The sequence below is a fragment of the Halichoeres trimaculatus genome, unplaced genomic scaffold (genome assembly GCF_033239565.1).
Source record: "Halichoeres trimaculatus isolate MK-OKI-2021-1 unplaced genomic scaffold, fHalTri1.1 fHalTri1_scaffold_21, whole genome shotgun sequence".
NCBI classification, from domain to species: Eukaryota; Metazoa; Chordata; class Actinopteri; order Labriformes; family Labridae; genus Halichoeres; species Halichoeres trimaculatus.
Genome location: NW_027437199.1, coordinates 2,488,825 through 3,613,914, shown reverse-complemented (window position 1 = coordinate 3,613,914; position 1,125,090 = coordinate 2,488,825). Strand labels below are relative to the sequence as shown.

The 1,125,090-nt window shown below is 39.8% G+C and overlaps 35 protein-coding genes across 51 annotated transcripts; 18 read left to right on the top strand and 17 right to left on the bottom strand.

Annotated features, from left to right (window-relative positions):
• Positions 1-38,755: 38,755 nt before the first annotated feature.
• Positions 38,756-41,486, bottom strand: LOC141810635 (potassium voltage-gated channel subfamily A member 5). Its single transcript, XM_074698361.1, has one exon. The coding sequence runs from the start codon at positions 41,096-41,098 to the stop codon at positions 39,377-39,379; it is 1,722 nt and encodes a 573-aa protein (XP_074554462.1). The 5' UTR covers positions 41,099-41,486; the 3' UTR covers positions 38,756-39,376.
• Positions 41,487-66,811: 25,325 nt separating this feature from the next.
• Positions 66,812-105,376, bottom strand: ntn4 (netrin 4). The gene is made up of 10 exons (XM_074697662.1): positions 104,946-105,376; positions 100,895-101,445; positions 92,064-92,342; positions 83,150-83,276; positions 82,837-83,022; positions 70,918-71,131; positions 70,739-70,833; positions 70,261-70,329; positions 70,005-70,178; positions 66,812-67,669 (listed from the first exon to the last, which is right to left on the bottom strand). Exons 1-10 carry the CDS (start codon positions 104,989-104,991, stop codon positions 67,530-67,532), a joined length of 1,881 nt encoding a protein of 626 aa, XP_074553763.1. The 5' UTR covers positions 104,992-105,376; the 3' UTR covers positions 66,812-67,529.
• Positions 105,377-113,326: 7,950 nt separating this feature from the next.
• On the top strand, positions 113,327-116,109 carry snrpf (small nuclear ribonucleoprotein polypeptide F). Its single transcript, XM_074698537.1, has 4 exons — positions 113,327-113,475; positions 113,893-114,018; positions 115,468-115,532; positions 115,892-116,109. The coding sequence occupies exons 1-4, from the start codon at positions 113,473-113,475 to the stop codon at positions 115,956-115,958; spliced, it is 261 nt and encodes an 86-aa protein (XP_074554638.1). The 5' UTR covers positions 113,327-113,472; the 3' UTR covers positions 115,959-116,109.
• A 212-nt stretch (positions 116,110-116,321) lies between these two features.
• Positions 116,322-122,052, top strand: amdhd1 (amidohydrolase domain containing 1). The gene is made up of 9 exons (XM_074698622.1): positions 116,322-116,458; positions 118,242-118,348; positions 118,426-118,490; positions 118,565-118,842; positions 118,926-119,151; positions 119,284-119,408; positions 121,288-121,381; positions 121,477-121,637; positions 121,749-122,052. Exons 1-9 carry the CDS (start codon positions 116,322-116,324, stop codon positions 121,852-121,854), a joined length of 1,299 nt encoding a protein of 432 aa, XP_074554723.1. The 3' UTR covers positions 121,855-122,052.
• A 2,344-nt stretch (positions 122,053-124,396) lies between these two features.
• LOC141810617 (tetraspanin-9) lies at positions 124,397-131,066 on the bottom strand. The gene is made up of 9 exons (XM_074698335.1): positions 130,868-131,066; positions 130,305-130,343; positions 128,925-129,004; positions 128,595-128,786; positions 128,396-128,470; positions 128,213-128,314; positions 127,897-128,028; positions 124,824-124,907; positions 124,397-124,735 (listed from the first exon to the last, which is right to left on the bottom strand). Exons 3-9 carry the CDS (start codon positions 128,985-128,987, stop codon positions 124,664-124,666), a joined length of 720 nt encoding a protein of 239 aa, XP_074554436.1. The 5' UTR covers positions 128,988-129,004; positions 130,305-130,343; positions 130,868-131,066; the 3' UTR covers positions 124,397-124,663.
• A 1,028-nt stretch (positions 131,067-132,094) lies between these two features.
• LOC141810527 (endosome/lysosome-associated apoptosis and autophagy regulator family member 2-like) lies at positions 132,095-147,597 on the bottom strand. Its single transcript, XM_074698152.1, has 22 exons — positions 147,321-147,597; positions 143,638-143,758; positions 143,373-143,562; positions 143,141-143,288; positions 142,384-142,473; positions 142,185-142,290; positions 141,929-142,078; positions 141,755-141,843; positions 138,934-139,114; positions 138,610-138,738; positions 138,433-138,523; positions 138,258-138,360; positions 138,026-138,163; positions 136,795-137,067; positions 135,267-135,440; positions 134,893-135,082; positions 134,721-134,817; positions 134,544-134,645; positions 134,281-134,407; positions 132,859-133,037; positions 132,592-132,754; positions 132,095-132,496 (listed from the first exon to the last, which is right to left on the bottom strand). Exons 1-22 carry the CDS (start codon positions 147,426-147,428, stop codon positions 132,425-132,427), a joined length of 3,021 nt encoding a protein of 1,006 aa, XP_074554253.1. The 5' UTR covers positions 147,429-147,597; the 3' UTR covers positions 132,095-132,424.
• Positions 147,598-149,993: 2,396 nt separating this feature from the next.
• klhl42 (kelch-like family, member 42) lies at positions 149,994-156,834 on the top strand. Its single transcript, XM_074698153.1, has 3 exons — positions 149,994-151,134; positions 151,201-151,394; positions 154,969-156,834. Exons 1-3 carry the CDS (start codon positions 150,371-150,373, stop codon positions 155,424-155,426), a joined length of 1,416 nt encoding a protein of 471 aa, XP_074554254.1. The 5' UTR covers positions 149,994-150,370; the 3' UTR covers positions 155,427-156,834.
• Positions 156,835-159,097: 2,263 nt separating this feature from the next.
• nrip2 (nuclear receptor interacting protein 2) lies at positions 159,098-196,462 on the top strand. The gene is made up of 6 exons (XM_074698720.1): positions 159,098-159,701; positions 182,575-182,880; positions 189,544-189,626; positions 190,117-190,223; positions 193,316-193,368; positions 195,441-196,462. Exons 1-6 carry the CDS (start codon positions 159,546-159,548, stop codon positions 195,555-195,557), a joined length of 822 nt encoding a protein of 273 aa, XP_074554821.1. The 5' UTR covers positions 159,098-159,545; the 3' UTR covers positions 195,558-196,462.
• Positions 196,463-213,823: 17,361 nt separating this feature from the next.
• Positions 213,824-226,785, bottom strand: itfg2 (integrin alpha FG-GAP repeat containing 2). The gene is made up of 12 exons (XM_074697689.1): positions 226,355-226,785; positions 226,135-226,230; positions 226,000-226,041; positions 225,154-225,331; positions 224,923-225,062; positions 224,572-224,720; positions 224,388-224,482; positions 224,239-224,292; positions 222,476-222,567; positions 222,251-222,368; positions 220,151-220,324; positions 213,824-215,221 (listed from the first exon to the last, which is right to left on the bottom strand). The coding sequence occupies exons 1-12, from the start codon at positions 226,448-226,450 to the stop codon at positions 215,154-215,156; spliced, it is 1,302 nt and encodes a 433-aa protein (XP_074553790.1). The 5' UTR covers positions 226,451-226,785; the 3' UTR covers positions 213,824-215,153.
• A 1,254-nt stretch (positions 226,786-228,039) lies between these two features.
• On the bottom strand, positions 228,040-304,511 carry LOC141810914 (uncharacterized). The gene is made up of 11 exons (XM_074698778.1): positions 304,368-304,511; positions 298,991-299,056; positions 289,048-289,210; positions 284,538-284,969; positions 282,456-282,911; positions 277,986-278,138; positions 270,530-270,730; positions 267,368-267,444; positions 264,465-264,555; positions 236,482-236,537; positions 228,040-228,377 (listed from the first exon to the last, which is right to left on the bottom strand). The coding sequence occupies exons 1-10, from the start codon at positions 304,509-304,511 to the stop codon at positions 236,518-236,520; spliced, it is 1,803 nt and encodes a 600-aa protein (XP_074554879.1). The 3' UTR covers positions 228,040-228,377; positions 236,482-236,517.
• On the top strand, positions 230,277-231,918 carry ascl1a (achaete-scute family bHLH transcription factor 1a). The gene is made up of 2 exons (XM_074698483.1): positions 230,277-231,024; positions 231,117-231,918. Exon 1 carries the CDS (start codon positions 230,409-230,411, stop codon positions 231,009-231,011), a length of 603 nt encoding a protein of 200 aa, XP_074554584.1. The 5' UTR covers positions 230,277-230,408; the 3' UTR covers positions 231,012-231,024; positions 231,117-231,918.
• A 15,246-nt stretch (positions 304,512-319,757) lies between the features above and the next one.
• pah (phenylalanine hydroxylase) lies at positions 319,758-337,437 on the top strand. The gene is made up of 13 exons (XM_074698103.1): positions 319,758-319,880; positions 322,631-322,750; positions 326,729-326,912; positions 330,585-330,673; positions 331,192-331,259; positions 332,324-332,520; positions 334,331-334,466; positions 334,552-334,621; positions 334,758-334,814; positions 335,018-335,113; positions 336,591-336,724; positions 336,814-336,929; positions 337,012-337,437. The coding sequence occupies exons 1-13, from the start codon at positions 319,842-319,844 to the stop codon at positions 337,053-337,055; spliced, it is 1,350 nt and encodes a 449-aa protein (XP_074554204.1). The 5' UTR covers positions 319,758-319,841; the 3' UTR covers positions 337,056-337,437.
• Positions 337,438-339,232: 1,795 nt separating this feature from the next.
• th2 (tyrosine hydroxylase 2) lies at positions 339,233-344,688 on the top strand. Its single transcript, XM_074698104.1, has 12 exons — positions 339,233-339,550; positions 340,994-341,168; positions 341,244-341,332; positions 341,413-341,480; positions 341,558-341,608; positions 341,696-341,841; positions 341,921-342,056; positions 342,135-342,204; positions 342,282-342,338; positions 342,716-342,811; positions 342,900-343,033; positions 344,520-344,688. Exons 1-12 carry the CDS (start codon positions 339,320-339,322, stop codon positions 344,683-344,685), a joined length of 1,419 nt encoding a protein of 472 aa, XP_074554205.1. The 5' UTR covers positions 339,233-339,319; the 3' UTR covers positions 344,686-344,688.
• A 7,330-nt stretch (positions 344,689-352,018) lies between these two features.
• nup37 (nucleoporin 37) lies at positions 352,019-366,041 on the bottom strand. The gene is made up of 10 exons (XM_074698481.1): positions 365,877-366,041; positions 364,853-365,021; positions 364,646-364,767; positions 361,075-361,147; positions 360,801-360,895; positions 352,916-353,006; positions 352,649-352,830; positions 352,522-352,572; positions 352,266-352,359; positions 352,019-352,175 (listed from the first exon to the last, which is right to left on the bottom strand). The coding sequence occupies exons 2-10, from the start codon at positions 365,006-365,008 to the stop codon at positions 352,062-352,064; spliced, it is 978 nt and encodes a 325-aa protein (XP_074554582.1). The 5' UTR covers positions 365,009-365,021; positions 365,877-366,041; the 3' UTR covers positions 352,019-352,061.
• Positions 366,042-366,244: 203 nt separating this feature from the next.
• On the top strand, positions 366,245-383,495 carry parpbp (PARP1 binding protein). Its single transcript, XM_074697681.1, has 11 exons — positions 366,245-366,334; positions 366,726-366,881; positions 368,700-368,936; positions 369,029-369,133; positions 370,942-371,112; positions 371,195-371,349; positions 373,979-374,162; positions 374,254-374,435; positions 376,525-376,606; positions 382,113-382,293; positions 382,713-383,495. Exons 2-11 carry the CDS (start codon positions 366,732-366,734, stop codon positions 383,027-383,029), a joined length of 1,764 nt encoding a protein of 587 aa, XP_074553782.1. The 5' UTR covers positions 366,245-366,334; positions 366,726-366,731; the 3' UTR covers positions 383,030-383,495.
• Positions 383,496-384,163: 668 nt separating this feature from the next.
• pmch (pro-melanin-concentrating hormone) lies at positions 384,164-385,881 on the bottom strand. The gene is made up of 3 exons (XM_074697683.1): positions 385,605-385,881; positions 384,485-384,617; positions 384,164-384,364 (listed from the first exon to the last, which is right to left on the bottom strand). Exons 1-3 carry the CDS (start codon positions 385,836-385,838, stop codon positions 384,315-384,317), a joined length of 417 nt encoding a protein of 138 aa, XP_074553784.1. The 5' UTR covers positions 385,839-385,881; the 3' UTR covers positions 384,164-384,314.
• A 10,602-nt stretch (positions 385,882-396,483) lies between these two features.
• igf1 (insulin-like growth factor 1) lies at positions 396,484-421,343 on the bottom strand. Of its 3 annotated transcripts, none has more exons than XM_074698312.1 (5): positions 421,224-421,343; positions 416,041-416,200; positions 401,411-401,664; positions 401,187-401,222; positions 396,484-398,900 (listed from the first exon to the last, which is right to left on the bottom strand). In XM_074698312.1, the coding sequence occupies exons 2-5, from the start codon at positions 416,192-416,194 to the stop codon at positions 398,841-398,843; spliced, it is 504 nt and encodes a 167-aa protein (XP_074554413.1). In that variant the 5' UTR covers positions 416,195-416,200; positions 421,224-421,343; the 3' UTR covers positions 396,484-398,840. The 3 variants fall into 3 exon arrangements, with proteins under 3 accessions (XP_074554413.1, XP_074554412.1, XP_074554414.1); XM_074698311.1 differs by lacking the exon at positions 421,224-421,343 and adding an exon at positions 417,470-417,738; XM_074698313.1 differs by lacking the exon at positions 421,224-421,343 and adding an exon at positions 416,962-417,033.
• A 7,182-nt stretch (positions 421,344-428,525) lies between these two features.
• On the bottom strand, positions 428,526-435,721 carry LOC141810899 (uncharacterized). Of its 2 annotated transcripts, none has more exons than XM_074698756.1 (6): positions 435,379-435,468; positions 434,112-434,314; positions 433,776-433,973; positions 433,576-433,686; positions 431,403-431,526; positions 428,526-431,295 (listed from the first exon to the last, which is right to left on the bottom strand). In XM_074698756.1, the coding sequence occupies exons 2-6, from the start codon at positions 434,247-434,249 to the stop codon at positions 428,696-428,698; spliced, it is 3,171 nt and encodes a 1,056-aa protein (XP_074554857.1). In that variant the 5' UTR covers positions 434,250-434,314; positions 435,379-435,468; the 3' UTR covers positions 428,526-428,695. The 2 variants fall into 2 exon arrangements, with proteins under 2 accessions (XP_074554857.1, XP_074554858.1); XM_074698757.1 differs by lacking the exon at positions 435,379-435,468 and adding an exon at positions 435,549-435,721 and having other exon boundaries at positions 428,527-431,295.
• Positions 435,722-443,126: 7,405 nt separating this feature from the next.
• Positions 443,127-714,461, bottom strand: LOC141810651 (ankyrin repeat- and BTB/POZ domain-containing protein 3-A). Of its 3 annotated transcripts, none has more exons than XM_074698379.1 (17): positions 713,361-714,461; positions 523,329-523,481; positions 482,475-482,694; positions 475,182-475,334; positions 472,923-473,088; positions 467,441-467,530; positions 463,364-463,465; positions 460,550-460,643; positions 458,428-458,563; positions 454,309-454,541; positions 448,946-449,124; positions 448,628-448,736; positions 447,557-447,659; positions 445,619-445,700; positions 445,449-445,517; positions 445,242-445,355; positions 443,127-445,157 (listed from the first exon to the last, which is right to left on the bottom strand). In XM_074698379.1, the coding sequence occupies exons 1-17, from the start codon at positions 714,223-714,225 to the stop codon at positions 444,927-444,929; spliced, it is 3,099 nt and encodes a 1,032-aa protein (XP_074554480.1). In that variant the 5' UTR covers positions 714,226-714,461; the 3' UTR covers positions 443,127-444,926. The 3 variants fall into 3 exon arrangements, with proteins under 3 accessions (XP_074554480.1, XP_074554481.1, XP_074554482.1); XM_074698380.1 differs by having other exon boundaries at positions 448,628-448,733; positions 713,361-714,460; XM_074698381.1 differs by lacking the exon at positions 463,364-463,465 and having other exon boundaries at positions 713,361-714,460.
• An 8,522-nt stretch (positions 714,462-722,983) lies between these two features.
• On the top strand, positions 722,984-741,301 carry LOC141810473 (cryptochrome-1-like). Its single transcript, XM_074698068.1, has 14 exons — positions 722,984-723,156; positions 733,437-733,545; positions 733,632-733,774; positions 733,887-734,071; positions 734,155-734,243; positions 734,339-734,479; positions 736,515-736,826; positions 737,002-737,153; positions 737,230-737,432; positions 737,554-737,658; positions 737,737-737,835; positions 737,923-737,991; positions 738,118-738,222; positions 740,538-741,301. The coding sequence occupies exons 1-13, from the start codon at positions 722,999-723,001 to the stop codon at positions 738,216-738,218; spliced, it is 1,866 nt and encodes a 621-aa protein (XP_074554169.1). The 5' UTR covers positions 722,984-722,998; the 3' UTR covers positions 738,219-738,222; positions 740,538-741,301.
• Positions 741,302-744,227: 2,926 nt separating this feature from the next.
• LOC141810648 (transcription termination factor 2, mitochondrial-like) lies at positions 744,228-748,471 on the bottom strand. The gene is made up of 2 exons (XM_074698376.1): positions 748,341-748,471; positions 744,228-746,362 (listed from the first exon to the last, which is right to left on the bottom strand). The coding sequence occupies exon 2, from the start codon at positions 746,340-746,342 to the stop codon at positions 745,203-745,205; it is 1,140 nt and encodes a 379-aa protein (XP_074554477.1). The 5' UTR covers positions 746,343-746,362; positions 748,341-748,471; the 3' UTR covers positions 744,228-745,202.
• A 9,328-nt stretch (positions 748,472-757,799) lies between these two features.
• Positions 757,800-786,549, top strand: LOC141810283 (laminin subunit beta-1-like). Its single transcript, XM_074697680.1, has 33 exons — positions 757,800-757,931; positions 758,229-758,401; positions 761,690-761,825; positions 765,413-765,486; positions 767,553-767,741; positions 767,815-767,878; positions 768,254-768,456; positions 769,700-769,820; positions 770,623-770,811; positions 771,181-771,357; positions 771,483-771,595; positions 771,688-771,767; positions 771,852-771,987; positions 772,067-772,225; positions 773,111-773,244; positions 773,324-773,444; positions 773,545-773,731; positions 773,815-773,958; positions 774,033-774,264; positions 775,590-775,753; positions 775,871-776,095; positions 776,176-776,393; positions 776,947-777,043; positions 782,094-782,463; positions 782,549-782,733; positions 782,836-783,077; positions 783,164-783,355; positions 783,430-783,574; positions 783,655-783,862; positions 784,047-784,188; positions 785,659-785,835; positions 785,922-786,081; positions 786,167-786,549. The coding sequence occupies exons 1-33, from the start codon at positions 757,898-757,900 to the stop codon at positions 786,301-786,303; spliced, it is 5,328 nt and encodes a 1,775-aa protein (XP_074553781.1). The 5' UTR covers positions 757,800-757,897; the 3' UTR covers positions 786,304-786,549.
• A 28-nt stretch (positions 786,550-786,577) lies between these two features.
• Positions 786,578-791,449, bottom strand: eri1 (exoribonuclease 1). The gene is made up of 7 exons (XM_074697682.1): positions 791,028-791,449; positions 789,233-789,411; positions 787,887-788,103; positions 787,726-787,809; positions 787,535-787,644; positions 787,339-787,453; positions 786,578-787,258 (listed from the first exon to the last, which is right to left on the bottom strand). The coding sequence occupies exons 1-7, from the start codon at positions 791,097-791,099 to the stop codon at positions 787,016-787,018; spliced, it is 1,020 nt and encodes a 339-aa protein (XP_074553783.1). The 5' UTR covers positions 791,100-791,449; the 3' UTR covers positions 786,578-787,015.
• Positions 791,450-794,141: 2,692 nt separating this feature from the next.
• On the bottom strand, positions 794,142-845,584 carry LOC141810301 (transmembrane and coiled-coil domain protein 3-like). Of its 2 annotated transcripts, none has more exons than XM_074697704.1 (6): positions 845,534-845,584; positions 800,311-800,472; positions 799,148-799,926; positions 798,723-798,858; positions 796,446-797,193; positions 794,142-794,685 (listed from the first exon to the last, which is right to left on the bottom strand). In XM_074697704.1, exons 1-5 carry the CDS (start codon positions 845,576-845,578, stop codon positions 796,888-796,890), a joined length of 1,428 nt encoding a protein of 475 aa, XP_074553805.1. In that variant the 5' UTR covers positions 845,579-845,584; the 3' UTR covers positions 794,142-794,685; positions 796,446-796,887. The 2 variants fall into 2 exon arrangements, with proteins under 2 accessions (XP_074553805.1, XP_074553806.1); XM_074697705.1 differs by lacking the exon at positions 845,534-845,584 and adding an exon at positions 830,672-830,894.
• A 6,522-nt stretch (positions 845,585-852,106) lies between these two features.
• On the bottom strand, positions 852,107-854,062 carry ndufa12 (NADH:ubiquinone oxidoreductase subunit A12). Its single transcript, XM_074698543.1, has 4 exons — positions 853,928-854,062; positions 852,686-852,771; positions 852,491-852,578; positions 852,107-852,373 (listed from the first exon to the last, which is right to left on the bottom strand). Exons 1-4 carry the CDS (start codon positions 854,014-854,016, stop codon positions 852,193-852,195), a joined length of 444 nt encoding a protein of 147 aa, XP_074554644.1. The 5' UTR covers positions 854,017-854,062; the 3' UTR covers positions 852,107-852,192.
• A 1,413-nt stretch (positions 854,063-855,475) lies between these two features.
• Positions 855,476-860,078, top strand: LOC141810554 (peroxisomal succinyl-coenzyme A thioesterase-like). 3 transcript variants are annotated; one of them, XM_074698227.1, is made up of 11 exons: positions 855,476-855,668; positions 856,718-856,925; positions 857,009-857,108; positions 857,196-857,386; positions 857,466-857,629; positions 857,722-857,841; positions 857,922-858,004; positions 858,088-858,178; positions 858,262-858,342; positions 858,468-858,609; positions 858,768-860,078. In XM_074698227.1, exons 2-11 carry the CDS (start codon positions 856,733-856,735, stop codon positions 858,890-858,892), a joined length of 1,290 nt encoding a protein of 429 aa, XP_074554328.1. In that variant the 5' UTR covers positions 855,476-855,668; positions 856,718-856,732; the 3' UTR covers positions 858,893-860,078. The 3 variants fall into 3 exon arrangements, with proteins under 3 accessions (XP_074554328.1, XP_074554326.1, XP_074554327.1); XM_074698225.1 differs by having other exon boundaries at positions 855,476-855,780; XM_074698226.1 differs by lacking the exon at positions 855,476-855,668 and adding an exon at positions 855,803-856,094.
• Positions 860,079-860,856: 778 nt separating this feature from the next.
• cunh12orf56 (chromosome unknown C12orf56 homolog) lies at positions 860,857-872,396 on the bottom strand. Its single transcript, XM_074698318.1, has 14 exons — positions 871,942-872,396; positions 869,025-869,220; positions 868,896-868,911; positions 866,527-866,713; positions 864,862-865,017; positions 864,579-864,667; positions 864,338-864,482; positions 864,113-864,195; positions 862,675-862,764; positions 862,186-862,273; positions 862,035-862,109; positions 861,872-861,949; positions 861,557-861,738; positions 860,857-861,454 (listed from the first exon to the last, which is right to left on the bottom strand). Exons 1-14 carry the CDS (start codon positions 872,191-872,193, stop codon positions 861,304-861,306), a joined length of 1,788 nt encoding a protein of 595 aa, XP_074554419.1. The 5' UTR covers positions 872,194-872,396; the 3' UTR covers positions 860,857-861,303.
• A 3,021-nt stretch (positions 872,397-875,417) lies between these two features.
• Positions 875,418-892,606, top strand: cd9b (CD9 molecule b). 2 transcript variants are annotated; one of them, XM_074697931.1, is made up of 8 exons: positions 875,418-875,585; positions 886,876-886,978; positions 889,681-889,778; positions 889,863-889,937; positions 890,035-890,136; positions 890,230-890,319; positions 890,414-890,497; positions 892,056-892,606. In XM_074697931.1, the coding sequence occupies exons 1-8, from the start codon at positions 875,517-875,519 to the stop codon at positions 892,119-892,121; spliced, it is 687 nt and encodes a 228-aa protein (XP_074554032.1). In that variant the 5' UTR covers positions 875,418-875,516; the 3' UTR covers positions 892,122-892,606. The 2 variants fall into 2 exon arrangements, with proteins under 2 accessions (XP_074554032.1, XP_074554033.1); XM_074697932.1 differs by lacking the exon at positions 875,418-875,585 and adding an exon at positions 878,515-878,731.
• A 65-nt stretch (positions 892,607-892,671) lies between these two features.
• tmem243b (transmembrane protein 243, mitochondrial b) lies at positions 892,672-906,273 on the bottom strand. Of its 4 annotated transcripts, XM_074697935.1 has the most exons (6): positions 902,470-902,552; positions 902,225-902,376; positions 901,850-902,121; positions 900,018-900,068; positions 899,138-899,242; positions 892,672-897,590 (listed from the first exon to the last, which is right to left on the bottom strand). In XM_074697935.1, the coding sequence occupies exons 3-6, from the start codon at positions 901,925-901,927 to the stop codon at positions 897,471-897,473; spliced, it is 354 nt and encodes a 117-aa protein (XP_074554036.1). In that variant the 5' UTR covers positions 901,928-902,121; positions 902,225-902,376; positions 902,470-902,552; the 3' UTR covers positions 892,672-897,470. The 4 variants fall into 4 exon arrangements, with proteins under 4 accessions (XP_074554036.1, XP_074554035.1, XP_074554037.1 ...); XM_074697934.1 differs by lacking the exons at positions 902,225-902,376; positions 902,470-902,552 and adding an exon at positions 906,167-906,273; XM_074697936.1 differs by lacking the exons at positions 902,225-902,376; positions 902,470-902,552 and adding an exon at positions 905,997-906,245.
• Positions 906,274-909,865: 3,592 nt separating this feature from the next.
• dclre1c (DNA cross-link repair 1C, PSO2 homolog (S. cerevisiae)) lies at positions 909,866-915,793 on the top strand. The gene is made up of 15 exons (XM_074698248.1): positions 909,866-910,133; positions 910,243-910,294; positions 910,524-910,608; positions 911,621-911,680; positions 911,773-911,828; positions 911,977-912,078; positions 912,168-912,240; positions 912,394-912,534; positions 912,611-912,712; positions 912,819-912,955; positions 913,028-913,082; positions 913,162-913,250; positions 913,330-913,424; positions 914,579-914,665; positions 914,750-915,793. Exons 1-15 carry the CDS (start codon positions 910,025-910,027, stop codon positions 915,475-915,477), a joined length of 1,971 nt encoding a protein of 656 aa, XP_074554349.1. The 5' UTR covers positions 909,866-910,024; the 3' UTR covers positions 915,478-915,793.
• A 688-nt stretch (positions 915,794-916,481) lies between these two features.
• On the top strand, positions 916,482-919,785 carry ssbp1 (single-stranded DNA binding protein 1). Its single transcript, XM_074698342.1, has 7 exons — positions 916,482-916,567; positions 918,062-918,155; positions 918,247-918,304; positions 918,385-918,525; positions 918,929-919,016; positions 919,235-919,323; positions 919,412-919,785. Exons 2-7 carry the CDS (start codon positions 918,132-918,134, stop codon positions 919,453-919,455), a joined length of 444 nt encoding a protein of 147 aa, XP_074554443.1. The 5' UTR covers positions 916,482-916,567; positions 918,062-918,131; the 3' UTR covers positions 919,456-919,785.
• Positions 919,786-921,616: 1,831 nt separating this feature from the next.
• Positions 921,617-956,258, top strand: creb3l2 (cAMP responsive element binding protein 3-like 2). The gene is made up of 12 exons (XM_074698729.1): positions 921,617-922,070; positions 947,186-947,429; positions 948,671-948,888; positions 949,006-949,084; positions 949,190-949,392; positions 949,473-949,619; positions 949,714-949,772; positions 950,263-950,331; positions 951,134-951,233; positions 951,393-951,522; positions 953,419-953,653; positions 953,810-956,258. Exons 1-12 carry the CDS (start codon positions 921,972-921,974, stop codon positions 953,883-953,885), a joined length of 1,659 nt encoding a protein of 552 aa, XP_074554830.1. The 5' UTR covers positions 921,617-921,971; the 3' UTR covers positions 953,886-956,258.
• Positions 956,259-960,566: 4,308 nt separating this feature from the next.
• Positions 960,567-1,043,700, top strand: dgki (diacylglycerol kinase, iota). 5 transcript variants are annotated; one of them, XM_074697851.1, is made up of 34 exons: positions 960,567-961,032; positions 1,010,700-1,010,808; positions 1,013,938-1,014,033; positions 1,016,278-1,016,352; positions 1,018,223-1,018,279; positions 1,018,405-1,018,470; positions 1,018,571-1,018,639; positions 1,018,785-1,018,901; positions 1,019,367-1,019,441; positions 1,019,556-1,019,651; positions 1,021,494-1,021,576; positions 1,021,857-1,021,917; positions 1,021,990-1,022,103; positions 1,025,299-1,025,424; positions 1,025,528-1,025,606; positions 1,025,788-1,025,843; positions 1,026,328-1,026,390; positions 1,027,697-1,027,770; positions 1,027,860-1,027,971; positions 1,028,078-1,028,164; positions 1,029,454-1,029,566; positions 1,031,668-1,031,730; positions 1,032,658-1,032,758; positions 1,034,196-1,034,275; positions 1,034,526-1,034,570; positions 1,035,008-1,035,077; positions 1,036,244-1,036,284; positions 1,036,377-1,036,501; positions 1,036,582-1,036,607; positions 1,038,314-1,038,351; positions 1,038,789-1,038,909; positions 1,039,005-1,039,041; positions 1,039,147-1,039,246; positions 1,041,193-1,043,700. In XM_074697851.1, exons 1-34 carry the CDS (start codon positions 960,809-960,811, stop codon positions 1,041,298-1,041,300), a joined length of 2,907 nt encoding a protein of 968 aa, XP_074553952.1. In that variant the 5' UTR covers positions 960,567-960,808; the 3' UTR covers positions 1,041,301-1,043,700. The 5 variants fall into 5 exon arrangements, with proteins under 5 accessions (XP_074553952.1, XP_074553951.1, XP_074553954.1 ...); XM_074697850.1 differs by having other exon boundaries at positions 1,018,402-1,018,470; XM_074697853.1 differs by lacking the exon at positions 1,031,668-1,031,730.
• Positions 1,043,701-1,049,031: 5,331 nt separating this feature from the next.
• LOC141810729 (uncharacterized) lies at positions 1,049,032-1,053,581 on the top strand. The gene is made up of 7 exons (XM_074698514.1): positions 1,049,032-1,049,162; positions 1,050,371-1,050,737; positions 1,052,053-1,052,160; positions 1,052,274-1,052,332; positions 1,052,477-1,052,641; positions 1,052,809-1,052,922; positions 1,053,001-1,053,581. The coding sequence occupies exons 2-7, from the start codon at positions 1,050,380-1,050,382 to the stop codon at positions 1,053,040-1,053,042; spliced, it is 846 nt and encodes a 281-aa protein (XP_074554615.1). The 5' UTR covers positions 1,049,032-1,049,162; positions 1,050,371-1,050,379; the 3' UTR covers positions 1,053,043-1,053,581.
• A 2,120-nt stretch (positions 1,053,582-1,055,701) lies between these two features.
• Positions 1,055,702-1,124,575, top strand: rassf3 (Ras association domain family member 3). Its single transcript, XM_074698462.1, has 7 exons — positions 1,055,702-1,056,242; positions 1,066,638-1,066,747; positions 1,116,072-1,116,179; positions 1,118,258-1,118,413; positions 1,120,441-1,120,528; positions 1,121,572-1,121,687; positions 1,123,702-1,124,575. The coding sequence occupies exons 1-7, from the start codon at positions 1,055,702-1,055,704 to the stop codon at positions 1,123,849-1,123,851; spliced, it is 1,269 nt and encodes a 422-aa protein (XP_074554563.1). The 3' UTR covers positions 1,123,852-1,124,575.
• The last annotated feature ends 515 nt before the right edge of the window (positions 1,124,576-1,125,090 follow it).

Here is a 1,125,090-nt window from a genome sequence, read left to right as displayed (position 1 = left end):
ACAGTTTATGTCCTTTTTAATTGGTGCCACTTTTGTCAGGATGAGCAGCAGAGCTGAGTTTGTGGGTTGCGCTCATGAAAATTTTGCCAAATCTTCTCTGCCAATGCCGAACAGCTTCTTCTACCAAGAAGCTGAAATGAAACCCAAGTTTGTTTCCCTGGGAATAAAAGATCAGAATAACTTTTCTTTACAAACCTCTTCATATCTTTACTAAGACACAGATTTCTGAATCTGACTCAAAAACACGAGGCTTTATCGACAACCTGTATAGAAATGTGATGATAAAGGATAAATAAAAACTTTTTGAGAAATTCTTACACCAAAGAATCTCTCTCAAAACCCAGAGTGTAAACTGGATTTTTGATGATTCAAGATGTTAAATAATAATCCCTCTCAGCCGCCACAATGTGTGTCGTAATGGAGAGTTTGTGGAGTCTTAAAATAGACAGACGTGCCTGAAAAATGTGTCTGCGGGATGTTTTCCTGCAGAGACCCTCGCTGACCTCAGGCTGTGAAGCCGGGCGGCAGATCACGGGGCGCGCTCGGCATTATGTACTTAATAACTGACACTGCAAATCCCGGCAGGACGGGTCGAATCAGACGGCGCAGGCTGCAGCCCGCTCGACTTAACTTGAGCCAAAGTGTTTTTTACGACGACACAAACAGCCTCGCAGTTTGAAAAGGACACACACACACACACTCACACACTTCAAATAAGGATGCATAAATTGACCCTATCCAAATCTGTTTTCACACCCAACCTACATAATCCAGGGTCGGCCCGTCTGGATCCAGCACGGATGAGAATTATGTAAAACCTGACAGTGACAGAGACTTAAAGGGAGGCTGCAGCTGTTACGTGATAAATTTCATACATATTTATTAAACAACCTGTGTTAGCATTAACGTTCAGCTCAGCCAAGAAATCTGAGGCAGTGAATAAAGAGTGAAGGAGCAGGGATGTGTTTGAAACATAAAGAAGAAATTATACATTAGAGACTGTCTTTAGATAAGTAAGTAGATGAAATTAGAGTATTTTAAGTTTAATATCACATTAACACTTTAAACGTCTTAGTACACTACAATACAACATGATTCAGTTTGATACGATACAGCATAAAGGCCCATCTATCTCCAACGGTACAGATACGGATGTTTCCGTCCGTGCTCTATGTTTATTTCATCCGTATTTCTGCACGTATCCATAAAACTTACAGATATGGGCCAAATGGAGCAGCACCACCGGATACCATGGTGGGCAGTGTTCCCGTTGCTACCTAATAGGTATTTTTACAGCAGGGCGGAGCCATTTTTTCTCAGCTCACCTGGATTAAAGCCATTTTAGAGCCACAAAATCTAGTTTACCTTCACAATAAAGACAAAACAGTGTATAAAATTCTACACATAGTTCGAACCATCAATTGTAAAAAAAAAAAAAAAAAAAAAAAATGGACATCATCTTGCTTGGTTTGAAGTGAGGTCGCCACAAAAACTGCTCCCCCTGGTGGCTGGCTGCAGTATAGGTCAAAAAATCCATCTCTCCAGTCATTCCAGATGGGCTGTGGTCAAACTTTAAAAAATTAATACACCTGGTAGAAATGTTTCTCACATCCGATTGTTGTGGTGATTTGAAGAAATCATTTGGCTGCCATGTGTCCAAGTCCTCTTTTTTCTGAAAAGTTTCGTTTTGTTAGTTATACAAGGTTAAAAACAAGGCTTTACGTCGAATCCCTCGCAGTCTACTTCTGACGGGGGAATTTTGGCTTTAAAACTGTACAATGGTAAATGTTGGAGCCATGCTGTCCACTGTATATACAGACTTTGGTTCAAATATGTTGAATAATTGTTCAAACAAGAAGTTTTTTTTTTTTAATTAATAAAACTGCACAACTACAAAAAAGAAGACTTGAATTTAATAACATATTGATAATGTGGCTCAACTCATAATATTTTTGGTGTTTGCTAATTTCTTGCCACATATCAATCATCTATAATGATATATTGAGCCGGCACGTTGTCAGGCCACACAGAATTAAAATCTGTATTTTCTTCCAGATTTGTCTTTTTGTAGATTTTGTTATTTTACCAGGGCTGTAACACAGAGACATGCTTTATAAGGTAAAAAAAAAAAAAAGACGTTATATTAGTTATATCTTGTTGTCTGAGGTGGTGATGGTAACAAGATGCTGTTTATCAGGTTTGTACATAGACTGTATGAAACAAGGGGCAACATCCGGTTAGTAAAAATGAAGCCTATGGAGAAGTGCTAAAAGTTGCTGTTCGTCGAGAATCCGCTTGAGTCTGGCTGCAGAAAGACCGGAAGTCACGTACACACCCAGCCATAAAAAACAAACTTTTACAGCCTGGTTCAAAAAACAGCTTGGGCCTAAAACGCTTATTTCACTATCAGCACACACTGTACGAGGAGTGGATTTTTTTTCTAGCTCGGCGGTTTAGAAGTCATTAGAATCATTTGTCCAATCAGAAGCACAGCTCAGGTCATGTGACAAACAGGCGCCCTGTAGCTGCTCGAAGAAAAACTCACAGCTGGCTTTATAGTGAATGTGGCTGCGTCCGTGGATTGGCTTCATTTCACGGTTTCAGGAACAGACATGACATTGCAGAGGCTACATCCATGTTTTATACAGTCGATGGTATAAAACATGGATGTAGCTTCTGCGATGCCACCAAACGATTTTACTAACTTCTAAACCGCAGAGTTAGAAATAAATTCAACCCCTTGTACAGTGCGTGTCAAGCCGTTTTTTTAACCAGGCAGTAAATATGTTTTTGATGTTGTTAAAGTCTGTTTTTATAGTTTGGTGTGTACGTGACTTCCTGTCTTTCTCCCTTGGGTTTTGCTTTGGGATCTGTAAATTTAGTCTGTAACTGAAGCTTTTTATCAACTTTCTCAACAAAAAAATGATTCATAAATGTCTTCAACGTGGATTTTTGAGCCTTTTGGTGACTTCTTGATGATCTGTGATTTTTCAGTCTCCTGTCACTGAATGCTCACTGATTGTCCGAGTGAACTGAGGAGGGTGTGGCTTCACCATTGTTCAGTTGTGAGCGTTGTTGATTTGATTGACAGGTTAGCATGTTTATACTTTAGATATGGCTTCAGTACCTGCTATTTGCTTGTTTTTAAGTTTGTTGGAATCAGCATTGACTGATGATGATTTGTTTATTTTTCAACAACTCATCCTGAAGGAGAAATTAATTCCTGCAGCACACTGCATCAACACATCCAGGGAAACTTCACCCCTTGTTACACTTCCCAGAGGATTACCAAAGTCAGCATGAGTCATTCTCCTGAGATCAGGAATATCTGTCCCATCAGTGTTATAATCCATCCAATGGCTGAGGAGATATTTCAGTCAGGACCAAAGCACTGGATCAACTGAGCAATCACAGCATCGGCATGGAGCACTGACGGCTAAAAATATCCCGAGTTAACAGAGCAAAGAAAATGCAAACCATCCTCAGGGAGCAGTCCAAAGCAATCAGTGAAACCACAGCTAGCAACATATAGCATTTTAAATGAAACAGATGCTAACTTCCTGTTCAAACAGGATCATCTCCTTCAGAGGTGAGTGTAGAAACGTTCAGTCGCTACAGGGAACAGGATGAAAACACCTGAAGTGTTAAAACCACTTTCCCACTCTGCTCCTGTTGGATTTCACTGGCGTTTGCGTAAAACTGTGTTTATAATTCATCGCAACAGTCACTCTTCTATGAAAGAGGAAAATTGGATGAATGCTTAAAAGCTCCAGCAACAAATTTCTGCTCCAGTTCCTTCTCTGGTTTCTCCAACAGTCTGAGAATGAATGAAGAACATTCAGCACCGACGCAGCCCACGACTTCACACCCTCGTCCTCACCGAGAGGGAGGTGTGATGGAGCCGGAGCGGTGAGACTGTCTGCTACAGAGACGTTCAACAGAGTCAGAAATCAGACATCAACCAGTTTTATTCAACAACAAGGAGGCTGCTGGGAAAAAAAGCTCAAATGGAGGCGCGTTTTCTGTCAGGGTCTGTGGCGGTCACATCTCAGTAATGACGGATCATAGAGCTGCAGGGTTAAGGTTGTTGGATTATAATTACAACATATATTCTTTTAAGTAAACAAAATAAAATTCACACAGAAAAATCACTACAAAGACAAATCTTTCACAAGAAGTAAGATGATTGTTTAAAATTTATTAATTTATATTGCAATGTATTTGCTGTTTTTATCTTTGTTTATTTTTATTTTTATTTTATTTTTTTTGTTTGTTTTAGTTTTCTTTGATTGTATTTTTTGCTTTTTTTATTGAAATTTTGTTTGTTTTTCCTTTTTCCTTTTTTATTTATTTTTGTTTTGTTTTGTTTTTAGTGTTTTTTAAAACTTTGGTTTTGACTGATTTTTTGTTTGTTTTTTTTTCTTTTTGATTGTTTTTTTTTCTTTTTTGTTGTTGTCTGTTTTGTTTTTCTTTGTGTTTTTTTGCTTTGTTTTTTTATTGATTTTTGTTTGTTTTTTTTATTGATTTTTGTTTGTTTTTTTCTTTTTTTGTTTGTATGTTTAGGTTTTTTTCTTATTTTGGTTTTCTTTGTTTTGGTTTTGGTTTTTGTTGTTTGTTTTTGTTGTTTTTTTTCCATTGTTTTTTTTTTTTTTTTTTAATTTTAGTTTTATTTAATTTATTATTATTTTTGTTTGTTTGGCTTTTTGTTCTGTCAAAGCTAACTTCTCAAAACACCCAAATTAAATGTAGATTACAGTTACAAACATACCCGCTGAAAGAGGCAGGGGTAGACCAGCAGCTTCTTTCTTTAAAGAGATTTTTATTTATTTATTTATTTTTTGCCAATGGAGGGCTTAAAAAATAAGTTTTATCATGATTTTCTGCTGCTGGAGGGAAAATGATATATTTTACCTGAGCAAAAGTAGCATCCAACCACCTGTTTATAAAAAAGTCTCACATCCAAGATCCTGATTCAGATGAAAACAAACAACAAAACAATTGTAAGTATATAAATAAAAAAAAAATAGAGATGTATATAATACAAAATGTATACCCATTCAGGGTTTTAATATTTTTTGTATTTTATTGCCTTCATGCTGTCATTTGTGGGTTTCACATGACGTCACGCAGCATTAACAGCACCATCTGTAGGACAGACCTGGGACTGAATGTCAACAAAAAACATACTAGAGTACAAGAACCCAGGAAAAGAAAAAACCTATTTCAAAATATGAGTCATAAAATTAAGATTGTTTGTAAAATTGTGTCAGATAAAGGGTAATTACGCAGAATTAACATTTCAAGTTTAACAAGAGAATGTCAAACTCTCAGCTATTTTCAGTTCATTATTTTCTGCCTCTAATTTCAGATTCCTCCAAAGTTAAGAAAAAGATAAAAAAAAAAAAAAAAGAGAGATTAATTTGAAAATAATTTGTAAAATTAAGAGTGAACAGGTCAAACTGGGGGTTGAGAAAGAGCATTTTCATGCAAGTTTGTAAATGAAAGCTCAGTGACTTCCATTCTCTTTGATGAAGAAAAGTTTTATTCTCTGGCACGATAAACTTCAGCATCGTTCACAAATCATAAAGCAAACCCATAAATAATAAATATTAGATAATTTGATCTAATCATTTGATTTGTTGATAAAACAGCTTCTAAAGTCGTCTGTAAACCACCACGTTGGGTAAAGGAAGTATAAAGTATAAACATTAGAGTTATAAACTCAGAGTTGTGCTTTGTTGTAGTACCTGAGGTAATGACCATGACTAAATCCCGCCCCCTGACCCCCCCTCTGTCACGTCTGCACTGAGCTGACACACATCTGTGAACTCGCCGCGGGCCGTATTGGAAGCCACGTCGTTAACGGTGGCCGACTGATGAAAGTCAATCAAGCGAGCCAAGTTCTGATTGGCCGGTCGGAGAGCATGTGACCTCTGCACCCTGTGTCTGCAGTGACACCAACAGCAGCTCCGCTCTGATTACTACAAACACACACACACACACAGATCGTCTATTTATAACCCAGTTAGACACACTGAATATTATTACTGAGCAATCAAATCTGTGCGCTCATGCGTGGCTGATGTGGCACATGCAGATGAACGTGCCACGGCTGCAGCCACTCGGCCAAAAAATAAAAAATCTGAGTTCCATGACGCAGCGGTGGCACCTCGTCTGTGGATGATGGAGTAGGATTTTCCTCCTGAAAGACCCCAAAATACCTCCTGAATTCAGAGAGGGAGCTTTCTAACCTCTGAGAGAAACACAGGGTTCAAACACGCTGCTGCTGGACCAGGTCTTTACGTCATCATCAGGTTACGTCAGATAAAGGGTAATTACGCAGAATTAATCCTTCTATCAGCTATTTTGGGATCATGATTTTCTGCCTCTAATTTCAGATTCCTCTAGAGTTACAGAAGGGCTTCAGCAGAGAGCAGTCACACCATGCAAAGAGATTATTTCAATTAATTGTCACAAACAGGAAATCAGACACAAAAACGATCAGAGTATTTGGTCATTTCAAAATAAAGCTCCATGTTCTGTCTCTGGATCGTAAATCTCATTGTTGTTTATCAAAACTACATGACAACGGTTGGGTGAACCACAAAAGTTTTCTTGCGTTTCAGCCTTTTATTTACACGGAAACAGCGTTTCAGCGGACCTAAAACGCAAACTTTTGAAGAGAGTGGATTTTTTCTGTAACGCTGCCAACACTGTTGCCATAGAAACAGTAAGCTGGTGTTTTCAGTGGAAACGCTGACACCACGCTCCGCTGTCTTTAACAAAATGAGCATCTGTTGCCCCACTTCTGATCTTTGCATTCACCAATACACCAGATGATCAGCTCAACTCTACTTCAGGGGAGATCTACCAAAAGCTGCTTCTGGACAAGACAGTTACAGCGCCAACTACAGGCCTGGCATGCTTACTACAACACCCCTCAGTGTTTCCGTGTAAGTGCAGATGTTTTTCACTGCATTTTTTCAGTTTTCAGATAAAACCATGTCGTGTAAATGGGGCCCCAGATGAAAAAAAAAGTTTAAAAAAAAGTAATGGTACGTTCGAGGCAACCCCCAACTCGTAGGATTCCCGAGTTCTGACCTGAAAGCGTTCCGGGCAATTTACGACTTCGGTTTGAGCGCAAGGAATTCTGGGATGTAAACAAACTAGCATAGCAGAAATTCTAAAATTTATGCTTCGTCGTTTCAGTTTCCAAAGGAACCTGCAAGTTCTTTATTTAAGTGAAACGGAGGAGGGGAAACCACCACATCCATAGAGGCTGCCATATTGTTTTGGCACAGATGTGACGTCACAAGTCGTAACTCGGAGTACATCGATCTGGTACGAGTTCACGGGTCGTAAGTTACGAGTTTGACTGCCATTCCAGGGCATTTTCACGAGTTACATGTTGGAAATATACGAGTTACGGGTTGCCTCGAACGCACCATTAATCTTGGAGGTGAAAACTTCTATTGACACAACACGTTCTTTCTATAAGGACACCAACAGGAAGGAGAAGGACTGAAGGAGCTGAAGTTTAGGGAGGGCCAGATGAGCTTACATGCTAATTAATCACCATGAAAGTACGTTATCACGGGTGGGTTCCTGCAGGATCTTGGGGATCCAGCTGTATCCAGTGTGAATTGGCGCACGCCCAAAAACTGCAGCGCTGTTTTTGCTTCATAGTATTTCTTTAAAAGTTCTCAATTTGAAGATCAGTGGGAGAAAAAAAAAAGGAGACTAAATGAGCAAGCAGCAGCATGTGGAAGTGTGACGTCACCAAAATTGAATTCCAACTTTTTCTGTGAGATTTTGACTTAAAATTCTTTAAACTGTTTTTTCTCAGTATTTCAACTTTTTTTTTCTCAAAGTGCGTACCAAAAAAAAAAAAAAAAATGCAACCGTTGTGAACTTTTTATCCCCAGCTTTGAATCTCTGAATGTTTGTAGTTGGAAAAAGTGCATTGTTGTTATTCTTGAACTTGTCTCTGAAAATAGGTGACTTATCTTGGTGAAACAAACCAGTCTGAGCAAAAGAGGAATAAAATAACATTTACTTTCAAAAATGATGTAAAAATGTGTTGAATCATTTGATCTATGATGCAATTGCAAGTCGTTAAAGAGTTGAGTATTTTGCCAAAAGGATCCTTGGACATGAACAGAAACCAGGGATCAAACTGTCCTAAAGCTGTAACGCCAAATTATGGTCGATGTGTGAAAATTGATGTTTAGGTAATTAAAATAAAAAGTCAAATCACCATAAGGCAAAGACAGAGACATCCTCAGCACTAGTCCCTGATGTCTGCTCAGGTCCACAGACGAGGTCCTTCCTGCTGATGTAACACAGACAGGAGGGAACTCGGCCCTTCGTATCCGATCTGAGACGTTTGACGATCATCAGGACGGACGGTGAGCTGGAAAAGATCCGCCTCAGTTTGACCTTTGGTTTAAAGTGAATTCATTACGCTGCCCTGTCCAACGCTGCACAAATGAGGGGGGACGGCGAGGACTCCCGGGGGCCTCACACCGGCCTCGGGGCCCGCTTCATGTGTCTGTCATCTCCGCAGCACCGAGTACACGTCTGAGAAGATAAAACCGCCGTGACCTGACGACGGCGAGGCAGGGGGGAGGGAGTGTGTTTATTCATGTAGTAAAAATGTTGACGTACTTCCTGTGGAGCTTCTTTATGAATCCTCTGAACCAAACCCCAGAGGAAATATTCCTAATTTTAGTCCAGAAAATCTACGATTAGCCAATAATCTGTACAAAACTGAAAAAATGCATTAACAAAGAAATCCTATTAATCTAAAAGCCATAAGTAGACTTAAAAAATAATTCTGCAAACACATGGAATCTGAATTGGTGTGTTGGTGCGAACATTAAACAAGGAAATAACGTGAGACTAGCAACTTCTTAAATAATACAGAATTACAAGATATACACTCTGTATAATAAATTATAGATAACTTAAAATATAAAAATAGAGGAAATTAAAGAAACAAAAGATACAAGTTAAAATCAAAGACTGTATATAGAGTGGACAGTGGACATGTTTTACAATCCCCGAAAAAAATACAGGAGAACATCAGCTAACAATCATCTTTAAACATGACGTAAAACCTCGTTTTTAACCTCGTATAACTAATGAAAACGATACTTTTCAGAAAAAAAGAGGACTGGAACACAAGACAGCCAAATGATGTCTTCAAATCACCACAACAATCAGACGTGAGAAACATTTCTACCAGGTGTATTAGTTTTTAAAGTTTGACCACAGCCCATCTGGAATGACTGGGGAGATGGATTTTTTGACCTATACTGCAGCCAGCCACCAGGGGGAGCAGTTTTTGTTCCTTTTTGCTGAGGTCCAAATCAAAGATTGTCTCTGTAGTGGGTTTTTTAGCTGCAGGTGAACTGTGTCCTGCTCCTAACATGAGATAAAGAGGCGCACACCATTTAATCCATTCATAAAAAAAAATTATTATATGTGTTGTTATGAGTAGTAGAATGCCAATCAATCTAAAATATTGATATACTGATGCCAACGTTGTGATCAGTATTGATCAATACATGGGTGATGAGATTGATACTTAAGTTTCAGTTTCTTTTCTCTACTTCTCATGTGCTCATTGCTATCTAGATAAATAGATGGATGGAACTTTGTCTTTTCTGCTCTAAAAACAGAAATTTGTCTTTGACACAGTTATGAATTTAAACACGCTTACATGCAATAAATGTCACTTCAGAATTTGTAAGTGTATTGATTTTCATCTTACGTCCTTTCGTTTATGTGTGAGAGGAAGTGCATTTTTGATGTGGCTCTTTGTAGTTCCACAGTTATTTTTGTGGCTCTTGGTCTCTGACTGGTTGGCCACCCCTGGTCTAGTGGTTTGGGTCGGGCCCCATGCTCTAATTCCTGCTTTATCCACTGTCCTCTATCTCCAGTCAAAGGCCCCAAAGAATAACGTAAAGAGGCTGTAAGGAGGATCTGTTTTTATGAGACTGCAGCGCCACCTTTTGGCCCGGAGGCTCACACACACTGTTGTGAAGGTGTGACACTTTAAGGTTGTGTTATGCTTTCTGCTTTCCTTTTAACACCACGCATGGCATCCGTTGGTGTCCACTCCCAAGCTGCAGGGGGCAGTGTATCACAAACATACGTCTACCAGAGTACTAAATGAGAGTCGAAGAAGTTTGCCTTTGTTTACAACACATTTACATGTCTGTGCCAGAGATTTTTCCAGCATCTTTTAACTGATTCCTCGTCTCTGCCGAGCAATTTCACACCATAGATTATTTACCACTCAGTTATCACCTTGATCTCTGTGTGAAGAGTCATTAAGATGCCTGTAATTCTACACTTTGACCACTAGGAGACTCTGTTCTCCCACCATCTTAACGGCACGTCTCCGTCTGGCAGGTTAGAAATTTTCAAGTGTGTGGAAATTTTTAACGTGAAAGGGACAAGGAAAGGGGGTGTAGGCGCGCAAATGAGGTCATTCTGCACGAAGCCACGCGGACCCCAGGGACGCGTTAGCATAAATCAGTGTTTACAAAGTGTGTTTGTTTTGGAAACGAATGGAGATCAGAGCTTTTTAACTCTACTTTTCTTTGTTCAAGTTAACTTTTTTCTAGATTCAACACCACAAGGTTTTTAAGACTAACTACTGCTTACTACAGTTGCACGTTGCTAGCAAAGCTAATGCTTGTCCTACTGTATCACAAATCCCATTTCATCATTTTAATCAGACTCTCTATAATACATGGATGTAGTCTGAGCGATGAAGCCAAGTGGTTTCTGAAGAGGCTTTTGACGATGGCCGCCAACATGTTGGAAACGATGACTCACAGGCGAGAAGGTGGAGCCGAGGCGGACGTTTAGCCCTCTGACACACAACGCACCCACCTGGGAGTCAAATCAGTCACGTTATGTAAATGATGTGAATCTACTGATACCTCTCAGCTTTAATATCATCACAATGGATGAGCTATAAAAACTGTAGCACTGAAAAGTGTTTACAAAGATGAGCGACAGAGACTGAAAGTGTTTTTGTGTCAAACATGTAGCATCCACATGTAGCGCTCCACTTCTCGTTATTTCAACCCAACAACAAAAACAAACATTAGTCATACTTTAACTGTCAGGAAAACAAAAACAGCAGAGACCTCAGAGGTAGTTTAAACTGAAAGTTTCATAGCTCAGTGGATAAAAACACAGCTACAGCCTGCACATATTTCTTTTTTCTGCTTGAACATACTCGTGTAGGTGACGGGGTTGTTTAACTGTTAATGAGGGTCTGCTCGGCTCGCCGTGATGCGTGTGGGCTGTTACACATAAAATAAGTCACAGTATGTTAGGCTTGACTCTGTTATAAGAGCGCAGCAGCAGATTATCACCAAAAAAAACAAGTGCCAGAAAGAAGAGTGTCCTTAATAAACAGGAGAATTCATCCGTGTGGGAATCCTGGAGTGGAGACTTGAAATGCTGCTGTTGTGTTTTTGATTCCTCTCCCACGCTGACCTCATGTCTTGTTTTCCAGCCTCTCTCTGCCCACTGCCCACGTATTATTATTTAACAGTCCATGCTGACCTCTGATCCGTCAGACAGACGGTCTGCAGCTCCATGTCCAGCCTCAAAGGCAGACGTGTTTCTGCGGAGCGAGCACACAGACGGCGCCCGCGGCAGACGGTCAGAACATCATGATTCCCAAGTTAGCGTAATTGTTCAAGCAAATCCCACAAAGGAAAATCTATTTCACTCACAATTTAGGGATTGTTTTGTTTCTGATAATCTACATGTTAGACTGTCTCTCAAGCAGGATGGAGTCGTCCACTTGGTGGCAGCAGAAACAAGGTGTTTCCCTAACACGGATATCCTTTAGAATAACTTGGTGTTAAAACTAACTACAGCTGCTAATATCCACGACCAAAATCAATGTTTGAGCCAAAGTAATGATCGTGAGTCTCTGTTTAAGCTCAGTTTTTGGTCTCCACCACCTCCTGTAAGAAATATTTGCGTAAGCATCTATTGTTCGCTTTAACTACTTCACCATCCTCTCCCTTAATGTGACTGTCTGAGGTTTTACAAAGCAACAAGATCAAAGCTGAAAAACCTTAAACTGCAGTTCTTTAACCGGCCACTTGAGGCTGTCTCCAAATGTGGGTTTCTCCTCATAGAGTCCCATGTTAACGTGGTCAGTTTTAAAGCAGAAATATTTTTTGTTTGTCTTTTAATTTCATTTTTTTATTGTATTGTATTTATTTATTCATTTATTTTTTTTAATTATTGTTTTAATTTATTTATTTATTTAATTTATTTATAATTATTTTTTATTTAAATTTATTTGTTATTTTTAATTGTTTTTGTTTTTGTTTCTTTATTAATTTTTGTTTATTTTATTTATTTATTATTTTATTTATTTATTAAATTTATCTATTTGATCTTATTTATTTAATTAATTAAATTCAATTTATTTATTTAATTTTTCAATCTTGTTCATTTAATTTTTTTAATATATTTACTTATTTTAATTCATTTATTTACCTTTATTTATTTAATTTAATTTAATTTATTTTATTTTATTTTATTTATTTTATTTATTTTATTTATTTTATTTATTTTATTATTTTTATTTTATTTTGTTTATTTTATTTTATTTATTTTATTTTATTTATTTTGTTTTATTTATTTATTATTATTTTTTTGGAACTCAACTTTGTTAAATAGGCAAAACAAGGATGTAAATTGTAGATGTTAGCCAATCGTTATCAGTCCTCTTTTTAAGACCAATGGTGTTACCACTGAGACTACAACTATGTTGTACACAGTCCATCGTTTTGGCAAATTAAAAATCTCAATTGAAAACATGTTATTTATATAACGATCTACTAAGAAACCAGAACCACATTTTTCATATTTTTTATTCAATATTTTTATATTTTATTGGAAAATTTGGTGTTACATTTCCATTTGGTAGTGTATCCATGTATCCATCAACTCTTCTGCCTATTTAAGTCCTTTATTGCTCAAGAATAAACAGAAAGACAAAGGGACAAATGCAAAACTTGAGGCTTTGAACTACTTTATGAAATCACAGCTGCTACATCCACTCGTACGTACGGTTGATGCCTTATAGCGTTTTTTTTTTGGCTTTCCAAAACTAAATAAGATAAAACTCTCCATAAGTAGTATTTTTATTTTTTCTATCACATATGATCATTAATGGATGTGTTACAAAAGATAAAAGTGAGCTTAAAGAGGCGATGCATATTTGCCAAAACAGCCGGAGGTCAAAGGAATTAATAATCCAGGAATAATCTGTCATAAATTATCTGTAGGTGTTTGGTCTTATGTAACAGCCTCCTCTACATAGAAACAAACAGGCCTCGTCTTAACGCCCCTCTGCAGGTTTGACGTCTGATGGGCTGTAAGCAGCAGCACCCTGAGGTGTCTCCACCACCCATCATTATCATCAACATCATCATCATCACCATCATCTTCATCGTGAGCGTAGGTGCCGTGGAGCCTGTGGCAGCCCGCTGCGTTGCTGCTCTTGGATCAGATGATGCAGAAGTGATGGCAGAGCCGCTCATGTGGAAATGTTGCATTCAGTCAGTTCGGTTAGATAACGCTCTCTGATGCCTCTTTGTTTGCTTGTTTTCTGCTTATTTGATTCTTTCCCCTCTCCGCCAACAGAAACAACACGGGCCAGAGTGACCCCAGCAGATCTGATACGGGATTATAATCTGCATTAAAAATCTCCAGCCTCCCAGCAGCAGCAGCCGGGTCTGTGAGTTCAACCTTTGTTACATCTGAGTCTCTATGAGGACAGGTTTGGATGCTGAGCATAAAAAATGATAAATATCAGGAAAAAGAGACAAAAACATACAGAGAAAACATTATTTAAAACATCATTCAAATCAGAAAAATATAAATAATCTGATCTTGACCAGTCAGAAGTTTCCCAGTCCACTTTTTTTTAAATTAAATTTTAAATATGAACAGTCTGTTAAACAAGCTGAGCAAAACACAGACATTTGAGGGAGTTTAATAAAATACTTTAGCCACCAAAAAAAGGAGACATATCCAGGGAAAAATATATGCTCATTAATAAATTCAAGAAATTGATTCCATAAAGAAAATGTTCAGAGGCCTTAACCACGGAGCTGGATTTTCATTTAGCAATTTTACTTCAGGCTTCACTCTGGATTTTCTGTCCTACGAGAAAAATCACCTCGGTAACTTAAAAGGCCGGGACAAAACGCTAATATCGCAAATCAATTCTATTACGATGTTTGCAATTTTTAATTTGCTTTTTAAATTCCAGACCATGTGAAAAAGTTAAATGATGATAAAAATGTCGACAGACTGTATCAGGAGCCATGTTTTCCCATTAAATGCACATCATGTGAGTCAGAGAGAAACATTTCGCCCTCTGCTGGAGAAAAGTGGAATCTTTTTTCCAATCCAGTTTATAAACAAAGACTGAAATGAAGGATTTAAAAAAAAAACTTTAACTTTTTGACAAAGAATCCAGATTTTGATATTGTCGAACAACAAAAAAAAAACGTTTTTTCGTTTGTTTGTTTTTTCTCCCACCCCTAGTAACTCATACTGTATAGCTAACCTGCTCCACAGACAGATTAAGTTCTGGATCAGAGAAAGTTGGTGCATGGATTGTTAGAGGGGCACTTCAGGGGAATCTATGCTTGAAGCGTCAGTGGACAGAAATGGCAGACAAGAGGATGGGATCTCCTAGTGGTCTAAGGGCAGAAATACAGGCATCTGTATGAATTTTCACACAGAGATCACCGTGACAACCATTGACTGTATATAGAGTGGACAGCGTGGCTCTGCCATTTACCATTGTACGGTTTTGAGGCCGCCATTGGCAGCCAGAGACTATGAATAATAATTATTGTTTTTCTTTTGAGAGTCTAATCACTTCTTGACTCTACCTCCCGACATATTTTACAATCCCCGAAAAAAATACACAAGAACATCAGCTGTCAATTATCATTAAACGTGACTTAAAACCTCGTTTTTAACGTCTTATAACTAATAAAAACAAAACTTTTCAGAAAAAAAGAGAACTTGAATACAAAACAGCCAAATGATATCTTCAAATCACCAAAACAATCAGACGTGAGAAACATTTCTACCAGGTGTATTAATTTTTTAAAGTTTGACCACAGCCCATCTGGAATGACTGGGGAGATGGGTTTTTTGACCTATACTGCAGCCAGCCACCAGTGGGAGCAGTTTTTGTGGCGACCTCACTTTGAGTCAAGCAAGATGACGTCCATTTTTTACTTTTTTTTTTACAGTCTATGGAGATAACAGTATATTTCTCTTTGTTTTGTGAAGTTTGGATGCTTAAATACCCCAAAGAATTCATGAAAAGTTTTCCTTAGTGATGCCTGACCAGTTTTTTTGCTCTCGAATTGGAGTCACTTGAGTTTGAGTATCTGCTGATACCAGGCCCTGATCCGACACCTCCACTCCGCTTTATGGCCCTGAAAGACCCTTAACCTAAAATGTGACCACAGACCATGAAACACAGAGTTTCCTTTACTTCCCTTTTTCCAAACGACAAACAAATCGGTGACGGTAAAAATGAGATTTGCCCCTGGTTTTCACGAAGCTGTCACGCACACAGGTAAACCTCTTCAGGCACTTTGTTTTCCACCTCTCAGATAATCCATCTCTGTGTTTGTCTGAGCTTAATTCTCAATCAGGGCGTTTGTCAGAATCTCATCACAGAGGTATTAAAGTGCACGTGACGCTAGAAACCAAACCTCCTCTGTTTGGAAGAAGATGACAGCAGGGTGTAGGACGTAGATGTCAGCGGCGAGGCGGGAGCAGGCGGAGAGATTAATTGGCCTCCTCAGCAGAGTTTCTATATATTTGATTAATTCAGGCCCCCTCAAAGCGCTCGGCTTTAAAGATAACTGCTCTTCTCTGAGGCGAAACAATTAGGTTACATAAGCTCATCGGAGTCTTACATTCCCGTGTCACAGACCTCGAGCCAGCTGAGTAGCTGCGCTGAAAACCCTTCATTACCACACGCCGACGAGGCCATCATTTTCTATTTACACACGCTCTGACTCCGTGTGCTCTCTGTGCACACATGGCTCCATTAATGACCCAGGTTTAAAATAACATACAGGAGGTTATAATGAACTGCAGCGTGCTGCTCTCAGCTGTGATTCTCATAATTGTCGGGGTTGGTGTTGGTGGTGTGTTCAGGGTCTACTCTACTGTTTATAGAACGCTCAAGGTGACGTAGGGATGATCTGGAGACGGTTTTAGAGCAGGGCCCAGGATTCAAAATGTTTTAAGACTCAAACATGAGTCAAAGTCCAGCCTGGGTTAGAAATGATGAAAGTACATCCAACTTTAAAAACTTCCAAGGGGACAAAAACAAAGTTTGTTTATCCATCATTTAACAATCCATCCATTTGATGTTTGCATCCATCCGAACATGTAATGTCTACCATCCATCCATTCGTTGGACTATCCAACAACTGCCGTCAACCCGTCCATCAAGACATTCATTTTTAAAAACCCATCCATTCATCCATTCATCCATCTATTCATTGATCAGTCTAGTGTCTGCCATCCATCCATCCATCATTCATCCATCCATCCATCCATCCATCCATCCATCCATCCATCCATCCATCCATCCATCCATCCATCCATCCATCCAACCACACAATCATCCAATAGATAGATGAATGGCACATTGGATGGATGGATGATGGTAAGATGGCAAACAAATGGATTTAAAGAAGCTATCAATCTATCTGTCTGCAATCCATCCATCCATCCATCCATCCATCCATCCATCCATCCATCCACCATCCATCCATCCATCCATCCATCCATCCATCTATCCCAGGGGTCTGCAACCTTGACTTTCACAAGAGCCATTTTTGCCTCAGCTCACCTGAATAAAGGACATTTCAGAGCCATAAAATCTACTTTCTATACATAGTTAAAATCTAGGGAAAATTATTTAAACAAGACGTTTATTGGATCTATAAAAATGTGCATCTGATGTCTTAATTTTTTTTTTTTTTTTAATTGCAAATATTTTTTAAAAAAAATTTGGAAATAAAAATAAGCAAAAAAAATGGTGTTTTAAAAATAAGCAAACATTTTTAAAAAAATTGAAAGGTTTTCAAAAAAATGTATAGGAAGACATTCTTTACTTTGCTGGAATTAAAAATAAATAAATAAAAAATTTGCAAAAACAAAAAACTCAAAAATTTTGACATGCATTTTTTTATGTAAAAAAAAATATATTTTTTAAGTTTTTAATAAAATGTAAAAAAAAAAAAGAAATTTTGTAAATTTTAAAATTTAAAAAAAATTCAATAAGTACCCTTTTTGAAATATTAAAAAAATTACAAAAAAAATTAAACAAAAAAATGAAATTTTAAATAAAATTGCCAAAATTTTAATAACTTTCAAATTCAAAAAGTTTGTGTGCTATTGTTTTAGGAAGTGAAGTAGAGTAGCAGGCTTAATGGCATGATGTGATACATATATACTTTAAACATTAAAACAAACAAAAAAAATTCTTTATAATAATAATATTTCTTTAAAGCTAATAGGAGCCACTGCAAAGGAGTCAAAAAGCCGCATGAGGCTCCAGAGCCACATGCGAACACAAACATCTGGGATTCCATGTATTTGTCCATCTAACCTAAGTACAGCGTGTTTGATTAGTTTAACATATTTACCCGTCCATGTTTGTATCAATCTATTCATCTGTTCTTCCGTATAATGACGTATCTCTGTCCATCTGCTCATCTATCCAATATGTGTTGTTTGCTGTTGCTGTTTTGAAGCATTGCCTTTAACTTCCTCTTATTCAAAGAAACCGCCTCATCTCACAGGTCTGATCCTGAAAGGTCTAAAATCAGCTCAACAGGACATGAACGTCACAGCCTGACTCCTCAAATGTGTAAATGTGCCTCGGTGCCCTGCAGGACGCTGGTTGGTCGAGGTGAGTTTCTTCAGGTAGGGAAGGCCGTTCAGTCTGAGCCTGAGATTTCTGCACATGAAGCCTCATCAGGAGCTTAAATACAGCGACTCTGACTAATCTCCCAGGAGTGTTTGCTCGCATGTATGGAGGACTGCTGTCAGCGCGAGCATGGCTGCAGTTCAACTGCTTTTAGGTTAAAGACACAAACTGACACTTAAAGAGCCTGCAGGGATTAAACTAAAATTAAACATTCACTCAGCTCCAACACGAATTTCCTTTCAGCTTTCACAGCCCAGTGGACGCCTCAAAGTCTCTTCACTTTATCCTCAACTCCAAATCCCAAACAATGTTCAACGAGGGGAGAGTTTCTACCTCTGCTCGGGGAAATCGGCGTTTTCTTTCTGAACGTTGTGGTCCAATGAAACGCTTCGACTTCCCTTCAAAACAAACACATGTGGCCGCATGTGATGGTGACTCAGCAGGAGATAAAGCAGATTTTAAGCAGCAGGTGAATTCAAACTTTGCCCATGGACTCGAGCTGATGACTACCTGTGCTCCTCAGCCCACGATGTACCTCCACACACACACGCACACACACACACATGGATCACTTCTTATGCAACGGGGAGGCTTAAATCCATCAGCTCCCATCAGCAGAGATTACTGAGAGTAAATGTGGGGGGAGAACAGAGATCTGAGGGAACGCTTTTCAGACTTATTTCAGCTGCAAATCCAATCCTCAGCAGCTTCCAGTGAGTCCAGTGGTTAAAACAGCCTCAGAAACATGAGGAAATCTTCAAAAGAGAACAAAAACACCTTTTTCTGACTGTTTTTGGTTAAACTTGCTAATTCAGAGTTTGTTTTCTCTTCTTCACTGAAGCTTCGTGATGACTCAGCTGTTGTTGGTGATTGTAGACTCTGGAGAAACACCTCAACGTGACGAAGACATTCATCAGCTCGGTGTTGTTTCGGGTCAAAATGTAATCTTGTTATTTTTCTGTTTCATCTGTCCTATGTTGTGAATCAGATTATAGCTAAAAAAGATGAAACATTTGGTTAAAAAAAATCTTTTTGTCCCCAGATACTCCAAACATTTACAGAAATCCATTTACATTTAGTATTTCTAAAGCAGACTTTGAACAGTCAAAAAATTAATAAATAAATAAAATAAATACATAAAAATAAATAAACAAATAAACTAATAGAAAATAAATTAGTTGAAAATGAATTGATGGAAAATAAATTAATAGAAAATAAATAAACAGAAAATAAATTGATAGAAAATAGATTAATAGAAAATAGATTAATAGAAAATAAATTGACTGGTAATAAATAAATAGAATATAAATTAACAGGAGAGAAATAAATAGAAAATAAATTAATAGAAAATAAAGTAATAGAAAATGAATTGGCAGAAAATAAATTAATAGAAAATAGATTGATAAAAATGAATAAATAGAAAATAAATACAAGGAAAATAAATAAATACAAAGAACATAAATACATAAAAAATAAATAAATTAATTAATTAATAGAAAATAAATAAAAAAAAAAAATACAATTTTCCTGCTAACCCAACAGTTAAATTTCTTTGGTAAAATTTTGGTTAAAATTGTTTAAAAAGTCTGGAGCATGTGTGAAAGAGCCTGATGTGAGTTTATGCTGATGATGATGATGTCATCTTTGCTGTAGTAACATCATTTATTCACTTTGGGCTGTTGTTTAAAACTTTTGTGGGTCTTCTACTGTTTAGTGCTTTACACAAACTCAGCCGCCAAAAAATCAAAAATAAAATTATCACCAGCTTAAAGCATGGTGGCTGACGAGGGCAGAGGAGTAACAGGATGCAGATTTAGCATCAAAGATAACTAAAAATTACTAGTAAAGTGAATATGACCAAAATGTAAAGCAGACTGATCCTGACGACAAATACAAGCTGTTCTTCTCAGCGCCCCCTAAAGGCCTGGAGGACAAGTTTGGTTGTAAAATCTAAGGGTGGGCAACTCAGTCTAAATATTGATTGTGCAGCTCCTCACACCTTGGCCTCTGCTCCTCCCTGCTCTGCCAGAGAGCTGAGATAAAGAGAGGCACTGAGTGTGTGTGTGTGTGTGTGTGTGTGTGCTGCAGCTGATAAGGACACTGCTACATGTGACGTGAGCGTTAAAGTCATTCTCCACTGTGGTAACACCATCATTTTACAGAAACACATTGAAGCAGCTCACCCTGGAGAAAGCTCACAGCTACAAAAACTTGAGGAAGGATTAAAAACAGAGGTCTCTTGAAAAAGCTTTCAGAAAAAAACTGGACTATCCAGGTAAACTCTGGCATTAGGTTGTGTTTTTCACACTGTCATTAAGAGGTAACTTTAGCAGGGGGGAAATGTTGATGATATTGAGATGGTTTATATCCCAATTTCATAAGTTTGAGAGTCAAATGTTGTGATGTTTTACTGAAGATATTAATCTGAAAACAGTTCAACTGAGAGGCAAAATAAGAGCTTTATGGACAAGAACTCTTCCAACCAGGAGCAACATTTTTGAATAACTTCAAAAAAGCCTTTTTTAATGGAATCAATACTTGGAGGTGGGGGATAAAAGATTTCTTAAAGCAGTGGTACTCAACTTTCCCTCTTAGCAAAGACAAACCGCAACCAAAATGAGGAAAAGTTTCCACTTCTATGATTTTTCTGATGAAAAGACGAGGCAGTTTGAGCCTGTGATAATACAGATATCACTGGATGCCAGTTTTAATCACTTCATTTTTAACGTGTCAACACCTCAATAAGTCTGGCTCCAGAAGTACAGGAAGTCACAAACACACCAAGCCAAAAAAGTGTTTTTCACAGCAGATTTATACATATTTACAGCCTGGTTAAAAAAACCTCTCCTGTCTGAATCGTTACTTTCTCTTTCAGCGCACACTGTACGGGGCTGAATTTTTTCTAACTCAGCAGTTTAGAGGATATTAAGATTGAGAGCTCGCCCAATCAGAGGCACAGCTCAGGTCATGTGACTGATGTACACCCTTTAGCTGTTAATGTGGAGACTCAAAGCCCAACCCACTTCCAATATGGCCGCACCAGACGACTAGCTTCAAAAACCTGTTTTAGAAGCAGACAGGTGACGTCACGGAGACTACATCGATGGTTTAGCCCAACTTGATTCGCTAACGAAAACAAGCTTTGAATTTATCGCCGCCTACTGTTAAAGCTACCAACCTACTGCAACCAAAGACTGTAAAAAAAAAAAAAAAAAGGAAGTCATCTTGCTCGGCTCAAAGTGAGGTCACTGCAAAAACTGCTCCCCCTGGTGGCTGGCTGCAGTATAGGTTAAAAAATCCATCTCCCCAGTCATTCCAGATGGGCTGTGGTCAAACTTTAAAAAATTAATACACCTGGTAGAAACGTTTCTCACGTCTGATTGTCGTGGTGATTTGAAGATATCATTTGGCTGTCTTGTTTTCAACTCCTCTTTTTTCTGAAAAGTTCCGTTTTCGTTAGTTTTACAAGGTTAAAAACGAGGCTTTACGTCACGTGTAACGACGATTGACAGCTGACGTTCTCGTGTATTTTTTTCAAGGATTGTAAAATAAGTCTGGAGGTAGAGTCAAGAAGTGATTAGACTCTCGAAAGAAAAAAATTATTATTATTTTTGTCACTCGGCTCTACTCAGATTCTCCCAGAATCCTTCACGGTCTCTGGCTGCCAATAGCGGCCCTGTGACGGGGGAATGTTAAAATTTGTTAACAGAAACCCAACATCAAGACAAGAAAAGGAGCAGCGCACCAGGATTTTTTTTACAGTGTTTTTGTGAAGGATGAGATCACCCTCCCACTTTGACCACAGGGGGCGCCAAAATCGAGAGAAGTCTTCACGAAAGCTGATAAGAAACTAAACACTGAATATGATTTTCATCCCTGCATCTTTACCCATGTCTTCGTTATTCATCCAGAGTCTGGAAACAGAAAGCTCTGATGTGACGTGGCTGAAAAACTGATTTTTTTTTCCCTCTGAGTTTGTTGGGATTCATATTTCATGCGACACCAGAGACAGTGTTTTAATCCTGTCTCCTACCAGCTGAGACAAACAGATCAACCCGACACTAAACGAGGCAGGTTTGAGGATCAAAGCAGGTGTTTTTTTTTTTTTTTTCAGGCTCCAGGAACGTAGCGCTCTCTGACATTAAAAGGAAAATAAAAAGCCTTAAGCCCATCTTTGCTCTCTCTGCTCTCCCACTTTCTCTGAGCAGCGGTGGAGGTTGCAGCTGAGGACTGCCCCTGTGTGTGTGTGTGAGTGTGTGTGTGTGAGTGTGTGTTATGTAACTTCCTCATTGCATTGTTTCTCCTGCTTCCAGCGCTTTCCCCAGCCTGTGCAGCGCTGAGCGGAGCAGGGAGAGCACGGGTTAGGGGAGTCAGGAGGTCTGCAGAAAGAAGCTCACGATAATCACCTCATCCTCAGGAAGCAAACGCTCGACGGCCTCATCTCTGGCTGCGTGCTCGACAGCGGCGGCCTGAATTAGAGCTGCACAGTCACATATTTACTCCTGACAGGCGTGTTTTAATAACCTAATCATGTTTGATGGGTTAGTGCGGTTACAGCGGTGTAATTAGTCGTGCTAGCAGCTCCTCACTAATATTTCTTATGTTGCACTTGTGTCACGCAAAGCACCGCTCGCCTCGGGATTAAATGCATCTCTGAGGGTAAAAATAGAAACATAATAATGCACGACATGTAAACACCGCACTTCAGCGTGTGTGTGTTAATTTATATGAATGGCGGAGAGCACACCAGGCCCAGATTACAGAGCCAGTGTGGATTAGTCAGGGATACATTTTTTTAGCGTCTTTGCGCTCGCAGTGAAATGAGATGTCAATCAATCTGACAGCTGTGACCGCAGAGCTCTGTCAGCGTGCAAACTTTTTTAATCTCAGCCAAGTTTTCAGGACACAGCTCCGAGTTCAGGCTCAAATCCTGGTGACAGGAGCATGAGGCGTTCAAGGACGGAGAGCTAATCTGGAAGAAATCAAAACTGAAAGAAAAACTTGTGTCATCATAAACAGCTCCTTATTTAAAGCCAAGGCTGAGTTGATGTTACAATATATATATAATAGAATAAAAAATAACTTTTTTTGTCATTGCAACAAGTACAACAAAATTGGATTAAAGTAAAAAAAAAAAAATATATATATATATATATATATATATATATATATATATATACACACACACATATATATATATATATATATATATATATATATATATATATATATATATATATATATATATATATATATATATAAATCAAAAGTTAAAGTTGAAATTAATTAAGTTATTTAAATTATTATTATAAATATTAAATATTATTATTTTATTTTTCTATAGTTATATTTTTATTTTAAAATTAAATTTAATGATTAAAACTAATTAATAAAATTAAGTTTTATTCCTGGCAAATCCAGCAGGGGGTGCTCCACTGGCAAAGATAGAGGTTTAAACTTTCACCTGAAAAATTAGTTGCACATAGATTACAGGATAGCTAATAAGATTTTTGACTGGTTCTCAACAAAAGTCAAATTTTCCGTCAGTTGTTGTATGTAATTTTAGTTTCTCAAATTTGCTCGAAGAAAGTTTGTAAAAATTTGAAGAGAAGAAGAAGAAGGAATCATAACAAGCACTTCCATGGAACAGCATGTTCTGTTAGCAGCTAGCAAAGATTAGCTTGACAACCATCCACTTTAAAAGTCTTCCAGTGAAGTTAAGATGTTGGCCACCGTTTTTCATTTTGCGTTAGTAAACTTCAATCAAAGTCTTAGGTTAGCATCCAATTTTAAAACAAGCTAACGCAGATTCTCCTCTATAACCTAGCTAGCGCTGTTTGCTCTCCATTAGCTCTACCCTCTTGTCCAAATTTGGTTTCTCCTGACTCCAAAAACATGAGATGGTAACAGCAACTTTTCCAAATCAAAGGCATAAAAGCAAAATTCCAATAGCAAGAGTCGCTCCCTTGCTATTGCTAAAGCTACTTTACCACAGTTTGGAGTTAAATGCATGACGACAACAAGAACAACTGGATTTTAAATGATGTGAAGCCCAGTTTTCATAAAAAAAACTAGAAGCTGCACATGTTTTAGCTAACATGACTCAACAACAAGATGACATTTCTCTCTCTTTTGACTGTTTTTTTTCTAAAGCAGGGCTGTCCAATTTGGGGCCCACGGGCCAACTTTGGCCCACAAGTGATTTTTTTCGTCCCACTGTCAATGTTTGAATTTTTATTACATATATATTTTAAATTAATGTAGATAATGTTGTCATTGTGCCCACAAACACACATGTATGTGAACATATGAACTCAGCTAAATGATGTACGGCGAAATGTACTTCTTAAGACACCTCTGGAAATGTTGCTGTTAAGCCTTTTAGCAGGTCTCATATATCAATCTAGAGGTCTCAGACCCTGCTAGACTCCACATATTTTTCACAGTGATAACGACGGATATTTAAAGTTGGGTTTTTCTTAGACCAGATTCTCCAAGGCCACAGTGTGTACCTCTCTTACAGTGAATTTGTAATCTATTTGTGTTTCAAAAGCTGTTTTAAACGGTCTCCTTAAACAAGAGTTTTGCAGATGCTGAAAGCAGCTCTGTTTACGACTGAACTGTAATTGAACAATGTTTTGATTACTGCATTTTGACTGATCTTTTATTCTCTGTTGCCACAGTGGCCATGCTTTCTCTATTGACTCAAAAGCTGTCATCTCATTTATTTTGATGTTTGAAGTTCATGTAGTCGTTATAATAAATGAACAAACCTAAATTCATCTAATTCTTGCCCATTTCAATTAAAATTTGGGAGACTGTTGGACAGAATGTTTAAAATAAATATTTGTATGTATTGTGGTTAAAACCAGAGTGGATTATTCATTCATTATTAGTAGTATTTGTTTTATTAAAATAAGGGCAGCACTGGTGACTTCATATTCTATGAAGGGAGGCTCACTCCCTTACACTTTGAAAACCCCTGATCGATAGGTTAAAAAAAATCTAAAGCAGGTCTCCAGCTTAATTACTATTCCTAACTTTAAAGTTTTTTCATTTTCAAAATTACTTGAAGGAGTTTTTGTTTTGCACAATTATGCTACGGGCACTGCAACCTGAATGTTTAGCTTTAGCCCTCCACCCTGATTTGTTTTTGGCCGTTCACTGAGAAGAATTTGGGCACCCCTGCTCCAAAGCTGAGCCGTTAGCCACCAGGAGCCAAAGTCACAACAGTCAGCAAGTTAATTAGGCAACTTTCTTGAGGTGTGCTAACAGCCTCCTTTGTTTGTTTTTTTTTGTTTTTTTTGCTAAGCTATGGCTAAACCGTGTCTAAATTCTTTACACACGGCAACAACAATGATCTGGAATTTTTTCCCTATTATTACACTCAAGGATCATACTTGTCACCAGGACTTTTTTGTTATTTTGGTCAGAGATCCTGCCTGGAAAGCTAATCTACTCTTCTCTTCTTTCAGGAACTGTTTGAATTTTTTTTTTGCTTGCCCACTTTGTAGAAGAGTTACGGTAATGAGAGCTTGTATCTATCATGTGCACTCTATGATTGGAGAGTTGTTGTGCATATATTCCAATGGAGTACCATAGTTAATACCATAATAAAACAGAGGAAAACTCCACTACATGTCAGCTTCCTGTGTCTAAACCCTGATCCAGAGGACGCTGCTTTCGAGTTGTGTACCTAAAGTGAGGACCGCTCGCCGTGGCGTGATGCACCTCCACCGAGCTGCCTGCTCAGCTGTCACAACGAGAGGTGAGCCCGTTTCCTTTACAAACCTGACAGTCAAAGCCAATTAGTGGCGTTATTGTTCTGCCCCGCAGTCCCCTGAGCTAATCATCTGACGTATCCTTCATCTCTCGGGGTGCCAGGCTGTCATGACGCGTCTTTTCACCCGGCTGAGAGTGAGATGGCTACCGGGGATTTCCCAAAATGTTGGACCGCTGCTTTTTTAGGCCTGTGAGAGAAGTCATGGCGCATTTACTCAAGTGTTGTGCTTTGTTACGAGTATGAGGAAGTTTGAACTCCACTACGTCTCAGAGAGGATGCTTCTTACTGCCTTCATCCATCTGACAGCTCAGCTCTCAGTATTTTCTATATAAAACAGGGACCCATTATTAAAAAAAAATTATTTCTAGATTACTAATTGGTAAAAATCTAGTAGTATGAGTGTTTTTATCTTATTTGTAGTAAAAAATAAGCGTCTTACATGACTTAATACAAAGATATTGAAAGATAAAAGAGACGCCTGAGTTGCTCGTTGATGAATCTGCTCGTCCAGGGTCATGGAGGCAGCAGTCAATGAAGACCAAAGTAAAATCTTCTGTTCCCTAAAGTCTAGTGATGATAATACATGTCCGAAAACAACTCCGGACATTTCGTCCACAATTTCAACAAGTTGGAACGTAGATTGACAGGAAACCAAAAGCTTTGCCTTCAAGTTCAGCTCCTTCTTTACTTTGACGATGCGATACAATGACTTCATTACTGCTGATGCTGCACCAATGAAACTGCCAATCTCCTGACCATGAAGCTATTTTAAAAACAGTAACACAAATGAAGAAAATTGGGAACTTTAATGTAAAGTTTGGTTTCCTGGAGAAAAAAAATGAATCAAAGTTACCCAAACAAAGAAATCTTCCCTGTTCCAGCCTGATGCGTCCAGCTCCGCCTGTCACGGCACCAGATCTGATGTGCTTCAGTTCAAGTCAACGTGTCACTCTGTCACAGCCCTACATCAATTCACAAAAAGCTGATGGAGCAAAACAGGAAGTCATGCACAGAGACCACATAAAACACCCAGTGACTTTCAAAATAAGACAAAACCAGACTGTATTTATCTTGACTACAACAACAAACCGACTTAATGAGCGGAGTCAGAGCAGGAGTCAACAGGTTTGAGGTTTTACAGCCCAACATGAACCAGGAGGGGAATCCAGGGAACTCCTCAGTAGGGACAGGAACCTTTTACATTTGAAACAATAAGATACTGATACCGCTTGGTACCTGGCAGTCGGTACTCAACTGTACCAATCTTTGGTACTAACTTTTGTGTATGTTTATGTGGTTATCAATATTATAATTATCATTATAATAATATAATCTCAAAGTTTTTTTAATTTAACCCGTTTATTCTCCAGTATATAACCTTGCAATGCTGCGTTCATGTCCAGCATGGAAGATTGCCTTCTCTTCCACTCTCTCACAGTCATAAGGATGCGTTTAGGTACCCAAACATGGTACCTTTTGATTTTACGGGAATCAGTACCCGGTACTTTTGACAGAATTCAGTCAATACCTAAAGAGCACCCCTACTCTTCAGTCTGTCACTCCAGCTTTGTGGAGGTCCTGGACTGAACACGCAGCCAGTGAGTTAGATCTAGAGTTAGTTCGATAGATAGATCGATCTATAGATAGATAGATAGATAGATAGATAGATAGATAGATAGATAGATAGATAGATAGATAGATAGATAGATAGATAGATAGATAGATAGATAGATCAGGGGTGGCCAACCGTGGTACTACAGAGAGCCACATCACACACATGGTCTTGAAATAACATAAAGTTCTATCAATCTATCAATCAATCAATCAATCAATCCATCTTTCTATCTATCTATCTATCTAGATAGATAGATAGATAGATAGATAGATAGATAGATAGATAGATAGATAGATAGAGAAGAGAAGAGAAGAGAAGAGAAGAGAAGAGAAGAGAAGAGAAGAGAAGAGAAGAGAAGAGAAACTGAAACTTAAGTATCAATCTTATCACCCAAGTATTGATCAACACTGATCCCAACGTTGGCCTCAATATATCAATTCGATTGATCAGCACACTACTACTCATAACAAGAAGTATATATTTTTATGAATGGATCGAAGAGCCGCACACCGAAAGGCAAAGAGCCACATGTGGCTCGCGAGCGAGGGGGCGGGGATGTGTAGTCCTGTTGGTCGGGATTGTTGAGTTGCTTTTTTACTCTAAGTACCAAAAGATTTTAGTTCCAGGAACTAGTCTTCAAGGCTGTCAACTGTTCCTGTGGTCGATTGCGGTCTGCATTTGGACACAGAGCAGGGATTAGACCCTGGTACCTTCTGAGAAGTGGTTTGCTTTGTGCTACAATAACTGTGATGGTTTAACTTTGGGTTAATTTGTCACGGTGAAGAGAAGTTAAAGATGAAAGTCTTTATCATTGCAGAGATAAACTCAGCTGAAACAGTAAAGTGCAGATTGTAACATCAGAGCATGAATAATAATCCAATAACAGGAAGTATTAAACTCTGACCGTGCTGAGGAAATGAATCCAGGGACGATCACAGCCTCTCAGTAAATGTTTGAACTCTGTTTCAGACTTTCCAGGTTGTTTTCCTGTATCTTGTGGATAACACCCGGCCCTCCTTGGCAGCGCCGGTCAAACTGCAGCCGACGGCCGCCAGCAGCATACGGCATCCCCTAATTAGGATCTGCGGAGCGGCCGCCAGTTCACCAGATTACACAGCAGCCGCGGCGCTGCCAGAATTTATGAGTACTGGACGGCGTCCCAGTGCTCGTGGATAGTCCGTTTCATCTGGCTAATTAATGAGTCTAGCAGATAAACGGGGGATGTAGAGCAGTTTAATTTCACAAAAACAAACAGCAGGGAGGGAAACAGGTGAAGCTGTGATAGCAGCTCATTACGCTGCACCGCCAAACGTGAACGGACACAATAAAGTCTCCTTCCTTAGAGTAATCTGAGGCAAGGTGAACAGCCACACAACCAGAGCCCGGCAGACTGCACACAGACAGGCGGCCAAAGAGTTTGGGCTGGAGGGAGATTATCATAAGTGGAATAAAGGATTTATGGGTTTTGTCAGTATTTGACTCAGACTTAAAGACTTAAAATCTGCAGGAGGTCAAAGTTCAGTCTTGGCGGAGAAAACAATCCTACAACAAAGCCTGGAAAGTGGTTCAGACATTCAAGTTTCCTCAGGATTAAATAACTCCAGGGATCCTCTGAGTTCTTAATCCAGTGTCAGCATCAGGTCAGCGTTTTTATACATCCAGATATTTGGTTACAGAGCTGAAATATGCAGAAATAAGGAGAATTTTTTTTGTAAAAACATCTCGTCTGAGCCGTCCCACTTATTGGGACCCTTACGTTGGGGTGCCAGACTAAACCGATCCTGGAAGGTGGGACTACAACACTGTAGTCCATGATTGGTTGAAGGAATCGTCAATCATTGTGCGACAGCTGCTGCTGGATGTCTTCCATAGTTGCTCTTTGTTTACTGTGTTGCGTTTTTCTTCTTCATTGGATTTATTAGTGAGGTAAACTGTGTCGCGCTGCTACGGCGTCACGCTATTGTTTAACAGCTGCGGCTTTCAGCATCCTACTTACACGCCGCCAACCACGAGAGGGCACAGTTTGCTGTGGAAACTTAATTAATTTAATTTAATTTAAGATGTTTAACGACAGAAATGGCGTTTGTTGGGTGAAAGTGGCTCAACTTGAGTTTGATAAGACATTTTTAGTCAAGCTATGACATAAATACTTGCTTAGACTTTAGTTTTCCATGTACCACAAGCCAGTTTCTGTAACAGGGATCAGGCGGCCAAATCTGCACTGCACCAGACCCCTATAGCCCCGTTTCCACCAGGCAGTCCGGTCCGATTCAGTACGGTTTGGTACAGTTAAGCCTGATCCCATTTGTGTTTCCACAGCAAACTGTGCCCTCTCGTGGTAGGCGGCGTGTAAGTTGGATGCCGTAGCAGTGCGATACGGTTTACCCCTCTAATAAATCGTATGAAGGAGAAAAACGCGACACAGTAAACAAAGAGCAACGATGGAAGACATGCAGCATTTCGTCCTCTCTGTGATTTTCATGTAGCTCTTTGATACAAAGAACAATCAAGCTTCGTTTCAGAGAAGTCTGTGAGCCGCCAGGAGAAATGCAGCCGCCGTCAGGGTAAGTGACGATTCTTTTGACCAATCAACGGTCTGCAGTGTTGTAGCTCCACCTTCTGAGAGCGGATCAGTTCAGTCTGGCACCCATTTGAAAGGGTCCCAAAAAGTGGGACGGATTGTCTCGGTTATTTGTCCCAGGATAAGTCAGTGGAAACACCTCAAAATGCGGGCTGTACCGAGACAAACCGAACCGGTCTGCTTGGTGGAATCGTGGCTTATGGCTCCTCCCGACTGGGCCTCATGGGTAAATGGTTCCTTCCATTTGTACTCGGAAGTCAGAATATCTGAGTTCTGAGTGGGAATGCCCCCAGAGGTCAGAATTTGGAGCACCCACACCACCCCCGAGTTCCCAGTGGGAAATTCCAAGTTTAGGGGTAAACAGTAAATAAGCTCCTGTTATATTCTTTTTATTTTGGAGTTTCTGACTAGTGTTGGTTGCAATATATCAGCCATTTATACAGTATTATTCAGTGTTTATCTACAGAAATACTACTGTTAAGGCAAGTTTTTCGGAGTACTAATGGCAGCAAAAGGCCCGGCCATAAGGCGCTCACCTACGGGCCCCAAACTCAGGCCTGGCTCCAGTGACCCTCCGGCTGGGGTGAACTCATTCCTGGTATATCTTTGACCGCATTTCGTCTGGGCTCCTCCACCTAGGACCAGTCTGCTTTGAGAGACCAAGATAAGGTGGCGGCCATGGAGGAGCGACCTGGACCCTGATCTTTTAACAACTTTGAACGAATGATTCATGCTTTTATTATGCTGGCATCCCTCCATTGGCTTCCTGTTCATTTTAGAATTCATTTTAAAAATTATTTGTTTTTAAATCCTTCAACGGATCAGCACTTCAGTACATTTAAAAACTTTTAAATCACGTCCTAAAACTTATTCTTATTCTTTGGCTTTTAACTCACCGTGACAGTTGTGTGATCTCTGTCCTTTTATGTCTTTTATGGTCTTAACTCCTTTGTTTTTATGGCTCTTATTGGTTTCTATTTTAATTTTTTTATTTGTTTTATTGATTTTCTCATTTGATTTTTATTGTGCAGCTCTTTGGGAAACTTGATTGTTTTTAAGAGGTGCTGTTTAAGACGACATCATCTACTTGAAGACGTTGATTCATGTTTGGACCAGATTTCACCGGGAGATCTACCTCTGTCACAATTTCCAAGTTGTTCGTATCGAAAAGGTCACTGAGAGTTTGTAAATTTAGCTCAGATCTGAACATCCTGTGATGTACAACGTCATCTATAATGAAAACATATATATATATATGTATACATCTCTCTATGGTTTCGTACACATATGGGCTGAAACCGTGAACAGTTGGTGTTGTTGACTCATTCTGCCTGCAGCCTCTATTAACATACATACATTTTAACATCTGCCATCCTTTCAGATCCGATTCAGGAGAGAAAACTGGAGCGTAAAACTATGAAAGAGTAAAAAGTACAACACTTCACTGGTGTTTGCAGCTCTGACAGCTCTCTGTGAGTGTTTTCAGCGAGGAAGACAAGCTGCAGTCTGAGCCGAACCGAGAGCATGCACGATTCTGCAGCGCTGCACAGGAACAAGAGATGGTGATGGAGGCTGTAATTACAGAGTGAAATGAGATGAGAGTAATAAAAGATGCAGGCTAACATGTCGTGTGGTTGACTGCGTCCAGATGCTGCACTGCTGGCCGTGTGTCAACGGAAGGTGAGGCCACGTGGATCTCCAGGACAGATTTTTGTCCTGCAGCTCTCCGCTCGCTGACACAAGCCCAGCGCGGAGGAGATGATGCTAAATGACTGTTTTCTCCAAAAAATCAACTGTTGTCATGGTTATACGGAGCACATACCGTAGAGAGGGGAAGGAAAAATGAATAAACACATGATTATGTAATCAAACTGGATCCGGGCAGCGAGGAGAGCAGGATCGCTCACAGAAATCAAGCAGGGAGTCGGAAATGATTAAAGGCTGGAGGGGACCGCTGATGGATGATGAGGTCAGCAGAAGCAAAGATGATTTAGCACAAACGGAAAAATGCAACTTCACATTTTTTAGATGCCTGGAAGTTTAACATGAAAGCAACAAAGTCACGCAATTTACTCACAGCTCTCTGAAAGTATTTCAAGAAATGTTTCACAGCTTCACGAATGAGTTGGAGACACCTCCATCTGCATCATGTGATTTTTAAGATGTAATTTTGCTTGAGTTCTGCATAATATCGCAAATCTTTAAAAAACAAAACTTGATTATTTGTGTCTGGAGACAATTTTCCAAAATGCATTTACCTCCCAGAAGTTTGTTTACAGACAGATCCTTCTAACACTACAAGAACTTACAGCTATGCTAATTGTTAGCTTCTTATGTCTTAATGCTAACATATTTACAACAATAATCTATGGATTCATGATTGAATCACAAAGCCAAAATGCTGTTTAGACGCATATAAGTTCCCCTTGCCGATCATCCTAGCTCAGTGTGCTAGCATGCTAACTTTAGCCAAGTAGCAAAACTGGTCAAACAACTGCCCCAGTGAGTTAAAACTGCAAGATTAGCAAACTGTGTCTGAAATACTCCAAGGTGAAGTTACATGTTCCCTCCATTATTAGCATGATGGTATAAGCAGGTAAAGAAAGCTAACGATTACAAATTTAGACACATTAGCTGATGAGTCAATGAGTTAGCAGGCTATTAGCATAATCAGATATTACGTTGTTTGGAAATGTCATTATTTCTGCAGGTATCTGTTCATAAAACAAAGCACAAAATGGATTTAAATGTTCAAGTGATGATGAACAAAAGTGAAAAAAGCCTTCATGACAACCTGGCTTTAAAACTTTAAAGAGGGGGTATTCTGCTTTCCTATATTTTAAAGTAACAATGCTAAATGTAAATGTATGAAGGTTGTCAAACTGCTACATATTTATTTAGTGTAGAAATCCCTGAATTTGTCTTTAAACTGCTCAAAATGGTCCGTCCTTTACGCATGAGATCTTCACGAGATCTTCATGAGACTAAATGAAATGATGACATCATCAAATAAGGATTTCCTAACTAGTTCATGACACATTTGAAGGGCTGGGCCTCAAACATCAAGGTTTGCTGCCCCTGACATGCCAGAAAAGGGCTGGCCAATCAGAGGGAAGGGGGTTTGTGGAGTTGGGAGTCTTAAAGAGACAGCAGCAAAAACAACAAAGTGTTCTAAAACATCAGTGCAAGGAGTTTTTGAGCTGTATATCATGCTTAACTACTACTGGGATACCAGATGGACAAATTTACCCCCCCCCCCCCCCCCCCCCCCCCAAAAAAAAAAAAAAAAAAAAAGATAAATAAATAAAAATAAATAAACAAATAAATCAATAATAAAAAAATAAAAAACCACAGTACCCCCTCTTTAAAATTTTGAGACAACTCAAAATTAGGCCACAAACATCAAGTTTTGCCCTTAGTTCTGCCCCTGACATGCATAGATGGGGCTGGCCAATCAGAGGAGAGGGTATTTGTGGAATTGGAAGTCTTAGAGAGACAGTAGCTAAAACAAAGTGTTCTCAGACACCAGCGTAAGGGGAAAATATATACATATTTTTTTAAAGCTGCATATCATGCGAAACTACTACTGGGATACCAGATAGATGGAATAAAGCCTGAAAAAAATTACAATACCCCCTCTTTAAAATTTTGAAACAACTCAAAATTGGGCCTCAAAGATCAGGGTTTGACCTTAGCCTTACCCCTGACATGCCAGGAAAGGGCTGGCCAATCAGAGGGAAGAGGGTCTGTGGAGTTGGGAGTCTCAAAGAGACAGTAGCTAAAACAACAAAGTGTTCTCAGACACCAATGTGAGGTAAAAATATGGATTTTGTTGAGCTGCATATCATGCTTGGACACCAGATGGACAGAAACAAGCCTGAAAAAAAAATCACAATACCCCCTCTTTAAAATTTTGAGACAACTCGCTTAAAAACTACAATGTCACCCATGAATGTTTGTTCAAACTTGTGATAACACTCAAAGAGATAGTTGTTGGGATACTTCAGTCAAAACTAGAGTCAGATTCAACCAACAGACTCATTTTCATGTGGGGAACGTAGCAGCTAACACGGCTAAAGAGCGAACTCCATCTTTGGAAAGTTTGGAAACTAGATTATTATACTCTCATGTTAGTCTTAGAAAAAAACGAGCCCCAAACCGTCCTCTGCCCGTCTCTGTCTTCACACAAAGTTATGAATGAACTTTGGTGGTTTTTGTCTCCCAGCTGCCTGTCTTCAGGCTCAGCCGTACATCTCTGGCAGTCGCCTTTAACCCTACTGGCAGATCTCCAGTCTGTAAACAACAAACACTTATCCTGATGTAATAAAGATCACATCGCCTGCAGAGCGCTCTGTCAGCCTGGATCACGATCCCACAAACCACCATAACGTATGCAGGATTGACCGTGCAGCCGATGGCGTCACGAGCTGATTTAACGCAGTTTTCTACGTCTATTTTAATTTTCACAGAGAATCCTTTACATTTTTCCTCTGCAGTCTTTTCAGTATTTTTGGAAACAGGGTTTAAGTAGTTTTGACCTTCTTTTGGTGTTGTTGTCTTTGATACATCTAACTCCCCAAATATCTAAATGTGCTTCTTGGTAAAGAGGCTTACGAAAAGTCAATATGCATGAGGATTTGTGACTGTGCTGTCTGAGTTTTCATTCGAAGGCGGATATAAATCATTACTATTATACTTTCGTTTAAGCATTAGATAAAAAAAAACTATATTCAATATCCCCTCTGCTACACACACAGAGGGCTACACAAACTCAGACACACATCCATCTGTAATGGCACGCAGCAAAGCTCGCTGTAATCTGCTTTGAAAGACTTCCAACTTGTCCTCCAGTCAAACGGGTCAAACACAAACTCAGCGTTCATTTTGTTCTATCAGAGCGTCCTGAACGCAGCCTGCTCCCACAGTCTGTCGGAAACACGGCGGGGTCGGAGGACAGAACACGTGACCTGAAAACAAGCGAGGCCCACCATGAGTGGGATTAATCTTTAGCCCGTGGATGGTAAACTTTGTCTAATCCATCAGTCACTTCAGACTGTGGGCTGCAAGAAAAGTACGATGATTCAGAAATTTCGCCTCGGGAGGGAAACTCATCAGACGTGGCTTCATGACTGGTGCTTATTCAGAGGACGGATGACGGCGCGCAAGATGCCCTGACCTCCAAAATTAAACAGCACGTCCTCTTCCCAAACTGCAGAGTGTCTGACTCCGAAACTTTGATTGGGCTCGATAAAAAAAAAGATCATGGTTATATAAATGAGTCGATTATAGCTTTGCAATCGTGTCCTTTTTATTTTTTCTCCGCTCATCTCTCTCTATCCACCCTGACATGATTGATTACCAGCATATTTCTGTGTTTTTTTTGTTTTGTTTTTTTTAAATTAAATTCTGTCTGAAATTTGGTGATTCTGCATTATTACTTCACCTGGTTCAGCTAAGGCAGTGGAAACACTTTGCTTTAAGGTTTAAAAATCATCAATTTGGAAAGTACTTCATCAATTATGGCCAACAAATCCATCCATGCCTGATTCAAAACACCATCAACTACAAAAATAAGCCTGAACAGAAACAAACAAATTTAGGTATGAGAAAAAAAAAAAGGTTAAAATTGTTTACCATAGAAACAGTAACAGAAAATGTACGCCAACATGACATGGAGTCTTATGCTTTCTACTACTCTTAAATTTATGGTCTCAATTTCTGGATTCAATCCATCAACATCGTTAGCCTTTATCCTTAACGATTCCTTTATTCATTCTTTACAGCACGCCGAAGCGGCCGGATGAAGGGGCAACATCCGGTTTAGAAAAATTAGGCCTACGTGGAAGTGCTGCAGAAGGACCAGAAGTCACGTACACCCCCAGCTTTAAAAACAGAATTTTACGGCATAAAAAACATATTTACAGCCTGGTTCAAAAAACATCTTGGGTCTTAAACGCTGATTTTACTATCGGCACACACTGTACGGTGAGTGATTTTTTTCTAACTCTGCGGTTTAGAAGTTATTACGATCGATTGATTGTCCAATCAGAGACACAGCTCAGCTCATATGACTGACGGGCTGACTATGGGCTGTACCCATAGACTGTATAAAACATGGACGTAGTCTCGCCGACGTCACCCGCCTGTTCCTGCAACGGAAAATGAAGCAGATCGGCTATCGCGGCCATATTGGTAGTGGCAAGGGCTTCGCCTACAGCCATAAGGCGCCAGCCGTCACGTGACCCTCAGCTGTGCCTCTTATTGGAGGAGCTCGCGATCTTAATATCCTCTGAACGGCCGCGTTGGAAAATAATTCACCCCCGTACAGTGGGAGCTGTTAGTAAAATTAGCGACTCAGACAGGAGACGTTTTCTGAACCAGGCTGTAAATAGGTTAATATCTGCTTTGGAAACAGCTTTTTTTGGCTTGGTGTGTTTGTGACTTCAGATACTTCCAGAGCCAGCCTCAGGTGAACACTCGAGAAACAGCAGATTTTAGCACTTCAGCATTGTCTCATATTCTCAGACCGGAGGTTGCCGCTTGGCCGTACCTTACTTTGACGTCCTGTGACCTGCCACGCGTCAATCACGCTCGACAGTCAGCCGCAGAATTTCCAAGAAAATGTTGAGGAGATGGAAGCGATTGAAAGCTTAGCTTCACTTTACCAAAAGGACGCTAACAACCATAGCCTTTATAAAACATGGACGTAGCCTCCGCGACGTCACTCGTCTGTTCCTGAAACTGTGAAATGAAGCCAATACATGGACGCAGCCACATTTGCTATGACGACAACTGTGAGTTTTTCTTCGAGCAGCTACAGGGCGCCCAGGGATCACGTGACCTGAGCTGTGTCTCTGATTGGACAACCAAACGATCCTAATGACTTCTAAACCATTGAGTTAGAAGAAATTCACTCACCACACAGTGTGTGCTGATAGTGAAATCAGCGTTTTAGACCCGAGCGGTTGTGAATATGTTTTTTAATGCCATTAAAGTCTGGTTTTATGGCTGGGTGTGTACGTGACTTCCTGTCTTCCTGTAGCCAGCCTCGAGCAGATTTTCTACGAACAACAACTTTTAGCACTTCTGCACCGGCTTCATTTTTACTGACTGGATGCTGCCCCTTGCTAACAACACAAAGTTGTGCTACACTGTGATATCACACAAGGGTAGGGATGGGTACCGAATTAGGTACTTTTTCAGGTACCGACCGAATTATGTCAAAAGTACTGAGTATCGATTCATGTAGAGTCAAAAGGTACCATGTTTAGGTACCTAAATGCACCTTTGTGACTGTGAGGCAAAAGAAGAGTAGGCGATTTTCCATGCTGGACATGAACACAGCATTTCAAGGTAATATATTAAAGAATAAGAATATATTTGTTATATTGTAAAAATATATATACATATATATATAGTTAAACAAATTGATGCTTTTTACCACATAAACACAAAAAGTACCGAAAATTGGTACCGTTGAGTACCGGTACCGATTTCCAGGTACCGGGCATCGGTGCTGTATCGTTTCAAATGTGGAAGGTACCCATCCCTACACAAGGGTAGCAACACCACTAACGTTTTCAAACATCTGTTAACTTATGGCTTATTTATGAATTTAAACACTCTATAAAATGTTTTTGATACAAAACCTGTAAAGTTTTGAACATATAAAATTCACCGGAGGAATTGATAATAGCATTAGCATCGATAAATTCTTATCAATCGCTATCCCTACTTGTCATGGGCGTTGTTGTCACAAAAAGAAACTGAAGAACACCGTAAATGTGTTTAGAAGTATAAAGAACTTTTCTCTGTCAACTTGTTATTTGAATATCAAAATTACAACCCTCCTCCTCCTCCTGTATCCGGGCTCTGGACCAGCAAAAGTGAACCAAAAGAGACACAGATAGACTCAAAGCAGTCGTCTGCTCCGGCTGCAGCTGGGAGGGACTGCCGCAAGAGCAAGGAAGACTAGTCCTACTAAACAGAGTAAGATTGAGTCGTACTTTAACATCAAAGTCTTTAAAACTCTAGAAAAAAAACTGGATTTGTCACTTTTTTTGAAAATGAGTCCCAAGAGGTGGAAAACTGGAAAACTAACCACTTTGACGAGTTGAGTCTTGTATTAAAATTCACATATCAACCCGGTTTGTGAGTGTTTAGTATGAATAAAGTGGGTGTTTCTCAGTGTGTAAATGTTGAGCTTTGTCCGTATGTCTATCCTAACGTCTAAAACTTTCGCTAACTGATTCGTTTTCATCAGATTTTATAAAACTCTCAGACACAGGTCTAGCGAGGTCACCGGTACACCATGATCTGATGGTTGGGTAACTTCGGAAACCTCCTCCCCAACCTCATTCAACGTCAGACCAGAGGGGGTGGAGTCTGTGACGATTCCTGTAACTTTCCAAAAACTGATGATATGACATCACGCTCCCTCGTGCTGTGATTGGTCGGCTGTTTTGGAGAAAAGAGTCTCAACTCTCTTGTGCCAGTCTTCACAAAAACAACTCGCTGCTGTTTCTACCTCGACTTTGAATAAAGACAGTGAGACAAAAACTGAACACAGCTTCAGTATCAGGGCTGAATTTTGTCACTAATGTTCCTCCATACACGAGGAGCTCCACTCACCTGGTTTCTGTGATGCTTCAGCTCTCCAGATGGTCTCTGCGCTGTCCTCTCCTCTAACCGTCGCTCCCTCGGGGTGGCATACTTCCATATTTTGTCCTTTATTTTGTCTTAAAAAAATCAGCTTAAAATGATCGTAGTCAAGGCTTCAAATCCTCTCTTGAGACTCGTTTAGAAAAAGGAAAGGTCTCACTTCTTCGACAGAACCTGAGTGGACGAACACAGGTCTCTGCATTTCAAAAAATATATTTGTTTTCATTTTTTTCTCTCAAAATCTAAAATAACACCTTAATTAAATCCATAAATAGTAGGCCTGTGGGGAATATGTACACATTTGCTGCAATATTCCAGCGTAAACATAACGACTAATTATAGGGAAGGTATGAAAATAAGATTTGGCTTTTTCTCGTGTTGCACTACTGGACATGGACTTCCTCCTACATTATGTACAGAGTCTGGCTGTTCCTGGTAATCCTCTCAACATGTCAAGTAATTATTCCCAGTCCTGCGAGTCCTTGATTATCTGCAGCATAGACAACATGTCCTCTTTTCCAGGCTTCATGTCTTTAGGTGTTCCTGTTAAAGGGCTTTTTTTTAATAAATCAACTTCTCTGGAAACTTTCAGGATTTCAGTGTGTGGATCCTCCAGACTGCTGTGTGCAAATTCTTAAGAGCCCATCCACTGAGGTTTATTCTACACGACTATGGGCTGTAGGAGTCTTGGAGGCTGCAGGACTACAGGTCTGTCTCCCGTGTGTCCAGGCAGAACGCGTAAAGGGATCTCTTGAAGTCCATGCTGCTGTTCGCTTTGATGTTCGCTTTCTCCACAGACGCGGCAGACGCGTCAGTGTTCTCCCCCTCCTGCGACTTGTTGGAAGATTTACTCCCCTTGCGTTTGAGCTCGGGGCTGTCCCGGCCGCTGTTCGGCTCGTCCTTCAGAGAGGACTGGTCTTGGTCCGTCTCTCGGTGGTAGAAGTAGTTAAAGTTTGACACGATGACGGGCACAGGCAGCGCGATGGTGAGCACGCCGGCGATAGCGCACAGAGAGCCCACTATCTTACCCCCGACCGTGACCGGCCTCATGTCGCCGTAGCCTACTGTTGTCATAGTGACCACGGCCCACCAGAAGGCATCCGGGATGCTGGAAAAGTGCGACTCCGGCTCGTCCGCCTCTGCGAAGAACACAGCGCTGGAGAAGAGGATGACTCCGATGAAGAGGAAGAAGATGAGCAGGCCGAGCTCGCGCATGCTGGCCTTCAGAGTCTGACCCAGGATTTGCAGCCCCTTTGAGTGCCTGGAGAGCTTGAAGATCCTGAAGACCCGGACCAGGCGGATGACCCTGAGGATGGCCAGAGACATGGCCTGCTGTCCGTTCTGGTGCTCCTGCCCCTGCTGCTCCGCCAGCTCCGTGCCCACTGTGATGAAGTAAGGCATGATGGACATGATGTCGATGATGTTCATGATGGTCTTGGAGAACTCGGACTTGCTGGGGCAGGCGAAGAAGCGCACGAACAGCTCGAAAGTGAACCAGATGACGCATGTGGTCTCGATGATGAAGAAGGGGTCCGTGAAGGTGAGGGACGGCCGGGACGCGGTGCTGTTGTCCAGCCGGCTGGTCACCGGCAGCTCCCTCTCGTCCCTGAACTCCGGCAGCGTCTCCAGGCAGAAGGTGATGATGGATATGGTGATGACGATCACGGACACGATGGCGATGCCCCGCGCCGGACTGGAGCTCTCCGGGTACTCGAAGATGAGCCAGACCTGCTTCTGGAACTCGTTCTGAGGCAGCGGTTTTTCCTCCTCCTTGATGAAGCCTTCATCCTCCCTGAACCTCTCCATGGCCTCCTCCCCCAGCTGGTAAAACCTGATCTCATCCGCGAACACGTCTATGGAGACGTTCACTGGTCTCCGGATCTTCCCTCCTGACTGATAAAAATACAGGATCCCGTCAAAACTTGGTCTGTTCCGGTCGAAAAAGTACTCGTTCCGGAGCGGGTCGAAGTATTTAATCCTCTTTGCAGGGTCTCCAAGCAGAGTGTCCGGGAACTGGTTCAAGGTGCCGAGCTGGGTCTCATACCTCAGCCCGGCTATGTTGATGAGGACCCTCTCGTTGCTCTCCGCGTCCATGTCCATGTCCAGCAGGTCCTCATCGAACAGATGCGGACTGTGGTCCGCGCGTAAAAGCGCATCCATGGCGTTCTCGCTGCAGCTGAAAGTGTTGTTCATGTCGTTGATTTTCCACGAGCTCTGATGGAGATTCTGCTGAGGATGATGATGATGATGAGGAGGAGGACTCCCCCGGGTGTTCAGCTCTTTACCGAAGTCCTCTCCGAGTCCACTTTGAACGAAGCCCGACTGAGGGACGTCCAGCGCGTTCCGGCAGCTCTCCTCGGCATTGCTGCCTCCGCCGCTCCCTTTGGCGCCGCCGTTCTCAAAACTCACCAAGGCTATCTCCATTGTGCAGCCATCCACGGTTACTGCCTGAAGAATGAGAGAGACTTGTTGATCCGGAACATCCTCTCTGGTGGTCCAGGGGAGGGAACGTGTGGGGATGATGAGGACGTGCAGCAGGTGAGATGGAGCTGTTTGGATCACGGCTCCTCCAGCAGCCGCAGCTCCTCTTCACTGGGATGCATATGTGTTCCTGCAGCTGTCGTTAAGGCTGTAAGCCCCCACTGCTGCTGCTGCTGCTGCTGCTGCTGCTGCTGTGGATGGAGTAAATATCAAAAGCTCCAGAGAAGAGAAGACCCGGATGAGAGAGTTATTCCTGACGTCAAAAGTGCTGCTCAGACCGTTTAGCTGCCTCTGAAAATGTCTGTGGATGTGAGACAAGCTGTCAACTCAACTCCCTCTGTCTCTCCTCCTCCTCCTCCTCTCTCTCTCTCTCTCTCGGGGGGCGGGGTCACGCTGTGTCCATGAATTACGCGCACTGCGTGATGAGAGTGGAGGATTTTTCCAAAGAAAATTTATAAACATTAAATTAATGAGCAAAAAAATAATGAAAAATAAATAAAAACACTTAAAAGGAAAAAAAACTCTACTTGAAAGTTTGCAAGTAGGGGAGACCGGGGACAGGTGCAACACTTACTGTCATCCTGGACTCCATATTTTCCTCCTTTTCTCCGTTTCTCCTCTTTTAAATCTTACGTAACCTCCTCTGTGTGTTTGATTCAAACATCCTTAATGCACACAAATCCATTTCCTTACAGCTGAGCACAAAGACCCGCTTCCACTTCATGACATCCATGCACTCTCCTCTTTTTGTTGCCTTTGTGTCCGAGTCTCTTCAGCTCTCTGGCGGATGGATAGATGGATGGATGGATGCACGGAGGGTCGGGCCCCGGGGCCGCACTCTGCACTCTGCTCTGTGTCCGGATGTTTCCCCGTCCGGCTGCCTTTGAAGGAGATGGAGGAGAGCTTTCTTTAGCGCCACGCTAACACGAACAGATGTTCTCTGTTCTCTGGTGTTGATCATAGAAACACTATCGCTCTGTACTCACAGCTTCTAGATCTCTCTTTTCATCCCTACACAAAATACAGAGTCTAAAGTTTCAAAACAAAATCATTTTAAATCTCTGATAAGATAATAAGTCATTCTCTGAAATGCTAATCATCTTTAACAACCATCTAGCAGTTGCATTTGGAGAATTAAACTTGCAGCTCACTTACAGTATCCAAAGGAGTGCCTCAGGGGTCTGACCTTTGACCTCTTCTGTTCCTATTGAAGTCAGCAACATTAATCAGAAGAAACTGTAAAAAAAACCTATCAGTATCTGAGGACACAAAGCTTTGGTTAACAGGAGTCAGGATAACTTCACGTGCAGGGGTGTGCACAGACTTTTTGAGGAGCAGGGGCACAAAGGAACAAAAAGGCACCTGCAGCGTGCTGTCGCCACAGAAGGAACTAAGTTGCTAATTTTTGCCACCTAAGAGGGCGCTTTGGTCATCCAAAATCACGACTCCTGTGGGACATGGGGCCGCTAGCATCAGGCTAGCGCTAACACACAAAGTGCAGCAACACAGGTTAATGTAGCAGAATACGGACGAGTTGGTGTGCAGCAACAAAAAAAGGCGACATAACAAACTCATAACACAACCGCCGGACTAAATTGCAATACTCATGAGAAATTAAGTTTTATTTCATTATTATGGTATATTATTATAATATTATAATTTTGTGGTTAACTTGCTATTAAAATAATATTGTGTATCATCAATAATTGTGGGACAATTTATTGTACAGTGAACAGGTAAATGTGTATTTTGGTTCCCAAGAGAGAAGTTGTATTTTGCCAATCAAGAGGCATTTAAGTCTGTGTTTTTGCCCAATTGTTAGAGCATTCTGGTGGCATTTTTGCCTCTGAAGAAGCCATTTTAGTGTGTGTGTTACCAACCAAGAGGGTAGTTATTTTATGCTAACCATGTGGGCACTTAAGTGGCATTTCGCTAACCATAAAGTAGTTGTATTTTGCCAACCAAAAGAGCACTTCAGCATGCAAATCTGCAACCCAAGAGGGCACTTTAGCACAGGTATGACCCCCCCCAGAGGGCACATACATGTGTGTTTTGTCTCCCTAGAGAGAAGCTGTATTTTGCCAATCAAGAGGCAATTAATTACACGACAACGGTTTTAGTGTGAAACACAAAAGTTGACCTAAGTCGACCTAAAACACAAACTTTTGAAAACAGCCTACAGAGTGGGATTTTGCTTAAACGCTGCTGACATCATTGCCGTGTAAACAGTAAGCTGGCGTTTTCAGTGGAAACAGTGACGTCATGCTCTGTTTCTTGCGAGCGCATCCAACAGGACAACAGTACGGTTGTTGCGATCATCGTAGACTACATGTTGAGCTTGTGCTGCTCAATCTGCTCAATCTGTGACCGTCTTTCAACAAAATGAGCATCTGTTGCTCCACTTCTGCTCTCAATATTCACCAATACACCAGATGATCAGCTCAACTCTACTTCAGTGGAGATCTACCAAAAATGGCTTCTGGACAAGTCAGTTATAGCACCACCTACAGGCCTGGCATGCTTACTACAGCGTTTTCAGTCCCTCAGCATTTCCGTGTAAACACAGTTTTTTTTCACTGTGTTTTAGCGTATTCAGATGAAACGTTGTCATGTAAACATGTCCTAGGTGTGTGTTTGTGCTCCCATTGTTGGAACACACTGGCACATATTTTTTCCTTTGAAGAGGCAACTTTAGTGTGCATTTTTGCCAACAACGAGAGCAGTTGTTTTTCACCAACCAAAGGAGCACTTTAGCGCTCATTTTTGCCACCTAAGACAGCACTTTGATTCACGTTTTTGCCACCCAAGGCAGTTAATCGCCATTTTTTTGTGTTTTGCCAACCAGGAGGGCACTTTACCTGCCATCATGCCCCCATCTCCTCAGAGTGAAGAAACCAGCCTGAACAAGTGTCTGTTTCTTTTTTCTTAATGTATTTATCACTATCACAACTTTACATCTTCTTCTTCTCTGTTTTTATTTTGGTTATGTTTGCATGTTTATGGCTGCTCTTTGTCAGAATCCTTGTTATCAGCTATTTCAGTGAGCAATTTAGAAAAATAAAAAGCAAATAAAAAAAAAACAATATTAACTCTTAATTGCTTCATAATTAAAGCGTCGACCTCAACAGCTCTGTTATCTTTTAAAGAGGTTTTACTCAAACTGTCCCTTTAACAAAGGAACATCTGAAACGCAGTCACTCTGAACATCCCAAACACTAACTAGCTCGTACAAGGACACACTCACACACACATTAACACACACACACACATGCTGAGAGCCAGTGGACACAGAGAGGCTGAGTGTGTTGGGGTCTAAAAGCAGAGAAGGTGACCTATTTAAAAGGTTAGTTTCTTAGCCCCGTGGGTGGATTAGGAAAACAAAGCATGAGCACTATATTTATCCTTTTCCTTATCTAATGCTCCAGCCTCATCATGATAAGAACTGTGTGCATCTCCCCGCCCCTGGATTAGTGCACTGTCCTCAGACTGCAGCCATGAATAATAACTCACCAACATCCATCTCCCTCTGTGGGACTGGCCACTGGCTACGCTGCGATTTCACGCACTGGATACAGCCATTAGGATGTTTTTACAATAAACTTCAGAATATTTGTCATGCGGACGACGGCGGCTCTGAAAACGTGAATCTGAGGCTTCCTGCAGCGGGAGGAGGAGACGCGAGCAGAGAATCAGAAAGGAACAAAAATCAGCTCAGATACACATCACGTCACGCAGAAAACATGACTGTAACTACATGCCTGCTTCACGGTGTGCTCCTCAGACTCATGAACTCAACTCAAACCCTGAAAATAACTTTCATATCTAAATAATTTGCAGCATCTGTCCTATTCTGACATTTCCTGTCACCGCGACACGATCAAACTTTTATACGTTTGAGAAATCCAGCCTCTACCAAATCCGTATGCTCTCAGGACCTGGCGAGCTCTAGTAATTCTGGTATTGAGGAAATCATCTGACATTTTAATCCCGAGTAAATCGGACAAGCCTGTAATTTTTAGAGAACAATTTCCAGCAAACAAGCGGCAATATTTCACAAGAGCAAAGGTCAAAATATGAGTCTCGTGTAGAAAGGCAGCTCTGGGATTTGATGTCATGTTTATTTATTTAATCCGTTAACCTTGTGTTGAAACGTGCGCTCAAGTGCCCCCCTAGAAAAACACGCCACACTGCCCTCTTGCTGGTCAAAACGTGACAAACTGCTCTTTTAGAGGCCAAAAATGTGCTAATGTGCACTCAAAAACGTGTGAACTAAACTTCTGACTGATGCTGCTATACTGCAGCCGGCCAGCAGAGGGCACTCTAAATGTTTTGACTTCATTTTTAAAATCTCTGTAGGGTCTGCAAGAATTTTCGTTACTTGTCTGTAAACACAAATTCAAAATAGGCTCCTCCTCCTTCGTGCACCTGACTTAGCATGTTAGCACAAGCTAATAAAGGGTATTTGACACATACCTGGCTAGCAGAAAGCTAATTCACGCCCCTCTTCGTCCCCTGAAAGTGAGTGAAAGTCGAGCCAAAATTGATCTGTTCTGCGTTTTATTTCATTTTGGTTGTTTTTCTTCTTCCGTGCTAAGTCCGCTATCATAGCTGCTCTGATTAGCATCTTTCACTCGCTAATCAACACGTAGCATCACTTGCTCACTGAGAGCTCTGTGATTGGCTAATGCAACCATGCTTTCTCTCCGTTCAGAAACATCCAGATACAACCAAAACATCAACATCCAGGCAGAGGAGGGGGGTTTGAGGCAGACACAGACACTGACACACTTCATTTTAACTTTTTTCCAGCCAAAGATTCAGACCTCAAACCATCATCTTGTTGCATTTATTTAAAGCTAAAGTAGAGCTGATGTTGTATTTTTATTCCCAGAAGCTAAACTTGTTCCTGCTCTTTAATACAGATGGGCTAACCGTGATTGGCTGAACAAGAAGTCCCTGAAATTAAACCATTAAGGCCTACTACAGAGTGTGTGAGTGTGTAAGTGTGTGAGTGTGTGTGTGTGTGTGTGTGTGTGGGAAACAGTGAGAGTCGAGTCCCACTCTGTGGTACTCGAGGTCTTGTTGCCAGTTACAGAGGGAAACGGTAACCATAACAACAGGTAACCACTAACAACCAGCAGCATCCGTAACGACTGCAGCTCACAAATTAGCCGGTCTAATTACAGAGACACCGTTAGGAGCTGCTGCTGCTGATAACAACAAGCTCTGCAGAGCGTGAAAACACAACAGGTGTGTGTGTGTGTGTGTGTCGTCCCTGCAGGTGTGGAGGTCAGAGATCATACGAGGAAACAGGACACCAGACTGAGCAGAGACTATGGTCCTTTTGTTTGTATTGAAGGCAAAAAAAAGTAGTTTCAGATCCAGGTGTTATCCAAATCTGGGATCCATTTTTTTTTAATCTTATTTGAGGTCTGAATTATTGGAAGACACAACAAGTCACAGCTGTTACAGCACTCTCCTTAAAGTCAAAAAATTTTAATTTAAGGAACAAAGAGATAGGAGAAAGACTGTCCCTGGCTCAAGGCTTTCAGTCAGGCTGGTCGGTGAAAGTTAGCAGGTTTTGTCTTTGGTGATATTTTTACTATTTTTGCTCCTGTGTTTGTCTGGAGATCCTACATGTAACCACAGCTGCATTGTTTATATGTCAAATCAGCTGTTAGCAGCCTGTAGCATGTCAGTGCTAACTGGTGCTAGGCCGGATGTTTCCCCACAAGGTGAGAAGAAGGAGGTGAGGACGACGTGCTGGTTCTCAGGTGTGAGCTAAGAAGTGACGACATGGACCTGTCCTTCCATACATCGTTATTGGGAACATAAGATCTATCTCCAATAAGATGGACGAGCTAGCTGTGCTAACCCAGCAACAGAGGGAATAACAGAAGGCAGAGTAGCATCATGCTATTCACAGACATGAGTAACTTTCTATACACTTTCTTACTTCTGTTTTCTTGATTGCTTCTGAATTTCCCCTCAGGGATAAATAAAGTATTTTCTATTCTATTCTATGTTATTCTATTCTACTAAGTACTTTTTACGTTTGTTTTGACGTGTTGTTGAGCTGAAACACAAAAAATATGTGTGCGGAGTGACAATTTAAGCTAACATTAGGATAAAGGGACTGAAAAAACTTGGTAGAGATTTTGTTACAGACACATGCTAGCTTTTTCCACCTGTTTCCAGTGTTTGTGCTAAGCTAAGCTAAGCTAACCAGCAGCTACATGTGAGAACAACATTAAATAATGCAATTTCTCTGCAATTTCTCTGTTTCTTTCATGCACCTGCCAGCCGTGTTATCACAGGAAGGAGATCTCTACTCCTGGGATTATTTAGTGTGTGTGTGTGTGTGTGTGTGTGTGCGTGCATGTGTGTGTGTTACAGTAGCAGTAAAACGTCAGATTTGGTGCATGTGAGGAGACGAGCGGCGCTATGGGGCTGACAGTAGGCCTGAGTCAGACTCCCCAACACCTGAGGGAGCTTCACTAACCCCCCATCATCACAGATCCGTGCACGCGTGTGTGTGTGTGTGTGTGTGTGTGTATGTGTGTGTGCACGCTCTGCACCATGTTTCACTCTGCGTGCGCTCCTCTGTGTGTGTTTGTGGGCTCAGGGCGGCTGCGTGGAGCGGAGCGGCGTGGAGGGGAGAGCGGGAGGAAACGCTGCGATGAGTTTAAGAAGTCTTGACAGCAGATGCCTGCATAATAACACACAGAGAGGACATGTGCAAGCAGGAAAATCAAGGACACCACGTCATGCGTGCCAGTCATTTAAAGTAACAGTTTCCTCTCGCAGCTTAAAACGTGCTCTCAGATTATGAGCAGAAAAGGCTGCACACGCTGCTAAATGGATTTAAATTTCAGTGCTGTGAAATCGAGCCCGGGCCGGATTGAAGACACTCGGTGTGTGTTTTGATGAGGCCGGGCCGCGTTGCCAGGGAGAGGACCTTTCTTTCTTTTTTTTTGAGTTCAGCCGAGTGTGATTGGTGATTGGTGGCTGCACAGAGATTTGTCAGCGTGTTTGAACAGATGCTGATGTGTAGGAGGAGGAGGAGGAGGAGGAGGAGGAGGAGGAGGCCGAGTTCAGCCTGGACCCAAACAAGCACAACGCTCATACAGGCTGATGGAAGGAGTCCTTACAGATCCACACACACAGCGGAGACCAGAAACACACTCAGGTCCGGATCGAGCTAAAACAAAAAACAAAGGGGGAGGGGGGTCCACAGACGTCTCTGTCAACACGCCATCACATCACGTCCGCGCCGCTCGGCCTGATTCCCACAGAAATAAACTGCCGTTGCCGTGCAGGAAGCAATCTGAGCGTGCTCACATTCTGCTCTGGAGAATTGGCCGCGAGCGTCAAGATGGCCGCGCTGTGAAGATGAGCTCCAGTCCATCCTCCTCTCTGATGAGGCTGATGGTGCGTGGACTTCTGTATTAGTGAGGACACGGGTTTCACATGGGTAAGAGCACGGGTTCATTAGATCTACGACGAAACCAGAAACACTCAGCGATCTTTAGCATCCTGAGATACAAACCAAACACCTTAACGCTCTGAAACTTGACAGAGAAGTGAAGGTGCTGTAGAAAATGTGACAAGGCTGCTGCTTCTCCAGAAAACAGACATGTGTAATCACTCTGGGGAAGACGACTGTGTCAGTTCAGGAGTTTTATAAACATGAAAGAGTTTTTCTTGTAGGAGTTAGGTCAAAGGTCTTCAACCTGTGGCTCATGTGGCTCTTTGACTCCTTTGCTGTGGCTCCTTGCAGCTTAAAAAATATATATTATTCAGACATAATGTGTGATATGTCTGATGAAGGTCACACAGACCAAAATTTTACACCAATAAAACTATGACTGAGAGTGATACAATGTGCAGGAACCGTTCTTTGAAGTTGTGGACACGTTTTGAGTTACCCCATCTTCTAACACACCTGTGCCTTCAGGTGTACTGAGATTTGCATTCATCCTTAAAAAAAAGTTAAAAATAAGAATTTTTATTTTTCTTACAGAGGCTATAGATGGTAAAAGACACTGAAACTAAATAAAATCATGTGTTAACATTTTGTTTACGTAAATATACATCAACTCTTGAAATAAAGATTTCAATTTTTTTGTGATTTTTGCAAATTTTTTGATTTTTTTTTTAAATAAAAAAATAATATAATTTTGGGGGTAAATTTCAAATGTTGGCAAAAATATTTGAATTCCATTCAAAAAATACAACTTTAAGACTGTTTTACAATATTTAGAAAATGTTCCAATTTTTTAAAATTACAATAATTTTTTATTTATTTTTTTTATTCATTTTTTTAATCTTTGTTATTTATTGATTTACTTATTTATTTATTTTATTTTATTTTATTATTTTTTCTTTTATTTTTAATTTATTTATTTAGTTTTTTAATTTATTTATTTTGTTTTATTTATTTTTTATTTTTTATTTTTTTTAATTTATTTTTTATTTATTTATTTATTTATTTATTTTTGGGGGGGGTTGTTATGGCAAATATTTTGACCTTTCAAAATTTTGAGTATTTTTGGAAACTTTTGCACATCTTCATTTATTTATTCTTTTCAAAACTTTTGAAATTTCAAAATCTCAAAATTAAAAAACAAACATGGCGACCGTGGAGGAGGTAGTGCTGATGTACTACTTGCACAAAAGACAAAAACTAAAGCATTTCCTAACAAGCATGCCTCATTTCTTATTCAATCAATCGCCAGAATACTTGGTAGAATACCCAATAACTGAAGTAAAATCCAGAGTGGATGGTACGTGAACTTTAAGAAACTGGAAAGTCCCTGGCAGCTTTTCTGTGATTGGTCGGCACCAGTATCTTGACATCTATGCCAGTGTTTCAGTGATTCAGCCGCCGGACGTGCATTTTTCGTTGGTATCAACTCATCTGAGCTAACATGCTAACTGAAGCAGCATAAGAAGCTAAAGAAAAGCTCGGCTCACGACCCGTGGATGGTGGAGGGGAAGTTTGGTAAACTGTTTGGAGGCAGCGACTTTGTAAAGAGTTATACGTCTGAAATAAACACCCACACATCATAGACATTATGACCCGTAACCAAATGTTCTGAATGTTCCGGGCCTCAGGTCAGTGAGTAAATGACGTTATATAAGGAGGAAGGATGCTCGTATCGAAGGCTAACGCAGGCGCCGCACAAGGCTGCGTTTCACACCACGCTGATCTGATGCTCGGTCGAGGCGAGGAAGACGAGGAAGATGAGGAAGTACCTGTTCTGACTGAGGATGAGTCGAGTGGAGTCAAACTCTGGGAAAATGAGTCTGAAACAACAAACAGGTGAAGAAGAGTGATGATAATGTTTCCTCTCAGGTAGACGAGAGCAAACCCGGTGAGGTCAGAGAGTTTAGGTGAGAAACAAAGAGCTGTGTTAGCCAATGAGAGTCCTCACAAGACTAGGAGATGTGTGTGTGAGTGTGTGTGTGTATGTGTGTGTGTGTACTGAATGAGCGCTGAACTGGAAAATAACTGTGACTGGAGGAACCGTGGGCCAATCAGCAGCCTCCACTGGTCACGAATCACACCTCAAGCCTCAACATGCAGCGCGGGTATCCCCCCCCCACCAAACACACACACACACACATGTACACACACTGAGGTGGGTAGGATGGAGGAGGGGAAGCCCTACCCAGGCCTCAGTGTGTGTGCATGTGTGTGTGTGTGTGTGTGTTTAAAAGCCCCCAGGAACCCAGATCACCAGATACAAAAAGAAAATCTCTGCTTGTTCACAGCAGCCTACAGAGGATATTAACAACGCACACATGCACACGCTACACACTCTGCACACACTCACACACACACTCACACACACACACACACAGCTACAATAACTCAACAGAGACTGTCAGAGACAGAGAGAGGATTACAGCCTCGGAGAAATAATAACAACAGCGCCGGCCGGCTCTCCACACACACTCCCATAAACACACACTCCCTTAAACACACACATGCATATCAGACCCAGGAGGAAGGGAGGGGGGTAAAGGAGAAGCCTGTGTGTGTGATGCAGGAGTGCCACTGAGCAGAGAGGTGTGATGGACGAAGAGGAGGAGGAGGAGGAAGAGCAGAGGTGGATTGTGTCGAGGGATTTTAATTGACAGCTGCTCAAATCCCCAGACAGATCCTCTCTCCCAGTCCCTCTCAGACCAGGGTATTAAGAGTGAAAAGCTTTAAGGGGAGAGAGGTATTAAGGGTCTCCTGCTCTCACACACACTATATACACATATGTGTGTGTGTGTGTGTGTGTTAATGTATATATTGTATGGATGTTTGCACGCACATGAAGTGAGATAAAAGAGCTAAAAAGCAGCAGCTGAGGTGGAACTTTTCAATCTTTAAAATTTAACCTCTCAAAGAAACAGCAACTCAAAGCATTTAGGCATGAAGACATGTTCAAGAAAATCTGCTGCAGGTCGATGGACAGACTGGTTGGAGCTGATAGAAAGGCAACAGTAACTCAAATAACCACTGGTTACAACCGAGGTCTGCAGAAGAGCATCTCTGAACACACAACACGTCCAACCTTGAGGCAGATGGGCTACAGCAGCAGAAGACCACACCGGGTGACCCTCCTGTCAGCTAAGAACAGGAAACTGAGGCTACAATTCACACAGCAACACCAAAACTGGACAATAGAAGATTGGAAAAACGTTGCCTGGTCTGATGAGTCTGGATTTCTGCTCCACATTCAGATGGTAGGGTCAGAATTTGGCCTCAACAACATGAAAGCATGGATCCATCCTGCCTTGTATCAACGGCTCAGGCTGCTGCTGCTGGTGTAATGGTGTGGGGGAGATTTTCTTGGCTCACTTTGGGCCCCTTAGTACCAACTGAGCATGGTTTAAAGTCCACAGAAAAAAAAGAAAAAGAAAAAAAAAAAAAAAGGGGGGGATGAAAAAAAAATGAAAAAAATGAAAAAGTAAAAAAGGGGAAAAAAAGAAAAAAGAAGAAAAAAAGAAAGAAAAAAGGAAAAAAGAAAAAAGGGAAAAAAGAAAAAAAGAAAGAAAAAAGGAAAAAAGAAAAAAAGAAAGAAAAAAGGAAAAAAGAAAAAAGGGAAAAAAGAAAAAAAGAAAGAAAAAAGGAAAAAAGAAAAAAAGAAAAAAGAAGAAAAAATTAAAAAAGTAAAAAAGGGAAAAAAGAAAAAAGAAGAAAAAATTGAAAAAGTGAAAAAGGGGAAAAAAGATGGAAAAAATGAAAAAAGAAGAAAAGAAGAAGAAAAAGTAAAACAAAAAAAGGAGAAAAAAGAAAGAATAAAAAAAAGAAAAAAGAAGGGAAAAAAGAAAAAAGAAGAAAAAAGAAAGAAAAAAGGAAAAAAGAAAAGAAGAAAAAAAGGAAAAAAAGAAGAAAAAATAAAAAAGTAAAAAAAAGAAGAAGAAAAAAGAAAGAAAAAAGGGGAAAAAAGAGGAAAAAAGAAGAAGAAAAAAAGAAAAGGGGGAAAAAAGAAAAAAGGGAAAAAAGAAGAAAAGAAGAAGAAAAAAAAGTTAAAATAAAAAAGAAGAAGAAAAAAGAAAGAAAAAAAGGAAAGAAAAGAAGAAGAAAAAAATTTGCCCCGGATGTTTTCATGTTTTCATGTTTTGAATGGTCGGTGCAATGCAATAAAATGCACAATAACAAAAATCAACCAACCAATTGAGTTAAGTAAATCTGCTTTCTGCAAACTGAATGGACTTGTTTTGCTGATGGGAACTGGTGGCACTGAAGAGAAGAATGAAATGTCTGTTTCTGGTTTCCGGCATCTTTCCCTGAGACAAGGTGCAATATCTTAGGCATACCAGGTTAATTAGGCTGCTTCTAGTTTCCATCAGACTGAAGTCAAATTTTGTGCCAGTTTCAGAATAAATCTGGAAAAGACTTTTCAAATACTCTGATGTGAGTGATGTAGTTGAGACTTACCCATCCTATCCAGGTCCAGGTCCAGGTCACAGGGGAAGCAATGCCATCAGGGAAAACCAATAACCTCTGTCCCTGGCCACTTCCACCAGCTCCTCTAGGGAGATACTGAGGCGTTCCCAGGTCAGTCAAGAAATACAATCTCTTTATCCTGTCCCGGGTCTACCCTGGGATCTCCTTCTAGATGGGCATGCCCAAAATACCTCCCAATGAGGTGTCCAGGAGGCAGCCCAATCTGGCTCCTCTCCTGGATGTTGGAGCTCTGATCCCAGTCTGCAAGGCTGAGTCCAGAAACCATTTAGAGAAAGCTCATTTCAGCTGCTTGCATTCATGATCTTGTTCTTTTGGTCACTACCCACAGCTCGTGGCCAAAGGTGAGGGTTGGAACATAGATTGACCGGTAAATTGGGAGCCTTGCCTTCTGGCTCTGTGCTCTTTTCACTGACAACACCATCCTGATACATCTGCCAATCTCCTCTTCGATAGTCATCTCACTCGTGAACAAGACCCTGAGATACTTTAACTCCTCAACTTGGGGCCAAGACTCTATCTTGACCTGGAGTGGGCAGTCCACCCTTGCTGTGGAGCTGGAGGTCAGTGTTTGAAGAGGCCAATAGGACTACATCATCAAAACCCAAAGATGGGATCCTAAGACCCCCAAACCTGACTTCCTCTTCCATTTGGCCAAGATGTCCTGTCACTGAAAGTGATGAACAGGATCAGTGAGGGGCCCATATTCCCAGAGCCACCCCCACAAGAAAGAAAGAAGCTAAAAAGTGTTTTGGAGACTTTTTCTGAGGAAACTTCATAAATATGTAAAGATTTAAAGACATGAGCATGACACTGCAGAGTCTGGACTGAACCAGATGCTTCAGAGTCCACAGAGAGCCACACACACACACACACACACATTTAAAATCACATTTGGACACACATACTCAGATAAACGCAAACACACCCCAGGAGAGTAACAAGAAAAGGAAGGACAGATTTTTTCAGCATGACGGAGCAGCGTCCAGCACATTCAATTCCCAACCAGAACACACACTCACACACACACACACACACACACGCTCACACACATTAAGCACACACACAGGTTTGCCCTACTATGCCTCTTACTGTGCCGGCAGCCTTCAGTCCGTGCTCAGAGGTGATTATATAATTCGGAGCTCTTTTTTTACATCAGACAGCATCTGTGGATCCTCGGGGGACTCGGCCATCGCTCCTCTTTAAACCTCGACGAGCATCAAGTGAAAAGATTTTACTTTCTGTTGCGTCTTTTGTGTAATCGCCTGCTGTGCACATTCCCTGTCCGTGGTGCTGAAACATGTTTGAGATCTGAATTTAACAAGGGGACCAGTTTACCAAATAAATTCCCATCACTCTCTAGATCAGGGGTCTGCAACCTGATTTTTAATAGGAGCCATTTTCCGCAGCTCACTTGGATTTAAGTCATTCAGGAACCACAAAAATCTACTTTGTCCTCACAATAAAGACAACAAATTTGCAAAATTTATGAAATTTCAATAACTTGCAAAGTTTTTCAAAAGATTTGAAATTAAGAAAATTTGCACACATTTTCCAAAATTGAAATTTTAAAATATCCCAAAATTTGCAAAAGCTCCAAAAATTCTAATAGTTCTAAAATTTGGCAAAATTCAGTGAAATTGCAAATAAATAAATGAATAAAATGGAATTTCAAAAATTTGCTTTATTTTCAAAAAATATAAACACTTCAATATTTCCTAATTATTTGAAATATTTGCAGAAATTATTAAAAAAAAACTGAAACTTATAAAATTTCAAATCTTTGCAAAATTGCTGATAAAATTTGTTTTTTTTGTTTTTTTTTCAAAAATGTAAATTAATTTAAAATTCAAAAACTTTGCAAAATGTTCAAAAACATTTGCTTAAATCTCAGTAAATGTGAAAGCTTTATTTTCTAGAGGTTTAAGCAAAATTTTTGACATTATAGCTTGCAAAATTTTTCAAAAAATGAAACTTAATTATGTGCCACAATTTGCAAAATTCCCTGAAATTTTGAAATTACAAAAATTAGCCAAAAATATAAAAATGTTATTTTAAAAAAAAAAAAAAGCTCAATTAAAAAAAAATGGTATAGTCGATAAAAAAAATGGATTCAAATATTTGCAAAATTTGCAGAAATTAAAAAATTTGAAACTTGCAAAACTTTCAAACTTTGCAAATCTTCCAAAATGGAATTTCTTTTTATATTTGCAATTATGTCAAAATAATTGAAAATTCAGAAACATTTCCAAAAATGTAAATGAATAGATAAATAAATAAACAAAAGCTTTAATGTTAAGGGGTAAACTGGTGAATTAATTTAGTGTCAATGTCTTTAATCATCAATATCCTCTGTAAGAAAAATAAAAAATCTTTATTTTAATATCTTTTAAAGCTACAAGGAGCCACTGCAAAAGAGTCAAAGAGCCACATGAGGCTCCAGAGCCACAGGTTGAAGACCCTTGCTCTAAATTAATGTTTAATATATACAAATTAATAACTACTCAACAAATCATCATGCCTCATCCTTTCCAAGAGTTTCAATGAGTCAAATGGTCTGTGACCTACCAAGGTGATGAATGTGTCCACAGACGCTGCAAACTGCAGACTGCAGGCCTGATATCTGTGTCTGGAGGTCTGTGTTTGGCGGTTTAACGGAGCGGACATGTTTGCTAAATAAAAGCAGCTCTGTAGCTGCTGTGCTGCTGTCATGCAGCCTGTCGTGCTCCTCTTTTTGTTTGTTATTTACCGGCGTGTTGTTTGAGAAGTGCCCAGCAGGAGCAGCCTGTCCTACTTTATCTCTCATTAAACTGGTCACACATCAGGGACGTGACTCACAAATACAATCAAGGCAGAGCGTAGTAGCAGCAGCAGCAGCAGCACATGTGTCCCGCAGGCTTCCTCGGCCTTATTCCTTCAGACAGTTTGATTTTCTTATCTCATCGTTTATCAATAACCAGAAACCCGGGGCTGTTTGCTCTCACTCTTCATCATGTGCAGCCATTTGTTCCCCCCTCCTGTTTCTACGTTCATTTTCCTCCCTCCCTTTTTTATCCTTTTTTTTTTGACATCTCCTCCTCTCTTCCCTCTCTCCAGTTCACAGGTTACCATGGCGACACACAGTAGTATTGCCTGTTGCCAGGGCTCCACTCCACACGAGCACGGCGTCCCTCCTGCGGCGGTGTGATGGATTGTGTATTAGATATGAGGATGTGTAGCCGTGATGTTGTTCTGAATTAAACAAAAGAGGAAGTGGGTGCAGTGTTGCTGAGCAGCCACAAGGTGGAGCTGTAGGCCTGATGGAGCAGCAGAGATAAGGCAGAGGGGAGTGAATGAATGTGTTAATGTGTGTTGCAGTCAAAGTGTTTGGGATGCCGGTTTTGGAAATTAATTATTAAAGGGTGATTACACACGTTTTTCTCTCTCACTTTTTCTTTTTTCTTTTTTTTCTATTTTTTTTTTCTTTTTTTTCTTTTTTATTGTTTTTGAAACCAGAAAGTTGCCAGTTTAAATGACTTCAATTTGTGGCATGTCTGGGATGTTTTGGGTTTTTTTTTCTTGTTTTTACAAAATTAAATATCTGAATGATCATCCCCCAAAGACTGGTGATGCTATAACATTTTTGCCAATGGTGTAAATGACAAAAGACAGAGTCAAGGGGTGTATTGAATCTTTTTTTTTTTTCAGTATATCACTTGAAAAGAAAAATAATATTAATTTTAGATTTGATTAAAGTGGATGGGACAGTGGATAAAGCAGGTGGAGGCTAATGTGGAAAACTGGATTAGGACCCGTGCCATCTGCTCAAGGGCAGACCTCTTGGGGCACGACCAAAACTGTTGAATAAAATAAATAAATAAATCAATAAAAACTCTTAGCACTTTGCTAATTTCATATTTTAAAATTAATGTTTCTGAAGTTTTTTTTCTGGTTATTTTTGCCTTACTTTGAAAAAATGTGAACTTCATACAAAAAAGCTAAAACTTTATAAAAAAAAATATCTTTCGCAGTTTGTTTTGTGTTCATATTTTTCCAAATTGAGGCACTAATAGTCAGGAAAAAATTCAAAAATGTTGATTTTAAAATACATAAAGAGCATATATTTTTAACTTGCGACCTTAAAAGTGTTGGAAAGGTTTTGTTTTGTCTTGTTTTGTTTTGCTTTTGATAGCGCGGCTTTGCAACTGAAGCCAAATACCCCCTCAGTGGAGCCGGGTGACAAAAATAATAAGAATTTTTTCTTTCGTGAGTCTGATTTTTTCTTGGCTCTCCCTCCGGACTGATTTTACAATCTCTGAAAAAAATACACAAGAACATCAGCTGTCAATCATGGTTAAACGTGACGTAAAGCCTTGTTTTTAACCTCTTATAACTAATGAAAATGAAACTTTTCAGAAAAAAGAGGACTTGGATACAAAGCAGCCAAATAATATCTTCAAATCACCACAACAATGAGACGTGAGAAACATTTCTACCAGGTGTATTAATTTTTTAAAGTTTGATCACAGCCCATCTGGAATGACTGGGGAGATGGATTTTTTGACCAATGCTGCAGCCAGCCACCAGGGGGAGCAGTTTTTGTGGCGACCTCGCCCTCAGCCGATGACATCCATTTTTTTTCAGTTTTCAGTTTCACCATGTTTTCAATCTCTGTGCTAAGCTATGCTAATTTTCTCATCAGAAACCTGAGGACATCAATGAGCCGACATTTCATAAATACCCAGCTCATATTGGAAACATGTAGACCTGAACACCTGATGTGACATAGCTCATTGTTCTGGAGTGTGATCTGGTGTTTAAGGCAGAAATCTAAAGAGTAAATGTTCATAAAATCATCTTTTTAGTGTAAACGTGCTGACTTCAGAGGAAAATAAAAGGTGCGCTCAGCAGCCGTCCACCTGGACCTCATAAAGATAGAATTCCACAAACACCAAACACGCAGCTTTGCAACCTGCTCAGGTGTGTGATAATCTCAGTGAAAGGAAGCCATTCCGCTGGTTTCACTTCATGGTGGTGTTAACGCAGCTGGATACGCTGTTGGTTTTGTGGCGGGTGAAAACACAGGTGCTGGTGGCGGCGGGGGGAAATGCTTTACGGCCTGTAAACACGGACTCCTCCTGTAATTTCTGCGCCGCTGGGTTTGTCTTCACGGCGTCTGATGTTTAATCTGTTTTTAAAGAGCGCCCCGGCCTGTCATGAGGCTGTTTTCCCTCTCAGGCCGCCTGTCTTCTCACGTCGATGCCGGGCTCGGTCGTAATGACTCGATGACATCAGGCCCTTGTTTGCATGTCTGTGTAATAATCAGCGGTAGCGTCTGCATCACTCTCCACTATGTCAACATCTCCCTCCCTGTTCTGGCTTGCTGCGGCGTTCCTGTGGTACAGAAACATTCCTGATGCGTGTGTGCATGTAAGTGTTTGTGTGTAATGAGCGTGGATGGTTTCTGAGGACAGGGCTGGATGGTTTAAGGTGAGGGTGGTTTTTCACAGGGTGGGGGCTCCTCTCCTAATCACCAACATCAGGCTGGAGTCAGTGGAGGTTTTATCTTCGCCTGAGTCGACAGGATCATCTTCACTCTTCAGTAACAAGTGACAGGAAGTAGATCCTGGTTCGGGAATGAAAACACAAAACCTAACTTTACTGAATCATGCTTCTAACATTCATTTATATTAAAAATGAAAAATCTCGCATGGCAGCTTTAACCACTCATGCTCAGCCTGGGTCACCCAGACGCTCCTGTCATGTTTTATAAAGTTCCTTATCACGTCTTTTGACCACTTAAAGTGCTTTTACATTACGTCACATTCACCGATTCACTCCACTTTCACACAAAACTTGCAGGGAACCAGGTGAGCATGTGTCTTCAGATCCTGGGATTGGATCAACAAACCTTCAACTGCGAGCATTAACAAGTTACAGGATGCTAAAGCTGCATTTTCACCGTCAGAACCAGGGTAGTTTTTACCCCTGAAAACGTCCCAACCTGGGACGTTTCTGATTGGTGGAGCAGCCACAGTGTTTTATTCCTCCATCAATATAAGCTGACCCCCCAGCTGTGAGGGACTTGGTTTAGGACCCCTAAACCTGAGCCTGATAGTGTGAATATGTCTCTGTCAGCTCCTGGTGTTCCAGGTTAAAGAGTGACCCTGTAAACTGGAGACCTTCAGCTGAACGTGTCAGTGGAGATCCACTTTACAACAGCTGTTCAAACATAGAAGAAGTCCTGGGGAAGTCATCCTGGTTTAGTTTGATATACGAACACATAGGTGTCGTAATCTCCTCCTCTGTTCTGCTCAAAGTCTTTAAAGTTGCTATAGACAGGGTAGCAGTTTCCCGCTGTTTCTCAGCTCAAAGCGGTTTGGGGCTTTTAGAAAACAGCTTTGAATGGCTATAGATGGGCTTCTTTCAAGTGTCAACAAATCTATCTGCATTGAAATAAGGAATAATATACGTCAATGTCCTGTAGTTTTATCGTCCTGAACTACCAAACATGCTCATGTTAGAAAACATGTAAAGTTGTTTAAAAAGGCAAAATCAAAAGTACTCAAAAACGGCTAAAATAGGCTTAGACCTTTAAAGGGCAACTCCGGTTTTTTGACACCTGGACCTTATTTATAGGTGTGTGCATGCTCATATACTCACTCAGACAAACATCGTGCAGCTCGGAGTCCTTCAGAAGTTATTTAGATTCAACCGATTTTAGCCGCACTTAGCGGGGGCCACGGCAAGGGAGCTTCAGCGCGGGACATAATCTCTGCAAAATCGCTCATTTCCGCTATATTTTTTTCATCCATCGCTATCCATCGTTATCACAAACACACTCCTCTTCCGTTGTCATAGGCGAACACTGTCCACAAGCTCACCACCAGTTTGCATTGAGTCGTGGACGTGCTCCTGTTAGTTGTTCTCGAGCCAGCTCTTCGTCTCTCTCCCTCTGCATCCTTCTTTCATGGAGCTCCTCGTCCGTGTACTCAGGCTCAAACCGGTAAGGACAACCGTTGAACTCGAAGTCGTAGTCTGAAGACGGTAGATGAGCTGACTTTATGATAACACTGGCAATGCATGAAAAAATATAGCCGAAATGAGAGATTTTGCAGAGATTATGTCCCGCGCTGAAGCGGCTAAAATCGGTTGGATCTAAATAACTTCTGAAGGACTCCGAGCTGCACCATGTTTGTCTGAGTGAGTATATGAGCACGCACACACCTATAAATAAGGTCCAGGTGTCAAAAAAACGGATTTTCCCTTTAAGGCCAAGTCCACTCGAGCTAGGAATCTGTGAAACCATATACATTTTAATATGTTTACGCCTGTCTTCCACAGGAAACTGCAGCTTTACATCACTAAAAATTATATTTTCTGAAAACTCCGACCAAAGTGGAAAACTCTGGTTTCACGGTCTTCAGTATTTATGAGCAACCGTCGCATGATGTACCCTCAAACTGACCGTTTTTATCTCAACTGTTTTCTTTGTCCGAAATAAACTGAAACTGAAACTGAATGGTTTTGTGTAGACACCAAGAAATAGAGTAGAATAGAACTGTATTTGTCAATGCAACAGGTACAACGAAATTGCAAATTTTCACAAAATTTGCAAAAAAGAGTTTTCAGTCTTAAATGTAACAGCTGAATGACGTGGCTCATTCTGATTCGCTAGCACGGGTTTTATATCTGAAAAAAAAAAGCCACAAATGGGTTTGAAGTGCCTCGAGCCACACTTATTGATGGATTAACAGATTTTTAAAAACGAATGAGAAGGGATATTTGTTTTGAAAACACCTGGCTATGTGTGTACGAGGCCTAAAACTTGGTTTATGCTTGATGTGGGAGGTCGGCATGACACGGTGAGGATGAATGGCGTTAATCTGGCAGCCTCAACCCCTCACGTGATTCTTTGCCCAAGTCATGCACCTCCAAAATTTCTAACTTCCACACGGAGACGCTCAGACGTACAGGAGCTCCTTTAGACATCACAAAGATTACTGTGTTAACCCCGTGATGACGACAACACTCAGTAGAGAAGAGGAACTGGCAAAAAAATGTAGTCAACAGTGTGAACAACTTCTTCTTCTACTGTAGTTTAGTGTTGTGGTGGAGGTGCGTTCAGGACACATCGCCCCCTACAGTTTAAAAAGTTTAAAAGCCACACACGTTGTGTTGTGCTTTCTGATTTTTCTGTGCAGACACCTTAACCCAGCCTCAAGGATTTAGTGGTTTCTGGTGTTGCTACAGCCAGCCCCAAGTGGACACTTGAGGAACTGCAGTTTTTAACACTTGAGCTTCTCTCAGCTGGAGGTTGCAGCTTGTGCTCCCAGTGGAAGGCGCCAAGTGGAGGTGGAGGGGTGTTTCATATTTTTGTATTGGGTTGTGGAGCCTAAAAGTGAGTCCGAAATAAAAGTTTATCCCTTTTTTTTTCTTCAGACGGTGTATTTTTGTCCTGTTACCCTGAAAGGTCAGTGTCCCCGCACACTGACGTGACTTCACCTCGACTCCACTCTGGATATTTTTACCCACTTTGTCCCACTCGGCCGTCCCTCCACAGCTACTGAAGGAGTTTCAGTCTGATTTCCTTCACCAATAATCTTCTCATTTCCTCTGTAAGTGAATCACAGCTGATGGGATAATACTGACCACATGACTCACTTATCCGGAGCACACTTCCTCCTCAGGAGAAATCCCTTCTTACTTTATTTTCTGCTTTTTATTCCCTCCTCCTCCTGCTCCTGCTGCTCCTGCTGCCCTGCTCCAGACCTTTGGGTGACACCCACAGCAGGCTGGTTTCAGGGTGTCTCAGGGTGCTCCCAGAGAGCGGACCGAGGGGGTGTCGGGGGGTTATTGTCCCCGAGGCCAACAGCAACACAAGAATGCTGACAGGACAAAGGCCATAACTCCATTCTATAGCAACACAAGCGAGGCATTGTGTTCATACAGGCACTCACACACACGTATACACACACATGCATGCATCGGCCATTACTACAACGACACACTCACACATACAGGAGCAAACTATGCATGTGTGTCAGCATGCCAAACGTTCATTCATGGAGCAGTTTCCCACACCGCGCAGCCCCCCACAGGACATCTCCATCACAGGCTGAGAACGGTCAGTCGATCTGAGGACAATGAGCCAGAGACACACACACACACACACACTCACACACACACACACACATACACACACACAGAGGAGGTGCAGGGTTCAGCTGCTGCAGTTCATGTTTGCTGCTCCCTGTAGAGTCTACGTTCAAGGCCGATTCCCACAAAATAAAACCTGCTCGAACGCTCAGGTGCTCGGAGTCTCAGAGATCTGTTATTGTGACATCAGGTGGTTAAAAGTGACGATTAACTGTGCCTTACTGGAGCATGAAGAGCTGATATTAATTACTTTATTTACGTAAATCCAGTCCTCCAAACTGACTTAATCTGACGTGTCATGAGATGATGAATGAGTCCAGAATAAAGAAATAATCCTTCTCGGTTTTTCTTCTCTCTTTGCTTCTTAATGAAATATTGGATCATTAATCCACTTTAAAATCTAAAAAGCTCCGGGAAAAACAAAACAAAACAGAGAGTTTCCTTAAGTCAGTAAGAAACCGGCTTTAAGACTCTGCCTCTAGTGGACACTTGAGGAACTGCACTTCATGGATTTTGCATCCATTTCCTTGTGCACTTGGTCTTCAGGTTTCTGGACGCTGAGTCTGTTATTTTCTCCACCAAGGAGACAAACACAAATACAAAAATATCTGGCATTTAAAAATGGTTGGATAAAGCAAATGATAAAAACACTCAGCGCCCCCTTTATCAGGTAGACCTTGCTAGAACCAGAATGGTCTTAATCTTTGGTGGCATAGATTCAACAAGGTCCTGGAAACATTCCTCAGAGAGTTTGCTCCATATTGACATGATAGCATCACACAGTTGTTGCAGATTTGTCGGCTGAACATCCATGATGAGAATCTCCCGTTCCACCACATCCCAAAGGTGCTCTATTGGATTGAGATCTGGGGACTGTGGAGGACATTTGAGTACAGGGAACTCATTGTCATGTTGAAGAAAGCAGTCTGAGATGATTCCAGCTTTATGACATGGAGCGTTATCCTGCTGGAAGTAGCCATCAGAAGATGGGTACACTGTGCTCATAAAGGGATGGACATGGTCAGCAACAATACTCAGGAAGGCTGTGGACTTTTTTTTCTTTCTTTTTTTTCTTCTTTTTTCTTTTTTCCCTTTTTTCTTCTTTTTTCTTTTTTCCCTTTTTTTCTTTTTTTTTCTTCTTTCTTCTTTCTTTTTTCTTTTGACCCTTGTTTTGTGTTTTTTCTTCTTTTTTTCTTCTTTTTTTCCTTTTCTTTTTCTTTTTTCTTCTTTTTTCCCTTTTTTCTTTTTTCTTCTTTTTTCCCTTTTTTCTTTTTTCTTCTTTTTTCTTTTTTCCCTTTTTTTCTTTTTTTTCTTTTTTCTTTGTTCCCTTTTTCCCTTTTTTTCTTTTTTCCCTTTATTTCTTTTTTCTTTTTACCCTTGTTTTGTTTTTTCTTCTTCTTTGTTTCTTCTTCTTTTCTTCTTTTTCTTTTTTCCCTTTTTTCCTTTTTTTTCCTTTTTTTCTTTCTCCCCCCCCCCCCCCCCCCCCCCCTCCCCTTTTTTTTCCCTCCTTTTTTTTCTTTTTTTTTTCTTTTTTTTCTGTGGACTTTAAACCATGCTCAGTTGGTACTAAGGGGCCCAAAGTGAGCCAAGAAAATCTCCCCCACACCATTACACCAGCAGCAGCAGCCTGAACCGTTGATACAAGGCAGGATGGATCCATGCTTTCATGTTGTTGAGGTCAAATTCTGACCCTACCATCTGAATGTGGAGCAGAAATCCAGACTCATCAGACCAGGCAACGTTTTTCCAATCTTCTATTGTCCAGTTTTGGTGTTGCTGTGTGAACTGTAGCCTCAGTTTCCTGTTCTTAGCTGACAGGAGGGTCACCCGGTGTGGTCTTCTGCTGCTGTAGCCCATCTGCCTCAAGGTTGGACGTGTTGTGTGTTCAGAGATGCTCTTCTGCAGACCTCGGTTGTAACCAGTGGTTATTTGAGTTACTGTTGCCTTTCTATCAGCTCCAACCAGTCTGTCCATTCTCCTCTGACCTCTGGCATCAACAAGGCATTTTGTCCCACAGAACTGCTGCTCACTGGATATTTTCTCTTTTTGGGACCATTCTCTGTAAACCCTAGAGATGGTTGTTGGTTAAAATCCCAGTGGATCAGCAGTTTCTGAAATACTCAGACCAACAACCATCGTCTTGACCATGTCTACATGCCTAAATGCATTGAGTTGCTGCCATGTGATTGGCTGATTAGAAATTTGTGTTTTGTTTAAGGCTTGTACCATAAAGTAGTGACGTATAAAGTCTGGTTTCTCCCTGATGTGGTGAAGGAGGAGTGTCGATCAGCTGTTAGCGAACAGGTCTGGTCTCCAGGACTGAGCTCCACTCTGCACCGCGGCCACTGAGACATTCCTTGAAGTCAGATTCCTCTTCCTGCGTGCACTCGTTCACCCTCCCCCCCGCTGTCTGGAAACAGGCTGGCAGAGAGCGCGAGGAGCCGTGACCCCTCTGCCACGGATCTGTGAATGGGCCGCCAACGAGGAAACGCCGCTAACGAGAGGCTATCCGGACACAGCTGCGAAAAAACATCCAACCCCCTCGCTTCTTCCTCCTCCTCCTCCCCGGCAGACAGGTGAGCGACCTCTGACCCCGCCTGCCGCGGAGCGCTGCTTGACGTGCCAGGAATGTGTCCACACCTCCCGGCCAACCACGTCACGGCGAGTAGGCGGGGAGTCGGTGGAAAACACGCAGGCCGCCTAAACCCAAACAGAGCGTGTGTGCTGGGCCGGCCTCTCTGTTATGGTCTACATTCTGTGGCGCTGTGTGAATGTACGGGAGAGTGTTTTGGGAGCGGGAGTGATGGATGACTTAATCTGAGGGGACAAGGAGAAGGGAACAGGAGGTGTGTGTGAGTGTGTGTGTGTGTGTGTGTGAAAGAGAACAGGCTGATAAGGATATTTTGGTCCAGATTATGGGAAGTATGTGAAGGCCTGGTGGTTATATCAGCTGTTCCTGAGAGTTCATGTGAGTCTGCAGCTCCAAGGTTTTGTTCACAGGAAGCTGCTCTGAAACTCACTTTACTCGACTTCAGCGCGAATCTGGAAGTTTTAAGCCTTCGTGTTGTTTCGGTTATTTAGTCATGTTTCCTTCAAGGTGATTTGCGACTCACGAGGATAAAGTCGGCTCCTGTGAAGCCCGAACATTTGGAGCTCCCCCTACTGACCATCCAAAGCAACAGGTCTAGCTTTGGAACTCAAGTTACAAATTTGATGACTTGCAACCATAGACTGCAAGAAAAATGGACGTCATCTTGCTCGGCTCAAAGTGAGGTCTCCACGAAAACTGCTCCCCCTGGTGGCTGGCTGCAGCATAGGTTGAAAAACCCATCTCCCCAGTCATTCCAGATGGGCTGTGGTCAAACTTTAAAAAATTAATACACCTGGTAGAAATGTTTCTCACGTCTGATTGCTGTGGTGGTTTGAAGATATCATTTGGCTGTCTTGTGTTCAAATCCTCTTTTTCGGAAAAGTTTCGTTAGAGGTTAGAAACAGGTCTTTACGACACATTTAACGATGATTGACAGCTGCCGTTCATGTGTATTTTTTTCGGGGATTGTAAAATATGTCGGGAGGTAGAGCCAAGAAGTGATTAGACCCACGAAAGAAAAAAAATATATATTTTTGTCACCCAGCTCCCCTTAGAGAACATTATAAGTGACGACATGGACCTGTCCTTCCATCCATCGTTATTGGGAATCGTCATATTATCGTCATCTTTGCACTTTGTATGGATCATTTGTTGATCATGGACACCACACTTTTTGTGTCTTCAGTGATATTTTAACTACTTCTTTCTCCTCTGTTTGTCTGGAGATCCTACATGTAACCATGGCTGCATTGTTTACATGTGAAATCACCTGTTAGCAGCCTGTAGCATGTCAATGCTAACTGGTGCAAGGCCGGATGTTTCCCCACAAGGTGAGGAGAAAGAGGTGAGGACAACGTGCTGGTTCTCAGGTGTGAGCTAAGAAGTGACGACATGGACCTGTCCTTCCAGGACGAGCTAGCTGTGCTAACCCAGCAACAGAGGGAATACCAGAAGGCAGAGTAGCATCATGCTATTCACAGACATGGCTAACAGAGCTAACACCAGACACCAACGCCACATTGGAAGAAATTCACCTGCTGGCTGACTGGACAATGATGGACAAGCTGTCAGCATCTATTTTCTTATGGAGCTTTTTGCACTTTCTATACACTTTCTTACTTTTGTTTTCTTGATTTCTCCTGTGACTTCAAGATAAGGTTTCTCTCTGCAAGATAGAAACCTGAGATATAACCATCGACTTGCCCACAACAAACAGAAAAACTTGAGACTTGGACCAAATGACTTGCTACTTGGGATTCCTTATGCAATTGTCTGGTATCAACTTCCTCTTCCAGGTGAAATCTGCTCACACTGCACCCTGAGGCAAACCGAGTCCTGCTGGATCCACTCTCAGTCTGACAAACATTAAAACATCAGCAACATCATAACAAAGAAACAAAGAGGTAAAGAAGAACGTAATATTTATATAGATATATACAAATAATACTGTACAAGAGCACAAAGGAAGGAATGAGCGTGGCGTGGATTGAGCTGTAATACGAGATGAATCAGGAAACAAACGCTGCAGCAGAAACGTTGGATCGGCTGTTTTTTACAGGAGAACACAAACCTACGGAAAGAGCCGGAATCTGGACTGTGCTCGTAATATACCTCTGCATTCAAGCACACACACACACACACACATACACGCACACACACATTTGAAAAACAAGCAAATACATTCAGGGTAAATCCCATTCACTCTGATTTCAACACAGGCACACCTGGACTGGCTAAGGTTTAACCACCTGTAGTGGCTTGTATGGCTTGTTCAGCGTCACTCCGAGTGCTTTGCACATTACGTCTGCAGCACACACACACACACACACACACACACACACACACACACACACACACACACACATCCTGCTGTATGTGTGTGTGTGTGATTGGTCGTGCTCCATCCAGCGTCCATGTCAGGGGTCATCCAGAGTGTGTGTGTGAAGTCCTCCTCTCTTTGTGTCCATGTTCCCTCAGTCCGTCTCAGGCTAAAGTGCAGCAGAGAGAGAGAAACCGCCTGGCGTGCTTTAAACCCCGCCCACTCGCTCTTATTGGACGACAGCAGAAATAAGAAAGAAGAGGCTCCGATCGCTCTGAGTCCACCGTTACGATTCACAGCTGGAGGACAGGAAACTCTCTGCACAGTCTGTCTGTGTGTCCTCTGTCCTCCAGAGGGCGCTCTACCAGTTGCAGTCTTTCTTGAGCAGCGTGAGGACTTTGCGACCCAAACTGGCTTTCCAGGGCTTGACGAAGCTCTTCATGTTGACCAGGAGGCGGCCCTGCTTACGGTCCGAGTGTCCCGCCACCAGGTACTCCACCCCTGAGGGCAGAGGGCAGAGTTAGAGGCAGTTTGGTTTCAGCCTGGTTTATGCTCCTGCTCCGTCTGTCTCTGCATCAAAACCACTCAGACAACAGGTCGTCTGTGATTGGTCGGCAGTACGTAGGCGTTTCAGCCTGCACGGTAACCTCGTAACCTCAAAAACTTCTGCTCAACATTCATCATTCCTGACTCCAACGCATCACGTGTGTTTCAGTAATTCAGAGCACAGCTGTACCAGAAACTGTCGATAAGACTCGTGCAGAAATGATGCTGCCAACTAGTGTTCAGGCAGAGTATTGCAGAGCAGCTCTGACACTCCAGGGCAAAAGTAAATCTGCACACTTCAGCATTTTAAAGATTTAAAAAAAAAGAGTTTTTTCTAGAATAAAATGACTTTATGAGTTTATTATCTCATTTTTAGCTCTTTTAAAAACTTGCTAACAGTTTAAAGTTTACTTTTTAACAGAAACAAGATGTTTACTGTTGATAAAAAGACTGTGAGATGATAATATCAGTAGGGATGGGTATCAAATCAGATACTTTTATTGGTACCGTCCAAATTCTGTATCACATAAAATCAAATGGTACCATGTTTAGGCACCTACACTGCAAAAAACTGAAATCTTAGAAAAGCGTTTTTGTCTTAATTTAAGTAAAAAGTCTCTTTTTAGACTCAATATGAGCCCCAGTGAACTGATCACTCCAGAAAAATGTCTTGCTTCAAGTTATTCAAAGACAAAATGAGGTCTGAATTGCTGTAACTAGTAAAAAAAAATCTACCAATGAAACAAGAAAAATTGCCCGAAAATTTGATTAAAACTAGAATAATGTCTTGCTATGACTAACTTTTCTTTTGTTTCATTGGCAGACCTCATTTTTTGTGTCTTGATAACTTGAAATTTAGAAATTTGTCTGGACTGGTCAGATGAATGTGGCTCATATTAAGCCTAAACAGACATTTTCTTCTGAAAATAAGACAAAAACACAAAATGAGATTTCAGTTTTTACAGTGTAAACCCATATTTTGAGAAATAAAATGTTAAATTGAAAAACTATATTTTATTATCAAACAGAGTCATATTTATCACCACATAAACACACAGAAAAGTCTCAGAAATTGGTACCATTTAGTTGCCAGGTACTGGGCTTAAGTACCGTATTGTTTCAAATACAGGAAGCAACCCATTTCTAAATATGAGTATATAAGTGCCTTGTAAATGGTATTTAATTCGTCTCAAACAGACCACCTGGACTTTATTTTCTTATTTTGTCCCCAAAGAGTCAGGACACGCCCGTTAAGCTCATCTTCTCTACTTTTGTAAAATGTTTGATTTTTTTTTTTCGCTTGCCCATCTAATAGAAGAGTTACGGTAATGAGAACAACCTGCATCAACCACACTGGGGAACAATTTGCAAAAAGAGTTTTCTGTTGAGTTAGATTTTTATACTGATTAAAAATCAAGTGTAGCGTTGGTTCAGGCAGGCCACGACATCAAGCTCTGTTTCATTATCGACGCAGATCAGCTGATTGATCAGCTGACTGTCACTGTCTTCATGTTGATTGCTCTGCTCTGTCTGGGTTTTTATTTTTGCTGCTGCGCTCCCTTCCTATGCCGTTCATGATGGCTGGTGATGGGCAGGAAGATGTGCTTTTTACAGGCACAAAATGCAGTTTGAATTCATTTTCTGTTTGGTTTTACATGCCTGATTTTAAATGACCATCCAGGGCTTCCATAGTGTAGACAGGAAGCAGCTCCTGAATGTCTGCAGTTTAAAACATTTCTTATCATTTTTTTTAAGAGGCAGGAAAACATATTCCTGTGGGTTTTGATAGAGGAAGGATTTTTGTGTCTGTGGAAGTTAAAACAAGCTCAAACATACGGTAAGATAGTCACAATGCTAATTGCGTTAGCCCGGCAGTTAATCAGTAGACATATCCTTTGTAAAAACATAAAAGTGTTAAATAAACATTGCAGTCATTCCTGTTTCTTTCATATTCTGTTGTATGTCAATATTTAAAGATTTTTATAAAACAAGCACATATCTGTTAAGTAAAGTTTGTGACGTGATGGAGAAAAACTGAGATCAGTTTTGGATTCTGCATCCAAAAATTAGTTGAAAACAGCTGACAGACCTAACTCAACAAAAACTGTGTTCCCCAGTGTTAAAGGTTGTGACTGGAAACTGGGCTCACAGGTGACCCTCATCCAGATCAGGTGATGTCAGCGAGACAAGGACGTCTGCAGGTAAAACATTTCTGTGCATGCTCCATCAGAGATTTAACTCCCTCTTGTCGATGTTTCAGGATATTTGATTTCTTGAACGTTTGTCTGACCTGGGTTGAGGATCGGACAGGTGCAACCCCTCGCGGTCCAGGACTCTGGGTAAAGCGTGACCCGACCTCGCTGTATCTTCACCTTCGTGTTCTGACTGAGCACCTTCTGAACTTTGACCTCCACCTCGGCGTGGGAGCCCTTATCGTGGGCGGACAGCACCTTCACTTTCAGGACTAAACGGCGACGGAGAGAGAAATGAGACGTTAGAAAACGGAGCTGAGATGTTTTTGAAGCGTGGAGTTAAAGAGTTCTCACCGTATGCATAATTCATGGTGCAGAAGAGTTTACTGTTGGTCAGCGCCTGCTCTTTGCACTCACACTTCTCTGCAGGGGGCAAACACACACACAGATTAATATTTATAACATAACTGATGCATGTGTGTGTGTGTGTGTGTGTGTGTGTGTGTGTGTGTGTGGTCTGAGATGCTGTGCACAGCGTCCTAAGAATGCAATCGCAGTGTGTGTGTGTGTGTGTGTCCTGCACAGAGGAATGTGCCAAGCTGCAGTTACATGAAGCTGGGGGGTCTGAGGGACGGGACACTTGGAAACTGTCCATACACACACACTCACACACACACACACACACACACTCACACACATCCGTCTTTGTTCCATGTCCTTGTAAGGCCTTATCAGGACTTTCATTACTAAACCATTAATGCTTGGTCACCAGACTGTAGAGGAGGCTGGAAAACACACACACACACACACACACACACACACACACACACACCTGAGTAGTGGAGGGCAGAGAAGAGTTCATGCACTCCGAAGATCCTGACTGGCTCGCTGGAGTTTCCCTCCAAGTTGTAGAGCTCCAGATCAGACCTGTTGGAGACAAACAAACCGGTTCGTCTTAATCTGATCCAGATCGGACTAGTCTGACACCTGGGGGGCGTTTGTTTTACTCACACTGACATGCAGTCCCCTGTAAACGGATCACAGTCCCCGGCGCAGTCGCACGGACGGCAGCCGTACTCGTGGAAGCCCCAGTATCCCACCATGCACCTGTCGCAGTGAGCTCCGCCCACTCCTGGTTTGCAGATGCAGTTTCCGTTGGACGGGTCGCAGAGGGAGCCGTCGGCCAGGTGGAACGGCATCGAGCCCAGGGGGTGACAGCTGCACGCTGGAGGGAAGGAAACAAGACACATAAAAATTCATCCTATATTCGGCCCATATTTGGTTTAAAGAGGGGGTGTTGTGCTTTTTCAGTCTTAATCATGTCCCTCTGGAGCTGCCGTAGTATCTTTAAATGAATTACATCTAAAAAAAGACACAACTCATTTTTCTTTCATTGGTGTTTTGAGCATCTGTTATAAAATTATAGCTACTGTCTCTTTAAGGCCCCCCACTCCTCAGACCCCCTCTCCTCTGATAGGCCAGTTAGGAGTCTGAACATCCAGCTTTGTTACTTTAAGTCCATGTTTATGATATGGAAAAGCAGGATACCCCTCTTTAAATCCTCAGTTTTGAGTTTCAGTTGAGCTGTGAGTTGGTGATTATTTTCCGACTTAAACAATCAATAAAAACTCTGAGTAATGCAGTCATTTAGATTTTCCTAAGACGTCTTATCCCCTCGCTGCTTAACATGTTAATGTGTTCAAACCTTCAGCAGTTAATATTCACATAATCCTGTTTTCTGTACGCTGAAAGTTTCACTACAATCAAACTTTAAACAGTAAAATCAATGCAACCTAAACACTCAAAATCAAGACGAAGCTAAACGTGTGAACAAACTAGAGTTTAAAGAGCTTTATGCAAAAATACAGGTGCAAGAATGATGGAATAACTCTTATCTTTTGAGACTTTTGCAGATCACTACAAGCTAACTGATTTAAGGCAGTCATCTGTTTGTGTTTGTGAGAGTTTGGGAACTTTTAGGTCCTGTTTATGTTTATCCTGATTATGCAAAACAGTCCCCCACCAGTAGAGGGCAGTGAAACAACAATGAAAGCCTTTTGGTGAGGGGCAGTTTACTCTTTATGTTTGGGCTTCTCGTTAACAGGTAAACAGTGTTTTAGCCAAGCGGCAACCTCCAGTCTAAGAATATGAGACAATGCTGAAATGCTAAAATCTGCTGTTTCTCGAGTGTTGGCTTGAGGCTGGCTCCGGAAGTACAGGAAGTCACAAACACACCAAGCCAAAAAAAGCTGTTTTCACAGCAGAAATTAACCTATTTACAGCCTGGTTCAAAAAACGTCTCCTGTCTGAGTCGCTAATTTTACTATCAGCACCCACTGTACGGGGGGTGATTTTTTCTCTAACTCGGCCGTCAGGAGGATATTAAGATCGAGAGCTTGCCCAATCAGAGGCACAGCTCAGGGTCATGTGATCGACAGGCGCCCTATGGCCGAATGTGAAGCTCTTGCCACTTCCAATATGGCCGCGACAGCCGATCTGCTTCATTTTCCATTTCAGAAACAGACAGGTGACGTCGAGGAGACTATGTCCATGTTTCATACAGTCTTTGGTTTTAGCCGACCTGAAATAGAAACTTTTGAAAACGGGCCTCTAGAGTGAAATTTTTCCAAAAATGACAAAAATGATAATCATTTTTTTCTTCCAAGAGTCTAATCACTTCTTGACTCTACCTCCTGACATATTTTACAATCCCCGAAAAAAATTCATAAGAACGGCAGCTGTCAATCATCAATAAATGTGACGTAAAACCTCATTTTTAACCTCTTATAACTAATGAAAACAAAACTTTTCAGAAAAAAAGAGGACTTGAATACAAGACAGCCAAATAATATCAAATCACCACAACAATCAGGCGTGAGAAACATTTCTACCAGGTGTATTAATTTTTTAAAGGTCAACCACAGCCCATCTGGAATGACTGGGGAGATGGATATTTTTGACCTATACTGCAGCCAGCCACCAGGGGGAGCAGTTTTTGTGGAGACCTCACTTCAACCCGAGCAGGAGGATGTCCATTTTTTTACATTTCTGTTCAAACCCTGATTTTTTTCACTGCAGTTTTTGGGTGAAACCACGACATTCAAAAGGAGACAAGGCCATCTAAAAGCCCCAAACAGCTTTGACTGGAGAAACATGCAGATTTTAAAGCATGAAGACGACAGAGATGGAGCTGTGTTTGAGCTTCGCAATTAGGGGTAAATTTAACCCCCAGAACCAAATTTAGATCCAAGTTCAGACGGTTGAAATGCAGCTGAATTCAAGAAACTCAACACTTAAAGCAGTTTTTTATGACGGTATCATCTCGGATGTGTTTGTTTCTGCAGATACGCCAACAGTAAGTATGTAAACACATTGCTAACTTGCTAATTGGTGCCAAACAAACAATAAACTTGTGAAAACTAGGATCTTGTTTGTTTTTCAGGCCTTTTGCCATGGACTACATCCTTATCTTCAAACTGTAACTTGGCATCAAGTCAGAGGATCATTAAATTTAGTGAGATTAAACCTCTGCTCACCATAAATGTTTGAGCCAAATTTCGTCACAATCCTTTGAATTTTTCTTCAAGTATTCTGATTTAAAACCGACGACCTGCTGCTTCTGTAGCTCAAATGCTTCGATTAACTTTCTTCATTTGTTTGGAGAAGTAGAGAGATGAATGTGCAGGAAACGAGAAGTTGGAAAAGTCACAAATGTGAGGAACATTCGGGTCTAAAGGTCTTTAAGTCGACTGTTTGGTGACCCGACGATAATTTATGAGCAGCACTCGAGGATTTCATCATTCCTCAGTCCTTCGGTGTGATGTTAGTGCTCGAGCTGTTACACAAAGGACTCTCTCTTTTTCTTATCACACACACACACATTCCCTCCCTCCTGTCCCCTCTAATTGTGTGCTGATAGTGTGTTCTTTAAACAACCTCCAAAAACAATATACTCACACACTCTCTCACACACACACACGTTTCCACAGCTTGAAGAACTACCGTCTGATCTTTCTGCTCTTATCGATACTCAGACCAGGAGCTCTGCAGGAGGAGGTGGGAGGCCTCTCCCATAAATCTGTCCCTATCTCCAGGGGCAGACGGAGGGGGGAGCAGGGGGGAGACGAGGTGAAGGAGAGAAACAGAGCAGGAGGCGTTGTTTGGAGCCGTTTCTCTGCGGTTTAATGATGCTTGAAGCCGGACTGGCAGTAAATGACTGTAAATACTCAGTGTAGACCCTGAGGCCTGTCTGCTGCTCTCACCACTCCTTCATGAATAATGTACCATCAAACCTCAGAGTACAGGACAACAGGGCAGGGTGGGATGTGTCCTCAAAACAAAGATCATGTGGTGAAAAAGTTGGATGGACACACCTTAAATGAAAACACTCCCTGGGGCTGAGGCTGAACTTTTGCAGAGTTTTCAAACATATCGGGTGTTTTCCTGTTATCTGTGACTGGAGATGACATAATTTTACAACAGAGTCACTCACAGGATTTTTTCCACAATCAAAATGAGCAGAAAAAGGGAAACTAGAGGAAAAGAAGGTTCGACATACTCCACAGAGATCCAGATTCATAAGAAATCGCAGTATGATACAGAACCATAAGGAGATAAAGAATGATATGACACAATGCCCACTGTATGATGGGATAGGGTTCGGGCTGGTAAATTAAAAAAGTAATCATAAGCTAGAAAAGAAACTATTAGAAAAAATATGACCCTAAAGCAATATGATTCAATATATTACAAAAAGATACAAAACAATACAAAACAATATAAAACAGTTTGATATGATAGTATAGAAAAAAGAAACAGTATGAAACAAAAAGTTACAATATGACAAGAAATGATACATAAAAGCTATGATAATATACAAAAAATACGATACGAAACAAAAAGATATAATGCAAGACGAACAGTATGAAAAGGTTCAATACAATTTAATACAAGACAATATGAAAGGATACGGAAAGATAAACCATACTACATAACTATTTAAAACTATAGGATACAAAACAAAACATAATATAAAATGATTTACGTACCTATATGATACAATACAGCTGTATGAAACAATACGTAATGAAACAAAAGGATAAGATATAATGCGATACCATACAAAATTGTTCTATACTTTTTATTATTATTCTATTTTATATTTTATAAGGATATAATGTGATACAACATGGTATGAGACACAAAAAACCATGGTACGCAATACAATGTGATGTGAAACGTCTAAACGCTTTGATATGATACGAAAATAATATGAAACTTTATGTTGTGATACACTAAGATAAGACCATTCCTATAAGATACAATTTGTTACAGTAAAATGTGATAAGCTACGGTACGATTCAATACAATTTAGTGTTGTATAAAACTATATGGATACAGTAAAATATGGTAGAAACCACTCAGTACAGTACAATATGAGAAGTTACTTTATGATTTTATATGATGATATGATATGATATGATATGATATGATATGATATGATATGATATTACATGATATGATATGAAGTGACATATGATACGATACACTATGATATAAATGTTATGATACTTATGATACACTATAACAATATGATACACTATGATATAAATGACACATTATGATTGATATGATATGATATGATATGATATGACATGATATGATATATGATATGATATGATATGATGTGATATGATATATGATATGATATGATATGATATGATATGATATGATATGATATGATATGATATGAAATGATATGATATGACATGATATATGATATGATGTGATATATGATACGATACACTATGATATAAATGACATGATATATGATATGATATGATATGATATGATATGATATGATATGATATGATATGAAATGATATGATTTGACATGATATATGATATGATACACTATGATATAAATGACACATTATGATATGATATGATATGATATGATATGATATGATATGATATGACATGATATGATATATGATATGATATGATGTGATATATGATACGATACACTATGATATAACTGATATGATTTAAATGATATGAAATATATGATACACTATAAAAATATGATAAGATATGGTATGATGCAATACACTATGATATAAATGATAATCAATAGTATTATTTGTGATATGATATAAATTATATGATACATTATGATATGATGTGATGTGATATGATATGATTTGATACATAAAATTATACACTATGATACACTGTGATTTAAATGATACGATTTGATACACTATGATATAAATGATATTATTAAGTACGATATATGATAATGATATAAATGATATGATACAAGATATGATACGATATACTGTGATACATTGTGATACAAATGATACATCATGATATGAAATGATATGATATGATATGATATGATGTGATATGATATGATATGATATGATATGATATGATATGATATAACATTTGACAAACCAAAACAGGATATGATACAACATGTGAAAATGAGAACATGAGAAAACACTACACAATGGGATACAAGAAACAACAATCTAGTTATGAGTAGATGTGATGTGTTTCAAAAGATTAAATAAGTTGCAACTGAAACTTATTCAACAGGATCCAGCGTCCAATAAATAAGAGATCTGATGAGATGCAGAATGATATGAGAAGATATAAGACAGTAGGATGGGATATGATAGGATTTAATAAGATAACACATAGTAAGTTTTGCATTTCTTTAGAAATCAGGACTACATCCACCAGTTGCTGGACTTCATCTTTTTGAAAACTTTGACATTATTTATGTTTCCGTTCTCGTCTCTGATGCTGAAAACACTGAATCAAAATCATTTTCAGAGCACTGATAACTGCACAAATTAAAGTTATGCTTTTAAGGATTCTTCTGTGTTAAACAAACAGCTTTGTATTTTTCCTGAAACGATGATGTCAGATCAACCTCCCCTGGCACTCACACCAGACAGTTTATCAGACGGTTTATCCCCGGAGCAACAGAGATAAGATGAACGTAATCATGAGACCGAGGTGTGCAATATCAATAAAATCATAAAGATATCAGATTTATAGACTCTGCAGACGTGCAACATGCAGGCAAGACACACACAAGACAAACACTGGACAAGCCCCGACAATAACAAGACAAGATTTCACTTTAACAGAGAGGATTTATGTGTGTGAGTCTACTCCATTGTTTGAGAAGTTAATAATTAACCCGGATTATAGCGCCACTTCAGCTGCATGTAAATCCAAAACACGTGTGGCTGTGTTCAGAAAGAGTGTGTGTGTTTACATATCTGCGTGACAATTTATGAGCTTTTCAGGGGGTCACTAGACAAGGACTCCTGTGTGTAAAAATGTGTGTGTGTGTGTGTGTAAGATAGCTGCTCTAACAATGAAAACTTTATGAGCGTGTGCAGAGACATGACAAGACACCTGCCCGAGCAACCAGTGCAGACAACAAAATCCCCCGACACACACATGTAAACAAACACTGTAACTCTCCCCCTGCTTAAGTGTTTTCTGTGTGTATGAGCTTGCGTGGAGCCTGACAAGAGTGTTTTCTTTCCCGGGCCCCTCGCTGCCTGGTATGAAAAAAATGTTCCTCACGATGGAGGGAAATTCCTCCATTGTCAGCGAGCGGCTGCAGCGGGATTTCACAACCTGTACCGTCGTCTCAGGGGTTCTCCGAGCACGCCATCGCTCCCATTTTCTATCAATCAGCTGTCACAGCTTTCATAGGAACGCCACGGCAAACAAAAAAACACAAACAAGACACTCAACACAGGCGCTGAAATCCAAACCACACATTACGTCTGTTCCTGAAACTGTGATGGGCCAATTTTCCTCACCTGAGACACAGACACACCTGAGCGTTTTGCTGTGTCATTCTAGCATTCCTTCATATGAAATGGATAACTAAAATCAAAAAAGACCCCGAACTGGTCCTGAAAGACTCAAAACACAAGGATGAGACTGAAAACTGGAAGATACTGACAGAAGAGGTCAGCAAACAATTGATAGGATGGTAAAAAAACAGAGAAAGACTTAATGAGGCTAAATGCTAACTTCAGTGTGCCAACATGTTAATTATCACAATGCTAACATCTAGCTGACATCTTAGTGTTTTATTAGCTTATGAAACAGAACAGGAAATAGAAATATCACCAGTAGAGGCACCCTTAAGAGTTAACAGATATGCTAGCAGTAGCATGGGCTGTTTCTGAAGTCAGAAATTCTGGCTGAATCTAACTTCAGTTGACCTAACAAGAGGTAAACAGGTGGGCCTTAAGCCTCCACGCTAACTGCTATAGTGTAACCACCTGTCAATCAAATCAGCCATGCCCTTATATGGGCATAACCTATAACTTTTAAAATCTTAAAAAAATGAGTTGTAAGAAATTAATATGACATAACATAATAGGATACAATGACAGGGTATGGTGTGATATGATACGATACGGTACGGTTACGGTACATTACGTTAAGTTATGGTACGATACGATACGATACGGTACAGTACGTACCGATACAGTACGTACCGTACCGCACCGTACCGTACGATACAGTACGGTCCGGTACGTATATGGTACGGCACATTACAGTACGCAATGGTATGGTACAGTACGATACAATACGGTACGGTACAGTACAATACAGTACGGTATGGTGCGGTTACAGTACAGTATGGTACAGTACTGTAGGGTATAGTACGGTACGGTACAGTGCGGTGCGATAACAGTATGGTACGATACGGTACGGTACAGTGCGACATGATAACATACGAGAAGATATGATACCATATGATGCAATACTTGCAATACATTTAACTGTACGTTACAATACAATAGGGTACAGTATGATATGATACAATAAGACCTGTTACTGATGGCATGGTACCATAATATATGATAGGATAACACACAAAACAACACAATACGTCACGACGTGTCACGACACATCATGACATGACACATAAAGAAAAGAGGAGGGCCTTTAGCTTCTTCACAAACAGCCACAATGTGCTCACCTGTCAGTCAAATCAGCCATGCCCTTATATATTACTTCTTTCTGTTTTATTGTTTATTTCTGATGTAAAGACTTTTGAATGGGTGTGTATGCGGTTATAGACACTTTTGGAGCCAGCCTCTGGTGGGCACTCAAGGAACTGCAGTTTTAACACTTCCACTTCTAGCTACATGCAACACTTATTTTAACGTTACTATTCTTAGTTCTCGACACTTTATTTACCATTAACTTGTCATCGTCTTATCATCCTGTCTATCTGATGCTTTTAAATTTGTGTTCACCTGCCTTTTCAGTTACATTATGAGCATTGTTGCTAGGTGCCGCCCTGTTGGCTATGGCTGCCTTTTGCAGCAGCTCTCTCTTCTTTGTCTGTTTCTTGTAATTTTTTCATCTCTCTTTCGTCATTTTTGTATTTGGAGTGGATCATTTATTAGCTGTGGACACCAAACTTTTTGTGTCTTCAGTGATATTTTTACTATTTTTTCTCCTGTGTGTGTCTGGAGATCCTACATGTAACCATGGCTGCATTGTTTTTATATGAAATCAGCTGTTAGCAGCCTGTAGCATGTCAATGCTAACTGGTGCAAGGCCGGATGTTTCCCACAAGGTGAGGAGAAGGAGGTGAGGACGACGTGCGGGTTCTCAGGTGTGAGCTAAGAAGTAACGACATGGACCTGTCCTTCCATCCATCGTTATTGGGAACGTAAGATCTATCTCCAATAAGATGGACAAGCTAGCACATAAGACACATTTCCTGCTTTATTCTGTTATTTCATGGGTTTAAGTGCTTTGTGGACATTTATTCGAGACTATTCTTTTATTTGTGTTTCCCCCTGAGCTAAAGCAGCTAACGCTATCATCATTTTTCATAAAAGCTACATAAACTGAGCATTGTTGACAGTGAGACTCTAACATCGGGATGTTTGTGCTCAGTCTGGAGCAGTTTACATTCTTGTAATCACGTTAGAGTCCAGCGTACCTGCAGGACGGAGCTCAGTGGGTCACATCCGTCAGATAATCAGAGGGAGAATGTAGCCACTGCTCGTGTTTACCGATGACTATCGCGTGTTTACTTAAGACTCGTCTCATCACCGGAGGGCAGCATGCCACTCCACACACACACACACACACACACACACAGAAGACCCTCACACACGCACTCCCAATGATTACCCTGGAGCAACCGGAGCTCTGAGTCACACTCAAAATATTGCAAAACAAGCCAAAGATGGACAAGGAAGGGGCTGTGTGTTGAGATTTGAGTCAAGACGAAGGAATGCCACCATCTGATGATTAACTACGGCGTAAACCGCGGGTGGAGCGTGGGCCGTCTGCCGTCTTACACACACACAAACACACACAAAAACACACACACCCGAGCCAGGTGCCCATCAGGGATCAGTGTTATCCAACCGGCACGTCCCGGCTTGTGATCGCCGTCCTGAGCATTCCTGCAGAGAGCGCGAGCGCCGTGCCAGTGTGGTCTGTACGAGGTTAATGTTTGGATTCACACCAGCAACTCTTTCTGTCAGCGTGGCGGTGATTAATTATGATTTATGACATTTCACGGCGTGTTCGACATGTCACGTTGTGGCTTTTACTGTCAGTTAGACAAAAAAGGGAACAGAAATACTCGACGGGGAGTGAAATTCCTTTCCTCTGGCACTTTGTGGCTCTGAGGTTGTGGTTTTTATGAGTGAGGAATAAAAATAGGTCACCTGCTTTCAGATTATTTTAAAATCATACCATATTTTAATAAAAAACGCAGCAAAGATTTCAGATTTCCTCCAGAACGAAGCAGACATTATTTCTTCTTCCTGATCGAAGATATCGCCCCAAGAGCTGACGTAGTGTTTGATTTAATCACACCTGGTGTTTACACGCACCTGCAAACGTAATCAGAACAGCTGAGACGTAAACAACAGAGATGTTTTTCCTCCCTTCTCCTCCTTCCCTCCAAGTTTAGACAGACTATCGTGTGATCAGCTCCTCGTCCTGATGACCGATAGCGCTCGTCTTCTCTATCGTGGTTGCTGTCATGTTGTTGTTCTTCTTAAAGCGACAGTTTGGCTGAAGTGACTTTGCTTGGTGAAAAATCACCTGACCGCCTTCCTGAGATGCCCCAGTCTGTTCACTAAAGCTTTTCCCTCAACTTCTTCTTTTTCATAGAAGTGCATTCTGGGTAATGAAGTCCTTTTAACTAGGGATGCAAGATATATCGGTATCAATAACAGTATCGGGCGATATTTACTCATTAGCTGCCGCCATTTTCAGAGCATCTTGAACGATCTTTAAAGACCCAAATAATCTTGTTGTCTCTGACTATGTAAACACCAAAACTACCTAAGAAGAGTGGACTCTCTTTTTTATGTCTCTCTTCCTGTTTTTGATCCAAAAAACAGACAAAACGTCCTTTTTTGATCACGTCCATCCCCGGTGCTCCATCCTTTGATCCTCTCCATGGTTGTCTTTTTTTGCCGGTCTTTTTCTTTGAACCACCTCGACACATCATCTCAAATTGTTTTTGTCTTGTTACCAATATTGAGTATTGATATTGAATATTGATTGAAGTTGTTTCATAATAAAATCTCAAAGTTTTTCACTTTAACACACTTATCTCTCAATATTTCAACTTGCAATGCTGTGTTCAAGTCCAGCATGGAAAATCCCCTACTCTTCCGCTTCCTGACAGTCACAAGGATGCATTTAGGTGCCGGTACTGGTACTACAGGTGGAATTCGGTCAGTGCTTTTAAAAGTACCTAATTAAGTACCCATCTCTACTTCTCGAGATAAGACACAGAGTTTCCATGGGACACCTTTTGTTTTGACCAGTTTATAGAAAGGTTATTCCTATCCCTCTGCAGCTGTACCAAACATGGTACCGTTTGGTTTGTGCTTGTTTTTTCCTTTTAAGGTGTTTGTTTGCACCAATTTTAGCCCATTCAGTCTTTTCCAATCCATTTTTAATCAGAATGTTTTTACTCCATGTCAACAGAGCAACAGTTCCACTAATTAGCTTCTGCTTCAAACGCTCCACCATCATCCCAGTCCCAAAGAAACTCTCCATCACTAAAGACCCGTTTCCACCAAGCAGTCTGGTTCGGTTCAGTACGGTTTGTCATGGTTTGGTACAGTTAAGCCTGACCCTGTTTGCGTTTCCACAGCAAACTGTTCCCTCTCCTGGTAGGTGGCGTGTAAGCTGGATGCCAAAAGCCGCAGCTGTTAAATAATATTGTGACGCCGTAGCAGCGCGACACAGTTTACCACGCTAATAAATCCAACAAAGAAGAAAAATGCAACACAGTAAACAAAGAGGATAGATGAAGACATGCAGCATTTCGTCCTCTCTGTGATTGGCATGTAGCTCTTTGATACAAAGAACAATCAAACAGGAGAAATGCAGCCGCCGTCTCACAGGAAGTGATGATTCTTTTGACCAATCAATGGTCTGCAGTGTTGTAGCTCCATCCTCAAAGAGCGGATCGGTTCAGTCTGGCCCCCATACGAAAGGGTCCCAAAAAGTGGTACGGCTCGTCTCGATTTGGGGATCTGTCCCAGGATAAGTCAGTGGAAACGCCACAAAATGCGCGCCGTGCCGAGACGAACTGAACCAAATGACCGTAAGCCAATCGCCCTGACATCTGTAGCCATTAAGTGTTTTGAGTTGTTGGTGTTGAGGATGCATTTAACATGGGACTGCGTTACATCCTGTTTGTGGACTTCAGCTCATTCTCCACCGCAAGCTCTCCTACCTCCCTCCTGTCAGTGGATCTCCAGCTTCTGAGACCAGGGATCATCAGATCCAGCACACAGACAACCAGCACTCTCCCCATAAAAGCAGTCAGTCAGTTCGCTAGACATCATCTCCATGTGTGTGTGTGTGTGTGTTTCTTACGTTTGCAGGAGTCCAGGGCGGTCTGTGGTCTCTGGGGGTCTCTGTAAAAGCCGGCTTTACACTTCTCACACTGTCTTCCTTCAGTGTTGTGCAGACAGTCACACACGCCCCCACTGCGCTGACCGGACTCACGCCACGCCATCCAATTGAAGCGGCAGCTCTGAGCGTGCCCGTTACATTTGCACTCTGATGGAGGAAGAAGGAAGAAACACTCGTGAGACGTTTCTAACTTCCTGTTGGAGCTTCAGCTGTGTGTGTATGTGTGTGTGTGTGTGTGATGGAGAAAAGGTGCAGCTGTGTTTGTTCCACTCACTTCGACACTCGTGCGGCGCTCCTGTCAGTCCGTCAGCGGGCTGCCAGGGTCGGTCGTTGTAGAGCGGAGCGCAGTGCTCGCAGTGGTCACCTGCAGTGTTGTGTCTGCACACACACTTCCCATGAACCTGGGAGAGAAAAGGCTCATTAGGATGGAGTAAGATAAAAAAACAAGAGCAGAGACGAAGGAAAAAGAAAGATTCACACATGAGAGTGACACTAAAGTCTCTTCTTCTCCTTCATCCTTTAATTTCTCTCCATATTTCCCTCTTCACTCTCCCTCTTACTCCCTTCCCTGAAATTAGTGAATGGAGATTGATTGTTTGGCTTCATCGCTGGAAACAAGAACGGGCCTCTGCTCTGAAAAGCCTGTGTGTGTGTGTGTGTGTGTGTGTTTGTTACTGTGTGTGTATGAGAAGAGTGCAAGTATGCAGCACTGAGAGCACAATAACAATCTCCTTGTCATTCCTGGAGCTGGAATGCCATGCATGCTGGGTAATGATTGAGGAGGGGGGGGTGCAAGGCATCTGAGGAAGCTCTTTATTTGTTTGCGTTACACCGTGCGACTGTAATGTAGGACACACACACACACACACACACACACACATAATTATACAACGATTACAGAGGTAGGCACACAACATTCAATGCAAATACACATGCAAGTCCCTCTAATGCACAAACACACACACACACTCACACTCACATTCTTGTGTCTGTTTCCCACGGCTTGTCAGAAATGAAATAAAGTATAGAAACCCTGCTGTGAGAAAAACACACTCCAGGCCAAAGTATGTCATAAATATGAGGCTTGTTAAACGATTCAAAGCTCCGTTAGTGTTTGTAAATGTTCAAGTTTGAGCTCATTTTAACATTTTTTGTTTTTTCTTTAAGTCTGATTGTTTGTTTGCCGCACGTCTGTCCAGTTTCAGTCATAAAACGAAGCTTGAACAATCAACCACAACGTTTCAGGCTAAAATTGTGGCTCTAAAGCTCTACCACCTGGATGTAAACAGTCACAGATGTCGCATTGTCGAATGGTTACTTTAAAAATGTAATCCAGTACAATTACAAGTTACCTGTTAATAAATGTAATCAGTAACTTGCTCAAAGTATCACAATATTAAAGTAATGTACCAAACATGCAAAACTGCAAAAACTGAAATCTTATCAAGTGTTTTTGTCTTTTTTCAGTATAAAATGTCTTTTAAGACTAAATATGAGCCACATTCACCTGACCAGTCCAGAAAAATGTCTTATTTCAAGTTATTTAAAGACAAAAATGAGGTCTGAATCGTTTGTAACAAGTAACAAATAGATCTGCCAATGGAACAAGAGAAAAGTTACTTATATAAAGACATTATTCTAGTTTCAAGCAAAGTTTGGGGCAAATTTTCGGGCAATTTCCATCGGCAGCCTTTTTTAAACTTGTTTCAAGCAATTCAGACCTAATTTTTGTCGTTAAATAACTTGAAACAAAAATAATTCCGGACTGATAATGTGGCTCATATCAAATGTAATAAGACAATAAATAAATAAATAAATAAATAAATAAATAAATAAATAAAAATTTCAAATTATGAATTAAAACAGTTTAAAATGAAAAAAAAATGAAATAATTAAAAAAATGAAAATTAAAAAAAAAATTCAAATGTAAAAAAAAAAAAGACTAATACAAGATTTCATTTTTTTGCAGAGTGCAGACAACGACAAGAGAATATAAAAGATATGTCGCCTGCCTGGTGTATTTTTTTAGGGAAACATGAAACGATAAAATCTCCTTTTACACTCTTGACAAATCAGGTGTCCAAATACTGAATTTTGAAAACGAAAAAATAATAATAATTAAAACCATGAAGCATATTCGGGAAGTAAACCTACTGATTCCAAATTATTAAAAGGATTTGCCTACAAAAAAAGAATTGTTTACAAAGTTGACAGAAAATGTGCTTTTCAGAGCTAACTTAAAATGTAGCATACATGCTAACTGTGCATGTGTCTACTGCATTGTAAAAAGTAATCCTGCTTAATAATTAGAATGGGTACTGAATTCTGTTGAAAGTAGTGGGTACTGATTCACAAAACATCAAAAGGTACCATGTTTAGGTACCTAAACCCATCCTTGTGACTGTGAGGGAGTGGAAGAGTAGGTGATTTTCTATGCTGGACATGAACGCAGCATTATAAGGTTTTATATTGGAGAACAAATATGTTGAATTTTTTAAAAAAGAAAAAATATTTATTATTAAACAAACTGATAGTTTTCCCCACATAAACACAAAAAAGTACAGAAAATCGGCACCGTTGAGTAATGATACGGATTGCTGGGCATCGGTACCGTATCGGTTCAAATGTGAATGGTACCCAGCCCTATGAATAACACCCGTTTTTATCAAATACACCAGTAAACTGATTACATATTTTTCCTGTTCTGTAATGGATTACAGTTTCATTTTTTGTATCCGAATTACGTAACACTATTTCACTATTTCATGTAATCCATTACTCCCCAAGCCTGGTTGTATGTAAGTTTCTACTTAAACTGATATAAATGACCACTCCACCAGCACAGGTATGAAGACGTTCACCTGGGAGAAGGACTGAAGCTAGTTCTGCTAATGCGAGGCACCTGCCGACAACGCCAAAAACTCAGTTTCCACCAAGAGGTCCAGTATAGATCAGTAAAGCCTGATCCTGTTCGCGTTTCCACATCCACATCCAGGCGGCTATAGTAACACGACACAGTGTACCACGCTGATAAATCCAACGAAGAAGAAGACTAGATGACACATGCAGTGTTTAAATAGTAAGAAAAGAAGAAGAAGTGATTCATTAGAGAGCGATGAGGGGAAAAGAAGAAGAAGAAGAAGAAGAAGAAGAAGAAGAAGAAGAAGAAGAAGAAGGAGCTGGCTGGAGTCCAGGCAGCTGTTATTTCATCCTAACTCACATGTTTACCATACCGTGATACGGGACAATTAACACATGTACACAGAGACAGCTGCACACACGCTACGCTGGAGGGCAAACGTGCAACTTTGGGTCCAGAATCTAGATTCTTAGTCCAAAACTGGCAAGTTTAATAAATCATGGTGGATTTTTCCCTCAGTGGAAGAAAAAGTTTGAAAAAGAGCCGGAAAAGAAAAAAACAAACACAAACGATCATGATCGCTGCTAAAGCTCCAGTAGCTGTCCCTGGATATCATTAACTCTGTATAAAAACATGTGTTTGTGTGTGTCTTTGTGGCTAACTAGCAGACAGTGAAATCACTCTAAACCACACACACACACACACACACACACACACACACACACACACACATAAAATCCCATGTGGGGGGCACAGGAGCACAAATAAACAACAACAAAAGCCCCAAACTGCTCCTTACGTCTTTACAGAGTCTGGACGGTAATGAGTCGACTTATCAGCACACACACACACACACACTAACACACACACACACACAGGGCCACTTTCACTGCTGATTACAGCACGTACATGCACACACTCTTCGCAGACAAAACATTGCATGCTTAAGCACACACACCTTACACACAGCAGACCAAACAAACAGTGTGAGCCTGTTTTTTAGAGAAGATGGTTGTTTTTACATCTTTTGCAAGTTTTTTGCTTCTTTAACACTCTCTTCCACTTTCTTTTACACTTTTGCACGCTCCGTCGATCTCATTAAAACCCAGTTTCTCCGTCTAACTCAGCTCTTTTTTTCTTTGCATGCAGCATTTCTGCAGGACGACCGCATTAACAGAACTTAAACCAAAGTAAAGGACGTGAATACCTCTCCCTCCCCGAGCCACCGGTTATCTCTGCCCTCATCTCCCATCTTGTTCTGCTCTGCTTGTTTGGGTTTTGCCAGGTCGAAACAGAGACACAAAACAAAACTGCTGATAGGCCGAAAAAAAGACACTTATATAACTTTCAGAGTGTGTTTACCGAATGCTCCTGCATCGCTGAGCGACGCTCCGATGACCTGAGGTAATGTTATGGGGAAAGTTAAGCAGGATTTCGGATCAAGCCGGAGCTAAAGGCAGACTCTATCTCTGGGCATCATGTTCCCGACATGTCAGCGCTGAAACGATCGGGGTTTCTGCGCTGAGCCTGGCGTGCAGAGGAGGGTTTTACATCCCGGCGCTCTAAAGACTGTTTCAGAGGATTTTCTGCCCTCAGAAGAAGGAAATCCTCATGAAAACACTCGCTAGAGCTACTTGGAATTTCTTGGCACGGAAAGAGTCAGATTCAAAGATTTAAGGACTGTTTTCAATAAATCGGCTATCAGCAGCTTCGGTACAAAAACACTGTTATCAGCAAACACAACACATGAGCAGTCCTGTTCATTTATCATGCATGAAGCAGCACACATCTGTGTTTCCTGTCGGGCAGGAATATGACTTTCTCTGTGGCTGCTTTTAAGGATGCTATTCATCAGGTATCTTCAGGAGAACAAAGAAAATGACTATTTTAGATTTTTAACCTAAACCTAACCTCTTGTTTGGTGTGTTTATCATTTAATGTTAGCATGCTTTGATGATATAAAAAATATTTTCTATTCCACGCAAATAAGATATCCATTTTTGTGTCTAAAATGAGCAGTTTCAGCATTTTACCTAAATTAAAGAGAGGGTATTCTATTTTCTCATATCGTAAACATTGATGTAAATTAACAATCCTGGGTGTTTGGAAACCTCTACACGTTCATATGTTGGAAAAATCCCAGAATCTGTCTGTAAACTGATTGAAACCAACGAGAAACTAGCATTATGAGACCAGCCAATCAGAGGGAAGAGGATTTCTTTAAAGAGACAGCAGCTAAAACAAACAAAAAAATCAGACAGAGGCTGGAATAACATTTTCTAAAACACCAGAAAAAGGAAAAAAAATGGGGATTTAGTTTGAGGTTTGAATCTTGTATAGTAATCTGGGAACACCACAAGGGTAGCTCCTTGCTCAAAACTAAGGTCTTCCCAAAGCCTCGCCCCTGAAAGGCTTCTCGAGAGCTGGCCAATCAGAGACAAGGGAGGTTTCCTTAAGGAGATAGAAGCTAAAACAAAGTGTTAAAGACAGGGGCTGAATAAAGCATTTTCCAAAAACACCTGAGAAAGGAAAAATTGGGATTTATTGTGAGATGTAAATCTTGGACAGTAATCTGGGAACACCAAAAGGGTAGCATACCCCTCTTTAAGTAGTGGTTCAGCTCCCCCCTAGACACAACACGCCACTGATAGGATATGACCCTTCATTAAATTCAGTATATGTGATTCTTGTAGCCTCAAATTGACACAGATGTTAAAAAACTAAGGTCTTTCTCAAGCCTCCCCAAACAGGCCACCAGAAAGCTGGCCAATCAGAGGGAAGGGGGTTTTCTTAAAGAGACAGCAGCTAATACAGAAAAAATTCAGACAGAGGCTGGAACAAGCATTTTCTAAAACACCAGAAGCAAAAAAAAGTTGGGATTTTGTTTGAGATTTAAATCTTGTAAAGTAATCTGGGGGCACCAGAGGGACAGCATACCCCTCTTTAAGTACTGAAACAGCTCCTACTAGATGTAACACATGACAAATAGGATATGAACCATCATTAAATTCAGAATATATTATCCCTGTAGTCTCAAATTGAGACTGATGCTAAAAAACCGAGGTCTTCCCAAAGCCTCGTCCCTGACAGGCCCTTAAAGAGCTGGCTATTCAGAGGGAAGGGGGGTTTTCCTTAAAGAGACAGCAGCTAAAACAAAACTTGTCAGACAGAGGTTGATTAAAGCATTTTCTAAGACACCAGAAAAAGAAAAAAAAGGAGACTTAGTTTGAGATTTAAATCTTGTAAATTAAATTGTGGGCACCGGAGGGACAGTATACCCCTCTTTAAGTATGGGTACAGCTCCCATTAGACGTAACACGCCACAAATAGGATATGAACCTTCATGGAATTAATAATATGTAATTCCTTTGGTCTTAAATTGACAATGATGCTAAAAAACTAAGGTCTTCCCAAAGCCTCACTCCCAACAAGCCTTTAAAGAGCTGGCCAATCAGAGGAAAGGGGGTTTTCCATAAAGAGACAGCAGCTGAAACAAAGCGTTTAAGACAGGGGCCAGGTAGAGAGAATTGGGATTTTTTTTTTCTTTAGCTATGAATCATGTGGAGATACTATGGGGGCACAAAAGGGACAGAATTAAGACAACAAAAAAAGTCACAATACCCCTCTTTAAAGAGCCAAATAACGTCAAACCGGACTTTCAAAGCACATAATGGTGAAAACCGGGACCACTCTACTCTTCTGGACGTTATAAGGGATCTAAATCAGAAACGTGTAGGGCTTATTTAGACACATAATCATGTTGTTTTTCTACCCATCCAAATATTTACTCCACTATCAGTCAGTCTTTACGGCCGTCCTGTTGTTTATCAGCGTACATCTCTCTGCTTATATAAGCCCTCCTTGTTGACTCTCACTCTCTTCACTGATTGCAGCCGAGCTGATACTCGGCTTCAAAGTCATCCAGCGTTTGGCGTTTGAGATGGCTGAGATAGGAGCTGAAACACTCGCCCGTTGATCTCCAGGAAACTCAGAGTCACACTTTCATCACACACACATCAGCGCCATCATTAACGCTCGGTCGGATGGATCCGTATCTCCATCTCTGGGGTTGTTATGAAGCAGAAACAGCAGCTGTTTATCTGAGAGGAGAAACGCGATCCCTCCACCTCCTCCCCTCCGTCAGTCTGTTATTAAGACGACTGCCAACACGAAGTGAACAGGCCATTTAGTCCCTAAGTACACGGCCTAATCTTATATCATCTTAATTTCAAAGACGGAGTGGAAAGCTGCCCGTGGGGGGTGATTACTGCCTGATGATTATCAAAACAAGTGAAACCTGAAGAATGGGAGGAAATGCCCGCATGTCAAAACAGGAGTGGTGCATTAGTGAAACAGAATCGAGGCTGGAAACCAAATTATTTACATTGGAGAGGAGGCGATTACTGGCACGAAGCATCGATACAAAAACAGATCTCTGCTGCAGATTAAAGAGGCGAGGCCTTAAAGCCAAATTATCAAGGTTCGGATCAAAATTTGAGTGTAGATCAAGTGTAGTTCAAGTTCTCCTTGGTACTTAATTAAATCTGGTTGCAGAATGATGCGTATTTTATCAGTTACTGTGAAAATATGAACAAAAATTGTTGTAAATTTTCCAATAAAGCAATGCAAATGACAAATATTGACTTTCTTAACACTTTTTTTCCTGCAACATGACTCTTGAGCTACGTCAGACTAGCGTTAGCATCCATCTTTGGCTCTTTTGGTTTGGCCTGTAGAGGTCCATCTTAAGGGACAGCAAAGCCACAGGTCTCTGGCTTCGTTACTTTAAGGTTGCATGAGGAAAACTGCGAGGCCGCAGCTCCATTTAACGTCTATAATGCTCTAAATCTCTACTACCTGGGTGTAAACAGTCACAGATATCGTGTTGTATATCATGTCAGTGTGTTGATCCAGGAAAAGGAGATGAAGTCGTTGGTATGCTGAAGGCTGCTGGAGCTAGCTCTGCTAACATTCCTGAATTTCCCTTTGGGATAAATAAAGTATTTTTCATTTCATTTCAATTTATTAGTCACCTGCCAACCTTGCCAAAATATCTAATGTGATCTTGAGTTTTTTGTAGGGATGTCCTGATCCTGATCCCTAGTATCAGATTGGGTCAGTTTTGGCTTTTTTTTTAAGTATCGGTGATTGGGAATTCTAGCCAATCCTCTCAACTCAACCCGCCAAAATTGCTGCTGAACGCCAGTGCATCAGTAAAACCGACATTACAACCACATAACAGCAATAAAATCGGCTTTACAGCACCCTACGGTAACTCTACAGGGACAAACGTCTCAAAGGGCGAAGAACAAATAAACCGTTGTGTCATGCACTGACGTCAAGTGAGGATGTTTGACCTGTGTTTCTGCTGAGCCTCGCAGCACACTGATTGATCCCTCACCATGGATGGTTCAGGTCAGTTAAAGTTATAATTCAGTTTGTAGCAAAATAAATATTTCCATGACAGAAGGAAAAACATGAGATAGTCCCGTTGGTGTCTAATAAGTACCTTCGAGTTGCGTTCAGGGCAGCCTCTGATTTTAGCGTGCTGTATTACATGCTAAAAGTTGTCCACCATTCATGGTAAGAAGCGTAGATTTTTTATTTTCAGTTAAATTTCGCGAGCAAACTGGTCATTTTCTGCAAATGTTCTGAGAAGACATGAAATTCAAAGCGATGTTAATGAAATTCTCCCGTCTTCTGCGTCATGTTCAGACATGTTTCCAGCTTCATATGTGATGCATTCAGGTACCCTCGGAAACTTGAGTACTTGACGATTACCCCAGTGTTTTCAGTTTTTGGATTGGACAAATGGCTGTAAATGCCAGTTATTTAAAAATTAGTGGTATTTTGATCCCGCCGGCAGGTTTGGGATCCAGAGGGTTTAAACTTCAAAGCTAGCTTTAACTTTACACAAAACAAAAAACTGTGCTGCTTCACTCTCTCACTTCTTCAGTAAAGTTTATCTCCAAACCAAAGTTTATAATGCAAAACTCTAAAAATTAATTTACAAGAAGAAGAGACAAGAGTTTCATTTTTGTCCCAACATGTTTAGACGATGAAATTAAGTCAGAAAAAGAGACTCTGTGATTCAATTAGCAGGTTTTCAAATTCTAAGAAGCACATTTTGGGTAAGACGTCAAAACTAAAGTGGCCTTGTGATGTGTTTTTTGACCACTAGGAGGCGTTTTGTAGAAAAATTCCGAAAAGCGAATTCTTCTTTGGTTTGTATCTCTAAAAAATACAAATATGTCGTTCATGGGAGACATGAAGGAGGAGGAAAAGATTTTAAAAACTGTTTTAAGATCTGAGTCTGAGCCCCTCTTACCACGTGGTTGGTCCGGTCTCTGATTGGCTGGTACCCCCGCGCAGGAACACACTGCTCGGCGTGCCCGTTGCAGAAGCAGCTTCCCTTCACGATCAGGTCGTAGATGGCGAAGTGTCGGGTGGGGAGCTCTTCGTGTTGGGCGGCGAGGTCTTTGGCCTGGCAGGGACACGGCTGCTGCTTCAGGAGCCGGATCCTGATGTTGGTCACTCTGAGCTGCTGCTGGCCCTCCAGGCCGAACGGGTCCAGAGACTCCCACTTTGGGAGGGTCCTGTAGATCACCTGGTGGTCACAGACAGAAGATGTTCATGTTTTTTGAGGATCTTAACGCTTGACCAGGCTCCGGTCTTTCTTTACAAACTGGAGCTGGTTTGTCAAGTTTTATGGTTTTCCTGCTCCGTGTCTTTAAATCATAGAGACGTAATAAAGCTCTTCAAAATAAAAGCAGTGACATGACTCTGTCTTTAAGATTTACAGGGTTTCAGGAGGTTTATTAAAAAGTTTGTCGCCGTCCCTGCCTCTGTGTCGGAGCTTTGTTTTGGTCGGATTTAAGCGATAAATTACGACTTTACAACCCGACATCATTGACTGCTTCTTCACGTGACCACGAGGGCACTGAGTGTCTTTAAACAAGCACCCCCAACCTCCCCCTCCCTCTGTCCCCCTCCCTGTCTGGTCCCTGGACATCCTTCAAATCGAAGATCCCTTTATGGGCTGCCATCTCCATGGTTACTGCTGCTACTGGCAACCAGCGCCGCCGCTGTTTTTGGGCAGGAAGAAGTTGGTGTCTGCCCCAGCTCTGCAGTGAAAGAAGTGTTTGCTGTGTGTTTCTTTGCACAGGGTGTGTTGTTGTCTCTGGCTGTCATTGATATCGTCCGATGAGTAGTGTGTGTTTATGTGTGTTTTCTTTGGCCCGAGCTTTGAGATGCAAGCAAAGACCCCATGCGGCGCCCTCATTGGCTGGATGACTGGCCCAGAGTGTGATGGGAGGAGCACTATTAATTTCCCTGTTGTTGGAAAAGGTCTCGGGGTCACGGCATTGTGGTCCACAATTAAGAGAACACGACAAATAGAGGAGCAGGGGCGCCGGTCCGCGGGAGAGCACAGAGAGCAGGGCCAGACAAAGACGGGGATGGAGATGCAGCTTCACATAACTCAGGGACGGACAAAAGGCCCGCGACAGCTCAGTGATACCACAGCAACTCCAGCAGATACACACATCCTCACTGGCATGCACACAAACAGCAGTGTGGCAGATTCCACAGAGTCCATCTCTGAGCTTTTACAACACAATAACACACAGAAGTTTCCCTCAGGACGCAAGTCAGGATAATATCTTAAAGCTAATATTAAAGTTATACGCTGATGATACCTTGGTTTATACTCGACTTAACGGGGATCTAGGATTTACTTTTAAAACTTTTTCATTCTTAAACAAATCAAGACAAAACTTTTCACAGAAAACACCTACAGTTTAAAGAGTAACCCCGTTATCTAGCGACTTTCACTCGTTACAACAACTGAGTCCTGCAGAAAGCATCCTGGATTTTTCGTCTATACAATAATTGAATAGGGTCGTAAAAACATTGTTTTTAGCTGCTGTTACTACTACATCAATGAATGAAGCATTAAGGTGAAAGTCACAAGTTAACAGGGTCACTTTTTAGACTAAAACACCACTTGACAAGTGTTTCCTTGTCCCAGCAGAGCAGTGAAGGTGTTTACAGGAAGTGACTTCATGAGCAACACTCTCCTGTCGTATTTTACGAAAGCTTTAAGTTCACGAATTGTGACGTGTCTCAGAAATGTTCGAGCAAATGGAAACCATTGATTGATTCATTTTCTATCGCTTACACTGCAAAAAAATGAAATTTAATCAAGTTGTTTTGTCTTATCTAAAATAAAGAAAAATGTCTTTTTAAACTTAATGTGAGCCACATTCACCTGAGCAGTCCAGAAAAATGTCTTATTTCAAGTTATCTAAAGACAAAAATGAGGTATGAATTGCTTGTAACATGCGAAATAAATCTGCTAATGTAAGAAGAGAAAAGTTACGTGTATTAGGACATTCTATTTTTTTTTACTTGTTACAGTAATTCATACTTCATTTTTGTCTTTAAACAACTTGAAACAAGACATTTTTCTGGACTGCCTAGTTGAATGTGGCTCATATCAAGTGTAACAAGACAGTTTTACTTGAAATAAGACAAAAACATTTGATAAGATTTCAGTTTTTTGCAGTTTACCCATAGACTGTATAAAACATGGACGTAGTCTCCCCGACGTCACCCGTCTGTTTCTGAAACTAAAAAACGAAGCAGATCGGCTATCGCGGCCATATTGGTAGTGGCAAGGGCTTCGCGTACAGCTATAGGGCGCCTTTCGGTCACGTGACCCTGAGCTGTGCCTCTGATTAGGTAAGCTTGCGATCTTAATATCCTCCTGACGGCCGAGTTAGAAAAAAATTCACCCCCCGTACAGTGGGAGCTGGTAGTGAAATTAGCGACTCAGACAGGAGACGTTTTTTGAACCAGGCTGTAAATAGGTTAATTTCTGCTTTGAAAACGACTTTTTTTGGCTTGGTGTGTTTGTGACTTCCTGTACTTCCAGAGCCAGCCTCAAGAGGACACTGGAGAAACAGCAGATTTTAGCACTTCTGCATTGTCAAACAACCATTCACACACTCACACCTACAGGTAATAAAAAATCACTAATTAACCAGATGACTGTGTTTTTGGATCCAGTCACATGCCAGCAAGTGAGGTTGCTGCAAAAACTGCTCCCCCTGGTGGCTGGCTGCAGTATAGGTCAAAAAATCCATCACCCCAGTCATTCCAGATGGGCTGTGGTCAAACTTTAAAAAATTAATACACCTGGTAGAAATGTTTCTCACGTCTGATTGTTGTGGTGATTTGAAGATATCATTTGGCTGCTTTGTATTCAAGTCCTCTTTTTTCTGAAAAGTATTATCTTCATTAGTTATAAGAGGTTGAAAATGAGGTTTTACATCACATTTAACGATGATTGACAGCTCCGTAACACAGAGCACAGACTTAATTTGCATTAAACTGATTAGATTATTTAAAATCACCTCTCATTCTTTGCAAAAACCAACGTCTTTGGACCAAACTGGAATTTATGGAACACAGAATTTCCAGACAAACTCCAGGAGGAGTTTACAGGAGGATGACTGCTTTTATTTATTGATGCATTGCTTTAATTTTCCCTGCTGAGTCTGCACAAAGTGAAACAAACAACCTGAAGGTCTGAGAGTGAAACCAGCGCCTGGATTAAACATTACAGGTGATCTTATGGCGGTCGATGCATGCACTTTGTTGACTCGTTGATTCTTCCTGCAGGTCGGTATCACCTTCTAACTTTCCAGGATTCTTCCTCCACCTGTTGTTAAACTTTCCACCAAGTTTCATTAAAATCTGCAGAGAAATTCTCCCAGAGACGACAAAAGCGTCCTCCGGTGTGGACACAACGCAGACATCCGTTTTCAGACACGCTGGTGGAAAAAGATGCACGGATGTTGGAAGTGTTTTATGTGGAAGGGAAAGGCATCCATCAGGTCTGCTGAGTCTCAAGGACACACACACTCACACACACTCACACACACATGAGGTGTTTTGGTAAGAAACGCTGGCTTTCAACATTTTTACTGACTTTAACCTCCACAGGGGATCTTTCAACGTGATCGAATCCACAGGAAACGGGACGATACAGTGCAGAACGGAAAACATCTGCTTTTTAAAACTCTCTGCAGCTACTGTACGTGGAGTTTAAGGAGTTTAACTTCATGCAAAAGCTCAAAGGAGTGAAGTTTTTTACTTTGCATGCAGAGATTTAAGCCACATTGTGACCCAGGTCTCTGGTTTCTGGAGGTGTTGGGTTTACTGTGTCCACTTGAGCCTGCAAAATAAAAGTAAGTCTGGCTTTAACAGGCGTAATTCCATCAAAGCACTGTGGGCTGTAATCTGGTAAACAGGCACAATGGGCATTGATAGAAGGAGGGAGACGGGAGGGAAACAGAGCGGGTGAGGGGGTGAGGCAGGCGGGGGGGCGTGAGGGGGCGAGGGGAGGGCGGCGTCTAGCCAACAGTACCAACATCCATCAGAGCAACGGCACTTCCTTCCCAGCAGACAGACGGAGAGCGGACTGTATGTGTTTATCTGAGAGAGAGAGAGAGTGTGTGTGTGTGTGTGTGTGTGTGTGTGTGTGTGTGTGTGTGTGTGTGTGTGTGTGTGTGTGTGTGTGTGTGTGTGCAGGCCTCTCTTCCCTAAGGAGGTCAGTCTCTACAACAAACACTCACATTCTTCCAGCCCGGCTGACCTCATAAATAAGACAAGGAGCCCAGCGTGCTCCACACACACTCTTTCTCTCACACACACAAACAGACACACACACTCACACGCCACCTTCTCCACACATTACAGGTGAACATGAAAAAGCTTTCAGCACAAGAGATGACATGCTCCCCGGCAGAAAGCTGAGACTACCAGCTTCCTGAAATCGCTCGCAGCTACAGAACAACTCCCAGAAACCTTTGCTGCAATCTGATAACCTGAGCCAACACGTGCACGCAGGAGGACTTTAAAGACGAGTTGTTTACGTCCTATTCACTCACAAACTGTTGATGCAGGTTCACTTTAGAGCTCACTCTGAAACAGGCTGCAGAAACAGACGGTGTTGACGGCTTCCTCTCTGGATTAAATTACCTAAGAAGTCCTAATAAATAACAGATCAAGGTGAAAAACAACCATTTAAAGCAAAATGGCGTAAGATTTTAATGAAATGTTTTCCTATTTCATCCTTAAGCTGTCTGCTTCACTCAACAAAAAGAGGATTCTTGCAAATATGGACTCCATATCTATCTATTTCTGAAACGCTGCTGTTGATTCAACACTTGCAAGTATTGTACTAGACTAATTTTGGACTTGGTTTAACAAGAAAAAATGAAAAATGAGGAATGACTCTATGAATTGTATCTCCTTTTATATTTGTATGCTTTATTTTGTTAACAGTAGACCAATGTTGTGCTGAGTTTTTTGTGTATTTTGTTGTTGTTTATAAAAAAAAAGGAAAAAGAAAAAAATGTGTCTTTGAACGAAAAAGTCGTAACTCAAGGAAAAAACTTTGAAAAGCTTGTTTTGCAAAATATATTTGAACAGTTAATGCAGAAAATCTTATTTCCTGATTCATTTCTGATTCATTCCTTGTTACGAAACTTTGTTCAACTGCATCATCCAGATCAAATAACTAAATTGAAAATACAAACACAACCACACAGGATTGGTCAAGATCAAGCAGCATCCTGCAGAATTTCTAAGATCTGCAGTTCATCAAGCGTCCACTTGAGGCTGGCTCCAGAAGTAGCAGAAACCACATACACACCAAGCCAAAAAAAAAAAAAAAAAGTTTTCACAGCAGAATTAAACATATTTACAGCCTGATAAAAATATATATTTAGTTGGAATCGCAAACAACACACAGTACAGGGGGTGAATTTTTATTTTAACTCAGCGGTTAAACAGATATTAGGAGTGCAAGTCATTTTTTTTTGTTAGCTAAGTGTCTTTTTTTTCTTCACTGTACTTTGTTAAAACTTCAAAGATTGGATCTTTTTGTCTAATTGAGATGAGTCTTTGTTTTTGTACTCAGTACATTACTGAAGAATATGAATTATTAACATTTCTTATGTTTTTCTTAAATAAGTAATTCATTATACGCATAATTTTACATTTCTTTGGTAATAAATGAACGTAGGCAATAAAAGAAAAAATAAATATAATAAAATTGTATAAATTTGTCCAGAAAATAAATCTATAAATTTATTTATTTTTATTTAACTTATAAAATTTTAATTAAATATTAAATAAATTAAAATAAATGAAAATTTTAAAAGTTAAATAAAAAAATTAAATTAAAAATTAAATAAATTAAAATAACCGACTGTTTTTGCAAGTCGAGCCAAAAGAGTCGGTTCTCTTCAAACAGCCAGATTTCCCATCACAAATCCACAGGTTTAAGAGTAACTTATGCTGCCATCCAGACAGTTACTCTTTCAGGGAGACAGAACATACAAACTACATGGGTATATGTAGTATATTAGTAAAGTCATGTAAATAATGAACATTTCTTATAGTTTTCTTAAATAAGTTATTCATTTTACACATAATTTTACAAAACAAAAAAAAAAGATTTAAATAAATTTATTTAAAAAAATCATTTATGAATCGAAATTTACATTTTTATTAATTTAATTTATAAAATTTAAATTAATGATTTAATTTATTAAAATAACCGACTCTTTTTAGCAAGTCAAGCCAAAAGAGTCAGTTCTCTTGAAAGAGCTGGATTTCCCATCACTAAACTACAGGTTTAAGACCAACGTATGCTGCGATCCAGACAGTTACTCTTTCAGGAAGACAGAACATACAAACCACATGGATTACAACAGCATGGCTCGGAAGTAGCAGAGTCCAGCGGCTAAACTGACTCCAAACACTTTCAACTCCAGAGACTGGTTTCCTGGGTCCAAAAATGAGAAGGTGACACATGATTGGTAAACAAATCTCTGCATCAGCTGTTTGAAATGTCTTTTCACTATTCTCCATCAAATGAAGTTTTTAAATGATGAACAAACCGTTAAACTCTGTTTGTGTTAACATTTTACACAGCAGCCACAGTAAACATGCAGTTTTATTTAGAGAGTCAAACTCCTACACCTGTAAAACAAACCTAAACATACAGCCCAGCCCAGCTCAGTGCTGTCGTCACTCTCCAGCGGCTGCAGACCGTTCAGCTGTCAGTTCAGATGACACACAACCACAACAAAAAACCACAAAGGAGCACAAACGGTGTGAACAGCTGATCCGCAGCAGCTGTTCTGTCAAAGCGCCGCTTGACCTCTGTTAACCTCTGGGTCAGGAGTCAACAGGGCGAGAGGGCAGAGGTCGCGCTGCGAGCACAGGTGGCTGAGACGCTCAGAGATCCATGTGTGAACAGAAAGAGGCAGAAACACGTCGATGTGTTCGACTCTTCTCATGCGAAAGAAAATGAAAGGATTTACCCGTTCGTTCTCACACACGCACAAGCTCATGAACTCATCCAGAGCACAGCGGGAGGAGCTGGACAGAGATTTACCATCCCGCAGGAGGAGAAGTCCAAAACATGTGTGAGGGATACTGGAAAGAGTCCATCAAAGAGGGGCGTCAACACACGTTACACACGAGAGCTCTGCAGGGCGTCCGCAGCAGCGCGGTGCTCGGCGTGCGCCTGCACACACATCTGCAGAGCAGCTCCTGACACACACGGCTTCAATTAAACATCAAGGGACTTCAGGAAGCCCTCTCGTGCTACGGCCAGAGCACGCCCATTAAACACTCACTCATGCACGCACACACACTCACTCACACACTCACTCACACACAGCATTCCCCACCTGGCTGCTTTTACTCTGTGCTCACAGCGTTGTATGACTTTAGCATGTTCCACCAAGAGTCCTGAGGAGGAGAGCCTCAGTCTGACATACAGTCTACCTGCCGTACCTGGTGTGTGCGTTATGACATCACAAGCAGTGAAGAAAGAGCTTCACAGGAAGCTTTCTGTAAACCCCTCCAGGGTTTCTCTGCAGGTGTGTTTCTGCGCCCCTCACACCTGCGTTAACCTGCTTCCTGACGTCTTCACACCAAAAGGATTATTAGGAAATCAACCGGATGCAGATACCATCTTACAAAGAATTTTCTGGCGAGTTATTGGGAATTTCTGAGCGGAAACAAAATGATTTATGTCTCAGTTCAGGAACTTACTGCGTGCACTTCGACCTTTGACCTCAAACTTAAGTTTTTATCAACAAACAAGTGTTTATGTACCACAAATTACTTAATATTTCTCTTTTAACACTTCTTTCTCACTCAGTTTTTCTGAATCAGTGAAGCTAAAAACCTCTGAAGTTGAAAAGTGGAACTAAAACCTGCAGTACCTGAAGTGTCCACTAGAGGCTGACCCCAAAAGTGAAGGAAACCACATAGGAGTCCATTAGAAGGTGTACATTTCTACACCTGAATTAAACCTGATTAAAACAAGGTATAAAATTTGTTTCTCTTTTAATTTGCAACAACTCAAAGAAGTTTTTCTTTTCTTTTTTTTTTTATAAAGAAGCCATTTTGCTTATATGGACGCTAGGAATTGGGGGTGTGGCTTATTTGATTGACAGGTAAGCAGATCGTAGCTTCTTATCATGCAACTAAGTAACAACCATGTTTTGTACAGTCTTTTAAATCATCTCTTAGCTTAAATTAACTGACTTTTTTTCAGCCACTAGGGGGGGCTACAATAAGATGCATGATTTTAATGAAGATATTAAAATGCATCAGCTTAAACTTATGTTCACAATGGCACAAAATGGGGTTAAAAAGCTAGAAAAAGGTGGTCAAAAAGCCAAAAACAGAAAAAATATAGTCCATATATTTGTTTTTGTTTAGATTTCTTTCTTTCTTTGTTTCCTTTTTATAATGAATAATTGTGCAAGTGGTTTTGGTTGCTACTAGGGTTCACATGACCCGCATTTTCTGCAGGCACTTGTATTTTTAAGTCTCTCTTTAACTTTGTTTTTGGTCTCCACCAGCTCCTTAAACCAAAATCCAGCCTTAGATGAATGCTAATCTGTATCTGTATCTGTAAAAGTTATATATAGTGACAGTAGGTTAAAAAAATGTTACGTTCAGACCCAGTTTTCACATAAAACAATAAAAAGATAAAAAATATTCAGTCTTAAAGACATCAGGTGCTTCTGCTTGGTGTCAAAGATAAAGGACAGCTCTCCTCACCTCTCCGCGGTTGCAGGGGTAAGCCCCCGAGTATTTGGACGTACAGGTAGAACCATCCCGCCCTGCTCCTGTCGTTCCCTCCTCCAGCCCGAAGGTGGCGCTACAGTTACTGGCAAAGTACTGCAGCATCTTCCACGTCCTCCCAAAGTCCTGCGACCTCTCCAGTGTCATGGCGGCAGGCCTCGGCGATTTAAACACCAGGATGAGATGTGTGAAGTAAAACTCCGCCTCCAGGTCCAGCTGCACCGTCTCAGACTCCACCCCCTCCGCCGACTGCCACCAGGTGTTGGGGTGCCGGAAGGAGGAGTCCGACATGGCGCCGGCCAGGTGGGACAGGTGAGGCAGGCCGGCGTTGCATTTGGCGCACTTGGCGGCGTCACAGGCCAGGTTGACGTTGGGGTCGGAGTAGGAGCAGTAGAGCTCGGTGCCGTTGTTGCCGCAGACGGTCTGCGTGAGGACACGGCGGCCCAGAGCCAGGTTACCCATGCGGGGGTTGCAGGCGCGGCTCTCGCAGCGAGGCGCCACGCCTGCTCGAAACACCTCGGACAGACCTGGACGGAGAGAAACCAGAGCTCAGACATGTGCTCCACGAATGTGGCCTCAGGTGACGTAACAGCTCCAGAGGGAGAACAAGAGAAAGCAGCAAGGCGTTGTGCTGAGGTTAAAGGGACAGTTCACCTACTTCAAAAGCTGTCTTCACCTTTAGCTTTAGACTCTTTGTTCATTTATTAAGCAGAAATAAAACCCGGCATCAACCTATCACTAAGTAGTGTCCTGATGACACACCTCTAGACTTGTTATGGTTTGATTAAAAAATAAAAAAAAATCCCAAAACAGAAATTTGTTGGACTTACAGTAAAACATCTGCCACTTTCTACATTTAAAAAAGCAGAATAATGAAAACTACATCATGTCAGCTCTTTCTGTTATTAAGGGAAGACAGAGGGAAAAACCAAACAAGATATGTCCATTTTTGAAAAGTTGGCCTTTGAAATTTAAAGCTCCAGTTATACATTTTTTGTTTGTGTTGTGTTTGGCGCCCCCTGTGGATAAAAAGTATTTCTTATCTCTTGTCAAACTACATGTATAAGTCAAATTTTAAGCATTAAAAATTCATCCTCCCTCAATGTGAATCCTTATAGTGGGAAATTAAAATAAAATAAAATGAATTAGACCTATTCTGAAGCTTTTCACTCACTTTCCTGACGCCTACCCCCCTGCCAGCAGTGCTTTTGCAACCTTAAAACAGCTAGATTGAACAATTTCTTCTCAAAACAATGATTTTATTTGCTTTTGCAGCTCAGACAAAAAGCATCAATATGAATTGAATGTGTTTGATGACCCAGCGAAAAATTTTCACAGGAGCTTTAACGCCATGAAATCTTATTAAATTTTTATTTTTGTCCAAAAGGGCAGAGAAAATCAGACAAAAGGAAAAACAATACAAGATACATGGATTTTTTTTAAGTTGGTCTTTTGAAATTAAAGCTCCTAGTAAAAGTTACTTGTTTGAGTTGTGTTTGGCGCCCCCTGTGGACAAAAGCATTTCTTATCTCTTGTCAAACTACATGCAAAAGTCACATTTTTAAGCATTGAAAAACCATTCTCCCACTGTTTGAATCTTTTTGGAGGAAATTTTAAAAAAGTAAACAAATAAGATTGATTCCAGAGCTTTTACATCCACTTTACCTGACGCCGACCCCCTGCCAGCAGCGCTTTTTAACCCCAAAAACAGATAGTTTGAATTATTTTTTTTAATTATATTTTTTCAGCTCAGGGAAAAAGCTGCAATATAAACTTAATTCTGTTTCATGACTCAGCAAAAAATTTTCACAGGAGCTTTAATGCGATTAAATCTTATTTATTTCAAAATTTTAAAAAGGGCAGAGAAAATCAGACAAAAGGAAAAACAAAACAAGATATGTAGATTTTTCAAAGCTGACATTTAAAAATTAAAGCTACTGTTGTGATTTTTTTTGTTTGACTTATGTTGAGTTTGGCGCCCCCTGTGGACAAAAAAACCACTTGTCTCTTGTCAAACTACATTCAAAAGTCACATTTTTAAGCATTAAAAATTTGTTCTCCCTCAGTGTGAATCTTTTTGGAGGGAAATCTAAAAAAATAAATGACCAAGACTGTTTCTAAAGCTTTTACATTTTCTATACTTGACGCCTACCCCCTCCAGCAGTGCTTTAGCACCCTTTAAAAAGCTAGATAGAAACATTTTTTTCCACACAATAAGTTCATTTACTTTTGTAGCTCAAAAAAAGCATCAATATAAACTTGAATGTGTTCCATGACACATTAAACAATTTCGACAGGAGCTTTAATGTGGTAAAGTATTATTTAATTTTTAATTTTGTCCATAAGGGCAGAGAAAATCAGACAAAAGGAAAAACAAAACAAGATTTGTTGATTTTTCAAAGTCAGCCTTTCAAAATTAAAGCTTCTATTGTGAATGTTTCCTTTGTGTTTTGTTTGGCGCCCCCTGTGGATGAAAAAAAAGCACTTATCTCTTGCCAAACTACATGCATAATTCACATTTTTAAGCATTAAAAATTAATTCTCCTTCAATGTGAATCTTTCTGGATGGAAATTTAAAAAATAAACAAATAAGACTGATTCTAGAGCTTTTACATCCACCTTACCTGACGCCTACCCCCTGCAAGCAGTGCTTTTGCACCCTAAAAACAGCTAGAATTAACTATTTTTTCTCACTATGATGATTTCATTTATTTGAGCAGCTCAGACAAAAAGCATTAACATAAACTTAAGTCTGTTTCATGACCCGCCAAAAAATTTCATAGGAGCTTTAACGCCATGAAATCTTCTATCCACATACTTTTAGTCAACATGATTTATCTTTCATTCAGAGAAGTGATGGCTGATACAGTGACTGTTTCTCTGGTAAGACGTCCATAAAAGAGGGCGAGAAAGATGATTCAGATTCCCAGAAGGATCGATATTAAAGGCCACACCTGAAAATAAAGATGATATGAGAAATCTGTCTCCACCGTGTCTGATAATTCACCCATAAACACGTCCACCTCTGACCCTCAGAGGTCAACACTCGTTATAATCAGGTTTGGACTCACTGTTAAAGCGAACAGGCTGACCTGGATCTCAGTAACAGAAACAGAGAAAGTGTGAGAATGAGTGGGCAAAGTGTGACTCAGTGTGTGTGTGTGTGTGTGTGTGTGTGTGTACACAAGTCAAGTGGTTTACCTCGATCGGAAATGTTATGCAAAAGGGATAATAGAGGCATTGTGCACCTGCCTGCTGCAGACTGCAGCCAGCGCGGACTCTAACACAGATAAAGTTTGGCAGCTCCAGGAGGATGAGCGGCATTCAGACGCCTCCCAGACGCTTTGGGAGCAAAGAGAGAAAAAAAAAACACCTCACCCTGAGGGCCACAGTGTCATCTTCCAGCCAGGATTTATTATCCCAACCCTGAAACTTTGTCTTTGTGTGTTTCATATCAAAACACGGCACTGATGCGATCGTGTTACACCCTGAGAGGATGAATTAATGAACTTTTAAACTGAGGAACCTTTTCTGGATCTGGGATGAATTGCATAACTGTCTGTAGGTGGAGAGGTCACAGGAGGAAACAGAATATTAAACAATGTATTGATTGAAATTAGTCTGAGTTAGCAGGAATGATGTTTTTGGAGTTTCCTGAGTGGTTAAATTTAGAAGAAGTTAACTCAAAAATGAAAACAAAGCTCATCACAACTTTCAGGTTTCCCATTCAAAACCTCTATTGAAATATGTGCAAGTTTGAATCAATGGGTCTCATGCATGTGTGCTGCTATTCTTAGTATCCCTGAGGGTAATACAGAAGCTGGAGAGTCAGAATCCTGCGTAAAATTCTGTTTAACCCTCAAACTTTGACATATTTGAGGGTAAATGTGTTGGAAACTTCTTTAAAAGACGCTCCAAAGTGGAGCTTAAATTGACGAAAACTTAAATGGGATTCTGTATTGGTGCACTTTCCCAGAAGCAGCAAGTGCACACTGATGCTGAAGTGTCAAAACTCAAACTCACTAACCTGTATCTGACAGCAGGGCCAGGCTGATCACAAAGAAAACCAACATGTCTCCCCGTGGCAGGAGCTTTAATCCAAAACACGCAGAACTTCAGAGTCACTCAGACATCAAGTGTGCGGAGATTTTATCAAAGAAGCAGACAAGTGCGCAGGTTCAGATCCGGTGTGGACTTTCTCTTCCACTCAGCTGCGATCCAAAGAGGCGATGAAGAAGAAACAACATGATCCCGGACGGTGCGTAAAGTCCCGCGGAGAGAGCAGAAACCGAGCGTAAAAGTAGCGCGGTGCGTCGTCGTCGTGTGTTGCAGCTCCGGGACCCGCAGCGTGTTTCATTTCCCCGCAGTGTGAGCCTCTGCTGCCGCCCGCTCCGCTCCGCACATCTCTGAGTGAGCGCCGGAGAGGAGGTGTAGTGACAGCAGCGGCGGCAGCTCGGCTCCGCCTCTCCTCCGCATTTTTCTGCGGCTTAAAGGAACATTTACAGTTTCAACACAACCTGCAGCTCACACCAGGGGGCTCCAGCATGAGGGGCCGGGGCCTCCTGGCGGCCTGAGGGGCCACTTTCACACAACGCTGGACCTTAATCCTGTTACTTTTATTCATACATCACCATTTTTTTTTTTACCAATAAAATGATGTTTACAGTGATTTAAATGAAATAGAGTAGATAAAAAAATAAAATAAAATAAAAGGGTTAAAAAAAATAAAATAAAATAAAATAAAAGGGTTTAAAAAAATAATAATATAAAAATTAAAGCTCCTGTGCGCGACTTTGTTGTGTTGATTTTGGCGCCTCCTCTGGACAAAGTATAAATGATTAACATCACTTGCTGCTTTTCTGATTTTTTTTTTTTTTTTTTTTTTTTTTTGACATATAAAAAGTATTTTCTGGTACCTCTCACCTCTGACCTGACACTTACCCCCCTCAAGATTGCTACACAAATCAAAAAAAAAAAAAAAAAAAAAAAAGCAAATCAGCAAATCTCACTAATTTTGCTTCTGGTCTAGTTAGCTTTTGTGTGAAGAAAAAATAAAGGTAAAACTTTTAATTCCAGCCTATTGTCAAAAAGTCCACACAGGAGCTTTAAATAAAAAAATAAAAAATATGATCAAATAATGAAAAGACAGTTAAAAAATGTTCTGTCTGTTAAATGAAAATTAAAGAACAAATATAGTTAAATATCTGTTTTGTGACACCATAAGAATTTATATAACTTTTATGACTGTACAGATTATTTTATAGCTCATCCTATGACGCCCTGATAAGAAGATGCTAACACACGGCTGTAAACAAAGGATGGGTTTGTTTACTCTTTGGTTGACAGGTCAAAGTTTCCCAAACGTATATTTACCCTTAAACTCTCTGAATGGTAAACAACTCGTAATTTTTGGGGAAAAAAAAAAAGTTATCGAAAGGCACAAACTTTAATTTTCTTTACCACAGGTTTAAGGGCCTGTGTCCACTGACAGCGTTTTTTACCCATATCTATGAACCATGTTTGTTAGCATCAGATTCATCTCATTTTCGGTGGCTACTACTGTTGCAAGTGACTCAGCTTCTTTACTGACCAATCAAAATCAAGATGGAGCGGGACTTCTGATATCATCTTTGTCTGCAACAATCGCAGATTAGCTTACATCCCTTGTGTTTACAAAGCTAGCTCTATGGCAGCTGCTAATGCTGCGATGTGAGTTTTATTGATTGCTTTTGATTTTTTAAACTAGATTCCACTAAAAAAAGTAGATATGAAGAAAAAAAAAGCTTTTTTAAAATAGACTCAGCTTTACAAACTTAATGCAATTAAATAAAGTTTTACAGTGATTTAAATGAAAAACAGTAAAATAATAATAATAATTAATAATAAAAAAGGTAAGGATAAAAATTAAAGCTCCAGTGAGCAACATTCTGCTGTGTTGATTTTGGCGCCTCCTGTGGACAAAGTATATAGGATAAACATCACTTGCTGCTTTTCTGAACTTCTTTTTTGAGTATATAAAAAGTGTATTCTGACCAAAACTTAAAACCTGTACCTGTTGATTACCAAAAACAGGGTCTCCTTTTACCTCTGACCTGACACCTACCCCTTTACGATTTTTCAACACATTGGAAATAAGAAAAAAGCAGTTGTCGCTTACTTTGCTCCTGGTCTAGTTTGCTTTTGTAGGAAGAATAAAAAAGAAGTAAAACTTTTAATTCCAGCCTATCGTCAAAAAGTCCACACAGGAGCTTTAAATTAAAATAATAAAAATACGACAAAATAATAAAAACACTTAAAATGATTCAGTCTGTAAAATAAAAATTAATAAACAAATATAGTTATTTATCTGTTTTATGACACCATAAGAATTTATATAACTTTTATGACTGTACAGATTATTTTATAGCTCATCCTATGATGCCCTGATAAGAAGATGCTAACACACGGCTGTAAACAAAGGATGGGTTTGTTTACTCTTTGGTTGACAGGTCAAAGTTTTTCCAATGTATGTTTGCTCTTTAAACTCTCTGAATGGTAAACAACTCATAATTTTTTTGAAAAAAAAAGTTGCTGAATAAGAAAAAACGTGTTTTATTTTCTTTGCCTCGTCCACCATACCTGTTTATTCCAACACAATAAGGGCCTGTGTCCACTGACAAAATCTTTGACTTATTTCTAAAAACCGTCTTTTTTAGCATCAGTTTCATCACATTTTCAGTGACTATTGCTGTTTTAAGTGACGCTTCGTCTTTACCGACCAATCAAAATCATGAAGGGGCGGGACTCCTGATATCAGCTTAGTCTGCAACGATCGCAGAAAATCTTGCATCCCGTGTGTTTAGAAAGCTAGCTCTAGAGCAGCTGCTAATGCTACAATGTGAGTTTTATTGATTGTTTTTGATTTTTTAAACAAGATTCCACTAAAAAAAGTAGATATGAAGCAGATTTTTTTTTTTAGATAGACTCATCTTTACCAACTGACTTCATAGAAATAAATAAGATAAAAGGTAAAGATAAAAATTAAAGCTCCTGTGAGCGACTTTCTGTTGTGTTGAATTTAGCGCCTCCTTTGGACGAAGTATAAAGGATAAACATCCCTTGCTTCTTTTCTGAACTTCTTTGTTGGTTAAATTAAAAGTGTTTTCTGACCAATAATGAACACCTGCACCTGTTGACTACCTTTTTGTGTTTTGAAACACTGCTCAAAACCTTCCTTAAGATCTGACGGTGCAAAATGTAAATTTGTGCAATTTTTCAGCTAATCTTTGGATTTGATCAGGAGTGTATAATAATCACTGATATTGCGTAATGACTTTGAGACGTGCTGTAGAAATTAAAATTGTGTAGAAACTGCTGTCACTGGACACAGGCCCTAGATCAGGGGTGGCCAACCAGTCAGAGACCAAGAGCCACAAAAATGGCCGTGGTACTACGGAGAGCGATGTCACACACACGTGGTCTTGCAACACACTTCCTCTCACGCATAAACGAAATTACATCAAATAAAAATCAATACATTTCCAATTTTCAAAGCGAGATTTACTGTGTTTGTGTGTTTCAATTGGTACTAGAGAAGAGAAACTGAAACTTAAGTATCAATCCCAACTGATCCCACCGTTGGCACCCATATATATATATATATATATATATATATATATATATATATATATATATATATATATATATATATATATATATATATAGTTTAGATTGATCGGCACATCACTACTCATAACTATATATATATTTTTATGAATGGATTGAAGAGCCACACACCAAAAGGCAAAGAGCCACATGCGTCTCGCGAGCCACAGGTTGGCCACCCCTGCCCTAGATCATGACCAGATCTCGCTTTAAAAGTGTCTTTTTTTAATCTGTGAGTGTAAATAAAGATGGAAGATGCGTTTCCAACTATTTCTTTTGTACAAAAGATGAAATCAAAATTACAAGTTCTCACATCAAAACACTAATTTCACTCGCACTTGAAACAAATTTTAAAAAAGATCATAAAACAATTATCAGGAATTTGTATGATAAAATAACTTTGATGGCAGAATCTGCCTATTCCAAGGAGCATTTTCAATTTAAAGCTTTCCCTTTAAGGTCCTTTATGGTGACACTGGGGAGCTTTAAAAGTTTTGGCTTCACTTTGGGTTGACGGGTGTGCCATTCATCTTTTTATACAACGCTTTGCTTGGACACTAGCGTAGCATAAAAACAGTCACAATCAACAATCATCAGTTAATAGTTTTTGCACTTTTACTTCATTTTAACAGCAGGACTGAAACTTTAATTTGTAATTTGATAATTACGATTAATCAGTTCGATGGAGGTGCTTCAGGTAAACTTGAACGCACATGTGCAGCTTTTCAGCAAACATGGGAAAGTTAAAGAAAATCTACATTAACCGTCTCAGTTTGCGGGGAATAAAAAGTGTAAAGTAGCATAAAGTTGGTGTCTTCAAAAACTTTTCCCAGCGATCAGACTGAGATCAGTGGCTCATGATATCAGGACGTTTCAGACCCCCTGCACCGACCACGTGGAGTCTGATGAAAAGCTGATGTGCTTATGTCCACATTTCTGACTAATTGGCTTTGGATGGAGAAAGAATACACACACACACTCACACTCACACACACAGAGTGGTTGCTGAATGACGCACTTTGAATTACACAGATTGGTTGCTTGGCTTCAGCTTTCGTTGACAGGATCGTTGGTGTTCAAACAAAACCAGTGGAACATGCAGGACGGTAAACTGGGAGCTTTTTTTTCCCAGCACCACCAGCTGCTTCAGGAGGCTGAAAAAGACGTTTTAAGAGACATCACTCAAACAGGATGTGTCCGTGTGCAGGCGTCAGTGTGCCCCCCTGTGCTCACTGATGGTACAGAAAAAGGATCTGTGGGGTAAACCCTCGGTGTCTGCAAACTGCTCCTTCCTCCCCGGCCCGTTTGGGTGAAGCTCCACTGCACACAGCATGGTTTTGGCTCCTCTGTTCTGCTGTGTAATCGGACCATGACCTGCTTTCTGTGCATCTGACCCGAGTCAAACGAGCAGCGAGCCAAATGAAACTATCTCACCTGGTCACTTTGTTCGCTTTGTGCTGCTCCTGGATACCTTTGAGCATTTCTCTCAGAGATTTAACCCTTTGAAAACCACACAAAAATCTACGATCCAGGACTTTTAAAGACCTCTGTGGTGACTTTAAGGCAGTGGTGCCCACACAGTCTCATGTTTTACACTTCCTGTAGTTCATCCTCTCAGCGTTACGCTCTCCACTCTCCTCTGCAGACTTCAAAGAGCCGTTTGGCATCAGAAGGAAACGATCCAAGCAGCCTCCGGACTCTGCAACAAAGCGGACTTCCTCCAAACTATGATCTCAACCAGGAAAGTGTTTACAAACTGGAGGAAATCATGACAGGTAATAATTTTAAAATGAGATGAGTTTAGGGAATGCTCCTGATTAGGGATGGTTCCTTTCACCAAGTCCTGGGATGATCACGATTTTTGGCGTGCCGATTCGATTTAAATTGCAATTCTGCAATATCTATAATTTTTGTGATTTTTAGTCCGCTTTTTTAACACTGTCATGTGAAAAAGTTACATGATGATGATGATGATGATGTCAGCAGACTATATCAGGAGCCATATTTCCCCATAAAATGCACATCATGTAAGTCTGAGAGAAACATTTCGCCCTCTGCTGGAGAAAAGTGGAAACTTTTTTCCAATCTAGTTTATACACAGAGACTGAAATGAAGAATTTTAATTAAAAAAAAAACAACTATTTTTTGACAAAGAATCCTGGTTTTGACATTGCCAAACAAAAAAATCCTAATATATTGATTTTTGATTTTTTTCTCCCACCCCTACCTTTCACTTTTAAAACGATAAAGTACCAATACCTGGTACCTGGCAATTGGTGACGGTACCAATTTTTGCTACTTTTTATATGTGTATATGTGGTAAAAATATCATTCTTTTAAATAATCAAGTAAAATCATTTTCCAATTCAACAAATTTATTCTTCAGTATATAACCTTATAATGCTGTGTTCATGTCCAGCATAGAAAATCATCTACTCTTTCTCTCCCGCACAGTCACAAGGATGCGTTTAGGTACCTTAACGTGGTACTTTTTGATTTTACATGAATTGGCACCCGGTACTTTTGACAGTATTTGGTCAGTACCTGTAAAAGTTTCCAGAGGACCCAAATACAGATGAAACAAAACCTTTTATTTAAAATTAACTCAAAAACTCTGACAAAAGAAACAAAATCAAAAGTACTAGAAACTCACAAAACAAAACCAAGAGGCATGGGAAACACGGGACACAAGGCACGGCATACAGACAGCTACAATGACCCAACCAAGAGCACATGGAACACAGATACTACATAGATGGGGGAGTGATCAACACAGGTGTGAAACAAGACACAGGTAAAACACATGAGGAGCAATCAACAAGGAGGGAAACACAAGGAGAACTGAACCAAACACAGGGAAACTCAAGACAGAGACTAAATACATTAAAGACACAGAAACACTAAGAATTACAAAAAGACAGGTACCAAATCAAAACCACAAGGACAAAAACCAGAGACACAGAACACTCAATAAGAATAACTAGGATTAACACAAAAACCACAAGACAAGAATCACTAATATAAACTCAGAACCTCAAATACACAAACCAAAAAAACCCCCAAACCTTGACAAAAAAAGTACCCATCCCTACTCCTGATCAAAATCTTAAGACCAGCTGAAAAATTGCACAAATTTACATTTTGCACTGTTGGATCTCAAGGAAGCTTTTAAGTAGAGTATCAAAATGCAAAAAGAAGAAACAGGAGTGAGAGAAAATAGATCTGAGTTCCCAATTTACGGAAAACAATTAAAGGTAAACGGTCTGTTCATCAGCTGATCTAAAGTTTAAGATCTCAGCTTTTAAAAGACAAAATCTGCTCTAAAATGTGGATTCACTGTGACTTCCTGTCAGGTTTTCACTCTGTCATAACCTCCTGATAATGAAGGCTAAAAAACTTTCTCTCTGTGAACGTTGTTGGATTGTTGAGCTACATCAATGAGGCCTCTCACAACGCGGAGGATCTGATTGGCTGTTTGTCAAGACACGAGATGGTCCTCGCCCCAAATGAGGCCATTACAGGAGCCGACTGCAGCCCAGTAACCATCAGACGCCATCTGAGAAAGAAGAGCTTTAAGAACAAAATATGTCTTCGAACACGTCCTATGGAGCTTCAGGTTGGTCAGAGGCGTCAAACGGCGACTGGCGTTGTGGAGATGTTGCAAGAGGCCTCCTTCATGACTGAGGGCCCTGGTCTGTGTGGTAGGACTGGGTTTTTCATCCTCTGTTTCTCCAATGAGGAGGTTTCACGGGCTCCCAGCTCCCAGGAGGGCCACCCATGAACCCCTCTCCGTCTCTGCCCCTGCTCCCAGCATTCACACACACCAGTACACACACATTGTTATCATGCCATGACTGACACGGTGCCTGACTGACGGATTGGTTAATTACACGGAGGGCAGCTCGAACGGAGGGAAGAAAAATAGGCTAAATGATGTAAGGGCACGAGTATTTCAAACACGCAGAGAAAAGCTTCGCAGTAATTTCAGAGGAATTTTCAGAGGGAACCAAACCTTTACTGTAAGAAGTCAGATGTTAGTTTATTCCCAGCACCAGGTTGGAACTTGTTTCATGCCTTAGTAACAGTTGAACGCTTCGACACAGAAAACTAGAGAAATATTCAGACTGTTTGTGCCTGGAGAGAAAAGCTGCCCAGACAGAGCCGACCCAGATATGACACTCATTTCACTTTTCTGCTGCGAAACGGGTCAGAGGATCCAGACCCTGGACACGTCTTTGAAAAAAGTCACATAAGGTTGATTCAAAGTCACTTCAGGAGGTTTACAAGCTATCGGGCATTATTTGTATTATTAATTAGTCAACCTATACAAAAAGTGTCATGGATTTCTATCATTTTATGTTGGTATTTGTTGTTGTTTGATGCCAATTTGAGAAAAATAAATGGTGTTTTAGACTTTAATCTCTCATTTTATTATTTATTCACATCTATAATTTCAAAAAATTCAACAAAGTTTGAATAAAAGCTCTGAAAGAAAATTGTATAACCCCCAAAAAGGGGCCAGAAACACTCATATGCGTATCCTATATGAATTCATTTTTTATTCTGGACTTACTTTGCCCAAGATTGGACAAAGTGTTATTAAATTTGTACTTTTTATTATTTCTTATGCTATAAATTGTACTTCTTTGTTTGAAAAGATGAGAAAATTTCATGTTTTTAGGATTTCTAATGTTGAAATCCTAACACTTCCCTCCTGTTACTCCTGAGCTGCTGTTTTCCATCCCGTCCTGTAGGGGGCAGTGTGAAGAAACACGAAGCTGCATCAGAGGCCAGAGTTTGTGCTTCCTGTTCGGCGGTAAAGCGTGTGTGCTGGTGAACGAAGTACAAACGTTTACTGACGAGAACAAAACACATTTATTAATCTAAATAAACCGCTTATTTTGACTGAAATGGTGAGTACATCCCGCTTTTCCTCACTACAGCGTCCGGAGGTGTTCTGGTGGATTTGGTTACCTTTGTATCCGGCAGCATTTTAGCTTGTTAGCATTAGCTCCGCTAGCTTCTCATTCATTGTAAGTAGATGAATGAATCCCAACACATTAGAGTTAACCATGTAACATGAGTATTTGATATAGATTTTTTCTTAGTAGTGTTTCGACAAAATACATCATTGATAAACTACACGTATTATGGTAATAGCTTGATTTATTTTGCTCATGCGCATTAGAAACCTGGTTTTAACAAGTGTTCGTGTTGCCGCATCTCTCTTCCAATAATAGCTTTATTATAAATGTGTGCTGAGAATTGGTTTTTCAAGCCTTAATAAACATTAAGTAGTGATTTTTCTCATTTTTCTGTGTTTTCCTCAGAGTTTACCTCTGAACCCAAAGCCTTTCCTGAACGGCCTGACAGGAAAACCAGTGATGGTGAAGCTGAAGTGGGGGATGGAGTATAAAGGCTACCTGGTGTCTGTGGATGGATACATGAACATGCAGGTAAAAAGGGTCATCTGTGCATATTTGACAGGAAACAGCTATTTAATATATTTCTGAATCAGTGTTAATTTCGGCTCCTAAGTAGAGCCCAACCGATATGGGATTTTTGGGGCCAATGCCGATACCGGGGGCCAAAAAAAAGCCGATATCCAATATATTGGCTGATTTATATATAATAAATTCATTGATATACACAGGATATATACTGTATATAAACACAAATTATCATAATAACCATATGATTCAAGACAGAGACAGAACACTATAAAATTAAAACAAGGAATTAAATATAAAACTGTCAACGTAAGAACTGTAGTTTAAACCAATGATAATCAAGAACAAGCTGTAAACACAATAATAAAGAAGTCAAACTGTAACACCTTAAATAAATAAGTCAAACTTTAAACACAGTAAGTAGGAAAAAAAAGTCAAAATGTAAACACACAATGAGAAACTTACATGACATTAAAACGCTGTATTATAGTCTTACATTAGATAATGGTGGACGTGTGAATAAACGGTACCATTTATCTCTGTTTATCTCACAAAAAAGCAACTAACACGATGTTAAAACATCGTTCTTTAGTCTTACATTAGCTAATGGTGGATGGAGGGGCCGGGCAGCGTGCAGCCCAACACACAGAGCAGGAGAGACAGAATCTCCACGGAGCAAAAATTTATATAATCTGCTACATTTTGGCTTATGCTGATTAATTGGTGAGAGGTATAATCAGGCCGATTAATCGGTCGGGCCGATTAATCGGTCGGGCTCTACTCCTAAGACCTTTGTTACACATATGTGGACATTACATTTCTGCCTCCTTGACCCATGATACTTCACCGTTTTTTAAAACTTGAAACTATTAGCCACATTTAGGAACACTGCTTTCATTTTCTTGTGGTGATATGACAAAAAACACCAATTTCAGTTAAAAAAAAATCATCACTATACTCCTGTACATAAACATTAATAACTAATCAATAACTTTCCATTCAAAGACCAAGTTTAGATACTTTTAGGTCTTACTTATCCCAAATAAAACTTGACATAGAGCAAAGTGATTCATCACACACTAGGACTGAATGTGTTTCTGTTTTCAGTGGCTGTTGAATTCTGCAGACGAGTTTAATCACACATCTGTGGACTGTGCATTGCTGTGTTAAGATAAAAATGTCTTATGATGGATCATCAACTCAAAGATCTTTAATCTTTTACTTTAAGAGATCCTTTATTTATATACTTGCCTGTATACAATCTTTAAAAACACCCCTATGATGAGTTTTTATACAAAAAATAAAAATAAAAACAGAGGTAAAGAGAATCATCAAGGATTGCCACACATCCTTCTCTCTGTCTACAGAATCAGGACTTCCTTTTTAATGTTGGGGAGCTGATCAGAGCACATTTAATGTTTTTGTTTACATATATGTTTCCATGTTTTCTCTCAGCTGGCAAACACAGAGGAGTTCGTGGATGGAGCATTAGCGGGTCATCTGGGTGAAGTGCTCATCAGGTTTGTTCATAAACTTTGAGAAATATTAAATAATGGATAACAGAATGTCTTAAGTATCATGATATCAGCACCATATCTTTAATTTATAATTAGTTCTGTGAAATAAAATTTCCTGGGAGTTTATTTTTTCAGTATATTATATTAAACACAGTAAATTAAAGTATAACTGAGATATTTCTTTTACTTTGGGAAGAGAAACCGACACATGTAGCTGCAGCTTTGTGCCACAGTTACTGATTCCTGTTGATGATTAAACAGTTTCATTTTGAAAACACATTGGTGGTGAAGGTTTAAAAGAGAATGATCCATCTTCAGTCTCTAAGTCCAGATCAGCTCACAGTTGTGTTTGATTCCTGCAGGTGCAATAACGTTTTGTACATCCGAGGCGTAGAGGAGGAGGAAGAGGACGGAGAGATGAGGGAGTGATGCTGAGGAAGACTCTACCTGTTGTTGAGTGTGTGCGCTGTAGATGAGCTGATGTTTGTGTAAAAAAAAAAAGATGAATGCTTGGAAATATTTTTTTTTACTGTTTTTTTTTTTTGCTTTTTGACCAATTTTATGTTGTGACGTTGTGATACAGACACAATAAATGATTTCCCCTTTCTTAAACCTGAGTGTTGTGTTTTCAATTCTCTGTACAGCAGATTCATGTGTGTGTGGGTGTGTGTGTGGAAGCTCCGCCTCTCTGAACTTTAAACTCTGCTCTCCTGGACAAATATTTGCCTGGTTCCTAAACTAGTTAAAACCCACTCACAGCACAGAGACGGTCTCTGCTTTGATGAATCCAACATGTCGGGAAGCCACAGACTGCTGGTGAAAAACGCCAAACAACTGGTTTTAATCTGCAACAACGGAGAGAAGTATCTGACCAAGCATGGGATGCAGAATCTGTGTGTGATAGAGAACGGGAGCGTGGTGATAGGAAGGTGAGTGTGTGCTTTCAGTTTCTGTGCAAAGAGCAGTTAAAGCTTAAAACTACACTTTGATAGACCACAAGGATTTTTTTTTTGTTGAATTTTCTTTTTATTAGGAAAAGCATAGTTTGTTTTCCATTACACATAGCTTTCAGTATCCACCAGGCTCTCCCAGATTTAAATTATTTTTTCCCTTATAAGTCATTACAGATAACATGAACCACAGAACCAAGGAGCTCACCACTTCTAGACCAAATAAAACTAAAAAAGAAAAACAATGTGTAGGGGGTTTACCTTAAATATTCGTAACCTAAGTCAGTTAAAGTCTGGTGTTGCACGTTTTACATTCTCACATTTACTAAAAAACTTTTCTTGTTGTACTCTGAGGGAAAATGTTATCTTTTCCATGATAGATATCCATCCATTCCTCTATGCTGGGTGGATCTACTGTTAACCATTTCCTTGTTATGTTTTTTATTTTTTTCCTTACAAACTGACAATTGTACACCAAGTAGTTTTTTATGGTACATATTGCAACTTACTCAAATTGAGATTTTTAAGATTGTAACATAGAGGACTCATTTAAAGTCATGCTCTCTGGCGCTCTCTGGAGGCTGTGAGGAGTCATTACATCATAAAACCTGCTTTGCTGCTAAAAAAGGGTTTTTGTATGAAACCCCAAAGGGTTCATAAAGAAATATTTATAGATATAGATAGATAGAGTGTGAAATGTTTTTATTATTCTTCTTTGATATCGAATTATTAAAATAACATATTTCATGATTGTTTTTACAATTTCATACTTTTTAAATTAATGATTTTTTTTCATTTTCTAAGATTTTTTCATTAAAAAAACGTATTTTTTTGTTTACTTACATTATATATTCATATATATATATATATATTCACACACACACACACACATATATATATAAAATGTGAGATGTTTTTACTATTCTTCTCGTATATCAAATTATTATAATTAAGTATTTTATATTGATTATTTCAAAATTTTCATACTTTTCAAGATAAGGACTTTTTTCCATATTCCAAGTTGTTTTCCTTTTTTTAAAAAATGTTTTTTTTTACATATTCATAGACAATGTGAAATGTTTTGATTATTCTTCTTTGATATCTAATAATTAAAATAAAATATTTCATATTGATTATTTTAACAATTTCATACTTTTTGAAATCATGACTTCTTTTATTTTGCAAGGTGTTTTTTCTTTTTTTTTTAATGTTTTTCATTTGTTTGTTTGTTTGTTTTTTTCAAAATATATTTATATTCCATTTTGCTGTTTTTTTTATTTATTTTTTATTTTTTTATCAGAATGTCTTGGTCGGTCAATCAAAGCTGGAGGGCGGGACGTCTCAGCCAATCCCTTAACTGGCTCCCCCTTATGTGCTTTGATTGACAGACAAATACATGCTGAAAAATGACATTATAAAATAAAAAATGACTTTGTAAAATAACATTTTTTTTAATTGTATAAAAGCTTGGGGAAAAAGATAAAGTTATTATTTTTAAATATGAAGTACTAAATCGTTAAAATAATCATTATGAAATATTTAATCATGATAATTAGATATTAAAGAATAATAAAACACATTTAATAATAATAGTCCCATATTTCACAATTTAATGGCCATATTACATATTTATCAAAATTCATCTAAAATTATTTCAAAATGTTGTTTTTAATTTTTTTAATTGTGAACATTTTGGGGTTCCATATTTCTCTAGCTCTCCTGTGAGCTCAGTCTCATGTGAGGGGTGTTTTTCTTGATGCAGTGATGGTCTGATTAAAGCCGTTGGTCCCACTGAAACGATCAGGTCTGAGTTTCCTGAATCATCGTTTGAGAAAGTGATTGACGCCACAGGGATGTGTGTCCTCCCCGGTGAGTGTGTCATGTTGTTTTTATGGTTAAAAATGGATTCAGCTGGTCTTTACATCGTCTGATCCTTCTTCTCTCAGGTTTGGTTGATGCTCACACACACCCAGTCTGGGCTGGAGACCGGGTGCATGAATTTGCGATGAAGGTGAGTGGGTTGGACCATCTCATCCTCCTCAGCTGGAGCTTCAGGTTTGATGTAAAAACGATGTCTGCTTCCAGCTGGCCGGGGCCACCTACATGGACGTGCACAGAGCAGGAGGAGGGATCCACTTCACCGTGGAGCACACTCGGGCCGCGGGCTCCCTGGAGCTCCTGGCCTCCCTCAGCAGCAGGCTGGTCCGGATGCAGCGGGCGGGGACGACCCTGGTGGAGTGTAAGAGCGGGTACGGCCTGGAGCTGCAGACGGAGCTGAAGATGCTGGAGGTGATCGAGGAGGCCCGAAACTCTCTGCCCATCAACATCTCCTCCACGTACTGCGGAGCCCACGCTGTGCCAAAGTGAGGAGCGTCCTCAGAGTCTCATCAAGTCTCATCAAGTCTCACCTGATGGATGAATAAACTCTTTAACTTCCTGTCCTCAGAGGGAAGACGGTGGAGGAGGCCACAGAGGACATCCTGCAGGTCCAGCTGCCTCGGCTCAGGGAGAGGATGTCTGCAGGAACCCTCAGAGTCGACAACATCGACGTCTTCTGTGAGCGGGGAGTGTTTGACCTCAGCTCCACCCGCTCCATCCTGCAGGCCGGGAAAGACATGGGGCTCAACATCAACTTCCACGGAGACGAGCTCCACCCCATGAACTCTGCTCAGGTATGACACACACCTGTGACACCAAACTGACCTTTACCTGTCCGTGTGTGACAGGTGAAGGCTGGAAAATGAGCAAATATCCCAAATATTCATTACAAATGATTTTTGGCCTTTTTCTGTACATTTTCACAGCTGGGTGCAGAGCTCGGAGCGTTGGCCATCAGTCACCTGGAGGAGGTCACAGATGAAGGCATCGCTGCCATGGCAACATCTAAAACTGCTGCAGTGCTTCTGCCAACCACAGCTTACATCCTCAGGTACTAAAACTCTACAGGTGTAACGCGACTATTACCCCAAACACTGCTCTTAAAGCTCCAGTGAGGGACTTCCTGGTCTGCAAGGTCTTTTCTGAGACCTCATTAACATGAAAACAACCTAAAGAAAGTTAGGAAAATTAGGCTGGTTTTATCGTCTTTGACCAAAAACTGAAAAAACAAGCTCTGATTATTTTTTGGCGCTCCTCTCTGAAGCTCCCTCCTCTGATTGTCTCCATGATCTGTCGTCTTTTCTGACCGGGTACTCTGCTCAAGTGTCAGCTGCCTAAACTTGTCCAACTTGCAAAGTTTTACTATAGTCTCTTTCATCTCACATATTCTTCTCATTTTGATGCTAATCTCTCATCCAAAGAGAGCACCGCTGCCACCTACAGGGGTCAGTTTGTCACTGCGCTAATTTACAAGCCTGATATCCTCAGCCCACCCCATTGGAAAACAACTGACATCTATAGACTCTATTGGCAGCCAGTGAGTTAAAATACCAAAAGCATGACTTGCAGCCTGTTGTTTCAGGCCTATTTTTCTTTTTTATTTTATTTTATTTAATTTTTGTTAAAGCTGAAGTTATTTCTACCTAATTTGAACTTAATTTCCACTTGTTGCCTTAACCCTCCCTTTTTTTTCTTTCTTTTTTTTTTTTTTTTTTACCTTTTTTAAAAAAAACAATTTTTTTTAATGTCTTATTTGCACTGTTGGGCTCTAGTGTTTGAAGGTGCACTCATATTATTTTTAGTCTTGTGCTTTTTAATCATTGCTTGGTTGCTAAATGTTTTTATTCTTTCATCTCCCTCTAAGAACCTTTTCCTTTTCCACCTGATGTTATGTTGTTATTTTCCTCTTTTTATCTTGTTATTTATATATTTATTCATTTATTTATTGATTGATTTATCTATATTCTAATGTTTTATTTTGTTGTCTGTTCAATATCTCAATCACTTCTAACCTCTCTCAGCCTGATGTTTTCTCAGATTCCCTGCCACGTGTTTATGCGTCAAAGCACTTTGTAAACAATTTATTTTTAAAGCTGTTATATAATAATAATAATAATAATAATAATAATAATAATAATAATAATAATAATAATAATTATTATTATTATTATTATTATTATTATTATTATTATTATTATTATTATTATTATTATGTATTAATTAATTAATATATTTATCTATTTATTCATTTTTTAATTATTTGGCTATGATTTGGGGCATTTTCACCTTCATGTTGTAAGATTTTAGCCTGTAGACTGCAGCCTCTGTATACGGGGATGTGCTACAAATGAAGTCTGCTGTTGTTTATAATATAAAAGTTCAAATAACCTGCTAAAAACTCCTCACAGGAGCTTTAACTCAATTATAAGATGGTTCACTTCACTTAAATTGTTTTTTAGGACACTTCAGGGGCCACAAGATGCCCTCTGTCCCCTCATTTTCATTCATTCTTACAAAAAATATTAGAACTTTTTTTTGTTTTTTTCACTCTATATATGTTTTTGGATTTGTTTTATCTTTTTTTTTTTTTTTTTTTTACAAAATTATGTCTAAATTAAAAAATTCAAATCTTTTTTTTTGAAGTTAAACTATTGAATGAACTCATCAGAAAACTGATCAACAAATATCAGTTTTCACTTCAAAGATTTGATCTTTAAAGAGTTTTTGCTACTTTTCTCTTTGATTATTTTCATATAAGATTAAAGACTAAAACAGTGACTGAAGCAGCAACATGAGAAGCTTGGCTTTAGTAGGTGTGTAACCAGTGTGTGTGTGTGTGTGTGTGTGTGTGTGTGTGTGTGTGTGTGTGTGTGTGTGTGTGTGTGTGTGTGTGTGTGTGTGTGTGTGTGTGTGTGTGTGTGTGTGTTAAGGCTCCCTCAGCCTCGAGCCAGAGACATGCTGGACGCCGGCGTCATCGTGGCCCTCGGCAGCGACTTCAACCCCAACGCTTACTGCTGCTCCATGGTGAGTCCAGCTGGAGGAGGAGGAGGAGGAGGAGGAGGAGGCTGAGTCTCTCCTCCTCTCTGTGTCACACCTTGTTTCTGTGTTTTCCTCCTCAGCCCATCGTCATGCACCTGGCCTGTGTCAACATGAAGATGTCCATGCCTGAAGCTCTGGCTGCGGCCACCATCAACGCCGCCTACGCCCTCGGCCGCTCGCACACACACGGCTCCCTGGAGGTGGAGAAACACGGAGACCTGCTGATCCTCGACACCTCACGGTAAATCAGGACTTTATTTCTCCTCATACCATCAGTTTTCATTGTAAGATGATTGAATGCATCATTTTTTTATATGAAATATTGACTTTCATGAGTCTTCCTGTTCTCCAGGTGGGAGCATCTGATCTACCAGCTGGGAGGACACCAGGAGCTGATCCGCTACGTCGTCATTAAAGGAAACGTCGTTTGTGATAACGAAAAAACTCTGAGTCTGTAGCAGAGAGATGACCTACGTCTGCCTGGATCTGTGACTGAAGGTCGCAAACAGTTTGACTTTAAAGCTCCTGTGAGGAGGTTTTGAGTGTGTTAATTCTGGCGCCCCCTGTGGTCAAAGTGATATATCTGCTGATTTTGTATTTTTGTGTATTTTTTTCTCATCCTGCTTGAATCAAACTGTCAGATTTATCCACCTGTTCCTGAGTCCTAACACACAGCAGCAGCTTCAAACATGAATGATTAAAATGTAGAAAAAACAAAGACTTTGTGCTGATGTTTTTTTTTCTTTTGGTGTTTAAAAGTCACAAAAAATCAACACTATTCATTTCTGTCTGTTTCATAACTGACTAAAATCAAATTTCTGTGTATTTACACTGCAAAAATTGAAATCTTATTAAGTGTTTTTCTTATTTTAAGTAAAAAATGTCTTGTTATACTTGAAATTAGCCACATTCAACTTTTCAGTCCAGAAAAAAGTTACTTGTATTGAGACATAAATCTAGTCTCAAGCAAATTTCTCTTGTTCCATTGGCAGTTTTTTTTATTTGTTACAGCAATTCAGACCTAATTTTTCTCTTTAAATAACTTGAAATAAGACATTTTCCTGGACTGGTCAGGTGAATGTGGCTCAGATTAAGCCAAAAAAGACATTTTCTACTTAAAACAAGACAAAAGCACTTGCAGTGGTATGTGTTAAAATAATTTCCCTCAGTTTAAAGATATAAACCTGGATGCTTCAAGTGCTACTGTCTGTTTTCTAATTTTTTATTCACACAAAGGACTTTTTTTTTTATCCAAAACTCAAACATTTCGGGACTTGAAGCACAAAACAGCTCAACTACTCAACAAAGTGAGGAAGAATTTGCCGCCAAAAAACACCAGAAAATGTTTGATGGTACAGAGGACAGTTATGATTTAAAGGGAAATGCAAACCTAAAGGTTAGAAATGTAGCGGCCGAAATGAGCTTCCTCTGTAGGGTGGCCGGGCTCTCCCTTAGAGATAGGGTGAGTCGCTGCTCCTCTGCGTTGAGAGGAGCCAGATGAGGTGGCTCGGGCATCTGATGAGGATGCCTCCTGGACGCCTCCCTGGTGAGGTGTTCAGGGCACGTCCCACCGGGAGGAGACCCCGGGGCAGACCCAGGACACGCTGGAGAGACTACATCTCTCGGCTGGCCTGGGAACGTCTCGGGATCCCCTCAGAAGAGCTGGACGAAGTGGCCAGGAAGAGGGAAGTCTGGGCTTCCCTGCTTAGGCTGCTGCCCCCACGACCCGACCCCAGATAAGCTGCAGGAGATGGATGGAAGGTTAGAGATGTGCATATACTACATTTAGGGATGCACTGATGTAAAATTTTGGCCGATATTGCTGATAACCGATATTTACCGATATCATTATTGGTGAAAAAAAAACAAAAACAATCTGAGATGATGTGTCGAGGTAGTTCAGAGAGAAAGAGCGGTGTGATCGTGAGAAGAGAAAACTGAGATTAGATGGGATCAAAGGATGTGGCACCCAGGATGAATGTGATCAAAAAAAGTTTGTTTTGTCTGTTTTTTGGATCAAAAAAAGGAAGAGACATAAAAGAAGAGGGTCCACTCTTCTTAGGTAGTTTTGGTGTTTACACAGTCAGAGAAAACAAGATTAGGGTCTTTAAAGATTGTTCAAGATGCTCTGAAAATACCTGCAGTGAATGAGTAAATATCAGCCGATATCGATATTGATGCCGATAAAACGTGCATCCCTGACTACAGAACTAAAACCGATTTCAAGTATAGGTCTGTTCAGTGGATAATTACACAGACTTTTACAGGGTATGGTGAATACATTAGTGAAGAGGTTTCAGGGATTTCTACAACACATGAATTTTTAGAGGTTTGAAAATCTGCACATGCTCAGTCCGAGCATCCATCATCCATGCGCTACATCCTTGTTAAAGATACAGGGAAGCAACAAACCCCTCGCAAAGTCAACCTGATAGAAGTCTACTTAAAGGGAAAGATGGGGTGCAGCTGGCCTAGTGGTCTAGGTTGCATCCCATAAGGTTTACCCTTAATTTCCTGCTCTCATCCTGTTTCCTGCTTGATCCACTGTTCTGTCCTTTCAAATTAAAAGCACAAGAAGCCTGAAAATAATAATTTCTTTCAAAAAAAGACAAAAACGTGGAGCTGAGGCGAGCTTTACGCCTGAAACTGGAAACAAATGAGTTGTAAAACATCCTTCTTTCGTGTGGCTTTAACAAATGAAGGAAGGAGCTGTAAACGTGTTAATGTGGAAAGTTTAGCTTCACGTCTCGTTTCTTCAGACTGACTCAACCCTCAGAGTTTCACTATCTCTGCAGTTAACGTCTCCCTATCTGCTCCTCTAATGAATAAACTCTTTAAACAGTTAAAAACAATCAGCTGAAGAATTCAGGAATCAAACCCTGTGTTGATCTGACCTCTGTTAGAGCCTGAAACGACCCCACGCTCACCCCGACTATCTGTCAGAAAAGAAGAGTGATGAGGTCAACGCGCCTGTAATCACCTGAAACGACTCACTCAGGTGTGTAGAGTGCTTTTATTTATTGAACATGTTAGTACACAAAGCTTCTTTATCTAAAACAGATTAACTCTCCACAGGCTCCAAACCTAAAACAAGCCTCCACTCCTCCTCTCCTCTCAGCTATCAGTCACAAAAACATGCATTAACCGGCTAACAGAGCTAGCTCAGATGCTATCCACATAAATACTCTGGTGTTAAAGTGAAGAAATGTTAGATAACGGCTGCAGTGGGAACACACGGTGAGTGTAACAGGTGATTAAAGTCCAGCCTCAGGCCTCGTACTTCTTCCCCGCTCGGTGGATCTGCTGGTACAGCGTCATGGAGAAGGCCATGCCCAGGAGCTGCTCGGGAAATAAAAACACACAGGAAGTTAGAGGAGGAGGTGAAACCACAGAGAGGAGTGAGGAGGAGGAGGGACACACTGCTCACCTGTATGACCAACACACACATGGCGATGGTTCCCAGAAGGTGCTTGTTGTCATCCAGCCACTCCTCCACCTTCTCATAGCAACCCTGAAAACACACACAACACACACAACACAGGTCAGAGGAAGAGGAGGAAGAGGAGCACATCTGGAGAAAACACATCAAAAGGCACAGCTGACTCTTTAATCAACAATTTCAAAGGTTTAATTACGTTAAGCAGACTTTAAACGCCAAATAAAGTCAGGCTCAGAGATTTATTTTTGCCTTTACAGTCATGTCTTCACACAGAGACTTTCCAAACCAGCAGCTGACTGCTTCCCCAGTAAAAACTGGATTAATGGATGAATAGAAACACTAAGCTTAGACAGAAGAAAATTTATTAGTTTTGATTTTGTTTGTTATTGAAATCTGTTTGGTGGGATTTTTAAATGGGGACAAGATTATTTGATATTTTGATTTTATTCTTACTTTACTGAAAGGCTTCATTGGTAACTTCTGTCTACTTTATAAATGAACAGATTAAACAAGTCAAGCGCAAAATATAAATTAAAAGTATCAACACTTAATTCTCCAATTTTAAAGTTTTCCTACATTTTCTTCCTGAAATCCTGCCTCCTGTTGGGATCAGGATAATCCTAGTATTTTGGATCAAAGTGATCCAGATCCTACTGAGAAGTTTTTAACAACACAAACTGAAGGTTTGATCCAGATTAAAACTAGAGGTAGACCGATATATCGGGCGGCCGATATATCGGGCCGATATTTGGACATTTGTCTCTATCGGCCATCGGCCGTATTTTCTTTTAAAAAACGATTTTTGATCCGTTGTATAAAATGACGCAATTTTTGATCAGGCACAAAAAAGATGAGCACCTCAAACTTGTGGAACCACTTGGATACATTACATACTTTTGTTCAAATTATATTAATAAGTTTAAATTTCTTTTTTGACATTTTAAGAAGAGTGTGAATGTTTACTACTGCTTGTTACATTGTGTGTTTACTCAGACAAAATATTTCATTGTTTTGAAAGCTGAATATATGTTCAGAGGACTGGACACGACTTGTTGTAATAGATTTCTTTTAGTTGCTCAGAAATTGCTGCGTTTCACAAAAATGTGATAAATATATATTTATTTAACAATCGGCCTGAATATCAAATTGGAAAAATCGGCTATGCATATCGGCATCGGCTGCCCAAATTTGGAAAGCATCGGCATCGGCCCCCAAAAAACCCATACCGGTCGACCTCTAATTAAAACTAGCATTGGATTACGTGATCTAACCCGATTTTAAAATACTTTTTTCCCTTCTGAGCAACTGGCCCCATGTGTCTGCATCCACGTTTTTTTTTAGAAACACTTCGGTATTTTAGGAAATATGGTTAAAATTTAGAACTTTTTTTTATTCAGGGATTTTTACAGCTGCTGTGTCTCTAACTGGCTTCGACAAACTGCTGAACAGAAGCTTTAAATCGACTCACAAACCAAGACAAATATAAACATCTTGTGCTCTGTATTTAGGATTTAAACAAGATTAAATAAGATACGTTTCTGTTGAATGGTGTTAGAGCCATAGTGTAATGATGTAGTGTAATGATTTAAGCTCATTTAAAATGTAATCCTAAATTCATTCATTCATTTTCTGAAACCGCTTATCCTGTTGAGGGTCGTGGGTGGCTGGAGCCTATCCCAGCTGTCATTGGGTGAGAGGTGGGTACACCCTGGACTGGTCGCCAGCCAATCACAGAGCTGACAGAGAGACAGACGACCATTTACGCACACACTCACACCTATGGACAATTTAGAGTGATCAATTAACCTGGTGAGGATGTTTTTGGACTGTAGGAGGGGAGAACATGCAAACTCCACACAGAAAGGCCCACCGGCCAAGCTGGGAATCAAACCGGCGACCTTCTTGCTATGAGGCTGCAGCACTAACCGTTCCACCACCGTGCAGCCCATAATCCTAAATTCATGAAATCTATATTTTGTTTTCGTTTGAGTGATGCCTGTGCTATCAAATATTAATTTTTTTTTCAGGAGTTATGTGTTTGGGCTCCTCCCCTTTGGCTTTGGCCTCTTTATATGAACGTGTCGTGCCTCACACACATTCAGAGTGAGACAGAACTGGCGCGGCATGGGAGCATATGGTTTTTCTACTGTGTGATATATGATATATGATGATGTTAAAGAAACTTTATCCATTAAAAGTTTTAAAAATAGATCTCTTCTTGCTCGTGTAGGAACTAAGTTATCATGCCTGCAGGTCGGAAAACACCACTACATATGGGAATCAAAAGTAATAACACTAGGGATTATTGCTGATTTCGAAATACTGGAATAATTTTTTAAGTATTAGAAACTGATTGGTTCATGTAACTCTTATCTTATTATGAAATTGTATTTTTCCCGTTGTTTATGGTCTTGACTGTAAAAACATCAGACAGTGTCTGTGGACAGCTCAACGCTCTTTCCTTTTTTCTTTAAAGAGTCAAAGAACTGGAACAGGGTCTCAAACTCACCGCCAGCGAAACTATTTTTATACCAATCAATCAATTTATAGTGAAACTTAGCCCACCGCATTCAAGGCCTGAGACTGAGGTATAAATATCTGACTTCTGAGTTGACCCTGAACGCAGCATAATGAGCACCAACCCAAGCAGGAGACGTAAAGAGGTGACACAGAGTGTTTGAGGAGAAGAATGATTATTTCTGTGGAGTTTAAGTGGAATCACACTTTTCAGCGTTATTTAACTAAACCTGTGGGGCCGCTTGTAAAGTCCAGCTAAAGAAAGAGCCGTCAACGTGACAAAAATGTATTTCAGGAAGCAAAAAAGGAGAAAAATCAAAGACCAGGTCCAAGCCATAGTCAGGGTTTCAAACTACCACCTCCCTCAGAGCAGACGTGGCCCTGCCCAGCACAGGACAAACACCTGAAGTGGTCTCATTGTGACAAGACTGGATGCTCAGTGGCCCTCAGGTTATCTGAGTTTGAGACCCCTGAACTAGAAAGTAAAATTCAGACTTTAGAAGGTGTGTCAAAGAAAAACCCGAGTCTCTGAACCAGCACTGACCCGAGTCCAGAAGGTGTTGGAGGAGTTGCGTCCACAGCCCTGATAAAACTGCTGACAGCAGCGATCAGGAACCACGTTTTCATGCAGGGCGGTGTACCAGTCGTTGTGACTCATCACGCCACAGCAGCGCCACTGGAGCAGACACGAGATAAGAAAGAAGGTCATTAAAGCTTCAGGTTTTTAAAGGATGAATACAAAGAAAATGTGTCCAGAGATAAACAAAAAAAAGTGTTTACGTTTGGTTTGTTTGTATCCTGATGAAAACTTGGTAAAAAGGTGCAGTACGCTCTTTTTTTATAGTGTTTTCATGACGTACCTCTCCCTGGATGGTGTTCCACGCGTCTCTCAGACCAGCGTTGTTGTCCGTGTTGTAGAGGATCAGACCTTCCTTCAGGTCCCGTCTGGCGTTCTCACTCACCTGGACAAACACAGGTGAGATCAGAATCCCAGGACGGACAGAAACACTAAACTACGTGTTTGATTAGCGTGCAGGTCTTACCTTGTCTGTGTAGACGAAGAAGAGGATGAGGAGGATGAGTTCAGCCAGGAGGATGGTCAGGAGAACGATGAAAAACTGAGGAAAGACGTTTGTGTTCATGTAAAACTATTTAAACGTCTGATGCTTAAATTTCCAACAGACCTTGAACACAACATCACTAAAAGATGATGATGCATGATGGTAGTTGTAGTGCACTCACGCTCAGCAGCAGACACTTGTTCTCCTTGATGGCGCCCAGGCAGCCCAGGAACCCCGTCACCATCACCACCGTGCCCAGCGTGATGATGAGGTTGGCGGCGGAGAGCGACGGGAAGGAGGGTGACAGCGTGGCGAAGCTGCCCTGAGACACGGACAGCCACACGCCCACACCCAGCAGTCCACACCCGCCCAGCTGAAACACACACAGGAAACGGAGAAACTTCCTGCTGATGTCTGATAAAAACAAACTTTAATCATGAACGCTGATCCCATCGCTGATTTACGGTAAAAATCTAAAAAAAGGTCGTTTTGTGACCGTGGGGATGTTTACCCAGAAGAGCAGGTTGAAGAGGAAGAGCATGTATTTGACGCAGCAGATGCAACCGCGAGCCATGGCTGAATCAACAGGCTCTGGAAAACAAAATAAAATCAAAAAATTAATATTACAACCACATAGAAGTCAATTTAAACCATCTGAATAATTGTTAAAAATGTAACATGCACATTTAATGTGCTATATGTAGAAAAAAAGTCTTCAGGATAAAAAAGAATTGTACTGTTTATTAAAAAAATCCCACATTTTTCTAACTGAGTCATTTAGAATTGTAAAAAAATTTTTTTTTATTAATTTGTAAAATTATGTGCATTGTAACTTTCTTTTAGTGTTTTAAACCTGTTTACTATCAAAATAATACTTCCATTCATATGTGAAATTTGTGATTTTCTGTTCTGTTTTGTTTTCTTTTTACTTTTGTTCCATTCTTTTTTTATAATCCTGTTCATTTCTATAACACTGTATGTCATGAAAAAAATCATTTTGAGAGCTGTCCTTCACCAAAACCTTGATTTTGGTATTGCTGTTGCCTGGTGTCAGTTATACTTTAATGTTTTTCAGGTAATAATCACTAACCATATGGAACACTTAAGCTTTTTTTTGTGGGGTCTTAAAAACATATTTTTATTCTTTGGGCTTCAACCTCAGCGATATTTTGTTCCTTTGTCTGATCTCGTTTGCTTTTCATTGGTTTTAATAGTTTTTTTCTTTAATGTGCCTGTTTTTTCCATCTGTTTTTAATATTAGCTATTGGTAAAGCACTTTATTTTAATCAAAGTTCTCTTTAATTTAAGACAGCTAGTTGGTTATTTGGAAAAGATAAAACCACAGAATTTACTTTAATATGAGATTTTTATTTCTACTTTAAATTCATATACTCACAAAAATAAGTCATATGACCAAAATGACCTGAAATGTTTTAATCTATCATCTTTCGGGGTAAATGCATCCGTTTATCCTTTGTTGTAATTCATGTTTTGTTTTGTTTTTTGTTTTTTTGCTCAGGTTAATTAAAAAAGAAAAATCAGGGTTCTCTAGAAGTCTCATTGGGTGGACAATAAATGCCAGAGAAAGTAAAAAAAAAAAGTTAAAAAAAAAAAAAAAAGTTAATGAATGATACATGAATAGAAAACTATGTATACTTCCCGTCCCTGTTGTTGTCAAAGTAAAATCTTCCTTGATAAAAACTTTTTTTTTTTAATAAATGATTTAATTAATAGTCTTTAGGGCATATTTATATTACTATAATCATGTTAGAACATCATACTGTTATTAACCAACCACTTCAGTTTCCTGTTACATCACATTTCTGTTTACAATTTTCTGTCCATGCACAGTCATCCTAAAACCACATCAGAATAACAGAGAGAAACTCACCACTTTAACTGACAGAGAAAAGGAGCTCTTCAAGTTTACCTGGGACAAAAAGGCACACAATAAACATTGATTACAACCCTGTAAGAATACTTTTAAAGCACTCCATTATGAACGTCATTATAGGATTGTAACGGACTGTTAATACAAATTCACCAACACTAACACTGGAGAACGTAAACAGTAAGAGTTTTTAACTTTAAATGGCTAAATAACGGTGTTTATGCGTATTTTAAGTTTCTATTTGTAACTTTTAAAGCTATAAGTTAATGTAAAATAGGTGTAGTAGCGTATTTCTCTTTCAATGTGAAAATTTGGCCGAACGCTGTCTCGCCGTGACGTCACTAAACTGAACTTAAGTTCACGCTAAAAACTAAACTTTGCGTCAACCAGGGTCAAAAAAGCATCAACATCCTTGTCAAACTCTTTGTTATTCTACGTTATTTGTGGAAAAAGCACGTTTTAAAGCGGACACAGAACTCGATCCCTCCACCGAGCCTCAGGCCGTGATTGTTTTCATGTCCATGCCGTGGAAATGTGCACAAAAAGAGGGGAGAGTTTCCTACCGCTTGGCTACGAGCTGGAGCTCATCCTCCCGTTAAAGTCTCAAGTTTCAGCCGCAGGAAGCTTCACATACCGACGTCTCCTCCGAGTTTTAAAGCATAACTAGGAAGAAAAAGTAGAAATCCAGCAAACTTAGTCCGCTTTGAAGTTTTTTCGATGGCTGGGAGACCAGGAGGAGGAGGAGGCTGTGTTCTTTAAAGAGGGCGGAGCACAGCGGAGGACTGACCGGGCCACGGGCAAAGGGACCAGTCTGGTTGTGCAAATATAACATATTTAACGGTCAAATATAACATATTTGTCGGTATTGTGGGATGAATTTCAGATTAATCAACTCCTATAGACGCCACCTGTTCAAGATGATATCAAGTAGATTAAATATGCATTTTTTCGTAATTACTATTTTAAAGGTTAAATTTTCCATTCATTTATAATGTTTTGCCCTGCTAATTTTAATATGGCTTAACTGTGAGAAATGTTTTGCTTTATTTTATTCATTTATTTTTTTAACAGTCTTTATTAACGTTTTATTACTGCGAAATGTGTTTTATATTGTTATTATTATTAACATTTTAAATGTTTTATTACTGAGAGAAGCGTTTATTTTATTAAAGTCATTTAAATTTTAATGTTTAATACGTTTTATCACGTTAAGAAGCGTTTCATTACAATCAACGGGATGATACTGCACTGACGTCACGATTTGGGAAGTTACCCGGATGCGCGGCCATTTTGAAAATACACGAACGTTAATATTGAATAGACAGAGATAAAAATGCGCGGTAAAAGTAGGATTTTAAGATGTCATTCGCCAAAAAGTGTGAAAACCCGTACAGAACACACCAAGAACTTTCGTTAAAGACTCAGCCAGCATGAAAAATAGAGATATTTTCGGAAAATTACGCCTAATAAGCTGAGGAAGGTAATTTGCTAACAGTAGCTAGCCTGAGCTAGAAGCCTTACTTTCGTGGTGAAGTTACGACTCGTCCTGTTTTAGGTCAATCAGACTTTAAAGTAAGCTAAATTATGTGTTTGTACCCCTCGCTTTCTGTTGTTGAAGTGTAACGTACAATGGGGCTACAAGAGATCTCTCTAAGAGCTCATTTAATACATACCAGACGGAATTAGAAAGAAAATTTGCAAATTTAGCATCAATATATTTACAACAGCAACTGTGTAGTTGTCTGCGGCAAATAATCTGCGATGAACATTATGAACTCCAAACACCAATCCCAAAGTCAAATAGGACTTTAATAAAGGGTCATCATTATAGCATTAATATAAATACACACCTTCAAACAGAAATACCAAATAAAATACAAAACATACAAAAACATTAGAAGCTGTTCCTCTTCCTGAAGCATCCGTAAAGCAGCTGAGGGATTCCTGTGTTTTCTACCATAGCGAAAGCTTTAGTCCAGTGTCTGCCAGGATCCAGGGAGAACTGGACTCTGGTGGTTTTGCTCCCGTCCCGTCACGGTGAAGGGGCTGAAAGAGGAGGAGGAGGGGGGCAGCTCCTTCTTCCTCTTTGATCGTCTTTATCTGTCTCTGTTGGGGTTAGTTCATCCCAGCACCCATCGATCAGAGTGCGAGGAGTTCAGCTGCACTGTCTCGCTGCTCTCCCCATCCTCCTGCTGTGGAGGGAACGAGAAGTTTAATGGCTGTGGTTCAGGAGGATTGATGCACAGATGGTCAACAACAACCAGGACACACTCACTCCAACACTCACCTTGTTAGCGATGGCCCTCAGTTTCCCCAGCAGCGAGGGTTTCTGTGTGTACACCACGTCGTCATCAGGCTCCTCCCCTTCCGCTAGAGCACAGCTGTCTGCAGCCGGCAGCTCGCACTCTTTGTTTGCTGACATCACCAGGCGAGAGTACTTATACTCCAACCTTAATATGAGAAGAACACAAACATGTCAAACTCTACAAACAGGAGCAGTCTGACAGAAACAAACACTGGAATCTGATCTGAATGATACTCAGGCGCCTCTAACCTCTTGTTTTTCTTCCAGAAGTAGCAGGTGAGGGCGATGAGCAGCACGGCTACGAAGGCTCCACCGCCGACTCCGACTTTCAGCCACAGGGCGACGGCCTCACAGGGGGAGGAGCTTCTGGACGGCAGAGAAACTCCTTTGGTGCAGAGCTTCGGCTCGTTCCACACGTACAGAGTTTGCTGGAGGAGGACAGACGCTTAGTTTCTCTTCTAACGTGCAAAGAGTTAGATTCTTAAACTTAATAATGAAGGAGAAAGACTTCTGCAGCTGTCCCAGAAAAACTAACAACAGTCCTGATGAAGGGCTGTAAAGTCGCACATATCTGATGTTTTTAAGATATTTTGTTGTGCATAATAAACAGTTTTTGATTCCACACGAATCCTCCAGTGTGCTGTCTATGTTGCACTTTTTTATCTTGGCTTTTTGCAGCTGCTCCTGTTGTAATTCATGCAAAGACTCAGCGATGCACACACTCTTTATTTGTAAGTCTGTGTGTTGGAGTGTTGCTAACCAAGGTTGACTTCCTGGACTGTCTCAGAGACATTAAAGCCTGATCCGTCCACCTCTGAGCCTTTTGCTCAAAGACTGCAGAAAACTCAGAGGTGATAATGGACAGAGATTTTAGAATCAACTTTTATCATCTTTGTTTTTAATCCAAGGTCAGCTCCTTTTTATCTTTGAATGATTTTGAGAAGGTTATGCATGTTTTTATCACGACTCGTCTTGATTATTGTGTTGTATTTTATTTTGGTGCCAGACAAACTTCTCTGAGTCATTTACAGCTTGTGTTTTGCCTGGTAAACACAAATACAACCCCAACTTAAGCATCTTTTCACTGGCAGACTACCTGCGTTTGTTTATATCTGGCACACCGTGCGCGGACTGATACACTAAGCGGCGAGCGCCTCGTAGCCAGCTGTGGCTCTGCAGCGGAGGTAGCGCCGTTTTACGACACGATGAGAACTAGAGCCTTATTTAGCGGTGTTTTTGTGTGAAAGTAACGCGCTGAAAATTCTCTAAATAAAGCGTGAATGCAGACCCATATCAGATTTTTTGGTGGGAGTTCGTTTATTTGTGTTTTTGGTCAAGTAAAATATGGCCTCGTCTGAGTGCAGAGGAAACCAGCAGAGGAGCAGGGAGGGGGTGTTTGGTGCGAGCGCTCTGGGCTTCTGCTGCACAAAAACACTGCTGTAGGGGTAATTTCTGCCCTAAACCTTGTGATACGACCCAACTTGTTCCATCACTTTAAGGTGTAGAATCAGAGTTTCTTTGGCAAAAATAAAAATAAAAATAACCCAGCCGATCTAACTTTCATATTTGAAGTGTTATCTTACTCTAGTTTGATTCTGAAAAACAAAATTAAACAGCAGCTTGGCAAAAAAAAAGCCTTCCATCGTTTCCTTGAAGACGCTGTGTGCTCACCTGCACTCCTCCTTTGCACGCTCCATCGATCTGGTGGTAATCGTCCTCGGAGCAGTGCGGACAGGCGCTGGAGCTCTCCCACAGGAAGTGAAACGTGCATCCATCACATGTTCCTGCAGGACAGGACCTGCAGCAAACACAGACTTTAGATTATGCTTTATTAAACAATTTGCTACACGCGTGTTTGAGTTTATTTCATGTCACTGGCAAAAATCCTTCATGACGCAGGAATACACACATACGTGGAGTAAATCATCGTCTACCTGGGCACAGAAACTTCTCCTCGCTCCGTCTTCTCGGGGTTACAGCGAACGGTGATGACTGAACTCCGACCCTGATCACATGACGCAGTCGGCTGCATCGATCTGCAAGAAAATAACACACCGTTAAAACCACAAACACACTTAAACACACATACACACAGTCTTTTTTTATCATACCTGTAGAAGAAGTTGATATCAGGAACTTCTTTTGAGTTTTCAGGGAAAAGATCGGGTTTGGCGTTCACACCGTCCAGCACGCTGTCCACCGTCGCTCCTGCAACGAAAACACACGTTCAACTCAACTCCAGCTCCTGGTAACCACGGAGAAACATGCCGTTGTTCCACATACCGATGAAAGTGTCTGCCAGGCTGATGGACTGGGAGGAAATCGCCATTCTGAAGCCCCGCCCATCTGCCGGGATGATGGTTGACTGACAGATGAAGCTGTCGACGGAGTTGATGAAGCGAGCCGAGTCGCTCTGGTCGTCTTTGTTGGAGACGTCAGTTACGTTATCCGAGCAGACGGCGGCTCTCCTCCCCTGAGACGACACGAGCGAAGATGAAAAAATAAAGTGAGAAGAGTTTGTTTTTTATTTCAGATGAGATATTCAATCAAATGAGGAGGAAATACAGACATCACAAGCTATAAAATCTAGTTAATCTAGCTCTATACCTGACTAAGAATAAGGTTTAAGGGTTAAAACTCTTCGCTGGGCGCCTCACCTCGTGCCCACACAGGCTGATGTTGAACATGTGGAGGTATTTCGTCCCCTTGGAGGTGAAGCTCGGCCCGATGGTCAGAGAGGCCACGTCGCTCAGGGGGCTGAGGTCAAAGGTCAGCGTGCGGTTGTTCTCTGTGTGGGAGAAGGAGCAGTCGCTGAAGCAGCGCGAGTGTTCCTGCAGGACGAGGTGATCAGAAACAAAACCGTCTTCAACAACTATTGAAATTTTTAATTTCATCATTATTTTTTTATTAGTATTATCTTTATTTTTTCTTACTCCTCAAGACGCGCACACATCTTGACCACAGTAGCAGCGTTTAGCTCCATTCATTCAGACGAGTTAGCGTTTTTTAAACATTAAATTCAACCTGTTATCAGCATCAAAATGTTCGGTTGTTCTGTTTTCAGTTTTTAGAAAAGATTCTATACAACAGAGGCAACATCTATCAAGTTTGGACCGTCACATAGCAACCGGTGTTTTGGAGTTAATAGCGACCGTGCTAACTGGTGACTCTCAGCCGACAGAATCAGGGATTAACAACCGAGAGTCACCAGTTAACAGGGTCACACTTTACACTGAAACACCAGCGACGTATGCGGGTGAATAATTTACTCTGGACGTAGTTTTCTGGTTTTTGTCTGGGAGTGTTTCTGATTTATTGACACATGTTTACGTCCTGGTCTGTCACTGTCTGGTAGATTTCAGATAAGCGTGCTTTAATCATCAAAATGCTTTTATTTGGTTTTATTTTTAACTTTTTTCTTTGACGGTATCATGGGCATGATCTTAAATCCTTTTTCTTCTGTTTTTTTTTTAAATTATTTATTTTCTTCTGTTAAATCTTTCATTGTTTTTATTATTAGGGTTGCACGGATATGAAAATTTTGGCCGATACCGATATTTACAGACATTAATTTGGTTAAAAAAAAAAAGAATCTGAGATGATGTGTCGAGGTAGCTCAGAGAGAAAGAGCGGAGAAAACAAGATTATCTGATCATTGTCCACGGATAATACAGCCACGAGCATCAACTGACAGTTGTGTATTTAATTTTCTCTCTGGATTTCTCTTCTTAAAACGTCTGTCCACCTAATATCTGTCCACTTGTTGATCTCTTCTGTCCACTCACTACTATTTCACAAACCTGGGAGCTGTTTACCATCCGTCAAAGTGATGACATTAAGTTTAAAAATGTGTTTTTTGGTGGTTAGCTCCTCCACATCAGTTGACGAACCATTAAACTCCGCAGTGATTCTGCATCCAAGTCCATGTCCACATGTAGCCGCGTATTTGAGAAACCACATATATTCTTCTATGTTTACGACTGTAAATCCACATGAAACTGCAGCTTTACGTCACTGAAAACGATGTTTTCCCAAAAACTCTGACCAAAGTGAAGATTCTAGGAAGTCTAGGAATAACTGCCAAACATGGGTTTGAACTTGTGGCAGATTTACCCGCTGCAATGTGGATGAAAGTATTTTAAAAAACAAACGATTGTTTGTGTGTCGTCAGAGTTTCTCCTCCACCTTGTTGCTGATGCTTCCTGGTCCACAGGCCACGCACGCGTCCTGCCCGTAGGTGTGACGTCCCGCCAGGTGTGTGTTGGGCGGACACTCCTGGCAGCGGTTGGTCTCTCTGTCGATGTAGAAACCGGCGGGACACGGGACGCAGGACGAGCCGGCCTGCTGGGAGTTCTGAGGAATGAGGGCGCAGGCTCGACACGACGAGGCCACGCCGTCCAGGACGTTTGTGACGGTGATGGAGTAGAGCTTCACGGTGTCGCTCACGTAACGACGCATCTGTGGACAGACAGGAAGAAGGTTCATAGAAAAGATTGTCAGATTTTTATCGCCTTGTTTTAACAGTTATAAAGTCATGAAATGAAACACGCAATAAAACTCAAATCTAAAACTAAAATCATGCAAAACTTCTTTATCTTAAACCAAGGGTCTGCAACCTGCGGCTCTGGAGCCTCATGTGGCTCTTTAACTACTTTGCAGTGGCTCCTTGAAGCTTAAAAATATATATTTATAATCCAAATAAAGCATTTTGTGTTTTCTCACAGAGGCTATTGATGATTAAAGACATTAACACAAAATAAAATCATGGGTTGACACTTTGTTTCACTAAATATGCTTCACCTCTTGCAGTAAGGCTTTCAATTTTTTTTTTTTTTTTTTTTTTTTTTTTTTTTTTTCAAATTTAGAAAAAAAGTCATTTTTTAAACATTTTGCATACTTTTTTAAATTTTTGCATATTTCAAGTTTTTGGAAAATTTTGAAATCACAATTTTCTATTTTCTGCAATTCATCAAAATCTGGAAATTTTTTGAAAAATTTGTTAACTTTTGCACAATTTTTTAAATTTCGTTTTTGAAAAATTTTACAAATTTTACAAATTTCAATATTTTAGAAAAAATATACAACTTATTGAAATTTTATAAATTTGGCAAATCTATAAAATGTATGACATTGCAAATTTTCATTTAAAAAAAAATATTTGCTTATTTACTAGAAATAAAAAACTAAGACATCACATGTACAATATTATAAACACAAACAAATTCCTTGTGTAGATAATTATTTACCAGACGTTTTACAATTTTATACACTTTTTTGTCTTTATCGTGAAGATAAAGTAGATTTTGCTCCCAAATGACTTTAATCCAGGTGAGCTGGGGCAAAATGGCTCTTATGAAAGTAAAGGTTGCAGACCCCTGTCTTAAACGCTTGATTCATGACCTGAGGCGTGACTCACGTCCACAGCGTGATTCGTCCTCTGGAAGGCCCACGTATACGTCACAGAGGCGTTTCTGGTCATGCTGTGAGAGTACGCCTGCTTCCCCTTACTGCCCTCCCAGGACTCCACCACTGTGGTGCTCTTCCTGTTCACGTCCTGCAGGGGGCGCCACATGAGAGCAGAAGATAACACAGAGGTTACTTGAGTGCAAAGTGAGCTAGTGCCCATCGTCTGCTTCGCACACACGCACCATCATGAAGTAGAGCTCGCAGTCGGCCGAGCAGATGGTCTCGAACACGAAGGTGATCTGTCCGAACTCGGCGCCGGTCATCCCAGACAGCGAGGCGGGGACCCTGGCGTGAAAGGAGACATTCAGCTGACACGTTTCTGCCGTTTCCCCTAAAGAAACCTCTGACTGATCTTACTTGAAGCCGGGGACGTGCAGGCTGAGGATGAGATAGTCGTTATCTGAGCTTCCTGTCCCGCTGCGAATGTGGTCGCCTGCAACCTCCCAACCTGAGGAGCAGAAAGGAAGTCATGCACTCACTTCCTGCTGACTGATTCGGACAGGAAGACGCGTGGTTTGGTGTCAGGGCTCTCACCGTTCATGTCGTCACAGTTGGAGTTGCCCACGTTGAAGCAGGACGTCTTCATGTTGGAGGGAAGGACGTTCCACCATTTGTACTCGTAACCCAACACGGGCTCTGTCCCTGCAGGACACTGAGCGCACTCTGAACAAAACACACACAACACACACACACACACACACACACACACACACACACAAACACAAAGCTTCCTTTACTCGCTGTTTACCTCTTTGAAAAGATATGTTTGTATAGAGCGATGCTTTCAGGAGGACGGAGGATTATGAGAGTGATTTTGTGGGAAATATTCCTGAAGCTCCTCCGTGGGCTCAGGTTTACCGTAGGTGCCGTCTGAGTGCGTCCCAGGTGGGCAGGGCAAACAGGTGGAGTCGTTGCTGTTGTAGTAACCGGGGTTACAGGGAGGGCAGGGCTCTCTCTGCCCCGTCGCCGGCAGCTGCACCGACCCCGTGACGTTCTCCACGCAGATTTTAGGCTCCACCCATCGATACAGCACCTGAGTCTGGATCACAGAGAAAAGATTTTTAACTCTCTTATTTAAAATAAAATGCTTCAGGAATCAGATGGAGGTGTGTCTTTGACAGTAATCAGACCGGAGAGGTCACAGACGAGCGACAGGAAGGTCGACTCTGAATCAGATGACATGCAAAGTGCACACAAAGCTCTTCATGGTTTCCTTTCTCATCGCATCATGTGACGTCTCTGGTTTCAAACACTGAAAGCTCGTCTGCACAGATAATAACCCCTGCATGATTCATCTGAACAAACACTCCAGACAAAACCAGCAGAGTTATCATCAGGAGTAACTTTGTTTACACTGTTTGAAAGAGATCGTTCAGGAAATGTCACGATAACCAAAAGCAGAGAGCATTTAACTCCCATTTCAGCTTCTCTTCGCTAGCTTCACATACGTTTCAGAATTGATTTTAAGATTTTATTGTTGACTTTCAGTACATTTCTGATCTCCTCAGTCCATGTGTGCCTGGTCTTACTGTCCCAAAGTCAAAGCAGAGGCCAAAGGTGTCAAAGGTGTGCCTGCCTGAGGAGATCAGAGCAGCTGACTCTTTGTCCTTTTTTAAAGACACATTTTTAGTGCTTTTATTGGAGTGTTTTAACCATCAAAAAGCTTTTATTTTGTTTTATTTTTTAACTTTTTTTGACAGTATCATGGGCAGGATCTTACATTCTTTATCTTTTTTTAAAATTTATTCCTTCTTACTTTAATCTTTCATTGTTTTTATTATTTATTATCAATAAGAAAATTTTCGCTCATACCGATATTTACTGATATCAATATTGGTTAAAAAAAAAATATCTAAGATGATGTGTCGAGGTAGTTCAGAGAAAAAGAACGGCGCCATCCTGAGAAAAGACGACCATGGAGAGGCTCCAAAAGTTTGTTTTGTCTGTTTTTTTGATCCAAAACAGGAAGAGTGACACTAAAAGAAGAGAGTCCACTCTTCTTAGGTAGTTTTGGTGTTTACACAGTCAGAGAAAACAAGATTATTTGGGTCTTGAAAGATCGTTCAGGATGCTCTGAAAACAGCTGGCAGCTACTGAGTAAATATCGGCCGATACCGTTAAAAAAAATGGCAATTTCTTTTTATCCTCTTGGATTTCTTTTTTCTTTTTTTTAATTTTATTTGCATTTTTTCCTTCTTTTCTTTTCTTTTCTTTTCTTCTTTCTCTTTTTTTTCCTTTTTCTTTGCTTTTTTTCTCTTGGGGCAAATATGTGAGTTAAAAAGAAAAACTGTACAAGTCATCTCATCACTGATATTGTATCAGGATATACATTTCTCTTGTCTTGTATTTCACTTAATTGGAAATAAAAATGTTTTCCCCACAAAAAAAAAAAGACAACATCGGCCGATACCTATATTGATACCGATATATGCTCCTGCAGCTTAAGGCAAAGTTAAATTCGAGAGTTTTTTAAAGACTTTTTAATGCCAATTGAAATTAAATTTCAGACCAACTTCACCTTAAACATAAATGGAAAAAAACACCACATCAATCACAAAGGGTTAGGGATAATTAACAGAGTCCCCGCTGCAACCACATCAACGTTTGTTGGTTTCGCTGTCATGATTGCTTGATGTTACCACGAGAGTTGCTCTGTAAATTACTTTAAAAAAAATAAAGAATTATTGTAAGCATTTATTTTGAAATATTTACAATCATACTAGCCTGTTATTTTTTCAAGACTTCTAAATATTAATTTAAGACATTTTAAGGCCATTTAAGGCCATCTTTTTTTGGATTCATGAATTCAATGCCTCTTAACCCTGTTCATAGCTTTTACATATTTCTATATTTCTCTCACATTTCTCTTTTTCCTCTTTTCACTTCTTCTCTTTTATTTCTTTTTACTGTTTGTTTTTATTTAGTAAAGCACTGTGTAACATTGTTTTTGAAATGTGTTCTATAGATAAAGTTTTTATTATTATGGAAGATTTAATAATTTATTTCCTGTGTTAGTTTCTCTGAGTTGTTGCCATCTAGCACAGATTTTGTAGTCATGTGATCAAGAGACAGGAAGTGAAGTATATTACTGCAGTCTTGTATAGTTTCCAAATAATAGCATCAAGGAATGAACGTGTATGTTGGTTACTGAGCCAATATGCGGCATAAACACTGTCATGTAAATGAACAGTTAAAGTAGGAACCAGCAGGTTTAGTGAAAACTCTGAGTTTGTTTACCCTGAAATTAAAGAAACTCTGAGTTTTCTGTTTCAAATTTGAGAAAGAAGAGCGACTCGAGGCCGATACAGAAAAAGAGGTCTGACTCTCGAGTGCATAAACTTATGCCAAGTGTTGTTAAAGCAAAAACTCAGAGTTTCCAATCCGAGGGTAAATCTACTCAGAGTTTGTTGACCCTACGTTCTGAAACAAGCCCGAGGATGGTGAAGGATAAAGAACTACAGCTGTGTTGTCTCACGTTACCCCTCATTTACTTCATCTGGTTAAAATACCCAGAGGAAATAAAACTTTGTAGACTTGAAAACTCACCCATAGCTAACTGAAAACTCATTTTTATACTTTGCAAGATTTCATGTTTTTCCCTCCGTGTCAGAAACTGGATGTGTTAATCAGGTGTTGTGTCAGAGATGTTTAAATCTGGTGCAGTGCGGATGCTGCTGACCTTCCCCTCGCTGTCGCAGGCCGTGTGGATCTGGAAATAATCCTTTTCTGAACACGGCGGCTTCGGCTTACACTCCGCCCAGCCCTCCTCTGAGACAGAGATGGAGACGTGATGATCCAGCAGCAACGACAGAAAAAAACACGTCCACGCACGTTGTTGTCATGTGATACGTACGTGAGTAGTGGTGCTCGGGGCAGGGCGTACAGGAAGCTGCGTCTTTGATAGAGAAGGTGTTGCTGGGACAGGGCTCACAGGACGAGGAGCCAGGCGTCGAGCTGAACCAGCCGGGCCGACACGGGAAACACTCCGACGTGTAAGCGACGCCTGTGTGTACAAAGAAGCAGCACATCACACACTTTGAGTAATTTACTCCTGAAAAACAGAAACTTTAGAGTTCTGTTCATTACGCTCTTTATGTTTTCTTCTTCACCTTCGATTTGGATGTTTTTGAGCAGCACAGGTTTGAACATCCGTCCTCCAACGAGGATGCCCGTGGTTCTCCAGTACAGGATGTTGGTGCCAGACTTCAGATTCACCTAAAAATGAATTAAATAAAGAAACAAACATGAGAGAGCAGTCACACACATTAAATCAGCCTTTTGGTGACAGAAGAAGACCAGAATAAACACCGTGTGTGTGCCCCACTCTCCATTGTTAGTGACTTTAATCCACTTCTGCTCCTCTGATTGGGCCATTTCCTGACACTGCTCATTCTGGACCTGGAGTGAAGTCGACAAAGGAGCAATTAAGAGATAAACCTTCATAAGTTAATTAACTACGACAGCGCAGCAGGATGTAGATGGATTTGTTAAAGGCAAAGACTTTATTCAGTTTATTGCAGCTTGTTGAATATGTGTAGCAGTTTCCTCAAGGAGACTTAGATCCCAGAATTAAAGCCATGCTCAAGTTTTCTGTTGGTCATAAAGATACTTAACACTTAAGTTTTACTCCAAATCATGGACTGTAAAAAAAAAAAAAAAAATGGACGTCATCTTGCTCGGCTCAAAGTGAGGTCACCACAAAAACTGCTCCCCCTGGTGGCTGGCTGCAGTAAAGGTAAAAAAATCCCCAGTCATTCCAGATGGGCTGTGGTCAAACTTTAAAAAATTAATACACCTGGTAGAAATGTTTCTCACGTCTGATTGTTGTGGTGATTTGAAGATATAATTTGGCTGTCTTATATTCAAGTCCTATTTTTTCTTTAAAGTTTCGTTTTCATTAGTTATAAGAGGTAAAAACGAGGCTTTGCGTAACGTTTAACAATGAGTGACAGCTGCCGTTCTCGTGTATTTTTTTTCGGAGACGCACTGCAGACACATCTGGTGTATTTCAGCTGTGAATGTGTCAGAGTAAAGCATGCTACAGGAAGTGTTTGGTGTTGCTTACGTAGAACTCAAAGAATATGTTGTTGTCCGGATACTGATACGTGAAGGACACCGATCCTTGTTTCTCCAGATGGACGGCGTATACTAAAGACACGGTGCACTCGTCACGGTTTGATTCCAGGTAAACACCTTGTGGCGTCCAGGATGAGCTGCAGCACAGACAAAAAACACAATCAAGAAAAATAATAACAAATATAAATTGAACTGTGTAGTTTCTGGGGTGTTCTTTTCACCTGTTACAGGCTTGAATATCCTCTCCATTTGGACCTGAATCTAAGAAGCTGGCCATGCTCGTGAAGCCTGCAGGGATGGCGTCCCATTGGTCAAAACGGAGCCCGCTGCCCAGCGAATAGGAACCTGCTGCACATGGCGTGCACTGCTGCGTCGTCATCTCTAAAAACATCCCGGCTGGACAGGAGAAAGCTGCGACCCACAGAGGAGAAGAGTCACAACATGTGAACACATGACGACACACATGCACTTCATGGTCACACTTACAGCAGTCTGTGCCTCTGGTTGGGGTAGGAAGACCTGAGCAGGAGCCCGGACTGAGCGGGATAGCGACTCTCCATCGTGAGCCTGTGCTGTCACACTCTGTGTACTGGAAGTAGTAGTCCGTCTGCAGAAACACACGCAGGTTTAAGGATCAAAACATACAATTATTATTATTTATTTATTTATTTATTTTATTATTTATATGTGTATGTATGTATATATAAATAATTTTATTTATTTTACTTTAGGTATTTTTTTAATTATTTTTTTCATATTATTATAATTTTTTATTTTATTTTATTTTATTTTTTTAACTAATTGTTTCACTTAACTCTTCTAATTCCTTTAACGGTATTTTATTATTAATTTATTTTCTAGTTATTATTTTTATTACTATTACTTTGTATGTGTAGCTTATTATTTTCTTTCCTTTATTCTAAACATTTTAAAATATTTTATAATTTTATTGAATTATTTTCTGTCGTTTTTTTTTTCATTCTTCTATTTTGAAAAACTTTATGCAGATATGGCCTTTTTTTCTGGGGGGGAGGGGGTTATATGCATATATGTCTACGATTATGTATGTTTGTAAATACGCATACCTTTATTCTGCATAATGTTGTGATTTTCCAACGCAAAAATGCACACATCCATTGTACCGAATGGTAAATTTCTGGTAACTTTGTGCCAAAAATCCAATCAAAAAGAATGTTGAAAAAAAAAAAAAAGGGTCAATACACCATCCCATTTGGGTTCAGCCAAGCTTGAAGCATGACTGTATTGATTTCAGAATCAGTCAGTCCAATTTCCTAAAATCTAACCTACAAAAAAACAGTTCATTCATTATTCATATTTGTAAAACCTGCCCACATTCATGACTCTTCTGCTTTCATATGAAAACAAAGCTGTGCGTACATAAAGGGAACACTGGCACTGACCCCGATCACCACGGCAACCAACCACTGGAGCACTAATGGTGCATTAAGAGCCAGCAGTAGGTCATGTGTACGACCGCTTCGTCCCAAGGACTGCTGGTCGTCACATTATGCTCGTGATTGAACAGCACAAGTTTATGATGGGAGGAACATTTTGTACAAATAACGCTGGAGAGATTCACTCTTGTTTGATTTCTTGCACTTTCTTCTTTCCAAACACACTCTATATTTTATGCAAGCTTTGCAGAATTAAAGTAAAAAGTTAGCCAATGCTTCATTCTTTGAAAGCATCTCCTCAGCCCTCCAAAGCCTGGCTCTGGCAGAGCTTCACCTCCTCCCCCGAACCTGCTGTCCAGCTGGGTTACACCAATTGTCAGAGGCAGCTGGCTGCAGCCAAGAAGTGACGGTTAAGTATCCGCTAATGAAACGGGAACAATCACAGAAATGACCTGAGCTGTGCGTACAGCCGGGAGGGGAATTAGTCAGAGATGGACAGAGATGGTTTCAGATACAGAGCGTGTGTGTGTGTGTGTGTGGTGTAAAGATAAGCTTGTGCTATGCAACAACAAAAAGAAGCCATTCATGCCTCTCAAACCTCTTCATTAACATGCAAACATGACCACCTGCACAGTTCTCCCTCTGCTGACTCTCCCTGAGCAAACGGACGACTAACAGGGCTGGGGCCTCAGCTGATGTGTTGACAGGAGGAAAAGGTGACTGTGATAAAAAAGACATGAGCTAATTTGTTTCCTGGTCTCCATGGTAACTCACGGTTGTTGTCATAGAGACTGATGAGAAGACAGAGACGGGGAAAGATTCAACACCAGCCATCCTCTGGATCAGAGGAGTGTGTGATAGGAGGAGGCTCATTTGTTTGACTGGCAAAGGCTTGCTTTAAATCCACTGGGGGGTTACTTTCTGTCAGAGACCTGAGTGTTTATTGACAGGTCTGTCTGACATACTGTTTCCTGTTTGACAAAGTTACCCTACTTCTGCTATTTTATAACTTTAATCCACTTTTCTTTTTTTTTTTTTTACTAATTTTGTATGTTTAACCTGTGTATATACCTGATCACTTGAGCTAGTTGTTCATTGTTGGATTTCATGTTGGATTTAATGTCCAAATTTGCTGTACATAGTCCCAAATTAATAATTTCAACACATAAATTTTAATAGGTCCATTTCCAACTAGGATAATTTGCTCATTGATATTTATATAATGAACCAAAGTAAAACAAATTTAAATTAAACTTAAGATATTAAAGCGTTAGAGGGTGGCTTACGCAATATCAAAGATACAGGCATTTTGAGCGACTCTAGGATGATATTTTAAAGTTTTTTATCATTTTATGAAGCACTGAGGTAAATATTTACCCTCTAATCTTCCTATTTTCCTTTTTTAATTTCTTTTTTATAAACTATTTGTTGTATTTATATGGACCTAAGGGTCTGGAATTAAAGTACAACTAACTAACTAACTAACTAAATATATATATATCCAGCCAAGAGCGCTTTACAAAAGAAAGCGTCTAATAAGGTACTTGAAAGTGAAAATAAAGTCAGTGCAATAAAATTTGATAAGAGCTAAAATAATAATAAATAATATCCTTTATTTAACCAGGTAAAAAAACTCTGAAAATTGTACAAATTACCATAAAATCAGTAAAATAAATGATAAGTGATCCATGAATTAAAATGGGTTAAAATAGACTCAAATAATTCAAAATATAGTTTAAAAATATATACAAATGAATTAACAATGAACATGATTCTGAAATTAGCATTAGCTATAATCTCTCATTTATAAACAAGCAGATGTGTCCTGAAATTAGCATTGTCCCCCCCCAAAAAAACCCAAACATAACATGAAATTTGATAAATAAAATGCTATTTATGGCATTAACAGACTTTTAATTTATCATTATTTGAGTAGAACATTGTTTTTTCTTCTTAAGAATACTTGTTTTTACCACTACAAGTTTATAACGTTGCTAATTGGCTTAGCACAGAGGCTAGCAGCAACTAGCTTTTGACCAAAAACAAAACAAAACAACCTTTCCAGTAAATAGATATGAAGTTGACAGGTCATTAATTAGCATTTATTTAAACATTTACAACTTTTATTCAGATATCTATATTAAATATTACTATTTTTATGGTTGTATTTGAGGCTTAGCAGTATGCTGAGTCGTTAGGGAAATTAGCTTGGTCTGATACATATTGCTAATTTTCTTAATTACTGTTTGTATTATTTAGCCTATAACATAAATATATAAAATTGATGTGTGCTTTAAGGATAATTAAAACACTAGATCTAAGATGCTGTCCATATCCACGGTGATGTGATTCCTCGCTGAGCCCCCAGCCCTTTCTCCTCCACAGCGGCTCATCCTGGCCCTGTTGGCCGGCAGGTGGCTGCTCAGAGGAGGGATGGAGGCCGGCAGAGCAGCGCCATCTCGTTATGGAGGGTGTTTATTCGCTTTGAAAGCCCATTGTGGGCGTTTAGAAGACAATGTGCTCCCAGAAATCAATAATTATAAAAGATGTAGTTGTGTTTTATTGTGCGCAAAGAGTGTTTATCTAATGTTGACGTTATTTCTTCATGGCCATTTTCTTCTAGTGGTACACACTGTTTATTCGCACATCATAATAATGAACAGAAATAGGATTTAAAAGTATTATCTACCTTCCAAACATTCTCTTTTCATTGAATCAGCGTCAGAATATACGATAGAAATGGTTAGAGCTCACCTCATCGCACGGCCGCAGATCCCTCGCCACGGACACTGATGATGACTGAGCGGTGATGAAGAGTAGAAGGCAGCGGGGGAACCATGAGGCCCACACCTGCTCCAGCATCCTCAGCTCGGATCACAAACAGCCGGCTGTCCGCTGCCTGGAGCCTCAAACATCCAACAAGCCAACTGGGGGCTGTTTATGTGCTGCTGTGGCTGTCATTGATGCCTCCTGCCTGCATGTCTCTCACTCACCGTGCAACGTCAATGTACAATCTGTACGGATGACGTTTCCGCCTGCACCTTTCAAAATAAAAGTCCGTGTAAAATTTTAAACCGGCTAGACTACAGCTTACATATAATGTTTTTTTGTCTAATATTCAACATTCCTTTAATTTATAACAAATATATATATATATATATATATTTTCAAGATTGTTAATTGAATCATATAATTCCAATTGTGATAAATATAAATAATTACATTTGATCAGATAAATGAAGTCATACAAATGTGAAAATATCTACCATACTGTCACTCTCTTTGGAGAATGTAGTAAAATATTTTTTTTCTGAATGAGAGGAATTTCTGTGAAGTAATTTCAATGACCAATCCATCACTACATGTTATTTATTTATTTATTTATTTATTTATTTATTTATTTATTTATTTATTTATTTATTTATTTATTTATTTAAACACACTCCTGGCTGTAGTTCAATTAGGAAATTTTATCTAACATCAGTTTTGTTTTCTTTAAGTCATTGGTCACTATAAAATCTTGAAGAGAAATAAAATCTAAGTTTTGTCAGACATTTAAAAATATTGTCCAAATCTTAAGTCCATTAAAAAAAATAATGCTTAACATTAGCCACTGATTTTAACACAATGTATTGCATCAGTTTGCTAATTTTACTTCTTCTGCACTCATTTCTGTCGTACTTGAACTAAAAATGTAACATTTGCAACATGCTTTGTGTAGTTTCTTTTGAAACCTAACCTCCTTCAGTGACTCCTAAAGTTAACATTGACATACTTGAATTTTATCAGAAATTCACACCTTTAATCAGAAACAATAAAGTAAATGAAAATGTCTTTTAGGAGAAATTAGCATGAATTCTGCATGAGACCTGCAGTTGATGTTCCTCAATGTTTTATTTTGAAGGGCCCTGCTTGTGTAACTATTTCTAACTGTCGTTGTGTTTACTTCTCTCTGAGCGCTAAACCTTTACGGAGACAGTGACGCCACAAGACTGATAACGCGTTATCTTGATTGACAGCAGAAGACAGAGAACAGGCCTGCAGGCTGCAGAGCTTATTATAACTCCTGCCTCTGTTTACCTGACAGAGCTAAATGAGCTCTGGGAGGACAAGACATGACTCTGAGAAACAATAAATCACTAAGTAAATCAATGATTTAGTGGATTTTAGACGACAGTCAATAGCAAATGTACCCAAATTGTCTCATTTTTGAAGAATTTGACCAAAAATAAACCCATTTATTTCTACTTCCGATATGCAAACTCATGTTAACACGTGTTGATATGCTGCAGTGTAAGCAAAATCTAAGAGATGGCCTGTAAATTGCTTGCAAAATAAATATAAAATAATAAAACTATAAAAATAAAACAATATCACAAGATAATATGTGTATTTTTTTTCTGAATGAAAGGAATTTCTGTGAAGTCATTTCAATGACCAATCCATCACTACATGTTATTTATTTATTTATTTATTCATTTATTTATTTAAACAAACTCCTGGCTGTAGTTCAATTAGGAAATTTTATCTAACATCAGTTTTTTTTTCTTTAAGTCATTGGTCACTATAAAATCTTGAAAAGAAAAAAAAAATTATTTTAGTCAGACATTTAAAAATATTGCCCTAATCTTAAGTCCATTAAAAAAGATAATATGTAATAATAATATGTCAATTGCTTGCAAAATAAATATAAAATAATAAAACTATAAAAATAAAACAATATCACAAGATAATATGTGTAAACAAAAAATATATGAAAGGATCTGATAAATACCATAAACTCTTTAAAAACAAAGAATGGTTGGAATGAACCAAAATGGAATAAAATAATTAAAAAATAAGATTAAAATAATTAAAATGACTTAAAAAAATATTAGTGATTCTGAAAAAAAAATATATATCTATATATATTTAAAACATTAAAAAAATTAAATGAATTAAAATAACACAAAATTAAATTTATTAAAATTAGATTAAAAAATCAAAACATTTTGAAATATTAGCTGTGATAAAAGTAATAGCGGCAACAATAAGACAGATTAGGCCTTAAAATAAATTGTTCTAAAGTAAAAGCTTTTTAAAAGGTAGGTCTTAATTTTTTCTTTAAATATTTGTCTTTTTTGTCTTTATATTTACAAACAAAAACACAAAGTAAATAAGTTATTATATCTTTTCTGACATGTCCTCATTTAATTCACACATGTAGATACATATCTGTGAGTAGTTTCATTTTAAGTTAGGTAAGCTGAAAAATTTTCACTCGGTCTCAATTTTCCTCAATCGCAAATGAGATAAATATATTTCACTGAACTTTTTATTTTTAAGCTGATTTAAAATGGGTTTGATCCAATTAAATGAAATATACTCAACCGCTGGGTGGCAGCATACAGCTCGTTTTCGAAATATCCCACGAAGAAGAAAACGGAAATGACGCAAAGTGCGGAATCAAAACATTTCGAATGTGACAGCTCTTCGTGTTGTCGATGATAAATGCGATAAAAATGTGACTGAACGAGTCAGAAAGAAACTAGGATATCGAACCATCGTCTCTGTAAACGGAGGAGACTTTTTATCGGACTGTGGAGGAATGTCAATCCGAAGAAAAGCTCGTTTTGTGTAGTTTATCCACGGGCTACCTGCAGCAGCCTCTCTGTCTCTGAAGTTGCTTCATGGCGATCTATGGGCCGAACATGACCATATATAGACCGACTACAGCGCTCCCTCGCCGGTGAAATGTAAACGGAGCCCCGCTGAGGAGGCTGACTTCGAGGGCTTTGAGCTAACAAAAGAAAAACCTCTTCATCATGTCATCGGATCAGATCATCGCCATCGTCATGGATGATAAAACCTACGAGGTGAACAAAAAGAAGCTGATCGAGAAGAGCGACTATTTCCGCGCTCTGTACAGCTCCGGGATGAGGGAGTCCACGGAGGACTCTGTGCAGCTGCAGGGACTAAGCGTCCCTGGTCTGGAGCTGGTCCTCGAGTTCATCAACACCTCCAAGGTCCAGGTTGTGAATGAGACTCTGGAGGATTTGATCGAGACTGCCTCCTTCTTACAGGTCACCTCCATCCTCAAGCTCCTCACCTCTGAGATCCGACAGGACAACTGCGTGGAGCTGTACAGCCTCTCCGAAGTCTACGGGACCCACGAACTGCGCCACGCCTGCCTCAAATACATGAGCTGCTACTACCACCCCATGCTGAGGCGGCCCGAGTTCAGCAGCCTCCCCTCAGCTGTCAGAGACCAGGTCCGGGACATGCGCATGAAGGGCACCGCCACCCTCATCGCCATCGGGGACTTCACCTGTCTGTCCCTGGATGTGCCGGATCAGGACGAGCCCTGGTCCATGCTGAGGTACGGGGAGGTGGAGCAGAGGTGGAAGCCGCTGGCGAACAACCTTCCTCCTGACATGATCAACGTCAGAGGGTACGGCTCGGCTGTGCTCGATAACTACCTGTTCATCGTGGGCGGGTACAGGATGACCAGCCAGGAGATCTCCGCCGTGCACTGCTACAACCCCTGCAGGAACGAGTGGACCCAGGTGGCTCCGCTCAACCAGAAGAGGTAAAACCACATGGAGCCACTCAGTGATTAATGAGGTCATGTTCACTCACTGTTTGTCTCCTTCAGGTCAAACCTGAAGCTGCTGGCCGTGCAGGGGAAGCTGTACGCTGTGGGGGGTCAGTGTCTGGGTACCGTGGAGTGTTACAGCCCAGAGCAGGACTGGTGGACCTGTGTGTCCTCCATGCCTGACCCGCTGGCCGAGTTTTCTGCCTGTGAGTGTCAGGGAATGATCTACGTCATGGGTGGATACACCGCAAGAGGTGGGTGAAACTTACAAGCTGATGTGAGATGACTCTTTCAATGTGATATCCCAAACCTCCTACAGGGAGTCAGCGGAATAAGTTGTTAGAGAATCAAGCTGATGGAAAGACTCGCTTCAGTTTGAACTCACTTACTTTGAAGAAGATTAGATTTTTTTGCATAAATGTTTTTTTTTCTGTTTTTTCCTAAAAAACTGGTTCACAAACCAGAGAATCCTGATGTTTCAGCAGATGATACTAGGGCCGCAAAATTCTGTGAATTTTCAAAGTTTGAAACTTTCCATTGGAACGTTGGGTAATTCATATGAACTGCATTTCCCAGGTGATATGCATGTATAGATATTAAATATGTTGGTTTGTTATAAGCAGACATGCATGCACATATGTCTAGAGATAAGATTTTTAAATTGAATTTTAAATAGAAAATTCAGATAATTTTTGGGGAATTTCTCCTAATTTAGTTTGACTGTTGTTAATGTAATAATAATAAAATAATAATAATAAAATAATAATAATAATAATAATAATAATAATAATAATAATAATAATAATAATAATTATTATTATTATTATTATTATTAAAATTACAAAAATAATAACTATAATACATTTTATTTATAAAACACTTTTCCATATAGGCATTAATTTTAATCATTAGCTAACATACATGCAAATATGCCGCATCTTTAAGTGACACTTTTTATATTTTGGAAAAAGAGATCTTTAAGCTTCTTTCACAGAAAGACAAAAACCATAAATGGTGAAAAATAAAAGATAATTCAGGTGTTTACAACATTTTTGACCCCTCATGTCCCAGAATTGTTTGCACATGTGATTCATAGTTGTTGCTTATAGTTTGGTGTTACTGCAGAAAAAGCATTAACTCAGCATTTCTGAATGATACACAGTTCATTTTGCGTTCAGTCGTGTTGATTTAACCAATATCAGTTTAAAAACCTCATTCAAGTTGATGACAAGTAAAAAACAATCCTGAAAATTTCTAGAAAAATTGATTTACGGCAATAAAAGCCTGAAATTGTCCAATATTCCCGAGCTCAAAATCACATGGAAATGTTCTGGAAACTTTCCTGAAATTTATCAGAAATGTTTTCCACCCCTTTGCAACCCCAGCTGATCCACACAGTAAAGACACTGTCACTGTAAGAATAAGACATGAACACTACAGCTTAAAAGTCATGCATTTCACAAACATTGGAAATAATTCAGATGACTTTTTAAAGACTGACCCACAGAAAAAGGAACCTGGTATTCTTTAGGTTAGTTTTACATCCGAAGCTTCAAAAGTTTTAAAGTTTATAGGATCCAAACGACCAGAAAGAAAGATTTTTCTCTACAGACCCGTCAGAGGCTCAACAGGAAAAACTGTGAAGTAGCTTAAAATCTCTTACCATGCTGCTAACTACTCCCTTCAGAAAGCTGAGACAGAAAAGAAAGAGGAAGACCATGAAAAAAGGAAAGAGCTGAGACGTTAGACCCATTTGAAGAAGGTTTTTTGGACAGATGAGTCTTACTTTGAGGTCTTGAGGCAAGAGCAAGGAAAGCTTTGAAGAAGACGAAGTGTTTCCATAGAAAACATGAAAATTTCCAAGTGATCCCAAACTTTTGAGCAGGAGTTCATACAAAAACCTAAATACTGAGAAGAGATGTAACTGATGAAAACCTGAATGTCAAACTGAAGGTTGATTTTTGTTAGAGAGAGAAATGCTGCGGAATAACGTTTCATTCACATTTCTGCTTTGAAAACAAAAATCATTCTCACCCTGAAACAAGCGCAGATGAAACCCGACCTTCAGCTCTTTATTTCTGATTCAGAGGTTTGTGAGCTGAAGAAGTTAAAAGATAATTAAAGGAGTAAAAGGTGGTTTTTCTTCAGTAATCTGCTCACACAGCAGAGGGTGGTTTGTTTTCTTTCACTTTGCCCCGGGCTTTGTCTCCCAGGCTACACCTTCATCCACGCAGGCTTAAAAACAACGCCTGGACTGAACACTGAGGCTTCAGAGAGCAGTGTGCATGTCCTTCTTTCAAGGAAACATTGTTTTTAAGATAGAGAAACCACAAAACCCTGCAGGGACCTGTAGTCCATCCTGCGAGGATCGAAGCCTCTGTGTGATTTTCTGTCGAGTCTTTTTTAAAGTAACTGTTGAATCAATGCTAACAGTCGTCCGTGCATGCACATCATCAGTGATGTAACCTCGGGGTGTTTCAGGTCTTTCAGCATCACGCACCTTCACCCAGCGACCCCAGCAGGGTTGATTAAACTCTGGCTGCCGTCCCAGAAGCACTTACGCTCCAACACGGCTCGCTCTGTTTGATCCACATCAAATTAGAGGATCTGTTCTGCTGCGCGCTCGATGGCTTTTGTTTTCTTATCCTCAGCCGTTCCAGGACACGGAGCTCCTGCTGGGTTTGTTATGGAGACGTTAATGTCTGCACAAGCAGGAGGAATCATGAGGTTACTCTTTGGGTTAGAGATCCTCTCATGAAGTGAAAATACTCAGTTTTTATTTTTACTTTTTATTTTTTAATTAATTAATTTTCTTTTTTAACTGAGATTTTCAAATTGCATAATAATAACAATAATTATGCTTGTGAATTTTCATATAAAAATCGTAATATATGTTTAAAGAAAAAAAAGGAAAAACAGAAAAAAGAAAAATGAAGGGAAAAAAAATGGGAAAAGAATAAAACTCAGAGGAAAGAAAAAAAGGTAAATCATAAAAGGAGAAAAAAGGAAAAAAATAAATTAAAAAAAGGGAAAAAACTCAGTTTTTAATTTTTTAAAAAAAATTTTACTGAGTGTTCAAGATAATTTTGCATGTTAATTTTAAATAGAAAACATGATATATGTTGAAAGAAACAAAAGGAAAAACAGAAAAAGAAAAAAGTAGAAAAAAAGGGAAAAAATAAATTAAAAAAAGAAAATACTCCATTTTTTTATTGAGATTTTCAAAATGCATAAAAATAATAATTGTGCTTTTGAATTATGATATATAAAACATGATAAATGTTAAAGGAAAAAAGTAAAAACGGATGAAAAAATTAAAAGAAAAAAAGAAAAGAAAAAACTCAGTTTTTTCCTTTTTTGTTTTTTTTTTCCTTTTTTTATTAAAATTTTTAAGATACATAATAATAACAATTAATGCTAGTCAATTTTCATAAAGAAAACATGATATATGTTCAAAGAAGAAGATGTTTTTTTTTTTTTTTTTTTTTTTCTTCTTTTTAGTTGAGATTTTCATGACGCATAATAAAAACAATAATTATGCCTATGGATTTTCATATGGAAAACATGATATATGTTGAAAGAAGAAAAAGAAAAAATAGAAAAAAGGGGAAAAAATAAATAAAAAGAGAAAATATTTTTTTTCTTCTTTTTAGTTGAGATTTTTAAGACACATAATAAAAACAATAATTATGCTTTTGATTTTTTTGGGTAGAAAACATGATACATGTTAAAAGAAAAAAAAAGGAAGAACTGAAAAAAGAAAAAATTATTATTAAATAGTAATAAAAAAAGGAAATACTCAGAGTTGAATGTTTTTGTGTTGTACAGACAGGAACACCAGCGTCCTCTGTTACTGCCCGACCTCTGACACCTGGACAGTTTACCGCTCCTGTCCCGCTCACATCAGAAAGCAGCAGATGCTCTCGGTGGAGGACACCATCTACCTGGTGGGCGGTTACACCCACGAGCTGGAGCTGGCCCAGGGCCGTCAGCGGCGCCCCAGCCAGACGGAGGACGTCCTGACGGTGCAGTCGTACAACATCACCACGGGGGAGTGGCTCCAGCTGAAGGAGAACACGTCCAAGTCGGGCCTGAACCTGACGTGCACGCTGCACAACGACGGCATCTACATCATGAGCCGCGACGTCAGCCTGCCCACCAGCCTGGAGCACCGCGTCTTCCTCAAGTACAACATCTTCTCCGACGCCTGGGAGGCCTTCAGGCGCTTCCCGGCGCTGGGACAGAACATGCTGCTGTGCTCGCTGTACCTCCCCAACGTGCTCTGATCCACACGGGGCCACACGGACACGAAGGGAGGGTGGCGCCCTGCAGCTTTCACTCAGAGCTCTGTGGCGTTTGTGGGAACACTGTCTGGTTGCAGGTTCGACGCCTCGTGACCTCTGTGCCTATGAAACAAAGCACTACATTGTACATACTGCTGTGGATGCAAATATTAAAGCTACAACAAGAGATGATGCATCAAGGCCCAGAAACAGCACCAGAGCAGCTGGCTCCAGATCGAGTCTCTCATGTGTTTATGTTTACGATGCGTTCAGGTCACACTGGGAATCATCGGCTTCTGATAAATATTTACCTGAAGATTTAAAAATACCCATGATGTCTGAGACTCTTCGTCTCTCTGAACAACTCAGATAAATAAACACTGAGCCTGCTGCAGAATTAAAGGAACAGTGCAGAGATTTTAGAGAGTTGTTTTTTGTAAATTCTTACTCCAAAGGGATTTTTAACGTTTGCCAACTTCTGACATTCATTCCTGCTAAGAAAACTGTCCGCCATCTTTGTTTTGTACGAGCTCTCGTACACTGCAGCAACAAAATATTTCTCATTTAGATGCATCTGAAAATTTCTCCATAGTTATGAAACACTCATTATGTTACGTTAACCCATGAGAGACACGATCTGGAGCTGCCGAACAGCATGCTTACCAATCTACGGGCTTCAGTATCCTCCATGTTTACACTCCCAAATGTGGCATTGGCGTAACTGTATAATCAGATTCACTACAGACCTTAAAGTGTGTGAGAAAGGTTAGGACTTCCTGTTCTGTACATAGGAGATGCTCTTGGCTTTGGTTTTACACTGCCAGTTTTAGGAGAGGGTGAGAGTTTGAGCTCGGGGCTGAGGAGGCTCAGAGGGAGCTTCACGTCTTATTTTTCCAGATTTAAAAAAACACCAAGCAACGCTTAAAGCGCAACTCCATGAGATAAACGACGCACATGTGCCTTCTGCATCCTCCGCTAACGGGGACTTGATAATTATACGAATACAAAAAAACAAAAAAAAAGCACAAAATGCAAAACTTTGTGACATTGCCAGCAACTGACCAAAACTGCTGTGTTTGATTTCTTCTCTGCTGTCGCAGGTTTGTGTTCATTGAGGTACTTTTCAGTTCTTTGGTTAAACGGTGGAGGTGTGGAGACGTGAGAAACGAGCCTCAAAGCTGATTTACACTCCTGGATGTTTGGTTTTCAGACGGTGGATTTCAATTCTGTCTGTTTCTTCTTGGTTTGATGGTTTGGGAGTTTAAGTCGTGATAATAAAGATGATGTTCAGGGGTCTGTCCTGTTGTCTGTCCTTCAGTTTTTACAGTTTTAGAGCCTCATTTCTTCATTTTCTGCTCCCACATGACAAACTATAACATGCTGTCTATGATGCAACATTTCCCAATGACGTCTTAACATTTTTGGACTTGATATGTTGGTAAAACTGGTTCACCAAGTTTAAAATTGATCAGTCACCAGGTCTAATTTATCCATGAGACGCTGGAGCCCTGAAATGTTGTCGCATGAAAATGACTGTAACAGCCAAGAGAAGAGTATTAGTTTTTTTAGACTCTTAGTTGTCTCTGATTGGCTCCTTGTGTTTTAATTTTTACAAATAATTAACTTCTAAAGCATCTTCTGCTGAAAGATGAATGTTTGTGAGTAAACAGTACGATATCTGGATCTAAAATGAGGTGATGTAGAGAATTACAAAGTATGAAATTAAAGCATTGGATCTTTTGCCAAGCGCAAAACTGAACTACATCCAACCTCTTATACAAATAAAGTACAGCTAGAGTACGATGGATAAAAGTTTGCATGTGGCAGAAAAAAATCAGAATTACCCATAAAGTCATTTTAAGGTTTTTAAATATGTGACTTTGAGTATTTCCTGAGACAGCTGAAGATTAAATTATGTTTGTGAAAAGTTTTATTGTTATTATTATTATTATTATTATTATTATTACTATTATTATTATTATTAATAATGATAATAATAATAGTAGTTGTTGTTGATGATGTAATTATCATGATTATTATTATACTTTATTTATTTAGCAATTTTCGATACAAGTAACAAAGTGCTTCACAATAAACAGTTAAACAAGGTAAAAATAAAGTAAAAAAAGAGTAAAAAAATAAATAAAATAAAAAATAAATAAAATATTGAAAAATAAATAAAACAGATAAGACAAGTAAGCCAAGTAATAAATTAGTAGAAGCAAAACCAATAAAATCAAGACAATATAAGATTTAAAAAGTAAAAAAAGATAGACCCACTGTACAAAAGCTTTTCTGTAAAAATAAGTCTTCGGTATTGAAAAAAAAAAAAAGGGACTGATCGTGTCTGTCTGATCTCTGGTATACGGAGGACCAAAACTGCCAAAATTAAAAATAAATAAAAAGTGAAATAAAAAAAAAACCCAACTAAAAAATACACATGCATATGTAAATAAGTAAATGAATTAATTAATAAAAGTAAAAATAAATACAAAAATTAATGTGGAAATAGAAATAAATATCGATGAATAAGTAAACAAAAGTGCTCTGCTCTTATATAGCCACATAAAATAAATAAAAAATATTACTTTTGTATTTATTTTTACTTTTATTTATTTATCTTTTTATGTATGTATTTTTTTGTTTTGTTTTTATTTTCACTTTTAGTTAGTTTTAATTTTGGCAGTTTTGGTCCTCCATACTGACAGGCTCCTCCAAAGTCCAGGGGCTCTCACTAACAAAGCTCTATCACCCTTGGTCTTAAATCTAGACCCTGGACCAGCCAATAGAGCAGTGCCAGAGGATCTCAGACTGCATGGATACATATGGGGTAAACAACTCAGTTATACAGTGAGGAGCAAGTCCATGCTGGGTCTTAAATGTGAGTAAAAGAATTTTAAAATTATTCCTAAAAGCAACCGGCACCGGTGCAGGTCGACTAAAACTGGAGAGCTGCATCTTTGATTTAGCTCCTCAAATATAAACTTTTTCATCTCCCTGTTTTAAAAAAGTGTCACAATTCAGGATGTTTGACAGGATTTGAGATCTAGTGCCAGAAAACTGATCTAAAAAAGTAGGAAGAGAACAGGATGTGAACCAGCAGCAGGGGGCAGCAGAGAGCTTTCAGAAAACCTCTGCATTCTTTCCGTCTGTCCACTTCACCTTCAACGGGACTCAATTCTTCCTTAAAATATCACACATTTCTGAAAAATCCAATTCATTACAAATTAACTTTTAACATTTCAAGGATTTTTCTAAAGAAGACATCATCTCTCAGTGTCCGACGTGAAGATGTTTCCCCCTGAGGGCCGACAGATGACGGCTGCACAGACTGTGTCATCATGTGGAGGTCACACGCGCTGATGGACGAGGTATTTTTAGCTTTTGTTGGTGCCCACGGATGGATTGATGAATGGTAGAAATTGGGCTCTTTAATTCACAGCAGCCACAGCAGAGGCAGAGAAAATCAATGGTTGCCATCAGAGGTCCAGATTGGTCCAGATTGATCCGCCATGTGTACAGGGTCACTTCAGCGTGATCCACCTCACACCTCCACTAAGGACTCAGGAGAGTTTTCAGACGCGTTCTGGTTTTTGTGTTTGAGTGGAGTGACAGAACGTGGTTTGTATCAGGAGGGGAGTGTGTGACAAGTGTGTGACGGAGAAGAGGAGGGTTCAGAGACGACAGAGAGGGAGGGAGAATAGACTCATGACAGCAGAGACAGAGTAACAGAGAGAAGCAAGGACAGACAGCGCTGAGGGGAGGGGAAACACACACACACACACACTCTCCGTCACACCTTCCTCACAGCCTCACACAGCTTCTGAGAGACACACACAGCACATCTGACAGTGTGAGGAAGATGAGAGGAGCAGCCAGGACAGGAGAGTAGAGCGAGAAGCCAGAGGGAAGGAGCGCAGCATCCAGAGAGGAAGAGGAGGCTCACTCTGCTGCTTTCTACAGGATCTCTACACCACTCTCTAAAACACGCCTTCAAGGGTCTCTCCTCTCTGCACACGCACTCCCACTCTCCCTCCTGCTCTTTGCTGCTGCTGCGGCTGCTGTGAGGTCACAGTCTCCTGCACGCCACCAGAGAACAATAAGGACTTCTGCTCAAACACCATGAGCGAGCCGAAGAAAGGTGAGCTCGCCATCCGGGATAAAGCCATCCTGCACCAGCAGAGGCGTCTCAAGCAGGCCACGCAGTTCACACACAAGGACTCGGCTGACCTCCTGCCCCTGGACGGGCTCAAGAGACTGGGCACGTCCAAAGACCTGGTGAGTGACTGCAGTGAGTAAACCACTCGAGTGGAGAGGCTGTGAGGATGTCAGAGGTTGGCTTTGAGAGGGAGGAGAGGGATGTTTGTTGATGAGAGACAGAAAATGTGGGGAATGACAAGCAGCAAAGGTCGTTGCAGGGGGTTAAACCAGAGCGTCTGCAGCCTCTGAATCTGGGATATGCTTTGTTGGGATATGCTAAGCTAAAGTGGTGCTACGAGTTAGCATCGAACAGTCGCAGAACTGCTCATTTGCAGAGAAAACCAGTGTTTTTATTTGCATTTAATGTTAAAGTGATAAAATTCAGCTACAGAAGCAGTTCCTATAATGTCCACCAGGGGCTGGATGCGAAAGAACATACATCATCATTAAGGTGTGCATGCATTTAGGCAGCAGAGGCAGCGTTTAGCCCTTAGCCTGAAAAAAAAAATGGACGTCATCTTGCTCAGCTTGAAGTGAGGTCTCCACAAAAACTGCTCCCCCTGGTGGCTGGCTGCAGTATAGGTCAAAAAATCCATCTCCCCACTCATTCCAGATGGGCTGTAGTAAAACGTTAAAAAATTAATACACCTGGTAGAAATGTTTCTCACGTCTGATTGTTGTGTTGATTTAAAGATATAATTTGGCTGTCTTGTATTCAAGTCCTCTTTTTTTCTGAAAAGTTTCATTTTCGTTAGATATAAAAGGTTCAAAACGAGGCTTTACGTCTCGTTTACAGTTGACTGACAGCTGAAGTTCTTGTGTATTTTTTCAGGGATTGTAAAATATGTCGGGAGGTAGAGTCAAGAAGTGATTAGACTCTCGAAAGAAAAAGAAATTCTTATTTTTGTCCCACCCCGGCTCCACTCAGAGCCACGCTGTCCACTCTTTATTGAGTCTATGGTTCAGCACCGACAAGCTATTTTTCTTTAAAGTCTGAATTCAAACCATCAGCAGCGTAAAAATGAATGATTCACCACCTTGGAGCCAACTTCTATCCACTTCTGACTGTTGGAGAACACGGTGTTCTGGAGTAAAGAGTGACCATGCTAACTGGGGACCTTCAGCTGAACGTGTCAGCGACTGTCACTGTCTGTTCAATATATAGACAAAGTCTCTGCTACATCACCCGTCTGTTCCTAAAGCAGAGTAATTAAGACGATCATCGTATCGGCAGGGGCCACGTTGGAATTGCTGATTCAAGAGGCGGAGTGTCACGGCACGAAATTGGAAAAAATTTGAAAGGCGTCATTTTCAATCTCTTTAGCAATACTCCTACAAACGACGTCTTTAAAATTGTTGTCTTTTTAGTTTTTATGTCTTTTGTATTTTGGTATGTGACATGTCAACAACAAGCGTTTTGAGTGGTCGAATGTATAGTCAACGCAAGCAAAACTTTGGAAAAATCGGCAGTCTGAAAAAATAAAAGCCCAAATTTCTCTTAGCGAAAGAATGTTGCTGGTGTGAAAGATTACTTAAATCCTGCTTCAAAAATGGGGATTTTACTCCCTGCATTTCCGCACCCATCCTCTAGTGGACACTTAAGGAATTGCAGTTTTAGCATTTCCACATCGGCAACATAACCTATTTCTATCAGGGTATCGTTCGTTCATTCCATATCCGTTTTAGAATCCAAAATCAGAATAGGGATAACGACTTGTTATTCAATTTCTCGTTTTCAAATCAAAAACCAGAAAACCGATAACGGTCTATTTTTCGCTGTTTTGATTTTGTTTTGAAATTAAAATAAGAATATGAGAGAATAGAATTATAATGGGATTTTTAATCCGTGTATGGTTTGTTCTTTGGTTATTCTGTTTCAAAACAAAATCGAAAAACGAAAAAAAAACAGAATTGTTTTTTTGTTTTTCTGTTTTAAAACCAAAACGAAAAAAACGCAATAACACAAAAACGTGGTTTTTCTGTCCTGGATTTAAAAATGAAAGAACAAAAAATAATAAAAGATTGAGTCAAAATTGTTTGTGTGATATTTTGATATTAAATGTGAACTCTGTTTTGAAACAGAATAACGAAAGAACGAACCATACACGGATTAAAAATCCCATTATAATTCCATTCTCTCATATTCTTATTTTAATTTCAAAACAAAATCAAAACAGCGAAAAATAGACCGTTATTTATTTTCTGATTTTTGATTTGAAAACGAGAAATTGAATAACAATTCGTTATCCCTTTTCTGATTTTGGATTCTAAAACGGATATGGCATGAACAAATGATACCCTGATAGAAACAGATTATGTAGCCGATGTGGAAATGCTAAAACTGCAATTCCTTAAGTGTCCACTAGAGGATGGGTGCAGGAATGCAGGAAGTAAAATCCCCATTTTTGAAGCAGGATTTGTGCCTATATTTGTTTTTAAAGACCGTACAGGTGTTGCTTCTCATAAAACCACGTCATACGAGGCGCTAACCGGCGTAGCTTTCAGGCATGCGCCCCATGTACACAGGCTTTGGTCGACTTTGCAGCATCTGCAGGCTCAACGACCGACCTGGACCGTCTGCTACCAGCCTCTGGTTTGTTTCATCAGCAAACATGAAGCTGCAGCTCCTCATGAATCTGACTCCAGTGACATAAGAGCATCTCGACTGTCACGCGTCATTGTCATGACTAATTCATGCATAAGGAGGTATTTGACTCCTGATACCGCCCTCGTCTCCTGCAGCACCGTGTTACGTCACATACAGCAGCCTTGTGAGGGAAAAGGAGTCTTGTAGCTGCATACAAAGGAGGAAGCACTGACTCGGAGCATGTTAATGTAAGCTGTGCAGAGAAGTCATTATACCCGACAGAACCCAGTCCTGCATGCGAAATACGACCTCTTCACCTCTTCTGACTAAACCGACGCCGTGTAACACTCAGGAGGAACTCCCCGTAATAATCTCCACAATTTACGACTCCACCTCTCCGCTGACACAGTTCTGGTTTGATGGCAGCTTCCCAGATTCCCCAGAGCTCTCCAAGAACCTCAGTACAAACGCTCTGGCACCGAGAAGCAGCTCTGTGCTCTGCTAATATCACACTGTGATGCTTTTATGTGCCTGCCAGATTTTAAAACCAACATTTGCTGCTAGAAAAACCTTCCACCCCCTGCATGCTTTCCTCGTCTTTGACTGAGTCATACTTTTATGATCCAGTGGCTGATATTTTCCCTTTCTTATCCCCTCTGTGCTCCTGGGGAAACATTTAATTTAAAACTCCAAGTGTGGTGAGAAGGAGTGGATGTTATCAGAGGCGTACATGGTGGATTTATAGCTCTGCCAGCAGCCAGATGGAAATGTTCAGGCCTTCATATTCGTTCAGACTGAAAGACTGCATTTTCTCATTACAAGTTTCACATGTCATCATTGTCATCATATTTATCTTCTTGTGTTAAAGTGTAAAGCAGCAACTTGCCATTAGCTGGAGCTGCAGCTTTGGCTATTTGCTGCTAAAGCTCTACTACCTGGATGTAAACGGTCACAAATATAATGTTGTAGTGTGACAATGTCAGTATGTTAATCTATTGGCTGTATATAGGTGGGCTGTGTCTAGAGCTAGCTCTGCTAATGGTAGGCTTCAAGGAGGACTGAGTGCTAACGTTAGCCTTAAAGGAGGGATGAAGGCAGGTGGAGCTAGCACAACATATGTTAGCCTTAAAGGAGGACTTAGAATTGGTGGAGCTAGCTCTGCTAATGTTAGGCTTTAAGGAGGACTTAGAATTGGTGGAGCTAGCTCTGCTAATGTAAGCCTTGAAGTAGGGCTATAAGCTGGTTAAGCTAGCTCTGCTTATGTTAGCCTTGAAGGAGGGCTGAAGACTGGTGGAGCTAGCTCTGCTTATGTTAGCCTTGAAGGAGGGCTGAAGACTGGTGGAGCTAGCTCTGCTTATGTTAGCCTTGAAGGAGGGCTGAAGACTGGTGGAGCTAGCTCTGGAAATATTAGCCTTAATTCAGGGCTAAAGGCTGGCGCAGCTACCTTTGTAAATGTTAGCCTTAAAGAAGGACTTAGTGATGTTGGAGCTAGCTCTACTTATGTTGGCCTTAAAGGAGGACTGAAGGCAGGTTGAGCTAACTCTGCTAATGTTATCCTTAAAGAAGGACTAAGTGATGTTGGAGTTAGCTCTGACAATATTAGCCTTAATGCATGGCTAAAGGCTGGTGGAGCTAGTTCTGCTAATGTTAGCCTTAAAGGAGGACTGAGTGCTGGTGGAGCTAGCTCTGCCATTGTTTGCTTCAAAGGAGAACCAAAGGCTGGTGGACCTAGCTCTGCTTATGTTAGCCTTGAAGTAGGGCTGAAGGCTGGTGGGGCTAGCTCTGCTAATATTAGCCCCACTCTGCTTACCAATTTGACATTGTTTACCAGCAGACTGTGACCTCACATTAAGCTTGTCCTCAAAATAACTTGTGACATTGGGGCTTCTTTTGGATTAAAGAGCTAATTAGCAATGCTAGAATGCTAATAAAAAATGCTAAGATGCTTTGCATGGTGTAATACATGCAAAATGCCAGGTTAGCATTGATATATATCAAAATATGTTGCATCCTCACAGAGGTGCTAGCACAGCTGTTGTTGCTAAATCTTTTGTGAGATAACTGGCAATGAAACCACATTTTAAACCAAGACAAACCACAACAAAATGCTCTTTTTTTAACCTTCACTGATGGCTTGTGAAGGGTTTTTTTCCTTCATATTCATTAACCTGAAAACTTTTGGAGTGAACCAAATTCAAAATTAGCAAATGCTAATTTAAATGATTAAAGCACAGGGCCATAGTTTGGCATCTGAAAAGATAACAGCCTGTCATAAAATTCTGTCTATATAAAATAATAAATTATTTTTGTTTAATGTCAACTTTAAAATAGCAAATAGTTATAATTGGTATTCTTCTTTGGGACTTTTGGGACTCCCTACAAGACAAACATCAACCCTGCTAACTTAAATCTGTTAGCCATGCCACTGTCAGTGAGCTAGCGTGCTGATATTAGCATTAATCTTGCAGGAAGTAGTGATGAATTCTCATATTTCTGTTGAGATAACCAGAGTTTTTTAGAGCAGTCCAATCCTGCACAGCTAAACGTCATTAAAGATGAAATAAAAACTCAGATATATGAGATGATATTCCCTGAAATCCATTAGATTCACAGAGCGTACTGTGATTCGTCGTCTCCTGCAGGGACCTGAGGACCCTCTTATCATAATACCAATTATCGTATCCTATAAAGCAGAATGGAGCTCATCTCAGGGGTTATCTAAAACCCGATCTGCACTGCAGATGTGACCGCAGGAGCCGACACGCTTCGCACAGTTTCTGAAACAAGTGATTTCGTTGTCAGAATAGCTCCGGGAACTTGAAGGAGGAGTGCAAATTGCGAGGCGGTTTCCGTCATGCCTGTAATCTCTCCTCTGCAGACGGAGAGTGTGAATAGACACGGACGGAGAAGGAAAAGAGAAAGCATGTTTGTGAGGATGATCGCCTGAACCCTCAGAGACAAAAGATGATGTGGTCTGAAGGAGGCTGTCGGATGTGTTTGTCGGTCTGCAGGCTGTTAGAGGATGAATCACTGACTGTTTCTTTAGATTTGTTTCTATTTCAAACGACTCCATTTACTTATGAAAAAAAAAATAAAACCCTTGATGTAAAATCATATTTCAGCTTTAACCTCTAAAATATAACATTGGCCTCCTTTTCAAATTTAATTTTAAAGTCAAGGGATAATTGAATTTGTTAAAGCCTCTGTGAAGACTTTCTGTTTGGCGTTGACTGCAGTGACCCCTGTGGCTGGAAGTGGTAGTGTTTTCTGGAGATAAAGACCCCATTTCATATGAGCACTCTTAGCACAAAAAATGTAAGACTTTTGGCAAATAGTCCAGTAAGTTTGACAAAATACGTATTTAATAATATTTTCACTAAATTAGAGTTTAATTAAGCACAAAAAAATTAAACATAAAATTCAAGCCTTTGATGGTTTTCTTTGTTCTGCTGAAAAAGCAAATCGAGTAACTTTAAAACAAGAAAGCCTATGTGATTCTGTTGAGAAAAAAATATTTAAATTATGTTTGAAAGTTGACTTTGTAATTGCAGAGATAATATTTGTTAAGTGCCACTTGAGTCTATTTTTTTTTAACGGAAAACATCGTAACAGTTTCAAGATCTTCTTTTTGAAATAAATTAAAACAAAGTTCCATATTAAAAAAGAGCCTAAAATTAAAATCTGTTGGGGGAAAAATAAAATAAAATAAAATAAATAAATTAAAAAAAAAAAAAATAAAATAAAATAAAAAAATTAATTAAAAAATAATCATCAAGAAAAAAAAAACCCCAAAAAATTGGTTTTGTCCCCTCGTAAGAAAGATTTTAATTTCTTCTGTTTTTATAATCTGCTGTTTCTAAAGTTTTTAGTACAGTGTCTTTTCTTTTATGGAACAGAAACAAAACTGAGTCCAGCAGATTAGTCATTTTGCGAGTAAAATGCCAAATTCCCTGTTTCACGTCACCTTAAAACATCTTTTTTTATTTCCTTTTTATTTTGCATTTTTAATAGTGTACACAGGATAAACCTAAATTATGTTGATCTAAATAACCTTGGCATCACAGATGAAGAGTACAATTATACTTTCCCGTAAAATACAAATATAGGGGTACATACACAAACAAGAGTTCATCAAACACTGGACAAAGAAAAAAACAAAAACGAAAAAAAAAAAATCTGAAACAAAAAGTAACAGAGCAAAAAAAAAAACAGAGCAGTACTGGCACTATGCATCTTCTTTTTAACATTTCTAGATATTTTTTTCCCCTCTATTTCAACCCATGTTTTTCAAATATCATAATTGCATTAGTTCATTTATCTTCTTCCATCGCTACTCGAAAAACATCACTGAGATTTCTTATACTTTGTGTGATATATATTTCTTTTATTGATTCAATCCATTTGCTTATTTGTGGTGGGTTTGGTTTTAACCAGTTTTTCGTTATCTGTTTGATTAACACCTTTGACACCTTAAAACATCTTTGCTTTTTATCGACTGCTGATCTAAAAAATACAAGAAGTTTGAAAATGCCACTTTGAACTCTGAACACTTTTCTTCATTTTCTGACATTTTATAAGCTTAACAAGCCAAACTGAGAAGGACAGAGGCTGGTTATCTGCATCCTCATCTTCATCCCTGCCATCCTTCCTCTTAATTCGTGCTCGCTGTCCTGTCCTGTCCGCTGTGTAATTCAGCAGCAGCAGAGCACGTTACGTAAGAGTGATTTTGTTTTGCTGCTCTGTAGCCTGAGGACCTCTCACTCTCAGCAGCAGCATCACTCCAGCCATGTTGTGTTGTTGAGTAAGGGGAGCAGTGAGCATGAAAAGGGCAAAATCTGCAGCAGCAGGGATGGAGAGGAAGGGAAGATGTGGAAGGTCAAGGAGGAGCTTCGGTTTGTAGGGATGATTTTATATAACACAACGAGGAGCTTTGAGCACGTGTGTGAAAATGTACAAAGAGCAAACAGTGAGAGCATACACTGTACGTACGTGTGTGTGTGTGTGTGTGTGTTTTAGAGTGAGGAACTGGGCTGGAAAATCGGAGCCTGGTTGCATTAACACCTGAGCTCAGCATGGACCCAGTTATTGTGTAACCTCAGTGTTTTCTGCCCATGTGAGAGCGAGGACGTTTTCTTTGAAAAGCAAGGCTGCATACGAAGCAATTATTCTGTTCAAGCTCCCAACAAAAACACAAAAATGTTCAAAATCATTTCATTCTCATGCCAAACATTTGAAATCTTAAGCTTCATTAGCTCAGAGAAGTCTTTTTTTAAGGGTAAGGTCATAAAATGTCAACAAATGCATGTTTTTCTGCAGGTTTCTCTCAACAAAGGTTGAGTTTAATGCTGCTTTTACAGGGTCATCATCTTTTTTTTATAAACAAACTGTGCTGCAGAGCAGAGTCACAGTTTTTGTGCATTTTCTTTTTGCAAGAATTTTGCCGCTTTGTCTCAAAGCTCCTCTGTTAGCGCTACAGATTGTAAAGTAAGAGTGTAGCATAAGATGCTAGTTTAGAAGCATAATAACATAACATAATAAAAAAGCTTTAGTGTTAAAAAATAAAGTTGAAGTGCAAATGCAAAAAAAACTGCAGTTCCTCAAGTGTCCACTAGAGGCTGGCTCCAAAAAACAACAACTTCCCATTGAATCTCATATCAAAAAACTCATTTTCAAAACAAAATTCAACTTCTTTTTGATTCTTCTAGCCTTTTTGTGTGTGTAGCTCTGTTATTAGTTTGCAGACACAATTTAAAGGCCAGAGGTCATGCTTACATTTGCAAATTTTGGGGCGTGGCTTACAAGGTTATAATAGTTTTGAATTATAGTAAAGTTTAAGTTAGTTTTGACATTGTTTTTCTCATTATAGTTTAGTATTACTTAGTTTTTGCATTTTTTCCATTACAGTTTAGTTTTAATTCGTTTTGGAGCGGGCATTCTAGTTTTTATTTAGCTTTGATTTTTGCAACGAGGCTTAGTTTTAGTTTAGTTTTAGTTTTTTCATTTCTTATTAACCAGGTGCAGGATTCAAAAAGGTCAGAGTAAATATTTTGAAATAGTGTTTATTTTCAAGTCCAACATAGTGCTCACTGCTCAGTCAATGCTGATACTGAACTGTTGTTTGCTGCCTTAAACATAAGAAAATAGTGTAAATTTAATATAAAAACATAAAAGCAAATTATAAAAAACAATATAATATGAGCTTAAATAATTAGAAACTCGGACTCTGTAACAATAAAGTCAGACTCACATGCAATTAAACTATTATAGATGCTCTGATTCATTGCTCCACTACATTTGGTCGCAGCACAGCGCACAGCCAGTCAGTGCAGTAAACAAGCATGTCCCAGTACGTCTCTATGATGGTGCCGTACGGCACTGACAACTGCCGAAAACTGTCGTAAAATTGGTTGGGAAAATGTGTTGGATTAATTTAAATCCTAAAGGCTGTTAATATTGTCAGAAACAATAACTAAGGATATTTTTCTGTAATTTTAGTCAGTTTTAGTTAGTTTTGTGAACACAAGATACAGTTTTAGTTTACTTATCATTTTTGATTTCTTTTCTATTTTTTATTAGCTTGAGTTAACTGCAATGTATTTTAAATTTTTGTTTTCATTTTTAGTTTAGTTTAGTTTTAGTTAACTATTATAACCTTGGTGGCTTATTGACTGACAGATGGATGTCTAGGATGCTTGCTAGTAAGTCAAAAGTCATTTTAAGTGCAATCTTTTTATTAAATAGCCGTGACTTTGAAGCCTAGTCAATTGAGACATTGGAATAAAATCCATGGGCATTTACAATACATTTTATTTAAAAAAAATAATAACATCTAAAAACAATATACATAATAATAACACCATAATAAATTATTGGGGTTGTTAGCCTTTGAAACGTTTGCTGCATTTTCTTTACTCAAAATTAGCTCCAATGTGCTTCATCCTGAAGAAACCCCTCATTTATTATATATTTTTCTTTGGTTGTTTCTTTTTACGTATAATAAATATATGCTATTGAGTAGACACATTTTAAAAGCGGTTGTTTGTTGAAAGAATTCAGGATTAGCAACAGAGCAGGACTAGCCCTGACTGTGTAGCATGCTATGACAACAAGAAGCCCAGCCAAAAGTAGTTTTATGAGCTTCTGTTGCAGATTTTTGGATTAAAAAGTGAGTTTTGAAAAACATGAGATAAATATTTGTTTATTGTTTGGGCTCGTAAACATCTTTTAAAATCTCCTGTTCTGCTTTTGTTGTAGCATCCACTGCACAGCTGAGCCTATCCTCCCCACTGCTGCTTCGCTGTCTGTTTGCTAACATCACTCTCACACAGATGAGTGAGCCTGAAACTGTGTGTGTGTGTGTGTGTGTGTGTGTGTGTGTGTGTGTGTGTGTGTGTGAGTGAAGCCCTCTGAAATGAAGACATCACAGTCTCCAGGTTATTGTGAGGATGATCAAAAGCTACAGAGCCGAGCCTGAATGTGTCACGGGAGGAGCAAACAGACGAGTAAACAGTGAGCTGTCGAGTAAATTGTCAAATAAATCCCAAAGAATGAAGAAAATATTCAAATTGGGTAAATTTTCATGAAACTGTGTCATAACAACCAAATTAACAAGTTTCATGGACTAAAACTTACAGAAAATGAACAGTGACTCAGCGAAATTTAAGCTAACGTTAGCTAGGCGAGAGATAGCAAGCAGTAGCTACTTTGCTGCTCACAACAGGCTTCAAAACTGGAAGTATTTTAACAAAATGGAGAGTAAACTTTATGTTAGTGAACATTTACATTATTTTTTTGCTTTACTTCAAATTTATAAAGTAAAAAAAAGAGTGAAAGCAGTTAAAGTTTAGCACAGGCTACCCGAAACAAATGTGCACTCAAACTGTGAGAATATATGTGTTAGCTAAACCAAAAAAGGGACTACTTTGGTTTTGTTGTGCTACATTTCTGGCCAGTTTAAGGCAAAAAAAAAAACACCTGTTAACCACTAAACAGGAAGTTTGAGAGTCAGGTTAGTCAGTTAAAAGGTTTTTGGGTCATAGCAATTTAAAGGTTTGAGAGTGTTGAGATCATCTATGATTTAAAAACTTCTTCATTTAGATTCAGATCATGTTAAATTCATTGTAACTAGAAAATGGTTTTATCATTACTGTTATAAATGTTCCCAAAAGACTAAACTGCACCTCAAAGTACAGAGCAAACAGAAATGTCACGCCGTATGATCACAGGGCTGTGTGGATTTGGACACTTTCTGCGCCTCCCAAACAAAGCGTGCTGAATGGCTTCAGATGCTGTTTTATTATTAGCTCCAGGACAATTAAGCGAGCCGGAGAGCTGTTAGTGTGAATCTGTCTCTCTGTGTGTCATCTGGAGCCGAGGACGAGCAGGAACAGAGCCTCCCTCTGTGCGGTGCAGAGATTTAAAAAAAAATACCTGACAAAAACAAGAAACAAACCCTGACAACAGCGGAGAGGCGGACGTATCAAACTGAGACGGAGGGTAGGAGAAGTCAGGGTTCGTTTGCTGGCTTTATCAAGGTCTGACATGTCACATTTGGATCCTGAAAGTGGCTCCACATGAAATTAAGAGACTCCTAAAGGAAAGTAAAACCTGACCGATTCTGCCTCTGACTGGGTTTGGCTCCATTGTTGTCCTAAAAGATGGAGAAACAACCGTCAGGAGGCTCCTGTTGAAAGTCTATCCAGCGTAAAGTGACGTTTCGAGCTAACACGCTCCACATTTAGCCAAATATTGATGAACTAACCAGCCAATCAGCTGTCTCATTCAGCTCCGGTGTAATCTGGCATCGAGCTCCACTCAGGCGTTAAATGAACCCTCTATTGATTATGGAGATTGTTGACTAACTCGCCTTAATGACTAATCACCTTATTATTCAGAGCGACAACAAACTTTAATGAATCAACTCAATTACATCAAAACACCGTCGGAAAGAGGTGATGTAAGATGGTGAAAGAAGAGCAGGAAGACAAAGAGGAGGTAGAGGAGGTGGAGGAAGGAAGGCAGGAGGCCTTCGGCTCGGTGCGACAGGAAGTGGGTCCCTGGGGACCTCCGTCAGAATGAGAAAGTGAGCGTTAGAAAGGCCACACGGCCACGCTGGATGAGGGAGAGGAGCCTGTTGCAGTCAGATAATTAGTCCACATTGCAATTAGGCTGTAATCTGTCTCACAGAGGGAGAAACGGAGAGAGGAGTACACTGAGACAAAGACTCAGAGAGGAAGAAGAGCGCTGGTGTCACGCATCCTTCCTTCCCACTGGCAGGGAACCGGTTTGGACTGGTTTTCATTCAGGGGTCACCACAGGACGCAGATCAGATACAGATCATGTATGAGGGGACAAACAGATGACCATCTGACACCGCAATCACATGTAGTGATCTACTGCGCCTTCCCTTCCAGGTCTTTCCCTTCAAGGTTCAAAAACTAGACCTGGAATCTAAAAAAAACAGTAACGATACAAGAAGCTCCGTCCCCAGGCGGTGCCATGATCCTAAACCTACCGACTAAACAAGAGACGACTGATAGACATGCAGATCACTTCTTTATCGCGTCTGTCGCTCCAAGACAAGTTCTAGATATCACAACATCACAACTCCTCCACTGGATCCCCTCAAGGATGTGTGCTGTCAGCTCACCTGGATTTAAGTCCTTCAGGAGCCACAAAATCTACTTTATCTTCACAATAAAGAAAATAAAATGTATAAATAAGTAATAAAATAAATAAATAAACAAATATAAAAATAGAAAAAAAATATTGTAAAATATTATTATAATAATAAAAATAGATTAAGAAAGAAAAAAAGGTGCAAAGTTTATGAGATTTGAATGAGTTGACAAATTTTTCAAAAAATTGGAATTTTAAATAATGTGCAAAAACATAAAAATAAAATCCCAAATTTTGGAAAGAATTTGCCAAAATGTTGTAAATTTGCAAGAAAATTAAAAATTGTAAATCCAAAAATTTGGTGATTTTTTGAAAAAAATGTTTTTTTTTTAACTAGATTTTTCCCCCTAGAAAATGGAATTTAAATGATTTTCAAAAATGTGCAGAAATTAAAAAGAAAAAATAATTTGTTTAAAATTTGAAAAAATTGCAAAATCTTAAAAAAAAATACATTTTCTAAATTTGAAAAAATGTCAAAAAATTGAAATTCAAAATATTTGCAAAAATTAATAAAAAAATTGACAGCTTTATTGCAAGAGGAGATTTATGTATAGTTCAACAAAATGTTAATGCATGATTTTATTTATTGCCAGTGTCTTTAGTCATCAATACCCTCTGTAAGAAAAATAAGAATTCTTTATTCTAATATTTTCTTAAGCTACAAGGAGCCACTGCGAAGGAGTCAAAGAGACGCATGAGGCCCTAGAGCCACAGGTTGAAGACCCCTCCTCATTGCCATAGCAACAGAGAGGATAGAAACATCTTAAAGTACGCAGATGACACACCTATAGTCAGCCTGCTGAAAAACAATGACACCAGACATGGCCCAGATGTTACTGAGTTTCTGGACTGTTCCAAGTCAACACATGTTTTTATGTGGCTCCTGTGCACAACTTCCTGCTCTGGCGTTAAGGGAAACATCAGTCCAACCGTTTAAGTCCTGATACCTCAGCATCTTCTGTTCCTTAATACGAGGATGAGACTAAGAATTTTTTTCCGGCAGCTTAAAGCTTTTCTATCCGGATTTTTCCAACTTTTCTGTCGATGTCTGATTGAGCTTTTTGAGTCTGTATCTGATACTAACCTGGATCGGTGCATTCCTGGTCAAAGTGTTTGGTTTTCATCAGTGATTTTTGTGCATTGGAGATGATCGCCGTTTGATGCAGGTAGATGATATGTGCAGGACTGAGTTACAGTAAATTGTAAACAACAATAAACTCACATTATGAACTCAGGGATAAAGAAGAGAGGATAGTGCCTTGTTGGATTAAATTCATTAATTCCCTGTTAGGATTAGTTAGTAATATCTACGCCACAGATCACACCGAGGAGAATGAGATGCACAAAATAATATCACTCTAACTCCCTCAGCCTCCCTCTGTGACGAATGAACAAACAGATGAGACCTAAACGAAGCCAGTTCGCCCTCAGCTGCTTCAGCAATGAAACAATTCAGAGTCAGATTAAGTGAAACAGCAGGAGGCATCACGCTCGGCGTATGAAGTCCTAATGGGACGCCGCTGCACGCCGCCTTCATTAGATTTCATGACGGGAATCCTTCAGGAGGCCGTGTGATTTACGACAGTTCATATTTTCTCAGCTGTTAGCGAGCAGCTGGAGGAGCGAGCAGCTGGAGGAGCGAGGTGGGATGTGTCTGCGTGCGGCAGGTGGAGGAAGGGTTACACGTCTTAACTCTGTGAGAAGAGCGATGAACGTCTTTCTTTCTGAAGACGGCTCCTCACTTAAATCTATACTTTAATAATTCTCCTCACGCCGCCTCAGTGTCCTAAAAGTCCGTCTCCGTGACCTCCTCCAGCTCTTCATCCTGCCGCTCTGCATGTAAATAAGACCACAAACAAATTACAGAGCGGCAGACGGATGCTCACCCTTGAACTGCAAAACAGGACGAGGGCACGAGCAGACACCGAACACATCCTGCGAGCAGCTTGGACGCTACAAACACCATTTGCTCGTGAGGTCACCGAGGAGCTGGAATCAGACGCTCAGATTCAATCTTTGCTCCCAGAGTTTTAAGAACGACAGTAAGAAAGACGCTTTATTTCCTCTGTGGACAACAAAAGCAAAAAGAAACCCCGGCCCGGTCTGAGAGCAGCTCCCGGTTGGATTTGATTAGTTCAGATGTCGAGGAGCTCTGAGTCATTAAAGCTCCTCTTTAAGGAGGACTCCTGCTGAGAGGAGAAGAGAGGAGGAGATTTTCTCTGAGGATTAGGATTACTTTAATGTTCCAGCGCAGGGTTTGGGCTGCGAGGAGGAAATATGATTTCTGTGGACCAAAGGATAGGAGGAGGGAGGAAGAGGAGGAGGAGGAGAGAAGTGATGTGAAAAGGACTGTGAAGGAAGAAAGAAGAAGAAAGGAGGCGAGGAGGTGACGTAAGGAAGAGATGGTAGGAGAGGAGAGGAAAGGATGTAGGAACGAGGAGAGGAGGCGAAAAGACAAGGTAGGGAGAGATTAAGAAAGGAAAGGAGGAGAGGAGATGGATGGAAAGGAAAGTGGGGTATAAAGCTGAGGAGAGGAGTCAAGTAGAGGAGAAATAAAGGTGACATCAGAAGAGGGGAGGAGATTAGATCAGATTAGATTAAAACAAAGGAAGAGGAGAGGAGGCAAGATGATAAGGACAGAAGAGACTAGGAAAGGAGAGAAAGAGGAGAGAGTAGGGAGAGGTGAGGAGGCAGGAAGGTGACATAGGAGGAGGTAAGTAGGGAGGAGAGATTAGGAAAGAAAGATAGAAGAGAGGGGAGCAGAAGTGGGAAAGGAAAGAGGGAGTAAAGGTGAGGACCTCCTGCAGGAGAGAAAAAGGGTAGAGGAGGAGAGAGAATGAGGTAAGGAGAGATCAGGCAAGGAAAGAAGGAGATGAGATGGTGTGAAAGTGAAGGAAAAGGTGTCAGGGAAGGAAAGAAGAAGAGGAGAGGAGAGGAGGAGAAGAGGAGGGGAGGGGAAGAAGAGGAGAGGAAGAAAGGAAGAGAAAAAAAAGAGGTTAAAGACCAAAAAAGGGAAAGAAGAGGGGAGGAGAAGAGAGGAAAAGAAAGATGAAGATGTTCTGGAGGAGAGAAAAGAAGAGAGGAGGCAAGGAGGCAAGGAGGTGACATAAAGATGAGTGAGAAGAGGAGGAGATCGGAAATTAGGAAAGGACTGAAGGAGAGGAGGAGATGAGAAGGAAAGGAAGAGAAAGGAGAGAGTGATCTGGGAACAGGGAAGGGGAAAGGAGAAAAGGAGAGGAGATGAGGAGAAGACAGGAAGGATGAGGAAAGGAGAAAAGGAAAGGAGATTATATGAAAGGAAGGTGTAAAAAAATGACGAGAAGTCAAGAGGAGAGGAGATGATATCAGGAGGGATTAGGAAACAAAAGAAGGAAAGGAGATGAGGAAATTGTGGTGAAAAGATGACATGAGGAGTCGGTGATGGTCTGACAGCTGCTGGGCCACAGCTGGAGCTGAGAGGAGCAGTGAGGAGCTGTGAGGAGCAGCGAGGAGCAGTGAGGAGCTGAGAGGAGCAGCGAGGAGCAGTGAGGAGCAGCGAGGAGCAGCGAGGAGCTGTGAGGAGCTGAGCTCTGAATGGGTGTCAGGTGCTGATTACTGGCTGCTTGTTTTCGGGCAGACTTCCTGACAGAGCGCTCCGTGAATAGAAACACATCCAGCTCAGAAACACTTTATTTACCAGCGTCTGATTCGTTTTCACGCTGAATCACTTCTTTTTGACCCGTCAGGATGACACACACGTCTCCTCGCCGCCCGTCGAGGTGCCGGATTGAGCCGCACATCGACAGACGGATGTCTGACACGGAGAGCCTGTGAGACATAATGACGGGTCAGGCAGACATGTGCAGACATGAGGTGACATCATTAGAGAGGAGGAGGCTTCATTCATCCTGCCCTGAGATCTGCTCTGCTGCTGCTTGCTATTTTTATTTGTCTCTTCGTTTCCACGGCCGTGAAATCGTCCTCGCCGTGATTCAGATTCAGCTCAGGAAGACTTAAACAGCTGCACGCCGCAGCGTCGCTATGTGCATGTTAATCAGAGCAGAACATGGAGTAATGTACAGGAACACAGGAGGAGGTAAGAGCACGGAGCAGAGAGCAGGCTCCTTCTTTAAATCCTGTTTCTGTGGAGGTCAGAGCGACCAAACTGCTCCCCGGCCGAGGAGGGTCCATGTTCGGATATCGAGCATCGCTTCTGTGATCGCACATGAGACCACTTCAAAGAAGAGTCACGCAAAATATCTACAATACAACATTTCTGTGAAGGTCACGTGAAGTTTTTTGAGGATGCAATTACACTTGTGGTTGCAGCGGCCTCTAGTGGACATTGTAGTTCTGACAACAGTTTTCAAAACTAGAAAATCAAATTTGGTGTTAGTTGCAGGTTTGTATATATATATTTCATATTTCATATTCCAGATCTTAGTATCCAGAATATTTCCAGGATCTGGATCGTACTTTTACATCTGTCAGAAATGATGGTGACCTTTTCTTGTGTTGTTTTGCAAAGCAATCCGACCATTTATGGTGGAGTTATCTCATAATGATAAAGAAACCTTTAAAAAAGTCCTGGATCCAGACGGTGATCTGGATCACCTCCAAACTTTAATCACTTCTTCCTTATCCTATTTTGAACATTTCCTGAAAATTTCATCAAGATCTGTTTGTTAGTTCATGAGTTATGTTGTTAACAGACAAATAAACAAACCCTCCCAACAACATAACTGTCTTGATGGAGTATTAACCGAATTTGACAATAAACCTCTTAAAAAAAGAAGCAAAGGTTTTACCTAGCTAAATCTTCCCAGATCAGACTTGATTGGAAAATGGATCGCCAAAACTAGCATTATATTTCACCTGGCAGAGTTTTGTGAAGGGGATCGTACAAATGCGGCTGTTTGAGCGTGTTTTGCACATAGACGGTATAAAACATGGACATAGCCTCCACGTGATCTGAGCTGTGTCTCTGATTGGACAGTCAAACGATCCTAAGAAAAAAAATCACTCACTGTAAAGTGTGTCCTAATAGTGAAATCAGCGTTTTAGACCTAAGCTGTTTTTTGAACCAGGCTGTAAATATGTTTTTAATGCTGTAAAAGTCTGTTTTTATGGCTGGGTGTGTAAGGCCGATGAACAGCAACTTGTAGCACTTCCGCACAGGCTTCATTTTTACTAACCAGATGCTGCTCCTTGGTTTCACTGCAAAAAAAAAAAAAATCTTTTCAAGTGTTTTTGTCTTATTTTCAGTAGAAAATGTCTTTTTAGACTTAAAGTTCCCATATTCTGCTCCTTTTCTGCAGTGTAATATGGATCATTGATGTCTGCATGAAATGGTAGTAACATGTTTTGGTTCAGGGGGTATCTGCTCCGGTGGACCAATCAGGTCAGACTTGCTCCTGATTGGTCAAAAAAGGGAATCGCTGACGTCAGCAAATCCCCAAAATCCAAACAGCTCATTTAAGGTCAGGATTTTACATTAACAAGCTCTACTAAGAACAGGTTTGGTCATTAAATATCACATTTTGTGGGCTGGGAGGAAAGACAAAGACCCACAAATTTCACTAAAAGACTTAATAAAGTGATTTTTGCATAATTTAGGAGCTTTAAAACGAGCCACGTTCACCTGACCAGTCCAGAAAAATGTCTCATTTCAAGTTATTTATAGAGAAAAATGAGGTCTGAATTGCTGTAACAAGTAAAAAAAATCTGGACCGTTACGTTAAATGTGGCTCATGTTAAGTGTAATATGACAATTTTTACTTAAAATAAGACAAAAACACTTGATAAGATTTAGTTTTCTGCAGTGTTTGCACTTGTGTGGCATGTTGTATCACTTCTAACCCCAAATATATGTGTGTTTGTGCTTTCTGGTGTTTCTACAGCCAGCCTCAAGTGGTCACTTGAGGAACTGCAGTTTTGAACGCTTCAGTGCAGGATTCTTGTTTTAAAACCTGAAGTATCCCCCGTGTGAGACTGTCCCTTGTGGCTAAAGCATGTAGACAGCAGAGATGGAGCCGTGTTTCAGCTTAAAAACACCTCCTAAAGTACCACCCTTGCCTCGCTTTGACGGTCGAACGCAGCCGTACATACATCTCCTCTTGCTATCAACCCGTTCTGACTTTCAGGCATGACTACATCTTTCGCAGATCTCTCACAGCTCCACACTTTACTATTTTCCCCTGAGACACGAGGAAGCTCCGGCGTGATGGAGCGTGATGTTTGCACGTCTGATGAGTCGAACTCCATCGACCCAGAAAGAGCTCCACACTCGGAGAAAAACGATCGCCACTTTCAGCGACAGTCGCACCAACAGCAACGTTTAAAAGAGCGTTATCTCAGATATGACCACGGAGGAGTGAAGTGTTTTTTTCGGTAAAGTTTCAGGACAGCTGGTTGAGGGCTGTTGGAGTCATTTAGCTCTTGTAGAAAACAACAGGTACACAGATGGGGATGTGTTTTTTTTGTTTTGTCAGGTGCATGTTTGTTCCTTTCCCGCTTTGTTTTGTGAAATTTGCAGAATCCAAACAAAAGACGCCAAAAGATCTGGAGCGACAAGCAAAGCTGGGAGCATGGCTGAGGAATAATTCAACCCAAACTGAATCAGCGGCTCTTTCTTTCAGAATCAGGCTGTAGACGAGTTATTTTAAGCTTTTTTACTTCTCTTATCTTCAGAGTTTCAGCACAAAGAGAAGTTTTTGAGGCTTTCAGGTGTTTGAAGACTACAAAGCAGCTTCTTTTGACGTTCTCACAGTCCAAGACCAGATTTACTGATCTGCTTTGGACTATTTTAAGCTCAAGATGCTAATTTGAGATGAGAAACGGTCCAGATCCTGTAAACGTAAAGGTTTTTCATCACTGTACATTCATGTGTTTGTACGTTTTGTGCACATTTGCAGCTTGACTTGTTTGCAGATAAGTGCTGCAAACATAGCGCTCCAACACCTCAAAAGCAGAGCTCAGGCTTTGTGTTTTATTAATGCAGCGTCTGCGCCGGCGTTTGGTGACCTGCTCTTTTCAAAGCGTGCTGTCTGACGGTCCGTACCCCGACTCTGCTCCACCACAATGTGATTACAGAGAAACAGAAAGCTTCAAATATGATTTTCCTTCTTTAAATGATCCAGAAAGAACAGCCTGTCTCTGACCACATGCTGTTAGAAACGTGTCGTTAAAGATTCACAGAGCGGTGTTTCTTCTCAGAGAAGCTCCTCTGTAGTCTGAATGACTCTCTCTGTATGCACAGACTCAGGAAGTTAAAGAGCTTTAATCTGCTGGGAGACCTCAGGTGACTCAGAGAAAGTGTCCACAGAAAGAGGAAGAAGAAACTGTTGACAGAGGTGACCTGCGAGCGCCGTCTTATCCTCCGATCGTCTGTCATGAGATGGTAATGTGACCTTTGTTTCAAGTGATGTGGAGGCTTTTTCATGTCAGCGAGCAGGAGTTAGCCGTCTACACGTCTGTGTTGTTCTGTGTTTGGAGGACAGGTGGAGGATGGGAAATGTTACGGTGAACTCTGTGTCTGAATCTGCAGAATCACGCAGGTATGATCGACTCTGATCCGCTGAGATAACCTGATGTCCGGTGACAAGAAATATCCGTAATCCTTCCTGATGGTCAGAGGCTTCACAGCACACCTCTTCAGGAGTAGAAGTGAAAAGAAAAAAGGCACATACAGTGTGTTCCAGCCACTGAAGAGGGCTCTAAAATCCCTGTGTTTTTGAAGGCACTGTTGCGTGTATTTTTGCCTACCACACGGGCAATAAAGCACGTGTTTATGACTCCTGAGGAGGCACTTTAATGTGCGTTTTTCCACCAAAGAAAGCAGTTGTATTTTGCCAAGCAGGAGGGAACTTAAGCACACATTTTGACCTCCACAGAGATCACATTAGCGTGCTTTTTCTGCCACCAAAAAAGGAACTTGAGCATTGTTTCTGACAACCAAAGAAGCAGTTTATCACATTGTAACCACACAAGATGGAAGTCTAGCGTGCGTTTTAGCTCCCTTAGAGGGCACTTCAGAGCCACCTAGGAGAAAAACTTATCTGTAATTATAATAATACATTTTATTCATAAAGCCCTTTTCATCCAAAGAACTCAAAGTCCCACAATTTCATGAAAAAAGATAACAAGAAATTAGAAAAGATAAAAAACAAAATAATCACAAAGAGGGCATATTTACTTCCAAACTGTGCAGTTTAAAACGCAATTAAGTGCCTTAAAAGAGTGAACTTAAGTAAGCCCTAAGCGCCTAAAAAGAGGGAACTTTAGTGTGAGCTTAAGTACCTCCAAAAAGGAAACTATTCTGAGCACTTAAGTGCCTTAAAAATAGGAACTTAAGCGGTCACTTAAGTGCCTTAAAAGAGGGAACTTTAGCATGAACTTAAGTGCCTTAAAAATGGGGAACTTAAGCATTGACTTATGTGCGTTAAAAATGGGAACCTAAGCATGCACTTAGGTGCCTAAAATGAGGGACTTTTAGCTTACCATTAAGTACCTTGAAAATAGGAACTTAAGCATGAACTTAAGTGCCTTAAAATGGGAACTAGCATGCATTTAAGTGCCTTCAAAATAGGAACTTAAGCATTAACTTAAGTGCCTCAAAAAATAGGAACATTGGCATGAACTTAAACGCCTTACATTGGGAACTTTAGCATGCATTTAAATGCTTTCAAAAAGGGAACTTTCGTGTGCACTTAAGTACCTTAAAAAAGAGAACTTTAGCGTGGACTTGAGTGCCTTAAAAAAGAGAACATTAGCGTGGACTTAAGTGCCTTAAAAAAGAGAACATTAGCGTGGACTTAAGTGCCTTAAAAATAGGAACTTTAGCATGCCCTTAAATGCTTTCAAAAAGGGAACTTACGTGTGCACTTAAGTGCCTTAAAAAATAGAATGTTAGCGTGGACTTAAGTGCCTTAAAAAATAGAATGTTAGCGTGGACTTAAGTGCCTTAAAAAATAGAATGTTAGCGTGGACTTAAGTGCCTTAAAAAAGAGAACTTTAGCATGCACTTAAGTGCCTTCAAAGAGGGAACTTTTGAGCACTTATCGTTTTCAAATTGGCGCTTAAGAGCACATTTTTGCCTCTAAACAATGCACTTGAGCACACACTTAAGTTCCTCCAGAGAGGGCACCTTAGCACACATTTTTGCCTGGCCTGACAGCAATTTAGGAGGTGTTTTTTCCCTCTAAGAGAGCTGTTTTTCATGGTGCATCTATCCAAGACAGCAAATTTATGATGCACTGCCTCCCAAGAGGACTCTTTGGTGCTTGAGTTTTACCAACAACCGGTCGGTCCATTCTCCTCTGACCTCTGCCAGCAACAAGGAACCAGGGAACTGCTGCTCTCTGGGTATTTTCTCTTCTTGGAGCCATTCTCTGTGAACTTAAGAGATGGTTATGGGAGAAAATCTCAGCAGATCAGCAGTTAAATCACCTTTTTTCTCCATTCTGGTGCTCAGTTTGAACTTAAGAAGCTCGTCTTCACCCTGTCTTTATGTCTAAATGCACAGCTCCATCAGTTATGGGACTGGCTGATAGATATCTGGATAATAAAGTGGTCAGTGAGCTCATGGTGGTATGAGGCTGCCTGCAGGTCCCTGCTTCATACTTTAACTCATGCACTCTCTCCTGAATGCATAAATCTGTTTTACAAACTCCTTTACAAATAAACTTTATTCTTGGCTCCAAGTCTGTCTACTCTCACATCCAAGGCCAGCGCTCAGTTTGATTAAAGGTGTTGAATTAGCCATCTGCATGCAGTTAAAGGAGAGAAAACAGTCTGTGAGGGTTTGAAATTATTCATTTAAACCACCATCTACTTTTATTCATGCAAACCAACGAGGTGTTTCTCAGGCGGAGCTGGTGTTGGTGTTTTCTGCAGACTCTGATGAGTCCCATCAGGTCGTCTGCCGTCTGAACAACAGATTCATTCAGCTAATATCATTTAAAACTGGAAACGCAGAGATTAGGTAATCTAATCAGACTGTAATGAGGAGTAAACACATCCTCTCTAGTGCTGAAGTGATGTTTTTGTGTTACAGAGCCTTCTGTGTCTGCGGACATGCATGAGTAGATTTAACTCAGTCTCTCTGGAGCGATGCCGACATGTTTCTGTGCCGACACAATGACCCACAAGTTTTCCCTCCAGATTAGAAGTTTCCCTGCGTCACAGTCCGTCTCTGACGTCCTCTGTCAGATAATACTACTGTAAATATTTATCTTTACACCACACTGACAGACATAGATCAGCAGGCGTCGTCTGATAAACTGACTTTACTCCAGAGCTGAAGATGTTTCACACTTTTCTCCTCCATTGATCCTGTTTGTTGGTCTCAGGACTGAAGTTTCTGCACACTGAAAAGAAGTAATGACTAAGTGGTGTAGGTGCAGGTTGTAGACTTTGCTGAGTTAACGTTTTGGAAAAAGAGGGAAATTTATGAATCAATACTCTAGTGCGGCATCTAGAGTCATTGTTTGCAAGAGTTATTTGACGTCCACTTTTAAAACAAATTGAAGCTCAGGAGCAATGAGACCCAGTGGAAAACGATACAAGTGTTAGCAGCTTTTAAACTCGAATCGTTTGAGCTTTATGTGTTGAAATGTAAAAAGAACAAACAACCCTGATAAAATCAGACACAGCATAGATCCAACCAGATCTGAACCTGACATCAATCTCTGTTTCCTCCACCTGCAGCAACCTCACAGCATCGTCCAGCGCCGCCTGCTGGAGGGAAACATCACACGGCTCCGAGGCGAGGCCAGAGACCCCACCAGCAGAGTCCGCTCCCCGCTGGCCGACAACAAGGACGGGCCCGCCGACGCCGAGGAGAGGAGCGAGAGCACGGCAGACGACTCCACAGAGGAGCGGGAGTCTCTGGAAGAAAGCGAGAGGAGCCTACGATCGGACGAGGAGGACGACAGCAGCGAGGCCGGCGCCAGACCGAAGAGCGAGGGCACGGAGAGCTCCGCCCCCCTCACGGCTCTGCTCGTTCAGTGCAAGGTACGACACTCTGTCAGCACAAAGTCTGCCCTGGCTCATATCCAACAACACAACACTGGGCTGTGCACAAAAAGACGAACAGACACAAAGACAGCGCCACGCTCCTCCTGTGACTCACCACTTCAAGCCCACTCTTCATCCTTTTTACTTTCAAACACATTAGAGCAGGACTCAGCAGCCGTCTGCTCCGATAAGGACCACAGAGATCTGAGTCACAGCGGCTGGAAGTTCACTCTGGGTATCAGGTCCACACGGGTCTTTAAAGTAGGTAACAAGAGCAGGAGGAGCAGACAAACTGAGAGGGTCTAAGGACGAGGATAAATTAGTGTTTTCATGTGCACCGAGAGGTTCACTCTGCTTAATGTGCACGGTCTTCGCTTTGGCACCGATGCTCTGGGAGTTTCAGGTCAAGCTTGAGTTTCTGCTTTTATCCAAAGCAGATCAAATAAAGTGAAGGTGTTTGAAACCGTTTGTCTTCATGATTGAGTCACAGTGTCTCTGTCCTATTGCTTAGGGCACAGGTACGTTGGTGCGTCACTTGCCAAGGTAGCGGATGTGTTTGATCCCAGTGTAACTGCAATTGTATCGTTTCTTTCTTTCTTTCGTTCACTGAATGGGAACTGATGGACGCTGTGTTCACTTTGCACGGTGCTAAACGACAGTACAACGCATCAGCCAAGCCTCTCCTGGGAGTCAAAACACATCGGCAGCTTCAGTACTGGACTAAGCTTCTACATTGTCAAAAACCATGGGCCCCTCAAGGGTCAAACACCTCCCTTACCTTGACAAGTGACGTACCTTTACACTTGTGCCCTAAGCAACAGGACAGAGACTCAGAGCACAATAACAAATATGGCTTGACCCAACAACAGGAACATGGCTCTTATTCCATTCTTTCTTGCGTTCATGGGGGAAAGTACCCAACGCCAAACAGCGGCTGGTCCAAGAGAAGAGTTGCAACCCTTCTCAAGGACATCTTGTGCCTGTCTCAGTACATCTTAACCAGGAGATGTCAAACCCGTGCCATGGAGGGCCAAGAGACTGCAGGTTTTCTTTCCAACCAAAAACTTCACCAGCTGGTTTCACTGATTAGTCCCTGCTCTCTGCTTGAAGGTGAGGTAATCAGTGGAATCAGCTGGTGGAGTTTTTGGTTGGAAAGAAAACCTGCAGCCTCTTGGCCCTCCATGGCACGGGTTTGAGATCCACATCATTTTATGTTTTACACTACGTCGAGTCATGTCTCATTTAGAGGTAAGGAAACACCAAAACATAAAGCTAAAAAACGAATAAACAAACATGACTTTTGTTCGTACTCGCAACTGTCATGCTAGCATTATCCACTTTTACCTGCGACACGATATCACAATATCACTTTTCTTGCTCTGTTTAGTCAGAGGAGCAGTTACCAGTAATCAGGGTATGGGTAGTTTCTCTGCCGTTCTTCTGCTGAGTGCCAACCTGTTCACCGCTAAACTTCGGGAACACGCGTTGAGTCAGAGGCAGTGCGCCAATGAAATGTACACACAGGAGGAGGGCGAAACGGCAGGACGGGATTTGATTGGTTTAACAGATTGGATCCTAATCGATGTGATTGGGTGGTGTTTCCCTGTTTTTCTCCTGCTGTTGATAGCGGATATTATTCACTCTCAGTTATGAACACATCATGTATTGCTGCCATCGGGACATATAGATCATTTTAACCAGTATAACAAAAAGTGTATCTAAATCAAACTACCAATTATACCTTTAAGGCCTATTGACCACGAATGCCTAATGATTTATTTGCACTTTGCTGCAAACAAGGGCAAGTCTCGCACTACATTTGGCTAATTTGGCAGGACCTCCAGACAGCAGGAGTCACGGTTCCCTGGATTCCCACCCCGATGATGACCCTCTCCTGGTTCATGTTGGGCTGTAAAACCTCAAACTTGTTGACTCCTCATCTGGCGCTGCTCATTATGTCAGTTATTTGTTGTAGCTACAATAAATACCCTCTGGTTTGGACCATAGACTGTAAAAAAAGGACGTCCGCTTGCTCAGCTCAAAGTGAGGTCTCCACAAAAACTGCTCCCCCTGGTGGCTGGCTGCAGTATAGGTTAAAAAAATCCATCTCCCCAGTCATTCCAGATGGGCTGTGGTCAAACTTTAAAAAATTAATACTCCTCATAGATGTTTAACGATGATTGACAGCTGACGTTCTCGTGTATCTTTTCAGGGATTGTAAAATATGTCGGGTAGAGGTAGAGTCAGGAGGTGATTAGACTCTCAAAAGAAAAAAATATATATATTTTTGTCACCCAGCTCCACTCAGCTTCCCCCAGAATCCCTCAAAGTCTCAACTGCACAGACTAATAAATGGTGGAGCTACGCTGTCCAGTCTACAGTCTATGGTTTGGATGTGGTTTGTCTTAAGGTGGTTTCCGTGCATGACTTCCTGTCTGGCTTAATCTGCTTTCTGTAAACTGATGTGTCCAGCGTCTGGTGAAAAAAGGAGGATTGCACATCTGATCTGAAGGGCTTTGACTTGCTGGAGCTGGGACTCAGATTAGGACTGTAGACACATCTGGTCCTGCATGTATTTTGGCTGTAAGGGAACAATTTTTCCACACTTTGCCGTCTGAAAGCCTGTTTTTGGGGGCACTGATATTACTTAGCAGCAAGGTTGCGTGTCCCATGAGGTTGGCCTGAGTGTTTTAATTCAACCTGAGGCCTCTTTCTCACAGGTTGCACTCCTCGCTGTCCTAAAGGCAGAAAAATAACTCAAAAAAGGAGAGCTAAACTTCGAAATGGAATCGTGAAGTTCCTCCAGAAGAAAAACACCCAGAAAGTACAGAAAAGTACGAATCGCCTCGGGGACTCCGAGACACTGGAGGGTCTGTTCCCAGAAGTTTTAGAGCCACAAAGTTTCTGGAAAAGAAGAAGAAGAGCGGTCTCTGCCTGACAACAATCCTGCTCATTAGAAGCTTTCAGATGGAGACAAGTCAAGGCCATTAAAGTCAGAGAGTCTCTGATGTTTCTTTACTCTTCAGACCGAGTTTATCTTCAGTAAAAGGAATAAATAAGTTTAATGGTCTGCACCGTGGAGCTGAAAGGAGACGATTTTCAGCCTTTAATTGGAGAAACCTGCAGCCAAAATCAATACAGCGATCAGCGATCAGCTCCCCGCGGTGTCAGAGGAGTTTAAAATAAGTCCACTTCAGACTTTTCTGGTAAAGTCAGCGTTTCCCCCCGTTACTCATTCTGCTCTGGTTTTATCATCAACTTATTAAATTCAAAGTGTTCCTCGGTTACTCATTGGGTTCGGTCTATTTTTAAACTTCAGGGAAAGAGATGGAGGGAGGGTTTCTGCAGCGCTGGGACTGAGACAAAAGAGCAGGTTTGTTGGCTTGCTGATAAGCCGATGTGCCTGTGAGGACAAAGAGGGCTCGGCTCGGTCTGTACGGAGTGTGAGGGATCAAAACAAGGCTCATGGAAACTGAACGTGGTGTTTTTCCAAAGGGGAAACGTCCTAAAGTCAGGAGGAGACATCGATTCATGACGTGCATGAGAAAGAAACAGACAGGAACCAGGAGGAGTGAACGCAGATTTCTAATCACTCTGCACTCGAGTGAAGAAACACATTGTTATTCAGATGTTCCTCTGATCCACAACCCTCCCTCTGTGTCTCCTTTCTTCTCTTAGTATTCAGCGTCTTTCCCGCGCTCTGTCTGCAGGACTGTAACCTTGTTCCATAAATATGTAAACCAGGAAATCAGGAGCACAACAAGAGGATTAATTTACATTCAGAGGAGGAAAAGATCATTTCAACATGCACTGATTCAAACTCAGGAGGGAGGAGCTGCCAGGTTGCTTATCTCACACATGCAGAGCCACCATATGCCCAGTATACATCCACATGATTTGATTTCCCTCCAACTGAAGTATCCCCACGATGATGAGCAGGAGCAGCTTCCCATAAACCACACACATCCCTCTGTGTTTCATGATCCACGTCTCTGACTGTGACACGCTCGGCCCTGCAGGCGACACGCTGGAGTGTGTGATGCAGACGAGGAGCAACGTCACAGGAAATTGGGACAAGCTGCTTTTCAGCACGGCTACAGTAAAAACTCCAGCGTGAACGAGGAGAAGATCAAGAAGATCATTTTAGAGGCGTTTGCTTTGATTTTCTCTGTTGGCTGCAGGAGCGTTTTATTCTTGGGTTTTCCACGGGCGACAGCTCTGGTGGTCATTCCTGCGGTCAGCGTGTCGATTGCACGCTCCATCAAAACTTGCGTCATCTGTGGCGTCAACAAAAGTGTTGCAGTTGTATTTTTGTTCAGTATATTATCTTTACCAGCGCAGAGTTGCAAAAAAAGCTAATGTTTTGTGTACAGTTTCTTTTGAACATGCTAAAAAAAATGTCAGCTCATCCTTTGTTTGAGTCACATTTGTTTATCTTATGATCTAATTTTTACATAAAATCCTTTTTCACTTGCAAATACAGTCTTTGCCAAGAAATTAGGGGAATATCTGTTTTGCATCTAAATGCTACATTCAACGCTAATTGCTTTAGCTAAATCAGAGATATTAGCATTTTAAAGAGTAGAAACGGACAGAAGTTGGACCATGTGATAAGCATTGTTTTTCTGTCCATTTGTTTTTAAAAAAAGTCTTCAACCTCCTTTTTATTCCTTGGCTTTTACCCAGCTCGAGACCCTGCTCCTTTTTAGTGTTTTATGGTTTGTTTTTAGTTTTTAATAATTGTTTTTGCTGCTCTCAAATTGTTTAAGAACAATAGAAACATTTTTTTTCAGTATCTGCACCTTTGTTTTATTGATTTATTTGTTTTATTATTTATTTATTCATATACAGCACTTTGTTTCAGCTGTGGTTGTTTTTTAAGTCCTTAATACACAAAGTTTGCTTGAGTTGAGTTGTAGCAAATAAACCATATTTACCGTATTTTCTGGACTATAAGTCCCAGTTTTTTTCATAGTTTGTCTGGTCCTGCAACTTATAGTCAGGTGTGACTAATACATCACAAATTGCTGAGTGGGGAGGAGATTTTCCACGCTGGACATGAACACAGTATTGCAAGGTTATATACTGAAGAATAAATATGTTAAGTTAAAACAAATGGATATTTTTTACCACATATACACAAATAGCACTGGAAAATTGGTACCGTTGAGTACCGTTACGATTGCCAGGTACCAGGCATCGGTACTGTATCGCTTCAAATGTGAAAGGCACCAATCCCTGTTCCTAATATACACATAAAGATGTAAAAAGTTCTCTCTGGAAACGCTGTAAAAAAACCAAATCATTCTAAATAAATGTGACTTACAGTCCAGTGCGACTTGTTTTTTTACATGAAATACAGAAATGAGACTAGAGGTAGACCGATATATCGGGCCGATATTTGGACATTTGTCTCTATCGGCCATCGGCCGTATTTTCTTTTAAAAAGCCGATTTTTGATCCGTTGTATAAAATGACGCAATTTTTGATCAGGCACAAAAAAGATGAGCACCTCAAACTTGTGGAACCACTTGGATACATTACATACTTTTGTTCAAATTATATTAATAAGTTTAAATTTCTTTTTTGACATTTTAAGAAGAGTGTGAATGTTTACTACTGCTTGTTACATTGTGTGTTTACTCAGACAAAATATTTCATTGTTTTGAAAGCTGAATAAATGTTCAGAGGACTGGACACGACTTGTTGTAATAGATTTCTTTTAGTTGCTCAGAAATTGCTGCGTTTCACAAAAATGTGATAAATATATATTTATTTAACAATCGGCCTGAATATCAAATTGGAAAAATCGGCATATCGGCATCGGCTGCCCAAATTTGGAGAGCATCGGCATCGGCCCCCAAAAAACCCATATCGGTCGACCTCTAAATGAGACTGTGACTTCCTCTCTCACTGGGCACTTAGCCTCCAGTAAGTTTTAACGTTATGCTGACGACAGCTGCTGTTGCTAAAATATCTTCTGTAGGAGTCACATGAGAGAGGCTAACTGTAGATTTAGTGGTCAGAAAGTCAAAACAACAGGCTGAGTTATAGAAGAGTCAATATTTATCAATAAGAACCACACTGTCTCTTGGGTAAAGTTGCTGAATATGATTTTTCTTAGGTTGAGTAATGAGTAACGTGCACACGTATGACTCACTGGGTTAATATTTTGTGCCCTGAGGAAATAATTCAGTCAGGAAAATCAAAGTGCACCAACCAAACGAAGGAATCAGCGTCTTTTTTGGATGAAAGCAGCAGAATGAAGGACACAGATCAGCTAAAACTCGCTGGTGTTCATGTGTAACGATGCACAGACAGTTCCCGTTGGGTTGCCCTGAGCTCGATTATTAACCGTTGTGATGTGACGGGAACAAAGCAAAGAGAGAAAACAACATCTGGCTCCAAAAACCACTGATTTGTTCTGTTTGTGCAGAAGTTGATTAGCCGTCAGCTCAGAGTTAATTTGGCAGCCTGGCAGCTCGGCGTGTGAGCTGAACAGATCTGTCCGGGAGAGGAGAGATCAGCGGTTTGCAAAGGCTCCCCAGAGATGTGTTAATATACTGTTATGACTGGCTGTTTCCTCCCTCGCGGGGGGTGCCAGAGCCAAGTGGAAAAACACACTGTGACATCAAAATCTCCTCTCTGTCCTCCCCACAGTGCTGCGAGACCGAAGTCAAGGCATCCATCAACACCGGCAGCCAACATAACCACATCTCCACCTCCTGCTGCCAGAGGCTGGGGTAAGACACACAGCCACCACACTTTCATTTAGAAAAATCAGACGAATCAAAGCAAACGCTGATAAAAATAAGAGTCAAAGTGGAACAAAGGAGTCCTAAAATAAACGGAGAGGAAGGGAAAGTAGGGAGGGATTAGTGGCTTAAAATACGATCTTTAAAGTGAGACTAGCAGGTTTTTCTACATCATTAGACGAGTTGCATTAGCCGAAATCTTAAAGAAAGATATTAAAACACTAAATTAGAGATCAGAAGCTTTAACCTCTGGATCAGACGTGACATTTGTTCAGTTTGACCTCGAAAACCTCACAGTAAAACCTGCAGCTGTGTTCCTGTTTGACTGATTCGACATCTAATAAAACCGTCGCTGAAATAAATCTCAGCGATGCGTCATCTGGAAATGTTTTCCCAGGGAGATTGCGGTGATATTATTGAATAAAGTTTTTTTATGAGCACTGAAGATATTATTTTATGCGTCTGTGTTTCTTATTAGATTGGTGCCCAGCCAGGACAGCTCGCCGTGCGGTGTGAGCGGCTCGGTGACAGATCTGCAGCTGCAGCTGGGTGGACAGAGAGTCCGGTGTTCGGCTTATGTCAAAGGTAAGACCATCGAGTGTTACACAGCAGCAGCAGCAGCAGCAGGAGGAAGCAGGAGCTAAAATAAAACTCGAGGAGTGGATTTAAGTGTTTGGACACCAGGAGGAGGAAGGAGAAGACGATGCAACACAAATGTGTCCGAATATGTCAGTCAACGTCATTTCAAAGACTGTTACAGGATTTATCCAAGCAGAAAGCAGCCCTAATGCTAATCCAGATATTGTTTGCATGACGTTTCATCCGAAAAAGCAAAAAATGAAGTGAAAACAAAAACAATGAGGGACTGAAAATGCTGTAGTAAGCATGCCAGGCCTGTAGATGGCGATGTAACTGTGGCGACACACCCCGTGTGACCACTACTGTTCCTCCCCAAACTGAAAGGAGTCAAACAAGCTGCGAATAAACAAAACAGAAGATGATAGCTTAAGTTGAAAGGCAGCCTGCAACTGTTACTGCTGTTGGCGTCCAGCGGAGTGTGACGTCAGCGATAATTCCCCTCTTGAGGTCGTTTTCAAAAGTTTCCGTTTTAGGCCAGAAAAGTGCAATTTGTGTGTAAATAAGGGATTGAAACGCATCAATACCTTCTGGTTCCATCTGAAAACTGTTGTTGTGTAAACGCCACCCCTCCAGTCAAAGTATAGTTTATTTTTACTTATTTTATTTAACCAGGTTGGTCCCATTGAGATTAAAAACCCTCTTTTTCAAGAAAGACCTGGTCAAGACAGGCAGCAGCAAAAACACAAAGTTACAGACAGGAAACACAAAAAGAGACAAAGTACAGTCGATAAAACACAAGATAATGGATTAAAATCATGTTCAAGGAAACAATTGTTTAAACAACTGAGCGAAAACACTGGCATCTTAAAGAGCCAGCCTCCATGTTTTTCATTTTAGATTTAAAAACATTCAAAGACCCCAGCTCCTTGAGCTTGAGGTCATTTTGCAGCTGGTTCCAAAATGAGGGTGCAGAGTACACAAAAGCCACTTTCCCAATTTCTGTCCGAGCGTTTGGGACAGAGAGCATAATGGTGTCCTGTGAACGCAGAGAGTACTGTCCGGTATTTTCCTGCGTGATAAAACACATAGATCTGAAGAACTGCCTTCAAGAATAATAAATAGTTTGTCGGCATGTGTAAATAAAACTGCCAGGGAACTCCCTGGTTTGTGACTCCAGTTGAGTGGACAGTGTGGCTTCAACCTTCATCGTTGTACGGTTTTGAAGCCAAAATTCCCCCGTCACAGGCGCCGCCATTGGCAGCCAGAGTCTGCGCAATAGAGGCTATGAGGGAATCTGAATGAAGCCAGGTGACAAAAATAATATGTATATTTTTCTTTCGAGAGTGTAATCACTTCCTGACTCTACCTCCCCACATATTTTACAATCCCCCCAAAAAATACACAAGAACGTCAGCTGTTAATCACCGTTAAACATGACGTAAAGCGTAGTTTTTAACCTCTAATAACTAATGAAAACAAAACTTTTCGCAAAAAAATTTGAATACAAGACATCCAATTAACGTTTGACTACAGCCCATCTGGAATGACTGGGGAGATGGATTTTTTTTTACCCTCACTGCAGCCAGCCACCAGGGGGAGTAGTTTTTGTGGCGACTTCACTTCAAGCCAAGCGGCAACCAACCTCCGGTCTATGAATATGAGACAATGCAGAAGTGCTAAAATCTGCTGTTTCTCGAGTGTTCGCTTGAGGCTGGCTCAGGAAGTACTGGAAGTCACAAACACACCAGGCCAAAAAAAGCCGTTTTCAAAGCAGAAATTAACCTATTTACAGCCTGGTTCAAAAAAACGTTTCACACACTGTAGGGGGGATGAATTTTTTTCTAACTCGTCAGTTCAGAGGATATTAAGATCGCGAGCTCGCCCAATCAGAGGCACAGCTCTGGTCACGTGACCGACAGGGGCCCTATAGCTGTATGCAAAGCCCTTGTCACTACCAATATTGCTGCGATAGCCGATCTGCTTCACTTTCCGTTTCAGAAACAGACAGGTGACATCGGGGAGACAACGTCCATGTTTTATACAGTCTATGCTTCAAGCCAAGCAAGATGACAGCCATTTTTTTTTTTTCGGCCTATAGATGCTTTTCCAAAGGCATTCGTCAACTCTGGTCGCTGTTTGACTCTTGGGTCAAAGCGTAGCTTAAACCGTGGAGCACGCACAAAACACTCAAGTTAAGGGATGGTTGGATGGTTTACACGCAAAAAGAAAAACAGATTCTTAACTTCACTTTCTACATTAGCTTGTCAATTTAATTTTGGGAACTTAGATTCAGCAGGATTCAAGTCCAACTAGCATGCTTAAAAAGTCCAGCTTTGCAGTTAAAGCATGCGCCCCATGTACACAGACGTTGTCCAAGCTGCAGAAGTCACCAGGTCAACTTCTGGCTGCAATCATAAGTCCAGTTTTAGTCTGACTAACGCAACAAGTTCATTCATAACATCATGTAAAATGGATTTCACAGCCAGTACAAAGCAACAGACTGCAGGTATTAGCTTTGTGCTAACACTGGCAGCCTGTGGTGACAAAATCAGCTTACTGTCTCCTCTAAAGCTCATTAATTAACACATTAAACGTCACATCTCCACCTCAACCTTCATCGGATTAAAATCAAAGCTGTCAGGTGATAATTAACGAGCTTTAGAGGAAGAGGTGCGTAGATTTTGGCTGCTGTTACCCTCTTTTCTCTTGACTGTGTGTTAAACTTATCCCACCAAGTCTCATAATTATAATATTTAGATGACAGACTGGTTGATTTGTCCTCTCTGGGGCACAAAATGAAACACAAATTATCTTATTATGCTGCTCTGTTTCAGAGTTATCCTGACCCGTCTTTTGTTTCGAGGACATTTGGTCCTGACTTTGACAAAAACAAACCTTTGTGCTGCTGTTTTTCTTTGTTTCCTGAGCAAAGGTTAACAGTTTAATCTCTGAACTCTGAATTAAATCCTCACATGGTGTCAAAAATCTCTCTGCTGCCTCAGAAATCACCGTCATATATAAAAACATGTTCCCCTCATTAACTCAGAGGAATAATTTTTTTCATCCTGCGCTCTCTCCTCTCCTTATCTTTCTTCCAGAGGATGAGACGTTCGAGCTGTGCCTCGGTCTTCAGACTCTGCTGGAACTCAAAGTAAGGTCCTCATTTGCTTTGCTAATGTTTGCCGTGCCTTTTCGTGCGTGTGTTCTGCCTGAAATCGTCGCCCTGAATAAGCAGAGGCGAAGAAAGAGAAACAGAATATGGAGAAGGGAAGTAAACATTTTAGGAGAGGAGATGCTCCAAATGTGATTTTCTGAGTGTGGTGTTATCTGAGGAAGAGGTTGCTCCACAGCTTTTTGTTAGGCTGATAAAAACACAGACAGGGCAAACTGAGGACACCCTGTGAGGTGGAGTTTTATATTCACACAGACTGAAAAATACTATTAAACGCTCATAAACAGATTATCTGATAATCTGAGGGAAGTGCTCTCTTTGAAAATCTGTTTGATTTCTACGTACAATGAAATCAGGACATGAGGGGGTGAAACAAACATAAATGTGTGAAACAGACGTCACCAGACGAACAAATCAATCCTCAGAGACAGCTCTGCCCAAGTATGATCTTACCTCTTTTTATGGTGGCCGGTTGGTGGTCAGCTATGATAAATATAGCTTTAATGCTAACGTTACTGATTCATAAAGCTAAACATAAGATGTCATATATATTTTTAATAAAATAAAGAAATGCAAGTGAGGGTCACAACAAGATAAGACTCCAACAAAGCTTGAGTCATTGTAGATAAAGTTAAAAAAAAGAAAATCATTCACCTACTTTCACAACTTTTCCGTATTTGTGTGATAACTAACCTCTTAGCTTCTGCTGTGGCTGAACTTCTGTCGTGTTGTAGCTTTTGCATTTGTGTTGTAGCTTTTGAATTTGAGGGTTTTGCATTCATGTTTTTGCATTATATTCGTTTTTTTACCCTTGCATTTGTGTTGTAGCTTTTGCATTCACGTTTTTGCTCTTGCATTCGTATTGTCACTTTAACATTCATGGTTTTGCTTTTGCATTTTTGTTGTACCTGTTGCATTACTGTTTTTGCATTTATTTTTCACTCTTGCAATCACGTTGTTGCTTTTGCATTGTTTTTTTTGCCCTTGCACTCTCGTAGCCTTTGCATTTGTTTAGCTTTTGCATTCATGGTTTTGCTCTTGCAGTTTTGTTGTTGCTTTCACATTTGTGGTTTTGCTCTTTCATTTGCGTGGTAGCTTTTGCACTTTTGTTGTAGCTTTTGCATTCCTGTTTTTGCATTTGCATTCATTTTTTTTACCCTTAAGTTTGTGTCCTGGCTTTTGCATTTATGTTGTAGCTTTTGCAATCATGTTTTTGCTCTAGCATTTGTGTTGTCACTTTTTTATTCTTGGTTTTGCACTTGCATTTGTATTGCAGCTTGTGCTGTCCTACTTTTGCATTTTCATTCATTTTTTACCCTTGCATTCATGTTGTAGCTTTTGCTTATGTATGTTGAAGGTTTTGCAATCATGTTTTTGCTCTTGAATTTTTGTTGTCACTTTTACATTTGTTGTTTTGCTCATTCATTTGCATTGTAGCTTTTGCATTTCTGTTTTTGCATTAGCATCTGTTTTTCACCCTAGCATTTGTGTTGTAGCTTCTGCATTTTCGTTCTAGCTTTTGCACTTTTTTTGTAGCTCTTACATTTGTATTGTAGCTTTTGCATTAGCCTTATTTTTTTTACCCTTGCATTCGTGTTGTTGCTTTTGCATGTATGTTGTAGCTTTTGCAATCAAGTTTTTGATCTTGCATTTGTGTTGTCACTTTAACATTCCTGTTTTTTGTTCATTCATTTGCGTTGTAGCTTTTGCATTTGTGTTGTGGCTTTGGCAAATTGTTTGACACCCACCGGCCACCGTACCTTTTGTTCAAACACTTGAATCATATCTATAAATGATCTTTCACACTCAACATTAAAAGCTCGGCTCGAACCTTTAGATGATTTTTCGAGTTTCAGCTCTGTCTCGTTTTTCACTTTGAGAAAAAAAAAACCCTTTACTTTAGAGAGGACTGAAAAAGCTCATTTAGCATTGCAGATTTTCTTTTCTTATTCAAATGTTTCCTTATCTCCTGGCCCTCCAGCCTCCTCACTTCTGTCTGTTTGGATCCACTGGTTCAGCACTAATTATATTTCACTGTGTGTTCCTCCCAGTGCTGCCTGGATCTGAGCAGTCGGGTCCTGAAGCTGCAGGGCTGCGGCGAGGAGCTGCCCTTCCTGAACCCTTCGCCTGACACCCAGTGCCAACATGACACTAACAAAAACCTGTGAGCCCGACACCACGGAGGCCACCAATTTCTTTATCCTCGACCGGTGGAGCAACGAGGCGGGATGCCGTTTGTATCTGGCCTGTCTGACCACGAAGTCTCACACTGCCAGAGCACGGAGGAGCATTCGCCGCTGTTGTCCTTGAGTTTACATCATTGTGTTTGTGGAGTCGAGACATTCACTATGATTATCTCTTTTATTGAATTAGTCTTGTTATCAGAGCGGATGAAGCCGGTTATTGGCCCAGGTCTCTGTGAGTTTCATCATTCTTTATGATTATTCTGTATATTCCATATAATGAGGGTCTCTGAAGGGAAACGATCCATCTGAATTTTGTGAACATTTTGTAAATTGGCTGTAAAAATCGTTTTAAATCAAGTGAATGAAACGTGTTATTCTGAATCTTATCAGTTTAGGTGGTTTGAAGAGAAATAGTTTTATACTCTGAACAAATTTTAAGAGGTCCTTTAGGTAAACATAAAGCCACGGTCTAATAAATGAGCTTTGTAAACAGGCTGTCCACAGGGGGAAGGAGTTAGCCTGGTTCTGTCTAAAGGTAACAAAAACATCTGTGACAACTTCTGAAGCTCACAAGCAAACCATCAGTTCCTTATCTTTTAATGTTGGAGGTCTAAACTAAATGTTAGCAAAGTTTCAGGGGTTTGGGGCTCTGAGCTAGCTTGATACGAAAGCCTCAATTTGTGACATCACTAGGTGGTGAATTTCGTTAACAGAGCATAAAAACTTTTGGGGGTCTAAAATCAAGTAGCATGTTTTCACAATTTGTTGGTTTAAATAGAGAAACTTTGTAGCACGGCAGCAATAAAAGAAAATTCTGAGACGCTGGGTTCCGTCAGGAGTTCTTAAAGAGACAGTAGCCAAAATAAAGCATTCCAGACAAGCTAAAATAATTTTAAAAAAGGGTTTTCAAAGAGAGAAATCGGAGGGTCAATACTGATAGACTAAAGTTAGCTTAACAGCTACGCCCAATAGCTTTGATTATCCGTAGCTTTTAGTTCTGCTGTGTTTCTGACATCCATCTTAACCCTTTTTCAACTTTTAAAATTGATATTGCGGATAAATCTGCCATTCTTATCCATTAGCTTAACTATTTAGCTCATTAGCTTTACTATTTAGCTCATTAGCTTTACTATTTGGCTTTAAGCTAACAGCTTTAACGAGTAGCCTATGAGTTGTTTATTTTTGCAAATTTTGCCCTATTTGTTATAGCGTTACTATTTAAGCTAGCATTTACTATCAATTTACCTTAAAAAATTGTTTTATCTTATGGCTAAAATTATTAGCAATTAGCTTACTACCCAACGGTTTTAACTGTAAGCTTAGTTTTATTCTGTTGCCGTAATATTCTACGCTAAGGCTTCAACTCTGTTTTTTAACTAAGCTAACTGTTAAGTTTTTGAGAGGTTAGCTCATTATTTTGGGCTTATTATTTTAGCTAGTTAGCTAACAATTTTAACTGTTGGCTAAATATTTAAAGTGAAAGTCTCAAACAGTTTGTCAATCTTTTTGTTCAGTTTTCAATCATTAGCTTGAGTAGCAGTAGCCGACCTTGTTGATAACTTTTTCATCCATTAGCTTTTTAGCTCGATTCCATTTTAGTTTTTCTGTAAGAGTAATATTGTACGTTAAGGCTTCAACACTGCATTTTTTTCTCTCTTTTTTTCAACTAAGCTAACTGCTAAGTTTTTGAGCAGTTAACTCTTTATTTTGGGCTCATTATTTTAGCTAGTTAGCTAACACTTTAACTTTTGGCTAAATACTTAAAGTGAAAGTTTCAAACAGTTTGCTAATCTTTTTGTTCAGTTTTCAACCTTTAGCTTGATTATTTATCTATTAGCTTATTAATTCAACATTTAGCTCAACTTCATTTTATTAACACTTTTATCTTAGCTAAATACTTAAACAGTTGGATTACCTTTTGATTTAACTTTCAACTGATGGCCCGAAACTTATGGCTAAGTCTTTTACAGCTAGCTTGACGCCTTTGGCTGAGATTGTTAAATTTATGTGTTGCTTAGGCTAACTTTCTAACATCTGAGTTCATTCAGAAGTTTTAGCAAACATGCTGCAATCTTCAACAAAAAATACTTTTTTAACTGTTCCTTCATTACTTTTAGTTTCAGCAGTTGACCTATGATTTGCAGCGAGCTGTTTTGATTTCTTCATCATAAACACACAAATTCAAAAAAGTTGGATTAGCTACTGTTGATTAACTTAAGCATGTTTGAACGTGAGCTTTTGAGGGTGTCAGCAGGTAAATTTGGTTATTTTTTGACAGAGCCGGGCTTACGGAGGCATCTGCTGGCTGTAACTTTTAGTTAAAGCCTCTCGATCCTCTGACAAAAACAGAGAATCTGTTCATTTAAGAACGATCATGACGCGTCTAAAACCGAGTACTCAGGATGCTCTTAGTAGTGGGTTGAAGGAACAATGTTGAAGCCTTGAGGTTTTTTAAGTCTTGTACAATCAGGTCAGGATCAGGCTCCCTCTTTTAGAAACAAGAACAGGTTTTTACAGATATTTGAAGAATACACTGAGGTAACTTCTCAGCTTTCTTTCCTCACCAGGGAACCAATTTGATGAAATTTTCCAGGAGCGCTATTACAGTGTGTCACGACAGCCTAGATTGGAGTGGAGTAGTTCCTTATTAACCCTCTGATAAAGATAGACTTCAGGCCAGCGAACATATTTGAGTCAGATGACAGAAATATCAAAACATTCCATCTGCATGACTTTGTAAAGTTCTGCCTTTGTATAAGTCTGCATGTTTGTGTTAGTCTGATTGTGTCACGTTGAGAGTGTGACGGGGCTGAACGTGTGCGTTGCTGTGTGCTTGTGCGGAGTCAAAGTGGGGGTTTCTGCCTTGTTTTAGCTCTTGAGTTCACATGGGAAAAGTGGAATATCTCCCCCAGACCGGTCCGCCAAACTGGACAGACGAAGCTGCCAAAAGCTGACCCCAGCTGCCTTCCCTCTCTGCCTCTTTCAGGAGTTTCTCATCACTCGGCTGAGGTTGCTTTCTGTGCCAAGGCCTCCTCCTCAGATCATCTTTACTTAGAGGACCGGTCTTTTTGTGTATCTTTCACCTTTTTAGGCTGACGTTATAAACTCTGACTCCTCTGAGTTGTTGATCTGAAAGGACTCCCCTCTTTTAGCGCCACCTGCCTTCTCGTCTCAGTGTTTCCGTAGCGTGGAGAGTCAAGCTGCCTCAGATGAGCCGCGACGTGCTTCTGACTGTGCTACAGCATCCATCTCCCCTCCTCATGGAGGCGATCCACGCATAGTTTGGCGATGTTTGTTTCTCTTTGACGTACTCGTGACCTTCCTACGCCGTGTGAGAGGAGTCGGTGTGTGACAGAAGTTTATTTTTGGTGTTTCTCTTCTTCTGAACAGTATTTTCTCTGCCTAATAAAATATGTATTCTGGCTAGCTCTGATTGCTTTCATGTGTCCCTACATTAACTGACGTAGCATGGAGGTGTTGGAGGCCTGTGAAAGGTTGGTGCTTAATTCCTCTAATCTCTGTCTGGCTGAATAATGTGAATCAACAGACGGCTGGTGGGAGGTTTCCTCTTGAAGACAGCCAGAGAAGACGGTTACGGATTTTTTTTTTTGGACCCTCACATTGATTCCCATGGTCTGCACTCCCAAAACACCCTGTGTGTGCCCGTCACTGGTACATCCTTCTATAAAAAGAAATGTTCAGGGAGAGAAAGCAGATGTTCCCACTACAACATGGTGCTTCAAATTCAACATCTCTGACCATAGAAGGTTCTAGTTTGACTTTTCTACAGCACACAGAAAAAACAGCCAAAGTTAAGAGTGTCAGAGAAAATCTACAGCAAAGTTTCAAGACTTTTAGAAAAGGATGAGTCCAACTTAAGGCTACCGTTTCTTTCAGTGGTTAAATATTGAACTTTTAGCTGAGCTGATGGCAGAAGAAGCTTTGTTAGCATTTAAATTATGTCGATATTTACGTTTAAGGTGTATTATGGAGATGCAAAAGTAACCTAAGTTGACTTATCCAACTGAGCGTAAATGTTGAAGACTTTGCCCGATGTGTTAACTCACCTAGAGGGCGCTCACGAACCGTACGTTTGTAGAAAAACTTACAAAGGCCGTCCCAACTGGTCCCTTCACTTTTGGCATTTGAGCAGATTTTTTTTCTTTAAGCTAACAGTGAAAGATTTTGTTTTTTAAGTCACAGGATTCTTAAACTTTTTCATCCATTAGCTTATCATTTCAACATTTAGCTCAATTCTATTTTGTTTTTTTCTGTTAGCGTAATATTTTATGCAAAGGCGTCAACACTGCTTTTTTTTTCAACTGAGCTAACTGCTAAGTTTTTGAGAGGTTAGCTCTTTATTTTGGGCTTATTATTTTAGCTAGTTGGCTAACACTTTTAACTTTTGGCCAAATACTAAAAGTGAAAGTCTCAAACAGTTTGCTAATCTTTTTGTTCAGGTTTCAATCTTTAGCTTGCTTAGCAGTAGTCGTCCTTGTTGACAACTGGTCCCTTCACTTTAGGCATTTCAGGAGGGTTTTTTTTGTTTTTGTTTTTGTTTAAGCTAACAGTGTAAGATTTTATTTTCTTTATTCACAAGATTCTTAAAAATCACTGTCAGTATGTTCGTGAATGTTTTACGAAACCTTGTACCAGAAGCAGACAACAACTTGTGCTAATTTCTGAACACAACTTCTGGATAACGGAAACTAGTTAGCTTAGGAGCTAGTTTGATTGAAAGAATTGAAAGCATTGAAAGTAAGTTAAAGCTGGAAATATTCAATCAGAATTTGAAATGTTAATGAAAGGTGTTCCACATGGATCAGTACTGGGTCCTGTTATATTCACAGTCTATGTAAATAACGCTGTATCCTCCATTCCTGACTTTTCCCCTCTGGATCATGGTGCTAACTGCAGTGTACAGTCATTTCAAGTCATTTTCTTCTAAATGCAATGGTTTTTATCAGGGGGCTCTTGCGTCAAAACTCTCCTTTTAAGTGTTTTATTCTTCTAAGGGAATTAAAAAAAATGTTTTTCAAATGTTAGATTTCTTCAGAAAGTTACTAAAATACATTAGAGGGTATATAAGCACACTGGCTACAAAACACACTATGTTAAAATGTGTGAAAATATGTTCAAAAGTTTTGCAAAGCATAAAAGAAACAACAATTTAAGATATTAATTCACAGGGATGGGAATCAAAAACCGGTTCCTGCTGAGAATCGATAAGAAATGTTTCTATCCATCGATATCGTTAGCCTTTGTGCTTAACGATTCCCTTATCAATTCTTTACATTGTGCCGGAGCCGCCGGGCCTTACGTCAGCTAGTCTGCTGCAGCTATCTTAGCTTAGCAGTTAGCTAACGTTTCCCAAGAAAACTCTGATTCAGGATTTTCAGATTGAAGTTTTACTGAAGAACTGACTTCATAAAGAAATGTACATCACTCTCTCTCAGGAGATTCATATTCAGTACATTCAAAATGGTATAAATCACCTTATTTACCAAAATAACAAAATAGCGCAAGCTGCTAACATATATGGGAAACTGCATTGAAATGCTATCAGTTAGCATACATCAGTATAACTTCAGCTTCAGAATAGAATTTCAACTTTCATCACAGAAACATATCACATCAACTCTTTGTAAAAAATACTGAGAATTTCAAATGCTAAAAGCTAACAGGCTAATGAAAGGCTCATGGCTGACTTCATAACTACGGGAAGGTTCCAAACAACTTAAACCATTGCTATAACCACTATGAGACACTAGATGTTCTACTTGGATTATTAATATATTACAACACAGTACATCAACGTCACATTGTGTGAGATTTTTACCTGTTTCTGTTTAATTATGCCCAGAAATATTCAGACTCATGGACGAATTACATTTTATTCACTTACAGTATAAACTCAATTAAATGTTGTTGACACGGAAAACCTGTAAAGCTACTTTTTGTACCAAGAAAATTCACAACAGGAACTGATAAGGGAATCGATAAAGAATCAGATCGATAAGCAGATTCGATAAGGGCATCAGTATTGACGAAATCTTATCAATTCCCATCTCTTTTAATTAAAAAAAAAGCCAAACTTATTTCATTTTTACATTAAAGTCATACTGTTAAATACTGAATACTCAGGCACATGAGGAGGACATGTCTGTAACTATAATTCAAGCATCAGGGGGTTGATATTCATCTCTATGCAGACGACACTGTTATGTATTGGTCAGATAACTCTACGGCATAATGTTGGGATTTCAATGATGTTTTGAGGCTCTTCAGGAAGGATTTATCAGCCTGGAACTAGCGCTGAAGGAGTTTAACAGTCTACAACTACACGGAAGTGGTATTAAATTAACTCAGAGGTTAAACATCTCGGTCTGGCCTGATGAATCATTTACATCTAAAGCTCTTCAACCTCAATGAGTTTCAAGGCTTTAATTAATGTAAATGGTGACAGAGAGAGAAATCTTCCTAATATCTAGAACTGACCACACATTAATCAACCATTAGCAGCACTTTACAGCAGCGATATGGAAGAAATCAACCGCCTGCCTGGACAAATGTTGTGTCAGAGAAGAGTCCAATAACATAAGCTCATACAGACTGGTATTTCTTTTGCTGTCTCATCCCAAAAAAGCAAACTCTATTAATCCTGTCAGAACTGTCAGGCCACATTTTTTTCTGTTCCTCCTCTTGTGACAGCTCCCTACACCGGTGAGCGACTGCAGGGGGAGAACATGACAGGAACACAAAATTACAACGTTGTTCAAGAAGATCCCCCTCAGTGCGCCCCCTCCCTCCTCCCTCCATCTGTGAGTCACTTTACACACCACATCCTGTTATCACGACAGCAGGCAACACCTCTGCTAGGAAAGTACCTCCACTCATACGCTCCGTGTCTTTCATGTGAATGCAGAGCAGATGCTTTGTCTGGAAACCACAGCGCGGTGACTTCAGGCTCTAACGGTTGAGAACAGTGAAAGGAAAATGGTGAAGTCGTGGCCTCTGAGCAGCTCAGGCGGCTGATGCGTGTGTCTGTCTGAGCGGTAGAGGTGTTGCATAAACGCCTTTTCTCACACAGAGGGCAGATCTGACCGGGGGTTGCAGCCCCACTGGTCTGCAGCAGAGACAGATATAAATCTGAACCCAGAGGAGAACAGCACGCCGAACGAGGCTTTCAGCTCTGATGAGGAATGAATCATCTGAGGCTATACACGGCGTACAGTAAACTGCCTGTGTGCTCAACAACCCATGAAGGAGTATTTATGGATAATTACGGGGTATCGAGGTCGGCTGTGGGAGTAGAATGTGGAAAAGTCCTTGAACACAGCACCTGAGCGGTCTTATCTCTGCTTCTTCCAGGGACACAGACGTGATTCAGCCTTCATATCGTCTATAATCATCCTTTCAGAGCTGGACGTTCATCGTCAGCTCAGTGATACATGTTCGTCTGTCTCTGTATGTTTCTCCTTCCCTGCAGCAGCACTTAGCCTCACACTCATTCGTCCTTACTGAATGCATGAATGTGTTTCGTGGAATTTGCGACCTTCAAGAAAAGAGATAAAAGTAAAAACCTAGAGATGAAAATCTGACACTGAGAGTGAGTCAGTCCTGGTTTATACTTCTGTTAAGTCTAATCTGTAGTTCTGAGTTTTCCTTTTCTGATACAGAAGCCTTCAAACGTGGCCTGATGTGCACCTCCTTCAAAATCAAACTACGCATCAAAATGACACAGACTGAAAGCCCCCTGATTGGTCCACTGGGTGGCGCTATGGTTGAACATTTACAGTAACGTCATTCCTTCAGAGAAGCAGTTAATCCAACGTTCACACTGACCACACTGCCCCCAAGTGTTTTGGAGGAGTACTGCAGAGTGACGCAGACACACCCAAGAATGTAGAGCGCACAACCACGTCAACACAGAATTATAAACAAGGCTCAAGATTCATCCAGATGAGAAAATTCACAGCTGTTAAAACAAAAGTTGTCGAGACAAACACCAAAGTTCATCACATGGTGGCGCTACATGAAAGTTGGCATCAGCTAGTGGGACAAAGATGATGACTAGGAGGATATTTCTCCAAGGGCATGTTTCAGCAAATTCAAATTCTTCATTTCAGTCTTTGTTTATAACCTGGATTGGAAAAAAGTTACAACTTTTCTCCAGTAGAGGGGGAAATGTTTCTCTCTGACTCACGTGATGTGCATTTTATGGGAAAACATGGCTCCTGATATAGTCTGTAGACATTATCATCATCATTTAACTTTTTCACATGGTCTGATGTTAAAAAAAAGCAAACTAAAAATCATAAATATCGAAGAATCAGAATTTAAATAAAATCGGCACCCAAAATCGTAATAGAACAAATTGTGAGAATAGCATTTTGTTCCAGCCCTTTATTTCGTCCAAACTTGACGACAAAAGTAGTAAACTGCAAGCTAGTTTTGGCTGACCGAGGTTATTAACAGACTTTTATGTCTTTTAATGTGAGTTTGAGTCTAAATATGGGGTCAACACAATTATCTAAGGTATAAAATACAGAAATGCAGCTTGAGAGTTTCAATGAAAGTGTCACGAAACTTGTGACAAAAGCAGATTTCTGGTCAAAACGGAAATGTTCAATTAGCATCAACAAGTAATTTCTAAAAACAAAATCTCTAATTCTATGAAAATCTGTCAAGTATTTTCTGTTAGTGGGACCTAATCCCTATTTCCACCAAGCAGCACCACTAAAACCAGCAGTCCATTGATTGATTTGAAACAATCGTCACTTCCTGTGCGACAGCGGCTGCTGTATTCCTCCTGGCGGCATACAGCCCTCTCTGAAAACAAAGCTTGATTGTTCTATGTCACAAAGAGCCACATGCTAATCACAAATAAGACAAATTGCTGGATGTCTTCTGCTGTTTTTCTTCTTTGTTGGATTTATTAGCGGGGTACACTGAGTTGTGCTGCTAGCTAACGCGGCATCTGGCTTACACGCCGCTTACCAAGAAGGACACGGTTGGCCGTGGCAACGCAAACAGGATCAGGCTTTGCCCATACCAAAAAGTAAGGACTGATTCATTCTGGGTGGCTTGATGGAAACGGGTCTTTTATATGATGATATTCTTCCAAGGTCATTATTTTTTAGGTAGTTTAAATCCAGTCTGCACAAATATGTGACTTTAAGGTGTTTCATTTTTCACTCAAACTGCACACTTTGTGGTGAGAGATGTCAAAAAATATGGGTCAGAGGCATTGAATATGGGCACAGAAAGGCTACGATTAGAAAGGCAGAAAACCGCTAATCAAGGGAGCATCGATTGATGCCTAACCTGACTGTAATGATGGAAGATCTTGTCAGCTGATTGAGGTAACTGATGGATTTATATGTCTTGAATTGGTTACCTCTGGTTTTGATTCTTTTCATGTGGACTGCTAAGCTAACAGAATCCTCTTTGCTGTAAAATACCTCATCGAATTTGTTCGCAGAAAAGCAGATTTCTGGGTGTAGCTGGTTTAAAAATAAGCGTCTCATCAGCCTCCAACAAGTAGCTGGTTGAAAAATCAGACTCTTGAACCAGTTTTCAGATTTTAAATTGATTTAAACTCTTATTAAAATGTTAAATCCTCTTTGGGATGCAAAGAGAAACAAACCTGTAGGTGTAACGTTCCCATCACACATCCATCCAGAGGTCAGCAAACAACAGACTGACTCAAATGAAGGAAACTCTGCCAGCAGAGAGATTTTAAGGCTGCATGTTGAAGTCTAATTGGTGGAGCTCTTCTTGGTTTTTGTTCCTCTTCTCTTGATTAAAGGCTGAGGAAAGTGTGTGTGGGCAGAGGGGCTTTGATTTCGCTGCAAACCCTTTGATAAAAGCTAAGCCCTCTCCTCCATCTCAACCCGCCGCACAGCTCTTTGTGTTTTCTTTCCTGTCATCAGAAATCGCTCTGTCTTTCCCTCCTTTATCTCTAACAATAGCATCTCCTCCCTCCATCAGAGCAGCACACACACACACACACACACACACACACACACACACAGATGTGACCCAGCAGGCTTGATTGACTCAGTAGGAGTGACCCAGAAGCTTTAACCCCCGAGAGTGAGGCAGAGACGCTGCGAGGGGGATATCGATCAAACCGATCCCCTCTGTGGCGAGGCAGCTGTTATGTAACGCGGCTCCAGTGAGTGGGAGATCCTCCAGAGAGGGCCACAAACACAGCCATGAAGAATGTAAAGCCTGGCTGCTGAGGAATCTCAGGGAAATTAATATGCAAATAGAGAAATGTTATTGAGTCTGAAGGGAGCGAGGGAAGGGAAGATGAAAGCAGCGCTCGCTTCGTGTCGCAGTTCGCATAATCTCTGTGAAATGTTCTGCATTGTGGAGAGCGTTCACGTCAGCGTCATGGGTTCAGTTATGGCTGGAAATGAAGATTTTATGAAATTGATGATGGATGTGACGTCAATCTGGAATAAAAACAAGTGCATGGAAAATTAGAAAGTGTGCAGGTTAGTTAGCGTTTAGCTGCAGAGGATGAAGCTCCATGAAGCAGAGGCACCTTCATGAAAAACAAGCTGCTTTGATGGGTTTTCAATAAAGTGCTGCTGAAAGTTAGTATGAGGGATACACCCTGTTCTCTGAAGGCCTGTTAGTCACAAAATCAGAAGGCTTATAAGTCAGACGGCCTGTTAGTCAAAATCAAAGGTCGTCTAATTTTCTAAAAGACCTCCTGACTAACTGGCATTCTGACTAATCTGCCGTCTGATTTTTTGACAGACGGGCGTTTGGATTTTGTGACTAATGGGCCTTTTAGCTAATGGGGCTTCAGATTTTCTGACTAACAGGCCTTGTAATTGTCTCAACAGAGGACCCTCTGACTAACTGGTCTTCTGACAAACCAGCCATCTGATTTTCTGACTGATGTGCCTTCTGATTTTCTGACTAACAAGCCTTCTGACCAACAAGTTTTTTAACTGATGAGACATCAGATTTTCTGACTAATGGGCTTTGTGACTGTCTCACTTAAGGACCTTCTAAGTAACCGACTTTCTGATTTTCTAACCAACCGACCTTCTGAATTTCTGACTGACAGCCCTTCGAATTTTTTAACTGATGGGCCTTCTGATTTTCTAACAAACATGCCATCTGACTAATAGGCCTTTTAGCGAACGGGGCTTCAGATTTTCTGACTAACAGGCCTTATAATTGTCTCACTAGAGGACCTTCTGACTTACAGGTCTTCTGACAAACCAGCCGTCTGATTTTCTGACTGATGGGTCTTCTGGTTTTTGACTGACAGGCCTTCTGACTAACTGGCCTTTTGACCAACAGGTCTTTTAACTAATGGGGCTCCAAATTCTCTGACTAATGGGCTTTGTAACTGTCTCACACAAGGACCTTCTGACTAACTGGCCTTCTCACTAACCGACCTTTTGATTTTCTGACAAACATGTTATCTGACTAATAGGCCTTTAAATTTTATCACTTATGGGCTTTGTGATTGTCTCACTAAAAAGCCTTTCTGACTAACTGACCTTCTGATTTTCTGACTGAAAGGCGTTCTCAACTTTTGACTAGCAGGTCTTCTGACTAACAGGACTTCTGATTCAATAAATGACAGGCCCTCTCATGTTTTAAAACTAGGCTACTGGCTAAAGGCCTTCTAACTTTTTAAAAATTGGCCTTCTGACTTACTTTCTAAAATTTTTTAAATAATGAGGCGCCTGGCTGACGGGCATTCTGACCAACACATGACACAAAACAAGCCTTTTCAATCCTCAAAACGTGATGCAGTTCTGTGCAGTACCAGTAGGGGGTTAACTACATGAGAGGAGCTGACAGTCAGCTGCTGTCATGCCAGTAACTGATTCTTGCTGGTTTTGCAAAGAAAATTTGAGCATTAAAGACATTTTTTTCTTATTCTAACAAAGAAGCATCATATATCTCTCCTAAAAAGGCATCTTCCCTGGCTTACAGTCACTTCTTGCGCACAACAGAACAAAACTGCACCTGTAGCAACCACCTCTGTCTGAAACAATGCTGATTGGTCCATTTAGTCTCTGGAATCTGACCCCAAACATCAGTGGAAGCTCTCTTCAGTCACTAAGAGAAGCAAACATGCTCAGAGAGCTGAGTTAAACCCTTTATCAATCTTTAAGATAGATGTGTTTGTAAGTATTTCCAGAGGCACATCACGACTTCGCAGCTCCTGATCTGCTGGTCATTATTTCTGCAGGATTAGTTGAGCTGATATATGATGTCATGAATAAAAGATGGGATGCTTGCAGGGTGGCTAAGTGATGACTGAAGAGACAATCAGGCAAACGCAGCTAAAGTGAAGCACCTAGAATAAAAAAAAAACATCAACTCCTATTATAATTATGAGTGTAAACACAGGAGACATAGAAGTGTGCATGGACGTATGTGAGACTTTTATCTCACACATCCTGGTTCACCTATCCTCTACGGTGGCTTTCAAGGACAAAAAGCTGCTGGCATGCATAATAGGTTTGTCAGATCTGTCCCTTAAAAAAATTACTAGCTGATACCACACACTGCACTTTTAATCAAGCAGCCAATCAGCGTGAAACCTCTCTGCATTACCTGAGGTAAAAACTCTGGTTATTCCGACTACCTGCTGTGTTTTTCCATCCATTATCGACTACGATGGCAGAGAAACCTGGTCTCTGTAAATCAGTGGCTTCAGCTCTTGGATCGTGATGGAGCTTGTGTCAGTCTCCTTTTTCCTTCACAGGCTGAGGCTGCAACTGTCTGTCAGTCAGGATCAGAGAGATATTTCTACACTAGCCACCCGCTGTGTGAGCAGGACCATGGATGGGCTCTGAGCTGACGCTGAGAGGGGATGCTCAAAGAAACTGGAGCGACAGGGTGTGGAGGGACTCAGATATGTCCAATGGTATAAGACAGAATACATCGAAAAATATTACTGGGATTCATTTTTTACTGTAAAAAATTACGTTTGCCGAAATGTCACACCACAAAATCTAAAACTTAGATTTTAAAAAGCTGCAGAATCACAACAAGACTCTCAGGAGTCTTCGTCATCCCTCTCACCTCTAAGGATGCAATTCAGCCAGAAATCCCTGATTCAGGTCCTTTCAGCACCTCTGTGTAATTACCCTCATGTATTCAGGCCTTCCCTGCCATTTGTGATTCATCCACATTGTGTTCCAGATGTAGAGGACGAGTAAATGGACGGTGAATGAATCACTAGTCCGTCTGGATTGTCCAATCAAACATAATAGCTGAGAATATTTCTCTGAAATCATGAACAGCAGATTCAGGTCGATGATGGACTTTTAAGAAAGAAGAACAAGCTCCTTTAAAAGCTGATTTTAGTCATTATTATTCCCTCTCTCTTCACTGTATTTAATTTTTCTTCAAAAGGTTTCTCAAAAGTAGAAGTTGGCTTTTTTACTTATTCTATTTTGCTGTTAGATAAAGTCAAGGTGAGATGGAAAATGTCAGGCTGATGCTTGATTTTGCGTTTTTGAGCGCACATCCACTTCTTATATTACATAAGAGGATCAAGGTCTCTGAAAACTAGTGCTTTAAAGTGTAAGACAGTAAAAAAAAAAGAGACTTTATTTTGAAATTCTGAGAAAGAGCAAAAATTAGAGTTCAAACTCCACACTTTCATCAGCCTGAGGAGTGTTTTCATGCTGTCAGCCTCTATACACCGGGCTCTACTGACGGGTGCATCTCTCATGCTGTGTCGACGTTAAAGCTATGATTTATGTTAACATCTTAACCTGTCTGCACACGTAAACAAAGCCATACCTTAAATGTTAGATGTTGATCTTTGACAGCAGCTCAGTCGCTCTGCGGGGTGACTCAGGATGAGCGGCGATGCCATCAGGTCGCTGCATCAGTTTGGTTCAGACTGAGAAAAGAAAAATGTTCAAACTGTTGGATGGTTTGACGTGAAGATTTGACAGGACATGTATGGCTGATATTTGAAGTTTGAAGTGAAATGTCAAAACGTTTTTCTGGACTGCCATGAAAATGCTTTATAAGGCAGCAAAGGACACTGTGGATGAACAACCCAGGAAAAAATCAGTACAGAAAATAGAGATTTGTTTATCTGGAAAGCTAGAATGCAAAAGTATTTATCTTGTGGGACACGAAGAATAAATCTGTTTTTACATGATAATGCAGATTAATTAAACACCATAAGTTTTTAATTAATATACAGGTCGTGTTAGCTGCCAACAAATTCTTGTGAATATTAGCCTGATGAAGACACAGACATGACAAAAAGAGCTTAGTTCATGCAGAAAACCAGCACTTATTAAAAATTAACTCACAAATCACGTCGCTAACTACAGTATGATTTGGTAAACTCTTTTAACCATACACATACCTACTATTTAAACAGATTAAACAAACAGATTTGGGCTAAAATCAGCTCTCTGGCTGTAGCTAACACAAGCCAAAGATAAACAGGACACAACACAAATAGATTTTTAGCATTCAGCAAGGTTAGCTATATTAATTAAGTTTAAAAATGTAACTACTTAACACTGTTAACTGTGAAACTTGTTGTACAATTGAAGCACAGCACTACACAAGTCTTGTTAGTTAGCTGCGGCCTGGTAGCAGCTGCTAACGTTAGCCCAAGACATACTGTATTAAAGAATAAGCTCAATTTCGCTTTATTGTGATTTTTAGCCGTAAATTACCGTTGTTTCTTTTTACTTTATTATATAATATATGAGAGTAAACAAGTAAGTAGAGTAAACAAACGCCACCAGATGCATTTCAGGTCCAAAGTACGGCTATTCTTAAAGTTAGCAGTTACTCGCTAGCGGTAGCTAACGTTAGCTCGCGTCATATAGCATGAAAGAAAAGGCTCAGGCTCGCTTCATTTTGAAATTTGTCCGTGAAGTATTGTTATATAATTATCCAGATATTAACTCCTACCCTAAGTATGGTAGAAGATGGAAAAAAACGCCACGTAGTGCATTTCAGTTATATTCTACAGCTCTTTTAAGTTAGCAGCGGCCTGCTAGCTGTAGCTAACGCTAAGCTTAGCCATACTTACAGCATAATTCAGGGTCACCAGACGTTTCTCTTCTTTCTTTTCTTGCTGTCCTCCTCATAGTGATTGTTTTTGTCCATCAGTGGCAACACAGCCTCTCTCCAACATTAGCATGTGTCACTGTTAAAATAGGATGGATATAAAGAAGTGGTTTGCACAAATTGTATAAGAAACTTCTAAAACTAGTAATGAGTTGTTGTGTTTGCAAGCATTTCTTGGTTAATGTAACCTATTTTAGCCATGCTTTTTCATCACATAATTAAGATGAGTTATTTCCTCATCTCTGGTACTGTCTTGACATTTTAACCCTCTGAGAACCATACATAAAACAAATTATAGATCAAAATTATTCAGAAACATACTCTCTGGAGGCAACGAATCTTTCAGATGGTAAAAATCATGACAAAATGAGGGAAATTATGAAAATACATGGTTTCCTGTTGCCAAAATAGCTGCAGACCAATCCATACATGGACACAAATAGACACAAGGTCAGATGGATCAGGACAAGGCCGCTCTCCCTGTGTGGTTTCATCGCAGGGTCAGATGTCTTAGACGTGTTTTATGTCCAACTTGCCTGCTCGGGGGAAACATTGGAGCAAAAGTCAAAGTCACTGAGGAGTCATCAGGGGAAACCAGGGAGGACTCTGCATACTAACAGGGCTGACATTCTCTCTGGGAAACCTCAATCAGGAAGCAGAAGGCTGATTTTGAATGCATGCTGAGTACAATAACAGATGCATCCATAAGAACAAGAGTCTGATCCATCAGCTCGGTTCTGGATGACCATTAATGGTCACAAACACAAATCAGTCTGAGCGAACAGCTGGGGAATGCTCCACACTTATATGGTAAACTGCAGCTCACAGGTCATTGTTGATTCGACAGAGAAAACATGGAGGGGAAAGGTTAAATATCAGAGTTTATCTACTGATGTGAAGGGTCCAGGACGGCATTAACATATCATCATCATAATGAGACTTTTATCGTCATACAAACAATAATATAACCTCTAACACAGCTGCTCAGAGCATAGTCAGAGCACAGAGTAATACATGCTTTTGATTAATACGACACTGTGAGAAAGATGATTTTAAAGTGCACACACACCTGATCAGAATCTAAATACCTGTGAAAAATGGCGAGAATTTACATTTTGCATTGTTGGATCTTGTACATAACAATTTAACTGTAAAGTTCCCTCTAAATAAATTTTAAGGTGATTTGGTGTCTTTGAAATACAGACGTGTTTCTTTTATGGAATAGACCTGAAATTATGTGAATCTGTTGCGTTTCAAAAAAACGTCTAAAAGTAAATTGTGTAAAATGACTAGGAAGAATAATTAAGAGTAAATCTTGTCATGATTTTTTTTCGTTATTTGGATTTTTGATGTTCTGCGTTATTTAATGGATTGTACATGATAGACAAAAATAAGCCTCAGCTTTGGCCTAATCCTTTTTCGGTTAAAGGGTGTGTTAATTTTTTGTTTTTGAGAGAAAAAATGTTGCGTGCAAGCCTTTTTATACAAATTTTATTGTATTTTATTTTTAGATTTTTATTTTTGCAAAGTGATTGCACATTACTCATATTTATTATTATCATTGGGGATTTTAACCAAAATAAAATAATCATTACTCCATCCATCCCCAAATGTTCTCAGTGTCATTTAGATCAGGGAAACACACGGAAGTCCCGTTGTCCTGTTGAAAACTCAGTCATTACCACACAGACCAGGGCCCTCAGTCATGAAGGAGCGACATCCCCACAGAGCCAGCCGCTGTTTGACGGCCCTGGCCAACCTGAAGCTCCATTGTTCAAACTTTCTTCATCTCTCAGTGTCCCATGTTTGCTGCTCTCTGAAAAAGTCCAAAGGAGACGAAGCCTTGAAGACGTGTTTTCTTCTTGAAGCTCTTCTCTCTCAGATGGCATCTGATGGTTATCGGGCTGCAGTCAGACCCTGTGATGGCTTAAATTTGGGTCAAGGATGGCTGTGTCTTGGCAGGCAGCTCTTCAGCCTTGGCCAACAGGAGGTCATGACAGAGTAAATATTATAACATTTTTATTTTTTATATATTTTTTTAACATTTTTATTCTTTGGCTTTAACCTCGGTGAGACCTGGTTTCTTTGCCTGATCTTATTTTGCTGCTTTTAATTATTTTTAGCATGTTTACTTTTATGTGTAGGGATGGGTACCTTTCACATTTCAAACGATAAGGTACTGATGTAACCTTGCAGAGCAGACGGACCTGCCTGATTCAGTTTCTGAACTCCTGCAGATCCATCTTGCCAGGCTCCATTGACCAACGATTTCACTCGGCTAAATTCTGACCAATCAGAGAAGAGAGGCGGGAGCTGTGGGAGCAGACGTGACGTCAGCAGACTTTCCTACTTGTCAGAGTTCCTTTGATTCTTAAGTTAAATTTATAAAAACGGAAGCTGTCGTCTAACGCCTTTATCACAACTGTTTCTCGTCATTCAGTCGTTGTTCATCTATTGTTTCTTAGAAGCATCGGCTCACACTATATGAAACTGTCCGTCTGGCGTGTCAGGTTAGTACTGATGCCCAATACCTGGCAATCGGTACTTTATTGTGTTTATGTGGTGAAAAATATCAATTTGTTTAGTAATAATATATGTAAAAAAATTCAGCTCAACATATTTATTCTTCAATATATAACCTTGCAATGCTGTGTTCATGTCCAGCATGGAAAATCTCCTACTCTTCCACTCCCTCACAGCCACAAGGATGTGTTCAGGTACCTAAACATGGTACCTTTTGATTTTAGATGAATTGATACTCGGTACTTTGACAGAATTTGGTCGGTACCTATAAGAGTACCTAATTTGGTACCCATCCCAATATATGTGTCGTTTTTTCGTATCTGTTTTTATCATTTTATTTCTCTCTACCTGTACAGCACTTTATTAACAGCTGTCGTTTTTAAAAGTGCTTTATAAAGGCTGAGATCTGAAACTTTTGATCAGCTGATGAAGAGACTTAAATTGTTGTTTTCAATAAATTACAAACTTAGATTTTTCTCTCACTCTTTTTTGCTTCTTTTTTTTTTATTTTCAGACTCTGCTTATAACTTTTTTTAAGATCCAACAGTGCAGGAGTTTATAAGCAAATCTGGAAAGCATCGTGTAAAACTAATATATCATTCAGTTACTACTGCACTAATTTGCATGATCTAAGAGGAGAATTTGATTTTCTGAAGTCACATCTGTCTGACGCTGTGTTTTAAAGCGCTGTAATTCCCTGTAAGCGGTTGTACAGACAATGCAATTACGATAAGAGGAAGATAATGAGGTGAGGAACAGGTACCTCAAATTTCCTCTTCAGTTCAGCGCTTCAGCAAATGAGCTAAATTAACTCGACCCCCGCTTCAGAGCACTTTGGACACTTTTAATGACACACGCTGATGAGGTGAGAGTCATTAGCTTTTATTGAGCCCTGCTGTTAAAGTGACACAGTCTGAGGAAAAGAGATGGAGATTAACAGAGACAGGATGGGATTAGAAGAGATATTTGGTGTTAGCAACACTTATTTTACAAATTAAACTCTGAGAATGAAGATATCTGGTGCATCCTGATGTCAAATTGATCTTTAGTCTTCCTCCACAGCCACAAAGGTTTCATCTATCAGGGTTTTAACTCTGTAACAGGTGTTGAGTAATTATTCAGAGGCTCAAAGAAAAGAAGAGTGCAGTTTTTTTGGCAGGTTTGACATTTAAAGGTTGCTCTCTGTCGAAGGAATGGGAGAAATTGGCGCTTGTTTTCATGCAAAGCTGAAAAAAACGACACAATGCTTCACAGAAACAGAACTTTCTGCACGTGTTGAAGAAAATAATCCGAGGATTCGACTTCTGAGCTGAAAACAGGTGAAGACAAACACGACCAGAGAGCAGCGGGACTCCTATAGGGGCCTCCCTCCCTCCAGCTCATCTCTAAAGGTTAAAAACACAGGAGACCTGAGAGGCTGAGGCCTGCGCCGACACCTGAGCCTGCCTTCACCTGAGGCTCACACACACACACACACACACGGCTCATTTATTTTGCATGAGGAACAGAGAGGCGGCGTACATAAGAGGTTATAGGATCCTCCCAGTGGGAACAGTGGGTGATTCCCTCCACTGCCTCCAACCATCACACCCTGCAGGCCCGACAAACAAACAGTGACATTACGCAACAGCTCCGTGTCTTATGTAACATGTTTAGAGCGTCATGTGTCGGGGACGAGGCGCTGGATGAATTCAGAGACGTCAGGCGTCCTCTCAGCGCTCCACAGCAGGTTAAACAGGAAAGCGTCTGAAGCTTTCATCCCCGCGCTCTCACAGGAAGCAGCTGAGCAGAAAACCAACGACAGATCAGAACCTGAGACCCGTCACGTCCGTCTGCAGGGAGACGAATCAGCAGCGTGGAGCCGAGTGGGACGCTTAGTTTGTTCACAGTGTTTACAGTCAGAGGGTGGAGGGTGGAGGGTGGAGGGGGCGGAGCAGCAGGATGTGTGTCAGTGTGTTAGAGCTGAGAGTCCGCGTAGAGAAGGTCTGACACCAGAGCTCTGACGGCTGCAGGGTCCTCAGAGTCTGCAGAGAGAACAGGGACAGGAGGAGGAGGAGGAGGAGGAGGAGAGGTCAGAGAGGAAGAACTCAAGAACCGAACCAAAGACTGCACAGAGACTTCACACATTCATCTATTCATCACTCTTACATGCTTTTTTAATCTCTCTGGTCATCCAATCAACCGTTTGCTTCACTCATCACTCCATCCTTCCTTCATCTTACTCCATCCATCCAACAAATCAACCAATACTCCTTCTTTTTCCATCACTCCATCCATCCATTGGTCTTTCATTCACTTGTCGTCTAACACTCCATCCCCTCTTCCATCCATCCGATCAAGCATCAAACCATCACTTCATTCATTCATCATGTACTCTATGGCTCTATCTATTCTTCTGTCTATAAAATGCTCTACGCTCATCCATCCAAAACTTCATCAATCCACACATGCATTCTTCCTGAAATCAATCCATCACTTTAGCCATTTTATCCATCCATCCATCCATTGATCCAAAACTTTATCTTCCATGATCCATCCTTCCAAAACTTCATCCATCTATCAATCCATCCATCCATCCATCCATCTTATAATCAAACTGTCAATCAATTCATGACTTTATCCATCCATCCATCCATCCATTGATCCAAACATCCAACATACATCCACCAAACCAAAACTCACATCCACATCCATCCATCCATCCATTCATTTGTGGAAAACTCCATCCATCAATCCATCGAAAATCCATCCAAAACTCCATCCAAAACTCCATCCATCAATCCATCGAAAATCCATCCAAAACTCCATCCAAAACTCCATCCATCAATCCATTTATCCAAAACTCCATTCATCCAAAACTCCATCCATTCAATCCATCCAAAATCCATCCAAAACGCCATCCATTTATCCAAAACTCCATCCAACCATCCACACATCCATCCATCCATCCATTAATCCAAAACTCCATCCATCCATCCAAAACTCCATCCATCCATTTATCCAAAACTCCATCCATCCATTTATCCAAAACTCACTCCATCCATCCATCCATCCATCCATCCATCCATCCATCCATTCATCCATCCATCCATCCATTCGAAACTCCATCCAACCATCCATCCATCCATCCAAAACTCCATCCATCCATCAATCCATTTATCCAAAACTCCAACCATCCATCCTTCCATCCATCCATTAATCCAAAACTCCAACCAACCATCCTTCCATCCATCCATTTATCCAAAACTCCATCCATCCATCCAAAACTCCATCCATCCATCCATTTTTCCAAAACTCCATCCATCCATCCATCCATCCATCCATCCATTGATCCAATTAAATATCTTGACATCCATCCATCTATCCATTCATCCATCCATTTAATAATCCATTTATTGATCAACTTATGACTTTATCATCCATCCATCTACCCAAAACTTCATCCATCCATCCATCCAACCAACCATCAATCTTCCTATCATCCATTTAATTATCCAACGTAATCCATTGATCAATTCATGACTTCATTCAACCCTTATTTCATCACTTCATCTTTTCTTTTCTTTCGCCCCTCCAATTCTCTACATTCATCCAGACATCCCCTGTTGCTCAGTCCATCTTTTCATCCATCTCTCTTCTAATCCCGTGCTCCACCCACTCATCCATCCATGTCCTCTGAAGTGAGGCCTCCACGTTGGCTCCACCTTCAGGACTCTGTACGTGAGTCTGTCCGGCTCAGAGGGGTTTTTAGAGTTTGTTTCTGTGAATGTTGTTTATTTTCAGATTTTCTGTTTGTCAGAGTGTGTTGGTGTTTTCATTTCTTTAACTTTTTTTAAAAAAGCTCAAACTTTATCTGTGCTCCACCAGATCTCCATCTAATCTAACACTCCTCAGGTCTAATCTCTGAACACTCGTCCTGCGTCAGTCGCTCTCAGGTCGAGATGAACTGATGATTGAACTCTGCGCTCATGAATTAAAAGTTAAGAAAGGCTCCCAGGAAGTGATGGAGGAGTGACAGACTCCTCATCATCGCCCTCTGGGTGGAGGGGTGGCGTGAGGTGAAGGAGGAAGAAGAGGAAGAGGAGTCCGAGAGCTGTTTCTGACATTTGGAGCAGTTGGAGTTGGAGGCAGCTATCAGGGCTCAGAGCACAGGTTTACTTTTCTGAGGTGAGGAAATGAAACGTGTCGACCTTCTGCAGAAAAACAGAAAAACACGTCTTTCTTTTTCTCCTCTTATCTCTGTGTCCCTGGGCTGCTACATCAGACGTTTCCACACCGGGTTAGGTAACAAGCCGACGAAATCACAGTCAAAAGAAACACAACAGGCCCAGAGGTTGAATTATTAACAGCAGCAGCAGGAAGCTACGCTAACACCGCCACCAGGCTTCAATAACATCAGCCCAGTCTTCGTCTTTCTGCTCCGACAATCCTGCTAATGATAATGTTAATGCTCTGTTCCTGCCTCTTTATTCCTCATTAAGTTTCCATTTCTTTTCAGCTCGTTTTCAGCCGGGGTCGAACGTGCTGAAGAAAAACTCATTAATTCATCGGTCGGTGTGTGAGATCGTTGCTTCATGATGAAAAGACACCAAACAGACGCAGGATTAATGCTTCTACTGTGCACATAAGGAATGATTAACCAAGCTAAACATTGAGGAGCTGCTGGTCAGCACACACACACACACACACACACACACACAGAGGAGAGCAGTTTCTGGCGTCTCGGCTGTGTGTGTTCATGGATTAAAGCTTCTCAAAACACGCTTCAGCCGACTTTACTCCGAGCTGCTCCTTCAGCAGCAGAAAGAGAAACGTCAGACGTGTTGCTTCCTCAGAAACCTCTCCTCTGAGTCTGATCTGAGTGGAATAAAAATAATAAACTGTTTCAGGAAGGATCCATGCGATCTCTGTGCACGCGTGTCCGCCTCCAGTTTCCTCCCACAGCGCTCAGACGCGCTCGATGGGTTAATTGGTCACTCTGATCCGCCCTGAGGCGACAGTGTGAGCGTTAAGTCGACCGTTTGAGGGTGAATCAAATGAGTAGTTTGTGCGTGTCGCCATCTTGTGCCCGGGCTGTCACCACGCCATGTGACTCAGCACCTGCTGTGACCTGTGGGTTACAAACATCAGACAGCTGCTGATGATGGCGCCTCAGTCACATGATGTCTGTGTTATCAACCTCTTGGTAGAGCATTTCTTTCATCTCTATGTCTCCTTAAAAAATATGTTAAACTACTATTGTCGAGTAAAATCTAAAAGTGTCATCTCTACAGATTAAAAATTTTTTTTCCGAATTTTTTAATTTCTATTCTGTTGCCGTTCAACTACAACAATACAAAAAACATATTTTTAATTTATTTTTTTTTTCTTGGTTGGAATATTAATTAAAAAAAATTCCATATATTTTTGATATTTTTTTCATTTTTTATTTTTTAAACCATGGACTAAATTTAAACTCAATGTGCTGTTTTTTTTAAAAGTCTCATCTCTGTCTGCAGTTGCTTACTGCTGTACGTGCCTTTTATTGCCTCTAAGGGATAAATAAAAGTTTTTAAATTTGAATTAAAATAATATTATAATTATTATTTTTATTATAATTATTTTTTATTTATTTATTTATTTATTTATTTATTTCATTGTCATTGTTTCACTTAACTTCTAATTCTTATAACGGTATTTTATTATTAATTTATTTTTTAGTTATCATTGTTATTATTATTACTTTGTATATGTATGTATGTGTATATAGCTTATTATTTTCTTTTCCTTTTTTCTAAATATTTTAAATATTTTATTGAATTCTTTTTTTTCATTTTTTTTATTATTATTACCATTATTATTATTTATCTTACCTTATTTTATTTATTCATTTATTTATTTTTCTTTTTTCTCTCTTATCATGAAAAACTTAATGCAGATTTGGCCCTTTTTGGGGGGGGGGGGGGGTTATATGCATGTTCATTGTAACAAATGGTAAATTTCTGCTCACCTTGTGCCAAAAATTCAATAAAAAAAGAATGTTGAAAAATAATAAATAAATTTGAATTAAAAATTTAAAAAGACTTATCTTTTCTTTGCATTAAAAAAAATTAAAGCTAAAGGTAAAAGGAGAGGTAATTAATGGTAGTTGAAGGTTAAAAAGTCCCTAAGTATACATTTTCCGTCAGAGGTTATTCGTTTGTGTATTTGCTGCCGCAGCGTAACAAAAACAGTTGTTTGTTTTTAGCATCTTCGTTAGCTTGCTAGCTTGTCGGAGAACAAAAGTTGTGAGATTCTTTCAGCCAGAGAAGAAGAAAATGCATCAACACGTCGCTCAAAAAGAGGCGGACTCAGAGAAAATGTAGTTTTTTAAGCTTTTCTGATCCAGTGCTGAAGATTTGGTTTGATGAAAGTGTCTGACCTCACAAGGCTTGATCATAGAGGGTACAAAACATAGATGTAGTCTCTGCGACACCACCCAAAACAGGAAGTCATGATTGACAGCTGTGTGGACCAATCAGGCTCTTGCATCACTCTTGGCTAGATTCGCAGACAAAGATAGGAAGTGTGATGTTTTATCGTGAAGTTTGTAAACCATCACTGATCCACAGAGGGATCTAAACTCTTCAAACTGCGTCAAACACACTTGTTTAGCCTCTTTTTGTAGCGATCTGTGTCGTTTTTTGAGTGAGTGCATGAAATAAAAGTCTGACTGAACACTTCCTGAGTTTCCTCATGTGTTAAAAACTTAAATCAAAACTCTCAGACAAGTTTTCTTAAATCCCCGCTCTGTGTCTGTCAGAGAGGATCTTTGCTGCGAGCCGTCAGTGCGTGCAGCCCATTAAACTCCGCGGCGCTCTGACTCTTGTTAGCAGAGAAATCTGCCGTGTGGGGATCGTTTTCTCTCCTCATCCTCGTTAGCATTCAGGTCAGACGGATACAAATATTCACGCTCTCTGAGAACAATGACTCACCTACGCCCAGCGTCTTCAGGTGGCCCCTGAAGTCCGGTTTCTCCTCCAGGACCCTGAACAGGTTGGTGGACTCCATGTGCTCCAGACCCACCTTCCAGTAGACGTAGATCTTGTGGTTGAAGCTCACGTAGACGAGGCAGGGGCTGTTCTTCCCCTCCTTACACGTGTACTGACCTGGAGACACACAAACACACTCTCATGACTGAGTTTTCAGTGTGTGTGTGTGTGTGCGTGTGCGTGTGTGTGTGAGGCCGCAGTGTTATGATTCAGTGTGTCGTGTGAATCCAAATGAACACATCAGCAATCCTCTCCGGACTAATGTGATTCTGTGCAGCCGAGCCGGCGTCGACACAAGCAGAGAACAAATCTAATCTGCTGTAATGACCCTGAGGAGCAGAGAGGAGCAGAGAGGAGCAGAGAGGAGCAGAGAGGAGCAGAGAGGAGGAGGAGAAAGAGGAGCAGAGGAACAAACCCCAAACACAGCCTCCTGTTTCCTCCTCTTCTCGTCTTATTAGCTCCTCTAAATGAACTCAGGCTCCTTCAAACGCTGTAGACACGAATATTAACCACAGGCGCAGAAAAAGGGTCAGGAGGGAGACGAGAGGAGACATGAAGCTCGATGCTGCCCCCTTCTGGTGAAGTGAGGTGTTTCAATGAGTTTTCTCAGCCTTGAAGGAACAAAAGATTTTCTAAGAGTAACTTCAGGGGATGCACGATATCGGATTTTTTGATGATATTTAACAACTCATTAAGTTGATACTGATACCAACATTTTTTCAGTGCGCCGAGTTGCAGAGATTTTTACATACACTTATACTTTTGCATAAACTTGAAACTCAAAAAAAATAAAAATCTAAAAGAGAAATCCTACCTAAAAGCTGGGTGATGCTCTTCCTGAGAAAATCACAACCACAACCAGGGCAAATTTGGCCAATTTCACAACTGACAATTGAAACGTAACCTCTGTTCAGGTGAGAAGTGGAACTGCAGATACATGTACCGAACAGACTGCTACTGAAAATCAAGTTTAACTTAAAAAAGGAGCCAAATGTGGGACGACTCAATCCAAACGGTGCAAACAAAATCACAAAAAAGGAAAACAACACCTGCAGCTTTAGCCAATTAAATTATCAGTTTACTATATTTGCAGAATTTGAGCGTTGGCCAAATTCTGATATTTTATGTTTAAGCCGATATCGGCCGATGCCGTTAACTTACCGATATCATTGTGCATCCCTTGTTACTGCAAATATCAATCAAAACCCGACCAGTACAGGATAAAAAGACAAATGTCGGCTTTAATTCAGAGGCTTATTTTTGAAGGTTTGTGTCAAATGAGCTGAGAAAACTTTGGTCAATCTCACCGCAAAAACTGAAATCTACTAAAGTGTTTGTTGTGTTTCAAGTCAATCGTGAATTGTTGGACTTAATATGAGCCGGATTTCACCGTAAAGTCCAGAAATTATATTTCAAGTCATTAGAAGAAAAAAAATGAGGCCAGAGCTGTTAAAAGAAAATAAAATCTGTCTTATTTCAAGTAGAGATGTGGACCGAATTATACTTTTATAGGCACCGACCATAGACTGTATTTGTGTGGACAGCGCCGCCATTGTAGCAGTTGTGCAGCCAGAGTCTGCGCAGTAAAGACAGTGAGGGATTCTGGGAGAATCTGAGTGGAGCTGGGTGACAAAATAATATTTATTTTTTTTCTTTCGAGAGTCTAATCACTTCTTGACTCTACCTCCCAACATATTTTACAATCCCTGAAAAAAATACACAAGGACGGCAGCTGTCAATCATCGTTAAACGTGACCTAAAACCTCGTTTTTAACCTTGTATAACTAATGAAAACAAAACGTTTCAGAAAAAAGAGGACCTGAATACAAAACAGCCAAATGATATCTTCAAATCACCACAACAATCAGACGTGAGAAACATTTCTAGCAGGTGTATTAATTTTGTAAAGTTTGATCACAGCCCATCTGGAATGACTGGGGAGATGGATTTTTTGACCTATAATGCAGCCAGCCACCAGGGGGAGCAGTTTTTGTGAAGGATGAGCTGAAAAGAGCGTGGTGTCTCTATCACAGAGTTCCTCACCTGCACAGAAGGCGTTGACGTTCTCGTCAAACTGGAAGCGAACAACTGTCCGATTGTGGTCGATGATGTACGTTTGACCATCCCAGGCACACGCCACCACCTCCTCTCTGCCGTCGCCCTGAAAACAAAAACATGAGAGACGTGTGTAGGTGTGTGTAAAACCTTCACAGAAAATAATGACAATAACTCTTTCTATATCTCAGTGGGAATTTAAAGCTGACTCACAGTGACGTCGAGTTTCTGCAGAGCGAAGAGCTGATGATCCACCTGGACGGACCACAGCAGCTGCTCTGAGCTGTCCATCAGCTTCAGCGTTCCTGCAGACGACACATTACAAACATTACAGCAAAGAACAGCGGCAGAATGATCCTCTGATGTCACTTCCTCCTCTCCTCATCGTGTCACCAGGACTGAGTCTGAGAGTCGGCAGCCGGAAGCTTCAGCGCTGATAATCCTCGACATCCTCTCCTCTTTAAATATTGATGAAGTCTCCAGCTGCTCTCAGAGCCGTGAGCTGCCAGGAGGATCCTCCACGCTGGCTCAGCGCCACACACACACTCTCACACACACACACCAGTGTTTCCCACCTCACCTCTGTCTCTAAGACTGTTTGCTGATTGGATAACGAGAGTTTCTACACCTGGTTCTGGACTAAAGAGAAAACTGCAGGTGTGTTTTCTGAGGCTGGTGGTTATGAATGGCCTTTTTTCGCAGTGTGTGGGCTCATGTGGGAAGTGATGGTGAATTTATGTGCATAAATATTCTCTTCAGGTACGGCAAAGTCTAGGAGACTTGGAAAAAATATACATATACAGGGTATGGATGATTAAAGACTCTGACACTAAATAAAATCCTGTGTTAACATTTAGTTGAACTAAATCTTCATCCCATCTGTCAATAAAGCCTGCCACCGCTCTACTTCACCTCCTACAACATCAACAGCCCACCAACTTTCCATGCACCTGTGGCTAACCTCAAGTTTTACAGCCCTGGGAAGATAACTACATCTACAAAAAGACTAATCTGGAAGAAAATACAGATTTTAATTCTGTGAGGATGGATTCATTTCACTGACAATGTGTCAGCTTAATATATGGGCTTGATTTGTGAAAGATGAGGAATTAACAGAAATTCCATTTTCTTTAAATGTTTAAAATTTCAAAATTATTTAAAATTTTTCATTATTCTTTTAAAATGTTATTTTATTTTTGAATTTTGTTGTCACTATCTGAAATTTCAATTTTTTATTTGCATTTTTTTTTTTTTGCATATTTATTAAATTTCCTTTTTTAATTTTTGCATTTTTATTTCAATTTTCTTAATTTCTTTTTTTTTATATTTGCAAATTTTTAAAAATTCCAATTTTTTTATTTTTGCATTTTTATTTCAAATTTTTAATTCCTTGTTCTTATATTTGCCAATTTCTTTCCAAAAAAAAAAGGTTAAGACATCAACGTACAATTTTATAACTTTGAAAACAATCTAAACTCGTCTTATTCACTAGACTTTAACTATGTATAGAATTTTATACACTTCATAGTCTTTATTTTGCAGATAAAGTAGATTTTGTGGCTCCTAAATGACTTTAATCCAGGTGAGCTGAGGAAAAATGGCTCCTTTGAAAGTTAAGTTTGCAGACCCCTGCCTGAGACGTTTAAAACTCTTGTGAAGAACTTTTCTGCTGATTTTGGCGCCCCCTTGACCTCCACACCTCCCCTCTATCTTTGCACATCTTGTCCTCCTCTCTTCTTTGAGCTAAATGAAGCTTTCATGGGGATATTGTTCAGTTACAGTGTAAGAAAATACTTTTCTGCAGCATCTGGCCCGACACCTTCCCTCTTCACAGTGATTACAGACACTGAATGTTTTAGAGCAGAATCTGTAAATCTTTTTTTCAACGGTCTCGTTTGGTCTTTAAGGTCATAAAAAAGCATCACCGTCAATTTTTCTCTGTTTTATGACCAGAGAAAAAAACTCTGAAGACTCACCGTCTAACGTGCAGAGAGCAAAGAGGCCACATTTGGAGGATTCTTCTTTGGAGCCTGAAGGAAACGAAACATCCCGTATAAAGCTCTCAAACGTCTTTTAAAAACATACATACACTTTCATAAAACCTAAAACTGAGTGTGTTTCAGACCTTTGCTGATGCTGCCGATGAGATGAGTCGACACGTTTTTGTTGTGGATCCGCCCGGTGGTCAGATGGAGAACTACATCTCTGGAAGGTCCCTCACTGTGGGGGTAAAAACAGCACATTTTATGTCACGTGTTTTTCTTTTAGTGAACACAGTTTGAGGTTTACAGTCGGTAACAGGAGTCTACCTCCCAGGAGTTGCAGGGGCTTCGTCTCCGGAGCTGCTGGAGTCCTGCTGGGTCCAGGAGCAGAGCAGGATGGCGTAGCCGCAGCCGGGCTGAGACACCATGAGCTCTGGTAAACCTTCAGGACCTGGATTTACTGATAAACTGTCAACCTGAGCACAAACAAGAGACATTCAGGAGGTCTTTGGCGTCCTCTGGCTGAGGTTTGGTTGTCTCTTTGACTTTCTAGTTCCTTATCATCTTGTGACCACTGCTGCCATTACGGAGACTACAGAGACTTTTTCAAGACCCGCCCTGACGTTTCCAGGTGTTTACATCTTCTGATCTCTCAGAATGAGTGTTGAATCAGCCTACCTGTCCCTCCAGAAGCCATTTCTTCAGCAGCACCAGCTGTCCTGACCCCAGCTCCGAGCTGTCAGACGGCTCCTCCCAGCGGAAAGCTCGCACCACCCGATCCGTGTAACCCACCACCAGCTCACAGCGGCCATCTCCGTCTGTGGTTAAACATGAGCACACAGATGAGTCAAAGCTAACGCTCAGGATGTGTGAATCTTAAATATACGAGGATGTTGGGGCAGGACTCACCAATATCACTGATGAGGATGACTTTGGTGTTGGCAGGAATGTGCTGGGTGACGAGCGGCTTCTGGTCATCGGAGGTCGTGAACTCGTGCTGACTGGAGGAGTCGGATTTATTTGCAGAGGCAGCTGTCAGGTCGAAGAGGTGAAACCAGCCTTCTGCACCCACAGCCACAACAAAGTTCTGAAAAACAGGGTAACAAATACCAAATTTAGGCAACATAGAGTGGTAATAGGAGGGCTATTTGTAGTAAATATAAAGATTCACTGCAGGTTAATCGTCAAACGATACACTACAATTATTATTGAATACTTAGTATGACATTTAAAGCCAACCAAACCATCATTATATAGATTAAATGTCATTTTCAAGTTATTTTCAGTGTCTTAATCCAACACAGAAGGATGCATGTCTGATGAAATGACTCAACGCTGCAGAAACAGACTCATTTGTTTTCTTTTTGTTAAAATCTGTGCACAGAAACAGACAAAGATCAGAAATCATAACTTTTATTTAAAGTTTTCAATTATCACAAACAAAACTTTTTCTCTACAAATGTACATTTTTTAACAGTTCCCTACCCACTTCAACAACATATAAGAGAGAGAGAGAGAAAGGAGGGAAAAAAGAAAGAAAAAAGAAAAAGAAAAGAGAATAAGAGCGAAGAAAAAAATGTATCAATACTCATAATATTAATAGTACAGCAAAATAAAAAACCCTCTGACAAGAAAGACTATAGAAAATAATAGTAGACAAGAGAAAACCAGAAATCATAACTTAAACTAACACAAACAGGAAGTTTCGAGCAGAAGCTTTCATTCTTTCTCCTGATGTATCTTTTATTGTCTCACCTTTCCTTTGTTGCAGACGTCTCCAACTGCAACACAAGTCAGCTGCAAACCAAAGGAGCTCTTATCAGCAACAGAAACACATTTAAATCCAGAAAATGATCAGTGTTCATGATATTTTCCGGTGTCTCCTCTCACCATCCCCACACAGGTTCTTGTGATCCAGGGTTTGGAGTCATCGTTTTTATAAACGAGCAGCTTTCCACTGGTGTCCCCAACAACCAGCTCGTTCAGCTACAGAATAAATCAGAAATAACCAAACATCATGTGTGAATAAATCTGCTTTTTAAGGACTGAAAATCCAGGTTAAGTTGCAGTAATTCACTTGAACATAGCAGCAAGAGGAGAGGATGCTCACCGAGTCGTTGTCAGCGTCTCCCAGACAGATAGCATGAGGAAACAGGGTCCCTGTGAAATCCAGACTGACCCGGTGAACATAGTTTAACGCCCTCATAACGACTAAAACTGAAGTTTCATAAATCTAATGACACATTCATGACACAGAGCTTCAGTTAGACGAGAGCTAACGCTGGCTAATATCGTTAGCTCTCACAGACTGAGAAACTACAATTAACGAACGCCTCTTATTGAATGAAATAAAATAAAAGTGAAATAAAATTTCTCATGATAATTACGTTAATAATTTCTTTAATAATTATTTGACCAAAAGGGAAAGTTTTTAAATCAATATCTGAAATGTTAGTGGCTCAAAACAACACAAGCTTCGGTTAGCTCCGGTTAGGCTAGCTCCATGCTGCGTCGTTGTAAACAAAACCGCGTGACAAGAAAGTACGGATACACAGTGAGGTCAAACAGATAAAGTTTGAGTATCTTGATATAAGGTTTCTTGGTTGGTTGTTTTATTGTGTATTGATTTATAAAATATGGTTTATTTTGCAAAAGTGAAATATATATTATATATAATATTTTTTTTTAAAAAAATACGCTGTATACTGGATTATATACATTTAAAGGAAATAATTACCATAAATACAAAATAGGACAGTTAAAAAAGAAACATTCAGTGGTTTCAGATCAAATTAAGTATCACGTAAAAACTAAATAAATGTTAAAAGCAATTTTTGTTAATTATACACTAAAAATCAAGGTATATTTCTATCAAATGCAAGCTATTACTTTTATTAATGTTTTAAAAGATGTATTTTTTTTTTTTTAAAAAAAGCTCCTGTTTTATGGACACAGCAGCAGGGTATTATGCTTATTTAAGAGTATATGCACTCAAAATTAATAAATGTGCTGTATTACAAATTTACAGCGACCTGTTTTTAAAACCATTAACCACCAGATGCTCTTTGTTTTAAAATAATCACAACTACCTAACATAAAAAGTAACATTAGTCACAGAAATCTAAAGAAAAAGTGAAACAAAGGTTTTAAAGTATTTGACAGCTCACAAAAAACGTTGTTAATGGCGGTAAATCTTATTTTCTTATGTTCTGTTTTTTAAAATCAAAGATGAACCCCAGATGTTTGATACCTAGTTTTTGGAAAATGAGGAAGGGTTTTACTCCTGTAGTACCACAGTTGGCCTCTGGGTGGCAACATTCAGCCACATTTCTGAAGTCAGTCTTGGATCAGCAGAGTGAGGAGTAAAGAGGTGATTACACAAGAGTCCAACACTGATCTGCTGATGTTGAGAATGTCCTGATCTCACTGTAACAAGAGAGGAGGTTTATTTTGTTTACCTCGTTTTCTGCTCTGCTTCATAAAGTTGTGCAATTTCCCTCCTGTGTGAATATAAGCTGGTGTATAAAAGCTTACTGAAATTCAGACTTAACCTCTGCAGAGTTATAGGCTCAAAGATGTTTAACATTTTTTAAATCTGTGTTCCAAATTTTGTACATTCAGGAAAGCATGTGTTGAATAATTCAGGAGAGATTTCTGCACATTTCAACCATGCACAAGTCTCTGCTGGTGCACCTGCTGAAAGAAAACAAAGTGAGAAAAACTGTTTTTAATGATGAACTAATTAGATTATTCTTCACATAACGCTCAAAGACCGTCTGAAAGACATGGCTGCTTTTTGTTTTATTGTCTCCACAGGGCGAACTCCAGAGAAAAGAGAGGGCTGAAGTACAGAAAGTGGTTTAAGGGGAACTCGGGCACCCAGATGTCATATTAATTATTACACTCAGCTATGACTGGAAAGCCCCTGAAGAAAACTTAACACCCTCCCAGCCTCTGGAAGGCCGGCCTCTGCTGCGGCACTGGAGGGAGAGAAAGTCCTCACAAAGCGCTAATTGGACTCTGGAAGCACACTGACAGGGCATGGATAGGTTTCAGAAAGCCGGGCGGTGGCGGAGGGGTGCAGGGGGAGGCTGAATAGAACCCACGCTTCTTTTCTAAACTCTCTTGCTGCGCTGAAAAAAAGGAGAGGGGGGAGACAGAGAGAAAAAGGGGGGAGGGAAAGAAAAGAAAGTATTGGTGGTGGTGGTGGAGAAGGAGGAGGAGGGGGCTGGGGGGCTCCTCAATGCAAGCTTGATTTTGAATGCCACTGCCAACGCAGAAAAATTGCACAATTTATTACAATCCGCTCTTCAGGGCGCGCGTGCACGGACGCACGCGCGCTGAAATAGAAAAAAAAACAGGAGGGGAGGGTGTGAGGAGGGAAGAGAGGTTATCCTCACACTCATGCATTCACACACTGAAGTTAACTGCAGTAGAATGCACAGAAAGACGCGAAGAAAACTGTGCGTAAAAAATGAAAGATTTGGCGCACTAACTCGGAAAGTGACATCAGTTTAACCTAAAGTTTTGATGTTTTATTCAACATGCTTAAGTTACATGTGCATACGCGCACAGGTACACACAGTCACACACACAAGCTTGTTTTTGTGTAAGCATAGGAAGCATAAAAATACGCCTAACACAGATATCCTTGTGCGTAAAAATTAAAAATACGCAAAATTACGCACAACTTGTTTGACGTAAAGCTGTTTTTTTTTCCTGATGATTGTTATTGTCTGATAAAATCTTCCTGTACTCTACGTGCACGCGCAAGCACATGCACTCACGCGTGGATGTGAAGTGTGGACAGTCACAGGGAAAAGAAAAAGACAAGAGACATGAGCTTCGTGCGTAAAAACTAAAGAATCAACCCTCAAACATCCAAACCCCTGGGTAGTTTTCCTTAACGTGCACGCGCATGTGCAGTAAAAAACAGCACAGAGGGTGTTTTGGCCCCTGTTTTGTTCCACCCTGAAAGACATGTTTTATCTCCCTGCACTTTTTTTTCCTCAGTGACAATAATCGACAGGACTCGGCGCGTCGCTGCTACTGTAACCATATCGGGTGTATCAAATCATTCACAAAGCCTCCTCCGAGCTGCTGCTCAGGGCCCCTGCGCAGATTTGAGCCCCTCCGTTCCGCCTGTGCGCGGCTGATGCTCCAATCAAAGTGGAAAATTCGGCTTCTCGGTGCACAATGGAGGCTGAAACGAGCGGCATTCAGACGCGTCTGTAATGTTCACAATAAAAAAAAAAAAAAAGAGCGACAGAGAGCGTCAGCGTGAGGAGAGTGGGTGATGTATCTGAGCATGGTTGAGCTGTCTTTCAGCACCACGGTCTGCACTGGAGCTGTGAGGGGAACCCGAATACACAGCAACAGTCATTCAGAAGAAAAAGTATAGAAACAACACACTCTATCGATTCTTTTTCTAATAACAGCTCTATTTCTAGTAGATCTATAACAGTTTGGCTGATTCTGAAACTTTGGAATCACGCTTTTGAACCAAATATCAGTTTTTCACAGTTTTCAGTGCGTCTGATCAGGAAACTGTGAAAGGGAATTCGTGGACGTATCATAAGATTCCGATTCTCTACCGAAAGTTTGGGCTGAAATAAAAGTTTGCCACAAGTTTTTGCAGGAAATCTTTATTTTTTGGCTCAAAAAGTTGACAGAACAACAGGTTTCACTTCTCAAACATGATTTCCAAACTTTCAGTCTCGTAGTTTCTTCCTGCTCGTTACGCGCAGACGTTAAAGGAGTCTCCTCCGCTGTGGAAACTTTCCGCTCCTCCACTCACCTCTCTGACATCAGTGAGAGATAAAAAGAAAAAAAAAACTCACCACTGACTGTTTGTTTAGTGCTTCAAGTGGCACGCGTCCGGCGCGCGCAGCACACCGGCACCGGAGCAGGAGCCCAAGGTGAATCCACGCGACCGGAGGGCGTGGTCAGTCCCCCATCCACACGCATTGAAAAGCAGTGGCGTCTCCCCTCGAGGACTCAGTAGAGCTTTGAGGAGCGCGCGAGGCAGCAGCCCAGGGACTGCCCCCACTGAACAAGTGCGCGTCAAGCGAACACAACACGTGAACGGCACGAGCGGGACGCACCGCCCTGAGACTTGGTGATTCTTCTTATATTTGTGTTTCTTCTTCTTCTTCTTCCTGGGGATGGACCTCACAGCCAAGATGGAAATTAACGTCAGCCAACAGCAGCTCCTTCCGCCTGCCTGCTTCTTTTCCGCAGCAGCGGCGCAGAGCATCCAGCTGAGCCCGAGCGGCAGCAGCCAGAGCAGCGGGAAGTCTGCGTCCAAGCAGCCGAAGAGGCAGCGCTCCTCCTCCCCGGAGCTGCTGCGCTGCAAGAGGAGGCTCAACTTCGCGGGGTTCGGGTACAGCCTCCCGCAGCAGCAGCCGCACGCAGTGGCCCGGAGGAACGAGAGGGAGCGGAACCGGGTCAAACTGGTCAACAACGGCTTCGCCACCCTGCGGGAGCACGTGCCCAACGGCGCCGCCAACAAGAAGATGAGCAAAGTGGAGACGCTGCGCTCTGCTGTGGAGTACATCCGCGCCCTGCAGCAGCTGCTGGACGAGCACGACGCGGTCAGCGCGGCGTTCCAGTCCGGGGTCCTGTCCCCCACCATGTCACAGGGATACTCCGCAGACATGAACTCCATGACGGGGTCACCCGTGTCCTCATACTCGTCAGATGAGGGCTCCTACGACCCCCTGAGTCCGGAGGAGCAGGAGCTGCTGGACTTCACCAACTGGTTCTGAGCGTCTGTGTGAGGTAAGAGCAGCCTCCTGGTTTGGATCAGACTCCTCTGAGGGTGATGATCACACCGAGCAGCGTCTTAACCTCTCCTTTCTCCATCCTTACAGGAATACGGATCAGCTCATTTAACTGTCGTAGCGCGCTTGGGATGGTCCCGGAGGAGGCTGGCGATGCGCACTGTGCACGCGTCCTGGTCCTGCGTCCTGAACGCCCGGTCCTCCCAGACCAACAGACAGACACGGCCTTAAAGTCCCGGACACTCGGGGGGAAGCAGGCCAGAGATCAGCGCCAAAGGATTAAAGGAAGCCGGGTCTCCTGGCAGCGTGGGAGCCCGGACTCCTGAGCATCTGTCCACGTTTTGAAAAAACAAACCCTAAAGTGAATCACGCTCTTCTGCAGCACATTAAAAACATTATTTAACACGTCGCTCTTCAACTATGCTAAACCCAATCACAGAACAGCTGCCCTTTGGTAAACCTCTCAGAAAATGCTTCCAAGTCGCGGATTTATTCTATGAAATTCTATATCGACGCTTTTTTTGAAATATATTAAGATATTTTTGTATGTAAGAGATTTATAGATGTTTTGTACACATCCTTTTGTATATATTTTGTCTATATAATGCGAAGTTGCTTGTATACCTCCTGCCTCTGTAGACGTGTAGTCTATTGTTCTCTGGCTCTTGTGTTCCTGAGGTCTCCAGATGGAGTTTGACACTCCGCCTTTTTATTCTATAGCACCGATGTGTCTTATTTAATAGCAGAACCATGTTATTGCATTCAAATGTCATGAAGTTCACAATGATCAAAACTTATGCAGCTACTGTCCAAACGGAGCGCGTTGTCTCTACACTGCCAGCTCGATGTTGTCTTCACAGTAAAGAAGTCTTATAACCGTATTTTCTACACTCAAGTCCAAAAATAAATGATTTGCTACTGAAAACTTCATGTCATGTTTGGTTTTTGGGGATGAAAAGGGGAGGGGGGCTCTCAACATGTGGTTTATGGCTGAAGATGCTTTTACGCACATTTTTACGCACGACGTATTTCCTCTTTGGCATCTTATAAGTGAGAAAAGAAAAGTTCCTTCAAGTCTTAAAAAACACATCTTATCACTTTTTCACTCTGTCTTTTGTTTGTGGTGATGTCAGACAGTGCAAGTGACTGATTTGATCCAAATAACGCGAGTGATAAAACGTAAAACAGGCGTCATCGGTGCGTAAAGTTGAAAACGTCTGTTTGATTCTTTATCTGCAGCTATATCATAAAAACAGACACATTTCTGTAAGTTTCTTTAAAAAAAATCATTTATCTTTGAGAAAGCACTCTCATGTTTTTGGTTTCCCGGTTTATAAAGTTGTTAAAACTGAAACTTGAAGCAGAACTCGTCCCTAACTCTCAGAAACAAGCGAAACTTTGAGTTTAGAGGCTGAAAAGGAGCATGAAAGGAGTGTGAGTTTGATAAAAGGAGTTTTTCTGTGTGAGGTGGAGCTGCTGTTTGTGTGAAACCAAGTTTGACAGGTAGCTCTGAGGCTGCAGCCGGGCGCGTGTCTGCTGTAATGAGTGAATGGAGTCTGTCGGTGGTCGAGTGGAGACACGGAGCTGAATTGGCTGATGGCGTGTGCCTCCTGACAGCAGCATGCCGCTGAACACACAGCCAGCCCCACCTGGAAGGGGAGAAAACACTCTCTCTTCTCTGTGTGTGGCTCTTATTTATGCTGCTCCAAACTCACAGTTTAAGCATCAAACTTTAAGTTCTCTAACTTTAAATCTTTTTTTTTGTCTTTATTGTGAGAAATGTTGTAAAAGTGGAGGTGTGCTCCTGTTGGATGTGAAAGACTGTTCTCAAAGGAAGGTTCATGGACCACCAGGGGGCCACATGAGGGGGGAGAGGGTCCGTTAGGGAAAGAGCAGAGCTGCTAAATCAGAAAGAAGGACAGATAAGAGAATCTGATTTTCTTTAGAGAGCGTTTTTTATTTTAGATTTTCACTTTTAACTTCATGGATCAGAGTGTGATGAGTGAAAACAGCTGTAGACCAGTGTCAAAAAGAAGCTCCACAAACTTTGTGAAAACATGAGACATGTTTTATTTATCCTAGAGAGACTGAAGTGAGCCATCTCATCTGCAGATATCAGACCAATGTCCAGACTCCAGGGGCGTATCCAGATTTTTTTTGGACTGGGGTGGCCCAACCCAAAGATTTTGTCGAGAGTGACTGGAGAATTAAAAGCTTTCTACTTTAAGAGCTATCGTTAAAAAATCACAAGACTGTTTTATTTTTGTGTAAATTTACCAACTTAAAAAAAAAACAAAAAAAAAAACAGAGGTGACACAATCTTCAGAAAAAGTCACCGCTGGTTTTTACATAAACTCAGACTCTGACAAGGTAAAAAGTCAAACACTTTACAAGATAACTGCTTGGCGAAACAGATCTCGAACCCTAGCTACTCTTTGAAACACTGCTACAGTCGCTACACTTGGGTCTGTGACTGGACTTGGTTCCCATGTCAAAACTATGGTGGCCTGTAGATGTCAGAAAATTTGCAAAAGCCACGACAGAAATGAAAAGAGGTTGACTTAAGCAGTTTTCTGACGGACAGTCATTCCAACAAACACAGAAAAGTTACAAAAGTTAGCAAAACTTTCTTTTGTTTAGCTATAACTTTAGCTAACATGCTAACGTTATGGCATGAAGTATCCTTAAAATTGAATATAAGATGACACATTACCCGTAATTACTTTAAAAATACAAAAGATCCTTAAAAGCTTTATAAAATAGAATAGAATAGAACTTTATTGTCATTGTAACAAGTACAACGAAAATGAAGTCACAGCAGCAATCAAGAAAACAAAAGTAAGAAAGTGCATAGAAAGTGCAAAAAGGTCCATAAGAAAATAGATGCTGACAGCGTGTCCATCATTGTCCAGTCAGCCAGCCTCCACCTCCACAGGGTCCAGGACTGAGCTTCTTCAGCAGTCTGTTCAGTCTCTGTCTCCTGGATCCTGTCTGCTCACAGCAGGTGAAGCTCTTCCAATGTGGCGTTGGTGTCTGATGTTAGCTCTGTTAGCCATGTCTGTGAATAGCATGATGCTACTCTGCCTTCTGGTATTCCCTAGCACAGCTAGCTCGTCCATCTTATTGGAGATAGATCTTAAGTTACCAATAACGATGGATGGAAGGACAGGTCCATGTCGTCACTTCTTAGCTCACACCTGAGAACCAGCATGTCGTCCTCACCTCCTTCTCCTCAGCTTGTGGGGAAACATCCGGCCTAGCACCAGTTAGCATTGACATGCCACAGGCTGCTAACAGCTGAGTTCACATGTAAACATTGCAGCCATGGTTACATGTAGGATCTCCAGACAAACACAGGAGAAAAATATCACTGAAGCCACAAAAAGTTTGGTGTCCATGACCAACAAATGATAAAAAAAAAAAATAGTTTAACCTACTTTCATAACTTTTCTGTGTCCAATAGAAAACCGCTGAAGTTGACCTCTTTTGACTTTTGTTATGTTGTAGCGTTTACAAATTGTCTGACAACTCCAGGCCACCGTACAAAACAAACAAACTAACAAACAAACACACTTTTTCAAGTTTATCCATGTAGGAAAGTTACCAGAATCACCATCAGCACAATTTCCTAGCTTTATTGGGATAAAGAAGTAAAACAAAAGGGTGAAAGATGGCGGAACATCAGGGAACAGATCCTGTTCCAGGACCAGGACCTGATCCTCCAAAAAGACTCCTGCTTGTCATAAACTTTGAGGGAAAGAAAAAACTTCCTGTGATCTCATCTTAAAGAACAAGTAGCTGAAATAATCAGCAGAAAACAGAAATTGGAACAACTTAAAAGCTCGTGTAAGCGTCTTTCTGTCTGCAGTGATTTGGCGCCCCCTGTGGAGAAGGTGCTGATAACATCCTGAACATGTGTAAAAAGTTTTGAAGACGAAACATGTGAACTTTTATAATCATGTTTGAGGATAACGTGAAGTTTCAGGATGACAGTTTTCTGTTTTTCTGTGAGGACATGCTCTTCTTACAGGACGTCCCCGCTCTAACAGTCGTGCTCCTGCAGCCTGTCACAGTCCATTATGTCCCCCCCTCCTCGACGGTTTGTCGAGCGTGTACGAGCTGCAGGAGAGCACGGCCATGTCTAATTGGTAAAGCCGAGGCGAAACAAAGGCTGGAGCTGTGTTCGATGAATATCTCATTGAATATCATTCATCAGGGATGATTAAGTTGGATGGAGGGGGACAAAAGTCTGAGCGCGGATTCACGCTCCTGGAGGTTTTCTGCAGAAGTTGTTGCATCAGATTCATGAGATTTTATCTGATGCAAGAAAAGTCGCAGGAAATGTGTGTAAGGCTTTGTGAAACTTCAGTGCAGATGAGTTTCAGGACCAGAGACAGCACTTCACAGAGAGGTTTCAGTCTGTGGACGCAGAAATCAGAGCACGAGCGTCGTCTGGAATAAGCTTCTGATGCAAAAACGCTGCAAGAAACACCTGATGTTTGCAAACATGACTGCAGGGCTCAGAAGTGTCAGACTGACTCGTGCATGAGCATGTAGAGAGGCAGGAAGTCCAGCAGGCGGAGGGGAGGAGAAGCTGCTCGGCTGCTCCTCCAGGAGGGAGAGGAAGAGCTGCTGCAGGTTGAACAGGAGGTGAAAAGCAGCTGAGCATGTGTGTGTGTGTGTGTGTGTGTTTTCATGTGTCGGGGCGCCTCAGATTACCTCGACCTGTTTGCTCGCTTGTTTGCGTGCACCTGTTTGCACAGTTAACGCAGTCAAGGTAATAATTGTTCTGGGAGGAGGAGGAGGAGGAGGAGGAGGTGGAGGGTGTGTGGGGGGGTAATCCTTCTGGCAATTAGCCCGCTCCCCCTCCAGCCTCTCCAGCTAACAGCCCTATCCCTAACAGCTCTGTAATTACGCGGCCTCTCCTACCTGGCCGGAGGCTCAGTTTCCACGCCCTCGGCCGCGGCCTTTCATCTCCCCGCTGCCTCCGCGTCCTCGTCTCAATGAGGGCCGGGCCTGCGCCAGCGGCCAGCTGGTCGGCCGGTTCCCCGCTCCGTCTGAGATGAGCCGTGTGTCCCGGGCTGATTACAGCGCTGGGCGGAGTGGACGGCGTGTTGGCTGCTGGGCTCTTTAATGAGATTAGGCTCTGGCTAATCTATGAAAAGGGAAACGCAGCCTCTCCCTCTGTTTCTCCTGCTCCTTCCTCTCATCTCTATGCATGAGGGCCGAGTGTTTCTCCCAGCAAGAGGAGGTGGCTTCACAAAGCAGGCTGTGGAGCTGCTCTTCAAAGTGTTTACTGCTTTTTCTGTCGTTAGAATTAAACTCACAGAGGAGGAGGAGGAGGAGGAGGAGGAGGCATGAATGTGACTGATGTGAGAGTTAATCTGATGAATCAGGAGCGCCACACGAAACAAAACCAACAGAGGAAGTTTGGAGACGTAGAAAAGAGTTTTACCTTCACTTTGAAGAGGGCGGAAGTCCTTGTCCCTGATCAGGGATCGCATGAAGTCACTGAGAAGGAAAAGAGGAGAATGATCGGTCAGTTTTGAGGAGTTTGGAGAAGTTTCCTAAAGTTTGGGGACTCCTGCAGCCAAGGGGAAGTCCAGAGAGTCCAGGAACTTTTACAGCGTTTTTCTCATCACATTTATTTCCCAGACATTGGTATTAACTCAAATAATCCACACATGAAAATTAATCATGACATAATGATTATGTGAAATTAAGTACGATAACACAGGAAAAAAGTACTGAACACACCATGGAAAGGCTGAATACTTTGGACAGGAAATGCACCATACCACCTGAAATCTGTCAGTAATTATTACTTGAACTTCCAATTAGTGCAAACCAACATCAGCTGGGCTAGAGCAAATTGATGGTCCTATAAAAAAGGTTGTTTTTTCACCAAGCAGGTAAATAGCACACACCTCATGATGGGTGAAGGCAAAGAGCTCTCTGAAGACATTCACAACCTGATTGTTGCTCAGCATCAGAATGGAACTGGTTACAGACTTATATCAAAGCACCTGAATATTCCAGTCAGCACCGTTGGGGCCATTATTCACAAGTGGAAGAAGCACCACCTTACCATCAACAGGCCACGCACAGGAGCTCCTTGAAGATTTCTGACCAGAGACTCAGAAAGATAGTCAGAAGAGGACTCAACCAGCCAAGGACCACCCTGAAAGTGCTCCAGAAAGACTTGGAGGCAGCAGGTACAATGGTTACAGAGAAAACAATAGGCAATGCACTCATCTATGAACGCTCAGCCCGTAAGACTCCATTCCTCAAAAAAAGGCATGTTGAAGCTGGTTTAAAGTTTGCTAAACAGCATCTTGACAAGCCTGTAGAATACTGGGAGAATGTTGTCTGGTCAGATGAGACCAAAACTGAACTTTTGGGCTGTCATACTACAGACCATGTTTGGAGGAGAAATGGCTCTGCACATCAGCCAAAAAACACTACACCAACAGTGAAGTTTGGAGGTGGAAGCATCATGGCATGGGGTTGTTTCTCATCTCATGGTGTTGGCAAACTTCATATAACTGACGGAGCAATGAATGGAGCCATGTATGGGGAAACTCTTGATCTAAATCTGCTGCCATCCACCAGGATGATGAAGATGAGACGTGGCTGGACCTTCCAGCAGGACAACCATCCAAAGCACACGGCAAAGTTGACTCTCAAATGGTTTCAAAAAAGTAAAAGAAAATGGACCTGAATATTGTGATTTCTTTTCATGTGTGGATTATTTAAGTCAATACCAATGTCTGGTAGAAATTTTGTTTGAATTGCAGCTTTGGAAATAAATGTGATGAGAAAAAAGTTGACGCGTTCAATACTTATTTCCCTTAGTACAACATCCCCTGATCTAAATTTCTACCCTTTTGAAACAGATCTAGTTAAACCAATTCTGAGCAACAAAGTCAAACTTTAAGCTTTTGCCTGAGGAGCACAAACTTGTCCCAAACTGTCTTATGTAACATCTGTCCGGCCGGATAAAGACCAGCTCCCTGAGTTTGCAGGTTTTCTGTTTGGTGTCTCTGAACTCAAAGCAAAGACCTGATCAGGTTTCACCCCTGGTCTTGGATCTGGTCTCGTGCTTGTTTTTCAGAGCCCCGCTGTGACACACACACAAACTCTCCCTCCTCCTCTGGGTTCCCCTCACGCTCAGTCAGCGCAGCGTCACCACATCCCGCTCAAAACCGCCCAAAAAACAACTCTCAGCTCTGTCAAATCAAACTAGGTCAGGATATGTTTGCCTCCCCCTCGCCTCGCCGTACACCGGCCCTCCAATGAAGAGACCGCCAAAATTTTGTGGCGTTACGTAAGCGAGAAGTCTGCTGTGTCACAGCGGGGAGCCCGAGGACAGCAACAAAAGAAAATGGGTTAGGCTGCTATTATCCTCCCCGCAGTCCACCTCCAGGCCCAGCCCCTCGTTTACGCTCGCCATTATCACGCCAGTGTCCTTAGCACACCAGCACCCGGACTCTTTTGCTGCAAACCAAGTGCAATTAATGATCATTAGTCGGCCTGTCTCGCTTCATCCCGTCAAGCCCCCGCCGCCTGCACCCTGGTTGGAAGACAAGGGCCAATCATGGCGCTGCGAGCACTCAGGCGTGCACTGCACTCGGTGGCCCAGCGCTGGCCCATTCTTCGCTCTAACAGGGCATTGAACGCACGGCGAGGAGGGGCTCATTAACACCGGGCGCTCGTTAGAGAAGGGACGACCGTCGCTGTGCCACACGCTGCACCGCGGCCGTGTCCCCGTCTAATTATCCTCATGGACCTAGATTTTGTTGCTCTGCCAGCAGCGCCCACATCGCACCAGTGTCCCTAAACCTCCACACGAACCCCACTCACCCTCACTCACCCTGTCCCCGCCAAAACCCCCCACCCCCCCAGACACCTCCTGACACCCACTGTCCCCAAAAGCGGAGCAGTTTTTATCCGTTACTGTGGCGGGATGTCCACGTGTGCCCACGTATTGTTTGGCAGCCAGGCCGCTGTGAGCAACCACAATGGGCTCAGAACACTTTACCATCACCGGCCCGCAAACACAACATCGCACGGGACGCACCCGCCAAAAGTCAGCCGCCAACGCCAAGACCCCTGAGTCCTGGGTCTGTCTGCAGCATGAGACAGATTCATGAAGGTTTGGGATCTAGTTTTTGTCTACAGGTGGAAACAGTGGGAGGATCAGGGGCGGCACAACCTGGAATCCCTTCAGGGTGAGCAACAGTTTTACAAGAAGCATTCAGTTTGCAAAAGAACCAATTCAACCCCAAATAATGTGCCTTTATTGTGGTCCACAGCTCACCAAATTCTGCCCCAAGGTCAGTCACAACAAAATATTAATGATTCCAGCCCAGGGGTCTGCAACCTTTACTTTTAAAGGAGCCATTTACCCTCAGCTCACCTGGATTAAAGTCAGTCAGGAGCCACAAAATCTACTTTATTTTCACAATTCATACAATATGGTGTATTAACTTTTCTATACATAGTTAAAATCTAGTGAAAGGTTATCTATAGAAGTTTTTGTTAAGTTAATAAATTGTACATTTGATATATTTGTTTTTTATTTTTAATAATTTTGCAATAAGTAAAAAATTGAATTTGCAAAAAAAAAAGGAAAAAATGTGAAAAAATTGGTAAAAAAAAGCCAAAATTAGAAAGTAATAATAAAAGTAATAAACTTGCAAAATCTCAAAAAAATTGCAAATATTTTTTTAAAAATGTGAAATTTCAGAAGTTTGCCAAAAAAAAAAAAAAAAAATCAGAAATTGTTGAATTGGTAAAAAATGCAAAATTTTGAAATTATGTCAAAATTAAAATTCTAAAAAAAATGAGTTTCTGGTTGTTTTTTTATTTTGCCATGTATCAGGCAAAAAAACTGGGGAAAAAAAGCCAAAATCAAAATAAGAATAGTAATAAAATTGCAAAAATCTAAAAAAGTTGCAAATATTTTCTTTTTAAGTGAAATTTCAGAAATTTGCAAAATAAAATTAAAAAATTTGAAAAATAAAAAATCAAAAAATGTTGAAATGGTAAAAATAATGCAAAAAAATCAAATAATGTCAAAATTAAAAATATTTAAATGATAATTTCTGGTTGTTTTTTTGTTTTGCCATGTATCAAGCATGTATATTATCCCAGCAGACTATCAGTTAAATGAATCCATCCACACAGAATCAAAATCAGTATTTTCTTCCAGATGAGTCTTTTTGTAGATGTAGTTATCTTCCCAGGGCTGTGAAACTTGAAGTTAGCCACAGGTGCATGGAAAGTTGGTGGGCTGTTGATGTTGTAGGAGGTGAAGTAGAGCGGTGGCAGGTTTTATTGACAGATGGGATGAAGATTTAGTTCAACATCTGATTTATTGCAACAAACACTTGTCAGGAAAGCTAAAATAAACAGAATAAAACAGGAGCTTAATTACTGTTTACACCCAGGCAGCCATCTTTGATTTTTTCAACTCAGAGGTGGTGTGGATCTGCCGACTTCCCAGTAGGAAAATTCAGCTTCCGAGTACAAATGGGTCGCACCATGACACCTCGATGTGTTGACAATCCCTTCATTGTTCAGGTTGTGTCCTGATGTGACCTGATGTGATCTTCTTTCACCAAAAACAGGCTGTTGATTTCCCTCGTGGAGCGCTGGCGAGTTCGTGTTCTGCTGTGTCACGCAGCCCTTGTTCCTCCTGACTCATTAAGTCTGAAATTCCAGGAACGAGCAGCTTACGGTAACACTCAGAGCACGCCTGTGTGCTCGCAAGGGGCCGCAGTGACAATAACAATGACCTCCACGCTGTTTGGGGGAATCCTGCATGGCAATGTCCTCACCGGCAGATCATGTGACCCGCCCTGGGGGAATGCGGCGCTGTGTGAGGTGGACTTGTTGGTGGAAAGGGGGGCTACAATGCTGAGACAGATGGGCTGAGTCAAGGGCCAAAAAGAGGAGAGGGTGAGAGGAAGGCAACCAGAGAGCTGCACAGATTAGAGGGAGGGATGGTGAAATCTGAAAGAAAGGAGGAACAGAGGAGGAGGAGGAGGAGGAGGGCAATTAGTGCAAGGTAAAAGTGGAGGAAGAATGAGGAGGAGATACAAAATACAGGCGGCAGCTCCTCAGATTTCAAAGGCTTACATGATGAGAAAGGCTGATTGTGTAACTAGTGTTGCAGCTCATTTCTAAAACCGGATTAGAGACAACAGGATTAAGTGAAACAGGTAAGAGGATCAGCTGAGTCCAGTTGGGATGAGATGACAGAAGGATGCTTTTGTTTTCCTCTTGTTTGGGCGCTGGCTTCATCCTCGTCCTGGTCTTATTTAAATTGCAAAGAGGACTTCTTCTGTGCAGAGCTTTAACGTTGTCATTCATTATCGTTACAGAGTCGCCTCCTCACACAGCAGACGCCCTGGTCTCGTCGTGCCAGTGGGGCAGGCGGTCTACAGGCCTCCTCTAATGCGCGACACAAAGGGGACGGCCGTAAATCAGAGGACCCGTGACCCTGGCCCTGTCCTCGCTGAGAGGACGCTCTCACTGAGGGGCCAGGGCTCCGGGAGCAGGCCTTGACCCTCGGGGACCTCCAGAGAGGCTTGGCTCCTCACTCTCCTGTCTGTAGGAAGCTTTACAGCCCGGGGCAGAGCGGCGATGTGTGTGGGAATCTGAGACATATGGGGCCGAATGTGAGACACGGGGACGCTGAGGTCGAGTTCAAATCTGGACGTCAGGAAACAGGAAAAAATCTGCTTCTCTTCTCTTCCATAACTTTAAATTTCCTGCTTCATTCAACCAAAACTCGTGCTCCAAATATTTTTCAGCTCATCAGCGTAAATGATTTTAAAACTCATAACTCTGACTTCTGACAGTCCCATAAAACATCAGAAGCTGCGAGATGAAAGAGATCAGAGACAGACCCCCACACGACGACGTAATCAGCAGAACCAAACTTATGAACACACTCTTCTTCTCGTTTATTGCAGGGCACACACTCCTCTTTCTGTCTCTCTGAGGAGGAGCGTGTCTGCAGGCCGCACTTAGTCCATGGCGGTGATTTTCTAAACCAGGCCGGTGATCACGGAGAAGAGCCGGAGGTCCACGAGTCCATCTGTCACTCTGAAGTCCACCAGCGAAACCACAAGATGTTGCAGCAAAACTGAGCCCTGTAGACGTAGATCTCCTCATCAGAAAGCAGCGCTGCGGGGAGGACGTGTTTTAGAGTAAGAGCAACCTGAAGGCTGGAGATGTAGCCGTCGCCGTCTTCCCGTGAAGACAGATCGACATCATCGAGCAAGAAAGGATCACTACCAGGGCTGGGATGATGTGCTATTCTTGCGGTATCTTCCCATAAATGCACATCATGTGAGTTAGAGAGACACATTTTGCCCCCTGCTGCAGAAAAATGGTAACTATTTTCCCAATCTAGCTTATAAACAAAGCCTAAAATGAAGGATTTAAAGTTCCCACATCCTGCTCCTTTCCTGCAGTTTAATCTGGATCATTGATGTCTTCATGAAATGGTAGTAACATGTTTTGGTCCAAAAAGCCAGTAAATCAAGCACAGCAGCATTGTTTCCAGGCTCTCATAGCCCCTCTGTTCAGAACGCTCTGATTTAGTGGGCGTGGCCTTCATATGTAAATGAGCCACCGCTGATACCGCCCCGCTCTTCCACGTCACTGAGAGCGGCGCCACGAGCTCCGAGTGCACAATGTTTAGAAAACAGAGAAGCTCCTTTACCGTAACATTACAGGCTAAAACAACAGGCTAACCGCAGCTAAAGTTAGCATCCTGAAGCTAACACAGAGACAGGGGGGACACTGAGGAAAAGCTCTTCCATCTGCTCCACAGCACACAGCATTTAAAATACTCACATTTCCAGGGTCCCAGGTTTGTTGGAGGATGGTTGGTAATGCGCCTGGATTCAGGACCAGTCTATTGGCTAGCCCTCTGTTGGACTGTCCAAAGTTGGAAAAGCAGTCGGCCGTGAAGTGACTAGCACACACATGCTCAGTTTTACTGAGTGTAGCTGGAACATTTCCTGATAAATGAACTCTAGACACTTAGTCTGTCTTCTTCTGAGATGGGAAGCTTGAGCATGGAACTATGTGGCTGTTTACAGCCAAAAACAGAGCAGTGATGGCTCTACAACTTTGGCGTTCGGGGGTATCTGCTCCAGTGGACCAATCAGGTCAGACTTGCTCCTGAAAAAAAGGGAATCGCTGACATCTGCAAACCCAGGAAATTCCAAACAGCTGGTTTTAGGTCAGGATTTTACATTCACAAGCGCTAAACCTACTAAGCGCAGGTTTTGTCATTAAATATCACATTTTGTGGGCTGGGAGGAAAGACAAAGACCCACAAATTTCACTAAAAGACTTAATAAAGTGATTTTTGCACAATGTGGGATCTTTGAATGTGAAAACAAAGTTGATTGTTAGACAAAGAACCAAGATTTTCATATTGTACAACAAAAAATCAGATACATCGATATCCCCCCTACCCCTAATCACTGCTGTGATCCTGAATCAGCAAATTTTAGTTTTCTCAGAACTGGTTTTAAGATTCACGGGTCATTTCAGAAGCAAAAACTGACGAGTTTCATCTTCTGTGATCATAACCAGAGTAAATTTTAGTTTTCGCCTTCATTCGGACGGTAAAACAGACCCTAGAAGCTGTTTACACAACGGTGTAAGGATGAAACGACCTGAAAGTACACATTTCTGAGAATGGCCTCCAGAGTGGATTTTTTGAAACGCTGCAGCTGCCATTGCAAACATGTTTGATATTTATCTGGATGATTACAACATTCATTCTCACTGAGGATGACAACAGCCAAGAGAGAGAGAGAGAGAGAGCCCCCTAACAAGAGACCAGACAACAGACAAACACTCTCTCTGGTCAAATAATCTTGGTGAAATCCTGTAGTGTGTGCTGGTCAGTAATCAAATCTTGTAGTTAGCGCGTGCTTAAGATTTAAGAGAAGATGATCTGTGAAGATTCTCTTTTTGTGTGAGATACAACCTGATTTGATGATGATTTTTAAAATCCTGTAGTGTGAGCCAGGCTTTAGGTAATTCATTCCACCATCTGGGAACAACAGAGGAGAAGAGTCTGGCTAGTGATTTGGAGCCGCGCTTGGCTGGGAGCAACAGGTGTCTTTCACAAGCAGAGCGTAGAGGGTGAGAAGGAGTGAAGCCCTGAATGAGGGATCCCAGGTAGGCAGGAGCTGTTCTTGTCAATGTTTTGTGAGCCAGAAGAAGAGCTTTGACTTCTTCACATAGATCGTAAACTACCGCCTGAATCTGCTGACGGTCTTTAACAAAATGAGCATCTGTTGCTCCACTTCTGCTCTTAGCATTCACTAATACACCAGATGATCGGCTCAACTCTACTTTGGTGGAGGTCTACCAAAAGCTGCTTCTGAACAAGACAGTTATAGCACCAACTACAGGCCTGGCAGGCTTACTACAGCGATTTTCAGGCCCTCAGTATTGCCGTGTAAGCACAGATCTTTTGTTTCTTTGTGTTTTCGCGTTTTGGAGTGAAACCTTGTCGTGTAAACGGGGCCTAAATCTGCCAACGTGAGTCCTGTGGAGCTCTGAAAGGAAGCTTTGATTTACAGCCTGAACAGAAGAAGAAGTGAGGAGTCAAACCAGCCTGTTCCTGTAGAGGAGAGCTGCAGAGAGTGAAGGAATCAGAGATTTAAAGGAAATATGAAAGATTTCAAACTGCTCTCACTCTCTGCCTGAAAAGCTCTTTTGTACGCGGCCAGCAACTCCTGACTGAAAACGCCGAACTTTGCCAAGAAGTCGACTGAAAAGAGGAGAAGACAAAGACAAACTTTCAGAGCGGGTGGACGGTGTATTAGCCACGCTTCCTCTCACTGTACAACTTATTTGTTGTGTGCTGTGACTTTTACAGCACACACAACCACACAGCCTGTGTGTGTGTGTGAGTGTGTGTGTGTTTCTCCCCTCTGGTCTCTCAGGGGTCACAGAGGGTGAGGAGTTCACGGGGAGTCCAGTTGGCCTTGATTGCTTTGGAGGTGGGGTCAGGGCGGCTGAATGGATGATGGAGATGCAGCGGCCAAGACCTTGAAATAAACCACAGTTTTCTGCTTTGTGGGGAAAATGAGTTTTAACTCTGAAGTATTTTCGAACCTTTTTTTGAAAAAAATTAATCAATTATAGTTTTAGTTTTAGCTCCTGTGTTTCCTCATGTTAATTCAAGATGGCGTTTCCTCAGTCCTCAATTCTGTTTTCTGACAGAACTTCCTTTTTTATGTCTTTTTTTTTTGAGTGAGTGAGTTTGTGTATTAAATGAAGTTTGGGGGAGGGGAGATTGTGGGGGTCTTATGTGTTTATTTAATGCAATTTTCTGCTTTTTATTCCACTTCTTATTTCTTTTTGTTTGTTTTTTTTGCCATGTAAAGCTACCTGTAGATTTTTTTTTTTTTATTGAAATAAAGAATTTTTATTTATTATTTACTGATCATTTGTCTCATTAATTATTTATTATTATTTTTTAAACTTTTTGCAAAGTTTTGAAAAATTCTTTTTTTTTTTTTTTTTACAATTTTGCAAGTTTTTATATTTCAATTTTTTTTAATTTCTGCATTTTTTACCCCAAATTTTTGAAAAAGTTTTAAAATGGCGCAAATTTGTGAAAAGGCAGTTTTTTCAATTTTTTTTTTTTTTTTGCAAATTTATGAAATTTAAAACAGTTTTGCAATTTCAAAATTTTTGCAATTTCAGCCATTTATTTAATTATTTTTTGTATTTAATTTTTTTTTTTTAATCGCAAACTTACTGACATCTAAAATTGTGCAGATTTATGAACTTTATGATATTACATAGTTTTCCATTTTTTTAATATTTGCAAATTTATTGAAAATAAAAAAATAGAGACAACATTTAATAAACATTTAAAAACACAAAATCTTCTTGTTTAGATAACTATTCACTAGATTTTTGATATGTTTTAAATTGATAAACTTTTATCTTTATTGAGAAGATAAAGTAAATTTTGTGGCTTCAGAATGGCTTTAATCCAGGTGAGCTGAGGAAAAATAGCTCCTATGAAAGCAAAGGTTGCAGACCCCTGACGTAGATGATGCTATTGGCTTCCGGCTAACACGCCTCCCCCTTCTTTCTTTCTGACGGTTCAACTTCAGGGAGGAAAAAGACAGACCTCACTTCTTGATGCTAACCATTCCCGTAAACAGAAATAGACTGGTCAGGAAAACAGAAAATACTGAGAAAAATAACATTTTGAAATAACAAACATTGGCGCTGATTATATCATTTTAAAACAAATGTCCAGAGGCTTTCAAGATCATGCAAAAATTTCTCACAGGGACCTTCAGATAGATAAAGGAGGAATTATCAATATAAAAACATGATATTTTAGTATAAAGTCTCCAATATGAAATCAATGGTGACTGCAGGCGAACTCCACCCATGAATATTTCAGGAGGAGGTCTGGGAGGCTGAGTGAGTCAGGAAAAGCGGGGGCAGAAAACGGAGGCTTTAAGCTGCTGCCACTTCAATTTAGGAGATGAGAATGAGTCTGCTGAATAATGGATCTATTCATTGGTTTGGAGAAGAAAGAGGAGCAACAGAGTTGATATCAGTCTGGACTTAAACCCCTGGACCTCTGGGGTTTCTCCGCAGTGGCAGGGGGGCTGTTTGAATCCACCATTTATCAGCTTAGGCCTAATCAAAACCAGGCCTTCCGTGGCCTCGTCCTTTCTCATGCAAAACCTTACATTCGCATCCAGTCAACTTGACTTGTTAAAGCTTGATTGATCAAAAAAAACCTGCGGCTGGCTTCACGCATCTGTTTGCAAATAACTGGTGATGAGAGGAGGGGGGATCTGCAGGACCAGGAGTCCCACATGCTCGGATTTAAAGTCCGCTTCCTTCAAAAGATGCAGACACACATCGCTCAGTCTGCTGGAGGGACCTGGACTCCTCCCTGCAGAGGTTCACAGACCATCTGGAGGAGAGCTGCTGAGATCCAGAGTCCACCAACACCGACAAGATGTTATTTCATGAAGTGATCGCTGCTCAAACACTCTCAGCCAATCAGGCGTGAGAATCTGGACAAAGTTTGGGAATGAGATTTAATTTGATGATCATTTCCAACAAACATCATCTGTACCGACTCGTTTTTCTTTTCTGTCTTTATCCCAAAAACAAAAACAGTCTCAGGTTGACGCTAAAGGCTGTAACTATCCATATTATTAAACACTAAGGGTCAAAGTTTTTGAGTTTTCTGATTATTTTATTAAAATTCAAGCAGGAAAGTCAAACAAAGAGCTGGATGGAGACTGATCAAGCCTTCAAAGTTGGTGCTACCAGTTCCAACAGGTGTACCAATTTGTCTTGATCCATTTCACCCAGCCCAACACACTTTGCATGACACTTGACTTCTTCTTTTTTTTTAATTTTTTTTCACATTTTTAATGTTTTAAATTTAGAATAAAAAAACATATTTTATGCAATTTATGCAAATTTCAGCATTTTTTTTATTTCAGCAAATTATTTTAATTTCATTTTTTTTAAAGGGGGTGGGCTACTATTTTCATTATAAATTTAACAAATTTATGTATTTACAAAAATTAAAGTTTTCAAAGTTGTTGCTACCAATTCCTACGTGTTTATAAAGTTTTCTTACTACTTTTTACCCAGTCCATCACATTTTGCATGTTGCTTTCAATTTTTTATTTAATTTTTTCACATTTTCTAATGTTTAAAATGTTGAAAAAAAAAACATTTTTTTAAATTTTTTTTGCAACTTTTTCAAATTTCAACATTTATCAAATTTCAGCAAATTATTTAAACTCATTTAAAAAAAAAAAAAAAAAAAAAAAGTAGAGGGTGATTTTACAATTCATTCAAAATAAAGCAAATTTTTTTAAATCACAATTTTTAAATTATTTTTGAGAATTTATATAACTCTGGCAAATTTTAAAATTTCAAAATTGTCCATAATTTTGCCAAAATTTTGCATATTTTTTATTTTTTTTAAATTGCAAAATTAGGAAATTTTAAAAAATATAAAAAAATTTGCAACTTATTGAAATTTTACAAAGTTTGCAAATTAATGAAATTAAATTTTCTAAACTTAAAAAAAAAAAAAATCAAAAATTTAAAAATAAAGCTAAGACCTTTAATGTACCATTAAAAAACATACAAAAAATATTTTTTAGATAATTATTCACTAGATTTTTACAATGTGTAGAATTTTATTCACTTATTTGTCTTTATTGTGATGATAAAGTAGATTTTGTGGCTCCAGAATGACTTTAACCAGCTGAGCTGATGAAAAATGGCTCCTATGAAAGTAAAAGTTGCAGAAAGGAAAGAAGAGGATGTTTCCTCAGTGTGTGACATCGAATGTGAAGATGGAGGAGAAAGCATGATGGTCTGGGGCTGTTTCGCTGAATCCAGCATCTGCGACTTACGCTTCATCCCACAGCGAGATAATAAGTCAAAACATGATGAAAAATTCATCAGGTTGACAAAACTGAGGGAGACTGAATGATTTTATGTCAGAGTCAGGGATGGTGAGACATTCAGTTTGACTGAAATGTGTTTTTTGAGGCATCATGAGGGAGAGGACGATGTTTTCTGTGAATAAACAGAGTTTAAGGAAGTTCAACCTCAACATCAGCCACACACACACACTCACACACACACAGAGTCAGAGGCTGCATGCTGCAGGAGGTCGGGGTCCCGGCTGAGGGGAGCACTCCGTCAGGGAATCATCGGGACAAAAGGTGCAGTGGAGTGAGAGATTGAGGGAGGAAGCGGGGGCGGGTGGAGGAGCGGGACAAAGCCCAGGCAGCAAAGCCTCCTGCCTGATAGCCTTATCTGATTCCACTCCAGCGCTTGATGGCTTTTTTTTCACCCTGCCTTTAAAGCGCACAGGTTGGGCCTTTGGTGTGAAGCCTAGCAGAAAATGTTAATCAAGAGAGGGACTGTGTGGAGAAAGGCAGAGAAAGGGGAGAGTCACTCTGCTGGGGCCTTAATCTGTAATGAGACCGAGGCGATTCAGTTGCAATGGAGAGAGGAAGAATGGGGCCGTGATGATGATGATGAGCAGGGAGGTTCACTCTTTCACCGCCGTTTGTTTTTCTTGTTTTGTTCCCGGGTGCTGCAGAGTCACAGCTCGTGCAGCGGCGCACGGCGGCAAACAGGAGGAGGTCACAACTCATTTAACACGCTGGGACGTGGTTTCTCCGTCTGCAGCTGACGGATGGAAAACAGCGCTGACTGCTCACCTGACAGACGTTTGTACTCGTCTGTGTATGATTTATTCTTCCTCCTCTGACCTCAGCGACATGTTGTTGTGCCTCCTCGAATGTGACTGAAGCGCTTAGCGTCAGAAACCTTCAGGTGTTTGACGCCGGAGTCAAAGATCTGCTCGAATGTTTTAATTTAGTTTTTATTATATTTTGAAAAATGACGCAGTCCCTGTGATGTCATCAGTCTGTTTATGATGGAAAGTTTTGAAGCAAACTGTCAGCAGGAGCCATATTGGAAATGGAGTGGACTATGAGCCTCGGCCCAGCTCTGCCTCCTCTACCCTGCACCGCAAAAAACTGAAATCACATCAAATGTTTTAGTCTTGTTTTAAGCTCAAATTGTATTTTCAGACTTAATATGAGTCACGGTCCAGATTGGTCCAGAAAAATGTCTTGTTTCATGTTATTTAAAGACTTAAATAAGGTCTGAATTGTTTTTAACAAGTAAAAAAATCTGTCAATGGAACAAGAGAAATTTGTTCAAAAATTTGCTTTAAAATAGAATAATGTCTTAATGCAAGAAACATTACTTTTGTTTCACTGGCAGATTTTTTTAAACTTTTTTTTAGAAGCAATTCAGACCACATTTTTGTATTTTAATGACCTGAAATAAAACATTTTCTGGGCTCCTAAGTTGAATGAGGCTCGTATCTAGTTTATATCGACAAAAATGAGGTCTGAATTGCTTGTAACTAGACAAAAAATAGATACACTGCAAAAAACTGAAATCGTATCAAGTGTTTTTGTTGTATTTTATTGTATTGTATTCTACAATAATGTCTCAGACAGGTAACTTTTCTCTTGTTCTATTGGAAGATTTTTTTTACCTGTTACAGCATTTCAGACCTCATTTTGTCTTCAAATAACTTGAAATCAGACATTTTTCTGGACTGGTCAGGCAAATGTGGCTCATATTAAGTCTAAAAAGACATTTTCTACTGAAAACAAGACAAAAACACCTGATAAGATTTCAGTTTTTCGCAGTGTAGAAACCACTCTCATCAATCACACAGCTCAGCTTCCCCTAAAATGTCCCTAAAAAAGTGTTGATATGTTCTGCTGTGTGAACATTTCATTGATAAAATCTGAGCTAGAATTCCTTCATCTTTAGTTCAGAATCAGCTCCTATCACAGGTAACTGGCTCCACCTCCTTCTCATTCATCCCCGCAGCGTCTCAGCGCTTTAACACAGTTGGACGCTGAGCGTCTTCTGACTTCAGCGGGGAAGCGTAGAGTGGGTTGTTCCACTGTGGAAACTGGACGGTCATTGGATAAACGCTGGGCTTTGTCCCGCCCATCGGACGCTCAGCGTCTCTGGGGGTCTATGAGGCAGTGGGCTGGCCTGGACGCTGGGCTTCTGCATGATGATTGGGTGATCTGTCTGAGGCTGAATCCCTTGACAGTGATTGACAGTGAAATGAGCCAGTCAGAGATCTTGAAGTATAACTCTCCACCGGAGCTGAGCTGTTCTGGACTGATCCGGAGGTTTCATCGATCCCCAGAGAGTTTACCTTTCTTAAAAACGACGAGCGTTGTGTTTAAAGATTCTCTCTGTTTTCACCAATAAGCAGCTACAGCTACAGCTGTGGAGCTTCTCCCCCTGTCACTCACACTTACAGCCTGTCGTAGTCTCACGTAGCAGCTTCAGCTGCTAACAAGCTGACACAGAGGGAAGAATTTACGTTTAAATAAATCAACAAATTTATGATATAGGCCGGAAAAAATGAGCTTCCCCTCCTTCCAGAAATGCACTAATCTCTGCAGAGCACCTCGAACCAAACCAGGAAATAGTCACAAAAACTATCATAGTATCCAGTCATTTCAAAATAAAACACCACATCCTGGCTCCTGATCGTAAATCTCATCCTTGTTTATCAAAAGTATGTCACTGGCACATGGCCAGAAGTCCGATCCAATCAACTTCATTTACACTTCAGATTTTAAAAACATTAAGTTTACCAATGTACTGCACAGTAAAACCACAAGGTGAAGCAGTGTGGTTTTACAGTCTGACCACATCAGCTGGTCAGACCCTGAGGAAATCTGACACTGGACAAGGAAAAATGACATGTTTTTATACGACACAGCACATCCTTTCTATAAGAGGGTTCCTAAAGCTCAAGGCAAGTTAAATTTAAGACTTTTTAAGACTTTTTTAATGACGTTGGAAATCAAATTTAAAAACAAGTCCACAACGAACCACAATTGAAACAAACAAAACTAACAAACAAAAACACCACATGAATTACCTGGGTTAGAGGCAATTTTAACCAAATGTTTATTTTACGTAAAACATCACTTTTCACCTTTTTTTAACCCCATTTTTACAACTTTATGCCTATTTTGCCCCCATCCACTGTCACAACCATTTTGGAATTTTTACATGGTTTTTGAAATTCAATTTCAAATTTAATCCTCCGTTTTGCTGCCATCATCAATTTTCCTAAGCAACTTTTAGATTTTTTTGGCCAATTTTTCGTCATTTTTTTCTCTCTTCAGGCACCCTAAGTAGAACCAAGACATGCGTCTGTTTTAAAAATTCCTGGTGCAACCACATCACCATTTTCTTAGTTCCGCTATTGTGAATACGCAATGTTGCCACGAGAGTAATTCAGGAAATTATTTAGTAAAATAGATAAATGTTACTTAATATTTTTTTTACTTCAAACTAACATAAATCTTACCAATGTGTACAAATTTTTAAGACTTTTGAAATTTGGATTTAAGACTTTTTAATGCCAATTCAGGCCTTATTTTTAGAATTATGAATTCAATGCCTTTTAAGACTTTTCAAGGATCCGCAGGAACCCTGTATAAGGACACCAACAGAAAGGAGAAGGCGTGGACTGAAGGTGCTGAAGTTTTAGGAGAACCAGGTGAGTTTTCATGCTAATTAATCACCATGAAAGCTCGTTGTCATGGGTTGGATTCCTGCAGGAACATGTGGTTCTCCCGTCATCTTGTGATCTTGCGCACCCAGCTGATGTGGCGTCCAGCTCACTTCAACCAGTTTGATTCTTAATTTTTCGCCCAACTTCAGCCTCTCGGCAGCTTTTTCTCCAAGTCCCTTCACCGGTGTTTGCGAAAAATGAAACTAAAATATAACACCGGCTTTTTTTGTTAATGAGGAACTTTGCAGAAATGTATCATTTCAATCAAAGCTCTGTCTTTCAGACTGAAACTCACTCTAATTTCAGACACACACTTTATTTCGATGATTACCTCGTCTGCAGGAACATCGGAGCAGTGTCGGAGCGAGGATCCACTTTCTAACACACACAAAGACACACACAGGGGTCCATTGTGTTTCTAACGAGTTCACTTGTTTGTTGCTCTCTTTCCCGCTTAATCCCAGACTTTTGTTTCTGCTCATCATCCTCACACTGTATAAAGTGTCCCATAATTCCTTTAACAAAGGTCACATTCAGCGCTGCAGAGGAGCTGACCCCCTTTTTAATAGCAGGAGAATGTCGCAGCGAAACGTGCCCCACATATCCAGCCCTGAAACGTCTGATTAAGAGCGAGAATTTGGAGCAAACGGCATCACACACTCACAGATAAACACAGACTACACCGTGTAAATCTATCGCCTGAAAACGACGACATGAAGCCGTGAAGCGTGGAGCTGTGAGATAAGGAGGCGAGCTGCAAACCAGGCGTTCTGAGCACGCTCCAAATCAAAGGTGATCACTGAAAACAAACGCTAAGAGAAGAAATGACACTGGATTGATTCAGTCAGCAGGAGAGGCTGAACCAGTTTATAATCTGGATTAAGACGTGGAGAGGTTGACCGCACAACGTTTAGTGTTTTGGCAACAATAAATTCATGATTAAAGTCAGTTTGATGTGATAACTCTTCTGTTTCCGTGTGAGGATGTACATAAGTATGTCATACAGCTTTAACATGGTTCACACAGATTAAAGGATTAGGATTAAAGGATGCTTTAATACCGTGTGAACGTGGAGGTATGTATGTCGCAGTCACGGGACAGATGCGTGTCCAAATATGATCTGGTTTGAATATTTAAAGCTACAGTGGGAAGATATCTGCGTAACAAAGTGATATGAAAACATTTAGAAGTATTTCTATGAAGAGATCGGGGGCAGAAGTTTGACTTTATGTTACAATTAGTGCTATCAGGCGATTAAAGAAATTAATCGAATTAATTACAGGATTTGTAATTAATTTATCTAATTAATCACATTTTAATCTCGTACCTGCTTGAGGTCCCCAAATAAAGAATTTGAATTCTAGGACGTTACAAAACTGTAGTGCGTGACAAATCAGATGAATACATGAAGAAGAGGAGCTGGTGGAGCTCATCAATCAAAATCCTGCTTGTAAACTTGTGGGTGAGAGCAGTGTGCTCTCTGGATGAGAGCTCAGCATGGATATGAGGAGAAGATGTGAGATGACAGAGGCATAGAGAGGCGCTGCAAGTCAGAAAAGTTCAGGCAGCTCACGCTCCAACTGAGGATGTGTCGTGGTAGTTCAGAGAGAAAGAGCGGCGCCATCGTGAGAAAAGACGATCAAAGATCATGGAGAGGATCAAAGGATGGAGCACCAGAGATGAACGCGATAAAAAAAGTATGTTTTGTCTAATTTTGGATCAAAAACAAGAAGAGGGACATAGGAGAGAGTTTTGGTTTTTACAGAGTCAGATAAAACAAGATTATTTGGGTCTTGAAAGATCGTTCAAGATGTTTGAAAATGGCTGGCAGCCAATGAGTTAATCTTAAGTTAATTTTCATAACCCAGTAGTGTGTGGTGTAATTAATTAATCTAATCAATGCGTTAAAGTGACAGCCCTAAATCCAACTCTTAATATCTTCCCAACAGCCGCAGTGTGAGTTTATTTGTGCTAAAGTGTTCAGGTGTGCTGTCACTTTTGGGCACCCCCAGGGGTCCAAGAACCATGGCTTAGGGGGAACCATTTAAAACAATTGTAAAAGTATGCTCAATCATTTAAAAAGCATATCAACAAACTGGGATCTCTTGCACCAATAAAAGCAGTTTTTTTCCCAAATACTCCCCCCCGATTTAGTTTTGTGCCAGGGGATCAAATCTCATATGATCATATCTATCACTTCATTATTCACAATGATAGTAACGAAAAACCTTGCTGTAAAAAAAAAAGCCTGACTGCTGCTTCCAGATAAAACAGGCTTTCAGAGCAGAGTCTGGCAGCTCCTCCTGGGTCCTCCTCGAGTGGACTCTACAGGCCGGTGACAGTATTTGGCAGCACGCTCCTTCAGCCTGTTGTGTCCCCATGAACGCACGACTCCTCCCCCTCACTTTCTCCCAAAGAGCCTGAAGAGGGAGCGTGTTTATGTGCCCAGGGAGGAGGAGGAGGAGGAGGAGGAGGGGGTTTGAGCTCGACGAGGAAAACAAACAAAGACACACGTAGCGGCCACACTCCTGTCCCTGGCTGCACGCCACCGGCCTCGCCACAAACCACAACTTACGCTTTCTGCTCACACAAACACACAGCTACGCCCAATCAGCTCCTGCTGCAGATTGCAGATGCACGGCGATACGTCCCCGGAGTCCAAATCATCATCAGCGGCAGATCTCCTGAGATAACCTCACAAAGCCAAATCATCGGCTATTATCGGCGCCGCTCCTTGACATTGTGCCATTAATAAGGCCATTGTGGAGGGCGCTGTGTGTTTGGACACTGGATAATAGACTCTTTGACAGACTGACTTCTCTCTTTCTGTCTCTGCTGAATACAGCGGGCATATTCCACGCCGCTGCTCATCAATAGACGCGCTGTTTGTTTGCACACTCACTCTGCTCTGATGGTAAACACACGGAGGTATTCCAGACCAAAGGCTGAGCAAACAGGGGTTACATAAAGGCACTGTACCTGAACACACACCGGGAACATCCTCCCGCACACACACACACGTTTACAAACACCTCACATCTCCCTTTCAAGTCCCAGCCTTTCTTTCTCTCCCTCCTTTATGAAAACAACAATCAGGCTTCGATCTCCGCCCACAGGTAGACGGCGCTCATAAAAGCTGCTGCTCCTGCTGGTGGTTTTGTTGGTGGGCGGGGTCAGAGTGAAGCAGGCTTCAAGGCCGCCAGGTGTTCAGACTCAGCGCTGACATTCATCACGGAGCTCGGCTCTAACACTCAGGTTAACAGAGCGCTGCTGGAGGAAACAAAGGAGAGCGCAGACACTTGACATCAGAGTCAGCGGTGTCTCTGTGTGCGGCGTGCTGACCTTTAAAGAGCGCACACAGTTTGCATTTCAGGATTTAAAGGAAATGCTTGTTCCTCTTGAATAATTCAGCTTTTCAGTCTCCACCTCCACAGGGTCCAGGACTGAGCTTATTCAGCAGTCTGTTCAGTCTCTGTCTCCTGGATCCTGTCTGCTCACAGCAGGTGAAGCTCTTCACATGTGGAGTTGGTGTCTGCTGTTAGCTCTGTTAGCCATGTCTGTGAATAGCATGATGCTACTCAGCCTTCTGGTATTCCCTCTTTTGCTGGGTTAGCACAGCTAGCTCGTCCATCTTATTGGAGATAGAGCTTACGTTCCCAATAACGATGGATGGAAGGACAGGTCCATGTCATCACTTCTTAGCTGACACCTGAAAACCAGCACGTTGTCCTCACCTCCTTCTCCTCACCTTGTGGGAAACATCCGGCCTTGCACCAGTTAGCATTGACATGCTACAGGCTGTTAACAGCTGATTTCACATGTAAACAATGCAGCCATGGTAACATGTAGGATCTCCAGACAAACACAGGAGAAAAAATAGTAAAAATATCACTGAAGACACAAAAAGTTTGGTGTCCATGACCAACAAATGAACTACTCCAAATGCAAAGATGACAAAAAGAGATGAAAAAACAATATTCTCCCAAAAAGGTAAGAATTACCCGGTAGATTTTTAACTCCAGCATTTACACACCTTTACCTGACACAGCTTAGCCTCTGGCTGCAGCTCAGCTCTTAATTCATCAGGAAACCCACGACAGCAGCCGCTGACTGATGACAGCACAGAGGTCACAGGGTTGAATGGATGAATGGTGAAAGGGTACAGCAAGGTAAAGGTGTGTGTGTTTGCTTGTGTGTGTGTGCGTGTGTGTGTAAAGAGGGGGGGGTTCTTTATATTGGAAACCCTTTGGCGAGTGGTCAGCAGAGAAGAGAAAAGAGACAATTATGAGCAGTCGGGCTTTTCAGAGCTTAATGAGGAGCTGCAGTTACAAGTGTGAGGACAAGAGCTCGCCAACACACACACTTACACACACACAGTGCATACAGACGACTAAGCATGTGTGTGTGTGTGTGTGTGTAGGAGGAAGCACGGGGTAAAACAAATGAGCATGGTGAATATTCAGGCGTGAAAAATGACAGATTGTTCCAGGACACGGTCTGCAAACAGACCACGCCCACAAATCTGAGCAGAGAGGACACAACATGTACACACACTGCAGCGTTATGCCCATCATAAGAAGAAATCATCATGGATCAAGTTTATCAGTTCATAAACCGTCATGTGAAGTTTGTATTGATAAATATACTAAAGGAAAAAAAATCTTTTTAATTTCTTTATCTGCTGTTCTTCTGTGTTTTCCATCTGAATCAAAAATAAGACAAGAAAACAATTTGTTGGTCATGGACACCAAACTTTTCGTGTCTTCAGTGATGTTCTTACTATTTCTGCTCCTGTGTTTGTCTGGAGATCCTACATGTAACCATGGCTGAATTGTTTACATGTGAAATCAGCTGTTAGCAGCCTGTAGCATGACAATGCTAACTGGTGCTAGGCCAGATGTTTCCCCACAAGGTGGGGAGAAGGAGGTGAGGACGACGCGCTGGTTCTCAGGTGTGAGCTAAGAAGTGACGACATGGACCTGTCCTTCCAGCCAACGTAGGATCTATCTCCAATAAGATGGACGAGCTAGCCATGCTAACCCAGCTACAGAGGGAATACCAGAGGGCAGAGTAGCATAATGCTATTCATAGACATAGCTAACTTTCTATACACTTTCTTACTTTTGTTTTCTTGATTGCTGCAGGGACTCCTCCTGAATTTCTCCTTGAGGATAAATAAAGTATTTTCTATTCTATTCTATAACTATTACTATTATGATTCTAATGATTATTTTACTTTTTTTATTGCATTTTACTTAAAATGTGACAATTTTTTTAATCTGTTTTTGTTTTCTGAGAGGTTTTTGTTCATGTTTAAGTGGTGCCCTGTAAGTTTCACCAGTACTCTAACTGTTCCTTCGTGTTGCTGATTATAATAATGTATATTCATGAAAACTCAACAAAAATATATTTAAAAAGAAAAGAAAAAACAGCTTTTTCACCCCCTAAATTGGCGCAAGCAGCAGGTGAAATGTATTTATCCTGAGAGAAAGAGTTTCCTTTATTTACTCAGGCTGCAAAATGACATTTCTGTTTTCTGCAGCTCTGTTTTAGTGTTTAATAAGTTTAAAAAGACTCAATCCATCACGTTAACCTGTACAGCTTCAGTGGAGCTTCTGTAAGCTGAAAATCAAAGGACTGATACTGTCCCTCTCTGCACATCACAGCCATGCAGAAGTCCACATCCTGTAAGCAAACAAAAGCTCTCCACAGGCACAGTGAGACCAGCTGCAGGCTTCCTCATGCTGCTTGATTGCAGCCTGAACAAACCTGTCCAATCAGCCCCATTCATGTGAGCCAGCACTCTCAGGAGAACTCTGACCCGCCTGACCCCTGCAGGGGGCCGGACCCTCCAGCCTTGACCTTAGGTGTGAATGCTTATTGTGCGACTCGCCAGCCTGGGAGCGCTCACAAAGGCTCGGACGCCAGAAATTAGGCACTTGAGGGAAACTGGAGAACTCCTGGCTAAAGTCCTATTGGGAAAAGGCAATCCTAAAAAAAATCAAGTGCTGTAATTACGGGGGAAATTTGGAGTCGAGAGGCGTGTTGGTGAAAACTTCAGGTGCAGTGTTTTTGCTGCTCGGTCTTTTGTGAGAACAGGAGGCGAAATGAGCGACGGGGACAAAGAAAGAGTCGAGTTCTGGAGCTTTTTAGCCGAGTATGTTTGTTTTTAACTGATGGAAAACATTTAAACTTTCTGTGAGGATTTTATTTTGATTACAGCGACACCTGCGCCAGAATTGGTAGTGTTTTGAGGGAGAAATGACACAACACAACACGATAGAGAGGAAACTCACAGTCCTCGAAGTTGAAGCGACTTCTGCTGCTTTTCGTCCGGCGAGGAGAGTCCAGCACCTTCCTCCTCCTCTCCTCCATCCTTCCTTCCTCTCTATTTCTATCTGTATTTACACCTGAGAGAGGAAAAACAACCTCAAATCTATCTGATTTCCAATTTATTCAACAGAAAAGCTAAAATCTCCTCTGTTTTCCTGCTAGAAGTAGCCTCTAAAGCTCCTTCCAGAAACCCTCTTTCTCCTCACATTGTGCTCCTAAAAGCTACAGTCACATCTCCTCCTTCTCCTTCAGCCCCTTTAAGCAGCACTCGCCCTTTCTGAACCCTAAAGAGGCATCCATTTTGTCTCTGACCAGCCAATTAAGGGTCCCATTATGTCTAAATAGACAAAGCTCAGCGTCAGCGCAGGCTTCAGCTGAAGGAGGCCGCCCTGAAAGTTTGAGTCCCAGTCTCAGATTCGGGACAGAAACTGGAATCAGAAACATTTGGAGACGGAGAAATCTTGACCAGGCAGCAGATCCATCATACGCGCTCTCTGTGGATTCATTTGTCCCGTCACTGAGCGTGTGCAGAGGTCAGCGGCGCAGATTGATGGGGCCATGTCTCATTTGACGAGCCGTCTTCCGACACGCTGAACACAATCACACGCTCCCTGTCCAGCTCCGGCTCAATGTCACAGAAACAGACGCTGAGATGAAGAATTTATTCATCTCTACAGAGAAAAATACATCATGTCCTGTGTTTCTGAGCATAAAACACAAAACCAAACGTCTGGATCGCTGCTGCGGCTCATGATGAATGTGGTGAGGTTAGGGTTTGCAAAAGTCTGCAAACTCTTCCTTTAGACGTATAAAACGTGAGTCAAATCAACTTTTGTCTGATTCCTCAAGTTAAAACTCTTAATAGAGAATAAAACAAAGCTTAAATGTTTGTTACACTCTGACATTTTCAGCCCAGAAAGACGACAATCAGCCTCCATGGGCTGAAGTTTATAGAGGAAGAAGACGACTCAGCAGAAAGAAGGAAAAAGAGGAGAAACTTCTGGAGAAGAGGAGAGATTTCAAGTTAGATATAAAATGTGTGAAGAAGCTGCTGAAGGAGACATGACCGTGTCTGCACCGTGCTGCGGTAAGGTTTCTCAAACTGAAACGTAAAAAATACAAAATATCCAGATTTTTACGCCACAGAGCTGAAGAGTAGGAGATCACTGAGACAAACTGTGGTGCTGTCTTGGCCAGGACACTCTTGGGAAAAAGATTTTTGATCTCAACGAGTCTTTTTCCTGGTTGAACAAAGGTTAAATAAAAATAGAAGTTAAAAAAACGGACGAAAAGGTCACAACATGGACCTGAAGGTTGTGTTGTGTTGCCTCCCAAATAAAGAAATAAAAAGGCAAAAATATCTCAAACTATGAAAATAATAAAAAAAAGGGATTGGTTAGAATTAGACTGATTCTTATGAATGGAAAAACCCCTGCACAGAAATCTGGACAGTGTTTCAGTGAGTCCAAGCTTCGTCTATTTGGAGTGGCTCATTTGTTGGTCATGGACATCAAACTTTTTGTGCCTTCAGTGATGTTTTCACTATTTTTTCTCCTGTGTTTGTCTGGAGATCCTACATGAAGCCATGGCTGCATTATTTACGTGTGAAATCAGCTGTTAGCAGCCTGTAGCATGTCAATGCTAACTGGTGCAAGGCCGGATGTTTCCCCACAAGGTGAGGAGAAGGAGGTGAGGACGACGTGCTGGTTCTCAGGTGTGAGCTAAGTGTACATCCATCGTTATTGGGAACGTAAGATCTATCTCCAATAAGATGGACGAGCTAGCTGTGCTAACCCAGCAACAGAGGGAATACCAGAAGGCAGAGTAGCATCATGCTATTCACAGACATGGCTAACGGAGCTAACACCAGACACCAACGCCACATTGGAAGAGCTTCACCTGCTGTGAGCAGACAGGATCCAGGAGACAGAGACTGAACAGACTGCTGAAGAAGCTCAGTCCTGGACCCTGTGGAGGTGGAGGCTGGCTGACTGGACAACGATGGACAAGCTGTCAGCATCTATTTTCTTATGGAGCTTTTTACACTTTCTATACACTTTCTTACTTTTGTTTTCTTGATTGCTGCTGTGACTCCTCCTGAATTTCCCCTCAGGGATAAATTCAGTATTTTCTATTCAATTCTATTTTATATTTAAAGTGAGTATCATGTGAAATAATCATTTTGGTATTGTGACAACAATACTAGGTACTGTAGCATTTACAGAAGAAAGTCTGAGCCCTGATCCAGGTTGGATGTTAACTCTTAAACCCTGAGGTTCCCCGATTGGGAGACTTTGAGGTCCCTCCTCATCAAAATGTATAAAACGAAGCTCTTATCACGTATTCAACAAGAGGGGCTCAGCTACAAACACCATCAAGTCATACTTCAACTGAACTTCCTGTTTGTGTAAGTTTGTTGAGCTTGTAAAATGTGTCTGTGTGAATAAAATAAGAGCAGTATCAAACAAAGCGTCAGGTTTGTGATGATTTCTTTGAGGTCAGTTTGTGACCTTTGATGAAAACGGGTTAAAATCTCTGAATCCAGACCCGTCCTGGAGTAAACATCCTTTAGCGCACGGTAAAGCCAGGACTGAAATTATTCAGGATTTGTTTTGGTCCTTTAAAACCCCTCCTATCCTAACCTCCAACACGGCCTAATCCATGAATGCACGGTGCTGATTACTGGTCAGAAACAAGAGCCCGTCTAAAACACACAGCGCAGGTTTCCATACCAACCGCAGCATCTGAGCGCTGCAGATAGCTGGATTTGGCAGCGAGCGGGCGAGTCAAATCCCCGAGCTGATTCAGAACAGACAATACACACACACACACACACTGCCCACCCTCTGTCTGACTGTGGCCAACACACAGCGCCTGCCCTTTAGCGTCCAGCGCACCAGGCAGAGGCAAGAAGGTCGGGCTCGTATCTCTTTCTCTGCGTGTTTGAGAAAGGGATGAGCATCAGGGAGACAATCAGCGCGCGGAGGCTATTCATGATGCCACCCAGAGCCTTCACTCCTCTATCTGCTGAAGAATGGACCAATAGGAGCGGGGAGGGGTCCAAAAGAAAATCCTCACCGATTTATTATTCATGGGGAGGGGATTTTCCTTTCAGGCCTCCTTTATCGAAGCCTTTCCCAACACGTCAGCCTCTCTATCAGCCCTGACAAGTGCCAATCAAAAGGCTTGAGTCCAGGTTTTTTCACTCTGGAGGATTCCAGAGACAATGGCCAACGAGTCCACGGCGGTGGCGGCTTAGAGACAATGGTGACATGGCTACACTGACAGTGTGTGGTCCTCTGGGGGGAAACGATCCTCGCTTAGTACACGGCTAATCTCTCCACGCACCGTCTCTGTCTTCCTGAAGCCTTAATCTGTCCCCGTAGCTTCCTCAGCTTTCCGGAACAATCCACCAGGGTCAGTTCAGATTAGTGCTCTTTGTGGCCCCGGCACATCGCCACATTCACGTGGAAGCGAACATCTTTAGTAGCAGCTGAATGGTAAACACTGGAGGCAGCGCGGAGTGACCGGGGCAGCGGGGAAACAGCCCCAAAACAATCAGGAGGGAGGGATTATTCCACCTATGAATCCTGATGAGACCAGACGCACAAAGGTCTGACGGGGAGGCTCGCCGGGGAGCAGGACAGTCGCTCACAGCGGAGTCAGGATTCAGTTTGATCCCAGAATCAATCATCTGAGCGAGGGAATAACTTATAAAGAGCCAGGCATGACGAAACGATCATGAACGAAGAGATTCATCTACAGGATGAGCTCTTTTCCAAAAAAAGTTTCTTGATTTGTTATATTTTTGCAATCTGTACTTTTGCAAAACAATAACACAAGTTTTAATCCAGAAGAGTTGGCAAACCTTGTGTTTCTTTAACTCTGAAGAACTCCGTCTACCTGTGCACGTCCCAAACAGAGAGCAACATTTTCAAAATAAAAGCACAGCGAACCGTTAATTAGCTGCTACATTTTTAGAGACACCAAGGTAACTTTGCAGATTTTAAAACAAACTTTACTTTTCTATTCTTTTATTCACGGAAATTTGGAGAATTTTTATTTATCTATCATTTGAAACTAAAGAATTTTGAGGTTGTAAAGTGGGTCTGGTGTAAAGACAGAGTAAAACTACCGGTAGTGTTTCATACTTACAGTCTTTTTGTACATGTGTTTATCTTAATTGTTTTTATTTTCATATTTTAAATATTGTCATACATTCATGTGATCTTTTTCTTGTTTTGTTCCTTTAGACCAAACAGAATCCCTTATAAAGTTAAAATTTCCTGGTAGTTAAACTGAATCTTTATTTTTTTCCCATTTTTAGCTCTGTTTTTGGTCTCCACCAGCCATTCTAATAAAGAATACATCCTTAGCTTACTGGCTAACTACTAGCGTCATTTGCAGCCAGATTTAGACCCAGTTTCTCTTAGTTTGGATTATTTTAAGGATTATCTGATCTGTTTGCGATGCTCATTCATGGATGCGATGAGAACGTGAAACTTTTAAGCTGCTGTCTCGACTGTGACGTACAAGAGATTTTGGACCTTAACGGGAATATTGCTGGTAAAACAAAAGTTGAATAAATACATAACTAAAACTTTTTTTTTACTTTTCACTGAGCACTTCCTGTCTCGTTAAAAGGACAAAGACTCACTCACTACAAACTAAACGTAACATGGTTACAAATAAAAAAAACTTCTGACCCAAAGCTATCAAGATTCAAGTTTTAAGACTTAACACGCAACTGTCGTGCCGACTCACAACACTCACTAATCACACAAAATGAAATTACCATCAATCAAAAGATTAAAAAAAGACATAAAACAAAGAGGAATTTTAACATCTTCATGGCTAAAAGTGAAGTTTTGAAGTGTTGAGGAGTCAGATAGTTTGAAGATATGAGCTGTTGTTCTGTTGTTAATGCTTCTCTGTCTTTTTGTGAGGGGAGAAAGTTAAAAAAGAAGTTATCTGGGTTTTTATTTGATAAAAACAGCAGCACACTGCAAGAAAAGGTGTTAAAATGCTCTGCAGCTTGATGATAAAAAGACACTTTTCAGATTTGCCTGATTCCTCAATTTGTCTCCACATGAACCCTCCTTAACTTCATCCCCTCTTTCCTTCAATCTAAATGTAAATCAGCGGTTAGGATGAAGACGTGAGCCCAAACTGAGTCATCTCGAGGTCACCTCCTCCATTACTCCCATTCAGAGCTTGAACTTCTCCCACCTCCAGGGAAACCAGATCTCACCTTTCCCCACAAAGACCTGCCACACACTGGGCATGTTCCAGATCCGACCTCAGGCGTGACCCCTCCACGCCCTGCCGCTGACCTCCTCTCCCCCCACGGGGTGACCATGCCTTTGGCCTCTGAAAGGTCACCAGCCATCGCCATGATCCTCTGGGTGACTTTTTTTTCATTAGCTGGTTAACGCTCACAGGGAGGACGTGTTAAAGTGCTTCTGAAACATCCTCATTAAAATCAGCAGAGGAGGAAAAACGAAGAGAAATCAAACAGTCAGGGTGAAAAACTCTTCATTTCCATGTGCCGACAGCTCCTCTGACCTTTCCAGTGTTTGTGGTCCTTACAGTGAGCGCTGCACCATCACTCACACACACCAGCCACACAGGTGAAGGTGATACTCTGAGGCAGCTGGCCCTGGCGAGGATTATGGAGCTTAAGTGTACCGGAGACGAGAGAAGGCTAAACACGGCGCTGACAGTGAGGAGACAATGGCTCCTAATAAAGCCGAGCTGACGGGGCCTGAGTGGGCTTTTACCGGATCAGACGCTAATGGGGGAGACGGGCTCTCGTATTGATTAAGTATTGTTGTTATCGGTTGTTAACTCAGAGGTGACACGTCACAGAAGGACACAGGAACATGTAACGGGACTGGACTTACAGGGAGGGTCTGCAGATCTGAACATGTCGTACGATGGACTCTGGTCGACGATCCAAGAAGACGGTGAGCCGGTGTCTCCGTCAGAGTCGTCCTAAAACCAAAAACAGTGAAGCACAGGAGGAAAAAGTTAGCCTACAGCAGCTGTGAAGTTTTAGAGTCATATAAATGTTGGGAATCAAACAAACTGTGATCGTTTTGATGCATTTTGGCAGATGAGAAAATAAAAAAGACCCTAAAGGGACCAGAAAACAAATTTCAAGGTTTGGTGTCACATTTTAAACCTTACTGCCGCCCAGAAAATAAACTGCTTTCTAGCTAATACTAGTTCAGTTTAGTTTATTTAGACTTTGTAAAATAAACAATGGTAAGCAGAAACGTCTTTCCTTTGTGTTTAAACAAAGTCAGCAATCACACGACAACCCCATGGAAATGTCATGCACAACACAGTGTCTGCAAAAACCCCTGAGGATGTGTGCCAGGCCAGTAGTTAGTGATTTAACTCTGTCATGAGAAACAGGAAATGAAGCTACATGGAAGTGTTAAAAACTGCAGTTCCTTCAGTGACCACTTGAGGCTGACAGTAGGAAGAACATGTACTGACTTTTACAGCATTAATAAAAATGTTTCCAGCATGGATCAAAAAAACATTTTAGTCTGAGATCCTCATTCCTCTCTGCAAACACTGTACGAGGGGTAAATTTTTTTTTCTAACTCAGCAGTTTAGCAGATATTAAGATCACAAGTTTAACCAATCAGGGACACAGCTCAGCTGACTGACTCATTTGTGCAGGGTTAGCATCCCTAGCTTGCACCAGCATGTCATCTTTGACTCCTTCTTCTCAGTTCTTGGGAAACATCAGGCCTAGCACCAGTTAGCATTGGCAAGCCTCAGGTGGCTAACAGCTGAAATCTTGTGTGTAACAATGCAACCATGGCTACATGAAGATCTCCAGACACTAGGGGTGGGTAAAAATATTAAAATTAGTTTGAATTTTGCTGATATTCCTAAATCCTAGACCCCAACTGATTTTCTGACCATGAGCCCTTTGACTAATGGTCCTCCTCCTATCTGACCAGAGGCATGTCAGTCAGAAAGCCCGTACATAGGAAAACCAGAAGGCCTGTTAGTCAGAAAATTAGTTCAGATTCAGTATTCCTAAATCCGATACCCCAATTAATTTTCTGACCAAAGAGCCCTCTGACTAATGGTCCTCCTTGAAAAAGAAGAGAAAAAAAGAGGGAAGAAAATAAATAAAAAATAATAAAAAAAAATGGTTTATCGATCGCAATATTTCCTCGCCCAATTCAATACCAATTCAGCAAATCCTCTGAATCGATTTACCTCCTGGCAAGTGGGGGTGCTTTGCGTATTAGTCATGTTGTATGAATGAGGGCCACTCAAGACCAAACCACAACAAAGTGGCAGCTGATTCAATTCTTTTACGATTTTTGGGGTGCCGATTCAATTAAACTGCGATTTTTCAAAATTTCAGATTTCTCAAAATCTGCAATTTTAAGTTTGCTTTTTTAACACCAGCCCATGTGAAAAAGTTGAATGATGATGATGTCTAAAGACTAAATTAGAAGCCATATTTTCCCCCAAAATGCCCATCACGTGAGTCACAGAGAAGCATTTCGCCCCCTGCTGGAGAAAAGTGGTAACTTCTCTTCTAAATCTAACTAATAAACAAAGACTCAAAAGGATCAAATTTTGACCAAAGAATCCCAATAACAATAGTGTAAAACTTCCTTTTCCTCGGCTTCAAGGGAATATCTGGTCTAGCACCAGTTAGCATTGACATGCTACAGGCTGCTAACAGCTGAAATCTTGTGTGGAACAATGCAACCATGGCTTCATACAGGAACAAAAAAGTATTTATTATTCAAAATAATCCGAAGATAAATTGGATGATCGCAGATTGCTTCCTAAATAGATTTAGTAGCAAAAAATTCAAAATGCGGAACCTGAAGGATAAGATCTTGTAATTCCTGTTTAGTTTGTGTCAGTCTTGGGGCTTTTTTCACTGTGGAGTTTAAGAAAACGACCATTTAAGAGCAGGTTTTGTCAGATGTGAAGCTTTTCCATCATCGTTTGATGTCTTGTTTGCTAAAAACTCGACTTCAAAGAAGAAGTTTAATTGATTTCAGTGTTTCAGACGGCTCCTCCCACTCTCCAGCTCCAGAGGTCGAATATTTTCTCCTCTTTATAAATAATCCTCGGTGTGTAATCTTTCTCCTGTGAGGTGCTTTATGCAAATCGTGGTATGAATCCTGCCCTGGGCTCTCCAGCCCGTCATTGTGGTTTGGCATAATTGCAGGGGGCTTATGAGTCTCATTCATGCTTTTCAGGGGCTCTCTCTCATCCGTCATAAAGGGGAGATTAATCGAAGATCACGTGGAGCACCTGCGTCCATTCCACTGCAGCCCTGTTTACCCCCCTGACCCTTCACCCCCCCAAACCCCCCTCGGGTCTGATCCAGGAGCTGGTGCATCCTCTGAAAGAATCCCAGCGTGTCGGGCGTTTAGCCGAGCGTGCCCCCCCTGCAGCAGAGCAATGAGCTGGTGTAAAGCCTGCCTTCTCCAGTACAGTCACCCCCCCACCTCCCTCCTCCTCCCTCCTCCCGCCTTCTCCTGCAGCCGTGACTGATTAACCACACACCTGCTGCACGCCGCGTGCCCTCTGTTATATTGTGTCTCAATTATCAACAACAATTTGGCTCGTTTTACTGGAATGACAGTTATAAATGCATGCCAGTTTAAGTTTGCAAAAGGGGGTCTTTGTGTGGGAGGGGCTGTGTGTGTGCCAGGTCCGGGGCTGGTTTTTTAGAAGTCTGGAGGAAATCTGATAGATGAACGGAGGAGGACTCAGAGAGAAGTGGTTTGAGAGGAGCAGCGGCACTCACTGATTTGTTTTCCTGGACTTTCCCTGCGGAGTCACACCTTTCAGAGCCGCTGCCAGCTGTGAGGGGCCTCGAGACACCTGAAAAAAACACACACACACACACACACACACAGGGCCGGCGTCAAGCCAAAGAAGAGGAAGCGATTGTGTGTTTGGCGTGTGTGTGTGTGTGGTAGTCAGTGCATGTGTGTACATAAGTGTTAGCCTCCGGGCGCACGCTTACATGCACTTGTCCTTTGTGCTGGAGTGTGTGTGCACAGATATGAGTAATGTAGAGTATTAGTTCCAATTATGGCTCTTAATCTCTGAGCAAATAAAGGAAAAAAATGGAGCAACAAAACCCCAGACCAGCACCTGTCTGCAGGAGCGTGCCAGGTGCTGACATTGTTCTGGAGACGCACAGGGAGAAAAGACTGATTTACTTTTGTTGTAAACATCACGGTTCAGTTTTTTTTATCTCTGCTGGTGGAGAGCCAAGTTACAGAAAAGTTTCACATTTTTCCTACCGCTGATTTCGGGATGTGTGGAAAGATTCTGGTTTACTTAAGCTGTGTTTGTGTATTTTTTAGCTGTGCAGATGCAAAAATTGTCAAGATATTCAAATATTTAGTTTCATGTTTGTTTTAAAGAAACACCAAAGGAAAGTGAATACAAACCAAAGATTTGATCAGCATAGTTGAGATTCTTAGCCTTGAAATAACACTGATGTCTGTTTATGACTTACAAAAGCAAACAACTTCATATCTGGTAAGATTTTCAATACTTGAATTCACCACCGGGGGCAGCAGCAATACACCAGATGTGGCTGCAGTCAGGTTCTGCTCCATCACGGCAGCGGATCAGAGGTTTACATTTACAATGTAACGTCCCACACGTTGGACGATGTGCTAATCTTGCAATTAAATTCTTTTACGATTTTTGGGGTACCAATTCGATTTAAATTGCAAATCTTTGATAATTCCAATTTTCCGTTTGCTTTTCTAACACCAGACCATGTGAAAAAGTTGAATGATGATGATGATGATATCTACAAACTATATTGGAAGCTAAATTTCCCCAAAAAATGCACATCACGTGAGTCAGGGAGAAACATTTCGCCCCCTGCAGGAGAAAAGTGGTAACTTTTCCAATCTAGCTAATAAACAAAGACTCAAAAAGATTGAAATTTGAACAAATATTCAAATTTTTACCAAAGAATCCCGATTCTAACATTGTAAAACTTAGTCTGAGCTCACAGTGAACATTGGGTCTAGCACCAGCTAGCATGGACATGCTACAGGCTGCTAACAGCTGAAATATTGTGTGGAACAATGCAACCATGATTGCATGTAGGATCTTCAGACACATACGGGAACAAAAAAAGTAAAAACGCCATTGCAGGCGTGACCAGTCTGGTGTCAATGGCGGACAAATGAGAAATAAAAGTAATGACCAGGTTAAAATAAAAAGATACAAAAGAAAAAAAAGGAGAAAAAATAATGGAGCTTAGCTTTATATATTATTCTTTATAAATCAAAGATAAATTGGATGATCACAGATTATGATTTTATTAATCACGTGTGTTGATGCGTCCTGTCCTAAATAGATTTAGCAGCAAAAAAATAAATGGGGAGCCTGAAGGACAAGATTCTGTAAGTCAAATTTTTACCAAAGAATCCTAATTTTGATATTGTAAAACAAAGATTCCAGATTCTACTATACATGTACCAATTCATTGGTGCCAACTTCCTTAATTTTGGGGGATCGTACCATCCTGACATATGAAGCTGATCTTATAATCCTCCAGGAAGGTCTGACGCCCAGACATTGATGCTTTTTGCTCTGAGACCTAAAACTCAGAACACTTAAATGGTTGTTAAAGTTAAAACATAAAGATTTTATTGTTTCACAGGTATTGTTCAATGATTTTCAATAAAATAAGATTGGAACATTGAAGGTATATGCTGTCAGTTATTTAAAAAAAAAAAAAGTCACGATACATCTTTTTTTTTTTTCTCCCTTCCCTGCTGTTTTTGTCGGATGCTAAAGCTGTGATGCTGTCAATCCAGCGTAAGGAAGACTGAGCGGGACAGGAAGTCGTGTACGGAAACAAGCTAAAAACACTCGACGACCTTCAAAATTAACCAAAATGTGTCAAAACCAGATGGTTTTTATCTTGTGTATTTTTGGGGTCATAAACCTCAAAATATTGAACAAACTTCCCATCAAACTTTTAGAAATGTTGTGTTTCATCTTCACGTTCATAAACCTGAATAAGCTAACTGTTTTTTCCTCTTGGCTCTTTCTTGGTGTGAAGCTGAACCTTCAAACGTCTTCAGTGTTTATCTCTGCCTGCGTCGTGTTATCAGCCAATAAACAACCAGCTCTGGACCTTTCTTATCCACTGTTATGTATTCAGCTTCTAAGCATCTCCCGCTATCTCAGTCGGACTTTCCCGGTTAATGATCCACTCCAGCGGTTTGATCTTTATTAATACGGCACATCCTGATATCCCGATAAAGCTTCAGTTAAAGCTCGCAGCGGCGTGCCTGGGAGCAGATGAGAGGCGCTATCGCGGCTCGTTAAAAGAAAAAAGACGCCATAAAGGCTTCGCTGAGTCCTCAAGGCCGGCCGCCACGAGCCCTGAAAACACACCTCCAGTGTCGTGTGTGTTTCCCCGTCTAATGGTGTGTATGTGTGTGTGTTTTCTTCGCAAACATGAGGACACACCTGTCTGTCTGCTCCCTGTTATTAAAGTGACGGTTTCTGCTTATCAAACGATCTGCTTCAAACTGTCACACAGATTTGTCTCGGCAGCTTCACACGCCGATAACTGAGATTGTTTTCAGTCAGTGTTGTTATTTTATCTGAACGCGCAAAAAAATCACACTTATCAGAAAAGAAACGTGTTTTCTACGTTTGAGAGAAAAGACGCAGCTGAATCAAAGTTGAGTCTTGAGATCAGAAACTTCCTCTTTCAGTTTCCAGCCCGCAGCGTGTGTCAGCTTCATCTGGTTATTTTAGCTGGATTAGATTTAATCCTGGTATTAAACCGTGTGTTACAATCCTGGAGCTCCTGTAAGCTTCATGTTTACCTAAACTCTCTGACTCGAGGATACAAAAGTCTGATTTAACGTTGAGTAAGACTTAATTTCTCCTTCGAGCTTTTATTGTTTTTTTTTACCTGCTGATGTCAGCTCCGCGTCATCCTGCGCCCTCAGATCAGACCAGTCCTCCTCCCCTAAGAGGTCGTCGTCATAACCGAAAGGACTCAGTGTGGTCTCAGGGTCGTTCCTGTCCAGGAGGAGCAGCTGGACCCTGGAGATGGAGCCCAGTTTCCCGGAGTCACAGCCCACCGTCAGCGCTGCCAGGCCCGGAGAGAGATCTGCAGGACGTTAGAGTAAACCATGAAACTCCAGTTAAGTTTTTTTTTTTTTTATGCAGAGCAAATGAAAAAGAAGAAATCAGTTTTCTGCATCTCAATTAGTTTGTAAGCGCAGCGATGTTTGGAGCCTGAGCAATGATCCAGCTCCTCCTGAGACATCCTGGAGACATTCATGAGACACATAGAGAATAGAATAGAATAGAATAGAATAGAATAGAATAGAATAGAATAGAATAGAATAGAAAATAATGTATTTATCCCTGAGAGAAAATTCAGGAAGAGTCACAGCAGCAATCAAGAAAACAAAAGTAAGAAAGTGTATAGAAAGTGCAAAAAGCTCCATAATAAAATAGATGATGACAGCTTGTCCATCATTGTCCAGTCAGCCAGCCTCCACCTCCACAGGGTCCAGGACTGAGCTTCTTCAGCAGTCTGTTCAGTCTCTGTCTCCTGGATCCTGTCTGCTCACAGCAGGTGAAGCTCTTCCAATGTGGCGTTGGTGTCTGGTGTTAGCTCTGTTAGCCATGTCTGTGAATAGCATGATGCTACTCTGCCTTCTGTTATTCCCTCTGTTGCTGGGTTAGCACAGCTAGCTCGTCCATCTTATTGGAGATAGATCTTACGTTCCCAATAATGATGGATGGAAGCACAGGTCCATGTCGTCACTTCTTAGCTCACACCTGAGAACCAGCACGTCACCTCCTTCTCCTCACCTTGTGGGAAACATCCGGCCTAGCACCAGTTAGCATTGACATGCTACAGGCTGCTAACAGCTGATTTCACATGTAAACAATGCAGCCATGGTTACATGTAGGATCTCCAGACAAACACAGGAGAAAAAATAGTAAAAATATCACTGAAGACACAAAAAGTTTGGTGTCCATAACCAACAAATGAACCACTCCAAAGAGGAAACAAGTCCATTACTTGTAACAAAGATTACAAGTAATGGACAAAGAAGACAGAGCTGCTGCAACAGGCAGCCGTAGCCAACAGGGCGGCACCTAGCAACATAATCTGGATCCAATGACAAACAGTACGTGATGGGCATTCACGTATTACAGTTATATTACTTTTACTAGTAACCAGTAGTGTAACTAATTACTATTGAAATTCCAGTTCTGGTTTTCTGGGCCCCTAAAACCATCGTCCTCTGGTAACAGGGTTCCTACAGCTCAAGGCAAGTTCAATTTAAGACTTTTTAAGACTTTTTAATGACGTTGGAAATCAAATTTAAAAACAAGTCCACAATGAACCACAATTGAAACAAACGAAACTAACAAACAAAAACACCACATGAATTACCTGGGTTAGAGGCAATTTTAACCCAATGTTTATTTTACATAAAACATCACTTTTTACCTTTTTTTTGCCAATTTTTCCTAATTTTTTTCTCTTTCCAGGCACCCTAGGTAGAACCAAGACATGTGTCTGCTTTACAAGTTCCTGGTGCAACCTCATCACCATTTTCTTAGTTCCGCTATTGTGATTACACGATGTTGCCACGAGAGTAATTCAGGAAATTATTTAGTAAAATAGATAAATGTTACTTAATATTTTTTTTTATTTCAAACTAACATAAATCTTACCAATGTGTTCAAATTTTTAAGACTTTTGAAATTTGGATTTAAGACTTTTTAATGCCAATTCAGGCCTTATTTTTAGAATTATGGATTCAATGCCTTTTAAGACTTTTCAAGGATCCGCAGGAACCCTGGGTAAGAATCTTGGAGAAATTTTTGACTTGCAGCTGAAATTTGAGCATCAGGTTAGCTCAGTCATCAAAAGCAGTTTTTATCATTTGAGGATTTTATGATTTTATTTTGATTCAGATTGCAGCTGCCTGTTTCCTTACTGGTTAACAAAAGCAGGACCACATTTCACCTGTGGTTGCTTCACTGCACTGGCTCCCAGTTGTGCTTAGAATAGGTATTGAAATGCTATTGTTGATTTTAGCAATTAATTGGCCTTCCCTCTTAGTACCTGACCAAACTTCATCATCCTCATGTCCCTGCCAAGACACTGAGATTGCTAGCTGGCTTCATGGTTGCCAGGTTTGTGGTCTTCCTGCAGATTGGGAATCTTTTTAGGCACCGTCACAGGTAGTTTCATTTTATTTTTCTGGCTGATAGGCTCGCTTTTACATCCATTCATTGGGATGAAATGCAAGTCAGAAACATCCCATCCTGCAGAAGAGGCAAAACTTTTTGTTTGAAGTTGACACTTCCCTTTTTTTTTCTGTGGAGTTAGCTTCACTAAGCTTCAAGTGTTTCTGTTGAGAGTAATTTACTCCCTGACGGGAGCTGTTAGAAACAAAAACAGGAGACACAATCTGCCTCTAAGAAACAAACATTAGCGGGGGCAGTTGTTGAAAATTATACACTGACGGGACAAAAAGCTGAAAGTAAACACGGAGAAACTGAAAGCTGAGAGCGTCTGGAACAATAATTACACATGTGGAGGACAGGTATGCAAAAACATGAGGTGTGCAAATAAAAGCAGACAGAACCAACAAACTCAGGGGTGAAAATGATTTAAGGACACGAGAGTCAGGACATCTTAAAGATCTGAGTCTGAGAGGATCAAAGAGAGTCGTCTAGATGATTAACGCCTCGTTTTTAAGTTCAAAACTAATTTCATCTGATGACCTTTAAAGACAAAGACACAAAATGGACTTGAACGACTTGTTGGACTGGATCAGGAAATTACTGTCACACACAACCCCGAATACCCCCACCCCTTCCTCCTCCTCCTCCTCCTCCTCCTCCTCCTCGCCCCCTCAGGCTCCAAAGTTCTCGTCGTCACACCCAATTAAAAGCGGATCAGTGACAGTGTGGCTCGATGCCCATGCAAATCCCCGACCCACGCTGGCTGGGTGTGGAGCTGCCATTCCTCTCGGAGGGGATTTCACACAACACGCTCTGCTGCAGGTATCCTGGGACACACACACACACTTCACTAACACACACACTCAAAAAGTCTCACACCTACTTTAAAGTGGAATAATTTCACAGGCAGAAACTTTTCTTTAAGATTAGCTCACATGATGCAATGAGTCCAGTCACACACACACACTCAGGCTCGTTCCAGGTGTTTTCAGTTGGGATGTGACGCGTGTGTGGGTGTCTGAAGGTGTAAAGTAATCCCTAAGGTGAGATAAAGGAACTGTAGCTGATAAATGAAGGAGTCGTTGGGAGGAAATCCCAGGGATGGCTGCGGCTGTAACGTCATGTGACACTGTCAGTTAGGACGCTGTTAGCCCGCAATTAGCCACAGGATCCACTCAGGATCAGGCTGAGATTAAAAAGGTGGAGGTATCTGATACCACCCACTCAGAGTCCGGCAGAGAGGACACACCTCAGGAGAGTTTGAGCAAAAAAAGTCAGATTAACTTCATACGAGGAATTATCTTTGACTCAAACTTTCTTTAACTCTGGAGTTGGGAGATTTTCCTTCAGCTGTTCCTTTAAACACTTCAAAACTTCTTCACTTGTTTCATTCATTTTAAACACTTTATTTATCCTGTTCCCACATTTTGAAAGAAATACGTTATTTTGATGACGCTAAATTCCTTACACACAAATGACTCCACCTCAGGGGAGTTCGCAGACCATACCATCACCGCCGGTCTCATCCAGGACGGTGATAATGCTGAGTAACTGTGGACACTGCGAAAAACTGAAATCTTATCTTATCAAGTGTTTTTGTCTTATTTTCAGTAGAAAATGTCTTTTTAAAACTCAATATGAGCCACATTCACCCGAATGTGTATAGAAAATAATTTGATTAATTTATGAATTATTTTTTTGCATTTTGGGAGCTGAAAGAACTTCAACACATTGTTTAAACAGCAGCCACTTTTTTGGGGGGGGTTAACAGTTCAATGTTTTATGATTGAAATATTTTATATAATACAATATAATACAATATAATATAATATAATATAATACAATACAATATAATATAATAAAATATAATATAATACAATATAATATAATATAAAATGATATAATGTAATGTAATGTAATGTAATATAATATAATATAATATAATATAATATAATAAAATATAATACAATACAATATAATATAATAAAATATAATATAATACAATATAATATAATAAAATATAATATAATACAATACAATATAATATGATATAAAATGATATAATATAATATTTTATATAAATAATTTAATTTAATTTAATAGAATATAATATAATACAATACAATATAATATGATATAAAATGATATAATATAATATTTTATATAAATAATTTAATTTAATTTAATAGAATATACTTGATTTATGCCACAGGAGAAATTCAGGAATATTGTTATTTATTTTTATTTTTATTTTTATTAAATTTAACAGAATTGTTATTTCTTTTTATGAATAGACAAAATGCACCAGATCTGAAAACTTTATCTGAGTTTCAAAGAGTAAATATTTACACCAAGATAGTCACTGCGTTACAATTAATTTTGATGAACTTTGCAGGATTAAACACTGTTGCACAGACTTGCACACTAATGTTTTGCCACATTCACCAGACCAGTCCAAGAAAATGTTTTATTTCACGTTATTTAAAGACAAAACGAGGTCTGAATTCCTTGAAATATACAAAAAAGCTAATTTTTTTGGCTCCATTGGCAGATTTTTTTTTAATTGTCATAAGCAATTCAGAGATCAGTTTCGTCTTTAAATGACTTGAAATAAGACATTTTTCTGAACTGACCAGTTGAATGTGTCTCATTTCAAATATAAAAAGACAATTTTTACTTAAAATGAGACAAAAGCACTTGATAAGATTTCAGTTTTTTGCATTAGAGGTGGTGGTGGACTGTACGACACTGTGTCTACTCCTTTTGGTTTCTGGGATTTGAAGTGGACTCCCCACAGGAGAAATAGTTCATCCTCCGGCAGCTCAGGAAGTTTAACCTACACATCCATCATCCGGTCTGTAGTGTGCGTCTCCATCTCTGTTTGGTTTCTTCATCCAAAGACGACAGGCCCAGACTTCATCGATCTGCCAGGTTGGAGCCAGCGGCCGTCCATCCAGGACTCATACCAGTCTTCTCACACTATGGACACACACTGTTTTTTAATCCTTTTTTAAACTCTTCCCTTTTGATATTTAATGTTCATACAGTTACCAAAATGAAGTCAGAATCTTTAAATGCTTTGGCGGATGAGGCACAGATGGCGTAGCGGTCTAGGTCGCATCCCACAAGGTTTGCCCTCGAGTGATTCTGTTTTAAGTAGAGATGGGCAACGATTTTTTAATATTCGAATGGTCATCAACTGAAAAAAAATCCTATAGATCGCTTTGATGGTCGCAGTTTTATGCAGGATGCTAGAGCTCGGAGCGAGGCACGCAGCGGAAAGTGCATCGCTGTCAGGATCAACAGTCAGTGGGCGGCTTCATCACCCAAGAAGTTTGATGATCAACATGCAGCTGTGGCTCAGTGGTAGTCGCCTCTCAATCAGAAGGTATAAAAACTGATGGTTCCTATAGGAAATCCCCCACCATCAGTGTGTGAATGTGGCGTGTATGGGTGAATGAGAGACTGACAGTGTAAAGCGCTTTGAGTGGTCTGAAAAACTAGAAAAGCACTATGTAAGTACTGGTCCATTTACCAAAACAGCTCTCTCCGTCTTTGTCAAAGTGTAATGTTGGCAGGTACATGTATGAAGGTGGGGGGCAGCGATCCTGGAATAATTTTCAAATAGTTACAAGCAAATATTGAATAGCGTTTTTGCTTGAAAAACCCATCCTTAGTTCTGAGAAAACTATTGTTTTTAATTGTTTCCTGCTTTCATGACATTTTATCTTCAGAGTTTTATGCCGCTGATGGCAGTATCTGTTAAAAGAAGTCACCATATGTCAGGAGGAGGAGCTGTTTTTTATTTGTGTACATTTTGGGGCTTTACTGGATAGAACAGTTGGATAAATGAAGGATGGCGTGCAACAAACTGCAGCTATAAAGACGACGATAACCGGAAACTTGGACGACAGATTCAGGAGTAGTCAACCTTGGATCAGCTGCTGACTGAGTCTCACAGTGAAGCTGCTTCATTTAACGACAAACTGTGTTTATAAACAGTTTAAAATGTTTCTGTTTGCTGTTTGTGTTGGTGTAAACTGTGCTTCACCTCCTCCTCTGACAAACATCATCAGCTCACCGCAGGCCGAGCGTTTGGGCTGATTTTATCACCTCTGTGGTTGTCGTGATCCTTCCACATCCTCAGGGCAAAGGTCGCCGGGGTCAGGTGGAGGTCCGGGTCAAGCGAGCAGGTTAAACACCTTGTCAGGGATTAGTGGGCTATGAGGGAGGTGGAGGAAGTCTTCATTGGCTAACGTCTCTCACACACACACAAACACACACACACTCTGCAGTTACTCTGCTTTTGTTGGCCAACATGGACGACACAAAGAGCGGACACGGTGAGCGCTCAGATAAGCTCATCGCCGTCTGTAACGGGCCGGAGAGCGACTGATTGAGACGTTACAGGAAGCTACGCAGAGAGACAACGACGTTAAACAGCTGTTCAGACATTCAGAGATTTAACTTCTTCAAGAAATTTAACATAAAAGTAATCAGAAACTTCACGATGTGCTCAAAGCATTCACTGACAGCAATGTGCAGTTTCTGCGCGGCTGTGTAGCTCTTTCAAGAACCACATTTGGAAAAATGAAGTGCAAAATTTGACAGTTTGGGGATCTGAACGGTCTAAATAAAAAGACCCAAAAAAGATGGTGGTTTTAGGAGCCATGAAATCCACCATCCTGGACAGTCCAGGAGTTTTCTGGAGGAGCTGCAAGAGCTCAACGATAAGATCGACTTTGCCAAAGAGCTGAGCTACAGAAAGACACTTTTCTGCTCCAAAATAAAGGACATTGTGGACCGCCTCAAACTTGAGGTGGTCTTGAGGATCTAGGAGTTTGTTGTGCAGAAGATTTACTCTTATGAGAAGCCACAGACAAACCGCCAGATCTCTCCAAGCACTCTGATCAAATATAATAAACGCTACGTGGTCTCATCTAAACGGAAGGCCAAAACGCAACAAAGTGTTTGCGGAATTGACTGTTTTTGGCGTCATGTAAACGGGGCCTAAGAGTTTGGATGGATGATTGAAGATCCAACCCAACATGTAGGAGGAGATGAAATATGTGGATTCATTGATGTAAAGAAAGAGTTAAGGAGCCTTAAAGTCAACAGCTGAGGGAACAGTTGGTGTTTCTGCTTACCTGTATCAGGTGAAGAGGAGCTGGACGAGTCGTACGTTTGGTCCAAAGAGGGGCAGGACGTGGATCGAGGTGCGATGGCCTCCAGTTCATCAAACACATGGGACTGAGAGCAGCTGAGCTCCGAGTACCGAGATCCCGCAGTGCCACAGCAACCTGCAACAGCACAGAGTGGGTTTTAAAGTCATTTCAGGTATTTATCAATCTGTGTTTTTATCGTTCTGTAATCAGATCTGATGGATGCAGGATGGGAAGCTCCTCAGGATGTGCTCCTGTCTCAGCTATCAGATGGTAAATCTGGACTGAATGTTGTTGTTTGCTTGGTTAAAGCTTTTCCCTTCCAGGTTTTACACCCTGACGACTCAGAGCAGGACCTCCCTGACTGCAGCCCCCGAGGGGAGGCGAGGGGACGGCTGCAGAACGCCACCTCAGCGTGAAAGGAGACTCATCTCACCTTCAATAAACACCGGGTTAGAAAGTCTCCCCTTAAGCTCTAATTACTAAAAACCTCTCTCTGAGGAAAAGGTAAAACTGTCAAGATAATCACTAATTACTTATCTCCTCTCAAAGCGTCAAAACAAAACTGTTTCCCTGTGCCGGGGCGAGGAGCAGAGGATTAAGGAGAGAAACTGTTTCACTGGGTGGTGTGGTTTTTGTCGTGGCCCTGAAAGAGGCTCATGGAGGCTTTTCTCACATTAGAAATGCAGAACAGCTTGGCTCGGACAAAAGGATAATATATACAGAGGCTCTAAAAGGAAAAGGCAAACTCAGCTCCTCCGCGTCTGCCCACACGGACGAGTACAAACGTACACATGACGCCGCACTCACACAGTCAAGGATGAGAACAACGGCACGCACACACCGCCGCACTATTGTGCACTTGAGCAGCTCGACGCTCTCCTCGCAGAGACAAAGGAGAGACTTGACTCCACACTTCAAAGCAGACGGCTGCTGTCAACTCAGCTGTCAGAGCGGGCTGAGGAGGCCGCGCCGAGGCAGGCAGAGTTTTTCAGGGAGGTTAAGGGTGGATGTGAGGGGTCAGGGAGTTTGATATGACAGCGGTAGAGACGCACAAGGACGGCTCTGTGAGCCACAGAGTCCGGCTGAAAGGGCCCCGAAGTGGAGAGGCCAGGCCGGAGCAAGGCTGGAGCTCTGCTGCACTGAGGAGGACCGTTACACTCGGCTCAGGGTCGCACAGAGGAGGCTGAAAAAAACTGCAGGGGTCAAAGAAGCCTGAGAGGGATGGAAAGACTCCCATCAGCCTCTGAAATCACATACAGTGTCGCACAAAGAGTTGAACACCATTTCTCCTTATATCTGCTTCAAACATCAGTTTAATAAGCCATCAGTTTAGATGTCCTCAAATGTTTGGTTCAGGATCTGAAAAGCTTAAAAATTGCCAAATCAATCACAGGAGTTGCAGAAAACATGATAAATCCTGTCATGGTGCTGGTTTCTGTTCCCTGAATGCATCATGAATCTGGAAAAACAGAGTTTTAGGGACGTTGCTCTTGCAGCCTGGTCTGAGTCTCTCTAAAGGTTTTTAAAGCCGACTGAAGGAGCTGGAAGCTTTGGCTGAAAACTTCCTGAACTGCTTTTTCTGAAAACTGCCAAACACTTCTTCTTCTTCTTCTTTTTCCGAACTTATCAGATTGTTCTGCGGTGTTTTCTTTTGGATGTTTTCTCCTCACTTGGCCTGAGGCTGCAGAGAGCTGTGGACTTCCAGACTTCAGCTTGCTCTGCTGTTGTTGATGCAGTTGGACTCTCACTCCGTCATGATATCTTTATTAACCATTGCACGTTTCAGAGCAACAAAATTACATTTCAGTTTCACCCCATCTAAGAACATGTTTTACATTTTATTTCTACTGCAACTCTTTCATTTGGCTCTGGTCGATCCGGCCAATCACCGATCTTTAAAAAGCCTGACCTGTCGATTTTTATTTTCTTTAACTGACAGCATATTCCCTCAATGTTCCAATCTTATTTTATTGAAATCATTGAACAATTCCTGTGAAACAATAAAATATTTATGTTTTAACTTTAACAACCAATAAAGTGCCCTGAGTGTCTCAGAGCAACAAGCAACAATGGCTGGCCGACAGATCGATCAGTGCGTGTCTAGTTCGAGGGATTCATAAAGTATTTCCGATTCTGATTTCACAGTTCCATGTCATGAAAGTTTGTCACAGGACCACAGGCGTTTCTCTCAAATCTGATTGAGGAAACTTCTGAAAAACCAACTCACAATAGGGTAAAAAAAATAGTTTCTATCCAAACTTGAGAGGTCTTCTAAAGTTTTGGTGTTTTCACGACCATTTTTAAAATGCAATATTTAGGTTTTGTGCAACTCCAGGCGTAATGGAAACGCAGCTACTGATATGTCCTGAAGGGATTGATCCTCTGTTTCTCATTATTATTTTTATTTTATTTTATTTTTGTACATATTTTTTTGTATATTTGTACATTTTATATTTTAACTTTCTCTATATTCTATTTGATTTTACAGAATGTACAGCAAGTAATTCTGTATTATTTACTTGTTAATTGCACCAACACACCAAGTCAAATCCCTTATATGTGCAAATGTACTTGGCAATAAAACTTGATTCTGATTCTGATTCAGTTTTGAGGAGATACACACTTTTTTTCCTTGGGGGGGGCTTTTTTCCATTTAATTGGATTTTTCACAAAAAATCAAAAGGTACCACATTTAGGTACCCAGATGTCACTGTGAGGGAGTGGAAGAGTAGGTGATTTTTTATGCTGGACATGAACACATATATTGAAGAATAAATGTGTTAAATTAGAAAAAATACATTTTATTATTAAAGAAATTGATATTTATTACCACATTAACACAAAAAAGTAGCAAAAATTGGTACCGTTGAGTACCGATACCGATTGCCAGGTTCAGCATCAGTACCGTATTGTTTCACATGGCCTACCACTAGGCCATCTAGTGGTAGGGATGGGAAATCTAACTGTTATAATCATTTCAAGACAGGAAGTAAACTATATTATTCCAACAGTAATTATGAAAGATCAGCAAAAAAGTGTTGTTTCTCACAATAAAGTCAAAGTGAAGGCATTTTAGTGTGTGACGCTCAATTTATCAGTTCCCAGATGCAGGTTTCTGCTGCTGGCTAATCATTTAATGTGAGCAATATTTACCGCTGGAACATTTATGCAGCTCTGCACGCTGAATCCAACCTATTTTACCCTCAGACGTGCAATCAAGATACAAAAATGGCGCTTACTCTTTGCCCAGAAATACCCCAACAAATCAAAACATCAACATCCAGGCAGAGGAGGGGGGTTGAGGCAGACACAGACACTGACACACATGTAGAGGCCCAGAGGACACGATAGTTGTGAAAGTTGAAATTGATTTGGCGTAAATATCTTGATTTTGGCATAAATATCCATATCGAACATCCTTACCTGCTACAGCTCTCTTCTCTTCATACATGCCTCATCCTGCTAATGTCTGTTTTATTTAGTCGCCTCAAAACACGGCTAGTTTGATTTTTCCAAAGTGGACAAAACTTGAAGACTGTCTATGAAGTTAGATTTTGTTTTTCTCCAGTTTTCTCGCTCGTAAAGAGTTTGTACTGTGTTTTGAGTGTTTTTGTTTCATGGAAACAAGTTTTTACTCTCCATGAGGTCAGCCCAGGTCTGAATCTTTCTATCACTCTCACCTGTTTCCTGCTCTGCCCACTGACCTGTTGCTCTGTAACGCTGACCTAAAGCTGATCTGAGTGTTTATTTCTTTAGCCCTGTGAGGATAAACCAAAGTTGGAATAAACTGTCTCTTTCCTTTAAGCTCTGCGTGCTGCCGTGTTGAGGCTGCTTCAATCGCTCCATCTGCAGAGAGATAAATGAGGCAGTGACACTCGCTCTGTGTCCGCGGTGAAGAGAACAGCGTGCTCCGACGCGGCCCGACCCCCCTCCTTCGCTGTAGTACAGCACCACGCAGAGAACAGTAGATGTCTCTGATAGAAAAGAGAAAATCCCTACACAATTTCCACATTGTTTGCTTTCTTTCATAAAGTTCCCGGAGGAGTCAGATGTCAGTGGCCCTGTCCTTTATCCCCTTTGGGAACGGTAAATTAGCGGCCGCAGGAAAGCCGCGGAGGTATTCTATTGTGGCGGCCGGGCTCAGTGTTCAGCCGTCAGCGAGCGGCGGTCGGTGTGGATTTATGACCATCGGCTACACGTCTCCCTCTCAGAGCTGGGAGAATAGGCGCGGCACGGGGGAGCCGCGGCTGAGAGGCACGGCACACGAGGTAGGCGCCCCGGCCTCAATTGTTGGGGCCTCACGCCTTTTGAACGGGGAATCAAACGGTACCAGCTTTTCATCAAAAGCCCCCTTTCTATTGCTGGTTCAGAAGAGAAAAGAAAGCTTTCTGCGATATTTATTAAAGGCTGGGGGGAGGTGGGAGAAGCAGGCCGACAGGGATCATTTCTTACCTCTGGATGGGGAGATCGGGGGCAGGACAGGCCAGTGATGAGACTCCAGACGAGACAGGGATGTGGAGGGACTCAGCTTTGGTCCTGAGCCTGATCTGGGTGGAGTCGGACAGGAGGACCAGGTTGCTGAGTGGAAAGCCGAGGCGAAGAGGCCTGGGTTGGAGTCGGTGTGTGCATTGACGACAGGATCTGTGGATGAAGCTCGGGGGTAAACCTCAGTCATTTCTGCTCTTTCACGCCTCCTTTGAGCTCTATCTGACTGATGAAGGACTCCTGACGTTGGGCGAGGTGAAAGAGCATACTCAGGTCTAAAACCTCCTTCACAGAAAGGTGTGGCAGCTGCAGGCGTCAAGGTGGTTTGGTTAGGGTTGGTTGTGGATGGAGTGTTGGAAGCTGAAGGTGACAGCATCACCGAACGGGGACGGAGCGGTGACAAAAAAACACTTCCTCCTTCGTCTGGAGAAACGGAGAGAAAGAGAATGATTAAAGTTTTCATCTTCAAGTGTCAAACCCCAAGTTAAGACAAGTTCTTGATCTTCGTCCTGGCAGACTACCTGCGTTTGTTTATATCTGGCATGCCGCGCGCGTGGACTGATACACTAAGCGGCGAGCGCCTTGTAGCCAGCTGTGGCTCTGCAGCGGAGGTAGCGCCGTTTTATGACACGATGAGAACTAGAGCCTTATTTAGCGGTGTTTTTGTGTGACAGTAACGCGCTGAAAATTCTCTAAATAAAGCGTGAATGCCGACCGGTATCAGATTTTTTCAGTGGGAGTCCGTTTTTTTGTGTTTTTGGTCAAGTAAAATATGGCCCCGTCTGAGTGCAGAGGAAACCGGCAGAGGAGCAGGGAGGGGGTGTTTGGTGCGAGCGCTCTGGGCTTCTGCTGCACAAAAACACTGCTGTAGGGGTAATTTCTGCCCTAAACCTTGTGATAGGACCCAACTTGTTCCATCCCAGAGTATCACTTTAAGATGCAGAAATTTACAAAAGTTACCATCTTTCCCAAAACAATGCTCTGATCCCGCCCACATGTAGCTGAATGTTTCATAGCTTTTTTTTCCCCAACAGCCCAAAAAACATGACTCATTTTCCAAAAACAGAGCATCCAATGATAACAAAACGTACATGAGACAACAAAACTTTACCGTGCTCTCTTTAAACCAGTTTAAAAATATGTATATATGAACTATAAGAAAAGTTCAAGATGGGCCTGGGACCTTTGGGGCCACCCTTAATGCCGCCCCTGGAAAATGGCGCAACAACAGCTGTTGAAAGGCGCCAAGAATAATCACAAGAATAATCCTGCTCAATCGTCTCTGACATTCGTCTGACATTTCTGGGCAGAGAGTAAGCGCCAAACAGGATAAAGCTTTTTCGTAAACGAGGGTAAAGCTTGGCTTGACTTTCAATCAATCAATCAATCTTTATTTGTATAGCGCCAAATCATAACAAATGTTATTTCACTTTCTCCCTGGAACTTGGAGAGAAGCGACGCAAGCTAGCTTTCTGCTAACTATGTGTCAGATACCTGTGATTAGCTTGTGCTAACGTGCCAAGTCAAGTGCATGGTTCCCACATAGAAACGTGATGCTACAGGTGGTTGCTGGGCTAGTGAAGTGTTTATGTAGTCACAGTCAGAGGCTGTGGGTGTGTGCTGCAGCTGGCCCTGAGCCAAGGGGGAGGAGCTTAGTTTAAATGTTGTGTTTACTGACAAGAAACAAAAATTAGCTAATTAGAGTTGTTTTTATGTAGATTGTGTCATTGAGTGGAATAAATTAACCAGGATGCATCCGGTAGGACTCTGTTTTAACCAAGAGATGTCATAAATTTAGCAGTAAGTCGCCAGATAACAAGGTCACACTTTAAACAAAGTGTTTCGAAACAAACATGTTTCAGCAAGTTGCTGGTGTTTCCATCCTTTCTGGAAATTGCATCATACACTGTTGGCACCATTTTGCATAAAATCAAGCCACCCTTTGGATTTATTCTGTCTCCGCTCTGCCAGAAACAACCCAAAACCTTAAGGGTGAGATTAAAGAGAAGACTGTGGCTGCTTATTTCACTGTGACAGAAAAAGTTTTACCCAATAAGACACTGCTCCTGCCACTGGCGAAGTCGGTGCTGCGGCTGAACAGACTGGAAGGAGGGCGAGTGAAGTCTGAGGGGGAACTGTGAGAGGCCGCAGAAGCTGGAGGAGAGGACTGATCCAGTTCTGCAGGGTCAAACTCCTGCTTCACGTCTGAATCAGAAATGGACACCAGCGCTGGGTCCCCCGTCTTTATGTTTTCATCTTCTTCCTCTGAAGCAGGATGAGAGAAAGGAGGAGACGCTGGCTGAGAGGCTGGAGAGCTTGTGCCACTTGTATGAGGAGGGTTTAGGTGTGGAGGAATTGGGTTAACAGTGGATGATGGTGGAGGAGCAGGAAGTGGAGGACAGGGGACGATTACAGCGGAGCGTCTTCCCGTGACGTGATTCTGAACATTTCTTTTCCTCTCCAGTCCGAGCGTGAATCCACCTTCAAGAGAAACAAAAACCATAAATAAACACCATAATTCACCCAAAGCGTCTTCAAATCAAAGCCGTTAAAAGCTCCTTTTCACTCCTCAAAGGCTGTTTTTCATTGGCCAACACGGCGTGGGTCATTTTTAAAGCTGCCAGAGTCTGTTTGTGACATTCTCGTTCCCACTCTGCTCCATCCAAACACTCCTTCCCCTGCTGGGAGGGTCGACCCGCGAACAAAGGCGGCGAGAAATCGCTCTGCTGGAGCAGCTGCCTGTTTCCAAACTCAATATTCACCCACAGGGATCGGAGCTGAGGAGGGGGGAGGCGAGACAGGAGACAACTGTTCGTATCAGGGAGGGTCGGTTCAGTTACAGGTGTCTTTAAACCAACGGTGAGGAGAGGTTTCAGAGGGTTTTCCTTCCTCTTCCAGTTTACATCACAAAGACCAACAGAAACTTTTATTTAGCTCAACATTCAGAGGATTCAATAAAAAACAGTTATATTTTTGTTTAATGTGAGAAAACTGGATCTTTCATCAGATATTAGCATATTTAATATATATTTAAGGCAGTTTAAAAACCTAAATTTGTAAGAAAGGTGAAATTTGGAACAGTTTTTGCCTGGGTACATAAAAACAGAAGAAAAACAAAAGAGTTCCTGTTCAAAATAAACGTGAAATATAATGACAGTTGAGGATTGGATACAAAAATAAATCTGAAAAGGTAATTTTTGTATTTTTTTTACTCTATCTCAGCTTTCAGATTTTTTCTTAATCCCACAACACTGTTTTTTTTCTTAATTTGACATTTGATTCTTATAAATTTAAATTTCTTCTCCAAACTTCAACTTTTTCTCACAGTTTTGGGCTTTTTACCAAAGTTGTAGCCCACTCTTTATAAAAATTAAACAAAGGTGTAAAATGTAAACAACTGCAGTTCCTTAAGTTTCCACTAGGGCTGTCTGCAAAAACACAAGACACCACATACACACCCATTCAAAACATTTAAAACAGCTGATTTTCACATCAGAAATAAAATGAAATGAATGCTGATTGGTTGAGCAGCGTGGGGTTGTTCACCACCAAAAATTACATTTTTTACCTAAACGACAACAATTAAACGTGTGGTAAACGACTCATAGGTTTTTGAGGAATCAGTGAGTGAATGGAAAACATCAACAAGTGGACAGAAGTCTTTAGTGGAGAAATACAGCTTGTACACTAGAGAGCTTAAACACACGAGTCACTCGATTTCATGATTAGATTATCTGTGAATCCTTAGAGGCCGTTTACACACAACAATATTTTTTGGATAAAACACAAAAGTATTGTTGCGTTTTGGCCTCTGGTTTACATGGAAACAGTGTTTTTAACAGCCTAAACAAAAACTTTTGAAAACCCTGCTGCCACCATTGCTGTATTCATGTGCATCCAAAAGTACCATGGTTACGATTGTTGTGGTCTACTACAATCATTGTGCTTGTGCTGCTGAATCTTCTGAATCTGCTGACTGTCTTTAACAAAATGATCATCTGTTGCTCCACTTCTGCTCTTGACATGACAGTGGAGATCTACCGAAAGCAAGACAGTTATAGCGCCATCTACAGGCTTAGCATGCTTACTATAGCATTTTCAGTTCCTCAGCGTTTACGTGTAAACTCAGAGTATTTTTTTTTCTCTGCATTTTTGTGTTTTGAGCTAAAAAGTTGTCGTGTAAACGGGGCCTTACTAGACTGTAGGGATGGGTACCCAATTAGGTACTTTTATAGGTACCGACCAAATTCTGTCAAAAGTACCGGGTATCAACTCGCGTAAAATCAAAACGTACCATGTTTAGGTACCTAAATGCATCCTTGTGACTGTAAAGGAGTGGAAGAGTAGGTGATTTTCCATGCTGGACATGAACACAGCATTGCAAAGTAATGTATTGAAGAATAAATATGTTAAATTGATTTTTTTTTATATTTCATTACTAAACACATTGATATTTTTTACCACATAAACACAAAAAAGTACCAAAACTTGGTACCAGGCATCGGTACCGTATCGTTTCAAATGTGAAAGGTACCCATCCCTACTAGACCGAAATATAAAGACATGAACTTGTGTCAATAAACCCTTCTAAATCAAAAAGAGCACATCGACAGCTGAGTCCAGATCGAATCGTTTCACCACAGAACAACCAGACATTTTGATGCTGCTTACAGCTTTAGTCTTTAAAGCAGTGGTCGCCAACCTCCGGGCTGCTGGCCGGTACTGGGTCAATGGGTACTGGGCCGCACATAGAAAATGCTTACCTTGTTTCCTTACCTAATATTTACCTTACTTCCTTATTTCAGTTTGATTTATTATCCAATTCTGAACAATGTTTTATTTTGAAAAATGACTGGATTCTCGCCGTCAAACCTGTCCTTGACTCATTCTTGACGCCAACCCCCCAAATCAGCAAAATGGACAAAAAACAAGCATCTCTTGAAAGTTTCTTTAGGCAGGGTGAAAGAGCCAGTGAGGAGTCAGAAGAAGAGCTGGCCTGTGAAAATATTGTTTGACATTAAACCAGTCCGATGCGCAAAAAAGGTTGGGGACTCTTGACTCTTTCCAAGGCGTCCATTTCTTTTGCCAAACTAGAGTCTTCCTCTCACATCTGACTTTCTTTCTGTAACACTGGCTGGGATAGATTTCCAAAGATTTTAGTTCTTCATTGTCGTTTTTCTTCTTTTCAGTGGATATTTTCTGACAGTGATTTAACTTTCTGTAAATTATGGAGAAAATGAGACCCTTAAACGTGTTCCCCTTCAGACACAAAACACTCTTTGAGTAAGTTGTTGCTGCAGCCTCATTTTCCTCTTGGCTATTTTTGCAGAAACTGAGGCAACGGACTTTTAGAAGAGATTTTCTTAATTTCTGAAACTACTGCTGATCATCTTTGGCTGAATTATTTATAATTCAGCATTAAAATGTCTGAAAATAGAGTAAAAGGAGCCAGAGTGCAGTCAGACCCTGTTCACAAAGTGTTAGAGCAGCAGTTTTAAAAAACAGAGGAGCTCATTTTCTTTGATGGCTTTATTAATTAACTCAGCTCTACAGAGGACGCACTGTCTAAACACACTCACAGCTCTGTTTTCTATCCATCCGTCTCTGTTCCTTCCACTCTCTTTATCCCTCCTCCTCTGATCCCTGCAAAGACTCTCCTCCACAAACAACAACTCCATCCAGCACCGCCCATTTCCCCATTCTGCCCCCGCTGTCTCTGCACACCCCTTCCTTTCTCTTTCCTACTACTTTTTGTTGACCACTAAGAGGGTGTGTGTGTGTGTGTGTGTGTGTGTGTGTGTGACAGGGGGGGTGAGGGTGTCAGACAATCTGCTCTTGTTTCCTGGGGGTCTGCTGCTGAGAGGAGTCAGCGCAGGGGAATAAAGAGAAAGCAGGGGAGAGCACATTTCTGCACAGCCTCCTCTTACAATGCCCTGCCATTCCCATCTGTTACACACACACACACACACACACACAAGCGTACATAAACTGGTGTGTGTGTGTGTGTGCATATGAATGACATGTGTCAGAGCGCAAAGCCACGGCGTCGGGCGCAGCACGTTTCTTCAGACCGCGGGGTTAAGGGCGATTGTGCGAGAGCGAACACCATATGGTAGAATAATTAGTGTTAGCAATGCCCCCTCTTCTTCCACACACACACACACACACACTCACACACTCACACACACACACTCATGCTGAAAGCAGTGCCCTGCTGTGGTGCGAGGTGTGTGCGGAGAAGAAATGCCTTCACATCAGAGGCCGGCTCCTCTGAAAGGAGCTGCAGGTCTCTGGCCTCGGGCTCCTCCGCCCCCTCCACCAGGACCACCAGGAGGGCGGCGCTGTGGGCACTTCCTCGCCACGCAGCAGATTTACACTTAACCAAACGGGACTGCAGAGAAAGATTAAGAGCTAACGACGAGCCCGGTGGCCTCCACCTCCTCTGCTGGAGGGAGAAGGAGCGTTAATGAGGAGAGCCGAGGGTGAAAGGAGCCGGCGCTCTCCTCCTGTCGGGGTGTGAGGGTGTGAAAGCAAACAGGTGTTTTAATGAACGCCTCACCCTCTGGAGTGTGTGTCTTCAGGGCGGAGAGAGGAGGAGGAGGCTTGGACCTGGAGCTCAGAAAATGAGGAGGTCTGAGGTCCTCGGGATGGGACTTCATGTGAGAGAGGAAGCGAGGACACAAGGAAGGATGATGATGAGGATGATGATGATGATCGTGAGCCTGGAAGACAAAAACAAGGGGGAGAAAACTCAAAGTGACGCAGAATGTTTTCATACGTTTCCAAAGGAAAATACTTCTGGATGAAATAAGACAAACAAAACTTTAAAGAATCAATGAGACGAAAATTAAACAAGTGACTCGAGTCAAACCACTTTCACTTGAACAAACTGAGGAAATAACTTCATAACTTCTGTCAGGGAAAAGTAGAAATGTGTGCAAATGGAATCTTTCATACTGAGCACTTTGAAGGATGTTTTTATATTTATTTTTTATTTGCTCCCGCGTCCTTTTTCCCCACTGCTATTGCATCTGCAACACAAACTGCCTATAATGAGCGTTTTCCTTGGGATTTGTAGGAAAGTGGGCTCTTTCTAATTATGAAGTCGGATATGATGCTGATCACACACACACTGACTGACAACATGAATGAATAAGGACCTAACTGCCCGTGTTGTCACATGATGAGATAGGTCTATTAATATCAGCATTTTGGAAATTTATGTGTTCACAGAGTCCGCAATTTTTTCCCAGCAATCCCTCTGGCTTCTCGAGGCCGCAGTCGTGTTGCTGGATAATACTGCGGTACTCCTCATATTTTTTGCAGGATTATTTGCTGCTCCTGCGCCATAAAGTAGGCTACTCTCTTCTCCATTGTGGACAATGCTCCGGGGCCATGTGTCCAGATAAAAGGACTAGGGATGCACAATATTATCGGCACTATATCTGTATCGGCTGATAAAAGCTTAAAAACACGTTTATCGTATCGGCAGATATGAAAATTTCTGCCGATAAGCACAGCCGATAAGGTTTATTATTATTTTCCATCTGAAAAATAAGCTCCTTAAATAAAATGTAGCACTTCATTTATTTGCACTGCAGAGCTCTGTGTCTGTCACCAGGTTGTTACAGTAGCTCTAAAATAATCAAATGCGTATGTGTAAAAATGCATTGTACAATTAAAGTTCATGTGATCTAAAGAAATTATTTTTCTGTATTTCAATACTGAATGTTTTGAGTTTGAAAAAATAATACATTTCTTATTTATGGTAAAATCAAATGTTTTTTGTCTTGTTTTATGTGTTTCTTAAACAAATAAGACCGTCACAATAAGAGTAACATATAAATTCCAGTACAGGATAGACTTAGCTTTCTTTACAGTGAAAAAAACAAACAAACTTGTGATTAGCGGTATCAGTATCGGCCAAAAGGGGTTTCGATATATCGGCATATCGGATATCGGCAAAAATCCAATATCGTGCATCCCTAAAAATGACCAGGCTCTTCAAGGTCTTCAAGGAGGCTTCCCAAAACATGGGTCACTTGGGAAAAGTTCGACACACAAACTGTGACTAGAGGTGCAAGAACAAGAAGCACTGCAAAGCAGGTGAAACACCAGCCTGTACTTCGATGTTGACAAAAATGTAAAAAAAAAACAAAAAACATGATTCTCATCCAAAATCTTGCAGCATCTTTCACTGAAGACTCAAATAAATGCAATTAAAAAATTAAAACTGATTTTTAAAGTGTTAAAGTATGGAAAAGCAAGAATGAAAGACAAAAGCAAAAAAGAATGAGGAGTGAAAATGATAACTTATCAACCCTGGAGTTTAATTTTTACAACAATAAAATTAAGCAGATTAAAAAAAAAAAGGAAAAAAAAAGAAGAAGAAGAAAAACTTTTTTTTTTTTTTAAGTATTCTTGTTATTTTTTTAAATTAACGTTGACTCTAAGAAAATACTTAAACGTGCTCATAAATATCTAAAATTAAACAGAGGGATGGAGGGAGCATGTGTGTCCCTTGCTGTTACAAAATAAAAGCCCCTGAGGAGAATGCTGCACCATCACTGGAGGATTCAAATGATGCACGCTGCCTCTACTGCCCCCTTGTGTTCACAGAGCAGATTACACCTCTCTGAACTCTGGCTTCCTCTTCCAGATAAAAAGAGACAGGAATGATCTGGAGGGTGATAAACGTCTGCAGAGCACACGGTCGGAGACACGGGGACATAAAAGCAGGCAGGAGGGTCAATATTGGAAATGTGGAGTGATGGAGCGGCGAAGCGCTGGGAGCCGTGACTCATTCTGTGGCCTTTGGAGAGCAAACAGCTCTAATAGACGGCACACAGGCGCAGAGCTTTATTTGACTTGTAGTTCAGCTCCTCACCCTTTCCCCACACAGTGAAAACACACACTGAGTACAGTGATGAACCATGGGACCCTCAGGGGGGAGGAAAGGGGGAGGAAGGTGGGGTCAGTGTCTGCAGCTCACACAGGGAGGATCAGCCTTTTAAATCCCTGCACCATCTCCGCTGATTCCCTCTCCTCTGATCTGCAGGCTTTAGAGATTTGCATTCTTGTGATGTAAAGAGGAGAGAAGTGAGGTAGAAAGAGCAGAACAAGAGCAGGAGAAGTGAGGCCTTTCTCCTCCTCCTCCTCTTCCTCCCTCCCTCCTCATTACCTGTCACTCAGGCCCGTCAAAAGGCTGAGCAGGGCTTTGTGAGGCTTCAGACTCGGGCTGGTGTCATCAAACCCCTGACCTTTCTGCAGAGCAGGTCTGGGCACGAGCGAGCAGCAGAGTCTGCATCATTACGGCCCACGCAGAGGCTCCTGAACGCATCACCACACGCAAACACCATCGTATACAGCACAGGACAAAGGCGGCTCACTGCACAGTCACACCGAGTTAAAGAGCAGATTACACCTGCAGCTGGAGACACCTCTAACCGTCTGCTGACAGGTTCCTGATCTTTATCTCGTCCCTGTTGTACTTTAAAGGTCACTGTCTTTGAATCTGGTCTGTTTTTATGAATATCCAAACATAATCAGAGCATAAAGTGACTTTATCAGACTGGTTTCTCTTTCTAAGCTGCACATTTTTGTTGTTTTCTTCTGTCACTGTTTCCACTGATGTTTCTACACAAATTGAGTCCCTTAACTTGATTTCTTCTCAGTTTGATGTTTTGTTCTGACTCCCTTTTCAACACAAAAACTGAAACCTGAGTAACTATACTAACTATAAAACTAAAAAGTTTTAATTCAAGAAACTTTATTAGTACTTCAGGTGTTACTTCTGTCTTTGAATATCTTGACATGACTTTTTTTTGGACTTGTCAGCTAAATTTGGCTCACAATAAGTCAAATAAGGTTTTTTTGCTCAAATAAGACAAAAACCCTTCCTTTTATTTCAGTTTTTGCAGCGCTCTCCTGCGTTTGAAATTGTTGAAATTTAGTTTATTGTACTACATTTTTCATGCGCTTATATTGTGTGCGGGGACAAACTGGGGGTAAGTAAAGTTTTATCTTGTCTTATGATCAGGGAACCACGAAGAAAATCTGTTCGAAATGGATTGCGGCGCCAAATTTTAGTGTTTTAGCCTTTAGCCTATGTTTTGACCTTTAGCTCGTGTTTTAACCTTCAGCCCATGTTTAAAACTTTTGGCTTGTGTTTTAACCTATAGCTTGATTTTAAGCCTTAAGCTCGTGTTTTAGCCTTTGGTCAATGTTTTGCCTTTAAGCTTGTGTTTTAGCTTTTAGCTTGCGTTTTAGCCTTTGGCCTCTGTTTTAACCTTTAACTTGTGTTTTAGCCATTAGCCCGTGTTTTAGCCTTAAACTCGTGTTTAAGCCCTTAGTTGGTGTTTTAACCTTTAGCCTGTGTTTTAGATTTTATCTTGTGTTTTTACCTTTAGCTTGTGTTTTAGCCTTTAGCTTGTGTTTTTAGCCTGAAGCCCATGTTTTAACCCTGAGCTCGTGTTTTAGCCTTCAGCCTGTGTTTTAACCTATAGCACATGTTCTATCTCTCTCCTGTTTATCTCTCTTCTGCTCTTCTGTCCTTTTTCTGTCTGACAGTTTGGCTTCAGTGTCCACCATCACTACAAAACTAATCAGAGAAATCGTTTTTAGCAGAGAAAAGCACAGATCTCTCCTTTCTCTCTACTAAACTTCATCACCCGGTGTGGTGTTGTCATAGAGACTCAGACGTTCCTTAAATAATTCAGGTCCTGCTCGACCCGAACGGGAGGCTAAGAAGTAGAAATATTGCAATTATTGAGAATCAAGACGGGGAAGGAGTGGAGACTTAGGAGACATAAGCATCAAGCTACGACACAAGTCTGGGATATTTTAAATGCATTTCTGTAAAATTTCATTTACCACAAGCAAACAAGAAGCTTGTAAACAGAGAATTTTAGAAGAAAGACTGAAACAGTATAAGAGAAGCTGCTGTGCTGCAGAATAATTTGTAGGTGCTTGCATCAGTGAAGTTAAGAGTTTTGGGCACTGCTAGTCCAAAAAATGTGGTCAGTGTACACAGGCCCTAGGTCTGCAAACTCCTGATTTCCTTTCTCTTCTTGCTGTGCCGATGCTAAATTGATTTTTTCCAAACTTTGGCTTCAAATCATCTGGATAAGACGTGAAGTCAAAGGTGGATTGAATTTAATTTGTTGCTGCCCTGACTGTCGAAGGTTTCTGCTCTTGTCTCTGAAGGAAAAGTGATGACTTTACCGTATCACAGAGAGCTCACAGACAGTAGGTAATACAGGACTTTCTACAGACACCCATCACAGCCGTGTGGGCTCCCCCGTGCCCCTGCAGGCCCCCAGGAAACAGGCTGACCTCCTGGCGTCAGGCAGCCCACACGCTGTCCTCACACAGCCAGAGCCGCCTAATGTCATTACGGGCCTGTTTGTGGTCAACAGCTCTGTGATTGAGACGTACAAGAAGTGCTGCTCCATGAATGTAGGAAGTCTATTAGTTAGTCAGAGTCCCAGATGGCCTGCAGAGGACGGACATGCGTGTGCTCCTTCAAACACACACACACTCTTAATTACGCTGGCTCCCAGTGAACCCTCTGACAGGCAGAGCAAAGACAGAAGTGTGTCTATGTCCGAGGCTCTGCAGGGACAGAGAATTCTTCACAAGAGAGCCAGGCTTAGGCCCTAACAAGGTTAAACCCCTGAAAAAGAGTGACTTTTTAAATCATGGAGATTTGTGTTTCTGCGGGGTGTAATTAGCTTTGCTGTGGGGGAGGAGGAGGAGGAGGGACGAAGGGTCGGGATGCTGCACGGCGAAGCGGGGGGACGACGACAGTGGGGCGCATTGTGGAGTCCGGCGGATTGAGGGGAGTAAATCTGATTATCAGCTCGTGTCAGAAGCCAGGCGCTGATACGAGCTTAGCATTCAGAGCAACTTTCTACTTTCGATGCTGACACAATGACCCCCCTCTGCAGGCCCACGCAGACCCAGATCTAGACCCAGACCCAGGCTGTGGGGCTGTTCCCCTGAAGCCCTGACATCCTGAGACAATGCAGCACCATCACAGGAAACCACAGGACAAATACAGAAACACACAGCAGTTAAACATATACACACTTAATTCAAAGAGACTAAAAGTTTGAAAATGGTTAAAAATCTGGTTTTCTGAAGTTGGGAAGGAGTGAAACTTCTTTATCTTCTTTGCTTAAGGCTCTTATCTTCAGTTTCTGCTCTTTGGACCTGAATCTTGCAAACACAGACTTCTTTTAGGGATTTTCCCAACAGGTAACTGAAGAGAAGTTCAAAAAATGTGGTCGTAAATTGAAGTTGCTGACAAAACGTGTTGTCAAAGCAGAAACACCCACGAGGTGAAGCTCAGGCTGAAGTTACAGCACCCTCACCTGTCCGTCTAATCACCTACACCTTGAATTCTGCAAATTTATAACTCTGAATATCTTCAAGAATGGATGGATAATTAAAAAGGAGGCTTCATACTTTAGAACCTAAACTACATCCAGTCAGTAGGGGGAGCTCTAATAGTTTTTGGCTTCACTTTAGCGGAGCTGTCATATCTTTTATTGTTTGGGTTATTTTGGTTAAAACATTTTTGTTGAAAGAAAAAATCAAAACGAGGCTTTTCATAAAACAATAACTAAAATTCTTTAGTGAATTTACCAAAATAACCTGAACTGATAGAGAAAATGTCTTTAGTTTTTGTCTTTGTCAGTCTGTGTCATACATAAACTTGTTACTTTTACCAATTGGGAGTGCTGGCAGGCTGCTAACACTCCTGATTTCTCCTGATTATCCCTCAACTTTAAGTTTGCTCCTGTGATCTCTTATGTTTTTCTAAGTCAGAGCAAGTCCTGTACTTGGGTGTTATATCGAAACTCAAAAACCAGCAACCCCCCTCTCTCTTAGTTGGTTTGATCCAAAGACGCTGCAGGAGACCTCAGAGACAGAGACGGAGACAGATAACTGTGCAGCACTTGTTAAGAAAGAGTTTATCAGAGCCTTGGCTGTTTTCTTTTTTGCGTTTTTGTACTGGTGAAAAAGTTGATTCATCCTGTGGTTGCCCTGATCTCTCTATCTAACATAAGCTCCGACATGCTCTAACGTAACATCCACTTCAATAAGGAAAGTTTAGAGCAGTGTGAATCTTATCACTTTAAAAAGAAGGCTGGCTCTAAAGTAGTAAAACGCTTGTCGTCGTGAAGTTTTGTCCGTCTTTGGTGTGTGATGCGCATACGCGCTGTGCGTGTACGCGACGGCGCTCTCTCTTCAGAACAAGAGAGAGTTCAGGTGGAGGAGACTGACTGAGCCAGTGAAAGAGGGAGAATTCAATCCACAATGTCTTGTACAGTGACTGTGAAAGAGGAAGCACGAACGTGACCATGTGAAATTTTTACTCGCACACACTGAAAAAATGGTCGCAGTCTCGAGTAGAGGTCGACCGATATGGGTTTTTTGGGGGCCGATGCCGTTGCCGATGCTTTCCAAATTTGGGCAGCCGATGCCGATATGCATAGCCGATTTTTCCAATTTGATATTCAGGCCGATCGTTAAATAGATATATGTTTATTACATTTTTGTGAAACGCAGCAATTTCTGAGCAACTAAAAGAAATCTATTCCAACAAGTCGTGTCCAGTCCTCTGAACATTTATTCAGCTTTCAAAACAATGAAATATTTTGTCTGAGTAAACACACAATGTAACAAGCAGTAGTAAACATTCACACTCTTCTTAAAATGTCAAAAAAGAAATTTAAACTTATTAATATAATTTGAACAAAAGTATGTAATGTATCCAAGTGGTTCCACAAGTTTGAGGTGCTCATCTTTTTTGTGCCTGATCAAAAATTGCGTCATTTTATACAGCGGATCAAAAATCGGCTTTTTAAAAGAAAATAAGGCCGATGGCCGATAGAGACAAATGTCCAAATATCGGCCTGATATATCGGCCGCCCGATATATCGGTCTACCTCTAGTCTCAAGCCCTGCAATGAAAAGCTGGCAGAGAAAAAACAGCATGCAAGTTATTCCATAGTTTCTGGAGACAGAGGCGAAATCTTCCATACATAAACAGGCTGTATGATGGCAAAGAGCTCAGGTGCATTCTTGGATCAGAGTAAAACTATAAGGTCAGACTTGGCCTCTCCTGCAGGAAGCTGTAGCTGAGCTTGCTGACCGCCATCCTGTGTGGCTAATACATTTTAAAAGAGACATGTAGGGAAGTGCGTAAACACCTGGCGTCAAACTTTTCATGATCTCAGGACTCTCTTAGTGGTACGGATCAGGTTTGGGTGAAGTACAGATCTGGTCATCTCCTCCGCTCTAAAACTTTGGTTGAACTCTTTGTGGAGAAAAAAAACAGCCATATATAAAGTTTTGGCGTGTTTGGGCACCTGTGCATCCTGACCTGCTCTGCCACATTGCTCCTGGTGTCCCTGACGACGCTGCACGCTGCATAAAGCAGACTGCTGGGTCAACAGCCTCTTGTGAGCCGTGTGTGTGTTTGGACAGCGCCACGCTTGTTTTAAAGGTTGTGTTTCTGCAGCTTTACCGTCACAAAGCCTCCTGATTTATTAGATATAGCAGCAGAGATGGAGGCTGGCAGAGGCCGGCTGCCAGGGCCTGATGAACTGGCTGGAGGCAGTTGAGGATGTAAATGAGGCTGTAAGGACCAGCGGGCGTTTTTGTCCCTCGACTTTACTTGTTTGTTTAAGCGGAGGCCAAGACAGGAAGCCGACCCACACAACTCTGCTGTCTCCATGGCGACGGCACTGTTAATTATGGCACATCCACTCCCCGAGTCTTTTCAGGAGAGGGGAGAGGTGGAGAGCAGAGTGCTCGAGGAGAGGAGACGAGTGTGTGTGCAGAGTGTGCATGTGTGTTTTTCTCTGCTTCGAAAAAGGAAGAACATTTAGATTTTACTCATTTCAGTGAATCAGAGTTTAAAGATTCACTACAGGCTTGTGAGCTAGTTAAATTCAGAAGAAAACATGAATATTTCTGGTGCTGCTTCACGGTCTGAATATGAGACACTTTGATTTCTGTTAAAAAGAGAAACCAAACTGTTGCTTTGCCTCAACCTCTCCATGAAAACTTGGAAAACCTGAAAGTTTCTATTCCTGAATTAACAAAATATAAAATATTAAGGACGGTTGAATCTTGTGCCTCATATCTCGCTGTGCAAAAACGATGTGATCCACTGAAGCTGAATTAGCATCGTGCATGAGCTTTAGAAAAAAAAATAAAATAAAGAATTCTTATTTTTCTTACAGATGGAAATAATGGTTGAAGACACTGACACTAAAGAAATTATGAATCAACATTTTGTTGAACTAAATCTGCATCACTTTGTGCAATAAAGCTTTCAAAATTTTTAGTAAATTTTTTGACATTTTTGCAAATTATTTAAACTCCATTTGTTTGAAAAAAAATGTAAATTTTAACAATTTTTGCAATTTATGAAATTAAATTTTGGGGGGGAAAAAATTTAAAACTGGCAAGTTTTACAATTTTGAGAATTTTTGCAATTTTTTGCAGATTTTTTCAATTCCTTTTTTTTTTTTTTTCAAAAAAAATATGTATTTTTTTTTTAATTCCAAAAGTTAAGAAAAATTTTGCAACCTGTTGAAATTTCATTAATTTTGCAGGTTTATGAAATATATGATGTCATAAATTTTCAGATTTTTAAAATAATTGAAAACTTTTTAAAAACAAAAAAACACAACATCGCATGTTCAATTTTATACACACAAAAACTTTTCGTTTACATAATTTTTCACTAGATGGTTAGAATTTCATACACTTTTTTGTCTTTACTGTGAAGATAAAGTAAATTTGTGGCTTCTGAATGACTTTAATCCAGGTGAGCTGAGGAAAAATGGCTCCTATGAAAGTAAAGGATGCAGACCCCTGCTCTAGATCAGTAATGCTCGTTAACTACTGTGGGTGAGAGCGGTGCGCATTTTGGATGAGAGCTCAGCATGGATATGAGGAGAAGATGTGAGATGACAGAGACATAGCGAGACGCTGGGAGTCAGAAAAGTTCAGGCAGCTCACGCTCCAACTGAGGATGTGTTGCTGTAGCTCAGAGAGAAAGAGTCGTGAGAAAAGACGACGGAGATCATTGAGAGGATCAAAGGATGGAGCGCCCGAGATGAATGTTATAAAAAAAAGTTTGTTTTGTCTTTTATTTTGGATCGAAAACAGGAAGAGATGCATAAAAGAAGAGAGTCCATCTTCTTAGGTAGTTTTGGTGTTTACATAGTCAGAGAAAACAAGATTATTTGGGTCTTGAAAGATCGTTCAGGATGTTAGCCCCTAATATCTTCTCGATTTCATTTGTGGTCTCTTTAAGTCTTAGAGTTTGAGTTTCTTTGAATTCATTTCATGCGAAAAGACTTTAAAGATCTGCTAATGTCAGGTACTTTGAATGACTTCCTGTTGAATGTTGCGAAACATGTCACCTGATGGAGATTCAGGATCATAATAGAGATGTTTGTGAGGAAAGGTTTTCTCACCGTGTGGCTGCAGACTCCTCTATCCCACAGGACAGCTTTGCTGACAAAAGACACGTAAACAAGTCCCTGAAAGACCAGAGGAGAGGAAACAAGTCAAACAGGTGTTTAAAAAGGTTTTAATAAGGAGCAGAGGATGAGTTTACAGAGTTAAAAACAGATTCATCAAAGTTTGACTCATTCAGAGAGCTCAGGGGTGAAGTGTTTCCAGCAGATCAATCTCAATGACTGAAGCTTGCCAAACAAACACAAAGCTGCTCAGTGAGACGTTGAACCCCCACCGGAGCTTTGATAACCTCTCTGTCTTTATTTGTGCTGTGAGACACCTCAGAGTCCCACACACACCTTCACACATCTGCTGGTGAAGTAAAGCCCTGCTCTGTGTGTCTGTGTCTGCTCCTCTCAGCTCCATCAGGACAGTACGCTGGTCTCAGTCAGGGTGCATCAGGTCGACCCGTGGAGCAGGGGGCGCTGTGTTAACTCATCAATCACCACAGACACCTCACTGACCGGTGCCCAGCGGTCAGCCCAGCGGTCAGCCCTGCGCCTCATCCATCTCTCTTTGCAGCCCCTGGCAGCTCCCAGAAGCACCGAGTCAGCTCAGGACTCCGTCCACTCCAGGGAGCAGGAGAGCAGATCCTCCCAGGACTCACCCCTCATTCAGGGGCCGTAACCCCAGACCGGAGCGGGTGGCAGGGGGCTCCCAGGGGGCAGGAGGGGCGCGGACAATGGAGCGTGTTGTATGCATCTGAGTGTTTGACACTTTCCTTTGGAGTGCAGTGGTGTGGAGCTCTGCCAGCGAGGAGCAGACTCTCAGAGACGCTCAGCGCTGCTACAGGTGGCTCGAGGGAGGCAACACCACCTTAACTGCTAAAAACTGAAATCTTAACTTGTGTTTTTGTCTTATTTTCAGTAGAAAAAGCCTTTTTAGACTCAATCTGAGCCACATTTACCTGACCAGTCCAGAAAAATGTCTTTTTGTAAGTTATCTAAAGATAAAAATGAGCTCTGAATTACTGCAACAAGTAAAAACAAAAATCTGCCAATGGAACAAGAGAAAATTTACTTATTATAAGACATTATTCTAGTTTCTAGTTTTTGTCTTTGACTAACTCTAAACAAGACATTTTCTGGCCTGATCACTTGACTCATATCGAGTGTAATGAGACCATTTTTGCTTAAAAAAAAGACAAAAATGCTTGAAATTTTTCATTTTTTTCCAGTGCTCGGGGGCTAAATTCAGACGTATGTGTTGAATCTTTAAAATGTATAATAGAATATAAAAGTTTAATCTGAACTACCTTGAAAACTGGAAAAATAGTATTTTCTGCCTGTCCCTGCTTCCTTAAACTGTACTTAAACATCAAATATAAAAATATAATCAATTAAATCCTTCAAAAATGTAATATTATTTACATATTTGTGTTACTTCTTATCCCAACCTGGAGGCAAGAGAAAAAAAAAATTAAGGTATTGGGGTTTTTGTCTCATGATTTTAAATTGTGATTTTTTTTGCTGGTCAAAAATCTTTTTCCTTTTTTTTGGGGGGGAAATAGTACAGATCTTCACACATCTACTCCTTGGGCAGGTGCGTCGGATGAAGACCAAAAAGTCCAAATTTAACAGAAGAAGACCTGCATGGCCAACTTTTGGAGAAAAGTTTTGGCCAGTGTGAGGGATTTTCCATTTTCTCCTTTTTAAAAAAAAAAAATTAAGTCCCTCATTTTTTATAAGCTTTGTTGGAAAAAAGTTGAGATGTCAGGTCCTCTGAATAAATCTTAAAACTGACTCACATGTGATGTGCATCTTTAGGGAAAATATGGCTCCTGATACAGTCTGTAGACGTCATCACTCAACTTTTTCACATGATCTAGTGTTTTAGAAAAAATAAAAATAAAAACCTAAAAACCGCAAAAAAACATAAATATGGAATAAGAATCCCAATTTTAATCAAATCAGCACCCCAAAAGTTGTAAAAGCATTGAACCGGAAGAAAAACAGAATCACAATTAGAATCTGAAATATTTTTTAATCCCCAAGGAGAAATTGCTCAAAAAGCAAAAAGCATATCGTCCTATCCCAACTATAGTTTAAGTTTTCTTTGAAAAAAAAAAAAAGAAAATCAAAGAAAGGAAACAAAAAATTTAATCAAAATTCACACCCGAATAAAGACTCAAAAGCTAAATTATAAACCACTTACAGGGAACTCTGCCCTGTAGCCTCACTTTTGCTAATTATAACCTTTATGTGAAAACCAGTAAAGATGGGGACAAAGTGTGACCTGAATACAAAAATCAGGAAACATAAAAACCAAAGGCAGAAATTAAAATAATTTATTTATTATTATTATTATTATTTTCCGACAGATTTTTGTGATAACTGTGATGGTTTTAAGGAGGGTTAACAGTGAACAAATGGCCCTAGGTTTCCTGCAAACATGGACAGGACAGTCGTATACCCACTGCAAAAACTGAAATCTTATCAAGTGTTTTTGTCTTGTTTTCAGTAGAAAATGTCTTTTTAGACCTAATATGAGACACATTCACCTGACTAATCCAGAAAAATGTCTTATTTCAAGCCATTTGAAGACAAAAATGAGGTCTGAATTTCTTGGTACGAGTAAAAAAAAATCTGCCAATGGAACAGGAGAAAATTTACTTGTATTAAGAAATTATGCTAGTTTCAAGCAAATTTCTCTTGAAATAAGACATTTTTCTGGACCGAGCAGTTGAATGTGGCTCATATCGAGTTTAACAAGACATTTTTACTGAAAATGGAACAAAAATGCTTGATTGGTTTTCAGTTTTTTGCCGTGCCGGGACTTCACAGGCTCCATCATCATCATCATCATCAGTGGCGGTGTTTTTCTCCCTTTGATGCCGTCGTTTGACCCATCCTCAAAAACATGACCCATCATCCCCTTCAGGGTTTGTCTAAAGTGATTTCTGCTCCTCTTTTCCTTCTTCAATCCACTTGATGAGATTAGAGACTTTCCTAACAGATGGACTTCCACGACAGCTCCACCTCTCGCTACTTCCTGTCAGAGCCTTTGAGCGCGGCGCGGCGTGGGCTGACAGGCCGCACACAGACAGGAAGTGCTGAGCCAGCAGAGCCAAACAAGGTCAAATATGGTGAGTCTTATCAATAATGAGTAGGTGGACCAGGCGAGATCAAATTACCAATTTGGAGCTAATCACCAAAGTGGTGGCTGCTCTTTGCTTTATCCCCTCTCCCACTCCGCGCTCTGGTCTCTGCGGTGATTCCTGACGCCATCTGTCTGTCCTCCTCCTCAGGGGGGCTCCTCCTCTCACTCCTGAGCTCTGGATGTTTTATTAATTCACCTGATTACACCCGGTCCCTGATTCAGGGGGCATTAACAGGCATTTAATCAGCGTCTCATTCAGGGAGCAGAGAGGCGCAGATCAAAGCTGTGTCCTCATCAGGTCAGCACATGAAAACACACGGAGCTGTGGTCACAGAGACAGCACCAGAAAGAAGACCACCTTTTTTTAGTGGTTCACACTGAGAAATAAACTAAAAAAAATCAAAACTTTTAACTCCAAGAAATTTGCAGATTTGTTCATTTTAGAGCTGAAACGATTCCTCGGATGATTCGAGGTACTCGATTACAAAAAATACTCGGGTAATTTTCTCTGCCTCGAGGAATCGTTTAATTTTAGAAAAGATCAAAGAGTGGTATTTCAAATAGAGCTGAGGCCATATTAAGAGAGTTTTCAGACCCCTCAAGCTACCTCTTATACAAAATAGCAACTAGCAACAAATCCAGCTTCTTTTCTGGAGTTTGGAGACTAATGGGTCATTCTACGAAACCGGTGCCATTGTTACTTTTTGCTCTGAGACCTAAAACTCAGGACACTTTATTGGTTATTTAAGTTCAAACATAAAGATTTTATCGTTTAACAGGTATTGTTCAATGATTTTCAATAAAATAAGATTGGAACATTAAAGGTATATGCTGTCAGTTATAAAAAATAAAAATCTGTATCGGCAGGTCAGGCTTTTTTGAGATCGGTGATCAGCCAGAAAATTGTGATCGGTGTATCCCCTCATCCTAAAAACCTTGAATTCATGGATATGACTCAGACACACAGAGCTGAGAGTAACACTTAAAATTCCAGACACTGAACTACAAACTGAGTTTACAAAGTTTGACTGCCGCCACATCTTAAAGCACAAATAAATACAATACCCTGTTGCTTTGCATGCTGGGAAAAGTCAAGAAAGAAGTGTTGGAAAGGAGATCTGAATGGGGAACATCTTCAGGTCAAAGTGGGTAATAGTGCTCATGGGAAACAGAGTCTTTATACCAGAGACACACTAGCTTTCCAAGACTCATTTCTCTTCTATTGAAGAAGACAGAATACAGATTCTGTAGAAGAAAAAGAAGCACTATGAAAACTTTGAAAACCTACGTTCAACTATTGCTGCACGAAAACTTAGAGGAGGCACTGTCCACTACGATAATGTATCATCTGTTTTTACAACCAGTGCATGGCTCCTGTCATCGATGCAACTGCAATAAAGTCAGCAGTTTCAAACCGCATCCTCCAACCTCCCAGATTTTGAGACAAAAGACCTGCACAGCCTCTAAAGCTCAGAGAAGTCTTTCAAACACACGCCACAGGACCCCAACAATGCAGCGAAACACAAGTGATGAGCAGATCCAGTCCAGAAAACAATCAAGCAAACAGCCCGGCTATCAATGGCAAACAAAGAGCGAGGCCGAGCACCTCAGCATGTCTCTGGCCAGGTTAGAGCCGGACACAGGAGAGGAGCACACGCAGACCCAGAGAGAAAGCCCGGGGTCAGCTATAATGAAGCGTGAACGTGAGCATCCGTCCAATCCTGTTTAATGGGCTTCATCCCTGCAAAGGTTTCTGTCCGGCCTCGCTCTGCGGTTTGTGTGTGTGCACGTTGGGTTCGGGTCAGGGGGCTGCAAGGACTCTGTGACCCTGAAATGAGCTCAGGGAGTCAGTGGGGACCCCCGCTGGCAGGACAGAGCTTCCTTTATGCTTTAATCTGCAGGCACAGGGGATCAATATGGAAACTATTGGTGCTGCGATTGTGCTGAGGAGTAAGCGCTGCAGCCATTTTAGACGTCTCACAGGGGGTTGGCGCACCCTGACAAAAGCGCAGCCTCGCTGTGGGACAGTGGCACACCAGCAGCTAACCTACTTAACATTCATTAGTGTCAGAGAGGTGGACAGATGCTGCGGCTTTCCCCGATCCTCTCTCTCATGTTCCCTACATGGGGCGCATTCAGCAGCGTTTGACGTGTCTTTCATTCGGGCGCTGGCGGCAGCAGGCCGCTCAGCTGTGGGTTTAGGAGGAAGAGCTGGGTGGGCATGGATGGACTCACCCTGTGCAGAGCGTGCTGAGCAGAGCGGGGGCCGTGGGGCCGCCAGGTGCTCCTGACGAGGGGAGGCCGGGGACGATGATGCTGTAAATCCAGATTCCTGGAGGGTCTGGTTTCTGGAGCTCCTCGTCTCTCCACGGCAGACATGTCCGATGAGCTCGTCTTAAATTTGACTCTTTATTTCAATCAAAACATGAAGCTCTAACTCCTGAAGTCTCTGAGTTGTATGAATGCTCCAACACGCTCTGCACCTGAGTGATTTGAGAGCAGAGGGACAAAGAAACGCCGCTCCGTGGGGGGCAGAAAGTGCACTATTCAAACAGCTTTTGTTAATAATTACCATCCTCTTTCACATTGCTTCCTCCCCAGGTTTCACAAAATATCACAATCTGCAGCAAAACATGGCTGACAATAAAGTCAGAGAGCAGGACCAGCTGGACAGGGAGGGGGTCAACATGGATCAGGTTCTGGGCTGCTTCACAACAGCATAAATCTCCTTTCCGTAATTGCATTACGGGCATATAGTGGCAAGCTCTGTGGAAACAATGGAGCCTATCAATTCCTCAAATCAGAGCCCAGAGGAGTGTGTGTCTCTGTGTGTGAGTGTGTGTTCTGAACAGGCCTCTATCTGAGCCTCCAATCAAAGCTCATTATGCAGAGTGAGACTTGAGATCGAGGTTCTTCAGTTTCAGATTTGTGCTCACAGGACGGAGCCGCTGAGTCCGCTCTGAGTGTGATATTAACACCGACTGAGGACAAGTGGGGAGTGGTCTGTGTTTCCAATGGAGACCAGACCAAACACTCACAGAGGAGACACACACACACACACACATTTAGAAATGAGAGCCTGCTTTCTTCACTGTCTCTAAAAATAAAGTTTTTTGATCAAAGTGTTTGAAATCCTCACTCTCTTCTTTATCTTCCCCCCTGAAACACCCACACACAAACACAAACACACACACACTCCACCTCTGTGCAGCTCCACAGGGGCTCTGCTCTGCTTTTTGGGTAATCCAGATGCAACAATACCAGTTGCTAAGACACTGAGAGAAAATGCATTGTGTGAGAGGAAAGTAAGGGAGTGTTTCTGTCCCAGCATCTGAATGCTTCTTTTTTATGAAGAGTGAGATTAAACAATGCAAAATACTTCATTTTAAAGCTCAAACTAAGGCCATGTCCACACAGAGCTGGGTAACTAGAAAAGTGTATATACTATTATATGTTTACGCCTGTCATCCACATGAAACCGCAGTTTTAAGTCACTAAACAATGTTTTCTGAATACTCCAGTTTCATGGTTTCATGTAGACGCCAGAAATTTTCGGTTTACAAACGTCACAGCTGAGTGACAGCTCAGCATCCTGATTGGCTGGCAGGGTTTTACGTCTGAAGGTACTGCCAAATATGGGTTTGAAGAGCCCCGAGTCACACTTATCGGCCGATTTGCCCGCAGCGTTTGGACAAAAGTTTTTGTTTTTTTTTTAAATGAAGGGGGGTATTTGTTTTTGAAAATGACCGGCTAGAGCCTCTCGTCTGCTGCAAGTCCATTACTACTTTTACGATTGGATACACTGATCAGTACCGGGGCCTAGGGATGGGTACCATATTAGGTACTTTTATAGGTACCAAATGAATTCTGTCAAAAGTACTGAGTACTAATTCACGTAAAATCAAAAGGTACCATGTTTAGGTACCTAAATGCACCATTGTGACTGTGAGGGAGTGGAAGAGTAGGTGATTTTCCATGCTGGACATGAACACAGCATTAAATTGAAAAGAATTACACTTCATTATTAAACAAATTGATATTTTTTACCGCATGAACCCAAAAAAGTACCAAAAATCGGTACCGTTGAGTACCCGTACCGATTGCCAGGCATTTGTACCAAATCGTTTCAAATGTAATAGGTACCCACACATATCGGCGCCCCATATGGCTATTTTTGGAGGATTGGATAGCATTCTATTTAGTTTTCAGCACCGTCACACTTTACGGCTGTTGTAAAGTGTATGGGACTACTTCTCTTTGGAAAGCAATAATAGTAAAGCAGCGTCTTGCAACATTTGTAAAGTGAGTGTTACTCAAGGAGGTACCAAAAGGACTCACTTTACAACGAAATCACCCAATGGAAGACGGGATTTATTACAGAAAGATATCTGTATCAGGTTGGTATGGGCAAAACATATCATTAAAAAATCTTTATTGGGACATCCCTACTTTTACATTCTGTGTTTATCAAAAGCTAAGCTAAGCTAAGCTAAGCTAAGCTAAGCTAAGCTAAGCTAGGATAAGACAAGATAAAACTTTATTGATCCCCTGGGGGGAAATTATATTGTTGCAGCATACAACAAGAGAGAAGTAAGAGCAGTACACTGAGGTATCAAACAGAAAGTATGAAAAGCTAATGAACATTAACAGTAATACAGTAAGAGAAGTGGGATAAATTGTAGCAGACTAAATAAGTTAGCATATTAACAATAGGTAAGTGTAATGAACTAGAGCAGTCTGTACAGATATAAACACATTAACATATTAATAATATCACAAAAAATTATGGGTAAGTAAGAAATATATATCTAAAATAAATAAGAAAAAAAAAAGAATATGAATGTGGAAGTATATTTATAGATCCAAGAAAAGAGTAGAGAGTCTGTCAAAAGAGTCTACTGAACAAAATCTTACATTCAGATTAAAAACTAGCTAAGAGGTTGGAAACAATCAGAAAACAGTCAAACTTTAGCACAACCTATCCTCAGGATCACAGAGTCCGCAGGGAAATGTCGTCAAATTTGTTTGCAGAGTACAGTTTTAGCTAGAAGAGCTAGCACCTCCTTGCAGGTAAATGTCCTCATGTCTCAGGTGGAGTGGTCATATGTCACAAAACTTTATCTCCATTTATAGATCAACACGCAAACAAACCATGACTTTCTACAACATAATGTCTATGTGTTTATTTGTTTTGTAAGATATCAACACGGCTGCTATAGGCCTTAGCTTTGGGACAACTCTTTAAATTCTGGTAGCTTTGCCAACACAGATATGTTTTAAAATAATGTTATTATCAAATCAAAGTTAAGTTATTTGCTGAACTTAAAGTTTTGCTCCTTCAGACTGAAACGTAGCTCAGAAAAGCTATCTTTGGCTCCCTAAAGCTCCTCTCCCTTTCAAACAGGCACAAATAAACACATACATCACCTCACAAAGCTGACAAAGCCTCTCACAGAACACATAAAAACACAATTACAACAGCTTTCATGGACTCCTGAGGATCACAGCCAGGCCCACCGCGTGCTGCCCTTTGTCGGCCGCGGGACCCAGAATCAAAGAGCACTGACCTGCGCCGGCTCTGCCCGGCAGGCCTGCAGGGAGTCCCGCTCTGACTCCGAACCCCGGTTACCCCGCCACGCTGGGACACCCCCCTGCTCCTCTTAGCCCCCTGGTCAGCTCCGTTATTTCCTCATCTCATCAATCTGTCAGCTAAGACCTCTGACACACAGCACAATATGCTGCCAGTTTTTCTGGGTTCAGGTCTTCTTTTCAATATGGTTCCAGCATTTCCAGATTAGGCAACTCACACATGAGGGCTCGCTCCCCTGGTGGGACTGAGAGGGGGTCCGAGACAAATATAGATGCTGGAGGCACAAAGATGGCAGCCACCACAGCTCAGAAACAACCAGAAATGTGAAGTATTTGATTTCTTTACATTCCAAATTAGATGATATCAAAAAAGCTTATCTCATCGATTCTAAAACATCAAAACAAAACTCAACTTTGCGTTAAAACTAAAACACAGGGAGTTGGTTCAATGACTAAAAAACTGAACAGCTGCCGTTAAAACCTCATAAAAATGTGTAAAAAGTTATTGCTCATAAGATTCAAACAAGAAGCCAATATCTGTGTCTGTATCATTTCTTGCAGAAGTTTGTTTTCCTGCAAAAACACTTCAAAACACAACCCTGCAGTTTGGATCAAGCACAAAGTGAGAAGGCTTTTTAAAAGAAATATTTCTTTAAAAGATGAACACCAAGTGAGTTAAGCCTCAGACCCACAAAAGTTTTTGCTTAGATTTAAAGGTCAGGGATTGAGTTTCAAAATCTTGGATTTAAGTATTTGGATTTTTTTTTTTGGGACTTGCAGCCCTAAAATCTTCACTTTCTTTGGGGTTTATTTATAAAATCAGTACCCTAAGGTAGTAATGCACCAAGATGATCAGAACAGATAAAGAATGGTTGCTCCCACAAGGGCCTGTGTCCACTGACAGCATTTATTGCACGTCTAGGGCCTATTGTCAAAACAGCACCAATCAGTTCACTATTCCAAACACAAAGACCCCTTTAATGCACTCATAGCGCTCAGACATGAAATCACTTCAACTGTGGAAACACTGCAGAGCTCATAAATGTCACTAATCTGACGCTGACCAATCAAATTAAAGAAGAGGCGGGACTCCTGACATCAAATGTGACAACAGGAATCGTGTCTTCTGTGTTTGAACAGCTGCTGTTAACTGGATATCTACTGACACGTTCAGCTAAAGGTCTCCAGTTTACAGGGTCACTCTTAAAGTGATACTCTGGGATGGAACAAGTTGGGTCCTAATACAAGGTTTAGGGCAGAAATTACCCCTACAGCAGTGTTTTTGTGCAGCAGAAGCCCAGAGCGCACACACCAAACACCCCCTCCCTGCTCCTCTGCTGGTTTCCTCTGCACTCAGACGGGGCCATATTTTACTTAACCAAAAACACAAATAAATGGACTCCCACTGAAAAAATCTGATATCGGTCTGCATTCACGCTTTATTCAGAGAATTTTCAGCGCGTTACTTTCACACAAAAACACCGCTAAATAAGGCATCCTGGCAGACTACCTGCGTTTGTTTATATCTGGCACGCTGTGCGTGGACTGATACACTAAGCTGCGAGCGCCTCATAGCCAGCTGTGGCTCTGCAGCTGTGGCTCTGCAGCGGAGGCAGCGCCGTTTTACGACACGATGAGAACTAGAGCCTTATTTAGCTGTGTTTTTGTGTGAAAGTAACGCGCTGAAAATTCTCTAAATAAAGCGTGAATGCAGACCGATATCAGATTTTTTCAGTGGGAGTCCATTTATTTGTGTTTTTGGTCAAGTAAAATATGGCCCCGTCTGAGTGCAGAGGAAACCAGTAGAGGAGCAGGGAGGAGGTGTTCAGTGCAAGCGCCCTGGGCTTCTGCTGCACAAAAACACTGCTGTAGGGGTAATTTCTGCCCTAAACCTTGTGATAGGACCCAACTTGTTCCATCCCGGAGTATCTCTCTTAAAACTGGAACACTGGGAGCTGACAGAGACACATTCACACAAGTTTGTCACAGCTGGGGATCAGCTTTCTGTGGATGGAGGAATAAAACCACTGTGGCTGCTCCACCAATCAGAAATGTTCCAGGTAGAGCTGTTTTCACAGGTAAATTTATCCCCAGAACTAAATTTAGGCTGTAGTTAAAATGTAGCTTCTGAGACAGGGTGGCTATAAAACAGGAAGTAGAAATGCAGCAGAGCAAAAAGTTATTTTTAGCTGCATTTAACAAACTTCTGGGTGACGTAACATACGTACAGCAGGACTGTGCATCATTTTGTGTCGTCTGAATAAACACCCAGCCCAGTCTGACCACCTGTGAACATGCCTAACAGTTACACATAAAGAGACTGAGGTTAAAAGGAGAGTGTATTCCTGTGCTGCTGAGCTGGACTCACTCGAGGACGGACCATTCAATTTATTTTCAAGTAAGGATGAAAGGAAGACTCCAAACTATGCATGTCGTCTATTCAGCGGTGACGCTCTTTAAAGAAAGGACAGCAGAAAGAGTTGGAGCGGGGCGGAGGGGAGGAGCGCTGCATAAATTTTACATACACAAGGCTGCAGACAAAGTGATTGTTGCTTCCCCAAAACTTTTTTTCCCTCCTCCAGAAAACACTTTCCTCACTGAATAGGCACCTATTAGTGACTCCATTATGGGCACAGGGCTCTTGAATGGCTCCTCACTGTGCGTCTTTATCATAGTCAGGCCTGTGAATACAGCCTGGCCCCCTCCCAGAGAAACTCTTTACAGCTTGTATTGATAGGTGCTGGTGATGATGGGTGAGGCAGGAGGAGGGGAGAGTGGAGGGGAGGGGGATCAGGGCTGCCTCTCACCCCCTGTTGTGTGCTCCAGGTGTGCTGGGTTAAGCGAAGCGTTTTGAGGCCTCTATTGTCCCGTGCACTTTTTTCTTTCCCACTTGTTCCAGTAAAAAAAATGGATGCAGTGTTTTACATGCATTAGCTGATCTCCATAATGCAATCCCCCCACCCCTGAAAACAGCACCCCCCTCCCAAAACAAGTCAGGCCTCCGGCGAATCGCTGCACACCACCTCAGAGCCGCGTATTGTTGCTGGATTATTCAGGAGTTAGCTAAAGAAAGAGACAGGCAGAGTGGGGTGTCTGTACTTTATCTCCCGGGGGAGACAGGGGCTAAAGAAGGAGCTGCGGCGAGGAAGCACGAAAACACCTGCAGAGGAGACACGAAAGGGAGGACGAGACAAGAGGAGGCTGCGCTTTTTTATCTCTGACATTTATCAACTCTGAAAAACTTTTCTTCACTCAAAAAGTTCACAACTGAAGTAAAAAATGCCCAAAAGTATCAACATGTGTGTGTGTGTGTGTGTGTGTGTGTGTGTGTGTGAGCATGATCCGTTCGTGTTTGAAGTTATGTGTGTACACTCAGCTGAAGTACAGACACAGAGAGACTTTATGATGAATATGGAAGCATTGTTCAGCCGTGCTTACCTCCGCAGGGAACCATCTGCTCCCTGTCAATGCATCACCTGCTCGTCTGAGCCGTCGCCACGGCAACCAGGGTGGGGGGGATTAGGAGAGGTTACGGCTCCGATGGGAGGGGCCTGTCGCTAGAGACGGAGAGGAGGTGGGTGAAGGAAGGGGAGCTGGATGAGGGTGGAAGTGGCCGGAGGAATGTCGCCCTCTGCTGGTGGAGAGAGGAACAGCAGGAGGCGCTTCACTGTTGATGCAGAGCAATGGAGACGTTTTCAGACAGATGCAACCTGTTGATCATGTTTTCATCTGAAAAATTCTTCAAAATGCAACTTTTACTTTATGTTTCTTCAGATTCCCAACTTCACAAGATCATTTATACGATTATTTCCCCCAAGTACCACAAATTATACAAATTGTGTGCACAAAAATGCACTCATGTCTCTTTAAAGGTCACTTCTTTACAAGTGCAGGTTTCACTGAGAGCTGAGAGTAAAGTTGGAAGGATTACACAACATAGGACCCAGGATTCTGAATGTGTCAGAAAAGAAAGTTGCATCATGGGACATGTAGTATCAAGGGATTTTTGGAGCTTAACGCAAATGCAAAGCAAAGGGCCTGTGCTTTAACTGGCAGAGCCCACAACCTCCATACAGTAAACGTGTCTCCAGTCCAGCTTAGCATCCCACATCAGCTGTGTGTTTAAGTCCGGTTTAGATAAATAAAGCCTATGTGGAAGTGCTAAAAGTTGCTGTTCAGGGAGGATCCACTTAAGGCTGGCTGCAAAAAGACAGGCAACTACGTACACACCAAGCCAAAAAAGAGACTTTTATGGCATTAAAAACATATTTACAGCCTGGTTCAGAAAAAAGTTCAGGTCTTAAACACTAATTTAATCCTTAACTAGGAACACATGCAAACCTGAGATTGTCATTTGAAGAGATTCTGTGTATTTGCATTCCCATTTAGTTATTTTGATGTGAGATTCATTTAAAAAATGTTTTTAATTTATTTTTGTTATTCAAGATAAAATATAGTTACACTTGCACTTTTTCACCACAGAGAATTAAAAATGGTGTTTTTTTATTTGTTTAAAATACTAGAAAAAATATTTTTTAGTTTTTGTATATTTAAAAATAAATGTGTAAGTGTGGTTTAAATTTTGCATTCACTGCATGGTTTGTGTCGTGCAGTTGCAGAAATAATTTAAAGAATCTTTCTCAATCACACTTTGTCTGCAAGCTTATCCTTTAAAAAAAAAATCATGAGAAAATCGCATCTTAAACCCAGTATTGGAGGATCAGTTGATCGTCCAATCAGAGACACAGCTCAGCTCATGTGACTGACAGACGCCCTATAGCTGTTGAAAAGGAAGCTCAAATCTAATATGGCCCCCGCCAACGATTGACTTCAGTACTAGCGTAATAAAGCTGATCATTGGCCGAAACTATGTCCAAATGATATGATATTTTACGGTCTATGGTTGTAGTCTAGCCAGATTTAACATGGTTTTGACACGGTTTGTTTTATTTTGAAATTCAGGTGGCTTTCGTGCACAACTTCCTGTCCATCCATATCTACTCGTTGTTAAATGATGCGTCACTGGCATCTGGAATAAGAGTGTTGTGGAGCCATAAAGGTGCTGCTCAGCACTTCCTGTTGCAAGATGACTTTCAGTTTTGATATTTAAGACCATTTTTAAAATACTTTATATTTACATTTTGGGCCAAATTCAACAAAAATGGTGTTGAAGCTTTAGCAGCAGAAATAGACCTGGGAGAAGTCCTGACCTCTGATGTTTTGGATTGGTTGGTGATGCAGAGGTGACACCGATAAGCTAAGCAAAGGTCCAGAAGTTAATTTATTTTGTGCAACGTTGGCAGTGGAAATAGGCCCTAAAATCTGAGATGTTTTAGATAAATGTCTTATTTAAATCTGTAAGGAAAACACAATTATTGTCAGTTGTTAGTATTGTTTCTTGTGAAGAAAGAGGAATTAATACAAAATATCTACATTTCTAACTGTTCATCTTCTTTTTTGTTTTCCTTTGTTTATATTTGGTGGTTAAAGTGAGGCTTGAGAGGGGTTGTCCGAGAAGACGAGGGGATTTGGTGTTTTGTTGAAGGATATCCCCGTTCTCAGAAGAGTTAACGTATCACTTCATGAATCTTAATCCTCTTCTAAATTCTGTTATGTAAAGTGTAAACTGTCAGCGTAGGTGTATTTCATCTTCTTCACGTATGAAAAACACTCTTCACAGATTTGATGCTGATTAGTTTCTGCAGAGTGACGGTTTCTTTCTGTTTGTGGTGAGCAGTCATGCAGATCATCAGGTATTGTGTGACGGGCAGCGTGAATGTGGATCAATCACAGAGTTCTCATTAAAGCTTTGTGTTCCTCCTCCTACAGTGCATACAGTGTGATGAGCATGTGACGGCTGAGCAAACACTGACCTGAGGACAGCGAACAGGCAAACACATGAAGTACAACCGATGAGTGAGTCAGACAGCGACCAAAAACACTCCATCGCTGCTGCTTTTACCTTTAGCACATATATGATGAGTCTCTTAATCCCTCAAGGCGCTGAAACCTCAGGGTGTTTCAGACGTGCTGTAGAGGTGGAAAGTTTTGCCTTTAGGTCTACGAGTTTAAAATGCAGACTACATTGAGGCGCTCACCTGCAGCTGCCCCTCGTCCACTGACACAGAGAAAGTCTGAGTGACAGGTGAAAGTGACCACGGCTGCAGGGAGGAAACACCTTTTGTGTTTGGTCATGGAGCTGGTGAGGGTGGTGACCCGTGTCCCCCTGCCGACGAGATCATCAGCCTGAGGGAGGGGTGGAGATCACTCTCTCTTCACTTCATCAACTCACCCCCTCCTCTATCCATCCTGAACCATCACATCCTTTACCAGTCTGAGCCCCACCCCCCAGTTAGAGACCTGAGGTCTTCCTCCATGTAATCTGCATCTGGGCAAAGGGCCTGTTTCCACTTACATCAGATACTCTTTTCAGATATGCTTTCTTCGTTGCTAGGCGCTGCCCAAGTAGCTGCCTGTTGCAGCAGCTCTCTCTTCTTTATCTGTTTTCTTGTAATTTTTTTCGTCTCTTTTTCGTAATCTCCATATTTGGAGTGGGTCATTACTTTGTTTGGCTCATTTGTTGGTCGTGGACACCAAACTGGTTTTGTCTTCAGTGATATTTTTACTATTTTTCTCCTGTGTTTGTCTGGAGATCCTACATGTAACCATAGCTGCATTGTTTACATGTGAAATTAGCTGTTAGCAGCCTGTAGCATGTCAATGCTAACTAGTGCAAGGCCGGATGTTTCCCGACAAGGTGAGGACGACGTGCTGGTTCTCAGGTGTGAGCTAAGAAGTGACGACATGGACCTGTCCTTCCATCCATCGTTATTGAGAACATAAATCTATCTCCAATAAGATGGACGAGCTAACTGTGCTAGCCCAGCGGCAGAGGGGCTGCCGGAGGGCAGAGTGGCATCGTCCTGTTCACGGACGTGGCTGACGGAGCTAACAGCAGACACCAAGGCCACATTGGAAGAGCTTCACCTGCTGTGAGCAGACAGGATCCAGGAGACAGAGACTGAACAGACTGATGAAGAAGCTTAGTCCTGGACCCTGTGGAGGTGGAGGCTGGCTGGGCTGGAGAGTGGTGGACGGGCTGTCGTCATCTATTTTCTTATGGACCTTTTTGCACTTTCTTTACACTTTCTTACTTTTGTTTCCTTAAATGCTGCTGTGACTCCTGAATTTTCCCTCGAGGATAAATAAAGTATTTTCTATTTTCTATTTCTATTCTATTTTCTAAAGTTACATAAAAGGAATATCCTGTTTTGTCAGCCAGAGCTTATTGCAGGCAAACTTCATATTTACAGTAAAATATTTAGCAAAATTATAGCTACAGTTAATACACACAAATGAATAAATAAATAAGTAAATAAATGGTGCGACCAAATCATCATCAAAAAGTTAGTGTAGAGCCCTGATGCATGAGGCTGGCTGCAGAAAAAAACAGAAAACCACCAAGCCAAAAAAAGACTTTTACAGCATTAAAAACATGTTTACAGCCCTGGTTCAAAAAACAGTTCAGGTCTGAAACACTAATTTCACTATCAGCACACATTGTACTGGGGTCTTTTTTCTAACTCTGCAGTTAAGAAGTTATTAAGATCAAGAGTTTGTCCAATCAGAAACGCATCTCAGCTCACGTGACTGTACATAATAACTCGATTCACTACGTTGTGTTTTACGTTTACCAAAACCACCAGGATTTTGACACAGTCCCGCTCTGAAATTCAGACCCTGACACCGGAGCTCTGAGAAGAAGGAGAGCTGAGTGATGACAAAAATGTCTCATTGACCTTGGCTAAGTTTTCACTTTAATGTGAATTTGTATAAACAAACAGGATGATGTTTGAGTTAAACTCTGTTGAAACATCCAGGCTGATGTCGTTTATTCCAGCGAGGCTGGATGATGCTTCACTGACTCGCAGTCAGAGGGGCTGTTTTTGAGACGTGTAAAGAATCACGTCAGGATCCAGCTCAGCTTTAAGAGACACTATGCATGATGTCTTTCTCAGCACTCAAACCGTGAAGTGAGCAGGTTACCAACAAGTGGTTTCTCTCAGGTCTCTCCTCTCTGACGTGAGCACTTGCTCTGACTCTGACTCCTTCCTGCTGATCCTGGGAGAGTTCCTGTCAGAGCCACGTGTGGCCGAGGACTCGGAGTGACTTTCCTGGGTGTAAAATTCAATTATCCAGCGGGTGAGCGTGTCTGAGCGTGTCTGTTGTGAGCGGTGGGTGGACGGCTGCCCGTTCCCAGCATGCGACAAGGGGGTTAAGAAGCACAGAAAGACCTCCATTATCCCGAGTGAGAACGGCCCATGTGGCTGGCTGCACGGCCTCCGCTCTCATTCACTCTGCCTTTACAAACAGCGCTGCAGAAAGCCCCGAAGTTTCTTTCTCTTTCTCTGCTCCCCCCCACTCCACCCTCCTCCACCCCTCTCACTCTCCAACTCTCAGAAAAGAGCTCCACAATGCTGCTGGAGGCTGGAGTGGATGCTTCAGCACCCCTGTGGACTGTCCACATGTGGACAACATTCACAGGATGTCTGTCAACTAGTCCATTAATCAACGACGTCTCATGAAAGCACAATTAGGAAGCTCACAACTCTATAACAGATTATCATCTCTAAGCACCCCTGCGTCTCCTCCTGGGAAGTCATTCTGCAGCTGAGGTTGGTTTTTCTCGCCTCTCTTCGTCATAATGATTAAAAAACTGGAGTTACATAACGAGGAAAAAACTGGATGATTTCAGGACGGCCGTGGCGTGTGAAAGAGCTCATTCCTGGCTGGCAGCGAACATCTCACATCTGGCTAATCACTGGGGTGAGAATGGATCCTCAGTGTGAGAATGAGACCGAGGCACTTCTGGTGATAAATGAGCAATTGTCTCCGTCACCATTAATGACAGTAAATGACTCTCTGGGGAGTTCTTCATGTGACGGACACTATGGGAGGATACTGAGGGACTTCAGGAGGGAAATGATGGCGTACAGTGGCTCTTTATGAATCCTCTGGAGGAAAGAATAAGCTGCTATAGCACACTGATGTGTCTTAACTAGTTTAGGAGATTTCCTGGAAAATAATACATTGATTTCTTTACGTCAAAATGCATTAATTTGTCCACTTCTGTCTGAACCTAACTTTGCTCTCAGTGTCTGTTTCTGGAGGCTTTCTTTACGGATTGTGAGCATCACATTAAAAAAATACAACTTCTTGTCAAAGTTAAAGCGTTTAAAGGTTAGTGTGTTTCATTCAGGTTTCTTAAGCCCTGTTTTCACCATGCGGTTCAGTTTGGTTCGTCTCGGCATCTTATGGCATTTCCACGGACTAATCCTGGGACAGATCCTCAAACAACCGAGACGAGTCATCCCACTTTTTGGGACCCTTCTGTAAGGGTGACAATCTTAAGTCTGTTTTTCTCGTGCAAAAAAAAACAAAATTTGATCCCATGAAATGTCAGTCATGTTTGCACACTTGATCTGAAACTTTCACCCATTACTTTTTTTTTGGAACGGGTTCAATTTTTGCTTTTTTTCACATCCGCCAGCTTGTTTCAAAGTAATTTGACTATTCAGAGACACCGTAGGCTACTTGCAACATCCCATTTTCTGACCTGTTTTCTCTACACATTTTGAGCGGTGTTTAGTTGATGAATAAAGACTTGTGTATATGTGTGACGGTAGGTGTGTGACGGTGCGTGCCTGTGTGTGACAACCACTGCTCAGGATCAATCGCTTGATCACTGCTTGATGATTCAATTTTTCTTGTACCGCGAATTTTCCCAAACAATACAAAATAAGTGCAAGGTTTCTGTGAGTGACATTGTTTTTCAGGACATGGATTCAAAAAACATATCTGGAAAAAAACAGAGTTAGAGTGCAAAGGCTTTAAGCCAAGCGGCAACCTCCAGTCTAGGAATATGAGACAATGTGGAAAATCTGCTGTTTTTCAAGTGTCCACTTGAGGCTGGCTCCGGGAGTACCAAAAGTCACATACACACCAAGGCAAAAAAAAGCAGTTTTCAAAGCAGAAATTAACAAATTAACAGCCTGGTTCAAAAGCGTCACCTGTCTGAATCTCGTATTTCGCTATTGGCACACGGTGTACAAGGTGATTTTTTTCTAACTTCTCAGTTTAGAGGATATTAAGATCGTGAGCTCGCCCAATCAGAGGCACAGCTCAGCTCACATGGCTGACCTGCATCCTATAGCTGTACTCGAAGGGACCGTCACTTTCAACATGGCCACGATAGACGATTTGCTTCAAAAGTCTGTTTCAGAAACAGACGGGTGACGTCAGGGAAATCAATTATACAGACTATGCCACAAACTTGCATCTAAGAAACCCGCTGTGGAAGAGACTGGAGCCAGAGAAGACTAAAATCACATCAGGGTAGAGTGACAGAGAAGTGAAGTCCTGCAGATGTGCTGAGTCATTCAAAACAAGAGCCTGTGAACTTCCCACTATTATTTACTGTTGTTACTGTCAGAAATTTAAGTTAAAATCTTTCTTTTAGTTTGCATATAGTGGCAATCTAATTTTGATCAACATTGTTTAAATAATTTTTGTAATTTTTTCAGAAATCATTTTTAGCATTTTGCTCCCCAGTGAGCCAGTTGTGAACTCATGGACTGAAAGCATGAGAGAAGGTGCAGGGTGTGCAGCAGAAATTAAACCTTTTCCTTTTAATTACATTTACAGTAATAGTCAAAATATTTAAACCACTGAAAACAGTAATAAGCCAAAACTACAAACAAAAATATAAAAGTTCATGGAAAATAGAGTTCAACTTCTCAGACTGACTGCTTGCCTGCTGTGTTTTTTTTGTGTATATGTTGCTCAGTGTGCTGAAGTGGTGCTGTCTCAGCATTACCTAACCCACACTGCCCTCATGTGGCACCTGTGGAGCTCCTCAGTTTCAGGTGTGACTAAGAAATCTGCTCTACTTTTATAATGATTCTAATGAAGATAAAACGGGTAATGATACAACATTACAGAGGTTTATAAAACATTGCCTGTATGTAAAGAAATGTAATCAGTTTAAGGGTTTCTAGACCTACCAGTCAATTTGATAGCAAGCCGTGTGTAAGTACAGTCTCTCAAATGCAGTAAGTGACCACTGATCCAATGTTTTTATTGGGCTGTAAAGTATTTTTCTATGTCATCAACTCATTTACGCTGCCTACCATCTCTACAGCTATTGCATCTTAAATGTTTTCTGTGTGTGTGCCCTAAACAAAGTCTTAGCAATCTCTTACCTGTTATGCAGGACTTGTCAGGAGTCAGGACTGCAGACAGGAGCCTTCATGTTGTACTTCAACACAGCACAGAGAGGTGGTGTTGCTCTCCAAATCAACCCCAGATTAAGTTGATCATTTGTACTGGTCTCATGGGAGAGTAATCCATGATTTCCCTGATAAAGAATAAACAAATGAATCAATGAAATATCAATTGAATGTGGAATATTAGAATAGTATGTATTCCTCTCTGTGTACAAATTTGTGCACTGTCACAGCTAATACTAATAGTGTGTATAAACTATTGCTATGCAAGTTTTTCTATAATGACAGTAATCATGATAAAATAAACAGACACTTTGAATATGTATATTTTACCTTTAAAATTGTTCTCTTGGACATAAATGTTGCTGCAGATAGGAAAACAATCACCACTGACTGCATGTTATCAGCAGCTACATGTTATAGTTCAATAGCAAGCTAGCCTTTCTGACTAACCTAACTGTAGACCTGTTAGCATAAATATTGAAGAAATGAGTAGTTTTAAACCAAACCTAGAGCTCACATCCAAGTTTAACTTTTTATGGTTCACACAGCGTGTTTACATTAGCACCTGTAGGATCAAGTTAAAGATAAATAGCAGGCTAACCCTTTTGGATAAACTAAGAGTAAACATTTTAGCATTAAACTCAAAGGTATCTAAATCCAGAGCTCAAATACAAGTTGTTTTTTATCCTAGTTTTCACGTCATGTCATCAACTCGACATCGGCCATGTTGGAGGCTAATTATCCCAAATCGGGGTGAGGAGTGCAACAACTGTCTGAAGAACGGAAGAGATGCTAGCTAGCTAGACTCCACCAGGATTTCAGAGACCGTTAAATGTACCTCGAGAAGCCTGTTCACAGCATCTCCTGTCAGGTAAGTCATATTTTCTGTCCATAGCATCTTAAAATCACACTCTGGCTGTAACATCCATGTTTACAAACCTTTGGGCATACGACGACGATGAAGATGCTAACTCCTCGATTAGGTCTCTCCCACCTAGGCGTCATTTTTCGGAATATCTCTCTTTTTCCTGCTTTCCGTGTACTTCACGATAAGTTTTGGTGTGCTCTGTGCGTTTTTCCATGTTTGTTGGCGGATAAGACGTGTTAAAATCACATTTGACTCTGACAATCTAGCTCCGTCGATTCAGTGTTTACGTCAGTGTGTCCTTCCAATATTCCCGGGCATCCGGGTAACTACCGACACGCTAACCGTAGCCCTTTTTAGAAGCTGCGTCATGCTAGCTTCAAGGCTGATACTGTAAGTTCAGAAAAAGGGCATAAAACCCCAAATGACGAAGAACAAAGCATATTTATTCTGGTAGATTTTATATTTATCTTAAAGGAATTTATTTTTGTAAGATGTGGAAAAAACATTCTTAATGAATATTTATCTTAAGCATGCTAGCATTTATTGTTTTCCTTTTAATATACTGTCAATGTAAAATTGTCTGTTAGCTTAAAGTGTTTGATAAATATTGAAATGTAAAATTCATAGCTAGCTGCCATTTATATTCAATTAACGTATCAAGTGTTAGCACAGGATGTAAAAATAACTTTTTTGCTCCTTTTTTATACTGTGTATGAAAAAATACTCAAACTTAACATTATAAATAATCCCAATAATTTGGGATATAATAATAATGGGATAATAGAATGACTATTTATTGTCAGTGTTGCGAACAACGAAAGGCAGTTTGGTGTATCTTTATGATGACAACAGGAAAAATAGTCAATGATATTAAAATACATAATAAACAAAGTAAGACATGTTAAATTAGGCAAGTTAAAATAGTAAAATAAGTTAGAAAGATGTTGTATTTGAGAATGGGGGGTTAAGTACATCAGGAGCTAATAGAAAATGTGAACAACAGTAATACAGGAATGATCAAGGTGGGTGTGTGAGTGAGTTTAAGGTAATTTATTCCTGTTGTCATGTCAGTGTAGTTGTAAAAACACAGACAGACATCTGTACAGCAGCAGCAGCAGCGTTATGACTTTGAAATAAAAAACACCAGGGGTGCCCTTCATCCAGCGGTGGACAACAAGAACCAGATGTGCCATGATTGTAGTTCTGTTTCACAACAAGCGTCCCATGACATACCGATGCTGAGGGGGGTGTGGTGTCACGTGGCCTGCTGTTCAAACTGAGGGGGTTTAATAGAGTTGAGCTGCACACATAAAGCCTATCAGAGTCCAGCATCTATTCTGCACACAAGCTGTTCACCTGAAGTCAGAGAGGATGGACGCTGCTTACAAGAGGGTCAATGGAACCTACGGGCCAGAGGCAGAGACAGAGGAGCAGGGGCCGAGGGTAAAACATGCTAATCACACTTTACATGCAGTGATTTAAAGTTTAGGTGTCAGTTATAAGTGTTTTCTTGCTCCATTTGTAACAAAAATGTTGCTTAACCTGTCTTCTTGTCATTAAATCACAACCTGTGGCAGAAAGAACAGATAATTTTTTTTCAAATAATATATTTTAACATAAATTTTTATAAAATGAAGCCAAACATTGCTAGAATATCACAGATAAGACATCAGACAAAGCTGGGAAATGCTGTGAATGAGGAGGAAACAGACATGAACTATTTGTGGTTTCAAAATACACCTGGAGTATAGTTTATTGTATCCTGCAACAACAACAACAAAAATAAAGTTATCGTCCAGTTTAGCCTTTGTTGTTCAGGATTTTGGGCTGCAAATACTGTATTTGATAAGCAAATGATTGCTAATGCAGGTTTTGATGCGAAAAGTGTCAAATATTACTAGTTTTAACTTCTCAACCATGCTTATTTTGTGCCTTTCTGTGTCTGATGTCAATGATTAATTTGCAAATGTGGTTATTGATTTGACAAAACTAAAGAAACTGAAGCCGTCAACTAACAATGGGTACATTGAAGTTTTGATTGTTTTAATCTTTAATTGTAATTTATATTTTACCTATTTAACAAACATCTTACAGCTAAAATGATGAATGGTGAAGTATTCCTTAAATAGTATTGCTTTTTTAAAGAAATACAATAAAAACACCCCCTTTGTGATAATTAAATTGATGCAAGTGTTAACAACATGTAATTATAACATTTCAGTGAGCGTTAAAACTGCATCCACAAAGGAATTTTTCTGCATTTTGTCCTTAATTCTGGATAAATCCTCTCATGTGTGCAGCATGTGGTCACCGCAGCTTGCTGCTGCTGCTGCAGAGGTCCTGGAGGTTAAAGGTGTGAGGGCTTTGAGCTTCAACGTCAGATTCCTTTTTCTGCAGAAAGTCATGGCTCTCACTCTTGATTTAATGCTTATTTTCTGACACATGTCTTTGCTTTAACGCAGGCACACATTGTGAGGTCCAAACTTAAATAAATCAGAAATTAAACAGCTGTGGATTGACACGTCCTCTGTACTCAGACGCCTCAAAGGGCCACATTGAGATAACTCATCACGAGGATTATAAGGAGGTCAAAATAAGCTTTAAAAGTGATCGTTATATTTATCCCTCCCTCTCTTTTGGCTGCAGTTTTTAGCATGATTGGCCTCATGAGGAGGAAAGCTATAATCTTGTGCACGATGACTCCACATGTGAACCGGTTTTGTTTCCTAAATGATGTTTGCTTTGTTTTACAGAAGAGAAGAGGCTCCATGTACCTGGAGGAGGAGACCGACAACAAGTCAGACATGATCTCCTGCATCTTCTCCCTTAAAGAGGAGGTCGGGGCTTTGGCCAAGTGTCTGAGGCTCTTTGAGGTAAATTACTCACAGACAGATTGGTTAAATAAGTGGAGAGGGGTTCAAACACTCGTAACAAATATTTCTACGTGGTGTTGTCAAATTTCTTTCATAAAGAGACATTTTCAGCTGACAGGAGACGATCTAGACCAATCAGAAAGAGGTTTTGGAAGGGGTGGCTGCACCATTAAAAACTTAACTCAGCAAAAAACTGAAAAAAAACATCCTTCCAAGATTTTTCATTTGGACTTTTTATTTCATCAAACAGTTTTTATTGCATATTCAAAAAGATCCAAGCCTTTAATGAAAAGTGCCTGAACTGTGCAGACTTGAATTCCTCGGTGACTAAACTTCAGTGACTAGATGGAGTGGCCAATCTGAGGAGAATCAAACAAATAAAAAGTGATATAAAGTGGATTACTGAGCTTCAGAGGACCTGGGAGCTGGATTTTGTGATCTAAAAAGTGATCCCCAGTTTCAAATTGTTATTAAAACTTTGTGCAACACAAGAAGTACCAACATATTTAAGTGTAAACAACTCATTTTTACTTCTGTGTGAATCTGGTCCATAGTTTAACTGTACATGGGTGTCAGACGGATCAGATCAGGTTATGTAAATGATAAATCTGCAGTTTGTCTGGTCTACTTTTCATGTTTGTGGCCTGCTCTGACCCTTTAAAGACCGGAACTAAACAAACGGAGCTTATCTCTGAGGCTTGTGTTGGTTCTCTTTCTTTTTTTTACATGCAAATATGAGCGGTGACTCTTTGATCTGCTGACACCCCCTCAGGGTTATCAATAACAATGAAACAGACAAACCTGTCACTCACAGAAAAGATGTTCAAATCCAGGCTTCAGTGCTATGCAATGCTCACATTATGCAAGATTTAACTCAAGTAAGGTACTTTTTTCGCCTAGTTTAATATATCTATATCTATATCTATATATATATCTATATATATATATATATATATATATATATATATATATATATATATATATATATATATATATATATATATATATATATCACTTAAGAAAAAATATATAAAAAAATATAATAAACAAAACAACAACAAAAATTTATAAACTATATATATATATATATATATATATATATATATATATATATATATATATATATATATATATATATATATAAAATTTTTTGTTGTTGTTGTCTTTTTATTTTTCCCAAGTGAAACATAAACCAGATTTACCACTCCAAAGAATATACATACCCAAACAAGTACACAAATTGTCATAAAAGCAGGAAGGACATGTGAAGCATAAAAATGAATAAATTTAAAAAAACAAAAGTAAATACGTTAGAGACTTTTATAGGAATTATTATCATTCCAGATATATATTTTGTGCTTTATGTTATAGTGAAGAGGAAAAAAAGGATGGTGAATGAAGCTTAAACAAAGGAGTGAGACAATATTTACATGCTTTTAAAACACACTACAAACTTTAAATGTTCACAAGTGACATCAAAACAGGAGATGAGATTCAAAATCTCTGATCATGTAATAGTAAAGAGTAAAAAAGTAGTTATAAAATTTCTTTCTTTTGGCTTCTTTAAAACTAGAGTTAATAAAGTGCTTTGAGAAAAGGATTTTGAAGTAGACTTTGATTGTGATGGAGAAAACTATTTAATTTCGAAAAGATCAAGAACAACCTAGAGGGCAGGAATTTAACAGGATTGAATATGAGTAAGTAGAATAATAGTCGTAACACTGAAGGATTTTAATGATAAGGTATTGCTAATTAAGAGGAAAAAATTATTCCTGTTGGTTGGAGCCTACATTTCCCATCATGCAGCTCAGCAGCATCTTTCTACCACCTGTTTGCGTTTCAAAACTCTTGCTGAAAGAAAGTCTAACTCAAGCCCAGGGTTAGTTTTTGCTGCTTTAAAGAGATTTACGGTAAACCTCACAGGCATGTCAGCCCCCCTCCTTTAAAGCTCCCGCTGCATGGTTTCACTTTGGATACAACAGTTTGATATTCTGCAGAGAAACAATACACAGCAGAGGATTCAGTAAAAAAAGTGTCACACACACTTTTCCCTCTGAAAATCACTTAAAGTAACAGAAACAGAGTGTAAATACACAGGAGTGTGTTAGTGTGTGCTGTTTTTTTATTCTGGTATCGATCAAAGCAGCCTGTGCGTACGTGACTGATTGAAGGCCTGAAGGGAACACTGACTGGCACCACTTCAATTGTTTAATCTTCAACATGGACATCATTATCAAAGTTCACGTTTGCTCTCCTTCCAGGCAGATGATGCGTCCAGAATGTTCCGCAGAGAAAAGAGCCTGAAAAATATGAAAAACATCCCAGAAAGATGTTTTTGGTTTGAGAAAAACATTTTTTTAATGTATTTGTCTTCTCAGCCATGTGCACGCTCCATTTGGGGGGGCGGAGAAGTTTGCTCTGAATGCAGGAGTAAACACGAGGATCCTCTTTGAACCTATGAGCGCGCACTTTCCCAATCCTCCCCCTGCTCCACCCCCCCTTCCTCTTTTTTAACTTTGCTATAAAACATGCCAAATGACCCCCGAACCATCAACACCCCCTTTCTGCAGAGTGCTGACTTCACTAAAAACGCAGCCCGAGGTGAAACATCCGTACTTCCGTGCATTTTTCAAGCTGGGCTGAAGCATGTGCTAACGTTTAGCCGCACAGACTTTAGTGTTTATCCAGCTTCATGAATGCATAATCTCCATTCTTTAGAAAGTTGCACCCCGAGAACGGCGACGCTTGTTTATCCGCCTTGGAGCACAGTGCATGTGACAGCAGCGGGGTTATCATGTGACAATACAGAGCCACACGCCATCCTTGACCTTACGCAGCAGTCAGGGCGGCAGGAGGGTGAATGTCACCTGGCTTACACAATGGAGCGCGGCTCTTAGGGGTACAAAAATCAGGCGAGGTGACCTCTGCGTGCTGCTCTGTGCAAAGCTGGATCATGGAACCTTTCTGTAAAACTTTGAGGTTATTTTTTGCTTCAAAACACCCAAAAAAATCACATTTACGTTACAATACTTTTATGTCAGTCTTGTGTTCAGCAAATCTGCACATTTTTGGTGCAACTCCTGCAGCCGTTGTTATGCAAAAAGCTTAAAACTCTCACATTGTTTCATTTTAAACATTAGCATCAAAAGCTAAGCCGTGTTTGTAGATTTCTTTCTTCATAATGTCCCTGAATCTCTGATGAGGGGAAAGTGGCAGATATCAAGTTGTCGTAAAACATTTTCATCGTTTCTCAGCTGCAATAAATTAAAAAAAGATGAAAGCACATCATCTTTTCCTCTAAATACCAACCTGGTCATTCCTCCAGTCACTCCTGGGGGACGCAGGCCCCCTCGGCCCTTAAAGAAGGCTGTTATAGTACAATGGGATCCAGATGGAAGAGGCCCTGGTGCTCACACCCTCCTCTAACTTAGCCTATAGTAGACTGGGAGCAACATACACCCCTAAAGTTACATAAACAAAAACACATTTGGATTGTAAAAAAAAAAAAAAAAAAGAAAAAAACACGAGCCGGAGCTTTTTCTGCATTTTGAACATTAAAATTTGCAGCGATTTGCGTCCAATTAGGTTTGGAAACGTCCCAGAGGTCTCGAGCTCACGCGTCAGAATGAGGAGCATGTAAATGTTGGCAGAGGGATCCGTTTGAGGACTAACTTTATGATTTTAGAGCAAACAGGAACAACTTGTACTGCAGTGATTGTGGATGAGACAGCAGAAAAACAGAGCAGAAGATCACAACACACTAAGCTCATGAAGCATCAATGCAGTGGCAGCACAGCGCCCTCCAGTGGTGGAACAAAGTCAGTGCTGCAGCCTGTTGCTAGATTATATTTGCATTTTTTTATTTATAAGAAACTTTTCCCTGAACAAAATAAACATTTTAAAGAAATGAAAAGATAAAAAACATAAACAAATATTGACCTGTGTCTTATTTCTGTCTTTTGTGTCTTTCTTCAACAGGAGAAGGGCATCAACCTCACACACATCGAGTCTCGGCCGTCCCGTTTGAACAAAGACCAGTACGAGTTCTTTATCAGCGCCGACCCCTCCTGCTCCCAGGCCCTGGATGAAGTCATCGACAGCCTGCGCACAGAGATCAGCGGCCATGTTCACGAGCTATCACGCAACAAAGAGAAGGACACCGGTAAGTGAGAGTGTGTGTGTTTATGTGGTGGGAGGATCATAAGCATGAGTACTCAGAGTGCTACACTCCACATGTGGTTGGATTACGAGTAGATGTTACTCAACACTTCTTTTTTTTACTCCATCAAAATAAATATTACATAAATCTCTCTGCAGTGAAACATAACAGGATAACCACAACCAACATCAGTTTTTTCTCCATACACTGGCTGCTAGAGGCTAACTAAATTTAGGAGGGTTCACCCCGGAGGGTCATGATCATTCACCAATTTCTGAAACTGAAACTTTTGATTTACTGTTTGTACAAGAAGAAAAGTTAAGAAAAATCAGAGCTCTTTTTTCTAATCCCAGTTATAAGGGTTTAGCCTCAGGAGAGCATTTGTGTCTTAATCAAATAACAAAAGAAAAAAACTATGCTGTATATGAATTAAACAAAACTTATTGCCAGAAGTGTTCATTCTTTAGCATTCTGCTAGCATGCTGCTAGGAGGAGAGTCAGGGGATAACCAAAGTCCTTGAGGTTGATAGTTGAAGTTATGTGGTTCATCCTCAGAAGATCATAAAAGTTCAATATGAATTTCACCAAAATCCATGCAGCATGTTTTGACAGATGGATCCAATTTTTTGCTGTCTAAAGGAGCAAGGTTGGGTTGATGGAAGGGTCTTCAACCTGTGGCTCTGGAGCCTCATGAGGTCCTTTGACTCCTTTGCAGTGGCCCCTTGTAGCTTTAGAAAAATATTGAAATAAAGAATTTTTGTTAATTTACAAAGGGTGTTATGGATGAAAGAGATTAACACTAAATCTAATCATGTGTTCACATTTTGTTGAACTAAATATGCATCACCACATTCATTTTTTAGAGTTTTTTGCAACTTTCTTTAAACTTTTTGCATTTTTTAAATTTTGGCATTTCTTTTTTGATAATTGCAAACTTTGCAAATTATTTAAAATTCTAAAGAAAAAAAAAATATATTTTTCACTCTTTAAAATTTTTTTGAATAACATTTTATTTAGCAAATTTTGGCTTATTTTCTTTATTTTTTTGCATTTTTTTTTAATTATTTAAATTGTTACTTTTTTCATTTTTGTATTACATTTTTTGTGCAAATTTTGGCACATTTTTTAATTTTTTGCAAATTTTTGATTTTTTAAAAATTGTTACCTTTTCAATTTTTTGAAATTACAATTTTTTATTTTATTCATTTTTTTTTTTGTTGCAAATTCTGGCACATTTTTACATTTTTGCAAATTTTTGAAATTTCAGTATATTTTAATTTATTGCATTTATTGAAGTTTCATCAATTTTGCAAATTTATGACATCAAAAATTGTCACTTTTCTTTAAATATTTGCAGATTTATTGAAAACAAAAAACTAAGACATCACATGTACAATTTTATAAACACTAAAATTTCTTGTTTATATAATTATTCACTACATGTTTTTTAATGTTTAGAATTTTAAACACTTGTTTTTTGTCTTTCTTGTGATGATAAAGTGCATTTTGTGGCTCCTGAATGGCCTTAATTCAGGTGAGCTGAGGCAAAATGGCTCTTATGAAAGTAAAGGCAGCAGCTGAAATGGTCTTTTATTATCAGGGAAAGTGTTGGGAGCTGCCGAGCCTCCAGACGGACTGAGTGAGAGACGATCAGAGTCGCCAATGAGACTGAGGGCCCAGCGGCCATGTCTTGCCCCCTTTATTAGTTGTTTCCAGAATGACATTAGTTTAGCTTCTGAGGACCAACAGGCCTGGCAGGAAACAGAGGAGCTCTCTGTGTCAGAGCACGGAGGAGGAGAACACACCAAGGTCATGACAGGCAGACGGACAGGGCCACCACGGATCCTCCTCTGACCTTGGTGTAGACTCTGGTCTGTCGGTCAGGGTCAAGTGGACCAGCGGATATTTATGGCCTGTTTTGGGGTCTGCCTGTTTATGGAGGAGCCTGGCAGGGACTTGCCGTCATGGCCTTGAGCCTCAGGCTGGACCACACTGCACAAATGTAGATTAATGATTGGGCCCCAGTGTTTTTCAGCGCCATAAATCAACATGAACAAGAACATGACCCGTGATTGGTGTTCTGGTTACTGTCAAAATGCCCGGGTGCAAGAAATCCTGTTACACTGTCCTCACAACTAATACCCATGGACGGTTAATATCAGTGAAAAATTACACTGAGAAGTCAAACCAACAAGTCCACCTTCAGGCTCGTTTGGTTCATTTGATTAAAAAGTTTAACTCTCCAGCTCCAGAAGTCAACCGTCAGACCTGCTGATCCATCTTTAGATTAGACCGCTTGGGTGGCGATTAGACCAGAAACTCCTGTATTCATTCAGCGCTTATAGTACATCTGTGATTGGACTTACAGGTCATTCAAGGCGACTTGATCGTATGACTCTTTGTTTTGGGGATTTGAAGGTTTAGAATTCAGTTAAAGAGGTTAACATTGTGTTCAGGACAAACAATGTGACAGAGTTTCCAAAAACTCGACCACATCTTGTGATCGGCTGGGTTTAACATTAAATGTATATTAATATAAACAACATAATATGATTTGCCTTCAAATGTTAGAGACGTTGATCTGAAGCAGACAGTGCTCAAGAAAGCTATTGGTCAGTCATCTTTCACCCACAGATATTTGATAAAAACCAGAAACAATATAAAAAACATTTGTTTGGGTGAGTGATGTCACTCATTTGTTCCTAATGCTTTGTTTTTAAGCAGGCTGTCACCTTACTTTTGGTGCCAAACCAGAAAAAAAGTCAGTCATGCCTCTAATTATGAATAACTTGTCTCCTTGTTATCTTAAAAATATATGAATAAGAAGAAAACAATCTATTTTTGCTGAATTAAAGTGCTTTTAGCTTCCAGTTCTTCCAGTGCCAGCCCCTGGTGGACACTTGAGGAACTGCAGTTCTTGCAGTTTTGCACTAGCTTCACATTTTAAGACCAAAAGTTGCCACTTGATTAAGTCATAACCTCTCCTTAGCCTGTAGTATAATTTTGTCACAAGTATCATACAATAGAGGCAAGTTTGCTTATACCACCACCACTAGGGGGAGCTCCAAGAATGTTTGAATCAACTTAAAAAAATGTTAATTCTGTCTATAGGAGCCTAAATGTTGTTGTCTATAAAGGTGAAATGATTTGATCTTGAAAAAATAGGAGGAGCAGTTTAGAAGTACACTGCTGCCACCATGTGGACTGGAGTGGAATAAGGAAAGTAGATCAAAGGAAGGTTGAGAGATTTAGGCACAATAACAAATAAACGGCTTCAGAAGGAAGAAATAAGTGGATCGTTTGCAAGCGTAACGTCATTTAAAATCCAACTAAAGACACAAATGATGAAAAAAATGTAAAGTTGCCTTTAGATTCTCACACAATTTAAAAGAAAGTCTAGAAATCTCACGTGATAAACCTGAGGTGTTGAAGCTACAAAATTGACGCCTTTAGGTCTTTAACATCAATTTTCATTATTCAAACATGAATCGATTCAATCTCCCTGAAATAAAAGACATAAAGTGACAGGGGTGTAATCTGTTTATGCAAAACATCCTGAATTTGCAGCTCACCTTCGCTCTGAGCACTATTTACATTTAATTGCTTTGCCCTTAACAGTCACATGTTGTCTAAAAACATTATTAACAGAGTGTAATAACTGTTATTACTCTGCAGTGCCGTGGTTCCCCAATGACATCCAGGACCTGGACCGCTTTGCCAACCAGATCCTCAGCTACGGCTCCGAGCTGGATGCTGATCACCCGGTGAGGACTGACTCATCCGTCACTGTCTGTGTGCCACATCCTGCCTCTGCCTGTGTGTGTGTGTGTGTGTGTGTGTTTGTGTGTGAATGCGTGTCCACTCACGCCCACGTGTCTTATGAAAGCCGAGATGACAGGCTGCACTCTGCCGTCTTTTCTAATGGAAACTATCTAGACACACAAATTGATGTCATTGCTTTAATTGAGCCCCTATAATTATAGATAATTGCTCCCTTTTGCCACCGCCATTAAAGCGAAATGTATTCATCATAATCTGAAAAACACTCTACAAAGGCTTCATTTGAATATGTATCTGCGTGCTCTTATTACAGACGGAGTGCATAATGCTGTCAAAGGCCACAGGGTTTAGCCTCAGCAGAGGATTTCCACTCTTTGATTTAGCCCTGAGTGGCTGGGCTGCCATCATGAGATCTAACATGGCTTTCCTTTATGTGCGTGTGCGTGTGTGTGTGTGTGTGTGTGTGTGTGTGTGTGTGTGTGTGTGTGTGTGTGTGTGTCAGGGCTTTACAGATCCAGTGTACAGAGCCCGCAGGAAGGAGTTTGCTGACATCGCCTACAACTACAGACAGTAACCACTCTTACATTCTTTATTCTTTATTTTTAACAACACATATTTTCCTCTGTTTACTTTTTATTAAGTCAGGGGAAATAAATAATCTCCATTCAAAATAATATTGAGAATTTGGAAAAATTATTAGCAGACAGTGCTTAATTTATAAGGCTGAGGTCTTTGTTGGTATCATATTATAACCAATAACTCAATAAAGCTGTTGCTATAACAAAATAAAGTGTAAATTAGCAATAACAACTATTTTGAAGACATTAGCAACACATTATAGAGACATAAATGTAAATTTAGTGTAATGAGAGTTAATTTGTCTCATAGCAACAGATTAATTTCCCAATAAAAAAGGTAAGAAATTGTAGATTTTTTTAACGGTTTCAGTTAAATTTTGTTCTAAATAAAGGTCAAAAGTTGCAGCTTTAAATTGTGACGCAGAAAGAAGGTTATCTTGAGGGGGGTATTGTGGTCTCTTTAAGGCTCTAAATTGCCCCTCTAGTGCCTCCTAGTAGCTCAATGTGATTTGAAGCTTTAAAAATAAAAATAGTTTCTGTCCTTAGTGATTTAGAAAACCCTTATTTCAGCACTTGTCTGTAACTCTTTATTTAAGCTGCCGTCTCTTTAAGACTCCCTGCACCACAAACCCCCTTCCCTCTGATTGGCCACCCCTCTGCAGGCCTGGGGGCGGAGCTATGGGCAGGCCTTACTTTGTTTACATTGTCTAAACTAGATCTGTCAGTAATTATTATAAGTATATAACATATAATGATGATGCAAATACATTATTAATTCAAATGCTACAATTTTAAGGTGGTTAAAATAATTTATGATACAGGATAAATGTTTTAATGTCAGCAAAATTACATTTAAAAGTCATAGATTGGGATCAAAATGTTCCTCTAAATCCCTTTATTTATCTCTCATATGAATAAAAAAATGTGATATGACTGTAGTGTCTTTAAGTTATGGTAAAGTTTTGTGATATTTAGCCAAACTTGCACCAACAATCAACAAATTTACAACTAGAAGTTTTCAGACTCATGAAACTGAGCTTATCGTCTTTTCTCCAGTGGCCAGGTCATCCCCAAAGTGGAGTACACAGAGGAGGAGAGAGTCACATGGGGAAAAGTCTTCAAGGAGCTGAAGACTCTGTATCCGACTCACGCCTGCCGTGAACACAACCGTGTTTTCCCCCTGCTGGAGAAATACTGCGGCTACAGGCAGGATAACATCCCCCAGCTGGAGGACGTCTCCCGCTTCCTGCAGTGTAAGAACTGACGGAGCGTGATGTATGGGCCTCTTATGTCATTTAGGTCAAGTCCAGAGCTGACACCACTCTCACTCATAATGCTGAGGGCTCCTTTTGATTCTTATGTAACGACCTGATGACTCTGATTTATCCCACAAAGCTAAAAAGCTTTAATCACACATCAAGTTGTTTTGACATCAAGTTTAACTGAGCGAAAATTCAGACCTACTCTGTGGCTGAAAGCAATATGTAACTGGATAATTCCCTTTCTACATTACTGTAGTCTGTCAGCAAACTAATAGCAAGCTAACTTCAAGCTACAAGGCTAGCAAACCAAGTGAAAGCTAATGCTTGAGATACCAAATAGTTGGCTTTAGCTAATGGTTAAACTAATTTTTCAATGCTAGTTATCTAATCTTGCCAGCAAACTCAAATCAAGAGAGCTTGTCTCACAGGTCAGGTGCGCAATGACTAATGGCTAACCTTAGCTAAAGGTAAAGCTTCACTTCTTGTATGTAATATTTTTTTAAAAGTCAATATTTGTTTTTTTTTTCCCCATTTAGATGTCATTCCTAATAACTAAACTCAGAAGAAGCTACCTAAGAAAAAGCTAACTATTCCTGCCAAGGAAGCTAGCTTATTAAATGAAAGCTAACTAAAAATATTAGCTTTGACTGTTTTGATTTCTATACAGTTATCTGTAATTAAAAAATAATCACTTTATTTGAGTTAATACTGGGTTATTTAGTGGTACTATTCACAATAAATGTAAAGATTAAAAATTGCTAACTTCTCTGGAAACGCAGCTAGCCTTTAACCTGTAGATTGCTATTTGGAGGCAGCTAGCTCTACTTTTGTATTTCCTTAATATCAGGATTGGGAAAACCACATGAATTAAATAATGTTTTCTTAGTGTAGTGTATTAGTTTTCATTACAAATGTGGGAAAGGTTCATTTTTATGAAAGAAGTTGCTATTTTTTCCCACGCAAGTCGCTAGCTTATCCAACCAGGGCAACAAACTAGCGGCTAACAATGTTAGCTGTAAAAGCTTAACACTTTAACTGAATAATATCTGAGAAGTTGAATATGTTACTCATCACTTTAAAGCAGCCAGAAGTTAAATGTTAACAGCTAAGCTAGCTGAAAAGAAAGCTAGTTGTTGTAGCTGCAGCTACTAGCAGCTAGCTCCACTTTGACTGATTTTTTTCTGTGTATCTGTGTGTTTGGAAAATATCCACTTTTCTAGATTGATATCTTAGTTAAGTGTGTTAGTTCTCAGAATTAATCTGATAGTAGTTAATTTGGAGAAAAGGAGAAGCTAAATGTAGATAGCTTGAGCTAGCAGAGTGGCTAAGTTCTTCAATTAAGCTGAATTGAGATTTTTACTCCATATCACAGCCTAAGATAAAGGAAGCCATCATGTAAATTTGTTTACATGCAGTTTAAGATTATAATTTCACATTTTTTATATCTATTTATCTTTCCAAAAGTTTTGTTCATTCGAGAAATCAGTGTTCTTTATATTTCTATTTCTCTAGATATCCTAACAGGGCAGCAGCAGGTGTCATTGTTGAGTAAGGTCAAAGAGAAAGTGATATAATTGTAACTGTTGTTGTGATTTTTACGGCTGAGTCATCTTACTGTAGCATCATACAGTTAAAAATATCCTCTCATGTATTTGTTTTGGAAACTCAGTTGCGTCACTGACACGCAGGAGCTGCTCAGACTCTCCACTTCCTATAGCCCCTCCTTACCTGCGCCCTCTTATTCAACACAGACAAACGCTGACCTCTTTCATCTCTCCGTCTCTGTCTCTTTCTCCTGCAGCGTGCACAGGTTTCCGGCTTCGCCCCGTCGCCGGCCTGCTCTCGTCTCGGGACTTCCTGGCTGGACTCGCCTTCCGTGTTTTCCATTCCACGCAGTACATTCGTCACGGCTCCAAGCCCACCTACACGCCTGAGCCGTGAGTGTGCAAACTCAGTTCTCAAATAAAATAAAACAATGAGATTATCGTGATTTTTAATGAGATGTTTTGATTTTTGATGTAGTGATATCTGCCACGAGCTTCTGGGACACGTTCCTCTGTTTGCTGACCCAAGCTTTGCCCAATTCTCACAGGTAATATTCAGCTTTATCTCGGTCTCAGGATGTTTTCATCCTATTTTAGACACTTTGTGTTCCTTAGAGTGTCAGTAAATTATTGTTTTGACATATAAACATTGTTGTCTTCATGATTTTACTCTATTTTCTTCAGGAAATCGGTCTTGCCTCCCTTGGGGCCCCTGATGAGTACATTGAGAAACTTGCTACTGTGAGTATGAAGAAATAGAGGGTCTGGTCCTGTGTCAGGAAACCATGATTAAAGCATCTTTCTGCAATAAATCACCCAGAATGAGATAGAAATACTTGCTTTTTTGAACTTTAAAAGCTCTTTCCATCTCAAGTTTGATTTGAAACAATGTGCATGTTGGTCTGGTGGATGTACCGTGTCACAAACGTGGTGTGTGTCCTCAGGTGTACTGGTTCACGGTGGAGTTCGGCCTGTGTAAGCAGGGTTCAGAGATCAAAGCCTACGGAGCTGGCTTGCTCTCATCGTTCGGAGAGCTGCAGGTAAGAAGAGGACAGGAAGTTACACCCGTCAGCAAACATGGAGCCCCGCAGCAGCTCGAGCCCCCGTCTGTTATTACGTCACACTCACCGTGTTGCTCCACAGCAGCAGAGCAGGCAGTGGGTTAGTGGTCCACTCAGACTCAGGTTTAATGTGTCACTGGGGGACTGGGCCCACTGGGCCACCCCTGCAGGGTTCGGGTAAAGTGGTTCAGTGGGTAAGTGGAGGAAGCAGCTGGGTATCGAGGTCAGAGTTACATTAGCGCAGGATGTGCACTCTGCTTGGTCACATCAGCAGAAAGAACATCCCTGAATCACACTTCCTGTTTACTGACAGGAACAGAGACAGTCATTGAGAAAATCACTGCAGGAGAAAGCAGCTCCAAATATTAGGAGTGAGTATCGGCAAGAGCCTGACGATCCGTTACACATCACGATACTTGGGTCACAATACGATAAAATCACTGTATCAGAATATTTTGATATATTGCGATATTCTCCCCAGTTAATTTCTATATTATTGTATTTGAAATAATGAAAACCAGAAGCAGTGTTTCATAAATAGGGGAGACCATGTGTGGTTGTAACATGGGGAGAGTTGTAACACCACCAATTCCACCAATCAGGGATAAGATAGGAGTCACATGCTCATTTCAATATTTACTCACTTCCACCCTGATCACACATGATGACTATCAGGGCTGGAAACAGGTTCATGCAGATTCTATAGAGAAAAAACTGATTTTGAGGTAAGAAAGTAAATTTTTTGACGAAGACGATATTTGTTTTAATACTCAAACTATTCCAGATAAAACTATTTGACTTATATCAGAATCAATTGTAGTTTCTCAGGCTAAATGTGATGCATTTTTCTCATTCTAATTTAAATCTGCTATGCTAACACAGCTAGCTAAACACAAATTTCTTTTTTTTTTCCTTTTTTTTTATTTTTTATTTTTTTTTTTTCAAATTTATTTAACATAAAAAAACTATGGCATCACATGTACAGTCTCCAATTTCAAAAGAAATCTTAAATTGAAAATTTTTCACAGGATTTTAACTATGTATAGAATTTTACATACTGTCAAAGTCAAAAATTTGCAACTTTAAAAAGTTGTACACTTAAGTCTCAAAAAACTGGAATTTTTTTTTTTTTTTCTCGAAAATGTGTTTATTTTATAACAGCATCAAAACCCACATCATCAAGTTTAGGAATGCAAAATTTTGAATATACTTTGAGATTAGATTATTATACAGTTTATGGGCAACATACAGCGGAGTAGCTCTTCAGCGCCATCTACTGCAGTGGAGGTGCCGATTGTTTAATAATATTGTACTTCCAATTCAGCTAAAATGTGAACTTTTATTTTAACAAAAATACTGATATTTTATCACAGGTTAAAGTTTTTCCATATTTAGCTGTATCAATATATTTTACACCTCTACTAAGTTTTACTTCTTTGCGCTCTTTTTATTTCAGTACTGCCTGACAGAGCAACCCAAAGTGCTCCCCTTTGACCCCGACAAGACCAGCCTCCAGAAATACCCGATCACAGAGTACCAGCCCATTTACTTTGTGGCTGAGAGCTTCGAAGACGCCAAGGAGAGAGTGAGGTGAGGGGAGGCAGCAGAAACTAAATTATCAAACCAGAAAAACTGCACCAAAGACTTCTCTAAACCTGCACAATTGTCTGTGTGTGCAGGAAATTCGCAGGCACCATCCCCAGACCTTTCACAGTCCGCTACAACCCGTACACCCAGAGCGTGGAGGTTCTGGACAACACCCAGCAGCTCAGCAACCTGGCCGACAGCATCAGCAGTACGTACCTCATCATGTCACACAGACATCAACACAATCATGGCGTACAGTTCAACTTTATACACCGTTCCTTTTCTTTTAGGTGAAATGGGGAAACTGTGCGAGGCCCTAAAGAAGCTGGAGTAACAGCAGCAGCTTGTTTTCTCCCTTTAACAGCAGATCTTCTGAGCATGCTTTAAATTAGCTCTTCTTTCTATTAAAATGAATACGCAAGTCAAATAACAGCATTAATACTGTAATCCAATGAGTGTTTAGCTTACTTTAACTGTGTTTCTGTTGGACGATGAGGATTGTGTCTGTAGCAGCTAGAAGTGTAACTGTCAGTGTTATTACGTGTCTTTGAAATACAATCTTTACAGTCGGTTAAATCCAAACCCAATATGTGAATACCAGACAGTTCCTCGAATGTGAAGAACAGCTGGAGTAAACCATGTTTTAAAGGAACATTCCAACACAAAGAGATGACTTTTGTCACTAACGTTCAGAGTGCTTAATGAAGTGTTTTGTATGTGCATGAAATTAGTAATAAAACAATAAATATTTCTCCTGTCTCTGTCTTATCCCTAATGCTGATATTCTGAGGGATGAGTCGTGAATTTTCAGTCGTCGAGAAAATTCACAACAGGAACTGATAAGGCCATTGGTACTGATAAAATTTTATCAACGCCCATCTCTCGTAGGGTAGGAGTCAGGTCAGGTTAAGCTGCCTTCATGAACATATTTTATTTTCATTTATTGATTTATTTACCTTCGCAGACACTCCTCTTAAAGGAAGCAAGATACGATTTATCAACAGAGGACACTTTTGCATGCTAAGGATTCAATCAGCAAATGGCTGGAATTGACTTGTCCACATGTGGGCATAAGAAGTTCCTCACAGGAGCTTTAATCCATTAAATCACATTTTTTTCCCCTTCAAAATAAAAGCATGCATTTAATTTCTTAGACCTGTAACATAATATGTATGATTTTTTTAAAAAAAAACAACTATTTTATTTTGATTATTATAAATAATAACATTAATAATAATTGTGATAATTATTTTATATATGTTTTATATATATTATTTTATTATATTATTTTTATTATTATAACCACTATACTTATAATAGCTATTATTATTATTATTATTAAAAATAATAATTATCAATAATAACAATAATAATAATAAATATTATTATAAATTATTATAAATAATGTTTTTTTTACCCAAATTAGCTACCTGAAGTCAAACCAACACTCTGAAAGTTTAATAACAATAATAATAATTATGATTATTATTATTAATATCATAACTATTATACTAATAATAATTACGATTATTATTATTATTTTTTATTATTAACACTACTATAATTATTATTATTATTATTATTATTATTATTATTATTATTACAAATAATAATAATCATTTTTTAGTGTATTTATTTAATTTAAAATGTTTTAATAGTTTTTTTTTCTTTTTCATTTTTTTTTTTCAAATTAGCTACCTGAAGTCAAACCAACACTCTGAAAGTTTAATAACAATAATAATAATTATGATTATTATTATTAATATCATAACTATTATTCTCATAATAATTATGATTATTATTATTTTTTTAATTATTAACACTACTATAAATACAATTATTATTATTATTATTATTATTATTATTATTATTATTATCATTATTATTATTATTATTACAAATAATAATAATCATTTTTTATGTATTTATTTAATTTAAAATGTTTTAATAGTTTTTTTTTTCTTTTTCAACTTTTTTTTTTTTCAAATTAGCTACCTGAAGTCAAACCAACACTCTAAAAGTTTCCAGATATCATAGAAAAACATTTTTTAAAAATTAATGAAATAAAGAAATGGGATTTAACATGTCAAATTGTAGCATTTTCTATTATTCCTATGAGGATTTATTTTGTTATACTATATCTGCTTTAGATTCACTTAAATTAAAAGTTAATTATGTATAAACGCTCTGAGATAAGCAGAGAGCATCAAAAGAATTTAATGAATGCACTTAAAACAAATTAAATGTTAAAATAATAAAACAAAATAAAAAATAAAAAAAGGACCCTGAACGCACCACACTCAGCTCAAACCCTGATAATGAGACTTTTTTTCCTTTTATAAACCAGGAGCACTGAGCTTTAACTAACCTGTCTGGCCTCTTTTGCTCCGATGATTGAGATTATAATTCAGACTGTCTCATGACGTAAAACAGGGGCCCTAAAAACAGCCGAACGCACGTTCTGTTTACGTAACTCACCTCCACGCGCCACAGATGACAGAGGATATAAACCCCGCGTGGAGGTGAGGATGCCACATTCACAATCTGCTCCGGGACCTCTCCGGTACTTCTCTGGTCGCGTGGCCCACCTCTGTACTAATGAAGACGGACAGCGCGGTGCAGGCGGGCCCCTTCAGCGGGCGGAGGCAGAGTCTGATCGAGGATGCTCGGAGGGAGAGGAGCAGCGGCTCCATGGGCTCCCCGGGGCCCTCCCGGTACGGGGACGGGTTCGTGTTCGAGGAAAAGGACGGGAAGGTGACTCTGAGCGTCCTGTTCGCGCTCAACAACGAGAAAAACGCGGGATTCTTCAAAACCGGGAAAATATTCGAGGTAAGACAGGAAAATAAAACAAAAATACTCATATTTATCTTTTAAAACAGCAGTTTATTGGATTTTTTTTCATTATTCTTGATGAAGCAGTGTTTAGGGACGTGCTTTATGCTTCTAGAAAAAACTAGCTTATTTATCATAGCATCTGAGCACATTTAAGTTATTTGAGTATTTCCGGTTTTGCTTGTACTTTCCATTATTATTATTTTTATGCATTTTTTACTCATTTAATCACATTTCATGTAAAAAAAAAAAATGTTTTTTAGCTTCAGATTCAGATTCAGGTTGGTAAAAACCTTTCAATAAATTTCATCATCCTAAACTAATAATTTCTGGCAATAATTTTGAGCTAAAAGAAAGAAAAGCTAACAGAAGTTATTTCAAAAGCCTTTATTATCACACATGATATATCAAAGCTGTGGTATCATCAATGCCTTACTAATTATATTCTAGTCATTTAAAGTCATTACAATAAAATAAGTGCTTCGGTAATGAGTCATTCTGCTTTTTGTGATTATTTTTTGGCGCTAATGTCTTTAGCTTTTATTTTGGTGAGTAATTTTGCACTGTGGCTACATTTTAAAAAAAAATCGAAATGCTTTTTTTTTTTTTTTTTTTTTTTTTTAAATATCAGCAATTATTGTGAATAAGATATAAGTAAATTGACCTTTTTACTTCTTAAATTATTATATATTTATTTATTAATTAAATCAAAAATCAAAATAAATATGGAGAATCATAACTGATTTATTAATTTATTATTATTATTATTATTAATTAAATCAAAAATCAAAATAAATATGGAGAATCATAATTTATTTATTTATTTATTATTATTTTTAATTAAGTCAAAAATCAAAATAAATAAAGAGAATCATAATTCATTTTTGTATTATTATTATTTTATTTATTAAATCAAAAATCAAAATAAATATGGAGAATTATAATTTATTTTTTTATTTTTATTTATTAAATCAAAAATTAAAATAAATATGGAGAATCTGTCATAATAAATCAGAAATGAGAAAGACAAACAGTGACCTGCTTTTTTTAAAAAAAAAGAAAAAAAAGTTTTTCAAGGCTGAATGTCCTTATTGTTTTTTTTTTAAGTTTTTCTTCTTTTGCTTTGATATGCACCAAATTAAGAAGATGTGCATCACTTTTCTGTGTAATAATCTGTCAGATAAACCTTTTTCCATCTCAGACCATGAGGCTGGAATAAACTAGCAAAAAATAAAAGATGATTTTGTATTTTATTGGCTCTTGAAATTTAATAGAACGGGAATACAGAACACACACTTGGTTCCTGTTTTTGTAGACATAAAATAATTAAAGAGCGAAATAAGAATATCAACACAATTAAAATGCAAGAAAAGAAAAACAGTTTCAGTGGATTAAAGGCTGTTTTCTTGAAATGCTGACACTTTTTTATCTCCTCCTCAGACGTTTGAGGCCAAACTCCTCCACATCGAAAGTCGACCTGGGAGGAAGTCGAAGAACAGCACGACCGACCTGGAGTTCTTCATGAGGTGCGAAGTCAAAAGCTCCGACCTTGACGTCTTCATCAACTCGCTGAAGAGAGTGGCCGACGACGTTCGAACCACGCCTGACGAAAAAGGTGAACACGTCGTCAAACGTCTTTAAAACATCAGGAAGAAGAGCACAAACTAACGCTCCTCCTGTCTCCTCACAGTTCCCTGGTTTCCTCGGCAGATCAAAGACCTCGACAGATGCAATTTATTAATCACCAAATTCGACCCGGACATGGATCAGGATCATCCGGTGAGTGTTTCTGCAATACACCCCCTTAGATGTGTCACAGAAACACTTCATTTCGATGCTGATCAGACGTTTTCCTGCAGGGATACAGAGATCCAGAGTACAGGAAGAGACGCGCTTACATCTCTGAGCTCGCCTTCAGATACAAACAGTGAGTCAGACGTGAAACGAAGCATTCTGCACCAAATATCTTCAGAAACGTCGTCTTAAGTTGATTTTCTGTTGCAGGGGGGATCCTTTGCCCGTTGTGGAGTACACAGCAGAGGAGATATCCACATGGTGAGTTAGAGCGACCGTCCTGCAGCTCATTAAATGCTCAGAGGAAGATGATCAAAGCATGATGCTGTGTTGTTGTGCTGTGAAAAGGAGGGAGGTTTACCGGCAGCTGAGGAGTATTTACCCCAGCCTGGCGTGCAGACAGTTCCTGGACGGCGTGCAGCAGCTGGAGAAGGAGTGTGGATACGGAGAGGACCGCATCCCTCAGCTCAGAGAGGTGTCAGCCTTCCTCAAAGGTACGACGGAAACTGTTTCTTCTTGTTTCTTTCTTTTCTCTCCTTCCTGTTGTTGACGTTTCTTCCCGTCTGATTTCAGAGAGGACAGGTTTCCAGCTGCGCCCGGTCGCCGGCCTCCTGTCGGCGCGGGACTTCCTCAACAGCTTGGCTTTTAGAGTGTTTCAGTGCACGCAGTACATCCGCCACCCGTCTGCTCCCATGCACTCCCCTGAACCGTGAGTCAACGTAAATCAGACGCCATTTATTCACCCGTAAACTCAGCTTCTTATTAATCACAACCCCTCTTTAATCAGGGACTGCTGCCACGAGCTGCTGGGACACATCCCCATGCTCGCTGATAAGGAGTTCGCTCAGTTCTCACAGGTAAAATCTGCACCACACATCCTCAACTCCTGATCTGGTTTCAAGACTTTCAGACTAAATAATCTGGATTATTTCAGGAGATTGGACTCGCCTCTCTCGGAGCCTCAGATGACGACATCGAGAAACTCTCAACTGTAAGTTTTTTTATTCCTTTAAGTTCAACTTTCGTGTTTTTACGTCTTTGTTTGGACAAAAAAGGAGAGTTGGGAATGTGGGAAAAGACCTGTGAGAAAAAGCTTCGAGAAGTGCAGTTTCTGAGTTTATTCACGATTATTATTCTGCATTTCAAACGTAACAATAAAAACATCCAAAAAGCTGGAAAAGTTTCACAATTTTATCTCCAAATTTTGATTTTGGAGCAGAGTTCAGCTCCTCATCCTCTCAGGTATCATCCAAAGGAAGCACAGACTCTAACACAGACCATCACCGCCATCTAGTGGCTGTTATAAAAACCTGCACTTCATATGAATCATGAAACTCTGAGCTCATCTGCTTGTCTCTTTCGTTCCAGCTTTATTGGTTCACCGTGGAGTTCGGGCTCTGTAAGCAGAACGGGACGGTGAAAGCGTACGGAGCCGGACTCCTCTCGTCTTACGGAGAGCTCGTTGTGAGTTTGATCTCTGATTATTTGAAACTATCGTCGCTTTATCTCCTGACCTGCTCTGAGTTCTGACTGTTTTCGTCTCTCCTCTCAGTACGCCCTCTCCAACGAGCCCGAGTACCGAGCGTTTAACCCTGAGGAGATGGCGGTGCAGCCGTACCAGGACCAGACCTACCAGCCGGTTTACTTTGTGTCCGAGAGCTTCGAGGACGCAAAGACTAAGATGAGGTATTCACTCAGTACTCTGCAGGAAGTCGTCTCAGGATGAGAAAACACTTGACCTGAAGAACTCTGCTTGTTTGGAGCTACAGAGGAGTGTGACATCAACTGGAGACGATTACAAATCCTCTTTACTTTTACCTTTACCTTTATAGGAGCCATTTTACCTCAGCTCACCTGAGTTTAAATTGTCTGGAGCCTCAAAATCTACTTTATCTTCACAATAAAGACAATAAAGATACATAGAAGGTTGGATTACAGTGTGATAATCAATTAAAACTGGAGAGGGGATGGAATTAATAAGTTTAACTTTCTTCCACTCCTTTTTTAAAAATGTAAAATATGGTGAATTAGGGGTTTAACTTTTTTTTAAATTAATTTTGTTAAGCTGTCTTTCTCCATAATGTTATTCTTCTATCTTCTATTTTCAAAAAAAACTTTCATTCATTCATTCATTCATTCATTCAAAGTCTATTAAATTCTGTACATAGTCCAAATCTGTTGAATACTTTTCTAAAGAAGGTTTTTGAAGTCATGAAATTGTACATGTGTTGTCAAACGTGTTTTTTTTTTTTTCTTTTTTTAAATTTGGCAAAAAAAAAATTGAAAATTGTATTAACAAAATTTGCAAAGACTACAAAAATTTTTGGATTTTAAAATTTGGAAAAATTGTCATCGTCTGAAATTGAAAAAAAAGAAATAAACAATTCAACAAATTTCAAAAAATGACATTTAAAAAATATATATTTTTTTATTTTAAAAAGAAAAATACAAGAATTTCAAAAATTTTGAGATTTAAAAAAAATGCGAATATGTAAAAAAAAATTAGATTTTAAAAATCTGCAAAAACTTTCAAAACAGTAAAAGTTTGAAATATAAAAAAATGCAAAAATTTGCAAAAATATATTTTATTAATTTGCCTTTTTTTTTTAGAAAACCTGAAATTGATAACATATTGATCATATCGCTCAACTCCTCATTTTTAATTTGCTAATTTCTTGCCACATACCATGGATGTATACTTATCCAGCATTAATGAATCCATCCACACAGAATTAAAATCAGTATTTTCTTCCAGATGAGTCTTTTTGTAGATGTAGTTATCTTCCCAGGGCTGTAAAACTTGAGGTTAGCCACAGGTGCATGGAAAGTTGGTGGGCTGTTGATGTTGTAGGAGGTGAAGTAGAGAGGTGGCAGGCTTTATTGACAGATGGGATGAAGATTTAGTTCAACTAAATGTTAACACAGGAATTTATTTAGTGTCAGTGTCTTTAAGCATCATCAATCAATGTTTGGGGTATCCATGGTTACCGTTAGCTACATTCCTCCTTCCTTCTTCCCAAACTGAATCTCACATGAAGAGGTTTTACTCAAGTTGTTTGCAGTTTTAGTCGTAATGGAAACAACAGCAAGGCCCAACTTTACTAGAGAACTAAAGAAATATGGCTTTGATCAGTGTATCCATAGAAACCGTCTCTTTCATTCACTTCCTCAGGAGATACTCTGCGACCATCAAGCGACCCTTTGCCGTCCGCTACGACCCCTTCACCTGCAGCGTGGAGGTTCTGGACCAGTCCAGCAAAATCCAGAGCGCTTTGAGCCAGATGAGAGAAGACCTGAGGACCCTGCACAGCGCTTTGGAGAAACTCAGCGCGTCGTGAAGAGAAGGACGTCCTGCAGGCGTTTGTGAATACTGTAAATCAGACTCTGAGGGCGGCGTCACGGTGTAGTCCAGTTTGTGAGGCTTTGTTTGTGTGTGAAGAGAAATAAATGTTTATTTTCATGAAGAAACATCCGTGTGGTTCCTTCCTACTACAAACCGACTCTTTCCACTAACTTTTGGAGCTAATAAATCTTCACGGGGCTCAGGGGAAGGAGCTAATTATGAATGATTTAGGTATTATGTTCCCTCAGCTGGTCAAGGCCAACGCCGGCGCTGACGTCCAGCGTCTGTGGCGCAGCCAGGTCACCCAGACCTCACACTGGCCCACATCACGGTCCACCAACGCCGCTCTGTTGACAGACGCTCCTTCTCTCTTTATTTCTCTTTCTCCACTCGGCTGAAGAATTTGCTCTGTTGGGTTTTTTCTGACGGACGTCCAGCGTTTTGATCTCCACGCAGCCGGCGTATCAAACTCGTGTACGTCAAACCCCGAGGAAGACAAATCACCTCCGTCTGCAGGCCTCATAAAGCATCACCGCCGTCAAACTACGAGTGGTGAACCCCTGCATGCATCGGCCACCTTGTGTTTGGACGCCTTCCCTTCCCATAATTCCACGGTACGGTAAATCAAGCCTAGCTCAGGCCTCCCAAGGAAAGCCCAGTGTTTGTGGAGGAGCGAAAGGAGGAGGAGAGACACGGCAAGTGGAGGGAGAAAGTGATCTACAGCTTGACAAGTGTACAGGGACACACACGCGCTCGCACTCCCTCCAAGAGAAAGTCCAACACTTTATAATTTCTTCGATCTCATTCTTTATCCAGCGCCCTCAAATCCTCAAATCCCCATGAAACCGCCGCCAGAATCCCGATCTGCACAGCGCCAAACAAAAGCGGGTTCGCCGCGGTAACACGGGCAACCAGGCTGAGGGATCCAGCTCCCTGTGTGCTCACCACAAATCCCAAACTCTATATCCTCCTGCCTCCAACCATAAGTGTTCCCTTTATTGATGTCAGGGCCTTCACGTCTCTACGCTGGCGAGTCGGCCTCCTCCGGGGTCAGGAGGTTCACTCTCCCTCAGGCCCCCGCGCTGGAAGACAGAGACGTACCCCACAAGAAGTTTGATTTAAGGCCTGATAAGAAACAACCTGACGTTCTCAAAGTAAACAAATCATCAACAAATGCTTCATTCATCACCAAACAAAGCAGAGAAGAAGACGCCAACCTCTCTGGATCCGTCCAAAGTGAAACAATCTGCTGACTAACACCTCGACAGATGACTGAAAACACGTCTTAGCTCTTTTCTTTGGAAGGAGCCGTGAGCAGAGACAACCCTCAGCTCAAGACTGCTCTCAACTGTTCGGCTAGTCGAGGTTTCTGTGATAAAAAGTGCATTAAAGAGGAGATAAACTAAAGGTTCACAGCTTCTTAAGCTTAAAGATGGGACGTGAAAATAATAACAAACCACATAAACGCAAAGAAAAGACTTAAAAGGGCCTGAAATACCCGTCGTATGTTGTGTCTTAGCTGTAGTTCAGCCTCCTTCCACTAGCTGGAGCTGAAGCTCTAGTTAACAACTGCTGACACAATCCTCCAAAGTGCTACTACCTTGATGTAAACAGTCCCAGGTATCAGTATGTCAGTATGCTGATCAGTGCAATAAGGAACCAGCACAGGAGAGGCTAGCTCCTAGCTAACGTAAGCCATGCTCATTAAACCAACTCAGACAGTGTTAGTCTGAGCTTAAGTTCCTATGCGTTAGTGTTAAAAACTGCAATTCCTCAAGTTTCCACTAGGGGCTGGTGGCAGACATACAAGAAACCATGATAAACCTAATCAAAAAGACGATATCTACAGCAAAAATAAACATGTTAAACATGTAAACATGTTTTACAGACTGAATTTGTCTATTAGCACACAATATACAGTGGTAGAAGTTTTTAGAGCTTGATGATTGAAAGGTTAATAATTTTATGAGTATGGGGTGCCGACATTACAAATAACTAAAGTTCTCCACATTTAGCTCTAAAACATAATTTTTTATGCAGATTTAGAGAAATATTTGTGAAAGATATTTGTAAGATATTATCTATAAATGTTGAATATTTTATCTGAATGTTTAATGTTATAAATAAATGTTCTGATTCTTAATATTTAGCTACATTTCTAAACAGTTTTCATTCAAAATATTTGCTAACATTTCTAAGTCTACCCAAGGCTACCAGAGACTTGTAAATCTTTAGCAAAGATTTTAAAATATTGGCTAAGTTTTCTAAATATGTAGTCAAGAATATCACACTCCAAATTCAAACTCCAGCCCATCGGGGCTGAGAAAGTCAAACACAGTCGGCTAAATCAGCTGTTAGAAAATAAACGTACCAAGTGCTGTGATGGGGCTGTTAAAGATCCTGTGGTCGACATCGAAGAAGTCGAGCTTGACTTTCTCAAAATCCTGCTTGGCTGGGTCACCTCCTCAGGCTTTTATTGTGGTGCTTCCATCAGGCGAGGGTATTAATTTGCATGTAAGCTAATTATTTAGAAATCTTTGCTTAAGATTTATAAATCATAACTAAAAATTTACTCTTCGCTTAATATAGGCGCTGCCCAAGTAGCTGCCTTTTGCAGCTGCTCTCTCTTCTTTGTCCATTTCTTGTAATTTTTTTCTTCTCTTTTTCGTCATTTTTGTATTTGGAGTGGATCATTACTTTGTATGGCTCATTTGTTGGTCATGGACACAAACTGTTTTTGTCTTCAGTGATATTTTCTCCTGTGTTTGTCTGGAGATCCTACATGTAACCATGGCTGCATTGTTTACATGTTAAATTAGCTGTTAGCAGCCTGTAGCATGTCAATGCTAACTGGTGTAAGGCCGGATGTTTCCCACAAGGTGAGGAGAAGGAGGTGTTGGTTCTCAGGTGTGAGCTAAGAAGTGATGACATGGACCTGTCCTTCCATCCATCGTTATTGGGAACGTAAGATCTATCTCCAATAAGATGGACGAGCTAGCTGTGCTAACCCAGCAACAGAGGGAATACCAGAAGGCAGAGTAGCATCATGCTCTTCACAGACATGGCTAACAGAGCTAACACCAGACACCAACCATTGGAAGAGCTTCACCTGCTGTGAGCAGACAGGATCCAGGAGACAGAGACTGAACAGACTGCTGAAGAAGCTCAGTCCTGGACCCTGTGGAGGTGGAGGCTGGCTGACTGGACAATGACGGACAAGCTGTCAGCATCTATTTTCTTATGGAGCTTTTTACACTTTCTATACACTTTCTTACTTTTGTTTTCTTGATTGTTGGTGTGACTTCAATTTCGTTGTACTTGTTACAATGACAAAGTTTTATTCTATTCTATTCTGGATATTTAGAGGGACATTATTTAGAACATTTAGCATTTAGATAAAATATTCTACAGACATTTTCTACAAATATTTCTCTAAATCTGCTTAAAAAGTGATGTTTTAAAGCTAAATGTGGAGAAATTTTATTTACACTGTGTAAAACTTTACAATCGGCGCACCATGTACGAGTTTTGCCCATGGTAGGGCATGTTTAGCTTTGTGTATAGAGGCTAACGACCTGCCTCTTTATCTCATCTTAATTCAAATGACACTTGGTGACATCACAGAGCCGACATTCATTCATAATAAGTAACAAATGTAGGTGCTAGCTTTGCTAGCTCTGCTAGCTTACTGTCAACCTCAGACTCTGAGGATCTGTCCTTTGTCCACTCAAACAACTTGTGCTCTGAAAATCTGGAAGATGAGTAAAACAGGATGAATCTGATGTTTGTTGATCACTGCAGCAGATGTCGGTGTCTGGTCGATAAAAGATCGGTTTGGATGAGCGGGCAGCAGGAAGTCCAAACAATACGCTCTGAGAAGCAGTGATCTCTGCAGGACTCAGGCCAAGCTCCTGTTGTTTTATCGTCATAAATACCTGAAGATACCAAAGCAAAACGGCATCTTGGCTTAAAAGATTACAGAGAAGGTGGTAAACTTTGGTAAAACAAACCGAAACCAAGAGCAGTCCATGTGCTTCCAACAGAAAGTGAGAGCGGTCCAGGACTTGTGTTGAAACCTGAAGAACATGATGACCTGGAACAGTCCGGAGACCGACAAGCCAGCAAAGCAGAGGGAGGCAAGAATAAAGAATGATGAAGTGGTTCGCTGCAGCCTTTATGTGTCCACAGAGGAGGGGGGCTGGAAGTTAGAGATACTTGCCCCCGTCTCCAGCTCCAGCCTCTCTGCTGAGCTCAGCGATCTGTGTCCTGATTCTGTCTGTCAGAAGACGCTCGATCGACTCGTTTAAACTTTGAAAACTTTGAGTTAAAGTGTCAAAATCTATGATAGGGAATGAGAGAAAGGGTCTCTCCATCATGAGCTCCTGACTCTTCTGAATCAAGACCAAGAATCTCCTCATTCTGGGAAACGTGGCACAACAAACCAGCTGTGAGATTAAACCAAACACCGGCCTCAAAGAGCTCTAATCTCTTTCTTTGTTTCCCTTCATATCACGCTCCTCATTATTTGGATTCGCTCGTTTTGTTGAGCCCGGGCTTAGAGCTGGAAGAATTATCCAGATTAGGAGAAAGTTGGTTTTCTCTTTCATGCATTTCACAGTTTATTAGTCCACAAACCAGCAGAGATCAGGCGGGAAAGCTTCATCAGGTCTGGGATTTCCAGGAACCTGCAGGGACTGATGCAGTTCTGCTCGTCCACCATGAGGTGGAGTCCTTGAGTCACTGTGAGTGTGAAGCCCCCTTCAGATCCCTGACTCATGCTTTAAATCCAGAGCGTCTTCACTCTGCAGAGGTGGAAACGTCTCCTCCAGCATCCTCACACTCAGGTCTGACTTGTCCAAACAGAAGCGTGCACCAGGAGCGCGGTAGCATGTTATCCTTCGCGGATGGCGGTTAACGCCTCCCGTCCAAGAATCACAGGAGATTGACAAACTGCTCTGAAAGATTGGAGCTTTCCACAGGCTCTCCTCGCTCCTTTATGTCAGAGTATACAATGATCGCAGTGTTCCAGCTGACATTTACATCCAGAGAGAAGAATTAAGACGCTGGGTATGATCGCACATTCATCCAGCGCTGCACCCTCCAAGATGAAGTACATCTGTGGAAACAAGCTGCCACCAGAATGATTCATGATCAACTTAATTAAACGAGCGCCTTCTGCAGCTTAGAGAGCTTTGAAAATGGAGATTGCGGTTTCTCACACGTGGGATTCCTGCGACAGAACAATGAGGCCTTGTTTTCCTGCAGGGCATTAAAGGGTTCAGCCAAATGATCTGTCGTCTCACATGTTTGGGAAGCGGAGGGAGTCTGCAGGGTCAGGTGAGCATCTCTGCTCCAGCATCCTCAGGGAACTGATGCTTGGGTGTCAGGGAGCTGGAAACAAGGGATCAGAAACTTTTTGGCCTCTTGGAGAGCTTCAAAATGCAAAAAGACAAAAAGAAGAAAATGACGAACAGAGGGTCTAATCAAAAGTTTAAGACCAAATCCAAAGGGTCTGCAACTTTTACTTTCCTCAGCTCACCTGGATTAAAGTCAATCTGAAGCCACAAAATCTACTTCATCTTCACAATACAGTCAAAAAAAGTGGATAAAAGTCTATAAATAGTTAAGATCTAGTGAAAAGTTATCTGAACAAGACATTGATTTTATAAAATTATTCATGTAATATCTAAGGTTTTTTTATTTAAATTAATTTGCATAAAGTTGATTAAATAAATAAAATGCAAAAAATGTATAAAAATTGGGAATGTGAAAAAAAATGAAATTTCAACAATTTTCATGTGTTTAAAAAATTAAAGTTTTCGGAATCTCCAAATTTTTTCTAAAAAGTTAAAAATTCCAAAAATTGACATTTAAAAAAAAAAATTTAAAAAAAGAGAAAAAAAATAGAAACAAAAAAAAATTCAAGAATTTGAACAATTTTAAAAAATTTGCAAAAAAATTTAAAAAAATTGAGATTTTATAAATTTGCATAAAACCTCCCAAAATTAAGTAAATCTGAAATATAAAAATATTGCAAAAAGAAAGGGAAAATTAAATAGTTTTAAAAAATTTAAACAAAATTTAAAATTTGCAAAAAAAAATTAATAATACATAAATAAATTAGCAAATTTAAACATTTTTTAAAAATACCTTATTTTTTTTTATTTGCTTCTATCTTGCCACATATCAGTCATGTATACTAAGCCACCATGTTGTCAAAATATAAAAAATAAGTTTAAAAAAAATCAACAATTAAGAAAGACATTTCAAAAATTTCAAAAAAATGTAAATATAGAAAAAAATGCAAGAATTTCATTTCATCAAAATTATAAGTGTTTAAAAATAAGTAAAAAATTCCCTAAATTTAGAACTGTAACTCAAAAAAAAAAATTTGAACATTTTTGGAATTTTCAAAAATTTCCAAAATAAGCAAAAAAAAAAAAAAAGAAATATTGTTTTTATTTAGTGTAAGTGTCTTTAATCATCAAGACCCTCTGAAAGAAAAATAAAAAAACACTTTATTTCAATTTTGTTTTTTAAAACACAAGGAGACATTGCAAAGGACTCAAAGAGCCGCAGGTTGAAGACCTTTGCCGCAAAAAATCGAAAGACCTAAAAGTTCGAAAAATTTTGTGTTTCCTGAATTAATCTTCCCAAAGAAATATAAAAAACGGATCAAACATTTCCCGTTTTCATACTTTTAAATCAAATATGACTCCTAATTTTGTTGAAACCTCTTGACAAATGGATGAAATGTGCTGGTATAAGTCAGTTCTTGATTTATGAAGACACTTTGAGACCCTCACTTTGGGAACCACCGCTCCAAACGACCTGAAACGGCCCCGACCTCTTCCTAAGATTACCCACAATCCCGCTACCCGTCTGCGCGGCTCGTCCGGCAGCTGGAGCGCAGCCAGACCTCCTACTTTCCCCTCATCCACAAACCTTCCTGTGGATTTCCTGCTCGCCACAGCAGGTGGAAACGCACAGGCGATGATACACTGATAGGATTCAGAGGGAAAGCTGAGAGGCAGCGAGAGACGGAGAACACCTGTGGGACGGCGGTGGAGTCGACTGGCGAGGGCGGGGAGTTGGCATCGACTCCTGGATGAGTTTCTTTGAACTTCAGATTTCTTGGCAGGACATGACAGACAGCTGATGTAACGTACGCTTCAGGGGAAAGAGAGCGGAGCAGCACGCTGTTAATCTGTAGCTGACCTGATAGGCCGACCGCTCTGAGGAGACGGAGAACAAAGTGCGAGCACGCCGCCAGCTTCCATCAATATCACACACACTCAGCAGATACTCAGAAAAATACTTTATTTATTATTTATGAGAAAAGAAACACAGGAGGGAGTGCAGCACGCAAGTTCACATCTCCGTCATCCAGAAGCAGAGTTTCCTGTCGCCTCCGATCACGCAGAGCGGCAGCGTCCGGTGCCAGCTGAGGCCCGATCCCACCGCGGTGGATCCGATTGTCACCGGCTGGAACGACATCAGGAAGTGAAACAACCGCAGAGCTGCTGAGAACATTAAAAAGATACTGATCTGGGCTGTGAAACGCATCCCACTGACCTGTGGGTGGCCAAGATGGTGGATGAATAACTGACTGCAGATCTTTCCTGGACATCCAGTGGTGGCGAAGAGGTTTTCGTTGGCTCGGGACCACCTGAGAACACAGTATATGAAAAACAGCTTGAAATGTATAGGAACACAGGAAGATGTTTGGGTTCACGTCAACCGAGGACGGCGAGTTCAGGCGCGTGAATCCAGGAGGAGGTTCATGAAAAATCAACAAAACCGAAGAAGGAAGAAGAGGAAAGCCGCTTACTTGAATAACCGAGCTTTATCGATGTGAGCCGGTCTCTTCTCCTGAGGGTAGCTGCAGAAATAAACACAACGTTCATTCACACCTCGTCCTCATGATGCCCCGTTCCTCCGTCAGAGGCTCGTCTCACCTGGAGCGAGTTATGTCCCAGAGCAGCCAGTCGTTTCCCGCCACCGCGCCCACTTTGATGGTGTTGGTGAGGCACCAGTCGGCCGACATGAGCGGGGACAGACCGCAGTCCAGAGAGAGGATGGCCTGATGGGTCACCAGGTCGTAGAAGCGGATTGTTCCTCTCTTTTCTGCCACCATCAACTGAAAAGTGGTTTCAACAAAACAGGTGTTTCAGAGTTTGACCTCTGAACATCAAAATTATTCATCTACAACATCATCCTCAGACCTTAAACGCTTCCTCCGGGTGCCAGCACACGCTGATGCCAGGGGAGCGAAGTCTGAGCGTGGAGCTTTCATTCCCATCCAGGTCCCAAATCCTGAGCAGATAAAACCAGACATCCAATAAAATCTGAAATTATGACGTTAAACTGGAACCAAACGTAGCAGGTCGTTATTTGTTGTAACACTTCTTGGTAATAAATCTGACACTGCTGTAAAGTTTTCTGTGTAATGAGCAGCAGAGCGGAGTACATGGGTTTTGCCCTTAAAAAATGTGCCAAATCTTCTCTGCTGATGCCAAACAACTTATTCTGCCTCTGACTCTTTAAAAAGTCTTCAAAAAATCTAAAAAAAATCCCAACTGTGGGACACCAGTTCAGCTCACAAGGTAAATTGAGTGGAAGAACTAAAACTTAGAGGATAAAGTTGTAAGTTTGGTTTAACCTGGAAAATTTTGGAGAATCAAGCTTCAGTCAGAGAAAATATGCCATGAATTGAATCAAAAATTACAGTAGAAAACGAGACTTAAGTATGTACTCTGAGGAAAAAGTTGTAAATTTTGAATCTATTCTTGTTGATTTACAACTTTCACAACGTCTCCAAAATCATTTTTTTCCATTAGGGTGGTCCCAAATTTTTTTTTGTTACAACAGCTTTTGAGTTGTAGGCCAAGGCAAGCAAGATAGTTTACTGTGCCAAAGCAAGGTAGTGTACCGTGCCAAAGCAAGGTAGTGTACCGTGCCAAAGCAAGACAGCGAACCGTGTCAAAGCAAGAGTTTACTGTGCCAAAGCAAGGTAGTGAACCGTGCCAAAGCAAGATAGTAAACCATGCCAAAGCAAGGTGGTGTACCGTGCCAAAGCAAGTCAGCAAACTGTGCCAAAGCAAGACAGCGAACCGTGCCAAAGCAAAATAGTAAACCATGCCAAAGCAAGGTGGTGAACCGTGCCAAAGCAATATAGTGTACCGTGCCAAAGCAAGATAAACGATGCCAAAGCAAGGTAGTGTACTGTGCCAAAGCAAGGTGGTGTACCGTGCCAAAGCAAGATAGTAAACTGTGATAAAGCAAGGTAGTGTACCGTGCCACAGCAAGATAATAAACCGTGCCAAAGCAAGGTAGTGTACCGTGCCAAAGCAAGGTAGTGTACCGTGCCAAAGCAAGATAATAAACCGTGCCAAAGCAAGGTAGTGTACCGTGCCAAAGCAAGATAATAAACCGTGCCAAAGCAAGGTGGTGTACCGTGCCAAAGCAAGATAATAAACTGTGCCAAAGCAAGGTAGTGTACCGTGCCAAAGCAAGATAATAAACCGTGCCAAAGCAAGGTAGTGTACCGTGCCAAAGCAAGGTAGTGTACCGTGCCAAAGCAGGTGAGTGTACTGTGCTGAGGTAATAGGCACGGTTCACTACCTTGTTGGCTGGAGAGGAGCCAGTTAACTTCCTGGACATGGATCACTCTGGTATCAGTCGCTTTATCTATTTTAAGTTTTCTGTGTATGATGATGTTTGTTCCATGTTCAGTTACAGTGAAACATGTTTAATTCAACCTCAGAGATTAAAAAAAAAAAGTTTGTCTTCTTCTTAGCTTAAAATCTGTCACACTTCATATCTTTAACACAGTTTCCTCACCCCACGCCTCTGGACGGGGTGTTTCTCCTTTTATTATGAAGGTCGAAAACAGTGAGCTGTAATCTGTTCTCATTAACGGACTGACTGAACCTGAAGTGTGAACCACGCTTGTCCTCAAACCCACAACAAACCCACCAACTCTAATTAAAAACAAAGATTAGCACATGTTCCTAAAATAGCATCAGATGTTGAGCCACACTTGGACGCTTACGTAACATCTGAAGGGGTTCAGATTCATTCTCATCAAACAGATTTGATTGTTTCCTCTGCTCCTGTTTTTGTTTTGAACAATTCGAGCTTCAATCTGTGGCTCTATAAAAGATGTACGACTGTTTGGCGTAGACAAGACTTTACCCAAGTCTTTCACATTTATCAAAGTCTCAGTCGTGCGTAAGTGATGTTCAGAGTCCTTCTGTGTTTCCAGGGAAAGGAGCTGGTTTCTGGGACAGGCAGACTAACGCTGGACTCTTCTTTCAGAGAAAACAGCAGCCTGACGTTACAGCGAGCAACGATAGCCGGGGCAGCCGAGGCTGGGGCCGAGGGGGGAACATCACCCTGGCCTGAATCTGTGTTACGCTCCACTCACATTACAACAAATGTTTCGCTGTGGGCGGCCCGCTGCCATTCATTTTCTGCAGAGTACAGAGAGGGCAGCAGGAAGCACGTCAAGCTGAACGGAGGAGGCCTGCAACCAGACGCCAACCACAAATCAAAGCTGGTTTTAGGATTATAAAACCAAATAATAGTCCGTCCTAAAGCTGGAGAGGAGCTGGAGAGGAGCTGTGATAGCAGACGCAGCAGTTAGAGGGGTGTAATGGATCAGAACTGAGAGTCCTGAGACCTGGATCTTTGGTTTACCACATCAGAACCAGGAGAAAAGGTGGGGAAGAGGGCACAGCGGTGGCTGCAAGTGTTTCTGGGAATTTCAAATGAACGCTTGAAGCATGGGAAGGCGCTGACTGATGAGGTCATGTAGAAGACATCATCGAATAAAGCCCAGAAAGTACCTCAAAGAGCACCGAAATGTCAGGAGTGTTGTTGGAGAGATTGACGTCCTCGGCGGTGTCAGGGAGGATATGCCCGGTCTCAGATGGTGACCTCAGTAAACACTCCACTCTTCCCTGCCTCATCTCCCCTGCAGCAGTCACTACGCCTGAGCCAGAGCCTCCGCCGTGGAGCATGAGCGAGAAAAAACAGAAAAGCCTCAGACCACAGCAGGAAAACAACGGCTAAACCCCGTTCTCTCAGACCGAGCGGTGCTCAATTGCACGCTACACCACCAAACGGCCAAACCGTGGTCAACCACGCTGCCCTTCAAACGGAGAGCGCCGGCTCCCCGAAAAAACACAGCCTCCGCCAAACGAGGTGAAAGACGTGAGACCTGAAAACACGCATGACCGCCTCTGATGAAACACAGGGTAATTGCACAACACTAAATCGACCAATAACACTGCGCTGCCAGCAGAAACAGAGCTGAAAGGACAGCTGAAGTCACGTATTGTGTTATCTCAGAGAGTCAAACAGCCCGGCCGGGGACTTACGGGACGTCAGTGTTTCCAGTACGTGGAGGAAACGGGAAACGCCGTTAGCGCTGTGTGAGATGATTTATTGTGGAGAGCAGAGTCAATAAGCGAAGGCCAAACAATATAATCCCATCACAGCGCCTCGCAGGTTAAGGTGCACAATTACAACAAAAGCATCTGATTCAGAAAGACCCACACTCTGAGTCTTACTCACAGATGATCTCTGGTCTCTTAGCTTTAACCTTTATCCAGGTTAAAGGTGATCATCTATTGTTTTTATGATGTTTTAAGGTGAAAATGTTGGATGTAAGAGCTAAATTGTGGGACAGTACTCCCAAAGTCAAAGTCACGCGAGATTTCAGCAAGATTTACACAAGATTTGCTCAATTTGTGACATCACCAAGCAACAGCTTCTGTTCCGAGGTGTGAAAACTGCAGTTCCTCAGGTGTCCACTAGAGGCTGGCTCCGGAAGTAACAGAAACCACATCCACACCCATTCAAAAACAACACACAGAAGTTTAGAGTTTAGTTTTCAGTGTCAACAAATTCATCAGCAGAGGACAGGTTGTCTTACTGCCCTCTACTGGTCTGGCACTGTGTTGCACTTACCTTTATTTTTTTTTCTCCATATGTCATTAGTCTGTTTTGCATTATCAACCCAGATCTTTCATGGGTCGCAGGAACAATTCACTTCCTGGACTTTCTGTTTGGAAAGCTCCTCAAAGTTGACTGCCGACGATTGGCTTAAAAAGTCTGCTTTATAATCAGATCAGTGATGTCACTGAGACTATGTTAATGAATTATACAGTCTGTGGACATCTTCAGTCGTTCCCTGGTGGTCATGTTGGGCTTAACTCCTGGTCTGGATCCTCTAATTAGGCCCGTTTGTTGTTGTAGTCAAGCTACATAAAATCTGGTTTGGACACAGTTTGTTTTATTTTGAAAGCTACTGAGAGTGTGCGCAACTTCCTGTCCGTCTCGATGTGCTTTTCTTGTAAACTGACGCATCACTGCCTCAGCATTTAGCAAACATAAGAGGCTTGTATTGTATTATATCTAGTTTGGAGCGTAGGCTGGAAAAAAAATGGTCGTCATCTTGCTCGGCTTGAAGTGAGATCACCACAAAAACTGCTCCCCCTGGTGGCTGCCTGCAGTATAGGTCAAAAAAAAAAAATCCATCTCCCCAGTCATTCCAGATGGGCTGTGGTCAAACTTTAAAAAAATATTACACCTGGTAGAAATGTTTCTCATGTCTGATTGTTGTGGTGATTTGAAGATATCATTTGGCTGCTTATATTCAAGTCCTCTTTTTTCTGAAAAGTTTCATTTTCTTGAGTTATTAGATGTTAAAAACAAGGTTTTATATCATGTTTAACGCTAATTTACAGCTGCCATTCTTGTTATTATTCCAGTATATACGTATCAGTGTATTTGGGCCATAAAAAGAACAAATTTGTCATATTTGAGAAATGGCAACAGTGGAGGAGGCTCATAGAATGCCATGTTCCTGGAATCTTTGGGACACAAAATTCACTACACTTTTAAAAAGTACTTGAAATAAACAAAATTAGCCGTTAGCTTATTTTCTATTAGTGGCAGCTCTGATTTAAACTGATAATGTTAGCTATTGGGGCGCTGGTATGTTGTAGCGGTTTAGGTCATGCTCCCAAAAGCAGAAAAACTCCCAGAAATGAAGTTGCTGTTTTTTAAAAAGTTATATCTTTCAGTAAAAAAAAATGTTAGCTTAGATTAAAAATTGATGGATGAAATAGTTAGCGATGAATAATGAAGGAAATATAGGATGCTAACGGTCAAACACCAGGGCTAACAGCTATGCTAGGAAGATTAGAGTTTAAGCCTTGCAGAAAAACATCAGAAATAGCTTGATATCAGATTTTATTGTCATATTAAACATTTCATATCTCATATTTTTTAAATAACACCCAGATTGGAGTGTTTTCTTTAAGCACATGTGGATGTCCGTCGGTTGACATTGACCAAAGAGGACATGGGCTGATTCGATGGAGTTAAATAAGGTCGAATTAAAAGATTTGGTGGGAACATGTATGTCATGTCTCTGCTTTAATTTCTCTCCCTTACACAACATGAGGATTGGAGGGGGGGCAGATTATCATGGGAACAGGACGAAACGCTTCAGACCGTATACATAATGCAGCAGCAGGTGTGTGCTGTCCCGAGTTCATCTGTGAACTCAGTCAACCCCAAATCCCCTCAGCATCCTGCAGTGTGGCCTCATGATCTCTAGGTGGCAGATTTCCCCACAGGCTCCCCTCTCCTCTCCTCTCTTCTTCTTCTGCACTGATACTACGAGCTGATTTAGTCTACAGAAAACCAATGTAAACTCCCCGAAGGGCGTGGAGTCTGGCTCCCCACCTTGATGCTGCAGCGTCAGGTTGCACGCTGGCTTCAGCCGAGTTCCCACAACTGCAGGGGACAGTGATGACAAAGCTAAGCAAACTTATAGTAGAGGAAGAGCTGCCAAGCCTAACAGAGTGATGGAGAGGTCATGAGAGCATGCATGCAGGCGTACACCTCCCTCCCTCCCTCCTCCTCCTCCCTCCTCTCATATCGAGGCTCGGTTTGTGTGGGCTGACTGGAAGGTCCTCTCCCGTTAACTTGATCTATCCCTTGTTCCGCCTCTGTCTTCCTCCCGCGTCCCATATTTTCTCAACATGACAGAATTTAAATCTTTCAGCAGATGGAGCACACTGCTGTTTTCTCTGGCCGGTCAGCAGAGGAAGGGGAAGGGGAGAGTGGACGGGTGAGAAAGGGGGAGACTGGGTCGGCCTGATGTGGCGAAACGAGGCTCTGAGCTGGACAAGACGACCACCGAGACGTGTCGGTCAGAGTGTTTCAAAATGACCAGCAGAGCAGCTGCAGGTCTGAGATTACCGGAGACGGATTAGGAAGGATAATAAACCAGATTAATTACATTTTACCTGCTTGTTCATTGATTTACATCCTGTTCTTAGTTTTTGGCTTTGTAGAAATCAAGAGAAACGAAACCAACTTAAGCTGTTTCCAACAAGTGGTCCGGTTCGGATCAGTACAGTTATCAATATCAATCCCCTCATCAATTCCTGTTGAGAATTAATTAATAAGCTTTACAGGTTTTCTGTGTCAACAACATTTAATTGAGTTTATACTGTAAGTGAATAAAATGTAATTGGTCCCTGAGTTTGGATATTTCTGGACATAATTAAACAGAAACAGGTCAAAATTTCACACAATGTGACGTTGATGCACTGTGTTGTAATATATTAATAATTCAAGTAGGCCATCTAGTGTCTCAAAGTGGTTATAGCAATGGTTTAAGTTGTTTGGAAGCTCTCCGTCAGCCATGAGCCTTTCATTAGCCTGTTAGCTTTTAGCATTTGAAATTCTCAGTATTTTTTACAAAGAGTTGATGTGATATGTTTCTGTAATGAAAGTTGAAATTCTATTCTGATGTATGCTAACTGCTAGCATATCAATGCAGTTTCCCATATACGTTAGCATCAAGCTTGCGCTACTGAATATGAATCTCCTGAGAGAGAGTGATGTACATTTCTTTATGAAGTCAGTTCTTCAGTAAAACTTCAAGCAGAAAATCCTGAATCAGAGTTTTCTTCTTCGTTAGCTAACTGCTAAGCTAAGATAGCTGCAGCAGACTAGTCGACGTAAGGCACAATGTAAAGAATTGATAAGGGAATCGTTAAGCACAAAGGCTAACGATATCGATGGACTGAAACATTTCTTATCGATTCTCAACAGGAACCGGTTTTTGATTCCCATCCCTATACCCCGCTAATAAATCCAACGAAGAAGAAAAATGTAGCACGGTAAACCAAAAGCAACGATGCAAGACATGCAGCAATTTGTCTTCTTTGTGATTGGCAGCCACTGTCGCACAAGAAGTGACGGTTCTTTCAACCAATCAACGGACTGCAGTGTTTCTGCTGGATGTTGCACAAGGAAGGGTTGCGGAAGGTATAGAGAAATGCAGAGGCGGAAAAACACCAAAACAGCAGAAAGAGACTATGAGCCCAGAACGTCAACATTTTGAGTAATTCTCACTCTTGCTTGTCTTTCATTTGCAATTTTATACAGTCGCCTTTTGTTGTTGAAGCAGTTTTGAGGTAAAGTGGTTGGCAAAACCTAACTGTCAAAAATACAAAGCAGAAAACGCTGTCTTTGATTTTTTTTTCCAGTATATATGTTTCCGACAAAGATTACTCCCAACCATCGGCAGATTGGAAAAAAAACTTTTACTTCAACTGTTGAAGAATCAAAATAACGTGAAGTTTTTATGAACGTTTGCTCTTTTAACAGAAAAGAAACCAGATCCTGTTCGTGTCCGAGGAGATCCGTCTCTTTCCTGTAGAGCCAGGTGTCCCACATGTGACCCTGACTACTGACACACTTTTTCCTCCTCCAGCTCTAATTGAAAAGAAAAATTTGGGGACCCTGCTCTCCATCCCCCTCCGAGCGGAAAATCTCCGCAGCTAATTGAATTTCCATATTTGACCAATTAGCTCGAAAAGCCGAGGAGCTGCTCCGTGCTTACGCAGAGTCACACCGGAGCATGTTGTGTTTAGCATCGAGTTTCACTGTGGAAACACGGTCAGGACTTTCTGCACCATTAACAGAGAACAGGACTGAAAATCAGAAGCTGGGAAAACACACACACACACACACACTCAAACACACACACACACATATGGAAATAAATACGGTTTGGACCTGCAAGTGTGGTCATCGCTGACGGATGCAATTTGTTTCCCCTCTGTGGGCTCGAACACCAAATGGTTAATGTAGCTGGTGTGGCCCTCCATCACCTAGGCAACGGAGCAAACATCAACATGTAAACAAAAACAGCCGACACGTGAGCTTTCAAAGAGCATCTCCAGGAAACTTGGTCAGGCTGTTCCTGTTTCTCCGAGCACCAAACGTCAGCGCTAAGCGGAGAGAGCCTGACGTGCTCAGCTCGGCCGATGTGCTCCAGATGTTTCTCTACCTTGACTTCATGCCGATCCTGCAGATCAGAAGTCAGCAGGCGTAGCTTTCTGTCAGCTGCAGCGGTGCAGAATCTGCAGAGGGAGAGAAAGGGAGGATGTGAAAATAAACAAAGGAGAGAACATCAAAACAGAGTCAGACTTTACAGACACAATGACAGACGACATCTCTTTCTGCACACACGCCTGCGGCCGCCGAGACTGACACCTCCGCATGAGAGCGCCGGTGTGTGTGGTAGAAACTTGGACGGCGATCAGTGCAGGCGCTGCCAGGGAGATTCTAATTGCACGTAAGATAAACAGGGAGAAAAACAAGAGTCCTCACGCCATTTGTGCAGAGGACTTTCCCTCTAATCAGCCGCGGTGCCTGCAATTATTCACACAATTACTCCACCTCACTTATGACAAGAAAAACACACACGGATCAGCAGAGTCAACAGACAGACGCTCACACACTTGGCATGATGTCACTACAAACAGCCTCACCGTGCTGCAGGGTTTCACCGTTTCACTGGATTAGATTATATCAGGAGAGCAGCTCCAAGCCCACAAACTCTGGATTAAAGCAGGAACACACTTCCATACACACTTCTTTCCTTTCCTTTCCTCCTTAAATCTTCACTCCTCTCCTTTTCTTCCATCTCAACTTTTTGTCTCCTTTCTTATCACATCTCAACTTGTTTTCTTTCCTTTCCTTTCATCCCCACTTGTCTCCTTTCCTCTCTGTCCAACCACCTCCAAATGTCTCCTTTCCTCTACTTCAATCTCCACTTGTCTCCTTTTTTTCTTCCCTTATCATCTCCCTCCTTCACATGCCTCCTTTCCTTTCTTCTCCTTCTATCTCCTCTTGTCTCCTCGCCTCATTTCAATTTTTAATACTTTACTTTCTTCCCCACTTATCTCCTCTTCTCATCTCCTTCCTTCCCTTCTTCCCTTCCCTCTGCTTCCTTTTCCTACCTTTGACCCCACTTGTCTACTTCCCTTTCCTTAAATTTCAACTTGTCTCCTTTTCTCTCCATCCTACAATCTCTACTTGTCTCCCATCTCTCCTTCAATCTTAACTTGTCTCCTCTACTCTCTGTCTTTCCACTTGTCTTCTTTCCTCTTTATTCTTCTAATCTCCCTCCTTCACATGTCTCCTTTCCCTTTCCCTCATCCATCTCCACTTGTCTCCTCCCCTCCCTTCTATCCTGAATTCTTTCCTTTACTTTCTTTCATCCCGACTTGTCTCCTCTCATCTTCATCCTTCCCTTCTTTCCTTCCCTCTGATTTCTTTTCCTACCTTTCACCCCCACTTATCTACGTTCCTTTCCTTAAATCTCAACTCATCTCCTTTCTTCTCCATCCTTCAATTTTAACTTGTCTCCTTTCCTTTTCTACTCTCCTTCCTTAACTTATCTCCTTTGCTCTCCTTCCTTCCATCCTGAATTCTTTTCTTTCCTTTCCTCCATCCTCACTTGTCTCCTCTTATCTCCTTTCTTCACTTTTATCCTTTCCTCCATCTCCATACCTTCTACTTCTGTTTCTCTCCTTCCCTTGTGTCCTTCCATCTTCACTCCTTCCTAAGGCTCTCTTTTCCATCCTTCTAGCCCACATGCCTCCTTTCCTCTGCATCCTACAATCTCCAATTATCTCCTTTTCTTTTTCAATCCCAATTTCTATCATTTCTTTTCCTCTCACCACAACTTGTCTCCTTCCCTCTCCTTCAACCTCAACTTGTCTCCTTTATGCTCCATCTTTCACTTGTCTCCTTGCTTTCCTCTCCTTCCATCTCTTCTTGTCTCCTCTCCTTCCTTCCATCCTGAATTCCTGTCTTTCCTTTCTTCCATCCTCACTTGTCTCCTTCCATCTCCCTTCTTCACTTTTATCCTTTCCTCCATCTCCACTCCTTCTACTTCTGTTTCTCTCCTTCCCTTACGTCCTTCCATCTTCACCCCTTCCAAAGGCTCTTTTTTGCATCCTTCTACCCCACTTGACTCCTTTCCTCTCCATCCTACAATCTCCACTTATCTCCTTTCCTCTTCCATTCTGAATTCTTTCCTTTCCTTTCCTTTCCTTTCCTTTCCTCTCATCTCCCTCCTTTACTTCTTTCCTTTTCTCTGCTTCCTTCCATCCCCACTTCTCACCTTTTCCTCCCTTCCATCTCCTCTTGTCTTCTTTCATCTTCCCTTCTTCAAATTTTTCCCTTCCTCCATCTTCACTTCTTCCATCTCTACTTCTCTCCTTTTCCCTTGCGTCCTTCCATCTGCTCTACTTTCCAAGCCTCTTTTCTCCAGCCTTGCATCCTTCCTTCTCTCCTTGTCCTTCCATTCCTCTTAATCTTTTCACTCTAACTCTCCTTCCCTTTTTTCCTTTTTACTTCCCTCCTTTCCTTTCCTCTCACTGTTCTGCTCTCTTGTCATCTTCGCTCCTCTCCTTTTCTTCCCTTTCCCTTTCCTTAAGGTTCCTGTCTCCTTCTGCCCTTCTCTTGTCTCCTTCCCTCTCTTCCTCTGTCTCTCAGTGGGCCCCTGCTCCGGGTGAAGCCTGTGAGAAAGTTGTACTTTTCCTGGAAGGCACGGCTGTGTGCAGATCTCAGGGAGGGATGGAACCTGAGTGGGCAGTCATCAGCGCAATAACATGCGCGCACGTCACGGGGCTGGCTCGAGGGCCCAGCGGCGTCGACCACAGAGGGCCGGGAATTATCGCTGCCTTTCCTTTTCAATTACAGAAAGCTTAAACACCTCCTGAGGGAGCGCCCAGCCTTCCCAAGCAGCGCTCCAATTAAGAGGAAACTCTCGCTTTCGAACAATCTACGGCTCAGATACCTCCCTCCTGTCCGGGGGCCACCTGAAACAACTTGGCGGACGTTCAGGGCGGCTGCAGAGTGACAGTGAGGAGAGGCTCGTCCTGACTCGAGGAGAGCATCCTGTTGTGTTTTCACACAAACACACACACACACACACACAGCGGATGTCAGGTGTCTGAAGTGGGAGAGAAGCACGGCCTCTTTTTCCTCCTCAGCCTGATGAGCTCTTACGTAACAAAGAGGAACCACTGAAGCTGCAGACGTCCCCACACACAGCCTGTTTTTATAAAAAGGTCATTACTCAAACTGATTAATGACTGAGCGAATATGTCAGCACGTTTCATCCGACAGACGGACGGAGAGGCTGCTGCAGAGAGGTGTCAATCAAACACAAGTTTCCCAGCTCCTGAAGAGCTGCAGAGCCAGACAACGAAAGCTCTCATGTGAAGAACACGTCACTGACATTTAGTTTAATAAAAGCATCTGCATTTAGGAGCTGGATGGTATTTCAAAAGCGCTGAAAACAAGAGCTTTAACGGGAGATGAGAGCAGCAGAGGTCTTTTAAGAGTCGTCAGCTGAACAGGGTGACATTTGAGGGCTGAGTTACAGCTCGTGTTGATATTTTGGAGCAGGAAGTGTTGGAAGAATGATAGGCAACATGTTCCCTTACAGTCTGCAACAGTCTCTTAGTTTTCCTCAAATGAGCTGAAGGTTACTTTGCAGATTTGCACCAAGAAAGAAAAACACAAGATTCTTACTGAATTTTCCATAAACGAATGAGCCGTACCTTATGGTAGGTATCCTATCCAACCTCGACTCCGGACTCCAGGCGAGAGCATCAACACGCAGCTCATGATGAAAAGCTCGAAGGACGTTGAATTCAACCCCCTCTATCTCCTTATCCTCCTCCTTTTTGAGAAAAAAACAAAAACAGGCGTGAATGTACCAAGTGTAAGTGGGAGTGAAACTGGACGAGTGAAGCTGCTTCACTTACCTGGAAAAGACAGGTGCCAACGACTACATACTGGTCCCCACCGTAGGCCAGCAGAGAGGCAGGAGTGCCGGAGCTGAAAGGACTGAACTCGACCACCTGAACGTAGCTCTCACATGGCACTGTGTACGTGGGACTGCGGCTCGAGTCCTCCTGCATGGTTGTGGGGATCCTGAAAAACAAAAGATCAACATCTGCTCTGTGGATCACAGCACAATGTGGCATTGACATAACTATTTAAATTCAGTCATACTAGATGAAAATGATTTAAACTAAGTGGCATCACCTGTTAAAACATAATCATATCTCTTTAAATCTGAAGATCAAATTTATGCAATTGATTTAAAATACAATAACATAGTTTTTGCTTTATGTTTATCAGACTGTTCTCTTCCATCAAACCAAACCTCATTCAAATATTTGCGTATTTTGGTAACATATTCAACCACAAATGCAGGAATAGACATTAAAGCAAAAATAAGGAGTTTTTATCAAACCATGTTGGTCTCTTATTAATTCGGCAGATATCAAAACAAACAGAGAAGTGATTTATTTGTGATATCTTCAACCAAATGATGACACTGTTCATAAGTAACTAGGGTAATTTAGTAGTTGAGATGATAATTGTATGATGAATTATTAAATAATTAAGTATATACAGCAGCCGAATTTAGCACAACTGTGTCCTAAATAGTTTAATATATCTTACATTTCCATTCGTGCACAGTAAGGCGACACAATAACTAAACAGAAAAGTAAGCACTCCTTAACAAGTTACAGTACCGCTACTTTCGATGGTTTATGTCTTATCGCGTTATTTTACGTGACCTAACGGTGCAGCCAGGGTTCATATGTGCATGTTAATAACATGTCTCACACAATTATGATGATTCACCAAAAAAAAGAGCGAATACGTGACCGCTACATGGCTCTAAGTCCAGCAAACAGTTAGCAAACTGTTAGCAAAACAAAGCTCACATTGCCTGTATTCACACCTGAACGTTTTTATTGATAATATAATCATTACCTGTTCGTTATAGAAGCTTAATCCAATTCTAAATACAGTAATACCTCTTTAAAATCTCTCACTCCTCTGTTAAATATGAGTATGAATCAAATCCTGCGCGCTTTACATGTGTTGTCAAACTACTTCCGAGTGCGGCTCGGACTGTACCATTAAGGAGAAAAGAGAAGGGGGGTTCACGGAATACAAATTCAACCGTCCGATCCTTACCAGCTATTCATCGGTAAATATTCAGCCTTAAAGCTTTATTATATGCTTAAAATGTGTATACAGTTTTGTATTGTAAAACAATTCAGTTAAAAATGCAAGAAAAATACTTTCTTTACTTGATTCCTCCGCCGTTGGTGTCAGACACACCTGATTGGTCGAGAGCTGCAGACGTCATCGGTGATTTTAAATTTGAAAGCAGCTGCTTTGAGTTGTGTATGTGAACACGGAGGCGAAAAGCTGCTGAAACGGAGGTTTGTTTTGTTAAATTATGACTTTTCTTGATCTAAATGAGTTTTTTACGTTAAAATGTGTGGTACATATAGATTTAGTTGATATAAAATCACATTGTTGTTGTATATTTCTGGGATAGATAGTGAGGTTTCTTGGAACCATTGTAGACCTAGCTTAGGGACCCCTTTAAATCAATAAAGTAGAATGATTTAATTCAATTTTCAACTTTTTTTCAGTGTGTTTTTGAGCTTTATGACAATTTAAAGCTTCATTATTTTCTTTAAACATGATTTATTTAACATTATGCCATAGAGAAACCTAAGGAAACCATTTTAGCAACTCTGTCTTTGTCAACAAAGGAGTAAGATACATTTTTACCAGTGCTCTGCTTTCGTTTCCCTTCTGTTTCAGGTGACAATGGAGGCTTTAAGTGACCATCTGAAGGTGATGGTTAAAGTTTTCAGGAGAGAGTGCCACAGGGTTCTGGACTCTGAGAGGACCACCATCCATGGGGCTGATGGCATGTTGATGATGCTGCAGCTAGCCATAGCTGAGGTTAGCAAGAAGGTAATGATTCAATCCTTTCATTCAAACAGGATCTATGGCAAAAGCTTTCAAAAATGCAAACTAACACTTCATTTATACTCAAGATCCCACACGTGTGTTAAGGATGCTTGTTTTTAACATTTATATTCAAGGTTGTAATCATAATAATGACAGGTTTTATTTAAAGGGGCCTTGTAAAACTCTCAAAGTCTCTTTACAATTGCAATACTGATTTAACAGACCCAAAAACAGAGTACGTATTATGCACAAAAGCAAAACAGTTAAAAGAAAGGCGCATGCTTTCATAACAAAAGTGGGCTTTTAGGCAGGATTTGATCCAGATATGTTGGGCTGCAAGGCCTCAGATCTCAAGGGGTCAAATGAGCTTAAAGGGGACATATCATGCTGATCCCTGATTCAATACTTACATATAAAATAATACATTTGAAAACAAGACCTTTCACCCCCTGAATTTTCAAAAATTGAGATATGAGATTTCGACCCTCGTGACGACACGAGGATCCTTTCTTTTAATTTGAGTAAACTGATAAAGCAGCTCCTCCTCTGTGATGTCAGTTAGTCACACAACCGCCACGGAGGGATACACCCACCAAGAGCCGAGTATAAACATATAAACTATACATGTTACAGTACTGGTTTGACTCACCACACTGAAGCGTCCTGAGATGATCTGTGTCCAGGTGGATTTTCTTCCTCCTGAGCTGCAGAACCGTCCAGGTCTGACTCGGGGTCCAATACAAAAGGACGTATCTTACACTCTGCCATTTTATTAGTGCTATCAATGCCTTACGGTGAAGTTTTGGCAAACAGCAAACTCGCTCGGTCTGCTCCATTCAATGTGACGATTTTGTAAATACTGCCACGCTGCAAAAACCGCCCCCTGGCTCTACCCCCTCCGCCCCTCTGATAGAACTGACCAATCAGAGCACAAAGGGCTGTGACGTTGCGAGGTCACTGGAGGTCATTCTCCAAACGGAGCGTTTCAACCAGATCTTCAGAATGGCCTAAACTGAGGATATTGAGAACGGTATTGTGGGGAAATGAAGGAACTAAATGACTTGTACTGAGGGCAGAAATGCTTTACAGGCATCCTAGTCTGGCATAGTGAAAAGGAGAAACAAGCATGTTATGTCCCCTTTAAGGTGCAGTTGTAGAGTTGAAGGGGAAGATATGAGAGTACAAGTAAGTGTGTAGGGATGACAGAGAGGAGGAGAGAGGCTGTGAAGAGTCCCAAGTCCAGCTTTGGGAAGGGGCTCTGCTTGTGATCCTGAATCTGAATTCTTGATGTTTACAGAGAAGTTTGTGGAAAAATCCAGGAACAGAGTTCAAACAATCGATTCTGGAGGTTCGGGTTAGTGGAAAAGTGGAAATATGCAGGTTGGGTTTGACGCCAGGCCTCAGGATAAGGTTGCACTGTAGAATATGACTTCAAACCTTCCTGGATTATTATTTCCTGATCATTTAGAGCTGATTCTGACTAAATCTGCACCTCAACCTGTTTTTTTTTCCTTGAATTATTTTGGAAAAGCGAGACAGAAAGTGAAACTTCTTCAAGTATTCACTTTTCTTCCTGTGAGTCATTCAGGAGCTGAAAAACAAACGCGTGCGCTCCCAGCTCACATCATCACGGCCTGACTCTATTGAACCATCAGGCCGGCTGTCATCACGTCTTTAGCTGATGACATTACCACAGGTTTCCGCCTGAGACGCTCATGGCCCACTGTTGAACTGTGGGAGAAGGTCTTTGTGAGCTGATTGGTTCCAGGCGGTGAGTAATTGGGTCTGCTGCTCTCACTGTTTTCTCTCTTCCTGTGACAGCACGGCGGAGAGTTCAAAGTGCCTCTGAGTGATGTCCTGATGGCCTGGAAACACTTACTGTTAGACAAACTTCACCTGCCACCCCCCGACTTTGCGCGCTTGGAGAACTATGATCTCATCCGGGAGGCTTACGAATCCTTCCTGAAACGCTCCAACACGGTGGACCTGCTCGATATCTTCTCCATGTACAAACAGCTGAGGCTGGTGGACCTGGATCCAGATGAGCCTGTGAGCGCGGTGAGCTCCATCGTGCTCCATCAGATTGGCTACTGAGTCATAGATCAATTGATTTATTCCCTAAATTGCTTTTTTATCCTCTCACCAAAAAGATCCAGATGTTTGACTTCTTATCTGGCAACACGGAGGTCCAAGAGCGGCCAGACTCTTCAGTCCCGTCAACACCGTCCAGTCAGAGCAGGCGCTGCAGCGCTCAGGTAGGCCCAGTGCTGCTTTTATTCAACAATAAAAGGTGCAACTCCATCATAAACAACATAAAACCGCTCCCTCCACTCTGCCCTCTGCCCTCACAAATATTTTATTCCCAGGAAAACGAAACACTTTCCCTCCCTCTGGCGTTTGTCCACACATTTGCCTCCCCGGTCTTCACTTAATTTCTGTCTGGACTCCATCCTGCTCTCTGACAGGAACTCTATATCATATCGCTCAGATTTAAGAGTGCAATGTGAATTCAATTACCAGGCACATGTTTAAAACACAACATAAAGTGCGGCTGGAGAAGAGCTTCTGTAACGGAGCCTCTTCCCCTCCTCTCTTCTCCGTCACTTGTGAATTTATGAGTTTCTTCGGCGGAGGCTCGCTGCAGCACGACCAGCTCCAGTGATGTAATTTCTGGAGTTTAATACGAGCTGTCAGCTGCTGATTTTAGTGGGGTTGTAAAGAGCTGTTGTCCCCTTTGCTAGTTTATAAACACAACCTGGACTGGACTGGAGTCCAACTCTGCTAAAGGGATAGTTTCACATTTTAGTGATGCAGACATTGGCTTTCTAATGGGAAACTGGACTAAGAAACTCACCTTTAAACCCTGGATTAGCACAAAAACAAGAAAGGGGATTAAAAAGCTGACTGACCCTGTATAGAAATAATGAAATCCACTTAAAACCGACCTTTAAGTGTAAACATGTAGTTTAGTTTAGAGCAGGGGTCTGCAACCTTTACTTTTATAGGAGCCATTTTACCTCAGGTCAAATGAATTAAAGTCATTCCAGGGCCATAAAATCAACTTTATCTTCACTTTAAAGACAAAAAAGTAAATAAAAATTCTATACATATGAAAATCAAGTGAACAATAATCTAACCAAGAAGTTTTTCATTTAAAAAAAAAAAGCAAAAATTTGAAAATGATGCAAAAACAAATTAAGAATTTCAAAATAAACAAAAAAATTTTAAAAAAATTGAAATGACAAAAAATGTAAAGTATTGAAAAATAACAAAAAATTTCAAAACAAAAACCTTGTAAAAAAATTGGAAATTTAATCAATTTGCAAAATTTTCAAAAATTGAATTTTTGGGATTTTAAAAATTTCAAAAAGTTTTTGAAATATTTAAGTTTTAAAATGTAAAAAAAAAAATAAAAAAAAAATATGGAAATCTAATACATTTGCAAAATTTTCAAAAGTTTAATTCTTGGAATTTTATTTTTATTTTTTTTAATTTTTTAAAATGTCAAAAATGTGCAGTTTTTTTTAAATCTAAAAAGACATTGAATTTTAATTTTGCAAAATATACAAACATTTTTGAAATTTTAAATATTTAAAAAAAAAATGAAATTTAACAAATTTGGAAAAAATGAAAAAATTGGAACTGTTTTTAAAAAATGCAAAAAATTTTAAATACATTTGAAATTTCAAAAATTAAAAAAAAAATAAAAACTGTTAAAAAATTTTAAAATCTCAAAACTTTGAAATCTGTCTTGAATTTGATAACATCTATTATTTATAATGCTCAACTCATAATTAGTTTTGTTATCTTGAACTGTTAACCTTACCAGATTCTTGACCTAAAAAGTCCAAAATTGAACCTTAATTCTTCAAGTCTGGCTCGAATCTAATGTGACCCCTTGTTAGCCAATGAAGTACCAAACTTTCTCAAAGATGGATATTTGCTGATCATTTAGTGCTGACAAAATTTTCTCCCTGAGCTGAAATAAGTCAGAAAGTAAAATTTCTTCACTTTGCTTCCTGTGAGCCTGAAGCTCAAAGTCTGACGTTGTGATTTTCTCCAGGTTAAAGCCGCAGTGAGGAGAGTTTTCTGCTCCTATCTGAGCCTCCTCGTCAACTCAAAGGACGACATGTCTCTGGCTCTGACCCTCGACGTCCCCAGCCGCGCTCTCGGACGACAAGCGTTCACCGACCTGAAACACGCTGCACAGGACAAAAACATGTCTCTGTTCCTGGTAAGACAAAACACAAACACACAGAACGTCACGAGAAAAACAGAATCACCAGCTAACAGGTTTGAATCGTGCTTCTTCGCAGGCTGTGACGTCGTTCGTGAGGGCCATCCAGCTCGGGGGGAGGGGCTACGCTCCGGCTGAGTCTGACCCGCTCAGGAAACACGTCAAAGGCCTGTCCGAGTTCGTCACGTTCCTGGACAACCTGGAGGAAATCCTGGGAGAGGTTCCCGACCCAAGGTACGAACATCAGTTTGATGTTTTGTTTTTTGTTTCTTGCTGAAGTTTTTTTTCTAGTCAGCAAATTTTTTCAGACTTTGTGCAGAAGCTGATCCTGAGCTCTGTTAAAAGCTGTGTTTGCTTTCCTTACGTCTGATCCTCCTGAAGGTGTGTGAATTCAGAGAAATCATCCTGAGCTGATTAGAGTTCACAGATTCTAAGAAGTGAGTGTGAGATTTTCTCGGTTTCCTCTCCCGTGGGGTCGATTTATCCCTCCTAACTTCATTAAACTCTGGCGCTGAGATGCTTATGTAGCTGCTCTGAATATTCACAGGCCTGTTGGACACCTGTGCACCTGTGCCCATAAATCCACCTGTCCCCCTGCAGGGTCTAATCTTATCCCTAAATCCTGGTAATGACTCCCGTCTCGGCCTCTCACGATAACATTTGGATTGCTAAAGCATGTTCATCTCTGCCGGGATCAAAGCTTTTCTTCTGTTGAGTAACGTTCGAGCTCGTACTTTGATGAATTATCGTCAAACCTGGGATCATTCCTGAAATCATTGCCCATCATTTTGATGTGGGAGCAGCTGGCAGCACTACAGAAGAGGTTATCAGAGATGATTTAGCGGCTCCATCTTGTGCAGGGGCCGAGCTCGGAGGTGAACTGCTGTGACGTGAGCTCCTCTCAGACCACATGAGGGTGTTTGTGTAGTAGTGGACTCGGAGACGTATGAGAGCGCTGGCGATCCGGGCCAACACGAGTCTTTCAACAGGCCGAGGCTCTGCGCTCTCGGTGGAGTACTGTGTTTCCTCAGACAAACACCTTCTGTGGAGAGTTCAGGGCCTTTGTTCACCCAACATCTGTTTTCCCAAATGATTCAGTTACTGAGGCGGGTCAGAGCCGGACCACCCCTCTGCACCTTACCCTCTCTGTCTCTGAGTTCCTCACAGCGGTTTCACTTTAAGAATCAGCATCAGAAATGTCTCTGATGGAGCTGAAAGCTTCAATCTAACCTCAGAGTTAAATGTGCGCACGTTAGCAGCTCAAAGAAAGAGCAAACACTTTCAGAAAGTCAAAGCTGCGGCCTCCAAGTGTCTGAATTTTACTGATACTTGATTCAACATTTCATCCAGGCTTTAAAATGAGAAAATCAGCACCAATACAGGTTATTACTAAATGCTACAGCTTCGCTTCCTGATTGGGTCGAGCAGGACAAGACTGATTTACTTTTTAACACTCTGAGCATTTCCAAACAGCAGGGGGCAGTGTATCACAAATGCACTTCTACCAAAGTATCAAACCAGAGTAGAAGAAGTTGTTTACAACATTTTTTTTGCCAGTTTCCCTTTTCTGCTTCAGTATGGTAAATGCACAGGAATGTCCTGCTTTGAAGAGACTGCGCGATGGGGCGAGGCTGCTAAAATCACGACAACAGACAAAGCTGCATGGACCTTACAGACGTGTCACACGTAAACCAAGCTTAACTGTCAATCAGAAAACTGACACTAGAGAAAAAAAGAGATAGTTGAGAAAGTGATACTATCCAAGCTAAAGGCTAAAACACAAGCACAAGACTGAAGCACTAAAGAAAGGCTAAAACACGGGCTTAAGGCTAAACATGAGCTAAAGGCTAAGAGGGGAGCCAAAGGCTAAAACAAGAGCTTAAGGCTGAAACAGGAGCTCAAGACTTAAACATGAGCTTAAGGCTAAAACACAAGCTAAGGGCTGAAAAAAACAAAAAAAGGGCTGAAACATGAAATACATAATAGGATAGGCTAAACATGAGCTAAAAAACAAAGGCTGAAAGATGAGTCTAAGGCTAAAACAAGGGCTAAAGGCTTAACATGAGCTCAAGGCCATGCTCACACACAAAATAAAGTCTAAAACACAAGCTCAAGGCTGAAACATGAGCTGGAGGCTCAAACTTAAGCCAAAGGCTAAAACATGAGCTAAGGGCTGAAAAAAAGGGCTAAAACATGTAATATAGGCTAAAACGTGAGCTAAACCAAAGGCGAAAAGATGGGTCCAAGGCTAAAACGTGAGCTAAAGGCTAAAACACAAGCTCAAGGTCAAAGGCTAAAACACAAGCTAAAGGCTATAACATAAGCTAAAAGCTAAAATGCAAGCTAAAGGCTCAAAACAGGAGCTCAAGGCTGAAACACAGGTTAAACTGTTTATGATGATGTTCATTACAGCTCACATGCAGCAGTTCAGACCAATGACAGTCGACCACATCATAAATATATGCGCATTTTGTATGTGGAAGCAGTATTTACCTCTATTTATTCAGACGAGTTTACGTCTTTTATCTTTGAGTCACCTTTTAACAGGGTCACACTTTACACTGAAACACCGGTGACGTCTGCGTCTTCTTTATCCAGCCTCAGGTTACCAGGTTTGAGCATAAGAAAAAAGACTTTGAATTAGTGTGTTTGTGCTTTCTGGTGTTTTTGGAGCCAGCCTCTAGTGGACACTCGAGGAAGTGTAGTTTTTAATCAGTGTGAACTATGGGCTGTGTTATAAGGCTGTTGAACTTAATGCCAGCATCGCAACATTTACTCTGAGACTGAGATGCAGTAGATGTGATTCAGATGTTTCTGAGCTTTCCGTTTTTATAAAGTTCCTCTTCCTGTGTTTTTCCCTCAGTGTTTGTGGAGCCCGGCTGGTGACGGCCATCAGGTCCGCTCTCGTGAAGGGCCGCAGCAGCGGGGACGCAGTTCACGCCGCAGCTGAAGAGACGACAGCCGAGCTGAAGGAGAGGATCTTCCACCTCCATCAGATCCAGAAACAGAACACCAACAGCAGTGGGACGGGGATCAGCCCTGCCAGGGTAACTTAAACCTCCCCAGTCCATCTGCAGGATCCAGATCCTCATCCATCCTCTCTGACCACCTGGTTGTTGTGTTTCTGCTCCTCCCCAGCCTAAGGCGTACGCCGTTAATCACGCCACGGCATACGGAGGTCGAGACACGGTGAAGGTGCTGCTGGCGCTGCTGGATGAAGAAGCGGTGACGGCTCCGTGTCAGAATAAAGCCGAGCTGCTGTCTGAGGATCAGCCGGTCCTGAGCGGGGCCGAGGGGACCTGCTTCCTCACACTCTTCAGGTCAGCACGAATCAAGTCCACTTCCCCTCAAAGAGTGTTCAAGATTAAAGTTTGGGTTTTCAGCCAGGCCTCATATAAACCTCAGAAATCACCATGAAGCTCGTCTTTTCTTCTTTAAGGAGCTGTTTGAACTTTCCCGTTAGCATAAATAGTTGAGGAGATGCGTTAATTTAAAGAGCACATGTACCACAAGTCTCCTTTGGTTTTGTGAGTCTTAAATATATATTTTTCAAAATAAAAGCTCAAGAAATGAGGTTTTAAATGCACATTATTTTGCCCAGGTCAGGGGTCTGTAACCTTTACTTTCACAGGAGCCATTTATCCTCAGCTCACCTGGATTAAAGTCATTCAGGAGCCACAAAATCTACTTTACTGTAACAATAAAGACAAAAAGTAGATAAAGTTATAAACGTAGCAAAAATCTAGTGAATAATTATCTAACTAAACATTTTTTTATTTATAAAATTATACAAGTGATTTCTTGTTTTTTATTTTTTAAACAATTGCTTAAAAAAAAAATTGTAATGTCATAAATATCAGAAATTTGCATAATAAATGACAAATCAAAAAATATTTTAAAAAATGTTAAATGATTTTTGAAAAATGAAAATTCTAAAAATGTTGAACTTTCAAAAATTACAAAAATTATCATTTTCAAAAAATTGCAAACATTCCTTTACTATTTAAATTTTAAAGATAAGGTGAAATGTCATTAATTTGCCAAAAAATAGGAAGAAAAATAAAATTTACTAACTTACATTTACATTTTTTTTTTAATCGCAATGAAAAAAAAAAGAAATTTAAATGATTCACAAAATATGCAGAAATTTAAAAAAATGCAAAAAAACTGTATAAACAATTGCTTTTTCAAAAAATTTGCAAACATTCAATGTCATTTATAAAATAAATTTGCATAATAAATCACATATCAAGTAGTTGCAAATGTTTTTCAGTAAGTTGAAAAAAATATTTAAAAATTGCTAAATGATCTTAAAAAAATAACAATTAGAAAAATGTGCAAAACTTCTAAAAATGATTAAAATTCAAAAATTTGCCAGAATGACATAAATCTGCAAAAAAGTTACAAAAAATTATCATTTAAAAAAATTGCAAACATTCCTCATTTTTTTTTTATTTTAAAATATGCTAAAATGTCATACATTTGCAAAAAAAAATAACAATAAAAAATGAAATTTGCTCATTTACATTGAAAAATGAAAAATTTTCCATAAATTGAAATTTAATATGAATGAAATTTAAATAATTTGCAGAGATTATAAAAAAAAAAATGAAAAGTGTAAAATCTTTAAAAAAAATTTACAGAAAAAATGTAGAAAAAAATATATTAAAAAAATTAGCAAACACTTCAAAAATATTTTCAAAAATTAAAAAAAAAATGGAAAACTTTATTTAGTTCAACAAAATGTCAACCCATGATAGTATTTAGTGTCAGTGTCTTCCAACGTCAATACCCTCTGTAAGAAAAGTAACAATTCTTTATTTCAATTTATATTTTTTAAACTACAAGGAGTCACTGTAAAAGAGTCAAAGAGCCACAGGTTGAAGACCCTTGGCCTCGGTGGACCAGATGTGGTTGTGCGCTGTAAAAAGTGATGCTGCCCCAGAGAGGCCTTAAAGTGATACTAATCCTGTGCAAATTCAACAGAAGTCATTTACCAAGACTAGATCATAGTGGATCTCGAACTTCGTCACAGTTTAACCGACCCCAGACCCCATTCCAAAGACTGCTGAGACCTAGTTTGAGGGTCCTGGTCTGACAGGACTTTTGGTTTGTTATTTCCATGACCCCTGGATCCAGGCAGTGGGAAATCCCCTCAACGTGAGACTCTACAACTCTCCCCTGAAACCGTACGGAGGAAAATCCTCCCACACCACACTGGAACCATTTCTCCGGTCAAACATCTGAAACAAAAATAAAAACATAAAAAAACGTCTGGATGTGGTGGAGGGGCTTACAGTACGCCTGAGGAGGAAAACACGGAGCGGCGGATAAATAACACGACGGCTCAGTGACGTGTCGGGAAGATGGAGCCTCTTGTGACTGTCTCTCTGTGTTTCTGCCCCTCAGATCTCCAGAAGTGGCCTCTGGATGTTCTCCAGAACCTCTAAAGACCCGAGTCCAGAGCCGACTAGACCTGCTCAAACCCAAGGTAACGCTGGGCCCCCACACCCCAGCCCTTCAGATTGAATCAGATACACAAACAGAGAGAATAATGTCTTTACATCCTGTAATTTCTCCTCGGTATTATGTTATTTATTTTCTTAGCTGAAGCGCACATCTTAACCGACTTCCACCGTCACCGTTTGCACAGCTGCGTTTCAGCTCTGCGTGTTGGTCTGAGTCAATCCGCGGCATTAAACGGCTCATTCGAGGGGGATTCAAACCATTAACCAATCCAGACCATGAGTTATTCTATTGTCGGAGGCCGAGCCGGGCTCCGTGTGCTTACACTGCACAATAAAAACATACAGCAGATCAGGTCTCACTTCCTTCCTTCCTGTGAGCTCGGCTCGTTGCTTCTCACCTGATGTTTTCTGAGCGCGGCGTGAGAAAAACTCTCAGACAGCATTACACAACCTCTGCTCTTAGGTTCTTTAAAATACTTACCCTGAGGAGTGTTGGAGCTTTCTGCAGTGCTTTTATACCCTTAGATAATAATCTAAACTAATGTGACGACACATTCATTGTAGGTTATAGTCCCAAAAGTAGCTGCACCACACACTGAGTCCACCAGGGGAGCTGATGAGTCCGTTTATACTGGGGAAAAAAAAAGTTCTGTTTCTGCTAAACTGATAAAAATCTTTGGAAAGTGGACTCTATAAATATGGAGACGTTTCTCTACTGTACAAAAAATATCTGCGTCTTGTGTTGGTAGTTTTTGTTTCCCTTCACTGTTCCTCTGCCAGTCTGGTTCCCACAGCGATGCAAGAGCCTCATTGGTCCACAGAGCTGTCGATCAAAGTGTTGCGACACCTTTTTTTAAACATCACGTAACTTGATAAAAATACATTTTATTGGGACAGAACTTCAAAATATGATAAGAGCTGACAGTGCTGGGAGAAAATATGTATATTAGAATTTATTTGACATGTTTTGTAGTGTGAAATTAAAGGGATAGTTCGCCCTTTTTCGTTGTGGTTGTATGGGCTTTTTGTCAGGCCCCGTTTGCAGGACAACGTTTCATCTGAAAATGCTGAAACGCAGTGAAAAAAAATCTGCGCTTAAAAAGTAAAGTCGAGGGACTGAAAACACTGTAGTAATCATGCTACGCTCATAGTCAATGCTATAACTGTCTTGTCCAGAAGCAGCTTTTTGGTAGATCTCCATGGAAGTAGAGTTGGGCCGATCATCTGGTGTATTTCCACTGAAAACGCCGGCTTACTGTTTCCACGGCAATGGTGTCAGAAAAACCTCACTATGGAGGCCGTTTTCAAAAGTCTGCGTTTGCTGAAACGCGGTTTCAGTGTAAACACGAGGCTGAAATGCTACAAAACTTTTGCATTTCACCCTAAAACCGTTGTCTTGTAAGCAGCTCCTCAATCTCTTGAAACTTCGCCCACTTTTCGTTCCTAGACAGGACAAGTGAGAAACATTAGACTTGTGTTTTGTTTGTTTTTTAAATGTAGCGGTATGAGGAATCTGTGAATATGAAGTGTATCACCAACATGGGATCCTGGTTAGTTCAGACACTTTCTTAAAAAATTACACAGAAACCACAGCCACAATTAACTGTGCTGCATGATTCAGCTCATTTCGACTCTTCTGTTGATTTCTTGACAAAGGAGCGGAGCTGAACAGGATCCCCCATGAACAAAATATTTACTCCTCACAGGAATTTCACTAGATAACATTGAATTTGTGGGTTTTGAGGTCCATACCCCAACCTGCCAGCAGAGGGAGTGCTAAATTGTTTGGCTTCGCTTTTGAGGAGCTGTCATATCATCCGTCTTTTTGAAAGAAAACTTATGGTGTCACACATGGCCAACCATGGCCTAAATTTACATTTTCAACCTCATAATATTACAATTCTATTTTTTAAGAATTTATTCTTATAATTTTCATCTTCTTTCTTCTTAGATTATATTTTATCTACTATTTTTCCTATTAATTTCTTTTACTTTCTTTTCTATTATTCTGTTCTGTCTCGCCTAGGCTGCCAATACTCAAGGCTAAAAAATAAAATTAGGTGGAGTAAGTCCTCCTTGCCAGTAGTTGGCGCTGCATTGCTGCTGCTTTTATGAAAAAAATACTAAAACTCTGAAATATCATAGATTTATTTTGCTTATTTGTTAATTTATTAAAAACGAATTGTGTTTTTTTTTTTTTTTTTTGGACTAAATAGCAGAGTGACAGTTTGTCTTTGTTCAAAATGATCTGTTACTGTTAATTAAAATTTTATCTGGTTAATCACCTTAAAAGATGAGACTTGAGTCTTAAAGTTGTCATATTTAAAAAAGAAAAAACTTCTTAAAGTATCGAGCTCAAACTTTGATTCCAGCTCTTTACACTTTTAAATTTGTGTCATTTCACAAAAACATCTTGATCCACATGAGAGTTTTTCCTCCATCCCTCTCCTGCCCCTCTGCTCCAGACCTGCTGAGTCACCCAGACCCGTCAGGCGACAGGTCCAGGTTTAGACCCGAGCCTACAGCAGGTCTGATATGAAGCCGTGCAGCAGCCCCGCTGTGTGAACTCGCTGTGTGCTAAACACATCCAGAGAAATGGCTCCTTTATTTGATTGAGCTAGCAGATGTCATTTCAGCTCCCCACACTCTGGCTGCCTTCCTGTTTGAGTGCGCTGTAATGGTCCCTGGGCAGCTCACCGCTTCCTGAACTCGGCGAGCGGAAGCTTTCTGCATCAATTTCACTTTGAAGATGCCATATCAGTCGCGTAATTCGACTAGCAAGGGAAACTTGAAAGGTTATTGTTTCCTGTTGTCTGCTGAATGACTTTATCCGCCGCCCGTCCAGCGGTTTCATCATGCACTGACGTCAACGAGATGGACAGATTTAGTTTCTGCTTTTGGGACGTTTCCAAATCGCTTTCTCAGAGCTGCAGCTGATCAAAACACAGACGGCGCTCTGCGTCCGCTCTTCCTGTGGCGGTTTCTGCTCTCGGTGACGGCGGTGTCGCTGCACCTGTTCTCACCTCGATCACCTGCGTGTGAGAACGTACGTCAAACTGTTGCAGGGATTTTTTGCACCTGTTTTTTGAAGCACTCTGAGGAATTTGTGGGTCAGGTGTCAGCCGGGGCGCAGAGGTTACTTCAGGACATCCGTGTTCCCACAGCAGGGGGCCACGTCGGGCTCCCACCTGTTGTAATTGGATTAGATGTTCTCCGTCAGTCACAGTTTGGCCGTGTTCACTCTTGCGTCCCCTCCCATTGTTTCAGGGCGCTCCAGATATGTTTGATTAGCATGCGGCCGGGCATGCAGCGTACATTTTTAGCCCACTTATTGAAGTGTTGCTATGTGCTCTGATAAGAAGTTCCTTTGAACAGCACAAAGGCTTTGATCCCTTTGTGCTCTGCGGACCCACCCAGCTTTGCTCGCCGTACGTTTTCCCTCACATTTCTCCTCCCCGCCGTGGCCCACTGGCCTGGAGGGTGAAATCCTTGGATTGTGATAATCCCGAGCAGACGTAGATCAAACGGTAGATAAAAAGCTGTGGATCTGCTCGCCTCAGGGCCGGGATTGTGGTCTCTATCACTCACGTTGTTGTAACCAAAGAAGCTGTCTGTCAGGATTGTTGAAGAGCTGCTGCTGCCATTTTCCAGGTCCACTGATGGATTTACCTTCTTTTAAAGATGACACTGATCTTCATCAGGCTTTGAATTTTTAAAAGGGGAAAGACTGGGATGTTTTCTTTGCTTCATTATTTACTGAAATCAGCACATAAATGAGCAACATTTTGGCATCAGAGGCACAGAAATCTTCCTGGTAGCTCGCTGTTACCAAAGCGTAGCCAGACTCTGACCAAGATGTCAAACAAAGACACAAAAAAGTCTCAGTACATTCAGTTTATTACAGGAGAAGAAGGCAGCTTAACACCCTTTAAATCTCTTTTTCCAATGAGCATTTCCCTCTGTTCAAAAAGAGCACTCACACCAAACAATTTCTGTTTCACCCCTAAATCCAGTCAACTTCATTGGTTTGAAAGCTTCGAACCAACGTTATGAGAATTGTTAAGTTGCTCATGCACAAAGTAACGTAACGTGGTACTGAAGTTAATTATTAAAGAGGATCTAAAGTAACAATGCTAGATGTTCAGACTGAGCATGTGCAGATCACTAGCACGAGATTGTTGCCAAAGATCGTCTTTCCAAGATCGTCTTCCGAGATTGTCTCCTTGAGATCGTCTTCTCAAGATAGTTTCCGGGACTGTTTCCCGAGATCCTCTAACCAAGATCATCTTTCCGATATTGTCTTCCCAAGATCGTCTCGCCGATATTTGCTTCCCAAGATCGTCTTTCCGAGATCGCCTTTCAGAGATTGTCAATCCACAAATGTCTTACCAAGATCGTCTTTCCGGGATTGTCTTCCCTTGATCGTCTTTCCGAGATCGTCTTCCCGAGATTATCTTTCCCAGATCATCTTTTGGGGACTGCTTCCCGAGATCCTCTAACCAAGATCATCTTTCCAATATTGTCTTCCCAAGATCGTCTCGCCGATATTTGCTTCCCAAGATCATCTTTCCAAGATCGTCTTTCAGAGATCGTCTCACCAAGATCGTCTTTCAGAGATCGTCTCACCAAGATCGTCTTTCAGAGATCGTCTCACCAAGATTGTCTTTCAGAGATCGTCTTACCGAGAGCGTTTTTCCGAGATTGTTAATCCACACTCTGAGATCGTCTTTTCGATAGTGTTTTCCAGAGATCATCTTCCCAAGATCATCTTTCCCAGATCGTCTTACCAAGATCGTTTTACGGGACTGTTTACCGAGATCGTCTTACCAAGATCACCTTTCCGATATTGCCTTCCCAAGATCGTCTTCTCAAGATTGTCTTCCTTAGATCATCCTTCCGAGATCGTCTTTCAGAGATTGTCAATCCACAATCGTCTTCACTGGATTTTGCTGAAATGATGTTGTTCTAACACAAGAATCGCCTAACAGGCCTCCAACACCAAGGTCAGTCCATAGCTCCATCCCCAACAGTCCAGAACTGTCCAATCAGAGGAAAGGGGGAGGGGTTTTCTTAAAGAGACAGCAGCTAAAATCATTTTCTAAATCACCAATGAGAGAAATATAGAGATTTTTTTGAGCTTCACATCATTTGTACTACAGGGGGCACCAGAGAGACAGGACAAAAACTAAAATAAACAAACTTCCTCTTTAAATAATGGTGGCAAATGGGTTCACGCTGGTGTTGTGTAGATGCTGATATTCTTTGTGTTGCTGTTCATGGTTGTGTCTTTGCATTGACTTTATTTGCACCTGGTTTGAACACTTCTAGACGAGTGCTTCGGTCCATGTTTTGGTCCATTTCCAGTACACTTAAAAAAGCACCCACATTTTAGCTTCACTTTCTCTAATTATATGCAGTAAACATGCTACTCTTGAGGGCACCGTCTCAGTTTTGCTAGAGTGGTTAGATTTCTGTGTTTCCTTGAATTCTCTTGGAATTTAGTTCAAAACTTGTTGTTTTGTGTTTCAGGCCAAAGACAAAGTGATCCGATCCCAGTTCGCGTGCACGTACAATGATGAAGAACCGCCGCTCAACAGAGTGCTGGAGTTCCCCAGCACCAGCCAGGTCCCCACCTGTGTGCACCCAGCACCAAAAACCGTCCCTCCTGTGGATGAGGAGAGCCCGTCTGACGGGGAGGAAACAACCTCAGGTACGGACTCAAACTTAAATTTAGTGAAACCAAACAGTTTCTGTGAATGTGCGTCAGTGAAACAAAGAGCTGGATTCGTGCTCCAGCCTTGACCCCTCTCAGGTCCGGGCCTGGGACCGGTGCTTATACCATTAGCCGTTAAATGAATTCCCCTTCCTATAAAACCTGCTCACATCTGTAAGCTCATGGACACACGCTCCCAGACTCTCTGCCCGTTTCCCCGTCTGTCTTTTGTTCCGTGGGAATCCAGGCTCGGCTCCATCAGGTTACATGACAGATGTTAAACTTCGACTCTACAGAATAAACACACGGCCTGCTTCAGCTAGCAGCTAACGTCAGCAATTTCGTCACAGCTGTTTTTCCTTTTTTTTCCCAACCCGCTTGTCACATTTGCTTTCGCTCTGTTTCAATCTTTCCAGACAAGCCTGCTCCTGCTGCTGAAAATAAGAAACAGAGCGGCGCACGGCGGGGAGCCGCGCTCGCGCCAAGAAGTGGAAATGCCCAAAACAGAAGCAGAGGAAGTACAGGGAAAACTGGCGCTCCGATGCAAAACAAGGGCAACAAGAGGAAGCAGGTGGATTCTGAGCAGCATGGGGGATCAGAAAATGAGCCTCCGCTGAAAAAACAGCCAGCGAGCGTCCCGGTGAAAGCACCAGGCAAGAATGTGGGCAAGACCTTGAGTAAGAAGAAGCTGATCGCCGGGCAGGGAACGCTCACCAGCTTCTTCAGAGTTTAATCATCACTTAGCCTGTTTTCATTTCATTACAACGGACAGAATTTCTGTGAAAGGATGTTCATATGAAGCAGTGAAACTTTCTTAAAATCATCGTTTTCAGTTTTAGTTTACGTTATTCTGCCTGAATTATGGAGGAATTAGCGCTACGTTTCAAGAAACACTCAAAATTAAATGACTACTACCACTGTTGTTGCTTAAAGCTAGAGCTAGCATGGCAAAAGCTTAAAGTTAGCTAAAGCTGGCTAGCTTATTTTAGCTTAAAAAAGTAGATACAAATGAAACCAACTGACCAAATACTTAAAGATACAGCTACATTAGCTCATAAATTGCAGAGTAACAGCTTTAAAAAGATTGTTTTCAGACTTTATCTAGTTCCATGCTAAAGCTAAGCTAAGCCACTGCTAGTTTTAGCTTCCAAAGTGCTCATATATTTGATATTTATTTATATATGATGTTTAGCAAAGTTTGGAGAGTTGGTTTTAAGCAGAAACAGGCCAGTTGTCTCTAATTCCTGTTGTTAGCGTCAAAGCTAAGCTAGTTTTTACTGGTGTAGCTATCTATTTAACACACAGCAGCTTAGCAAGTATGTTTTATCCCTCAGAAAGACTGTAAATGTGTTTAGTTTTTACAGATGAAGTTCTTAATTCACTGATAATCCCACAAAATGTTGAATGCTAGCAGTTTTTTGTTGTTAGCATAAAAACGCTGAGTCATTCAGTCAACTAGCTGAGAGGTCATTTGGACAGAGGATGTTTAAGTTGTTTTAACTGTAATACAAATTCAGACTAACCGCTTTAAAGGTGAGAAATCACTGAGAAAAAAAAATCAATTAAGCCAAAAAATATCAAACACAGCTGAAAATAGAGTTTGAGTTGCTAAAATTAGCATAGCTAGCCCCCTAAAGCTAAACGTCTACATGCCTTTGCTGGTTCATTACTACTCTGGTGGTGATTATATGTCATCTGAGACTGTTTACATCCAGGTAGTAGAGCGTTAAAGCTTTATGACAGCAGACTAACCTGAGCTACAGCGCCATCTAGTGGACGGAGGCTGCATCACAGCTCAACAAAACGTCAAATCCTGGTTCAGACATGTAAAGTTGATTTTTGTGCACCATGTAAATATGAAACACACTTGAATTTTTAATAAACTTTATTTTGTTTTATAGATTTTTTTGTGCGCTGTTTCTTTAAATGTGAGGACATTTTATTCAGGGTGTTTAGGTTTCTTTTTTTTATTTTACAATACATTTAAAGGAGGGTGACGGCACAGGGTTTGAGGACGTTTAAACTTCCCAGCAGGGTCGGTAAACTCGGCCTACCATACAACGAAGAACTGGAAGGAGAAAAAAAAAAGAGTAAATTAGTAAGAATTGCACAATATTTACAAAGACGCTTATCTGATACTTGGGAAAATCTTTATTTGATTGGTGAAAACGGTTTTACAGGAACTTACTGTCCAGATCAGTGTTCCTTTGGTCAACTCTCAGGCTCTGCTCAGCCGGATCGTTGCTCAAGCTCTGGTCTGAGATGCTCCGGGTGAACGCCGGGTTCAACCCTCGGACGCTGTGTCCTCTCAGCTTCATGTCCTGAAACACACAGTATTGATTAGCGCGCTCGTTTAGCACAGGAGACCACACACGTTACCACGCAGCAGGATCTGGACTCTGGATCAGGAGGCACTTTAAGCACAGGTGTTGGGTTTTTATTTACCAGCGTTTCCAAGCCACAGGAACCCCAAATGGAACAAATGTGCTTCCTCGTTTTTACGGCATCACAGTGGCCCGTTTTTTCCTCCACAGCTCCAGCTCACAGATGGCTTTGTTCTCTCCGTCATGGCCGCCTGTTCCCCATTACACCGCAGAGATAACCACCGTGTTCACAACACGCCGGGGACGCAGCCGCCAGATAAACTCTTTAACACATCGCAGCCAAACGTTTGAGAGAACCCAGAAATATCATCATTCTTCCCACTGTGATTCCAATAAATCTTTACAGGCTTGTGATCGTTTGACCTTTGGAGCTGAGAGTATTTCCCGCTTTTTCCAGCGCTGCTGTAAAAGGTTTTCATAGATGTGAATGAAATATTGGTTTCACAGTGGACAGTGAGGGGGTGGCCCATTGAAAGGGGTCAAATGTTCAGTGTCAGCGGATATAATGTGCTCTTTGTTGTTGTTGAACTATGGAAAGCTGCTGAACTGTTTATAGAGAGAAATCTCACAATAAATAGTTATGATGCATGACCGGCACTGGTGGCGTCCAGCTCGAGGCCTTTCGTTTGGGTAAAAATAATCCAAACGGATGGTTTTTCTTTCCTTTTTGGATTCGTTTTCATGTTTAGAGAACAAAAAAATTGTAGGTTTGGTCACTTCATTAAAAATCAATATCTCTTTTAACAGCCAGCATGGGTCACATCAACCTGACGAGAAGACGCTGTCTGCCAGAAATAAGTTCAGAAACAACATTTCCTGACTTGAAACTTAGCAAAACATTTTGATTTCTGTGTGAGCTGCCATTTTAGAGATAAAAAATCAAAACATATTTCAGTTTGAGTGACGAAATCTCCAGATACTTACTGAGATGAAGATGATTTTTGGACTTCCATCTTCATCCTTCACCTTGTTATCCAGCACGCTCCGTCTGAACAGCACGGCATGCTCCGATATCGGTTCATTCCTCAGCAACAAACCGAGGCCGTCCTGCTCCGTGACGTTGTCTTCTCCTTTCGTCGAAGGCATCGCTGACACCGAGAGGCTGCTCAGCTCGGAGAATAGCGCCACAGCGTACAGGACAGCGCAGAGAGAGATCATTTTTGACCGTTGTCGTCTTGCAGGCTGATTGTGAAGCTCAGACGCTCTGTGTCTCTTATTTATACAGCGAGAAGACGACAAGGATTAGTAAACGTGTAACACAGAGTTCAAAGGTCGCAGCAGAAAACTGAAGAGTTCTTTCTTGTTTCTTTTGAGTCGTGAAGATTCAAAGAGGATAAAAAGGTCAAATATAAAGGGCTGTAATTTCCACAGGAGGTCAGAGGTCAGGAATTAATCAGAACGCTGAAATAAACCCAGCAGGTGACAGGACAGAGACACCTTCAGATATCAGAGAGTCATTTTCTCTGGATGGCATCAGGAGATCAGACCAGCAGAGGTCAGAGACGGCTATTGAAACATGAGCTGCTGCCGTGGCTGATGATGAAAACACAGAAATATAAGTGACATGTTGCTAAATGTGAAATTGAAGCCACGGTATAATAGTTATCCTCAAGTTAGCGCTGTTTGTAGATCAAATAAAAAGACATTAGCATAAATACACACGCTAATACAGCTCAAAGTTTAGTCATCATGTCACGATAAACTTTCATATGCTAAAGTTAGCATTTAGCTCATAACACTCCTTGATGTAGATTGGTAGAAATGCTTTGTAAAGTTCTTGTTAGCCTCGAATTTGAAGCAATATTAGCATGATGACACGCTTCAGTAGTTTAGCGAACAAGTTGACAAAACTGAAATACAAGCTAACACCATAGCTTTGCGGCTGTGTCTCACATACATGCTGTGCTGTAGGGTCACAGAGATGCTATCTGAGCAGCTCTGCTTGTTGGAAATGATAATCCAGTTAGCGTCACGCTAGCACTGTTTGTAGTTTCAATAAAAAAGACATTAATATGATTACACACTAACGAAGTTTAGCAAACATGCTAGTAAAGCTCAAAGTTTTGTCATCATGTTACGATTAACTTTCATTTGCTAGCAAGTTAGCAGTAAGCGTAAAAAGTGAAATATTTTAAATTCTTCTTAGCCTCGAATTCTCACTGTTTGTAGAAATTAGGCAACATTAGCATGATGACACGCTTCGGTAGTGAAGCTAACATGTTAACAAAGCTGAAGAATAAGCTAACACCATAGCTTTGCGGTTGTGTCTAACATACAAGCTGTGCTGTAGGGTCACAGAGTTGCAATCTGAACACCTCTGGTTGTTGGAAACAACGATCCAGTTAGCTTGAAGTTTACACTGTTTGTAGTTCAAATAAAAAGACATTAGCACGAATTCACACTAAAGAAGTTAAGCTAATAACATTTTTGGGGCTTACTTGTTAGCTTTGGCTTTTTTTCTTTGTTAACTACTGTATGTAGCCTCAAGTTAGAACTGTTTGTAGCTCAAATAAAAAGACCTGAGCATAAATACACATGCTAATAAAGCTCAAAGTTTTGTCATCAAGTCACTATTAACTTTCATATGCTAGCAAGTTAGCATTAAGCTTAAAAGACTCCTTGATGTAGATTGCTAGAAATGCTTTAAGTTCTTGTTAGCCTCTAATTGTCACTGTTTATAGAAATGAGGCAATATTAGCATGATGACACGCTTCAGTAGTTAAGCTAACATGTTGACAAAACTGAAAAAATAAGATTAGCTTTGTGGTTTTGGCTAACGTACAGCACTAGACATTTGTGTTAGTGTTTAGCTTAAAGGATTGTGCTGTGCTGTAGCTCCACAAAGATGCTACCTAGCCATCCCTGGTTGTTAGAAATGACAACCCAGTTAGCTTCAAGTTAGCACTATTTGTAGTTACAATAAAAAGTAATTAGCATGAGTACACACTCAAGTAGTTTAGCTGATAATATTTTTGAAGCTTACTTGTTAGCTTTGGCTTGTCTTCAACGTTAACTACTATATGTTGATGTTAGCATTTAATGTTAAGTACTAAGAGCAGTTCAGCTAATGTGTTTATGAAGCTATCACATTAGCTCTGCCACTACCATATGCTTATGTAAGCATTTAGCTTAAAGCCCTTTTCACACCAACAGCGACACAAATAACAAGCAAGAAATTGGGCAAAATTTTGTGATGTCATATTCAATCTCCAAGCGATGTCTTTGTAATTGTTGTCTTTGTAGTTTTTATGTCATTTTCGAATGTTTTGGTATGTGACCTGTCAACAACTAGCGTTTTGATTGGTTGGATGTGCACTCATTGAAAGCAGACTTTGGAAAATTGACCTCAGTTGGGAAAAATAAAAGAAAAAAGTAAACACTAGGTTCGAAAAAAAAAAAAATAGCATGCAAAATATTTACACAAAAAATATGTTTCTGGTGTGCAAAGGGCTTAAGGCTGCACTGTAGGGTCACAAAGATGCTATCTGAACACCTCTGGTGGTTGGAAATGACAATCCAGTTAGCTTCAAGTTAGCACTTTTTGTAGTTCAAATAAATAAATTAGCATGAGTGCAAACTCAAGTAATTTAACTAAGCTTTTCTTCAACGTTAACTACTGTGTGTTGATGTTAGCATTTAATGTTAAGTTCCACAAGCAGTTTTGCTAATATGTTTATGAAGCTACCACATTAGCTCTGCCACTACCATATGCTCATGTAAGCATTTAGCTGAAAGCCCTTTGCGCACCAACGGCAATGCAAACAAGTAGCACGAAAATTGCGGAAAAACTGAAGGCATCATATTGAATCTCAGCGAGCGTTTTGATTGGTCGGATGTGTACTTGTTGCAAGTGAAACTTGGGAAAAATCGACCTCAATCCGAAAAAATAAAAAGCCGCAGTTTTGCTTAGGGAAAGAAAACGGTAAAAACTAGGTTCGAAAAAAAAATTAGCATGCAAAATATTGGCACAAAAAAGCTTCAAAAAGATGCTAGCTAAACACATTGAATTGTTAGAAATGCTGTCAACACAAGTTAACATCAAATTAGCATAGTTTGTAGCAACGTTAGCATGATAAGATGCTACAGTAGTTTAGCCAACATGTTGATGAAGGTCATGTTTAAGCTTACACGCTAGCTTTGCTGTTGTGTCTACCATACACTACCATAGGCTGATGTTAGCATTTAGCTTAAGGGATTCTGTGCTTTAGTTTGAAAAGGATGTTAGCTCATCTTAGCTTAATTCTTAGCATTTATGGTACAGATCTGAGCGCAGTATCAAACTTCTCTGACTCTTGAGAAGAAAGCACACACACCACGGGGAAACCTGATCCTCCTCATCTCTGTGATGGAGCCTGAGGGCCGTTTGATGGACCAGTACTCGCGCCGCGGCGGCGCTCATCAGCTGATATTAAAGGGTGGAGGCCTCCGTGTTGACACAGCTCCTCGCAGGCCTCTTCTCGGCTCAGACGGCTTACCTTATTAACATCACAGGAGCCTCGGGGCAGGCGATGGAGCGCCGGGACATGAATAATAGCTATTGAACTCAGCTGAAGTGATTTTACTTGGAGCGCTCGGCCTTTATTTTGTAAGTATTATTGTTGGAGGCCGGAGACTTCTACTGAAGGACTGAACTCGTCCGCAGGGGCTCGGCCGTTCCAGCAGAAGCACAACTGAACTCGTGAGCTTTGTGCTCTGTTGTTGTAACCTTCCTCTCCTCCTGATAATCTCCCCCTCCCTGCTCCTCGTACTCCTCCTGATACGCTCTGTATTAATGTGCTGTTACCGACAGCAGACACCCTGCAAATCAACGCCACCGGTCAGCTTTCTTGGCGCTCCGGCTGAGAAGATTCAGCGTCCTCTTGAGCTGCGCTGAAGGTCTTAATCCAGTGGCTGTGATTTTTCCCTGCTGTGAATTTCGAAGAAATCATTACCATAATTTTCTAACAAAGAGCATTAGCAGAAGAAGCTAAGGGGCCAATAATCTTATGAGGAACAGATGTGATGAATATTATTTACTAAATCTTTGTTTCCACGATGCATTTCATCAAACTCGCCTGTTCAACTACTGTTTCTGTTTGTAAGTTTTTTCACTCACGAGTAGTTTCTCATCAGCTGCTTGCATCACCTGCATTTCAATCACACCGCCTACGTCTGTGCACGTACAGCCCCGGCCCTATGACATCAGCAGCAGCATTGTTTTATAATCCTCCAGGGGCCGACACATTAGTTCCTCGTCCTGTATTAACACACTGCCTTTCATCACCGACACTCGTCTTCTGAAAGGGAAAGAAAAAGCAAACAGTGTCACAGCAGACGAGGGAAAGCGGTCGGCTTCCAGGGAAATGTGGTGCACCGACGCTCCACGCGTGATGTTTGATGTTTGTGTTAGTGCCAGCGGTTGGTGTGCTGCATTCAGGTGCAGAAAAAAAAGAAAGTAAAGAGGGTTCGGGGGCACACATTTTGGGCAGGATTTTTGTTGCCCAGAGAACAGACCATGGTTTCCTGGAACAATGCAGCTGATGAGAGTCCCTCCAAGGAAAATAAGGCTCTGACATCATGGGTTCTTAAAGCGCACAGCTGAGCCAACACTCGCTCCTGCTATAATCAAGCCTCAGTGAATTTCCACTGTCGACTGACATCGAGAAACAGGGAGATTCTCCTCCAGCGCTGAACACGCTTCTCTTTTTTTCTCGCTGTAGCATGAGGCTCACCCTGCACTTGTTGGACTCAAATGTTCAGCCCCCCTGTGTGATTTCAATCAGTCAATCTTCAACACAGCTTTTCCAAACATCCTACTTTTATTTGGGATGCTCACATTATTTTACTCTGCACACAGAAACAAAGTTATTCCATAAAAACAACCAGGGTCAGAAAAGTCAGTCGTTTCTAACACATTGGTCACCTTCACTACCCTTCTTTGGTAAATCTTTCAAGCACCTAAAGATCTGATACTCTTCTTGGCATGGGTCATGGTCTTCACTTCAGTTCCCCTTAAAGATTTTCAATCAGGGCTTTGTGCAGGTAGGGGCGAGGTCACACTGGCCACCTGAACCATACTCAAGGACCATTCCCATGGCCCCATTCCCTTGTTTGTCGCTGCTACTCCAGTATGAACCAAACTTCAGCAAGATTTCCTCTTGTACATACCTCGTCATCATCATGTCCTCGTCGAGTACCCTTGTGCATGTGCATGAAGTGTACTGTGCTGAGCACACCTTTGCAAAGGGTGCCAAAGCCAAGAAGTGTACCGTGCCTGAGCATGCCTGAGCACGGTACACATCCTTTAAGGCCCATTTATACTCCGATGTTGCTGTCAATGCTCACATACTTCAGTACGTCCTTTACGTTGGCACTGCAGTTGACCAATACCTCCACCAGGGGGGGCAGCCTAAAGTCCAAAGTTTATGATGGGAGGTATCGCTAATGTACCACTTGCATAAAAGACAATAACGGAGGCAGTGGTCGTGAGACAGTTATATAGGTTGCGAAAGTTTCACCGTTGTTATTTCTTCTTCATGTCTTACTAAAGCTACGTTTTAGAATAGAATAGAATAGAATAGAATAGAAAATACTTTATTTATCCCCGAGGGGAAATTCAGGAGTCACCGCAGCATTTAAGAAAACAAAAGTAAGAAAGAGTATAGAAAGTGCAAAAAGCTCCATAAGAAGTTAGATGACGACATCCCGTCCACCACTCGTCCACCACTCTCCAGCCCAGCCAGTCTCCACCTCCACAGGGTCCAGGACTGAGCCTCCCCAGCAGTCTGTTCAGTTTCTGTCTCCTGGATCCTGTCTGCTCACAGCAGGCGAAGCTCCTCCGATGTGTCGCGGCGTCCGATGTCTGCTCCGTCAGCCACGTCCGTGAACAGCATGATGCCGCTGGATTAGCACAGCTAGCTCATCCATCCCCCAGAGCCAGATCCCACGTTCCCAACAACGATGGATGGAAGGACAGGTCCACGTCGTCACCTCCCAGCTCACATCCGAGAACCAGCACGTCGTCCTCACCTCCTCCTCCTCAGCTCGAGGGAAATCATCAAGCCCTACACTAGTTAGCATTTACATGCTACAGGCTGCTAACAGCTAATTTCGCATATAAACAATGCAGCCATGGTTACATGTAGGATCTCCAGACAAACACAGGAGAAAAGTAGTAAAAAATATCGCCAAAGCCACAAAAAGTTTGGTGTCCGTGACCGACAATGAACCATACAAAGTGATGATCCACTCCAAATACAAAGATGACGAAAAAGAGACGAAAAAATTACAAGAAACGGACAAAGACAAGAGAGCTGCAGCAACAGGCAGCTACTTGGGCAGCGCCTAGCAACCGTTTATTAGGTAGTGACAGCAACAGTGCCCCCATGTTTTTCAGTGGTACTGCTCCATTTGGTACGTTTCCTTAAGCTTAATAGAAAAGTGCAGAAATACAAATGAAATGAATACAGAGCACAGACAGAAGGCTCCATCCGTATCCGTATTCGTATCCGTACGTAACGTTGAGCATAAGCGGGCCTTTAGGGTTCAAGTATCTTTGGGCATCGTACACTTCCTTGGTCAGTGTGACCGTACCCCAAGGTTCACTTTAGTTTTCTGGAGCCAGTTCGTCAACAAGAGCCAATTCCCAGGTCCAGGCTGGGCAATGAAGCATCCCCACTGTCCGGTGGGGATGCTACATTGCCGCATTTGTAGCGTTTCCACTGACTTATCCTGGGGCAGATCCCCAAATAACTGAGACGAGCCGTCCCACTTTTTGGGACCCTTTCTTATGAGTACCAGAGTGAACCAATCTGCTCTCGGAAGGAGCTCAAACACCACAGACCGTTGATTGGTCAAAAGAATCATCACGTATCAAAGAGCTACATGCCATGTCTTCCATCTGTCCTCTTCGTTTCCTGTGTCGCGTTTTTCTTCTTCGTTGGATTTATCAACGGGATAAACTGTGACGGTGTCAGGCTATTGTTTAACAGCTGCGGCTTTCAGCATCCAGCTTACACGCTGCCTACCACGAGAGGGCAGAGTTTGCTGTGTCAAACCGTGACAAACCATACTGAACCAAACCGGACTGCTTGGCAGAAATGCTAAATGTCTTCCAAAGAGTTCTGGTTTGGTCTGAAGTGACCAAAGAACTCTTTGGCTGATTCCAGTTTGTGGAGTCCGCCTTGAGATTGTCCTGAGCATCCTTCAGTTTGTTGCCTTGAAGGTGTCCTTCTCTGTCTTCAGTAGAAGTGGACTTTTTTTGGCCTGCATCTTCAACAGGTGACCATTTCTGGGACATTAGGGCTCTTGTGACGGTCTTCTTTGGCTTGTTTGATAATTCCTGACTCAGCTAAGTCCTGAACCATTAAGTTTGGTCGTCATTCTCGGCTCTCTAGACAAATCTATCTCTAGTTTTCTTTCCAGAGTCCAGTTTCAGATCTTTGACTTCCTACTCCTGATGGACTTGTTCGTTAGTGTGTGGCTCTAATGATTTCCACCTCAGCTGTATCACCACATCATGTTTTGCTGCTTGAAAAAGTGACACTAGCCAACTTTTAAATTTGTCATGAGCAGAAAACTCGGCGAGTTAGACTCCAAATTTGTGGGATTAAAAGCAACAAATGCTGAGTTGACAGCAGCAGAAGTAAAAGTGAAACCCAGCAGAATGAGCATGTGTGTGTGTGTGTGTGTGTGTGTGTGTGTGTGTGTGTGTGTGTGTGTGTGTTCTCCTGGAAACAAACCTGAATGTTTAAAGACTGATGAAGCCTTACAACCACTTTTCCTGTAAAACAACCAGAAGAATAAGTAGTAAAATTGGTGAGTGTAGTAAAACAGACCACAAGGTCATTCAAAAGACAATTGTGTGCTTAAGATGAGGAGTTGAAGAGTGTGGAGAGATTGTGTTTCAGGGCTCGCTCCAAACTCTGTGTCCTCAGATGCACTGGATCCCCGAGTGCACGCGGATCAATGGGAACGGCTTGTGTTCTTCCCAGAACCATCCTGGTTCTTGAGGTTACTCAAACATGTTTGTGCTGCACGTATGAAGCAGAAATGGGAGGTAAACAGAGCACTTTGACGGCGCTTTGATTCTACGTTAATGACTTGATGATGATGATAGCGTGCGTCAGGATTCAGCTCCTTTACTTGGCGTTTTTGTTCTGGCTTGGTCCCGGCCCAGGTTTCTCTGCACACAATTTCTCTCTGATTTATTTGAACTCTAAATCTTGCAAGCTTGCAGCCTCCAATTGGACCATTAGGGTGAGATAATTGATTCTGTATTAGTCATACAGAAGGATGAAATAACATCCAGGATGGACGGGATGACCCGGACCTCGCCGACCCCCGTCTCCGTCTCCGTCGTCTCGGCCCATTTTACCCGTGTTTCTCCGTCTCTACGTGGGCATGTGCAGAAAAAGTGCTGACGCTGAGTGAGTGAGGGATCTGCGCTGTCACTGCGAGCATCCTCCAAAGAGCTGAACATGCAGCTCTGGTCTTCAGGGAGCACCACACCCTGCTCTGCTTGCTTTGGCAGACCCCGACGCCTCCTGGAAGTATCACTTTGACATTCAGCTCAGTTTCATGCACAGAGCTTGCAGCGTCATCTGTAGCTGAAATAACACCAAAGATTCAAGCATGCTTTGGACGTAAATCTTACTTTGGTGATTACTTCTTGTTCCTGCATCCTCTGAGCTCCTCATAAAAGCTGTATGGGGGACATGTTGCGTAATCTGATGGAGGTTTTATGAGTGCATGAAAAACTCTGCAGACGTCTCTGTGATGTTGACAAGTGGTTTATTCAGCAGGAATGGTGAACAATTTGTCATTGTAATTTTTTTCTACAGAAGGCAATCGAGCACCATAAATAACAGCGCTGTAATCAAACAGTTTATTGGACAGTGAGCTTCAGGAATTTGAGCCGTGAACGTCGTTTAAACTCCCACATTTTTTAAGCTTTATTCATGATTTCACACAGGTGACACAGAAATGTTAGACTGCTTCATCGTCACATGATTGGCTCCAAATTCGCCACTCGCCGAGCTGGATTCATCCCCGGTAATCGACGACAGAGAGTGAAGGGTGAACTGTAGCTGCAGTGCAATTCAGACGAGAAATCTAGATTAACTAATGGCGTCGTTATGCTGATTAAAAAGTCTTTGGTTTGTACTTTACATCTGAAGATCTGGAAGGACTCGCTTCTTTTTTATTTCAGCCGCCAGGTCGGCTGCTCTTTTTTTTTTTTTTTATTACCAAACAGACAAAAAAGTGCATTTATTCAAATTCCCATTTTAAATCCCTAATCATAGAAAACAGCACACTTTAAATCAATCAGCGAAAATACACTTTAATTCAGAGAGCTGCTAACAAATGTTTTGATTGAATAAGTTAAACTCCTGGCTGCTCTTAAAGCCACACTCAGTAACTTTTGAACAAACCAAATTCAGGCTAAAAGTAGAAATTAAAATGATTTTGGAGTTCATTTTTACAGCCTGTTGTGTTACAGTTAAACTGTTAGCTTCTGTAAGCTAACTGTAGCTAGTTTAAGCATTTTTAGTTTGTCTTAAAATGGAAAAAAAAAGCTTTACTTGAGTCTTAAAAAGAGTTATATACGATTAATTTCAGGCTACTTCATTATTCATTTCAAATATAAAGATTTAGACGGATTACCATTAGCATAGCCTAGCATAGAAACTATGAAAACAGCTAGCTAGGCTCTCAAAATAAGTTTAAAGTCTTACAGACTATTAATTTGGCTAATTACATTCAATGTCTCATAGCATAAGTGGCTACAATCGTTAGCTTCATCGTGTAGCATCGGTAGCGGCTAATGCATGGATTGGAGTTTAGGATTGTTGAACATACTTTGACTCAAGTTGAAGCTCAAATTAGCTTTATGTGTAAGAGTTAAGGCTGTAGTAGCTAAAAAAGAAAAAGGAAAAAAATGCAGTACCTTGTGTGTCCACTAGAGGCTGGTTTGAAATTTATTTTTACAGCTTGATAGTACCTTATACTTTGAGTTAAGCTTGTTAAATTTGAAAAAAATTAAAATTAAAATTAAAAGCTTCTAACTGAAGAATAAAAGCAAAAGTGATGATGTACTTGCAAATTTAAGCACTTTTAGTTTGTCTTAAAATAAGAATAAAAAGCTTTACTTAAATCTTAAAAAGAGTTATATGGGATTAATTTCAGGCTACTTAAATTTTTACGTTGAATATAAAGATTTAGACAGATCATCATTAGCATAGCCTGAAGCATGAAGACTGAGAAAACAGCTAGCTAGGCCCTTTACCCAACACGTCTCTCTAATTCGATCAAAACAAGAAAAAGAGTTTAGGATTGTTTAACAAACTTTGACCCTCAAGTTAGCTTCATGTGTAAAAGTTAAGGCTGTAGTAGCTAGCAACAAGCTAATGTAAAAGTGTAGAGCTAAAAAAAAAAAAAAAAAAAACACAGTACCTTGTGTGTCCACTAGAGGCTGGTTTGAAATATATGTTTACAGCTTGGTACAAAAAACTGTCAAGTTTGATAAGATTTGCAAGAAGTTTGAAGTTTTGCAAGAAAATTTCCCCAAATTTGGATTTTGTCAATAACTTGTGGAAATTTTCCAGCTAATTAAATAAATAATTTTAAAAGCTTCTAACTGAAGAATTAAAGCAGAAATGATGGGGTATGTTAAAGTGTAGAGCCAAAAAAAAAAAAAAAAAATGCAGTTCCTTGTGTGTCCACTGGAGGCTTGTTTGAAATTTATGTTTACAGCTTGGTACAATTTTTTTTTTTTTTAAGTTTGTTTAGTTTTAAGTTTATATTACAATTTTGTTGTTGTCAGATGTTAGAGCTTCAAGTTTTGAATTAAATTTCCCCAAATTTTGATTTGTCTGATGGAAATTTTCTTACTAATTATCCCCCTTGTGCCTCGTACATTAAGTGAAGCTTGTTCAATTTAAGAAAAAAAAAAAATCAAAGCTTGTGACTGGAGAATAAAAGCAGAAGTGATGATGTATGTTTTAGGCTTATATCCTGTAATCCTCATTTTTGGCCACAGAGGGCGCTGTTGAACAAAAGTTACAGAGTCTGGCTTTAAGAGTTTATATAATCAACACATTGGCTTTTTTTTTCTTCTTCTTTGTGAAGTGCATGTACACACACATCTCAGGACAGACAAAAGCACACCATTAATTTGAACAACCTCAGTACAATTGGAAGAATCACAGTTCACAGTACTTTTGTCAAGTTATTTGGCATAAGGGATCATTTTTGAGAAAATAATTCAAAAACAGTAGAAAAAATAGCATTTTGCCTTCTTGGGACCACAACATTGTAATTTCTTCTTTGTCTTTTTTTTTTAATCTCCATGCATTCACAGATTTCACACAGATACATTTACTCGCTTACACGACTACCGTATTGAAACAGCTTACAAATAAAAACACTATTAAAACGGTGGCCACAAGGCTGTGCAAAAGGGAAGACCTCCTCTGACGTTAGCCCTGCCATCTGTCTGTCTTAGCCATCTCTTTGCAAGTAACAAACTACAAAATAGCACCATTATACAGTGGATAGGATTCTTAATACAGTTCTGTTATATGAAACCATCATGTACAATGAATGATAGTAATGCATAGGTTAACATAAATGGGAGTACTGTTTGATTATACACAGGCGGAGGAGGCAGAGCCAGAGATGTTTGGGTGGTGTTGTGTGACATGGAGTTACTGTAAATCCACACAGAGGAGGGCACAAACCGTTATGACTGTCTGCTGGTCTCCACGCACGGATTTCTCAGAACTGGCTTTTTATGAAACGTGTGTGTTTGTGTGTGCTTGACCTTTGCTCACAGTTACACAACTCTCATTTACACTGACGGTGCTTTAGATGTGTGTGTGTGTGTGTGTGTTCTGTATCACATCTGCTGGAGGACTCGTCATTTTGGATTTGCAATATTTACCCAATCATGTGATGTCTGTTTGACTTTGGAGTCAGACTCCGGGCTGCGACCGGGGGGAGCGATGCGTTTCTGGAAACTAACTCCGACACGGTTTGGTCGATAAGCTTCGAAATATCGGAACATTTTGCTGAACGGTTTTAACTGAGTTGAGTTTCTGTTGACTGACCTTGAACGCCGCCCTCCCCGTTGATCAGCAGCCACTGAGCTGTTTACAAAACGGATCAGATTTGGCCACGGCGGGGACATGTGAAACGGATGCAGACGACAAACATTTCGCCTGATTGTCGCTTGTTTGACTTATTCCACTGGATTTTGCCAAATGCACTTTGATTCCACTGACTGACCCATTTCTGACAAACCACACAAGCACCACACTCTAACAAGCCAGAGAAACTTTGATTCAATTTAGCTTCTGGTTATTTTCTGCTTTTGAAAACAGGGGAAAGCACGCTCATGTTTTGGTGGTACCCAGTGTTCCTAAAAAAAAATGGTGCCTGATCTGTTGTTTCAGAAGACTTTGGATCGTGGTCTCGAGACTCGCACACTTCCTGAAGCTTAGACGGGATTTGGATTGGACTCGAACCTTCAAGGTTTCCACTTGGACAGAAAAACCCTCTTTAAGTCAATGAAAAGTAGAGATTAGACTCGGGCTCAGAGTGGATAACTGATACTGAACCTCCTGGTCTTTGCCCCTTAAAGCAAACCTCGGTTTAACTCGTTGAATAATCCTCAGAAATGCACGGTGCATAGAAATAAAATACCTTGGGTAGTAGTTGTTATATGTGACTGCTCCCTACGTAGCCTTTCTTACCAAAAGAAACCACTCCAACAGATTTTTGGGGACAGAATTCACTCATTCTCAAACAAAGCCTGCTGCTCTCTGATTGGCTGAAGCCACATCCACCTTTTCCTGGAGCCAGAGGATGCTGCAGCTCACACGTGGAGGTATTACAAGCTCTTGTTCGTGTCTCAGCAGCTAAACTAGTCTGTTACATTGCATTAACAAAGATTTCCTCCCAGTATGGAATGGTGCAGTGTACTAATAGAATTAAAGGTCCCCCATCAAAGCCTAAAACACCTCAAAGCTCTCAGGAATCGATCATTTTGAAGAGCGTTTCGGACCCTCGTTAGCCTCCTCTTTGATTTCTTTTACAGTGAACCATTCCACAGGGGTACCAGGTAAGGCCACTCCCTTCTCTCTTCCCAAGTCGATGGGCATTTGTCCATTCCTTCGCTCACTACATTCGGTAATTTCTGCCCCCTGTGTTGCCTCGACTTGAGTTTTTCGGATGCACTTCCTGCAACAGAAGAAAAAACACAGATTAGCTGCATTGCAAAGGCAAAAGTTTGACCTAAACACAGCTTGTACTTGAAAAAAGGATAAAGAAACCCAGCTTCTACTGCCTCCACTGGTAAGCTAAGTAGTTCACTACAACAGTTTGTGTTTGGTTGCAGATCTGAACATCTTTTGTATTTGTCTTGCATTTTGTTGAAGTCAAAACAAGACATTGATGTTCTTTCACTCTTTATGGGGATTTTCAGGGTACTACAGTACTGTGTAGGAATCCATGTGTTGGGATGTTCCGTTCACAGGCAACAATTAATGCTAGCTGTTCTCATTGTGAGCTGCTCTATTCCCAGAAGGCCTGTTAGTCAGAAAACTGTATAAGATCGAGTTAATATTTTTGAATCAAAATAAATTTCTGACAAACCGACCTTCTGACTAATGGGCCTTCCAACCATTGGCCCTTCTGACCAATGGGCCTTTTGACTAAGGGGTATCCTGTCTAACAGGCCTTCTGACTGCATAATGGGCCCTCTTACTAACAGTTCTTCTGACTAGTGGGTCTTCTGACAAACAGGCCTTCTGGTTAAGGGGCCTCATGACTAATGGGCCTCCTGACCAAAGGGCCATCTGACCAATAGGCCTTTTGACCAAGGGGTCTTCTGACTAATGGGTTTTCTGACCAACTGGCCTTCTGACTAACAGGCCTTCTAATCAATGGGCCCTCTAACTAACAGGCCTTCTGACTAGGGGGCCATGTGACTAATGGGTCTTCTGACCAATTGGCCTTTTTACTAAGGGGCCTTATGACTGATGGGCCTTCTGACCAAAGGGTCTTCTGAGCAATGGGCCTTTTGACTAAGGGGTCTTCTGACTAACAGGCCTTCTGAATAATAGGCCCTCTGACTAAAGGGACTTCTGACTACGGGGCCATCTGACTAATGGGCCCTCTAACGGGCCTTCTGACTAGGGGGCTGTCTGAATAATGGGTCCTCTGACCGATAGGCCTTTTGACTAAGGGACCCCTTGACTAATGGGCCTCCTGACCAAAGGGTCTTTCTGACAAATGGGTCTTCTGATAAATGGGTCTTACGACTAATGGGCCTTTGATTAAAGAACCTGCTAACCTGGGTCCTTGTGACTAACAGGCCTTCTGACTAGGGGACCTTATGACAAATGGGACTCCTGACCAAAGGGCATTTCGACTAATGGGTCTTCTGACAAGTGTGCCTCTTGACTAAAGAGCCTTTTAACTAGGATCCTTGTTACTGACGGGTCTTCTGACTAACAGGGCTTCTGAATAATGGGCCCTCTAACTAAGGGGCCTTCTGAATAGTGGGCTGTCTGACCAATGGGTCTTCTGACTTAGTGATTTCCGACTATTGGGTCCTATAATTGATGGGCTTTTTACTAAAGAGCCTTCTAACTAGGGTCCTTGTGACTGACAGACCTTCTGACCAGTGGGCCAGCTGATTATCTGACAAACAGGCCTTCTGACAATAAGGTGGGTTCTCATTACCGTAATTCTTTTACTATTCGGACAAGAGAAAAAAACTCAAAGTCTTGAAAGAAGAGAAGATGACCTTTGAAGAAGATGGCCTGATCGCTGACTCTTTTAAATCCAAAACAACAACAACCACAACAAAAGTCGGGTCAGCCTTTATGATAGTTGGGTGATAAAAGTAAATGCTGAAAACCAAAACTCTAGGCTTTAAAGCTATCATAGGCTACGCTACTGGCATGCTAACAGATGCGTGGTTCAACTTTTAAAAGATATATACAGACTCAACAATGAAAAAAGGGAAGATTTCAGATGCAGAATATTTCCTTTATAAACTGAGCCGAGTCGTGCGGGAGTCACTGCAGATACAGAGCTCCATCTCAGCCACCTTGCATGAGCCCGTCTGTAACGGTGAGACGGCAGAATTTCAGCACATAATGTACAGTAGCAGAGCAGAGATCCCGCCTGGGGAGCTGGAGTGCCACTGGGTCTACCACAAAAACCACTTAGTTCCTTCCCTCGCTAATGGTTTTCTTTTTTAAGAGAAGGGTAGAAAGCACGTAGTCAAATCTTAAAAGGATCACACCGTGCTGCCGCTCGCCAACGAGGGGAAGATTCACATCTCCACATTTAGACCTTTCCTTCTTTGGACTTCGAATTAAGATTTCAGATCTCAGATTATTCTAAATGAATCAACCCAGGATTAAAAATAAAAGTTGTTCTACTTTCAAACTCTTGAGGAAGTCAGTGTGGAGGTTGAATAATTTACAGAGGATTACGACATGATGGCGTGCGTACCTTGAATGTCGAATGGCTATGTCCAGCTGCAGGTCTCTGTAGGAGGAAGATAAAGTCTCTTAAATATAAAGAAGATATTAAGGCACCAAAAGAAAGCAGGTTTTAAAAGTTAGCCTACAAATCTTTGATTCTAACGAGGGTTTTAAGCTACCAATCATTCCTGATCTCTTTGTTTGGTCCACATGTTGATGGTTTTTAGTGTTTCTGTTCGATGCTGTGCTCACCTTTTTGTTTTTTGTCTTGTCTGGCTGCTGTGCTGTCCTACGCTCTGTGCCTTTGTCCCCTTTGAGCCCTGGGGTACTAACCTTGGGTGCTCTCGGCATATCTGTGTGGCGTTGTGCGCGCACAGAGCGGGCAGCCTTGCTAGGTTTGGCAGGCGCACAGTACATCTCCAGGCGCCGCAGCTCACAGCTTTGGAAGCAGCACTCGTCCACAATGCCGCGTGACCGCCGCGCATTGGGCCCGTAACCTGGTTTACCTGTGGGGAAGAACAGACAGTGGCGTTAGCGGGGTCGTTGTCAGAGTTAGGGGTTTCAAGTTTACGTGGTTTCTCGTGGACGGACAATTCCACCAGATCCATCTCTGGTTCGTCTCAGAACAAAGCTTAAAATCAACAAGTTTGAAATGAACCATCACACTGATGTCTGATCCATCATGAGAGTTGATCAACTTTCGCTCTAGTCAATGTTTTTTTGATTGACTGCATCTAACAGAAGTCTACTAGCGCTCTTTAAATTACCGTAACTCTTCCGCATCAACTTTTCTCTCATCACATTTATTTCCAAAGCTGCAATTCAAACAAAATTTCTACCAGACATTGGTATTAACTCAAATAATCCACACATGAAAAGAAATCACAACATTCAGGTCCATAAATAATGATTATGGTGAATTAAGTACGATAACACAGGAAAAAAGTATTGAACACACCATGGAAAGGCTGTATACTTTGGACAGGAAATGCACCATACCACCTGAAATCTGTCAGTAATTATTACTTCAACTTCCAATTAGTTAATTACCAAGCAGTTAAATAGCACACACCTCATGATGGGTAAAGGCAAAGAGCTCTCTGAAGACATTCACAACCTGATTGTTGCTCAGCATCAGAATGGAACTGGTTACAGACTTATATCAAAGCACCTGAATATTCCAGTCAGCACCGTTGGGGCCATTATTCACAAGTGGAAGAAGCACCACCTTACCATCAACAGGCCACGCACAGGAGCTCCTTGAAGATTTCTGACCAGGGAGTCAGAAAGATAGTCAGAAGAGTACTCAACCAGCCAAGGACCACCCTGAAAGTGCTCCAGAAAGACTTGGAGGCAGCAGGTACAATTGTTACAGAGAAAACAATAGGCAATGCACTCGTCCATGAACGCTCAGCCCGCAAGACTCCATTCCTCAAGAAAAGGCATGTTGAAGCTGGTTTAAAGTTTGCTAAACAGCATCTTGACAAGCCTGTAGAATACTGGGAGAATGTTGTCTGGTCAGATGAGACCAAAACTGAACTTTTGGGCTGTCATACTACAGACCATGTTTGGAGGAGAAATGGCTCTGCACATCAGCCAAAAAACACTACACCAACAGTGAAGTTTGGAGGTGGAAGCATCATGGCATGGGGTTGTTTCTCATCTCATGGTGTTGGCAAACTTCATATAACTGACGGAGCAATGAATGGAGCCATGTATGGGGAAATTCTTGATCTGAATCTGCTGCCATCCACCAGGATGATGAAGATGAGACGTGGCTGGACCTTCCAGCAGGACAACCATCCAAAGCACACGGCAAAGTTGACTCTCAAATGGTTTCAAAAAAGTAAAAGAAAATGGACCTGAACGTTGTGATTTCTTTTCATGTGTGGATTATTGGAGTTAATACCAATGTCTGGTAGAAATTTTGTTTGAAAGGTGAAGAATGGCGCTGGTATGACTTTATAGTCTGTTTTGAAGCTCAGCTCTTCGATACGTGATATCTGAATAGTTAAAGCTTTGTGTGGAAAGTAGGAGCTCAAACTGTCACTTAAACTCAGATTTTTTCCTCAATACTAAATATGTTTTTGCAGGATTGGATAATCTCATTTCAGTCCAACATCATTCTGAAAGTAAAAGCCCTAAAAATGGCCCCGTCACAGTTTGATTCTTTGGATATATAGGCCGTCTTAATGACATAGATTTCCTCTGTGTAAAATTTACAGTGTATCACGTTGCACGCTGCGGACCCTTCTTGGCCGAGCCGCCTCCCAGCAGAAAGAAAGGCAGCAGTCACCCAAACGTTGAGAATATCACGGTCAGCCATTTTGGCCCAGGTGTCTGAAGCCCGACGGTGCCAAACCACAAGACTTCTGGGCCAGATCAACCTGCAGGAACAGCCAGGCAGGTTTTTGAGGCTGTTCCCTTCTCCTCCCTGTCCAAATGTTCATTCACATTTTCATTTGGCGTGAGCTGGAGTGCCCTGGAGTTTCTCTCGTGTGCTGAATCATTGGCGTGATGCACCTTTAAGGCCAAAAACAAATTTCAACGTGGAGTTAAAGAGGAGGTGGGAATTCAGCCAGGGTCTGTGTTATATCACGGGATTTAAAGGTAAATCATTACTTAAAGGTGCGACACTCGGCTTCAACATGACGTCAATTCTCGCTTCCTGACCCCCCAGCGCCGCCCTCTTTAGGTGGCCCCTCGAAAATCTCCCACTCTCCTTTTACGGTTCCCTGCTCACCTTGTGCAATATAGGCCTGATGGGCTTTTCCCTGTTACCAAATAAAATAATAATAATTTAATATGGCATTTACAAGGAGGAAATGCCTTTCCCTCTCAGAGTTAATAGCTCTTGGCTCAGGAGCCTGCCAGTGCTGACAAAGTGCATTAACTCCTGCTCTCCGTCTGCCGTCTCCTGACAACGCTGCGGACAGAGAGCAGCTTTCATTCAGAAACAGAAGCATCTTTCTTCCTCTTCGGACCCCCTGCATGCAGAATGAAAGGAGATGGAGGTGTGAATGAGAGAGGAAGAGGAGGAGGAGGAGGCTTTCATGTTTCAGGTAGCATGACGCTAAAAATACACCGTGCACCTGCATTATTTAGCGGACACGAGAAGCGGATTTACCCAGATCTCAAACTGAATTAAAGATGTCGTAACTCCCCTCGGCTTTCTTTCTTTCTTTTATCCTCGCTGCTATACGAACACCTGATGTGGAGAAATTTTGGACAGAGGGATGGAGTGTGGAGCTCTGGTGCAGATTATATAACGCTCGCTGAAAGCCAAAAGAGGGGCCGTGCCTCACTCGCCTGGCCTGCTTTTCAATCCCTCCCAATAAAGCCGTACAAATTAACATCCGCTATTGTTCTGAAAATAGCTCGCAACCCTGCTGCACAAACAGCTGGAAGGGAGAGAAAAATCAGCTGGCACCGGTTGTAACATGTAGGATAATCAGCTCGGGCAGGTTGGGGAAAAACACGCATATAATAATCAGGTCTAAAAGCTTTGGGAGGTTTAAAACGCTTCAATTCCATGGATCACCGCTGTAATCCCTCATAAACAAGGAGTTGTTTCTGTGACTGTTGTTTAACAAATATGGGTAAACAACGCTTTCTGCCAGAGCTCCGTGCCTCGCAGCTCTCAGCTGTTTGAGATGGAGGCTGGAAGGAGGATGCTGATGATGAAGGTCAGATTAGAAAGCATGTGTCAGCGTTTCAGCCGGCGTGACGAGGCAGAGTGCAGTCCTCTACCGCTTATATAACAGGGAACAGCATCCAGTGTCGCTTGTTTTCAGTTGTGTATGACTCAAAATGGAAATAAAATCCTAACTGGAGAAAACAAAATGGGTACAAATGGATTTTTAAATCCAACAAGTTTGATTTAAGGCTGAAAAAGTGCTTGTTTTTTTTACAAAGTTATATTTTTTGGCTCTTTTGGGCCAGCTGCTGCAAATAGCGTTACAGCCTCCATACATGGGACGCACTACATCCATCAGACCAACTTTTCCTCTCACATAATTTAACCTGCAGCTGCAAAACCCTTTAAAGTCAAAGTATAGAGACGCAGCAAGTGAGCCCAATGTGTCCCAAATTTATTTCGATGACGTTGCAACTATTCTGAAATGATTATAGTCACTACCCAGGTGTTTATAAAGCGCTTTTGCTGTGTTGTTGATGTGCTTCTCAAAGAGCCTAATGTCCAATCTGAAAGTATGTTTGTTTTTCGGACAGTTATGGATCAAATGGGAAACAACAGTCTAGGATAAGTTGTTGCTAGGCTCCACCCTGTTGGTTGTGGCTGCCTGTCTTTTTCGTCATCTTTGCGTTTTGAGCAGCTCATTTGATGGCCATGGACACCAAACTGTTTTTTGTCTTCAGTGATATCCTACGTGTAACCATGGCTGCATTGTTTACATGTGAACTCAGCTGTTAGAAGCCTGTAACATGTCAATGCTAACTGGTGCTAAGCCCGATGTTTCCCCACAAGGTGAGGAGAAGGAGGTGAGGACGACGTGCTGATTCTCAGGTGTGAGCTAACAAGTGACGACATGGACCTGTCCTTCCATCCATCGTTATTGGGAACGTAAGATCTACGCTGATAAGTTTGACAAGCTAGCCATGTTAACTTAGCAACAGAGGGAATACCAGAAGGTTGAGTAGCATCATGCTATTCACAGAGCTAACACCGGACACCAGACAGTTTTCTTAATTGCTGCTGTGACTCCTCCTGAGTTTCCCCCCAGGGTTAAATAATGTTTTGTTTTTTTTCTATTTCTATTCTATTCTAAAAACCATGTGCTCTTCCCGTTCTTAAGGCCACTACTTCTGTTTACCTGAAGCGCCCCCTGTGGTGATTTTGCAGAGGACAAATCCAAAAACAAAACAGGTCAAATGGCACATACAAACAGTCTTGATGGTGTTTGTTCGTTTCGGGGTTTTGTGTCCAATAGTTTGACAAGACTGAGGCCATGTCCACATGTAGCCGGGTATCTTTAAAAACGAACCAACTGATGTAAAACGGCCGAAAGTTTTGGAGATTTTCAGAAACATTGAACTTGAAACGAACCTAGCCTTACCCTGTTGGTGATTGGAGGTGGTTTTATCCCAATTAGACAAAAAATACATCTACGTTAGAGCATCATCTGCATGTTTTGGTGAGCTGGTGTATCGCCTTACAGACGATGTGATGGTTTATTTTGGTAAAGTTGAACCAAGACAGTTAGAGGTGGACTTTCATAGGAAGGAGTGGGTTTTTGAAGCTGTTTGCTGACGTGAATCAAAGCGATTGGTGCCGTACCATCCTGAAAGCCTGATTACAAGAAGAAGTAATCTTTTGTCTTTCATCTGATGCCATCGAGCTCTGTATTCGACAGCGTCAGCTCATCGAACGGCTGGGAGACGAAAGCGATGGCTGGACTCTTTCATTCCACAGTGGTACAGAAAGCATCTGAGTTTTACTACTCGTCTCAGTCACGGTCGATAAAAAGCTGTGAATTCTTGGAGCCTGCGCGCCACTCTCTCTGCGAAGTGTCAGGCAGTTTAGTGCCGAGCAGGGACCACGAGGGCTGCTCCAGTACTGGAAACTATCTCTTTATCCTGGGTACCGCAGAGACTTTATGGTTCTTCAGAACTGCGCCGGATCCAAACAAGCTGCTGCTAGATATCAACGTGGTGAGAGGGTTCCCTGAAAGATTTGGGAGTGCTAACAAGTCTCAAGTTCTTTCTGAGAAGTTTTACGGCTTGGGTCAAAACTCTTAACGGAGAAGAAGCCAAAACAAACCAGAGCGAGCCACATGTACGCACGATACTACTTCACCTTTGTCTCAGAAATACAAGGAACTCTTAACGGTTTCTCCAAACATCAGCACACACAGATGACTTATGATCTGGCACTTGGAGCAGCCTGTGTTGCACAAAGAGGGGTTTCCATCTTTTCTCCTGCTGAGAAAGAAGTTTGATCCTTGGTATCTTGTGTATCCAAAGGGAAATAACTCTGAGTTGCAGCGTTGCATGACTCCCAGGTTTGATTGTTAGATAGAGCTGTTCCAACGAGACGACAGATGGTTCGGTGACATTGGCGCTACTGGCCCAGATCTGGAGAAGTTGGCTCGAAAGATGGAAGTGTTTGGCAAAACCATTTGGTGACCCATTGGGGTTTGTCGTGGTAGACTTTATGAGACTGGAAGAAGAGCTCTGAAATCCAGACTCAGCCAAACTTTTGGAAAGAGATACAATACAATACAATACAGCTTTATTTATATAGCACATTTAAAAGAACCACAGGGGTAGAGCCCGACACGATAGACCACCGACACGATAAAATATAAGATATTGAAGGCCACGGAGTGAAAGTGTGTTTTAGAAAACAGGAAGTGAGGAGGCCTGTCCGACCTTTAAAGGCAGCTCGTTCCAGAGCCTGGGGGCAGCGGCAGCGAAAGCTCTGTCACCTCTGAGTTTTAGCCGTGTCTCAGGGACCGCTAGCAGCAACTGATCAGCTGATCTTAGGGATCGAGGGACAGTAAGGCTGAAGCAAGTCAGAGAGATAAGGAGGGACACAGTCCTTGAGATACGGTGATAACGAGCCAAGGTCAACGTTGGGGAGGGAACAGCAACTTGGTCCAAACAAATTACCTTAGTCTTATTCTCATTAAGGCCGTATTCAGACCTGGACTGTTTGGTCCACTTTAAATGGACCACGCTGGTGCGGACTTTCCATGCAGGTGTGAATAGACACAAACGAACCCTGGTGCGGACCAAACAACCGGACCCAGACCCACTTTTTGAGGTGGTCTCGGTCCGCTTCCAAACAAACTCTGGTGCGGTTCGTGGTTCTCCGGTGCAGGTCTGAATACAAACCAAGGTCCATCTGAACTAACTACAGGATACATGCTCCTTTTGGGCCTATAAAGCCACCGTAACCTAACCGTCTTTGGTTCATACCTGATCCTCCGTCTTCTGTTTAGCCACGCTGTTGCTAGCATGTTGTGGGTCAGGACACGCAGAGCATAGCGCCTCCTTGCTGCGATCATTGGTCTTCACTGTTCCTAAATTGTAAACGGTGTTGTTAAGCTGCTTTGAAGGAGCTGCTCTTGAAACTGAAAATGATTTAGCAGCTCTAATAAGAGCACAAACACACATGTTTACCTCCAGTTCCAGGTCTGTACTCTGTGTGCCGCCCTTTGTCAGTGCTGTCCAATGAGAGCACTGATCCTCACACACCTGGATGTGTTTACAGAATATAGTCCACTTGGAAAAAGTACAATCTGAATACGAACCGCACCAAACGAAAAAAATAAAGTCTGCTTTTGGTCCGGACCAAACAAGTGGACCAAAGGACTTTTCTGGTCTGAATTCAGCCTAAGACTCAAGAAGTTAAGTGAAAGCCACTCATTGAGACAATCAGTGAGTGGCTGGACTAAGTGGACAGCATTATGTGCCACTGGAACATAGATTTGGCAATTGTAGGCATAAAAGTGAAATGAGACACCGTGCTTCCTAAAAAAAGAACCATGGGGGAGAAGGTTCAGTGTGAATAAGAGGGGGGCGAGGATTGAACCCTGAGGCACCCCATATGAAAGAGGAGCTGTTGGTGACACAAAGAGATGGAGGAGTGGAGCTAACCTCGAAACCAGAGATGTACCTCCTTTTAAAGCTAACGTTTGCATCAAAAACACATACTTGATGATGCAATGCCCGTCCTTCTGGAGGAAACCTCAACCCCAAGATCCACAGGATGTAGAGAAGACACATAGCAGAAGTCAAAGAGGTTACTGGAGTGAGTCTTTCGCCAGTTCAGGCAACAGATGACTGGTGAAAAGAAAGCGTCATCTGCACCGACGCTTGCAGTTTCACCAACGTTTCCCCTTTGGACTTGGCTGTCCTGGATTTGTCGGGTTTCCAAATTGAAGAAGTCAAGAAATCCCTTGTCATAGATGTTAACCATTTACTGCCAACTGGAACTCAAGTTATAGTTGGCGTTGTCGGCAGGATCTTTGTCATAAAGAGCGCATGTGCGTAACGCAAACTTCATTTTTTGACTTCCTCTACACTGCCCCTACTGCTTGTGTGCATGTTGCATCTCAAAAACAAATGCTGCAACCAATATTTGTTGCTTTATCTCGAGCCTCAGCCATCGTGCTATCGTCACGGTGATAAAATGCTCCAGTCTCCATGGGATGCTGGAGGAACTCCCGCTTTTGCACGACTGCACTGGCTCCATTTTTCAACTCCAGGGGTCGCTGCTTTGGTTTGCGAGATGTGACACTTTTCTTTGGTGATTTGTTGGATGCAACTTACAGAGTTGTCATAAGTCATAAGACCACCTGAGGAGGAGGAAAAGGAAAGGATGCAGGAAAGGACGCAGGAAGCTCTTAGATAATGTGACTGGATTATGACTCCTCCTCACCTAATGTCCAGTCCCTTCTGGTTCTGAGTCACCTCTTTGTGCAGCAGCGCGGGGGGTCAGACCCTCTTCAGTCCCGCTCTTTGATTGGAAAATGACACCTCTCCTCAGCGCTGGCGGGACACGCAGGAGGTCTTTCTCCAGATCTCTGCTGCGCGCCCAGGTCCAGAGTGAAACCGTTGAGGAGGGGCGGAGGGGGTGTCCTGATCATCCTGTAATCCACATAATCCCCTGCTGCTGCTGACGGACGAGGCCTCGCTCTGTGTGTGTGCGTGCATGCTGTTTGCACACTCTCCAGCTGCAGTCTCTTTGGATAAAACTGACAGATACGAGCGCTGAGGATGGAAGGATCTGGAAGCTGAGCTTTCTAATTTCTACCTGCCATCAGTGCAGACTCACGAAGCACTCCTCGTTCTTGGATGCCCTCACTTTATTAGAACTTGGTGTACCAGGAACAAGCGCCGGTGCCAGGAATGATGGACTATTCAGTTTCATATTAACTCTGAAGAGTTTGTGCATCATGCTTTCTGCAGGAGGAGAAGAAGTGTGAATATTTCAGCGAGGAGTAATAAAATATAGAGATTCAAGATGCAGCACAGCTTACTGTACACATCCACCAGAAAAGTCCCATAACAGATCTGATTCATGGAGCGAGCATCGCGGTGAAATCATCCTGAAGCATTACAAAGACAACTGAGGATTTCTAGGTCAGGCTAATAATTGGAAAAAGTGACTATGGTTGTGGATTTTCTTATGTTTCATAGACCACAGTTTGTTTCATTACCTCCAAAAAAATATTTCCACCAACTAGTATTTAGCATTTCTGTTGGGGGAGGAAATCTGAGGTCTTAAAATGCAAGTGTGCTACTTTACTGGTGTCATGCGTAAGGTGGATTGGCACCGAGCACAGAAAGCCCACTGTAGTTGCAACACCGTCTCTGGACACATTATCAATCCGAGGGCTGCCAAGTTCAACACGGACAGACTGGAGGGGAAGAGTTCAGGGGAGAGGAGCACGCCTCCTTTGGCCGCGCCGTTACGCTTCAGGGTCCCACAGACGACAGAGCCCCAAATGGATTCTCCAGATATTTCTACGCAAACAGCCACTGGAACATGTGGCGAGCGAGCGAGCGACGCACGGGGAGGAGGAGGTGGAGGAGGAGGAGGGGGGGTGAAGGAATGACAGCGAGAATATGAGAGCGCGAGAGAAACGGAGGAAGACAGGGAGCAGCATATTTTCCAAGGCACGGCACCCTGCTGCTAAAACCTCATCGTCTTCTCGGTAAAAAGGATGGAGTGTTGGTGAAATACGGCTCGTTTGCTGCGCAGAAAGCCGTGGCAGTGATAGATGGACGCGGTGCAGCTCAGTGACTGCGCGGTGTAAGGTAATGCGGGGAACACAAACACGTTCCCTGCACCACAAAAAGGTCTGTTCCTGGATTCATGACTTCCATTGGCGTCCGTTCAGCGCTTTCTCGGGAGATGAATACGGACAGGGGTGCTTTTACAAAGCTGTAGTACAAGCTCTCTTTATGGCCGACGTTTAGTCACATTCTCAAACCGTTCAATCTCTGCACAGCCCGAGCAGCAGACGCTTTCACAAACCTTCAAACCCAAAAAGACAATAAACCTCTGAGCGAACGCTTACGTCCGATCCTCGCTCACAAAGATGCTAAACATGATTCATGATTTACTAGAAAGTCCTCTTTGACCACATGTTCCATAATCGGCCTGTTTCTCTCAGCCTGAACGCGAGAGAGAAGGAGAACACGGCCGTTTATACCAGAGAAGTGTGGCAGCCGAGTGAATTCAGAGACCAGAAAGTCTTAACTGGCAGAAAACTGGCAATCGAGCCGGCTGTCATGACCACTTCACAGCGTGTGGGTGTTGCCAGCAGCATCTGGACGAACAAGACTCGCAGCTTTGCAGCAGCTTGGTGTCTCTCCAACAGCTCCCTGGCAAACCCCGCACAAAGGGCCCGATGCAGAAAACGATGTCGACTGGCGCTGGAAAAGCGGCATGCACGGCGGGAGGAATGTGGCCGTGGTTTGGTTGGGAGCAGCAGCAAGGTGCATGGTGACACGGCTGCCAGGCGCGACGTTGGTATTGGATGATTCAGCACGAATCTGAGCGCGCGTTGAATGACGTACTGTGGTGTTTCTATGATGCTCTTGTGTGGCAGAAAGAATAATATGAGCGTCTGGCTGAGGCTGGACGTTCGGTTCAAAGGATCGGTTGTTTGGGGAAGGGTCAAGGCCTGGACTGAACTCAGAGTCTGGGAACAAACCTGCAAAATGGGCACGCCACTTTCTTCGCAAGCTCTCCAGAGTCGTATAGAAATAAAGAGTCAGAATCTACAGCGAGAGGAGGTGGAGAGGGGCCAAAACGAACGATAACAGACGAAGGAGATGGGCAGCACAAACCATCGCGCCTCAAAGGAATAAAACAAGTGATACAGAGAATATTAAACCAATAAATCTGCCAGAAATTTCACAATGAAACAAGATTCTTGGCTTTTCTGACTCTGTCGGCAAACCAGCAAGATAGACACAGGGATTTAAGATCGTAAGAGTTTCAAACCTTTGGAATTGGGTTTTCTTTGATTTGTTGAGAGCCAGAAACAACCATCACTACACCAGAGCTGCTTTAGCTATGAGAAATACCATCCATTTGTTTCTGAAGGGGTCTAATGAAGCCTAAAGAAGGTGGTCGCCATATTAACTCAACTTCACTTTCGGTAAATCCATCAGCCGCATCACTCCAAACTCTCAGCCCGAAAATCTTAAAAACAGACGAGTTGTGGATGAATTAATCTCAAAAATAGCGCGGATGAGCCACACAGACTGTAACTGCTCTCAAACCAGGCCGCTAACATGTTCACGGCCCGAAAAACTGAACATTTAACACGAGTGTTGATGCCGTTGCCTTGACTTTTGGGACCAGCCTCTAGTGGACATTTGGGGAACTGCAGGTTTCTCAATACTGAAGTTGCTGCTTCTTGTTTTTAAGAGCTAGGATATAAGATATTAAAGAGGATCTTCTACACTGTCTTACAAAGATGTTATGGCACAATGACAGAGAGATAAAACCATCATCTGCAAACGTTTATACCCAGAACAGCAGGAAGACGAGCATACAGACATTTTTACAAGCCTTAAGTGCCAACATGTCAGGTGCTAACAATATCCTGTGGTTATTTTTAATTAATTAATTTATTTCTGGAGTTAAGTTCATATATATTTCTGATTTCTGGTATATCAACCTGTTTTTAACCAGGGATACACCAATACACGGATCCTGGTATCGGGTATTGGTGCCCCTCAAAGCTGGACTGGTATCGGTGGGAAAGGGGCCAATCCGTAGTGCTGATCCATCTACTCATTTTTTGCCTTTTACCCAAAACATTACCAGTCTTATCCCATAGTAGGGTATGCAGGATATTAAACACCGGTATCGGATCAGTATCGGTATGGACTGATATCCAAAGCCCAGATTTCTGTGTCGTTATTGTGATCGGAACCACAAAAGTTGGATCGGTGCATCCCCACATACCATGCTGTTACATATTGGACTCAGGTTGTTGCAACGCTATTTAGTAAAAGGCTTTAAATTGAGAATGTTTTTTTTTTTAAGTTTTACTTTGTTGCCTACTGTATCGGTATGGATCGGGTATTCGCACAACTTTAACATGAGTGTTAATGCGGTCGCCTTCACTTTTGGTACCAGCCTCTAGTGGACATTTGGGGAACTGCAGGTTTCTCAAGCTTTTTAAGAGCTAAGGTGTAAGACATCAAAGACAATCTTCTACACTGTCTTAAAAGGATGTCATCACACCATGACGGAGAGATAAAACCATCATCTGCAAACGTTTACACCCAGAACAGACCGTTGCTGACACCAAGACCAGCATACAGACATTTTTACAAGCCTTAAGTGCCAACACGTCAGGTGCTAACAATATCCTGGGGTTATTTTTAATTAATTAATTTATTTCTGGAGTTAAGTTCATGTATATTTCTGATTTCTGGTATACGAACCTGTTTTTAACTAGGAATGCACTGATACGGATCCTAGTATCGGGTATCGGTGCCCCTCAAAGCTGGATCGGTATCGGTGGGAAAGGGGCCAAACATACCAAAATAGTGCTAAACATTTGAATATTCTATAGTTTAAATAAATATTTACTTCAGTTCTTCCATCTACTCCTTTTTTTCCTTTTACCCAAAACATTACCAGTCTTATCCCACAGCAGGGCATGCTGGTTATTATTAAACACTAGTATCAGATCAGTATCGGTATGGACTGATACCCAAACCCCAGGCATTGGTATCGTTATCGGTACCAGAAAAGTTGGATACATACCATGCCTTTACATATTGGACTCAGGTTGTTGCAACGTTCGCTATGGATCGGGTATTTGCACAATTAAATTGTAATAGATCGGATCAGAATGTAAAAAAGTGTATCGGCCCATCTCTATTTTTAACCACTCTGAATGTATTTTATGGTCACTTAGCCAAAATTCCGCGTTAGCCAGATTTTTACCCTAAATACCCCCTAAATCTCTAAATAACTACCTAAATACATGTATTTCACTTCATATTCATGGAAGAACAGAACAATTAAAATAGACATTTCAATTAAAATAAGATAAATCTACACTAAAACGCGACTCGAGACAAAGGGGAAGATGCTGATGACCGCGTAGCTCTGCTTAGCTGTGCATTCACATCCTCTCCGTGTCAAAAACTAGTATCCGAGCTTACGAACAGAGCGGTGTAACTTTGAAACCTTCTCTATTTTCTTGCGTACGTATATTTATTGGCGTCATAAGTCGAGAACCACCTTTATATCTAAACAACTGTTTGGTGGAATATTATAAACTTCTGTATAAATATTCATGCATCCAAAGCTGGATGAATTCTTGAGACGTCGATAAAAGTGAATCAGGTTTGGAGCTAAGCCTTTTCGTAAACTGGTGCTGACTTCAAGGATGTTTGACACAAGATAAAGATCAGTTTTACCAAACTTTATGCACTTTTACCCATAAACTTGGTGTCAAGTATCTAAAGGGTGTTTTTCCTTTTCTTGTTTTTGCTTCAAAAGAAAGAAAAATCTTTCGAGCTTGAATCCTGAAGTAAAGATCCTGGTTCGAAAAATGCAACAAATGCTAATAGTAGCCTGTTGTGATGCAACCCAAGAAGTTTGTTTACCTTAAGAACTGCCTCTGATGAAACAACCAATCATAAACTGGGGATTGTAGGATGCTCAGATTAGGGGGCGTGGCCAATCTCTGCCTGGAAATGCTCCTATCATACTTTGATGTTTTAGGATGAAATGTTTTGATTTTGGAGCTACCTTCTCAACTCATTCGCACATTTTGGTCTCTGAACGTTAGCATGTTAGCAGAAGAGTTAGCATGAAGCTCCTCAACGCCTTTGGGCTGATTTTTCACTCGACTCTGGATGAAATCTTCTCATCTCTCAGTTTGTTATCGTCTTAGCTCTCGTGTCCCAGGACTCAGATTCGGAGACTGGCCCCGTCTTGGCCCCCCACTCCTACGTCATTTCCCAGATTCTCAAAGAAGTGTATCAACAAACCGCTCTGGAAAAAGGAAGCAACTACAAATGCATTCTAGATGCCGCTGATTTCCCCCAGAAATCTTATATCTTCTTTTTCAAACTGGCAGCTGACGACGTCGACCACATGTGGAAAATCTTTCATAACTTTGGGCTGGACCCAAACCATTAACAGTGGATTGTTTTGTCCAGAGTGTGCAGAGGTAAGAGGGACAGGCATGACTTTAGGAGGTCCTCCAGGAGCAGATTGGTGAGACGGATGGAGGTCAGCCAGAGAAATGTGAATAATGAGGTTATAAAGTGCGGCTCTGCGGAGTGTGAGCCAGCTTTATTGTGAATGCACGGTCACACCGTACGTCTCTCTGACAGGAAGATCATGATACATGTCCTGAGGTGGAACACTGCACCTCACTCCGGTAGCTCCATATATCCTGTGCTGTTCTGGGCTGGGTTATACCCCTAATGGAAAAATCTGAGATTTAAGTCCTGGATTGTTGGTGGAGGGTTTTCTTTGGGTCGCTTTCCCTTCTCTGGTGGAAAAAAGAAAAAACTGCACAGCAACATTTAGTTTCTACCCCTCCTTAAGTTTCCACTTTAAGCCCTTTACCCGTGGGCACCTCTGGGATTCGCCACCAACTGTACGGCTACTTATCATATTTCATATTTCATTGCTGCTTGTTCAAACTCTGGGCACGTATCCATCATGGAGCGTTAACGCAGGCTGGATGTGAGCGTGAGGAGCAGATGTGACAGTGAATGAAGGAGGAAAGGGAACATTAATGCAGGGAACGTCAAGACAAGATGTCAAAGCGGCTGCTTTTTTATTTATGAGCTCGCTGGAGGTGGAGAGCTCTGGGACGGATACAGCCAACCTTTATGAATAAATAAAAAGGTGCACTTACTGAAATAAAAGCCCCTCTCTCCACACACAAACTGCAGCGTGTCCACCAGCTCCGCCCCGCACAGGGTCTCTGGGCCCGCCCCTGTTGCCGTCGGAGTCAGGGTGAGGACGCACAGCAGTAGTGAGAGGGTGTGGCTACAGGAGATACAGCACATCGCACTCTGCAGCACGGAGAGAAGGAGAGAAGGAGACAGCTGTTAGAGACGGAGCATCCTCACAAAGACACAGATTTCCATCCACACAGAAACTTTCTCAGCTCCCTGCTCTCCTCCTGCCGCGCACGTCTGCTGTGACAGTTAGTGGCTCAGTGCCTTGCTCGATGGCTCATCACTGGTGGCAACACCAAAGGTTTCCCACATAAAACCAGCGAGCTGAAAGCTTGTTTCCTTCCCTTCCAGGCCCCCCTCTGCCAAACAGGGAGGTATAACAGGCCACAGATGGTAACTTTACAGGGTTTTTGGAGATTGGAAGGAAAATGTATTAAATCCAAACTTGCACTCGGTGCCAAACAGTCAAACAGGAGCCTGAGTCATGAGCTCTGATGCTCCGGAGCGCCTGTGCGCTTCAGAGCGGAGCGCGTCCAAATGAGAAACACACACACACTCACTCACACACACATCCACTCAGCTTCACAAGAGAGCAAAACAATCAGTAATACGCGCTCCTTAAAGAGGCTCCCTGCGCCAGACAAACAGCTGTCAGCGCGCTTTTACGCACAACTTCGAAACGGTTCAAAATTCAAAAAGCAGAAGAGGAGATGCAGAGAAGCTGCAGGGATCTTTCCGAGCCACACTGTGAGATGGAAAATGCTCCACAGCCAAACCCAGGCGAGGAAGCTGAGTGGGCCAAAAAGACATAATAAAAGGAATAAACTCAAGACAAGATCCACCGAGTGTGTCTCTAACCGCACCGAGCGTCCCACCGTGAGCCGCTCCCTCTGCCTGCTCCCCGCAGGTTGGAGATTTAGCTCTTAATAAATGCAGACTCAGCAGTCATTACTCTGAAAGTTGCACAGCTGCATTCGGACTTTCTGCTGGAAAAGAGCGCAGGGCGCACAGCAGCAGCAGCAGCAGCAGCAGCAGCAGCAGCGCTGAGGATCAAACATCCATTCATCCCAGCACGGACACTCACTCACTCACTCACTCACTCATGCACGATTCATGTCAAGATGTGAAAAAGTCAATTAAAGCGAAAAGAGGAGGAGAATGTGTCGTTTGTTTAAAAAAAAAATGACCCAAACATGCAGCAGAGTTTCTCAATATGTGATGAAAAGCGGTGACAAACGCGCCTCCATCCTGCAGGTAAAAGCAGCCAAATCCAAAATAAGCGCATCAGAAAAAAAAGCTTTTATTCTTGCTTCAGGTTAAAGCAGGATGCTCTGTGCAAGGTGAGAATGTAAAGTGCCAAAAAAAGGAAATCAGGTAAGTTACCTTGAAGACATCACATAAATGCCACTGAAAGGAAAGAGCGCTAGACATCCCCACGGGTCTCCGCAAGACAAAGCCCGGCGAAAATGAACTTGTTTGAAGTCATTAAAAACGGGGGAGAAAGAGGATGAGATGCGGGCAATGTCACATCTCAATATTCCGACTTTGTTCCATTGCGCAGGCTCGTTTTGGAGAAGTGAGATTTAGCGAACAGGAGACGGATTTAGAGAGAAAATCCCTCACATTTATCTACATTACACAGACATTTTCAACAGGAAACAGCTGGGGCAGCATTTGCCTCCTACTCGTCCTAAGTTATTCATTAAGGATTTTGGGCACATATTCAAATAACGTCATTTCTCTCTCCCTCTCCCCCCCCTCGCTCTCCGTTTTTTTCTCAGAACGGGATTGAATTTTGATCTCTCTAAGACTTGGTTAGTAGTTCAGATCAAGAGGGAGGGAGAGAAAGCGGCGCTGCAGCAGCCCACACTCACACAACACGATGTTTAATGCGCTGAAAGCTGAACAAGGAGAAGTTAAAGAAGGAGGTGAAGGTTTGACTGCGCGCGGCTGTGCGTAATTTGGCACCAAAAGTCTGATTTTACGAACGTCTTTAACTTCATTTAAAGACTGTTACCAACATAAAAAAAGCGATATAAAGTCAAATAAAGGAGATAAATTAATGTTTGAGTGTGTTTTTCATAAAATTCTAAGCAAATGAGCATTAAAAATAACAAGAAGAGCTCATTTGGAGTCGTTTTCTTTCCAAACTTTGCGCGCCTTTGCAGATAGTTTTGGCATTTTCTTAACACGCGCAGGTTTTGTCTGTAACTGACATCTGATGATGTTTGATGTCCCCAAAAACAATCGATCAAACTTTATTTATAAAGCACTTTTCATGCACAACAGTGGCAAAACAAAGTGCTTAACAAAAGAAATCAAGAAAAAAAATATATATAAAAAAATACAATACAACAGGATAAGTGGTTTGGAAAATGAAATGAATAAATTAAAAGAAATGATGAAATGAAAAAAAAAATGAAATGAATAAATTAAAAAAATTGAAAAATAAATAAAATAATAAAAAAATAAAATAAAATTTAATTCCATGAATAAATAATAAATAATAAATAAGTGATAAATAAATAACCATGACCCTGGTGACGGTTTGGAAAATGGAATAAATAAATAAAAAAATCTGAAAAATAAATACAATAATATAATTATAAAAAAATAAAACAAAACAAAATAAAATAAATAAATGAATGAATAATAAATAAGTAATAAATAAATAACCCGTGACCCTGGACAGGATAAACAGTTTGGAAAATTAAATAAATGAAAAAAAAAAATCCGAAAAATAAATAAATAGATAATATTAGAAAAACATAAAAATAAAATAAAATGAAAAAATAAGTAATAATTAATAAATAAGTAATAAATAAATAACCTGTGACCCTGGACAGGATAAACGGTTTGGGAAATGGAATAAATACATTAATTATTTTTTTTTTTTAAATAAATAAATAAGTAAATGCATAAAATTAGAAGAAAAAAACAATATAAAATAATAATTATAAAATAATATACAATAATTAAAAAATTGAAAGGACTGATTTAAAGAAAACAAACTAAATCCGCGCAATTTCAGGGCAAAACTGTGACTTTGAGAACATTTCCTCAGCTCTCAGTCACCTTCCTGTCTTCCATGTTTCCCCTCTTGTCCCTCAAACCCTTGATCGCGCCCAGTTTGGGCCCCAGTGCTCCCACTGTGCCACCCACAGTAAAATAAACCCTGAGCAGTGACAGAGCACAGCTTCACACGAGCCGAGGGCTTAGAGCCTCGTTTCCAGCACTGATCCAACCACTAAACATGAGATCAGTGCTGCGACCCAATCATAAAACAGGACAGCAGCGCGTATCCCGGCATGCTCGGCCGGTGTGTGTCAGAGCATCACAGCGCAGTGGTCGGATCCAAAGGGGACCGGAGCCAAAGACACGCAACAGTTAGGGTCGTGGGGTAAAGTGGGTCAAAACTGCAGGCACGATCAAATGTCCCCACATGACACGGACGGGCTCGCGGCTCTCACATGAAGCTATACAGGAGTGGCACGCGCCCAAACTGGAACCAAATGAGGGGTTTCAAAGAGGAGGTTCGAGGGCCCTGGAGAGGACGCAGGATACAGGCTGGAGGTCACTGGCTGAAGGAAAGAATCTGTCACAGAAAAGGATGGTTTTATCTGGAATCCTGACAAACTTCTGCTTCCTTTGATGAACTGTGAATCCTGAATAAAGACCCTGAAAGAAAAACTGAAACTATGACATGAATTAAAACAAAAATAAGTCCTTTTCTTCGGCGTGACGAACAGCGTGAAACTGCTATTTGTCCTAGACCAAGGGTCTTCAACCTGTGGCTCTTTGACTCCTCTGCAGTGTCTCCTTGTAGCTTTAAAAATTTTTGATTGAAATACAGAATCATTATTTTTCTTACAGAGGGTATTGATGATTAAAGACACTGACACTATATAAAATCCTGCGTTAACATTTAGTTGAACTAAATCTTCATCCCATCTGTCAATAAAGCCTGCCACCGCTCTACTTCACCTCCTACAACATCAACAGCCCACCAACTTTCCATGCACCTGTGGCTAACCTCAAGTTTTACAGCCCTGGGAAGATAACTACATCTACAAAAAGACTAATCTGGAAGAAAATACTGATTTTAATTCTGTGAGGATGGATTCATATAACTGACAACGTGCTGGATTAATATACACACTTTATATGAGGCAAGGCATTGGCAAACACTTAAAAATTGATGACCTGGGAAACACTAGTGATATACATCATCAAATTCAAGTACTAAATTAAAAAAAAAAAAATTGGGAAATTTTTGCAAATTTTGGAAATTTCTGATTTTTTTTTTACATTTTTGCAAACATTATTTTTTTGGCCATTTTTTAAACTTCTGCAATTTTTGCAAACTATTTTTGCAATTTTTTAAAATATTTTTTAGCTCCAACATTTTTAAAACTTTTGCAAAGTTAGAAAGCTCCAGAAATTTTTGCAAATTTATAATTTTCTATTTTAATGCATTGTGCTTTAAAAAAAAATAAAAATTCTACAATCATTTTGAGAATTTTTATATTTCTGCAATTTTTTTTTATTTTGTATTGTTTTAAGTTCAGAATTTTTTTTAGATTTTTGCAAATTTTAATTATTAAACCTTTTTTAAATTTCATCATTTTTTTAAATTCATTTTTGTATTTTTGCAAATTTATTAAGTTTCAGATTTTTTATGCAAATTTTAATTTTTAAATCTTTTTGCATTTTTGCTCATTTTTTTAAATTCATTTTTTTCTATTTTGCAAATTTTTTAAAAAATATCAAAAAACTGAGATATGACATGTACAGTTCATAAATTTAAAAAAACTATTTGTTTAGATAGTTATTCACTAGATTTCAACTATGTGGAATTTTAAACATTTTATTGTCTTTATTGTGGAGATAAAGTAGATTTTGTGACTTAATCCAGGTGACCTGAGGCAAAGGTTGCAGACCCCTGTCCTAGACTTAATCCATTTTGGAAAAATGAAGTCAAAATTTAAACAGATTTCCTGAATAATACTGAACTCTGACCTCCATCAGTTTTTGATCAGCAGCATCAGCTGATCTTTGGCTTTTATCACAGTAAAACAAAGTCATTCTGACACTTTGGCGCTCAATCATTGCTCCATCTTTAAACAAAGATCTGAACCTGGTCCAGGATCCGTATGATGACCCGCAGTCCCAGCTCTGAATCTGAAAACTGCCCCTCTCCTCAGACGAGCACCAGCAGGTCGGCGACCTCAATCTGTGACCTGACTCCTCTTCCTGTCAGTCGTCAGGCCGCAGACACCGTGCCCACCCAGCAGCCGGCGTCTCCGCTTGCCTCCCCTGGTGGATTGCGTCATTGTTCAGAGCTGGAATATGATGATGATGATGATGCTCCTCTGATTAGAGACAAAGCTGCTTTCAGACCAGAGGGTGACCTTGTTAGCTCCAGATCAGGGACGTGACCGGTCACTGGTGCCCGTAAGCCCCTCGCTCCCGTCTCAGATCTTAGATGTTGAAATTATCTCATCTTACGCGGCCTCTTGACGTAAAAGAAACCCCACAATCTCACTCAGAAATGCTTGATCACAGACTTTCCTGTTATCACGCAGGCTGTGGTCTGGCAGTATTGATGATGGGATTGTGCTGTACATCTGCTGATGCAGTATTAGGAGGAGGAAGGAGGCGGAGGTGGGGGTTGGGGGGAGCTGACCTTCCCTTGTTCTTCGTCTCTAATGCCCAGCGCTCTGAGCTGACTCGGTGCCAGGTTTCCTCCCTCCCTCCCTCCCTCCCTGCGGCTCTCTTTTCTCCTCGGTTGCAGGACTTTTGAACTCTCCCACCACCACCTCCTCCCCCTCCAAACCCCCCTGCAGCCTCGACTAAGGAGACGTCCGCCCCGGGTGAACTCGATGACCAGGGAAAGGCTTGTTTTCACTCCCTTTTGGTGTAGGAAGGAGAACGTGGACGCTGCAAAAAATGTCTGTGAGGCTGAGGAGTTCAAAAAGGTGAAGCCAGGAGGAAGTCCCAGCTGTTTACAGTCTGGTTTCCTGAACCCGTGCATGAAAATAAAAGGATGATTGACGTTGCACATTTTTTGTTAGATGCACATCACAAACCTTCAAGTTCAGTCTTTGTGCTTTAGCCAGGGAGCTTTTAAAAACAGCTACAACCAGGTTTGGACGGTTTCATTTCTTGAGTTTGTTTGTTGTTTCGTTTTCAAATGTTTACAAATCCATCAGGCCTTAGTTGTTTTATATCCCCCTCTGCTGGTCTAGTGGGGTTTTGCATCATCTACCCGGGTCTTCGCTGTTGAAAGGCAAACAAGAGCCCACAGGAACAGTTTAGTTCTGGGGTTATTTTGGTCCAAACACAGCTCTAGATGGAGGAGAAGGCAGCTCCTGAAAAGTGATGCCAGAATGTCTGCAGCTCCCCCTGCAGCTACAGACTCTGACACCTGTTCAGGTTTTTTCAAAAACACCAGAAAAAATCGCAAATTTTGTAGCTCTGTTCTGAAAAACAAGGCATAGACAGGATCTGGAAGTTACTAAATATTGCGAGAAAATTTGCGGAGTTGGCAAAATTGATGACTCTTGCAAAATCTTGTCTCATAAAATTTGTAAAATGTGGGAAAAAATGGGCGTCTAAAACAAGGATTCCTTTTCCAGTGGACACTTAAGGTACTGCAATTTTTTTTTTTTAAATAAAGAGCATCATCCCTTTTGACATTTTGTTGAACTAATAATGAATCACTTGAATCACTTTTTTTTGAGAGAGATTTTTGCATATTTTTTACTTTTTGCAAAAAAAATTAATTTCATTTTATGTCATTTTCTCAAATTTAGGAAGTCAATTCCATTTTTTTTGAAGATTTTGCAAATCATTGAATTTTTGCAAATGTTCTAATTTTTTGAATTTCTACAAATTATCTAAATTTCATATTTTTGGAAAATTTGCAAAAAAAATTTAAGTAATTTTAAATATATATATATTTTTTTTACCATTTTATAAACGTTGCAATTTTTTTTAGAATTACATTTTTTCATTATTTAGCAAAATTATGTCATTATGGCATTTTTTTTACACTTCAAAATTTTTGGAATCTTTGCCTTTTTTATTTCATTTTTCTAAAAAAAAAAAAAAATTTTTTGAAAATTTTTTAAAACTTAATTTTGGCAAATTTATGACATTACACGTTTAACGATTTTTAACAAATTTGGCAAATTCATTAAAAATAAAAAACCAAGACATTGCAGTTACAATTTTACGAACATAAAAAAACTTGTGGTTTAGACTATTTTTCAGTATATTTTTAGTATATTTAGAATTTTATACACCTTTTGTCTTATTGTGAAGTTAAACTTGATTTTGTGGCAAAATGGCCTCAATAAAAGAAAAGTTTCCAGACCCTTGCACTAGAGGCTCAACTAGCTACTTCCTATGACAACCTCAGCCTGTCAGCTTATTCTGCAGGGTGTATTTTGGCAACACTTTAGTTCGACCAAAGACGGTGTACGCAGTGCTCATCGTTACAGTTTGTGAGGCAAAAAAAAACGGGCAATAACGCATCATGTTGCGTTAAAGAGATCTTAAAACTAGCGATGGATACTAAACTCCCCCTGCTAGCCAAAATGCAAATGCAGCTTAGCTTTCCGAAACTTTGGGTGCAAACCAGTTTGTTTCTCCTCGTTTGAGAGGATTAGTGTGAGTCTTACAGAGGGACACTTTTTACAGTGTGGACAGCATCCCGTCTGGCCTCTCCTGCCAAACAAACGTCCGACTCTGAGGGATCCACAGATACAGACAGCGCTGCAGAATGCAAATGAACGCGAGCACATGAACGAGAGGAGACGGAGGAAGAGTCAGAGTGAATGAAAAACGAGATGCAGCTTTTGGTTTGGGAGAAAAAAACCTGCGTTAGACCACGGTGGCGAGGCCTGACGGAGGGCTGGTACCCAAGAAGGGAGGGGACGTGTGAGGCTGAGGATGTGTCTGGGCAGACACCAAGGTTCACATGAGGACACGCAGACATGGAAGTGTGCAAACGACTTACACATAAACACTTGATTATTGAGAAATCCTCCTCCGTCCTCCTGATGAGTGTGAGGGTTTTTTCCAGCTCTGCCTGCTCTCTTTATGCTCCTCGCTCTATCCATGGATGAAAACAGAGAGAAACGACGACAGCAGAGCATCTATGGAGTGATTACCGGGCTGATTTCTGATGTTTTCCCCGTGTGTTGTACTTTCCCAGGCCGGGGGTTGAGCAGGGTGCGGTGCCAGTTTGCAGGAGTGTGTGTGTGTGTGTGGCACTGTTTTGCAGATATTGTTATCAAAGCGGTGCCATACTCTGTTTATATGGGAGAAAGAAAAGGTGCGTCATGGAGCAGGAGCAGAAAACTGGGTGCTTGTTTTGATCCGCTTTGTTTCCGTAGAAACTCTCAGGGGTCAGAGTATTTTTGGCGATAAGGGCCAGGAAACTCTGTGGTGCCTGTTGATGATCAAAACCCAAAATATTTCTGGGACACTTTGACTGTTTATGATTGCTGAACACTCTGGAAGTCGTTGGATTTTCATTAAACTGTGTGTTATCGCGTCAGTTTCTTAGGAAACGAAACTTGGAGGCCTCAGCTCGCCGTTTACCGCTGATGAAAACAATGAAGCTACAATTTAGAAACCCAGATGAGGAGGCGCTGCGTGCTGTTTACTGTAGACGTCTCTGTCAAAAGACTTTTCCAGCACTTAAACCGGCAGCAGGGGGGTCTTCTGTTGAAAATAGCTGAATCATTTCAGCCTGAACTTCACATTTAAGACCCTTAAAGCTGTATTTTCATATAAACAACGGATCAGATGCCTGTGTGTTGTTTAAAAGATGTTGCTAAGAGGAACAAAACTGCATCAAATTATCATCTGGCAGGCAGTAGTTTGCAAAAAACCTCCAATAAATCAGATCTTAAGTACTTTCTGAGCACCAGAGTTTAGCAGAGAGGGTGGTGGAGACCAAAACGGAGGTAAAACCAGACGAAATAACTGACATTTGCCGAAACAGAAGAGCAAAAACCTCGCAAAAGAAGAGGATCTGATGCCCTGAATCTAACGCAAAAAGCGATAACAAACGACTCTGACTCACTGAAGAAGCATTGGATCGCTCCGTCTCACAAATCAAGCGATTAATAACCAATCTGACTCTCACAGAAAAGCAATTAGCAGCTGATCTGACTCACAGATGAAGCATTTACTCTGAATCACAATCACTAAAAAGAGGTTAAGGGAGGTGAAAGTGGGTTGGAGGATTCGGGAAGGCAACTGTTGGATCTGAGTTTCTAGACTAAGACTGTGTGGATCTAACTCAGGAAGAAAACATCGATCGTAGAACTGACTTATGTAAAACCCAAAAGAGTTGGTGTTACTCAAAACAGTCAAAACTAGAGTTGATACGAGACGATCCAACTCTTCAAAAAACAAAATAAAGTCAATATAATTCATGACAACCCAACATGTGGTTGACCTGACCCATAACAAACCAATGAAGACTGGAGCTTACACTGGAATTCAACACACAGCTGATCTGACTGATGACTCATCCATCATATGTTGATTGGACGAACCAAAAACCGACAAAGCTGATTCAAATCATAGAAGAAATCACTGAGTTAACTCACAAATAAACAAGATTTTCTGACATAACTCTAAAAGAAAAACGTGTAGTCAGTATGGAGGTCATGTGAGACACAGTGGACATGGCTCACATAAAACCAATTAATACTAAACCTGATTCATTAAAAAACAACAAAAAGCTGTTTCTTTGAAAAACAATCAACAATTCTCAAGAAAAACCTTGTCAGGAAAAAACAACCTAGTGATGGCCTGATATACAAAAACCAAAACTCGGTTAAAGTTAAAATGAAAAACCAATATTTACGTTTTTTTAAAGAACTCACAGATAACCGTTTAACCATTAAAAATCCAACATACAGTTGGTTAAACTATGAAAAAAAAATACAGTTGATTTAAATAGAAGAAAAACAACATACAGAAGACATGGCTCATGTTAAACTAAATAATACTAAATCTGATTCATTAAAAAACAGCAAAAAGCTGCTTCTTTGAGAACCACAGATAATCAACATTTCTCAAGAAAAACCAGCAAACAGTTGACCTAACTCAAGAAAAACAGCCAAGTGTTGATCTGATATACAAAAACCAAAACATGGTTAAAAGTTAAAAATGAAAAACCAACTTTTTTTTTTTTTTTAAACTCACAGATAACCAGTGGACAATTCATTTAACTTTTAAAAACCCAGCATACAGTTGATTTAACTAAAAGAAAAACCAACATAGTGCTGGTTTTTCTTTTAAAAAACTAACATACAGTTGATTTAATATTTAAAAAACATTTTTAAAAAAGTTGGTTTTACTCACAGGCTAAATAATTAAAAAATTAAAAAACAAATAAATAAATAAAAAAACACCAACATACAGTTGGTTCAAAGATTAAAAACTAAACATGCAGTTGTTTTTACTTATAAAAAAACAACATGCAGTTAGTTTAACTATTAAAAAAAATGCAGGTAGTTTAACTTTTGGAAAACCAACACAGTTGATTAAACTATTAGGAAAATCAACATACAGTTGGTTTAAACAACCAAAAATGGACAAATAATGAGTGCTTCTTTTACAATACAACATGTACTTGATCTGATTCATGAAAAACAAACTTATAGATGATCTAATGTATGATAAACCAACAATATGTTTGTTAAATTCACAAAAAACCAAGTTCAGTTGATTGATTTAATAACCAAAAAAACCTAATATATATTTGAAATGGCCCCAAAAAATCAAGAAAGTCAGTGTTTGTCGTTATTAACCAACAAATACTGGATCTAATAAAAACACAATATACCAACATAATCTAAACCAGACAAAAAAAAAAAAACACAAACAAAAAGAACCCCAAACGTTTAGCGCCATGAGTCAACAAAAACAGACCAGGAGTTGATTTAACCAACAGGAAATCCACATTTGGTTGATCTGGCTTTAAAGAAACCCAACAACATATAATAGATCTGACTAAGTAAATAATTAACTGACAACAAATTCAAGTCAGGAAATATGATTTTTCTTTTGATTTGACACTGAAAAAAAAAGACTAAATTTTGTGGGGATTGATTTTCTGACTGTAAGGTGAAGACAGGTGTGATGCATTATGGGTGTCTTTTATGAATTTGATCATTTTAACCCTGACTTGAGGATGTCAGTGGGCCTCTCAGCTGCAGGTGCAGAGTGTTGATCGGTCACAGCAGGTAAAGCTCTGTTGGCGTGTTTCTGAAGACAGGTCACGTCCTTATACGCGGCCTGTTTACATTTTTTGTCATGTGCGACACCAGGGAAATCCCAAACCTGTTACGGCACGAAGCTTTCCCTCTGCTGAAACATCCAGGAATGTCCCTGAGAGCCGGGAACTGAAACACAAAACAAATAGAGGAACAATAGCTGGAGCAGTAATTACAGAGTCGACGTGTGGCGTCAGTAAACAGACGAAATCCTGAAGAGACGAACCACAGACCGGAGCCAAACAGCCCCTCAGCAGCCAGCGTTTAGGTTTTAGAGATGTGGCACTGAGCTGTCCGTCTTACACGGCTTTTCTCATAATTCTGCAATTAGAGCTGGACCAGCGCCCGCCGCAAAGCATGCAGGGAAGTGTACTGTTTGTGCTGTTTGCTTATCCCACAATGGTGAAGGCTTTAGGGGTGTAAGAGCGCCACAGCTCCCCGTCTTCGCCTCTGGCTGGTCGGAGGGAGAGGGTGCGGTGCTCCTCTCTGCCCACCAGCTGGCACCGGGAGGGTTATGTCTAGGAAAAGGGATCCCTGCCAGGCCTCAATTACTGAGGGGAATAATCCAGGACACACTGAAGCAATTACAGCCCCGTATAAATCAATACGCTCTGGGTTAAAAAGTGAGCGGCTCCCAACACTCCGGAGAGGCTCTGACTCAGCCGGACTTTGATTTCTCAGGGAGATGGGGGCAGTTTGTTGGCAGGCGGGGAGGGATGCTGCTGGAGCCGCTGCAGTTTGAGGTGTCAGAGGGCGGTCAGGTGACACCGGCGAAGGGAAGAGGATGAGTTATTGATTTGCAGTCAGTGAGGCTGCAAAAAGCGAGATCAAGGAGGCGCCAACGAGCGTTTGTCACATGCACGATGGACAAGACGCTCAAGAAAGAGTTAAATCAAGCTGTGACAGGCAGGAGATGTAAAGGCAAGGTCCCTGTTTCTCTGTGAAACCATCCTGCATCATTACCACGCCTGCACTGCCATCTAGTGGTAGACGAAGGTCACTGCAGATGGATGTGGTTGGATTTAGCAGATGAAAGGTTTCTGCACTCTTTCGAGACCCAAACGTAGACAAATGTTTCCCGTTTCATTTTTGGGCTTGTTGCTGAAATATCTGATCTGTTTTTAACCCAAAGGAGCAGAAAAGACAGACTTCTTATCAAAAACAGACACTTCTTTCAGTTTGCATGATTTATTTACATCCTTCATTGATCATAAATCTTTTTTACAGCGTCTCTAAATCCAGAACTTAACGTACAAACTTGTCACAAAAAAACAAAAAAGAAAAACGAAATGAGAAAGAAAGTCTTCTACTGGAACTCGATCCGGACTTCCTCCGTGAACGTGGGCTCCATCTTCACGTCGTGTGTGAGTGAGTGTTCCCAAAGAGACTTCTTGTGCAGGAAAGCCAGCCCGCAGTCCTCGCACATGTAGCTCTTGGGCTTCCCGCTGTGCGTCCGCTGGTGTTTCTTCATGTGGTACGACAGCCTGAAGCCTTTGTCGCACACGTTGCATTTGAACGGTTTCTCCCCCGTGTGGATGCGCATGTGCGACTTGAGGTACCCGGACTGGATGAAGGCTTTCCCGCACACCTCGCACTTGTACGGGCGCTCCCCGGTGTGGTAGCGGTTGTGGAGGCGGAGCTCGTTGGCGGTGAGGAAGGTCTTCCCGCAGACGGTGCACTGGTGCGGTCTCTCCCCTGAGTGGATGAGCTCGTGCCGCTTCAGCGACGTCTCCTTCATGAACTGCTTCCCGCAGCTGTTGCAGGGGTACCGGACCCCGATGTGGATCTGCTCCACGTGGTTCGTGAGCTGCAGTTTGGTGCGGTAGGCCTGGTCGCACTGGGTGCAGGCCCACGGCTTCTCCTCGGAGTGCGTCCCCATGTGCACGGTGAGCTCGGAGGCGGAGCGGTAACTCTTCCCGCACTGCCAGCAGAGGAAGGGTTTCTCCCCGGTGTGCTTCCTCAGGTGGACCGTGAGGCAGTTGGAGGACCTGAACTTCTCGGGACACAGACTACACGTGAAAGGAAACTCTCCTTTGTGGATTCTTTGGTGGATGGCGAGGTAGGACAGCGTGATGAAGGATTTGTCGCACTGAGGGCACGGGTACGGTCCGGTGAAGTTGTGCAGCTTCTCGTAGTGTTCCCTCAGGCGCCTGAGCAGGGTGAAGGTTTTGTCGCACATGGTGCACTGCATGGGCCGGTGCATCAGCTTGTGCCTCTCGAAGGCGGGCTCGTTGGCGAGGATCTTGCCGCACTCTTTGCAGTAGAGCGGGTCGTGGATCCTCTGGTGCACCTTGAGCATCGTCATGCTCTTGAACTCTTTGTCGCAGTCGTTGCATTTCATGATTTCTCTTAAATCCACTTTGCAGACGTTCTCCTGATGCTCCTTCAAGGCCGACAGATACTCAAAGTGTTTCCCGCAGTTCGAGCACCACACGGGGATCTTCAGAGCCGACGTCTGTTGTCCGTCACTCGATGCGTCGCTCTGACCTTGCCCGACTCTCAGCTCCTTCTTCCAGGTGAATCTTGCGATCTTCCTGTGGCAGATGGCGTAGATCTGGTGTCTCTTCAGGCCGTGCATGTGTTTGAAGCGCTTCTTGCAGTGGACGCAGTGATACGGACGCTCCTCCGTGTGGCACTGGATGTGGCGGTTGAGGGTTTTCACGCTGTCGAATGCTCGAGCGCAGACAGGACACACTTTCAGAGGCTTCTTGACTTTCTGGACCTCTGCGGTCTGCTCTGACGTTCCTGCAGCAGCTTCAGGGTTGTTTTCTTTCTTCTCCAGGTCGTCAGTTTCGCCGGCGTTCTGCGTTTCAGCCTCAGCGAGGATCTGCTCGAGCGTCTTGCTCTGCTCCTCCCTGATCCCCTCGTGTCCGTGGATGATCTGATGCTTCTTCAGCGTGTCCTTGTACTTGAAGCCTTTCTCGCACGTGATGCAGATGAACGGTCGCTCCTCGGTGTGGGATCGTAGATGTTTGGCGATGTCGGCGGTGCACGGCAGCACTCGGCTGCAGATGGGGCAGATCTTGCCCTCGGCGGCTCCCTCCGACGCCGGCTGTGGATTGGAGCGCTGTGGCTCTTTCCTCTTCGGCCTCTTCAGCTCTCTGCTCTTGCAGATCTCTCGTTGGTGCCTCTTTAAAACGTACGGGTTCTTGAACTTCTTCTCGCAGAAGCAGCAGTTGTAGGGGCGGTCCTCTGAGTGCGACTTCATGTGGCGCTCCATGTCCACTTGTCGGGCGAAGTACTTCCCGCACAGAGCGCAGTTTTTATTGTCGCCCATGTCAGACGTGCTCGGATCCATCGCTTCCTCGTCTTTGACGTTTAGACTCATGTCTTCCTTCTCGTGGACGCGCATGTTGTGTCTGTTCATGTCGTAATGATCCCTGAATCTCTTGTCACAGTTGGCACACTTGTACTTCAGGTCCCGGTTCGCTGAGTGAGTCTCCAGGTGTCGTCTCATGGCGGCGGCCCGCAGGAAGTTCTTGTTGCACACAGGACAGGTCTTATTGTTTGGGTATTTCTTTCTCTGCCTCTTCTCCGTCGCCGTGTCCTTCTCTTCGTTCAGCGCTCTCCTCTTCAGCTGGATGCGTTTGCTTTGCTTCAAAGGTTGAAAAGCTGCCGGCTTCAAGGCGTCGCCGACGTCCTCTCCGGGTGTTTCCATCCCGAGGAGGTCGTTTTCTTCCTGATCATCCGGCTCCACTAACCCTGAGGGCTGCTCGATCTGGATGTAGTCCAGCAGAGTCACGGTCTCGCCCTCCACCTGCACCGTCATGCACTCGCCGTGCATCTGCTCTGACGTAGGCTGCAGCTCGATCTCGTCCGGGTGGATGACGACTTTCTCCAGCTGAGGGAGGGAGAGCGAAGAGAGGATGCAGTTTCCAAAGGACGAGGGGATGGTTTGAGACTCATCTGAGGAGGGAATGAAAACCAAGTCAGCTTCACAGACAGAAACTACGAGATAAACATCAGCACGGTCAGGTGTTTGTTGTGAGGGCTTTAGCTAAGAAATGACTCACCGGATAAATCATAATGTCCCAGCGTTGTGTGGTGCAGCAGCACGGTCTTCAGGTGGCGTGGGTCGGGGACAGAGTGCACGCACTCCTCCAGGGCGGACGGGACGGCGCTGAGCATCGACGCCGTCTGGAAAATTAACCAAAGATGAAGACGGTTGACTTTGTGTTCATCTACTAACAGTTAGTTTAAAGGCTGATAATCTGAGCCCATTTTCTGAGTGCTCTTTAAATTACCGTAACTCTTCAACTATTTGGGCAAGAAATAAATCCAAACAGCTCATTAAAGAAAAAAAGATGAGCTTGATCAAGCATATTTTGGTACTGCATAGAAATCCTCGTGCAACAACGTTCCAATCACAGGAAGTGAAGCTGTTTTCATTACCGTAACTCTTCAACTATTTGGGCAAGAGAAAAAAAATCAAACAGATCCTGAAGAAGAGAAGATGAGCTTTCCAGGTATTATCTCTGACTCTTTTGAGAACAAAATGAAAACATCAACAGAAAAGATTTGGGTGATGAAGAGTTTTAATATCCCTCCATGAGTTATGACTCAGCACAGACTGACATCTATTAACATACTGATGAATTCAGGGTGACTCACATTTGCCTGAGTTATCATAATCACAGATGTCTGTTCAAATAAACCTTTGAAAAAAAAAAAGGGCCCATCGTGACTTCTGAATCTGACTTTTTTAACCAAGGAAACCAAAAAATGTGACATCTGGAAGTCGAATACCTTAACTGTCGTCTAAAAGGTGAGCTACATCTCATACTCAAAGGAAACACCTGTGAAAAATATAGAGAGGTTTTTAGAAGACAGCAGAGTTGGTGTTACACTAATAGAAAAGGAAACCTGATGAACTTAAGCTGAAAGAAAACTCCACTCATTGTAAATGGATTCGCCATGTAGGAGGACAGATAAAACCTCAGATGCTCCAAAACTGTGTGGTATCATCTGAAAACAATAGGATCTGATACCAGAGATGTTGATATAACATCCTCTATTCCTTAACCCTTTATCCTCCAGGTAAAAACAGACCACTTGTGTTTTTATTTTTGTTATCAGAGGTCAAACCCAGGAAGTTCATCCTCTCTTCCTTCAGGAACTGTTTGGATTTTTTCTCTTGCCCAAATAGTTGAAGAGTTACGGTAGTGAAAAGCACTTGCATCAGTTATTGCCTGTGATTAGTTTGTTCTTGCATGTGGATTCTTAAGGTCTTTGCACACTGAGCCCATTTTTTTTTTTTCATTTCAAGGCGTATAGAAAATAAATTCGCTACGAAACTTTAGTTACTTTAAGTTTCTTCTATACAGCCCTGGATAAGGGAAATGACACTTTGTGTTGCAACGGAAAAACTAACTTATGTTATGAGAGGCAGAGCACAAGAATTTGAAGAGGTATGGACACCCCTAATGAGCTTTCTTGAACAATAATAATGACAATGAACTTTGGAGTGTGACAGTCACATTTATTTATTTATTTATTTCACTTATTTTTTATTTATCTATTTTTTTTTTCAATTATGTATACTATTACTGTTATTATTTTTGAACTCTTAATATTTCCTTTTCATACTCTTTGCTATTATTTGTTTATGTAATACTGTCTATATTATTGTTCTGTTTTTTTTTTTTCTTTCGTCTTTGTTTGTATGTTACTGTTGTTTAAAAGAAAATGTTTGTTCCTTTTTCTAGTGTATTATTATTGTTTGTCTGCTGACAACAAATAAAAAAATTGTTCAAAAAAAAAAAAATAACTATCCAGAGACGCAGTAGGCTCAAATTACCGTAACTTTTCTGACATATTTTCTCAACACATTTTGGGTGATGTTTAGATGATGAGTGAAAACTTGTGCGTCTGTGTGCCTATGTGTGCACCCCGCGCATACCTCAAACATACTGACAGCCACTGCTCAGGATCAATTGCTTGATGAGTCCTCTTTTCTTGTACCGCAAATTTTTGTATTTAATACAAATAAACAACGGATCAGGAATAAAAAAAAGACTCAGCGTGTAAAGGCCTTTACACCGAACCATAGTACCCCAAACATCACCATAAAGCTTCTCTTTCTGTTCTAAGGAGCTGTTCAAACTTTTTCACATGCTCAAATGATTGAAGAGTTACGGTAATTTGAAGACCACTTGTAAAGTGTGACTACTCCGGTGTTTCCAGTACCTGCTGAATGTCCGGGATAGGAAGAAGCTTCTCCAACCGGGACAGGAAATCCAGCATCAGCACCTGCAGAGCACTGTCATAGTCCGGCCCGAAGTCTGTGGGAAAAACATCCTGCAAAAAAAGAAAAAAGAAAAGTCAATCCACGGTGAGAGAAAATGTTTGGTTTCTGCTCTGCTGGAGTCATGATTTCTCCTTCAAACCTGGAAGAACTTCTCCTTCTCTTCAGAGTCTTTCAACAACAGCTCGATCTGATCCACAAAGTTGGATTCTGGGAACTCCACTTCTGCAAAACAAGGCTGTGCAGCCCATGTGGAGATCAGGGTCCTGATCCGCTCCAGGTGTATCTCGATGGTCTCTGTGTCTGTTATCTCCTGGGCTCGACACAATTCAAGAACCACCTGTAAGAAAACAGATCCCTGTGAGGTGAATATGACTGAAAATGTCCAGCTGTGGGTGTTTTAGGTGATGCATGAATGATTTCACTAAGTTTTGATGGTATAACACCTGTGAGAGAAAAACTAATCTGCCAGTCTTACCCGCGCTCTGAGGCCCAGGAGGAGCTGAGCTTTCTGGTCCGCATTCAAGAGCTCAGGTACAATTTCTGAGACAGTGCTGATGAACTCTTCCACCATCCCGTAGTCCTGCACGTTGCCTCGCTGGACCACCTGCCACATGGCCGCAGACACCAGGCGCAGGGGCGGGATGAAGAGGCGGAGAGACGGCAGCAGGAGCGGCAGGTCTGGAAAATAATTCAACAGACAGCATAAATAAAACACCAGGAATATAAAAAACAGAATTGTTTTCTTGCAGAAAGTGACGAGGAAATTATTATTTACTCGAATAAGATGAAATAAACATATGCACAGAATAACTGTTTGTTAAAAAGCGGAGGTGGTGCTTGATAGTGAGGGTCAGGCGCTTTGTGGATGACACCAGCTGCAGGTGGGGTGTAGATCTTCTATATACAGAAGATGGACATGCTTAAAAGTGGCACTTGATGGCCATCATATTGCGCATGCGCCGGGTAAACACAAAACTTAAAAAAAGGTCCCCAGTGACAAAAAATAGCCAGAAAATCCCCTAAATGTTGCCTAAATTTAAAATTTAAATCAAAAATGCAACACAATAGTGTTTTTATGATGAGATATCAACACAAGTGTTTGGTATCAATGATAATTAGTAGTTGTTAACTTGTTTTAGACGTTATGCGCGACTTTTTCTACTTTCGCAATGACTACACGACCTTAAAAACACCAATAGTAACAAAAACGTGTTTATAAATCCTTTTTATTTATATTAAATTTTTAAGTATCGAAATAACGACATTTTTATCTTCGTATGAACTAAAATATGTATCAAACAGACTCAGTAGGAGCGCGTGCCTTTCGTGCTGAACTACAAGCTCCAAGATAACTGTGGTTGCCTTCACGGACCACCAAGTGTGTCGTAAATTTAACACCCCGCGAATTAGCAGTTAGACAAAGTTTCAAAACCCGCTTTGTTTATCGTAGCTTTCAATCGTAAGAAAGCTGATGATACATCAGGGAGAGTATACGTTATGAAATACACCTTTTATTATTCATGTGTTTTTAAAAAATAGGATGAATTTCCATTAGTTTGTAGGTTGTCTTGTATTTTCTAGGCCCTGAATGCCCCATCTGTCAGCCGCTGCTGTGCTTGTTTTCAGTGACTCGTTAGCGCTAATCTGCTCTAATATAAAAGTAGATGTAAAAGCAGCCCTGCGGAGATTAACTACCAACATGAAATACGTAACCTGTCACACTAATAAACATTTAAACCCACCTGAAGCTCGCACAGCAAACTACCCCACACAGAAGCTCAAAGTAACGTAGCACAAAGCTACCGCCATCTCAGAGCGGGGTACGCCATGTTCCAAATCGTGCGCACACAATCCCACAGAAAACCAAATAACTCGTTACGTGTTGTATGAATGAGAGCTCTCGTTTCCTTACCGTCTTCGGTTAGATGTGGGCTTTCCATTTTATCACTGAGAGTCTTTAAAAAGATGAGGATTTGGACTCCGGGTTGTTGTGAGTTGATGTCCGCCCGACCCTGCGGTGCAAGCTGGCGGGGAGGAAGGGCGGCTCGATATTCTGATCTGTGCGCAGGCGTAGAAGGCAGCGCTGGTTTTCCTTATTAGTTATCGTTGATTCAAGATCAATTCCTTCTTCTTTGACCAAATCAAACACAATTTGATGTAAATAAATGGGAAAAAACCGCGCTGTGAAAAAATATGACTAACTTTAGGAGTTCTAGCTTCTTCTTCGTCTTCTTCCTCAAGTCCGCCTTCTACTAGAGGGAGCAGTATCGCCACCTACTGTTAGTCCTCCATTGTTATGTCCATGCAAATAGGTGAAGACATGCTTTAAAACTGTTTTTAGGAAGCTTATTGAGATTTTTTTTTTTTTTAACTACATGTTTTAATCCTTTAAGGGAAGAATTGTGGTTATTTTATAGATTTCTTCAGCTTTCATTTAAATTATAGAGTATAAACTGCAAAGCTTGTTTCCCCTGCTTTGGATTTTGGAGTTATTGGGCCTAGTAATGAGTGCATATCTTTAACATTAGGGCAATTTAACCTGTTGCAAAAGCGCAAAACATCCCTAGAAATGGGGTTACTGCCCCACATGGTGTGACTTTTGTCTTTTGATGTGGAGAAAGTTGTTTTGAGAAGTACGGTGGCCCGACGGTTAAAACTGAAAACACTATGCAAAAGAAAAAAACACGACCATACCACCAAAAACACAAAGATACAAGTGCTACGACGTAAATGCAAAAGCAACAACTCGAACACAACTGCTAAAACACTGCAGAAGAAGAGGTCAGTTATCTCAACAAACACAGAAAAGTTGTGTATCCTGCTATAGCCACTGTCCTCTCCTAATCAACTAAAGGACAAAAAAAAAAATCTTAAGAATATAGCTTAGTAGAAAAAGAAAGAAATGCTAATGGTGCTTACATTTCTTTAATTTTTACAGGTAATGTGTCATCTTATATTCAGTTTTAAGAATCAGCCATGCCATATGTTAGCATTAAAGCTATATTTCACATAGCTGAAGTTAAAGAAGAGAATAACGTTTAACCTACTCTCACAACTTTTCTGTGTACGTTGGGATAACCATCCATAAGAAAACCGCTAAAGTTGACCTCTTTGAACTCCTGTAGTGACGTTACTTCAGCTGTATAGTCCTTTGTTTTTTTCTTTGGTGCTGTGTATTTTTCCCTTTTGCATAGCATTTGTAAATTAAACCAAGTGCCCAATGAAGCCATATGTTGAGAGGATAAAAACAGTTTGTTATAACAAGAAAATTGTGGCTTTTCCAGATCTTAATACAAAAATTATAAATTGAACTTTTAATCAGGAAGAAATGTAGATAATAAAAAGTGAGGGTGCATGTGTGTTTGTGGTGTAATCCTGCCTCCAGACATTTTTTATGACCTTGTTTTTCTCCACCAGGTTGACTTCAGACAGTCCACTCAGTGTGAGGGAGCTGCCGCTTCTTTTAGTGCCCACAATCACTTCCAGGATGAGGGGTCGATAAAACACGGCCGGAGCTGAGCTGTGGCCAGATTAGCCACATTTCTATTCAGAGCACGCTCCGGTGTCCACGGCACAACAAAGTTTGTTTGGTTTTATCTTGTATAATCAAATCTGCTGCTTTGTTATTGTGTAATTTCTGTCTGTTATGTTGATTTCATGAGCAAAATGTCTCATATTTGACAACACTGTAGTTCCTCGAGTGTCCACTAGAGGCTGACTCTGGAAGTGCTGTTAACCACATACACACCCATTCAAAAAAGCTGATCTTCACAGCAGAAATAAACATGTTTACAGCCTGGTTTGAAATGTGAATTTAGAATGAATAGTTTGTGTTTCTAACCACACCGAATTCAGGAAGTGTTCATGAGAATACTGACGTAAATAAAGTCTCGAGGAGCATGTGCTGTATCGTCATGCTAGGACATTTAAACACAACATAAGACGTAAATGAAGTCAAATCAGACAAACAGGTGGTTTAAACTCTGGTCATTTATTAGCTGTCCACAAAAGCATGTCATGGAACCACAGAAACTGCAGCAGGAGTAAAACATGTCCGTGTGTTAAACTCTACCACATCCCTGCTTCTCACACCATGTATAATTTATATTTCATATATATATATATATTTTGTACAATATACATGTTCTCGTCCGAGGAAAAAGAATAGCAAAAAGTTCATCCCACCCCGTGTGGATCTGAGTGAGTATCCCATGCATGTTTCCACTGCGTCTAGGAGAAATGTTGTTTATTACCAGGAACGAATACGCAGGCAAAGAAACGCTCAGACGAACCAATGAGGGGGGGTGGGGCGGCGTGGAGGAGACGAAGCTGGTGAACGAAGCACATTCTCGACGACGTCAAACAAGAAGAGCCATGCGAACCGACACTTACTCTACGGCTTTGACCCGCGTCAGGATCAGAGCGCCGCATACTGGGACGAGCTAACGTTAGCCTCTGCTAACATCACGAGTCGTAAAAAAACAGATGAAAGTCTTTTGGCTTCTTTAACTCTAACACCTTTAATACTCAGCTGCTGTTAGGAACACAAGAAGAAGAGAAACAGACTGAGGCTACAGTAACACTGGCACAGGAAGTGCTTGACATCATTAGGAACCTTTTCTGTCACAAAAAGGTTTGCATCTTGAAGTTTCACTTCACCTTTAATAACACATTTCATCGGATATGGGCGTGTGTGATGATCTCATATAAAGGCAGTGAATTCATCTTCATAAATAAAAACTCTCAGGGTGAAATCAGACTTAACGTTAGAAATATTCCTTTAAAATGAGAAAAGATGTCATAAAATATAAAGAACAGTAGAAGATTCAGGCTTTAAATTCACATTTATCCCCCAGCTCCAGAAATATTGCTTAACTTTAAACTTTAAAGCATCTTTTTTATAATATCTTTTATACTTTTGTAAAACAAAATAGCTGTGGAATGTAAAATAAAATATATACTGCTATGTGTGTCGGTAAGAAAATAAAGTCACAGAGTTTTTATATTTTTCTTTCTGTAACTATTTACAGAACTTAAACCGTCTCTCGTTTGATATCTCTCTTTTTACGTTTTATTTTCTGGCCTAAACTGATGTGAAGATAGTTTTAAGTGTGCGCTACAAGGTTTAAAGTTATAGATTCATCTTTAATGTGAAGAGAAAGTGGGGTTTATGAAGAAACATTTGCATCATGAACAGAAGGAGGCTCTTTTTGGTTTGTTGCTGGGTTGAAAAGATTGCACATTTTAGAAATATGATTTTTTGTTGCATCGTTTCAGTTTCAGTCAGGACTCCAGACTAACGGTCTCAACGCAGTCATGAAAAACTCCTCTCCTCTTCCCAAAATTAAAACATTACCTACTTTCTAATCTCTCTGTCTCTTCTTTTTATTTTTACACATCTTCTGTGGTGAGTTATTGCTTTAAAGAAGCCGTTTCAAAGCCGTCTCAAATTGAGAAGCTAACATATAAGTGTTAAATCTGCAGTTCCAGGAGTGTCCACTAGAGGGTGGCTCCCAAAACAGCAGAAACCACATTCACAACAAGTCATGAAAGCTGATCTTTAGAGCAGAAATAAACATCGATCAAAGAAACGATCAGACGTTCAATGATCGACAGATCTGATCGTTATTTTCTGAGTTACTGACCGACATGTTTTGCCCATATAAGGGCATGAAGCCGTTAGTCTTGAGCCCTGATTACATTCAATAAATAAACTCTGTTTTTTCTTTATAATTTCCATAAATCCAGGTGTTCCTGTGTCTCAGTGAACGAGGTATTCTGTTTTTAATATGTTCATATAAATTTGACTCTTTTTGTGCCTGTGTCCGGATAACAACGGATCTGCTTTTGGTTCAGTTACAGGTGAGAAGTGTTGTGTAAGTCACAGCAAGCTGACAGGTTCAGTGGATTCGAGTATTTTTTTTTTTTTACATTTTTATCCCCTTGAAATTTTTTATACCTGTAAATACAATGTTTGTCTCATTTCAAGGTCATTTTATCCTCTAAATATTTATGAGTTCAATCTTAGTGGGTTTTTTTTTTTGTGGCTTTAATTCTATCATTTTTCTCGCTTCATGTTTGACGCAAATATTAGAAGCACTTGTCTTTTATTGTGGGTTTTCCCAATTTAAGTACTTTTTTGTTTGATTCTTTTCTCAATGTTAGAAACATTTTTACTGAAACAGAGAGTTTTTCTATTTCCATACTTATTTTTTCCAGCTTAAAACCAAATCTTCTACCCCTCTGGTCTGCATTTTTTTTCTGGTAATATCTTTAAAATTTTCTTTAAATTTGATATTTTAAAGGATAAACAACTACCACCGATCTCTGTTAAATACTTGAGTCTGATTGGTTGTTACAATGACTGATAACAGCCAAAGAAACTTCTCATAAAATAAATTCAGGGAACATTTCATCTCCGCCTGTTGACACTGTGGCAAAAATGTCCCTAATGCCGTGACCACACCAAACGCAAACTTGCAAATTTAATCGCGTGAAAAGCCTCGACGCTGGACTATTTTGACAAGCTGAGGGGCGAACGCGCGTTAGCACGTCACTGCACCAGGAATATAAAAAACACTGTACTTGAACCCCCAACCCCCCGACCCATGTTCCCGGAGGTCTCCCTGGTGATAATGAAGGTGTCGAGGAAAGAGAGGACCACAGAGAACTTCCATCTTTTCCCTGGCTCTGCCCCTATCGTATAACTCTGGATAATGACACACCGCACAGATTATTTTCTCCTCCATCTCCCGGCGGGGTTTGGAGGCGCAGCAGGTGCCCCAACGTCATCAAATCAATGACGTCGTGGCACAGCCTTTATGCGAATTCGCGCTGAAAGTTCAATATTTTCAACTCAAGCGAATTCGTGTATGCCGCCCAACTGTGCGAACGCTCCAAACACGCAAACGCCCAAAACGCGCTGCACCAAATGTGGGGTGAATCAGCGTCCAAACGTGTCTTTGCATTGACTTTGTATGGAATCTCGCCGCAAATTCGCGTTCGGTGTGGCTCTACCATAAGCCGCTGATTTTTTAAAACTTTAGAAGCCAGTCAACGTTATTTTTGTCTTTTAATATTTAAATAAGACATTTTTCTGGACCCATCAGGTGAATGGAGCTTTAATTATGTCTTGCAATAAGTCATTTTTTAAAATTCAAAATAAGATAAAAAAATTTCTCATGTTTCACTTTTGCAGTGAATTTAAATATAAGGTTTAAGTTATTGCAACAACCTCGTAATCTATTTCCACTTTTTTAACCAGGATAAGTTCGACCACTTCTGTAACGTGGCTGTTAAAAAAAGTTGAATTCATGTCAGTTGTTCCTGCAAGGAGAAAAATAAGAATGAAAGGATGATAAACCTGCATTGTGGACTTAAAGGGACTTTTGAAATCTGTAAAATCACCTTAAAATCAATGTTCAGGGTCAACTTTTTCACGTCTTGAGTTGGCAGCCAAGTTTTAAACAGGATGACTCAGCACTGCTCAGATTAAGGTCACAGTCCTGCTCACCCTGTCGGGATTATAATGAGCATAACCACCTGTTCACTCTACATTATCCTGTGTATAACTGCATCTCTGTGAGGACAGGGTTTGGAAACCAAAACAAAGAGATAAAGCAAACCAAAGCCTCTGAAATGCATGCTGCACTCGACCCTGATCATCTGGAGTAAATCGCTCAGCACCGGACTCAGCCCTACAGGTCTACACAGAAACACACCTACAGCGAAAAACAGGAGGAGTCAAACAAACAGATTCAACATGCAACTTCTGCAGAAACAGACACAGAGAGCAGGAGCAGACAGTTCAGGGAGCACATTCAATGAGACTGGTGTCATCAGCCAAGCCAGTGTGGGAGAGTACTGTACATCAGATTACAAAAAGAAGACCAGCACGATGACTCGAGGGATGTATTTACACTTTGCTTTGAAATATCCTTCAAAGAGGAAGTCCCTGCCAGTCGTGATCCCTTCCTAATCCCGCTCAGTCCGGTTTGCAGAGGATAGAAAGTTTAATAAGCAGCGTTTTCCCCTTGCACTTCCACTCAGCTCTTTGAGAGTGTCCGTGAAGTAAGCTCTGCATAAAAAGCAACATCAGGGCAGCTCAGTCCAGTCGGTGTCATGCAAAAAAAAAAAAAAAGTTAATTTCCCAGTCGGACGTCCGTGTTTTCAAGCATCTGTCAGCAAAGATTCACTGAGTGGGCCGACTCCAGATGACTCAGCGCTGCAGCGTCGGCCTCAGAGGAAGTTCCTGTGATCCGTTTGGCCTCTGCGCACAGTTTGGATTGAACACAGTGAAACGTTTCCAACAGACGAGTGACCGAGTGAGGAGAGTCAACGTGTCCACCTCTAGTCCGTCTCCTGGGTTTGCTACGAGTCACTTTATTGGTTGTTTGGAGGATTATATTTTGGCATGTGTTGAACTTTGTCCTTAAAGTGAAGTTTGATGTAAACCAAAGTCTCATATCAGAGATGATGAGAGAGCTGCTTGACTGTGTTTAGTTTCTACTCTACCTCTTCTCAGCTAAAAAGGCGCACAGAATGTATTTCATGCAGTTATCTCATATGAAATACGTTAATCACGGTTAGGGCGAAGTGATACTGCTGGGACAGTTTGTTAGTTTCTCTACACTTTCTTATTGAGGAGGTGAGAAGTGGAGCTGTTAGGAAACAAGGCGAGGAAGTTGCTCCTCTGATTTAGTCAGGATGGAGTCTCGAGGGGCCGACTGAGGGAATCCCTGACGTAAAAAATCCAACAGCCCTTCTTCAGGGCTGAGACAGAGGGACGGGGATCTGTTCACTGAACTAAGACAGCAGCCAGTTTTCATCACGACACACTCTGAGAGAGAAGACCAAGGCTGTTACAGCGAATACACAGAAATATGGTCCAAACTGGACGAATCCAGAGCAGAAACCAGAAAGACGACAGTTTGGGAAAATCAAGAAGGGCTGAAGTCTAAACAGCTTCGTTGATAAAGCCTGGGCTGAAATTCCAGCTAATCTAAATTTTAGCTAGCAGATCCAATGGTCAGTGAAAAGTAAAAGTAAAGTAAAAGAAAATAATAAGCGCTGACTTTTTTTAGACAAACAAGCTCAAAGACAAAACTCCTGAGATGCTAACATTTAAAAAGGTTTAAAGCAAAGACATTTCTAAGAGGATTACGACCAATTAAAAAAACAAAAAAAATAAGGCTGAAAAAAAAAAAAATTAGAAAAAGAATCAGAAATTTACATTTAATGATACTCCAAGCTCCAAATCCTCAAAAATTGTACCAAAATAGTTTGGAAATTAAGTTTTAACCCTTAAATTCTGTCTTTAAATTATTCTGTTATCAAGTTATTTAAAAAGAAAAGAAACAAAAAGAAGAAGAAAAAAAGAAAAGCTGATCAAATAAATTTCAGAAAACACAAAATTATCTCCTTAAACAAAGATATATTTTACATTTTTTTTGTGAAATATATTCGCATTTTATTAAATTTATTTGGCACTTTTTTGGGACATTTATTCCTACTGGCCTTAAGGGCCACCGTAACTAAAAGCTAAGAAAAAAAAAGAAAAGCTAATCAAATAAATTTCACAAAACACAAAAATTATCTCCTTAAACAAAAATATATTTATATATTTTTTGGGAAATATATTTGCATTTTATGGAATTTAATTTGCTTTTTTTTTTTTTGAAACATTTATTCCTACTGGCCTTAAGGGCCACCGTAACTAACAGCTAATGTTGACATTCAGCAAAAATCTGGCTGATTTTACTCTAAAAGTTAAAATTAGCTTGCTAACTTAACTTTCAGTACGTTAGCTAACAAAGAATAATGACATACATTGAAGGCTAAAGAACACTTGACACATTCAAGAGGCTGTTTTTGTTGACTCAGCTGTTAAAGTTCCCATTAAGTATCTACAAAGTCATAATTTTGCTCTATAAACGACAGAATAGAGCCACCATAATAGAAGTTAAGTCCTTCTTTATAACAAGGAACTCTGAAAATGGTTATTTATTTATCTAATTTGGTGAGCTAAGCTAGAGCAACTGATGTTGAATCAATTGGATGCTGTACAACATCATAGAAAAATAAGCTAGCTAACATTACAGTCAGGTTTTTGGCTAGCTAATGGTCAAAACACATTTTATAACTAATTCACCCCGGCAGCTTAGCATAAACATCAATCATACCAATAATAATGACATATATGAAGTATAATGTTAGCATTTCATCAATTTAGAGCTAACTCAAGCGCTAACTTTACAGTTAGCTGATTAATGATGCAGAAAGGTGGATAACAGCTACTGTAAACATTAGAGTAGAAGGAGGACATATTAATACCAAACAGGTAAACTCTGAATGCTAATGTTAGCAGTTGTTTAACATTGGGTTTAGAAAAGGGAATTATGCTAATTTCATATCATTACATGTCTCATCACTAATTTAGCATCTTAGAGGATATTGTTTGGTTAAATCTAATATAGCTAGCATAAGCTAATAGCTAATGTCAGCATAAAATTCTGTGAAGCCTTTGCTAATGTTTTGTTAGCCTTGAATTCACACTGTAATAATGTACATTTTAAGCTAGCAATTTACTACCCAAGGTTTTGTTTCTAGCTTGGGAGCCAGAATGCTAACACAAGCAGTGACATATATGAAGTTTAATGTTAGCATTTAATCAATTTAGAGCTAACTGGAGCGCTAACTTTACAATTAGCTGTCTAATAATGCTGAAAGGTGGATAACAGCTACTGTAAACATTAGAGTAGAAGGAGCACATATAAATACGAAACAGGTAAACTCTGAATGCTAATGTTAGCAGTTGTTTAACATTAGCTTTAGAAAAGGGAATTATGCTCATTTCATATAGTTTCGTGTCTAATCACTAATTTAGCATCTTAGGGAATGTTTGGTTTGATTAAATCTAATATAGCTAGCACAAGCTAATAGCTAATGTCAGCATACAAATCTGTAAAGCCTTTTCTAATGTTTTGTTAGCCTTGAATTCACTGTAATATTGTAAATTTCAAGCTAGCCAGAATGCTAACATAAGCAGTTATATATTATGATCACTCTTCAGTTTTTCAGTGTTTAGCATCTTTTCAGTTGCTCCTTGTTTATAAGACACTCCAAATGTACCAAACAGCGTTTAAACTTCCCGCCCTGAGTGTGATGTCAGAGGAAAATGGCTGCTGTGTTAATAAAGTGAGCTCTACAGGGATACTGGTCGGTAAAAATGGCGTTACATGGATGCTGTGTGCCTGGATTGGAGGGCTTTAGGGACAGGACAAAGACATCGTCACACCACGGAGCCCTTTGAGGTGGAGAGGTGAATGGAGCGGATCCGGACCGCCAACGTCTTCTCCAGCTCCAGGAGGACGTCGGGGCAGATACCGGGGCTGGACGCGGGGCTGTCGGGGGGAGGAGGTTCGTAAAGCAGCTGCTTAAAGCTGTCCAGTTCAATCAGCAGCACCATGTTCTTCAAGAAGTAGCCCTGGATGAAAGCCGTAAGCTCCGAGGCGCCCAGGAACTGTGTGTCAAAGAAAGTACGAGTTACTATCACTTCATCACTCATCATTTCATCCTCATCAGATGTGCACCACCAGCGGCTCACCCTGGCATGTTTGTAGAGATCCACGCAGGTCTCGGTGGTGATGTTCTTGGAGCAGATGATCTCACAGTGTCTCTGAAGGCCCTCGAGTTGGAAGAATTTGGCTGCAGACAGGAGCTGCAGGAACAGCAGAGCCGCACAGAATGAGGCACAGGACTCTGGGATTAGGAACAATAATTCTGCAGCAGGCTGTGGCTGAGGCGCTCTTACCTCCATCACTTCAGTGTTGCGTATGTGCAGAGACTCTGTGCCTCCAATGTAAAGATACTGCATGACCAGCTGGAACACAGAGCGGGAGAAAGTTCAGCCTATGGATCGGTGAAGTTTCTATTCATGGTTTATCTGTTTATCCAGGAAATCTGACGCTCTTAGAGTCTTACATGGAAAATATTGTACTTGACGTGGCTGATTTCAATGCAGGTGTTCTCTGCCGCCGGTCTGTTCTGTAGCAGTGACTTGAACCTGGAGGAAACGGAAGGAATCATGGGTAAATTAAAGCTGCGTAAGGGAAAACAAAAGATAAATCAATATACACCATAATTGACATGTTTCATTCCATTTAGCTCCATTGTTTTCTGTACGGATCCATTCCATTTGGCTTCATTCTATTCCTTATGGATCCATTCCATTTTTTATATTTTCTTTACCACATGGCTCCATTCCATTTAGTTCCATCCTTCAGTCAGAACTGTAACTTTTCATGTCATGTGACTCAATCTCTCCAACTTTTTTTAGGGATCTGAAATTTTCACCTATCCTGATTAGTTTTTCCTCAATTGTCTTTCTTTCAAAAAAAAAAAACTGAAGCTCTTTAATTTCTTGAATTGTAATTCTCAAGTTAACGATAACTAACCAGAAAAATGTTTCTACCAATGCATAAGTTACCTGAATTGAAAATTGCTGACACTAAATAATGTAATAGATTTCAGTTTGTTACAAGTTAAAGACAAAGCTCATAAAAAACATCTACCATCCAACATTCAGTGCCGATTCAAGAGAAGAGAAAGTAGTTACGACTTAAAAGTGTTGCAGTATTTACAAAATGTTGAAGGAGCGTTGCATTACAGATAAAGGCGTCAGTTTAGTGAATAACCTGGACAGAGACTCTAAAGACGCCAAATCATTCGGTATCTTCAAAAAAATTATCCAAGCCAGTGTATAATACAAATACAGGGATAAAAAGTAATTTTAATATTGCAAAATAAATAAATAAATAGATAGATAGATAGATAAATAAAATGAAAAATTTTGAAAAATAATAAATAAATAAATAAAAATACAAAATGAAATAAAATAAAAAATAAATCAAAATAATAAATAAAAAATAAATAAAAAAATGAAATAAAATAAGAAACAAAAATAAATAAAAAATGAAATAAAATAAAAAATAAATCAAAATAAGAAATAAAAATAAATAAAAATAAAATATATATTTTTTGTTTTTTGTTTGGTGGCAAAATATGGAAATAAGCATTTATGGTTTTGGACTGTTTTGTTTGTTGTCTTTCTGCAAGAAATAAGTAAAGGGACGCTAAAAGGCATTTTTTTTCTGAAGATGTGTTTATATAATATTTTGAGATAGAAGGGGCAGATATAACAAGAATTTTTTCTCTTTCTGCTCCTTTTCATTTTTTTGAGTTTATTTTTCAAATTTTTTTTATTGTACATTTATTTTTATGACAACATGAATGAAAAAAGACAAAAAAGACCAAATAAACCAAGAGCAAATGTCCTGATTTTAGATCCAGCATTCATGATTTGTTTTATCTAGCTTTATCTTATACTTTCAGAGTTTGTATAAACGTTTGTATACATCAAATTTATCCACATCAGTTTCCATTTTATTTGTATTGGGAGGAGACATTAACGTCAATTATATAAAATGAGATATTTTATGACATACAGAGTCCTTTTCCAGTCCTCTAGCTACAAACAAATGCACTGAAAAAAAGAGAGATTACACTAATCTGAAGAAATACGATCAGATATCTTGGATATTTTACTTTTCATTCATGTTTTTTATTTAGTTTATTCCCTTTTTTCTCTCTTTTGAGGTTTTGTTGAAGCTCTTGTTGGATTTCTACCGAGCCAGATCATTTGATTCAATTGAATTCACTTTTTTCTCGTATGACCTCCAACTAGGGATGGGTACCCAATTTGGTATTTCTATAGGTACGGACTGAATCCCATCTGTGGTACCAAGTACCAATTCATGTAAAATCAAACAGTACCATGTTTAGGAACAAACAAACTTATCTCAAGTGCTTTATTTGCTCTTTGTATGAATTTCCTTACCCTAACTGACCCAGTTTTCTTACCTCTGTGAAGCTGTGAACAGTAAAACTTTATGTGCATAAAAAGGTTTCCCCTCCACCAGAAACGTGACGTCGGACATCTCTTTGTTGTTCAGGAAGTGAGGGTCTGAAAGAGACGAATGATTCCTCATCATTGAGTGAAAAACACAACAAAGTAAAAATCTCAGACGAGCTCATTAAGCGCTCCTCTCTGCGGCTTCATGAACTCAACACTTCATCATCATCATCGTCGTTAATATTCAGAGGAAGCAGCTGGAGGATCTGATGTCCGCTCCTTTGAGCTTTCCGCCTGCCCTTGAATATCACAACCAATCAATTATTTATCAGCGTTCATTTCTGCTCACAAACAAATGATGGAGATCAGTGAGAAGTTTATTTTGACCCTGATGTGGAGTGGACACTAGGTGGCAGCGCAGCACAGGAACTCACATCTTCACTGCCTGTTACAAAAGTGTTTGTTGAGATTTTAAACCCACTTCCATTCAAATCTGATCTGTTACTGTATCTCATTTCATAATATCTCATCTGAATCAAATATTTTCATCATATTTTTTGGTTTTTCCTTCCACCTCGTGCTCCTCAAACCCTGAAAATATTTCATCTTCAGCATTTTCCTTCTACTAAATGTTGTTTTCCTTCTTAGTAGCTCATGTATCATCACCCTGGGTTTCCCAACAGCAGTGTTTGGTCATTAAAATGTAAATTATTGTTGCTAAAATGTCAAATAATGAGAGGAAACTCCTTTATGAGTTGGCAAACAGACTCCTATAATTATTACTCTGTCTCATATCGTGTTTGAAGCAATAATCCGTGACATTTTGTTCGGTGTTTATTCGTCTTTTTGGCATTTTGAGACTCAAAGTGATGTATTACAAAAGCACTCAAACTTTAATCAGCTGATAAAAAGCTCAGGGAACAAAGTGTGAGAGGAGGAGGAGAACAGTGTGGATGCTGAAGTGAAACTAGCAGAGATCAGGTTTTCGTCAGCGCGCCACGTTCACCTCCACCCCGCCGTCACCTCTCCGTCACTCCGCCGACACGACAAGATGAAGTCTCTATTTTTAACTCTCTTACCTAAGCGTGAGGTCTGCTTCTTCTTGATCTCTGTCAGCTTAGGGATTGGGAAGGGCCCGTAGCACTGAGTGAAGATGACTGACAGCTGCTGGCTGATCACCTCGTTCTGCTAACACACAAACACACACCAGAGCAGAAAGTTTACAAAGTTTGTGGCCTTTTCCCCCCCTGATGATTTATCCAGGCGAAATGTTATGCAAATGTATGATAATATGGTTTAGTGCTGCTGAAAATATGCAAATAGGAGTGTTAATGTCACCCCAGCACATGAGATGCTCTAAAAAGCGTTTTGTTCACATGAAAGTTAGCGGCGCTGACCTTGCTGGTTCGCAGGATCTGGAACATGAGCGGCAGGCCGTGCGTGATGAGCTCCTCCGTGTACTCCTCCTCCTGGATGCAGCTGAAGTCTTTGAGCAGGCCCTGGATCAGCGGCCGGCGGTGCTGGACGAAGCAGGTGCGCAGGGACTCGAGCCAGGTGTGCAGCGTCCAGGGAACGCCTGGGAACGACACCACACGGATACGTGAATACGCAGGAAAGGAAGCAGAACACAGGCGAGTCAGGAGGAGGTTTCAAGGGCGACAGAACCGACCATGTTTCCATCACTGCTCGGTGAGAGTGAGGTGAAGGGCGATTGCAGGGAGAGATGGATTATGGGAAAGAGGAAGGATCAGGCTGGAATATAAAGGAAGCAGTTGAGTGGAATACATGAACATGATGATGCCCTGTGAGTTCTGTCTATCACTTTGTTTTCTTTATTTACATGTTGACTGTTGTTGTTTATTGTACTTTCAGATATCACTGTGTGGGCGGTGAAAAGTCTGCTGTTTGAGTCCAGGTCACATGACTTCCAGAGATAATCACATGTACCGTATTAAATTATATCCACTTTTGTTGTGTCTCACTGTATTGTGTTGTGTCGTATCATATCATAACTTATTGTGTCTTTTATTACATCACACCTTATGTACCGTGATATAACGCATTTCATAATGTCGTATTATTTTGCAAAGTATCGCAACATATCATGTCAACCATGTTGTGTCAAACCGAATTGAATCGTGTATATATGTATTGTACCGTATTGTAATGTAAAACATATCTTCACACCTTATTGTAGGATAAGTAACATATCCTGTTGTGTCTTAATGTACTGCATCAATGAATCATACTGTATTGTATCCTACTGAATTGTAATGTATGTATGTATCATAGTGTACCGTACCATTATATCACAAAGTATAGTAATATATCCTGTTGTATCATGTTGTGTCACATCATACTGTATCGTACCAAAGTGTAACGCACCATAATGTATCAGACCGAATTGTTTCTTCTATATGGATTGTACCATACTGTACCGTGTTGTGCTGTATTGTACCGAACTGTAATGTAACGCATATCATCACACCTTATTGTAGGATAAGTAACATATCCTGTTGTGTCTTAATGTACTGCATCAATGAATCATACTGTATTGTACCCTACTGAATTGTAATGTATGTATGTATCATAGTGTACCGTACCATTATATCACAAAGTAAAGTAACATATCCTGTTGTATCATGTCGTATCACATCATACTGTATTGTTCCACATCGTAACTTACCAAACCGAAATGTATCGCATGTATGTATCATACTATACTGCACCGTATTGTGCTGTTTCGTACCGTACTGTAGCGTAATGCATCGTAAAACATGTAATCACACCTTATCACACTATAACTTAAAGGATTGTTACAAATCCTGTTGTGTCTTATTGTGTTGCATCATCCTATCACACGTATCATGTACCATATTGTAGCATATGTATCACAGTGTACCGTACCATACTGTATCGCAATGTATTGTACCGTACCAATCATAAAATCATCATATAGAACAGAATCCTATCGTTCGGAATGCATATACCTATCATACCAATTTGTACCGTATTGTATTGCATCGTTTGTACCGTACCCAAATGTATTGCATGTATGTACAGTACCATACCGTTTTGCGTTGTTTCATTTCATTCACTGTGCTGTAACTTATTGCACCATAACACATCCCATCGTAACATGTTGTAAAGTATCTAACTGTATCCTGGTGTATTTCGTTGAACGTTTTATCGTATTGTTTTGTATCCTCTTGTCTGTTGTACCGTAGCGTATTGTATAATATTGCAATACATCATGCTGTATTGTGTTGTATTTCATTATGTTGCAAGATCCTGTTATGATAACTCTAATCAAAAAGTGGAGAGAACTTTTATTTCAGCACTTCTAAAGTTAGGGTTAGGTATGAACTGATATTTTTTTTATTATCGTAAAAAAAATTATGTCTGATAAAATAAGCCAATTTAAAAAGTAACGCTGAACTCTGAGAGCCTGTGAAGGACTTCTCTTTCTACTGTATCTCATTCAGTCGAACTAAATTGGTTCATTTCAGAGTGAGAGTGAATTTTTGACCTCAAAATCTCAAAGTGAAAAATAAAAACTGAAGCAAAGCTTGGATTTTGGTCAAATACTGAATCCAAGACTGACTCTGACTTCTGTGTTTATTGGGTTTGTGAACTAAATATAGGACATGCTGGGATCGACTTCAAGAAGGATAATTACTGTTACGCCAACATGGACGATAAGTTTGATAAAAATAGTTTCCTGATATCTGCTTTCTGGATGAGAACACCTCGCTGACATCTGTCTTTAAAACACACCTCTCCAGCCAGGAGAGGTAGTTAGCCTAGCTTAGCTAAGCGCATTGATTGTAAACAGAGGAAGAGGAAGAGGAAGAACACATGTTGGCGACCTCCTGAGAGACAGAGAAGAAAGAGCTCCTTGTTTGGCTCCACACCACAACAGAAAATGTGTGTGAGCTCGTAATGAGAGCGGCTCAGGGATGGTGAAACACACTGAAACATGAAAGACAAAGAGACAGCTGAAGGGCCTCTGGATGAGGCTCTCTGGATGAGGCTCTCTGGATAGAGATGAGGCTCTCTGGGCTGCACATGGGCGGCCGTACGGGGTCGACTCTAAAGCTCACAGACTGTGACACATGACGTAATCCAGATCACGCAAAGCATCATGTGGACACCATGAAGAGGCCTCCAGCCGCGCAAAACCAGCCTAGCATGAGTCTAAAGCTCATGAGTTAACACATTATCTGTCTCTGTAACTCCTTATTAAAAACACACACGTCTTAAACTCTTCAGCCGCTGGTGGAGTCGTTTGTCTCCAGCTCTTTTATAACATTCACTCTGCTGATCTCATGTTTAGTCATAAACCTGGTCTCTACCTTTATTCATCTTGTTTTCTACCTGTTTGATATTCCACTGTTTCACCTTTGGCCTTGACTGAATGTTTGCTTCACCCATGTTGAATATTGCATCATGTGTTTTTCTAAGAGGACAAAGAAAAATACATTTTTGTCCTTCGATGAACTTCACCGCGCTGTAAACACAAAGATCTGCTGTTTCTGCGGTAAACAAATGAATAAATAAATGTAGAGAGTTGTTTCTGCAGAGGACAAAGAGGCTTCTCTTGAAAAGGATAAGAGACTGAGATGCAGCCAGCATGACTAATCCACGCTGGATGTTTTTATTTCGTTTACATTTTTAGCAACACGACCTTTTTATGACCCCTGCTTTTGAGTTTGTCCTGCTTTATCATCAATGTAACTCTTAATTGAGCTAATTTTCTCTAAACATCTTAACATGAAGAGAAATTCCTAAAATGTCACAAAATCTGACTTTTCTGAAATGAGTGGCGTCGCCCCCTTGTGGTCACTGCAAAAACTGCAGACTGCATTTATTTTACTATAAAAAACAGGGTTCAAATGTTCAAAATCAAAATGCTTATATTTAAAGTATTAGATTTGATCAAGACCTTTAAAAAGATTGATCTTAAGGAGTTAAGTAAAATTGTCTTTTTAAAACTTTTGAGTAAATCAAGAAAACCTTGATCATCCTATCCAAGAAGACTAGATTGAAACTGGATTACAAACACAGGATGTGATCAATCTTAGAAATCTGTCAGACATACAGTTTTACAAAATAAGATTCTGAATAATTAGACGGTCAGTTATTATGATGCTAAAGAAAATATGATAAAATAATTTTGAGTCAACCATGTTGATCTTTTTAAGCATAAAACATACCAAAAATTTAAGTTTTAATTTAATTTCTAATTTTATATTTAAAATAGTCAAATTGACTCCGATTTTAATTTCTAATTAGAATAAGTCTCTAATTATTTGTATTATTTATGTCATATTTTATTTAATCTTTTTACCATAAAACTAAGACCTACCTTTTTTTTTTTTTTTTTTTAATTTTCTATCATAATTTACACATTTAATCTCATTTGAATCAATTTTCTCATGATTCGGACTTTTTTTAAAATCTAAAAATATGACATTTTATTACAAAATTGTCACCTTCTACTTCTCATTTTTACATTTTCTATTGTTATTTAGACTTTGAAGTAATAATAAAGACTTTTAATTTCAGTAAAATAGAGAGGGATAAGGATATTTAGTCTGATTTATTTGACTTATTGTCAAACATTAATGACTTTTTGTCCCTAAATTTGACTAACATTAACAAGACCTGAACGTAATGTCCCATACTGTGGCTTATTTTCTAATTTGTATGCCTTTTTTATTTGAATTTTGACCCTACAGTAACAATTGTGGCTTTTAATTTTAGTATTCATAATTATTTTTCACAAGTGAGACAATTAATTTTCAGTTAAGACAATTAAACTTTTTATCTCATATTGACCTCCGTTATCTTCTGTGGAAAATTTTACTAGAAAATTGAGGTGAACTTAATTTTATTTTCAATCTTTCTATCACAATTATGACTTTTTATTCCAAAATTATGAATAAATATCAAATAAATTAGACATTTTCTCTCAATATTTTGACTTCTTATGATATAACCATACCTAACTTTTCCGTAATTTCAAGTTTTATTTCATAAAAACGGCTCAACATTTTATATTTTATTGTCCTTTTAAAGCAAAGTTTCTATAATATCTTTCTAAAATAATAAATAAATAATTTAATTTAATTAATAATTTAAATAAAAAAGAAACATGATATTAAAATCAATATTATTATTATAATTATTATTATTATTATTATTATTATTATTATTATTATTATTATTATTATTATTATTATTATTATTACTATTATTTTTATTATTATTATTTTTATTATTATTATTATTATTATTATTATTATTATTATTATTATTATTAATATCCCCCTGGGGGTCTATTAGGTTTATTATCCTAAAAATTTGATATTTTATGCATGCTACGGTAAAAAGTGGTTGAGATATAACGCTAATTAAGATAGCAGATACAGGCCTGTCTTTAAAATCTTAACGACATGTTGAGAACCCATAATCTAAGCAGCTTTTTTAACTCTTTAAAGCTGAAAACAATCAGTGGTTTTCCTCTGTGATCAGTCTGATGTAAAATGAGATGAGCTGTGTCTGACGCTGATGGTTGAACAGATAAAGCTGCTCCTGGTCTGAGTCAGGGCTGTATGAATGGAGAGGTTTCTGGGTGTGTGGGGGGACGGGACAGGACGGGACGGGACAGGCACAGCATGAGCACATCTCCAGGACAGCTGGAGGCACCACAGAGCGAGGCATGTGCGCCAGTGAAGCATGAATTAGTAAATCTGACCTAAGCTGCGGATGTCTATGGTGATGTCCACATGGCCGTGCTCTGCGCTATGGTACATGGCCTCTCTCAGGGCCCTCAGCTTGGCCTTTCCTGTTCGCAGCGTCCCTCCGCCGTTGGCCTGCGGCATCAGCCTCTTCTCGCCCGGGTCCGTACCCTCCGCCAGGATCTCCTCCAGGGACAGAACATCCCCTTTCTCCTTCTCCGACTGCGCCAGGAGCTTCCGAAACACATTCCTGGAGGGAGGAAGGGAGAAGATAACAAAGCCAGACAGGGGTTAGGGGAGAGCGGGGTGTGAAGACGCAGTGACAGACTGTTTTAAGGTCAAGACAGAGGAAATGAAGCTGAGAGGGATGGGTGAGAAAGTGGATAAAAAAGAGAAAAACACACCTAGCACAGCCGGGGGTTGGGTAGGAGGAGGAGAAGTTGTGAAGTGGATGATAACAGACTGGGAAATGGCTCAAATTAGACAAACACGCTGCGTGTTAACTCCACATTAAGCTCATGCAGCCCTCCAGCTCTGATGGCTCTCAAAATATCCTCATGTACTTAATTAAGCATGATGTCGGCTCCACGCTGCCATAGCTGGTCCATGGAGTCAAAGCACTTCCACGTTTGTGATTAAATCTGCAGATTCATGCAACGCGATGCTGCAGTGGTGACGGATGCCCTCCCTTTGAGAAGAAAGGACAGCGACACGTCGTGAATTCAGCGCAATCACAGCCCGAGGATGCTTCAGTGCACCATCTGCTTCAGCGAGGAGGGGCAGCATCATTATCAACAACATCATTTCCTGTTTCTCAGGCTGTTTCAGGACGAGTCAGAGGAGGAAGGGTTCCTCTGATGCACAGATTCGACACCTTAAAGTGATTTTTCGACGTTAAATCCTGCAGATTTAAAAGTCTCCACTCCTTCCAGAGCGTTTCTGATAAGATTTTGGGAGCCTGGCAGCAGGGTTTGCTCCCATTCAGCCACAAGAGCTTCAGTTTGCTGCAGCGCTGATTCCTGGTGACAGGGCCTGGCTCGCAGTCAGCCCCTCAGTTCAGGGCTCGGTGCAGGCCGGGCGAGCGGTCACTGGCTCTCTGCGCCGCAGCAAGCAGGAAAGCTCACTATTGTTTCTATTTTCTGAGATGTAATTGCAGTGTTGTGGTTGTTTAACAGGAAATAAGTGGGATTCAGAGCAAACATGAGCACAGGCCAGGAGGGTGATCCACAGCGAGCTGCTCAGGGTTTACCTGAGGTCAGTGTGGGGAAAATGAAGCTGCTGCTCTGCTTTGTGGAAAGAAAACTTCAGATAGACTCGAATCAAGAGCAGTGAGGTGGCATATGTAGCGTAGCTTAGCAAGACGATCAGAAAAGCTTTTTAAAAGTCCTAAAAAAAACATAATTTTGTGCATTTAAAGCTCCTGTTTTAGGAAGCTAGCTGGTCTAGCGGTTTTAGCGTGCACCCCACATCCTAAAAGCCACGTCAAAAACAAAACTGGGCTAAAACTCATGTGAGGAATTTGTCCTAGTTGATTTTGGCGCCCCCTCTGGACAAACTGGTGTTGCTTGTTAAAACAAGTGAAGCGCTTTATTTTGACACTAAAATGAACAAGTTTTCCTAAATTTTTGCAATGAAATACAAAGAAACAACAATAAATGCTATAAATGCTAAGCCTCTGTGAATTTTTTTAACTGACACCTACCCCCTCTAGTGGTTTCAGAAATCAAATCTGAATCTTTAGAAATGTCTTTTTGTGCTATTTAGTTGCTATATAGGCTGTGAAAAGATGTTCATTTCGAATCAAGCCTGTTTCGTAACCAGCTCTAAACTCCTCACAGGAGCTTTAAGTTAAATAACTAACAGTTTATAATTTTGGGGGTCATTTTGCCTCCTCACCTGGATAGAATTCATTCACTAGCCAAAAAATGTACTCTATCTTCACAATAAAGACAATAAAGTGGATACAATTATATACAAAATTAATATCTTATGAAAACAAGAATCTAGTCAAAACAATACGTTTTTTGAATAATTAAATTGTACATGCAATCAATTTGCAAAGGATATAATATTTGCCGAAATAGCAAAAATTTGCCTAAATTTAAGAAAATTGAAATATAAAAATTTCCAAAAATTTCCCCAAAATTGGAAATTTAAAATTCAATGATTTAAAAAATTTGTTATTTGAAAAAAATGGGTTTAATACATCTAAAAATTATAAAAAATCTCAAAATGTTTGAAATCTCAAAAATTTCTAAATTTATTTTTTTTTGCCAAAATTCCAAAAAAATTGCATTGAATAAAAACAACATAAGAAATTTGCCTTTTTTTATTTGCAAATTTAAAAAAATAGTAAGTAGTTAAAAAAAATTATACATCTGAAAATTTCCAAAAAATTGCAAAAAACTCCCCAAAATTTGAAATTTAAATTCAAAGATTTAAAAAAATATGTTTTTTGAAGAAAAAAATGGATTTAATACATCTTAAAATTAGAAAAAAAATCTTGAAATGTTAGAAATCTCAAAAATTTCAAAAAATTTAAAGTTTTTGCTGAAATTCCAAAAAATTGCATTAAATTAAAAAAATCTGCTAAACTATTTTTTTTATATTTGCAAATTAAAAAAATGTAAGTGGTTGGAAAAAAAATTATACATCCTAAAATTTGCAAAAATTTCCAAAATTTTCAGAAGTCATAAAAATTTCACAAAACTTGAAATCATTTCAAAATTTTCAGAAAGAATACATGAATTTGTTTGAGAAGTTGAGGCATTTTAACTTTAGAACTCAAATGCAGACAACTGAGCAACAAGGGACAGTTCAGAGATTCAATGATGTGTAACAACCAGCTGATGATGCTTTGAATCATACCAAACCTTTCTATCAGGGCTCTAAATCTTAAACTCAACCATAAAATCCCAGATCCAGCCCTTTGTGCCAACTATTCAGCATTTTTTCCTTATCTTAACAGTTTTAGAAGGGCACAATGCTGTCTGGCTTTATTGGGGCAGTGTGTGTGGATTTTTACCGTTCACTTCCCCAAACGTTGGTGGTCTGACATTTTGTCTGGATTTGGCTCCTTATCTCACCAGTTTTTGAATGGAAATTAAAGCTTTGTAGATTTAGAGGAGTGGTATGCGAGGTTTAGCATCTCCTTTTTTTGTTACCATCCAAATAAATCCATGAAACATTTCCTGTCTGACATTTTATCTGCATTTGTTCCTTTTCTGGTCACCTTTCAAAGGAAAAGGAATAGTTCACAGTTTTATCATGGCAGTATGTGAGGTGTTTGGTTCCCTTTTCTTTCACTTTCCAAATAAATCCATGAACACTTCCTGTTTTATCTACAGTTTGGTCCTTTCTTCTTTATCTTTCCACAGAGGTTTAAGAAAAATGAGGTGGCAGCAGATATCTAGGATCAGACACAGGATCCTGGTTTCAAGAGGAGACAGGAAGGCAGGAAATGCAGCACTACGATCGAGGTTACATCTCTGAACAAGATGCTTTAAGAATGTATCATAAAAGTGCAGTAATATTTATATAAGCTCCTTTTATTATTTCAAAATTCTTTAACATCGCTTCAATATCAGGAGATTTTCTTCTAACGCAGACGAGCCTTTGTGTTCGAAACGTTTCCACGTCCCTGCAGATTAATTCGAAGTATGTCTGAGTGAACTTTTGATGGTTTTATCTTCTTTGACTTCTTCTCCCTGCATCATCTCAGACTAACCCCGCTGCAGTGTGAATCCACTCACGACGCTCTGCAGCACGCTCATCCCCTACGACTGATTGTCTTAATAATAATGCAGCATTGTTTTGTTGGCCTGCGCCTTCCCTCCGCTCCCTGACAGCTCTCGCTGCCCTGAATGTTAATGGCTTTTATCGTACTCGGCTGCAGGGAAATGATGTCAAACTGACGCCGTAATGGCCGCTGAATAGACTGCAGCGCTTATCGTGGCGGGCCGTCTGACAGCCCGAGCGAGATATCTGCCTCTCGTGTGCTGCAGGATTTTGTGGGCGGCAGATGGACCAGAGCAGAGTGTGTAAATGGATCAATACCGTGGTAATGGATATGTCTCTGGCTGCTTGGCACTGTGTGTGTGTGTGTGTGTGTGTGTGTGTGTGTGTGTGTGTGTCACCTGTGGCCGTGTGCTGCTGCCAGGCTGTAGGAGTTCATGTCTCCCAGCGGGGCCGAGGAGATCCCGTTCCGACACATGGTCCCGATCATGGGGTCGGCTCCTCGCTCCAACAACAAACTCACCAACTCAAAGTTACCTGAGCAGGAACATACAGTTTATATAATTAACATAAAACATTATGTACTATGTTATATACCTTATATAATAAGCTTAGCATTTTACATTTTCTACCATGTAAAACACATCCTGTGTAATTTAAATGACCTGAAGAGTAATACATATCAAAGGTGGGGTCTAAAAAAATAAGACGTCTACTTTTGCAGAAACAATTCAGCTCAATCCTCTCTTACAGGGGTCTGTACATGTGTGTCAGTGTCTGTGTCTGCCTCAAACCCCCTCCTCTGCCTGGATGTTGATGTTTTGGTTATTTCAGGACATTTCTGGGCAAAGAGTAGGGGCAGTTACCTCAGCCAGTGTGTCAAATATCTGTGATTAGTTTGTGCTAACATGTCAAGTCAGGTACACGGCTCTTGAGTCTCTTCCACATAGAAACTTGATGCTACAGGTGGTTGCTGGGCTGGTGGGTGCATTCCAATAGTCATAGTTGGAGGCTGTGGGTGTGTGCTGCCGCTGGCACTGAGCCAAGGAGGAGGAGCCCAGTTTGAATCTGTGTTTACTGACAAGTAGCAAAAATTCCTGCATACCCTTCCTTTAAAGTCTTTGAATTAGTTATTTTCTACCATGTTATAGCCAGTATTTGCAGTGTTAGATTGATTTTTTTTATTGCGACGGCCTGCTTTCTCTAGATAGTTTTCTAAACCCCAAACAGAAAAATGTATAAAACTCCAAACATAGTATATATATATATATATATATATATATATATATATATATATATATATATATATATATATATATATATATATATATATATATTGATCTTCATTTTGAAAAAGCTGTAAGATTAGCTTTTAAAAAATAATTTGAAAAATATGCAGGAATTAAAAGAAAAATATATGCAAAAATATCAAAATTTTGCAGTCCGTAAAAAAAAAAATTTGGATTTTTTTTCCAAAGCTAACCAGTAAAAAAAAAAAAAAAAAAAAAAAAGTAAACTTGCAATAACCTTGAAAAATATCCTCAGTGAGAAAACCAAAAATTCCTTTTATTTACATTGTTTTAAAGCTACAAGGAGCCCCTGCAAAGGATTCAAAAGGGCCACATGAGGCTCCAGGGCCACAGGTTGAAGACCCTTGGTCTTGACTCTTGAGCCAGGTTATGACAAACTGAAGGCCTCTCCTGTACATGTGCATCAAAGGTCACCTGAGTTTTGACGCTGCAGCATTTCCAAACTTTGCTGCACTTTTTATCACAGCAATAAAGATTTTAAAGTTAAGTGTTAAAATTATTACTTATGCAGTAAAAGAGGCAAAGTGGCGCAGGCTGTTGAAGAAAAACTAAAAACAAACATGAAAACTCTAAAAAAGTGTATAAATCTGATGGCTTCAGCTCTAAAATCTGATCTCCTCCACCGTGCCAAACATTTACAGAACATTAACTACAACACATTTAGATTAAAAGGATCTTTAAACACCTCAATACCCGCCAGATACCCTCAATATGCTGCTTATTAAAGATTAATTGGAACGTAACACGAGTCCCTTATCCCTCATTCTTGATTTTATTCGGCTGTAAAGTTAACGTGACAGTAAAATAAAACAGGAGGGAGTCGGAGTGAAGGAGCCTGAAGCTGCATAAAAACTCTCATTTATCCCTTTTCATTAAGAAAATTAGTTCAGGGATTGTGCTCTTTGCTCCTTGACGTTGGAGGTTAATGTTGTGTTTATCAGGAAAAGCAGATGCACCTTAAATATCCACGACTGTGTGTGAATTCACATTTCGTATTTAAAGTTAACAGACTCGTGAGAAGCCGCCGTCCTGACTCTCAGACTGTAATTGAAAGTGATGAATTAGTTATATGATTAAAGCAGAGTAAGAGCGCCTTCAGGTGAGCTCAAAAACCAGCCGTGAGAAGACGAATCTCTCCAACGGCGTGTTAAAAATGAGAATCCTGAGGTGAAACATGCGTGTTTTCTTATCTGAGCCGCTCGTGTGTGATTACCTGCAGCAGCAGCCAGCTGGAGCGGCGTCTCCGTGTAGTTCTCCGCCCCATCCTGCAGGGCGCCCTCCACATTCGCTCTGTTATCCAGCAACAACTGTGGAGGAGGAGGGAGAGGATGGAGGGAGAATGAGGCGAGGGGGAGACGTGTTACTTTCTGTCTTGGCAGCAGGAAAAGCCTCAACTGTTGGAAAGCTACACCACCTCAATTAGAGGTTGTCCTAGCTGTGGACAGCAAACACTCCTCGCTGCTCTTCCTCATTAGGCTCTGTCTGGGGTTGGGTGGGGGGGGGGTATTGTTGGTGTCCCTCTCTGACCCTCCAAAAACTCTGATAGTGTTGTTGGGGATTAATTATTGAGGAATCCTGAGGGTGACGTTGTTCATCAAGCTTCCAGCCAGTGTCGGCCTGAGCAGTAGCTACAGCAGCTCAATGAATAATGGATCCACATGGAGGAAGACACTGGGACATGATGGCGGCCCTGCAGCTGTTTACTGAGCCCCTGAACCTGGACCAGTCTCTGGACTCTGACAGAAGAGCCTGAGTGACTTATCTATACATGTGCAGAACGAAAACAAAGCAAAATAAAACTTAATCTGTAAAATCTGCCACACGAACATGTTACTGCCACACCAGAAAGAGCGTGTAGGGTTCAGCTTTAGGTGATTTAAGGTCACAGAAAAGTTTTCAACACAAAAAAACATGAACAAAGCAAAACTGTAAGATGTGGATGCGGATATACTAGATTTTTTAACAGGCAATTTTTTTAAATTGTAAATTTATGAGACAGTCATAATTTTTTGTTGTTGATGTTGTTGTGACCTAATTCGCATAAATTTACGACTATAATCTTCATAATCTGGGATTATAGTGTTGTAAATTGATCTTAAATCCCCCTAAAAAAATTTTTTTCTTGTATTTTACCAACTGTTTTTAATAAATTTAATAGAAAGAGTCCCATACTTGAATCCCATGGATGCACATTTTTTTTGCAGTTTATTTTATTTTATTTTTTTTATCCCAAATTTAAAAGAGGCAGAGAAATACATTAAGTCATTTTTTGCTCTAAATTTTAGTGTAATATTTATTAAAGTTAGGGTCTAAAGGGTTTTCCTAATAAAAAAAAAAGAGTCAACTTCACAGGAATAATCCTGCTCAGTCGTCTCCTCTGGGACTCTAAACGTGTGTCAGTGTCTGTGTCGGCCTCAAACCCCCTTCTCTGCCTGGATGTTGATGTTTTGGTTGTTTCAGGATGTTTCTGGGCAGGGAGTAAGTGTGGTTACCTCAGCCAATGTGTCAAATACATGTGATTAGCTTGTGCTAACATGCTAAGTGTCTCCCCACAGAAAAGTAATGCTACAGGTGGTTGCTGGGTCAGAGGCTGTGGGTGTACGCTGTCACACATTTTTTCCTGAAAGTTTAATATTTTTTAATAGTAAAATTAAAGAGAGACAGAGTAATGAATTTACAGTCATTTATTTTGGAACTTTAATTTCAATTTAATTTTAAATTTCAACTTAAATCTCATATGTTAACCTTTTTTTCTTGTAATAGAACAACTTTTTTCTCATAGTTAATAAAAAGGCTGAAGGTTTAAATCTTTTACAAAAATCCTTGAATATCCCATTATTGATTTTCATGTTCCTCTCATAATGATAAAGTGTAATGACATTGATTTAAGACTCTATCTTATTTATCTATCTTTATCTTGAAAATCTTATAATATATATGAATCTTTTCAGTATTTTTTTTTGCAGTTGAAATACTTTTTATTTTAAAGTCAAGAAAAGGTTTAAAATATTTTCTCTTGCAGCATTATCTTCCAAAAATTTACAACTGTTATCTTAAAAATATATGAATTTATTCCTTTATTAAAAAAAAAATAAAGACAGGATTTTGCACCTTTGAAAATAAAATAAAATAAAATAATCATAAATTAAATTAAATTAAATTAAATTAAATTAAATTAAATTAAATTAAATTAAATTAAATTAAATTAAACTAAATTAAATTAAATTGAATTAAATTAATAAATTAATAAATTGTGCTTAAACTTTTTTTTTTCTGTATCCAGAATGTGACCTCAACCCATCGTTTCATTTCTAGGTTGCATCTTCATCAAACCAAAAAACTATGACATTTTTCAAATTATCTGTCATTTAGAAAAAAATTCCTAAAAAAAACAACAAAAAAAAACAAGTATTCACAGATCAGCCAAAACACTGTGACCAATCACAGGCCGGGAAATTTGGTGAGTTGAAGCAACAGAAATGGATGAGTGTGAAGATAAAAGCGACTTCAACGTGACCCAAACTGAGGACTTGGTCGGAGCTCTTGTGCAGTTTTTTTCAGGTCTGCACGGGTCAGTGACTGACCGAAGTGGTTCACCAGAGAACTGGTGACAAGATAATGGACTGCCAAGACTCAGTGATGTGTTCAGAGAGCAAAGGCTGACCCGTGAGTCCAAACCGGACTTCAAAACAAAGGAAGTGTCAAGCCAATCACATGTCTTTATGCTACTGGACATGAGTTCATCGTGTTTAGGCTGATTGGTGTAGATCAGGACCAATATTAGAGTTTATATCGTTTATTTTCTGGCGTGGCAGAAACAGGTTTCAGATCTTATCCTCTAAGATCATCAGAGCACAGCTACAGGAGGATAAAGAGGGAGAAATCAAAAATGACATGTGGAGTTATTATTGTTGTTATTATTATGAGGCACCATAATAATAATCATCAGCATCAAATCCTCATTATGGCACAAAGGTCAGGGTTAGGGCCACAGGTTAATGTGTGTACAGGTCATAAACGTCACTACCTGCACGACAGGGACGTGTCCGTGTAACACGGCGAAAGTGAGAGGCGTCCCCTGGCGCGTTTCAGGATAAACTGAGGGGTGCTTGTTTACTGTGCTTGGCACCTGGGAAGTCATAGGTGAAGTTCAGGGAGAGAGATATATATACAGCCATTAACATTCACAGCTCAGGAGGGGGAGGCAGGGGGAGGGAGGAGCGAGAAGCAGCAGCAGGAGGAAGAGGAGGAGGAGGAGGAGTGTAAGCGAAGTGAGGGCGGGATGGCAGAGGGACATTTTCCTCTTTGAGTTTCACAGAAAAACTGGAGTCCTGAAACCTCTCGACTCAATCCTCACGCTCTACCCGGGCACGGCTGTCTGACCGCGCTCTATCTACTCTCCTTTCTCTTCACAGGGGGATGAAACCAGAGGGGAAACACAAGACTGGCACAGACTACACACACGGTGGAGATGGGTGGTGCTGACTCATGAACAAAGCAGCGTCAGGGAGGAATTAAAACACAGCCCAGCGTCGTCCTGTGATTTCTAAAGTGGCTTTATCTCCGCCTAAATTATAGAAATGATTCCTAAATGTCGCCTGGAGGAGGCCTCTTTTCCAACAGACGCTTAATGTAATGTCACATTTCATTAGCGCTCTGATGCAAACAACAGTGGGACTGTTAGTGTTTCCGTGTTCGCAGCGATGAATAATAAATGGGTTTATAATACGAGGCAGTTTGAGCAGGAGGAGAGGGCATCGCTGACTGAAACAGCTGAAAATATCCTCACTCTGGAGTTTAACTAAATGTTTCCCGATGTTTTATCAGTGATGGAGAAGTTTCTCAGAAAGACTTTTTCTCCCTGCAGATATTTAAAGTTTGAAACGCCGAGGTTTGGAAACTTCTGTGTTCAATCACAAACTGAGCGGGTTGTTTTATTGGGTCATTACCCACAGGCTGTGTTCAGAGGAAGTTGATAAATGATTAAAAAATGATGTTTTCAGAAGCACACGGCTAAAGATATCTTCATTACATGATTATTACAGTGAGATCCAAACATAATGTTGGCGTAGAGACTATAGCGTAACCAATCAAACATCACTTAACTTATTGTAACAATACGTAACACATGGGTAACGTAACTTAACATAATGTAGCATGACCTTAGACTACCACCAAAACTGCTCCCCCTGGTGGCTGGCTGCAGTATAGGTCAAAAATCCATCTCCCCAGTCATTCCAGATGGGCTGTGGTCAAACTTAAAGAAATTAATACACCTGGTAGAAATGTTTCTCACGTCTGATTGTTGTGGTGATTTGAAGATATCATTTGGCTGTCTTGTGTTTAAATCCTTTTTTTTTTTGAAAAGTTTTGTTTTCATTATTTAGACGAGGTTAAAAATGAGGTTTAACCTCACTTTTAACGATGATTGACAGCTGACGTTCTTGTGTATTTTTTCGGGAATTGTAAAATACGTCAGGAGGTAGAGTCAAGAAGTGATTAGACTCTTAAAAGAAAAAAAATAATTATTATTTTTGTCATCTGGCTCCACTCAGATTCACTCAGAATCCCTCACAGTCTCAACTGCGCAGACTCTGGCTGCCAATATCTGCGTCTGTGACGGGGGAATTTTGGCTTCAAAAACGCACAATGATAATTCTCGTCATCTTTGTATTTGGAGTGGATCGTTACTTTGTGTGGATCATTTGTTGGTCATGGACACCAAACTTTTTGTGGCTTAGTGATATTTTTACTACTTTTTCTCCTGTGTTTGTCTGGAGATCCTACATGTAACCATGGCTGCATTGTTTACATGTGAACTCAGCTGTTAGCAGCCTATAGCATGTCAATGCTAACTGGCGCTAGGCCTGATGTCTTCCCACAAGGTGAGGAGAAGGAGGTGCTAAGGAGCTAAGAAGTGACGACATGGACCTGTCCTTCCATCCATCGTTATTGGGAACGTAAGATCTATCTCCAATAAGATGGACGAGCTAGCTGTGCCAACCCAGCAACAGAGGGAATACCAGAGGGCAGAGCAGCATCATGCTATTTACAGACATGGCTAACAGAGCTAACACCAGACACCAACCATTGGAAGAGCTTCACCTGCTGTGAGCAGACAGGATCCAGGAGACAGAGACTGAACAGACTGCTGAAGAAGCTCAGTCCTGGACCCTGTGGAGGTGGAGGCTGGCTGACTGGACAATGATGGACAAGATGTCAGCATCTATTTTCTTATGGAGCTTTTTGCACTTTCTATACACGTTCTTACTTGTGTTTTCTTGATTGCTGCTGTGACTCCAACTTCGTTATACTTGTTACAACTACAATAAAGTTCTATTCTCTTCTATTCTATATCAATAAAATGAAGAGTGAGGTTACGTTAGCTCTGATTGGTCGATGACTGGCAGGACGTAACCAGGATTCACTAACGTTACACATTACAGACACGTCTCAGAGCACCAGGCTGCCGATAGCACTACATAAAGCCAGCTACTGTAGTGGCTACAGTCTTTTGTTGCCTCTACGGTCTGATAGTGCATAAAAAGTTTGACGTGTGTCGAGTTTTATGACGTCAAATAATAAAAAAACAATAAAACCTTTTAGTTTCTCGTCTGCTTCCAATAAGCCTTAGAGATACATGAGATACAAAAAAATAACACAAAGAAAACCTGAGCGCAGTCGAAAACTGTGTGGCTCCTACACCTACAGACACCTTGGTGTTATTTAACTCCTACACCTGTAACACCTGCGACCACTTTAGCTTGCATCCCATGATGCTGCAGTGACCTCTAGTGGCACAGTTCAAAATAAAGACAACAGTAAACAACTAAACTACTTACAAACTGACAGTGTTTACTTGTTGTCACTTTAGCCTACAGATACGTCAGAGCACCGGGCTGCCGATAGCGCTACATATAGCCACCTGCTACAACGTTAGCTTGATGTCACGTTTCAAACTGTTACCTCAGCGGGTTGTATCCAGTAAAAAGTTGTCTTAAACAAAGAAAATTTGTTTCAATCTGATTTTGATTTAATCCCAAAACAAACACACGCCTCACTGAAAGAAATTTATGACAGTGGGCGGAGACTCCGGGCCACAAGGTGGCGAGGGAGAGCAATCAAAACAGATCCTCCTCACAGCATCTTTAAGGTTAACATAGGGATGAGATAGGGGTTGGGTAACTCAACTTATCGTTGAATAAATACAGATTTAGAGAGACTTAAATACCCAATTATCTGTCAAGAAAACGTGAAAACAATTTATGCGCTTTTTACATTTTTAAGAGAAAAATTCTTTAGTTTTCCAAGTTACACCTGATGTTTAAAGGTGATGAAAAAACAGTTTATTAGTCCCAAAACAAATGTCACATAATGTGAAGTAACACAGAAAGTCTGTCAAACCTCAGCGCTTAAAGTTTAGAGTTCAGTTAGAAAGACTGATGGAAATACTGAACTAATCCTTTAATTCTTCATCGATCAGATTAAACCCTGAGACACTTTGTTCAGGTAACTCTTTGTTTCAAAGTCAACACACCTCGACTACAAACAGGCTGTGAACCACAGGAGGGATCAGTGGACAGTGAGGTCACAGTGATGGAGGAGGGTCAATGAAGCGTTTGTTTCATCACTAAAGAAAGAGCAGCTCCACGAACAGACAGCGCAGACACATCAGGGTTCATCACCAGCACCAACAGATCAGTTTCAGAAAGAGCAGTAAAGTTCATGCTGGATGCAGAGTCTGTGGAGCCAGTTACACCGAGTGCACGGCAGAAACGCATTATCCATGTGGTGTAAAGCAAACTGCATTTAGAGGCGATGGGCGGATTATTATTCTGCTCCCGCGCTCAGACAAACTATCATTGTTACTATGCAAATGATGCTCGTTCATCGCTTATCGGTGCACTCGGTGTAATGAGCTGCCAGGAGAACAGAGGGCATGCCGGCAGCAGGTGAGACGATGAAGACAGAAAGAGGGAGGAGAGAGCAACACACATCGTTTTCACTGATACACAACAACAACAGCAACAGCAACAAAATGTAAATGAACACTTTCAACAAACATGTGGAATAATAAACCTGATGCTTCGTCCTGAGCACTGACCTCGCTGTTGATGTCTGCTCCGGCGTCCAGCAGCATCTGGACCATGGCCTCATCGCCGCGGACGCAGGCGTACATGAGCGGGGTCATTCCCTGTGGGAGGGGAAAGAAGAGAGGAAGGTTAGAGCGGGTATCGATTTCTGCAGAGAACTTCAGCAGGAGAGGAGAGTTTCTCCGAAGACGATCCACAAAGTCAGTTTTTCTCTGATCAGATCTCAGTTTTACAGCTGCTCAAGTTTGTTCCTCCTGCTGCTGATAACTTTATGCCTCGTAATTTTTCACTTCCAAAGTTTTGATGATTGGTCATGTGACTCAGACTACAGGCGTCATTCTGTCCCTCTGGTGCCGCCATAGCAGCTTTCCATGTTTTAAAGCTCCATAAAAACCCTGAACTTTCTCCTCCTGGTGTTTTGGAAAACCCTTCTTTCAGCTTCTGTTTCAGCTGCCGTCCCTTTCCTCTGATTGGCCAGCTATGGGCAGACCATGGTGTTTGAGGCCCCGTCCCTTAAACATAAGCTCTGTTTCTAACAAGTGGTTCAATTCGGTTTGTCTCAGTATGACACACATTTTAGCCCCGTTTCCATCAAGCAGTCCGGTTTCGATCAGTACAGTTTGTTACAGGCCTTGTCCTTTTTGCGTTCCCACAGCCAACTGCGCCCCCTCCTGGTAGGGGGCGTGTAAGCTGGATGCCAATAGCTGCATCAGTTACATGAAAGCGTGACACCATAGCAGCACGACACAGTTTACCCTACTAATAAATCCAACGAAGAAGAAAAATGTGACACAAAGAGCAAAAATGGAAGACATCCAGTATTTAAGGAAAAATCTTGGGGTATTCTTTCAATTTTTTTTTTTAATTTTGCAAATTTTCCGAATAAAAAGATAAAATATTGCCATTTTTTGGAATGTAAAAAAATGTGATTTTTTCAAAATTTTTGGAAATAGCATTTTTTTCAGTTATGCAAATTTTTGAAATTTCAAAAAAAAAAATTAAAAAAAATTGCGAACTTAAGCAAATATTTTGAAACTTCAACAGATTATTGAAATTCTTTGCAAATTTTGAAAATTTGAGACAAAAAAAGTTTTTCAAATTTTAGCAAATGTTTTTAAATATCAACAGATTTTTGATTTTTTTTGCGATTTGTTTTTAAATTCCAAAGTTTTTGCAATTGAAAATATAATTATTCAATTTTTGAAATGGCATTTTTTTCAGTTTAGCAAATTTTTGAGATAAAAAAAATGAAAATTTGGAAGCTTTAGCAAATGTTTTGAAATTTCAACAGATTATTGAAGTTCTTAGCAAATTTTCTAAATTTAAGAAAGAATTTTTGAAACTTTAGTAAAAAAATTTAAGTTTTTTTTAAAATTTTTTTTTGCATTTTTTAAAATTCCAATATTCAATTTTTGAAATTTCCATTATTTTTTTTTTTTTTTTACAAATTTCTGAAAATGTGTTTTTTAATTATGCAATAATATTTTGAATAAGAACTGAATTTTTTCCAAATTTTAGCAAATTTTTTGAAATTTCAACAGATTTTTCAAAATTTTTTGCAGATTTATTTTAAATTTCAAAGTTTTTGCAAACCTAAAAATATTATTTTTTAATTGTTGAAATAGTTTTTTATAAGACAAATTTCTGAAAATCTAATTTAAAAAAATGCAATTTTATTTTAAGAACAAAAAACCAAGACATCACATGTGTTACTGTTGCATAAATTAAAAAATAAATAAATAATGAAAAAAATTCAAAATGATTCACTTGATTTTCAACCACATATAGAATTTTTTCACTTCATTGTCGTCACAACTTAATTGTGAGAATAAAGTTGATTTTGTGTCTCCAGAAAGATTTTAGTCCAGGTGAGCTGAAGCTAAATCGCTCTGATGAAAGCAAAGGTTGCAGACCCCTGGTCCACAGTGTCATGAATCAGGTAAAAGATCCTCATGTGATGGTGTCAGAATTTTAAGTGAAGATCCTGTGAGGCTTAAAACTCTGCTCGTTCAGTCTGAAAATGACAACCCGGCAGAGCAGAATAGCCTCTCTTTAAGGCCTGATGAGTAAAAGAAAATGTCACAGACTCACACTGACGTGTCTGACAATCTCAGAAAGTCAGGTCCTGCTCTGACTCATGAGTTCACCTCATTTCACCTCAGCATCAGTGGAAACGTTCAGTTCGATGATAAGAGCTCAGCTGGCTCGCTTTGAGCTTGAGGCGGACGCAGCTTAAACTTTAAAGGAAGCTGGGTAACGTTCAGCGAGTCGTTGTTTGGGCGAGAGAATCCCTTTAGGGTGAGATGAAACTCAGCGTCAGGGTCCTGCTGCATCTTCAGAGGAAAAACAAACTCCTCTGAGGATGTTTCCTCTGATAGGACGTGTGTTTGCTGCTACGTGTGTGAACAATCACTCCACTGAAGTGCCGTCCTGGCCTTAATTTGTTTCTGTTGACTTCCACACCTACAGAAATGAAGTGTGCTGAAGTGTGCTCGAGCGTGCTGATTCATTTTGGTGTATTCTTTGCTCCTTCCTCCTGACTGTGCCGAGGAAAGTGTTGATTTCTGTGCAATCAGCAGAACCCTTAAGAGACCATTAGCATGTGTATGAGGAGCTCACCAGCAGCTGTGCTCGTTAGCGCACAAGGAAACCTACAGGAAATCATTTAGTCTGCAACTCTGCCTTTACATAACGCGCTTTCTGTCATGACCAGCTCTGCAGTGTGTGAGTTCACATGTGTAAATATAGCTCTCCTTATCAGTCGGAGAGTTTCCAGAAGTTTCCTGCAGGTTTAATTTCACCTGATGCACCTTTAACTTCTTTGAAATAACTGAGTTTTAAAGGTGGGCTGTGAAACTCTTAACTTCTTCTATTTCCTGCGTGACACGGCGAGCACACAGCGCTCTTATGAGCCTGACACGCCCACGCACATTATGCTCCGAGCTGCTGGGTGAAGTGTGAAAGCAGGAGAAATATCACAAAAGGTGATTTTTCTACATTTGTCAGACTCTTTCAGGCGGAGAGGGAGCAGGATTCAATCGTTTGTCTGATCCGGGCCGTTACTCCCAACAAAGGCCTTTAACGGCGAAGACATCCCTTTGTGGTGATTCATCCTCAAACACTTCCTGCTCCACTTAATAAGCAGAGATCTGCGGAGAGACAGACGGAGCATCTTTACGGTTATCGAGATGACTCTGAATTCCTCACAGTGGTTATGACACAAGCACAGATTTTTATTTTATGGCTCCTTTAACGCGCTCTGGTCCCGTTTAGCCTCTTTTACTGGAGGATAAAAAGCCAGCGTGCTGGGTTTGTTATTTACGGGAGCAGAGAGGAGGCGAAGCGTCAATCAATACAAATGTTTAAACCTGTGAGGAGCTGTAAATACTGGGAACCAGTTCCTGTCAGGCCCAGTCAAATAAACCAGTAAAACAGAGGAATGGAGGATGATATAATACCTGCATGTTTGGTCAAATAAAACTTTACCTCCTTCGTTTTAAAGACCACTGAACTGAACTGATTTTACCTGACTTTCTATCAAGTTTTTTCCATTTTTTCAATTTAATTTCAATTGCAATTCTACAATATTTATGATTTTGGCCATTTTTTGTTTGCTTTTTCAACACCAGACCATGTGAAAAAAATTAATTCATGATGTCTACATACCATATCATTTTCCCATAGAATGCACATCACATGCATAAGAGAAACATTTCGCCCCCTGCTGGAGAAAAGTGGTAACTTTTTTTTCCAATCATGTTTATAAACAATGACTGAAATGAAGAATTTGAATCTGAAAAAACAAAAAATGATTTTTTGGCAAAGAATCCCAATTTCAATAGAGCCAAAAAATAATTCCTGACATATTGATTTTTGATTTTTTTCTCCAACCCCTAGAATAGCACATCTCATTGTATTATTAATAACCTAATTATTAATAATATCAATCATAACAACTTGTGACGCAAAATATAACAATGTATCATACCAAACTGTAATGTTATGTATAATGTATTGAAATGTATTGTATTATTTATTGTCTCAAATAACTTCAAACATAATGTATCAGATATGAATCGCAACACACTAGATCCCAAGATGTTGGATTCTTATGTATCGTTTTCTTGTTGACTGCATCGTCTCTTTACATATTGTTTTGATACTTTTTGTGTCTTATTGTAACTTTTTTGAAGGGTTTTCGTATCAAATACGGACTACAATGTATCAGATCCCAAATTGTAGGATTGTAATTTTCTTGCTTACAGTATTGTTTTGTTATGTATCGTATCTTATTTTAACTCTTTAGATTCTTCAAATAATGAGGTACAGTATCTAAACACATCCTAAAGAAATGTATCGTTTTGTGCCCTTGCATATTGTGTTACACTGTATCAAGTGCTGAAATGTGATTTAAATAATTAATCTAATTAATTACAGTATTTGTGATTAATTACAGTATTTGTAATTAATTAATCGAATTAATCGCATTTTTATCTCATATCTGCTGAAGGTCCCAAAACAAAGAATTTGGATTCTAGGAGATTAGTGCTTCACTAATCAAATGAAAAAGAAAAGATTTGTAAATCTAGTTACAAATAATTGTGTTTTTGTCAACTGCCCTGTCTTCATTTTTTTTGTAAATAAAGTTGGCGTTCAAAGGCCCTGGCAAAAATTTGCGAGCCTCACTCGCAATCGTCATGTTTGGTTTGATTAGCGGTGCATGTGTGAAGTGACGTGCCACTGCCATGCACGGGTCGTTAAACTGGCCAACATTAAAATATCCATGTGCTATAATTAATCTTGGGTTCATTTTTGAAAACACTATAAACAACAAAATTAAACGATACAGAAGAAAAAAAAAGCTGTGAGGATATTTTTTCATCCAAGAGTTTTTGATTCAACTTGATTATGATCATCTTTCTGACGGCAGCAGACAATCAGTTTTCACTATTAGGGCCCCTAGCAGCACGAGGAATGATCCTCTTTCCTATTTATTGATAAAAACAGGATCAAAAATAATGTAGAAACTCGGATACACTAAAGAGTCTGCTGCTCAAAGAGCTGAAAGATTCAGTCATGAAGGTTAAAAATTCAAAAGCATCAAAACTTAATCTGATCCTTGGGTTAAATACTTTATCCGTCACTGTTATTTCTGCTGAAGGTGATCTTATTTGGAGGGGAAGGTTGATGCTAATAGCTGCTACTTTAATAAAATGAAAGCAAATATTTACTTCCTTAACCCGCCTCACCCAAGGACTCGAAGAAATCCACATTTTAAATGAATCTCTGAAAAGCTGCATCATGACAGAGGAGCTGTGTGTGAGTCATGAGGAGCAGCGCGGTGCTCAGCGTGTGTGTGAACAGGACACACTGCCAGGTAATACTTCACAAGTCAGTGTGTTTAACTCTCCACTACTGCTGCGTGGGTGTGTGAAGTGAATGCTGCATACTGTAAATGTAGGAGTGTGTGTGTGTGTGTGTGAGGCGTCAGACCTGCTCGCTCATGCTGTTGATGCCGTCGGGACCCAGCAGGTTCACCGCCTGCTTCACCAGATCCGTGCGTCCACAGTTCAGCATCCTGAAGCCCAGGTCCTGCAGGAACTTGGCTTCTGTGGAGGCCGCGTCCAGTTTCCTGGTGGCACAGAAACAATCCTCCGCTCTGCGGGAAGAAAAAGGAGATCCATGACCAACATTTCTCTGCACAATGAAGGAGGCAGCTGACGTCCCATCTTTCTGCACAGGGAGCAGGATTTTTCTGTGTTTCAAGAGGTTACACTGCAAAAAACTGAAATCTTATCAAGTGTTTTTGTCTTATTTTAAATAAAAAGTGTCATTTTATACTCGATATGAGCCACATTCACCTGATCAGTCCAGAAAAATGTCTTGTTTTCAGTTATTAAAGAAAAAAAATGAGGTCTGAATTGCTGTAACAAGTAAAAAATCTGCCAATGGACAAGAAAAAAAATCTTGAAAATTTGCTTGAAATTTGAATAATGTCTTAATTAGTGCTGTCAGGCGATTAAAAAAAATATTCTAATTAATTACAGGATTTGTGATTAATTAATCGAATTAATCGCATTTTAATCTAATATCGGCTGAAGGTCCCATATTATGCAAAAATCACTTTATCAAGTCTTTTAGTGAAATTTGTGGGTCTTTGTCTTTCCCACCAGCCCACAAAATGTGATATTTAACCAAACCTGTTCTTAGTAGAGCTTGTGAATGTAAAATCCTGACCTAAAACGAGCTGTTTGGATTTTGGGGATTTGCCGACGTCAGCGATTCCCTTTTTCAACTAATCAGGAGCAAGTATGACCTGATTGGTCCACCGGAGCAGATACTTCCCTCCCCGCTGCAGAAGAGAGCCATCACTGCTCTGTTTTTGGCTGTAAACAGCCACATAGTTCCATGCTCAAGCTTCCCATCTCGGAAGAAGACAGACTAAGTGTCTAGAGTTCATTTATCAGGAAATGTTCCAGCTACACTCAGTAAAACTGAGCATGTGTGTGCTAGTCACTTCACGGCCGACTGCTTTTCCAACTTTGGACAGTCCAACAGAGGGCTAGCCAATAGACTGGTCCTGAATCCAGGCGCATTACCAACCATCCTCCAACAAACCTGGGACCCTGGAAATGTGAGTGTTTTAAATGCTGTGTGCTGTGGAGCAGATGGAAGAGCTTTTCCTCAGTGTCCCCCCTGTCTCTGTGTTAGCTTCAGGATGCTAACTCTAGCTGCAGTTAGCCTGTTGTTTTAGCCTGTAATGTTACGGTAAACGAGCTTCTCTGTTTTCTAAACATTGTGCACTCGGAGCTCGTGGCGCCGCTCTCAGTGACGTGGAAGAGCGGGGCGGTATCAGCGGTGGCTCATTTACATATGAAGGCCACGCCCACTAAATCAGAGCGTTCTGAACAGAGGGGCTATGAGAGCCTGGAAACAATGCTGCTGTGCTTGATTTATTGGCTTTTTGGACCAAAACATGTTACTACCATTTCATGAAGACATCAATGATCCAGATCAAACTGCAGAAAAGGAGCAGAGTATGAGACCTTTATGAGAGAAGACGACAGCGATCATGGAGAGGATCAAAGGTTGGACAGCCAAGATGAACATGATCAAAGAACATACGTTTTGTCTGTTTTTTGGATCAAAAACAGGAAGAGAGACATGTTACAGAATTCAGACCTCATTTTAGTCTTTAAATAACTTGAAACTAGACATTTTTCTGGACTGCTCGGGTGAATAAGACAAAAACATTTGATGAGATTTCATTTTTTGCAGTGTAAAAAGTTGTTTTTCTTTGCAGATCGACTCCTGCTGCTCCTGTACTTTCTTCAACTCCTAAAGCAGCTTTTCTCCAGGTGAAGCTTTCGCTGTGACTCATTATTACCCACTCATGTCTCCTGAAAAGCTCCTTAATCCGAGCTGCGAGCAGCTGTCACAGCTGAAACTTCAGCAGGGTCAGAGAGGAGCTTTTCTTGATGTTGGTCCAATGTTATTTGACAACTTATCCAACATACGTAGAGAGTTTACTGACGTTCACACCTGTGAGTGTTATATTTGAAATGTGATAGGACTCTTCACCTTCTGTCACCGACAGGAAATTACTGACTGAGCTGCTCTGTGAGCAGAGGAGGAGGAAGGAACAGAGGAAGAGGAGAGTGAGAAAAACCAAGGCAGGGAGAGTAGAAGCAAAGACCACCCTGATGACCCTGATAAAATCAGACACAGCGTAAAAGGAGAAGAAAGTCTTACTTTATCTGTCTGGGTTCGCAGTCCACGCCGGGGAGCAGCAGCCTCGCCGCCTGCCTCACGTCATCACTGTCCACCGAGAAGCTTCGCCGATGCTCCGTGTGTGCGACCGCCACTCTGATCCACTCCATGAGAGGGGGCAGTACCAGGAACGGCCTGCAGGGGGAGACAAAGACGTATCAGCTCCGATTTAACACTCCTCAAAAAAAATTCATCCGTCTGACAGGCTGTTTGAACTTTTCCTTCCTGATTGAGTGATTGATCGACTGATAGGATCCAACATTTCTACCAAAGCTGAGCCTGATTCGACAGCTTTCCGTGTTTTTTTTGAAAATATTTTCGCTGGTTTGAAGTGGGAGTGAGCTCCATCGGGAGCACCCAGGATTTAAAAACACTTAAAGAAGGATCTGCTGACAGTTTGGGGTTTGTGATGTGAGGTGGCTGTCAATCAAATCTGATCAAAGAAGTCCTGATGAAGGAGAAACGCTGAGTTCAGCTTTTATATGTGCAGCCCTGAGATGTTTATTGACTTTAAATGTAAACATAAATGTATTTTGTATAAATAAAAGCACATAAACACACATCAAATCTAATACCCCAGGTTTGAAACGTACTCCGTGCTTCTCTCCTCAGTGCATAAATCACCAAATACAGAGACGCTGATCCAACACAGACACAAACTTTCCTACTTGACTTACACCCCGCTGATAACAGAAGAGGCAGCTTCATGAAATCAATATTCAGAATTTATTACTCGAATAATCCAAAACAGAAAGAGATCTCGCCGCTGCAGCCTCGGTAAATACGGTTATTACCTCCTTTAATCAAAATCAGTGATGGCGACTGCCCGTCTGACACGTTCATATTTCATCATTTATTTTCAGGAACGCCGTGTGGGACGGCGAATAGACTCTAATCACATAACCTGTAAATCACTCCTCTCCCTCTCACACACACACACACACACACAAACACACACAGACGTTTATGTTCATCTGTTGGTTATTTATCTCGTCACACGATGCAACAGCAGCAAAATCTTATTCATCAGATGTTTAACCACAGCACACGATGAGAATCAGCTGTGTTATACTGTGAGTGATTAACATCTGGACTAAGTTTAAGTTAATTTCCTGTTTGTTTTTCTATAGCTTTTAATACAGTATTCCCTGGTTCCATTTGTTTTGGCTCTTTTCGAGCCTTTTAATGGTATTTTAATTATGATTTATGTTTTAATTTTTTTTTTTTGTATTCTACATAAAGTGTTTCTTTTGTCCTATCTTAGCCATGTATTATTTTTTATTTTATCTTATATTTTATCTTATATTTTATCTTTTATTTTTTATCTTTTATTTTATCTAATCTTATTAAAATGTTTTTATTATTTTTTTTATTTCATTTATTTATTATTTAATTTAATTTTATTTAATTTAATTTTATTTGATTTAATTTTATTTATTTTTTTTTATTTTATTTTATTTTATTTATTTATTATATTGTATTTTATTGTATTTTATTTTATTTTACTTTTTATTTTATTTTGTTTTGTTTTAAACAGGACAAGAAACAGACAGACAAAATGATTAAAAACCCTAAGTGTTAGCCCTGCTAGCTCGCTAGTGTAAGCTATGTACAGGCTGATATGGCCCAACATGAAGGAAACACATCATTTAGCTTTGAAAAGCTGTCTCTTTTTGCCTAATATCCTAATGAAATATACTTTTTGTTACCTTGTGCTCTTGTATTTTTTATCTTATTTATTATTTAGTTACAGTTTGTATTTTACCTTCACTAACTTAAAAAAGAGGATTTTATCTGCTTACTGTCAGTCATATGCTAGCAAATAGTTAATTAATCAGCTACATGCATTTCTCTTTATATTTTAACGTACTTGGTTTATGAGATAAGGCTGTAATGGGCTGTATGTTAAACTGAAGCCTTCTTTGTCATATATCCTCTTTTCAAAATAAGCTATTATATACTAATAAAGTGGTTTTATATTCCATCATCTCATTTGTTGAAGGTTTCCCTTCAGAAAACCCTTTTCATTCATCATCATGTTAATAATAATGATAATGACCCTTCAGGCTTATAGAAATAGTCACACACTCATAAGCCGATGACTAACAGAGCCACTTTCAAAGAGCCTCTTAATGTACCTGACCCATATAAACATAAATGATACAGTATATGAAGCCCACTCTTTTTATTCATTGAGTACACATAGACCTTATTTTCTCTTCACAGGCTAAACTTTTCAGATTAATCCCACCATCATGATTAATCTGATTAAAAATTTTAACTTAGTAAACTCATCTTCTGTGCAGAATGACACAAAATCCCTGAAATGTTGCTGAAATGTTGCAACGTTTTTTTGGGAAGTTGGTTAACGTAGATTTGAGTAAAAAAATAAATAAATAAATTTAAATATAATAACAATAATGATAATTATAAATAATAATAATAAAAAATAACAAAAAATATAATAATAATAATAATAATAATAATAATAATAATAATAATAATAATAATAATAATAATGAGTAAATTAATGAAACGTTAAAAATATAAAAAAGTAAATAACAAGAATATTAATAAATAAATAAACAAATAAATAATCAAATAGTTAAAAGTCCAACCAAGTTTTATGCATACTCTGCTTTGGGACTTTCCAAAAGCTCCATCAAAAAGCACAAAGTTTTTTTTCTTAGCACTTACTGTTATAGGTCTTTAATTACCCCTAAAATGTCGCTGGCTACGTATTTTGGGCATTTTTTTCACATAGATTTGAATCCCAAATAAATAAATCGACATAATAATAATAATAATAATAATAATAATAATAATAATAATAATAATTATTATTATTATTATTATTATTATTATTATTATTATTATCATTATTACTATTGTTGCTGTTTTTGTTATTATTATTATTATAAATATTTTTATTAAAAACACATAAATAAAATAAAAATAAATAAATAAATAAAAGTAAATAAAAGTCCCAAATGCTCCATTAATGAGCACAACCTTTTTGTTGTTAAAGGTGTTCAATTATCCTGTTAACTGCAAAAAAAATTTCTTGTTCCTTGAGTCTGTCTGTTCCACAGCAACCCTGAGATTAATTGGATTCAATATAATAATTGTTTGACAGCACAACTTTAAACTGTAGTATTTGGATAGATCGACCGTATCTATAGACTTTATTAAACCCAAGAGAAATGTGTGATTTATCATAATTAATCATGATTAATCATGATTAATCATGATTAATCATGATTAATCATGTCACGATTTATCATAATTAATCATGATTAATCATGATTAATCATGTCACGATTTATCATAATTAATCATGATTAATCATGTCATGATTAATCATGATTAATCATGATTAATCACAGAATAGACCTGATTAACTTGATTAATTTTTTAATCATTTGACAGCACTAAAAGCTTACACTAAAAACCATATTTTACTTCTTATAAAAATGCTGATCATGGTGTTATCTTTATTTCTTTATCACCTGATTTTACTTCAGATGAAACCAAAACCTCAGAGGCTTCAAAACCATAAAGAGGTCTCAGACGCACATTACGACAGAGTAAATTTACGTTATAGTCGGTTTAATCTCATTACAAACCCATCAGGAAGGTCCCTGTGGAGCTTTTTTCCTCACGACCCTCTGGCAACTCTAATCTCTTTAAAAAAAAAAAAACGGTCTTCAAATAGAGAAACCGTTTGGGACTGATGTGTTTACATGTTTGTGTCTGCCTGTAACATTTCTGAGGCAGCAGCTTTTGGATTTGGAGAATCTGTGTCGACACGTTTTGTGGATCAGTTTCCAGAGCTTTCTTTGTCTTGACACCTTAACGCTGCCAGGAATTTGAACCCTGGCGTGAGTTTTTGATTTGGCTGGTGAATGTTGCATTTTTAGAAATCCCCTGTTTTAAGCAGAGACGTGAACCAATCAGAGAAGGAGGAGTTCATGAGGTCAGTGCCCCTGCACGTACGCTCCAAAACTCAGAGAATAAACTGATTTGCTCCTTCACAGAATAATCTGACATCTAGTCAATAACCTGAGCTCCGGTGTAGCGCAGCAATTTACTCCCCTTCAATATTTCTCCTCACACAGACTTCACTGAAGCTTTGCAAAACAACCCTTGAAGATTATCTCATCTCATTCAGTCGTCTTCTCCCTCCTTCCTCTCTGCTCGCTCCAACCTTTCCGCTGAATGCTAAATAGAGAATTTCCACTCTCCAGGGACCCGAGAGCCTGCTGACACGTCGCTCTGCCTGACATTCCCACTGCTCCCCTGGGTCATCGGGATGGAGTTTTATCTCCTCGGAGCGGAGGAGAGACGCTGGAGTATCTGTCCATCCGTCCATCCGAGTGAAGTCCCCCTGGTTCCCGTCAATCCTGACGCCCAGGGAAGTGTCAGCGCTAACCGGCCAACGCAGCATCTTACAGGAGCGCTGGTGGAGCGAAAAACTTGAGGGAGAAAAAAGTGGCCACCTTTACAAGAGTTGAGATTATTCTGGCTCCGGCGTGCGACTCACCGACTGGTCGACAGGATGTGTTTACATTTTTATAAAGGAGCGCTGCTGGAGCCGGCGAGGCTTTTACAGTCCGCTCTGAGAGAAGTGATGGATGGTTTTGGAGATTTGATTGAACCCACGCAAACATTTCTCAGGGATAGAAATCACCTTGCTGCTTGATTTAAAGCTTCTCGAGCTGATGCAGAGAAACACAGATCAGAGTGTTTAAAGGAAAAAAAAAACAAAAAAACTGAATCAGATTTAGGACTGTCTGAATCTCCACAGCTTCAGGCCTGTCTGTGTTTTCTTTCCTTTAATTCATAACATCATGCGTGCACGTGCTGCAGTAGTTGGGGCAGGAAGTTTTCCACAGACTGAACAGAAGTGGTAGTACTCAGCTAATTAGATCCATAGCTGAGAGGCTCATTTCTAAACACACAAGCAAACAAGAGTCGCTGTGTGGAGACATGCAGATGGAGGAAACCTTGAGGCTCTGATGAAATAATCAAAACAGACGATGGAGAAGATTTCTGAAAACACTGGTTTGCTTCTCTACGAGGAAACTTCTTCATGCGTCAGGTTTTTCTGCTCACTTGTCTCAGGTAACTGGAAGAAATCTTGAAGACGTTTCTTCTCTGAAAGGTTTCTTCAGCTCTGACAGTTTGGTGAACAGAGCTGGTAAATATAAGACTCTGAGGGTCGTCGACCTGCTGCTGTTTGTAATAAGGAGTCGTCAGCAGAGTCGTTGACTTAAACCAAGTTTCTACCAAGCAGTCAGGTTTGGGTTTGGTACAGGTTCGCTTGGTTAAGACTGATCCTGTTTGCGTTTCCACTGTGCCCCTTGTGGTAGGCAGTGTGTAAGCCAGGTGCCGGTAGCCACGTCAGTTACACAATAGTGGACACCACTGCAGCGCGACAGTGTACCCCACTCCAACAAAGAGCACTCAGCAACTCATTTTTGCAATTGGCATGTGGCTCTCTGTTCCAGCCACTGTGGAACAGGAAGTGATGTTTTTTTTTGACCAATCATTGGTCTGCAGCGTTGTAGCTAGGGATGGGTACCAAGTTAGGTACTCTTATAGGTACCTTTCTGTCTAAAGTACCGCATACTGATTCATGTAAAATCAAAAGGTACCATGTTAAGGTACCTAGACGCATCCTTGGCCGCGTTTCCACCAAGCAGACCAGTTTGGTTCGTCTCGGTACGGCGCGCTTTTTGCGGCGTTTCCACTGACTTATCCCAGGACAGATCCCCAAATAACAAAGATGAGCCGTCCCACTTTTTGGGACCCTTTCGTATGGGTGCTAGACTGAACAGATCCGCTCTCGGAAGGTGGAGCTACAACACTGCAGACCGTTGATTGGTCAAAAAAATCATCACTTACGGTTGTATTTGTGACTTCTCTGAAACAAAGCTTGATTGTTGTTTGTATCAAAAAGCCACATGCCAATCACAGAGAGGACGAAATGCTGGATGTCTTCCATCGTTGCTCTTTGTTTACTGTGTCGCGTTTTTCTTCTTCTTCTTCATATGATGCTGTTTTGACAGCTTTATCTCAACAGGTAAAGACACACTCAAGACTGTGTGACCAACAACTCTCAGGAACTAGATCAAGGGTCTTCAATCTGTGGCTCTGGAGCCTCATGCAGCTCTTTGTCTTCTTTGCAGTGGTTTCTTGTAGCTTTAAATAAATTATTATTGAAATAAAGAATTGTTAGTTTTCCTACAGAGGGTATGGATAATTAAAGACACTCAAATAAAATCATGCATGAACATTGTGTTGAACTAAATCTGCCAAGGTGGCAAGACATAAGCAAACAACAAAAAAATGAAGAGTTGAGCCACATCATCGATAAATGTTATCAAATTCAAGTTTTATTTTTAAATTTTATAAATTTCAAAAAACTAATAATAAATATTAATTTTTGAAATTTTTGAGATGTCAAAAAATGTTTTTAATTTTTTTTTTTGAAAATTATTGATTTTCTTTTGGAATTTTTGGATTTTTTTATTTCAAAATTTTGGCAAATTATGTTTTTTTTTTTTTAATTTTTCTAAATTTATCAAAAAAAAAAGAACTCTAGGCAACACCTTTACCATTTAAAGGATTTCAAAAAAGTTAATCATTTTGATAATTATTCACTAGATTTTAACAATGTATACATGTTGTACATGTTATAAAATTCAAGTATTTATTAAATTTTTTGCAAATTTTGCAAATTTAAAACTGTTGATTTTTTTTCATTTCAGTTTTTGTGAAATTTGAAAAAATTTGAGATGCAAAAAAATTGCATTTTTTCAAATTCTTTCAATTTTGCATATTTTAAAACTTGAAAATTTTTGACTTTTTTCATTTTGCAAATTTTTTAAAAACAAAAAACCTAGATGACGTGTACAGTTTTCTAAATTCACAAATAATCTCTTGTTTGGATGACTATTCACTAGATTTTAACTACGTTTAGAATTTTTTTTACATTTTTTAATCTTGACTGTGACGATAAAGTAGATTTTGTGGCTCCAGATTGACTTTAATCCAGGTGAGCTGAGGCTAAATGGCTCTTATCAAAGTAAAAGGTTGCAGACCCCTGAACTAGATCAACGACCCCAATAACATGACAAACGTCAGCATCTTTCTGACTCTTAGAGACCCAAATTTCAAGCCTTGACCACCAGTCTGTTTACAACTGAAGACCTTTCAGAGGGATTTGGTTTGGACAACATCTGCAGCTCCAACTTCCCAGTCTGGACTCACCTCTCGGTCTGTAAGGTGACTTTGGACGGCTCCACGTTGGGGTTCTCCCACTCCATCTGTGGGCAGTGCATGAAGTAACACAGGGTGTAGAGGGCCTCGGGCTCCCAGTGGACTGTGGTGGCGGTGGTGGTGGTGGTTTTCTGGTGGACCGGGGTCCCGTTGCTTGGATTCTTGATGTGCAGCGGCTGGAGGTGGTGCATGGCCCGGGATACCAAATCACCTGTAGGGGGAGATTTTTATTACACACTGCTGCTCCATTAAAAACATACATGTAACAAGTGAGTCAGAGACGACGGAGGGAAAATAACAGCTCGCTGCACACGGAGGGAAAAACCAGTCATTAGAAAGTCCTACACATTACTCTGAGAGCATGAATTTATTTTAACACCACTCCTTTGACATGTGGGGACTTCACACAGTGTTCGCTCTGATTCACGCTCATTTACTCAGACACACGTGCCCACACAGGGAGGAAACTGCAGCTGAGGAGATGTTACGCACATCCAGCCGCTCAGGAGTCTGAGCTCTTACTCTGTCCTCGTGTTATCTTTGGATGTTATTTTTCTCTTATTTTCAGCCTCGTTTCCTCAGGTGACCGGAGGATCATGGGAAAAAACAAGTTAAGTGTATGTGGAGAGCTTTTTGAAGACTGTGGACTTCCTGTTCTTGTACCGATGATGTTTGTCTCAGTGATGGGAAGAGCGGCGAAGATGACGGACGAACGTCTGGTTTTAGTCGAGCCAAAAGTTTAGTTTCCTGTTAATCCTGAGCTAATTAGCGGTCTACAAGGTAAGCACTCTGCTTCCTGATCAAAAACCTGAGTTGACAATGACCAGTTATATTTGGGGGTGGAGCCAATGGAAGCCATGGCCCCTCCCTGAAATTGTGAAACACGATTGGCAGATTCCTTGTGTTGTATTCAGGTATTCAGGTTGTGTATTTCATCTCAGGATGAGTTCGGATTTATTCAAATATTAGATTCATTGTTAATTGTTTAAAAATGTAACAGATCGTATGATTATCTCATCTTTAAAATGTAATTTTTAAGTTCTTTTTTCCAGTTTGTGGTTGTAAAGTGGTATAACTGTCAGAGTCTTAAAACGCACTCCTTCAAGTCACTGTTAAAACGGATTTTTACAGACTTGCTTTTATGTGATACCATCTTTTTGTCTCGTATCTTTTTATCTCTTTTATTTCTATCCTACTATGGTTTTACTGTCTTGTTAGATTTTTTTATTTTTTCTTTTCTTGCTCATTATTTTATAATCCCTTTAATTATTATTATTTTATTATTCTATTAACACTCTTAATTAGGGATGGTTACCATTCACTTTTGTAACGATATGGTACCGATATCCAGTACCTGGCAATCTGTGTCAGTACTTAACTGTACCATTTTACGGTACTTTTTGTGTTCATGTGGTTAAAAAATATCAATTTAATAAAACTTTATAATAATAAAATCTCAAATTTCTTTAATTCACTATTTTTTTTCTTCAATAAATATTAAACCTGCAATGTTAGGTTCATGTCCAGCATGGAAAATCACCAACTCTTCCAGTTCCTCACAGTCACAAGGACGAGTTTAGGTACAGAGACATGGTACCTTTTACTTACTTATGACAGAATTTCGTCTGTATGTACAAAATAACTTAACTCGGTACCCATCCCTACTCTTAATATCGTCTTTTTATACTTGCTGTCCCGTTTTCTGCTCTATGTCCCTTTTTATTGCCTTTTTCTTTTTCTTGCTGATTGATGTTTCTAGCTTTTTTGGGGTGGCCCTTAAAGTCTAATTTTATACTCTATAGTTCTTGTATTGTTTGGGTTCATTTGTCATATGAAACTAAAAGTTTCCTTTTTGTTTTATTTTCTCTGTGCTGAAGCTTGTGTTCCTTGTTTTTATGTCCTGAGTGTTGTAACAACACTTTGTGGACTTCTGTGTTTAAAAATGCTAACCAAATAAAGTTATTGGTTATTACATATATATATATATATATATATATATATATATATATATATATATATATATATAAACACTTTGATAATAACATAAATTAACATAAATTCCCAATAAAACCAAAAAGCATTAGCACCAGTTGGCGTTAATATGTTTAACACCTCTACGACTTTGATCACTACACGATCACTAAATGGGTCCTTAGGGTCAAAATTAACTAGATGTGTCTCTCATCTGTCAAGTCCAAGCCTTTTTTTTGCCAGATGCCTGAGCTGTGACCAAGTGAGGTCGCCAGGAAAACTGCTCCCCCTGGTGGCTGGCTGCAGTAAAGGTCAAAAAATCCATCTCCCCAGTCATTCCAGATGGGCTGTGGTCAAACTTTAAAAAATCAATTCACCTGGTAGAAATGTTTCTCATGTCTGATTGTTGTTGTGATTTGAAGATATCATTTGGCTGCTTTGTATTCAAGTTCTCTTGTTTCTGAAAAGTTTTGTTTTCATTAGTTATAAGAGGTTAAAAATTAGGTTCTACGTCACGTTTAATGATGATGACAGCTGACGTTCTTGTGTATTTTTTTCGGGGATTGTAAAATGGAAGGTAGAGTCAAGAAGTGATTAGGAGTTGACAGGTTTGAGGTTTTACAGCCCAACATGAACCAGAACAGGTTTATCATTGAGGTCAAAAACCAGGGAGTGAAACCAAAGCAGGTGTGAGGAGACAAAGCTCCTGTTTTGTTTTTATGGTCTAAAACAGTTTCTCTCCAACATTATTTTTATTAAACTTAATCCCCTTTTTCACACAGCTGAGGCTTCAGTCACCTGAGAAAGAATTTCAGTATCATCTTATGTGACAAATCCTCCTGAGTTCACTCTGTCTCTTCCATTCATTCATGAGTAAAACTGCACCATCGTCTCCATCCTGCAGACTTAAATAAGAAACCTTCTCCTCAGTATTTCCCGTAAAACACCACACAGAGCCCCAGACGCGCAGTAAACTAACTCCAGACAACAGAGGGCACATTTTCTGCTATCTCCATGATGAATGCAGTCCACTGCTTTCTGTATGAACTCATTTCCAGCTGCGGCTGAACCCAGCACGAGCACAAAAACAAATGAAAGTCGGGAGAAACTGTACGACTGGAGCGCTGTGAACGCAGGAGGAGGTGTGGATATCAAACTCCTAAATCCTCCACCTCAGAGCTGGAGTTTTTGGAGCCATAACTCTCTGATTTTTGTGTTTTGGCAGCTTCACTGCAGCTTGTCGAGGAGGTCATTAGAGATGCGTTTAAGAATAACGATGATGCTCTGAAAGAAAAACTGCAGCCGAGCCTGCAGAGTCGATTCCTCTCAGAAATTAATATCCCCATTGATCTAATTATTTACCCGCTTTACTGGAACGCTGGAGGTTTTCGGTTTGGAGGATTTGGACTTGGTTAAGACAGAAAAACACTCCCTGAGAGCCGCAGCTTCATGCTTTTTGAGGAATACGTGAATAAAACATCATGTGTGAAAGTGAAGCTCCGCGGCTCACAAACACTCTCCTGTTTGATCGGATTGTTTGATCCAAAAATACCCGGCATGAGGAAAGCTGGCCCGTCTCGAAAACCTCATTCCTCCGACAGAATGACACGGCGTGTGTGCCTGAGGTTCTCCATCTGTCAGACTGGAGGCCCCTGACAGAGTTCACAGGAAGCTAGACGTAAACAGAGACGCAGCTCGCAGCTCAGTTTGCACCCGGCTCCTGAGGCGGACTCGTAATCAGTTATCTCAGAAAGATTAACAGAGAACAGGAGCAGGCATGCCTCATTTCTGGAATAACTCTGTTAGAGATGTGATGAAATCCTCAGGTTTGAAATCAAAGAGAGATTAGTCCATGCACCTATATTTTGTATACATTTGGCGCCCCCTGTGGTCAAACCAGGAAGTGTAACTCTTTGCTAATCTTGCTTGTGCATACATAAATCCTGTACTTGCATAAACAGCTTGCTGTAATGAAAAATAATTCTTGTGGGACTTTTTTTTTTAGTATCAGACTGACGTTAACTGCCTGCTCTTTAAATTTTAAGTAAATTAAAGAGGGAGTGTTCTGCTGTCCCGCACTTTAAAGAGGGACATGAAGTAAGCCAGATGTTCAGACTTAACATTCAGATTTTTCAACATTTGTATTTTCATATGTTGGAGAAATCCCGTTCTAAAAAAAACACAAGATCCTCACAAGATTTCCACGAGACTTCCTGAAATGATGACATCATCACATCAGGATCTCCAAACTGCTTCACGACACATTGGAGGGGCAGGACCTCAAACATCAAAGTCCTAGACCAAGGGTCTTCAACCTTTACTTTAATAAGAGCCATTTATCCTCAGCTCACCTGGATTAAAGTCATTCAGGAGCCACAAAATCTACTTTATCTTCACAAAAAAGACAAAAAGGTCTATAAAACTCTAATCGTAGTAAAAAAAAATCTAGGGAACAATAAGCTAAATAAAAGTTTTTTAAGTTTAAAAAACTGAAAATGTGACATCTCAGTTTTTCAATTTTTTTAAAAAATTTGCAAATAATTTTTAAAAAATGTAATGACAAATAAATAACAAACAAATGAATTTGCAAAACAAAAAATTTCAATACTATGTCAAAAATTTTAATTTCAATTTAAGAAATGTGCAAAAATTGGCAAAAAAAATTGAAAATTAAAACATTTCAAAATATTTGGGGACTTTTTGCAATTTTTGCATATTTTTTAACATTTCAAAAATTTCATAAATTTGTTAAAAAAAAAGAATTCAAAATATTTTCTTACTCTTCAATTTGAAAAATGCTTCGAAATTTTAAAATTTGCTTCTTTTTTTTTAAATTGAGTTTAAATAATCTGAAAAAAATATTCAGGATTTTAAAAAATTAAAATGTGCAAAAATTTGTAGTCTTTAAAAATTTTTTTTTTTTCCAAAGTAAAAAAAATATGAAAACTTGCGAAAACCTCAAAAAATACCCTTCGTAAGAAAAACAAAAAATCTTTATAATAGTAACAATGATAAACAAATAATCCTGCTATAGCTCTGCCCTTGACAGGCCTCCAGAGGGCTGGCCAATCTCTTAAAGAGACAGTAGCCAAAGTGAAGTGTTTCTTACAGAGGCTAAAATACGGCTTTTCTGAAACACCAGGAAGAAAGAAACAGGGATTTTTTTATGAGCTGTAAATCTTAGGCACAAAAAAAAAAATGAATACCCCCTCTTTAACTTTTGACTCTTAACTAAGAAAGAGTAAGAGAAGGAGAATATTTTTGGAAAACGAAGCACCCTACAGAAATCACTACACAGATTTGCTCATTGATAGACTGTTTCAGTAAACAATGACGCCTTAACAAATGTTTTTCTGTGCTCTTATTGTGAAAATTCACTGATTAATTGAGCCGTCAGATCAATAAAAGAGTAAATCGAACTCTCTTTGTGTTTTGAGCAGCATCCTCAGGTGAAACCATCACTTTTCTACCACAAAGAAAATCATTACACATGAAATGGCGAGCTGACTCTGCTTAACGTGAAACCTTAATCAGGTGGATTCATTCAGCAGTGAAGACGTTTTGTACTCCAGGTCCTCAGGAAATCCCCACGATGCTCAGAGAGGGTTTACGCAGCGAGCTACCGGCCTGAATATTAAGAAGAATACGACACTCGGGGAGAAATATGCATCCACATTAGAAAGTCTTTGCTCTGTGGGGAGCAATATAAGCAAATCATAAAACAGGGAACGCTAACTCCCTGATCTGAGGTTTGCAGAGACGCTCATAGATATCCAACATTGAGTTTCTGCAGAAATATCACAGGCAGCAAAATGTGAAGCCGCCCTGTCGCTGTGAGCTGATCAGAGCGTCCTGCACCTTCATTAATCCTTCCTTTGACTTTGCTTTTTTATCTGCAGGACAACATTTGCACCCGTCTGCCTTCCTCTAATTATCTAAGCAACACTCCTGTGGGCTTCATGCTTCGTCTGGTTTGAATGAATCACAGGGGACAGCTTAGTGTCTCCCTCTTTCCCAGACAACACTTCCTGCTCGGGAAGACTCATTACGGAGCAAAACTTTGTTCCCTATTCCCAGAGAAGAGAAATGATGGAGCCGAGCCTCTCTGCTGTAATGAGACGTCAACACTTTAAGTTCTGTCAAACAGCAGCTACACAACCTGTAATTACCTCCACGTACGCCGCAGCGTTACACAACCACTGCAGGAGAGAGCGATTCAGAGAAGGTGAATGTTTGCAGAGAAATAATAACTGTGACAAATCATTAAAGGGAAGTGTTATTTACACCCTGACTCCTCTGGAGCTGACTGTAAGGCTGCAGAGTATTAAAACACAACAACATTTTCAGTTAAATATGTCTGCTAACATGTTTGTAAAGAAGCTAGCAGCTGTAATCTACCTAACCTGCTACCTTTAAGGTGCTAGCATGCTAAGTTCGCTAGTTAGCAGCAAACACAAAGTACAGCTGAGGTTTAATCAGTGTTACGGACAAAACGCAGACATGAGAGCGATCTTTGAGCTGCAGGAAGGAAAGCTAATGGATCGTCAAAGTCTCAGGGGAACATGAACGTGTCTTTGAGCGTAAATGAAATAGGTAGAGAGGGAGATTACGAACATCCGTACAAAAACAAAAGTGATGCACCCAAGTATATTTTTATGAAACTTCAGTTAAATTCCTCTTAGGACTATACAGTTTTTGAAGTAACCTGTGCAACAACTTTTTCTACTTTCATACAAAACAAGAGTTAAAAGGATTCATCCTCATGAGGCCATGATCATCTCCGAATCACAATCACAATTCTTTTTGTGAAGCTAACAGCTAAAATACGCCAGATGCGTCTGCAGTCCATCTCCGGCTCCTTCACAGCGGACAGATCAAATAGGTTTCCATTCAAGTCAATCTGTCAATTTACACTGGATCTGTTCTGTTGCAGTCCGTCTGCGTGGCTAGTCTGTCATGTCACTGGTAACATTATAGACCAGGGGAGGCCAACCAGTCAGAGACCAAGAGCCACAAAAATGACCGTGGTACTACGGAGTGCCACGTCACGCACGTGGTCTTACTAACACGCTTCCTCTCACACATAAACGAAATGACATAAAATGAAAATCAATACATTTCCAATTTTCAAAGCGAGGTTTATTGTGTTTGTGTGTTTCAATTTGTACTAGAGAAGAGAAAATGAAACTTAAGTATCAATCCCAACTGATCCCAATGTTGGTATCCATAGTTGGGGAAAAAAAAAATCACTCACCCTACGGTGTGTGCCGATAGTCAAATCAGACCCCAACCGTTTTTTGAACCAGGCTGTAAATGTGTTTTTAAGGCTGTAAAAGTCTGTTTTTATGGCTGGGTGTGCACCAGTGGCGGCTGCTGGTCAGTCAAGGAGGGGAAGCTCATTTTTTTTGGCCTACATCATAAATTTGTTTATTTATTTAAACGTAAATTCTTCCCTCTGTGTCAGCTTGTTAGCAGCTGGAGCTGCTACGTGAGACTACGACAGGCTGTAAGTGTGAGTGACAGGGGGAGAAGCTCCACAGCTGTAGCTGTAGCTGATTATTGGTGAAAAGAGAGAGAATCTTTAAACACAACGCTCGTCGTTTTTAACGTAAACTCGCTGGGGATCAATAACGCCCCGGATCAGTCCAGAACAACTCAGAAGATGCTCCTGTGGAGGGTTATACTTCAGGATCTCTGACTGGCTCATTTCACTGTCAATCAAAAAGGGATTCAGCCTCAGACAGATCATCCAATCATCATGCAGAAGCTCAGCGTCCAGGCCAACCCACTGCCTCATAGACCCCCAGAGACGCTGAGCGTCCGATGGGCGGGACAAAGCCCAGCGTTTATCCAATGACCGTCCAGTTTCCACAGTGGAACAACCCACTCTACGCTTCCTCGCTGAAGTCAGAAGACGCTCAGCGTCCGACTGTGTTAAAGCGCTGAGACGCTGCGGGGATGAATGAGAAGGAGGTGGAGCCAGTTACCTGTGATAGGAGCTGATTCTGAACTAAAGATGAAGGAATTCTAGCTCAGATTTTATCAATGAAATGTTCACACAGCAGAACACATCAACACTTTTTAGGGACATTTTAGGAGAACCTGAGCTTCCCTTGCAGCCTTAGAGCAATCACCACTGGTGTGTACGTGACTTCCTGTCTTTCTGCAGCCAGCCTCTAGCGGATTCTCAACGAACAGCAACTTAGGCTTCATTTTTGCTAACCGGATGTTGCGCCTTGTATGCAGCCATCCTATTTCTGATAGAGGCATAAATTCAGTGTAGGAAAGATGGAGCAGGACAGGAAGTCGTGACCGGAAACAACCTTAAAACACCCAGTGACTTTCAAAATAAAACAAACTGTTTCAAAATCTGTTCGTTTTTAACTTGACTACAACAACAAACAGACTTAATGAGCAGAGTCAAACCAGGAGTCAACAGGTTGGAGGTTTTACAGCCCAACATGAATGAAGAGAGACTGATCAATGGAGAGGGAAGAGTGGGAACTCCTGTGAGTTGACAAACGCAGTCAAAACGTGACGTAACAGAGTCGGACTGTACATGTATCTGGTGTATTAGAGGCGTAACCTGGGTCAACCTTCTAACTGCTGAAGGCTGAGTTAGTGGCTGCCTGAGTAATGAAGATGTCTCTTCTAGGGACCATGAACCCCTGATTTTAAAGACATTATGAAAAACGTTACATCTCCTCTGAGCTTTTCTGTATTTTACTGTAGCTCCTGACTTTAACCAAACTCATCACGACTGATAAAACATTTTCCACCTCAAGAGAAACAAATCAGATCTCAGCTTCTCTTTAATTGCATCTTCAGCGTGTCAGCAACTCAACAACCGAAGCTCTAATGCTTGTTTACTCGTCCTGCTGTCAGCACGAGCTTGCGCAACACGATCCTCTTCACAGTTTGCTCTTCTACATCTATAAATGTTCCTCTGCAGAGGGCTGGAGAAATGTTATTATGCTGCTCTGATGTGAAGCCACGGGGACTCAGATTTGATTCATCGTCCGAGGAACAGAGAGGTGAGTTATTCCAGTGTTTCTGACTGAAGTTTGTCTCTGATACGACCTCTGAATCCCAACATTTAAAGCTGGTTTGAAGCGTCGAACGTGAACTCACTTGACACCAGAGTTTAATGGGCTCACGCTGCATGACGGAAATGATCGTCTCAAAGTTTTAAAACCCCCAGAGGTCGTGTTGTGTGCCATTTTTTAATTACGCAGATCATCCTTTGCCTACAGGTCACATTTCCTGTCAGTCTTTGAGAGGTGGAGCCGAAACTTTAACAGAAAAAACACTTTGAACTACTTTAACTCCTTCTTTAACAAAGATTTATTGATCTCCTAACTTTCTTTCTGGTAAACGATGAGCAGACGCAGAAGGGGAATTATTAATGGGACTTCTGATGGTGTTTAGATGCAAATCCCGGAGACTCATTTCGTGCAGCTTCTCTGCATGGAGGCTCTTGTGAACACATCATTAGAGCAATATTTCTGATGATAATGAGATGGATGGGACGCACATCAGCATTTAGGATGATTTCATCTTTAAAAGGCTCAGAGCTCGGTACTTAGAGGAGCGTACTTAAAGCTTGGATCGTGTCCATTTAATTAAAACTTTTCTTCTTCAGGCAGAAGAGGAGCTGGTCCAATGTTTGCTCAGAGTGTGGGTAAATAAAAGCTGTGTTATCTCTTATTTTATATGAGCCACATTTACCCAACAAGTCCAGAAAAATGACTAATTTCAAGATATTAAAAGACAAAAATGAAGCCTGAATGCCTTGTAAAGAAAGAGGATAAAATATAAAAAAATGGACGTCCTCTTGCTCAGCTCAAAGTGAGGTCTCCACAAAAACTGCTCCCCCTGGTGGCTGGCTGCAGTATAGGTCAAAAAATCCATCTCCCCAGTCATTCCAGATGGGCTGTGGCCAAACTTTAAAAAATCAATACACTTCGTAGAAATGTTTCTCACGTCTGATTGTTGTGGTGATTTGAAGATATCATTTGGCTGCCTTGTATTCAAGTCCTCTTTGTCTGAAAAGTTTCATTTTCATTAGTTATACAAGGTTAAAAAGGCGGTTTTACATAACGTTTAACGATGATTGACAGCTGACGTTCTTGTGTATTTTTTTCGGGGATTGTAAAATGTGTCAGGAGGTAGAGTCAAGAAGTGATTTAATGAAATAAAGTAATTTGATATAAATATTTTGGACATGTGGGGTCCACAGAAACACGCCTCAAAGACACAAACTGAGAGTTGATATGTTGAACTTTTTAGGCACTCTTTTTGGGTCTCCACCATCCGTTTTAGGCTAAGCCCATTAAAATACTTTTTTTTTCTTTCAAACTTTTCAACAAATATTTTAACATTTCTGCAGAAGAAAAACTTTTCTGTCATAGGAAGTTGAGCTATGAGGTTTATCAAACTGAAACAAAACTAACAAAAAAATGAGAGATGCTAAAAACTCTTGTTCCGGTCTCCAGCACCGAATCAGTGCTTCTCTTCTTGATACCCTGCTAATTTTATAAGCTATTAAGCAATGATTTAAGATTTCTGTAGAAAAATAATCTTTGTGACAGTAACTGGTGCTTTAAGGAAAACAAAATTGAACCAAAACAAACAAAAAGCTGAAAGTTGCAGAAAACTCATGTTTTGGTCTCCACCACCCACGTCAGGCTTGGCTTCTTCATACACCACTTTTTTTAATACGCCACTTAAATAACCAAATATGTTGACATTTTTAAGAAAACTAATCTTTTTCAATCAGAATTTGGTTTTATTAGGTCATTAAAGTGAAAAAAAAAAAACTGAGATAAGAAGCTAAAGGAGGCTCAAAAAACTTAGGATTTGGTCTCCACCACCCGTCTCAGGATTGGCTTCTTCATATGCCTCTTTTTTTTATTACTTAATACAAAAAAATATGTCAGCATTACTGAAGAAAATTTATCTTTTAAAATCAGAAATTTGTTTTTTTATACGGTTTCTAAAAGTTATACAAAACTGAGACAAAATGCTAAAAGATGCTAAAAAAAATAACAAACAAAAAAACACGTTTAGGTCTCTATCGCCCATTTCAGGCTTGGCTTCGACATACGCCACTTTTTTCATTACTTGATGAACAAATTGTTTGATATATTTGAAGAAAATTAATGTTTATAAATCAGAAATTGGTTTATGTGGTTTTTTAAAAGTGATATAAACTGAGAAAAACACTAAAAGATGCCACAAACTTGTGTTTTGGTCTCCACCACCTACTTCAGGCTTGGCTTCTTCATGCGCCACTCTTTTCATTACTTAATAAACAAAATGTTGACATTTTTGAAGAAATCTAATCTTTGTAAATCAGTTATTGGTTTTATGAGGTTTTAAACGTAAAATTAAACTGAGACAAAAAGCTGAAAGATGCTCAAAAAACTCTTGTTTTGGTCTCCACCACCCATTTCAGGCTTTGCCACTTTCTTCATTACTTAATAAACAGATATGTCAACATTTTAATAGAAAATTAATCTTTTTTAAAACAGTTTTTGGTTTTACAAAGTTTTTAAAAGTGAAATAAAACTGAGACAAAAAGCTGAAAGATGCTCAAAAAACTCTTGTTTTGGTCTCCACCACCCATTTTTTTTTAACAGTGTCTATGTACGCTGCTATTTGTTCAACAAGTATCTTAACATATCGTCAGAATAATTACCTTTCTGCACCAGCAACTGGGGCTAAAAGGTTTTTAAAAGCAAACCAGAAAATAAACAAGAATTTACAAAGGTAAGAATAGATGGAAAGCTCTTGGATAAACCGTCAGAAAGAAAAAAACATCTTTAAAATAAATATTTTAGCTTGAAATCATTAAGAAAATAACCAGTTTCTTTCTGGTTGTTCTATTTTTATGCTCCATAATCTGATTTAAAGTGAACTCATTAAAGCCTGTACAGTCATGGTACGTCAGAGGCCGCTCCGTGTTGCGTCACCGTCTGCAGACCTCCTGGCTGTTTAAGCAGCCTCATTATAAAAAATCAGACTCTGCTACATGTTTAGACTAATTGAAGAGACATCCCACCAGATGTGATTTAAGTGTTTTAGAAAATATTGCCCCTAACTAGAGTAATATTTAGCCCACAAGCCGGTAATTCAAGCAGACAAAGTGAGTCAAGCCAACTTTTTTATCTAATGTGACCCCAGATAATCGCAGCCAGACGACGCTCGTGCTCCTGCAGCCGAGGACAGAGATGGAAGATTCCTCGGCCGTCCTCTGGCTCTCTGTCACGGCCTACAGCTCCCCGGGGAAGAGCTGGGGACATTTAATCATCACTGGGTAATACGAGCGACTCTCAGCCCTGCCTTTGGGGCGCATTAGCAATTCTATGGCAACTATTAATCACAGTCAATTATAGCACATGTCATCATCAACACAGGAGCAGCGGATAGCTTTACCAGCGCTGCTCAAGTGGAAATTAATCACCAGCAGACACGGTGAATACGGGACATGAGAGGAAGGAGTGATAACTGTCTGGGTCTGGACTGACGGGATCCATGGACTGACTTATATAAGTTTATCAACTTTAAGCAGGAGTTTGTCCAACTTTAAAGCAATTAAACTCCTTAAAAAAGTGGATTAAAGTCTTAGACGTAGACTCACAGAATCAAAATTAGAGGATTCTTCTTCTCGTCTTGTTTTCAGTAGAAATCGTCTTTTTAGACTTAATCTGAGCCACATTTACCCGACCAGTCCAGAAAAACGTCTTGTTTCAAGTTGTTTAAAGACTAAAATGAGGTCTGAATTTCTGTAACAAGTTTGTATAAAGATATTATTCTAGTTTTAAGCAAATTTTCTAGCAATTTTTCTTGCTCTATAAGGAGATTTTTTTTACTTGCAAGCAATTCAGACCTCATTTTTGTCTTTAAATAGCTTAAAAAGACATTTTTCTGGACTTATAAGTTGAATGTGGCTCATATTAAATTTAATAAGACAATTTTTTCTTAAATAAGACAAAACACTTGACAGGATTTCAGTATTTTTCAGTGTTTGCTGGCGTTTCAGATCATCGTTATTTCAGCCTGTCTAGAACACTTTATTTTAGCTGCTGTCCCTCTAAGACTAACCCCCTTCCCTCTGATTGGCTAGCCCTCAGGGGGAGAAAGGGGTAGACTGTAGACTGTATAAAACATGTATGTAGTCTCCCGTAAAATGCTTTTTTTTTTTTTTAAAGATTTTTTTTTTTTTTCTTTTTTTTAAGATTTTTTATTATTATTTTTTGGGGAATTGTTTTTTTTTAAAGATTTTTTTTTTAAAGATTTGTTATTAGTATTTTTTGGGGAATTGTTTTTTTTTAAGATTTTTTTTTTTTTTTTTTAATTTTTTATTATTATTTGGGGAATTGTTTTTTTTAAGATTTTTTTTTTTTAAGATTTTTTATTATTATTTTTTGGGGAATTGTTTTTTTTTTTAGATTTTTTTTTAAAGATTTTTTATTATTATTTTTTGGGGAATTGTTTTTTTTATGATATTTCAAAAAAATATTATTTTTTTGGGGAATTGTTTTTATTTAAGATTTTTTTTTTTAAGATTTGTTATTATTTTTTGGGGGGGGAATTGTTTTTTTTTAAGATTTTTTTTTTTTTTTTAAGATTTTTTATTATTATTTTTGGGGGAATTGTTTTTTTTAAGATTTTTTTTTAAAGATTTTTTATTATTATTTTTCTGGGAATTGCTTTTTTTATGATATTTAAAAAATATATTATTATTTTTTGGGGAATTGTTTTTTTAAAAGATTTTTTAAATTTTTTTTTTTGGGGGGGGGGATAATTTTTTATTATTATTTATTTATTTATTTTTCATTTTTTTGTCTTTATTTCTATTTATTTATTTTTTTTAAACGGAAAATGAAAAATAAGGCCAATCCACGGACGCAGCCACATTTTAATATGACGCCGGCTGTGAGTTTCTTTTCTAAAAGGTACAGGGTGCCCAAGAGTCACATGACCTGAGCTGTGTCTCTGATTGGATGATCCTAATAACTTCTAAACCGCGGCGTTCGAAAAAAATTCACTAATCTTACAGCGTGTGCTGATGAACAGCAACTTTTAGCTCTTCCGCAAAGAAAGACAATCTGCACATGCTCAGTCCGAACATCCAGCATTGTAACTTTACATTCGACCACACCCCTTTTTCTGCAAATATCTTTGTCACTATCAGCTTTAAAATAAATTGAAAGAGTTTTTAAAAAATTAATGTCTCAGAAAAAAGAAAATAGATTTTATCATGAGTGTTAATGGGTTGTCTTTGACTTTTGGAGCCACCCTAGCGGACACTCTTGGAACTGCAGTTATTTCACTTTAACTGATGGTTTGTGATTGTTTCTGACTTTGGTTTGTCTTCACATTAGATTCCCTGTTGATGTAGAAGCTAAAGGTGAATGAGGTGACTCATTACTGGGAATAAAAAACATATTTTTATAGAACTTTTATTCCTCTGTGTGAGCTCAACATGTGAGCATTGTCAGATATTTTCAGCAGCACTTGAAGGCAGTGCATCACTCCTGACTGCACTGATGCTTCACCATGAATGAATCACTGTGAGGCCGTCTTGGCGAAGCACTTTGTTTGTCGTCTCTGAGGTGTTTTTAAAACTTCCCCTCTCCTCGTGGTGCTCTTATCCTTCACCGGGGTTTATCCAGAAAAATGAGTTCAAATGATGAGTTTTGCAGTCACCATCCTCTCCCATCCTCCTGCCATGGAGACGAGGAGAAAATCACACAAAGGGTCAATTTTTATCCTCTTGTTTTTTCCTCTTTGGCTCATAAAAGATGCAGTCGGGAAACTTTGGTGTTCCTGAGGAAATAAACTTTATTGATGAACTCATTAAAACTCCCGTAGTTTGTGAGTTTTTACCCAGACACTCCTCTAAAACATGATGTTTCTCTGGAGGCAGATGCTCGAAAAGAAACACTTAAAGCCTGCAGCAGTTTGACACCATCTGTTTCACTGCAGCTTGCTTTGACAGCAGAATACACAACTTCATCCAAATATTAATATTTGAATCACCAAAAAGGTGCAAATTAAGATTTTTATGACTCTGCTTTTCCTCATCGTGAGTGTGTTTGTGAAGTTTTGAGGTCGAATCAATGTGATTGTTTTCACCTCAGGCCTCGAAAAAGCAAATTTCTAACTTAAAGATGCGAAATGAAAAAGCTGTGATGATGCAAGATGCTGCAAAATATTATGAAATGGCTTTTTGGGGAACTTGTGTCTGAGTCATTTCTGAAGATATCGGAGCACCAGCGAGAGTCTGCTGCAGCCGTCCACTCCTGCACCGGTGACTAAGAGGAAAACTAATAAAGGAAACTGTGACGGCTCGTTGGTGGGAGTCCCAGGAAATCCTGGATTCACCTGTTTGTACAAAACCCTCGTGAAACTACAGGGAAATAAAATGAAGCCATGGATATAACGATTATTTCAGTGTAAAAAGGTGTCAGTTGTCGCTTCATGTTATCCATACTTCGTCCAGCTCTTTAAAGCAGCGCCGAGTTAACACAAACCCTCTCTTCTCATCTTTTGTCATCATCTTTCAGCTCACAGGAGGAGACTCCTGAATGGAGGCTATTTTATTCACTTTAACGGCTTTTTTCAGGACGTTAATGGCTCTTCTGTGGAGATCTGCCGAAGCTCTGAGCTGCAGGCGGCCGCTGCAGCGTACGGTCGTGATTATCCACAGCGTCAGATGTGTTTAAAAAGGACTGAACCATTCATGCTGCAGCTCACTTTGGTTACCTTTTGTTAAACAAGCGTCAAATGGGACAAAATGCAATCAAAATCAAAATGCAAAACACTCCAGTTCTCTCACCAACTTTGTAAGCTACAAGCTAGCGCCACCACGAGCCCACACTCATGGACTATCATCACTTCTGCAGATGTTTTGACCTGGTTATGTCAGCTGGAGAAATGTCAGAGGACGAACGCATTTATTAGGATTAAACATTCACGCTCCTCCCGAGGAAAAAAGCACAAATGTGTTTACCAAATTCTATGCTAATCCATGTATTAGCTGAGACGTTTCACTGCAGACACACAAAATGTCAGTGTTCAGTGGAGCTAAAGGAAAAGTCGAGGGGTCACTGAAGTTATTTCTATCCGAGCCTCGGGGAGATGTGCCGAGTTTAATGCAAACACATCCAACAGCTGGGGAGAGGCTTCAGTCAAAGGCCGTAATGTGAGGGCTTCAGTAAAAACCATGTAAACCTCAGATTTATCAGCTGATATCAAACAGACAAAGTGACCAAAAAAGACAATTCTTGTTTATGCTTTTCTCTCTAGGCCTAAAAAAAATGATCGAACTGGAAATAATCTGCACTCAGTTCTCAAAAAGAACTTTAAAAAAGCTGACATGGAATTCTAAAAGCTCTACCGACATTAAAGCCACTATAGGGGACTTTTCAGTTTTCATTTTGGCGCCCCCTGTCGGCAAACTCAAACCCCTCATCTCTTTCTGATTTTGTTCTGTACAGGTGTAAACAGTGTTTCCTAATAAAACCTCACCCTGACCATAATTTCTGGAAGCTCTATGTGCCTATGTGCAATGCCAAAGCGAACACACCTGTCTTCTCTTTCATGAGCAGACGTGAAAAAGCACAGCCAGGGAGAGCACACCTACCCCATCTTCAGTATGCGTTCAAAAAAACATTAAAGACAGGAAAAGCACACTCCTATCTCTTACATGTGCATCTAATATAAGCCATGGCAGGGAGAGCACACCTTCTGTGTCTGCCATGTGCATACATGAAAAGCTAAGAAAGGTGGAGCACACCTCCAAATTTATTTCATGTGCATACAAAAAGAAGTCAAGTAAGGGGGAGCACAATTCTACTATCTCCCAGATACAAACCAAAAAGGACTTGGCGGAAAAAACACTCCTCCAAAATCGATGTGCATACATAAAAAGCAAAGGCAGGAAGAGCACATCTCACCTCACTCCCAAATGCGATCAAAAGATAAAGCCAAGGCAGGTTGAGCACACTTGTACCTTTTTTATGTGCATACTTGAGAGTCTAAGGTAGGCAGAGCACATCTAAAATCTCTTACACATTATATAAAGTTAGTAAAGGCAGGAAGAGCACTTCCCCTATTTCTTACATGTGCACACATGAAAAGCTAAGGAAGGTGAAGCATACTTCCAAATCTATTTCATTTCACACCAAAAAAAAGTCAAGGAAGGGGGAGCACATTTCCACTATCTCCAAGATGCATACCAAAAAGGACCATCAGGAAGAGCACAACTCGCAAACCAATGTGCAAACATTAAGAAGTAAAGGCAGGAAGAGCACACCTCATCTCACCTCCAAATGCATAAAACACAAAAAGCCAAGGCAGGTTGAGCACACTTGTACCTTTGTCATGTGCAAACCTGAAAGGCTAAGGCAGGTGGAGCACATCTAAAAACACTCACATGTTATAAAATGAGTAAAGGGAACACACCTACCAATGTACGTGAATACATGACATGAAATGTGAAGGCAGGGAGAGCACACCTCACCTCACTTCCAAATGCATACAAAAAAGCCAAATCAGGTAGACACATCTCCTATTCTCCTACAAATGCATATAAAATGAGCCAATGCAGGAAGAGCACATCCCCTATCTCTTACATGTACATCTTAAAATAGCCAATGCAGGAAGAGCACATCCCCTATCTCTTACATGTACATCTAAAATGAGCCATTGCAGGAAGTAACTTCCCTTTTTTTTACATATGCATATAAGATGAGCCAAGGCAGGAAGAGCACATGCCCTATCTCTTACTTGTTCACCTAAAATGAGCCAATGCAGGAAGAGCACATCCCCTATCTCTTAAATGTGCAGACAGCAGATGTATGTCTTTATTTCAAAGATTTAAAGTCCTCAGAAATTGACCCCAAAGAAAAATTATTAAACTTTGAAAACAGGAAAACTCGATAAAATAAAATGATTTGTTGTTTTGCGATGGCCTCGTTTGCTTTCATAGCTCTTAAAAAGTAAAGTGTAACTTCAGTCCGATTCAAACCAACTCTCAGAGCTTTAGTCAAAGCTTTTTTAGTCCTACGGAAACCTTTGAATTCTTTATTACATTAAGCCTCAGCCAAATAAAAGAGCACACTAATAAGAGAAGATGAAGGTTTATGAATAATGGGTCAATAACAAACTGAGTCTGAAGCCAGAGAATAATACGTGTCTTGATTACAGAAGCCATTAGTCCTCTCATGAGGTCTTTCCTCTCAAACAGTTTTTGTTATTTGTCTCTAAACAGCTGCCCTGCCTTTCTTCCTCTCTGTTCCTTCAGTGCCTTATTACCCCAAAACTCCCATCAGCCCCGTGAGCTGCATCCAGAACACTCCATCAGTGGGTCGGTATTATCTCTGCTGCATGGCCTGATGTTTGTCTCATTGTCGCAGGTCTTCACTAGGAAGTGGATGTTAAACTGGTCTGTTTTTGTCATACCATCCGGTTTAAGCCGGTCTGAGAGCTGGAGGCTTCTCTGGATCTCTTTCTTTTCTTGTTAGCACTTTTTACCTCAGTGGATAATGTTGTTATGCTTCATTATGGAGGGAAAAACGGCAAAACAACACACCAGAGACCAGTGCTCCCTCACAGACTGATGCTGTACCTGTGGCTACAGAAAACACTGAAGGAGCTGAGTGATTCTGGTGCAGTTTTACCAACGAGGTGCAGAGAGAAAGTCTCAAATCCTGAGACCAGTCAGGACGGATTTCAGCTTCAGGGGGCCCAGATGATATTAAAGAGGGGGTATTGTAACTGTTTCTATCTCATGTTGAAACGGTGGCAGCTACCAACATGACTCTGTAACCCCTTATGTTGTTCTTTTTTTAATTAATTCTTTTTTTTAAATCATTATGAATCATTATTTTTATTTATTTAATTAGTACTTATTTATTTACTTATTTTACAACCCCCTTTTGAATTTTATTTAAGTTTTATTTATTTATTTATTTGACAACTACCTTTTTTAGTTTATTTTAATTTTATTTATTTATTTAGTTATTTATATTAAGACCCCCTTTTTTATTTTATTATAATTTTATGTATGTATTTATTTATTTATTCATGTATTTATTCATTTATTTATTTTATGACCCCCTTTTTATTTTATTAAAATTCAATTAATTAATTTATTTATTTATTTATTTATTTTACAACCCCCTTTTTTATTTAATTTTTTTTTCTATTTATTTATTTATTTTTATTTATTCATTCATTAATTTATTTTTTCTCTTAAAATGTCTGGCTGAATATTGATGACCCTGTATTTGAGGAGAGAAGATAGGGACAGAGGTATGTTTTTTATTCAGCGACTGTCCTATTTATTTGTTGTTGTTTATGTTGTTCTCTCTGTGATAACACACAAAAAAATACAAATAACAAGACTTTGATCAAATAAAATGAAGAGGGGGTATTGTGGTTTCCTATATTTAAAGCATGGATATAAAGATATTCTGCGTCATGAATTCTTCACGAGATCTTAATTACATCAGTATGCATTACATTGGAGGGTTGGGCCTCAAACACCAAGGTTCTGCACCTAGTTCTGCCCAGAGCGCTGGCCAATCAGAGAGAAGGGGGTAAGCCTTAAAGAGACAGAGGCTGAAACAAAGCGGATGCTTTAGTAGGAGTTTTCTAAAACACCAGTAAGAGAAAAATACAGTTTTTTAACTGAACTGTATATCATGTAAAACCACTATGGAAGCACCAGAGGAACAAAATATAGACAACCCCCCCCCACAATACCCCCTCTTTAAAGCCATAAATGAAGCGTTGAATATAAAAAGATTCTGAAATACATGTTTGCTCACCTTACTTCTTCCAGCTCCCTTTACACACACACTCACTCACACACACTCAGCTTTCTTCTCTAAATTCACACGAGACCTGCTCCGCCTCCCACTGTTTGTCTTTTCTCCGTGCATGTCTGATCTTTGACAGTATTCATCAGCAGCATGATTCAAGCAGACGTCCTAATAACTCAGCTGGTGTTTTATTATCTTTGACTGTGTGTTCTGTAAACACAGCAGGTGGTCTGTGTGTGTGGATGAGGTTTGATAATGATGCAACGATACAAAACTTAGAGAGCTGTTGTCTAATCTTTCTGTCTTGCTCCATCTTCTGCTCGTTGTGCTCTGTAAACCCGCTCCTCTCTGGACCTGCTGGGTCATTCTTTAAGTGAATCGTTGGCTCGCGGCAGTCGGCCGTCTCTCCACGTGGAGCATTCTCATTTGGCAGGAAAACTACCGAAATCTTTGTCCACCGCGCGTCCTTGCTCTTCTTTTGTGTTGTGGAGTTGTGTGCTGTCCTGTAGAAATTTTTGTCAATGGACTGAAGGACAAAAGCTCGCTCAGTAATGGTTCTGAGGGGAGACCTGGGGCGGACAACAATGCCAAGACTGCAATGTTGAGAGATGTGTCCTTGTTGGAAATATTCAGCCAATTCAGTCGAGGAGAAACAGAGGAGCAGGATTTCAGCTTCGGCGTTTACTCATCCTTACATGTTAATCACAGGACTGTCAGGGATTTTTCTTTTTCAGAAAAAACTCTCACAGAATGCTACCTCAAAAAAATCTTAAAACCTGAATGACAGAAAACAAAGCTTTGAAAGGAAACAAGTTGATTCTACAACTACAAGAGCTTAACATCAACACTTACAAGCTAACGGCTAAGTCAAAACAACACCAACCTCTATTAATATCTGTTAAATAAAGCTAGCATGAGTATGACTCAAAAAAGAGAAGTAAACAGCAACTTACATCAACATAACTAAGCAAATTGCCAAATTAGCATTGCAAAAGTTAGGTAGCATGTAAAGAACCAAGAAAGTAGAGAGTTCAAACAACAGTTAGCCACACAGTATCAAGTAAACAGACAATTTAGCGACGTCAGTTCAGTTAACTTCAATGTGGTGTAATGTAGCATAGATAAACAAAGATAAGAGACAACTGACCTCGCTAAGATGGAAGCTAACTGACATTAGCTTGCATGATTAAACAGTTTTGCACACCATCCAAACAAAGCTACTGGCTAAAGATCGTATGACTACGCTATGACTCAGAAAAAGTTTAGTTTGGTTTAAGATTAGTTAGTACAGATGAAAGGGATAAATAACAGTTTCTTAAAAAAGCTAATGGCTAACTCACAGACTGGTTGGTTATTCTTTGCTAGCATAAGCAAGAAAAACAAAACATTAAAACAAAAACCAAACAGAGCTACAGCTTACTAAATTACAGAGCAGGATAGCATTAAATAATAAGGGCAAGACAAACACATTGTGACACCAAAGGCTAAAGGCTAACTTACTGATGTTAGGCTTGGTTAGCATCAGTCAGATACCCAAATAAAAAAGCCAAATAAAAAAAATCAAGCCATTCGTATTAGCTTTTCCTTAAGGGTATCTGCTTAGCTTTCTCTCTAGCACAAACAGGTCAAAGAATGAGCTAATGGCTAGAGCTAACAAGCTAATGGCTAACTCACAGACTGATTGGTTAATCTTCGCTAGCATAAACAAAAAGACCAGACATTAAAAACAAAAAATGATTAGTTAGCTTAAATAAATAAGAACAAGATATGAACGTTGTGACACCAAAGGGTAAAGGCTAACTTACTGGTATTAGGATTTGCTAGCATCAGTCAGATGCCAAAATAAATAAGCCAAATAAAAAAAAAATCAAGCTATTCATATTAGCTTTCCCTTTAGCGTACCTAAGTAGCCTTCTGTCTGGCAGAAACAGGTCAAAGAACAAGCTTATGGCTAGAGCTGACAAGCTAATGGCTAACTCACAGACTGATTGGTTATTCTTCACTGGTATAAGCAAGAAAAAACCAAACACTGAAAACAAAAAATAACCAAACAGAGCTAAAGCCAACTTATTTATAGAGCTAGTTAGCTTAAATAAATAAGAACAAGATATGAACATTAAGACACCAAAGGCTAAAGGCTCACTTACTGACGTAAAGCTTTGTTAGCATCAGCCAGATACTAAAATAAAAGAGCCAAAAAAAAAAAAAAAAAAATCAAGCTATTCATATTAGCTTTCCTTTTAGCATACCTGCTTAGCTTTCTCTCTAACAGAAACGGGTCACAGAAAGAGCTAATTGCTAGAGCTAAAGAGCTAATAGCTAACTCAAAGTCTGATTGGTTATTCTTTGCTAGCATAAGCAAGAAAAACCAAACATTAAAAACAAAAAATAACTAAACAGAGCTAAAGCTACCTTAATCATAGAGCTTGTTAGCATAAATAAATGAGAACAAGACATACAAATTGTGACACTAAAGGCTAAAGGCTAACTTACTGATGTAAAGCTTTGTTAGCATCACCCAGATACCCAAATAAAGAGCCAAAAAAAAAAAAAAAAATCAAGCTATTCATATTAGCTTTCCCTTTAGCGTACCTGCTTAGCTTTCTCTCTAGCAGATTCAGGTCAACGGTTCATCCTGTAGGTATGATAGCATGCTAACTGTTGCTAACAATCTCTGCTGTTTGATGGACTAACACTCACTTCTTTGAAGCTACTTAGCTAGCATGGCTAATAAACTGGATTAAGTCACGTTTACACCTACTTTCTCCCTCAAAATTTAGCTTCAATATCCTGAATGTCCCTTTTGTTTTCCTGCAGCAGCTTTAAGGACTTTATAAACATCTTATTTAACACCACCTGACATCATTAAACACAATAAATTCAGTTTGAGCAACGTGTTTTCCTACCATGAGCATCACCTTGACCCATTAGCTTGTGCTGAATAACTCAAACTGAGACGCTCTTGATGTTATGATTATAAATATTTAAACACGACTTTTACAAAAACAAGTTTCAAAGTCACAACAGACGAAACGGCAGCATGTGTTTAATGCAATTAGATCTGAGTTATTCACATTTAAATAAAGCGTACGGCATAATTTTCACATTTGCATAATTTGACCTGCAAATGACTAAAGCGGCGCTAAGTGGCGAGTTTGTTTCCTGCATTTAAATTTACTTTATTATAACTTTGACTTTTGTTTGTTTGATGGGGTTGGAATGACTTTGGCTCGGTGTCAGGATAATAAAAGTGTTAGGAAACACACCGCAGCAAGATTTGTGTGTTTAAAGGATGGATCGTCACAAATTAAGGTCGTTAAAGAAGAAAAAGATGTTTTATCGGACTGAACACACTCGGATTGTGATGTTTCATCCTCCTTTGGAGTCACACGCGAGGATTTTCCTCACGCTGAGAGTTAATCGATGTTCTAATCTTTGCAGCTCGGAGGCGCCGTGATTGAGCGGGATCCTATGGCAGCCATCGAGGGACATTAAACCATTATACAGTAATGAATCCAGCCTCATGTAATCACTCAAGTACGCAAGATTCCTCAGCATGAAGGGTGTGTTAGTGTGTGAGTGTTTGCTGTGTGTATCCTCGAAGCTGCAGGGGGACAGATAAGAGAAACGAAGGCACCTTCATCCAGCCGGGTCAGAAATGATTTCTCTGAGACGGAGCGACATGAAAGGGTTAAAGTCACCGCCGCAGACCCCTGAGAGGACAGGGAGGACGCAGAGTGACGTGAGGAGGACGAGCTGACAGCAGGAACCTTTTCCTGCATGTTGAGATAATGTTGTGCTTTGACGTGTTTGTTGGAGCGGTGCTGAAGGGACCAGGATGACACACACATATATGAAGCAGCCTCTCAGCCTGTGGTGGAAGTCACATGCTTCTCTGGCATTTCTAGGAGCATGAAAGATGGATAAGAGCGCAGGAGGAGAGCCAAAGAGAGAGGTCGAAGCATGTGTCCACGTCTTATGGGATGTGACTTATTGGCTCCATATTGGAGAAACTGACTTCAACCATCTTCCTGCAAATGCAGCAACAGTCTGAGACCCTGGAGCCTGATAAACATCTGATCTGCTCCCACCTGTCAGTGTAATGAGCCACTCCTCATGATGCATAACTCTGACTCTTTATATAACCCAAACAGATGACTTAGAGACGTCTGCTATGTGCAGTTGTTGCAAACAGAAGTGAATAATTCAATAAACATGTTTGAATCTTTTGTGGAGGCTTTGGAAGTGAGCCTCAGGTGGTCACTTGAGGTACTGCAGCTAGTTTTACATCCCCTATAGCTTCTTTTAGGGCTGCAATACCCGAGCAGTTTTAGTTACACATTACTTTTCCCAGAAAGTAATTGAATTAGTGACTGAATTACTCCTTGTGTTACTTTTTTGAAAACTTGTAATTTTGCTAAAGAATTCAGTTTTAGAGCAGGTTTTGTAAATGTTAACTTGCCTGTTCTTGTTTTTTCCATCTATGATGTTGGAGTGGCGTCTGTTTACTCCCTTCCTGAAAACGCCAGTTTTAACCCCACAGACCGCTCGGCTCTCGCTCATATTGAGGGGCCGTTCACACGACAACAGTTTTAGGGTGAAACGCAAAAGTTTTGTTGCGTTTCCATGGAAACAGCGTTTCAGCCGACCTAAAGCGCAAACTTGTGAAAACGGCCTCCAGAGTGGATTTTTCTGAAACGCTGCCGACATTGTTGCCGTGTAAACAGTTAGCCGGCGTTTTCCTTTGACCCTGTCTCTCGCTCCACTCCTGACTTGTAATTTCTCCAGATTAACCCCTTAATTTCAAGTCTGGTCCAAGGGGCAACATCTGGTTGGTAAAAATGAAGCTGATGAGGAAGTGCTAAAAGTTGCTGTTCGTCAAGAGTCCACTTGAGTCTGGCTACAGAAAGACAGGAAGTCCTGTACACACCCAGCCATAAAAACAGACCTTTACAGCATTAAACACATATTTACAGCCTGGTTCAAAAAACAGCCTGGGTCTAAAACACTGATTTCACTTTCATCACCTACTGTACGGTGAGTGATTTTTTTAAACTCAGAGCCGGCGTCATAGTGAATATGGCTGCGTCCGCGGATTTGCTTCATTGCACGATTTCAGGAACAGACGGGTGACGTCACGGAGGTTACATCCATGTTTTATACAGACTAGGGTTGTCACGATACTAAAATTTTCAACTGGATACCGATACTCAGGAAAATATTCAATACTCGGTACTATTTTACGATACCACAAGGTTAAAAAAAAGAACCCAATATTTAAAAGAAACATTTTTATTAGCAAAAAAATTCAAATGTAACCAAATTTTTGCCTGATTTATGCACTGTCCACTAAAAACAGCCCTGAGACCCACTTATGGGCCTCCAGCCACAGGTTGAGAACCACTGCACCAGTAGATTGTATTTGAAGCTTGATCCTTAAAAGATTGCTCACATCATGAACAACATGTGACCCAGGGAACCTCAGGATGAATTTATCATTTAGAAAACAGTGAGTGAGTGAAAACAGCAGCTCAGATGGACTGATGAACAATGCTGCATTTTGATTCATCAAAAGGTTGACTCGTCTTTTTTAAGTCTCCGTGTTCGTTTAAAATGTGCTCATGAGCTATCAAGACACAGTTTGAAATATAAAATCACACATAGTGACTGAGTATTGTTTGGCCAGCACAAAGAGGAGCGCGCGTACACGGAAAGTAAAAGTTTAAGTTACACAACCATCCTATAATTATGTTTTATAGTGGTTATATGGTATTTCTTGGGGGTTTCTAGTGGGTATAGGGTGCATACCTGCGTATCTTGTATATTACACAACACGACCTCTGCGTCCTGTGCTCCTGTGCCCCTGACTTGAGCGTGAGAAATCGGAGGTGTGGCATGAGTGCGAGTGAAACCATCCAAATGTGTGAGTCTCACGGCGAATGCGTGACAGGTGGCAGCCCTGTTTATAATCATTAACGTTACGTCAGCCTTTAATCGCACGTTGCGGCTAATGGCTAACAATTATTTGTGTCCTTCGGTTTTCCAAGCTCGTTAGCCTCGAAGGCAAAATACCTCCAAACAATACTTTTACCTTTTTCATTTTCGACCAAAACGGCTTGATTTAGCCCGCCTGCAGCAGCACTAGCCATGCTGTTTTGTTATTGAGTGCGTAACGGGGAGGGGGAGAGTGCCTGCTCTCGTGTGTGTGTGTGAGGAGGCAGAGAGAGAGGGACGCAGCGTCAGCGGCTCGGCATCCGGGGGGGTAGTATCGATACTTTTGAAAGTGAGTATCCGGATACAACATTTTAGTATCGATACTTTTTTAAGTATCGATACTTTTGACAACCCTAATACAGACTATGATCTGGTCCTGTCATCTCTAATATTTCTTCAAGTCAAAACAAGTCGTCTACTTGTGCCTCACATTCAAACCTCAAAAAACACCCCCCTCCCCCTCCTCTCCCTGGAGTTGGTTTGATCCAAAGACGCTGCATGAGATCCTCTCTGACTGAGGTTACACAGACACACACAGGTAGCTGAGTGAGATTTGTTGCTGATATTTGAAGCTCTTTGTTAAAGACGTGTCAACATGATTGTTCTCAACATTACAAATGTGTCTGACGCTTTTCCTCACATTTTATTTACAGCTCCTCTCTGTGTCTTGTGCTAAATTTTTGCAACAAGCGCCGTATTTATTTCCATGGTTTACTTATCATATCTTGTTATCTGACCAACTTTCATTAGATTGTATATACCTGCTGGATTTTTTTGTTTTTAAAAAAATATTTTTTATGATTTGTCTTTATTGTTGGTGTGTATGTTATTCTCAACACTGTTAATACCTATTTTCAGTACGGATAAGAGCAGGAAACCAGTGGGGAGAGCTGGCTAGAAGTGCAAAAAAAGAGGCTACAGGGGATCATGGCGCTTACATGTGGAGTGCAAAGCATATTTTGACTTATAATATCTTGAAATAATAAAAAAGACATTTTTTTATGGACTTTTCTGGTGAATTTGTCTCATTTTAAGTCTGAAAAGACAGTTTGACTCAGAGTGAGGCATGAAAACTTGCTCAAGTTTCAGTTTTTGTGATCATAGTCTGAAGGATGTCCCAAGTATTTTCTGCATACGTCAGATTGGAAACATGGAAGGAATAACTTACACTTTTGTTTTCACTTTATTCCAGTGATTATTTATTTGGCGTCCAAATCTCAGAGAGCTCACACTCAGGGTTAACACCACCGCACCTCGTTTTAAAGCAGCCTGCAGAGAGATCCAATCATCGCCAGCTTAATTGTAAAGAGCTGAAACGCAAACCTCAGCCTGAAAAAAAAAGCAACCTTGGAGCTCAAACTACTTGATCTTATTTTGCTGCTGGATGACGTTTTTATCAACTTAGGAGAAAAATAAGCCTCACTGACTCATTTTTCTCTCCATCGCCTGCACTGAGAAGTGGGTCAGGCTGCGAGATTAGGAAAGATGATGCATGGCGAAAAGATGATTTTAGCTCTAATAAAATGAAAAATGAGAATAGCACGGCTGGTCTCCAGATGAAATGTAACACCTCTCTGTGAATCTCCCCCTGGCCCGCGTGTGTGAAGCCGCCCCATTATCTGGGAGAGCGCGAGATAATGGAGCGGAGACGATGGGAAGGTGGTCTGAGTCACAGCTTTAAAAATGAAGGCACATTAATGACATCTTGTTGAAATGGAGGGTGTTGGCGGGAAGAGGAAGGGCTGTGTCTGGCGTATTTGACTGTTATTGTGTTTGTTTTTGGATGGAGACGTGCGTCACGTGGTCACAGGGAGGATGCTGATGTTTGAACGCAGACAGAGTCAGGCTTTGGCAGGTGTTCAATACGCAATCATTCCTGGAAAAGGGACAAACACCCCATCACGGAGCAGTTTCTGAGCCTCTCAGAGCGGCTCTGCAGAAAGAGGGATTCCTCAATTTGTGAAACCCACTCAGCCCTGAAGAATAAGCACTTTCCCTCCCTGCCTATGCACAAGGTGACTCATTCTGGAGCTGGCTATTGTCAGGCCGGGGAAATACAGAGCGAGTGCTTTCTGCATGTCGGAGCTGCGACAGAAACATGTCATAACCAGACCCTGAGCGACGCTCTTCCTCCAACATTAACACATACGACCAACTGGAGCTCAGGGGAAACTGGTTTTATTCCAGTCAGGAGCTTCAGTGAGTGTTCAAAGCTGCAGGGAGAGGTGGTCAGCATGTTTCCTGTCGCATGGAGCAGAGTAAACACAACTTCTCTAGCCTTTCAAATAAATGTCTGACACAAAAATAAAGACATTCACAAGATTTTCTTCCCTTAAATCAAGGGGCTTCAACCTGTGGCTCATTGACTCCTTGCAGTGGCTCCTTGTAGATTAAAAAGATTTTTTATTTTTCTAACAGAGGGTATTGACAATTAAAGGAGTTGACACTAAATAAAATCATATATTAACATTTTATTAAACTAAATATGAGACACATCTTGCAATGAGGCTTTAATTATTTTTTTTTTTAAGATTTTTGCAAATTTGATATTTTTTCACATTTAGGAAAAAATATTCAATTTTTCAAAGATTTTGCAAATTTTGGATTTATTTGCTAATTGTTTTTTTTTTTTTATTCCAACAATTTTTTTTAATTATTCACATAATTTTTTTTGAAAAAATAGCAAATTTTTGAAATTACTTTTTTTTCTTTTTTTTCCAAATTTATGAATTTTGGCAAAGTTTAAACAAAAATATTTTGGAATATTTTGCAATTTTTTGCAACTTTTTTTGAGATTTTTTGTAAATTTGAGATTTTTTTTAATTTAGGAAAAAGGATTAATTTTTTTTGAAGATTTTGCATATTTTTGATTTATATGCTAATTGATTTTTTTTTCCATTTCTACATTTTTTTCCAAATTATTTAAATTAATTTTTTTGAAAAATGTGGCTAATTTTTGAAATAACTATTTTTATTTATTTGATTATTTTGAAAGTTAATTAATTTTTAAAATTATTATTTGAAACTTCAAAATTTATGGAATATTTTGCAAATTTTTCGGCTTTTTTTATACACTTTCCCAGATACGTGGCTACATATGGACATGGTCTAAGGACTTAAAAAAAAAAAAACCCAAAAAAACAAGTAACCCCTCTCTATAATATGCCACGAATCATGAGTTTATTTTAAAGATGTTACAGCTCTTTAAAATTCCCTTGTGGTCTCTTACTGGTGTTTTGAAAATTATTATGTCAGCCTCTATCTTAGCTGCTGTCTCTTTAAGAATAAACACCCCTTCCCTCTGATTGGCCAGCCCTCTGGAGGTCTGTGGAGGGCGGAGCTCTGGGCAGACCTTGGTGTTTGAGGCCCCTATGTGACCGCTTGGGATGGGAACCAAGTTAGGTACTTTTATGGGTGAGAAATAAAAAAATATAAAATTGAAAAACTTTAAGGTTTTATTTTTAAACAAATTAATATTTATCACAACATAAACACACAAAAGTACCGAAAATTGGTACCGTATTGTTTGAAATGTGAGAGGTAATCATCCTTAGTGATGATGTCATCATTTCAGCAGATCTTGAGGAGGGTTTGAGCAGTGCTTCATGTTTGACGTGTAATAGAAAGGAGAAGAGGAAACAGTTCAAACTTCAGGAAGCTTCCAGAAAAATCTTAGTGATTCTGAAATTACTCAGACTGCCGTCATCAAACGATCGTAGCTCTGATTAATCAAAAGGAGCAGCAGGTTGTAGTTTCACCACAGCAGACTTAAAGCTGGGAGGTTTATGAATGAAGCACAGAGCACAGAGAACTTCCCTGAGCATTAAAATCTCCCAGCATGCTCACACCTTTGACTCATTTCTGACCTCCTGCTCCGTGTTCAGCCCCAGCAGAGCTTCAGATCAGTACGACACGTCATCCAGAAGCTGAAAGGACCTTTGTGCTGCAACAGAAAGTGTGAGAAACCAAATGAGCCTGATTTGTGCTGTTGTTCCCAGGATCCTGGTCCTGATTTGTGGTCCCCGTTCTGTTAACTGATTGCTTTAAGAGCTACAGTACGTCCTGTGAATGCTGATAATCACGTTATTCAGCTGGAGGCTTTCAGCGTGACGCACACGTACGATAAACTGTGAGTCCACTGGAAGCGGTCTGACCCAGGGTAGAGGTCTGTATTTAAAGCCCGTGCTCTGGTCCAGTAATCCTCTGCAGGATGGAAACCCAGCACATACTCTGGATGCTCGCCGTCCCTGCGGCGGAGGCACGCCCAGCTCCAGGAATGGAGGGCCTCATGGTTAGACCCCGCGCTGTATTACGTTTCCCTCTTTATTTGCCTTGTGGCTGCGCTCTGACCTGCAGAGCAGCCGGCGTGCTGACAAACGAACGGCCTTTCTCTGTCACACCTGGTCACAATATGTCAGCGTGGCGCCGGTGGAGGCTGCACGCCACACACAGCAGAGAAAACACAAAGAGAGACAGAGTCCTTCCTCCAGGCTGAGAGTCATTAGAGACGAGGAGTGAATACCTGAAGAATTCAGCGAATCTCTCAGTCAGTTTGGACAGAAACAGGAAACAGAACAGAGTCTACTTTTTCTTAAAATCCAAAACAAAGTCTCTCAGTGCCCAAACATCGCTGTGACATCATCACAGACTGATGACATCACAGCTCACCTTTCCCTCAGGTGTCTCTTGGTCCCAGATAATCAGAGGTCAGTGTCATGCAGTGTCACGTGCTGCATAAATATCAACAAACTCTGCTTCTGACCAAGGAACATGTTCTCCACTAGGAGGCGATATGAGGAAAACATGTCAGGACGGTTTTATGACAGGATCAGGATCTGGATTTGATCAGGATTGATTTAATGATCAAACAATACTGACCTGAAAACAGAGCAGAAGGGAGGAAGGAAAAAAGGAAAGGAAGGAAGGAAGGAAGAAGTGAAGGTTGAGGTAGGAATTAATTTGGAAAAGAAAGATGGAAGGGAAGAGGAAAAATAAGAAAAGGAGGAGAGGAAGCAAGGGAAAGGCAAAAGGAAGGATAGGAAGAGACAAAGGAAAAAGGAAGGAAGGAAGAAATGAAGATAGGAAAAAAGAACGGAAGATGTGAAGGTAGAAGGGGTGAGGAAAGGGAGGAATGCTGAGTAGAAGGAAGTGAGGAAGGAAGGCTGAAAGGACAAAGGAAGGAAGAAAGGAAGGGGGAGGGAAGAATAAGGAAGGAAGGGAGATAGGAAAAAAGGATTGAAGCTAGGAAGGTAGAAGAGGTGAGAATGTCGAGTAGAGGAAAACAAGTGTAGGAAACAAGACACAAAAAAAGTAGGAAGGACGGACGAAAGATAAGAGAGGAAGGAAAGAAGCAAAAAAGAATTAAGAAAGAAAGAAAGAAAGAAAGAAAGAAGGGACGAAAAAGGAACTAAGAAAAGGGAGTAGGAAATAAGGAAAGTAAGGAAGAAAGGGAAAAAAGGAGAGGGAAGGAAGGAAGGAGTGAAGGTTGAAAGAAAGAAAGAAAGAAAGAAAGAAAGAAAGAAAGAAAGAAAGAAAGAAAGAAAGAAAGAAAGAAAGAAAGAAAGAAAGAAAGAAAGGTAAAGGGAACTAAAGGAAGGGAGGAGGAAACAAGGAAAGTAAGAAAGAAAGATATAGAGAAAAGGAGTGGGAAGGAGGGAAGAAGTGAAGGTAGAAAGAAAGGAAGAAAGAAAGAAAGAAAGAAAGAAAGAAAGAAAGCGGGAACTAAGGAAAGGGAGGAGGAAACAAGAAAAGAAAGAAAGAAAGAAAGAAAGAAAGAAAGAAAGAAAGAAAGAAAGAAAGAAAGGGAGGAGGAAATGAGGAAGGAAAGAAAGAAACAAGGATAGAAGGAAAAAAATGTTTTTTCTGTTTCCTAACTTTAAGCTCATCTTGTTTCCTCTGACTTGTTTTTTGAACTCTCACATTTCCCGTCCTGATGGAAACGTTCGTTCACAGACGTCGGCTGAAGAGTTGTTGAGTTTCTGCAGAACGTCCGTTCCTCATGTTTGTGTGTTTTCAAACCGTAAACCGTGGTCACAGGAAGTGTTCAGGCTTTGATTCGCTCACAGACGCTAAACTGTGAGTTAAAAATAAATCTCGTCCAGGGAGACGACTCGCTGCGCTGTTCCAGTGAGTCCCTCGTGTGTGGAGACGACGGACTTCGCCGCTTATTATCCAAACTCCTCTAATTAATTCCATATTGGCTCTGCTGCTGCTGCCGGCGGCGGTTGTGGGAATACTGGCAGGATTCCTGCTCCGACTTTTACAGTTTCTGTTTGATTTACTCATTAAAATCTGCTCCATCAGTCCAGCTGCCAACATCCAGAAACAGTAAAATGTTAATCTGCTCATTTAATTAAATGATCAATCACTGCAGTGCACTTTTAACACCACGCTCCAGCAGCAGCAGCAGCAACAGCGGAGGGGGATCCTGGAGAAAACACCCGCACCGTGCAGGACTGTTGAATCTGAGGCTTAGAGAATAAATATGTGCAGAACAACATCCACACTTCTCGTTTTTCTGCAGGATCCTCTGACTCTGCGCTGAGGACGGGACTGAATCCAGGTTTCATTACTGCGTGATGGAGAAATTGATTTGTTGACAAGTGAAGCAACAAAACGGCAGATTCATTTTCGGAGGCTATATGAGGAGAAAAAAAACACATTTGGTGACTTGTTATTGGAGAAATGTTGGTTTTTTTTCTGTGGGGATGTTTGGAGCCAAAAAGAAACAGAAAAACTTCTCCCTGCTGAAAATCTGCAGATAATTACTGAGGAATCAGCCAATCAGAACAGAGACAGCTCCTGGTGACGGATACAGATAAGATTATTTTTTTACGTCGCTGGTTTTACATTTTTATAACTTTAAAATGTGTCGTTTCTGCACTCCTGAGAGTCAGAAAAGCTCAGATTTGACGGATTTCCTAAATAATAAGACCTCAACTTTCACAGGAATAATCTCAATCTGAGCCTCTTCACATGTGTGTCAGTGTCTGTGTCTGCCTCAACCCCCTCTCCTCTGCCTAGATGTTGATGTTTGGTTGTGACAGGACATTTCTGGGCAGGGAGTAAGAGTGGTTTCATCAGCCAATCACACACAAAGCCACTTGTGCACTGTGCGCTGTGATTGGCTGATGTGGCCTTGCTAACTACAACCAAAACAACAACATCCAGGCAGAGGAGGGGGTTCGAGGCAGACACAGACACTGACACACATGTATAGAGGCTCAGAGGAGACAGTTGAGATTATTCCTTTAAAAATTGGCATTTTACTTTCAAGGAAAATCCTACTTTTAAGCCAGTTTATAATTCATGCAATCGTCCTCCAAGACACATGAGGGCGCTGTCCCCCCAATTAAACCTGAAACATGTTTTCAAGGGATTAAAATCCAGTCGTAGTCATTTAAAGTATGCATCACACTTTTTAGATGTACATTACTCAGCCTTGCTAGCTAATTTCTACGCTATAAGGTTTGATTACATTAGAAAGTTGCGCTACGCTAGTTTAGCTTCACAAGTTTTATCTCCAAGCTGTGGATTTAAAGGTCCCATATTATGCAAAAATCACTTTATTAAGTCTTTTAGTGAAATTTGCGGGTCTTTGCCTTTCCTCCTAGCCCACAAAATGTGATATTTAATGACAAAACCTGTTCTTAGTAGAGCTTGTTAATGTAAAATCCTGACCTAAAACCAGCTGTTTGGAATTTCCGGGGTTTGCCGACGTCAGCGATTCCCTTTTTGGACCAATCAGGAGCAAGTCTGACCTGATTGATCCACCAGAGCAGATACTCCCCTCCCCAGGAGGAGAATGCCAAAGTTGTAGAGCCATCACTGCTCTGTTCTGGGCTGTAAACAGCCACATAGTTCCATGCACAAGCTCCCCATCTCAGAAGAAGACAGACTAAGTGTCTAGAGTTCATTTATCAGGAAATGTTCCAGCTACACTCAGTAAAACTGTGCATGTGTGTGCTAGTCACTTCACGGCCGACTGCTTTTCCAACTTTGGACAGTCCAACAGAGGGCTAGCCAATAGACTGGTCCTGAATCCAGGCGCATTACCAACCATCCTCCAACAAACCTGGGACCCTGGAAATGTGAGTATTTTAAATGCTGTGTGCTGTGGAGCAGATGGAAGAGCTTTTCCTCAGTGTCCCCCCTGTCTCTGTGTTAGCTTCAGGATGCTAACTTTAGCTGCAGTTAGCCTGTTGTTTTAGCCTGTAATGTTACGGTAAACGAGCTTCTCTGTTTTCTAAACATTGTGCACTCGGAGCTCGTGGCGCCGCTCTCAGTGACGTGGAAGAGCGGGGCGGTATCAATGGTGGCTCATTTGCATATGAAGGCCACGCCCACTAAATCAGAGCGTTCTGAACAGAGGGGCTATGAGAGCCTGGAAACAATGCTGCTGTGCCTGATTTATTGGCTTTTTGGACCAAAACATGTTACTACCAGAAAAGGAGCAGGATATGGGACCTTTAAATCTCATCTTGACTCTTTTTTTAGCTTCTGTTTGCTTTTTCATGGATTTGTCCTGATGCTAAGATGCTAAACTCTGCTGTGTTTCCTCACTAGCTACAGATGGTTTCAGGTTTACATTCAGGCACGTGTTCAGCACCTCATGAGTAAAAATGATCAGAGTTAGCGTTTGGCATCTGCACACCTTTCGCAGCATCATTAGCATGCATGAACACAGCTTGGATCAGATGGCATAAAGAGGAGAACAGGCGGCCGTGTGTTTGGATCCTGCACCGTGCTAACTCAGCTAAACGCTGCCAGAGTTTCACACGTGGCTCCAAAACGCTCCGAGTTTTTTCGCTGAACATCAGAGGAGTGTGCTGCACGTTGCACAGATTGATCCACAGCGGGGGAATCACTCAGGAGCGTGACGTTTAACGAGTGTGTGATTGCATTCAGAGCGCTAGTTTAGCATGTTCCTGCGTCTGTGTGAGAGAAACTTCTAGACTCGGTGCAATCATCTAAAGTGCAGCTTGTGCGAAATCAATCCCTCAGATATATGCATGCATCTGAAGGAGCGGTCGCTGCTGGAACATTTACGTCTTTGCTCGAAGCTGAAGTGATGCATAAACTCTAACTGAGCCCTAAACTCTGATAAATCCACTTGAAACTCTCTCTGCTTCGAAGTGACTCAGAGAAAAGTTCTCAAATAAGATCATTTTTATCCCGTCGGGATCTGCAAAGAGTCTTAAAGCCCCAGTGTCGTCTTGTTTCGTGCTGCAGAGACTCTCACGTCGGCTGCAGGTGAAGCAGGAAGAAACCACCCAGAGGTTTGGACATCCTCAGGTTCAGCTCCTGATTTCTCTGAAATTTCCTTAAAAACGAAGCCGTGCAGTCTCTTCACCTCGTGCTGAAACTCTGAACCCTGCAGCAGAGGGACATCACCGCTTTGCTGGAATCAAACTTGCTAATTTCACCCTTTCTTCCAAAATAAAAGCCCGCTCACAGTAACAGATAGAAACAGTCATATTCTCTGGCCTCAGAGCTCCGTCTCATCTTTTTTCTTATCTCTAGGTGATATTCCCTGAGACCGCTGCAGTAACACTAGTGCCTCCTCCCTCGATCCGTTGTGGCACGGTTTTCATGAAACATTACTACCACGCCGCACAGCCGAGTGTTTGAAGTATGAGTCAGAGCGGCAAGCGGGAGATTAAAGAAACAGACTTTTGCCACGAGGGCGTCGTAGTTAAATAAATCCAGGAAGATGTAGCGTGTGTTTGTGGGCAGAAGTTTGAGCTCCTGTGATGAAAAAAGAAGATATAATAATTTCAGGGTATAAATTTAGGGACTCGAGGAAAGACCTCACAAACAACAACAACAGGAAATACGAGCTTATAAAGACGAGCTGAAACAGAGAGTGGGAACTCCTGCTGATATTTTCAGATCTGAGGTTCACAGATTTATGAAACCTCTGAATCATCTGAAACATTTGTACATTAGATTGCGATACATGCTTAATGTTACAACCCTCAGCACAAGTTTTAAACTGTGAGAGCACTTAGAGAGCGTGTGCTCAAGCAGAAATGCTGGAGATACACGACATGTTTCAGTTTTGAATGATCAACGGATAATAAGAATATTACATCATTTTTTATTATTATATCAGTGCAACTGTAGCCGATTATTACAGGCTGAAAAAGCTACTTTAATTGACTCAATATGAAACCTGCATACTCCAACAAACTGGAACAAACTAAACTAAAAAACAATAATAATCAAATATATATTTTTGGCCAATCTCTCCCAAAAATCAATCAATAAATAAATAAATAAATTGATTAATTAATCAATTAATAAATGAATAAAATGAAATAAAGTAAAAAGTAAAATGTAATAAAATAAAAAATTAAATTAAATTAAAAAAAATAAAAAAATTAAAAAAACAAAGCAAAACAAAATAAAAACAAAAAATGTTCAAATGTTCATGCAAGATACATATATGTTAATAAATAAAACAAAATAAATTATAGATAAATAAATATCCCCACCAAAATAAATAAATAAATTAAATAAATCAATTTCATATATAAATTAATAAATTAATTAAAATAAAGTTTTAAAAAAATGTATTAAAAAATAATAAATTAATCAAAATAAAATTAATTAAATACAATAAAATAAAAATAAAAAAATAAAAAAACAAAGCAAAACAAAATAAAAACGAAAAACGTTCAAATCTTGATGCAAGATACATATATATTAATGTTTTGCTGAAATTCTGTCACTGCTTTGATGATGCAGTCGAAGGAATACTTAGTATTAGCTGCAGGTTGCATCTGCTGCAACCCCCTCTGCTGCCTGGATGTTGATGTTTTGATTGTATCAGGACATTTCTGGGCGGAGATGAAGCGTGGTTACCTCAGCTGATTACAGAGCGCTCAGGGCACAGGTGACAGAAAAAAGCTAATCAGAGCAGTTACGATAGCCTACTTAGCATGGAGGAAGAAAAACACCCAAAGTGAAATGAAACGCTGAGCAGATAGAGCTTTTTCCTAAACGAGGGTGAAGCTTGGCTCAACTTTCATTTGCTTTTGGGAGCTTGGAGAGCAGCACGGGATGAAGAGCAACATGAGTTAGCATTCTGCTAACCAGGTATGTGTCAAATACCCATGAGTAGCTTGTGCTAACATCCTAAGTCAGGTGCACAACGAGTCTCGAGTCTCTTTCAAGTAGAAACCTGAAGCTTGCTGGGCTAGTGGGTGTGTTAATGTAGCTTCGGTTGGAGGCTGTGGGTGTGTGCTGCAGCTGGCACTGAGCCAAGGAGGAGGAGCCCACTTTGAATGTTATGTTTAGTCAGGTGTACAGCTCTCAAGTCTCTCTTAAGAAGAAACGCGATGCTACAGGTGGTTAGGACAGAAAGAAAGCACAAAGAGAGATGGTGATAGCACAACAGACATATATGAAACTTTATGATATGCTAAAGGACTTCCAAAGTCGCTGTAGTCTAACAGGGATCTTAGAGTGATTCTCCTTAAGTTTCGGTTTCTTTTTCTGTCTTTTTAATTCTTTGTTCAGACATGAAGGTGCGATTTTAAATTTTTCAAAACGTAAATGTTTTTTTTTTCTTTTGACAAAGACAGGCATGAAGCTGCTTCTTTGACGCTGTCATATTCACGTATGTTGCTCAGGCTGGAGCACTCAGAAGTTCCCTTCAGGGTCAGATCTGGTCCAGGTTTCAGCTTCCCTCCCTCCGAACAACACTTCATCTCGAGTATGACACAGCGTTTATCCTGGACTTTCTGGCACTCGCTGAAATCTGTTTGTTTCACCTCTGCCGGCCGGGGACAGAAAGGTCACCGCTCCCCGCTCAGATGAAAGGTTCGCTCCAGCTGTGGCAGACTTAAAGGTGTCTGGTCCTGCCTCAGTGCTCTTTAGCAGAGACTGAACCCAAAACTTCTGACCTTTCTGATCCTTCGGTTTCATCGGGTGCAGCCTCTGGAGGACGTCGCTGTGTGATGAATCATGTCGCCGGTGGAGGACGAAGACTTGAGTTTATGAGTCGTTTTAATAGAAATTTACGCTCCGTGGTTCCTGTTCTTTCCTTGAATCTGGCATTGAAGGCTGAACAGCTCCTTCAGCTTTTATTCCAAACTAACCGTAAATATTAAAGCTGTGATTCTCCCGCTCAGAGTATAAACTTTGACGAGCTTCACAAACCCCGTCCAGACTGAATCAGAGCAGTTACAAAACAAAAACAGTGACGGCGTCCAGAGACCAGGAGCGGGAATCGATGATGCATGGAGAAGCGCTGCTGGTGACTAAAGTGCAGCGGGGTCAGGAGAGGACGGATGTGCGTGGACACAAACACGCAGAGACGCGGCGAGCAGATGTCTGCGGGGGACAGGATGATCTAATCTGTGACTGCGCAGAGGACGGAGGAGGAGGTTTAAAGGTGGAGCCCTTTCTTTCAAGCCGAGGTTAAACGCCTCAGACCCTGCTCAAAGGTTCCCCGGGCGCAGCTGGTGAACAGGTGTCAGAGCCGCCGTGATGAAACAGTTCCTGGCCTCGCCGTGTCGGAGGGAGACAGAGGAGGAGCACAGAGCTGGGCTCAGACCTCCATCAGCGACGGCCTGCGGGGACAGGAAGTGAGCGTTCCTCCACATTAACGGAGACGTTTGGCCGATAGTTAATGAGAATCAGTCGCTAATGTGCAGAAAACATTAGCAGCTTCACTCGGCGCTTTAACCATCAAACATCAGCGTCCGGGAGCTGAAGGCGGCGAGAAATATCCTCATGTTTGGATGTTTTCACTTTAACTCACAAAGTTTATAAAACCATGACTCTGACAGAGAGGAAACAGTTCAAAACATGATTAAAGTCCATCATTAAGGTCTGATTTAACTTCATAACACAGGCTGAGACTAATTACATCGCTTGATGAGCTAAAAGCTTTAAAAACAGCTCATTTGACAGAGAGTGAGAGGTTTTAATTCTCCTTATACAAGTTGTGAATTCATGGGAGAAAAAGTTGTGAATTTACCAGAAAAGTCATAAATTTAGAAGAGAGAGGCATGATTAAGTTGATTAAAGACAAATTAAAGTCGTTAATTTAAAAGTAGAAATGTCATTTTCTTGCATAAGAAAGAAGGAGTGAAGTCACCAGGGTTAATAAAGACACAAAGGGAGAATTATAAGATTTAAAGTAATGACTCAGCAAAATTTAAAGTTTAAAATTATTGGTTTAAATGTCATAATTTCAGAAGAAAAAAGTTATATTATGAGATTTTAAGTATAAAAGAAAAAAGGAGAGGAATAGTTGGAAATTCCCCCAAAAATTAAGTTGTTAACTCACAGGCTGATGCTGTAAATTTACCTGTAAAGAGCTGTGAAATTCTGGGCGCATACGTATGTATGTTGTCAATATTTGAAAAAAAAAAAAAAGGGCACAATTAAGTATAAATAAATTAACAGATAAAATAAATTAATAAAATAAATATATATATATATATATATATATATATATATATATATTTATATATATATATATATATATATATATATATATATATATATATATATATATATATATATATAAATATATATATATATATATATATATATATATATATATATATATATAATCAAAAAATAAATGAATAAATAAAATAAATAAATAAATAAAATAAATATATATATATATATATATATATATATATATACATATATATATATATATATATATATATATATATATATATATATATATATATATATATATACATATATATATATATATATATATATATAAAATCAAAAAATAAATGAATAAATAAAATAAATAAATAAATTAAATAAATAAATAAATTAAATAAATAAATAAATATATATATATATATATATATATATATATATATATATATATATATATATATAAAATCTAAAAATAAATGCATAAATAAAAATAAATTAAATAAATAAATAAATAAAAGTAAATGAATAAATAAATAAATAAACAAAGAAAATTTGCTCCAAAACCATCACACGCCTGGTTAAAAGTCACGTCTTTACGACAGTGTGCATGAGACTCCGGGCCAGAAGGTGGCGCTGCAGTCCAACTTAAACAGATCCTCCTCAGAGCATCTTTAATTTTGAAAAGCTGTAAAATTCTGGGTATATAAAGTAGTAAGACACCAATATTTAGACCAATATTTTTCAAGAACATTGTCGTGAGTTTACAGAAATTGGCCAAAAAATTATTGGAAAATGCAAAATGCAGTGAAACTTGCTGATAATTTGTTGGAGGTTCATGTGTGTTTTTGTTTATGTTCAGCATCTCAACAATAAAACTTAGAGCAGAGCTACAACAGAATGACCAGCTACTGGGTGTAAATCAAACGTAGAATAGGATGACATAGAATTCCTATATTGAATAAACATCATAAAAGAACGTCTCCATTTGCTACACTCACACTCACACACACACATATGCTAATTATTCTCCTCCCTGAGGATCAGCAAAGTCTAATCTTATCCAAACTGTGACTTTAGAGTCTAAATTTCTGAGTATTTCAACCTTTTGATTCACTTCTGAATTCTCCAGATCTCCAGAGAGCTGTGGGAGGACTCCAGTCAGCGCTCTGTGATTGTTGCTCAGGAAATGACGTCAGAGCTGGAGGCGCTCTAACCGAGGCGCTCGCTAACTCATCCTCAGTCTGAACAAAACAGAAACTCAGCTTCATATAGAAACACTTCTGACCTCAGAGCGTCTCTGCAGCGGATTAACATTTAGTCTGAACTCCTCCAACCTCTGGAAACTTCTCCACAGCCTCTCTGCTACAAACATCTCCAAGTATTCGGCCTTCAGAAATCTGAGGGTCACATTTCTGGCGTTGGTATTCTGATTCTGCTCATGGAGAGGCTTTCCTCTCTGGCTAATGGTGCTGTTTGCATCTGCAGGTCAAAGAGAGTCAGCCGAGCTCCTCACAAACTCTAAATCTGCTCGATGAGTCAGCGTTACTGGATTTAATGATGACAACAGAGCAGGCGGACTCTGGGAGCCGCGCCTCTGAAGGGTCAAAACCTCGACTGTACTCACTCAGCTCTGCGATGCTGCCCACCCGCGTGGCGAGCAGCGACTGTTCCAGCGTGCGGAGCTCGGCCTGCGTGTACCCCGGACACTCCCCGCCGCCCCTCCCCGAGCGCTGCTGGTCCCGGTGCAGGTTCAGGCTCTCCGGCAGGCTGAGCACACCTGCAGAGGAAACAGAGAGTGGGAGGAAAGGTCAGAAAGAGGAAGGATTTATGTTGCTGCTCTCACAGAAACAAACAGGTCTCTCTTGGATCAGGTCTGGCTCTAGGATCTGGCTCTAGGATCTGACTCTCAGGTGTTTGGAGCAGCAGAGAATGAGCAGTGACAGCTGGGATATGGAGTTGTTCTCTGCCTACAGGAGAAAGAAAAGTCACACCCTGCCGAGCCGCTGATCCTAATGACGCTGCGCAGGGGAATACACACTTTCTGTAATTACAAACACTGAGGAACACACACCATCAGTCTGTTTCACACACCAGGAGTCACAGTCACAGGGAGGGTCCAGATTCCCACCTCGCCCCCCAGCCCTGGATTCCAGTATTCCCGAGTCGCGTCCCCGCTCCCTGTTCCTTCCCACAGCCTTTCTGAGGAGGTCAGCATCCCATAATGATCACAAGAGCTTTTCTCATCAGGGTTGAACCACTGAGCTGAACTGACGGAGCAGCTGGTAACGGGGCGGGTCTCTGAGGGGATTTCTGGAGCCGTGTTTAGGATGTTGGAACAAAAATGGATCCACTTGGATCATGGACAGAGTCACAGCATTTCAGAGAGAAAACATTTAAACTGAGTTTATTTCTGCCAGCAAAAAATAAATCCTCATTTTTCTCTCCCTGCTGTTTTAAAAACCTCTTTTTTCAGCTTTGGTCTGAAAAATGTTGTGTTAGCTGCTGTCTCTTTAAGAGAAATCCCTCATCCTTCTGATTGGTTTGATGGTGGCAAAGCTATGAGTAGCCCTTGGTGTTTGAGGCCCGTCCCCTTTAATGTGTCATGAAACAGCTCAGAGATCCTCATGTGATAACCTCATCACTTCAGCAAGTCTCATGAGGATCCTGTGAGAGTCTAATGAAGATCTTTTGAAGATTTTGTGAAGACCTCTCAAAGAGATCTTGAACAGATCTCATGAACATCCAGTGAGGATCTCATGACATTCTTGTAAAGACCTTGTCAGGATCTTTAAAATCTCTTGATGGTTTCAAAAAGTCAAAATGTTTTGAAGAACTCATTAGGATCCTGTGAGGATGTAATGAAGATCTTTTAAAGAACTCATAACGAGTTGGTGAGGATCTTGTTTAGACCTCTTGAGAATCTCATGAAGGTCTCATGGCATCCTCGTGAAGATGTTATAAAGATCTCAATAAACTCTTTTTATAAAGATCTTGTTAGCATCTGATAAAAATCTCTTAAAGATCTCACAATACTCTTGTGAAGATCCTGTAAAGTTCTCTTGAAGATCTTTTAAGGATCTTAGTAGGACTTAGTAGGAGAATCTTATTTAGATCTCATGAGGATTGAATAAAGGTGTTTTCAAAGAACTCGTAAAGACTTTGTAAGGATATTGTTAAAATCTTGAAAAGACCTCTTGAGAACCTTGTGAGATGATGAGATGAAGAATTTAATGAGGATCTTGTAAGTATCTCTTGACAATCTTGTAAAGATCTGGTTCAGATGTCTTGAGGGTCTTCTGAAGATCGACAGGCAATCTCACGAGGATCCTATGAGGGTCTGATGAAAATCTTACAAAGAACTTGTAAAGACTTGGCAAGGAATCTCATGAGGATCTTATGGTGTTCTCATTAAGATCTTGTGAAAACCTTGCGAAACTCTTCTTGTAAAGATCTTGAAAGTATCTAATGAAAATCTCTTGAAGATCTCACACAACTCTTGTGAAGACCTCTTGAGAATCTCATGAGACAATTAGACGTCATGAGATAATTTTCTGAGGATCTTGTACAGATTTAAAGACCATCCAATGAGGATCTTGTTAGTATCTCATGAAAATCTTGTGAAGTTCTGGTTAAGATTTCTTGAGGGTCTTTTGAAGATCTCATGAGGATCCTGTGAGGATCTAATGAAGAACTTGTAAAGACTTGGTGAGGATCTCGTGGAGACATTTTAGGAATCTAATGAGGATCTCATGGAGTACTCATGGAGATCTTGTGAAAACCTCATGAAACTCTTTTTGTAAAGATCTTGAAAGCATCTAATGAAAATCTCTTGAAGATTTCACACAACTCTTGTGAAGATCCTGTCGAGTTCTTGTGAGATCTTTACAGGATCTCAGGACTACCTTAAGAAAATCTCATTTAGATCTAATGAGGATCAAACGAAGGTCTTTTAACAACAATGAGACACCATGAGATGATTTTCCAGGAGATCTTTTAGAGATCTAATAAGCATCCAATGATGATCTTGTAAGTATCTCTTCACAATCTTGTGAGGATCTGGTTAAGATGTAAGGAGGGTCTTTTAAAAATCAATAGACGATCTCATGAGGATCCCGTTAAGATCCGATGAAGACCTTTTAAAGAACTTGTAAAGACCTGGTGAGGAATCTCATGAGGTTCTCATCAAGATCTTGTGAAAACCTCATGAAACTCTTCTTGTAAAGATTTCAAAAGCATCTAAGAAAAATCTTGTGAAGATCTTACACAACTCCCGTGAAGACCTCTTGAGAATCTCATGAGACAATGAGATATCATGAGAAGATCTTCCTGAGGATCTTGTACAGATCTAAAGACCATCCAATGAGGACCTGGTAAGTATCTTGAAAGGATCTAGTTAAGATTTCTTGAGGGTCTTTTGAAGGTCTCATGAGGATCCTGTGAGGAACTAATGAAGATCTCTTAAAGAACTGGTAAAGAGCTGGTGAGGATTTTGTTTAGACCTCTTGAGAAATTTGAAAAGATCTCATGAGAAGGATTTTGACTAAATCTTGTGATGACCTTATGAAGATCCTGTAGAGATCTAATGGAGTTCTTGAGAAGATCTTGTCAGAATCTCATGAAGATCTTGTGAGAATCTAATGAAAATCTCTCGAACATCGAATGAAAATCTCATGAGTCTTTTGAAGATTGCGTTATTTTCCCGTCAAGATCTCATGAAGCTTGTGTCTTTTTCTCCGATCTGAGTGTTTCGATGAGTTTAAAGACAGCTTCAGGAAACATATTTAAAATATTTGTAGATATCCCGATTTTGACGTTGGTCTAACAGGGTTTAACATCCTGACGTCTCTTTCCCCTGATGTTCTGATGCTCCCAGCTCAGCTCTTAGTTTCCTGCTGATTTCACACACGTCTGAATTCAACAATTCCGCCTTAAAGTCCCATCTAAAGAGCAGCAGGTGGACCCGGCTAATAAAAGAATAAACTCTCATTATGCTCCATTACATCGATAACCACAGCGCTGGACACGCCCCCTATTCATTACCCAGCTTTCATCAGACTGTCAAGAGATGAAAGCTGCTTTAATATTTAGCAGCAGGAAGAAACCATTAATGATTTAAAAAAGGGTTTAATAATATAAGATTATAAAGTTTCATGCTTATTTTTAAAGTCAGATAAAGACTTTTCTTTCTTAAAGTTGGAGGAACTCTGAAAGTAAACAACATTTCTCTGCTGCAGCGTTGGCAGCTCTGGGGAGAGCAAAGCCGAGAAAATCAAGTCAGAGATTCAGAGAGAAGACTTCTGAAGGATTGACGGCAAACAGGCAAAAACAGGAACCTCTCAAACGTGGGTAAGAGCAGAAGACCATCGAGAGATCTCCGCGCTCTGATCATGGAGAACATATTGGCAGTCACGGCCTCCCCGGCTGGAGATTTTTTAGCACTTGTGTGTTTTATTTTGGATTTGAATAATTCACAGAGCGCCGTGATCAAGGCTTCCCATCTCTGCTTCCACTGTCCCCAACCTTTCTCCTTTTTTGGGTTTGTTTTCCACGGCCCGAACTGCTCTCTAATGAAATCCTGGGGTGCCGGGAAGCCCTTTGCTGAATTATTCATCCCATCAGATGAAGACACACAAACAACTCCTCATCCCTCCCTCCTCCTCCTCCATGTATGTTATCTCTCCAGCACACTTGGCCTCTCTGCATAGAGAGGAGATTGGATCACAGGTGCTGTTTGTGTAATAAACATCAGAAGGTGAGTCGGTCTCGCTCCGTGGAGAGGAGGCTCCGACGCCGACGTCTGATTAAAAAACAACACGCGGCTCGGCGGCGTAACCAGCGATTTTCTATAACCTCATATTTCTGTGTCAGTCTGCAGCAGCGTCAGTGAACTCTGGATGAGCTCAGCAGTTTGTATACGCAGCAGCTAATCCCAGATAAACAGATATGACCTGCATTCTCTCTTCCTGCGTCTCTTTCCCTGTCGAGGCGATGAAGACGGAGACTGGGTCGCGAGGGCCAGACGGCCTTAAAGCCCCAAGCAGTTTACCGAGCTCCCTAGAGAGCCAGAAATCCAGGCGCTCACGCCAGTTTTCATCAATAATGTATAGATATCGAGCTGCGTACATCATCCCAGAGTGTGAGGTTTGAAAAGAAGCAAAACAAATCTTGAACGTGACCAAAACAAAGCAATTAATTTACCTCTCACAGCTTGAAGCTGCAGAACAAAAGATGCTCCTCTTTGATTTTGTTCATCCTTAAAGCCTGAAGACGCTGCGGCGCTAATGAAGCAACTCGACAAACTTTCTGGTGTTTACATGGACTCAAATGACCCGAGAAGAAGCGGCACAGATATGTTTTCTTTGCTCGAACATCACGAGCAGCGCGGGGTTTAGCTTGGATCGAGATGTAGACAAAATTATAACGTAAGTAAAGTTTCTGCTGTGTCTTAAAAAAGAGCTTTGCTTTGTTAACGTCACTAAAAATGGAGCAGGATCACAAGAAGTAGGATGAATTCTCCACCATGTGCCGCTAACTGCTCCGTCTTAGGTCTGGTTTACAGAGCACACTGTTCTGATGAGATTCAAGCCTATCTGAACTGCAAAAGTCTGATGCAGGAAGAGCACACCTCCCCTTTCTTTTGTGTATAAAAATGTTCAGCAATGGTTAGCATGTGCATATATAAAAAGCAATGGTAGGAAGAGCACACTTCCCCTCTCTTTCTTTAATTTGCAAGCATAGAACAGCAAAAGCAGGGAGAGCACACTTCACCTCTTACACCTCTAACTTTACTGTGCATGATCATAAAAAGTCAAGGCATGACATGAAGAGCACACCTTTCCTCTTTTGTATGTAAAAACATAAAAAGATGTGTACACATGCTATGGAAGCAGGGAGAGTACATCTTCTGTCTCTTTCATGTGCATACATAAAAAGCAATGTTTGGGGGAGCACTCTTATTTTTTCTGCCATGAGCATACACAAAAATAAAAATGTGTGGTGAGCACACCTCCCCTCTTTTTTCGCGTGTTTACATTAAAAGCCAATGCAGGGAGAGCACACTACCTTTCATTTATATTCATCCACAAAATCAATGATAGAAAGAGCACAACTCTTGAATATTTCATGTCCAACAAAAGAAGTGTTGCAAAAGCAGTGAATAAACTACTAAGGCAGGGGGAGCACATCACCTTTCTATCATCTCAAACGATAACTGCCAAGTCACACAGAACACACATCTAGTTACTGTGCATACTTGAAACTTGAAGATTGGGAGAGCACACTTCTTGTTTCTTTTACATGAAAACGAAGGCTAAGGCAGGGAGAACACATCTCCCTTTCCTTTCATTTTCATAGATTGAAAGTAAAGGCAGTGAGAGCACACCTCCTATTTCTGTTGTTTGTGTTAATTAAAGGCTAAGGCAGGGAGAGCACATCACTTCTTTATCATCTATAAACATTAATGTCATAGCAGGGAGAACACATCTTTTTCCTGTCATGTGCATACTTGAAAGGTAAAAGTTTGGAAAATACATCTCTCTTTTCTGTCATATAAAAACCAAAAAAAAAAAAAAAAAAAGAGGCAGGGAGAGCACACCTTACATCTTCTAAGTTTGTGAATATACTGAAAATAAAAAGTCAAGACATGACAGGAAGAGCACACCTTCTGGCATGTAAGTACATGAAAGATGTAAAGACGTCCTGCAAAAGCAGGGAGAGTACGTCTTCTGTCTCTTTCATGTGCATACATAAAAAGCAATGGTTGGGGGAGCACACCTCTTGTTTCTTTCACATGAAAACAAAAGCCAAGGCAGGGGGAGCACACCTCTCCTCTGTTTCTCATGCTGCAGATAATGCTTCTAGACAAGCAAACGGAAATAAAATCACATCAGAAAATGTTGCTCCAAAAAAAAAGCAACAGGTGAAAACTGACTTTTTCTTCTTCTTCTTGTTGATTACTTTCCCGCCCTTTCCACTCGACAGATTTTAGTTTCAAATTTGAGAAAACTGATCGACCTTGTGCGATCGCCTGTGAGACGAGTTCAGCGGGGACCTTTCTGAGAAACCATCACAGCGCTAACTGAACCCTGATGAAGGTGCGTGTGTAGGCCTGACCTGTCAGATTCGCCCTTTCCATCAATACACCACCTGACAGCCGCGCGGCGTCAGGAAGCAAACATTTCCAGGAACTCAGGGATCCAGACAATCAGGTCCAAGAGCTCGACAGCACTCAGAATAAAATCTGAGGTATTTTTTAGATGCTGCACCTCATCCACCGAGGAGGATGAGTTTGAAGTCCAAGAGGCATCAAAGAGACTTTTTTATTCCCGCCTCAGAGGCAGCGCACTTTCACAGGTGACAGTACAATGTGTTTTGTAGAAGCCTTTGAAGAAAACTCGGCTGCTTTAATGGCACGCCATGACATCCTGAATTAGAGTTATTTTTGCAGCACCGAGCACATGAAGAAAAAACATTTCTCTATTTGACCGGAAAGATGGAAGATGGTCATTTTATCTCTGCCGGGTTTACTCACAGGAGACAGGAAGCTTCCCGGAGCTCTGCGAATAATTCAGTGAACTCTGTAAGCAATTTTATTTTTTAAAGAGGGGGTATTTTTCTTTTTCATATATTAGATATAGATATAAAGTAACAACAATGGATGTACAGATTCTCAAACCTACACATTTTCATGTGTTGTTGAAATCCTTGAATCTGTCAGATCCTAACGAGATCTTAACGAGACTTGCTGAAAAGATGACATCATCGCTTACAGATCTCCTAACTGGTCCATGACATGTTGGAGGAGCTGGGCCTCAAACACTAAGGTCTGAAACCCATAACTCCACCCCTGACAGGCCTCCAGAGGGCTGGCCAATCACAGGGAAGGGGGGCAGTTGGGTGGGGCTTCCTTAAAGTGACGGTGATTAAACAAAGAGTTTGAAAGAGAAGCTGAAATAAGGGTTTTTAAAGCATCAATGAGAGAAAAAAATGTTTTGTTTTATTTTTCTTTTGAGTTGTGAACCAGGTAAAGATACTATATGGGCACCAGAGTATGGAAGAGGATGAATGAGGGCCACTGTTTTTTTTTTGTTTATTTATTTTATTATTATCATTATTATTTGGTTGTTTCTAGAAAAAAAGTATGCAATTTTTTTATTCCTTTTTTCTGAGATTAAAATCAGAATTCTAACTTTTTTCTAGTAAAAAATGGCAATAATAATAATTTTAAAAATAAAACATAAAAAAATATAAATAAAATAAAACAACTTTTTTTTTTTTTTACGCTGTGGCCCTCATCTTTTTCCGTACCAGAGGGACAAATAAAAAAAGAAAAAAAAAAGTATCAATAATAATTAAAAAAAAATGTCAATACAATAATAAAATTTCTATGGTTTTTCTAGAAAAAAAAGTATGTTAATTCTTTTTTTACTATTTTTTTTCTGAGATTAAAATCAGAATTCTAACTTTTTTTCCAGGAAAAATGGCAATAATAATAATAATTAAAAAAAAAAAAAAAAAAAACTTTTTATTTTTTTTCCAGTGGCCCTCATCCTTTTTCGTACCAGAGGGACAAATAAAAAATGAAAAAGAAAAGTATTAATAATAAAAAAAAACAACTACGATACCCCCTCTTTAAATCAGCAGATGCACCAGATAAGGATGGACTCTGAAGAGGGGCGGTTGGGGGTGGGGCTTCCTTAAAGGGGCTGCAACTAAAACAGTGTTTCAGATGGAAGCAGAAATAACGTGTTTATAAGCACCACCACCAAACACCAAGGGTCTGCACCAAATAGGCCACTAGAGGGCTGGCCAATCAGAGAAAAGGGGGGTCTGCTTAAAGAGACAGTAGCTCTAAATGAAGTTTTTCAGACATGAGCTGAACTAAAGGTTTTCTAAAACACCAGTGACAGAAAAAAGAGATTTTCTTGAGTTGCAAATGATGTAAAGATACTATGGGGGCACTACAGGGCAGACTAAAAACCCGCTATACCCCCTCTTTAAACCTTTGTTTTCTTTAAATACGTTCCTTCGATCAACTCAGGATGTTTCATAGGTGAGGAAAGTTTGTGAAGGATTCATTTGAAGGATTTTTCTGACTTTTCTCCCAATGTGACCTGAGAAGAACTTCTCCGTTTGAGCATGTGTGACCCCCTCGTCCTCCCAGCTTCGCCCTCGCCTGTGTTGGAGGCAGACAAAGCGTCAGAAAAGGTCTTTTGAGGAGAGAACTGAGAGCCAAGATTGTCTGGACTGTTTGAGATCAAGCCCTCGGCATAATGGGATTCGTGATCAATGCCATCTCTATGCATGATCGACGGCCGGAGAGCAAAAGAAAGACTCTGGGAGATTTCAGCTGAAGAGAAACACGTTAAAGGAAAACAGAGACAGAGCAGCACAAAGACGTGACTTGATGATGTTTTGATTCGAGATAAGAGGCGTGCAGATGGTCTTCACGACTCTGGAGGATAGTTTGAGGTCAAACTGACGCTTGAACGCCACACATCTGCAGGTGTTTTCCTCTGATCCTCTGCAGGAATGCCCGATTGATTTTCCCGTGGTGAGAAAGTGGCAGCAGTGAGACACACCTGCTGGAATATTAACAGGTAAGCGCCATGGCAACAGGCGACTGGTGGGATAAAAAACAGCATCTGTGTGTTTTTACAGCTAGAGGAGAAGCAGAAAGCGCCGCTGGGAGAGTTTTAAACCCCAGAGTCAGATCCACGCTGATGGCCAGCCGTCCAGCAGAAAGCGTCTCATCATCGCGGCGTGAGTCAGGCGGTAATTGCAGCATCCAGTTCACCACGGACACATTTATTCTCTCATCAATAATGAATGAATGTACTCGGGACTCAGACCACATTAGGAGTGAAATGGCCAAAATGATTAAACGGACGGCCCAACTGGCTAACTGCAAATGTCAGCTGCAGATCCATGACCCTGCTGCTGCTGCTGGAGGAGGAGGAGGAGGAGGAAGAGGCTCACAGCTGAGAGAGGAAAGTCTGAGGAAGAGCTGGGAAGAGGGCACTAAGTGAAGTCTGAGAGCAAAGCCCACAGCGACTCGTCTTCAGATGAAGACGGATGAATTATTTAGGCAGTTTTCATTGATCCTAAATAAGTTTTATTCTTAATTTTCCAACATCTGCTGAACAAACACTTCAGCGTCTGTTAGAGTGAAGCTTGGCTGAGAAAAAGAGGCGATCAATCACTCCACTAAATGTTCTCTCCTGGCATTGATTGAGCCGCTAATAAATAAACATCTGCACATTAAAACTTTATGAAGCCTCCTGCTCTAAACTTCTTCATAAACAGATAAGTTTGGGAGCATGGTAGCTCGACAAGGTTAGGAAAAGATGTGCTAAATCTTTATTATTATTAAAGACAAATTAAGTCATAAATGGGACTATTTTTTGATTTGTTTCCTCCACATGTTACTGAGCTTCATTGGCTTGTGTCAGCTTTCATTCAACCAAATAATTTTTAATTTTGCACAAAAATATTTTACAAAATCCCAGAATATTTTATAGAAAGTGGAGAAACTTCACGATATGCTGAAATATTTTTTACTAAAAATGTTTGTTTTTTTTCTTTTTACAAAAAAAAAAAAAAAAATCATAAAATACAGGAGAAAAACCAAAATGTGAAGTAACTCACAAAAACAAACTTTTACAAAATCATAAAAAATTTCATAACATAGGTGTTGACAATTCATTGATGTAAAAATAATTTTAAAAATAAGTTTCAATTTTGTATAATATAAGTATTTAAAAAAATAATAATAACAAAAAAAGCAAATAAAAAAATGCAAGGAAAAAAAGTCAATATGAATTAGTATTGGATTATAATGTTAAGAAACTCCACAAAATGCTAAAATATGTTTTCTAAAATATATTTATCTATTAAAAAAATACAGGAAAAAAAAACAAAATGGAAAATTGGTTTAAAAAAAATTTAAAAAAATACATTAATAATAATAATTTCTGAATATATAATATAACCTGAAAAAGTTAACTTATCTAGAAATAATTAAATATATCAATAAATAATTTAAGTGAAAAAGTTAATGTTTCTCCAAGGAAATTAGATAATAATGTTAAGAAACGTCACAAAATGCTGAAATATTTTTTCTAAAACATATATTTTATACATTTTCCAAAAATTAAAAGAATATATTTATAAATCACAAGAAAAAAAATTGGAAAATTACAAAAAAATATTCAAATATAGGGGTTGATAATTCCTTGATAGAAAAATAACCTGAAAAAGAAACTTATTTAAACCTTAACTTATTTGAAAATCTATAAATAAGTAATGAAAGGGAAAAAAAAAGTTTGTAATTATCCAAGAAATTTGGATTATAATGTTGAGGAACTTTACAAAATACTCTTTTTTTTTTTTTTTTGAAAAATACCATTTTTTTTGCAGAAACAAACAAAAAAAAGCAGAAAAATAAGTGATTGAAGCCAAAATAATTCATTTGTGAAACAAAAGTTGTTACAAATCATAATATGTATTTAACATTCTTGTTTAGGAACTAAAAGTATTTTACAAAACTTTGAGAACTCACAAATTGTGGAATTTTAGATTAGATTAAAAGCTGTAACAAACCAAAAAAAAAACTCTTTTAACTCACAAAATTTATATTGAATGCAAAAAAAATTTAGTTCACCATAAAACGTTCAGTTTTGTTCAAAATGTCAAGTTCCATTATGATATGACTTTTTGAGAGATTATTTTTCTGGATTTTGTGTCCTTATTTAATATTTTCTTACTTGAAAATTTTATTGTGCAAAACGGAATTTTTTGGGGCTTTTTGTGAAACATTTTTTTTATTATTTTCTAACATTTTTTTTGTGTGTAGAACATTATTTTTGGCATTTTGTAAAAAAAAATTTTATGGTCATATAAAGTTTGTGTGGTTGACCTTCAGGGTCTCCGTAGAACTCAAGCCTGGGGTCTCCCCTCCCACAGTCTTGGCCCTCAGACCGTGAACTATCAGAGTCCTCCTGACAGAGTCCCTGTTTCTGAGTCTTTGGTAAAAACGGTTTCTCAGCTGAAACACTGAACTGTTTTTCATGCAAATGAAAAACACCTCCTGGACATGTTAACAAAGTCAGAAACTGGATTTCATTGGAGGGGGTCTTTAAATATTAAGTCTGAGCAGGACACAGTTAGCTTAGCTTCATCAATAATGAATGAATGTACTTGGAACTCGGAGCACATTAGCGCTGAAATGGCCAAAATGATTAAACAGCCGACCCGAGCGGCTAACTGGAAATGTCAGCTGCAGATCCATGACCGTGCTGCTGCTGATGGAGGGAGTCCACAGAGGCGAAGAAACCAGGAGAGAAACCACAGAACAGAAGCCGAACACGGTCCAACAGAGCTGTTAGCATTCAGGACGGCGACGTACAACGAGTGACGGATGTTTTCCTGCAGGTCGGAGGCTCCTGGGTCCATCGGAAGCTCTGATCGCTTCATGAAAGAGGAAGTGTGTGTGTGTGTGTGTGTGTGTGTGGAGTTTTAACTCCAGCAGATGGACTCTGTCTCTGCTCATGAATTAACCAAACTTTTAAAAAACATCTGAACCAGAATGTTTGACGACTTATGTCTCCGTTTCTTTTGGTTGGAATTTATAATAACATTCGGCGGCCTCATTTTGTGTGGGGAAAAAAAAAGTTTTCAGGTTTGCACATGAAAAAAAAATCCAGATAATTTAGAAATTTTAATGTCAGCTTCTTATGAAAGATACTCTGCCTTTCTTTGGCAGAAAAATAAACTTTAGACAAGCCCCAGGTGCATCATGGGTAGCATCTCAGTCTCGTTTGGATGCTGTTTTCTGAGTCTGCACTTACGAATGATTATTTCAGCGGCTCTCAGCGCCCGTGTGTCTGCCTGTCGGCTCTGCAGTCAGACACAGAAAGGCTCAGAGACACGGACAGAGAGCTGCTATTATCCGTCTCACACAGCAGGAGAGCAGCTGTTAATGGAGCTGCTGCATTCTTACACCTGAGAAGGTAACACAGAGGTCTGAGGGTTTTTTTCTACTGACGATAAATCAGAGCGGAAATCAGCTGCCAAAACATTTGACGCTATAAAGGCAGCGTCATATAGGTTTTTGATAAAATACAGTTAATCTTACCTGAACGGTTACAGAACGCTAACTTAAAAACACAAAAATCGAAGACGTGTCATATTACAGAAAAAAAGTGTTTCTGTTGATCATTTTGGAAAAAGTTTCAGCAAAATAAAGTGTCAAGACCACCTCGAAAACAACTCTGAGAACCCATTAACAGCTCGTAAACATCCCTCCTCACCAGCTAGCTGCTATTAGCACTGCTATAAAGCTAGCTTAGTGCCCACTTACCTTCTTTAAAGGGATAGTTCAGTTTTTTTGAAGTGGGGTTGTATGAGCTCTATGTGACCACTAAGGACATTAGATACAGTAGAAAGTTGTCTCCTCTCCCTCAGTAAGACACAAACTGTAATCGATGGTGACGAGGAAGTAGACGCTAACGGGGACAGACGGTACCAAATTCAAAGGCTATTTTCTCTGCCTACAAGAACTAAAATCAAAAAGTAACACCACAGCTTAAGAGTACGCTACATAAAATATTTTTTAAGTGCATTAAGTCTTCGGAAATATAAACATTTATCTGGACCTAACTAACGCATGTGTCCTTACGCGCAGCGCTAGTGCGCTCCGTCCCCCCTCCTCCTTCCAGCTGTAGGGAATGTAAACAAGCTATGCTTTGAGCGCTGGTTTTAGCCTCGTGTAAGTTTGATCAAGTATCGTAATTCTTTTGTGTGTACTCTAAGGATTGTGAGGCAGCGTAGGAAATTCAAAATAAGTGACTATGACAGCGACGATGAAGTTTCATTCACTTTGGAACCAAAAGGATACCTGTATGAACCGGAGCACATAGAGCTGCTACAGATGGAGACTGAAAGGAATACAGAGGAAGCATCCGCGGACACTGGACATCGAGATGCTGAGTGTTACTGCTGCCACGACTGTTGTTGTTGTTGTTGCTGTTCCGACTCTGTCTCGATGTCCAGTGACCGCTGTATTCCTTTCAGTCGCCATCTGTAGCAGCTTTGTGTTTGAAAGACCTTTTTGCAACTGTGACTTTTATTTGGCTAACATTCCTCTCTCGCTAACAAGCTACATCAAGCTAATATTAGTCAAGTTTTTTTGTTTTATTTCTACTATTTCTACTCTGATGCCAAACAGAGACATTTAAAATAAATCTGAGTTTTATTCTTAAGAGGTGAGTAAGTCCGTCTGAGTCTTTGTCACCTTGAGGCGAGGTTAATTTTTCGTCCTCTGCTTCCTGATGAGCTGAACTCGATGTTCTAGCGGTGATAAGGTCAGAGTCCAGACGACGACACGCTGAGCCAATCTCACTTATTTTCCCCTCCATGATGTGAGCTCCATGATTGTTTCTACATCTCGCCCTGGGGACACGAAATACAAAGCTCTAAAATCAAACACTTTGCCAGTTTGTCTGAATCAAACACTCATTTTTTCTTGTTTCTTTTTTCTTGGCAGTGGTGTAATAATCCTTTTTTATCTTCCGTTGTCGCTCGCTGACCTGAAGATCTCTCCTTCATTAGCATTCGATTGATCTCCTGTTTGTCTCCTCCAGTTTGGTATCTCCTAACACGATGGGCGCTCACACCCTCACAAACAAACCAACAAACACAGCGGACATGTAAAAGCAGACACGTGCAGATGTGTTTGCTTTAAAACCATCCTGCAGCGTATGCTCCGTCTCTTCCTCTCCTAACTCCAGAAGTTTGCTCTGCCTCTGCTCTGATCCTCTCTGGATGTTTGCAGACTTTCTCCTCTCGGCACATTTGCATATTTGGGAAGCTTCACTGCAGTCTTTTCCTCAGCTTGGGTGTGTGCCCTTCGACTGCTGTGTCAGGCAGGAAAACAGCAGAATTCAGAGCTAAAGTACAGACGTTTAAAGCCCTGCGTCGTTTACAGGTTGTAATTGAGTGTATTAGAGCTGGATCCGTGTGTGAAGGTGTGTTTAGACCTCTTATCTCCGACTCTCCTCACTCGTTACTCATCGTCTGATGTTTGTTGTGCGTCTGATTGCATTACGCCGTCACCTTTGCCGTGATTGTGATGACTCAGAGCCTGCACCTCGCGGCATCGACACCTCTCATTTAGAATATGTAACACCTGTTCAACGCAGGCCCGCTGACTGAGTGCCGTCGTCTGAAGCAGGGAAGAGGATGTGTCCTGATTTAATTTCCTCTGAAGTCGCCCCTCCAGTCGAGGTGGAGATTGTAAATAAAGCGCGGCAGCTGTTCCTCCACCTGTAATCCAGCTGTCCCGCTGCGATAAAGGTGCTCCAATGATGAAGGATTAGACGCTTCGTCATGCCGAAGACGCCGAAACTGAAAATCTTCCAGCAAACGTCTCATCCGGGGCGTCGTTCTGCAGAATGCTAACGACACACAACATATGGATTCATCCGTATCCAGTATCTGATGATCACTCAGGGCTGCGTCTGATTGGCTGCCTCACGTGGAGTTTGAACAGGACTCAGGAATAGTTTGGGAGACCATCTGGTGCGACTCCAGAGCCCTCCCATGTGATCAGAATTTGACAGTGTGGGCTCGAAGTTAGCTTGTAATCAAATGTTTGAGAGCCGAAGTTTGAAAATAGAAGACATTAAATGAACAGTGACGACAAAAAGATAAAGTTTAACTCACAGAGTGGAGTGTCAAATAAAGTTTTCCCATTTAATTTTTTTTTCCTCTTAAGTACAGAGCTTCACAAGAATTCAGGCTCCATCCTTATCTGGTGCATCTGCCAACTTAAAGAGGGGGTTTTAGAGTTTTTCTTTTTCTTTTTTTCCTTTTTTTAATTTGTCCCTCTGGTATGGAAAAGGATGAGGGCTACTGGAAAAAGAAGTCTTTTTTTTTTTTTTTTTTTTCTTTTATATTAATTGTTTTTTATTAATCATGATTATGATTATGATTTTGATTATTATCATTATTATTATTATTATTATTATTATTATTATTATTATTATTATTATTATTATTATTATTATTATTGTTATTATTATTATTGCTATTTTTTCAGAGAAAATAGAATTCTGACTTTAGTCTCAGAAAGAAAAATAGTAATAGAAATATAAATGTCAACTTGAAGAGGGGGTATTGTAGTTTTTTTTTCTTTTTTTTTTCTTTCTGTTTTTTTTTTTTTTAATTTTAATTTGTCACTGGTATGGAAAAGGATGAGGACTACTGGAAAAAAAGTCATTTTTTATTTATTATTATTATTATTATTATTATTACTATTATTATTATTATTATTATTATTATTTTATTGATGTCATAATAAAAATAATAATAATAATAATAATAAAAATAATAATAATAATAATAATAATAATAATAATAATAATAATAATAATTATTATTATTATTATTATTATTATTATTATTATTATTATTATTACCATCATCATAATAATAATTATTACTTTTGATATTTATAATAATAATAATAATAATATTATTATTATTATAATAATAATAATAATTATTATTATTATTGTTATTAACTATTTTAACTATTTTTTCTGAGAAAATAGCTAGAAGTCTGACTTTAATCTCAGAAAAAAAATGGTGATAGAAAAAAAAAACCAGAAACAACGACAAAAAAAAAAAGACAAAAAAGAATTAAACAAAAACCTTATCCTCTTCCGTATTCTAGTTCCCCCGCTGTATGTTTATATGGTTCACAACTTGAAAGAAAAATTAAAAAAACAATATTTTACACACTGATGCTTTAAAAACCCTAGTTTCAGCTTCTCTTCCAAACTCTTTTTTTTTGTCGCTGTCCCTTTGAGGAAGCCCCACCCAACTACCATCTTCCCTCTGATTGGCCTATGGAGGCCTTTCAGGGGTGGAGTCATGGGTTTCAGACCTTGTTGTTTTAGGCCCAGCTCATCCAACATGTGGTGAAACAGAAGATGTGTGATGACATCATCATTTCAGCAAGTCTCATGACGATCTCCAGGAAATCTCGTGAGATTTTATGAGGATGGAATAAAAATTACACCTCCTTTTTTGTCCATATGGGACACCAAAATCCCAGCAAGATGAAGACACTTTGAAATAAAACAAACTGATACATACTTCATCTATGAACACATGGATTATATAATATCATAATCGTCAAAAGATTTGTATTTTTGGAAACTACAGCTGTCGTGACCCGAAGTACAGCAGCTTGAATTAAATTTGTATCATTTCCCGCCTCGAAATAAACAAACTTGTCAAAGTAAACTCTGTGAGCGTGCTCAGTCAGTCACTGCTCCCTCTGCGTGGAGCTGCAGCCACCAGCTTCACAACATTTCCATTTGTTTCCACTCTCAGCTCCTTCCTCCAGCCAGGGGAAGTCAAACAACATCTGCACGGACTAAACGGAAACAAAAGAAACACGATGCACACTTCAGACAGCGACCACACAGCTGCCTGCTGGATTTACATTTTAAAGGCCCTCCAAACTAAACTCCTCAATCAGCTCCTCGCTCTGAAGCACTCCACACAGAGTCTCTGCCAGAGCCGGATCTGCTCTTTGGAGGATCTCCAGTCTGGTCTGAAGTCAGCAGACCCCAGAGCTGCTGATCAGTGAGAGTTTAGAAACTTTCATTTTGACTCTTTGTGGTGAATGTTTCATGTTTCTACACAAACATCATGACGGGAAACATGTTGGTGAAACCCTGAGGAGGCGGTTAAAACGTTGAGATGTGGAGTGTGAATAAAATGATGTTTAACAACAGACTTTAAAGGGATAGTTCAGCCAAAAAACAGAGTGATGGTGAGAAAATAGTCCAAAATCCTGCAGGCGTGTTTGGATTTGTCTCGCTTTCTTAAATCGTAAATCACGTTGAACGATCTTTCAAGACCCAACGTTCATCTCGGGCGCTCCATCCTTTGATCCTCTCCATGATCTCCGTCATTTTTCTCCTGTCTGGAGATCCTACATGTAACCATGGCTGCATTGTTTACACGTGAAATCAGCTGTAAGCAGCCTGTAGCATGTCAATGCTAACTGGTGCAAGGCCGGATGTTTCCCACAAGGTGAGGAGAAGGAGGCGAGGACGATGTGCTGGTTCTTAGGTGTGAGCTAAGAAGTGACGACATGGACCTGTCCTTCCATCCATCGTTATTGGGAACGTAAGATCTATCTCCAATAAGATGGACGAGCTAGCTGTGCTAACCCAGAAACAGAGAGAATACCAGAAGGCAGAGTAGCATCATGCTATTCACAGACATGGCTAACAGAGCTAACATCAGACATCAACGCCACATTGGAAGACTTTCTATACACTTTCTTTCTTTTGTTTTTTTGATTGTTGCTGTAACTTCAATTTCGTTGTACTTGTTACAATGACAATAAAGTTCTATTCTATTCTATTATTTACTTCTCTCATTCAAAAACTGATGGCGCAGCCACTAGTGGGCAGTTTGGGGGGCTACTTTCTTTCGTCTTGTCTCCAGACTTCTACCAGATCTGTCTCCAGTCCGTCTCCACTCTTCTGCAATTTGGCTCTGTCCTTTATCGGACAGCTTGAGCTCCAACTGTCCACATACTGAGCCTCTCCTCATCCATGTGGACTTTATCGGCTTCTGAAACCTCAAACCTGGAATTAAATCTGGCGTCTGGAAAAAAGTTGGATGTTTCGATGTCGATTTGGTTTCTGACTTCCTTTTCTAAGCCTTGTTTATCCGCCATGAAGGACACCAGATTGGATCTGAGAGAGTAAACTTTTTGAGCGGAGACGGACCAGACACAGACCTGGTGGAATTTAGCTGTCAAGACACTTCAGATTGCTGATCAACAAAACTGTCTGCAAACATGATATCCAAGACTTTCAAAGACCTGTTTTCTTCTAATTCAGCTGAAGACTTCTTCTCTTTGCCAGAACTCCTGATTTAAGAGTGTTATCTGATCATTAAAGTTGAGTTTTTAAGAGATAAACATCCAGCGGCTAAGGAAGGACCAGTCAGGTAGCAGCTTCCATTTAAAGTAGAGACAAACCATCATTATGCCGTTTCCAGGGGATGATATCCCCAAACCAGCCGACACGTCTCAGTAACCTTTCAGCCAGAAACAGAGAGTTAAATGATTCTGCTCTGAGGTGGAAGAAAATCCCACATTTACACCTTTTTAATAACGTGGAGGAGACAGTTTCCCCTGCTGGATCCCACCTTTGGCCCCGGGCTGGCTGTTTTCACACGGAGCTGGCTCCTCTGTGATTGTACCAGGTGTAAAAAGGTAGACTGATATCATTCAGCGCCTCCTGAGCCGCCATGTGCACCCAGATAGAACACAATTCTAATTTGGCAGAGGGCGATGTTGACATTTGGATCCCGCGCCCCGTGGGAAGGGTAATGACCTCACATTAGCATGCTGCTACAGCGCGGGGCCCCGATCTGTGTTCCCACACTGCAGCAGACTGAAACTCAGACAGAAAAACTCAATGAGAGCGCCATCGATTCTGATCCCCGTCCAAACGGTCATCGAGTCTGGAAAGAAAAACTCAGAGGCAGCAGAAAGATGCTGTTTGATCATGTTTAACACCGCTCGGCAGAGATCCTCCACCTGTTCTCGCTCTGCAGGACGGACTGGGTCTTTAACATAAAGGAAAATGTGAAACATCTGTCAGAGCTGTCCACCTTCTTACAGAAGCTCCTCAGAGTCTTACTACCCACTGCTCACTTCACGTTTAGCCACAGGGGCCGACACAGGAAGGACACAGGGAGGAGAGCCGGAGCAGAGATCAGGATATCGAACGCTGAGGGCGACCACGTACAGGACGACTGGACTGATTCTAACACCACAGGAGACCAGAGGCTCAGAGTTTAGCTACAACTTCAAGTATTATTGATGCATGTCAGGCGAAAAGGAGCCGCAGTTTTCAAAGAGGATTATAAACTTGGTCCTCAGTCAAGAAGTGAGCAAAGATCTTAACGAGGCTCAAAGGAAAGAGGATCGAAAGGAGAGGAGGAAGATTCAAAATGCTAGGAGTACAAAGCAAACTTTAACCTGAGGTACAGAAAATAAAAAATAAAAAAATACAAGAAATCGAGAAATGACCAAAAATGTGTGCAATATGTGATTTAGAATCTACTTTCATTCATTAGATCAAAGCTATGGTCTACGATTCAGAAGCTTGGTAATTATTAATGACACCGTTTGTGAGACCGTTATGGTTCGATGGTCCGATCTACGCCATATAAAAAGCAAAAAGGAATGAAAGAAATCCATTCAGTACATCAGCTGCATCCGAAATCAAAATCCTGCTCGTAAACTACCGTCCCCACCCATAGTCCCGCCTCGTCCTTCCCCACTACCCCTCTCACGTTAGCTAGCTGATCAGCTACTGAAGCGTCAAGGAGCCAGAGAAAACTGAAACCAGGAAGCTGTTACTGTTACCCTCCACAGTGAAAGGAAGAAAATGAAAATATTTCAAGGAAAAGGCTGAAGCAAGGAAGAATTATGAGCGATACGGGTGACAACAGAGACTGAATACTGGACTATAGCTTTGAACGAGGAACAGCTGAGTCAGATTCTGAGTCTGCTTCAGATCGACGAACAAACCAATCTTGGATTTTTTATTTAAAGTTTGTTTAAATTTATTTAAAAATGTGAGTAAGAACCACAAAAAAAAGATTTTGTGTATCAATTCAGGGATTTAAGAAAGTGAAGAAAGGTTCAAGGATACGAGGGTACAAAGGTTACATAAGGGTGATACAGTTTTTGTACTTGTCTTATTTGTCGAATGTTTCTTTATCAAAAATTTGCTCTATTATGTTATCAGTAGGCCCGTCACGATAACAAATTTTGCTAGACGATAGTTTTCCAAAATATTATTGCCGATAATCAATATTATTGTCAATATTATTTTGATTTTTTTCCATTTTTTCATTGATGTAATTATGATAAATGGGATAATAAAGTGAGTACACCATATCTAAAGAAAGAAACTTTAATTTCTTAAGAGTATTTAACTGTAATTAAAAGGCCAGGATATTTGAAATAAAATAAATTAAACAAAAAATATAATAAATTTAACAAACAAGAAAGAGAAAAAAATACAAAGAAAATGAAATGGACTCTCTTTGAGAAAAAAATACATGTCAATGAAAATAATTAATACTAATCAAAAACAATAAAACATAGACCCTGAAATTCCAAAAAATAAATAAATAAAATAAAAACTATAGCCTAAATAAAAGGGAGTTTATACAGTTCCTGAATTGTTTGTAACATGCACTTTTTCCCAGTCAATCCGTACTGTCTGTCAAACAGTTTTAACATTTCTGGCTTTCAACCGTATTGAAAGCTGCATTTCTTTGGTAATGTATCTGTCTTTGAGCGCCCACCATTTGGTGCTTTTATTTCTATTTACTTTGCCGACCAAAAGCCTCAGTAAGAGCAGATTGTCAAAGAACAAGGCTCTGCTGCATCTCCCCTTCTTCTTCTTCTTCGTCGCCACTATTTTCAAACAAATGCGACATATCAGCTCGTTGGTGTTCATGAGCTCACACTTTGTTCATTCTGATAAAAAACAAAATATTCCCACACTGGGACTGTGGCAGGCGGCTTAATAACCGTATCTTTGGTGCCATCACTCATATTAGCGTGTGTTTCCTCCTTACCCCTCAGGACGCTCGCTTCAGCCCCGTCTTCACCCCAAAGATCGCATTTTTGACAGATGCTCACTCCGCTATAAATCCGCTATAGAACCTATGCACCCTGATGTTAGGAAAGATAGACGTAGTGAGCCATCTTCTCATTCAGCCTCTTTGGTTGAAAGAGAGGAGGAAAACAAACATGCACGTGTCAGTTTATCGAGGCTGGCAAACTTACTGAGGACGTTTTTATTTATCGTTCGGTTCATTGATTTATTGATTATCGTGACAGGCCTAGTTATCAGTATCTAGTGTATCTTGCTTATGCAGTTATTAGTTTTAGAATTGTTTTATTATTTGGAAGTGTGTACATTGAATTATTGATTGATGAGCTAAGGGCCCGCCTCAGTCTTGTGATGATGACGATGCATCAGAAAGACTCCATCCATGTTTTAAAGCCTCTGTGCTCAGACTTGAGTGTTTATTGTCTGCTAAACGCTCTAATGTGACTGAGCTGTGAACATCTGAGCTCTGACGGCTCCTCTGATGAGGAGTCAGCAGGTTACACCGTGTTACATCTCTCACACTCAGAGAGGAGGCCTCTGCTCACAGGTGTTCTCACTTAACGCCTGATTAAAGCTCCTCCACCTGATCCAACCTGCTGCAGCTCCATCAGTCAGAGAGGGAAACACCTGAGGAGGAAGTTAAGTTCAATTATTTCCTCCTTAATGAGGAAGCTCATCATCCCGCTGAGCTATCTGGACTTTAAAACTTTTTACGACTCAAAGTTTCATTTTCACAAAGATAAACTCAAAGCAGAAACATTTCTTTGGGTTTTAATGACCGTTTCTAACTTTGAAGTTTCTTTTTACGCGTTTCCTCGTTTTGAAAAGCAGACAGAACAATTCACTCATGATGATTTTGTGTTTGTTTGAAGCAGGGATTAAGAAACTCCATCCTCCTCATGAGCTGTTTTTAAATTCAATTATTTCCTGTCTACGAACGGAGAAACTGCTGGAATATGAGAGCAGGTTTGGATAGTAAAGGTTAGAGTGATTATGGCTGTTACTGTGTTATCGTCTCCTCACAGATGGTCATTTAAAGCTGCGGCGCGCTGGGGGAAAACACGTCTCTGTGAGTATTAACAGCAGCACTTTTTTTCTGGAGGCACTTTTTAAAAAAAAAGATGAAATCGTCTTTGAAACGAGACAATAGCCGTGACGGGAGTCAGAGCCGGCGTGCAGATGTGGACTGGCAGCTCTGTTTTTGGGGGCGGTGTGACTCTGTGTTGATGTTAAGGTTGCCGACATGGCGGCTGTGACCCCGGCGGCGTGCTTACAGGTCAGTGGGCTCGAGGGTGACGCAGTCGAGGTTGTGCAGCTGTGACTGGTCGAAGCCCAACGGACGGATGGTTGGACGGCCTACGGCGATCGTTTACATTTTCCTCTCTGATCCCTCGGCGAGAGCGCGACAGAGAAGATGAAGAAAGAGGGAGACGGGGACGATGAGGGCGAGGAACAGAAACAACCAGAGAGGATGAAAAGTGAAGGATGTGTGAGGAGAGTCAGGAAGTCGTGTTTTTATCTCGCAGCTTCACAGCCGTGGAGTATTTTTAGGACCTCTCATCCTCTCTTCCGGTCCTGGAGGAAAGTGACCAGCCCGGGGAGGAATAAAAACCAAACAAAGAGCCGTCTGGGGAAATGTTTGAGGAGAGCTGAACTTTTTTAAAGCTGTGTCACTCAGCAGAGCCGGGCATCGGGCTGTGAAGGCTTCTTCAAATTAAAAGACAAGATCACTGAAGTCTGCTGAATCTGGACTCATCTATGTGACTCAGCTCCAGGAAAACCTGGTGAAACCTGGTCCCAGAGCTGAGCCCTGTCAGGATGAGAGTGCACAGCGCAGCACTGCGTTACAAAGATAAGAGATGCAGACAGATCGTCTTTACACTGAGACGCAAAACAAGAGCAAAGTGAACAGAGGTGGAAACTTTACATTTTTGTTTGAGAGTCTGATATGTAACAATGACCAGAGCTGTAAAAGAAAAAATGTAACTACGATGTAATGTGGCCACTTAAAGAAATAAAAAATTTGAAATTTTTTGAGGAAAAAAAATTAATACTTTTGAAAAAAGACAATTAAAACTGATTGACTGCACTCCTTATATTACAGACCTAAATTTATGAGAATTTTACGATAATGAATCAATATTTGTAACAAATCAGGGAACTTAGGCTGTGGGAACGTAAGGCTGCGGATCCATAAGGCTTTGCGAACAAAGGTCTGTGGGAACATTGGGCTGTGGGAACCTGAGGGTGTGGGACTATTGGGGCAGTGGGAACATAGGGCTTTGGGAACAAAATGCTGTAGTAACATTGGGCTGTGGGAACATAATGCTGTGGGAACGTAGGGCTGCAGAACCATAATGCTTAAGGAACACAGGTCTGTGGAAACATAAGGCCATGGGAACATAGGGTTGTGGGAACATAGGGCTTGGGGAAAATTAGGCTGTGGGAACATTAGACTGTTGGAACATAAGGCTGTGGTGAAATAAGGCTGTGGGAACGTAAGGCTGCGGAACCATAAGGCTTTGGGAACAAAGATCTGTGGGAACATTGGGCTATGGGAACAAAGGGCTATGGGAACGTATTGTGGTGGGGACATAGGGCTGTGGGAACATAAGGATGTGGGAACCTAAAGCTATGAGAACATAAGGCTGTGAAATCATAAGGCTGAGAGAAGTTAAGGCTGTGGGAACACAGGGTTGCGGGTACAAAAGGCTGTGAGAACATAAGGCTGTGGGAACATTGGGCTATGGGAACAAAGGGTTGTGGGAACGTAATGTGGAGGGGACATAGGGCTGTGGGAACATAGGGCTGTGGGAACCTGAAGCTGTGGGAACATAGGGCTGTGGGAACAGAAGGCTGTGAAAACATAAGGCTGAGGGAAGTTTAGGCTGTGGGAACATTGGGCTGTGGGAACATTGGGCTGTGGGAACATTGGGCTATGGGAACATTGGGCTGTGGGAACATTGGGCTATGGGAACAAAGGGTTGTGGGAACGTAATGTGGAGGGGACATAGGGCTGTGGGAACATAGGGCTGTGGGAACATAAGGATGTGGGAACCTAAAGCTGTGGGAACAGAAGGCTGTGGGAACAGAAGGCTGTGAAAACATAAGGCTGAGAGAAGTTTAGGCTGTGGGAACATTGGGGAACATTGGGCTGTGGTAAAATAAGGCTGTGGGAACATTAGGCTGTGGGAACATTAGGCTTTATGGATATAGGGCTATGAAAAAATAGAGCTGTTGGTATGAGAAGTTAAGGCTGTGAGAAGTTAAGGCTTTGGGAACTTGTGGCTGTGGGAACATTAGCCTGTAGGGACATAGGGATGTGGCAACATTGGACTGACCCTCTTACAAGCTGCCTTTTATCCATTTTACTGCATCATGGAGCCACTTAACAGCTTTATCAAATGTCCTTTCTGATTAAACTAGGCAATAAGGAGCTAAAACTGATCTTTATCCCCATCGCCTTTGGTGGGTCCAATCTTTCTTTCAGGGATTCGGGCTTCCTGAAACAGATTGTACCTTCCATACCGATTGATCCCTGCCACCTGAAGCATGAATATAGCAGATATCACCTGGTGTTTCAGTTTGAAGAGTAACCCTGCTAACAGGTGGCTCTGAATCAGGAACTAAACTTCCTGTAAACTTCTTTGTTTTGTTGTGAACTGGCTCTCCTCTCCATGGGGTCAGTCTTTAAACTAGAACACCGTGGCCTGACAGAGACAGTATCGATGATGTGACCAGCTGAAGTCTCACTCTGTGTTTACTGAAACATTTAGGAGCTGTCCTCTCCACGCCGTAATGAGCCTCTCGCCGCCTGCTGCATGTTTTTGGGTTGTTCACATGTTATTTGCACATAATATCAGATGTCGTCTGCAGACCCCTGACAGGCAGCAGAGGGGCTCGTGGGTAAACAAACTGCGGCGCTCAGAAAGCGTTCACTCCTGTCTGCTCGCCGTGTTTGCTGCTCGGGCATATGGCGACCATCTGTGCAGAGCGGGGATGTCAGAACATTCAGGCTGGGTGATGTTCAGGAGCCCGCAGGTTCTGTTAACCCCTTCAGGGCTGACTCAAACACACACACACACACACACGGTTAAACTTTGCACTTTCACTTCTGAGAAAGTTCCAGGTTTTAGCGGAGCGATGACAGACGCTGCGAGGAAAGTGCAGGCTCTGACATTTCAGCGACATGCGCTCCGTCATTCACCTGGAAGAGCCTGTTTATCCGAGCAGAGGCAGGAAAAGGTCCAGACTGGACTCCAGGTTTAGTGTTCTCAACGCACTTTTTATCAACTGAGCAAAGGTTAATCCTGCACGTCTACGTCCTCGAATACTCCAGGCTACATCCAGAGCGAGCTTCCTGTCAGTAAAACCAGACCTGAACCATGAATCTGGACTTTAACCTCCCTGTAAGACCATCAAAAAAACAACAAGAAACACCTCAGAGGGCTGGAGTCATTACAGGAAGTCAGAGGCTATGTGGACAAACTTAAAGGATAAAATTTGACTCAACAGACGGATGTGCTGATGTCTTCACTGCTGGTTTTAACAGAGCAGGAGAAAGGTCAGAGGTCATCTCTACGTCTCAACGTTTTCCCCTCCACCCCTGAGATCTTCACCAGCTCTTCACCAGACTTTATCGTTTGTATCGATAGTTTATTTTGCGTATCATTTAGCAGGACATTTCTTCACATGACGTGACAAACACCCTTCCTCCTCCTCCTCTCCTCACTCCATGACAACACAAGATGGATTCAGCTCCCGAAGAAAAGCAGCCAAAGATAAATGGCGGCTCGATAATTTGGAGATGGTTTTGATTCAGTGTGTCAGTGTCATGTTTGATGTTAAAAAATGTCAAAAAAACTGTTTCCTGAATGCTGTCAGGTGTTTGGTGCAAGATGAAACAGGGTGCTTCTAAGCAGAGTGCCGAAAATGCCGGCAAGATAAAAAAATTAAAAAATAAAATAAAAAAATACAATAAACAACAATAATAAAAAAAATTAAGTAAAAAATAAAATAATAATAATAAAAAATAAAATAAAAAAGGATAACAAATTAAAGATAAATAATAAATAAATAAATAAATAAATAAATTAAAAAAAACAACAACAACAACACAGAAACACTACACTCCTTTCTATTGGTTGAAAGTTTGTCACCTCAGCCAATCAGAAAAAAATATATGGTTGCTAGAAGAAAAGGGAAGTTTTGGGAGTTACAACATTTGCCAAAGGGAGTTTTAATCTATTTGTGACTTTTAATGTACGACACCATTGGTGTGTAGTAGAGTGTTAAGTGCATAGTGTAGTTTTTGTGTGTTGTGTGTCAGAGAAATGAGGCAATTAATGACAATGCTGTAAAATTTTGTTGGCACCTGATGGTTTTTTTAATAGTTGTACAAAAATGCCAGGTAATTTCCTGTGTAGGTGCAAATAGCTAATAGTATTGTGAGCTAAATTTGCACCTTAGCGTTTGAAAATTACTATTAATATTTGCATTATGAGTTAAAATAATAAATCCCTGCACTTTGGGGTTTCCACATTGAAAAAATAAGACTTTTTCCTACTCATTTTTTTCCTTATGTGTTCATAAATGAATACGTAATATATATGAGTAAATATAATAAATATCAACAAACATACCGAGCGTTGCCATTCTCGTTTCGATTGTACGCATCAAAGCAACATCCTAAGCCCGAGGCAAAATATCGAGATATATATATCGTATATTGTGACATGGCCTAAAAATATCTAAATATGGGCCTAACTGGGCCTCAAACACCAGAGCTCCGTCCCCAAACAGGCCTTTCCAGCGGGCTGGCCAATCAGAGAGAAGGAGGATTCTTTAAAGGAGTCTTAAAGAGACAGCAGCCATAATCAAGTGTTTCTGAGAGAGGCTAAAATAAGGGATTTCAAGAACAGCAGTAAGAGACAAATACACTTCTTTTTTTAAATAATGTATAGATACGGGGGGACTAGAGGGACAAAATAAAGACTGTAGAAAAGCACAATACCCCCTCTTTAAAGTTTTTATGATGAGAGTTGTGGTTAGTTCATCCTTGTTTTGTTGGGTTTCTTTCACTCAGCAGATTTCACCCTGCTCATTTTTGTTTATCTCTTGTCCTTTATTTTTTATACTTAACTTTTGTTTTAGTGCAGTCAGACCTTTTATACACCCTCAGTTTGCCCTGATAGTCTGTTATGTCTGGATGTAACCAGGACGTAATGAGTTCCTTCACTCTGAGGAGATTTCAAGGTCCATTGATGGTAAAAGTTTTAACGGTGTGTGTCGAATGCAGCCTGTCTCCAGAGTTAATTCTAAAAATGAGGATTTTCAGCCATCGAGGTAACTTCAGGGTCAATCCCATGAAGACGTTTCACTCCTTCAGGCTCCGAGTCGACAACCTGCTGTTTTTGTTGCTCTGTTTTCTCTCCTTCACGTTCTCAGTCCGTCTTAACCTCAGCGGACGTCTGAGTCTGCTCCTGCTCCGTGTTTCTGTCCGTCAGAGGAAGTTAATCCTGCTGTTACTCTCTGAATATTGCAGAGAGTTTTGCTCAGGGTTTGTTTTTTCTTCAATAAAATATCAGAGAGTGGTCTGGATGTGCTCCTCGTTTGGAGGAAACTGTGGTCGTGATCCGGCGCTGCAAAAACTAAAAGACAGGGTTGATTTTTCAAGTAAAATTCTTTTAGAATTAAATTTATACAAATTTATCCGCCCTTGAGGAAAAATGAGCAGAAACTCGAGGCTGAGCTTTTTTAAAGGCTCCATTTTATTTTTTACTCTCTCACTAAAAGGTCTTTTTTGGGGAAAGGCTTTTGAATCTGATCACATTAGGTTTCTGGGATGCTGCTCCTGAGTGATGTGGGACCAAACAAACAGAAAACAAAAGTTAGGGTGGACAACTTTTAGCCAGAGTGAATTTTTGAAGAAAACAATCCATCCAATGTTTTATATAAATACTGAATGTTATATATCTAAATATTTTATATGAGTGTTCTGATTCTAAGTGTTTAGCTACTTGTCTAACATTTAGTTTAGTTTAAAATATTTCTCTAAGGTTTCTTTTATCTAAATATTTAGCTTTTATATCTTAATATTTCACAGTGATTTCACAGTACAAAATAAAGGACAAGAGGTAAACAAAACAAGGACGAACTTACCACAACTCTCACTATAAAAACCTTAAAGAGGGGGTATTGTGCTTTTTTACTGTCTTTATTTTGTCCCTCTGGTGCCCCCATAGTATCTGTACATGATTAAAATATGTATATATATATATATATATATATATATATATATATATATATATATATATATATATATATATATATATATATATATATATATATATATATATATATATATAATGTATTTTTCTCTCACTGCTTTTTTAGAAATCCCTTATTTTAGCCATTTTCTGAAACACTTGATTATCAGTGGTGTTTTCTCCCAGAGGCCAAGGGAAGCCATGTTTCCTCTCTTTTTTCAGACTGTAGCTGTGATTTAATAAAAATACTTCTTTTAACAGTTTTGATAATTCTTCTGTGTTTCATCATTGTCATCTCTTCCTTATTTCTCTCCTCTACTTATTGAGCATGTTACGATGTGTAAAACAGCGGCCTCCTAAATGATATTGCACACTGTTGTCCACAAGGGGGCCAAGCCGAGTTGGCGTCCTTTGGTGAAAAAAAACAAGAATGATTAACCAATCAGATGAGGATAGGGTCATGACACAGCTCACCTGTGATTGGCCAAGACTGTGTCAAGGGAAGCCTTGAACCAATCAAATCACAGTATTGTCATCATCAAGCCACAGAATGAAATCTGGGAGATTAGCACATTAGCATGTTAGCAGTGTGCATGAAGCGGCCGGTTGTGTATTTGAGTGTGCGGTTGAGTAAATTAATAAGATGTTTAAGCTAAGTCAAGAGGACAACGTACGTGTGTGAATGAGTGACTGAGGGTATGTCGATGTACAAAGTGTTATCTACCACACTCCCTAAAAAACACAGATCAGTGGCTTTGTCTCACTTAGCTTCCTCAAAAAAAATCCCCACGCCATTGTTGATTATGGCTGCTGTCTCTTTAAGACTCCCTTGAAGAAACCCCCTTCTCTGTGATTGGCCAGCCTGCTGGAGAGGCCTGTTGGGGGGTGAAGCTGTGTTTCTAAACATTTCGTTTACATTCTAAATATTTATCTAAAATTTAGCTGTGAAATTTAAATATTTTGCAGTGATTTCTAAATATTTAGTTAAGGTTTCTAAATCTTGAGGTACAAAGTCTAAAGTTTTAGCTACAATTACTGAATGTTTTGCTAATATGAAAAAATTCACACTCCCACCCGCCAGAAGCACCAAAATAAAAGTTGGAGGAAACAATCCAGCCAAACAAGATTTTGAGATTTTCTGACAAAGACTTTCTCAAAATCCCGCTTCCAGCAGGCAGGAGTGTGAACTTGCATATTAGCTAAATATTTAGAAATCATATCTCAAGATTTAGAATTCTTAATATATATTAAGAAATCATTGTAAAAAATCAAGATATAAAATCTAAATATTAAGTGTTAACTAAATATTTAAAAATCTTAATACATATTAAGAAATCACTGTAAAATATTAAGAAATAAAATCTAAATATAAAGTGTTAACTAAATATTTAAAAATCTTAATATATTTTAAGAAATCACTGTAAAATATTAAGAAATAAAATCTAAATATATAGTGTTAACTAAATATTTAAAAATCTTAATATATATTAAGAAATCACTGTAAAATATTAAGAAATAAAATCTAAATATATAGTGTTAACTAAATATTTAAAAATCTTAATATATTTTAAGAAATCACTGTAAAATATTAAGAAATAAAATCTAAATATATAGTGTTAACTAAATATTTAAAAATCTTAATATATATGAAGAAATCACCGTAATATATTAAGAAATAAAATCTAAATATATAGTGTTAACTAAATATTTAAAAATCTTAGATAAATATTTAGTCATTGATAAATATTTAGAAATCTTAACAAAATATTTTAAATTAAACTAAATGTTTAGAAATGTAACTAAATACATAGAATCAGGACATTCGTATAAAACATTTGGAAATAAAATTTAGCAATCAGATATAATATTGAACATGTATATAAAACATTCAACATTTAGACATTATATATGAAAAATATTTTCTGCAAATATATCTCTAAATTTGCAGAAAATTTAATCATTCAGAGCTAAATGTGGAGAAATGTTATTTGTAGTGTGTGCAACTTTACAATCAGTGCCTCACACACAGCAGGGGTAATCTGAATAATTTAAATATTTTAGTTTTAAAAATGTTTGTTTTTAGAGTCCAGGAACTTCTAACAACCATTTTACCTAAGTTTCGATTTCGTTCACTCCACTTCACAGTTATTAGATCGTATACTGACACTTTCACTGCAGGTGAATCCACATCCACACACTTGAACCTGCTGGAGCTCCACGGTTGTTTTCTCTGTCTAGTCAGCGTGCAGCTGTAAAAGACTTCAGCCTTCAGAATATTAAGTTAAAAGCCGAGCAGCAAAACCATGAATGTTAAACACAGAGAGACAGAAACACAGGGAGCCGTAAACCTGTTAGTCTTTTTTTTTTTTTTTACGCAGGTTCAGCAGCAAAGACGTCATAAAGTGAAGGAGGAGGAATAAAAATGTTAAAAACAAACCACTTCATCAAGAAAGTTCAGGCAGAGTGGGCTGCAGAGACAGAAAGAGCCACAGAGACGTTTCTCGTCCTTCAGAGCGACGTGATAAAACACGCCTCTGCGCTCAAACATGAGCCGACTGCATCAAACACAAAGAGACACCTGAGGAGGAGTCTGACAGCAGGTATAATCATGTCACTCACACACACACACACACACACAGATACAGCAGGACTCAGTGGTGCCCATCTACAGAAAATATCAGTGTTAGCGATGTAGTGGATGCTAAAATATGTATTAAAATGAATAAATGATGGAGCCACGCAGTGAGCCGATGCAGAGCCAGAGAGAAAATGAAAACCTGCAGAGTCCTGGTGACTTATCGTGAGGACAATCAGCCGCTCTCCATCTGATAAATAACTTAATTTAGCCGTTATTAATTTAGGTTAGTGTTTCACGGTGAGCCGCTGTGTGTCAGAGTGGACCGGCTCATTAATCATGCAGCAGAGAAAGAGCAGCTTCATTAACGGCTCATGCATGGACACCAAATTGAGTCTGGTAATGACCCATGAAATAAACATATTGGGGTGAGAAAAGTTAGATTTGTACAAAATGTCCCAGGTTTATAATCATTAAAGCAAACTGAAAAGTATGTGGTCAGAATATTTTACAGCAGAGTTCAACAGAGGACAACACGACTGGTTTATATAACGCAGGAGTGAAAATCACTGTTACACCTAAAAGACTCAACATGATACAAAACAGCAGCCTAAAATACAGGCGAAAACATTATGATATAAGAAGATAAGAAACTATGAAGAAGTATATATGAATATTAAAATATAATACAACACAACATGGTACAAAAGAATCTGGTACAATGAAATATAAAATTAGATTTTAAACAAATAGTTGCAATATGTTACCATCTGCAAAACAACACTTCACGATGCTTAACAATACAATACCTCACAGTTTGTTATGGTACATTTCAACACATTAAGATTTGTTAGTGTGCGTTACAATAAGTTGTGAACTGATACGTTATGTTCTGATATGTTGCGCTACGATACATTTAGTTGGGTTAGGTTACGTTCTGATAGATTGCGGTATGATATGTTACGTTATGATATGTTACCTTATGATATGTTGCGCTACAATGCACTGAATTACAATAATTGCGTTACGGTAAGTTGTGCTACAATATGTTGGGTTGTGAAACGTTGCAATATGGCATGTAGTGTCAGAATATGTAGGATTACAATATGTAACATTACAATACGTTGGGTTACAAAACATTGCAATACATTTCATTGCATTACAGTACTTTGCATTACGGTACGTTGTGTTACGGTACGTTGTGTTACGGTACGTTGTGTTACGGTACGTTGTGTTACGGTACGTTGTGTTACGGTACGTTGTGTTACGGTATGTTGTGTTACGGTACATTGCATTACGGTACATTGCATTACCGTACGTTGCGTTACAGTACGTTGCGTTACGGTAAGTTGAGTTACAATACTTTGCATTACGGTATGTTGCGTTACTGTACATTGTATAACGGTACGTTGCATTATGGTACGTTGCATTATGGTACGTTGCATTACAGTACCTTGCGTTACGGTACACACTGCATTACGGTACGTTGCATCACGATACGTTGGGTTACAATACGTTGCATTACTGTACATTGTATAACGGTACGTTGCATTTCGGTACTTTGCATTACAGTACGTTGTGTTACAGTATTTTGGGTGACAATACATTGCATTATGGTACGTTGCCTTACGGTACGTTGCATTACGGTACATTGCAGTATGGTACGTTGCGTTACGGTACTTTGCGTTACGGTACGTTGCGTTACGGTACGTTGCGTTACGGTACGTTGCGTTACGGTACGTTGCGTTACGGTACGTTGCGTTACGGTACGTTGCGTTACGGTATGTTGCGTTACAGTACGTTGCATCAAGGTACGTTGCGTTACAGTGCACTGCATTATGTTACATTGTGTTATGAAATATTGTGTTATGGTACGTTGCATTACGGTACATAAGGTTACAATATGTCGAGTTAGGATATGTAACAATGCATTATGATAAACTACCATATAATACCATGGTACTTTATGGTACATTTAGATAAAAAGCACTACGATATAATTTGTTTCTATTCACTATAATATGTTACAATATGTTATGATAGAATATCTAACAATGTCTTACGATACATTACGATACATTACATGATGATATGATTAGTTATGATAAGTTTTGATACATTATAATACTTCACATAAGCATACTTGAGGATACGTTATTATTGATTCTTTAAAAGACTTAATGATAGATGTTTCAATATCTTGTGATGCATTGTGCTTTGATAATAAGGTACAACTATAATCTAATAAACATTACAATATGGTCCACCGCAGCATATCATACTTTTACGTAACATTATGAAAAGATTCAATGTGATACATTATTTTAAGTTTAAAACGGAGAATACCACCTGTCAAGATTTATACGAAAAGGTGTCTATGGTGTCAGCACAAAACACATCAACTTTTATCAGAGCCTCATCGTACAGCCACTGTTTTATCAAACAGCAGTCACCACACGCTGGATTCGCTCCTCTGGCAGGTCAGTATGTTTTAAAGGTACGTTCCACAATTAGGTGAGAATATGATTCTATGGGAAAGGTTTTAATGAGGTTTGATTTTATACAATACTCTAAGCCAGGATTTGACAGGGACGATCAGGATATGATCAGAGTGGAACCAGAGGAACCAGCGATAACTTCTCACCAACATCAAAAACTATCATGTCATTAGTTCAGGAAGAGTTTCCCACACTAATAAAAAATCTGAATGTAAGAATCCAGACAGGTCTTTCCAAACTGTAGATTTCTCTGTGGTGTGTGTACACTTTGATAAAAAGTGGACTTTGTCTTTTGGTTTCATGTGACTCTGCAGAATCTAATCAGCGGACCCACGAGCTGCTCTGCCTCATTACTCTGCGATGGCGACGTGTCTTCAGGGACACAGGTGTGGTCGTGTTATTACACCTCACCTCGCTCTCAGCCTGGAACACTCAGAGACGACTGAGGGTCTCGGTCCGACCCTCCGCTCCAATTTCTTCAATTCAATTATGTGGAATTATTCTGAACTGGAGCCTCCAGATGCTGCACTGCTTAGCTTTTGTTTTCCTGCTTTGTGGTTGGTCGATTTTATCGACTTCTTATGCAACTGCGTGCAATTTTCTGTGTTCATTTGTTAGCGGTGTGAAGTGTGTGTGCAGCGGGTGTTTCAGTTTTCAATCAGAGAGGTGTCTTATTTAGATTCCAGTTTCCACTGCTGGAGTTTTTAACGCACAGCGGTTCACACGGCTCGTGATGGCTCCTCATGAATTCTACTTCAAGACGCGTGGTTCCCTCAGCAGATGGTGGTGATAAGTAACTCCTTTACAGTGGCTCCTTGTAGCTTCTAAAAATATCATTGAAATAAAGAATTTTTATTTTTCTTACAGAGGGTATTGATGATTAAAGACACTGACACTAAATAAAATCACAAACTAACGTTTTGTTCACCACTTCACCTCCTACAACATCAACAGCCCACCAACTTTCCATGCACCTGTGGCTAACCTCAAGTTTTACAGCCCTGGGAAGATAACTACATCTACAAAAAGACTCATCTGGAAGAAAATACAGATTTTAATTCTGTGAGGATGGATTCATTTAACTGACAACCTGCCCAATTAATATACATGTCTGATATGAAGCAAACAGCAAAAAATAAGGTAAAATGAGGTATATTTTCAAGATATGTAATCATATCAAAGTGTTCTTTCAAAAAGTTTTCACTTAAAAAATTTTTGAAGTTTCAAAAAAATATTTTTCAAATTTTTGGAAAATTTCTAAAAGTTTATCAATTTTTTAAACAGTTTCAATTTTTTTTGCCAATTTATTGTAATTTTTTTAATTGTTTCAGATTTTTGACATTACATTTTTGAATCCTTTATCTAATTTCTAAACTTTTTGGAAAATGTGCAAATATTTTCAAATAAAAAAATATATATTATTTGCAGATTTTTTGACATTTCATTTTTGGTATACGAAAAATTTAACAATTCTTGTTATTTTTACAAATTTAATAAATGTTCATAGTTTTTCAGATTTTTTTTTTTTTGCCAATTAAATAAATTTTATTTTTTAATTGTTTAAGATTTTTGACATTAATTTTTTTTATTCTTTACCTAATTTCAAGAATTTTTGGAAAAAAATGATTTTATTTAAAATATAAAAAATAAATTCTTTGTGAAGTTTTGACATTTTATTTTTTAGTATATGAAAAATTCAAACCTTCTTTATATTTTTATAAAAATGAGAAATTTTCATTTTTTTAAATTCTTTTGAAAATTCATTATTTTAGTTTTTTTTATATTTTCAGATTTTTGAAAATTAAATTTATTTAAAGTATTAAACTTCTGTTTTTTTTTCAATTTGTTTAAATTATGAAAGTGTTGCAGATGTATAAAAAAGATACAAAAGTAAGACAATACATATTAAATTTCACAAATTCAAAAAGCTTCTTGTTGAGGTAATTATTCTTTTTTAGATTTTAATAAAGTATAGATTTTTCTACACTCTAAAGTTTCATTTTGAAGATAAAGTAGATTTTTTGACTCCAGATCAACTATAATCCAGGTGAGCTGAGGAAATTGACTCATATAAAAGTAAAGGTTTCAGAACCCTGCACTAGAACTAAATCTCTGCCCTGGTTCCTGTGGTTGAAACATTATTGATGACTTTATCGCCGTGATTCTGCAGATTCTCCCTTCAAAGTTGAATTCCTGTGAGTTAAAGTTGAATGTGTCTGCAGTTGGTGGGTGTATCTTGTTTTTCACTGTGGTTTTCCTGTCACTCAGGTCTCTGGCCCTTTCACTCAGTCTCCTCCAAACCCTCCAGGAGCGCGGCGCACGGATCCAGCTTGTGTCTGTCACAGCTGCTGAGCTCCGCCGCTGTAATTACACCTCAGAGGAGCTCAGTGTGTCCAGCCTCCTCCAGCCTCCTCCAGCCTCCTGCAGCAGGCCCAGGCACTGAGAAAGGTTCAGGAATTTAGTGAAGGGGAAAAAAGTGACACCCTTTCAGTATCACATGTCAGATTAGCATATTAGCTACGGCGGGGGATGATTTGGCATGACTATTGTGCTTTGAAATCTGGAATCAGACCGCGCCGCTCCCCGTTCGCTTTTGACAGCTGCCCTTGCGTGACTTTGCAGCGCTAACACGCTTCTCGTGGTCTGTTAGGGAGGAGATAAATCCCTGATGGGTGGCGGCAGAAGAGCAGACGAGGAGCTTAGTGTCGGGATCTGACGGGGCCTTGAAGCTCTCCACGAACATGACGGGAGGAGTGGAGTTACACGCTCGCTGCGTCGCCGCCTGTCTGCTTCCACCTGAGGGCTGAGAAACGATCAGGTGTCGTTTCAGGAGCAACAGGGAGCTGCTTTAATGCAAAACGTGGCGTTAGCGCCGCTTGATGAAGACTGGGATCAACGTCTGCCTGTCAGGCTCGGAGCTGACAGGCGCTGACGGGAGCTGCTGACTCTCCGAGAGGCCAGGGGCCACAGCAGGACCTGGGTCAGAGCTGCAGCGGGTGTCACATCAGGGCAGCGTCCCTGTCTGCAACTTCCTGTCACCGCCGCTGCGCCTGGAGGGGGAGTGAGGGTGACGGGGCGTGCTGTCAGATGTGCCTTTACAGCCTCGTGTTTCACCTTTGACCCCTGCTGCCACCTTTAAATGACGGTGTCAGGTGAGGAAGTCTCCTGCAGGAGGCGGTTTCTATTAAAGGACGCCGCGAGCTGAACAAACAACAGAAGGAGGGTCGGGAACAGCCGCGCCTCTGCTTCCTGTTGTCATCAGCTCAGATTAGCTCTCTGGCTCAGACAATGAGACAATTAGCCAGCAGAAATGGCGGATTGTGGCAGGTGCGGCGGCCGCCGGGCGTGGAATCTCTAAATGACAAAGAGGAAACAATCAGAAAAGGGCACGCCGACTCTTTTTGTCTTCATCTGCCTCTGAGTTCAGATCGTTTCTGTTCGTCTCTGACAGGAAACAGACGGCGCCAGCAGGTGCTGATGGGATTTCACCAAATATTTGTTTCCATTCAGGAAAGTTTCCTGCCGTTGTGTCGTTGTTCTGTCCAAACTTTTAAAAACAGTCGTGCTGCTGATGAGGAGAGGCAGATATTTAGACTCACAGTTACCTGTTGGTGACAGATGCATGATGGGAAAACAAAAGAGCCAATTACTCCGCTCATAATTTGACAGAGAAAATAACCAAGGACTGTTTTTTAAAAGAAAGATTTCTGAGGTTGTTTTGAATCAATTTAACGTTAGTAAACATGGTTTCCAGAGAGTTTGAGGTTCAAAACAAAAATAACCCTGATGTTTGGCTCAAGAAACTTTCTTTTTCTGTCTGTCTCCAGGATTTTTACGTCAAAGACAAACGTATGCATCAGTTTGGGTGTTCTGAAATAGAAACCAAGATATGAGAAGGATAAGAGAAGCTTAATTTGAAAAGTATTTTTTTCATTTCATTGTATTGATGATGTTTGTTTTGCAATGTTTAATCTAGTATCTTCTTACTTTGGCTGTTAGTGACTTTCAGCTGTTTGCATCAAGTGTAAACAAGTCTATGCCGAGTGCTTAAAGTTGCTGTTCATCAGGAATCCACATGAGCCTGGCTGCAGATTTCAGTGAGATTTTTCTCTGTGGTTTAGAAGATATCAGGATCGTCCGATTGTCCAATCAGAGACACAGCTCAGCTCACATGCTAAGGCCTAGTAGGAGCCGACCACATCAGAGACCTGAGACATGACAGACTTCCTCAGCTCCGCCCTGTTGGCTTTGGCTGCCTTTTGCAGCAGCTCTCTCTCCTTTGTCCATTTCTTGTAATTTTTGTATTTGGAGTGGGTTGTTACTTTGTTGGGTTCATTTATTCATGGACACCAAACTGGTTTTGTCTTCAGTGATATTTTTTATTATTTTTTTCTCCTGTGTTTGTCTGGAGATCCTACATGTAACCATGGCTGCATTGTTTACATGTGAAATCAGCTGTTAGCAGCCTGTAGCATGTCAATGCTAACTGGTGCTAGGCCAGATGTTTCCCACAAGGTGAGGAGAAGGAGGTGAGGACGACGTGCTGGTTCTCAGGTGTGAGCTAAGAAGTGACGACATGGACCTGTCCTTCCATCCATCGTTATTGGGAACGTAAGATCTATCTCCAATAAGATGGACGAGCTAGCTGTGCTAACCCAGCAACAGAGGGAATACCAGAAGGCAGAGTAGCATCATGCTATTCACAGACATGGCTAACAGAGCTAACACCAGTCACCAATGCCACATGTGAAGAGCTTCACCTGCTGTGAGCAGACAGGATCCAGGAGACAGAGACTGAACAGACTGCTGAAGAAGCTCAGTCCTGGACCCTGTGGAGGTGGAGGCTGGCTGACTGGACAATGATGGACAAGCTGTCAGCATCTATTTTCTTATGGAGCTTTTTGAACTTTCTATACACTTTCTTACTTTGGTTTTCCTGATTGCTGCTGTGACTTTGATTTCGTTGTACTTGTTACAATGACAATAAAGATCTATTCTATTCTTTTTCTTTCAATGAGGCGTGTGTTTGTTTTGGAATTAAATGGAGACCAGATTGAAACAAATTTTCTTTGTTAGAGACAACTTTTTACAGGATACAACGCACCGAGGTAAGGTATTTATTGGTACAGTAATGTAGCTCTACAGTTTGAAATGGGACATCAAGCAATCGTAGAAGCTGGCTTTATGTAGTGCTATCGGCAGCCTGGTTAAGTCCTGCCAGTCATCGACCAATCAGAGCTAACGTAACCTCACTCTTCATGTTATTGATAGACTCTCAAGTTTGAACAGACCACTGCAGAATAACTGCTGACTGTGGGTTGGAGACAACATTAGCACAAACAGATTAGCCCTTTTAGCCTTTAGCTCGTGCTCTATCTCTCTCCTTTTTCTCTTTCTTCTGCTCTTCTGTCCTTTTTCTGTCTGACAGTTAGGCTCAAGTGTCCACCACCACTACAAAATTAATCACAGGAACACAGATCTCTCTTCTCTTTACTAAACTTCATCAGCCGGCGTGGTGTTGTCATAGAGACCTAGACGTGCCGTATAACCCAAACTGGAAGCTAAAAAGTAACAATTTTGTCTTTGAATAACTTTAAGTAAGACATTTTTTTGGACTGAGCAGGCGAAAATGGCTCATATTAAGTCTGAAAAGACATTTTCTACTTTAAAAAAAAGACAAAAACACTTGATAAGATTTCAGTCTTTGTCTTTCGTTGAATAAAAAGATGGAAGAAAATCCAAAGAGTGACAGATTTGGAGCCTAAACAGAAATATTTTTGTTGTGTTTTCATATTTCCTTATTGTAAACCCGCTCCAATCAGACCAAAGAACAACCTGCTCTGCTTCACATCCTGCTCTCTGCGGCGAACGCAGCCCCTCGCTGTTTTTCACCTCTCTCCAAAACAAACAAACGCTCTCCTCAGAAGCACTCGAGGCCACGGAGGTTTAAAGTTTGTTTGCCGGCGCAGACGTGAAGCTTTTGAAGCTGCACAAATATGTCAGCGGAGGAGGCTTTGGGGCGGGGTTTCTGGAACAAACCGACCTGTGTGATCCTGTTTCCTGCCGAGGTAACACGAGGAAGAGGAAGAGGAAGAGGAAGAGGAGACAGTGTGGTCAGAACATGAGCGCCTGCATGAATTAAACATGGAGACAATCCCAGGAACTCTGACAGCTGGAACAGGGCAAGGAGAGACGCCGACGCTCGCTGTGGGTCAGCAGGAGCAGCAGCCGCCGCCTCAAACCTCCTCATGACGCCGAGCAGAGGAGGAGAATCTGCAGAGTAAGGACAGAAACGTACTCCGCTGCACGGGGGCGGCATTAAAATTCATAACTCTGACCCGGAGCTGTGACGCCCCCTCCAGCTAATCAGCAAACGCTACAACAGCCAGTGGACGTGAATCATTCCCTCCAGCTTCATTATGACTAAAAACACAAATAAACAAACAGCACGAGGCCGGCGCGGCACAAACAAAGGGAGCACAGGTAACAGAGGTAAAGGTGAGGACAGGACGCCCACTCTGAGACCGTCACATGCTGAAAACGTCCCTGAAGGAGCCAGAGATCGATGGTTTATTCATCGAGCCTCACGCCGTCAGACCAGCCCATCTGCATTTTTAATTACAAACTCTGAAGCTTCTTAATCTCCTTAATTTGCTTCATTAATCAAACGGCAGATTTAGGAGGGAGAGGATTTACAAACTTCAAACTGTAGGAGGATGAAACACATTTTTCTGTTTCTTGTTTCAGAAGTTTCACGGCAGATTTTGCCACACATCACAGAGTGAACGCCATCTCTCATGGGCTTCACGTGCAGCCAGCAACCACAGTAAATAAACATGTTGCATGCATCATGGCTCCAACGAGCAGCTTCAGGAGCAAAAAAACATCTTCTTTCTGAGAGGTCTGAACAGAAAATATAAAATCTGATCAGTCCAAAGGTAAAAAAAACAGTCAGACACCAGAGCACAGTTTATTAAACACATGTAAACACCGGAGAATCTGCAGATAAATGACTTCTCAGAGTGTGGCTAACACTAGCAGAGCTAGCACCAGCAGCTGTTGGTCTAATGTTTCATTATTTTTGTTAAGTTCACATTTTTTTCCCAAGTCTTTTCTTTTGTTTTTGCCTTTTTGTTTTATTTTTTAGTCATCTCTTTGTTTTTCCTGCCCTCATTGTTTTCTTTTTAGTGAGATCTTCTGTTGTTACCCTTTTGAACCAAGTTTTTCCACATTTTGCTTTTTGTTTTTTGTTTTTCATGAAATTTTGTTCTAGTTGTTTTTGAAAGTTATCCGTGATTTATATTTATTTTATTGTAATTTAATTTATTTTAATTTAAGTTAATTTAATTTAATTTAATTTAATTTAATATAATTTAATTTAATTTAATTCTATTTTATTTTATTTTATTTTATTTTATTTTATTATTATTATTTTATTTTATCTTATTTTACTTTATTTTATTAACTATTTATTTATTTATTTGTTTGTATCATACCAACTTTATTTGAAAAGCACTTTTAAAAGTAAGCACAGCTGTAGCAAAGTGTTGTGCAGGTAAATAAAATAAAAAGAAAAAACAGATAAGAAAAACACAAATATAAAAGAAAACATATTAAAAAGCTGAAAAATAAAAACGTTTTCTTTTTTTCTTTCTTTTTTTACTGGAATTATTATTATTTTATTTTTTTTCCATCATTAAATCTTGTGCTTGGGTCCGTCATGTGGTTCTTGACATTTGGGGCTCCTTGCATCTATGTTAAACCATTATCTGTGACTGTTTATATCCAGGTAGTAGAGCTTCAGGGCATTAATTAGCAGATATTAACCACAGCAGCAGCTCCAACTAGTGGAAGGAGGCTAAACCACAGCAAAGACACAACACCTGATGGCTATTTCAGGCCTACGGTAATAAAAAACTACAGATAATCCCTTATGGAGACGAGTAATTCTGCTAAAAACTGACGAAGGTGGCGAAATTTTACCTTTGTTTAAACCATAGACTGTATCGTATTCCCTTATTGTGTTTTATTTGCTTTTAGCTGATTCAAATGTTTTCTTTTACATGTCTTTTTTTCACATCTCTTTTTTATTTACCTGTACAGCACTTAGTTTACAGCTGTGGTTGTTTTTAAAAGTGCTTTATAAATAAAGTTGTCCCTTTTGCCTTGGTGTGTAAGTGGTTTCTGGTCTCAAGTGGACACTTGAGGAACTGCAGTTTTTAAAGCGTCCACATCAGCTTCATCTCTCACAGCCGGAGCTTGTTGTTTGGTTTAAAAGTAGAGATCACATTTTGGTGGATTTGGTTTTTGCTCTTTTTTCTTCTATGACAGACTCTGTCCTCATGTGCAGCTTAAGCTAGCAGGAATGCTAGCAGGTGACCTATAAAGGCACGGAGATGCTAATCAATCATGGAACCTGGAACTTCTTGTCAAAAAGCACCGGTACCTAAAGTTCCTGCGAGGAAACAAGAAGAGGGACAATTTCTAGAAACATCTGGCAGAAAGTGTGTGACAATGGAGGCGTTTTAAAGCTGTCGGCCACTTTTAGAGCACATAAAAACTTCTCCACGCTGATGACGAACACATAGAGTAAAATAAATAGCAATTCTTTCATTTAACGACACAAAACGTGTCAGAAATGTGAGCTAACGCCCTGATCGCTGCGTCAGAATGAATGTTTAAACCAAAGCTTCAACGAGCCGCCTCCTCCTCTCTGTCACAGTTAAAGAGGATGTTTTTAAGGTAAACTGAGTTCAGGTGGGCAGATCGCCCCTGACCGTATAAAAACAGACTTAGTGACCCAGTTCCAGCAGAAACTCCCACAGTACACTTCTCCTATCCAAGCGTGTCCCGCACCATATGGCAGGCAGCCCGGCTCAGTGGGCGCGTGGGACCGCCAAGAAAACGACGAGCCTCCATGTGCCAGCAGATTTCTGACACCACTGCTGTGAGAGGATATTCCTCCTTCAAACGCAGGAAAAAAACATAAAAATAAATCGTCTCTTTGACCCAGACGCTCCGAGAAGCCCCTCGACTTCCAGGAAGAGCGTGACGCAAAGAGGAGGATCTCAGAAGTCACCGTCTCCCTGCAGCATCCTCTGCAAAAACCCACCTCCGCCCACCGCGCGGCACGGCTGTTGCCTAGATACCTGGCTCTGCAGAAGTGCAGCGAGGCATCGTGGGCCAACGTGGGGACCACTTCACCTCCCACACCGAGTGTGTGAGCGGGAGGAGAGGAGAAGAAGTGTGTCAAGTTGTTTTCTTGGATTGAAACGGTAAACACGGAGAGGGAGAAATTCATGGTTGTTCAGCGCTGAGTCACACGTTCAGAGCTCGACAGGAGTAATCCAGCGTTTAAACTCGGTTTGAGAGGCTGGAAATAACACGGTCTGCAGGTCTGACCTTCAGGATGTAAAACTGCTCGCTCCTGGGTACAGACGTGTCGTCAAGAGTCTGTAGGACGCAGCTCGTCCTGATGAAGACGACTCTCTGGTAATTAGCCTGACGTGTTAACATAAGTAGGGTGGTACAAACGACAGATCATGACCTATGACTCACTTTATCAAGAAAAGGCCAGAAAAGCCCGCTATGACTCAGAGTTACTTAAAGGTTCGGATGAGACCTTCGCTGATCTCGCTTTCTTGGGCGCCACATGAAGCGTAATGTTTCATAAACAGGTTAAAAAACGCTTGTTACACTTCATCATGAAATTCAATTACGCATTAAGGTAACGTCCTCTTTAACAACGTACTCTGCGCTAAGCTAGCTACAGTCATTATCTGTGCAAATCTGACGCTTATAATGTCGTAAACATGAACATAAGGTGCTTCTCAACTGCAGGAACTGGGGACTGTTTGAGGAACTATAAGTATTTAAACCACAGGAACCTTTCCCAAGAACTAGAGACTATTTAAGAAACTATGAGCTTTGCTATCACAGAAAGTTTTCCAGACTTCTTTGGGAAACATGTGCTTTTCAACTGCAGGAACTTTTTTCAAGGAACTTCAGACTTCCTGAATGACTATGAGCTTTTCTACCACAGAAAGTTTTCCCAGGAACTAGAGATGTCTCGAGGAACTTTGTGCTCTTCAACTGTAGGAACTTTTTTCCCCCGAACTAGAGATTTTTTGAGCAACTATGAGCTTTTCAACCACAGGCACTTTTCCCAAGAACTAGAGGTTTCTTTGGGAGCCATGTGCTTTTGAACTATAGGAACTATTTCAAAGGAACTTTAGACTTTTGATGTCTTTGAGCTTTTCTACCACAGGCACTTTTCCCAGGAACTAGAGACTTCTTGAGGAACCATGTGCCTTTAAACTGTAGGAACTTTTTTACCCAAAACTAGAGATTTTTAAACAAGTATGAGCTTTCCAATCACAGCCACTTTTCCCAAGAACTAGGGACTATTTGAGGAACTATAAGCTTTTCTATCACAGAAAGTTTTCCAGACACTACAGACTTCTTTGGGAACCACGTACTTTTCAACTGCAGGAACTTTTTCAACTGCAGGAACTTTTTCAAAGGAACAATAGCCTTTTTAAGCAACTATGAGTGTTTCTTCCACAGGCACTTTTCCCAGAACCAGAGGTTTCTTTGGAAACCATTTGGTTTTTATCGACAGGAATTTTTTCAAGGGAACTACAAACTTTTTGGATGACTATGAGCTTTTCAACCACAGACACTTTTTCCCCAGGAACTAGAGACTTCTTGAGCAACTATAAGCTTTTCAACTGCAGGAATTATGAGTTTTTCTACCACATGGACTTTTCTCAGGAACCAGAGACTTCTTGAGGAACGATGAGCTTTTTAACTGCAGGAACTTTTTCCCAGGAACTATAGACCTTTCAAGCAACTTTGACTTTTCCAACCACAGGAACTTTTCCCTTTGAGCTAGGTACTTTTCCAGCAGCAATTAGCCTTTTCACTACAGGAACTTTTCCCAGACTTCTTTTGAAACCATGTGCTTTTCAACTGCAGGAACTTTTCCCGAAGAACTATAGACTTTTTGAATTACTGTAAGCTTTTCAACCACAGGTACTTTTCTCAGGAACTAGTGACTTCTTGAGGAACCATGTGCTTTTTAATTGCAGGAACTTTTGTCCCCCAAAACTAGAGACTTCTAAAGATACTTTGTTCTTTTCAACTGCGGAGAACATTTTTCCCAGGAACTATAGGCTTTTTTGAGCAACTATGACCTTTTCAACCACAGGAACCTTTCCCAAGATTTAGGGACTTTTCTAGCTGCTAAAAGCCTTGCAACAACAGGAACTTTTCTGAGACTCCTTGAAGAACCATGTGCTTTTTAGCTGTAGAATTTTTACCCCCAAAACTAGAGACTTGTCAAGCAACTATGAATTTTTCAACCACTTGCACTTTTTCCAGGAACCAGAGCTTTCTTTGGGAACCATGTGCTTTTCAACTGCGGGGAACATTTTCCCAAAACTAGAGACTTTTCTAAAAAAAAACTGTGTACTTTTTAATCACAAGAATCTTACCCAAGAGGGTCTTAACAGGCCTGCAGAGTGCTGGCCAATCAAAGAAAATCATCACCAAATCATCAGAGGATCCTACAGGGGCACCAGAGGGACAAAATTAAGACTAAAACAGCTTCGTAATGATGATCTTTATGTCCCTTTATGTTCCATTAAGTCTCTAACTGTTTACCATGGTGTGGCTCTTGTTTTGGGAAATAAGCTTTCAGTGTGAAGTCGGTTTCAAACAGGGACAGAAATTATATTATGGAGTTTATAAATAAATGAACCACCCACACAACACTTCAGAGCGTATACATTTCCCTCCCTGCAGGATTAAATGTTTGCTGTTTTTGTTTATTCCACACGTGCTCCTAACCAAATGACCTGAGAATGAGATTCTTATTAAACCAGATCCCACCTCCCCGGGTCTGATACGACACCTTTGGGGGGAGATCTCCCTCCCACAGCCGCGCTTTTGTCCTCCTCTGTGATTATCAGCCTCCTCTATTACCTCCTCTGCTGTCAGGGGGCTCAGTCATGTTTAAACGAAACCCCTCGCCGTGATAATTCCCAAACGTGTCTCCGTCTGTGTCTGTTAGCTTTCTGAACATGAAAGAGATTCAAATTGATCCCAACATGAATTTCAAAGAAGAGGCGCAGCCAGCCGCCGTGACCGAAGATTGATTTCATGCATCTTTCCCGATAAGACAGGAAGATTGTCGCGGCTTCTGCGTGACCCGTCTGATTAGCATTTACATGAAAAGGTATCTGTAAAATAATACGTCCCGTCTCCTCTGTGTGTATTCTTTCATCTGAGGTGTGAGTGTGTGTGACAGGCTGTGTTCTCACCTCCTCCCGCAGGTGTTTCCACACTGTCAGGGTCTGAAACTAATAGCTGTGCTCAATCACTAAATATGAAAATAATGACTGCTATTAATATTGATTTTTAGCAGCAGCAGGTTCAGAGACGACAGACAAATAACTGTGACAGAGTTTTACTTCTAACTGTGATCGAGTTAGTTTGTTCCTCAGGAAAGAGACAAATATCAGAGGAAATCTGCTCACGCTGTTCACCTGTCTGAGAGAAGAAAGTGAGATAAAACCAGGACGGTTGGATAATTTCGACGTCCACTGCCACGAAGCTGCAGCAAATTCTGATTTAGATCTTAACTGAGTTTAGTTTTTAACACCACAATACTCTGAACAGCAAACTCTAAAGACTTTATAGTTTTTCAAATGATAAAAGAGTCACGTCTTTAGGAGAGGAGAAAACACTACCAACTCTGGCCACAGGTGTCACTGCAGTCAACACCGAACAGAGACTTTAACAGGGGTCTGCAAACTTTACTTTCAAAGGAGCCATTTATCCTGAGCTCACCAGGATTGAAGCCATTCTAGAGCCACAAAATTCCTTCCTCCCACAATAAAGACAATAGAGTGTACAAAATTCTAAACATTGGTAAAAAAAAAAAAAGAAAATAATAATTATCTACACGAGAACTTTTCTAAACTTATGAAATTGTACATGTGATGCCTTTGTTTTTTGTTTTATTTTTTATAAATTTGCAAAATTTTTGAAACATTTTGGAATTGAAAAAAATTGAACAATTAAAAAAAAAAAATTGGAAAAAAAATATAAATAATTTGGGAAACTTTTGAAATTTAACAAATCTTTTTAAAAATTATTATAAGTTATAAATTGGCAAAAAAAAAAAATCCATACAGAAACTGCAGGAGTTATAAAATAAAACTGAATTTCAAAAATTTGCAAAAAATGAATAATTAAAAAAAAAAAAAACAAATGGAAAAATTAGGATAAATTGAAATATTTTTAATTATGATTTTTTTTAATTTTGAAATTTATTAAATTTTCAAATATTTGGAAAATTTTGAAAAAAAAAAAATGCAAAGAATTCCATACAAACACTGCAGTAGTTATTAAATAACTGAATCTAAAAAAATTGCTATAAATAGTTAAATAATCTTAAAAAATAAATAAATTGATAATTGAAATTTCAAAAAAATGAAACCGTGAAACATTTTTAAATTTAACAAATTTACACAAATCCGTAACTGCAAAACTGCAGGAGTTATAAAAAAAATCTGAATTTTCAAAATTTCAATTAATAAATTATTTTCAAAAATGAAAACATAAATAAATAAATGAGTAAGTCAAAACATTCAAAAAACATTAAATTTCCAAAATCTTTCAACTTCAAGGGGCAATATCTGGTTTAAGAAAATAACTTCAATGTGGTAGTGCAACAAGCTGCAGTTCATTTAGTATTTGCTTGAGGCTAGCTACAGAAAACGGCTTGGGTCTAAAATACTAATTTCATAATACACACACACTGTAGGGGGGCTGAATTTCTTACAAACTCAGTGGTTTAGAAGATATTCAGAATACAAGATATCGGCCAATCAGAGGCTCAGCTCAGCCTACTTGACTTACTAGTGCCCTATAGCTTCTTGAGTCAACAATTCCAATGTGGCCCCAGTCGATGATCCGCTGAGTACTCTGCAAAAATACAGGTAGCACACGCAGTGTAGAGTATTTCCACATATAATACAGTCTATGGTCAGCTAATGTCAGCTGTGTGTTCAGTCCAGCTCATATCAAAGTCCAAGGAATTCCCTTGATTCCCACCCCAATGATGATCCTCTCCTGGTTCATGCTGGGCTGTAAAACCTTGAACCTGTTTACTCCTGTTTTTGGCATTTTCACGTGGTTTCTGCAAAAATCTTTCTGTCCCGCTGAATCTGCGTCACTGGACCAGCAGTCGACACTTGACTTGAATAGAAACCAAGCAGAGCCGGACTGGACTGGAGATGCATGGAGGTCAGGGAGCAGTACAGTGGTCTTATTGACCAGATTATGACTAATGACTGAATCAGGCCACGCCCCTGATCATAGCGATGGGGAATCAGGCCCTAAATCTGCAACCAGCGCCGTATAGGCAGCCTTACAGTTGGGTAGCGTGTGAGAAAACGATGCCATTACCTCTTTAATCTGTAAGGATTGATCTGCTCAGCCGCTGCCTCTGAGCCTGAGACGTGTCGCGCTCGGAGGGATCATTGAAGCTCATCAAAGTCGCCATTTATTTTTCTCTCTTATTAATAAAGGTGCCCTTTAGCAGCCACCTCCGAAGCACCGTTCTTCCATTATTGTTTTTCCCTCCTCTTGGTGGCTGCAAGATGAAAAGACTTCCCCAAGCATGAAAATTGATGACCTATTTCATTCAGTATTATTCCAGCAGAGTTAGAGCGCTAATAAATGAGCCTGGCAGAGCTCTGTGCTTTCTATTAGGGAACACTTCAGGGTAAAAAGGTGGCGCCCCGTACCGTACTGTACAAAGCTCCATCTGCGTTTAATGCTGCAGCTCGATAAACCGCTCTGATACTCGCTGCTATAGGTGTTCAGAGCTAAACGAGTGATTTGATTTGAGAGTGAGTCAGGACAGCTTAGAGAGCGGAGAGGAACAATTGGGGATAATCTTCCTCTCTCTGCAGCGCCTGAATATCCTTCATTCTCAAGGCCTGGTTTTCTCCTTGACTCTGAAAGAAATGTGACTGCAGTGTTTGATCGAACCGAGCGTTTCTGTCCTAAATCTGGGCTTCATTTGGGTTAAAGAGTCTGGAAATGTTTCCTCTTTTCACGTCTTTCACATAAAATATTTGGTGTAATAAACTGAAGGGATCAGCCATCTTTTTTCAAAGCATCAAACACTGAGAGACGACATGCCTGGATGCTTCAAAAGGTAATTTAATGCATCTACAAATACTTAACACACAGTTACAGAGCTAGGTTTTACTCTTTGTTGACATACTTAGCGCTAAGCTAGCTCAATCCATTATATGCGCAAATCTGACACAAAAAGGTTGTTAATTGTTGCACAGAAGGTGCTTCTCAACTGCAGGAACTAGGGACTCTTTGAGGAACTATGAGCTTTTAAACCACAGGAACCTTCCCCAAGGAGTAGAGACTATTTTAGGAACCATGAGCTTTTCTATCACAGAAATTTTTCCAGAGACTAGAGACCTCTTAAGGGAACTTTGTGATTTTCAACTGCAGGAACTTTTACTAAGGAACTAGACTTCTTTGACTAAGTATGTGCTTTTCAACCACAGAAACCTTTCCAAGATCCAGGACTTTGAGCAACTATGAGCCTTAAAGAAAAGGAACTTGAGAAACAAGAGACTCCTAAAGGGAACCATGTGCTTTCCAACTGCAGAGACTTTTTTCTCAAAAACTAGAGACTTTTTTCAGGAACTATGTACTTTTTAAACCACAAGAATCTTACCCAAGATCTTGGGACTTTCCCGCCAATTTTGTGCTTTTCAACCACAGGAACTTTTACCAAGAAACTAGAGACTTTTCTGCAACTATGAGCTTTTCAACCACAAGAATCTTACCCAAGATCCAGGGACTTTATGCAGCAACTATGTGATTTTAAACCGCAGGAACCTTTTGCAAGAAACTAGAGACTTCTTCAAGCAACTGTGAGCTTTCAACCACAGAAATTGGAGACTTCTTGGGGAGCTATGGGCTTTTTAACTGCAGGAACTTTTTTCCCAAAAACAAGAGACTTTTGAGAAAACATGTCCTTTTTCCCACAAGAATCTTTCCCAAGATCTAGAGACTTTTCCAGAAACTATGAGATTTTTGAACGATAGGAACCTTTCAAAAACTAGAAACTATTTGAGGAGCGATGAGCTTTTCTATCACAAAAATTTTCCAGAGACTAGAGACTGTTTAAGGGAACTATGTGCTTTCCAACTGCAGGAACTTTTTCCCCAAATTTGGGACTCTTTGAGAAACAATGTACTTATTGAACCACAAGAATCTTACCCATGATCTAGGGACTTTCCTAGCAACTATTAGCTCTTTAACTGCAGGAACTTTTTCAGAGGAACTTTTCAAGCAACTTTGAGCTTTTCAATCACACAAATCTTAACCAAGATCCAGGGACTTTTTGCAGCAACTATATGCTTGTCAACCATGGGAACCTTTTCCAAGAACTAGAGATTAATTGAGCAACCGTTAGCTTTACTATTTTTCCACAGACTAGAGACTTCTTGGGGAATCATGTGCTTTTCAACCACAGGAATGTTTTCCAAGGAACTAGAGGCTTTACGAGAAAAATATGTACTTTTTTACCACAAAAATCTTACCCAGGATCTAGGGACTTTTCCTGCAACTATGAGCTTTTTAACCAAAGGAACCTTTCCACAAACTATAGACTATTTGAGGAACCATAAGCTTTCTATCATAGAATTTATTTCCTACAGAGTAGAGATTTTTTTAGGGAACTATGTGCTTTCCAACTGCAGGAACTTTATTTCCAAAACCAAGAAGCTTTTTGAAAATATATATACTTTTTACCATAAGAATCTTACCCAAGATCTGGGGACTTTATGCAGCAACTATGGTATTTTCAACAGCAGGAACCTTTCCCAAGAACTAGAGACTATCTGAGAAACCATTAGCTGTCACAGAAATTTTTCCATAGACTAGGGATCTCTTGAGGAACTATGTGCTTTTCAACTGAAGGAACTTTTTCCCCAAAATCCAGAGACTTTCCCAGCCACTATGTGCTTTTCAATCACCTCAACTACGTCTTAAATTTAGTTTTTTGCTAACTAAAAGTTCCTGGCACTTCTGATTAAAAAGCACCTACATTCTGAGCTCCAACAAGGAATTTTTAGCGAGCTATGAAACATGCTAGCATAAATACTGCTGTCTCTTTATGACCCACAAAAGCAAGGAAGAAGAACAGCAAGAAGGGTGGATCTGGTAGTTTAACTTTTGTACTTGCTGTGACTGATACAGCTTTTCACAAAATTCATGTTCCACAAAGAAGTTCTTTATTGAGTGACACAAGCATGAACAAAACCAGCAAGGACTGTTTTGTCCTAAAAGTTACATATAGGAGCTTTAAAATAAACTGTATTATCAGGAGCCATAAGGAATGAGAGTTTCCTGTGCTTTACCTCTCAGTTTGCTTCCTATAATGGCCACATCTAATCCCCGCTGTGGAGATAATTGCACCTTTCAAAGTGATCAGTACCTTCCAAACCAACCTCTGTCTATAGTTAAAACCCCTCCAGGCGTCTTTCCTCCGTTCCTTTTTATTCATGACTCCTTTTATCATCACACGGCTGATTTCACAGCTATAGCGTATCAGTCTTCAAAGTTGTGTAACGGATTAAAATGTTGCATGGGTGGTGCAGTGAACTCGAGCGTCCTCCAGTAACAAGCAGAGGGGGTAATTGAACACTTACGAGGCTCTATCAGCGTCCCTCAGAGCTCACAGAAAAGAGTATTTAGTCAGAAAAGCATAAAGCTTAAAAAAGCCTCTTATTCTCCCTCAACACCTGCACCAAGAAGGAGGCTTTGCCAGAACTTTCCAAAGCTTTCATCTTCAAAGGCTGCCAGTTCAAGGGTAAATAACAACAAGTAAATAACAGCAGTGGATTTCAGGAAAAATAGTCGTCATTGTTTGAATTTTCTTTGAAGGAATGAAGAGGAAGAGGAGCTTCAGCCAGGGTTTTAAGAAAGACGATTATGTGCATCGTTGCTGTGAAAACAGGACCAACTGGATGTGATCTGTCTTTGGCTCGATGCGCCCGGCTGAGGTTAGAAGATTTTTATTTAACAACCTAATTTTTAATGATGCATCCGCTAAAAAAAGACCATTAGAGGAGGAGAGTTCAGGATGTCAAATCTCAAATCTGTCAGCAGTAGCTTTTGGAAAGAGGCTGCTGTGATTGCACCAAACCCAAGGATTCAAGAAGACATTCATTTATTGAAAAACTGGACAAAAAAAATTGCAAAACAAACCATTTTCATCTTCATGTTTATGGAAACTCTACTGACAGGGTTTATCTCAAACCAACAGAGCCATTTTCCATTTGTGAAAACAGTTTTTATGATTTCTGTCCAACAAGAAAAGAAGCTAATGATGAGGCTAGCTGGCAGCCTTGGCCTTGTGTTAGCATTCAGACGTGTTAATGGGATGTCTCCTCTTAAATAGCTCAGTTTTAGCAAAGAGAAGACAAACACTTACACTCAAAAACAGACTTCCTAAATAAGATTTTAGACATGCCTTAAAAACAGGGGTTAATGTTTAAATATGTCCACACTGAGATTAGTTTAGCATCTTGAAGCTTGTTTTTTGTTTCTTTTCTGGTACCAACTTTATCAAACATCTATATCACTAAGAATTTAGCATCTATGGAGTCAAATTTTTCTCCTTTTAAAATTGGTAGAAACCAGATTTAAAAGAGGCTTTTGATCCCCAAAGAGGCCAGAGAAGCATAGTTGCAGGGATTGCTGCTTGCTACCCACTAGATTAGCATAACAGAGTATAAACTGTTTAGTTTGTTTGTTTGGTGGTGTTCCAAATTCATCTTTAGCTTTGGAGGCAGCTGCTAGCCAAAGTATAAGAAAAAACTAGCATTACCAATGTAAGAAAACAGCTAACCTTGTATTTTAACGTACATTGATATTAACTAGGAAGTGGCTAAAAGCTAATTTTATGCTTTGTTCCAGCAAACAGGTTGACTAGAAACCTACTTTTTTGCTAACTAGGGGTTAGCTAGATAGAAGATAAGTGCTTACTTATGAAAAACAAGACATCTCAAATGAAATGCTGAGCTTTACAGCTTCAGTTTTTTCTACTTTTGACTGGTTGTTTTCACCCAAAAACTCCAAAAAACAAACATGGAGAATTTAGCATTTAGCAAAGTCAGATATTTATTAGAGAATTGGTTGACACCAAATTTAAAAGAGACTTTTAATTCCTAAAGAGGCCAGAAAAGCATAGCTAAAAATGTTTTGAGGATTGCAACTAGCTGCCAGTTAGCTTAGCAATACAGATTGTAAACACTGATACAGCCAGCCCACGAGGAGAAACGTGCCAAACTCAGTGTTGGTATCTCAAAGTCAAACATAATTTTTAAAACTGGTAGAAACCAAATTTAAAAGCAGCTATTGTTTCCTAAAGAGACCAGAGAAGCATAGTTGCGAGATTGCTGCTTGTTGCCCACTAGCTTAGCATAACAGGATAACAAAGCATAAACTATTCAGTTTGTTTGTGTTGTTCAAAACTCATCTATAGCTTTGGAGGCAGCTGCTAGCTAAAGTTTAAGAAAAAAGCTAGCATAACTAATGTAAGAAAATACCTAAGCAATCAGCATTTTGTTAGCTTGCATTGATACAAGCTAGGTAGTGGCAAAAAGCTAATATTACACTTTGTTCAAGCAAACATGCTGACTAGAAACATACTTTTTTGCTAACTAGGTGTTAGCGACATAGAAGATAACTGCTAACTTAAGAAAAGCAAGACTTCTAATATGAAATGCCAAACTTGCTAAACATGAAGTAATATGATTGTGACACTTCAATGATAATTTTTACAACATGAACATTTGAAGTTTGTTTTAGTAACTTTCACGCTGTTGTTTCAGTTTTACAAATTTAGTTTTTTTCAACTTTCAACTGGTTGTTTTTATCCAAAAGCTCCGATAAACAAACAAGAAGCATTTAGCGTCTACAAAGTCAGGTATTTCTCTGAGAATTGGTTGAAACCAAATTTAAAAGAGGCTAGAAAAGCATAGCTAAAAATGCTTTGAGGAATGCTAGTAGCTGCCAGTTAGTTTAGCATTACAGACTGTAAACACTCTAACAGCCAGCCTGCAAGGAGAAAACTACTATACTCAGTGTTAGTTTCTCCTTTTAAGATTGGTAGAAACCAAAGTTAGAAGAGACTTTTGATTCCCAAAGAGGCCAGAGAAGCATGGCTAATATTTTTTTTTTTTTTTTTTTTTTTCCATATTGAATTAAAAGTTGACAATCTGATGATTTTCTGCCACATCTTTGTCCCCACTTCTTCCTATTTTAAAATTCAATCCTTCTTTTGTTTGTTTGCGGTTCATGATATTTCTGGAGCTCTCCACTCACCATCTGCACATAATTTGATTCTTCTCCAGCTGTGAGCCGCTCCTCTGTGTCCCCTGTGTGCTGCAGCGTGGGAGATAATGGCCAATCGAACATGCTCAGTATGCAGGCTGTCTGGCTTTAATTTGTTCCTTTTGTCACTTTTCCAACACATGTGAAAACTTTCCGTGAACACACATGTTGTCTGCTGGCTCTATGTTGGAGAATCTGAAGAAGAAACCATGACTCCTCACTCTTTGTTTGCTTGTTGGAGAGACTGTTTATTTCAGAGCAGAATCCACTTTGGACTTTTTAAAATAGTTTATCCAAAACACCAGACGCTTTCCAGCCCACGAAACACACGCCTCTTGCTAAAACCGGCCCCGCGGTGACTCTTCGTCCTATAGCGTCTTACCAGATGCTACAGACGGAGAGAAAACTCAGCTCAGCTCAGAGCAGCTGCACGGCAGAAGACCTGGATTCAGAGCCATCGCAGCAGTCTGAGAATATTTAATAAGTTCGTCTTCAAACCCTGCAGAGACTGAACCAGCTCTACCTGAGAGGAAAACACTCTCTGCCCTCTGAGGGAACAACCTGCTCCAGTTAAAGTGACACAATCTGCTTTGATTCAGAGGAAATAACAGCTTTTATCGTCAAATTATGTGCTAATCGTTTGGTGTCAAACAGTGAAATTCTCTCTTGTTCCAACATCAGCGTCTGGATGAAAACAGCTCCACCAGAGTCAGGATTTCAAGCCAAAACAAGAATCTGGGTCAGCTCATGACACCCTCTTAAATCTGGTTGTTGGGTGTCTGGGATGTGTCAGTCAGGGCATCGATTTGGTACAAATTAAGTCTCAAAAACAAATCAAAACAAATCAAATGATGATGAAAACTCTGGTCTATTTTTGTTCTGCCTTAAAAAGAATATCAGGGTTGGATTAAACATTTTGAATTTGTTTTTCCTTGCACAACACATTTTGACCAGAGGGGGCGCCAAAGGTTATATAAAGTGGTAGATACTTAGAGTTCCTTTAATTTTCAACGTTATTGTGGTCTGAAAGTCAATCTTTAAATTCTTCTAGAATCAGACAAATAAGGAGCTTTAATCCTGATTTATTCTAATGTTTTTTAACCTGGGTCTAAATCGTTTTCAAAAGCACAAATTTGAGGCTTTAATGAAGTAAAATCAAGACTTGTTGACCAGATTTAATCCAAATTAATCAGCCCCCTTTCTTTCTTTAACAAAACCTCATAAAATTTAGATATATTTAATCTAATTTGGTGCTTTTTTTAAACCTGTTTGAGGTGAATTACTGTGAGACACAAACAACACACTGGAAAAAGTATGAAATTATTGAATGCTTTTGTCTTATTTTCAGTAGAAAATGCCTTTCTAGACTTAACATGAGCCACATTCATATGGTCAGTCTAGAAAATGTCTTAATTCAAGTTATTCAAAGACAAGAATGAGGCTTTTTTTTGTAACGTGTAAAAAAAAATCTGCCAAAGAAACAGGAGAAAAGTTAGCATCTTTGAGTTTTAGAAAAGAACTCTTCAAATAAAATGTTTTATCATTATTATTAAATGTTACTTGTATTAATATGTTTTCTAGTTTTAAGCGAGTTTCTCTTGTTCCATCAGCAGTTTTTTTTAGTTGTTACAAGTAGGGCTGCAACAATGAATCTATAAAAATCGTTATAAAATTGATTAATAAACGTGTTGACATTTTTCCATAATCAATGTACTGTGCTGAGTCAGTACTATATCACTTTCTTTTCACTTTCTTTGTCTTCTTCCTTTTTGTCCAATTATTAAGCGGTTAGCAACTAGCTGAAGTTGCATTACTGCCACCTACTGGACTGGAGTGCAGATGACCTGGGCTGTGGGGCTGTATGCGTTACATGTAAACAGATCAGTCTGGAGGAGGAGAAGCCGAGTCGGCAGGTGAGGGAAACAAGTAAACACAACAAAAATCAAAATAACTCCAGAGTTTGGGAGAATTTCACGCTGAGTTAAAGCACACAGCGTGTTAACTGACAAAAAAATGACCTCGGATGGCACGGCAGTACGACTGCAATGATCCAGCTCTTAAAACGCTAACATGTTGGGTTCATCAATGATGAGCCAGGGAGCTGAACAGCAAGGGGAGGAGCTACAAAATCCCACATTCACTCCTTTATATGTTGTGAAATTCATGGTTTGTCTTTAAGGACTCTTTTAGTCTTTTTATTAAATCGTCACCCCGTTTGAAAACCACGAGGAGTTCATTAAACCAATGTTAGCATTAGCGTTAGCTGCTACAGATAGTGGAAGGGCAGAGGGGGTGAACTGTTTGACCTGCAGGTGAAAAGATTGAGGACACATTTTTATTTATTTACCTTTTTGGCCCGTTAAGTTCTTCATCTAAAAGGACATAACAACATTTTTTCTGCTATTTTCCCAAACTGTTGATTATTTACGTGACAATACATTCATATCATTTTTTATACTTAATAAATGTAGATAAATATGTTGTTTCTTCGTATCATTAAGCAAACAATAGTCATCAACTAAAATAATGATGCAAGTTTGGTTTTGCGAATTTCACTATTTTGCATTTTCACCCTTTTTTTCTGATTCATCGATTAATCAATAATATAATCGTCAGAGTAATCGATTACTAAAATAATCGTTAGTTGCAGCCCATGTTACGAGAAATTCAGACCTCATTTTTTTCTTCAAATAACTTCACACAAGACAATTTTCTGGCCTTATCAGTTGAATGTGGCTCATATCCACTATAAAAAGACAATTTTGACTTAAAATGAGACAAAAACACTTTCTAAGATCTCCGATTTTTGCAGTGTCGTGTGGCACAATGCGAGTCAACTCTTATATTAAGTGTTTTAGCAAACAGTGTTGGTCAAACCACCAGTCTTCATGTATTTATATCCGTGTTTCTAAACTTAACGCAGCACTCAGCGGATCTTTGGAGACTCCAAACATTGAGTTTCCAGCACAGGGGAAAAAACCTATAAGCATTTCTTAATCCAGTTTTTATCCTTCACTTTTCTGTCCTTACAGTCCCACTCTGCACCACTCCCCTCATACACTCAATGGCTCGCCAACCTCACACTGTGTGTGTTTCCTCAAGTGCACCGGGGGAGTCCGGCTTATGTAAGGCTGTCCAATTAGGGAGCAGGTCAGCTGGAGGAGCAGCCGTCCACACTCTGCAGCTCCTCTCAGGGCGCGGACACTCGCTGCTCTTTTTGCTTTCTTTCAGCTCTTTGGCACAAGTCAAACCTGGAGCCGCTGCGGTGGACAGGAAGGACGCCTGGCTGCTCCGGAGCCTCACACATGACCTCACCCACTGGGTTTGCATAAGATATACATAGATGATCCATAAATACACGGAGGAGAAGCCAAGGATGTGGCTTTTAGAGAGGGAAAACAGGTTAGTAGGAGGATGGCTGGGGAAGAAATCTGTGGCTTAGTGATGTTTATTTTTTCATACCACTATTTGTGAAGGTGTGGCTCTGAAAACTGAACTCTTTATACTCTGTACACACCACAAATCACTGTGTCCACTTCAGATTATCCTCATCTACAAACACAGACTCATGCATTTTAAAGAGGACTCTACAAACACAGGAAGATTAACAGTATCAGAGGTGTTTGTGTTCCAGTTTGTAGTCAGTTTATAGTCCATTTAAAGCCCTTTTAGCTTTGATAGGTCACATCTGAGAGCGGAGAAGAATAGACAACAACGTTTCAAAGACATCTACTCGCTCAGTGACTCAAAACCAGGGTGTCACTTATAAAAACAATTCACATTCTTTCAAAATTCACAAAAAACAAAAAGTAAACAAGGCTATTAATTCCTAAAGAGGCCAGAGAAGCATAGTCAGAAAGGTGACAATATCATGTTCCTACATCAGGGAGTTGTAGCTCAAAGTAGCAACCCCTCAGTCTTAAACTATGAAGCCAAAAGGGAAGTGCTAAAATTGCAGTTCCCCGAAGTGTCCACTAGAGGCTAGCTGCAGAGACACCAAATCCACATTCACACCCATTCAAAAAGTCGATCTTTGCATCAAAATACTGACACTGATTTGTCATGAAGCTACGAGTTGTTTACCTTACGTCAAAGTGATGTTATTCAGGTAAAAAACATGTTTTTTATGGTTAATTTCTGTGTATGGAAGCGTATGTAGGACAAAATTTAAATGCAAATGCAATACAGGAAATATGTTTTCATTTCAAGAATATAGGTGCAATATTTCAGTCAAAATTAAAATCAAATGTCAAATATTCAAATTTCATTTTCATCTTCATCATCAAGACTGCACTTTATGTGAAATATGTACCCCCACCAAGGAGGTTATGTTTTTGGGAGGGTTTGTCTGTCTGTCTCCGAGCAAGAGCTAGAAGGTACCCTCTTCTTACTATTCAGTCCACTCTAATTACACCCACTAAACATGCTAAAAAACTTACCAAAATGGGCACACACCCCATTATCATGAAAAAATTTAGATATGATACCAAACATGACCCCCAACATCCCATTATATACCCTCTAGCGCCACCTAGGTGCACTAAAACAGCCCTAGCAGCTGTTGTAGAGAGATCAAATCAATGCTAAAATGTTCGTCTCATTGAGACACAAAAATCATACACTGACACCCCTGACCAATATCCAATAGGAAGCCGGCAATTTGCCTTACAAAATAAGATTTTGCTGCTTTTTTACCCTTTCTGCAAAAATTATCTCTTCCGAAACCATCAGTGGTATTGGCTTAAAAATCTGTCATTTGAAAGACTAGTCCCTGTTTTACAAAAGCTGTGCGGGACTTTGACGTTTCCGACACGGTTTCTGAATGATGAGCCCTCAAAGTTGGTGAACTCCACAGAAGCCCTTCAAGCTCCCCCAGTAAGAATGAATAGGATTAAAGTTCCAGGTCCACACAGGCTGCCCATTTGGGTCTCTAGACAAAAAAGTAAAAGTTGTACAGCATTAAAACCTACATGGTTAGATTCCTGACAAAATATCCTACAAAAATATCATACTACTTACAGAGATTTGGGTAAAATTGTGGGCCTCTGTGAGGAGTTGTTTCCAAAATTTTTGTGAATTAATTTCACCCTTCACTCTGCTGCAGTTCTGTGATGATGTCACACAGTGATTAGGAGTTCCGTGCAGCTGGTTATGTGAATCAGCAGAGATAATAATACATGGTATCAACTGTTATAGCACTAAGAGGGACAGAAAGGGTTGAAACCCTGACCGTAGAGGGGAAACAGGTATGACAGACCAGCAATCTTGAAGATGAAAATTAAATTTGAATATTTGACATTTAATTTCAATTATGACAAAGTAATTCACCTACCTTTCTTTGGTTTTCTTGATTGCTGCTCTGACTCCTGAATTTCCCCTTGGGGAGAAATAAAGTATTGCATTTTCATTTGAATTTTGTCCTACATAAGCTTCCATACCCATGTAGCTTGACAAACTATCATACTCTACTGTAAACACGAATATTTTGGTGTCTGGTCTTGCTTTCTGACATTATACACACATTTTAGGACGTCACTTTGCACTTTAGAGGATTACGACACGACTTTTCATTTCTCCCCAACCTTTTCTGCAGCGGTGATTCGTGTCAAAGACTTTAATAAACGCCAACACAGATTTCATCCAAGGTCCAAATCTGATGAGATTTAAACATTTGAGGCCACCTGCTTGTTCACACAAAGAAAGCACTCTGACGACCCTGAACCACCTCAAGGACGTTCAGAAACCACCGATAAAAACCAAAGAGGCCAGAGATCATAAACAGCAGGTGGAGGACGAACGTCACCAACATTCAGTGATGGTTAAAGATGATAAAGTGCAGTAGTTTGGTTTCTCCAACACTTGGCCTGCAGACACTCTTTGTCTCACAAACAGACGCTTCTTAGTTTTCAGATTTTCTCACCGAGGTCAGAGAGCGTCTGTGAGAAACACAAAGCTCCATTAAAGTCGCTTGCGGCTGCTCGCTGATGAGTTTACCGCCAGAGCTTCACCTCATTATTCAGACGAGCACACGCTCCATTCTGCTGAACCGTCGGGTAAAAAGCGGCCGACAGGTAGCTCCTTTAATGAGGCAACAGCCCTCTCCACCTCTGCTCCTCCAACAAGCAAACACCACCTCTCTGTTTATCTGCATGAAGTGTTGGAGTGCTCCTCCACCACCCGCTGAGCGCCACGCCGGCCGGTTTGTTTTTTAAATGATGCTGGAAACACACGACGCTGCTTCCTGGCTGGAAATGAAAACAAACGGTCGGACGCGGCGCTCTTTCCTGGAGCACGCCGCGGAGATATTTCACTTTGAAGGTTTGACATCTTTGCTCCAGAAGGATCTCGCACTCACATCCTCGAAATCCAGAGCTATTACTGATGTGCCCCCGCCGTACCCCGACAGGGTGGAGGCTTTACATAACACCCAGCCAGTCTGCAGAAACACACACACACGCAGAAACACACACTGCAGTGAGGGAGAGGCTGGAAATGTACCACAGCTGGTGCCAAATGGAGCAAATCCCTCAAATTAGCCCGGTCATTGTATTTTGGTGCTAAAAAAAAAATCAGGGGGTCTGAGTTTTCAGAGGCGGTTATTAATCAGTCTGGAGGAGGAAACAAGACTGCAGTTTGTAACAATTCACACTCCAAACTCCAGATTTTGGGACTTTTTCTGCTTTTTGATGCTTTAACCCTCTGGCCTTGACCGTTTTAGCTGTGTTAACGCTGCTAGGCTGAAATTTTTCACTTGAGATAAACTCAAACGCACCTAGCCACAAAATTCAGTCACGGCAAAAAATTTATGATTCCACTGTTTGCACAAAAAAAGATACCCCACAGCGCCCCCTAGTGGCTTAAAACTGCAGCCCCTCAGGCTACTTTTAGCTAGAGCCCTGAAATTTTGTGGCTAGAACTATCATGTCTTGTGCTACAAAAAAGTCTCTTACGACCATGCTGAACTCTCAACAGGAAGTTCGCTATTTGGACGTAAACTTTGGATTTATACGATTTATAGGCTAAGATTTTTACGACTCAATGGGCGTGGCCTGAACAAGGGCTAAAAGTTCGGCATTTTTCAACTTTGTCCGATCTGCACAAAAATGGATACATATGTTCAGTGTTATGGCCTGGACACATGCACGTCATTATTTGTACTCCAAACTATAGCGCCCCCAAATGGCAATGGCCCCATATGGCAAAAACTTGTGTTTATAGGGTATGTATTTGAACAATCTTGTCCGAGGTTTTTCATCTCAGCAACTCCAAACTCGCCATGTGTGTACTACACACATTGATGATGAAGAGTTATTAAAGGGTTTTTGGAAACTCAATGGGCGTGGCCACAGGTGAACGCCAAAGTTGACCATTTTGCTCCCCCATGAAAACCTTCATAGCCCTTATACAAATGTTGTATCAGGACCAAAACGCGTACACATATTGAGTGTCTTATCCCCAACACATCCAAATGCTTCTTTTCAGATTACAGTACAGCGCCCCCTACCGTTAGCAGGAAGTCATGTGATTTACTCTGTGATTAATACCTTCTCCCTTTTCTGATATCTTTTTTTAGCCTTAGCCACCAGGAGGGCATGGCTGTGTGATTTTGGCTTTAATAGCCTGTGGTCTTAAACTTTTGATCAGGTGATAAACAACCTATTTCAGTTTTTTTTTGTTTTGTTTTTTTTAAATTACAAGTTCCAACTGTTTTTTTCACACTTCCCCTTCTTGTTTTTGCATATTGTAACTCTACTTAAAACCTCATTAAGGTCCAAATGTGCAAAATGCATATTCTAGCAATTTTTCAACTGGTCTTAAGCTTTTGATCAGGGCTCAAATATTCAAATATTCCTCTTTTTTTCCTGCTGTCTTGTACGGTGGCTGAGAAGTTGTAAATATATAAACTGAAACTGAAAATAAAGTCCAGATACACTGATGCAAAGTCAAACACACAGCATCAGTCAGATGAAGCCCGGCTACTTTACTGCATTAATTATTTTAACTAATACAGATTCAATCCAAGAAAAACAAGCACTAAAAGCTGCTTTTATTCACCCCTTAACAAGCCAACTTATCCCCACAAAGTGGGCGGCGTGCGCAGCTGCAGCGGCCTGATAAGAGCACAAACATGGCGTCACTGCTGTGGATGTTTTTCCCTCCAACAGAGGAGGACAACGCGAGGATGAGGATGAAGTTTACCATCCTTTGAGGGAAATGTTTCCCAGAGCAACACAAGCAGTGAGAGTCGAGTAAACAAGTAGAAATGTTCAGACGATGAGAAAGCTACATGATCCAGCAGATTTTGTACAAACTAAGCATGAAAAGTTTTATTTTGGGGGGCTTTTTCTGCTTTTATTCTGGGAGAACTGGACATTGAATTGAGCCAGAAACAAGCTGAGAGTCCAGACACAAAAACTAAACTTTGTGCAGTTTTCAGGGCCTGAAACAGCCACCTCTCTACTAAAGCAAAGCTTATTAATATGGGTATCAATAATGTGATTTGGTTGCACTCAGTGTTCACATTTGCGCAGTAATTTTTTCCTTTTTTTTTTCTTTAAAGAGGCTGTGAAGTGGATCTGTTTAATCGGACTGCAGCGCCACCTTTTCGCCCAGAGTCTCACACACACCGTGCTGAAGACATGACTCTGAACAAGAGTCAACAACAGCTTATTCTGAAAAGTTTGTATCTGAAATGAATGGAAACCTGCTCCTCTCCCTCCTAATTTTTTCTCAACTTTGAGAAGCTCTATCTTCAGCAGTATCCCACTTACAGACTTCATTTTTGCTTTAAAATGTTCACCGATCTTCCAGCTCTCTATAAACGATTCAACTTTTAATATATATTTAACAGTTTTTGAGATTTAACTGTTTAAGCAACATAAACTTTTCAGTTTTTGCCCTCAAACCTCATCTCCTAGAGTGCGGAACTTCTTCAGTTAGAGTGGAGGAGCCTGCTGCAGATTCATTGCAACTTTATCGAACGAATCGTCATAACTTCCAAAATCTTCACTGTAGAGGAATAAAAAATACATTAAAACGTTCCCTGACTTCTTCTGCTTCTTACAAAGGGAGTATTTTTGCAAAAAAATGTACTGTTTTGCCAAAAAATGCCCCAATGTGAGAGAAACCCTCATTTTTCGGTAACCTTCAGCAATGTTAATTTTGATCTTCTTCGTCAACTCAGCTCCATTTGTGACTACATCTCTATCTCGCTCTCCTGTGCTCATTTTTGGCTCTAAGAACTTGTAAAACTTATCTTTGTGTTCATCAGTCTCCAGATTCTCATGATGTTATCGTTTTTCTGATAGCCCTCACGGTTGCCCCATAGCGTCAGGAAATTCGCTCCTACGTTTCACATCCCAGACCTTTACATGCACTCACATACTGATATTTCTATCACTACTCCAGTTACTTATAACACCATACCTCCCTCTTTGACTTAATCTACATGCTCCTCTATTCATTCAACTTTTCCCACAGCATTTACTTCTCAAACGACTACTTCTTCTTCTATTACTGCTGCTACTTTAACCTCTGTACTTTTTTTCCTATTTCTGCTACTTCTTCTTCTCCCCATTCCACATTTTCAGCTCTGGTTCACTGCTTACAGCATTTGTTTTTCAATTTTCAATCTTCAGCTTCAGCATTTCAACACATTTGCTGCAAGGAAATGCAACTTCTCTAGTTTTCTCCACAGTTTGGTCTTTCTAACATCTATAGTAAGAAGAGCAGAAAATGTTGGTAACACAGTTGATGAACAGTTAATGCGCCCCATGTACAGACAATCATTCAGATGAAATATTGATGAGGAGGAGCTGAAACATGACACACTTTCTTCAAGGTTCCCACCAAAAAGGATGGGACCCCAGCTGATTTGGGTCATGTGACTTTGGAGCCAACCATTGCTGATTTATAGTTTTTTTTTCAAAGCGTAACATGGTTCACGCTGATTTCTCAGACACACATAAAGTGAATTATTATATCTAAATGAATTATCTAAATAGCTTTTAAAACAGCTTTGTCATGTTTTAATAATTATTTTGGAATAATAATACTGTTTGTTTTTTTAAGTGTTAATTTTGAAGAGCAAACTTGACATTTGACAAATAAGACAGCACAAAAACTGCAAAATCCTACAGATGATTTTCAATTTTTGCTAAATAAATGATGGAGCCTGTAATTTTCTGTATTAAATGAAAGTAAAATATCAGCCAAATGACCCAATGTAAAATTAGTCATAGCTTTATTTTAATATTTAGTAAAATTGATGAGCATCCAATGGACCTGAAATGTACCAATGATTATAGAATCACTCAAATGGAAGGAAAAAAGTTTCTTCAGAGGAGTTTAACTTTCAAAGTTAGTTATTAAAACTCTATTTCTGTTATTTTTTCACATTCTTTTCACCATATAGATGTATTATTGTGATAAAAGCAAAGAAATATTACAAGATTTCAAAAGAAAAAGACAAGCATACTTTTATTTCTACATTAGAGATCTTTCTGTCACGCAACGTCCGAACAGATTAAAGCCGAACTCAAACAGACCTTGAAGATCTAATTCCTGTGAACAGTCATTCAACCGGCCGGATGAATTAAGGTTAAAGTTAAAATCAATCCACATTAGCATGTACTTGATTAAATTGGCTGCAGTCATCAAACGTCTTTTCCTCTTCAGTCAGACGAGGACGAGAGGCGAGTCAGACGAATGTAAGAGCTGCAAACTATCGCTCTGATCTGATCTGATTTAAAGAAGGATGAGATGAATCTCCTCAAAGCTGCACCCTCTGCTACAAGGAGGATATCACAGCGCACTGAGGAGTGAATCATAAAGCAAAGAGATGTGTGATATAATATTTGGTTTCATCGCTGCAGGTATCTTCCAGAGTATTAACGAAGACGTCGGGCGTGCAGCTCTGACAGCAGCAGAAACACGTCTTCTAATGAAGAACAAACAAAGCAGAATAAATCAGCTAACACATGCTTTTCCTCTCCTCTACATCCACCGCTAATGATGTGAGCTTATTCCTCTCCGTCTCAGGAACAGAAAAGTTTGCTTCTTGTAGGAAAGTGTCATAAGTTTGTATAATTATCTCTAAAGAACGAAGCTTGACAGAGAAGTGAAATTACAAAGCGTTCCTTCTGCTGCAGCGCTCAAAAATAACCCTCAGTTCATGGAGACGAGCATAAATACATATGTGGACGTGTCGCGTCGTGAATAAAGCTTTTGTGAGAATATAAACAGCAGGAACGTGTTGTAAATATGTGAATATGTAAATATGAACATATGTTTGGGAACGTCTGTGTGTTTTTCACATGTTCGTGAGGCTCAGACGTGTGAAAGCTAATCCCTCCAACAACAAAGCTTCAGCGCCCATTCTCGCTGCCAGTAATCTTTGTTTAACACATGTGTGTGTACGTGTGTGTGTGTGTGCGTGTGGTCACTCTTTCTTCAGAGTCTCTGTGTTTTACTGTTTTAACACCAGAATCAATCCCATAAGGCTAACAAGCAGGCTAACCGCCAAGCTAGCAGCCCTCTGAGAGTTAGCCGCTCATTAAGTGAAGAAATTAATTCAGCAGATGGATCGTTGTGTTGAAACGTCAAACATGGATGAAAGGTGTTAACCGAGTGAGCCAGTGAAATCTGAAGCAATTAAACGTGTTTATCCTCTGTAGTTTAAGCTAATTGCGTCGTTAGCTAACGCGTATGTTCTCTAGCATGTAAGCTATCAAACAATATGAGTACAGAAATGTTTCCTTGTTTAAGATTTGATAGCAAATAAATTTTACAGAATTAATAGGTGCTTATAAAAGTAAAACTATATATTAAAACATACTGAATTTTTTTTTATTTTACATTTTATTTTTTATTTTATTTTTTGAATAAAGTAATGCAAGTACAATAAAAGTGGTATATAAAAAAAAAGAGAAGAAAAAGAAAATTTGGGAAAAGTAGAACAGAACTTAGAAAACAATTTTAAAAAAAAGATTTTTTGAGATGAAAGACTAAATAGATAATATAATCATAACATAATTAAATGAATTAATACATAAAAAATAATTAAATAAATAAATAATTAAATACATTAATTAATTAATTAATTTAGGGCAGAAAGAGATTTTTTGAGATGAAAGACTAAATAGATAATATAATAATAAATCAACTAATTAAATGAATAAATACATGAAATAAATACATAAATAAATAAATAAGTAAATAAATAAATGAATAAATCAATACAATTTTAATTAATCAATTAAATACTAAAATGATTTTTTTTTTAAGTAAAGTAAGCTTATGGTTAGCATGAAAGTAATTTAACACTTATGTTAGCTCGCCGTATTGGGATAAATCTTGCACTAAGCTTGTCCAAAACTCTAAAAAGCTCAGTGAAGAGATTTTAACTGAAAGTTGCCGAGTCTATTTAAGTTTTTCTGTAGTTTTCCTTCAGTTTTTATATTTTATTTTCTTTTCTAATTCTGTTCAGTTTCAGTTTTTTTCTTTAAGTGGGTTTTCTGTTTCAGTTCACTTCAGTTCAGTCCAATTCAATTTTAATTTTTTGAAAATGCATGTTTTTAAATTTATTTTATATTAGTCTTACTGTTAGTTTTAGGTTTTTCTTAAGTCAGGGGAAAGATTTAAATTTTTTTTTTTTTTTTCATTTTTTATAACTGACAGCATAAACCTTTAAAGTTCAAATCTTATTTTATTGAAAATCATTGAACAAAACCTGTAAAACAATAAAATCTTTATGATTTTACTTAAACAACCAAAAAGAGGATCCTGAGTTTTAGGTCTCAGAGCAAAAAGGAACAGTGGCTGGCTGTCAGACCTTCCTGGAGGAATATAAGATCAGTTTGATATGTAAGGATGGGCCGATCACCGATCACCAATCCTCCAAAATTAAGGAAATCGGCCATTTTTTTCTTTTTGTTGACTAAAAAGTGTTTTAGGTTATAAATCAAAATCTCCTTGCTCTCCATCTTGATACAAGTTTTCTAAACACAGAAAACCAGGATGAAAAAGAAGAAGAAGATTGAGAGTCAATTATATGACTCAACAACAAATCAGACCTTAATTACAGTGGGTGACGGTGCTCATGGGAAATGTAGTCCTCATCCCAGAAACACATAATTCTTTAACACAACATGAAAACTCCTGATTGTGCCTTTAACTGGGACATTCGGCTCACTCTGCCACAGCCGAAGAATAACGTAGAAATCATTCATTGAGCCTCTCGTCCCTGAAAAGGATCTGAGGCCGTCTAATGAAATTTAAATCCATTAAAACCTGTTTCAGCTCACCTGACTGACAGCTGACACCTCTATTCCCACTCTGATGAAACGGCTTCAGTGTTTTCCTCTGAACTCAGGTTAAAGGGAAGCCGAAAATCCTCCTGAAACTACAGTTATTAGAAAAAATCAACTCCTTTAAGCGAACTGTCAGCTCTGAGTGAAGAGGATTTACAGACTGTCACCCTCTGGATGGTTATGTAACACAATACTTAAACAAAACTGAGTCATTTCTCCTCTCTGTGCGGTGTCATGATGGACTGATGCTGTATATATAGCCTGGCTTCAGTGAAACCTGTCAATCAGTGAGTGTGAAGAGCAAAGCAGGCACCTGAGGAGGATTATGACACAGTTAGAGGAGAAAACGACCTAGAAAAAAGTCTGAAATCTTAAAAAAGGAGGCCCAGAGATAAAAAAAAAAAAAAGACTCCCTGAAGTGGAGAGTTTCAGTCCCAAACCTTTAAAGGTCCCAGTAAGAAAACAGTCCGGACTATCAGTCTGTTCGGATGTGCTCAGCCTGCCAAAAAAGTGTCCTCTCAGAGTGGATGTCTTCCTCAGAAAGCCTTTGTTATCGCCCGCCTCTAATCTGAGCGCCTGTCTGTCCAAACAGATAAGAACGGATCAAAATGACGACATTTCAGCAGACTCGCCGCTCAGCAAATCCGGCCAGGTTTAAAAAAAACTGCCACTGTGTTCACAAAGCGCTGCGGCGACACGTGGAGGACATGTGGCGATCATTAGGGTGTCAGGGAGCGTGTGCAGAGCGAGGCGGCGAGGTCACGTTGAGGGTTACATCTCACAGAAATACACAGATTATCACCAAGAGGAAGAGAAACACGAGTAAGGAGCTGCAGAAAATGATGTGAAAAATGTGCAACAGGTACTTGAATCTGATTGGTTCAATTTATTAATATCTAATTATTAATATTTAAATTAATGCCAGAGACAAAGAGATGTTACACACTAAAAGGAGAAGATGATAAGCACTCAAAAAATATTTCTGAGGAGGTTAAGCTGCTAAAAAATGCTGCAGGAACCTCATTGGTCGACAGAGCTGTCAATCATGATGTCACATCCCTTTTGTTTCCACACTGAAAAATCAATTCTAACAAATTTTGTCAAGAAAACTGTAAAAAAAGAGCTTTATTGAGCAGAGATGTACAGAAAAGTATTGGCAAATTGTTTGAGAAAATTTAAGAAACAGCTGTGGAAAATACTCGATTCTGATTGGTCCAACAATTTAACGTCAGTATAGGTCATTAAAGGTCAGAGTTTATGACATCACACACATAAATGGAGATTAGAGCCAATGAAATCTGCTTTTGTGGGGATGAATGATGACAGGAGGCTAGAGGAAAGTGTGTGTGTGTGTTTGTGAGTGTGCGTGTGTACATGCGTATGTGTTGAGGGCTGAAAGATTTTTGTGAGAAGAAAAAAAAAGAACATTAAAAAGATTTTAAAAAATAATAATAAGTTTATAAATAAGTTGATAAATTAATTAATTAATTAATTATTAATAAATAAATAAGTATATTAAATAAATAATTTAATACATAAATAGATAAATAAATTAAAAAATAAACAAGTTAAACATCTGTGGAAAATACTTGATTCTGATTGGTCGAAGGATTAACATCAGTATAGGTCAATTAAGGTCAGAGTTTATGACATCACACACACATATGGAGGCAAGTGCCACTGAAAACTGTTTTGGTGGAGATGAAGCACTGGAGGAGCCTGATTGGTCAACAGAGCTGTCAATCATGATGTCACATCCTCTTATTACCAAATCAAATGAAAAATTTAAGCTAAATTTATCAGAAAAATAAACATTTAGACACAATACAGCTTGAAAAAATACTTCTAATGACAAAAACTGTGTTTGAGAAACTTTATTTGAATTTTTTTTCATCAAATTCAGTCTCTGGTTCATTTGCCTACATTGAAGGAGGCGGGGCTTATGAGAAGTACTGCACCCAGCAGAGGGAGCTCTAAATGTTTAGACTTTGTGATTAGTGTAAAAAAAAAAACTGAATCAACAGTTAATGATTTCACCATGATGCTGAAAAGAAGAGTTCTGATTGGCTACAGAGTCAAGCTCCGCCCACAGAACATCAGCTGCTCTTGACACCAGCAGGGAGGTTGAGGAATAGAGCTGAACTGCTGAATATAACTTTTTGTAATAAGAATGTCTGCATTACTTGTCTGTTTTTTTCCCATAATGCATCACCCCGCCATCAGCTCCAACACTGACTTCACCCCCTCTCCTCTAATCAGCTCTGATTGTTTTCCTTTAGCCTTCAAGCTAACGCTAAGTGACAGATCTGGATCCTGTAACACGCCACGCTCTCCTAAATCTCCTCTTCGGTTACAAAAACCCTCGCCAACCTTTCCGGGGACTAAATGAAAAGCGTGACAGGATTTTAACCTTGGAGCTTGATTAAAGTTTGCAGCGGGGAATTTCTCAAACTTTTCATCTCAGAATTGGCTCCTGAATCTAAATGAGTCAGAGTGGAATTAGTCGGCAGGTAGTGATGCGTGTTATTACATTACAGGACAAGGACAATCTGGAATCAGCTTTTAATTCATTTGCTCATTAAAAGAAATATTCAAAGTCAAATGTGGTCGTCGGCGCCGCGTTCTCGCTGCCGTTGAAGACTGATTTAAGGGTGCGTCTTAAAGATGAGTGTCCTCAGAGTCACACACAAGTTGTGCTGATCCTCTCAGAGCCTGCGGCGTGCTGGGTGCAGCTTTCACTTTTACTGTACAAACACGAGGAGGTCTTATATAACGCTGAGCGAGCTGCCAGGTGAATTAGAGGCCGGCACTTGATGGGGTAAATGTTTATAGACGCGGGAGCTACGCCTCTGACGGGAACCCCCACAGAATCACAGAGAAACAGAGAGAACGGCCTCATCAGCAGATCCGGAGCTCTGCGCGGTCAGGCCGGGTCAGCGCTCACTGCGAGCTTTCTTTAATCAGAGACACGCTTCCTTCTCCACCTCCTTTCAAACACGGGGAGAGTGCATAAAAGGAAACACGCGGCGAGCTCAGAGAGACTCGTGCATCGATCCAGAATCTACTCCAGTGATCTGGTTTGATCAGGAGATGTGGTTCGTGCTGATCAGGGAGCACCTCAGTGAGATTTTCTGCAAGATAAGAGATTTTTCTGTGTGTGAAGCTTGGAAAACTCATCTCCTGACAGAGGAGCAGGATGGTTGTTGGAGAGAAAGAGGTTTGGATGGATCTTTAAGGGCAATCTGCAGGTCTCTGTCAGGTGATCGCTGCAAAACACCATGAAGGCAGGTGACACAAACATCCAGGATTTAACAACCTTACTGTTGCACTGAGTTAGGACACAGACTCGTCCTCTTATGCACTTGTACGATGTGCATATCTTACATCCAAGTGAATATTGAGACTTGAAAACACTGCATATAATGTTTCCTTCATTTTGTTGGACTGGGTCAGCAGAAGTGCTGCTGCCCCGCTCCGGCAATCCATAACCCTCCACAGCAGAAAAAGAAAATATGTCTTTTAGCTGGAAACTGGAGCACGATGCATCAGTTTTTACAGATTAGAAAAGATAGTGAAACATAGTTAATCTCAGAATAAAACTGTGTGGACGCCAGGTGACATTTCACCTTACTGGGTCAACAAATTGTCATTATAAGTGGACCCAGGACCAGGATTTAACAGGTTGGAGGTTTTCAGGGGTTGATAAAGTCATCATGGATGAGGAGAGGATCATTAAGGAGGCAAAAAAACTATGTATTCAGTGATTACAACAAGAAATCTTTGGCATCATGAAGGAGCTGCACTTTGGAAAAGCAACAGATGGGAATTTGGCAATCTTGGCAAATGTCCTTTTATCTATTTATCTATTTTATTTTTTTTATGTCATTATATTTCAATTTTTATTAAATTTTTTTGACTTTTTTTCTCAATGAATTTTGTCATTTTTATTGATTTTTTATCATTTAATTTTTTTTTTTCATTTTATATTATTCTTTTATTTTAGTGATGAATCATTATTACGGAGGGGTTTTAATTTTTATAGCTGATGGAAAATTCTCCTCCATATAATCCTAAATCTAAATTTCCTTTTCTTTATTTGTTTACTTTTTGATTGTTTATGTCATTATCATTTTAATTTTCTATTTATTTTATTATTATTATTATTTTGTACTTTTTTTGTCAATTGATTTAGTTAGTTTTATTGATTTAATTATTTTATCATATTTATCTTTTTTTTCAATTATTTTCATTTTATATTATTCTTTTATGTTAGTGATGGATCATTATCGTTTGTTAGAAATAAATCTGGAAGGGATGTTTTTTTTTTTTTGGCCTAATGGAAAAACCTCTTCTATATAATCAGCGTATAGTTGAAGAAAACTAGTGCAGTACCTACAACAACAAAACTACTAAACTACTACTAAAACTACTGTGTTGTCTGATAAATGTTGATGATAGAAGTGAGCGACACATTTTCCTTATTTTTTCTCTTCCTGTTGGAAAAAATGTTTGTGAGTATTTTTACTTTAAAAAAATCAGTTTTGTTGTTTCTTGAAGTGTTTATGATGTAGTCCTGTCGTGAAAGTTGGGGGTCTGCTTAGGTGTAAGCTAGGATCTATATATGCTAACCGTTAGCATGTCTATGTAATTTGCTATGTACGTTAGCATTGAGCTAGCTTCATATTTGTCATCTTGATACTTAATGAGTCTTAAAATAAGTTATGAGTTGCCGGCTGGAAAACAGTCAATGTGTCGACTCTTACTGGATCAGCTCCCTGGGGTCCGGCTGCATCCCTGCTCCGGCAGGTCGCAGCAGAAATGCAAGTTTCTTTTTTCCTGCACCAAACTGACCCTGAGTCTCATACAGCAGATAAATATTCACGCAAAGACATTCCTCTGAAGAGATGAAGCCCTAAAATGAGTGAATGTTTGATTTAAGTCTATCAGGTTGCCTGAAAAACATCTCAGAGTGAGCGGCACAGAAACGTCAGGTGGAGTCTGTCGGTGAGGAGAGAAACAAAGCAGGAAGTCAAACACAACTCCTCTCTGACAGGTTGTCTCATTTAAAAGCAATTAAAGCAGAAAGCTTTGGTTATTTTTACAGAGATGAATCATAGCTGCAGTTATTTGCAGACGGAGATGAGACTGGAGATGCCAGACTTCCCGTCAGATGTTGCATAAGTCAACCCGAAGGCTAAACACTCTGAAAAACGAGGTTGAATCAGTGCAAAGATCAGATTCTCCTCAACGTTTCCGTCAACACGCTCGTCTTCTTCTGATTTTAAAAAACTGTCTCAAACTTTTCCTTTTTGCACAGAGCAGTAAATCCTGCACCTGAAGTGACGCTCCCACCGGGTGAAATATTACACAATTTACAATTTCCAGGGTTCATCAGATTCATTTAGTGTGAAACTCAACGCCATCCAACGTAACGTCCTTGATGCTGTGATTCCAGGGAAACTAATGAAGGCGTCTGATATTAGCTAATGAAATGTCACGGCCAGAATTAAGACGATGCAGGTGGTTATTAACCGTGAATAATTAACAGTCAGGGTGACAGGCGCAGAATAACAGCGTGTGATAACAACGCCACAGGAATGACTGAGCTCTGAGGTACAGTGAGGGGGAAACGACGGGCCGTACCTCGACGTGTCGCGATGACATCCTACTGATTTTTAATTTTCAGGAGAGAGCAATTTAACAGACGAGGGCTTTGTTCAGGGAAGCCCACTGATTAAAATTGTCTCTCTGTGTTTGTCAGCGGACTCATGCCGGCATCAGAAGAGCAGCAATAAATTTACAGACACACACACAGAAACCAAATTAATGGTCTGGGTGTGTTGATCGCTGTGTGGGGCTTCAATTAAAACACAAATGACAACATAACCCAAAAAAATCTGTAATTGTTGAATTTTTTAGATTTTTTTTTAAATCAAAACTGACTCAGACTTAAAGGGATCAGATCACTGAGATTTGGAGCTCTTGGAAAATAAAGTCTTCATCCTGGAAAAACAGTACCGATTCTGGCCACAGGTGTCACTGCAGTCAACCAAAATGGACAGTCTCACAGCAGCTTTAATATCAGCCATACTGAGCTTACAAAGCCAAATAAAAACTAAGTATAAAGCATGATGAGCAAAAAAATTAGGCTTAAAATGTAAAAATTGACAGTTAGCAAAACTAGCATAATTACCTCTCTTTAAAAAACTTATCCAAAAACACCTAAGTTAATTTGGCTGATTTTTTTATTTACTTTTTAAGGCTTTAATTTATGTAAAATGTGTATAAAAAATATTTTTTCTTGATTTTTCTTATTAATATGGCTTTTATTTAGTCAAATTAAAAAAATCACTTCGAGAAAAAAAAATCCTCCCTAGTTGTGAAGTTTTTTTTTTTTTTAAACTAAAAAAGCATTAAACAAAAATAATTACTTCTCAAAAAGCAGATGTTTATTGCATTTTAATTACAGCAAGTTGATAGTTTTTGAGTTACTGACTGTGACTGACGGACAAAAATGATGTTTTCTGGCAGCTTCTAAGGCAGAATTTATCTACCGTAAATAACCATAAATTTAAAAAAAAAAATTGGCTTTTTGGGAAATTTAAAAAAAAAATTAAAAAAAATATCATGCGTTTTTTGTGTTTTTTTTTAATGGCTGAATACTTTTAATATCCACTCAAAAACACAAAAAGTAACTGAAATATTCATATTCGAAAAATAAGAAATGACACTATTTGAGATTTTTTATTTCTACCTTAGAGTGAAAAATTTTTTTTGCAGGTTTTTTTGTTATGGTAAAGGAAAAATCTAAAATTTGCCCATTTTTATGCCAGATTCCACCAAAAAATATGGTAACATACCTTTATTTGTGACGGAAAAAAAAACTTAACTACACTAAACAATCTAAACAACTAGACTCTTGTTGAACCGTAATAAGCAGTACATAAATCTGTCCACTAGGTGGCGAGCAGACATGTTTAACACCTTGTGTTTAGTATTTTTGTCTTTAATGTCACACTGAGCTGCTAACGTGCCATCAAAACAACTTAAGCCAAGTGATTATAAAATGTTAAGGTGAATAGATGTCTAAAATAAATTCAAAAAGAAAAAAATAAAAGTGATACTGATAATATTCTTTACCAGCGAGCCTCAGCTAATGATACTGAAGGAGGCTAATGGAGGCTAAAGGAGAGGACAGGAGAATAAAAGGGTTATTGTGTCATTGTTGAACTCCACAACCCTTGGTGGTAAATCACGAACGTAATCACAGCTCGATGTCCATTTTACCGTAGAGGAAGTTCCCACTGAAGACCTCACAGAGTGGGTCTGTTGAGAGCGCTCTGAGTGCCTGATGCAGAATGTGACTCAGCCCATGATTGTGTCTTTAATGCACAGCAGAGAGAACATCTATACGGGAACATTGGGATAAAAAAGGATCTCGAGGCCGTTATTTGAAGAACAATGTTCAGAGTATAGAAAGTCTCTCTGCACTGACAGAAAACCCTCTGAACTTTCACGGTCGTCTCTGAGAAGCTTTGTGTTCTTAAAGGTTGATTTATCATCACTGTTAAACTCATCGCAGTAAATTCTCTCAGACTGCTGAAAGATTTCTAAAAATATTACCTTCCTCTGCTTAATGCGTCTGTGTTTTGTTGGATTTTTAAGTGCAAATTTGGCTTCCTTCCACCGTTTTGTTTTTATTTTGTTGACTCGGGTACGGTAGCCCTGAGGGGTCAGCTTAAACTCAGCTTTAAAAATCCATGTTAATGGAAAACAATAAAGAGTGGGCGAGGAGATCCTGCCAAAAACTTCAACAACAGTTTAAGGTTTTTATTCTCGAAAGTCCCGACCTGAGCTGACCCAGCAGCCAACGTGGTATAAATATCTCCTAAAACAACAAAACAGTGAAAAATGATGCAGGAAACTGAAGACAGAAAAGTGCAAGTTTCCTTTTTAGATTTATTTTGTCTCTTTGGTTTTAATTTTGTTTATTGTATTTCAAGCAACATTTGGAGTCCTAAAGTTCGGTTTCTTCTGTCTTCATCTTGAGTCTTCTGGTCTGGAGGTTTTGCTAGTGGTCACATAAGGTGTATCTCTACAGTTATTTCACCAACTACAGGCCGGGCATGCTTATTACAACATTTTTAGCCCCTAAATGCAGATTTTTCCACAGCGTTCTTTGCGTTTTTGAGTAGAACGTCATGTAAACTGTGTCTAAAACACTTTGGTTCAGCTGCTGTCTCTTTAAGGTTACCCCCTTCTCTCTGATTGGCCAGTCTACTGGAGGCTTGTCAAGAGTGGAGCTATGGGGCTATGGACAGACCTTGGTGATTGAGGCCCTGTCCCTCCAATCTGTTGTGAACCAGAAAGGAGATCCTTCTGTGATGATGTCATTGTTTTGAAACGTCTTGTAAAGATTTCATGAAGATCTTATGAGGATCTTATAAAGACTTTGTGAAGAGCACATGAAAATTTGATCAAGGTCTTGGAAAGATCTTGTAAAAAAATTGTGAACATTTTGCAAAGATCTCTTGAAGATCTCATGAAGATCTAATGAAGATTTCGTAAGCATTTTGTGAAGCTCTCAAGATAATGTGAAGACTTCATGAAAATCTTGTGAAGATCTTGTAAGAATATCGTGAATATCTTGTGAAAGTTTCATACAGTTCCTGTGATGATGTCTTAAAGATCTTGTGGGGATCTTGTGAAATTCTCAAAAAGATCTTGTTAAGATATTGCAAAGATTTTGTGAAAGTAACAAAGATCCTGTGAAGATCTTGTGAAAATTTCATAAAGATCGTGTGAAGATCTTGTGAAATTCTTGTGAAGATCTTGTGAAGATCTTGTGACCATTTGTGAAAATATTGTAAAGATCTCGTGAAGATCTTGTGAAGAGCTTTTGAAGAAAATATCTTGTGAAATTTTCATAAACTTCTTGTGAAAATTCTCAAAAAGATCTTGTGAAGACCTTGAGAAATTCTCGTGAAGATCTTGTTAAGATATTGTGAAGATCTTGTTAAGATCCTGTGAAGATCTTGTTAAGATTTTGTGTAAAAAAACATAAAGATCCTGTGAAGATCTTGTGAAAATTTCATAAATATCTTGTGAAGATGTTGTGAAATTCTAGTAAAATCTTGAAAAGATCTTGTGACAACTTTGTGAAGAAATTGTAAAGATCTTGGGAAGGTCTTGTGAAATTCTCATAAAGGTTTTAAGATATTGTGAAGATCTTGCGAAATTTTGTGAAAATAACATAAAGACCCTGTGAAGATCATAAGGAAAATTTCATAAAGATCTTGTGAAGATGTTGTGAAATTGTCGCCAAGATCTTGTGAAATTCTCGTAAAAATCTTGTGAAGATCTTGTAAAGATCTTGTGAAATTCTCGTAAAGATCTTGTGAAGATCTTGTGAAGATCTTGTGAAGATCTTGTGAAAACAACATAAAGATCCTGTGAAGATCATGAGGAAGATTTCATAAAGATCTTGTGAAGATCTTGAAAAATTGTTGCCAAGGTCTTGTGAAGATCAGGAGACGACTTTGTCGAAGATTTTTTAAAGATCTTGTGAAGATGTTGAGAAGATCTTGCAAAGATTTTGTGAAATTCTTGGAAAGATCATGGGAAGATCTTGTAACGATTTTGTGAAAACAACATAAAGAGCCTGTGAAGATCTTGTGAAAATTTTATAAAGATCTTGTGAAGATGTTGTCAAATTCTTGTCAAGATCTTGTGGAGATCTCATGAAGATGTTGTGACGATTTTGTGAAGATCTCACTTGGATTTTATTAAGATCTGATGAAGATTTTAAGAAGATTTCTTGAAGATCTTGAGCTTTTTTTTTTATATCCCAGGTGTTTTTGAACAGTTTACAGACAGATTTAGGGATTTCACATACAGGATGTATGTATCAGTGATCTCTTCTTTTTCCTTCTCTTCTTTTGTTTCTTCTGTGGACGTAAATTGTCTCCCAGTAATTGAGACTAACAGCTCCTTCAAATTAAAATCACAGCAATAAATCTTTTTTTGGGATCTTAGCTTCAAACAATAAATCAAAGCAGCAGCAGAGAGTTTGATCAACAGAGGAAAAAAAAAAAAAATTAAATCCTCTTCTCAGTTTGCAGAGGATCCATCCTTCACCTCTCGCCTTCAGCTGTTTCTGGACGGCGGCAGAGACACGACGCTCACGCTGACCAGGATGTTTAATAGACCATTGAATTCTGCAGAAATCCTGCTAATTAACCAGCTCTGTTTCCACCAGGCGTCTTTTGTTTAATAATCCGATTAGAGGGCTTTTCTCATCCTTTGCTGTGTAATACATCCACACACACACACACACACACACACACACACACACACACACACACACACACACACACTGACCAAGGCGTGGAGAAAGAGCTGATATCCAGACAGAAATCCACTTCTGGGGTCTGTAATTGTTTTGACATTTCAAGGCTAAGATTTTTGGTTGCCCTGCGTGAAACTTGCAGCCGGAGGCAACAGAGCTGCAGAGGACAGTGTGCTGCGTTCAGGGAGCGCGCAGGAATTTTAAATAGCTACACTTCAGTGGTTTGTTTGTGTTTTCTGATCATTGAAAAGCTCCAAGAATGAGTTCAGGGTTAGACTCTGCACGGAGCGAACCGAGTATTGAGTAATTGATGGTTAAGATGAAGTGAGGGCTTTACATTTTGATTATTTTGAGAGGAGAAAAGGAGACGTAGGGGGAGTTTTAGAAAACTCTTATTTCTATTTGTACCAGCGACTGTCTCTTTAAGACTTCCTGCTCCACAAACCCCCTTCTCTCTGATTGGTCAGCCCTTTGGAGGCCTGTCAGGGGGCGGGGACTGCCTTGTTCCTTTGGCACGCCTCAATTTCTATAAAAATTGATGTTTCTTTCCAATAAATATAACCCAAAATGTTTGCTATAAAAACAAATAGATGGTTTCAGGAGCGATTTTTGCTGACTCAAGTTTTTTTTTAACTTAACATACGAAAATTATATTTTTTCTTTTTTGGAGTTACAGCAAAATATTTTTCACATTTGCGATGATGAATGAATTAAACTCTTATTTTAATGTTTTAATTTCACATTCCCTGAGATCAAACATGTTTTGAAGAATTAAGATGTTAACTTTGAGTTATAGCAAACTAAGCTAGCAGAGTTTTATTATTTTAACTCTTTGTTATTATTATTATTATTATTATTATTATTATTATTATTATTATTATTACTTTTATTATACCAGCTATTATTTCCAGAGTGTCTTAAAGACCATTCTTATAAAAAACTCTGTACTCTGTTTTTAGCATGATCACTGTTAGCGTAAAATGACAGCAATCTGAGTACAAAACAATAACATTATAAAGTGATTTTTCTTTTGCAGGAGCAAAATCATCAACATGTTCATTCCCACAGGGTTAAAACATATGCTTCGTGTAAATAATCTTTCATTGATATTAATATGTTTCAAGATGCTATGAGGAGGATCTGTTTTGACTGCACTCTCTCGCCACCTTGTGGCCCGGTGTCTCTGCACACTGTTTTAAATTACTTTTAGTGAGGTGTGTGTTCGTTTGTCCAAAACAACTTTTTACTGGATACAACGCGCTGAGGTAAGGTATTAATCAGTACAGTCACGTAGCGCTATGGTTTGAAACGTGGCATCAAGCTAACGTTGTAGCAGCTGGCTATATGTTAGCCCAGTGCTCTGACGTATCTGTAGGCTAACGTGACAACGAGTAAACTGTCAGTTTGTAAATCGTTTAGTAGCTGTTTATATTTAGAGCAGCTGGCAGCCTGGTGCTGTACGACATGTCCGTAATGTGTAACGTTAGTAAATCCTGGTCATGTCCTGCCAGTCATCGACCAATCAGAGCTAACGTAACCTCACTCTTCATTTTATTGATAGACTCAGACCACTGCAGAATAACTGCTGACTGTGGGTTGAAATAAACACTAGTACAAACAGATTAGCCCTTTTAGCCTTTAGCTTGTGCTCTATCTCTCTCCTGTTTCTCTTTCTTCTGCTCTTTTTTCCTTTTTCTGTCTGACAGTTAGGCTCCAGTGTCCACCATCACTACAAAATTAATCACAGAAATCGTTTTCAGCAGAGAAAAACTCCAAATTCCTCGCAGCCCCTTTCAGGAGTGTTTGGTGCTCAATTAAAGTTACAAACTAAGCTAACGCTAATCTTTTAAAGCTATTTTTTCTTGTGTAGAGGAAAAGATTTGGATATTTTCATTCACAACAATGTACGGATGTCTGGGATCGTTTTTGGTCCCACTAATAAATTCATTTCCTGCTCTTACCTGTCACCCCACCCTTATCAACACACCAGTTTTCTGGCTAACGTTGCTAAATACCTCCAGAGCTCTAATGAAAAATGCCACCAATGACACTTCCACTGCTATTTCCTGAAACCTTTGACACATATTGAGATTTTGAAGACTTGACTCATCTAGATCTCGGACCTAGCGAGGTGACGTCTCTGAAGCAGTAACGCTAACACAGTTTAGCATCAGTCTTACAGCGTTTGGCTCACTTCAGTTTGTTCATATCTTGAATTTCCGCATTAGCATCATGTGTTTTCTTATCAGTGAGTGGATTTCAGTGGTCTTCCCTAGAAAACGGTCTTCATCGGTGATTTCTGTTTCCTTGATGCTGCAGAAAGCTAAGCTAACGCCACTTTGACTCTACCTCTCAGCAGTACAGGCTCGGCCCTGACAGCAGCACTAAATGCACATCTTAGCCTGTGTTTACCTCGAACACTACAGGGAGAAAAGGAGAAAATCCTTCAGGTGACTCTCTTACAGCCCCCTCCCCTCTCTGAGCAGTGCGTCAGCGCTCGTCCTCTTCCCTCCAAACAGCAGCAGCAGCATCAGACGGCCGTGTTGCCATGCAGAGCTGGAGCCGGAGTCGCCGCTGCTAATAGCTGCTGAGCGGAGGTAGACAGGGCAGAGACAGCTCGTAAAGACGCAAGCTGATCCGAGGCAATCAGGCAAGAGGAGCGAGGGATGGAGGGGAGGAAGGAGGGAGCTGGGGTCCGGGCCAAGAAGCGGGGAAACCCCCCATAAACCTGGAGTCTAACTCTGGCTGACAGCAGGCTCTGACGCCAGGGGTGAAGAAACTCGCTGTGCTCAAACATCTACATCCTAAAAACTGACCTTTTCTTCCCCAGTGTGCTGCGAATATGACAAACACTTCGTTCCTTTATTTATTCGTCTATTTATCCGTCCAGACTGCGTCAGCTTCCCATCACATGGCTCATATTTATCATCTTAACTTCGAGAAAGGTTCAGAGCTGTCAGTCCCGTCGGCGCAGACTTTGTGATATGTTAATAATAGATGACTCTGCACCCTGTGGCCTCACAGCAGCCCGTGTTTTCCTCGTCTGGAGATGAATAGCAGCTATTATCGGCAGAAACAATGAGAGCCGGTTTTAACAGGAGGAGCTGCTTTTCTCAAGGATTCACGCCACATGTTAGACACATGGTGGACACCTGTTCAGCTTTCCTTCGTACAATAATACAACGATTCAGAGGGTAACTGACGGGGATAGACCGATTTTTGAAGCATATTGGCAACCGCCTATTTTTGAACCCGCAGTGGATAAGAAATGACATTTAAGACCACGTTGTCCCACCCACCATACTGTCTGATTGGTGACATGCAGGGACAATTTTTGGAAAACTTGTCTTACTGTAGAAAATTTTAGGGAGCTATTTTTTTTCGAAAGTGTTCATTTAACTTTTTAAGACAGCTGCTGAGCCTGGAAGCTGTTTGATAACCATACGCTTTCAGGCTTCAAACAAAGTTAAGTGTTGGAGTTCGTATTATCCCAAATTTTGACGCCAATATTTACACTTTTACAGCAAATGAATATCTGCCCCAAATATCAGCTACCTTGACCAGATAATCGGTACAGGTATCGGCTCTGACAAATCCATATCAGTCTGTCTCTATTAAATAAACCTCAGAGTTTTCTCACATTAGCATCTCCTATTTGCCACAAAAACACTTTAAAGGTCCCATCTTCTGCAAAAATCACTTTATTAAGTCTTTTAGTGAAATTTGTGGGTCTTTGTCTTTCCTCCCAGCCCACAAAATGTGATATTTAATGACCAAACCTGTTCTTAGTAGTGCTTGTGAATGTAAAATCCTGACCTAAAACGAGCTGTTTGGATTTTGGAGATTTGCCGACGTCAGTGATTCCCTTTTTTGACCAATCAGGAGCAAGTTTGACCTGATTGGTCCAACGGAGCAGATACCCCTGAAACCCCTCCCCACCCAATCCCCTCCCTGTGAGGAGAATGCCAGTGAAGAGCCATCACTGCTCTGTTTTTGGCTGTAAACAGCTTCCCATCTCAGAAGAAGACAGACTAAGTGTCTAGAGTTCATTTATCAAGGAAATGTTCCAGCTACACTCAGTAAAACTGAGCATGTGTGTGCTAGTCACTTCACGGCCGACTGCTTTTCCAACTTTGGACAGTCCAACAGAGGGCTAGCCAATAGACTGGTCCTGAATCCAGGCACATTACCAACCATCCTCCAACAAACCTGGGACCCTGGAAATGTGAGTATTTTAAATGCTGTGTGCTGTGGAGCAGATGGAAGAGCTTTTCCTCAGTGTCCCCCCTGTCTCTGTGTTAGCTTCAGGATGCTAACTTTAGCTGCAGTTAGCCTGTTGTTTTAGCCTGTAATGTTACGGTAAAGGAGCTTCTGTGTTTTCTAAACATTGTGCACTCGGAGCTCGTGGCGCCGCTCTCAGTGACGTGGAAGAGCGGGGCGGTATCAGCGGTGGCTCATTTACATATGAAGGCCACGCCCACTAAATCAGAGCGTTCTGAACAGAGGGGCTATGAGAGCCTGGAAACAATGCTGCTGTGCTTGATTTATTGGCTTTTTGGACCAAAACATGTTACTACCATTTCATGAAGACATCAATGATCCAGATTAAACTGCAGGAAAGGAGCAGAATATGGGACCTTTAATAAAGAAGGTTTAAGATGTTTGAGAGAGAATGAAAGCTGATCTCAGGAGGATGTGAACCTACACTCCTCCGCGACAGAACAAAACGCACAGATAAGAGGATTCAGACAGTGAAAGTGGTTTTACATGCCGAATGCAAAGCGTTTATGAAGAATTGAGAAATAAAGTGACTTTCTGCACAGACGCTGAGACACAGGCTGGTGTTAAGTGCTTTAAGAAGCGGGAGGGGACGGGGAAACACTCCTCTTCACTGCAGTTTAAGAGCAGAAACTTCCTGAACGAGGGCGTGATGTAAATCTCTTCTTGGCCGAGTTTTCATGTGAAGTGGTTCCAAATTTTCAGAGTAATAAATACATAAAAGCAGAGAGCCATCTCCTTCCTCCTGCTCTGTATTCTGAGCTCTAATTACACCTCTGCTCAAAAACTGTAGGAGATGTTTCTGCTAAAGTGCTGCACAGTTTGACTCAAATTACAGCCCGCGCGGGGGCTCGCGGTAAAGACGACGGCGTTGATGGAGTAACCGAATCAGCCTAATGTACATCTGAATGCACAGTCCGTCAGTTACATCTAAAACTTCACCTTTTGAATCGTTCACCAACTTCCTGTTGTTAAAGCGTCAGGAATCAAAGGCACAGTGAAGGGTCTGTTTCTGTGTCAGAAGCTGTGATTTAGAGATAATATTTCAGTGTTGCTACACCCAGATCGATGCGTGCTTTCCTGGGGGCAGCGTCCGCTCCAGCTGGATGAGCCCAATGATTTTTGCCATCACAACCAGCTCCGGATCAATAACCGGCCTCCTGCAGCGCTCATCATCACAGGGATTATTTGTCACCGCTGATAATCAGGCGAGCTGCGCTCACGGCTGCTGGGGAGAGCTTAGGTTAATTGCAGGCTGGAAGGCAGGATGACGACGAATAATCATGTTTATATTTGACTTAATCCACACGACAGAAACAATATAACAGATGTCAGAAGACACAGCAGGTAATGGGGATGATTAGCCTGAAACGAGATGTCAAAGAAGACAGAAATGAGGCTGAGGATACCTGAGTTACAGGAAAAATAAATCCCATTACAGGCTGAGGAAAAGCTATTCCTGTAACATCACGATTCATATTTTACCTGGTGAAAACAAAGATGCAGCTCTCTCTGAAGTCTCTTTCAGTTTATTACTGATTCTAAAATACTAGATTAAACACTTCCTGATGTACATATCTCAGCATTCTGTCATATACTCTGTCATATTTAAGACACAGGCGCTCTATTAAAGCTGCAGTAAGGAATTTTCAGTTTGTGTCACCTCTGGCGCCATCTGTTGGTTAAGATTTGCATCGCATGTTTTTTGGTATGCTGAGGGTTTTAAATCTTAAAAAGTCCAATCCTACTTTTTTGAAAGTCAATGTTGGTAAATGCTTCTTCTTCTTCTTCAGCTAGCAACCAGTTAGCAAACAGCTTTGAGTTGCAACACAACCACCGTCAGGCGGAAATACTGTCCTACAACCACAGACGGATAAAAATGATGGAAAACTGTAATTTTTTAACCAACTTTACCACTAATTTCAAAACGAAATAAGAAAATATAAATAATGAAATTGATCAAAGCTTCTTTGAATTCAACCTTCTGATGCATGAAATAAAGAAGTCTGTGTGAAGATCTTTTCCATAATTTTTTTTATTCTTAACAAACAAAAAATAATATTTGATGTTTTTTATTGTTTAAAGACTGTTTTTAAGCCCAAAGAAGAATAAAAACACCAAAGGAAAATTATTTTGACACAGCCAAAAATGCAGTTCCACCGCATATATCATTGACTTTAAGAGAAAAAGGCTTTAATATGTTACATAAGTTAATAAGACGTTTGCTTTTGAACATGATGAAGATACATCAATATCAAATTTAAGCTGTTTTACAACCAGATTAACACTCTCCATGGGAGCTTTAAAAAAATTATATATATATATATATATATATATATATATATATATATATATATATATATATATATATATATATATATATATATATATAATTTTGCTTTTTTATTATAATTATTATTATTATTGTTTTCTTTTTTTTTAATCTAATTGTATTGCTGTTGTGACTCCTGAATTTCTCCCCAGGTATAATAAGTATATTCTATTTTTTTCTTTTAAAAATTATTAAATTAAAATTTATTTGATATTATTTGACATTAGATTTCAGCACTTTACCTAACCCTAATGTTTTTGCATTTTTATTTGAATTGTTTTGGGGCAAAATAAAATTTCATGATATGATGTAAACTGCATTTTTTTTCTTTGTGCATGACAATAAACCTCTTAAATCTTATAGGTATAATCTAATGTGTCTTTTGCTGTTGACTTACATTTTAAGTCATTAAATTCAACTATTGTTTTATATTTTATCATGTTTAAAATATTTAAAATATATATTATTATATATTATATTATATATTATAAAATATATAATATTAAAAACATTTAGAATATCTATTTGCATGGATTATTAGACTTACTTCCAATCTTTGAAGACCTGGTATAAAAATTGAGCATGAATACATGGGTGTTAATTGAGTCATATTGGCTTTTGGAGCTACCCCCTAGTGGAGACCACAGTGAAAAACTCTTATTTTAGGCGGAAAGATTTTTTTTAAACTGATTCCATTAAGGTTTGAGTTTCAATTCATCATCATTTGGAAAGTGGTTTGCTAATCTGGTTTAATATAGCTCTAACTCCACCTCCTTACTCTTTAATAGACGAGTTAAAAGTTAGCAGAGGTCAAAATTAAAATATGGTGACTTTGTGCTTTATGACACCTTTTGAGAAACCAAGGGGCACCACAGAGTCCATGTTTTTTATGGTCTATTGTTAACACTAAAAAGTTGTGTCTTTCAAACTGCTGTGTTAAAAAGTTTGTCCTCTGTCCTTCTGCAGAGCTGTTAATCGACGGTCAGGGGGACGTGTTCATGCTCTTCTGTAAATGAACAGTGAAAGGAGCACAGCACTTTCCAAACAACTTGCCTTGAAATAATCTCTAAGGTCAGGTAAAACGGTGGTCCGGAGCAAACTGGAGGATTCTCTGATTGCTTTTTTAAAGACGCTCATTGTTCACTGTCAGCGCCTGAGCGTCATCGTCATTCTCCTCTCCCTCTCAGATCAATACCAGAGCTTAACAGAGCATATTTCAAAAACCCCAGCCCAATGGAAATCTTCAGAGCAAATTCAAATCTCAGCAAAGCCTCGATTCTCTCTCTGCAATCCCTACAGCTCGTCTCCAAGGAGCCGCCACCGCCACCACCACCGCCTCTCTAAATCCACGAGTCAAGCTGCGGCAGCGCCCTGATCACTGCAATGTGACACGGTGTGAGTCAGAGCTCAATCAAATGACCGCTTCATGCAGCGCGGGCTTCTTTCTGTGTGAATGCAGCTGTGTTTAGGTCCTAAGGTGAATAAATAAGAGTTATCGGACTCATCCAGAAGTGAAAACCAGGAGATCAAGGCTGATATTTCAGAGTAAAAGGACTACTACAACTACGGTAGCCCTGAAGTGCAAAAAACGTTAAAACCAAACATCACCCTGGTATCATACAGACCTCCTGGACTTCTGTTATTTTATCCTCAGAGCTCATCTTCTCTTTTTTTTCTTTAGGAAGTGAGATTTTTCTGTTGCCCAAATAGTACAAGAGTTACGGTAACGAGAGCAGCTCTCATCAATTATCGCTTGTGATTGAAACAGCGTTGCAAACGGGTTTCTAAAACTGCAGATATCTCTGTAAAGCTCGTCTTTTCTCTTTTACAGAGCAGTTTGAGTTTTCTTACTGTCTTAATTTTCTTGGTTGAGGAGTTACGGTAATTTAAAGAGCACTCGTAAAATGGGAGTGATGGCGCTCTGATGGGTTTTAAAGAGTTAACAGAACAGAAACTGACAAGGGACACTTTTAATTGGACAAACAAGCTTGGATCTGTGTTGATTTCAAAATGTAAGCCCTACGATAAACAGAAAACCGGAAAACGGTGAAAAAAAAGTGTATATTCTTCCATGTGGCGCCATTTAAAAGAGAAATAATCAGGCTTTACAGCAGTATAAGATTTCTTTCCATGAAGCATTGCTACAACAAAAAAATAAGAGTATCTGTCGGAGAGGAAGCCGAGCAATCCCTCAGTCCAGTCCAGAAAATCAACTCCTCTCCTTCTCCTCCTGGACTGTTTCTCTCCCCTCGTTGTGAGATGATCTCCCGTGAAGAAAGCGAAAGGAAGGACTGCGACAAATTCTAATTCAGCCCCTGCAGCAGCCCTTCAGCCTGATCGATCCCTCGTCCCTCAGCTGCCTTATCGGAGGAATCGCTTGTCTGAAGAGTCAAAATAAAGCTGCCTGAGCAGCAGAGGATAATTAAGAGATTGGGAAAGCTCAGAGATAAAGAAGGAGGTTTTTATCACCAGAGGGAGAGGGAGAGGTCTTGTTAGGGCACAGACAGCGTTGATGGATACAGAGAGTCACATATGGGTGTAAATCTGGAGGATGGATTTGTCTGTCCCAGTGTGAAATTTAAGTGAAAGTATAAATTGACCGTCTGGCACATTAGCTTTATTTATTCATCTGTTGCTGTGCTGCTAAAAGCCTCTGTAGTGCCCTGCTTCAGGTTTCCTGACGGGATGAAAAGAAATGAAATCTGATCTGAGTTTAAATGCTGACTGACTCTTCAGAAGTGTTTGTGGGGGGTAAGTTCAGAAAAGTAGCGATGTTGTCAGAGCTTGCAAATTGAGTGACATGACTCCAGACTTGATTCTGGAAGATTTGGGACGATAAGACTGCACATTTTTTGAGATATTCGGGAAAAAAATTGTTTTTTGAACGGGTGTGTATGTGGTTTCTGGTGCTTTTGAGCCAGCCTCTAGTGGACATTCAAGGAACTGCAGCTTCAAGCACTTCAGTCTCAGCTCCAGTCCTGATGACCAAAGGTTATAGCTTGGTTTTTAAGACTCAAACTCCCTAGGATAAGGTTGTTTCGTCATTTGATCTGAAAATTGACTTTTGTAATGGATGTGTTTGGGTTCATGGTGCTTTTGGAGCCAGCCTCTAGTGGACGCTCAAGGAACTGCAGCTTTAAGCACTTTGCCTTAGCTCCAGTCCTGGTGACCAATAATATAGAGCTTGCTTTGTAAGACTTGAAGATAAGGTTGTTTTGTCATTTGATCTAAAAATCAACTTTCTCAATGGGTGTGTATGCGGTTCATGGTGTTTTTGGAGCCAGTCTCTTGTGGACATTCAAGGAACTGCAGCTTTAAGCACTTCTGCCTTATGTCCAGTCCTAACAACTGGAGGTTACAGCTTGTTTTTAAGACTCCTACTCACTAAGATAAGTTTTTTTCGCCATTTGACTCAAAAATCAGCTTTCTCAATGGGTGTGTATGTGGTTGTTGGTGCTTTTGAGCCAGCCTCTAGTGGACACTTGAGGAATTGCAGCTTCAAACACTTCTGCCTTATGTCCAGCTTATTTCTTAAGACTCCTACTCACTAAGTTAAGGTTGTTTTGTCATTTGATCTAAAAATCAACTTTCTAAATGGGTGTGTATAGGGTTCCTGGTGCTTTTGAGCCATCCTCTAGTGGAGACTTGAGGAACTGCAACCTTTAGCACCTTTGTCCAAGCTCCAGTCCAGATGACGGGAGTTTAAAGCACCTTTTTTTTCCAAGACTCCAACTCACCAAGATAAGGTTTTTTTGTTTGTTTGTTTGTTTTTTTGTCATTTTGACCTGAAACCAGCTTTCTGTATGGGTGTTTATGAGTTTCCTGGTGCTTCTGGATCCAGCCTCTAGTGGACACTTAAGGAACTGCAGCTTTAACACTTCTCCTTCAGCCTAATTTCTCTAAGTTGTAGTTTAGTTTTAAGGCTTTCACAAACTAATATAACTTTCTTTTGTGGCTGACATTAAAAACAGTCTGAGACCTTTTTGACCTAAAACTGGAGAAAAACTGTCTTAACTTTTGACCTTATATGACCCCTGACAGAATAATTGCAGAGTAAAATACCACATTCTGTTTGAACAGAGTTAACTCGTTGGTCTAAAAGCAGGTTTGAAAAGATAAAGAGGTTAAAAAATAACTAATACAAAACTAAAAGCAGCGTTTAATTGAAAGAGATGTAAAATCAAGAAATTGCCAAAAGCTAATTAGAAAAGAAAAATCAAACTAAGAAAGCAAACAGCAGGTGTTGAGGCACTTCATCATTCCTCTCAAGGTTTCTGTGAAAAATGTGAAGAAATTAGTTTTTAACCTTCAATATTACATCTGGAGACCCAAACTACACTAAACAACCCTCAATTTGTTCATTAAACTCCAAATTGACCCACGTTTAATTCTTTGCCTTTGCAGAAATTAAGTTGTCTTCAAGGTTAGAATTTAAAACCACCAGATTTCACTCAACAAGACTTTGTGTGGGTGTTTCTGATGTTTACTCCTGAAAAAAAAACAATCATGATAATCAGTCCCGAGGGCCTGTTTGTGATGGCTGAGTGTGTGGGAGGTCTGAGTATAATTTAAGTTCATTCTTCACCTCGACGGTTTGAGGTCATGTTTCTGTTTGTCGAGCCGGGAAATAAACATTTATTCAAAAAGAAATGTTAAGATCTGACTGAAAGCTGAAAACATCAACCTGTCAGCGCTGCAGGAGAAAAAGAAGGTGATGGATTTGAGTTTGAGAGCTCATCCTGAGAGCTGTACGAATGTTTACACACCATTTTGATGAAAGCTTCTGAAAACCAGTTTAAAAATTTAGTAAGAAGTTAAAAGTGGTTATTAGTGCTGTCAGGTGATTAATAAAACTAATCAAGTTAATCACATCTGTTCTGTGATTAATCATGATTAATCACACATTTCTCTTGGGCTAAATAAAGTCTATAGATAGAATCTATTTATCCAAATACTACAATTGACTTGAATTGAGTTTTAAGTAGTTGAACAACTAATTATTGAATCCCATTAACTGCAGGATTGCTGTGAAAAAGACAGACACCAGAAAGAAGAAAATATTTCTGCAATTTAAGAGGCTAATAAACACCTAAAGTTGTTTGTGCTAACAAAAAAACTTTGGGCTTCTTGATGGAGCCTTTGGCAAGCCCAAAAGCAGAAAAAAAAACCTCCTTCCTGCAGAATGTGCATTATACCTTGTGTTGGCTGACTTTTATTTATATGTTTTTTTTTAATTAGGTAACATATTTATGTATTTATTTATTTTTTATTTTCTATTTATTTACAAATCTATTTATTTTTATTTTTTTATGTATTTATTAACTTATTTATTATAATTATTTTATTATTGTTAAATTGTATTAAATTATTTACTATTTTTAACTTGTTTATGTATTTATTTACTTACTATCTATTATTATTATTATTATTATTATTATTATTATTATTAATTTATTTACATACTTATTTATTTTATAACTTGTGTTTTTTATTTGTTTCCCTATTATCTTTTATTTTTACTTTCGTTTTATTATCATCATTATTGTTATTTATTTTTATTATTTCTACTATTTATTATTATATTATTATTATTGTTATTATTATTATTATTGTTGTTGTTGTTGTTGTTGTTGTTGTTGTTGTTGTTGTTGTTGTTGCTGCTATTATTATTGCTAATATTTTATAATAATTATTATTTTTATTTATTTATTTCCCTATTTGTTTATTGGACTTAAAACTGCGTGAACAAACAGCCTAAAATACATTGCCAGTGGCACTTTAGGGACTTTGTTTCAGTCCTCACAGCAGATGAGTTAGTTGAGCTAAAATTTTTAATCAGATAAACCGTAGTGGTGGGATTAATCTGATTAATGCTTTAACTTTGACAGCCCTAGTATTATTGTTTTTACTTTTCAAGGAGTTAAAGCAAAAAAAGAAATCTCTTTTGTGACATTTTTAGAACGTGAATGTCTGTTTTAAAGTCTTCTCACCTACACTTCAGTCAGTACTTAAAGTAACGTCAGATCACAAACATTTCAGATGCATCCTCTAGGAATATGAATGTCTGCAGAGGAATTTTTAAATGTATTTTAATCCATTCAGGAACTGCAAATTTAGGTGAATTAACAACCGTTCTGAAGTGTTTTTATGAATAGTGAGGGCACTGCCAAAGTTTCTGGGGTTCATCCTCAGGAAACCCTGAATTTTTATCACAGATATCACAGCAGCCAATCCACTGCTCAGAGTGACTTTACAAAGAAAGTAAGCTTGTGTAAAACTGTCCGGCTCTCTGATTTGGATCTTGATATAAGAAGGAGATATTAAAGATGAGTATTTGCGTTTTTTAAAGCGTGCTTCAGGAAATAAACTGGACCAAAGAGCAGAGGATGAACCGTCAGAGTCTGAGTCTACAGGCTCCGCTCTTCAGCCTCAGCTCTGTGTGAAAAATGAAAGCAGACACGACAAAAAAAATTGCAGAGGACACGACCTCTGCGTGCTCACTGCTGGTTGTAGCTCGGAGACGCATCGCTGCACTACTCTCGAGAAAATGACACTTCACTGTACCATCCTCTGGAGACACGAGAGAGCTTCACGTCTGCAGGGGGAGGGCGCCGTCAGAGAGTCTGCCACAGGTTGGAATGAAGATTTCAAAGGTTTAGATTACTGCCTGTTTCCTGAACACATCGCACACACACACACATACACACACACACCTCTTAATCCTCCTCCCTGACCGACACGAGCAGGAGGCCGACGTGCAGACAGTAGATCGTCCAGCCGTGACCTCTCAGCTCGGACCGCCTCACCTCCTGATGTGACAGAGGCTGACAGGTCGGCCCAGAGCAGGGAGACAGCCGGGCCACAGGGGCATTGTGGGAAGAGACTGAGCTGCTTTTACTCCAGCAACATGCTGAGTGTGAGAAACAAAGCTCGACGATGAGACGCTCTGAATCCATACGGACTGCTCGCAGCTGTAGCTGTGGTCGTTTCTCTATCGATTAAAGCTTTAAAGCTTTGGTTTGAAAATCTTTTACACAAATTATCGTAAATTTGAGCCAAAATCCCTTAAAAACTGCTCCGTACACAAACAGGAGCCCACAGGGAGATCTGAAAAATTCACTTATCTGAGCTGCTCCTCTGAGAGGGATTGGATTAAATGATGCATGACCGACCAAATAAATACTTCTAGAAAGTTCAGGGACTCTTTTTCCGTTTCTTCTTCAGCAGAAGAAGAAGAAGCTGCCTTCACCACTTTGACCACTAACCCTCGGCAGGCGGACGATTAAGTCTGTTTGCTCTGTGGCCGAGAATCTCACAGTAACCCTGACATGTGGGATCCCTGCGCACCCTCGTCCTTCACCACCAAACATGACAGCAAACATGTAACACCGCGTCCTCAGCTCTGAATTATTCACCCGGCGAGATGTTTCTGAAACACTCTGCAGGATTTCTGCCGTCATGACACGTTATGTAACTTTGTTTATGAGTGCACGGCTGGATGACGTGTGGAGCAGCTCTCTGAGAAGGTAACTTTTGACATTCAATTTTGGTCAACAGGTAGTGGAACGACAGAATAATCAAACCCAGCTCTGAGAGGAGACACTGGGGAAATCCAACTGAAGAAGGTGAGGGTTTAAAAATATGGAGCAAAAAAAATTTGTGGCAGAAATCAAAGGTTCAATCTGATAATCAACCCCCTTGATAACAAAAAATATTTTTCAAAATTTTTTTAATTATAATTATATATTATTATCTTATTGTTATGTTCTTTTTTTATTTATATTTTGCTATAATTGTGCTTTTTTTCTTCTATTGTTATGTGTTTTTTTCTAGCATTATGGGATTTTTATGCTATTTTTAAATGATTCTTTTTCATATTTTATGTAATACAATTGTTTTTTTTATTTATTTACATTTAATTTTTTACAACTTCATCTTTTTTATCATTGTATGACAATATTTTTTTTTACTTATTTTATATCTATCATCTTATCTTACCTTAATTGATATGTTTTTTTATAAATGTTTTCGTAATCGTGTTCCATTTTATTATTATTAATTTTTATTTATTTATTTTTTTTGTATTTTTTTTATTTTTTATTTTTTGCTATTATTGTGTTTTTTGCTATCATTTTGTTTATGTTTTTTTTAATTTTTTGTTAATTACTTTTTTCATATTTTGTATTATTTTTATTATTCATTTAATTTTCATAATTTTAGCTCTTTTATTATTTTATTATTTTTTCATTTATTTTTCCTTTGTTTTTTTTATTATCTTATCATACTTTTTTATCATATAATTTAATATTTATTAATGTTTTCATAATTTAATTCAGTGTATAATAATAATAATAATAATAATAATAATAATAATAATAATAATAATTATTATTATTATTATTATTATCATTATTATTATTATTATTATTATTATTATTATTATTATTATTATTATTATTATTATTATTATTATTATTATTTTTATTATTATTATTATTATTATTATTAATTCAAATTCTTTTTTTATAAAACATAAAGCACCTGCCCAAAGTCAAACTTTTGGGGTCAGAGGCAAGTGATTTGAGAAGTAAAAAAATAAATATATAAATAAATACAATAAATAAATTGCAGCTGTCATTGCCAGTGGGATTTAACAGGTCAATGCTCATGTATTCAAGACTTTTATCTTTGTGTAAGTATTTCAGTTTTTGTTAAAGAATAATAAGATTGCCTGCTGATGTGAAGCTCTGCCGCGTTTGAATGATGCAGAAAATGATGAATTTGACTTTTTTTGCTTCAAAATTTTGCATAAATATTAGATAAAGAGCACAGAACATCCAGCCTAACACTCCCAAAGCATATTATATTTATTTTAACATTTACAGCAGATGTTCCTCTGTGTACATTCACTTATTTAAGGAGCTCTTTAAAGCAGACGCCAGCAGAAGCAGCAGCAGAAGTCATCCAGATAAAAAATATCCAGGCTGAGCTGGATCGAAGGCTGGGTGGATCTTTGACTGTATCTGAATAACTGACCTGAGTCAAACACGCTCCATTAGCTAATTATATCCCCTAAATGACAAACGCAGAAGTCGGAGGGCGGCCGGTGCATGAATACTAACAGGATTTAGAAACATGTGGTTAGAAGCCAGGGGACGTATAGCCAGGATGAGAAAAAGGACGGCTTTGGATGTGATTACGCTGAATGAAAGGAAATAATGAGAAGTGGGAGGACGATGGCAGCTGCAGAAATCTCAACCCTCTAATTCAGTTTCACGGCAGGGAGAAGTTAACCCTTCCACCTCCTGACCGGCAGAGGTCACAGGTAGAAACACCATCACACCTGTGATGAAGGAGTCAGGCTCCCCTGCACGAACAAACCCCTCAGTACGTCGTTTCTACTCCTGCTGCAGCTTCTCCTTTAATCTGCAAACCGCCAGGAGCTGTTTCTGTGCAGAAAAAAGGTTTTCAGCTTCTTGAAGTGCTGCACTCGACGGGTTTTTCAAATATGCAATCATTTCTTTAGCTTTCATCAGCAAACATAGAGTGAAAATGACTTCTTTAGTTGTCAGAGTAATAAATCCTTAGCAGGCTGAAAGCTGAGGTGAACGGTGTGGAGTGGTCGGTTTATTTATGGGCTAAAGTGTCGCTACAGCAAGAGGTCAGAGGAGAAGAAGAGTCAAGAGTTCAACAACTTCACTTCTCACATTTTCTTATCAGAATTAGCCTCATAATAACTTTAAAAAAAGGAAACAGGTCTAAATGAAGACGAACTGTGCAAAATGAGTCTGTAGAAAAAAGACCAGCACGGTGTTTCAGTGTTTTAGCTGTAGTAAGAATTGCAGTTCCTCAAGCATCCACTAGGGGCTTGCTCGAAAAGCCAACAACACCCCTTAAGACCTGTTTTAGAATGACTGGTTTAACAGGTTTTAGGTCTGGTGTAAAAGCTGTTTCAGTGTCTGTAGCTTTTATTTAGTTGTTTCTTTTTAAGCCAAATTATCACCTCAACAGGCGCTTCTGGCTAATCAACTTGAGGTATGAAACTACAAGTGACCCTCAGGTGGGTACAGTCTACAAAAATCAAAAATTCTTACAGTTTTACACAAGTTTAACTTTGTTTTTGGTTTTGTATTTTTAAGTAAATAATGTTTCTCCTTAGTTTGTTTTTTAAAGTATAAGTTTCCTTCATAGGTCCAACCCTGACTCATGCTAGCAGGCTTTTTGAGCTTTAGCTACCTAGTTTATTAAGCTAATGCTAAAGGGCCTGTCTAAAAAACTCAATGCAGCATACTACACAAGTTTGCTTTGACTTTGGTATTGGATTTTTATGTAAATATTTCAGTTTCAAATACATTGAAGTACCAGTTTTCTCCATAGCTCAAACGCTGACTCATGCTAGCAGGTGTTTTGAGCTTTAGCTGCCCTTTTCATCTAGCTAATACTAGATGACTTGACAAACAATTCTCAACTTAGCTTTCAGACATCAAGAAGCAGGTTAGTATCGGTAGCTCCTTTCCATCTCCTTTTTACTACAAGTAGTGAAGACAAAATCTCACTTTAACAGGCCCTACTGTTCCACACTCATCAACTTGAAGTAAAAGAAGCCAAGGTTCCCTTGGGTGGCTACAGTCTACAGATATATAAAAAAAAAGTTTTACACAAGTTCACTTTGTTTTTAGTTTTGTATTTTTAAGTAAATAATGTTTTCCCTTAGTTTGATATGAAGATAAAGTACCAAAACACCTGCTAGCTGACTCATGCTAGCAGGCGTTTTGAGCTTAAGCTATCTAGTTTATCAAGCTAATGCTAAAAGGCCTGTGTGAAACACTCAACGCAGCACATTACACAAGTTTACTTTGACTTAGGTATGGGATTTTCAAGGAAATAGTTCAGTTTCAAAAACAGGAAAAGTACCAGATTCCTCCATGGCTCAAACGCTGACTCATGCTAGCAGGCGTTTTGAAATTTAGGTACCCTTTCTTATCTTGCTAATACAGGTGGGTACAGGCTCCAGAAATCAGAGTCCTATGCTGATTTAGAATTGTGTTAAGTACTAAAGTAAGTTTTTTTTCTCACGTTGTCGCTACAAATGGACGTTTTTTTAATCCAGCATCCTTGATGAAGATTTTTAACCGTTCATATAGATGTGGCCTGCTGAAACAAACGTTTTGGAAAATGTTACGTTATATGACTTGAAACTTGGTGAACTAGGCTTAGTGGATGCTAGTAAATTGATCTCGCATGAATTTGTCTGAATCCTAGTGGTAGTTGTTATTTTGTGGTGCTGATTCAAATTTAATTCGCAATTCTTCGATGCTTCAGATTTTTTTCGATTTTTACTTTGCTTTTTTAACACCAGACCGTGTAAAGAAGTTGAATTATGATGATAATGTCTACAGACTATACCATCTTCCCAAAAAATGCACATTACATGTGAGTCAGAGAAAATCGTTTCGCCCTCTACTGGAGAAAAGTGGTAATTTTTTTCTAATCCAGCTAAAAAATGAAGATTGAAATGAAGGATTAAATTTTTTTTTTTCTTTTTTTTCCCTTTTTTTTTCTTTTTTTTTTCTTTTTTTTTTTTTTTTCTTTTTCTTTTTCCTTTTTTTTTTTTTTCCTTTCCTTTTTTTTCCATGAAGGATTAAGATTTGAAAAAAACAATAACAATTTTTTAACTGAGAATCCCAATTTTAATATCCTAAAACAAAAAAAAAACCTGATACATATGTGAATCATTTTTTCTTCCACCCCTTGTTGTAAGGTATACCTGTTGTTTTTAGCGTGATGTTTGTATTTGTGCCTGTTGTAACCGTGTAGCCGAGCTGCTGCCTGTCTTGGCTGTTAATAGTTTCCACTTGTTTAAGAAAACACTCAAAATGCACAAACAAAACTAGACTGATCCCAGATGATCGCCACCTACTGGCCTGGCATGCTCACGTCAGCACATTCGGCTGTTTCTTCATTGTGTAGACAGAGAAATAAAAACAGAAACAGAAAACCTTTTTAAAAATTATCTGTAAATGTGAGCACAAAGCCTCAGTTAAAAACTGGAAACTATAAAGGTTTGTGGATTTAGTTTTTGGGTGCCAATTTACAGAACAGGCGTCAGCCAAGACTGCAAACCCCAGCAGAAGCTGCCAATTCTTCTCTTGGAGCCCCAACTACAATAAATTTTCATACAAATTGGTGAAAGTTTGAGACAAAACTGCACCATACAAAGACAAAACTCCTCGCCAGTTTGATCTTAGATGCATTTTAAAGATGTTTTCCAGCTTATACACCTCCCTCAGGATGCACCTGATGTGTGAGCGGAGCAAACATTGGCTGAGAGGTGATTACTCTGTGATAGAGAGCCTCTTCAGAGATGAATAGCCCGCTGCATTCATCATGCTAATTTCAGCCATCTGATGCCTCGGCGCTTGTCGTCGGGACAAACAGCCGGAGCCAAGAAGCAGAATTTACTTTCTGACCCATCTGTCAGAATCAGATAAAGTGGGAATAAACCCTCCAAACAGATTTTAAAACCTGTAATTCAGCTGGATCACACCAAACACTACACTACCCAGAGTGCTCTTCTGAAAAGATTAAACTCATCTGCCCCGGAGGTTTGATGTTGAAGGTCACAGTCTTTCCTGGGGTCAGAATATCATCCCGACACACTCTCAGCCGGTCAGAGCACAGCTCGCACACTGATTCCAGCCTGGCAGTAATTCAGAAATAAACAACCACCCAAACAGCCGCTGACCCCATTTTATGTTCTCACCAAAGCCAATTTTTGCCTGCGTTTGGCGCTCGGCGGGCAATAATTTCGAACGGTGGCCAGAGCTCAGTGTTGCTGCGAGATCAAAGCTTTAAATCCCTCCTGGAAGAAACATTAAAGCCAACACATGAAGCCCTCCAACAGCAGCACACAAACAGCTAACAGGGACCCTGAGCGGGCGATCCAACGGGAGGAATGGAGACAGAAAATATCGCAGAGGCGTTAATCAACAGGCAGTTTGTCTGTGCACTTCTTTGTCTTTGAGTTTCACTTAAACCAAAACTGGATATCCAAACATTATTCTATGAAATACGAGTTTGAATTTCTGATTATGTCCTTGTTGAGAATCATTTTTGCATTATTTGATAATGTGCTAGCTAAAACTTGTGGTATAAAAAACATCTTACTACAGCTAGGTAAACAAAACATGGGTTTACATGAGCAAAAAAAAGCTGTTTTTTCGATTAATAACATTTTCCCTAAAGTTCAAATGAGGGTAGAAATGAGTGGGCTTGATGGAACTTGGCGGGGAGTGTCAATTTTCTCCCAGCTCAAATGCTGACTCATATTTGCCACCTTGTTAGTTAAGCTAATGCTAAAAAGCCTGTTTTAAAAAACACGATGCAGCATGTTATACAAGTTAAGTTTGATTTAGGTATTGGATTTTCATGTAAATAATGTTTTTTCTATATTTCTTAAAGTAAAGATCAAGTGTCAGTTTCCTCCCCAGCTCAAATGCTGACTCATGCTAGTAGGCGTTTTGAGTTTTAGCTACCTAGTATACTAAGCTAATGCTTAAAGGCCAGTCTAAAAACACTCAACACAGCACATTACACAAGTTTACTTTGAGTTAGGACTGTATTTTCAAGTAAATAAAGTTTTTCTTTAGTTTGAAAAAAGGATAAAGTGCCAGTTTCCTCTCCAGCTTCAGTGCTGACTCATGCTAGAAGGCATTTTGAGCTTTAGCTATCTTAAATAGATCAAGCTAATGTTAGAGGACTTGACAAAGGAATCCTTCACTTTGACTATAACAGATTTAAATAAATCATACTAGCTGATTTTCAAGTGAAATAAACACTGAAAACTTCCAAAAAACGTTAAGGCGAGGGTTAATTTTTCTACAGCTGAGATGCTGACTCGTGCTAGTAGGCATTTTGAGCTCTAGCTACCTAGCAACCTGCTAAAAAACCTGTTTTAAAAAAAACTAATGCAGGGCTAAACACAAGTTCACTTTGATGTCAGTTTTGAATTTTCAAGTAATTAATGTTTGCTTAGTTAGTAAAAAAAAAAGATAGAGTACCGGGTTCCTCCATAGCTCCAACACTGACTCATGCTAGCTTAGCAGGCGTTTTGAGCTTTAGCTATCCTGATAATCAAATTAATGCTGGAGGACATGACAAAGGAATCCTTAACTTTAATTACAAAGATTTGAATAGATCACATTAGCTAAATTTCAGGTGGAAAAAAAAAGAAAACTTCCAAAAAAAGGTTTAAGCAAGGGTTAATTTTCTCCACAGCTAAGATGCAACTCATGCCAGTAGGCATTTTAAGTTTTAGCTGCCAGTTTAATAAGCTGATGTTTAAACGCCTGTCTAAACACCCAAAAGGCAGCACACCACAGGGGTTTGCATAGATTTAGGTGTTGTATTTTCAAGTAAATAATGTTTCTCTTTAGTTTCAAATAAAGACACAATACTAGCTTCCTCCCAAGCTCAAATGCTGACTCATGCTAGCAGTCATTTTGAGCTTAAGCTATTCTATCTATTAAGCTTATGCTAGAGGACTGGACAAAAAATCCTTATATTTGTCCATCAAACAGATGTACATGGATCATACAAGCTGATTTTAAGTGAAATAAACAATGAAAAGTACGTCCAAAAAACTTTAAGGTGAGGCCTAGTTTGACTCATGCTAGCAAATTTTTTTTAGCTTTAGCTAACAAGCTTATCAAGTCAGTGTCAAACAGCTGGTCATAAAAACTCTTTGGTGTTTCAAAGTGTGAACACTGGAAACATAAGTGATCAAATGCTGAAACCACAGTGATACCAGCTAAAGCTAACCATGCTAATCATTGCCGTAGATATGGAAAGCATGATCCAGCATTGGAGTGTTTTCCAAAATTATAGACATGTCACGGGTAAATAAAGAGAAGAGTGTTTAATGGAAAACAAAGCCTGTTTAGAGGCTTAGCTAACACAGCCCACCTGGTGAAACAGAACAGATGTGTGTTTTGTTGTAGCAACGGAAAGCTAATTCCACTTTAATCATCAGGCAATTAAGAAAAAAGGCTTTCAGGATAAAAACTAATCAACGTTTTTGGCCACATGCAGGTCATGAGTTTGGCAAGCACAAAAATCCAACAAATAGCAACAACAATGCTGCTAATTGACTCTAACATTCAATTTGCCAATGTTTTGAGCATGTTAGCATCCAGATTTAGCCGCTGTTGGAGCACAGAAACTCATTTTACACCCAAGTTTGTAGAGAAACTGCACATTGTTGAAGATTTTAAAGAAAAGTATCAGAAATAACAAACAGAAATTGGACGACGTGTGCTCCAGCAGAGATAAATAAATGCAGAAAGAGAAAGGTTTTCATCAAAGCTGACCCGCAGAGCAGTCTGCACACTTAATGTTACAATAAGGCCGAGGTAAACTGCACAGCCAGCTGTTTCCAAGCTTCTCCAACTGAAATGATTTTCTTCAGATGTGCTCCCCTTGACTGCAGGTCAGCGTAAAATCTTTGATTATGAAAGTCAGAGGGAGCCTTGAGAAGCAGCTGCTGAAATATCGAACTCCTTTTCTACATATTCAACTAACTTTATGCTCAGGTATTCTTCTGATGCAGCGCTCCATGATAAAGCTGCTCGACAAACAAGAAAACAGGAGATAAAAGATAAAAGACGGAGATAATAAAGAGGAGGTTTGAAAGGATGCAGCTGCTTTAATAAAGAATTTAGAGCAGAAACTAAGGCGTGCAGCGCTCCACTGACGCATGAATTTAGATAACAAACCACCTGAGAGTGAAACAACAACGACCATCTCCACGCAGGGAAAAGCATCCCGGTAATGAGATATCACACTCCTCTTAACTGTTAAAAAGCAGCAAACAAAATAAAGAAAATCATCAGCTGCAGCCCAGTAATGAGGTGTCAGCAACACCAAATTGTTCAGAGGGAAACAAGAAGAGAAAAGGATTTTCTCTGTTTCCTCTAATCAGTTACACAACATACCAAAGAAATAATGTTTGCTTTCTGTGCTGCCAGCCTCGGAGCAGGAAATAAAGCCAGCACATCCACTGGCAGCAGCCGTGCAGTTGGAAAATGTACAGATTCTCATTTCACAACTTGTTAGTCTGCGGTAAATTGTTTTCATGCTTGGCAGGAGGCCTGAACCATTACACCGCGAGTAAAGAGGGAGAATGCACTCAGACCAGCGTTAGAGGAAGAAAGGGGGGAGGCTTACCTGTGGTGGACAGCAGGGAGATCAGGTGCAGCAGCATGGAAAAGACAGAGAAAGATAACCACGTTAGTCTGGATTATACTCACAAATCCAGCTGAGAGAACAAGACGCACACAGACAGGTCATTGTGATTCACGTCACGAGCGTAATTATGGATCTCTCTGGGAATCCATACCCATGATTGACAACACATCCTCCAACGTACAGCGAAGCTCTCCGCTTGTATTTTAAGGCTGTTTTTGAGCAGCAATTGTTCCAAGCGAATGCATAAAAATGGGCTGGGAGGTTAATTATCTGTTCAATGACACCATTAGTAGCAGAGGATGATTAATAGCTTGGATTTCTATTTTAAGTCCCCTGAAGAAACTATTACTGCTCAGTATGTGAACAAAGAAAAGGCCGAAGCGCTCCCGAGAAGTATTCCTCATTTCAGCTGGAGGGGTTTTTAAAGACGGGCATGCGTGACGGATAGAAGAGAGTTTCATAATATCTGCAGCAATCTGTGTCAAATTCATATTAAAGAGGGGGTATAGAATTGAATTGAATAGAATAGAATAGAATAGAATAAAACTTTATTGTCATTGAAGCTCTTCCAATGTGGCGTTGGTGTCTGGTGTTAGCTCTGTTAGCCATGTCTGTGAATAACATGATGCTACTCTGCCTTCTGATATTCCCTCTGTTGCTGGGTTAGCACAGCTAGCTCGTCCATTTTATTGGAGATAGAGCTTACGTTCCCAATAACGATGGATGGAAGGACAGGTCCATGTCGTCACTTCTTAGCTCACACCTCCTCGCCTCCTTCTCCTCACCTTGTGGGGAAACATCCGGCCTAGCACCAGTTAGCATTGACATGCTACAGGCTGCTAACAGCTGAGTTCACATGTAAACAATGCAGCCATGGTTACATGTAGGATCTCCAGACAAACACAGGAGACAAAATAATAAAAATATCACTGAAGACACAAAAAGTTTGGTGTCCACGACCAACAATGAACCGTACAAAGTAATGATCCACTCCAAAGAAACGAAAAAAATGATAAGAAACGGACAAAAAAGAGAGAGCTGCTGCAAAAGGCAGCCATAGCCAACAGGGCGGCGCCTAGCTACTCATTGTGTGGTCGTTAGTGCCCCTGTAGTATCTTTATGTGATTTATAGCTTGTTTTAGAAAACCCTTATTTCAGCCTCTGTCTGAAACACTGTCTCTTTAAGGCCCCGTTTACACGACGTTTCATCTGAAAACGTTAACAGATTTAGTTTAAGATATATCAAGATATTTCCGTCTTGTATTCTCAGCTACTTTCTGTTCATCCCACCTCATGAAATTTAACCAAAAAAAATCACAGTTTTTGTTTGTTTTTCTTCTATATTTGAAAATGGTTCAACCACTGAAAATGCTTCTGAAATTCTCTCTGCAAAAGTCAGAATTAGCTCTTCACCTCTAGCAATGTCAGGCTCTGAGGGCTCCTCATTCTCCTGATAAGCCAAAGTTATTTTGCACTGTTTGATTTATTTATTATGAAACAGCCGAAACACACAAAAAGAGCCCAAACCTCTCAGAGTACAGCTGCATGTAGTTACAGCAAAGACACTTCAATCTGAACTCAATCTCCCAGGATACCCTGCAGCAGCTTGATTTGATAACTGCATCCTAGAGTGTGAAAGTGTGTGAAAGTGTGTGAAAGTGCACCCTTGACCTTGGACAATGTACCTCATTCAGAGAAAAATCACTTATTAGCTTCTTTCGAGGGCGTTCAGCCGCTGTACTGTGATTTCCCAGGGGGCAATGGTGTTCCCTGAAGTAGCTCATATATAAGGCAGGATCATTTTCACCACAGGGGGAGATGTGGTTGGAAATACAGGTAGAGGTTTACATTTTGATCTAGGTGAAATGTGCACAAATGTTGTGTTAAGTTATGCTATGTGATTCTAACTGTGATAGGTAGTTAGCCAGCTAGCTTTCATTGCTAAAAGGCAACGCTAGTGGAAACAGTTATTTGTAAACCAGACCATCTAGAATCAGGTCTTGTTCCCATGATTGAGACTTTAGTGGTACGAAAACTTGGGGAGGGCTCCTCAATGCTAAGATCCATAGTGCCTCAAAATTTCTTAAAGAGACAGTCACTCAATTTAGTTTCAAGATGGCTTACAGACAGTTGGGTTCCATAGTGCCTTGAAGTTTCTTAAAGAGACAGTAGCTGAAAGTAACTGTCAAGGAGGCTTCCGGAATCTTGGGTTCCAGAGGGTTCCGAGGTTTCCTTAAAGCAACAGTAGCTGAAATTGAGTAAATGTCAATGAGGCTTCTAGAATGCCCAGCAATGGAGTGCTTTCAAGTTTCTTAAAAGGACAGTAGCCGAAAGTAACCGTCAAGGAGGCTTCCGGGATCTTGGGTTCCAGAGGGTTCCGAGGTTTCTTAAAGTGACAGTAGCTGAAATTGAGTGAATGTCAATGAGGCTTCTGGAATGCCCAGCAATGGAGTGCTTTCAAGTTTCTTAAAGGGACAGTAGCCGAAAGTAACCGTCAAGGAGGCTTCCGGAATCTTGGGTTCCAGAGGGTTCCGAGGTTTCTTAAAGTGACAGTAGCTGAAATTGAGTTGATGTCAATGAGGGTTCTGGAATGCCCAGCAATGGAGTGCTTTCAAGTTTCTTAAAGGGACAGTTCCTGAAACCCAGACTCAGAGGGGTTTCCATAATTGGGTTCCTAAGGACTTTCAAGTTTCTTAAAGGGACAGTGGCTCAAATTAAGTTAGTGGTATTGAGGCTTCTGGAATGCTGTCAATTGAGTGTTTTTGTTTTTGTTGTTGTTGTTTGTTTTGCTTTGTTTTTCTTTTTGTCCTCAACATTGCATTTGGTTTTTTTTTTTTTTGTTTGGTTTTTTTGTATTTATTTACTTTGAATATCTTGATGTGTTTTGCATGAGTGGACTGCGTGACCGGTGGAATTTGAGTTTTCTCATTAGGAATTAATAAAGCTTTCTTATCTTATCTCTCAAGTTTCTTAAAGGAACAGTACCTGAAATTCAGACACAAAAGGGCTTCCGGATAATGAGTTCCTAAGTACTTTCAAGTTTCTTAAAGAGACAGAAGCTGAAAGTCAGTAAGTGTTAAGAAGGCTTTTTGAACATATGGTTTCTGGGTGCTCTCAAGTTTCTGAAAGAGACAGTAGCTGTCACTATCAAGGAGGCTTCTAGAATGTTGGGTTCCAGAGAGTTCCAAAGCTCCTTAAAGAGACAGTAACTGAAATCAAGTTAATGTCAATGAGGCTTCTGGAATGCTGGGCAATGGAGTGCTTTCAAGTTTTTTAAAGGGGCAGGAGCTGAAAATGGCTGTCAAGGAGGCTTCCAGAGTGTTGGGTTCCAGAGAGTTCCAAACTTCTTAAAGTGACAGTAGCTGAAATTAAGTTAATGTCAATAAGGCTTGTTGAATGCTGTCATTGGGTTAGTTCTGTTTTTGTTGTTGTTGTATGTTTTTTTTGTTTGTTTGCTTGTTTTTCTTTTTCCTGTGTAGGTTTTGAGGGCAGCCAATGTATCATTGACTTTGCACCCGCTTGTCATGACCGTGGCATTTGGTATTTGTTTTTTGTTTTTTTTGTTGTTTTTTTTTAATTATTCTTTTTTGTGTTTATTTACTGTTAATATTTTTATGTGTTTTGTATGAGTGGACTGTGTGACTGGTGGCATATGAGTTTCCCCTTTGGGGATGAATAAAGCTTTCTTATCTTATCTTGTCTTATCTCTGAATTTCAGGTACTGTTCCTTTAAGAAACTTGAGACTCAAAGGGTTTCCGGAAAATGGGTTTCTAAGTACTTTTAAGTTTCTTAAAAGTAGTTGAAAGTAAGTAAGTGTTAAGAAAGCTTTTTGAACATTGGGTTTCAGGGTTCTCTCAAGATTCTTAAAGAGACAGTAGCTGAAATGAGGGTTTTGAAGACACCCGCTTGAAATTCAGAACTTTTAAAGCTACGTAAACCGTATTGACCTGAATATAAGACCAGTTTGTTTTTGTTGAAAGTTACGTGAAAAGTGGGGGGTCGTCTTATAATCGGGGTCCAACCATTGACACTGGTAGTTGTCTAGGGTTGTTACACAACTGCAACAGCAGAGGGCGCCAGCTTTTTGTAAAGACACTGGCGGGGATATGATGCTAATTTTAAGAGAATGATGGTCAACGCAGTAGAGACGTTAAACTGTCACAAGCTCAAAAATATGGAGTTACAGAGTGAAATGACCAAGGATGGCGCATCCAAAAAGAGCGTCTGAAAAATAAGAAAAGAAAAGTCAATGGTGGACCTTAAAGAGACAGTTTCCAAGACAATGACCACAGGATGTGTGAGTATGATATCATTGAGAAACTATAAATACTTTAAAATGAGCATACCCCCTCTTTAACCTTTTTCATTTGACACAAGGTCTCATTGTCAAAGGAAACCTGGAGTATAAATCTGCTGAGAAAACACTTACTACATGTCTAAGTTAACCTTTCACTGTGAGAAAAGGTGAAATGATCATCCAGATCAGAGCGTCGCTGCGCTTTAATAACAGGTTTGACTGAGCAGATAAAGATAGACTCCGGCTCTGTTTAAAAGCTTGTTTGCTCGTAGCTGAATGGACGGCATGCATTCCTCTGATGTCCAAGGCTGCACGCAGCGCCGTATGGGAAGAAGCTGCACCGAGGGCAATCATCCCTCCATCAACTCTCCGCCTTATGTAACTCACCACCCACTGGATGAAAGGACGGCTGCCTGTCAATCACTCAGATGATGTGGGGGAGGAAAAGCAGAAATGTGCGTCAGACAGAAACACCGTCGAGGTTCATTAACGCTCCGTCTACTGACACATTTAACAGTAAAGTCATTATTGAGAGGAGACTTTGAAAAACCACGTGGTCTCTGCTTTGAGAAAGATCTGACAACCGCTGATTTAAAGCTTTCAGGAAGAGAAGGAAGAGTTTAAAAAGGTTAAAGAGCGCCAAGATTACACCTCAGTGTTAATTCACATCATTACCGCGTGTTCAACCTGCAGAAGAGAAAAGATCAGACGGAGGAGCTCAAAATACCTTCCTCATGTTGTTACAAACTGACCTTTCATTAAAATCCTCAGACGTCTCTACTGCTGCGCGCTGGAGGAAGGTTAAAAAGACTTTTACAGCTCGGTAAAGTCAATACATTAACAGATTTCTAAGAGCCAATGTGTCAACACTTTGCAGTTTCATGTTTGTGAGTCTTTTCTGTTATCTGAGCTAAACCAACGACTTTGATAGGAACGATATTTTTAGGATGTGGGACAAACCCTCTCGGGTTAAATTCAGACTGGTGTCCTGATTCAGTTTCTGGCACATCCAGATTGATCTGATAAATCAATGTTTTCTCACCCAAAAAGAGAGAGAAGGGTTGGAGAGGCGATGAAAGTATTTTTAACATTCATTAATTAATCATAAAGTGGAAGCATAGACTTTCTTCACCATAGCTCCACAGGCTGTGCTGTGAAATGTGAAACAAATATAAAAACACTCTAAACCAAGGGTCTTCAACCTGCGGCTCTGGAGCCTCATGTGGCTCTTTGACTCATTTGCAGTGGCTCCTTGTAGCTTTAAAATATCATTTTCAAATAAAGAATTTTTATTTTTCTTACAGAGGGTACTGATGATTAAAGACACTGACACTAAATAAATCATGCATTACCAGGGGTGTAACCTCAAGTTTTACAGCTCTGGGGAGATAACTAAACCTACAAAAAGACAAATCTGGAGGAAAATACAGATTTTAATTCTGTGTGGGTGTGTTCATTGAACTGCCAACATGCAGGCTTAACATACATGCTTAATGTGTAACAAGACATTAGCAAACATCATAAAATGAGTTGAGTGACACAATGTTTCAAATTCAGGTACTCTTTTGAAAATGTTGAATTTTTCCAAATTAATTAAACTTTTTTTATTTCAAATGTTTGCAATTTCAACATTTTCTTTTATTTTTTCACTTTTTTTTTTAATTTCAATGACCTTGAGATTTTTTCCAAAATTTTTTCATTAGATTTTCTTGAACATTTTTATTTGATTATTTTTTAAATTTTAAAATATTTTAAAAATGTTGCAACTTTTTGAAAGCAACTTTTTCATTTTTTTCATAAATTTACAGGTGTTTTGACTTTTTAAAAATTTTGCAATTATTTTAATGTCCAATCTTTTTAAGTTGGAGCAAATTTTTTAACTTCAAACTTCTTTGAAATTTTTGCAATTTTTGTTTTTAAATTTTTGCCGATTTGTTATATCTCAAATTTTCTTATTTTTGAGCAAATTTTCAAACTTAAAACTTTCTTCTAATTTTCGCATTTCTTTGTTTTAAATTTTGGCCAACATTTAAATGTCAAATCTTTTTTTACATATTCGAGCAAACTTTTAAACTTCAACTTTTTTTGAAATTTTTGCAATTTTTTTGTTATGAAATTTTGCCAACATTTTAAATCTCAAATTTTCTTATTTTTGAGCAAATTTTTAAACTTAAAACTTTCTTGAAATTTTTGCAATTTTTTGTTTTAAATTTTTTGCCAATTTTTTAAATGTCAAATTTTCTTATATTTGAGTGAATTTTTGTACCTTAAACTTTTTTTGAAATTATTGCAAATTTATTGAAAATAAAAATAGAAGACATTACAATTTTTATAAATTAAAAAAAACCCTCCTTTATATTCTTGTTTACTGTATTTTAACTTTGTATAGAATTTTATTCACTTTTCTGTCTTCATTGTGTAGATAAAGTACATTTTGTGCCTCCTGAATGACTTTAATGGTGAGCTGAGGCTTAACGGCTCCTATAAGTAAAGGTTGCAGACCCCTGGTGTATCCAAACAAAAGCTTTAAACCTCATCATTAGTGTATTTCAGTGGATTTGCAGCAAGCAACCAGAAGAGAAATAAATGGAAGTCGCTGTCATTGATCAAGTTGCCAAACATGTTGAACGCCTCTTTCTGACAGGCTGTGGCGAGGTCACAAACCCCGCCCCCTCCATGTTAACAGACGGGATGAGTCAGCACAGAATCAAAACACCTGAAGAAAAGTGCCTCATTCTGTTTTGTGATTGAGTTTGATTCTTTTCATGCTGGTTTATTCCCAACTCTTCAGTTTCCTGGGAGTGAAATGTTAATAAGTAATGTGACGGTTGAAAAAGAGAATCCTTTGTTGTGATTGGCAGCTCTGTTGACAAACGCAGCTCCTGTGGCTTCCTGTTCCAGATTAGGCGAGCGGAGGAGGAAGATGTTCTGCTTTGAGAGCTACAGAAATGTTAAATGTTTGACCGTCAGAAGAACTTTTACCTCCGACAGACGTCCCAAAGAGATGTTTATCCGTTCACCTCTGTAAAATTCAGCACTTCTGCATCTTAATGAGGGATGTGACTGAAAAGGGTAAAGAGAGCACGTTGCTCAGGAAAAAAAAAGGGGAATCTGTCAGTTTGTCCGTGTCGAGACTCAAGTTCTGCGGCGCTGCAAAGCTGATGTGAACAGACGTTAACCTGGATGTCAGATTGTCTGAGTGAAGCTCGGAGAAAATCCCTCCCGCTATGTTCCTGGGTCCAATTATCTCTGAGAAAAAATGACATTTACTCGACTCCCCACGGACGCAGAAAGAACCCAAGGAGACAGGCCTGAGAGGAGACATGAATACTAAGTACAAATGGAAACACGGAGGAAGCACCTTAATAAATCAGCTGAAGGTCAAAGATTTGCTTGTAGGAAATGTGGTTTAGGAGGCGAGCTGCACCGAGACATGACACAAACCTGCAGACCGACGAGGGAGGAGGCTACACCTGTCTGCTCTTCAATCCAGCAAACCAGATTTAAAACGCACTTCTTTTTCCAGCACAACACAAACCAAACGGAGCCAAAGAGGAGGAAGGGTAACAAAGCGACACAGCTTTGATGTATTCAGAGGAGAATAGGACGGAGCCAACACTTCAGCAGCTTTGAGTTAGTCGCGTTTGAAGTCCAAAAGTTCGGTTTGAGTTAATACGAAAGTTTGTTCGGTGAAGTGAGACTTTAACACGGAGGGATTTTATGCTGAGTCAGACTCCAGATGAGAGACAGAGGAAGAAACAGAAGTTAAAGCTGAATTAAACCACTTTAAAAATCAGCGCCGAGGCTTTTCACACCTTTTACAGCGAGGAAAATAAGTATTGAACGCATCAACATTTTTCTCATTACATTTATTTCCAAAGCTGGAATTCAAACAAAATTTCTCCCAGACATTGGTATTAACTCAAATAATCCACACATGAAAAGAAATCACAACGTTCAGGTCCATAAATAATGATTATGGTGAATTAAGGAATTCACTAGGAATTCAGGTGATTGACTAGGCCATTCGAACAGATTGATTTTCTTTTTTTGAAACCATTTGAGAGTCAACTTTGCCGTGTGCTTTGGATGGTTGTCCTGCTGGAAGGTCCAGCCACGTCTCATCTTCATCATCCTGGTGGATGGCAGCAGATTCAGATCAAGAATTTCCCCATACATGGCTCCATTCATTGCTCCGTCAGTTAGATGAAGTTTGCCAACACCATGAGATGAGAAACAACCCCATGCCATGATGCTTCACCTCCAAACTTCACTGTTGGTGTAGTGTTTTTTGGCTGATGTGCAGAGCCATTTCTCCTCCAAACATGGTCTGTAGTATGACAGCCCAAAAGTTCAGTTTTGGTCTCATCTGACCAGACAACATTCTCCCAGTATTCTACAGGCTTGTCAAGATGCTGTTTAGCAAACTTTAAACCAGCTTCAACATGCCTTTTCTTGAGGAATGGAGTCTTGCGGGCTGAGCGTCCATAGAGACCATGGTGGTGGAGTGCATTGCCTGTTGTTTTCTCTGTAACAATTGTACCTGCTGCCTCCAAGTCTTTCTGGAGCACTTTCAGGGTGGTCCTTGGCTGGTTGAGTCCTCTTCTGACTATCTTTCTGACTCCCTGGTCAGAAATCTTCAAGGAGCTCCTGTGCGTGGCCTGTTGATGGTAAGGTGGTGCTTCTTCCACTTGTGAATAATGGCCCCAACGGTGCTGACTGGAATATTCAGGTGCTTTGATATAAGTCTGTAACCAGTTCCATTCTGATGCTGAGCAACAATCAGGTTGTGAATGTCTTCAGAGAGCTCTTTGCCTTTACCCATCATGAGGTGTGTGGTATTTAACTGCTTGGTGAAAAAACACCTTTTTTATAGGACCATCAATTTGCTCTAGCCCAGCTGATGTTGGTTTGCACTAATTGGAAGTTCAAGTAATAATTACTGACAGATTTCAGGTGGTATGGTGCATTTCCTGTCCAAAGTATTCAGCCTTTCCATGGTGTGTTCAATACTTTTTTCCTGTGTTATCGTACTTAATTCACCATAATCATTATTTATGGACCTGAACGTTGTGATTTCTTTTCATGTGTGGATTATTTGAGTTAATACCAATGTCTGGGAGAAATTTCATTTCAATTGCAGCTTTGGAAATAAATGTGATGATCAAAATGATATGCCACTCCATCAAATCTCATGAAAATAATCAATAAAATCATGATTAAAAGATGATTAATTACAGCTTCTGGTTCCTTCTGTGCCTACTGAGGATTTCTTCTGACGTCACGTGTGCGCCACCTGTTTCCTGCTTTTGGATTCTTGTCATGAAAACTGGCGCAGAGAGCGTTATCCTTCCCCAAGCGCTCCCCTCCCCTCTCTGTCTCTTTATCTCTGCAGTGATTTTTCTAATAAAAGCCAAAAACAAGGAATCACAACATGACTGAGCAGTCTGTGATAAACTGCGACTGTGAAACCAGATTCAAAGCTGAAACCAGCTCCAGAGTGGAGCAGGCGTCAGAGCTGCTGGCAGACGGTCGTCTCCACGCTGTGGTTAGTGTCTTTAAGACTAAAAGAACGACACGCTGACCTTATCCGACTGAATTTGGCAGATTTTAGACAAAAATAAAAGTTTTCTCTCTGAATCGTTGGATTGAAATTCCACTAAACAACATTTTCACCTCCTTATTAAGTGTCATCTTCCTTTATCATCCCTCAGATTTCCACAGTATAGGTGAAATAATACCATCATGACTCTGAGCTGAGGGAAATTCAATTTTCAAAGACTTTACAACAAACCATCTCTGATTGAATCCACCGTTTTTCATCTGAACCTCTTTCCAAAGAGAAAAACTGTTATTGAATTTTCAGAGGAGAAAAAATGCTGTCATTAAACGCTTCATGGGGGAAGTTTTTTCTCATTGCCATCAGCGCCAAGAATAAAAAACTCTCATCTACTTTTTTGAATGGAGTCAATACTTTGGAATGACTCACTCTAACACTCTCAAGATGCAACGACAGAGGTGTTTCTCTGCATTTTTTACCCAAAAGAAGAAAATAATTGGACTTTTTTGACAAAAGGTCACCTCATAAAGTATTTCTCTAAAATATTTTGATGTGATAGTCATTTAAAAGCCATTTGTATCGTAGGTAAACATGATATAATTGCTAGTTGAGCAACTCAACTCCTCCTCACTGCACTGGACAGCGTACCCGTCTTTGCTGTTTGTGTTTTGGTGTTTCGTCCTTGGGATGGACCAGCTTCTGCCTTAGAGTGTTTCTGGGCTTTAAGTCAACAGGAATTTCCAAAACTCCTCTTTAATTTCCCAGAAATCCCTGAAATGTAGGGATCACACTGCTCTTGGTTTACTTTTCCCTTTCTTGTTGACTCCAGGCTAAGTCAGATGAGCTAATGCAACTAAAGGCAACATCTTTTTCTGTTAGCTAACTATTTTGGTGAGATAACATGGTTTAAGGCTACATCATAATCTTTTTCAGTAAGCTAACATGAAGTAAGGCTAAACAAGTTGATTATATTGCTAAGCTAATGTGACTACAGGCTTTGCCATAATCATTTTCAGTTAGCCAATTTTGTTGAAGGCTAAATTAGTATATCTAATTTGGTCAGCTAGCGCAACTTTAGGCTACATCATGATGTTTTTCAGTTAGCTAACATAATTTAAGGCTATATCAGTGAACTATTTCCGTAGCTAACAAGATTTATGGCTACATAAGTAATTTAATTCAGTAAGCTTTTGTTAGTTTAGACTAAGTCATTAAGCTATTTCAGTGAGCTAACCTGGCTTCAGCCCAAATTAAGTGAGCTAGTGTGATTTTAGGCTTAGTCAGGTGAGCTAGCATGACTTCAGGCTACATCATACTCTTTTTCAGTTAGCCAACACAATTTAGGGCGATATAAGTGACTTATTTCCATAGCTAACATGATTTAAGGCTAAGTAAGGATTCCAATTCAGTAAGCTTAGGTTAGTTTAAGCTAAGTCAGTATGCTAACTTGACTTTAGCCCAAGTTTGGTTAGCTAATGTGTTTTTATATTTACTCTGGTGTGCTAACATGACTTTCAGCTAAATCAGTAATCCAAATAGGTGAGCTAATGTAACCTACAGCTAAGTCAGGTAAACTAACATGACTTTAGGCTACATCTGAATCTTTTTCAGTTAGCCAACATCATATAAGGCTAAATGGTAAACTATTTGGGTGAGCTAGAATGACCACAGGCTTCGTTGTAATCTTTTTCAGTCAGCCAATTTTGTTTAAAGCTATATTAGTTAAACTAATTTGGTGAAATAACATGACTTCAGGCTACACTGTTATCTTTTGGAGTTACCCAACATAGTTAAAGGCTAAATTTTGGTAGCTAACATATTTAAGGCTAAGTAAGTAATTCAATTAAGAAAGATTACGTTAGTTTAAGCTACATGAGGAAGCTATTTATATATGCTAACATGACTAGTTAGGTTAGCTAATGTGATTTTATATTTACTCTCGCGTGCTAACATGACTTAAGGCTCAATTAGTAATCCGAATTGGTGAGCTAATGTAACCTCCAGCTAAGTCAAGTAAGCTAACATGACTTCAGGCTACACTGTACTCTTTTACAGTAAGCCAACATAGTTTAAGACTAAGTTAGTAAACTATTTTGGTAGCTAACATGATTTAAGGCTAAGTAAGTAATTCAATTCAGTATGCTTACGTTAGTTTAAGCTAAGTCAAAAAGCTATTTTTGGAAACTAATTTGACTTTAGCCCAAAATAGGTTAGCTAATGTGTTTTTATATTTACTCTGGTGTGCTAACATGACTTTCAGCTAAATTAGTTATCCAAATAGGTGAGCTAATGTAACCTCAAGCTAAGTCAGGTAGGCCAAAACGACTTTGGGCTACATCTTTTTCAGTTAGCCAACATCATTTAAGGCTAAGTTGGTAAACTATTTTGGTAGCTAACATGATTTAAGGCTAAGAAGTAATCCAGTTCAGTAAGCTAATGTTAGTTAAGCCAAGTCAGTGAGCTATTTTTGGGAGCTAACATAATTTCAGTCCAAGTCAGGTGAGCTAACATGACCTAAGGCTAATTTAGTAAACTATTTTGGTGAGCTCAGGTGAAGTCAGGTGAGCTACTGTGACTTTGTCAATAACTTCATTCTTAAAATTGGCCAATGTTGTTTAAGGATAAATTAGAAAACTTTCTTTTGTGAGCTAACGTGGTTTGAAGCTAAATTAGTAATCCAATTCAATAAGCTAATGTAGCTTAGGCTAAGTTGGTCAACTATTTTGGTAAAATAACGTGACTTAAGGCTAAATTTGTAATCCAATTCACAGAGTTAATGCTAGTTTAGGCTAAGGCGGTCAACTATTTGGACTTAGAGCTATGTTAGCAAACAGTTAGTTAGTCAATAGGTCTATGGCGAGTCTAGCTAACTATCCCAGCTGAGCTTTGCTTTGTCTTGAGTAACTCTAGGGCCCATATGCTTTAAGTCATTACATTATTACATCACTGCATAAGACCATTAGTCTTAACGTGACGTTACTGAACGGTCCATTTGGCCGTAGCGTTAGCATGTTAGCACTACTGCCAAAAATTGGCCAATTAACCACTGCAACACAAAGGTGAGACAGATACTTCATATGTCTGGGGACTTCCTCGAAAACCCTTACCTAAGAAATCTGAATTGCACCAACAGCGATAAACTCGGATAACAGAAGTTTTCAGAGGTTTAGATCATTCAGTGAATAAAAGTTGATCTGATTTTAACCTCTCCTCCTTCATTATTCTGTCTCACCTTGTTATTCTTTAACACTAAGTCCCAAAGGTCACTGCTTCACACGCACACCTGCTGCACCAGTCTCACCTCCTGCCATTTCTCTTCACACCACCTCCGGCCTCACCTCCTCCCTTCATATACGTGACGTAGGTTGTGTTTCTACCGTCCCTGCGCTCAGCTCTGAACCGCGTCTGCTCTCTGTTGTTGCAGCCGACACGTGCAGGATCGCTGCCAGTAGCCCAAAGGAAGTAATGTCACACTCGATCACATGGGACATTGATCACCGACGCTTGTTGGGTCAATGAAACCGTCCACAGAAAGTCTGCAGGGAAGGGACGACTCGCAGCATGTCTGCCTTTGTTTCAAACAGACAGAGCATTATCTGTTTATCGAATACGCATTTACACCGAGCCTCCACTTTCAGTGTTTACTCCAAAAACTGATTCAACCAGCGCACTCATAAATTTCTCTTCTGTCTCATTTTATTCCAAAATTTCTCCGAATTACGTCGGCTGTTCATGCATTATAACTAATCCCATCTGCTCTGATTCAAGCCAGCTCTGTGATTGCACCACCCGGTAAACACCGCAGCCCTTCACAAGAAACCACATCAGGAGGAAATATTGACCTTCCCTAATTCACAGTAATGCACAGATCAATCATCTCTGCAGGGTGAGACAGTGGCAGGGAAATACGGAGCGCTGTAGAGGCTGGAGGAAGCTTTGAATAAAGGGAGAAGATTAAGAGCAGGAAGGATAAAGATGCTGACAATAACAGCTGGGGCTGGAGTTCACACAGGACGGCTGCAATTTGCACGCTTAGCCGTCGTTTCCTGCTCATATTCTCATCCTCATTCTTCGCCCGTCACATCGCCGCTGTCCCTTTAATTACAACTTTTTCTCTGCTTTTGGCTCATTTATGTAATGATGCTCATAACAGCTCTGGCAGTTTCATCAGCTTCCTCATTTCATCAGCCTCCACAGGAGTCATCAGCTACATCCTCCGCCCCCGTTGTCTGGACTCTGCGGGGAGATGAATCCTGCTGCTGCTCAGGGCACAAGACCTCGGATGACCACGTTATCACATCGAGTCTAAAGGGCAAAGCCTCCCGATGAGTCTGAATCACCTGTTGACTGTATTAACCATGGTTCAGGCTTTGCAGAGAGGCGTTGTGGAGATGTAGGTCATCATTTTGGGAATGCTGACCTATGGAGGCTCCTGGTTGGTTTAGAAACAAGCACAGAGAGTTGGAAACCGTCATAAATTCAGCCTCTGTTTGTCACGTCATTATCTATGCAGCAGTATAAGTGGGCGGGGTTTATATGATGATTATTGTCTGTGCTAATTGGCTGCCTGGAAGTATTTTGAGGGTGGAGGAGTTATGCACAGGCGAACATGACACATTTTTATTTTAAGATCAGGTTGCATGTTTATTTCAGGTAACCGTAGTGCACCGTGTGATAAAATTGAGTGTTTGTCATCAAAACATCCCAAACTGCTCAGTTTCGCTGTTGCTGTGAGGTTAGTTTTAATGGTTATGTTGATGTTTTTAATTGTGGTCTAATTTTTTACTCAATGACATGTGATCGCACCTGAGTGTCCTTTAAAGATGGACTGACAGCTCGTTGTTTGGGTGTTCAATGATGAAAGTTGATTTTCTGCTGGAAAAACAGTTTTATCAATGTATGCTAAACGTGAGCATATCAATGCAATTTCCAATGTACATTAGCATCAAGCTAACGCCAAGTGCTTTATATCGTTTTTGGTCCAATAAAAGATCTATAACATGCTGAATGGATTGGAAATGAATCTCTTGTGTGAGAGTTTTACACTTGTTTGTGTGTTCAGTGATGAAAGTTGAAATTTTGCTTGAAAACCAAAGTTTTATTGTTGTATGCTAACCTGACATGCACCGATCAATCGGTCAGCTGATCGATCAGTGCTGATTTCCTTAATTTAAGGGGATCAGTGATAAGTGATGGGCCCATCCTTACGTATGAATCTGATCTTGTATTCCTCCTGGAAGGTCTGACAGCCATTGTTGCTTTTTGCTCTGAGACCTAAACTCAGGACACTTTATTGGTAGGGATGGCCCGATACCGATACCAAGTATCGGTAGCAGCCCGATACCGATACCAGCCTTTTTTCTAGGTATCAGTACTCATTAAGGCTTCAGATACTAGCAGCAGATACTCTAGGGAAAAAAATATTTTGTCGAGCAAGTCCTCCTCGCCACTAGATGCTGCTAATTGCTGCGGTTTAACACCACTGCAAATGTGCGCCAGGTCCTTTTCAGACAATCTGAACGAACCAGGGAGAGTTAACAGTTAAACTTTTTTATTTTGCACTTTAGTTTATGTTAAAAAATACTTAAGCTCTGACAGTTGTTCATTTTATTGTGCACTTTTGATTTTTTTTTTTTTTATATTTATCAAAAAATGTCTGAACTCAGAGAAAGCTGCCTTTGATCAAAATAATCTGTCACTGTTAACTGAAATTTTATGTATCAAAAGTACTGGTAGTATTGGCACTCGGTATCGGTGAGTACTACTGGTGTCGGTCTGCATAAAAAGTGTTATGAAACATCCCTACTTATTGGTTGTTTAAGTTAAATCATAAAGATTTTAATGTTTCTCAGGTATTGTTCAACGATCTTCAATAAAATAAGATTGGAACATCAAAGTTATATGCTGTCAGTTATAAAAAATAAAAAATAAATATTGGTATCAGCCCAAATCGATATCGGCAGGTCAGGTTTTTTACAGATCCGTGATCGGCCAGAAAATTGTGATCAGTGCACCTTTAATGCTAACCACTAGCCTATGAGTTCAGTTTCCATTTGTATGTTAGCATAGTGCTAACATACAAACATGCAAAGCTCCTAATGTACCAAAAGGATAAAAAAAACCTCCATCTAGTCGTAAAACGTGTTGAATGTACGGAGCAGGAATCTCTTGTCACATACAAGCGATATCTCTTGTAGCCACGATTTTTACCGTATGCTCTGATAAAAGTACAAACATATGAAGTCAAAGGTATATACACATGATTAAACTTACTTTAAAGTCTGATTGACCTGAAGCTCTTAACTTCAAACACAAAAGTAAGTCTTCCATCTCAGGCTAGCTACTATTAGCAAATTACCTTCAACCTCCAAAGAATTAAAGAAACGTACATTTTAAAGCCTTTATACCATTTGCTACAGGGACGATTCTCTGTATATCACTGACAGACTCTACAGGCAACTCCTATTTATTTAATCTCTGGCATCATAACACCATCTACTGTCACTTTCTACTGCTTCTTTCCGTAACCAGAAATGCCCAAGCCACCGCACGCCAATGCTAAAGTGATCTGTGCATAGAGTCTATTTAGCGAGTTTTCAGGCCCCTCTAGCAACTCTTTTTAAAAAAAGAACAAATCTTGCAAGTTTTTCTGGATAATTAGTGAAAGTCTGGAAAAGGTTACCAAAATTTAGGGAATGCAAAAACTTGCGTGAGCGTCATCAGTGAAATAAATCGAGAACAAAGAGCTGTACAACACCCAAATCAAAAAACTGTATCCTGCAGCTTTTCCTTTCTCTACTTCTTCCAAAATAAAGGTCAGTCCCCAGACGACCTCCACAAACCTGCAGCAGGAAGCGTACACAATCATCAACCCTGACCCCAACAAAAACCAACCCACAAGGCCCGTTCTGCCCGGCAACACCCACCATCCGAACATCTCCTCTCCTCAGGGCGTCTGCGCTCGGCCAGCCATCCTAAGACGTGAGCAGCGGCCAAGGAGCCGTCCCCCGTGGGCGTCCTGCGCTGTCTGCTCCTGTATTAAACTCCTGGGCTGTGAGATGGTTTGTCCTTGTGCTGTTTGTCTCAGTGAGAGCTGCCTGGCTTCATTATGATGCAGCTCTAAGTATCAGAGCTGGACTCTCTCTGTGGGTGTGTAAAGAAAGGGGCGAGGATCGTCTATTTGAAGCCACGGCTTTGATTAGAGTTCAATAGAAACCTAAATAGAGTCATTATGCTGATTTCCACTTCTATATTTTTATTCTGAGACTCCATCAAGAGATCTTTGCATGACTCACGGTTTAGAGAAATACTGACTGCTCTGAACCGGTCTTTCATGTTTCTCTTTAGCTCATCCTCTGATGAATATAAGCTGTTACGCTATGGTGCGGTACGATATCGCCATGTTTCTGATTTCGGTTTGCTTCAGCAGGCCTTTAAAGACACTGTCAGGAAATTCAGTCTGTTTCAAAACTAGCTAAAACCTCAGCGCTGCGGTTTTCGCTTTCAAGATTTAATGTAGTTTACAGGTGGCCAACCTGTGGCTCGCGAGCTGTATGTGGCTCTTTGCCTTTTGGTGAGCGGCCCTCTGATCCATTCATAAAAAACTATCACTATACTGTTATGAGCCCATCAATCTAAAATATTGATATATTGTTGCCAACGTTGGGATCAGTATCGATCAATACATGGGTGATGAGATTGGAGAGTGATACTTAAGTTTCAGTTTCTCTTCTCTACATGTGCTCCTCTCAGTGGCTCATGTGCTCATAGCTGTCTATCTAGATCAGGGGTCTGCAACCTTTACTTTCATAGGAGCCAAGTTTCCTCACCTCACCTGGATTAAAGTCATTCAGGAGCCACAAAATCTACTTTATCTTCACAAAAAAGTGGATAAAATTCTAAATATAGTAAAAATTGAGTGAATAATCATCTAAATGAGAAGGTTTTTTTGTTTTTAAATTTGCACATGTAATATCTAAGTTTTTTTATTTTTAATAAATTTAGAATAGTTGTAATATAAATTTGATAAATCCACTTTTTTTTTCAAAAAAAAGTGTGCAAAAATTTGACAAAGTTAAATAATTTAATTGAAGGAAAAAAAAATTTTTAAAAAAAACAAAAATTTGCTAAATTCTCTAAAAAATTAATTTAAATAATTAAAAAAAAAAAAATTGGCATTTAAAAAAATTGCAAAAATCTCGGAAGCTTTTTTGTAAGATTTAGTTCCACAAAATGTTAACACAAAACCCTCTGAAAAAAAAATTAAAAAATATTTTTTCAATAATATATATTTTTTTAAAGCTACAAGGAGCCACTGCAGAGGAGTCAAAGAGCCACATGAGGCTCCAGAGCTGCAGGTTGAAGACCCTTGATCCAGATAGATAGATCGATAGATCGATAGATCGGTAGATAGATAGATAGATAGATAGATAGATAGATAGATAGATAGATAGATAGATAGATCTGTTCTGCAGTTAAAACAGAAACTTGTCTTTGACAAATTCCAAGTACAAATTTAAAAACACTTAAAAACACAATTAATGTTGCTTCGAAATTTTATTTTTAGGCCCTTGGTCTCTGACTGGTTGGCCACTCTTGATGTAGTTTAAGATAATTTTGAAGACTTAAGTTTGGCGTCCTGTTTTGACGAGGATCACGCTACAAATGGCCGTCTTAAAGATCTAGCTAACCTAAACTGAGCTGAGTCGCATAAACCTCACTGTCCTTACTGTAAACCACAATGACCAACAGGTGGTGAGGCTAGAGTGTCCTCTAACAAAACAATCTGTATTTCTTTATGTAATTCTGAGGTTTCTGGAGTTAAAGTGAGGTGAAGTTTTCATCCGTGTCCCCGGCAGGTTTTGATTTCACATGAGGCCGTTTTTCATCATTTGATAGTAAAAAGGTAAAACGAAGGAAAAGTTTCTGCATAGAAAACGGCGGGTTATTGTTTCGAGGTTTGCTTTATTAACTGGGCAGGAGTCTCGTTTTAAGGTTTCGCCTCTGGCTGCAGATAATTAGCTTGAAGTTTTACTGTTTATGACTTCAAGTCCACAGGAGACGATAAAGAAGCGTAGATGTGAAAATGTGGGGAGTGAAACTTCCTGCCAGCTTTGAATCACTCGACTCCCCTGTAACCAAACTCAGTCCAAGTTTTCCTGCATTAAGACGTTTGAACCTCTTTAACTCGACCTGGGAGGCGTTTGTGGCCTGAGGGCCGGCGCTGAACGAATCGACTTGGACTTAATGAGACCTTCACACCTCTGATTCATGGATACAATACTTAATATTCATGGAGTGTTCGTAAATAGAGACTTAATACTGAGTGTTCTTTGCACAGGCTGCAGTAGCCCCATAATTACCCATAATTCATCATTCCTGAGACTTATTTCATTATGCTGTCTGATCCCATGTGGCAGGGTGTGTGTGCGGGGCTGTATCGTGGTCGTCTCCGTTCTGCTGCATTAATCTGAGATCCTACAGGACTGGGTTTTCTTTCAGCGGAGGGGATTGTGTGGAGGGGAAATCAATTCTGAGTTACACTGTGTTTGGAAAGCAGCCCAGCCAGAGTTCCTATGTTCAGCTTTAATTGCATGATGTAATAGTGAGTGATGAGCGGGGCTGTGTGTAGGGCAAAGGGAGGTGAGGGTGTGTGTGTGTGTGGGTGTTCTTATATTTCTATTTTAGTGGGGACTTCCGTTTTGGACGCAGACCAGTATCTGGGTCCAGATTTGTTCTAGTATTTTCTTTAATTATAAATTAGTCATCAGGTTTTTTAAGAGATTTTCTAAAGTACGCAGACCAATACATGACCCTTTAAAGCTCCTGTGTGGAACTTCCAGTTTAGGCGCCCCCTGTGGACAAAGTGGTTCCTCTCACCTCTTAGCCAAAACGGGGATGCCACTATTTTTTAACTACAAACACTCAAAAGTGTAACTCCATGTGAAAACTCACTCTGAAAATGTAAGTATAGGCTGTTTTTTTGTGGTGTTTATCCCTCCCACACCAATTAAAATCATAAAAAATAACAAAAAAATATTTTTTTATCTTGTCAGTGATGTTCCAGTTTGCATTCGTAGCTAGCTGAACGCATCAGTTTTTATTTCTTGTGATATTCATAAACAGCTGAGCACGCCTCACAGCCTCTGTTCATGTTTTTGGAAAGAGTCTTTAGATAATAATTGTTGTGGTTTGGCACAATAGAAAGAAATACAGTTATGCTGTGAGGAGGATCTGTTTTAATTGGACTCCCTCGCCACCTTCTGGCCTGGAGTTTCTGCGCACTGTCGTAAATTACTTTTAGCGAGGTGTGTGTTTGTTTTGGAATTAAATGGAGATCGGAGCAAAACATTTTTCATTGTTCAAGACAACTTTTTACTGGATACAACGCGCTGAGGTAAGGTATTTATCAGTACAGTTGCGTAGCGAAACATGACATCAAGCAAGTAGCCGGATTTATGTAGCGCTATCAGCAGCATGGTGCTCCAACGTATCTGTAGGCTAACGTGAAAACAAGTAAACACTGTCAGTTTGTATGTAGTTTAGTAGCTGTTTATATTTAGTGCAGCTAGCAGCTCGGTGCTCTAAGACGTGTCTGTAATGTGTAACATTAGTGAATCCTGGTTAGCTATGTCCTGCCAGTCACAGAAATCACAGAAACTGTTTTCAACAGAGAAAACTCTACTCACTACCAAACTTCGTCAGTCGTTGTGGTGTTAGAGACCTGGGGGTGCCACAAACTGATCTGGTTGGGAAGTTACAAACTAGCATTTTAAAATAATCTGTTAACAGTAATATCAGTGCAGAGGTGCTCATTTTCAAGTGTGGATTACGATCAGGTATATAGCTAGAAGGGAGACTTTTTCAAGATTGCTAAGAAACTCCTCACAGCCCCTTTAAATTCTCAATATTTATTTTTTTTTAAACTTTGTTTTTGCGTCCTGAGCAAAGGTTGTTTCTTCCATTGTTTCCTTTCCTTCTCATAAAGCGGCCAAAGAATCACACAGCCGACATAAAACTGCACAAACCTCAACCATAGACTGTAAATAGAGTGGACAGCGTGGCTCCTCCATTTACCATTGTACGGTTTGAAGCCAAAATTCCCCCGTCACAGGCGCAGACATTGGCAACCAGAGTCTGTGTAGCAGAGACGATGAGGGATTCTGGGAGAATCTGAGTGGAGCCGGGTGACAAAAATAATAAGAGTCTAATCACTTCTTGACTCTACCTCCCGACATATTTTAAAATTCCCAAAAAATACACAAGAACGTCAGCTGTCAATCATCATTAAATGTGACGTAAAACCTTGTTTTTAACCTTGTTTAACTAATAAAAAAGAAACTTTTCAGAAAAAAAGAGGACTTGAATACAAGGCAGCCAAATAATATCTTCAAATCACCACAACAATCAGACGTGAGAAACATTTCTACCAGGAGTATTAATTTTTTAAAGTTTGACCACAGCCCATCTGGAATGACTGGGGAGATGGATTTTTTGGACCTATACTGCAGCCAGCCACCAGGGGGAGCAGTTTTAGTGGAGACCTCATTTTGAGCCGAGCATTTGGACGTCCATTTTGTTGTACAGTCTATAACCTCAAACTATCTAAAGCCAGATTCCCAATCCTGTGGTGGATTTGGTCTTAAGTGCATCTCAGTTTCCACAAGCGCCCTCTGTTGGCCAAACATGGGACTACATATGAAACTCCAGTTGGCTACTCTTTACATCAATAATTTCATTAACTCATATCAAAACAAATCAAACTGTGACAAGCTTTTTCTGTCAGTGTAAAGAGGCGGGAAAGCTTGGTGCCATCTCTGTCCGATGGAAACAAGAATCTCGTTTTATTGCACAAAAAGTTTTTTATTTTGTTTCAGCTGCTTCAGAAACACTGGGAAACCACAGTTGGAGAAGCAAAGACCCTGGTTGATGACCAAAACTACAACACCACGCTTTATGGCAGCTGCGAAGAGCTGCTAAGACCTTTTAGCATTGGGATGAACCCAAGTTTATTTTTCAAATTGGGAGCTTATTACAACAGCTGAGTAGTATTTATCAGCGTCAACTCTGACATCCACCAACACTTTCCGTTGCATTAGCTTGAATTCAATGCACCAACTCACAGCCCAGGAGGTCACTTTCTTTCAATCTGCAGAAAACAAACATGGTAAACTCAGAGCAGTGAAAGAGTTTCTCTCTGGTTGTTAAACTCTTTCCTGAAGCTGAAGTCAGGTCCAGGTCACAGATAGAGCGAGATTTAACTCCAAGAGATTATTTTCCTCAGCAGACGTCCTTCATAGGGGGTATTGTACCGATTTGGTGACTTTAAATCCTCAATTTGACCCTGGGATTAAACCTGTCGCAGTCCGTCTTGTGGCAGTTCGTTCCCTAAAGCAGAGCGACAGACGACGACGGGAGATAAGATTCAGTTTATGGGGAGAAAAAAGAAGCTATCAGACGTACGGATAAATACTTTCTACAATCACTTCTTAATCTGTCTGAAAAGTTTGTTTGGGACAATGCTGAGCTGCTTGTTTTCCTCTAATGCTGCTGAAAATGACGACAGAAGAAGAAGAAAACGCTCTGCCACCTCTGCCAGCTCTGCCACCTCGCTGAGGAACGAGACCCGGGTCATTTCCAAAACCAGAACAGCTCTAAACGACCTCCTCCACAGGGTCTAAACTGTAGCCAGGAGCTCTGGCTGTGTCTCAAATTAAGGAGCAATAACAGGGACGTAAATTCAGGGAGAATCTGCTGAGAACGGTTCAGAGAGATTTTACTTTTTTACTTTAGTCATAAATACTTTTTCTTTTTGGGCTGCGCTCCACAGAAAACCACAATCTGATTAAATTATTCTTTAAAACACAACAGAGGATGATGTAAATCCATCATCGCAGAGCATCCGCGCGGTTTCTCCCAGCTCGACCTTTAAAGTGAATAAAGAGCAGCTCTGACTTCATCGCCCGCTCAGTGAAGGAGGTAATGCCTCTGTAATTATCTTACCAGTGATTCACCAAGACAAAGAAAGAGACGTCAGGAAGGCTCAAAGTGTGTTAGCATGTCAGAGTGAGTTAGCACAGATCTCACATGGTGTCAAAGGAGTAAACCGATAAACAAACAGAAAAACAGCTCGCCATCACGCTTTGATTTTTCCACCCCCGTGCTCATTGATTCGCCTGAAGACCTGAACAAACAGGCTGCAAAGTGGACAAGCAGCAAACCTCCTGCAGTCACGTCGCCTCAGGTTACACTGCTGCTTAGTTTGTGACGAGAGCCCGTCGATGAAACACGCTCGGTAACAAGCACGAGGGGTTAACTGTAACCGCATGTGATGCCTCTGCAGAAACGTTCCTGCAGGGCGGCGAGTCGATCGTTTGCTTGCTCAGCGAAGTCTACGGACATGTCAGGGCTGAGCGGTGGCTTCCTGACGGACTCAGGGTTCAGATCCATCCTGCAGATTTAAGGTCACGGCCTATTGATCTGTAAAGAGCACAGTTTGACCGGCTCTGACTTACTGCTCCACTTTTCGATGACAGAGGCCACGAGCCGAGATGTTTCTCAGAGTGACAGCTGGGAGCGATTTGTGACCTCCTTCTTACAGAGACAGTGAATTCAGGGCGCAGCCTCCATGAAGTCAGCTGTAAACTTCACTTGGACACTATAACTGTTAGCACGCCGGTTTTCTGCGGCCAGAGGTGATCAGATTTGGAGGATGGAGGGATACTGAAAGACCAGGAGGCTGGGAAACAGCAAGATATCAAAGTTAAACAGCTAAAGAGTCTGCACAGTAGAGACTGTGAGGGATTCTGGGAGATTCTGAGTGGAGCCGGGTGACAAAAATATATATATTTTTTCTTTTGAGAGTTTAATCACTTCTTGACATTACCTCCCGACATATTTTACAATCCACGAAAAAAATACACAAGAACGCCAGCTGTCAATCATCATTAAACGTGACGCAAAACCTCGTTTTTAACCTCGTATAACTAATAAAAATGAAACGCTTCAGAAAAAAGAGGACTTGAATACAAGACAGCCAAATGATATCTTCAAATCACCACAACAATCAGACGTGAGAAACATTTCTACCAGGTGTATTAATTTTTAAAGTTTGACCACAGCCCATCTGGAATGACTGGGGGGATGGATTTTTGGACCTATACTGCAGCCAGCCACCAGGGGGAGCAGTTTTTCAGTCTGTGGTCTCTATCTCTACAGTAACCCCAGGAACTAAGGCCCACTTCAGCTAAAAGCCCATTTATGCTTAATATTACATCCGTATCCATATCCTTGTCTGTATCCGTATCAATTAGGGGTGGGAGAAAAAAATCTAAATAAAATATATCGGGATTCTTTGTCCAAAATATGTTGGGGTTTTTTTTTTCAAATTTTTCATTTCAGTCTTTGTTTGTAAACTGGATTGAAAAAAGTTTCCTCTTTTCTCCAGCAGGGGGCAAAATGTTTCTCTCTGACTGACGTGATCTGCATTTTATAGGAAAATATGGCTCCTGATATAGTCTGGAGGAATTATCATCATCATTTAACTTTTTCACATGTTCTGGTGTCACAAAAGCAAACTCAAAATCACAAAAATCATAAATCAGCACCCCAAAAATCGTAATAGAATTGAATCTTGAGTAAAGCATATCATCCCAGCCCTAGTATCCGTATCCGGACGGGGATACGGATATGGATTTGGATGCGGATGGAGCCTTCTTGTCCATGCCCTGCGTTCATTTCATCCGTATTTCTTCACATTTCCATTAAGCTAACGGATATGGACCAAACAGAGCAGTACCACCAAAAACTGTGGGGGCAGCAACTTTAGTTAGACATGAAGAAGAAATAAGAACTTGACGATGTGTTTAACGGCCTCACCAACCACCGCCTCCAACAACGCTGCCTCCGTTTTTGTATTTTAAACAAGTGACACATCAGTAATACTTTATCCACAGTCGCCATGTTTGTTTTTAAGCCTGTTGTTGTCATAAACTTTCGACTCTGGGCAGCCCCCCCTGGTGGATGTATTGGTTCACAGCAATGCCAACATAAAGACGCATGGAAGTATGTGGGCAGTGACAGTTACACCCAATATGTAAACCAAAACTACCTCAGACCATGAGGACCCCCATGTTACCCTCAAGTTTGTCTTTAAAAACAAATGTTTCTCATTCCTTCGTATTTCGTATTTGTCTTAAATCCCAAATTTGGTGTCTTCAAAGCACTCAAAAAACTCAGCATACTCAGCACATGCTAAAACTTTCATTCCAATGCTTTCATGAAAATACAGGCTCCATAGCACCACCTAGTGCCTTAAAACAGCAGCTCCTCCCCCAGCTACTTTCACCCACATGTATGAAGCTTTTCGTGCATAGCTACTAAGGCTGATACAATATGCTGTTCTCACATTTTGATTTTATTGCAAAACTTGGGGTGTTGATTCAAATTAAATCGCCATTCTTCGATATTTACGATTTGGGGGATTTTTAGTTTCCTTTTTAAAAGCAGACCATGTGAAAAAGTTAAATGATGATGATGTCTACAGATTATATCTGGAGCCATATTTTCCCATAAAATGCACAAGGAACATTTTACCCCCTGCTGGAGAAAAGTGGTAGCTTTTTTCCAATCCAGTTTAAAAACATAGACTGAAATGAAGAAAAAAAAGATTTTTTTGACAAAGAATCCCAATTTTGATATTGTCAAACAAAAGATCCTGATATATCATATTTCATTTTTTTCTCCCACCCCTAATAACTACCATACGACAAAAAAAAAAAAGTCTCTTATGGAAATTGTGACACCGTACAGGAAATCTGACATTTTGAGTTGAAAGTCGGATTTTGCTGATTCACAGGGCACATATTTAAACCAATTCGCCCTAAGAATTTTTCATCATATTAACTCTAAATTGAGCTTGTGTATACTAGACACAATGAAGATGAAAAGTTACAAAAAGGATTTTTTATAACTTCAGGGGCGGACAGGCAAAGGGTGACCATTTTGGGCAACATGCAAACATTAAGAACTATTTCAAATTTCATAAACAATCAAGGTTCACCTTTGTAAATTATAATAAAATGACTATTTCAATCGTGAGTGAGGGGGGAACTCAGAAATGAGACCTGGAGTTGCTCTGATGGAAGAAAAAAGTCTCTTCTACCAGGATGTAAACATGTTGGCTTTGGCCTTCAATTTGTGGAATTTAACATCAAGTCTAATGGGGAAGGACTCACTTTTGGGGCCAGCCTCAAGTGGCCATCTGAGGAACTACGGTTTCTTTGTTTTTTCTTTGTTTCTGCATTTTATTTAACATGTTTCTCCGGATTATTTTGTTGTTAGATCCACTTGAATTTAAAGATTTGCTCCTCTTTTGGTCACACCTTCAGTTTGAAACCCTTCCTCAGCCCTCCTCTCTGTCTCAAAGCCTCTCCTGGTGGTTAAACGGCGTTAAGTGAAGCGCCAATACAAGTTTAGGAAGTGTCAGTCTCATCAAACGCTGTTTTACCTCCTCACCCTTTAATCAAATTTAAAACACGAGGCCTGATGAGCCCAGACTTCATTAAAAAGCCATCAGGAGCCGCAGAGCGTCTGCCACCGACACGATGCTGACAGGAAGTATCTGATCCATGGGCTAATTGTTGGAGAGGCGGTGAAGCTGAGCGTTTCCAATGGCCGCCCTGTTGACAGCCTGTTGATTCAGCTTTTAACGAGAGGCCCGGCATGACGCAGTCCATCAAACCTCTCTGCTCTGAAGCTCCTCCAGAGAGTGATCGAGCGGCCATTGTTAGCAGGAACCCGAGTTAGCCGCAGAAATTTGCTGAAATTGACCCTTCCCCTTTTAGCATAATTGTTTTCTGCTTCCTCATCACGCCGGGTCCTTTGTGAGGGTAATCGTTTCATTACAGCAGAATCCATTCTGCACCTCAGAGGGCTCATTCTCCGCGCCGCGCCGCCCCTCTCCAGGCGCTCGATTCGTCAATTCAGCTACCTGCTCTCCAATTCCCACCTCCTCCTCCTCCTCCTCTCTTTGTAGTCGCCCTTCATCTCCTGAGTGCCTTCATGTTTTTCATCAAGAGAAAAGCAGAAATGAGCTTTTCTTTACCCCTTCAGCGGCTGCATTGTGACGGTGTGTGGAGGGAGTTTTCAGAAGGGGCCGCGGACGCCGAGCGCACTCACCGAGGAGCCGACAAGATCAACCTGTTTGTCTTTTTATCCATTAAATCAATTCTTCAGGTGCTGCGTCTGCTGCTTTCCTCCTCTTCATCCTGGTGTGATTATGTTGTTTCTTCACCGTTTTGTGTCGGCTAACCCTGGAGTCAGACAAACCAGGCTCAGTTCAGTCAAAAAGTGTGTTTAATAAAAAGTACAATCATCACTTTTCCGAGGTGTTGACAAAATCTGAAAGTGATAAAGGAGTATTGTGTGGGAAAAGCTGTCCGTCCTCTCGCGTACGCCAACCTGAATTGAAAACTTAACTTAACAGCTGAAATACACCTCAGCTACCAAAGCCTCCTAATTTTGATGACGGAGCAGTGTCAATTTACAAAAAACAGATCAAGCAAGACTGGAAGTCGTGCACAGAAACCACCTTAAACTGCCTGCAGACTTTCAAAATAAAACAAACTATGTCCAAACTGGATGGTATTTAGCTTGAGTACAACAACAAACAGACATAATGAGCAGATCCAGACCAGGAGTCAACAGCTTTGAGGTTTTACCCATAGACTGTATAAAACATGGACGCAGTCTCTGAAGTCACCTGTCTGTTTTTGAAACGGAAAACGAAGCAGATCAGCTATCGCGGCCGTATTGGTAGTAGCAAGGGTTTCGCATAAAGCTATAGGGCGCCTGTCAGTCACGTGACCTGAGCTGTGCCGATAATGAAATCAGCGACTCAGACAGGAAATGTTTTCAGAACCAAGTTAATTTCTACTTTGAAAACAGTTTTTTTTGGCTTGGTGTGTTTGTGACTTCCTGTAATTCTGGAGCCAGCCTCAAGCGAGAGAAACAGCAGATTTTAGCACTTCAGCATTGGCTCATATTCGTGGACCATGTTTCCAACAAGCAGCGCCCATACGAAAGGGTCCCAAAAAGTAGGATGGCTCGTCTCGGTTATTTGGGGATTTGTCCCGGGATATGTCAGTGGAAATGCCACAAAATGGGCGCCGTACCGAGACAAACCGAACCGGTCTGCTTGGTGGAAATGCGGCTTTAGACCGCTGGTTGCCGCTTGGTTTTATGGCCCGAGATAAATGAATGAATGAGAATGTCACAGATTTTCTGCTAACCAAAACTCACGTCTAACTCACCAAGTAAAAACAACTGTTGATCCGTCTCCACTTTGCCATGGCACAGGATCTCAATTTTTTTACACCAGAGCTATGATATATATTTTTTGTATATACAGTGTATTTTTTTTAACTTTAATTTTTTATGATTATTATTGATATTGATATTATTATTGTATGTTGATATAAGTAGTTGAAGAAGTAAAATTATTATATTATTTTATCATTGGCCATCATTATTTTTTTTGCTATTATATTTAATATTGCTATCGAAATTATCAATAATAATGCAATATATTATGGTCACCATTTGCATTCAAAAAAAAAATTAATTACTGCTTTTATTATCTTCTTTGCTTCTTTTTGTTTATTGTTTATTTACTTACTTGTCTTTTTGTTTCATTTTTTTAGTTATCTTTGCCATTGTGTTTACATTTTTGCCAAAACTATCACCGTCATCATCACTTCACAACCCTTTTGTCTATGTCACTGTCTTGTATAAATGCACACTCCAAAAAATAAATAAAGGAAAAAATAAAAATTATATTAAAAAAAAATTAAAACATTAATAAGACAGAAAAAGATATAGTACCATTTAATTGAAATATATAATATGAAATGGGAAATATGATCTGGTTTTGACATTGTTTGTTTTATTTTTAAAGTCAATGGGTATATTTGGTGGTTTGTGTGAGCTACTTCCTGTCCCACTTAATCTGCTTTTTGTAAATTCACTGCTCCAAAACCTGGCATCTGTGTATCTGATCCAAAGGGCTCTAGAGTATTTATTATTATTATATTATATTATATTATATTATATTATATTATATTATATTATATTATATTATATTATATTATATTATATTATATTATACTAAAATTATTTATGTATTTATCTATTTATTTATTCATTCATTTATTCATTTATGTATCTATCTATCTATCTTTCTTTAATAATAATAATAATAATAATAATAAAAATAATAAATATCTAAATATCTAAATATTTGTTATTATTATTATTATTATTATTATTATTATTATTATTATTATATTTTTTGTATTATATTATATATCTATTTATTCATTTATCTATCTATTTATTTATGTTATTTCCTTATTATTATTATTTTTGCTGTTGTGATTTTTTCCTTCTAATTTCTTTATTATGTTTTTTTTCATATTAAGCGGCCTCCTCAATGTTACTGTGGGTGGGGGCTGGGAGTCAGGAGAACCTGATGTCATGTATTTTATTATTTTGTAATGTATTGTAATATAAAAATCATAAACAATCTTTGTTCAAATGGCTCTGGAGCAGAGTCTTACCAGTGCAACATGTTGCTTTATATCTCATAACAGTTGTAAACAAAGGCACATTGTCTGTAGTCGATGAGGTTTTTAGATCATAATGTGAACTGTTTGTTTGTTGCAGATTACAAAGAGTTGTCAGGATAAACCTGGGGCTGTCCTCGCAGGTCTTATTTCTTTCAAACTTCACTCATTTCTCCTGTGAAGCTGCAGAGCGGACAGATTAAACTTTAAAGACTGTGTTTGGTGAAGATGCAGCAGCTCAGTAATTGTTCCCACCATCTGGATAGTGGTGGTTTAGGTCGACCATTTGTGGTTAAAATTTGGCTCCGTGGTTGATGATAATTAAGAAATTAAAATTAAACACACCGAGGGAGTTTGTGACACACACGTTTAACAATTTAACAGCTGCAAAGTGATGAAAACGAGTTTATCAGAGGCAAATGTTCTGAAAGCTTTGGTTTAAATGGTGCTGTTAGATAAAGACGATCAGAGCAGAGATCACGGTTACCAACGAATGAAGCTTTGTTTAATTAACTCCAAAATGAGCTGAAATCATCCGATCAGGTAACAGAAACTCTGCCGTCCTGAATATTTCATGTCACTTGGGTAAACTGCCATAGACTTTCCTGCAGCCTCTTCAGCGTCTCATCGTGAGGGAGGAAATCTGAGCTCCCTCCGGGTCTGAAGCAGCACTTTGGGGACATGAAAAACATGCCATCATGTTAATAAGCGGCTGCGTTTTCTTCTGAATAGAGAAATTTTCTCTTTCAGTGAAAGCTGTAATTTCTCTCCGTGGACTGACTCACGAGTACAAACTCTTCTCTGATTGCTTTCACTTTTGTTGTTGTTGTTGTTGTTGTGGATGATTTGGTGCGCCGCTCTCATCTTCATCTTTTTGTTTTTAGCCTTGCTGCATGTTTTCTGTCCTCTTAATGGGAAATAACAGAACATAATTATTAGCCTCTTTCTTTATGGGTTGTTAAAAAAAACTGTAAGGACATTTGTTGACCTTAAATTTGAGCAGAAAGAGCCAAAAACTTTTTTTTGTTTGTTTTCTTTTCTACTTCTTTAAAATAGTTTCTATTGGCTTCATACCAGTCATAACATCCTGATAAGCCTGAACAAATGTCTTATTTTGTGATATTACAAGCCAGAAATTAGCCCTTAATTGCTCAATGTTTCAGCTTCTAAAGCCCTGACTGTGAAACCAGCTGCTACATGTTAGCACCAATGCTAACCTCAGTTGATTTTTTTATAACACATTGAATACATTTTAGACTCCAATTTTGTCTTACAACATGTTAAATAATTACATTTCTCTGGATTTATCAAGTGAATGTTCTTTTTGCACTGTGGAGAACTGGTTCCTTTAGGCTAATTTCGTTAGCCTAAGCCTTGCTAGCTTCTGTTCACTTGTATACAATCCAAAGGCACTTCCACTCTCCTACATCAGAACAGAAAATAACAACCATGGCATATTTTTAATGTTTTGTTTTTTACAAGCACAAACATGAAAGAAGTAGCCACTTGCTAGCATCAATGCTAATGGTAAATAGATAATCTTAAAGTGTCAAAAAGACAGAAAACTTATGTTTCAGCACTGTTCCCATCAACTTTGGGGGTGAAAGAGGTTGAGCAGACTGCTCTTTCAGGTTAAAGGGGTTAGCTTTATTCAAGCTAGTAGCTAGCTAGTAGCTAGCTTTAGAAGTAAAGTCAGTATTTTCTCTGTTTATAAAGTTACTTCACTCTTTATGATGTGATTTCTGTGAGCTTTATGTTGTATAGTTTACACTTTTGAACCATGCTAGGCGCCGCCCTGTTGGCTATGGCTGCCTTTTGCAGCAGCTCTCTCTTCTTTGTCAGTTTCTTGTAATTTTTTTTGTCTCTTTTTTCGTCATCTATGTATTTGGAGTGGATCATTACTTTGTATGGCTCATTTGTTCATCATGGACACCAAACTTTTTGTGTCTTCAGTGATATTTTTACTACTTTTTCTCCTGTGTTTGTCTGGAGATCCTACATGTAACCATGGCTGCATTGTTAACTTGTGAAATCAGCTGTTAGCAGCCTGTAGCATGTCAATGCTAACTGGTGCAAGGCCAGATGTTTCCCCACAAGGTGAGGAGAAGGAGGTGAGGACGACGTGCTGGTTCTCAGGTGTGAGCTAAGAAGTGACGACATGGACCTGTCCTTCCATCCATCGTTATTGGGAACATAAGATCTATCTCCAATAGGATGGACGAGCTAGCTGTGCTAACCCAGCAACAAAGGGAATACCAGAAGGCAGAGTAGCATCAAGCTATTCTATTCTTTACAGAAATACGAAACACAAAGACATTTCCCTTAATAGCAAGACACCAGATGCTAGCGGTGAAGCTAACAGACAAAAATGTAAAGATTAGAAACACAGCAGGAAAATCGAAGCAGTTATAGAAAAACCATTTATTTCAACTTAGTGTATCAGTTTATCTTTCCTCCACTAGCTTAGCCTCTTTTAGCTCATTACATTAGCTTTACTCTTGGAAATAGCTAGCACAGGCTACTCAAATGTTTGTTTCTGGTCCATCTTATACAGAAAAGTTTTGTTTGGGGTCAAAATCAATTTATGAAATTGTTTAAATGAAGTCCAGCAAATAAAATGCAGTTCAAACATATCACTCCTTTCTCTCATTCTCCTGGTGTCTTCATCTATGAGCCGTTCAATCCTCTCAAAATAAAGACATAAAAGCCTGAAAAATACATGTTTTAGAGATAAACAGAGCCAGATTAAATGAGAGTCTGAAGCAGCAGGTTGGGCCATTAGCTGGTGCAGGGATAACAAGCCGGCGGTGTCCTGGCGTTGCCCTTTGATCACGCAGCAATAAGAAAAGCAAGTTTCTGTGTTAGCGAAATTTATTCAACATTTTAGCCCCTGACCAGCCGGCAAACATCTGAGGCTCTGTAAGCGAGGTCAGATGAATCAATTTGACTTGTTTTCAGTATTGTGAGTCGAGTGCGACTCGATGTTTGACAGATGGGGTCCTTTAGGCGTGCACGGCGCAATGACAGACAGTCAATAACAGTCCAGCAGGGAAATTAAAGAAGGGGTACAGCACAGGGCAGCGGGGCCTGCTTTAACAAATGTCCACCATTCGCTCATTCCTTTCCCCCAAAGCGCCTTTTTCTCCACATCCGAATACTTCCACTACAGATACAAAGCCGCTCTGTGTTCCCATGAAGCCCTGCACCCTCAGGATGGATTGGGTCCACGTGGCGATAAGGGGTGCGATTATTCATTTGTGTCAGAGATCTAGTGCCTGGAGATAAGCGGGACCCTGGGCAACAATGGAGGGCCTCAGAGAGGGGAGATAATCGAGCCGCTGACCCCTGTAGGATGCAGACTCCAGCGCTCCTGATTCCTCTCTGTTTTCCTTCAGTTGAGGCTTATCAGCTGGGAGTTGAACAGCGTTGCGTGCCTATCTTACTGTACCAGCTTGGCAGCGTTCCTGCACGCCGATGTCAGTCCCTAAGGTACAAAGGCCCGCTGCACGGCTTAGTCTGTGTGGAGGAAAGCAAGCGGGAAGGGAGAGCACAGGGGGAGGATGGAGCGGATAATCTGGCACATGGCTGCGGTGCGATGCCTGTGGATCTGGAAATGTGAAGGGGAGCGAACATGACGGCAGAATTATCATATTTACTTAGCGAGTTCTGTTTCTCAGCGTGAGGGAGGATGTCTTCCTGTCCTGGAGGAAATCATTTCACAGACAGTATGAGGTGGTTGGGCTCAGATTATGGACGTGACGAGACGTCCTGTGGAGCTCAGCAGCTTCGGAGGTGAGAATTATGTTTCGGATCAATGAGTCAAAGCGTGATATTATTCTATTTATATATTTATTGAAATGGAGGGATGGATTCTGCTCGAGAAACTAAGATGAAATGCTGAAAAAATATAACTTCATTTTAGAAAAAAACAGTTATTAGTGATGAATGCTTGCGTTTTGTGTTATCGAAAGGAAGATTTAGCTACTTATGGCTGTTATCTTTGATCGATTGCTTTTGTCTCTGTGATCACATGTTGCTTCTGATGAGGAATTTATGTTTGAATACTTAGCTGTTATTCAACAAGAAATCCACAATTAGACTTACAGTTTGACCGCAGTTGCTTTAAGAGCTAGTTAGCTTGTGTTAGCATCAAACGTACCAAATGGCAACCTCGTCTCTGACAAAAAAAACACATACCTAATCTTTCTAACATCGACAAAAAGTTCTGAAACAGTTTTGAAGCCTCTCGTTAGCGGTTGCCACCTTGGCCACTTTGGTCTGTCGGGCTAGCAAGATGTAAAGGAGTTAAGTTTCAAAACCCTAAAATTTTAACATTTTCTAAACAAACGAGTTGAAAAAACAAAACAATTAAGACTACAATCATTTTTTGAACCAGGCTGAACATCTTTATTTCACTTTTAAAGATTGGTTATTTCTGAATGGGTGTGTATGTGGTTTCTGTTGTTTCAGCAGCCAGCCTCTAGTGGACATTTGAGGAACTGCAGCTTCCAGCAATTAGCTACCTCGGTTTTTTGCCAGAATGTATGCGAAAGAACTTCACAAGAATGTCCTGTTTTGAACCAGAGTTTTGAAGCCTCTTGTTAGCGGTTGCTACCTTGGTCTATCAGGCTAGCAAGATGTAAAGTTAAGTAGCAAAACTTAAAATCTTAACACTTTTTTCACCTTACGAGTTGAAAAAAAAAATCTAGACTAGACTAAAATCAGTTTTTGAACCAGGCTGTAAAGCCTTTATTTCAATTTTAAATATTGCTTATTTTTGAATGCGTGTGTATGTGGTTTCTGGTGTTTCTGAAGCTAGCCTCTAGTGGACACTTGAGGAACTGCAGCCTCACGAGAATGTCCTCTGTCCTTTTCTATCAGTTAAGTCTTGCTTCAAAGGTGTTTTTTTTTTTTTTGAATTGGTGTGTTTTGGGTTTCTTGTACTCTGGAACTGCCTCGAGTGGACACTTGAGGAACTGCAGCTTTAACACAATTTCTGCATCTGCTTCATTTTTCTTGGCTGGAGGTAGCTGCTCGGTTTCAAAATGAAAACTTTAGCATTGCTTCTAAACTGACTGTGTTTGATTTTTTTAAGTGGTTTTCAAAAAAATAATAATCGTAATCAAATAATTCAAACTGTTTACTGTTTACTCTCAGTGAACTACAGCTTCAATAATGCTAAAAAGGCCAACAAAGGGGCATGTTTGATGTTTTGCGTCTGCAGTATTTACATCTGTATTTGTTGTTCCTCAAGGAAACTTTGACTCACAAACAATACAAAACCCAGCACCAAAGGATTAAAATAAAAATATTATACTCAAAGAAGTAGTTGCGTTGGTGTCCTCTGGGTCCTCAGACTGACACCCCGGCACCCGCTGCAGGGTGAGTGAGTGTGATGGCTGTCTGATTTTAGCAACATTAATATAAATCTAACCCTCCTGGAGGCTGAGAATCAGTCAGCGAGTCCTCTAACAGGACCCCAGCTGAGCAAGCTAATCACAGGCTCCAGGAAAAATGCACCTGAAGCGAAGAAAAAAGGAGCTTTGTAAACAACCTTTCAGGTCCTTGATGTGTTTAAAAGTTCAACTTTTACCAAGAAAAAACAAAGATTCAAACGTGTCGGAGCTAGCTGCAGTAAATCTTAGAGATGACACTAACCCAGCATACAGATAGCTTCATTAGCTCTGATTGATTACACTGTGGAGGCTCTGTGGCTAATGCTATGTGGCTAACACTGTGTGGCTAACACTGTGACACTATGTGGAGAGGAGAACTGCACAGTCAGGTAGGTTTCTAAAGGCTGATTTATTCGCATTTATTAGCATTAGCCCGGCTTGTAGCTGATATTAAGCTAGGGACACTTAGGGGTGTCTTGTTTTTTTTAGGCTAATTTAGCTGATTAGGCACACTCATAGATGCTATAGCTAACATATTGGTGATAGGCTTGTAATGTTTTGTGGCATGTTCAGTTAGCTTCACTTTAGTTTTTTGTTGCTCCGTATCTTTCTTGTCAGGCTTGTTAAGTTAGCTTTAGCTCAATATGAAGCTATGAATTTAAGGAGTAGTTCAGTTTGCTTGGGCTCTGTTCTTGTTTCTAACAGCTAAATGATTTGAAAGCTGTTGGCATATTGGGACTTCTTTAGTTACTTTAGCCTGGGCTATAGTTGCTAATAGCTGCTAATAGTTAAAGTGGTGGGAAAAAATGCTAGCGACCTTCAGCTTGTGTAGAAGCTTGCTAACTTTCTTGAGTGATAAATAGATGCAAGTTTTTTCAGGCTTCTCAGTTAGTTTTAGCTGCTAGCTGTAGGCTAAAAATGTCAGTTTCTTAGAGCTTGACTGGGTTGAAGATGCTAACTAGCCTAAGTGGTTAAGGATAGTGGTTTCTTCAGGCTTCCCAGTTAGCTGTAGCGTTGTCATAGCTGCTTACTGTGGGCTAAAATAGTCACTTTCTTTAGGCTTGCTTAGGTTGAAGATGCGAGCTAGTCGAAGTAGTTAAGGATAGTGGTCTCTTCAGGCTTCACAGTTAGCTTTAGCTTGGTCATAGCTGCTAACTGTGGGCTAAAGATATCAGTTCCTTAGAGCTTGCCTGGGTTGAAGCTGCTTACTAGCCTAAGTAGTTAAGGGTTGTGGTTTCTTCAGGCTTCCCGGTTAGCTTTAGCTATGTCATAGCTGCTAGCTGTAGGCTAAAAATGTCAGTTCCTTAGAGCTTGCCTGGGTTAAAGCTGCTAACTAGCCTAAGTAGTTTAGGATAGTGGTTTCTCCAGGCTTCCCAGTTAGCTTAAGCTCAGTTTGTAACTGCTTACTGTGGTTGATAGATGTTTGGTCAATCAGGTTAGCTCGGTTAGCTTAGTTTAGCCCAAAAATGTTAATCAGCTCATAAGGTAACCACTAGATGTTTTTTTTTCTCTGGATAAACAACTTTTTTGGGGGGACTTCTTAACTTTTTTGTAAGCTTCTTTGGTCCAGACTGTTTGGGACTTTTGCATTGATTGCGGTGACACCTGTGGCCAGAGTCGGTAGTGTTTCTCTGAGATGAAGACACCACTTTGTTAAAGCTGGTGCCTTTGGGTTATTTTGATTTTCATAATTGAACAATTCATGTGTTTTGTGTGGTTGATGAAATTCTTTTGTTTTAGTCTAATTGCTACACGAGTAACTTGATCCGGTGTTTGAGGGCGACCTCATTAATTACGTTGTAAGTGTAATTCCAAAACCACTCTCTGATTTTTGTTTAACAAACTTAAATGTCAAGACCAGCTGAGAGTGACCCGGCTGAGAGGGCTGCGCGTGCTCTCACTGTAAAGATCACACGCATGCTTAATCAGGTGTGAGTATCAGCGAACAAAGCGAACATCATCTCAAGAAGCGGCCTTGGGGCCTGTGTCCAGGTCAATTAGAGGATTAGAAGTGTCGGACGGGGCCGTTTTGCTCCACTGAAATATTCATAAGGCTTGAAGGAGCCCTCGGGTCTGGACTATGAGGCCGGTGGCGATAGCTGCTGTTAAATTTTATATCTCCTCTGCACATTCACGCTGCAGAAATGCAGTCATCTCACTGACTGCCGAGCTGGAGTTTGCTCTCTGAGGTTACATTGACCGCTCACTCTTCAGTGAGTCTGTCAGCTCTGAGACACCCCAGTGTGCGAGACGGCTCCTTCACCTCCACTTCAGAGCTTTATAGCTCAGCTCGAACCGCCAGTTCATCGCTCTTCTTACGATGCAGATCCAGACATGCCTGCAGGGTCGTTTCCAGGTGACATCAGCGGGTAATTCACTCCAGAAATTAGTTTGAGAGTCTGATTGAAGGTTATCAGAAATGTTCATCGAACTTGGAGCAAAAACGAGGTCCAAGAGACTCACTTCTTTTTGGAAATGTTGTTGTCAAAAGTAGAACAAAGCTCAGAGAAAGTGAAGTAACTCAGTCCTCGTGGATGTCTGCCCTGGGGCTATAAAATGTCCAGAAACAGCCTCGCAGCCACGTCTTACATTTCTCAGAAAGTAAACTCAACGCAGTCCTTATTTTTCCACTTGAAAAAGATAAGGTACCCTGGAGTCTCAGCATCCCTGCAAACTATTTCTGGTGCATTCCCCGAAGGAAAGGAGCCTCATCTCTCTATAATTCAAGAGCTAACTTTCAGAAAAGTGACACAGTGATGCACAGACACACTCGCTCGTACACACCTCCTGTGATCGTCACGCCAGCTTCAGAGGAGGAAGATGGAGCCGTGGTGACAGAGAGGAGGAAGGTTTTCAACACCCTTCCTGTCATGAATCTGAGCTTATGTAAAGAAATTCAGCCTTCAGCCTCCAGGAGAAGCTCAAATATGATGAAAAATGTAAGAGTACATATGGTGCCAGAGCTCTCAGGGTGGTGACGTCTACTGGAGTTTGTCTGTCAACAACTCGAGTGTTTTACTGAAATTCAAACTCGAAATGAGAGAAGAGTTAGTGCTGCAGCAAAGGAGACTGATCAAGGCTTGAAAGTTGGTGCTACCAATTCCTACAGGTGTCCCAAGTTTTTTCGATACCCTCCAACCATCTGTGTGTAAAAGTAGAGTTGAACACACCATGGTGCCATGACCAGGAAAAGGCATCATAACGTTTCCAGAAAGGGGTCTTTGCTCCAGATGAATGAAGTCAAACAAAGTCAAGACGAGCTCAGTGAGGAGAGTTTCCTTCAGCATCCAAAGACTGTCACAAACTGGTTCTGGAAACTCGGACAGGAAGAGGTCTGGCAGAGCCAAAGCCAGAATCAGAACCAGAAGACAAGTTCCTACGAGTCAACAGCTTCACAGCTTCAAAGAGGTGGTAGTTTCTCAGGACACGTTTACACGGAGACTCCCGCAAAGATTCTTCCTTTGCGTTTCCAAAAGCCACCCGCGTTTACATGAGGACCGCGTGAAAACGATCCGCGTTCATACGACTTCAGGAGGACAAGTCTCAACGATGTAGTGGCCATGCCAGGCCAGTAGATGGCGATGTGGGAATATGTGTGTGTATATGCTACTCGGAAATCAGCCATCATTGTTGTGGTTGTTCTTTTCTTTTTCTGCCGTTTTATTGTGTGAGACGGTTGGCAATCCAACCTTGAGGCGCATTACCGCCACCAACTGGACTGGAATGGCTAAACTGGACGTTGTGGCTGCGCGCACAACCTTGAAAACTCTCCACTCTGGAGAGTTTTCAAAAGTTTCCGTTTTCAGACAAAACGCAACGCGGTCTCATCTAAATGCAAGGCCAAAACGCAACAAAATGTAATCGGATTTGACCGTTTTGGACGTCGTGCAAACACGGCCTCAGTCTCAGTTTCAGTTACTCTGAAGAGCAGACTTGAGCCCCGTTTCCACCAAGTAGTCCGGTCTAGATCATAACGGTTTGGTACAGGTTAGCTACGTTACGCCTGGTCTTGTTTGCATTTTGACAGCCAACTAAGGATGGATACCGAACAAGGAACTTTTATAGGTGTCAGCCAGTGGCGATTGCTCTAAGACTCTAAGACTGTGTCCCTTAAAAAAAGTGTTGATATGTTCTGCTGTGTGAACATTTCATTGATAAAATCTGAGCTAGAATTCCTTCATCTTTAGTTCAGAATCAGCTCCTATCACAGGTAACTGGCTCCACCTCCTTCTCATTCATCCCCGCAGCGTCTCAGCGCTTTAACACTGTCGGACGCTGAGCGTCTTCTGACTTCAGCGGGGAAGCGTAAAGTTGGTTGTTCTACTGTGGAAAAACGCTGGGCTTTGTCCCGCCCATCGGACGCTCAGCGTCTCTGGGGGTCTATGAGGCAGTGGGCTGGCCTGGACGCTGGGCTTCTGCATGATGATTGGATGATATGTCAGAGGCCGAATCCCTTTTTGGCTGCAGCATAGGTCAAAAAATCCATCTCTCCAGTCATTCCAGATGGGCTGTGGTCAAACTTTGAAAAATTATTACTCCTGATAGAAATGTTTCTCACGTCCGATTGTTGTGGTGGTTTGAAGACATCATTTGGCTGCCTTGTATTAAAGTCCTCTTTTTTCTGAAAAGTTTTGTTTTCGTACGTCAGGACTCCATATCTGACATCACTGCGTTTGCAAAGATTGAAACCTGAGCTGAAATTAAAGCCATCAGTCTTCACCTGTCACCGTTCAACAATCAGAGAGTCTCATTTCAGGCAGAGACAGATCTGCAGCCGAGCAGTCCAGTTCACTTTGTCAGAAGCGGTTTACTCCATCAGATGTTTGCGACATGAGCTAATGCACCTCTCGCCATCAGCTGACTCCTCCTCAAATTCCTGATGGCTTCATTCATCAGCGGCTGTTTAACGCCGAATTTAACTTGGGCACTGATCTGCTCATCAGTCACTTTTCATCAAGCCTGGCTCGACATGTTGACTCCGGCATCGCAGCGTGCCGCCTGTCGACGAGAGGTGCGGGCCCTGCGGTCCTGACTGCGCTGTGACACACTCCTCTACACACACACACCATCCCTCCTCCATCTGCAATCTGCATCACACCCTTTTGTGAGTCAACACACACATACACTGCACCCAGTGTGAGCTGCATCTGATGTCACTGACCTCCCACACACGGTAACACACACACGGTAACACACACACATGCTCTGCAGTGTGACTTCTCATGTTTCTTAACACGGTTAGCGTGAAAACATACGTGCCGCACTCGCAGGGAAGATGAGGAGTCTTAAAGCAACTCGACGTCAGCTCTTAAAGGAGCTGGCCTTTGTTTTAAACCCTCCTCTGAGGTGATTGGTGTGATTTTCTGCGGCTCTGACATATTATGATTGGCGAACATCTCATAGTGAGTGAAAAATAAGCTCTCCCCAGCGGCTGCCCCTCGGCTCTCCATGTTTACGGCCTTGTTTATTTCTCTTGGCGGCTGATTTCCCTCAAACATGCCCACAAGGTGCTCTTCAGGCCGGGACGCAGCGCTGCCAATTGGAAACTCTGGGCTCAGGTTCCCGTTATGGAGTCTGCTACATTATGCGGCGCACAGTGATGCACAGCGGCCCTGAGTAGGGACGCGTGTACGTGTTGTGAAGCAGTAAAAGGTGGTTTACAGTCGAGCAAATTGCTTTTTGGCAGCCGGACAGGGTTCAGGGTGTGAAGGTGCATCACAATAGATCAATAACGGTTTAAGTTTAAAGTGAGAGGAATGAAACTTTTTCACTCTAAAGCTCGCCGGGGCTGAAATATGTGTCAAAAAGGAAACTCTGACAGTTTAAAAAGCGCAGTTTATACATCCTCTATATAGCTGGAAACACAGCAAAGCTCCAACATTCAGAAAAGGTGTGTATTTCCCTACCTTTGAAACATCCAGCATGTCACTACTTTTTATGCAGTTCAACTGAAGACGATTCCCCAACCCTGTGGCTTTGTGCTTAACTATAAAACCAAAACCGACAGAGATTTTCAATTTAAAAGAATCATAATATTGCAAAGCGTAAAGGTAGAGCATGCAGGCTAACCCAACATAAGTGAACACTTGCCTAAACTGGCTTCTAGCTCTTGCACTGGCTTCCCTATTTTCAACATCTATCTGTAGATTTTTGTCCGTTCTTTCTTTGCTGCTCTTTCCAGTTTAGGGAGTAAGGGTAGGTAGAGCATGCAGGCTAGCCTGGCAGAGGTGAGCTCTATCTCAAATAGTCTTCTAGTCCTTGCTGTGGCTCCTGTCTTTTATCCGACAACCTTTTTCAGACTGTTTTCCTTATCGTCTTTCCTCATTTGGGTGGGTAAGGCAAGGAAGGTAGAGAATTCTGGCTACCTTTCACCCAAACTGGCCTCGTAACAAGATTTGACATGTTTCTTCTTTCTCATATCTCCACAAACTCTTCAGTTTGTATTTTTTTGTATCTCCTGCCCTCTATTCCCTCATTGAAAGGGGAAGCAGGTGAAGGTAGAGCATGCAGGCTAACCCAGCAGTGTTGGACTCTTCCTTAAACTGTACCCTGTATTTCATTGCACTGTTCTTTTCACTTGCTGTATGCTGCAACGAAATAATATCCCCCCCTGTGGATCAAGTCCTGTCTTATCTGAACAGTACTCTTCCTCTGCTTCTGCTTGCCCTGCCTTTTCTTCAGAAGTCTTTTTGATTTCTCTCACTTCTGTCCTCTCTTTCTTTGTTGTAGTGGGTAAATAAAGAGAGATAAAGCATGCAGGGTAGCTTTCACCCATACAGGCTTCACAACAGGCTGCAGAGACTTCTCAGGTAGAGCATGCAGACTGGCTAGTAGAGGTGCATTCTTGCAAAAACTGTCTCTATGCTTTCCTCTGCCTACCTACCTCTAACTCAAATAGTCTTCTAGTCCTTTCTGTGGTTCCTGTCTTTTATCTGACACCCTTTCTCTTGGGTATGACAAGGGAGGTAGAGCATTCTGGCTACCTTTCACCCAAACTGGCCTCGTAACAGGCCTTGACATTTTTCTTCTTTCTCACACTTCCACATACTCTTCAGTTGTCTTCTTCCAGACTTCTCAGTGTGTTTTTCTTTCTATTAAGTTGCTTGTTTCCTCAATAAGTTTTAAAGTAGGGCAAGGTAGAGCATGCAGGCCAATTTTGCTGGAATGACACTCTTCTTGTCCCTGTTTATCTTTTCCTGTCTTCTTTCTTGATCTCTCTTCTGACTCTTCTTTCTGTTTTCTCTCTTTATGAATTATGTTGTGGGAGTAGGTGGAGGTAGAGCATGCAGGCTGACCAAGCAAAGTTGAACTTTTTCTTTAACTGTACCCTGTATTTAATTGCACTGCTCTTTTCACTTGCTGTATGTTGCAACAAAATAATATCCCCCACTATGGATCGAGTCTTATCTTATATTAACAGTCTCCACCCTCTGCTTCTGCCTGCCCTGCCTTTTCTTCAGATGTCTTTGTGCTTTTTCTCACATCTGTCCTCTCTTTTTTCTTTGTTGTAGTGGGTAAATAAGAAGAGATACAGCACCCAGGGTAGCTTTCACCCATACAGGCTTCACGACAGGCTGCAAAGATTCTTCAGGTAGAGCATGCAGACTTACTAGTAGAGGTGCATTCTTGCAAAAACTGTCTCTATGCTTTCCTCTGCCTACTCTGTCTTCTTCCAGACTTCTCAGTGTGTTTGTTCTTTCTATTAAGTTGCTTATTTCCTTAATAAGGTAGAGCATGCAGGCCAATTTTTTGGAATGACACTCTTCTTGTCCCTGTTTATCTATCCCTGTCTTCTTTCTGGATCTCTTTTCTGACTTTTCTTTCTGTTTTCTATCTGAATTATGTTGTGGGAGTAGGTGGAGGTAGAGCATGCAGGCTGACCTTGATCAAGAGTCACCACCTTAATGAAGGGATGAGCTCCAGCCGAGCCTCCTTAACCTTCAGTTTTTGGCTTCTCTCCTAATCCATACCTTTTTTAAATCTACACTTTTGCAGAAACTGAGTGTTTCTTGTTTTTTTTAATCCGGACATCTATTGAAGGACTCTTCCCTGTCACACAGCTCCACTGTCACAGTAATAAAAGGATTGGCGCTCAGTTTCCATCGCCTCTCGCAGCGAGGGCCGAGCCTCCAACACTTATTTAACCGTCAGAATCCACCAGGAGACTCTTTCAACAGCTTCCACACCAAACCAATAGAGCTGCTAAACAGTCAGGGAATCCCAAGCTGCCAGACCAAAAGCTCTTTAAATGAACGCTTGTGAAACCCGGCTTTTCCTGCAGCCTAAGGCGGGGGGCGACACTCTGTAGACACAAACCAGGACGCCACATGTAGATCTATACCGAACAGGAGACGACGGAGTGAGGAGGTGAAAAGGAAACGGAGGAGTGGAATAATTATCCTGACTGAAGGAGAAACCAATCTAGGAAGACAAGAGGAGGTGGAAGAGGGGGCGACGAAGGCCCCCGAGTGGAGGTGGGGGGGTTCGTTCCCGCCGAGCAGGCCGGGATAATCAGAGCAGGGAAATGAGCCGAGTCCCACGCAGTCCTCGCCAAACCGCCCCGGAGCGACCGATGACAAGGCTGATGGATGGCAGCGCGTGGTGAGCACACTCCTGTGGGAGCGAGGGAGGGGGGAGGAGGTGTGAGGAGAGAAACGAGGGAGCTGCAGGTGGTCAGAGAGGAAGCCAGACTCCAGGAGGCACAGAGGGCCGAGGGTTAGGGGAGAAAACGGTCATTAACGACCACTGAGAGGTGCGCCAGGTTTAGCTGCCGGCATCCTCTGATCGTCTGTCAACTCTTAGGGCTGATACCCTGATCAGAAAAACACCAAAGCTGCTCAGATGGCACCTTTCCTGTCAGAGATTTAAAAAAAAAACCGCTCCATTGTGAATTAATTAACTTATCTTTAGACATAATGACAGCGCTTCTGATCTGCTCATCAAATCTTTGTCATACGGACTGAAAATGGCATCAGTGGGTCTGATATGTCAGTCACAGATAAGCTCTGACGAACACGCGGTTATATAACTCTAAATATGTCTCCATCAGTCATTCCTGTGAATTTTGGTTGAATCATTTTGCCTTCATCGCAGGATTAAAGCTCCATAACATACAGCAACACGGCTCACCTGGACACTCGACCTAGAGCTCCTTAAAGGTCCCATATTCTGCTCCTTTTCTGCAGTTTAATCTGGATCATTGATGTCTTCATGAAATGGTAGTAACACGTTTTGGTCCAAAAAGCCAATAAATCAAGCACAGCAGCATTGTTTCCAGGTTCTCATAGCCCCTCTGTTCAGAACGCTCTGATTTAGTGGGCGTGGCCTTCATATGTGAATGAGCCACCGCTGATACCGCCCCGCTCTTCCACGTCACTGAGAGCGGCGCCACGAGCTCCGAGTGCACAATGTTTAGAAAACAGAGAAGCTCGTTTACCGTAACATTACAGGCTAAAACAACAGGCTAACTGCAGCTAAAGTTAGCATCCTGAAGCTAACACAGAGACAGGGGGGACACTGAGGAAAAGCTCTTCCATCTGCTCCACAGCACACAGCATTTAAAATACTCACATTTCCAGGGTCCCAGGTTTGTTGGAGGATGGTTGGTGATGCGCCTGGATTCAGGACCAGTCTATTGGCTAGCCCTCTGTTGGACTGTCCAAAGTTGGAAAAGCAGTCGGCCGTGAAGTGACTAGCACACACATGCACAGTTTCACTGAGTGTAGCTGGAACATTTCCTGATAAATGAACTCTAGACACTTAGTCTGTCTTCTTCAGAGATGGGAAGCTTGTGCATGGAACTATGTGGCTGTTTACAGCCAAAAACAGAGCAGTGATGGCTCTTCAACTTTGGCATTCTCCTGGGGAGTGGAGGGTATCTGCTCTGGTGGACCAATCAGGTCAGACTTGCTCCTGATTGGTCAAAAAAGGGAATCGCTGACGTCGGCAAATCCCCAAAATCCAAACAGCTCATTTTAGGTCAGGATTTTACATTCACAAGCTCAACTAAGAACAGGTTTGGTCATTAAATATCACATTTTGTGGGCTGGGAGGAAAGACAAAGACCCACACGTTCTACCATTGTGACAAAACATCTAAACGTTTTGACTTGCAGCGCTCACACAAAGCCAAAGGGACGATGCATTTTGGAGGCGCTGACTATTTGTAGAGAAGAATCGAATAGAATACATTATTATTATATTGATTTATGAATTTGAGACAGAAATTTGGTTTTCACACATAATTGGACAGTTTTGGGAGAGATACAGGCTTTTGCAGGTGAGCTATGGTGTTGTGCTGAACTGCAAGACTGTTTTACTAAATTATCTCAGAGTTTTGAGAATGTAATTTCTGTTTCAAGAAACTAGTCAAACCAATGGAGAAAAAAAGACGGGGAAGGTGACAGAGTAAGGATGAGAAGCCTGATTAAGCTCAAGCTAACCCCGGCTAAAGGTAAGTTCAACCTTCCACTGCTGATCCCATGTTGATGAACTAGCATACAGCTGTTTGAATTTCAAAATAAAAGCACATTATCAGCCCTCAAACCAAAACACAAAGCAGCGTAGCTTCTTCCAAGCTATCCAATCCTCTTTTCCGCTACATTTCCGCTCTTTCACGTCGCTCTGACAGCCCCGCCTCCCTGGAGGCTCCTCCGAAAACGCCGCCTCGCACAGCGGCCGAGGAAGTTTCCATTTGGCACGGCTGCTCGCAGGCATGAGCTGGCCTACTTTAAAAACCTCGTCTGCGTAAAAAACCAACAGGCTCAACTCGTCTGGCCTCTCTGCACCTCCTCATCCTGCTCCAACATCGTATCCATGGTCCTCCTCCAGACAAGGTTAAGATCCAGAATCAACTGCTGGTCCATGTGAGTCATGACCCCGTCTGAGGCGAACTCTAAGCCTTCCAAACACACGGGCACACACACATGGGCACAGCAGGCGACAGTGGTCATTTGGACGGCTGGAGCTCGTCTCTGGCCCAAATAAGCATTGAGGGGAAACATGCATCAGTGAATTAAATCACCGTTTGCAGCATATTCTCAGTCGTAAACCAGGAAGAGGGTGCAGTTATTTAACCTCATAATCATGCACGACAAATGAGCTTAACAGGGTACAAAAAAAACAGAAAAACCTCAAGTTATTTTTGCAGTTGATTTAGACGTTTCCTTCCTGGGTGCATGTTCTCCTTCAGAAAGACAGGACAGAAAAACAGCGTAAAAACTCACAACTAACTTGCTATTATGAAATTAAAAATCTAGTGGCACATTTCCTGGATTTAATTTGTCCTGAAGAGTATCAAACCAAACCCTCTTCAAAAACCTGCTAATTTAAGTCCTCGCTCTTAAAGCCAAGCATCACATGCCTGTGTAGTACATGATAAAATACATTACAAATATACACGCTATCATAAATATAACCAGTAAAAAAAGCTAAAAGAGAGTGATGAAAAAAAAAAGCCTGAAGGGATCTGGAAACACGTCAATCCTTCCTCGCTCAGAGAGGTGATGCAGTCATTAAACTCTGTTAGTTTCAGGGAAAACATCACTGATGTTATTTCCGCTCAATTATGACGAGTCTACCTGATTATCCTAAAAATACACGCAATAATAATAATGATGAAAACCTTTTAACACACTCCTACAAACTGCTGAATGATTTAATGACACAATTAAGCCCACTGACTCATTTCCCATCCCCTGAAGGAGGCGAGAGGAGCAGGTGGAAATAGAAAAGCTATTGAATAGATCAAAGGGAGTCTGGGTTCGTTTGGAGAATAAATCCCCGATCCTGTAGTCATCCCTCAACTGTTTGAATTGGTAAATGTGGAAAAATCTACATTTAACTTTGGAGTGGACTTAAAGGGGGGTATAATTTACATTGTTCAGGCTTTTTTCAATTTTTCCGTTAGCTTTATAAAAGTGCCACATTATTTACAGCTCAAGAAGCATAACTTGTTTCAGGCTGGCATCTTAGAAAACACTTATTTCAGCTACTGTCTCTTTAAGAAACATCAAAGAACACCGGAACTCAGCATTCCGGAAGCCATCTTAACACTTCAATTTAGCTACTCTCTCTTTAAAAAAAATTTAAAGAACACTGAAATTTAGCATTCCGGAACCCTCCTCAAGGCTTAAATTTAAACACTGTGTCTTTAAGAAACTTCAAGGAACACTGGAACTCGGTATTCTGCTTTTTTGTAACGCCACTTTATGTAATAGCGCCACAAAATGAAATAATGTAATTAATTTTTACTTTTTTTTTTAAATTAATAAAAATAAATAAATACATAAATTTTCACTTTATAATGAAACGCCATAATATTTAATTAATACATTTTTACTTCTTTTTAAAAAAATTAATAAAAATAAAAACATACATTTTCACTTTATTATGTAATAACGCTACTAAATGAAATAATGTAATTATTTTTTTTATTTTATTTTAATAAATTAAAATAAAAAATACATACATTTTCACTTCAATATGTAACAACGCCACAATATGTAATAATGTAATAAATTTTAACTTCTTTTTTTTATTAATTAAAATTAATACAAAAATATTAACTCCATTATGTAATAACGCTGCATTTTGTTAATAATCTGGCGCATTTTTGTAATAAAATTCTTGAAGGCAATATACAATAAACTTGGCGGCATTATGTAAAAAGTTCTTACTTATTACATGCAGGAACCTGCATTTTGTAATAAGTGATTAATACAGCAATGTTGATTACATATTGCGTTCAAAAATTTGCAAAATGCAATTATGACAAAATGGAGAATTATTACATAATGTGGCGTAACATTCCTGAAACTAATTTCTGCTACTCTTTAAGGAACTTTAAAGCAAGTAAGGAACTTTAAAAAAATAAAAATAAAAATAAAAAATTGAGTTCGGTCACTGCCTCTTTAAGAAACTCCAAAGCACCCTGGAACTCATGATTTCAAAAGCCTCTTTAACATTTTATTTTTGCTACTGTCTCTTTAAGGAACTTTAAAGCAAGTGAGGAGCTCAATAAAAAAAAAAATCAAGTTCAGTCACTGTAACTTTAAGAAACTCCAAAGTACTGTAGAACTCCTGATTTCGAAAGCCTCTTCAACACTTTATTTCTGCTACTGTCTCTTTAAGAAACTTCAGCACTGTGGAATAGCATTCCGGAACCCTCCATTCAGTCACTGTCTCTGTAAAAACCTCAAAGCATTCTAGAACACAGCATTCTGTAGTTCATTTTTCAGAATTAACCGACACCTTTGACCAATCAGAATCAAGTACTGACCCTCACCGTTCTTCCAGGCTCATGATCAGGGCTCTGAAACCAACACGAGGTAAACTGCAGATAAACTAAAAGACATTTTAAAGATTCCTAAAGTTCCTGTTCTGCAGCTTCTGTAATAATGCTGTTTGTTTTTTGTTTAATAAATGATCAAAAGCTCAAAAACTAAAGCGTAAAAAAAAAATCACAGATCTGATTCTCTCCTTCGAATAAAGTCATCTCACCCTGAAGGGAAAGCTTTTCGTTCTCTCTGACTTGATATTCCAGCCCTCACCTCACAAACTTTGAGTAAAAAATCAAAAAGAAGAAGTTTATCCCTGTTTTTTTTTCCTGAACCATCTTCTGGCACTGCTGCTTTTTCTTTCTGACATTGAGAAAAATCATTGGAAGAGGTTCAGGCGCCTGATTACTATTCCTCTCCGCGCCTCCCTGCTGGAGGTTTTCTGGGCACGTCCAACAGGGAGGACATCCTGGGGCAGACCCAAAACACAGTGGTGAGATTATGTATCCCAGCATGCATCAGGACTGTCTCAAGATGCTGCAGGAGAAGGTGGAGGATGCTGCTGAGGAGATTTAGCAAAAACAAGACGGACGTTTGGGGAAAAACAAACACATGGATGTCATTTTTTATCCCTCTCATCTTTATAAACCTGAAGAGAAACTTCAGCAGAGTCTTTATTTTGCAGCTACATGTGGGCGTGCTGAGAGGATTTAACGGGAGATTGACAGAAAAGTCTGAGATACTCGACACAGCTATACTAAAAACAAAAAAAACACGCCAGTGTAGGCTCGTCAGAAAATGCAGAAATATGCTCTATCCTCTTTTTAGCAACCAGCTGCTCCTGAGAAGAAATTAACTTACTCCACTCGCTATTTCAAAAAAAAAGAAAGTCCTAAATGTGCATCCATAATTCCTTCCCCTGACTTCATTTTTTACAACAGAAACACTTTCCCAATCTGTTAATCCACCTTTTAAACAAGCTACCGCTAGCATTAGCCGATGACTTGCATTTTCCCGCTTTTTTCTTTTAAATATCATCACAACTAGCTCACAAAGCACCAGGCTTCAGAATGTTGTTACAGATGTTAACAAGTGACTTAATTTTGGTTAAGAGTGACAAACATAATCAGCAGCTAGCTAGAGAACAATGCTAACTTATTAGCAAAAGATGTTTGTGTGAAAATGGCAGTAGAGACTTTAGACTTTATAAAACATGGACGCAACTGGTTGCTGACGAGGTGGTATGAAGCTAAACGATGCCTTTTGCAAAATTTGTAATGCTAGCTCTAGCTAACATTTACAAATTTTGTCAAGCAAGCAGTCAAACAAGGAGGTGAAGAGATGAGGCGGGTTGTTAGCCGCCTGAAAAAGCTACACTGCCCCCTACAGTGAGTAAACTCAGCCTGGCTCTTATTGACTATGAATAGCTCTTAGCTGTGATATCTTAAATATTGGTAATTTACAAAATAAATTTAATCCCTTTACTATGTTTTTCGGAATAAAAAAATTCAAACAAATTTTTTACAATTTATTTTTCTTTTTTTTATTTATTTATTTTGTAGCAGGGTGAAAACATATTTATTTTTGCTGTAAAAACCGGTATTTTCAGTCCTGGAAAATCATTTTAATTCAGATTTTTAATTTATTTTTTTCTATTTTTATTTTTTAAATTTAGTCCATTCTATTTTAGTTAATTCTATTATCTTCTGTTTCATTTTATTCTATTTTTCTGCTTCTTTCACTGTGCTCTTATTATATATACCTGATATCATGTCACAGAACAAATTTCTGTTGTAGCCTGCCTCAAGTGGACACTCAAGGAACTGCACTTTCAATATTCGCTCCATTTTACAGCGGTTGCTGCTTGGTGGAGACCAAACAGAGATAAAAACAGAAGATAATAATAGTAATAAAGTATATTTGATGCATTACAACGTCAAATTAGTTTATTTCTACTAAAAATATATTAAAATAAAACCAATTAACTGATGTTTTAAGAGCACATGATGGTGTTACCCAACAGGGGATATCTCGAAACGCTATAAACAATGACTGAATGGTCCAGCTTTTAGATTAATTGTTAAAGTGTAAGGATGATTTGGCAGGTTTAAAGGGTTAAAGTGGCACCGATTAAATTGAATGTACCAATTACTACTTGGAAAAATAAGATGGATGCACGAACGAACCAATGAACTCACCAGGGAGGTTTGCTTTTTTTTTTTTTAAGGCAGAGCTGCACAGTTTTTATCGTTGAGTGTAACAATGTCAGGATTTCAGATTTTCAGGGAAAGACTCTGAGGACACAAGAGATCTGAAAAAGCACAGAGCTGCTCCGAGAACAATCTGGAGGGTATTTGAACCGCCTCGCTCAGAAAAGAGGAAGTCTATTGGAAATCTAATTTAGTTTGATCCCAGCCAATCTATTCATCACAGGGGAGGCGTAATCCCACAATGCACTGAGCAGCAGGCAAGGAGACAGGCTGACAGTCTATAACGGAGCGAACACAACAGACCAACAGAGTCTCAGAGGAAAAACTATTGACCGCTTCAAACCTCCAGATTTACAGCGAGTCTCTCAGCTGTTGGAGGAAACAATGGGTGATGGAGGAACGGAAACATGAGAAAACAACACACGGCGCGGCGAATGCTTGCTGTCGCTTTAAACAGAGTTAGATCAACAATGAGGAAAAAACCTTGAGTCATACGGAGACATAAAGCTGGACGAAGGACGATCCCAGATAATTAAAAATGACATCATCTTCCTGAAATACTCTTATAAACCAACAATAAGTAGACAGGAAGTACCAGAAAATATCAAAACATGGGCTTTACTTCAACCTCAACTTCAGCTTTATTTATGAAGACATTTAAAAGCAGGAAAAAGAATTTTGAAATCAATCCCGAAACAAACTGGTAACCAGTGGATTGAGGCTAAAATAGGAGTGATGTGCTCTCGTTTCTTGGCACCAGAAAAAAAAACGAGCACCACTGTTTTGGTCAAGTTGAAGTGGAGACAGAAACTTTTGATTTTTTTCTTCTCTTTTAAACACCAGACCACGAGAAAAAAGTTGAATGGTGACAATGATGTCAGACTAGATTATGTTCCCCTAAAAATCCACATCACACGAGAGTCCGTTTTTTAAATTTGTTTAGGACGGGGGTGGCCAACCTGCGGCTCTTTAATCCATTCATTATTGTTGTGAGTAGTGGTGTGCCAATCAACCTAAAATATCGATATATTGATGCCAACTTTGGGTCCGTATTGTTCAATAGTTGGGTGATGGGATTGATACTTCAGTTTCAGTTTCTTTTCTCTACATTGCACATGTGTTCATTCCTATCTAGATAGATAGATGGATGGAACTTTTTATTTTCTGCAGTTTCTAATTTATCTTTGCTTTATTATTGTTATTATTAATTATTTTATCACCATTATAATTTCAGCCTTCCGTATTTGGTGTCCTGCTTTTTGTCTTTAACTGCCTTTTATTGCTCTCTTTCTTTTTCTTTTTCTTAGTCCTCATGGTCTCATTTTATGTTGGATGGTTCTTGTGTTGTCTGGGTTCCTATGACTTGTGTGTCTTGCTTGGGTCTTGTTTTTGTGTCCTGTTATTTCCCTGTGCTTTGTTGTGTTCCTGTCTGTTGTCAAAGCACTTTGTAAACTACTGTTTTTAAAGGTGCTATACAAATATAGTCATTTTATTATTATTACTTCTGCCATGCACTCACCGGCTACAGGAATATGTATTTATCCTCCTGTTTAAGGGACGTGTAGATTTGACCATCGTCTGCGTAAAAATAAAAGCCTGAGAATAAAATCCAGAGGAAGAAAATGAAGAGAGAAGAGAAGACCAGGGGACCAAGAATCGAACCTTGAGGCACTCCTCATGTGAGAGGTGCTACATGGGTCACACTGTTTCCAAAACAAAAACTTCTACCAGTTAAACAGGATCTAAACCGCGCTAAGGCAAAGCCCTGAATTTGGTGCTTTTATGGGTACCGACCATAGCCTGGATATAGAGTGGTTTTGAAGCCAAAATTCCCCCCGTCACAGGCGCAGAATCTGAGTGGAGCCGGGTGACAAAAATAATAATTATTTTATCTCTTTCTACAGTCTAATCACTTCCTGACTCTACCTCCCGACATATTTTACAATCCCCCAAAAAATACACGAGAACGACAGCTGTCAATCATCTTTAAATGTGACGTGAAGCCTCGTTTTTAACCTCTTATAACTAATGAAAACAAAACTTTTCAGAAAAAAAGAGGACTTGAATACAAGACAGCCAAATGATATCTTCAAATCACCACAACAATCAGACGTGAGAAACATTTCTACCAGGTGTATTAATTTTTTAAAGTTTGACCACAGCCCATCTGGAATGACTGGGGAGATGGATTTTTTGACCTATACTGCAGCCAGCCACCAGGGGGAGCAGTTTTTTGGAGACTTCACTTCGAGCCAAGCAAGATGACGTCCATCGTCTATTTTTTTACAGTCTATGGTACCGACCATATTCCAACAGTAGTACCAAATAACGATTTACTTAAAATCAACAGGTACAGTGTTTAGGTACCTGAACGCATCCTTGTGACTGTGAGGGAGTTTGCTAGTTGTGATTACATTTTGCTATTTTCCACTCATGTACATCCATTAAAGACCTCTTCCTCCACCATCTGTTTTTCCATCCCCCCTTGTTCTATAAAACTCCAAAGTTGGGTCTGTAAAAATGTCAAAAATATTTCAGAAATGTCAGTCACGTCTCACCAGAGCCCACACAGTGAACTGACAACGCTTCCAAAAAACTGTCCCAAACCGTAACTGTTCAACTTATGGTGAGAGAAGCTGCCAAACCCCAGGAGCTACGAGCAGCAAGTGTTTGACATTTCTGTGTGACACATAAACACACATGACAACACGAGACAAACTTTTACATCAAATTGACTTCTCCGACGAGTGAAACAAACGTCCAGAGTTTGAATAAAAACAACAAACATCAGAATAAAGACGCTTCAAGCGAGAGGAACCTGTGCTGTGACGACAGGAAGCTTTGGTGAAAATATTTGAACATCACTGAAGAGCTTTTTCAATTAATCCTTCAGGAAGGAGAAAGCCAGCTGAGTGTTTCACACACTTGTTTGATTCTTCTTGAGAAAGGTGGAGGAAAACTCGCTTATTTCCCCTGACAGACTCGTCATCGAACGAGTCCGTCTGTTTGTGCGTCTGCGTGAATACTCCTGTGATTCACGGTGTCAGGAGCAAAAAATGTCTGACAGAGCGCTCGCTGTCTGTTCGCCATAAAGGCTCACACTCAGATGAACAGGCACAATAACCACAACAGCGAGCGGCTGACACGCGGGACGGCCTGACAAAGACGCCATTAATTGGTCTCAGAGAACATCTGGTCCCTGCTGTCATGCTAAAGATCCCGACAAACACAGACCGTTCACAAAGAAACGACGGTAAAAGTGAACGTTTCATGAGTTTATCTGAGGAGTGAGAGGACGCAGAGAGAGCACAAAATATTTCTGTCTGAGCTTTAAAAGAAAAACAAACTTCCTCCTTTGATCACACAGTCGTCTGCATAGAGTCGAATTCACAGGAACACATTATTCATTGTGGACTGCCTGGTCTACGGAAGCCCAAAAGGAAACAATCACTTACTTTTTTCTTTACTCTGTTCTCTCGTAACTTCTTACAAACTTAATTATCTCATTTCCAGAAGATAAAAGCCTGATTTTCCTTACTTTTGAAATTTGACTTCATGTGTTCTCGAGATCCTGACTTACTTTTTTTTTATTTTTTTACCATGACTGAAAATAATTTTTTTTAAAAAGGTTGTTGTTTTGGCTTTTTGAGTTTTTTTTATATATTTTTTGGTTTGTTTCTGTTTTTATTATAAATATTATTGTTGTTGTTTAATTATTATTATTATTATCATTATTATTATGCTTTATTATTATTTAGAATTATTATTTTTATTATAATGATTATTATTATTATTATTTCTTTATTAATAATTTTCTATTTCAAAAAAAGAAAAAAAAAACAGGTTTTACCTAACTTTTCCTTTTTACCTATTTATTTTATTATATTTTCTATTTTATTATTTTAAAATAATTTTTAATTCTTTTATTTTATTGTTTTTTTTTTCTTATCAATCAAAAAGAATACTAAATCCATATATCTTAATAAATCAATTTTTCAGGTTTTATTCTTTGAATCCAAAAAAAGAAAATACTTAATTCACTTATTTTTTTAAATGCAAGTTTTTAAATTAAAGCTAATAATGTCATTTATTCATACTAACATTTTGAATGCAATTTTTCTTTTTTTCAGTCATGATTCCAAAAAATTGTTAATATAAATTTTGTGGTTTATTTAATATTAAAGCTTTACTTTTGTTGTAATATTTCCCCTTTTTTTATCTCTAATTCAAGTAAACAAAACATCACATATAGGAAAAGGATGCGAATGTTTCAATGACTGATTGTATTTTATTTTTTATTTGTTTGCTCTATGCAAGCTTGTTTGTTTTTTGTTAATTTTTATTTTTCAATATAATAATTTTTATTTGATCTAAATTCCTGTATTCCTCCATTTTTATTTTTCCCTATTTTGAAATATTAACATCATGTGTGAGTTTCATTGTGTTCGTCATGTTCAGCTCAGAGGTGTCACATGAGTCACACTCCATCATTTGAAGCCTGACACTCTTCCTGATGCTTTTCCCAATCTGTGCTTTAAATAAAAAGAAGGAATAAATAAAAACCTCACGTCCAATCCCTCTCTCAGCGGGGAAATCTCTCTGTAATCCGCCTCAGTTTTCTCCTCTGTAACCGTATTTTACCTCTGAAATAAGGTTCCTAAACACAGCATTACAGCAACACAGTGTTTCACTCAAACATAGATATGAAAACATTTTATCGGCCTCCGTCTTTCCCACGAGGACTCTGGATTTATGCAGCAAAGAACAGGCTCAGAATAAAAACAGAGGGGGTGAAATAACCTCTGAGAGCGAGCAGGAGAGGTGAGGAGGGGGAGGAACCCGGGAAATGAAGCCATGATTGATGTTTCCTGGTCAATTTCACAGCCATCGACTTCCAGCAGAGAGACAGAGCGAGAGAAAGTGACAGAAAAAGGACAGCGGACAACTGTTGACTGTGGAAAAACACCAGATAAAGTGATCTGTGAGTCACCTCAGGATGGGAACATCTGCACACGGTTATTGGAGATGAAAATAACCAGCAGTGGGAGTTAACAAAGGTCATAACATGGACGGTTTCAACAAAGATATCACCAGATATCACGTCATTTATGTCATGGTTTGTCATGGTACCAAACTTTAAGTTTGTAAAGTTGGATCTGTTGAAAAGAATGATAAATATTTATCCCTGAGCAGATACTGAGTGATTCTCCTGGCATTCATTGACAGGTGAGATTAAATCATATAACAAAACTTCTGAATATGACTTAAAGTTAGGTTTGCACTTTAATTTGTGCCAAGTAAGTAGTTGTTTTAAGGGGTTATGTGTTGCTGCACATGTACTGGAAAATATCACTGAAAATTAGAGGGGAATGAATATTTACAGAGGTCTAAATATTAATTTATGTGCAAAAAATTATTTCCAAAGACTGATTCAACTTGAACTTTGCCCTTTGAGCTAAATTTCTACGAATCTTTATGTTTATCTGATGTAAACAAAGGCTTTCACGGATCTTAACACGAACCTTTACGTTGCTGAACGTCAGACAGCTCCTCAACTCCTGCAGCTGCTGCGACGGAAAGGATCCCCACAATCCAAGTCCAGAAAAAGATTTAATCCAAACACGTTAAATCCTCAAAGATCCTCGGATTATTTTCTCAAAAGGCCGTAAAATGTGCTCAAAATGTCTTGGAGCCACCAGTCCAGGTAGAAGCGGCGTTTTAGTCTATTAAGTAAACTACCTACACGTGGATGCACCAATTGATGGGAATTTGGTGCTTTTTTAGGGATTCGGAAAATTCGGCTCAAAAAGAACTGATTCGTTAGACTACCAAACGACTCTTAAAAGTATCATTCACTTACAAGAGATGTCTTTTAGCGTCATTCATAACATCATCAGTGTTGAATGACGACAAATAAGACTAAAATTAAAACTTTGAATAATGTCCGTTTTAACAAATTAGAGATGTGATAATCTGCATTAAAACAACCAAACTATTGCCATATTCAGGGTACTATATGTCGAAAAAAAAAAAAACAGTTTTAAATTAAAAAAATATATATATCAAGAAGACATTAATAATTGTTGCTCATCGCTTTTTTGGCTAGCATGCCGCTATAAATGCTTATTACAACAATCAAACAATCAAGAAAACATCAATATTTTCTGTTTATTACTGTTTTAGTTAGCATGATGCTAAAATTGCCTAATTAAAACAACCAAGCAGTCAGGAAAACATAAATATTTGTTGTTCATAGCTATTTGAGCTAACATACTGCTGCAAAAGCTAAATTATAAGAACCGTACTATAAAGAAAACATCAATATTTCTGTGAATCACTGTTTTAGCTAGCATGATACTAAAAATGCTGAATCAAAACAACCAAACTCTCAGAAAAAAATCAAAATACTTGTTGTTCATTACTGTTTTAGCTAGCATTGTGCTACAAATGCTAAATAAAAACACTCAAACTATCCAGAAAACATCAATATTTGCTGATTACCACTGTTTGAGCTAATATGCTGCTACTAATCCTAAATAAAAACACTCAAACTATCAAGACAACATGTTAATATTTATTGTTTATACCTTTTTTTAGCTAGCATGCTACTACAAATGCTAAATAAAAACATCCAAACTATCAAGAAAATGTAAATATTTGTTGTTTATCACTGTTTCAGCTAGTATATTGTTGGAAATGCTAAATCAAAACAACCAACATATCAAGAAAACATCAATATATGTTGTTCATCACTGTTTCAGCTAGCATGCTGCTACAAATGCTAAATAAAAACAACCATACTATCAAATCAACATAAATATTTGCTCTTAACCTCTGTTTTAGCTAGCATGATGCTAAAAATGCTGGCTAAAAATAACCAAACTGTTAGGAAAACATACATGTTTGTTGTTCTTTTCTGTTTCAGCTAGCATACCGCTACAAAAGCTTAATAAAAACACTCAAACTATCAAGAAAAATCAATATTTTCTGATTATCACTGTTTTAGCTAGCATGATCCTAAAAATGCTGAATAAAAACAACCAGACTGTCAGGAAAACATAAATATTTGCTGTTTATTTCTTTTTCAGCTAGCATACCGCCACATTATTTAGTTCAAAACAATCAAACTATCAAGAAAACATAAATATTTTTGTTCATCTCGCTTTTAGTTAGCCTGCTGATACAAAAACTAAATAGAAGAAGTGTTAGAAGCATGGTTTGCTAGCAGTAATGCTAGCCTGAATGACTCAGCAAGTTTGAAGAACTTAAATGTGAGTTTATCACTATTTGTTGATGTATTTGATAACTAAAGTGAGCTTTATACTAACATTTTTTTATCATTTGGGCCATGATTATGTTGAAAAATATGGCTGAATTTTGAAACTACAGCACAACACCACCTGCCCCCAGAGGGATGATCTACGACTGTGTGCTTCCTTTAGCTGTACGGATCATTAAGCATCTTCTGGCTCATTATTTCTCACCACAGCCTCTGTTTTCAAAGATTTGTTTGACTCCTTTAACTTCCTTAGTGTGCAGCAAAGGGCTGCTAACTGCTCCATACCAAACAGCTAACAGACAGTTAGCCTCCAGCTCATTATAATGGAGCGTTTAGCAGAGACACACATTTCCCCCAGGACTCAGTGAAGATCACAAAGAGAGCTAAAAGGGAGAGCGGATATTGGACTTACATTCATCAGACACACAGAAAGACGCTCTGGATGAATGCTAATGCTCTCCACTGTTAGCCCCAGTGTTTAGACAGGGGAGCGTTTGCTAACAAGTTCACTGTGTCGGCTTTATGAGGTACAATGTGTCAGCGCTGTGTTTACAGCTTGTTTCTGCCGCTCCAAATTGCCCCAAAAAATCAATTAATGAGGATTTACGTGAGCGTTTTTGGGGAAAAGGATGAAGACACGGCGACAGGGAGCGAGCTGAGATGAATGGGAGTCGATGGGTGTTTGAAAAGCGCGTATTTACATTTCTGAAACCCTGAAGCAGAGTTTGTAAAATGATCAGATCAGTCAGCGTGATGCATTAAGAGCCTAGTTAAGATGTTAAGTATGCTAATGTATTGAATCATAAAACATTAAGCCTCACTGATTTCATTTACGATAATGACGAAAGAGCTAATGGAGATAAAGAGGAGTAGAGGAGACAGGCAGATTTTTTAAAGATTTCAGGGCAGATAGTGAATTAAATCATTGATCGGAGAGAAAATCCAATAATTGCACATTAGATTGTTCACTTTTGATTAAATTTACCATATTTTACCTTCTAAACTGACAAAAAAGAGAGAAAACATAGTCTTTGTTGATTAATCTTTGCTTTTTGCGATGCAGAAATGACACTAAAAACAACTGTCCCTGATGTTTAACCCTTATTCAACCCTATTAAGTTCAGATCTGACAAAATGTGAAGAATCTGATATTTTTCCTTCTTCACTTCAAGCCTGAAAACACTCCAGCTTTATTTTATTCTTTTATGCACACATAACCGAGTTTCAGTCAAACAGCCCACGTTTGTAATGGTTTTGAAATGTTTAATGCAGCAGCACATCGCCCGTGTTCGGTGTCTAGGGCTCCAGCCTCCTCACTCCCTGCAGGTTTAGTTAATGTGCAGAAACCTGAGGAGTGATGAGATAATATCTTAGACCACTGAGCGGGAGCCTGCAGGTGGATGCTGGGGAGGTGGAGGCGATGAGGAGTCACTGCAACTGAAAAGGAGCACCAAAGTGAGTGTTTAAAGAGGGGGTACTCTGCTTTGACAGTTTGTAAACATGAATATAAAAAAAACAATCCTGGATGTTCAGACTGAGCATGTGCAGATTTTCAACGTTATGTTGGAAGGGTGGGCCTCAAACACTAAGGTCCGCCCTAGAAGGCCTTTTAAGGGCTGGCCAATCAGAGGGAAGGGGGTTTATGGAGCTTAAAGAGGTGGCAGCTGAAATAAGGGTTTCCTAAAACATTAGAGTGAAAAAAATATATAATTTTTCTCCAGCTGTAAGTCTTTTGAGATATGGGGGCACAACAGGGACAAAATTAAGACTAAAAAATGCACAATACCCCCTCTTTAAAGTTGGCACAGGCAGTAACTGTGACTCTAATGCTTGGTATTGTAAATCAACTTTGTCATTAAAAAAACATATCCTTAAGCTGAAAGAAGTAACATTAGCGTTGAAAAATGTGTATTATAAAAAATATTAATAGCATCAAAACAGGAAATGGCACTGATAACTAGGGCTGGGAGGATATGCCATTCTGACGATTTGCTTCTTTCATGATTTTTGGCGTGCTGATTCGATTTAAATTACGTTTCTTCAATATTTACGATTTTTGCGATTTTTAGTTTGCTTTTTTAAAACCAGGCAAAAAGTTAAATGAAGAAGATAATGTCTACAGACTTTATCAGGAGCCATGTTTTCTTATAAAATGCACATCACGTGAGTCAGTGAGAAACAATTCGCCCTCTGCTGGAGAAAAGTGGTAACTTTTTTCCAACCCAGTTTATCAACAAAGACTAAAATGAAGATTTTTTTTTTTAATTGATTTTTTGAAGAAAAAAAATCCAGTTTTTGATATTGTCCATTAAAAAATCCTGATTTTTTCTTTTAGTAATTTATTTTTTATTTTTATTTACTTATTTAGTTATTTTTTGACACATCTTCTTTTTTTGTGCTTTTAAAAGTTGTAAACATATAGTCACAGCTGTAAAAAAAAAAAAAAAAAAAAGGAAAATTAAAGAACTGTTATTGTTGAATGCATCGTTACATTAAAATAAAAAATAAGTTTTAAAAAATCCTGATATTTGATTTTTCTTTTTTTTCTCCAACTCCTGTCAATCACATTTTGCTGAAGTTAGAAACACAGAAATAAAATGTTTTATATTATTTCTTTTTTTTTTTTTTTTTTTTTTTTTTTTGCATTTTAATGTTTTTCAATTCAAAATATATTTCATTTATTTGATGTTACAGTTTTTTAATTTTCAAGATTTTTTTTCCTTTTTTTTGATCACATTTTTCTTTTGCTCAATGTCTTTTTTTTAGATTCAACTTTCTGTCACTTGTTTGGCGTCAAGGGGAGGGGTTATGATGGTGTATTTTGCATATAATTTACATACTGATGTGGAATAATGAAATGTGATTTGAATTCAAAAATATCAGAATGCAAAAATTTAGTAAAATGAAAAAATGTAAAACATTGAATTTAACATTTTCTTTAACATTATCAATGCCATTACTGATTTTGATGCCATAATAATTTTTTTATAATACACAAAGTTCCTTCCTTCGGTTTCAGGATGTTTGGCTCCATTAAACTTCAGATTTTCCCCATGAATGAGCTGACATCAACACAAACAACCCAGAGCTACGTTATCGTCATCCTCAAACTGACGTCTCAGGTTTTCTTCGCAGCACTCCTCATCCTCACCGCTCCTTCAGATGTTGATCTTGAACTCGTCCTCACAGAAACCGAAGCTCTAACAATTCGTCTTTGTCACTCTCCGGCTGCTGCACCAGGTGTCTCAGAGACAGCTTGTGTAACTGTGTACAGTCTGGGATGTGTTTGTGATCATCTCATAACGCGTTAATGTACACTCACAGAGAATCACTCTTAATGCGTTTAAGAGCCTCAGTCTCGGCCGTCATTGAGCGACGAGTTGGAGGTATTCAGGCGTTTCAGGCAACGCCAAGTTTATTCAGCCAAGAACCCATCCACCTATGCTAATGCACACCTACACACGGCAGCAGCATGATACCGTCCCTGCTTCCGCACATTCAAAGTACATAATCCTCCGGCTTCTCAGCTGCACATTTTTCCCACACTCCCCTCAAAAAACACTCAGTCTCCTCCGTACCCACAATCCATCACTGCATCCCAGAGGCTGCCTGGAACCCTCATCAGAATACAGTTTGTGTTTTTGGCTTGTTTTCCTCAGTGAATGCATCATCAGGGGGCTGGTAGCATCTATCTCCCTGACCTGCATTTTGCTCAGCGAACACGCCGTTTAGACGTGAGTCACACTGACTCCATATGAGTGTGCATAAAAATGTGGCTGCGGTAAATCAGGGACGAGTTTCTCCCTTTAAATGAGGCAGAAGATGAAAAAAGTAATGATATTCTGTTGGTGTTATGTAACACGGAGTGTTTAACAGAGAAAATACACAATGTTTTGATTCAGGCTGCGCGCTGAAGGCTCAGTTTGCATCCGTACGTTTGACGAAGTCAGAGTGAGACTTAATGAATGAAGCTGCTGAAGTTCAGGGACGCTGTTTTCTTCTGCCAAATAAATAAGAGGTTACATTTGCACTATTAATTTTCAAACAGAGCAACAACCTTGAGCTACTTGAAGCTGGTGTTGTGCTTGTATTTAATCCTTACATGGTTTACAGTTCATAAAATTTCAGATTTTTCTCAGACTGGTGTTTTGGTGAACCCTTATTTCAGCAACTGTCTCTTTAAAGAAACTGTCAGGGGCGGAGCTATGAGTAGACCTTGGTGTTTGAGGCCCACCCCTCAGATTCATACTGAATCACCTCATCATCACCAGATCTCGGGAAAATCTCCAGGAGTTCTCACTTGGCTTGTACAGAGGGTTTTGATAAGTTGACCAGATTCAGGTGTTTCTATGATATCTGAATATTAAGAGATTTAAAAATCTGCACATGCTCAGTCTGAACATTCAGTATTATTTCTCCATATCCATGTTTACCATCTGAGAAAGCAGAATACACTCTCTTCAAGGGGGAAATAACAGAAAAGAAACAGACTCAAAATTAACATTGTCTTATGGAGGCCTGACACTTGCAGAAACATGTCCCCTGTAAAGACCTGTCTCCTATAAAGACCTGTCTTCTAAAAGGACCTGTCTTCTATGAAGACCTGTCTCCTTTAAAGACCTGTGTCCTACAGAGACCTGTCTTCTATGAAGACCTGTCTCCTATAAATACCTGTCTTCTATAAAGACCTGTCTTCTATAAAGACCTGTCTCCTATAGAGACCTGTCTCCTTTAGAGACCTGTCTCCTATAAAGACCTGTCTCCTACAAAGACCTGTCTCCTAGAGAGACCGGTCTCCCGTAGAGACCTGTCTCCTATAAAGACCTGTCTCCTACAAAGACCTGTCTCCTAGAGAGACCGGTCTCCTGTAGAGACCTGTCTCCTTTAGAGACCTGTCTCCTATAAAGACCTGTCTCCTACAAAGACCTGTCTCCTATAGAGACCTGTCTCCTATAGAGACATGTCTCCTTTAGAGACCTGTCTCCTATAAAGACCTGTCTCCTACAAAGACCTGTCTCCTATAAAGACCTGTCTCCTATAGAGACCTGTCTCCTATAAAGACCTGTCTCCTATAGAGACCTGTCTCCTATAAAGACCTGTCTCCTACAGAGACCTGTCTTCTATGAAGACCTGTCTTCTATAAAGACCTGTCTCCAAAAGAAACTTGTCCCCTTTAAGGCCTGTCCCCTTAAGAGACCTGTCTCCTTCAAAGGCCTTCCTCCTGTTAAGGCCTGTCTCCTGTAAAGACCTGTCTCCTATAGAGACCTGTCCCAATTAAAGCAGTGTGATTTCACGTAGGAAACAACAAAAACCTGGGCTGTTAATCAATGTTTAAAGGTACACTCTGCCCATTTTTGTGGCCTTTTTTTGGGTTGTTGATCAATGTCATAATCAAAAAATCATTTAAAAAATAATGTATCATGCATGGGTTATGGTGTCCTTATTTGACAAACTGCATTACACACACATGCTTTGTTTTCCTGATGAGTTTTGGGCGATAGTTGCACTCATTTTAAAATCCCTGTTTCATCTTTATTTTTCAAGCTGTTGCCTTTTGATCATATTTTCAGCTCAGCTTTGAGAAAAAGTTTCAGTGGAATTAGAAAAATTTGAGAGCTCAAACTTTTAAAGTCCTTACAGTTACTCTGAATGAATGTGATGTTTGGATGTTTTCATCAATCTGAAGGACTTCTCCCTGAAGGCCTTGGTTCAAACTTGTGTTGAGGTAAAGAGTTAATCTGGATTATCGCTGACGAACGAGGTTAATTAGAGTCTTTCTGTCAACACCTGCGTCGTGGATTTACATCTGTAGCTCAGGATTGTGTTTCACAGGTTAATAGCGCTGATAGATATCTTTCATTAAACCTTTAGACTGTAATTACATTCCACATTGTCGCCAATTACAGCGGCTGCTTTTCATTTTGTCGTACGACGTCGAAGTATGAAGGTCAACTGGGTTTCATTACTGAACGGTCAAATCTGTTTTCTGATCCACATTTTCTGTGTTCCTGTAAGATATTATGTGTTTTAGTAAGACTCTACCTTTAATTTGGATTAAAAGTTCAAAGAGGAGTTAAAATATTCATGCACCTGAGAGGTTTAAAGCTGTATCATCAGACGTTCCCTCAGGTGCGCTGACATAAACACGCCGGGCGTCAGCGTGCGTCCAGAGACCTGTTTGTGCCTGGATTAGCACGCCCTCCCCGCGCTGCTTTCTGGCTATAAAACCGGATTTTAAAAACAGAGGCTGTGATGCAACCTGTCGACAACCTGCTGTGCCTCTACATGTCTGTCACGTCGGGCTACAAGGGCCGCCAGATGACGCAAAGCCGGTTCAACCAGACATGTGGCGTGTCGAGTAAAACAAACATGTAAGGGAGACAACAGAGGTCATTTGTTGTGGGAGCTACAGGTGTCAGCAGCAAACCGACAGATGAGTGGGAGCAGCTCGGGGAGAAACGTCCTTTTTGCATAAATTAATCTTTAGTCTGATCAATGATTCAGTTTCAGTTTGAGGCTCGCTGAGAACAGCGCTCTACTCCAGTCCTTGAGCTTGTTTATAGGTCTCAGCGGAGGCGGAGCGGCACTTCTTGTTTGTATTTTGTCTCAGAGAACGCTGCTGTGTATTGATTTTATAATCCATGCTCTCTCCTGAATAACTTCTCCTCCCTCACACAGCGAAGAACATTTGGCCTAATTGATACAACAAGGCTGAACCAAGGTCAGGAATGTGGCGTTTAGATACAAAGCTCCTCGTTTCTGCAGCGTCATTCAGAATATTTTTCTACGCATCCAAAGACGAGAGAGCTCAAGGCTCAGACTCAGATTCTCTTCTGTTGAGTCAAATGAAACTCAAACTCGAGCACAGAGGACTCGAGGCCTGAGTCAGACTGGTGAAACACGGAGTAAACAAGGAAATCAAACAGCTTTAGGTATCAGAGATTTTCAAAAGTTGGCTAATAATGAAGTACTTGCTTTTTATTTTCCATTTCAGTTCAGTTTTATAACTTCTTTGTTCAGAAAAGGCAGCAGCTCAGCTCACAGCCCCTCTGTAGTCCTGCAGAAACGCCAGAAAGCTTGATATCAAATTTGAAAAGGCTTCACCCTATATTTTTTCCCATGTTAATTCACCCTTCAACTAAAAAGTGTCTGAAAATATAAAATGAGCAGCAGCTCAGTGAGCAGCCCTCTCCTTCAACCTAAAAGAAACATCTAAGACTTTTTTTTTTTTTGCTTTGTTATGTGTTTTTCACACATTTTCATGCATCTTTTACAGAGAAGTTAAAGGAAATAAAAACTTTGAACTTGCTACAGGCTTGAAAATAAGAAGCAGCTCAGCTTACAGCCCCTCTGTAGCATTGCAAGACAGTGTAAAAGAGTCCAATTTTCCCCTAACTTCTGTGATATCTCTTGTTTTAATCAATCTATTGGTGATACTTGAGAGAAACCTGAGCCAAAACTAGCAAAAGACCCAACAATGAGCAGCTCAGTACGCAGCCCCCTTGAGTGTAGCAGAAAAAAAGTAAAAGAGTCAAAATAATCAATTTGAAACGGGCTCTTTTTGTGTTTGTTCCATATTTTCATTCATCTTTCAGTAAAAGCTCAGAGCCAGAGGCCTAAAATTGAACAAGCAGCTCAGCTTACAGCCTCTCTGTTGCATAGCAAAAGAAAAAAGTTAAGTCAGATTTTTTATTTCAACCTGTTTTGCTAGTGCTGTTTTCACATTTTCTATCATCTGAGCTTTTAACCAGCTAAAAACTAAAAACAAATGACCAAGCAGCTCAGCTTGCAGCCCCACTTCCTTGTTTCCCATGAGTTTAACATAAATAAGTCATTTTTATTCAACTCAGAACAGCATTATTCTGTGGTCTCATGTCTGAATTCATCTTTTGGTGCAAAATCTGTGCTTCAACAAATTTAAACTGAGCATGCAGCTCGGGTAGCAGCCCCCCATGTAACCTAGCTTGGAGTTGAACTTGAAATGCCTCATTCTGTGTTTTTCCACATTTTCATTCATCTTTTAGTGAACCTTGAGTGAAATATGAGCTTTAAACTTACCAAAACCTAAAAACGAGCAAGCAGCTTGGTTAGCAGCCTCAATGTAGTCCATCAGAGAAGTGTTAAAGAGTCAGATTTTTCATTAATTATTTTATTTTTTTCACATTTTCAGTCATCTTTCAGTAAAATTAAAGCTAAGCTTAAACAGCTGAAGACCTAAAATGCAAGCGGTTTGGTTTGCAGCCCCCCTTCTCTGTACCCCATGAGTTAGGCATGAAATAGTCAAGTTTTTTAACTTAAAACAGCTTTATTTATTTCTCTGCAAGATAAAAATGTGCCAAAAACTTGTTGGAAATCAAAAAATGAGAGAGCAGCTCAGCTAGCAGCCCCTCCAAGGACTAAAAAGGGATGATCTTAGTATGTTAAAGCTTTAATCTGTACATTAGCCATGAGGAAGTTCTTGTGACCTCCAAGTATGAGCTCTGTAAACCATGACTCAGCGATAAATCAAATATTTGACTCACCAAAAGTGATCTGAGTCTGTTTTTCTCGACTTTTGTTCAAATCTTTATTTTTAACGAGCAGCTCTTCAACACAAACCAACACCATCATCTCTTTCTCTCCTCTAGCTTCTCTGTTTAGACAGTTCAGAGGAGCTGATGAAAAATAGATCTCCGCTTTTTCCCCAGCTAAATAAAATTATAATGTCAGAGCCTGCGAAGAGCTAATGCAGCCAGGTATTTCTGGTGACTAACCACAGTCATAATAAGAACAGTTATTTTTAGAAGAACGCGGTCCCCCTAAATCACCCACGACTGTCACTTTCCGGAAAACAGAGAAACCTGGTTGCTCAAACAGACTCCCACACAGACACCAGATTTAGCTGCATACCTTAAAGATGAATCCATGATTAGGATTTAGCTTTAGAAATATGATGATGTTTGAGTGAAACTTCTACTCCTCACTTCCTTTTCCAGAGTCTGTCTTACAGCCGTTATGAAATGTTTCACATCAGTAGGAGGAAGTGTTCCTGCCTACAGAGAGGCAGAGCTCTACATTTCTAAATCCTTACATGAGTCAAGCTTACAGCCGCTCTGACTGATCAGCCTTACTGTAGTGAGACTGTGTCACTGTCGCAGCTGTTTCTCAATGGGCGGTCATTGAGAAACAGCTTACGTAACTGTGGGCTTTAAAACAATTGCAGGCTACGTGTGAGTTGGCGTTTGCACTTGTCAAGTCGAGATTAAGTAGAGTAGTCGGTACAATAACGGAGATCAGGGGGAGGCTGGATGTGTTCAAGTGTAATTTTAGCAGAAGTGTGGGTTGAATCACAAAGGGTATCCCCAAGAGCTGCCGCCTAAAAACTGTCGATTTAGATCCAAAATAAAAATCTGAGCTGGCCCACATTTTTCGGTCAAATATCTGGACTTTTATTTAGCTCAGCTCGACACTTCACAACCTGAGTCTAAAAAGGACCCAGCAGTGTTTAGCCTTTATATCCTCAGAGGAGGCCTCTCTACCAAACAACCGAACCTTTTTAGAGTCCTAAAAATGCAGTACAATGCCTGTGTTTGTTGGAAAGTCAGGGAGGGCTGCAAGCTGAGCTGCTGCTCAGTTTCGTCTTGGGGGGATCTCAACCTCTGAAGCAAGTCTGGTGATAAAAACTGTCAAAAATACTTAAAAAAAAATAGTTTTAGATCAGGTTTTTTATGCCTTTCTTAATCAGATACAGTGTGTAAATGGGGACTGTGAGCTGAGCTGCTACTTAGATAGCTATTCTAACTGTTCACAACTCGCTGTTAGTCAATAAAGAGCAAAACAACAAAATAAAAGTCTCAGTCTTTAAGTTTATACACTTCCTGATTGATTAAACATTCACTATCATTACTCTTTAGATAAGCCAGCTCAGCTGCTAGCCCACTTTTTGCAGAACTGAGCCAAAATGTGATTTTGAAAAATAAAAAAATAAGAAAGACAAAATGTTGGCTGAAAATGTAACAGAGAAAACTCAGAAAGTCACCAATGGAGGCTGTGAGCTGAGCTGCTGCTTAATTTTGTCTGGGGGGGTCTTAACCTCTGAAGCAAGTCTGGGGATAAAAACAGTCAAAAATACTTTTTTTATGTCTTTCTTTATTAGATATAGTATTTACATGGGGACTGCAAGCTGAGCTGCTACTGAGATAGCTGTTCTAACTGTTTCCAACTCAGTGTTAGTAAATAAAGAGCAAAACACAAATAAAAAGTCTCTGTCTTGAAGTTTATACTGGTGAAGACACTTTCTGATTGATTTAACAATCACTATCATTACTCTTTAGAGAAGCCAGCTCAGCTGCTAGCCCACTTTTTGCAAAATTAAGCAAAAACAGGACTCTGGTAAAATGATTTTGAAAAATAAAGATGGTCAGAAAGACAAGAAAGACAAAATGTTGGCTGAAAATGCAACAAATAAAAAACTCAGTCACCAAGGGAGGCTGTGAGCTGAGCTGCTTGTTGTTTGAAATTAATGAGTTCTTCAACAGGAATAAAATGAGAGTCTCATCTACATGAAACACCATCAGGCTTAAAGTTTAAATTGGTCAAAACATTCACTGAGTGATGACACAGTCACTTTAAGATGCTCAGCAGAGAGGCCAGCTCAGCTGCTAGCCTGCTTTTTGTAAATCTGAGCCATTTGCAGACTAAAAACATTACCCTGGTGAAATGATTTAAAAAAAACAAAGAAGTGAGGAGAAGTCAGAGATTAGGAGCCCTGCAAAATCAGTATCGCTCAAAGAAAGCTAAGACAGCTTTCATGGGAGGCTATGAGCTGAGCTGCGGCCAAGCTTGGTTAATAACGCTTGCCTTGTTTATAAGGCAGGATTCCTCAAATATTAATGGAAAAAAAATACACTTAAACTGTGTCAAGTCAGAAAAATGTATTTCTAGGAGTCAGCTGTTTGCCAACTGTTGCCAATGTTAGCTTGTTAGCTGTCATAACTACTTTATCATGTGGATGATGGAGCCTAAAAGACAACAACAGGAACAGAAACCTGAAAGTTGCAACAAAATGAAAACATTCAAAGCTGCCATTCATAAGAAATTTAAAAAATGTGTTGTAATGCTAAATTTGTTTTTGGGGGCAACCCTCCAATGAATCAAGGCAAAAATGCGCAAAAATTTGACTTAAATGACAAATAAAGTCAAAGGTTAACATTTACAGAGAAGTCTATCAGGGAACCACCCTAACATTCCCCTGAACTCCACTACCCACAATCCCCAGCATCCCTATCATTGGCCTGTCTGTGTCGCAGTGGCACCAGATGGTTCTCCCCAGAGCAAGGAGCCTAATTTCCCATCACCACCTGGGAGCGTCCAGAAACTGATCCGCGCTCAGCCATCATTAATTAAACGCCGTGAGGGCCCGCAGAGGGGACGGCCTGACCTGTGGGAACGTGACACACGACACAGAGACTCCCTGCAGACTCTGTGACGACCTGTTTATCTGTGTCCACTTTACAGACCAGAGACTGAGGACGGAGCCTTTACACAACACGAGCTATGACAATGATTACTTCCTCCAATTCAGTTTCTGTTTTATTGATAATCAGTAATTGTTTGAGCTGAGGGATTAGTCTGGAAACTTATTTTTGTTGCTGTTAAATGACTTTTTTAATTAAAACATTATTTTTTAAAGAGATAACACATTGTTATCATATTTGCTGGATGCATTATGAAAGAATTTTGTTTTTGCAATCAAAAAGCTTCAGACAGAAAGTGAGTGCAGAAATTTTCCGTTTTTACATAGGTCACCTCAATCTGCAGGCAGGAAATGATCAGACAGGTGGGGACGTGACTAAAACACAAAGAGAAATGTCTGTGAGTACAGTTTATGGTCAACAAACTATGATTGCAGAGTCGACTCCAGTTTCTATTCATGTATTTAAAGGAGGCAGATCATCAATCGACACTCAGACACAGAAAACGAGCAGCAGGTGGTAGACTCTGACTAACAGTCGTTAAAACAGCTCCAGTTCCCGGTAGCTACATCCCCTATTAGGTCCCCTATTAGTAGAGGTGAAGCCACAGCAGGACTGTTAGAAACTGCAGTTCCTTGAGTGACCACTTGAGGCTGGCTTTGTATCTAATAAAAACCACATACACACCCATTCAGAAAACACATTTCTGTCATGGTTTAAAGCCTTTCTTACATTTTTGGGGGATGTCATAATAACAGAAGAATATCAGCTTCTGGTCTGTTGGCAAATTCTTCCTCTATGAGCAAACTTTGTAAGAAGAAAAACTAAAATAAGATGAATGAGAAGGAGGTGGAGCCAGTTACCTGTGATAGGAGCTGATTCTGAACTAAAGATGAAGGAATTCTAGCTCAGATTTTATCAATGAAATGTTCACACAGCAGAACATATCAACACTTTTTTGGGGACATTTTAGGAGAACCTGAGCTTCCCTTGCAGTCTTAGAGCAGTCGCCACTGGTAGAGTAATATATTTGATCTATAAACTTAAATACTTTGAAACACTCAGTTGTTTGGTTAAGAGAGGAAACTGGTTCATCAGTGCATTAAAGTAAATCTTGCTTACAACAAAACAAATGCAGACATCCCTTTAGTTGCAATCAAACTCCACACATGTGGGGGCGCTGTGGGTGCCACTTTGCTGTAATTCATGTCCTGCCAGAAAACAGTGAAGTCACAAAAACTGTATTTCCTTGACACATGCCGCTGAGGGGTTCCTGAAAAAAAAGTTTTCTTTGGAAGTCGTCTGGCGATTTAAACATGGCGGCGTTATGTGTTGTTCTTTTTTACCGCTGCTGCATGGGAAGTGACGATTCTTCCGACCAATCAATGGTCTGCAGTGTTGTAGCGCCTCCTTTTGAGATCAAACCAGTTTAGTCTGCCACCCATATGAAAGGGTCCTCAAAAAGGGGGACCGCTTTTCTCGGTTGTTTGGGGATCTGTCCTGGGATTAGTGAGTGGAAACACCACAAACTGTGCGCCGTACCGAGACAAATTGAACTGAACGCTTAGTGGAAACAGGGATTAAGATAGCGGCACAGCTGACTTAGCGGGTTATTAGCAAGGAAGCTCCAAACCCATGCTGGGTTGAGGCAGTGCCCCCTTGTGGCCCAGTTGTTAAAAAACACAAGTCCCCCTTCTGGTTGGCAAAACAATAACCTGCCCCCTGGCTGGTTAAAATGTGATAAACTGTTCTTCAGGGAGGAAAAACGTGTAATGGGGTGCCCTCAAAAACCCACAAAACTTAGTCGCCCTGTCCTTCAGAAAGTCTGCACACACCCCTGGTCCAGACAAGACCAACAAGGATCTAGATCAGCATACTGACATATGACGACACACTACAACGTGGTATCTGTGATTGTTTACATCCAGGTTGTAGAGGGTTAGAGCTTTACCACAGCAGGCATTAACCAGAAACACAGCTCCAGCTAGTGGAAGGAGGCTGCATTACAGCCCAGACACATATATGACCAACATCTGAGGCCTGCAGTAACAAAAATGTTATTTTTGTAATAAAAACAAACATTAAGCTGAAGTGTATTTATGTTTCAGGTTTGCAACACAACAGATTGTGTTCCTCCTTTTGCTTCCCACATGCTCTGTTTACCTGTTTACAACCAAACTCACACCTTGAACCGACACCACAACACTTACATCCATAAATCTGGTCCCACGCCTACAGCTCCGGCCTGTTTCTGCTGAATCCAGAGATATTCCTGCAAAGCCCTGACTCGGTGCTGTCGAGGGTGAAGCTTCATATTTATTCAAACGTCGGGAACTTCAGCCTGAAAGTTTGCAAAAGAGCCTGCAGTGTTCATCATTGTACATCACTAACAAGTGTTACACAATCCCTTCACAGGCTGATAAATTATGTTTTCTAGCTAAGCTGCTGAGATCGGAGTCCAGCTGACATCTTGTGCGAGTGGTTTTTGTTATGAAATCATCCAAAGTGGAAGAAATGCCAACACTCAGCTCCTAATCTCTCTTTGATCCCTTTAAAGCCAACTTCCTCCACGCTGAAACCAGCTGAATAACAGGAAAATAAGATGATTGGCCTCTGCTTGGATTGGTTTTCTTTCATTAGTGGATGTGAAATAAAAACCTCCTGATGGGAGAAGTGGAGATCTCTGTATAAATATGGATGAGGATGAGGAGAAACATTTCTTGTTGTTTGCAGAAAAGCCTTTAATCGCTCCAGCTCGAACACCACGGACAGACTCGTGGAAGCCAAGTAATCATGTCATAGTTTGCGGTAATCTGCGCTTATCGAGGCTGCTGGGAGACATTAGCTGGATATCAGCGCTCACATTGAGAAGAAATGTGACCCGCCAGCGCGCAGCTCCGCAGGAAGGCGTCGACGCCGAGCCACAAACAAGCCGGGGTCAACCGAAGACGCTGTGAGCCACTGCGAGAACAGAACATTAAAGAGTCTGCGCTCAGGGTGAAGGCGAGAGACATAAAAGACTTCCTGTTTCTGTGAAAGGTTCTCATAAAATATACAGGAAAGCAGGACTGCTGGGGAGAGCGACGACAGCAGAGAGACGGAGGAGCAGGCGGAGAAAAAACACTGAGAGGGACATTTCTACCAAAACTGCATGACATTAGAAAAAGTGGAATAATTATGTTACTCCAGATAAACACACACATCTTTGACTTTCAACTCAGGAAGGCAGGCCCAGATTATTTAACAGATGAATAAAAGTGTAGATATAACAAATACTAAAATCCTGCTTCTGCAAACACACCTAACTTTTTGTTTTCAGGGTTTGACGACACAAAATAACTTTACTGACAAATCAAGGTCCCTGTGTGAACAACAGCTAATCGTGACAACTCATTAAGGCTTATATCTGGGCAAAAAGTTGATGTGCATTAAGTGGATAAATACAAACTTCATAACCAGGACGAAACATTGTTTTTCCTGTCATGTCAGAGCAAGTTAAGCACCAAATTCTAGCTTCATCACAGGGGTTCACATGTTTCCAAACTCTTGTTCCTGATGAGTCGACACCACATGAATGCAGAAATGTTAGCTAGAGGCTAATGTGAACAGATAACAGAGTGAGTTTAAAGAGACTGTGAGGAGTTTGAACGCGATCTTGAAAAAGTCTCCCTTCTAGATATTTGCCTAAAAATAATCCACACTTTGAAATGAGATATTGCTGGTTACAGGTTATTTTAGATAGCTACTTCTTAGCTTCCAGTTCAAGTCAACCAGGACTGGATTGATTTACGGCACGTCTAGGTCTCTATGACAACAATTTCTGTGATTAATTTTGTAGTGATGGTGGACACTGGAGCCTAACTGTCAGACAGAAAAAGTACAGAAGAAAGAGAAGCAGGAGAGAGATAGAGCACGAGCTAAAGGCTAAAAGGGCTAATCTGTTTGTGCTAATGTTGCCTCCAACCCACAGTCAGCAGTTATTCTGCAGTGGTCTGTTCAAACTTGAGAGTCTATCAATAAAATGAAGAGTGAGGTTACGTTAGCTCTGATTGGTCGATGACTGGCAGGACATAACCAGGATTTACTAACGTTACACATTACGGACACGTCTTAGAGCACCAGGCTGCTAGCTGTGCTAAATATGAACAGCTACTTAACTACTTACAAACTGACAGTTAGCTTGTTGTCACGTTAGCCTACAGATACATCGGAGCACCAGACTGCCGATAGCACTACGTATAGCCAGCTACTACAACATTTGCTTAATGTCACGTTTCAAACTGTAGCGCTAAGTAACTGTACTGATAAGTACCTTACCTCATCACGTTGTATCCAGTAAAACAATGAGTTGAACAAAAAAAATCTTTTAATCCAATCTCCATTTGATTCCAAAACAAACGCACACCTCGCTAAAAGTAATTTACGACAGCATGCAGAGACTCCGGGCCACAAGGTGGCGAAGGAGTGCAATCAAAACAGATCCTCCTCACAGCAGCTGTAAGCTAAAGGAAGCAAGGAAAAGACGAGACCACTGGAGGTATAACTTTGCTTTTAGTTGTTTCACCATGAAGCCCTTCAGAATGTGCTCTGCAAATAAAGAGGATTGGATTAACACCACATCTGCCTGGCCAAAGGAACGTTTTTGTGTTAGCATGTGGCTAACATGTTTTCCAATTATAACTAATAAGATAAATCAATAAATGTTAACAAAGCTGGATCAATACACTTCACATCAGACGTCACAACTCTTTGAGTAAATGCCTTTGGGTAAAACAGGATAAAGACAACCCCATTTAAAGGCACCGTCCGTGCTCATTGAGGTTGTAAAGTTTAGTACGCTAATCTTAGAAGTGAGTAAGCTAGTCAGTTCCCATTCCTTGTTAAGCTAGCTCTACCAGCTAGGATAAATCTACCAAAGCCGAGCAGTCTACATCACGCCTCATGAGGTTTGCTCTCGAGCTGGTGGCCTACAGCCTGTTTCCTGTTTGTCATTTCCTGCTCTAACCCTATTTCTGACTCTATCCAATGTCCTCTACAGGCATAAAATAACTTTAAAGAGAAAGAAAAAGGTACACTCAGGTGAAGCACTCAAAGTGTGATTTTAATCAGGAATAATAAAGTTTAACTTCTGTTTCTCTCCAGATTTTCCCACTAATGGATGAAAAAAGACGTTTTACATGATTTCATTTTGTTTTTGTTGACCCCACTGGGTCTCAAACGCCTACTGCGGTGACAAAAAAAAGTGACACTGAGTGTTGACTAAAGAGAGAAATGGCTCAAATTAACCATTGCATGCTGCGCCGAGGTGATGAAATGAGAATCAAGGACAAACAGAGACTCTTTCAGCTCCTTTGACTCAGCAGGTGTGAAATAAACACCGAGAGCCGCAGAAGGAGCTAATATCAGCACGCTACGCTAACAGCTCAGCTAATCGCCAGAAGATAAAAGAAGGAAACATGTGATGAATATTAAATCCTGTGGGCTATATTTTCTAAGTTGTCAGCTCATCTCCTAGCAACAAGAGCTCTGAGCTGTCAATCAATCACTGCCACGGGACTCCACCAACGCCACCGCTGCTGCTGCTGCTGCCTTCTCCAAAAATACACCAAAAGCTGCTTCTCTCCAGGAGAGGAGGACGTTAAGCGACGTCCACGTTCAGCATCCCTCTTCACAGGAGCGACTGAAGCTGCAGGAGTCTGTAGTAAGAGCATGAAATAATAGGAGGGAGAGGATAATGAGCAAGTGGGTGAGCGCTGATTGATGCGTGCTGCTTTTAAAAACAACTCACATGGCGCTGAAACAATGGAAGTCATCTACCCGCTGCGTAAGCCTGGAGCACGAGGGCCGGGTAGTAATGAGTAACCAAACCAAGCATGGACGCATTGTTGAACTGATATGATTGCATCCTACACGGCATATGTGCAACAATCGCTTTAATGAAACTCAGAAAGGCAATCAGGCGGGAGTGTTTCCATCCTCTTTTAATGAGGAAACAAAATTTTCTTTTATTCGAGAAGTCGCCCGCTCTGTGACTCACTCTCCCTCCAGAAAGCAATCACAAAAAGCCCCGAAAAAGACCGTCTCTGTCTCAATAAACCCTCCTGGGAGGATGTGAGTTTAGACTTTTAGCAACATCCTCATCCCCCGCCCAACGTCAACATCACATCTACAGGAAATCCAACACTTCTCAAACGTTTGGGCCGATTGAAACTCAAACAGCAGCTCAGCTCAGCGCAGCGTCGTTCTGAGAGCAACAGGAAGAAATAACCTGCACTTGAGGAGCAGTTAGAGATCACAGAGTTCACAGAAAAACCACAGGCGTTGTTGCACCGAGCGAACAACGCGATCACAGAGATCTAACAGAGGAAACGTACAGTGCAGCCGCGGCGGTTTCAACCACAGATTCAAACTGTGGGACTGCGACGTGATTGAAAGACAGAAAACAACAGAACAGCGTCTCACTTTTGGTTTTTAAATCTTGTTGTTTTTGTCGTGGAAATTCAGGAGTATTGGTTTTAAAATAAAAATCTGTGAGGTTTTGGAGACATCTTAATCCAGGGTTTGAAGTAGTCTTGGTAATCACAATCCAGATTTTTAGATTTTGGAGAGACAGATACATGTCAGAAAATGGGTAGAGGAATCAGAAACAAGTGATCCGCTGTAACGACCTAAAAGCTAAAAGTTTAAAATAATTTATAAAGTATATAATCTCAAATAAATCCAGTTTTGAAGGGGGGTTTAGGAAGTTATCCTGTGACAACTCCATCAGTGTTTCCTGTCCCAAACTCTTCTCACAGGAACAACTTTTAGAGCAACATGCAGCTCCTTTTCTCAGCATTTCCTTCATATTCAGAAGCAAAAAAAAGGATCAAATTAAAACTCAAAGTCACCGAAGACAGTGGGGTTCAAAGTGGAGGTCGTGACCCCCTGGCAGGGCCACCAGGGAGCACAAGGCGGTCCACAGAAAATTGTAGGTAGGGGAAAAAAAAGAGAGAATCTAAGGGGCCGTTTACACGACAAAGGTTGTAGGATGAAACAAAAAAGTTTTGTTGCACTTCAGCTTCGCGTTTACACGGCAACAGTGTTTCAGTCGACCGGAAACACAAACTTTTGGTAACAGCCTCCAGAGTGAGATTTTCCTAACAGTAAGCCGGCATTTTCAGTGGAAACAATGACATCACACTCCACTTCGTGTGAGCGCATCCAACAGGACAACAGTACCGTTGTTAGGATCGTGGTGATCTTCCGTGTTGAGCTTGTGCTGCTCAATCTGCTGAATCTGTGACTGTATGTAACTAAATGAGCATCTGTTGCTCCACTTCTGCTCTTAGCATTCACCAACACACCAGATGATCAGCTCAACTCTGCTTCAGAGGAGATCTACCAAAAGCTGCTTCTGAACGAGACAGTTATAGCGCCATCTACAGGCCTGGCATGCTTACTACAGTGTTTTCAGTCCCTTGGCGTTTCCGTGTAAATGCATATTCTTTTCACTGCGTTTTTAGATTAAAAGTTGTGTCAATGGGGGCTAAAACTCAAAGTTTCCCAAGATAGTGGTTATCAAAGTGGAGGTCGTGACCCCCTGAGGGGCCGCCAGGGAGCACAAGGGGGGCCTCAAAAAATTTAAGGTAAGGGTGGGGAACTAGAATATTTATATATATATATATATATATATATATATATATATATATATATATATATATATATATATATATATATATATATATACATATATATATATACATATATATATATATATATATATATATATATATATATATATATATATATATATATATATATATATATATATATATATATATATATATATATGCTTAATATGCAGGCTGAGGATTCACCTCTAGGAGTTCCTCAGGGGTCAACGTTGGGGCCACTGCTGTTTAATCGATACCAAAGTTCCTAGTTATATATACATATATATATATATATATATATATATATATATATATATATATATATATACATATATATATGATCCAGGAAATGTCATTAATATGATTTTTTGTAACCATTTGTCCTTAACATTAGGGGTTGGTGATACTAGGAACTTTGGTATCGATGCGATACCAAGTAAATACAGGGCTATAGTATCATATCAAGACGTTTGGTCTAGAAACTGTCAGTGCTTAATGTGCAGGCTGAGGATTCACCTCTAGGAGTTCCTCAGGGGTCAACGTTGGGACCACTGCTGTTTAATCTTCACATTAGTGAGGTTGAACATAAAACTGAAAATGCAGGTTTCACCTCTACGCAGACGACACTCTGATCTACTTCTCAGCTTCTTTTAAAACCATGCAACCAAATTCCTGCGGACTAAAACCTGTTTTTAACACAGATGTAATCTTAATCTCCACTTTTTAGGGCAGAAAAAATAGGCTTTTTGTTACAGATATCTTAAAAACAAAAGTCTTTTTTTCCCACCCCAGCAGCTGGTGAAACGACTCAATCTGAAACTGATTTTCATTTTAAGCTCATCTCACGGGTGATTTTAAAGTGATGTGAAACTATCTGGAGGCAGGTGCATCTGACTGTTGGTGTTCTGCTCGATCTAATAACATTTCCTGTTTTTTTCTCTGATTTCATGTTTTTGAAAGCTTCAGAGAAACTTTAAATCTCTGTGAGTTTTTCTCCTGGTTGAATAAAACAATAAAAATTTAAATGCCAAATGTAAAGGACAGTCACCTCTGTCACACAGTATCACCGTATGAATAAATCACAGTTACATGCTTCACAGGAACGTTAAGAAGATGTGCTTTTTGTCTTTTAGGTGAAATGACCCTTTAAAAAAAGGCCCAAACAAATCCTTTTACGTCCATAATGGGTTCAGCATGGATTTTTCCGGTTCATTGAACAGTCGTGGTGCAGCAGGAGGGAAATAAATTCTGTAAAACGCCCTCTGTGATCTTAAATCAAAAGTGAAACCAAAGTTTCTGCTTGGCTGGACACCATCTGGGGATAAAACGTGTGCTTTGTAATTTGGAGGAACTGAACCTTGATGTGTCTGAAACTGTCGACATCGTCCTCGGGCGTTCCTGAGACTCTTCCCTGAAAGACTCTGAGCAGGAAAGTGTTTTATTTTTTGAGGAAATGTAGAACAAAAGCAGATTTTTAAAGTTTAGAGGAAAACAAAAGCAGCTGATGTTGTTCCAGACGTCCCTGAAGGGCTCAACTGTTGACTTAAGTTTGTGTACCGACGACAGATAACATCAAATAACGCCGCGTGTTCTGACAGCCGCTGTCACACAAATTGTGTCGACATCAAAGCGGCACGGTGTGTGTGTCGTCCTGTGCGCTTTCAGGAAGTGTGTGATCAGATCTCAGGGTGGAGCTCTCTGCTTTAAACTCCTGACAATCAGGTCAGCGTTGTCTCCACCCGCCGAGGTGTGAGTGCAGAGTGAAGTCATCAGCGCGGCCAACGCAGCCACAACGGCCACCTGTCGTCCAGATTTCACGCCCAAGCACAGGTCAGGGGTCAGCAGATGGAGCCGGTTACCAGTGAGGTCTTTCAACACGTCCGTGAAGAGGGTGTGAGCAAGCGAGAAAAACAGATACTCCACATTCACGGCATCCTTAGACTGAGTCAGAACTACACGAACCAACATCACCACAACGCAGGCTGGAAGAAACAAAAAAACACCTTTTTCTTTAAAAACATGACTCATCCACCTTTAGACGACAAAAACATCAACTCATTTAAATCAGACTCAAAAGCAGAGAGCTGCATTTGTTTGGTAATGACAAGAGGAGTCACATCTCGTCTGAAGACGTTCTCAGAAATCATGGCACCCATGGCGCCTGGTCAGAGAGGCTAAATGAAGCAAGAGCTCAGCTTGTACAACACAGTTCGATCAGTGTACGTGACCTTAAGGAGCTGTGGCAGGTGGTGATCTAGATCTGGAGACCCCAACCATTTTCCAGGGAACAGTGAAGCGTTACAGTAATGAAAACAGCGTCAGGTATTGCCGGTGACTCGACGTGGATTCCCACGCAGCACCATAATATTTAATTTAAAGAAGATTACTTCAAGTTGAGACGCTTTTCTGGAGCAGAAAATGTATTAAAAGGGCCAAAAACAAAGACGAATTTTGACCTGAGACAATACTGCTCATTTCAGTGCAATGCAATTACATACAGTGTATGTTGGGTTGCAAAGCTCGAATTTTAATATAAACAAAACATTGATACATTAAAGTATAATGCAAAAAAGCAAAGTAATACCAAGTTTTATGATACGATACAATACGGTACGGTATTGTACGGTACAGTATTGTACGGTACGGTACAGCATGGTACGGTACAGCACGGTACAAAATGATGCGGTACGGTACCATAAGATATGATACCATACGATATGGTACGATAAGATATTATGATACAATATGATACAGTACGGTACGATACGGTACGGTACGATACAGTATGGTCCGGTACAGTACAATACCATATGATGTGATATGATACATTTTGATAAGATTTTTCATGATATAATGATACAATACAGTACAGTACGGTACATGATATAATATGATATAATATGAAATGATACAATATGATACGATACGATCTGGTTAGTTACATGATATCATATGATACGGTACGGTAAGTGGATTGTATCACAAACAGGCATCACAGTACATTATGAATACTGCTCATAGAGTATTTATCAGTTATGAAAAGTTTAAAAAAAAATGTCCTTATACTGCAAAATAATCCAATTTAAAGAAGATTACTTCAATTTATGATGCTAGTCCAGAGCAGAAAATGTATTAAAAGGGCCAAAAAATGGTGCTATCAACAAAAACAGAGACCAATTTTAAACCTGTGACAATACAGCTCATTTCTGTGCAATGCAATAACATACAGTGTATTTGGTTGCAAGGCACTACATTTTAATGTTAAACATAAAAATTGATACGATCAAGTATATTGCAAAAAAGCAGTGCAATACCAAGTTTTATGATATGATACGATACAATACGGTACAGTACGGTACGGTACAGTACGGTACGGTACAGTACGGTACGGTACAGTACGGTACGGTACGGTACGGTACAGTACGGTACAGTACGGTACAGAACAATACAGTATGGTACAATAAGATATGATATGATACAATATGGTTAGATTTGTTATGATATAATGAAACGATACGATACAGTTCGGTAAGGTACATGATATGATATGATACAGTACTGTAAGTGGATTGTATCGCAAACAGCCATCACAGCACATTATGAATACTGCTCATTAAGCATTTATCATTAATGAAAAGTTAAAAAAATGTCCTTATACTGCAAAATAATCCAATTTAAAAAAAGATAACTTCAATTTTAGATGGTAGTCTGGAGCATAAAATGTATTAAAAAGGCCAAAAAATGGCGCTATCAACAAAAACAGAGACAAATTTCAACCCGAAATCCAGAATAAGACCTTGTTTGACCACAATTAGAAATTAATCCAGCCTCATTTGAACAAGATAAGGAGGAAACAGTTTGTCCTTCAAAATAAAAGCCTCTGACCGGCGTTCCTGGAGCTGATTAATGACGTTTCCTGGATCAGCTGTGAAGGAATTTAAGCCCAGGGTGTAATGAAGTGTCTGTATCAGGAACAGGTGATGTAATACGTCTCTTTGTTCAGGGAGAAGCTGTGATAGAGATCCTTCAGGGCCACACAAACCGATCAGATCCAGCCCGGTGACGCAGACCTGCACGCCGCCTTTTCTAAATGAACGAGAAGATTTATCGTCTTTGTTCTCCGCGGCTCCCCGGTGTTTCCTTCTGCTAATTCCTAATCTTAATGACTAGCAGATAAGCAGGAGTGTTAATTAAAGAGGGCTGCATAATTATATCTCACAGGGACCTGTGCCAGGGCCCCACCACCACCACCACCACCTCCTCCTCCAGCTGACACCCCAGCCTGCTCCCTCCGCCTCCCTCACAGCGTTTAGCATTCAGCGCGCTCACACTCCTCTCGTTATCTCATCTCTGACCCACTGCTTTCACCTACTTTCTGAAAATGGAAGGGGATCCACGCTCCAATGACATGGAAGTAATAAAAAACAGCAGATTTTGGGGCTGGTCCCACTCGCCCAGAGCCGGAGTTATTGATGCTTGTTGGATTCCCTGCAAATAAAAGTCAATTTGTCGCTCACGCTAAAAATGAGAGGGCTCATAAAATACATCTCGCTTTCCAAAAGAAGCTAATAAAACTTCACAATCGTTGCTAAAAATGTGATGAAAGGGAAGCAGGAGTGAGGGGCAAGGGTGCAGGCTCTGCGCTTATGAAATTACAACAACATAAAGATCCATCACGGCCATCTCGCCGCCTCGCTTCGTCGACAGACCGACGGCAATCTGTCGGCTCATCTGCGCGCCCACCCTAAGGAGGGGAAGGGACAGGCTGGAAATAACAGAACGGACAACAAAAGCCTTCGCCAGAATCATGCCGTTATGAGTTGAGCTTATTAAAAACCACAGTGGAAATAAATATGCAAACTCAGAGCCCACCCTGTGGCTGCAAACACAATAAAATATGGCGTGAAAGACGGCGAAGGTAGGAGGAGGAGGAGGGAGAGGAGAGGAGACACCCCGCTGGTGATTTAATAGACTAACGATAGCAGGCGATGCAGGTCCATTACGTTATGTCATCTTCAGCTCCTTTGGGGAAGGTCACGACGAATGACGGACGTGATCACAGACCATCAAGTCCTCCAGGATCCTGACTGTTAGCGCCGCCTCCTGCAGGCTCAGGAGCTGGCGAGCTGAAGTTTTTCATCTGCAACAGATGTCAAAAACTGAAACTTGTGCAACACCTTGCATGCAAATGTCAGCGCATCATCGTTTTATAAGTTTCAGCCACAGTCTTCAGATAGAGATGGAAGAAAGAAACAAACAGGAAGTGAGCTGACCAACGACGGCTGTAACTCACAACAAGTTGATGCAACTCAGGTCTTTGAGAAGCGAATCAGGACACCACAGAGGAAAATATGGGTTTGATGTTGCCTGTTCACACAGCAGGCGTTTCAGCCTACATATGTTTCCAGTACGTCTTAAAAAACACATCACAGCCGCAGACAGAAAAGATTTTCAGATAAGTGTTCACATGTATCTAACTACCTTCTCATCTTCTGGGAATAACAAGAGATCATAGGTAAAATCAAAAGAAGTTTGTAATTTGCATCATGTTTAACCACTAAATTACTGTTTGATACAATTTAATTTAACAGAATAAGATCAAAACAATAGAGAAACGATGGGACAAAAGGAGATGAAACAGTATGAGATACCATAAAGCCTGATATCAGCTGTTACAAAATGATCCCAGATAAAAGCAGAGGTCATGATGCAACATTAACATGAAACCTTATCAGACTCTAGTTTACAATACAATAAGATTTGATTGGATATTATATGGTACAATGTGGTGAAATGTATGATAAAACTTTATGTAACCATATGATACCATTTGTGATACATTATTATACCATTTGATTTAAGCCAGTGCAATACTGGTACGATGTGACTCTGATACAATACTGCTCATTTCCGTGCAGTGCCAAAATATACAATGTATGTCGTGTTGCAAAGCTCTGCATTTTAATAAAACACAAAAAATTAGTATGATAAAGAATAATACAAAAAAGTGGTACAATACCAAGTTTCATGATACAATACAATACGAAACAGTACGGTACGGTATTGTATGATACAATAAAAATTGCTAAGATTTGTCAGTATATAATGATATGATATGATATGATATGATATGATATGATATGATATGATATGATATGATATGATATGATATGATATGATATGATATGATATGATATGATATGATATGATATAATATGATATGATGAGATATGATATATTACAGTGCGGTACGGTAGAGAATGGTAAGGTACAATATGATATGATACGATAAATATGGTATGATTTGTCATCATAAGACAATACATGATATGAAATGATATGATACAATACAATATATGATTTAATCCTGTACAATTTGGTACGGTACTTTACAGTAAGGTACAATATGATATGATATGATATGATATGATATGATATGATATGATATGATATGATATGATATGATATGATATGATATGATACAATACGATTTGATTTGTCATGATATAATGACATGATATGATATGATAAATGATATTATATTATAAAATATGATATAAAATGATACAACACAATATGATATATGATACGATACCGTTGGTACGGTATGGTACGGTACGGTACAGTACGGTACAGTACGGTACAGTACGGTACGATGTTATTTAATAGGATATGATTTGTCATCATATTATAATACATATTATGATATGATACAATATATGACATGATACAATACAATACGGTATGGTACGATATATGATACAATATGATATGATTTGTCATGATATAATAACATGATATGATATTATACATGATATGATATTATATATAATATATGATATGATACAATATGGTACGGTACTAAATGATATGATACAAAATGATACAATATGATGTGATTTGTCATGATACGATACGACGTGATATTATATGATATGATACGATACATAAAATGGTTTGACATGCCATGATACAAAAAAAATGACGTATGATACTCAATGTGATTTGTATTGTGATATGAATGAAATATGATACGGGATGACAGGATATGATAAGGTATGGTGTCATGCAATATATTGAGTTAAAAAATTATGCACTATAATGTTTTACAATCCGATACAATGCGGTTTCATGTTTGCTGTTTGACTGGTTGCAGCCTGACACAATCTATGCAGTATGATCCAACAAGATACGATACAAAACAACGTTGTCTGTTACATTTCCATACAGTTCAGGTCTGTACTGGTATGTCTGTCACACTGGCAGCTCTCTAAACGATTGGATTGTTTCAAGTGAATCTGACTTTGCCGTCTTGTCCAAGGATAAAAGGTTTTGGAGCAGAAACACTGACAATCCCCCGATAGGAACCATAACCCACTGATCGGGGCAAGAACCACATGCACCAAAGAGACAAAGAGCAGGATGTGTTAATCCAAACGGACTCTCCCATCCCTCCACCTGTGTGACAGCTAGCTGCACTAGAGCTGTTTCTAGTTTCACAGCCACTCTCCTCCATGGCCCTGAATGTTGTACCTCCTCTAAAAATAATCAGAGCGTACAAGTTGGACGGCAGCGAGCCCAAGTGAAAACAAAAGGAGCAGAGAAAAGCCTCCATTTAGCTGTTCTCATTAGTCAGAGCAAAGAGGCTGTCACGTCCGGTCACTGGGAGAGCAGAGCAGCATGGATTCAGTCATTATGTGCGCCGCTCTCTGTTCCCCAGGTGAAATTTTGAAGAGAAGGCCGTGTTTCTCACCAGAAGGGCCCTGCTGACTAAACGCATTCCCATCAGCTGCTTTGTTTGCTCAGAACTGCACAGAAAGGGAAAATCACAGACGGATGAGTCAACGTTTGATTAATGCGCGATTAAGGATGCTTCATTATTCAGCTCCAGGTCTGACAGGCCAATACCAAATCTGACATTTTAACGAGATATTCCTAAACCACACAGACGAACGCAGCTAATAACATGCAGGGTGAATAAAGAAACACTGGTCCTGGTGACAGACGCATCAGTTTTTCAATCCTGAGCCCCCCTGACTGTGACGGAGCGACGTCACGCCGCTTTGTGGAGCCTCCTCTGCACCACCACAGTGATGAAGCGCTCCTCGGTGGGAGTGGAGGGGGATGCTTGGCTCTGCGTCCTGTCTACAGAGAAATACCTGCTTCCAGACTCAGCAAACCAAGCTTTGGAGAGCTACAGCTCAGCTCCAACTAAATACCAGCGTGTAGCTGTGAGTTATTAGATCAGGATGACGGAGTACGAAGGGAAATCTCCAACATCAAACAGAGAGCTGAATCAATACGTCAGATGATCTCCAGGTAAACAATCCATCAGTCTTAGATGGTTTCATGGAGAGGTGTAAATATTTTCAGGCTCCAGCTTCTTATATGTGAGAATGTGAAGCTCTGATCAGATTCACATAAATACAGATTAAACATCTCTGCTATTCAGACTGCATCAAAGTGAAAGTACTTTCAGTTTCCATTTGACGCTGGTTGAACGTCTTTGTTTGGATCAGGCTGGAAATTTGTCACAAGATTCATCACACGCTCACACACAGATTAACCTCGTTACAGCAGGTTTTCACCGCTGGAAGACGAAGCAGCAGAAATTCCCACAAACATTTTTGGTCTTTGTTTCATCTTTAAAATTATGACGGAGGATTAGGGTCATGGTGATAAACAAATATGAGTTTTAGAAAAAAAGATATAAAATCACAAGACAAAAAGTTTCAGTGTCACAATTATAAATTTGAAACAACCTTTCAAAATAAATCTGTAATGTTTCAAGAGATAAAGTCTCAATATTACGTAAACTAAGTCACAATGTCATGAGACAAAGTCGTGATGACAAATGATCAAAACTGGAAAATAATCTTTGTGTCACACAAAATTGTAAAAATTCTAGAAAAAAAACGTAATTTCACAGAGTCTAAAGAAAAAAAGTACTTATGTGACAAAACAAAGTTGTATCGTCACAAGATCTTTAAAAAATGGAAATGTCACAACAATGCTGTAAAATATAAAGTCTGAATCAAAATGAAGTCATAATATTACAGGTTTTTAAAAAAATGTGCCATTACATGAAAAAACATAAAAGAAAAGAAAGTGACGTCACAAAACAAACAAAGTTATGTCAAAAGACAAAAAATAACAATTACATCAAAATGTAATGTTCTGAAAGTACCAAGAAAGAACATCCTAGTATTAATAAAAAGATTTTATCAAAACATTAAAGGGAAAAAAAAAGTTTTAAAGTTACAAGAAAAAAAGTTGGTGTTGAAAAAGATGCGATACTGATGTCACCAGAAAGAGTTGAAATAAAGATGTGATGTCACAAAGAAATGACAGAATGTTCCGAGGTGATGTCAGAAGTTGGAATGTTACAAAGTTCAGACGGAGTGTTCCGGAATAGAATGTGATGTGACAAAACAAAGAACAGGATAAGAACTCTCGATGTCGCAAGATTTAAATTTGAAGAAAAGTCGTTATGTCAATGGTACAAGTCTAACGAGGGAGCCACGAGGGGAAAAAATTGGTTATGTAGCAGGAAAAAGGTGAATTTAAGTCATGATGTCACAAAGTAACGACAGAATGTTCCGAGGCAAACGTGATGTCAGAAAGTTCTGAGGTTAAGAGCAAAAAAGTCGGAAGGTTGCAAAGTTAAGACGAAGTGTTCCGGAATAAATGTGATGTGACAAAACAAAGAACAAGACAAGAACTCTTAATGTCACGAGATTTAAATCTCAAGAAAAGTCATAATTCCACGGGTACAAGTCTAAAGAGAGAGTCCCGGGGGACGGCGATTTCACCCACATAAACGGAGATTTTTAAATACTGATAAAAAAGTGAAGAAATAAAAAAATATCCGGTTGAGTGGATCCGTGTAGCTGTGTTAAACGGAGCTGGTGTTGACGTGATGACGTCAAGCACCTAGCAACAAGTCACTGTAGCAACAGTTGCCAACCACAAGTTTGACTGCGTATGCTCATAACGTTCTTCTTCTATGGTTTTCACATTTTGCTAACCTGCCACTTATCGGCCAGGCATGGTATTGTGGGCTTCAGAGGCGATCGTTTTCAGTTTGGCCTCTTCGTATGGACAGAGATATTTCTGTGGTGTGGACGGAGATTTTTTTTTAAACGAGGACAAAAATATCAGATCAAAAAAAATATCCACATACGTGTGGTTCAGGCCTCAACGGATAAGTTCGGTTTATACAGCTTTTACATTGTTTATAGAATGAAGTAGAACAAAATACTCACCCAGAAGGTTTTCCTGATCCAAGCAGTGCTTCAGGAGATATTTAGATCCAAAATCGTGCAGCAGACGTCCGTATAATGGGATCCATCGGGGCATAGACAGCGCCGCTACTAAAACTGCATTAATCGTCCAAAAACGTGTGTTTTTCACCAATATTCCATCATGGTCCGCTCCGGGTTAGTCCTCTGCTGCAGTCTGTGTCACTCCAGACAGAGAGTACTGCGCATGTGCAGTACTCTCCGTCTGGAGAGCTGACTCCTTTCTTTGAGGGACAAATGTAAACAAAGTCTTTGTGAGTTCAGAGGTCATTACAGCCGCACAGCGCTGTCTGGAGTGACACAGACTGCAGCAGAGGACTAACCCGGAGCGGACCATGATGGAACATTGGTGAAAAACATGAGTTTTTGGACGATTCATGCAGTTTTAGGAGCGGCGCTGTCTATGCCCCGATGGATCCCATTATACAGACGTCCGCTGCACGATTTTGGATCTGAATATCTCCCGAAGCACTGCTTGGATCAGGAAAACCTTCTGGGTGAGTATTTTGTTCTACTTCATTCTATAAACAATGTAAAAGCTGTATTAACCCAACTTATCCTTTAATGTCACAAGGTTTAAATCTCAAGAAAAGTCACAATGTCACGGGTACAAGTCAAATTAGAGAGTCACGGAAAAATAAATGGTTACGTAACAGAAAAAAGTTGAATTAAAGTCATAATTCCTCAAAACAAAGTCGGAATGTTGAAAGAAAAAAGATTATGATGTTACAAAATAAATATGAATGGTCAAAGAGAGGAAATGTGATCTCAGAAGGTCATGAGGTCACATGTAAAAAAAAAAAAAGGTTGTAAGGTCATGTGACTAAAGTCGACAGCTGTATGAGGTTATAACATCAAGGAAAATGAAAAAGACGTAATGCAACCAGATGTCATTAGAAAAAAAGCTCCGTTACAAATTAAAGTCATGATGTTACTAAAATAAAGTTGTTACGCTACTTAAACAGTCGAGAAAAAGTATGTCACCGTATCAAAGGGTGAAGTCGTAACTTTGTTTTTGTGAGTTTACGAATGGTTGAACTCGAGTTACAGACACTTGGACGTGATTTCACCATCTTTAAACCAAATTTAATCCGCGAATCTCATAAATCTATATATGGTCAGTCAGGAAAACAGAGTCTAAACGATCAGTTGGTATTGAAATAATGATGAACTGAGAAACTTGACGGGTAAATCATTAAAGAGTGGAGTTAAAGCCTCCATGTAACGTCTTTGAAGCTCAGGCTAAAGATTTATTTCATTATTGATCCAACTGCGGCTTATTCTCTTAATCCATCATCATTGATACTGATAATCTTTGATCATTTGACTTTAAATGTGAGGTAAAGCTGATCAGAGCAGCTCTTCACAGATGTTTGGGAAAAATGTCGATTGGTGGAAATCCTCCTCTGCAGAGCATCCACGAGACACAGGTTTGAGTTTTTCTGAGGTTAAATGAGAAAAAATCATCAGGAATTTGCATTTTGGCAGCTCAGAGAAAACACGAGCGCCTGAAAATCATAAACTGACTCAGTTTGAGGTTTAGTCGCACTGCAGTGCTTCGTGTGTGTGTGTTGTACAGCTGAGGTTAAAGCTTCAGAGGTGTGTGAGAAAACTGCATCCATGATATTGAATTTCCAATCACACCACATCACCAGGGAACCTATGAAGGCAATTTCAGAGCCATTTTTCTCCTGGTGTTATCTCTCCCGCTGATAAAATAGAGGAATGGCTCATCCGTAACAAGACATGTAGGCCACAAACTCGTCTTTGTTTCCCTCCTCCGCGCTGCAAGTTTTCCTGGGTGAAAACAATCACCGTGCAACAATTAGCGAAGAAGAAAAACTGCAACATGACGGTTTGTGGGTCAATATTGCGTGGCCGAGTTTGGCTGAGTTGAAGAATAACATTTCAAATCCCTTCTGCTTTATAGTTTCAGCCAACTCATTCAGGGCTTTGGCTGCGAGGGCCGGCCCACACTGACAGCTTACACCTTCTGGAGTGAGACAGTAATAGCATTAGCAACAAGGGCAGCGCACAATATAAACACAAACCCTGCTTCTTGCACAATCACGACTCCACACTCCCACACCGAGTCAGAAAACTATCACGGTGGAGCCTCTAATGCACGTCTGAGAGCATAATGGCAGCGAAGGATGGGAAAGTGGAGCCGGTTTGATCTTTTCTCAAACGTAAACACAATTTTTTTGACTTTTGCTGCTGCGGGGCTTTGATAACCCAGACAGTTCCTGTTTCAGAGGTGGGCCTGCAGGTCTGAGCGGAGGGTAATAAATATTCAACAAACTGTCAGGTCTCTTTGTTTGGGAGGGACTGAGATAAGCAGCATAATTACACTCTTCATATTACTCCTTCACATTATGACTGGGAGCTTTGTGGAAACATCTCTGACAAATACAAAGATGTATCATGAATAAAACTTTGGATTAAGGTGCATTTGTGGGTTTAATTCTCAGACACTTGTTTCCAGATGTTTCCTGCAGAAACTGGTGCACAAATCACACCCAACCCTCCAGCATGGACTCGCACAGCACTAAAAAAGGGGGTCCCCCTGAAACTTACCGCTTGAATTCTTGCCACAGATGAGGTGCTGGTAGGGCTGCAGCAGCCCCCAGATCTCCGAGTCGTTGCTGATGGCTTGCTCCAGTGACTCCAGCGTAAACTTGGGGATCCCGTTGTCCCTCTCCACCAGCGCGCTGCGCAGGACGCGGCTGAACACCTCCCTGAACAGACTCTCCATGCAGGCGGTCAGGTATATGGCCGCATGCTCGTGGATCCGCAGGGCCACCCGGCTATCCACCATCCACCTGAAGAACTTCCCCACAGAGAAGACCAGCCCGCAGCGCTCCGACTTGCCTCGGCTGAACTTGTCCCCGGTGCTCATGTTGTAGAGGGACAGGGCGCTCAGAGCCGCCGTGATGCAGTTGACAGAGATGGTCCATGACAGCACCACTTTGATGGCGCTCTGGATCTCGTGTTTGGTGCACTTGGCGTAGCGCAGAGAGAGCCGCTGCGCCTCCCGAGCCACCCTCACCAGCGCGCGGCTGATGAGAGCAGACAGCCGCGCCAGGACCTCCGGTGGCGGGTCGCCGACCATGAGCTCCTCGTCTTTCCTCAGTGCGCCCTCCACCTCGCCGAGGCTCCATGGCACGTCCTCCAGCTCGGGAAGCTTGGCGCACTGACCCGAGCACTCCAGTATCTCCGTGTCCTCCGCCAGGACGGTGTTCACTGTGTCCAAACTGTTCTGTCTGCTGTGCATGGATTCAGTCAGATGCCAGCAGTTGGCCCCATGCGAGACGGACTGATGCGTGTCAGAGCAGCACAGCGACACGCTGGACGACCTGACCGAGTCCGCGGCTCCACCATAACCAGAATCAAGCGTTAAATCCTCCAGCGTCCTTACGACTGTCTTACCCTTGCCTGCCATAACTGCACCGCATACTGTTGGGTATGCTTGGTTTCCCAGTTAAATGCCACAAACTCGTTTCCTCCCGTTTTCCTCGGCCGCGGTCACAGGGCTCGTTTTTTATTCCTTAGATTAAAGAATGAAGCCACAGAAACCAGCCTTCACTTTCCACCTTCTCCAAGTGTCTGGATGTCTTCAGTATCCTCTTCTCCACAACTTCAGACGCGTAACCTGAGAGCGCACAAACCCTCCACCACGCTCACTGCAACAAGCGCAGCGGTATGGAAAGCCAAAAGGGACATAATTCACCCCAACACTAGGAGTGTCTAAATTACAGCCAACTCTCTGCTAATTAATTGGCACATATATCTGCTACTATCAGCAAAGTATTAAGGTGTGAATTTGAGTGATTTGCTCAAAATATTTGGGGATTCTGCTGATTCACAAAACATAAACTGGAATAAAAAAAAAAAGAAGTTTTTCTAATTGAATCACCTACAAGGTTTTTTAATCATAAACCAAACTGTACTACATCGTTTTAGATTATTTAGTGGACTCAGAGTAAGAGCATTTAGCTCCTAGAAAATTATAGAACTTTTAAACTTTTACTTTGATAATTAAATCAAATATTTCCAATGCATTTATTTATTTATTTTTACTTGTAAATAAGGTCATATTTGCAAAACTACTTTAAAGGAGAACAAGGTTTGTATTTAAATAATCCTGGACTTTATTCAGGATGCTAAGAACCTGGCAATCAATTATTATCCATGTGGGTTTTTGTTTTTTGTTTTTTTAGAAAAAAGGTGTTGAAATATAATGTAAAATAAAATAAAATCTAAACTCTTGTTTCTTCACCCCCAAAATATCTTTATATTTTTTTTCAATATTTTAGAGTACATTTATTTAATCTATTTCAAGCCAAAAAAAAAAAAAAAAACTAAAACATTTTTTTCTAACCAGCATCACTATGCATACCATAGAGGGTTACTATTATTTTTCTATTTTTCTTTCTTTTCCTTTTTTTTATTTCATTTTTTCCTTTTTTGTGTTTTTTTTTTTATCCATCAATGTATTAAAGATTTTCTACATAAAAATTCACAGGTGCAATTATTGTTGTTATTATTATGTATCTTGAAAATCTCAATTTTAAAAAATTCATTTAAAAAAATTGAATGAAAAAATAAAGTTGGTTTAACCTGGATTTTTTTTTTACTCTTTATTTCGTTATAAAAAATAAATAAATAAATTGAAAAATTAAAATTTAAAATAAAAAGCTCCCTGTAATATTTATGGCTGTAGTAAATTTAAAAATTAAAACAAATCTCAATTTAAAAAAATTCAATTTAAATAAATAAATAAATAAAGTTGGTTTAACCTGGATTTTTTTTAAATCTTTATTTCATTATAAAAAGATAAACAAATAAATTAATTAAAAAATTCAAAGTTAAATCAAAAAGCTCCCTGTAGTATTTATGGCTGTAGTATAAAAAAAAAAAAATTTAAAAAGTGTACATGGTTCGTGTTGTAAATGAGATTGATTGTGCTGCATAAAAAGGGCATTTTACAGTTCTTCACAATAAGTCTGTTAAAACTGTTAGATTTTTTGTGCCTTTATTAACACATAGTGAAAATTGAATAATGACTTTAGTGCAGCTCATACAACTCACCCTTGAATAATGGCACTAAAGGACTTCCATACAATCTGCCACAGAGGTGGAGTCCAGAGCACCGCGGGCTGAAACAAACCAATCCACATCTCCATCAGCTGTGATTGGCACAGACAACCTGCCTGCTACCTTTGAGCAGAGACTACCTGGTGCTGGTAAAACATAACTGCAGAATCAGAAGCTCACACGTAGGCTGCTGTGCCAACCAATCTGTTATTTGCTGTCCTGTAGCTGCAGTGGAGTGATCACTGCAGTGCCAGGAGGAGGTGGATTCCTGCTGGGGAAACACATGGTGGAAATGTGAATGTAGTCCGGAGTGCGTGTGGGGAAATGTGAACCGATGACACAAACAGACACTGGTTTTATTTTAAGCTTGATGCATAAAACATCAGACCACAAATGAACATTTTTTAAGAGTTGGAGGTCATGGAAAGTTTGGCTCTCTGAAGTCTGGTAGGTGTCAAAGAAATCAAGCTAATGTGTGTTTTATTTACATAGACACAAACAGAGCATGTGTAGGATTTCTTTTCAGCATCTATTTAACTGTATTCAAAACTTGGATTGCCTCTCCTGCTGTCTGCCTCTGTGATGATCCTAAACAATAGTGAGTCTGCATCCGAAGTAGCTCTGCTGAGGCACACCATAAGCTTTACTGTCAGATCCCCATAAATATTTCACTCCTCACTGCACACAGTCCAAGCTTTTAAAGATCACAGATACCTCAAACATCCCATGATATCCTGAAGCAGCTACAAGTTTCAACATCACTCGGTCATAATGCAGTTTGATCATTTCTCGCTCCACAACACAACAAACTGTTGTCAGGTTACAAAAACAAAGAGAGAGCAGGAGTCTGAGGACGTGCTGGGAGGAACAGTCGGTGGAATCATGATTCATCCTCTCTGCTGGGGCTCCTCCTTCTACGTCGGAGCTGGACTAACCATCTGTCCTCACCGCCTGCCATGCCAGAGGCCCTTTCATGTTGTCTTAGCATGACACTGCAGTCTGCATGCCAGCACTGAAACGTCACCACACAGGAATTTTTGGAGGAATGATATGACGCGCTCAGCTGACTGATGGGGAAAAGTAAAACAAATAGAGCCTGAATATTTGTGTCACTGTGTGACGAACGTAAACAACAGCTTTACCACACAGCGTGACATTTGTTGTCGATCTCCTGGGACGAAAAAATCTTTCCTCAATATTCACACGGTGGCTTTTTCCTCCCATGTAACCCAGAGAGATTCAACTACTTTTACAACGATCAACTTTTAGTATTCAGTTTGTTGTGTTTTTGGCGCCCCCTGAGGACAAAGTCAGTACTGCTTATTTTTTCACTAATTTTAGCATATATTTTGGTGTCACAGTTATCCCCACCAGTGGTGTCTTGTAGTTTGCTTTTGTTAAGTTGTGAGCATTTTCAAACAATTAGCTTACATGACAACTGATTAATTACTGAAATTATTGGGTGAAAAGTCAATGTTTACAATAAAAATGAATTGTTATCAAAGTTTTTGCTTAACGAAGGCAATGCCATTACTAAACTACTGCCAGTGTGTTAGATTTCAAGCTAAACGGTCACTAGTTAGCATTGAATTAGCCAAATATCAACATGTATTGTATTGTAGCGGGCTAATACCACCAAACTAGCTTTCAGCTAACCCCCTGGAATATTAGCGAGTATCGCAATAACAACATTGGCTGCAGTCTCTACCAACTGCTAGCTAACAATATGTTGCCTAACACAACATTAGCTTGTTGATTTATGTGGGCTAACAAACTAGATATTAGCTTCCAACCAGTGTCTACACACTAAAATTTGTTGCTATCTGATCAATTTAAGATTCAAAAAATGGCAAGCTTACAATATATTATGTTAGCTAACATTAAATTGGCTTAAAATATTGATGTAGCAGGATAATACCACCAAGCTAGATGTTAGCTTTCAGCCACTCCCAAGCCAAATGGAATATTAACAAGAGCTTGAATGCTAGCATTAGCTGCTGTCTGACAATACAACAATCACTAGTGACCAACGGTGTTAGCTAGAGGCTTACATTTGTTGTGCTGTAGAAGGCTGATGCTACTACACCATACATTAGTGCAACAATCACTAGCTAACAACAATGTTAGCAAGTGGCTTAAATCTGTTGTGTTGTAGAAGGCTAATACTACTACACCATACATTAGCTTACATCTACCTTCAAGCCAATTGAATCTACATGCTAATGTTAGCTACTGTCTGGTTTTACCTGAGCATTTGACCATTTATTAGCTAACACTACTTTAGCTAGCAAGTCTGTAATACTGCGTTGTCTCATATTGCCAAGCTAGCAACTTCTTAAGAGTCTGGATGCTAAGGTTGGCTACTGTATGACTGTGTTGGCTAACATTTTGTTAGCTTAACTAGTTTTGTCTAAGAATTACTTCTTTGTATAGATTTTACACCAAGCTTTCAGACATTTTTAGTTAATAGTATCTCTATTTTATAAGCCTCAGAAAGTTAAAGTTTGCTAATTAGTTAGCAGTGGTGGTCTATAGTTTTTTCATTTGATACATGGTCCGATTTTGCTTCACACTCTCAATTTACTTTCATTTAATAGCAGCAGATCAGCTGTTAAGTGGTCAAATTATAAAGTTTTGTCAGATGCTTTTAATTAGTAGGACTCTGAGACTGTATCGAACAACATTGCGACAGCATTTCAAACTCGCCATCATTAGCGTGAGATCAAAAGCTATGATGCAATATGAAGATGGTCAGATATTCCCTAAAAGAGGGAGTTTGGGAGGGTTTGTTGTTTGATCTGCACAGAACATCAGGGTGAGTCTGCCTGGTAAAAAACACTCTGATGAAACGATTAAACTGCCTCTAAAATAAGGAGCCCTGGTATCAAACGACCTGTTTCCATGTCAGTAGATGTAACAGTTAGCCTGCCCCCGTCCTCCGCTCTGTGACAGTAACCGAGTTTATCTCCTGCAGTCTGCATTGCAGCACATCTTGCTGACTAACTAAGGTGAGAGCGGGTGGAGGTGGGCAGCTGTCAGCTGCTTCTCTACATGCTCTGTGGTCCTCCAAAGCTTGTCCTCACGTATTAAGCTTTAGTTGCCTGGTAACAGCAGAAATGATCATGATTTTCCCGGCAAGATGAAAGATTGTTAGTATTTTGCCAGCAGGATGAGTGTGCCATGCAAACATGCTTTCTTAGTCATACTGTGCCGTCACGTTTTTATCTGGCGTTTCTGCTCCGTGTGGCTTTTCAGTGTTCTTTTTGATATTTTGGTTTAATTAGGTTTTTTAATGAGCTCTCTACAAGCTCATTTCTTTTATTTACAAGCAAGATTTTTCCATCCTTTAAACCTCCTTACTATGAGAAAAATATAAACAAATCTGGATGTTCTGAACACAAAACAGCACTCTCTTATATTCTTTAAAATGAATTATATGAAAAACTATACATCAAACAATTTCAGCAATAACAGCACATTGTCAAAACCCCTCGATTCTTTGGAAATATTGAGCCATGAGGGTAAGACACAAAAGAATCAAAAATAGCAACATCTTATTATCATGTCTTACATTTAGTTGTCACAGGAAAGAGAATGACTTCTTTGTTGTTATGATATTATACTGCCTCTTAGTGGTCAATACACAGTACTACCTCTGCGGTCCAAGGCTGCGTTTGGTAGCTTGCATAATTACAGACCATTTTATATAAGAGAATTTTGTGACGCATTTTTTATTTAGAGGTTAAATAACATTACATATGAAGAAAAAAATGTAATGAGGTTTATCTAATTCACTACTTCCGTTACTGTATCATTATAACACACGTGAGTGTAGATAAATAGAATTATACCCGACTCTTTATCCTCAATATTCTTTAAATGTTGTATTACTTTCAATTCTTAGCACTTTTATAGCTTCTGCTTACATTTGCCAATGTTATTTTTTGTTTTTGTTCAGTAGTTATGACTTGTTTTATTTTTGATTATATTAATATTCCCAATATTCTTTCTATCTTGTGTTTATGAGCAATTTTAATGACTGAATTTCCCTCCTAGAATAAATAAATAGCACATTTAAAATGTATTTTAAGACCCTTCTTTTAATGTAAGGCTATTTAATGTGCTTTATGTAAGACACACGTTGCATCATATATTTTAAGGTGACAAAATAAGGTTATACAAGACTGATTTTTTTTTTTTTTTTTTAGAAAATAGATAACAAAAAAAACATCTTTAAACATCTCGATAGAAGTTTTTTTTTTTTTTTAGAATTGATCCTAGAATTGAGAAACGCTTTGAGCATAAACTCAAACTTTTTTAAAGAAAACAATACTCAAACTAATTTTAGAATTCTGTTTATGCATTTTACTTTTATGACTTCTGTTAAAGCCTTGTTGCTTCAGACTTTGCAGCTGCAGAGTTTCCACCTCCTTCACTTCGACTGCAGCTGTTTTCTAATATCATCTGCGTCAGTCACTGTACTACTACAGCACTACGATCTCCCTCTGTCTGTTTCACACACACCCACAAGCACGCAGGGTGGCGCGTGAGGTGAAGTCCGAACTCTCATGCCTGACTTCATGTGATCATCCGGGTTCTTCTATCGTAAACAAGCTACTGGGATCTAGAAGCTGAATGGCACATCCGTTAAGTTTTAATTTAATCTAAAATCATTTTAGTAAATGAAATCTTTATTTCATTTCTGTGTTTATCCCTTCAGTTAAAAAAATTAAATTAAGTTTTATTTTGTTGTCAAAAAATTTGTTACATAAGTCCAGAAAACCTCAAAAAACATCGCTTTTGGGCTCCAAAGCGTCTTTTTACTTGTTGTACTATAATACTACTCGACATAACTTCACGGATCAGTAGATTTAGATCCCAAATATCTTCCATCAACCGTAAGAGGTCACAATTCACTACTAGTATGCCCCTGAATACTGGGGATGTGCGAGTCATGGACGATCCGACTGTTAGAGCTGACTCTTTGAAGTGAGCAATATGAGTCATTTTCCTTTCTTTCCCTTTTTCTGTTCAAAGCACTTGGCTTTTCTGAAAATCTTCGTATAACCCTTAAATACTGTTTCTAGTAATCTAGAAGGGAATTTAGCTCTACTAGCGTGGGTCAAGGAAATGGTTGTTGTGGTATCTTGACACTGAACAGGTCATGTTTGTGTGTATTTCTTATGGGACAGTGGTGACAGAGTTCAAGAGAGGGCTCAACACTGTCATGGGAAACCATGTTGTGAAGGTAACTCTTCAAAAAGAGCTAAAACTGGATTCAATGATATCGCCTAATGAATCTAAAAGCATCATTAAGAGTGTGGTGACAGAGGCACGTGGTTGTTTTTCTTGAAAGCCAATGTGTGTATTTGCTTATTTATTTTAACCTGTTGATTGTGTTGTGCCATTTTCCATGTACTGTGACTGTGTGCAGCTGCTACTTTGGCCAGGTCTCTCTTTTAAAATAGATTTTTTAATCTCAATGGGACTTCCTGGTTAAATAAAGGTTAATTAAAAAATAATAATAAATAAAACCAGTATGTAAGGGTTATGACTAGCTTACAGGATTGTGTTTTTTTTCTTTTTATTATACATAATTTAATTTATATTTTGTTGTGCAATTCACTAAGGTTGTTTTTGTTGTTTCACTGTAATTAACTAAAAGTTCATAAATAATATACAAGTAGAGATTGTTGCTTTTTTGGCATATTTTGTCTTCATTTATGCACTTTATATGTTATTATCTTTAGCACTCTTGTCCTTGTTTATTATGTTAAGTATAAAAACTTTTATTTTTTTATATTAGTACCCTGCTACCACAATCACTGGCTCCCTGTTCCTTGACATATCCATTCAAAGTCCTTCAGCTGACATGATAGCATGATAGCATGATAGCACTTACGGTCCTATATTCATAACTAGGCTCAAAACACATATTTTCAAAATGCTTTTAGCTGTTCATGTTGTAGCTATTGTTGATTGTGTTTGTTTATTTATTTATTTTTTTTTTACTTTTTTTTAACACTGTCATTACAATCTGTAAAGTGCCTGACATTTTTGAAAAGTGCTTGAGAAATAAAATGTATCATTGATAATACTATACATATTATTTAACACTATTTTTGTTGATAAATTAGTTTAGGCTACAAATACATTTTCTTTAAGAGGTCTTTTCAGAGAGCCGAGCCGTAAGAACCAGCTCTCTATAAAGAGCCGGAATCCCCATCACCAAGCCGCTTTTAGGTCAGGGCTAGCACGCTGCAGAAACGTGACCACGCTGGGAAACGCTCTCAGCCTTCTCCACCAATCAGAACGCTCAGAGCTTCGTGCGTCTGCTGTGGGCGGAGCCACGGATGTAGGTGCGGCGAAGAGGTTGAGCTGCTAATCGTAGACGCTGAGGGAAAATTCTGTGATATATCCGCCCTGAACAAGTGCTTGGACTTGGATGAGTCGCTACACACGGAACGAAAACGGATTTATTCGAGCTAAGTGATTATTTAGGCTACGTTTAGTCGATTAATTTGATGATATTGAAGTCTGAATTTGTATTTACATAACCAGCTTTCTCGGTGGTCACATCAGTCGTGTTGCCACCGTGTCTTGTGGCCACTTGCATCGCCAGCCGGCTCAAATTACAGGCGAGTTAATTACACTGTGATTAAATCAGACTTGAATCATGTCTCAGAAGTGCGGGCCCACCATATCTTTCTAGTATTTGTACATTTATATATGCATTTATCAGGATTCAGAAAAACAAGTTATACAACAAGCAGCACCCGTGCCCAGAGCGACCCGGGTCCTAAAGCCCGCCGCGTTAGCTGCTGTCACATTGCCGGAGAGCGCGCTCTGTGTGCGGCCCAAATGGTTCAGCAGCACACGGTTTCTAAATACTTCGACATAATGGAAAAGGTTCTGTTAGAGCAAGGCTAATTATAGCGAGAGAAACCGATACGAGCTCTTTTTCTCCACACTTGGATTCCTCTTGGACTCATTTCTCCTTTTTTTACTTGGACCTACTTTTTTGAACACAGACACAGAATCGGATTTAAAGCGGAGTGAACGCACAAAGACTTTTTTCCTCATTTAAAAACAAGTAAAAGGACTCGTCCAGTTGAGTAATGGTCATAAATACGGTCCACTGGTTCAGGAAGGGCTTGCGGCTCCACGACAACCCGTCGCTCAAGGAATCTCTGCTGGGAGCGGATACAGTCCGCTGCGTCTACATCCTCGACCCCTGGTTCGCGGGATCTTCCAACGTTGGGATCAACAGGTGGAGGTGAGTGTCCAGGTGCTCCCTGCATGAAATGGTTCATTATGTCACCTTTAAATCCTGAGTTTTCTGGCTTGTTTTGATGAGCAGGTGACGTGTGTGGAGGTAATTAAATGATGCTTAATTATGAGGCCTATTATCGAAATAAAATGAAAAATACTTTATTTACCCCAAAGGGAAATTCAGGATTGTAGTAGTAATAACAATAATAAAAATGATAATATATAACATATATAATGTTATAAATGATAATATAATATTATTTATTTTTATAATTATTGTTTTTTTTATTTGTTTATTTATATTTGTTATATTTATTTTTATATTTATTAATATTATTAATAATAATAATATTATAATATTAATGTTATATTTGATATAATAATAATAATTATACAGTTATTTATTTATTTATTATTGTTATGTCTCCTGAAGTTCTTTACCTTTAAATATGCCAAAAATATTTTTATTTGGGTTTAGGTATAAAATCCAGATTTGGTACTTTCAGAAAGAAACAAACAACTTGTTTTAACTCAAACTTAATGCTGCAATAACTCAAAGTGTTGAGTTTTCAGTCATTTACTGACATTGATACCACATTTTACAGTCATTCAATCAATATTAGTGCAAATTATGGCTAATTTTTTGGAAAGAAATTCAGATAAGTTACCATAAGATGATTTCTGATCCATTATTTTATCCAAAACTTGACATTGTTCATTGTTTCATGCTGTATTATGAGGTGATGTTGACATTTTTGGGTGCAGATTCCTTGTTACTCAGACATTGATGCAGATTGTTAGCATATTTTATGCTACCACCAGCTTGGAGGAAAGAAATTGTCTTGTTTGGTCTTAATCTGAAGTTTTACCCCAATATTTTGGCTTAATTTGAACTAATTTTGATTTAATTACTATTAGGGCTGCAGCTATCGAATATTTTAGTATTCGAGTATTCTACTGAAAATCCCATCGATTAATCGATTAATCGGATGAAATACATTTTTTTTTTAGATTAAGAGCATTTATTTTTCAAATGAAAATTTTTCTCTTTAAGAAATATAATTTTCTGATACAGCATGTCAATAAGAGCACTTGCTTTGGTAGCTCCAGGATCTGTAAACACACTTTGACACATTTTTTGTGCCTTGTACACCTCATCAAATGTTGCGGACCCATTTCGTAGAATGACCCATTTGTCTCAAACTCCAGAAAAGAAGCTAGATTTGTTGCTAGTTGCTATTTTGTCTAAGAGGTAGCTTGAGGGGTTTGAAAGTCTCTTAATATGTCCTCAGCTCTATTTTTTTAAATTAAACGATTCCTCGAGGCGGAGAAAATTACTCGAGTATTTTTTGTAATCGAGTACCTCGAATCATTCGAGGAATCGTTTCAGCTCTAATTACTATAAAATTCGATATTTACGTCAGAAAAATGACTGAAACTTATATAATTTGTAATCAAAGTGGATCCAACATTACATCACAGCGTATCGTTGTATAAACGGTTCAGTTTTCACCCTCGTAATCATCATTAAATCAAACCCCAGATGCGTAATTGCACATATAAAACACATAATTTATGACAGAACGTCTCGTCCTCCTAGTGTCAGATGTTAAATCAGTAAACAGTACTTTGGCGTGACGTCCCCGGCTCTTTCCTAGACTGTAATCATTGTTAAAAAAAGTGTTTCAGTCTGCACGGGAGTTTTTTCTGAACCAGGTTATATCACAGCACATGTTCCCAGAGTCCAGGATCTCCCCTCAGACCACATTGTGCTCTGGTTTTCTTTATTATGGCAGCGCTCAGATGAATAATTAGTCCTTCCATCGGGATCACTGACTCTGTGGAAGAGATTTCCCGACCCATATTTGGGCGTCCTGCGATGGAAATGGTAAATTTCCATATCCCCGGCTTAATTAGTCTCCCACATTGGCTGATTGTTTGGTTAAAAATGAAAAATTACATTTCAAACACACAGAGCAGCTTTTCCTAACATCCAAAACACATCCTCACATTCATTGGCGGACACCGAGCGATGCATTATTTAATATTCAAGATTTTACATAACTGACATTCTCTGGAGTCCAGACAGTCGTGCAGCGTGCATGTGCCGGGGTCATGGTCTGAGCGCGGTGACACGGTTAAAGCGTTCAAAGTTTCCTGCTCATGTGACCGAGATAAGACGGAGAGCTGCGGCGTGTGGGGATGTTTCTGTCCCATGTTCGAGTCTTCCCCACTTTCTTTTTCTCTGTGACCCAGACTTTTATTTATTGGTCTCAGCTCGTGGCTTCTGGAAACTACCGTGCCCCGCCTGGCAGATTGAACAGTCACACACATGCAGCTCTTCCTGAGGAGTCTCCTTCATGTTTTTATTTCCTCTCCTGCTGCGCGCCCAGCGTCGGTGCCATGCCGTCACTGGGAGAGTAGGGCAGCAGCAGCAGCAGCAGCAGGCGCGCAGCCTGTTTATGGAGCATCCATGTTGTGCCTCCGCTGTTATGTAACAGCCGTCTGGAGTGACGTAGCGCTCACACACACATTCAACTCTCCGTGATTCGTTTGGTTTTGGGAGCACGGATCAGACGCTTCATCTCTTCGCTGCAGAGGAAAAAAAACTCTTCAAGCAGCCGTTCAACGCACGTTTCCCTCTGATCCCCCCGTGTTTCAAGCAGCAGGTTTCATTTCTGCGCAGTCAGCAAAGCAGCAGCTGATCAGGTTCAGGGAGGAAGTTCCTACATTTTTTTTTGACATGCTTGCATAACAGCGCCTGAAAATACAGAGAGGTGTTTGTGGTATGAAGCCCTCAGCCCCTGATGGAGGAAAGATAAAAACACCTGACAGTAAAAGTTACGAAACATGAAGTCACTGCTGCGTTATGATGATCCCCCACCTCTATGGAGACAAAATGATGAGTTTAATATTTGGTATTAATAAAATTTTGATGCGTTTCTGAATGAAAATTATCTGAGATGTCGATTACAGATCTGATTTTTTAGTGTTGAATTTCTGCCGATACTAAGTCCCGATAATCAGGTTAGCAGAAATAAACTTTGCTAACAGATAAGAAAGTTAAAATGTGCAGTTTTTGTTTCATTTTAACCATAAAGAATAGCAGAGATGTCCTGACGCCGATATATCGGTATCGGACGATATCTACTCATTAGCTCCTGGCCATTTTCAGAGCATCTTGAACGATCTTTCAAGACCCAAATAATCTTGTTTTCTCTGACTATGCAAACACTAACACTACCTAAGAAGAGTGGACTCTTTTATTTTATGTCTCTCTTCCTGTTTTTGATCCAAAAAACAGACAAAACCTACTTTTTGGTCGCGTTCATCTCAGACCCTCTCCATAGTCGCCTTTTTCACGATTGGGTCACTTTTTCTCTCTGAACTACCCCTACACATCATCTCATAATTTTTTTGTTTTTTTTTATAATATTGCTATCAGTAAATATTGGTATCCACCAAAATGTTTATATTGGTGCATTGCTAATCAAAACAAAACTTCTTTTGGTATTTTCTAGAGCTGAACAATTAATCGATTTAAAACTGATATCGCAATTTAGCGATAGCAAAGGCTGCAATTAAAAAAAAAGTTTCATTTTCACAGACCTGGAGGGAATATAGTAACTTGTACTTGTTCTTCCTTAAAACCAGCAAAAGTCAAAAGTTTTTTCTGGCAAAAAAAGCCCTGTGAGCTACAGAGCTCCATCCAGTGGAACGATTACGTCTAGCAGAGCTATACCACCTGTTAGCTTTATCCCGTATGGTTTGTTACTCTTTCTGCAATGTTCCTTTTTATTTTTCAATTAAAAAATGCAAAAAAGACTTGTTTAAATGTTAAAAGTATCCTTTGTTGTGTTAGTCATACCATGGAATGACTTAAAGCTTGTGTTTAGTGAACAATGCAGAAGATAAACACCCCCCAAAAAAAATTGCATGCTAAATCGCAATTTGGTCCAAAAAAATCGCAATTAGATTATTTTCCAAAAAATGTTCAGCCATAGTATTTTCTAAAGCCCTGTTTCCGCCAAGCAGTCCGGTTTGTATCAGTACAGTTTGGCTCGGTTAAGCCTGATCCTGTTTGCATTTCCACAGCCAACTGTGCCCCCTGGTGGTAGGTGGCATGTAAGCTGGATGCCGATAGCTGCATCAGTTAAATAACAGCAAGACACAGTGTCCCCCGCTAATAAATCCAACAAAGAAGAAAAATGAGACACAGAAACCAAAACCAGCGCCACCTTCTGGGTTCGGATCAGTTTAGTTTGGCACGCCAACAGAAGGATCCCAAAAAGTGGGACGGCTCGTTTTGGTTATTTGTGGATCTGAGCTTGATCCACATCTGAAAAGATGACTGAAATAAGCTGTTCTGTTGATTTCTTTTTTTGTTGTCGTTAAATATTTGGTGTTAATGTAGATAAAGCATAAACTTAGCATTCATTGCACATTCATTCTTCATTGATGCACATATGAGTTTTTATGTTTAAAGTAGAGATAGGTACCGAGTTAGGTTTTTTTTATATAGGTACCAACCAAAGTCTGTCAAAAGTACCGGGTACCAATTCATTTAAAATCTAAAGGTACCATGTTTTGGTACCTAAACGCATCCTTGGAGTGGAAGAGTAGGTGATTTTTCCATACTCTACATGAACACAGCATTATAAGGTCATATATTGAAGAATAAATATGTTAAATTGAAAAAAAAACTACATTTTATTATCTAAAAAAATGATATTTTTCACCACATAAACACAAAAAAAGTACCAAAAATTGGTACCATTAAGTACGGTACGATATTGGTACCGTACCGTTCAAATGTGAAAGGTACCCATCCCTGGTTTAGGTCTTCAGGGATTGGTGGTTAGCATCTTCTCACTCATGCTAGCTGTTATTGAGCGCTAACTGCCAATAAACGCTGATGCGTCAGTACGCCTAAATTATGAACAGACAAAGTTATAAAAGTGTTTTCTGGATGATTTCTGGAACATTCTCCGGACTCTAAGCCGTCTCTGTAAATGAAAACCTGGACTCTGCTGCGTCAGGAGAACTGCCAGTCCTTAACTCCCTGAAATGATGAGCGCTAATATTAGCTCTGAACATTTAATCCATGGCGGTCTGCGTTACGCTCTCAGAGGGACCGTGCAGCCTGCAGGAAGTGAAACGTTTGCAGAAGTTGACAGTTTCTGAAACCTGCTCAGGTCCTGGTTTTATCAGCTGGTTCAGGGACGGCGGCGAGCGGCTGCGTCCTCCATCCAGGGGAGTAAATCCTCAGAGCTGGATCAATGCCAAATGACATAATCACAATAACTTTTTCTCAAACCCCGGTTTCCTCGCCCGGCACAAGTAGGTCAGTGTGTTAGTAACAGGTTTCAGCCGTTGGTCTGTTTGACCCACTTCGACTCCTCTGGAGGAGACCACTATCTGTGGCCAGCAGCGAAACGTCTGCTTAATCCCAGCAAAGCTGCTTCCATCTGATATCTGTCTGCAGGCCGGACGGTTACAGGGCGACCTGTCAGCGCAGGAAGTTATTATTATCTCTCTATGACCAGATTTGGAAAACTAGAGGAAGAAAAACAGACTGGTGTGGATGTTTTCAGCGTCGCAGAGCAGTTTTATTATGTCAGATCCCCTGACAAAGGCAAAGCTTTTCTTTTCACATGGTCTGAGTTTATCACCGTCTGCTCCTAAAACTGAACTCAAAGGAAGAAAATTTTATACTTTACATTCAAGAAATCCAAAGACAAAAAGTGAGGCCTGGATTGCTTTAAAGAAGTCTTTGAACGTCCCAGCTCCTCTGATCACCTTCAGGTTTGACATTACCACAGACTCAGACCTTATGAGGTGAAAATTAAAGCACTAACTGTCGTTTTCATGTGCAACCAAGGATTGTACAAACAAAAACTGTTCTGTGATGCTCATAAATCCAGCTGCTGCCACTTCAGGGTCAACCCACTGCAAAAACTGAAACCTACGCATGTGTTTATGTCCTATTATTAGTCAAAATTGCCTCATTAGACTTAATTTGAGCTAAAAATCACCTGAGTCCAAAAAAGTCCAAAAAAATGTCTTATTCCAAGATATTTAAAGATTGAAATGACAAAAACCTAAACAAAGTACATTTATTTTTACCAAAATAATGTTGTTGTTTTTTTTTTACCTTTTACTAATGATTCAGGTGTAACTTTTGTTGCTCTATTTTTATTTTATTTTTATTTTTTTCGGGAGGGGGGGGTGTTTAATTTTAAATTTTAAATTTTTATAATTTTTTCATCATAATTATTTATTTATTATTATTATTTATTTATTTATTTATTTATATTTTTTTCGGGAGGGGGGGTGTTTAATTTTAAATTTTAAATTTTTATAATTTTTTCATCATTATTTATTTATTATTATTATTATTATTATTATTATTATTTTTATTTTTTTTGGGGGGGGGGGGAAGAGTGGATTTTTATCAAATAAATTCAATATATAGAATGCCAGTATTTTTGTATTTTCTTTAACAAAATAATGACCACTGTCTCTGTACTCGACAACAAAAATATAAATATAACATAATAAATCAAATTCCCATTATAAAATAATCAAATACATTGTTCCATCAACAATGCAAATAATTTGATAAATGCACAAAAATAACTTATAATTAATGAAAATGTTATAGAATAAGTAAAAAATAAATAATAAATTAAAATAACCAACTAAATTATAATGATGAAATTTAAAAAATAACCATCATAGTAAAAAAATGTTTAAAAATAATCAGAGTAATAATAAAAATAATAATAATAAAATTTAACAAATAAGTAACTAAACTATCAAACAATAATATTAATTAATTTTTAAAATATATATTTTAAGTATCAAATAAAAATAAAACTTTTTTTAACTAAATAAATTAACAAATTAATAATTAAATTCAAGAGAAGAGAGGGCTGGGCCTGTCTTAGGAAAGTCTGCTGATAAATGAGACTGTTTTCTGGACATGTCAGGTGCATATGGCTCACTTCAAGTCTGACAAAACTTATTTTTTTACTGAAATTAAAACACAAAACCCTCCTCCTGCTTTGTTTTATCGCGGTGTATCAAACATGGAGTCTCAGCAGCTGGTGTTTCAAGTGTTTCTGAACAGTTTTGTCTAATCCTTCAGCACATGTGAAGATAGAGCTAACTGCTTCTTTTGGGGTCACGGTCTGAGTTTGAACTAATCTTTGCCAAATCTGAAATCTTACTGAGTGTTTTCTCTTATTTTTAGTAAAAAAAATCTCTTATTTGACTCGATCTATGTCAGATTCACCTGATTAGTCCTGACAGAAGTCTCCTTTTAGACATAAACAGATGAGCGACCCTGAGATTGTCCTGTCGATTTCATCACTTCCAGCTGTGAGTGAACACTGTGTTTCTGTACACTGTGTTCATGGAGAGCTGACAGGAACATGTATTAAAAAACTCTTCATGGTGCAGGAAATAGTTCACCACCACTAAAAATGTTCTCTGTGGTTTTATTGTGCTGAGGAAAGATCTGCTCCTCGCCCTGTTTTCAACCGCTTCGTGGTCATATGTTACAGATATCTGTGTTATCTGAAGGAAACGAGAAAATAAAGTAGGCAGATTTCACCACTTTTTCCTAAAAAACGATGCTTTTATTTTGAAATTATTGAAGGCCAGTGATGAGTTGAACTGTGGAGGTGTGACCTCGCTCTGAATATTTATGAGTTTGACCATAAACCTGTAAAATGAAGGTTGAGTGACTTTTGACGTTGTTTATTTGAGAAAAAATCAGTTTTGGACTTTCTTTGAGGAGACAATCTCAGAAACGTTTTCCCTCGCTGCGTCTCTGCTCATGACACAGGAAGCGTCCACCTACGAGCTTCAGTACCTATAGCAACAGCGCGGGAAGCTCCACATTACTGCCGCTCCGCCCGTACGCGTGTGTGGACCTGTAGCGGCGATGTGTGCTCGGCCTCTCACACACGCTTTTCTTTTTATAGAGGAAACACACAAACGGCGGCTGAATAACAATGAGACGCACGTCGTCCTGAAAGAGAAACGCCGCCGAGGGTCGAGTGTGTTTGGCGTGCTCGCTGACGTCACACTCAGAGATGATTAAACTCATGTGGATGCAGGGTTGGTTGACTCATCTGCTGTCTGTGTGATTCAACGCCAAGGATGAGTGTGTGTGAGGAGTGTGTGTGGTGTGTGTGTGGACGGAGTACTCTTCCACTGAGCTCAGAAACGTGGCGTCTCATTCAGGGTTAAATTTGTCCATTTGAAGTGGAATAACAGCGTCAGGACGACACGGGGTGGTGGCGTTGTTGTGTCACTGTCGTATTGTTGGTCTCAGGGACAAATGTCATAACAGCTGAGACGACCCGGGTCAGGAGGTCTTACTCAGACTTTATGTAACGGACGTTTTGAGCTGCGAGGACCAAAAGAAAAGAGCTGAACACAGCTCGCAGTCTTTCTGGGTCACGTCTGATTTGACATTTCCTTTTTTACTCATCATCAAAACTTAAAAGAGAATTAAAAAATCTGAAGTATTAATGAACAGATTTCAGTTTTTCAGTGGATCATAACTCCTGAGATCCATTAATCCAGTCATGATCCAGCAGCTGTTCCCAAAGTGGCCGATAATTTGCATTTTGAAGCATATTGGCATCCGTTTTTAGAAAACTTGACTTCCTGTAAAACTTATGGAGTTATTTATTTTTTAAAGTTGTCATTTACTTTTATCAGACAGCTGCTGAGCCTGGGAGTCTTCAGAGTCTTCTTCTTTTTCTGAGTCTGAGTCTTGAGTCTTCTGAATCTGAGTCTTCTGAGTTTTCTTCTTCTGGGTCTGAGTCTTAAGTCTTGAGTCTTCCGAGTCCAAGTCTTTTGAGTCTTCTTTTTCTAGGTCTCAGCCTTCTTTTTCTGGGTCTGAGTCTTTGAAGTCTTTTTCTCCTTCTTCTGCTTCTTCTTCTTCTGAGTCTTTTGAGTCTTCCTCTGAGTCGGAGTCTTCTGAGTCTTCTTCTTTTGGGTCTGAGTCTGAGTCTTTTGAGTCCTATTTTCTGGGTCTGAGTCTTGAGTCTTCTTTTTCTGGGTTTGAGTCTTGAGTCTTCTTTTTCTGGGTTTGAGTCTCGAGTCTTCTGGGTCTGAGTCTTAGTTCTTATGAGTCTGAGTCTTAAGTCTGAAAAGTCGGAGTCTTTTGAGTGTTCTTTTTTCTGGGTTTGAGTCTTGAATCTTCTGGGTCTGAGTCTTGAGTCTTCAAAGTCTGAGTCCTTTGAGTGTTCTTTTTCTTGTTCTGAGTCTTGAGTCCTCTTCTTCTAAGTCTTCCCCCTTTTTCTTCTGAGTCTTTTGAGTCTTCCTCTGAGTCAGAGTCTTCAGAGTCTTCTTCTTTTGGGTCTAAGTCTTGGGTCTTTTGAGTGTTCTTCTTTCTGGGTTTGAGTCTAGAGTCCTCTGAGTCTGAGTCTTTTGAGTCTTATTTTCTAAGTCTGAGTCTTTTGAATCTTCTTTTTCTGGGTCTGAGTCTTGAGGTCTCTCAGTCTGAGTCCATTGAGGGTTCTTTTTCTGGGTCTAAGTGCTAAGTCCTCTTCTTCTGAGTCTTTTGAGTCTTCCTCTGAGTCAGAGTCTTCAGAGTCTTTTTCTTTTGGGTCTGAGTCTTGGGTGTTTTGAGTCTTCTTTTTCTGGATTTGAGTCTTGAGTCAGCTGGGTCTGAGTCTTGAGTCTTCTAAGTCTGAGTCTTCGGAGTCTTCTTCTTTTTCTGAGTCCAAGTCTTGAGTCTTCTGAATCTGAGTCTTGATTCTTATGACTCTGAGTCTTATGAGTCTGAGTCTTTCGAGTCTTTCTCTTTTTCTTCTCCTCTTTTTTCTTCTTTTGAGTTTTTTGAGTCTTTTTCTTTTTCTTTTTTTGCCTTAACTGAGTCTTCTGAGTTTGAGTCTGAATCTGAACGTAGTTCCTGTTTTTGTCATCCTCCTGAAAGAGCTGAAAACTCTGCTTCGAGCTGCAGAAGTGTCGGTCATAACGTAGGAATCAGACATGAGGAATCAAATCAAATCATGTTTTTTAAAGTAGGTCAGAGTCTGATTTTGTTCATTAACAGGAACAAACATTTGAATTTTTCCTTTGTAACACGTTCAAACTTTGAGCAGTTTCCTGTTTGTCAGCTTCTCGTTCTGTTCCTGAAAACCTTTTGTTTTTCTTTGCTTCGTATCAAACTGATGATTCATGTCGCAGGAAGCTCAACAAATCCAGAAATAATCAGTTTTCCCTGCTGATGTTATCAAACGTCTCTGTCTCCTCCTCCAGGTTCCTTCTGCAGAGTCTCGAGGACTTGGACTCCAGTCTCCGTAAGCTCAACTCCCGACTGTTTGTGATAAGAGGACAACCCACTGATGTTTTCCCCCGACTTTTCAAGGTGACACAGAGAGCGTTTGACATGTTAGGTGACCCGTGTTTGGTCCGCTCTGTCTCTGACCTGTGAGGGAAACTCTGTCTCTGCAGGAGTGGAAGATCTCCCGTCTGTCCTACGAGTACGACTCCGAGCCGTTCGGGAAGGAGCGGGATGCCGCCATCAAGAAGCTGGCCTGCGAGGCCGGGGTGGAGGTGACAGTTCGCATCTCACACACGCTCTATGACCTGGACAAGTGAGTAAACACACACACACACACACACACACACACACACACACACACACACACACACACACAGCCTCCCTCTGTGGACCAGGTCTTTGACTCTGTCTCTGAAACCCTGCAGGATCATAGAGTTGAACGGGGGTCAGTCCCCTCTCACCTACAAGCGGTTTCAGACCCTGATCAGCCGCATGGAGCCGGTGGAGCTCCCCGCAGAGTCCATCACGGGCGAGGTCATGGGGAAGTGCATGACGCCGCTGTCCGAAGACCACGACGACAAGTTCGGGGTCCCGTCTCTGGAGGAGCTGGGTGAGGAAACGGTCTGACGAAGTACTCAAACCTGATCTCATCCTGACTGGATCTTAACGTCTCTTTTTAACGCGCTCCTGCAGGTTTCGACACCGAAGGTTTGTCCTCGGCGGTGTGGCCAGGAGGAGAGACCGAAGCGCTCACACGACTGGAGCGACATCTGGAGAGGAAGGTCGGTGAAATTAGTAAAGAGGTCAAAGAGCTCATCAGAAAAAGCATGTCCCGTTTTTTTTAGTCTCCTGATGTCTGGTATTTTGTCACCATCAGGCGTGGGTCGCCAACTTCGAGCGCCCCAGAATGAACGCCAACTCTCTCCTGGCCAGCCCCACAGGCCTCAGCCCGTACCTGCGCTTCGGCTGCCTCTCCTGTCGCCTCTTCTACTTCAAGCTCACCGACCTGTACCGGAAGGTAAGCTCCCAAACGCCTCGGACCAGACCCCGGCTTGTTTCCTCACAGAGCATGAAACGTAATTTGAAGGAAATAACTCACTTTATTTCCTCCGGATGATTTAACTGTGGCTGCAGCGAGCAGCGAGCGGAGTCACATGACACGATGCAGAGGAGCTTAAAGTCGGTCTGAACCGTGTAATCTGATAGGAAAGATCAGGCTCTGAGCTTTTTCTCAGTATTTGTTCTGTGAGTAAAACACTTGAAGCTTCCAGGAAGACGTGCGTCCTCTCTCCTCCCACTGAAGGAAATGTCCTCTGGCTGCAGGAGTACACCAGGGGACAAAGGTTTGCACCAAAAAACACAGTTTGTAACTCAATAGCTTTAAAGTAGCTTTAAAAAAATAGTTTTTATTTTTCTAACAGAGGGCGTTGATCATTAAAGACACTGACACTAAATAAAATCCTGCGTTAACATTTTTTTAAACTAAATCTTCATCACATCTGTCATTAAAGCCTGACAAGAAAACTGAATCTACAAAAAGACTAATCTGGAAGAAAAAACAGATTTTATTTCTGTGTGGATGGATTCATTTAACTGACAATGTACCGGCTTGATATACATGCTTGATATGTCACAAGACAAAAGCAAACAAAATAAAATGATAAGTTGAGCGGCATAAGCAAAGTGTTCTCAAATTAAGGTATTTTTTAAATTATACTGGTGCAAAATTTAACTTGAATTATAAAAATTTCAGAAATTTTCCACATTTTTAAAATTTTTGCGTACTTTTTAAATTTCACAATTTTTGTGATTTAAAATTCAATTCTTTGCAAATTTGTTAAGTTTAAGAAATATCTGAAAAAAAATCATATTATTAAAATTTCTGAAATTTTTATTTTTTTTTTATAAAGAAGTTCATTTTCATTTTTTTTAATTCAATGATTTTAAAGCAATTCAAATTTCAGGAATTTTTGGCAAGTTTTACAAATTATTTGAGTTTCAGATTTTTTTTTGCATATTTCTTACATTTCAAAGTTTTTCCCTTTTTTTATTAAAAACTTCATGGAAATTTGTTAAGTTTTAGACATTTTTTTTTTAATTTAAAATTCTTACAATTTTAGAATTTGTTGTTTTTTTTTGCATTTTTTTATGAATTTCATTTTTTTCTTTATTTGTTTTTATTCAAAAGTTTTAAAACAATTTAAATTTCAGGAATATTTGGCTTTTTTTTTCAAATTATTTGAGTTTCAGATTTTTTTTTTTTTTTGCATAATGCTTAAATTTTAAAAATTTTGCGATTTTTTTATTTTATTCAAAAATTTTTGCTTATTCATTAAGTTTTAGAAAATTTTGAAGTTTTTGCAGTTTCTTTCAATTTTGGAATCTGGGGGAAATTAATGAGAAATAAAAAACCTAAGACATCATGTGCAATTTCATTAAAAAACTTCCCTCTTATATAATTATGCACCAGATTTTTTCTATATTTAGAATTTTATCCATTTTATAGTCTTTAATTCAAAGATTAAGTAGATTTTGTTGCTCCTGTGAGCTGATACGAAATGACTCCTATGAAAGCTCCATGAGGAAACAGTGAGTGGATAAAAACATCAGGTAGAGGACAGATACTCAGAGGAGAGATGTTTTTAGGGGACAAATCCTGCAGAGAAGGTTTAAACACACGAGTCGTTTGATGTTTCTTTGTGTCAGTGAAGCAGAAACCCTCCCAAACCAAAGACCAGCACACAGACCACTGAGGCTAAGACCTGGGTCACCATAGAGGATCCAGAAAACTCGGTCCAGATAATGATTTAATGTTTGAGGATTGATAATCATCAGAGTTTCTTTAGTTAATGTGACTGATTCACAGTAACAAACACTCGTGTCGTCATGATGGCGTCTGTTGTAGAGAGCTCTGAGCTCCTCCAGCTGTGTTCAGAGCTGAATGTAGCGCTGGCTCCCTCTAGTGGTCAGAAGCCGTTTGTTCAGGCTCCAATGATGCTAACTCCTGGATTCATGAGTAACCTTCTCTGTCTCCTCCTCTTCCTCGCCCTCAGGTGAAGAAGAACAGCTCCCCGCCTCTGTCGCTCTACGGCCAGCTCCTGTGGCGCGAGTTCTTCTACACGGCCGCCACCAACAACCCCTGCTTCGACAAGATGGAGAGCAACCCCATCTGCGTGCAGATCCCCTGGGACCGCAACGCCGAGGCACTGGCCAAGTGGGCGGAGGGGCGGACCGGCTTCCCGTGGATCGACGCCATCATGACGCAGCTGAGGCAGGAGGGGTGGATCCACCACCTGGCGCGGCACGCCGTGGCCTGTTTCCTGACCAGAGGAGACCTGTGGATCAGCTGGGAGGAGGGCATGAAGGTAGAGACACGCTCGACTTTAGAATCAGCTTAAGTTTCGTTTTCTTTTTACTGATTTTTCAGATATTAGTTTGACGTCACTTCACCGCCAATAAGTCTCTTTAAGGAGAGAAATGAAAGTAGAAACTGTGACGTTTGTGTCTGTATCTGATGTCTGACGTGAACCGTGTCTGCAGGTGTTCGAGGAGCTGCTCCTGGACGCCGACTGGAGCGTGAACGCCGGCAGCTGGATGTGGCTCTCCTGCAGCTCCTTCTTCCAGCAGTTCTTCCACTGCTACTGCCCCGTGGGCTTCGGACGACGCACGGACCCCAACGGAGACTACATCAGGTCGGTTTTCATCACCTGTGTTTTTTATGAGTAAACTCTCGTCACGCTCTTTAAACCTCCGTGTCTCTCCGCTCAGGCGCTACCTGCCCATCCTTCGAGGGTTTCCCGCCAAGTACATTTACGACCCCTGGAACGCCCCGGAGAGCGTGCAGAAAGCAGCGAAGTGCATCATCGGGGTGCATTACCCGAAGCCCATGGTGCACCACGCCGAGGCCAGCCGCCTCAACATCGAGAGGATGAAGCAGATCTACCAGCAGCTCTCCTGTTACAGAGGCCTCGGTAAGATCCTCTTAAAACTCTTACTTCAAACTTTTTGTTGGAGCTTAAAACCAAAACAGGAGACTGTGTTTCAGTAACTGTGCTCTTCATAAAGTTTCTGCTGTGTCTCCTCTGTCGTCAGGCCTTCTTGCCACAGTCCCGTCCAACCCAAACGGAAACACTGAGACGTCCTCCGAGGTCGTCGGATACTCTGCGAGCTCCACGCTCGAAACTCCAGCGTCCTCCGGTACGAAACTTTAAAACCTGCGTCAGACTGGATCCTCTGAAACGATGAAGTCCTGATCTTTGTCCCTCTCTCCTCCAGGCTACGAGCTGCCGGTCCAGGCGGAGGAGGAGTGGCAGAGCGGGGTCATGATGTACCTGCAGAGCGACCCTCAGACCGGCCTGGCAGCTCACCAGCAAAGTGGGTCCAGCTCCACTCGTCTGGTCCGTGCTCCAGTTTCACGCTCGTCACTAACCCCTGAATCTGTCCCGACCTCTGGTTTTTCAGGCACCAGTGCCGGCGTGATGTGTTATCCTCAGAGCTCTCAGCAGGTTCCTGGTCCGGCTCTGAAGAAAGGTAAAAATAAATCTTACTGTGGCGTAAAAGCTGCTGAGACGAAACATTCAGTCCGACCCATTATCATTAAAGAGTAATTTTCCCAGAATGCCGCAGTAATCGCGCTGTTTTCTTCTCTATTTTTAGGACCCGAGCACCACGGCAGCACTCAGACCAGCGGCAAACGGCACAGCGAGGATTCTGGGAACGGGAAAGGCTCCAAAGTCCTGAGACAGAGCAGCCACTAAAGAGGTCAGCCGGAGTTTGAACTTTAAACATTTTAATAAAAAAATAAAGATAGATCTGGACAGGTGAACAGGTGTGAGCTCAGCCTGTAAGAGGACGGAGATGTTACAGAGTTAAAACTATTAAAACTCACAAATGCATCCACTAAATGATGAAAGAGGAGCTACTTTTTAAAAAACGGTGCTCGAAAAATATGCAAAACAAGCCGACAGCTCCACTTTTTAATCATTTTCTTCCTTATTCAGTTAAGAAAAGTTAAGAAAAAATGTGCGTAAACTCATCCCGTGAGTTAAGATTTGATTGAAGAGAGTTTTTAATGCAAGACTAGAGGTGATTGAATCCTGCATGCTGTGAAATTTAAGGAAAAACAGACTGTAATGTATAAACGAGAGTGACTCCACAGGAAAAAAATGAAATCTTATCAAGTGTTTTTGTCTAATTTTCAGTAGAAAATGTTTTTTTAGATTAAATATGAGCCACATTCACCTGAGCAGTCCAGAAAAATGTCTCATTTCAAGTTATTTAAAGTTTCCTTCTATCAAGACATTTTTCTAGTTTTAAGCAAATTTTTGAGCAATTTTTTCTTCTTCCATTGGCAGATTTTTTTTGACTTGTAACAAATAATTCAGACCTCATTTTTGTCTCTAAACAATTTAAAAGAAGAAGTTTTTCTGGACTTAATAGGTGAATTTGGCTCATATAAAGTATAATAAGACAATTTAACTGAAAATAAAGCAAAAACACTTGTTGAGATTTCAGTTTTTGCAGTGTATTTGCACAATTTTGTCACATTTCATTTTAAGGGTTTTTTTCTCCAGTTTCTATTAATCCTTAAGTTTTCTTAAAGAAAAATGTTTTCATTTTTCTATTTTAAGACTTTTCCTGCAAATATATCATATTCATAACTTTGCATAAATTACACTGCAAAAGAACATAAATTGTATCAGGTGTTTTTGTCTAGTTTTTAGTAGAAAATATCTTTTAATTCTCAATATGAGCCACATTCACCTGACCAGTCCAGAAAAATGTTTTGTTTCAAGAATTTCTGTAACAAGTAACAAGTAACAAAAATCTGCTGATGAAACAAGAGAAAAGTATCTTTTGTTCAAACATTATTCTAGTTTCAAGTAAATTTTTGTCTTTAAATAACTTGAAATAAGACATTTTTTCTGGACCGATAAATTGAATGTGGCTCATATCAATTGTAATTGGACAATTTTTACTTAAAATGAGATAAAAACACTTGATAAGGTTTCCGTTTTTTTCAGTGTGTAACAGACAGAAGAATAAAGCTTTAATCTGTAATGCTACACTGTAAAAAAAACTTTAATCTTATCAAGTGTTTTTCTCTTATTTTCAGTAGAAAATGTCTTTTTTAGACTGAATATGAGCCACATTCACCTGACCAGTCCAGAAAAATGTCTTATTTCAAGTTATTTAAAGATAAAAATGAGGTCTGAATCCACCAATGTAACAAGAGTAAAGTTTCTTCTGTTAAGACATTATTTTAGTTTTGAGCAAATTTTCCTTTTTCAATTTTGTCTTTAAATAACTTTAAACAAGACATTTTTCTGGTTTTTGATATAGAATCTCATTTAGAATATAATTGAATAGAATAGAAAAGAAAATACTTTATTAAACCCTGAGGGGAAATTCAGGAGGAGTCACAGCAGCAATCAAGAAAACCAAAGTAAGAAAGTGTATGTTGCTGGGTTAGCATGGCTAGCTCGTCCATCTTATTGGAGATAGATCTTACGTTCCCAATAACGATGGATGGAAGGACAGGTCCATGTCGTCACTTCTTAGCTCACACCTGTGAACCAGCACCTTGTTCTCCTCAGCTTGTGGGGAAACATCCGGCCTAGCACCAGTTAGCGTTGACATGCTACAGGCTGCTAACAGTTGATTTCACATGTAAACAATGCAGCCATGGTTACATGTAGGATCTCCAGACAAACACAGGAGCAAAAATAGTCAAAACATCACTGAAGCCACAAAAAGTTTGGAGTCCATGACCAACAAATGAGCCATACAAATGCTAAGATGACGAAAAAGAGATTAAAAAAAAAAACAAGAAACGAACAAAGAAGAGAGAGCTGCAGCAACAGGGCGGCACCCTATATCAAGTCTAATAAGAGAAAAACACTTGATAAGATTTCATGTTTTTGCAGTGTTATATTAGAAGTTTTACGGTAATTCATAGGACTTGAAATTCAGTAAAAACCTGACTCTGCTTCTGTTTTTAAGGCTTGAGTTGAATTAATATCTCAGAGGTTTTGTTTCTGACGCCATCTTTGTTTCCTGTCTTCTCTCCTCCTCAGGAGCGTCTCCAGCGCCTCCTTGTGTCTCCAGCTCGCCCCGACATGGACGCTAAGACTTTTTGTTACAGCACCTCTTCGTTGCATGAGCACACCTTCAGAAGGACCCTAAACACACACACATACACACACACAAACACACACACTATCTGGACTGTATATTCTCATTCGGACTGCGCGGCCTGCTGCGGCGGCGGCCGTCACACTGTGCTCGTGGTTGGACAAAAAGTGTTGTGTATATAAAGAATTTGCTAATTTCTCTCACATACAAACCTGTACATATTTGAATATTGTATGTGTGTTTTCTCTCTTTGTGTAGCCATAGACCCATTGATATATTTTTGATATGACAAATCATCGTGGATGGATCTTTCTCTTTTGGAGACTTTTCAATAATAAATAAAAAAAAAAGTGAAAGCATTTATAGACCGTCCATGAAAACAGGATAATAATCGTGTATCTATAACAAACTACAGCCGCCTGTCTGCTCGTTTACTTCCCAGTTTTCTTTTCTGAGCCATCTGACGTATCTATGACCAGACGTGTTTGACCATTTCCTCGCTCTGTCTCCGTGCTCGTTTCGATCCTCCTAACTGTAGCGGTGGTTTCAGTTTGACGTTATCGGCCCAGCTGTCGCCCGTGTTGATGGTTATTGAGAAAAGGCGACTTCATATCAAGCCCCTCCCCCTTCCTCCTCTCTGTATAATCCCTAATAAATGTACCACTGGAGAGATCGGCTTCACCTGCTTCTGTTTCTTCTCAGTGTGCTCGTTTGATTAAAACTGGTTTAAATACACAAACTCTCAGTCTCTGTTTTTATTCACCCTAAATGTTGGAAATTTAATCCTGCTCATCTGTTCTCATTCATTAACGACGTCTCCACCCAAGGTAAGGTTAAAAAAAGGAAAAAAGGACTACGTTTTCTTTTTCTGTCAGACATTTATCCCTATGGTTACAGGATTTTAACCAATCAGAAGCAAGTATCAAACACAGCTAAAGATGAAGAAAATACATCAGGATGTCAGTGTGTTTTAAACGTAACGTCAAAAACAAAATGTTGATTCATCCTCTGGATTAGTGCAGGTGGAGTTTAAGCTAATAAAATTTAGATATTCTGACTTTTATATTCAGAGTTTTGACGTTAATACCAAAATTATGGAGTCAGAATGAAAATAAAATGATAATTAATAAAAGAAAGCAGCTTCTACCAGCCTTAGCTTGTAGAGTTAAGGCTATGTAGCTAGCTCTTGTGTCTTTTTGATGTGGTAAAACATAAAAGGTGAGGAGGAAATGGAGTTTAGAGGGATTTTATGGACAGTAGATGAAAGACAATGAAACAAGATCCCCTTAATTTTTTTTTTTTTAATTTAAAGGTCCCATATTATGCAAAAATCACTTTATTAAGTCTTTTAGTGAAATTTGTGGGTCTTTGTTTTTCCTCCCAGCCCCAAAAATGTGACATTCAATGACCTTCAAACCTGTTCTTAGTAGAGCTTGTTAATGTAAAATCCTGACCTAAAACCAGCTGTTTGGATTTTGGGGATTTGCCGACGTCAGCGATTCCCTTTTTTGACCAGAGGAGAAGAGCCATCACTGCTCTGTTTTTGGCTGTAATCAGCCACATAGTTCCATGCTCAAGCTTCCCATCTCAGAAGAAGACAGACTAAGTGTCTAGAGTTCATTTATCAGGAAATGTTCCAGCTACACTCAGGAAAACTGTGCATGTGTGTGCTAGTCACTTCACGGCCGACTGCTTTTCCAACTTTGGACAGTCCAACAGAGGGCTAGTGAATAGACTGGTCCTGAATCCAGGCGCATTACCAACCATCCTCCAACAAACCTGGGACCCTGGAAATGTGAGTATTTTAAATGCTGTGTGCTGTGGAGCAGATGGAAGAGCTTTTCCTCAGTGTCCCCCCTGTCTCTGTGTTAGCTTCAGGATGCTAACTTTAGCTGCTGTTAGCCTGTTGTTTTAGCCTGTAATGTTACGGTAAAGGAGCTTCTCTGTTTTCTAAACATTGTGCACTCGGAGCTCGTGGCGCCGCTCTCAGTGACGTGGAAGAGCGGGGCGGTATCAGCGGTGGCTCATTTACATATGAAGGCCACGCCCACTAAATCAGAGCGTTCTGAACAGAGGGGCTATGAGAGCCTGGAAACAATGCTGCTGTGCTTGATTTATTGGCTTTTTGGACCAAAACATGTTACTACCATTTCATGAAGACATCAATGATCCAGATTAAACTGCAGAAAAGGAGCAGGATATGAGAGCTTTAATGATACACGCCGTACCTCAAGATGAGTGAGTCAACTGGGTCAACAAAATCCACGTTGGGTGTTAGAAAACCAGGGTACTCTGATGACAAGTGGGCGACTGGAAATTTCATTGTCTGGTTTTTTTTATTTTACAAGATTATTGTTATTAATTTACTTCTGTTTTAATTTGGTAGAATGTAACCTAAGTACAAACCTGACATTACACCCTCTGTTACAGTAGGTGGCAGTATACACCTTTATTTTGGGTCATGATTCACCAATATCTTGAGAAAAGAAGGAAAAGTTTTGCCCGGAAAGTTTTAAAGTGAAACTCACAGATAAACTTGCTGCATCACTCTGCTTTTGTTTCTAAAAGAAAGACTCATCTTCTGATAAAAAAAACAGCAAATATCAAAATGTATCACTTCATTTATTAATCATCCTTGAGTTCATTTACCACAATCATTCATCACAGTAGTCAAACAGAGTAGACGGACACTCAGGCAGCTGTTGGTGCTCGTCTCAGGCCTCGTTTTTCCAGTGTTTGTAAAGAAAGGTGAGCAGAGGCCGTGGAAGCTCATGAAGTTCAGCCTTTAGCTCAGAAACCTTCAGATCTTATGTTTCGGCTGTTTCTCAGTTTGTTGTCATGGACTGGAAGACAAAAAGGAAGCAGATAAAACCAACGAACTGTTCAGCTGTGAGAGTCATCAGGAAGTAAAAAAGCCTCATTAACATCCACCAAACCTGTGAATTATAAACCATCTGTGTTTCAGTAAACTGTGTTTTCCATGTTTCATCTCAATAATGATTATTAAAAACCTGTTACATCACATCAAACACTGTCGCATGTATTTCAGCTGAACCTGAACACCACCGTTCAACTCACTGAACGTGTTGTTAGTCGTATAAATACTTATGTTTATATATGTGTACAAAGTAGTGTGTTTACCTCGCAGCGTTTGTTGAACTTGTTTGTTAGCCGCGTCAATGCAAGCGTTAAAAAACTGGAGTCATGTTATGCGAGTGCTTAACCTGCAGCTAAAAACCACCGTCACTGTCAATAAATCTGTCAATACAAGTATTTTATCAACTCATCTCTTCAAGTTTTTCATTCACTGATGCATATTACATCTGTCGTATCAAATACAGCACTGTGCTGTTTTTATAACAGTCGTCATATTTTGGCTAAAGCTTTGGCAGAAGACAATCTACAACAACCTCAACACTGCAGAAAACTGGAATCTTATAAAGTGTTTTTGTCTTATTTTCAGAAGAAAATGTCTTTTCAGACTTAACATGAGCCACAGTCACCTGACCAGTCCAGAAAAATCTTATTTTAATTTATTTAAAGACAAAAATGAGGTCTGAATTGCTTATTTTTGCCTCTAAATAACCTGAAATAAGACATTTTCTGGATTTGTCAGGTGAATATGGCTCAGATTGAGTCTTAAAAGACTTTTTCTTCTTAAAAAAAAGACAAAAAAAACTTGATAAAGTTTCAGTTTGTTGCATTGAATGATCTTCATGAGGAGAGACGAGCTGCAAATGCAGAAAGAAGTGCAACATCAGAAAAGTTCTGTACGTTAAATACACGCCACCGAAAATAGGGATGTCCCGATCTGTATATACCGTACATAGTATTATTTTTTATTAGTATTTATTATTTATCAGATCTATAATATTTTTTAAAACAAATGGTAAATGAATCTGTGCTCGATTAGTCTCCCCAACGGGCGCAAGATGACGTAACGGTCGTGCTGCTCTGAATTAAAATTGAATTTTAAAACTGAATCTGCTTTTTGTGAATTAAAATTGAATTCTGTGTTTTTGAATTTTAAGTTTTAAAAAAAGTTAAATTAAAGTTTAAAAAGAGTTGAATTTTCATAGGCAAAATACAAAATACAAATTCAAATTAAAAAAATAAATTAAATTTCAAAACATTAAATTCCATTACGCATCATGCTTTTTCAAATTCAATATTTTAAATCAAATTCAGTTTCTGATGGTACAAATTTAACCTCATACTATTGGCTGAAGGTTGTAAATTGGAGCAGAATGTGGAGCTTAAAGCTGATCCGGACTTGGTATCAAATTAGTATCAGGATTTGGCCAAAAACACAGATGATACAAACCCAAAACCTCACAAAACCAGAAACCATCAACTATAAACTCTGTAGACCAGCAGAGGGCGCTACAGCTTCATAATCTGACCTAATGAAACATGTTTTATTCCTCCTTTGTACGATCTGAGAATGTGCGGCACGTTTCTCCTCATGAAGGGCTTAAAACCCTAATTTAAAAGAACTCAAACTGCATCACTTCTTCGTTTTTTTGCATCGAGATGAAGCCGTGAACCTTTTTCCACAGACTTTTAATTTCCCGCAGAAACTCTGTGAATCAGACTGATTTGATCAGTTACTCCTCTGCAGATCTGAGGGGAGCCACGGGGTTGAACAGCGGTCTCTGCTGCCTGAGCTGCAGCTTCCCGTAAATCATCTCAAAGTCTTTCTTAGTCCCGGTGATAACGTCCAAGCTCCCGGAGCACACGTCGTACCCGTACGACGCCAGCTTCTGGATGCGATAAAGAACGATTTGCGTCGTAAGCTCCAGCACGTTTGGAGACTCCTTCACCTGCTCCATGGTCATCCCAGCATCCATCAGTCCCTGGAAGCGCCCGGCCAGCGTCGGCAGCGAGTAGTATAAGATCGCCGGGCAGCGGATGATGATTTCTTTGAGTTCGTCTTTGGAGCAGGAGAGGACTCCTTCAACGTATCCGAGCGCGTGCCGCATGTTCTCCGGCTGCAGCTCGGCGATGGACGCTCGGAGGCTGGAGACCAGGTGGAGCAGCTCCTCTGTGGTGAACCCCTGCTCCCTCAGGAAGCCCAGACTGTCCCTCCAGGCCTCGGCGGGGCGCAGCAGGATGTACGGGTTCTGGCTGAGCAGCTTCTGCAGCCACAGCCGCAGGTTCCCCTCATCCCCGCCCAGGTCCAGGTACGTCTCCCTCAGGGTGTGGATCACCTCCTGGTTCCTCTCCACGGGCCGGCTGAAGCTCTGCGGGGCGCTCGCCATCAGCTTCCCGATGATCCTCTTGCTGAGGCGCAGGCGCTGGAGGTAGAGGATGTTGGCCTGCTGGTTGCTGTGGTGAGTCAACGTGAAGAACGACGCGGGGAACTTCTCGATGATGCTCACCAGCTCTCGTTTGTTGGGACAGACGGTCACCCAGAGGTCTCGCTGTGCGGCGACGTCCTCAGGGAGACACAGGACGGCCTCAGGGTGCGTCTCCAGGATGCGGGCGATGACCGTGGAGTCCGCCCCCATGCCCCGCAGCAGGTCGGCGGTCTCAGACACGTACGCAGAGCTCTCAGAAAGAACCCAGGGCTTGAACTTTCGCACCTTCCTGATGTCCACAGAGAGGTCGTAGAGGGAGTCCACCGTGTGCTGGTTCTCCTGGCGTCTGCTGGGAGACGGCACCGTGGAGGCGGACGCAGAGGGAGGCAGGAGGAGCCTCATCCTCTGACAGTAGGTGCACAGGGAGGCGGTGGTGACTCGGAGCATCGTGACAGACTGAAGTGGATCTGCAGAGACGGAGAGGTGACGTGAGGACAACAAACAGGACTGTGAGCGGACAGAAATGAGTCAGACTGTCGACCTTTTTCTCTGCTCTACAAAGACCACACAGAAAACGTCCAGCTCAGACTGAAACTACAACAAACAGGCTCTCAGTCAGGAAATAATACGCCTTCAGAGACATTCAGTTTAAAACTAACCCATTTAAAAAAGATCAAAAAGAAGAAGAAAGAAAAGTTTCCTAATCCAGATAGAGAAAAATGATCTTGTAAAAGATAATATTGGAAAAAAAATTAATTGATATCACCACAAGTGTTTTTCTTCTTCTCCTGTCCTGCCTGAAAAAATTCAGGTTAGAAATTAAACTTCTTTGAAAACAAAATGTAGTTTTTTATTTTTAGACTCACTTCTCTGCACTGAAACTAAACATAAAGAAAAAAATATCTTTTTATCAAATGAAGGCCAACAGTGAGGACAGTTAATAGGGGTGGGGAAAAAATGTTGTGTCAAGATTTTTTGTTTAAGAATTTTATATTATGATATTTTTTGTTCAAAAATTGTTTTGTTTTGTTTTTTCCAAATTTTAATCCTTCATTTTAGTTTTTGTCTATGAGCTGGGTTGGAAAAAGTTAGGATGTCAGATTCCTGAATAAATCTTAAAAACTGACTCACATGTGATGTGCAGTTTTTGGGAAAATATGGCTCCTGATGTAGCCTGTAGACATCATCATCATCATCATCTTCATTCAACTTTTTCCCATGGTCTGTTTTTAAAAAAGCAAACCATTTTTTTGTTTGTTTTGTTGTTGTTTTTTTATTATTATTTTTGTTATTAAATTATTTGTTTATTTTATTTATTTATCTATTTATTTGTATATTTATTTATTTTGTTTTATCTTATTTTTGCCTAATCTTTGTAAGTAATCCCCCAGGCTGTACATAAAAATTAAGGTCCAAATGAAAAATTGAAAAAAAAAAAAAAAAGCAACCAAAAAAACCTCAAAAAATAAATAAATAAATAAATAAATTGAATCACGAGAAAAGCGTATCATCCCAGCCCTATCAGTAAGTGTATAACTAAAACAAGGGGGTAGTTAAGTAATTAATGACAAGCCCCTCATACAACCCCCACTTATAAAGTAATTTTAAAAACTAATTTCTTTATCCTTAATATTGTCACGGCTTGGTGTATTATAATATTGTAACTTAAGTAACAATATTATACAATTATACAATAATTATTATGTTATATCATTTTTTTTTATTATATATATTAAATTATACAATATTAGTTCATGCGAAGAGTGCTTCAAAACACATTCAAAACTATTATTTAAGTAAAGTTTTACCAGTTAAAATCTGAAACAGTATCAATACAATTATAATAAAACATAATGTCCCATTTTTCGAGTCAACAGCACATCACTTCAATTTTAACCATCAGCCAAAATTACAACAGACCTGTCTTGCTGCATTTTTCCATGAGGATTTGCAAATTTTGAACATAAATGCATTTTTTCATGGTTTTTCAAAATAAAAGCATCAAATATCCTATAAATTGTTCACGCTAGACTTTAAAATCCCGATGTAGTGTTTTTTTTTTTCTTAAAAATATGCTTTTTGTATTTTTGTGGAGCAACATAGCTGCAAGAACCGCATCACTGACTCAAAGTTATCAACCTGTGAGTTGTTATTTAATGCAGAGCTTCAGTAATTCACCTTCCTGTGTGATGAATTATCGAGTTTTACCCCAAAAAGCTGAGATAACGACTGTTCTGTGTGGGAACAAAACGAGAGAACACTCTGTCCTGACAGCTGCATGTGATAGCACATATGAACATGTATATTAACAGGCTGCGTTCAACGTCACACCGAGTCTGACAACTACACACGGCGCGAGACACAAACACGGAACCGTTTGAGCGGGAAAACACATGAAATGAGTTTTGTTTCTTTTTACAGGAATTATAAATCAGTTTGTCTTACCAGGGTCCAGGTCCTGTGTCCGACAGAGTACGTTTGTAACACACCCACCGTTCAGCTTTCATAACATGACACAGGCAGAGGGGCGGAGTCAGAGCGGCGACGCTTGAGTGTACGGGAGGCCAAGAGGGACAGAATTTAAGAAGCGCGTCATGATTCAGAGCCAATCCAAAAGCAAAAAAACAAACAAAAAATGCCTCAAATACATAATTTAGCTGTTAAGTATGAGCTTAGACAACAACATGTGTTTACAAAACCAACCTGTCCTCTGTCGTTATCAATGGAAGCAAATACAGACATAATTACTGGAATTTAATATCTGAAAAAATAATAATACATAATAAAACAATAATATATAGATAATAATACATAATGAAATAATAATATCTGAATTATTTTTCTAAATAAATTTACTTCTTACCAAATTTAGACCCAAAATTCAAGATTCATCATAACTCAACAACAAAAAGGTTTGGGTCGCTTAAATTCAATTTGTCAAATTCAGATCCAAAATTGTAAGTTAAAAAATTCAGATCGCAGCATCAAGGCTACCCAGGACAGGAAAGGCAATATATTGTTTTGACACAAATAAAAGAAACGTTTTTTTTCTTTAAATATAATCTTAACATTAAGATCTGTGTTTCAAATACTATTTTAAATTGGTGATTTTTTTTATCTAAATTTTTTAAAAGGTAAATTCAGGAAAATAAATTCAAATACATGGTTTTCATTGCAAAATAATTCAATGCCATGAATCCAGTATTGTTTTTATTTTTTAGTATTTATTAATTATGTCTCTCATCTGCTTCCGTCTCACCTCAGCGATATTGTCACAACAAAATAAGTGACAAACAGATCAAACATTTTCTGTTTGTATTTTTATACATCCAGTTTAACCCTTGTTTGTGTTTGATTTTTTACTGTAATTTATGAAACATACAGTTGTAAATGGTGATTTATTTTGTGAGGCTTTTTGAGATCTTTTAATTGGGAATCATGGATCTGGAAAAAAAAAATTGTTAACTCTTTGAGTTGGGTGGAAATAATCTGTATGTTCTCTGATAGTCATGATTTCAAACAAAAAATCAGTCAAAACTTGTGTAAAAAGTGTTTTATAGAGTCGAAAAAAAGAAATCCACGTTAAAAAGTAACACAGTAATCACATGACACGCAAAGACATAGCTTTCCAGAGAGTAATCAGATTAAATCTAACCAGATTACTCAAACATGTGCAGATAATGTGTAAAAAGAACAGTTTCACCAGGACATGTAATCAGATTAATATTCGTAGTGTCTCCCTGCTCTCGTCCTTTCTTCATCACCACACATCAGACGTGCTGAGCAGCATCTGCTTGTTCCAGTCGTTGTATCCCCGCTGAGTCGCCACCTTCAAGAACCAAACTGTTTCACGAGGCCGTGAGTCCAGGTCAACATCTGCTGTGGTAAAGGTCCCGTTTAAGTCCTCTCTGAGGGTCACCTCGAGTCACCATGGGAGACCTGTCCTGGTCTCAGTGCCAGTCCTGAAGGCCTGATGAACCTGCAGAGTTTTCTTCTTTTCTTCTCCACAATCAAGAATCCTTTCCTGTCACAACCTTTCTCCTATAGTTTTTTTTCTTGCTGTTCACAAAGAAAGAAAAAAAGAGTCAGCACAGAAGTATAAACCAGGCTCTAGACCAACGGTCTGCAACCTGCGGTTCTTTGACTCCTTCACAGTGGCTCCTTGTTGCCTTGAAAATATTATTGAAACTTTTTTTTTTTTTTTTAATTTTGATTTTTTATAATTCTTACAGGGGGTATTGATGATTAAAGACACTGACATCAAAACAAGACAAGACAAATCTGGGAGGGAATACAGATTCTAATTCTGTGGTTGGATTCATTTAACTGCCAATGTGCTCGCTTAATATACATGCTTGATACGTGGCAAGACATTAGCAAACAACAACAAAAATATTACTTAGGCAATATTATCAAAACATTAAATCAAATTCAAGAATTCTTTCAATTTTTTTAAAGTAAAAAAATGATATTTTTGCTAATGAAAAAATACTTTTCAATTTTTTTTTAATTTTAACAATTTTTTGAATTTTCTAAATTTTTCTAAAGATTTTTTCTAATTAAAATTTCAAAATTTTAAGAAATGTTTGCATATTTAATAAATTAAAATTTTAAGATTTTTTTCAATTTCAAGAAATGTTCCCGAAGTTTTTGAAAGTATAACAATTTTTTGCAGATATATTAAAAATAAATATTTAAGACATCACATGTTCGATTAATTTAAAAAGCTTTTTGTTTAGATTATTGTATTTTTTCAGATTCACTTCTTATGTATAGCTTTTTACACACTGTATAGTGACTGGTGGTGACTTTAATCCAGGTGAGCTGAGGTAAAAAAAAAAAAAAAAGCCTCCTATGAAAGTAAAGGTTGCAGACCCCTCATCTAGCTAGACTAAAATCAAGACTTCTAAATTTAAAAAAAAAAAAAAGAGGAAAAAGAGCTTCCTGTAGTGTGCAGAGAATAAAAACGTTCAACTGAGACCAAATCTGTTTTTTATATAAGATTGTAAACATGTTGAATTCTATTGGAAAATTAGGCCTTTTACATGGGACCTAATGGGGCTTCACTGACATTGCAGCCAGCCTCTAGTGGACACCTGAGGAACTGCAGTTATTTGCACCATTTAATGTTGGTGCCTGTTTGTTTCGAGCATTGGTTGTCAAGATCTGGTAATCTATAAAACTCGGTATCAAGGTAAGGTTCATCCAATCCAGTTTTTCCTTAAATCCAACAGGTTAAATCCAAATTAAACAGATTTTCAGTGGATTATAAGACCCTTTACATGTTACAAATTTTAAAAGAAAAACCTGAACATTCAAAGAAAAGAAAATGTTAAACTTTAAATGCTCAGAGAGAAAAACACAGCTCAGCTCCTGATGAATAATGAGCTCTGAGGAGCAAAATCAGAGAAACACTGAGGCTTCAACTGCTGACGTGACATCACAGCTCCCATTAATGAGGAGGAACTGGAGGAGGTCACTACACACACTCCTAATACACACACACATACACACACACACACACACAGAAACAAGCACAGACCTGGCTCTTCATTAAAATCAGAGTCCGTTCCCCCACAGGGGCTTCCTGAGGGACGCCAGGTCTCTCTCATTCTCTGAAAGACAACAGGATTAATTAACACAATCATCAAATACTCAATCAGCTTCATACACAGCGCTACGACACGTGAAACACACGTACAGGACACGTCTGCATGTATGAACTCACAGAGTCACAGAGATATGGACACAGAGACGTGCAGGATTACGCACAGATTTCTCTCTCCCAGGCTCTCATGACCCCAGAGACTCAACAGGAAATTGAGGATGTGTGTGTGTGAGTGAGTGTGTGTGGATGTTATTAAGAGCTGGATCATTAGTCATACACTCTCTCCTTCTTAACTATTGTAGAATCTTCATTAACACAGGAAACGAACAGCCAGGTGAAAGATGAAAACAAAGGAAGAAGTCTGTCTTAGTCTTATTAACACGCCGGCTTCAGTTTGCTCTCTGCAAACTCTGCAAACTCTGCAAACTCTGCAGCCTGCGCCTGAGCTTGTTAACACATGTTCCTCACAGCGGGAAGTCTTAGATGAAGAGGATGAGGAGGATGAGGGCCGCGCGGTGATGAGTCTCTGGGGTCGAGTTAAAGCGTTAGGAGATGTGGAGGCCACAGTAACAGAACGAACTCATCGCAAAGGAACACATGATGCTGAAAACCTGCTCCTGGCTCTGATCGTCTGATGTGCTGCTCAGAGCATGCTGGGAAACCTAACATCACTTTTTAACAGTTTCCCCTTTTTTTAACGTCTCAAAATCATCCATGTGTTGGAAAAACTTACACACTGTTTGGAGAAGACATCCTGTAGTGAGTTATTTGTTAAAGACGACCTCTAAACTCAAGATAACCATCAGAGTGGGCTGGTCTATGAGTACGTTTGAAGGGTTTCATGACTACAGATGAAGAATCAGAAATCTAATTTTTATTTGTGCCACATGAAAACAGCTGTGTTAAGATCTTTGATGTTTTTATCTCTACATAGGTTCTCCTTTAACCTCGGATGTGTTTTTTACTAGTTTCAAGACCTTTTTCAGGGTCAACAAACTACAAAAAAACTGTAATGCTAAGCAATTCTAACAAACTACAACAATTTGAAAAGAATTACAAAATCCCAGAAAAAACTACAGCAAACTACAACAATTGAACTACAAAAAATCCTATGACTATTTACAACTAACAAAAAATAAAGATACAACCAACTACAACAAACTACAACCAACTACACCAAACTCCACTAAACTCCACTGGACTAAAACAAACTACAACCAACCACACCAAACTCTACTGAACTACAACAAACAAAGACAAACTACACCAAACTCCACAGAACTACAATAAACTACAACAAACTACAACCAACTACACCAAACTCCACTAAACTCCACTGGACTAAAACAAACTACAACCAACCACACCAAACTCTACTGAACTACAACAAACAAAAACAAACTACACCAAACTCCACAGAACTACAATAAACTACAAAAAACTACAACCAACTAAAACAAAGTATGATTAGTTAGCGCTAACTGCAAGAACTTCAACTTCCGTCTCTAAATTTCAACAAACTACATCAAACACCATCCAACTCCAACTCGTGGTTATAAACCACGACAAACCACAAAATACCTCAACAATTGACAACCCACTATAGAAAACAATGGAAGAACAACAACCAACTCCAATCAACTACAACAATTCAACAACAAACAGTAACTAGCTATAGCAAACTAAAAGAAGTAGAGCTAATGCTAACAACTTAAATGCGAGCCAACTTCAACCAACTACAACCATTTAAAGCTAAATAAACTCTAAAAACTAGCACTTTTAGAATAATTTTTATTCTACAAAACCATGACTTACAAAAAATTAGGGCCAACCAAAACAAACTACAATGAACTACAGCAACCTATGATATTGTGCGGAAAGTTAAAGCAAATTGCAAGAACTACAACTACCTCCAACAGATTACAACCAACTACATTAAACACAACCAAGAAGTATTCAGCAAACAACAGATTACAAAACAACAAATTACAAAAAAAACTACAGATTAACTATAGTTGACACTAATAAACTCAACAAAATGAAAACAAACAACTAGCTACAGCAAACTATAGCTTACTTCAACAACATAAACTCTAGCCAACTCCTAAAAACTACAACAATTTACATCAAACTACAAAAAAACACAAACTACAGCAAACTACAACACACAATCACCTACAACAAACACTGTTAAACTCAAACTGACTTTAACAATTGAAAAACTCCAACTAACTCCCAGTGGCGACATGTGATTAAAACAAACTCCAAATCCAACAAACTACCAAAAACTCCAACAAACTCCTGTACGTTTGGATGATTTTAAAATGGGCATCTTCTGAATTTTCATTTCTTTGTTTGTTATTTGCAGTACGGCCTTGTTGACTTTTATCACTGTCAAGTTTGTGTGTGTGTGTGTGAGTGTGTGTGTGTGTGTGTGTGTGTGTGTGTGTGTGTGTGTGTGTGTGTGTCTTACCTCTAAGTGTTCCAATCTGAACTTGAGGGATGTTGCTCATGTCTGTTGGAAAACCCACGTACACACCACCATAGTTCCTGTTTACACACGGAAACAAACAAACATGTAAACAAAGAACAAAACAGCTCAGATCATCAGAAAATGATCGAGTTCAATGATTTCAAGGTTTTTCATTATGACTCACTTCCATTTGTCGTCTTCTGGTGGAGACTCCTCTGATCTGTCTCACACACACACACACACACACACACACATACACACACACATACACACACCAGTTAAACGGATGCAGTGTGAATATTAGAGTCAGTTAATCAAACATCAGAGAAAGGTCAAATGACTCAGGCGTCTTTTATCGTCAGCCTGTGTGTGTCTGAAGAAGAGTTAAATGAACTCACCCTTTAGAAGACGACTCAGCGGGACCTGAATCACAAACACACGACGAATGAGACGAGCTGTTAGCGTTCATTTCTCTACTGACGCAGTTTTTCCCAGCGGTACAGAGTGATCTGTCTCAGGATTTTAACCTCTTTGTGAAAAATCTTCAAACTCAACTCGAGAGTTTGAAAGATGTCTGTGTAAAGATGTTTAAATTCTTACAATGTGACGAGTTTAAAGGAAAGAAAATTTCAGAAAACAGAACTCAAACTGGTTAGCAGAGTGTGGCTAACGCTAACAGAGCTACCTCCAGTATCCCTGCTAGCATCCTCATAGCTGTGGTCGAGTGGTAGTCAGTTTAACTAGACTCAGCCCACACAGAACTACAACAGTGGGCATTAAGTGAAGCTGCAGCCCCAACTAGTGGCGGGAGGCTGCACTGCAACAGGCCAGAGCGAGGCCTCTGGAGAACAAAACATGCACTTTTTAAACTTTTTAACTCTCTTTACTCACAAAGTTTTCATGTTTTCATGAATAAGAAGAGGGTTTGTGCAGATGAAAGTGTGCGACATCAAACATAAAAGTTAAATCTGCCTGTTTTGCTCCAGTTTGATGCAAATTACTTCTGAAAAGGTCACTTTTTTAAAGCTGTAAAATGATCTTCAGCTTCAACAAGCAGAAAAAAAGTGGTTGAAATCTGTGAAATGTGCCTTTAAACAGTGACACAAACATCTATTATCAGCCGGAGCATGACTCAGAGAAACAAGACGCTCTTTTTCTCACACAAACATCTTCTCACCTGCAGTGCTGCTGCCACCGCCGCCACCACCACCACCACCGCCGCCACCGCCGCTGCTGGTTGTGTTTGCTGGAGCAGAATTTCCACATCCCATCTCTCATCTGACCCCGAGGAAGAGGAGAAGAGGAAGAGGAGGAGAAGAGAAACAAAGAGCAACAGGTAAAAGGAAAGGAGGAGGTGACTGGGTGAAAGTGCGTCTCCTTTTTCTGTTTCTTTTCCTCTCTGTGTCTCTCCGCCGCTCTCAGCATGGAGGGAGGATTAAAATGACGCCAAGAAGAAGAAGAAGAGGAGGAGGAGGAGGAGGAGGAGGGAGAGGGGAAGTGTTCACCCCTGCTGTTGAGGGAGCACAGCCTCATTCTCTCCTCTGTGTGTTTCTGTGTGTGTGTGTGTTTCTGTGTGTGTGTGTGTGTTTCTGTGTGTTTCTGTGTGTGTGTGTTTCAGGCTCTGAAATCTGAAGGAGGGTGATCAAAGTCAGACTGAATCGATTTAATTGGTCGAGTTTAGAAACGTGAGGTGGATTAAAGAAGAGGAGAGGTCTTTTCTTTTTCTGCTCATGAAAACTCTAATCTACTCTCCCCAGAGGACGCTCGGATAAAATCCAGTCTCCAGGCAACTCCTTGAATCCTGAGAGGACTCAAGCTCCCAAGTGTAGCGCCGTCAGATGGAGGTAGAAAGCCACCAATGAGCAGGTTTCTCTTTACTGCTGCTGTCTGCTAAAAAAAACAGAGAGGGAGAGACTGAAAACAAGAACGCTGAGGAAAATGGACATCAAAGGTCAGATATCACGATTTAAAGGCAGAAATGTCCAAAAACACACGCTAATAAACTCATCTGAGGCTGAAAACTTCACTCCAAGTCATTTTAAAACAGAGCAGTCTTCTGAACGTCCACCAGAGGGAGCCAAACACTGCTACATTTGATGTGACCAGACTGATGTTCATAAAAATAGACATATTAGTCATAGCAGCACAGAAGCACAGTTAATTTATTGACGTACACTTAGGCTCATAGATCTGAAATAACATTTACTTTTGAAAAAATATAAATACAAACTTACGTGGCGCTGACAACGTTAAAAAAAATTAATTCTAAACTTGTTTCATGGTCCAAAAAAATAAGGTTTAAATTACTTTTTTGGCCACAGTTACTCCCCAATGTGAAATACTGTGTTGTACATCTATTTACGCTTTAAAACAACAAAAAACAAATAAATGCTTTAATTCCCTCTATTATGTGGGCAGGGTCAGAAAGGTAGCTTAGCATGCTCTTTTCAAGCTATTGACAGCAATCAAACTACTGATTGAAAAAAATATTTTTTTCACTAAACTAGCTTTATTTTCCCAAAAAAGAAAAAAAAAAGGCAACTTATCCTATTATAGTGAAAAAATAAGTTTAAATTTAAATAAATTTATATATTTAAATTTTATTTATTTATCTAGTTATCGAGCTAAAAAATTTTTTTTAAAAGATCAGATCAGATTTCGAGGGGAAAAACTGAAATGATCTTGTAATCGCCTGAAAACAGAGGAGGTAAAAATTATGAAGTCATAACCCTTTTAACCCTTTAGGGCTTCCATAGCTTAGGAAACTTTGATACACACATAAAACTATAATTTATTGGAATAAAAATGATTAAATATTTTGACATCCTTAGAAATGAAAGGTCTAGCACTAGAATAAAAAACAACACACCACAGATGTCCTCTAATCTCAATTTATTATTATTATCTTTATAAATATTAATATTTTGTCTTATTTTTTGTTTTATTTTATTTCATTTATTTATATATTTTTGAGAAAAAAGTCAGAATTTTGACCTTTTTTGTTACTAAAAATTAGTAACAAAAAATATTTTAGATGTTTCTTTTTTTAGTGGCCCTAATGCGCTTCCATACACACACAATATTTAGCTCTAAAGTCATTCATTATTATTTAGCTTGTTGGGAAAAAAAATTGTTCATTTTAGTGCATTCACAAATACAGAAGAGGATAAGTGCTACTTAAACAAAAAAAAAAAAACATCATTTTTTTAATTTATTAATTCATTTATATTTATTTATTTGTTTTTTTTTATCTTATTTATGTTTTTTTTATTTTTATATTTATTTCGAGAAAAAAGTCAGAATTTAGCCTTTTTTTTCTAAAAAAAAAAAAAGTAAATATAATATTTTGGATTTTTTTTTTTCCAGTGACACTTATGCGCTTCCATACACACACAATATCAAGCTATGAAGTAACTCATTATTATTTAGCTCGTTGAAAAAAAATATGATTGTTTATTTTAGCCCATTCACACATACAGAAGAGGACAAGGGCTACTTAAACAAAAAAAAAAAACATCAATTTTTTTTTATTCTATTTATTTTATTTTGAGAGAAAAAAGTCAAAATTTTGACCTTTTTTTTCTCAGAAAAAATAGTAACAAAAAAAATTATTTTTGACGTTTTTTCTTTTCCTTTTTTTTTTTTTAAATGGCCCTAATGCACTTCCATACACACACAATATTTAGCTCTGAAATCACTCCATCGCTTTAATGCCACATATGACCCAACGTGGCACGTTTTCTCCTCCATACTCTCAGTATCTCCCTTCCTGGCACTGTTTACCCTCCGTACATGCGCACTTCTCAAAGCTCCCTCCCTCAGCCTCAGACTGTACTCCTCACTCACACACACTCTGTCTCTCTGAAGCTGCAGGACTCACACACACAGAGCAGACGAGCTGTCAATGACACACACTCGGACATGTCGCTTTTCATCCACTTTGTGACTCTTCTGGGTGAGTTTACGTTTTTCTTTCTGAGCGTTTTCTCTACAAAAAAACTGCTGAGATAACATCACTGAGAGGAATTCATCCTGTGTGTGTGAAATGTTCGCTCTGTACAGCGACAAACACATGTAATGAAAGCCATATGAAGACCATTATTCAATTCTGCTGCTGGGAGATGATTAAAAGGCGAAGGAGGGAAAGTTTGACGCCACTTTAACTTTTACTCACAGAGATCATCCGGGTCTTTAAAACTGAAACATGAAATAAAACACAAACTCTGTCTTCTTCTTCTTCTTCTTCCTGCAGCCCTTTGGAGTCCCATCAGGGCTCAGTTTCCAGAGTTTGCAGATGTGTGCACGGAGGGCAGCTGTTACCCCGCCACAGGTGACCTCCTGATCGGTCGCGCGCACAAACTGTCCGCCTCCTCCACCTGCGGACTGGAGCGACCTGAGCAGTTCTGCATCGTGGGACACCTGGAGGTGAGAAGCTCCAAACTCCCAGAAACCAGCTCTAAACTCACAATCTTGTTAATTTTTATTTGCACAGCTTGAGTTAAAATAAATTGCACACCTTTTCTGGTGAATACGGTAAATATTTGTAAAAGTGCAAACCCTTTTTCAATCATTACAAAACATTTAATTGAAAATGCATGAAAGATTCCCCCTGGTAGTCTTGATTTCCTGCAGAAGAAGCTTTCATTTCAGGATTTTTGTCTCTGCTTTATCTGCTCAGAAAAAAAAACGCCCTTGGCCTTGGAAAGAACATCTTGTTTTATAGTTAAATTCAGTTTTAAACAACACACAGTGACAAAGTTTCTCTTTAAGCTGAATTTACAAAACAAGGAAAGCTGGAGAAGGTCTCGATGTGAGTGTGAAACTCACAAAGTTACGGCTTTCAGCGAAGGAAAGAGATCAGAGGAAGTGCATTTATCTGTGCCGTTCATGCATTCCTTCACTCATTCTGCGTGAAATTCATTCACGTCACAGAAAGATAGAGGACGAGAAGAAAGCTCGAGAGAACAGCTTCTATTTTTAAAGTTCATTATCAGAGTTTGGTCTATCAGGGACTTGAGAGCAGGAGGACAGCTTCAAGAAACCAAAGGAGAGCGTTTCCCCAGGCTGAGAGAAGATATCAGCGTGCAAACAAAACCCCACAACCATTCAGAGTTGTTCGCTAAAATTAAATGACCTTAAACAGAAATTTTTAAAAAAGAGCTGAACACACAAAGGAAACTGTGACTGAAGTTAAAGACCATAAATAGGAAGAAAAAAATAATAATAAAAACTACAGAGAGAACGAAGCTGATGATTAAAGTTTTAATGTTCATGCTAAGGCTGTTATCTTGTGAGGTAAATGTTGAATGTGACAAGACGAGAGAAAAGTCAGAATGTAACAAGAAAAGGTCAAAATGTTACAAAATCAGAGTCAGAATGTTGCAAGATTGAAACAATAAAATGGGAATGTTACATTCTCAAGGTCAGGATGTAAAAGGTTTAAGTGACAATGTTACAAATGTTACAGTCTGTGCCAAAAGTTAACAAGATCAGAATAGAAAAGTTACAAGATCAGAGTCTAAATGTCACAGGATTGAAGTAAAAATGTTACAGGACTTCAATCAGAATGAAACAAGATTTAATTTGTAATGTTACAGGATCAAAGTCAAAATATTAAGGTCAAAATGTTACAATATAACAGTTGAAAGGTTAAAACATTTAAGTTGGAATGTTACAGGATCAAAGGTCAAAATATTAAGGTCAAAATTGTACAATATAAAGGTTGAAATGTTACAAGATTAAATTTGGAATGTTATAGGGTCAAAGTCAAAATATATCAATATTATGGTCTAAATTTTTACAAGGTCAAAAAGTCACAATGGCAAAGTTTAAATGTTACAAGATTTAAGTTGGAATGTTATAGGATGAAAGTCAATATATTGAGGTCAAAATTTGACAATATCAAGGTTGAAATGTTACAAGATTTATGTTGTAATGTCCCAAATTTTACAGTCTTTATGTTACAAGGTTACAAGATTAAAATAGCAATTTTACAAAATCAAAGTCTAAATGTCACAGGATTGAAGTAAAAATGTTACAGGACTTCAGTCAGAATGTAAAAAGATTTAAGTTGGAATGTTATAGGATCAAAGTCAAAATATTAAGGTCAAAATTTGACAATATCAAGGTTGAAATGTTACAAGATTTAAGTTGGAATGTAATAGGATGAAAGTCAAAATATTTCAATATTAAGGTCAAAATTTGACAAGGTCAAAATGTCACAATCTCAAGGTTTGAATGTTACAAGATTTAAGTTGGAATGTTTCAAATTTTACAGTCTTTATGTTTCAAGGTTACAAGATTAGAATGGAAATGTTACAAGACCAACGACCAAATGTAGCAGGGTCAAAGTAAAAATGTTACAGGATTTAAGTCAGAATGTTACAAGATCAAAGTCTAAATATGACAATATTGAGGTCAAAATGTTACAAAATTAAATTGTTAATGTCCCAAATTTACAGTTTTAATGTTGTGTCACACAATCAAAGTCCTATTGTTATAAAATAAAAACTGGAATGAAGCAAGATTTATGTTGGAATTTTACAGGATTACAGGTTAAAGTCAGAAAGTAAAGAGAATAAAATTAGAATGTTACAAGATTTAAATTGGATTTTTATAACAGTACAGGTTTAAAGTTGAAATGTTACAGCACTTAATTCAGTGTTACAAGATTAATGTGCAAATGTTACAGTGAAACAGACTCAAAGTCGAAAAACTTCTGAGATTGAAATACGAAATATTGATTTGCCTTTTCCTGCAGCATTATGTCTTCAAAATCTCGTTTCATTAGCATGCTAGTTTACTTTGAATCCAAATCTTTATTTAAAATCTTTTCATGCTGTTTTCCTTTCCCTGGGTAAAACACTTTCAATGTCAAAACAACAGATTTATTCTCAGTCTTGTTTTTTTAAATGTTTCCTGAGGGAGTGAAGAAAATGAAACAGAGACGACTCCTGATGCCTGATCAGTTTTTAAACTCTCAGTCAGACAATCGAGCGACTGTAGCTCCAGCTTTTCATCAGAAATCTTCAGATTGTGTTTGTGACACGCTCATGTTCAGCGTCTGCTCGCCGTCTTACAGAGTGGGAGTTCAGACATTCCTCTTCACAATAAAAGCCCTGTGTGTTCCTCACAATCCCTCCTTCTGTGTGTGACGTCCGGGGGCGATTCAGAGGAGATTCTGTCTTTATCACAAACTCACTTACCAGCCTCTCCGAGCGTCCCGAGGATGAGCGCAGCGCCCAGGAATGAGCGCAGCGCCCAGGACGAGGGGGGTCGGAGTAGGAAGTTATCTTTGAGTGGAGCCACTTAGTGAGACGCTGCTCACATTTCAACACGGGCGCAGCGAGGAGAGGCCGGGTGAAACGGAGAAACTGGTCTTGTTTATTCTCAGGCAGAGATTTAGTGGAGTGTGTGTGAAGCAGAGTTTAGTTTGCGTGCGTGCCAAACATCTGGCACGCAGGCGAGGCCTCAGCTGTTGATAAACGAGGTGAAAACATTACTTAACAGACACCAGAAACTTTATATCGACATCATTTAGATTCACTTCTGCTGGGTCGTTTTCTCACAGATTACAAAACACGCCACGGCTGAAAGTATGTGGAAACTTCACGCTCCCAATCAGCGGTCATTAATATCTCATTAAAGGAAGATTCCAGAGATTTCATTTGGCTGTTTTGTGTGAAATGACCCTTTAACCCTCTGTATTTCCAGGAGGAGACAAAATGTTTCACGTGCGACTCCAGACAAATGTACGACGAGGAAAACAACCCCATCAGCCACACCATCGAGAATGTGGTCACCACCTTCGCTCACAACCGTCTGAAGACCTGGTGGCAGTCAGAAAACGGTGAGAGCAAAAAAAGAAAAAGAAAAAGGAAAAGAAAGAGAGGATCATGGGAAAAGTTAAAAAAGACGAGGAGTGGTTGGAAAATAAAAGAGCAGCGCGTCCTGTGAGCGCCCACTCACGCTCTTCTCATGGGAAACTCAGCTCAGTAATGACCACACAGGAGATCACAGAGCTTCCCCCTGCAGCCAATCACAGCAGGCCAAAGGGGGCGGGGCTTACAGGTGTGCTTAGGAGAACAGGTGTGAGGCTCAGGAACAGATGTTTGTCATCAGCTGAGCACACACAGAGCTTCAAAGTGGGGAAAATGGAGGAGTGTAATGAGAAAGCAGAGTTCAGAGACTCAAAGTGAGAACGGGGAACTTTTTTACTCTCACACTGCGGTTCACCTGGAGCCAGGTGTGTGTGTGTGTGTGAAGATAAAACTGTGCAGTGAGGTGAGGAGGTGGTTTGCTTTTTTTTCCTTCTTAGGAATGAGAAAAATCCATGTTTCATCTCTAATTTAATAATATATTTTTATTTTTAAACCATCTGTGCACTAAGCCTTATATATGGAAACTCAAACACAGTAAATAAATAAGATTAAAGTTGTAATGATATCAGATAAAACTCATGTATGATTTGATTAATTTGGATTAATTCTTAAAGTTGGGAGAATGAAGTCGCAGTTTTAAAGTCATAGTTTCACTGGGTTCACTGACTTTTGCTGGGTTAGCACAGCTAGCTCGTCCATCTTACCGGAGATAGATCTTACGTTCCCAATAACGATGGATGGAAGGACAGGTCCATGTCGTCACTTCTTAGCTCACACCTGAGAACCAGCACGTCATCCTCACCTCCTTCTCCTCACCTTGTGGGGAAACATCCGGCCTAGCACCAGTTAGCATTGACATGCTACAGGCTGCTACTAGCTCAGTTCACATGTAAACAATGCAGCCATGGTTACATGTAGGATCTCCAGACAAACACAGGAGAAAAAATAGTAAAAATATCACTGAAGACACAAAATGTTTGGTGTCCATGACCAACAATGAACCATTCAAAGTAATGATCCACTCCAAATACAAAAATGACAAAAAAGAGAGGAAAAAATTACAAGAAACGGACAAAGAAGAGAGAGCTGCAGCAAAAGGCAGCCATAGCCAACAGGGCAGCGCCTAGCAACCATAGAAATGTCGTTACAGTTTTCAGAATTAGAGTCGTAAAGCTACAAGATACAAAGTAGCAAAGTCTCAAGAATAAAGTCAGAGTGTTACGAAGCTAAAGTCGTGATGTTACAAGAGAAAAGTTGGAATGGGTACCTTAACTTTACCTGGTACTCAATGGTACCAATATTCAGTACTTTTGTGCGTTTATGTGGTAATAAATATTAATTTGTGTGAGAATAGAATCTCACATTTTTTTCAATTTAACATATTTATTTCTCAGTGTATAACCTTTAATTGTTGTGTTCATGTCCAGTAGGAAAATCACCTACTCTTCCACTCCTCACAGTCACAAGGATGCGTTTAGGTACCAAAACATGGAACAGTTTGATTTGATGTGAGATTGAGTTGTGACATTATAAGATTAAAGTCAGAGTGTTACACAATTAAAGTAGTGATGTTACAAAATAAAAGTGGTTATGTTTTGAAAATAAAGTTAATTTTATTTTATTTAACCTTTATTTAACCAGGTAAAAAGACCCATTGAGATTACGACCTCTTTCACAAGAGGCAGCAAAGCCAACAGCGAACAAGAACAACAACACTCAAAATAATGAGATAAGAACAGTTTGGAAAAATAAAGTGCAGGAGTTATTTTGACAGTTACAATTTAAGAACACAGGCACTGTTCAACAGAATTTTGTTGTCGTTTTCTTAAGAAAGAACAAAAAGCCTCCAATGAAACAAGTTCTGAGAGTTTTAGCCTTATATTCAATGGAGGCATGCTAGCTCGAGTATAACGTGCACAGTGGTGGGTGAGGCGGCTACAGCCAGAAATAGCAACATCACCGTAATCCAGTACAGACAAAAACGTCGCTAAAATCAAAAGCTTCCGAGCTTGAAAAGAACATTTTATGCTAATTTTTATGAAGTTAATATCAAGAGGTTACACTGGAAAAAACTGAAATCTTATCAAGAGTTTTGTCTTAATTTTAGCAGCCACATTAACCTGACTAGTCCAGAAAAATGTCTTTTTTTTAAGTTATTTAAAGGCAAAGATGAGGTCTGATTTGCTGTAATAAGTAAAAAAATCTACTGAAGTTTCTTGTATTAATACATTATTCTAATTTTAAGCAAATTTTTCTTGTTCCATTGCCAGATTTTTGGAAACTAGACTTTTTTCTGGACTGATAAGTTGAATGTGGCTCAGATCAAGTACAACAAGACACTTGATAAGATTTCATTTTTTTGCAGTGTACAAGAATAAATCTGTAATGTGATTAAAGTCTTAACGTTTCAGGATAATAAGTCAGGATGTTATGAAATTAAGGTGGTTATGTTACCACATCAAAACTGAGATGTTACAAGGATCGTGCTGTCTGGTAAACATCTGTAATAAAGATATAAAAGATATAAAAGTAATAAAGTTGCAGGATTTAAGTTGTGATATGAGAATAAAGTCATAGTGTGATGAGAGTGAGTTATGAGATTAAAGTCCCTGATGCTACAAGATAAAAAGTCAGATTTATAAGATTAAAGTTTTAAAGTTATGAGAATTAAATTATAACCTTAATAGATAAATTTCTTATTGTTTTAAGCTCGATGTCGTAATGTTATGAGGATAAAGTCTAAATGTTTAAAGGTTAAACTCTGACATGAATAACAATCACATCATCCTGAATTTGAGCCCCAAAAGAAATCACCGCACAGCTGAGTTCCCAGACTTCCCAGAACATCCCCTTTCCTCTTTGCTCCCACACACACACACACACACACACTCACACACACACACTGTGTCCTAACGCTGGTGGGAATCTGTCAGAGCTATGAGTCATGGAGGGAGCGGCGTCCAGCGGTGCAGATGTCTTTAATTCAGCAGGAAGCTGCAGACATACATCGGCTTTGCTTTGGATTTTCTGATTCCCTGGTCGCTGTCCTCCTGTTCTCACATCCTGACGTCTGAGCCGCTTCTTTCAGCTGCTTCAATTCAGAAATTCAGACATCACTGAGTCAAAACATTCAAGGCTCTAACGTGGAAATGTTCAGACGTTAAATCTTTCTAAGTGCAGGTTTTCCTTGGCCAGCGTTACGTGTGTTTCTCAGCAGCCAAGAGACACATTAGGGCCCGTAGTAAACAACGAAAAGGAGGAAATAAATCTCAAGTTGTGATTGTGCAAAGAAGCCAGTGGGTGGGACTCATAAACGGAGTTAATTATTTGGGTTTTGCTGGTTCAACGCGACCAGATTCAGAGCTTGATGAGATTCATGTGTGTGAAAAGAAAGCAGCAGATTCAGCTGCACAAACAGGAGCAGATGTAAATATCTAAGATCGTTTCAGTGTGAGAAAGTCCACATGGGGTCTGTTGACATTTTTTTTATGAATGGAAACTCAGTTAAAGAAAATGTCTCTGATTGTTTTTAATGTCTTTACTTTTTCTCCTCCAGGTGTGGAGAACGTGACCATCCAGCTGGACCTGGAGGCCGAGTTTCACTTCACACATCTCATCATGACCTTCAAGGTTTCTGTTCAGCCTCTGCTGCTCTCACACAAACACACATATATCACACACTCCCATACAGTACGGGAGATAAACACAGCGCCCGTACAGCTGTGGTGGAGGAATGTGGATAATCTCCCGGTCTCTGGAGAACGCTGGGAGGAAGAGGAGGAGGAGGAGGAGGATGAGTAGTAAAATCATCTCTACCACATGGTCGGCCGTGATGGTGGCCAGCTGGGTTTCACACAGTTACTCTGCATGGTAGTAAAAACACCAAATTAAACAGTTTCCATGTGGTTCCTGTTGAAGGATGTGATGCAGGGAAAGATTAACGGCTCAGGCTGTTTCCACCAGATCTGAAATATCACGCTCGCTAATCTGAGTTCAGCTTTTATTTTGGTTTTCTGACAGATGAGAAATGAAAGAGGTGTTTTGATTTTTACAAAAAACTCTGCTCTCAGGTAGGAAAATATATTAAGTTATCAATCCTTTCAAAGCAAATATATCAAAATAAATGAACGCTTCAACTTTGATCTGTAACTTTCCAACTTTCTTCACATAATCTCATGACTTTAGTCCTGAACAGCTTTAAGCGCGGAACTTTAGGATAAAGTGACTTATTCCAAAATGGTTACGGCTTAAATATAGCAACTATTTTTCTGTTCTCATAGAAGTTTAGATTTGTTCTTGTTACATTCATTAAGCTCATTTGCTCAACTTTACGAATGTTGTCACAACTTTACAATTTAAATCTCACAACATGACAACAACAATCTCATTACTTTACAACTTTAATCCCATAATTTCATGTTTTTACTCTTGAAGTCAAGTCATAACTTAAATCCCATGACTTTACAGTTCAATTTTTGTCAAATCATGGTTTTAATCCCTCAACTTTACAGTTCAAGTCTTGTCAAATCATGACTCAAATTCCATAACTTTACAGTTCAATTCTTGCAAAGATTTAGTTTTAATCCCATAATTTTGCATTTTAATTTTTTGTCAAGTCATGACTCATGACTAAAATCCCATAACTTTACAGTTCAATTCTTGTCCAGTCACAGCTTTAATCCCTCAATTTTACAGTTCAATTTTTGTAAAATCATGGTTTTCACCCCTTAACTTTACAGTTCAAATCTTGTCAAATCATGGTTTTGATCCCTTAACTTTACAGTTTAAATTTTGTCAATTCATGACTTTAATCCTATAATTTTAAATTGGAATTCTTATCAAGTCACGGTTTCAACCCCATAACTCTACAGTTCAATTTTTGCAAAGATTTAGTTTTCATCCCATAATTTTTGCATTTTAATTTTTTGTCAAGTCCTGACTTAAATCCCAATAATTTTACTTTTTCATTCTTGTCAAGTGATGGCTTTAATCCCATAACTTTACAGTTTTCTCTTGTCAAGATATTGTTTAAATCTCATAACTTTACAGTTCAAATTTTGTCAAGATGTAATCTTTATCCCATAATTTTGCAATTTAATTTTTTGTCAAGTCATGACTTTAATCCCATTACTTTACATTTCAGTTTCTTGTCATGTCATGGCTTTAATCCCATAACTTTACAGTTCAATTCTTGTCAAGTCATTACTTTAATCCCATCATTTCACAGTTCAAATTTTGTCAAGTCATGACTTTAATCCCATAATTTCATCATTCAAGTCTTATCAAGATGTAGTTTAAATCCCAAAATATAACAGTTCAAATTTTGTCAAGTCATGACTTTAATCCCTAAATTTTGCTATAAAGTACTTACAAGATGTTGAATTTAGTTTTAAAAGTTATGGCTTAAATCTGATTTGTTAACAGTCAAAATTCCCTAACTTTATAAATCTGTTCTCGCTACAATTCAATTTTTTGAATAAAATAATGTCTTAATTCAAGAAGCATAAAGATTTTTATCATGGAAATGTATTTTTTTCAAACCTTTTTTATTATTAGAAAAAGATTATTATGATTAATTGTTTTAAAAAAACGTTCTTACTGGCTGCAGATGACCACCAGGGGAACAGAAGTAAGATGCAGCTCGGAAACATTTTTTTTGCAGATATTAAGAAATCTTCTGTCTGTCTCTGTTTCAGACGTTTCGGCCTGCAGCCATGATAATCGAGCGATCGATGGACTTTGGAAAATCGTGGCAGGTTTATCGTTACTTCGCGTACGACTGCGAGTCGTCTTTCCCCGGCGTGTCTCCAGGTCCGATGGGCAAAGTGGACGAAATCATCTGCGACTCCAGATACTCTGACATTGAACCGTCCACAGAGGGAGAGGTGAGTCTGCTTCCCATTCCCCACTATCTAAAGCAAAAGATTTATCTCTCAAATGTTTTTTTTTCTGTGATAGGTGATATTTCGTGTGCTGGACCCGGCCTTTGAGATTGAAGACCCGTACAGCCTGAGGATTCAGAGTAAGATCCACATAAACTAGATTCCCATCCATTAACTTGTGAAGCCAGGCCACACAGGAAGAGCTCTGCCTGGAATTTCACATGTAGCAGTTACTGTCTTCACACTCTCACCTGCATCCAGGCTGAGACACACTCACACACACATGCAGAGGCCTCATGTGAAGTATGTGGTGAATGCTGTGGGTGTGTGAGGAACTGTAGCTGCATCATCTGAAACTCTGCAAAGAGACTGAACGAGAAACACTCCCAACAAGTCACCAAACCAAACAACCCATCCTGCTTAGATGAAGCTTTATGGAAGTGTGTGTGATATTATAACAACCCATGCTGTGTGTGTGTGTGTGTGTGTGTGTGTGTGTGTGTGTGTGTGTGCAGACATGCTAAAGATCACTAACCTCAGGGTGAAGTTCATCAAGCTCCACACGCTGGGCGACAACCTGCTGGATTCCCGTGACGAGGTGACGGAGAAGTACTACTACTCACTCTACGATATGGTCGTTCGTGGAAACTGCTTCTGCTACGGTCACGCCTCTGAGTGTGCGCCCATCGATGGAGCCCCGGCTGGAGCTGAGGGCATGGTACGTCACACACTCTGAGTCAGATGGTTAAATGATGAAAATGGTTAAAATAAGTATATATAGATGCTTTTCTAAGTTTTATACTGATCTAATTGAATTCAAAGCTCCTGTGAAGAATTAGAGGTTTGCGTTGAGTTTGGTGCCCCCTGTGGACAAAGTGGTGCATCTTATATCTTTGCTTTTCTTGTGTTCTATTAGGGCTGCAGCTATCAAATATTTTAGTATTCGAGTATTCTACTGAAAATCCCGTTGATTAATCAAGTAATCGGATAAAATACATTTTTGTTTAGTTAAAGAGCAGTTATTTATCAAATGAATTTTTTTCTCTTTAAGAAATAGAATTTTCTGATACAGCATGTCAGTAAGAGCACTTGCTTTGGTAGCTCCAAAACTTGTAAACACAGTTCGACACATTTTTTGTGCCTTGTACATCTCATCAAATGTTGACCCAAATGGTACCCGTTTCGTAGAATGACCTATTAGTCTCCAAACTCCAGAAAAGAAGCTACACTTGTTGCTAGTTGCTATTTTGTCTAAAAGGTAGCTTGAGGGGTCTAAAAAATCTCTTAATACGGCCTCAGCTCTATTTGAAATACCACTCTTTGATCTTTTCTAAAATTAAACGATTCCTCGAGGCGGAGAAAATTACTCGAGTATTTTTTGTAATCGAGTACCTCAAATCATTCGAGGAATCGTTTCAGCTCTATGTTCTGTACATATTAGTGGTGTTAAAAAAATAAAATTGTAACATAAAAATAGTCAATCTTGTAGCTAGTTGCTTTAATACTATTCACAGGAGCTTTAAAGCCACATTTGAAAGAAGAATAAGCTAACATGAGAGTTGTTTTAAACAACACTAGCTTACAACACAAGGTTTGAGATGAAAGTCACACAGTTGTTACAAAAAAGTGGAAATTTGTACATCAATAAACTCATCTTTTGTTAGTAGTATGATCAAAAGCTGATGAATAGCAACTAAACAGACCTTGATGTGCTTATTTTTTGAGAAAAAATGCATAATTTTGTTTATTTCTACTGTTTTGTGTTTGTAGCATTTTGCTAGCAGAAGTGAGTTAAGTTCACCAAGTTCAATGCATAGAAACTAACTCAAATTTTGTTATGTTGCATTATGTTACTCAAAAATGAAAACAAAACATTAAGTAATAGATATTTATGAATTAAATCTTTACATTTTCTGACTGAATTTCTGAATCAAACTTACCTTGTGTGTTTTTGAGTGCAGGTCCACGGTCGATGTGTGTGTAATCACAACACGGAGGGCCTGAACTGTGAGCGCTGTCAGGACTTTTACCATGATTTACCCTGGAGACCTGCTGAAGGACGAAACACACACGCCTGCAAGAGTAAGAAAAAACATAAAAGAATGACTCTTCGTCGATACTTCTGTATTTTTTGTGCTTTTATTGCTCCCTGGTCTCATTCTCTGGGATGATTAGCGAGTTAGCACGGCCATTACTCAGCACAAATGCTTAAGCTAGCAGGCGATTAGCTTAGTGTAGCATACGACCTGAAAAGTGAGATAAAAGCGACAACTTCGGCTTAAAATCAAATTAAACTAATAAATAACGGTCATTATGTTATATATGTGACATTTGTGTGGTAAAAAAATGGCGCAGAAATATCCACTTTTGTTTATATCTCTGCGACATTAGGCTAACCTAGCTAAGTTAAGCTAACGTAGGCAAGTTAAGCTAACCAAGCTAGCTATGATGAAAAAACAGGTTTAAAAGCCTTCAGCACAACTTATATGTAAACTATATGTTTGTGTTATTTAATTTTTTAACATTTTTGACATTTAGGTGACCAAAATATCAAATATTTGGCTGTTTTAGCTTCTTGAAAATTATTAGTATCTTTTTTTTACTGAAGCAAATCATACACATTTGACTTTTGTGTGGTTATTTGTAAAGAGCAATAGAGTTATACTTATTTTAAGGCTATTTTGGTGATTCTGTGCTCAGTTAGAAATAATTTGACTGCATTTTAAGTGAATAAATGGGCAGGATTAAGTTTAAACTTCTTCCAACTCTTCTCTTTTCTTCCTTGTTTACGATTATAGGTTGTATCCTACCAAAAAGACACTAAATCAAATGTCAATAAGTTGGTGGACCTGTGTTAAATCTGAATTTTTATCCTTTTTCTCAGGGTGTGAGTGTAACCAGCACTCCACATCATGTCACTTCGACATGGCTGTCTACAAAACAACCAACAACGTGAGCGGAGGTGTGTGTGACAACTGTCGACACAACACAATCGGTCGACAGTGCGAGCAGTGCGCCCCCTTCTTCTACCAGCATCCCAACAGGGACCTGAGGGACCCCAACGTCTGCGAGCGTGAGTCACCTCTGAGTAACCTCTGAACTTTTTCTCCTCTTTACGGCACCACTCAGGTCATTATGTCAACTGTCTTTAAAAGCATGTTGATGTCCTCCCTCAGGACATTTTTCAGTCTGAGACACCTGGAGCTGAGCTGAGTTAGAGTCTTTGAAGAGAGAAATAGAGAGTAGCTGTTGTTATGTTGTGATTTCAGTTAAGTGGTGGGTACATGTGGAAAAAAGTGCTGTCAAACACACGCTGCCTCCCACTTTGTTTTCCTCTTAAAAAGACCTATCTTTTAGAAAAACTCTCCACTCTTCATTTCTTATCCAGTCTTACTCACAAAACCCTTTTTCTCATTTTGAATGTGATTTTTTGTGCCCTCAGCGTGTAACTGCGACCCGGCGGGGTCTCTGCAGGGAGGAATGTGTGACTCGAGGACTGATGTGGCATTGGGGCTGATCTCAGGTCAGTGCCGCTGCAAAGCCAACGTGGAGGGCGAGCGCTGCGATCACTGCAGACAGGGACACCATGGGCTGGGACAGGGACCAGACGGCTGTATACGTAAGTCTGCAACCAATAACTGCAACTCTCTGTCAAAACATGCTTTCGAGCTGTAAAAAGTGTTTTAATTTCAGTTTTACAAAAGAATAAATCTGTATTAATCTTTATCTTGTGTGTTTTGGCAGCATGTGCCTGTAACATGTTGGGGACTCTGCCTGGAGGAAACATCTGTGACCTGAACACAGGAGGCTGCTTCTGCAAACGCCTGGTTGATGGACATCACTGTGATCAGTGTATTGTACGGAGACATTTACAACTTCAGCTTCAGTTTGACGCTTTGCCTCATGTTATGCAGTTACCATGTGAGTTAACGTGCTCTCCTCTCTGCAGCCTCAGCACTGGGGTCTGTCCAATGACATGGACGGCTGCAGACCATGTGACTGTGACCAGGGAGGAGCTGTAAACAACAAGTATGTTTCATTAACTGTTAAATTCACCTTAAGTTTGAGAGTTTGAAGATGAAATGAGGTTTAAAGCTCCTTCTCTCTCGTCAGCTGCGACCCTGTCACAGGTCAGTGCGTGTGCAGGGAGCACATGTTCGGACGACGCTGCGATCAGGTGGAGTCCGGCTTCTACTTCATCGCTCTGGATCACTACACCTACGAGGCAGAGGACGCCGAGCACGGACCTGTGAGTCTCACTCTGTGTAAGGCGTCTTCTTACAGGAAGACGACAGTAAAGCTTCACCGTCTCTCCGACTCTCCTTCAGGGTGTGACTGTGGTACCCAGGCCTTACCCCCTGGATCGTAGTCCCACCTGGACAGGTATGGGATTCGTTAACGTGCCAGAAGGCGCCTACTTGGAGTTCAACATCAACAACATCCCCGAGTCCATGGATTATGACATCCTTGTTCGCTATGAGCCACAGGTACAGACGGAGCAAAGAGCTTCATAACAGGAAGAACAACTTGTAATAAATCAGCAACACAGAAGAAGAGACATTTAGCAAAAAAGGACCAGACTAATAAAGAAAATAGTAACAGCCGATGAAGAAGACCAAGAAAACCAATGCTAGTAATGAGTACAGGAGAAAAAAACCCTAACATTGGTATTTTTAATTCTGACTTATAGTTGGAATTATAACAAAAAATAGTCTGAATTTAGGAAAACTTTTTGAGTCCTGAGAAAAAGTTGTGAAACCAGAGAAAAGAGCTGGAATTTTGAGTGGAGAAAGTCGAAACTCTCACGACGAAAAAAGGTAAAGTTTTGAGGGAAAAGGTTGATTTTCTGAGAGAGAGAAAAAAACAGATTTTTTTACAGGAAAAAAGTTGGAATTATAAGAAAAAGTTGTATTCAAGTTTGGGAGAAAAAGTCAAAAGTTTGAGGGGGGAAAGTTGAAAATTGCAGGGGAAAAAGTTGGAATTCTGATTGGGAAAAATGTCAAAATTCTGTGTGGAGGAAGTTGGAATTTGGAGGGAAAAAGTTGTAATTTTCAGAGTTGAAAGTTGGAATTTAAATGGTTAATAAAAACATCTGAATTCTACAAAAAGTATTCAGAAATGTGAAAATAAAAGGGTCCGAAGTATAAATAAAAAATTTGATTTCTTAGAGAAAAGTCTCATTCTAGGATAAAAAGTTAAGTTTCTCAGAGAAAAGTTGTCAGACTGAATCTTGACAAGAAATTTTAGTGGCTTAAACCTCTGCCATCCAAAAGAGAAGAAGCTAGCTCCTTCCTGTTACTTGTTGAAGATGAGTGGAGCTGCTGTGACTTTGGAGAACCGTATTTTATATTTAGAGGTCTTTTATTTTGCAGCTGCCCGAGCAGTGGGAGCAGGTGAACGTCCGCGTGCAGCGCCCCGTCTTCAACCCTCCAAACTACTCCAGCCACTGCAGCAACTCCATCCAGAGCGGAGACGAGCAGTTCATCTCTCTGCCGCCAGGATCCAGGTGAAACACGAGTTACTGGTTTGTTTCTCTGCTGCGACACAAACATGACAAACAGCTGATCTTCTGTTGTGTGATTCAGACACGTGCTGCTGCTGAGGCCGGTGTGCTTCGAGAAAGGATTGAACTACACCATACGTCTGACGCTGCCTCTCTACTCGTCCATCAGCGCCATCCAGAGCCCGTACACGCTCATCGACTCTGTAGGTTACACGTCGACACACATCAGATCATCTCAAAGGAATATCTGACAGCGCTATCTCATCTTCCATCCTCCCTTGTCTCCTCCTCGTCTCCTCGTAGCTGGTGCTGATTCCCCGGGTCAGCGAGATGGACATGTTTCATGGGAGTGAAGGTGAGGGAGCGTGGGATACGTTCCAGCGATACCGCTGTCTGGAGAGCAGCCAGAGCGTGGTCAAAAGCCCCATGACCGACATCTGTAACGACTACATCTTCAGCGTCTCTGCTCTGCTGCACAAAGGAGCCATGGGTGAGAAATGAGAGGGATGGAAGTGAAAGATTGGTTTTATTTCAGGTCATTCTCGTTAAATCCTTCTCCTTTTCGTTTCCCAGCTTGTCAGTGTGACCCTCAGGGCTCGCTCAGCGGCGTCTGTGACCCCAGCGGAGGTCAGTGTCGCTGTCGCCCAAACGTTGTCGGCAGGAACTGCGACCACTGCGCTCCAGCCACGTACCTGTTCAGCCCAGCCGGCTGCAGACGTGAGTGTTTGGTGTAGCATCGCGCTCTGACTCTGAGTTATTACAAACAGCACTGATTGAATTCTCCTCCTCAGCCTGCGATTGTGACGTCGGAGGTTCGGTCAGCTCCTTCTGCCACGAGGCGACCGGTCAGTGTCAGTGCGTCCCGGGGGCCACAGGGCGTCACTGCTCCGCCTGTCTGCCGGGTTTCTGGGGTTTCCCTCACTGCAGACCATGTCAGTGTAACGGACACAGCGAGTACTGCCACCCTCAGACCGGAGAGTGTCAGGGCTGCAGAGACTTCACCACCGGGCATCACTGTGAGAGGTCAGAGGAGATCCTGAGCTCAGTGAACTTTGAATACTGCTTAATATAAGGCCTAAAACTCATATTTTTTATTTTGCTTTAAATCAGAAAACTGAGGAAAAGTCAGAATTGTGACGGAGTGAAAGTGTTTAAAATTTAACAAAAAGAAAAGTCAGAATTATTAAGCTCAAGGAAAAAAGGTCAGGAAAGTGAATTTCAGGGAAAATGTGATTAAATGGGGGGAATGTTTGAATTTTTGAGGAGGAAAATTTTGTGATTTCAGGGGCAAAATGTTGGATATTTTAGGGAGAATATGTTGGGATTTTAGTGAGAAAAATTTGGGGATTTTTAGGACAAAATGATGAATTTTTCAGGGAGAAAATGTTGGGGTTTGAGGCGGGGAATTTGGGAATTTTTGGGGGGATTTTGTTGGGATATTTGGAAGAAAAATGTTGGGATGTCTAGGGGGGAAATGTTGGGTTTTAGTGGAAAATGTTAGGATTTGAGGGATAAAAATGAAGTATTTTTAGAAGACAAATGTTGGGATTTGGCAGGGAAAATGTTGGAATTTTTAGGCGGGAAAATATTGGGCTTTTCAGGAAAAAAATTACAGGATTTTGAGTAAATAAATATTAGGATTTGAGGGGAAAATTTTTGGAATTTTTAGGGAAAAAATGTTGGGATTTCTAGGAGAAAATGATGGGATTTTTAGGAGGAAAATATGAGTTATTTTGGGGATGTTGCGATTTTTTTTTTTTTTTCAGTTTTTAGTCATAGAAATGTAGGATTTGTTGGAGACAGTGTTGGGAATTGATGTTGAAAAGGTTGGGATTTATTGGAGAAAGTGTTGAGATCATTTAAAGAAAATGTTGGAAATTCAAGGGGGTGAAATGTTAGGATTTTTAGGAAATAACAGGATTTTGAGGAGAAAAATGTTAGGATTTGAGGGGAAAATTGGGAATTTTTAGGGAGAAAATGTTGGGATTTTTAGGAAGAAAATGTAAGCTTTTTTAGAAGAAAGATGAAATTTTTAAAGGGGGATTTTCAGATTTAAGGAGTAAAAATGTAGAATTTTTTGGAGGGGATAATGTTGGGAATTGATGTTGAAAAGGTTGAAACTTATGGGGGAAAATGTTGGGATTTTTTTAGAGGGAAAATGTTTGGACTCTTCAGGATGACTTATTTACAGGATCTTGAGGATTCTGTTTTTCACCTTTTCTTAAGCTCAGTCAGAAGTTAAATCAGTCACATTTTGTCCAAACACCTGGAAACACAAAGTCTCATCAGAGAGGTCAGAGTGAACCTGTCTGGTAGAGACTCTCCTCCACTGTTACCTGTTCTTCCAGGTGTCTGGATGGTTACCACGGTGACCCAGAGCTGGGGTCAGGCGGTCACTGTCGGCCCTGCATGTGCCCTGACGGACCTCGCAGCGGACGCCAGTTCTCCGACAGCTGTTACCTCCTGTCTGAGTCCAGCCAGCTGGTGTGTGTGTGCAGCGCGGGCTACAAAGGTAAACACACACACAGATACGTTTTCATACACACACCTTTTTAAGACGATCAAAGTGTCACACGTCACACGTTTGTCACCAAGTCGTTTGACTCTCCTCCTGTCCGTCCTCACTCAGGGCCCAGGTGTGATCAGTGCGCTCCAGGTTACTTCGGGAACCCGCTGGTCCCCGGAGGTCGCTGCCTGCCCTGTCAGTGCAACAACAACATCGACATGCACGACCCGGGGTCATGTGACGCTCGCACGGGCTCCTGTCTGAAGTGTCTGTACCACACGGAGGGCTACGCCTGTCAGCACTGTAAGCTGGGTTACTACGGCAACGCTGGGACGCAGAGCTGCAGGAGTGAGTGCAGAGGATCCTGAGGCGTAAACGTTCAAACGCTCAGACTCTCCTGGAGGTTAACGCTTGTTTCCTGGTTGCAGAGTGCATGTGTTACTCCCCGGGCACGGTGCCTCAGGCGTGCTCCTCCCCCGACGAGTGTCAGTGTAACCAGCTCAGCGGTCAGTGCGCCTGTTTGCCCAACGTCGTCGGTCAGAACTGCGACCGCTGCGCCCCTGAAACCTGGAACCTCGCCAGCGGCTCGGGCTGCCAGCGCTGCGACTGCGACCCGGTCCACTCCTTCAGCTCCTCCTGCGACGTGGTGAGTCAGTGATTAAACCAAACATCAGTCTGCTGCTCCACATCTCTTTTGTTTCCAGATTTTTCTGACACAATTCAAGGATATTTTCCTAAAACCCTCAGAGAGCAGAGCTGCAGAGAGCCTCAGTGAGTCACTGCGTCCCGCTCTGATCACACAGGCTCCTGTTTGTGTAATCTTTTCAAAGATGGACTCCAGCTGTGCTCCCAGGTTCTGCCTGTGTTTAGACTCAAACCTGGAAACAAGGAGCAGAATAATGTGCACTCTCTCAGACACAAACACTGGGGTTTCTGTGTTTACTGGCCGCTCTCCATCACAGGAAGGAAGTTTCAGAATACTCAGAGGAATAACTGAATCCACATTTCTCTGAGAGGAGCGACTGAGAGCAAAACACAAAGAGCTTTTGTGTCTGAATGAGAATGAAAACACTTCCTTTGAGTCACAGATCATGAGATCTAACAGAGAATCCACTGTCAGAGGTTTTATTTCTTAACATAACCCTGACCTGTGATCGTTTCACCCTACCTGATGGTTTCTTGCTCCTGTCTCTCTGCAGGTCACGGGACAGTGTTCGTGTAAACCAGGTTTTGGTGGGAAGACGTGTCGGGAGTGCAGAGAGCTCTTCTGGGGGGATCCAGAGGTCAAATGTCACGGTAGGTCGTCACACCTCAGCGGTGGCATCTTCATTTCTTCAAACATTTTTTAACCTTAAAAGAAGCTGTGAGGAGGATCTGTTTTAATGTGACTACAGCGCCACCTTCTGGCCTGGAGTCTCACACACACTGTCGTAAAGATGTGACTCTTAAGCTGCGAGTGTTTTCTTTGTTCAAGTCAACTTTTTACCCAATACAACGCCACGAAGTAAGAGATTTATCAGTCAGTTACGTAGCGCTACGGTTTGAAATGTGACAACAAGCTAATGTTGTGAATTTGTACTGTTCGTCACCTACAATTAGCGCTGCTAGCAGCCCGTTGCTACAACGTATCCGTAGACTAACATGTCAACAACACAACCTGTCTCAAGTCGGCATTAAAAAACACTCAAGGGGGAAACTTTAAGGAAAACTAGAAATCAAAAATAATATTATTTAACAAAGACAAACAAAGAATCTGCCAGAGACGGTGTCTAAATCAAAAGGTTTTTCCTATCAATCGAAAAACGAATCAATCGTTCCCCTGAGCACCCAGTGTGTAATGTAAATGCCAGCCAAAATAAGGCTCCAAACAGACTTTTCCAACTCGAAACGATATAAAAATCCTAACCGAATAAAACTAACCCCCTTATCCTTTTTAAAGTTCTTTACATTGTCTTTCGCACAGTCTTTTGTCTTCGTCGCCCTCAACGGAAAGTATTGTAAATCCACCAGGAAAGGAAAGTTAATCTACACACAAAAAAATACTTAATGGATCACCAGAAAACCTCTGGTATACCAGGGAAAAAATGGCAAATGAAAGATGACTTCACCAACTCCTTGGACGTTAATCTAAGGCAGCTCCTAGCGCACCTCCTGGGTGACAATTCAACGGGAGTTGGACCGTGATACACTCGTTAACTACCCTCGAGCTCTTTTATTTTTACGCTTCATTGCTTCTTGTACCGGGCTGTTTGTTACTTTTCTTTTATTCCAGGTTCTTACTACCCAGGCACGCCTGTCTCTATTTCTCTTTCCTGGCGGTTCTCCTCTTCGCCTCCTTCATGAGGCCATGTTTTTAGCTTTCATTTTTTAAACATAAACCAATCGAGGGATTATTTGTTCATCAACAACGGCGGATGAACTGGAAAAACTGGATATATTTGAGCTCTCTATATTAAAGAACTTATGGGCATAAATCTGGGTAAAGTGATACACCCCCATGTTCTTAACTCCACTCATCCTGTTCTATTTTTTTTTTTTGTGTGTGTGTGTGTTTTAGGTTCAGTAATTAAATCAGTTTAATCATTATCATACATGTAGAAAGTAATCTATATTTAATTTGAAAATATTTGTGATACTATTGCTCTTATCATTGTTGTTACCACCTTGCAACTAGATATTGTTTGCAATAGAAGTAACAGATAAAGGAAGGTGCATATGAGACAACAAGTTATTATAATTTCTCAGATTTTTAGTTATTTTGTGTCCAATTATTTTTATATATGTATTTATTTTTTATTAATATTTTTTATTAATATTATTGTTATTATTATATTATTCACTTAGTTTATTATTATAATTGTTGTAGTTATAATTTATAATTTTACTTTGTTATTTATAATTTTTTATTTTTAGTTTTTTTATTATAAACAACAGCTGATGCGAGCGCAACTTGGGTGCAGAGGCACTGCGTAGTAGGAGGAGTTAACCATCAAAAACGGACGGCAAAATGCTCCCAGGTTTGTGAAATAGCAGTGAGTGGACAGTAGAGATCAGCAAGTGGATAAATATTAGGTGGTTAACTGGTAACTCTCGGCCGTTAATCACAGCTGCCGTCGGCTGAAAGTCAACAGTTAGCATTAGATTAGCCCTTTTAGCCTTTAGCTCGTGTTCTATCTCTCTCCTGTTTCTCTTTCTTCTGCTCTTTTGTCCTTTTTCTGTCTGACAGTTAGGCTCCAGTGTCCACCATCACTACAAAATTAATCACAAAAAATCGATTTCAGCAGAGAAAAACAATCTAGTCTTGTTCGACTCGATCAGGAAGCTTTATTTGTGCTGATAATCTCATTTGAAAGCGTGCATTAGGATCAGGCAGATCTCTAGAATACGGACGAACGCTCTGAGTTTTCCTCAGAGTCTGAATCCACCAGGCCTGGACTGCAGCCACACTCACTTCCTGCTTTTTTCGGGAGCTTGTTGACGTTCGCTCTGTTCCTCAGCGGGTCAGACTGTCAGAGAGAGGTCAGGTGAAGAACGCCGCCTGCTGAAAACACGCTCAGTCAGGTCGTAAAGCATTCGTCCCTGCCTAAAATGGACTTGACGAGTCTTAAACAGCGTTAAATCTCAGAGCAGACTAACAATGGTCAGCATCACTGTCCCAACACTTCCTGTGCTCCTCTCCTGTGTTTATACTTCCTTTAAAACTCATCATGTCTCTTTCCTCCTGCTTGTTTTGTGACTTTCTCATGGGGTTTGATTTCCTCTCCGTCATCCTGTTGGAGAGCTTCAGATGTTTTCCTGTACGAGCTGCTCTTACTCCTGTGTTTTAAAGAGACGCTGGTTTTTAGTGAACAGCGCTGAAACTTTACGTTCGTCTGGCTCACCTTCAGAGAGAAAAACAGGCAGGGAGCGAAAGAGGATCTGGGAATGACCCCTCGTTCCCGTTTTATGGGAACCAGATGTTCTCCAAAACTCCCAGGCATCCCGTTTTCGTCATGCACCAACGCCCAGAGGGCCGAGGAATCCTGAAATATTCCCGCTGTACTCCCCGGAGATCTCTGAGGCCCTCAGAGCAGCTGGAGCGTCCGCACAGATGATCCAGCGACGTATGGAATCATGGGAAATGTGAGCGTCTGCAGCCGGCGTACGGACAGATGTGTGGGAGGAGAAGTGGAGCTGTGTGAGAAAGGACGGATGACAGGATCGGCTGCAGCTGGGAGGCGAAGGATGGTGGCGTTGGGTGGGGTCTGAGGGGGTGAAGCGGCAGCTGCCGTCAGAGCGCGGCTGGAGTCGCCTGAAATGACCCGTGATCAGCGCTCAGGTCCAAAACCTTCAAGGTCACAGAGACTTCAAACCAGACCTCCACCTTCAGCTCCATAAATCACATAAATAAACCCAGAAACTCTGGTGGAGGAAAACTCTCTGAGAGTGCATTCCTTCCTCCTCCTCCTCCTCCTCCTCCTCCTCCTCCTCCTCCTCCTCCTCGTCTCCTCCACAGAGAGGGAGGCCTGGACGTTCAGGGGTCAGTGTGATCTCTGAGGTCAGGTTCATGTCTCTGTTTTCTGGAGGTGCTGGAGGTTGAATAAAGTCTGTGTCCGACTGATTTATTCCCCCAGAGAATAAATCACATAAAACACATTTAGCTCCAGAGCTTGAATCGTTTAAAGAAAAGCTCTCATCCACAAATTGTCTTAGAAAACTGTTTTCAAAAAAATATTTCTGCATCACAAAGATTCAGCTATCAGAGATGGGACGATACACTTTTCTTCTGATACAAATCTTTTACATTCTTTAGGGTGTAGATTCAGTTTCAATTGCGATATTTGATATTTCCAGTTTTTGCTATTTTTAGTTTGCTCCTTTAGCACCAGACCATGTGAAAAAGTTAAATGATGATGTCTTCAGACTATATCAGGACACATATTTCCCCCTTAAATGAAGGATTAAAATAAAAAAATAAATAAAAAAAAGGTTTATGAGCAATAAAATCCCGATACTACATTTTTTCCCCATCCCTTTCAGGCATAGAAAGGGGGCGCCAGACTCACAGGTTTCACTGTTTTTCATCTGATAATGGACAAAGAACTAAATTTTACTGTTTTATAATGTTTTTATTTTAATGATCATTAATTGAAATATTTTTTCTGTTTTACGTCTTTTTTTTTGATCAATGAATAACAAACGTGTGGGTGAATAACTCTGTGTACTTAAGGGTGTGTGTATATATTTATTTAGCCTTGAATTTCTCTTAGGATCATAAAGTATCTATCATATCCAATTTTTAGCTTTTGATATCACAACACTGTTTATTTTCTTATTTATTTATTTTTTTGTTTATTTTTCTCTTCTCTCAGATATTATTTTGACAAAAAGATCATTTTTGATTTGGTATTCATTTCATGTTAGCATTTAAAGTAGTAGTGGTAGTAGTAGTACTAAAGTTTATTTCGGACAAAAAAAAAATAACAATAATAGTAATAAAAATATAGTAATTAATAATGACAATGATGAGAACAATAAACAAAAAAACAAACAAAATAAACTTAACAGAAGCCAAACACATAAAAAACTAAGCAATAAAACATATCAATTGATTAAATAAATTATATATCCGAAACCAATTTTCTGCTCATTATATATAGATAGATATATTTTCAACAATATGATATAATATAATTAATAGAAATCCATTTACAGTATATATTTATCATTGTCATCAATGATAAATCATATCAGACAAATAAAGTTTAAAGATTCGCCTCCATTTATTTATGTATTTTTTTAATCAATGTGGAAACAGAGAGAAAAAAAAAGAAAAAGTGAGTGCAAGTTAATTAACAAAAAATAAAAATTAAAAATAATTTTGATGATATGAGGTGTAGATTTGGCCCACAATGAAATCAAATATGATTCAATAAAAAAGTAAAAAATGTTCTTATCAACAGACTTTTTGTCTTTATTGTACAGTAATTTAAAAACCATCTGGGTCTTGCTGAGTCGATCATCTTTATCTCTGTAAGGACGTGGTCCTGCTGGCTGTCCAAACTAGGGATGCACTGATCCTGGTACATGGTATCGGCCTGATCCAGACCCTCAAAGCTGGATCAGGAATCGGTGGGAAAAGAAGGAGCTCAACTTAACTCTGAGGCTAAACTCTGATTTAGTCTGTGGGGTTTAAAAGTTCACACTTGAAAAGTTATTTCTGTAAATTCTGAAGCTTTTTCTTTATTAAACTCCTGATAAACTTTTTAACACTTATGGTTTAAACCACCAGTTCCCAAACAAACTGATTCTGCTGAAGTAAAAAGTTTTTGTACCTTTAAGTAAAATCGTTGTCTTCTGTTTCCAGCGTGCGACTGTAACCCTCTGGGGATCTCCGGCGAGCAGTGCCACCGCGCCACGGGTCAGTGCGCCTGCGTGGAGGGCGTCTCCGGCCTCAAGTGTGACGAGTGCGCCAGAGGCTACCAGGGCGAGTTCCCCAACTGCGAACGCTGCGACCCGTGCTTCGCCGTCTGGGACACCGTGGTCGGCGAGCTGACCAATCAGACCCATCGTCTGGAGGCGCAAGTCTCCGAGCTGAAGACGACGGGAGTGACGGCGCCGTACAAAGAGCTGATCGGAAGCCTGGAGACCAACATCAAGGCTGTGAAGGAAATAATCGAGAGCAACCCGGCGAGGGCGAAGCTGGAGCAGATTCAGGAGCTCATGAACCACATCACGTATGTGGAGAAACACACGGATCCACGAAGAGACGTTAAGAACACGTTAGTCTTTTCATTCTGAGTGTTTTTGTTTTTATTCCAGAGGCGTGATGTCCTACGTCAACATCAAACTGAACACGACGGAGGAAGGCCTCAACGCTCTGCACAGCGACGCCAACGCCACCGACTCCAACCTGGACGCTCTGAAGGAAGAGGCCGACCAGCTGGAGCGGAGCGTCAAGGAGCTGAGACAGGAAGTGTACAACGCCAAGAACGCCAACATCCAGGGTTTGTTTACGTTTTAGGGTTTGTTTACGTTTAGGGGCTCTGGAGGATAAATCAGAGGATCGTCGGCGTAACGTCGAAACCTCTTCTCTGTGTGTTTTTCAGGCGCCATGGACACCATTTCCGCTGCATACCGCCAGTCGACAGAAGCTGAGATTCGTGCCAACGCCTCCACCAGCGTCCCCGGGAACACTCTAGAGCGTTCAGCCTCCCTACGGAAAGCCACGGAGGACAAACTGAGCGGCGGTCAGAAAGAATTCAACCGCAAGCTCCAAAGAAACTCCCAGAAACTCGACAAGCTGTCGAACGAGCTGGACAAACACGACCTGACGCCTCTGAGCGAGAAGGTCGGAGACACTTCCTGATGTTTCTGCTTCTGTCAGAAAAACGACGACGCCACCGTACGCTGACGACGCTCTCTTTGTCTCTACAGATGTGTGGCGATGGAGAAAGCTGCTACCCCTGTGGCGGTTTGGGTTGTGTCGGCGAGGACGGAGCATCTCAGTGTGGCGGGGACGGCTGCAAAGGTGTCGCCACAACTTCTCAGAGCGCTCTGAAGTCAGCCAAAGACCTGGACCAGGAGATCCTCAACGCCATGCAGGAGGTGGACAAGCTGTCCAGGATGGTAAGAGACGAGGAGGTGATGGGAAAACAAAACACGAAGAAGCAAATCTGTAACGTTTGTGTTTCTCTCCTGAGGTTTGGGAGGCTAACACCAAAGCTAACAAAGCCAAAGTGGACGCTCAGGAGGTGCTGGTCAAATCCAACCGGAGCAAGGAGCGGGTGGAGCAGAGCAACGAGCAGCTCCGCAACCTCATCAAGGAGATCCGGGACCTGCTGACCAGTGAGCTGGACTCAGACCGTCCTGATCTTCACTGACGAGCGTCACAGTCGTCTCATTCATTCATGTTTTTGTTTTTCCAGACGAAAAGGCCGACGTCTCCGTGATCGAGGCCGTGGCCAATGAGGTGCTGGCTCTGGAGATGCCGACGTCGTCTGAGAAGCTGAAGGAGCTGACGAAGGAGATCAAGGAGAAGGTCGGCACCCTGACCAGCGTGGAGGAGATCCTGACGCAGAGCACGGCCGACATCCAGGCGGCGGAGGCGCTGCTCCTCCAGGCGAAGGCTGCCAGGTAAAACAGGAACAACGTGCACCAGCTTTTCCTTCAACGTCTACCTTCTTTAACTCTGTCGCTTAAACACAAATGCAGATTAAAACCATGAATTCAAGTAAAAATCTTCTTAAAAAAACAGATTCTGAAGTTTGTGAAGTGAAACTCTGACTCTGAGGTTAATGAAATCATCGTCTGTTCACAGCGAGAAGGCGACGAACATGAAGGAAACAGCCGACGTCGTGAAGGAAGCTCTGGAGGAGTCAGACCGCGCTCAGACCATCGCCATGGACGCCATCGAGCTCGCCCAGAACAACACGAAGGGAACGCTGGACCTGCTGGTCTCTGTGAGTCGATCAACGACACACTCCAACACTTCTTTTACCACCAGGTTTTTTAGTCATTTACGGATCCAGACTCATTTTGCAGGACTGGCTCCTTGAGAAGTGGCTCCTTGTTTTGAAGGAGAAACAAACGCAAAACAGCGAAGGTTTTACTCAAAACAGAAAGAGAAGAAATACCTGAGAAATATCGGTCCATCCAGTCTCTCAAGGTCAGAAGTGAAACATTATCCCCTCACTGAAGTCTGGATCGTAAATTGTCTTAAATTTACCGTAAATTTGGTGAGCCGATGACAAAGTACTATGACCTGCCGTAAAACTTCTAATAGTGTGTATTTTTTTGCGATTTATTTCACTAATTAAATTGCAGTAAATAGGAGAGTTAGCGATTAATGTGTGTTATACGGTACGATTGGGACGTGAGTGACGTAAGCGACGTACCGTCAGCGTCAGTGTGCGTGACTAACGCCATTTACGGTTGTTAAAGGGAAGGATGCAGACATGGAGAAATGTAAATTCAACCCAAAATGGAAGGATGAGGATTTTTTTAAGCGGTGGTCGGCTCCCGCTGAAAATAGCAAAGCCGTCGAGTCACACATGACGGCAAAGAAAACCACCACCACCGCTGCGACGCCACCTTTCAGTCGACTCTAATAAGTTTCGTTTCAACGCTGGAGACTTTTCCAGGATTAAAAAAAAGGGGAATCCTACTGAGCCATGACAGAGACGGCCTTAAATGTTATTTTTTTTATTCTTGAGTATGGTTAAGTGCAATGCAGTGTGTTTTTTACCATAATGCAACTTTAATCTGCTATGTTGGCTCTTTTCTGCATCACATTTGAAAAAAAAAATGGTGGAAAAAAGAGAAAACGTCAACTGTGAGTTGTGAATGAAATTTTGGAGTTTTAAATATTTGTTTTGGTCTAAAGAACGTCTTAAAAAGCTTTAAATTTGGCTTTTTAAATGGTGCAAGAACCCTGTCCTCACAGTCTTACCCGCTCAGAAAACCTCCAAAAGGGGGCGCTCATGAGCCAAAACCACTTCACCTGGCTCCTCTGGATGTAAAGGAGCGTCCTGAAGACGAAACTCAGACATTTCTCACTCCTTCCTCTCTCCTTCCTGAGTGGAGATTTGGCGCCACCTAGTGTTCATTTTTAGGAACTGACTCCTGATGTTCACATGGATGAAAACGAGCGTTCATCAGCAGATTGTTTCTGTGTCTTTAGAAAAGTTGAATTTTGGAAATATGAAAAACTAAAAGTTAAATCAACACGTGACAAAGTTTTTGTCGACAAGAAACTTTTTTAAATCGGCAAAAACAGATTTTAAAAAATGAAGATAAAACTATTTTTTGAGACATTAAACAAAATCTGCTTCACATTTTGGACATTTGACTACAGCTGTTGCATCTGTGTGTGTGTGTGTGTGTGTGTGTGTGTGTGTGTGTGTGTGTGTGTGTGTGTGTGTGTGTGTCAGGTGGAGTCGGAGACGGCCGACTCGGAGCTGAAGCTCAGCAACACGACGGGTCGTCTGGTCCAGCTGGAGCGCGAGGTCGGCCTCCTCAGACAGAACGACCTGGAGGTGACCCGGCTCGCTGACTCGGCTGATTGGACCGCCGACCAGGCCCGACTGACAGCGGAGGAGGCCCAGCAGGTCTGTGTCTCACACACACACACACACACACACACACTGACACACCCTCAGCTCTGCACACGCTCACACTCCTCCGCTCTGTGCAGGAGTTTGACCTGGAGGTCAAAGAGCGCTTCGAGGACGTGAAGGACCAGGTGGAGGACAAAGGCGAGGCGGCGCTGCAGGCGAAGAAGAAAGCCGGCGAGCTGCAGGAGGAGGCGAAGGAGCTGCTCCTTCAGAGCACCAGCAAGCTGCGGAGACTCCAGGGTAACCACACGTTCACACACGTTTTCACACACACCAAGGTCATACGTGTGGTTTCTCTCACTCACGCCTCTTCCTCTGGTTTCAGAGCTGGAGAACTCGTACGAGTCCAACCAGAGGATCCTGGAGTCCAAAGCCGAGGAGCTGGCCCAGCTGGAGCGAGCCGTGCGTCAGATCCTGGACGACATCAGCCAGAAGGTGACGCTGTACAGCACCTGTCTGTGATCCACCCAGACCAATGAGCGCCAAAAAACCACAGAACGAGTCCAAGTCCTCAAGGAACAAACGTTTTTACTGAGTCAGCGAACAAGTCCAGCTCTGCATGAGCCAGGAAGAGTTTCAGAGTCCAGATCAAAGCTGCCAGAGACCGTTAAGGTGTTGAAGTCCCAAAGGAGACCAGCTCAGGGACACGAGTCTAAACCCAAAACTGTCTGAGAGGATTTTTACACGTACTTAGAAAGATTTTAAAAAATATGAAAATTTACAATTTTGATTTCAAAATAAAGCTACTGATACACCCCAAAGACTTCACCTGTGTTTTATTTTGAAAGGTCTGAACTGAGTCTTTAACAAACGATGCGATGAGACGACGACTGACTTCAACAACAGATTTATTCATCTTTCAGAGACATTTAAAGTTTTATTTTCTTTTCAGCTTCAGGAAACACGACCTGAAGTTTACTCATCCACAGCTTCCCGTGACAGCTTCCTGTGACAGCTTCCTGTGACGCTCCATAAGGCAGGGTGACGGAGGCGTCCTCCAGGAAACGCCAGAATAAAGAGGAACGATCTGTTTTTAGACGTCTGCTGTAGAAAAATATCACCTCTGGGTCTCAGATCTGAGCGCTGACCCCCTTTAGTCCGACTCGTCACCTCGACATCCACCCAGACCCGATCCAGGACGCAGATGTTTGGTTTCTCAGTTCGTGACGTTTCATTAACTCCTGCTGTGCGGCCCGTGCGGAGGCGGAGCTCCCTCCACGGGCGCCGAGCTGGGGACGGAGAGCAGCTGGCCGGCGTGGATGCGTTCGTTGACGCGGAGCTGGCAGCCGTCCTGCAGCATGCGCAGAGCGATCTTGGCGATGTTGCGCGAGTCGTCGAGGCCGGAGTGAGGGCGGCCTTCGTACTTCAGACCCAGCTTCTCCAGCATGGTGCTCAGCTTGGTCTGGGAGCGCGGGACCTGAGGGGGGACGCGGATCAGCGTCAGCGTCTTCCTGAAACATCATCCTTCCTCAAACATCCTTCCTGAAACAAACTCACCTTGTAGAAGTTTCCGTACAACTTCCTGATGTTGATCCACTTCTTGGCAAACTGAGGGTATCTGATGCCGCTGATCCGACACTGGATGTTGAGGAACTTGCTCATGTCCCAGGCGCTAAAGGAGGAGGAGGAGGAGGAGAGTTACCGTCAGCTCAGACATCGTTAGAGTTTAGTCTGAGTCGTGTTTTGAACTCACCCGTCTGTGAGGATGGCGTATTTGTACTTGGTGCCGAGCTCTCGCTCTCGCAGCCAGTCCACCACCCGCTGAAGCACAGCAGGAAACGTGTCGGCGTCATCCACCATTTTCTGAAACAAACACACGTCAGCGACAGAAACAGACGATTTTAAAGAGACACACACGTCTCCTTAACCAACCGACCAACCGACCTGTGTGATCCCCGTGAGCTTCACACAGAAGTCTGAGAGCTTCGGGTTCAGCTCTGGTCGCACGTACTCCTGATACGAGTCCACCTTTAGGATGAAACACACACGATCAGACACTCGCAGCTCACGCTTTGACCTGAAACCTGAGCAGAAACCAGACTCACGATCTCCAGCGTGTGCGTGTTGACGAGCACCAGAGGGAACTCGATGATCTCGTGGTGGAAGTCAGCGGGGTTGTCCTCCTCGCACGTGGCCTCGAAGTCGACCACGCAGATGTAGTCGTAGAAGGTGTCTGTGGGGCCGCCCTCTGCTGCCGACTGCGACAGCTTCTGCTTCTTATAATGACTCTTCAGCCTCTTCTTCATCACATCCTTCACGCCTCTGCATGGGGAGAGGGAAACAGTTCAGGGTTCCTACAGCTTAAGCCAAGTTAAATTTAAGACTATTAAAGACTTTTTTTAAGCCGTTTGAAATCAAATTTAAGACCAAGTCGACAACGAACCACAATTGAAACAAACAAAACAAAATAAAAACACCACATGATTTACCTGGGTGAGAGGCCATTTTGACCCAATGTTTATTTTAAATAAAACATCACTTTTTGTCTTCTTTTTAACCCAATTTTTACAACTTTATGCCTATTTTTTTGGCCACTGTCAGAAACATTTTTGTAATTTTTACATTTTTTCAAATTTAATATCAAATTTAATTCACAATTTTGCTGCCAAAGACTATTTTTTTAAGCTACCTATGGATTTTTTTACACATTTTTCCCCTTTTTTTTTGCAATTTCATACCTGTTTTGCACCTATTTATTACCTTTTTTCCACTTTTGTACCATTTTTGCCCAGTTTTTGCAATTTCATCCCTTTGTTTACCTTTATTCATACACTTTGTCCCACTTCTGGACCATTTTTATCTTTTTAAGCCCGTTTTCATAACTTTTTTTCTAGTTTGCCTCCATTTTTTTTTTTTGACCACTGTCAGAAACATTTTTGGAATTTTTACATGTTTTTGACATTAAATTTTCTATTTAATTTCCAATTTTGCTGCCATAATCAATTTTCTAAGCCACTTTTGGATTTTTTTTTGCCAGTTTTTCACCTTTTTTTCCCTCTCCAGGCACTGTAGTTAAAACCAAGACATGCGTCTGCTCTGAAAGATCCTGGTGCAGCCACATCACTGATTTGTTAGTTCTGCTTTTGTGATTACACAATGTTGCCATGACAATAAATCAGTGAATTCTTTTTGAAAAATATATACATTTTGCTGAATATTTTTGAGTTCAATCTAACATAAATCTTATTAATGTGGTTAAATTTTTAAGACTTCTGAAAATTGGATTTGAGACATTTTAATGCCAATTAAGGCCTTATTTTTAGAATTATGAATTCAATGCCTTTTAAGACTTTTCAAGGATCCCCGGGAACCCTGTCATCAAATACCTTTAAAGGCTTCTCTGCATTTTATTTAAGTATTTAACATCACATTAGTTCCCTCTGATTCCCACCTCGTGTCCAGCCGCAGCTCTGATAACTTCTTCCTCAGCTCGTCCTTCGACATGCGGTTGATGTGTCCGTTGGCGAGGGCGATCTCTTTGTACACAGGATGGCTGAAGTCGCTGTTGGACTGAGACGGGGACACCGTGGGAGCTGAATCCTCGGGACAAATCCTGTCGCAGGGTTTGGTCTGTGGAGGAATGAAGTCAGGATATAAAAAAGTTACACACAAAGCAACAACAACAGCGTGGATTCAGTTTGAACAGTCAGAAAAATTAAGGATTTGATGATTTACAGGAGAGCACAGGCCACAAATGTGAGATAAACATCTTTTCTTTACAAACAAGGAAAAACATCTCAAAAAAAGAAGAATATCACGTACTAATAAAGTTTTATTTGCTGTTAAAGTATTATTATTCATCAATATGAAGGATTTTTTCTTTACTTTCGCAAAGATATGAATAATTTGTTTTTCTTTGGCTTTGATACCCTTATGCTTTTCATGTTTATGTCCTTTTCAAAATAAAATTCCACTGAAATTTTGATTTGATTTGATTTATTTAGGATCCACCATTAGTTACAGCAAATATGCAGTAGTTATTCTTCCTGGGGTCCACATATTACACTTTCAACAAAAAATATCATCTTTTTAAGCGTGCCTATATACACTACACTCACAACATTCACACAGTAGCTCTATTGACACAATAATCTAAATATGAGAGAACTAGTGCCTGGATAAGTTGTTTGATCATGTAGCTTGGTATAAACTTCTTACGATGTCTTACCACTGCCATGCCTCTGCCCATCTTTATCACTATCTGATTTATATAACTATTCCACAACATTTAATCATTAATAATTATTCCTAATTTTTGCACTTTCTATACTCTTTCTTACTTTTGTTTTCTTAAATGCTGCGGTGACTCCTGAATTTCCCCTCTGGATAAATAAAGTATTTTCTATTCTATTCTATTCTATTCTATTCTAATAACTTTACCAGTGGCTTTTGCTCTATGTGTTTATTTCCTACGCTCAAATTCAAGACTGGTGCTGATTTCAGCCAATATTTACAGCCTCGAACCGTGGATTTTGTCTTTTCAATACTAAGAGCTGGTCTATTTTCTGTAACCCACTCCTTTAAAAGCCTTAGTTCTTTATTCAACACTTCATTCAACTCTTCTGCAGGGCTTACTGAATCATATACTGTGACATCATCAGCATACATAACTATGTTGGCAGACTTTAATACCAATGGCAAATCATTTATAAATGTGTTTCAAGACAATTAAAAGTGCCAAATAACAAAGAATAAAATACTTATTAATGTTTGAAAATGATGTAAATTTAAATTAAAGTTTTTTTTTTTTAGAAAAAAAAAAAAATTGTATTTATTCGCTGGTTGACTGTGAACCAACAATAACAATCAGTGACCATTTGCTTGTTCTCCGTCGATGCTTTTATTTAGGTTATTTCTTAAAATAATTTGGCAGTATTTTTTCGGCATGTTTCTAAAGTGTCATTTAAATAATACATTTTTTATATATTTATCAAATGAATTATTTTAAAAGTGAATTTAGCTGAAAAAATGAACAAACTATCAGTTTAGCAGCTGGTTCCTCTGCTTTTGTTCGTATATGAGACGTGAAATACGTCCCCGAGGATCGATTTATAGAAACTAGAGGAAAAAAATGTTGTTTCTACATATGTTCTTAGAAACTAAAGTTGTTTTAAGTCTTTAAACTTAATAAAATAAGCGTTGAAGCAGCTGCTCAGCCGTTGAAAGAGCTCGGAGCTAGCACCAACCTCCTCCTCTCCTGTCTCTGACATCTTCCCGTTGACGTCCTCAGCCTGAATGTTTTCCTTGTGCTCATCCATTTAAAGTGACTCTGAATCCAGCGGGAGTCCAGTGTTAATAACCATAAATATATATATTATTAATCTATGCAGCTGTATACAAAAGACGAGGAGCCTTCAGAGCTCACATCTGCTAACGGAAACTGCTCAAACACACGGAGCTCTGATTTCTTCTTCGTTTATCGATGTGACGTCTCTAAAAATAACATCGACACCTTTCCTGATTATAAAACATGAAACTATTTAAAATTAAGACTCATTTTAGATGAAAAAGTCCTAAATACGCGACAAAAGCAGTTTTTTATCCATTAGGTCGGAACACGTAACTTTTACTAGTACGGACTTCCGGTTTGCGCCAAAACAACACACTGCTCACTGCTGCCAGCGTGCGGTAGGGAGGAGGAACAGCAGGTCAAACATGAAAATGCCATTTTCAGGCTTTTTTGGACACTGGTCGCTTTTTTTCCCCATTTATGATTAAATTTAAATTGAATTAAATTCACCATGTTTCATATTTGCATTAATGTGGGTTTTTTTGTTATTTTTGATTTATTTGATGACATCAGTTGTTTTTTTTTCTTGCAGCTTAGGGTGATTCTCAAAATATTTTTTGCTCAGTCTCTTTTTGAAAATGGATTTTGAGTTCATTTTTTTAATATCTTTTTCACACAGCAAAACGCATTTTACTTTTTTTTATTTTAATTTCCACAAACCTTTGTCGAAGCTGGAATAAAACAATGTTTATTTTTATACTTATTTTTATTTACTTATCCGTGTTCTTTCATGAATTATTGTGGCACATTTCTGGAAAAAAAAAGGGGTTTTATTATTATTATTATTATTATTATTATTATTATTATTATTATTATTATATTTTATTTTATTTATTTATCTATTTTTGATTATAGAGCTTTATTTATCTGGTAGTCCTTAGCACTTATAAAATTATTGTTAACACGTTTTGAATACTGTCTCCTTAATGTTCTGTAATACGTTCTCAATTAACCATATTTTCTAATAAGAGTAGCTTCATTTTATTTTCTAAAAAAGAAAAAAGGCAATTGTTTCTCATGCTTGTGTAATTTAAAGGTTATGCAATAAAAAATGCAACGAATGTCAAAAAAAAAAATCTTCTGATTGTTTTTTTCTTGTGTTTTTGAATGTTTCTGTTTTTTTTCCTAACCTTTGTTACATGGCTAACTGTCCCTTAAGGAAATTCAACGTTTTGTCCCTTTAAGACCATAAATTTATCCCAAATCCTTAAACATCACAATATGTAAGTATTAAATGTGGTTTAAGGATGTGCTAAAATTATGGATTATATCTTTGTCTTTGTGAAGACAATGTGAAACTCAATTTAGAAAAACTAAAACATGTATGAGAGATTTTTCTGCGGCACTTCTCTTATATGACAGCTAGGTGGCAGTGTCATCCCTGCTTCATCCTGCGTGGCCTCCTCCACTTCATGTACAGTAGACCTCCTGCTGTAAACGTGTCCAAACAAACGCTGTGGATCCAGGTGTTTGAACCTGACCTGACCCGCTGCGGGCCACGCTCCTCTCCTCCTGATGAAATGAACTCTGGCAGAAAGAGGGCGGCAGTGTGCGAGGCCATGAGCAGGAGCAGCAGGAGCAGCAGGAGCAGCAGGAGCGGCAGGAGCAGCAGGAGCAGCTGAGCGGGTGAAACATGGACTGAATTATGAATCAGAGGTCGGCAAAGTGGATAAAAAATTAATAATGGAGGTAGCAGCGGACGCTCGGCCTGCTGCTTGCTTTATAACCAGTTACATCCGTCAGTGAAGAGTGTTAAACACCAGACACTGAGGGAAAGAGTCAACATCAGCCCCCCCAGCTTTTCTACATCACAAACATAAAGTAAGAAATCTGGATTTTAAAGCTAAATGTGCAGAATTTAAACCTCGAAATCCCCCGAAAACCTTGAAAACGCTCTGATATAAATACAGAACGAGATCTGAACGGGATCTTAATGAGACATGCTGAAATGATGAGGTCATAGCATAATGACTTCCTGATTGGTTCATTTAAATTTGGAGGGGCTCAAAATGCTTTCTGTGTCGGGATACTTTGATAAATCTATTGGCTTTAAATAGTTTTACAAATGTTTTTTTTTTTTTGTTGATTAAAATTTTTTACGTTTTTTTTCACCAGATTTGCTGAAATGATGAGGTCATGCATTCTGATCACCTGATTGGTTGGTGAATAAATGGGAGGGGCTGGGCCACAAAAAAACAAACTGTCTGTTTATGTTCTCTTTTATGTTTTTCTTTTTTTGTTTAATTTTTTTTTTCATTTTTTAAATAAATTATGAATACCTGTTTTGCTTAACTTTAACTTTTTAATTATTTTTTTATTTTCAATTTTCCTGTCTAAAGCAGACAAAACATCCCTGTTTTTTTCCTTTTATGTGAAGAAAATTATGAATATTTCAAAATAAGAGTGGATAATAAATCACAAACCCCCAAAAAATCTTAGGAAAACAAACTGTCCATTTATGTTTCCTTTTTGGTTTTTCTTTTTAATTTTTTTTTTAACATTTTTTAATAAATTATGAATTTCTCTTTTGCTCTCTTTACTTGAACTTTTTTATTATTTTCTATAATTATTTAATTTTTTCAGTTTTGCTGTCCATTTATCCCATTTTGGCCTTTTATGTGAAGAAAAACATGAATATTTCAAAATAAAAGTGGATAATAAATCACAAAACCCTGAAACATCTTAGAAAAACAAACTGTCCATTAATCTTTTCTTTTTAGTTTTTCTTTTTTTAATTTTAATTTAATTCTTACATTTTTTAAATAAATTATGAATGCCTGTTTTGCTCTGTTTACTTTAACTTTTTTTTTTTTCATTATAATTTAATTTTTTTCAGATTTTCTGTCTAAAGCAGACAAAGAATCAGTTTTTTCCTTTTATGTGAGGAAAATGATGAATATTTCAAAATAAAAGTGGATAATAAAGCACAAAACACTGAAAAATCTTAGAAAAACAAAGATTTATTCTCTCTTTTGAAAAAAATAACGTTATGGAAACCCATAACCAGCAAATAATCCACATAGAAGAGACAGAAACGTGAAAATACACATTAAAGACTGAAAACACAGCTTTGGAGAGAGGGTTCATGTCTCTCCTGAGCGACCCACAGAAACAGACTTTCAGCCGATTTGGAGACAAACATCAAAATCGAATCTTCAGGAAACAAAGCAGACAAAAAGAGTCAGTCGTTTTTGTTCGGGAAGGCTGAGACGCCTCAAAGTCTCCGTATTTGGCTTCTGAAGGGACACAAATAGACGTCACACAGAACAGAAATAAGCTGCATTTAAAGGCAACGGTCCCCCAGATCATCACAGTGACGCGGGGTTCAGAGAGCGCCGAGCTACATGTGTCAGTCCTTTCTCTGTGGTGCTGCGTTCAGGTCACGTGGGAGAAACTAACGTGTTAATATCTCTGCTCAGAGTATTCCTGGAGGAGACGTTAAATCTGAAACGTGGAGAGTCAGGAGTGAAAAACCAGGTGTCAACAGGTGAGAGTGGAATTATCCGACAGGACGTGAACATAGCACCGCATCAGAGTTCACTTCATCCGTTCACCTGGAGATAAAGGCATTTCATTAAAAACAAAAAGAGTCAACACATCTAGAACGTTCCTTACACTTTTCATGCTAGCTGCTTCATGCTAACGCCGCAGTCTTTGGAACTGAGTAAAGCACGTCAACTCACGAGTTTGTTTTTTTCCCTCAAAGAGCAAAAACAGGAAACAGATTTCACGATACGAAAAAACCCAAAAGCAACATTTCACAGGACAGGAGGCAGTTCGAAAGCTTCTCTTTCAGGGCGTTCCACATTTTAGGGAAATGCTAACAAGCTTTCTTGCTGAGAGTGAGACAGAAACACGGATTTGAGCGAGACGCCAATGAAAGCTGCAGGAACCATTTAGCTCTGGGGAATGTTTCAACAGGAAGTAAAAGTTCCTGGGCCCTCTGGTTTCTAACACAGGTTAAGTCTTATTCATTAGTTCAACCAATTAACCTCAAATGGCTGCTAAATGCCTAATATACAGTAGTCATTGAGCTATAAAGCTCTACTACCTGGATGTAAACAGGCACAGATGACAGGTATATAACCACGAGGAACCCACGCCATCGATTGTGCTCAGTTTGACCAAAGTTTCTGTTCCTTATGTGTACAGTTCAATATAAAGCTATAGCTTGTTAGCTTAGCTTAGCACAGAAGATTAAATTTTGGAAACAGTCAGCCTAAAAGCAAAAATGACTGAACCTTCTTTTTGGAGGATGATCTTGGTAAGCATCACATGAATTTCATTCTTCAAAATTGTCAGTGTGCCTCATGGTACTGCTAGCTGTTTATAAAACAAGCTAAACTTAGCTTACTTAGCTTAGCTAATGCAACTGATGGAAATAAGCATGTCCACATGATCTGCAAAAAAAAAAAACACATAAACACAAGATAAAAACATCAAATTTGACGAGACTCTGGTCATTGTCTCTCCATTAGACCAAGTTCATTTTACTTTAGATAAAATCTCAAAACAAGGATTGTAAATCTAGAAATACTTAAAAAAGTTTTGCAAAGTGTTAAAAAAGAGATTAAAATGCTCATTTTTGAATTGTAATACTTGTTAAAGCACATGAATCAATGAAATACACTGAAAACAGGCAAAAACTCGTGATTTCTTTTTTTTTATGTTAATTTTAGCACAGGGAAAACAGAAAAAAAGAAAAAAAAAGGAAAGGAAAAAAGGGGAAAAAAGAAAAAGAAAGGAAAAAAAGGGACAAAAAGAAAAAAGAAAAAAGAAAAAAAGGGAAAAAAAAAGAAAAAAAAAAAGAAAAAAAAGGAAGGAAAAAAGAAAAATAAAATTAAAAAAATAAAAGACAAAAAGGGAAAAAAAGGGACAAAAGAAAAAAAAGGGAAAAAAAATTAGCACAGGAAAAATTTGACAAATTAAAGTAAAAAATGATAAAGTTTCAGAGAGTTTTGATAAAAATGTTTTTTTTTCTGTTTCAATAAAACTGTGATTGAGGCAAAAAGTACATAAAGTTTTTCAAGTTTGACTTGTTTTGGATGAGGCTAGCAGTTTCCCTTTGTTCTCACTCTTTGTGCTAAGCTAGGCTAACCCAAGACTTACAGGAAACTCTGCACAAGAAAGCCAGTGTTTCCCAAAATGTGCAACAGCTTCTTTAAAACAGAGTCAACACACACACACACACACACACACACACACACACACATACACACACACACACACACACACACACACACACACACACACACACACACACAGAAACACATATTTTAAATTTTGGAGACAGAAACGTGACATAAATACTAACGAGAGGACAGAACGGACGAGTCGACCTTCAGGTGGACGTGTCTTTGTGTCGTCACAGCCGGCTGGTGTCTGAGGAGGCAAGGTGTGCAGGTATGATTGAGTGTGTGTGTGTGTGTGTGTGTGTGTGTGTGTGCGTGTGTGTTTGTTCAGAGGTGTTTCTATTCCACAGTTCCCTCTGTGGACAGGAAATATCCGGTGTGTTTTCCTGCCCACTCAGGGTCTGATAAAGGTCGACCATGTGACCAGTCCCAGCTGTTCGTCAAACCCCGGGCTGTGTCGTCTTTAATGATCTGGAGTTCTGGAGAAGGTTTGTCATAGAGCTTTATTCAGCTGTGATGAGTTATGTGATGAGCCGCTGTGTGGCGCCGTGACATCACAGAGCCTCAGACCAATGGGGGACCAGGGGCTGGCGTAAGGCTACATGTAAACTCGGCGTCTCCTCGTCAGTGCCGCAGCAGGAAGCGTCCCAGCTCGATCTGTAAATGTTCCCAGTTCTTCCACACCAGCGCCAGCACGGACACGCCCACGCAGGTGAGCGCCAGGTGGAGGCGGCTACGCAGCAGCGGGGCAGCGAACTTGGCTGCCGTGGAGACGCACACTAGGATGACGGTGACGATGGCGAGCATGATGTTGATGCACCTCCCCAGCAGGACTTTGGCGTCGGTGTTCTCCACCTGCACCGTCTGCTGCTGCTGCTGCTGCTGGAGCTCCAGCTTCGACACGCGGGTCTCACACGACTCCAGGACCTCCTACACACACACACACACACACACACACACACACACACACACATTTTCTGTCAGGTGCACAGACCAAACCAGAGTGTATTAACGTCTCAGTAAACCACGTGTGGACGCTCTGACGGCTGCCGGCACAAAAACTGGATCAGAAAGATTTCAGGAAAAAAATGTTTTTTCATTTCCTCACTTCTTCTTTCTTTCCCTTCTTCCTTCCTTCTCCCCCTTCACTTCCTTCCTTTTTTCCTTTATTTCTTCTTTCCTTTCATTCTCCTTACTTCTTCCTGCCTTCCCTTACATTTTTTCCGTCTTTCCTTCCTTACATTTCGTTCCCTCCTACCTTTCTCTCCATCCATTTCTGTTCTTTCCTTCCTATCATCATTTAATTCTTGTTTATTTTCTTTCCTTTCTTCCCATCAATTCCTTCCTCTCTTCCTTCTTATCTTCATTTCATCCCTTGTTTCCTTCCTTTTTTCCTTATCTTCATTTCATTCCTTGTTTCCTTCCTCTCTTCCTTCTTATCCCCATTTTACTCCTTGTTTCCTTTCTTTCTTCCTACCTTTTTCTCTTCCTTCTTTCCTTCCTTTCATTTTCTTCCCTTCATTCCTTTCTCTCCATTCATTTTTGTTCTTCTTTCCTTCCTATCATCTAATTCCTTGTTTTTTTTCCTTCCTTCCTTCCTTTCTTTCATCTTTTAATTCATTGTTTCCTTCTTTCCTACCTTTTTCTCTTCCTTCTTTTCTTCCTTTCCTTTCTACCATTAATTCTGTTTTCTTTCTTTTTTTCTTTCATTCATCTTTCCTTTTATTTTTTCCTTCTTCCTTGTTACCTTTCTTTCATTTCATCCCTTCCTTTCTATCCATTTCCATCCTTCTTTCCTTTTTTTTCCCCTTCTTTCCTATCTTTATTTAATTCCTTGTTTCCTTTTTTTCTTGTTCCCTATTGGCCATTCCTTCATCCCTTTTATTTCTTCCCTTACTTGCCCTCCTTTGTTCCTTTTATTTCTTCCTTCCTGTCTATATCTAACTCCTTGTTTTTTTCCTTTCCTTCCTTCTTTTCATCAATTCCCTCTTTCCTTCATCCCTAATTTTATTTAATTCCTTGTTTCCTTCCTCCCTTCTTTTCCTCCTATTTCCCATTCCTTCGTCCCTTACATTTCTTTACTTACTTCCCCTCTTCTTTTTATTTTTCCTTTCCTTTCCTTTCCTTTCCTTTCCTTTCCTTTCCTTTCCTTTCCTTTCCTTTCCTTCTTTACTTCCTCCTTTTATCCTTTGCCTTTTTCCTTCCTTCCTTCCTTCTTCAGGTCAAAATGGTCTGATAATAAAAAAAATCATCCTGATCAAATCCAGATCCTGATCCTGTCATAAAACCATCCTGATATATTTCCCTCATATCGCCCCCTAGTGGTGAACATGTTCCTTGGTCAGAATCAGAGTTTGCTGATGTTTACGCAGCACTAACACTACAGGAAACTGACCACTGATCATCAGGTATGAAGGTCAGGTATGGGGGTCAGGTGAGCTGTGATGTCATCAGCCTACCTGTATGTCTCTGGCTCGCTCGTACGCCTGGTACGCCACCTTGTCGGCGATGCTGGCGAGCTCCTGCTTCAGGTCGATGGTCTCGAGCTGGTGGAGCTCGGTCAGGTCGTTTAACTGGTCCTCCAACTGCTCATACCTGACACACACACACACACACACACACACACACACACACACACAGAAACATGATGAGTAGGTGGAGGCAGAGCGCCAAGAAGAGAGGAACAATGCATAATTGAGCGTGTGTGTGGGCGACGAACAGAGCAGCAGTTTATCTACTACTGCTGCAAACATTTGGCCTTGGTCGACTTAGCAACCGTCAGGAGGTGTGTGTGTGTGTGTGTGTGTGTGTGTGTGTTTCCTATTATTAGTTTGGACAGATTTTAATAACCTCCTTTAAACCCGTCCCGTGGCGCCGCGCTCACCTGTACCTCTCCTCCTGGATCACCTGAGTGAAGTAGTTGTAATCCCGTTTGTACTGCGTGCTCAGCGCCTCCATGTCCTCGGCCAGCTGAGCCTGAGCCTCCCTGATCTCCCGCACCATGTCCAGGACTTCCCCGAGCCGGCTGCTAGAGTCTGACCTCCCGGGACCTCCAGACCCCGCCCCTGAGCCTGTGGCGAGGTTCCCGTTGGAGTCGGCGGACGACGTCCCCACGGAGCACTCATCATCGCTCTGGTACTTGCTGGGTTTGGCGACCGTCGTGGCGCTCCCGCTCAGCCCTCTGGCTCCGCCCTCGGCCTGCAGCCCTGACCCCGACTCCACGGAGCTCTTTAGGTGGGCGATGTTGTCCGCGCTGCCGAACTTATTCCTGATGAGGTTGGCGAACTCCCGTGACTTGTTGAAGAAGAATGGCGGCGAGAGCGACACGCCGGGGCCGATGGTCTTGACTTTATCCAGGGCTGGGTGTTTCCCCGTGGTGCTCACGTCCTTCAAGCTGCCCTCTTTGCTGTGGGTCCCGGACTCTTTGGGGGCGCTGTCTTTGTGACTCTGTTTCCCGTTGGTCTCGCCGTCCTTCATGCGGCGTTGGTACTGCTCCAGCTTCCTCTGCAGCCCGGCGATGGTGTGCGCCGATTTCTGGTTCTTCTTCTCGAAGACGCGCCGTATCCGAGCCACCTGCTGCTTGTCGGCGTTGCTCATCAGCTTCAGGTACTCGGCAACGTTCCGGTCCCGCGCCGTCTGCTCCACCTTGATCTTCTCGGTCACCTGACGGAGGACGGAGCAGATTCAGAGAACGGTGTTTACGTTTCTGCTTTAACGAGGTCAGTAATGAGGGATTGTTTCTTTATTTCCTCAGGAGAAAAATACCAAAACTTTTACGTTTTGTTTATTTCTTTGTTTGTTTCACCAACTGGGAGCAGGAAACACATTTTCTGTTAATGATCTCTTCGTTACAGCCTCAAACTTTACATCAATCATCTGGGAACGATCAAACTGCAGCGAGAGCAGATTCCTCATCTTCCCTTTTCTCAGGCAACAAACGACTTCTAAAACAAATAAAAACTAAACAAATCTTCACTTTTTTTGAAGCTTGAGTCCAGAAGACACTACCAAAAAAAGCACATCTGTTTGTCCACTCCTTCTGCTCACCTTGAGGATCTTCTGCTGCAGGCTGTCGATGCCCAGCGCCCCCTTGTTGAAATCCAGGCCGACTCCATCGTCTCCGATGTCCACCGTGTCCAGGTTGGACTCGGAGCCGCCGCGGCGAATGGGGACCGGGATGCTGAGGACATCGCAACTGCCGCGCTCCGCCTGTTGACACAAACAAGAGAGGAATAAAACGTTGAATAAAAGCAGCAAACTGTGAACAGATCTGTGTTTTTACTCATGAGCTGTCAGAGATACATCGTGGAAACAGGGATGTGAAACAGCTTCTATAGAGCTGAAAATGAAAAGCCAGACACCATCTGATCCTCTCATTATTATTTAAGACCTTTGAGAGGGATCACTTTCAGCAGACAGGTTCATGTCAGGTTAAAGCTTTTGTTGAGAGGAGCCGACTGACGCACAGCCTCGTGGAGGAAACACAGCTCCTCTAAAGAGACGAGAAAACGAGAAAATATATGTTTATCAGGCTCTGACGGCTGAAATATGAACAAATTATTCATGATTTCATTGTTGAACGAAAGCGTCTGTGATAATCTGAGTCCAAGCTGCAGCACAGCCTCCAATCACGAGCTGGAGCTGCTGTAAAGCTCTACTACCTGGATGTAAACAAGCACAGTTGAAAGCTCTGTTGTCTGTTTGGTTAATAAAAAGCCACAAACAGTTGAGTTAGCTTAGCAAAAAAGCTGAAAACAGCTAGCCTGGTTCCTTACATAGGTAGAATAAATGATAGAATTAAGAAGTGAGATGTGTTTTGAATGAAGCCAAGCTAGCAGTTTCCCTGTGTTTCCAATGTTTATGCTAAGCTAGGCTAATCCTCGTATAAAAAAAACTCACACACCAAAACAATGGTTTTACAACAGATTAACATGACAGGAAGTTGATCATTTTTTAGGGGTTTTGAAGTTAGGTTTGATGGAAGCAGGCTAGCAGTTTCCATTTGTTTCCAGTTATTATGCTAAAGTATGCTAAGCTATGCTTATCATCTCTTTGCTGTTACTCATTTCCCCCCTACAGCGAGCAGTAACAAGCACAGGAATAAGAATTTTAACCAGCAAGGAGGTCTGATGGCTAGCTCTGCTAGTGTTAGCCACACTCTGCTAACTAGCTTAACATTGTTGACCTGCAGATTCTGCAATCCTCTGTGCTCAATTTGACAGTTTTCTGAGTGTTTTTATTTAACCTAAGACAAATCAGTCAGTCTTAATTGAATATTATGTTTACCTTCTTTTAGCAAACACTGAAAGTAGGCTAACAATTAGCTTGGTTAAGGTGGTACAGTCTGCTTTCTGACCTGGTGATAAGAAGTTAAAGTTTCCCCCAGAGACATTACTCTCTTCATAACCCCTAAAACAGCAAAAAATGTTTAAACTCTACTTTCTAGAAAAGATTCAATAAACTCATCAGTACATTCTTTTGGTTTTAGAAGTTAGCTTGAGCCAGGCTAGCAGTTTCCCTTTGTTTCCAGTTGCATTGCTAAGCTATGCTAAGCTATGCTTATTATCCCTTTGCTGTAACTCATTTCCCCTCAAGAGGGAGGAGGAACAAGCACTTGAAAAGGGACTTTAACCTGCAAGGAAGTCTGAAAGCTAGCTCTGCTAGTGTTAGCCACACTCTGCTTACTAGCTTAACATCATTTACCTGTAGATTCTGCCGTCCTCTGTGCTCAATATGACTATTTTCTGAGTGTTTTAAATTCAATGAAAGACAAATCAGTCAGTCTTAATTGAATATTCTGTTTACCTTCTTTTAGCAAACACTGAAAGTAGGCTAACAGTTAGCTTGGTTAAGGTGATACAGTCTGCTTTCTGAGCTGGTGGTGAGGGGTTGAAGTTTCTCCCAGAGATATCACCCTCTTTATAACTCCTCAAGTCCCTTTTTTTAGAAGAGAATACATAAACTCATCAGTACGTTTTTTGGGTTTTTAGAAGTTAGCTTGAGCTAGGCTAGCAGTTTCCATTTGTTTCTAGTCTTTATGCTAAGCTAGGCTAATCATCTCTGAACTCATTTCTCTCCAGAGCGATAAATAAGGAGCCAGCACAGGAATGAAGGAGGTCTGAAGGCTGCTAGAGCTAGCTCTGCTAATGTTAGCCACACTCTGCTAACTCACCCGTACACTCTGTGATCCACTCTGCGACTGTTTTCTGACTTGTTGGTTTGTAGGAAATCTAAGTTTCTGGTTTAAAGACTGTAAAATAAATCACTGCCGAGCAGTCAGAGGTTGAAGAAAGTCATGGATCAGCGTTTTTAGTGTTTTTAGTGTGCTAAGGGAGCCACACTTTCTGAAACATAAACATATCCTAAAGAGAAACTGCTGCTTCTCTCTGCTGGAACAAAAACTTTTCTATTCATGTGTGAAAGAAATAATTACTCCATTTGGCAGCCTTTTGTGTCAGCCCAGCTCTTGAAGAAACACAAACAGAGCAGATAAAAGACAGACTGTGCTGACGTCAGACTCTGCAGACTGAACAACGTGCCAAAAAAACCTGCTGCAGGTTTGTTTACCTTTGGTACAAGTGAGTTCGCTGCTTTCCCTCCTCTAATAAAATCAGAACAGATCTGAACTAAAGACGAGAAAGTGTCAGAGAGCTGCAGACAAACACCCCCCAAAGCCTCTTCTCCTGAAATCCACTCAGCGCTCTGACAAAGCAGACCATTATGTAAGACGAACTAAGATATTAGTGTGTGATATCTCCTGTTACCAAGGCAGCGAAGCACAAAGACGGGCCAAACACGAGCAGACTGCTGACAGGTACCCTGAAGGCCCGGTTTTAGCCGTGTTCGCTCACACACGGACGAGCAGAAAACTCCTGTGGCATTTGGCTGCAGAGTCAGCGATCGTTACGCAGTGAATAAGAAGCTGTGAGTTTCAGAGTCATTCATGTGACGAGTTTCTTCTGAATTGGATCGTGCTACTCCTGAGTGCAGATGGCGAACACCCTCAGAACATCACGCGTCCGTCGGTCCGAGCAGACGGCCAGAGCTGCAAACATGACTAATAAATAATCCACGTCAGGAACAATTCACAATGTTTGCTTTTGTTGCTTCACGTGGAGAAAATAAAAGCCAGAAATGATAGTTTCTTTGAGACTGTGTCGGATAAGCAAAGCTGTTTCCTTCATTTGAGAAACAAACACAATTTGAAGATTTTATTTTTACTCTTTACGAGCAACTCTGGTGTCGTTTTTATCTTCTTATATCCTAAAATATTTACAGTTGGTAAAATAAGTATTGAACCTGTCAACTTTTTTCTCATCACATTTATTTCCAAAGCTGCAATTCAAACAAAATTTCTCCCAGACATTGGTATTAACTCAAATAATCCACACATGAAAAGAAATCACAACGTTCAGGTCCATAAATAATGATTATGGTGAATTAAGTACGATAACACAGGAAAAAAGTATTGAACACACCATGGAAAGGCTGAATACTTTGGACAGGAAATGCACCATACCACCTGAAATCTGTCAGTAATTATTACTTGAACTTCCAATTAGTGCAAACCAACATCAGCTGGGCTAGAGCAAATTGATGGTCCTATAAAAAAGGTGTTTTTTTCACCAAGCAGTTAAATAGCACACACCTCATGATGGGTAAAGGCAAAGAGCTCTCTGAAGACATTCACAACCTGATTGTTGCTCAGCATCAGAATGGAACTGGTTACAGACTTATATCAAAGCACCTGAATATTCCAGTCAGCACCGTTGCGGCCATTATTCACAAGTGGAAGAAGCACCACCTTACCATCAACAGGCCACGCACAGGAGCTCCTTGAAGATTTCTGACCAGGGAGTCAGAAAGATAGTCAGAAGAGGACTCAACCAGCCAAGGACCACCCTGAAAGTGCTCCAGAAAGACTTGGAGGCAGCAGGTACAATGGTTACAGAGAAAACAATAGGCAATGCACTCCACTGCCATGGCTTCTTTGGACGCTCAGCTCGCAAGACTCCATTCCTCAAGAAAAGGCATGTTGAAGCTGGTTTAAAGTTTGCTAAACAGCATCTTGACAAGCCTGTAGAATACTGGGAGAATGTTGTCTGGTCAGATGAGACCAAAACTGAACTTTTGGGCTGTCATACTACAGACCATGTTTGGAGGAGAAATGGCTCTGCACATCAGCCAAAAAACACTACACCAACAGTGAAGTTTGGAGGTGGAAGCATCATGGCATGGGGTTGTTTCTCATCTCATGGTGTTGGCAAACTTCATATAACTGACGGAGCAATGAATGGAGCCATGTATGGGGAAATTCTTGATCTGAATCTGCTGCCATCCACCAGGATGATGAAGATGAGACGTGGCTGGACCTTCCAGCAGATTTAACACAGAAAATCACAGTTTTTTCTGGGGTATAGAAGTGCAAAGAAGAAAAGAGTAAAGTTTGTAAAGGACAGGATTGAAACTCACTCATATAACTGCTGCTTTTGACTCTGACTCAAAGTTTTATCCCACAAACACACACTCCCTTCTTCCCTGCCTCTCACACACACTCCCTCTTGTTGTAAATCAGCTGTTAGTGCACGGTTGGAGTGTGTAAACATACGCTGGGTCATGCCTTCCTCTCTGCAGTCCAAACACGTATCGAGCATCCGGTGGGAAAGTGGGTCTGAGGGTGACAGCGGCAAATTACCAACATGTGCGCGGTCAGAGGCGGCATATGTCTCGGAGGACACACGTGTCCGCTTTACAGAGCAGCCATCTCGTCCCTGTGACCCCGATCCGCACTGAAGGCCATTTAGATTATCATACAGATGGATGGACACACAGCCAAAACACACACACACACACACACACACAGAGGGAGCATGAGCACAGCAGATATTCGATACCATGGACTCTAAAAACATATGACTGGACGTGAGCGCTGGTTGATTTTCTGTCAGCTCGAGAAAAAAGCTGCAAAGAGTCCCAAAGTGTAAAACCCTGTCTGCTCAGGAGGTTAATTTACATAACATCTGCAGAACTCTGTACGCTCTGATGCATATATAATCTGCTTATACACAACCAACAGTCTAACATGCTCGACTGCTTCGCAATCAATCTTCTTCATCCTGCAAACGACAAAACAAACACTCTGTGAACTGTTTCTAAAATTACACGTCTATTCATTAAAGAGCCACACGGCAACTTTAGCTTTCCTCAAAGTTTTTAATTAAAAAAGTTAAATAAAACTCTAAGCCACACAAAGATTCATTATGAGTCTTAAATCTTTAGTTTTGTTCCTGCTTTCAGAGATAAGGTAAACCTCTGGTAATGAACTTTCTGATCTTGCAATTTTGGCGCCCCCTAGGGGAAAAACTGGAGCATCTCACTACTTTGGCTGATTTTGTCTTTTACCTATTTGAGTATTGTTTGTCACAATTTTTTTTCGGCTGTGTTTTGAATATCAACGATAAGGGCTGAGAAAGAAAAGGTTGGCACTGCTACAAGAATATCGTAATTTTTCGTTAGTAAAGTCGTAATGGTTTGAGATTAAAGTTGTAATTTTACAAGTAAAAAGTAATGTTGTTCCATAAATATGTAACAAGATTAAAATCTAAATGACACAGGAGTAAATTCATAATGACACAGAAAAAAAATCCTTGTTATGAGTAGAAAGGTACAATGTTAAAAGATTGGGGCTGTAATGACTGGATGATAAATTTCTATTACATCCTTGTATAATGTGAGAACAAAGTGATAATCACAAGATTAAAGTTGTAATATTTATAGTTCAGAGTTACAATATTACGAATCCAAAGATTTTATATAACAAGATTTAAGCTGTAACGTTTGTAGAGTAACATCTCATAACAGTACAAGAGTAAAACTGACGTGAAGAAAGTAAACTCTAATGACATGATAATAAATCTATAATAATCTGAGTATTAAGTCACAGTGTTAAAAGACTCAAGTCGAATTGGTAAAAGCATGAAAGTGATCCTATCACAAGGTTTAGGGCAGAAATTACCCCTACAGCAGTGTTTTTGTGCAGCAGAAGCCCAGAGCGCTCGCACCAAGCACCCCCTCCCTGCTCCTCTGCAGGTTTCCTCTGCACTCAGACGGGGCCATATTTTACTTGACCAAAAACACAAATAAACAGACTCCCACAGAAAAAATCTGATATCGGTCTGCATTCACGCTTTATTTGGAGAATTTTCAGTGCGTTACTTTCACACAAAAACACCGCTAAATGAGGGTCAGTTCTCATTGTGTCGTAAAACGGCGCTACCTCCGCTGCAGAGCCACAGCTGGCTACGAGGCGCTCGCTGCTTAGTTTATCAGTCCGCGCGTGCGAAGTGTGCCAGATATAAACAAACGCAGGTAGTCTGCCAGGACGAAGAGACACAACGATTTTCAGTTTGCTTCTTTGACACTACACCATCTGAAAAAGTTGAATGATGATGATGTCTAACGCCTCAGCTTTTTTCCAGCCCAGCAAATTAAAATTGTTAAATAAAAGAATCCTGATTCTATGATACATCGTTCATTCTTCCACCCCTAGTAATTTTACCAGCATAAAATAACAATGTCACAAGATATTAATCGTATTGTTAAAATATTGAAGTTATGTTAATAGCAAAAAGTTACGATGTTACAAGATTAAAGACGGAATATTACACCGGTAAAGTCATCATGTTAAAAGATTTAAGATGTAATGTTTTAAGTTTTAATTCATGTAAATACAGTTTGTTTGGAAACCATCAGCTTTTGTGCTGCTATAGGATTTTTAACATTTTAATTCTGGTTTAAACGTAGCTTTTGTTTTTCCTTTTGAGGATAATGAGCAGTTGAGTCCATCCAGACACGTCATGAGAAATAAAAGTTGATATTTCCAGGGCCCTGTCTTTAACATGGTTGAGATTAATCTCTAAGTCACCTGATAATAAAGTGATAATCCGCTCTGAGGTGTAGTAACTGCTAATCCAGCACAACAAAAGCCCGGAGGACGAGGCAGAGCAGTGTTCAGTGTGTGCGTAGGTGTGTGATTTGCATCGTCTTTCTTTATTCAAATGTGCTCAGAGCGGCTGGAGAGGAGGCTTCTGGTGTTTACCGCGTGATGGAGAGGGACAGGAAGTGCTACTCCAGCCCCCACTGAGCGGCTGATCTGGGCGCCTGACTGATGGCGCGGGGAGTTTGGACCTTGCTGCGAGGAGACGACGGTCTGACACAAACACGCAGGAAACAGCCAGAGGAAACTCACTCTGTGGTTGCTCACCGGTCAGAGTGAGAAAGCGATTATTCCTGCCTCCAATCCATCAATTTATTTTCCACTAACACGAGCCAGAAGGCTGTAAGAGTCACATGTCGCTCCTCGCCTTCAGCCAATCAGCCAAACTTTGCCAAAACAGACGTGAGACTCATTTGTCAAAAATTAATCAGCAGCCGTCCTCAAGTGACAAACGGACTAATTGATCCACAGCAGCAATCCATCAAGTCAAGGTTGTTTGGAGGAAATGTGAGATGCCATCTGATGATTATAACGTCTGCTCCAGCCAGTTATTTGTCTGCGTCAACATCACACAGGTAACCGGAGCGAGCACCTGACCTTTACATATTAATGTGGTGATAAGAGCCGTGTTTACATATTACACGCCCCATCTGCGTGGAGATAACTCAAGATAGCCTTCAGGAGGAAAGGTATTAGGTGGCGTAGAGCTGCCAAGGTCATTTTTCAAGCTGACAGAGCAACGACTGAATGATTGTGACTCTTTAGTTTACACTTTACTCTCCTTTTCTTTGACTTTAACATAAAAAATGCTTTAGGTGTGTTAAACAAATGTGTCAAGAAAAAAATCTAAATGCAAAGAATGCTTCCTCTGTTCCATACCCTGAAAGTCTTTGCTGATGCTCTCCCTGCCTTGGAAGCCATATATTAAAAACAACTCAAGTATTTCAAATTGGTTCAAACTTCTTAAATGTAAAAAAAATTAGCTTTTATACTCTCTCTGGCCTAGCTTTTTAAATATTTACATGAAAGAAAGAGGTGTGCTCTCCCTGCCTTTGGCATTCTATGTATGCACATGGAAGGGTATGGAATTACCAGAAGGGAGACAAATAATGCAAAAAAATGAATTACTATGATAAAAGTAGAGCAGACTAGTTGATTTGTAAATAAGTAGCAAACAAAAAGAAGGTTTTGGGATTTTTTTTCACATCTAAAACTAAGAAAAAAAAACAGTTAATATGAAAACACATTAATGGTGGAAACAACCGGTTTTCTTTCTGACAGTGAAATCATTGAAATCACTTGGAGAAGTTAGTTTTCTTTCTATATAATCAATAATAAGTGAAAGCCAAAGTCATGTTTTGTATTCTGGATGTATAATCTAATATTGGTCTAGTTGTCTCGATCGTCGCCTGGATCCACTCACCGTCTAAAGCAGCCAACAGATTAACACAGGCTGAATTAAAGGAGTGTGTGTTTGAGTGTCGGGGAGGAAATAATGGGATTTGTAAAGAAGATCAAGGGATTTACAAGAGGAGATGTTTAAACCGACCTTCTTCAGCCAATCAGAGGACGCTGCTTCATTATACAGGGACAACATGTACACAAGGGCGGAGGAAGAGGATGTAGATTTCCATAATAATAACGTATGAAACACCTCTAACCATGAATCATAACGTCAGGGCCACTTGTCTAAAGAAACCAGTCATTTGCATGCAGCAAGTTAATTTTACAGGATAGTATCTCCAGATTCACAAGTCCACGCTTTGGATAAAAACATGAGCACAGCTCAGCAGAGGTGGCAAAAAGAACATTAATCCTCCACCGCCTGTTTTTCTGGAAACTTAAAGCTCCCGTGAAAAGTTTAAACTGCTCATGAAAGGAACCAATTCTGAAGCCTTTTCCATTTCTGCAATAAGTTAAATTTATGGATCTGTTCTGGGAGCTCCCTGTGGAATGCTAATGCCTGAGGCAGGGAGAGCACACCTCAAGTTCCCCAACCCCAAATCTCAACCCCAGACACAAATGCTAAACCCATATGCTTGAGTTGGGAAGAGAACTCAAGTTTCTCTAGCCCTTATTCCTTACCCTAACCTCAACTCCTGGACTCAATACCTGAGGCGGGGAAAGCACACCTCAAGTATCCTAACTCCTAATTTCAATTTCAAACACTTTTCCTAAATCCAAATGCTTGAGGTGGGGAGAGCACATCTTAGTTTCAAAACTCCTGATCCCAACCCCCAAGATTATTTTTATGCTCCAAAACATAAGGTGGGTAGAGCACACTAAAGCTTTTTAACTCCTTATCCCAACCCCCAACACTTACTCTACACTCAAAAGTTTGAGGTGGGGAGAGCACACCTTGAGTGTCCTAAATCCTAAACCCACCCTTCAACGCTAATTCTAAACCCCAAAACTCGAGGTGGGTAGAGCACACCTTGGTTTCTTAACCCCTTATCCCAACCCCCAGCACTTATTCTAAACCTAAAAGCTTGAGGTAGGGAGAGCACATTTTGGTGACTTAACCCCTTATCCCAGCACCAACACTTTTCCTAAACCCAAATGCTTGAGGTGGGAGAGCACACCTTGAGTGTCCTAACTACTAATTCCAACTCCCAACACTTTTCCTAAACTAAAAAGCTCAAGGTGGGTAGAGCAGACCTTGGTTTCTAAACTCCTGTTCTCCACCCTCAACACTTTTTCTAAACTCAAAAGCTTGAGTTGGGTAGAGCACACCTTACTTTTGTCACTACTAATCCCTATCCCTACACCTATCCTTAACCCAAATGCATGAGGTGGGGAGAGCACACCTTGAGTGTCCTAACTCCTAATCTGAACTCCCAACTCTTTTCCTAAACCCAAATGCTCAAGGTGGGTAGAGCACACCTTGGTTTCTTAACTCCTGATGCCAACCTCCAACACTTATTCCAAACCTAAAAGCTTGAGGTAGGGAGAGCACACTTTGGTGACTTTACCCCTTATCCCAACCCCTAACACTTATCCTCACCCCAAATGCTTGAGGTGGGGAGAGCACACCTTGAGTGTCCTAACTCCTTATCTTAACTCCCAAAACTCATCCTTGACCCATAAGCTTGAGGTCGGTAGAGCACACCTTACTTTCCTTACTCCTTATCTCAACCCCCAACACTGATCCTAAACTCAACTGCTTGAGGTGGGGAGAGCACACCTTGAGATCCTTACTTTTACCTTCATCCCTTAGCCTAAAGCATAGGCAGGGAGGGCATCAGCAAAGACCCTTATTCGATCAGAGGTAGAAAAACTTTGACAAAGTGTAACTGGTTTTCTCTGACACTCATGATGGCGCTAGAGAACACACCAGAGGGTAACCACGGCCTTGGCATAACCATCAATCCAGAATTTGCTGAGCTATTTCAGATTGTGCTCAGACCGTCACCAGCTGACTGAACATCCTGATCCACTTCACTGAAAAAGGATGATGAGTTTTACTGTTCCTTCCTCAATCTGCCGTCCGATCTGCTCATTTGATGTTATCACCGTCTTACCCAACAGCCCAGAACACACACACACACACAAACATAGCGATGCACTCATGCACACTCCAGATACTGAAGTTTTTAAAAGCTGAATTCAGCAGACTCTGATTGGTCCACCAAGGCCGCTCTGTTCTGACAGATTCGAGGATAACACAGCCGAGTTTTCCTGGTAATCTGTGACCGTGTTTCCTGAGAGCAGCGGAGAAAGCTCAAACACAGGGACTCATGCATCATTCTGCCACAGCTGAACTCAAATCTATTCAACCTGAGAGGCATAAACAAGCTGAGAGGCTGCGCTTTGTGCACGCTGGTGAGTCAAAGCTTTCTGGGAAGAATCCAACAGATTTGGAAACACATTGTTGTTTGAATAATACATGAACAGTCCCACACTTGGTGCTATCCATCATTAGGATTACCTTCAGCACACTGCTGGGTAATTTGCAAATTTCTCTCATAACTTTTTCACCAATACTGAGATTTAGAGGCTCATAACTTCTTGCAGCTCCTCTGGTTATTACAACGATTTTAATAACTAAACTAAAAACTCTCCAAATCAAAGATTGCTTCAACACGATGCGTAACCTTTAATTGCTAAATTATCATATAAATAACTTTGTGAATGTCTAATTTCTTCCAGTTTAATTATCCAGAATTTAATCATGCAAAGAGAGCCGACCCAGTTTCAACCAAATAAAGCAAACGAAAATATAGACCAAGTAAGCTCTGGTATCATACAGTGCAGTTTAAGGTGAAATGAGATGGGAATTAAACCGGAGAGACTCCCGCCTGAAGAGGCGATGAGCTGAGCCTCCCGTGGGGCCGAGGAGCCAGCAGACGGCAGACCTTCCCCGAGGGGCTCCAGAGGTAGAGCAGAGAATCAACCGGGGGATAAATGGAAGCAAAAACAGGCACAGACCAAACAGGGAACGAGAGGTGGACTGGAATATGAAAACAGAGAGTAAAGGCAAGATTCACCTCCAAAATAACAAGGACATTTACCACAATACCTTCAAAAATAACACATAAAAAAAGGAAAACTTCTCCCTAAACTTGTGATTTTTCATTTGTGTTTTGTTTCACTGCAGATGGATTTGTTGACATTTGAGAGGAGACAAGCGCTAGAGACAAAGTCGTTCAGTTTGGAGAAACAGCAGACTGAGCGCTGCCTCGTCTAAAACGTGAGGGATGGTGGAATTATAACATCCTCCTTAAGTCATAACCTTCAGACAGCGAGGTTTACAGCTGTAAATTCATCCCCAGAACTAAGGCCCCGTTCATACAACATTTTATCTGAAAACGCTAAAATGCAGCGAAAGCAAATCTGTTTACACGGAAACACAGAGGGACTGAAAATGCTGTAGTAAGCATGCCAGGCCTGTAGGCGGTGCTATAACTGTCTTGTCCAGAAGCAGCTTCGGGGAGATCTCCACCGAAGTAGAATTGAGCCGATCATCAGGTGAATTGGGGAATACTTAGTGCAAAAGTGGAGCAACAGATGCTCATTTAGTTTCTTTATGAAGACAGTCAGCAGATTGAGCAACACAAGCACAGCACGGTAGTTCGTGACGATCGTAACAACGGTACTGTTGTCCTGTTGTATGCTTGTGCGAGGCGGAGTGTGACGTCAGCGTTTACACTGAAAACGCCTGCTTACTGTTTACACGGTAACGGTGTCGGCAGCGTTTCAGAACAATCCCACTCTGGAGGCCTTTTTCAAAAGTTTGCGTGTTAGGTCGACTGAAACGCTGTTTCCGTGTTGACGCGAGGCTGAAACATAACAAAACTTTTGCCTTTCACCCTAAAACCGTTGTCGTGCAAACTGCCCCTAAATTCAGACCCTGATTTAAATGGATGAAACACTCACAGTATCAAAGGATAGTTCTTACGGTGAAATCGAATCGCAGCTTATTGGTGTTGATTATGGCGCCCCCTGTGGACAAAGTAGTATTTCTTTCATTTGCTGCTCTGTACTCACACAGGACAGGATTTTCTGACCAGGGATGGCTACCTTACACATTTCAATGATATATTACTAAAGCCCGGTACCTGGCAATTGGTATCAGTACTCAAAGGTACCAATTTTCCATACTTTTGTGTGTTTATGTGGTGATAAATATAAACTGGTTTTATAATAAAACCTTAAAGTTTTTTAATTGAACAAATCTATTCTTGGATATATAACCCTGCAATGCATTTTGGTAGCTAAACATGGTACCTTTTGATTTAAGTGCATCGGTACTCGGTACAACAGATGGAATTTGGTTGGTACTTATAAAAGTACCAAATTCAGTACCCATCCCTGTCTGACGCAAAAATGACATAAAATCCTATTTTCTATTCATCTGTTTCACATCTTAAGCCATGCAACATCCACTTTACCCAAGCATCAACCTGTGGATATAAGAAATGAAGCTAGTGTTCAAGTTCTAAAAACTGCAGTTCCTCAAGTGTCCACTAGAGGCTGGCTCCAAAAGCACAAGAAACCACATACACACTAGGAGCGGGAGAAAAATTGATTCACATATGTATCACGTTTTTTTTTGTTTTACAATTTTAAAATTGGGATTATTTATTATTGTTATTATTATTTTTTTTTTCAAATTTAAATTCTTTATTTCAGTCTTTGTTTATAAGCTAGATTAGAAAAAAAGTTACCAATTTTCTCCAGCAGAGGGCGAAATGTTTTTCTCTGGCTCACATGATGCATTTTTGGGGGGAAATATGGCTCATGATAAAGTCTGTAGACATTATCATTATTATTTAACGTAATCACATTTCACAAGAATCAGAAATATCAAAGAATCCCAACTTAAATCGGATTAGCACCACAAAAGTCGTAAAAGAATCGAACCACATTCACACCCATTCAAAACAGATATTTACAGTCTGGCTCTGGAAATATTTTAGTCTGAACAGCTTATTTCTCAGGGGAGTTTTTTTGTATCTCTTAAGTTTAAAGGTATTCAAATTTACAAGTTTGCTGACTTGGCATGGCTAAATGTCTCTTGAGGAACAGATTTAGTTTTGTCCCTCTCTGTCGACCTTATTGCTCTTTCACTATCATTTCTTTTTGTGGTATCTGCTCCATTATTCACAGACTTATAAAGCGTCTGATCCACAGCTTCCATATAAGGCTCTGTCTGGCCTTTGGGTTTTATTCAGCAATGCACACATAACACACCTGAAACAACCCCACACCTGTGCTGAAGCCTAACCCAAGGCGTGTCTGTGTGGAAGTAAACAGCACGTGTCTGATTATAGCGTTGCTGCTCCGACTGACAGCTGACTTCAAGTCCTAACAGGCTGCTCCGGCACACGCCTACACGGTGCGGCTCAGGGCGAGCTTAACAGGACACGTCCACATTATCCAGAGGCTGAGAGACAAATTCAACATCTCTGTCCACAGAGCTGTTTGTGACGGGCTGTGATTATTTACGGATCACTTCAGCGTTGTGTGGAGTTGCCTCGTTATCCACAGAGGCTGTAAAATCCAATCCTCACAGCGCTTTGTAAAACTCATCGCTGCTCAAAATATCATGTTTAATCCTGCTCCCAAAGCCACTTCATTTCATTTAACAGCACTTTAATCATTGTCATGTTGGCATATTGTCTTGTCTAATCTGCTTCAGCTCTCTAAATCTATCCACTTAATCAAACATGCAATAAGAACAGGAGCGATGAGGGTGAGGAAGAGGAGCCTGTGATAAACTGACTCTTCAAATAAATGTTTCCTCTGATCTATTAAAAAGAAAACAATCAATTTAACATCTCCGTCTAAATCCTGAGGTGTGTCACTTTGTGTAATCTGAATAAAACCCTGACAATAGAGGGTGTGAGTCCTCACCCAACCTGCGAATAAGGATTAAAAGATGAACTTGCAGAGGATTTACACTGGATTTAAAAATATTTGGTAGAGGGCATTAAAAGTGGATGAAAATGTCATTCCTCTCAGCTGAGTTTTCTACATTGTCGGAGCTGTCCGTACAGTGTGTGAGAGTTGAACCGTTGCTCTGACGTGTGTGAGGAAAACCCTCCTGAGCCTCGTTAAAGGAGCACAGATGGAGAGATGAGACGGCAGGGCATGAAAGTCAGATCGACAGAGACGTCCTGCTCTCACACTCTGATCATGCATTCCCCTTTACTCTCAAATTCAGAGCTTTGATCAGAAATATTCACCCTGGGAGGAGAAGGGGAAGGCTGAAACAGCTGTCTCTGAGGATAACAAACACGCATGAATGCATCGAATATGAAAGACGTACAGTAACCCAGTGTTACCATTAGACGTATAAATTCTGACTGACAAGTTAAAGGAAAGAAAACACCGCCAGATATCTGTCATCTGTGACTGTTTACACCCAGGTAGTAGATGTAAGTGCTGTTTTACTGTCTACCTCAGGCTTTACAGACTACTGCTGCTCGTCTTTTCTCTTTTGGCTCAGTGTTCATTTGTGATACCTCGATCTCCATATCATAGCTAAGTTTTTTTAAAGAATGTACCATTGATAAACAGTTTGTTTACATGATTTGTTTATTAAGATGCTAATGTAGTCTCCAATGAAGTTTTAAGAGTTTTTAAAGGCGTTTTATACGTATATGTCTGAAGTGATTTATGCTAACTTTTTAGCTCCCCGGGTACGGTCTGCTATTCAGCTACCTGTGGGTTTTCTCTTATGTCGTATCAAGCCAAGACTTTGGTTAATTTATTTTTTGAACTTTTTTTTTTTTTTTGATTCAACAATTCATACAACAATAACAGTTCTTCAATTTTTCTTTTGTGTTTACAGTTGTAACTATATGTTTACAATTTTTATAAGCACAAAAAAAGAAAATAAGAGAAGCAATATCAAAAATAAATAAGTAAAAAAATAAAAAATAAATAAAAACATAAAAAATAGAAATATATAAATAAATAATAATAAATAAATTATAACTAAATAACTAAAAGAACCCAGCAAGACAGATAAAACTCAACTCTGTTCTAGGATAAGAAAAAAGAGAAGGAATAGAAATGTTTACAGATTCAGATGAATAATGTTAAAGGGAGGTAGGAATTAGAGAGGAAATAAGTATGTGTTAATAAGTATTAGTTTAGTAGCTGTGAAAGTGCAGAACTTGTTTCTAAATAGTGTAAAACTACTGTTATATGGCTTAGTCTGGGCTCAGTGTTGGAATATCATAGTAGGAACCAGAGCTGCGGCTCCAGCTAGTGGTGGGAGGCTGAACTGCAGCTTTTTGTAGCTACAACAACCAAACTGTTTATCATTTATCAAACCCTACAGTTATTGTGGTGCCAACCTCGGTGGAATCGACCAAACATTTTTTGGCCTTTTTTTGTTTTAATACTTAAGTATTGCACTTTAAAAGCGTTTTAATAAATATCTTTTAATGTGGGCATGCCTCTCTCCTCTCAAATATATTCTTAAAATATTTTTCCTTTATTCTATGTATTTTTATGGCTTTTTTTTGGAACACTGTGATGCTTCTTGAACTTTATTAGTATGAAATGTGAAATATAAATAAAACTTAAAATATTACCTAACTGGTTTAACGTCTGTTGCAATTGCAGTTTTAGCTAACTTAAGATATTACTGCCAGTACTGTTGTTAATAATGTCATAACCCAACTAGGGATGCACTGATATGAAATTTTTGTCTGATACCGATGTTTACCAATATCAATATTGATAAAAAAAATAAACAATCTGAGATAATCAAATTGTGAGCTTGCTGGAAATCATGCAAACTGAATTTTTCAATATCTGCCTTTACTTTCCAACTTGCTTTTCTAGTCCACTCTTTTTAGGCAGTTTTGGTGTTTATAGAGTCATAGAAAACAAAATTATTTGGGAATTGAAAGATCATTTAAGATGCTCTGAAAATGCCGGCAGCTAATGAGTAAATATCGGACCACTTTTACATGTCGGCCGATACCGTTATTGATACCGATATATCGTGTGTCCCCGAACCTAACCCTGACCCTTGTAAAAAAAAAAATTAATTAAAGCCTTTTTAAAAGACTTGAACTGATTTAATACGACTTTTTTTAAACAATTTTCACTGCAAATGTTCCCCATGATTGATTCATATGACAGTCAAAAGTGTTATGTGAGTATTTGACGCTGTTTTGTGCTCATTTTATTGCTTTTCTGTAATTTTGGAGAAATCTTGAACCAGAGTTTCCTTCCAGAAAAATAAAATCTTCTATGTTATCTTTTTTTAATTAATCTCAATTGAAGTTAAATGAGGTAATGCTGGGTGTTTTGGAGCTCATGGTTGGGCCATAAACGGAAGAGTTTGTCCACCAAAGTTTGGAAGTTGGTGATTACGGAAGTTTTAACAACCATGGTGAAACAAGATAAACAAACACAAGGATGGTGCTGAAGTAGAGATCATAGATATCTTCAGCTGATTATTTTCCAATTTGTCATTGGGGATAGTTAACTTGTGCTTTGACCTCGGCACTGTATCTGAATCTCATGAGTCTGGATAAAAACTTGCTGCTGGATCAATATTTTGTCCGACCCTGTCTTCCCCAACCTTCGCCCCTGACTCCATATCCCCTCCAGTGCGAACAGGATATTAGCGTTAGCCCTCCTCTGAGACAGCCTTTAAAAAAACCACGGTATATCTTAAAGCATTGAGCTGGATCCATCTGGGCTGAACAGAGTCTGTGATAAGCTCTGAAATCAGACCGAATGACGCACAACATTCAATGCAGTCTGCAGCTCCGTATCTCTTCAGGTCTTATCTGTTGGCTGTAATTAAACTAATGTCTGTGAATGAATGATGCTAATGATAATTGATGATAACAGGCTATATTTAGAGAGCCACATTAAAGTTCATTTCCTTTTGGGTTACGGTACATTTTCTGCAATTAAGGGGCTCATTGAGCGCTGCGGTGAGCTGCTGTTGGGTAAGGATAAGTAAACTTTTAGAAAGTCTAATTTAGGGTTTATTCTGAGCAAAAAGGGAGGAAAAGGGAAAGAAACACAGAGGAAGTGATTCAGTACAGTGCTGCTTTAACACCAGAGAGAAAAGTGGGTAAAAGAATGAATCAATGAACACTCTGCAGTGGAAATCGAGGAATGAATCAATGAACTGTTGGCTATGCAGTTATTCTCATAGGAGCTCAATATCAGCTAATGATGTTGGTGCTAAAACAGTGTAAACAAACATAAACATAAGAGCTGGAAAGAGGGGGATTATTTTCCAGAAAACCCTGGAATATTATGGAAATAGTTGTGGGAATTAACTGTAAATTAAACGGCCGTATTCCAACATTAATAAAACATCTTGATCCATCATATAAGTGCATCTAAATCAAAGGTCCCATATTTTGCAAAAATCACTTTATTAAGTCTTTTAGTGAAATTTTAGGGTCTTTGTCTTTCCTCCCAGCCCACAAAATGTGATATTTAATGACCAAACCTGTTCTTAGTAGATCTTGTGAATGTAAAATCCTGACCTAAAACGAGCAGCTTGGATTTTGGGGATTTGCCGACGTCAGCGATTCCCTTTTTTGAGCAATCAGGAGCAAGTCTGATCTGATTGGTCCACCGGGGCAGATACCCCAGAACCCCCTTCCAGCCCACTCCCCTCCCCGCCCAAGAGCCATCACTGCTCTGTTTTTGGCTGTAAACAGCCACATAACTCCATGCTCAAGCTTCCCATCTCAGAAGAAGACAGACTAAGTGTCTAGAGTTCATTTATCAGGAAATGTTCCAGCTACACTCAGTAAAACTGAGCATGTGTGTGCTAGTCACTTCACGGCCAACTGCTTTTCCAACTTTGGACAGTCCAACAGAGGGCTAGCCAATAGACTGGTCCTGAATCCAGGCGCATTACCAACCATCCTCCAACAAACCTGGGACCCTGGAAATGTGAGTATTTTAAATGCTGTGTGCTGTGGAGCAGATGGAAGAGCTTTTCCTCAGTGTCCCCCCTGTCTCTGTGTTAGCTTCAGGATGCTAACTTTAGCTGCAGTTAGCCTGTTGTTTTAGCCTGTAATGTTAAGGTAAACGAGCTTCTCTGTTTTCTAAACATTGTGCACTCGGAGCTCGTGGCGCCGCTCTCAGTGACGTGGAAGAGCGGGGCGGTATCAGCGGTGGCTCATTTACATATGAAGGCCACGCCCACTAAATCAGAGCGTTCTGAACAGAGGGGCTATGAGAGCCTGGAAACAATGCTGCTGTGCTTGATATATTGGCTTTTTGGACCAAAACGTGTTACTACCATTTCATGAAGACATCAGTGATCCAGATTAAACTGCAGAAAAGGAGCAGGATATGGGAGCTTTAACAAAAATTAAACTTCAAACCATTTATTTTTGAGTGATTCTGAAATTAGGGGAACATTTCAGGTATACAGAAACGTGAAAAAATATTTCCTTTTTTTGTGTCATATTCTATTTGATTGTAAATGATACACCTGGAATGTACTAATTTAGTAGTTAGCAAGCTTAAGCTCGTATGAACTTTTAAATATTTTAGTAACAAAATATTTTGGAGCATAATTTTGTCAACCGTGTTATGGACAAAAGTTTTGACTATTTTTTCAATATGAATCCAAATTAAACATAATTTAGAGTTATTCAACATTTCTTTGTCAGATTATGCTCCCTAGAAATGTCCCTCATCATTTAAATCACAGTTTAGACAAAATCTTAAAAATTATGACTCAAAAATCCCAGTAACCAGCTGACAGGACAAGAAGAGAGAAACCTGTCTCCACAACTCTACATTTACTGACGCTAACACAGTCGACATTTCCTCCTTTGTCCCCTACCCTTTAATGATTATTTTTACCAAATAATACTGAGAATAATATTCACAAACATGTATTGTAGTGTTAATTTTGAAGAGCAATTTTGAGTTGTTTTTGCTCGATAAACTCTTTAAGTTATGACCGAGTTGTGGTTGGCGCACACACACCGACACACAGTTTTACACTCACTGAAAAAAAGGACTTGTAATCCCCCTTCTCCTCATGTAATCTGAGATTTTAATCTCCGCTTTCAAGAGCAAAGATTACCCAGCAGCCCTTGCTCCCATTCAAGCGGAGGCCTAGAGGAACTCTCAGTGGGTGGCAGCGGGCTGGATGAGGAGGATACAGATGTGTGAGGTTGTAATCTTGAGACAGAGACAGAAATAGTAAAAAAGGGATTTAGGAAGAAGAGAAGAGGAAGTGACATAAGAGGAAGGAGCCTGCTGCAACAAGTGGAGGTCAGTGTTTGAGCGCCACAGGTTGATCAGATCAGATTAGAGTTATAAAACACGGATGATTCAAAAGAGTCAGGGTCAGAGGTCGTTGATCAGCCTCGAAAGGAACATTTTATAAATCCTGTTTTTCAGCTGCTGAAACCTGCTTCACTCAAATATACCAATTAGAAATCCAAGATACTGAAAATGTCATCGTTTATGTAAAAGATCTACTGACCGGAACAGCCCACCTACGCCCCATTTCCACCAAAGCAGGTCAGTTTGGTTCATCTCACATTTTGTGCTTCTATGTTTATAAAACAGACTCTTTAAAAACCTGAATGATGACAGATTAAAGGTCCCATATTCTGCTCCTTTCCTGCAGTTTAATCTGGATCATTGATGTCTTCATGAAATGGTAGTAACATGTTTTGGTCCAAAAAGCCAGTAAATCAAGCACAGCAGCATTGTTTCCAGGCTCTCATAGCCCCTCTGTTCAGAACGCTCTGATTTAGTGGGCGTGGCCTTCATATGTAAATGAGCCACCGCTGATACCGCCCCGCTCTTCCACGTCACTGAGAGCGGCGCCACGAGCTCCGAGTGCACAATGTTTAGAGAACAGAGAAGCTCGTTTACCGTAACATTACAGGCTAAAACAACAGGCTAACTGCAGCTAAAGTTAGCATCCTGAAGCTAACACAGAGACAGGGGGGACACTGAGGAAAAGCTCTTCCATCTGCTCCACAGCACACAGCATTTAAAATACTCACATTTCCAGGGTCCCAGGTTTGTTGGAGGATGGTTGGTAATGCGCCTGGATTCAGGACCAGTCTATTGGCTAGCCCTCTGTTGGACTGTCCAAAGTTGGAAAAGCAGTCGGCCGTGAAGTGACTAGCACACACATGCACAGTTTTACTGAGTGTAGCTGGAACATTTCCTGATAAATTAACTCTAGACACTTAGTCTGTCTTCTTCTGAGATGGGAAGCTTGAGCATGGAACTATGTGGCTGTTTACAGCCAAAAACAGAGCAGTGATGGCTCTTCAACTTCAGCATTCTCCTCCCAGGGAGAGGAGTGGGCGGGGAGGGGGTTAAGGGGTATCTGCTCCAATGGACCAACAGGTCAGACTTGCTCCTGATTGGTCAAAAAGTGAATCGCTGACGTTGGCGAATCCCATAAGTCCAAACAGCTCGTTTTAGGTCAGGATTTTACATTAACAAGCTCTACTAAGAACAGGTTTGGTCATTAAATATCACATTTTGTGGGCTGGGAGGAAAGACAAAGACCCACAAATTTTACTAAAAGACTTAATAAAGTGATTTTTGTATAATATGGGACCTTTAAGGCATCAGGATGTATTGTACTACAAGAAGCTCCTGCACATACGCTGCAGACTCATCCACTCTGTGTTTCGATGCCAAATATATCAGAGGAAACAGTCCGGCTGCGTTCAACACCTCTACAGAGAGACGATCCATTCCTGGATGTATGATTCACAGCATAGCTCTGCACTTTAAATACACACACACACACCAACAAACCCACAGGGGCCGAGTACTGAAACACTGGCATGAGTACAAGCTAGAGCTAGCATGATAGTAGCTTTGAAATGTATCCACGCAGTCTGAGTGACCTGCTTTCTTCTGTCGACGCACCAACACATGCAGATAGTGGGTTACATAACAGTGACTGACAGAGATGAGCAGGAAGAGGCGTCCAACTATTACTCCATGTGTTGGAGCAGAAACAATCATCAGATATATTTACTGAGGAGAAGACTCAAGGTTTCAGGATGACGGCATCAAAACGTGGCGTTCAAAGGTTTTACTTTCACTTTGAAGATCCTGTTCAGTAAGTTTATTATTACTAGGGATGAACTATACATTGGTATCAATATCCATATCGGCAGATGTTGGTAATTTTTTACCATATTAGTATCAGCCGATATGTTATCGATATAAGCCAATATGTTATCAGACAATATATTATTGGTATCGGCCAATATGCTGTCAATATCAGCTGGTATGTTATCGATATCGGCTGATATGTTATCGGTATCAGACGATATGTAATTGGTATCGGCCAAGATGTTGTCAATATCAGCCAATAAGTTATCAATATCAGCAAATATGTCTTTGATATTGGCCGATATGTTATCGATATCTGCAGATATGTTGTTGGTAACGGCCGATATGTTTTCGGTATTGACCAATATGTTATCGATATCAGCTGATATGTTATCGATGTCAGCTATGTTGTCAATATCAGCCGATATGTTATCGATATCAGTCGATATCAGTCGATATGTTATTGATATCAGTCGATATCAGTCGATATGTTATCGATATCAGTCGATATCTGTCGATATCTTATCGATATCGGCTGATATGTTGTCAATATCAGTCGATATTTACTCTTTTGCTGCCGGTATTTCCAAAGCATCTTGAACGGTCTTGTAAGATCCAAATAATGTTGTTTTCAACATTATTTTCAACAACAATATCAATATCAGATATTGGTATCGGCCAATATTGTCATACTGGTGCATCCCTTATCATTACAAAATTGAATCAACACTTGTTCATTTCTCCTGCTATCTGCCTTATCTGATATTCAGGATCAATATCATCCATGAACTCTGCAGCTCCTTGCAGTTTGCTCTCCTTTTGCGTCTGACAGAGGTGAGCTGTTAGCATCTCTACTCTGTGCAGCACAGAGCTGCGCTGTCTGCTCCCATCCTGACTGAATCTCTCGCACATGATTGACATTAGCAAAGAAAATAAAAGAGAAATACTTTATAAACTTTAAACTGACACAAGGAAAAAGCCTCTCACTTAAAATTTCAAAAAATATAGCCTGATAACTGAAAAGCTAACAACATTAACAGCAGCTCATCCCTGCAGAGTCTGGGGGGTCAACAAACCGTTGCCACAGCAGTTCTCACGCCTCTCCTGCTGTTAGAGCAACATCATAGCAACAACATGTCAGAGCAGAGAAAAAGCTCAAACTGCTCCTCTGTCTGACAAAACACGAAGGCTCCAAGCTGCTCCCATTTTTAATAAAGTGCAGTGAGTTATGGACCATGAAAGATGTCTGATTATTCAATCAGTCATTTTAGCTCTAGCCTCAAGTATGACAAGACTGCGCAAACAGCTTACAAAACGTCCTCTCAACACAAGCCTGAATGTGTTTATTACATCACACAGTCATGAATGTGCTCAGGCTCTTTGAAAGTAACACGCTAAAAGGAGTCGGACTAAATGAAGGCAGAGCGATGAGTACGTCTGCTCCACAGAGTGTGATAATTGGCAGAGAATCAGCTTTATATGATACGACCAGGGGGAAAACATCCCCGTGTGTGTGTATGGGGATCGTTTTAATGGGCAGAGTGTTTGTGTGCTGGTTAATCCCCACTGTGTTACTCACACACTGCTGATGTGTGTGTATTCACTGTCAGCTTAGCCCACTCAATCCCTAATCCACGGCGGCACGGAGAGCAGGAAGTAGCGTGGAGGTAAACCCGTGCACCTGAAGCGTCTTCGTCATGCGGCTTTTTTTTCACACCCTCCTCTCGTTTTCATGAGTTTCAGCGCCGCGTATTTCAGGATACGGCTCAGATTCCACCGGTTGCCCGGACAACTGATGCGATTGAGCGGACAAGGGCTCGCACCTCGCCGTAACAGCCAATGAGGCGAGGCGAGAGTGAAAACCATCAATCAGCTCCCATTCAACGACATTCACTGCTCCCATTCTGCTCGCACTCTCAATGGCCAAACAAAGGGCACGGCTTAGCTCATCACTTAGATTTGTGGTGCTGATGTGTGTGTGTGTGTGTGTGTGTGTCGTGGTCATAAACTGTGCCTGTACTAAACCTGGTGTCCTGTACCCACCAGAAGAGGAGCACAACAAGAACAGGAAGCTGTGTGAGCCTGCAGAGGGGAACCAAATGTTCAGATGCTCCTACGTCTTCAGCGCAGAAAGAAAACGACTTCTTTCTGACTCTCTAATAACATCAGCGATGGAGGCTGTCGAGTCTATTTGTAAAATTTGGAAATGTGTTGCTGCACCTGCTCTTTCTGTTCTCACCACATTTTCATGCTGCTGTTGAAGGATGAATAAACCCACTGAGTACGAGCAGGAAGGGAGCTGGTTGGTTACGAGAAAATTAACTGTAATATATTTGATTTTTGCTGTTTTTAGCTGAAAGGATGTCAATTAACCCAGTATCACAATGACTTTTATTTTACATTATTATTCTATTTTTCAAATTTGTTTATTATTTTCTTCCTTGCCATGAATTCTGGTTAAAGATTTTATATGTTTGCCCAACAGTAAATAATTCCTTGATATTTATTAACTAAGATCTATAAACATAAATGAGCAAAACTAAATAAAAATGTTTAAAAATTTAAACCCAGTATTGAGTAATTGATTGTTATGTACTTGCTCAGGATCTCCAGCTTCATTAAAATGCTGGAGGCACGGGCCTCAAACACCAAGGTCTGCCCATAGCCCCGCCCCCGACAGACCTCCAGAAAGCTGGCCAATCAGAGGGAAGGGGGTTTGTGGAGCAGGGAGCCTTAAAGAGATGGGGATGGGTAACGATTAGGGATGTGCTGATATGAAGATAATGGCCACTAACCGATATTTACCAATATCAACATTGGTAAAAAAAACTAAAAACAATCTAAGATGATCAAATTGTGAACAAACTAAAAATCATGCAAACTGAACTTTCTCCCTTTATTTTCATACTTGTTTTCCTTGTCCACTCTTCTTTGGTAGTTTTAGCGGTTGCATATTTACAAAAACTAGAGATAGACCAATATGAATTTTTCCAGGTTGATACCGATACAGATATTTGAAGCTGATATTAATTTTAGCGTAAATATTGATGTCAAAATTTTGAATTATACGAACTCCAACTCTTAACTTCATCCAAATACCTTTAAGTATGAGTTCATTAAACAGCTCCCAGGCTCAGCAGCATGTTTAAAAAAGTTAAATTAAAACTTTAAAAAATAAATAGCTAAAGTTTTCTACAGTAAATAAAGTTTCCCAAAATTTCAATGCAACTGCAGTAACTGTAATATCTGCACTGCTGATTGGCTGTTTCCCGAGCCATGGCTCTGCTTGTAACCAATCAGATGGTACTGTGGGTGGGACAGTGCTGGGGACTGAGTAGTGACTGCAGACAGCGGAGCGGCTGCATCAGAGCCGCAAAAATGCAGTTTTAAATTTGTATCTTATCGCCCATCGGATTTAAAAAAAGGCAGATGCTGATATGCTTCAAAATGCCAAATATCGGCCCCAATAATCGGCCCGGCTGGTAATCGGTCTTTCCTATAGAAAACAATATTATTTGGGTGTTGAAAGATCGTTCAAGATGCTCGGAAAATGGCCAGCGGCTTTTCTAACTCGGCCGTTCAGAGGATATCAAGATCTCAAGCTCCCCCAATAAGAGGTACAGCTCAGGGTCACGTGACCGACAGGTGCCCTATGGCTGTAGGTGAAGCCCTTGCCCCTACCAATATGGCCGCTATGGCCAATCTGCTTCATTTTCCATTTCAGAAACAGACGGGTGACGTCGGCGAGACTACGTCCATGTTTTATACAGTCTATGGTACCAACTGAATTCTGTCTGTAGTACCGATTGAACCAACCGATAAAATCAAACAGTAGCATGTCGGTACTTAAACGCATCCCTGTGACTGAGTAGGCAATTTTCCATACTAGACATGAACACAGCATTGCAAGGTTATAGAGGAATGGATACTCTAATTGATACATTGATATTAATTTCCACATTACCACACATAAAAGTACCAAAAATTGGTACCGGTGAGTACCAATACAGATAGCCAGATACCGGGCATTTCAAATGTGAAAGGCACCCATCCCTAATGAAGAGATCCCAGAAAGACAGAATAAATCCAAAAGCTAAAAGCTAAAAACTAAAAAAAAAACGTAACACCCCCTCTTTTAAAGCAGGATCAGCCGGAGCGGAAAGGATTCAGGGTGTTCAAAGACTGTCAATTAACTAATCAAACTTTGCAAAGCTAAACTACAAATTGATTTTGAAGAGACAATCACTGCTGCCCAATCGAATCCCCATCATGTGCTTCAGCTCATCCATACTGCAGCAGAGGATCCGATAAAGTCCAATCACAGAGACCACAACGAGCACAGATAGAAACCTGGATAGGTAAGCACTTCTTCCTGTTCTTCTCCTGTTATTAAATCACTGCAGACCCCTCACTGAGTCTGTCTCTGTCACTGATTTAATAAAAGGGAAACAGTGCTGTATAGCTGTAAACAGACTGAGGGACTTCTGCTCCTGCACGGATTCAGGAGACTAAATATAAAAGTGCCAAGTGGATCCTGTTCCTGTCTTTGTTTTGTTGCATGAGGTTGAAAGCTGGAGCTGACTTTGTTTTCAGCGCTGACGGATTCCTCGATTATTCCCCGGTCTTAAACTGATCGCACTTTCCTGGAGCTGTAGATTACCTCTGTGCGCTTCTTTCCAACAAAACATGAACTCATAGTTTCTCCCTGTTTGTAGTTGTTTATACCCTATCTCCAGAAACAGAACCATGTGGTTTAAAAATACTTTCACAAAACGGAAACACTTAACCAGTCTCGAGGGGGTCTATAAGGAAACAAACATGCACAAAAAAAAGCCAGATAAATAAAAACAAAGAGCAAACAATGTGGAAATCTCTGGCAGGAATCGTCAGCAGTTAAAGAGTTAATCACTGCAGTTAGAGGAGATTATTTAACACACTTGTCTACAAAAAAACGCAGCCATGGCTCCATTTATAGACTGGAAACAAGGATCCAAAGCCCGGTGATGAATGTTTTCTGTGCATCAAGAATTTCTCAGCCAAAACAAACTCTAACCCGGCTTCACTGACAACAGACGAGTCACATTTCAGTGAAAACAATTCTTCCTGCCAAGACGGCAGAATTAGACCAAACTCTGTTTTTACTGGGATCTTATGAAGACGAAGAGGAAGAAACAATCTGAGATCCTGCTGCTCTGCTGCCCGGGGGAATACTGTCAGGATCTCAGAGAAGGAAACACACCCCCATCAGGCTTCCTCCACATCAAACACACACACACGCACACACACACACACACACACACTCAGCTTTGAAAGTGATCGAATGATAACAAGAGAGAGGACCTTGCTGCATTAATTATACAGCCAACACACTCGCTTCAGGTTGATGTAAACACACTCGAGAGCTGACTGACCTTTAAGAACCATCCGCTGAGAAATTTCACTAAACTGAGTCGAACACTTGCCTGAATGAATCAATTTTCTCACCGCTTTCTGTCACCCTTTTCTCTTCAGAGGAGCTGAGCTCACTGCGACTGCAGTTTCTGCACCTGTGTGCCTCAGGAGACGACAGACCTGTCACCTGGAGAGAAACGCAGCTAAAATGCTGAAGAGTGCGACATCCGTGAATCATTTTTCTTCTGCTTTTTGGACTCAAACCCCCTCAAAAAATCTGGTTTGCATCCAGCAAACTCACTGTACCAGCTTCAGCATATGAAAATATCTTATCCTGAAAAGTGTCTTCATCAGCTGTCTTGAATCAAAACAAACTAATTATTAAAAGTCAAAAGTTTTTCTCACTTTTATTGATATACAGATCAAAAACAACTGTATTTTATGAAAACATACCTACAGCATCGCATCTTGTTGTTTTGTATCCTATTCCAGTTCAATTTTTCCATTTTGTATCTATTTCTTTATATGAATGAACCATGGCCCGTCCCAGCTCATTTTGATGAGTTCTGCTGTGCAGTATCATAACCATCATACGATAAGGGAACAGACTGTAACCTAATATAACGTCATGAAACAATATGATTTGTTTTGTAACATGATAGAATTTGGCATTTGGCCTCACAAATGTAGCATCATGAACATAGCATCCCGAACATAGCATCACAAACACAGTGTCACAAATGTAGCCACACAACCATGGCAGCACTGGCGTAGTGTACGAATCTAGCGTTGCAAATCTAGCACCACAAATCAAGTGACACAAATTTAGCATCACAAATGTAGCAGCATGAACAGAGCTTTATGAATGTAGCCCCACAAATGTATCGTCATCAACGTACAGTAACAAACGTAGCGTCACAAACGTAGCATCATGAATGTAACGTCATAAACGTAACTTCACTTAGCTTGCCAAGTGTACCGTCACAAATATAGCATCACAAATGTAGCATCATGAATGTAGCTTCTCGAATGTAGCACCACCAATGTAGCATCACAAATGTAGCATCACGAACATAGCATCACAAACATAGTATCAGGAATGTAGCATCATGTACACAGCGTCACAAACAAAGCATCATAAACACAGTGTCACGAATGTAGCCCATGAAGCACCACCAATGTAGCGTCACAAACGTAGCGTCACGATTGCACTTTCATGATGGTAGCGTCACGAACATAGCAAATATAGCGTCACAAACGTATCTGCACAAATGTAGGGTTGTGTGTGAAGCATTGCAAATGCAGCTTGGCAAGTGTACCGTCACAAATTTAGCGTCACAAACCTAGCATCATGAACATAGCATCACAAATGTAGCATGACAAATGTAGTGTGAAGAATGTAGCGTTACAGATGTAGCATCACGGATGTAGCGTCACGGATGTAGTGTCACGGACGTAGCGTCGCGGACGTAGCGCCGCGGATGTAGCATCACGGGCGTAGCGTCACAGACGTAGCGTCACGGACGTAGCGTCACGGACGTAGCGTTACGGGCGTAGCGCCGCTGATGTAGTGTCATGAATGTAGCTATATGACCGCAACATTAAGTACAACACTCTATGCCATTGAAAGGTAACATTGTGCAACATACCATCACATGAAAACCTAATATATTGGATTGTAACATAACAAAACACTTCAAATGTTATGTAGCCTAATGTATCGCACTGTATTGTAACAACATGTCACATATCGTCTTGTTACATGTTGTCTCAAAACATAACACCAAGAAACACATGGTCACAAAACATAAGGTATAAGGTACCCTAACCCTATTGTAATGTGAATTCATTTTCAGCTGTGTTAAATTCCCCTTTCGTCTCCCTTTCAGGCTTTTTTATCTGACAGAAAAGCCAAAGAGACACAGGAAGTGGGTGAGGACATGTACAGCTATCCACCTCCCCGAGCCAGGTAAGAGAAACAGAGAGGTTGTTCTTGTGGCGTGCTTTAATATTTTATCTCTCAACTTTAGCAAACAAAGCCTCACTGTCACTGTCTGGAAACTGCGCTCGAGGAAAATGACTAACGCTACATCCTTCCACAACAACTGCTGCTGAGGAGCCCCCGGGCCCGGCTCTTCCTGCTGCACCAAACTATCTGTTTGCTCCCAGCAGCTCTCTCTCAGGTGTGTTTAGATGCTCAGTCCACTCTCCCATAAGTATCTCTGAGTGTTGTCAAATAAAGCTTTAACAAGTGAGGACTGGTGGCCTGCCTGAGGTCCCTGAACGCCTCATAAAAGTGTCAAGAGATGAAAAATGCCTGATGTGACACAGAGATGTGTATTTAGGGGTCAAAAATACTGCCACACACTTATCTTTGAAGAATTGTGGCAGTGTTTTGACATTTCTAGTCACCTCCATTCAAATTGATGAGGAAGACTGCAATTTTAAGTCCATTTATCTTCTTTTGAAAAGGGCTTCAGACAAGGAAATTGCAAGGCAACACAAAATCCAGTGCATCTCTTCATTTTCTAGCGCCGAAATAATTCTGTGATGAGAAGTACGTCCTGTACACATGAGCAGCTCTCAGTATGAGAGCCCCGCTGTAACTGGGTCAGAGAAGAATCTGTTTTTCTGTCATAACACAGCATGTTATTCAACCAGGAAAGCACATATTGTATGTCCGTTTGCCCTTTTCCAAGAGGCAGCTCGGGTACTTGAACACAACTTGTGGGAGCATGACCCCCCCACTGAGCCTCTCTTAATATCCAAACCAAGCCATATGGCTGAATGTGATGGCAGACACTGGGTGAACCTGCTCCACCACCTGCGGGTCTGCATACTGCTTAGCAAACATGATGCATGGATGAAAAAAAAAACGCCTGGATGACAGAAGAGTCTCCTGTGCACAGTGTGAATGAATGAATAAAACATCATGACAAGTTCAGTGACCACTTAATTCATCTGCACCAAACTCCATTACAGAATATGCCACTTTACTGCCAGCTTGCCTATGATGTACAGTCCAGCAATATGCTATAAGAGCGTTGGAGGGAAGGAGAAATGCACGAAGTAGAAGATATTACCTGTGCCGAAATGTGGAGAGGATCCAAAAGATTCAAGAAAGGTGTAAAAATATGTGCTACTTTGACCGTTTGTCATAATTTCAGACCACAGATGAGAAATCACATATTTTTAAATGAGGTTTGGTGCACTCAGAGGCGCCACTAAAACATGTCTTGACTGGTTCACAGAGTGGTTGTTTAACAAAAGGAGGATTGTACTGACTTGGATGAGTTTTTAATGAAGCAAACGCCACAGCAAAGTTATTCAAATTAATAAAAGCGACTTCTCAGCCTCATCTAATAACTACTATGTCATTAATCGACGTGGCGAGCCGTCAACGTAACGCAGCAACTCTTAGTGGACGTGCCTTGGGCTTGTTTTTGGTAGAAAAGGTATAATTACCATGTTAGTACTCCCGCTGCTGTATCCCTGCTCCGGTTAAACTTTTCTCCACAGCAGCACCACAAGCTCCGGACATAATCTCTGGACTCAAACTGGATCCCCCGTTTCGTCTTCCCCGAGCGGAAAGTTGACCGTAAACATCGCAGGAGCAGCACACGCCATCACGGCTCCCCTCTCCCGCTGCCACACCGCTGCTGGAAACTGAAGACGGTGGGACTCGTTGCTCCAGCCGGCCCGCCGCGGTAATCCCTCTAAACCCCGCGAGCCAGGCGAGCACAGTGTGTGATTACGCCCCGCCCACCATGCTACCCAGAGGGAGGGGCTGCGTGGGACTTCGAATACACCCACATGCACTAATTTATAAACACTTAGCAGAGAAGGGAAACAGCTGTATAATAAACTTTACTATTTAAAGCTCCAGTGAGGAGATTTAACGTGGTCACAAAACACTCTAAATTCAATATAAAATACAAGGACATTTTAAGATAATGAAAAATTCTGAATGTAATATTAAAGCTCCTATTAGACTACACACTGAAATTAATGTTAAAGCTTCAGTGAGGAGTTTTAGATGGTCATTAAACTTAAACATTATTAAACATTTCAGTTAAAGCTCCTGTAAAGATTTTATTTCACTGATAAAGAAACACTGATATTAATATTAAAGCTCGTGTGACGATATTTTGGGACGATCATGAAACACTCTGAATTAAATATTAAAGCTCCAGTGAGGACTTTTTGCTGGTCATTAAAAACCTTGATGTTTAATTTAAAGCTCCTGTAAGCATTTTTGAGTTGGTCATTAAACACTATTTTTTTTATTATTATTATTCATGTATTTTTTCTTTAAGAAAAAAAAAGCTCCTGTGAGTTTTAGCATGGTTATGTAATGAATATTAAAGCCCCCTTCCTGAAACAGTCTGAACCTGATATTAAAGCTCCAGGGAGAAGTTTTATCTGGCCGTTAAACACAATGATATTTAAACTACAGCTCCTGTAAGGAATTTTTTTGCTAATCATTGAACATTGAAATTTCTATTAAAGCTCCTGTGAAGAGCTTTAGCTGGTTGTTAGACACACTGATACTTAAATTAAAGCTCCTGTAAGGAATTTTTAGCTGGTCATTAATCAATGAAAATTAAAGCTCCTGTAAGTATTTCGCTTATCATTAAACATTGAAAGAACTATTAAAGCTCCTGTGAGAAGGTTTAGCTTGTTGTTAAACACTCTGATATTTAAATTAAAGCTCCTGTAAGGAATTTTTAGTTGGTCATTACACACTGAAATTATTTTTTTAAAAAGCCCCTGTGAGGAGTTTTACCATGATTTTGAAATTAATATTAAAGCTCCTGTCATGAAATACTTAAATTTATATTAAAGCTACTGTGGAGTTTTTTTTTTTTTTCAATGAGTCATGAAACAGTGAAATAAATGTTGAAAGTTTCCTAGAAATCTTTGCTTGTTAAAATAAAAAGCCATAATTAAAGCTGCTCTAACACCTACCCTCTACTAGTGGGTTAAGACCGGAAACATATACTAAAAACTGTCCTTTTTTTGTCATTAATGGCTTTTGACTGCTTTATTAAGTTAGAAAAGGATACAAACATGAATTTCATTGTGTTTTATGACCAGCTAAAATTTCCTCACAGGAGCTTTAAAAACTGCTAACATTATTTTACTGTCTGTACCTGCAAATCACAGGGGGAGTAAACTTAAAAAGTATTTTAAGTGACAAATTTCAATTGTTTTCAAAGCATTTCAGCAATTTAAGTTGTAAGACAAAACAAGCTTTAGGTGAGTCTGATAATTTATTATTGCATATTTCTGTAATCAGCCTATATTTAAACACACGGTAGCTCTGATAATTAGATATCTAACACCAAGTGATGTGACACCGGCTGTATCTCCAGTGAAAGGATGGGTAGATTACCCCCACAAAGGCCAGGGGAATGAGTCATGAATGATTTAAAGGCGCAGCAGGTCTCCTCTGACCGTACGCTGAAAAAGAAAGCAATTAGTGTGGTTAGCGGCCCTGTAAAGTGATCCAATAGTTATTGTCTGAGCCTGCATTAAGTATTCATTCTTACAATAAATGACCGCTTTTTCACCCACTGTCTCAGCCAAACACTCAGATACTGACGCAGGTTTTATCTCTGCCCTGCTCTCCTGTCATCCCTCTCTTAGCTCCTGAACACATCGACCTGAAGGCCACTTTATGGGGACAGTAGTGAGTCAGCCACCTGTTAATCATTGTGATAAGTGTGCACGCAGACAGTTTGGACACTCTGCGGCCTTGTGATTCAGCCTCCAGGGCGGAGAACCTGCAGGGCACGAGCTCTGGTATTAAAATCTGAATCTGATCCCTGCTGATTCAATCGTATCATTCCCCATGAACGTGCTCTGGGATAGACCCACAATAAATCATTCTGCTTCGATCAATCCAAATAACCTAATAAACTTCCAGTCCATTTCCCCGGAGTATTGATTTATGATAGCCATGATTGCATGTGTGAAACAGAGAGAGCAGGCGTGGAGTTAAATGTGACATTTAATTAGGTTCAGATTGGTGCTTGCTTTCTATGTTAGCATTGATTTTGTGCAGAGAGGGCTTTGGCTGTCAGCTTGCCGGAAACATCTTTAGCCTTATGTAAATGCCATTAAGAGCTGTTGCCTAATGGGTTTTGCAGCTCTGCATGACATGCGTGAGACTGTCAGAAGCCACAGGAGAGAATTATTTTAGATTTCAGAGCAAAATAGAAAAAAAACATCAGACGTGAGGACACACTCTTTCTAACATGCATCACATTGCAGTTTTTCATCTAAATGTCACCACATTTGACTTTTAATAACTGCAGCAGAGTTCAGAGCCCCGTCAGATGACAGGAAGAGAAAATGATCTTGATCTGAAGAGGGTAAATGTCAAATTCATCATTATTAAGGGACATTAAACCCATGTCTGCGTCAAAGAATGAAGAATTTGCGTGCATACATAAATTTCAGTCTGTTAATCAAGAGATGCTATTGTTCCTTTTCCGTTCCAGTAATGTTTGTATTCTTTATGGGCTTCCTGCAGTACTTCCTGTCTCCATCAGCCTGACCTCCCTTATACGGGGGACCATGGGGACACTGATACAGGTCTGGGGCATTACAGGGTGGAGCACTGTGGGATCACAACGTCCTGGTAAGGCTGTTTGAGACACATTCCAGAACATGACGGAGGAATTCTGGAATGTTTGAGGATAAAGGAATCAGAATGTTCTGTTTTGGGTTCCAGAATGTTCAGTGTGGGTTCCTTTTTCAGTAAGGCTCACCTCTTACCTCTTGCTAGATTGACCAAAGTTGGACTGGCAACCAACACTGATCAGCTTCAAGAATAGATGGAAGGTGTACATGTTTTGTACGATCTACAGTCCTGAACAAGGGCATTCTAGAATATTTAGAGTAAGGGAATCAGAATGTTCACACAGGGTTTTTGAAGGTTTAAGAGGGAAATTGGGAGACTAAGTAGGGATTCCAGAATGGAACTCTTGTCGCTTTCTGGAATGTTAACGTCACTTGAGTTTGAATGTTACGTTGAGACTCTTTAATATGTTTAAGGTTTCATATAACTTTAAAATGACTTAGAAATTGATTTAAGCTTATGGAGTCTGGATGTTCTCTTGAGTTTCCAGAATGTTGGGGTTATGGGTGGTTCAAGAATGTTTCGGTCACTTGTATCTGAATGTTCCACTAGGATTCTGTGACATTCAAAAGGTGTCAGATTTTTTTTTTAAAATGATTCTGAATTTTTTTTAAGGCTTGGCGAAATAAGAATGTTTTCCTGGGGTTCTAGAATGTTTAGGCTCCAGGATATCTCATGGCATTCTAGAATGTTTAGCTTGCTTTTGTTTGAATGATACAGTTTCCAGAGTGTAACTTTAGATTTATTCCTTGAGTTTATTCCGGAGTTTATAGGCATACTCAGAATGTTTTTGGCGGGGGTTCCAGAATTTTTGGGGAGGAAATTTGAACATTCTTCTCGGGTTCCAGAACGTATTTGTCAGGGGTGGTTCTGGATGCTCTCTCGACATTCTAGAATGTTTACATTACTTGTGCTGGAATGTTCTGTTGGGAGTCCATTTGATTTAATGGTATAGTGACTTAAGAATATTTGGGAGGGGGAATTGGAAAATTCTGTGGGGGTCCTGGAATGTTTTTGTTAAGGGTGTCTTGCAGTGCTCTTGTGGGATTCTAGAATGTTTAGTTTACTTGTGTTGGAATATTCTATAGCTTATGAGGGGTGTCGGATTTCCTTGAAGTGAGGCATAGGGAATCAGAAAATCCTCTGGACCTTTCAAATATTTAGGGTGGAAATTGGAACATTCTGTAGGTGTTTGGGAATGCTTCAGTTGAGGTTGGTTCAAGCCCCAGTGGGATTCTACAGCGTTCAAGTTACTCAGGTGGGAATCTCTCACTGGGACTCTAAAATGTAGGGTACAGGAATGTTTAGGTTACAGGGTCAAAGATGTCTGTTGGGATTCTGGAATGTAAAAGCAGGTCAGTGTCTGGATTGCAGGACAGGATGTTGGGGTCCAGTTGTTCCTAACGCTAACACCTGAGACTAACACTTTCACCAGTGTCATCAGGCAGCTGGAGGATGCGACAGACTACCTTTTTGGGGATTCATTTAATATGACTTACGTATGTGGTTTACTGTTGAAATTAATTGATGTTATTGAGTTTCAACCAATCAAAATCAAGTAAAAGTCAGTAAATGTCACTCGATTCTACCTTCAGTACTACTCTGCATTAAGTCCATGCCAGTGAAACTAATTTAAATCCTCATTTGAGCCCCCCCCCCCCCCCCCCCCCTCCTCTCCAAAAACTGAGCTCTAATTGACACGCAGCTGTCTGAATCCAGCCGAGTCAGACGGGAAGGGAAACTCCCGAGTGTTCAGACGTGTCTCTGTGGGAAGACACATCTCTTTCTCTTCCTCATTCTTGTAAGATAACACTCCTGCTCAGGCACACTGTATTTAATAAAGACTGTCAAAGCAGCTGAAAGCATACGGAGCTTCAGCCTGGAGGGGGTCGTGTGTAATTAATCCAACGTTCGTTTTATTCCCGACACTCACAGTGGATGGATATGCAAATGCGATCGTTATTAAATGTCATGAAACATCAGGAGAAAAGGAACATCATGAGGGTAGAATTACATTTAAATCTGTAATATTTCACAGTTATGACTCCTATCAAATGGTTTTATGAAATCACTGCCTCACAGACGCGTAAATGTGCTCATAATTTTGCATCCAGTCAGAACAATGTGGAGCCTGCATCAGATGAGCGCAGAGGCCTAAAAAGATCTGTGACCCACTGCTGTGGGCATCTGCTGGGTATGAAGTCATCCGTCATGCTCAGTGCCGTGTAGGGCGACGACAGAATCAGCGTCAGCTCGAGTCAATCGGACAGGGAGGGACACAGCGGCTCTGTAATTGGAGCAGTGAAGTTATGGTTTATACTTTGATTACATAACCTCCACAGAAACCCCACAGACGGAATAAATCCCTCCCCTCACGGCTCTGTGCTGCAACACTCTTTTATTAAAACTGTCACCCTTTTTTATTGTGTCACCGCTTCAGTGCCAGCAATTACATTTTCTCCATGATGTGTCCCGGTCTGCACTAATAATGTCTCCTTCACCTCATTGCTTCTCTATCTGCAGAAACATTCCCATACTCCAGTGTTTAAGATCAGTGTTTCTCATTCGATGAACGCTGCAGCCTTGCTCCAGTCACACAAAGCTCATGATCTGTCGCTCACAGTTTAAAAAAAACTAATCCCTCTGGAGCACTCTGCCAAAAAAAGATGGATTTGCCTGTGAGGGGAGTAGATGTTGCTCCCACTTTTTGTAACGGATGCTGATAAGCTCCATTAGCCTCAGTGAGGACGAGTAATGATGCTTGCTTGTGGACAAACGTGCAGTAGCAGAGAGGGTAGTAGGGCATGAGGGTATGAGGGAGGTGGCTGCTGCTTGGCGATGAAGACAGTGACTAATCAGGGTGAGCGTGCACATATATCACCAGAGACAGGCAGTGAGCACAGCGGACAGGGTCTGACATGCTTTTATTAAACGCGCTGCAGGACGGGGTCGACTTACGGTGAAGGAACCTGAGTTATGGTCAGACATCTTCATGAGAACTTTTTTCAAGTCAAACATGTAAAACTTTAAAAAAATATGTTAGAAAAATACAACAAATTCACATCCATTGAAGGCTGTGTGGCTTTCATCTCTTTCATACTGCCCTCTAGTGGTCTGGAGGTGAACTGCTGTTATTTTTCTCCATTCGTCACTGGCCTGATTTGCATCATCTTTACAGGCTACATGGACCTTGAAGACCAGGTTTCTTGTTAGTCTAAATTGCCGTCAAGGTCTGAAGACTTGGATAGATTATGCAAAAGCTGTCGTGCCTCACTAAGATGTTAAGTTGGATTCGTCATTTTCAGTCTTGCCTCTTGGTGTGTATCAGTTTTTATTTTATAGTTATCTCTTTTTGTGTTTGCAGTTTTACTTCCTCTTGGTGTTGTCTCGTTGATTGATCTTCCCGCCCTGATTGTTTCGAGATGGTCCCCTTACCTCTGTGTCTACCGTGGTGCTGTGCCAGTTTGTTGTGTTGGTCTCGTTTCTGTGCCTCTACCTATAAAACCTTGCCAAACCTTGTGTCCAGCTTCTAGCTGAGTTTTTGCTCGTATTGTTGTATTATAGCGTTCCAGCCTTTTCCTGTTTTGTTTTGTACTTATTTTTTTTAATCCTACTCCAGCCTTAAAGCCTCGGCGTCATATTCAATCTCCACAGCTATTCTCATCCAAACTATGTCTTTTTAAACGTTGTCTTTGAATTTTTTATGTCTTTTGTTGTAAAAAAAAAAAAAACGGGTTCGGGGACACGAACACAATCACTGTTGAATGTTTGGTATGTGACTTGTCAACAACGAGCATTCTGATTGGTCGAATGTGTACTCGTCGCAAACAAAACTTTGGATAAATCAACCTCAAAAAAATGAAAGCCGCAATTTTGCTCAGCAAAACGATGTTGCTGGTGTGAAAGCTTGCATTGAAAAACAGTAGGATGGAAAAAAAATAACATGCGCAATATTCGTGTGAGTAATAGGCGTCTGGTGTCACATGTTGCCCCTTGGACTAAACTATGAGCTTGTCAAAAGCCGGTCGAAGCTGTTTCTAAAACTTTAAAATCTTGCTTTGCGCTTGTCATATGGCGTTTTCTTTGTTTTTTGGCCTTTGCATCTTTCTTACTGCCCTCTAGTGGTCTGGAGGTGAAGTGCAGTTACTTTTATTTTTTCTCCATCCGTCACTTGCCTGATTTACATATCCTTTACGGCCACAGGAACCTTGAAAAGAAGGTTCCTGGCACTATAAAAGTTCTTCTGGACAAAAGCATTAAATCTCCTGTCAGGTTACTTTAAAGTGATACTACGGGATGGAACAAGTTGGGTCCTATCACAAGGTTTAGGGCAGAAATTACCCCTACAGCAGTGTTTTTGTGCAGCAGAAGCTCAGAGCGCTCACACCAAACACCCCCTCCCTGCTCCTCTGCAGGTTTCCTCTGCACTCAGACGGGGACATATTTTACTTGACCAAAAACACAAATAAACAGACTCCCACCGAAAAAATCTGATATCGGTCTGCATTCACGCTTTATGTAGAGAATTTTCAGCGCGTTACCTTCACCCAAAAACACCGCTATGTAAGGCTCTAGTTCTCATCGTGTCGTAAAACGGCGCTACCTCCGCTGCAGAGCCACAGCTGGCTACGAGGCACTCACCACTTAGTGCATCAGTCCGTGCGCGCAGCGTGCCAGATATAAACAAACACAGGTAGTCTGCCAGGACGAAGAGACACGATGAGAACTAGAGCCTTATTTAGCGGTGTTTTTGTGTGAAAGTAATGCGCTGAAAATTCTCTAAATAAAGCGTGAATGCAGACTGATATCAGATTTTTTCGGTGGGAGTCTGTTTATTTGTGTTTTTGCGCAAGTAAAATATGGCCCCGTCTGAGTGCAGAGGAAACCGGCAGAGGAGCAGGGAGGGGGTGTTTGGTGTGAGCGCTCTGAGCTTCTGCTGCACAAAAACACTGCTGTAGGGGTAATTTCTGCCCTAAACCTTGTGATAGGACCCAACTTGTTCCATCCTGGAGTATCACTTTAACTTTGATGCTTCACTTGGAGAGTACTGAAAGTTTGAACGAACTGTTTGGCTCCTGAGCTGTTTTAATTCACTTTCCACCTCTTGGTTATTGCTCTCTGTGCTCTCTTTGCCGCCTCCCCCTTGAAGCATCTCTTCATTCAGACAGACATTCAGACTTTCAGGATAAACAGAAGAACTCCTCGTCCTCCGTCCTCCTCCTCCTCCTCCTCCTCCTCCTCCTCCTTCTTGGCTCTTTTCAGCCTTTATAATGAAATCTCTTCAGGGAGTTTAAGGTTCCCGCTCTCCAGAACTATCTTTTGTCCGAGCCAAGCAGGGGAACTAAATCAATGGGGCACTTGAATAGACAGGCGGGGGATAAAAACACGGGGCTGGCTGTTTTAAGGCTCTCTGGGGATGAATTTAATCTAAGTGGAGCTGAGAGACGTACGGCTGTCGGAGATAATAACACGCTGAAAACTTCACCGACTGATGCTTTTTACTGTCCTTTAAGTGTGCACGGAGCAGATGGTGTCCTGGACGAGCTTTAGGGACTGAAGGTGGGAGGAGCCCGGCTGATTTTGCTTTGGTAACCAACATAAGACTGTGGAAGGTCAGGGAGCTCCCACTGTCACTAAATTTAACAAACTCCATGTGAAAACTAACTAGTTTGACTTTGTGGCTCTGGCTGAAGCAGAGGTTGTTGATTATCTGAGAGCAGCAGCTTCTGCAGCTCAATATTTCTGCACAGTCTTTGCCTTTGGATGTGTTTGCTTTAAAAATCTTGCACGTCCTTTCGTCTTTCATCTCTTTATTGATCGTACAACTTTGTAGTTTAAGCACGATTGATTGTTTATATGTGCAACTAAAGCAGTTTAGTAAAAATAAAGAGCGTGCACTTTTCTAATTTATGCATGTGCATTGAATTAAAAAGCAAAAGCATGCACAAACTTGATGCAACTCTGTCAAACTCGTGCAGGTTTCTCCGGTAAAAGTGAAACACAGGCTGATCAGAAGCATCACCTCCTTGCTTGTTGCCTGTTTTTCTGAGCTTTTATCAGTTTTTCTGCTGTTTCCAGCCACCATCAGAATGTGAACGCGTCCCTAAAGGACGGCGCGGCCTCTCTGTGTAAGCGCCGGCAGCAGGAGCTGTTTGAAATACATATCTGAGGGGTCACGCCTTCAAAGCGTGCGGGGGGAGCAGCCACGCTTTCATGTATCATCCCGCCACACGCCCCCGCCTCTGCCCACCAGCCTATGACATTTCAGCCTCTTTGTCTTCCCCGGAGAGCTCTGAGATTATTGTTTAGCGTAAATGACGGCGGCTGAGATATGTGGGAGTGAGGAGAGATGAAAGATGGCAGGTCGATGACCTGTCACGTGATCAGTCACAGCCGTTAATCTGTCACAGAACTCAGGGAAGTCTGGACTCTCACACAGCCAAACCAGAGACGTATGAGGCTTTAGATTCTTCAGGTGTTAGCTTAGCTTAGCATGGTGACTGGAAACAGCTAGCTTAGCTTTTTCGCTCTGCATCTTTTGTAAGGAAGGAATCAAAGTTGCTGTGCGCTGCCAATTTGACAATTTGGTAGACCGTCTGCGCAGAGATGGGTGTGACGGCGCACCAGGGGGAGGTGTCAGCAGATTCATGTTGGCGCAGTGACAATTTTGTGCCGAAAACAGCGCAGAAAGTGCGCTGAAAGCTCGCCAGCTCTAACCTGGTCTATTCTCGGCGCAAAGCGGGGGGCACCCTCCGCAGCTGTAATTTGACGACAGGCGCACATGTGCGCACATGTCAACAAAGCCTCAGAGGCAGGTTTCCAGATTGTCACACACATTTTAATGCAATAAACAATCACAGCAATCACTATTTAATATAACCATCTGAACCAGCATATACATTCATATCTATATTAACTGTCTCGTCACATCTGATGTCAGATTAAAGCCGTTTGTCATAATGGAAAGTTAACCTGACGGCAGCTGGAAGTTTGATGCACATCTTACAATTAAACAATAAACAGCCTTAACATCAGATACTGAGAATATCTGGCTTCTCTCATTTCATTTAATTCAAAGAAAAGAGGGAGAGAAAAGACGAAGAAAAAAAGAGACAAAATAAATGTATGTCACTCAGGATTTACCCGTGATTTCCCATATTTCTCTGTTTTAGTCTTTATTTTTAACGTGATCTAAAAAGATGGAGTACATTATTGTAAGGAGGATGAGGTGGAGACACTGGGAGAGTATACAGTATATCACCAAAGGTTCTGCTATTTGGCGATGACAAACCAGGAGTGCAGGTGGATCAAAAGTATTCTGAATGGATAAGCCAGCTGTGTAACTGTCTCTTATTTTGTTCTCCTATTAATGACAAAGGAACAGATTAAATCTGTCCCGGGAGCTGGCCCACACGATGGCGCGCTTCGTGTCCTCCGATGCGCCCCGCTGTCCATTCTCCTGCTGCAGGGACAGCGGCTCTGACTGTCTCTGCTACCGGGTCTTTCCAGCGCACTTTCCGCAGTGCTGGGGATCAGTCAGACCAATCAGACGCTGCGCCTCAGTCGCAGGGCATTTAAAGGCGAGGAGAAGCGCTCATTTGATTGGTGAAAACAGCGCTCGGCTGTGTTAAACCCACTCACGGCTTTTCTCCTCCCTCTCTGCCATTTGCGCGGAGGGAGGCGTGGACGCGCAGCTCTGCGCCTCTCTGCGCCTCTCTGCGCCTTGACTGCGCCTCTCTTGGCACCTGCGCCTGGTCTACGAAATCAGAGCCCTATTTGTGCAGCTGAATAGATTGTTTGGACAACTGTTTCCTCAGATTTCATGCTATGCTAAGCCAACAAAGTGCTAGCAAAAGTGGAACTAACCTGAGGCTAATAGCAGCTTTTTTAATCCACATTTTACATTTTACGGTTTATCTGTCATTAATTGATTAATCTTTCGTCAACACGTCTACGTCACATCCCTAAGAGACAAATACAACCTGAACACAGCTTCGTTAGCCCCCTGAGCCCGTCACACTGATTAGACTTCCTGTGTATGTGTGTGTATGTGTGTGTATGTGTGTGTCTTTAATTTCCCTGATAATAACCGACAACGACTAAGTGGATTTGTTCAGGCTATGCTGTATACACACACACACACACACACTCGTACTGTAGCCGTCATCCTGCGGTCACTCTCTGTTTCTCCTCGTCCACGTTATGGATTCATGAAGCAATTTGTCTCCATGGCGACAGAGGATGATGCATGAAGCCACTTGCTCTCTCTTCACCCTGATGGACATTTGGCTGCAGCTGGAACACAACAACCAAACACCTGCTTCACATGTTCGAGGCGCTCTCCTTCTGAGGAAGCATCCTTCAGAAAATCCATCTGATGTTATAACATTGTGTCTTAAACATTGTTTTCCTCTGTTTCTAAGCGTTAACGAAGTCAAACAGAGGTGGAATAATAATTAGAGACGTTTATGAAAGCTGAGGTGAGAGTTTGTAATCAGAGTGTGAGAGGACAGAACATAATGAGCTCTCCTCTTATGTGTAATGAGTAATGTTGCAGGTTTTATAGTCTGTGTTCATAATTAACCTGTCTGCTTGAATCAAAGTTAAACACAGCCGCGCGTGTGTGAGTGTGCGTGTGTGTGTGTGTGTGTCTGGGTCAGTCGTCGCCTCTGGTTAACTCTCCGAAGGTCATGCTGTGTGTTTTTCACTCCTCCATACGTCGTCTGTTAAATCAGAGCCTCGGCAGGACGGTTCCTTTCTCCCTCTGTTTCTAATTTCACACTTTCCTGACTTCACGTATCGCTACGTTTTTGCTATATTCAGTTTCTTGCTGTTATTCAGGCGACTTTATGAAGGACGAAGAGCTCAGTTTCATCTCATGCTGTTCCAGATAAAACTTTAGGATCATTTCGAAAACTTTTTCAAAAGTAAAGGTTGGATATTTTACTATTTAGCTTCATTATCCAAGATTTAAATTCTTATATTTGGGCTTTTAAGTTTTAAAAGTCTTCTCCTTATTTCTGTCTTTGTTGGTGTTATAATCTTAAATTGACCATGAACATTAAAATTCAATAATAACTGTTGGAAAAGCTAAATTGGATTTCTCGTTGTAGGTCTCATAAAAAAAACTGGTTTTAAGATTCAGCAACCTCCTCGAGTTGAACCAAATCACAATCCCTGATACCGTTATCATTTTGCCTCTGGAAGTTTGTTTTTCAGGTATTTTGAAACAAAAAATTAACATTTATTGTTGTTTTAAACATTTAGAAACACTTCTCATAGCCACTGTTTTTCATAGTTAACCTTCTTTATCAGGGGCACAATGAGACACAGAGAGCACTGCTACAACTTTTAGGCACTTTTTGACTTACAGTAAGTCATTTTTGGCCCCGACACAGCCCTCTAACACCCCGCTTTGTTTAAAATGATTGTTAATAGATGGTTGCGGCATGGTTGCGGTCACACTGGCCATTTAAAACGTGCTCACGGACGTACGGACCAAAAATGGACTTTATTTTTTTTCTTTTGGTGCGGTTCGTATTCAGATTGTACTTTTTGCAAGTGGACTATATTCTGTGAACACATCCAGGTGTGTGAGGATCAGTACTCTCATTGGACAGCACTGACAAAGGGCGGCACACAGAGTACAGACCCGGAAATGGAGGTAAACGTGTGTTTGTGCTCTTATTAGAGCTGCTAAATCATTTTCAGTTTCAAGAGCAGCTTCTTCAAATTTTGGAACAGCGAAGACGAATGATCGCAGCAAGGAGACGCTATGCTCTGCGTGTCCTGACCCAAAACATGCTAGCAACAGCGTGGCTAAACAGAAGACGGAGGATCAGGTATGAACCAAAGACGGTTAGGTTACGGTGGCTTTATAGGCCCAAAAGGAGCATGTATCCTGTAGTTAGTTCAGATGGACCTTGGTTTGTATTCAGACCTGCACCGGAGAACCACGAACCGCATCAGAATTCATTTGGAGTTTTTGAGACCACCTCAAAAAGTGGGTCTGGGTCCGGTTGTTTGGTCTGCACCAGGGTTGGTTTGTGTCTATTCACACCTGCATGAAAAGTCCGCACCAGTGTGGGAAATAGGGCTGAACGATTTTAAGAAAAGATTGAATTGCAATTTTTCTGGCAGATATTGTGATTTCAATTCAATTCACGATTTTCTTCAAATCAAGCTTTGGGATATTCACGTGTAGGGCTGAACGATTTTAGGAAAAGATCTAATTTTTCTGGCAGATATTGCAATTCACGATTTTTTAATCATCAATAGTGATGATAAATAATCTGTTTTCATCAACTTCTACTTCTAAACAGAAGCTTTGTGTTGTCGACCTGCTTACCAGCACTTTTAACATATTGATTGTCTACAAATTTGTAAAACAGAATGTGTATAAAACTTGACACAACAGATCCTGAGTCAGTCAGGATTGCTGCAAAAAATTGCTGCTTTGGCGATCTCAAAATAGCATTGTCTAAAATTGCGATTTCGATCTGAAAATGATAAATTGTTCAGCCCTAGTGAGAAACGAACCCTGGTCCGTTTAAAGTGGACCAAACAGTCCAGGTCTGAATACCACCTTAGTGTACGTTTTTCAACAACTGGGCCATGAGAGGGGGTGAAATCACTCCTGTCCAGGAGTAACTGTAAAATCTACACTGTACAGAATAATCCAAGTTAAATCATTAAAATCAGAGTTAATATTAAATCTTCCTGAGGGCACATGGGGTTAAAAGAAGGAGCTAAATGAGCTGTGTTGGAGGACAGAGCTGTTGATACATTACATGACAATGTCCTCGATATTTCCTCTGTTATGGTATCAACACGCATCGCTTAATGAGCGAGAGCAGGAGAGGAAATAAAAGCAGAGCTCACACCGAGGTCCTGGATGCTGTGTGTCTAAACACTGAGATGGTTACCATGGGGAAGAGACGGACGGACAAATGGATGCAACCGTCGAACAGCTGGGGGGCGTCTGCAGACACAGAAAGTTTGAGACCTTGAGAGTAAACAATCTGCAGAGCAATAAACATCGTCCTGCTGCTTCCCTGTTTGTGGACTTTAAAGGCAGGAAGAGCTCCATTATACCGGGGGTTACATAACGTCTTTTTACTGTGCTCCGTGGAGGGATGCAGGGATGCTTCACTTTCAGCAGGTCGGACTGAGAGTTTCTGCAGAGACGGAGGAAATGAAAACAAGCTGTGCAGTTTTAAAAACATGTTAATAATCTATGGCTCACTCTACACATTCTTCAGAAGTTACCTCAGCAGGAAAGGCCAATCACACGCTTCAAACACCACCACAGACACAGACGTGGTGAAACTTGTCCGACTCAGCTTCTGAATGCTCCAAAGCAACTTCCCTCTTTGTGTCTGGTTATAAAAACACAACAGGGCTCGTTTGTCTCCAATAAAACACTTTATACGAGACCTTTGCAGCGCTGAGCCTCGCACAACTTTCCTGAAAAGCTTTGGTATCACAGGACGACTTTTACACCCAGAGCTGCTCATGTGACCCCGTAAAATGTCAAGTTCAAAAGTGCAACAATGCCTCGCTGCTTCCATGTGACTCCCCGTGACCTTTCACAGCTTTCCTCTCCAGCGTCAGATGCTAACAGCACCCAAACAACAAAACAAAAATGTTGTTTCAGAGCAGGAATGAATGCAAATGCTAACCTCTGTGACATAGATGAGCGGTGTAGCGCTGTAGTTCTTCCTCATGCCTCCTCTTCCTCACAGCCTGAGGTCAAAGAGCAGAAACCTTCACATCAGGGAGATCTGTCTTCCTCTTTAAAGTGTGAAGACGTGTGTGTGTGTGTGTCTAAATCTGCTCCTCTTATTTGGAAATATTCTGCCTCCTGTTTCAGCTCTTCCAGCTGTAATCCCAACCTGCCTCGTCCTGAGGTGCGTTCCCAAGCTCTCCTCTCCTCACACACTTCTCCCCCGCCGGGAAACACCACCTTAAAAGGCATGAGTCGGAAATTCTGTGATCCCTATCTGCACGGGCACACTCTGCTGCCAATCAGGAGGCAGCAGGAGAGGACGGAGGGATGAGCACGGACGGCGAGAGGAAGGGGGAGACGGAGTGTGGGAATGTTGAGTTAGTGCAGGAATCTCCAGCCAGACGTGCTCCCTGAGGGGAGGACGCACACTGCAGGATGACTCTGACAGGACGTCTAATCTGCAGAGCCTGATAACATCCCCTGTGTGTGTGTGTGTGTGTGTGTTGGTGTGTGTGTGTGTCTCCCACTCATGCTTAAAGGCATTCTTAAAGAGTGGGAGTGGGAGCAGGGTCAGAGTTGTGAGATGTCACTCAGCAGAGGAATGAAAATAAGCACAAATTCGGCCTCTCTTAATCTCAAACATCAGCAATTTTCAGCAGCGCAGCATTTCTTGGTGCAGTGGAGGCTGTAAATCTCTACTACCTGGATGTAAACAGTCTCAGATATCATGTTGTAGCTTGGCGTAATTTTCCAGTATGTTGATCTAGTGGGGATAAAGTTGTATGTGTTTTGTCTGTTGGAACTGACACATAACCACTCCACCAAAGTCACAAGGAGCCAACACAGGAGGGGCTAGCTCTGCTAACGTTAGCCTCAATCAGTAAACCCACACAGGCTCTATGTTTTTCTGTATTGAGAATTTTTTTTGCACAAGTTTGACATTTTTCAATGTGTTTTCTCACTTTCTAAGTAACAGAACCTGAAATAACCTGCTTTAACCAGCAAACAACTGCTAACTGGTAACAACCGAAACTGCTATAGTTACACATTTTGCAGCATTTTTAATGAATTACCACCTAGTACATTTGATTTGTAAGATTTTAACACTATTTTCTGAGGGATAAATTGTACTATTAATCTTACTGTGAATGCTAAATAGATAGCCACACCAATAAGGGGATTACTTTAGTGAAAAAGATACAACATGAGGGGGACAGTTAGCCTGTTTCTGCTTAAAATGTCACAAAAACACCGAAAAGACTCTTTAACCTTAACAAAAATTAAATATTGACTGATATCAACGCTAAAGTTAGCTTAGCTTTAACAAAGAACTGAATAAATTGGAAAAAAGAATCTATTCAAAGTCATGAGAACTGAAGGCTGTCAGAGCTAGCTCTGCTAACATTAGCCACTCTCAGTAAACCCACACAGACTCTATGTTTTTCTGCGTTAAGTAAATTTTTTTGCATAAAGTTGACATTTTTCAATGTGTTTTTTCACTTTCTAAGTAATAAAACCTGAAATAACCTGCTTCAACCAGCCAACAACCGCTTACTGCTAACAACCGAAACTGCTATCGTTAAACACTCTGTGGATTTTTAAATTAATTAACCACCTAATACATTTAATTTGTAAGATTTTAACACTTTTTTCTGAGGGATAAATTGTACTACTAACCTTACTGTGAATGCTAAAAAGATGGCTACACCAATAAGGGGATTACATCAACACGACACAACATGAGGGAGACAGTTAGCCTTCTTCTGCTTAAAACGTCACAAAAACACCCAAAAGACTCTTTAAACCTTAAAAAACATTAAATATCAAAGCTCAAGTTAGCAGCTGGTTAGCTTAGCTTTAGCAAAGAACTGAATTAATTGGGAAAAAGAATCTATTCAAAGTAATTAGAGCTGAAGACTGTAAGGGCTAGCTCTGCTAACATTAGCCACACTCAGTAAACTCATGCAGCCTCAGAGTTGAGCCGTGTTAAGTTCATTTTTTGCTGAGTTGGACTGTTTTCTGAGTGTTTTCCAACTTATGACTTAATATTACAAATTAAAAAAAAAGAAAAGAAAAGAAATGGGTTGCAACCAGCCTAAGTTTGAACAAATGTGTGGCTAATTGACTGAATGACTCTGCAGTTTTTGTGCTAACAACCAACATCTTTTGGACTTATCAGCAACTTAGACACCTAGTACATTTATTTTGTGAAATATTAACATAGTCTGAGAGATAAATCATTCTATTAAAGCCTCTTTGATTGTTAAACAGAAAGCAAAACCAGTGAGTGGATTCGCTTCAGTTATAACGGCTGGAAAATCCTTATAGACTTATATTAAAGCTAAAGTTAGCAGTTGGTTAGCTTAGCTTTAGCAAAGAACTGTATAAATTGGGAAAAGGACCTTCAGAGTATTCAGAGTCATGAGAACTGAAGGCTGTCAGAGCTAGCTCTGCTAACATTAGCCACACTGAGTAAACCCACGCAGACTCAGAGTTTAGCTGTGTTAAGTTCATTTTTTGCTGAGTTGGACTGTTTTCTGGGTGTTTTCAACTTCTTTATTTATATAACAATCTGAAAAATAAAGTAAAAAGAAAGAAATTGGTTGCATTTGGTCTCAGTTTGAACAAATGTGTGGCTAATCGACTGAATGACTCTGCAGTTTTTGTGCTAACAACCAACATCTTTTGGACTTATTACCCACTTAGACACCTCGTATATTTATTTTGTGAGATATTAATATAGTATGACAGATAAATCATTCTATTAAAGCCTCTTAGATTGTTAAATAGAAAGCAAAACCAGTAGGTGGATTCGCTTCAGTTATAACGGCTGGAAAATCACAGAAACAGTTAGCCTGATTCTTCCCAAAGTCACAAAAACACCCAAAATACTCTCTAAACCTTAACAAAACTTTAAATGTAGACTTATACCAAAGCTAAAATTAGCAGCTGGTTAGCTTAGCTTTAGCAAAGAACTGCATAAATTGGGAAAAGAATCTATTCAGAGTCATGAGAACTGAAGGCTGTCAGAGCTAGCTCTGCTAACGTTAGCCATACTCAGGAAACCCATGCAGACTCAGAGTTTAGCCGTGTTAAGTTCATTTTTTGCTTTGTTTTCAAACTTCTGAATTTATATTACAATCTTAAAATAAATAAAAAGAATAAAATTGGTCGTAACCAGCCTCGGTTGAACAAATGTTTGGCTAATCGACTGAATGACTCAGCGGTTTTTGTGCTAACAACCAAAACTGCTCTAATTCAACATTTTTTGGACTTTTCAGCAACTTGGACACCTAGTATATTTATTTTGTGTCATATTAACATAGTATGAGAGATAGATCGTTCTACTAAAGCCACTATGAATGATAAACAGATAGCTACACTTGTAAGGGGGTTTGCTTTAGCAGTAACGACTGGAAAATCACAGAGACAGTTAGCCTGATTCTGCTTAAAATGTCACAAAAAAACAAAACATTATGTTTTAGTAAATATCACTTATATATTTTAAAGCTAAAAGCAAAATTAAAAACCTGACAGTGGTTAGGAGTCAAACAAGTGACCACAGCAACAACAACTGCAACATCTATACATGGGGCGCACTTCTCAAACCACTTAGCACAACAAGCATTTCACCAAAACCACTTTTTTTTTCAAATCTTATACTCCCCAAAGTGTTCATAAAATGTGACATTGACACATTTCATCACACAAAACATTTAACATGCAGCTCTGAGTTTCCCCCCTCTGCAGAAACGCACATGGGAACTGGGCAGAAGTGGTTTAATTTTAGTATTTTTTCTGTAAAATACTCAGAAGAGACCTTAAAATGAAAGACCCCGAGGTGCCAACTCCGCCCCATTAGGCAGAGAAAACATTTAGGGAATTAGAGTGAAAACGGGAGGCCTGGAAATCCTCATTAAGGACCTTAAGAGCCATGCAGGGAAGGAATTCGAGCATGAAAGATGTAAAAGAGGAAGAGAGGAAAAGAAGCCAGAGACAGTGATGTTAAGCAGAGAAGAAGGAGGAGGAGGACAGGATGATGGATATATTTAGGAAGGATGACAGTTGGCAGGAGCGAAGATGGAAGAGGAACGATCAGCCAGACGTGGCGTGTTGTTGGACATAAGAACGACCCTCTTTAGCCTCTCTCTGGTGCCCAGCTGGCATCACAAGCAGCTGCCACTCCATCATACTGCTGCATCAGCATCAGCAGCTGAAGTCTGAGACACATTATCTGCTCCATTTTGCAGAGGATGAATCAGAGGATACCTCTCAGCTAATCTGACAAACAGACAAAAGCACAGAGCGCAAAACTGTTCTTTGCATACAAATGTAATGAATTACACCAAACACTTGAGGGCTCTTCCAGCTCGTTATTCTTAATTAATTTGTGTGGTTTGGATGAAATCACGCTTCATTCCTGCGAGCAGAGTCTGCTCTGGTTTCTAAATAAAGACTGGAGTATTATTGTTTGCTGAAGTGCTGACTCAAGATGATGCCCAAAGCCCTTTTTCATTCTCTCTCACTGACCAAACAGCTGACTCACACACACACACATAAAAACATGAGCGACACCGCCATCTGCTGGTTGAATAAATTACTACATAGAGAGTTTGTTGACTTACAGGTAGCAGACTTTCCCTTTCATTATCCATTCTGCCTATCCCACGAAGAAAAAGTGAAGGAAGAGTGAACCTCCACATTGAAAAGGCTCAGACCCCTGAAACAAGAGAATCGGTCAGTCACTCTATGGGACATTACAAGTGCACACAGTGCAAGGGTTTTATAAAAAGTCATATTCTTACTATATAATTTGCTTTTTTAGCCCATTTATTAATTTACTTATTTATCCTCTGCTATTTTTTTATTCTCTGTTATGTTATCAGTCAGCGCATATTTCATACCTCTATTTGAATTCTTCTTGCGAAATTGTTTATTACATTTTTTTCTAGTTACACTTATATATACATATAAATAATTTAAAATTAATTATTATTTATAATTATTACAACGAAAATAAGATAATTTTTACTTTTTTATTTTCCTGATTTTTTTTCTTTTCTACGTTTGCGCTTCGTTTTGCCTTCAAAATAAAAGTCCCCGGATGACACTGTTTTGCGGGGAGAACTTCAATATCATATTACTTTAAAGTCAACATTAATTAATTTTATATATTTATTCGTAAATATCTATATTTTTACGTTTGTTTTTCTATTTTTTCTTTTCTTTGTTCTTTTGACGAAAAAAAGTGTAAAGAAAGTACCGTCGTATTGCAGAGTCGTTATGCTAACGGCTAACGAATTGCTTAGCTGTTTAGCTCGAGTAAAGTCTGTTAAAGTAGTAGCAGAAGTAGTAGTACATACATACATACATACAAACAAACGTGTTTTTCCACAGGTTTTTTTATATCAACTGTAGTATTTTATTTGAATAAACTTTTGAAACAAGAACATAAAGTTTCAAAACATGAGTCTTAAGCTAGTGCAAGCTCAATGCTAAAACTGTCATGCTAACTGTAAGATGCTACTTAACAGCTCCGAATACAAAATATGGGTTAATTAAAAGGAAGTGAGCTACAAAACAGAAGAGTGGGACGAATAAATAGTTATAACACAAAAATAACACGTAAAAACCTGCATTAGTTGAAGAACAGGTTAATTACACTTAATTAGTTAACTTCTTACTTACTTTTAAAAAGTTGAAGTAAAAACCAGAAACACTAACCTCCCCTCCTGATGATGTTCAGACACTGTTACACTCTGAGCAGGCAGCTGTGGAGGATCTTTACACACCTCAGTGTGAAATACTCTGAATAATCCCACAGTGACAGCAGAGACATGGTAGCACTGGAAGCTCCTCATCCTCGCAACGTTGATCCATTTATTCATTTAAAGGGACAGTGCATATTAAACAAGAATCCATGTAACAGGAGAGAGATTAAAAAAGGGTTTGTTGTTTCAGAAGTCAGCACCCTGAATAGACAAAAGTCTGCACTGACTAAATGTCTGCAAGGTACAACACAGTCTACTGGGTGTGGTTATATCACTGCTTCAGCTCAATATATTCTATCATCTGGATTTTATAAATAGAGCAGCAAATTAAAGTTTCGTGCAGGAAATGATCAGGAAATCATTCAGGAAAAAGAAACTGTTCCAAGAAATGTGGGCCGTACCAACCAACACCTCAACAATGATGAGATAAATCTATCTTTAACCTACTTTTACAACAAACAGGGATGTTCCCATCATTTAGACTGAGGTTAAACTCTCTAACATCAGCTTGTGATATAAGGATTTTCTGCTTTGTCTTATTCTCTACTACACTTAACAACCTAAAATTTTGGACAAACAGACTGAAAACACATTCTTTTGTAGTCTTCACCTCACAAACCAAATCAAAATATTTCAGACCTTTACATCTTTTTCCTGAAATACAATCCTGATTAAGTCATATATGCAGGATCTTTGGAAAAAGAGGACTTGAAACCGAAACTGAGCGGTTATAATCAGTTAATGACACACACTCCTTTATTAATGTCTACATAGAGATTTTATTGAGGGCATGTTGGGGGCAATGGCAGGTTTACATAATTTACAAACACAAGGTCAGAGTTCATGGAGCTCCAGCTTTGGGTGGGACCCACTCGTGGATCTTCTTGCGGGTGGTGGAGTACGGCACGTACTGCTGGGAGCTGCCGCTCACGTTGATCTGGTGGACGTCAGCCAGGAACTTCTTGGGATCAGGCGGGTGTGTGGTGGGGGGGTTGTCTGTCATACAGTGCAGCCAGCGATGCCTGAGAGCAGAGGAGAAGGAAGTCAGCTCAGTTTGGGGTGGATTAATACAAAAGTGATATAATTTCAAGGTGAATTGGGAAAAAAATGTATATCTAAAAAATCATCATCAGTTGTACCATTCAGCTGGAACCATGCTGCCGTCCACCTCCCACATGGTGTTCTTTCCGTTCATCTCTGTCGTGTAGATCACCCAGCGGTGACGCCCTAATCACAGACAAAAGAGTTCATTCATTAAAGCACACATCCACCATCTGTCAGCCTCGGACTTATCACATTAAAGCAATAAAATAGACAACACTTGTTGATCTTACCAAAAAAATAGTGCTTGGTGTCCTCATAGTACTTGTTTCCATATTTATCCACACCAACCAGGGCTCCTGTCTTCACGTCATTCGCCCTGCCAATGAAAAAATAAAGTCAGGTCAACATATGCATATTTATTCACCAATCAGCCACACCAGTATAACGAGCATTTCTAACACTGCAGCTGTCAGATGTTCCTTTTCTGCAGATATCAGTTCATACCAAAAATTATTCAGTCTTTTTTGCTCAGGTAGTGTCTTCTTTTCTCCTGCTGACTTGCGAAGTATCATCCATGCATTTATTTCTCCAGAAATCAACACTCCTTGCTACCTGTGAGTAATAGAAGTGGATTCCACTATGGGGATTCCAATTTGGTAGATAAAACAAAACACCTCCTCTTAGGCCCTTGTGTGTGCGGGTATATTTGTGAGGTGGGAGGTTTGTGGTTTTTATGGTATTCCTTTATTTCTTTCTTTTCTTGTTTCTTTTTTCTGTTTAGCTTTGTTTTGTTTCTATCCTCTGTGAGGCACTTTGTGTTGCTAAATTGCAGGAAAAGTGCCATATAAATCAAATAAAGTTAAAGTTAATTTAAAGATGGAAGGCTGATATGTACTAAAACAGTGCCCTCTGCATGCGCTATAGGTAGATAAAAGATTTTTTTTTAAGTGATATCTGACTGCAGTTTGAGAGAATTAAATGTAAGAAGAAACCTATTTCTAACTTACATTTATTTTACATGTTTGGTTGTCATGCAAAATAAACTACCCAGGTTTAAGATGAACCCCAAAGAATTAAAAGCTTAAATATGACAAAGTTAAATCCTATTTTGTTCATTGTTATCAAAAATGGTCACAAAAAAACACCATAATTCAGTTGTTATGAATAAGATACTGCTTTCTTGTTACCTCTATCATTATGTTTAATCTAATCCTTAACTCAGGAGTTTGAAATGAGGTGCCCTGTTTATTTATCTCACTCCTAAAGCAGCCTAAGTCTGCCACTTTTAATTCTTGTATTCTAAAATAGAGTTTGCGCAAGAAATTTATCAAAAGCAGACATTTATGTAGTCATATTATCTTAGGACCAGGTTTAATTTCTCTAATGTTCACAAACAGTCCCAGGCTCTGTTAGCTGTTAGCTCACTCCGCTCTGAATAACACGAACCGTCACAGATCTGACCTCAGACTATTTAAGATGACAAAGAGACAAACAGTTCAATAAATAAAACACATCAACGTTATTTTACTGACCTGAAAAGCTGAACCAGAAAGCCTTTGACTCCTCCATGACCTCCTAACTGTCCCAAAGCCCTTCGGACGAGGTTCACATACTCCGCCATCTTTAGACGGAACAATTATGAGAACGGACCGCTGACAGAAAGGAAGAACCCCGGAACACAAACCACGCAACACACCCTTTATTAATACCATACGCTTAAATTTTCATCTATTGTTATTTTTAATTCAAAAAAATATTTAGCATTTACAAAACGTATTATTTTATTTTTAAAATGAACTGTTGTGTGTTTGATACTTAACTGTATATTTATTCCATTTATCTATTAAGTGAGCTCTAATTCGCACCTCAAACTCTATCAAAAACAAATTTAATAGTTACGCGTTTTATTATTTTGGTATAATATATTATAAAGCAACACCATGTATGGTTATAATTATCTAATTTTTGCTTTTTCGTTGCATTACACTGTTGTATTGTGTTATACAGTTATTTCGTCTAAGTCAGTTATCAGATATTTCACATTAAGTTTTCTAAAAGATGAAATCGTCATCTCAAGAGCAAAGTAAAGGCTTTATTTATACAGCATATTTGATACACAATGCGACTCAATAAACAACATAGAAACAAAACAAAACAAAAAATAGACATAAAATCAAAGCATTAACACATTCACTTAAAGCTAAAGATGTTATGTAAGATTGTGTGACATATAGTCCTTGCAGGGTGACAAACCCTGCATCTGCGTAGAATGAATGTCATTTTTAAACTTGTTAGAGGACTTTGTCCAGCATGAACTTTCACCTAAATCAGTACCAGACATTTAAAGTCTCTTTTGTTATATAATTTATGATCATAGAAAATTTCCCTGCACGTATCAATATTTTTTTTGATTCAACAACTGTTTCTAATTCATTTAAATAAGTCAATTTGTTTATCTTCACAATAATATTTCATATTAACAGATATTACAACACACAGTCTGCACTTTACGTTAGATAACATATAAGTTCATGTAACATGCTGCATTTCACTGACTTGAGTACTGTATAAAGGTGAAAATATGTCAGCCTCTTCTCTGTCAAACATTACCTGATCCCACCTGGGACCGTGCCGAGTGAAGTCCACGAGAGAGCTCGCGTGCACTGAATTTCCTCGGAGCCTTCGTGAACTTCACAGGAACGTGCGTCAGCCTCAAAGAGGAGCACCTTCTTCACACAACAGGTAAGGAAAAAACATGACAAAATTATACGTTTTATTTTTTTCCTTACAATCAGTTTATGAGACGCCTCATGGACAATATGAACCCGCTAACCTTGCATGCCCATTTGATTTGGTGTATCCTCAAGGGCATAAACGCACCATTGACGCTTGATGTGTGATTTTATGTACAGCGAAATTTTCTTTAAACGTCTCAAAACAACCCTTCCCTCTTTTCTTTGAGTTTTCTTATCTTAAATAAGCATTAAACTTAAGTTTGAACGTTTTTCCACAAAAACTTAATCTAAAAAAGTGTGGATAATCATGTTTCACACGCTGCACCTGAACGCAACGCGTCCTCATCGGAAGAGCAACGTCATCACGTCCACGTTTTGTTTTGGGGAATTTACAACTGATGTGTGTGAAATAACTGAGAAATGTGTGACTTTTACGAGATTATAGACCCGTCCGGCTAAATATCGAGTTGTTTAATCTGTGTTCTGCAAATTAAAGCGAAGCTAACAAGGGCTAACGGCTAATATCTCCTCATCGAGGGTAAATACCTAACCGGAAGTACATTTTCCAACAAGTTTCGGCAGCTTCTGCACTTGGTACCCGATGTTCCTCTGTTAGTTTATGACCTGCGGCAGAAAACTTAATTAAGAAGGTTTTGTAGCAGCAGATTACAGTTATTAGAGTGTTTGCTATCACTTTCTATGATATTAGCAGCAATGTCACATCTTAAATCACTGCTTTTTGAGTGAAAGTCAGGCGAAGTTTAACCGGTTAGACAAGAACCACTGTGTGAATACCTCTTCAGGGAGGTCTCACTTACAAATGTTTACAACAGATAGAGTGGATTCAGGTAAACAGAGATATCAGGTAGATTAGTACAGTTTAAGGAAACATCCCAGCAGTTATTACAGAGGAGTTACTTTGGAAGAAGGAGAAAAATCTGGAAGTTAACCTCAAAAGTACGAGGTAGGAGAAATAATATTATGCTTTAGCTTGATTCTCACAAGGGCATACATTTCCAATGAATAATAAGCTGTAAATAAAAAAAAGATTATACAAGTATGAATGATTTTTACATGTAGGAAAGTGAACAAAAACTCTTTTTTTAAGTGATGCCATGTTTTATAGATTAGGGTATTTTCTTTGCTACATGTTTTAGGTAGTTTTGGACACTATTTAAATGCTACTATAATGAACTATAACATGGGTGTTTATTTAAATAGCCTTTTATCAGAGTAACTTGACATCCCTATCTGCACAGATTCACAGAAACAGACAAATATAAACTTTAAAGTGCAAGTTATGAAGTTATTTATGATTTAATTAGTTAATGTTTGACCCCTCGTTATACATAATTTAATACCAATGCAAAGGAGAGTGAAAAAGTACAGGGAAGACTGTGGGAAAGAAAACTACAAACAAAGTGAATGCAGAAAAACTGGACGGAGACACTGATGAGTACAGAGAAGTGTCAAAAGCAGGGCAAGAAAATTACCAAATATGATTCGATATCTACTTTATAAAGGAAATTAAGTCTGAGATAAGTGGTGACGTTTTGCATCCTCTTTCTTTGTGTTTACATTTTTCAGCTCATAAAAGCAGCCATGTTCCAGACCGTTCCTCCAGTCCTCTCCGTCCACCCCACCCGGGCTCTGGTGGATGAGCCCTTCACAGTCTTGGTGGAGAATCTGCCTCCAGCATTTCCAGTAACCCTTCACTCTCTCCACTACTCTGAGGACAAGGACTACTGGGAGGCTTTTGGACACTACACCAGCGACCACAGAGGGGTGGTGTCAGGTAGATGCTGTGCTTTAAATCTGTGCAGAGCGAACAGGCGTCCAGGTTGGTTCCTCCATGCTGATGTGTTGGTGCTTCTGTAGTTGCAGAGGATGTGAGTCTTGGAGGCACGTACACAGGAAAAGAACCCATGGGGTTGTTGTGGAGTATGCGTCCTGAGCCGGGCAGCCGCACAGGTCTCAGGTGAGGCAATGAGTCCTTGTGAAGCTGCAGAGTCAGGCTGAGGATTATTAACTGAGGACAAAACAACTTTCTTTCACCACACGACAGGTTGAGAAAGAGGATCGTGACCAGCCCCATGCCGGTCCACATCTCAGTGTACAGCGGACATGTTACTGAGGGCTTCAGGAAGCAGTCTCCTCTGGCCTCTGTGCTCACAGAGAGGTGGTACATGGCTCCAGGGGTCAAGAGGATCGATATCGATGAGAAAGGAGTGAGAGGGACGCTCTTCATACCTCCAGGTACCTCCGCACAATGATTTAAATTTAATGATCAGGGGCTTTTAAACAAACACTAATAACCAGTTTCTCCCCCCCTCAGGTCCTGGACCCTACCCTGGTTTGTTGGACATGTGGGGAGGTGGAGGAGGGCTGTTGGAGTATCGCTCAGCCTTATTAGCCTCCCATGGTTTTGTATCGCTGGCGTTGGAGTATTTCTCTCCTGGTGAGCTCCGGACGGCAGATCTGCAGCTGAAATATTTTGAGGTTTGAGCTGTTTTTTGTGTGTGTGTGACTCTCTTTTCTCAACTTAGAAACCACATCCTGCATCCTCATTATTTTCTGTCCTCCCTCCTCAGTCAGCGTTTGATATCGTAAAGGAACATCCTCTAGTGATCCCGGACAAAGTAGGAATTATCGGTCTTTCCCTTGGTGCGATCTTGGCTCTTCATTTGGCAGCTGAGAGCAGAAACATCCAGGTAAGTAACAAACCTAAAATATGTTTAATGTACCAGTTTTGGTCATCGATTCTGATGGTTTGTGTGTTTTCTTGTTGTAGCCTCACTGCATCATTTGCATCAGCGGCCACCACTTATATCCGTTTGGATCAACAATTGGTTCAGTCCAGAAAAACAGTTCTTTGTAAGAGTTATGATCAATTAGCAACACAAATACTTCAAATGTTTCACAGTTTGAGTGATTTAAAAAGTGTGATGTGCCGACAGGGAGGTAAAGCAACGTTTTGATGAGAACAACTACCACATATGGAGAGATGCACGTTTACCGGTTCCCAGTGACCCCTCAGAAAAAATAGACGTGAGTACATAACGCACAAATTATGAGGCGACTTAACAGCTGATTTAACAATTGAAGCTCTCAGCAGTGTCGTTTTCTTACAGGTGAGGAAAATTAAATGTCCCGTGTTGTTGGTTTGTGGGGATGATGATCAGAACACACCTGCAGTGGAGTCAGCTGAAGATGTGAGCACAAACGCGTATACTTGTTTGTTTGCCCTCCAGGATTTTTTCTCACCACTTTTTAGTCAAAGAAAATGAAAAAAATAAGATCAAAGATTGATTTCCTGTTCCCGACCTTTCACCCTCAGATCGCTGAGATGATGCGCTCCAAAGGGAACCTGCACCTGCTGTCCACACTGACGTACCCTGACACGGGTCACCTGATCGAGCCACCGTTCTCACCTCACTTCAGAGCGACTAACTTTATAAAACCTTTCAACAAAGAGAAAGGTGAGTGTAACCCGAGTGATGTTGCACAGCTTTTAACTTTTGTTCTGTTTCGTTTGTCAGAAATCACCTCTCTGCTGTTGGTTTACTGGATGCTTTGATACTTAATAATCACAGATAGACCATCATCTCTCAGATATCTAACTCTGTGTGTGTTTCAGTGGTAGTTCTCTGGGGAGGAAAAACCAAACCCCACTCAGACGCTCAGGAAGACTCCTGGAGGAAGATCTTAGATTTCCTGCAGCATCACCTGTACTCCAGCTCGACTCCTAAAGCCAGGTTGTGATGAGAACAAAACAAAGAGGCTGAGCTGTCAAGTTCTACACCATCAAGCTGCATTTAGAGAAAAGACTATCATAAGCTGTTATTTTACTGAATGTAGTAATCAATATCTGCCTTAGTTGTTCAGATGGGGTACATTATTTAAGCACTGTCTTCTCGTGCCAATTACCTTCTGCTCCGTTACGACTCAGAGGAAACAATTGCACATTTTTACTTCAATACTGATTGGTGATGCAAAGAACTGTGTTCAATTTTAGGATGTTAATTTATACTTAATTAGCTTGCAATTCTTGCTAGCCCTGTCAATATGCTTTCACAATCAGTAACTTTTTAAAGTTATTTACACTTTCTTGTGCATCAAAGAGCAATTTAACAACAAAACAATGAACAGGTCAGTTATAATCTAACACTTCCAAACATTTTTAATTGCCAAAGAGACAAACAGAAAAGGGTTTTAAAGCAGTGTTGAGAGTACAAAAGTAATCATTCATCAAGGATAAAATTTGATAGATTGTATGATGGTAAAAGAAACACGTTTTTTTTTTATTCAGTAGGTTGGCTGAGTTGAGATATTAAAATCTTTTAGAAGAAAAGTGTTTCACATTTAAAGGACATGTAAGATTCTTAAAGTATTGTTTTGGTATTTGTACCAAAATTCATCCATTAGTGGTAACAGCTACCTTATTACTAAGGTATCTTAAGCAAACCGAAATATTACTGCCTTTCTTTCATTTCATCAACAATTAAGTGTGAAATAAATGGTTGATCTGGTCCAAATTCCTCTTTATAAAAGCTAGACATTGTTAGCTAATGCAGCTAGCCAACAAGTATTAGTAAGACAACAAAGGCTACAAAAGATGAGTGTTCCTCTGAAAGACATAAAAAGCTCAACCTTTTCAAATCAATTTATCAACACAGGCTTCAATTCAAATTACAAAAGACGCACAAGTAACAAATACCAGCTTTTACTTGTTTGACTTTTTGCTTTAATTGAAGATATGCTATTTATGGCTAAGCTTATCTGTCTGATGTTGTTGGCTTTGAAAAAAGTCATTAATATATTAAATATCACTCCAACAAGTTTTAGCTGGGCTAATGTTTGCTAATTGTTGACATGCTGTTTGTGATTAATGAACCAAATATTGCTGTTCTGTGACAGACAGTGTAATCACAAATGTTGTGAATGGATCAGGGGCATTTTTGACTGTTTTAATCTGTGTGATCAATTTTGTACAAATAAAATAATCTCAGTGAAATTGGAATAATGAGTTTTTAATGGGCAGTGAAAGTAGCTCTTTACACAGCATAAAAGTGGAGCTTCTTTATGAAACATTATGCTAGTTTCAAGCTATGCTATTATGAGTGTTGGGTGTACAATTTTTAACATTTTTGATACAAAAATATACATCTTGAAACTTCAATTTTAGCATTTATAGATATTCTGAATATAGAGAAGTGTAGAAAGCACCGGAAGTAGCCAGCAACTTATGTAGTACTGTTTGTAGTTAGCTAATGTAGCTAACTCTGTTGCTTGAAAACGGCTACAATTTGCATTAAATTCGTCTAAAATATGATAAGTGGTACGGGCACACCGCTCAGTTGCAAATGTTTTGAGCCAGAAAATACTGTTAGATATAAATGTTAACGATTTTCTATCAATTTGATGCGTTTTCGTAACGTTTCCAAGGCGCTAATCGTGACTAGCATGCTAATCGCGATTAGCATGCTAGTCGCTACACATAGGCGAGCTAGGGTTTTAGCCAGACTAGCAAAGTAATTCGTTTTTCCTGTAATCAAACAGTTATGGCTTTAACTTAAATGTCTTTATTTCTCTATGTTTTAAATAAAAATAATGTGTGAATGTAGGAGTAGCAGCAGCTAAGCTGTGTTGTTTTTTTTCCACCAAAACCCTGCTTTCTTTATAGGAACATAAAGAAAAGTCAAAAATACAGTCTTTCATAACGCATCTTGTATTTTACTTAAAACTATCACTTCAGGCACATTCACATCACAATATCTAACCAATAAATGAACAAGAAGGGCAGAGATTTTTGCCCCATGCACAGACAGTAGTCCTCGATGAAATGGTTGCTGGTTTGACTCTCAGCTTCAAAACAAACAACGACAAAACAGGAGAGATGTGCATTCAGACATAAAAATATATTTCACATACATGAAGAATACCATGCTTTATTTTTGGATCAGGTAAGAGCACGACTGAGGGAAGCAAACACTTGAAATCTAAAGAAGGATTGTGCTTTGAATTTATCCAACACTTTATTGTCTCTGTGCTTTAAGGTACATTTTCAATGCAAACATTTCATTTACAATTAAGAAGTGCTACAGTTTGCTGCTGGGATAGTTTGGTAAAATATCAGAGCAAAGTATCAGTCATTCCAGTAAAGGCCTCCACAGTCACAGTCCTTTCTCAAACATAAGTGCACGTGTGTTTGTGAGCAACGGTTTGTGCAAAGTCAGGATCTGCTCGACCAGGCGAAGAGTCGGTTGGCTGATGGGGTAGTGAGGTGGAAGCTTCTCCCGGGCGTACGACAGCTTCACAGAGTACCTGGAGGTAAACCAAACATCCAGATCAGACTAATCCTACATTTTTCTAATCAAATATTCAAAAATATGGTTTATAGTTTTACACCTTGAGAGCAGCACCAACCTGAACTCCTCCCTGAAATGTGACCGGAGATGATGAGCCAGATGGCTGTTGTACTGCAGGCACGCCAGCAGGAGGCGACAGCGCTGGAACAGCAGAACAGACTGAGCGGGACTCAGGAAGGGTTCCTGCAGGTCTGACAGAACCAGGACCACATGCTGAGCCTGGTAGCTGATGAAGGCCAACTACAGAGGAGTTCAGCACGACAGATGTGAGCCGTTGAACATGATTTACAACTTTTACTCTGACAGCAAAAACAAAAGTCGATGCTGATATTTGCATTTGATCATTTCTAATTTTAGAGGAGGGAAAGTTTACCAAGTGAGGATGAGGCTGCATGACTCTGAGGATCCAACCAACAGACAGGAAGTTGTCGAAAGGGGAACATCTGCTCGCCTAAACAGAGAGAAGAGAGAAATCAGGGATGAGGTGAAAAGTTTAAGACTCACTACAAGGCAAGAAAACGTGTAACTTTTCTCACCTCTTGGCCCAAAAGCAGCATTTCAAAAAGCAGAGAGCAGGCAGCGTCCAGGTAATCGGCGAGTAAGGCCTGAAGCTGACAGAGACAGACTGTTACACATATTCAATTAATGAAAATGAGTAAATCGAAATGTGAAAAGAGAGCAGCTGACCTCACAGTCCACCAGAGATCTCTGGTTCCCTGATTTGAGCACTGGATCACACAACAAGGCAAGGAGCATCCGGGAAGCGAGGGCACCTCTGGAGGAAGGAGAAAAGTTAAAAAAAAAAGCAACAAGATGAATCTGAGGACAGAAACAAACTGCAAAAACTGGAGTCTAATCAAGTGTTTTTGTCTCATTTTAAGTAAAAATTGTCTTATTACACTTGATATGAGCCACATTAAACTATTAGTTTAGTCCAGAAAAATGTCTTGTTAAGAGTTATTCAAAGACAAAAATGAGGTTTGAATTGCTATAACATGTAAAAAAAATTCTGCAAGTGAAATAAAAAATTGCAAGAAAATTTGCTTTGTCTTTAAAAACTTGAAATAAGACATTTTTCTGGACTGGTCAGGTGAATGTGACTCATACTAAGTCTAAAAAGACATTTTCTTCTCAAAATGAGACAAAAACACTTTATAAGATTTCATGGAGGCTTACTTTTTGGCGGAGAGAAGGAAATGCCGTGCCGGTTCAACTTCTGTCTCTCTGAACATGACGGCGAGAGTCTGGACGATCAGAGTGCTCAGCCTAAACAAGAGGATCAGACTGTCAGAGTTAGTGTGTGGCGTGGTTCGCCTTAGATTTCCAAAAACCTCCAACAGGATGTCAGGCTGTTCGACATTTTAAAGGTCCCATATTATGCAAAAATCACTTTATTGAGTCTTTTAGTGAAATTTGTGGGTCTTTGTCTTTCCTCCCAGCCCACAAAATGTGATATTTAATGATCAAACCTGTTCTTAGTAGAGCTTGTGAATGTAAAATCCTGACATAAAACGAGCTGTTTGGATTTTGGGGATTTGCTGATGTCAGCGATTCCCTTTTTTGACCAATCAGGAGCAAGTCTGACCTGATTGGTCCACAGGAGTGGATACCCCTTAACCCCCTCCCCGCCTACTCCTCTCCCCACTGCTGAAGTTGAAGAGCCATCACTGCTCTGTTTTTGGCTGTAAGCAGCCACATAGTTCAATGCTCAAGCTTCCCATCTCTGAAGAAGACAGACTAAGTGCCTAGAGTTCATTTATCAGGAAATGTTCCAGCTACACTCAGTAAAACTGAGCATGTGTGTGCTAGTCACTTCACGGCCGACTGCTTTTCCAACTTTGGACAGTCCAACAGAGGGCTAGCCAATAGACTGGTCCTGAATCCAGGCGCATTACCAACCATCCTCCAACAAACCTGGGACCCTGGAAATGTGAGTATTTTAAATGCTGTGTGCTGTGGAGCAGATGGAAGAGCTTTTCCTCAGTGTCCCCCCTGTCTCTGTGTTAGCTTCAGGATGCTAACTCTAGCTGCAGTTAGCCTGTTGTTTTAGCCTGTAATGTTACGGTAAACCAGCTTCTCTGTTTTCTAAACATTGTGCACTCGGAGCTCGTGGCGCCGCTCTCAGTGACGTGGAAGAGCGGGGCGGTATCAGCGGTGGCTCATTTACATATGAAGGCCACGCCCACTAAATCAGAGCGTTCTGAACAGAGGGGCTATGAGAGCCTGGAAACAATGCTGCTGTGCTTGATTTATTGGCTTTTTGGACCAAAACATGTTACTACCATTTCATGAAGACATCAATGATCCAGATTAAACTGCAGAAAAGGAGCAGGATATGGGACCTTTAAAGAACCAGAGTGAAGAATCGTGTTGAAATGGAAATATTCAACAGCATCAAAGGATCAGATTTCACTTTAATAAATACTGCAAACTGCACCTTTTCTTTTCTGTTAACACGTCGTAGGACATGCACCAGATTAACACGCTAACACACACATTAAGCCAGCCTCTTGTTGTGTAAAATCAAAGCAGCTTACGGACTCTAGCGGCGACTCATTTGACAGTTTATCTCTTTCACACACACTCTCACACACACACACACTGGGGAGCTTACAGGAGCTGATCTGCCGTGAGGCTCTGACAGCCGTGGAGGGAATCCTCCAGAGTCTGAACCAGGAAGGCACACACCTCAGAGGACTGAAACAGAACAGAGGACACTGTCTTTGATTCACAAAAGAAAACACAAAGTAATTTCTGCTGCTGTTACAGGAAAATGTCCCTTTAAAGCCAGGAAAAACTTGTTTTTTCCTGTCATGTTATATCTGATATATCGCCTCACCCTCCAGAAGAGTCTGCGCAGAGCTGCGTTGCGATGCGCAGCCGTCCTCAGCTCCTGCAGCAGCAGATACAGACTCTCCACGCTGATCTCCTTCTGCAGGAGCTCGGCAGTCAGCTGACCAAACAGGTGAGCCGTCCGCTCCAAGCTGCACACACAGACACACACACAGAAACACACACAGCAAGTTAAAAATGAATAAAACCTTCTGTGACAACCCTGAGCTTTGTTACATTTCTGTTACCTGATGGCCGGAGGTCTCTTCTCAGGAGGGGAGTCAGATGAAATGCTGCACCTCCTCCTGTACAGCGGGTCTAATAACAGAGTGGATCTCTGAGGAGAAACACATGAGGTCGGCAGGTTGAACGGTCTGTTTACAGGTAACGGTGAAAGCCAAAAGTGGCGTCTAGTCTCGTGTGTTTCCAAACGGTGCTGTGAATACCAACTGGGTCACTGAGTGTGGATTAATCCTCTGCTAAAAGTAGTCCCAATACATTTAAAGTCTGTGTAAAACAATCTCGACTCACGATGATGAAGCTGTTCCACGAGCTCTGCAGATGCAGGTAAAATCTGGACGTCTCTGAAACGGCGTAGAAGTGCAGCTCAGCTTCCCGCTCCTCTTTGTCCTTCATGTCGTCTCTTCTCAAAAGACGCGATAGGAATGACCCAATCCTCCTCGGCACCTGGAGCGGAGGACAGACACTTAAAGTTAGCGAGCCAATCACACATCAAACTGAGCTCATTTTAGCCGTTTCACTGTTTTGTTATCATTAGCTGTGCTGGCTCACTTTGCTTTTTCTTTATGTACAGTGGAGAAAATAAGTATTGAACGCATCAACTTATTTCTCATCACATTTATTTCCAAAGCTGCAAATTCAAATAAATAATGGTTATGGTGAATTAAGTACGATAACACAGGAAAAAAGTATTGAACACACCATGGAAAGGCTGTATACTTTGGACAGGAAATGCACCATACCACCTGAAATCTGTCAGTAATTATTACTTAAACTTCCAATTAGTTAATTACCAAGCAGTTAAATAGCACACACCTCATGATGGGTAAAGGCAAAGAGCTCTCTGAAGACATTCACAACCTGATTGTTGCTCAGCATCAGAATGGAACTGGTTACAGACTTATATCAAAGCACCTGAATATTCCAGTCAGCACCGTTGGGGCCATTATTCACAAGTGGAAGAAGCACCACCTTACCATCAACAGGCCACGCACAGGAGCTCCTTGAAGATTTCTGACCAGGGAGTCAGAAAGATAGTCAGAAGAGGACTCAACCAGCCAAGGACCACCCTGAAAGTGCTCCAGAAAGACTTGGAGGCAGCAGGTACAATTGTTACAGAGAAAACAACAGGCAATGCACTCCACCACCATGGCCTCTATGGACGCTCAGCCCTCAAGACTCCATTCCTCAAGAAAAGGCATGTTGAAGCTGGTTTAAAGTTTGCTAAACAGCATCTTGACAAGCCTGTAGAATACTGGGAGAATGTTGTCTGGTCAGATGAGACCAAAACTGAACTTTTGGGCTGTCATACTACAGACCATGTTTGGAGGAGAAATGGCACATCAGCCAAAAAACACTACACCAACAGTGAAGTTTGGAGGTGGAAGCATCATGGCATGGGGTTGTTTCTCATCTCATGGTGTTGACAAACTTCATATAACTGACGGAGCAAAGCTCAGTTAGTGTGTTCAATACTTTTTTCCTGTGTTATCGTACTTAATTCACCATAATCATTATTTATGGACCTGAACGTTGTGATTTCTTTTCATGTGTGGATTATTTGAGTTAATACCAATGTCTGGGAGAAATTTTGTTTGAATTGCAGCTTTGGAAATAAATGTGATGAGAAAAAAGTTGACATGTTCAATACTTATTTTCCCCACTGTAACTCCAAAAAAAGAAAGCGTGAGGAAACTGGTAATGTTTCCTGTGAGCACCAAGTTTTTAAAGGATGCAAAGCTCTGAGGTAATGGATTTATTTTAAATACCAGCTCGTATCGTCCTGCCTTGAAGATTTTCTTTAAGCTTTACGTACGTAAAAGGTTTAAGTTGTTTTGATGTTGTCAGCGTTCATTTGAATATTAATGACCGTCAGCGTTTGTGTCTGATGTGTCCGCAATTTAAATCACAGTAAACAACAAACAGCCTCACATCCATTCATGTGTCTGTCTGTACCTGTCCGCTCTCACTGATGTTCACTCTTTGATCAGGAGGGGATGGAGATGAAGAGCTGGAGCGACGATGAGGAGGAGCTGGAGGGTGCGGGACCTTCAGGAGGCCCAGAGACTCCTGGTTGGGCCAGGAGGCCGAGCGTGTGGGTGGTAACATCGGGACTTCCTCTGTCCCGTTTGCACTCTGGGTCCTGAAACACAAAGAAGGTGAAAGACGAGCTGATTGGTCGTTTTGGTGTCGACTGTCTCCTGTCCTCAGAGCTGGGTCATTAAAGTGTGTGTCTGTTGTTTTTAATGACCTCCCCGGAGCTTCACACACACTTCACCAGGCAACATTTCAGGGCTCAGTGACAGTTAATCTGTTCACGCTTCCTCTCGTCTCTTCACAGCTTCCTGACTGACGCACAGGAGACGTTTTACACAACACAGAGGAGCTAAAGGAAGACGAATGATCCCTCAAGACGTGGAGGAATCAAAAACAGAGAGCAAACTTCACGGTGTTCGGTCACCGTCTGAAGCTGCAGCCAAGGACTTAAAGTGTATTTATAAACAGAAAGATGTAGATTTATATATATAAAGAGGAGCAGGTGAACTGACGTGTCCCTCTTCAGTGTGAATAAACCATGAGCTACCTGAGCTGCAGCAGACGATCCGCTCACAGCGAGGCTGCTTTCACTTGTCGCATTGTTCAGTTGTTTTTTTCTGCTCAGAGAAACTGAAAGCTCGTATTTATAAGCTCAGGTACTTGCTCCATCCAGACACAAACAGCTGTTAAAGGTTTTACAGCTCTCAGAGTTTGTCTGTCTCCAGGACTCCAGACAAATAACGTCATGTATGTGGATAATTTTCCTCCTTTCACAGAAACAGAGGTTTAGATGAACCAGGTTTTCAGAAACTTGAACCAAAGAGGAGATTTCTGAGACGTTTTGTCTGTCTTCATGTGAACAGATGCAGAGATTTTGGAGATTTCTGACCTCTTTCCCTTCACTGCACAGGGCGATAACTGTTGTACTGTTCATGAGGCTGTTTTACAGTCTGTACTGTGAGGTTTAACTGCACCTTTAACAGGAGAGCTAGCTGCTCTGCATCTTTATAGCATCTCTCAGCCTGGTACCGTTGCTCCTGCTGGTTTATTTAAACGTAAATTCTACCCTCCGTTCCTTTTCAAGAAAATGATCTGTGACCCTGTCGTACCAACCAGGTGTTTTTTTCAGGAATTTTACCAGTGTTCTCTCAAAGCTTGACGTTTTTAAGAAAAGTAAACTCACTGGGGATCGATAAAGTCTCCAAATCAGTCCAGAACAACTCAGAAGATGCTCTGGTGGAGGGTTATACTTCAAGATCCCTGACTGGCTCATTTCACTGTCAATCAAAAAGGGATTCAGCCTCAGACAGATCATCCAATCATCATGCAGAAGCCCAGCGTCCAGGCCAGCCCACTGCCTCATAGACCCCCAGAGACGCTGAGCGTCCGATGGGCGGGACAAAGCCCAGCGTTTATCCAATGACCGTCCAGTTTCCACAGTGGAACAACCCACTCTACGCTTCCCCGCTGAAGTCAGAAGACGCTCAGCGTCCGACTGTGTTAAAGCGCTGAGACGCTGCGGGGATGAATGAGAAGGAGGTGGAGCCAGTTACCTGTGATAGGAGCTGATTCTGAACTAAAGATGAAGGAATTCTAGCTCAGATTTTATCAATGAAATGTTCACACAGCAGAACAGATCAACACTTTGTTAGGGACATTTTAGGGGAAGCTGAGCTTCCCTTGCAGTCTCAGAGCAATCGCCACTGATATAGATATATATAACACTAGATGTCTAAAGGTGAAGTCAGCAGCAGAGTTGACGGTGGCCACCTTGTGACGACATTACTTCCCATTGACTCACAGCATGCACGAGTCATCTAGTGTTTGTTTATATCCATGCTCATACAGGCCTCTCTGCATGTGTGTCTGTGTCTGCCTCAACCCCCTTCTCAGCCTGTATGTTGGTATTTTGGTTGTTTCTGGGCAAAGAGTAGACATGGATACCACAGCCAATCATATTGACTTTGCGTGTTATTGATAGCGTGTATCTCCTGAGTGGCTAAGAGGCGTTAAAGAGACGCTTGCACTAAGTTTGTTGATCATTTACTTCCCTTGATTCTAGGTCTCAGTTTCACTGTAAACAGACAAAAGCTGCTTTAAATGGAGACAAAATCAAATTGAATAACGAACGAGGCTGCTGGAGGTTTGTGTGTTTAAGTATTTATGGCTTATGGTTAAAAAGTAAGAGCCACCACAGGACATCTCAGCTTCCAGACAGAGAGATCATCTAACAAACCACAGGTCTACGTGTGTGTCTGAATGTGCACAGGTGTTAAAGAGATGCTCACCTGAGTGCAGGAAATTCTGGAGAGAGGAAACAAAAGACACAGAGTGGTTAAAGTCACATCTGAAACTTTTAGTCAAATCAAAAAGTGTTTTTTCAGTCAGAGTATTCACATCTTGACTCTCTTCTTTACCGTCTGAGGTTTGCATCACTGTCGGGCAGTGGCTGTTCCTGCGGTATGGCGGAGCTGCAGGAGGAAGTCCCTCCTTCTTGTCTCTCCTCAGCCAATCACGGCTCTTTGTGGTTGGCCTCTCAGGGAGGTAGGTGACACGGATGTGCTGACAGAGCTCTCTGTCCTTCCCGCTGAGGAAATCAGGGAGGTCATTGATCTGTGAAGGAGGAGATGCTCCATATCAATAAATAATTTAATTTTTCTACATTTTTTAAAAAACATTTTGATCTTATTATAATTTTTCTCTCTATGTCCTTTTTCTTATTTTACATTTATTACAGTTTTCATGGTTGCCAATGTTTTAGTCTGTGAATTATAATAAGAATTGGTACAAATTTTATTGAGCTAACTCAAGTGTCTTCAACCTGCGACTCTTTGACTCCTTTGCAGTGGCTCCTTGTAGCTTTTAAAAAAAAAAGTTATTTAAATTTAAAAAAAAAACATTTTTCTTATAGAGGATATTGATAATTAAAGAAAGTGAGACAAAATGATATCAAATGAACATATTATTTATTTCTTTATTGTTATATTATATTATAATAATATATTATATTAATTAATATTATCAATAAATAATATATTATTATATATTTATTTTATTAATTTTATTTTTGAAAATTAATTGATTTTAATTTTCTAGATTTTTTTTAAAGAAATTTTGAAATTCCAAAAATGTCCAAAATTGTGGAGAATTTTTGAATTTTTGAAAATTTTTTAAATGCAAAAATTGAAGTCTGCACATTTTTTTTATTATTTTTAAAAATTTTGTGAAATATTTGCAAATGTATTAAATTTTAAAATCATCACATGCACAAAGAATATTAATTCAAACAACTTCTCGTTTATTTATTTATTCACTAGATTATAACTATGTATACAATTTATACACTTTTTTGTCTTTATTGTGAAAATAAAGGTTTTAACTATGTATACAATTTATCTGTATACAATTTATACACTTTTTTGTCTTTATCGTGAAAGTAAAGTAGATTTTGTGGCTCGTGAATGACTTTAATCCAGGTGAGCTGAGTCAAGATGGCTCCTATAAAAGTAAAGGTTGCAGACCCCTGATCTAACTCATTAAACACAGTTAACTAAGACTCTCCTCATTTCTGCTCCTGCCAGAGGAGATTGAGGAGATTGGGGAAGTGTCGGAGTGTTTTAATTCCAGATTATTCCAATTCTTTCCCGTGGAGCCTTTCCAGGCAGACGGAGGAAATATCAGGAGGAAACACTAACTCCTCGTCTTAGTATCAAAACTTAACACCCACAGAGGCCACGCTGAGGACAGCCCGGCGCAGGCCGCACCGGCAATAATCTGACAGTGTAATGTAAACAGGATTAAGTCAGTGTGGAAGAAGTTAAACCTTTAACCTCTTATCGACATGACATAACGAGATAACTGGTATTTACAGGCTGCAGCACACAGCTCCTCTCAGATACAGAGCGTTATGTAGCCTTTATTCAATATGTTGAGTTTGGAGCTTTAGTTAACATCCTGAACTGGAACAGTCAGTTTATAAGGTTTAATCTGTAATCTGAGGTCAGGAATGTCCGTGTTAGTTAATGATGTAATTCTATATTTAACATATGTATAGAGGTTTGTAGAGGCGTAACCTGTACATGCTGTGACATATTCAGGTTTTATCTTACATCAGGTGCAAATAAAAAACTTTACATAGAGCTTGATTGAAATTGAAAATCCTCATAGAAAATGTGATAAATGTGTAGTTCCAGGAACCAGTGCTGCAGGGTGGGCCAGAAATTTCCATAGATAGGCAAAATAAACATTTTATGTTGGACAACTGTTTTTTTTATGTATAATATGTATAATAATGTATGATACAGTTGTTTTGAAAACACATATTAATATCTGTTTTCCACTGTTGATGGATTTGCATTAGCATAGTTGAGGTTATGCTGGTTGGTGATTGGCTCCTTGAGACGATTTATGTCTCCTGTCTTCACCTGATACACAACGGCCTTAATGACTATGTCTACGAAACAATGGTTAGATATTTTGGCTGAGCTCGCAACTTAAAAAAAATAAACCCAATGAAGATATCCTCTGATGCGGGTAATCCAGGAGGAACACCTGTGTGATTATCATTTTTTAGTTATGACATATGTAAATAAAGAAAACACAGGCTTTAAAACTTGCTTTATCTCTATATTACTAAAAAAAAAAAATGCGTTCTTAGATTTCTTTTTAAATATAACTGCCAGTAAACAAAGGAACAAAGGATTAAAATTGTTAGCCAATTTCCCAATTAGTAGTATTTTTATTTATTTTTCTAATAGCCTAAAATATCTTCAACCCCAAAATAATTCAGGTAAATTATTCAAAAGATACATTGCTATCACAAAAAACAATATGGTATTTTTTTTCTCGACTTTGTTATCTTTGAAGCATTTTTTTCCTTAGACAACTATATAATTTTCTGGCTATATAAAAATCAAGTAATTTGATTTCATTTTTAGATAACCAGACAATTATCTTGAAAAACAAAAAAAGATTGATCACCCTATTATCTTGAGAGAGCCTGATTTGTTTCTCGAGAAAAATATGTCAAGATCTTGAGAAACCAACTGAAACTGACTTGTTATCTCTCAACTGAAAACATAAAATGTATCAAATTATGACCTTTTAGGGCTTCCGTACAGAAAAAATTCAAACTGTTGAATCGTTTGTTGATGTTTTCGAAAACGTTGATTTGATTGGCAGCTGTTTCAACACGAATTTTTTGATTCATGGCTAAAGATTTTTTAAATTTTGGTTTAATAGAACAAAATCAATCAATCAAAGCTAATCAAACAGACTCAGCAGTGAGATACTGATCGATGAGTTTGTTGGAGCAGATTTCGACCGTTAACTCACCAGCTCGATGTCCCGCACGCGCCTGAAGCTGAAGGCTGTAGTGAGCGTGCGCGGAGGGTACTCTGTCAGGTAAACGCACTCATCACTCAGCACCACGTGCATGTACACTTTGTTGATGGTCTTGGAGACCACCACGCACGGCTCGTAGGCTCGAATCCGCTCGTAAACCGTCCGCTCCGTGTTTATCTTCAAGAAGTGGTCCAGCTTCACGTTACGGCGGTAGAGGAGCGAACCGGAGCCGGTCCGAGCCATGACGGGACCGGGTGAGGAGTCTGGGAGAAGTTTGGGGTTCTACCCTCCTCCTTGGAGCGAGGCCGGTGATCCGCTGTGAGTATCCATCTGAAAAGTTATAACAGACTAAGGACTAAACTACTACAGGGAGGTGATCCTCCTCTGATCCGCTCTCTGATCACTGAGCAGGTGAACCACTGCCTGCTGGGTCCGTCCCTGCACGGGGCTCTCTGATTGGTCCGCAATCAGAGGACGCTGCTGATTGGCTAGAAGCTACTTTGTTCTAGAATTCACACAGCTCCCAGATCAGTTTCATTACGAAGTCATAACTATTTTATTCAACCAGTTTTCTGAAGGAAAACAGTTTTTTTAGCCTTTGGATCTAAAATCAAGCTACTTCTTTTTAATTATTTATACATATAATTTTTTAATCACGGATATTTTAAAATGAAAAATGACCCATAATGTCTTTTAGAGTTTTTTTGAGTTTAAGTTTGAACTTATATTAGTCTTATGGATATCATTCAGTAATTTTGAGGAAAAAGTAGCAATCGACATTGTCCTGAAAGACTGACATAAGTGTATATTTAAGACTTAACATTGTTTATATAGAATTATTACATTCAGATAATTTAAATACTGTTAATTAAAAATTTGTTATATTAAATGTTAATCATTTTATTCCTGGTATTTTGGACAAGCATATAAATAGCTAATTTTTACCTTTACTGCTGAATAAACACTTCACATTTCATGAAAAATATTTAAAAAACAGTGTTCAACATCATGATTTTTAAAAGAAAACAAAAAAAAGGTAAATGAATAATTAATATTTTTACAGAAGTGATGTAAAACTATTGAGGCTGAGCTTGTCTGTTTGATGTTTCTGTTCAGGTGATTATTATTATTATTTTGTCTTGAGTTTATCTCTTTTCATAATTTTTTGTGCAAACTTTAAAATAGAAATAGAATATAATAAATTAAAAAGACTTAAATGCATAAATCAGAGAGCGAAATGTCTGAAATTAACAACATATGTAGTATTTCCTGTGAAAAAAATGTGATGGGTCTAATTTGTGTTTTTGCAGTCCCTATCATTTACCACCAGAGGGCGACAGACTCAGAATAATTTCAAAACAAGCGTTTTACTTCTTTACTTCACATCTTTTATAAAAAAAAATTCTCTATTATTCATGGTGAAGTTAACGGTTTAACATGTTTGACATTAAAAAAACAAGCTTTAGTTGATTTAAAACTGTAAAAATGTTAAAAATGTTTCTCCACCCTCCGTCTCTGCCTCGCGTCTCTCACAGTGACCCTCTCTGACACACACAGACTCGGAGGTGGTGGCTGCAGCTTTGAAGGAGGGCTTTGTAAACGGGTGTGGAGATGAACGGCAAATTGTTTTGGAGACCAAAACACGCACACACACACACACACAAAAACACAGCATGAGGGAGATGAAGGCAGTGCTGTCTTGATCGACACACTCAGTCTTTTATCGGCTCAGCAGAAAGACTCAGACACTATAGACACAGTATTAAGGTGTTAGATTCAGTGCAGGGGAAGAAGCTGCTGTTATTATTTGTCTTTATTTTAAAAATATTCAATCAGATACTTCGACACTGTTTGTGTTTTTTCACTCCTGTGGTGCTGGTCAGCTGGATCACACTGTACTCCATCATCATCATCATCCTCACAGTGTGTCTGTGGGCAGCTGCAAACAAAAAGTGGAGGGGTCGACTGATCACACTGCTCTCTTTGTTCTGCAGAAGAAGAAACAAACGGTCACATTTCCACCACAGCGAGGGACAGAGAGAAAATAGTCCACACACACACACACACACACACACACACACACACACACACACACACACACACTGGTGTGGTTATGTTTGGTGTTGACCTTTGTGGCATTTTGAAGGATGGTAATGAGGTTTGAAGATCACGCTCTATAAATGTGAGCGTATTTTTAGGGCTTTTTGCCGTGGAAACAGTTATCTTCCTCACTGTTGTTCATTTTCTTTGTATTTGTTGTTTCTTAGGTTTATGTGTTTTTTATTTTACTGTTATCCTGTATTTTTGGCCATTTTATGCTGGCAAATGTACTTTTATGATCTATCACTTAAAGGCCCAACTAGGGACAAGCGTTGGAAATTAGCACTTGCTACAAACTCTCTATGCAGCGAATACATGAATTTGGAATTAGAATTAACTTTCAATAAATAAGTAAATAAAAGCACTTTGCTTTCATATTTATTTATTTTTAGTTGCAGACCTGCCAGTATGAAATACCAAAGAAAATGTTATTCAAACTAGGGGGGTGGTTCTAAGTGTGTCTAAGGTTGTACTGTTTGCCTATTGGTTCATTGATGAGGTATGTCTCCACATTTATTTTTGTTATTATTTTTACTTTGAGTTATTAATTAATTTATTTACTTGTGTATAATTTTTTAAATTTTGTTTTTATTTTCACTTTGAGTTATTTATTTATTTATTTACTTGTGTATACATTTTCTTTATTTTTGTTTTTATTTTAACTTTTAGATATTTATTTTTTTACTTATGCATACATTCTCTTTATTTTTGTTTTTATTTATTCTTTGAATTATTTATTTATTTACTCATGTATAAATATTCTTTATTTTTGATTTATTTTTACTTTGAGTTATTTATTTATTTACTTGTGTATACATTTTCTTTATTTTTGTTTTTATTTTTACTTTGAGTTATTTATTTTCTTACTTATGTACAAATTTTCTTTATTTTTGATTTTATTTCACTTCCAATTATTTTTGATTTTGGCAGGTTTGGTCCTCCATAGATTTTAGTAATAGTGATAAAAAAATAAGCTTTACTTAGGTGGCACTTCTCAAAACAGGCGTACAAAGTGATTTACAAATTAAAGTTTAACAGTCGAAGAGAATTAAAAGAAAAATTGAGGAGGACAAGATTAAAACACAGAAATAACAGAAGAGAGCCACATATTAAAAAAAAAAAAGGCAAAAAATCACCAAGGGGGGTATGGTTTCTGACTTTGTTTTTTCCACAAATTAGATCATTTTGGTAATTAAATTTATTAGTTTAAACTTTTCAGTTTAAACAAACGAAGTGAAGATGAAGAACTGAGACAAAAATCCCTCTGTTCGTCTCTCCTGTGGGTGTTCAGCACTTGATCATCTCGGTTTCCTCCTCCCATCACATCAGGCACATCAGTCCTGTCTCGCCCCAGCCGAGCTCTGACGGAAGTTGCCGAACGGAGCCGACGGAACGACTAAAAGCGGGCCAACTTCCTGAGAAACGCAGATATTCGACGGTTTAATCAGAAGAAGAGAACAGCAGGGATGACGGCTCTCAGCAGCTGGGAACTGTGCGTCAAATACGCGCTTTTCATCTTCAACTTCGTCTTTTGGGTGAGTAGATTCAACACATTTGACTTTAAAAAGCCAATTAAAATATATTTTTGTTTCAATTTCGCTCTTAATCTAACACGTCCCTTACTTAGAATCCACCTGATCTCGCCTAGAAATATGTAAAAAAAAATGAATATACAGTTTTTTTTTGTCCTATTTATTGAAGGCAAATTCGAAATTGATGAGATTATTTTCCAAATGGTGCAAAGTCACCTTAACCCTGACCACAATATGTGTTTGAAATACACCTTTCTGGCTGTATTACCTTTCCTGCTTTAGTGAACTTATTTATTTATTTATTTATTTATGTTTATTTATTTTTATTTTTTATTAATTAATTAATTTATTTATTTATTTATTTATTTATTTATTTATTTATTTATTTATGTTTATTTATGTTTATTTTTATTTATTTATTTATGTTTATTTTTCATCATTATTTTATTTATTTATGTTTATTTTTATTATTATTTTATTTATTTATCTATTTATTTATCTATTTATTTATTTTTTAACGAATGAGGAGGAAAAAAAATCAGATATTATCATTTTAAGCTCCAAATACCTCCATTTAAGCTATAAATTACTGAATGTCCTGAAATTCTGAATTTCTGAATCCTGAATTTCCTTCGGGGATAGATAAAGTATTTTCTATTTTCTATTCTTTTCTATATTCTATAAAAGAAAGCTAGCAGAGTTTTGATCATTTCTGTTTGGGTCAGATGATGAGGTGATGAGCAGCATGCAAAAGGAAAACACTTTTTGAAAACAGGACAAATTCTGTCAGAAAAGACGTTTCCACACTGATAAAGGTTTGTCCACAGAGAAAACAAAAGTGACACAAACAGAAAGATTTTTAACTTCATGAAAATCAAAAACCAGGTCTGTAAAGTGGCTCAGCATCATTGTTTCTGTGCGAAGCTGCAGGTTAACGCCTGTTAGCTCTGGGTGAGCTGATACTCTCCAGCAGGTGGCGTAAGAGAATCACTGTCTCTTCATGTCCCCTATGTGTTAAATTTAAGAATGATTGCCTGAACACGTTGCTGTGATTCATCAAACTGAATATTTGAGACTTGTTGCAGAGCGAGGGGAAGCAGCAGCAGCAGAGACGGACAGAGACAGAGAGATGAGGGAGGGGCTCACTAACAAAGCTGGTGTTGTTGGTTTCACTGGGTTTACTGGGAGCAGAGAGCTGCTCCATTTACCTCCACAAACAACCACAGCTCCCTCCCAGTAGGTGTGTGTCCGAACAGCGTAGAGTTTGTTTGATTCGACTGCTACGTGAAGCTATTTCTGTCAGTACGTCAGGGTCACAGGATTTATTTCACACAGTTCCCAGAAATGAATCATCAGTTTAGATAATCCAGTTACTGTTAATCTTATTTATCAGGAGGAATTCCAAACATTTTTTTGATATATTTGAATAGAGCAACACTTAGGTGAACGTTTTCTTCCACCAGGATGCAGCGTGCTTGTTTAAGATGTGTGGTGCACCTGGATCTCAGCAGTTTAGTAAAATGTGGATTTGGTTTCAGGGTTTTTACATTTCCAGAGAAAATGCTGGATGCTGAAATGCTGAGCCCCTTTACCCTCTTACCCTTTGGGCACCAGTCCTGTTTATAACATCTGTTTATTGAATTCGAGCTAGCAGGACAAAGATGAAGTGACTGTCTGGTTTCCATGGCGACAGATCATTCCCCATTCATTTCTATGGGCTAATTTTTGGTTTTTAATGTTGAATATTTGAAAAAGTAAAAGGGTAAGAAATTTTAAATAGTAATTACACTATTCCCCCTGAACATTCAGAAAATTTTGCAATTTAAACTAGCGAAAATTTGTCCTAGGAGTAGTCGGGCAAAAAACGTACCGAAGAATTATTAATTTGATTTAACAAATTCGGTATTCTGAATAAAAAAAATGCTTCACTTTGTTTTTGAGGAGGTGAATATTTGCAGGAATAATCTGAGCTAGCATATTTACTCTTTAAAAAACAAGTTCATGATGAAATAAAAGGAAAATAATCCAGAAAACTTTATTTTCAAACAAAAACTGAGGATATCTGTGCAAATTGATCGCAATTTCATGCCTGAATTATTCATAACATGTTGTTTATCTAAAAGCCAGAGATCTCACGTTTCCTCCCTCTGGATGTTGATTTAAAAATATCCCTGAAAAAAAAAAAAGTCTGAGTAATTCAGAGGAAGAGGAAACTGAATAACATTTACTTCCTGTTGGTTAATACTGACATGAAATCGCTGTAAAACCTAAAATATTGTCATTTTCAGATGAGCAAAAACTGGATTTGTTGTTAAAGTTTGAAGTTCTTAAGCTCACTTTAACTTATATTTTTATTTTTATTTCAGAATGAGTCAAATAAACAATTAAAAAAGCATAAAAATGTTAAAAATTTGAATAAAATTTTGCGACCTTTTGTAAATTTTTCCCTCAGAGGTCGTCTGAACTTGCTAAAGTCAGTGTATCTGCGTTTTAACTCATAGAAAGTCTTGCTTTACTGTCTCCCTCTGACTGCTGTCAATCACACCCCATGCCCCGCCCACCGTGCGTTCTGATTGGCTCTGTGTCACATGACCCTGAGAGGCAAAGTTCAGTGCAGAGTGTTCTTTGTTTACTCCTGTTTTTGATGCTGAAAGTTCATTTTTTCTTTAAAAGACTGAAAAAAAATAATCCTCACGCTTTCAGATGAGGTTTTTTTTTAATCCTCTTTTTTGATTTTACCTGATTTTTCCGACTCTGCTGATCTGAACCGTCTTTCTGCTGAAGTACCTGCCTGTTAATAGCTTTCACCTGCTCTGATTTCTCTGCTTGGCCTCCACTGGAGCAGAAACACTCCTCCCTCTGTCCCTCCTCTGCTCTCCCCTCCTCCTCCTCCTCCTTCCTCTTCCTCTCAGCCCTTCCCCTCGCTCTCTGAGTACACCCAGGTGAGCCCAGCTCAGGGTGTGGCTCTGTAAAAACCCCGCAGCTGCACTCTTCTTCTTCTCACTCTTCTTCCCACGGGTTCAGGAGACCGTGTCACTTTGGGAACTCTGTGTTTGGACTTTTCTCCTTAAAGAGCAGCTCAATCTGAAGCCATGGGCGGACTGCAGTGCATCAAATACTTGATGTTTATTTTCAACTTTCTCTTCTGGGTATGTAGAGCCGCTCACTGAGAGTTTTCTGTGGTTGATACTCGACACCGGTTGCTGTGTTTGGGGATTTGGTTGCTTTCTCGTGGGGTTTAGTGATTGAGAAGAAAGTCTTTGTGGTTTTGTTTGAGTAGTTTGAGAAGTCTGAGGTTTCAGTGTCTTCATTCAAAGACCGTCAGCTGAAGTCTGAGAAAGTATCTGAAACTCACAGAATCAGGTCATTGGATTCACCTGGGTGTGTGTGTGAGTGTGTGTGTGATTTCTGGAAGAGTTGGCTCTCGCTCAGACAGAAACAATCCCTGGCAGGACTTTAAAGCACATGTGATGATCTTTGGTGGCAGCGCGACACAGTTTTCCAACAGATTCATGTTGAGATGAAATAACTGGAGCACTGTTTGTGAAACTGATAACATCTCGTCTCTGTTTCAACTGAAATAAATCAAGATAAAGTCACATGGTTTCCTGAGTGGTGACACCAATCAGCCTCTGGTTTCTTCAGCTTTAAGAGAGGAACTTTGAATCTCTTTCATTTACGAGATGTTAGTCAAACAAACTTTGAGTTTTTAGAGTTTTTATTCGTTGTTTATTAGTCAATAAAAAAAATTTGGAGTTAGATTTCTATTTTAAGCAACTATGAAGCTTCAAAGTTGTATTAAAAGAGCTGAAATACTTAATGTTACACAACAAGTAGCTCCTGATCTAAAAAACAAATTCATCGTAAATTAAAGCCCCAGTAAGTAACTTTATACTCATTAATTTTGGCAAAACAATACTTTAAATGTGTAAAAGTAGTCATCTTTTATAAAAACACCTCAACACACTGCAAAAATCTCAAATCTTATTAAGTGTTTTGTTTTATTTTAAGTAAAAATTTCTTTTTTTGAGCTCGATATGCGCCACATTCAACTTATAAGTCCAGAAAAATGTCTTATTTCAAGTTATTTACAGACAAAAATGAGGTCTGAATTGCTGTAACAAGTAAAAAAAAATCTGACAATGAAATGCTAGAATAATATCTTAATACAAAAATGTTTCTCTTCTTCCATTGGCAGATTTTTTATTCTTGTTACCTCATTTTAGTCTTTAAATAACTTGAAATAAAACATTTTCCTGGACTTATAAGTTGAATGTGGCTCATATCAAGCTTAGAAAAGCAATTTCTACTGAAAATAAGACAAAAACACTTGATAAGATTTCAGTTTTTTGCATTTTATTGCTTACATTAGCGACTTTGACCAACACCTAACCCCCAAACTGCTACAGAGAAATTGTTTTGTGATGCGCTAATAGTCTTGTTTGGTTTTGTGGACGATAAAGAGACACTGCTGCTAATTTTAGGATCTTAAAAACTTCTCACTGGAGCTTTAATTTTACACAATATTGAATCTTTTTCTGAGGAGCACTTTAAACCCTCCCCACCCACTCAGAGCTGACTTCAAGCTCGATCACTTCGAAGACAAAGGTTACAAAAGTTCATCCAGTTAGCGTTAGCTTGCTCTGCTTCATTCATGATTCATCATCTCTGACTCATTCACCCCCGACTGTTTGTCTCATCTGTGTGAGCCAATCAGATTTAAATACAGGTGAGCAGTTTGTCATAAAGCCTCGCTGGTTTCTGGTTTGGTTAAATACTCTGCTAATGCTAATGCTAATATGAGATGATCCCATATATACTGAACTATATCTATTAAACCACTTTCTAAGACCAAATCATGATAATCTTATTTAAAAATCATGGAAACTCCTCTTTAACACCTTCTCAGATCAAAGTGTGGCTTTGAAATTTTGCTAAATCTAATCGAACGTGTACAAAAATCACTGGTGCTACTATTGCTAACTGAGAATAACCTTAGTTTGGAGACTTCAGAGTCGTCTGTTTCGGATAAACGGACGACTAAACCACAGTTTATTTTCTCTGTGGGACTTTTTGGATGTTTTTTTTGTGATTTTATTTAAGAGTAATGTCGAATTATGTTAAAGTTGATTTGAAGACTCATTTTGTTGGAGCTCTCGGTTAGCTAACAGCTCACATACCGGGCGTATCTTCAATCTTCTTGGACCACTTTAATATTTTTTCAGATTCTCTTAGAAACAGAAACTGATGAATTTAGCATCTTTTTTTAAAGTTTCAGTTCAATTTATGAAGATTTGATGTAAACTTACACAAGAAATACTGAATGAAATCCTTTAAATGAGTCCGATTGGAAGACAAATCTTCCTGAAGCTCGGTTTTGAGCGTCAAAAATCCTTTCTTTTATGATTTTTTTGGGAACACTGAAGCCTTTATACTGTCAGTACATCTATTAAGTCTTAAAACACTCTGGTGAGAAATTCAAAGTTTAATTTCACGTTCAAAACAAGTCTTACTTTTAATTCTTCCTGGGTTAAAACCTGAAAACCCATTGATCACAGGTGTTTTTTAAATCACTGTAACTCTACGGACATTTGGGCTAGCGGGAAAATCCAGACTGCTCCTTAAAGAAGAAAAAACTAGCAATAAGTGATGCACGCTGGCCTCATTACCGTAACTCTTCAAACATTTGAGTGAGTGAAAGATAAAGGAGGACCATTAGCCTCAAATCTTTGTTTCAGACCGTCACCGTCTCTCCATCATCGATTCCCTTTCAGTGCTGTGGTTGTGAGCGACGACCCAAAGGCCATGTCCACACCATAGACTGTAAAAAAAAAAAAAAAAAAAAATTTGGACGTCATCTTGCTCGGCTTGAAGTGAGGTCTCCACTAAAACTGCTCCCCCTGGTGGCTGGCTGCAGTATAGGTCAAAAAATCCGTAAATAACAGGAAAAGGCCTTTAATGCTCACTTTAACCAGACTAGAAGGCTCTGACACGAGTAGTTTTGTTTATCGAAGAGGCCGGTGTTGCTTGAGGCTTGTTTCGAGGACAAACCTTTGTGGCCTTAATTGTAAAACACACAGGAGTAACTGGAGCCAGTTTGGTGTGTTTCCATCTCTGTTTGCTGACATTTCCAAACGTCCTCCTCTTGAGTCAAAGTTTAAACTTGAAGATAAAGACCCGGGTTAAAACTCCAGCCTTGGTGATGACCACATGAGGTTGGCGTGACACCTCTGGAGCTTTTCAGGCAGAGATGACCTCCACGTTTCCACAGCCCGCTCTGATATTACCGTGATTATCAGATCACAGCCTCAGAGGAACACACGCAGCGGCGTTTAGCTCAGGTTTAATGACTGTTTTCACGGGCTGAGTCTGCAGAGTCAGAGCGTAATGAAGCCACAGGCGGCTGCATGTGGACAAACAGGATGACAGCGGTGTAAACAACACAGGAAGCCCCGCCCCCGGAAACATAAAGAGCAGATTGGATAGATCAAGAGTCTTCAACCTGTGGCTCTTTGACTCCTTTGCAGTGGCTCCTTGTAGCTTTAAAAAAAAATTATTAAAATAAAAAAAAACATTATTAAAATAAAAAAAAATAAAAAAAATTCTTAGAGGGTATTGATAATTAAAGAAAATGAGTCAAAATGATATCAAATTTGTGTTTTATTTATTAAGCTATTTTTTATTTTTGTAAATTAATTAATTTCAATTTTTGAGAAATTTTTGAAAAATTTTAAAATTCCAAAATTGTCCAAAATTTTGGAGAATTTTTCTTTTTTAATTTTTTAAAAATGTTTAAAATGCAAAAATTAAAATCTGCGCATTTTTGAAATGCCTGAGGACATTGCTGATTAAAGTCACTGACACTACAGAAAATCATGTTTTGTTGAATTACATATGCATCACATCTTGTAATAAAGATTTCCAAATTTTTCTTCTTTTTTTTTTCTTTTTAGATTTTTTGCAAATCTTTGAATTTCATTTTATTTAAAAAAAATTTCAAAACTTAGGAAATAAGTTCCAAATTTTTTTAAGATTTTGAAAATGCATATTTAATTTCTGCATTTTTGCAAAAAATAAATACATTTTATATATTTGAAAAATGTTACAAATTTCTGAAAGGAATTTTTTTATGTTTATTGTAAATTTATAAAACTGGATTTTTTTTTTTTTTAATTGAATATATTTAAACTTTTGCGTGTTTTTTTAATTTATTTTTTGGCAATTTTTTGAACTTTAAAAATTTTTGAAAAATTATGCAACTTAATGAATGTCTTAATTTTTTCAAATTTATACAGTTTATGAGATTACAAATTTTTCCCTTTTTTCGATATTTGAAAATCTATTAAAATTTGAAAAAAAAAAAAAATTAAGACATCGCATGTACAATTTATTAAACAAAAAAAAATTCTTGTTTGGATACTTATCCACTAGATGTTTTTTTTCTTAATAGTGAAGATAAAGTAGATTTTGTGTCTCCTGAATGACTTTAATCCTGGTGAGTTGAGGAAAAAATAGCGCCTATGAAAGTAAAGGTTGCAGACCTCTGGGATAGATGGAGCCGGATTCTCTGAAACTGTGTGAAAAATGCTTTTTCTGCCTCTGAAAGCCTCTCAGCTGTGGTTTGAGCTGGAGCTTCTGCTAACCGTGGCTAATGAGCGCTAATGGGAATCTCGAGGGACAGGGGATGAGCTTTTTCCAGGATGCTGCTTCACAAACACCACAAACTCTCCAGAGAGTGATAACTGTGCATTAACACCGGAGAAATGAATCATTCAGGACGCTTTGAGCTTCTCTCTGTTTTTAGTCTCAGATTTAACGACCACATCATGGTCATAAAACCTCATCACGGATTTCTTGTGGCTAATTTGAAGACTAACATCATTAAGTGTTTGCTCCAGCGGTGAAATCTTTAGGACAAAAATAAAACCAGAAGCTGTTAATGGATGAGTAATGACTTCCATTAAAATCAGAGTAAGTCAAACTGATGGATGTTATTCTGCCTCAGTTGGCGCTCCAGGCTACGTGTGGATGACAGGGTGTGTCCTCTGAGCTGAATCAGAGCTGGGTTTAGTCAGTGTGTCTGTGATGACAGACCTGTTGGCGTGGTGGATCCAAACTATTTGTTGATGTTGAATCGACTCTTGATTTCACAATATTTTTACTCCTGTTCCTGGAAAACACGTCAGAGTTCGTCTCAGAGGGTTTCATCACAATCATCTTCAAATTGTCGGAGTTAAAAACATTCCTGCAGGACATCCTCAGTATGACTCATAAATCCCAGGACTTGTCATGATTATCTGAAGTTCTTGTGTTGTTTTATAACCAGAAGTCTTTAAAACCACAGATCCAGCTTCAACTACCGCCTGTTTATGTTGAATTGTACGCAACTGTTTTGGTTTTCTCAGACGCCTCTCATTTTTATCTGCTCTTATAACTGAATTAAGTTTAATACAGGCCCAAAGTTAAAAGTATGGATATAATACCAAAAACTTAAAGAGGGGGTATTCTGCTCTCCCATGTAACTAAACAATCTTTGTAGAAATCCCTGAATTTTTCCATAAAAAATCAAATAAAGCACAGGACTGGCTGAAATAATGATGCTCCAAGATACGGGCCTCAAACACTGAGGTCTGCCTTTAGCTCTGCCCCTGATAAGCTTCCAGAGGCCTGGCCAATCAGAGCAAAGGGGGTCCAAGTAGCAGGGAGCATTAACCCATTTAGACCAGATGCAATATTATAAAAATAATGTAATAAAAAGTAGCACAAACTTTCCACTTCTTCCACATGTATGTTAACACATCACAGGTTGTATCCAGCCTTAAAGGTGTATACACACAAATATTTGAGTAAGGGTTTTCTAAAACTGCAGTGAGTGAAAAATGGTGATTTTACTGAGCTGTAAATCATTAAAGATACTATGGGGCACCATAGCGCCAGGAGAAAGACTTAAAAAGCATAATGCCTCCTCTTTAAAATAAAAACCCCAAGCAGACTAAAAAGCCCAAAATACCCCCTCTTTAAAAAAAATGAGGCAAACTTAAAAAAAAGCATAATACCCCTCTTTAAAAAAAAAAAAAAAACTAAATATCACTTCTTTAAAAAAAATCAAGCAGATAAAAAAAGACACAAAAAACCCCGTTTTTTTTAAACAAGCTGACTTTGGAAAAAAGAAACAAAAACAATACCCACTCTTTAAAAAACAGCAATCAGATAAAAAAAACACAATACCCACTCTTTAAAAAACAGCAATCAGATTTTTTTAAAAAAACACAATACCCTCTCGTTAAAAAACAGCAATCAGATTTTTTTAAAAAAAAGCACAATACCCCCTCTTTAAAAAAAAATCAAGCAGATTACAAAACACACAAAAGCCCCTCTTAGAAAAAAAAAATCAAGCAGACATAAAAAAGCACAATACCTCCTCTTTAAAAAAAATCTAACAGACTAAAAAAAGCACAATGCTCTCTTTTTAAAAAAATCAAGCAGACTAAAAAAAGAACAATACCCCCTCTTTAAAAAAAAGCAAGCAGATTAAAAAACTCACAATACCCCGTTTAAAAGGAATCAAGCAGATTAAAAAAGCACAATATCCCTTCTTTAAATAAAACCAGAAAGCAGAAAGTTCAACCTTCATATCTGATTAAGCCTGATGTTTTTGAGGATTATTAACCATGATTCAGGCGTTGCTCCGTCACATTCTCCCTCCTCATGCTGAGGTGTAGCCGTGTTCCCTGAGTCATGCCTGGGAGGACATGTTGGGGCATGAAGCTTCACGTGACGGCGTTATCTCATGCACAACAACAGACGTCAGCGAGGAAACAAAACGGGCGCCAACACAGTGATGACAAACATGTGTTTAGCGGTTGCCATGGTAACCTTATTACTGCGTTTACCTCTCAAACATGTGACGGCTCTTCTGTCTGTTCTTAAATTAAAGAATGTGCCAGCGGCTGGAGTGAGTCACACGTGGAGTATTTTGAGAGGAAAAGTTGATTTCCTTTGTTGGAACCTGACGAGCTGGTTGCTGGTCGGGAGTTTCTGGGTGGGTCGGGTGTTCAGGGGAATGTGTGGGGGAGAGACTGCAGCGTGTTTGACTTCCTGTTTGACTCCAGAGCAGGTCATCCGTGAATTATGACTTCCTAATGATCCTGATTCTCTGATTTAAGCCGAGCACGCCGTCAGGAATCTGTTAGAGTTCTGCAGAAATCAATCTGTCTCTGCTTCAGTTTGTGTCTGAGTGAAAAAAAACATGTTTTCATGTGTTCAACATCTGAGACATCCTCAATTATTTACAGACGAGAGAGAAGTTCAACAGCGGAGAGTAAACCTGAGTTAAAGTTTTATTTTAAACTAGTCTCTCCTGACCATCTTCTCTTTGCAAAATGATGTAGTACCTTTAGTTTTTAGTTCCTGAACTCTCTGACCTTAGTTTTTAGTTCCTGGACTCTCTGACCTTAGTTTGTAGTTCCTGGACTCTCTGACCTTAGTTTTTAGTTCCTGGACTCTATAACCTTAGTTTGTAGTTCCTGGACTCTCTGACCTTAGTTTGTAGTTCCTAGACTCTCTGACCTTAGTTTGTAGTTCCTGGACTCTCTGACCTTAGTTTTTAGTTCCTGGACTCTATAACCTTAGTTTGTAGTTCCTGGACTCTCTGACCTTAGTTTTTAGTTCCTGGACTCTCTGACTTTAGTATTTAGTTCCTGGACTGTGTGACTTTATCTTTTTAGTTCCTGGACTCTCTGACCTTAGTTTTTAGTTCCTGGACTCTCTGACTTGAGTTTTAAGTTCCTGGGTTCTCTGACTTGAGTTTTGAGTTCCTGGGTTCTTTGACTTAAGTTTTTAGTTCCTGGACTCTCTTAACTTAAGCTTTTAGTTCCTGGACTGACTGACTTTAGTTTTAAGTCCCTGTACTCTCTGACTTTTGTTTCTTAGTCCCTGGACTCTTTTACCTAAGTTTTTAGTTCCTGGACTCTCTGCCCTTGGTTTTAGGTCCTGGACTCTCTGACTCTAGTTTTTAGTTCCTGGACTGTGTGACTTTATCTTTTTAGTTCCTGGACTCTCTGACCTTATTTTTTAGTTCCTGGACCCTCTGACTTTATTTTTAAGTTCCTGGTCTGTCTGACTTTATTTTTAAGGTTCCTGGACTCTTTAAGCCTAGTTTTTAGTTCATGGACTCTCTGACTTTAGTTTTTAGTTCCTGGACTCTGTGACTCGAGTTTTTAGTTCCTGGACTGTCTGACTTTAGTTTTAGTTCCTGGACTTTCTGACTTAATGCTTGTTTCCTCTCGTTCAGCTTGCAGGCACTGCGGTGTTGGCGATCGGCCTATGGCTGCGTTTTGACTCCAGGACGGCCGGACTGTTTGAAGGAGAGGAGTCGCCGACCGTCTTCTTCACAGGTAAGATCAAAGACACGGTTCAGTCTGGGCTCACGTTCAAGGTTTAAGACAGATTCAGGGTCAGAGTAGAAGAGAGACTGCACAACAAGGAATATTTCTCTTAAATCAATGTCAGAATAAATGTTTATCATCACAGACCAGCAGCCAACAAAGTTTTTGACGACTCTCTTTAAAGGAAATCTCTGCAGGTGACTTAGCTCATTAAACTGTGGATAAACAGGCCAGGCTTTTATTTTGAAAAGCATATCTGAACTGCACATCAGGGAGAAAAAAAAAGGCGAACCATGTATTTCCTGGATTTCCTGCCTGAAGGAGAAACAGGAAGTGAACATAAATTAACTTAACTTCACTTAAGCACAATGAAAGGATGCATCAGTGTCACATGAACGTACAGGAGTTTTCATGTCTTCACTGAAAGAGGAGGAAAGAGAAACTGTGTTTGTTGAGAGCTGAACCTTTCAAAATAAAACCAAAGAGAGGAACAAAAAGTGACATACATGCCATAGATTATTAGCGTGTAGGATGAACAGGAGATGAAGATTATTGAACTTTGACTTTATTAAAGTGCAGTGAGAGGATTCATCTTTGGAGGTTTCACAGTTTGATGCTTGAACCAGAACTTTTTGAGATTTATGTCGTTTTTTAGACGAGAGGGAGGGAGAAACACAACTTTCCACTCTAATTGCTTGTGCACAGATTCATAGCAGGAGATATATTTCACTTCCATCTCAAAGATGATGTTTGGTAAGGACTAAACCCTAAAATGTGCTGGTATAGAATTATCCATTAATAAAGGTAAATTTTCAGAATAAAAGGACTGTGTGTTTAAAAGAAAAAAAAAAAAGAGTCAACAGATCAAGCTTTCATTTTGAAATCAGTCTAGAGCTGTGCACAGCAGGTAGATGTAAAGGTGAAGCTTTAATTTTCTAGATTTTTGGAGGTTTTTTATATATTTTGGTTCATATTTGATTTTTTTTTGTCTTTATTCAGAGAATAGTTGAGGGAAAAATGATTTTTTACTTTTACAAAAATCTGTGCTGGGGCGTGTCATTTTAATCCACCCTAAAGACGACGTTTGGGAAGGGAGAGATTTTTTTGGTTAAATCTTCTGTCACATTTACTACAGGAGAACAAAACATGACACATCAGAAAGGTTGGAATAACTTATGGTCTTTAAGTTGCCATTGCCGCTTTCTTTTCAGTTATGTTTTGTTTTTGTTTACCCACGTCTTTGATGATTTTATTCTATTTTAGTCTTTGTTTATTTTTTTTGTTTATTATTTTCTCCCCGTCTCTGTTTTTATTATCTTACTACTTTGTTATAAAGTACAGTAATACATTATTGATTTTGCTGCATTCTGTTATTTGTATGTTATTAATTTTATTTTATTTTTTTAATTTTTTTATTGAATTTTAATCATATTATTTCATGGTTATTTTATTTTTTAATTTTATTTTTCATCATTTTTTGGTTATTTTATTATTTTAATTTTATTATTTTATTTTTATATTTTAATTGTATTATTTTAAGGTTATTTTATTATTTTATTTTTTATTCATTATTTTTTTATTTCATATTATTTTTATTATTATTGTTGTTATTATTATTATTATTATTAGTTGTAGTAGTAGTAGTAGTAGTAGTATTTTTTAGTATATATTATTATTGTTATTATTATTAGTAGTAGTAGTATTTTTTATTATTATCATTATTATTTTTATTATTGTGTTTTTCCATGTTAAAATACAATACAATACTAAAAAAAAAGACATGGCATAGAAAGCATTTCAACCACCATTTATAACTGCATGGATAATTCTTCAAAATAAAAGCATTGTGTGAAAATGGCAGGTGAAATGGAACAGGTCGGGCTCTTATTTTGAAAAAGTAGCAGGTAGATATTAAGGTTTATGTTTTATTTTCTTAATTTCTAGCATGAAGCCTTTGATCTGACATGTGACAAGTTTTCTGACCAACATGATGAACACACGCGTGTGACTTCACACACCCATGACCGTATGAGCCTAAAAACAGCTGATGAGCTCATTTATCGAACCAAAGACGGGATCAGTTGGTGTAAATAATTCACAGCTCCCCCTACAGGTCAACCTCTGTATGACCTGTGTGCTCCTGCTTCAATCTGTGACGTCACTAACGGCGTTTCTCATCAGGGACTCTGAACCTGAGACTGGACCTGGTCTAAAGACGGTTTTCCGAGCGCTCAGAGGGCAGCTGAGGCCAGCCGGTCCACAGCGAGGCGGCTCCTCGGCCCCGGCAGATCCGTCCACACACAGCGCTCATTCTTCCCTCCTCACAGGGACGCCTTTGTCTCCAACTCTGTGTTTCTCTCCCAGAAATCCAGACCGCCGCTCCCTGGCGTTTCTCCTCCATCAGTCGGAGAGCGGAGTGGGCCGCGGGGCGACGGGGGATTGTTTGGAAATGACAAACATGTTAATGAGAGCGGGAGGAAGATTTCAGAGCAGATTATGACTCGTTATTTCAAAACCACATCAGGGACAGAAATCTTTACGCTGTCACGTCTTTAAGACGGCGATGGAAAGAGTTTGGAAACTCCTGACGTGTTGTTTCGCTCTGATTTACGACTTTCTGATGAGATTTCTTCATCTGTGAATAAATAAAAACCTCACCCTCCAGAGAAATCATCGACTGACCCTCCTCTGTGTGTCTTTCTGTCCTGCAGGCGTTTACATCCTGATCGCAGCCGGGGCGCTGATGATGGTCGTCGGCTTCCTGGGATGCTGCGGCGCCATCAAAGAGTCGCCGTGCATGCTGGGATTGGTGAGGGATTCTTTGATTTTATCGCTCATCAAAACCAAACCTCAATCCTTTGTTTCTTAACGATTGTCCTGTCGTTTCGTTCAGTTCTTCTTCTTCCTGCTCCTCATCTTCGCCGTGGAGGTGGCGGCTGGGATCTGGGGACTCTCCAATAAAGACAGAGTAAATAAACACACACACACACACACACACACACACACACACATTTGTTTCTTTAGCATCAGTGTGTGATGTTTGTCTCCGCCCTCGCCGTCTCCAGGTGGTGGAGGACGTCACAGAGTTCTACAAACAGACGTACACCAACTACAAAGAAACCCGACAGGAGGCGCTGAAGGAGACGCTGCGGCTCGTCCACTTCGGGGTAAGAACACCTCCTCACTCCTCATTGGCTCTCTGTGACCATGTGACCATGTGACCTCGCTCAGGTGTCTAACTCTCCCTCTGACCTCCTCAGCTGGACTGCTGCGGCCCCACGGGGACGGTGATCGACGCCGCCAAAGACATCTGCCCCAAGAAGGAGGGGCTGGAGGTCCTCATCACCAAGGTAACGGGATCCAAACGGGGTTTCTGACCCACTCGAGCAGGGGTTTGATTCCTCGTTTAGAGAGTGATTCAGTAAACGTTTGTTTGTGTTTCAGAGCTGTCCGGCCGCCATCGACGAGATGTTCAACACAAAGCTGCACATCATCGGCGGCGTGGGGATCGGTATCGGCGTCATCATGGTGAGAACGGTCTTTGACCTTTGACCTTTTCAACCCTTGGTTTGTAGTTCATCCTTTCTTTCTGATGTTTGTTTGAAAGTTTCGTAAAGTCGTCGTAAACAAACTTTGGTCAGAGTAAATATTTGTTTTCAGCTCAAACCTCCTCAGGATGTTTCCTCAGTCCTCCCCTCGTCTCCTTTGCTTTAATTTTTCTTTGTTTCACTACTTTTCTGTCCTTCCTCTTTCTTCCCTTCTTCCCTCTTTCTTCTTTTTCTGTCATATTTGTCGTCCCTCATATATTTCACTTCGTCTTTTTTTGTCTTTTTCTCACGCACTTGTTTTTCTCTCTTTTTTTCTACTTTCTCCTTTTTGTTTCTTTTTTCTAAATTTGTTCCTTTCAGTCCTCACAGTTTTTTTTGGTGTTTTTGTCTTTCTGTCCTTTTCTGTTTGTTTTTCTCATTTCTTAATTTCTGTTGCTCTTTTTTGTGTCAGTCAATCTTTTGTCTTTTTTTCCTTCACTTTTTTTTGTTTCTTTCTATCTTTTTTTGTCCTTGGTCTTTTTCTTTTTTTTTTCTTAATTTTAGTTTTTTTCTTTCTGTCCTCAGTCATATTTTTACTTATTGTCTTTTTCTCTTTTAACTTCACCTTCCTCATCTGATTCTTTTCCCTTTTGTCTTTTCTTCTGAATTTTTCTCACATTTGTTTTTCTCTTTATCTTTTGTTTTTTTTTCTTTCTCCCCCTTTCTCTTTTTTGTTTCTAATTTCTCATTTTCTATTTTTTCTTTCAGTTGTCTCCCATTTTTCTTTTTATCTGTTTTCCCCTTTTCCTGTCTTTTTTCCTTTGTCACTTTAAATTTTAATTTAAAAAAAAAAATTTTTTGTCTTTTTCTTTTTTGTTTTTCTCAGTTCTTAATTTCTGTTCCTCTCTTTGTTGTCATCAATCTACTCTTAGTTATTTTTGTAATCTAAAGTCTTTTTGTAATTTTAGTTTATCTATTTTTTTTTAAATTTCTGTTTCTTTTCTTTTTGTCTTTTCCATCTTTGTTTTTCTCTTTATCTTTTGTTTTTTTCCTTCTCCCCCTTTCTCTTTTTTGTTTCCCTTTTCTCATTTTCTGTTTTTTTCTTTCAGTTGTCTTCCTTTTCTCCTCTTTCCATCTGTTTTCCCTTATTACTCTTTTTTTTGTCACTTTTTTTTTTGTTTCTCTCATTTCTTAATTTCTGTTCTTCTCTTTGTTGTCACCAGTCTACTCTTAGTTATTTTTTTCATCTTTCATCTCAAGTTTTTTTTTTTATATATATATTTATATTTTTTAATTTAAGTCTTTTTTTCTTTCTGTCCTCAGTCTTCTTCTTTTGCTTATTTGTCTTTTTCTCTTTTAACATCATCACCTTCCTCTTCCTTCTTTCTTTTCCCTTTTTGTCTTTTCTTCATTCTTTTTGTTCCCTCAGTGGCTCAGTGACCTGCTCCACTTTAAATTAAACTGATCTCAAACATGAAGCTGTTTTTTTCTTTAACATTTAATTTTTTAATATTTAATATTTATTTTATTCTTAACTTCTGTCCTCGTCTCGTCCACAGATCTTCGGGATGATCTTCAGCATGATGCTCTGCTGCGCCATCAAGAGGTCCAGAGACTACGTCTGAGTCTCCGCCCTCCTCCTCCTCCATCTTTAATTTATGTGTCCCCTCGTTCCTAACCTCGGCTTTCGTCCGTTCAGTAATCTGTCGTTTTGGATCCGTACAGGAGGAAGCAGCGACCTGTGAGAGTACGGAGCTGTTTTTATTTCTCTGCAGACAGAACAAAGAGTCTTCAGAGTCTTCATCACATCAGAGCGCCGGCTGCAGGACGGAGACACATCTGTGGCTCTGCCGCCCTCTAGAGGACTCTGTAGGTCACTGCGCTTTAGTTCAGACGTGTTCAGTTTTATCTGCTCTGTACTTTAACGGTTTGTTTGAAGCTAAATGGATTTTTATAACGTGACTGGATTTTTAATTTGCGCGTTCCTGATGTTGCACATTAAGAAGCTTTGGTTTTATAAAAGCAGAACTGTCCAGTTTTATGCAAATATTTTGATGAGAGCAGTTCAAATGTATCTTTACACCAAATAAATTCACTAATAATAAACAGATGTTGTGTTAAATCTGACCTTTTCTTTCACAGTATTAATAACACAAACACAGACGTGAGGCGGAGTCAGGATAAACAGTTATTTATTCCATAAACAGATGAAATAAATAAAACAAACTCATGGCTTTGACAATCCTAAAGTCGTGGTGAGGTTTGATTCCTCTGGTGGAGGCGGGGCGCGTGTCCCCTCAGTCTCTTTGTCTCTGCTTGTTGTCGGGTAAACTGTTTGTTTACTCGAAGTTTGACTGTAAACAAAGCTACTGCTGCAAAACAGAAAGAAATGATCAAACACAGGAGGCGACTTCAGACACGGTTTCTCAGAAATCAGACGGGGGCAACGAGAAGAGACGCTTCATCCTGCGCTCTCTCTGACTGATCATCTAGAAGTCTATGAAAAATCACACTCCTCATCTGATTCACGTTTTCTGATGAGTTCAAGATCTCAGTTTGTTGTTTCAAGTCTCCAACACGTCGTCGCTGCTGAGTTTGATTAACTGGACGACTTCCTGTGAAAACTGAGTCATCAAAGACACAGAGCGAAGAGGAGTTAACTTTAGGATTATACAGTGAACAAGATGTGAGGGTGTCGGTGAAATGTGAGTGGTTAATATATTTTCTTTTTCCAAATTTATCACAAATTGATATTAAAAGATAACTTAATGTTTTTTTAGCCTGAAGCTCAGCTCCAGCTCCACCTTATTCTCTTTCACTGGGATCAGACTGATTATCAGCACAGAAGTTTATAACTTTGGCTCCACTGCGTTTGTTTTCAGTCACAAAGCTGATTTACCTGATTTTTGGTGTAAATGTACTTATAACTCTTTTTTTTAAGTGAAAGAGTCAGGGCTTTTTAAAACTTTTGCTAAAGTTGCTCAAATTAAACTCTGCATTTGGAGTTATTAATTCTCAAAGTGGTTCATTTTGGTGAAAAGTTTGAAGTTTTTACTAAAAATGCTTATTGGCTCCAAATATCACTCTTGTGATCTACTTAAAATTTGCATCAGTATCGATATCAGTACCAGTATCTATATTGGTGTGAATATCGCCATTGGTATTGGTATCAGTATCTACACTGGTGTCAGATTCTATATCAGTGATGGTATTGATATTGGTCTCTGTTTATATCAATATCTGTATTTCTATTAGTAACAGCACAAGTAACAGCATTGGTACCTATATCAATATCGCCATTGGTATCGGTAGAAGTGTTTGTTAATGGCATGGACATCGGTACCTATACTGGTGTCAGATTCTGTATCAGTAAAGGTATTGGTATCTATCTATGAATATTGATATCAATATCAGTATCAATGTTTTTAAAGGTAATTTTAAAAGCAACAGTATTGTAACTATTGGTAACTATATCAGTATTGGTATCAGTATCATAATGGTTTTGGTATCAACATCGCTGTTGTTATTGGTCAAGGTATCTGTTAATGGCATTGACATCAGTATCTATACTGGTGAAAGATTCTGTATCAGTCAAAGTATTAGTATCTATCTTTATGAATACTGGTATCAATATTTTTATTGGTAACAGCACAAGTAGCAGTATTAGTACCTATATCAATATTGGTATCAGTATCGCCATTGATATCGGTAGAAGTATCTGTTAATGGCACTGATATCGGTATCTGTACTGGTGTCGAAATGTAAATCAGTGATCTGTCTCTATGAATATTGGTATCAATATCAGTATCAATATTTTTAATGGTAATTTTAAAATTAACAGTATTGGTGCCTAAATCAGTATTGGTATCATTATCTCTATTGTTATTGGTCAAAGTATTTGTTAATGGCATTGACATCAGTATCTATACTGGTGTTGAAATCAAAATCAGTGATGGTATTGGTATCGGTCTGTAAAGGTATCAATATCCGTAACAATATCTGTTTTTTTATTGGTAACAGCACAAGTAGCTGTATTGGTATCACTATCAATATTGGTATCAGAATCGATATCGCCATTGGTATTGGTCGAAGTATCTGTTAATGGCATTGATATCGGTATCTATACAGGTATCGGAATCTAAATCAGTGATGGTATTGGTATCAGTATCCATGAATATTGGTATCCATATCAGCATCAATACTTTTGATGATAGTATCAAAAGTAACAGTATTGGGGCCTATATCAACTTTGGTATCAGTATCATAATGGTATTGGTATCATCGCTATTGTTATTGGTCAAGGTATCTGTTGATGGCATTGATATTGGTATCTCAACTGGTGTCAGAATCTAAATCAGTGATGGTATTGGTATCGGCCTTTGGGTATATTGGTATCAATATTAGTATCAATATTCTATAGGTAATATCAAAAGTAACAGTTTTGGTATCTTTATCAATATTGGTATCAGTATCTGTTAATGGCAATGATATCAGTATCTATACTGGTGTTGGATTCTATATCAGCGATGGTATCAGTTTTTTACGTATATTGGTATCAATATTTTTATTGGTAATATCATAAGTACAAGTATTGTTACCTATATAAATACTGGTATCAGTTCCTTAATGGTATTGGTACTGCTATTGATACCAGAATTGTGATGGTATTATTGCCAGTATCGGTATCAATATTGGTGTCAGCAATTGTAACCATATTGATACTGGTTCCTGTTCCTGTGGTTGTACCTGTATCTATATTGGTAGTGGTGTCAGCATCCGTGTCACTGTCTATAAGTTGTTTATTGTTCATTGAATAGTTGTGTTGGTATCTGTATCAGTATTGGTATCCATATTGGTGTCAGCAATTGTAATGTTGTAGGTCTCGAGGACCTCTAGTTTAAAAACTAGTCACTAAGCCTTATGTTTTCACATTCTTACACCTACAACTGAAGGGATTCATTCATTCATCCAATCAAAACCAGGACAGAGTATGTGACGATGGTTGGATAGTGAAAGAAGAAATGCTGTTTTTCATTTTTGGTCGACTTTCATTTTTTCTCTTCTTTGGCAGAAATTTGGACGTTTCTCAGGTTTTTGGGCCAAACAAACTCTTAGAGTTTCTCTTTCTGAAACTTTCTGATCATAAAATCACCCTTTCTCTTCATAATTAGTTGATCCCAGCGAACAGAGTCCAGACTCTTTCAGCTTTGGTGCAAAGGTGCGTTTTGAAACCAGCTTTTTTATGATTATTGTTCGTATTGTTGATATGAAAACAAACCAACAGAGACTCTGAGCTACAGGTTGATAAACGGGAAGATTACTTTAGTGCAAATTGACTCGGCAGTGTGATAAAGAGACGTGAAGATCTGCTGTGAAGCTGCAGCGTGAGTCCATTCATTCTGAGTGGGTGTGTCAGTGTGTTTGTGTATGGCTTACACAGTCAGTGAAAGAATTGGCAGTCAGTCTCTGAGTTTTCTAATTTAAAAAAATCCTCTTAGAGAGACTCGGTTTGGAAACTTCATTAAATCCAGCCCTGGAAACCAGATTTGCTGAAAGGAAGCAGAAGAAGAAGCAAAGAAAAGACAAACTGTTGCATATTTTCTCTCCACAGAGCTCGGAGGCCGCCGTGCTATTGCTGTGTTAAATGCTGTGTTAGCTAGCTCGTGCTACGGTCTACAGTCCTGACGGGAAGGAGGGTCAGACGCCAGCCCTCGAAGTGATGATGTGCTCACGATCTGCTCTCGAAGAAAGGAAAAATCCGCCCATTAGCTCCTCGGTGTGAGATCAGAAAAGTGTTTTTAGGAATATAAAAAGTGTCAGTTTGAGGAATAAGAGCGTGTTAGTGGTCCCAGAGTTTACATCTGAAAGAAAATAGCACCTTTTCCCAGCCGACACAAACACTGAGCGCGATGATGATGCATTCAGGATGTCTGTGTCAACTCAGAACGATATGATTAGTTTGATTTTTGTCTGGATTCGGCTTCAAAGAAAAAAAAAAGTTTGTTTTTTTCTCTGACGTCATTTCTTTCTTTTTGTTTTTCTTTGATTAATCTTAAAAATGAGTCAGAATGATGAGTAAGTGATGTAAATATCAAGATTTAAATTCACGTAAACAAACACCAGGTGGCGCCAAACTCCAGTAAACTTCAAGGACTGAATCCAAAACATACAAAGCTCCCCCTACTGACCGTATCTTGTATCAGTCATAAGCTCCGCCCCCTCCATTCGAACAGAACAAACTTTTAAGTTGATAAAATCTTTCTTTTCAAGATACCTGCCTCTGTGGCGACTGTTTTGGCTTCACTTTTGTACGATAAGAGGAGGAGGAGCCAGATGGATGAACAGATAATAAAGGAAAAAAATGTAAACATGACTGAAATATGAAAACAAACTTGTTTGGTATGACTGTGTGGCTTATTTCCAACCCTGCCAGCAGATTTTTTTTAAGCTGGAGTTTGGAGGAATGATTAAAAAGTTTTTGGTCCTGTAAAACAAACTTTGATGGATTCTTTTTGGCCTGACTTTGAGGTTTTCATGACATAAAAAAGCAACAGCAGCTTCCTGTTTCCTGGCAGTGATTCTTGGACAGAGATGGTCTCAAACAGCTTTAAGTCATGAGGATAAAAGGGCGGATTTTTCCTTTAACTGCAGCAGAATCAAACCATGTAGTCCGTGTTAGTGCTTGTTTCCGTGATGAGGATATGACTGTAAATATCGAAGTGCTTGTAAACACACCTGCTTCATTAAGAGTTCGTCCTCAGCAGTGAGTCTTTGAGACCTCTCTGAAGTCTCCGCTGAGACGTCGACTCGTCTCAGCGCTAACAGCTCCCACAGTTCGCTCCGTCACGCCAACGTGTGATGAGTTTCCTTCGCTCCCGCTCCACACGTCCCTCCACGCAGTCTCCCCACGCGCGAGTCTGTCTGTCAAGGCCATGTCTTCCCTTCTTCCTCCTCCTCCTCCTTGTCCCCGTCTTTTACTTGAGGTCGTGGAAGTAGAGGTTGGCACATAGACACAGCAGCACGATGGACGCCAGCATGAAGTAGATCAGGTTCCTGAACTTAGGCTCCAGGTCGCCCTGCCGGTACCAGAAGATCTGAGAGACGAGGGGAAAGCAGGAAACACAACTTAAATTCGCAAAGTCAGTGTGAAAAATAAAGTTTTAAAGCATTTTATTGCTTGAAGTGGTTAAATAAAGACAAACACACAGTATTTAGACTTTTTTTGCATTTTAAACAAATATCTAAATGATGAAGTCAACTAGTAATTTTAAAAATGTGACTTTGAGATGCTTTTCCTGAGTTAACGTCATCATTTTAGGGTTAAAACATGCAAAAAAGGTGAAAGAATGAACTTTAGATTTCTCTTCCAGCAACTGGTAAACAAAAATATTAAAGCTGCAAATATAAAAATCTAAAAAAATTAAAAATTAAAAGGGTTAAAAAGCTCAAAATTGTTTTCCTTCTTTGATCTATTTATTTATTTACTTGCTTATTAATTAATGTATTATTATTTATTAATTTTTTTATGTTTTAATTTTTTTATTTTGGCAAATGTTTTGATTTATTTGCTTTATTAATTTATTTAATTAATTAATCAATTTTCTGTTTGACTGTCATTATTATTACATATATTTTTATTTATATTATATTTTTACAATTCTATTTTTTATTTTTATTTTTTGTGTATTTGTGGTACTTTTGCACATATTTTGTAACTGTTTATGGGAAAAATCTAAATAGAAATTTAATTAAAAAAAAAAGTCAGGAAAAGAAAATCAGCGATCATAAAACGTTATTTTAGTTCGACAAAAGTCGTTCAGCTTTAACTCCTCCTGAAAAAGTGGATTTTAAAACTGGAGAGGCTTTTAATTTGTTATATTTTGAAACATTACAGAGAAAAACTTTGAGGTGGAAGACTATTTTGTTTTTTACTGGGGAGCTACGGGCAGACCTTGGTGTTTGAGGCCCGCGCCTCCAATGTGTTATGAGATATGGACGCTAGGGGTGGGGAAAAATTGTTGTATCATAGTATCAGGATTTTTTGTTTAACAATTTTAAATCAGCATTTTTTATTTATTTTTTAATTCATTTATTTTTTTAAATCCTTCATTTAAATTTTTTTTATAAGCTGGTTTGGGAAAAGTTGAGATGTCAGATTCCTTGAATAAATCTTAAAAATTGACACATGTGATTTTCATTTTTGGGGAAAAATATAGCTCCAGATAAAGTCTATAGACATCATCATCATTCAACTTTTTCATATGGTCTTGTGTTCAAAAAGCAAACTAAAAATCCAGAAATCGGAAATATGAAGAATCCCAATTCAGATTTAAATGAAAGTTGCTCTTTTGTTTTTCATCAGTTAGGAGCTCCTGATGTGATGACATCATCTTTTTAGAGATCTGATGTATTTTTTCTCTTTTGAATGAAGCTCTTTAATCAGTTTACAAACATATTCTGGGATTTCAGGGATTTCTACAACATATGACGATGTAGCAGTTTGAAAACCTAATATTTAAAAGATAACATGAATAAATGTTGTTTTTATCACTTCTCCTGTTTGAGCTACATCCAGTGTAACGACTCCTCCTGATGAAAAAGTGTCTGGAACAAAAAAAGGAGATTGTTAGAGTATTTTTACCAGCACTAAAGTGGATCCGCAGGCTAACAGGATGCAGATGGCGAAGAAGACATTAAGCGGTCGAGGAGGCAACGAGGGGAAAACAATAGAGCTGATAACAGTCACCTGGAGAAGAGAAGAGGAAAGACATTAAAGACTGAAATATGAGCACATGGTATTAAAGAAATCCTCTCAGATGTTTTATAAAAGGTTGTTCAAGAAACACTCTGAGTGTAGAAAGACTTTCTGTTTGCAGAAGCAGAAACAAGAAGAGATGAGTCACAGTTTTAACGGTCGTCCTCTCTGACGTCTGACTCCGAGCAGGAAAGTGACTTTCAACATGAGCGTCTAACACGTTTTCACGTTTTAAAGATCTGAACTAATCCATGTACTGTCGTAATAAACGGGTTGACCATGAAAGACAGCGAGCACGCGGCTGACTGAAGGCTGTGAGGCTTCCTCTGTGCTAAAATAAGACGTGAAACTTCAGCATGTGAGAGTTTGAATCGCTCTGAAGGCCGAATGTCACGTCAGTTATGATCATTAGAGGTTTAAAAGGAGCTCTCGCTTTCATTCTAATAACAGAAATACTTCCCAAGTTAAAGCTTTTTACGCCTCCACGCAGCTGCTTCATCAAAGTTACTCTGCGGGACGCGTCCTGGAAATGTTTCTAATCATGAGCTCTCAGATTATCTCCATTTTCTGCAACTTTACTTCAACTAAAGTCATTTTCTAACCAGCTGCTCTCCTCTGACGGCTCAGTGACCCTGCAGACTCATATCTGATAAAAAAACAGAATAAACACTAGAATAGTTTTGTTTCATAAAGAGTTAAACATCCTCCTTTAAAACAAATACTGTGTCATGTTTGTTGTGAGTTTCTGCTGTGGATGTGTACTCACTAAAACAACCACAGACGTGAATCCCCCCACAGCCAGGTTGATGATTCGATCCTGAAACAAAAGAAAACACATCAGATTATTCAGATTGACATGTTTCCAGAAGTACGAGTTAAAGTCTGCTTAGTTATTCTGAATGTACTTTTAAATTCAAGATTTTCGCAGATCTTGACAAATCCTCTCGAGATCGTGAAAATTTTTTCGCAATATGTTAACAAAAATCTTCAGGAGATGTTATATCAGATCTTCATGAGGTCTTGACAACATTTTCACAAGATCTTCTTCAATCTTGACTCAGATATTCACAAGATCTTAACAAAATTTTCATTAGATCTTCAAAAAACCTTCACAAGATCTTTATAAGGTCTTAACGAGATATTAATGGAACCAGAACGAGATCTTAACAAAATCTTCAAGAGATCTTCACCAAATCTTCTTGAAATCTTAACGAAATCTTCAGGACATCTTCACGAGATGTTCAAGAGATCTCCACAATTAACAAAATCTTAACTCAGATTTTCCTGAAATCTTCAAGCAATCTTCACAAGATTTTGACAAAATTTTCACTAGATCTTCTTCTATCTTAACTCAGATCTTCACAAGATCTTCACGTATCTTTACTCAGAACTTGAAGAAATCTTCACAACTTCTTCACAACTTCTTCACGACATCTTCACGACATCTTCACGACATCTTCACGACATCTTCACAAGATCTTCACAAGACCTTAACTAAGATCTTCAAGAAATCTTACAAGATTTTGACAAGATTTTCACTAGATCTTCCTCTATCTTAATGCAGATCTTCACAAGATCTTAACGGACTCTTCAAGAGATCTTAACGGACTCTTCACCAAATCTTGACAAAATCTCCAAGAGATCTTGACCAAAAGATCTTCACAAAATTTTCATTGGATCTTCACAAAACCTTTACAAGATCTTGAGAAGATCTTTGCAAGGTCTTAACGAGATATTTATTAAATCACAAAGAGATCTTAACAAAATCTTCTTGAGATCTAATCAAAATCTTCATGAGATGTTTTAGAGATCTTAACAAAATTGTCACAAGATCTTAACTCAGATCTTCACAAAATCTTCATGTATCTTTACTCAGAACTTGAAGAAATCTTCACAACTTCTTCACAACATCTTCACGACATCTTCACAAGATCTTCACAAGACCTTAACTAATATCTTCAAGAAATCTTACAAGATTTTGACAAGATTTTCACTAGATCTTCTATCTTAAAGCAGATCTTCACCAGATCTTAACAAACTCTTCAAGAGATTTTAATGGAATCATCACGGCATCTTGACAAAATCTTCAAGAGATCTTGACCAAATGTTTACAAGGTCTTAACAAAATTTTCACAAGATCTTCACAAAACCTTCACAAGGTGTTCACAAGATCTTGACAAGGTCTTAACGTAACAAGATCTTGACCAAATCTTCACAGCATCTTCACGAGATGTTTAAGATATCCTAACGAAATCGTCACGGGATCTAACTCAGATCTCAACAAAATTGACGCAAGATCTTCACGAGATCTTGACAAGAGCTTCACAAGACCTTAACTCAGAACTTCACAACATCTTGACAGGATCTTCACAAGGTCTTAACGAGATATTGAAATATTGATGAAATCTTCACCAGATCTTAAAATACATCTTCACAAAATCTTCACGAGATCTTGCTAAAACAATGACATCATTGCATAAGGATCTGATGTGAGGCCTCAAACACCAAGGTTTTCCCTTGTAGCTCCGCTCCTAGTAGTGGTGTTTACAGTGACTGAAAACACACGGTGCATCAGGGTCACTTCCTCCAGGCTCCTACCCGTGCCGAGGTCTCCCCGAACAGAGGTCTGTTGTCCAGGCCGCTGGTGCCGTATGTGCGGGTGGTGAAGTCATCCATGGTCGACTCGGCAGCGACACTCTCAGCTCCCACCGCTCACCTCTCAGCAGCGCCGCCTCCTGGAAACACCAGGCAACTGCTGCATGCTAGCTGGCTAGCTGGCTGGCTAGCCTTCAGCTGCCTCGGGCGTGAGGAAGCTTCAGGGTCAACAGAGCGAGACAGTCATGGTGGGCCTGGTGGGGTGGTCAGTTTACCTGGAAGAGAAAAAATAACAGTTTTTACTACTTCCTGTTTTTTAAAAGTCTTTCTGAGACAATGAGCTTTTGTTTTTGTTTTAGCAGAACTTGTTTCACAGACGAGAGAAGGTGATGGTTTCCTGGCTGATTAAAACACATCAGATGTATTCTGAGGCTTCTGCAGCTTCACTTCCTCTTTCCTCAGGTGTGGTAACAACGCGATGCCAGCTCTACGCCTTTACAGAACGGCGGCGATAAAAACAGCGGTCAGAGCTGCAGAAAAGAGGAAGCTGGGCTAAATCTGACTTCATCCTGTCACAGCAACAATGTGAAATCACTTCAGCGTGAGATTTTTATTACGCCTACCAAGGACAATGTTGGTGTTCTCTTCTCCTTTTTTGTGTTTTTGGACACTTAAGGACGAAAACAGTGACATCAAACCAGCCTCCGCAGCTTCTGATGAGTGAATCTTTTCTAACTCTTTCTGTTTTGGGACAAAAGAGGAGAAAAGTCAGAGGTTTTAAAACCAGAGGGTAAAAAAAATCCTGACTCATTCTGCCAAGAAGTACGAAAACCTCAGAACAACTGTTGTTACTGTCGTAAGCCAGCTTATGTAAGCATCACACCACCGGGTATGAACCAGAGTGACCTTTGACCTTCTTCTTATGGTTATGTTTTCATTCCTCGATGAGACGCAGACGTCGTCTTCTGGGTTCAAAGGAAAGCTAAACTCACTGACTTCAATGCAGCCTTACAGTCACAATCCAGGGCAAAAAAAAACACACAAACCAACTTTTCTGTTGATTCATTTCCACTAAGACCTGCAGCAAACGGCTGAAGTGTCCCAACATTTTGATCTCATGCTGAAATACACCCCGCTTTGTATTTTTTGGAAACCTAATATTCCTAAAATTCCCCGGAGACTTTAGAAATCAGCTCAGCGAGGCCACAAGCAGACCGCAGAAAGCCCGGAGCAGAGAAAAGAAGGGGAGAGTTCAGGCCGGGCTTGTCGTTACGAGCCGGCACATGCGGGTTTGACGCAAATTTCAGCGTAACAGAAACACCACAATCACTTAATCTGATTCTTTCAGGAGGGATTAGGACCGCAGCGGCAGCTCTGTGAGACAATAGCAATAACAACACCTCCAGGAAGGTTAAAGCACTCTCACAACGTTAGTTTGACACCCCGTCGTTAAGGTCAAACAGGGATTTTCGCTCGAAAGATTGCTGCTGCTGCTGCTTCCTTTCTGGGTTAGAAGGCGGCAGGAAGGGAAATAACACCCTCAGCTTTCTCAGCAGAAAACACACAGAGTGGAAAACAAGAGCTTCATTATAGAGCGGCGTAAAACTGGCCTAAAGCTACATTCCTCCTCAGCCTTGTGATTCAGTAGGCTACTTAAAAAATAAGAGACCCCACGACTTAACTGAGCTGAGAGGAGGCGAACGAGAGTCCTCCGCTTCAAGCTACACGGTTAAAGTAGCATCCTACTGTCAGCAGCTGGAGCGTTATGGAAATAAGGTCCAAACTCTTTTACATATGTGTTAAAGATATGACTTCAGGTGAAAAAAGAAAGACTCTGTTGATCAAAATATGAATTTAATTTCCATAAAATGTCAAAAGAGAGCAAATTATGGAAATCTGAGCTTCTCAAGCAAAAATAAAATATGTTAACTTTGAAAAAATAAAACAAATAAGGTGTTTTTATAAGACTGTAGCATCGAAAAAGTGATTTTTAAACTGTTTTTCTTTAGTTTCTAGTCCAAAAAGCAGATAAAAATGTATTTGTATGATGTTTATAAGAAACTGTTTGTTTTTCTTTACCTTATTTTACTCCTTTTTGTTAATTTATTAATACTATTATGTGCTGTTAAGTATGATTTTAACTTTTTAATGGTTCACCTTTTTAAACTCTTTTAGACCTTTTTAATTGCCTTAACTCTTGCTCATGTTTATTACTGTATTGTATCGCCACTTATTTTTTATTATTTTGTAATTTCATCATCATTGTTTGTTTCATCTTTTTATATTTTCTGACCTGATTTCCCATTCGTTTCCTATTCTTGCTGATTTTATGTTTTTAATGTTTGGTCCTCATGGTCTCTTTTTAGGCTGCATGGTTCTTGTATTGTCTGGGTTCCTATAACAGGGTATCTGCTAAAATCCTGAGGTTGATTTTAATACCTTTTTAAGACTTTTTCAAAAACCTTTAAAAAAGTTTTAAGACTTTATCGCAACTTTCATTTGTTGTTGGCATCCACTTTCAAACAGTTGTAGTTTACATTTGTACAGGAATGCAGTAATCTAAGGAAGAATAAAGCTTGAAATAACAAATGAAACTACAGGCAGGTTTATCCACACTCCCACAACAAGAAACAGCAGTTATTCGAGGCCAACTTGCTGAAGAAAAGGAGAAATTACATAATTATTTTTAAAATGTGCCGGAGATTGTGTGATTTGCTTTAATGTTGTATTGGATTTCACTGTATGAAACTAGAAATGACGTTAATTTATAGCTGGTGTTTATACCGCTCACAATCCTTATTGTTGTATTTTATTGTAACAAGAGTCTTTATGCATTTTTTTTTATTCTATTCTTTTTTATTTTTGTATTTTTCTACTGACTCCATCAATTTCTGCTGTTAACGCAACAATTTTCCAGTTTGGGATCAATAAAGTAACTCCATTCATTTCTATTATTTTCTATTTTAGAACTTTATCGGCTGAATGTTTAACGTCCCAAACAGGGGACAGCTGCAAGGAGGAAAATATATATTCATGGTTATTTTTTGGGGGGGTCAAAGCTTGAATACCTATGAAACTTAATACCTCATTAAACCACAATTAAGACTTTTTTAATACTTTTTAAGGCCCTTAATTTTCCCAAAATTGATTTATCAACTTTTAATACTTTTTAAGACCCCGCAGACACCCTGTATAAAGTACTATAAATGATGGAAAGGACCTTTTCACCTCATGTCTTTTTACATTGTCTCTCTCTGTTAGTCTTGATTTAAGCTGTACTTTTGTTTTTACTTTATTGTGCCCATTGTTTGTTTGTGTTTTATTATTTTGTGCTGATTGCTTGTCAAAGCACTTTGTAAACTGTGTTTTTAAAAGTGCTATACAAATAATTAAATATTAATAATAAATAATAATAACTCCAGCCTCTCTATGATAACTAACGCCACATTTGAGAAGTCTATGAGTTATTGTTTGGATCAAGACCTGGTCTAATGCTGTTTATAGAGTGAAAATAAGCAGTGGAAATGCCCTTTTAAGCATTTTAACATATAGAAAATGAAATTTAGTGTATTTCAGTAGTTGTAAACTCCATGTCTATAAATTTCCATAACCTTGCCTGTAATAATACAATCAGATTGACATAAGTATTTGTGTTATATTAAATTTATACATATGGAAAAGTGTTTGTTTTTATTCTTTCACTAACATTAATCTGTCAGCATCTTATCTTAGTGTTTGTGTTATTACCCATTGCTGAATACTGCAGTGAGCTATGTCATGAGTATTTATTGGATCAATGAAGTATCTCTTATCTCCAACACCAGCAGCCTCACCTGACTGTAAACAGGACAGAAATAAACCCTCAAAAACAGCTCACAGTATTCATAAAACAGGATAACTTTACAGATTTCTCCTGTTAGTTTCTTTAAGCTCCCATTAGCTGACACCTGAGTCAACACCTTCAACTTTAACCAAACAGCTCGTTAGCTGTTATTTCAGTTATTGCCACAGGCTAAACGACAACTAATCGACCATATGTTACAGTAAAGTGGACAATATGCCCGAAAAACATCCTACATTTCCTCCTGGATTCATCTAACTGGGTTTAACCTGATGATAAAGATGATACGTGTTAGTTCTGAGAGCTAACCTGAGATTTATCCGATACAAGGCCAACTGGGAGGCAGGTTGCTAATGTGGCTAAGCTAACCATACAAACAGCTCCCGAACAGGAATCAAAACGTTCAGAGACCTACTTCACAAACAGGTATCGATGTGTTTTTAGCATCCCAATCCGTCCGTAGTCAGTTAGACACTTGCCTTACAGCCTCCGTGGTGTCCCCTCTGGAACCAGAACTTCAGAGAAACCGAGCAGAGGGTCGGCTATCACTTAAAGGGGACGGGCCCGGTAGACTCAGTTCAAGCTGTTAAAGGGGAGGTCGCTTTAAGTGTTGGGCCGACTGCTCCGCAGCTTTAAGAGCAGGTTCACTGATAAACAGAGGGCTGGACAAAGCTATGGGAGCCTTTTACTGCCAATTTCAAATAAAAATAAGATAGACTGAACATTTATGAGACAAAATTAAAAATATGAAGACATAATAATCAGGTTATGAGTTGTAATTAATACATAAAAGTCAAAGTTAGGGAATGGTAAGTAAGTAAAACATGAGTCATAAGTCAAAAACATAAGCTATGGAAGCACTTTACTGCCAATTTAAAATAAAGATAAGATAGACTGAACATTAATGAGACAAAAATAAAAATATATCATAATAATCAGGTTATGAGTCATAATTTATACATAAAAAGGCAAATTAAGGGAATGGTGAGTAAGTAAAACATGAGTCATAAGTCAAAAACATGAGCTATGAGAGCCCTTTACTGCCAATTTAAAATAAAAATAAGGTAAACTGAACATTAATGGGACAAAATACTAATATAAAGATATAATAATCAAGTTATGAGATGTAATTAATACATAAAAAGGCAAATTTAGGGAATGGTAAGTAAGTAAAACGTGATTCATAAGTCAAAAACATGAGCTACGGGAGCCCTTTACTGCCAATTCAAGATAAAAATAAGATAGACTGAACATTCATGGGACAAAATTAAAAATACAAATTCATAATAATCAAGTTATGAGTTGTAATTAATACTTAAAAAGGCAAATTTAGGGAATGGTAAGTAAGTAAACCATAAGTTATAAGTCAAAAACATGAGCTACGAGAGCCCTTTACTGCCAATTTAAAATAAAAATAAGATAGATTGAACATTTATGGGACAAAATAAAAATATAAAGTCGTAATAATGAGGTTATGAGTTGTAATTTATACATAAAAAGTCAAATTTAGGGAATGGTAAGTAAGTAAAACGTGAGCCATAAATCAAAAACGCGAGAAAACAGTCCACGTAAAAGATATGTCATAATCATAAGATTGAAATGTGTACTTTTGTGACAGAGTTGTGCTAATGACACTTGGGTGTAGAAAAAATAATTTTGAAAATGCCATGTACTGCACAAAAAAAAACATTGTTTTGACTTTTTACATCATAATTTCTTTTGTCCTTCTCCAAATTATGACTAACTTTGCTATACTTTTAACTTTTTTTCTCACATTCATATCTTATCTTGTAACTTTTACTTTTTATTTCATTTCTATGATTCACTTTATTGTTATTTGACTTTTACTTTTATAATCATGACTTTAATTTATCATAATTTGACATTTTCATCAAAAAAAAATCATGACTTACATATTAATAATTTTGACTGTTTGTCATTTATGTGTTTTTGTCTCATCAACACGATTCAACGTTTGGATTTGTTTCTTTAAAAACTCCAAGCTCTACTGAAAGTGCGCCCATACAAACTTCATTCGAAAGACTCACTCTCAAATTTTTTACACTCTTCGTTAGACTAGAGAATCAGTAGTTATTTTTTAAAGATTACTAATAGAGGGCTATTTTTTCATTGTAACTCACCTGCCTCGCCATCCCAGGTCTTTCTGCCGAGCAGCAGGATGCAGTCACATCAGCGTATAGTATCCTCTGTGCTCCACTTAGATCAACCTCTTTGATAATTACAAGTTAATGAAGCATAAATTTCCCATTCACAGCGAGCTAAATTAAGAAATGTGATCTTGATCTGGTGGGGAAAAAACTTCAGATCTGAGAGAGGCAGTTTGCTGTGTATGTAATCTCACCCCTCATGTTACCATCACATGAGCAGAGTGTGACGGAGCGAGTGAATAATCCCTGCAGAAAACACTTCAGTCACATTGTTAACAGAAGGTCAAGGATGTTTAAATGAATGAGCGAGAAGTTTGGCCTCTTTAAGCCTTTAGTGGTAAAAAAAAAAAAAAACCTTCAGTTATTGGAGTTATGCAATACAAGTTCAAGAACTTCTGAACCTGTTACATCTTTGACATAAAAAAATAGTTTAGCAATTCTGGCTTATGAATAACATTTTGGAAAATAAGATGCCAGATAATTACAGTAATATTTTCCTCAATGTATTTTTCATGTGGCTATAGCAGGCAGCTATATAAAGTCAATAATTATGAAATCTCATGTGTACTTGAACTAGGAGCCCATCTTTGTCTCCTTCTTCTCCTAGAAAGCTGAAGTGTTTGTGCTTGAAGTGCAATGAAATGTTTTAAAGAAAAAATATTAACAGTCAGAAGAAGATGAGTTACAAGGACATGGAGGGCCCTACTGACTGGGTTTACCTTGGGTCCCCAAACGACTAAATACGCCCCTGTTCCAAATGTTTGACATTGGAGCAGCTAAAAGACATTTAGCTGCTCTGGCTGAAGATGATTGCAGTCAAGGAGCTAAGAATTTAGGGCAAAGTGGGAAAAGTTTATGTTGCTTGAACAGTGAAATCTCAAAAACAGTAAAAGATATTAAAGAGCAGACATAAACATGAAGAGTGGAAAGATAGCTGAATATTTTAAAGTTTAAATGAGGTCTGTAAGTGGAAGTATGAGGAGGCTGAAACTTCTCAAAGCTGAAGGAGATTTTTCAAGAGAAGCTGAAGTTTCCAATTCATTTCAGATGGAGAATTTTTTTCAGAAAAGGCTGAATAAATCAAAAAGTTAAAGGGTTAGAGATAAGAAAAGTCATAGCACACATCTCCAGAAAAAGCTGAATAGTTTAAAATTCGAATGGTGAAAATCTGACAAAATTTGAAGGAGTAGCGAACCAAAAAACACACGGTAGAATATTAAAGAAGAAGAATAAAGTCACAGGAGAACAATATGTTGAAATGCTGAGTCAGTATTTCAACATAAATATCACTGAAGCCACAAAAAGTTTGGTGTCCATGATCGACAATGAACCATACAAAGTGAGGATCCACTCCAAATACAAAGATGACGAAAAAGAGACGAAAAAAAATAAAATACAAGAAACGGACAAAGAAGAGACATACCAAAAAATTAATAAATAAATAAATAAATAAAAATCAGATGGAAATATATATATATATATATATATATATATATATATATATATATATATATATATATATATATATATATATATATATATATATATATATATATATAAATGAAAAAATGATAATAATAATGAGATGCTTAGATGCAAGTTGCATTTCCTTGCAGCAAATGCGTTGAAACGCTGAAGCTGAAAAAGTTAAAATAGTGGTGAAAAAAACTGAAAATGTGAGATAAAAAAGTTGAATAGTTGAACAAAGTATAAACTGAGTGAAATGCTGAGTCAGCATTTCAACATAAATAGAGAACCAGGAGAACAATGTGAAACGGTCCCAGAAGATGGCGCCAAACCACAAGGCGGGAATTAAAACACAGAGCTCGACCGTAACAGACGATGACTTGAGGTTAACCCTCCATATTCGAAGAAAAGTAACATTATAGATGTGTATATTTTGTCGACTTAGTATTATTATCAATATTTTTTTACGTACATATCGTATTTAGCCTCTAATAAAATAAAAAATAAACGATAACAACTTTCCTATGACGGTAGATGGCAGTATTACCCGTCGGACGCTCTGGAGGCACCACAGAAGAAGAGCAAACTGGTGGGCGGGAGCAGATGCTAGAGAAGTGATCAAAACAGGCTCCTGCTTCAATGGCGAAGGCGATAACTACGTTATAATATATTTATAACGGGGATAAGGGGATAAAACTTAAGATGAGTTCATTTGCTGGTCGGATGAAGGAGTATCCCACAATTTCTCTGGACCGGTTCGACCGAGAAAACATACATGCCCGGGCATATTTCCTCTCCCACTGTCACAAAGGTGAGCCAGGGCTGTTCAGTCTTAAATTGGTGTTTTCATTAAAAAGTATAAAGCTTTATTGAAACAGAATAATGTGGTCTCCTTTTTCTCATATCTTGGCTTTTGACAGATCACATGAAAGGACTGAAAGCACCAATACTGAGGAGGAAACTGCACTTCAGGTGAGGACAGTTAGGGTCTGAGTTTCATTAAAATTGAAGAAATGCCTCCCCTGTGGAGTACAAATGGAACAAAACACTGTTTTGCTGTTTTTTCCACATCAAATACTATTAACAATCATGTCTACTTTGAGTCTACTGGCATCATCTCCTCATGTACACTAAAAGACATCACATAATGAACATTTATCATTTGAAACAATAACTAAACCTGTCTCCTCTCTGGTTGCAGTCGCACAGTCAGGCTGTACTGCTCATTTGTGACCAAAGAGCTCCTGCTGAGCAACCACAAATATGCCTTTTGGGAGGAATACATTGTAAGTATGCTGTAGAGACTAACATGAAAGTAAACAATGATCTACAATCATCTAGAATAGATAATTTCTGTCACATACATAGATCAGAAGTAGGGATAGACTGATTATCAGGCCGATATTTGGCATTTTGGGGCATATCGGCATCGGCCTTTTTTTTTATCCTAAGGCTGATAATGATAATGTCAATGGAAAATCCCATTGACGGGCTAACATAATTAGCATCATGACTATCTTACTGTCTATGAGCTTATTTTAACTTCCACAGACACAAAAATCACCCCACTTATCAACACCCACAAGAATACGTTTTTCTGCCCCTTAAAAAATGATAAGAAGTGTTTTAAACTTACCCTATGGAAGCCCTAAATGGTCAAAACATTTAAAGTCAGTCATGTGAAAACTAAACAGAGAATTAATACCTGTAAAAGTCAGCACAAACTCAGTTCTGTCCAGTCTTATTGCAGTTACATTGAAATTTTGGAAAACTTGATTTACAGTAGAAAACTTTAGCTATTTATTTTTTAAAGTTTTCATTTAACTTTATAAGATACGCTGCTAAGTCTGGGAGCTGTTTAATAAACATATGCTTGAAGGAATTTTAATGCAGTAAAGTGTTGGAGTTTGTATTGTTCAAAATTTTATGACAATATTTTCACTTTAATTGCAAATTAATACCAGCTTCAAATATGGGTTATGAGCCTCCTTACCTTACCTCGGCCCCAAAAAATCCATATCAGTCTATCTCTAATCAGAAGCTGGAAATTTGACTAGACTCTAAAAATCTGACATATAAAACTGTCAGACGTTGACATAGCAGAAAAATAAACCCCAAGCAGGTGGAAAATCTGACCCTGTGATGCAAGGTATTGTAAAAATGACAGAGGACCCAGGACAGACCCCTGAGGAACCCCTTCTCCAAAAGCGCAAAACTTAGTTGTTAAACAAAATCTCTTTCTAACAGGTGATATCTCTTTTATTTTTTGATATATCTTTTATTCTGCCTTCATTTCAGGTTCCCTTGGAGCTGGAGAGCCCGACTCAGATCTCTCTGGTTGATGAGACATCAGGAGAGGTGTAATATCAAAACTGGACTCGATAAACACATCAGCTGTATGGTGGAGAAATATGACATCTGACTCTTCTCGTCTGTTGTTTGTTTGACAGAAAGAAGACATTGTGGTCACTTTGCTTCCTGCAGGCCACTGCCCCGGCTCTGTCATGTGAGTAGGATGTAAAATAAACCACAAAGATGACCGAAGACAGCTAAACAACACCATCTTGATGAGAAATACTTAACATCTTTGTCTGTGTCCGTACACTTGGGTTTTTCTAACACTGTGTTTCAACACATGTCACCTGTCTTTTAAGGTTCCTGTTCGAGGGTTCTCAGGGAAACGTTTTATACACAGGAGACTTCCGGTTAGCTGCTGGAGATGTTTCCAGGATGGAGCATCTGCACTCTGGCAGCAGGTCGTGTTCCTTCTCCATCAACTTGTTTGAGAAAAACAAGGTTAAAAAGTGATATCTCTAACGCTGTTTGTTTCATATTTTACCAACAGAGTGAAGGACATTCAGAGCATTTATCTGGACTCTACTTTCTACGACCCACGGTTTTACCAGATTCCTACTCGGGTAAGTTTCAATGACTCTTAAGTTGTAATACCTGATCTTTTAGGAAGATTGTAAAGAAAATCTGAGTGATTTTTTTGTTTTCCATGAGACACATCTTTAATTCTGGATTTTGGATTTGCTCATTGATTATCACTTTTACTTGTGTGTGTGCAGGAGGTCTGTCTGAGCGGTATCTCGGAACTGGTTGGAAACTGGATCACTCAGAGTCCGTATCACGTGGTTTGGCTCAACTGTAAAGCTGCGTATGGATACGAATACCTGTTCACCAACCTGGGGGAGGAGTTTAACACACAGGTAACACACACACACACACTATCAGTATCACAGCAACTCTACATGAGCTTAGTAAGATTCATGTTTTTGTTTTCAGATTCACGTCAGGAGTTTGGCGATGTTTAAGAAAATGCCAGAGATCCTGAACTACGTGACGACAGACCGCAGGACGCAGATCCACGCCTGCCGACACCCAAAGGTCCGTGTTCCTCCATGATGCCACCACATGATGATGTTGCTTCCTTCAGCAGCTTCTGCTTCTTATCTTTGGACTCTTGTGCCGTTTCTTTTTCCCGTGTGTGCAGGACGAGGAGTTTTTCCAGGGGAACAGGTTGCCGTGTGGCTGCACAGCCCCCGACGGGACGCCGCTCCGCATCATCAGCATCAAACCGTCCACCATGTGGTTCGGGGAGAGGATGAGAAAAACCAGCGTTGTTATAAAGTAAGAGCATCATTATGAGACTGATGATGGATGCAAAGTGAGGATCTGAGAGCTGAATGTGACTCTTTCCAGGACAGGATCCAGTTCCTTCAGAGCCTGCTTCAGTTTCCACTCGTCCTACTCGGAGGTGCTTTGAATACTCATCTGAATATTTCTGTGAAAGCGATGCTAACGCTAACGCTGATGATGTTTCTCTGATTATTCAGCTCAAAGATTTCCTCTCCTACCTCAAACCTGTGAATATCCACCCCAGTGTGATCCCTGTGGGTCGCACGCTGACTGAGGTCACACATCTGTGAGTGAAGAATTCTCTTTGAGCTTTAATCTGAGTTTTTCAGCGTCGTCAGAGTGAGTTTATCTGTGTGTCTGAACAGACTGAAGCTGATGTGCAGGAAACAATCGGATCAAGCACCTGTGTACAAACCTTTAGGAGTCCTCAAACGCAGCATGGTGCAGCGACCTACAAACGGTGAGACACACGACACACCTGTTCCTGCGTTTATAGCTGTGGAGGTTAGCTCAGCAGCTGGTTTGATACGAGAATTCACCTCTTTTCCTGCTTCCTAAGCCCTTGATTCCTCTGATGTAGGACCCTGCCCCCTCACTGAGACTTCCTGACTGTCCAATCAGGTCACAGTAGGTTGTTTAGCCGCTGTTTCTTGAATACGCTGCATGAAAGTTAACACAGCTGCAGAGTCGTGTGCTGTGATGGTCTGCTCGGGCTTTGACCAGAAAATACGCGTGTTTGCACGACTTAAAAAATGTGGTGCATGTTATCTCTTCTGGTATGAACCACAGACTGTAAAAATATGAACGTCCGCTTGCTCAGCTCGAAGTAAGGTCTCCACAAAAACTGCTCCCCCTGGTGGCTGGCTGCAGTATAGGTTTAAAATTCCATCTCCCCAGTCATTCCAGATGGGCTGTGGTCAAACTTTAAAAAATTAATACACCTGGTAGAAATGTTTCTCACGTCTGATTGTTGTGGTGATTTGAAGATATCATTTGGCTCTTTTTTCTGAAAAGTTTCGTTTTCATTAGTTATAAGAGGTTAAAAATTAGGCTTTACGTCACGTTTAACAATGATTGACAGCTGGCGTTCTCGTGTATTTTTTGGAGGGATCGTAAAATATGGGAGGTAGAGTCAGGAAGTGATTAGACTCTTGAAAGAAAAAATATACATATATTTTTGTCACCCAGCTTCACTCGGATTCTCCAAGAATCCCTCATCGTCTCTACTGCGCAGAATCTGGCTCCAAACTGCTACAATGGTGGCGCCTGAGACGGCGGTATTTCGGCTTCAAAACCGTACAATGATAAATGGCGGAGCCACGCTGTCCACTCTATATACAGTCTGTGCTATGAACTGTAAAAGTCTGCAGATACAAACACTTGCAGAAAAAGAAAGGGTGCATTAAAGGCTCTAAAAGACTTAGCAGGAATACTGCGCCCCATGTACGGAAGTAGAAGATGGCACAGATTCAAACTCTACACTCTCGTCCTTGTTTCCTCGTCTATCCACCATCCTTTCCTCTCAAAAAAGCCCCTGAGTAACCTCCAAACAGAAAAATATCAGCTTTTTAAATCCGTCTGATTTGCGCTAACAGTGTTTCCGTCTTCGTCCAGACTCCGACAGCGATGACGAACTCTTCGACTACCTCAACCTCCCACCAACGAGGAAGAAGATGTTCCTGGACCAGGAGACACAGAAAGGTACGGACTCATTCCTAACATTTTGTCTTTTCTTCAGGTGTTTTTTTCTGGGATTGTAAAATTTTTTCTGTTTATTAATCTCAGTGAAAGCTCAGAGTCCTCAGAAAACAGCGCCCCCTGTTTCCTTGGAGGACTCATCACCTGTTACCATCTCACAGCCTGTTACCGGCAACTACGTTGACTGCACTGAGTCCAATGACGAAGAGGAGGACGACGAGGATCAGGAGGAGGAGGATGGAGGAGGAGAGGGTGATGTGGGGTTAAAAAAGGAGGAGGGAGGAGGAGTGAAGGAGGTGCAGGGATCAACTGATGCCCCCAAATGGGAGGACTTCTTCACCAATGAGACGCTTCCTGACAGCCAGAGCAGCCTCAACAGCCAATTACAGTCCTGCTGCTCCCTCCCAAGCCCCGCCCACTCCAGGATGACGGGCTCACAGACGCCCGAGCTGTTCAGCGAGGAGGAGGAGGAAACCCCAAACATCGACGAAAACTTCAGCCTGACCCTGTCTGCCTCTCTATCCAATCACTCCTCCCAGAACCTGGACCCGGCTTTACCCGACACCCTGATCCTCCATCCAGAGCCAGGAGACTCCACGAGGAAAAGGGGTGTGCCTCAGGAGGAGGTGAACGACCAATCAGAGCCAGGGGAGCTCTCCGCATCTCAGGTGTCGTCTGACTTTGATATTCCGTGCACTCCGGAGTCAAAGGCGCCGCCGCCTGATGAGCTGCTGCAGCTGTACAGGAAGTTGGCGTCAGGAGAGGACTGCATCATCAGGACAGAGACTGAGACACAACGCAAAGCTCGATGTTAAGAAATGTTCAGAAACAGAGATGAAATAACTCTAAATACATTAATTTATTTTCTCTGGTTCCTGTTTATCACCGTTGCCTCTTTAATCTTCACCGTTACAAACTTTTCTAACTCCTCATGCCTTCAAACCTCCAGACCACACAAACCTCAGGATGTAAAGCGACACAGAAACAAGTTTATTCTAAAGCACTTTATGTTGGTGATGTTCTACTTATGTTACTTCACCTGCACACTTCAAACCTCCTCCTGTTTTGTTGACAGTTTGTGGTTTACTGTGCGTCAAACTTTCATGTTAAGTGGACCAAGATGAAGTTTTCTTACAAATTAAAAGTTTTCAACTTAAACCAATGAGATTTTGGCCTCATCATAAGAATGTTTTTTATTTTCTGTGTGTTGGGTTAAATTCCTGTCTTATTTACTGATTTAATGTTTGGACTGCAGACATATCCAAACAGTCACCATCACAACACCTAACACAAAAAGGTCATGAAGTTATTTACAAGTCATTATCACTCACAACGAAAGTTTACAGAGTAGATTTACAGGTGTAAAACGGCAAATTAAACACTCAAGGTTTCAGATTAAAAGTATGAATTTATGCAAAAAAGGCAGGTCCGCAAAGATAATTTTATTTAGGCCCAAAAGTTACTTTTTTGATGAAATAAAATGCATTTTTTGGGGCTTCAGTGCCTCTGTTTTTTTTTTTTTTTTAAAAAACCTTCATTTTGTGCTTCATTAATTCTCCCTATTTTTTCTTTCTTGTATTTTTTTAACTCACCTTTTCGGGCTTTCAATTAGAGAGGATGGGCCACTGGATAGAGTAGGAATGAAACTTATAGTCACTTTAAAATTAAAAAACACTACAGAGGACACTAGAAAACAAGAATTAAGACGGGTATGTGAGGCCATAAAGTGTTAAAATAGAATATTTGAAGTTTATCTTCGTATGAAAGCTTTAAACCGTAAAAAAATGAAATTTGACGCACTTTTTTTTGGAGGCGGAACGTGAACGTAGTCCAGTCGGTTGTCGGACATGTATTGGAGACGTACCGGAAACAGCGTGAGGTTACCACAAGTCCCTTTTTCACCTGGTGAGTTTACTCCAAACTGTTTTTAGCTGTTACAGTAAATATTCAGACATATTTCTGAGCAAACTAAAGTATGTTCCTCAGTTATTTGAGCAGCAGAAATCCGTTAATTAACGACCGATCGACAAACGTCACTTTTAGAGATTTAGCTCACGTGAACATCTGATGGCGGGAGAGTCCAGAGGTTTTATTACACACCTTAGAGCTGCACAGTTACTGTAAACGAATGTTAGGGAACGTTTCTACTAACCTGGCCATTAGATAATGATAATTATCCCCTTTGTTGGTTAAGTTCAGCTTGACAACTCAAGCTCTGAATACTCATTCTGGTCGTTGGTGGTGTTAAAGCTACATGAAGCTTTTGGGGCTTTCTACAAATTTCATTCACTGTTTTAAAGCTCTATTTTGACAAACTAAATGGCTCTCTGAAACAACAATAAACCTATTCATATATATTCCTACTTTAAGTATCATTTGTCAGATATAAGTACCAGAGGAGGGCCAAGCTTTATGAAATGTAACTATTGACAAATTATGTATAGTTTCAGATGTATCCCAAATTTAAAAAAAAAGGTTTTGTATTTATATCTGTTTTGTTCTGATAAGTAAGTTTAAAAAAGGGGAAAAAAATAACATTTTCATATTAAACAAAAAAAAAGACATTCTGAACTCAAGAAATCAGACATTCAAAATTCTAGAATGTTAACAGCAAATCAGCATTCCAGAATTCTAAGAGTTGAAATTTTAGAGTTCCAGAATTTAAACTCAGAGCAGCAGCTTAAAATTCTGACACTAAAGAATTCTAGAACATTAACCCCAGAGCAGCATTACATAATTCACAGTAAAGACTTAAGAGTTCTAGAATTTTAACCCCCAAGTAGCATTCCAGATTTTTTGAAAATTAAAATTTAGAATTCTAGAATGCAGACTTCCTGACCAGAACTCCAGTATTAAGGCATGGGGCAAGAATTCTAGAATTTCAACCTCAGGACCAGCATGCAATTATTCTATCAGTTAAAATTCACCCCAGTTGACACAAGGGACAGAACTCCAGAAATTTGACTTCGTTGTAAGCATTTCAGAATTATGATTATTATCATGAAGAAGACTCATGGAATTCTAGAATTTTGACTAGATCGCCCAGTGCTCTAGAATTCTGACAGTAAGATTTTGGAATTCTAGAACTTGACTTCCAAGCCTCAATTCCAGAACTGTGACTTCAGGGTCAGCATTCCAGAGCTTTGATAGTTAGAATTCTGGAAGTCTAGAGTTTTGTGTCCAAAGTAATTTCAAGAATCTTGACTTCAGAGTATGAAATTCAAGACATTTTTAGGAAGAGTTTGAGTGTTATAGAATTTTGGCACCAAGATATTTTCCAGACTTGTGACAGAATTTCGGATTTCTGGAATTTTGACTTCATCGTCAGCGTTCCACGGGTTTAAAGAAAAGTCAAACACAACCTTACCATTCTCATTTGTTTTTATTTACTGTTTCCAGTTCCTTTTGTAAACCTCTTTGAGCTGCAGCCCGTTGTTTCCCTCAGAGCGATCTGTGCAGAGCAGCAAAGATGTTCAGAAGAGCCTCAACACAGGTGAGACAGAACCATGTTTGTAAAAACAGATCGATGCACTGTCTCTGGATTCTCACAGAGGAATGATTGATTAATGATTTGATCTTCACAGATCTTCAGACAGGCGGTGAGATACAGCAGCACAGACCCCAGCCTCATCCTGGAGAGATGTGAGTAAACTTTGTGGTCAGGAGGAATTCTCCTTGGATCAATCTGGTCCAAAACTCAGGATGTCTGTGTCTCATTCCAGCGATAAACAAAGTCCAGCTTTTGGGTCGGGTGGGTCAGGACCCTGTGATGAGACAAGTGGAAGGCCGAAACCCTGTCACCATCTTCTCTTTAGCGACTAACGAGATGTGGCGCTCTGGAGACGGCGAGACGAGCCCGACAGGTGAGATGTCAGATAAAATTGAGTGACCTGCAGTTGTCATGTTCTGCCACTAGAGGTCAGTGCTGCACCTCGGCCTCTGAACACAAGATGGATTACTGTTGTTTGATCTGAAGGTTGAAAACAACTGAACAACATGTGAGGGTGAATTAAAGCAGCAGGAACTCAGTGATGCTGCGTCTGTCCCTGAAGTGTTCACACGACACAAACAAATCGTTTGTCATACTCATTTAAAGTCTAAGATGAGCCTGTTTTTAAACTCAGCACAAATATACCAACATTTCCTCTCTTTACAGAGAGCAGAAAGATAAATAAATCTTTATAATCTGTTTTAAGAGTCCAGCAACAGTAATGTTGTTTATTAAATTGTTTTGACTGATCTCTGTTTATGTGTTTTTGTTTTCAGGTGACATCAGCCAGAAGACCACGTGGCATCGTGTGTCCGTCTTTAAGCCTGGTTTGAGAGACGTAGCGTACCAATACGTCAAGAAAGGGTACAACCTTCAACACCTTTGTTTTTTTCCTGACAATTAATTTATTTTCATTAATTCTTTGCCTGTATGATTTTTCTGCATTCAATTATTATTATTATTTTTTGTATTTGGTGAAAATGAACTGATTTTAGTTGCAAATTTAAACAAATTTGGTTTGAATTATTTTCCAAAATGGCTCCAGAGTCATGTGACTGACCCTGAGTCTCTCACTGTTTCAGGTCCAGGATTTTAGTAGAGGGTAAACTGGACTATGGGGAGTATGTAGACAAGAACCAAGTGAGAAGACAGGCCACCACCATCATCGCAGGTCAGAAAACAAACACACACGTCCATCTTTAATCAAAACGACCCGAGCCCAGGTGAATCACTGTCCTGTCTTCCTCCCTTTTCTTTAGATAACATCATTTTCCTCAGCGACAACATTCGAGACAGAACCTGAAGCACCTTTCCTCTCAGTCTCCACTTAACCCCAAGACACCTCCTCATTTCGGATTCACGTGTTCAGACCAAGAACAACTTTGAGGACCTTAACGCCACCAAAGAAGGAACTGATTTACCCATGAGGAGGGGGACAGATTATTCTGTGACACCCTGAGGAGCCTCCTGTAGACTTTGAGATGTCAGGAGGAGAAAAAAGAGCCCGTGTGTAGTTTAAAACATGTACTTATTCTGGTTTCGATCTTCCCACATGTATATAACCATCAAGAAGCTACCGTTTGTACCTCTCTTAGTTTGTACCTCTTTTAGTTTGTACCTCTTTTAGTTTGTACCTCTTTTAGTTTGTACCTCTTTTAGTTTGTACCTCTCTTAGTTTGTACCTCTTTTAGTTTGTACCTCTTTTAGTTTGTACCTCGTTTAGTTTGTACCTCATGTAGTTTATCCACAACTTTTATGTAAGAGTGACGGAGAGAATGTGAAAGTATACTGACAGATGTTTCTCTGTGTTGAGAAGACGTAGCTCTGCGAAGAGCAACTTTCCTGTGATGAGGATCATAAATAAAAGTAATTATATTTTTTTTTATTCTCTTGTAAAGACATCTCATGAAGCTAGAAGGAAGGATTTAACTGTTTTTACAGGTTTCAAACCACCAACCCGGCAGTCTTATTGACGCTGTAAGACCATTGTTAAGTTCCTGTTTAGTTTTCTCTGTACATCATGACTTTTTCTAAGGCCTTAGTTCAAATCACAGCTCAGTTTTCTTGCAGTTCAGCAAAATTAAAGAAAGCGATATTTTACATTTTTGTCATCCAATAAAAACCTCAACCTCCAAACCAAGGGTTGTTGCTTTATTTTCGACAGGAAAATGTGTTTTTAGAAGATGCTTTGTTTTTTTCTTTTTGCTTTGTCACCTTCAGGTCAGTTGTTATCTGATCTCTTTCTCATTTCCTTTCTGGGCGCTGAAAGTTCACTGTCTGATCACTTCTGGTTTTCTGAAATGTCTCAATAGCTTCTTTGGAGAAACCCCCTTTTTAAAACTCACTTTGGATTGTATTGATGATCATTAAACTGAGTTGAAAATGAAAAAAAATAAAAATATTTCCACCGAAATTCTCAAGAAAAGGTCAGAAACATCACAGTGTTTTTATTTCACCCCTTTTTTAAAAGCCCACTCTTTCCTTGGATTTGATTGGCTGCCTGTAACAGCGGGGGCGGGCTCAAATCAAAAGCAGTCTTGGCTTAAACTGATTGGTGGGCCTGATTTCAAAACACCGTTGTGATTGGTCGTAACATTTGCCCGTTGAACTCTCTAGGCGGGCTTTTGGAGCTAGCTGTTCTCTGATTGGTCAGTTAACTCTGCCTGGGCGGGAGCGAGAGTTGCTTTTTGAAACCTGTAGATTCAGACGAGATGAATCGTGAAGCTAACGTAGATGAGCTAAACCAAGCCGGAATGTATGGCTACGGTTAAACCCCCGAAATTGCAGCGTCCAGACTCTCGGTATTTCACAATTAATTAATTTAAAAATCAACTTCGCTAAAGTTTCTTCACTAATGACAGAAATTTTAATTTTTTTAGTCATTTAAACTGAAGCCCGTTTCCGCCAGGTATAAAATGTACTACTTTTATCATTATTATAATTATTATTTTTATTATTTTTATCGGAGCACAGGCTTCCCTACATTTAAATTTAAATACGCTCAATATTTTTGATAAATTGATTTCTATATATGTATTCTTTTTAAGGATGCTTACAGCTTTTGATTTTAAACTTATACTCACATACTGTTCAGAATAAAATAGGAAGAGAGATAATTTAATTATTATTATATACGTGTCAGTACCATACAATTTTGCTTCAAATATGATTTTTTGCTTTGAAATTTAAAAGACAAAGCATTTAAATGAAACGCGAGTGCTTTATTTTGAAAGTCCAAACCGGATCTACGTTCATGTAGATGTAGGCGTTTCGTAGCATGTTTTATAAACAGCTGGAAAATATTAAATAAAACCTTTAAATATTCAAAATTTGATCAGAGATGAATACGATGCCTGTTTCAATTTTTTAAAAATGGTTTATTGTTGTTTTAATTTTATTATTTATTTTTTAATTTTGTTTTTTCCTCAGCCCGTCGCTGACTCCGCCCCTTGCATTCCTGTATGTCTGGGCCGTGAGGAGGAGCAGCAGGAGGAAAGAAAAGGGAAGAGAGTCTGCTGGGAGCTGACTGTGGACCCCTGAACCAGAGAGGAGATGATAAACAACAACAACACAAACAACAACAATAAAAACCAGTCCCAGCTTCAGTCCGACCTCTGCTGCGTCTCTACATAACCCACATTCATCCGGCTCCAGCAGGACGTGTCTGAGTTCCTGACTCTTTCTGGGCTTTTTAAAGTTGTGGGGAACTTTTTTGGGACTGTTGGGGTTTGGTCTGCAGTTTGCGAAGATCCGTTTCTCTGAAGGAAGAGGAAACAAAAAGCGATAAAACCTTCAAAGAGAGAGCTTTTCTGGAAAATCATGGAAATCCTGGACAGTACTGAACCGTTTCTACACTGGGACAGGAACCTGAGCGAGCTGTCTGAGGCCGGGGAGATCGACTGTGTGCTCTACACTAATGTAAGTAATCGATTAAGGCAGCGAGCGATTAATCGATCGACTCTGAGGCCTCTCAGTGGGAAATAATGACGTTTGTTTTGCTTTTTGAGGATTTGCTGTGAAGTGTGTGTGTGTGTGTGTGTGTGTGTGTGTGTGTGTGTGTGTGTGTGTGTGTGTGTGTGTGTGTGTGTGGTACCCGACTCTCCATTCATGACTTGAGCCTTGGGATCCAGGATGCAAGTTCCTCAGAGTCTTTGTTGACTTTTCTGCTCAGTTTTTGCGCATTATCAACAAGAAAATGACAAAATAAAGACACAAAATGCACTAAAGCAAATAAAATACCCAAATTAATAAATTCAGAATGACAAAGTATTTATTTTTATAAAGTCAGGTTGAAAATACTCCATTCAAGTCTTATTTTTATTGTTTAACCAAACAAAACAAAAAAAGTAGTGTATTGAAATTTCAGATATCGTAAAAGGACATATTTTTGGCACTTTGTCACAATTTTCTGGAAAATACCATCCACAGGAAGCTTAAATATGTTAACAGTATGTCTGGATATACCATAAAACTTGGATTTATCCTTTATTTTGACTTTTTTTTTTTTAATAACAAAGCACTAAAATGCAGAAAAAGATCCTCAAAGTCATGGTGATGTCTTTAAATTAGCTGCTATATTCAAAAAGAAAGTCTAAATTCCAACTATTTTGAGTTGCATGCTATTTTATGATTGTGCAAAAGCTCAACAAGTTGCACAAAGTCACATTTTAAAAGCCAAAAGTTGAGAATAAGATTATTTTTGGTCATTAATGAGAGAAATGAAAGAACTGTATTGTAAATAAGGTTGTGAAACTTTAAAATTGAGCTTTAATCAGCAGATTTTTTTTTTGTTACCCCAAGTTTGATATTGTGATTTTTTATTTATATGCTTTAAAGGAACACATTGTTAAAAGTTGAGCAACACTCCAGGGCAACATCTGATGCTTTACTTTCTCTTAGCTCTCGTAAATGCGAGTTTAAAATAAAACTCAATGTGCGCCCAGCTTGTTTATATCTGCAGCAGAGGATATGAAAGTGTTGCAACTTGTGTTCGGGGAGTTGCCTTAGTCGTGCATGTGCAGACAAACAGAGTGGATCTTAATCAGCATTTCAGACTTAATCTATTCACAGGATCTGACCATGAAGTTTCCTGAAGCTCACCAGTCGCTCATGCACTCAGATTTTCTGCAGAAGCACAAACTAGAGATTAAAACTTTAACGGTTAGAGTGTGAAGCTCTGCAGCACGAAGCGAAGGCTGATCAGAGAAGTTTGTCTTTGCAGACTGGAAAACGTTGCACAAAAAGTTGAGCAATCAAGCAGGAAAGTATGAACTGCAAAAGTAAGCGGTCACAAACACACAGAGCATCTCCTCCGTACAGTGACCTGTACTTTAAAGCGGCCTTTTGCCGTCAGTTATGTAACTCGGAGTATTTCTGCCATATGTGTGTCTGTGGGTCCAGGAGGAGGCAGGGTGTGTGGGTTCATGTGTGTGTGACGATAGGGGTGCGTTTGGGTTTACGGGGAAGAAATCCAGCTGGCTTGCAGCTCGGGAATCAGACACCACAGAGGCTTACAGAGCCTGACACACACTCACACACACTCACACACACACACAGATGTACCCACAGACAGGTAAAGACTTGTGTTGTCGAAGGCTCTGAATGAAGGTCCTTTAAACGAGTCCTGAGGCTATAATTCCTGTCAGATTCCTGCAGACAGAATCTGAGGGAGACTCTGCTGCTTGTTGGTCTTTACAGGACTGATGTGGACTTTAAGGAAAAGTTTCAGGGTTTCCTCTAATCAACATTAACACTTACAGTTAAAAACAAATACAAAAGATTAATCCATGATGATAAATGGCAAAGAAAGAGTCAAATGTTTTCAAACAACTTGTCAAAAAGTGAAACAGAATTATTTTATTGTTGATTAATTTGTTTATAAGTCTCTAACCAAGAAGGAATTTGACCTTTAAAATGTCTTTTCCCCCAGTGTATTCCAAAACGTATTAATTAATTATTGAAAATTAACCAATTAATCAGGTTTAGGGTAACAGCCCGGATATCAAGCACACATGTAAAAAATAAATTGTAAAACTTTAAAACGTCAGTGTATCAAGGAAAAAACACTGTTATCTGCAGTTGCAGTGTACAGCCACAGGGGTCTCCAAAGAGATCGTAAACAAAAATCTTTAAAAACGTTTTAGTGGCTAAAAAATACAAGAAAATATGTAAACAAAAGGTGATAGCTCTTTGAATTCAAAACTATAAAAACCCCAGAAAACAAAACAAAGACAAACCAGAATCACTTGTAATGGCAGATTATCATCAGAGGGGGCGCCACATAAAAGAAAACAGAGAAATTATTGACGCCAACTTCTTAAATATTCTTATTTCTAAAATACATCTGAAATCAAGTGATAGAAAAAAAATCTGACTTTCACATAAATGCTAACAACAACAAAGCAAAGTGTTTGTCAACATGGAACAGTTAACTGCAGTTACAGTGTATCACCAGAGGGTGCGCCAAAGATAACAAAATTTAAAGATTGGTGTAAATAGAAGATTAATGTCTTTTGAAACAGGTCTACAAATTTAAAGTTATGCATTAACTGTTTAAAGGCATGGTAAACACAACACGGCTGAACTTGTTACTTGTAATGTCAGTTTATCACCAGAGGGGGCACTGTAGATGAGGAAAAAGAGAAACGGTTAATGGCAATGGAACGTGGAGTAACAAAATATCTGAACTAAAGTGACAGGAAAAAATTAAACATTTACAAAAAGATAACAGCAATCCTGCAGCTACCGCTTATCGCCAGAGGAGGCGCCAAAGAGAGTACATCACGTGATTTTTAAGTTTTTTCCTTTTGTAGAAATAACAACGTCACTATTCACTCATCAAACCTCTTTAACAATAACAAACTATTCAAACTATGACCTCCTCCACACATTCCTCTGATATTTATAGCTCCAGCTTAGGTGTGGGCAGTTTTTACTACCTTTGTTCATTAATGCAACACGTGCAAAAGGTGATTAACGTAAAACGTGAACTTTCACTCTTTACTGAAGTCAGGCTGAGTGAAGAGGAAGGATGAAGAGGCTGTTGTTAGAGGTGAATATTCTATATATAGGGCAGCATGAATAGTATGAGTGTAAGTGTGTGTGTGTAAGAGTGTGTGTAAGAGTGTGTGAGGGTGGGGAATGCATGAATGTGAGGCCTGTAGTGTCCCAGCGTCTCGGGCAGCTTGAGGAACAGACTGGGGTCTTTGTTGGGTCGGGTCTCACTTTCGCTGCCTCTCGGGGGTTTGTTGACGCAGGATTCCTCACAACAATGTAAAGCCTCTCACTGGCAGCGCGTGTGGGATCCTGCGTCTCCCGTCGCCCTCTCTGCCTCCCGCTCAGCTGTGCGGAGACTTTAGATCATAATCAAGTTCTTCAGGTTTTAGAATAAAGACGTTGCATCAGTGAAGGTGGAGTCGTCTCTTTGACGTTGTTGTGGAGTAATAACAGACGTGAGGAGTGTCTATTTTAGGAAACGCAAACATTCAACAAACACGCGAGTACAAATCAATCAATCATCTTTAAACTGATAATATCATTTCTCAAATTCCAGATCCTGTTTGACTTGAAGGGGAGGTGTTACGTTCAGTTTTCTGGCCTCATGTTGTCCCTCTTAATAATATTAACAGATCATAATCTCTGGGTGCTTCATTTCTACTACTGTCTCTTTGAAAATGTAAAATCACTCTGGAACCAAACATTCCGGAACTCTCACTACACTCTATTACATTTGCGCTTTGAATGGAATCCCTCAACTAATGATGTCATCAGTTGAGCAAATCTCATTCTGGAATTACTCCAACATACGTTTATTTCTACCTTAAAATTTTTGCTTGTATTTATCCAACATTTTGACTCCGATTTTGTTTTTGATATATGAAAAAAAGCTCATACCTCCTCTTTAATGAGTTTTTCCATAACATAACTAGTCCAACGTAAATTATAGGATTCAGCGTACTCCCAAACATCTTGTAAATCCAGATTTCTGATGGCGGTGGGGTGGTGATTGTTCTGTTTTGACTTTGATGCATGGATTATTAAAGCTGTCAAACCCTGAATGTACACACAATGAGTGTTTATTAGCTTTGATTGATGTAGAACAGCAGGATATACATACTGTTCCTCGCACATGTAACATGCTTCTGTATGTATGTTCTGTTTTTCTGAGTTTATCAGAGCAAGAAGATGCAAGATGGAGTTTAAAAATGTGAGAATATCTCAAACGATGATACGTGATCTCTCCTTCGTGTTAAGCTGTTGAGATATGGGAAAGTGATGTGAAAGAATGGCCTTAGCTAACGCATGTTAGCATATTAAAAATAGCTTAAGTCCCATCGTCTTCCGTGCACCAAAAATCATGACGCTACCTGATGCTAGTTACTTTCTTTTGGATCACTAGTTTCCAGGTTTTTCCTGTTTGTCCCAGGACCTTTTTTTTTTTTTTACTTTTGTTGGAAATTTTTGTTAGCATCCGGCTCACAACTTTTGATTTGCGCTTAGCTAGCCAGCATCTGTTTCAAGACTACAATATGTAGTCTTTTGGATCACTTGTTTCAAAGTTTTTCCCGTTTGTCCCAAGAACTTTTTTTTTTTTCTTTTTTACTTTTGTACAAACTTGTCGATAGCATCTGGCTCACGACTTTTGATTTGCGCTTAGCTAGCCAGCTTCTGTTTCAAAACTACAATTCATAGACTTTTTCAGATCTAGACCACAAGAATAAACACACCTCTGTAGGGATGGGTACTTTTCACACCTGAAACAATACGGTACCAAACCCCGGTACCTGGCAATTGGTACCTGTACTCAATGGTACCAATTTTCGGTACTTTCTTGTGTTTATATGGAAGAGAATATCAATTTGTTTACCAATGAAATATTAAAAAAAGTTAAATTTAAAATATTTATTTTTCGATATATAACCTTGCAAGGGTGTGTTCATGCCCAGCGTGGAAAATTGCCCACTCTTCTATTCCCCCACAGTCACAAGGATGTGTTTAGGTACCTAAACATGGTACCTTTTGGTTTTACCTGAGTCGATACTCTGTACTTTTGACAGAATTCAGTCGGTACCTATAAAAGTACCTAATTCAGTACCCATCCCTACACCTCTGGGCCTGATTCTGTCCTGAAGCACCCTCCTTCCCAGATCTGGACTGCACTCGAGAAGCCTCCACCACTGCTGCCATGCTGAAAAACACATTTTCTGACTCTTTTGCTGTTCTTAGCTGAATGTAAATGTTAGGGAAGCAGCTTTGGAGTAAACGTGAACCGGATCACGTTGTATGTCATGACTTCAGTATATCATGATGCGTCAGCTGTGCTCAGAGTTTAGTACGATCAATATTTACACTTGTTTGTAGGTGTTGTAATAATTGGAAGATCAAATACAGAGATCCAGTGACATAGATTATAGACGAATATAACTCCCACAACAACTCGGCGTAAGTGCTTCGTGTAGTTATTGGTTTTTATTCACTTTTTTATACATCTCAGAATGTCATGTATGATTTATTATCACAGCATTTCTTAGGAGTTTAAAATAAAACATGAGCTGCAGCATTTTAGGAGAGAGGAACAATCACACCTCAGGAAATAGACCGATCCCAGCCTCAAACTTTACTGCTCCTCCATAATCTCACACACGCCGTCTTCCAAAACCCTTGGCGTGGTCTTCAGCACATGGTGTGCTCGCAGAGAGAGGGAAAGAGTATATTTGCTCTGCACATGCTCCAGGGCTCTGCAGCTATGCGTGTGCTTATATAACATACGACATACCTGTAGATAAAGACGCTCCTCTGTTGGTGAATTCAGCTTTAATTCAGAGGAACGATTAATATCTGTGAATGTGATTTAGGTCAATGCACACTTGGGATGAAGTTAATGAGTCAGCACACACACACACACACACTCAAACACAAACACACACACAGAGTGGAGGGTAAACAGCTTGATCCATGTGTTCACAGTCCAGAGCCTGTTCTCCGCCGGGGCAGGGCATCCTGCTCGCTGGTGGCCTCTCTGTCTCTGAATGATCCCTGTGTCCACACACACACACCTTTTTCACACACAGCGACACCACGGGTACATTTTTATTACGATACCAACATCACAGGCCCGTGTGTTGTTCAGTTTGGCTCACGTTCAGGCTTTAAGCGTCACAACAGCACCAGCCTCTGCAGCTGTAACTAACTCTGAGCGTCACAGGAACACACCTGTGTGTGTAATGATGGGCAGAGTGTTATTACTGCAGGTGTGGTGCCGGATCTTCAGGTTGGTCCAAAAGCTTAATACAGGAAACAGTTTCAGGTTAATTTAGAGCTTTGTTTTAAAGGCACAGATTGAAATATCAAAACAAGAATTCACAGATTCAACAATTTACGTGTATCTGAGTCTATTTATGCAAATTTTCGAGCTGTGTTCGGGTTTGTTTTTGAATAAAATGAAGGTCAAAATTCAAATTATGAGTCAGAATCCAGAGGAATGATCAGCTAGTTTTGGGAACAAACAAAAAATCTCTTTAAATGCAACGTTGACAACATTAAATATCTTCAGCTGTTTGAATCTTGACCAAAAAAGCTTTTAAAAAGTCTTTTTAGCCTCTCCCAACTTTGTAGGAAAGGATAAATTAGTGTATTTGCTCGCTAACATGCTAAGCTAATATGATGAACAAAGTAAAAACTACATGTTCCAATAATTATAATGTATGTATTGCCATTTTTAAGCATGTTAGCATTCAGCTTGTAGCGCTACTGTGATTTGATGAATCACACAGGGCTAGCATGAATGTATTACTTTCATGCTAGCTTGTTACTGTAGTCACTTTTTTGTACTTTTCCATCAACTGTTTAAAAAATGTCTAATTTTTTTGTTTCAATTTGATTTATTCCATTTAGAAAACTCAATTAAAGACCCTTTGTGTAGCTAAACAGCTTGCTCGATAAGCTAGTGGTTTGTAAGCTACGTTAGCCAAACAACAAAGCTACTTTCTTTAGTGACTTCACACCTGGCAAACATATTTCAAAACACCTTTAAACCGTCTTTAGCAGCCATTTGTTGTATTCATTTTAGCTTTCTAAATGTGAGACCTGTCTGAGGTGAAGCTAGCTTGTTGTGCTAGCGGTAGTATACCCTGCGTTAGCTACCCTCCTTAATCAAAAAGATGATTTGCTTAATTCTTTAATTTTTGTGATTTTCAACTTTTTTTATTTTTAGATAACCATAAAATAGGCTAAAATTCTCTTAGCTAGCTTAGCAAAAGCTACTATTAGCACATATTTTCTTACAGAAAAATACCTTCTTTAGGAGTTGTAAAAATTCACTGGTAAAATGATGATAATGGATTTGACAGGAGCTTGAGGGATGGCTGTTTCAACTTATTTGTGTTGAATTTATGTTTATTTCGAAAGTTTTTGCGTCTCTTTGTTCTGTTTTTCATGCTAGCTAGAGTTAGCTTTCTCAAAGAGGGAGTATCTTTCCTGAGATCTTGCTGAAAAAATGACATCACACATATGGTTCATGATACATTGGAGGAGTGGACCTCAAATACTAAGGTCACATAAGCTCCGCCCCCAAAAGGCCTCAATAGGGCTGGCCAATCAGAGGAATGGGGGTACCTCTTAAAGAGACAGCAGCTGAAATAAGCTTAAATCATGAAAAACTACTACGGGGGCACCACAGGGACACAAAACGTGCTGTTATGTAACGTTAGCCTCATGTTTTCAGAGCTCTGGTGTCTAAATGCTTCCTCCGAGGTTTTTCCAGCTGTGTCAGGATAAAGTACTTTGGCACTTTTTAACGTTATCTGTTTCTAATGGACTTCAGCGTTATTTAAATCAACCACACATGGTTTCAGAAAGTGAAACTCGTCTGCAGATGCTGTGCACATGAAGTCGAGGACACATTCTTTCTCCTTTTTTTTTCCGTATATCTGATGCAACTTCTTCTCCTGGCGCTGAAATTTGTCTCAGTCTGAAGTTTTTTAAAGCGGGCTGCAGCGGGCGTTTGGGAGCGGAGTGAAGGTAGTAATCAGAGTGTGAGGGATCATTATGGAAAATCCACAGGAGCCTTCATTCTTTGAGGCTAAGCTAAATTTATCCCCTGTGTCTGTATTTCTGTCTGTGTCTTTCCTTTACTCATCTCTGTGGATTCCTCATCCCCTGTCGGCCCCCCCGTCGGCCCCCCCATCAGCCCTCTCCGTCTCTCTGCTCCAGGCTCCATAAAAGGGTTTTGACTGGTCGTGTGTTAGCTTGTGTGTGGTTAGAAGGGTGTGGGTTGATGTATTTATGTGAGTGGTTCATACACCCAGCCCTGAAATCAGCCTGGAAGCAGTTTTTGTACGCTTCAAACTTATTTTAGGACTGAAAGATAAGAAAGTTGAATTTTAGCTGCATGTTATGGTTTTTTAGACCGTTAAAGGAGGGAAATCAAAAGCATGTCCCTGTTAGAGGACTTAAAGATGATAGAGAAAGTAAAGTGTGGATTTATTTAGTAGTTTTTATGGTTGAACGTGTAGTTTCAGGGACATCAAAGTGAGTAAACTTCTTGTGAAACAGCACGCGGCCCCGGCTGCCCAGCTTTGATGTGTTTTATAGATTTTGGGCTCACATCCTGACTTGAAGTGCGCTATCAAGACAGAAGCTTCTCCATCCGCTCCCCAGTCGACCTCTGACCCCTCTCTCCAGCCGTCCTCCTCCTCCTCCTCCCTGTGCGTAGCTCCTTCAGGGGGAGCAGGGAGTCAGGACGAGTCGGCTCCTGTCCAAATACCAGACTCTGATCCTCCACTCTCATTCCTGCTGCTTGTTGGCCTTTTAGTTTCTGCTCTTAACTCTTCACTTCACGTCAACGACACTAATCAATCTGACTTTGCTTTTCACACCAGCCCTCCCTCTGTCCCCCCTTTTTACTGTACTCACTGTAATATATGAGACTTGGTTCAGGCCACTGATTTAAGCCAGTGAGATTTTTTTTCCTTTTTTTTAAATTTTTATTTATTTATTTATTTATTTTTTATTACAATTTTGAAATAAACAGTGGAGTTTTGACTTAGAAGAGGTTTGGCAAATTTCAGAGAAGTCAAAATTTTGACCGCTTTCCTCTAAATCTGGACTTTTTCACTTCTTGAAAACTTAAAAAAAAAAAAAAAGTCAAATTTTGATACTTTACCCCAGAATTACGAAGTCAGAATTGGTACCAAAAATTCAAAATTTCACCTCTTGACTAAGATTTTTTTCCCTTTTTTTCTCAGAATTCTGACTAAAATCCCAAATTTTATGTTAAGATGATTTTAGAATGAAAAATTTTTTTTTTTAATCCTGATACTTTTCCCCAGAATTCTGAGATTAAAATCAGAACTCATTTTAAAGTAAAAATACCAACTTCTTTCTAAGAGTTTAGACTTTTTTCTAATAATTTAGAATTCACTGTCAGAATCCTAACTTTTTTTGACTTTTTGAAAAGTCATTATTTTGAAACAAAAAATAAAATACATTAAAAAAATCACATAAAATTTAGCCTTTTTATTCCCATAATTTCCACTTTGGTTCCAGAGCATACTTTTTAGAGTTTTTGTAAAGTAATTATATGAAAAAAGTTAAAAAGTCAAAGTTGTGCCTTCTTCTTAGCATTCTGAAACAAAAGATAGGATTCTGATTTTAAAAATTTAGGTTTAAGTCTCTTTTTTTTCAGAACTTTGACCTTTTTTGTTTCCTCATATTTTACATTTCTGATATTTTATTTTACAAGTCCAGATTTCTGGCTTTGTGGATTTTTTTGAAAAGTTATTGTCAATGTTTTGTCGGGATTCTGATTTTAAAGTCTTAAATTAAACTCTTTACCCCATAATTTTAACTTTAAAGCCATAAAAAGTAAAAACTCTGAAAAAAAAGTTTAAAAAAGTGATATTTTGCCTTAGCATTCTTCTCACCATCTTCTTTGACTGTCACTACCACAGTCAAGATCAAAAAGGGGCTTGAATTTCCAGCCTTGAAATGGTTCAGTGTCAGCGCCTTTTGAGAGGCAGTTAAGATAGCGAAAAGCTGATGAAAAGAAAGGTGTAAACAGAGAAATAAGAATGAAGGAAGTACCTGATGAGAAAGTTTAACATTAATCAGCTGATTAATAATTAGTCTTCAGTTTTCCCCTCAGGATCGTCACATCTCTACCTGTCTGCTCACCTTTCTCTCCTCTCAACCTTTCCATCTGATGAGACATGAACGAGCCCATTCATCCGTGCAAAGTTCACCACGTGTGTGTGTGTGTGTGTGTGTGTGTGTGTGTGTGTGTGTGTGTGTGTGTGTAAGCTGACATTCAAGCGTGTTTCTACTTGGCAAGCATCCGCCTCAGACAGCTCCGCTATGACCCAGGAATTAAGATCAGCGGCGCCCAAACAAGTTTCCCCGCTGTGTTTGCCTTTTCCAGGGATTAAAACTCGCGCTATGAGGTGCCCAGAGAGAGGTCGGCGCTGACCCAGTTATTACCCAGCATGCACCATTCCAGGAGGTCATGCAGAGAAAAATGAAAGGCCTAAAGCCTTATTGTTGGATTCACTTTCTTATTGAGGATTAGTTTGTGAGAAGTCAGAAAGGAGAGCAGGTAAACAGAAAACGTGGAGCGAGTTCAGCGTGTGGAGGTGTTTGTGTCGCTGGTTCAGGATGACCGGTCAGTGTTACACCAGAGAGGTGGAAAAAGTTATTCACGTGTGTGTGTGTGTGTGTGTGTGTGTGTGTGTGTGTGTGTGTGTGTGTGTGTGTGTGTGTGTGTTGACCCACTTTATAACAGAGCAGGATGAGAGAAGGCAGCGAGGCATCAGAACACAGCTGGGTGGGTTGTTGACCCTCTCACAGCTGTGTGTGTTTGAGGACAGGAAGTGTCAACCTAACATGGATTTGTGATGTTTCACTAATATTTAATCTGTAAGTTTAATTCAGTTTTTTTTTTCCTTTTTTCCCTTTTTTTTTTACCTTTTACCCCCTTTTTTTCTTTTTTCCCCCTTTTTTTCCTTTTCCCCCCCTTTTTCTTTTTTTTTTCTTTTCCTCCTTTTTTTCATTTTTCCCCTTTTTTTTTCTTTTTTTTTTCTACTTCTTTTTCCTTTTTCCAAACTTTGCCCTATTTATTTCCCCCCTTTCTTCCCTTTTTTCAAATTTTTCCCAATTTTTGTATTTTTTTTTTCCTTTTTTTCCTTTTCCCCCCTTTTCTCCTGTTTCCTCTTTTTTCCCTTTTATTCTTTCCCCCCTTTCCTTCCCTTTTTCAAAATTTGTTCTCCATTTTTTATTTTTTTCCTTTTTTCATGTTTCCCCTTTTTTATTTTTCCCCCTTTTTCCCTTTTTTATCCTTTTTTCCTCCTTTTCACCTTTTTTTCTTTTCCCACTTTTCTTCCTTTTTTCATTTTTCCCCCTTTTTTCTTTTTTTTCCACTTTTTATTTCCTTTTTCCCCTACTTTACCCTTTTTTCAAAATTTTCCCCCTTTTTGTATTTTTTTTCCTATTTTTCCTTTTTTTTCATTTTCCCCCCCTTTCTCCCGTTCCCTCTTTTTTCCCTTTTATTCTTTTCCCCCTTTCCTTCCCTTTTTTAAAATTTGTTCCCCATTTTTTATTTTTTTCATTTTTCCCCTTTTTTCTTTTTCCCCCTTTTTTCTCTTTTTCCCTCCTTTTCTTCCTTTTTTGTGCATTTTTTTCCCAGTTTAATCCAGGTTTGATTAAATTACAGTAAAATCATTTTTAATGTGATAAAAACAATCACACTGAATCAACCAATCAGGTTTTAGCTTTTAGTAAAAGTCTCTAAAACAGGAAGGCATGGGGGGGGACTACTTTCTGTGGCGGATTGATCCATGTTTGGTTTCCTGGTGAAGATAAAAAAACAGCAGGAAAGAATTAGAGAGGATCTCCTGGAGCTGCAGCGTGACTCACTGATGTTTGTTTCAGCTCAGCAGAGTTTAGGACGAAGACCTGGAGACGAGAAAGTTGTTTTAGAGACTTTTTTACTCGAGAAATAACAAGAAAACTGAAATAAAAAGTTAAATCAGGTCAGTAATCACATCTTCAGGTTGTCGACATCTGGAGGGTCTGTGTGTTTGAGTGAGAGTGGGAAGAGAAGGGGGCTGGACTCAGTGATCGGTCAGTGTGACGGAGCAAGGCTGGAAACTTTGTGTGTGTGTGTGTGTGTGTGTGTGTGTGTGTGTGAGACAGACGGGGGGTGAGGAGGGGATTTTACGAGAACGGGCGACCCTGGAGCAGATCTTTTTTCCATTTGTCATCCTCTGCGTCTGCTTTCTCTTCTTCCTCCCTGCATCTTTACCACACACACACATGCATATAGTATCAGAGTGTCTCTGATAAGCCCTGACTCACTCTTTGAACTTTGACTCGGGATGTTTTCCACCCTGAGAAGTCGACGTCTTTCTCATGTCCCTGCATTCGTTCAGGCCTTTTCTATCCAATCCTGACCCATTAATGAGACTAGACAAGGTCGATAACCGCCGCGTTAAACAGGAAAGAGAGGTTTAAGTTTGGAAAGTGTTTCCGCTGAGATTTTTTCACATTATAGTGTGTGTGTTTTTGTGTGTGTGTGTGTGTGTGTGTATTGCAGTCCCGGCCTGTGGGTGGAGAGCAAACAGTAGCTGCTCTGCTGGATGTCACGCCTTCTGTTTTTCCTTCTCACATCCTGTTGTTTACATCCGTTAGTGATCTCTCCTCCTCCCTCACATCACTGTTTGAAGACGCCGCTGAAACACTCGGCAGGAAACACACAGACGCTCCTCAGTTTCTATTTTCAGTTCACTTTAAGTCCTTTTCACTAGGGAATCAAATTTGTCGGATGTTATCAAGCATAGTCACCTAATTTTGGCCGTTTTGATGAGTCACTTTGACCTCTGACCCCCTGCAATAGTGAGCCTTTAAAGGCTCTGTGAGGAGTTTTCATGTTGGGTGAAGTCTGGCGCCCTCTCTGGATGAAATTGGTAATTTTTTTGTTCTAAATTCCCAAAGTTGATCCGCTAGAACCAGGGTGGCCAACCAGTCAGAGACCAAACCACAAAATTACTGTGATACTACAAAGAGCCACATCACACACGTGGTCTTGAAATGTCATAAAATGAAAATCAATACATTTCCAATTTTCAAACCAAGATTTATTGTCTTGTCATCTATCTATCTATCTATCTATCTATCTATCTATCTATCTATCTATCTATCTATCTATCTATCTATCTATCCATCTATCTATCTATCTATCAATCTATCTATCTATCTATCTATCTATCTATCTATCTATCTATCTATCATCTATCTATCTATCTATCATCTATCTATCTATCTATCATCTATCTATCTTTCTTTCTTTCTTTCTATCTTTCTATCTATCTATCTATCTATCTATCTATCTATCTATCTATCTATCTATCTATCTATCCATCTATATATCCATCTATCTATCTATCTATCTATCTATCTATCTATCTATCTATCTATCTATCTATCTATCTATCCATCTATATATCCATCTATCTATCTATCTATCTATCCATCTATCTATCTATCTATCTATCTATCTATCTATCTATCTATCTATATCTCTGGATAGCTAGATAGCTATGAGCACAAGAGCGATCGAGAGGATTACATGTAGAGAAGAGAAACTGAAACTTAAGTATCAATCTCATCACCCAAATATTGATCAATACTGATCCCAACTTTGGAGGAATGGATCAAAGAGCCACATTCGGCTCCCGAGCCACAGGTTGGCCACCCCTAGAAAGATCTAGAAAATATCAGCCTCTTAAGGTCGTCAGTCAGTGAGCCACATGGAGCGTTAGCAAAGCCGTTAGCCTGGTTTTGAAATTGCATGTTTCTTTCACTTAGGATAAGCTTTTCTCTAAAGGGATGTACAACCTTGAGCATTTCACAGGAAATCATGCTAACACTTCTCCAGCTAACATCCCAATTCTCAATCTTGGTCAATGTCGGGACTTGAACCTGAACCTGTAGCTCTTAACGTATGATTTATCGGGCCTCCTTGTGGTGAAAGCGGGTCACTCTGGACGCTGAGGCGTACCAAGACCTGCCTAATCCAACAGCAGGAGTCAGAGATCATTGACGTTACCTACATGTGTCAACTGAGCTCTTCTCAGTCTGATCTGGGTCCAACTAAGCTCATAGTCTGATTTCTTAAACTACGTGTAAACACTCTGCTTATTTTCTAAGTTTGGTTTTGTTCTCGTCTCTTTGAAATCGTGTTTACCTGAACAGCTGATCAGTCTCTCCAAACACTAATTTTCTTTACTCAAGCTAATTTCAACCAAATTTCGTTAGCTAGCTTTGTTGTTTTGTACATGCACAGAGTCACGTTCTTCGGTGCTTCTCAGAAAAGTACCAAAATTTGAGTCCTGTTTCCAAGAGTAGTGTTGGGTTTTCTGCACTGGGACTCTTATTAAATTGTAGGTATTGGTCCAAGTACAGGATTGGTTGTTAGCGTCCACATGTTAGCCCTGTGATGGATTGGCGACCTGACCCTGCCTTGCGCCTAATAGGGATAGTTGGTAATTGGTGGATGGCCTTAACTTCTAACCGTTTGCTTTGCTTACCCGGCATTAGGCAATGATGGCGTCCCACTCTTTGGCATTACTTCCCAGCTCCTCCTTTTGGGGATCTCAAGGCGTTCCCAGACTGGATGGGACACATGATCTCTCCAGTGACCTCTGGGTCTAGATCAGGGGCCTCCTCCCTGTTGGACCCACCCAGAAAACCTCTAAATGGAGTCGTCCTAAGCAATGCCCAAACCACGGCAACAATTTGAGGGAGTCAGGATTCTGCTCAGGGCTCCTTCCAGATGTAAACACTCAAGTTGCTCAACCCAGAGACTCATATTAGTGTTCGCCTTTTTCTAACAGCTTACTTTCCCCGGTCTGTAAATCAGCTGGAGAACATCTGAAAATGTTGCAGACTTTGAGGAAGTTGAAAGCACTTCATCTTTTCAAGGAAACACTTCTTAAATTCTTGTAAGGATTTTTTGCTCTGACAATTGGATCCTGTAGAAACACAGAAAACAAGCCGAACATGACAGGATTCCCCTTCAGCCCAAAACTTTAAAGAGACTCCTTCCTGCTTTTCTGCATTCAGCGACTGCTTTCTGGACCCGTTTGGCTCCTCGAGCTGAGTCCGATGCCCAGAATCTGGGTCAGGGAGTGTGTGAGAGCCCGCTCTGAGTCTCCCTTGCGATGCGGACATTTCTGCGAAGCGAGGTCACTCGGGCTCGGCTCTCCGAGGGAAATCAGACGTTGTGGAACGAATGAAGTCAGCGAGACAGATGTGTGTTTGTGTTTCTGCATGTGAAGACAAGCAAGCAGAGAGTGTGTGTGTGTTGGAGATGACGCATAAAGCTGCGCCTTGTGAGGACTCCTAACACAGTCCAGACGTGAAGCCTCGGTGCTGGGCTAGCCTCCTGGAGTCTGCCCCCCCTGGAGATAAGACCCAGATAGGAGGGACCCTCCAAGGCCTGCGACTTGTCTTGTTATGCTGAGACAAACGATATCAGTACCAACGTGCCAGTGGATGATAAGTGGTCCCACAGCGATAGGACGTCTTGTTGGTATCAGGGTTATCAGACACATGGTGGAGCTCAGCTGAAAGCTGGTTTTGCGGTTTTAGAGGTTGTTTTTGGCGTCAGTTGCTCAGCTTTTTTGGGTAAAGCTCAGAAACATCATCTTGTGTAAGCCTTGTTTTCATTGGCTGATACAGTTCAGCTGTTGATAGTTTTTCCTAAAATTCATTGTTTAAAAAGATTTAACTCTATGGTATGTTAGCAAATGATGCTAAAATACCATGCTAATATGTGTAGCATAAACTAACAACACTTTGAATGTAGGGCTAATGAAAAATGCTAACATATTTATCTCAAACTGATGTGCTTGATTTGTTGCAGACATAGGATACTAAGTGTTTAAGCTATGCCACAGTTAGGTACCAGGAACTTTTGGTTCCAGGAACTTCTCTTCAAGAAGCTAAATGGTTCCTTTAGCCTATCATTGAGGTTGTTGTGGTTCTACGACTGCTTGAAGTACCATAAAGATAATGCAAATCAGGCTAGTAATGTGGAGAAGAAATAAAAGAAGTTGCACTACACCTCCAGGCCAGTAGAGGGCAGTAAGAAAGAGACGAAGGCCACTTGGCGATACGATAAAAAGGCAGAAACAGTAAAAACAGTAAATCATATAAAAGCATAAATCAACAATAAAGATATATATAAAAAGATGGAATAAAAGTGTAAAGATAAACACCTGAAAGATTTTATTGTAAACACTTGTACTTGACCTATCAGAAAGGTACAGGATTGTATGACCCGCCCCATAAAGTTCATTGACCTTTGGAAAATGCTACTCCAAAGCAGGAACTCTCAAAGGGGGACATTAACTACCAAGGAACTAAATTTAGAGTCTAGTTCCTGCAGTGGAAATGTGCCCCTAAATTAATCTTTAATCACAGCATCGTCTGCGTATTATGTAACCAAATTTAGTCCAATGAATGAAAAATGAGGCCAGAAACCATTCTGAGTGGTAACTCTATCTTTCATAGTAGTGTTTATTTTCCTCTACTAACCTGATTACAGACCTTTACTTTTCACTGTGACAAACTACAAAATCTCAGATTAAAGCTTTTCCAGGTCGAAACCTGCTGTTAGCGCTCTGGCTCTTTTGGATCTGGACGTTTGCAGTTCAAGTTACGGACAAGTGTGTGAAGCTACTTTTCAACATGTGAAGGAATCCCTGCTGCCGGGCAGATGGAGCTCCTCCACATGTCCTACAGCTGAGTGTTAAATCAGCTCACACACATTGTTAGCATTCCAGAAGATTCTGGTTGCTCCCAGGCTCGCAGACAGAGAGGGATGCACCCGTCCCGCTCATGAATGCTAACACCGTCACTACAACAAATAAGGTCTCCAGTATGCAAATGTTGCACAGTTATCTTGAGTTGTCGTGGGAATTTCTACAGGTCAGTAAACGAGGGGAATTAGCTGAGAAGCTAGCTGAACTGGATTTAACAAGAGTGAGTAAGACAGAGAGAGGGAGAGTGGAAATATAGGTTAGGAAGAATGAAGCAGATTTTCCTCTTTCTAACATTGAGGAATGTTTACATTTGAAGGGATTAGCTTCATTAACAGTAAGGTAAAACTGAAAGTGCAAAGTTAGCATGAAACAGCTCCAGGATTACTCTGGTACTCGAGAATTTTTGGCAAGTTTTTCAGTCACAAGATTATTTTTCTTTGATTTCTTTGATTTCTTTGATCTCTGTTGCTTCACTCTGGGCATGCCCACAGTTTACAGACCTCATACATGATTAACTGGAAAGTTGAGGTTACTAGTTAACTAAATATTATTGATACAAGTGGACTTGTTTGCTTATGAGAAAAGGGAAAATTTGTGGTGTTTTTTTATGACTGTATGGTCCAAGAAAGTTAACACAACCTTGTAACTCCGAAGTGCTTTCTTATCAGTTATTTAAATCTGTTTATACACTATTAAAGAGTCGGTGTTATGGTGGTACCAGGTTTATATTGTCCCTCTGAGAGCTCTGTATTAGCAATACGTGGTTTGAAGTTGAACAATTTTCTGCACTTACCCCAGGCTGATGTCTTCAAAAAATCTTATTTCTGCTACTGTTTCTTTAAGAACCTTTAACGCCTTCTGGAACTCAGCATTCCGGAATCCTCCAAGCATTCTGTCTATGTGTTCCAGAGTCGGGAATGATACATTCCCCCAAACTGGTGATGTCATAGTTTGAGAAATGCCTAAAATGTCATGTTCAGAATTGACATCAACATTTTGTCATCTTTGTTTTTCAAATAAAAAATAGAAAAAGTTCATTCTACCTCTTTACATAAGTTAAGTGATAACGTAAACAAAAGCATTCTGTTTTGAAACACTATTTCAGGGCTGTCCTTCCTCTTGATTACCATTTCTCCAGCAGCCTCCTCCACTGTTGCCATACCACAAAGTCAGCATCAATAAGTGAACCGATGTTTTACTACTTAAAACACAAAACTATGAAATATAGCTCTATGTTTTGGTAAGTTAGCACCAAGAATACTCAAAATTAAACTGTACGTGTAATATTTAACAATCAGTGACATCACAAATTGATCAGATCTCACATCCTTCTCGCTTAACTCTCGTTTGACTTTTTGAACGAGCCGTTCAAAGCAGCATTTTGAAAAAGGCCAAACATTAACTCTTCGAAGCCAGAGCTCTTCCTCTCACATACTTGAATAAACAATTTTGCTGGCAACGCATACACAGAGCAATTAAACTGCTGATAAATGTCCAGATACGACTTTAAACTTTAACACTCGTTATCAAGTGATTAAGTGTCACGTGTGAGTAATTTATGATGGTGAAGAAGACGCTACAACTTTATAACCTTCGCTTCGTTTCTCTTTGGATAACACCTTTTATAGAAACTGCTTCACAGAGAGAAAAACAGACACAAACAAAGACGAAAAATATGAGTTTTCAAATTTAGAGTAAAGTTTAGAACATTAGTTGAAAGAACTTTGAGTTGTAAATAAATAAAAAGTTAAATAGGACAAAAGTAGAGATAAGGCTTTTATGTAAACAGATGATAAAAAACCTGGAGTCAGATTGAAACACCGCAGTAAATGTAAATAAAAGACTTAGATTGAGCTCCTAGGTTATTACATCGTGAGAGTTTGTTAAAAATAAATCCTGAAATAAATTCCTATGTGTGTTGAATCATGACATCAGGCTGTATCATCAGGTAAAGTATGCACAGATGAGTCCAGGTCAAAGTACACACACGTTAGTACACACACAGAAGGGAGATGACCCTTGGGCCCATGTGTGTGTCAGGTTTTTTTTCCGGTGTACTCTTTCACATCTGGTTTTGCTTTTCAGGGGAGGACGGTGTTACATCATCAAACTTTCCACCCCCCTCCATGCAGAGCTGAAGCCCCGATCATTGAGGGTTAAAACAGACACACATCCCACCTCACAGGACAATTACAGAGCCCAGAGGACATTCCTTCCTCTCCTCTCCCACTCCCACCAATTTAGCTGCTAACTAGTGACCAACACAGCTGTCGAGGATTTTACTGTCAGCTCTTATCACTTCCCACTTAGCCTAGTAACTGCTAGTTATCTCTGTTACTACAGATTAAAGAAAACATGCTGCCAAAGTGTCCTCTAAGTGATCCCTATTACCTTTAAAACACTGAGCAAATCACTCGATACGCTGATGACATTGTCCCATACTTTGGGGGAAGGTATTTATGAGTAAATCTAGCGTTTTGAGTAATCTTTATCGACATAGAAAGTTACGCAAGGAATAAAATATTTCTTCCTAAAGGTAGAAAGTAGTTTATTTGAAATTTTAACCTAGCCTAAAGTAGGGCTGAACAATTAATCAAATTTAAACCAACATTGCAATATAACAGAGTGCAATTTCCAAATCGCAGTCTGGAATTAAAAAAATTAAATTAAAAAAAAGTTTCAGACCTGGAGGGGATAAAGTAACTTGTGCTCCTTCTTCCTTAAAAGCAGCAAAACTCAAAATGCTGTTTTTTCTGGCAAAAATATTACACGTCTACAAGGCTGATAGTTAAATCGATCAGTCAATATTCTTCTGTAATCGTGAAAGTTAAATAAAGAAATATTATTTGTATCAATTCATGCTTCAATCTGTTTCATTTCATCATAACATGTAGGCCTGGCCTTCATACTATAGAATAATATAGAATGATTTATTAATTGTTTTTTTAGTAAATAATGCAAAAGATACCCCCCCCCCCCCAAAAAAAAAAAGAGAAAATTTTTTTTAAATTAATAAATAAATAAATAAAAATAAATAAATAAAAACATTAATTAATTAATTAATTAATTAATTAATTAATTTAATTTAATTTAATTTAATTTAATTTAATTTAATTTAATTTAATTAAATTAAATAAATAAATAAATAAAAAATATATATATAAATTGCATGCTAAATCGCACTCGCAATATTAGTCCTCAAAAATGGCAATTAGATCATCTTCTAAAATTGTTCAGCCCTACTCTTGAGGTATAAAATTGGAAATTTCTAGAATTAAAATATGAAAGAACCACCAATTTTGCAAAATGTGTACATATATTTTTGTTGTAACTAGCAGAAGAATCTCACTTAACGTCTTTTATTTTGGCGGGAAATGTTTGACGAAGTGTCGCAATGGGGAAAAAAAATACAATTTTATGTCACCTTTAGAATAAATGTATAATACTTTTTAATCTGCTTCAAAACATTTTCATATTTGTAGCTAAAGTTTTAAAAACTCTTATTTTTAAGTTAATTACTTTCTAAGCTAACAAAATGTGTGTTATCCAGCTCTACTTTGAGCTCTTTGCTAATTACCAAGTGTTAGCATGCTAAGCTAGTCAAAAATTTTGCATTTGATAAATATTGCTCATGTAGTCTGTAGTTCAGTTTGAACCAAGTGGAAGTGCTGAAAACTGCAGTTCCTTAAGTGACCACTAGATGCTGGCTTCAGAATGACATCAAATCGGAATACTCACCTTTCTGATTTGTTAGCTACTTTATTTTAGAAACCAAAACATTAGCATTTGAATTTTTCCCACAGTTGTTTTTGCATTTCCCCATAACTATTAGCATAGCATTAGCCTTTTAATTTCAACACCATTCCACAATTTTCCAAAGTCAGAAGTTGCCTCTGATTGTTCAAAGACTTCACTGACCTATTTTAAACTCTTCGTTTCATCAGCGTTTCTCTGATTTGATCACGGTCAGGCGTATTAAAACTTCTTCCGGATGACACGGGATTTCTTTGTACAGCGCTGAAGTTTCACATGAACTTGAGAGATTTAATCTCTTCGTATTCCTGCCTTCATCTGCAGACGCTATCGTTTCTTCATTAAAAGATTAGGATCTGTGTCTCAGCGATGTTCCCTGCTTGTGTCGATGATTTCAGGCTGTTCAGGAAAATACATGAACGGCTTCTTTGTTATCACCACGGCTCCTTCAGAGAACTGAGTGACCCCCTGATTCTCACCCTGGTTCCTATGTAAACCCCCAGTTTTCCCATTAAGGCTCCAGGTCCTGTGTCCCAGCTGGAGAGTGTCGAGTTACGGTTGGCCCGAAATAACACCTCTCTGTTGGGCCTGCGGAGACAAAGAGGTTCCTGTAGTGTGATGACTTACACCAGGCCTGTGAGCGATCCTGCAGCCTGGTCCACTGCCCTGCATCGCATTTCTTCCTTCCACACACACTCACACACACACACAACCACACACCCCTGCAGCAGAAATGACAGAGCACTTAAAGCCTTACTCTGCGTCTTTGGTGTGGTTGTGTTTTCATGAAGGCAGACTTTAAACCCCTCCAGCTTTCTTTTTATTTCCTCTCTGCATTCTCATCCTGGGTGGGTTATTTGTTTATTTCTGTTCAGATTTCAGATGACTAAGAGCTTTTCTGCACTAGAAAGGAGCACAAGTCAGCCAAAGAGAGAAACAGGCGATGTGAAAGGTCACTTAAACCAAAACCTGCCTCAGTTTTTCTCTAAATTATGGGTTCAGTGTGTAATTACTCCTCCCAAAGCCCACACCCTCTTTTCTTTCACCAGCATGATGGTTTCTCTGCTTTTATAACAGAAATTCTGTCTGAATCCACCTTGTTGATTTGCTTTTTCTTACGTTTGATCATTTCTAAGTATTTGTCAGACTCTGTAAAAGATCCTGGAACTTGTTACATGGACTAACATGAATTTCTTAGCTTGTAAATTCATGCGAATCAGCTCTTGGCTTACATTTTGAACCCCAGGGAATGGCTTACATGGAAGAAACTGATCTGCAAGTTGGGTCAAATCTGTTTCCAGATAATCAAAATATGAGTTTTAGCCCAGTTGGGATGCTAAAGAACATTACTATTTGTGTAAAACAAAGTTAGCGATCTAAAAACACCCAAATTTAACAACCGTCACTCTTTTTACTCATCTGTGTGCAAGAATATGTCAGTTAGCCATTTAATTTGCCAAGCTAATGCTTGAATATCTAGCTGGCTAGCTCACCAGCTGCTGAGGTAACCAGGTGTTAGCTCCAGTAACAACGAAAAAAAATGTGTTATTATTTTTAGTCAAAATATATGCTTAACAACCTTTGCTAAACACATAATCTTTCCAAGAAGACAACAAATAGCAAGGCATTTTTGTGGAAGTTGCTAATGCTAGCTTACAGGAAAGCTATTACTGTGTGAAACCAAAAGCTAGCGTGAGCAAAAGAGCAAGTGGAGCTAATGACAACAAAGCAGTGAAACAGGTAAACAATAGTCAAACTCCATCCTTACACTGAAATTTCTTTGCTTTTTTCAAACTTGCTAATGTTAGCTTGTTGGCTACCTAGTTTTCCTACAGTTGTAACTTGTCCGTCAAATTTAACTCCTGAAAACTTTGAAAAAACATTTCATTTTGCTACTAGGATGTCTCTGCAAGTGGTGTCATGAAACTTGCAGATGTTAGCATGTTCACTTAGCTAGCATACAAGCTTTAGCTACAATCTAGTCCTGATTTTAAGACAGGCAGTAAAAACAAAGTATGGAATGATGTTGTATTTCTGTTTCACTGTTTTGTTTTCATTTGAAAGCAGCTGGTATTGAAACAATATCAGATAATCAAAGATTTGATACGACTATTTAACCGAGCTAACGTCCTGTAGTTTGCTGTAAATCAGCTGTTTGGTGTATGTAGGAAAGGCTAGATTAAGGTGTTGTACTTAAAATGTTTGCACATAATGTGATGGAGTTTATCACCTGCACACACACATATCAGGTGATTAGACACACACACTGTACACACACTTTCATACATGTCATGACTCGGTCACGTTAATGTCTGTAAAAGATGGAAATGGACCCATTCTTGGGTAAATGTGTAAATATTTGTCTTTCCCCCTTGAATAAATTCACAGCATGCTGTCGGTGTTTGCATTACACACACACACACACACACACACACACACACATTAAAAGAGGCCAGAAACCGGCCTTTTAGGGCAGCATACGGTGGCAGGAGTGTGCGTTGTGTTTATGGAGTGAGGAGGTCATTCCACTGTGTGTGTGTGTGTGTGTGTGTGTGTGTGTGTGTGTGTGTGTGTGTGTGTGTGTGTGTGAGAGGAAAGTCGGGAAGTCTTCTTTCTCCCTCTGCTCTGTAATTGAAGCCACATGCTTGGCGTTGGGCCGTGCTCCCTCCGTCTGTTTCCTCCATCTTGTTTTCGCCCTCACTCCGACCATTCGTCTGTTGTTCATCTTTAATTTGAAAGAACTGAACAGAATCGTTGAAATGTTCCGTTTTCTTTCTCTTTCTGAGTGAAGATTCCGGAATGCCACTGTTCACAGAACACTTACAATAAAAGGATTCTTCCTTTCTGATTGGCTGAGCTGAGTGTTCCAGCTCAAATTCTATTGGACGGAACTTTAGAATTTAAAGTTGCATCAGAATATTGTGACGTCCTTTTAGGGGCGTTGAGTTCAAGTGAGGACAGGACTGGATTAAATTTAATGTGTTTATGTGAATTTCACACATTTGTTGTTCTAAATTTATCTTTTTATAGCCTGACTGTGAGGAAAACATGTTTATTTAAACCACATCATACTTTAAAGTGGAAAAATACTTTTTTTGGAGCATAATTTATAGTGGATGAGTTTTTGAAATAACAGAAACATGGACAAAAACTGACAAATTAAGATCCCAAAATGTTTGATTCTTATTGTTTTGAAGTGGAAAAATGAAATATGACAAACTAGAGTCCAGGATGGTGTTTTACTAGGAGGAAAAAGATGCTTGTGAGCATGTAGCAAGACTAGCTTTGAGATATTAGAATACCAAAATATCTTATTATTAAAGTAAAATTTATCAATAAAATTTTTGATGCAACAATCAGGAAATGTATGCTCGTACTACTCTCAACCTTACTATTTTAGCATTGTTTAAATTTTGTAAAAAATATTTGCGATATTTCAAGTCTGCACTTTTCTAAAACTCTTACTGTGGCAGATATAAATTAAATTAAATATTGAAATATTTCAATTTGGACACCTTTTAGGGCCAGAAGTCAACTTTTTACATAAGTTTTAAAGTTCATACAAAGAACTTTCAGTTTGTGTTGAGTTTGGCGCCCCCTGTGGACAAAGGGGGTACTTGTCATGTCTTTGCTGCACAGTGTTTTCTGGCAAAAAGTCTGTCTTTCAGTGGTCAAACATATTATATACTGTCAATTCTTTGCAAGGAAAGTGTAAAAAATAGGTGGTTTTGACAGCACGCTAACTAGCTAAAGTTTTCGCTAACGGTGTTCTTTAAGAGAGTTCATTTTCAAACTGTTTCATGACCTTCGTAAAACGTCTCATAGGAGCTTTAAAGTATAAAATCTCATCTTTTACATGAAAATAAAACAAAAATGAATTGATCAGTTTCTCCTCTGAATTGATTCGTTCCCTTGTTCCAGGTCGTCCAGGTGTTGTTTTGCTTCCCTCGCACCGCTGATATGTGTCAGTATGTTATCATCACATCACCACAGAGCCTTTGCTTTGACTGCCCTTTGTTTACGCTCGTCACAACACCTGACCATGGAGGCAGATCTTAACGCGTGCAGCCACCTTGTTGAGAGATTGAAGGAAAGATTGAAGGAAAGGAAAGAAGAATGCAGGAGGAGGAGGAGACACGACGAGGGGATGACAGAGGAGATTAGGGATGGATCACGACTCTGATGATCACAGAAAGAGAAACTGGGGGAGGGGATGATTTGGGTCTGATTTGTTTTCAGTGAAAGACGATTTTACAGACTTTTAATTGCTTCTTTATTTCCCCCTGAGGGAGGGAACTTCAAGGAAAGGTGGCAATAAAACATTCAGCAGCCTCTAATTACAGACCGGCTGTAGCAGACTCTTTGTGGCGTTGTATAACCACCCGTCTGTCTCCTCTTTAGTTTTAATCAATGTTTTAAACTTCTATTTAAATTATATTCACAGTGTTCTCGTATCTTTTGCAGCACTTCTCAGAGCTCCTCGACGACCTCTCCCAGGATGCTTTGCTGGGCCAGCTGCTGAGCGACCCCTTCCTGTCCGGAGTCAGAGGCGGCGCGGAGAACATGGAGGGGGAGGACGGGGGAGACCTGTCTCCATCGTCTCCTCTCCCCCCTCACATCACAGCTGAGCACAGCTACTCGCTGTGCGGGGACAGCCGGCCACAGTCGCCGCTGTCGCACCTGACCGGAGAGCACTGCAGCGAAGCAGGTGAGATCGTAACTATATCATCAAAGTTAAAACAAACTTTTCCTCCATTCAAGCACAGCTAACAAATTACAAATTGGTGTTAAATAAAAGTCTGAAAATGATCTACGAGTGCTCTAGACAGGGGAAACACCGAGTTACCAGATTATGATGAATTAACGGTTGTTTTTTTAAACCATGAAATTGGGATGGTTTGGAGAAAACACTTCAAACTTTTAAATACAGACCAACATAAAGCTAAAAGTTTCTCTAAATCTTGCTAACTTGACTTATTGAGCGATACTTATCAGTAAATTTGGTGCCATCAATAAGACTGCTCTAGTTTGACTCCACTTAGTGGTAGTAAGGGCCTGTGTCCACTGTCCGCTTTGTTTGCTGTAGTAGCGCGCATGACGTCATATTTGAGGAAGTGAACGGAAATTAAAATATTGATCTTTTTTGCGTTGTGTTTCTTAGTTGTAGCTGTCTTTGACCTGAAATTGAATTCTGTCTTGTTTTGAATGTAGTTTATCAACTCTACCTGGTGGCAGTTAGGGCCTGTGTCCACTAATAGTGCCCTAAACTTCATTATCCTAGCCTTTCTTAACTCCACCTGGAATTTCCTTCCCAAAACAAAACGTTTTATGGGTGGTTCCTCTTGTCATTACAGTCCCCTGCTGTTATTGTCAAAAAGTTGACATCAGAAGCCCCGTCCCTTCAAGGTTTTGATTCGTCGGTGAAAGAAATGTACAAAAACTGATTAACTTCCAAAAATTAGTGCTGTTAGAGTAAACCTTTAAAAAAACAGCTGACAATGGGAGCATTTCTGCGCTTGGGATTTTTCCAGATGATAACGTAGAATTTCTTTTGTTGTGTTTACTGCCAATAAAAATGCTGTTGGTGGACACAGGCCCTAATGCATCTCTGAAGTGCTTTTCCACCTCAATTCGAAGAAATTTTGCCATTCAGCATTTTTAAACTCCACTTTTCTGGTCTTAACGCTTCTGACTTTAACAGGAAATAGATTTAGCACAATAACGGCTGATTCCAATCTGTCAGAATTCAACATTAACGCTAATGCTGGTTCAACTGGTTTGCGTTAAATCAAACTGGTTTGATCTTAAAGACCTCACTGGACTGGCAAAACTGGAAACCAACCAAACCCTGTCCTCCAGTAGAACCCGGTCTCTCTGAATCACAGTTTTGTTGTTTGTGGTGAAAAGTTTTGAATTCAAGCCGTTTGTTTGTTTCGTCCTGTGCTGCAGAGTCCGACGGGGACTCCACCGAGTGGCCGATGGAGCAGGACGAGACCATCGACAGCCTCCTGTGTGAGAGCCCCACCCTACTCCCCACCCTCTCCCTCTCCCTAACCTCAGCAGGGGCTCCAACACCTGAGGGCCCTTCTGTGGCCCCTGCTGCTCCTGCTGCCACCACCCCGACCCAACCCACAGCGGAGAGTAAGACCCAGGGCAAAGGCATCAAGGTGAATTAACAACTCGAAATACTCTTTAAAAAACCCAAACATAAAAAAAACAAGATACTAGCCCTTTAATTCTGAGTTTAACCGTCTGTAACTCTGTGATGATTCTTTTTCTTACAGATTAAAGAAGAGAACATCATCCCTCAGATTAAACTTGAACCTCATGAAGTCGACCAGTTTCTCAATCTGTCCCCCAAAGGTCAGAATCCAGACTCTCCTCTGCCTGTCGTTGTGTGTTAGTTAATCTGATGCAACGAGGCCCCCTGCTGGCTGTTAGCTGTAACTCCTTAACCTCTCTGTTCAGGTCTGGAGCCTCTGCAGATGCCTCCCACTCCCCCCAGCTCCCACGGCAGTGACTCAGAGGGGAGCCAGAGCCCCGTTCACGCCCCACCCGGACTCTCCTGCCCCACCTCCCCCACCAGCCCGGCCCCGTCCCAGCCCAGCCTGAAGGTGTCGCCTCGGGCGGCGTCCTGCCTCTCCAACTCCCCCCTGCTCACCGCTCCTCATGTGAGTAAAAACCCAGAATTTGTCGTCTTCTGTGATGTATTTAAGATTAAACCTCAAACATTTTTGTGCCGTCTTTTCAGAAGCTGCAGGGGTCGGGACCGCTGATGCTGACAGAGGAAGAGCGCCGCACACTGGTGGCTGAAGGTTACCCCGTCCCCACCAAACTGCCGCTCACCAAAGCCGAGGAGAAGGCGCTGAAGAAGATCCGCAGAAAGATTAAAAACAAGGTTAGTGTCCTAATCCAAAAAATTTAACGTAGAGCCAACTTTGGAGCATCTTTTTCTCTGATTTTTAAATTTCATTTTCCTGTTTTCGTTTTAGATTTCAGCTCAGGAGAGTCGCAGGAAGAAGAAAGAGTACATGGACACTCTGGAGAAGAAGTGAGTTGTCTTCTCTTCTTTTTTTTAATGATACAAGAAAGAGAGTTTGGAAAACAACCCTCTAAAAATCTTTCTTCACACGATAAATTATCAAATTAAATTATTAAAATCCCTGTTACGACATTGGAGCTGTTTCTCTGACGCATGTGATTTGATTTATTTAAGAAGAGTGTGCAATGACATTAAATCATTTAAACAAGAAAGAAATTAAAACATGGGAACTCCATTTCTCCAACCGCTAATTTTCATCTGTCGTCACAAAAAAAAAGTGGCGCAAGAAGTTCAAGATGTTTTATTACAACAAAAATCTTTTAAGTGTCCTGCTCAGAATAAAATATTTGAAAGAAGACTTTTTAAATGTTTTATTTTTTTTTTTTTTTGTAAGCAAATGCATTTAAAAAACTCATAATTTGGGAGAAAAATGTGCAGAAAAGGAGAATGAATGTTTTATCAGTGTGACTGACCCTGCAGTACTCCCCTCTGACCACAGGGTGGAGACATGCTCCAACGAAAACCACGAGCTGCGCAGGAAAGTGGAAACCCTGGAGTGCAACAATAAGTAAGAACATTTTAAATCTAACATTAGTGAAAAAAAGAAAAAAAAACTTTTTTCACCTTTTATAATCTTAAATTAAAGGAGCATTTCACCTTTTTCATCTCAGCTAATTATGGAATAAAGAAAGAATTAAATCAGTTCCTCCTGGGTTCATTTATTGTGTTTTTGTGTGGTAATTTTCTACAGGTTCCCCCCACACACAGTCTTTAAAACACAACTATTGTTGCCTTAATTATTTTTAACGGCGTGAAGAAAAGAGCTGATGAGTCAGCTGTCAGTTAGCGAGCTTTATTTTGACGGCCTGTCAGTCAAAGTGATTTCAGACCAGGAAAACAAACACCAGGAAATGAAAGAGAGGATGATTCAGAGCAGAGAAGTGTCCTGTGAAGCGCCCGAGTGTTAAATTTGTGATAAAGAGAAACAGAAATTGGAAATCAGCGTCAGTTAAAGCTGAAGTTTGAAGGTGCAGCGAATCAAACGCTCCCTCAGACGCTGTTTGCAGCCGTGCACATTCAGGAGGCGATTCAGCTGGACTGTGATGTTTGCTCTGCTTATGCCTGGATGATCAGTGTGTGTGTGTGTGTGTGTGTGTGTGTGTGTGTTTGATTGAACCTTTGAGTGAACTGTGTTAAATGTGACCGGAGCACAGCTGTTCCAGGTGTTGTTTTCCGCTCAGTGGCTTCACTGTCGCTGAAAGTGAAATGAGTCATTTTCCGTGTCTCTCTGTTATTTCTCCTTTCAAGTTTGGCTCTTGTGTTTTCTTCTTGTGTGTCTAATCTTTGTGTGTGTGTGTGTTAATCTACAGGTCTCTGCTGCAGCAGCTGCAGTCTCTGCAGGCGTTGGTCGCCGGCAAAGTCCCCAAATCCTGCAGAGTGGCTGGTACCCAGACCTCCTCATGCTTAATGGTACAGTGGGTGTTCAGTGTGTGTGTGTGTGTGTGTGTGTGTGTGATGATTGATTTAAATATTGAATAGGAAACATCTGCTTCCATCATTCATTAGCTGCTTAGCAATGATTCATAATTTATTTACCCTCTCCGTGTCTCTGTGTCTCTGTCTCTGCAGGTGGTCGTGTTGTGTTTCGCTCTGTTTTTGGGGAGTTTCTACCCGAGCAGTTTGACCCCCGGCTCCACCGTCACAGAAACCGGCCTCACAGCCAAACAGCTGGGAGTCAAAGAGTCGTACGCAGCCACAGGTAATTTAACTCACCTCTGCTCTGAATACAAACTCTACAAACACAGAAAAACATGTCTGACGTAGCTTACACAGATTAAAGAAACCTTCTACCATCACCACAGTTTAAAGAGGGGGTATAATGATTTGTTTCATGGTTTAGACTGTCCCTCTGATAGCTTCTATGGAGTAGTGAGAGTGCCAAATTACAAAAATAAATGAATAAATGAATTCATAAATAGACTATTTATGAATCTATGAAATAATAAATGAATAAATAAACAAATAATATATAAGAATCTATGAAAGATTAAATAAAAATGAATTAATAAATAAATTATATAAGAATCCACAAAAGAAAAGCCTAATAAAAAAGAAATATAAAGAAAAAAAATCCTTAATAGATAAATAAATAAGTAAATGAAGAAAGAAAGAAAGAAAGAAATTAGCTTTATGAAGTGATATTAATCAAAGAATAAAGCCTTAAAATAAAAGGCTAATAGAAGTATAAATATAAATATAAAGACAAATAAATGAAAGTATTCAAATCACATTATGTCACTTTAAAAGCAAAGGAAAAATGCGCAGAAAAATATTAGTTTGAAACCTAAAAAAACAACAACATTTGAATAATTTATAACGAACCCAAAAACGTACGGAAGAATAAGAAGAAGAATAAAGTCACAGGAGAACAATATGTTGGAATGCTGACTCTGCATTTCAACATAAAAAGTTAACAAAAATTATATATATATATATATATATATATATATTTATATATATATAACAAATATGCAAAAAAAAAACCATAACATATATAAAAGTGATTTACTTATCCTCAGTTGGTGTCTTTGAAACCCTTTTATTAGCTACTGTCTCTTTAAGAAACATCAAGCCTCTCTTTAAGTTGTGTCACTTTTTTTAAAATGATACCTTTGGTTTTTTAAGGAGATTCAACAACTGGTGGTGTCATGATTTGAGAAAGTGTCGCTGAATTTTCACAATTTTAAACTTTTCTCACACTTACACTGTAAAAAAAAAACAAATCTTATCTAATGTTTTTGTCTAATTTTCAGTAAAAATTTCCTTATTATACTTGATATGAGCCACATTCAACTGACAAGTCCAGAAAAATGTCTTGTTTTAAGTTATTTAAAGATAAAAAAGAGAACTGGATTGCTTTTAACAAGAAAATTTGCAAAATTAATTAACACAAGCGATTCAGACCTCATTTTTTGTCTTTAAATAACTTGAAATAAGACATTTTTTCTGGATTGTTTTGATGAATGTGGCTCATATTAAGTCTAAAAAGACATTTTCTAAAAACATTTGATAAGATTTCATTTTTTGCAGTGTAGTATTAAAATTCAACACTTCAACTTCACGTTTGATCTTTGAATCTTTAAAAAAAGTATTAATTTTACTTAAAGCACTTCTAAATTGTATCTCCCTGACAGTAATCTGCCCCAGAAGCCCAGAGTTTGTAGTTTTTATAAATATTCATGGCAGCGATCGTCCCTTTAATACAGTCTGACCTGTTTACTCTGTAATTATGAACGATTATCTCTCTGCTGTAAAACTGAAGAGGTCACAGGTTGGATCTCCAATCACAGCTTCACAGACTGATAATAAGAGCTGACCTTTCAGCACGGCCTCCTGTGTTACCTCCCACTCACACACACACACACACAAATTAGTAATTGAGGCAAGATATAATTTTCCTAACAATCAAATTCAGTTTCCGTCCATATCCTGCCTACACACACACACACACACACACACACACACACATTTGAATAGACTGTCTGAACTGTGTTTACTAAGAGCAGCTGGAAACACGCGATGCTACAGAGATGAAGCGCCTTTGTGTCAGTTGAGGATGAAACTTTCAGCTGCTCTCTTTGTTTTTATTTTTTAGTCAAATCCAGAAATTTGCTCTCGACCTTTGAGGACGAGCAGCCTCACCTCCTCGGCCTGGGCGGGGAATATCCCGACCAATGGGAGGACACGCCAGCAGTCGTCATGGCAGCATGGCGTCGCTCAGAGCAACAGAAGTTGTCGGCGGAGCCCGACAGAGTGGAAACACATCCGCCTTACAGGAGTAAAAACAACGATACACAGACATCGAAAAACCTGCTGCTGGATATGCACAGGTACAGAGATGCTACACCAACTAGTGATGTCATTAATTGAGCAAGTCTCACTTTGATCTCGCTGAAATCTGGTGTAACTTTTCTAACACTGTGATTCCTCAACACGTTTTGAAGCTTTGTCGCGTCTCGTGGTCTGACCCTGTCGTCTGTTTTCAGGTCTCTGGAGCAGAGGGCGAATGAGAGCCGGAGTAAAGTGATAGAGCTGGAGCGAACGGTCAACGAGACCTCCTGAGGTCACCCCCCCCCCCCGCCTCCCCTCTCCTCTCTGGAGCATGGTTCAGTGTCCTGGAGTAAACCTCATACAGTAGCGCCCTCTGCTGGCCATCTCAGCGTAATCAGATACACTGTAACGGTAGAAATTCAGCGTGTCATTCATCATATCGAAGAGGCACTGGCTGCCTCCATCCTGAAGTAAAGTTGCACTGAGTAGTTTTTACACGAGTCACATTCCCGCTTGTATCTGTCGTGCTGATCGACTGCTACGAGAACAGATAGCAAACACCGAGTTAAAAATGTAGCGTAGCATTTATTCCAATGGAAACTAAATTAAATTGACATGTGAGGCTTTTCACAGGACACTGACAGAGATCCTTTGTATTTATAGAAACTTTTTTTGTTTTTCATAAAAATATTGCTCTTTGTAGTTTATATTTCTTTTAATGTTAAATGTTTTTATTTCATTCCTGAGATGCATACATGCCATTTTGATATTCTTTTATGTTCATATTGTATTTTTATTTTGTCGTACTCTTTTATATGTTGTACATTTTCTCTTTATTTGAGGGATAGCTTTGGGGTTCCTGCACGAATTTCTGACAATACCTTGATTCATTTAAATCATATTTGCTTTGCTAACACAGATCTGTGATTTTTCACAACAAATATTGACTGAAAGAAAACTTTTACATCCTCAAATAACAAAAATGGGACTTTATTTAAAAGAATCTCTCTAGGACCCTGCAAGCTACGCCTCTTCTTTTATTTTGTCTCTTAGATGGTCGCTGTGTTCAAGGCAAGCATCAATATCTGAAACTTACGCTAAAGTTTTAATTTGGCCTTAAATGCTAATGCTAAGGGCTACAGTTTTAAGTTGTTTCAACCACACAACAAATTTCTCCTGTAGCGTTACCTAAAGAACTTTTCTAGAAACTTAACTGTTGAAAGTCAAATGAGAATGATCTGCTTACAATTTATGTTCAAGCTGCTAGCATCTTGGTCAAACAAGCTAGCTTGGCTCCTTCTAGAGTTATTTTTCAGCATTTTTGTTTTTATAGGACAGCACAGCAAAGCAGAAATACACATAAAGAGAAGAGAATGGGAAATACTTACAAGCACCTCAAGGATTGTAGCTTCTGTGTATGGTAGCGCTTTAGCCGCTAAGCTACGTCCAAAAGCAGAAGGTCACCGTTTAGCGTGTCTAAAATTCATCAATTAAGCAATAAGAAACATGCTTATTGTGAGGTTCTGGTTGACCTATGTGACAACTCTAACAGAGCTATGCTAGCTTCAGCTCCTTGCTCTAAGTTTGACCTAGCTAGGCTAGCTAATTGCCGGCTCGCAGCTTTGTAACTAGCCTCCAAGAAAAGGTATATGAAATTTTCTTTCCTAATTCTTCGCAAAAAGTAAGCAAACATATTAGCCCTGTTTGTTCAGTTTGCTGTTAGCCATGCTAGCATGTTCAAACAAGCTAGCATGGCTCTGTCTTAAAGTAAGATTTCTGCTATCACTTCAAACTTTAAGATCGATGACAATGTACATAGACAGAGCTGAGGTAGCTTGTTTCTGAACTGTAAATAAAGCTTAGCTAGGCTAGCTATGCTAACGGTTTGCTAGTAGCAGATTAGCCTACAGGCCTTGAAGTGGTATCAATCTTCTCATTCAGCTCCCAACCCCCCAGAAAGTCGAACTCTGTCTTTGTAAATATTTCACGTAAACTTCCTGCACTGACTTTTATTTATGCTTCTGCCTTAAACACGTTTGCGCTGTCGGCTCAAAGATCCTTTCTCTGCTTTCTCTCTCAGCCTTTGCCAAAAACATTTCTTTTCCTAGAAATGAAAAAGTATCTATTTTTGTAAATATAAGTTGTTAATAAGTGAAGAAGTCTAAATGTGTCTGGAAAAACCAATCATTGATTCAGTACTTTGGGAGCCGTGCCGTTGGATCGCTTTCATTTCATTTCAGAAACATCCCGTTTGATTCAAATTCACTTTGATGCTGAAGATATTTATTCAGATAGTTTTGAGTAACAGCCATCGTTAAAGTGGAAGACTGCTAAGCCAAGATTTGTGAGAAAATGTTCAAAACCTGTCAGCTGAATATTTCTTTAGAGACTGTCGTTCAACATTAGTTTATCTGGGTCTCATATTTTAAGCTTTATAGACCAGCAGCAAATCCTCAAAGGTTTATTTTAAGTTGCTCAAAGCTCATAGTTAGCGAAACCTACATTCCTTTCTGTTGAGTCTTTACGTAGAGAACGCAAAGAATACTTATTTTTATGTTTTTCTCTTCTAGTTGTGACCAAAACTGGTCGCCAGTGAAGTAGGAGAGGGTTTATTTTCTGAACCAGATTTCATTTCTATGTCCCTTCTTTGTAAAGCCACCCTGACTTAGGCTTTTTGTCTTTTACTTTCAAATAAATAAAGTATTTTCCTTAGTAAAAGCATAACATCTGTGACTACGTGTTGATTTATTGCATCATACAGCAGCTGAGCGATGTGATTGGACGAGAGCTGATAATATGGATTGTTTCAATAGTCGCATGAGATTTTAACGAGATTTACACAAGATTTTATCAATTTGTGACATCATCAGTTGGCCTTAAACAGACAAGGAAGGATTTTAAGTGTCTTAAAGAAACGGTAAATGCATAAAAATCAGAATCTTTAATGCAACTTTACTCTCCACAAGATCCAAAACGTAAATATAATCTGCTCCACTGTTCTGCTTTTTTTTTAGATAACGCTTCTTTAAACCCTCCCTCTGCAGCTGAAGCCTCAAATATCCATTTTTGGTCACTTTAAGCTAAATCAAAGGATTACATGTTCGGTATGAGCTTAATACTCAGAGTAAACGTAGCCTCTGATACAAAATACCAAAAGAGGACTGGTTGGATGAAGAAAAGGGAAATGGTTATGTTATAAATTAAACATAAAAGCTTGAGTGCTCAAACTTATTGTCCTAATTCAGCTTCAAAGCCTGCTGTGTTTAAACTTTAAACGAAGTTAGGCCCAAACTCTATTAGAGCAGGAAGGAGCCTCATGTCGAGGTCTTCAGAGGAGCTTCTATCTCCTCCGTCATGACAAGGATCCCAAAATAGATCAGCAGCAGCGCCTCTTAATAAGTGCTGCGAATCGCCCTGACAGTCCCGAGACAATACGCAGTCCCTGAGAGTCCAGTTTCATACGAACTCGACAAAGACTTCCAGTACAGTGAAGCTGTACCAGAGCAAATAACAGCTCAGACTTTCTGTAGACACCAGATAAATAAATAAATAGATCAAAGATCTGATTTCACTCTGTGGTTCAGGATTGCAGCAGTTTTCAGGTCATGTCAGACGTAAAGGATCGTCCTTTCATCGAGGCTGACAGTCAGAGGTTTCTCTTTGTTTTCTGCTTTTATGTCCCAATGTCAGACCAGTTTCATCACATCTGAAAAGATGTTCTATTTGTTTTAAAACAAAGCTCATAAATAACTGAAAAAGTAAAAAAAAAAAAAAAGGTTTTAAAATACAGATTTATAACTTTAAGAAATATGGACAAAGTCCGTGACATCATCAATCTGATTCTGCAGCATAGATTTGAAGCCTACAGTCAGATGACTCAACTAACTTCTGTTGATGATGTAACATCAACATGACATAATCTAACGTGACACGCCGTGGGGCTCTTAGAAAAATTTGATTTGGGGCCCTCTATTTCTGCTCGCAAACAAAGTGACTTCGTAATCAACGTTTGCTATCAAATGTTAGCAAAAACTTTGTTTTGAAGCCCCCAAAAATCAACTCAAAGTTAGTATTGCACAAATACTAAGAGGTTAGCATGACTATCAAGCTATTTAACCAATTAAAAGACTGTTTTCTCTCTCTTTGTACTAGCTAGCTAATTTGCTATTAATGGCTACAGAAATCTCTTTGATAAACATTCCATTACTACATCAGCAGCAGCACTCTGTTGACATAAAATTGTGTTTTTGATCTACAGAAATCATTCATAATACAAAAAGTCTTTTTTTTTGTTTGTTTTGTTAGTTGCTATTGCGGGGCCCCCTAGTGGCTGCGGGGCCTTAGACAGGTGCTTAGTTTGCTTATGCATTGGGCCGACTCTGGTGACATGATGTAATGTGAAATAACTTAAAAATCATTATGTAACATGACGTAATGTGACAAGAACTGACATATGTATGTAACATATCCACACATGATAATGAAATGCATTATAAAAGTACAGTCTAGCATTACGCTGTAGTACGTAACAAAAAAGGTTACCTCGTCACGCACGTGGGTCTTACAAATACACTTCCTCTCACACATAAACAAAATGACATAAAATGAAAATCAATATATTTCCAATTTTCAAAGCGAGGTTTATTGTGTTTGTGTGTTTAAATTTGTACTAGAGAAGAGAAACTGAAACTTAAGTATCAATGTATACACCCAAACATTGATTAATACTGAACCCAACATTGGCATAAATATATCAATATTTTAGAGGGATTGGCACACCGCTACTTATATATATATATATATATATATATATATATATATATATATATATATATATATATATATATATATATATATATGTATATATATATATATCTTTATGAATGGATCAAAGAGCCACATGCGGCTCGCGAGCCACAGGTTGGCCACCCCTGGTCTAAATCATAGTCAGGCTTAGATACTCATTTTTTGACTGAAAATGAAGATATGCTCCTTAAAACGTAATGTTGTTTACAAAATATGTCAATATTAAGACTTTAATGTCAGCCAAATCCAACTAAATTATTTTTCCGAAGAGTTGTAAAAAATTACATGCTAACATTATTAGCCAAATTTAATCAAAACAGTGGTGGGCCCTGCCCCTTAGGTTTGAAACCACAGGACTTTAAAAAGGTGCATGTAAATAAGTTTAAACTACATCTACCAGCATTTTCAACTCATGAAAAAAAAGGTTAAAGAGGTTAAAGTGTTGTGTTTATGTCTGTAACAGTGTTCGTGGTTTTGCTGTATGTTTTACAGTGTAGCTCTCAGTCCAGAGTCTGACTCACTGTGTACATGTGGCACGTTTAATGACATTATTTACGGTTCGTAATTGCAGAGACTGAAGACAGATGCTCCCCTGCAGAAATAAAAGTCCACAGAGGACAAAGGGTTCAGCTCAGGTCAGCGGTGAGTGTACAAACCTGCTGTCACAACACGACACGTCTGAGGAGGGTCTGCAGTCTGACAGGAGACATGAAGCCTGATGAGGCGGTGAAGACAGAGATAAATCCTGATGACGGATCCGACAAACACAAACACGGAGCCGTGAACACAACATAAGGACTCAGAGAGTGTGTGATTAGTGTTAGAGTGAGATACAGTGTGTGTCCATGTGTGTATGCTCACCCTCTGCCCTACTTTCTGACTGATGATGCTGCAGAAAGGAGGAGGAGGAGGAGGAGGAGGAGGAGAGGGAATATCCCACAATGCCACGCTGCTCGTCCCATGGGCCAGATGGATGGACGGACGCACAGACCCGGATGGACGGACGGGTGGATGGATGGAGAGATGGATGCTGTTAGTTGTAGTGTTTATTGTCACCGCCCTCTGAACGCTCGCGCTTTCGCAGTGTTTAAAACCCCGTCATGTCACGAGAACTCAAATACCTGACTTCCGGTTATTAATTAGAAAATAAAAGCCCAGTTTTAGTTAAACGAGAGTTTGTTAGTGCAGTACATTTCACGACTCTGCTCTTTATAAATAAAACTATAAAATACTCACCCGTTTAATTTCAATATTCTTTGACACTATAGATTAAATTCTCCCAAAATTAGGCGAAGAATCTATCCCTTTTGAGCAGAAATTGTGCACAATTCAAATTTTTATCTGGTAATATTCAAGTTATGTCCAAGAGAAATAAAATTGTGTGTTCAAATAAATAAAACAGCTTGTAGATAGCTTTAAAAATGGCTAACAAACATAAATATACATGAATAAGTAGCTAATGCTTTCTTTGCCTTTGCAAAAGTGGCCCTAAAACACTATCAAAGTGACATTAACTCCCAATTAATAAGTTATTATTTCACTTCTCTCAGTTTTTCTTTTTACACATAATGGGTCATTTTTTTTTTGTTAAATCTCAACTTATATATATATATATATATATATATATATATATATATATATATATATATATATATATATGATAAATAAATGTTCCAGAATAGGACAACAAGGTTTGCTTTTCCAAAATAATAAGACAATACTTTGAAAAAAAGTAAAAGTAAATAAAAACAGCCAAAAAAAAAAAAAAAAAAAAAGACAAACAAACAAAAAAAAAAACTAAAAAAAAACTAAATACTACACTATAAATACTACAATGAAACTGTTTTGAAACAACAAAATAATTAAATATACATGTTATAATCTTGGAAATGACAGAATAACCTTATGTTACAGGGAAAGTGAGTACAGGATGCATCTGCTTTAGGCTTTTATTTTTCAAAAACAGATTAAAATAGTAAATTTATACCCGCTTCCAGCCTTTGTAACAAGTTAATCCAGCTATGCTAGTTTTGTTCTTGAATAGACCTTGAATAATTTTAAAATTTGGAAGAAAAAAAAGATTTTTACAGGAGTTGGAGTTTTATTTTGAAAGGACTGAAACCACACTTCCTGGCAGACGTTCTCATCTTGACGTCACTCGCGCTCGGTCTGTCAGGGGCTCGTGAGTGCAGTTCGATCTGTTGTCCAGGCGGCTGCGCGTGCTGCCGTACCTGGCTGCAGCGTAGAAAACAGCCAGAAATCAGAACCGTCAATCCGCCCCGAGGAGACCACGATCCGGCCCTTTGACCGGTCTGTTCCCCTTCCCCACACCGGCATCTGTGCCTCCTCACAAGCCCGGAGAGAGGGGGGTCCAGCGCGGGGCGATACACCACCAAGGACCGACCAGCATGGACCCCCAGACGAAGGACCGACCGAGCCCGGCTGCTGGGGGTTTCAGCGGCCGCTTGGCCACTCTAGGAGCCGATGGCGGTGACTCGGAGTCCGGAGCCGGGTCGGAGGAGGCTGCTGTGGGCTGCTGCAGCGATACGTTCACCAGCCTGCCCGACATGGAGCAGGAGTCTCTGGAGGAGAAATTAAGGGGACTGGCTTTCAGAAAACAGACCTCGTATCGGTGAGTGTGGCTGGGAGGATGCTGGGACAGGATGTTTGGTCAGGGGAGGATATGTTGGTGTTTGTGTCTCTCTGTGTCTCCCTGTGTCCTCTGGATGTCGAGAATTCTGCTGTTTGAGCTGAACTCGGAATAACATGTCAGCGCACTGAAAACATGGATAAAACATGGGACATGAAACTGTGGGTGAATCAGAGTCTGGTTTGCTAATTTGAAGCTAAATTTACAAACAGTATGGCTTCACATGTTCACGTTATGATAAACATCGTGCTACGCTACCAGGGGCGTGTTTAGAGGGATGAGCAGGGGTGGACTGGCCCTTTGTAAATCAGGGTGGCCATCCTAGAAGCGCCCCAAAATCCTGATTACTTTGTTAGGGGCGGGACTTAGCATCAAACAAATTAAATAAAAATATTAGCACATCTATCGGATAAGACAGAAGTGTCATAAAACAGAAAAAATGTCACCCAAAAGATATATTTTCCTGCAACGTTTTGGCACCAATTTTTGTCAAACTTGGAAAAGGTTGAACTCAGACTTCTTGGAATTAAGGATTGACTTTTGGAGTTTTAAAACGCACTTTAGATTTTGGCGCAGCAGCGCAATCGTTAGCATGCTCGCTACTGGATCTCCTTACTAGGAAATCAAAGGATCCCACGAACTTAAGCTGTCAATGAGGTGTCTTTTTAAGAGTTTAAGAAATATGTAGACTTTCAGAGCTTAGTATTCAGAGATGAAACATTTCCAATCATATTTTGGTGATGAGAACAGCTTTTGTAAAAATGCTAAAATCAAGCTACATCATAAAAAACAAACATATAAAACATTACAAGTAACCAATCCTTTGAAATGTTTATGATGCTGCAATTCTAATTATCCAAATTGATTTCAAACTTTGTGTTCAAGATAATGAAACTATAAAAGTTGATAACGCTTTTAAAACTCTTGAAAATACGGAAAAAAACATTGTTGATTGATTTCCTGATGAAAGCTAAAAAGGAAGAAGGAGCTTGCTGAAGAGATTTATGGTCGAAATCCCAATTTGAAATATCCAAGTTGTTTATCTTTTTAGTAATTGAATTGTAGTATAATTACACACACACACAGACATATGGATCAAAACACACACATTACACTCAGTGTGTGTGTGTGTTTTCTCCCGTGGTGCTGCGGCCCTGTTGTGTCGGGGACTGGGTCTGGGTTAGGGGGAGAAACAGAATTGATTTTCAGCAGTGTGTGTGTGTGACTCTCCCTGTATTTGTCTGTGTGTGTGTGTGTGTGGACAAGTGTGTGTGAATGCCAGCAGCAGCTTGACACCCTGGTGTGACTGGCAGCTGCTGCTGATGGTGAAAACTGGCCGGGAACCAAACACACACTGATGAAAACACACACACGGTTCGGTCTCACGTGCGCGAGTTTTAGTGTAAAACGTCGGGAATGTGAACTCTCCGTCCTCCATCTCTCCATCTGTGTCAACCTTTGTGCTGAAAATGATCGACGGTTGTGGGTCAAATCGATAATTTGACTTGTTTGTGTGAGTTGTTTTGGGAGATTTTCAAAATAAAAGCACAGTCAATGCATTTAAAATCCTCAAAATCAAAATTTATCCCCAGAAACTCAACGTTACGACAAATTTGAAGTGATTACTTCTTTATTTTCCATCTGTTTCACACAAAGTGTTGAAATTAATACACTTTACAGCTTCATTTTCTCCACATAGATCTTATTTTGAAAAAATAACCGGCCTGTAGATATTTTTTTGCCTTTAAATAATAAATCAAGACCTCGTTCCCCAAATTAACGTCAATAAAAAATGAGCCATAACTCTCCTCTGAGCCTTTGATTTCAGCAGCAATGAACGTCCCAGGCAGATTATTTATGCATCATGTGAACACATTAAAGAAGAATGACGTGTCCCTTTGGGGGGAACATTAATCTAATTTAAAAGAAAGGGTTGTGCTGAATAATCTGATTAGAATCTATTTGACGGATGATGATTATTCTTTTGATTATTCTCTGTTTGTGGAGCTCTGTTTGGGTTTCTGTGAGCTCGCTCTGGGGTTACAGGAGAAGACTCAGCGCTCTGTCACTCTCAATCGTATCTTCATTTACAGTCGCTCTCGTCTTCTTGGTGTTTCCCTCGAGGGGGGACCAGCTCTGCTTCAGTGAGGTTTCAGGATATCGTTCATCACGGGGAGTGCCGCAGCGTGTTTTCCTCTGTGACTCGTCACCTCTGTCCATGAAACGAGCAGTGAAGAGTGAGAGTGTGCACATCAGAGGAAACCTTCACTTCTGTGTGACTCAGAAAGACACGCAGACTGGAACATGGACTCACTGCGTCTTTGAGTCTGAATGCTCCAGGTTTCTGCAGAACATTTTGTTTTGGTCATGAGAAACATCTCAAAGAGCGACATTTGTCAGGCTGCTCTTAGAGCTCTTGTAACAGCTGTTGGAGGTGTGTTAAAGTGAGAAAATATCACGCTTCCCACGGTGTTGCTTTCTTTCTTAAAGCAACAGTAAAACATTACATGAAACATGTACAGACAGATTCTAACCTCATGACTATTAAAGATATTCACCTCATTCCAAATGTAACAACTTTTCAGAACATTCCAGAATGTGAGCCCTGTGATTGGCCCGCTTAGGTCACATCTAGAATCTTGCAACAATTCCGGAACATTCTGTTTCAGCCAAACATTCCGCCTTCTTTAACAGCTCCTCTTGATTCTTCTTTGCAATAACTGAAGCAACATTTATCAGTCGGAGTTTCACATGATGCACTCAAAGTTTGGGGCGCACTGGTACCGATCCTGGTATCGGTATTGGTGGGGAGGGGCCAATCCATTTGCTGCATCACCAGTCTACAGGGAATAAAAGTTTACAATTGAATATTGATTTCTGTACATTCTGAAGCTTTTTTTTTGCTGGAAAATGTTGAAATATTTTAAAGTTTTAGGCCCTGTTTACTCGACAACGTTTCATTCAAAAACGCTAAAACAAACCAAAAAAAAAAAGTGTTTACACAGAAAAGCTGAGGGACTGAAACGCTGCAGTAAGCATGCCAGCCCTGCAGGTGGCGCCATAACTGTCTTGTCCAGAAGCCACTTTTGGTAGATCTCCTCTGAAGTAGAGTTGGGTCGATCATCTGGTGTATTGGTGAATGCTAAGAGCATTAAAGACAGACACAGATTCAGCAGCACAAGCACAGCAAGGTAGTCCACGGCGATCGTAGCAACGAGACTGTTGGACTGTTGAATGCGCTCGCACGAAGCTGTGGGTGATGTTAGCATTTCCACTGAAAACGCTGGCTTACTGTTTACATGACAACAGTGTCTGCAGTGTTTCAGAAAAATTCCACTCAGGAGGCCGTTTTCAAAAGTTTACGTCTTAGGTTGGCTAAAAAGCCATTTCCGTGTAAACATGAGTCCGAAACGCAACAATACTTTTGCGTTTCACCCTAAAACCAATGTCGTGTTAACGGCCCCTACCTTTAATAAATATTTACTTCATTACTCTCATCTACTCATTTTTTGGCTTTTACTTAAAATATCATCAGTGAGGTTTATTATTTTCCACTGGTATCGCGTCGGTATCAGCCGATACCCAAACTCCAGGTATTGCTATTAGTATGGAAATAAAAAAATTGGATCATGCATCCCTACTTAAAAGTGCTGTGAAAAACAAAACAACAAAAAAACTAATGCTACAAGACTGGTAAAAGGTAAATGGAGTCTTATAGAGATCACAATGCCTCCAAGTGTTTCGGCAGGGTATTGCAAAGTGACCGCATCAGTGTCGAGCCAACACCCTCTTCACCACAATTTTCACAAACTCGAACTGCTTCTCAGGTGAAAAAAACAGTTAGATCCAAAATTTGCAATAACTTAGCTTTGCCACAAAATACTTTAATATTGCGTTTCCCGTGCTTATGCTAGCAAAATAACTACACGATACTCTTTCCTTTGGAAGACATGCTGGGTTGACTAGTTGGTGTTGCTACGCCTCTTTGCAGCAACCATTGTTCTCCATTTGCTTGTATTATTTTACGAAATCCAAAAATCTTCAGGACTTTTTTTTTTTTTCTTTTAGATAAGATCAAGTACCTAGCCTTTATCTGTCATCTCCTACGGCATTAGTTTGTCTTTGATAAAAGCTTAAAGCTTACATCTTTGTCGTCCATCCAATTTATGGTATGTGGTAACTAGCAAACAAACCGTTACTGCCCCCTACTGTGATGATGTGTTAGTTACATTATTATTCTTTTTTTTTAAACTAACTCTTTTTTTTTTTAGTTATGTGGGCTTTTTTGACCTGTATTTTGAGAGTATAAGACAGTGAACAGATCATGAAACCAGGAGAAAGAGTCGGGTAATGACGTGCTGGAAAAGGGCCACTGAGCCAAGCTTGCGCCTGTCTTTTGCTTTTTATTGGCTCAGTTTTCATATCTCTTTTAAAAAAATGGTTATCATCAAAAGCAGAAGAGTCTCAGCTCAAATGCTTCACCAATCATTTTCTCAGTGCAAGTCCTGGCTGTATTTTGGCTTCACTTTTGCACAGCAGATAAAAACAGAGGCATGTTGTCGATGTTTATTCACAGTGAATTCCTGGAGCTCAGCATGAGTACGAGGTAACATTTCAAGGCTCTGTTTCCATCAGTTTAAACTGTGACTGTGACTTTAAAGGCACCGTTTTAGCTAATCGTAAATTTCTAGGTAGAAACTACGAGGAATCTGGGATTCTTTGGTTGTAAAATCTTGAATCTTTTAGGGTGTTAAAATGACAGGAGGCTATGTTGGATATTTTCCACTTATGTCCGCTCAGAGCCCACCAGCGTCACTGGAAAACCCCAGTTAAATTCGTTTAAAATTTGATTTGTAACTGCGGCCTTTGTTTTCCTTTCTGCGTGTTTTGAATCAAGAAAAATTATTAGTTTCATGCTTATTTTGACCAATTTTTGGATATATTTTGATGATTCCCCTGCTTGACTGTACTTAGAGACACCCTGGAGTGTCTGTTACACGCCTTTGTGTTGTGTTGACCTTTGACCTTAATGGATAAAGCTGTGGATAATCTGTGAATGTTCCTCTTCATGGACTCAGCCATGTGGAGGAAATGGCATTAGCTGGTCCGAGGAGCTGGTTTGTAAGAAGGTGGTTTACATAGCTTTGAAGTGTCCTGTGCCAAGAAGTGAATTACCATATGTGGCAATATGAAAGAGCTGAGGGATGATGCCGTCAAACATCAAAGACTGAGTGTGTGTGTGTGTGTGTGTGTGTGTGTGTGTGGTGTGAGGTGTTTATGGCAGCTCAAGGCAAGTGTAACTTATCTGAAAGACACTCGTCACACTTTGTCTGCTATGTGTGTGTGTGTGTGTGTGTGAGTGTGTGTTCCCAGAATACTGTCCCTCTTTTCATCTATTCTTAGACACCTCACCCATCTGCCTGCATGACAGCCCTTCCTCACTCAGTTGCTTTGTGTGTGTGTGTGAGTGTGTGTGTTTCATGCCAACCAGTTAGTCAGCACGCCGGTCAGTCTGTAAGACATCATTTCAATTAGCCAGTCAGTGTACCGGCCGGACGCTCAATCTGTAAGTGAGTCACTGAGCTGTTTTTCCTGCTTATCTGTGACACTCGTGGTCAGCAGCTCATTTGTACATTTCATGGGGCTTCTGGTTGTCAGGATGGAGATTTGTTTGCTCTCTAAAGCCTCGTACTCACAACCCACCAAGTCCCAAAGTGCCTGAAGACAACACAGAGACGCCTACGATATCTAAACCCTTCCTGGAATAACCTCTCACTGTAAAGTCATAATCGACTAATGGCATAAAATATTCAATAATTAAAGCCTCAGCTTGTCGGGAAATAACAGGAGGATGTTTTATGTGCAGAGGCTTTATCCGTGTGGTTGGTGCTGTGGTAATTATTCTTTAGTTTTTCTGTTTGTATTGGGAAGTTAATGGCAGAGCAGCAGCTAATGGACTCCTGTCCTCAGGGAATATTTTCTCACTGATTGATTGTCTCGTAAAATGAAACAGAATACTTGTGTGAAACTTTCAGAACAGCTTATATCGAACAAACAGCACCAGGTTGTCTTATTACAGCTGCTGTGATCAGAAAATGTTTGGCATTCTTAGTTTAAATAGGAAAAAAAAGGAAGTGTAGTAAAGTGTACTCTCCCTGCTTTGGTTTCAATTGTTTTGATCTATAAGAAAGCAGAGATGTGCTCTCCCTGCCTTAGATTTACACATACCCAGCTGAAACGGAGGGCCAGGTGTGCTCTCTAAGTCTTGTTTTATATAAATGTACATCAAAGAGAGTGGAGGTGTGCTCTCCCAGCGTTGTATTTACATGTTTGCATGTGAATGAAAGAAATAGTGTTCTCCCTGCTTGACTTTTCATGTAGGCACATGAAAAAAGTGGGGATGTGCTCTACTTGCTTGGCTTTTTATTTACCCACATGAAAAAGTAAGGAGATGTGTTCTTCCTGCCTAGGCTTTAATGTTCTAATGTGAACAAAAGGACAGGTGTGCTCTCCCTGCTTTGGTATTAAATGTACTAACATGCATGAAAGGCCTTTTGTGCTCTCCCTGCCTTAGGTTTACTTGTTTGCAAGTGAGATATAGAGCAAGGTGTGCTCTCTAAGTCTTGTTTTATGTGAATACATTTAAGAAAGAGGAGGTGTGCTCTCCCAGCTTTGGGAGACATGTATGTATATGAAAGAAAGTGGAGATGTGCTCTACTTGCTTTGGCTTTTTATTTACACACATCAAAGTGGTAGAAGGTAAGTTCTCCCTGCATTGACTTTTCATGTAAGCACATGAAAGGTGGAGGAATTGTGCTCTCCCTGCTTTTGTTTCCGTGTTGGCACATGAAAGGGAGGGAAGATGTGCTCTCCCTCCCATGGCTTTTATGTTTTGACATGAAACAAGGGGAAGGTGTGTTCTGACTGCATTTGCTTTTTATGCACATTTAAAAGAGAATGTTTGTGCTCTCCCTGCCTTGGCTTGTTGCATATCGGAGGGTATCAAAGGGGAAATGTACCTTCCCTGCCTTTCCTATCCATTTATGCACTAGAAAGAGGTGGAGGTGTGCTCTCCCTGTCTCAGCTTTTCATGTATCCTGATGAGGTGTCTGCATGGCTTTTTGTGTACACACTTAAAATAGAGAGTAGATGTGCTCTCCCTGCCTTTGCTCGTTATGTATTCACATGAAAAAGAGAGGAGGTGTTGTCTTGTCATGTCTGGATTATATTTTTGGCAAATTAAAGCACAGAGAAGGTGCCAAAACAGAGCCATACCACCAAATTTAACGTACTGAAAGCAAAGCAATGAGTTGTTTTGAATGAAATGACTACGAGCAGAGTTAGAAGTTGAGTTTCTCTGTAGCAGGATTAACCAGAGGAACGATGTAGCACAGCCATGTCTTACTACCAGTTTTGCTATTGAAGTGCTGTTTAGCCCCTGGTTATTTTTGTAAGACTTCACACATTGCTGAATAATTAATACAAACAGATTTAATCAATTATTTTGCCCTGGTGATTCTGGAAAACAGTCGAGTAGAAACTGGATCCACATGTGCCGGAGCTCTCTCTGTGTGGTTGTTTGTTTGTCTGTGCTCTGATTATTTGTCCGTCTGTCTCAAACCGTCCCTGTCCTCCTCTCTGAGCCCCGGGCACACCAAGACTCAGATCTGTACCTCACAGAGTCGCTCATTACTGGACAACAAGGCCCAAAACTAAACAGCAGATTCCTGACCCTGACTCTGCTGCCCACACCATCTATTTGCCCAAGACGGAAAATACAATCTCTTTATTTCATCACTCGGCTTATTGTGCGGTGAGGTTTCACCACCGCCTTCGTGGGAAATGGTGCAGAAACAAACTGCCACAGGACAGGATGTTGTAACATTATCCTCCACTATTTACAGCCCACTTCACAGAACGGCAGATCACAATAACTGCCTGTCATACCACCGTCCCATATAGGCTCTGTGTCAGTTTGAAGTATGGACATGGAAGAAAGGCTGGAGCGACACATGGGAAACAAGCACATGAAAAGATTTCGATGTATCTCATGTTGCTGCTGCTGCGCTCCACCTGCAGGGGTAAACACTGATCAAAGGCCTTTCATCATTTGATGCTGCCAGAATGTAAAACTCTCTTTTCAGGCTTCAATTAGGACAGAGCACTGAGGGGAGAGGAGGAACAAAGAGGGGATAAGAAGATCGGAAAGAGAGCGAAAGGGAAGAAAGGGCAAATGCTGAGACAAAGTCAGAGTTGAGTCACGACTGGATGATGTATACGAACAAAGAGCAGCACAAATGAAGCAGAGGAGGAAATGATGACAGAGCAGAAGTGACAGACCAGCAGTGACGCAAGGGAGAGCTGATATAATAGATAACTCTGTGATACAGCAAACGTTTTTGATACCTTTCTTACTTTGTTTAATTGTAGTAATAAAATTAAGATGTTACTGATTGGCAAAAATAAGGATCAAGAACTTCTCACGTTGTCTGTTTAGAAGGCAGACTATTCAGGGGGCTGCAACTGACCACATTAGTGTAACTAATGACTTCATCTGTTCAGTAGCCACTAGGAGTGGGGATGGCTGGATGATTCACAACACAATATGATATGATATGATTGGTCAATGCAACAATACAATATGATATGATGATCTTGACAAAATGATATGCGTTACGATACAGTCTAACATGATACCTTATGACAACACAAAACAGCGTTATACTATTAACAAGGTGGTACGTTTCAATTTGACACTATACATTATGATACGATGGGAAAATATATGATACAACTACAGTATTATACACTATGGTACAAAAAACTTATATGATATTAAATGATACTATGTGATATGATATGATATGATTTATGACATATATGATACATGATATGATATGATATGATTTATATATATGATATGATATGATATGATATGATATGATATGATTTATATATATGATATGATATGATATGATATGATATGATATGATATGATATGATATGATATGATATGATAAATTATGGTATGACATGATATAATATGAGAAATGATATAAGATATATTATGATATGATATGATTTATGACATATATGATATATGATATGATATGATATGATATAATATGATATGATATATGATATGATATGATATATGATATGATATTATATATTATGGTATGACATGATATAATATGAGAAATGATATATGATATATTATGATGTGATATATTTTAATGACATATATGATATGATATGATATGATATGATATGATTTATATATATGTTATGATATGATATAAGATGAGATGAGATGAGATGAGATGAGATGAGATGAGATGAACCTATACAATACGATACAACACGACACACGTTTCAATTTGACACTATACATTATGATACGATGGGAAAATATATGATACAACTACGATGAGATACAGTATTATACACTATGGTACAAAAAAATTATATGATATTAAATGATACTATATGATATGATATGATATATGACATATATGAGATATGCTACAATATACGATATATTATATAATATGATATTGTATATGATATGATATGATATGATATATTATGGTATGACATGATATAATATGAGAAATGATATATGATATATTATTATATGATATGATTTATGACATATATGATATATGATATATGATATGATAAGATTTATATATATGTTATGATATGATATAAGATGAGATGAGATGAGATGAACCTATACAATACGATACAATATGATACAGTTGGTTTTGTTACCATATCATACCAACTTTATTTATAGAGCACTTTTAAAAACAACCACAGCTGTAAACAAAGTGCTGTACAGGTAGATCAAAATAAAATGATAAAAACAAAAAAGGGAAAACAGAAACATAAAAGAAAGTAAGTAAAAACAACTAAAAGCAAAGCAAAACAAATAAAAGGGAATAAGACCGTTGCTACAATACAATACATTTTGATACATTACTATTTGGTACCATACAATATGATACAACACACACAAAATTATGTGAAATGTGAGGTTACGACCTGACGCAATATATGTTACGATTATATATGTTACAATACATGTAACAGTTATGTTAAATTACGATACATTATGATACTATACATAACAATATGATACTTAAGGATATGATACGTTGTAATAGTTTACGAGACAGAACAACATGATCCGTACACAACAGAATGCAATAAAATACAACTCAATATGTAACATTACGATACATCACATTAAAATGTGATACTGTACATTCTTTACTTGACAATAAGATTTAATACAATCTGTACAAAATGTTATGATACTATAGGTAATGATACTTTAAGACATAATGTTGACACAAAAGGATCCAATATAATATTTAAACCTAATATTAGATACATTATAATATGTTGCAGTACGATATGATCCGTACAAAATTGTATGATATGATAGGATACAATGCATTGTATTACGAGGCTTTACCATGAGGGAAGAAAGATACACTACTGTAGGATACAGTACAATACAATATGATACAATTCAGTACAATACTATGAGATCATTACGCTGAACTCTGATGAGACAGATTCCTGTACCCGTATCAAGTCAATCCAACTTTCGTTTTCCAATGAAAGGGTTGCTCAATGTGGGATGAGGCAGATATTCCCTGGAAATCTCTCATAGCAAAACGTGTCTGTGACGGATCTTATCTTTGTTATTGATGGAAATTTACACTTCTCAAGATCACAATCAACAAAATCTAGTTCTTCATACTTTAGGCTTTACAAATGAAAACACCAGCTGTTGCCAAACATGGTGATGAAAAGCTCCAACAGTCAACCAATACCTATCAACTCCAAGACAAACAGCATAGATTTGTTTTCCTGGCAGCGCTGTCTACATTCTTCTTTCATTTCAAACAAAGCTCTGCACTGGAAGGTGTTTGTGTCGAGGCTTGTGGCATCAGATTTCATCGGCATACCTGCTTTGAGAGTTCATTAATTCTTAACCTTGTGATCCGAGTCTTCAGTTATTTCATAGAAACAATGCTTGAGCGTCAGCAGCCTGAAGGAAGAACATACTTCAGATCCAGAAGCCTCTGTTATACCAGCCGTCTTACAGCGAGAGTGGAGCTAAAGCAATGCGTCTCAGAGCAGCACAACAGCACGGGCCTTCCCCTGGGAAATTAACTTTGACAGAAAAAAATGATCATTGCACACAACGGGGAAAACATTGAACATATTTAATTGTTCAGAACAGTTACAGTTGAATTAGCAGTGAACACTGCTCGTGTATCTTGTTTATGTCTCGGTACAAAGCAATCAGCGTTGGCTTTGAAGTGCAGGGACTGAATCAGATAATGTGGCAGAATGGGAAGAAATACAGGGACAATCTGAGAAATCACTACAGGGACAAAAAGGACCAGAGTGCACTTCAAACAGACGTCACAGTCGTCACGCCACATTTTAAAACGGCACCAAATTTGGTCACCAGCAATACCCCGTCAGCTTATTAGACTTTCTCTATTTTTAGCCACATGGGTTGGCCTGCTCGAGGTATGGCACTGTCAGTTTCTTTATTGGTTGATCTGTTTGTTTTTTCAGGATTGAAACATAAAAACTGTTGCACAAAATGAAATTAGCAAAGGATAATTAGGAAATTAACATTTGTACTCACAACAAAGTGCCTTGTGTTTAACCTGCGGCTCTGGGGCCTTATGTGGCCCTTTGACTCCTTTGCATTGGCTCCTTACAGCTTTAAAAAAATATTAATGAAATACATTTTTTTAATATTTTTCTTACAGAGGGTATTGATGATTAAAGACATTGACACTAAATACAACCCTGCATTGAATTGAATATGCATCACATCTTGCAATTAAGTTTTCAAGTATATATTTTTTTACATTTTTTGAAACTTTTTTTGAATTTCAATATTTTGGAATTTTTGCAAATTTGGAAAAAAACATCCAAATTTTTGGAAGGTTTAGCAAATTTTTTTTTTTTTAAATTTCTGGAAATTTTTTGTAAATTATTAAAACTATTTTTTTTTTCAAATGTAAATTAAAAAAAAAAAAAAAAACAATGTATTGAAATGTCATAAATTCTGCAAATTTGTGACATTACAAGTTTTCATTTTTTGAAATATTTGCAAATTTGTCAAGAATGAAAACTTTAAGTTATCACATGTATTATTTTGTAAACACACAAAAAAACTCATTTCGATAATCATTTACTAGATTTTTACAATGTAAAGAACTTTCTAGAATTAACAATTAGTCTGAATCTCAAGTCGAGCTTGTTTAACTCCTAGATTTTAAACAGTTGTTTAATACTTAACCTTTTCTCTCATTAATGATCCATTTTGAAGCACTTTTTACATAGACATTATACTGAAATTTTAGGTCGTGGCTTCCTGGGTGTTAATGTTTGGCCCCTATAACAAATTTAACTCCAGTTATTTGTGAACGGATAAATAATAAAGCTACATACCCAAAGCTGTAATTGTACCAGGCTGTAAACACATAAAACTCAACTCTAAAAAACAAGAATTTTAACATAGGACCAAATGAGGATTCCAAGGCTTTAGGAGCAAGCCCCCAGTGGAAACTAGAGGTACTGCAGTTTTCTAGGTTAAAGTATTTGTGTGATGTTAATAAAATGTAAACAAACAAACTTGTTACTTAAATTTTTAGTCAGAGGAAGGATATCTATTAACTTCTAGTCTAGGCTAAGAAAGCCGTGTTTGACTCCAAGTTGTGCCGACAACCATTAGAAAAACAAGAGTCCGTTTAAAAGGTATCGTCTTTATGTCTCCTCCAGGGACAGAACACCGATATGATGGACAGCAGAGACCAGAGGTAACAGGCTGATAAAATGCCAACTGTGGCTTTAAATAACAGCAGTTGACCTGTTCTGCCTTTTGAATTATCCATACATCCATACAGCTTATCCTCCTCCTCCTCCTCTTCAGCGTCATAAATATGCATCAGTTCATCCGTTCTGAGGATAAGAGGGAAAACCGTGTTACTGAGCCTTGTATATCATCAACAATTGGTGCTCGGATCGTCCGCTTAAAAATTCATGAGTGTCTTTAAGCTGCCTGGACTCTGAGCCAAGCGTTCCACTGAATTTAACATCAAGTGTGCAACAAAACGGACTTGAACGCTGCTTGTATAAAACATAAGGGACTCGCTGCTTCTGCAGTATGATTCTGAGTGCACAGGTGAACTCAGGTGAAAGCTCTCATTCCTTATTGATTTCATTGGCTAAATCCGCCTTCGCTGCGACGGGGGAGGGAAGACAGAGAGGAGCCGGAGCAACAAACCAAAGTGCTCTTTGTGGTAGCTAGAAAAATACATTTTATCTTTTTATCGTTACAGAAGGATAAATGATTTAACCAGCTCCAGGCACAGTTATTATAATTCATCCTGAGGGGGACATGAACGTGTGCGTTAACTCTAACGACAGTCATTTCACTGGCTGTTAAGGCATAAAATTACAAACCTGATCCACAGTTTACCTCAGAAAAACGTCAAAGTAAGAGGAGTTCAACCTCTGGGCACCATGAATGTCCCAAACCAGAAGGTTCAACCGTGAGAGGATGTTGAAGGGAATGCTAAAGGCTAACTGAAGGGTTCAACAAGGGATGCACAATACTGGATTTTTTGCCGATATCTGATATGCTGATATTTATCTTCGAATGTGGTGTTGGTGTCTGGTTTTAGCTCCGTTAGCCATGTCTGTGAATAGCATGATGCTACTCTGCCCTCTGGTATTCCCTCTGTTCCTGGGTTAGCACAGCTAGCTTGTCCATCTTATTGGAGATAGATCTTACGTTCCCAATAACGATGGGAACTTTTGACCAGGTCGATGTCGTCACTTCTTAGCTCACACCTGAGAACCAGCACCTGCTTCTCCTCACCTTGTGGGGAAACATCTGGCCTAGCACCAGTTAGCATCGACATGCCACAGGCTGCTTACAGCTGATTTCTCATGTAAACAATGCAGCCATGGTTACATGTAGGATCTCCAGACAAACACAGGAGCAAAAATATTAAAAATATCACCCTCTTTTGTATTCTTAGCTTAAGCTTCTCTTTGACCACAAACACTAAAACAAAAGCTGATCCAGAGGATTAGAGATTGTTGAATTAATTCTGGTATCAGATTGGATTAGTTTTGGTATTGGCTGATATCGGTGTTTGAATTCAGGAGTGAAAAAGCGGAATTGAGGCATTTTTATTGATTTACTTTTCTGTATTATTCATCAAATGTCCATCTATTGCGGATAAATGCCATTCTAAGGTTTTTTGTTGACTTATTTTTGTATAAATCCCCCAGAACTTCCTCTTCTGAGACAATTTATGTCGTGAGACTAAACATTTTGTTGTCTTGTGTGTTTTTCTACCTTGGTTTTCTCACCGTGTTGACTTTAAGAAGTGACTCGTCAGCTTGCAGGTAACTCAGTGGTGATCGAATCTTTCAAACCGGCCCACTCATGACGGACGGACCGCTCAGGGGGAAGGTGAGGACGAGGGAAAATTCAGGACGGATGCTGCGGTGCTGAGGCGGCTCTGTGATCTTTTCCTGGCTCTGTGTGTGTGTTTTTGCGTTATTGTGTGAAGCATGACGATGTGTTGTGTGTGTCCTCTGACTCACTAACGCTGTCTTCCTCCTCTATCCCTCTATACACACACACATTATAGACAGAGAGGCGTCAGTACATCCCTCCTCTACCCGCTCCGAGTAACGCTGCTCCAGTTGGCGGCGGCTCTGTTTGTGTACGCGTATGCATATCAATCATTTTCTGCTGCGAAGACGAGGGATGATGAGCTCTGTTTTAGGAACAGAGGGAGATTTTCTCTCTCTGCTTTCCTAGCCTTTTCGGGAGTGTTTCCAGAGTCCAAGTGTGTGTGTCGGTGTGTGTGTTGGGGTCATTTTGCCCTTAGTGCATGGACTGGCTGACAGGAACCACTCCTTATTAGTCCTGTGGTTCGCTATAAGAGGCTTTTCCTGCTTGGAAATGAAGGTTTGAATCGGTGAAAGGCAAAAAGGGAGAGGAAAGAGAAGGAGGCGTGTCAGAGATGAGTCTGAAATCTAACCGGACAGGTAGGAACAGGACATGTTTCCTCTTAGTTTAATCTGCTGTAATTCAGTTAAAGTCAGTGAGTTAAGAAAGACAGACCCCCTTCAGTCTCCCCCTGCTCCTTTATGAACTGTAGTCTCCTGTTTACATTCCTCTCATGGAAAGGAAAGAAGCACGAGCTGTAAATCGAAGTCTACACGCTCCTCTCTGAAGGTTTCCAGACTCAAATTCTCGAGAAGAGAAGGGAAAATAATAAAATAATGCCCACATTCTTCATTTGTATCTATTTGGGGCCTGAGCCCGCCAACCAGTGGTTAACCCCCAAATTGCGTGCCTTTTGCTCGGAAAAAATGTGAACGCACCTAGCCCTAAAATTCAAACTCGTTGAAAAATTTGTGATTCCACTGCTCGACCAAAAATGAATGCTCCATAGCGCCCCCTAGGGGCTTAAAACTTCAGCCCCTTTGGCTACTTTGAGCTACAGCCCTAAAATTTGGTGCACATAACAAACATGCCTGGCTCTACAAAAAAGTCTCTTACGACTATCGTGATTTCCTAACAGGAAGTTCGCTATTTGGACGTAAACATCGGATTATGGCAATTTATAAGCTACGTATTTGTATGAAGTAGTCCTAGGTTTTTTTACTTCTCACCTCCAAACTTGGCCTGACCATACTAAACACATTGAAGATCAATAATTGTATTCAAATTTTTATAATTTTTTTCGGTGTGGCTACGACTTGGGCTCAAAGTTCGGCATTTTTAAACTTTGTCGGATCTGCATGAAAATAGACACACATGTTAAGTGTTGCGCCCCGAACGCGGCCATGTCATTATTTTCCCCTGAAAGTACAGCGCCCCCTAATAGCAATGGCCTGAAATTGTCAAAACTTGGGTTCTTAGGGTACGTATTTGAATGAACTAGTAACAAAAAAATCTATTACCTCAATAGTTGATTCCGAACAGGAAGTTCACCAATTGGACGTAAACATCAGATTTTGACAATTTCTAGCCTGTGAATTTAATGGAACAATTCCCAGGTTTTTCATCTGATCAACTCCAAACTTGGCTTTCGTATACCGCAAGCATTGACAATGTCAAGTTACAAATGGATTTTTGCTACGTGAATGGGCGTGGCCACAGAAGACTTTCAAAATTGACCATTTTGGCTGCTTCATGAAAACTTTAATAGCTCTATAGTACAGTGTTGGATAAAGGCCAAAATCCACACAGAGCTTTAGTGTCACACCCTGACTGCATTTCTATCACTGGTGGCACAAACATGAGTGCTGTATAGCGCCACCCAGGGTCTCAAATCTGCAGCCTGTCCAGCTACTATAAGCTACAGGCCTGAAATGTTTATAAAAAAACAAGAAAATGGGCTTTTTGAGCTGTGAATCATGAAAAGAGACAATAAAAAGCTTAAATCCATCACAGTACCCCCTCTTTAAGTTCTTTTTAATCAGCTGTAGTGTAGATAATGAAACCAGGCAGATCAACAGAGCACCACTGTGTGTAAATGAGACTGAACAGGCAGCTAACTGAAAGATTGATAGCCCGGCTGATTGACAGACGGAGCGAACAGCGAGCAGTCTCCAGGCTGGAGGTCTTGTGTTTGATCCCTCTGTAGGGAAACCTGCTTATGCAACTTTTATCATGATGCTGACCCCCTCCTGGCCTTATCTGTGAATTCAGAGGAGCGGGATGATTGGCAGGCTGACACTGTGGATACTATCTCAGTGGAGTATAAATATGAAAAAATAAACCTCAGCTACTCTTAAGATGCTAATGTCCTCCGTGGAGACCTGCAGACCTGTTTTCTGGGTCTCTATCAGTTCTTCTAAAGCAGCACCTCCTCCTCCAAAGATCCCATCTGTCTGCTTTGAGTCGATAATGAACCTGCAGAGTCGACTGCTGAGGTGACACTGACTCCATCACTGCGACTGTAACTCCTATTCTTTCTCTCCGATGAGTCTCATCTTTCATGATCACGCGGCATTTTCATTGTGACAGATACAGCAAACATCAGTTTCAGTTTTATTTTGAGCAAAAAATATACTTTTTTAACCATGAGCCATGTGACTTTTAAAATTAATCGATCATAATTGTCTTAACATGGGTTGCAGCTTCTTGGTAATTCTGCTGTAGCTAGCTTTAAACTTCCTCTACTGTGCATGGGTTGTTCGAAGTTAAAGCTCCTGTGAGGACTTTTTGACGGGTCATGAAACTGGCTGAAACTAACATAAATTTTTCCTAATGACCTCAAAAACACACTTGTCCATTATGAAAATACTAAAAAAGTTTGTTTTGTCATTTTTTTTAAAGTCTGAAACTGCTGCGAGGGGGTAGGTGTCAGATGAGGTGATAGATATCACACTGTGGAAAAGCACTTTTTTTTTAAACTGTTAGTTAAAAGCAGGAAAAATTTTGCTAGAAAACACATTTCACAAGTCAGGACAAGATGATAAAAGGTTTGTCCGCAGGGGGCGCCAGAGTCAACACAAATGGAGTGTCCTCACAGGAGCTTTAAGCTAGCGAAACGGACATGATCAGTCATTTTTGGCCCATTTGTCCCAGTTTCACTGTAGATAGTAAGCAACACAGAGGCTACACCGACTTTCTTTGGGGGTTTAAACTTGACAGTGAAAAAAAATGTTTTTGGGCACATGAAATGACAAAGTTCAACTTGTTGCTTGTTTTGGGTTGCTGTTAGCCCAGCAGATTAAGCCAGCGCCATTATAGACTGTTAAAAAAAGAAAATAGACCTTGTCTTGCTCAGATCTAAGTGAGGTTGCCACAAAAACTGCTCCCCCTGGTGGCTGGCTGCAGTATAGGCCAAAAAATCTAGCTCCCCAGTCATTCCAGATGGGCTGTGATCAAACTTTAAAAAACTATAACACCTGGTAGAAGGTGTTTGAAGATATTTTGCTGCATTATGTTCAAGTAGTTTTTTTTCTGAAAGTTTTATTTTTGTTGGTTATTAGAAGTTAAAAACAAGGCGTCACTTACGTCAAGTTTAACGATTACTGACAGCTGATGTTGTTGTGTATTTTTTTCGGGCATTGTAAAATACGTCAAGAAGGACAACCAAGAAGAGATTAAATAGATGTTGTCTCGCTCAAAGTGGGATAACTACAAAAACTGCTCCCCCTGGTGGCTGGCTGCAGTTTAGGTGAAAAAAATCCAGCTCTCCAGTCATTCCAGATGGGCTGTGGTCAAACTTGAAAAAATTAAAACAACTTGTTGAAGGTGTTTGAAGATTGACAGCTGATGTTTTTGTGTATTTTTTGGGGGATTGTAAAATATGTCAGGAGGGACAGCCAAGAAGAGACTAGACTCTCCATTTTTGTCACCCAGCTCCACTCCAACTCCCTTTTATTCTGCTGCTCCATCACGCCTGTTTTTGCTCCTCATACTGAAACAAAAAACACTTTTCATTTCTGTCTCTTCCACGATCCACCTCGCAGACTGCTGTATCCTCCAGCTGAGCATTTTCAGTGTTTTAAATTCATTCTTCTGCGTGTCATTGTCTGCTGTAATCATCTATTTAGATGCTTTTCAAAGGTTTTGATGGATGAGAGAGATCTGCGGCTTTGATGCCTGATAATTTACGCTGACTAATTTGGTGAAGCTCGATCAGCCAGCTGCTCCGTCGGCACCGGAGAGGACTGTTTGTTCAGGAGGAGCTCTGGGTTTAGTTTTTATACCCATCTGTGATTTACGTGTGGAAAACCAGTGAGATAAAGCCCACTCTGGATTATACTTCATGTGTTTCTCTTTCTCATAACTGTACATCTGCATTCCTTTCTATTTATAGGACTCTATTTATTCACACACACGTAAACACAGCAGTGTTATGTGCAGCTGGGATTAACCCCGGCCTGTTGGATGGCTCTCTTGTGTGTGAGTGTGTCTGTGCAGGTGGGATTACACAGCGCTGACGACCTCTTAGTGCTCAGATTGATGAGTCCCTGATCAAACTCAAAAGGCTCACACACACACACACACACAGGAAACACACACGTTGTACTCCCATTAAGTCAGGTTTTTATGTCAGATTTCCTCATGACCTAACTGACACTAAACCGAACCCTGACCTTAATCACTGACCCAAAAGTATCTTCTCAGCGTGGTCACGGTGTGTACATCCCGCACTGATAACCCACTTCTCATGATTTTTTATTAAAGTTATTAAAAATTTATTCGTAGGAAGATGGGAATTGACGTCCCAGTGCTTTATTTCTGCGCCAGACAGCACAGATTCATAATGTTAGTATTTTTACGCCTGATGGCTGTTTCCTGTCATGATGGAGGCATTGGAGGTTTCACTGCAGCCAAATCATGAATAATGTATCATAGCCTTGTTTTTGATGCTTGTGTGCTAATTGAAAACATTGTAGTCAAACATGTTGTGACATTTATTGTCCCAGAATATTCTGTTGTTTCTCTCAATATGATTAAATACGGTTGATATGATAAGATACAGATTCATTCATTAGGTAATAAAAGGCAAAGTAACAAAATGTATTTGACCTAAAATATCATTAAGTAACACTGAATAACATAGAATAATGTGATTTAGAATCACTCAATAAGGTGATTCTAATGAGCTTCAAGGGGGGCCGTGAAGAGTACCTTAAGTATTAATGTTTTACTCTCCCCATGTTTGGGGTCTTTTCTTCACTCTGACCGCTCGCATGTTGACTGACCTTTTCTTTGCAAAGGAAATAAAACCTTGCTGGCCTCCAGAAGTTTCTATTTCATTCTTCACCAGAAACAAATATTTTCACAACACAACACAACAAAAGGCAGCACAACACACGTACACTTTAACATAATGTTCTGCAATGCAACATTCTTCCTGGCAACATTCTGCTAGGCAACATTTTACAAGCAACTTTCTGCAACAAAATTCTGTGAAGCAACGTCTCACACAAAACATCTATCAGTGCAACGTCTCACAACGCAAAAGCTCAAAGTGCGATGTTTCACAGTGCAACGTCTTACAGTGCAACGTCTCACGGTGCAACTTCTTACAGTGCAACGTCTCACAGTGCAACGTCTTACAGTGCAACGTCTCACAGTGCAACGTCTCACGGTGCAACATCTTACAGTGCAACGTCTCACAGTGCAACGTCTCACAACGCAAAAACTCAAAGTGCAGTGTTTCACAGTGCAACATCTCACAGTGCAACATCTCACAGTGCAACGTCTCACAGTGCAACGTCTCACAGTGCAACGTCTCAAAACGCAAAAACTCAAAGTGCAGTGTTTCACAGTGCAACGTCTCACAACGCAAAAACTCAAAGTGCAGTGTTTCACAGTGCAACGTCTCAAATGCAAAAAATCAAAGTGCGATGTTTCACAGTGCAACGTCTCACAACGCAAAAACTCAAAGTGCAGTGTTTCACAGTGCAACATCTCACAGTGCAACGTCTCACAGTGCAACGTCTCACAGTGCAACGTCTCACAGTGCAACGTCTCACAGTGCAACGTCTCACAGTGCAACGTCTCACAGTGCAAAAACTCAAAGTGCAGTGTTTCACAGTGCAACGTCTCAAAATGCAAAAACTCAAAGTGCAGTGTTTCACAGTGCAACGTCTCACAACGCAAAAACTCAAAGTGCAGTGTTTCACAGTGCAACGTCTCAAATGCAAAAAATCAAAGTGCGATGTTTCACAGTGCAACGTCTCAAAATGCAAAAACTCAAAGTGAGATGTTTCACAGTGCATCGTCTCACAGTGCAACGTCTCAAAACGCAAAAACTCAAAGTGCAGTGTCTCACAGTGCAACGTCTCACAGTGCAACGTCTCACAGTGCAACGTCTCAAAATACAAAAAATCAAAGTGCGATGTTTCACAGTGCAACGTCTCACAACGCAAAAACTCACAGTGCAACGTCTCACAATGCAACGTCTCACAGTGCAACGTCTCATAGTGCAACGTGTCATCAGACAATGTCTCACAACACAAAAACTCACAACCCGAAAACTCACAACGCAACGTCTCCATGCAAAAATTCACATTGCAACGTCTCACAGTGCAACGTCCTAGTGCAACATCTTTTATAGCAAATTCTGGTATTGCAATGTTTCGTTATGCAACATCGAACAATGTAATGTCTTGTAACGTAACGTCTGGTAACACACCGTTACATAACACAACATCTTTTAACCCAACACCTTGTAACCCAATGTCACGTAACCCAAAGTCTCTTAATCTAACATTGAACAACTTAATGAAACATCTCGTAACGCAATATTTTGAAAAGCAACATTTTGTTACCCAACATCTCGTAACATCTCACAAACCCATCTTGCAATGCAATGTCTTGCAATACTACATCTTACAATGCTACGTATCACAATGCTACGTATTGCAACTCAGTGTACCACAACTCAAAGTATCACAACGCAACGTACTGCAACGCTAAAAGCTCATCACAACCATAGACCGTAAAAAACATGGACGTAGTCTCACAAAGTCATCTGTCTGTTTCTGAAACAGAAAATGAAGCAGATCGGCTATCGCGGGCATATTGGTAGGGGCAAGGGCTTTGTGTACAGCTATAGGGCGCCTGTCAGTCACGTGACCCTGAGCTCGTGCCTCTGATTGGGCAAGCTAGTGATCTTAATATCCTCTGAACTGCTGATTTAGTAAAAAATTTAGTCTCTTTCATCAATATCTTTCCAATCCAAACACACCAGCTGAAATCTGTGCTGACTGAAAGGAAAGATGAAGTCGTGTCGGTGTTTGAATCTTTACTCCTCTGTCACAAACCTGAGTAACTCGCCTTCGTCAGCAACAAGTTCCCACAAGTCGGCAAAGTGACTTTGCTCAACAATCCAATCATTGTTTAAAAGTTTTTCTTTTTCTCTCTGAAGTGAATCGTTTGACTTTGCTGGTTTTTATTCTTTTCTGCACACACACATTAGCTCACCCACACACACATGTCCTAACAGACCTCAGCTGCAGAGACACGCTATAATTAGTGAGACAGCATCTTCATCTTGCTCTCTTTTTATCCTGTGTGTGTGTGTGTGTGTGTGTAAAGAGAGTGAGCACTAATTGCTCAGGTCAGGTGAGAGCCATTAGTAAATAATTAATTTTATTAGGCAGCTGTAGCCTGAGGTTAGAGAGACACCACACTTAGCTCGTTTCAGAGCTCTGTCGCCGTCTCTACAGATTTCCTGATCATCAGTGTCGTTATGTTTTTTGTTTTTTTGCTTTTTAAACTTCTGCATCGTTTATCTCTTCTCGTTTTTCTCTCCTCATCTTCTCCTTTCTCTTCCTCTTTGTCAGTTTCTCTGCTGTCTTTGCTCTCGCTGCGTCTATTCTGAGCCATAAAGGTCAGATACAGATGCACGACTCAAATCTGATGCCTCCCACACATTACATGCTAGTTCTCACACACACACACACACACACACACACACACACACACACACACACACACGGCTTGCTGACAGACTGTGTAATTATGTAGGTGTCAGAGGAAGATGTGAGCGCGAGGAAGAGCCCAGCAGAGGAGGAGAGGGTTGGTATCACTCCCATGTTCTGGATGTTCTCGCTGTGGTTCATGACATGTAATAGCTGATTGTAGAGTCATTTAATAGACTATATGCAGGCCTGTTATTACTGTGACACACTGCTGCATGGCTCTGTGTGTGTGTGTGTGTGTGTGTGTGTGTGTGTGTGTGTGTGTGTGTGTGTGTGTGTGTGTGTGTGTGTGTGTGTGTGTGTGTGTGTTAGCTAATGTACAGTTCAAACTCTGCACTCTGAGAAAATTATATCATTGCTGACACCATACATAGCCTTTAACAGGGAGATCCTCCATGGGCTAACATAAAGGGGAATTAAAGGGATAGTACGTATATTTTGAGGCAGGGTTGTGACGCTGTTGGCTTGATTTTTTCAGCATACGCCCCATGTATACAGGTGGAAATCCTTATTGTGGCAATTGCAGGTTCAACTCCTGGCATTAACTATTTGCTGCATCTTTCCTGGAAAAGTATAACTTGGTAACGTGACGCAAATAAGTTAACTAACCTGCTTAACAAATAGCATAATTCACTCTTTAACTCATGTAAACATTTTCCTCGAGCCAACAACACAATTTACTTGCTCAACTTTCCCAAATTAAATTAACTCACCCAAAGAATAATTTCTTGTCGAAATAATTATTTCCGCATGTCACTCTGATAAAATATTGTACTCACCTAACTTTTGCAAAAAAAACTACTAACTTGTTAAATTCTCACAAATAATATCTTTTGCTCTCCTAATTCAAACTAATAAACATATTTACTCACTTTACTCATGTAAATAAAACAATTTGCAGGCTTAACTCACAAGAGCTAAAACTGCAGTTCCCTTAGTGTCCACTCGAGGCTGGCTCTGAAAGCAACAGAAAGCACATACACACCCATTTAAACATCATCGTTTGTTTTAGGGATGCAGGATATCGTTTTTTTTTGCCAATATGCCGATATTTTGCAACTCATTCAGCCGAATGCTGACACCAATATTTTTTCTTCATACCTAATTGCAGAGATCATCCACTTTCCCCTGTATTGGAAGGAGCGTACGATATTGTAGAGCAAACTCTTATCAGATTTTTTATGTATTATTCATTTCTTGTGCAAAATAAGAAAAATAATTACTACTGAAAAACTCAAAACTGTGTTTTTGTTTATGACAGTCACTTTCAAATTAATAATAAAAAAATGTAAATCCTACTTAAAACTTGGTTGATGCTCTTCCTGAGACAATCATAGAAATACTTTTAACCTGGGCAAATTTGACCAATGTCACAGTTGAAATGTTTTCACAGAAAACATGTACCAAGTGAAAGTGTACAGCAATTAAACCCAAATTAAATCAAATATTTTACTCTTTGACAGAAAATGTGTCTTAATTAGTCAACTACATGTACCATATTAACTGCTTCAGGAACTTAATCAAGTGTACCACAGTAGATTATTTTATTGGTTTATTCTATCTGTGGATATTGCAGTGTAGGCCAATAGCTGATATTTCATTTTAAGCCAATATTGGCCAATACCAATAATGTATGAAACCCCAAAAGGTTCATAATTAAATAAATAAATGAATTATAGATAAAAAACGAGAAATGACCATGTCAAATAAAAAGGCTATTTTGAGAAAGAGTATTATGAAATAAAAATTAACTTTTGTAAAAAAATTTTTTTTACTTTACAAAAGCTTGGAAAATTAATAAAACGTTTTTTTCAAAAAAGTATGAAATTGATAAAATAATCATAATTAAATATTTAATTATAATAATTCAATATTAAGAAATAATTAAACATATTTCATAATAAAATTGCCTTTTTTTTACAATTAAATGGCCATATTGTATATTTTTTATTCGTCAAAATGGTATTTATTTTAATTTTTGAAATTAATTTAGTAATGAATCTTTTGGGTTCCGTAATAACGTACAGATATAATCATGCATCCTTCTTAGATGTCTTCTTCCTCTTTTCAATGCTGGGTGTTGGCTAGCATTTCAGGCTCGGTGGCGCCCCCTCAGTTTTCTGTGGTTGTTGGGTGTAATTACAAGTTTTACATACGAAACTTTAAACAAGCATTTGTTGTTTATTTATCGAGAATAAATATGAGACGATCTGTAGTTCTGTTTGTTTTTTCTGTGGTAGAGAGCGATAAAGTAAAGATGAGTCACAGCTTTACATGTTCAGCCTCTAATCCAGGTTTGATTCGCCCATTGTTCCCAGTATACCTGCTCCATGGATGTTACACTGGTCGTGTCTTGTCTTGATATGTTTTTGTAGTTTTAAGGTGTGTTTCCGGGAACTTGTCTTTTCTCCTTTCCCTCTTCTCTCCCTACTCAAAGCTTTAATTTCCATCTCTGAACCCATTTGCATCGTCTCTGTCCGTCCTTTGACTTGTTTGCGTTTGTGCTGCCTCTGGTTTTGCATCGTTTTGCAGACGACTGTGTATCGTCAAACCTCTCCTCCCAGCTTTAAATCCTCTGCATTTTTCTTCTTGCCCAAACACGCCACCATGGAGTGAAAAATGCACAGTAAAGACGCACAGCTCCAGAAGTCTGGGTGTGAATATGTAAAATTAATCACAAGTGAGAAATCCAGTCAGTGTGTCGATGAGGTGTGATCACTGAGAGACGCGCTAAGTGATAAAACTGTTCATTTGCTTTTCTGTTAAATCAATATCTCATTTTCGTCCTACCTTTGCTCTGAACTCACAGGTTTGCAGTAAATCACCTGAGGGTGTGTGTGAGTGTCTGTGTGTGTTGGAGTGTGTGTTATTGACAGTTCATTAAGAGTTCAGTGGGTTTTTACCGGCTCTTATGTCTCCTGTGGGGCTGGCATCGACCAGCAGAACATTACCTGTCTATTACACCTCCGCGTCGTTCCTGGGACTTTGAGGAAGTTTGTACAACAGCAGAGCAGCAGAAAAACACACTCTGCTGTCCAAACAGCGCTCACACACAGTGTTCTGTGTATTTGCCTTAGTTGACACTGCATGTGTTGCAGTTGCTTCAGCGAATGTGCTCACTGCTTTGCATTTCTGAAATGAACAAACTATTCTGTATCCATATTTTGCTCCTTTTCTGCAGTTTAATCTGGATCATTGATGTCTTCATGAAATGGTAGTAACATGTTTTGGTCCAAAAAGCCAATAAATCAAGCTCAGCAGCATTGTTTCCAGGCTCTCATAGCCCCTCTGTTCAGAACGCTCTGATTTAGTGGGCGTGGCCTTCATATGTAAATGAGCCACCGCTGATACCTCCCCGCTCTTCCACGTCACTGAGAGCAGCGGCACGAGCTCCGAGTGCACAATGTTTAGAAAACAGAGAAGCTCCTTTACCATAACATTACAGGCTAAAACAACAGGCTAACTGCAGCTAAAGTTAGCATCCTGAAGCTAACACAGAGACAGGGGGGACACTGAGGAAAAGCTCTTCCATCTGCTCCACAGCACACAGCATTTAAAATACTCACATTTCCAGGGTCCCAGGTTTGTTGGAGGATGGTTGGTAATGCGCCTGGATTCAGGACCAGGCTATTGGCTAGCCCTCTGTTGGACTGTCCAAAGTTGGAAAAGCAGTCGGCCGTGAAGTGACTAGCACACACATGCACAGTTTTACTGAGTGTAGCTGGAACATTTCCTGATAAATGAACTCTAGACACTTAGTCTGTCTTCTTCTGAGATGGGAAGCTTGAGCATGGAACTATGTGGCTGTTTACAGCCAAAAACAGAGCAGTGATGGCTCTTCAACCTTGGCATTCTCCTCCCTTCTCCAGTGGACCAATCAGGTCAGACTTGCTCCTGATTGGTCAAAAAAGGGAATCGCTGACGTCGGCAAATCCCCAAAATCCAAACAGCTCGTTTTAGGTCAGGATTTTACATTAACAAGCTCTACTAAGAACAGGTTTGGTCATTAAATATCACATTTTGTGGGCTGGGAGGAAAGACAAAGACCCACAAATTTCACTAAAAGACTTAATAAATTGATTTTTGCATAATATGGAACCTTTAATTCAGTTGTATGGTCAGATATCTCATGTTATATATCAACTCTGTTGTTTCTTTATCAAGTTCATTTTAGTTTATAGCGTTGTATTGTACGGTGTTGCATTAATTTGAGTCTAATCAGGTTGATCTGTGGGTTAGTCACAGTTTCTTACCCTTAACTTGCTCTGAGAAGCTGTTTTCAACCTCTAACGCTGCAAACTCTTTAAACTTTTTGCATTTGTTTCCTCTCTTATTTTTTTCACATTTTTGAAATAAAATAATGTATTTGATTTTTTTAAGTTATTTTTTTATTTTTGCAACTTTTTTAAAACTTCAAAAAAAATTTTTTTTGTTGTTGATTTCTTTATTTCAAAGGTTTTTTTTAAAGTTTTGAAATCTTTTTAATTCAATTCTTTTAATTATTTTTTTATTTTTGTTTTATCAAAACTTGATTTTTTAAAATTTTTAATTTTTTTTCTTAGTTAAATTTGTTTTGAAAATTAATTTTTGTTTTATTTCAATTTTTTTTTTTTTTTTCAATTTTTTTTTTCTAATTGCAATTTCTTTAAAGAAAGTAATACACTATCACATCACAATTTTATCGAATTGTATGAAGTAAAAAAATCTTCCTGTTTAGAGAAATATTCCCTCGATTTGGCTGCTCCAACAGTTTTATAACAGATCACAGCACTGAGCTTATAGTTCCTTAAACCTTCCTTTAAAGCTAAAAAAACCATCTGATTATGTGATTTTCTTATAAATAATGAATCTGTTGTGTTAGCATTCCTCATAAATCTGTGTGTGAGAGTGTGTGTGAGTGTGTGTTCCAGCATTATGCAAAGCGTTGACACTCCAGCACTATGACTGTTAGTCAGATCACAGACAATAAGCAGCTCTCCTCTCACTCTTCACTCTGCTTATAGAAACAGAGTGGGTTCACCGAGTGGGAGTTTTGGAAAAGATACTCTGCTGACTCTGCTGGACGGACCGAGAGGGAAAGAGCGTGAAGAGGCAGCGCTGGACTTTCAGTTTTATAAATATTTCAGATTTAACATCTATTTTAGTTTATTTTACTTTATGCAGAAGCTGCTGCACGTTAAGGTTTGATTTTCCCCGTCAGTTTTCAAATCAATCCCCCTTCCTCCTCGTTTCTTTTCTTTGAGTATATTAACAGCGTTTAACAATCCATACTGTAATTATCTGATCAATACACGCAGCAGAAAGCACTTGAATGCATCATCATCTTGGGAAAACACCTTCACGCTTTCTCATTGTTTCGCTGGCACGTCTCTGAACCAGGCTCCCACTTTTCTCGCAAAGAGTCGCTGCTTAATTTTAGTTGAACCGAGTCCAATTTAATTTTGTGTTTGTGTTTTGTAAACGGTGGGTGGATGGAGGGATAAGCATGACTGAGCGGAGAGGTGCGTGTGAGGTTAAGGAGGGAGAGGAGAGAGTGAAAGTGTGAAGGAAAGAAGAGGATGAGGAGGAGGATGAGGAGAGGAGCCAAGGCCTTTGGGCAAAGCCAAGACCGCCTACAGATGATCTCTCCTTCACTCCCTCCTTCTCTTTCTTCCTTTCTTTTCTCTCTGTTTTCCTTTAACCTCCACTTCTCCCTCTGATCTCACTTTCTCTCTCCTCCTCCTCCTCCTCCTCCACCCTCAGAGACAGTAATGTAGGCCAACGGAGGAGTGAAGTTAAGGGCAGGCCCACGCTGCACACACACACACACACACACACTCACACACACACACGCACACACACAGACCTTCACCTTCGTCAGTGAAGGACGACATGTGTCCACATGGTGAAATCCCTCAGAGAGATGGAGAAATGTGGAGATATGGATCTGTACTTTTTGTCCCGTCATGCAGGGAGACGGATTAGGAAGGAGCAGGACGGAGCGAGAAGCAAAGACGTGATCCGTGTCCCAATTTCACGCTAGGAGCTGTAATAATTCTGAGTAAGTTTACAGTGTGTTCCCATTACTGAGATAACAGAAATATGATTATTCCACGCAGACAGGGAGTCTACAGGCAGCAGATTTAGGTTTGCATGTGCTGACGTGGGCATGAAATCTGCAGCAGTTAGAAATGCATCACATGGAGTTCATAGAGTCGTCACAGATAACCAATCACAACCTGCTCCTGACGACGGATACTGAAAGAATGACTCGTCTTATTTTTACAACTTAAAGCAAAGTACAAGATAAACAGTATGTTCTTAAAATATCACAAGATCTTCACAAGACTTGAAATGATGATGTCATCCTCAACCTGCGACTGTAGCATCATGTGGCTTTTGACTCTTTTGCAGTGGCTCCTTGTAGCTTTTACAAAAATTAAGTAAGATATTAATTACTAAAAAAATATGTCTTAGAGTCTGAGACATCTATGTTACACAGATCAAGAAATTTAAAAAAAATGTATAGTTTTTGGAAAATTGAAATTTCAAATTTTTATGATTTTTAAATTTGAATTTTGATTGTCAACATTTTTTTTTAAATTTTGCAAATTTTTGAAATTTCAAAATTTTTGTTTTTTCTTCAAGGTTTGCAAATTTTGGGAATTTCAAAATGTTTGAAATTGTTTTATTTGAATTTTGAATTGAAAATGTTTTTGAAATTTTGCAAATTTTTGAATTTCCAAAGTTTTGATTTTTTTATTTGGATTTTATTTTTATTTTTTTTTAAATTTTGCAATTTTTTTAAGTTTTAAATTTATTGTTTTTTTATTTGATTTTTTTTATTTCAAAGGTTTTTTTTAAAGGTTTCCATTTTTAAAAAAATTTCAAAATTTTTGATTTTATTTTTTCTTAGTTCAATGTGTTTTTGAAATTATTTTTTGTTTTATCTCAATTTTTTTTAAATATATATTTTTTTTTACAAATTTCAATATTTTTCAAATTTCAAAATAAAAATTGCAGTTTTTTTGTAAATAAGTTACAAACTATCATCTCATAGAATTGTATTAAATTTAAAAAACATCTTATTTAGAGAATTATTCCCCAGATTTTGACTATGTTAAGAATTTTTAACACTTTTTGCCTTTTTTGTGAAATTTATAAGATTTTGTGGCTCCTGAATGACTTAAATCCAGGTGAGCTGAGGCGAAATGGCTTTTATGACAGTAAAGGTTAGTAAAGTCTGCCCAAAGCTCCGCCCCCGACAGGCCTCCAAAGGGCTGGCCAATCAGAGGGAAGGGGGATTTTCTTCGAGAGCAGCAGCTAAAATGGAGCGACAGAGGCTAAAAGAAGGATTTTCTAAAATACTGGTGTGAGAAAAAAGGGATTTCTACAAGAAGCTACTACAGGGCTGCCAAAAGGATGGAATTACAACTTAAAAAAAAAATCAAAACCCCCTCTTTAAAGTTTTTATATTTTGAATATTTTCATAAACTCTATTGACTTAGCATGCTAACATTGAATGCTAAATCTCATTAGTAGAATTTACTGCACCAAATAGAAACCTAGTGTAAGTTCCAGGTGTGTGACATTATTTTCTAAAACCTTGGGGTATTTTTTTACCTAAGATGGCGCCTGATGAGTCCAGGGATCATCAAAGCTTCTTCAGTTTATTTCGGGGCTAAACGTGCGGCTGTCTAGACATTTAGCCTGAAAACAAACACCTGAGGAGAGCTGGCAGACGACGTAACGTTCAGCCTGTGGGAATAATGACTGACACACTCTCACTGTCGGCCTGTTCCCTACAGACTTTCTGCTAATGTGGCCAAAACAGGCAAAACACACCTGAGAGAAACATGCTGTGAGCGTGCTGGAGCGTGTCCACTGCATTGAAGAGGCCTCACTGCTTTGTTTTTTACTTTTAATTGAAAGCGTTCAGCACACGTTGAATACAGAGACAGTCGTACAGGTCGGAGGGCACGCGGAGAGGAGAGGCTGAAACGATGTGTGTGTTGTTGAGACAGAGGATGCTTATAAATAGAGGGAGGAAGGTCAGAGGGAAAGAGTCAGGCTTCCTGTATCCAGACTCACAACCGGACACACACACACACACACACACACACACACACACGCACACACACACACACACACACACATGCACTGACACAACACCAACAAAAATGGAACATTGATATTTGACTTTGTCCTGCTTTTTTCTTCGTTGTGGGCTTTCTACGCCAACAAATGTTGCTAACATTAGCATAAAGAGACTGATCAATAATCCACTGGTGCAACATGAAATCTTCAGATTTAGTTTTTGTTTACCTGTTGGCGACAGTGAGTTCTTGATGTCAGAAATTCATTTTGAGTTTATAAAGTCTCCAAATTGACCCTTGTAATCCTTGATTAACTCTTATTTGTTGTCCCTGATTGTCTCAAATTTTTATTTAAAGTGTCTGAAAACGTATCAGGCAAGATTTCAACAGATATGTTTCAGAAAAAGCCAACTTTGAACCAAACATCACTCTTTTCACAGCATTACTTTGATTTTTTTTATTTCAAATGTTTTTTTTGGAAGTTTGAAAATTTTTTGAATTTCCAAAATTTTTCTTTATTTGATTTTTTAATTTTCAAAGTTTTTTTTTGGCGGGTTGCAAATTTTTTAAATTTCAACATTTTGAATTTCTTTTTTTTTTTTTTTTTATTTCAATTTTTCTTTTTGGAGGTTTGCAAAGTTTTTTAACATTTCATATTATTCTTTATTTGATTTTTTAATTTTTAAAGTTTTTGTGGCAGTTTGCAAATTTTTGACATTGCAACATTTTCATTTTTTTTATTTCAAAGGTTCTTTTTTGGAGGTTTGCAAATTTTTGAAATTTCTAAATTTTTTTTTATTAGATTTTTTAATTTTCAAAGTTTTTTTGGAGGTTTGCAAATTTTTTAAAATTTCAAAAGTTTTGATTTTTTTTTTAATTGAATTTCTTGTGTCAATATTTTTTTTATTTTGCAAATTATTGAAATAAAAATTTTTTTATTTGATTTTTTTTTAATTTTCAAAGTTTTTTGGTATTTTGCAAATTTTTGAAATTTCAAAATTTTGGATGATTTTTATTTGATTTTTTTTTTTCAAAGTTTTTTTGGAGGTTTGCACATTTTTCGAAATTTTAAAATTTTGGATTTTTTTGAAAGTTTTGCAAACTGTTTAATTTCTTTATTTATTTTTTTTTTAATTTTCTGTGTTTACATGGCCGTGTGGGTTATTGCTAATATTCGGAATATGATAGGGTAAATGACTGTATGTTAACACTCTGAGTGTCTGCAGGGAAACAGTGTGAAATTGCACCATTTGCTTGATGAACAGCATACAGCCTCATATTCTGCTAAATATCTGTTTCAGGTTTTGGTATCAGGCGTCACTGAAACTGTTGTACTTTTTGTCGACTTTCTTTATCTGGAAACCGTCGGCTCGGCTTGTTTTTTATCCTCTTTCTGCAAAGCCGCCTGTTCGCCTTCCTCTTTCTCTCTGTGTGCGTTTCTGCTCAGATATTTCTCATGTTTTCACAAGAACAGTGTGTTGTGTCCAGAAGTGCCTGCATGTTAACTTTTTCTCCATGTGTGTGTGTGTGTGTATGTGTGAAGACGGTGATCTAATAAGAGTTGATGGTGTACCCGGCTGCAGCTGCTCTCACACAGCCGCCCACACACTGTCAGAGACACACAGAGAGGAGACGCGCGGCCTATAATTAAATATATTATACTTATTAAAGAGGAGAACAAAGCTCAGGACTGGACCGAGGAACGGTTCTGACTCAGAGGAAAGTGACCAGGAGCGGTCGGCTGAGAAAGAAGTTAGTGATCAGATCGGTTTATGGTGACAAGAAGAAGAAATTCAGTGTTTTTGATCATTTTTAACTCTGAGAAATGAACTTCAACGAGCTTTAAAGGAAGACAGACAGACAGACACAGGGAGGAGAGCTGCTGGCCGCTCAGATAAACCAGGGAAGGAAGTCTGAGAGCTGTTGCCACGACTATCACACCCTTCACACCCTGCCCCCATCACACACACACACACACACACACACATACACAGAGTGACCAGTCAGGCAGATGAGATGGGAAATGTTTGTGATAATCGTCGAGTGTGTGCGGATAAGAAGTTGTTTTGTGCACACTGACGATAAATTAGCACTCGAGAGGCGCTATCTGTGTGTGTGTGTGTGTGTCTCTGTGTGTGTGTGTGTGTGTGTTGATTTTTCCTGCTATTGTCACTTGTGGCATGTGCAGTCATGTTCCTGTGTGTTTTGAGGTCAGACTGAGGCTGAATTTAGAAGCTGTCGTATGATGAGCCGCAGAAAAACGAACGCTCGCTCGTCTCTTCTTCACGTTTTATTTCCTCCCAGTCCGAGCAGAAACATCTCTCCCCGACTGAGAAAAATCCCACACTTCTTTAGCACGATAATCCACCCAGAATCCATTTTTAGAATTATTACAATTGAGAATATGGAGGATAATCCCTGAAGTCGAGCAGCAGCTCATAACTCCCCAGGCGAAGATTTAAACTGCTTTATCACAGAATAAAATAAAGAAAATGAAAATATCCTCCGCTCTGATGACTGGGAGAGTGTTACACCACTCACATGTCAACATACGATAACAGGAAGTTGTGCTGACTTGTGTAATATTGGCTAATTTGTTGCATTGCTGCATGATTTTGCTTAAAAACACTGTGATGCAACTTTAAAGAGGGGGTGTTGGGCTTTTTTTAGTCTTGACTCTGTCCTTCTGGTGCCTCTGGTAGAAGCTTTAAATCATTTACAGCTCAAAAAATCTGTTAGAAAACCAATATTTCAGCTTTTTTAGCACCTGCCTCTTTAAGGCGCCCCCTTCTCTCTGATTGGCCAACACTGTAGAGGCCTAACAGGGGCGGGGCTTGAGCGGAATTTAACATTTGAGACCCACATCTTTGATACTGAGCTAGCCAGAAGATCCTTATGGGATGATGTCATCATTTGGGCAAGTCACGTTGAAATCTCGTTGAAATCTCATTGAAATCTCGTTCTATCTTAAGAATAGAGCAGTTTGATCAGTTTGCCGACAGATTCAGGGATTTCTCCATCAAATAAAAACATAGCAGCTTATAAAATCTGCGCAAATTTATTTTGAACATCCAGTGTTGCTACTTTTTGTAAAGCAGATACTCCCTCTTTAAAGATGTTCATTGCTAACATCTTGCGAGGTAAAGCTGCATCGATACGAGCACATGGTGCATTCAGGCTGAGCACTGAGTCCCATTGTTTCAGGAAACATCAGATAATGGAAGAAAAGCTGTTGTGTGTGTCGTCAAAACAACGACAAGCCGTTGCGGTCCAGGAATTCCAAGATAATTCGAGATAATTCAGAAACAGTGTTGCTATTGTTGTTGTACTTTGGACCAGCTCCCAAAAAGTGGAGCCAAAATACTCGAAACTCCCCCTGCTGACTGGCTGTAGTATAAATTATAAAGCATTCCTCCTCAATACGAACAGGTGGGACATGGATCTGACTTAAAAATCAAAATAAATGTTAAAGAAATGCTTCTTTAACTTTGCGCCTGTCGTCAAAGCTCAATCTTATCGCGCTTTAACAGTTTGTTTTAAATGACAGCTGCAGTGCAAACACCCTCCTCCTCCTCTGTGTTTTTGTGTGTGTTTGCATACGGTGATGAACCTTTATCCATCACACTCCATTACCTGAGGCACTGAGAGGAAGCCTCACACACACACACAGGCTTAGACAAATGTAGCACACACTCTGGGCATGCTGTGTCACCAGCGGCAATGAGTGAGCCTTTCACACTGACCCACATAGAGGGATAGAGAGCACAGGAGGGAGGATGAAAGGAGGAGGAGCGCAGAGAGATGGAGAAAGGTTTGAGAGGTCGTGCTGAGTGAAGGATGTGCTGAAAGCGTCCTTGACCGTCAGCTCTGATGTTTGAGCTCTGTGAGTGTGTGTGTGTGTGTGTATTCATTAAGATTTAAACTGAAACGTTCTGCAGGCTCAGCTGACAGATCTGTTCGTGTCAGGTTTTCTCTTCTGTCAGTTTCAAATGTCGACGCTTTAGTAGCGATGGAGGTCGATGTCACCTGTGTGTGTTTGACATGACGCCTCGCTAAGCCACAAACTGGAGCGTGGAGGGTTTAAGATCAAGATTTAAGATTATAAAAGTGTATGGTTAAGAACACCACCTCGCAGTATCTGCCTAAAAAAGGCAATTTAAGCTAGCATTCCAGGCTAACTTCCTCCAGATCTGTGTCCGGTCCATCTCCGCTTTGTCACAACACCCAAGCGGTTTCTGGTTAGTTTATATATATCCTAGTTTTCGTCCTGGTCGTTGAACACTAGACAAGCTCTAAACCCTCGTAAGGGGACTAGAGGGGGCATGGGAGTTTGCCCAACCAGTCCACACCAAAAACGTAGTTTAAAGAAACAAAACTGTGTGAATAAAAACATATTTAAAGAGACAGTAGCTGAATTTAAATTTTATGAAGGAGTGTTCTGGAATGCTTTCTCAAAGTGCCTCTGAGTTATTTAGAGGCAGTAGCTGAATTTGATCAAGGAGTGTTCCGGAATGCTTTTCCAAAGTGCCTCTAAGTTTCTTAGAGACAGTAGCTGTATTTGATCAAGGAGTGTTCCGGAATGCTTTTCCAAAGTGCCTCCGAGTTATTTAGAGGCAGTAGCTGAATTTTGTCAAGGAGTGTTCCGGAATGCCGTTCCAGAGTCCCATGGCCCATTGGTGCGGGCTGTTCAGTCCATAGACATTATATACGTAGACGCCTCATTCACTGGCGCTGCCTATTGGAGCTGACATAGGTACCAGCCGCCATCTTGGGTGGGTCTCACACGCCGCCCCAGTGCTTTTATTATACTGAGAAAGGTGTAGAATGCACAACTATTATGAGCATAACTCAGCGAGTTTTCACCCAATTTTCACACAAATAAGTTTGTTACAAACAACAGAGATGTACTAATAATACAGGGCGCGGTCACACATTTTAATACATTCTTTAAAATTAGAATACTTTTTATTGTGCTATTTTTTGTCATGCAATAAGACAGGACAGTGAGACGGACAGACAAAACGCATGAGCAACAATATTTTTGTGGTCATATATATACATATATATATTCTAATATAATCATAATATGATAATAATAAGTATTTCTTTTAATTACTACTTAATTGTAGTTAAATTAATAGTAACAATGGCAACATCAGCCACAATAATAATGAAATTAAATTCAACTGTAGTATGGCTGCTCATAAGAACAAAGATAAAAAAATAGATAATAAGTAGAACAACAGTAATATTCATAATTTGTTATAAAAGGGAGAAAATTCATTTAACAGTAGCAGCTCGGACAATCCTCAGCCTAACACAGCAGATACACAAAGAAGGAGTCTGTGTAGCACAAACCATCACCTCCACTCGTTTTGACTTTTTTAGTTCGTTATGGAGCTAAATGAACCCTGGCTGCCAGAAAAATACACATAAAAAATTCATTATTTCTATTTTTACTGAACGCTGAAGCGGTGAGACATGCTACCTGGAATATCCTGGCTGGAATAAGGAGCTACGTCCAGGACTAAACCCTGTCTGATTGACTCTTTAACTCAAACTGACGGCCGCTCAGGAAACAGAAATGTGAGCACGAAGCCTCGACTTGGAATCTGTTGCACGGCAGAGGATTCACACTCTCCTCCAGTGCTGAAAAGCTTTTATTGTTTGAGGTGTTATAATTTTAGTGGTACTACTCCTAATCATCTATTTCTGTTTGCGAGGAGTCCTCACAGTTTTTTTTCCCTCAGCGATAAAAGGCTGACAGAAATGTTCCTGGACTTTAAATCCTTATATCAGTTCAGTTCTGCTCTGCACAAACATTTCACCAAATGCCTCTCTTAATACTGCTGATAAAGACTGTGTGAGTGTGTTTGTGTGTGTGTAAGCGTGAGCTCCTGTGCTCGCCTGTCTGTGTGTAGCTCAGGTTGCCTCTGCCAGGTTGTCTCTCTTACGTAATGATCTAAAAATAGAACAGATTCACCTGTTCAGGAGGAAGGAGGGAGGATGGACAGGGAAGTTAAATGATTCATTCTTCTCTTTTCATTTCTCTTTGGTGCAACATTTCTGTCTTAGTGCAGAAAAATATGATTGCATCACAGTGTCCTCCAGGAAAAGTGGCGTCACGAGTTTGGCACGAGATGCTTTGTCAGGCTACGTTTCCAAGACGTGCGTCTCATATCTCTTGATATGATGAAGGGAAATTCAGAAGGAGTCCCAGCATCAACCAAGAACACAAAAGTAAGAAAGTGTATAGAAAGTGCAAAAAGCTCCATAAGAAAATAGATGCTGACAGCTTGTCCATCATTGTCCAGTCAGCCAGCCTCCACCTCCACAGGGTCCAGGACTGAGCTTCTTCAGCAGTCTGTTCAGTCTCTGTCTCCTGGATCCTGTCTGCTCACAGCAGGTGAAGCTCTTCACATGTGGCCTTGGTGTCTGCTGTTAGCTCTGTTAGCCATGTCTGTGAATAGCATGATGCTACTCTGCCCTCTGGTATTCCCTCTGTTGCTGGGTTAGCACAGCTAGCTCGTCCATCTTATTGGAGATAGATCTTACGTTCCCAATAACGATGGATGGAAGGAAAGGTCCATGTCGTCACTTCTTAGCTCACACCTGAGAACCAGCACGTCGTCCTCACCTCCTTCTCCTCACCTTGTGGGGAAACATCCGGCCTAGCACCAGTTAGCATTGACATGTTACAGGCTGCTAACAGCTGATTTCCCATGTAAACAATGCAGCCATGGTTACATGTAGGATCTCCAGACAAACACAGGAGCAAAAAATAGTAAAAATATCACTGACGACAAAACCAGTTTGGTGTCCATGACCAACAAATGAGCCACTCCAAATACAAAGATGACGAAAAAGAGACGAAAAAAATAAGAATTAAGAAAAGAAATCAGGGCAGTAGTGATACATTAATTTTCAGATACAATGTGATACACAATCCATACTCAGCCAACTGTACAACTTTAAGTGGACACTTAGGGAACTGCAGTTTTTACCACTTCCACTTCCTGTTTCATACTTTTAGATCAGAGGTTGCTGCTTAATTCTTACCCAGGTGATCTAGACTTTCTAGATTCCTTAAAAAACAGCCAAATCCCCCCAAAACAGCCAGATATCTGTGATCCATGCTGATTTTAAGATGCTGAGAAACAAAACAGCTAAACCTTAAAACACTAGCTGGTAGTGGAGACAGGCCCTTAATGTACTGATACTCTTAGACACACGTCAAAAACTGAAAACTGAGGAAGTGTTTGTCTTATTTCTAGTCAACACTATGTTCTCATTGCTCAAACTGTACATTTTTTAATACCAATAAAAAAAAAGTTGACATTTTTCCTGTATTTTGTGAAAATTTCCCCCACATTATAAAAACGAACCTGATATTTGATCGGATTTTGACGTTGAAAGCTTTGGCCTGATAGCTTCGTGTGTTTCCTGTGTCTGCGGTCGATGTGTTTGTCACCTTTACTCCTCAGAGTCAGAGGTAGAGTTGAGGACATAGGTGAGCCGCCGTGGATCCAGTGTCAGAGGTCATCGGACACCTCTGCTCTCACACTCTCCAGTGTTTCCTTCCTCTCTTCACTTTTTCCTCCAATTAAAACCTGAAACTCCTCATCCTCTACGAGCATCATCTCTGTGTCGTGGCTCTACTTTTCTGAAAGTTTAACCTGAATCAGAAAACACACACACATTATACGCTTACACACTCAGACACACACACAGACTGTGACTCAGTGCAGAGCTCAGATGTCTGGTGTCAGGTCTCCGCTGCCCGTCACGTCGATTGGCGTAATTACCTGAGCGTGCAGCGAGTGGAGTGAGGGGGAAATAACTGCTGGGTGATTCATTCTGCTGTGGAGGAAACACAGCGACATTAGCTGCTGAATAACGGAGAGAAGCTTTTAGAGTAAGGATGATAAACGCCGGGGCCGGAGGACGCAGAGGGAGGAGAGGGAGGGGGAAGAAGGTGAGGTGGTTTCACCGGCTCCTCGGCTACAGGTGAGCTGACATCATAACCTCTGAAACTGTAACTCGCTCTTTATTGAACTGTTGCCTTTGACGCTGACGATAAACTCCCTTTTCCAGTCGGCGTGGATCACACGCATGTGGCTGTTGTGTAAATGTTGAGAATATATCATCATTATCCATAAACTGCGCCGTAACCTCTAGTTGTAAGTTATAATAAGCTGCAGTTCCTCGACTGTCCACTTGAGGCTTGCTCCAAAAGCACCAGAAACCACACACACACCCATTTAGACAAGTCAAACTTTACAGCAGAAGTAAACACGTTTATGGAAGTTAGGTTGAGTCAGTGTCTGCTGACGATAGGCTTCAGAACTCTGCTTTAGGAACAGATGGGTGATGTCACAGAGGCTAATGTAACTTCATAAACTCGATCAGAAATACACTTGGCATGCGTAACTAAGTTGAGCAGAGCTGACAGATGTTTCCAAGGCGTAGCACTTCCTGTGGAAAGTCGAGCATTGACGAGGGATGGCAGTTTCAGGGTGTGTCACATGACTCTGACCCTGATACCCTGATAGCCGTCTTTAGAGATGACACTCAATTTGAGGCGGGGTATATAACTGTTGCATGTGAGATGTATGAAATGACTGTATCATGATCATCCAACTCAAAAGTCTCTTTTGAGTTTCACTTCCTGCACTTCCTGTTGGTGCTCCTATCACAGCAAGCAGCACTGTCCCCACCCACCCAGAAAACCCCTTTGCAGGCGTATTTTGTATATCGTTATATTCATGATATTTTATGCATCAAAGGGTTGAATTTAAAATTTAAAGAGTGATTTAGAGCAGAAATTAGAATATTGAGATATATACTGTGTATAGAGACAGACTAATGTGTATTTTCAGGGCCGATACTGATACTGATTATCAGTAATCAAGGAGGCCGATAACCGATATTGGGGCCGATATTCATTTGCAGTAAAAGTGAAAATATTTTTGTAAAATTTGGGATAATACAAACTCCAATACTTAACTTTGTTTAAAGCATTTAAGCATATGTTCATTAACCTCTTAAGACTCAGTGTTTACATATATGGACATTACATTTTTGCCTTTCAGACTAAGGATGCCCGATATATTGGTTTCAATATTGGTATCGGACGATATTTACTCATCAGCTGCTGGCCATTTTCAGAGCATCTTGAACGATCTTTCAAGACCCAAAGAATCTTGTTTTCTCTGACTATGAAAACATCAAAACTACCTAAGAAAGGTGGACCCTCTTCTTTTATCTCTCTCTTCCTGTTTTTGATTCAAAAAAACAGACAAAACGTACTTTTTTTGATTGCGTTCATCCCGGGCGCTCCATCCTTTGATCCTCTACATGGTCGTCTTTTCTCACGATTGCGGCGCTCTTTCTCTCTGAACTGCCTCAACACATCATCTCAGATTGTTTTTGTTTTATTTTTTTTTACCCATATTGTTATCGGTAAATATTGGCCATAGCAACAATATCGGCCATAACAGCAATATCGGCCAAAATTTTCATATCCTTGCATCCCTATCTCCGACCAATGATACTTCATTTTCCTAAACTTTGACTTATCACCCACATTCAGGGACATTGCCTTTGCCATCTTTTGGTGAAATTACAACATTAAACCTATCTCAGTGAAAAAAAACAGTGTATTTAAGTACAATAACACTTAGTGATGGGTACCTTTCACATTTGAAACGATACGGTACCAATGCCCGGTACCTGGCAATCTGTACCGGTACTCAATGGTACCAATGCCCGGTACTTTTTTGTGGTTATGTGGTAAAAAATATCAATTTCTTTAACATTATTATATATGTATTTTTCAATTTAACATATATATTCCTCAGTATATACCCTTGCAATGCTGTGTTTATGTCCATCATGGAAAATTGACTATTCTTTTACTTCCTCACAGTCACAAGGATGTGTTTAGGTACCTTAACGTGGCACCTTTTGATTTTACATGAATCGGTATCAGGTACTTTTGACAGAATTTGGTCTGTACCTTTAAAAGTACCTGATTCGGTACCCATCCCTAATAACACTAATAGCTAACAATAAATAGAGAACTCATGACAAAAAAAAATTAAACTTCCTGTGTGAAGACCAAATTTAGTTGTTATACTCATTAGGTCTTACTTAGCCCAAGTAGCAAGGTGAATTAAAAAATACATACCAGACAAAAGTTCGGGTTTTAGTTAAAGGAACCTCCTTTAGTTTCCACAGTGAGTTAATTTTTCCAAAAGAGAGACAGAGTAGCGACTGCAGACAGAGAAGAGCGGCTGAAATTTAATTTCTTATCAGCTGCCTTATAAAAAGAAAAGGCGGATGCCGATCTGCTTCAAAATGTTAAATATCAGTTCGGCTGATAATCAGTCTAACCCTAACCGTGTATCGCAGTATAGCCTAAAAATATTCAGATATAAATTCACTTTTGGGGTGGAGATGCTCTGAAATTTGATGAGACAGTTTAAGTTTCAGGATATCTGAAACTGAATTTCTGATTCTGGTGACACATTTCGAGAACCAGAAATAACCGCATGAGTTGTTGTGTATTTGCATTGATCGCTGATTAGTAACTGAAGCTTTCATAACGCTGATGTAAGCTTCTTCTAAAAAACCTCCAACAAACATTTTCCAACAGAGACAATCTGTCTTCACACTAAAACCCACACTGGTGCAGTTGTTCCTCTTTTGTCAGACGACTTCTCCCACATAATCACAACATCTTCTGCTTGGTGAGGCAGAGGATGTTCAATTCCATTCCTCCCACTTACAGCTGCCTTTTTTTTTTTTTACGTTGCTTACTTTTTGTTCTCACTTTATCTTTAATCAACAACCTGCTGCCGAGTCATGATGAAACTGGTTAACTCACGCTGCTGCGGAAAGAAAAACACCGCTGTGTGGAAAGAGTTTCAACCCCTGAATCATTCTGTGTCGTCGTAACCGTCGACTCCTCTCTCACACCTGAGGAGTCGTGTTTGGGATTACGCAGATTACGCGTTTCTCTGCCAGTCGCTGAATTTGCTCCTGGATCCGTTTGCTGGAAAGTTGCAGAAACACACAGAGAGACCAGATTCAGCACCAATATAATTACCCGTTGAGCTGCCGATGCTCCCGCTGTGCAGTTGGCATAGCAACACTGACAACCCACCTCTGCTGGAAGAGGAAGAGGAGGAGGCAAAATCAGGAGAGGAAGAAGGAGAGCAGGGGACGAGGAAGACATGGCGGGAGAGGAGGGGAAGAAAGGGAGATTAGAGGATGTGGATGTGATGACAAAAAGGAGAGCGGAGGAGGAAGAGGAGGAGGATTAGTTCCAGAGATAGAAGAGAGGAAGGGTCCAGATGAAGAGAGCAGAGCAGGCAGAGAGGAGGAGGAGGAGGAGGAGGAGGATAAAGACAGAGGGAGTAGGTGGTGTTAGAGCGTGGAGCAGAGAGCAGCTGCATTCACGTTTTCACTTAATCTCTCCAACGCGCTGAGAGCCTCTTCCTCTTCTACCTGACTCATTAAACCTGAGCTGTAAGTGAGACACCACTCACCTGAAAACCTGCCAGCGCTTTAGGCTGAGTCTGGAGCTTTTTATGAGCCTGTTTAACCATTATTATTAAAGCTATTATTAAAACACACCAAACTCTCTGCACCACATGAAGCCAGCTCTCTGTTTGTGCTATTGTTAGCTCGGTTTATACATTTATACTAATGTTGATGTGTGTTATTTTCAGTCTGAGCAAACACACTCTGCACCTACGGCTTCCCTCTTTACACACACGCCTCCTACAGTTTCTCTTCTCTGTACGCTTCTTTTAATAACACCCATCATCATCATCATCAGCAGCAGCAGCGTGTTTAGTTTAGATGTTCAGAAATTTGTGACTTGATGTCACATTTTCACAACAGGAGAACCACACTTATGGCGCAGCGCAGCGCAAAGATGTAACTAGGATCTAGTTAAGTTGCAGGATAAAACTCTCCATGCTGACGTGGGGTTTTATTTCCCTCAACCAGGAACAGGAAACTGCCAAAGTGAGTAGAACCAGGCTTGAAGTCAACAGTTGAGAGGCTTTTAGGAAAGGGGCCTTAAACCTGCAGCAGTGGCTCCTTGCAGCTTGTAGCTGTAGGATTGTTATTTTTCTTCCAGAGGGTATTGATGATTAAAGACACTGTCACTAAATAAAATCCTGCGTTAACATTTAGTTGAACTAAATCTTCATCCCATCTGTCAATAAAGCCTGCCACCGCTCTACTTCACCTCCTACAACATCAACAGCCCACAAACTTTCCATGCACCTGTGGCTAACCTCAAGTTTTATTTTTGAAATTTAAACTTTTTGCAAATTTCTTAAATTTAAACATTTTTTAAATTTTTGCAATTTTTTAATTCGATAATTAATTAATTAATTAATTAATTTAATTTCACATTTTTTTATTTCATTTTTTTATTTTTGCAATTTTTTAGATTTCATTTTTTATTTTTTTATTAATTCATTTAATTGTTTATTTATCAATTAATTTTTGGATTTTTTATTTCATTTATTTATCTATATATTTATTATTACAATTTTTTATTTTTTATTTTTTATTTTTGCCATTTTTAATTTCATTTTTTATTTTTTTTTTTATTTACTTATTTATTTAATTTACTTTATGTATCTTTTTTTTTGTATTTTTTAATTTCATTTTTTTTAATTAATCAAATTTTAAAATGTGTGCAAATTTTTGTGCAATTTCTTTTTTTTTTTTTTTTTTCGCAAATTTTTATATATTAATTATTGCTTTCATTATACACAATCGTTTAAAATGAAGCCAGTGCACGAATTCAAAGGATTGCAATTTCTTGAATGTCCACTAGAGGCTTGTCAGGATATTTTGTATCAACTTGTTTAATTATGCAGTAAATAACTGGCTTCATTGATCTGTGAAACTTTTGTTTATGTGATACCCAAAGAAAAAAGGGGCTGGTTATGCTAATTAGAGGAGAGCTAGCTTGCTTGTACAACCGCTAGCTGGGATTAAGTGACAGACAAAAGTTTCTCCATGCAGTGTTGAAAAATTCAGGGAAGCCTTGAACGGACTTTACTAATTAATTCCATCGGCTCCCAGTTTGATTGGCTGAAGATTAGCTTTTTAAGGGGTAACATGTTGAACGCACATAAGAGTCACTACTGGTGCCCTTAGTTTCCCTCTAAAAGAACTTTCATCTTTACGTTGGCTTTCCGTGCCTTTCACTCTCAGGATTCTCTCTGCAGCCTTATTCTGAGCTTTTTCTTTAACTCTGCTTTTATTATCCCAGCGTTTATCTGGACTGCGTGCTGCATTCAGCTCATCTCATCCTGAAGTTGAACATTAAACAGAAACATTGCGTCTATTTGCAGATGATGTGATTGTGTTCCTTCATGTTTGGCTTTCAATCCTGTTCATTTCATTGCTTTTAAACCTGATTTATTTTTAGATTTCTGCCTTTTTCTGCACAAATCTACTTAAAATAACTCAAAGTGTGTGTGTTTGTGTGTGTGTGCTGCCATGTTCGGTGTGTGTATCAACAGAGAGCTTCATGCTGTATTTTTGTTTGTGTGTGTGTGTTAGTGAGCCTTAATGCTTGTGATCCTGTCTGCTTTTAGTAGATTAGGACTCACTCAGATGTAATGGTGCCCATGACCTCTGAATGAGTGTGTGTGTGTTAGTGTGTGTGTGTGTTTGCGTACTGAAGTGTGTATCCATTTACCTTGTTTCGTGTTGAGTACATCAAGTACAGCGCTGCTCTTACTTTCCCTCTCTGCCGGTGAGACACCAAACACTCTCAGATACACACTTTAATGTGAGGATCATTTCATTAGGATCTCACACACACACACTCTCAGACACACACACACACACACACACACACACACACACACACACACACACACACACACACACACACACACACACACACACTTTGTGGCCTGTTCATTCATATCTAGTCAGCTTAATTTGTTTAGAATAATCCCAACCATTCAACACTTCCACTTACACCCAGGTGTAAGCATCAGGGTTAAGTGCGTGAGTGTGTGTGTGTATGTGTGTGTGTGTGTGTGTGTGAAGCTAACAAACAATCAGGATCTTGTTTCATACTTTGACCCTCTTCATTTAAACTCACCTGTGAGCCGAGCAGGTTGTGTTTTCAGTGTTGTCGGCGTTTTTGTCGCAGAATCAGAGGAAAACTTTGACCTGATTTTCAGGAAGCTCGTTAGCATGTAGCGTTAGCCTCAGAGTTTATAATTGAGATATTTATCTTCTTCTATTTTAACCCAAGTGACTTTCTGAACCACGCTGTAAATGCATCTATAATGAAGCACCAATCATCTTCTTTGAATGGGTGTGTATGTGGTTTCTGGTAGTTCAGCAGCCAGCCTCTAGTGGACGCTTGAGGAACTGCAGTTTTAACTTTTCAGCATGGTCTTCATATTTTGAGACCTACAGTAGCTGCTTGTTTCCATAGTCATAGCCATTGTCTGTATAAAATATGAAAGTAGTCTTCGTCACCTGTCTGCTCCTGATGCAGAGTGATGAAGCTGATTGTTGGCGACGGCCATATTGGAAATGATGCTGGGTTTTTAAGCTTCTTTCCTTACAGCTGTGGGGTGCCTCTGAGTGACATGAGCTGAGCTGTGTCTCAGATTGGATTAAAAAGAATAATAATAATATTAGTATTAATAATATTAATAATAATAATAATAATAATAATAATAATAATAATAATAATAATAATAATAATAATAAAATAGTAAAAAAGTAATAATATTGATAACATTATTATTATTATAACAATAATAATAATAATAATAATAATAATAATAATAATAATAATAATAATAATAATAATAGTAAAAATAAAAACAAAAAAATAATTAAAAGGTAAAAAAAACCTAAAAATTAATAATAATAATAATAATAATAATAATTATAATAATAATAATAATAAAAACAAAAATAATTAAAAAGTCATAATAACAATAATAACCATAATGATATTAACAATAATAAAAATAATAATAATAACTTTATTTGTATAGCACTTTTAAAAACAGAAGTTTACAAAGTGCTTTGACAACAGTCAGGACATAAAACCAAAGAACACAAGCTTTGACCCATATGAACCCAAGCAATACAAGAACCATGCAAAATAAAATGAGAGCATGTGGACAAGAAAAAAGCTAAAAACATCAATCAAAAAAAAAAAAAAAAAGAAAAAGAAAAAGAAAAAAAGGCAATAAAAAGAGATTGAGAGCAGAGAACATGACATTAGGTATAAAAAGATAATATTAAAAGTGTAAATGGAATAATTAAATAATAATAAAAAGACGATGAAGTAACGAGAAAGAGGTTTTAAAAAAAAAAACTAACAAAACAGTAAAACCGAAGTAAGATAGAAATATAAGAGATAAAAAAAAGATAAAAGACGATAAAAAAAGACAAAAGATAATGTACAAACTCATGATCCTTATATCTTCTGAACTTCTGAGGCTATGAATATGTTTTTAATGTTGTAAAAGTCAGTTTTTTGACCTAGCGTGTACCTGGTCTCATGTGGATTCTCAATGAACAGCAACTTTTAGCGCTTCCTCATCAGCTGCATTTTTCTAAACCGGATGTTGCCCCTTGATCCCAGCTAGCCTCAAGTGGACACTTGAGGTACTGCAGTTTGATTATTGCACTGACCAGTGAAGCCAGCAGAAGCTGAATCTCCTCCATGCTAACAGGCTAAATGCAGTGCTACACAGCTAGTTTTTCTCCTTCTATGGTGTCATTTTGTTGTCTTACTGCCCTCTACTGGTCTGGTGCTGTTTTGCATAAATTACCCAGATTGAAAAAGTTCGAAAAGTTTGGATTTTTACCTGGATGTTTTAAGAAATTTCCCTTAGATTAAAGCAAAAAACAGTGTTTCCTGTTTTGTACTTCCTCAGTGAATAGAGCTTTAAATAGACTTTACCAAATACAGAAAAAAGGAATTAGGTCTTTGTGAGGAACAGGGTGAAACGAAAGGAAAACTACGGCAAATGACAGCGAACAAAGAAAACACCATAAGACTCAAAGAGGCGTTAGTCACACGCTCACTTTCTGCCTTTGCTTTCACTTCCAGATAAATAGTTTCAATGAAACTGCTCGATGTGCCGCCTCTAACAGACCCACGTTAGCGTCAGCGAGTCCTCAGAAATCAGCCGTAAACAATCTGAAGGTCGCCACGGGCGAGACGAGCAGAGCGCTGCTTAAAGAAGCTCCTACAACCTCCACGAAGAGATAAAGAGTCAGATGTAGCTGTGACTTTGAGAGGTTGTGTGTGTGTGTGTGTGTGTGTGTGTGTGTGTGCCCTTTGTGGCATATGTCCAGTCACCATACGTCCTTGCATTTGTGCTTTTGTCGCCCACGCAAATCTATTTTTAGCACAGAAGTCGTGAGGGCGGCACATGCATATAGGTGTGTGTGTGTGTGTGTGTGTGTGTGTGTGTGTGTGTGTGTGTGTGTGTGTGTGTGTGTGTGTGTGTGTGTGTGTGTGTGTGTGTGTGTTTGTGTGTGTGTGTCATCAGGTTACAGTGTGTGTAAGTGGACTCCTCTTTGTCCTGGTTGATAATTTTAGACAGACGGCCACTGAAACTTTCAACAGGAGGGTCGGATGCTGCGTGCAACGTTTTCCACTGACAGACTGACTGACACACTTACACACTTACACACACTCACACACACACACACACACACACACACACACAGATCATCCCCATTAGAGTCCCTTGTATGTAAAAGTCTTGCTTTTCTACCTCCCAACCTTAATCTGGCCTCTCTGTGGTGGTAAAGTTTTAAAGTTTGTCTAAAGTCCCTGGGATGGATTTCAAAGTGGTCTTGAAAAAGTCTAACTTTTAAAAATCTGTCAGCTGATAATCCACGATTTAAAAAGAGATTATCAACTCCAGAATATCTCATTTCTAAATACTGTTTCTAACAATAAATAAATACACTATCTTGTTCCTTTGCATCCTGGGAAAAGTTGTCTTGAAGCTACTTATGAAGCATGAAAAAGCAAATGCATGCCTTGGCGAGAGTGGCATCTCTACGACGTTGGGTGATGGTGCTCATGGGAAACGGAGTCTCACACCCTGGATTCTGGTCACAGATGTCGCTGCAATCAGACACTAAATGTTAGATTCTCAATGTGGTCTGATGGGAACCTCTTTTGTGACTTTCTTGATCTACCATGTCATGTGACTTGTTGCTATGTCAACACCGCCACTCATGGCTGTTTGATGACGCTGTGAGGAACCAAAAAGCAGTGTTGGGAAAATTCTTTTAAAAAAGAAATAAGTTATAGTTACTTGTTACTTCGCCACAACATTAATTCAATTAGTAACAGAAGGTCTCCTTCATTAATGTGATTAGTAACCAGGGAAAGTAATTGTTTATTGTTGTTTATTTTTAATGTTGCAAAAGAAGTCAGTTCTTTTTTCTACATCCTTTTTAATTCAATATTTGGCTTTAAATTTAAAGAAATATACATGTATACATAAATTAAATAAAAAAGACATTCCATAAATAGGCTAATAAATAAATAAATAAATAAATAAATAAATAAAAAAATAAGTGAAATATTATGGTGAAAAGCTTACAAAATAAAATAGAGAAAAACAAGCAAATAATTTATCATTAATAATAAAAATAAAATAATAATTTATTATAATGATAATTAATAATAATAATTATTATTAATAATAATAATTAATGATAATAAATATAATAATAATGAGACTGAAAATTAAAAATTTGTAAAAAATAAATAAATAAATAAATGAAAATTATACTTAAAAATATAAATAAAAAATACAAGTAGAAAGAAGGTTAAATAAAAGAATTAAAAAAAAAACACAGACCGCTCAGCACTCGCGCACATTAAATCTGCCCTCCTGTCCTGTGTCTGTCTGAGTGATCAGGTCAGATAAACCTGACAACCCCTGATTTAGGAGGGATCTTCCAGCTTATTAACCCTCCACTCCTGACTTATACTTTCTCCAAAACCTCTTATTTTTAAGTCTGGTCCTGTCATCTCTGATATTTTTCCACGTCGTGGAAAAAACACGTCGTGCCGAACATTTAAACCTGGAAAAGCATCCACCCCTCTCCCTGGAGTTGGTTTGAGTGAGATTTGTTGCTGAAAAGTTGACTTTAGCACCAGCTCTTTGTTAAAGACGTGTCAACATGATTGTTCTTATTATAACTCATGTGTCTGACGTTTTTCCCCACAATTTATCTGAAGCTCTTTGTTATAATGCCGTTATCCCAAACACTGCTCCTATCAGACCCCCTCAGGACTTCATTTGGTCTCTGTAAAGATTCTGTTTGGAGTAATTCCTGGCTAACGATACATTATACTTTAGAAACAGATCCCTCTCCTGTCAGACTCTGTCGCACATTGTCGTGAAAATGACGTTTTTCCAACTACTTCCGTGTCACTCTTCAGAAAGTGCGACTTCTGAGTCTCCACTAGTGAACATCAATCATCTGTGACGGACGTGAAACTGACAGCTGAGTCCATGGAGAGGATGAGGATGTGACGGCAGCGTAGGAGGACGATGATTGGGACGAAGGAGGCGAAAAATCAAAACAGAGAAATGGATAAACATATAGAGGACGGAGAACAGGAAGAGGAAGTATAACAATGTCAGCTCGAGAAAGAAAGATGGATGCTGACTCATCCTCCGACTCAACAGATCCGTCTCTGTCTCCCTCGCGTCACCCCAAAGTGCTGCTGGCAGTCTCTCATCCAAGCTGTTCCCACTTCTCCTCCACCGAATATCCGCAGCTGAACCCGCCGAAATCTGCTCGCGCTACATGAATAATTAATTTTCCTGCTGAATTATCCTCCGATCTGCTTCTCTCCGTGTTTCTGCTGCTCTGTGGCGGGAGAGCCGTGTCACACAGAAGGATGACAGTGTTGAATTTTGCATCGCTGAGCTCGTCTTACACACATTTCTGGCTCTGACGGTTTGTTTTCTGTTTGTTTTTCAGGAAAGCCATCTCCCGCTCCGGCCTCCAGCACCTCGGTCCTGCTCAGCCGTCGCTGCCTCCCGCGTCCAACGGGCCCAACAAGGAGCTGCGCACCAGCGTGGACTGGACGGTCAGACACGCACAAACACTTTCTCCTCACACACCTCATGAAATTCAGGTTTTAATCCACAGGAACGAGCAGCCGTCCCGTCTGCATTGTCCCTCTCTCCGCGGCTGACTCACTGAATGACATTTTGATTTTTTCATGCCAACAGATTTGTTAGCAGACTTCTTTCAGCGTCCGTATGCTCATGTGGAAACGAAAAGCCAATTTTCTCCTCCAGTGTTTTTTTTTTTTTTTTTTGTAAATCAAAACTAGAAAATGTCTCCATCACCAAACACGGGACAGACGTCTCTCAGAGTCAGAATGTGACTTTTTCTGCTCGACTTTAATGGATTTTTCTTTCATAACGCCGCACAAAGAAACTTTTCTCAAACGCTTCCTGCTTTCAGATGCGGGAAAGGTCCGCTGGATTGAGAAATGCCACGCTGATGCAGAGAGTGTTCAGAGAAATGTCACGAATCATCTCCACACAGGGAGAAAGGAAGGGTCGCAGGGTGCAACAGAGACTTCATTTCTTCTGAAACAGGATGTTTGTGAAGCTCACGCTCTTCATTAACACCATCGTGTAAGCTGGGTCACCTCAGACCTTCAGAAAATCTCAGAATCACACTAAGGTCGTCATTTCAGGAACAGGAAGTCAGATTGATGAAAGAGAGGAGAAATTTACAGGAAGTTATTTTTAGGTACGATACCAACTCGAACCTTAAAATCTCACGAAGCTCTCACCTCTTTCCTTTCCTTCTTTCTTTGTGAGACATCAGACCAGATGTGTGTGAAAAAAAATGTATTAAAAACTCGTCAAAATTGAGGCTAACTCTTAAAAATCAGAGGAGCTTCTTGTCCTCAAAAGCCACTGTATATGGAGCAGTGAAAGAGCCAAATTACAAAAATAAATCTATAAAAGAAGAAAATAAATAAATGAATAATTTTTTACAGTAATTTTATGACACAATATGATACACAATATTCAGTTCACGATACAATTAGTGCTGTCGGGCGATTAAAAAAATTAATCTAATTAATTACAGGATTTGTAATTAATTAATCTAATTAATCACATTTTAATCTCATATCTGCTTAAGGTCCCAAAATAAAGAATTTGAATTCCAGGACATTAAAATTTCAGTAAAATAAGGTGAGAATATATACAACACATTTCTAGGTACCCTGAAGCATAAGGAACACAGGAAAAAAGTTTTATGGTTCTATCTTTTCAAAATCTACACATTCCTGCACCTAAGATAAGCTGATTTGATTTTTAAGACGGTTTTTGCTTCTGTCACATTTTTACTCGATGTGGACTCAATTTTCACTGCAATATGAACTTACTCTATACTTCTATGAGGTCAGGAGAACCAGGGCTAAAGGCTAAAAACTGTGAGGAACTATGTACAAAACACTTATTTCAAGTCTTGGATCAAAGAAAAGTGAAGTATTCTCAGTTTAACATGCTCTGAACACACAAACTGTTGCTGATTGGTGCAGAGCAGCCCCAAGCTGAAACATGACACCAGGAAGATGGAAGGAAATTTTCAAAGAATTCTTAAGATTTAAATACAGGGCATATATAGATCATCCAGGGCTTGTTTAAAGCAGTAAAGAGTGTAGAATTATCTGTTTTTTACAGAATTGAGCTAGAGCAAACGGTTGATTTTCTGCAGATTTTCAAAAAACACATGTGAATTAACGAGATGTGGACGGCAGTCTCCCAAAAATCACTCTCGCTTCCCCTCCAGTTTAAAGCATGTTGCTGACCTCACGTGTGATACATTCAGGGACTGTTGTAAATTTGAAAATCTGATGAGAACACCACTTTTTTACTGCTTTTGAACAGGACAGACGGTTTGTAAATGCCAGGCATTTAAAAATAGGTGCGTTTTTGAACCCCCACCTGTTTGGGATCCAGATTTATCTGCGTTCATTTTGATTATGCGTTAATTTGCGATGTAATTAATTAATCTAATTAACACGTTAAAATGACAGCCTTTGATACAATATATATATCACGATACTCAGCCGTCGATGCGACAACGACAGCAATAGTGGGAAACATCCGGCCTAGCACCAGTTAGCATTGACATGCTACAGGCTGCTAACAGCTGATTTCACATGTAAACAATGCAGCCATGGTTACATGTAGGAACATCAGACAAAAGGAGCAAAAATAGTAAAAATATCACAGAAGACACTAAAAGTTTGGTGTTCACGACTTCATGTCTAAAAGTGACGACACGTGACTCTGAGATAATCTGAGCTGCTGCTCTGACTAATTCTGCGTCCGTCTGATTTGACAGAAAACGCCACAATCTTTCACCCGCTCCTCAGCGAGCCCCAGAAAAAAAGACACGTGTCTATTTTTATCTGATTCACTCAGAAAAGATCAACGGTGACAGACGGACGGACGGAGGCTTTTCCTTACAATCACCAGTGGAGCTCACAAAGCGAACAAAAGACTCAGCATCTCAGAGGAGAGGAAAAATGGTGACGGAGAGCAAACAACAGCTTCGTTCCCGTCTCTGCGTCAGACTCCGTCATTAATCTCTGGTCATGAATCGTAAATTAAAACGCGTCGTGTTATAGATCAGAAGATGTAAGTCGACAAACTGCAGTCAGACCACATCTGAGAGTCCCCTCTGACTCTGTCTGCAGGGACACTTCCAGAACGTCAGCGCTGGCCTTTAGCTCCCTGTGTGACACACACACACACACACTGATAGATAATCTTTGTACATAATCACTTATTAATACACATTCAGGAGCTGATTTACCGCGGTGGTCGACCTCGCTGTGGAACCAGACGAGTCAGAAAGTCGTGTTAAATCACCTCGTTGGAGAGTTTCATGTTTTCCTGAACGTCAGATCAGCAGAGAGGACGGGGAAATCACACACGCATGTTTAACACACATTATCATGTGTGTGTGTGAAGGTGTGAGCCAGCTCCTGAATCAGAGTGTTTTCATTAACGCTGTGAATTAACATACACACACGAGGAATCACTCAGCAGCCCACGTTACGTGCTTGACACGCTCGTTGACCGCTCTCCTCTCTGAGTGTCAACGAGAGCGGAAACGATCTTGATCTGATGAGGATGACGGAGGTTATTTCATCGTTATTCCTCTCCTCGTGTCCCTTCAGGAGAACGCTCAGAACGGGGATCACCTGTGGATGGAGACCAGCTGCTCCGGAGAGCTCTGCTACCTGGGAGAGGACACCTGTGTGCTGAAGACCGCGGTGAGTGTTTCAGGAAGTCAGAGAAATGTTTCATCAGAGCTGAACGATGCTTAAAAAAGACAAATCAACCTCGCTGGAGTCTCAGATTAACCTGACGTGAAGAGACGCTTCATGGTACATCCAGGGTTTGAACCACTTCCTGTCAGCTCTCTGAGTAAAACTGACTTTGTAGAAAAGCTTTAAAGGAATGTAGGAGTCACAGCAACGGAATTAAAATGTTATAAAGTGAATAATTTCCTCACTGATGAGTCTCAAGGACAGAAAACTCACAAGAAACACTCAAAACTGCAAAAATGTCTGAACAAAGCAACATCAGAGCCTCGCTTTGTTTCAGAGTTTTCGTCACGACGAGATAAATGTGCCGAGATTGACACAGTTATTACACATAAAGTCAGAATTATGAGATTAAAAGTCAAAACTTTTCAGTAGAAAGTGTTAATAACGCAAAAATTGAAATAATGAGCTAGCAAGTTGCAAAAATTAAAAAAAATCATTAAAACAAAGTTAAAAGAAGAAATAATGAGGTAAAAAGTAAAATATATGAGATTAAAAAAATCCCCAAAAGTTTGTACTTTGTAAGATACAAAGCTAAATTTGAAAATAAGTCATAATTTGAAGATAAACAGTCATAATTAAGGCTTTAAAGTGGAATTAAAAGGACAAAAAATAAGATCCATGGAATAAAATCTTGAGATAAAGAGATAAAATTGTTGAACAATTTTCATATATATATTTGATATATAAAATAATACAAAACAAAAATAAAATAAAAATAATAATAAGAATATAAAATAAATATATATATAAAATAATATTTAAAAAATTACAGCAAAAGTTAAAAGTTGAAATTTTGAGATAAATGGTCAAAAAGACTATCCAAAAATGTCGAAATAATGAGATAAAATGTTAGTAATAAGAGATGTCACAATTAGTTATAATAATAACTCATAATTTTGAGATAGAAGAGGTAATCAAGGTTCAAAAGTTACATTTATGGGGATAAAAGTTAAATATATGATTAAAAAAGTTGCATTTATAAAATTAAACTATGAGTTTAAAAGGAGGATTTATGAGATTTATGTTAATTATATATGACAAAAGTTGAATTTATGAGGTAATGTATGAGATGACAGTTATATATGAGTTTAATTAAATTTACGAGATTAAAAAAAATAGATTTTAAGTCACATCAAAAGTAAAGTAAGTCACAAAAATGTATTTTTAAGTCAAAAATGTCTAATATTAGGGTTCATTTAAAAAATGAGATTGAAAAGTCAGATTTTTGAGACTCAAACTGATGTTTTAAGGATAAAAGTAAAAAGTGATAAACTGTGGTAACTTTCCTTAGGATGTCACAAAACGGCTAAATTGAGCCTAAATTCTTGACTAACTGATGGTTTTAAAAGAAGGAAAACTTCCTGAAAACAGAAAACAGAGCAACTTACGTCGACCCTGGAGGCTTCACGATGTTAGCCACAGGTTCAGACTGGACTTTGTTTACATTTTTTACAAAAAACACACATCAAGATAGATCAGATTGGTCTTATTCTGGTCCACCATGAGCAGAGCGCTGTTCAGAAAGATACATCAGTGAGGAGAAACTTTCTGTATCTTCCTCTGAGCTGGATCAAAGAAAACCAGCCGTTCATGGCGTCTCGATCGAGGTTAACCCGGGTCAGACTTAAACCGTCAAACTGTAACGATCAGGGCTGACTCAGACTCAGACGTCACTCTGTCACCGTTTCTGCTTGTTGTGGACTGGACTTAGATCCTCCAGTCGTATCTCACACTGAGATCCAGAGCCAGTCTGTACTTTTGTTGGACCATCATTAAGTTTTTGTGTGAGAAAAACTTTTCCAGCTTCTGCTTCTGTCAAAAACTCTTGAACAGGTCTGAGATCAGAGTCTGCAGCGAGCCGTTCATTAGCCGCTCAGCTCGTTACCTGCAGAAACATCAGACGTGTTAACACGCAGCTCGTTTAGAGCAGCTTCATTTCTTTGATCTCACTCTGAGTCACGACTGCTGCTAAAAACCTGAAGTGAAACTGTGAGTGTCAAAGTGTCCGTGACGTGTTCACGCTGCTGATTAAAGGTCTGGTAACTTTTTAAAGTAACAAGCGTTTAAAACACACTAAACCGAGTTGATGTGTGTGTGTTTCTATCTTTGTGCATGTCATTGCTGTGCAGTCTTTTTGTTTGCTGTGAATCTCACCGCTTGCTCTGCTCTGTCTGTTTCTCCTTTAAGAAGTCGGCCCCCAGGAGGAAATGTGCTGCCTGCAAGATCGTCGTTCACACCGGCTGCATCGAGCAGCTGGAAAAGGTACCACACACTAAAAACACATAAAAACACACAGACACACACCCAATCACGTTTAAACAAAGTTTATCTCACATTTTCAGTTCACAATGACCACTGAAAGGTACAGAGCCTGTTTCTGCTGTTAGAAAGAAGCAGAAACCAACACGGTATGTCAAAATAATGAGATAAGGAGTAACAATTATGGGATACAAGGCACATTAATGAGATTCAAAATTAAATTTCTGAGATATAAAGTCATATTAATGGGAAAATGTTAAAATCATATGATGAAATGTTGTATTATTTTTAAGAAGTCAAAGTTATAAGATTTAAGTCAACATTGTGAGATAAAGGGATAAAAAAAAACTAGGAGATATAAAGTCACAATTATAAGGTTATGTTAAAATCACGTGACAAAATGTTAAATTTATGAGATAAAAGTCAAAGTTATGAGGTTTCAGTCAAAAAAAAGTCGTAATCATGAGAAAAAAATGTAAACTTATGCTTGAGATTGAATAAGATCCTGATTATGATAAAAATGTCTTATAATATTAAAAGTTTTACTTTTAAGATTACATGTTTGCTGTTATGAGAATTATGAGAAAAACGACACAGTTACAAGACAAACAGTTTAAAATTTCAGAGAAAGTCAAAATGTTAAATTTAAGAGATCAGTTTTTAATATCAGATTATAAATTTAACTTTTTAAAATTAAAACAGTCAAAACTGTGAGATATTGGTATAAAAACTATGAGATATAAAGTTAACAGTATAAGGACATGTAAAAATCATGATAAAATGTTAAATTAATGAGATTAAAGTCAGAGTTATGAGATCATAAGTCAAACTGATGAGATAAGAAGTAAAAATTTAAGAGATGTAAATTCTCATTTATGAGAACATTTCAAAATCAAATGAGAAAAAATTGAATTCATGAACTGAGATTCACAATTATGAGAAAAAAAGTCGTAATAATGAGATGAAAGTCAAAACGTATATTTAAGATTAAATAAATGCAATAAAAGGTCCTCATTGAGAAATAAATGTCTCATAATAAGATTAAAAAATTATTTTTCTCAAGAAAAAAATGATTGATTTATGAGAAAAAAGACACAGTTATGAGAAAAATTTAAAATGATGACATAAACAGTTGAAATTATTTGACAGTTCAGATTATAACTCAAACTTTTTGGATAAATAATCAAAATAATGAGATTGAAAAGTTGAAATAATTGTAGCACTAGTGGGATTTATTCATTCGTTGGATTATACAACATTCGTCACTAGACAGACTTTTAAACAAACCAGTAATCTTGGGTAAGGCAGTGACTGTTAAGGCAGGAGCTGGATGATTGTCAAAATTGTGAGAGTGTAAGTAGAATTTATCAGAAAGATCTTATATTTATGAGATAACAAGTCTGAATTAGGATGTTAAAGCTCAAATTTAGGTGTAAAGAGTCCAAACTTATGTCACTTAAAGATGAAATCTTGAAATTATTATACAATTTATGAGAAAAACATTGAAAAATATCAAATTAGTCACAATTATGAGATAAAAAATGATCATCTTGAGATGAGACTTTCATCTCTTGCTGATTTTGTTGCTTTGACAGTTTCCTTAAACCCTGGACTCTAACGGAACTGTAACAAGCAAATACCGTAATGACCTGAATATAAGACAAGGATTTTTCTTTGAAAATAATGTGAAAAGTGGGGGTCGTCTATAATCCAGGTCTAAGCATCCACACATGCTGATAGTGGTCTAGAGTCTTGAAAAGAAGGGGGGCGGTCTTATAATTGGGCTCATCCTATATTAGGGTAAATACAGTAATTATTGATATTGTCCCGTAGAAGAACTTTTTGATCAATAATCCTGTTTGTCTTTTCCCAGATTAACTTCAGATGTAAGCCCACCTACAGAGAGGGTGGATCCCGCTCCCTCAGAGATGTAAGAGTGTGTGTGTGTGTGTGTGTGTGTGTTTTAGTGTGTGTGTGAAGAGTTTCTGAACACGTCCTGTTTTTATTTTCCGAGCAGAAACTGAAACACGTCGACTGTTTTTTCTCCTCCAGCAGAACATCCTGAGACATCACTGGGTGCACCGACGGAGACAGGAGGGGAAATGTAGACAGTGTGGAAAGGTGGGAACACACACACACACACACATGCATACTTATTAATGCTGGTCACAGTTATCCTCACTGTGTGTGTGTGTGTGTGTGTGTGTGTGTGTGTGTGCAGAGTTTTCAGCAGAAGTTTTTCCACAGTAAAGAAATCATCGCCATCAGCTGTTCCTGGTGTAAACAAGCCGTGAGTTTCAGATTTGTTTTCGTTTCAGCTTCGTCAAAGTTCATTTAAGTCAAACTGCTGTGACATTAACGATTTGAAGACGTGAGAAAGTGATTTTTGGTGAAAACGATGAACATAAAAAATAAAAATGAGGTTTTTCTTCCAGTTCCACAACAAGGTGACGTGTTTCATGCTGCACCAAATCGAGGAGCCGTGCTCTCTGGGGGCCCACGCCGGGGTCATAGTGCCCCCCTCCTGGATCATCAAAGTCAGGAAACCACAGGTGCACACACACAACACAGGTTTACCTCACCTGGAAGTGTGTGTGTGTGTGTGTGTGTGTGTGAGGAGCTCAGACGCTGAGAAAGGACTTCACTGCGTCTAAATTTAAACTCTGAAAGAAGGCGTATTTGTGTCAGAAATGTGTGTGTGTGTGTGTGTGTGTGTGTGTGTTGGGCTTTGATCTAATGTGAGCTGACACATGTCTGAGAAAACTGAGTAACCACACACACACACACACACACACACACACACACACACACACGGAGGCAGAAACACAGATTCAAACAGAAACGAACCATCACATGCTTTGTTGCGTTTTTAATTACCGTCACGAGGGACATGGTGACAGCGAACTAACCACTGAACCCTGTGTGTGTGTGTCTGTGTGTGTGTGTGTGTGTGTGTGTGTGTGTGTGTGTGTGTGTGTGTGTGTGTGTGTGTGTGTGTGTGTGTGTGTGCACCCCAGAGCTCGCTGAAAAACTCAGCACGGAGAAAAAAGCGGACATCTTTCAAGCGAAGAACGAGCAAGAAGGGACTGGATGTAAGAATCACCACGACACAAACTGACAGAACAAACCGTTTTTCAGATTCATGAACGCTCTGAACGTCCCCCGACCTTTGACCTTTAACTCTGTCTCTCTGCTCATGTCTTCAGGACTCAAAGTGGCGTCCGTTCATGCTGAAGCCCCTCCCCTCGCCTCTCATGAAGCCCATCTTGGTGTTTGTCAATCCAAAGAGCGGAGGAAACCAGGTCTGCAGATGTTTCTTTCAGCTTCTTTCTCTGTTTGTTGAACTAAATTTTTACTGTAGCTCTGACAGTCGACAGCCCCTAGTGGCTGCTGGAGGAACTGCAGTTTTTGAAACTTAAGCTTGATTCTTGCTCTCTGCCTTTTTGCTGCATGAGATCGCCCTTTGACCCTTGACGCCACATAAGATGACTCGGGTCTGAGTCAGGTTTCACATGTTGATTCATTTTTCCTTGCGGATACTCTTTCCCCACAAACATATAAGATTCAGATCCAATCAAAATCTCATTTCTGCACTTCCTCCTGCTGATAAATTATCTTCACTTATCACAGGGGTCCGCAATCTTTACTTTTGTCTGTAAAAATTCTTTTGAGTTTAATTTTTATTTTATCTTTTTTTCAAAAAATTGTAAAAAAAAACGGAAATGAAAAAAAAACTTGCATTAATTAAAATAAATATGATGTGAAAAAAATGCAAATTTCCCCAAAACATTAAATTTAATAAATTGGAAGAATCTTAAAAATTATTTAAAAAAAATTAATAAATGATCAAAATTTAAAAAACTTTTTATGATTAAAAAAATGTTCATTAATTTGGAATAAAATTGAAAATTTAAAAAATTTGCAAATTATTAATACATTTGAGATAAAAAATTGCTAAATCTTTAAAAAACTGTATTTTTTCAGCAACTTGAAAGAATTCAACAAATTATTGTTTTTTTTTTAAATTGTGAAAATCTTTTTAAGTTACAGCGATTTACAAAATGTTCCTAAATTTGCAAAAAATTTAATAATTGTGACATTCAAAAATTCAAAATTAAAAAATGTAAAAATTGAAAAAATGTTAAAAATTTTCAGACATTTTTCAAAACTTTCCCTTAATACAAAATGCAACAAATTTGATAATTATGACATTTAAAAAAAAATGCTAAATTTTCAAAAACTTTCAATTTTGAATTTTTCTAAACAATTTGCAAGAATTTGTAAAATTTTTGAAATTTCAAAAATTGCCAAAATGATAAAACTTGCAAAAACTCTAAAAAAAAATCAAAATTTGAAAAATGTGCATTTTTTACAAAATAAATGAAATTTCATGAATTGCAAAAATTTTTGAAAAAGTACTTGAATTAAGCTACGTATTAAGCTGGCATGTTGTCAGTTAAATGAATCAAAATCTGTGTTTTCTTCCAGATGAGTCTTTTTGTAGATGTAGTTATCTTCCCAGGGCTGTAAAACTTGAGGTTAGCCACAGGTGCATGGAAAGTTGGTGGGCTGTTGATGTTGTAGGAGGTGAAGTAGAGCGGTGGCAGGCTTTATTGACAGATGGGATGAAGATTTAGTTCAACTAAATGTTAACACAGGATTTTATTTAGTGTCAGTGTCTTTAATCATCAATAACAATTCTTTATTTCAATAATATTTTTTTAAAGCTACAGCCAAAGAGCTGCAGGTTGAAGACCCCTGTCGTATCGTGACGCTATCGGATTTAATTTTGAAAAAACGTCCTTCAAGCGTCTATTTTTAGATCGGTACGAGTCTTGGCGAGGCGTTAGCAGCTGATTTATTTAAATCCAAATCTCTGAGCTGTGTGGCGTTTCGCTGCAGTAACTCACTACAGGAGTCATTACGTTGTGCGAGCTGCCAACAACAGAAAGTTTAATTAGGAAGACGACGGCTCAAACAAGATAAGTGTTATCAGATGGAGAGCTGCAGCTGCTGGAGTTAAACTGCAGAGATCTTTGAGCTGTAATCAGAGTTAAACGGTTTCTTCAGAGCAGAAACAGAGCGAGGTGACAGCTCTGTGTGTGTGTGTGTGTGTGTGTGTGTGTGTGTGTGTGTGTGTGCAGGGTGCCAAGGTGTTACAGATGTTCATGTGGATCCTGAACCCTCGACAAGTCTTCGACCTGTCACACGGCGGGCTGCGAGAGGCGTGAGTACCAGCCTGACATTCAGACTCTGCTCTTACTCTTCATGAGCAGAGTTTCTTCAGAGAGTTTTTTCATCGTCAGTTTGTCGATAGTTTCTCTCATAAATCAGCATCTTTACAATCACCTGCTGAGAGGAGAAGCTGTTGCTCTTTTATTCACATCCTCTGCTCATGATTTCAGCAATTTCTTTTGAACTCTGCCTGAATTACACCCACTCAGCACCAATCATCTCTGTCTCATCCCTTTGTTCCTCCCTGCTCTGTGCTCTGCTGGGAACACCAGGCTGGAGTTGTATCGTAAAGTGCCAAACCTGAGGATCCTGGCCTGCGGAGGGGACGGCACGGTGAGGGCGCGCTCCTCTCTGTTGGATTCACTCCTGACGTGGCTGCAGCTCACAGTTTGTTTGTCACAATAGGTGGGGTGGATCCTGTCCACGCTAGACGAGCTGCAGATGAACCCCCAGCCTCCGGTCGCGGTGCTTCCTCTGGGAACAGGAAATGACCTCGCCAGGACGCTTAACTGGGGCGGGGTGAGTTTGAAGCCCTGATTTCTGAGAACGGCAGGACACAGGGATCTCCACGAACTCTGCTCGGTTACTCTCATGTTTCATGTCATTAATGTCTGATCATTTTTAAAGATAATGACAAATTATTTTCAGCTTAGTTTATCATCAGATCAGTTAGAATTTTTGTTTTTGTCTCAGAATTTACAAAAAAAGTTTGACCTCTGAGATTAAAGAGGGGGTATTCCTATTCCCATATTCAAAATATGGATATAATGCACCAACCATGGAAACCTTGACATATTCATGTTGCATGTTCTAAAAAATAGCATGAGATCTTTAGATTCCGGAACTCTCCTCTGTGATGTCATTAGATTCTAGACTTCTCCTCTTTATGCCACAATTCCGGAACTCTCTTCTTTAATATCTCAAAATTCCAGAACTCTTCTCAAGCTTTCTTTGAGACTCGCTGGAATGATGATGTCATCATATTAGAATCTCTTAATCGGTTCATTACACAGTTGAGAAGCAGGCCTCAAACACCAAGCTCCGCCCATAGTTCCACAGGCCTCCAGAGAACCGTCCAATCAGAGTGAAGGGGGTTTCCTTAAAGAGACAGCATACTAAACTAAGTGTTTCAGACAAAGGCTGAAATAAGGGTTTTTTAACATACCATTGAGAGAAAAATAGGGATTGGTTTGTTTACTACAGGGGCTTCAGAGGGACAAAATAAAGACTAAAAAAGCATGACACCCCTCTTTAACATACGCTGACATTTTTGATTTCACATAAAAATGTCTTTTATTCAGTTGAACAGGTCATTTTGACTGGAAATAAGAAAAAAAATGTCTATTTTTTAAATTCAGTTTTTCCTTTAAAATGTTTAATGTGCAGATTAAAGTTGCAGTATGTCGTATTAAAAGGCAGACATAAATAAAAACTCTTTTTCAGTATTTTTGTATGTATATCTTGTTATTTTGAGCTTTAGTTCATGTAAAGCTACTATAGGGGGCACCAGAGGGACAGAATAGAGACTCCAAAAATCACAGTACCCCCTCTTTAAAGCCAGAATTCTTAAATCTAAGAAGAAAGTCAGACTTTCTGTGAGTGTTTTCACTTAAGCTCCATCAGACCTGCGTTGATCCGGTCATTGAACCCGGTCTTACCGTCTCTCCACGCTGACAGCAGCCCCTGAAACCAGCCTCTGAAACCAGCTCTCAGTCCTTTCACAGGCAGAAGAGTCTGGAGAGGCTGCTTAAGCTTTTAAAGTAAATCTAAAACCTCGTTACTCTGTAGGAGGACTCTGAACGCTGGGGAGTTTGAGAAGAGCTAAAGCACCAAGAATCTGCTCTTTGACACACACACACACACACACACTTAGCTCTTAACACACTCATGTTGCATAAGTTGAGAAGACGAGGCCTTTCAGCTCCCACATTCCTCCATTAGTCCTGTCTTCAGAGCAGAGAAAATACTCTGAGTGTGAGTCACTGATCACTGAATACCTGAGATGACTCAAGTTATTTACTGAGTCTCTCTTTATTCCTTACACACTAGGATCAAAACATATCTTCAACATAAAGTGTCACAGCTTATAGTTTTATATGATACAGGAGTGTGTGTTGTTATGTACTGTGTCATTGGTGTGTTCAGTTTTCTGTCTGTGGCGCCGTGGAAACACGCTCTGCTCTGCTCGGTGCTGAATGATGGACTGAGTGAAGGTCGAATGAATGACTCTGCAGGAAAACAAATCAGATAAGGGCCTGATGTGTGTGTGTGTGTGTGTGTGTGTGTGTGTGTGTGTGTGTGTGTGTGTGTGTGTGTGTGTGTGTGTGTGTGTGTGTGTGTGTGTGTGTGAGGGGGATGCTGTGAAGGAGGGATGATCTTTTATCTCTGTGTGTGATTAGTGTAATTAGTTCGTCCTCTCTGTCCTCTGATTGGGACTCCAGGCTTCACTCCAATCCTTTCTTTCTTTCTTTCTTTCTTTCTTTCTTTCTTTCTTTCTTTCTTTCTTTCTTTCTTTCTTTCTTTCTTTCTTTCTTTCTTTTTCTCTTTCTCTCTTTCCTCCTTCCTCTTTTCCACCTCTCTCTCCTTGTTTCCTTTCCTTTCTGTCCTCTTATGACCTCTCCTTTCCTTGTTTTTCGTCCTTTTGCTCCTCTTTCATCCCATGACATCTTTTCACATCTTTCTTTCCCTTTTTTTTACACCTTTTTCTTTCTTTCATTTTTGTTTAGTTATTTTTCTAACCTAATTTTCCATCACTTCTTATTTCTCTTTCTTTCCGCTTTTTCGTCAGTTTCTATCCTTCTGTTTCTCTTTAATTTTATTTTTTGTATTTCTCTTTCCCTCTTTTTTGTTTCTTTCTTTTAATGTTTTTCTTTTTCTCTTTCCCCTTTTTCTCTTGCTCTCTTCCTGTCTTTTTGTTTTCTTTTTCCATTTTATTTCTTGTCCTTTCTTTTATTTTCTCTCTTTCCTTTCTTTCTCTGTTACTCCTTTTATATCTTTCTTTTTTTCAGCTTTTTTGATCTGTCTTTATTTTTGCCGTTCATTTCTCTTTGTCCGCGCTCTTTTCCTCTCTTTTTCTCCTTTTTACTCAACTTCCATCTTCTCCTCCTTCTTTTTTTCCCCTTCCATCTCAATGCATTTCTTTAACTCATTCATTTTTTACTTAATTTTCCTCATCCTTCCTTCCTTCCTTCCTTCCTTCCTTCCTCCTTTTCCTCTGCTCACCTCCTTTGACCTTCAAGAGCATCTTTTCCTCTCTTTCTCACATTTTTCCTTTTCTTCCCCTGTATTCCTTTTTATCTTTCTCCTTTTCTTTCCCATCATCTTTTCTTTTCTCTCATCTCTCCTTCCTCTCTTTCGTTCCCTCTCTGACTCTCAGTCGTGTTACTCACCGGTTCATCCGTCCTTCCTCTCTCTCAGTGTGAGTGTGAATGTCCCTGTGACTTACTGTGAGCTCTGTGTGTGTGTGTGTGTGTGAGTGTGTGTGTGTGTGTGTGTGTGTGTGTGTGTGTGTGTGTGTGTGTGTGTGTGTGTGGAGGCCCTGCTGATGAGTGCTACTATCAGCGGCGTGTTGTGTCCTTGTGAGTTGGAGGAGAGAAGGAGGATGGAGGGAGTGAAAGGCGAACGCCGTCTGATGGACCTGAGCAGAATGACTGATGTAAAGATTGACGGACTGCTCCTTTAAAGGTCTGTCTCTCTGTCTCTTCGTCTCTGCAGGGCTACACGGACGAGCCCGTGTCCAAAGTCCTGTGTCACGTGGAGGACGGCTCCGTGGTGCAGCTGGACCGGTGGAACCTGCTGGTGGAGAAGAGCACGACGCAGCCGGAGGAGGGGACGCAGAAGGTCAGAGAGCGGCGTGTTCGACGGCGAGCTCGTCCATGAGCCCTGATCTGTGTGATGTTTACACAGAAACACTCACTTCAATGTTTTCCTCCTTCGTCCTCAGCTTCCTCTCAACGTCTTCAACAACTACTTCAGCCTGGGCTTCGACGCTCACGTCACCCTGGAGTTCCACGAGTCCAGAGGTTCCCGACTTTTTTAACTCAGCTCCGTTCATTTTCCATGAAGTCGTCTTAACGCGGCCCACGCCACGGGAAGATGAGCAGAGCTGATGAAATATTTAACACAGACTCAGTCACATTTTCTCAGCGCCGTACTCTGAGTCACCTCCTCAGCGCCACTAACGTTTTCTGTCCGTCTTTCCAGAGGCCAACCCGGAAAAGTTCAACAGCCGCTTCCGCAACAAGATGTTCTATGCAGGAGTGAGTGTTCCTCTTAGCTTAACACACATTCACACACACTCACACACACTCATGGAGGAAGTGTCTTCCCTGTGGGATTATGGGAAATATGAGGAGAGATGTAGGAGGCTGAAGACAGAATTTAAAGATCAGAGTCTGAAATCTGAAACCAAAAGTCGACTCTGAAATCAGAATTCTGACATCGTCATGTTTCAACTTTAAAATCGGAATAAAAGCCAATTTTCTAAACAAAAACAGTCTGAAAAAGAAAGTGTTTTTATCCTCTTCTGTAATTTCTGTTTTACATCAGTTTGAAAACGTTCACAGATCAATAATTCAGTGAAGTATGAGAAACGTCAGGAAGGCAGAGTTAATGGAAAGTAAACATGTAGGGATCAATGTTTTTTTAATGAAGGAACTTCAACGATTCTGTTTAATTATTCACTTTTCTCTGTTTGTGTGTGTGTGTGTGTGTGTGTGTGTCTGTGTGTGTGTGTGTTCACAGGCTGCTTTCTCAGATTTCCTCCAGAGAAGCTCCAGGGATTTGTCCAAGCACGTCAGAGTGGTGGTGAGTGCTAACACTCTCAGTCTGTATCACTTTTCCGTGTCAGTGTGTCTGGACAGCGGGTCGCTCGGGTGATTACACGAGTCCGTCCTTCAGCTGCTCTGGTGACACTCGACGTGCTGAAGAGTCCTTCAGGGAGACGCGGAGCACTCAGCAGAGCCTCCACGCTGCTGATGACCTCTGACCTCTGAACAAGGAGAGAGAAAAACACTCAGAGCCATCATCAATTCCTCTGGTTGTTTGTGTGACGGGGAAAAACGTCCTCCAGGAATTCACCAGACAAAGAAAACACATCAAAGACGGCACCCTCCTTTTCCTTTGGCTAGTTTTCTATGTTTCTTCACACTGAATTAAAACAAATTACATCATCAGCTTAAATGATAAATCTTTTTTTTTTTCATTTTTATCCTCTCCTCAAAACTGCAGTTGTTGGGAGTTTCTTAGAAACAGCCAAGCAAAAAGATTCTGAGGCTTTGATGTCTTTAGATTTTTGAGCTTTCGGCTGATATATACAAAATTCTGGAACTCTTTGCTTTACTGTCTATAGATTCTGGAACTCTCCGCTTCAATGTCCCAACATTCTGGAACTTTCTGCTTTAAAATCTCAACATTCTAGAACTCTCTACTTTAAAATCTCAACATTCTGGAACTTTCTGCTTTAATTTCCCCAAACTTTAGAACTCTCTCCTTTACTGTCATAAGATTCTGGAACTCTCTGCTTTAATGCCCCAAAATTGTGGAACTCTCTGCATCAATGACCTTTGATTCTGGAACACTCCACTTTAATGAAATAATTCTGACCCTGTCTGCATTAATGTCCCAACATTCTGGAACTTTCTACTATAAAATCCAAACAATCTGGAACTTTCTACTTTAGTATCCTGAAATTCTGTCTTTAGATTCTGGAGCTTTCAGCTGTAATGTTTCAAAATTCTGGAACCTTCTGCTTTGATGTCCCATGATTCTGAAAGTCTCCCCCCTCTACTGATTGGATCCCCCAGCTGCGTCACTGCTGAAGGATTGCTGCTCCAAACTGAACACATTGTCCCTGAAACATCCCATAAATTCAAAAATAGATTCATTAAACCTCGGGCATGTCATTTTTCACATTCCTTGCTGCTGCTTCAGGGCCTGTGCAGAGCTGTGTGGGCCGCGCTGATCTAACCTTTGACTCACCTCCATCTTTGAGGGTTGAGAGTTTGACAGTGGAAGCTGTAGCCTGAGGCTGAAGCTTAACGTCCAGAAACAGTCAATGATCTGAGATGAAGTGTTATAATCTTCTCCGTCTGTGTTTCTGTTTCTCCGTCAGTGCGATGGTACCGACCTGACTCCAAAGATTCAGGAGCTGAAGTTTCAGTGCATCGTGTTTCTAAACATTCCCAGGTCGGTGGATTCACAGACTTCTGATGATCAGAGGCAGCCGGAGGAACATTTAATGTCTAAAACGTGTGTGTGTATTTGTGTGTGTGTAGGTACTGTGCGGGCACCATGCCGTGGGGAAACACAGGAGACCACCGAGACTTTGAGCCACAGCGCCACGACGATGGCTGCATCGAGGTCATCGGCTTCACCATGGCCTCCCTGGTGAGACGACAAGAAAAGAAAAAACAGAGACAGCAACTGGAACTGATAAGGAGATCAGGCTGAGACCTCTACTTTCTTTAATGTAGTTCTCCCTCTCGTCCACTAGGCAGCACTGCAGGTCGGCGGTCACGGAGAGAGACTGCACCAGTGCAGGGAAGTCGTTCTTACTACCTTCAAGACTGTGCCTGTTCAGGTGAGAAAACACACACAGAGCAGCATCAAACACAGTTTCCTCTTGGAGTATTTTATATCTTTTTATTTTAAGCTTAAATTTTTCCTTTTTACAAGTCAGATCTGATCGTATCTTACATAAATATGTCTTTTATAAATAACCTAACCCTAGGCTAAATAAATATATAACCCATGATAAAAATAAATAAAATAAATAATTAGATAAACTAAAAATTAATAATAAAATAAATATAATAATTAAATAATTTAAATATGATATTTAGATTAAATAAAAATTAGATTAAAAATTATATAAAAACAAACAAACAAAAAAAAAGTAAAATAAATAACCTAGCCTTGGGTTAAATACATAAATAACCTATAAAAATAAATTAAGTAAATAATAAAATGAAATAAAAATTAATAAAATAATGTTAATGCATAAAGATAAAAAAAGATAAAAAATAAAATATATATTTATAAAAATTTAATAAAATAAGTAAAATAAATGCCCCCACCTGAGGCCAAATAAACCAATTAAAAATAGATAGAATAGAATTGAATAGATGTTCAAGTTAAATTAAAAAAATTATAATAAACATAATAATAATAAAAAAAATAAAATAAGATAATTCAATGAAATAAGAAAACAAAATACATACAAAATTAAATAAAAAAGACAGTAAAATAAATAACCCCACCTGAGGCCAAATAAACCAACTAGCTATAAAAATAAATTAAATAGATATTTAAGTAAAAAAAAAAAATAGTATATATTATATATATACTATATATATATATATATAATGTATATATATTACATAATATAAAAATTAAAATAAAACCATTCAATGAAATAAAAAACAAAATAAATACAAAAGTAAGTAAAATAGATAACCCAACCCTTGGTTAATGAGACGTTTTGACTAAAATAAGAAAATTGCCCTCGTTGATTTTCTTTTTTTGCAGTGAAATATTAAATAAGTGTGTTAAAGGTGCAGTGTGTCATTTTAAAATGGGACACATAATAAAAAAACAGCTTTTTCAGTATTTTAATGGGCCTGTGGGGGTTTACTGACCCACATAACGTGGAACAGGTGAACCACGTCCTGTAGTGCATCTTAAGGTTTCTCTGAGAACGATCTGAGCTCCTCCTTAAAAACCCGACATGGATTCACTCTGAGACGGATCGTGAATAACCAAACAGGAGCCATCCCTGCTCCTCGCTCAGCCTCTGTTTAATCATTTGCTTTTAACATCGATCCCTGTGTGTGTGTGTGTGTGTGTGTGTGTGTGTGTGTGTCCTTGTAGGTGGACGGAGAGCCGTGTCGCCTGTCTCCCTCAACTCTCCGCATCTCCCTCCGAAATCAGGCCAACATGGTCCAGAAGAGCAAGAGGCGCACCTCTGTTCCCCTGCTCAACGAGTGAGTCACACACACACACACACAGTAACACACACACCAACACACACACACACACACACACACACACTGGCTGGTGTAGAAACTCAGGAACTAGGCCAGCAGTGTTGTAAAAGCCCGGCTTGCACTGAGTGAGTCATACAATCTGTTCAGTGGGAGCTGACATTCACTCCTCTCAGTGTCCCACATCTCTGATCAGCTCGCCAAAATAAAACCAGCATCAGAGGGATCTGTCTGTGGTCCACTCCCTTTCAAAATAAAACTAGCATCAGAGGGATCTGTCTGTGGTCCACTCCCTTTCAAAATAAAACTAGCATCAGAGGGATCTGTCTGTGGTCCACGCCCTTTCAAAATAAAAGCCCCGTGGGGCTCTGTGGTGGTTCCTGCTCTGCCTCAGATCAGCTGAGCAGAGTTTCCTGAAGCTCCATCCTCTGTCAGAGACTCTGTGTGTGTGTGTGTGCGTGTGTGTGTGTGTGTGTGTGTGTGTGTGTGTGTGTGTGTGTGTACTAACTCCTCCACGCCAGCACTAATGATGGAGTGTGTTTCTCTGTTTCTCTGTGATCACTCTGAAACCAGCTGCTCGTTCAGTAAAGTCTAATAGAGACCAGTAGAGTCCACAGTAGAGTCTCTGCTTCCTGTTCTGCTGCTATCAGTGTTTGTCCACTTACCTCTCTCCTCCTCCTGTCCCTCCTCCTCTCCTCCTCCTGTCCCTCCTCCTCTCCTCTTTTTACCTCCACATTGATTATTCATCGTTTTCATTTGTTGACTTCTCTCCTCTCTTCATGTCGTGCTCTCCTGTTACGTTTTTGTCCTCCTCTCCTCTGTTTCCTCTTTCTCCTTTTCTCCTCTCCTTCCATCCCTTACTCTCTCATTCTTTTCCTTCACCTGTCTCCTTTCTTACAACCGTCTCCTCCCCTTCTTTCCTCTCCTCTTCTTTTCCTACCTACTTGCCTCCTTCCTGTTTCCTTTTTCCTCCTCCCCCCTTTTTTGTTCTTCCCCTTGTCTCCTTTCCTCCATACTTCTCTCCTTTTGTTTCCCTCTTGTCCCTTCTCTCCTTTCCTCCTTCTGTTCCTCTTGTTTCCTTTCCTTCTTGTCTCCTCTCCTCTCTTCTTTCTCCTTCATCTCCTTCCCTTCCCTCTTGTGCCGTGTTCATTCCTTTTTTTGTCTCCTTCCTTCCTCCCTGCTTGTCTTCTTTTCCCCTCTTGTCTCCTCTCCTCCTTTCTTTCCTGTTTCCCTTAATCTTGTCTCCTTTCCTCCCTACTTGTCTCCTCCTTCTTCTTTCTCTCTTGTCTCCTCTCCTCTTTCCTTCTTCTTTCTCTTTCCTCTCATCCCTTCACTTGCGTCTCCTTTCCTCTCTTCCTTTCTCTCCTGCTTCCCTTTATCTTGTCTCCTCATTTCCTTCCTCTTTCTCTTTTGTTACCATTTTTCTTTTCCTACCTACTTGTCTCCTTCCTGTTTTCTTTTTGCCTCCTCTCTCCTTTCTTTCTTCTTTCCCTCCTGTCTCATTTCCTCTCTTCTTCCTCCCTTGTCTCCTCTCCTACCTACCTGTTCCTCTTTATTTTGTCTCCTTTCATACCTACTTGTCTCCTCTTTCTTTCCTTCTTTCTCTCTTGTCTCCTCTCTTCTTTCCTTCTTCTTTATCTTTTCCCTCCTACCTTCTCTCCTGCTTCGCCTCATCTTGTCTCCTTTCCTCCCTGCTTGCATCCTTACTTCCTCCCTGTTTCTGTCTTGTTATCTCCCCTCTGTCCTTTTCATCCTATTTCTTTCATGTCTCTTTCTCCTCACCTCCTCTCCTCCTCTCCCCTCTTCTTCGTCCTTTTCCCTTGTCACCTTCCCTTCTTTCTCTCTCCTTGTTTCCCTCTTGTTTCCTCTCTCCTTATTCCATCTTTCTACTTGCTTCCTCTCCTTTCCTCATCTCCTTTCCTTCTCTCAACTTCTTCTCCTTTAACACTTACATTTTCTTCCTCTCTCATATTTTCATGTCTCCTCTCTCTTGGTTTCCTTGTCTCCTCTCCTCTCTGTCACACATCCCTCCTCTCCTCTCCTCTCCTCTTCTGTGTGTGTGTGTGTGTGTGTGTTTTTGTGTGTGTGTGTGCGGCGGTAGTATTCAGAAGGTGTGTGCAGCTGATCTGCGCCGCCTCTCTGCTCCCCCAGACTCCTTCTCTGTGTAAGTACCTGAGCCTCTGTCACTGCGTGTGTGTGTCACTGTGTGTGTGTGTGTGTGAGGATGTGTGTGTAGGTACAGGTTCGACTGATATCTGATTTCATGACGCTTGAAACAATAATCAAACCCATTTCAGCAACAAATTCCAGTTTCCTTTTCCTCAGATTCACTTTTCATGAATTATTTTTTATTTTTAATGAAATCTGTGAAGTTTATGACACTGATAAGTTTCCAAAACGAGTCTTTGGGCTCATCCTCCATCATTTAAAGTCCCACACATCTCAGCTGATGATGTTACCTGAAGTGGAAGTGTCAGTCGAACTGTGTTAACGTCTGTGTTTGTTCGGTGTCGTCTGACTCTGTGGGACTGAGAGCTCGTCTCTCCGGCAGCATGTTCAGCCCTCTCACCTCTCAACCTGCTTCTTGTCTGTTTCTGCTTCCTCTCACCTGCACCTGCCTGCACCTCCCTCCCTCCTCCTCCTCCACGTCCTCTCCGTCCTGTGAAGCTGCTGCATGAATCTGCTCCAGGATCCATGTTGAAGTGAATCTGTTCTGTGTTGTTTTTTCAGGTCAGAGTGTAGTTTTTCTAACAGCTGACGCTTTGTTTCCTCATTGTTCTTTTCGCTCCTCGCCCACCGTGTTTCTGACGTCAGCGCTCTGCCTCCGTGCTCGCTGAGGCTGAGGCCATCGTTGCCCACAAATATCGACTTAAAAACGAGTTGGCCCACCTGTTTCTGCAGGGACACAACGCAAACGTTTAGAAACCAGCTTTAAAACTTCCCAAACAAACAAGAGAAGAAGAGTTTAGATGTGTCTCTCTGTGTGTCTGCATGTTTGCATGGACGTCCTTATCAACACGTGTCTGCAGAGCCCTGAAATGTGTGTGTGTGTGTGTGTGACGTATGAAGCTCATGTGTGTTTCTTTTCCAGTCCTCACGCCGTCCCTGATCGTCTGCGCCTTCGGGTGAACCGTATCAGCCTCCAGGAGTACGACCGGCTGCAGTACGACAAAGAGCGGCTACGAGACATCTGTAAGGCAGCTGCTGTGTGTATGTGTGTGTGAGTGTGTGTGACTTTTGGGTGAGAGAGAAAAAAATCAGGTACTTCACAGCCTTGTTTTGACGTGTCAGCTCATGAAAGTGTCAAATCTGGATATGAGATAATCCAGTTTTTTCACAATTTAGGAAAAAAATATATATTGGCATATCTTTTGCCATTACAACATTTTTTGATAATTTTTGCAATTTTTTTTTTTTTTTGCATTTTTCTTAAATTCATATTTTACCTAACATTTTTAATTTTTTTTTTGCAAATTAAATAAATTTCTATATTCTATTTTATGCATGGATTTTTTTTTCTATTTTCAATCCCTCCAATTTATTTTTTATTTGAATTTTTTTTAAAAAATTGCTTATTTAGGAAAAGGAAAAAAAAACTAAGATATCTCATGTACAATCTTATAAATTATAAAATGTGTTTTATCTTGTAAAGAAACACTTGCAAATTTTTGAAATTTCATAATTGTCCAACATTTTTGGGGCATTTTCAATTTTTTTGAAAATTTTTGAAATCATTTCAGTTTTTTTTTCTTCCAATATGTTTCACATTTCAAAATGTTTGAAACTTTTGTAAATTTTTTAAGTACTTTTTTTTCAGAATTTCTGAAAAATTATTTAAAAAAAACAAAACTAAGACATCACATGTTCAATTTTTATAAATAAAAAAATATATTTCCCTTTCAAAAAAAATTTAAAAAAATTGAGCAATTCGAATTTTCCCAATCTTTGAAAGTTTTCTTTTTTATCTATTTTTATACTTTATTTTTTCTTTAATTTTTGTAAATTTTTGAAGTTAATTGTTTTTTTCGAAATTAATGAAAATTAATATAAAATAAAACAAACTAAGACGTCACATGTTTAGTTTTCATAAATTAAAAAAAATATATTTCCCTTTTGAAATAAATTGAAAAAAAATTGAGGAATTAGAATTTCCCTAATATTTGAAAGTTTTCTTATTTGTACTTTTTTTTAAAAAAAATTTTTGTGCTTTTTTTTTGGAAATTTCTGCAAATTAATCTAAAATAAAAAAAAAAACTAAGACATCATGTGTTCAATTTTATAAATTAAAAATCTATCTTAAATAGTGTAGATAATTATTTTCTAGACCAGGACCAGTTCAGAGCTTGTACTGGATCAAAACTAGCCCCAGATCCACACTTTTCCAGTTTGTGACTTTTTTCGTCACAGATTTTGTTTCTCCTGATTTAATTTTAATCTCTTATCTCTTTTCAGTTTTCTTTCCGCTTTAAAACAAACTGACCTGAAATGTAACTTTTTTTAAGTAAATATGTGATCATAATGAGTCCTTTGGTCTTGTCAGACTGTCTCAGTGAAACACTGCTGTGTGATAACCAATCAGAGTCAAGCTCTGACCTCAGCCGTGCCTCAGTGTTTGTTTGTTTCCTGCAGCCATCCCGGTCGGCATCGTGGTGGTGAGGGGCGACTGTGACTTGGAGACCTGCAGACTCTACATCGACAGACTTCAGGAGGTCAGTTCCCCTCTGTCTGTCATTTTGTCTTCCTCTTCATCATCATCACTCCATGGAGCTGGCTGCAGCCTGCGCCCTCCTCTCTGTCAGCGTGCTTCCTGTGAATGGATGAATGAGCGGCGCTGACGGACCGCGGGGCCGCTCTTTGTGTCTGCTGTGGGAAACTAACCGAGCTAACATCTGTGGAAGTTTCTGCTGGAAATGCTTTGGCTGTTTGTTAACCTTGAAACCTGTCTGCTGTGCTTGCTAGGACTTACACCAGGCGCCATCTACTGGCCACAGAGTGCACTATCAGGTATATGCTTTTGGGTGTCTCTATAGAGCAACTGTAGAAAACATTTTGACTTTTTTTAAACCCTCACATCTTTGTTTATAATTTCACAGACTTTCCCAACAGATTTTTCTTTCATTTATTATTTTTATCCTTTTTTAATGATCGTTTTGTTACTTTTAGCTTTCATACAGTAGAAAAACACCCCACAAAGCCCCACACACTGAGTGAGCTGTAGATTTTCAGACTGACACCCGTACTGAGCGACACTGCCTCATCGTCCTGATCGTCTGCTTCTTGTTTCTGATCGTTCAGCTGCTCAAACACAAAAACCTTTAAACCTTTTCTCTGTCTGCTTTTCTCTTTTGTTTCCTCTCTCTTCAGATAATCAGATTTTAAACAGAGATAGTTTTTGTTTCCTGGACGTTTGACACCAAAGTGTTTTGTATCTTCACTTTCAGGATGAGTGCCGGGGCGTCCCCAGGACCAGTTCAACCAGTCGACTCTCTCCAAACTGGAGTTTTCTGGATTGTAAGTGGTGAAAACACAAACCTCTCCACCTTTTAGTTAGAGGCATTCCGTATTTCAAGTTTTTGTTGTTTTTTTTTCTAAATAATTTCAGACAATTTTCTGTGTTACCCACTCAGAATTAAGTAAATGGACATTTTCTGCTCATATTCCACTTTTATGAACCTTGATATACAGGTATGTGGCAAGAAATAAGCAAAAAAATATTTTAAACATATTTTACTTTTTTTAAAAGACAAATATAACAATTTTTGGAATTATAATTTTTCCTCATTTTTGAAAATTTACTTTTTTTAATTTTGGGATTTTTTTTTTTATTTTAGGAATTTTGTGAAATTTCATTTTTTTTGTTTAATTTTTTTTATATTACAAATTTTGAAATTTGAAAATTATTTAAATTATTTTGCAAATTTTTGAAATTTAAATTCTTTTTAAATTTTTGCAAATTTTTGAAATAAACTTTTTCTAAATCTTTGCAGATTTTTTTTAAATAAAAAAATGAAGACATCACATGTACAATATTATAAATTAAAAAAAAAATCGTTTAGAGCTTCATTCACTAGATTTTCACTTAGTACAGAATTTTATACACTTTTTAGTCTGTTTTGTCCTTGAAAGTAAAGGTTGTAGACCCCTGGTCTGGTCAAACTGTTTTTGTTTTGTGCATCACAACCTTTAGAAAGCATTGAAAATGCTGCAAAATAATTGTTTCCATTCGTTTTTATGCCTCCAATACAAACAAAAGCGTTATTTTAAGCTCCGCCCACAGAATATCAGCTGATCTTAACACCTTCCCTCTATCAGCTGACACCTTAGCTCCTCCTTCATTGATGTGTCTGATTTCATCAAGGTCATAGGTACAGTCACTGATGCCTTCTCTGTTCCGTACCCCATGGTCTTTGCTGCTGCTCCCCCTTCCACAGAAGGGAGGTGTGCTCTCCCTGTCTCAGACTTTGAATTCTGTGATGATGAATTCTTTCGGTGATAATAATGTCACGCTTCTTACTAATTTCTTTTCTGTTCAATTATCTTTCACTATTTTTCTCTTCCCTTACATTTTTTGACCTTTTTATTTTGTTTATATTCATTTAACCTACTTTTAAAAGCAGTATAAAGATGAAGATTGGATTATTGTTTACATTTCATAAATATACATCTCGTCTCTGCAGCCACATCAGCCGACCGCTTCTACCGCATCGATAAGGCTCAGGTAAACATGACTTAACCTCTGAAATAAAATCCCGAATTCATAGATTTTATTTTGAGTCTCACTCTGTGATCTGTGTCCTCCTGTGTCTGTAGGAGCATCTACACTTTGTGACAGAAATCTGTCAGGAGGAGGTCTTCATCCTGGACCACGAGGTCCCAGCGGCGAGCCAGGCGTCGTCGACGGGGATGCCTGATCTGGTGGTGGAACCTACGGCTGGGTGTGTGAACGTGTCTTTAGCTGGTTTAAATTTTCAACCAGAGGAAAATCTCTGAATATCTTTTTCTTTTCTTCTTTCAGCACTCCATTAACATCTGAAGAACAAGGTAACACACACACACGTGCTCTCTTGATAAGCTTGTTTTTGTTGTGTGAACTCTTCACCTCTAAAATCTCCTCGTCAGCTTCCTCTAAATAAAACCTCCTCCTCTTTTGAGGCCGAACATCAAAGTTTCAGTTCCTCAGAGGTTTGTTCTGGAAAGTTGGAGAAGTTTGAGGATGTTTGTTGCCGCCGCCTCGTGTGAGTGAGAAGTCTCCGGGACTCTCCTCCGTGAACCTGTTCCTCCCAGTCCAGACGTGTCCGGACATGTTTTCAGTCTGTTCACTTTCAGTTTTGTTTCAGACTGTGTGTAAACAGCACAGAGGGTTCAGGGTTCAGCTTTGTCCAGTTGTCTGGATACCTGCAGATACACACGTTAAACACAAACATGACTCAGTCTGACGCGCTCAGTGCAGGTGTATCTACTATTGCTTAAGAAGTCATGGTGTGTGGAGAAGAAAAGATGTTTACATGATTCAACAAGTCTCCATGGAGCTAGGTTTAGCTTCTTTCACAATTCCCACAAGGTTTCCCAGTGCTTTAGTTACACATTATGTATCATGAGCTGCGTTTCCATTACACCTAGAGTTGCACAAAAACTAAATATCGCCGTAAAAAAACAACACAGAAACACCAAAATTTGGGAAAAACTTTTTAATTTGGGTAAAAGTTTTGACATGAGGTGCTTTTTTTCAGAGGTTTTGACATTGAAGTTTGTCACAAAAGTGTAATGGAAACAACTTTTCTGCAATAACATGTCACGTTGTCATAGCAACGCACCCCCTCTCCTCCTCGTACGTGTCCACATCCACACACACAGACTCTGGCGTTCATATTGTAACAGTGTGTGTGTGTGTGTGTGTGTGTGTGTGTGTAGGATTCTCGTTATAATGGAAACACCAACGAGGCGCATTTGTTTTTTAATCCAAACTTCAGAAACATTGCTTTTATTTTGCAAAAACTTGTCATGGAAATGCAGCTATGAACAGGTTTTTATGCGTGTTACCATCCAGATTTGATTCCTTTTTGGCGTGACAATTCAATTTAAACTGCTTTTCTTCAATATTTCAGATTTTTAGTTTGTTTTTTTTTTTAAATCAGGCCATGTGAAAAAGTGGAATGATGACGTTAATGTCTACAGACTTTATCAAGTGCTGTGATACTACGATTTATTCTCCTGACACGGTGAGCAGGACTTCCTCAGCAATATTCGTCTTTCCAGAAACTTCCTTATTCTAAGATATAAGAAGAGAAAATGACGCCTGATCAATGGCGATCATTGATTCTTGTCGTTTAGTATCTTGACCACATGTCTCACCAAGAACAAACAAACCTACGGACACTCACAAACATTCGTATGAATGAAGTCACTGTCAGTGCTGCTGTGGGTTGTAGATGGATTAAAGAAGTTATGTATCTATATTTTTAACACTTTTATAGACAGAGGAAGTGGATAAAATCAACTCTTTTACAGAGAAAGTGAAGAGAAGTGAAGTGAAACCGAAACTTCACTAAGACATTAATGTGGTTACACAGATGAACGTGCAGAAACACAGTCTTTAACTTTGTTCATCGTGAGTCATCGTTTCTTTAGCGCTCTGTAGAAAAAGAGGAAGAGGTCAGACAAACAAACAAACAGACAAACAGGTGTGACTGTGGAAACTTCAGCTCTGATGTGATCTCCTGATTGTTGTCTCTTTTTTACGTTCACAGTGCTGCTGAAGGCCGCCGGTTCAGGAGATCTGTCTACGGTAAGTCACACTCACACGGACGGACAGATTGTTGTCACATGTTGGTAAAACTAGTCTGACGTCTCCAAATAACCAACACTTCCTCAAAACGAGGTCTTGTTTTTACCAGCTGATAAGAAGAGATATCATGACTCAGCAGAAAACTGGAGATAAAACAAACTATCTTTACAGTTATAAACGGGGTGTCTTATTATATTAGAGTAAAAATGTTAATAAAGACATATAAAAAAAGATATATAAGGCTTTATTTCTGTTTTCAGTATAATGGTGGCGTCCCTCAGGGATCGACACTGGAGCCACTTTCATTCTCCCTCTACTTGATATTGTTGTGCTCGGGTTTCTGGCTCCATTAAGGCTCTTTGCTCCTCTTGTTTCCTCCCCTTGCTTCCTTCCCTTGTGTCTACATACCTCACTTTTTTCACCTTCTTGCTCTGCAGATGTCTGAGTGCGTGCGTCGAGGCGTCAGCCTGTTGGTCCGAGACTCTGGAGGTTGTTCGGCGTTACACATCGCGGCCCAGAACGGACACACGGAGCTGGTCAGCTTCATCCTGCAGCAGGGTGAGAAACTGGATCATTTTATGTCTGTGAAACAAATCAAAAACCATCCATCGTGACTTTAACATGAATGTAAGAGTGTGTGTTTGTGTTTTCAGGCTCAAAGGTTCTTCTGGATTTGACGGACAGAGAGAAGTACGTTGGTTTTCTTTCATTTTATTGTTTTTAAAGATTACTTCGTGCATGTTTGGAGCTTAGATAATCTGTGTGTGTGTTTGTTTCCTGTGTGTTTCCACTCAGAGGTGACACCGCGCTGCACAAAGCCGCCTCAGAGAAGCAGCACGCCGTGTGTCGACTGTTGGTGGAGGCCGGGGCGTCGCTCGAGAAGACCAACTTCCAGGTACTAACACACTTAACACTCCACAAACCTGCTCCTCTTCTGACTGGGCCCGGCTGCGGGATCTGGTCTCTGGACTCTTCACACTTTCTTCCTCTTCAGTGGTTTTAAATAAAAAGCAAAGTCATTAAAAACGAGTGACACACACTCTCCTCTGTAAAAACGCTGAGTCGTGTCAGGGAGCAAAAAACCTCCATGTGACAAATTCCTGTCTGTGGTGTTACTTTCATTTTGTTCGAGTGAAACACAGGTTTGATATCCAGGGTGTGTTCTGCTCTGTCCGGTGTTAAAGTTTAAAGCAGTGAAGTCGTAACCTCACGCAACATTTTTTAGACATGTCATCATCTAAACCAAGGGTCTGCTCCTCGTAGCTTTAAAAAATATTACTGAAATAAAGAGTTTTTATTTTTCTTCCAGAGGGTATTGACGATTGAAGACACTGACACTAAATAAAATCCTGTGTTAACATTTAGTTGAACTAAATCTTCATCCCATCTGTCAATAAAGCCTGCCACCGCTCTACTTCACCTCCTACAACATCAACAGCCCACCAACTTTCCATGCACCTGTGGCTAACCTCAAGTTTTACAGCCCTGGGAAGATAACTACATCTACAAAAAGACTCATCTGGAAGAAAACACTGATTTTAATTCTTTGTGGATGGATTCATTTAACTGACAACGTGCCAGATTAATGTATGTGCTTGATATTTGGCAAGTCATTAGCAAACAACAAAAAGCTGTGATTTTTTTTTTTGTAATCTTAATTTTTTGGATTTTTTTAAACAATTTTTTGACATTTAAAATTTTTTGACATTAAAAACATTTTTTTAATATATATATTTATTTATTTATTTTGCTTTATTTGCAAATTTTCAATTTTTTTTTTTGCAAATTAAAAATTTCTTAATTTTTTTAAAATTCATTTGAAGTAAATCACATTTACAATTTCATGAATTAAAATAACAAATGTATCTTTTAGATATTTTTTTAGTAGATTTAAACTATCTGTAAAGTTTTATCCACTTTATTTTCTTTATTATGAAAGTAAAGTAGATTTTGTGTCTCCTGAATGACTTTAATCCAGGTGAGCTGAGGAAAAATGGGTCTTTTGAAAGTAAAAGTTTCAGACCCCTGATCAGAGACTGACCTTATTGACACGGTTTTGATGTAGTTTTTATCCATGAAATTATTCAGGGAAATAAGATTATTACAAATCCTGAACATATTGGACTTTATTTCTGCAAACACACAAAATCTTAGCATAAATTTAAAAGAAATAACTCAAAAGGAGCTGACTAACTGGTATAAAAGGTTTAAGACTAAAAGAAGTATACTACCTGAGACCAAAATGTGAAAAATACTGGATCTTTTCTCTGGGTTATCTGCTGTGATGGGGCTTAAAAAAGGAAAAATTGTGCTTTTCCATATTTCATCTACTAATACTGAGTTAAAATCTGGGGCGTAATGTCTGATCGTTGGTGAAGTTTCAAACTCTGGGCTAAACACATGTTGGAGTAATCCCAGGATGAGATTTCAGTGAGATCAACACAAGATTTGCTCAACTTGTGACATCACAAGTTGATGGAACTCCTTTAAAGGGCAAACTTGTCATTTTGACAAGAGAAACATGACTTTGTAGCATGGAATCACTGGAGGAGGGTTCCGGAATGTTTGGTTCCGGAATGTTTGGTCCCGGAATGTTTGGTTCCGTTGTTCCTTGATGTTTCTTAAAGAGACAGTAGCTGAAATGAGGGTTTTAACAACACCAGCAGGAGAAAAGGAAAGACTTTCTTGAACTGTTTGAGTGAAACTACTGAAACTGTGTCTGAGGGGTGATATGAAGTCTAGAATATTCCCTCTTTACCTGTAAAGAATAATAATCTGTATAAAAAAAGTGTGTAAATTTGTCTCGAGCGTCACTCTCTCGTCTGTGTTTGTTTCCATCAGGGTAAAACTCCAGCTGAGGAAGCGGAGGGCGACTCTGAGCTCACCACCTACCTGAGCAGACAGAACACATCGACTGCTCCTCATGAGGACCTAGAGACAGCTGTCTGAGACACACACACACACTCTCACACTCTTACACACACACTGTGTCTCTGTGGACCCACTCGCAGCGGAAACCGAGGAAACAGACTCTGGTTTTTATCTCCGGACGAAGCGGAGGAGCGGACTGCTCCAGCTCTGCAGAGGAGATTTTACTGGTCGACTATTTATTTGTATTTATTTATTCATAATCTATTTATTGGTCGTTCTGATTGATTGAGTGATTGATTGATTGTAGGACTATTTAACAGTTCAGGATGTAAGTGCACTTTGAGCAGCCGTCAGGTGGTGAGTTCACTTGAAAACGTGTCTTTAATTTCTGGAACAGTTCAAAGGATGACTTCTTTCAGTTCAGAGCTCATCACGACGCTTTTTATTTATTATTCTCTCCATGAAACGTTTGTGCCAAAGACATTACTCTGACGTAGTGTCACAACTGTGTTTGAGACGTATCCCAGAATCCTTCACTGTCAGAAAACTCCCAAACTGCTGGATTTAAAACCAAATTTTAACTGTAAGGGCCTGTGTCCACTGACCGAGTTTTTTACAGCTGTCACTACTCTTTCACCGAAATCAGAAATCATAGAAGGGGCAGGACTTTTGATTTCTCTTTTTATCAAGAACAAAAACAAGAGGACAAACTTTCTAGACCCGTTCTTTTAGGTAAAACCTCCAGGTCTGGGCTTTGTTTGGTCAACTGATGATGCTGCAGTTTGCACCCCAGGCCACTAGCTGGCAGTATAACTTCCTTGTTAAGTACAAAAAAAGAAAAAGATACCAGTATCACTACTTTATCAGCCAATTTAGACAGTTGCACTCTGGAAAATAGTTTCAAAAGTTTGTTTTTATCCACCTAAAACACTGTTTACGTGTAAAAAAAAACGTCAACGTTCTCTTCGAGAAATGTTGTCTTAATTGTTTTAACTCTTTCTTGACCCAAATTTCCACAAAAAATGCAATGAGACAACTTTTATAACTTTTTACAACCTAGCAGCTAGAAAAGCAGAACAACAGCAGATAAATAATCTGTAAACGATGTTACTTCTGCTGCCAGTGGACACAGGCCCTTACACTTCATCCATTGAAAACTCTTGTTACAGGGTTGAAGAAATAAAACCTACAGATGTAATATACCTCTTTAAATATAAAGTACCAGAAACTTAAAATCTAACACCGGTCTAACACGAGGAACAAAAAGCTTCACTTTCTCTTTCTGTTTTTAAAAAATTATCAAAAATCCAAAAAGTATATCAAAAATCAAAATCTTATATTTTCTTTTGCTCACTTTTATTTATTTTAAAGTGTTTTAAACCAAAGTTACTTTTTATTTTCATTGTGTCATGGCTGAAACAATCCTTTACTTGCATGAAAAAAAAAACACGCATCGTGTCCCCGGATCCAAAAAGAAACGAAATCGAAACTTAAGGATTCAAATTGATTCAAACTAGACCTCAAACTTTTAGTTGATATATCTTTGTTGAATCCATCACATCTTTAACAAACTGAAGCTGGCTCAGTTATTTGAAAAGCGCAACGTAGGGTGTAAAAACAGCACCATGAGTCGTCGTCGTCGTGCAGGTGTTTTTGAACATTCACTAAGTCCAGACCAAACCGCATCAGTTCATCCTCAAATAGATTGGAGTCTTTATCTGGTACTCCTGACCCAACAAAGCTTTTAACATGTGGTGTGTGTGTGTGTGTGTATGCCTTCATGTGTGTGTGTGTGTGTGTGTGTGTGTGTGTGTGTGTGTGTGTGACATGGCCCATTCCATATCAAACCCTGTGTGAGCTGTCTCTGTGCAGCGTGCCCATGACTGCAGACTGTGTGTGTGTGTGAGTGTGTGTTTGCTTCATCTATCCAAGAAGAAGAGAAGAATCTGAGCCATACTCAATGCAATATGAATGCTTGACGTCTTTTTGCATTTCTCTGTCGTCGTTTACATTACATTAATGTTTCCACCACAGTCGAGCGTTCAGCAGCGAATGTCACGTTTGGTTCATGATTGTCTCCTTCGTTTATTTCCTGTGCATGTTTGTCAAAGCTCTCTTTTGATAAAACCTGTGGTAAACTTTAAACAGATTTCAGACACTCGGATGGAGACGGGATTTTAAAGCTGCAGAAAAACGATGCAAATCATGTTTCCACTTAAAGCTCAGTGTTACTCTGTTCGCCTTGTTTTCGTTCTTTTGCTCGTTTCAGATTCCGATCGTCTGATTTCTCTTCACTCTTCAAACCAGAAATCAAAGAGTTAAAACTTTGAAACATGGGAAGTAATTTACATTTCTTACTCAGCTAATGCTATCAGAATTTTATCACCTCCAGGGACCATTTTTCAGAATTTTCACACAGCTTTTATAAAGCGAAACTTAAACTAAGCATCAAAAAATTCCCACGGCGTCTTTTTTTAATTATTAGTTTTTAAAAATAAAGACAAAAATTACTCTTTCAGTCAGATCTCTTTTGAGGCTTGAAAATATTTTCCAAGAATCAACTTCAAGAAACTGAAACTTTTTAAATTTCACTCTTCATATTAAAGTTAAATTTTTTGAAAAGCAAAAAACAAACGTCCCCTTCAGGCCGAGATGAACTTGCTGTTAACTTTGTCGCTTCATTTCAGCTAGCATGATGTTCGAATAACTTCCGACAGTTTAAGTTAACATGTTCGTGACGAAACATGACGTTTTGATGTGTATCAGTGGAAGCCTCCATATTGGAAATGCTGAACTCAGCCCGAGCTTTGTTCGAGGTAGGACGGGGTAAAGGGGCGGGTCTTAAGCCTCTTTAGCCTGTCAATTAAATTAGCCATGCCCTTATATGGGCAAAACTTATAAGTTTAAACACTTTGAAATTTTGGACGCAGGCTGTTAATGTGTTCATTTTCACTGTGAAGATTGTCATTTTTAATTTAGTGTGTATCTGATTTCCAGTGTTTCTTCTGATGCCTCAAGTGGACACTTGGGGAACTGCAGCTTTTAACACTTTTGCATTAGCTTCATATGTTAAGACTAAAGGTTGTTGCCTGTTTCTCGTACATCTCTTGTTGACATCCTTAAAATCTTGAGGTCAATACAGCCCCATTTCTCTGATGCGCCCCCTGGAGGCTTCCTCTGGTAAGACACGTAGCGCAGAGTCACATATATTCACGGTTACAGCACGCCTACGCTAAAATGGGATTAAACAGCAAGTTTAACTTTGGCCTTAACTAACACAGGCAAAAATTTAATTTAAAGGGTCATTCCACCTATTTTTCACATGACGTTGAAACTGTTGATCTCGTTAAGTGGTTTCCAGTCCGTTATTTCAAAGTGGTATTTGGTTTTTGTTGTAGGGACTTTCTCTAAAAACTAGGAAGTCATTTCCAGGACGCAAACCTGAGTCTCAGGTACCACTTGGGAACATTATTTAGCCTCTCAGAAAGTCCCTGCTAAGGGGGAATTCACTTCACAAAGGAAGAAGTTTCTGTTCACCTGATTTTTGTTATTACTTCTTTGATCCAGAAAATGTTTGGATTAATGGACTAAATGTTTCAGCTGATCTGAAGTCACTTTTTAATACTTAGTTTGAGAATAAATGTGTTTTCTTTTGGATGACTGTTGGGGCTTTAAGATGTGAAATTTAGAAGACTGAAGATGTGACTTTTTTTATTTCATTGTCTCTCTTTATTTTATTTTTTTTTTTACACCATAAGGGACGATCTGCTGCCTCTTTCTCACCTTCATCTTCATTTCCAGCCTCTCAGATCTGATTCTTTCGCTCTTTTTTCTCCACGAATGTTTGCGACGCAGGACTTTTCTGACAGCGTCACACACTGAGACCTTCCTCCGAGCGTGGACGAAGCTCCGGACGTGAAAACTCTCTGTGGTGATATTTTCTATAAAGTGACTTTGGCGCGCTCTGATCGACACTCTCACGCTTCTTATCACTCTTTCTAAGGCGTAGGATCTTTGTATCAAACTGTGTGTCTCAGCGTTGGTTCTGCATGACAGTTTCTGACCTCCTTCAGGTTCTTTTCTGGTGACGATGGCATAAAAACGGCATTATTGTTGTTCAGATGATTCTAGTTTAACGGACCTGAGTTTCCTCTTAGGTTGAACATGTATGTGTATCTTTCTTTTGTATCTCTTATGTTCTTGATGATGATGATGATGATGATGATGATGATGATGGGATTACTTGAAGTTTGTTGTTTTATTTTATTAATTTGTTTAAAGAAGATGTGATGCAGTACTTTGGTCTCTGGTCTTGTTTCTGTTCGAATGATTTTCGGGTTTTCCATATTTAAATCTTCATCCAAAAAAACAACTTTTGAAACAACTTCAATCAAATTTCTTATGCAGAATTTATAAAGGTTTAAAAATGTATTGCAACATATCTAAATTATGTGAGATTAAAAAGTAAATTTACGAAGAATGGAATGCAGCTGCCGCTAGCATTGCGGGGAGGAGAATGCCTAAGTTGAAGAGCCATCACTGCTCTGTTTTTGGCTGTAAACAGCCACATAGTTCCATGCTCAAGCTTCCCATCTCAGAAGAAGACAGACTAAGTGTCTAGAGTTCATTTATCAAGGAAATGTTCCAGCTACACTCAGTAAAACTGTGCATGTGTGTGCTAGTCACTTCACGGCCGAGTGCTTTTCCAACTTTGGACAGTCCAACAGAGGGCTAGCCAATAGACTGGTCCTGAATCCAGGCGCATTACCAACCATCCTCCAACAAACCTGGGACCCTGGAAATGTGAGTATTTTAAATGCTGTGTGCTGTGGAGCAGATGGAAGAGCTTTTCCTCAGTGTCCCCCCTGTCTCTGTGTTAGCTTCAGGATGTTAACTTTAGCTGCAGTTAGCCTGTTGTTTTAGCCTGTAATGTTACGGTAAATGAGCTTCTCTGTTTTCTAAACATTGTGCACTCGGAGCTCGTGGCGCCGCTCTCAGTGACGTGGAAGAGCGGGGCGGTATCAGCGGTGGCTCATTTACATATGAAGGCCACGCCCACTAAATCAGAGCGTTCTGAACAGAGGGGCTATGAGAGCCTGGAAACAATGCTGCTGTGCTGGATTTATTGGCTTTTTGGACCAAAACATGTTACTACCATTTCATGAAGACACCTTATTTTTGTTATTTTATTTATTCATTTAGAAGGATAGCCCCTCAACCATCTTTGAGAATTCAATTTCTTGTAATAAGACGTTTTTCTGGACTTGAAAGCTGATGTGGTTCATATTGAGTCTGTTGCTCTTCTTTTTGCGCCTGATTGTAACTAAGTTGACCTGTTAGCATCTCCACTGTGCGCTCTCATCCTGCTAAGCTAAATTATGTTAGCTGGATGGAGAGAAAATGTTTACATTTGTATGATTTTGCTGAAACTATGAACAGCTGTTTTGTGAACCAGCAACTCACCCTAAATAACCTTTGACTCACCTTATCGCCAAGTGACTCAGCTTTTGATTCAGTTCCTCAGAAGCACCAGACGGGTGGAGACAAGTCTTTGGGGAGTGTTTGATCAGAAAAAAAGTGATCAGAGACAACAGAGATACCTCACAGATTACTCTAACTTTAATCAATTTGAGCTTTATAAAGCTTCAGAGTCTCCAGCACAGATTACAGACTGAACACATGAAGTCTGTAAATCATTGACAGTCAGTTCAGAGGGTGTAGTTGTTCCTGAGCAAAGTGACACTCGGGTACTTCCTCCTCTTCATGTTTTTAAAAAGTCACCAACAGTATGAGACGTATCCTCTCCCTCAGTGAGTCTGAAAAATCTCTCAGGTTGTTGTCAAAGTCAAACACACGCTCAGTGAGTCAGAGCGGGGTTTTCCTCACAGCTTCATCGCCGTCAGCTGAACCTGTAGCAGGACAATGACCCACACAGTCAATCAGTCAGTGTCTGAGGTCAGGGGGAACTTTAGATTTCTGCAGAGCCACAGGTTATCAGACAGGCCAGATCTGCTGCAGATGAAATCCTGACTCACGTACGCAAAGATCTGAAAACCTGAAGAACAAAACAGCTGACCTATCCTTCTCAGCTTTTTAGATTTACACCTATGGCCAGTGTTCAATCATAGCCTTTTTTTTTTTAATTAAATTTTTAAGTTAATTGTCCAACTTAAAATCCATTTTTTTGTGACATTATTATGAATTTTTAACTGGATTTCTTAAAATTTCTCACATTATTTGATTGTATTTAAAAATATATATTTCGAATTTTTGTCATGATTGCGACACTAGAGTCAGCAGCATAGTTTCGTTCGTTGGTAAATTTTTCAGTTTCCTGTTATATATTTGACATAAATGCAGAAAATTTCCACTTATTTCATTAATTCAAATTACATATATATATATATATATATATATTTATATATATATATATAAATTTTCAAAGTACAGTTTTCAACCTTTTGCCATTTTTTTTAATTTGCAGGTCAACTTTTAGGCTTTTCTTAATGTGTCTTAAGTTTTTGTCATATATATTAGGGTTTTTTGGGGTGCCTATCAGGCTTTCAAAGGAGTGACTGAAAAAGGATCAAACATAAAAGAACCTAAATCCTTAAAATGTATATATTAATGTTCCAAGTTTTAAACTTTTATGTCATTTCTTGGCATTTTTCACTAAATTCATGAATTTTTGTGTCATAATCCTGTCAAAACAGGATTTTTTTTTACTTGTGTATGTTTAAATTTTGTTTTTTCCTCACAGATTGACGTAATATGTGAAATGTTGACATTGTGTCATCATTCTGAGACACATTTGGGAACGACTTCAGGCCTTTTCCAACACTAACATATGAAGCTTTAGTTTCTGTCTGAACAGCTCTGTTTAGGACTTCATCATTGTTCCCCGTCCTTCTTCCCATGTGATCCCTGATAAAAAGGGACTTTCAACCCCCAAACCCTGCTGACTTGTTGCATCATGTCAAAAAACATCTGTCTGAATCTAATTCCCTGACTTTGTTTCCAAGAGTTCAACCAGACTGCAGAGTCCCGTGCAGGTGAGTCATGTTTTAATTATAGAGGACTGTAAGTAAAACCACACACAGCATTTGTTGTCAGCTGATAGATTTCTCTGGCTGTGGAGTAACTTCTTGTAAATTAGGGAGGAAACATTTGGCCTTCCTGTTGTGTCAAAGCTGGCGCAGTTTCTGTTTCCAGACATTAAGTTAAGAGACCATGTACAAACCCATTTTTCATTTTTAATTCTAATATATCGTTTTAAATTCAGCACACTTCCTCTTGTCACAGACCAGAAATGAGTGAGATGTTTGGTTTTCAACTCTGATGTGTCGTCACAACAAAATTAGTTTCATTTCCTCTTTTTTTGTTTTTAAACTGACACAGGGATGTTCTGGAAGTTTCTACAACCACACAAACAGCTTTTAAAATAATGTTGATGGATTACAGGATTATGTCTCTTTATGTATATAACTCTGGGGAGACACATGTAAATATTATGTATGCTGAATTCTGCTAACTCAGTGTTTGTTAAAAAAAAGGCCTTCATTCAGGTGACAACAGTTTTTTTTTTTTTTTTGCCTCGTCACCATATTTCAGTTTCGATTTCTATTTCAAATGTTTTTTGAATAAAAAATAAAAAAATATATACAGAATAAAAAATCATCTGGACTTCAGTCGATTTTTATTTTTACTGTTATCATATTTCCCGTATTATTATTAATTTACGATAAATTCGAACTGTACAATTTAGCACTGATGTCACCAGTGCCCGCCTTCCGGGTGACGTTTTACGCGGTGACGTCACACAGAACGTTTAAATAGTTTGGTTTGACTGTGTTTGGTTGTGTTATTAGCATTGTGAGCTGGTTTACGCGACGCTCGAGTGGATATTATTTTATTTTTTACCAGTTGTGATCACCTGGACCGTAAGTAAACGTGTTTTTAAACACTTGAAGATTTTAAAAAAGGTTTCGTTTGTGTTGGAAGGTCCTTGGAAATTCAGGAAGTTATATTTACACTCCAAAAAGTTGGATTTAAAAGTCAGATTGATAACAAGACGTTACGTTAAAGTGTTAAGTGCGAACATTTTGAAGGAGACATAGTAGTCTCTGCTATTTCAGCCTTTTTCCAGGTTAAAGGTCGAAGTTGTAGACTGGTGACAGTTCAGTCGGTGTTTGAATGAGTAAACAAACTAATTGATAATTTTATTGAACGCAAAGCTCCGTAAACGTTGTTTGGTTTAAAGTCTTAAGCGATCACTGACTGAATGAGACGTAATTTAACTTTAATATAACCAAACAAAGTATTTAAAAGTTAAAGTGAACTTAAATGAATTTTAAAAGTCGATTAAGTTTTTATTTTTATCGATTTAAAATAATTTTAAAAAAGCTTTTAAACGTTTAAAATGTCGTATTGTTGTTTATCATGTTAAGAAATGAAGTGTTACACTGACATCAATGAGTGACATGTCTTGACATAACCATTGGATATAACCCACATAAATGAGAATGTATGTCCAAGTCTCCACCACCAGAGGGCGACATTATGTGGCAGAAATATTTGAATTTTTTTCCCAATAAATTGTAAATGTGAGGATTTATACTCTTATATCGAGTCATTACATCAAGTGAAAGCTTGTCACATTTTTAGTTTGTGACTTAAGTGAAAAATTTGATTATTACAACTGTAAGAGTTAATTTTTTTTTTTTTGCATATTTGGGTAAAAAAAAACAAAACGATTATAATGCATTCTTAACCAAAAAAATATATATATCAATAAGAAACATTCTGTTCTTATTTGAGCTTTTTAGATGTACTTTTTTGGCTAGTGTTGTCTTGAATAGTTGTATTGTTTTTGAAAGTTGTTTTTTTTAAATCAGAAAATCTCAGGATTTCTTGTATTGATAGAAGAAAATGAAACATATCCCAAGTTGCTGCCCAAAATACACCCAAACTAGGTATAAACAATAGAAAGTTATGATATTAGATAAAAAAAAGCTCTTCTGAGTAAAAACATCTGGATTGTGTGATGTGCTCTGTCTGTTTCTCTTCGTTTATGTCTTTTTATCAAACCAGGTTAATGTCTGGTTGATGAGCAACAGTTGTTAATCTCGATGTTTTGTTTCATCAACAGTAAACCAAGATGGAGAGCGGTCACGTGGAAATCCACGACCCCTTCACCAACCACCAGGACCGTGACCCTGAATCTACCACAGACACAGACGACATGGAGGACACCCCAGAGTTCAGGCTCCTCATGGCCTACGCACAGAGGAGACGGGTCATTAAGTCACCTGCAGACGAGAGCTCAGCTGGACATGAAGCCCAGGAGGGTTCACTTCCAAACGGGGACGCCAACACTGAGGTGAAGAGGAGGAGGAAGAGGAGGAAGGGCTGGAAACGTTTGGCGAAGCTTTTCCCCTGCATAACTCCTCAGACGAAACAAAGTGAACCGTCTCCTGCAAGGGGCTCCTCCTGCCGCGGAGGTTACTTTAGAGCAGGTGAGCATCGGCCAGCATCAAAGTTTGGGTGATATAGACCACGTTATACCTGGACAAAAAGATGCAGGGACAGAAATTTATATGGCAAAAAACTTATTAAATGGCTGAGGGAAATGAGTCTGATACATGTGAAAGGATGCATGTGATGCTAAAAAAAAGAATAATTTAGAATCGAACACTGCAAAGAATTTATGAAATTAGTAAATAAATAAATAAAAAAATTGCATCAAATGTAAAAAAATGTAAAATATGTAAAATGTGATGTTAAAAAAGAATTATTTAGAATTTGAGACAGCAAAAACTATATATTTATATATATATATATATATATATATATATATATATATATATATATATATATATATATATATATATTTATATATATATATATATAAAATGAGTGAATAAATAAACTTTAAGAATTAATTCAAGATGTAAAAAAAAAGTAAAAAAAATGTAAAATGTGATATTAGAAAAAAAAATAATATCTGACAGAGCAAAAAAAATATAAAACTAATAAATAAATTGAAAAATTTCATCACAACCAGTTTTATGTCTAATCTTTTGTATGTTTCAGCCTGGTCTTAAAAAAAGAATAATTTAGAATCTGACAAAGCAAAAAAATAAATAAAATTAGTAAAAGAAAATATATTTTTTTAATTACATCAGGATTTAAAAAAATGTAAAAAAAAAAAAAGTCAAATGTGATGTTAAAAAAAAGAATAATTTAGAATCTGACACAGCAAAAAAAATATGTTAAATTAGTAAATAAATAAATAAAAATTACTTCACGATCAGTTTGGTTTCCAATCTTTTGTGCGTTTCGGGCTGGTCTAAAAAAAAAAAAAAGTCCTCAAGCCTCCAACATTTATTTTATGAAAAAAATTCATTTCACGTGTTTTTTTAATAAGAAGTATGACATCATGTTATCAAATTTAAAGGGTAAAATAATAAATTATATGTGATATATTCAATTAGGACTGAAGTTGATTGTAAGATTTGAGCAAAAAAGTAGAAAAAATGTTAATCTGTATCTCATCAGTGACCTCAGAAAATATCTGATTATCCATAAAAGAAAAAAAACTGCTCACAAAATACCATTTCATGTAGAGTTACACAACCAAATTACATCCAAAAATTAAGCAAAAAATTACCTGAAAGGACAAAATGTCCCTGATTCCCCCTGAGGGTTAAAGAGACAGTAGCTGATATGAACCTCTGATTGCTGACTTTTCAGACGTCATTAACCTCACAGGCTGACTCTGCTCCTCTGCTTCTCTAACTTTTTTATTTTCTTTGGTGTGTTTTCATTCAGGTGAGGAAGGAGAAGATGAGAAGCTGGAGGAGGCAGCGAGCAGACTGACAGAGATCGCAGACGAGATCCGGTTCGTCCCTCCAGAGCTTGAGGCGGACTCTGCAGACGGTGAGAATATTTCAAGTTTGATGAATTTTTTCACCTGTAATGTTTGTCCTTCCTCTCCAGAGTTCTGTATTTTCTGTATTAATCCATATTTTTCTTTTGTTTCAATGACAAAGACGTGGAGAGAGTTATGGGCCTGCTGCTGAGAGAGATCGGAGACAACGTGAGCCAAAGGGTGAGAGAAAACATTTCCTTTCACTCATCGTCATGACTTTTCTGACTCAAACAATCCTGAAGTCGTGGAATCATTTCTAAAAGTGATTCTAGCTCTCGCTCTTAACACAGTTGTTGAAATCAAACTCTGAACCTTGTTTTTCAGCAAGAGGAGGAGCTGAAAAAAGCCATTTCAAGCATTTTCTGGAACTACGATTTCTTCACGCGGCTGGTCTCGACTCTCCTGACGAGGATGGGTTTCCCGTCCTCAACGCCGGCGAATCCCCAGCCTCAAACATCGGACAGAAAACAGATCGCTGTGACCTGCGAGGTAAGACTGACTTCCAATACTCCAGGCTTTAAGTCTTTCATTTCTGGTTACTTCACTAACTTAAAGATTGAGTTAAAACGAAACATAATTTTTGGTATGCACGCAAGACGTCCTGAGTTTTCTGTCGTCACTAACCCTGAAGCTAACCTGTTTCCCTCTCCTGACAGATCACCAGTCGCCTGACAGCGGCCGACACGTTGCCCGGGAACCGTCTCCTCGGTCTGGGAGCGAGATATCTGCGTGAGCATCACTCTGCCTGGGCTCAGCGGCAGGGCGGTTACGTAAGTCAAACATTTTTTGAATCATGTCTTCAGAAAAAATGTTATCATTTAAATGTTAAACTTGCATTTCGTCTCCAGGAGGAGGCTTTTTACAGTGATGATGAGGATGATGACCAGTGACAGCAGACGGAGGGTTTCTAGCTCGATGCTGCCACCTTCTGGTGAACAAAAACACTGCCACACTGTGCCGTCAGCTTGCCAGCACACACACCTCAGAGACTCTGCAGACACATGAGGAGGTGACGGACCTTTATGTCTCACACAGAGGACTCATAAAGTCTCAGGACTGAATCAGTTTACACTCCTTGAAAACTCAGATTGGAGGCATTAACACGCAGAAAAAAATTTGATAGCATGTTTTTTGTAGTTTTTTCTGTCAATGTTTAATAATTTAATGTCATAATTTTGTTGGAGTCTTAAACCAAAGAGGACGCAGTTTAATACTTTGCTCCGTTCTTGTTTTTTCTTTGTTGGATACAAAAAAAAGTATTTTAGGAGGAAAAACTTTGCACATTTTATACCTGCACTTTGCTTTAAAATTCATGGAATAAGGTACTCCCACTGAGGGATGTTTAATTTTTTTGTTTACAGCATTTCTAAATCTGAAATTATATGAAATGAATGTTAAAGATTAAAATATGCTAATTGTTCAAAACGTGTGTCAATGACTAAAAATTAATCCCTGGAAGAAACTTTAGTCTCATAAGATTTTGACTTTGTCTCAACATTATGCCTTTTATGATGTGCCATAACTTTATTCTCTTAGCATTTCAACTTCAATCTCTTAGCATTTCCACTTCAAACTAGTAGCACAGTTAGCTTAACTTAATTTAGCTTGATTTACATAGCATTATGACTTTTTTGTTCTTACATTGAAATTTTACTCTCTTAGCGTTATGACTTTGTTCTAGTAACATAACTCGACTTGCTGTGATGCTGTGAGGAGGATCTGTTTGAATTGCACTCCTACGCCACCTTGTGGCCCGGGGTCTCAGCACACTGTCGTAAATTACTTTTAGCGAGGCGTGTGTTTGTTTTGGAACTAAATGGAGATCAGATTGAAACAACTTTTCTTTGCTCAAGTCAACTTTTACTGGATACAACGCGACATCAGGCAAACGTTGTAGCAGCCAGCTATATGTAGTGCTATCGGCAGCCAGGTGCTTTGACCTATCTGTAGGCTAACGTGAAAACAAGTAAACACTGTCAGTTTGTAAGTAGTTTAGTAGTAGTCTACATTTAGCTCAGCTAGCAGCCTGGTGCTCTAAGACATGTCTGTAATGTGTAACGTTAGTGAATCCTAGTTATGTCCTGCCAGTCATCGACCAATCAGAGCTAACGTAACCTCACTCTTCATTTCATTGATAGACTCTCAAGTTTGAACAGACCACTGCAGAATAACTGCTGACTGTGGGTTGGAATCAACATTAGCACAAACAGATTAGCCCTTTTAGCCTTTAGCTCGTGCTCTATCTCTCTCCTGTTTCTCTTTCTTCTGCTCTTCTGTCCTTTTTCTGTCTGACAGTTAGGCTCCAGTGTCCACCATCACTACAAAATTAATCACAGAAATCGTTTTCAGCAGAGAAAAACACAGATCTCTCTTCTCACTGCTAAACTTCATCAGCCGGCGTGGTGTTGTCATAGAGAGTTAGACGTACTGTAAATCAATCCAGTTAGCTAAGAAGTAGCTTTTGAAAATAACCAGTAACCTATAATATTGGTGCTGATAATCTCATTTTATAGTGTGGATTAGGATCAGGCAGACATCTAGAGGGGAGACTTTTTCAAGATCACTTAAAAACTCCTCACAGAGACTTTAATACTTCATTCTTGTTTTATTCTTGTAGCATCAGAACTTAAATCTGTTAATATTACAACTTTATTCCTCTAACATTACCACATTGTACTTGTAGCATATAAAATTTAACCTCATAGTAGCTGATATACCCATATTCTCCTCACATTACAAATATAGCCTACTCTTGTAACACTTTATTTTCATAACATACAACATTATTCTCGAATATTTCTTTTATTTCCTCCTTTAGCCTGTTCATAAGTAGCTGTAATCCATTTTTTTCTTAAACTAAAAATTAGATTTCGTTCTATAAAAAAAAAAAAAAAACTTCTGGCGGGAAACAGCGCCACCCTGTGCACAGGAAAGGAACTACCACCTCAAGGAAACAGCAGCAGCGTTATGAACCTCGGTTTAATTATTCTGTGATTTATCAAATGTTCTGTCGTTGTATACATTTTCTAAATACTTTCGGTTTAAAAAAAAAAAAAAAAAAAAAGCAAAAAAAAAAGAAATAAAAATAAAAAACAAATAACAAGATTTTAAATTTTGCTCTTGTTAATGTCACATTTTCTAACGACGCATTCAAAAACAACAGTTAATGCTGGGCTATGTCAGAGCCTGATATGGATGACAGTTATGCCGAATTAAAAAGGGTAATTCAGTAAAATAACTTACGTAATTTATTCGAGTTTTGACCGTGATTTAATCTGAAAAACAAGAAAAAACTTCATATCCGTGTTTTTTTGACCGAGGTTTGGTCTGAGTTTGCTGTAGGACCTTCTCAGCTGCGCGCTCCGCATTCCGTCTCCGTGTGAAATGAGATCCAACCTGTTCCCCTGCGCACCTCAGACTGCCTCAACCTGCTCACCGACAACAAACGCGCTCCGCGAGCATGTCGGTGTCACCAGTGACGTGTTGCCTGTCTCACTTTAATAGTCCTTTCCTGACTTATTACGCACGAGTATTTAAGGAGTGTGCGTAATGTTTAACGTCGTGCACCAAGGTCGGAAATACGTCCCAACGCGCTCGACGGTCTCGGATGACTCCACACTCTCCGTGCAGGCTGTACACATCAGTAAGTATCCCGGTACTCTGAGGGAAGGACCGGAGGCTACGTGGCCGCCACCGGGTGCCAAGATGCGGATCTCTAAAGCCAACAAAGGCGGGATGGTGGTGAGGGCTGTCCGGCGGCATCCTTCCCCACAGCCGGCCAGCCTGGAGAGCTTAGAGGCGGCGTGGAGCGAGAGGGGACACCCGGAGAAGCCTGCGGAGCACTCACCGAGCCGTGAGGGGAGGAGCAGGGAGGATGAAGGGGTCGCTAACGGGATGGAGGGGGGACCACCGAGGAACAGGAAGAAGGGCTTCAGACCCCCTGATGTCAGGACCATCTTCTCCCCCGAGGAGAGGGACCCGAGGGTGAAGGAGGAGTCCGGGGAGGGACACACCTTCGAGCCTGGAGGCGAGAACACCTGGTGTGATGTGTGCTGCTACTACATCTTCCAGCATGGTCTCACCTGTGCAGGTGAGTGGGAGATGATGAGGGGGGCTTGTTGTGAGGGTCTGACTCATGTTGTTTTCAGAGTTTCCACAGTTGGTTGTTTCAAAGGAGGAAATGTGCAAAGTTATAAACACACTCAAAGGAAACATTCATCTGTAGGAAAAGGAGTCAGTTTGTTAATATTCAAATATCAAACCTGTGAACAGAACTCTTGTTTCTAAACGGTCAGAAAGTTTCACACGGGTTTGTTTTGTCACTTTATATACTGTTTGTTTTCCAAAAGCAGATCAACATCGGTGTCCAAACATGAAAAATATTACTGTTCTCATTTTGCGAAAAAGAAGTGTGGGCTTTACTGATGTTTACTAAATGTGAGGATTTTACGCTGTTCTTATATTTGTAGCATCAGGCCTAACTTTGACCTCTGTGATTATGATTATTAATTTTGTAGACTAGATGCATCAAACTGTAACAGCAGCAGACCAGTTTATATTGATCATTTATCTAGAGTTACATCCTAAACCTGTGTTCACTGAATGTGAGTCAGAATTCTAGAATAAAAGACAGAAATCTGACATATTGAGTTATAAATCTGGAATAAAAGTCTTAATTCAACAATGTAAGTCAAGATTCTGGAATATAAACCTGAAATTCAAAATATTAATTAATCTGGAATAAAAGTGTAAATTCTAGAATGTAAGTCTGGAAGTAAATAAATAAATAAATAAAGAAAGAAAGAAATAGGAAATCTTGAATATCTGTTTTAAAAATCTGGAATAAAAGTCAGAAATCTAGAATGTTGATGTTAAGAGTCTGAATTCTAGAATTTAGGTTGGAATTTGGTAACAAAAGTTAGAATTCTACAATATTAATCAAAAGCCTTGAATATAGGTTGGAATTCTGGAGTATATGTCAGAACTCTGGAATGTTTGTCTAGAGTCTAGGATCTAGGTCAGAAAATTCTAGAACATTTTTCCAGTTTTAGGAAAACAAGATGGAATTCTTGAACAAAGTTAGAGTTCTTGGAGTTTAAATTCTGGAATACATGTCCAAATTCTGGAATATAAATCAGACATTTTTGGATATAAACACTCCTAGGATGTGAGTCGGACTTCTAGACCATGAATCAGAAATTTTGTGAAATAGATCTGAATTCTGGAACAAGTCAGAATTCTAGAATGTAGGTTGGAGTTCCAGACTAACGTTAAAACTTTGAGATGAAGTCGAAATTCTTAGCTCCAAGTCAGAATTCCGAGGAAAAGGTTCTAGAATTTAATCCAGAATTTTAAGGGAGAAACGTCAGAGTTCTGGAATGTTAATATGCGGCTGTTAAATAAATTAAACATTTTCTAGACTCTCTGCAGACAAACACCTGCCTGTGTTTTGCTGTTATCTTTAAGCTGGAAACTCTAAAATCATTAGATCAGATATCAAAGTGTCATCAGCAGCAGCAGGTAGCACCTCTGACATGCTGTGGAGACCGCGCGTTTCACAGCTATTCATAGGCAGGGCTCTGAAACGCAGCTGGAATGCAGTCGGTATGCAGACAGACCGGTTCTGAAAGGGAAAAAAAAGCTTCCTCGAGTGCAAACTCTGAAACTCTGGACCTCACCGTGTGAAACAAACACAGGAGAGGCTCTTCTTCCTCATGCTTTGAGCTGGAAACATGGCTGCTTTATGGGACTGGTGATGGAGACAAGACTCAGAGGCTTTGAAGAATCCAGACAGATGCTTTCAGGATGTGTCTCCTCATATTTATTTTTCCTGCCAGTCAGGCTTTTAATGGGATGTGAAATCTATAAACATAAAGTAGAGTCTGGCTATTAAGATGTCCTCTGCTTCCTGATGATACCTCGAAGTAAGACAGTTTATCTGGGTTATCACATAGATGTTGCCTACTTGATACTTTTAAACAAAATGAAAACAAACACTGGTGCTGATCTGATGTTCGACCATCATGAAGAATAAAGTGAAGAGCGTGAAAGCTCCTCTGCTTCAGTCCATTTAGCCTCTTCTTGTTGACAGACAGTGAGCCTGCACGATTAGCTGCCTTATTGTTTCCTGTCAGTTATACCCGCAGTGTTACTGCAGTTTATCTGAGTGGATGTGGTTCATTTCCTCTCTTGTTAAAAGCTTTTTTTTCTGTCTTAATGTCAGGAAACTTCAGGAAAGTACAAACCGTCCATGCAGACTGGCGTACGCCCTTCAGATCTCCTCAGATGAATGTCGTTGGTCACTTGTTCACTTATTAACAGAAACAGTCACTTATAAATCAGCTGGGCAGCAGCTCATTTAAGTTATTTCCTTTAAATATTAATTTCTGGGGATGGAAACAAGCTCCACTGATGCAGGGTTTTATAAGCTGACCTGAGACAGACTGAGCTACAATGTGCTGCAGTCAACTTTAAACACAACATATTAATGTGAGGTGGATTTAAAGACCAAGAGGAGGTAGCTCTTTTCCCATAGTTCATGATTTTGCCTGAGGTTGTAGAGTTAGTAAGATGTCTTTTTCAGAGCGTTCTAAAACATTAGTCAGCGTTTTATGATAAAAGGTCAGAATTACATAATCATAGTTTTAAGAAAAGGTTGAAATTTTAAGTGATAAGTCAGAGTTATGAGAAAAAAGGTCGTAATTCTGGAATGTCGATGGGAACTTAAAGAAAAGGTCAGAATTCTATGATGTAAGACAGAATTTCAGGACGGGGGTGAAAAATGCTAGAATTTAAGACAGAACTTAAGAGTGAAGTTCAGATTTTTTAATTTTTTTTTAGATAAAAAAAAAATCAGAAGTGCATAGTCTAAATTAGGCCACAATTTTAAAGTGTAAGCCAGAGTTTTGAAACAAAGTCATAATTTGAGATTGTAGGTCAAGGTTTTAAAAACAAGGTCGGAATTCTAGAATGTCAGATTTTTTTCAATTTTTTTTTTCGATGTCAGAATTCTAGAATGTCAGATTTTTTCATTATTAATTTTTTTAGATGTCAGAATTCTAGAATGTCTGATTTTTTTTTTGGGATGCCAGAATTCTAGAATGTCAGAGTTTTTTTTTTTTTTTTGTAAAGGTCAGAAGCGTATAATCTAAATTAGGTAACAATTCTACAGTGTAAGACAAAGTTTTAAAACAAGGTCATAATTCTAGAATGCAAGTCAATGTTTTGAAAAAAGGTCAGAATTCTAGAATGTCAGAGTTTTTTTTATTATTATTTTTCTAGATGTCAGAGTTCTAGAGTTCTAGAATGTAGCGTTTCGCGTTAAAGGGTCCGTATTTTTGAGTGTAAGACAGAGCTTTGTGAAAAAGGCCAAAATTCTGGAATTTTCATTCTTTTGAAAGAACTCATCTAGTTTGTCATTTTTTCTGCATTTAGTCAAAATTTCAAAATAATGTCGGGAAATGATTATTTCATCGGCCTGACCTTAATTTTTTTTAAGTGCCCCCGATCCGTGAGTGGGTCATCAACAGAGAATTTCAGGAGATGTGTTGAAACACTTTCTGCAGTGATAAAAACTTTGCACTTTCTTTCTTAAAGTAAAATGCGTCTGTGAATGTTAAATGTTGTATTTCTGTGTTCAGGATTCTCTGAGTGGTTCAGATTAGACACCCCCCCCCCTTTCCCTCTCTGTCTCATTACAACATGAAGTAACAGAAACCTGCCGCTGGCATCAGGAGCGTCTTTGTCTGATCAGGTTTAGAGCTGCACCGGATACTCTGTGTGAGTTCATTAGACCTGGGAGAGGACTGGTTTTGAAGTCACTCTGATCCTTTTGGATCCTTTTGGTTTTATCAACTTGATAAAAGAAGAAAACAAAAACTTTGGTTATTCTGATGTAGAACTCATTGATTTGAAAACTTCTCTGAGGAAGTTTTTGATAACTATGTTTTTCCGCCACATGCCGACAACATGTTTCCTTTGTTACTTAGTGAAAGGTTAAATTAAAGCATGCAAAGTTAAATTGAATGGTTAAGTGGAACAGAGTTTGTCTTGACAGTGGGATGTACACCTTCAAAATAAAAGCCTAAAATAAACCCAGTGTGTGGAGGTAGAGTTAACATCTCTGTGCAGTTTGTTACAGACGATCGAGGTTCATTTTGAACCAACGTGCAAAATACTGGAGCTGCCTCTAGTCTGCCCCCTTCTTCTTCTGTGTGTGTGTGTGTGTGTGTGTGTGTGTGTGTGTGTGTGTGTGTGTGTGTGTGTGTTGGCAGCTGCCACTGTACGAGTGTATCTTGTCTCTTGTGGAGCCAAACTGTCACAGCGACTGAACAAACAAGAGGGAGCTGACACATTCACACACACACACACACACAGACAGATGGGGGTCAGTGTGTGTGTGGGTGTGTGTGTGTGTGTGTGTGTGAGGGGAGGGACCAGGACAAACCAGAGACACAATCAGAGAGAGCGCGACACGATGGATGGAAGTGAAGGATGACTTTGTCTGGAGTTTGGATCTACATGAAGTTATCTCTGGATTTAAACCACCAGGATTTTAAAACACTTCATTTATCAAATCTGTGTGTGTGTGTGTGTGTGTGTGTGTGTGTGTGACTGTAAGCCAAAGTGTGTGTGTGGGGCCGAAAAGAAGAAATGGGTTTTGCCAAAAACTTTGGCAAAACTTTGCGGCGAGTGTCAGGATTTTTCTATCGTTTTCCTAAAGTGATGCGACGCTCTGGACGACTGGAGGTCAGTCTGCTGTGGGGGGACTCAGGTGAGCTTAGACTCTGATTGTTTTAATATAAAAGATCAAATCTGGATTTATTTAATCTTAATTGAACCATGAAGTGTCTTGAGATTGAAATATATCTGCAGCAGACTTTTCCAAAACAGCAACAAGGAACGGACAGAAATGGTTGATGCTAAGCTCACCACACAAAAACAGGAGCTGTAGCTTTTTATTTGCAAATATAATTATGAAGATAAGTCGTTTCAATCACAGGTGCTTTTTATTCCCTATAAACTGTTTTATATTATTCATTTTTGTAGCTTTGAAATGTTTCTGTGACTGCTTGATTTATGTCGCTTGTTTACATTTTTTTAGTGTCTAAGTTGAAGTAACTCTAGAGTCTTTCGTGTGTTGTCGTTCATGTGTAAGAAAAGTTAAGTGTGTTTTTTTGTCAGCAGGAAGTCAAATTTGAAAACAAAGTAAACAGAAATAGTTCATAGAATTTTGGTCTCCACTGATTTTGGGTCTGGGGAGGTATTTTGGAGGAGACCACCAAGTGGGTGTCTGATATAAGTCTGTGTACTGAAGGGCGAGGTAGACCTTTACATTTTGGATATCTGTTGTCTGTATGTGTATACGATGTATGGGTATCTGATGTGTGAACACATGAATACATGAGGACTACTTTTTCACTTATTTTTGTCCTTTTTTTCTTTTCTTTTCATTTCTTTTCTTTTCTTTTCTTTTCTTACTTTTTCTTTTTTCTTTTTCCTATTTTTATTTTCATTTTCGTTTTTATTGTTATTTATGTATTTATTTATTTATTTATGGGGGGCTTGATGTGGGTTGGGGAGGAAAGCTGTGCACTTCATCTCATCAATGATGTTGTATCATGATAGATATTTTTGTTATTTTGTGTTTTGTTTAATTGGAAATAAAAAAAATTTCCTCAAAAAAAAAAAAAACAGAAAAAAACACTTACAACAAGCATCTGTGGAGGGAAGTACTAAAAAAAATTGAAAAATAAAATAAAAATAATAATAAATAAAAAAACATGACTACAACAATTATCTGTGGAGGGAATTACTTAAAAAATAAAAAAAATAAATTAAAAAAAATTAAAAAACACATGACTACAACAATCATCTGCAGAGGGAATTACTAAAAAAACATGCTTACAACAAGCATCTATGGAGGGAATTACTAAGTAAAAAAAATAAATAAAAAAACATGACTTCAACAAGCATCTGTGGAGGAAATTACTAAAAAACAAACAAAAAAAACAAACAAACAAAAAAAGAAGCATGCTTACAACAGCATCTGTGGAGGGAATTACCATTATAAAATATATTGAGACCAGATGAAAAGAAAGTCACTGATATGAGCTTCTGCAGCGTTCCTGTTTGTTGTGGTGTTTTTCCGCCTCTGCATCCCTCTGGCATTTTAACAGTAAGGCAACCAGTTATTGCCAATCAAAGCTTCATTATCCTGCCAGTTAGACTCTGGTGGGATAATGATTTGTGAGGATGATCTTTGAACATTTTACCATAAAAAGTTCAGACTTTCGTGTGTTATTTCACAAAGACTTATAAACCCTCCTTAATTTCTGCTCAGGGTCTCTGGTGTCACCTCTGCATTGTGTCTGCAGCTCTTCAGTCCCAGAGTGAATGCCTCTACAGACAGTACAAGTGTGTGTGTGTGTGTGTGTGTGTGTGTGTGTGTGTGTGTGTGTGTGTGTGTGTGTTTGTGTTGTAATATGACGACTCTTTCTATTCTGAGCTCAGTTTTGATTACATGATGAAACCCTGAGAGCGTGTCTGCACACGTTGAAGGAGAAACAAAGAGAAGTCAGAATAAAGACCTGAGGAGGACAGATGGCTGCTGGACGTTTACAGCAGACACCTGTCCTAACACACACCTGTCTTTGTCTTCCTCTGGTTTACCAGCAGCAGCAGCAGTCTGTCTCTCCCCTCAGTGTAATAATATAATACTACGTTTCTTCTTCAATACCGTCCATAAATACAGAACATCACTGTCTTTAAATGTTTGTGGTATTATTACAGACGGCCACACGTCATTTCAGCCTGGACACTGATCATTACAGCTTAGACCAGAGGGCGTTATTAAAAACACACTCAGTGATCTGTGACTCAGAAAGAAGACGAAAGAAGCTTAAAGTGGGAATGATGCTGAGAGACTCAAATCTACATTAATAAAAAGTGGGCAAAGCTAAAACTGGCGTTAAAGTAAATAAAGTTTTTTTGTGAACATTGTAGTGAATCTCTGCTACCAGTGGGGGGCGATATAGTTTTCTTGATTTGATATTTGACTTCTCTTTCTCCAAAATGAGCCCCGAGTGGAAACATTGTTCTGGATCCCACATTGTACAGTTTATCCGAAGTAGGTGAAGTGTGTGTGTGTGTGTGTGTGTGTGTGTGTGTGTGTGTGTGTGTGTGTGTGTGTATGTGTGTGTGTTGAAGCAGCTGAAGGCTCATTGTGGTCTCTCTGCACACACACAGACCTGATTAGAGAGTCTGTGTTAAAACTGTTTCACACCCAGGAGAAGAGAAACTGTTGCGTCTGTCCAGTTTGTGCCGTCTGACCTTTGACCCCTGCGCTGAGTTTCACAATAAGAGCCCTCTGTGTGGAGCTGCTGTTTGCAGTTTGTTGTCAGTTTTGAGCCTCACCTGAATATTTCACTTCCTGCTGTTGTTTGATAAGATCCTCAGGATAGTATGTGGTTCGTCTTTTGGAGGATGAAATATCAAAAAAGTTTATTCATCAGTGTTTACGGACTTTACCTTACATAAGCTGTGTGTGTGTGTGTGTGTGTGTGTGTGTGGCTCCATCTGATTGAGCGTGATTGATTCATAGGCGAAAAAGCTTTTATCCCTGAGACAGCAGAGGAAACAGAACAGGAAAATTCAATTTTTCAGTAATGATCTGCGATGTTTGGACTTGATTTTAGTTTTTTTTTTTTTTTTTTTCAAAGATGAGGACACAGTGAGACATTAACCAGATGATGGCACTGTTGGTAACTTTAGTATCAGACTGGAAGAGAATGATGTTCATAACAATTTTGCCAAGAACAGAACAGTCCAGGTGCATTGGATGAGATTTGTAGTTAGAATAAATTAAAGATAAAGAATGAAAAATGTGAAATATATGACATAAGATACAACAAGGACAAAAAATTAAAACAAAAATATACAATAAATAAATTCATTTTTGTTCACTTATAACACTTCTAACAATAAACAAGCTTGAAGTGAAATTTCAGAATTTCCAAGAAAAACTGAAAAAATTATAGGGTGAAGCTAAAGCGTATGAAGACCTATTCCTCTTATCTCACAAAATAAAAGAAAACAAAGAGAAACAATAATGAAATAAATAACAATGGCGCTTAAAAACTTATGGAAAAAAAACATGTTTTTTTCCTCATCAAAGTTGATGAATGACAAGTAAAAGTCAAAATTTGATAAGATGAAAGTTGAAATAAAGATGTAAAAGTTGAAATTTTGCAAGATTAAATGTAATGAGGTTGTTTTGTTTTTTTTAAGAATATGCTAAATAAAAAGTTTTCATGTTGAGAGACTAAGGTCTCAAGTTACAATTCTGAAAATTAAATAAAGTTGCAAATTTAAGAAACTCAAGTTGAAACAAAGTTGTGTTATGAGACTAAAATCGACATAAATCCGTAAAGTTAAAACACTTCAATTAAACTTAAGTTTTTATGTTTCGAGATTAAGGATTCAATTAAGTCGTTACGTTTGAAAATAAAGTTGACATAAAGTTGTAATAAAGTAAGAATGTTATGAGAAGAAGGTTAAAATAAAGTTGCTTAATTAAAAATCAAAGTGAAATAAAATTATGTCATAAGATTAGGATTTAAACTTAGTTGTTTTATTGTAAAAATAATAATGTTAAAAATTATAATTTTATAGACATAACGTTTAAATATATAATAAAACAAATTTATATTAAGGTTTACATAAAGTTTTTTGTTACAAAGTGAAATAAAGTTGTCATGTTATAAGATTAGGATTTAAACTTGGTTATGTTGTGAAAATAAAGTTGATTTAAAGTTATAATTTTACAGATATCAAGTTGAAATATATATCAAAACAAACATATATTAAGGTTCAAATAAAGTTATTTTGTTTCAAAGTGAAATACAGTTATGTTATGAGATTAAGATTCAAATTTAGTCATTATATTATGAAAATAAAGTTGTATAAGGTTATAATTTTAGAGAAGTATACTTGAAATATACAATAAAACAAATTTATATTAAGGCTCACGTAAAGTTTTTTGTTACAAAGTGAAATAAAGTTATGTAATGAGCTTAAGATTCAAATTTAGTCATTATATTGTGAAAATAAAGTTGATTCAAAGTTATAATTTATTATTATGTATTAAAATAAATATATAATAAGGGTATATTAGTTGTAATGTTAAGAGAATTAAGTTTAAAAAAAGTTACAAACTTACAGTGGAAATAAATTTGTTAGAATTGTTAATTCAAAAAATCGTAGTTGAAATAAAGTTGTAATTCTGTGATCTGTTGTTGATATTTCCTGTGAGTTGTAAACGTGATTCCTCCGTCACATCGCTCGTGTAGTTTTCGTGATGCTGTGAATGGATGGAGGGATGGAGGGATGTTTGGATTGTTGGCTGAACTGATGGAGGGATGTAGAAGGCTCTCCCTCTTCCTCTGTGGATCAAGTTCATTGTGAAAAGGTTTTAGGCGGATGACAGCGCGAGCGGCTGGACGGAGGAGAGAGGAAACTAGTCATAACAAGCGAGGGAAGAGAGCAAAGAGAAAGAGGGAGCATTGAGTCAGCAGTCCCACATTCATCACCTCCAACCCCCTTCCTCTGCTGTCTGCGCGCCCGTCACTCCGCGGCCTCCATTTGACTGTTAAATCACCCACTCAGCACAACAACGCCGCCGCGCAGAGACAGGCAGGGAGAGGTGGTGGGGCAGAGGCACAACACGGGGCGAGAGACACTGAAAAACACCACCGAGAGGGTAGAGAGTGTGTGTCTGTGCTGTCCTGTCTGTGGGAATTACTCCTGTGTGTGTGTAAGGTGTGTGTGTGTGTGTGTGAGGATGAAGATGGGAGATGGGAGCAGCCATGTGCAAACTGTCGGATAAAGTTGGACAGCACGTGAAAAAGAGGTCTCCAGGTAGGATCAGGGAAACACACACACACACACACACACACACACACACACACACACACATATATATATACAAGTAGTATGGATACATGTGTGTGTTGTGTAGCTTGTAGGTGTGTGTAAGTTGTGTTTATTGAAAGCACATCCTGCCTGTGTGAGTCATTCTGTTTCTTAATGGTGCTGCTGGAGTCTGGCCAGTCTCGAAGGTTCAGTTTTTGTGTTTGTTGATGTACGGGTGGCCAACGGGGACAAAATTCACGCTGTGATAAAGTTGATTTGTTTTGTGTTTCTGTGCACGTATGATCAGAGCTGCAGCTATGAACTCTTTCCATGTTGATTTCCATGTTAAACACATGTAGGTCAGATCCCAGTGGCCTTGTTTTCAGACATTTCCTCTTGTTCGTTACAGCTCAGGTCAAAATTTACATGTTACGAAGGGGAAGTTAGACCTCAGCCGTGGTTATCAGGAGGTTATTTGCATATACGTTTATGTTTTCATGTATTTTGTACAAATGAACCTGCTCGTACCAAAGACTACAGCCTCTGATAAAGTCTGTGTTTGTTGTTGCTGCAGGTTGTAAGTACACGTGTCACGCTGCATGTAGAGACCGGGTGTCACTGGACTGTCACCCTGTGGCGTCACCTGTGAGTCCGGACCAGCTCAACAACAACACGCCACCTCATGTAAGTACACACTGCAGAGTTAAATCTTATTTACTGTGACTTCACTGCTAAAAAACTAAAATCTTATCAACAGTTTTTGTCTTATTTTAAGTAAAAATTGTGTATTATACTTGATATGAGCCACATTCAACTGGTCAGTCCAGAAAAATGTCATGTTTTAAGTTATTTACATACAAAAATGAGCTATGAATTGCTTGTGACAAGTAAAAAAAATCTGCCAATGGCATTTTAAAATGCTAGAAAATGTGCTTGAAAGAAAAATGTCTTAATACAAGCAATTCAGACCTCATTTATGTCTTTAAATACCTTTAAACAAGACATTTTTCTGGACTGGTCAGGTGAATGTGGCTCATATCTAAAAAAAGACATTTTCTACTGAAAAAAAACACACAAAAACACTTGATAAAATTTCATTTTTTTTCTGTATTAAACAGCTTTATAATTCACATTATCACCGTTCTTTGTTCTTGAGAATTCTGGGATGTAGCTGTAGTTCATTTGTTGACCACCAGAGGGCGGTGTAGGCAAGCTTTTTGCCGATGAGCTCTACCAGTGTTTCATTTGAGGTTTGAGGCTGTGAATGTACAAACTGAGCTACTTAAATACAATATATAAGACACTTTCAATCATTTTTTTTTAACTTTTTTTTTTTTTGACAAATTTGAGGAGGTGGTTGATTAAAATATCAGCATGGAAAGATTTGTCGTTGAACTTAGAGAATTTTGCATCTGTTATAATATTCTGTGTCTGTTTACCAATAAATAAAGGCAACAAAACAACATCAAAATAAGAAAGTAATTTAAGATAAAGATCCCCGAGCAAAGGTAAAAAATATTAGAAAAGAGCCCACAATGACTGAAAAACAAGAACGTGTGTGTGTAATTAAGTTTAAGTTCCAGGGGGTTTTTTTGGACTTAAAGTGACAACACCAATATAAACCAGAATGTGTGTAAGTTTAATGTTTAACAGATGTTTGAACAACCAGAATTAAAGTGAAAACTTGGACATTAAAACAAGGTGTGTGTCAAAAAAAAAAGTCCCCATAATGATAGAAAACAAGTTCAACAAGCGTCCCCACAGAGATCTCAGAATGAAAGGAGTGTGTCAGTAAAAATCCCCTAAAAATGTACAAAGCAGCGTCTGAGTATCAGTATTAGACTTCATAGTCATATGAAAACTTGTCTGAGTGTTTTAGTCAGTCAAAAAAATCCCTTAAAGTGACATTAAAAAAAAAAAAGTTCACGTGTACCAGTTTAAGTTATCACTATTAAAGATTTGTTATAAATAAGACCCCAAAAAAGTGTTTTTGTACCAGTAACAGTCCCATAATGGTAGCAAATCAAGTAAATGTGTGTCAATAAAAGTCCCCATTAAACCCTGTTAAAGACCCAGTCCTCATATTGATAGGAAAACCTATTCTGATGTGTGTCTCGGACAAGAAATCTGGGTGTGTTGCTGGTCTGGTTTATGTTAGATTTCCTCAGACCACACTGGGCAGTTTTAGAGTATTATGTAACTGTTCCTCTGCAGCTCTTCAGAGGAGTTAACTGTTATTTTTACACCAAAATTCATGTTTAAATCAGTAGGTGAGGTCAGAGGTCAACAAGGATGTTAGCAAGCATTCCTCATCTTCAGTGTGTCTGACTTTCTTCAGCTTGGTTTTGTTTTGTAAGAAGTTTTCTTCCCATTTTACGTTTCATTGACTCCAAATGAAACTCTACGACCGCGGTACAGAACGACCCCGCAGTGTTTACGTCTCATCAGCCAGTCCCTCCAGGTTTCATGTTCGAGTCGCAGGCTGGTTTTGGCCCCAGCTAAATGTTTGAGCCTGCATGAGGAGGATTAGTTCAGCACATTTCAATCACAGATACTGCTGAGTGGTGCTGAGCACAGTGCTGTGGTTTCTGGATTGTGCCAGCTACTTCATGAAAATACATTTTTGGTGTGGTTACAGAGGGGTCAAAGTGTGTGTGTGGTAACAGATGTGAGTGTGTGGGTAGAGATGCTGAGTCCTCACAAAGACGTGTTGGTCTGTCGGTGTGTTTACATGTGCTGTAGAGGTGTGTGTATCACATGTTGATACTTAAAGTCTACAACAATTCATTTAAAGTGGAAAATTAACACTAAGCGCTAACTTAGCGCTTAATTAGCATGATTTGTTTACATTTGAATCACTGACCCGTGTTCCATCCATTCTCCCCCATTTAATACAGACCATGCTGCAGACATCATTGATGTTTTTAAGTCATTAAACCAGATCAAGTCTCAAGTGTTCAAGTTGGTCTAAGTCACCAACATGAAATCCCAATCCGTTCTGGGTAACGAGATGACAATCTTGTTTAAGTCCGAGTCACCGAAGGATAATTACCTTTAAGTCCAAGTCATGAAACAACGACACAAGTCATGGTTGAGTCACTGAAGAAGTTTTAGCAGAGACTCAAACTCCAGTCTGAGTCACCAGAAAGTAACTCAGGTCAAGTTCAGGTGACGGTAGGAGAATCCTTGTCTAGTCCGAGTCACTAGAGAAAAATTTGAGGCAACTTTGAGTCACTGAAGAAGAATTAAAGGGAAATCTAAGAAGCTAGAGAAGAATTCAGTTCAAGTCCAGGTCACGAGAGGAGAATCTGAGCAGAGTCTGAGCCTCTAGAAAAGAGTCAAAGTCAAGAGTCAGAGTCTGAGTCACTGATGAGAAGTTGAGCCTCGGTCAACTCTATGGTAATTAGCTATGACGCAGTTCAGCGGTAAACGGTGGCAACCAATCAGAGTAGAGATGTCCTTCGACCGAGCGGGCCCTAAAGAACAACGCACATAACTTTGGTTCCTAGTTCCCTCATGGATACTGAAAAGCTCATACTGTGTTTGGACTTATCCTTTTCTTTTTAATGTCCGCCATTTTGGCTACCAACAACAACAACAAAATGTTGCCTGGAATCGTGTCGCGGAGGAGGTAGATTTTTCTGTTGAGTTAAAAAAAAGTGCAGTAATAGCAGAAAATAGCGAAGTGAAGTGAAGTCTGTGGCAAAGACGTAGCCTAGCCTAGCATGCTAGCATTTCTTGCTTCATCTGAATAAGATGACACCAGGGCTCCAGACTAACTTTGTTCAGCAACGATTTGAGGTTTACGCCGGGGGTGCAGGTTACTTTTATTACCAAGCAGTTTCCTGCTGGATCCTTCTGGATCCTTCTGGATCCTTCCGTGGATGGCTTCGTACCGGACTGTGCACCAGGATCTGAACGGACGCCTGTGACCTAGTGACTTTTTAGTATTTTGTGGCCTGGTGTACCAGTGATTTTTGTTTCTCATTTCAGTATTTTTGTTTTGGGATACCTCTTTTCTTCCTTGAGGATTTATCTGTGTTTCTTGTGGATTAAAGGCGTTTTGTGTTACAGACTTACAAGGACCAGAAAAACATCTATCTGATCTATAAAGGAATTCTTTTGGCAATCTGTGAAGTCTGAATGTCGAGTTCAGGTTCGAGTCATTGGTGCTCCAGTTTTAGTCAAGTCACAAGTCCAAGTCACCAGGCCAGAGTGTTTCTCCTTGGTTAGTAGCTGCTAGCTTAATAAACCCACTCACACAGTGACAGCTCTTAAAGCGACAGTGATCCCAGCCAGCCGAGGCATGGAGAGGCTTCACTCTGTAACTATTTCAGGGAAGTCCTCCTGACAGTGTGTGTTTTTGTTGGACACCAGCAGAAGTGGGTCAGTAGGTAGTGAAAATAAAACCTGATCCTCTTAATTACCAGAGCGTGATGGTGTGAAAAGCTGTGACCCAGGACACCACAGATGGGACAAAGAGGAAACGTGAAGTTTGACAGGAAGTCTTTTGAAAGTCCTAAAACCTGAGACTCTTTATTGAACTCCATTAGTGACCTGACTAACTTAGTCACAAGTCAGTTCAATCTGAGACCCAATTTTATTAACCTTTAAAGCACATGTTTCTAAATACTGTGGCCTTTGACCTCTTCATGTTAAGCTAAATTTAGCCAAAAGGTGAACTTTCTGCTCTCAGAAAACTTCATCAGAAGCAACTTTAAAGAGGTGAAAGTTCTCAGTACTTCATACAAAAACAGCTTGATAAACAAACCCCTTTTGGACCCATTTTTGGGGGGTCCCAAATTTTTTGACAATATAGTTGAGAGTGAAGCATGTGGTCATTGGTTTGGGCAAGACAAAAAAAAATGACTGAACTGTATAAATTACACCTGAGTATGACTTCATCGTCCTCTCCTGCGCTGTGATTGGTTTGGCTCGAGGGTGAGGCCGTAAATGATTAACAGGGAGACTTGGAGAGTAACTGGTCAGAGGATAAACTTCCTGCCTGCTGGGAAAGACAAACAGGCGGAGAGAAAACAAAGAGAGGAGAACAAACACGGGTAGAGACCGATGTTTATGTGTTTTCTTTTTGGCTCTAACGGCAACTCATTAACACGACCTGATGTTGTTTTAAAAACCAGATTACCCCTGATACAAAAACACAAATCCAACATATTTATGGTGATTAATAACTCAGCAGCACACACTCAGATTTCACACTGAACAGTGTTGGTAGGATTGGCTCAAAGGAGAAAGATAACGGTTTAAAAGTTAGAAATTTAAAGAGCAGGAGGAATGTTGATGTGTTTTCCTTCTGAGGTTTTATTGTTACTCATTAACGGCTCTTGGTGAGTTAGGGAGGGGTGACACAAAAGTAAATACACACACACACAAGCAGGAAGGAAAACCTGAGAAAACATTTTCCCGTCTTGGTTTCACTTTGTTGAGAGTTGGAGAGTTTGGGTTCGCCGTGATGTTTTGAATAGGCGATGAAACTAAAAGTGACGTCTTCCCGTGTCCATAAATTGTTTTGTTTCTCTTTCTGAACAAAAACAGAAACAACCTCCATTTTCCAGGGCTTAAATAAACATACATTGGTAGTTTCGTTAGCTTAAGTTGCAGCGGTTTGTTTGAAAACCGACACCGAAAAACCAAACCCAGCCCAAAATGACACAAGGGACTGTTTCATTCTGTTTTAGTAACAAAGGTTGTTTTCGAAACCACCCACCATTCAATAAAACTCACTGATTTGGCCAAAATATTACATTTAGTTTGTAAACAATGCTTAGGTTCTTCTTGTCTTTTTCCGTGTTAGGAAGTCTGGGCTCAGTTTTCAAGTGCAGTGCTGCCACCTATTGTCGGGTTACCAGTACTACGACAATACAACAACACTAACATTTCGAAACAAGTAAACCTTGTCACTTGTAGTCGCTAGGGAGGTTATACCCACCTTACAGGTAACTTTTCAAATAAGTTGCAAATAAGTTACTTCAAAAAAATCTCAAAACCAAGTGTTGGCAGACCATAGTTAAAATGTCAAAAACATATAAAAATTAATTCATTATTTACCAGTTTCAAAAACCTCTATCTCATCAAGATGATAAAAAGTTGCCCTAAAAACCTGTTAGAAAATTAAAAATATATATATATTCTGCCCCCTTGTGGATTATCATACCACTACAGGCAGCTGAAGTTGTAATTTGTCCCTTTTTAAAATGGCTGTTTTTCATTTTCGTTCCCACAATTAATACAATTTTATTAACATTAATTGGTCTAGACCTGTTAATGATTTTAGAAGATGTCTTTAGATAATGTTTGTTATGATTTGGGGCTATATAGAGAAAGATTGATTGATTGTCTACACACTTTTTTTTTTAAGGAAAATTGTTGCTAGTTTATTTAAGTTAAGTAACATTAACACATACATTGTTACTTATTCAAAAAAATGTATTTTCTGCATTAAAGAAATGCATATTTACATAAAAAATTACAAATAATTTCCAAAACCTCCCAATTTATCAAATGTGATACAAAAAAATATGTATTTAAAAAAAACAAACAAACAAACAAAAAAACGATACTGCAATATTTCTTTTTCTTTTGGTGGATTTTGTTAAAAGGGTGAATAAACATCTCAGTTCTAAAAAATAAAAGGATTTCTTTTTTTTTTTTTTTAATGAGTCAGGCTTTACAGGATTGAGCTTAAAATATGTATCAAATCATAAATAAAGTTAGATTAATGAATCACTGTAGGTTATGCTTCTACAGTTTGATATGTCTGGTGCTACTGTCTCTTTAAGAAACTCAAAGACACTATGGAACCTAGCATTCCGGAACACTTAAACCCATAATGATTATATCAATCTACTGTCTCTTAAAGGAACTTCAAAGCATTCCGGAACACAGCTTTCCGGATTTTTTTTGCTACACTGATTATACTGAAAAAATGTAATATCATGCAAAATTGTATTATCTGCAGAAAACACTGACTGACTCTAAAAATTCAAATCTAGGCAAGTGTTTTTGTCTTCATTTCAGTAAAAAAAAAAAAAATATAATAATGAATTACACTCAACCACCGGCACATGTCACTGACTGACCGGCATGTGTCGCTGTCTGACGGCATATGCCGCAGAGTAAACGTTAGTATACCATTTGCTGTTTTTAGATCTCTGTGTCATTCCAAAATCAATCGTAGATTTGAGTTTAGGTTGTAGAAGTATCACCATGTTTTTTTTTATCCTAAATCTGAGAGTCCTGATCCCCATCGACCATCCTCTCCTCACTATCACAGATCTGGTTTTATTCCCTCCTTCCTGTAAACAAACATCATCACCATCCGCTTATCAAACTGCTCTCTTCCTCTCAGCGAATCTATCTCTATCTGCTTTTCCCTGCAGCCTGTAATCAGTCGACTATTGTGTTAAAGAAGGACAAACAGGAGGTTTACCTGACAACCGCGGCGAGGACGAGGAAATGAAGTACACACAAAAGCAGAGGGAGAAATTACAAAGCGATGTAAGAAGAAAAACAACTTTAAATAATCGTAATAACACATCGCGTTCAAGAAGAGACAGGCAGAGCGACCGAGAGAGACGTCCTCAAACCTCAAACATCCATGAGCTCAGAGCTAAACACAGATTTAACTCTGCGGCGTCGTGGGTATGTGTTATTAAACAGCCTGAGGTATATTATTATAAATCAACAGAAAGTGACATTTACAGTTTCTTCTGAAGGGAAACTTTCAAAGACGAACAAAACGACCACAAACACTCTGTCAGCAGAACACGACGGATCAAAACGTGTCGCAGTTTCAAAAAAATACGATCCCAATGTAATCCACTCTCTGCAGTCTGCAAACAGAGACACAAAGAGCCTCAAAGTCAGCACACGCAGGAGCAGAAAGATGAATAATCTCCAGCAGAATATCACTGTAATCTTTGTGGATTGAGAGGGATTAAGTCCTCGGTCTGATGCAGGTCTGATGGACAAAGCTCCCCCGTCATCAGCTGCCTGTCGCAGAAACGGGACACCAGCAGACGGATTAGAGACGAGGCCCGGTCACTTCCTTCATATTCGTGATCCAACACGCGTCAGAGTAGCAAACACATTCGAACCCTGAATTTTCTTGACTTGAAACAGATGGTGGAAAAAATTCCTAGTGTTTGTTGGTGTTTGAAGTTTAAAGAGGGGGTATTGTGCTTTTATTTCAGTCTTTATTCTGTCCCTCTGGTGCCCCCGTAGTATCATTACATGATTGACAGCTCAAAAAACTCTCACTGGTGTTTTAGAAAACTCCTTACTTTAACCTCTGTGTGATATGTTTCGTTTTGGCTGCTGCCTCTTTAAGGAAACCCCCTTCCCTCTGATTGGCCAGCCCTCTGGAACCCTGTTGGGGACCGAGATAAAGGTTTTTTAGGCCCAAACGTGTCATAAACCAGTTAAGAACTTGTGAAGATCTCATTAAGATCTTAAACATTTTGTATTTTTAAAACATGGGAAGGCATGATACCCCCTCTTTAATGTTCGAGGAAAAAGCTTGCATAGATTTGATACTGTAAGTTATTTAACCAGCTCTACGTTCACATTAAAGCTGTTTATTTCCAGACTTCAGTAAGTCGGGTCACTCGAGGGAAATTGCCCTTTCACAAAAGAAAAATATTTTTCATGGGGGATTGAATTAGCTGAAATCTAACAGGATAAGGAGGAAGCAGCAGCTGGCCTGAACCGACAGAATAGAAAGGAACTGCAGAGGCAGCACAACAACAGACCAGAGAGGGATACAGTCACCGAACACACACACTTACACACACATAAACACACACTAATTTAATTCATGGAGAGTTAACGGTGTTATAAGATTTTCCTACGTTGCAGACACAATCTGCCTTTGGACGTATGAATGATGAATGTGTGTCATTTACAGTGAACTCTTATCCCAGTTGGTTTGTATCAGACGCTGAGATTGTGCGCCTGGATTAGGACGGGATCTGAGATAAGAGTCAGCAAACACACACTGCAGAGCATACACACACTCACACACACTGAGGAGTCTGTTATAGCGTCCCACCCTGATACAGATCTGTGTTTTCCTTTGAAACTCTCACAAACTCAGCACAGAAATGACTTTGGATGCTTTGTAAGAGTCTATTTCACCTCTCAGTGCATTTTTTCCAGGGCACTGTAAGACTGGCTCGTATTTTTGCAGACTTTTTTGGAATGGGGCCTTTCCTTTCCAACATCCTCTCCTATGTTTTTTGGCCTTGGTTTCACACCCAGCAGACATTTTCCTCCTGATGCAGCTGAAAATGTTCGGGGTGTTTTTACAGCTTTCCTGATTGGTTTGGTTCAGATGAGAGTCAGTAAGAAGAGTTTGTTTGGGCGGGATTGAAAGCAGTTAACCTTAATCTGATGCCCAGTGTCTAATCAAAATTAGCCTAAATCATAACCTTAAAGAGAGGGTAAAATATATTTATTTAAATTTCTAATTAGAATAACTCTTATGGAGTTGAAATAATGGAAATCAGCATTAAACATTAGCAAAGTTTCAAGCATCAAAAGTATGAGACTTAAAGAGTCATGTGAGAATTCAACGAGATCAGTGTGAGATTTGCTCAATTTGTGAGATCACCAATTAGGGAATTTCCTTTAAAGGGTGAATGTATCATTTTGAAACAGAAGCATGACTCTGGAGTGTAGCAAAAAAATTCTGGAATGCTGCGTTCCAAAATGCTTTGAAGTTCTTTAAAGAGACAGTAGATTAATATAATCATTATGGATTTTAAGTGTTCCGGAATGCTTGGTTCCATAGCGCCTTTAAGTTCCTTAAAGAGACAGTAGATTAATATAATCATTATGGATTTAAGTGTTCCGGAATGCAAGGTTCCATAGTGTCTTTAACTTCCTTAAAGAGATAGTAGATTAATTAAATTGTTATGGGTTTAAGTGTTCTGGAATGCTAGGTTTCATGGTGCCTTTAAGTTCCCTAAAGAGACAGTAGATTAATATAATTGCAATGGGTTTAAGTGTCCCAGAATGCAAGGCTCCATAATGCCTTTAAGTTCCTTAAAGAGACAGTAGATGAATTAAATTGTTATGGGTTTAGGTGTTTCGGAATGCTAGGTTCTATAGTGCCTCGAGACAGTAATTGTAATGAGCTGAAAATCATGTAAAGCTGTCATGAAGGTATCAGATGGACAATATGGAGCTTGAAAATTGAACACAATACCCCCTCTTTAAACAAAGCAGTAGGCTATGACCTTAGCATACAGCCAGAGGAATATCTGTACCTAAAAAAGATTTAAATCCATCATTTCCTTTAACTCTGACTGTGGTGTCCCTGTAGGCTCTTGATTTGAGCTCAACTAATCTCTTTATTGTCTGTGTAAGCTAGCTTATCTAACAGCTACAGCTAACAGGCCCACACAGGTAGTCGCCTGCTCAGTCTACCTACAACAAGCCAGTCCCGCTTTTTACATTTCATCTTCAAAAGTGACTCGGCCTACTTTATGCCAACCCAGACACTGGTATGTTTTTGTTTACAAAGCCTTCTTGGGCAAAATTCCCACCTGCTAATCCTGCTTTAATCTAGAAGAATGAACAATCCAACCTTAATTCTCTTCACGTTGTGCAATTTGTTTTTCCAAAACACCAGCAGCACTGATTCAGTAGCTCTTAATGTTGCTAAGCTAAGTGGCAGAAACTGACTGATTTACTAAAGCAGTGACAAAACAAACAGTTTTTAGGTACTTGTACCTGAATTGAGAGCTCAAATATTGTTTTTTCCTTCAAGGCTCAAGTCTGTTTCCATCAAACCTGTTGATCTCCATGATGTTGTGTAGCCGATATTTCCCAGATTAAAACACTCCAGCTAGTCTTTGGCACATTTATATGTATACTTTTCAAGTTTTTATTTATTTTATTTCTATTCTATTTTTATTTAATCTAATTTATTTTTTCTCTTTACATCCCCATCCCCATCCTTTTTTGTTCAACTTTTTTAATTTTTTTAAAATAATTTTGCATTTTTTAATTCTCATTTTACTTTTATTTCTATTTATATCAATATGTATAAATATGTATGTTTCTTATAATGATAATGTTTCTCCTATGATTCCTTTTATTTGTTCCCTTTTTTCTTTTTTTTATTCACTTTTGTAATTTCTCATTCCTTTATTTATTCATTATCTTCTTATTTATTTATTTATTTATTTATTTATCTATTTATATATATATTTTTGGTTGCCTTTTAACTTAATTATCTTTTGTTATATTCATAGTTACCTACTCTATTATTTTTGTTAACTACATGATTTGCCAGTTCCAGGATGTGCATATTCATTGTAACAAATGGAAAAAAAAATTGTTGACTAAGTGCCAAAAAAAAAAGAGTGTGGGGAAAAAAAAAAAAACTTCAGCTGGCCTGTTTGGTCGTAGTGAACAGATAAGTAACTATCAGATTTTGTAGAACTCACGTCGAGTTGCATCTTGACATTGACTTCAATCCAACCATCACACTCCAGTCTAGGAATATGAAATATGGTACTAAAAACTGCAGTTCTTTAGGTGTCCACTAGGGACTGGCCACAGAAACACCAGAAACCACATACACACCATCCTAAAATGCTGAATTTTACTAATTTTGTAACAACTTATTAAACTCATAAGTCTTGTCCATATAAGGGCGTTGTGGGCACCTTGTACCTGTTAGCAAAGAGGCTAAACGCCCACCTCTTTACCTCACACTAACTCTAAAGGGAGCCAGCATCCAAAAGTCTGTATCAGAGTTTGAGCTTTACCAGACTGAAATAAAAAAACATCCATCTTCTTTGTGTCCTCCCCTGTCCCTCCCACTTTAACCATCAATAGCCGTGTAACCCTGCTCGACCAGCTACACTGTAACCTCCAGGCTGCGCTCGGCCCTCTCTGCCTGTCTGTGATTATGTGATACACCTCGACTGCGTGTGATCCTCTGACAGCATTCCTCCGCGCTTTGATCACGAGGTGCTCGCTGTTTTGTCTGTCAGGATGAAATAGTGGGCCTCCGGGACACACAGGATGCTGGGGGACCCACTTTCACACAGACAAGCACACACAAACACTCACTAAATAACGTATAGAGCGGTATCTGACAATCAAAAATCCACTGCGACTACCGGCACACGGGGAAGATAATGTGTTTAAACAGAGCTCACACAGCTGCTCTCAGGTAGATCAGTTTCAAAGTCCCTGAGGCAACATGGGGCTCAGGTGGGATATTTAACACCTGTACGAGCTAAACAAAGGAGACGCACTCCTCCTCACAGGTGTTCTGGGACAACCTCACAAGGCCTGCAGAACTGCTAATCTGATTAGCATTTTTAGACGTTAGCACATGTGTTTACACCTCAAGGCTTTCCTAATTCTCTTATGTGTGTTATTAGTTTGAGTGTTTCCAGACAACGGAGACCCTTCTCCTTCGCTGTTTCTTACAAGAGCACAAGTCCAGAAAAATTATGGAAAATTTTAGGACTTCACATGTGTGAAAGAGCCTCAACAGAAAACCTTTACAAATGGACAAATCTAATTTAGTAGAAATGATCCTTTCCTGTCGTTTGAAGGTAATTATAGTGCTTTGAAACTGAACACACTCAATCTGAGTTCTCACGTTTTAAGTCGTAAACACAGACACACCTCTGTTAATACCCCTACTACCTTTAAATTAGAGGACACACACACCAACCTACAGATAAAAGAAACACACACCTGTCACAAGCCCCTGTCAGTTAAGTTCCAGTCCCTCACCTGTAGAGGTGACGCTGTCTTTACAGAGTGAGGTCATGAGAGCCCGAGGAGAAAGAGTAAACACCCCCCCTCTCTGCCGCAGTCTATTGGTCTTGGATTTCTAAAAATGACACATTCCTCAAAGTTTGACCTTTGACCTTTGCTAACCTTACCACGCCCTAAGCTCTAAACCTCTCAGAGCGCGTGACTTCTCACCCACCATATTGATCCGTCCCTCACCCCACCCCCCTAAAATCCGAAAGAACATGTACACCCCGGATTTCTCGCATGATGTGAAGAAATTAAACCTCTCCCAAAACCATCAGACAACAGCTATATCTTCAAAGCCATTCTGGAATACTCCTCTGTATCTATAAAGCCTTTCTGTGGAACATTCTGGAACACTTCTCTTTCTCTGCAAAGCCATTCTGAGGAACATTCTGGAACAATTCTCTTTTTCTGCAAAGCCATTCTGAGGAACATTCCGGAACAATTCTCTTTTTCTGCAAAGCCATTCCGAGGAACATTCCAGAATACTTCTTTTTTTGTCTATAAAGCCATTCTAAGTAGTGTTCCGGAATATTTTCTCTTTCTCTATAAAGCAGTCCTTATCAACATTCCGGAATGCGTCTCTTTGTTTATAAAGCCATTTTGAGCAACATTCCACGTTACTTTGCCAAATATTTGGAGACATCTTGAAAGAAAATCTGGAATATCCCTATTTATTTATAAATATAAAAAACAAATTATGAGCAAACTTCCAGAATACATGTCTTTATGAGCTATTCTGAGCAGCATTTCAGAAGATTTCCCTTTGTGTAATAGTCTGTTTGAGGCAACATTCCGAAACACTTTTTTAAATCTTTAAAGTCATTTTTGCAAAAGTTCTGGAATAATTTATTTATTTATATATCTATATTAAAACAAATTCTGAGCAAAATTCCAGAATACATCTCTTTAAGAACCATCCTGAGCAGCACTGCAGAATATTTCCCATTATATTACACAACATTCTAGAATACTTTCCTTAATCATCAAAGGCATTCTGGGAAAAATTCTGGAATATATCTCTTTATTTATGAAGACATTCTGGGGAACATTCCTGGACCTTCTTCTCTTTCAATCCTTATGGATGGAATTCACAGCCTCTGTCTTTTGGACATTATGTAATGTGTTGTTCCTAAAGTCTGAAAATAACAGTATAAGTCTCAAGGTTTAAATAGTATCAAAAGATAAGATTTATTTGTATTTTTTATGCCTGGTTTGATGCTTTGATGTCATTCATTACCCAGGACACAAACTGTAGAGTACCAGGTAGATGTTTGAGTCTGTTCTTGCTTTGAAACTGGATTAATGTTTAACCAGACCTTCAGATGCAGAAACCCAGCAGAGTTTCTCACAGGACACAGAGTAAAAATAGCATCAGGACATCCAAAAGACTGTAACTACTCTGTCAAACTCAAACTAATGAAATACTTTAGATGGAGACCAGGTGTCGTTAATATCTGACTCCTGATGTCTCTGAGTTTAAGGAGGAACTTTTAGGTACAGTCGGAGGGAGTGGACTCTAAAATAAGTCAGCAGTGATCGTTTGCTTCAGGCTTTCTGTAGGAACATTTGGACCTGCCCTCTCTGAGGAATGTATGTAATGTCTAAGTACGAGAGCAGAGCTGCAGACCGTCCCTCTCTGAAAACCACCGACCACATTCTGCTGCCACAAACTCTAACCCCCCTGACGTCCATCAGACTTCTTATTACACAGCTCTAACTCAGGACATTCATGCAATAACTCCTTACTCACTTTTTAAACCTCAGTTAGTGTTAAATAAAAACATTACCAGCCCAACAGTCAAACAGTGAGGGTTGGTTTCGTCCTTTTTGGTTTCATTCACAGAAGTTTTGAGACATTTAAGAGATTTTATAATAGAGGAAACAGACTTAAGCCAATTATGTAACTGAATTTCTCAAATGTTAAGCTTTTCTGAGATTTCTGTAATTACGCAATATTTGTTATTAGACGCATTTATTTTGGTTTAAGGAGTAAGACGCTTCTCAAGCTTTTTGGAAACATAAAATACCTTTACTCCTTCTAAAAATGTGTTTTGTGATTAGCATTGTTAGCTAAGTAGATTCATAGTTTTACCAACTGTAGTTTCACTCAAGAGTCAAAGAAATGACATCAATCTCTCACAGGATATTCGATACATTCAATATGATATACATCTGCCCATGTACCAGAATTGGTATTGAAAATAATTTGCTAGCTTAATGCTAATGTATATGGGAAACTACATTTATGTGGTAGCTGTTAGCATACATGGGTTTGACTTCAGTTTTAAAACAGATTTTCAACTTTTATCACAGATACTCTCTTTAAATAATACTGAAAACTCTACATGTGAAAAAACATACATGTTCCAGCATAAGTACGGCAAGCTCAAGGTCCAAAATAACTCAAAGCATTGTTATAACCATTTCAGGACACTCGATGTCCTTCAGTCAGTAAAATATATCAAAACAGTACAATTTGATATGTGATACGGTATTCTGTGTGTAGCATGTCTTAAAAATGGTTGCTTACCGCATTGCATGATGGGAGAATAAGAACAATGAAAAGTTACTGGAAATATGTGTGTAGTATCGAAACTTAATTAAGTTTAAAATCCTAGGGACTTGGATCATTCCCATAAATTATCAAGTGTTGTAAAAGTTGGTATTTTAATATGGGTGTTAATGAGGTCACCTTCACTTTTGGATACAGCCTCAAGTGGACACTTTTGGAACTGCACCTTTTTGTATTTTTTAACTCTGGAAGTTGTGACTATTTTGACTTCTGACTATAAATGTGTGGCATAAAATAAACGTAAACAAATGAGAGAGTTTATCTTTTGCATTAAAGAGGAGAAGTCCTGGGAAAGTTTTACTTTTTAGATATTTTGTAATTTTCACGGCGTACCTTCACGTGAGCAGCCAGCGTTACAGAGTCTACATGTGAGCCCAGAGCCGACCTCACTGGAATGTCTGAAATATTTAACCAGACTGGCTCCAGGCCAAAGTGACTGGACAGCAGATTAACACTGGTGACCACACACACAAATACACACACAAACACACACATGCACCCACGCTCTCTCTGGCTCTCAGGTCTGTCCAGAAAGGGAATTAGGCTCATCTGAACACCGTCACAAAGGGCGAAATACCACGTGTCGGGGTTAATTTCACACTCACCAGGTCAATACAGCCTCAGTTTTTGCATTCATCCCTCTGTTTCTTCCTCTCTGGTTAGTTTAAGGGATGTTGTGATGTTTATCTGTGTGTGTTTTGGAGTGATCTCTTTAGTACCTTAAAGGACAGGATGGCGGTTTGGCTGCTCCAGATGTGCCATATTTATTTTTGGTTCCTCCTCTAACCCTGCTGGTTTTAAATTAGAGCCTGTCTATCTGAAAATCTCCCAGAGTGTCCACTACTTCTGTGCGTATGTGTAAATATGTGTGGGTAAAGCTTGATTTAGTGCAGATGTAGCATGGATTTTGCCCTGCAGCTGAACCTGCTCTGCTAATGGTTTTTGGCCTTTTTATGCAGCTGGGTGAGCTTTTACATTTTACATACACGTTTCATATTCCTGATAGTAGCTGCAAACAGAAGGTCGGATTCATTACTTAGACTTTTAATCGTCCCTGTGCGCAGTAATAGCTTTCAGTTGTCGGTGCAGAAAGGGGGATATGAAAGACTTGAAACCACCCACTGAAAACATGTAAAACTCTGATCCATTTTACAGCCGTATAAACCCAGCAGTGAGCCGGTTTCAGCTCCACTGAACACACTGAATTAGAGGGTTTGAGCATGTTCCTTATGTCTGGTGTGTGTTGTATGACGACAGCATGCAGGCGTGTTTCTGGAGGCACTTTGAGTTACATAAAGCATTGATAAAACACACAGAAAGGGCTTCTGTTTGTATCTGAGAAAGAGACTGTGTTAAATGTGTCAACACTATACGTTTCTTAGATCTGTGAGGATGATCTGGATTTCAGTTTCAACCAAGTAGAGACCAAAAAAAAAAAAAAAAATACTGCAGTTCCTCAAATGTCCACTAGAGGCTGGCTCCAAAAGCTAAGGCAACCTCATAGACCTCCCTGTTAAAATGACCAACTTTACAACAGAAATTAAGCTGACAACGAAATTGAAGTCACAGCAGCAATCAAGAAAACAAAAGTAAGAAAGTGTATAGAAAGTGCATAAAGCTCCATAAGGAAATAGATGCTGACAGCTTGTCCATCATTGTCCAGTTCAGCCAGCCTCCACCTCCACAGGGTCCAGGACTGAGCTTCTTCAGCAGTCTGTTCAGTCTCTGTCTCCTGGATCCTGTCTGCTCACAGCAGGTGAAGCTCTTCACATGTGGTGTTGGTGTCTGGTGTTCGCTCTGTTAGCCATGTCTGTGAAAAGCATGATGCTACTCTGCCTTCTGGTATTCCCTCTGTTGCTGGGTTAGCATGGCTAGCTTGTCCATCTTATTGGAGATAGATCTTACGTTCCCAATAACGATGGATGGAAGGACAGGTCCATGCCGTCACTTCTTAGCTCACACCTGAGACCCAGCACGTCATCCTCACCTCCTTCTCCTCACCTTGTGGGAACACATCAGGCCTAGCACCAGTTAGCATTGACATGCTACAGGCTGCTAACAGCCGATTTCACATGTAAACAATGCAGCCATGGTTACATGTAGAATCTCCAGACAAACACAGGAGAAAGTAGTAAAAATATCACTGAAGACACAAAAAGTTTGGCGTCCATGACAAACAATGAACCATACAAAGTACTGATCCACTCCAAATACAAAGATGACGAAAAAGAGACGAAAAAAAATGACAAGAAATGGACAAAGAAGAGAGAGCTGCTACAAAAGGCAGCCATAGCCAACAGGGTGGCGCCTAGCAATACGTAGTAGATTTAAATCCACTTCAGTTACCATTGCAAAAATATTTATAACAAAAGTGATTAGTCACAAGAAAAACACAAAATCTGAATAACTGTAATCAACTTCAGTCAAGATACATTAAAGAGGGGATATTTTGCTTGTGAAGTCTTAATTTTGTCCCTCTGGTGACCCTGTGGTAGATTCAAATGGTTTGTAGTTTTAAAAAAATGTCACAGTTGGTGTTTTTGAAAACCCTCAGTTTAGCCTTAGTGTGAAACATTTGGTTGAAGCTGCTGTTTCTTAAAGAAAACCCCCTTCCTTCTGATTGGCCAGCTCTCTAGAGGCCTATTAAGGGCAGAGCTGTGAGCAGACCTCCCTAAGAAGAAGATTTTGTTAAGGTCACGTGAAGATTTCAGGTTTGAAAATCTGTACAGGTTAAGTCTGAACATCCAGCGTTGCTAATTTATATCCATACTTCGATAAATTGAAGGCTTCCCCAAAGAAGTTGCTCCGGTCTAAGTTTGTAATCCTGTTGACCTTTAAAATCCACTTCAGAGCACAATAATAGATTTTATAACTCAGCTTTTCCTCCAACAAATTCCTTTCTTCCCCTTATTTCACCGTAAGCTGAATCTCTGCACCAAAAAGGCTGCTGGTTTGGTTTCACCACACCGCACCGCAGTCAGACTTCTCATTTAGGTTTGGCTGATTTTAGCCAAAAGCTGTTATCCACCAGAGAGCACATCTGCAAGAAAATATAGCTCAGTATCTCCTGATATAAAGAAGTTATCACTCCAGTATTGATCTGGACTCTTCAGGTTGTTGCTTTATGGCTTTAGTTTGGTGTTTTATGCAGTTTTTTGTTAAAAATGACTATTAACAAACACCTCAGGGGGTGGAACTGATTCTCACGAGGCAGCAACATTTAAAAAGTCAGAAGACCTATAATGAACCTCTTTCTTGCTGAGCCGCTCATTAAAACTCTGCAGGTTGTTGAGTGAAAAACGCCGTCATTAAAATAATGCTGCTGCAGTTAATGGCACCGTGGTTAATAATCAGTTTAGATTAAAAAAAGATGCTTGCTGAAAACTTCACCTCCTATAAAACCAGCTGCTTCAAAACCCTGAAAGAGCCTGAAAAGTAAAAACGTACGTGACTCCTTTTCCACCCAATGAGAGGGATGCCTTCATGGCCCTTAGCAATTAAACACATGCACACAAAATGCGTCAGTCCAGCAGTGTTTTTAAACCCTTTGGTGTCTGTATTTTTAGTTTACTTGATTCAAGCAGGAGCAGGGAGAGCATGATGCAGAGGAAGAAGATTAGAAAGCTTGCGTTAGTTTGCTGCATGTTGATCGAGGTAAGAACAGATGTGTTATTTGCTTCTTTGTGGCTTCGTGGTCGAGTTCTTTTAAAGCTACTGAAGGCTGATCAAACCTTTGACCTTTCATATTTGGAATGTGTGTGACTTTATTCTTGTCTGCTGTGGGTTTTTTTAAGCTTTGTTTTCACTTTTCTGAGGTTTTGAAAGTGACTCCACGCAGAGAGGGAAAGTTCTTATTTTGCCTCCGGGCACTTTTGATGGATCAGCTGAGGCCAAAAACTGCAAGCTTCAATGTTTTTGCTGCACTGGAGCACTCAGGCACACACATATCTTAGTTGTAGATTGTTCAGAAGTCACTTAACTTTTCAGTCAGTGTGTTAATTGTGCATTGAATTAATTTGCTTTGCACTGTATTGCTCTTACTTTTTGCATATTTATCTTTTCCTGCATTGCTGCATGCTTTTCCCTCTAGATAAGTTAAATAGCCTTGCACACATTTATTTCTACGTCACATATTTTTTAATCTATTTTCTATATTCTTATTGTATTTTCTGTTTGCATGTTTCACTTTGCTACTGTAATTCTGTAAATGCCCTTGTGGTATAAATCAAAGGTTGTCTTATCCTAAAGGTTAATTTTTATTATTATTATTTTTTTATGTGAATAAGTTAAATATATTAAATCAATAAATTCAGATCTTTTCCTACATTATAGCTTTGAAATCTTAGAGTTTGATCACTTTTTTAGTTTTTTTTTTTCTTTTTTAAATTTTTTTGTTTAGGATATGTTAAATTGAAAACCACCTTAGATTAATAAAAAAAAAAAAGAAAAATGTTAACAAAACTTAAAAAAAAAAAAAAAATTGGTATGGAAAATCAGTAAGTTTGATCCTTTTTCCATTCTTTGGCCTGTTGTTTGGAGTGTTTTGCATGTTTTTGTGAGATTAAAAAAAAAAAGAAAATTGCTCTTAAAAATATTGATATGATATATAAAATTAATGGATTAGAATGTAATTCAAAATTATAAAAAATATATATTTTTTATTTTAATGTTTAATTGTTGGCTCTAATTCCTAATTATTCCATAATATGTTCACATAATTAACAAAACCGTTGTCTGTAGCACTTGAACTGGAGATCAAAGCTCTGATTGGCTGTCAAGTGCACTGGGCGTGGCGTCACTGACAGCCATACATCTGATTGGTCGGCCCCGTATAGTGGGCGGAGTCTTACTGTAGGCTGTCTGTCAGAGATAAGTTGGAGAATACATTCATCAGTGGGACGGGATAACAGTTGGACGTCGTGACTCTGGAGTTTTATCTTAAAATTTTCGTTGTTATCTTTTAAAAAAACGGACAAGTTGTTGAGTTTATACGGACCTTTCTTTTCAGCAACTGTCGGTGTGGTTTTCTCACAAAAATGGGAGCGTTTGAGTGACATTTTGGACCATGCCGGTGGAGTGAAGCGGGTGTGTTTGACGGATTTTAAAGAGGAAGTCATCCCACACTCAGCAAACAGACCTCAGAGTCTCTCCTCAGCTCATTTGTCGCTCGTTTCAGGCAAACAGCTGTCCAGTTTTAGAGGTTTTAATGCAGTCGGGTTTGAGTCGAGAGGTTTTTCTCCTTAAATGACGTGGAATAGCACGATGAGCAGTGGCTACAGCAGCTTAGAGGAGGACTCAGAAGAGTACTTTTTCACAGCCAGGACCTCTTTCTTCAAAAAACCATCAGGAAAAGTCACAGAAAACAAGGTAAACACAACAAAATATCTTCTACCTGCACGACTTTTACCTTATGTGAGCGGTTTGAGGTTCTAAAACAAGCAGACCAACTTTTAAAGGCAGGTTGCTTTGCGCAGAGACAACTGCGCAGAACTCCATTGAAAAAATGTTGAATTAATTTGTTCTAACGTTTGACGATAAAAGCACGTATGAAATTTGAATAAATTCAACATTTTTGTATCATTTAGACACCAAGCTTAAATTCGGCTTACATTTAATAGTTAAAAATCACACCTGTTTCAACTGAGGGCCCGCTAATAAAGTTGATTCACCTGTCGTTGCCTTTACCTTCGCCTAATGCTATTCTCTCTCAATATGAAGGAAAGCAGCAACACATTTGACACTTTTTTGCTGTTAAGTACGCCGAATTGATCAGAAAAGCCCACATTATCAATGTCATGTCTTACAAGTTGAATATCTGCTTTGTTTTGCCTACAAATGTTGAAACGTCAAAATCATCCAAAGATGTTAGGGGATTTGGTGCAAGCCTTTGCACAATGTTATCAACTCAGGAAAAAGAAGAGGAAGCTGCAAAGCTTCTAGCTTTGTGCTGACCTTTTTAAAATGTTATGATGTCTTTGTTTTATCTCTGTGCCTGCTTTGCACATGATTAGGAAATCAGCATGTGTGTAGCAAGATTTGGAGCTACTTACAGGAAGATTTGCCCAACAACAACCAGTCTGTGGCTTAATCCGGTTTTGACAGTTTTGACAGGTTTAGCCTATATTTCATATGACAATAAGGATAGAGTTTCCCCCTCTCTGTGGCTAGTGCTATCAGTTTCAAATGTCCTCAAAAGCTGAAAACACAGTTATTTAGGGTTAGAGTTTTTATGTATGCACCAAATCAACATCACAAAGTCTTAAAATACAGAAGTAAGCGCTCGTGATCAGCAGACTAGTTATTATCACCTCAGGGACTCAGAAAAACTGAACCTTGTGACCCACATTGGCCCTAACCCAGAGTTTAAAACCCCAGAATGAAAAGATGCAGATTTTTAATTTGTCGTTGAAGGTTTTCTTTCATGCAGACTCTGAGAGTTGCGTCTAATCTGGACGTCGGATTGAGTTAAAACCAGAGACATTCAGATTTATCATGTCTGGAACTCAGAAAATTAGGTCACATATCAGGTCGTGGAAGAAATACCGGCCGGCTACAGACTTGAAGTGGCTCTCACACACACTGATCCTCTTGTCCACACACTCATCTGCACTCAGACTGTCTCATACACACAGCTGGTTTGTTCCACGCTTGCAGAATACTGTAACAGAAAGAGCTATTCTTCTTCTCTACCCACTCCAAGTGTGTGTGTGTGTGTGTGTGTATGTGACTGTTGCACTGGATGGATGCAGACTCTGAAGCATGACCCTTCACTTTCCCATAGCAGACCTTTAACACACGTCCTCATTCCTCATTTCAATGTGTGTGTGAGTGTGTGTGATGCACAATGTGGGCCATGCAGTGCTGCAGAGGTTGTGACCTGTGGCGTCTCAGAGCGTGGATCTGAAATGAGAGCCTGGCTGCTCTGTGGTGGTTTCTCACAAGCCAGCAGTGATTACTGGAGGGACGTGTGGCAGCGCTGTGTTAAATTAGTGGACCTGTTTTGGAAAAATATGAAGCTATGTGTGAGTGGATGTGTAATTTTGTTCACCAGAATCGTAAGTGTTTGAGGAACTTAGACTCTGGACTAAAATTAGGAGACACGACTTGACAACTAGAGACGTGGAGAGAAACTTGATTATTTTGGTGATAATTAAATCCAGTCACCTGAACAATGATAAGCTTCATGTCAGAAAAAAAAACACCAAGATTTTGAGAAACGAGTCCCAATGCTACGAGATATTATATTATTCTGTTACAAGATTAGAGTTTTGAATGATTGAAGTTTTAATGTTATGAGAATTTAATTACTGACATTTTTCAATGTTTTTAATTTTTTTTTTTTACCTCGAGACTTTCTTCGTAAAAACAATAGTTTTTTCTAAACTATTTCATTATTTTTACGTTGTAACTTTGTTTTCTTATTTTCTGCAACAACGTTTTTTTGTAACTTAACGATTTTTGCCTCTTAGAATTAAGAGTGTCCTTTTGTAACAATACATTTTTCATCGTAATGACTCACAACTTTGTGACTGAATTTTAGTAACATTTAGACTTCAGTCTCACGACATTACGTCCTTAATATTGAATTGTTGCAACTTATTTCTGGCTAGGGATGGGTATCTTCCACATTTGAAACAGTACGGTACAGATGTCCGGTACCTGGCAATTGGTATTGATACTCAACGGTACCAAATTTCAGTACTTTTTGTGTTTATGTGGTAAAAAATATCATTTTGTTTGATAATAATGTCTAATTTTTTTGAATTTAACATATTTTTTCTTCAATATATAACCCTGCAATGCTGTGTTCATGTTCAGCATGGATTATCGCCTACTCTTCTACTCCTTCACAGTCACAAGGATGCGTTTAGGTACCTAAGCATGGTACCTAAACATGGTACCTTTTGATTTTACACGAACCGGTACCTGGTACTTTTGAGAGAATTCAATTGGTAACTATAAAAGTACCTAACCTGGTACCCATCCCTATTTCTGGCACTTTATTTTCGTGAATTAATGGCCAAATTCTTCAAACATTGCAACTTTATTCACATAATAATTAGGGATGGGCATGAATTAGGTACTTTTATGGGTACCGACCTAATTCAGTCAAAAGTACCTGGTACCAATTCACGTAAAATCAAAAGGTACCATGTCTAGGTACCTAAATGCATCCTTGTGACTGTAAGGGAGTAGAAGAGTAGGAGATTTTCCAAGCTGGACATGAACACAGCATCGCAAGGTTATATACTGAAGAATATGAAGAATATATATGTATTAATTGAAAAAAAATAAATACATTTTAGTAAAAAAAATTGATGTTTTTTACCGCATTAACACACAAAAGTACAGAAAATTGGTAGCAATGAGTACCAATACCAATTAACAGGTACTGGGCATCTGTACCGTATCGTTTCAAATGTGAAAGGTACCCATCCCTAATAACAACACGTCTTTAATCTCATAACTTATGTTTTGTAACATTACAAGCTTATTTTTGTAACTTCACAACTTTATTCCCACAACATATTGACTTTATTCTCGTCAAATTAAAACTTTTATCTAGTTACATACAACTTTATTTTTGGTAGTAATACAAATTAAGTCCCTTAACGTTATAACTTAACTTTTTGCATCTTTCTGACTTCATTCTTGCAACTTAATGACTTTATTATAGATTCATTGTGACTTTATTCTTGTAACATTAAGATTTTTGTCTTGTAAGAATGCTACTTTATTCTTGTAATATCCAAACTAAACAAATTGCTGTTGCAGAAATGGCGTTTTAAAAGCGCGTGGCCAATCAGTGAAAAACTGTTTAGTCATGGGGTGTTTGTTGAAGTGCTTCTTTGAAAATAGCTAACGGCTTCTCATAATTACTGAAACTGAAGCTAATCCTCAAACAGCAATGTCGAGATATTTAAAATATGAGAAGCACATGGTTTCGCCACATTTGTTACGGTGATAACTCCTTTTAAGTAAAAGTTGCTGTAAAGTTGTTGGTGTGACATTATTGCAGATTTTCAGCCTCCAACGATCTGTTTTGATACCTCGTCTGTTTGTTGACTGAAGCTGAATCTGATGTCTTCATTAACTCTAACGGCAGTTGGGTAATGTCATTTAAAGTACACGCTGTGCAGAAATAATGGTGCATTCATGTGTGTTTGTATGAAGAGGAAAACACGGAAGTGCTCCACCTCTCATATCTGGACTGACCTTTGGGCTGAACTTTGACTGAGCCGAGCTCAGAGTAACAGCGGCTGCACACTTCACCCATTCACCATTGTTGAACCACAGGTAGATGGAGACACATGTTTCTGATGCAGCCAATCAAATCCTGCAAAACAAAACAGAAATTCCCTTTAGGATTAGTCTGTAAATCAGCGTAATGAGAGTCTATAATCATTTCCGTGTTGCGTTGAATTAGGAAAACCCCTGGTGGTTGTGGGAGGGGTTAATCAGACCCAAATCTGCACAGATACCCTCCTTTAACGGGCCAGGAAGGTCATCAAACCTCGACTTTGACGTTTTTAGCTTTGGTTGGACTCTAATCACGCTGGCTCCAAGGAGACAGGAGACATTTCCCGTTAAGGCTCCGGCGAGCTTGAGTTTTTATGAGAAAGTGAAGTTTAATGAGGTTGAGAGCAAACAGAAGAAACGCAGCAAACAGAGAGAATGATGGGTAATTAATGAGTCTCGCTGGTCAAACTGGGCAAAGAGGACGGAGTGGGATTTATCTCCATATCCCTCCCACCCTGCTCACCCACTCCTCCACCTCCTCAATGGAGTTTCTGTCAGGAAATGTCACGCTGACCACTGGGTCTGTGTGTCGCATGAAAAACATGTGAGAGGGTAATCCCACCCAACCCCCCAGAGTCCACACACACACACACACACACTTATTAACACACACTGTACGGCTAAAGCAGCTCATCTTCATTTCAAATCATCCTCTCAGACTGCAGGCTGCTGTGTTTATCTCCTCTCTGATGTGATGAGTGGAGTTTCTAACTTACTGTTTCAGCGTTTAAAAGTTTGACAATATGTTCATCCGTCGACCCAAAAAGGCAGAAATGTGCTTTTAAACTCTGAATTGAAGCTGATTAAAGTCCATATGTCTGTTTCTGATCACCGTTTGACCCTGTTTGCTGTTTTCTGTACGTCACACATTAGCTCTGCACAGAACATCTAATGCAGTTTACTCCCACAGAGCTGCTGTTGTGTCACTTTAATGGATGGATGGGTGTCAGCAGGTCAGCAGCTTTTGGATGAGTTAATGCAGTTCAGACGTGGAGTGTGGTGTCCATAATTGTTTCTAAAAATGAGACATATTTTGATTTTTGACAATATTTTGGCAGCTACTGATGTTAGGGTTGAAAAACACCAAGACTTTCTAGAATTTACTTCTGTGTTGACTCTGTGTCGTACTTCATAACACCGATATAAGCACAACTTAACTCTGTGTAACTAACAAGCATTGCACATGTAAGCCTTTCAAGTATTAATCGGAAAAAAGCAGTTTTGATGCCAAAAAAGATTTTTTTTTTCAAAAAGATTTATGAATTTTTAAAATTTCAAAAGAATTTGAAATTGTGCACATTTCTTTATTTCAAACTTTTTTGCAAATTTTTGTAACTTTTTGAAATTTTTAAAAAATTCCTCTTTTGACATTTTGAATGTTTTTTTTTCAATTTTTTTTGTAAACTTTGGATTTCAATTCTTAAATCTTTGTTGCGTATTTTTTGAATATTTTTTTTTAATTTCAGTTCTTAAAAATATTTGCATATTTTTAAAATTCCAAATTTGTGTGAAATTTTTGCATATTTCTTTACATTTTTATTATTTTTGCAAATTTCTGAACTTTTAGAAATTTCGAACATTTTCATTTTTGTAAATTTATTGATTTTTTTTTTCGAAATTTTGTAAACATCAGATTCAAAATTAAATTTTTCTTTGCATGTTTTTTTTGCAATTTTTTATTTTAGTTTTTTTTTTTTAATTTTGCAGACTTTTGAAATAAAAAAACCCCTAAGACATCACAATTATTTTTTGCAAATTTTTTAAATTTAAAAATTGTTTGAAACTTTTGCAGATTTTTTACATTTCAAATTTTGTGTAATTTTTTTTAAGTTCTTCAGCAAGTTTTTTTTTGCAATTTTTTCAAATTCCAAAATTTTTTAATTTTTTTAGAATTTCAAATATAAATTTTTTGAAAAATTTTCAAAGATTTTTTTTAATTTAAAAAACAGAAAAAATTAAGTCAGCACATGTACAACTTTATAATTAATAAAAAAAATCTTGTTAGATAATTATTTACTATATTTCAACAATGTATATGAAAATTTTTATACACTTCTTTGTCTTTATTGTGAAGATAAAGTAGATTTTTTTGGCTCCTTGATGACTTTAAATCCAGGTGAGCTGAAGAAAAAATGTCACGGGTTTGGATCATTTTCTTTTCATGCATGTGCCAACAAACCTGCAAAATGCTGAAAAAAAAGTGAGCAGTTTGGCTTTCGTCAGAGGAGAAACATTTTGATTTTCTCTGAGGATCATATGAAGAGAGTATTATTCCTGCCTGTCTGAAACACTATGGTGTGATTTTAATCCGGTTTGATAACAGCCTCAGACTAAACACGGCCTGAGTCTGATACACTCAGTCTGAGCTGGATCAGAAAGCTTTAACCCCTCACTCTCTGGGTGTTTTTCCCAGAGTGCATCACTCAGACCGCTCCTTACCGCTGGATTCCCGTGCTGTAAATCAGCTTATGATTCCAGCTGTGGCGTTTAATGACAGGGTTAGTGTTTGCTCATCAGCGATGTGTCACAGAGGAACTCAGAGGAGGTATTTCCTCACAGCTCGCTCTGTAAACTCATCTCAATGTTCCTGCAGATGTAAAGGTGAAGTGTTGACCTCGTACTGGGTGACATCATGAAGTTTGTTTGTTGTTCATTACCCGAGCTGAGAGGTTTACGGCCCTCATCTCTTTGTATCTGTAGATCCATTTCCTGTCATCCCCTGAGTCCAGTCTGACAGGTTTTGTACGTCTCGATCATTTCTGTTCATGGGAGTTGCTTCAGAAGTGCATATTTCAGTGATGTCATCCTTTGTGGTTGAAGTTTAACTTCCTTATCAGTCGCTGTGGGAAAAGTACCGTGTGTGTTTTTATCTCCTCATACAGACGGACTGACAGATATAAATCTAATCTCTTCTTCTGTTTCTGTCTCTTCTTCATGCCTGCATCTCAAACTAGTTTATGATTTACTGCGAAGAGTTTTAGCGTTCATTTTGAATCAAATGTTGCAGAGCTTAAATTTTAGCTGAATATAGCCTATTTATTACAAGACAAAAAGTACTATAAGCCACTTAAATTGCTATTTTATTAAGTCTTCGTTTCACTTTTTGAGTTTTAGCATCTTTACATGATGTACAGCTAAAAATAATTTGTTTTTTTAAAAATCTCTAAAATCTATTATCTTAGAAAACTTCTCTTTCAGCCTGAAACACTTCGTTTTAGCTCCCGTCTCTTTAAGGAAACCCCCTTCACTCTGATTGGCCAGAGCCTTTTTCTTTAACGCCACTTTTATTGAATCACATGTTGCATCTCCAGACATGTGAATCCAAATCTGTCCTTTCTCATATTCTCCCTCTCTAGATTTCCTTCTCCTCCCCTCCTCCTCCTCCTCACCCCTCCTCACCCTTCCTCACCCATTCCCTCCATCCTCCTCCATTGTATGTCACTTCCTCACTTTTCTCAGCTCTACATCCGCTTCTCTCGACACCAACAAGACCAACGAGACCACCCAGAGAGGGTCTCAGTGTTTTTCATAGGTGTCTTTTTTTCCCCGATTAATCAATTAATCAATTAATCGATTAATCAGAAAAAAAGGGGAGAATGCATCATAGTAAAATTCACAAAACCACACTTGCACCATTATTGTAGTTGATGACTATTGTTTGCTTTAAGATATATACAAAGAAACAACATATTTGAACATAATTAAACTGACCAGATGCTATATTTATAAAGTATATAAAGTGATATGAATGTCACTTAGAGAATCAACAGTTTGGGCAAAATATCAGAAAATATATTGTTATATCATCAGATTAAAGGTCCCATATCCTGCTCCTTTTCTGCAGTTTAATCTGGATCATTGATGTCTTCATGAAATGGTAGTAACATGTTTTGTTCCAAAAAGCCAATAAATCAAGCACAGCAGCATTGTTTCCAGGCTCTCATAGCCCCTCTGTTCAGAACGCTCTGATTTAGTGGGCGTGGCCTTCATATGTAAATGAGCCACCGCTGATACCGCCCCGCTCTTCCACGTCACTGAGAGCGGCGCCACGAGCTCCGAGTGCACAATGTTTAGAAAACAGAGAAGCTCGTTTACCGTAACATTACAGGCTAAAACAACAGGCTAACTGCAGCTAAAGTTAGCACCCTGAAGCTAACACAGAGACAGGGGGGACACTGAGGAAAAGCTCTTCCATCTGCTCCACAGCACACAGCATTTAAAATACTCACATTTCCAGGGTCCCAGGTTTGTTGGAGGATGGTTGGTAATGCGCCTGGATTCAGGACCAGTCTATTGGCTAGCCCTCTGTTGGACTGTCCAAAGTTGGAAAAGCAGTCGGCCGTGAAGTGACTAGCACACACATGCTCAGTTTTACTGAGTGTAGCTGGAACATTTCCTGATAAATGAACTCTAGACACTTAGTCTGTCTTCTTCTGAGATGGGAAGCTTGAGCATGGAGCTTTGTGGCTGTTTACAGCCAAAAACAGAGCAGTGATGGCTCTTCATCTTTGGCATGTTCCTCCAGAGTTCTCTTCAGCAGTGGGGAGGGGGTTCAGGGGTGTTTGCCTCGGTGGACCAATCAGGTCAGACTTGCTCCTGATTGGTCAAAATAGGGAATCGCTGACGTCAGCAAATCCCCCAAATCCAAACGGCTGGTTTTAGGTCAGGATTTTACATTCACAAGCTCTACTAAGAACAGGTTTGGTCATTAAATATCACATTTCGTGGGCTGGGAGGAAAGACAAAGACACACAAAGACTTATGCAACTGTTTTTAACATTTTTGAAATTTTATTCCTGAAAATCAGTCCTGTCGGTTCCTTTGAGCTCTTAAACGAAAACTTATCCAACATTTAGGACCAGTTTTCTTTCCATGTTCGCCTCCCTGCTTGAGTCAGAGTTAATCGCTTTTTTAAACCATCATCGAATCCTAGTCAGACTCCACTAAAGAAGATTTCTCGAGTCCATCTTCACCCTGTGGTTATAACTTCCTCCATTCCTCCACAGGTTGGTCATCCAGCAGATTTAGCTCAACATGAGTGTGTGTGTTGGTGTTTTGTGTGTCTCATGTGAACAACAGTGGTGTTTAAACTCCTCTCAGTCAACCTTCGCTGTGTTTGGACTCACAACACTGCCATGCCAACCGTAAACACAGGAGCTAGCGTCAGATCTCTCCGTCTTTCATGTGTGCATCCATGGGGGCTTTGTCGATTGTTCTGCTCGAAGCTTAATCAAACAGTTGCTCAACGTGTTTCTTGTCGGCTCAGAAATGTGGTCAGATTTTGGTGTTTAGTTACAAAAGAACATGCACTTGGCAGATTTAGACGCTTAAAGCAGATTTAGTTAAAGTGTTTCCGTTGTTGTTCTTATTTTAGAAAAGAAAACTCTGCGTCCGTGGTGTCAGGTTGTAGTAGATGCTCCGTCTCTGTTGTTGAACTTTGTCTCAACTCGCCTGGAGGAATGTCATCACTCTGACTTTCAGTTTGATTTAACAGCTCTCTTTATGGCTCTTTAAGCTGCCTCAGGAGTCTGACGCTCAGACAAAGACGCCCTGCAGAGGGAGTTTATGTAATGCCAAGGCTACAGACCAACTTTCCACCAGCAGCATGGAGCTACCTGCTCTCAGTTTATTATTTTGGTGACACCATCCATCACTTCCTGTCCTTATAAAATGATTGGGAATTTCATCAGGCAAGCAGTTTACTTTGCTCACCAGTGTTTAATCAGCTTTTATTTTGAAAGGAAACATCAGTACGGTTTCCCCTGGTTACATCTGGGCTCATCACAGCTAAAGTGAAGCACAGTAGAGCAGTTTTCTGTAGCATGCCAGCGTTTCTCACCAGTCAGATTGGATGACCTGCAGTAAGAGCCAACAACCACAGGTGGTGCTGTGTGAGGAACTCATATTGACTGACTGTTACAGCTACGTTACAGAACATGGTTATATATATCACATTTAAACCAACAATGCAAAGAAGTATCTGTGTAAACTGCCTTATATAAAGCTGATCCAGATGTTGGTAAAATAAATACATAAATAAAAAAGAAAAAAAACATATAAACTAAAACTTTATTTATAGAGCATAGAGAGCATTTGAAACAATTGGATACAATACCAAGAAACACAAAAAAAGAAACAAAAACCAAAGCAAATACAAATTAGATTAAATTAAATTAAATTTATTAAAATGAATTAAAAATAATGCCAGATGTCCAGTCAGCTTTGATAAAAAGCCAGGGAAAAGACGTGAGTCTTAAGAGAAGATTTAAAAACTTAACAATAACATTAAAAAAAACAACAAAAATAAACAACCTTGGAAAAAAGAACTGCACTTCCTTAAGTAAAACAACTCAAGTAAAACTTTATATATAGAGCGTATTTAAAACAATAGGGTACAATTCTAAGAAACAAAAAGATAAAAAAATAAATAAAACCAAAGCAAATAAAAATAAAAATAAATTAAATCAAACAAAATTAAATTAAAGTAAATTAAATTAATTAAAATTAAATTTGTTTAAATTTTGTAAAATTAATTAAAAAATATGCCAGATGTCCATTCAGTTTTGATCAAAGGCCAGGGGAAAGAAGTGAGACTGAAGAGAAGATTTAAAATCTTAACAATAACAGGAAAAAAACAAACAAACAAAAATAAACAACCCGGAAAAAAAAAGTAATAATAAAACCTGCAGTTCCTCGAATTTCCTCTTGAGGCTTGATCCAAATGCTTAGAAACTGAGTCAAAACAGTCAAATTTAGCACAAATGGAGCCTGGTATAAAAGATTGGTCCTCTCTATACTTAATTTATCTCTGAAAACTTTTTAGAAAATGTTTTTTTTTACAATTTATGAATGTTTTACCTTTTTTTTTATATCACCTGAAGTAACTTGGAGTTAGCATACCTGATATGAGGACTGTCACCTTCAGACTATTACGCCTTACAACTAAGTAGTTTATCAACCTCTGACACCAGTTTTAAACTAGCTTAGCATCTTTGGTTTTACACTGATTCCTTGCAAAATTAGCGGTCTTTCTATTAGCCTTTTTAACTTTTTTACCGACAAACAAATATTCTGAGGAATATCAAAGTTGGTGCATCAATCACACATTAGCTTTTCTTTTTTGATGTTGCTCTGCAAAATTTTCTTGCCATAACCAAAGTGATTCACATTTTCTGTTGACTGAAATTGAACACGATGAGTCTAAAATTCTGATTTCAAGACACAAACTCTCACACATGGCCTCTGTTTTCCCCCATGTAAAGTTAGACACTCTTAAACTCTGTGTGTGTGTCACTCTCCGTGCTGTAACCGTGGCTCCAGTGGCTTTTAAACCCTGACAGATAATAAATTTATGAGGACCACCTTTGAGCTTTAACGCCCTGGAATGATTTTACAGCAGATATCAGACTCAGTCCTCCGTCGATTTAATGTCCAACAAAAATATGAAGATTACGTCACGTCTTGCTGCACGCAGGTGATTTTGTGTGTGCAGAGGGAGGAATTACTGCCGTGTGTTGTTTTGACGTCCAGTCATTGTGAACGGACTGCAGGTTACGTAAAGCTGCTTTATGAGCCTCCTGCCCTCAGCGCGTCCAGAGGAAACATTAGTGGGATTGTTCTTAACTGCTCGGCCCTCGCTATCTCTTCAAACACAACCCGAGTGCTTTTATGCCTGGAAACACACACACACACTTATACACACACACACACTGCTAACACAGCAGTGGTCTGTGTTGTATAATAAGATAAATCTGCCTTTGAAAGCGCCCACCTGCGTCATGGAGAGTATGAGGAGTTCGTAAGGACTCGGTGCGAGGGGAAGAAAGGGAAAGTTTAAATCTGAAATGATGCTTTCAAGATATCAGAAATGTCATCACGGTATGTCAGAAATATAACAAGAGCTTATTCACTACATACTCTGTCAAAGCCGTGGTGCAGGTTGAAGTACGTACGTTTTTAGTTGGCACAGTGACACATCAGTAAAAATACAAAACAACATGAAAATTGGTCAAAATTTAAATGATACAACAAAACATCTGCAGGATGCTGTCTGCAAGTTTCTTTTAAGTCGTAGCTTGAGTTTTAACTTGAGAGGACATACGCTACTATAATGAAGTCCATATGTACAGTGAAAGTCAAGTTTTAACTTCCATTCTGTTTCTATTGATTCATTCTGTTTCTATTTGATTCTATTTGATTTTATTCTATTCCATATCGTTTTGTTCAATCTCGTGTTTTCCCAATTGTTTTCATTAAACTACATTTCATTCTATGCATTCCACTCTATGTCATTACATTCTATTCCATTCTAATCAATTCCGTTAAACTTAATTCCAGCCTATTCTATTCTGTTCTATTCAGTTCTATTTTGTTCAGTCCCATTTTATCAAATGTCTGTATGTTCTGATCTGTTCAGTCAATTCCAGTCTATATCATTCATTTCTCCTCCTTTCCATTGCATTTCCCTCTCTACGATTTTATTCTACTTGATTCTATTTAATTCTATTTTATTTTATTTGGGGGTGGATGAGTATTACTATGGGTATCTGGACATTACCAGCCTTTTTTCGGGGTATCGTACACGGGAACGCTGCCAATACCAGCAGTTGATACTCAAGGCAAAAAAATCGTATGTCAGGTTAGTCCTCCTCACCAGTAGTTGGCGCTGCTTGCTGCAGTTTAACACCATGGTTAGTGTGTGTCAGGTCTCATTTAGACAACATGAATGATTGCACTTCAGTTTGTTTAAAAAAATACTTAAACTCCAACAGTTGTCAGTTTTATTTTGCACTTACGTTCATTTATTTTTAAAAAATCGTAAACTCAAAGAGAGTTGTTTGTGTTTTATTTTCCGACTTGATGTCAGAGTGGCTGTGCTGTCTTTGTTCAAAATGGTCTGTAACTGTTTTTTAAGTATTATGGATCAAAAGTGGAAGTACTCGTACTGATACCAGTCTGAAAAAAGTGGTATCGAACATCCCTGATTCTGTTACTTTTTTTAAATTTCATACTATTTAAGCCAATCCATTACAATCCATTCAGTTCAATTCAAAATTAATAAAAAATTAATATTTTCTGCTGGATTGGAGCTAAAAAGTGAACATTTTTACCTAGATTATCTTATTTTAGTTCCAAAATCAACAAGTTCATAAAGTAGTTTGTTTAAAGTTTGTTTTGAACATTGCAACTTTTTTTCTTGCAAAATTCCCCTTTTTTTTTCTTGAAATATTTCTTTTTTTTTCTTGTAACGTTCCAAAAAATTTTTTCTTGTAACATTATGACATTGTTTCTTGTAACAGTGCAAACATTTTTTTGTAACATTACATTTTTCTTTTTTCTTGTAATGTTCCAAGTTTTTTTTTCTCGTAACATTTCCACTTCTTTTCTTACAAAATTCTAATTTTTCTTGTAATTTTTTTTACTTTTTTCTCACAAAATTCCAACTTTTTTTTGTTTGTAGTGAACTACTTATAGTGAGTAATTCATCAAGCGTTGAGACAAACTCACGTCTTTCTTTCTTTTCCTTCTTCTTCTCAGTCTGATGTTATAAACCCATTAGCTCTGGGATTCTTGGCAGTCGCTTTTGTGTCGTAAACCTTTTAGCGGCTGTTTTTCTCTTGTTTCTGACATTTTCTAAACTTTACAACACATTAAGACGGATTCATCAGCAGCGTAAACAAACATTAGCTCCACTTCTGCTGTAATTGTTTGTAATTATCTGCTCCTTCTTGTGAGTGTTGCTTATAAATCTGGTGGACAGTGATGGATGATTGAACCAGCTGCTTTAAACAGAGTCTTCACTTTACGGCGGTCGTCCAAACTGTCCCAACAGGTGGTCGAGTCTCCTCACTTTGTTTCACCTGTCTGACGAGGATCGACCACCTGTGGCGTCATGTAGCCAGGTCAAAAGAGGAGTTTCAGACGGGTCATACATGTGAAATGTGTCAGTGTTTCAGCCTCCGTGTTAAAAAGTGAGCGTGGCTTCCTGCCCGGCCCGCTCTGTGTTTACAGGATCAGTAATGAAGCGTGCGTCGGCTGATCCCGGCCGCTCTGTAAGCCATTCTGTCACATACCATCCTTCAGTTACCGGCTCATCTGGGAGCAGTTCAGACCGGCTGTGATCTCCGGGGTCGCCATTATCACCAAACCACAGCGCTCTTTGAGGCGGTTTGCGCCGGCTTTGATGTGCAGGGCGGAAAGTGAAAGGCTAATGATGATAAATGGCGAGGCAGGTTTACAGAAAGCGTGTGTGTGGATGAGCTGAAGACCACCTTCCCAGAAAGCTTTGGAGGTTTTAATCAGAGATGAGGGTTAGGGTTAACCCTAATGTTACTTAATTGTAACATTAAAACTTTGTTTTTGTAGCATGAAGATTATTTTTTCAGTCTTCAGTCTTGTAACATTTGGGCTTCATTACCATACCATAAAGACAAAACATTACCAATTTACTCGTGTAACATTTGTATTTTGTAATAAATATAGATTTTATTTTATAAACTTGTTTTTTTTTTTATCCTAAGATTCTGACTTTGTTATAGTAACATCATGACTTTCCCCTCATTAAATTTAAACCATATTCTTCTATCGTCACAAATGGCTCTTTGGATATTACAACTTAAATCTTTTTACTCAACAACTTTTTTATCAAAACCTTTTTTTCACTGCTTTTTGACACTTTAATGATGAATATATATGACTTAATTCTTGCAACATTCCAACATTTTTTCTTGTGACTTTCCCATTTTTTTCTTGTAATATTTTGACTTTTTTCTTGTTATATTCTGACTTTTTTTTTTTGTAATAGTTTGATTTTTTCTTGTTATATTTTAATTTTTCTCTTGTAATATTCCTAATTTTTTCTTGTAATAATTTAACTTTTTCTCCGGCAATATTTTGACTATTTTTTTCTTGTAATATTTTGACTATTTTTTTCTGGTAATATGTTGACTATTTTTTTCTTGTAATATTTTGACTATTTTTTTCTGGTAATATGTTGACTATTTTTTTTTCTGGTAATATTTTGACTTTTTCCTTTGTAAGATACCATTTTTTTAATTGTGATATACTGACTTTTTTTCCTGTAATATTTAACTTTTTTTCGTGTAAAATTTTGACTTTTTTTCTTGTTATATTCTGAATTTTTTTGTAATGGTTTGATTTTTTCTTGCAATATCTTAAAATTTCTCTTGTAATATTCCCATTTTTTTCTTGTAATATTTTGACTTTCTCTGGTAATATATTGACTTTATTTTTCTGGTAATATTTTGACTTTTTTCATGAAATATTTTGAATATTTTTTTCCTGTAATATTTTGACTTTTTTTTCTTGTCATGTTTGAACTTTTTTTCATGAAATATTTTGAATATTTTTTTCCTGTAATATTTTGACTTTTTTTCATGAAGTATTTTGAATATTTTTTTCCTGTAATATTTTGACTTTTTTTCATGAAATATTTTGAATATTTTTTTCCTGTAATATTTTGACTTTTTTTCTTGTAATGTTTGAACTTTTTTTCTTGATATATTCTGACTTTTTTCTTGTAACATTTCCACTCTTTTTCTTAAAAAGTTCCAATTTTATTGTTGTAACATTCCGATTTTTGTCTTGTTACATTCTGACCTTTTCTCTTTGAGCATTCCGGCTTTTATACTTGCAAAATCCATCTTTTTTTCTTGTTACTTTCTGAGTATATTTTTGTAACCTATGACCTTTTTTCCTCCAACTTTTGGCTTATTTTTTTTCACATTCTGCCTTGATTTTTGTAACATTAAGACTTCATATTTGTAACATTCCAACTTTTTTTTGGTTACATTTTTAGTATGTTTTTGGAACTTTCGACTATTTTTCTTGTAACGTACCGACTGTTTTCTTCTAACTTCTGACTTTGTTCTTTTAACACTGTGACTTTAGTTTTGTCATATTGAGCTTTTGTCCCTGTAAAGTTACAACTTCAATCTTGCTACATGTCTTTACAACCTGTTCCAAGTTAAAATAAAAACATCAGACTGAGGTTAATGTGTTCAGAAAAAACACGAAAGGTGTTATTGTCGTGTTATTGTGGTGTTATTGGTCTGTGGGGGCTGTTAACAACATTCCTCACGCTCCGCTCGTTGAACCAAAACACACCTGATGTTGTGTCTGCTCATAATGATGGAGTACAGACTCAGACGTGCGTGCAAAATAAACCATCGTCCTCGCGTGTCATTAGATGTTTCATGTGACACTTACAATGGAGCAAGAGACCCGTGGTGTGTATTGTTCTGTTCACACACACACACACACACACACTGCTAAAAGCCTTCAGGGTCTGTGGGTTTGGGGTGATCCAGCTGGTCATTACGGCGTTGTGTGAGGTGGTTTGGAGTATTAGGATTGGGCTCACGTGGTTGAAAATCTCTCAGACTGTGTTTTGGCTGGTTTCATGTGGGAGTATGTGTGTGAGTGGTCTCTTTAAAGGGAGTTTCCGCTGTTTTCAGACATGAAGGGCTGTCAGTGTACTCGTCACACAGAGCTTTACATCTCACAGGTGTTGTTTTACTTATTTCCCATCATCACCTGCTTTTCAGCCCCACTTTAACCTGTCGCCCCACCTTTAATGAACACTGTGTCACATCATCCCTCATGTGACGAGTATCTCAGACGTTATGAAGCTCATTTACTAATAAACCTGTCATATCTGACTGATGGTGAGTCGTAGAAACTTCCTCTGACTCCTCTGTGCTCTCATTAAGTCCTGCTGTTTTGTTTTCTTTGGCTGAATTTCTGTTAAACTCCTTCAGTCTTTGTTGTGGCTTTTAAAAGTTAAACACCTGACTAAAGATAGGAGCTGATGACGTCGTTAGGTTGTTGGAAATCTTCCACGCTTCAGGGAAGCATCAATCAAACGAGGTCGTATTTGTGTCAGTGGATTTTCACGTCTTGAGCCATCTCTGCAGACGTGTTGGAGCTCATATTACCTCACCCATTTCCGTCACGGCTTATTATGGTCATTATGTGTTTTTGCAACTGTGAAAAATAAACAGCTGACTTGATTGATTTTTTTCTTTTTTTGAAACCATTTGAGAGTCAACTTTGCCGTGTGCTTTGGATGGTTGTCCTGCTGGAAGGTCCAGCCACGTCTCATCTTCATCATCCTGGTGGATGGCAGCAGATTCAGATCAAGAATTTCCCCATACATGGCTCCATTCATTGCTCCGTCAGTTATATGAAGTTTGCCAACACCATGAGATGAGAAACAACCCCATGCCATGATGCTTCACCTCCAAACTTCACTGTTGGTGTAGTGTTTTTTGGCTGATGTGCAGAGCCATTTCTCCTCCAAACATGGTCTGTAGTATGACAGCCCAAAAGTTCAGTTTTGGTCTCATCTGACCAGACAACATTCTCCCAGTATTCTACAGGCTTGTCAAGATGCTGTTCAGCAAACTTTAAACCAGCTTCAACATGCCTTTTCTTGAGGAATGGAGTCTTGCGGGCTGAGCGTTCATGGACGAGTGCATTGCCTATTGTTTTCTCTGTAACAATCGTACCTGCTGCCTCCAAGTCTTTCTGGAGCACTTTCAGGGTGGTCCTTGGCTGGTTGAGTCCTCTTCTGACTATCTTTCTGACTCCCTGGTCAGAAATCTTCAAGGAGCTCCTGTGCGTGGCCTGTTGATGGTAAGGTGGTGCTTCTTCCACTTGTGAATAATGGCCCCAACGGTGCTGACTGGAATATTCAGGTGCTTTGATATAAGTCTGTAACCAGTTCCATTCTGATGCTGAGCAACAATCAGGTTGTGAATGTCTTCAGAGAGCTCTTTGCCTTTACCCATCATGAGGTGTGTGCTATTTAACTGCTTGGTGAAAAAAACACCTTTTTAATAGGACCATCAATTTGCTCTAGCCCAGCTGATGTTGGTTTGCACTAATTGGAAGTTGAAGTAATAATTACTGACAGATTTCAGGTGGTATGGTGCATTTCCTGTCCAAAGTATTCAGCCTTTCCATGGTGTGTTCAATACTTTTTTCCTGTGTTATCGTACTTAATTCACCATAATCATTATTTATGGACCTGAACCTTGTGATTTCTTTTCATGTGTGGATTATTTGAGTTAATACCAATGTCTGGGAGAAATTTTGTTTGAATTGCAGCTTAGAAAATACAGTTGATGGGTTCAATACTTATTTTCCCCATTATATAACTTAAAAAGTAGCAGAAGTAGTCAAACATGAGTTGATAAGTTTCTGGGGAACGCCGCTCCTGGGAAGTCTGACTTATTGTCGCCAAACACGCCTCCTCTATTTCACCACCCAGCCTCCCTTGTCCTCCATGAAGTTTCATAATCTCAGTCCAAACATGCTTACTCACCACCTCCCCCCACACACACTCATACCCACACCAGCACACACACCTCTCTGTCCTGTTACTCAACCCCTCTTGTTTTAACAAATGTCTCGTTTTTCACCTTTTCCGGCTCGTGTTTTGCAATCCCCAGTGTTCAGAAACGTCTGGGCTCAGTGAGGGCTGAGACTGATCGCTGTTAATCTGTATTAATGAAAGACATTTCTCATTTTAATGGGAACATTTCTCAGCAGGAAATAAGCAGTTTAGAGAGAGCTGACACTCAGCTCGGCTGGACGGTTTTGTGTTGTTAAAGCTGAATTTATCTCCGAAGCAACTGCGTTAGCTACAGGACAAGAAGTTTAGGAAGAGACAACAAGAGGGTCTATCTTCTCCAGTGTGTGAATGAGACGGTACTTTCACTCTTTATTATATCAGAGTTGATTTCTGAAGGTTTCTGGTCATCTATAACCAAGCTATGTTACGCAGAAGCTGATAAGAGTAAGGGCCTGTGTCCACTGACAGCATTTGCCCTGTTTCCTGTGCAACAAATTTGTTTTAGCGCCCCATTTTCCAATTTTTCGTAAGCCTTTGTGCTTAACGATTCCCTTATCTATTCTTTACATTGTGCCGGAGCCGCCAGCGTTACATCGACTAGTCTGCTGCAGCTATCTTAGCTTAGCAGTTAGCTAATGTTTCCCATTCTGGATTTTCATCTTGAAGTTTTACTGAAGAACTGACTTTGGAAAGAAATATTCGTTACTCTCTCTCAGGAGATTCATATTCAGTACATTCTAAATGGTATAAATCACCATATTTATCAAAATAACAAAAAAGCACAAGCTTGATGCTAACGTATAAGGGAAACTGCATTGATATGCTAGCAGTTAGCATACATCAGTATAACTAGAATTTCAACTTTCAGCACAGAAACATATCACATCAACTCTTGGTAAAAAAACACTTTCAAATGTCAAAAGCTAACAGGCTAATGAAAGGCTCATAGCTGACGGAGAGGTTCCAAACAACTTAAACTATTGCTATAACCACTTTGAGACACTAGATGGCCTACTTGAATTATTAAAATATTACAACACAGTACGCCAACGTCACATTGTGTGAAATTTTTACCTGTTTCTGTTTAATTATGCCCAGAAATATCCAGACTCAGGGACCAATTACATTTTATTCACTGACAGTATAAACTCAATTTAAATGTTGTTGACACAGAAAACCTGTAAAGCTACTTTTTGTACTAAGAAAATTCACAACAGGAATCGATAAGAGCATGGGTATTGACAAAATCTTATCAATTCCCATCCCTAGTTTTTGAAGCTAGATTTTACAGGTCTGGGTTTTCTGTCCGTGTCAGGACCCAATGTTTCTACGCTTCGTTAAAAATGTCTTTGGATGAAAGCAAATCTTGAGCAGAAAGTCTCTTAAAAGCAGAATTTCTAGCGCTAGAAGAGTCGTCTTAAGTTGTGAGTTTTGCAGCTTGGTAGATGACTTTCAACTCTTTTTTTCTTTACACTGTTTTCTTCAATCTGGTCAGAGCTCACTAAGACGGCAACTGACTTTAAAACTCAGGACACAAACAGAAACCAAAACTTTTGATCCTCACCTGCAGATTCTGCATTATTGAGCAGGAACTGCAGAAAAACCAATGGCAAAAAAGTTGTTTACAGTCTGAATTTTCTGCTTTATTCCAATGATTATACCAGAAAACACAGCTTTATGTTACTTATGGAAAAATGTACAAATTTTGTTTGGTTTCGTGACACATTTTCTTGAAAACTCCTTCTCTTACCAGCCTCTTTTTGATTTCCTCCTTCCTCATTCTTCTTCACATTTCATCATTTCTCTCTCTTCCCATTTCTTCTTAACCTCCTTTCCTCTGAGGTCTGTACCCTCTTCCCTTTTCTGTCTTAATCCGTCTCTTCGCTGCTGTTGGTCGAGGTCTGGATCTCTGGGTGGTCCCTCCCTCCATCCAGACAGACGTCCTGTGGTCGAATGTGTCCCGTAGCCGTTGCCCGTCTTTGTTCACATCACTGTGTCTCTGTGCGGTCCTGAAAGTTTAGTCTGCAGGTTTCACTTCTCTGTTTGCAGAGACGATAGCGTCACCTTCCTCCCTGCTCGTCTTAGAAAGAAAAACTGACCACTGTCATCTTTAAATATGAGGTAATCTTATAATAACAGTGGCTCATGTTGACTTTTGGGACAGGATACCTCAAATAAGAAACTTAAATTTAGTTGCAGTCAAACTTTATCTTGTTTCAGACCATTTGTGAGTTTTTTTCCTTAGATGTGTAGATGAAGCAACCCAGGTAGCTTGATGTTTGCATGTTTCTGTCTGTTACCCGAGGGTCAGATGTTAAGGAGGAAAAGGTGTGAGCACTTCCACTCGTTCAGCACATTAATGCAGCCTGAGATGTGCATACTTTTGCCCATTAGTGCAGGAATGCTGGGAGGAAAGGTGTGTCCCATCTCCACTTCCCCCCCTGGACCCAACAGGAAGTAGCAAAGAGAGGGAGGGGGTGAGGGTGGAGGAGGATCCACACGTGGATACAGGGAGATTTCAGAGGAGAGATTAGCTTAGGGGAGGACAAAACTCAGAGAGATGATTAAATATGAGTTAACGTTTGTAGATCCAGCACAACAACACTAGGTTTTGCAAACCTGACGCCCTAGCATTGGATGTATTCTTCATTTTTAAATTTTGAATTTTACTTAATTTTTTACTTTTTTAAATTTTAAACATTTAATCAACTGTTGCATTTTCTTATTTTAAACTTTAACTTATTTTTTGCATTTTTTAAAATTTCAAACGTTTTCTTAATTTTTGTAATTTTTTACCTTCAAAATTTTTCATTTTTTTGCATATTTATAAAATTTAAAATTTTTGACATTTTTTAAAGGTTTTGAAATCTCATATTTTTTTTATTTTAGACTTTTTCTTAATTTTTGTCATTTTTTGTTTCACAATTTTCCTTTTTTGCACATTTATTAAATTTAAATTTTTGACATTTTTGCAAAGTTTTGAAATCACAAAATTATTTTAAAATTTTGCAATTTCTTGTAATTTTTGATTTTTTGAAATTCTTGATTTTTTCTTTTTTTTAATTTTTTCTTTTTTTTAATTTTTTTTTTTATTTTAAAAAAAGGTCAAACTCTTTTTCGACTTTTTACAAACTTTTTTTTTTTTTTCAAAAACTTTTTGAGATTTCAAAAACTTTTGAAATTTATGTCAATTTTGGAGATGCCAATTTTTTTTTCCCAAGAAGATTAATTGCAAAACATGAGCTCTAGAAGCAGTACAGAAATTTGGTAGAAACTGACGCTACAGGTGCAACCATGCTAATATCTTCACGGGCTGCGATTGTTTACAGGCTTGTAGTTGTTTCTTGCCAACGCTACGACAAAATGACACCTGTAGCTAGCGCCTCTTTTTCCCAAAATGACGCCAAATCATCCAATCATTCTTAGGCTGAGAACAAGCTAATCAGTTAAAAGTTTTGTAAGCTTTCCATTTTCTTCTCAAGGTCAGAGTTTTGCTAATTAAATATATTTTTAGCTTTTTATTTTTGGAGAACATATTGTCTAATGAAATAAATGAGTCTTTGTGCTTTACCAGAATAAAGAACCTTACTTTGGTCGTCTCAGACCCACATAGCTGGGGGAAAGACCGTCACGTGAGGAAGTAAACACAGACCCTGAAATAAGATCTCTTTCTTCTCCTCTTCTTAATGTAGGTTAGATAAAGTTAGCACAGCCTCATCGCTGTGTTTAGTCTGCCTGTAGCTCCCACAACACACAAAGCACACAGTCCAGTGCTCTTAGGCCTGTTGAGCCAAGCTAAGCATGTTTTGTCTGCACACACACACACACACACACACACACTAACACACACACACACAAACCCATGGGGTGATGTCATCTGTTTACAGATGGTGGATGCAGATGAGCGTGACAAAGCTAAACAAAAGCAGGAATGCTGCAGGTGTGAGATAAAAGGTTGAAGACAAAAAATACCTTTTCTGTGTCTCTGTCTCAGTCAGACTAAACTTAAACCAAGAGAAAGAAACTCTGACAGAAAGATACCACCCATCTGTCTCACATCTTTTCTTTTTGTGTCTATCAGACAGATTAGTCAGCCTCTTCGTTTTGGTTCTGGGTTTCCAGTAGTCCTGTATCACTTTGCCCTGATTCTGAAATACTCTAATAAATTTGCTAAATTTTTGGTTTTTCAAAAAGTTGAAAAAATTGCTAGATTTTTTTTTTAATTTGCAAAAATTTTGGAATTTAAAAAGAGTTGCAAAACTTTTATTTAAAAAATTGCAAAGATTAAAAAAATGATGTCTAAGTTGTGTTTAAAAAAAAAAAAGGAAATATTTTTAAAAATTTGCAAAAGAAAAACAAAAAAAGTATATTTAATAATTTTGCCAAATTTGGGGAATTTCAAAAATTTTGCAAAAAATTCTAGATTTTTCTTATTGCAAATAATTTTGGAATTTAAAAACGTTGCAAAATTTTCATTTTTTTTTAAATGCAAAGATTTAAAAAAAGATGTTGTAGGTTTTTTTCTTAATGAAAATATTTTGAAAAATTTGCAAAATAATAAAAAAAATGAAATTTAATAAATTTTCCCAATTTTTGGAATTTCAAAAAGTTGCAAAAATTTCTAGAAAAATCTCAAAAAAATTTGCAAAAATTTTGGAATTTCAAAAAGTTGCTTATATTTCTAGTTTTTTGTTAATTCTGGTTCTGAAATAACCTAGAATACTTTAATTCGACTGTATGCAGATGATACTGTTATCTCTAATTTTAAAATGAAAAAGGTGGGACATTGTCTGACTATATGCTGACAATGTTGAAGTCTTAAATTGATTTCACTCTATGCAGATGATGTTAGTCTCTGGTTTTGATATAAGTTTTAGGGCTCTGATTCGACTGTATGCAGATGATGATGTGACTTGCAGAAATTCAGATCCTCAAGTTGCTTGAAAACTGAAAAGTATGCCTGTTTTGATATCATATTTCCTTGAAAGAACAGTAGTGTCAACATCCACATAACCAGCTAACCTCACAGTAAATATTCCCAGCTTCTTAACTTCTCATTTTGCAGTTTTATTTGAGTTATCGGTCACGGGTTGGCAGGCGTGTTTGACTCCCAGCTCCTGTCCTTTCCTCCTGTCTGTCCTCTCTCTGTCTGGTGTTGATCTTCAGGCTACAGTGGGAGGATTCGCTGTGCTCTTAAACGGGACCATGACCTCATTGTTGTAGCTCCGCTGTGCTCTGCTTCTCCTGTTTGTTTGAATTTGGTCGCACTCGCCCTCCCAGTTCCTCTTAACCCTCTGCGTCCTGGAGGTTACACACCGGGACTGGACTCCCGCTATGAGTGATATAACACTAACAAACCCAGGAACGATGCTTTGAGTCACAATCTTCCAGTTATGATGTGGGGATTCCTTCTGGGTCCGTAGAGAGGATAGTGCTGGGTGTAAAACTACAGAGGGGATTCCTTTAAAAACACTTTTAGTAGACAAGTTGTTTCTCTCGTCTTTCTTGTTGGTTGTCTTGGAAATCCCCATAAATGGGACTCTGATCGTGACTGCAAGCTTCTTTTCTTGTCATATCATCAAACACTTTGCAGTGCACGATAAAAACAGTACTTTTAAAGTTTGCTTTGGCTGAAGAGCAGCGGCTTCCAGGGAATCTTGTGACACTTTAAACAAAAAGTTGAAATAGAAACTGAAGACCTGACCCTGAGTCCGGAAACCTCTGCTATTTATGTACAGTTTTAAAAGGTCTAAGGGTCCCTAGTCCTCATTTTTAGTCCAGTACGTCTTAAGTTTTTTGTTCTTTCATGGTGAAATCTATTGTAAAAGTCTCTCTGAATACTTCATATGTAAGTACTTGACAAAAAAGGTTGGGATCCCGTTGATAACCTTTAAAGCACGGATGAGTTGGGTTAACGGCTGAGTCCAGGTTTTACGACTCAGTGAATGATGTAAGGACAGATTATGTAGGTTAAAAGTCTCTTAATCTGCTCGGTCACATGGTTTATTTTTCTCTGGGAGCATAAATCCATGGAAAAAACCACATCGCACTGACACATGAGGAGGGATTCCCCTGAGGCAGGATCATCTATCATCTTTCTTTTCTCTTTCTCTTTCACCTCCTCCCCCTCCCCTCTGTGTCAGTCTTTCTCTGGAAGGTGAGATGACAGATAATCTCTTTACCTGTCACGTCCTGGTAATGAGCTTTGACTCGTCCGACCTGTAGGTGCTAAAATTGGTGTGTCTATTCTCACCCTGAGGACAAAGCTGAAGTCACGAAACCACAGAGAAAATAATTTAAAGATATAAACTCAGGAGTCTCTGAGTCTATGGATGATGATATTACACCTTTATTTAGTTTCACTTTGAGGTGTTCAGCCCATCTTACACAGCTCTGTATCTCTTTATTTCAGTTTGCTTCTCTAACACCAGACCAAGCTGAAAAAGTTGAATGATGATGATGTTTACAGACTAAATCAGGAGCCATATTTTCCCAAAATGCACATCACATGAGTTAGTTTTTAGGATTTATTCAGGGATCTGACATCTCAACTTTTTCCAATCCAGCTAATAAACAACGACTAAAATAAAGTATTTAAATTTGAAAAAAAATAAAATAAATATATTTGGAAAAAAAAGTCACTAAATCATCAATCACTGAATAGAAAATATTGATACTCTGCCACAATTTTTTACTCCCATCTCTACTTAGGAGCTTGGAAATATTCAGTTTGTTAAAATAAAGGGTCCTCTATTGTTGAATCTAGTTCATCCATAAACTGAAAAAATGTGGAATTGAAGCAAGTGATTTTGTCTTATTTTCAGGCAAAAAAGAAATAAAAAAAGACTTAACATGGGCCACATTCACCTGATGATGAAGTCCAGAAAATGTCTTATTTCAAGATATTAAAAGACAAAAATGGCATGTTATTTGCTTAAAAAAATGAAAATGGGGAAAGAAAAATCTGCTTTTTAAGTTTTTTAAAATAAAAATAATGTCACACCTCAAAAAAACAAAAAAGGAAATTTTTAGGTTTAATATTCTTGTATTTTAATATCTGGTGTATTGTTTTAAAATGTATATGAGAATTTATAAGGCCCCTTAGATTTTCGGACCTTTAAAAAGTCCTGTAGATTTTTATTTTTTATTTTAAAGCTGTTTAAATGACAGAGATTGATAACCCTTGGTAATATTAATTTTAATATTAATAATTCTTTATGCCTTAAATATCCCATAACATCATCTGCATAGAGGTTGAACATTTTTTGAAGCATATATATATATATATATATATATATATATATATATATATATATATGCTTCAAAAATCTGTATCAGAAACAAATGGGTGACATCACAGAAACAATGTATGACACAAGCTATGGTTCTGACCAATCAGAAGCTTTCCGTTCTATGGTGTTCCTTTCTTTTATACATTCAGTTCCGTTTTTTTGTGTTCCATCTGTTTGTTACATAGTAACGACAGATAATTGCTCTCGTTTACATTTTCTGCTGCAAATATTTCTGATTTGAGTTGCAAAAGAAACCAAAAACCCTTCACAGGAGCTTTAAATGTTTTCATTTGATTCAACGTAACCCATCTTCCAGCTGCTAGCTTGGTGTGCTTTGATCCGTTGAGATAGTTTGAGAAGAGCCTCTACTTTGGTTTTAGTCCTTGAGAAATAATCTTGGATGCTCTTCCTGTGAGTCATTGAGCAGGTTGTTGAGCTCCCCTGTCCCCATGTGTCCTCCTTTAATCCTGATGAGTCAGTGTTTACATCTGTCAGGTAGAAGGAGAGGTCAGGTATCAGCTGTCGTGGCATGTTGTTAAATGTACGTATCTCTGTAACCTCTGAGTTAAGGTGAATAATCTAAATAAACCTCGAGCTCTTTGAAACACTAATCAACAGATTATTAAATTTAAAAACACAAATACCAACGAGATAATGAAGAAAACACTGTGAAGAATTCAGAGTCATCACTGAAACTGATTTCTCTTTTTAACAGCCGTAAATCAGCAGCGGCAGTTTGTGTTTGCACATCTTGTGAACGCCGTATTGGCACCTTGTCTTTCCCTCGAGCAGTGTGTGTTCTCCATATAAGGGTGTGTGTGCCTTCAAAGCCTCTCTGGATTCTGCACTATGTGTGTGTGTGTTTGTGTGTGTGTGGTTTTTAATAGATGTAGAAGAGAGCAGCACTATGCCCATGTAAGCACACACTAAAGTAGAGAATAAAGTCTGGGGCTGCGTTGGCAAACACAGACTCTTAATGTACAGACTGAAGATGTAAACATCGCATGGAGCCGAGGACTGTACCACTTAATGATTGATTAAAGGGGAGACACGCAATGACAGAGCAGTAAATAACTACTAAATGAGTTGTATGGCTTTGGCCACAGGGGGCGCCAAAGCCATCACTGGTGGTGAGTATTGGCGAAAAACTCTCGATATGATACGTATCATGATATTTGGGTCACAATACAGTAATATCACAATATATCACAATATTATATTTTACACAATTAACCAAGAAAAAATAGAGATGATGTAAATCAAAATATTATTCAAAATTAAAAGGACCAAAAAACATTGACGTCTATGGCAGAATGACTTGTTACGTACAACAAAAACCCACATTATCAAGAAATTAAATACTTTAAATGGACTTTAAGATGATATTTATTATACAATCTGTTGGCAAGATACAGGGTAGTAGCTCTTTGGCGCCATCTACCGTAGTGGAAGTGCTAAAGTCGTTTTTATCTTCCAACTTGGCTAAAATATGAATTTTTATTCTACAAAATATTAGCGCAGAACAAATAATTAAATTTGAACTGACATTGCAATGTAACAGAGTGCAATTTTCAAATCACAGAGTCTGCAATTTATAGAAATAAAATTTGAAAAAAGTTTTATGTATACAAACCTATAGTCTATTTCATTTCATCATAACATGTAGGCCTTGCCTTCATACTACAGAATGATATTATTAATTGTTTTAGTAAATAATGCAAAAGATACCCCCCCACCCACCCAAAAAAAAAAAAAAAAAAAAAAGATAGATAAATAAATTGATAAATAAATAAATAAATAAAACTGCATGCCAAATCGCAATCATAATATTGGTCCAAAAAAAACAAAATAGTTCAGCCATAAAAAATATTGATACTCAGAGTTTGAAAATATCTATATTGTTATGGAGATCAAAGTAACATGTTATATCAATATTTTTTTCACACCTCTAGTTATCACACTGTGAGGTGATTAAAGTCATATTGTAAAGGGGTTTTAGTCATAAGGTTTAAAGAATAAAGATGTAAATTCTAGGAATAAGAAGTTGATGACTTTGTTGTGACATTATGACAGAAATCTCATAACTTTACGACATAATTCTTTTTTATTATTATTTATTCATTTCAAATGTGCAATAAAGTAGAGCTCCACAGTTCTAGCTATTTGTTTACACAGCGTAATATATAAATGAAAATTAAGGAAGCAAAATACTAATTAACACAGTTAATCACATATATGTTGATATATACACAAATGCACGCATTTATACATTCAAACATTCGTGCATACTTCCATACAAACAAACACACCTAAATACACCCTCACAGCAAATCGACTTCATTTTTGTAACATTGTGACACTTTCCTCCTAACATTACAGCATTAATCTTTTATCAATATGACATTAAAATAACATTAAAATTTTATTCTTGTAACATTACGACTTTATTTTCTTAAGATATCAATGCACAGTTGATGCACAGTAGCTGGCGATTGTATTATTTTTTTATTTTATTTTATTCTGATTGCTTCTTCTGCGTTTTTTATTCATTTTTAATTTGTTTTATGTCTTTTGATTGTTCCTTGTCTTTGAAAATTCATTTTACTCATGTTTTATGTCTATTCTTTTACCTCGCGTTTTATTTATTATCCTGTACAGCACTTTGTTTCAACTATATATTTTTTTAAGTGCTTAACAAATAAAGTTAGATTGGATTGGATTGGATTGGATATCAAATTTATTATCCTCACGCTAAAGGGGCAGGAGAAAAAAACTTGTATCATAGTATCTGTTTTTTGTTTTTTGTTTTTCAAAAGTGGATTTTTTTTTTCAAAGTTAACTTCTTTATTTCAGTCTTTGTTTATAAGTTGGGTTGGAAAAAGTTGAGATGTCAGATCCTCAGAAAAAATCTTGAAAACTGACTCACATATGATGTGATTTTTATGGGAAAATATGGCTCCTAATATAGTAGATGTAGATGTCATCATTCAAAGATTGGATCTTGGGTTGTCTTCCTCTCAGACGTTTTTTAATTTTGTCGAACGTCATTTTTAGGCTATTCAATCACTGTTACTCATGTTTCAGGACAAGAAATTACTTTTTTACGAATCTAATTTGGTGCAGAGCCTCCTGTTTTCCCTGAAAACCAAACTTTATTTGCAGCCTGAACGTTGTAATTAGGTTTGAGGTTGGTGAATGGGCTTTTTACAACCAGTTATGTAACATATTTGTGTTTGTCACGGGAAGCTGATTAAAGATTTATGGGCATTTCTTAAACAGAAATCCAAACTAAAACAGAGAAGATGAAGTGAAATGTTTAGCGTCAGAAGTTATCACACTTCTGCTGTGCTCTGATTTATTGACGTGCTGTGTGTGTGTTTATTTGTACATGTGTGTACATGCATGAAGCTGTTATCTTTATCTGGAACTTTCCCTATCAGCTGACCTTCGTTTCGAGCGTCCATACCCTCCAGTCTTCCTATCTCTGAGGTTATTTTTACAGAAACACTGAACAGCTGCCGACTCCAGCTCACACACAGTTCGTCCATACGTGTGAACGCCATGTTTAAAGCAGGTTGGAGTCTGTTTTGTTGAAATGACGTTGACCTGACCTGTGATTTATCTTGTTTCCTTCTCGTCCTCTGTGTTTGACAGGATGTGGAGAAGGAGCGGGAGCTGCGGACCGAGTTCAGCCGGGAGGAGATCAGGCAGAGGATCGAGCTCTACAACTCGGTGACCAGAGACCACCTGAAGATGACGCTCGTGAGTGGAAAACTCCTCCTAGACAGGCTAAAAAACTCTGTATCAGAAACAAATGGGTGACATCACAGAAACCACCTCCATATATCATACAGACTCAGTTTCGACCAATCAGAAGCTTTGGATTCTGCTGGGTTCCGTTCTTTGATACACTCAGTTCCGTCTCTTTGTGTTCCTCATGTTTGTTACGTTCTAACGTCAGATACTCGCTCTTTAAAGGTCGGATTAAAGGATAATTCAGATTCTCCACCTGTGAAGTCTCAACATGTGTAAACCTCTGAGGAAAGCTGGTGTTTCGATACACTCGCCGCCTCTCATCTCCGGCTCCCAGCATTCCTCAACAGTCACATCACAGCGATGTGATGTTATTCCTGCTATTGTTCTCCCCCACACTGTTTTCCTTGGCAGCCTGACACGTGTCTGAATTTGTGTTCGGTCCAGGAGGGACTGATTCCACGTTAAATCCAGACAGAATTAAGTATTTTAGGTGAAGGTTAGAAGGTCTGGTCTGTCGTCTTAGAGAAGCAGATCTCTGATAACTGAAAGGGTTTTATCCTGTCACTTTAAAGAATAAATCATTGTGCAAATTTATGCGTATACTGGTGCAGTCCCAGATATTTCAAAAACCAGCAGGTAGAGGTTAGGTTACTTTATTTGTACTAGTAGGTAGATTTGTTTTGCAGCAAAATGATGACAACATCCACTTTGACATTAAGTCACCAAACTACATTAACACTAAACTATTCAAAAACAGAGTTGCGTTAACAGTAAAGGTTGTTAAACTTTTGACATCATCAAGTTGTTAGCCTTGTGATTTCCACATAAACACTGAAAAGAGCGGAAATGCAACAATACTACAAAAGGTGCTATCATAACGAGAAGTTTTTGTGTTTATATAATTGTTCATCTGATGTCTTACTTTTTCATTTTCAATATATTTGCTAATATTTGTAAAAAAAAATGCAAAATATGCAACATTTAATAAATTTCCAAAAGGTGCAAAACTTAAAAAAAAAAAAAACATTAAGAAAATTCAAAAGTTTTCAATTTTTTTTCAAAAAAAGAAAATAATAAAATGTGCAAAAATTTCCAAAATTCCAAAATTTATGAATTTTAAAAAATTACCAAAATGTCATGATAAAAAAAATTAATTAATTAATTTAAAAAATTGGCTATTTTTTTTCAAAATTTTAAGGGTTTCAGAAATATGCAATTTTTTCAACACAAGGCATTTAAATAATTTGAATTAAAAAAATTGCAGAAATTAAAACAATTAATTATTAATTAATATTTATATTCAATTCATTTGCAAAAAAAAAAATTAAAACTTAAAATTCAAAAAATTGCAAAAACCTCAAAAGTTTTAGAGCTTTTGTCAAGAGGTGATGTATATTGAGTGAAAAAAAATTAACGCATGATTTTAATTAGTGTCAGTGTCTTTAATCATCAATACCCTCTGTAAGAAAAATAATAAAAACTTTATTTCAATGATATTTTTTTAAAGCTACAAGGAGCCACTGCAAAGGAATCAAAGAGCCACAGGTTGAAAACTTTTGTACTCGCTAAATTTTTCATTTTCCGGAAAAATGAATCTTTATTTAGTCATATGTCAACAGAACATGCTGGTTCGCCAATGCAACGTGTTATTTTCCAACCCTTGTAAACAAGCGGCTAAATCAAGTAGAGAATTAAACTCTTTGTAAAAACTTAACTCTTTCCTTCTGTAGAGACTTTTCCTCTTCTTCCGTGACGCCGCAGGTTTCTCTTTGTCCTTCAGCTTATCCAGATCTCGTTTCTCACACATCCGCCTGCACACACGCTCCTGCAGGATCCACACGCAGTAATGAGATTAGGATGCTCTCCCTCCGTCTGTGGCCATCTGTCCGCACTGGGACAAACTGGGCTAACTGGGTGAACTGGTGTCTTCTGCAGAGATCATGTAGCTCTTATCTTACGTGTGCTGTACGATTAAAACCTGGACTGTTTTTAAAAAAGTCTACACCTGAAGTCTTTTTGCAGTAACAGAGGAATCTCATGAGAAACGGTGTAACAAACATCAATCCTCTGTTTGTGTCTTTCAGAACCCATCTGGGGTGTACACCGGTTTCATCAAAGTCCAGATGGATTTACGGAGGCCTGTGACCGTACGAGGAGGTCAGAGAGGGGAGGAGGCTTTCTATCTGCCCAGAGGAGTCATCAACACCCTCCACATCAGCTCCAGTAACACAGTCAGACAGGTGGCTAACACACACACACACTCACACACACTCACACACACTCACACACACACACACTCACACACACAGCTTAATTAGGATCTGATGACATACGGGTTGAAGTCATAGACCAGCAGACGAACAGATGATGAAGGTTTTGGGGGGAACTTGATGAGTTTTCTGAGTTTGCTGATTGAGTTAAAGAGACGCTGCACCAGGTGTGTTTCAGAAAACTTTAACAGATCTTCAAACGAAGGAGCAAACACTCTGTTAAACCTTCAAACAGGAAGGGAACAGGGTTTTTAAAAATAAAATATGAGTCAGTTAGTTCTTGAAATCAGAAATTGTTGCGTCTTTGCAAATAAATATTCAAAGTGAATAACTTTTTTGATCCCAGATTGAGGTTGTTGTGGTAAAATCGTCGTTTTGAATCTGCGAATAAACAGTTAGGATGAGGTCACATAGCAAAAATACTTCAGTAAACTAACTTTAAAGGCTCATTTCTCCTCCCTTCTGTCACTGCTCACATACCTCCATGCCTCCTTTACATTGGTGTTGCAGTTACCCAATACATCCACCAGGGGGGGGGGGGGGGGGGGGGGGGGGCAGAGTCAAAAGTTTATGGGTGACAAAAATAGTAATATTTTTTCTTTCGAGAGTCTAATCACTTCTTGACTCTACCTCCGACATATTTTACAATCCCTGAAAAAAATACACAAGAACAGCAGCTGTCAATCATCGTTAAACGTTACGTCAAACCTTGTTTTTAACCTCTTATAACTAATGAAAATAAACTTTTCAGAAAAAAGAGGACTTGGATACAAGACAGCCAAATGATATCTTCAAATCACCACAACAATCAGACGTGAGAAACATTTCTACCAGGTGTATTTATTTTTTAAACTTTGACCACAGCCCATCTGGAATGACTGGGGAGATGGATTTTTTGTGTTATACTGCAGCCAACCACCAGGGGGAGCAGTTTATGTGGCGACCTCACTTCAGGCTGAGTGAGATGACGTCCATTTATTTTACAGTCTATGGTATTAACCAATACTGATACCAACATCAATACTAGTGTTATATAATGACTTGTATACCCTACTGTAGGAGAAGATTGGTAACGTTTTGGGTAAAAGTTTGGTTAAAGCAAAGCTTCAGAATACACACAAATTACTGTTCAATCATAAACTTTTAAACCTTGTGGATCTGTAATCAATTTTTATTGAACGATTTTCATTTGAGATTTTATTTGTTCCAAAATTATTATTTTTTTAGTCTTTGTTTATAAGGCAAGGCAAGTTTATACATATATCACATTTCAGCAAGGCAATTCAAAGTGTTTTACAGACAGAAAAAATCAAAGGAAAACAATTATAATTCAATTAAAAAGGCAGATTAAAATGAAAAAGATACAGTTAAATGAAATAGGATTAAAATAAAATATAAAAAAAAAATTAAAGAGATTTTAAAACGGATTTTAAGATAAGAGTCGCAGTGCATAGGAAAAAACTTGAGATGCCAGATCCCTCTGAATAAATCCTTAAAACTGACAGCATTTTCACGTGGTGTGGTGTCAAAAAAGCAAACAAAAAAATCGCAAAATCTGAAATATTGAAGAATTTAAATTGAATCTGCACCCAAAAATCGTAAAAGTAAAAAAGGGTAAAAGCAGCCCAACTGGGTGATACTAAACCAAAGTCGTCTTGATAAACGAAAAGTCGTCTTCGGCTCGGAAACACTACCAATGTCATCCAGAGGGGGCGCCAGAATCAACACAACAAGAAACAAATCGCAGCAACAGTCTGAAAGATGTTTAGATACGGACAAAAACACACATTCATGGAGGAAATTTACTTATCAGGAGATTTTATTACTTTTAAAGGATGGATGTTGTTTTGTTGAAAAGCGAAATATGAGTTTCAGCGGGTCGGTATGATTCCTGATTCTCTCGCCTTAAGCTGGTTGTTGCGTTTGGGTTTAAACGTCTGATTTCAGGAACAGGAAGTAAAAATATTTGACTGTTTTCTTTCTGTGTTTGATTCCAGGTGATCGTCGCTCTGCTCAACAAGTTCACAGTCGCAGACAACCCGGCGAAATACGCTCTCTACAAACGCTACCGCAGGGAGGAGCAGGGTGAGGCTGCGCCCGCCGAGTGTGTGTCAGTGTGTGTGTGTCAGTGTGTGTGTGTGAGAGAAAGCTGGAGACAGCGTTTCATGCCACTCATGCCAAGCTGGGAGTCAGACGCTTCAGTGGCGACTCGCGTGTGTGTATTTGTGTGTGTGAAGGGTGTGTGTGTGTGTGTGTGTATCTGAATGCCTCGCCCTTGTTAGATGCCGCAGGACTCTCCCCGACATCAACAGCTCCCCAGGAATACCCTGCAACACACACACACACACACACACACACACTCAGAATGAGCAGCTGCTGCAGCTTGGTGGGGTATCAGATATTAACTCTGGATCCTTTCAGCGCCTCCAGTAAAGGAGAGAAGAAGAAGTTTACGGCTTTATCCCGTAAAAAAGACGCCTTGAAGTCGGTTTGGAAGTTATTGAAATTGTGCAACTTGTTTTTATAACTTCTTTAAACTTTTACATCGGCAGATTGCGTGCTACTGCTCGTCTCCCGGTTTCATTAACGGAGCGATGCAGAGTCTCAGCCGGCTATTAAAAGACAGTCTAGACATAATACATGAGCTCATGTGTGTTTAAACTTCAATCGTTGCTTTAAGCTTTTATTCGAGTCGTTAAAACGAGACGATGGATCCTGGCGTGTAAACATACAGATCCAGAAACAAAAAGACTCCTGTTGAAGTTTATCGTCTGTAAGAGAAGAAAAGAAACGCTAAAAATAAACTGTTTGCTCTAAAACCTGTTTGAGTCCAACGTGGTGGCTTCAGCCTCTTAAAGGAGCAGTTCAACATTTAGAAATCCAGACGTTTAGATCGACATGGCGTGCAGCAGTTCACAGTGAGTTCAGACTAACGGCGAGGATCTCTATCTTTAATGCGCCGCGCCCGTCCTCTCATCCTCTGCCAGCTTTGTTTATATGTACACACACACTCACACACACACACACACACACACACACACACACACACAACACAACACAACCACAGCGGTGCCTGCACAGACCGTCTGTGGCCTGATGACTAAATTAACCCATGTGTTTTTCTGCAGTGTACGTGTGCAAGCTGGCGGATGGCGAGCAGCCGCTGTTTCTGCGCCTGGTGGCGGGGCCGGACACGGACACGCTCAGCTTCGTGCTGAGGGAACAACAGACGGGAGAAGTCATGGTAACGTTCACCTCTGTCTCTGAGTTTCTTCGTCCTTTTCCACCTCTAGCTCCTCTTGTTTCTTTTCATCCTCAATTTTCTCTTAGAAAAGTTTTTCTGTTTCCATGGAAACTCATCTCTACTGGAAAAAAAACTGAAGAAGCAGATAAAAAAAGAAAACAACTTACCAAGTCAAATCTTAAAAATGATCCTTTAAATTTTAAAATCTTTTGCTCAAAGTAAAAATTTAACATCAAAAACTTAATTTGGAGACACAAAGTCGAACGTATGAGGAGGAACTTTTTCTCATTAGCAAATTTTTTTTTTTATTTGTGAGCCCTACTTCAATATCGAGATGATGTCATCATTCTTCTTGCCAATCAGAATTTTAGTTTGTGAAGACTGAAAAAAAAGGCAAATTTGGGTGAAAAGAAAGAAAAAGAAAAAGAAGGCATTACAACTTTTTTTTAAAGATTTGGAGATCAAAAAATAAAGTTGAACTTAAAAACGAAAATTCAAAATTTGTCCAAGGGCCTGTTTCCACTGTACCTTTTTTTTGGGAAGGTTGTGTTTTATTTTTTTTTAAAAAGAGAAACCAGCTCATTTCAATGTTTTAGTGTTTAGCGCTAACGCTTTGAGTGTGAAAAATTGAAAATTGATGTATCAAGATTTTTTGTTTGACAATATGAAAATCAGGATTGATTTTTTTTTCAAATTCTTCATTTCAGTCTTTGTTTATAAACTGGATTGGAAGAAAGTTACCACTTTTCTCCAGCAGAGGGCGAAATGTTTCTTTCTGACTCACGTGACAGGTACTTGATGGGAAAATATGGCTCCTGATGTAGTCTGTAGACATTATCATCATCATTTAACTTTTTTCACATGGTCTGGTGTTAAAAAAGCGAAAGAAAAATCGAAAAAACTAATAGATAAAAAAATAGAAATTGAAAAATGTCAAAAAAATCTCAATTCAAATCAAATCCATAATCCAAACATCGTAACATAATTAAATCGTGAGAATAGCATATTTTTCGAGCCCTGTAACTGGTCACATTGTAACCAATTTTGTTGTGGAATTGCTGCTGTTTGCATTTTTTGTTACCTTGAGTAAAGTTGGCTAGCTGTAGCTAGATGTAGCTAGATGTAACTAGCTGTAACTTGTGTTACTGATTTAATGACTTTCAGATTAGACACCAGGACAAGTTTCTTTTTCACTTTGGGAAAAGTTTTATATCCTTTGTGATCTCCTTTTGTCATAACTCTATTAGCTCATGGGAACTGAAAGTGCAAAAAAAGTTGTCAATGGACACAGGCCCTAATTACGAAACTTTAACACTGGGAGTAAAAGTGGCTCATAACCATGTTTTCAGAAAAATTACCATGAAGATATTTTATAACAGACTTAACATATTTATTTTTCTATTTTTATGGCAGTGATGGGCTTCCGTACATCTTGACCCCTCCTTGCCTTAACCTACACTCCTTCAGATTTTTTCATTCTTTTTATCTCCTTTTGTTTTTCTATCCTTTATTTTAATTTCTAACATCGTCTTACCCCCTAACCTGCTTTTCCTCTAAAGCTAAAGCTAAAATTAAATAGCACGATAAATAGCGTTTGCTTTCTTGCTCTTACGCTTTATAACCTTTCTCTTCCTCTTTTGTCATAACTCAAGTAACTCATTGACACTAAAAGTGCAAAAATTGTTGTCAATGGACACAGGCCCTAATTATGAAACTTTGATATTGTGGGTAAAAGTGACTCATAACAATGTTTTCAGAAAAATTACCAGGATTTTTTTTTAAACAGACTAAACGTATTTATTTTTTTATATTCTAATGGCAGTGGTGGACTTCCGTACATCTTGACCTCTCCTTTTATCCCTTCAGGTTTTCTTCATTCTTTTTTATCTTCTTTTGTTTTTCTATCCTTTGTTTTTATTCCTAACATCGTCTTACCTCCTAACCTGCTTTACCTCTAAAGCTAAAATTAAATTAGCACGATAAATAACGTTTGATTTCCTGCTCTTCTCCTCAGTGGGACGCGTTCTCCATCCCAGAGCTGCGTAACTTCCTGAGGATCCTCGACAAAGAAGAAGACGAGCAGAGAGAGGCGGTGATTCGCCGCTACGACGCGTACCGCCAGAGACTGCAGCAGGCGCTGAGAGAGATCAGAGGGCCTTCTTAGAGGATTTACCTCTGTGAAACTGGACTACTGCCCCCTGGAGGGATGGAGGAGGCATTTTATATCCTAAGAGAAGGAAACCTGTGTGACTGAGGATTCAAAGCCTGGAAGAAAGGATGGATCAGACAGAAGGAGGGATGATTTAAAGATGACGAGGACTGAAGATAAACTGAGGAGCTGTGGACGCTGCTGGATTTTTGTCGCCTCCTGGGTTAAAGACTTCACACCTGCAGTCTGCCTGCTCACACCAAAGATTCACTTGTGCCATAACCCTTCAGCGTCTCCTCTTCTTCTTCTTCTTCTTCTTCTGTTCTGCTCTCACCCAAACTACGCAGTTTCCTTCTCCCCTTTAAACTTGTGAAAGACTCACGGCCATATGTTGAGTTTTATTTAATATGTTTGTTTTAAAGTCTGTAAATATTTCTTTTCTTAATTTATATGGGTGAAGCTTTTTTTTCTCTTTAAAACAAAAAGTCTTATGTTAGTTTTTTTCTGGCTGTTGACGGATAGTAGAGGTAAATACACGAGCGATGGACACAAACGATCTAAGTCTACAATGATGTGATAGTGTTTGACATCTTTCGACTCAGAGTTGGGAAATATTTAGAAAAATAGAAAGATGTTAAAGGGTAGAGTGAAAGTATGGAGTCCCAAGGGTGCAGATTATTTTTAACACCTTTTCTGTTCATTTACGATAATTATGGCAAACAACTAAATTGTTTTTAATAATGCAATATTAAATTTTTAGTTACTTATTCTGACTTGTTCAAAAAATTATGTGATTTTCTAATTTTTTTTAAATGCTAATAATTCCTGAAAATTTATTATTAATTATAATAAAAAACGAATTAATGCTGAAAATTATTATTTTTTTATTTTTTTGTTGATGTTGGTAAAACAAACTCCGATATCTTGTTTTTCCTAAAGTAGATAATGTTTTAGTTCAAACATAACTTTTTTTTTTTTGAAAAGCAAAAATTGAATATGAGCAAAACTGAAAAAAATTGGATAAAAATTTCTTTTTTCACTCTTTTATCCTAGAAAAATTCTTCCTTTTTGAAAATTTAACAAAAAAGAAACTTGTCATTATTTTTTTATTTATTTATTAACAATCGTTAGCTTTATTGAAAATAATTTCCAAAACTTAAATTGTCTTTTTTTTCCACCTTGCGATTATTATTTGTTTTTTCATGTTATACCACCTCATGTTTTTTTTTGTCATTCTTTAAGACTTTTTTTTCT

Coding starts and splice junctions, on each gene's coding strand:
- creb3l2 (XM_074698729.1), top strand. CDS start 921,972: ATGGAAATCCTGGACAGTACTGAACCGTTTCTACACTGGGACAGGAAC. Junction 949,620..949,713: donor GCAGAAAGATTAAAAACAAG/GTTAGTGTCCTA, acceptor TTTTCGTTTTAG/ATTTCAGCTCAGGAGAGTCG. Junction 953,654..953,809: donor CTGCTGCTGGATATGCACAG/GTACAGAGATGC, acceptor GTCTGTTTTCAG/GTCTCTGGAGCAGAGGGCGA.
- ascl1a (XM_074698483.1), top strand. CDS start 230,409: ATGGACCTCACAGCCAAGATGGAAATTAACGTCAGCCAACAGCAGCTC.
- dclre1c (XM_074698248.1), top strand. CDS start 910,025: ATGAGTTCATTTGCTGGTCGGATGAAGGAGTATCCCACAATTTCTCTG. Junction 912,241..912,393: donor TTTACCAGATTCCTACTCGG/GTAAGTTTCAAT, acceptor GTGTGTGTGCAG/GAGGTCTGTCTGAGCGGTAT. Junction 912,713..912,818: donor ACGCCTGCCGACACCCAAAG/GTCCGTGTTCCT, acceptor CCGTGTGTGCAG/GACGAGGAGTTTTTCCAGGG.
- klhl42 (XM_074698153.1), top strand. CDS start 150,371: ATGTCATCGGATCAGATCATCGCCATCGTCATGGATGATAAAACCTAC. Junction 151,135..151,200: donor GCTCCGCTCAACCAGAAGAG/GTAAAACCACAT, acceptor TGTCTCCTTCAG/GTCAAACCTGAAGCTGCTGG. Junction 151,395..154,968: donor GGGTGGATACACCGCAAGAG/GTGGGTGAAACT, acceptor TGTGTTGTACAG/ACAGGAACACCAGCGTCCTC.
- itfg2 (XM_074697689.1), bottom strand. CDS start 226,450: ATGAGGGCGTTAAACTATGTTCACCGGGTCAGTCTGGATTTCACAGGG. Junction 224,721..224,922: donor AATGGCTTCTGGAGGGACAG/GTAGGCTGATTC, acceptor GTTTGTGCTCAG/GTTGACAGTTTATCAGTAAA. Junction 224,293..224,387: donor CATCGGCAGCATCAGCAAAG/GTCTGAAACACA, acceptor CGTTTCCTTCAG/GCTCCAAAGAAGAATCCTCC.
- th2 (XM_074698104.1), top strand. CDS start 339,320: ATGAAGACGGACAGCGCGGTGCAGGCGGGCCCCTTCAGCGGGCGGAGG. Junction 342,205..342,281: donor AGTTCGCTCAGTTCTCACAG/GTAAAATCTGCA, acceptor GGATTATTTCAG/GAGATTGGACTCGCCTCTCT. Junction 342,339..342,715: donor ACATCGAGAAACTCTCAACT/GTAAGTTTTTTT, acceptor CTTTCGTTCCAG/CTTTATTGGTTCACCGTGGA.
- eri1 (XM_074697682.1), bottom strand. CDS start 791,099: ATGGATGAGCACAAGGAAAACATTCAGGCTGAGGACGTCAACGGGAAG. Junction 787,810..787,886: donor ACACGCACACGCTGGAGATC/GTGAGTCTGGTT, acceptor TTCATCCTAAAG/GTGGACTCGTATCAGGAGTA. Junction 787,454..787,534: donor TACGCCATCCTCACAGACGG/GTGAGTTCAAAA, acceptor CTCCTCCTTTAG/CGCCTGGGACATGAGCAAGT.
- snrpf (XM_074698537.1), top strand. Junction 114,019..115,467: donor ATGGATACATGAACATGCAG/GTAAAAAGGGTC, acceptor GTTTTCTCTCAG/CTGGCAAACACAGAGGAGTT. Junction 115,533..115,891: donor CTGGGTGAAGTGCTCATCAG/GTTTGTTCATAA, acceptor TGATTCCTGCAG/GTGCAATAACGTTTTGTACA.
- dgki (XM_074697850.1), top strand. CDS start 960,809: ATGGACCCCCAGACGAAGGACCGACCGAGCCCGGCTGCTGGGGGTTTC. Junction 1,018,902..1,019,366: donor TCAAAGTCAGGAAACCACAG/GTGCACACACAC, acceptor TGTGCACCCCAG/AGCTCGCTGAAAAACTCAGC. Junction 1,027,771..1,027,859: donor GTGTTTCTAAACATTCCCAG/GTCGGTGGATTC, acceptor GTGTGTGTGTAG/GTACTGTGCGGGCACCATGC.
- igf1 (XM_074698311.1), bottom strand. CDS start 417,517: ATGTCTAGCGCTCTTTCCTTTCAGTGGCATTTATGTGATGTCTTCAAG. Junction 401,665..416,040: donor AGAGAGGGGCTTTTATTTCA/GTAAGTGCACCT, acceptor TCTTCCCCACAG/GTAAACCAGGTTACGGGCCC. Junction 401,223..401,410: donor ACAAGACAAAAAACAAAAAG/GTGAGCACAGCA, acceptor TTCCTCCTACAG/AGACCTGCAGCTGGACATAG.
- ntn4 (XM_074697662.1), bottom strand. CDS start 104,991: ATGTTGGTTTTCTTTGTGATCAGCCTGGCCCTGCTGTCAGATACAG. Junction 92,343..100,894: donor ACCCCTGCAACCGCGGAGAG/GTGAGGAGAGCT, acceptor TGTGACCACCAG/GTGATCTACAGGACCCTCCC. Junction 83,023..83,149: donor AGCGCCGCACGAGTGTCGAA/GTGAGTGGAACA, acceptor TTCCTCCATCAG/AGTGCAAATGTAACGGGCAC.
- cd9b (XM_074697931.1), top strand. CDS start 875,517: ATGACGGCTCTCAGCAGCTGGGAACTGTGCGTCAAATACGCGCTTTTC. Junction 886,979..889,680: donor GCCGACCGTCTTCTTCACAG/GTAAGATCAAAG, acceptor TCTGTCCTGCAG/GCGTTTACATCCTGATCGCA. Junction 890,320..890,413: donor TGGAGGTCCTCATCACCAAG/GTAACGGGATCC, acceptor TTTGTGTTTCAG/AGCTGTCCGGCCGCCATCGA.
- cunh12orf56 (XM_074698318.1), bottom strand. CDS start 872,193: ATGGCTCGGACCGGCTCCGGTTCGCTCCTCTACCGCCGTAACGTGAAG. Junction 862,765..864,112: donor CTCACGGCAGATCAGCTCCT/GTAAGCTCCCCA, acceptor CCTCTTGTTTAG/GCTGAGCACTCTGATCGTCC. Junction 861,739..861,871: donor TGCAGCCTCATCCTCACTTG/GTAAACTTTCCC, acceptor ACTCCTCTGTAG/TTGGCCTTCATCAGCTACCA.
- LOC141810651 (XM_074698379.1), bottom strand. CDS start 714,225: ATGGCAGGCAAGGGTAAGACAGTCGTAAGGACGCTGGAGGATTTAACG. Junction 447,660..448,627: donor GAAGCAGACCTCACGCTTAG/GTAAGAGAGTTA, acceptor CGTCTCTTTCAG/ACCCTCACTTCCTGAACAAC. Junction 445,518..445,618: donor TCAAGTACAATATTTTCCAT/GTAAGACTCTAA, acceptor TCTGTGTTCCAG/CTGGTCATGCAGTATCTTTA.
- pah (XM_074698103.1), top strand. CDS start 319,842: ATGTACCTCGAGAAGCCTGTTCACAGCATCTCCTGTCAG. Junction 322,751..326,728: donor AGTGTCTGAGGCTCTTTGAG/GTAAATTACTCA, acceptor TTTCTTCAACAG/GAGAAGGGCATCAACCTCAC. Junction 330,674..331,191: donor AGCTGGATGCTGATCACCCG/GTGAGGACTGAC, acceptor TGTGTGTGTCAG/GGCTTTACAGATCCAGTGTA.
- amdhd1 (XM_074698622.1), top strand. CDS start 116,322: ATGTCGGGAAGCCACAGACTGCTGGTGAAAAACGCCAAACAACTGGTT. Junction 118,491..118,564: donor TGCATGAATTTGCGATGAAG/GTGAGTGGGTTG, acceptor GTCTGCTTCCAG/CTGGCCGGGGCCACCTACAT. Junction 118,843..118,925: donor GGAGCCCACGCTGTGCCAAA/GTGAGGAGCGTC, acceptor TCCTGTCCTCAG/AGGGAAGACGGTGGAGGAGG.
- ssbp1 (XM_074698342.1), top strand. CDS start 918,132: ATGTTCAGAAGAGCCTCAACACAG. Junction 918,305..918,384: donor CAGCCTCATCCTGGAGAGAT/GTGAGTAAACTT, acceptor GTCTCATTCCAG/CGATAAACAAAGTCCAGCTT. Junction 919,324..919,411: donor GGCCACCACCATCATCGCAG/GTCAGAAAACAA, acceptor CCTTTTCTTTAG/ATAACATCATTTTCCTCAGC.
- LOC141810283 (XM_074697680.1), top strand. CDS start 757,898: ATGTCGCTTTTCATCCACTTTGTGACTCTTCTGG. Junction 757,932..758,228: donor CCACTTTGTGACTCTTCTGG/GTGAGTTTACGT, acceptor TTCTTCCTGCAG/CCCTTTGGAGTCCCATCAGG. Junction 777,044..782,093: donor TCCAGAGGTCAAATGTCACG/GTAGGTCGTCAC, acceptor TTCTGTTTCCAG/CGTGCGACTGTAACCCTCTG.
- nrip2 (XM_074698720.1), top strand. CDS start 159,546: ATGAGCGAGCCGAAGAAAGGTGAGCTCGCCATCCGGGATAAAGCCATC. Junction 189,627..190,116: donor TCCTGCTGCCAGAGGCTGGG/GTAAGACACACA, acceptor GTTTCTTATTAG/ATTGGTGCCCAGCCAGGACA. Junction 193,369..195,440: donor AGACTCTGCTGGAACTCAAA/GTAAGGTCCTCA, acceptor TGTTCCTCCCAG/TGCTGCCTGGATCTGAGCAG.
- tmem243b (XM_074697934.1), bottom strand. CDS start 901,927: ATGGATGACTTCACCACCCGCACATACGGCACCAGCGGCCTGGACAAC. Junction 899,243..900,017: donor TCACGTCTGTGGTTGTTTTA/GTGAGTACACAT, acceptor TCTCTTCTCCAG/GTGACTGTTATCAGCTCTAT. Junction 897,591..899,137: donor GCGGATCCACTTTAGTGCTG/GTAAAAATACTC, acceptor CTCGTCTCTCAG/ATCTTCTGGTACCGGCAGGG.
- LOC141810729 (XM_074698514.1), top strand. CDS start 1,050,380: ATGGAGAGCGGTCACGTGGAAATCCACGACCCCTTCACCAACCACCAG. Junction 1,052,333..1,052,476: donor GAGACAACGTGAGCCAAAGG/GTGAGAGAAAAC, acceptor CTTGTTTTTCAG/CAAGAGGAGGAGCTGAAAAA. Junction 1,052,642..1,052,808: donor AGATCGCTGTGACCTGCGAG/GTAAGACTGACT, acceptor CTCTCCTGACAG/ATCACCAGTCGCCTGACAGC.
- pmch (XM_074697683.1), bottom strand. CDS start 385,838: ATGATCTCTCTCTGCGCTGTCCTGTACGCTGTGGCGCTATTCTCCGAG. Junction 384,618..385,604: donor CAAAAATCATCTTCATCTCA/GTAAGTATCTGG, acceptor TGTGTGTTTCAG/GACATGAAGCTGAGAGGACA. Junction 384,365..384,484: donor AAGGAACACTGATCTGGACA/GTAAGTTCCTGT, acceptor TTCTCCTTCCAG/TTCTTCGTTGTATGGTAGGC.
- LOC141810617 (XM_074698335.1), bottom strand. CDS start 128,987: ATGGCTCGCGGTTGCATCTGCTGCGTCAAATACATGCTCTTCCTCTTC. Junction 128,471..128,594: donor ACAAGTGTCTGCTGCTGAGC/GTGAGTGCACTA, acceptor GTCTTTCCTCAG/TTTTTCATCGTTCTCCTGAC. Junction 124,908..127,896: donor CCAACACCTTCTGGACTCGG/GTCAGTGCTGGT, acceptor GTGTGTTTTCAG/GGTTGCTATGAGAAGGTGGA.
- LOC141810473 (XM_074698068.1), top strand. CDS start 722,999: ATGGTCATAAATACGGTCCACTGGTTCAGGAAGGGCTTGCGGCTCCAC. Junction 734,480..736,514: donor TCACCGACCTGTACCGGAAG/GTAAGCTCCCAA, acceptor CCTCGCCCTCAG/GTGAAGAAGAACAGCTCCCC. Junction 737,992..738,117: donor TGGTCCGGCTCTGAAGAAAG/GTAAAAATAAAT, acceptor CTCTATTTTTAG/GACCCGAGCACCACGGCAGC.
- LOC141810914 (XM_074698778.1), bottom strand. CDS start 304,511: ATGTCTGCCGTGGAGAGACGAGGAGCTCCAGAAACCAGACCCTCCAGG. Junction 267,445..270,529: donor CGCGGAGCTGACATCAGCAG/GTAAAAAAAAAC, acceptor TGTTTTTTTCAG/GTGTCTCGAGGCCCCTCACA. Junction 236,538..264,464: donor CAGATCTGCAGACCCTCCCT/GTAAGTCCAGTC, acceptor TTTCCTTCTCAG/TGACTTCATGCGATCCCTGA.
- LOC141810648 (XM_074698376.1), bottom strand. CDS start 746,342: ATGCTCCGAGTCACCACCGCCTCCCTGTGCACCTACTGTCAGAGGATG.
- nup37 (XM_074698481.1), bottom strand. CDS start 365,008: ATGCAGGAGGACTCGAGCCGCAGTCCCACGTACACAGTGCCATGTGAG. Junction 360,896..361,074: donor AGGATCGGCATGAAGTCAAG/GTAGAGAAACAT, acceptor TCCGTTGCCTAG/GTGATGGAGGGCCACACCAG. Junction 352,176..352,265: donor ACCATCTTGGCCACCCACAG/GTCAGTGGGATG, acceptor ATGTCGTTCCAG/CCGGTGACAATCGGATCCAC.
- parpbp (XM_074697681.1), top strand. CDS start 366,732: ATGGAGGCTTTAAGTGACCATCTGAAGGTGATGGTTAAAGTTTTCAGG. Junction 371,113..371,194: donor AAAACATGTCTCTGTTCCTG/GTAAGACAAAAC, acceptor GCTTCTTCGCAG/GCTGTGACGTCGTTCGTGAG. Junction 374,436..376,524: donor TGCTTCCTCACACTCTTCAG/GTCAGCACGAAT, acceptor TCTGCCCCTCAG/ATCTCCAGAAGTGGCCTCTG.
- LOC141810635 (XM_074698361.1), bottom strand. CDS start 41,098: ATGGAGATAGCCTTGGTGAGTTTTGAGAACGGCGGCGCCAAAGGGAGC.
- LOC141810899 (XM_074698757.1), bottom strand. CDS start 435,576: ATGGAAAGCCCACATCTAACCGAAGACG. Junction 434,315..435,548: donor CCCACATCTAACCGAAGACG/GTAAGGAAACGA, acceptor ATTATTTTCCAG/ACCTGCCGCTCCTGCTGCCG. Junction 431,296..431,402: donor GGGACATTATGATTTATCCG/GTGAGTCATTTC, acceptor TTCCCTCCTCAG/ATGAGTCTCAAACCATCCCC.
- ndufa12 (XM_074698543.1), bottom strand. CDS start 854,016: ATGGCGGAGTATGTGAACCTCGTCCGAAGGGCTTTGGGACAGTTAGGA. Junction 852,579..852,685: donor CACCAAGCACTATTTTTTTG/GTAAGATCAACA, acceptor GTCTGTGATTAG/GGCGTCACCGCTGGGTGATC. Junction 852,374..852,490: donor AGCATGGTTCCAGCTGAATG/GTACAACTGATG, acceptor CTCTGCTCTCAG/GCATCGCTGGCTGCACTGTA.
- LOC141810301 (XM_074697704.1), bottom strand. CDS start 845,578: ATGAGGAAGAACTACAGCGCTACACCGCTCATCTATGTCACAGAG. Junction 798,859..799,147: donor ATCCAGGAGGAGAGGTACAG/GTGAGCGCGGCG, acceptor TGTGTGTGTCAG/GTATGAGCAGTTGGAGGACC. Junction 797,194..798,722: donor AGCGAGCCAGAGACATACAG/GTAGGCTGATGA, acceptor GTGTGTGTGTAG/GAGGTCCTGGAGTCGTGTGA.
- LOC141810554 (XM_074698227.1), top strand. CDS start 856,733: ATGTTCCAGACCGTTCCTCCAGTCCTCTCCGTCCACCCCACCCGGGCT. Junction 858,343..858,467: donor CAGTGGAGTCAGCTGAAGAT/GTGAGCACAAAC, acceptor TTTCACCCTCAG/ATCGCTGAGATGATGCGCTC. Junction 858,610..858,767: donor ACCTTTCAACAAAGAGAAAG/GTGAGTGTAACC, acceptor TGTGTGTTTCAG/TGGTAGTTCTCTGGGGAGGA.
- LOC141810527 (XM_074698152.1), bottom strand. CDS start 147,428: ATGCTGGAGCAGGTGTGGGCCTCATGGTTCCCCCGCTGCCTTCTACTC. Junction 142,079..142,184: donor CAAAAACATCCAAATCGAAG/GTGAAGAAGAAA, acceptor TTGTACACACAG/GCGTCGCTTACACGTCGGAG. Junction 134,408..134,543: donor GGAGAAGTTTCTGTGCCCAG/GTAGACGATGAT, acceptor TGTTTGCTGCAG/GTCCTGTCCTGCAGGAACAT.
- rassf3 (XM_074698462.1), top strand. CDS start 1,055,702: ATGTTTAACGTCGTGCACCAAGGTCGGAAATACGTCCCAACGCGCTCG. Junction 1,066,748..1,116,071: donor ACAACAACACGCCACCTCAT/GTAAGTACACAC, acceptor TGTGTTTGACAG/GATGTGGAGAAGGAGCGGGA. Junction 1,116,180..1,118,257: donor ACCACCTGAAGATGACGCTC/GTGAGTGGAAAA, acceptor TGTGTCTTTCAG/AACCCATCTGGGGTGTACAC.